Source organism: Ranitomeya variabilis, chromosome 2 (genome assembly GCF_051348905.1).
Source record: "Ranitomeya variabilis isolate aRanVar5 chromosome 2, aRanVar5.hap1, whole genome shotgun sequence".
In the NCBI taxonomy this organism is placed as follows: Eukaryota; Metazoa; Chordata; class Amphibia; order Anura; family Dendrobatidae; genus Ranitomeya; species Ranitomeya variabilis.
In genome coordinates this window covers 738,140,839-739,027,386 of record NC_135233.1, presented here as the reverse complement: position 1 = coordinate 739,027,386, position 886,548 = coordinate 738,140,839, and the positions used below count along the sequence as shown (strand labels likewise).

The 886,548-nt window shown below is 44.7% G+C and overlaps 3 protein-coding genes across 8 annotated transcripts; 2 read left to right on the top strand and 1 right to left on the bottom strand.

Annotated features, from left to right (window-relative positions):
- The first annotated feature begins 184,613 nt into the window (after positions 1–184,613).
- CRYBG1 (crystallin beta-gamma domain containing 1) lies at positions 184,614–666,341 on the top strand. 4 transcript variants are annotated; one of them, XM_077289625.1, is made up of 22 exons: positions 184,614–185,471; positions 375,233–375,356; positions 569,177–570,891; positions 614,627–618,032; positions 622,871–622,918; positions 622,994–623,112; positions 627,632–627,782; positions 631,382–631,521; positions 637,713–637,839; positions 638,371–638,406; positions 639,332–639,486; positions 641,891–642,017; positions 644,061–644,206; positions 650,641–650,767; positions 652,754–652,783; positions 653,320–653,432; positions 654,607–654,736; positions 654,901–655,040; positions 656,806–656,929; positions 660,549–660,707; positions 664,729–664,891; positions 665,163–666,341. In XM_077289625.1, the coding sequence occupies exons 1-22, from the start codon at positions 185,176–185,178 to the stop codon at positions 665,249–665,251; spliced, it is 7,665 nt and encodes a 2,554-aa protein (XP_077145740.1). In that variant the 5' UTR covers positions 184,614–185,175; the 3' UTR covers positions 665,252–666,341. The 4 variants fall into 4 exon arrangements, with proteins under 4 accessions (XP_077145740.1, XP_077145741.1, XP_077145743.1 ...); XM_077289626.1 differs by lacking the exons at positions 184,614–185,471; positions 375,233–375,356 and adding an exon at positions 418,153–418,438; XM_077289628.1 differs by lacking the exons at positions 184,614–185,471; positions 375,233–375,356 and adding an exon at positions 528,315–528,558.
- Positions 666,342–694,587: 28,246 nt separating this feature from the next.
- RTN4IP1 (reticulon 4 interacting protein 1) lies at positions 694,588–736,022 on the bottom strand. Of its 2 annotated transcripts, none has more exons than XM_077289632.1 (9): positions 735,424–736,022; positions 733,600–733,751; positions 732,138–732,206; positions 731,373–731,497; positions 730,938–730,986; positions 725,281–725,417; positions 710,465–710,648; positions 708,681–708,773; positions 694,588–694,729 (listed from the first exon to the last, which is right to left on the bottom strand). In XM_077289632.1, exons 1-9 carry the CDS (start codon positions 735,680–735,682, stop codon positions 694,610–694,612), a joined length of 1,188 nt encoding a protein of 395 aa, XP_077145747.1. In that variant the 5' UTR covers positions 735,683–736,022; the 3' UTR covers positions 694,588–694,609. The 2 variants fall into 2 exon arrangements, with proteins under 2 accessions (XP_077145747.1, XP_077145748.1); XM_077289633.1 differs by having other exon boundaries at positions 735,923–736,022.
- On the top strand, positions 735,891–882,638 carry QRSL1 (glutaminyl-tRNA amidotransferase subunit QRSL1). Of its 2 annotated transcripts, XM_077289629.1 has the most exons (11): positions 735,891–736,162; positions 756,600–756,759; positions 786,827–786,925; positions 787,172–787,268; positions 810,877–811,053; positions 827,532–827,707; positions 827,785–827,897; positions 831,965–832,157; positions 855,025–855,142; positions 880,761–880,966; positions 882,171–882,638. In XM_077289629.1, the coding sequence occupies exons 1-11, from the start codon at positions 736,139–736,141 to the stop codon at positions 882,380–882,382; spliced, it is 1,575 nt and encodes a 524-aa protein (XP_077145744.1). In that variant the 5' UTR covers positions 735,891–736,138; the 3' UTR covers positions 882,383–882,638. The 2 variants fall into 2 exon arrangements, with proteins under 2 accessions (XP_077145744.1, XP_077145746.1); XM_077289631.1 differs by lacking the exon at positions 756,600–756,759 and having other exon boundaries at positions 736,067–736,162; positions 882,171–882,554.
- Positions 882,639–886,548: the final 3,910 nt, after the last annotated feature.

Sequence of the window (886,548 nt, the reverse complement as noted above, 5' to 3'; positions counted from 1 at the left end):
CTGACCAAATAATGAAGATATCGTCAATAAACCTGTACAAGGCCCCTATGAAAGGATGCCACCACCTGGACTCATCCCCAAAGACAAGGGTCTCCTCCCACCAGCCAAGGAGCAGGTTGGGGTACGATGGGGAGCATGGGCTCCCCATCGCCATGCCCCTGAGCTGGTGGAAGTACTTCCGATCGAAGAGGAAGAAATTATGGGTTAGAGTGAAATCAAGGAGTTTTTGGACAAAGACTCATTATGATTTACTGAACATTATGATGTTCAATTGATCTAGACCTCAGGAAGTGACCCGCTCCTTTAATACCTCAGTGGTGTGAGATATTACTGTATAGGTTTTCTACGTCTATCGATGCCAGCCAACTCCCTTCATCCACCTGTATGCCCTCAATCTTATTCAAAAGATCTGTGGTATCCCTGATGTATGAGGGGAGCAAAATTACAAATTAATGTAGGATGTTGTCGATATATACTCCGCAATTCTGTATCAATGAATTGACCTCCAAGACTATGGGGCATCCTCTTAGGGGTACCAGGCCCGTGTGTGCCTTCTGCAGGGTATAAAAGCTAGGTACAAGAGGGGACGTTGGTAATAAAAATTCAAATTCTTTTTTTTTTATTCATTTCGATTGCTCCGCTCCAAGTAGCAGGGCCCTAAGTTCCTCTCTGAATGCCGTTGTGGGGTCTGCTTGTAAAATTTCACTTGTGTCTCTATCCTGAGAAACATGTATTCAGATAGTTCTCTTGCTCCATGATGACCAAATTCCCCCTTTATCTGAAGGTTTTCTAATAAGGCATTTTCTGGGCTCTTTTGTTACCATTCGTCTTATCCGTCTCTTTGATCTGTCATCATTTTTCCTCCTGCGACCACATCCAGGGAGGTTGGCTACAGTCCCATGGATCTTACATTTCTGAATAATATGTGCAACTGTAGTCACAGGAACATCAAGCTGCTTGGAGATGGTCTTATGACTTTTACCTTTAACATGTTTGTCTATAATTTTCTTTCTTATCTCCTGAGACAACTCTTTCCTTCGCTTCCTCTGGTCCATGTTGAGTGTGATACACACCATGTCACCAAACAGCACAGTGGGTGTCTATAGCCCTATATACAAGCCCACTCACTGATTCCACGATTGTAGACACCTGTGATGCTACTTAGTGGACACACCCAAGGCCGTATTTGCCACTAGGCACTTGAGGGCACGTGCCTAGGGCGAGGACAATGCAGGGGGCGGCACCTGAGCAAGGTTTGGGGGTTTTTTTGTTTTTTTTTCCTGGGTCACCTCCCGACCGACCAACCCCCTCGCGCCCTCCCCCCGGCCACCCGCCTCCAACCCTCCTTGAAGACAATACTCACCTTGCTCCAGCGATGCCTGGTCTCCGCGTACACAGCTCGTCCTGAATGAGCTGTCACGTGGTACCGCTCATTAAGGTCATGAATATGCAGATATTCATGACCTTAATGAGCGATATCACATGAACGCTCACGCAGGAAGAAGGTGCTGCGCCGGGAGTCGGGACAGAGCGAGAGGGATGTCGGTGCGGCTGCGCGGTGAGGAACAGGTAAGTATGAGGGACGGAGGGACGGGGAGGGGGGATGAAGGAGGACATAAGCCGGCGCGCCATGCAAGATGGGAGCGGGAGCGAGGTGGAGAGATAAGCCATGCATTCAGGGGGGGGAATATGAGCCATGCATTCAGGGGGGGGGATATGAGCCATGCATTCAGGGGGGGGAATATGAGCCATGCATACGTGGGGGGGAATATGAGCCATGCATACGGGGGGGGAATATGAGCCATGCATACGGGTGGGTGAGGGGGGGGGAATATGAGCCATGCATACGGGGGGGGAATATGAGCCATGCATACGGGTGGGTGGGGGGGGATATGAGCCATGCATTCAGGGGGGAATATGAGCCATGCATTCAGGGGGGGGAATATGAGCCATGCATTCAGGGGGGAATATGAGCCATGCATACAGGAGGGGAAATATGAGCCATGCATACAGGAGGGGAAATATGAGCCATGCATACAGGAGGGGGAATATGAGCCATGCATACAGGAGGGGGAATATGAGCCATGCATACAGGAGGGGGAATATGAGCCATGCATACAGGAAAGGGGGATATGAGCCATGTATATGGGATGGGAGGGAGATGAGCCATGCATACAGGAGGGGGGGTCATTATACAGTATTGAGCATCATGTGGGATCATTATACAGTATGGAGAACTGTGTGTGGCCATTATACAGTATGGAGCACTATGTGTGGCCATTATACAGTATGGAGCACTGTGTGGCCATTATATAGTATGGAGCACTGTGTGGCCATTATACATTATGGAGCATCATGTGTGGCCATTATACACTATGGAGCATCATGTGTGGCCATTATACAGTATTGAGCTTCATGTGTGGCCATTATACAGTATGGAGCACTGTGTGGCCATTATACAGTATGGAGAACTGTGTGTGGCCATTATACATTATGGAGCATCATGTGTGGCCATTATACACTATGGAGCATCATGTGTGGCCATTATACAGTATTGAGCTTCATGTGTGGCCATTATACAGTATGGAGCACTGTGTGGCCATTATACAGTATGGAGAACTGTGTGTGGCCATTATACATTATGGAGCATCATGTGTGGCCATTATACACTATGGAGCATCATGTGTGGCCATTATACAGTATGGAGCATCATGTGTGGCCATTATACAGTATGGAGAACTGTGTGTGGCCATTATACAGTATGGAGCATCATGTGTGGCCATTATACAGTATGGAGCATCATGTGTGGCCATTATACAGTATGTAGCACTGTGTGGCCATATTTTTTTGTTTATAATTATTGTATATGAAGCAGTGTGATCAGCAGTGCTAAATGGCTGTGGTTGGGACGTGGATATGGGTGTGACTAGTTGTGAAATGGGTGTGGTCAGAGGCGTGGCCTAAAATTTGCCACGGCGCACGTAGGGCGCCGCAAGCTTTATACCTCCTTCCCTTCTTCAAAAGTTGGGAGGTATGGTACCGCATTTGCCAGATCATGGCAAGTGCCGCAAATCCCATAGGGAATGAATGAGGCCGAACGCAGTGTTGCCGTAAGTGATCCGTTACGCGGCAGATGCAGAAAAACTGCCCGGATCTGCTGCAAAAGGCGACTTTCACATCAGCGATTCTTGCCAAAGTCACTGCCGATAGTGTCATACTCACCAAAGGGGGAGGCAGCACTAAAAGTACCTAGGGCAGCAGAAACTCTAAATACGGCCCTGGACACACCGCGATTTAACATGTCCCTTTTGTCACATTATTTTCAGGGGTACCATCATTTCTGTCCAGGCCTATTTCAAGAGTTTTATTTTTTTTTTAATTCTGTGGAAGCATTGTTGAAAAGCAATGTCTGATTTTCATTTGTTCATTTTCATAGATTTTTTATTTATTATTACTTTTGTCAGATTCAAGTTATTTCTGTGGGTTTTTCTGTCATTAAACGAGGGGTACCAACAATTTTGACCACGTGTGTATATACGGCTGAATGCGACACTGAATCAACAGGTTTGTAAGGATCATTAACCTATGTGTCAATACTAAGGTCTAATTCTGGGTTAACCCATCTAACCAATCTATAAATCCATCTGTCTTTAGTGTGGGTTAGCGTTAGGGTGACACATGTGGGCATACCTAGGTGGTAAATGCAGGGTAATATTTATATAATTTTGCAGTACGATAAATGACCTAAGATTCAACACATCTACACAAATGAGGTATTGCTGTGAGGGCTGTGTGTAACGAGCTGGGTGGTGTAATCGCTGTGCCAAAGCCCAAGGAAGACCTGGAGGAGCATGACTAGGAGCTTGACCCAATCTGACCACGGACACACAGCAGCTAATGACACCGCAGTCCGTGGAGAGACAAGGGAGGTGATCCAGGTGCTACTCCAGGACTGACCTTGGGTAGATGGCGGTTGACCCCCAGGAACAAATAGCTGGAATGGCCCGGGGGAATGTCCAACAGATGCAGGCAGAAAAGATCACAGGAATAGCAGGTGCTGACAGATGAGAACCGGTGGGTGCAGCTGGTTTGGCTGCTTTTGAGGTGAGCACTGATGGATGCAGCTGGCTCAGCTGCTGTTGAGGTGAGCACTGGCGGGTGCAGCTGGCTTAGCTGCCGTTGAGGTGATCATTGCCTTGTGCAGCTAGCTCAGCTGCCGTTGAGGTGAGCACTGGCGGGTGCAGCTGGCTCGGCTGCTGCTGAGGTGAGTGCAGCGCCCCAGAGTCCTGGTCGTTGCAGTACTGATGCTCCGCCGCTAAGGGGGGCTATGGTACGTCCGATGGCACTGAAGGAGTTCACCTGACCAGGTATCACAGACACCAATACACTTCACAGTCTGGCCTCCAGGGGGAGCTAAGGGTGCTATGTATTAGGCCACTCCTCACAGTCTGGTAAAACTGGGGGTTGGATAGGAAGTTAGGCAGAAGCTGACTGGGTTGGAACCAGGCAACATCCTGTGGCAGAGGGTGTTGCAGGGGAAGATTCAGGGGGGTCCCTGTCAGGGGTGGGATCCTGACAGAGGCCTAGCGAACAGAAAGAGCGTTACGGGACCGCGCCTGCACTTCATCGCGGCGGTACCAGAAGAAAGGACAAGAAGCGAGGTTTATTGTGCTGAGTGAGAAACGAGATCAACGCAACAAGGAGAAACACCAGTAGGAGTCGTGCTGTAAGACGAGGCAACATCCTACTGAGGCGCGTAGCCGGTGGCCGGAACGCCGAGGAAGTATTGAGCTCCAGGCCTTACTTCAAACCTACGGCAGGACAGTCAGTTATAGGCGGGCTGTCTCACTCAAATCACCTAAGAAGACATAGGGGGCAACATTTGGAGAGGGGCGACTCTAGGGTCCCGGAAGACCTCCGAGCCTACCCGTCATACGGGTGCGTCCTAGCCATATCATCTGGGGGACGAAGCAGAACATCATAATCGAGTTGTGAGGGAACTTCAGAAACAGACACAACAGTTGTGGGGGCTATCCCGTAAGCACAGCAGGGGAGGACCACAACACACAAGCGCTAGAAGGTAGGCACAGATTTCCACCTGCAAAGGGAACCCTGGAGGTGCCATCGGACCGGCCGGACTTACGCAGCCCGGTTAACCGTATTTTGGATTGAGGATCCTGAAGCCTTCAGTAAAGAGGTAAAGAGACTGCAACCTGGTGTCCTCGTTATTTACTGCGACCTGCACCGCACCATAACATCATCACCATCCACACCTTTCATTGGGCGCCCCTCAGCAGGGTCACGGACCGGGTCTAGCCACCGTGACAACCCCAGAACAGAGACTCAGAGGCCCGGTACCGGGTACCCCTCGGCCCTGCGGCAGTGGGGGCGCTGCAACTTGGCGTCACGAACAGGATCTACTTAAGCCTGAAGAGTCAGGTCATGTGTGCCTTGGAACTGTGATTTATTGTACTTGGACTGTGACTTATTGCAAAGACTGTGGATTGCCAATTGCCGCCAAAACCAGCCGCCATTAGAGCGCTGAGGAGAGCGCAGGAGGAGAAGAGGGGCGTGGAGTAGGCGTGGACCAGCTGAAGAGCGCGAAAAGACAATGGCCGCCCAGTCTAAACATTTTTGCATCCTGAGGACGTGTCCGTCAGCAGCCGAGGTCCGCCTTCTCATCCTCTTTGGAGGGTGGAGACCATGGAGACGGGGCCGCCCACGAAAGAGACCGCGGGAAGAAGACACTGGAGAGGAAGCAAAGATGGCGATGCCGGGAGCACCGCGTGGGGACGACCCGAACCAGCATGAGGCTGCACCACCCAGCACAGCCCCAGATACGCCATCGTTGCAGGGACTGGCCCTTACGGAGCTACCGATGGGCAGACCCAACTGGCCACCGTCTGAGGAGTGTGTGGCCGCAGCCGAGGCCCGGCAGATAGCACGCCGCCTTGAGGCCGACGCTCGTGTGACCGCTCAGCTGGGTCAGCCTACAGAGGTCCGCCTAACTCCGGTGTCCCCTGCTTCCTCCATCCCGGTCGCGGCAGAGTGTGAGCTGCAGGCACAGGGCCTGAGGATCCTGCCGGAGGCAGAACACCTGCGGCGCCTGATGGCGGCATGGCGGAACAGACCCCAACCTGCGGCCCAGGTTGACCTGACGGGCGATGAGGAGGCTCCGCCGTCACACTGGGGTGTGGTGGTGTGTTGTGAACTCTGTTTTTGGGCTCCCTCTTGTGGTCACAAGTGGTACTGTGTGAGTGCTGTCTTTGGGCTCCCTCTGGTGGCTCTTTGTGTCATTCTGCAGGTCTGGGGCTGGCTTCAGCTGTCTCGTTATCTGTTAGCTGGTTTCCTATTTAGCTCACCTGGACTTTCAGTGGTTGCCTGCTGTCAATGTATTCAGTGCTATTTTGATCTCTCCTGAATTCCTTCGTTATCAGTCTCTCTATGAGAAGCTAAGTTTCTGTTTGGTTATTTTTTGCTCATCAGTGTTCAATATGTTTCTTGGTTATTTATTTGTCCTTGTCCAGCTTGCTAATATGTGATTTCCTTGCTTGCTGGTAGCTCTAGGGGGCTGAGTTCTCCCCTCACACCGTTAGTTGGTGTGGGGGTTCTTGAATTCTCAGCGTGGATATTTTGTATAGGTTTTTTACTGACCGCACAGTTCCCTGTCTGTCTTCTGCTATCTAGTATTAGTGGGCCTCATTTGCTGAATCTGTTTTCATTTCTACGTTTTGTATTTTCCCCTTACCTCACCGTTATTATTTGTTGGGGGCTTCCTATATCTTTGGGGTCATTTCTCTGAGGCAAGTGAGGTCTTACTTTCTCTATAGGGGTAGCAAGTTTCTCAGGCTGCGTCGAGACGTCCAGGAATTTAGGCACGTTCACCGGCTACCTTTAGTGTGTTGGTTAGGATCAGGTTGCGGTCAGCCCAGTTACCACCTCCCTAGAGCTTGTTCTGTGTTCAGTAACTTAGCTAGTCCATTCTGTGATCCTCAGCCACTAAGGATCATAACAGTGGTGTTCTTCAACTCCCGGGAAGGAAGGGGAGTCATCCAAGAAATTGGAGAGCCACTGCAGGTCCGTGTTGACCGGAAAGAAGTGGAGCCCTGCGGAGGAAGGTATGACCGCGACCTGGAGCCCGGGGATGCAGTAACCTACACGCGGTGGAGGAGGGAGGTCGGCTGGGAGGCTCGGGGCATCCAGCCGTGCGTCGCACTCCAAGCCGCTGCCGAGACGCCGGAGGACAAATCCCCAGCGGAGAAGGCGACGGAACCTGTCCCCGCGGAACCCCAGGAAATCCAGACCCACCGCGTGCCTGTGAGTCATGGTCACTCCAGATTGAGGAGGGTGTCCCAAAGAGGAATCCTGTCATTGCTGAGGCCAGGACCGGTCCTCATCATGCCACCACGACCCGTCTGCCAGGTGAGGCCTGGAAGGAGGCCGCCTCCTGCTCAGCCAGAAACTGAGTAAGCAAGAACGCTTCATCACTTGTAAATAGTTAACTGTTCGTCTGTTTGGCTGTTTTGCTGCTACAACCCGACCAGGGTTACTCTCAAAGAGATCCCTTTGTTTACCCGGGATCCCTTCTTTTGCTTTTGTTTTTGTTTCTCGTCTTATCATTGTTGAAAAGAACTGCTGGATCATGAACACTGCATGATTACAAACTTATTGTAAATAGTTTGCACCTTCTTAAAGGTGCCCTCTACTGGTTTTACAAAAGAAAAGGACTCTTTGCGAAGAAACTGTTCCTGGAAGCAGTATCGGAGTCCTTGCTGCATACGGACTTGCAGCTTGAGAAGTTGCACTACTTCATAGAGACTTGGTCCCCTCTTAAAGGGAACGTTCATCAATAGCACTTAAAGAATGATGATGCTTTAAAAGGAAGTACTGATAATGCTTACATATAAAAGTTATATGTAGTGAGCTAGTTAATTGTGAGAAATGTTTAATGATGTTGCTAGAAGAATGAGGACAGGAAGTGAACCCGTATGGGGTTAGTCGGTGAGTCCTCCTAGGAGCCATACCGAGATGGCTCAGTGATCCTGAACTGAGGGAAGGTTGATAAGTTCTATACTGTGTATAGTAGCAGAAAGGCAGTAGGCCCGGGCGGAAAGGGGCGGTCCTGCAACAGAGCGAGAGGCAGTAGGCCTGGGGCAGATAGACAGGCGGTCCTGCAGATGTAAAGGTGGAAAATGAAGAAAAGTTGATTAGCCTTATAATGTTTTATAAGAAGGTCTTTAGTGGATTCAGCGTATACGTCCTTAAAGGCAATGTTAAATTATTGTTCAGAAATTGCACTAAGTAGAATACCCGGTTGGGTAAGAGAAGTTATTTATAGTATGTTATTTAAAGTATTTAACCATGTTTGTAACGTTCAAGTGTCCTCACCTCCCATAAAGGGAAGCTCTGTTCAAATCTGCTTATTGTTATTGCATTTCAAAATTGTATGTCTTTTTGCTGACATGTATTGTTGTTTTCTTCCCAGTCCAGGAGTACTGGATTTAACCGGGGGGGAGTGCAGCGCCCCAGAGTCCTGGTCGTTGCAGTACTGATGCTCCGCCGCTAAGGGGGGCTATGGTACGTCCAATGGCACTGAAGGAGTTCACCTGACCAGGTATCACAGACACCAATACACTTCACAGTCTGGCCTCCAGGGGGAGCTAAGGGTGCTATGTATTAGGCCACTCCTCACAGTCTGGTAAAACTGGGGGTTGGATAGGAAGTTAGGCAGAAGCTGACTGGGTTGGAACCAGGCAGCATCCTGTGGCAGAGGGTGTTGCAGGGGAAGATTCAGGGGGGTCCCTGTCAGGGGTGGGATCCTGACAGAGGCCTAGCGAACAGAAAGAGCGTTACGGGACCGCGCCTGCACTTCATCGCAGCGGTACCCCAAGAAAGGACAAGAAGCGAGGTTTATTGTGCTGAGTGAGAAACGAGATCAAAGCAACAAGGAGAAACACCAGTAGGAGTCGTGCTGTAAGACGAGGCAACATCCTACTGAGGCGCGTAGCCGGTGGCCGGAACGCCGAGGAAGTATTGAGCTCCAGGCCTTACTTCAAACCTACGGCAGGACAGTCAGTTATAGGCGGGCTGTCTCACTCAAATCACCTAAGAAGACATAGGGGGCAACATTTGGAGAGGGGCGACTCTAGGGTCCCGGAAGACCTCCGAGCCTACCCGTCATACGGGTGCGTCCTCGCCATATCATCTGGGGGACGAAGCAGAACATCATAATCGAGTTGTGAGGGAACTTCAGAAACAGACACAACAGTTGTGGGGACTATCCCGTAAGCACAGCAGGGGAGGACCACAACACACAAGCGCTAGAAGGTAGGCACAGATTTCCATCTGCAAAGGGAACCCTGGAGGTGCCATCGGACCGGCCGGACTTACGCAGCCCAGTTAACCGTATTTCGGATTGAGGATCCTGAAGCGTTCAGTAAAGAGGTAAAGAGACTGCAACCTGGTGTCCTCGTTATTTACTGCGACCTGCACCGCACCATAACATCATCACCATCCACACCTCAGCAGGGTCACGGACCGGGTCTAGCCACCGTGACAACCCCAGAACAGAGACTCAGAGGCTCGGTACCGGGTACCCCTCAGCCCTGCGGCAGTGGGGGCGCTGCATGAGCACTGGTGGTTGCAGCAGACTCGGCTACCGTTGAAGGAAGCACTGGCTTGGCTGCTGCTGAGGTGAGCACTGGCGGGTGCAGCACTCGGCTACTGTTGAAGGAAACACTGGCGGGTGCAGCAGGCTAAGATACATTTACAGGGGCCTGAGAACTGACAAGCGTGTTAGCAGTGGCGTAACTACAAAGTGAGGGGCCCCGATGCGAACTTTCAAATGGGGCCCCCCCCGCGCCAAAATATTTCCCACCGAAATTCACATTTTCTCTATTCATTTCGCACACTATAGTTTTGTTGCTTTGTTGTATAGTCTGACCTAATACTGCCCTGTAATCGCTGAGAAAAATGATTTTATAACTAACAAGTCCCTATACTAATTATGGTGATGTCTTCGGAAGTGCAGACTCTGGGCGTTCATGTCCTTCCTCGCTCTAATTCCAAGCGCACTCCCGGCGTTTGAAATAAGTGTGCTTGTTTCTTCCTGGTATGACACTGCAGTGCGTCATTTCCGGACCTGTGCAGTGTGGGGGTGTGTTGGGTGTACTGGTCGGCTCCGGAGCATACGCACTGCACATTCTGACGCTGGCGAGTAGACCCAATACTCCCCCACAGTGCACATGCTGGGCTCTGCCCACAGCCGTGTACCATTCTTCCCGACTCGGAAATATACAGCCCGTACACACGCGGCTTCGCTCCGTGAACCCCGTACACCCGCGGATCTGCTCCGTACACCTCATACACACGTGGATCCACTCCGTACACCTCACACACACAGCTCCGCTCCATACACACGCGGCTCCGCTTCGTACACCCCATACACACACGGCTCCTCTCCATACACACGCAGCTCCGCTTCATACACTCCATACACACGGCTCCGCTCCGTCCACCCCATACACATGCGGCTCCGCACACCTCGTACACAAGCGGCTCCGCTCCATACACCTCGTAAACACGCAGCACCACTCCATACACCCCATACATACACAAATCCGCTCACCTCTTTCACACTCGGCTCAGCTTTGTACACCTCATACACACCTGACTCCGCTCCGTAGACCTCGTACACATTGCTCCACTACACACACGGCTCCGCTCTGTACACCTTGTACACACACGGCTCTGCTACATCCACACTATAAACCCCTCCTGACCCCACACAAACTTCCCCTCATTCAGCATCATGACAATGAGCACAGCAGAGTCCTGCATACAATTAATTGAGACATCAGTAGGTTAAGTGTTTTTGAATATCCATATTGAATCAGGAGCCCCATATAATCCTGCATAAAGGTTAATAATGGCCCCATAAGATGCTCCATAGACACATTTGCCCAATATAGTGCTGCAGAAACATTATGGCCCCATAAGATGCTCCATAAAGATATTTGCGCCATATAATGCTGCAGAAACATTGATTATGGCCCCATAAGATGCTCCATAGAGACATTTGCCCCATATAGTGCTGCACAAACGTTATGGCCCTATAAGATGCTCTATACAGACACTTGCCCCATATAATGCTGCACAAATGTTATGGCCCCATAGATGCTCCATACAGACACTTGCCCCATTATAGTGCTGCACAAATGTTATGGCCCCATAGATGCTCCATACAGGCACTTGCCCCATATAATGCTGCACAAATGTTATGGCCCCATAGATGCTCCATACAGGCACTTGCCCCATATAATGCTGCACAAACGTTATGGCCCCATAGATGCTCCATATAGACACTTGCCCCATTATAGTGCTGCACAAACGTTAGGGCCCCATAGATGCTCCATACAGACACTTGCCCCATTATAGTGCTGCACAAACGTTATGGCCCCATAGATGCTCCATACAGACACTTGCCCCATTATAGTGCTGCACAAATGTTATGGCCCCATAAGATGCTCCATACAGGCACTTGCCCCATATAATTCTGCACAAATGTTATGGCCCCATAAGATGCTCCACACAGATATTTGCCCCGTTTGCTGTTGCTGCGATAAAAAAAAAAACATACTCACCTCTCCGTCGCTCAGGCCCCCGACACTTTCAATATTCACCTGCAGGCTGCTCCTCGTTCCAGCCGCCACTCCATCTTCCACCTCTTCCGCACTGACGCTCAGGCAGAGGCGCGCACTAACTACGTCACCGCGCCCTCTGACCTCAGCGTCACTGCAGAAGAGCGGTGGCTGGAATGAGGAGAGGTGAATATCGCACAGCGCTCCCCCTCCCCGTTATACTCACCTGCTCCTGGTGCGGTGCAGTCCCTGGTTTCCCGGCGCTGCAGCTTCTCCCTGTACTGAGTGGTCACCGTTACCGCTCATTACAGTAATGAATATGCGGCTCCACCCCTATGGGAGGTGGAGCCGCATATTCATTACTGTAATGAGCAGTACCATGTGACCGCTCAGTACAGGAAGAAGCTGGGGCGCCGGGCAGCCAGGGACCTGCAGGGACCGCGCCAGGAGTAGGTGAGCATAATTAGACAGCCCCCGCTCCCTGGCACTGAAAACCCCTGGATACGCCACTGGGCGGGCCCCTAAGCACTCCGAGGCCCGGTCGCAGCTGCGACCCCTGCGACCGCGGTTGTTACGCCCCTGCGTGTTAGGAACAAACTCACAACATTGAACAGGCACCTCCATGTTATTAGAAGCAGTTTAATATTAAGTGACCTCCAGCTATTGGCTGGGGACACTTTAGAGGAATGCGCGTAGCCTCTTTAAGAAAGAGGAAATGTGCGTGCACGTGACCTAAGGACAGTGCCTGGAGACTTGCTATGAGTACATGCACCCCAGGCTGCAGCAGACCCGGAAGGAGAAGGACAGGAGCCTTAGCAGTGAGTTCGCTGGTGTCTCTACAGGGAGAGTGGGACTGCAGGCAAAGATGTGGGTGCTACACTGTCTAGGGTCAACCAGGGACAGCCTTCGTTGAGCGGATGCACCACTTCGCTATAATATAGGGTGCCAACCTCCAAAGCTAGGCAGGAGCCACCCTTTAGGTACAATTAGGGTAAGGCAGTCCAACTGGACAGATCTACCATTATCATTCCCATTGTTTTTAGGTAATCATGTTCTATTTCTCTGTTTTTTGTTGTGAACCCTGTAGGGCCACTATGGGTGGGTACATCCCCAAGATTGGAACGTTTTGATATTGCATTCATTGATGTGGGTTACCCCTTCTTGACTATTTGTTTTTTTTTCGGTGGTTACCAACAAATACACACCTTGGTGGTTACCAATAAATACACACCAAATCATTAAGTATGACTGACCTGTTGCGGTCTAAAACTGTGGGTCAAATAGGATAGTATCTGTTCTTTATTTCCTGCCTTTCTTCCTAGTGTAGGGTGGTATAAGGACAGCCGACAAGGAGCGGGGGCGCCACTGTCGTTACATGTAGGATGCCAACTTCCGCTGAGAGGCAGGAATTCAGAACAGGTCCCTGACCAGGGCTTTGATAGCGTATCTATTTTAATTTTTCTATTTATTGATATTTACTGTATATGTTTTGTGTCTGTTTGGGATTATTATCCCTTTTGTTTTAACAAGTAACTAATAATGATATACTATTTTATAGGTTTACACACGAGTATTTAATACTACAATCATGAAGCACCAAAGTACATTGTAATTGAGAGCAAATGGCCCCAACTCTCCCAAGGCACCTAAGGGGCGCCCAGTCTCCAGGACAACTCCAAGCAAGAGCAAACACAGAAAAATGGAGCAAAAAAGTCCACATCCACATAATTAGTTATAAAAATACACAACGTTTTTATTAACATAAATACAACAAGATAACACCAGAGTATCAAAAAATGCATATAATTGCGGTAAACACTATGCATAAAGAGGGCAGTAAGGAGGAAATATGGCGATAACTAAGTGAGGGGGATACTACAATACATCCTCTCAATAAGGAAGGTAAGCCAATACCAATTATAACACATGGTCCCACAAGTACCCCAAAGTAACACAGAATGAGTGCAGCATATTATGCTCCAGGCTTACCCATTGCAGTCATCAGGGAAAGTATCCACACCTCACCAAGGACCCCTGGACGCGCGTTTCGCGTACTAGCTTTTTCAACAGGGTATATCTTTAATCAGTCTCATGGCGTTTAAATAACACACAAACCGGAAATGGTGCCGGAAAAAACGGCGCATGCGCGGTGGCGCCCAGGGCGCGTCATCGCTGGGGCCGTCACAGCAGGGCGCGCATGTGGGCGGAACTCCGCTGTCTGACGTCATGTGACAAGCACGCCCAGCTGATAATGACAGCCACAGAGAAAGACGAGCACACCGGGCGGCAGCGGGCATGCGCACCATCGGCAACCATTTTCCCAGAGATCATGGCCGCGGCCATTTTTACAAGGATAAAATCGCTGCACAGTCCCAGTACATAAGATAGTGAGAAATTACCTTGTGCACAACAATAAATAAGGTATATAGAAAAGGGACAACAAAATATAACCGCCCACCTATTCTAAACAACCCCCTAGTATCAAAAAGCTGACTACTCATTCAGCTACATATAATAAATGCTAACAGACAATTAAACTGACATGTGCAATAAATACAAATTCAATTAATGCATGCCTAAGCATAATAAGAAAATAAATAGCAAAACAGTGAGTGAAGACTTCTTATTTCTTTATGACTTCTGTACGTGAAGAAAGAGGGATCCAATGCGGCATCACATAGAAATCAAAAAGCCGTGGTCATACATGGAAGAAAAACTGAAAATAAAAAACACATAAGACAATTAAAACGAAAATATGTTAAAAAAGAATGGTGGACAGACTCAAGTAGAGAGGAAAAATGACAAATATGTCAATATTTATACAATATCACACAAGCGTGACAACAAAGCGGTGAACAATGCCTGTGTGAAAGTCCTCAGACCTCAAATGGTCACAAAAATGGGGCAAAGCTCAGTTGTTCGTTGAGCCCTTTGGGGGTCAGGGTATCCAAAGTGAAAATCCACTTACACTCCTGCTGTGCCAGTGTTTTAATCATATTGCCACCCCTGATCCCTCCATGTACCCTATCTATGCCCCTCACTTTCAGGCCCCGGGGGTCAGATCCATGAAAGGTCCGAAAGTGTCTCGGCAAAGTTTTTAAACTTGACACATCTATCACTTCTTTAGCTGCCAAGATGTCTCGTACATGTTCGCGTGTCCGAACTTTCAGTTCCCTAGATGTGAGACCAACATAAATCAGGGAGCAGGGACAGGTAGCATAGTATACTACAAATGTCGTGTTACACGAAATAAAATCTCGTATTTTAAATTCCCTGCCCCCATCTGAAGTCTTGAAGGTCCCACATCTGAGAATGTTCGGACACGCGACACATGAACCGCAGGGAAAACACCCCTGTCTCGGACTACTAACATCAAGGAAATTTCTACTTTTATTTTTCGCTGCCTAGTGGCTCCTCACTAATGTGAGGACTTAGCCCTTCCATACCCTGCCCTGATGCACCGGCGGCTGTACCCCCGTGCCCTGAAACGTTCAGTGAGGATGGCGGACTGCCTCTCAAAACGGGCCTCCGTAGAGCATACCCGCCTATTCCTCAAGAACTGCCCAACTGGGATGGCCTTAATCACAGAATAGTTGTGTGCCGAGGAGGCATGTAGTAACGAATTAACAGATGACTCTTTACGATAAAGGTCAGTTTCAACAGAGCCAGCCTCGGCAACACACAAAGTAATGTCCAGAAAATCAATCTTATTAACGTGCCAAGTGTAAGTAAATTTTAAATTAAAAGTATTATCATTCAATTCCTGCATAAATTTGGATAGGCTGGTTTCGCCACCGTTCCAGATCATCAGAACATTATCAATGTAGCGAAACCAGCCCACCACAGGGTCCGCGGCGTGTGCCCCGTCTCCCTGGAAGATATGTCTCTCCCAGTAACCCAAAAAAAGATTTGCGTACGACGGAGCACACGCCGCGCCCATTGCAGTACCTTGTAACTGTAAATAAAACCTATCCTTAAACACAAAATAATTGTGAGTTAAAATAAATTCAAGCAACTCCAAAATAAATTCAGAAAGATGACCATCCCAGTTGGCAGTCTTGAGGAAGAAGCGGGCAGCTCTTAGTCCGTCTTCATGTCTGATCGATGTATACAATGACTCAATGTCAATAGTGACCAGAATCATGCCCGCCTCAAGAGACAGCCCATCAACCCTCCTCAACACATCAGTAGTGTCTCTGACATAGGAGGGAAGCGTCTCCACCAAAGGTTTAAAATAAAAATCAACAAATTTACAGATATTATCACACAACCCCCCTATGCCAGAGACAATTGGTCGTCCGGGCGGGTTCACAGCATCCTTGTGCACCTTGGGCAGGGCATAGAAGGTGGCAACCGTGGGAAACTTGGGCATAAGTCCATCCAACACCTTTTTAGGAACAATACCCGACTCACTCGCCAAATCCAAGATACGTGCCAGTCTATCGGAAAACATTTGAGTAGGGTTCTGAGGCAATATCCGGTATGTATCTTTATTCCGTAATTGCCGCAGAACTTCCCTTTCATATTTGTCAGTTGGCCAGATCACCACATTCCCCCCCTTGTCTGCTGGTTTAATGACAACCGCATCCAGTGCCTGTAACCCACTCAACGCTTTTCTTTGACTTGATGTCAAGTTGTCACTATATAGCCCCCTTGGTAGCTTCATCAAATCCTCAACAACTAATCTACAGAAAATGTCAACCTGTGGGCATAGAGACAAGGGGACACGTTGGCACGTTAATAGGTGCCTTGGGAGAGTTGGGGCCACTTGCTCTCAATTACAATGTACTTTGGTGCTTCATTGTAGTATTAAATATTGTTCTTCTGTGTTTCTCACAGCAGCGAATCTGAAGCCGATGGATTATCGGACACGAGACCAAACTTGGTTGTCTCGTTTACAGGAGGCCTTTAAGGAGGATATTGACGGTTCCGTAACTACGAATGGTGGTGACTCTAGAGAGAGAATTATTAAAGAACGAGGGACGAGGAAATGAATCCAAAAGAAGATAACTATATGTCTTTGGAGTAAAAATTGCTTTATTAGTGTGCAAATATCAAGAGGCAATGGTGACAACACAGTCACCCAACAAATATCATAAAAACAAGTAGCACACAAAGACACTAGGACAACGCAGCAACTGACCCAAAAGAATATATAGTGTTTGGAAACTATAAATATAACTAACAACATAGGGGTACATTGTTTCTAAACCAACAGGGTTAGAAGGTCTGATATCACAATGGCACACTAAAGAACCACCAGATGTCATAAAGAACAGTGTCTCAATACATAATACCAGCTAGTGCAACGTTGGTATAGAATCAGACTTAAAAATGAATAAACAAAACACAGTGGATTAATACATCACCCTAAAGGTCCGATGTTAGAGGCTGCAGAGTCCCGGTGTCCGCCCCGACGCGCGTTTCGGAACCCTTCGTCAGGGGGCGCATAGTGACAAGTGAAAGAAATGCCGTATAAATAGGCCGAGACCCGGAAGTGAACAGCGGCTGCAACCCGGAAGTGGCCGTATGTAGCATAGCAACCGCCGGTACATTTCAGGGGGATGGTGTCATCTAGGTCACATGGGCCGGCACACGTGGGGCCCCACGTGATCCGCCAATAGTAAACACCAGATCACCATACATCACCCATATAGCCGGCGGGCGCATGCGCAGAACACTACTAAATACAAAAAAAAGGAGAAATATACAAAGTACAGAAAAAGGGTGGATGAACGGCATAGAAGGGTAACAGTGGCGCGGCAATCCATCATTAATAGCGTAATTGAATAGATATCGATCGCCATTTAACACCCACATAGCCGGCAAGTGCATGCGCAAGACAATACAACATGCAAAAAGGAGAGTGGATAAAAGAAACAAAGATTCAGCGGTAGTGCGGTGATCCATCATAAGTAGCACCATGAACAGAATATAGGGAATGAGCAATCACATGTAACCGCTAAAGGCAATAATAAATCATTCCATAAGAGATAATAGGTTATTGTATATCATATATCATATATGGACAAAAAATACTGCAATCCACTACACATGGTGTCTCCCTAGTACAAGACATATGTCCATATTAAAAATATATATAGAGGGGAGAAGAAACCATATAGTCAGTCCATATGTAGAAATAATGCAGCGATAGCTCATGTCATATCTTCATAGTTTGAATGCCGCGCAGAAAAAGTCCACTAGATGGTAGTAGAGGAGCAATTTTCAACTTCTATTCAGAAGCTTTTCTCTTTTTCTCATTTTTCTTCTTTTATTTCCTTTATCTTCCACCTTTATACATGACATTCTCCAAGGATGTGCAACATGGGAAAACAGGCCATCCAGATACGGCCAAAAGACTGGCCTAGATACGGTAAAACTAAAAAACACAGATAAAAGGTTAAAAACACGTTGGGCTAGAATATGCCGTCAGCAGGAGAACTCAACAGTCGGACAATCACAAGAATGGGACAAAGCTAAGATTCTCATTGAGACCAAGGGGGTGAAGTGTCTGTAGGGTCCAAATCCATTTAACCTCTAGGCGTGCAAGTCTATTTGTTGATTTGCCACCCCTGATGCCAATGTCCAGGCTATCAATACCTCTAAATCTAATAAGTTTACTATCACATCCGTGATGTTCCCTAAAATGTCTAGGGAGAGTGGTAAGTTTTGTGGCATCTATTGTGGGGTCAGCAGCCGCCTCAATCCCACGTACATGTTCACGTATACGGATTTTAAAGTTACGTGATGTGAGGCCTACATATATTAGGCCGCATGGGCATGTGGCATAATAAATGACCCAGCGTGTTGTACAATTTATAGTTTTTTTGATGTTATATATTTTCTCCCCACTAGAATCGGTAAAAACCTGAGTCCGATCCATGTTGGGGCATGCCACACAGTGGCCACAAGGTGAGGAACCTAACCGAGGGGGGATATTATCAAGAAAAGTTGCTCTAGGTATCCCCTCATAATGACTCATTGTCAAATGATCTTTAAGGTTCCTAGCGCGCCTAAAAGAGATAAGGGGGCGATCCGGTAGAATTTTGGAGATGGTTTTATCTACCCTAAGGATTGGCCAAGATCTAGCTAAAGCTTCACGAATTTTATGCGCCTGACAGTTGAAATTAGTCACAAAGCGTATTTGTTTATCAGGGTGTCTCGACTGTCTAGATCTTTGATTATAGATCAGAGAATCACGGGGGGAAAATTTTGCCCTATTATAGGCCTTCTTAACAGCTCGCTTACTATATCCCCTATTCAGGAATCTCATCTGTAGCTCTTTTGCCTGTCGCTCAAAATCTATTTCGGTGGAGCAGATCCTACGTAAACGGAGGAACTGTCCCACCGGTACTGCTCTAACTACATGTGAAGGATGACATGATGTCGCATGAAGTAGAGAATTCGTGGAGGTCGGCTTCCGGGAACAGATCGGTTTGGAGGAAACCGAGCTGGTCCTTCCTCAAGTTCCTCAAATTGAAGTCTTTATTGCACAGGCGGACAAAACTGTGGTGGAACAGGGCGACCCTGGGACAATACCTGACCCGCAATCTGATCCCTAGAGGATTACGTGTCCAGATATTCCCATCTTTTTCTATTGAGGACGAGGTATTTAAATCTGAATGGGAAAATATTGCTACAAAATGCTCTAAAGGGTTTATCGAATTACTTATGAAATTGGACGAAACTAAGTTGGTTGAGTTGGAGAAGAAAATTGATACCATCCAAATTGCTATAAAAGATGACTTGACAACGGAGGCTTTGGAGAAATTGAATAATGACTTAGATAGTGATTTTTTGAAATGGGAACAGGAAATTAGTGCTATAAAAAACAAAAAATTACAGAGAGATAATGCAGATTACCGTGACAATCGAGTATATCGTTGGAGGACGAGCAAAATGAGAACTCGCCCAGTGTCACAAATGAGATCTGGATCTGTCTCATCCATAACATCGGTAGATGAATCAAGTGTGGCCTCTGACCAGTCTAAAACAACTAATGGAGATAGAGGGAGAAAGATACAGCCAAACAGAGCTGTAAAGGGAAGATATAACACAAAGAAAAGGAAATTTACTTCTCCACCATCTTATGATCGGAAGGCAAAAAATACTAATTTAGAGATGATAAATCTATCCTCTTACTCTCTGTCTGAAATACAATCTGAAGTCTTGAGGCTTGGTTTGAATTTTGTTCCATCTAACCAATTTAATTTCTTCACAGCCGTAAAAGATACTCATCTATTTTGCCGCAAATTGCTCCTTAAGAGACTACACGGCCAAAAAAATCTTGGTGACAACCCCTTGAGTGAGGTGGAGGCCACTGCTCTATCGGCCCTGGAGGATCTACTCAAGGAGCAACAACCTGATTCTATAGGTAAATTTCCTTCTTCACTCATGCCCAGATCATCCGCATTCCCCCCTTGTCTCTATGCCCACAGGTGGACATTTTCTGCAAATTAGTTGTTGAGGATTTGATGAAGCTACCAAGGGGGCTATATAGTGACAACTTGACATCAAGTCAAAGAAAAGCGTTGAGTGAGTTACAGGCACTGGATGCGGTTTGTTATGACCCCAATGGCAGAGGGTCTCAGGAATAAATACCAAGTCTGCAAACACAAAAAACCAGCTCATAGGGCAGTGATAACTGGGCTGACCATATATCTAATCCTAGCACCACAAATAGAAGTAGCCGGGGAACGTGCCTACGTTGGTTCTAGACGTCTCGCGCCAGCCGGAGAACTAACTAACCCTAGAAGGGAAAAGAAAGACCTTTCTTGCCTCCAGAGAAAAGACCCCAAAAGTTGGATACAAGCCCCCAACAAATAATAACGGTGAGGCAAGAGGAAAAGACAAACAAGAATGAGCTAGGTATTTAGCAAAGAGAGGCCCACTAGCTAATAGCAGAATATAGTAAGATGACTTATATGGTCAGCAAAAACCCTATTAAAATATCCACGCTGGATATTCAAGAACCCCCGAACCGTCTAACGGCCGGGGGGAGAACACCAGCCCCCTAGAGCTTCCAGCAAAGTCAGAAATCACATTTAGTACAAGCTGGACAAAAATAGAAGCAAAGCAAGTAACTCAAAAAACAAAGAAGCAGGACTTAGCTTAATTTTGCAAGAGCCAGGACCAGCAGACAGGAGCAACAGAAGGATCTGATAACAACGATGCCAGGCACTGGACTAAGGATCCAGGAAGTTAATATAGCGACACCCCTGGACTAACGACCCAGGTGAGTGCCAAACAGAAGAAAGACAATCCCAGAGTCATACCACTAGTGACCACAAGAGGGAGCCAAAAAGTCTAATTCACAACAGTACCCCCCCCCTTAAGGAGGGGTCACCGAACCCTCACCAAGACCACCAGGGCGATCAGGATGAGCAGCGTGAAAGGCACGAACTAAATCGGCCGCATGCACATCAGAGGCAACCACCCAGGAATTATCCTCCTGACCATAGCCCTTCCACTTGACCAGATACTGAAGCCTCCGCCTGGAGAGACGAGAATCCAAGATCTTCTCCACCACGTACTCCAACTCGCCCTCAACCAACACCGGAGCAGGAGGCTCAACAGAAGGAACCACAGGTACAACGTACCGCCACAACAAAGACCTATGGAACACGTTGTGAATGGCAAACGACACAGGAAGATCCAAGCGAAAGGACACAGGATTAAGGATTTCCAATATCTTGTAAGGACCGATGAAGCGAGGCTTAAATTTAGGAGAGGAGACCTTCATAGGAACAAATCGAGAAGACAGCCATACCAAATCCCCAACACGAAGTCGGGGACCCACACCGCGGCGGCGGTTGGCAAAACGCTGAGCCTTCTCTTGTGACAACTTTAAGTTGTCCACCACATGATTCCAGATCTCCTGCAACCTATCCACCACAGAATCTACCCCAGGACAGTCAGAAGGCTCCACATGTCCCGAGGAAAAACGAGGATGGAAACCAGAGTTGCAGAAAAATGGCGAAACCAATGTAGCGGAACTAGCCCGATTATTAAGGGCAAACTCTGCCAACGGCAAGAAGGTCACCCAATCATCCTGATCCGCAGAAACAAAACACCTCAAATAAGCCTCCAGAGTCTGATTAGTTCGCTCCGTTTGTCCATTAGTCTGAGGATGAAAGGCAGACGAAAACGACAACTCAATGCCCATCCTAGCACAAAAGGATCGCCAGAACCTGGAAACAAACTGGGATCCTCTGTCAGACACAATATTCTCAGGAATGCCGTGTAAACGAACCACATTCTGAAAGAACACAGGAACCAGATCGGAAGAGGAAGGCAGCTTAGGCAAAGGTACCAAATGGACCATCTTAGAAAAGCGATCACATACCACCCAGATGACAGACATGCCCTGAGACACCGGGAGATCTGAAATGAAATCCATGGAAATGTGTGTCCAAGGCCTCTTCGGGACAGGCAAGGGCAAGAGCAATCCGCTGGCACGCGAACAGCAAGGCTTAGCTCGAGCACAAGTCCCACAGGACTGCACAAACGACCGTACATCCCGTGACAAGGAAGGCCACCAAAAGGACCTAGCCACCAGATCTCTCGTGCCAAAAATTCCCGGATGCCCTGCCAACACCGAGGAATGAACCTCGGAAATGACTCTGCTGGTCCACTTATCAGGAACAAACAGTCTGTCAGGTGGACAAGAGTCAGGTCTACCAGCCTGAAATCTCTGCAACACACGTCGAAATCCGGAGAAATGGCTGACAAGATAACTCCCTCTTTAAGAATACCAACTGGTTCTGCGACTCCCGGAGAGTCAGGCACAAAGCTCCTTGAAAGAGCATCAGCCTTCACATTCTTTGAACCAGGTAAATACGAGACCACAAAGTCAAAACGGGAGAAAAACAATGACCAGCGGGCCTGTCTAGGATTCAGGCGTTTAGCAGACTCGAGATACATCAAATTTTTGTGATCAGTCAAGACCACCACAAGATGCTTAGCACCCTCGAGCCAATGACGCCACTCCTCAAATGCCCACTTCATGGCCAACAACTCCCGATTGCCAACATCATAATTCCGCTCAGCAGGCGAAAACTTCCTCGAGAAAAAGGCACAAGGTCTCATCACAGAGCAACCAGGGCCTCTCTGCGACAAAACGGCCCCTGCCCCAATCTCAGAAGCATCCACTTCAACCTGAAAGGGAAGTGAGACATCAGGCTGGCACAAAACAGGCGCCGAAGTGAACCGGCGCTTCAACTCCTGGAAAGCCTCCACGGCTGCAGGAGCCCAGTTAGCAACATCAGAACCTTTCTTGGTCATATCCGTCAAAGGTTTAGCAATGCTAGAAAAATTAGCAATAAAACGACGGTAGAAGTTAGCAAAACCCAAGAACTTCTGAAGACTCTTAACTGACGTGGGTTGAGTCCAATCATGAATAGCACGGACCTTGACTGGGTCCATCTCCACCGCAGAAGGGGAAAAAATAAACCCCAAAAAGGGAACCTTCTGTACTCCAAAGAGACACTTTGAGCCCTTAACAAATAAAGCATTCTCACGCAAAACCTGAAACACCATCCTGACCTGCTCTACATGCGAGTCCCAGTCATCAGAAAAAAACAGAATATCATCCAGATAAACGATCATAAATCTATCCAGATACTTCCGGAAAATATCATGCATAAATGACTGTAACACTGAAGGAGCATTAGAGAGCCCAAAAGGCATCACCAAGTACTCAAAATGACCTTCGGGCGTATTAAACGCGGTTTTCCATTCATCTCCTCGCTTAATGCGCACAAGGTTGTACGCACCACGAAGATCTATCTTGGTGAACCACTTGGCACCTTTAATTCGGGCAAACAAGTCTGACAAAAGAGGCAAAGGATACTGAAATTTAACAGTGATTTTATTCAAAAGCCGATAGTCAATACAAGGTCTCAAAGATCCGTCCTTCTTGGCCACAAAAAAGAATCCCGCACCAAGAGGGGAAGAGGAAGGACAGATATGCCCCTTCTCCAGAGATTCCTTGATATACGAACGCATTGCGGTATGCTCAGGTACAGACAGATTAAATAGTCTTCCCTTAGGAAATTTGCTACCTGGAATCAAATCTATGGCACAATCACAGTCCCTATGAGGAGGCAGAACACTGGACCTGGACTCGCTGAACACATCCTGATAATCAGACAAATACTCAGGAACTTCCGAAGGAGTAGAGGAAGCAATAGACACCGGCGGGGAATCACCATGAATTCCCTGACAGCCCCAACTTGACACAGACATTGCCTTCCAGTCCAAGACTGGATTATGGGTCTGTAACCATGGCAGACCCAAAACGACCAAATCATGCATTTTATGCAGAACAAGAAAACAAATCACCTCCCGATGTTCAGGAGTCATGCACATGGTTACCTGTGTCCAAAACTGCGGTTTATTTTCCGCCAATGGCGTAGCATCAATACCCCTCAGAGGGATAGGATTAACCAACGGCTCAAGAACAAAACCACAGCGCTTGGCAAATGACAGATCCATAAGACTCAGGGCAGCACCTGAATCCACAAACGCCATAACAGGGTAAGAGGACAATGAGCAAATTAAAGTCACAGACAAAATAAATTTAGGTTGCAAATTACCAATGGCGACAGGACTAACAACCCTTGTTAGGCGTTTAGAGCATGCTGATATAACATGTGTAGAATCACCACAGTAAAAACACAACCCATTCTGACGTCTATGATTTTTCCGCTCATTTCTGGTCTGAATTCTATCACATTGCATCAAATCAGGTGCTTGTTCAGACAACACCACCAGAGGATTAGCGGTTTTGCGCTCCCGCAAACGCCGGTCAATTTGAATAGCCAGCGCCATAGAATCATTCAGACTTGTAGGAATGGAGAAACCCACCATCACATTCTTAATGGCCTCAGAAAGGCCATTTCTGAAATTTGCGGCCAGAGCACACTCATTCCACTGAGTAAGCACGGACCATTTCCGAAATTTTTGGCAATACACTTCAGCTTCATCCTGGCCCTGAGAAATAGCCAGCAAGGCTTTTTCTGCCTGAACCTCAAGATTGGGTTCCTCGTAAAGCAATCCGAGCGCCAGAAAAAATGCATCAATATTTGCCAATGCCGGATCTCCTGGCGCTAGCGAGAAGGCCCAATCCTGAGGGTCGCCCCGTAAAAAAGAGATAACAATTTTAACTTGCTGAGCTGAGTCTCCAGATGAACGGGGTCTCAGAGATAGAAACAATTTACAATTATCCCTGAAATTCCTAAACTTAAATCGGTCTCCAGAAAACAGTTCAGGAATAGGTATTTTAGGTTCAGACATAGAACGACTGGTAACAAAATCTTGTATGCTTTGCACACGAGCAGCAAGCTGGTCCACACTTGTAATCAAGGTCTGGACATTCATGTCTGCAGCAAGCTCAAGCCACTCAGAGGTAAAGGGGAGGAAGAGAGGAAAAAAAAAACTCAGAATTTCCTTTCTTATTATCCCACTTCTGCAATGCATTAAACATTCAATGTTGGCCTGGCATACTGTTATGACCCCAATGGCAGAGGGTCTCAGGAATAAATACTAAGTCTGCAAACACAAAAAACCAGCTCATAGGGCAGTGGTAACTGGGCTGACCATATATCTAATCCTAGCACCACAAATAGAAGTAGCCGGGGAACGTGCCTACGTTGGTTCTAGACGTCTCGCGCCAGCCGGAGAACTAACTAACCCTAGAAGGGAAAAGAAAGACCTTTCTTGCCTCCAGAGAAAAGACCCCAAAAGTTGGATACAAGCCCCCAACAAATAATAACGGTGAGGTAAGAGGAAAAGACAAACATAAGAATGAGCTAGGTATTTAGCAAAGAGAGGCCCACTAGCTAATAGCAGAATATAGTAAGATGACTTATATGGTCAGCAAAAACCCTATTAAAATATCCACGCTGGATATTCAAGAACCCCCGAACCGTCTAATGGCCGGGGGGAGAACACCAGCCCCCTAGAGCTTCCAGCAAAGTCAGAAATCACATTTAGTACAAGCTGGACAAAAATAGAAGCAAAGCAAGTAACTCAAAAAACAAAGAAGCAAGACAGCTTAATTTTGCAAGAGCCAGGACCAGCAGACAGGAGCAACAGAAGGATCTGATAACAACGATGCCAGGCACTGGACTAAGGATCCAGGAAGTTAATATAGCGACACCCCTGGACTAACGACCCAGGTGAGTGCCAAACAGAAGAAAGACAATCCCAGAGTCATACCACTAGTGACCACAAGAGGGAGCCAAAAAGTCTAATTCACAACAGCGGTTGTCATTAAACCAGCAGACAAGGGGGGGAATGTGGTGATCTGTGTTATGATCCTTAGTGGCTGAGGATCACAGAAAGAACTAGCTAAGTTACTGAACATTGAACGAGCTCTAGGGAGGTGGTAACTGGACTGTTATGATCCTTAGTGGTTGAGGATCACAAATTACTCCAGCTAAGTAACAAACATAGGACAAGCTCTAGGGAGGTGGCAAACTGGACTGACCGCAAATCTGAACCTATCCAAACACACTAGAAGTAGCCGGTGAACGTGCCTAAAAATCCTAGACGTCTCGAGCCAGCCTGAGGAACTAACTACCCCTAGAGAGAAAGAAAGACCTTGCTTGCCTCCAGAGAAATAATCCCCAAAGATATAGAAGCCCCCAACAAATAATAACGGTGAGGTAAGAGGAAGGCACATACACAGGGGTGAAAGCAGATTCAGCAAATGAGGCCCACTAATACTAGATAGCAGAAAATAGAAAAGGGAATCTATGCGGTCAGTAAAAAACCCTTACAAAATATCCACTCTGAGATTTCAAGAACCCCCACACCAACTAACGGTGTGGGGGGAGAAACTCAGTCCCCTAGAGCAACCAGCAAGCGAGGAAATCACATTTTAGCGAGCTGGACTAAAACATAATGAACGCTGATAATCAAAAAATGATCAAACAAAAACTTAGCTTGTCTTGGAGAGACTGGGAGCAATGTAGACACAAGGAATCTGAAGAGCACTGAATACATTGATAGCAGGCAAGAAACTGAGTATCCAGGTGAGCTAAATAGGAAACCAACCAAGGATAACGAACCAGCTGATGCTGCCAACCTGCAGAAAGACAACACTACACAGTACCGCTTGTGACCACTAGAGGGAGCCTAAAAATAGAGTTCACAACAGTACCCCCCCCTTGAGGAGGGGTCACCGAACGCTCATCAAGACCCCCAGGGCGATCAGGATGAGCCGCGTGGAAGGCACGAACCAAATCGGCCGCATGAACATCAGAGGCGACAACCCAGGAATTATCCTCCTGACCATAGCCCTTCCACTTAACCAAATACTGAAGCCTCCGTCTAGAGATACGAGAATCCAAAATCTTCTCCACCACGTACTCCAATTCGCCCTCGACCAGCACCGGAGCAGGAGGCTCAACAGAAGGAACCACAGGTACCACATACCTCCGCAACAAAGACCTATGGAACACATTATGAATGGCAAACGATGTTGGGAGATCCAAACGAAAAGACACCGGGTTAAGGATTTCCAAAATCTTATAAGGACCGATGAAGCGAGGCTTGAATTTAGGAGAGGAGACCTTCATAGGAACATACCGAGAAGACAGCCACACCAAATCCCCAACACGAAGTCGGGGACCCACACCGTGGCGGCGGTTGGCAAAGCGCTGAGCCTTCTCCTGTGACAACCTCAAATTGTCCACCACATGGTTCCAAATCTGCTGCAACCTATCCACCACAGAATCCACCCCAGGACAGTCAGAAGGCTCAACCTGACCCAAGGAAAAACGAGGATGGAAACCAGAATTGCAGAAAAAAGGCGAAACCAAAGTAGCAGAACTAGCCCGATTATTAAGGGCAAACTCGGCCAATGGCAAAAAAGTCACCCAATCATCCTGATCAGCAGAAAAAAAACATCTCAAATAAGTTTCCAACGTCTGATTAGTTCGCTCGGTTTGGCCATTAGTCTGAGGATGGAAGGCCGACGAAAAAGACAAATCAATGCCCATCCTAGCACAAAAAGTCCGCCAAAACCTGGACACAAACTGGGATCCTCTATCAGACACAATATTTTCAGGAATGCCGTGCAAGCGAACCACATTCTGAAAAAATAGAGGAACCAAATCGGAGGAAGAAGGCAACTTAGGCAAGGGCACCAAATGGACCATCTTGGAAAAACGATCACACACCACCCAGATGGCAGACATTTTCTGAGATACTGGAAGATCCGAAATAAAATCCATGGAAATGTGCGTCCAAGGCCTTTTCGGAATAGGCAAAGGCAAAAGCAAACCGCTGGCACGAGAACAGCAAGGCTTAGCCCGAGCACAAATCCCACAAGACTGCACAAAGGAACGCACATCCCGCGACAAGGAAGGCCACCAGAAGGACCTAGCCACCAAATCTCTGGTACCAAAAATCCCAGGATGACCCGCCAACACCGAAGAATGAACCTCGGAAATAACTCTGCTGGTCCATCTATCCGGGACAAACAGTCTCTCTGGTGGACAATGGTCAGGTCTATCCGCCTGAAATTTCTGCAGCACTCGTCGCAAATCTGGGGAAATGGCAGACAAAATCACTCCCTGTCTGAGAATACCAGCCGGCTCAGAAACTCCCGGAGAGTCAGGCACAAAACTCCTAGAAAGTGCATCAGCTTTCACGTTCTTCGAACCAGGCAGGTATGAGACCACGAAGTTGAAACGGGAGAAAAACAACGACCAACGAGCCTGTCTAGGATTCAGGCGCTTGGCAGATTCAAGGTAAATCAGATTTTTGTGATCAGTCAAGACCACCACACGATGTTTAGCTCCTTCGAGCCAATGTCGCCACTCCTCAAATGCCCACTTCATAGCCAACAACTCCCGATTACCAACATCATAATTCCGCTCGGCAGGCGAAAACTTTCTTGAAAAGAAAGCACATGGCTTCATCACAGAGCCATCAGAGCTTCTCTGCGACAAAACAGCCCCTGCTCCAATCTCAGAAGCATCAACCTCGACCTGGAAGGGGAGAGAGACATCTGGCTGACATAAGACTGGAGCTGAAGAAAACCGGTGCTTCAGCTCCCGAAAGGCCTCCACGGCCGCAGGAGACCAATTAGTCACATCAGAACCCTTCTTGGTCAAATCCGTCAAAGGTTTAACCACGCTAGAAAAATTAGCGATGAAACGACGGTAAAAATTAGCAAAACCCAAGAACTTTTGAAGACTCTTAACAGACGTGGGCTGAGTCCAGTCATGAATACCCTGGACCTTGACTGGGTCCATCTCCACAGTAGAAGGAGAAAAAATAAAACCCAAAAAGGAGACCTTCTGTACTCCGAAGAGGCATTTTGAGCCCTTCACAAATAAAGCATTAGCACGCAGGACCTGAAACACCATCCTGACCTGCTTCACATGGGACTCCCAATCATCAGAAAAGACCAAAATGTCATCCAGATAAACAATCATAAATTTATCCAGATATTCTCAAAAGATGTCATGCATGAAGGACTGAAACACAGAAGGAGCATTAGAGAGTCCAAAAGGCATCACCAAGTACTCAAAATGGCCTTCAGGCGTATTAAATGCTGTTTTCCATTCATCTCCCTGCTTAATACGCACAAGGTTATACGCACCACGGAGATCTATCTTGGTGAACCAACTGGCACCCTTAATCCGAGCAAACAAATCAGACAATAGTGGTAAAGGATACTGAAATTTGACTGTGATTTTATTCAGAAGACGATAATCTATACAAGGTCTCAAAGAACCGTCCTTCTTGGCCACAAAAAAAAATCCTGCATCAAGAGGGGAAGAGGATGGGCGAATATGTCCCTTCTCCAAAGACTCCTTTATATAACTCCGCATCACGGCATGCTCTGGTATAGACAAATTAAAAAGTCGTCCCTTAGGGAATTTACTACCAGGAATTAAATTTATAGCACAGTCACAATCCCTATGAGGGGGCAGGGCACTGGACCTGGGCTCATGAAATACATCCTGGTAGTCAGACAAAAACTCAGGGACCTCAGAAGGAGTGGAAGAAGTAATAGACACCAACGGAGCATCGCCATGAATTCCCTGACAACCCCAACTTGACACAGACATAGCTTTCCAATCTAAAACTGGATTATGAGCCTGCAGCCATGGCAGACCCAAAACGACTACATCATGCAAATTATGCAGAACAAGAAAGCGAATCACCTCCTGATGTACGGGAGTCATGCACATGGTCATTTGCGTCCAATACTGAGGCTTATTCTCAGCCAATGGCGTAGCATCAATTCCCCTCAGAGGAATAGGAAATTCCAAAGGCTCCAGGACAAAACCACAGCGCCTGGCAAATGACAAATCCATCAGATTCAGGGCAGCACCCGAATCCACAAAAGCCATAACCGGGTAGGACGACAAAGAACAAATCAAAGTAACAGACAAAATAAATTTAGGCTGTATAGTACCAATGGTGACAGGTTTAGCGATTTTTTTTAAGCGTTTAGAGCATGCTGAGATAACATGAGTAGAATCACCACAGTAAAAGCACAACCCATTTTGACGTCTATGACTTTGTCGCTCAATTCTGGTCAGAGTTCGGTCACATTGCATAGACTCAGGTCTCTGTTCAGAAAATACCGCCAAAGGATGAGCAGATTTGCGCTCCCGCAAACGCCGATCAACCTGAATGGCTAAAGCCATAGAATCACTCAGACTTGTAGGGGTGGGAAACCCCACCATAACATTCTTAACGGCTTCAGAAAGACCTTCTCTGAAATTTGCAGCCAGGGCACACTCATTCCATTGAGTAAGCACCGACCATTTCCGAAATTTTTGACAATACACCTCTGCTTCATCCTGACCTTGAGAGATAGCCAGCAACGCTTTTTCTGCCTGATTCTCAAGATTAGGCTCCTCATAAAGCAGTCCAAGAGCCAGAAAAAATGCATCTACATTAAGCAATGCAGGATCTCCTGGCGCCAGAGAGAAAGCCCAATCTTGAGGGTCGCCACGCAACAAGGAGATAACAATTTTATCTTGCTGAGCGGAATCACCAGAGGAACGAGGTCTCAGAGATAGAAATAACTTACAATTATTCTTAAAATTTAGAAACCTAGATCTATCTCCAGAAAACAACTCAGGAATGGGTATCTTTGGTTCTGACATAGGGCTATGAATAACAAAATCCTGAATACTTTGCACCAGTGCAGCAAGATGATCCACACTAGAAGCCAGAGTCTGAACATTCATGTCTGCAGCTGAGCTCAATACCACCCAGAGTTCAAGGGGATGAAAGAAGCTAAACAGACTGCAGCAAAGGAAAAGCGGGAGGAAAAAAAAAATGTACTCAGGTCTTCTTTTTATCTCACTTCTGCGATGCATTAAACACTTTTTGGCCTGCTATACTGTTATGATCCTTAGTGGTTGAGGACCACAAATTACTCCAGCTAAGTAACAAACATAGGACAAGCTCTAGGGAGGTGGCAAACTGGACTGACCGCAAACCTGAACCTATCCAAACACACTAGAAGTAGCCGGTGAACGTGCCTAAAAATCCTAGACGTCTCGAGCCAGCCTGAGGAACTAACTACCCCTAGAGAGAAAGAAAGACCTCGCTTGCCTCCAGAGAAATAATCCCCAAAGATATAGAAGCCCCCAACAAATAATAACGGTGAGGTAAGAGGAAGGCACATACACAGGGGTGAAAGCAGATTCAGCAAATGAGGCCCACTAATACTAGATAGCAGAAAATAGAAAAGGGAATCTATGCGGTCAGTAAAAAACCCTTACAAAATATCCACTCTTAGATTTCAAGAACCCCCACACCAACTAACGGTGTGGGGGGAGAAACTCAGTCCCCTAGAGCAACCAGCAAGCGAGGAAATCACATTTTAGCGAGCTGGACTAAAACATAATGAACGCTGATAATCAAAAAATGATCAAAAACTTAGCTTGTCTTGGAGAGACTGGGAGCAAGGTAGACACAAGGAATCTGAAGAGCACTGAATACATTGATAGCAGGCAAGGAACTGAGTATCCAGGTGAGCTAAATAGGAAACCAACCAAGGATAAAGAACCAGCTGATGCTGCCAACCTGCAGAAAGACAACACTACACAGTACCGCTTGTGACCACAAGAGGGAGCCTAAAAATAGAGTTCACAACACTGGACTGACCGCAAAACCTGATCCTAACCAAACACACTGAAGGTAGCCGGTGAACGTGCCTAAATTCCTGGACGTCTCGACGCAGCCTGAGAAACTTGCTACCCCTATAGAGAAAGTAAGACCTCACTTGCCTCAGAGAAATGACCCCAAAGATATAGGAAGCCCCCAACAAATAATAACGGTGAGGTAAGGGGAAAATACAAAACGTAGAAATGAAAACAGATTCAGCAAATGAGGCCCACTAATACTAGATAGCAGAAGACAGGCAGGGAACTGTGCGGTCAGTAAAAAACCCTATACAAAATATCCACGCTGAGAATACAAGAACCCCCACACCAACTAACGGTGTGAGGGGAGAACTCAGCCCCCTAGAGCTATCAGCAAGCAAGGAAATCACATATTAGCAAGCTGGACAAGGACAAATAAATAACCAAGAAACATATTGAACACTGATGAGCAAAAAATAACCAAACAGAAACTTAGCTTCTCTCGGCGAGACTGATAACGAAGGGATTCAGGAGAGATCAAAATAGCACTGAATACATCGACAGCAGGCAACCACTGAAAGTCCAGGTGAGCTAAATAGGAACCAGCTAACAGATAACGAGACAGCTGAACCAGCCTCAGACCTGCAGAATGACACAAAAAGCCACCAGAGGGAGCCCAAAGACAGCACTCACACAGTACCACTTGTGACCACAAGAGGGAGCCCAAAAACAGAGTTCACAACAGTACCCCCCCCTTGAGGAGGGGTCACCGAACCCTCATCAAAACCCCCAGGGCAATCAGGATGAGCCACATGGAAGGCACGAACCAAATCAGCCGCATGAACATCAGAGGCGACAACCCAGGAATTATCCTCCTGACCATAGCCCTTCCACTTAACCAAATACTGAAGCCTCCGTCTAGAAACACGAGAATGCAAGATCTTCTCCACCACGTACTCCAATTCACCCTCAACCAGCACCGGGGCAGGGGGCTCAACAGAAGGAACCACAGGCACCACATACCTCCGCAACAAAGACCTATGGAACACGTTATGAATGGCAAACGACGCTGGGAGGTCCAAACGAAATGACACCGGGTTAAGGATTTCCAAAATCTTATAAGGACCGATGAAGCGAGGTTTGAATTTAGGAGAGGAGACCTTCATAGGAACATACCGAGAAGACAGCCATACCAAATCCCCAACACGAAGTCGGGGACCCACACCGCGACGGCGATTGGCAAAGCGCTGAGCCTTCTCCTGTGACAACTTCAAATTGTCCACCACATGGTTCCAAATCTGCTGCAACCTATCCACCACAGAATCCACCCCAGGACAGTCAGAAGGCTCGACCTGACCCGAGGAGAAACGAGGATGAAAACCAGAATTGCAGAAAAAAGGCGAAACCAAAGTAGCAGAACTAGCCCGATTATTAAGGGCAAACTCGGCCAATGGCAAAAAAGTCACCCAATCATCCTGATCAGCAGAAACAAAACATCTTAAATAAGTTTCCAAGGTCTGATTAGTTCGCTCGGTTTGGCCATTCGTCTGAGGATGGAAGGCCGACGAAAAAGACAAATCAATGCCCATCTTAGCACAAAAGATCCACCAAAATCTGGACACAAACTGGGATCCTCTGTCAGACACAATATTTTCAGGGATGCCATGCAAGCGAACCACATTCTGAAAAAATAGAGGAACCAAATCGGAGGAGGAAGGCAACTTAGGCAAGGGCACCAAATGGACCATTTTGGAAAAACGATCACACACCACCCAGATGACAGACATTCTCTGAGACACTGGAAGATCCGAAATAAAATCCATGGAAATGTGCGTCCAAGGCCTCTTCGGGACAGGCAAAGGCAAAAGCAAACCGCTGGCACGAGAACAGCAAGGCTTAGCCCGAGCACAAATCCCACAGGACTGCACAAAGGAACGCACATCCCGCGACAAGGAAGGCCACCAGAAGGACCTAGCCACCAAATCTCTGGTACCAAAAATCCCAGGATGGCCTGCCAACACCGAAGAATGAACCTCGGAAATAACTCTGCTGGTCCATCTATCTGGGACAAACAGTCTCTCTGGTGGGCAACGGTCAGGTCTATCCGCCTGAGATTTCTGCAGCACTCGTCGCAAATCTGGGGAAATGGCAGACAAAATCACTCCCTCTCTGAGGATACCAGTCAGCTCTGAAACTCCCGGAGAGTCAGGCACAAAACTCCTAGAAAGAGCATCAGCCTTCACGTTCTTCGAACCAGGTAGGTACGAGACCACGAAATCGAAACGGGAGAAAAACAACGACCAACGAGCCTGTCTAGGATTCAGCCGCTTGGCAGACTCGAGATAAATCAGATTTTTGTGATCAGTCAAGACCACCACACGATGCTTAGCTCCCTCGAGCCAATGTCGCCACTCCTCAAATGCCCACTTCATAGCCAACAACTCCCGATTACCAACATCATAATTCCGCTCGGCAGGCGAAAACTTTCTTGAAAAGAAAGCACAAGGTTTCATCACAGAGCAATCAGAGCTTCTCTGCGACAAAACAGCCCCTGCTCCAATCTCAGAAGCATCAACCTCGACCTGAAAAGGAAGAGAGACATCAGGCTGACACAAAACTGGAGCCAAAGAAAACCGGCGCTTCAGCTCCCGAAAGGCTTCCACGGCCGCAGGAGACCAATTAGTCACATCAGAACCCTTCTTGGTCAAATCCGTCAAGGGTTTAACCACGCCAGAAAAATTAGCAATGAAGCGACGGTAAAAATTAGCAAAACCCAAGAACTTCTGAAGACTCTTAACAGATGTAGGCTGAGTCCAGTCATGAATAGCCTGGACCTTGACTGGGTCCATCTGAATAGTAGAAGGAGAAAAAATAAAACCCAAAAAGGAAACCTTCTGTACTCCGAAGAGACATTTTGAGCCCTTCACAAATAAGGCATTAGCACGCAGGACCTGAAATACCATTCTGACCTGCTTCACATGGGACTCCCAGTCCTCAGAAAAGACCAAAATGTCATCCAGATACACAATCATAAATTTATCCAGATATTCTCGGAAGATGTCATGCATGAAGGACTGGAACACAGAAGGAGCATTAGAGAGTCCAAAAGGCATCACCAAGTACTCAAAATGGCCTTCGGGCATATTAAATGCTGTTTTCCATTCATCCCCCTGCTTAATACGCACAAGGTTATACGCACCACGAAGATCTATCTTGGTGAACCAACTGGACCCCTTAATCCGAGCAAACAGATCAGATAATAATGGCATAAAGGATACTGAAATTTGACCGTGATTTTATTTAGAAGACGATAATCTATACAAGGTCTCAGAGAACCATCCTTCTTGGCCACAAAAAAGAATCCTGCACCAAGAGGGGTGGAGGACGGGCGAATATGTCCCTTCTCTAAAGACTCCTTTATATAACTCCGCATCGCGGCATGTTCTGGTACAGACAAATTAAAAAGTCGTTTCTTAGGGAACTTACTACCAGGAATCAAATTTATAGCACAATCACAATCCCTGTGAGGAGGCAGGGCACCGGATCTGGGCTCATCAAATACATCCTGGTAGTCCGACAAAAACTCAGGGACCTCAGAAGGAGTGGAAGAAGCAATTGACACCAAAGGAGCATCGCCATGAATCCCCTGGCAACCCCAACTTGAAACAGACATAGCTTTCCAATCCAGAACTGGATTATGAGCCTGCAGCCATGGCAGACCCAAAACGACAACATCATGCAAATTATGCAGCACAAGAAAGCGAATCACCTCCTGATGTACAGGAGTCATGCACATGGTCACTTGAGTCCAATACTGAGGCTTATTCTCCTGCCAATGGTGTAGCATCAATTCCCCTCAGTGGAATAGGGAATCCCAAAGGCTCCAGGACCAAACCACAGCGCCTGGCAAACGACAAATCCATCAGGTTCAGGGCAGCACCTGAATCCACAAAAGCCATAACCGAATAGGAAGACAAAGAACAAATTAAAGTAACAGACAAAATGAATTTAGGCTGTATAGTACCAACGGTGACAGATTTAGCAATTTTTTTTACGCGCTTAGAGCATGCTGAGATAACATGAGTTGAATCACCACAGTAAAAGCACAACCCATTTTGACGTCTATAATCTTGACGCTCAATTCTGGTCAGAATTCGGTCACATTGCATAGACTCAGGTCTCTGTTCAGAAAACACCGCCAGATGGTGCGCAGATTTGCTCTCCCGCAAACGCCAATCAATCTGAATGGCCAAAGCCATTGAGTCATTCAGACTTGCAGGCATGGGGAACCCCACCAAAACATTCTTAATGGCTTCAGAAAGACCTTCTCTGAAATTTGCAGCCAGGGCACACTCATTCCATTGAGTAAGCACCGACCATTTCCGAAATTTTTGACAATACACCTCAGCTTCATCCTGGCCCTGAGAGAGAGCCAGCAAGGCCTTTTCTGCCTGGTTCTCAAGATTAGGTTCCTCATAAAGCAATCCAAGCGCCAGAAAAAACGCATCCACATTCAGCAATGCAGGATCTCCTGGCGCCAGGGAGAAAGCCCAATCTTGAGGGTCGCCATGTAACAGGGAGATAACAATTCTAACTTGCTGAGCGGAATCACCAGAGGAACGAGGTCTCAAAGAAAGAAATAATTTACAATTATTCTTAAAATTCAGAAACCTAGATCTATCTCCAGAAAACAACTCAGGAATAGGTACTTTTGGTTCAGACATAGGACTGTGAACAACGAAATCCTGAATGCTTTGCACCCTTGCAGCAAGACGATCCACACTAGAAGTCAGACTCTGAATATCCATGTCTGCAGCTGAACTCAAAGCCACCCAGAGATTAAGGGGATGAGAGAAGCTGGACAGACTGCAGCAAAGGGAGAGGAAGAAAAAAATTGTACTCAGGACTTCTCTTATCCCACTTCTGCGATGCATTAAACACTTTTTTGGCCTGCTGTACTGTTATGATCCTTAGTGGCTGAGGATCACAGAAAGAACTAGCTAAGTTACTGAACATTGAACGAGCTTTAGGGAGGTGGTAACTGGACTGACCGCAAAACCTGATCCTAACCAAACACACTGAAGGTAGCCGGTGAACGTGCCTAAATTCCTGGACGTCTCGACGCAGCCTGAGAAACTTGCTACCCCTATAGAGAAAGTAAGACCTCACTTGCCTCAGAGAAATGACCCCAAAGATATAGGAAGCCCCCAACAAATAATAACGGTGAGGTAAGGGGAAAATACAAAACGTAGAAATGAAAACAGATTCAGCAAATGAGGCCCACTAATACTAGATAGCAGAAGACAGGCAGGGTGTGCAGTCAGTAAAAAACCCTATACAAAATATCCACGCTGAGAATACAAGAACCCCCACACCAACTAATGGTGTGAGGGGAGAACTCAGCCCCCTAGAGCTACCAGCAAGCAAGGAAATCACATATTAGCAAGCTGGACAAGGACAAATAAATAACCAAGAAACATATTGAACACTGATGAGCAAAAAATAACCAAACAGAAACTTAGCTTCTCTCGGCGAGACTGATAATGAAGGGATTCAGGAGAGATCAAAATAGCACTGAATACATCGACAGCAGGCAACCACTGAAAGTCCAGGTGAGCTAAATAGGAACCAGCTAACAGATAACGAGACAGCTGAACCAGCCTCAGACCTGCAGAATGACACAAAAAGCCACCAGAGGGAGCCCAAAGACAGCACTCACACAGTACCACTTGTGACCACAAGAGGGAGCCCAAAAACAGAGTTCACAACAGATCTGGCCAACTGACAAATATGAAAGGGAAGTTCTGCGGCAATTACGGAATAAAGATACATACCGGATATTGCCTCAGAACCCTACTCAAATGTTTTCCGATAGACTGGCACGTATCTTGGATTTGGCGAGTGAGTCGGGTATTGTTCCTAAAAAGGTGTTGGACGGACTTATGCCCAAGTTTCCCAGGGTTGCCACCTTCTATGCCCTGCCCAAGGTGCACAAGGATGCTGTGAACCCGCCCGAACAACCAATTGTCTCTGGCATAGGGGGGTTGTGTGATAATATCTGTAAATTTGTTGATTTTTATTTTAAACCTTTGGTGGAGACGCTTCCCTCCTATGTCAGAGACACTACTGATGTGTTGAGGAGGGTTGATGGGCTGTCTCTTGAGGCGGGCATGATTCTGGTCACTATCGACATTGAGTCATTGTATACATCGATCAGACATGAAGACGGACTAAGAGCTGCCCGCTTCTTCCTCGAGACTGCCAACTGGGATGGTCATCTTTCTGAATTTATTTTGGAGTTGCTTGAATTTATTTTAACTCACAATTATTTTGTGTTTAAGGATAGGTTTTATTTACAGTTACAAGGTACTGCAATGGGCGCGGCGTGTGCTCCGTCGTACGCAAATCTTTTTTTGGGTTACTGGGAGAGACATATCTTCCAGGGAGACGGGGCACACGCCGCGGACCCTGTGGTGGGCTGGTTTCGCTACACTGATAATGTTCTGATGATCTGGAACGGTGGCGAAACCAGCCTATCCAAATTTATGCAGGAATTGAATGATAATACTTTTAATTTAAAATTTACTTACACTTGGCACGTTAATAAGATTGATTTTCTGGACATTACTTTGTGTGTTGCCGAGGATGGCTCTGTTGAAACTGACCTTTATCGTAAAGAGTCATCTGTTAATTCGTTACTACATGCCTCCTCGGCACACAACTATTCTGTGATTAAGGCCATCCCAGTTGGGCAGTTCTTGAGGAATAGGCGGGTATGCTCTACGGAGGCCCGTTTTGAGAGGCAGTCCGCCATCCTCACTGAACGTTTCAGGGCACGGGGGTACAGCCGCCGGTGCATCAGGGCAGGGTATGGAAGGGCTAAGTCCACACGAAGGGAGGACTTATTGCTACAGCCGAAAAAGTCCAAGCCAGATGATGGACCCGGAGTCAGGTTTATATCAACCTCTAACTGCCAATGGAGTCGCATCAGGGAAATATTAAATAGACATTGGTCTGTATTACAGACTGATGGCATATTGGCCTCACATTTGACAGAATTCCCCCTGATGACACAGCTGAGGGGAAAGAATCTGAAAGACACATTAGTGAGGAGCCACTATGCAGCGAAAAATAAAAGTAGAAATTTCCTTGATGTTAGTAGTCCGAGACAGGGGTGTTTTCCCTGCGGTTCATGTGTCGCGTGTCCGAACATTCTCAGATGTGGGACCTTCAAGACTTCAGATGGGGGCAGGGAATTTAAAATACGAGATTTTATTTCGTGTAACACGACATTTGTAGTATACTATGCTACCTGTCCCTGCTTCCTGATTTATGTTGGTCTCACATCTAGGGAACTGAAAGTTCGGACACGCGAACATGTACGAGACATCTTGGCAGCTAAAGAAGTGATAGATGTGTCAAGTTTAAAAACTTTGCCGAGACACTTTCGGACCTTTCATGGATCTGACCCCCGGGGCCTGAAAGTGAGGGGCATAGATAGGGTACATGGAGGGATCAGGGGTGGCAATATGATTAAAACACTGGCACAGCGGGAGTGTAAGTGGATTTTCACTTTGGATACCCTGACCCCCAAAGGGCTCAACGAACAACTGAGCTTTGCCCCATTTTTGTGACCATTTGAGGTCTGAGGACTTTCACATCAGGCATTGTTCACCACTTTGTTGTCACGCTTGTGTGATATTGTATAAATATTGACATATTTGTCATTTTTCCTCTCTACTTGAGTCTGTCCACCATTCTTTTTTAACATATTTTCGTTTTAATTGTCTTATGTGTTTTTTATTTTCAGTTTTTCTTCCATGTATGACCACGGCTTTTTGATCTCTATGTGATGCCGCATTGGATCCCTCTTTCTTCACGTACAGAAGTCATAAAGAAATAAGAAGTCTTCACTCACTGTTTTGCTATTTATTTTCTTATTATGCTTAGGCATGCATTAATTGAATTTGTATTTATTGCACATGTCACTTTAATTGTCTGTTAGCATTTATTATATGTAGCTGAATGAGTAGTCAGCTTTTTGATACTAGGGGGTTGTTTAGAATAGGTGGGCTGTTATATTTTGTTGTCCCCTTTCTATATACCTTATTTATTGTTGTGCACAAGGTAATTTCTCACTATCTTATGTACTGGGACTGTGCAGCGATTTTATCCTTGTAAAAATGGCCGCGGCCGTGGTCTCTGGGAAAATGGTTGCCGATGGTGCGCATGCCCGCTGCCGCCCGGTGTGCTCGTCTTTCTCTGTGGCTGTCATTATCAGCTGGGCGTGCTTGTCACATGACGTCAGACAGCGGAGTTCCGCCCACATGCGCGCCCTGCTGTGACGGCCCCAGCGATGACGCGCCCGGGGCGCCACCGCGCATGCGCCGGTTTTTCCGGCACCATTTCCGGTTTGTGTGTTATTTAAACGCCATGAGACTGATTAACCCCTTAAGCCCCGAGGGTGGTTTGCACGTTAATGACCAGGCCAATTTTTACAATTCTGACCACTGTCCCTTTATGAGGTTATAACTCTGGAACGCTTCAACGGATCTTGGCGATTCTGACATTGTTTTCTCGTGACATATTGTACTTCATGTTAGTGGTAAAATTTCTTCGATATAACTTGCGTTTATTTGTGAAAAAAACGAATATTTGGCGAAAATTTGGAAAATTTCGCAATTTTCCAACTTTGAATTTTTATGCCCTTAAATCACAGACATATGTCACACAAAATACTTAATAAATAACATTTCCCACATGTCTACTTTACATCAGCACAATTTTGGAACCAAAATTTTTTTTTGTGACGGAGTTATAAGGGTTAAAAGTTGACCAGCAATTTCTCATTTTTACAACACCATTTTTTTTTAGGGACCACATCTCATTTGAAGTCATTTTGACGGGTCTATATGATAGAAAATACCCAAGTGTGACACCATTCTAAAAACTGCACCCCTCAAGGTACTCAAAACCACTTTCAAGAAGTTTATTAACCCTTCAGGTGTTTCACAGGAATTTTTGGAATGTTTAAATAAAAATGAACATTTAACTTTTTTTCACACAAAATTTATTTCAGCTCCAATTTGTTTTATTTTACCAAGGGTAACAGGAGAAAATAGACCCCAAAAGTTGTTGTACAATTTGTCCTGAGTACGCTGATACCCCATATGTGGGGGTAAACCACAGTTTGGGCGCATGGCAGAGCTTGGAAGCAAAGGAGCGCCATTTGACTTTTCAATGCAAAATTGACTGGAATTGAGATGGGACGCCATGTTGCATTTGGAGAGCCCCTGATGTGCCTAAACATTGAAACCCCTAACAAGTGACACCATTTTGGAAAGTAGACCCCCTAAGGAACTTATCTAGATGTGTGGTGAGCACTTTGACCCAACAAGTGCTTTACAGAAGTTTATAATGCAGAGCCGTAAAAATAAAAAATCATATTTTTTCACAAAAATGATCTTTTCACCCCCAATTTTTTATTTTCCCAAGGGTGAGAGAAGAAATTGGACCCCAAAAATTGTTGTGCAATTTGTCCTGAGTACGCTGATACCCCATATGTGGGTGTAAACCATTGTTTGGGCAAAGGGCAGAGCTCGGAAGGGAAGGAGCGCCATTTGACTTTTCAATGCAAAATTGACTGGAATTGAGATGGGACGCCAAGTTGCATTTAGAGAGCCCTTGATGTGCCTAAACATTGAAACCCCTAACAAGTGACACCATTTTGGAAAGTAGACCCCCTAAGGAACTTATCTAGATGTGTGTTGAGCACTTTGACCCAACAAGTGCTTTACAGAAGTTTATAATGCAGAGCCGTAAAAATAAAAAATCATATTTTTTCACAAAAATGATCTTTTCACCCCCAATTTTTTATTTTCTCAAGGGTAAGAGAAGAAATTGGACCCCAAAAATTGTTGTGCAATTTGTCCTGAGTACACTGATACCCCATATGTGGGTGTAAACCATTGTTTGGGCGCAGGGCAGAGCTCAGAAGGGAAGGAGCGCCATTTGACTTTTCAATGCAAAATTGAGTGGAATTGAGATGGGACGCCATGTTGCGTTTGGAGAGCCCCTAATGTGCCTAAACATTGAAACCACCCACGAGTGACACCATTTTGGAAAGTAGACCCCTTAAGGAACTTATCTAGATGTGTGTTGAGCACTTTGACCCAACAAGTGCTTCACAGAAGTTTATAATGCAGAGCCGTAAAAATAAAAAATCATATTTTTTCACAAAAATGATCTTTTCACCCCCATTTTTTTATTTCCCCAAGGGTAAGAGAAGAAATTAGACCACAAAAGTTGTTGTGCAATTTGTCCTGAGTACGACGATACCCCATATGTGGGTGTAAACCATTGTTTGGGCGCATAGCAGAGCTCAGAAGGGAAGAAGCGCTATTTTACTTTTCAATGCAAAATTGACTGGAATTAAGATGGGATGCCATGTTGCGTTTGGAGAGCCCCTGATGTGCCTAAACATTAAACCCCCCCACAAGTGACACCATTTTGGAAAGTAGACCCCCTAAGGAACTTATCTAGATGTGTTTTGAGAGCTTTGAACCCCCAAGTGTTTCACTACAGTTTATAACGCAGAGCCGTGAAAATAAAAATTATTTTTTTTTTTCACAAAAATGATTTTTTAGCCCACAGTTTTGTATTTTCACAAGGGTATCAGGATAAATTGGACCCCAAAAGTTGTTGTCCAATTTGTCTGGAGTACGCTGATACCCCATTTGTGGGGGGGGACCACTGTTTGGGCGCATGACAGAGCTCGGAAGGGAAGGAGCGCCATTTGGAATGCAGACTTAAATGGATTGGTCTGCAGGCGTCACGTTGCATTTGCAGAGCCCCTGATGTACCCAAACAGTACAAACCCCCCACAAGTGACCCCATATTGGAAACTAGACCCCCCAAGGAACTTATCTAGATGTGTTGTGAGAACTTTGAACCCCCAAGTGTTTCACTACAGTTTATAACGCAGAGCCGTGAAAATATATATATTTTTTTTTTCACAAAAATGAAATTTAGCCCCCAGTTTTGTATTTTCACAAGGGTATCAGGATAAATTGGACCCTAAAAGTTGTTGTCCAATTTGTCCTGAGTGCTGATACCCCCTATGTGGGGGGGAACCACTGTTTGGGCGCATGACAGAGCTCGGAAGGGAAGGAGCGCCATTTGGAATGCAGACTTAAATGGATTGGTCTGCAGGCGTCACGTTGCATTTGCAGAGCCCCTGATGTACCCAAACAGTACAAACCCCCCACAAGTGACCCCATATTGGAAACTAGACCTCCCAAGGAACTTATCTAGATGTGTTGTGAGAACTTTGAACCCCCAAGTGTTTCACTACAGTTTACAACGCAGAGCCGTGAAAATAAAACATATTTTTTTTCCCACAAAAATGATTTTTAGCCCCCCAAATTTTTATTTTCCCAAGGATAACAAGAGAGCTTGGACCCCAGAAGTTGTTGTTCAATTTGTCCCTAGTACGCTGATACCCCATATGTTGGGGTAAACCCCTTTTTGGACGCACGGGAGAGCTCGGAAGGGAAGGAGCACTGTTTTACTTTTTCAACGCAGAATTGGCTGGAATTCAGATTGGACGCCATGTCGCGTTTGGAGAGCCCCTGATGTGCCTGAACAGTGGAAACTCCCCAATTCTACCTGAAACCCTACCCCTAACCTCACCCCTAACCGTTTACTGAACATTTTCTGACAGTCATAAGTGCCACGTATATAAGTGCCACGTATTTAAGTGCCACGTATTTAAGTGCCACGTATTTCAGTGCCACGTATTTCAGTGCCACGTATTTCAGTGCCACGTATTTCAGTGCCACGTATTTCAGTGCCACGTATTTCAGTGCCACGTATTTCAGGCACTGAAAAATACGTGGCACGTAAATACTTCAGTGCCACGATATTTCAGTGCCACGATATTTCAGTGCCACGTATTTCAGTGCCATGTATTTCAGGCACTGAAAAATACGTGGCACGTAAATACGTGGCACGTAAATACGTGGCACTGAAATAAGTGGCACTTAAATACGTGGCACTTAAATACGTGGCACTTAAATACGTGGCACTTAAATACGTGGCACTTAAATACGTGGCACTTATATACGTGGCCACTGAAATATCGTGGCACTTATATACGTATATACGTATATAAACGTATATTTCAGTGCCACGTATTTCAGTGCCACGTATTTCAGGTTAGGGGTAGGGTTAGGGGTAGGGTTAGGGTTTTTTGTTTTTTTTCTTGTTTTCTTGTGTTTTTCTATAAAAACGCATGCGTTTTACCGCGTTTACATGCATTTTTTCACACATGCGGTTTTTTTAAAAAACGCATGCAGATAAAAACGCAAGTGTGAAACCAGACTAAAAGACGCTTTTTATAGCAAAAAAGTTTTTGCGTCTCCACATTTTGAGACCTATAATTTTTCCACATTTTGGTCCACAGAGTCATGTGAGGTCTTGTTTTTTGCGGGACGAGTTGACGTTTTTATTGGTAACATTTTCGGACACGTGACCATTTTTTATCACTTTTTATTCCGATTTTTGTGAGGCAGAATAACCAAAAACCAGCTATTCATGAATTTCTTTTGGGAGAGGCGTTTATACCGTTCTGCGCTTGGTAAAATTGATAAAGCAGTTTTATTCTTCGGGTCAGTACGATTACAGCGATACCTCATTTATATCATTTTTTTATGTTTTGACGCTTTTATACGATAAAAACTATTTTATAGAAAAAATAATTATTTTGGCATCGCTTTATTCTGAGGACTATAACTTTTTTATTTTTTTGCTGATGATGCTGTATGGCGGCTCGTTTTTTGCGGGACAAGATGACGTTTTCAGCGGTAACATGGTTATTTATATCCGTCTTTTTGATCGCGTGTTATTCCACTTTTTGTTCGGCGGTATGGTAATAAAGCGTTGTTTTTTGCCTCGTTTTTTTTTTTTTTTTTTCTTACGGTGTTTACTGAAGGGGTTAACTAGTGGGCCAGTTTTATAGGTTGGGTCGTTACGGACGCGGCGATACTAAATATGTGTACTTTTATTGTTTTTGTTTGTTTTTTTTAGATAAAGAAATGTATTTATGGGAATAATATATTTTTTTTTATTATTATTTATTTAGGATTTTTTTTTTTTTTTTTTTTTACACATGTGGAAATTTTTTTTTTTACTTTTTTACTTTGTCCCAGGGGGGGACATCACAGATCACAGATCTGATAGTGTGCACAGCACTCTATCAGATCCGCGATCATACTTTCATCGGAGCAGGCTGCAGCTTTCATCTGCAGCCTGCTCCGACCCGGAAGTGCTCCCTGCAGGACCCGGATACAGCCCCTCGGCCATTTTGGATCCGGGGCCTGCAGGGAGAAGACGTTCGGTACGAGGTGAGTACATCACCTTGTACCGATCGTCTCAGGGAAGCACGCAGGGAGCCCCCTCCCTGCGCGATGCTTCCCTGTACCGCCGGTACACCGCGATCATGTTTGATCGCGGTGTGCCGGGGGTTAATGTGCCGGGGGCGGTCCGTGACCGCTCCTGGCACATAGTGCCGGATGTCAGCTGCGATATGCAGCCGACACCCGGCCGCGATCGGCCGCGCTCCCCCCGTGAGCGCGGCCGATCGCGTATGACGTACTATACCGTCACCGGGAATTAAGGCCCACCCCACCTCGACGGTATAGTACGTCAGATGGGATTAAGGGGTTAAAGATATACCCTGTTGAAAAAGCTAGTACGCGAAACGCGCGTCCGGGGGTCCTTGGTGAGGTGTGGATACTTTCCCTGATGACTGCAATGGGTAAGCCTGGAGCATAATATGCTGCACTCATTCTGTGTTACTTTGGGGTACTTGTTGGACCATGTGTTATAATTGGTATTGGCTTACCTTCCTTATTGAGAGGATGTATTGTAGTATCCCCCTCACTTAGTTATCGCCATATTTCCTCCTTACTGCCCTCTTTATGCATAGTGTTTACAGCAATTATATGCATTTTTGATACTCTGGTGTTGTCTTGTTGTATTTATGTTAATAAAAACGTTGTGTATTTTTATAACTAATTATGTGGATGTGGACTTTTTTGCTCCATTTTTCTGTGTTTACACACGAGTATGTCTGTAAGTGCAAAGATTGTGTCAGGTCCAAAGTTTTTTCACCAGGCCTTGGCAGGGAATTTTTTTTTTGGCTAATGAGGTTTTGTCTCAATCTTGGACAAATTTGTCTATGGATTTCGTCACAGTTTTGCCTAATTCTAGTGGTAATACTGTATGAGTGATGGTGGGCCGTTTCAGCAAGATGGTTCACTTGGTTCCTCTACTACAATTGCCTATGGCTAAGAGTTTAGCTACATTGTTTATCTTTCACATCGTTAAGTTACATGGTGTTCCTTATATGTTATTTCCAATAGAGGGGTTCAGTTTATAGCTAGCTTTTGGTGTAAAAAAGAAAAACTGGAGGCAGAACACCGTTTGTAGTGAAAAAGAGCTATTTAATCAGTCCAGAAAGCGACGTTTCGGTTCCAACAGGAACCTTTCTCAAAAGTTTTTGGTGTAGCTTTTGCTCCAGGTTAGGAATTAAGCTTTCTGTCAATTGTTGGGAATTTCAGTGGGTTCATTGTCCCCTCATAGAAGAGGGGTACTGTCATGCATCTGGGTTCAAACCATTGAGCCTGTGCTTTGTTGTTGGCTTCTCTGTCCGTCGAGCCACAACAGATACACCTTTTCTCCGAGCGTTTAGTTTCTGTTATCTTTGCTTCAGTAATTTTAGGGTATCAGGTGTTTTCAGTAACTTATTTGTCTGCCTTATCTCCTTTTGAGTGCGGTTTTATATACCCTGCTGGTATTCCTGCTGGTGATAGTCTCATTTGGATGTCCAGCCATACTGCTGTAGTTGATGCCTGTCAGTGAAAGACTAGCTATGGTTTATCTCTCTACTGTTTATGTTCTTTACCCTGCACCTGTCTTCTATTTCTTTTTAGGAAGGAGGCAGCATATTCTCTAACAGTACGTGCTTAATTTTGTATTTCATGGTTGGTTTGAGGGGCGGATGATAAGAGGGTCAATCTGTGCGGTAGCCCAGGGCCCAGTGGTGTGGGGGGGCCCTGGACTACTACAGCACAGATTGCCCGCCGGCCGCCGCCATCAGGGCATTACTGTCTGCACCGCTACACGGCCCCCTGACTGACTACTGGCGTATGTATAATTTATGGGCTCAGACCCGGTGGGCAGAGATAGGGGGCCCACATCGGGCCCCATCTCATCTGCTCACCGGGCCCTTACCGGCGCTGCGGCGGTTTCCTATTGATGTGCGGGCGCGGGCCCGCACGTCAATAGTTAACAACAGGCAGCCGCCGGCCAATTGGAGGCTGGCAGCTGAAGTTGGCGTCCGCATGCGCAGTGCACACGTCGCCGGCGTCTGTCAGACGCCAGCGAGTGCGCGCTGCTGGAGGAAGCTCATCGCCTGGAGCGCTGGTCAGGTGAGGAGAACTTGGTTGTTATTTTTTTTTGTGTGTGTATTTTGCTAACCTAAGTAACGGCAATAATGCTGCATGCTGGACAGTCAGTGACTGGGGCAATGCTGGAGACACTGACTGGGGCAATGCTGGAGGACACACACACTGGGGCAGATGATTGCTGGAGACACTGGGGCAATGCTGGAGACACTGGGGCAGGAGACATTGGGGCAGATTGCTGGACACACTGGGGGAAATGCTGGAGGACACACTGGGGCAGATCAGATGATTGCTGGAGACACTGGGGCAATGCTGAAGACACTGGGGCAATGCTGGAGACACCGGCAATGCTGGAGACACTGGGGGCAATGCTGGAGACACTGGGGGCAATGCTGGAGACACTGGGGCAATGCTGGAGACACTGAGGCAGATTGCTGGACACACTGGTGGTAATATGCTGGACACACTGGTGGTAATATGCTGGACACACTGGGGGTAATATGGTGGACACACTGGGGCAGATTGCTGGACACACTGGGGGCAATGCTGGAGGACACATTGGGGCAGATGATTGCTGGAGACACTGGGGCAGATGATTGCTGGAGACACTGGGGCAATGCTGGAGACACTGGGGCAGATTGCTGGACACACTGGGGGCAATGCTGGAGGACACACTGGGGCAGATGATTGCTGGAGACACTGGGGCAATGCTGGAGACACTGGGGCAATGCTGGAGACACTGGGGCAGATTGCTGGACACACTGGGGGCAATGCTGGAGGACACACTGGGGCAGATGATTGCTGGAGACACTGGGGGCAATGCTGGAGTCTGAAGACACTGGGGGCAATGCTGAAGACACTGGGGGCAATGCTGGAGACACTGGGGCAATGCTGGAGGACACACTGGGGTAGATGATTGCTGGAGACACTGGGGCAATGCTGGAGACACTGGGGCAATGCTGGAGACACTGGGGCAGATTGCTGGACACACTGGGGGCAATGCTGGAGGACACACTGGGGCAGATGATTGCTGGACACACTGGGGCAATGCTGGAGACACTGGGGCAATGCTGGACATACAGGGGCAGATTGCTGGACACACTGGCGGTAATATGCTGGACACACTGGGGCAGATTGCTGGACACACTGGGGGCAATGCTGGACACTCTGGGGCAGATTGTTGAACACACTGTCTGGGGGCAATGCTGGACATAGGGGCTAATTAAGGGATATTATTACTGCAGTGATGTATTTATTTTATTTTTTGAGGACACTGTTTTAAATGGGGGGGCGGTCCTGTTACTGTGCAGAGTGACACTATGTCGCCTTTTTTTCTTCATGTGGTGTAATGTATAAGTTGGGAAAAATTAAGTAATGTGTTCTGCAAGCAGAGCTCGAGATAACTGTTTCCTGCAGAAACAAGTCCTGGCTGGAAGAAATGATAGCGGTCTGTGCTGGATGAAAGATGAAGGACTTCACCTAGAGACGTCACTGGTGAGTCAGTGTTACCTATGCACTGACACTATACACTGTATACTATATACAGAGGTCCTGTGTACAATGTCACCAGTGATCACTGTATTACCTATACATTACACTGGTCAACAGCATTTTTGGTGCCAAAGATATTTCATCGAATTTAGGGTATTTTTGGGGTGCTGATTCTGAATATGTCATCAGTTTTGCCAGATTGGCTCAAGTTTTTGAGATTTTTGGTATCTTATTTATAGCACTTGTTGGTAAATGCGACGCATCATCTCATTAATTTCTTTGGATTAGTACTTGAACTGAGCAGTTCTCAATATAGTTTTGTGTTAATTAGTGTTCTAAAAGTTTGTTCATAGCTTGATTTTTGCACTAACTTTATGTTGTTGTCTGTTTTCCAGTGAAAAGCATGAACTCATCAAGAAGAAGTTGTCTTAACGATCCAGACTCATTCTGTTACATTTGTGGTGAATACACACTGCCAAAACATAGAAGAAACATAACAGACTTCGTAAAAAAAGTGTATTTTGCCTATTTTGGGGTTATGCTTGGGGACCAAGACAAGTTTTGGGCACCACATAGTGTGCAAAGCATGTATCGAATTATTACGAAAATGGAGCAAAGGACAAAGAAAAAGCTTCAAATTTGGTGTTCCAATGGTGTGGAGAGAGCCAAAAAATCATCATGATGACTGTTATTTATGGTAAACACAGGTACAGGCACATCTTCACAATGAGGGACAGGCCTTCTTGCAGATTCCATGTTACTCCCATTTTCGTTTCTTATGCTTATTGAATCCTTGCACTTGCACTGCACAGAAATAACAGTCATCATGATGATTTTTTGGCTCTCTCCACACCATTGGAACACCAAATTTGAAGCTTTTTCTTTGTCCTTTGCTCCATTTTCGTAATAATTCGATACATGCTTTGCACACTATGTGTGGTGCCCAAAACTTGTCTTGGTCCCCAAGCATAACCCCAAAATAGGCAAAATACACTTTTTTTACGAAGTCTGTTATGTTTCTTCTATGTTTTGGCAGTGTGTATTCACCACAAATGTAACAGAATGAGTCTGGATTGTTAAGACAACTTCTTCTTGATGAGTTCATGCTTTTCACTGGAAAACAGACAACAACATAAAGTTAGTGCAAAAATCAAGCTATGAACAAACTTTTAGAACACTAATTAACACAAAACTATATTGAGAACTGCTCAGTTCAAGTACTAATCCAAAGAAATTAATGAGATGATGCGTCGCATTTACCAACAAGTGCTATAAATAAGATACCAAAAATGTCAAAAACTTGAGCCAATCTGGCAAAACTGATAGCATATTTAGAATCAGCACCCCAAAAATACCCCAAATTCATTAAAATATTTTGGACACCAGAAAAAAAATTTTTTTTTGTTGACCTGTGTTATATACAGAGCTCCTGTGTATACCACCAGTGATCTCTGTATTACCTCTACACAGACACTGCATACTAAGTACAGATCTCCTGTGAATACTGGCACTTATGGTGATAGTATTGTGTTGGTTTTTTTTATTACTGATCAGTATTGTAGTATTCATTCACTATGTGGTCTGGAAATGGTGTTGCGGTATTTGTCCCTTGTATGTGCTATTTGGTCACCAAGTGGTGGTAATATGTGGTCTTGACACGGTGCGGTGGTATTTGTTCCTTGTATGTGATATTATTCGATCACTGTGGTTGTAATTTGTGGTCTGGTCATGGTGCGGTGGTATTTGTTCCTTGTATGTGATATTGGTCATTTTAAAAATTGAAAAATAAATCCAAATATACCTAAATTGTATTGCATATTTTAACAAATATTTAATAGGTTACAGTAGAGTAGGGCCCGGCCATTTTTCTGGAATAATCTGGTTCAGGTATAACATGACCCCCGTCACATGACCCCCGTCACATGACCGGGGGGCCCACAGTGTCTGAACAGCCAGGGGCCCTGGCTACCCTTAATCCACCCCTGGTTGGTTTAACTCACTCTGGAATCTATTTCAGCACACCTTCACTTCCTTTGGTAATTTGTACTGGGCTCTGCCCTCTGGTTCTTTAGGAGGAACGTGAAGCTCTCAACTGACTCTCAGGCAGTATAGGTCAGGGTTGCCATTGTCTAGTCTGTGGTTAGGGCTATCTGAGCTCCCGCAGAAACCACTAGGGACTGCAGGATCAGGATCTCTAGTTTGTACAGGAACTGGCAGGGTCACTTGCAGTCTTAGTGCGTTACCTATTTTCCCGAGTGAGTTACTATACTATCATAACAGTATAAAGTTCTGTTTGCACAGTGCCATGGTTCAAAGTTTAGAATATTCCGTATGCTATGTAGAGATGGTGCTAATGCATTCAGCTGGCCAAGTCAGTATTCTTTTTACTAAACGGAAACCCTGAGAACCGTCACTAACTTGATGGAATCCATGGGACCTTGTTTGATTAGCTGCCCTGGTACATCACACTGCAACTATAATGTCACACCAGGCTGGATAATCAAATTAAGATCAGCAGATTCCATCAGGTTAGAGGCAGTTCTCAGGACTGCTGTTTACTGGCCACAAATTATCGATGACGCAGCTGGACGAGGTCCTGCAAACCTACTTGCACCACCCCTTACGCCAAACCATGTGCAAATCCTTCTGTCTCTTTGTGTAATTCCAGACAGACTTTACCATGTTGAGATCATGGCCCTGCAGTGCCCAGGGGGAACTAGATGTTATAGGTGCCAGGCTCTGCCAACAATAAAGAAATTGGGAATGTCACAGGCGGTGTTGTGGCGTGCTAGCCCTGTGTCCCTCACACTGAGCCCTTACAGCCGCTTAGTGTGTGTGTGCGCAGTTTCAAGGATGAATGCTGACAAGGGTATTAATGTAATCACAAGGGAGTCTTTACTGTATTCACTTCAAAATACATAGTCCATAGTGATGGTATCACAGTCCTTCATACAAGCTGGAAATTTTAGGTAGCAAGAGAGATGGTCTCCGTCCATTTAAGAAGGAATCTTCCCAGTTAATGGCTTAAATAATGATCAGCTGACTGCCAGTTATATACCGGGCTACTATCTTAATTCACACAGTCCTTCAGTTATATTACTACCAAGGATGGGCCTATACAGTTCGGTTCACTGTGGAAATAGTGTTCACTGCTTACTCACAATTAAGTCTTGATATGGTTCCCTGTTGCAGGGCGTACAGTAAAAGATGCAGTAAAATATGAGGCACTCACGCTGGCAGAACCAATAAAAGCGTGCTGTATAGCAGAAGAGCTCTTCTGTCTCTTTGAAGATTGAAATTTAACAGGCCCTCCTGGCGTAGGCTGTGGCAGTTTCCTGGCCGATTGAAGATTAAGGGAAGCGGGACCTAGGTTAAAGGCAGAGCAGCGTAGGAAGTTCACCTCTCCTCACGTCGCTCCTCACAGGAAAGACAGGAACTCCTCCCCGACTCTTCCCTCAGCAGCTTCTAGAGGCTTCCGCAGGAAACCAAACTGAGAGTGTGTCATGTGATCAAAACTCTTTCACCTTTACACTTTGGACAGTAGATGGCAGTATAGGACAATTTACCAAATAAGTCACATAACAGGACATAGGTTTTTGGTAGCCATCCGACAACAATATCTTCCAGCAGATAGGAGGAGGTACTGAGACACTGCAGCCCTATGGGGCGTTATCTTCCCAATAATGACTGAATTACATTGCTTGCTAATTTGGGGTCATCCTTCTGCAGCAGGCTAATTTAGAGCCAACCAGACACCTATTTGATGGTATTGCATAATTAATAAGTATTTGCTTGTATTTCTCAGCAGTCAGGATATCATTAATCTTGATCAAGTTCTCAACTCCATTTACTGAAATGCAGTCCCAAACCTTCAACGAACCTCCACCATGCTGCACTGTTTCCTGCAGACACATTGTGCCACTTTCCAACCATTCGTTGAACAAACTGCCTTCTGTTACAGCCAAATATTTCACATTTTGACTAATCAGTCCAGAACATCTGCTCCTATTTTTCTCCGCCCGACTTCCTATATTTTTGTGCATAGTTGAATCACTTTGCCTTGTTTCCATGTTGAGAGTATGGTTTTTGGCTGTAATTGTTTAATGAAAACCACTTCTGGCCAGAATTATGTGAACAGTAGATGGGGTGTAACTGGTGAGCTGATGGCACTGCTGGACAGCTCCCGATTTCTAAGGGAAGTAAGCATGATGTGTCTCTGATCTGTTACACTGTGTCTTTGACTAACGACTGCACCTATGTTCTTCAACATTGTCCATTTCTTGGTGTCCTCAATACTTGTTAATACATCCATCCATCATGGTATACTATCAAGGAAGTGTCTGATTGGCTCCAAATTTATTATACAGCAGGAAATCGACTCAAAACATCCGGTTCTCCAAGATGTTTGGAACAACCTCCTTACTTAGTTCGTTCAAAAACTGTGAAAGTGTATCTAGAAAAGATGATGATGTTTTGAAGACAAAGTGATGTGAATTAGATTTTTCATTTATTCACTTTGCATTTTGTTAATAGATGAAAGAAAACTATTAAACACTTATATTTTTGAAAGCATTCTTACTCTGCAGCATTTTTCAACACTTGCCTAAAACTTTTGCAAAGCACAATGTGTAGATGGTGCTTAATCGCTACAATGAGATAAATATTAAAAGACTGGAAACACCATAGCTGCAATGTTGGAGCTAAAGGGAATCAAGCATATAATGGATGTTTGTGTTTATTTATGGCATGACATTCTACTTGATCCTTAAAAAATATAGGGGCCCAATTCATCAAACAGTTTTTGACAGATTTCCAGTGTAAAACAGCTTGAAATGTCACAAAATGTTTGCTCAACTCGTAGTTTTTAAGTCAATCTGAACCATCTCCCACAAATTTTTCAAAAGTGAGCAGCACTCGGCTGTAGGGAGCATGTCTGGGCGTATCTGACAAATTAATTTAACTTAGAAAAGTGGCATAAATACTTCAGAAATGTACGCCAGTCCCTGACTCGCATACATATTTTTGTAGTGGCACACAACAGGTAAAAGATGCACCGAATTCAATAAGAGCCATATCCCTCTTACTCCAACACAGACGTCATCAAGACTAACATTCAAAGCACCAGTCTGGATGAATTGGGGCCATAATCTGTGAGCATTTCAAGACCTATTTTATGACAAAATGCCATTATATCAGTGAGCCATAAGCTATAATAATATCTGTTCAACAGATATGTCATGAAAACCTATTAAAATGCTCATGATGCACTCTACATCTTAAGTGGCTGTCATTATAGCCTGTGGGTGACTGATCCCATTGTGAGGCATTTGTCACTGCCTCTGTATAACGCACTGTTTACATCATGAGGTTTTCTCATTGTACATATTAACCCCTTCATGACCCAGCCTATTTTGACCTTAATGACCTTGCCATTTTTTGCAATTCTGACCAGTGTCCCTTTATGAGGTAATAACTCAGGAACGCTTCAACGGATCCTTGCGATTCTGAGCGGTTCTTTCGTGACATATTAAGCTTCATGTTAGTGATAAATTTAGGTTGATAATTTTTGCGTTTATTTGTGAAAAAAAGGAAATTTGGCAAAAATTTAGAAAATTTAGCAATTTTCAAATTTTGAATTTTTATTCTGTTAAACCAGAGAGTTATGTGACACAAAATAGTTAATAAATAACATTTCCCACATGTCTACTTTACATCAGCATAATTTTGGAAACAAAATTTTTTTTTGCTAGGAAGTTATAAGGGTTAAAATTTGACCAGCGATTTCTCACTTTTACAACAAAATTTACAAAACCATTTTTTTTCGGGACCACCTCACATTTAAAGTCACTTTGAGGGGTCTATATGGCTGAAAATACCCAAAAGTGACACGATTCTAAAAACTGCACCCCTCAAGGTGCTCAAAACCACATTCAAGAAGTTAATTAACCCTTCAGGTGCTTCACAGCAGCAGAAGCAACATGGAAGGAAAAAATTAACATTTAACTTTTTAGTCACAAAAATGAACTTTTAGCAACAATTTTTTTTATTTTCTTAATGGTAAAAGGATAAACTGGACCCCGAAAGTTGTTGTAAAATTTATCCTGAGTACGCCGATACCCCATATGTGGGGGGAATCACTGTTTGGGCGCACGACAGGGCTCGGAAGGGAAGGAGCGCCATTTTACTTTTTGAATGAAAAATTGGCTCCAATCTTTAGTGGACACCACGTCGCGTTTGGAGAGCCCCCGTGTGCCTAAAGATTGGAGCTCCCCCACAAGTGACCCTATTTTGGAAACTAGACCTCCCAAGGAACTTATCTAGATGCATAGTGAGCACTTTAAACCCCAGGTGCTTCACAAATTGATCCGTAAAAATGAAAAAGTACTTTTTTTTCACAAAAAAATTCTTTTAGCCTCAATTTTTTTGTTTTCACATGGGTAACAGGATAAAATGGATCCTAAAATGTGTTGGGCAATTTCTCCTGAGTACACCGATACCTCATATGTGGGGGTAAACCACTGTTTGGGCACATGGCAAGGCTCGGAAGGGAAGGAGCGCCATTTGACTTTTTGAATGAAAAATTAGCTCCAGTTGTTAGCAGACAGCATGTCGTGTTTGGAGAGCCCCTGTGTGCCTAAACCTTGGCGCTCCCCCACAAGTGACTCCATTTTGGAAACTAGACCCCCCCCCCCCCCAAGGAACTTATCTAGATGCATAGTGAGCATTTTCAACCCCCAGGTGCTTCACAAATTGATCCGTAAAAATGAAAAAGTACTTTTTTTTCACAAAAAAATTCCTTTAGCCTCAATTTTTTCATTTTCTCATGGGCTACAGGATAACACGGATCTTAAAATATGTTGGGCAATTTCTCCTGAGTACACCAATACCTCACATGTGGGGGTAAACCACTGTTTGGGCACACGGCAAAGCTCGGAAGGGAAGGAGCGCCATTTGACTTTTTGAATGAAAAATTAGCTCCAATCGTTAGCGGTCATCATGTCACGTTTGGAGAGCCCCTGTGTGCCTAAACATTTGAACTCCCCCACAAGTGACACCATTTGGAAACTAGACCCCCCAAGGAACTCATCTAGATGTATGATGAGTAGTGTTGAGCGATACCGTCCGATACTTGAAAGTATCGGTATCGGAAAGTATCGGCCGATACCGGCAAAGTATCGGATCCAATCCGATACCGATACCCGATACCAATACAAGTCAATGGGACTCAAGTATCGGACGGTATCCCTGATGGTTCCCAGGGTCTGAAGGAGAGGAAACTCTCCTTCAGGCCCTGGGATCCATATTAATGTGTAAAAGAAAGAATTAAAATAAAAAATATTGCTATACTCACCTCACCGAGGGAACCGGCAGCGTTGTTTGCTTAAAATTCGCGCGTTTACTTCCTTACGTGAAGTCCCGGCTTGTGATTGGTCGCGTGCCGCCCATGTGGCCGCGACGCGACCAATCACAGCAAGCCGTGACGTAATTTCAGGTCCATCAGGATTTTAAAATTACATTCTGGCTTGTGATTGGTCGCGTCGCGGCCACATGGGCGACGCGACCAATCACAAGCCGTGACGTCACGGGAGGCTGGACACGCGCGCATTTTAAAATGCGCGCGTGTCCAGCCTCCCGTGACGTCACGGCTTGTGATTGGTCGCGTCGCCCATGTGACCGCGACGCGACCAATCACAAGCCAGAACGTAATTTTAAAATCCTGAAGGACCTGAAATTACGTCACGGCTTGCTGTGATTGGTCGCGTCGCGGCCACATGGGCGGCACGCGACCAATCACAAGCCGGGACTTCACGTAAGGAAGTAAACGCGCGAATTTTAAGCAAACAACGCTGCCGGTTCCCTCGGTGAGGTCCAGGCTGCGTCGGAGAGGTGAGTATAGCAATATTTTTAATTTTAATTCTCTCTTTTACACATTATTACATTAATGTTGTTTCGATACCGATACCCGATACCACAAAAGTATCGGATCTCGGTATCGGAATTCCGATACCCGCAAGTATCGGCCGATACCCGATACTTGCGGTATCGGAATGCTCAACACTAATGATGAGCACTTTGAACCCCCATGTGCTTCACAGAAGTTTATAACGCAGAGCTATGAAAATTTAAAATAATTTTTCTTTCCTCAAAAATTATTTTTTAGCCCACAATTTTTTATTTTCACAAGGGTAACAGGAGAAATTGGACGCCAAAAGTTGTTGTTGTAACAACTCTGCTGGCATCACGGCATGGCCTCTCATCTCTCTCACTATCTTACCCACTGCTCCAGGTCATGTTGTGGTTTCTGTTTCTTGCCAGCACCATGTTCTATGTCTCTGCTCTCTGCATGCTTCATGGCTGTGTGTGTATAGGGGGCCGGCGCCTAAACTCTCTGGTTCTTATAGGAAACAGGTGCATTTGTCTAATCTATTCCTGACCAATTACCAAGAGGCCTCCAGTATATAGTGCAGCTCCACCCAGTGTTCTGGGCCTGTGCAATGTGTTTGCTCAGTTAGTGTTTAGCTGCTGAGTTTGCCAGGCCTTGCTCTATGGGTACCGTCTCACAGTGGCACTTTGGTCGCTATGACGGCACGATCTGTGACGTTCCAGCGATATCGTTACGATCTCGCTGTGTCTGACACGCTACTGCGATCAGGGACCCCGCTGAGAATCGTATGTCGTAGCAGATCGTTTGAAACTTTATTTCGTCGCTGGATCTCCCGCTGACATCGCTGCATCGGCGTGTGTGACGCCGATGCAGCGATGTCTTCACTGGTAACCAGGGTAAATATCGGGTTACTAAGCGCAGGGCCGCGCTTAGTAACCTGATGTTTACCTTGGTTACCATTGTAAATGTAGAAAAAAAAAAACACCACATACTTACATTCTGGTGCCTGTCATGTCCCCGGCGTCCGCTTCCCTGCACTCCTCCTGCATCCTGTGTCAGCGCCGGCCTTACATCAGAGCACAGCGGTGACGTCACCGCTCTGCTTTACGGCCGCGCTTACACAGGATGCAGGAGGAGTGCAGGGAAGCGGACGCCGGGGACGTGACAGGCACCAGAATGTAAGTATGTACTGTTTGTTTTTTTTTTTTTACATTTACAATGGTAACCAGGGTAAACATCGGGTTACTAAGCGCGGCCCTGCGCTTAGTAACCCGATGTTTACCCTGGTTACCCGGGGACTTCGGCATCGTTGGTCGCTGGAGAGCTGTCTGTGTGACAGCTCTCCAGCGACCACACAAGGACTTTCCAACGATCACGGCCAGGTCGTATCGCTGGTCGTGATCATTGGAAAGTTGCTGAGTGTGACGGTACCCTATGCTACTCCCTCGCTGGAGGCTCTACTCTGTATTCTTGCCTTGATCTTGTTGTCCGCCCTCCAGAAGGCAGAATATCCTGGTCCCTGTGTCTTTGTCCTTGTGTCTTGTTCCATTACCTTGTCTGTACTTAGTCTTATCTCCATCTCCTTGTCTGTGGCTTCCTTCCCTGCTGTGTCTTTCCTTGTGTTCTCAGTCTGCTTATGCTCTGCACTCTTGCAGCTCTGCCTGCTCTGTACCTTTGTGGCTTTTACCTCTGATCCGCACTCCTGCGGTTCTGCTCCGTTCATCTCTGCTCCGCTCCCGTTGCTGTAAGAATCTCTTGCTGCAGCTCTTCTCCACATTCCTTGTGGTTCTGCTCTGCTTTTATTGCTGCGCTATCTCTTGCTGCTCTACCGCTCCTATCCGCAGCCTTGCGGTTCTCTTCCAGTGTGAACAGGTCCCAACCTGTTTCTTCCTTCATACCTCATTCCTTTCTGCTTGTTTCCTTTCCTGCACCTCCTGTGTGAACAGGTCCCTACCTGTTCCTTCATACACCACATCAACCAGTCCTGCTGTTCCTGCCGTGCCTTCCAGCCCTGTCTCTGCCAGCCCTGTGTTCTCTGCCATGTCTCTGCCAGCCCTGTGTTCTCTGCCGTATCTCTGCCAGCCCTGTGTTCTCTGCCGTGTCTCTGCCAGCCCTGTGTCTCAGCCGTGCCAGCCTACTTGTCTGAGTTTCAGCTGTGCTCGTCTGCCAGTCCTGCCTGATGCCCGCAACAATCCTGGTGTTCCTGTCTCCCAAGTGGGATCAGCAGCCTCAGCCAGACATCACCCTGGAGTAGCACCTGGCAGCTGCCTGCTGCACAAGCCTGACCTCACCATCAGGGGCTCCAGTGAAAACCCAGGCAGCTGTCATAGTCACGCCCCTTCCAGGGTAGTCTGGTTTGTGGGGCCACAAACCCCCCGAGCTCTCGCCCACCAGTCAGGGTGCGAGCGTGACAGTTTGCACAGGCCATGGTCCCCGCTGAGTCCCATGTGCCTTCTCTCTCGGAGCAAGATGAACTCTCTTCTTGCCAGTATTGGCCTCCGAGTGAAATGTTTACCCAGTCTGAAAGCCAGTCCTTCACTGCTCCATCCCCAATTGTCATCTCCAATGAGCTGTTGGATCAACTTCAAGCCTGCACTCCTAATGAAGAATCCATGCCAGCAGATCCTCCATGCTACTATGGGGATCCAAAGCAATGTCGTGTGTTCCTGGAGCAGTGCTTGCGTTATTTCAAGTGGCATGCTCCCCAATTCCCCACTGACTGGTTGAAAGTAGGTTTCTTAATGGCCTACCTAAGAGGAGATGCTTTGATGTGGTGTGACCCCCTTTGGGAAGCAGGGGACCCCATCATCTCAAATCTGCCAGCCTTCCTGGTGGCCTTCTGTAAAGCCTTCGATGAGCCAAGTACTGTATCTCCTTAAAAGTCTTCCCCTCCAAGCTCACAGAGATGGTCCAGACGTAAGAAACCTGTAGGTAAACCGTCGCTTCCGTCCATGACCGTCCAAGACTCACCTGTTCCACAATCTGCCAAGGCGGCCACCCGAGCAAGATATAAGAGGTCTAATAAGAGGGGGCTGGCAAATCTGCAGCCTGAATCTGGTGCTGAGATTGAAATACGGTATCCCTGTGGTTGTAAGGAACATTCAGATGGTCTTTGCCCTGTGAAGCCTGTACTCCAAAACCCTGGGCCAGTAGGAGAGGCTGTCCCTGGCGAGAGTACTTCCTCTCCATCTAAGTTGATGACTGTTTCTCTGCCTTCTGGGAGCTTTGGGGTGTATAAGCCGCCTATCATTCGGAGTCCGTGTATGGTCTCCGTTCTACAGCTCCAGAACCCGGTGTGGGCGTTGCCTGGTAATGGCCGAGCCATGCTAAAGAGCAGTCTAGTCCTGCAAGGACAACTACAGCTCCAAGTTGGAGCCTTATACATGAAGAAGTTTGTTTTCCGTATGCTGTCTGTTATGCCCATGGGTCATTCTGAGCCAAGGACTCTACCACCCGCTCTGGTCAAGAGTTCCAGTAAAGTGCTTCGTTTGAATCTACCCAGTCTTGAGAAGTGTCTGGTTCCCATGTGTCAAAGACACTCAGCAGTGTCATCTTCTTCCGCTGGTCTGCTAGTCGTCGAGTCAAGGTGTGCTAACGTCACCGAAGATGGGGAAGCGGTGACTATCTCTCCACACTTCTCCAATGACTATATCTGTAATCCGTTCCTAGGAACATCCCCGCCGCTTGGACGATTTCTTATGGATAACGGGCAGAAGATGGTTCCTATGTGGATACCTTCAGCGTCCTTGTGGCAGGCTGGTGAAGATTTCAAAACAGAAGTTTGTTCACCTCAATTTTTCTCTGACCTGGTGGAGCTGTTGTTCTCCACACTCTTCTCTAATGACTTTTCCTGTGTTCAGTATCCAAGAACTTCTGTGCCACCTGTTGGGCAAAAGTTGAACCCCGTGGTAGGGTTTCCAGTTTCCAAGTGTCTGGCTGGTGAAGATGTTAAGACAGCAGCATTCAAGTCCATGTTACCTGTGTACCTGGAGGAGGTGGTTCAGCTTATTGTGAAACCCAACCATGTTGAGCACCAAGAGACTTTGTTTTCGGAGATACCTGGTGACCCTCCTGCCTTATTCTACCCTGAAGATGTCATGTTGACTAGGACTGTGTGTGAACCTATTCTTCTTCTGCAAATCATATTGGCAAGCTTGAAGAAGAGGGGCCGTAAAGGGGGGGGGGGGTACTGTAACAACTCTGCTGGCATCACTGCATGGCCTCTCATCTCTCTCACTATCTTACCCACTGCTCCAGGTCATGTTGTGGTTTCTGTTTCTTGCCAGCACCATGTTCTATGTCTCTGCTCTCTGCATGCTTCATGGCTGTGTGTGTATAGGGGGCCGGCGCCTGAACTCTCTGGTTCTTATAGAAAACAGGTGCATTTGTCTAATCTATTCCTGACCAATTACCAAGAGGCCTCCAGTATATAGTGCAGCTCCACCCAGTGTTCTGGGCCTGTGCAATGTGTTTGCTCAGTTAGTGTTTAGCTGCTGAGTTTGCCAGGCCTTGCTCTATGTTACTCCCTCGCTGGAGGCTCTACTCTGTATTCTTGCCTTGATCTTGTTGTCCGCCCTCCAGGAGGCAGAATATCCTGGTCCCTGTGTCTTTGTCCTTGTGTCTTGTTCCATTACCTTGTCTGTACTTAGTCTTATCTCCGTCTCCTTGTCTGTGGCTTCCTTCCCTGCTGTGTCTTTCCTTGTGTTCTCAGTCTGCTTATGCTCTGCACTCTTGCAGCTCTGCCTGCTCTGTACCTTTGTGGCTTTTACCTCTGATCCGCACTCCTGCGGTTCTGCTCCGTTCATCTCTGCTCCGCTCCCATTGCTGTAAGAATCTTTCTGCAGCTCCTCTCCGCATTCCTTGCAGTTCTGCTCCGTTGATCTCTGCTCCGCTCCCGTTGCTGTAAGAATCTTTCTGCAGCTCCTCTCTGCATTCCTTGCGGTTCTGCTCCGTTCATCTCTGCTCCGCTCCCGTTGCTGTAAGAATCTCTTGCTGCAGCTCTTCTCCACATTCCTTGTGGTTCTGCTCTGCTTTTATTGCTGCGCTATCTCTTGCTGCTCTACCGCTCCTATCCGCAGCCTTGCGGTTCTCTTCCAGTGTGAACAGGTCCCAACCTGTTTCTTCCTTCATACCTCATTCCTTTCTGCTTGTTTCCTTTCCTGCACCTCCTGTGTGAACAGGTCCCTACCTGTTCCTTCATATTTCATATCCGTTCCTGCACTTCGTGTGAACAGGTCCCTACCTGTTCCTTCATACACCACATCAACCAGTCCTGCTGTTCCTGCCGTGCCTTCCAGTCCTGTGTTCCTGCCAGCCCTGTGTTCTCTGCCGTGTCTCTGCCAGCCCTGTGTCTCAGCCGTGCCAGCCTACTTGTCTGAGTTTCAGACGTGCTCGTCTGCCAGTCCTGCTTGATGCCCGCAACAATCCTGGTGTTCCTGTCTCCCAAGTGGGATCAGCAGCCTCAGCCAGACATCACCCTGGAGTAGCACCTGGCAGCTGCCTGCTGCACAAGCCTGACCTCACCGTCAGGGGCTCCAGTGAAAACCCAGGCAGCTGTCATAGTCATGCCCCTTCCAGGGTAGTCTGGTTTGTGGCACAGTGGGGCCACAAACCCCCCGAGCTCTCGCCCACCAGTCAGGGCGTGAGCGTGACAGTTGTCCAGTTTGTCCTGAGTACGCTCATACCCCATATGTGGGGGTAAACCACTATTTGGGCGCATGGCAGAGCTCGGAAGGGAAGTAGTGATGTTTTGGAATGCAGTCTTTGATGGAATGGTCTGCGGGCATCATGTTACGTTCGCAGAGCCCCTGATGTGCCTAAACAGTAGAAACCCCCCCACAATTGACCCCATTTTGGAAACCAGACCCCCCAAGGATCCGCAGCCAAAATAGAGTCCCCAAGGAACTTATCTAGATGTGTGGTGAGCACTTTGAACCCCCAAGTGCTTCACAAAAGTTTATAACGCAGAGCCATGAAAATAAAAAATCATTTTTCTTTCCTCAAATTATTTTTTAGCCCGCAATTTTTTATTTTTACAAGGGTAACAGGAGAAATTGGACCCCAAAAGTTGTTGTCCAGTTTGTCCTGACTACGCTGATACCCCATATGTGAGGGTAAGCCACTGTTTGGGTGCATGGCAGAGCTCGGAAGGGAAGTAGTGACTTTTTGAAATGCAGACTTTGATGGAATGGTCTGCGGGTGTCATGTTTGCAGAGCCCCTGATGTGCCTAAACAGTAGAAACCCCCCACAAGTGACCCCATTTTGGAAACCAGACCCCCCAAGGATCTGCAGCCAAATCCGTACCGTGTGCACATAGCCTAATTCTAACCCTAATTGCAACCCTAACCCTAGCCCTAACCCTAGTTCTAACCCTAACCCTAGTGGAAAAATAAAAATAAATATATTATATTTATTTCATTATTTTCCCTACCTATGGAGGTGATAAGGGGGGGGCTTTATTCACTATTTTGTTTATTTTGATCACTGTGATAGGTTATATCACAGTGATCAAAATGTACCTGTAACGAATCTGCAGGCCGGCAGATTCGGCGGGCGCACTGAGCATGCACCCGCCATTTTGGAAGATGGCGGCGCCCATGCTGGACGGAACTCCCGGGACTCTAGCGGTACGAGGGGTGGGATCAGACAGCGGGGGGGCACCGGAGGGGAGAGGAAAGCAGCAGAGGGCAGCGGAGCACCGATCGGAGGGGAGGAAAGACTGACAGCGGCGGCAGATCGCCGCTGTCAGTCGGTGGGGGGGGGGGGGGGGGTCAGATCGTGGTCTCCAGCCATGGCCGATGATATTGCAGCATCGGGCATGGCTGGATTGTAATATTTCACCAAATTTCATAGGTGAAATATTACAAATTGCTCTGATTGGCTGTTGCACTTTCAACAGCCAATCAGAGCGATCGTAGCCACGTGGGGGCAAAGCCACCCCCCCTGGGCTAAAGTACCACTCCCCCTGTCCCTGCAGATCGGGTGAAAGGATTAACTCCAATTTCACCCAATCTGCAGGGACGCGATCCCTCCATGACGCCACATAGGTGTCACAGGTCGGATTGGCACCGACTTTCATGACGCCTACGTGGCGTCACAGGTCGGGAAGGGGTTAAAGAAAAGACAAAGCATAATTTGAACAAGGTCTTAAAGGGACCTGTCAAAGTTGAATTTGGAGGAAAACTCAAAGGCTGAAGAAGTGATATACAAGATTTACAAAAACATACTTTACAACAAATCAGCAATGTACTAGGTCACATACTAGGTAGAAGGTAGCGCCTCCATTAACTTAAATGGGATCTCTCAGTACAGTTTATTCCTACAATACTAAGAATTCAGCATTTGAGTGATATCCAAATGTGGGTGGAGATCTGAAGCCTCTGTCGCTCCAGCTCTATTCCCTGCACAGCACCACCTCCTTCTGCTAGACTGACAGATTCCATTTAAACCTATCTATGGGGCTCATTTTATATACCAAAATATTGTGTTTTATCTCTGATGAGCTAGGATATGTTGCTATTAGTGTTGAGCATTCCGATACCGCAAGTATCGGGTATCGGCCGATACTTAGCGGTATCGGAATTCCGATACCGAAATCCGATACTTGCCGCGTATCGGATACCGGAATCGGAAGTTCCCAGGATTCAAACTGCACAAATTTGTACGAAATCAGCCAATGAGAATGATTCCAAGTGTGGGCACATCCTGTTCAGCATGGAGGGCCTGAAACTACTGGCAAGGCTGTGATTGGCTGCTGAAATGATGTCATGATGCAGTTTAAAAGTCGCTGGCGCCATTTTGCGCTCACTCTGCTGTGAATTCAGTTAGTGACAGGACGCTGTTTGCTGACTGAGGGCCAGTTTAGAGATAGCGATTTGCTTCTTTGTGCTTTTCAAAGGCTAATTTAGCAACCGCTGTGTTCACCTACTAATCACCTTGCTTTTGCCTTGTAGCGCTGTTTTCACAGCGATCTGCAAGGTCTGTGTGTGTGTGTGTGAGTGCAGCCCACTCTCTAGTCTGAGTGCAGCCATAGGCCATCCATAGCTGGTTGTATTCAGTTTAGGGAGGGTGGTTCATTGCCTCATACTGTTCTTCTTTTTTTTTTTTTTTTCAAGTAGTGTAGTCTGCTGCTCATTTTTTCAAAAAATTCCTATTAGTGTCTTTCCACCCGTCTCCAGCTAACTTGTGGAAAAACACTACATAGGATAACGTAGAGGAGGGTTTTTGGGCCTTGCAGCGCCGTTTACGGCTGTCTGCACGGTCTCCGTGTGACTGCAGCTTGCCCTGTAGTCTGTGAGCAGCCATAGCCTGGTTGTCTCCAGCTCAGGGTTCTTCACTGCGTCATACCGTAAAATCAATTTTCCTTTTGTTTTAAGTAGTGCAGGCTGCTGCACATTTTTTCAAAAAATTCCTATTAGTGTCTTTCCACTCGTCTCCAGCTAACTTGTGGAAAAACACTACATAGGATAACGTAGAGGAGGGTTTTTGGGCCTTGCAGCGCCGTTTACGGCTGTCTGCACGGTCTCCGTGTGACTGCAGCTCTCTCTGTTGTCAGTTCAGCCCCAAAAAAATAAATAAATAATAAAGTTCACCAAACACACCAGTGACACCACTTAACATTTGTGTAGGCCACATTAGCTCATATTAAAGTCTAGTCCACACTTTAGAAAATTAGTGTTTCTTATACCTGTTAGGAGTTGTTCAGGAATAAGCACACAAAGCCGTTAGTACTTTTCTGCTTATCTTTATCAGTCAACCAAGATGAAGAAGGCAGTGAGTAAGGCACGTGGGCGCGGAGCAGGGAGAGGACGTGGGGATTCTGTGCCTGCTGCGGGCACCGGTGACTCATCAGCACACACTTTCACCAGGGAACAGTCCTTCATGCGCAGCTTTGTCGCAGAGCGCCGTACACCGCTGCTGCGTGAAGACCAAATTGAAGCCGTTGTCGGATGGATGGCAGCTAATGCATCAACTTCAATTAGTGCCACATCCTCTCAGACACAGAGCACTGGAGAGCAGCCATCTGTCTCTTCACCACCTGCCAAATTGCCCAGGCAGACAGAGATCCCAGGACAGGAGCCGTCTCTACTTCTGTTCTCTGAATCTCTTGGCTTGGAAACAGGGGGCCAGCCAAGCAGCATTGGAGAAATGGAAGAAGAGGCAGGGTGCAGTGATGCCCAACCGCTTTTTCTCTCTTCCTCTGAAGAGGCGGGTGGGCCAGTGCCTCCGGTCACCACATCGCAGGATGCATCCACTGATGACACTCAGGTGCCACTTTCTGGTGCGTGCTCTGCTGCTGAGACTACCCAGGAGGAGCAGTTGGGGGCAGAGGGTAGTGTAGATGATGAGGTCCTTGACCCATCTTGGCGTGAGGGACAAGAAGGTGGTGGGAGCAGCTCTGAGGAAGAGATTCCCCATACGGCCCAAAGAGGGAGAGGGAGGGGGAAGACTGCGGATCCTGCAGCCTCCGCTTTGGCACCCGTTAGGAGCATGTCTCTTCCAAAAGCCAAAAAGGGCACTCCCAAGACTTGCAGTGCCTGGTCCTTTTTTTACACAGTTGCAGATGACATTTGCTATGTCAAATGCAAGGTGTGTCATCACAAAGTCAAAAGAGGTCGAAATGTCAGCAACCTCAATACCTCCAACATGTGGAAACATGTGCGCACCAGGCACGCGGCGGAGTTAGAAAGACACACTGAAGAGCTAGGCCAACCAACAGCGGCAGCTACCACCTCTTCAGCTCGTGTTGCCTCTTCCTCCAGCTCACACGCAGCTGGTTCGGCTTCCTCCCAGGATCGCCGTGGAAGAACCTCTGGCCCTGTTGTCCAGAGACCCGCTGTAATTCCACCCGCAGCACCACTTTCCCAGTCATCCACACACTCCCAGCCCAGTGTACAGCCATCGGTAGTACAGGCATGGGAGAAAAGGCGGCCTTTCTCGTCAAACCAACCACGAGCACAGGCTCTGACTGCAGGCATTGCCAAACTTCTGTCACTGGAAATGCTGTCATTCAGGCTGGTGGAGACTGACAGCTTCCGTGACTTGATGTCATTGGCAGTCCCACAGTACAATGTGCCCAGCCGCTTTTACTTCAGCAGGCAAGCCGTCCCTGCCCTGCACAAGCATGTGGAGGGACACATAAAACACGCGCTACTGAATGCCGTCAGTAGCAAGGTCCACCTCACCACCGATGCGTGGACCAGTCAACATGGACAGGGGCGATACCTTTCCCTCACTGTCCATTGGGTTAATGTCGTTGAGCCGGGTACAGATCGTACGAGTGGCGCAGGACGTGTCCTGCCCACTCCAAGGATTGCAGGAATCCATTCTGTACGCATTGACTCCTCCTCTTACACCAGTTCCTCAGAATCATCGCTGCAGGAGCCGTCACAGTCCACCTCCACATGGACCCGTGATGAACGTTTACCTGTTACGACCGACATGAGCACAGCCGTGGCCAAACGTCAACAGGCCGTCTTGAAATTAATTTCTTTGGGGAATCGAAGCCACACAGCGCAGGAGCTCTGGAATGCCATCAAGCAGGAGAGCGATGTGTGGTTTGTGCCAGCGAATCTCCAGCCAGGCATGGTAGTGTGTGATAATGGCCGAAATCTGGTGGCAGCTCTGGGCCTCGGCAACCTCACTCACATCCCATGTCTGGCACATGTGCTCAATTTGGTCGTGCAGAGTTTTTTGAGGGACTATCCGGATCTTGATGCACTGCTGCACAAGGTCCGCCTAGAGTGTGCTCACTTGCGGCGTTCCAGCATGGCAAAAGCGCGCATTGCGGCTCTGAAGCGCCGACACCGCCTGCCGGAACATCGCATCATATGTGACCTACCTACCAGGTGGAATTCCACGTTACATATGTTGGAGCGGTTGTGTGAGCAGCAGCAAGCAGTAATGGAGTACCAGCTGCATCAGGCGCAAAGAAGTCGCACTCAGCGCCGTTCAGACTTCACAACCACAGAGTGGGCCACTATGAATGACGTCTGCCAGGTTTTGCGTCCCTTCGATTATTCCACGCGGATGGCGAGTGCAGATGATGCACTAGTCAGCATGACTGTCCCCCTTATCTGCCTGCTTGAAAAATCACTGCAAGCGCTAAGGGATGATGTTGTGGAAGAGGTGGAGGATGAGGATTCACCATTTCCATCATCTTCTGGACAGTCAGCGCCACGTGGTTCCTCACAAACGCGTAGGCAGGGGACAGTTTGTGAGGAGGATGAGGAGTCGTCAATGGAGGAGGAAGACATCCGTCCAGAGGAGGGAGTTACACAATTGTCCAGTAGTCAGTGTGTACAGCGAGGGTGGGGTGATGACGAGCGGGCAGAGATCACGCCTCCAGCAGGGGACAGCGTTTCTTGGGCAGTTGGCAGTCTGCAGCACATGGTGGATTACATGCTGCAGTGCCTGAGAAACGACCGCCGCATCGCCCACATTCTCAACATGTCTGATTATTGGGTATTCACCCTCCTCGATCCTCGCTACCGGGACAACGTAGAAAGCCTCATCACACCATTGAACCGGGAGCGAAAAATGCGGGAGTACCAAGACACACTGGTGAATTCCATCATCTTCTCCATTCCAAGTGAGAGAAGTGCTGCTAGTGCATTACAAAGCAGCTCAGTGCGTCCAGGCAGTGGTGGAGGCTCTGCACAAAGAGGGAGCAGAAGCAGTGCCTCTGCCCAAGGCAAGACCAGTATGGCCCAACTGTGGCACAGTTTTCTGTGCCCGCCACAAAAGTCTACACCATCACAGACGGCTCCAGTCAGCAGGAGGCAACGGTTCCGTCAGATGGTGACAGACTACATGTCTTGCCCTCTTGCTGTACTCCCAGACGGCTCTTCACCTTTCAAGTTTTGGGTCTCAAAGCTGGATACATGGCCAGAGCTAAGCCAGTATGCATTGGAGGTGCTGGCTTGCCCTGCGGCTAGTGTATTATCGGAACGCGTCTTTAGTGCTGCAGGTGGTGTACTAACTGACCGTCGCATGCGACTATCCTCCGATAACTTTGACCGGCTTACTTTCCTGAAAATGAACAAGGCCTGGATCTCGCAGGAATTTGCCACTCCTCTTCCTGATTAAATAATTAGGTGACTGTCTATGTTATCCAGGTCTCCTGTTGTGTTCATCTTTCTACCACCTGAATTTAAATTCCTGGGCTCCAACACCGCCAGTTGAGGCTCTGAAGTGCCGTCTGCACAGTCAAAACATACGACCCAGTGTTATTGGGTTTCAGTAACGTCAGCTGATCCCCAGCTGTGTAGCCGGCAATGTGTCCTGCGACCGCCACGCTGACACAACAACTGAAATGTAAGGGAACCTGCCCCCCCCCAAGGCATTTGTTACTGAAAGAGCCACCTTGTGCAGCAGTAATGCTGCCCAAGGAAAAGGTAGCTATTTTTGTTTAGCTCATAGCACACGCAGCACTTATAAAATGTGTCCACTGATACCGTAAAACCGTCCCGGAGGTGGGTCTTTCCTTCGTAATATGACGCAGCACAGCTGTCATTCCTACCCCCTTGGCACCGTGCCCCGGTGCCAAGGGGCACGGCGCCGGGGGGGTAAGAATGACGGCTGTGCTGCGTCATATTACAAAGGAAAGTCCCTCCTCCGGGACGGTCTCACGGTTTCAGGGGACACATTTTATAAGTGTTTAGTTCTGTGTTTGCAAGGAGCATAATGAAAAGAGCCACCTTTTCCTTTTGCATCTTTTGTGCTGCACAAGCTGGCGCTTTCAGCTACAAACGCCTTGGGGGGGGGGGGTTAAAGGTTCCCTTTCGACTTTCTCCAATCAGGCTTCGGCCTACATTGTGTTCCTCTGCTTCTCCTGCTGTCCCTGGGCTCCAACACCGCTAGTTGTTGCCTGGTAGTGCTGTACGCACAGTCAACAGTCGCTCCTCTGTTATTGGGGTTCAGTAACGTCAGCTGTTCCCCAGCTGTGTGTGTGGCAATCCCTCCTATCACCTCCTCCTCCTCCTGTCCCTGGGCTCCAACACCGCTAGTTGCCGTCCAGAAGTGCTGTCCGCACAGTCCCAACAGTCCCTCCTCTGTTATTGGGGTTCAGTAACGTCAGCTGTTCCCCAGCTGTGTGTGTGGCAATCCCTCCTATCTCCTCCACCTCCTCCTCCTCCTGTCCCTGGGCTCCAACACCGCTAGTTGCCGTCCAGAAGTGCTGTCCGCACAGTCCAACAGTCCCTCCTCTGTTATTGGGGTTCAGTAACGTCAGCTGTTCCCCAGCTGTGTGTGTGGCAATCCCTCCTATCTCCTCCACCTCCTCCTCCTCCTGTCCCTGGGCTCCAACACCGCTAGTTGCCGTCCAGAAGTGCTGTCCGCACAGTCCCAACAGTCCCTCCTCTGTTATTGGGGTTCAGTAACGTCAGCTGTTCCCCAGCTGTGTGTGTGGCAATCCCTCCTATCTCCTCCACCTCCTCCTCCTCCTGTCCCTGGGCTCCAACACCGCTAGTTGCCGTCCAGAAGTGCTGTCCGCACAGTCCCAACAGTCCCTACTCTGTTATTGGGGTTCAGTAACGTCAGCTGTTCCCCAGCTGTGTGTGTGGCAATCCCTCCTATCTCCTCCACCTCCTCCTCCTCCTGTCCCTGGGCTCCAACACCGCTAGTTGCTGTCCAGAAGTGCTGTCCGCACAGAGCCAAACACCTCGCCAATGTGTTAGTGGGGTTCAGCACCGCCAGCTGTTCCCCTACTGTGCATACGACAACGTGTCATGCGACTGCCACGCAGGCACAACAACTTAAATTTAAGGGAACCTGTCCCCCCCCCCCCCAAGGCGTTTGTTACTGAAAGAGCCACCTTGTGCAGCAGTAATGATGCAAATGGAAAAAGTGCCTCTTTTCGTGGTGCTCCTTGCACATGCTGAACCTAACACTTATGAAATGTGTCCCCTAACACCGTTAAACCGTCCGGTAGGTGGAACTTTCCTTTGTCATGTGACGCAGCACAGCCGTCATTCTTACCCCCTTGGCGCAGTGCGCCGCCTCCTCAGCGTTGTTTGAATCTGTCCCGGAGCCTGCGCTGTTAGGTTAGCCCTTGGCCATGCACACATTTTGCGCTGCCCGTCTTCTGACATCATTTGGTGTCAGGCTGGCTGCGCCTGTGCGGCCGCGCTGGCCAAGATCCCGCCTCGCATTGTCTTCTGATTTAATCCCACTGGGGGCCTGAGATCCATGGACATGCGCAGTGCATATCTGAACCTCCGCCTCTCACTCATCTCCCTACGCCTTCTTCAGACTGTGCGCCGTCAGCTGATCCCTAATAGCATGCCACGGCCGTGACGCCGCACAGTCTGAAGAAGCCGTAGGGAGGGGAGTGAGAGGCGAGGATATGCACTGCGCATGGCCACGGATCCCAGGCCCGCGGTGGGATTACATTAGACGACACTGCGAGGCGGGCTCTCGGCCAGTGCGGCCGCACAGGCGCAGCCAGCCTGACACCAAATGATGTCAGAAGACGGGCAGCGCAAAATGTGTGCATGGCCAAGGGCTAACCTAACAGCGCAGGCTCCGGGACAGATTCAAACAACGCTGTGGAGGCGGCGCACGACGCCAAGGGGGTAAGAATGACGGCTGTGCTGCGTCACATGACAAAGGAAAGTTCCACCTACCGGACGGTTTAACGGTGTGAGGGGACACATTTCATAAGTGTTAAGTTCAGCATGTGCAAGGACCATAATTCAAAGAGCTAAGTTTACCTTTTCCAGCATTAGTGCTGTACACGATGGCTCTTTCAGCTACAAACGCCTGGGGGGCGGTTAAAGGTTCCCTTTCAACTTGCTCCAGTGCAGGCTTCGGCCTACACTCCGCTCCCCCTGCTCCTCCTGCTGACCCTGGGCTCTAACACCGCCAGTTGGGGCCCAGATGTGCTAGCTGCACAGAGAAAAACACCAGCCAATGTGTCAGTGGGGTTCAGCAACGCCAGCTGTTCCCCTGCTGTGTAGCCGGCAACGTGTCCTGCAACAGCCACGCAGACACAACAGACCCAAAGCTGCCGCCAGTGCAGGCTTCGGCCTACACTCTGCTCCCCCTGCTCCTCCTGCTGACCCTGGGCTCTAACACCGCCAGTTGGGGCCCAGATGTGCTAGCTGCACAGAGAAAAACACCAGCCAATGTGTCAGTGGGGTTCAGCACCGCCAGCTGTTCCCCTGCTGTGTAGCCGGCAACGTGTCCTGCAACAGCCACGCAGACACAAGAACTGAAATTGAAGGGAACCTGTCCCCCCTCCCCCAGGCGTTTGTATGTTTTCCAGCCACGTTGTACAGCAGTAATGCTGCATGTGTGCAAGGTGGCTCATAAACTTATTCTCCTCGCACATGTGGAACTGAACACGTCTAAAATGTGTCCTCTGTGACCATTTAACCGTCCCGGAGGTGTGACTTTCCTTTGTAATGACACGCTGCAACCCCCTTGGTAGCGCTGCCCGTCTTCTGGCATCATTGTTTGGCTGCCTGCGCCTCTGCGGCCGCCCTGACCCACACAACGCCCCTCGGTGTCTTATTTATTTTGACTGCGATTGTGTGATTGACGGGCATGAGCAGTGCATATGTTCGCCTGTCCCTCATCTCCTTCCGCCTTCTTCAGACTGTGCGGCTTCATGGCCGTGGCATGCGATAAGGGATCAGCTGACGCCGCACAGTCTGAAGCGGGTGTAAGGACCCGAGTGTGAGAGGCGAACATATGTACTGCGCCAGGCCATGAATCCCAGCCCCGCAGTGTTTTAACTATGTAAAGACACTGCGGGGCTGGGATTCATGGGCATCGCAAACCGCACCGGCCGACATTAAATGATGCCAGAAGATGGGCAGCGCTAACAGCGCAAGGCCAAGGGATAAAACGACAGCGCAGACTCCTGTACAGCAAATAACAACGCTCAGGAGGCTGCGCCCAGCACCAAGGTGGGATTCTTGACATCTGTGCTGCGTCTCATTACGAAGGGAACTCTCGCCTCCAACACAGTTTGACTGTATAAAGGGCTAAATGTTATACGTGTTTCATTCAGCGTGTGCAAGGAGAAAAATTAAAAGAGCAACCTTTGACTTGTGCAGCACTACTGCTGCATAAGCTGTGGCTCTTCTAGTTTGTAACACCTGAGGGGGGGTTAAAGGTTACCTTTGAAATTGGTTCAATTAGGCTTCGGCCTACACTCCGCTCCCTCTGCTCCTCCTGCTGACCCTGGGCTCTAACACCGCCAGTTGGGGCCCAGATGTGCTAGCTGCACAGAGAAAAACACCAGCCAATGTGTCAGTGGGGTTCAGCACCGCCAGCTGTTCCCCTGCTGTGTAGCCGGCATCGTGTCCTGCAACAGCCACGCAGACACAAAGCTGCCGCCAGTGCAGGCTTCGGCCTACACTCTGCTCCCTCTCCTCCTGCTGACCCTGGGCTCTAACACCACCAGTTGGGGCCCAGATGTGCTAGCTGCACAGAGAAAAACACCAGCCAATGTGTCAGTGGGGTTCAGCAACGCCAGCTGTTCCCCTGCTGTGTAGCCGGCATCGTGTCCTGCAACAGCCACGCAGACACAAAGCTGCCGCCAGTGCAGGCTTCGGCCTACACTCTGCTCCCTCTCCTCCTGCTGACCCTGGGCTCTAACACCGCCAGTTGGTGCCCGGTACTGCTAGCTGCACAGAGAAAAACACCAGCCAATGTGTCAGTGGGGTTCAGCAACGCCAGCTGTTCCCCTGCTGTGTAGCCGGCAACGTGTCCTGCAAATGCCACGCAGACACAAGAACTGAAATTGAAGGGAACCTGTCCCCCCTCCCCCAGGTGTTTGTATGTTTTACAGCCACCTTGTACAGCAGTAATGCTGCATGTGTGCAAGGTGGCTCATAAACTTATTCTCCTTGCACACGTGGAACAGAACACGTCTACAATGTGTCCCCTGAGACCATTAAAACGTCCCTGAGGTGTGACTTTCCTTTGTAATGACACACAACAACCCCCTTGGTAGCACAGCCCTTCTTCTGACATCATTGTTTGGCTGGCTGCGCCTCTGCGGCCGCCCTGCCCGACACAACGCCCCTCGGTGTCTTATTTATTTTGACTGCGAGGGTGTGATTGACGGGCATGAGCAGTGCATATCTTTGCCAGGCTGTCACTCAGCTCCTTCCGCCTTCTTCAGACGGTGCGGCTTCATGGCCGCGGCATGCGATAAGGGATCAGCTGACGCCGCACAGTCTGTAGCAGGTGTAAGGACACGAGCGAGAGGCGAACATATGTACTGTGCCAGGCCATGAATCCCAGCCCCGCAGTGTGAAACACTGTAAAGACACTGCGGGGCTGGGATTCATGGGCATCTCGAACCGCACCAGCCGACATGAAATGATGTCAGAAGACGGGCAGCGCATGGCCAAGGGATAACGCAACAACGCAGACTCCTGTACAGCAAAATGCGATGCTCAGGAGGCCGCGCCAAGCACCAAGTTGGTATTTTTGCCAGCTGTGCTGCGTCTCATTACAAAGGGAACTCCCGCCTCCAAGACAGATTGACTCTATAAGGGCCAAAATGTTGTACGTGTTTCATTCAGCTTGTGCAAGGAACAAAATTAAAAGAGCAACCTTTGACTTGTGCAGCACTACTGCTGCATAAGGCGTGGCTCTTCTACTTTGTAACACCTGAGGGGGGGTTAAAGGTTACCTTTAAAATTGGTTCAATTAGGCTTCGGCCTACACTCTGCTCCCCCTGCAGAGCCTGGGCTCTAACACCACCAGTTGGTGCCCGGTACTGCTAGCTGCACAGAGAAAAACACCAGCCAATGTGTCAGTGGGGTTCAGCACCGCCAGCTGTTCCCCTGCTGTGTAGCCGGCAACGTGTCCTGCAAATGCCATGCAGACACAACAGACCTACAAATGCCTCCAGTGCAGGCTTCGGCCTACACTCTGCTCCCCCTGCTGACCCTTTGCTCCAACACCGCTAGTTGGGGCTCTAGGAAGACAAGCTTGAATAGGTCCCCATCCTGGTTCCAGCACCGTCAGCTGGTTCCGGGCAGAGCCTTTGGCTTAGGTGCCTCTCTCTGGGTATCCGAGTTCCACCAACGTCAGGTGGTCCTTGGTAGTGCTTTCAGGCACGGGTACCTCCTGCTTAGTAACTGGGTTCCAGTAACGTCAGCTGGTCCTCGGTAGTTCCATTGGCTCTTGGACCTTCGGCTACCCATCCGGGTTCCAGTACAGTCAGCTGGTTCTCGGCAGTGTCTTTTGCTCTTGTACCTTCTGCTCCCCATCCTGGTTCCAGTACTGTCAGCTGGTTCCGGGCAGAGCCTTTGGCTTAGGTGCCTCCCTCTGGGTATCTGAGTTCCACCAACGTCAGGTGGTCCTTGGTAGTGCTTTCAGCACGGGTACCTCCTGCTTAGTAACCGGGTTCCAGTAACGTCAGCTCGTCCTCGGTAGTTCCATTGGCTCTTGGACCTTCGGCTACCCATCCGGGTTCCAGTACCGTCAGCTGGTTCTCGGCAGTGTCTTTTGCTCTTGTACCTTCTGCTCCCCATCCTGGTTCCAGTACCGTCAGCTGGTTCCGGGCAGAGCCTTTGGCTTAGGTGCCTCCTTCTGGGTATCTGAGTTCCACCAATGTCAGGTGGTCCTTGGTAGTGCTTTCAGCACGGGTACCTCCTGCTTAGTAACCGGGTTCCAGTAACGTCAGCTGGTCCTCGGTAGTTCCATTGGCTCTTGGACCTTCGGGTAGCCATCCGAGTTCCAGTTCCATCAGCTGTTTCTCGGCATTTTCTCAGCCTACTTGTACCTTCTGCTACATTTCCAAGTTCAAGACCCTAAAGACGTCGACCCGGAAGACCACCCCTAAGATGACGACGACACCAGAGACGACAACCACTGAGATGACGACGACCCTGGAGACGATGACCCTGAAGACCACCCCGATGACGACGACCCCGGAGATGACGACCCTGGAGACGACGACGACCTGGAAGACCGAGAAGCAGAAGAACAAGAGGCTGCAGAACAAAGAGCAGAAGAACATTAAGCATAAGACTAAATATCAGAGCAAAAGATATTATCTAAATTATAAGCAGAAGAAGACTAAGCAGTGTATGGGGGTGAGTCCGTTCCTCCTCGTGGTGCCCCTGGATAAAGCCTGATGCTGCAGGCCAAACTGAACGCGGACAAATGTAACTGTTTTGTGACAGGCAGAACGGAAGGTGTAATCTTCAAACTTTTATAGATAACAACTACGGGAATGCCTGTCACAAATAAGAATATGATGAAGAAGTTGAATATGAAGAAGATAATAGTAAAATAAAAAGAATATGAACAATGTAACAAAAAAAATAGGTAGAAGATGAAGAAGATGAATAAGGTGAAGAAGTTGATGTCAAAGAAGCTGATGATGAGGATAATGAAGAATAAAGTGTGGGAGAAGTAAAAAAGAAGGTGAAGGGCGTGGAAGTAGTGAAACATCAATATCTGACAAAATAAAAAAAAAATTAACATAGTCAAAATCTTTCTAACGCCGAACGTCATAAAAAACAAAACAAAATCCTGCTATTCTATTAGATTGGGCTAAACCTCTGTGCCTTTAATGTCTCCGCCACGTCCCCCAATACATCCTACATTATTCTTAGTTGTTTTCCTTCATGTAGAATGAACCTACAAGTTAAGAAAGGGTTTATTTTAATTCCGATATTTTCATCCGATTGACTTGCATTGGGATCGGGTATCGGTATCGGCCGATACTTTCCGATACCGATACTTTCCGATATCGGAAGGTATCGCTCAACACTAGTTGCTATATCTTTTTCAACAGTGTAGGAAAGTGCAGCAGACTGCAAGTTTCTATATATAGGACCACAAGACAACTACCATAAAGTGCGTTTATTTCAGTGGGACCCTATTAGTTTAAACTTTGCCATATGTCAAATAAATCTGAATAAAATAATCACTTACCTAACAATTGTACACGGTGTATATAAATATATCAAACAAATCTTTATTTGTTATATATAAATTGGCAAAAAATTGTATGTACCACAATATGCTACAAATGAAGAGTACAACTAGTCATTCAAAAAATAAACTCTCACACAGCTCCATTGGCAGAAAGTCATAAAAGTTATAGCTCTCAAAATATGGTGACAGACTACTTATTGTCACGGGGTTACCGCAATTGAGCGGCGCAAGAAGACCACAGCGTCTGGTTGCTCCTACACCACCGCTGAGAAGAAGCACTTCTCTGGTTTATTAAACATGTTTATTTCTTCCAGCAGAACAGGGGTTAATCGGCCATGTTGGATATCTGTGTGCTCACAGCTTTACTCGGTTAGCCACTCCTTTTCCCTGTGTTGGAGTTACAAGCGACTGTTTTCTCTTCGCCACGACAGCACCCACTGAGAGAGGGGATCCGCCCCTAGGAACAGGAAACCCTACGGAGAGATAAAAGGGGCGGTCCCCCTCGCTCCCACAGTTTGGTTTCCTGTTCCTATGGGAAATCCACGGAGAAGAGGATGCCTAGCCTGGATGCCGCTTGCGCAGTTTACCTGTGAGGACGGCAAGGGCTCCAGAGCTGGATGCAGCGTCGGGGGTCCTCTTCTCAGCTTCCCCCCTCTGCTGGCAGACACCATGAGGCCAGAACTACAGGGGTTCCTGGCTCATGAAAATTCCACCCGGACAGTCTGCAGGACCAAGCGCCGGGGTGAGGTAAGCGCTGCGCTTTGGCGAGCGCTCATGCGGCGTGGGGCTCCACTATTTCCCCGGGAGTCCAGAAGTAAACTCCGGGGTGAGGGAGGAGGTAGACGGCACCCGCGCTGATGCCGGTGGCAGCGCGGGTGCATACAGTATGGCCACTGTTGTGAATTTGGATTCTGGGCTCCCCCGGTGGCTACTGGTGGAATTGAACTGGTGTTTTCATCTTCTCTGTTCACCTGTTCCCATCAAGATGTGGGAGTCGCTATATAACCTTGCTGCTCTGTTAGTTTCTTGCCGGTCAACAATGTTATCAGAAGCCTCTCTGTGCTTGTTCCTGCTCCTAGACAACTACTAGATAAGTTGGACTCTTGTCCATGTTTGTTTTTGCATTTTTGTTCCAGTTCACAGCTGTAGTTTCGTTACTGTGTCTGGAAAGCTCTTGTGAACAGGAATTGCCACTCTGGTGTTATGAGTTAATGCCAGAGTTTTAAAGTAATTTCTGGATGGTGTTTTTGATAGGGTTTTCAGCTGACCATGAAAGTGTCCTTTCTGTCTTCTGCTATGTAGTAAGTGGACCTCAAATTTGCTAAACCTATTTTCATACTACGTTTGTTATTTCATCTTAATTCACCGCCAATACATGTGGGGGGCCTCTGTCTCCTTTCGGGGTATTTCTCTAGAGGTGAGCTAGGACTAATATTTTCCTCTGCTAGCATTATTTAGTCCTCCGGCTGGTGCTGGGCATCTAGAATCAACGTAGGCATGCTACCCGGCCACTGCTAGTTGTGCGTTAGGTTTAGTTCATGGTCAGCTCAGTTCCCATCTTCCAAGAGCTAGTTCCTATATATGCTGATGCTATGTTCTCTTGCCATTGAGAACATGACAGTTTGACCGGCCCACAAAGTGTTAATTGTTTGGGCTGAAGCAGGAGAAAAAGAAGTGTTTAAGGGAATTTTTTTTTTTTTTTTTTCCCCTCAGAGTTTTGCTGCCTAGCCCTTAATTGCTGTCTAGCTGCTTCTTACCTCCTCTTAACCCTTGAATGGCTCTGTGTCCACCTGTTTGTAATGGATCTTCAGAGTGTAACTACAGGTTTGAATAATCTCGCCACGAAGGTACAAAATTTGCAAGACTTTGTTTGTCATGCACCTGTATCTGAGCCGAGAATTCCTTGGCCGGAATTTTTCTCGGGGAATAGATCTGGGTTTCAGAATTTTCGAAATAATTGCAAATTATTTTTGTCCCTGAAATTTCGCTCTGCCGGAGACCCTGCACAGCAGGTCAGGATTGTGATTTCCTTGCTCCGGGGCGACCCTCAAGACTGGGCTTTTTCATTGACACCAGGGGATCCTGCGTTGCTCAATGTGGATGCGTTTTTTCTGGCCTTGGGGTTGCTTTATGACGAACCTCATTTGGAGCTTCAGGCAGAAAAAACTTTGATGTCCCTATCTCAGGGGCAAGATGAAGCGGAAATTTACTGTCAAAGATTCCGTAAATGGTCTGTGCTTACTCAGTGGAATGAGTGCGCCCTGGCGGCGACTTTCAGAGAGGGTCTCTCTGATGCCATTAAGGATGTTATGGTGGGGTTCCCTGTGCCTGCGGGTCTGAATGAGTCCATGACAATGGCGATTCAGATCGATAGGCGTTTGCGGGAGCGCAAACCAGTGCACCATCTGGCGGTGTCCACTGAGAAGTCGCCAGAGAGTATGCAGTGTGATAGAATTCTGTCCCGAAGCGAGCGGCAGAATTTTAGACGGAAAAATGGGTTGTGCTTCTATTGCGGTGATTCTACTCATGTTATATCAGCATGCTCTAAGCGCACTAAAAAACTTGGTAAATCTGTTTCCATTTGCACCTTACCGTCTAAGTTTATTCTATCTGTGACCTTGATTTGCTCTTTGTCATCTATTACCACGGACGCCTATGTCGACTCTGGCGCCGCTTTGAGTCTTATGGATTGGTCCTTTGCCAAACGCTGTGGGTATGATTTAGAGCCTTTGGAGACTCTTATTCCTCTGAAGGGGATTGACTCCACCCCATTGGCTAATAATAAACCACAATACTGGACACAAGTAACTATGCGTATTAATCCGGATCACCAGGAGATTATTCGCTTTCTGGTGCTGTATAATCTACATGATGATTTGGTGCTGGGATTGCCTTGGCTGCAATCTCACAACCCAGTCCTCGACTGGAGAGCTATGTCTGTGTTGAGCTGGGGATGTAAGGGGGCTCATGGGGATGTACCTGTGGTTTCCATTTCATCATCTATTCCCTCTGAAATTCCTGAGTTCCTGTCTGACTATCGTGACGTCTTTGAAGAATCCAAGCTTGGTTCGTTACCTCCGCACCGAGAGTGCGATTGTGCCATAGATTTAATCCCGGGTAGTAAATACCCAAAGGGTCGTTTATTTAATCTGTCTGTGCCTGAACATGCTGCTATGCGAGAATATATAAAGGAGTCCTTGGAAAAGGGACATATTCGTCCATCGTCATCTCCCTTAGGAGCCGGTTTTTTCTTTGTGTCAAAAAAAGACGGCTCTTTGAGACCATGTATCGATTATCGGCTTTTGAATAAAATCACTGTAAAATATCAATACCCATTGCCGTTGCTGACTGATTTGTTTGCTCGCATAAAGGGGGCCAAGTGGTTCTCTAAGATTGACCTTCGTGGGGCGTATAATTTGGTGCGAATCAGGCAGGGGGATGAGTGGAAAACCGCATTTAATACGCCCGAGGGCCACTTTGAGTATTTAGTGATGCCTTTTGGTCTTTCAAATGCTCCGTCAGTTTTCCAGTCCTTTATGCATGATATTTTTCGCGATTATTTGGATAAATTTATGATTGTGTATCTGGATGATATTCTGATTTTTTCGGATGACTGGGACTCTCATGTCCAGCAAGTCAGGAGGGTTTTCCAGGTTTTGCGGTCTAATTCTTTGTGTGTGAAGGGTTCTAAGTGTGTTTTTGGGGTACAGAGGATTTCCTTTTTGGGATATATTTTTTCTCCCTCTTCCATTGAAATGGATCCTGTCAAGGTTCAAGCTATTTGTGATTGGACGCAGCCCTCTTCTCTTAAGAGTCTTCAGAAATTTTTGGGCTTTGCTAACTTTTATCGTCGATTTATTGCTGGTTTTTCGGATATTGCTAAGCCATTGACCGATTTGACTAAGAAGGGTGCTGATGTTCCTGATTGGTCCCCTGCTGCTGTGGAGGCCTTTCGGGAGCTTAAGCGCCGTTTTTCCTCTGCCCCTGTGTTGCGTCAGCCTGATGTTGCTCTACCTTTTCAGGTTGAGGTCGACGCTTCTGAGATCGGAGCTGGGGCAGTGTTGTCGCAGAAAAGTTCTGACTGCTCCGTGATGAGGCCTTGTGCCTTCTTTTCCCGTAAATTTTCGCCCGCTGAGCGGAATTATGATGTTGGGAATCGGGAGCTTTTGGCCATGAAGTGGGCTTTTGAGGAGTGGCGCCATTGGCTTGAGGGGGCCAGACGTCAGGTGGTGGTATTGACTGACCACAAAAACTTGATTTATCTTGAGACCGCCAGGCGCCTGAATCCTAGACAGGCGCGCTGGTCATTATTTTTCTCTCGGTTTAATTTTGTGGTGTCATACCCTACCGGGTTCTAAGAATGTTAAGGCGGATGCCCTTTCTAGGAGTTTTGAGCCTGACTCGCCTGGTAACTCTGAGCCCACAGGTATCCTTAAGGATGGAGTGGTATTGTCAGCCGTTTCTCCAGACCTGCGGCGGGCCTTGCAGGAGTTTCAGGCGGATAGACCGGATCGTTGCCCACCTGATAAACTGTTTGTTCCTGATGATTGGACCAGTAGAGTCATCTCTGAGGTTCATTCTTCTGCGTTGGCAGGTCATCCTGGCATTTTTGGTACCAGGGATTTGGTGGCAAGGTCCTTCTGGTGGCCTTCCCTGTCACGAGATGTGCGAGGCTTTGTGCAGTCTTGTGACGTTTGTGCTCGGGCCAAGCCTTGTTGCTCTCGGGCTAGTGGATTATTGTTGCCCTTGCCTATTCCTAAGAGGCCTTGGACGCACATCTCGATGGATTTTATTTCAGATCTGCCTGTTTCTCAGAAGATGTCTGTCATCTGGGTGGTGTGTGACCGTTTCTCTAAGATGGTCCATTTGGTTCCTCTGCCCAAGTTGCCTTCTTCTTCCGAGTTGGTTCCTCTGTTTTTTCAAAATGTTGTTCGTTTGCATGGTATTCCTGAGAATATCATTTCTGACAGAGGGACCCAATTCGTGTCTAGATTTTGGCGGGCATTCTGTGCTAGGATGGGCATAGATTTATCTTTTTCGTCCGCTTTCCATCCTCAGACGAATGGCCAGACCGAGCGGACTAATCAGACCCTGGAGACATATCTGAGGTGTTTTGTGTCTGCTGACCAGGATGATTGGGTTGCTTTTTTGCCATTGGCAGAGTTCGCTCTCAATAATCGGGCCAGCTCTGCCACTTTGGTGTCCCCGTTTTTCTGTAATTCGGGGTTTCATCCTCGATTTTCCTCTGGTCAGGTGGAATCTTCGGATTGTCCTGGAGTGGATGCTGTGGTGGAGAGATTGCATCAGATCTGGGGGCAGGTGGTGGACAATTTGAGGTTGTCCCAGGAGAAGACTCAGCTTTTTGCCAACCGCCACCGTCGTGTTGGTCCTCGGCTTTGTGTTGGGGATTTGGTGTGGTTGTCTTCTCGTTTTGTCCCGATGAGGGTCTCTTCTCCTAAGTTTAAGCCTCGGTTCATCGGCCCGTATAAGATATTGGAGATTCTTAACCCTGTTTCCTTCCGTTTGGACCTCCCTGCATCCTTCTCTATTCATAACGTTTTTCATCGGTCATTATTGCGCAGGTATGAGGTACCGGTTGTGCCTTCCGTTGAGCCTCCTGCTCCGGTGTTGGTTGAGGGTGAGTTGGAGTACGTTGTGGAGAAAATCTTAGACTCTCGTGTTTCCAGACGGAGACTCCAGTATCTGGTCAAGTGGAAGGGATACGGCCAGGAGGATAATTCTTGGGTGAATGCATCTGATGTTCATGCCTCTGATCTGGTTCGTGCCTTTCATAGGGCCCATCCTGATCGCCCTGGTGGTTCTGGTGAGGGTTCGGTGCCCCCTCCTTGAGGGGGGGGTACTGTTGTGAATTTGGATTCTGGGCTCCCCCGGTGGCTACTGGTGGAATTGAACTGGTGTTTTCATCTTCTCTGTTCACCTGTTCCCATCAAGATGTGGGAGTCGCTATATAACCTTGCTGCTCTGTTAGTTTCTTGCCGGTCAACAATGTTATCAGAAGCCTCTCTGTGCTTGTTCCTGCTCCTAGACAACTACTAGATAAGTTGGACTCTTGTCCATGTTTGTTTTTGCATTTTTGTTCCAGTTCACAGCTGTAGTTTCGTTACTGTGTCTGGAAAGCTCTTGTGAACAGGAATTGCCACTCTGGTGTTATGAGTTAATGCCAGAGTTTTAAAGTAATTTCTGGATGGTGTTTTTGATAGGGTTTTCAGCTGACCATGAAAGTGTCCTTTCTGTCTTCTGCTATGTAGTAAGTGGACCTCAAATTTGCTAAACCTATTTTCATACTACGTTTGTTATTTCATCTTAATTCACCGCCAATACATGTGGGGGGCCTCTGTCTCCTTTCGGGGTATTTCTCTAGAGGTGAGCTAGGACTAATATTTTCCTCTGCTAGCATTATTTAGTCCTCCGGCTGGTGCTGGGCATCTAGAATCAACGTAGGCATGCTACCCGGCCACTGCTAGTTGTGCGTTAGGTTTAGTTCATGGTCAGCTCAGTTCCCATCTTCCAAGAGCTAGTTCCTATATATGCTGATGCTATGTTCTCTTGCCATTGAGAACATGACAGGCCGCGACCCGGAAGTGATTAGCACTTCCGGGTTCAACCGGAAGAAGATGGCGGCCCCCATGTAAAAGGACGCCGGCACAAGCACCCGGTGTCCACAATGGATTCATCGCAGATCCCTGCGATGCCTTCTGTAGAAGACACCGCATCTACCCCACGTACACGGGGCAGCAGCAGTCGCTCTAAACAGAGCGGATCCTCCAGGAAAAAAGCCGGTTCTCCACCTAAATCTCCTCCTCGTCAATCGGTACCGTAAAAGCTTCACTGGGGTGAGTGTGCATCTACCCTCATAGGCTGACTGGTGTTCCCTTTCCTTCTATACACCTAGGGAAAGAAAACTGAAAAAACGAAGCACAAACAGTGTGCGTTATGTCTCCAGCCCCTCCCGGATAGTTACAAAAAGAGACTTTGTAAATCATGTATTGCTTCTACCTTGCGGGAGGAAGCCTCAGTTAAATCAGAGGACATCAGACTCATGATAAGACAAGAGTTGCAAGCCTTACAGGGTTCTGATAAAGAACCGCGTGCCAAAAGTAAAAGAGGATATGAATCCCCTATATCTGACCCATCTTCGGATAGGGAGAAAGCAGACTCTGACATCTCCCACGAATATGTTTCCTCAGATGAGGACCAGGATATGTGCTTTCCCACTGATAGTATTGACAACCTTGTCAGGTCCGTTTGTAATACCATGGGCATTGAGGATTCTAAAGTCCCTAAAACACAGCAGGATATTATGTTTGCCGGTCTATCAGAAAAGAAAAGGCCCTCTTTTCCGGTGATAGCAGCGATAAAATCGTTAGTCAAAAAAGAGTGGGAAAGCCAGGGCCAAAGAGGATTACCTCCATCCTCAAAAAGACGGTATCCCTTCAATGATGAAGAGTTTTCAACATGGACAAAAGCGCCAAAAGTGGACGCTGCGGTAGCATCCACATCCAAAAAATCTTTGCTGCCTGTGGAGGATTCAGGCTCATTACAGGACCCGTTAGACCGTAAAGCCGACTCACTATTAAAAAGAGCCTGGGAGTCGTGTACGGGAGCATTTAGGCCATCTATCTCTGCTACATGCACCGCTAGGTCCATGTTGATCTGGCTGAGTGACTTAGAGGAAGGACTTAAAAGTGGTCTTTCTAGAGACAAACTGTTGTCCTCTATACCCTTAATTAGAGGGGCTACAGCTTTCCTGGCAGATTCATCTGCCGACTCTATACGTTTGGCGGCCAAATCGGCAGGCCTCACAAATGCGGCACGTAGAGCCCTATGGCTTAAGGGCTGGAAAGGCGATCCCCAGACGAAGTCCAAATTATGTGGCCTCCCATGTCAGGGTGAGTACCTGTTTGGTACCAAACTGGACGAAATCTTAACTAAAGCGGGAGAAAGAAAGAAGGGCTTCCCTAATAACAATTACCTTCCATTCTATAGGAAAGCGTTCCGGAAGCCCATATTTAATAAAAGGAAAGATTTTAAAAACCAAGATCGCTGGACCCCTAGAGACGCCAAACAAAGGGGTGCATTCTTTGGGAAGCGCCCTTATAAAACTGAAGACAAGCCCCGTTAGAGCAGATCTACCTGTGGGAGGTAGATTATCCTCCTTCTCAGACCAATGGAGAAGAATAACATCGAACGTTTGGGCGAATAATCTCGTCACCTCTGGCTTAAAGTTAAATTTTGCCCGAGTCCCTTCGGACTCATTTCTATTGACTTCTTTAAAATCTCAGTCCCAACAGGAGGCATTACAGCAAGAAGTAATGAATCTTCTATCCAAAGGAGTTTTGGTGGAGGTTCCATTTCTTCAGGAGGGGAAAGGGTTCTATTCCCCGCTATTCCTGATTACAAAACCTGATGGATCATTCAGAACCATCATAAATCTTAAAAAACTGAACACCTTCTTAGAAAATCAAACCTTTAAAATGGAATCTATTCGATCCACCGTAAAACTCCTGTTTCCCCATTGCTTTATGGAGGTTCTGGACTTGAAAGATGCGTATTACCATCTACCAATCTTTAAAGAACATCAACAGTTTCTCCGCGTAGCGGTTATATTGAATGGATGTATACGGCACTTTCAGTATACGGCAATGCCCTTCGGACTATCAATTGCTCCAAGGGTATTCACTAAACTAATGTCAGAGGTCATGTCTTATCTAAGATTAAAAGACACCCTCATAATCCCATACTTTGTAGTAGTGGGAAAATCCCCCTCACAATGTCAGCAAAGATTATGTCATATGATTTCATCCTTGCAGAACTTGGGATGGTTAATAAATTGGGAAAAATCTAGGCTGATCCCGACAACTCGGCAGGTATTTTTGGGAATTATATTAGATTCCGTAAGTCAAAAATGTTTTCTCCCGTAATCTAAACAATTAACAGTTAGAAATAAAGTCCAGTCTGTACTAGATAAACCTATAATTTCCCTCCGGGAAGGCATGTCCTTACTTGGCTCCTTCACATCATGTATCCCAGCGGTTCCATGGGCCCAGTTCCACTCAAGGTGCTTACAGTATACAATTTTGCATGAGGAGATAAAATTACAAGGGCGATTAGACGGTAAAATTTCCCTTTCTAATGACGTAATCCAATCCCTGACTTGGTGGCTACAACCAGATCATCTAGTTAGTGGGGTTCCCTGGGAGGTTAAACCCTCAAACATAATTTTTACGGATGCCAGCCCTCATGGTTGGGGAGCACACTTGGGGGACCAGGTTGTCCAGGGGCTGTGGTCGGTTACGGAATTAGACGATTCGTCTAATAAAAAAGAACTAAAAGCCATCTATCATGCCCTATGTGAATTCCTCCCACAGTTGCACGGAACACATACCAGGGTACTCTCGGACAACATGACATCAGTGGCTTACGTCAACCATCAAGGCGGAACGAGATCAGGCACTCTCATGTCTATAACCGAAAACATCCTGACTATAGCCGAAGATCATCTTCTGTCCTTGTCAGCACTACATGTCCGAGGGATAGACAACGCAAAAGCAGACTTTCTCAGTCGTCATACCCTCCATCAGGGGGAGTGGGTGTTAAATCGTCGGATATTCAAAATGATAACTATAAAATGGGGTATACCCGACATAGATCTCTTCGCTACAAGAGACAACAGGCAAGTAAAAACATTCGCCTCAATGTTCCGAACCGACAACCCCGATGTTCTCGACGCCCTCCAGATTCCATGGACGTTTCGGAAAGCATATGCCTTTCCCCCGATGATTCTTCTTCCAACAGTAATCAGGAAGATAAGAGAGGACAGAGCGAATATAATCTTAATTGCCCCATTCTGGCCAAAAAGACCATGGTTTTCCCTGCTCAGAGCCATGTCCGTCTCGGATCCATGGATTCTCCCAGAGAATCAAGATCTGCTTTTCCAGGGGCCCTTCAACCACCCTCATGTGAAGGGTCTACGGTTGACAGCCTGGGATTTGAGAGGCAGCTGTTAAAACTAAGGGGCTTCTCTGATAAAGTAATTGATACCCTATTGCTGAGTAGGAAAAGATCCACTACATCAATCTACGTAAAAGTATGGAAGAAATTTTTAAGCCTCTATCCCTCAGCCCTGTCAAAGGAAATTCCAGTCCCTATTATTCTTGAATTTCTCCAAAGAGGACGTGATTTAGGCCTTTCAGTTAACACCTTAAGAGTGCAAGTTTCCGCGCTAGGGGCTTTGTATAGTCACAATGTTGCGGGAGATAGATGGATATCCAGATTCATCTCAGCCTGCCAGAGAGCAGAACCAGTCCATATTCCCAACTCACCTCCTTGGGATGTTAATCTGGTCCTTGAAGCCTTAACAGATCGCCCATTTGAGCCTCTACATTCTGCTCACATTAAACATGTCTCCCTCAAGACTGCTCTTCTTGTCGCCTTAGTATCGGCAAGAAGGGTCAGTGACATACAGGCACTATCAGTAGATCCTCCATTTATGTCAATATTGCCAGATAGGATTATCCTAAAAACAGACCCTTCCTACTTACCTAAAATGTGTACTAAATTCCATAGATCTCAAGAAATTCTTCTTCCTACCTTCTATAATAACCCTACAAATCAGGAAGAAGAAAAATACCATACTTTAGATGTGAGAAGGGCTGTGATAACCTATCTAGACAGGACTAGTCCCTGGAGGAAGAGCAGGGCTCTCTTTGTTTCCTTCCAGGGTCAAAAGAAAGGAGCTGGTGTTACGAAAGGCACATTATCCCGATGGATTCGGGAGGCGATATACCTGGCCTATTCGTCTAAAGGGGAAGATCCACCTGGGACTGTAAAGGCACACTCCACCCGGGCGATAGCATCATCCTGGGCAGAGCGAGCAGAGGTTCCAATAGATCTCATATGTAAGGCCGCAACCTGGTCGTCTCCTACTACCTTCTATAGTCACTATAGACTAGATTTATCCGCCTCCACTGACCTGTGTTTCGGTAGATCGGTTCTTAACACGATAATCCCCCCCAAATAACTGTCTCTGAAAGTCTCTCAGTGGGTGCTGTCGTGGCGAAGAGAAAACACCGGATTACGTACCGGTAATGCTCTTTTATAGAGCCACGACAGCACCCCTTCACTTCCCTCCCTTATATATTAGTTTGCATATGAGCACGGATAAGGGTGTTTGGTTCTTGTAAATATTAGTAGTTAAGATAAAATGATAATGTAGAATTGCCTACTAATACTGGTGGGCGGTTCCTCGCAATCTCTGTAACCCAAACTGTGGGAGCGAGGGGGACCGCCCCTTTTATCTCTCCGTAGGGTTTCCTGTTCCTAGGGGCGGATCCCCTCTCTCAGTGGGTGCTGTCGTGGCTCTATAAAAGAGCATTACCGGTACGTGATCCGGTGTTTTGTTTGTACACTTTGTGATGCAGTGACCCCTGTTAAAGGTAGGGGGCACAGTTGCAGGCATAACTATGGTGATGAGACAAAGTCTGGCATTATTGTGAATGGCCAGTATGTGTGTCGCAGGGGAAGATACTCTGCACTGTCAGCCTGAAGTAAGGTTGTTCTGGGACCTGTAGTCCCACAAGTAATTGTGTTATTTTAGATGAGGCTGGCAGGGCTAGTTCTGAGAGCTGGGCGGGTGGAACTAGCCACACATACACCACCCATCTATGGGAGTGTTTACAGCTTGATAATGTGACCAGGGTGTGGGTAACATGGTTGTTCCTGTCTATGGTTCCTGTGTATGGACCTGAATGGTTCTGGCCTGGAAGGCTTCTGTGTTGGGAGGTCCTGGGAGTAGGACTGGATCCCTGAAGAGCATATGGGGAGGCCTTGGACCTTGGGCCTGTGTGTTGAATGGTCCCAGGTGGGGACGGACATCCTGAATAGCGCACAGAGAAGCCGTGTGTCAGAGTCCGGGATGGCACTGCATTGGGGGAGCTACAGCCTGTCTGAGGATCTGGACAGACTGATCTGTGCCTGCCAGGCAAGTTGGTGATCCCAGTTCAGCAGTTTCCCTGGAGGAGAGAGGACTGACAGGAGGTCAGCGTGTGGAGCAGGAGCTCCAGAAAGGTAACACCTGGGAAGGGGGCTATCATAACGGCAGAGACGTATCTGCCAGTGGAACAGACTGTTGGTGCTTGTTGTGTTCCACGGACATTGATGAACTGTTCGGCGTAAGGTCACCCATGGTAACTGGATGAAGTGAGAAGTCCAGCATGTTTAGTGTCTGTGAGTAGAAGCCGAATATGAAATGTAAATAATGAACTGTGCATGTCCCGGTTTATCCTGCATAAAATAAACCGGATAGACTGTTCAAGTGAAAAACCGTGCCTGCCTGAGTGTATCCTGTTGCCAAGCGAGTGTCACCCAACACATGCAGTAAGTGCTATCTCACAGCTTGATAATCCCTTATCCTTCCCTGTTTTGCTTCCTTCCCCTTCCTGCACACCATGGTGGATTCCTCGGTTATATGTGAGTGAATATTTTGTGTGTGTGGAATTTTCAGTTTCCGAATGTCTTTGTTGCCCTGTTTGTAGGGTTGGTGGACAGTATTGCCCCCTCTTCCCTGGGTGGGGGAAGGGGACTGACAAAGGGCTAACTTAGGAGATAAGGCAAGGGTGGAGGCCCCAGTGTCTTTGCCATCTGAAGTATCCAAGTGAACAGGGCGCCCCCTAGTGTTAGGGCCTGGAAAGGGCCCCTTGATCCAAGGTCATTCGACAGCTGTGTCGTGACACTTATTTTACAAGATTAATAAAACATAAAATTATATCATTTTGGTATTGCCACAATCAAGATTAGATTGTGAGCCCCATGGGGGACAGTGATGACAATATGTGCAAACTTTAAAGCGCTGCAGAATATGTTAGCGCTATATAAAAATAAAGATTATTATTATTATTATTATTATTATTATTATTAAGACTGGTCAGACGAGCGTATGAAAAATTGACGGAGTTTCATCCAGAAAACTCGGATGAATTTAATCTGAATTGGCATGTGTGTGTCCATTGTTTGCATCCATTTGACATCAGTTTTTACAAATCACCTTTTTAAAATGCACATTATTAAATATGATTTCCTGAGTTAAAGAAAAGAGGTGGTCCACTACTCAGACAACCCCTTATCAATCCCTATATTTCCTCCCAGTAAAATAATAACACCTATACTCCCATCCGGTGCTGCGGCCTTTTTGGTGGTGTCGGCACTGGTTTTCCAGGGGCTCTCTTGACATTGTTATGTCACATGATCCCTGCAGACAATAAGCACTAGCTTCTCCCTCCCCTCCTTCAGGCAAATCAGACATCTGGAAGAAGTGAGAGAGCAGCCGCAGCTCTCACTTCCTTCGGATGTCAGTTACGTCTGTAGGAGGGGAGAGTGAAGCTAGCACTGATTAGCCACAGGGATCGTGTGACATTGTTATTTTGTTGTTGGCCCCAGGAGAACCAGTGCCAAACCAAAACGGCGACGACACTGGAAGTGATTATAGGTGTTATTATTTACTGGGGGAAATAAATAATGACAATGTATCCATATAAATCGGATGCTACACTGATTATCTGTTTGGAATCCAATTTTTTTCTGCATACCCATTGTAAGGCAGTTTTCATCCAATACTTGAAAAAGAATAATGCATGCTGCATTTTTTTTTTCACTAGGTCATTCGGTTCGTGTGAAAAACAGTATCATCTGAGCAGTCCTATTGAATTACATTGGTCAGTGTGCTGTCTGATTTTTACTTGGAGGGCACACATCCGTATTATATGCTCATCTGAATGAGACCTAAAGTTAAAGGGCCACTGTCACCCCCCCCAGGCGTTATAAACTAAAAGAGCCACCTTGTGCAGCAGTAATGCTGCAGTCTAACAAGGTGGCTCTTTTAGTTTTTGATTAAGTTATTACCGCAATAAAACGTTTTAAAAATTGGCCAAACGTACCAGCGATTGTACCGGGAGGCGGTCCGAAGCGTCCTCTATGAATCTTCAAACTGCCGTCACTCTTCTCTTCAGGGCCGATGGTACCCGCCCCCTTCGCGTTGTTGCTTCAAATCCGGCGCCTGCGCTGTGCGTGCCTGCCTGGGGCCTGCGCAGTCTTCTTTGGCCGTCATCACTCACACGCAGGGTGCCTGACTGCGTCTGTGCGGGCAGTGCGGCCGCCCTGTTACTGAATCCCCGCCCCGCACTGTGTTATTCATTATGCACACTGCGGGGCTGGCATTCCTGGGCATGCGCACTGCACTGCGCTGTTCAGGCCCTCCCCCAGCTCGGACGTTCTCCCTTGTCTGACGTTCCCCCTGCTCCCCCGCCTTCCGGCATTATTTTCGGCTGCCAGATTCCAAAATCTGGTGAGGATTAGTGTATATGGCGGCAAGCTGCTGTGTGCTTTGTCTCTCTCTATGTGTTTGTATGTTTTAATGCAAATGCATATTTACACCAGCAGCAATGAAAATTTGGTACTTGTGTGGGTGGCCATAAATTACAAAGCACTGATGATCAATACTGTTTTTTGGGGGAGCATTATAGGTTTACATTGCGTTCGGGCAATACGTTTTGCGAATATAGCTAGCGTATTGCACCAGCGCAATGTCTTTAGCGGGATTGCTTTTGCCGATCCCGCTATCGCAGATCCACAATCTGCGCTAGCGAGGAACGGAGCTGGGACGCTGAAAGCAGCATCTGAGGTCCGACTGAAAATAACGGCACATCGCAAGGGCGTGCCTAAAAAATGGCATGCGCTAGCGATGCGATCCAGATCCTAAACACATTGCCGTCAATGGGTGCGCTAACGGACCCGTTGCATGGCGTAACTTGCGACAATCACGCCATGCAGCGTACTTTAGCGTTAACCCATTAACGCTTAGTGAACCTATTCGTAACGCACTGAACATCACTAAAGGAGGAGGGGTCTGCATTATACCACATCAAAGAACAATAAACGTTGAGGGGTGACCATTATTACACCGTACTGCAGATCAATGCACGGTCAGGGGTCTGCATTATTATACCGCACTGATCATCAATAAACGGTGAGGGGGGATCATTATTATTCCGCACTATAGATCTATAAACGGTCATGGTGGAGCATTGAGTGGAGCACTTAAATACGTGGCACTGAAATACGTGGCACTGAAATACGTGGCACGTGGCACTGAAATACGTGGCACTGAAATACGTGGCACGTGGCACTGAAATACGTGGCACTGAAATACGTGGCACGTGGAACTGAAATACGTGGCACTGAAATACGTGGCACTGAAATACGTGGCACTGAAATACGTGGCACTGAAATACGTGGCACTGAAATACGTGGCACGTGGCACTGAAATACGTGGCACGTGGCACTGAAATACGTGGCACTGAAATACGTGACACGTGGCACTGAAATACGTGGCACTGAAATACGTGGCACGTATTTCAGTGCCACGTGTCACGTATTTCAGTGCCACGTATTTCAGTGCCACGTATTTCAGTGCCACGTGTCACGTATTTCAGTGCCACGTGCCACGTATTTCAGTGCCACGTGCCACGTATTTCAGTGCCACGTATTTCAGTGCCACGTGTCACGTATTTCAGTGCCACGTATTTCAGTGCCACGTGTCACGTATTTCAGTGCCACGTGCCACGTATTTCAGTGCCACGTATTTCAGTGCCACGTATTTCAGTGCCACGTGCCACGTATTTCAGTGCCACGTGCCACGTATTTCAGTGCAACGTATTTCAGTGCCACGTGTCACATATTTCAGTGCCACGTGCCACGTATTTCAGTGCCACGTGCCACGTATTTCAGTGCCACGTGCCACGTATTTCAGTGCCACGTATTTCAGTGCCACGTATTTCAGTGCCACGTATTTCAGTTCCACGTGCCACGTATTTCAGTGCCACGTATTTCAGTTCCACGTGCCACGTATTTCAGTGCCACGTATTTCAGTGCCACGTGCCACGTATTTCAGTGCCACGTATTTCAGTGCCACGTGTCACGTATTTCAGTGCCACATATTTCAGTGCCACGTGTCACGTATTTCAGTGCCACGTGCCACGTATTTCAGTGCAACGTATTTCAGTGCCACGTATTTCAGTGCCACGTATTTCAGAGCCACGTATTTCTGTGCCACGTATTTCTGTGCCACGTATTTCAGTGCCACGTACCACGTATTTCAGTGCCATGTGCAACGTATTTCAGTGCCACGTACCACGTATTTCATTGCCACGTGCCACGTATTTCAGTGACACGTATTTCATTGCCACGTGCCACGTATTTCAGTGCCACGTATTTCAGTGCCACGTATTTAAGTGCTCCACTCAATGCTCCACCATGACCGTTTATAGATCTATAGTGCGGAATAATAATGATCCCCCCTCACCGTTTATTGATGATCAGTGCGGTATAATAATGCAGACCCCTGACCGTGCATTGATCTGCAGTACGGTGTAATAATGGTCACCCCTCAACGTTTATTGTTCTTTGATGTGGTATAATGCAGACCCCTCCTCCTTTAGTGATGTTCAGTGCGTTACGAATAGGTTCACTAAGCGTTAATGGGTTAACGCTAAAGGAGTACGCTGCATGGCGTGATTGTCGCAAGTTACGCCATGCAACGGGTCCGTTAGCGCACCCATTGACGGCAATGTGTTTAGGATCTGGATCGCATCGCTAGCGCATGCCATTTTTTAGGCACGCCGTTATTTTCAGTCGGACCTCAGATGCTGCTTTCAGCGTCCCAGCTCCGTTCCTCGCTAGCGCAGATCGTGGATCTGCGATAGCGGGATCGGCAAAAGCAATCCCGCTAAAGACATTGCGCTGGTGCAATACGCTAGCTATATTCGCAAAACGTATTGCCCGAACGCAATGTAAACCTATAATGCTCCCCCAAAAAACAGTATTGATCATCAGTGCTTTGTAATTTATGGCCACCCACACAAGTACCAAATTTTCATTGCTGCTGGTGTAAATATGCATTTGCATTAAAACATACAAACACATAGAGAGAGACAAAGCACACAGCAGCTTGCCGCCATATACACTAATCCTCACCAGATTTTGGAATCTGGCAGCCGAAAATAATGCCGGAAGGCGGGGGAGCAGGGGGAACGTCAGACAAGGGAGAACGTCCGAGATGGGGGAGGGCCTGAACAGCGCAGTGCAGTGCGCATGCCCAGGAATGCCAGCCCCGCAGTGTGCATAATGAATAACACAGTGCGGGGCGGGGATTCAGTAACAGGGCGGCCGCACTGCCCGCACAGACGCAGTCAGGCACCCTGCGTGTGAGTGATGACGGCCAAAGAAGACTGCGCAGGCCCCAGGCAGGCACGCACAGCGCAGGCGCCGGATTTGAAGCAACAACGCGAAGGGGGCGGGTACCATCGGCCCTGAAGAGAAGAGTGACGGCAGTTTGAAGATTCATAGAGGACGCTTCGGACCGCCTCCCGGTACAATCGCTGGTACGTTTGGCCAATTTTTAAAACGTTTTATTGCGGTAATAACTTAATCAAAAACTAAAAGAGCCACCTTGTTAGACTGCAGCATTACTGCTGCACAAGGTGGCTCTTTTAGTTTATAACGCCTGGGGGGGGGTGACAGTGGCCCTTTAATACTTTATGCAACACAGCCAATGGCATAAAGTTTAAACTCAAGTCCTCATATGGTAACTTCAACAAAAATGTAAAGATATGGCTCTTGGAATGCAACAATAAAAAAGTGACAAAAAATGGATCGATGTAATGTCTAAGGTAGACTTCAGTGGGAAAGGATTAACAGTTGAATATTTCCGAGGATCACCCACTTATGCTTGAAAAGAAAAATAAGTCTATGAGAAGGGAATAAATAAGTATAAGAGAACTAAGAAAGGAAAAAATAGCAGGGAAAGGTGGACAAGGTTCTGGCACTACCAGATGGACTGTCCATCATCCCCGGCAGTCACTCACACACCTTACAGAGCATTCGCAGCATTGCTTGTACTGAAGGCAAGTTGGCAAGAAGCCAACGAGCTGCACATGAGGAGGCTATGTGGGTGACATGCAGTGTATATAGGGAGGCTGTGTGGGTGACATGCAGTGTATATAGGGAGGCTTGTTGGGGCTCATGCAGTGCATAAGGAGAGGCTGTGTAGGGCTCATGCCATATATGGGGAGGCTGTATGGGGCTGATGCAGTGTATATAGGGAGGCTGTGTGGGGCTCATGCTGTATATAGGGAGGCTGTGTGGGGCTCATGCCGTATATAGGAAGGCTGTGTGGGGCTCATGCCGTATATAGGGAGGCTGTGTGGGGCTCATGCCGTATATAGGGAGGCTGTGTGGGGCTCATGCCGTATATAGGAAGGCTGTGTGGGGCTCATGCCGTATATAGGGAGGCTGTGTGGGGCACATGCCGTATATAGGGAAGCTGTGTGGGGCTCATGCCGTATATAGGGAGGCTGTGTGGGGCTCATGCTGTGTATAGGGAGGCTGTATGGGGCTCATGCTGTATATAGGGAGGCTGTGTGGGGCTCATGCTGTGTATATAGGGAGGCTATGTGGGGCTCATGCAGTGTATATAAGGAGGCTGTGTTGGACTCATGCAGTGTATATAGGGAGGCTGTGTTGGACTCATGCAGTGTATATAGGGAGGCTGTATGGGGCTGATGCAGTATATGGGGGAGGCTGTATGGGGCTGATGCAGTATATGGGGAGGCTGTGTGGGGCTCATGCAGTATATATATGGAGGCTGTGTGGGGCTCACGCAGTGTATATAGGGAGGCTATGTGGGGCTCATGCTGCATATGGGGGAGGCTGTGTGGGGCTCATGATGTATATTTGGAGGCTTTGTGGGACTCATGATGTATATGGGGAGGCTGTGTGGGGCTCATGCCGCGTATGGGGGAGGCTGTGTGGGGCTCATGCCGCATATAAGGGGCTGTTGGGGGCTCATACGATATACAGAAGGGGCTGTGCTCGGGTTCAAATGATATAGAGGATATACAATTCTGATACAATTAATATTAATAAAATTATCAATAATATAATAACTATAAAATATGGATATTAATATTGAGCAGAATTAATTTTGGCCTATTGGTTCGGCCCTCCACAACAGTCACGGTCTCTCATGTGGCCCCTCGGGAAAATTAATTGCCCACCCCTGCTATAGAGGCTGCCTATGGGGGTGCATGATACAATATCGAATCTGCCTATGGGGTGAATTATACTATATAGAGTCTACCTATGGGGGTGCATTATACAATATAGAGTCTGCCTATGGGGTGACTTATACTATAGAGTCTGCCTATGGGAGTGCATTACACTATATAGAGTCTGCCTAAGAGGGTGCATTATACTATATAGAGTTTGCCTAAGGGGGTGCATTATACAATATCGAATCTGCCTATGGGGGTGAATTATACTATAGAGTCTGCACTGTTTTCTAGGGCACTTGCACCCGGCATTACTATATTTTAAAGGATTGTTTTAGAATTTAGAGGGCACACAGAATACAGCAGAGGCAGTAATAGGGGCACATACGGCAGCAGCGGCTCAGTATTGGGGTATCAGCAGGAAAAGGTTTTTGTGCATGTTGGGAATAGTCCCATTGCAGACAGTTTTGAAAATATGAGACATGAAATGTGTCTTTGTTGTAATCTTTGCAGTCGAGTCCTGGCTGGAAGAAGTTGTCATGTCGGTCTGAGCCAGATGAAAAAGACGTGGAAAATGAACGATTCCATCAAAAAGAGCATCCTCTGTAAGTCACCAGGTATAACTGTGCTGTAGTCACTTATATGTTCCATAGGGTTAGTATCTACCACTAACCATATGGCGGTAATATCAATGTATAGTATTGTATAGAGATTATTTTCAGTAACAGCGCGGTCATCTGTTGAGGTTCTCCTCCACTATTAGGGTGTGTCACCGAGTTGTAATCCAGGTTATCTGTTTAGGGGCCCACTGAGAAGTTTTGCCCACCCTGAACCAAAATCCTAGCTACGCCTCTGACCGGATAGGAAGAAGAATAGATGACTGTTAAGAGTGATGGTCCTCCAACAGCTATACATAGTTCTGGGGTGCATTATTATTTATTTGAGTTGGAGCTGTATGAGGAGATAGTGGTAAAGGGCAGAATGACCATAACATTGAAAGGAGGCATGATTACAATGTTGTATTATTGAAAATGGGACTTGAAAAATTGAATCTCATCTCTCTACTGTAGACAAACTACAAAATCCTTGTCCAGAATACTATCCTGACAGCTAAAAGTTGTCATCGGACAGATCATCCACCCAAACCAGACCTACAGCATTCCTGGCCTTGCTCTTCTGAGACACACAGTACAATGTATTAGGCTGCCGTCACACTATCAGTATTTGGTCAGTATTTTCCATCAGTATTTGTAAGCCAAAACCAGGAGTGGGTGATAAATGCAGAAGTGGTGCATATGTTCCTATTATACTTTTCCTCTAATTGTTCCACTCCTGGTTTTGGCTTACAAATACTGATGTAAAATACTGACCACATACTGCCAGTGTGACAGCAGCCTTATAGTCAGTCTTGATCAGCATTTGTCCGAGTCTCCCATGACTTCAGAGACAGGTCACTGTACAGGGTTGAGCTATTCGAAATGTCCTGCTTGTATATTAAAGGCAATCTGTCATTATGTTTTACAGCCCAATCTCCCCCGGGAACAATAAAGTGTATCGTATCATATCGTAGTGGTATCTATGTAATGCTGAGTACACCCATATCTTTATTTTAGAAATCAGGATTCATGTTATAAAGAAATTGTTGAATTGTTATGCTAATGAGCCACAAGTGCAGTGGGCGGACACTGCACTTACACCGCTGCTGCCTCTCTTCTTTTCCCTCACCCCGGGGAATGACAGCACAGGTTTTTGTTGTTTGTTTTAAAGAAAACTTTGCTGATTTTGTGGAGAATAAAGACATTATAGGGATCAGTGCATCTAAAAAAGTCATTAAGGCTACGTGCCCATGATGAGGAATAGTAGCGTTCTCGATGTAACGTGTTATCGCTGCATTCTACAAGTGAAATCCCATGCCCACTGTGCTTCTATTTAACCCTGCATAAACTCACCCACAATGAGGATTTATGAGCCACATTGGTGAACACATTGTTTTCAGTGTTTATCTAAGTGGCAAATCATAAAGAAAAATACATAAAATTAGTATCGCTGTAATCGTATTGACCTAGAACATAAATCTACATATCACTTATACAAGATTGATTTGCATAAAACATAAAAGTAATTCTTAAACTATTATTTATTTGTTCATTCTGCCTCTTAAAAATCATTATAAGGCTCTGATCACATTTATCATGTGCTCTACATTGCCTCACTATAGTGAGTGGTACCACTGAAGTTTCATCCGAAATCCCATTGTTTGGGGAAATTTAGGTGGAAACTTTAACATTAGTACTCAGCGTAGATGGGGTAGCAAACGCCTGGTGATAGAGTCCCTTAGTGATGAGCCACTTTTGGCCTTAATAACCAAGCCCCATTTTTCATTTCTGACGTATCACTTTTTGGGGTAATAACTCTGGAATGTATATGCTAGTGATAAATTTAGGTCAGTTTTTGTTTATTTATTATTTATATGAAATCCTTGTGACTTATTCCTTATGATGACTTGATGATGCTAAAAAATATTTTCAGAGAAAGAAATAAAGATGAATGAGCTCCACATCTCAGCTCACCACCATCCTGTACAAAGCACATACAATGTACATTGTGAAAGTAAGCCTCCATTACCACATACTGTCGTTTCTCCTACCTGCACATAATCTATAATGTATATTTATTCAGGGCGCAGAATAACTCATCCAGATTTTAGAAGAGGTACAAACATGTTTAGAGAATCCATTAATAGTCAATCTCTATACTTTAGTTTGGTCACTAGGTGTGGTGACATCTGACTAGTCAGCCATACGTTCTCTTCTCCAGCGGCAATATTCTATATTTTAAAGGGGTTTAAACTGTTCTTTACTCTACCCTGAGATCAGTCCTGAGTCTCCGCCGCTCCCAGTGTCTGTTATTGTTATTGACAGCGATGCACCAATTAATGGACTTGTGCTGCCAACTCGGGCACTGTTACTGCAGACAATAACAGACACTGGGAGCAGTGGCGCAAAGTCAGCAATGGATCCAGGGAGAGTGAGTAAAGATTGTTTAAAAAAAAAATACCAACAGAGTTTTTCCGAAACTGGAAAACCACTTTAACTATCAATAACCTCATGCTTTGCATTGAAATGTATCTGTACAAGGCAATATTGCCTTGCGCAGGCGTTTACTCCGGAGGACACAGCATGAACTTCAATCCAATATTGCGGCCAGCATGCAGCCAGCGGGTAAGGAAAGCGTGAATCAAACACCCGAAAACCCGCCCATATGACCCAAAACTGGTCCCGCCAAATTCAGGTGACAGGTTCCCTTTAAGTTGATGACGCAACAGAATCTACAGAAAAAGAGATCTTGACTTTTTTATAGAAGCCATTAAATGGGTTTTCCTACCATTATAACCTATACAAAGAACAGGTCTGAGTCTCACCGCTCTGTTGCTCCATTTGCAAAATGCACATTTTAGAGACTACCCATCTCTCTTTTCAATATTTTCTGTACAAAGGACATCCTCTTCCTGGATTTCTCAGCAGCTGTAACATTTATGTTCTAGTAAGGAGTTTTTTGGCACATGCATAGAGGGAACCTGATAGCCAGGGATGTAACGCTAGCAGTCTCAGGGAGTGCGACCAAGCCACTGACGCACGTTCAGCTGAAATGTATTGTGCAGCAGAGGTTCGCTGATCCCTGAACTCCAATGCACGCTGCCAGCCAATCAGCGGCGGCAGCTGACGTCAGCGTACAGTCACTGGCGGTGCCCATCACATGCACCCTGAATTTAGCTGCCGACTTCTGCCCTCACTATGGTAGAGAATGACACACATTGTGGGAGCAGGGGGAGTAGAATCGGTTATATTTTCTTTTATATTTGTTAGAGAAGAGCCACAGAACAGGTACATTATATTACTGGAAGGGGCCTGGGATGGAGGACATTATACCAGGAAAGGGAGACATTATACAAGGAAATGGCCCATTATGGAGGCCGTTACACCAAGAAAGGTAGAAATTATACCAGGAAGTAGTCCAGTATGGAGTCATTATACCAGGATGAAGGACATTATCACTGGGAGGGACCCAGGATGGAGAACTTTATAACAGAAAAATGCCCAGGATGGAGAACATTATAGCTGGCAGGGGCCCAGTATGGGGGGCATTATTCCAGGATGGGGAACATATATTTCTGTAAGTGGTCCAGGATGTTAGACATCATACCAAGAAGGGGTCCAGGATGGAGGACATTATAGCAAGAAAGAGAGGCATTATACCAGGAAGGGGTCCAGGAAAGGCTATTAATGAGCTGGGTGATGCTATTTTTCTTTTCTTGGGAAATTTTCATGGCAGCTCCTCGATTCGAACCAGTGACCTTTCTCTTCGGAATCAACCTAATAACACACTGAGCTGTTAGGCAATGTGTGAACAGGTTGTATTTTTTCCACCACCAGGAGCAAAACAGTAACAATGCAGTGACCTGACAAGAATCAGCATAACTAATCATATGCTAAATAGTTGCAAGTCACATTTATGCATGAAATAGTCAATATGATTGCCTATAAAATTATGGTAATCTCACAGTCGAAGCTGTAGTGGCTGGTGAGATATAGAGCCTGAAATCAAAAGTTACCCTTTTTCCAGCCAGTGTATATACATCTGTGCACATACACTTTAATTTATATATATATATATATATATATATATATATATATATATATATATATATATATATATATATATAGTCAGTTATGTAAATGTGTATGCATTCATATAGCTACAAGTCTGTTTTCAGTGGTGGTATAGGGAGGCTGTAACAGCAGCACCATCCTTCCATTGTTGACATCCCAGATGTGCTCAATAAGAGACAAGTCTGGGGACGCTACAGGCCATGGGAACACGTCTAGGCCATGCAGGCTGCTGACAGTAGAAAGAGGACCATGCGACCTGGCATTGTTGTGCACTGTTGACAGTTCTTGGGTCACTTTGAAGAAAAGGCCATAAGACTGCTCCCATGACCAAATCTGTGCAACGCTGAGCTGTTAGTGTACCTGGAATCAGGGCTAGGGAGGTCCAGCTGCAGTACATTATGCCACCCCATAATCCAAATCACACATATACACAGGTATACATAAAATATGCATATAAACATGCATATATAGATTAGACATGCATGTACACATTTAAACACACATAGTCATCATACATGCATGTACACATTAAGCTCATATACACACGTTACACATGTAAACGATAAGCACACATATACCCACAGGTACAAATTACAAATGCATTTATATACTAAAGAGAATCTGTCACTGGGTTTTGCCACCTAATCTGAGAGGTGTATACTGTAGGGGCATAGACCCTGATTCCAGCAGTGTGTCACTAACTGGGCTGTATGCTGTAAGTTTGATTAAATCACTACTTTATTAGTATTCAATTATCATTAGAAGACTAGTAAACCTGCTGCCAAGTAGTGAAGCATATTCATGAGCTCTGTATAACCCCCCCCCCCCCCCCCCCCCACTGATTGACAGCTTTCATGTACTTGGCTAGAAAGCTGCCAATCAGCTCAGCATTCAGATAACTGCAAGATAAAACATTGATTTAAAAAAAAAAAAAAGACAGCAAGCAGACCAGCAAATTGCTGAAATTAGGACCTCTGCCCCTACATTATGCTGCTCTGAAATGGGGTAGCAAAATCGTGGTGATAGATTTCCTTTAAAGATTTACATATACGGTATGTACTGCTCAGATTTCAGTGATTGACAGATTCAAGCTGAAAATCTTTACAATATAATTTGTATAATTTGCTGAGAGCAAAATAATGTATCAACAATCAATGCAAATCAAAATAATTAACTAACTGAAGGCTGAATTGCAAATCACTCAGAAAGTTAAAGTAAAAATCTGAAACTACAGGCGAATTCCATTTGTGTGAATTTTATCACAGCAACTTCTAATGTGACTCAGTAGTGTGTATTGCCCCACGTGCCTGTAAGGACTCCTGACAATGTCTGTACATGTTCCTGAAAAGACGGTGGATGGTGATCTCCTCCCGGGCCTGGGCTAGGGCATCAGTGAACTACTTGGGTGTCTGGCCCTACTTGGTGGTTTTGAATGCACTTATACATAATGTATCAGAAATTCTCAGTTACAGTCAGATTTGGCAAACGTGAGGGTCCATCACTGGCATCAATGCCTTCATCATCCAAGAACTGCCTACATACTATGACCACACGAATCTGGTCATTGTCCTGCACCAGGAGGAACCAATGGTCCATTGCACCATCATAATGTAATACTATTGTAGGAACTCGAGGATTCTGGTAGTGTGGGGCAATGAACAGACAGAGACGGGTTTCTTTAGTGCAAATAGTGTATTTGTACAACAGCAATAACACCCAAAACAATATACTGATAACCCGCAGTGACCTGCAATGAAACAAGTCCTTGAAACAAATACAGCAAATTGGCAGAGTTCTTAAGACAGTGTCCTCGGCAAGGTGATCAAAAGGTGAGTGTGACAGGTGACGTGGTGCAGATCCAAAACACTGTCGGTGCAGGAAGAGTCAAATCCAGGTATGTAGTAAACACAGGGAAGTCCAGAACAAGTCCACAGGTTAATCCCAGGTGTGGGATGAACACGGGTAAGTCCAGAAACTAGTTCATAAGTTGATCTCAGTTGTGGCATAAACACGGGTAAGTCCAGAAACAAGTTCACATTCAAGTATTATACTGGTGTTGTTTCCAACAGCTCCCACCGGGGGGAGTAAATGAAGGATTAAGCAGCAACACACAGTCGTGAAACTTAGTTCAAAAACATAGTTCTTGCCAGGAGGAGTGAACCAAGGGTTAAGTTCCAAGGTCAACAGACTAATGATAACATCCTGGTTGCTGCAATAATGTTATTCTTCCACCAAGGGGCGTGATATTATGTCTGAAGGCAACAAAGGAGATCTTCTGTCCAGGTATCACAACCACACACAACACACTTCACACTCCAGCCACCAGGGGGAGCAAAGGTTCTATTGTCATGTCGGACGCTGTTCAGACCAGGTCGTTCGACAGACAGCGGTAATTCCGCTTTTGACCACTATTTGCTCATTGGCGTCGGCTAGATTTTATCTAGCTGTTCCGGAGTTAATTTACCTGATCCTCGGATTGGAAGCTGGGCCATGCCCATTGCCTTTAAATAGTTCTCCTGATCATTGGGCATCGCCGATTATAGCTTCTGTCTTGTGCATTGTTATCTCGGTCTGGAGTAGAGAGCTGGTTGTTGGAGATTCATTGCTGGTGGTGTATTTTCCTTAGTCTTATTTACTCCTACCTATATTTGTATTTATTTTGCCCTGCACATTTATAGTGTATTCCTGAGTGACTGCGGCGTGGTGTATATTTTCCTTTATTCTTGTCTGTGCTAACTGTGGGTATTGGTGTATTACCTCTTCACTGGGTGGTGGGCGAAGGTTTCAGCCTAGGGTTGAAACAGGAGACAGGGTGAGGTTCGAGGCCTGGACATGCACACCATCAGTGTAAACTTCAGGTGAAGGGTCAGTCAGGATTTCCCTAGTCTGAGGGAAATTGCAGGGGCCCGGGTTATTAGCTCTCGCTCACCTAGTCTCCCCGTGACATCTATCTACTAGGCCACTCCTCACAGTTAGGTAAAGCTGGTAGTTGGAGGGAAAGTGAGAGAGTTCCTGGCTGGAGACTGAGAGAGAAAGGTCTCCAGACCGAGCTGACTGGAGCAAGGTCCAGTCAGATCCAGACTGCGGTCTGAGGAGGATGAGGGTCCGCGGAGCTGCGCCTGCCCCACGTGCGGCAGCATCCAAAGAGAGAGACATTGAAAGGAAGCGTGTTGTAGTGAGCGAGAAACGAAGGCATAGCAACAAGTGGATACCAGAGAGGATAGTAGACGAGAGGAGCTGCATCCTTCTGGTGCGCGTTCCGGTAGCCAGAATACCGAGGGAGTAAAGTGCTCTACGCCATTGCTTCAGAGACTGGCAGGACAGTCAATTCCAAGTTGGCTGCCCGACCTTAATACCTAAGAAGACACGGTGGCAACTTGTGGGGGTCGGGGCATCTCTAGGGTCCCTATAAACAAGCCTCTGGCCATCAGTCATACGGGTTTTGTTCTATCCGACCACGGGGAACAGAGAGAGAAGAGTAATAACAGTGAGGACCTTACTAGAGCTTAAGCAAGTGGGGATCTACTGTGTTACTGTGCGCATAGGAAGGCTATTGCATTCCACCTGAATAAGGAGACTCTGGATTTGCCTTCAGACCGGCCGAACTCTGCCTACCCTGTGATCCAGTGCCCTGGACTGTGGACACTGAAGCCTTCAGTAAAAGGTAAAGAGACTGCAACCTTGTGTCCTCATTCTTTACTGCGCCTCTCACCATCCACCATCTACACTCTGGGAAGCCCTGGGGATACACTTCACCTGTGGGAAGGTATACCATCTAGCTGCCATAACATCATCCCAGCGGACCCCTAAGCAGCATCGGTCACCCTGACCGAATACCACAGGTGGCGTCACGAACACTATTCTAAACCATTCCTTTTATTGGACACCCCTCAAAGGGCCACGGACCGGGTCAGGCCACCGTGACATCCCCGAACCGAAGGACCCGGTACAGAGTACCCCATTGCCCTTGCGTGGGGGCGATCCACTTACATATGCAAAGAATGTCCAGAGCCACAGTTAGAAACACACTCAGAACAAGCAGCTGAGCTGAAGGGGAACGGAAGCAGAATACTCCAGCAAGGAAGCTGACACCTGAGCCGGGATTTAAACAAGCGCACAGGAAATAGGGCAGACAAAAACAGCAAACTCCATCTTAACAAAGGGCAAGATCATTCACAAGGTGACTTGGAAAACCCGGAATACTGACACATAAGGTCAGGCAATACAGGCTCACTCACTCCACCATACAAATCAGACAAGTGCGATTCTCTATTGGATAGTCCGCTGACTAATGTCATTTGATGAGGCAGTGTCCATGACCGATTTTTTTCACTGACAGAATCTGTCTGTGAAAAACAATCTCCGCATGCCGGGATTTCACTCTGAAATGGGTTGGGTGTGAGAAAAAAATCGAATGCCATATGGAGTCACAGTAAAGAATATCATTTTTACGACTTCATTACAATTCTGTAGCATAGGAAACTGTAAATGATTAATAGCCGCCAAGTGAAAAAACAGATTGCATGTGGATGACAAGTGAGGAAAAAATCGTCCCAATTGTCTCGATGAGAATCAGATTCTTTTATACTATCACGTGACCGTAGCCTAAATCTGAGGATTGTATTCCAGGAGCTACCAGCAGTGAGGGGCTATCATATGAAGGTTTGTCTAACACTACATGGATATGCCTCCTCAGACCATCACTAGCCCCATTGTCAAACTGGTCATGATGGATGATGTTGCAGAAAGCACAACATTCACTATGGTGTTTCCAGGCTTCTGCACATATGTCACCTGTTCAGTGTAAACATGCTCTCATTGGAACAAGGCAAAAAATGCGCAGTCAACTACACCAAAAAAGTGCAAAATGATGTAAAAGGTGTTGTCAGAAGAACATTTTTCTACTTTGTCTTACCTTTTTAGTCTATGGCAATGCACCATATACATGTGAATACAGTTTTTGCCATTCAGGTGTACATGTTAAGCAGAATGCAATGTGTAAGTGTGCTCTGGGGCCTATATAGATGGGTGAAGCTGCCAATTACTATTCTATATTAACAAGTTAAAAAATCATACATCTGGATATTTTTTTGACAGGACAGAAAAGAGTAGATCGCTTTATTTTTCTGTTTCTTTAAAACACAGTATCCATTTGTATACTGCTTTTTTTTTTACAATAGAAGTCAATGGCTGTAGGATGCAACTTTATAGGATGCACACAGTTACACCTTGTTCCATATACAGTACGTATGACTCAGCATTACAGTAAAAATGTGATGTGAACATACTTATCATGACTAGCAATAACACGTTTAGCCTCTTCAGCCGGCAGGAAAGTGTGTCTGTGCCCACTGGCAAAACGATTTTTTGAAAAAGAAAACAAGAAAATCATTGCAAGTCATTGTGTAAGGATGTAAAAGAATGTGAGTTGTTTGGAAGAAATACTTTTGGTGCACATACATTTTTTTCAAATGCAGTTTGTGTGATTTGTTGTTTGCATAGCTTAGGAATAGGCACGTACTTCAGTCAACAATAGCTTAAAGAAGATCAGTCACTAGACTGCACAATATAAACTACATATATTATTATATAGAGCTCTTCAGCTTGATAAGGGTGCTTTATTTACTTTTGAAATCCATGTCTGAATGGCTGCTTAATCCTTTAAGGACAGTTTAACTCAATCTTTGTTCACCAAACTTGACTGACAACTCCTCAGTGTACCCACTCCTGCTGCTGAGATCTCACACTGCTCAGTACAGCCTTTAGCCGTCAGTCAGGTTGGCATGGCAGAGACGGAGACAGCATACACTTGGGCTCATGAGCTAAAGCTGGACTCCTATAATGCTGCTCTTACTATCAAGATTATACAGCCATTCTGATATGGATTTTCAAAGTAAATACACCAGTCTCATACGGTCTGTGAGATCTATTTTGTATATACAGTTTGTGTTGTAAAATTTGGTGGCATTAAAGCACCACTCTAGTGTTTTGGGTTTTTTTCAGCGCTGGAGTGGCACTTCAAAGTCCACCTACCCCAGTTCTTATACTCACCTTCCGGCGGCTTCACCTTTTATCAACACTGCTCCGGTCCTGCGGCGCCATCTTGTGCCTGTAACTTCTCACTGGCTGGAAATCCCCTTCTCCACTGTTGCAGCCCTGCTCTCCATGTCCCCCCTTTCTAGTGTCCATAGCCCCTCTATGTCCCCTTCCAGCCCTGTCTGCTCACCGCTGCTCAGTGCCTCTACTCTCCCTCTCTCTCTGCCCTTTGTGTCCACCATCCCTTTTTTCTCCCTGGTTCTGCTCCTACAACCAGCCTCAGCCCTGCTCACCTGCTGCAGCAGCCTCTGCTCCTTCCTCCCTCAAGCAGGATCTTCAGCCACACCAAGTACCCAGGTTTCCCATCAAGTGGCTGAGTATCACAAGTGTTAACCCCTTATTCTCCATAGGAATAGTGTTGTGATCGGCAGGTGGACTACAACAATTACTGTATGTTTAGGTAAGTGGGTGGGAAGTATAATTTAAAGGGAACCTGTCACCACGTTTTTGGAAGATGGGATAAAAATAGCGTTAAATAGGGGCAGAGGTGGGCGTTACATTAGTGTGTGTGTTATGCGTTTATTACCCACCTAAGTTGCCGAAATAACTTTGCAAAGTCTCCGTTTTCGCCTGTCAATCAGGCTGGTCAGGTCGCATGGGCGTTGTCTTCCCCCAGATTTGGCGTAGTTTTCCGTTGGTGGCGTAGTGGTGTGCGCATGCCCAAAGTCCGGAATCCTCTTCCAGGGGATTTAAAATAGCGCGGTGTTCGTTATTGCATTGGTGATCGGTGGGCGCGGCCATCTTCCTTTGGCCGCGCGTGCGCAGAAGCGGCGCTCTGCTGGCCGCGGCTTCAGGAAAATGGCCGCCGCGATATCCATCTGCGCACGCGCGGCATCCCGCGGCCATTTTCCTGAAGCCGCGGCCAGCAGAGCGCCGCTTCTGCGCACGCGCGGCCAAAGGAAGATGGCCGCGCCCACCGATCACCAATGCAATAACGAACACCGCGCTATTTTAAATCCCCTGGAAGAGGATTCCGGACTTTGGGCATGCGCACACCACTACGCCACCAACGGAAAACTACGCCAAATCTGGGTGAAGACACCACGCCCATGTGACCTGACCAGCCTGATTGACAGGCGAAAACGGAGACTTTGCAAAGTTATTTCGGCAACTTAGGTGGGTAATAAACGCATAACACACACACTAATGTAACGCCCACCTCTGCCCCTATTTAACGCTATTTTTATCCCATCTTCCAAAAACGTGGTGACAGGTTCCCTTTAACAAAGAAAAATCCCACAGCAACTAGTGAGGTGGAAGGCCTTATGTGACCCTTGGAGAGACTCTTTTGATTGTATTCTTTCAAAGCATCTCTTTCAGGACACAGATGAGATTTAGGCAATTTGGCCCCTGGAATTAATTCGATAACAAAATTATATGACCTATGCAAGGGGAAAAAAGTTCACATTCAGTCTAAAAAAAAAAATCCTCAAAATCCTGAATAAAATCTGAAAGAAGAGATCTCATAGATGCCAAGGATTTAGACAAACAACTGAAAAAAACTAGAAATTCCCTCAAGACTTAACCTCCCGAGTCCCCCAATTGATGGCAGAACTGTGTTTCACCAACCAGGGCATACCCAACAGAATTTTAGCTGTAAAGGAAGGAAACACCATGAATGAAATATATTCTGTGTGTAAGTGCAGACAGACTGAAGTATTTCTCATGCGAGAATCGCATCCTAAACCTCGTACTGGCTGTCAGCTCTCCTGACCTGAGTTTGACAGCTGTATAGAAATACATCATACTGTGTTGCTCAGGTCAGGAGAGGTGCCGGGCCACTGCGTGCAGTGTGATGTGATTATCGCACAAAATACGACAGTCTGTGTCTGCCCTGACACTCCCATTTTCATGCACACCTTCTCAACCTTAGGAGTAACATGACTTTGGGTAAGGGGAGAATTCTCAGTTGCGGATACTTGAATAGGATGACTGAGAGTTGACACTGTGTACCCACACTAGATAGCAAAATCACTGTCAATACGATTAAGGAGGAACCCGAGTCAACAAATGCAGAGGTAACTACATTATAACTCCAGATTTGGTAGCCAAAAACACTCTTACAAAAAAAACAACCAGCAGCATGCATGAGATAACCTTAAACCTTTAGAACCAGTGTTCTTATATCTTAATTTTTTTTTCTTTTGCTTTACCTTTAAGACATTCATTACAGTTAGTCCTCGGGTTACAACGGTCTCGAGTTACATCGTTTCATGGTTACAACGCTTTATACGAGGCCTCGTTCCGACTTACACGGTTTGCGTCATAAGTCGAACTACATGCAACTACGTGCAGTGGCAGAAGAATAGAGTCCAGTACTGTACACTGTACCCGGTTACACGAGGAAAACGAGTCTCCTGCACGCCATAACACCCTAATTATGTAGGGTACTGTGTTAGGATAGGTGTTTGGATAGCCTAAGTGTTTGCAGTACTGTACTGTTATTACGGTACAGTACTGTATGAATGTATGGTCCGACTGTAAGGAGGTTGCTTTCCCTGCTCCTTGCCTGGAACCACTTAGTCAGACAGCTGGGTTGTTGGGGGGAAGACTTTCTGCCCTGGACAGAGGGGACCAGGGGACTGCTGGGAAGAGAGAGGGGAGTGGTCAGAAAAGTGCGGGAGAGAGCGCACCAGAGAGGGGACAGCGTGCCAGCGAGAAAGCAGGCTGCAGCACCGCGCTCCTCATGACAGAGTGCTCCCCGTGAGGGCACTAAGGCTGGAGTGAGAGTGGGGACTTGGAAGCCTCCATAATCTGAGAAGACTCTTCCCCTGACAGTGCAGAGACAGTGACTCAGTGCAGCCCTGGTGACCGCAGTAACAAGCAAAGATCCCTGAGTGAGATAAGTAACTGCTCAGTGTGTGTGTGACATCGTTATTACAGAGAAGCTGCCAGGCTTACGGAGACCCCTGCAGCAGTGACGAGAGACTGTGCTATTTCCTGGTACCAGTTTCACTTTGAGAAGAACAGGCTGCAGAGGCTTAACCCCGGACTTTCCAGGAGACACAGAAGAGACTTCAGGTTCTCAAGGCCTGCTGGTGACTGTATCCACATTGGGAAAAAGAACCCTCCAGTCAGGACCTCCCTGGGCTGATAAGTTACAAGAACACTCGTTAACCCTTTTGATTCCGCTTAACTGTTTACTGTTTGACTCTATTAACCCCCTGTTTATTAACCCCCTGTTTACATCGAAATTCGGTTTACGACGCCGTGTAAGAACGGATCAACGTCGTAAGTCGAAGACTACCTGTATTGTTTTTGAAACACTGAATCATTAGGCTATGTGCACACGTTGCGGATTTTGCTGCGGATCCGCAGCGGATCTGCAGCTGCAGGTCCGCAGCAGCTTTCCATGCGTTTACAGTACAAGGTAAACCTATGGAAAACGCAATCCGCAGTGCCCATGCTGCGGAAAAAATGCGCGGAAACGCTGCGGGTTACATTCTGCACCGCAGCATGTCATTTCTTTGTGCGGATTCCGCAGCGGTTTACACCTGCTCCATAATAAGAATCCGCAGGTGGAATCCACATAAAATCCACATAAAATCCGCGGTTAATCCGCAGTAAATCCGCAGGTAAAACGCAGTGCCTTTTACCTGCGGATTTCTCAAATCAATCAAAGAGCTCCAAACTATGTGTGTGCGGCGCCCCAGGGTTCTGGTTGTTGCAGTAGTGTCGCTTTCCCTCCGGGGAGAGTGATGCTACCTTTGGAGGCAAGGAAGGATAACTGCATCCGGGTACCACAAACATGCAACACTTCACACTCCAGGCGACCAGGGGGAGCTTCTGGTCCTATTTATTAGGAGACTCCCCATATATATATAACTGGTAGTCTGTAGGGAAAGTTAGAAAGTTCCAGACAGTAGTGTGAGGATGAGAGAGGGTCCACGGAGCTGTGCATGCCCACAGAGCTGCAGCTCCCAGAAAGAGACATTTGAAGGCCGAATTGATTGCAGTGAGGCGAGCGTGCAGGAGGGGAAGCACAGGGGAGGATATCAGAAGGGGACCAGCCCCGAGCAGGCTGCCTCCTTCTGAGGTTGTAAGGACCTCTATGACTTACATCAGAGACCGGCAGGAAAGCTAACTGCACGTTACCTGTCCGACCTAACACCCAGGAGACACGGTGACAAACGTAGAGGCTGGGGTGTGCTAGAGTCCCTATAAACTGCCTCAAGTCACCAGTCATACGGGTATGTCCTATCCAATCCGGGGGACAGAGAGAGATAACATCTGTGAGGACCTTATGAGCAGCTTAGCAGTAAGAGACTACACCACCACGCTGCTAGAGGAAAGGCTTTTATTCTCTTCAAGCAGTAATTTGCATCGGTTCTCCTTCCTCAATAGGATGAGAGGGAGAAATCACTAAAACACCCCTAAATGTGTTATTATCCCTAAGACGTCTGTCCAAATGCTCTGCCAGTGACATGACCTCTTCCAGAGACAATGGGGAGGGACTATAAACCATCATATCTCATATCTGATACTGACAGAATGGACTGCAGAGACCTGGGTCATTCCAGGATGTTTCCACTGCCAAGCATCTAAACTGAGAGCAATAGTCCCCCACTTTACAATTTCCCTGAACCAACCTGCAGATCAGCAACAGCAACATTACTGGGGCCATCATAATTGAGCCCCAGAGCAGAGAAAAAGCGGCAACTGAGGAAAATGTGGCACCCCAGGGTCCTGGTCATCACAGTAGCATTGCTTTCCTCATGGGGAGAGTGATGTTACTTTTGGAAGCGATGAAGGATAACTCTTATCAGGTAACCACCATACACACAACATGTTTACACTCCAGGCCACAAGGGGGAGCTTTTGATCCTATTTACTAGGTGACTCCCCTGCATATGTATATATATATTGTGGTTTGGAGGGAAAGAAAGGTCAGATTGTCAGAGAGTTTGTGCCAGACAGCAGACTGGAGCAGTCTGAGGCAAGAAGAGAGCAGTCAATAGGACTGGAGGGGCCGTTCAGCCAGAAAGTGCTGAAGCTCCTGGACAGAGATTATACCGACAGCCGAACATCGTTGAGTGAGCGTGAAAGAGAGCGGCGAAACATAGGAGAGTGATATCAGGGGAGACCAGCTAAGAGCGGGCTGCCTCCCTCTGAGGCGCAGATAACCGGTAGCTGGACCACCGAGGTTATAAGGAACTCTAGGACTTACATCAGAGACCGGCAGGACAGCTGAACTGCAAGTTACCTGTCCGCCTTAATACCCAGGAGACACAGTGACACCTACAGAGCCCGGGGCGTGCTAGAGTCCCTGTAAAAAGGCTCAAGTTACCAGTCATACGGGTTATGCCCTATCCTATATGGGGGACAGAGAGAGCAACTGTGAGGACATTATGTGAAGCCACAGGCAGTAAGGGACTACAATACCACCGCGCTAGAGGAAGGCTTTTAACTCCCACCTGGTAAAGGGGACTCTGGATTCGCATCCAAGCCGGCCGGACTCTACCTCCCCTGTGATCTGGTACCCTGGACTGTGGCTTCCTGAAGTCTTTAGTAAACCAGGTAAAGAGACTGCAAACCTGTGTCCTCATTCTTTACTGCGCCATTCACCATCTTCCATCTACACACCGGGAGCCCTGGGGACACACTTCATCTGTGGGAAGTTATATCTAGCTGCAATAACATCACCCCAGTGGACCCCTTAAAGCAGCGTCGGTCCCCACTGACCGAATACCACAGGTGGCGTCATGAACATAACCTTTGTTCAAATTCCCCTTTTACATGGGCGTCCAAGGCCCGGACCGGGTCGCCACAGTGACATCCCCCTGTGAAGACCGGACCCGGTATAGAGTACTCCACGGCCCTGCCGGGCGACTCAGAAAACACTGGACAATCATCAGGCAGAGAAAATGACAAAGCCTGAGGATCTACACAGAGCAACAACAAAACAATATCCACGCTTTGTCTCTCTCCTTTGGATGAGGTAAAATGGAGACAAAAATACAACCTACATAAAGAATGAAATATTGAAAACTTACTTTGATCCCCGTCGAAACAATCAGTTAAATTTAACTTAGGCTCACAAGACTGTTTTGAGTGGAGTAGAACCTGCATAGCGGCGGATAATGCATGCTGTTGTTGTCACTTAATGTCTGCCACCTCCAAAGACAAGGACTGCAGTTGCATGGTCAGGGCATTCACAGAGTCCTTGATGGCTTTTCAGCACACAAAACATGGAGTAGGCTGGTGATAATGTTATGATAGTGTAGCAACTCAGTCGGGAAAATAGTTACAATGCTATAAACTGCAACTGACCCTGCTGGTTCCTGTGCAGACTACAAATCCTGACCCCGAAGTCCCTAGTGGTTCCTGCGTGAGCATAGATAGCGCTAACCACAGACTACATGATGGCAACTCAAACCTATGTGATCTGAAAGGCCGTCTGTCACGACTCAGATGTTGGGTCACCCAGGACCAGGGGCTCCTTCCCTGTCTCTAATGCTAGGGGGCGCCCTAGCTTGTCCTGTTCCCCGAGTTACTTCTGAAGGTGAAGATGCTGGGGCCAAGGAAAAGAGCAGCTGTGCACCGCAGTACACCAACCAGACGATCAAGGCAACACAAACAGGGGCAACAGAAAAATACCTGGCATACAAATATTCACTCACATATAACAGAGGAATGCACCGAGAAGTGGAGGATGGGGAAAAAACAAAGAAGGAGATGGAAAGGGAATTATCACACTTACTAACCCAAGCAACAGTCACAGATAAACCAACCAAATTCCTTCTCAAATAACCACCAAACAACTATCTTCCCAGCCATGCAGGATAAGCTAACTCTGATGATGTGTGTCAGTCAGGACCCAGATTATATAGGGGATAGGAGTGGCTAACCGTGCTCAGATGAGAGCTCAGACTCTCAGAGTTCCCAATATGGCCGATTAATCCCTGTACTGCCAAAAGAAATTTACACTGTTTAAAAAGAAGTTCTTTTCAGCGCAGGAGTAAGAGCAATCAGACGCTGCAGTCTTCTGACTCATCTCTGTTGCTGTAACCTTGTGAAACATTCAAGCGTCTCCTGTTCATCCTAAAGAATTGAAGAGCAGAGTGCAGATTACCTAAAGAAGGGAAAGTGTGCTGAAATAGAAAGAGATTCCGGAGTGAATAAAACAAACCATGCAATAAAGGATTAAGTTTGGTACTGTTGGAGAAAATGCTGCCTTTTTCTTGAAAAGAAACAGAAGATAGGTGCAGTGTATAGAACCTAAACAGAAGAGAGATAAACGCTAGCTGGTCTTTCACTGACTGACTTAAACTACAGCAGTATTGCTGGACATCCAAAAGTTACTTCTACCAACAGGAAATACCAGCAGGGGGAAGGTATATAAAGCCGCACCCGAAAGGTGATAGAGCAGATAAATGAGTAAATGAAAACACCTGTTACCCTAAAAAGACCGAAGCAAGGGTAACCAAAATGAAACACAAAAGGTGTATCTGCTGTGGCTCGGCAGACAGAGAAGCCGAGCACAAAGCACAGGCTCAAGGGTTTGACAGCTGCCTGGGGATTGTCACAAATCGTTAAGGGATTTGTGGCAGCTCTGGGTCTGCTGAACTTTATGGTTCAATATATGAGGGTCTGCTGAAATTTAAATGTTTTTTCCTTTTGGTCCAGCAAGAGTTAATGTTAGTCTCTTTCTGGTCAGCTGATATTGGTTTGTAACCACTCCCACGTCCCTTTAAATAGTCACATGACCCATCAGTTGATAGTCGGTGTGGAGCTCGTCTGTGATGGTGCTGTTGCGGCTATTGGAGTTCTGCTATCCTAGTGCCATTTCCTCTGCTGCTGTGGAGCTTAGAAGATCCTAAGCTGAATAGTTTTTTATTGTCTACATCCTGTTCGTCTCTTCTCCTGTGTGTTTGGAGCGCCCCCACGTTAAGGGCAATGGGGTACTCGACACCGGGTCCCTCTCGGTCCTGGGGATGTCACGGTGGCCAGACCCAGTCTGTGGCCCTTTGAGGGGCGTCCAATTAAAGGTGTAGTTTGTACAGTGTTCGTGACGCCACCTGTGGTGTTCGGTCAGGGTGACCGACGCTGTTTAGGGGTCCGCTGGGGTGATGGAGTGGCAGTGGCAGCACCTTCCCACAGGTGAAGTATGTCCCCAGGGCTTCCCAGATGTGTAGGTAGTGATGGTGGACGACGTAAGGCGCAATGAATAACGAGGACACAAAGGTTGCAGTCTCTTTACCTTTTACTGAAGACTTCAGCGTTCGCAGTCCAGAGTACCGTTCACAGGGCAGGCTAAGTCCGGCTGGTCCGAAGGCATATCCAGAGTTCTCTTAACCAGGTGGAACTCAGTAGCCTTCCTACTAGCGCCTGTGTGTTGTAGTACTTCCCTGCTGAACACCACGGGATAGTCCTCACAACTTTTGTGGTTGTGCCTGATGTTCTCTCTCTCTGTCCCCCAGATGGTATGGATAGGACGAACCCGTATGACTGGGATGGCCCGAGGCTTGTTTATAGGGACCCTAGAGACGCCTCGACCCCCACAATTTGCCACCGTGTCTTCTTAGGTATTTAGGTCGGGCAGCCAACTTGGAATTGACTGTCCTGCTGGTCTCTGAAGTAATGCGTAGAGTCAATTACTCCCTCGGTGGTCCGGCCACCGGCTACGCGCCTCAGAAGGAGGCTGCTGATCTTGGGGCAGAACTCCTCCCGGTATTATCTCCTTGTGCTGTGACTTCGTTTCTCACTCTCTACAATACACTTTTCTTTGTGTCCTTTCTTAGGATACTGCCACATGTGGGCAGGCGCAGCTCCGTAGCTTTATATCTCGTGCTAGGCCTCTGCCAGGATCCCACCCCTGACAGGGACCCTCTGTCTGCAGCTCAGATGTTCCTCCTTTCCCCCCTGTCTGCCTGACAGGTGTTGCCTGGGCAAAGCCCAGCCAGCGTCTCTCTAACTTTCTATCCAACCCACCAGTTTTACCCTTCTGTGAGGAGTGCCCTACTAGATAGGAGCATGGCTCCCCCTGGTGGATTGGAGTGTGAAATGTGTTGTGATGCCGTGATACCTGGAAAGATGAACTCCTTTAGTGCCATCAGACGTAATATCACTCCTCCTGGTGGAAGAACAACATTACTGCAGCAACCAGGACTCTGGGGCGCTGCATGTTGCCATCTGCAGTGGCAAGGCTAGCGTCCTTGCCGGCCAGTGCATTAGCCAGGGTACATAGAGGTACATAAAGGTAACAGTGACTAGGCACGTGATGGTGGTGGGGGAAAGGACCCGCATAGGGCATTAGGGAAGCTTAGGGACAGGCACAGGGTTGTGTCAGGAGGTGCTCATCCCCCGCTCCCAACCATTAAGGCCTTCCTCACCTTTTTCCATCCCATCTTATCTACATGCTGCTTCGTCCGTCCGTGTCCAAGCGTAATAGGGATTACCTATGGAAACAAAACTCTGCAGGGCACAAGTGGTTAAGTTCCTGCAAAGCCTGGCCATGCCTCCCTATAGCTAGGTGAAGACTCACCAGTAACAGTAGGGTGCAGCAGATCTGGAAATGATGCAAGAGGCTGCTCTGCGAGACACCCGAGACAGGGAGGAACAGAGCAGTGACCGTAGGGGGAGCTTACTGACCATGCAAGTCGCTGGTGTGACAGAATCACACACCGCCCTGCAGTCAGATTAAGAGAGCAGAGAGCAGCTATTACATATCCATATGGATGGCTTAGGAGGGTTGATCCTACTGACAGATTTCCTTTAATGTAAATTAATGAGTCCCCCATTCTGAGTCTCATAGACTTACATTGAGAAACTTACTTCCAATCCACACAGTCACAGTTGCAGACACATGAGTTACATGAGAGGAATGGAGCAACGCTGGGAATGGCAGAAGACAGCAACCAGTGAATATTTTAACTCACTTCACATACACTACTGACTGCTATTGAGGGGCAATAAAAAGAAAGAAATGCTGCAGTAGTCCTCTGAGTGCAGCAGATTATATTTTCCTATAAGGCTATGTGCAGCGCCCCAGAGTCCTGGTCGTTGCAGTACTGTGGCTCCCCCACTATGGGGAGCTATGGTACGTCTGATTGCACTAAAGGAGTTTCTCTGACCAGGTAACACCTCACTACACTTCACACTCCGGCCACCAGGGGGGGTGGTCCTATCTACTAGGCCACTCCTCACACTCTGGTAAAACTGGGGGTTGGACAGGAAGACAGGGAGAAGTAGCTGGGAAGAGCTAGTGAGAGGACCTGTCAGGGATGGGATCCTGGCAGACTCCTCAGAGCAGAACTAACCAGTGCACAACGGGAATACAGTAAAGAAGTATTGGGACCAGAAGGAGTCGTGCTGTTAGACCGAGGCAACATCCTTCTGAGGCGCAAACAGTCGGTGGCCGGAACGCCAAGCAAGTAAGAGACTTTAAGTACACTGCAAACCACGGCCGGACAGCTAATTACAGGTTGGCTGTCTCACTTAACACCTAAGCAGACAACGGAGGCAGCTGTGGGAGAGGGGCGACTCTAGGGTCCCGGAAGAACTCCAGGCCTACCCCATCATACGGGTGCGTCCTACCATATCACCTGGAGGACGAAGAGAACGAACAAATAGAGACAGACAGAAACAGTTGTGAGGACTATCCCGGGAGCTCAGCAGGGAAGAACTACAACACCCAGCGCTAGAAGGTAGACACTGATTCCCACCTGTAAAGAGAACTTCTGATGTGCCTTTGGGCCGGCCGGTCTCTGACAACCCAGTTAACAGCGCTCTGGACTGAGGTCTCCAAAACCTTCAGTAAAGAGGTAAAGAGACTGTAACCTGGTGTCCTCGTTATTTACCGCGACCTGCACCCCACAACTGCACCGCTACACCACCACTTATTCTACCGGACGTCCCTCACCGACACACAGGGCCACGGACCGGGTCTAGCCACCGTGACAACCCCAGGACTGAGACCCAGAGGCTCGGCTTCGGGTGCCCCTCGGCCCTGCGGCGGTGTGGGGGCGCTCCAACTTGGCGTCACGAACAGGATCTACTTAAGCCTGATGAATCAGGTCATGTGTGCCTTGGAACTGTGATTTATTGTGCTTGGACTGTACTTTATTGAAAAGACTGTGTGCTGTGCCATTTACCGCCAAAATTCGCCATTGCAGCGCACGGAGGGAGGAGCCCTAGCTACGCGGGCGGGACCAGCCAAAAGAAGCGCGGAACGGAAAGCGCTGTAAGGCGCCAATCCCGGAAGAGGAACTCCGACCTCCAGCAGGTTAGTGAGAGGAAGGGACCATCATGTCCGAGTCGGGAGGAGAGGAGGTGGCGGTCGCAGCCGCAGACGCAGGGGCAGCTCCGGTCCCCGCAGCGGACGAAGCCGCGGCCCTAATACCACCACCGGTAGCCGCAGAACCCGCTGTTCCCCCCAGCCAGCCGGACGCTGCCGCTAACACAAAAGCCATAATGCCCTTCTCTATGCCGTACCTGCCCGGAGCGGCCTGGCTCCCGCGATACTCTGGGGAGTCGCGTACATTCACTGACTTTAAGGAAGGGCTCTGCAGCCTGCTCGAGTTCTATCCCCTGACGGAGCCTCAGAAGGTTCATATGATAACCGGTCAACTCTTTGGGGCGGCTCTGAGAGAATTGAAGTCCTGGCCCGCCGAAGATAAGGGAACTGCGCAACAGATTTTTGCAAAGCTTAAGGCCACCTTCGATACTCGCACTGCTACAGAAATTAAATTGACTTTCTATGGATGCAAACAGAGACCGCAGGACAGCTTACGGGACTATGCCCTTAATCTTCAGGAGGCAATGCGGGCCATTAAGCAGAGTGACCCCGGCAGCATGCAGGATGAGGATAAACTTCTGAAGGAGCGGTTCATTGAGGGGCTCCTGTGCAGTCACCAACGAGGCCAATTGCACTTCCTGGCCATGCAAAATCCAGATTTGACTTTTGCGCAATTCAAAGATAAAGCTATCCAGGCATTGCAGGAGCGCCAGCCCAGCCGCACAATACCACCCAGGCGCCCCGCTCTCACATACCACCAGGAGGTGGCATCGGACACCCCAGTTGCCGCGGAGGCCGACGCCCAGAGCTTCGAGGACGACTCCCCTGCAGGACTCCGCCTCCAGATGCAAGAGCTAACCAAGACGTATGCTGCCCTGGCCCGGACGGTGCAGTCCCTACAGGAGGCCCCCAAAGGGAAGATCCAGTTGGCTTCCAGCCCGGAGGATGTCCCTTGGATGCGACAGAGGAGTACTCCGCCGACCAGAAGCCGGCCCGACGATCGCTTTCACCAGGATGGACGACCCATCTGCCGCCGCTGTCACCAGGTGGGCCACCTTGCAAGGTACTGTCCTTTAAACGAGCAACCCCTGGGGCAAAGGGCCAACCCCCAGGAGTAGGACGATCCGGCCCGCAGCATTGGAGAACCAAGTACATTGGAGGACGGCCAGTTCTCCCTGTAGTGGTTGATGGGATCCCCTTGAACGCTTTGCTGGACACTGGTTCTCAGGTGACGACTATACCTTACGTGCTTTACAAACGGTATTGGGAGGACACTGATATTACCCGTGGCCCTGACGATGATTTCACCATAATTGCCAGTAATGGTCAGCCGTTGCCACAAGTGGGGTATAAGGAGGTCACCATCAAGGTGGGGCGGGTGGAATTGAGAGCCCAAGGGATTGTGATTGTTGATATTGATCGTCGAGAATGTAATCCCATGATGACTCTTGGTACTAATGTTATAGAAAATTGTCTTGCAGAAGTTATTGTTTTGCTGCAACAGGTGGCAGAAACCGCTGGCCACAGTGAGCAACGTGCCCTGCAGAAAGAAATCAGAGCTCTGATGCAGAGACAGCAGGTAGAGCTGACTGGTGGTGAGATTGGTCGTGTCACTGTGAGTGATTCAAACCCCATCGCGATACCCCCCAGGAGTGAGATGTTAATATTGTGTCGGGCAGCCATAGGCCTCAGGGGTAAGGACTACCAGGCCTTGGTAGAACCCGTATATTCAGACAATAGGCCTACTGTTCTGACAGCCCGGGGGGTGGTCGACGTCCGCCAGGGGAGAGTGCCCGTACGTGTCCTCAATTGTGGGGAGGAAGAGGTTCACCTCACCAAGTATACCACGCTCGCCAAACTGTTCACTGTCAACAATAATGTGATACAGACACCTGAACCCTTGGTCCCGTCCAACGTGGCGGAGAACAAAGGTTCTGCAGAGCCCTCGAAAGACTGGTGTCGGGAATTGCATGTGGGCACTGACTCTACCCCATCCCATCAAAAACAGGGGGCCTACAGGGTGGTACACGAGTACGAGCAGGTATTCAGCAAACACCCCTCAGATTTTGGGCAGGTGAAAGGGATCCAACATCACATCCCCACGGGAGATCACCGACCCATAAAAGAGAGATATCGCCCTGTACCCCCAGCTCATTACCAGTGTGCCAAGGACATGTTGCGGGAAATGAAGGAGGCTGGGGTGGTGAGAGACAGCTGTAGCCCCTGGGCAGCTCCGTTAGTCCTTGTTAAAAAGAAAGATGGTACAATGAGGATGTGTGTTGATTACAGGCAGTTGAATCGCATTACACATAAGGACGCATACCCACTGCCCAGGATAGAGGAGTCTCTGGCTGCCTTAAAATCTGCTAACTACTTCTCTACCTTAGATCTCACCAGTGGGTACTGGCAGGTTCCTGTAGCGGAGGCAGACAAAGAGAAGACGGCCTTCACGACGCCAATGGGTCTCTGTGAGTTCAACTACATGCCCTTCGGATTGTGCAATGCTCCCGGAACGTTCCAGAGGATGATGGAGTGCTGCTTGGGACACCTGAACTTTGAAACCGTGCTCTTATATTTGGATGATGTCATTGTCTTCTCTAAGACCTACGAAGACCACCTGAAGCACCTGGCCGAGGTGTTTGAAGCCCTATCCAACTTTGGCTTAAAGGTGAAACCATCCAAGTGTCATCTGCTGAAACCTAAAGTGCAGTACCTGGGCCATGTGGTGAGCGCTGAAGGAGTGGCCCCAGACCCCGACAAGGTCACAGTGATTAAGGACTGGCCAAAGCCCAGTGACCTCCACGAAGTCCGGCAGTTCCTCGGGCTGGTAGGCTATTACCGGAGGTTCATTAAGGACTTCACCAAGAAGGCCGCACCCTTGCAAAACCTGTTGGTGGGTCAACCAAAGAAGACCAAGGGGAGGAACACCCCCTTTGATTGGAACGAAGAGCTGGAGGAATCCTTCACCTGTTTGAAGTCGGCACTGACGGGAGAAGAGGTACTGGCTTACCCCGAATACGACCAACCGTTTGTGCTGTACACCGATGCCAGCAATGTGGGATTAGGAGCCGTGCTGTCCCAGGTCCAGAAAGGCAAAGAGAGGGTGATCGCTTACGCCAGCCGGAAACTCCGTCCCACGGAAAGGAACCCTGACAATTACAGTTCCTTTAAGCTGGAATTCCTTGCCATTGTCTGGGCAGTGACAGAGAGGTTCAAACACTACCTGGCCTCCGCGAAATTCACCGTCTTCACGGACAACAATCCGCTAACGCATCTGGATAATGCCAAACTCGGGGCCTTGGAGCAGCGGTGGATGGCCCGGCTATCCAACTACAATTTCACCATCAAGTACCGGGCAGGACACAAGAATGCCAATGCCGATGCCTTGTCCCGAATGCCCAATTTGCCAGAAGCAGGAGAAGACCCGGAGGCACTTGAAGAGGTGAAGCTGCCTGCATTCCATCACCCCAAAGCTACCCAAAACTCTCATCAGGTGAAGAATAGGCACAAGAACCAACCGGATGCCACGCTCAATCCCCTGCCCCACCACGGATGGGCAGAAACCCAGGATAGTGACCCCGCGGTCCGTCAGGTGAAGGAGCTCTTGACGCAGGCTGGGTTGCACCCTGGCCCAGATGATCCACAAGAAGCCCAACAGCTGTGGAAGGGGAGAAGCAAACTGTTTATCCATGATGGCAAGTTGTGCAGGAGGAGCATCGACCCACGTACTCATGAATTGGTGTGGCAGATAGTGGTGCCAAGGCGAGATGCGCCCATGGTTCTGGGAGCCTACCATGATGGAGCCGGACACTTCGGATGGAGGAAGCTAGAGAAGCTGCTCCGAGGGAGGTTCTATTGGATTGGCATGAAGAGAACCATTGAGAAGTGGTGTCGGGAGTGTGGTCCATGTAGCCTGCGCAGGAAGGCCCGTGACAGTCAACGGGCTCCCCTGCGGCCTATCATCACCAAACGGCCGCTTGAACTGGTCGCGCAGGATCATGTGAAGCTGACACCTAGCCGGTCGGGCTATATCTACGCCCTTACCATCGTGGACCACTACTCCAGGTTTTTGGTGGTTGTGCCTGTCAAGGATCTAACGGCCAGGACTGCCGCCAGGGCCTTCCAGCAGCACTTTTGTAGGCCCCATGGCTACCCAGAGAAGGTACTGACCGATCAGGGACCTGCATTCGAAGCGGAAGTGTTTCAAGAATTCTGCCAACTGTACGGGTGTAAGAAGATCAGAACCACACCGTACCATCCTCAAACCAACGGGATGTGCGAGAAGATGAACCAAGTGGTAATTGATTTATTGAAGACCTTACCCGTGGAGGAACGGAACCTGTGGCCGACAAAGTTGCCTGACCTGGTGGATATGTACAATCACATCCCAGTAAGTTCCACCAACTGTACTCCAGCGTACCTGATGCGAGGAAGATCTAGTCGGTTACCCGTTGATCTGGACATGGGGGTCCTAGTACCCGAAGATACCTCGCCGGATGCAGATTGGGATGCAGAAAGGCAGCGAAGGTACCGCGAAGTACAGGAGTGTGTAGAAAGAAGTCTCGCCCAGGCTAGGCAGAAACAGGAAAGAGATTACAACCAACACGCTCCTGCGATTCCCCTGTCACCTGGCGAGCAAGTCCTTAAACGAAAGAGGAGATTACACAAGCTCGATGACCAATGGGAAGCGGAACCGTACACCATCCTGCCATCCGACTTCGACAACACAAAAGTCTGTCTCATCAGCAAAGACAGAGGGGAGACCTCGACAGCGATATCCAGGGATCACCTTAAGGTCTGCCCCGATAAGTTGAAAGAGAGGGGCACGGCCCCAGAAATCTCCCCGCCGGTAGAAAAGGAGAAGATGTTCCACACCGTCCTTGGTGACTTTCCCCAGTCCTGGACTCAGATAAACCAAGCCATCGTGGTGCCTGTTCTAATGTTTCAACAGCCGGACCCACCAGAAACAATGGTGATACCAGATCATCCGGCCCCGCTACCTCAACAGGCCTTACCTGATGAAGCCATGCCAACCGTTGAACCGGCAAATCCTCCCTCTGCTATCAGTGAATCTGCTGTACCCACTGTTGATAGCAGCAGCTCTGAGAGCCCCAACCTGCCAGTGCTACCCAGACTCACTAGAAGTGTAGCTAGAAGACAGTACACTACACCAGCGGTAGCAAGCATAGCGGGCCCTGTTAGGCCAATAGCAACCCCTGCGCTGCGAAGGTCCACACGCAGCACTCAAAATCAAACTCCCCTCTGCTACAAAACTTGGAGGTATTAATAAGGGCTGCTCTTTAGTAGAAAATGTTTTTCTTGTATATGTCTTTTGTTACAGGTTTTAAATTGGACAATAGGGTAATGGACGGTGAATTGCTCAAAAACTTTCAAAAAAGGGGGGCCCCTTTGTTTACCCGGGGTCCCCGCTGTTTTAACCACTGAACTGAGAGTCATAAACTGTGCATGACCTAACTTTCGCAACGTTCAAGAATTCTCACCTCCCATAAAGGGAAGCTCTGTTATGTTCAATTGTTATGCTATTTCAAAATGTTGTGTGTTTCCTGTTAACATGTATTGTTGTTCTTGTTTTTCCCAGTCCCGGAGTACTGGATTTAACCGGGGGGGAGTGCAGCGCCCCAGAGTCCTGGTCGTTGCAGTACTGTGGCTCCGCCACTATGGGGAGCTATGGTACGTCTGATTGCACTAAAGGAGTTTCTCTGACCAGGTAACACCTCACTACACTTCACACTCCGGCCACCAGGGGGGGGTGGTCCTATCTACTAGGCCACTCCTCACACTCTGGTAAAACTGGGGGTTGGACAGGAAGACAGGGAGAAGTAGCTGGGAAGAGCTAGTGAGAGGACCTGTCAGGGATGGGATCCTGGCAGACTCCTCAGAGCAGAACTAACCAGTGCACAACGGGAATACAGTAAAGAAGTATTGGGACCAGAAGGAGTCGTGCTGTTAGACCGAGGCAACATCCTTCTGAGGCGCAAACAGTCGGTGGCCGGAACGCCGAGCAAGTAAGAGACTTTAAGTACACTGCAAACCACGGCCGGACAGCTAATTACAGGTTGGCTGTCTCACTTAACACCTAAGCAGACAACGGAGGCAGCTGTGGGAGAGGGGCGACTCTAGGGTCCCGGAAGAACTCCAGGCCTACCCCGTCATACGGGTGCGTCCTACCATATCACCTGGAGGACGAAGAGAACGAACAAATAGAGACAGACAGAAACAGTTGTGAGGACTATCCCGGGACCTCAGCAGGGAAGAACTACAACACCCAGCGCTAGAAGGTAGACACTGATTCCCACCTGTAAAGAGAACTTCTGATGTGCCTTTGGGCCGGCCGGTCTCTGACAACCCAGTTAACAGCGCTCTGGACTGAGGTCTCCAAAACCTTCAGTAAAGAGGTAAAGAGACTGTAACCTGGTGTCCTCGTTATTTACCGCGACCTGCACCCCACAACTGCACCGCTACACCACCACTTATTCTACCGGACGTCCCTCACCGACACACAGGGCCACGGACCGGGTCTAGCCACCGTGACAACCCCAGGACTGAGACCCAGAGGCTCGGCTTCGGGTGCCCCTCGGCCCTGCGGCGGTGTGGGGGGCGCTCCATATGTGCACGCATTGTGGAATTGCCTCTGGAATTTTTTGTGCGGATTCTGCATCTCTTGGCAGAAAACGCAGGTGCAAATTTGATGCGTTTTTTAATGCAGATTTTGTGCGGATTTACGGCGGATTTTGTGCGGACTTCATGCGTTTTTACCCCTGCGGATTTCTATAATGGAATGGGTTCAAAAACGCTGCAGATCCTCACAAATAAATTACATGCTCCTTCTTTTAATCTGCAGCGTTTTCCATGTGGAATTTTCCGCACCATTAGCACAGCAATATTTTTTTCCATTGATCTACATTGTACTGTAAATCACTTGCGGATCTGCAGCGTTTCTGCACGGAAAAAAACGCTGCGGATCCGCAGTAAATCCGCGACATGTGCACATAGCCTAAAGAGCGCCCCCACAAACAAGCAAAAAATACCATTCAGTATACCCTTTTTTTAAATTCTTTTATGATAGGCCCCTATGGTCAACACATGCTCAGGAATTTTTCCAGACTGTGATCACTTTCGGGCATATGCCTTCTAAGCATTTGTGCCCCACTGAGTGTGTCCTCAGCCCTTAGTCTAACACAATAAAGGTACATAAATCCTTGATAGCATTTTCAGTGGTGCATTTTTACATATTTGTTTTAATCATAGAAACATTTTATTCTCATGGATTTCTTTCACTACTGGAATTTGAAAATTGGGAGCGGTAGGAGCTGTTGTTCATTTGGCAGCTTCTGTCTATATCCAGCTGTTTTTGAAATCACAGTGGGTTTTTTTCTATTGAAAATTATTGGATCTTTTAGAAAACCTCCTGGTGCACCATTTCTACTGTACTTTTCTAGTGAACTTTTACATTTAACCCCTTAATGACCGCTGATATGCCTTTAATGGTGCAGTTAAGGGAACAGCTCTCAGAAAATGGCGTCACAAGCAGAAACATTTTTACAACTTAAAACAAAACCTATGCATGTTTGGTATGTCTGTAACCATACTGACCTGGAGAATCATATTGCTGGGTCATTTTTACTGTAAAATGAGTGCACTAAAAAAACCATTTCGGAATTGCTCTCCTTTTGCTATTTTGCCACACTTTCCCCACTTTCCAGTGTATCACATTACAAAAGGGATGGTGTCATTCAAAAGTACAAATCGTCTCGCAAAAAGCAAGTCCTCACTCGGCTATGCTGACGGAAAAATAAAGAAAAAGCTATGGCTCTTGAATGAGGGGAGGAAAAAAACGAAAAGTAAAAAATCCAGTTGTTAAGGGGTTAATTTGATGGAGGTCCTACCTTCTAAATAGTACATTGCTGACTCCCTGTGTAGTATATTATTGTATACCACTTCTTCAGCCCTTTATTTTTCTTCCAAATACAATAACATTGGCAGGTCAAATGAATATAGGAGTCTATTATTTTGATGACTTGGATGGAATGTGTTTGCTTTTATTGGTGGAAAGTTGGCACCTTATTGTTATATTTTGCTTCTAAAATAAAAAAGGCCGTGGTGTGGCTAGTCTGATTTACTTGTTAATTAACAGGGTTTGTGAATCCCCATAACATGCCCAGTTAGGGCTCATACTCATTTGTGAGGAAAACGGAAGAGTGAAATCCGATAAAAAAAAACAGATTGCACACTGACCAATGTTATTCAATGATCTACATCTCATCTGCAATTTTTTTTTTTTCTCAGCTGAAATCGGACTGAGAAAAAAATCGCAGCATGCTGCTTGTCTCGAACAAGACTCAATGGATGTGAGAAACAAAAATCGCACAGCACTCGGACCATGCGCGTGCTGTCCGATTTATATGCACCAGTGTCCTTTGAAAAGCCGGCAACTCATGTGCCGCATACAGTAAAATCACACTGACATGTTAGAATAGAATAGATCGAATAGAAATATACATGTCAGTAACACACATATATAGGCTGGAGTCACACACAACGTATAAAAAGTCTGTCCGATTTTGTCTGCCAAGAATCACACAAATGTTCTCCGTATGGTGATCTGTGTATCATCCGTGTGCAATGGCAGGATGCGTTTTTTTCTCAAAAAAGTATCCGTATGTAATCCTTATGGTGAAATTTTCTCACACACTTGCAAAATGAGCAAATAATGGCTGAGCCAATTTCCTGTCACCTGCCCAATGCCTGAGAATTTCTCGCAAGTCACACGCATGGTCCGTGTGCTGTGTGATTTTTTTCTCGCACCCATAGACTTGCATTGGCGTTTCTCAGCTGAGATACGCGGACAATCGCAGCATGCTGCCATTTCACTCGCAAGTATAATACGGACGAGAAAAAAACGGATTATGGGAGCTGCCCCATAGATTAACATTGGTCCGAGTGTTGCGCGATTTTTTTTATCGCTTAGCACTCGTCCATATGTATTACACTGTAGTGTCACCCCGGATATATATATATTTTACACTGTGTATATATATATATATATATATATATATATATATATATATATATATATATATATATATATATATATATATAGTACAGACCAAAAGTTTGGACATACCTTCTCATTTAAGGATTTTTCTGTATTTTCATGACTATGAAAATTGTACATTCGCACTGAAGGCATCAGAACTATGAATTAACATGTGGAATTGTATACTTAACAAAAAAGTTGTTTAACAACTGAAATTGTGTCTTATATTCTAGGTTCTTCAAAGTAGCCACCTTTTGCTTTGATGACTGCTTTGCACACTCTTGGCATCCTCTTGATGAGCTTCAAGAGGTAGTCACCTGGAATGGTGTTCACTTCACAGGTGTGCCCTGTCAGGTTTAATAAGTGGGATTTCTTGCCTTATAAATGGGGTTGAGACCATCAGTTGTGTTGTGCAGAAGTCTGGTGGATACACAGCTGATAGTCCTACTGAATAGACTGTTAAAATTTGTATTATGGCAAGAAAAAAGCAGCTAAGTAAAGAAAAACGAGTGGCCATCATTACTTTAAGAAATGAAGGTCAGTCAGTCTGAAAAATTGGGAAAACTTTGAAAGTGTCCCCAAGTGTAGTGGCAAAAACCATCAAGCGCTACAAAGAAACTGGCTCACATGAGGACTGCCCCAGGAAAGGAAGACCAAGAGTCACCTCTGCTTCTGAGGATAAGTTTATCTGAGTCACCAGCCTCAGAAATCGCAGGTTAACAGCAGCTCAGATTAGAGACCAGGTCAATGCCACACAGAGTTCTAGCAGCAGACATATCTCTACAACTGTTAAGAGGAGACTTTGTGCAGCAGGCCTTCATGGTAAAATAGCTGCTAGGAAACCACTGCTAAGGACAGGTAACAAGCAGCAGAAGAGACTTGTTTGGGCTAAAGAACACAAGGAATGGACATTAGACCAGTGGAAATCTGTGCTTTGGTCTGATGAGTCCAAATTTGAGATCTTTGGTTCCAACCACCCTGTCTTTGTGCGATGCAGAAAAGGTGAACGGATGGACTCTACATGCCTGGTTCCCACCATGAAGCATGGAGGAGGAGATGTGATGGTGTGGGGGTGATTCAAAATTGAAGGCATACTGAACCAGCATGGCTACAACAGCATCCTGCAGTGGCATGCTATTCCATCAGGTTTGCGTTTAGTTGGACCATCATTTATTTTTCAACAGGACAATGACCCCAAACACACCTCCAGGCAGAGGTGTATCTAGGGTTTCTGGCACTCGGGGAAAGAATTGATTTTGGCGCCCCCCCTCACCAAGGACATATGCAATTTTCACACTTAGTCATGTACCCACGAGCTCCTCTCCCTAATGCTCTCAATGATCAGTGAAAAACTGAGAGAAGCAGGAAGAGAAGCTCGTTGTCACAGGACCACAAGTATGAAAGTCGCATATGAGTGAAGTATCCATGCGATGACTGCTGGAACCGCAGTCTCTGCAGACTTCCATCTTCTCCGCTCTTTTGCAGAAAATCTCCACATGATGCCCTTAAAGATACAAGTGTCATTAAAATGCTCCTGAATAAAAAATTACCCCTCATTATATTGTCTGCACAAAATATGACCCCCACACTGTCCCTCTTATGGTACATGCTCTTCACACTGACCTCTCCTTTCCATATCGGCCCTCTCTTCACACTGTCCTCTCATACTGTGTCCCCCTATAGGGCCCAGTATTTATACTGTATCATCACACTCCCTCTACTTAGTATACTGTCCCCTCCTGGCTGTACCCTCACACTGTCCCTCCATGCTACACCCCCAGTATTCAGTTTCTATTCTGTGCCCACTCACTTTTGTCCCCCATACTGTCTCCTCACACTATTTCCCTCCCTCCTCATATTGTCTCCTCTCCCATCCCCCTGTTCACCATACTGTCTCCTCATATATTTACCCCCTCACTTTCTATACTACCTGCTCACCTAACTCCCCATACTGTGTCTGCACACATCCCATCACCCTCACTCCCCGTACTCTGTCCACATACATTTTTCACATCGCTCCCCATACTGTGCCCTCATTTTCCCATATTGTTTCCTCATACATGCCCCCATTCCCTCATACTGTTTCCTCATACATGCCCCCAATTCCCCCATAGTGTTTCCTCAAACATGCCCCCCATTCCCCCATACTGTTTCCTCATACATGCCCCCCATTCCCCTATAGTGTTTCTTCATACATGCCCCCCATTCCCCCGTACTGTTTCCTCATACATACCCCCAATTCACCCATACTGTTTCCTCAAACATGCCCCATTCCCCCATACTGTTTCCTCATACATGCCCCCAATTCCCCCATACTGTTTCCTCAAACTTGCCCCCCATTCCCCCATACTGTTTCCTCATACATGCCCCCCATTCCCGTAATGTTTCCTCATACATGTCCCCAATTCCCCCATACTGTTTCCTCATACATGCCCCCCATTCCCCAATACTGTTTCCTCGTACATGCCCTCATTCCCCAATACTGTTTCCTCATACATGCCCACAATTCCCCCATATTGTTTCCTCATACATGTCCCCCATTCCCCTGTACTGTTTCCTCATATATGCCCCATCTCCCCTTTTTGCTCTTCATTTTGTGTCCTCAAATCTCACCCCACACATAGTAAATCCCCCTATCCCCACTCAAATTGTCCACACACATATTATTGTCCTCTACCCCACCCCATCATTGCTCTCTTCACCACCTCCATCATTGCCTTCTCCGTCACTCCCATCATTGCCCATTTCACCACCTCCAGCATTTCCTCCCCCCAATCCCATCATTGCCCTTTCCACCACATCCATCGTTTCCTCCCCACCATCCCCATCCTTGCCCATTCCACCACTTCCATCATTTCTTCCTCCCCCACCATCCCCATCCTTGCCCATTCCACCACTTCCATCATTTCTTCCTCCCCCACCATCCCCATCCTTGCCCATTCCACCACTTCCATCATTTCCTCCTCCGCCACCATCCCCATCATTGCTCTCTCCCCGTCAGCTCCATCATTACCCTCTCCTCCCCCACCCTCCCCATCATTACCCTCTCCCCATCAGCCCCATTATTACCCTCTCCTCCCCCACCATCCCCATTATTGCCCTCTCCCCATCAGCCCCATCATTGCCCATTCCACCACTTCCATCATTTCCTCCTCCCCCACCATTGCTCTCTCCCCATCAGCCCCATCATTGCCCTCTCCTCCCCTACACACACACACACACACACACCATTTATTTCTCTGCACATTTCCCTGCAGCGCGCCACACACACACACGCACGCACACACACCCCTCTCACCTCTCCTTGCGCTCTGCTGCAGCATCTCCATCGCCTTCCTCTGCCACAGCCGGTCGCTGAATGATGACATCATCCAGCGGTGCGTCTGTGTGAGAGGAAGCGCGGGCAGGAAGACAGATCGCTGCAGCTCTGCTGCTATTTTCTCTTGTAAGCAGCAGAGCTGCAGGGATTTCTCCCTGCACTCCACAGCCACCCTGCAGGGGCACCCCTCCACCTCCGCACATGTTGGGAGCCGGCGCTCTGCAGCTTCTCTGTGCCAGCTGTCAGCTTGACAGTTGGCACAGAGAACAGCTGACTCCCAGACCGGGGGCGGCAGAATGTAGCCACCGGGGGAGACACTGTGGACCACCACATTAGGCGGCCCGACTGCCCCCCCCTGCCTGGCTGCGCCCAGGGCACATGTCCCGGCTGTCCCCCCCTAGATATGCCACTGCCTCCAGGCTGTGTAATGGCTATTTGACCAAGAAGGAGAGTGATGGGGTGCTACGCCAGATGACCTGGCCTCCACAGTCACCAGACCTGAACCCAATCGAGATGGTTTGGGGTGAGCTGGACGGCAGAGTGAAGGCAAAAGGGCCAACAAGTGCTAAGCATCTCTGGGAACTCCTTCAAGATTGTTGGAAGACCATTCCCGGTGACTAACTCTTGAAGCTCATCAAGAGAATGCCAAGAGTGTGCAAAGCAGTCATCAAAGCAAAAGGTGGCTACTTTGAAGAACCTAGAGTATAAGACATATTTTCAGTTGTTTCACACTTTTTTGTGTTAAATATATAATTCCACATGTGATAATTCATAGTTTTGATGCCTTCAGTGTGAATGTACAATTTTCATAGTCATGAAAATACAGAAAAATCTTAAATAAGAAGGTGTGTCCAAACTTTTGGTTTGTACTATATATGTGTTTATAGTGCACAGAAAAACAGATAGAAGAAAAGCCGATAATTCATCTGCCGGCTTCTGTAAAATCACTACAGGAGCCGACCGGATAGAAGAGATGGATTACATACAGTAAATACAAATAGATTAGGTACATATATAGATGTCAAATGACAAATACAATTAGTACAGTGTGTGCAAATTACTGGACATGTATTTAATTAATAAAATATTATTTTAAGGAAAAAAAGGGCGTGGACTCCAGCACAATTTTCGCAACCAGCAGAGGGAAAGCCAACGACTGGGGACAGATGTTTATAGCCTGAGAAGGGGGGTAATACCCATGGATCTTCCCAGGCTATTAATATCAGCTCACAACTGTATACTTAGCTTTTACTGTCTATTAAAATGGGGGACCCCAAAAAAATGATGTGGGGTGCCCCCATAATTAATGACCAGCAAAGGCTATGCAGACAGTTCCGGGCTGATATTAGTAGCCTAGGAAGGTGCCATGGATACTGCCCCCCCGGCTCAAAACATCAGTTCTCAGCTGCCCCAGAAAAGGCGCATTTCTAAGATGTGTCAATTCTGGCACATAGCCTCTCTTTCCCACTTGCTCTGTAGCTGTGGCAAGTGGAGTAATAGTTGGGGGGGTTGGTGTCCCCGTCAGGTGACATCAAGCCCACGGCTTAGTAATGGAGATGCGTCTGTAGCACACATATCCATTACTAATCCTATATTTGTATGGTAAATAAAGACGCAGACGCAGGCAGAATAAAGTCCTTTATTTGAAAGAAACAGACAGACTCCTATGTCTGTCATGCGGTTAATGGCAATAAAGGGGCAGGACAGCGTACTGGCGTACTGGGACCCGCACCTGTCCCTGCCACTATAAAGGAGCCCTGGCTTACCCTTATCTCAGGGGTACCTATAATGGTTAGGAGGCCTGAGCCACCAGCGTATCCCTGTCTCATCTGCAGGCCCTATCAGTGTCCCCCTCTCCCCCCCAGAGGGGGAAAAAACTAGGAAGGAAAACAGGTTTAACATGCAACCAAAACAGCAGACAACAATCTCTGTAGATAAACCTCCAAGCTCCTAGCACCACGCTCCTTCCCACTTCAAGCCAGGCAGCAGAACTGATCACTGACAACAGTTGTAGTCAAAGCTGAGTCTATATAGGAGAGGAGATTACAAAAACCAATTCAGCTGAGAGACCAAGCTCTCAGCAACTTCAGCAACAAGGTTTAACTCCTGCCCTGCTGGCACAAGACAGCCAGGTCAGAATTCAGGAGAAGAGCTTCTGTTCACCGTGTGTGAACAAGGCTCAGAGTGCTGCGGTTCTCTGGAATCTCTCTGTCATGGTAGCCCCGTGACAGTACCCCCCCTTCTACGAGGGACCTCCGGAACCTCAGGACCAGGTTTCTCAGGATGAGCTGTATGAAATGCCCGGACTAACCTAACCGCATGGACATCGGCTGCAGGTACCCACATCCTCTCCTCAGGACCGTACCCTTTCCAATGTACTAGATACTGTAGAGACCGGCGAACAAATCGAGAATCCATGACCCTGGCTATCTGGAACTTGAGATTTCCATCAACAAGGACCGGAGAGGGAGGTGAAGGTGATGGATTAGGTGACGCCACAAACCTCTTGAGTAAGGAGCGATGAAAAACATTATGGATCCTAAACGACTGAGGTAAAGCCAGCTGAAATGCAACAGGATTGACGACGGCCACAATCCTATAAGGACCAATAAACCTAGGGCCCAATTTCCACGAGGGAACTCTCAGTTTAATATTATTTGAGGACAACCAAACCCAATCACCCACACATAGGTCCGGACCTTCCATACGTCTCCGATCAGCCGCATTCTTATAGCTGGAACTCATCCTCTTTAATTTCTGACACACTATCTGAAGGAACACCATGCAATCTCACAACCTCATTGATAAAGATCTGTGCCAGAGTCTTGGCATTAGGTAACGCGGGAAGGGCAATAAAATGTGACATCTTGCTAAATCTGTCAACTACGGCTAAAATAACTGTATTACCCTCAGAAACCGGTAAGTCGGTGATGAAGTCTATTGACAAATGAGTCCAAGGTCTATTGGGAATCTCCAGAGGTTGGAGAGACCCAGATGGGCGAGTAAGAGGGGTCTTGGAACGCGCACACACACTGCAGGCAGCAACATATTCCTGTACATCATTATTTACCCCAGATCACCAAAAACGCAGAGTGAGAATGTCCGTGGTAACTTTACTTCCAGGGTGTCCGGCCAAAACCGAATCATGATGTTCATGATGACCCTAAGACGAAGATTAGCAGGAACATAAAGTTTACCTAAAGGACAGGCTGCTGGGGCGTCCCCCTGCGCCTCTACCACCTCTCTCTCAAGATCCGAATTAATTGCGGTGACAATTACACCCTTCTGCAGTATAGGCCCTGGCTCACAATTATCCCCACCCCCCGGAAAACAACGGGATAACGCATCAGCCTTGACATTCTTGCTTCCTGGCCTATACGTAATGTAGAAATTGAACCTGGCGAAGAAGAGACCACCTAGCTTGCCTAGGTGTGAGACGCTTCGCAGATTCTAAATACAACAGATTTTTGTGATCTGTGATCACCATGACAGGGTGAAGTGCTCCCTCCAAAAAAATGACGCCATTCTTCAAATGCCCATTTAATTGCCAACAGCTCCCTGTTACCAATATCATAATTCCTCTCAGTAGGAGATTTTTTTTGAGAAAAATGCACATGGACGCCACTTACTCGGAGAAATCCCCTGTGACAATACAGCTCCCATCCCCACCTCAGAGGCATCCACCTCTACCACAAATGGCTGTGTGATGTCAGGCTGTATTAGTATGGGTGCAGTGGAAAAACACTTCTTCAAAGTTTCAAAAGCCTGGCAGGCCGCACTGGACCAGACAGAGAAGTCCGTGCCTCTTTTGGTCATGTCTGTTAAAGGTTTGGCTACTACTGAAAAGTCTTTAATAAATTTGCGATAGTAGTTTGCAAAACCTAAAAACCTCTGTAAGGCCTTAAGGTCCTCAGGACGCTCCCACTCCAAGACCACCTTGACCTTAGTCGGATCCATACAAAATCCTGTGGAGGATAAGAAATAACCCAAGAACGGAATCTCTTTGACCGCGAACATGCATTTCTCAAGTTTGGCAAATAGTTTATTGTCCCTGAGTACCTGAAGGACCTGCCTTACATGAACCTGATGGGACTCGAGGTCAGGGGAATAAATTAAGATGTCATCGAGATATACCACCACAAAAATACCTATCAAGTGACTAAATACTGTATATCATTGACAAAGTGTTGAAACACAGCAGGTTACATAACCCAAAAGGCATAACCATGTTCTCGTAATGTCCCTCTGGAGTATGAAACACCGTTTTCCATTCATCCCCCTCCTTCATGCGAATGAGATTATATGCCCCCCCTGAGGTCTAATTTGGAGAACCACTTAGCCCCCACAATTTGATTAAAGAGGTCTGGAATAAGAGGGAGCGGGAAAGAATCCCGGACCATAATTTGATTTAATTCACGGAAGTCTAAGCATGGGCGTAAACCCCCGTCCTTCTTCTTTACAAAGAAGAACCCAGCAGCAATGGGTGATGACGAGGATCTGATATGACCCTTGGCCAGACTCTCCGTGATATAGTCCTTCATGGCCTGTCTCTCTGGGGCAGAGATGTTGTATACCCTACTCTTAGGCAGTTTAGCACCAGGAATGAGACGTATGTGTTATGCTCACGCCCTGACTGGTGGGCGTGAGCTTGGGGGTTTGTGGCCCAACTGTGCCACAAACCAGACTACCCTGGAAGGGGCGTGACTATGACAGCTGCCTGGGTTTTCACTGGAGCCTCTGATGGTGAGGTCAGGCTTGTGCAGCAGGCAGCTGCCAGGTGCTACTCCAGGGTGGTGTCCGGCTGTGGCTGCTGATCCCACTTAGAGAACAGGAACCCTAGGACAGGTGCGGGCTTCAGGCAGGACTGGCAGAAGAGCACGGCTGAAACTCAGACGAGTAGGCTGGCACAGCTGAGACACAGGGCTGGCAGAGACACGGCAGAGAACACAGGGCTGGTAGGCACGGCACACAGGGCTGGCAGGCACAGGACACAGGGCTGATTGGTGTGGTGTATGAAGGAACAGGTAGAGACCTGTTCACACAGGAGGTGCAGGTATGGATATGTAGTATGGAGGAACAGGTAGGGACCTGTTCACACAGGAGGTGCAGGAACGGATATGAAGTATGGAGGAACAGGTAGGGACCTGTTGATACAGGAGATGCAGGAATGGAAACAAGCCAGAAGGAAAGGAGAAAGGAGGAACAGGTTGGGACCTGTTCAGACTGGAAGAGAACCGTAAGGCTGCGGATAGTAGAGCAGCAAGAGATAGCGCAGCAATAAAAGCTAAGCAGAGCATAACCACAAGGAATATGGAGAGGAGCTGCAGCAAGAGATTACTGCAGCTGCAGAAGCTAAGCAGAGTAGAAAGGAGCAGAACCGCAGGAGTGCGGAGCAGAGGTAAAGCCACAAAGGTACAGAGTAGGCAGAGCCGCAAGAGTGCGGAGTATAAGCAGACTGAGAACACGAGGAAAGACACAGCAGGGAAGGAAGCCACAGACAAGGAGACCAAGATAAGACTAAGTTCAGACAAGGAAATGGAACAAGACAAGAAACAAGGACAAAGACACAGGGACCAGGATATACTGCCTCCTGGAGGGCGGACAACAAGATCAAGGCAATAACACAGAGAAAAGCCTCCAGAGAGAAAGTAACACAGAGCAAGGCCTGGCAAACTCAGAAGCTAAACACAAACTGAGCTAACACATTGCACAGGCCCAGTCCACTGGGTGGAGCTGCACTAAATACTGGAGGCCTCCTGGCAATTGGTCAGGAACAGATTAGACAGATGCACCTAATTCCTATAAGAACCAGAGAGTTCAGGCGCCGCCCCCCAATGCACACAGCCAGGAAGCATGCAGAGAGCAGAGACAAAGAATATGGAGCTGTGTTGTGAATTCCGTTCTCGGGCTCCCTCCTGTGGTCGTGAATGGTACTTTGGTGAGTTCTGTCCTTTTACACCCTCTGGTGGCTTTGAGTGGAACTGCTGATCTTTGAGGTTGGCTTTCTCAGCTGCCCTCGTTTATTGCTTCTGCTCGCTTCCCTATTTAACTCTGCCCAGGTCGTTAGTTCATGCCAGCTGTCAATGTCTCAGTACTGGTTCAGATCTCTCTTGGAATTCTCAGATGACCTGACTACTCTAGCAGAAGCTAAGTCCTTGCTAGTCATTTGCTGCTCATTGGTTTTTGAATATATTTTTCAGTACATGCTATGTTTCAGTCCAGCCTGCTATTATGATATTTCCTTGCTAGCTGGAAGCTCTGGGGGTGCAGAGCTGCACCTCCACACCGTGAGTCGGTGTGGAGGTCTTTTTGCACACTCTGCGTGGTTTTTGTAGTTTTTAATACTGACCGCATAGTTCCCTTTCCTATCCTCTGTCTTTCTAGAGAAGATTCGGCCTCCTTTGCTAAAATCTGTTTCATTCCTGTGTTTGTCACTTCCCTCTTAACTCACAGTTAATATTTGTGGGGGGCTACCTTTACTTTGGGGAATTTCTCTGAGGCAAGGTAGGCTACTATTTCTATCTTTAGGGGTAGTTAGCTCTTAGGCTGTGAAGAGGCGTCTAGGGAGAGTTAGGTACGCTTCACGGCTATTTCTAGTGTGTGTGATAGGATTAGGGATTGCGGTCAGTAGAGTTACCACTTCCTCAGAGCTTGTCCCAGGTTTTCTGTTTTAACCATCAGGTCACTTCGGGTGCTCCTAACCACCAGGTCATAACAGTACAGCTGGCCCACAAAGTGTTAATGCATCTCAAAAGAGGGATAAGAGAAGTTCTGAGTCAATTTTTTTTTCTTTGCAGCTTGTTTTGTCTTTCTTTTCCCCTTAACCTCTGGGTGGTTCAGGACTCAGGTGTAGATATGGATATTCAAGGTTTGTCCTCTTGTGTGGATCAACTCACTGCTAGGGTACAGAGTATTCAAGATTATGTAGTTCAGAATCCGATGTTAGAGCCTAGAATTCTAATTCCTGATTTGTTTTCTGGGGATACATCTAAATTTATGAATTTCAAAAATAATTGCAGACTGTTTCTTGCTCTGAAACCCCGCTCTTCTGGTGACCCCATTCACCAAGTAAAGATTATTATTTCTTTGTTGCGTGGTGACCCGCAAGACTGGGCATTCTCCCTTGAGCCAGGAAATCCTGCATTGCTTAATGTGGATGCATTTTTTCTAGCGCTTGGATTGCTTTATGACAAACCTAATTCTGTGGATCAGGCAGAAAAGATCTTGCTGACTCTATGTCAGGGTCAGGATGAGGCAGAAGTATATTGCCAGAAGTTTAGAAAGTGGTCTGTGCTTACTCAATGGAATGAGTGTGCCCTGGCAGCAATTTTCAGAAAGGGTCTTTCTGAAGCCCTTAAGGATGTAATGGTGGGTTTCCCCACGCCTGCTGGTCTGAATGAGTCAATGTCTTTGGCCATTCAGATTGATCGGCGTTTGCGCGAGCGCAAAGTTGTGCACCATTTGGCGGTGTCCTCTGAGCGGAGGCCTGAGCCTATGCAATGTGATAGGACTTTGACCAGAGCTGAACGGCAAGAACACAGATGTCAGAATGGGCTGTGTTTTTACTGTGGTGACTCCTCTCATGCTATCTCTGATTGTCCTAAGCGCACTAAGAGGTTCGCTAGGTCTGTCACCATTAGTACTTTGCAGCCTAAATTTCTCTTATCTGTTACCCTGATTTGCTCACTGTCGTCCTACTCTGTTATGGCATTTGTGGATTCAGGCGCTGCCCTGAACTTGATGGACTTGGAGTTTGCCAGGCGCTGTGGTTTTTCCTTGGAGCCTTTGCAGAGTCCTATTCCCTTAAGGGGGATTGATGCTACGCCATTGGCCAAGAATAAAACTCAGTACTGGACTCAGCTGACCATGTACATGGCTCCCGCACATCAGGAAAATATCCGCTTTTTGGTGTTGCATAATTTGCATGATGTTGTCGTGTTGGGTTTGCCATGGTTACAGGTTCATAATCCTGTACTGGATTGGAAATCAATATCTGTGTCTAGTTGGGGTTGTCAAGGGATACATGGTGATGTTCCTTTGATGTCAATTTCTTCTTCCACTCCTTCTGAAGTCCCTGAGTTTTTGTCGGATTACCAGGATGTATTTGATGAGCCCAAGTCCAGTGCCCTACCTCCTCATAGGGACTGTGATTGCGCTATTAATTTGATTCCTGGTAGTAAGTTCCCTAAGGGCCGACTGTTCAATTTATCTGTGCCAGAACATGCAGCTATGCGGAGTTATGTAAAGGAGTCCTTGGAGAAAGGGCATATTCGCCCGTCTTCGTCGCCATTGGGAGCAGGGTTCTTTTTTGTGGCCAAGAAGGATGGCTCTCTGAGACCCTGTATAGATTACCGCCTTCTCAATAAAATCACGGTCAAATTTCAGTACCCTTTGCCTCTGTTGTCTGATTTGTTTGCTTGGATTAAGGGGGCTAGTTGGTTTACCAAGATTGACCTTCGAGGGGCGTATAATCTTGTGCGTATTAAACAGGGCGATGAATGGAAAACAGCATTTAATACGCCCGAGGGCCATTTTGAGTACCTGGTGATGCCATTCGGGCTTTCTAATGCTCCATCTGTGTTTCAGTCCTTTATGCACGACATCTTCCGGAAGTATCTGGATAGGTTCATGATCGTATATTTGGATGATATTTTGGTCTTTTCGGATGATTGGGAGTCTCATGTAAGGCAGGTCAGGATGGTGTTCCAGGTCCTTCGTGCTAATGCGTTGTTTGTGAAGGGCTCTAAATGCCTCTTTGGAGTTCAGAAGGTTTCCTTTTTGGGCTTCATTTTTTCCCCTTCTACTATCGAGATGGATCCTGTCAAAGTTCAGGCCATTTATGATTGGACTCAACCTACATCTGTGAAGAGTCTTCAGAAGTTCCTGGGCTTTGCAAATTTTTACCGTCGCTTCATCGCTAATTTTTCTAGTATGGTTAAGCCTTTGACTGATTTGACAAAGAAAGGCGCTGATGTGGTGAATTGGTCCCCTGCGGCCGTTGAGGCCTTTCTGAGCTTAAACGTCGTTTTACTTCGGCCCCTGTGTTGCGTCAGCCAGATGTTTTGCTCCCTTTTCAGGTCGAGCTTGATGCTTCTGAGATTGGGGCAGGGGCTGTTTTGTCTCAGAGAAGTTCTGATGGCTCCTTGATGAAGCCATGTGCTTTCTTTTCTAGAAAGTTTTCGCCTGCCGAGCGTAATTATGATGTCGGCAATCGGGAGTTGTTGGCTATGAAGTGGGCATTTGAGGAGTGGCGACATTGGCTTGAGGGAGCCAAACATCGCATGGTGGTCCTGACTGATCACAAGAATCTGACTTACCTCGAGTCCGCCAAGCGGTTGAACCCTAGACAGGCTCGATGGTCACCGTTTTTCTCCCGTTTCGATTTTGTGGTCTCATACCTTCCGGGATCTAAGATTGTGAAGGCTGATGCCCTTTCTAGGAGTTTTTTGCCTGATTCTCCGGGAGTCCCTGAGCCGGCTGGTATTCTTAAAGAGGGGGTGATTCTGTCTGCCATCTCCCCTGATTTGCGGCGGGTGCTGCAGGAGTTTCAGGCTGATAGACCTGACCGCTGCCCAGTGGAGAAACTGTTTGTCCCTGATAGATGGACTAGTAGGGTTATTTCTGAGGTTCATTGTTCTGTGTTGGCTGGTCATCCTGGGATTTTTGGTACCAGAGATTTGGTTGCCAGGTCGTTTTGGTGGCCTTCCTTGTCACGGGGTGTGCGTTCTTTTGTGCAGTCCTATGGGACTTGTGCTCGGGCCAAACCTTGCTGTTCTCGTGCCAGTGGGTTGCTTTTGCCTTTGCCTGTCCCGAAGAGGCCCTGGACACATATTTCCATGGATTTTATTTCTGATCTTCCTGTCTCTCAAAGGATGTCTGTCATCTGGGAGGTTGGTGATCGGTTCTCTAAGATGGTCCATTTGGTACCCTTGCCTAAATTGCCTTCCTCCTCTGATTTGGTTCCATTATTTTTTCAGCATGTGGTTCGTTTGCATGGCATTCCGGAGAACATTGTGTCGGACAGAGGTTCCCAATTTGTTTCTAGGTTTTGGCGGTCCTTTTGTGCTAAGATGGGCATTGATTTGTCTTTTTCTTCAGCGTTCCATCCTCAGACAAATGGCCAAACCGAACGAACCAATCAGACCTTGGAAACCTATCTGAGATGCTTTGTTTCTGCTGATCAGGATGATTGGGTGACCTTCTTGCCATTGGCCGAGTTCGCCCTTAATAATCGGGCTAGTTCTGCTACTTTGGTTTCGCATTTTTTTTGTAATTCTGGTTTTCATCCTCGTTTTTCTTCAGGGTAGGTTGAGTCTTCTGACTGTCCTGGTGTGGATTCTGTGGTGGACAGGTTGCAACAAATTTGGACTCACGTGGTGGACAATTTGACGTTGTCTCAGGAGAAGGCGCAATGTTTTGCTAACCGCCGTCGCTGTGTTGGTCCCCGACTTCGTGTTGGGGATTTGGTTTGGTTGTCTTCTCGTTATGTTCCTATGAAGGTTTCTTCTCCTAAGTTCAAGCCTCGTTTCATTGGTCCTTATAAGATTTCTGAAATTATCAATCCTGTGTCGTTTCGTTTGGCCCTTCCAACTTCTTTTGCCATCCATAATGTGTTCCATAGGTCGTTGTTACGGAGATATGTGGCGCCTATGGTTCCTTCCGTTGATCCTCCTGCTCCGGTGTTGGTTGAGGAGGAGTTGGAGTATGTGAGTATGTGGTGGAGAAGATTTTAGATTCTCGTATTTCGAGTATTTCACCCCACGGACGATCTGATTGAAAGTCCCCTGGCTCAAAGGTGCAGAATGAATAGCAATTATTGAGGTTTAAGCCCCTGTGCCTGAACAAACCCAGCATCAATTAAATTAAACCTGCCCCAGAGTCCAGGAAGGCAGAGATTATGAGCCTACTTTCACCAAGACGAATCTCGGCAGGTAAGAAAAATTGTGGCTTACCTATGGAGGAAACAAGTTCACCCGAGTTGCCAACCTCCTCGCAACCCGGGATCAATAGTTTTCCAGCGGTTGTCTTCTAGAAGGACACACATTCGCATAATGACTCCTTCTGCCACAAAAAAACATGCACCTCCCTTACGCCGTACTACTGCAGCCCCTTTAGAACGAGAAGTGCCACCTAACTGCATAGGTTCCCCTAGAGACTCAGGTTCTGGTAAGTCCAAATCCAAGTTACCCTTGAATAGCGGCGATTCATTAAGTCTCTGGCGCAGGCGGCGGTCCTCACGGATCGCTAGAGACATAGCTGCCTCCAGTGTGGTTGGTGTCTCCTGTAGGGCGAAGGCATCTTTTATCTTATCAGATAGTCCCTGATAAAATTGACTGCGGAGTGCAGGGTCATTCCACTTTGTGTCAGTAGGCCATCTCCGAAACTCAAAGCAGTACTCCTCTACTGGCCGGTCTCCCTGCCGAAGGTGGAGTATTGTGGACTCAGCGAGGGAGACGCGGTCAGGATCATCATACACTTAACCTAAGGCTCGAAAAAACTCCTCCACAGTCCGTAACGGCAAAGCGTCAGCGGGAAGTGAAAAAGCCCAGGCCTGGGGATCACCCTGTAGGAGCGATACTACAATTCCAACCCTCTGCTCCTCTGAACCTGAAGTGTGAGAACGCAACCTAAAGTATAATTTATAGGCCTCCCTGAATGTAACAAATTTGTTACGCCCCCGCAGAGAACCTGTCAGGTAATGCAATTTTAGGCTCCAGCGAAGCTTGTGGAGATGTAGCAACCCCTGCAATGGCCACTGGAGTGTGCTGTACAACCGCCAAGCTGAGGTCAGCCACCTCTAGACTGAGTTGCTGCAATTGTCCAGCTAAAGCAGCAATGGGGTCCATATTGGACCAAGAAAATTTTCTGGGTCAGTGATACTATCACGCCGTTAATGGCGATAAAGGGGCAGGGTGGCGTACTGGGACCCGCACCTGTCCCTGCCACTATAAAGGAGCTCTGGCTTACCCTTATCTCAGGGGTACCTATAATGGTTAGGAGGCCTGAGCCGCCAGCGTATCCCTGTCTCCTGTGCAGGCCCTATCAGTGGCTCCCTCTCCCCCCAGGGAGGAGGACTGCACCAGTGTATTAATAAGTGTAATAATTATAGGGTATAACTAAGGAGACTCTTTGCGTGGAACAAGACAACTACATGACACAGTTTTATAAGTGGTAAAGTCTATATTATCACACGGTGATTCAAACAGGCGCAGAGAGAAACTCAAGTCCACAACACTTGGTGTAAATATTAAACGCAGCTTAGCAGTCTATAGGAAACTTCAGAGGAAAATGCAATCAAGCAGAAAGTCTATGCAGCACAGTTATTCTTGAGGATAGTTGACACGAATAAATCTTTATCTTAGTCCAAACACAGATAGATAAGCTTATAAGGCAGTTCAAATCATATCTTAGCTCAACCAGGGAGGCCTAGTTAATAGTCTCAGGTCTTTGCAGAGCAGAAACAGCTTACATGTCCAGCAAATGCAGATGGAAGTATACACGAGCAGCAGATGAAGGAGGATTACTGGAAACTGGTGTATGCAGCAGGAACTCAGAGCAGAGTAGCAGGATCACCACACAGGTTCACTGGAGCAGGTATATAGCCAGGGAGTAATCAGAGATCAGGAGCTGGATGCAAGGCAGAATACTCTAGCACAGACTGAAGGCTGGGGTGGAGTTTTATAGCAGGAAGACACAGTGCACACCACCAAAGGCGCCATCTTGGAAAAGGGCAGTAATGCACAAAAGGTAATAAAAATGTTCAGAGTCCTGACAATAAGACAAGTAAACAGGGTATGCAGACAAGGTAACTAAAATCTCAAACTCACTAAACGCTCACACAGCCACAGAGGAAACACAGAGAAGGGAAGAGGGGGGGAAAAACTAGGAAGGAAAATAGGTTTAGCATGCAACCAAAACAGCAGACAACAATCTCTGTAGATAAACCTCCAAGCACCACGCTCCTTCCCACTTCAAGCCAGGCAGCAGAACTGATCACTGACAACAGTTGTAGTCAAAGCTGAGTCTATATAGGAGAGGAGATTACAAAAACCAATTCAGCTGAAAGACCAAGCTCTCAGCAACTTCAGCAACAAGGTTTAACTCCTGCCCTGCTGGCACAAGACAGCCAGGTCAGATTTCAGGAGAAGAGCTTCTGTTCACCGTGTGTGAACGAAGCCCAGAGCACTGCTGTTCTCTGGAACCTCTATGTCGCGGTAGCCCCTTGACAATATCATCCTTAATTAAACCATACTTACAACCACATCTAATTCCTGGGAAGCCTTCAATCTCCTGTAATAAAAGTTAAATAACAAACCAACAATATACCATACCTGTCCATCGTTATGTCCCACACAGTAATCAATGTCTGGGGAATATACAGCACTAGGCAGAAACTATAACTGACATGATCTGCAGGACACAGCGGGGCTAAATAGCAAACCTGAGACCAGACTGAGGATGAGAAAAGTTAACCCCTGACATAATCAGACCGGGAAAAGGGAAAACAGGACTCAAAACCCGGTCTGGATCATGACAAAAACAACTGGTGAATGAGCTGCTGAGAGCAGCTGCAGTGACTAGCGTTGACGTTTTACTTGCAGATTACCTGCGGATTTACGGCAGATTTCCAGCGTTTTTGCGCGGATTCCACCTGCGTTTTTACACATGAGGATTCCTATTGAGGAATAGGTGTAAAACGCTGCGGAATCCACACAAAAAATTGACATGCTGCTCAGAGTTTCTGCTCGGTATTTTCCACAGCATGGGCACTGCGGATTTCGTTTTCCATAGGTTTACATGGTACTGTACACCGCATGGAAAATTGCTGCGGATCCGCAGCATCAAATCCGCTGCGGATCCGCAGCCAAATCCGCAACGTGTGCACATACCCTTAGACATTCAGATCCGGACAGTAGATCAGTATTTCATGTGCCCCTCTACACATGCCACAGAAAAAAAATGCACACAGCATAATGAAGGCTGTGAGATTTCAAAATCCACAGCAGATTCATTAATTTGTAAAGGATTCTCCATAAAAAAATACAGATTAGCTCCAGTGTAGGACAATAGGTCTAATGTGTGCAAAAATCCAACATTTATCTGTGGAATTCAGTAATGAATTCAGTAAAAATTCCATGGCAGACTATCTAATAGAAAACGTGCTGGTGTGAACATGGCCTGAGTGGGGTGAGTCTGCTGCAGCAACAAGTGAGGTTAATGAATGCGTAGTGTGTTGTTTTTCTTCCAATGTGTTATTGGGAAGTTTAGACAATTCTTATGTCTACAGATATTCCTTCACAGTAAATAAAATAATTTCTAGTTTTCTTTTTACTTTATGTTTACTAATTTTAATAAAAACATAATGTGAACAATTCTAGAATGTGTTTTGTTATTAGCATTTCCCATGTGCCTGACGCACACTATTGTTGTTGACGTGTTGAGCAGATGTTGCCTTTCATAGCGGAGTATTCATGAATAAATGATTAAACCAAGCGAGTACAATAATCATGACCTTAATGAGCACAGACGGGTGCAGGGGAGAGGAACATTTTATTATATCCACTAGGTGGCAGTGTTTGACCCCACGTTCAGCCTACATTGTAAAAACGCTGGATAAGAGAACAAAGTATAATTTAACACAATAATATCACATATATTATTTATCTAACAATATTAATACACTGCTCTGCAACAAACCGTGCCTTGTGACAGACGACATGCTTTTGTATTGCAAACAACGAAACCCGGAAAGAAGGAAAGCGCACTAGGGTCTTAACTGGTAGCAAAAAGGTGTCAGGAAAGGGATATACTCACATTATATATGTACATGTAACTGGCATAACATACTGCTGAGACCAATGCTCTTGTATTGGCTCTTTATAAACAAATAACCCCTGCACTAATTTGCTAACAACCTGTACAGGTCACAGAGCATGCTCAAGACACACTTTTACTTAAAGGGGTTAGACATCCCCTTCATAAGGCTGGGGTCACACTTGCAAGTGTAATGTGAGAAATTGGTGCCTCAATACCTGGCACTGCCGCTGGCATTCAGGACCGGAGAGTGCAGCTGCATGTATTTATATTTAGCTGAACGCTCTGGTCCCGAGTGCCAGCGGCAGTGCCAGGTATTGAGGCGAGAGACTCGCATTGCACTCACAAGCGTGACCCCGGCCTAAAAGTTAAACTCTGCTGCACAAAATAAAAAAAAAAATGCATACTTCTTTCCTGGACTGGTGCTGCTCCTCTGATCGAATAGAGTGGGCTGCAGCTGACTGGCAGCCACTGTTTGGCTGCAGTGGTCGCATAAAATAATTTCAGCTGAGCGCTAGGAAACATAACAGGTAGATCAGAGGAGCAGCACTGGTGTGGGTGGTAAGTATGCATTTTTTGTTTTGTGCAGTAGACCAGTAGTGGGGCCATTAAATGAAAACTGTCATGGAAAATAATGCTATTAACCTGCAGATATGGGGTTAATCTGTAAGTTATTAGTATTCTGACATTGTGCGCCCACCTGCGGCTGGGAGGAAATTTATTTTATTCCCCCTAGCAGCCTCAGTGCATAGAGAGCAATGGCTGTAACCACGACCTGGTGCTGACTGACAGCCAGTTCTATTGTTGAGCCGGCTGTCAGTCAGTGCAAAGGCGTGATTGCAGCCTCTATGTCACGGGAAGCCTAGGTGGGCAAGAGCTAATAACCCGGGCCCCTGCAATTTCCCTCAGACTAGGGAAATCCTGACTGACCCTCTACCTAGAGTTTACACTGATGGTGTGCATGTCTAGGCCTCCACCCTCTCCCTGTCTCCTGTTTCAACCCTAGGTTGAAAATACCACCCTCCACCCAGTGAAGTGATAATACACCAATACCCACAGTTAGCACAGACAAGGATAACGGAAAATATACACCACGCCACAGTCACTCAGGAATACACTATAAATGCACAGGGCAAAATAAATACAAATAAAGGAAGGAGTAAATAAGACAAAGGGAAATACACCACCAGATACGATACTCCAACTCCTAGCTCACCACTCCAGACCGAGATAACCAAGCACTAGACAGAAGCTATAATCGGCGACGCCCAATTTTCAGGAGAACTATTTAAAGGCAGTGGGCATGGCCCAGCTTCCAATCCGAGCACCAGGTAAATTAACCCTGGACCAGCTAGATAAAATCTAGCCGACGCCAATGAGCGCATAGTGGTCAAAAGCGGAATTACCGCTGTCTGTCGAACGACCTGGTCTGAACAGTGTCCGACATGACAGTACCCCACCTTCTACGAGGGACCCCAGGGCCCTCACAGCTTATAGGACCCGGCTTGTCCGGATGGCGGCAGTGAAAAAACCTGACCAGCTGATCCGCATGAATGTCCGAGGCTGGTACCCAGGACCTCTCCTCAGGCCCATAACCACGCCAGTGTACCAAGTACTGTAAAGTGCGGCGCACTACACGAGAGTCAACCACCTTGGAGACTTCAAATTCCAAATTACCATCCACCAAGACTGGAGGTGGCATAGGCGCTGCATCCACGGAACCCACCACCTTCTTTAACAGAGACCTGTGAAACACGTTGTGTATCTTATACACCGTAGGAAGCTCCAATCGGTACGCTACTGGGTTAATGACGGCGGTGACCCTAAATGGACCAATAAACCGTGGACCCAATTTAAGGGATGGTATCTTGAGTCTTATGTTTTTTGTGGATAACCACACCCAGTCAACCACACTCAGGTCCGGACCTGGCACACGCCTACTGTCAGCCACACGTTTGTACCTGGCACCCACACTCAACAGACGCTGTTTAACTCTCCTCCAGACTGATGATAATTGTGCTCCTAACTGGTCTTCCTCCGGGACGCCGGAAGAGCCCCCCTGACTCAAAGTACAAAATTGAGGATGAAGCCCGTAAACACAAAAAAACGGATACTCCCCAGACGACTCCTGGCGGTGATTATTGATGGCAAACTCAGCCAAAGGAAGAAACTTCGACCACTCCTCCTGGTTATCCGAAACAAAGCAGCGTAAGTACTGTTACAAATTTTGGTTCATACGCTCGGTCTGACCATTAGACTGAGGGTGAAACGCCGAAGAATGAGACAACTTGATCCCCAGCCGTGAACAAAATGCTTTCCAAAATTTTGCCACAAACTGAGACCCCCTATCAGAAACGATGTCAGACGGAACCCCATGAAGTCTGACCACTTCCTGCACAAATACCTGAGCCAAAGTCTTAGCGTTAGGCAACGAAGGTAAAGACACAAAGTGCGACATTTTTGAGAACCGATCAACAATCACCAAGATGACCATGTTCCCAGCTGAGGAGGGCAAGTCAGTGATAAAATCCATGGACATTTCCGTCCATGGCTTACTAGGTACCTCGAGAGGAAGTAGTGTGCCAACAGGACGGGAGCGGGGCGTCTTAGTCCTAGCGCACGTGGTGCAAGCTGACACGTATGAGACCATGTCCTGTCGGATCTTGGGCCACCAAAACCGACGTGACACCAACTCCAAGGTACCCCTAACCCCTGGGTGGCCAGCCAGGACAGCATCATGATGCTCCGCCAAAACCTTTAAGCGGAGATGGAGCGGTATAAATGTTTTGTTGACGGGAAGCTCAGGTGGTACCTCCTCCTGAGCCTCGGCAATCTCAGCCTCAACCTCGGTAGTGAGAGCCGAAACCACAACACCCTTTTGGAGGATGGGTACTGGATCTTCCCGAGGCTCTCCCCCCAGAAAACACCGGGACAAAGCATCCGCCTTAGTGTTTTTAGAACCAGGTCTGTAAGTGACAACGAAGTTGAACCGCATGAAAAACAATGCCCAGCGAGCCTGCCTGGGAGACAGACGCTTGGCAGACTCCAAATAAAGCAAATTCTTATGGTCGGTAATAACAGTAACCTGATGAACCGACCCATCCAAGAAGTGTCGCCATTCCTCAAAGGCCAATTTGATTGCCAACAACTCTCTGTTGCCAATATCGTAGTTACGTTCGGCGGGCGACAGTTTCTTGGAAAAATAGGCGCACGGACGCAAACCGCTCAAGGATGAGCCTTGTGACAACACCGCCCCCACACCAACCTCAGACGCATCGACTTCTACAACAAAAGGTTTCGATACATCTGGCTGCACCAGAATGGGAGCCGAAACAAACCTGTTTTTAAGAGTTTCAAACGCGCACACAGCAGCCTCAGGCCAAACGGAGAAATTGGTACCCTTTTTAGTCATGTCAGTTAGCGGTTTAGCAATGATGGAAAAATCCTTGATAAACTTCCTATAGTAGTTAGAAAACCCAAGGAACCGCTGAAGTGCTTTTAGGTTATCAGGCCGTTCACAATGCAACACCGCTTGCACCTTAGCGGTGTCCATCTTAAAACCCGAAGCAGACACAAAATAGCCCAAGAAAGGCAACTCCTGTACCGAAAATACACATTTCTCCAGTTTTGCATATAGCTTATTCTCTCTGAGAAGCTGTAACACCTGCCTGACATGATCTAAATGAGTATCACGGTCGCAAGAATATATGAGGATGTCATCTAGGTACACAATAACGAATTTGCCCAAAACATGCGAGAACACATCATTTATGAAATGTTGAAACACTGCGGGTGCGTTTGTCAACCCAAATGGCATCACCAAATTTTCAAAATGACCCTCAGGGGTATTAAAAGCCATCTTCCACTCATTACCTTGACGGACTCTTAAGAGGTTGTACGCCCCCCTGAGGTCAAGCTTGGTAAACCACTTAGCACCTGCCACCTGGTTGAACAAATCCGGTATCAATAGCATAGGGTATGGATCACGAACCGTAATCTGGTTTAACTCCCTGAAATCCAGACACGGCCGCAGTCCACCATCTTTCTTCTTAACAAAGAAGAACCCTGCTGCCACTGGTGAGGATGAAGGCCTGATGTGCCCTTTGCTCAAACTTTCAGCAATGTAATCCTTTAGCGCTTGTCTCTCCGGACCGGAGACGTTAAACATCCTTGCTTTAGGCAACTTGGCCCCTGGTTTAAACCTGATAGTACAGTCATAGGAGCGATGTGGTGGCAACTCTGAACAACCCTTCTCAGAGAACACATCCACAAAATCCAGAAGTGACTCAGGAACGCTTGGAGTCACTGCAGAAACACATGTGGCCAAGCAATTCTCCTGACAGAAATCACTCCACTGAATTATGTCCTGAGTTTTCCAGTCAATAACCGGGTTGTGTGTAGACAACCATGGAAAACCCAGAACCAATTGTGCCGGAAGACTCTTGAGCACCTTACATGTAACCTGCTCGAAATGAAGAACCCCAATGTGGAGTTTAATCTCAGCCACAAACTCAGTAATCTCCCCCTGTGGGAGAGGAGCAGAATTGATGGTGACCACACGGATAGGATGAGGCAGTTTTTCGATCCTAAAACCAGCAGTGCGCGCAAACTCCTCATCAATGAGATTTGTGGCAGAACCACTATCTACAAAAACAGTGATTGGCAGCTCTCTGCCAGCGACAACAACTTTGGCAGGGAGCATGCACTGAGAAACCATCATGGAGGATATACATAAGCTCAGATTGGACTCCTCCACACCCTCTGAGCTTAGAAGTTTTTCCGCCGTTGCGTTTTTCTTTGACAGCAGAGGACAGATATTAATAAAATGACCAGTTTTACCGCAGTAAAAACAGGCTCCCTGCTTCCTGAGTACAGGGGCTCGATTCTTAACATGTGATACCCCTGCGACTTGCATAGGTTCCGTGGGCTCACCTGCAGCAACCTCACGTGAACCTAAATCTTCACCCACAGGCGGCGTCTCATGATCCCCCTGACGCATACGGCGATCAATGCGGACAACAAGACTCATAGCGGAATCTAGTGAAGCAGGAGTCTCGTACGTCAGGAGGGCTTTTTTAACCCTATCAGAAACTCCATGAATAAAGTTACTCCGCAGCGCGGAATCATTCCACTGTGTGTCGACCGCCCAGCGGCGAAATTCAGAACAGTAATCCTCTGCAACTCGCTCCCCCTGGCGAATAGTGCGTATCTTAGAATCTGCTAGAGCCATTCTGTCAGGCTCATCGTAAATGTTTCCAAGAGAAGAAAAAAAACTCTCCACAGAGTCAAATGCAGCAGAATCAGATGGCAAAGAAAACGCCCATGCTTGGGGATCCTCGTTTAATAATGACAACACCAGACCCACACGCTGAGCCTCATTACTGGAGGAGATCGGGCGCATACGGAAATACAGTTTGCAAGCTTCACGAAAAGAAACAAATTTACTGCGTTCCCCAGCAAATTTTTCAGGCAAAGGAAACTTAGGCTCAGCAACTTTACCTGTAACTCTGGCTTGCACATTAGACACTGCTAGTCCCTGTTGCTGCACTGCCCCCCTTAACTCAGTGACCTGTAGGGACAGCGCCTTCAACTGGCGGGTTATGGAAATCATGGAATCCATGGAAATGTTGGCCGATTATAATGTCACGGGAAGCCTAGGTGGGCAAGAGCTAATAACCCGGACCCCTGCAATTTCCCTCAGACTAGGGAAATCCTGACTGACCCTCTACCTAGAGTTTACACTGATGGTGTGCATGTCTAGGCCTCCACCCTCTCCCTGTCTCCTGTTTCAACCCTAGGCTGAAAATACCACCCTCCACCCAGTGAAGTGATAATACACCAATACCCACAGTTAGCACAGACAAGGATAACGGAAAATATACACCATGCCGCAGTCACTCAGGAATACACTATAAATGCACAGGGCAAAATAAATACAAATATAGGAAGGAGTAAATAAGACAAAGGGAAATACACCACCAGATACGATACTCCAACTCCAAGCTCACCACTCCAGACCGAGATAACCAAGCACTAGACAGAAGCTATAATCGGCGACGCCCAATGTTCAGGAGAACTATTTAAAGGCAGTGGGCATGGCCCAGCTTCCAATCCGAGCACCACGTAAATTAACCCTGGACCAGCTAGATAAAATCTAGCCGACGCCAATGAGCGCATAGTGGTCAAAAGCGGAATTACCGCTGTCTGTCGAACGACCTGGTCTGAACAGTGTCCGACATGACACTCTACTCTCTGCACTGAGTGGTGCCTGAAAGCATGCCGGCCGCACCCCTATGACTGTAAGGGCTCGTTTCCATTTGCAAGAAACACGTCCGTGCCTCGCATGTGAAAACCAAGCTCTGGTGCCGGCACTTTGGAGCGGAGCATGCGGCTCCATGTGTTGCTATGCAGCCGCACTCTCCGCTCCGGAGTGCCGGCGCCACAGCTTGGTTTTCACATGCGAGACACGGACGTGTTTCTTGCAAATGGAAACGAGCCCTAAGATTGAGGCTGTCGGGGGAGGGGGGGGATATAATTAATTTCCTCCTGGCAGCAGAGATCTCAGTGCGGTGTCAGAACGCTACTAACCTGCAGATTAACCCCATTTCTGCAGTTAATAACATTATTTAACCTGAGAGGTTCCGTTTAAGAAGTGGTTGTCCAATAGAAGACAACTCTTTGCGGCTACCACATGGCGACATGGTTCGCATGACAGCAGTTGTCAGATAAGACACACAACCAAAAACATTTGTGCAACTTGCCTGCGACTTTTTGCTTAAAAAAAAAGCCAAATTGCAGATGAGTTGCATGTAACTTGCATTGAAGACTATGAAAAGTGAATCTCATTTGACCAGCAACAGAAAGTCCAATATATTTGGAAAAATATGTGTCACAGTCATAGTACATCACAATGCAACACAATGGAGAATCATTAGAAGCGATACTGCAATACGATTTTAATGTTGCGTGGCACAAGTCCAGAGGTCATTTTTTCTTTAAAGTGCTAGTGCAGAAAATTAGGTTTTACTGGACATCCATCAATTATTATTATTTAGAAACAAACAAGAAAATAACTATGTTATTGTACTTATCAGTCCAAATTTTGCCAGTACAGTTTCAGGATCCAGACCCCAAAATGATATGGCTTGGTGAAATCATGCTCATATGTGGTTGTTTTGGAGGCACTCATAGCATTTTGAGGGCTTTCCATGACTGTCATGGGGGCATGGCTTAAATTTTGCTTTGTAAATGTTGTCAAGTTTGTTGTGAAAATTATTTTTTGTTTGGTAGAGATGACATTACTCCTAATATTATTAAACCTGTTTGAACATTATTAAATCAGCTCAGGTACCAGGACTTGGCAGTGTACTCACAGTAAATTACACTTTAGTTGAAATGTCACTGGATGTAGGACAATGGGATCTGCACAATTATGACAGCCAGACTTTTTGTTTAAATATTGTAAAGATGCAGCTGGACAGGTCCTGGATAGAAGGCAAGGGTCACCGGGGTGGTTGGCCTTGGTTATGTAAATCGAGAAGAGAAGGCTCCAGCAAGTAGTTGCTGAGAGAGGATTTGAATAGACCTGGATTTTTGGGTCCAGGTTTTAAGAACAACCAGAAGAGCTGGGAGGGACTAGTCGTTTCCAGGACTCCAATCCAGGCTTTGCAACTCATTTAAAAGGCCGTTGAGGAGCATCAGAAACTGTGTGGGGAGGTGAAAAAAAACCTGTACTGCTGGTGAGTCTCAGCCAGAGACTATATGTATGTGGACTACTGTATATCTAGTTCGGGAGATGCCACACTGATACACGTGCCTTTGCCACACTGTGTTCCCTTTTTGTTATACCTTTGTGCTGGAGAAAGGCTGTTTATTTTCTTATACTGGAAGTCTTATGTATTTTTAGTAAAACGTCCTCTGTGATTAAGACACTTTGTGCCGGTGTATATACCTCAACTCCTTCCAGAGAGAGAGTGAAATCCGTACAATGTGTAAATAGCCTCTTTAGCGAGGAAGAGAGCTCAAACTCTAGTGACAGCTATTAGAAGTAGCAATCCTACAAATCAATATTGACCCTTCAATGAACCTTTCCATATGACTTAGGATAAGAAGCCAAACTAGAAACTGCAGTAGCATACATTAGTTTTGGGGGTTTTGCCTCTCATCAGTGCAAAGCATGACATTTGATTTGGCTAGGTGAGAAGCCTCTAACTGAGGTTCTAAGGGGTAATGTTTCTCCTTGAGGAGAATGCCTGCATAAGAAGATGTATAAACCATGTAATGCTCCTCTAGGATTTTAAATATGCAAATAGATGAAGGACCAATACTGTGAAACACGTGTCCGCAAATAGAGTTTCTGGTTTGGCTTCTTATACTAAGTCATGTGGCAAGGCTTGTTAAAAGGTCGATGTTGACTTTTAGGATGGCTACTTCCAATAGGGGACACTAGTCCTTTTCCTCTCTGAAGAGACTATTTGTATATTTCATTTCACAGGGGAGCATTGCATGGCTTATAAGACTCCTTTGGCTGGCTTGGCACTCCCCACAAGGAGAAACGTTCCCTCTTAACCCCTTCCCGACATGCCCCGTACAAGTATGGCCCACTTCAAAGTCGCGACATGTCAGCTGTTTTGTACAGCTGACATGTGCGCGCAATAGCGGCACAGTTAAAACAATAAAAAAAAATCAAACCTACACATATTTGGTATCGCGCGTTCAGAATCGCCCAATCTATCAATACAAAAAGGATTAACCTAATCGCTAAATGGCGTAGCGAGAAAAAAATTCAAAAAGCCAGAATTACTTTTTTTGGTCGCCGCAACATTGCATTAAAATGCAATAACGGGCGATCAAAAGAACGTATTTGCACAAATGTGGTATCATTAAAAACGTCAGCTCGGCACGCAAAAAATAAGCCCTCAACCGACCCCAGATCACAAAAAATTGAGACGCTACGAGTATCGGAAAATGGCTCCTTTTTTTATTTTTATTTTTAATTTTTTTTCTACACTTAGATAAAAAATAACTTAGACATGTTAGGTGTCTATGAACTTGGAATGACCTGGAGAATCATAATGGCTGGTCAGTTTTAGCATTTAGTGAAGCTAGCAACAAAGCCAATCAAAAAACAAGTGTGGGATTGCACTTTTTTTTGCAATTTCACCTCACGGAAATGTTTCCCGTTTTCTAGTACAAGACATGGTAAAACCAATGGTGTCGTTCAAAAGTACAACTCGTCCTGCAAAAAATAAGCCCTCACATGACCATATTGATGGAAAAATAACAAAGTTACGGCTCTGGGAAGGAGGGAAGTGAAAAACGAAAACACAAAAATGAAAAAGGGCAGCGGAAGGAAGGGGTTAAACACCTAGGCTTTCAGTTTGTAACTTCTGGTATTGTTACAGATACCAGCTGGAACATTATAAGACAAACATTAATTTGGGTGGTTGGTTTATGTTGTTATCACGTCGGAGAGAGGTGAGTATCAGAAGCTGTGACAAAATCCCTGATGTGGCGGGATTGAGCCCTAAAATCAGGACAGCCCGTTCAGTCCAGGACGGTTGGGAGTAAGGCTAGGTTCACATTGTGTTAGTGCAGTCCGTTCAGCGCATACGCTAACGGACTGCGCTAACACAAGTGCCGACTTTGGCACAGCGCTAGCGCAGATGGAGCATCTGCTAGCTCCATCTGTGCTAGCAGTGACGGACCCGGAAACGCTGCAGCCCGTGTCTCGGGTCCGTCACTCAATGACGGCACATCGCCTAGTGCACGCACATTGTGGGCGTGCGCTAGTGATGCGTCTGCCATAGGAAGTAATGGCGGCGTTAACGGACTACGTTACACCGTGTTATGCCGCGGTGTAACGTAGTCCGTTTAACGGATCACACTAACGCAGTGTGAACCCAGCCAGTGAGACAATCTACAGGCACTTCTGTTATAGAGCAGGTGTCCATGCTAGTGTCTGCAGGAAGATGGGGAATATTCTCACTAACACCTGACATGTCACACGAATGTTATAGTATAAGAACACCTGCTTCATTTTACTCTCTAAGAAATAACTGTATATGACATTCTAAGCTGACTAGGTCTGATAGAGGCTGCACAACAAGACATAGAGTCCTCTACGAAGTAGAGCGAGATTCATGGATTTTATGTGGTAGTCTGTACGTAATACAAAACTAAAACCATCAGAAACATAAGAACCCATAGTAAGACATGTAATTGTATGTGCACATAACATGATCATGTGCATGAAGCCTTGAAGGTATTATCTCAAGAAGAAAAGTCTACAGTCACTCTGTGACTGCAAACTGCCAAATCGTGACAATGTGCAATGTGCACATCATGACAATTCCTTTGTATTCCCCATGGATGTGAGTGATTATGTTACTGCACGTATGCGATTTGCACACTTGCCAACTAGAATATCCTACATTAGGAAATTATGAAGCAGAAGAAAGTCTAGTTGGCATGTTACTGCAAGTATGCAAGTTGTATAGAAGCGGTCACAAGAGCACCCATATGTGGGGGTATCTAGATGTGTGGTGAGCACTTTGACCCAGTAAGTGATTCACAGAAGTTTATAATGCAGAGCCGTAAAAATAAAAAATCATATTTTTTCACAAAAATGATCTTTTCGCCCCCAATTTTTTACTTTCCCAAGGGTAAGAGAAAAAAATTGGACCCCAAACGTTGTACTACAATTTGTCCTGAGTGCGCTAATACCCCATATGTGGGGGTAAACCACTGTTTGGGCGCATGGGAGAGCTCGGAAGGAAGGAGCGCCGTTTGACTTTTCAATGCAAAATTGACAGGAATTGAGATGGGACGCCATGTTGCGTTTGGAGAGCCACTGATGTGCCTAAACATTGAAACCCCCTACAAGTGACACCATTTTGGAAAGTAGACCCCCTAAGGAACTTATCTAGACGTGTTGTGAGAAATTTGAACCCCCAACTGTTTCACTACAGTTTATAACGCAGAGCCGTGAAAATAAAAAATCCTTTTTTTCCACAAAAATTATTTTTTACCCCCCCAGTTTTGTATTTTCCCAAGGGTAACAGGAGAAATTGGACCCCAAAAGTTGTTGTCGAATGTGTCCTGAGTACACTGATACCCCATATGTTGGGGTAAACCCCTGTTTGGGCGCACGGGAGAGCTCGGAAGGGAAGGAGCACTGTTTTACCTTTTCAACGCAGAATTGGCTGGAATTGAGATCAGAGGCCATGTCGCGATTGGAGAGCCCCTGATGTGCCTAAACAGTGGAAACCCCCCAATTATCACTGAAACCCTAATCAAAACACATCCCTAACCCTAATTCCAATGGTAGCCCTAACCACACCCCTAACCCTGACACATCCCTAAGCCTAATCCCAACCCTATTCCCAACCATAAATGTAATCCAAACCCTAACCCTAACTTTAGCCCCAACCCTAACCCTAACCCTAACTTTAGCCCCAACCGTAACTGTAGCCTTAACCCTAGCCCCAACCCTAACCCTAGCCCTAACCCTAGCTCTAACCCTAACTAGTGTTGAGCATTCCGATACTGCAAGTATCGGGTATCGGCCGATACTTGCTGTATCGGAATTCCGATACCGAGATCCGATATTTTTGTGGTATCGGGTATCGGTATCGAAACAACATTAATGTAAAAATGTGTAAAAGAAAGAATTAAAATAAAAAATATTGCTATACTCACCTCTCCGACGCAGCCTGCACCTTACCGAGGGAAGCGGCAGCGTTCTTTGTTTAAAATTCGCGCTTTTCTTTCCTTTACTGAAGTCCCGGCTTGTGATTGGTCGCGTGCCGACCATGTGGCCGGGACGCAACCAATCACAGCAAGCCGTGACGTAATTTCAGGTCCTTCAGGATTTTAAAATTACGTTCCGGCGTTGTGATTGGTTGCGTCGCAGTCACATGGGCAACGCAACCAATCACAGCAAGCCGTGACGTAATTTCAGGTCCTTAAGGATTTTAAAATTACGTCCCGGCTTTGTGATTGGTTGCGTCGCAGTCACATGGGAGACGCAACCAATCACAAGCCGTGACGTCACGGGAGGCTGGACACGCGCGCATTTTAAAATGGGCGCGTGTCCAGCCTCCCGTGACGTCCCGGCTTGTGATTGGTTGCGTCGCGGTCAACCAATCACAAGCCGGGAGGCTGGACACGCGCGCATTTTAAAATTTTAAAATGCGCGCGTGTCCAGCCTCCCGGCTTGTGATTGGTTGATCGCGACGCAACCAATCACAAGCCGGGACGTCACGGGAGGCTGGACACGCGCCCATTTTAAAATGCGCGCGTGTCCAGCCTCCCGTGACGTCACGGCTTGTGATTGGTTGCGTCTCCCATGTGACTGCGACGCAACCAATCACAAAGCCGGGACGTAATTTTAAAATCCTTAAGGACCTGAAATTACGTCACGGCTTGCTGTGATTGGTTGCGTTGCCCATGTGACTGCGACGCAACCAATCACAACGCCGAAACGTAATTTTAAAATCCTGAAGGACCTGAAATTACATCACGGCTTGCTGTGATTGGTTGCGTCCCGGCCACATGGTCGGCACGCGACCAATCACAAGCCGGGACTTCAGTAAAGGAAAGAAAAGCGCGAATTTTAAACAAAGAACGCTGCCGCTTCCCTCGGTAAGGTGCAGGCTGCGTCGGAGAGGTGAGTATAGCAATATTTTTTATTTTAATTCTTTCTTTTACACATTAATATGGTTCCCAGGGCCTGAAGGAGAGTTTCCTCTCCTTCAGACCCTGGGAACCATCAGGAATACCGTCCAATACATGAGTCCCATTGACTTGTATTGGTATCGGGTATCGGTATCGGATTGGATCCGATACTTTGCCGGTATCGGCCGATACTTTCCGATACCGATACTTTCAAGTATCGGACGGTATCGCTCAACACTAACCCTAACCCTAACCCTAACCCTAGCCCTAACCCTAGCCCTAACCCTAGCCCTAACCCTAGCCCTAACCCTAGCCCTAACCATAGCCCTAACCCTAGCCCTAACCCTAACCCTAATGGGAAAGTAGAAATAAATACATTTTTTTTAATTTTTTAATTTTTCGCTAACTAAGGGGGTGATGAAGGGGGGTTTGATTTACTTTTATAACGGGTTTTTTTAGCGGATTTTTATGATTGGCAGCTGTCACACACTGAAAGACGCTTTTTACTGCAAAAAAATTTTTTTGCATTACCACATTTTGAGAGCTATAATTTTTCCATATTTTGGTCCACAGAGTCATGTGAGGTCTTGTTTTTTGCAGGATGAGTTGACATTTTTATTGGTAACATTTTCGGGCACGTGACATTTTTTGATCGCTTTTTATTCCGATTTTTGTGAGGCAGAATGACCACAAACCAGCTATTCATATATTTCTTTTGGGGGAGGCGTTTATACCGTTCCGCGTTTGGTAAAATGGATAAAGCAGTTTTATTCCTCGGGTCAGTACGAATACAGCCATACCTCATTTATATCTTTTTTTATGTTTTGGCGCTTTTATACGATAAAAACTATTTTATAGAAAAAATAATTATTTTTGCATCGCTTTATTCTGAGGACTATAACTTTTTTATTTTTTCATTGATGATGCTGTATTGCGGCTCGTTTTTTGCGGAACAAGATGACGTTTTCAGCGGTACCATGGTTATTTATATCCGTCTTTTTTATCGCGTCTTATTCCACTTTTTGTTTGGCGGTATGATAATAAAGCGTTATTTTTTGCCTCGTTTCTTTTTTTTTTTTTTTTGCGGTGTTCACTGAAGGGGTTAACTAGTGGGACAGTTTTATAGGTCGGGTTGTTACGGACGCAGCGATACTAAATATGTGTACTTTTATTGTTTTTTTTTTAATTTAGATAAAGAAATGTATTCATAGGAACAATATATATATATTTTTTTTGAATTTTATTTTGGATTTTTTTTTTATTTTTGTTACACATGTGAATATTTTTTTTTACACTATAACATTGCCCCAGGGGGGGCATCATGTTATAGTGTAAGATCGCTGATCTGACAGTTTGCACAGCACTCTGTCAGATTGGTGATCTGACGTGCACAGATCCAGGCTTCCCGGCGCCTGCTCCGAGCAGGCGCTGTGAAGCCACCTCCCTGCAGGACCCGGATGCCGTGGCCATTTTGGATCCAGGTCTGCTGCAGGAAGGAAGAGGTAAGAGACCCTTGGAGCAACGCGATCACATCGCGTTGCTCCGGGGGTCTCAGGGAAGCCCGCAGGGAGCCCCCTCCCTGCGCGATGCTTCCCTATACTGCCAGGAACACTGCGATCATGTTTGATCGCAGTGTGCCAGGGGTTAATGTGCCGGGGGCGGTCTGTGACCGCTCCTGGCACATAGTACCGGATGTCAGCTGCGATAGTCAGCTGACACCCGGCCGCGATCGGCCGCGCTCCCCCCGTGAGCGCGGCCGATCGCATATGACGTACTATCCCATCGGTGGTCATACGGGCCCACCCCACCTCGACGGGATAGTACGTCCAATGTCAGAAAGAGGTTAAACCCTGGAACGGATCATGACACATTATACATGCAGTTTTTTTACTAAATTGTTGCAGAATTTTTACATTGACAGCAATAGATGTTAATAAAGGGAATCTGTCACCATGTTTTTCCTGCCTCATAGAGGAAGAGACCCTAATTCCAGCTATGTATCTCTTACTGGGCTGCTTACTGTAGTTGACAAAATCCCTTTATCTGCATCAGATCCAGCAGTTCTCTGCATGCTGAGCTCTGTATAATCAATCCACAACAATGATTGGCAGCTTTCTGTAATACAGTGCATAGGCAGAAAGCTGCTAATGCTGGGGTTGACTCTACAGAGCTCATGAATACGGAGGACTACATGGCAGTAGTTTTACTAGTCCTCTAGCGATAATCTCCTGGTCAAATAGTGATTTTATCAAAACTACAGCAAGCGGCCCAGCAACAGCCAGATCACTGTAATCAGGGTCTCTGTCTCTACATTATAAAGCTCATAGATTAAGTGGTAATATACTGGTGACAAATTATCTTAAGTACATTAGCATATAATAGATGTTACAGGAATACCTAACTGGACTTGGACATGAAGCCACCTAGTAATTATCTAGCTATGGATACAGAGCGAGGGATACACAACACAAAATAACATGAGACTTAACAGTTGCATGGATATGACATTTGCATAAAAAGGAAACTACATAAACAGGTGGGATATACGCCGCTAAAGGGTCAAAGAATTCCATTTCTGCAGGATCCTTTTCCCCCTGGCATCATTTAACACAGTTGGGAGCCCTGAGAAAATTGTCATTTTTGACTTACTTTGCCTTTCTGCATGTGGGCAGCCTTAAGGTACCGTCACACTAAGCGACGCTGCAGCGATACAGACAACGATGCCGATCGCTGCAGCGTCGCTGTTTGGTCGCTGGAGAGCTGTCACACAGACCGCTCTCCAGCGACCAACGATGCCGAGGTCCCTGGGTAACCAGGGTAAACATCGGGTTGCTACGCACAGGGCCGCGCTTAGTAAGCCGATGTTTACCCTGGTTACCAGTGTAAAATGTAAAATAACAAACAGTACATACTCACCTTCGCGTCCCCCGGCGTCTGCTTCCTGCACTGACTGAGCTCCGGCCCTAACAGCAGAGCGGTGACGTCACCGCTGTGCTGTGCTTTCACTTTACGGCCAGCGCTCAGTCAGTGCAGGAAGCGGACGGCGGGGGACGCGAAGGTGAGTATGTACTGTTTGTTTTTTTACATTTTACACTGGTAACCAGGGTAAACATCGGGTTACTAAGCGTGGCCCTGCGCTTAGTAACCCGATATTTACCCTGGTTACCATTGTAAAACATCGCTGGTATCGTTGCTTTTGCTGTCAAACACAACGATACACGGCGATCTGACGACCAAATAAAGTTCTGGACTTTAATCAACGACCAGCGATATCACAGCAGGATCCTGATCGCTGCTGCGTGTCTAACTAAACGATATCGCTAGCCAGGACGCTGCAACGTCACGGATCGCTAGCGATATCGTTTAGTGTGACGGTACCTTTAGGCTGATCTTCATATCTAATTCTTTCTTTCTTTTCTTTCTTTCTTTCTTTCTTTCTTTCTTTCTTTCTTTCTTTCTTTCTTTCTTTCTTTCTCTTTCTTTCTTTCTTTCTCCACTTTCTTTCCTTCTTTCTTTCCATCACTTTTTTTCCTTTTTTCCTTCTTTCTTTCCTTCCATCACTTTCTTTCCTTCCTTCCTTCTCTTTCTTTCTGTCTGTCTTTTCTTTCTCTTTCTTTCCCTCCTTCGCAGTCCCCTGCTTCTTTTATTCATCATTACAGCAGGCTTATCAATAATTACTATAAGTCAGAGGATTTTAGATTTCCCTCAGGTGTTTTGTCGTCTATCATATACCTGGTACAGCTCGATGTAAGGTTTCCATGCGTGACCGCACAGGGGACTGTCTGCAGCACAAACACGTCCATAATTGCCATTGTTAGCTCCAGAGGGATCTCATTTAAATTTAATGTGAACACTGATATAGAAACAAATAAAGGGACATTTTTTTTTTCAACTAATTCTTGACACCGCCCAAGGCAAACTCTGACACACAAGCTGAGCTTTGCACTTGGCACACGAGCACTTTTACTTACTATTTAGAAATGACAGTATTCAAATTTCATATTTGGTGGTAGAAAAGCTTACAGCCTTGATAACAAAAGCTTCAATTCTGGGATCTCGCCTAGCTGGCCAACATGCCCTCTGACATACATCACTCCATATACAAGCTATATACAGTACACTGGGAAATGTAGTAGTCATTTCTATATGTAATACACTATATGGGCAAAAGTATTAGGACTCCTACACATTGAACCTACAGGAGCTTATAGGACTTCCCATTCTAAGTCCAAGAGGAATTTTCTCTTAGGCTAGGTTCACATTGCGTTATGGCTGTACGTTAAACGGACTACGTTACACCGCGGCATAACGCGGTGTGACGTAGTCCGTTAACGCCGCCATTGAAAGCAATGTCGGACGCATTGCTAGCGCACGCCCACAATGGGTGTGCGCTAGGCGATGTGCCGTCATTGAGTAACGGACCCAAGACGCGGGCTGCAGCGTTTCCGGGTCCGTCACTGCTAGCGCTGTGCCAAAGTCGGCACTTGCGTTAGCGCAGTCCGTTAGCGTATGCGCTGAACGGACTGCACTAACGCAATGTGAACCTAGCCTTACTCATCCATAAGAGCTCTTGTGTAGTCAGACATTGATGATGGGTTCATCCCAAACGTGTTTGATGGGGTGGAGGTCAGGACTCTGTGCAGACAGTCAAGTTCTTCTACCCCAAACTCACCCAACCATGTCCTTTTGGACCTTGCTTTGTTCAATGGGATATAGTCATGCTGCAACCGAAACGGACTTTCCCCAATCTGTTCCGATAAACTTGGAAGCATAAAATTATCCAAAAGGTCCTGGAATGCAATAAGGTTTCCCTTCACTGGAACTGGAACTGGAATTGTTTAGACCATACCCAGAAAAACACCATATAATTATTCCTCCTCCTCCAAAGCTGTCATGATCTCTGCAGGCAGAGATCATAGCAAGCCTATAGAGGGACAAGCTCTCGGAAGATGGAACTATACTGACCATGAACTAAGCCTGCCGCGCAACTAGAAATAGCCAGGTAGCATTTCCTATTTATCGCTAGATGCCCAGCTCTGGCCTAAGACCTAAATAGCTAGCAGAGGGAAATATAAGACCTGGCTCACCTCTAGAGAAATATTCCAAAGAAGACAGTAGCCCCCCACATATAATGACGGTGAGTTCAGATGAAACAACAAACGCAGCAGGAAAATAGTCTTAGCAAATTTGAGGTCCGCTTACTAGATAGCAGAAGACAGATAGTATACTTTCATGGTCAGCAGAAAAACACTAACAAAACACCATCCAGAGATTACCTTAAACTCTGGCATTAACTCATAACGCCAGAGTAGCAATCCCTGATCAACGAGAGCTTTCCAGACACAGTAACAAAACTTCAGCTGTGAACTGGAACAAATAGGCAAAACAAAACATGGACAAAAGTCCAACTTATCTAGTAGTAGTCTAGAAGCAGGAACAAGCACTGAGAGGCATCAGATAACATTGATGACCGGCAAGAAACCACCAGAGAAATGAGCTTAAATAGCGACACCCACTACTGATGGAACCAGGTGAAACAGGAAAGAGGATGACAAGTCCAATTCCACAAGCGGCCACCGGGGGAGCCCAGAATCCAAATTCACAACAGTACCCCCCCCTCAAGGAGGGGGCACCGAACCCTCACCAGATCCACCAGGGCGACCAGGATGAGCCCTATGGAAGGCACGAACAAGATCAGAAGCATGAACATCAGATGCATTGACCCAAGAATTATCCTCCTGGCCGTAACCCTTCCAGTTGACCAGATACTGGAGTTTCCGTCTGGAAACACGAGAGTCCAAAATTTTCTCCACAACGTACTCCAACTCACCCTCAACCAACACCGGAGCAGGAGGCTCAACTGAAGGTACAACAGGTACCTCATACCTGCGCAATAACGACCGATGGAAAACGTTATGAATGGAAAAGGACGCAGGGAGGTCCAAACGGAAAGAAACAGGATTAAGAATCTCCAATATTCTATAAGGGCCGATGAACCGAGGTTTAAACTTAGGAGAAGAGACCCTCATAGGGACAAAACGAGAAGACAACCACACTAAATCTCCAACACAAAGCCGAGAACCAACACGACGATGACGGTTGGCAAAACGCTGAGTCTTCTCCTGGGACAACTTCAAATTGTCCATAACCTGCCCCCAGATGTGATGCAATCTCTCCACCACCGCATCCACTCCAGGACAATCCGAGGATTCCACCTGACCGGAGGAAAATCGAGGGTGAAACCCCGAATTACAGAAAAACGGGGACACCAAGGTGGAAGAGCTGGCCCGATTATTGAGGGCGAACTCTGCCAATGGCAAAAAAGCAACCCAATCATCCTGGTCAGCAGAGACAAAACACCTCAGATATGTCTCAAGGGTCTGATTAGTCCGCTCGGTCTGGCCATTAGTCTGAGGGTGAAAAGCAGATGAAAAAGACAAATCTATGCCCATCCTAGCACAGAATGCCCGCCAAAATCTAGACACAAATTGGGTACCTCTGTCAGAAACAATATTCTCAGGAATACCGTGCAATCGGACAACATTCTGAAAAAACAGAGGAACCAACTCAGAAGAAGAAGGCAACTTGGGCAGAGGAACCAAATGGACCATTTTAGAGAAACGGTCACAGACCACCCAGATGACAGACATCTTCTGGGAAACAGGCAGATCTGAAATAAAATCCATCGAGATGTGTGTCCAAGGCCTCTTAGGAATAGGCAAGGGCAACAGCAGTCCGCTAGCCCGAGAACTACAAGACTTGGCCCGAGCACAAACGTCACATGACTGCACAAAGACTCGCACATCTCGTGACAGGGAAGGCCACCAGAAGGATCTTGCCACCAAATCCCTGGTACCAAAAATTCCGGGATGACCTGCCAATGCAGAAGAATGTACCTCAGAGATGACTCTGCTGGTCCAATCATCCGGAACAAACAGTCTATCAGGCGGACAACGATCCGGTCTATCCGCCTGAAACTCTTGCAAGGACCGCCGCAGATCAGGAGAAACGGCCGACAAAATTACTCCCTCCCTAAGGATACCTGTGGGTTCAGAATTACCAGGAGAGTCCGGGTCAAAACTCCTAGAAAGGGCATCTGCCTTAACATTCTTAGAACCCGGTAGGTATGACACCACAAAATTAAAGCGAGAAAAAAATAAAGACCAGCGCGCCTGTCTAGGATTCAGGCGTCTGGCAGTCTCAAGATAAATCAAATTTTTGTGGTCAGTCAATACCACCACCTGATGCCTAGCCCGCTCGAGCCAATGGCGCCACTCCTCAAACGCCCACTTCATGGCCAAAAGCTCCCGATTCCCAACATCATAATTCCGCTCTGCGGGCGAAAATTTGCGAGAAAAGAAGGCACAAGGCCTAATGACGGAGCAGTCGGAACCTTTCTGCGACAACACTGCCCCAGCTCCGATCTCCGAAGCGTCAACCTCAACCTGAAAAGGCAGATTCACATCAGGCTGACGCAACACAGGGGCAGAGGCAAAACGGCGCTTAAGCTCCTGAAAGGCCTCTACAGCATGAGGGGACCAATTAGCAACATCAGCGCCTTGTCTGGTCAAATCAGTCAGTGGTTTAACGACATCCGAAAAACCAGCAATAAATCGGCGGTAAAAGTTGGCAAAGCCCAAAAATCTCTGAAGACCCTTAAGAGAGGAGGGCTGAGTCCAGTCACAAATAGCTTGCACCTTGACGGGATCCATCTCAATGGAAGAGGGAGAAAAAATATACCCCAAAAAGGAAATTTTCTGGACCCCAAAAACGCACTTAGACCCCTTCACACATAAAGAATTAGACCGCAGAACCTGAAAAACTCTCCTGACCTGCTGGACATGAGAGTCCCAGTCATCAGAAAAAATCAGAATATCATCCAGATATATTATCATAAATTTATCCAGAAAATCGCGGAAAATATCATGCATAAAAGACTGGAAAACTGAAGGGGCATTAGAAAGACCAAAAGGCATGACCAAATACTCAAAGTGGCCCTCGGGCGTATTAAATGCGGTCTTCCACTCATCCCCCTGCCTGATCCGCACCAAATTATACGCCCCACGAAGATCAATTTTAGAGAACCACTTAGCACCCTCTATACGAGCAAACAAATCAGTAAGCAATGGCAATGGGTATTGATACTTAACAGTGATCTTATTCAGAAGCCGATAATCAATACATGGTCTCAAAGAGCCGTCTTTTTTTGAGACAAAGAAAAACCCAGCTCCCAAGGGAGAAGAAGATGGACGAATATGTCCCTTTTCCAAAGACTCCTTTATATATTCCCGCATAGCAGCATGTTCCGGCACAGACAAATTAAACAAACGACCCTTTGGATATTTACAACCCGGTATCAAATCTATGGCACAATCGCACTCACGGTGCGGAGGTAACGACCCAAGCTTGGGTTCGTCAAAGACGTCTTGATAATCAGAGAGGAACTCAGGGACTTCAGAGGGAATGGACGACGAAATAGAAACCAAAGGTAAGTCCCCATGAATACCCTTACATCCCCAGCTCAACACAGACATTGCTCTCCAGTCCAAGACTGGGTTGTGAGACTGCAACCATGGCAATCCCAGTACCAAATCGTCATGTAAATTATACAGCACCAGGAAACGAATAATCTCCTGGTGATCCGGATTGATACGCATGGTTACTTGTGTCCAGTATTGTGGTTTATTATTAGCCAATGGGGTGGAGTCAATCCCCTTCAGAGGAATAAGAGTCTCCAAAGGCTCTAAATCAAAACCACAACGATTGGCAAAGGACCAATCCATAAGACTCAGAGCGGCGCCAGAGTCAACATAGGCGTCCGTGGCAATGGATGACAAAGAGCAAATCAGGGTTACAGACAAAATAAACTTAGACTGAATGGTGCCAATGGAAACAGACTTATCAAGCTTCTTTGTACGCCTAGAGCATGCTGATATAACATGAGTAGAATCCCCACAATAGAAACACAATCCATTCTTCCGTCTAAAATTCTGTCGCTCGCTCCTGGACAGAATTCTATCACACTGCATACTTTCTGGCGTCTTTTCCATAGACACCGCCAGATGGTGCACCGGTTTGCGCTCCCGCAGACGCCTATCAATCTGAATAGCCATTGTCATGGACTCATTCAGACCTGCAGGCACAGGGAACCCCACCATAACATCCTTAACGGCATCAGAGAGACCTTCTCTGAAAGTTGCCGCCAAGGCGCACTCATTCCACTGAGTAAGCACAGACCATTTACGGAATTTTTGGCAGAAAACTTCAGCTTCGTCTTGCCCCTGAGATAGTGCCATCAAAGTTTTTTCTGCCTGAAGTTCCAAATGAGGTTCCTCATAAAGCAAGCCCAAGGCCAGAAAAAACGCATCCACATCGCGTAACGCAGGATCCCCTGCTGGCAATGAGAAGGCCCAATCTTGAGGGTCACCCCTGAGCAAGGAAATCACAATCCTAACCTGCTGAGCAGGGTCTCCAGCTGAACGAGACTTCAGGGACAAATAAAGCTTACAATTATTTCGGAAATTCTGGAAGCTAGCTCTATTCCCTGTGAAGAACTCCGGCAAAGGAATTCTCGGCTCAGATACCGGAGCATGTACCACAAAATCTTGTAAATTTTGTACTTTCGTGATGAGATTATTCAAACCCGCAGTTACACTCTGGAGATCCATTATTGTCAGGTGCACACAGAGCCATACAGAGATTAGGAGGAGAGAGAGAAAAAAGACTGCAGCAAGGCAGACTGGAGGAAAAAAAAAAAAAAAAAAAAAATTCCAGCAGACTTCTTATAACTCTCCTTTCTCAACCTGGGTCTTTAACACTTTATAGGCCGGTCAAACTGTCAGATCTCTGCAGGCAGAGATCATAGCAAGCCTATAGAGGGACAAGCTCTCGGAAGATGGAACTATACTGACCATGAACTAAGCCTGCCGCGCAACTAGAAATAGCCAGGTAGCATTTCCTATTTATCGCTAGATGCCCAGCTCTGGCCTAAGACCTAAATAGCTAGCAGAGGGAAATATAAGACCTGGCTCACCTCTAGAGAAATATTCCAAAGAAGACAGTAGCCCCCCACATATAATGACGGTGAGTTCAGATGAAACAACAAACGCAGCAGGAAAATAGTCTTAGCAAATTTGAGGTCCGCTTACTAGATAGCAGAAGACAGATAGTATACTTTCATGGTCAGCAGAAAAACACTAACAAAACACCATCCAGAGATTACCTTAAACTCTGGCATTAACTCATAACGCCAGAGTAGCAATCCCTGATCAACGAGAGCTTTCCAGACACAGTAACAAAACTTCAGCTGTGAACTGGAACAAATAGGCAAAACAAAACATGGACAAAAGTCCAACTTATCTAGTAGTAGTCTAGAAGCAGGAACAAGCACTGAGAGGCATCAGATAACATTGATGACCGGCAAGAAACCACCAGAGAAATGAGCTTAAATAGCGACACCCACTACTGATGGAACCAGGTGAAACAGGAAAGAGGATGACAAGTCCAATTCCACAAGCGGCCACCGGGGGAGCCCAGAATCCAAATTCACAACACAAAGCGTACAGTAGGCATAATGCCGTCAGACAGTTGGCGCTCTCCTAGCATTCACCAAACCTAGACCTAAACCTCGATCAGACTAGTAGAGAAGGACAATTCATCATACCACAGAATGTCTTTGTACTGCTCCAAAGTCCAGTGCCAGCGTGCCTTACATTACTCCATCTGACACTTGGCATTGTGCTTGGTGATGCAAGGCTTGAATGCAGCTGCTCGGCCATGGAGACCCATGCCATAAGGCTCCCGAGCACAATTTTTGTGCAGATATTAATAACAGAGTAGGTTTGTAAGTTTGCATTTATTCAGTAAGGAAGACATTAAAGACTTGTATGTGCCTCAGCTCTGCAACTACACAAGCTGCTGTGGATGCTAAGCATTATAATAAATTGATTTTCTGCAATGGTGGTATCTTATTAAAGTACCATGTTTTTATCAGTGAGCTCTTCATAAAGACATTTTTCACAAATGTTAGTAAAGACAGACAGCTGGATTTTATACACCTTTGTTAATGGGAATGAATGAAAATCCTGAATTCAATCCAATACTTTCACGCATACAGTGTAGCCCAATTGCTTTAGTCTACAAATAACATAAAACACCACATTTCCCCATCTACATATTGTACGCTGCCACTGTGCCAGAAGCCTCATCAAGCATGAGGTGTGAACTGCAGCTGCTTTTTCTGTAACCCTTCTACATACTTCTTTGCATATTTTAAAATAATTAATTCACATTTGGTTCCTGGGACAAATGCGTATCTAAAATGAAAAAATACTTGTTTCTAGTATAAAATGAATAGGGATAGGCTTACTGCAGTATATTATTATTATTTTTTATTATAGCGCCATTTATTCCATGGCGCTTTACATGTGAGGAGGGGTATACATAATAAAAACAAGTACAATAATCTTAATCAATACAAGTCACAACTGGTACAGGAGGAGAGAGAACTCTGCCCGCGAGGGCTCACAATCTACAAGTATATCTTTTTTTGGTTCCTAGAATTCTAGAAAAACGTGTAACCCCCTACCCCCCCACCCCCCAAAAAAAAAGTAGATTTACAAAGGCGCCTTCTTAAAATATAATGCACCACATTTATAAGAATTAAAAAAAAATCATATTAAATTTGGGGCTGTCTACATTTCAGGAATTGTAATGAACATCAGTGGTGGTGTAGATTTGTGCCACAAAATGCACCATTTCCAAGTAATTTGTCAAAAATAAGGAGGCAAGGCCCTTCCAGAGTACCATATCCACTTTCCCTAATTTTGATAAATACTTTTTTTTTTTTTTTATCAAAAGCACCAGAAAATCCACCCAAAGCTTAAATCATTTTTTTCATATGAAAGGTGGTAGAAAAGATAGCCTCTGTCCACAACTGCATTAGAGGATCCTCCATTGTAGATTCGACCAAAATCTACATGTTGTCACCATTTATCATTTTATATACATGTTATGTGCTACCAGATAAAATGGTGCCTCATGCTGTACTAACTTGTCCAGTAAAATAACTGGAACCGCGATGGGAACCAGACTGACCCTAAATTCAATGCCTCTGGTGTCTGGTACAGTATGTGAACTTTTTATTATTTTATTATTTATTATTATATGGATTTACTTTTGCATTTTCGTTCAGCAATTAGACGCAGGGTGGTGATCACACAAAGATCGTATATACACAGGATTGTTAAAATTGTTGCCAGTATGAACATGTCCATCAACTGATGACTGGTAAATTGCTTGTTTTCATTTTTATTTTGATCTTTCATACAAAGCCCCTCATAACTATTGAAACATATAAACGTAAGTTAAAGGCAACATATTTCCCCGTAGAAAAGAACCCTGCGTTTTTTTACTACATTAGATCAGATTAGCTAAAAATTCAGGTCTTTGTTCATGAATTCAAATATTCTCATAAAATAAATACAAAGGTTAAGTAAACATGGGAAATGGCTCATTGACAAGAATCTATTTTCAAGAGGTTTAGTTCACAAGCTGATACAAGCTATGGCAATCCTTCCTTTTGCTTTTACTTACAAAATAAAGAAATTCTACTAGATTGGCTGCTGGGTAATTCATTATTAAATTAATCTATAGTTAAGCACTTTGTCTTTACATTGACGATGTTTTTAGGGATTTTTCCAGGACTTATGTTTTGTTGACCTATATTATTACTGTTATTCAGTATTCATTAATGTATTCTATAAGTGGCAAAACCATAAAACAATCCTGCCAATTCTTCTCAAAAGCGGCACAGCCAAAGAGTGGCAAGACCTTAATAGCCGCAGTTATAACGACCACGATCGCAGTGTGTTCGACCGCAAATGGGCCTGTGGGTGAGGATGACCCACTGGGACCAGCACTATTTTTCACTGGAGTTGTGTCCAAGCGCGCACCTCCAGTTGAAAGCTATTACGGAGCAGAGAGCCACCGTCTCCCTACATCACAATTACTTTACAGCTACGAGACTATTAGCATTGTAAGGTACATAGGGGTCACATACAGAAGGCGCCAATATTAATGAAAAAGGGCCAGAATTAAGGGATATTATTACTATATGAGGGGCTCATGGAGGACTTTTTTTCATATGTGGAGCCACATATCACTACTATATTGGGTCACAAAGAGGGATATTACACCTGTATTGGACCATAATCGGCATACAATGTTATAGAATGGGTGCAACAGTGGGGGCAGTTTTACTGTATCTGTAGTGTTAGTAATGTGATTTTTACTAATCATTATGGTGGTGTTATTTGCTCAATATGTGGTGGTAATACGTGGTCTGGTCATACTGTATTTGTCCCTTGTATGTGTTATTATTGGTACACTTTCTTGTTGAATTTTGTTCATTGATTTTATTGGATGAATTATTATTCGATAACTACATGACTGTATAATTATATATATATATATATATATATATATATATATATATATATATATACACTCACCGGCCACTTTATTAGGTACACCATGCTAGTAACGAGTTGGACCCCCTTTTGCCTTCAGAACTGCCTCAATTCTTCGTGGCATAGATTCAACAAGGTGCTGGAAGCATTCCTCAGAGATTTTGGTCCATATTGACATGATGGCATCACACAGTTGCCGCAGATTTGTCGGCTGCACATCCCAAAGATGCTCCATACAAGGCAGGATGGATCCATGCTTTCATGTTGTTTATGCCAAATTCTGACCCTACCATCCGAATGTCGCAGCAGAAATCGAGACTCATCAGACCAAGCAACGTTTTTCCAATCTTCTACTGTCCAATTTCGATGAGCTTGTACAAATTGTAGCCTCAGTTTCCTGTTCTTAGCTGAAAGGAGTGGTACCCGGTGTGGTCTTCTGCTGCTGTAGCCCATCTGCCTCAAAGTTCGACGCACTGTGTGTTCAGAGATGCTCTTAGGCCTACCTTGGTTGTAACGGGTGGCGATTTGAGTCACTGTTGCCTTTCTATCAGCTCGAACCAGTCTGCCCATTCTCCTCTGACCTCTGGCATCAACAAGGCATTTCCGCCCACAGAACTGCCGCTCACTGGATTTTTTTTCTTTTTCGGACCATTCTCTGTAAACCCTAGAGATGGTTGTGCGTGAAAATCCCAGTAGATCAGCAGTTTCTGAAATACTCAGACTAGCCCTTCTGGCACCAACAACCATGCCACGTTCAAAGGCACTCAAATCACCTTTCTTCCCCATACTGATGCTCGGTTTGAACTGCAGGAGATTGTCTTGACCATGTCTACATGCCTAAATGCACTGAGTTGCCGCCATGTGATTGGCTGATTAGAAATTAAGTGTTAACAAGAAGTTGGACAGGTGTACCTAATAAAGTGGCCAGTGAGTGTATATATATATATATATATATATATATATATATATATATATATATATATATATATATATATATATAATACTATCTTATTGCAATGGTTGTTATATATTGTATTTTTATTATTTTTTTTAGGAATGGCCCAGGACAAAACTTTTCCTAGTTGCCATATATTTTGAGTTTCGCCACTGTTTATATCCATGCAGGGGTGGAAAAATCTTGGTTGATGCCCAAGCCAAAGGTTTCTACAAATATCCTCCATTACTAAAGTTTAATAAGGCTTTTGCCATTATACTGTATACCCTAAGAATAAGTCGACAATATTGTATGCGCTGAGAACCCCATTAACAATCATAAGTCGGGTCAAATAAAATATTAACCACTCTGTGTCCATCTGACTGTAGACAATAATCTATGGCTAATCCCCCAGCGCCTTTGCCCTGTCAGCAGCCACATGCCTCTCTTTAGGTAATAAGGACTTTTTGACTTTCCAGATAATTATAAAAATATAATAATTTTTCAATTAGTGTAATAATACTCTCTATAAATCTTACAATGTACAAAGTGAAAAAGTAAACAAGAAAGATGGAAAGAAAGAGGAAACAAAAGTAATAATGGAAAGAGAAAGGAAGAAGGAAAGAAAGTAATAATGAAAAAGAGGTAGAAAGAAAGAAGGAAGGAAAGAGATATAATAAAAAATAGAAAAGAAAAAATTAATTTCTGATGAAAAGTTCAGAAGCGCACATAGAACAAATGCCTCAGGTCTTGTCTGAGCTCATAGATTTGACCTTGCATTTACCAGGAAATGTAGATATGGTGCTCAACCTGTCTAGGACTCCTGCTTGTTTATAGCAAGCTGTATGTGCCTAATGTGCCTACAGACACTCGCTTGCAGAATACCTGACATTTTGATTATAATAAAATGTATTTTAAAACTATTTCAATAGCTCGGCCATATATACATATTATTATAATACATTGTTTGCTCAATTCTCAGGCCAGTGAGTATTCACCATATCATCATTTTTATGCAGATTTTCCAACTGCAAGCTATATAAACTTATTGGATGAAGTAGATCAGGTGATGTGTGTAATGCGAGTGCATGTGGCCTAAGGATACAACGTCCTTTATCATGGTGTGCAGAATTATTAGGCAGCTTGTTTTTCTCAGGCAGAATGGGCCAAAAAAGAAATTTAACTGACACTGAATAGTAAAAACTTGTTAAAAGTCTAACAGAGGGAAACTGCACTCTTGAAATTGCTTAGATATTGGGGCGTGATCATAGAATCATCAAATGTTTTGTTGCAAATAGTCAAGAGGGTCGCCCAAAATGTGTAGAGACAAAAAAGACGCACATTAACATTATCTGCCAAAGATTTGAAAATAATTAAATGTGAAGAGACCAGGAATCCATTATCCAGTGCTTTCATATTCCAGAGCTTCAACCTTCCTGGAGAGCCCAGAAGAACAAGGAGTTCAATGCTCAGAGACATGACCAAGGCAAGGGAGGCTGAAACCCGACCACCAAATAATATCTGAAGACAGATTTCTCAAATGTTTTATGCGCTGACTTGACTCTTCTTGATGGACCAGATGAATGGGTCCATGACTGGATCAGTCGCAGGCATAGATTTCCATCTCCACATTCTCACTGCTATTCTACCATGTTCAAAAATCCAATTTTGTGCAATTACAGTACTTATGAAGCAATGGAAACCGACTGCTGCGAAAATCTTGTTCCTGTTCTTGAAAAATTAGTCCATACAATATAATTCCAGAGATTGTAAAAATATGTAACTGGTATTAATGTCCGTTTACACTAACCCATTGGTTACTTGTTTGCTGATTGGTGGTCATTATTTACACAGGCAGACCCAACGTCAGATGCACTTGGAATGAGCTGTAATAAATTGTTCAGTGAGCACAGCCTGCCATTTTTCTCAGCATCAAGAGTCCTGTTTGCAAGACATTTGTGCAGTCCAAAAGATAATTTCGCCCAACCTCCAGTCATTTTGCTAGTTTGTTTGGTAATTGGCAGCCTGTTTAGACAGCATGATTATTGTGAAACAAGAGTTCCTAGGAATGCTCATTCATGATAAAGGCCCCGTCTCACATAGCGAGATCGCTAGCGAGATCGCTGCTGAGTCACAAGTTTTGTGACGCAACAGCGACCTCAGTAGCGATCTCGCTATGTGTGACACGTACCAGCGATCAGGCCCCTGCTGTGAGATCGCTGGTCGTGTCGGAATGGCCTGGACCTTTTTTTGGTCGTTGAGGTCCCGCTGACATCGCTGAATCGGTGTGTGTGACACCGATCCAGCGATGTCTTCACTGGTAACCAGGGTAAACATCGGGTTACTAAGCGCAGGGCCGCGCTTAGTAACCCGATGTTTACCCTGGTTACCAGCGTAAATGTAAAAAAAAACAAACACTACATACTCACCATCTGTTGCCCGTCAGGTCCCTTGGCGTCTGCTTCCTGCTCTGACTGAGCCGCCGTAAAGTGAGAGCACAGCAGTGACGTCACCGCTGCGCTCTGCTCTCAGCTCTCACTGTACGGCGGCTCAGTCAGAGCAGGAAGCAGACGCCAAGGGACCTGACGGGCAACAGATGGTGAGTATGTAGTGTTTGGTTTTTTTTACATTTACGCTGGTAACCAGGGTAAACATCGGGTTACTAAGCGCGGCCCTGCGCTTAGTAACCCGATGTTTACCCTGGTTACCCGGGTGCTGCAGGGGGACTTCGGCATCGTTGAAGACAGTTTCAACGATGCCGAAGTCGTTCCCCTGATCGTTGGTCGCTGGAGAGAGCTGTCTGTGTGACAGCTCCCCAGCGACCACACAGCGACCACACAGCGACGCTGCAGCGATCAGCATCGTTGTCTGTATCGCTGCAGCGTCGCTGTGTGAGACGGGGCCTTTACTGTTCAATGTAAATGGTGTGGTGATAAGCTACCTGAGTGTGTTGGGGGACACTCACTTGGCAGCAGGAAAAACACTTCAGGCACGATATCTCACACATATCAGTCTTATTTGGTTTATTACACATCATAAACCACATGAAGTACAGTCCATTGCGTTACATTTCATGAACTTAGCACGACCCCCAGACTGTTCATGCAGCAGATAGGCTTCTCTGCTGTATAATTATAATCCCCTTGTCCGGGGTTACCTCTCAGGAGTTCCACTCCTCATGCTGATTTCATGTCAGTCCCAGGTCCTCAACACAGACCGTCCAGGTCTATGGTCTCCATGTGCTTCCAGGACGACTCCACTCCCAGGAGTCTCCAACACTGACCGTCCAGGTCCACGGTCTCTAGGTGCTTCCAGGATGACTCCACTTCCAGGAGCCTCCAACACTGACGGTCGAGGTCCACGGTCTCTAGGTGCTTCCAGGACGACTCCACTTCCAGGAGCCTCCAACACTGACCATCCAGGACCTACAGCACACAGGCCACTCCGTGCCAAAGCCCAACCATGTGCTATTCAGGAATTCCCAAGATTTCCAACACAGGCTTCCAGAGCCTTGCCCTTGGACCATTCAGATCCAAACACAGGAACCTCACAGGAACATGTGACCCATACCTTGGTCACATTATCTACCTGTAACCACTCCCATGGGGGTGTGGCTAGTTTAACCCTCCCATCTCTCACAACTAGCCCCGCCAGTCTCCCATCAAAACTATACAAATACTTGTGGGACTACAGGTCCCAGAACACAACATATCTTTAGGCTGACAGCGCAGAGTGTCCTCCTCTGTGACACACATACCGGCCATTTATAATCCTGCCGGACTTTCTCTCACCAACACAGTTATACATCCAAGCGCACCCTGCAGCGCACACACAGCGCCCCCTGGCTGTAAGATTGGTCACTGCACCACATACCTGCCCCCTTTGTTCAACCCTATCGGGGTGGACACATGACATAAACCCTGGATCTCGAGACCGGGTACCCAAGTCACCTTTGATAGGCCTTCCCTGCCCCCAGCGGTCAGTTTGTCGGCCTTGGGCTTCAACCCTTGAGTTACCATCCGTCTGTTTCACCAGACCCTTTTTGGTCAACCCACTTTCCACATGTACCCTTTCACGTGAGCTTTCTTTCCATAGTCGACTTCCCCGTTTGACACGGTCATAAGTCTCACTTGTAGTCACGCTGACTGTCTGGTCTGCGTCTGATCCTTCGCTCCTACATCTGCTACCAGGTTTCCTACCTCGGTCACTCAGCCCTGAGCTAACAGAGGAGTCACTTCTTTGGACTCTTCTATTCTTTAGGGTATCTTTTCTTATCTCCATACTCTGGGTTGGAAGTGGTCGCCATCTTATATTCTGCAGCTGTTTATTAATCTTCAGACGTTCCAGTCTTTGCTGCTCTATCTCCTTTAGATACGTCACCCGGTATTCAAGAAGCACGCGAATGTTCCTAAGGCTATCTACTGAGCCAATTACAACAAATGGAACCATCTCATCTTCACCAGTTACCTGGACTTCACCATCATCCGGAATCCTCAGTCTTACCACACCGGGTCTATTCACCAGGTCCTGCATCATGTTACGCCGCCTTTTCATACTTACCTGTCCGGCCGGCGCGCTCCCGATGCTCCCTTCTCTTCTCTGTCTTACTGCTTTTCCGGCGCTCGTCCCTCCTGTGCTTCGCGCATGCGCAGACGCGCTCCTTTCGTTGCTGGGGCTGCTGGGAGGTCGTGACCCAGCGGCTCCGCCTCCAATATGGCGGCGCCCGTTGGGTACTTCTTCCCAGCGCCTGCCCTGCTTAGACGCCTTTGCGTCTATTGCGTTTGCTGGTTAACCGCCAGTAATCCCTTAGGTTCCTTGGCTCTGATCCGTGTTATCTCCGCAGTGTTCCTTACGTCCTCTGTTTGCTGTCCCCTGCTTGTTCTGTGTTCCTGCCGTATCCTGCCAAGTCCTGTGTTCCTGCCGTATCCTGCCAAGTCCTGTGTTCCTGCCGTATCCTGCCAAGTCCTGTGTTCCTGCCGTATCCTGCCAAGTCCTGTGTTCCTGCCATATCCTGCCAAGTCCTGCGTTCCTGCCGTATCCTGCCAAGTCCTGTGTTCCTGCCTTGTTCTGCCAGTCCTGTGTTCCTGCCGTTCCCAGCCAGTCCGAAGGCTCCGTTGTCCTCCATCTCTCGAGTACCAGCATCTTATCGGTTAGTACCCTGTCTTTGCTGCCTCCGCCATTTTAGTCACTTCACTAGTCCCGTCTCCCCACTGCCTGTCATTCTCTCTGTGCTCAAACTACAGTCATCCCTTTGGCTCCGGCAGTTGCGGCTTCACCCTCCTTGGGCCTGTCCCTAACTCTCCCTGTACAGGGGGTGGCTTCATCTGGTCCACTCGTCCTCGGGGGCTCTGAAGCCGTGACCCAGAGGGTCCACTTCCTTAGACCTTATACATCACTTTTCCAAATCTTCCAATGACTTTCCCCACCAGCCTTCTGGGTACTTGAACAATGTCTTCCACAAAGCCCAGCCGACTTTGAACTTTCCTGGTATGCTTCAAACGTCGAGCGGCTTCCTTATTTTTCAACAAGGTCATCTGTTTCGTACGGAGACATTGTAGGTGCATATCCTTCATGATAGCCACCCGCTTCACTGTGACTTCCATAGTCGACAGTATCACCAACTGTTTAGTCTCTGGTGCCCAGTGCACACTGCATGCTTCCACTGCTTTTCTAAAGGCCTCATGCACACCTTCACCGGTACAGGCTTCTTGCACCTCTTCAGGTACATCAATCACACACTTGAAGAGCGGGGTCTCACTCTCTTCATGGACAGACGGCTCCTGTTCTTCCATGGACCTTTCACCAAGACGTCTGTCACGACCGGGTGACTGTCCTGTTCTGTTTTTAGCGCCAATTCATCCTCCGCTTTACACCCTTCCAGATCCCTGGCCAGGATGGACACTGGCAGCTTCACCTCGTTACCACTCTGGTACGGCCGCTGTGAGTCTTCGACCAGCATCTTCTTCTCTTGCAGAAGACCACTTAATATTTCTCTGAGCCCTTCCACATCTTCCCTTAATGCTTTGCTTTGTTCACACTTTGCCAGGTTGACAGGTGATGTTTGAGCTCAGAGACTTCCTTCCCTAGTTCATCTACCCGGTGCTCAGCTGCTTGTCTCATATGCCTTAACTCGGCCTGTAAATTTGTTACCTTCTGCTTCTCATGAGACAACTCATTAGCGAGATCCTGGACCTCCTCTTTATCAACCTTCTCACCGCGTGCAATTTGTTCAGCCCCTTTTCCTCTTTTACATCTCCGGGAGGAAGACTTGCCACTTGTACTTGAGTCAGCTATACTGCACTCTTTCCCACTGGCGTCCTTGTCTAAATGGGAGTCACCACCACCCAATCGGTCATCCTGTAACCCGCAGTCGCCACTTACACAGGTCATATTTTCTGGTATGGCTGCCCCCGCAATCTTGACGTTACCTTGTGTAGCACTGTCGTTCCCCTGTGTCAGTATTTCTGTCAGCACACCATTGTACTCAGTCCTAGCGGTTGCTACTGGTAATGAAACGTCACAGTCACCCCCGGAGTCTGTGTCACGCCCCACAACATGGTGAACGCTCAAGTTGCTTTCTAATCGGGTGTCAGCTACACAGGTTTTATTTAACACACCACTACCAGTCATCTTGGGGTACATGTCAGGTGACATCATGTCAGTAAGTTGGGCAGACGAACCCTTCACACTGGTCACCCCGATGTCTGACCCATCAATTCTGGGATATATTACTGACTTAATGTATGCCCCTGCAACAGTAATGAGACTTCCATCCTCGTGCTGCAGAGGAACGCCCTCCTCCCACAAGTCTGAGAATAACTTACAGTCCTGGCCTACTATTACCGGACAAGATAGGTTAGGAACTATGGCAGCTTCCAGACTTGTATGGCTCCTGACCGTCTCGAGTTGCACCAAGGCCACTGGATAAACCTTAGTGTCCCCATGGATGCATGTGACCTCAATTTTCCTTTCAGACATTATAAATTTATCTTCTACAGCCCTTACCAGGGTCACCGGGCTCCCCAAATCAACCAGACCAAAAACATCCTCTACATCTGCGTTCAACTCTAGAACACACCCACGCAGCTTCTTACCAGGAGGGTAGTTCACATTGCAAATTGGACACACATAGTACCATTGTGTTTGGCAACAGTCCGTTTGTGCCACCCCTTTAGTTTCAGGAGGCTCCGCCCCCTTTTTGGCCTCTGCCCCCTTTAGGGTCACCACCCCCTTAAGGGACTCCACCCCCTTTTGGACACAACTCCCTTTTTGAATGCCGCCCCTTTTTGGGACTCCGCCCCCTTTTGGGCAACCATCCCCGTTTGGGTCACCGCCCCCTTTTTTGGGACACCACCCTATTAGGGACACCACCCCTTCCCTGGTGTACACCCCGTGGACTCCCCACAGTACTTTCAGGCCCCAGTTCGCACAGTACACCACTGTGACTCTGGCCTTGCACTGGCCCTTTAAGAGTCTGCACAACCTGGAGCACAATTTTTTTTTTTCCTCAATACTTCACCAGCTCTTGCTGGCACTGCTACAGCTCCTGCTGCAGTCCCAAATCACTGGCACCTCCGGGTGCTGATCACAAGCTGCTGCTATCGCCACTGCAGCTCCTGCTGCTGCGGAACCTCTTGCTGCAACCGCGCTGCACGGCTCAACCGCAGACTTCGTGGACCCACCGATCCACAGCAAGCCGCTTGTCACCTTCGTGGACCCGCCGATCCACAGCAAGCCGCTTGTCACCTTCGTGACCCCGCCGAGCCACAGCAAACTTCGTGACCTCAGCGAGCCACAGCAAGCTGACTTGAGAAAAAAAACTTCACAGTCTCTCACTGACCTCAGTCAGCATAAGGGCTGTCCCACACGTCCAGATAATTCCGGTACCGGAAACAATCGGTACCGGAATTATCCGTGTCCGTGTGCCCCTGCGTTTCTGGTGAACATCAGTGTGGCACACGTGTGCCGCCCGTGTGCCCACTGGGTACCACACGCACCGTGCTGGGTACCACACGTACTAGCATCTGGTGCTGAATCCGCAATTCATATGTTCCCTGCAGCAGCGTTTGCTGCAGAGAAAATATGAATAATAGTGTTTAAAATAAAGATCTATGTGTCCGCTGCCCTCCCACCCTCTGTGCGCCCCCCCCCCCCCCGCTGTTCTGAAAATACTCACCCGCTCCCTCGTTGGCTGTCGCTGCTTCCTGGTCTGGCCCCATCTTCTCCTGTATGCGGTCACGTGGGGCCGCTCATTTACAGTCATGAATAGGCGGCTCCACCCCTATGGGAGGTGGAGCCACATATTCATGACTCTAATCGTCGGCCCCACGTGACTGCATACAGTAGAAGGGGCGGCCAGCACAGAACACTGCGAGGGAGGCGGGTGAGTATTTTCAGAACAGCGGGAGGGCGCACAGGGGGTGGGAGGGCGGCGGACACATAGATCTTTATTTTAAACACTATTATTCATATTTTCTCTGCAGCAAACACTGCTGCAGAGAAGATATGAATGGCGGCTTCAGCACCATGTGGGGGGGACAGCGCTTACTGTAGCGCTGTCTCCTGCACGCCCCACGGACTGCAAACGGAGAAGGTCCATGTGTGGTCCGTGTTTTACACGGACCCATTGACTTTAATGGGTCCGTGTAATACGTGCGCTCCCACGAACACTGACATGTCTCCGTGTTTGGCACACGGAGACACGGTCCGCAAAAAATCAATGACATCTGCACAGATGCATTGATTTTTATGGGTCTACGTGTGTCAGTGTCTCCGGTACGTGAGGAAACTGTCACCTCACGTACTGACGTGTGAAACCGGCCTAACACAGAGTCCTGTCTGTTACACATGGTTCTTAGACCGTTTACTCCTCTGGCTCAGATCAGCCAGCGCTGCAACATGTGCTTCTTGGACCGTGCCCGCATTCGAAACACCAAATGTGGTGATACGCTACCTGAGTGTGTTGGGGGACACTCGCTTGGCAGCAGGAAAAACACTTCAGGCACGATATCTCACACATATCAGTCTTATTTGGTTTATTACATATCATAAACCACATGACATACAGTCCATTGCGTTACATTTTATGAACTTATCACTACCCCCAGACTGTTCATGCAGCAGATAGGCTTCTCTGCTGTATATTATAATCCCCTTGTCCGGGGTTACCTCTCAGGAGTTCCACTCCTCATGCTGATTTCACGTCAGTCCCAGGTCCTCAACACAGACCGTCCAGGTCTACGGTCTCCATGTGCTTCCAGGACGACTCCACTCCCAGGAGTCTCCAACACTGACCGTCCAGGTCCATGGTCTCTAGGTGCTTCCAGGATGACTCCACTTCCAGGAGCCTCCAACACTGACCATCTAGGACCTACAGCACACAGGCCACTCCGTGCCAAAGCCCAACCATGTGCTATTCAGGAATTCCCAAGATTTCCAACACAGGCTTCCAGAGCCTTGCCCTTGGACCATTCAGATCCAAACACAGGAACCTCACAGGAACATTTGACCCATACCCTGGTCACATTATCTACCTGTAACCACTCCCATGGGTGTGTGGCTAGTTTGACCCTCCCATCTCTCACAACTAGCCCCGCCAGTCTCCCATCAGAACTATACAATTACTTGTGGGACTACAGGTCCCAGAACACAACATATCTTTAGACTGACAGCACAGAGTGCCATTTATAATCCTGCCGGACTTTCTCTCACCAACACAGTTATACATCCAAGCGCATCCTGCAGCGCACACACAGCGCCCCCTGGCTGTAAGATTGGTCACTGCACCACAATGGACATTTACTCACTTGTCCTGGCTAAGGTCATTACCGACTCTTGATTCCTTCCCGTAGGGCCAGTTCCCTTTTGTGCAAGTCAGCAATGCATTACTGGGGTTACCCAGCGACTACCGTTGACACCATCACTCAACGCCTGTTAAGGCTGAATCAGACAGTTTTGCTGGCCGTTAAAGGAGTATTCGCATCTCCAAGATCCTATCCCATTATGTAGTAGATGTAATAGTAATAATTTTAGCAAATACCTCCTACTAGAAATGTAGTATACTTTTTCTGATTTGCTATGTCTTTTTCCTCATGTGCAGGCACTGCGGGACCTTTGTCTTTGTCCATCTTAAATGTGTCCCAGTCGTACCTGGCAGTAGTCAATATCTTTGCCTTCTTTGTCTTTGTAAACAACACTGCCTGCGTCCCTGCATGGCTTCTCATCCCCCACCATGCAGGGAGACTGACTTACTAATCACCACTTACCATGCTGTAAGCTACTTGTCCTCTACTTGCTGTGCATGTTTAGGGCGCACACGTGGGCACTTCCTAGTCCTTAGACAGTGTGTGGGCTCCTAATGTGTCAATTGCTGGGAGGCACTTAGTATTTAAGGCGCCTCCATCTGTTGGGAGGCTCCTGAGCAACATTCTCCTTTAGTGTTTGTGCAACTGCTACGCTGCCAGGTCATGTCCTGTTTCTGTGTCTGAACTCTGAACCTGCTTCCCCGGGCCTGTATGCTCCAGGCCTGAACTCTGAACCAGCACCTGTATCTGATCTTGTCTGAACCTGATTCCCTGTGTCTGTATGCCCAGACCTGTACCCCGAATCTGTACCCGTGTCTGGTCTAGTCTGAATTAAGAACTATCCTAGAACCTATTTGTATCTAATTCTGGATACTTCCCTAAAGCTGCAGTGTCTGAACCAGTACCTATCTCTAAACCTACAGTATCTCAACCAGTATCTATCTCTAAACCTGCAGTGTCTGAACCAGTACTTATCTCTAAACATGAGTTTATGCACCAGTACCCGTCTGCTGTGCAACATTAGTGATCTGTGTGTACACTTACTACTTCATTGTAAGTACCTTGTATGAATCTGGTCCTGTCTGTGTGTATTTGTTCTGTGTGCACCTGACCCTGTCTGCTCTATGTGAACCTGCTCTTGCCTGTTCTGAGGGAATTTGAGGTTGCTTGCCTGTCTGTATCTGTGGTTCCTTGCCTGTTCGCATCTGTGGTTCCCTGCTTGTCCACATCTGTAGTTCCTTGCCTGTACGTATCTGCAGTTACCTGCCTGCATCTGCAGTTCCGTGCCTGTCCGCACCCGCATATTCCTGCGTGTCCGCACCTGCAGATTCCTGCCTGTCCGCACCCGCAGATTCCTGCCTGTCCACAACTGCCTTCCGTACCTGTCCTCACCTTTGGTTCTGTATCTGTCCACACCTGTGGATCCGTACCTGTTCACACCTGAGGCTCTGTACCTGTCCACTCCTTTGGTTCCCTACCTGACTGCACCTGCGGTTCCCTGCCTGTCTGCACTTGTGGTTCCCAGTCTGTTGGCACCTGCAGACTGGAACCTTTCCTGCCTATGACCTAGTTCTTCCTGAAGCTGTTCCTGTCCTTTCACTCTGAACTGGGTCCTACCCGTGTCTGTATATCAGCACCTGCCTGCATGTATATCAACCTCGTCTACCAGCACATGCCTGCCAGTTTATCAGCCATGAACGCCTGCACACCTGCCAATATATCAGCTGTACCGCTAGCATCTGCCTGCCTGTATACCAGCCATGACTGCCTGTACTCGCCTGCCTGTACATCATCTGTACCTGCCAGCACCCATCTGTATACCAGCCGTGGTTGCCAGAATCCGAGCACTGTCCTGGAGTAGCACCTGGTGTCCATCTGGAGCCAAGTCTATCCCCACCACCAGGGGCTCTAGCAAAGAGTCAAGTGTTCACTTAGCCATGCCCCTCCAGGCTCTCCTTGTTCCACAGCGAACCACGTGCGCCTCCAGTACCCGTAACAGTCTTGAGTAGCAGTCCCATTTTCGAGATTTCCATCTTGACACTCCATAATAAGTCCTTCATTCCATCTATTCTTGTTGTTAGTAATGTTGTATCGTCTGCATATTTAAGATTGTTGATGATTCGTCCAGCAATTTTGATTCCTTCTTATTTCTTCCTTTTCTTTCTTCCTTTTCTTTCTTCGTCCTTCTTTTCATGATATGCTTTACTTAACTAAAACCACAAGGATATGTTCATATGTTATTGCAGCATTTTTTCTGTTTGTGTTTTCGTGTCTAACAAATAATGCTTATTCCTGTACTAGCAAAGAAGTGAGATTTCTAAAATCTCATTCACATACTGTGTTTTTTTTTTAGCTGCGTAGCTTTTTTTAAAATCCGCAGCATGTCAATTCTTTCATAAGTTTCGTAGCGTTTTCCATCTACTCAAATGAATAAAAAAATGCAAGGAAAAAAACTGAAAAAGCAAATGTATTTTATACAAAGTTTTTCCTGCCTCTGGTTTTGGGCGCAGCAAAAATGTTGGCTGTGAGCTAAAAATCTCTTCTTTCTTCCCTTCTGTTAGTAGTAATCATATTGTTTTGCATTGTTTTGTATTATAAAAACTTGAAAAAAAATTCAGTTTGAAAAAAAAAAATCTCTTCAAAGTTCCTTTAAAATCCAGAATGACATGTCTGAGGTTTAACCTGATTTCTGTCGCATATACCCAGTGGCTGTCTGAGCAGAACATGAATTCCAAGTAAGAGGGACTGAGTCCAAAATCCCTGCCTCCTTTGAATGACTAGACAGGTCAAGCTGCAATGCTAGCCAGTGGCTGCAAAGTCACTTCTATGGCACACCTCCCATCCTTCAGTGTCTGATGACAGGCTGTAGAGCCTGGTAACCTGAGCCTTTGTGAAGACTCCTCCTTTAGCAGCAGCTGATGATCACACATGCCTTGTGCCTTCCCTGGTGCACGGCACAAACACTTATGTATAGAGACAAAACAGAAGAGCAGAGGAAACCTGTCCACAGCTCATCACCAGATTTAGCTCTTGTCCTTCTCAGGCTTCCTATGCATAGATACATCCCAGGCGAGAGGTCCAGAACAACTGTGCTGTCATAACATAGACCAGGACACTTGTTTAAGGGTGCAACCGGTTGGATAATGGCATTTACCTGATGGCTGCAGAGTGCTAACATCTAAGACTCAAGTCATAATGGATCAATACAACATCTGGGCATTTGGAGACCTTGTTTATTAGTGACGTATTCCTCGTTCCATCGTGGAAGCTACTTTGTGCTGGTGTTGGAATAAGTCATACCTGTTTTTGGACTTGACATATTATTCTTAGACGCTGCTTGTCTCCTCAGCTGGATTGTTTAATACTTTTTGAACTTGTAAACCCTTTGTTTTACGCGACCGCATTAATTTTTTATTGAAGTATTTAATCTGCTGGTGTGGCATTAGTAGTCACAATGGAGAAGGAAAAGAAAAGCCGTAGCTTTCGAAAACTGGGAAAGTTCTTTAAGAGCAAGTCTGGAGATCCTGAGAAAGGAACTGATGAAGTCCAGACAAGAGAGGAACAGCTAGACCCTGGATATGAAGCCATTGTTAAGGAGTCACCTGCATCTGAGGAGCACATCTTACATGTGGATGCTCACATGGAGACAAAAAGAAAACCATTTGGCAGCTGGAGGCACAAAAAGAAAAATCGTAATTCTTTGGCGATGTCCCCACCTACATCTCCAGGTTCATCTAATTCTAGTGATAGGTAAGTCCTTGGGCTTGGCGAAGGCATGTTCAGTTCATTCTGTGCACCTGTAACCAGTGTGGTCCTGGAATGCCAAGGGTCTACTACCAGTAATGTTGGTTCTGAGTGACCACTGCTCAGCTACATGCAGATATACCTGACCCCTATTCACAAATTTATCTATTCTTCTATATAATAATAAACTTGGTATTTTATACAATGATTGATGAGATGCTACCTTTGTCTGTACATAGTAGATCAATTGTATTGTGCCTACTACGTCTGTTTATATTGTGAGAGTGGGGCTCACTTCTGCATAGGGGCCCACCTGGGGATTCTCCTGCTCACCTGTGGGCCAGTCTGAGTTTGCCTGTATATACAAGATAATAAAATAATGGTCTCTTGTGGTTTAGATATAGGTAGCTATATAGTGAGTAATGTTGGTAGAAGTTAGTCCAGAAAATATATTTATTATTACAGTTCCATGGAGTTGATTTCTCCAATGTAGTGATGGGTGTACAAAGAAGTATTGTAATCACATGACATTCCTGGTGACAGCATCATACAATGAGTATGGGAGAATTCCTGATACACTTGAATGATTTTTGGTATTTTACAATCTACAATTGCTGACATGTCCTGGAGCTTTAGTTGAGAAGCTAAGACTTTCACAATACGTGAGGATGATTAAATCATGTTTACTGATACATACGAAAGATTATCGAAGAATGTTATTTTCTTCTATCCTTATCAGTCACTTACGATTCTGCTGTTTACTTAGATTTAAAGGAGTCAAGGAAAACTGTGAGGGCATATAACAATTTCACAAAACAAGGCCTGCCCCTTGCCATTTGCCGCTTTTGCAAAAGATGGGTGCCATAGTTTAGACTGTTTGGTAAAGGCAGCGACTGCCAAAATGTAAACAGTGGCAGGTTCAATAGAAAAGCTTGGTGAAGCAACGTGTGACCTGACAGTGGCCTGACAGCAACAGGCTTCCAAACCTTTACCTGCCTGTATAACCGCCTGCTGCTCGTTCTTGGCATGCTGGCACATTTCGGAAGTAGTGTTGCTTAGTTAACCTCTATAATTGGCACACCAACGAGCGAGTGTGTAAACACAATAGCCGCCATTCTCAGCCACGTGTTGTGAATATAAACACCGCTTATACAAACTAATATAAATGAAGGCAATGATGGAGTCAGTGTTTTCCTTTATCTACAATTATAGGTCACAAATATAAGGTGTTATCCAAGCAAGCTCTGGTGCTAACCAAGTGTCGTTCACATGCTCAAATAATATATTCGAGTCCCTGCGGCTGTCTATCAGGCAACCCCTGCAGGTGTTGCGGCAGTCTATCTGCACTCATTGAACAAACATTTTGCTAATCAGATGCTTGCCGGCTTACTTAGATAGATCGATAGTCACAATCAAGCGTTCCTAAGAACTGTCATTCCCTGATTATTGGCCTGTTTAAATGGACCTTAAGATCAATGCCAATCTTCATTATGTTCATATCATTAAAACAAGCTATCGACAAAGGAATACCGACATTATCACAGACATTGTTATCACTGTCCCCATCGGGGCTCACAATCTAGATTCCCTAACAGTATGTCTTTGGAGGGTGGGAGGAAACCGGAGATTCCGGAGGAAACCCACGCAAACAGGGGAGAACATACAAACTCCTTGCAGATGTTGTCCTTGATGGTATACTAACTGAATGGTCAATTCTCCACTGCTGCCTAAATTAGATATCATTTTCCATGCCTCTACTATTCGAAATACTCATCACTTGTCAATTAGGCCCTGCCATAGCTGCCAGTACTGTGTAGATAATGTTTTCTTTCTGACATTGGCACTTTAGTTAGGTTGGTGTTATTGTATAGACAGGAACAGCACAATAACTATTGCAGGGGCGGATGTACCATTGGTGCAACCAGTACAGCCGCACAGAGGACCACAAGGTTAAGGAACCCATTTCCACCCCCAAAGCAGGTGAGATTGAGCAATATGATGAACTGTTGGACTGCAATTGTTTTAGCACAGGGTCCTTCTTTTGTCTGTGTCCGGTCCTATATTATTTGATGCGTACGTACTATTACATCCAAAAAAATGGGACAAATATTTGCATGGACATTATGTTTTAGGAGAACTTGCAGCAGAATTTCTATGTCTGCTTCTAGTGCATACTCCACTCTCCTCTCTCCATAGAACTTTACGAGCACCACTGCCATCTCCATCTCAGTAATGGGAAAATCTGTATTGACTGCAGTTAATACCCTTGAATTATGAGTAGAAGATCAGTCCAGAAAGAGAAAGAAACAGATTTCTTTATCTTTATATTAAATTTTTTTTTATTTTTGTGTCTATTATCAATTTATGAAAAAATAAAAGCAATGGTTACACTTCCATCCCTTTTACAAGGCCAATAATCGGCAAATTCGAAGCAATGTAAACCTACCACTAATCACCAGAAGAAGGAGCAAAACAGTTATTCAGATTATTGGATTTTTATGTCTGCATGAGTATCGTCATCATCATCAGCGGCAGTACATCGTTTCTTGTAAATAGGTGAAGTGCTGACTATATCATGTAGTGTTTGGCACAATTCATGATGATATAACAGTTAGGTATTGTTAGGGCAAGGTTTCCAATTGAAAATATTTATCTGCCTCTTTGTCTATTTTGTTCTATTACCTCTTTTACACCAGCTTGTAAATCAAGTACTCAAGATAATATATGCTGTACATACATCTGGTAAAGGAATTCCATAATATACATTATGCTAGTTGTCAACTAGCATAAAGGACGTTTTGGTCTAAAAACAATCAGACCTTCTTCAGAAACTGATATTAAATATAAAAAAGTGTTAATAAGAAATAAATGCAGGATTTATATACATAGTATAAATAGTAAGCAACATCTACAATATTATGATAATTATAATTCTATAAACATCTACATACCCTTGGAGAAATCAGACAGGGTGGACAGCAGTGTGAGCAGCCTCTTCTTACCTCAGCACTCCTGGTGTCTCAGATATTAGATCAGAAAGACAGGGTAGACAGCAGTGTGAGCAGCCTCTTCTTACCTCAGCACTCCTGGCATCTCCGATATTAGATCAGAATGACAGAGTGGACAGCAGTGTGAGTAGTCTCTTCTTACCTCAGCACTCCTGGTATCTCCGATATTAGATCAGAAAGACAGGGTAGACAGCAGTGTGAGCAGCCTCTTCTTACCTCAGCACTCCTGGCATCTCCGATATTAGATCAGAATGACAGAGTGGACAGCAGTGTGAGTAGCCTCTTCTTACCTCAGCACTCCTGGTGTCTCAGATATTAGATCAGAAAGACAGGGTAGACAGCAGTGTGAGCAGCCTCTTCTTACCTCAGCACTCCTGGCATCTCCGATATTAGATCAGAATGACAGAGTGGATAGCAGTGTGAGTAGCCTCTTCTTACCTCAGCACTCCTGGTGTCTCAGATATTAGATCAGAAAGACAGGGTAGACAGCAGTGTGAGCAGCCTCTTCTTACCTCAGCACTCCTGGCATCTCCGATATTAGATCAGAATGACAGAGTGGACAGCAGTGTGAATAGTCTCTTCTTACCTGTTGTCTCCAATGTTAGATCAAAAAGACAGGGTAGACAGCAGTGTAAGCAGCCTCTTCTTACCTCAGCACTCCTGGCATCTCCGATATTAGATCAGAAAGACAGAGTGGATAGCAGTGTGAATAGTCTCTTCTTACCTGTTATCTCCAATGTTAGATCAAAAAGACAGGGTAGACAGCAGTGTGAGCAGCCTTTTCTTACCTCAGCACTCCTGGTATCTCCGATATTAGATCAGAAAGACAGAGTGGACAGCAGTGTGAGCAGCCTCTTCTTACCTTAGTGCTTCTGGTATCTCCAGTATTAGAACAGAGAGACATGGTAGACAGCAGAGTGAGTGAGCTTTTGTTACCTCAGCACTCCTGGTATTTCCAGGACTAGATCAGAATGGCAAGATTGACAGCAGTGTGACCAGCCTCTTTTTATTTCAGTATGCCTGATATCTCCATTATTATAACCGATTACCCACTAGGAGCACATCTTACACATGAAGGAGGGGGACAGAGCTTCTACCACCAATTGTCATCGCCTATCTCAGTGTGGTCACTTAAGACAAATTTAACTCATGAATTGTAATATGCAAATAACCTCTTCAGAGAAAAAGAGGACTTAACTCTATAGCGCCACCTGTTGGAAGTAGCGATCCTACAAGTCACAACCAACCCTTTAACGAGTCTTGCAATATGACTTAGGATAAAAGCCAAATCAGTCTCTCAATTCGCAGACACGATGTTTCGGGCTGTTGGCCCTCGTCAGTGCAAAGCATGAGAACTGATTTGGCTAGGTGAGAGGCTCTGGACTGAAGTCATGATTTGAGAACTTTGAGAATAAAAGATCAGTTCAGGAGGAGAAAGAAGCAGATTTTTGTAATCAGATATATCACAAAGTTTCTTATTTTCATGCATACTTTTGATTAATGAAAAAAAATTTAAATGATGGTTAAAGCGCTGCAGTATATGTTGGCGCTATATGAATAAAATTATTATTATTATAATTATTATTATTATTATGGTTACTAGATTCCTTGTATTCAATATTTTGATGCAGGGTCGATCCAAGTTTTTCTGCTGTTTCTTTTATTTTTGGATTTTGCTTTTCAGAGTATGTTCCCACGGTCAGGAAATGCTACAGGTTGGATGCTGTGTACATCCACAGTGTCCAACCCGCAGCGGCCAGATGTTACAGCATAGTAGATGGGATTTGAAGAAATCCCATCTCCACTATGCGTGCAGGGACGCCTCTGGCTTCCTCGCGGAGACGGACATGCGGCGCGTCTTTCGAGACCGCAGCATGTCAATTTATCTTGCAGAGATAAACGCAAGCTGGCCTATTCCATACTGTCACCCCACAAGCTGCCTTTCTCCATAATGTCCGCCACACACTGCTTCTCTCCTTACTGTACTCCATAAACTGCTTCTCTCTATACTGTCCTCTACAAGCTGCACCTCTCCATAATGTCCCCCATAAGCTGCACCTCTCTATGTTTTCCACACACTGCCCCTCTTCATACTCTTCCCCACACACTGCTCCCTCTCTATGCTGTTTTCCCCGGCTGTACCCTTTCCATACTGCCCCCCACATGCTGCTCCCTCTCCATACAGTGCCCCACAAACTGCTCACTCTCCATACTCCAGTCTAAAATAGCAGTCTTTTGTATTCAGCTCCTGTTAAGTGCTTACCTTATCGCCGTTGTTTTCTATCTCTGAGGCACAACTGTGACATCAGCAATGGGATGACGTGACCTCACCACACGCTTGACCTCTGCAGTGCCTCTGTGTGACACAAACACATTTGAATCCAAACAGCAGGAGCCAGCATTTTTCCTGTTTTCTGGACCTGCTGTTCAATGGACAGCTGGCTTTGAGAACTGGCGGAGTTCCACTGGGAGACAGCTAAGACCGCCGCCTGAGGCAAAATCCTCATCTCTCCTCATGGCAGAAGTGGCCCTGACATGTCAATTGAAATGAGTTTGTTTCTCAAATTGAACTGACTGTGGTAGATTAATATCTTTTCTCTTCACAACAGTCAGGAAACCGGTCGAATACTTTCCTTTCTTGTTCTTATAGTTATTTTGCTTCAATTTCTTTTACTTTTTTATTTCTTTCTGCTTCCTCTTCTATCTTTTACTCCTCTCAGATTTTTTCTTATTCTCTTTCTCTCTTCCCTTGTCCATAACTTGGATTTCTAGCTTTCCAGTAATAACAAATTGAAGGTGAAATCACAGTGGGCATTAAGAAGGTGAACATGATATTATGGCTATGTGCACATGTGCATCTCTTGGCAGAAAAAGCAGGTCAAAATGGTTGCTGATTTACTGCGTATTTGATTCGGATTTCTTGTGGATTTCATGCGGATTTGTTGCGGATTGTCATGCGTTTTTTGATGTGCGGATTTGTCTTACTCAATGTATAGTCAATGGGTGCAGAAACACTGCGCTTCCACACAAAGAATTGACATGCTGCGGAAAAAAAACTGCTGCATTTCTGTGCAGAATTTTCTGCAGCATATGCACAGCGGTTTTTGTTTTCCACAGGTTTACATGGTACTGTACACCGCATGGAAAACTGCTGATCCGCAGCGTCAAATCCGCAACGTGTGCACATACCCTATATCTTCCAGAATTCAACACCTCTGAATTTATTTCTCTTTCTACATACTACTTCTGGGGTCAATAATGCACTAGTTGATGATAGACTTATAAACCAAAGACTAAGCGATATTGCATTGTAATACATATTTTTATTTTACTTTTTTATATCCTTTGCTTTAATGTTTTTCATGTAACATTTGGTCTTCATCTTACTTGTACCTACCTTTATGAAATCTTCCAATAAAAACTTTGAAATATAATGGATTGGCAATTGAAATTCCAATGTTCTTCTCTACTCTGACATCATCTGTCGAGGGAGTGTCGGGAGCCCCAATACACATTAGATGGTTGTCTGATTCCGCCAAATTCAGCAGGTACAGCCAGTTCATATCTAATGTGTATGAGGCCTTTACACTGTGATAAGCCCTTGCCTTGACCAAAGCTTTCTCGACTCCACTTTGACTGGCCTCCTGTTAGCATATACCAGCTTTTTGTCTGACTTTTCTACATCTCCTGATTTTGGCCCTGTTAATTAACAGGTAGATGGGTGGGGTGGTTCCAGTTAGCATGTAATAAATGTCCTTGTTTAAAAATTTCTGCAAAGGCAAGCTCTATTACTTACTAAAGAAAGGATAAAGTGAATTCCCAAAAAATAGCAAAATATTTAGAATTGAGAGTCCTTTGGTTCCATAAAGATGCGGTACATTCTGGTATCCTCCATTTTGATACAGGAAAGAGATATATATATATAACCACTGAGATATATATCTTTCCTGTATAAAAAAATAGCAGCAATTCCTTCCCAATCTTCTCCTTTTCTTACAATTAAAGCTGAGAAACATATTTTTTCAGTGATGTCCAAGAGATCAGCCATTTTTCCCGTTCCTCCTATATTATCTTTTAACATTCTTCTGCACACTGGAAATAATTATCTTATCAGTATGTTCTGTAGTGTAGCGGTGTCCACACCGTGCAGTAGTGAGGCAGTGACCTAGGAAAGTTCAAAGCAAACGTGTTTAATGTTCAGAAACTCACACAAAACAAAAAGCACACTGTATCCTCTGGATTGCAGTGTCAAAACAGTCCATATCTGAGACCGGTTGCTGTGAGTCACTGCACCACCATAAACATAAGGATGAATGACCTCGGGGAGATCAAAACATCCAACACTGCGGAGACACCATCACGTGTTTCTCAACGCAAGCAATGAATAGCCAGGTCTTTCACCGGGAAGGAACAACCACGGGAATGGCAGCATCCAATAAAGGAAAACCACCTATGCCAAAAAATGGTATCCATCCACAGACAGCTGTTTCAGGGTATTTGCCCCTCATCAGTGTGGAGTAGGAAACTGGCTATTAGGAGCAGTGCCTAGTGAAAAGGCTATAAACATAAGGATGAATGACCTCGGGGAGATCAAAACATCCCACACTGCGGAGACACCATCACGTGTTTCTCAACGCAGTGATCCAGAACGCTGCCCCCATCCCTTATGGGACATATGCAAATGCATGTAGAAAAGCCGCGGAGACACCATCATGTGTTTCTCAATGCAAGCAATGAATAGCCAGGTCTTTCACTGGGAAGGAACAACCACGGGAAGGGCAGCATCCAATAAAGGAAAACCACCTATGCCAAAACATGGTATCCATCCACAGACAGCTGTTTCAGGGTATTTGCCCCTCATCAGTGTGGAGTAGGAAACAGGCTTTTAGGAGCAATGCCTAGTGAAAAGGCTATAAACATAAGGATGAATGACCTCGGGGAGATCAAAACATCCAACACCGCGGAGACACCATCACATGTTTCTCAACGCAGTGATCCAAAACACTGCCCCCATCCCTTATGGGAAATATGCAAATGCATGTAGAAAAGCCGCGGAGACACCATCACGTGTTTCTCAACGCAAGGCATTCTTTTCTTTTGGCTCTATGTTACCTCACACAATCCGGCTGTTGCAGAGCCACCTGCTCTGCCGTTTGCAAAACAGAGACTGACACACCTAAACCCTTTACTGGAGGATTTTTAAATGGAATCTGTGGCCATAGGCCACTTGCAAGACTCGGCCTGGAGGGGCGAACTGCCCCACTACCATCCTGTAGTTCGCTCCAAAAATAAAAACCCATGCCGGGCTTTCTTAAATCTGCCTTGGGCAAATAGCTTGTCCAAGACCACACTTACTTTTATTCTGCATTGCAACCACAGCTATACCTGTGACTGCAATGCATTCCAGCGGCCTCAATACACTTCTATGCACATCCGATGGGATACATAGCATCCCTCACAAACAATACCCGTCACTGCCTCACAGTTCCTAATGTGTATAAGGAAACTAGAGTCCATATTCACGTGTTAAAGATTCTGTTAGTATTTAGGAAAGGATTCCACTCTTAAAGCTGGCCGTACATTTAAGGTGCTTACCACACATCTAGATACATTCATTAAGGAGTCTAGTTTCCAAAATGGTGTCACCTGTTGGGGGTTTCCACTGTTTAGGCACATCATGGGCTCTCCAAACGCAACATGGCGTCTGCTAATTATACCAGCAAATTTTACATTCAAAAAGTCAAATGGCGCTCCTTCTTTTCCGAGACATGCCGTGAGCCCAAACAGTGGATTTCCCCCACATATGGGTTATCTGCATACTCACAAGAAATTGTACAACAGATTTTAGGGTCAATTTTCAACTGTACTTGTGAAAATAAAAAAATTGGAGCTAAAAGTAAATTTTTGTGTGTAAAATGTGATTTTTTTTTTCATAACTCTACGTTATAAACTTCTGTGAAGCACTTGGGGGTTCAAAGTGCTCACCACACATGTAGTTATATTCCTTACGGTGTCTAGTTTACAATATGGGTCAATTTTATCCTGTTACCCTTGTGAAAATAACAAATTTGGAGCTAAAGTAAAATTTTTGTGAAAAAAAGTGAAATGTTCATTTTTTTCCTTTCAAATTGCATTGGTTCCTGTAAAGCACCGGAGGGGTTAATAAACTTCTTGAATGTGGTTTTGAGCACCTTGAGGGGTGCAGTTTTTTGAATGCTGTCACTGTTGGGTATTTGCTGTCACATAGGCCCCCCAAAGTCACTTCAAATGTGAGGTGGTCCATAAAAAAATGGTTTTATAAATGTTGTTTGGAAAATTAGAAATCGCAAAAATGAAATTATGTTTCCAAAATTGTGCTGATGTTAAGTAGATGTGTTGGAAATGTTATTTATTAACTATTTTGTGTGACATAACTCTGATTTAAGGGCACAAAAATTAAAAGTTTGAAAATTGCTAAATTTTCAACATTTTTGACAAATTTTTATTTTTTTCATAAATAAACTCAAGTAATATCGAAGAAATTTTGCCATTATCATGAAGTACAATATGTCACAAAAACAAAAAATCTCAGAATCAGTGGGATACGTTGAAGCGTTCCAGGGTTATTAAGTGACACTGGTCAGAATTGTGACATTTGGCTTGGTCAAAATTGCATTTGTCACTAACGGGTTAAAGTTCATTATTGCCTCAGATTCCTCATTGAAAAGCTGTGAAATATATCTCTACTGAATTACAATGGGGCTAAACTGCATGTGACTGTCCATGTTAATATGGGGCAAACCTACCCCAGAGCTTCTGACAGGTTTCCTAACAAATGATTTTGGCCGCAGCTCTTTCAGGGAGAACACAGGAATGCTCGGCTGAACCGAGAGTTGCTGTATATGGGGCAGACGGGAGAGATGACTTTCCTTTTCTGTTCCTTTACATTTAGATTGATCTTCAGATCAACATAGCTGTACCTCTGCCCCACCCTGACATTTCCTCTTCTCTTTCCACATCTTCCCCATGGGGGAGCTGGTCTTTTTTCCCCTTTCCTATCCTAGCACTTCCCTGTTACACAAACATAATTGTGTCCAGTTGGCAGAGATCCCTAGCACGGCGTCCTTGCTTTTTTAAGCAACATCCTACTATTTAAATCCATCTTAAATCTGGATGGGATGACTGTTCTTTTTTCATTTTGCCACTTTTCTGTTATGATGTAGCTGTTTATAAATAAATCTGATCTGCAAAGGATTCACTTATCTATGCTTGGCTTCACATCAGTAAGAATCTCAAGGATCCTACTAGTCACATAAAGAAAGTTAAGTTATCACAGCAACAATGGAAAGAATGGAATTGCTAGAGAAGATCTTTTCTCTTGAACCAAGTTTGGAGATCAAAGACTTTCTATCTGACTATTGTTTTACTGCATACTTTATATTTTCAGGTGTAGATAAGAAGTTGCTATATAGCCTTGTTCTCACTAGGTAACAAAGATGTGTCTAAATCCTTTTCTCCTGTGAAGCAGCCTTCAGTACGGTTCCGCAAGACCATTTAGACTACAGTACTAGTAGATTGATAAATAATCGTATTGTGATCTGTAGGATCGCCTGACTCAGATGTAATACGGGAAATTTACCGGCGGCTCTAAACAACGTTCGGTAAATATTTACCTATTGGCTTTCATTTAAAAGCCTACTTATACAGGTAAACCACACAAAACAATGCACACTGAGCAATCTCTAATGTATCATTCTGTACGCATAGCCTGCCATTGTTCTCGGTAGCACAGGTCTTGGTTAAACGGGATGATGTGCTGGCGAGAAAGTTGATTTTTTTTAAATTAAACTTACAAAAATTATTTCACCCTATGAAAAAGCATTTTTCTCATTCATCGGGTGACCGTTAGTAATGAGTGTGTGTGCTCGTTACTCGAGTTTTCCGAGCATGCTCGGGTGTTCTCCGAGTATCTTGGGTGTGTTTGTAGATTATGTCACCGCATCTGCATGATTTGTGGCTGTTAGACAACCTGAACACATGCAGGGATTGCCTGTTTGTTAGGGAATTCCCACATGTATGCAGGCTGTCTAACAGCCACAAATCATGCAGCTGCGGGGACTTGGAAAACTCAAGTATCGAGCACACTCACTCATCACTAGTGACCATCAACCTGTTTACAAGATTATTGTGAAACGAGCGTTCCTAAACACGTCCATTCAGGATAATCTTTTTGTGTGTAAGGGTATGTGCATACTTGAAGTATTTGAAGCAGACATTTCTGTGTTTCTACAATGTTTTTGATGCACTTTTATCCTATATATTTGAATGGGTGAAAAACTGCAAAAACCTTGAAAGAATTGAAAAGCTGTAGATGTGAAACTGCTTCAAATCTGCTAGAAAAAAAAAAGAAAACAGCATGTATATGAGATTACAGAAATTTTTCACTTTGCTGATGCAGTAAAATGCTGCGTTTTTTTCCACAGGAAAGATGCAGTATGTGAACAAGCTCTAAATGGGCCTTAGCTCTCCTTCCATAGACATTAAATCAAAGTTGCATGAACGCTCCGCTTTCGGCAGAATTGGCCAACCAACTAATGTATATGCGGGCTTTCTGACAGCTCTAATGTATATACAGGCCTCCCGACAGCCCTAATGTGTATACAGGCCTTCTGACAGCCCTAATGTGTGTACAGGCCTCCTGACAGCCCTAATGTGTGTACAGGCATTCCGGCAGCCCTAATGTGTATACAGGCCTCCCGACAGCCCTAATGTGTGTACAGGCCTCCCGACAGCCCTAATGTGTATACAGGCCTCCTGACAGCCCTAATGTGTATACAGGCCTCCTGACAGCCCTAATGTGTGTACAGGCCTCCTGACAGCCCTAATGTGTGTACAGGCCTCCTGACAGCCCTAATGTGTGTACAGGCCTCCTGAAAGCCCTAATGTGCAATCAGGCCTCCCAACAGCTATAATGTGTATGCAGGCCTCCCGACAGCCCTAATGTGTATGTGGGCCTCCCAACAGTTCTAATGTGCATACGGGCTTCCCGACAGCCCTAATGTGTATGCCGGCCTCCCGACAACCCTAATGAGCATGCAGGCTCCCCAACAGCCCAAATGTGTATACGGGCTCCCCAACAACCCTAATGTGTATATAGGCTTCCCGACAGCTCTAATGTGTATGCAGGCCTCCCGACAGCTCTAACGTGTATGTGGGCCTCCCGACCGCTCTAACGTGTATACGGGCCTCCCGACAGCTCTAATGTGTATGCTGGCCTCCTGACAGCTCTAATGTGTGTACAGGTCTCTCGACAGCTGTATTTTGTATGCAGGCCTCCTGACAGCTCTGTTGTGTATGTGGCCCTCTTGACAGGCCTCCCGACTGCTCTAATATGTATGCAAGCCTCCCTACAGCCCTAATGTGTATACAGGTCTCCTGACCACTCTAATATGTATACAGGACTCCCGACTGCTCTAATATGTATGCGGGCCTCCCGACAACCCTAATGTGCATGCGGTATTCCCGACAGCCCTAATGTGCATACAGGCTTAACGACAGCTCTAATGTGTATGCAGACTTCCTAACAACACTAATGTGCATACAGGCTTCCTGACGGCTCTAATGTGTATGCGGGCCTCTCGACAGCTCTATGCGGTTCTCCTAATATCTTTAATCTGTGTGAGCTCCCGACAGCTTTATGCGAGCCTCGTAAGGGTATGTGCACACATTGCGAATTTGGCTGCAGCTCTTTAGCGGATTGGCCGCTGCAGATTCGCAGAAGTTTTCCATGCGGTTTACAGTACCATGTAAACCTATGGAAAACCAAATCCGCAGTGCCCATGCTGCGGAAAATACCACGCGGAAACGCTGTGGTTTATTTTCCTCAGCATGTCAATTTTTTGTGCGGATTCCGCAGTGTTTTACACCTGCTCCTCAATAGGAATCCGCAGGTGTAAAAACACAGGTGAAATCCGCACAAAAAATGCAGGAAATCAATAACTGAGTGGAAAAATCGGCACAGAAATCCGCAACGTGTGCACATAGCCTTACTCTTTTCCGACTTCTGATGTCAATGGGAGAGAAGGATCTGTTCTGGTGAATTTCAGGCCAATTCTGTTGGACAAAATGTATAGGCAACCATCTATCTGGATGCCCTTTGCCTTAGCACAGCTTCTTTGCACAAAGCACATTAGAGCACCACAAGGTTTACCTTTGTGCACCCATATCAACAGCTTTACGGTGTGGAGATCCACCCCTTTAGTATGATCCATCATAGCTCCACAACAGTGATGTATCATTTATGTGTAAATGCTCCCTCACATGGCCCTGGAACAATCAAGCTGTCCCAAACCTATCAAAACACCGAAGCCCAGAATGTAATTCAGTGTAAGGCCACGTTCACATGTTCGGTATTTGGTCAGTATTTTACATCAGTATTTGTAAGCCAAAATCAGGAGTGGAACAATCGGAAGAAAAATGTAATAGAAACACGTCACCAGTTCTGTATTTATCACCCACTCCTGGTTTTGGCTTACAGGTACTGAGGTAAAATACTGACCAAACACTGATGTTAACATGGCCTTAAGGTAGGAGCACACTACCGTTTTCTCTCCATCAGTTTGATCAGAGTTTGATCAGAGTGGCATCATTTTTTCTCAGACGTGGAAAGAAATTTCTCCACCAGCAAAATTCTGTCACTCCGTAAAAATCAGACTACTCTAGGATGTCATTGGAGTGCGGTCCACTGCTTTTCACGAATCCATAGACTTGCGTTGACAAATCTGATCCAATACTCAAACTACACATTAATTCTGTGTTAAAAATATAGATATACAATATGCAGTTCTGGTGATTTCCTCCATGCATAATTTGGTCTCCTAAAATGAGAAGTCCAGACTGTGCAGCTTCATCAGATGTACGGTAAGTTCTTGCTGTTATTATAACTGAATGTAAATTATTCAGTAGCTTTTTTTTTTTTTACATTGAGAAGCTGTGTGGAAAAAGTGATGTTACAATAGATCATTTTGATCATTGCTACTTGTTACAAACCAGAATTCTCAGGTTCCAAGTAAGCCCTAGGCAGTTTGTTTTTGTGGTAAAGCTGGTTTTCTTACCTGCTGAGCCATGTTGATTTGCTGTAAATATTCCTCCTTGATTCAGTACTAGACTTGTTTTTGTGAATATGCAATAGTTAATGATTAGAAAACAGTCACTAAATATTTTTTTAAAATTTTTAAGTGAAATGCACACAATGAGAAACCCATATAGATCCCCACTTAGATACAGAATGGAAACCATTCCAACCCACCACTCACCCTGCGCACAGTCGATTCTGCTGATGGAAGCAGAGGAAAGCAGGACATTTTTCCTGCTGCATTAATTGCAGGGAAAATGCTTTCTTACATACACATGGACAGCTCTGTCATAGAGAACACAGGATGGCTTGGGTGGACGTGCTCTCCTGTGTTTGAGAGAAACTGCCAAGATGGGTGCTAAATGATCGGCCAAACCATCGTTCAACCAACGGCCACCTAAAGTGTATGTATGGTGGCCATCACAGTGCAGAACTCTAGCTGTTATCTTTATAATTACCTTTATTTTTATATAGCGCCAACATATTCCGCAGCGCTTTATAGTTTGCACACATTATCATCACTGTCCCCGATGTTGCTCACAGTCTAAATTCCTTATCAGTATATAATATTCGGATTGGGGGAGGAAACCGGAGGACCCGGAGGAAACCCACGCAAACACGGGGAGAACATACAAACTCCTTGCAGATGTTGTCCTTGGTGGGAAATGAACCCAGGACTCCAGCGCTGCAAGACTGCAGTGCTAACCACCAAGCCACTGTGCTGAAAACTCCTTTAAAAATGGTAATCAGCTGATAGGAAATAAATTATGATAAAAGATTGGAATATTGTGAAACTATCTTCTACTTAGTCCAGGATAGAAAATTACTTTCATGACAAATTATTTCACCCTTCATAACGCTGACAATTTCCGTTTTTTTTTTTCCTCCCCTTCTTCCCAGAGCCATAACTTTTTATTTTTCTGTCCACATGGACGTGTGAGGGCTTGTTTTCAGCAGGACGAGTTGGACTTTTGAATGGCACCATTCATTTTACCACATAGTGTACTGAAAAATGGGAGAAAAAAAATCTAAGTGCGGAGAAATTGTGAAAAAACGCATTTTTGGGGGAATTGTTTTTACAGTGTACAAACAGGGGTGCCGCTATCATGAGGCAAGTTGAGCCCTTTGCTTCAGGCGGCAGTCGCCACTGAAAGACAGGGAGCGGCAGAGCGGCGGTCAGAACACCTGGTGCCGACTCTCCATAATCCCTGACATTTGCTGAGTGTCCCTAGTGCCGTGCGCGCGCCCCTGCTCACAACCTAACCGTTAGGTTAGTCACAACCCACGGTGTGCAATATCAGCCGGTCATCCCTGCACCCGCTGTCAGGACTCTGAACATTTTTTTACCTTTTGTGCATTACTGCCCTTTTTCAAGATGGCGTCTTTGGTCTTATGTGCACTGTCTTCCTGCTATAAAACTCCACCCCAGCCTTCAGTCTGTGCTAGATTATTCTGCCTTGCATCCAGCTCCTGACCTCTGATTACTCCCTGGCTATACACGTGAACCTGTGTGGTGATTCTGCTACTCTGCTCTGAGTTCCTGCTGCATACACAAGTTTCCAGTAATCCTCCTTCATCTGCTGTTCGTGTTTACTTCCATCTGCATTTGCTGGACATGTAAGCTGTTTCTGCTTTGCTATAACCTGAGACTATTAACCAGGCCTCCCTGGTTGAGCTAAGATATGATTTGAACTGCCTAATAAGCATATCTATCTGTGCCTGGACTAAGACAAAGATTTATTCGTGTCAAGTATCCTCAAGAATAATTGTGCTTCATAGACTTTCTGCTTGATTGCATTTTCCTCTGAAGTTTCCTATAGACTGTTAAGCTGCGTTTATTATTTGCACCAAGTGTTGTGGACTTGAGTTTCTCTCTGCACCTATTTGAATCACCGTGTGATAATATAGACTTTACCACTTATAAAACTGTGTCCTGTAGTTGTCTTGTTCCACGCAAAGAGTCTCCTGAGTTATCCCCTATAATTATTACACCCGCAGAGCAGCACACCACATATTGGCTGCTCTGTGCGCACAGGACCTGTGATGAGGTCACAGGAGGGGAGGAATCAGGGGTCACATGATCGGGACCTCCATGGATTGCAGGGCTGTGCTGGTTGCCATGGTAAGCTGCCTTACGTGTGGGGTCAGGAGGGGTTTACAGTGTGAATGTAGCAGAGCCGTGTGTGTATGAGGTGTACGGTGCGGAGCCGTGTGTGCATGAGGTGTACGGAGCGGAGCCATGTGTGCATGAGGTGTACGGAGTGGAGCCATGTGTGTATGAGGTGTACGGAGCAGAGTCATGTGTGTGTGTGAGGTGTATGGAGCGGAGCCGCGTGTGTACGGAGCGGAACTGTGTGTATGAGGTGTACGGAGCAGAGTCGTGTGTGTGTGAGGTGAGCGGAGCTGAATGTGTACGAGGTGTACGGAGCGGAGCCGCGTGTGTATGGAGCGGAGCCGCGTGTGTATGGAGCGGAGCCATGTGTGCAAGGTGTATGGAGCGTAGCCGCGTGTGTAGGAGTAACTATGTGTGGCCATTATACAGTACACAGTATCATGTGGGGCCATTATACAGTATGGAGCATCATGTGGGGCCATTATACAGTATGGAGCATCATGTGGGGCCATTATACAGTGCTAGATTGTGGCCCGATTCTAATGCATCGGGTATTCTAGAATATGCATGTCCCCGTAGTATATGGACAATGATGATTCCAGAATTCGCGGCAGACTGTGCCCGTCGCTGATTGGTCGAGGCAACCTTTATTGTCATGGTTCCCAATGGCAAGGGAACGTAAGAAACATAAATAACGAACGAGCTCTCGGGTGATGGAAACTCGAGTTGACCGTGAGCTAAATCTACCACACAACTAATAGTAGCCAGGGAGCATACCTACGGCTTCCTAAATGCCACGCGCCAGCCGGAGGACTAACTACGCCTGGTAGAGGAAGAAACAGACCTGGCTTACCTCTAGGGAAATACCCCAAAAGATGATAGCAGCCCCCCACATGTAATAACGGTGAATTAAGAGGAAAAGACATACACAGTATGAAAGTAGATTTAGCAAAGAGAGGTCCACTTACTAGATAGCAGAAGGATACAAAAGAGGACTTCACGGTCAACTGAAAACCCTTTCAAAAACCATCCTGAAATTACTTTAAGACTCCTGTGTCAACTCATGACACAGGAGTGGCAATTTCAGCCCGCAAGAGCTTCCAGCTACAGAGAATTACAAAAAACTGCAAACTGGACAAAAGATACAAAACAAAAGGACAAAGTCCACTTAGCTGATCAGCAGACTAGTAGCAGGAACATGCAACCGAAGGCTCTGGTTACAATGATGACCGGCAAGGAAATGACTGGAGAGCAAGGCTAAATAGGAAACTCCCAAACGCTGATGGAAGCAGGTGAACAGAAGCAGCAAAGCACACACAAGTCACCAGTACCACCAGCAACCACCAGGGGAGCCCAAAAAGCGGATACACAACAGTACCCTCCCCTTAAGGAGGGGGCACCGAACCCTCACAAGAACCGCCAGGGCGATCTGGATGAGCCCTATGAAAGGCACAAACCAAATCCGAGGCATGAACATCAGAGGCAGTTACCCAAGAATTATCTTCCTGACCATAGCCCTTCCATTTAACCAGATATTGAAGTCTCCGTCTGGAAATACGGGAGTCCAAGATCTTTTCTACCACGTATTCCAATTCACCCTCCACCAGCACAGGAGCAGGAGGTTCAGTAGAAGGAACCACCGGCACCTCATATCTCCGCAACAGCGACCGATGGAACACATTATGGATAGCGAAAGATGCCGGGAGGTCCAAACGAAAGGAGACAGGGTTAAGAATCTCCAAAATCCTATAAGGACCGATGAACCGAGGCTTAAATTTAGGAGAAGAAACCCTCATAGGGACAAAACGGGAAGACAACCACACCAAGTCCCCAACACGAAGGTGGGGGCCAACACGACGACGGCGGTTAGCAAACTGCTGAGTCCTCTCCTGGGACAATTCCAAATTATCCACCACTTGTCCCCAAATCTGATGCAACCGATCCACTACCGCATCCACTCCAGGACAATCCGAAGATTCAACCTGACCAGATGAAAAACGCGGATGAAACCCTGAATTGCAAAAGAAAGGAGAAACCAAAGTGGCAGAACTAGCCCGATTATTAAGAGCAAACTCCGCCAACGGCAGAAAGGCAACCCAATCATCCTGATCCGCAGACACAAAACACCTCAAATAAGTCTCCAAAGTTTGATTAGTTCGTTCCGTCTGGCCATTGGTCTGAGGATGGAATGCAGACGAAAAAGACAAATCAATGCCCAACCTGGCACAGACTGCCCGCCAAAATCTAGACACGAACTGGGTACCCCTGTCAGAAACGATGTTTTCCGGAATACCATGCAAGCGAACCACATTTTGAAAAAACAGAGGGACCAACTCAGATGAGGAAGGCAACTTAGGCAATGGCACCAAATGAACCATTTTAGAAAAACGGTCACACACCACCCAGATGACAGACATCTTCTGAGAAACAGGGAGGTCCGAGATAAAGTCCATAGAGATGTGCGTCCAAGGCCTCTTCGGAATAGGCAAGGGCAACAACAACCCACTAGCCCTAGAACAACAAGGCTTGGCCCGAGCACACACATCACAAGACTGCACAAAAACACGCACATCTCGAGACAGGGAAGGCCACCAGAAGGATCTAGCCACCAAATCTCTGGTGCCAAAAATTCCCAGATGACCTGCCAGAGTAGAAGAATGAACTTCCGAGATGACTCTAGTGGTCCACTCGTCAGGAACAAACAGTCTACCAGACGGACAACGATCAGGTCTATCCGCCTGAAATTCTTGCAAAGCACGTCGCAAATCTGGAGAGACAGCAGACAAAACCACTCCATCCTTAAGGACACCAGCAGGTTCAGAATTCCCAGGAGAGTCAGGCTCAAAACTCCTAGAAAGAGCATCTGCCTTCACATTCCTAGAACCCGGTAAGTACGAGACCACAAAATTAAACCGGGAAAAGAACAACGACCAACGTGCCTGTCTAGGATTCAGGCGCCTGGCAGACTCCAAATAAATTAAATTCTTGTGATCAGTCAAAACTACCACCTGATGTTTGGCACCCTCAAGCCAATGACGCCACTCCTCAAATGCCCACTTCATGGCCAAAAGCTCCCGATTACCAACATCATAGTTTCGCTCGGCGGCCGAAAATTTTCGCGAAAAGAACGCACAAGGTCTCATCACTGAGCAGTCGGAACTTTTCTGCGACAAAACCGCCCCCGCTCCGATCTCGGAAGCATCGACCTCAACCTGAAAGGGAAGAGAAACATCAGGCTGGCGCAACACAGGGGCAGACAAAAAGCGGCGCTTAAGCTCCCGAAAGGCCTCCACGGCAGCAGGGGACCAATTGGCAACATCAGCACCCTTTTTAGTCAAATCCGTCAGAGGTTTAGCAACGCCAGAAAAACCAGCTATAAATCGACGATAAAAATTAGCAAAGCCCAAGAATTTCTGGAGACTCTTCAGAGAAGTAGGCTGCGTCCAGTCGTAAATAGCCCGAACCTTGACAGGGTCCATCTCAATAGAAGAAGGGGAAAAAATGTACCCCAAAAAGGAAATTTTTTTAACCCCAAAAACACACTTTGAACCCTTTACACACAAAGAATTCTCCCGCAAAACCTGAAAAACCCTCCTGACCTGCTGAACATGAGACTCCCAGTCATCAGAAAAAATCTAAATATCATCCAAGTACACTATCATAAATTTATCCAAATATTCACGGAAAATATCATGCATTAAGGACTGAAAGACAGAAGGTGCATTAGAAAGGCCGAAAGGCATTACCAAATACTCAAAATGGCCCTCAGGCGTATTAAATGCGGTTTTCCACTCATCCCCCTGCTTAATTCGCACCAAATTATACGCCCCACGAAGATCAATCTTAGAGAACCACTTAGCCCCCCTTATGCGAGCAAACAAGTCAGTCAGCAAAGGCAACGGATACTGATATTTGACTGTAATTTTATTCAGGAGTCGATAATCAATACAAGGCCTCAGAGAGCCATCCTTTTTAGAGACAAAGAAAAAACCGGCTCCTAAAGGTGATGAAGAAGGACGAATATGTCCCTTTTCCAGGGACTCCTTAATATACTCGCGCATAGCAGCATGTTCAGGTACAGATAGGTTAAACAAACGACCCTTTGGAAATTTACTGCCAGGAATCAGATCTATGGCGCAATCACAATCCCTGTGAGGAGGGAGTGAACCAATCTTAGGCTCTTCAAAAATATCACGATAATCAGACAAAAATGCCGAAATCTCAGATGGAATAGATGACGAAATGGAAACCAAAGGTATGTCCCCATGAGCCCCCCGACATCCCCAGCTTAACACAGACATAGCTTTCCAGTCAAGGACTGGGTCATGAGACTGTAACCATGGTAATCCAAGCACCAAGACATCATGTAAATTGTACAACACAAGGAAGCGAATCACCTCTTGATGGTCTGGAGTCATACGCATAGTCACTTGCGTCCAGAACTGTGGTTTATTACAAGCCAAAGGTGTAGAATCAATACCCTTCAGAGGTATAGGGACTTCCAGAGGCTCTAAATCAAACCCACAGCGCCTGGCAAAGGACCAGTCCATAAGACTCAGAGCGGCGCCAGAGTCCACATAGGCATCCACGGTAATAACTGATAATGAACAAATCAAGGTTACAGACAAAACAAATTTGGACTGTAAAGTGCCAATTGAAATAGACTTGTCAACCTTCCTAGTACGTTTAGAGCATGCCGATATAACATGAGCAGAATCACCACAATAGAAGCATAACCCATTTTTACGCCTATAATTCTGCCGCTCGCTTCTGGACATAATTCTGTCACATTGCATTTTCTCTGGCGTCTCTTCAGAAGATACCGCCAAATGGTGCACGGGTTTGCGCTCAAACGCCGATCAATCTGAATTGCCATTGTCATGGACTCATTCAGACCTGTAGGCGCAGGGAACCCGACCATAACATCTTTAACGGCATCAGAAAGGCCCTCTCTGAATTTTGCCGCTAAGGCGCACTCATTCCACTGAGTAAGCACAGACCATTTACGAAATTTTTGGCAGTATATCTCAGCTTCATCTTGCCCTTGAGATAGGGCTATCAAAGCTTTTTCAGCTTGAATCTCCAAATTAGGTTCCTCATAAAGCAACCCTAAAGCCAGGAAAAACGCATCCACATTGAGCAACGCAGGATCCCCTGGTGCCAATGAAAATGCCCAATTTTGAGGGTCACCTCGCAGCAAAGAAATTACAATCTTAACCTGCTGGACAGGATCTCCTGAGGAGTGAGGTCTGAGAGAAAGGAACAATTTACAATTATATTTGAAATTCAGAAACCGAGATCTATCTCCGGAAAACACCTCTGGTGTAGGGATTTTAGGTTCAGAAATAGGAGTATGCATAACAAAATCTTGTAAATTTTGAACCTTCGTAGCAAGATTATTTAAACCTGCAGCCAAACTCTGAGGATCCATCATTAAACAGGTGAGCTCAGAGCCATTCAAGGATTATAAGGAGAGAAAGGCAAAGGCAGTAATTAGAGCTGAAATACAACTGATCCAACTATGGAGCAAGCATAGGGAAAAAGGAAAAAAAAAAAAAAAATTTACAGACTTCTTTTTTCTCTCCTTTCTTCTGCCAATAAGTTTAACACTGGCCGGTCATACTGTCATGGTTCCCAATGGCAAGGGAACGTAAGAAACATAAATAACGAACGAGCTCTCGGGTGATGGAAACTCGAGTTGACAGTGAGCTAAATCTACCACACAACTAATAGTAGCCAGGGAGCATACCTACGGCTTCCTAAATGCCACGCGCCAGCCGGAGGACTAACTACACCTGGTAGAGGAAGAAACAGACCTGGCTTACCTCTAGGGAAATACCCCAAAAGATGATAGCAGCCCCCCACATGTAATAACGGTGAATTAAGAGGAAAAGACATACACAGTATGAAAGTAGATTTAGCAAAGAGAGGTCCACTTACTAGATAGCAGAAGGATACAAAAGAGGACTTCACGGTCAACTGAAAACCCTTTCAAAAACCATCCTGAAATTACTTTAAGACTCCTGTGTCAACTCATGACACAGGAGTGGCAATTTCAGCCCGCAAGAGCTTCCAGCTACAGAGAATTACAAAAAACTGCAAACTGGACAAAAGATACAAAACAAAAGGACAAAGTCCACTTAGCTGATCAGCAGACTAGTAGCAGGAACATGCAACCGAAGGCTCTGGTTACAATGATGACTGGCAAGGAAATGACTGGAGAGCAAGGCTAAATAGGAAACTCCCAAACGCTGATGGAAGCAGGTGAACAGAAGCAGCAAAGCACACACAAGTCACCAGTACCACCAGCAACCACCAGGGGAGCCCAAAAAGCGGATACACAACACTTTATGACATCATCGTCGCCATGCTGTGCCCGTCGCTGATTGGTCAAGGCCTGGCGGACTCGACCAATCAGAGACACGGGATTTCCAGGACAGACAGACAGACAGAAAAACCCTTAGACAATTATATCTATATAGATGGAGCATCATGTGGGGCCATTATACAGTATGGAGCATCATGTGGGGCCATTATACAGTATGGAGCATCATGTGGGGCCATTATACAGTATGGAGCATCATGTGGGGCCAGTATACAGTATGGAGCATCATGTGGGGCCAGTATACAGTATGGAGCATCATGTGCGGCCAGTATACAGTATGGAGCATCATGTGCGGCCAGTATACAGTATGGAGCATCATGTGCGGCCAGTATACAGTATGGAGCATCATGTGTGCCCATTATACAGTATGGAGCATCATGTGGGGCTCATTATACTGTATGGAGCAATATATGGGGCATGTTATTCTGTATGGAGCGCTGTGCGGTGCCCACAATACTGTATGGAGGACTATGTGGTGCCCAAAATACTGTATGGAGCAATATATGGGGCTCATTATTCTGTATGGAGCACTGTGGTGCCCAGAATACTGTACGGAGAACTATACTGTCTGATTTATAACCTATTGTAGAATGTACAATAGCTATCACTCATGTAATGTGTGGGGGACTGTATATGAGATGGGAGCCCTATAGGGGGGCTGTACTGTATATGTGTTTGGGGGGGTGCCGTTTTGAAGTTCGCCTCAGGCAGCAATGTTCAGGCTAGGTTCACCCCTATGTACAGAAAGTAATTTTTGTAGAAAATCTAGAGAGCAAATAAAGTGCAAATAGGGTCTTAACTGGTTAAAAACATGGGGTGCATTGGGGAGAGGTATGCTCATCTTGTTTTGTTGCAGCTAAGCTACATGCATGGATCAGCTGCTGCAGGACACAGGTCCAGAGACCAAGGATAATGGTGAAACCGGGGGTATGTGTCCAAATCTGCGCTGCTGATAAGGATGAATGTCAGATGATATTCTTCAAAGCTTTATTTCAAAACAGGTTATATAGTCAACGCATTTCAAGGTCATGCAGGACCTCTTCTTCACAACACAACCTTACCTAAGAAAGCCCACCAGAAAGTAATTTTGGCATTCTTGAATTTTTTTCTTCTTACTGCTGGGTTAATCAGTATTTTCTTAATACGGTGATACCGCATATGTGTATTTTTTATTATCTTTATTTTTAATGGGGGAAAAGGGATTGACTTGAACGTTTGAGGTTTTTTTTGAATGTTTTCATATTTTTAATACTTTTTTTTAAACTTTTCAGTGTATCTGTTATCTGCGATCGCTTGATCGCTTGTGATATATACAGCGATGCGGCAATATTGTTGCATTTATTGAAAATCACAGTCGCCTTTGAAGCTCGAGCACAGGCTGGGTTTCAAAGGAGTTGCGTAATGACAAGCATGGAGGTCTTGAACAGACCCGCTGCTGTCATAGCAAGCCATCTGCAACCTGCGATAAGATCACGGGAGCGCCGTTGGTCGCATTGAATGACCCCAAAAAATGGCGCTGTGTGTGAGACTGACAGCAGCATTTAACAGGTTACCAATCATGAGTTCCACTCAATTGTTAAAGGCAGGTCCTGACTGTAACACCCAGTATGGGGCAGGATAACCCCGTGAGCCGGCTCCACACACCCACTTCTGACTTGCGCTGTACATATCCGGCCCATGCCTTGAAGGGATTATAGGGAATCTGTCACCATGTTTTTACATAGCGTAGGGACAGAGCCCTGGCTCCAGCGTTGTGTCATTTACTGGGCTGTTTGCTGCAGTTTTGATAAAATTACTGTTTTAAGAACTTTTACGTATATACTCAAGTTACATTATTACATAGTTACATAGTTAGTATGGTTGAAAAAATACAAATGTCCATCAAATTCAACTGAGGCATGGAAAAGAACAATGGGAAGGGGCAAATGAACAGCCACAATGAATGATCCATTCCATCTCAAAACGGCTAATCTTTAGCTCCTTATCCCAACTGTCGACCCAACAGCTATCTAATATGCATGCCCAGCTTTACAAAGGACTCGTTGCATTTTTTTGTGTATGGAGGAAAGGCACTTCCTGAATCTACCTTATTATGTGGACTATAAGGTGCACCAGACCATAAGGTGCAAAATATGGGAAGAAAATGGGTAAAAAAAGGTTAAAATACAATGGTGGTGCGTCTTATTTACGGTAGCTTTCCGGGAGGTGGGCGGCTGCGGTGGAGCAGGGTCACAAGAGGTGGGGTCGCTGCTGTAGCAGGCTGGCGATGGCAGGCGTGGGACAATGCAGGGGGCTGGGAGGAGGGGGTGTCCCGGCGTGATCTTGGCTCCCAAGATTTCAATCTGCGCATGCACCATCTCCGGCAGTCATTTTCCCAAAGCCCATGAAAATGGGAAATCAATGGGAAGGCGACTCTGCTCACCGCCGACATTTTATGACAGGGACAGATCCTCCTACTAGCCCCGGGGCCCGCAGTATTGCCCCACTCCTGCCGCCACCAGCCTCCTGCAATAGCGACCCTGCCTCCTGTGACCCCGCTCCACCTCAGCTGCCCCCCCCCCCCATCAGTAAGCTACCTTCGTATTAGAAGACGCACCCCCATTTTCCTTCCAAAATTGTGGGAAAAAAGTGAGTTTTTATCAGTACAGTAAATAGGCAAGGATTCTTTACAGTTAGAGTAGTCAGACTCTGGAATGCCGACCACAAGAGGTAGTAATGGCAATATTACTAGTAATATAATACTATATCCACAAATAAGAAATTACTAGATGCTTTCCTTACAACAGATGGCATTGTGGGTTATAAAAAATCTAGTGATAGAAAATGTATTCTGGTAAAGAAAGATTGAACTTGATTGACCTGTGTCTTTTTTCAACCTTTGTAACTATGTAACATGTATGGTAAGTGAGCATTTATGTTATTTTCTTGACAGTTCTCGCTGTGACCAGCTCCTGAGGTGGACTATTCCATAGATTAATAGTTCTTATGGTAAAGAAGGCCTGTTTCCTGTGGAGATTGAATCTTTCTTTTTCCAGTAATAGATAGTTCACCCATTTCTTTGGAGGAAGATTTACGTAAAACAACTTTTCACTGTACTTTTCACACTAAAGCTTTGGAAAATGTTAGTATTACGCCTATCTCACGCGAGTCCATACCTCTTTTAATACATGACAATAGCCTACTAGCCTTAGAAACCGCAGACTGACATTACATACTGTTACTTAGTCTCTGATCTACATGTACACCCACTTCCTTCTCAAGAAGTGACTCCCCTAGGAGGGCCGGTCACCACCTGGCATACCCTCCAGGGTCCTGGACAAACGGGGGCCCACTTGCCGTCGGCTGGGGCATAACCACTGACGTCGGCAGGCCCAGCAGGTGAGAGGCCCGCCGACGTTAGCAAATACTTCTGTTGGATGTACGTCCTTGGGCGCACATTAGCTGAAGTGTATCGCAGCACACAGACCCATCTGGTCCATGTGCGGCAATACACGCTGCCGGCCAATCAGAGACATGACTTGGGGCGCACGGTTGTGGTGTCATGTCCTCCTGTCGCTTGCACTGTGAAGTCAGATGCTGGCTTTAGAAGAGGATGCTGCGTGGCGGTGGAGCGGATGGTAGGTGAGTATTTTTTTTCTTTAAATCAGTGATTATGGCAATACTACTACATGTATGACTATGATATCATCCAAAGAAAAAAAAACAGTCTAAGTGCCGTGGTATCACAGACATATCAGAAAATCAAACAGTATGACCTAGGAACACTCATTGTCCAGGGCATACAAAGATAACCACTTGCACAAATGTAATCAGTAAAAATAATACAACATTTTATTAATACATTTTAAAAACCATAATAAACCATAAACATAATTTAAATACAGTAGTAACAAGATGCCTCTTGAGTGAGGGAAGAAAAACCAGAATGAACCGCGTTTATATTGTTTTTATTATAAGTATCAGAGAGGATCAAATTTAAGGGAATCCTACTCACATTTCAATAGGCTTGTATTTCAAGTAAGAATATCCCAAGACTTGTCAACGTGTACCTAAAGGTATTTTTCAAAGCATCAATATCAAATGCCAGTGGATGCCAGGGCATGATGGGAGTTGTAGTTTTACAGCAGCTACAAGCTGAAATCCATTGCAGCAACTTAACTGGGGGGTGCAGTTTTGTTGATTTTAACCCCTTCATGACCCTGGGTATTTTCGTTTTTTCATTTCTCCCTCCCCTCTTTCCCAGAGCCATAACTTTTTTTTATTTTTCCATCAATATGCCCATGTGAGGGCTTATTTTTTGCAGGACGAGCTGTACTTGTGAACAACATCATTGGTTTTAGCATGTCATGTACTAGAAAACGGGAAAGTGCCGTGAAATTGCAAAAAAAGTACAATCCCACACTTGTTTTTTGTTTGGCTTTTTTGCTAGGTTCACTAAATGCTAAAATTGACCTGCCATTATGATTCTCCAGGTCAGTACGAGTTCATAGACACCAAACATGTCTAGGTTATTTTTTATCTAAGTAGAGAAAAAAAATTCCAAACTTTGCTAAAAAAAATAAATAAATTGCGCCATTTTCCGATACTCGTGCGTCTCTATCTATTTTTCATGATCTGGAGTCGGGTGAGGGCTTATTTTTTGTGCGCCGAGCTGGCGTTTTTAATTATACCATTTTGGTACAGATACGTTCTTTTGATCGCCTGTTATTGCATTGACCAAAAAAACTTAATTCTGGCTTTTCAATTTTTTTCTCGCTAAGCGGTTTAGCAATCAGCTTAATCCTTTTTTTTTATTGATAGATCTGGCGATTCTGAATGCGGCGGTACCAGATATGTGTATATTTGATTTTTTTTTTAATTGTTTTATTTTGAATGGGGCAAAAGGGGGGGGTGATTTACATTTTTATTTTTTTCATATTTTTTACTTTTGCTATGCCTCAATAGCCTCCATGGGAGGCTAGAAGCAGACACGACTCGATCGGCTCTGCTACATAGAAGCGATGCTCAGATCACCTCTATGTAGCAGAACTACTGCATTTCTATGAGCGCCAACCACAGGGTGGCGCTCATAGCAATCCGGCATCAACAACCATAGAGGTCTCAAGGAGACCTCTGGATGTTATGCCAACGCATCGCTGACCCATGATCCTGTGATGGGGGTCAGCGGTGCGCGCATTTCCGGACGGATGGCGTTAAGCCGTAGTTAAATGCCGCTGTTAATAGCGGCGGGTGGATCGCAATTCCACCCGCCACTTTTGCGGGCACATGTCAGCTGTTCAAAACAGCTGACATGTCCCGGCTTTGATGCGGGCTCACCTCCGGAGCCTGCATCAAAGCAGGGGATCTGACCTTGGACGTACTTTCCCGTCCGAGGTCAGAAAGGGGTTAAATAAGCACAAGCGCCAAATCGGTGATATTCTGCATCATTTTTTCGTTGTAAGGAGTTCAGCGAAGAGTAAAATTCTGACTGGAACGGAGGGAGGCGGTAGGACATAGGAATTGGCACATGAGGGATTGACTTGCACAAATCCCCTCTGCTGTATGGTATTGTAGACTTTACAATAGATATAACTCATATAATGTAAGGTCAGTGAAATCTTTGGCAATGTACTATACCTATATTTCTGTCGTATCCGTGCATCATGAATTTGTGGTATGTGTTAAAGGGGCCCACCGGGACTCTTTCGCCCAGGGCCCACGAAAATCAGGAGCCAGCCCTGTTCCCTAGTTTTACTTCTCCTAAAATATATGGTGCCCACATATAATTAGTGCCCAGGTACATAACATTATATTTATCCACATTGAAGCACAGCTGCCAAGTGAATGCCCAAACACTTAGTTTCTCCAAGTCATCTTGTAATTTATGGAAATCCTTGATATACTGCACTATATTCATAGCTTGGTGTCATCTGAAAAAATAGAAACACAATTATTAACCCAGTCTTGTATATCTTTAATAAGTAAGATGAGTAATAGCAGGTCTAGCAATGATCCCTGAGGTACACCATTTATAACTGGAGACAATTCAAAGTAGCAGTCATACACCACAACTCTCTGGGTGCGGTCTTTGAGACAGTTTTCGATCCACCTACAAACCTTTCATTTTAAACCTACAGAACCCATTATGCTTGTGTGTAGTGTAAGATAGCGCTTACTGTATGTGTTGGGGGACACTCGCTTAGCACGGGATTCAGTCACACAGGCACAGATTTCCACTTATACAGTCTATCCTGTTTATTTTATGCAGCATAAACCGAGTCATGCACAGTTCATTGTATACATTTTATATGGCTTCAACTCACAGTCACTAAACACGCCGGACTTCTCAATTCGTCCAGTTACCATGGGTGACCGTATGCCGAACAGTTCATCAGTGTCCATGGAACACAACAAGCACCAACAGTCTATTCCACTGGCAGATACTTCTCTGTCTTTATGATAGCCCCCTTCCCAGGTGTTACCTTTCTGGAGCTCCTGCTCCACACGCTGACCTCCTGTCAGTCCTTTCTCTCCCAGGGAAGCTGCCGAACTGGGATCACCGTCCTGGACAATGCCTTGCTCACCAGGCCACCTGACAGTCCAGATCCTCAGCTGGGCTGTAGCTCCCCCAATGCAGTGCCATCACAGACTCTGCACATTCGGCCTTTCCATGCGCTCTTCAAGACGTCTATCCCCACCTGGGACCATCCAACACACAGGCCACTGCGTGTCCTGTTCAGGACATCCGTCCCCACTTGGGACTGTCCAACACACAGGCCTCTCAGTGCGCTATTCAGGCATCCGATCATACTCCCAGGATCTCCTAACACACAAGTCTTCAGATCCACGGCCTCTCAGTGCGCTATTTAGGGATCCGGTCCACACACAGGACCTCCCAACACGCAAGCCATCCAGGATCTACACACTCTCCATTACAGAGCATGTGACCACACCATGGTCACATTATATATCTGTAACCACTCCCATAGATGGGTGGTGTGTGTGGTTAGCCAGACCCGCCCAGGGCCTCCAGCTAACCCTGCAAGCCTCCCTTTTAGTAAACAAACACAAATACTTGTGGGACTTCAGGTCCCAAACAACAACATTACTTCAGGCTTACAGCGCTGACTCCCTCTGTGACACATATCGGCCATTTACAATCCTGCCAGTCACTGTTTCACCATCATAATCACAGATACGCCTCCATGCGAATCCTGAGGAGCACCTACAGCACCCTCTAGCTGTAACAGGGGTCACTGCATCACAGTGGGAAAGTGTCAAATGCCTTGTGCAAAGTCCAAAACATTATATTCCCAGTGACCCCTCAGTCCACGTCTCTAATCACTTTTTCATAAAAATGGATCAGGTTGGACTGACAAGTCCTTTGCGCCAGTCACTAGAGAGTTTTATGTTGTGTTTCTCTGTGTATGGGTAATGTATAACCTGGGAATTACCTCCCTTTATTGTATACTAGTATGGCATGTAATATTGCATAGGACATTGACTCCCATATTGACTAGACAGCAGGGTCAATGATAAATGTAGGTATAGCAACACAGCATGTAAACGTTCTACAATCCAGCTACAATTTAACCCCTTCTTGTCACAACACTTTTGCATTTTCATTCTTCCCTCCCTTTTTTTGTAGATCCATATTTATTTATTTTTTACTTTTCCATCTACGTGGCCTATGAGGGTTTGTTTTCTGCAGGAAAAGTTGTAGTTTTGGCATGATACATGGAACTGAAAAAGAGCAAAAAAGCTCTAAATGGGGGTGAAATGGTGAAAAAATGCAATTGTTGTATTTGTTTAATTTTTCCATTGTTCACTTAAAAAAATTATCTGGCAACTTTCTTCTGCAGCGCAATACAATGCAAAACCAAACTTATTCACTTTTTCTTTTCTGAGGCTGCCGTCACACTATCAGTATTTGGTCAGTATTTTACATCAGTATTTGTAAGCCAAAACCAGGAGTGGAACAAATAGAGGAAAAGTATAATAGAAACATATGCACCACTTCTCCATTTATCAACCACTCCTGGTTTTGGCTTACAAATACTGATGTAAAATACTGACCAAACACTGATAGTGTGACGGCAGCCTAAATGTCACTGCTTTTGAAAAAATGACTTTTTAAAAATAAAATTGGTTTGTGTTGCCTGAGACCCATGATTTTATTTTTCCAATTATGAAGTGTGTGAGGGTTTGTTTTTCTGAATGTTGGACTGTATTGGTGCCATTTTTGGGTACATATGACTTGTTGATCACTTTTTACTACATTTTGGGGGGCAAATTAACTAATAGGAAACTTAAATTCTAGCATTTATATTTTTTTTCTAATGAATTTTAATAGATGCAGCAATGGCAAGTTTTTCTTTTTTTCTATTTTTTTTTTCTTTTCTATTTTCAGAATGGCAAATGAGGGATGACATACATTTTTAGGGTTTTTTTATTTTTAAATTTTTTTTGCTATGTTTACATTTTGATGTACTCCCCTAGGGAACCTTCTGTTGCTTGATTGCTTCTTCAATGTACTGCAATATTTTAGTATTTTAATATATGGTGTGAGGCAGTGACAGGTGTTTTATGCGAGGGTCGCTATGTGTCCCCCAGGATGTGCATAGAAGCATATTAAGGCCGCTGGAGTGCATTGTGGTCTTGGACAAGCTATTTTCCGAAGGCAGATTTAAGAAAGCCCGGCATGGGCTTTTATTTTTGGAGCGAACTACAGGATGGTAGTGGGGCGGTTCGCTCCCTCCAGACCGGGTCATGGCCAAAGATTCCATTTAAAAAACTCTGCAGCAAAGGGTTTTGGGTGTGTCAGTCTTGGTTTCCAAACTGCAGAGCAGGTGGCTCTGTAAGGCCAGCCTCACACTAGCGAGTTTTACGGACATATGAGCGCATAAACTACATCCGAAAAATACGCATTACACACGGCCCAATGAATCTCTATGGCCCAGCTCCTATCTGCCGTATATTACGCGTCCGTAATATACGGTCTTGTACGGCCGTAGAAAATCGCAGCATAGTCATGAACTGGAGGCTTGGAAAAGTTCCCACGCTCGAGTTCATATGAGGACATCCAGCAGAGGGCGCATCACCGCAACTCAAGGTAAGTACAGATCATCCTGCTTTCCTTTCAGTACCCGGGGGTTTACAGGCACGAGCGAGTGCTTTAGCACAGCTCCTGCCTGTAAAATGATTTAACCCCTTCAGATGGATTTACTTCGTGGGACGTGACAGATCATCTGAAGGTATGTATATTGTTGGTTTATTATTTTTCAGTGCGAGGGTCTTCAGGTGGATTGAGAGAGCAATAAAATATTAAAACAACCTGTGTGTTTATTTCATTAAAATACTTTTTAATAATGTGTGTGTGTTTTTTTAACCCTTTCATACAATTGGATTAATAATGGATAGGTGTCATAATTGACGCCTCTCCATTATTAATCTGGCTTAATGTCACCTTACAATAGCAAGGTGACATTAACCCTTCATTACCCCATATCCCACCGCTACACGGGAGTGGGAAGAGAGTGGCCAAGTGCCAGAATAGGCGCATCTTCCAGATGTGCCTTTTCTGGGGTGGCTGGGGGCAGATGTTTGTAGCCAGGGGGGGCCAATAACCATGGACCCTCTCTAGGCTATTAATATCTGCCCTCAGTCACTGGCTTTACCAGTCTGGCGGAGAAAATTGCGCGGGAGCCCACGCCAATTTTTTCCGCCATTTAACCCTTTATTTTAGCAGCTACAGCGCCCAAATTTTGCACATACACACTACTAACATTAGTAGTGTGGTATATGCAAAAAAAAAAGGGGATATGAGATGGTTTACTGTATGTAAACCATGTCTCATATCCTGTCGGGTTTGGGAAGGAGAAATGAAAAGCCGGCAATTGAATTACCGGCTTTTCACATATATCGCGCTGAATTAAATATAAATACATTATATATATATATATATATATATATATATATATGTGTCTCAATGACATATATATATATATATATATATATATATATATACTGTATATATGTTTTAACGAACATTTGAGCACATAAATCCATTAGATGTCGGTTTTGCAAGCCTGCGAGAAAATCTCGCAGTACGGATGCCATACGGATTACATACAGAGGATGCCATGCGCAAAATACGCTGACACACCCTGCCTGGACTTTTCTGCGTATTACTGTCGTAAAAAACGGACTGTATTTACATACGCTGAGTGTGAGGCCGGCCTAAGGCTCAGCCTGTGTGAAGTAGCACGGAGCCAAGCGAAGCCAAAAGGCCTGGCATCCCTCAACGTGACACGGTGGTGCAGTCGCCCACCACAACCGGCCTTGGATACGTACTGTCTTGATTCCCGACTGTGATTCCAAGGATACCATTTGTTTTTCGCGTGTGAGTAAGTTGGACATTAAAGACACTTTGTTTTGAACTTTCCTGTGGTCACTGCCTGTCTGTCACACTGCACCAACCCCGCTGCACTACAATGGTCAAATTTACAATCTCAAAGTTAATGGAGACAAGGTCTTTAATAGGCCTCGGCTGTTATGGTTACCCCATCGGCATCCTGTGATTACACCACCAAAGGTGGTTTGTGGGAATGTTCTTATTTTCCTGTAGCTAAATAATAGTGTTATAGCTTAGGCCTCATTCAGACGTCGGCTTTTGATTTCTGTGTTTTTCATTGATAGTACTCATACCTATCTTAGTCGATGCAGCTGTTCACAATTCTACATATTTTTGCGAACCAAGTGGTCGTTACCAAAACACGCAGACATGTCCAATTTTGATCCGAGTCACATATCAAACATGCTAATATAATTCTATGGATCTTTGAAAAAAATCAGACAGCATTCGAACTTTCGTAATTTTTTTTTTTTACAGGAGAAGCTTGAGAAGCCAAACACTATTGAAAATGTGGTGAAAATCGGCCCTTTTTTTCATATGAGAAAAATCACTGACATCTCAACGATGCCTCATTTTATTCTTCTTTTCATATTACCCAAAGATAATTACAAATTGAGAAAGTAATATTTAAGAGGATCGCGGAGTCTCAGATACATGGCATGGTTTGTGTAATGAAATACCAGAAAATGTAGTATATTACAGGGATAGGGACAGGCATTGCCCATAAAAAAGATGTCCACTTGAAAACCCCTTCTTAAAGGGGCATTCTCAAGTTTGCAAGTTATTTCGTATCTGTAGGAGATAACGACCAAATCACTGCAGCCAATTAGCAGGCACCAAACCTTCTAGAGAAGTATGAGTGATAATCGGCAGCAACGCTCATGCGGCATGATGATAGTGTACTAGTGACGGGAGATCCAACACTGTTGGAACAGTAACGGTGCTGAAGGTGATTAAAAAGTTTTTCTTATTATATTCAGGGGACTACCACATTTTTATAAGGGGTTTTCAAGCAGGAAACTACCTCTTTAGGGAATTGTCTACTTCAATTTTATGTGAACTGTAAATAGCAAACCTTCGACACCTCTATCTACACATATCAGCAGGTAAACCAACCAGTAATGTAAGTTGCTGAGCTGTAGCTAGACTTTCCTTACTTCACTGTCCTAGCCCTCTATCTGAAATCTTTAGCCAAGGCAAAGTGACCTTTTGGCCCCCTATCCCCTCGAACACCTAGCAGCTGGTATATGCTCCAATACTGGCAGTCCTACCTATGCCGCGGGTTCTCACATGATCCCGAGGTCTGTCCCAGTCTAATTACAGCTTCATACTTCATGCTTTATAATACACAGAAACTGATTATATAGCTGAACAAATCTTTAACTATGAAAACATAAATAATTGATTTTCTTTCCTGGCCTCACCCTGCAGTGTTGAATTATGATATATCTATGGAAATAGGTTGCCAGAATAATATTTACTGAAGCAATTAAAGGCTGCGATCAACCTAGTGCAGCAGTATGTATAGGTTGTTGCACAGTAGAGATATATTCTTACTAGCCGGTGGCTAATTTTTCTGATAGGAAGGCCTGATAGAAGGGTGCAGTGCTCTGACGGAGACGTTCTGTTGACAACACTGATATATTTTTTGCACCCATCCCTAATGTTATCGATTGAAGTAAAACATGAAACGTGTTGGCCTTGATAAACGAGCACAGTTGCTGATACCTTGCTCCTAATACCTGTCTTGGCGCCAGTAAAAAAAATATATGACAATGAATCTATTTTCTTATTATGTAGCATATTGAGAGGGAATTTCCTACTTTCCTTTTGTTACTGTAACAATTAGTTACAGTGGCCTAATAGTTTAACCTTCTTTTCATATTTTGTAAATATTGTCAGACTGATTGTAACATACAGCATTTACAACATGCTGTTCAACATACAGCCTGCATCTTCACAGGGCCCCCCCAGACGTTGAATGTCAGCAGATCTAAGAATTTAAGAGGAATCAAATTTTTTTTTCTGCAAACATATCTTTATAGCCAGCATAAAAGGGAATCTGTCAGTAAGATCAACCCTCCAAAACCACATATGTGGGCATACAGGTCTTTAATAACCCAATCAATCGACATCTTTATATCTTTTATTTGTTGCTGCATTCCCGAGAAATCAGCATTTTAAAGAAGCCCTAGAAGAATTTTTTTTTTTATCCATAAATCTGTTTATATGTGTGGAAGAGAGCGAAAAAATGGTCAGCGCCACCTGAAAATTATATAATAATTGAATTGCTTTATGTGGATGCTTCTCAGATGCTGCATTGATTTATATAGCGAACTATGTTATCAATTAGTGGGAAGAGCGGGGAGGGGCTTCAGCTATAAGAGGGGCTGTAGAGGCCTAGAACACCAGAGTGCCTGTAGTTCCAAAACAGTGAGCATCAGTGACCGAAAGCAGAGTCTGTCAGAACAGGAATCCAGGAAAAGTGGCAGAAGCATTGTTCGAGACGTGAGGACATCTTAGTGGGAATCTGGGAGAAGTCCAAAGGGGAGGAGAGTTCGGAACAACAGAGGAGCAGAATTACTGGTAGTCCTGAGACTGCTGTGGGCTACTTGGACAAGGTCGCCCTGATACAATGGTGGATTGCAAGTTGCCAACCTACTGTGGAAGATTTGGAGAAGGACCTCAGTAAAAACCTTTTTGTTGTTAACTATGAAGGCCTTTCCTGCTTCCTTGGTTGTCCCCTCCACCACACATCACAGGCCGTTGCCACCAGCCCCCCACGGGAGCAGTACAGTTAGTGTGAGGGAAGATATTGTCACTACATCACGAGTTCCACTGGTGTTCTGGGTTTCCAAATCACACTCAGCCAAATTAAACCTCACATGTGTATGTAGGCATCACTCTCTAGTTGCGTGGGGTGACGCCTTCCAGGGGCAGGGTCCGCCGTGTCCGTGTACTCCATTACAGGGGATCTGCCTCAGGGCATGGTGTGGTTGGGAGGCAGAACGCTGTTACTACCAGCACTGACACTGTTCATGGATCCTGGACGCCGAGTTCCCCAGCATCAACTGTTGCCAGGAGACATGGGATGCTATGTCTCCTGGTTCAGGTATGTGGTGGGAGGTTCCTTTTTTCCTGCCCTACTTGCCCCTTTCTCTGTCTCTCTATAGAGGGTGGAGTTTGGGCATTACCTCAGCAGTGTCAGGTGATCCATGATAGGGATATTTAAACCCGCCATATCGTCTTCTTCACCGCTGATTATTCAGTTTCACTTTAGTGGTACGGTTGTTAATTTTTTGGTGAGCATTTCTTTGGTTTGGCTCTGGTGTTTGGTGTTCCTGTTTATGCTCCCTTACCTTCCTAGTTTGTTAGGTTAGTCTCTCCCTTCCTGGTATAGTTTATTGGTGTGTGCTCAGCCACCAGCCCACGATAAGGGACATACTGTATACCAGGATAAGGAACATATATACCAGGATGGAAGATATATATACCAGGATGGGGCCCAGTCAGGATAAGAATATAAATATCAAGATGAATGACATATACTGTATATACCAGGATGGGGGTGACCCCGGTTCAAATCTTGTATCGGGACCCATCTGACTCTAGTTACGCCATTGCTCTAACCTATGACATTTTAAGTATAGAAATACTTAAATACATTTTTCTCCTGATAAGTCAGAAATTAATGATTAGTGGTGACCCCCACCAACAATTACATAGCGCTTATAGTGGCAGACGATGGAGCTGCTATGGGGTCTATGAGTCAGACGGAACGGTGTTGCTTAGCATTAAGCCCCTGACCCATCATCACAATTTTGCCCATCATCACAATTTCAAGAGTATCTGCACCATCAAACTATGTGGAAGGCTGTAGGGTCGTCATAGTCTAGAGGGAGTCACTGTAAGGGAATCATACTGTGGTGTGGCTGTGGGAGCCATCATACTGTCTGAGGTGCTGTGAGGGCCATCGTGATGTGTCTGTGCTGTGGGGACATCATACTTTGGAGTGGGTCACTGTGGGGGCATCTTACTAAGTAGGGTGGAAGGCAAGCCAGGGCCTAGGGGTACTCGGTGTTGTTAAAGGGGAGGTCACGGTGGCTGCGATCCAGTCCATGGCCCTGGGCGCCCAAGTAAAAGGGGAAACAGTCTTTAAAGGGATATGTAAAAAGTATGAAAGTTCGTGACGCCACCTGTGGTGCTCGGCCAGGGTGGACCAACACTGCTTAAAGGGGTCCCCTGGGGTGATTTTACTGCAGCAAAGATGGTAACGCTTCCCACAGGTTAAGCGGGGTCCCCGGGGCTCCCGGTGTGATTGGCTAGAGTGGTGTAGTGACAGAATAAATGAATGAATTTAAAATTTTAAAATGCGCGCGTGTCCAGCCTCCCGTGACGTCACGGCTTGTGATTGGTTGCGTCTCCCATGTGACTGCGACGCAACCAATCACAAAGCCGGGACGTAATTTTAAAATCCTTAAGGACCTGAAATTACGTCACGGCTTGCTGTGATTGGTTGCGTTGCCCATGTGACTGCGACGCAACCAATCACAACGCCGGAACGTAATTTTAAAATCCTGAAGGACCTGAAATTACGTCACGGCTTGCTGTGATTGGTTGTGTCCCGGCCACATGGTCGGCACGCGACCAATCACAAGCCGGGACTTCAGTAAAGGAAAGAAAAGCGCGAATTTTAAACAAAGAACGCTGCCGCTTCCCTCGGTAAGGTGCAGGCTGCGTCGGAGAGGTGAGTATAGCAATATTTTTTATTTTAATTCTTTCTTTCTTTTACACATTTTTACATTAATGTTGTTTCGATACCGATACCACAAAAATATCGGATCTCGGTATCAGAATTCCGATACAGCAAGTATCGGCCGATACCCGATACTTGCAGTATCGGAATGCTCAACACTAGTGTTCACATGATAGGGGCAGCCTGAGAAGCTAATGTGATCCAATCTACATTCATCCTACCCCAGGGAGCAGAAAGCAACTACCAGTTAGATAATTTCTGTAAGTTTCTCCTCTTTTTTTTTTTTATACTGTTTTACATAAGTTGTATGTCTTTTTATTATCATATTTTTATACCTTTTCTTATTGTAAGCACTGACCCTTTTGTTATTAAAGTATAAAACTTTAACAAGTTGAACCTTGAATGTTCTAAAGAATCCATAGCCTAAAGGTGTGTGAGCCTGATGAGTGATAGACATATTTTTATTAGTATTATTATTAGTCCGGGACTCATCGCCCGTCTATTCGATGAGTGGTGGCAGCGCGTATGAGCGGGTGTGTGGCCTGGGTCGGTGTGTGATTTATGCTCCCATTACAGCATAGGACAGAGGTTGAATGCTGGACTGAGAGAGGGGAGATAGATTAACCCTTGCAGGCACAACCTCAAGTCGCGTGTGAGAGCAGGCACGTGACGAATAAGTGACACCACGGAGTAGGGGATCCGTGACAGAGGTGTTGGTTGTTTGAGAACGGGTTTGGAGTGTTGTTCAGAAGACTGTTGATTGATGATTTGTCTGTGTGTATATCCTCATCCTCTCATATATTTGGTTTTACGTTTTGTTACTTCCCAGTGTTCCACTCTGTTTGTGAGTGTATACAGTATTTACAAGATTGGTATTTTCATTTATCCCTGTACATCTTCCCTTGTTAGTTTGTGTATTCTTAAACACAGCATCTCCCCACTTCTATGGGTGGGGAAAGGGACAGATAAGGGCTGATTTAGGAGCTCAGCAAAGCATGTGGCCCTGGCTTCTTCACCATCAGAAATAATCCAGGGAGCAGGGATAGCTAGGTCACCCCTAGCTTTAGTGATAGGAAAGGTGCACCTAACCCTGGGATATCCTGCAACAGTGCTATGACAGTAATCATGTATAGAGAGAAAATGTATGTACTGATATTGTAAAATAGGTCAATGGCCAAACTCATCTGTGCTAAAAAATAGGAAAATGTGAAATATGTGAAGTGTGAATAGCATACTGGCTTATGAACTTAATGAACAAACACATGAGATTTTTAGCACAAGATTTGCAAAAATTGTGAGCCCATTCACCAAAACGTCAAGGTAATCTCAGATCGAATGGGTAACTACACTGACTCTCTGGTGTGAACACTTACCTATGGTTTCTGAGCTGAATGCCTAATGTGAACACTTACTTGTGGCTACTAAAAGGGTAAAGCCATTTATATAGGAGGCTCAGAACCAATAGTGTTGAGATGTAATTAAAACATGGAGAAGGGCAGGGCGTTCAAGTCAGAAAATAATATATAGTAAATAGATATAAATGGCTTTACCCTTTTAGTAGCCACAAGTAAGTGTTCACATTAGGCATTCAGCTCAGAAACCATAGGTAAGTGTTCACACCAGAGAGTCAGTGTAGTTACCCATTCGATCTGAGATTACCTTGACGTTTTGGTGAATGGGCTCACAATTTTTGCAAATCTTGTGCTAAAAATCTCATGTGTTTGTTCATTAAGTTCATAAGCCAGTATGCTATTCACACTTCACATATTTCACATTTTCCTATTTTTTAGCACAGATGAGTTTGGCCATTGACCTATTTTATATTTGACTTTTTTTGGCTACAAACTATATATATATATATATATATATATATATATATATATATATATATATATATATTGTTCGGTCAGTTGATCTATGTACTGATATTGTGTTATGATCTTTCATTAGTCATAATCCATCTCTCTCCTCGCTACTCCTCCGCTTCCCCCCTCTGCAAATCTCTTCACTGGCTCCCATTCCCTCAGCGTATCCAGTTCAAATTACTAATACTGATCTACAAAGCCATCCATAACCTGTCTCCTCCATATATCTCTGAACTAATCTCCCGATATCTTCCCTCACGTAATCTCCGGTCCTCCCAAGACCTCCTTCTCTCCTCCACACTTATTCGCTCCACATCCAATCGCCTCCAAGACTTCTCCCGAATATCCCCCATCCTCTGGAACTCTCTGCCCCAACACGTCCGACTATCAACCACAGTCGGATCCTTCAGACGGAACCTGAAAACTCATCTCTTCAGGAAAGCCTACAGTCTGCACTGACCTCACTGCCTCCTCATCACTACCGAAGCTACCGCCTCACCAACACCGGAGCTCCTGCAACCCCCAACCTACTGTCTCCTTCCCCATAATCCTGCAGAATGTAAGCCCGCAAGGGCAGGGTCCTCGCCCCTCTGTATCAGTCTGTCATTGTTAGTCTGTCTACTGTAAGTGATATCTGTAATCTGTATGTAACCCCTTCTCATGTACAGCACCATGGAATCAATGGTGCTATATAAATAAATAATAATAATAATAATACATATCTGCCAATCATTAATTCAGAATTTACAATATATGAAGGGAAGCCTGCCATTACTGGTATATGTGAAGAAATGCAAAAGTATTTTACATAACTAACGTTATTTTTGCTTTAATGCCGAGTACTTTGTATTTTCTGAACACTCTGATATTCACTAAGAATTTGAGGAAACAACCAAAAAATATGTTTCTGCACAGCTGTATAGACAATAAAACCTCATCTAAACCATAAACTCTTTTGTATCTCATTCTCTGTGTATAAAGGAGATTAATGATCTGACAAACTACCTATGTATGTGGATCTATCTATACTAGTGATATCAAAGCAGAAGCAACATTGTGAAGATTGAGAGAAACGCTACACCAGTCATAAATTTGGAGGATTAAGTGACATTGGCATACTATATTGTTCTAGTATATATGTCAGAATGACCTGCAGCAATGAAACTTGTTCAACTACTTTTAATCAGTTTACCATACATAAAGCGGCTTCTTTAAAACTGACAATCAAACACATGTATATTTTAAGCAATGCAGATAAAAGTAACCATATATCCGCAATATTACATCCACAGCCAACAGTCTACACTAGGGTTGAGCGACTTTTACTTTTTTGGGGTCGAGTCGGGTTTTGCGAAACCCGACTTTGTCAAAAGTCGAGTCGAGTGAAATCGGCCGATCTTCTTGAAAAGTCGGGGTCGTTGTTCGGCCGAAATACGAAACCCAATGCAAGTCAATGGGGAAGCATAGTCGGCAGTGAGTGGAGGCCAGGAAAACACCTACATTGCCCATTTTAATGCCAAAAACATAAAGTTTTAAGCTTGTCAATCTTAATTTACCTTACAATAATAGGTAGCCATTGAAAATTGGGGGGTCATTTGGCTAAAGTTGTGGGGGGTAGGGCTGGTTCAAGTTTTTAGTGGGCCCAGGAAACGTGGACTACGTCACGGCGGTGGAGCAGTTAGAGGTAAGTATTGCAACGTTGCAAGTGCTGTGATCCTGAGCAAGCAGGGGGTCCCACTCGTTCGCATTGGCACTGGCACAGGGCCCCTTACAGTACGGCGGTGTGTTTGCACGGCGGGGGCGCCTCCCACCGGCAGCGACAGTTTTGCGTACTATGAGGGGCCCTGTGCCAGTGACATCGCCAACGAGTGGGCCCCCCCATCTGATGAAGGAACCTGCACTTTCACCTGCACCTTCCTCTTTGTCCCCGTGTAAGGTGGTATAGTATACGGGAAGAGGAACCAGACTTTCAGCAGGGTCAGATTCAGGCTGTGTAGAGTGCAAGGGGAATGTAGTGGTCTGGGTCAATGTACCAGCGGGCTAATCTAGCAGTGGCTGGGCAATGGGCAGGATGAGGAGGAAACACAGATCTAGGCCCAAATAATAAAGTGGCCTAAATGCAGTTCAAAATTGGTAACAGGACTAACCAGGCGGCATTGCTTTGTTCAGTGGAGGACAACTGGGAGAAGTGAGAGGCTGGCACAGTGAGTAGGGCCAAATAAGTAACTAGGCTAAATGCAGTTCTAAATTGCTAACAGTAGGAAACAGGCGGCACTGCTTTGTTCAGTGGAGGAGAACACCAAGCAGCGGCAGACACCGTTACTAGGCCCCAACCCAAGTAGTAGGGCAACAAAAGTGTTACAGTTAAAAATACTTAATGAGAGCCAGAAGGTTGAAGCTCAGACAAGGAAATCTGGAGGAGAACACCAATGAGGAGGAGAACACCAAAGAGCGGGAGACACCGTTACTAGGCCCCAACCCAAGTAGTAGGGCAATTGCAGTGTTACATTTAAAAATACTTAATGAGAGCCAGAAGATTGAAGCTCAGACAAGGAAACCTGGAGGAGAACACCAAGGAGGAGGAGAACACCAAGGAGCGGCAGACACCGTTACTAGGCCCCAACCCAAGTAGTAGGGCAATTGCAGTGTTACATTTAAAAATACTTAATGAGAGCCAGAAGGTTGAAGCTCAGACAAGGAAACCTGGAGGAGAACACCAAGGAGGAGGAGAACACCAAGGAGAGGCAGACACCGTGACTAGGCCCCAACCCAAGTAGTAGGGCAACTGCAGTGTTACATTTAAAAATACTTAATGAGAGCCTGAAGGTTGAAGCTCAGCTTTTTCAGTGGAGGACAGCGTGATTTAGTGGCGCAGACAGACAAAGGTAGTATGTGTTAACTAAAAAAGTTGGCTCTATGCAGTTTTAAATTGGTTACAGGGGTACACAGGCAGCATTGGTGTGGTCGGTGGAGGACAATTGGAAGGAGGGACCGTAGACAGACTTCCTAGGCCTAAAATAATAAAATAGGCTCTATGCAGCTTAAATTTGGCAACAGGGGTACACAGGCAGCATTGGTGTGGTCAGTGGAGGACAATTGGAAGGAGGGACCGCAGACAGACTTCCTAGGCCTAAAATAATAAAATAGGCTCTATGCAGCTTAAAATTGGCAACAGGGGTACACAGGCAGCATTGGTGTGGTCAGTGGAGGACAATTGGAAGGAGGGACCGCAGACAGACTTCCTAGGCCTAAAATAATAAAATAGGCTCTATGCAGCTTAAATTTGGCAACAGGGGTACACAGGCAGAAATGGTGTGGTCAGTGGAGGACAATTGGAAGGAGTGTCTGACACAGTAAGTACTCCCAAAAACAAACTAGATGTTAATGTTTCCCAAAAAAAAAAAAAACCCCCCCCCCAAAAAAAAAAAAAAAAGGGTGGCATACTTAGGTACAGGGGTGTGCTCCTATGCTGACTTTCAGACATTGTAATTTTGCGCAAAGTATTTACTGGTGTAAATGTAGGACCGGGCCCCTGACTATTTTAACTAGCATCATACATGTAAACAAATTGTTATTGTCTGTGCCAGGCATAGAAGGATTTCAGCGCATAGACTAAACAGTGGTGGAGCAGCGACAGATAATTTTGCAAGTGGTAGAGCACTGTTTTACCTTGGGGGGGGGACACTCTCTCCTGGCCGGCGGTACAAGCCCAGGGTCCCTCATGTTACAACGGTGTGTCTGACGTTGGGTGCGCGCCACCACCGCCAGAGACACTTCATTGTACTATGAGGGACCCAGTGCCAGTGCTGTCGACCAAAAGTGGGCACACCCACCTCTTCAGACAAACGGCACTCTGACGGGTGCTTGCCACAAGTGGCGAGACCACGGCCCCCTGGGGGGAGTTAGGGCATTTAGGGAGGTGTAAAGATGTCATATGCTGGACAAACAGCAGCTGCAAATTACGAGATTGGAACAGTCAGTAACACCAGTCCCAAAGCAAGACCTTTTTACAGGAAAGCTAGGTGTCAGCCAGGAAAGGTGGGGCAAAATAATTTGAAATCCATGAGTGGTTCATTTTAATGAAGGTTAGATCATCAACATTTTGGGTAGCCAGACGAGTCCTTTTTTCAGTTAATATTGAACCAGCAGCACTGAATACTCTTTCTGATAGCACACTAGCTGCTGGGCAAGCAAGCTCCTGCAATGCACATTCAGCCAATTCAGGCCAGGTGTCTATTTTGGATGCCCAGTAATCAAAGGGGAATGACGGTTGAGGGAGAACATCGGTAATGGAGGAAAAATAGTTAGTAACCATACTGGACAAATGTTGTCTCCTGTCACTTTGAATGGATGCTGCTGTACCTGTCGTGTCTGCGGTCATTGTGAAATCACTCCATAACCTGGTCAGAAAACCCCTCTGTCCTACGCCACTTCTGATCTGTGCACCTCTAACACCTCTGCCCTGTTGGCCCCTGCAGCTCGTGTGAGAACCATCACCGGTGCTGTGTGCTGGGAATGCCTGAATCAAACGGTCTACAAGAGTAGCTTGTTTGGTTGCCAATATCTGTTCGAGATTCTCATGTGGCATGATATTTTGCAATTTGCCTTTATAGCGAGGATCAAGGAGGCAGGCCAACCAGTAATCGTCATCTGTCATCATTTTTATAATGCGTGGGTCCCTTTTGAGGATATGCAAGGCATAATCCGCCATGTGGGCCAATGTTCCAGTTGTCAAGTCAGTGCATATGCTGGGTTGAGGAGCACTTTCTGGCAAATCAACGTCACTTGTCTCCCTCAAAAACCCTGAACCCGGCCTTGCACCGCCAGCAGTTTCTATTGCCCCCTGAGAAGCTTCCTCATCCAAAAAATAGTCATGCCCATCATCCTCCTCGTCCTCTTCGCCCGCCACCTCGTCCTTCCTGTAGACTTCCCTGAGCAGACAATGGCTGACTGTCATCAAGGCTTCCCGCCTCCTCGGCTGCAGACGCCTGTTCCTTTATGTGCGTCAAACTTTGCATCAGCAGACGCATTAGGGGGATGCTCATGCTTATTACGGCGTTGTCTGCACTAACCAGCCGTGTGCATTCCTCAAAACACTGAAGGACTTGACACAGGTCTTGGAGCTTCGACCACTGCACAGCTGACAACTCCATGTCTGCCATCCAACTGCCTGCCCGTGTATGTGTATCCTCCCACAAATACATAACAGCACGCCTCTGTTCGCACAGTCTATGAAGCATGTGCAGTGTGGAGTTCCACCTTGTTGCAACGTCGATGATTAGGCGATGCTGGGGAAGGTTCAAAGACCGCTGATGGTTCTGCATACGGCTGGAGTGTACGGGCGAACCGTGGATGTGAGAGCAAAGTCTGCGCACTTTCAGCAGCAGGTCGGGTAACCCCGGATAACTTTTCAGGAAGCACTGCACCACCAGGTTTAAGGTGTGAGCCAGGCAAGGAATGTGTTTCAGTTGTGAAAGGGCTATGGCAGCCATAAAATTCCTTCCGTTATCACTCACTACCTTGCCTGCCTCAAGATGTACAGTGCCCAGCCATGTCCGAGTTTCTTGCTGCAAGAACTCGGACAGAACTTCCGCGGTGTGTCTGTTGTCACCCAAACACTTCATTGCCAATACAGCCTGCTGACGCTTGCCACTAGCTGTTCCATAATTGGACACCTCGTGTGCAACAGTGGCAGCTGTGGATGGAGTGGTCGTGCGACTGCGGTCTGTGGACGAGCTCTCGCTTCTGCTGGAGGACGAGGAGGAGGAGGGGGGACGAACGCCTACAGCCAACTGTTTCCTAGACCGTGGGCTAGGCAGAACTGTCCCAATATTACTGTCCCCTGTGGACCCTGCATCCACCACATTAACCCAGTGTGCCGTGATGGAGACGTAATGCCCCTGGCCATGCCTACTGGTCCATGCATCTGTTGTCAGGTGCACCTTTCTACTCACAGATTGCCTGAGCACATGGACAATGCGGTCTTTTACATGCTGGTGGAGGGCTGGGATGGCTTTTCTCGAAAAGAAGTGTCGACTGGGTAGCTCGTAGCGTGGTACAGCGTAGTCCATCAGGGCTTTGAAAGCTTCGGTTTCAACTAACCGGTAGGGCATCATCTCTAACGAGATTAGTCTAGCAATGTGGGCGTTCAAACCCTGTGTACGCGGATGCGAGGATGAGTACTTCCTTTTCCTAACGAGAGTCTCATGTAGGGTGAGCTGGACTGGAGAGCTGCATACGGTGGAACTAGCGGGGGTGCCGGTGGACATGGGTGACTGAGAGAGGGTTGGTGATGGTATTCTTGATGGTGCCCTACATACAGTTTTTTTGACCACGAACCTGGTGATTCCCTGACTGCTTTGGCCTTGCGACGAAACCGCAACATTACCTGCAGGTGGTGTGGTAAACGGTGGGCTTACAGTGAGGGAAGGGATGTCGCCTTGCTGATTAGCTTCATTGTGAGAGGGTGCTACAACGTTAAGGGACATTTGGTAGTTTGTCCAGGCTTGCAAGTGCATGGTGGTTAAATGTCTATGCATGCAACTTGTATTTAAATTTTTAACATTCTGACCTCTGCTGAAGGTCCTTGAGCATTTCTTACAGATGACTTTGCGCTGATCATTGGGATCTTGGTTAAAAAAATTCCAGACTGCACTCTTCCTATCGGATATCGTTTCAGGCATTGCACTTTGAGCTACTTTAACCTGATGGCCACGCTGTCGTACAACTGGTTTTGGTTTTGCCACACGTTTTTGGCCAGATACGGGCCTGCCAGATGGAACCTGTTGCGATGTTGATGCCTGCTGCGGCTCCTCCTCCTCCGCTTCAGAGCTACTGCCGCCTGCACCCTGTTCCCCCAATGGCTGCCAATCGGGGTCAACAACTGGGTCATCTATGACCTCCTCTTCTATGTTCTGTGCACCTTCCTCTGGGTCACCGTGTAAGCCGGTGCTATAGCATTCGTGACGGGGCTCCATAGTCTCATCGGGGTCAGATTCTGGATCAGTACACTGCGAGGGCAATGTTCTGATCTGAGTCAAAGGAACAGCATAATAATCTGGCTGTGGCTGAGCATCTGTGCACTCCATGTCCGATTCATCTTGTAATGGGCATGGCCTGTTAACAATTTCCCTTTCTAACCCAGGCACAGTATGTGTAAAGAGCTCCATGGAGTAACCAGTTGTGTCGCCTGACGCATCCTTCACTGTTGTTCTGGATGAAGGACACAAGGAAGCGACTTGTTCCTGACCGGGAGCATCCACTGACGACGCACTGCTCTGACATTTGGCACTTTCCGAGGAGGAGGCAAAAGAGCTAGAGGCAGAGTCAGCAATGAAAGCCAATACTTGTTCCTGCTGCTCCGGCTTCAAAAGCGGTTTTCCTACTCCCAGAAAAGGGAGCCTTCGAGGCCTTGTGCAGCCAGACGATGACGCTGGCTCAACAACTCGAGACTTAGGGGCTATACTGCTTTTCCCACGACCACCTGATGCTCCACGACCACCACCACTACCATCAATACCAGCTGCCAATGACCGCCCACGGCCACGACCTCTTCCACCAGACTTCCTCATTCTTGGAAAAATGTTACCAAACTAACAACCGTTATGTGGTCCTGTAAAACCAGGTACAAGGTGTGCGTGAACTTGTTGGGAATGTAAATCTCCCTTTTTTATGTGTGGGAGAATGCTGTGAAAAATGAGGCCCACTGTATAACACTAGACAGTTTGATTGGCAGAAAGAGGCTGGCGGATATGGCACTAACAGGAGTGACGCAGATAAAAACACTGGCAATAGAAATGTCCCTCTTTGCGTGTGGGAGAATGCAGTGAAAAATCAGGCCCACTATATTACAGTAGACAGTTTGATTGGCAGAAAGAGGCTGGCAGATACGGCACTAACAGGAGTGACGTAGATGCACACACTGGCAATAGAAATGTCCCTCTTTATGTGTGGGAGAATCCAGAGAAAAGTCAGGCCTACTGTATTACACAACAACACAGTTTGATTGGCAGAAAGAGGCTGGCAGATATGGCAGTAACAGGAGTGACGCAGATGCACACACTGACAATAGAAATGTCCCTCTTTATGTGTAGGAGAATCCAGGGAAAAATCAGGCCCACTGTATTACACAACAACACAGTTTGATTAGCAGAAAGAGGCTGGCAGATATGGCACTAACAGGAGTGATGCAGATCAAAACTCTGCCAATAGAAATGTCCCTCTTTATGTGTGGGAGAATGCAGGGAAAAATCAGGCCCACTGTATTACACTACACAGTTTGATTAGCAGAAAGAGGCTGGCAGATATGGCACTAACAGGAGTGACGCAGATAAAACACTGGCAATAGAAATGTCCCTCTTTATGTGTGGGAGAATGCAGGGAAACATCAGGCCCACTGTATTACACAACAACACAGTTTGATTAGCAGAAAGAGGCTGGCAGATATGGCACTAGCCGGACTGACGCAGATGCACACACTGGCAATAGAAATGTCCCTCTTTTTTTATATGGGAGACAAGGGATTGAATCAGGCCCACTATATCACGGTATAGTTCCTGTGGCACAAAATGACTGACAGATACCACAGACAGCACTCGCATACATGCACAGGTTTGGCAAGAAATTATTCTCCCTTTATTTTAATTTTTTTATGGGATATGTGAGACAAGTGATTTAATCTGGCCCACTGTTACACAGTAGGTTTTTTGTGGCAGAAAAAAAAATAAATAAATGCCACACACAGGACTGGCACTAATGCAGATTTGCCAATCTTAATCTCCCACTTTTATTTTTTTTTCTGGGAGAATTGTGAAGAAATCAGGCCCACTGCCACACAGTAGGTTTTCTGTGGCAGAAAAAAAAGACAGATGCCACACACAGGACTGGCACTAATGCAGATTTGCCAGTCTTAATCTCCCACTTTTTTTTTTGTTTTATGGGAGAATTAGGAAGAAATCAGGCACACTGTTAGGCTGGTTTCACACGTCAGTGGCTCCGGTACGTGAAGTGACAGTTTCCTCACGTACCGGAGCCACTGACACACGTAGACACATTAAAATCAATGCATCTGTGCAAATGTCATTGATTTTTTGCGGACCGTGTCTCCGTGTGCCAAACACGGAGACATGTCAGTGTTCGTGGGAGAGCACGTATTACACGGACCCATTAAAGTCAATGGGTCCATGTAAAACACGTACCGCACACGGACGTTCTCCGTGTGCCGTGCAGGAGACAGCGCTACAGTAAGCGCTGTCCCCCCCACATGGTGCTGAAGCCGCAATTCATATCTTCTGTGCAGCAGCGTTTGCTGTAAAGAAGATATGAATAATCCATTTTTTTAGTGGTATTTCGTGTTTAAAATAAAGCTCCATGTCCCCACCCCCTGTGCGCCCCCCCGCTGTTCTGAAAATACTCACCCGGCTCCCTCGTTGGCTGTTGCTGCTTCCTGTCCTGGCCGCACCTTCTACTGTATGCGGTCACGTGGGGCCGCCGATTACATTCATGAATATGCGGCTCCACCTCCCATAGGGGTGGAGCTGCATATTCATTACTGTAAATGAGCGGCCCCATGTGACCGCATACAGTAGAAGGTGCGGCCAGGACAGGAAGCAGCGACAGCCAACGAGGGAGCCGGGTGAGTATTTTCAGAACAGCGGGGGGGCGCACAGGGGGTGGGGACATGGAGCTTTATTTTAAACACGAAATACCACTAAAAAAATGGATTATTCATATCTTCTTTACAGCAAACGCTGCTGCACAGAAGATATGAATCGCGGCTTCAGCACGATGCAGGGGACAGCGCTAAACTTTAGCGCTGTCTCTCCTGCACGGTCCGTGTGGTACCCAGGCAGCACACGGCTGCCGCACGTGTGCCACACGGATGGCCTACGTGAGCTCACGGACACACGGATATGGATAACTCCGGTACCGATTTTTTCCGGTACCGGAATTATCTGGACGTGTGAGACTGGCCTTATACAGTAGGTTTTCTGTGGCAGAAAAAAAAGACAGAAGCCACACACAGGACTGGCACTAATGCAGATTTGCCAGTCTTAATCTCCCACTTTTTTTTTGGTTTTATGGGAGAATTAGGAAGAAATCAGGCACACTGTTATACAGTAGGTTTTCTGTGGCAGAAAAAAAAAACAGATGCCACACACAGGACTGGCACTAATGCAGATTTGCCAGTCTTAATCTCCCACTTTTTTTTTGTTTCATGGGAGAATTAGGAAGAAATCAGGCACACTGTTATACAGTAGGTTTTCTGTGGCAGAAAAAAAAACAGATGCCACACACAGGACTGGCACTAATGCAGATTTGCCAGTCTTAATCTCCCACTTTTTTTTTTGTTTTATGGGACAATTAGGAAGAAATCAGGCACACTGTTATACAGTAGGTTTTCTGTGGCAGAAAAAAAAAACATGCCACACACAGGACTGGCACTAATGCAGATTTGCCAGTCTTAATCTCCCACTCTTTTTTTTGTTTTATGGGAGAATTAGGAAGAAATCAGGCACACTGTTATACAGTAGGTTTTCTGTGGCAGAAAAAAAAAACAGATGCCACACACAGGACTGCCACTAATGCAGATTTGCCAGTCTTAATCTCCCAAATTTTTTTTTTAATGGGAGAATTAGGAAGAAATCAGGCACACTGTTATACAGTAGGTTTTCTGTGGCAGAAAAAAAAAGACAGAAGCCACACACAGGACTGGCACTAATGCAGATTTGCCAGTCTTAATCTCCCAATTTTTTTTTCTTTTTTATGGGAGAATTAGGAAGAAATCAGGCACACTGTTATACAGTAGGTTTTCTGTGGCAGAAAAAAAAGACAGAAGCCACACACAGGACTGGCACTAATGCAGATTTGCCAGTCTTAATCTCCCACTTTTTTTTTTGTTTTATGGGAGATTTGTGAAGAAATTAGGCACACTGTTATACAGTAGGTTTTCTGTGGCAGAAAAAAAAAGACAGATGCCACACACAGGACTGGCACTAATGCAGATTTGCCAGTCTTAATCTCCCAATTTTTTTTTTTATGGGAGAATTAGGAAGAAATCAGGCACACTGTTATACAGTAGGTTTTCTGTGGCAGAAAAAAAAGACAGAAGCCACACACAGGACTGGCACTAATGCAGATTTGCCAGTCTTAATCTCCCAATTTTTTTTTTTATGGGAGAATTAGGAAGAAATCAAGCACACTGTTATACAGTAGGTTTTCTGTGGCAGAAAAAAAAGACAGAAGCCACACACAGGACTGGCACTAATGCAGATTTGCCAGTCTTAATCTCCCAATTTTTTTTCTTTTTTATGGGAGAATTAGGAAGAAATCAGGCACACTGTTATACAGTAGGTTTTCTGTGGCAGAAAAAAAAGACAGAAGCCACATACAGGACTGGCACTAATGCAGATTTGCCAGTCTTAATCGCCCACTTTTTTTTTCTTTTTTATGGGAGAATTAGGAAGAAATCAGGCACACTGTTATACAGTAGGTTTTCTGTGGCAGAAAGTGGCTTGAAGAGATATGACAAAAAAAAAAAAAAAAGTACTACAATTACTATCTCCCTACAGTAATCTCAGAAAAGTGTGGCAGGCAGCAATAAAAAGGAGTGCTGCACACAAAAGTCAAAAGTGTGGACAAACAAACAAGATAGCTGTGCAGAAAGGAAGGAGCAACAGGATTTGTGCTTTGAAAAAAGCAGTTGCTTTGCACAGCGGCGTACACACAGCAACGCAGCTATCAGGGAGCCTTATAACCTACAGAGCTGATGAAGAGAAATCTAGCCTCCACTGTCCCTGCAAAGAAAAGGTGGTGTTGGACAGTGGAAATCGCTACAGCACAAGCGGTTTGGGGGTTAATTTACCCTGCCTAACGCTATCCCTGCTTCTGACGAAGCGACAGCATCCTCTCCCTACGCTCAGATCAGCAGCAGTAAGATGGCGGTCGGCGGGAACGCCCCTTTATAGCCCCTGTGACGCCGCAGACAGCAAGCCAATTACTGCCATGCCCTTCTCTAAGATGGTGGGGACCAGGACCTATGTCATCACGCTGCCCACACTCTGCGTGCACCTTCATTGGCTGAAAAATGGTTCTTTAAGCGTCATATGAAACGCGACTTTGGCGCGAAGATCGTGTACTGCATGGCTGATCCCACGCTGGGATCGGGTCGGGTTTCATGAAACCCGACTTTGCCAAAAGTCGGCGACTTATGAAAATGACCGATCCGTTTCGCTCAACCCTAGTCTGCACAACTATAGGTATCATCAGACTGTCCTAGCCAAATGTAGCTAAGTTTTTTTTTTCCTTCAGCATTTTCTTCTTTACTAATCTAGACTTGCACTCTCATGAGTGCATTTTTAGCCAAAGATCGTAACATAGTGATTCTTTAGAAACACCATAAATTATATTACACATGTGAAAAAGGAGCTATTTAAACCTATGGCTCTTCTAAAATGCTGTCATCAGTTCCAAGGCACTAGATTTTTAACCTACTATACATGAAGTATTTCAGGCACATTATTAGGAGTAGCATAAATCATAAATCCATAAATTAGTGGGGGTGCCAGTTCAATGAAAGCCTGTGAGCTCTCATTGTTCTCTGCAGTTCAAATCGAGTTTACACAAGACTACTGAGGTAGATCGGCTCACTTGGCTGCACATGAAGGTAGACACGGATACACTGCGGCTTTAAGAACTTCCGTTAGTTTATGATAGGCAGCATAAACCATGGTGTATTAAAGCAAATACCGCCCTCTGGGCAAAATCGGGAAAACAAAACAAAATGGTGGCAAGCAACACAGTCCTTCTGAGAGCAGGGATCCTCCCGCTCACCGCTAGCAGAACACATGGTTCAGGTTTTAGCATATAGCACAGGCACAAACATTTTCCTGGAGTGCTTCCTCTCCAGGCACATTGAACACTGCGACCTTTGGAAGTCAGTTACTTAAGCCCCAGACCATGTGACTCCTCCATCATGTGACTGATCACATGACTGTAACATAACACGGGTCCTGTCATGACACGGTGGTGCCAACTCTGCAGGTGGAGATAAGGTGGGCATCTTCTCACCCACTCTATAGATGTCCACATATAACCAGCCCATGTATGCAACTTTAACCTAAGACTCAAACAACACTTTAGAGTGCTGGAGGAAAATACTCTGGTTTAGTATCACTGATGCCATTAAGCATAGTAACACATATCTGCCCTCCTGTACTTTACCAGTGACTTTGTCACACTACGCAGTCGCACCGCCGAGAATGATGATCTTTAATGCTATGAGTATTTGGCTCGTTTATCAAGTGATCCTCAGTCTGTTTACACAGCAAGTTATTTGTGAAATAAGCATTTTTAACAACACTTGTTTACGATTATCTTGCAATGTCAATACCCCTTGACTCATGAGATCACAGTTTTCATGACATATAAAAAGATATAACACAAAGTAGAGTGCCCCTATTGAATAATATTCTAATCTGGGTGTAAAAATGTTTAATATTGCCCTTTTTTCTTGCGTGTTGTTAAATGTTGCTAATCAGATTTTTTATACTGGTAATAACTGTGTTACAGATGTGCTTTTATCGTCTCTGTATGTTATGGTGTGGTGCTTTTCCTTTTTTGGCAGGCGATGTAGAGGTTTTATAGGTGACGTGGTGCTAGATGTCATGTCACTGGAGGCTAGGGCTGCTGATTTCCCTCCCTGGGAGGGGACTAGTTATCAGATGTAGAGGAGTATAGCTTAGCACCATAGATTTAGCATGTTGGAGGCATCCACATATATTAATAATTGCAATGTGTGCACTAGTAGTTAAGCATGTGCCTTACCATAATGAAACTGTGAGAGAACTTTCCAAAGGAATTGGAAAACAGCAGTTATTCCACCGTCATTGCAAACCTGACTTAGGTCGGGGTCACACTTGCGAGTTCAATGCGAGAAACTCACATTAAGTCCCAGCACTGCCGCCGGCTCTCGGGACCGGAGTTTGCGGCTGCATGTATTTCTATGCAGCCGCACGCTCTGACCCTGAGAGTCGGCAGCAGTGCTGGGACTTGATGCAAGAGACTTGCGCGAGTTTCTCGCATTGAATTCGCAAGTGTGACCCCTGCCTTAGGCTAACTTCATGTTTTCATTTGCACATTTTGTCTGTCTTTCCTGTTTAGAGGAACAGACAAAAGGAATCCATGTGGGAAATGGATCTGTTGCCCAGAGGGTACGAGTTCTGTTTTTTGTCAAACTTTGGAATAGAAGAGAAATAATAGACAAACAGAAATATAAACTTAAGCGAAAAGAGTCCCACAAAAATTATTGTGAGGTCTAGAGAGTGAAGTGTTCTTTAAAGAGGATGGATTCTCCCTGTGTCAAAAGAATATAGTCCTACACAGAGAGGAACAGGGGGTGATAGAAGAATGATGAACTTAAAAAGCTACGATCTTGAGTCACTTGGACCCTGGAGAAACCTGGGCAAATTCAGGTGTGTATGCCTTAAAAAATAATACAAAAACAAGAAGTCATCTTTAGAGTACCCACTGATTCGCATGCTTACAACTGTTAAGCAATGTGGAGGTTGAGAAATGTTACAATTCTGTGCCCTTTGAAATAAAAAAAAGTATAGGTTGCACTTTTTCTGCAACATTCCTGCAGGGTGACCACTCCCTGTCGTCTGGCAAGACACATCTCTCTCAACACACTTTCTCCGTTGACCCTGGAACTTCCGTAGTGCTGTTGCCTCTCTCTCTATCTTCATACATAGGGATGTACCGGACCTCCGAACTGTTGTACACACCTGGTGTCAGGGACCCCGCATAAAAACAATAGTTAGCTGAGTGTGGACAAATTGAGTTTAATCTGTATTTGGACCTTCAGTGTGATGTTATGAGCTTGTTCACACTCTGTTGTGTGGTGCAGTGACCCCTCTTACAGCTAGGGGGCGCTGTATGTGCTCTTCGGGATGCGCGTGGAGGCGTATCTGTGATTATGAGGGTGAAACAGTGACCGGCAGGATTGTAAATGGCCGGTATGTGTCGTACGCAGAGGGAGTCTGCGCTGTAAGCCAGTAATGTTGGTTCTTTGGGACCTGTAGTCCCACAAGTGTTTGTGTAGTTTGTAAAGGGAGGCTTGCAGGGTTAGCTGGAGAGCTGGGAGGGTCTGGCTAACCACACATACCACCCATCTATGGGAGTAGTTACAACTACATAATGTGACCAGGGTTTGGTCACATGGTCTGTAATGGAGAGTGTGTAGATCCTGGACAGCTTGTGTGTTGGGAGGTCCTGTGTGTGGACCGGATCCCTGAATACCGCATTGAGAGGCCGTGGATCTGAAGACTTGTGTGTTGGGAGATCCTGGGAAAAGGATTGGATCCCTGAATAGCGCACTGAGAGACTTGTGTGTTGGATGGTCCCAAGTGGGGACGACGTCCTGAACAGCACACGCAGTGGCCTATGTGTTGGATGTTCCCAGGTGGGGACAGACGTCCTGAAGAGCACACGGAAAGGCTGAATTTGCAGAGTCTGTGAAGGCACTGCGTTAGGGAAGCTACCGTTCTTCTGAGGGTCTGAGACTGTCAGGTGGTCTGGTGAGCAAGGCATCGTCCAGGACAGTGATCCCAGTTTGGCAGCTTCCCTGGGAACAAGGACTGACGAGGAGTCAGCGTGTGGAGCAGGAGCTCCAGGAAGGTAACCCAGAGTTGGGGAACTGTGTGCACTGAGAGGCAGTCAGTTAATGAACTGTCCAATCACCCATGGTAACTGGACAGAGTAAGGTCCAGCATGTTTAGAGACTGCAACTGAATGTCATCTGTTTGGTAAATATTGTGTTCTATGAAGTATATAATGAACTGTGCATAACCCAATTTATGACTGCATAATAAACCGCATGGACTGTTTTTGTGAGGAAAACGTGTTTGTGTTCCTTAGCGAGTGTCCCCCAACCCATGCAGTAAGCGCTATCTCACAGTTGCTTCAGACATGTATTGAAGATATGTTTTCTCTCTAGCAAAATGAATGGAGCGTGGACATCTTTGATTTGGCACAAGTGTCATTTCACTTTCTAATTGGAGTTGTGGTACTACCTGTCCTGCAGCTACTTGCTCCAATCAATTTGATATCTCAAACCTGCTGGTCAGGATACTCATTTTCTTTTGTTTCTAGCAGCAAACTGTGAGAGTAATGGCCCAAAATAACTTTTATTGTGTAAGTTTAGCCCAATAATAAAGGGGTTGTCTGGTCATCTAATAAAAGTCTGCAGTCTATGTGAGTCATTAGAACATGCCCAACGTACTTCTTTGGTGTTGGCACTGAAAACAAGACCAAATGTATGTGACTTGCATACTTCCAGACGCATTTCAATCAGGTGTTCTCGACCTCCCTCAATTAACTTTCACTGAGCAAGCCCAAGCATGTCTAGCCGGTACGTATGCAAATTCATACTTGCAATTATGTGACCGCCTCCTCTCACCAGCAGTACCAGAGAATCCTGACAGCGTGCGGTGTGGACGCTGTAAGAAATCAGAAATCTGCCGTTACGTTGAATGACTCTGGACTTTTATTAGAAGACCGGACAACCCCTTTAAGGTGCAAAACAATGAGGACAACTATTGCATTGCTGCTGCATCAGCAGGACTTAGGCGGTCTTTTTTCTAAAGTAGCCTATTTATTGACCATAGACCTGCAAACAAATCAGCATTTCAGAAATTAACAGCGAGATTAAAATGGCTAAACGGCAGTAATCAGCGATAACTGGTAACTACAGTTACAGGCAGATGCTGGCTATGTAACGGACCAAGCATCTGCCTGATATGCAGCAGGCTCAATCTCGGAGCCAGCTTATGTCTATATATATATATATATATATATATATATATATATATATATATATATATATATATGTGTATATATATATATATATATACAGTACAGACCAAAAGTTTGGACCCACCTTCTCATTTAAAGATTTTTCTGTATTTTCATGGCTATGAAAATTGTACATTCACATTGAAGGCATCAAAACTATGAATTAACACATGTGGAATTATATATTTAACAAAAATGTGTGAAACAACTGAAATTATGTCTTATATTCTAGGTTCTTCAAAGTAGCCACATTTTGCTCTGATGACTGTTTTGCACACTCTTGGCATTCTCTTGATGAGCTTCAAGAGGTAGTCTGATTGCATGTGTCTGTTACTCCTCCTCTCCCCTTCTGGGTGTTTGCTAAAGGAGAGGGAGGCTCAAGTTTAGGATCATAGTTCAGAGACCTTTTTGTTGGAAACTGCAATGTGATACTGAGATGAGGCCAGTGTAAAAACATGCAATGAATAAACGTGATTCTCCATGTCAGTATGATTATGGCGATGTCAAACTTGTATTGATTTTTTTTTCTTTAAATGGGTTATCCGGTAATTATTGTCATCAGCAGGTAACTACCTGCCAGTGCTGCCCTGTGTCAGTCTCTCTCAGCTCAGGGCTGCTTCCTGTGATGTCACTTTGACAGAGCAGCTTCTTCTCATCCGCTGTGCTCTGGCAGTGTGGCTTCATTGCCATCGTCATGTTGATTGACAGCCAGCTCCCCCACCGCTGTGTTCGGCTGAGCCGGCTGTCAATCAACATGACGGTGACAGTGACGCCCCATCGACAGGTGGACAGGGCAGAGGAAATAGAAGGAGCTGCTCTTTCGAGGTGACACTACAGGAGAATCACCAGCAGGAGTGGTTCATGACCACTTTGAGCTTAGCGCTGAGCTGCAATAAAATAACATCTGGCTTTCCTAACAACTAAGAATGGCACATGCTGGTGGAGGGCACAGTTCACAGCTGATACAGCCATGATATAGGATATGAGATCACTATCCGACCACAGTCTCCTATGCCCTGGGGCTTCCCTATTTGTCAACCCAGGATAGTTGTTTTTTTTATTAAGTAAATAAAGATCTACATAAAAAAAAACCATATTATTTCCTTAGTACGGGCTTATATCTAATTAATTAAACTGACATTAGATGCATAAGACAACCTCTTTGGATAATTCATTTAATCACACATCATTTTTTATAGAAAGTTTTAACTTTTACATTAAAGGGAACCTGTCACCAGGCTTGTCAAATATGAGGTATGACCAGTACCTTTAAGCCAGGGGTGAGGAATCTTTTTTTTCTGCCAAGGGCCATTGGGATATTTATACCATCCTTCGGGGGCCGTACAAACTCTGCCCACAAAGTACATCCTGACTCTGGCACTGGTGTCAGAACGTAATCTTTCATTGCATGCCCTTTAGTGTTCAGTAGTGAACAGTGCGTGTGTGTGCTAACAGAGCAAGAAGAAATAAGTGAGCTGGTGGCAATCAAAATACACCTCCCTGCCCAAGAATGCGGTCCCTGAGAATCTGCCCGGGGGCCTGATAAAAGGTCATCGAGGTCCGTAAATGGCTCTGGGGCCTGAGGTTCCCCACCCCTGCTTTAAGCCCTGATATACAGCATTCTAATAGGCCTCCAATATGGCCTGCAACAAAAGGAAAATGTCGTTTATGATACTCACCTGTGGGGCGATCAGGTCCGATGGGCATCGCTGGTCTTGGTCCAGCGCCTCCCTTCTTGCAGTGTCGTCCTCCTTCTGTGCTTCATGTGGATAATGCGTCCTACGTCATCCACAGTGTCCCCGGCATCGTGCTCCTGCATGTACATCTCTCTGTCCTGTTGAGGGCAGAGCAAAGTACTGCAGTGCCAGAAAAGGTCAAAGTGCCCCAGTGCATGCTCACTGCAGTACTTGGCTCTGCCCTCAACAGGGCTGAGAGATCTACATCTGTGCAGGAGCGCGATGCCGGGGAGCCTGTGTGGATGACATAGGACCCTCGGATCCTTCAGACGGAACCTGAAAACCCATCTCTTCAGGAAAGCCTACAGCCTGCAATAACCATTCTGCTGCCTCACCACGACCCGAGCTGCCTCCTCAGCAACACCGGAGCTGCTGCACCCCGGCCTTCTGTCTCTTCCTCATTATCCCATAGAATGTAAGTCCATCCGCAAGGGCAGGGTCCTCTCCCCTCTGTACCAGTCTGTCATTGTAAATTTGTTTACCGTAAATTATATCTATAACTCTGTATGTAACCCTTTCTCATATACAGCACCATGGAATTAATGGTGCTATATAAAGAAATAATAATAATTATAATTCCCATGAAACACAGAAGGAGGATGACATTGCAAGAAGGGAGGCGCTGGACCAAGACTAGTGATACCCATCGGACCTGATCACCCCATAGGTGAGTATAATAAAAGGTGTTTTTCTTTTGTTACAGGCCGGATTGGGGGCCTATATATAGCATTATATAATGCTGTATATCAGGCCTGAAAGACGGTGGTCTTATCTCATATGGGACAAACCTGGTGACAGGTTCACTTTCAGCATAAAGGAATGACATTTTTTCAAAATATTCGGGGCCTTTTACTTCATGCTTTGAACTAGATGTTCCTAATTCCTATGATTTTCTCCATTCATTGGAAAATGGTTATATTCCTCATCTTTTCCTTATTAGTCTTACTTGTATAATTTTCTTTTCTATATTTTTTTCATAATGGGATCTTACCATAGTTGTTATTCAAAGTGTATATTCTAGAGGAAGGTTATCTACTTGCAGTTGCGTGGAGGAGGGGAGGGGAATAGGGGTACTTCGCCTGGGCACCAAATCCTATAAGGGACACAAAATTTTGCCCTCAACCCTACTTATACTCGTGTATAAGCAAAATTTGTAAGCACATTTTCTTGGGCTGAAAATGCCCCCCTGGGCTTATACACAAATCACGGTACCGAAAGCCGGCGGAGCAGCGGGTGCCAGTAGCCGGCGCACACATCATTCTAACCGCCCTTTTTGCTGGCACTGCACCTCTTTCCTGGCTCCGGCCGCTGGCGTCTGCCTGCAGCTTTTCCTGTGCTCAGCGGTGACCTGGTACCGCTCATTAAGGTGATGAATATGGACTCGTCTCCACTCCCATAGGGGTGGAGTGCATATTCATCACCTATATATTCACCTGCATATTCATGCAGACAGGGATGGGGAGGCATTCATACCAGGACAGGGAAAGGGGAGGCATGCATACAATGACAGGGACAGGGGAGGCATGCAAACAGGGATGGGGAGGCATTCATACCAGGACAGGGAAGGGGAGCCATGCATAGCAGGACAGGGATGAGGGGACAATGCATACCCAGCTTATACTCGAGTCAATAAACTTACCCAGTTTTCCGTGGCAAAAGTAGGTGCCTCGGCTTATACTCAGATTAGTTTATACTCGAGTATATACGGTATATGGGTAAAGCAGCCAGCAGTGGCTTTGTCATCTTGTTGACTGCCCTGACTTATGCAAAATGCATCAGTCATGATGAATTTGTCATCTTCTATTTTGCCCTGCTAATGCTGCGACCAAAATTACAAAGGCTGAGCAAGACAGTATTGAACCATGTGCACTTCAAATGTGCTGATCTCTGTCATGGTTCTATGTCTCTCATCTCACTTGTAATTTTGTGAGAAGAGACACAGAGACCTGCTGGAAGGTCTGTCACAAATGTAAAAAAGTGTCCCCTCTAACATTCCAAACATGCTTTATGCATTTAATATCCCTATATGTCTGTACTGTTACATACTTAGGCTGATAACCGGTTCTTGCAGCATTACATGACCACCTGATTCTTACACTTTGGCTGGTCCGAACAATGAAAGCAATTATTACCATCCACCTTTTGTGTCTCCCCTTTTCCTCATAAATTGTAAGCTTGTGAGCAGGGCCTGCATTCCTCTTGGTATCTGTTTTGATCTATGTGTTTATTGTTATGCTGTAATGTCTATTGTATGTACAGGTCCTTCTCAAAAAATTAGCATATAGTGTTAAATTTCATTATTTACCATAATGTAATGATTACAATTAAACTTTCATATATTATAGATTCATTATCCACCAACTGAAATTTGTCAGGTCTTTTATTGTTTTAATACTGATGATTTTGGCATACAACTCCTGATAACCCAAAAAACCTGTCTCAATAAATTAGCATATCAAGAAAAGGTTCTCTAAATGACCTATTACCCTAATCTTCTGAATCAACTAATTAACTCTAAACACATGCAAAAGATACCTGAGGCTTTTAAAAACTCCCTGCCTTGTTCATTACTCAAAACCCCCATCATGGGTAAGACTAGCGACCTGACAGATGTCAAGAAGGCCATCATTGACACCCTCAAGCAAGAGGGTAAGACCCAGAAAGAAATTTCTCAACAAATAGGCTGTTCCCAGAGTGCTGTATCAAGGCACCTCAATGGTAAGTCTGTTGGAAGGAAACAATGTGGCAGAAAATGCTGTACAACGAGAAGAGGTGACCGGACCCTGAGGAAGATTGTGGAGAAGGACCGATTCCAGACCTTGGGGAACCTGAGGAAGCAGTGGACTGAGTCTGGTGTGGAAACATCCAGAGCCACCGTGCACAGGCGTGTGCAGGAAATGGGCTACAGGTGCCGCATTCCCCAGGTAAAGCCACTTTTGAACCATAAACAGCGGCAGAAGCGCCTGACCTGGGCTACAGAGAAGCAGCACTGGACTGTTGCTAAGTGGTCCCAAGTACTTTTTTCTGATGAAAGCAAATTTTGCATGTCATTCGGAAATCAAGGTGCCAGAGTCTGGAGGAAGACTGGGGAGAAGGAAATGCCAAAATGCCCGAAGTCCAGTGTCAAGTACCCACAGTCAGTGATGGTGTGGGGTGCCATGTCAGCTGCTGGTGTTGGTCCACTGTGTTTCATCAAGGGCAGGGTCAATGCAGCTAGCTATCAGGAGATTTTGGAGCACTTCATGCTTCCATCGGCTGAAATGCTTTATGGAGATGAAGATTTCATTTTTCAGCACGACCTGGCACCTGCTCACAGTGCCAAAACCACTGGTAAATGGTTTACTGACCATGGTATTACTGTGCTCAATTGGCCTGCCAACTCTCCTGACCTGAACCCCATAGAGAATCTGTGGGATATTGTGAAGAGAAAGTTGAGAGACGCAAGACCCAACACTCTGGATGAGCTTAAGGCCGCTATTGAAGCATCCTGGGCCTCCATAACATCTCAGCAGTGTCACAGGCTGATTGCCTCCATGCCACGCCGCATTGAAGCAGTCATTTCTGCCAAAGGATTCCCGACCAAGTATTGAGTGCATAACTGAACATTATTATTTGATGGTTTTTTTGTTTGGTATTAAAAAACACTTTTATTTGATTGGTCGGGTGAAATATGCTAATTTATTGAGACAGGTTTTTTGGGTTATCAGGAGTTGTATGCCAAAATCATCAGTATTAAAACAATAAAAGACCTGACAAATTTCAGTTGGTGGATAATGAATCTATAGTATATGAAAGTTTAATTGTAATCATTACATTATGGTAAATAATGAAATTTAACACTATATGCTAATTTTTTGAGAAGGACCTGTACAAGTCGTCTCTAAAATGTAAAGTGCTGCGGAATATGTTGGCGCTATAGAAATAAAATTATTATTATTATTATTATAACCTCTAGAGGTACAGTAGCATGAGGCGGTGTGTACAATTCACAGGAGTTGCTCAGGTAGTGCAGCTCATCCAGGATGGCACATCAATGCAAGCTGTGGCAAGAAGGTTAGCCATGTCTGTCAGCACAGTGTCCAGAGCATGAAGCAGATACAGTACGAGGAGACAGGCCAGTACACCAGTAGATGTGGAGGGGACCATAGGAGGGCAACATCCCAGCAGCAGTACCGCTACCTCCTCCTTTTCGCAAGGAGAAACAAGAAGTGCAGTGCCAGAGCCCTGCAAAATGACCTCCAGCAGGCCACTAACATCCAAGTGTCTGCTCAAACTGTCAGAAACAGACTCCAGGAGGGTGGTATGAGGGCCCGACATCCACAAGTGGATGTTGTGCTTACAGCCCAACACTGTGCAGGGTAATTGGCATGTGCCAGAGAACACCAAGATTGGCAGACTAGACATTGGTGCCCTGTGCTTTTTATGGATGAGAGCAGGTTCACACTGAGCACATGTGACAGACGTGACAGAGTCTGGAGATGCTGTGGAGAACATTCCGCTGCCTGCAACATCCTCCAGCATGACTGGTTTGCAGTGGGTCAGTAATGGTGTGGGGAGGCATTTCTTTGGAGGGCTGCACAGCCCTCCATTTGCTAGCCAGAGGTACCCTGACTGCCATTATGAACCTGGATAAGATCATCAGACCCATTCTGAGACCATATGCAGGTGCAGTGGGCCCTGGGTTCCTTGTGATGCATGACAATTCTAGGCCTTATGTGACTGAAGTGGGTTAGCAGTTCCTGCATGATGAAGGCATTGATGCTATGGACTTGCCTGCCCGTTTTCCAGGTCTGAATCCAATAGAGCACATCTGGGACATCATGTCTCGTTCCATCCACCAACACCATGTTGCACAGACTGTCCAGGAGCTGACTAATGCTTTAATCCAGCTCTGGGAGGAGATCTGTCAGGAGGAGCAGCCATATTAGGAGCATGCCCAGACATTGTAGGGAGGTCATACAGGCCACACACACTGCTGACCATCATTTCTTTGTCTTGAGGAATTTCAACTGAAGTTGGATAAGCCTGTAATTTGATTTTCCACTTTGATTTTGAATATCATTCCAAATCCAGACCTCCATGGGATATTAATTTTGATTTACATTGATTATGTTTATGTTTTATTGTTCTCAACTCATTCCACTATGTAATGAATAAAGATTTGCAACTGCAGTATTTCAGTCAGTGATCTCTAGGATGTAGGATTTTAGTGTTCCCTTTTTTTATTTGAGCAGTGTATATATATTTTAGGTTTCAACAAACGCAGAAAGAACAAAAGGGAAACCTTTAATTACATCAGTATTTTATTAAAGTACAACACATGTGCATTGGGGATAAGAGGGTCAATACATGATGATCCATTTTTTTAGGGAGTGTAAAATACTTGCCTTGCCCAGTTACTGGGAATCAATGCTAGACCACTATCTAATGTTCTTCTTGCCATGCAGTGTATTATAAAGGTCTTCAAATAAGCTCATTTGATGTGTAAAATGTTGAGAAATTCCTGTTAGGATCAAACACCATTGTATGTAGAAGCTATTATCTTCAGCATACTGATCTATAGGGCAGCATGGTGGCTCAGTAGTTAGCACTGTTGCTTTGCAGCGCTGGGCTCATGGGTTTAACCCCTTCACCCCCAAGGGTGGTTTGCACGTTAATGACCGGGCCAATTTTTACAATTCTGACCACTGTCCCTTTATGAGGTTATAACTCTGGAACGCTTCAACGGATCTTGGCGATTCTGACACTGTTTTCTCGTGACATATTGTACTTCATGATAGTGGTAAAATTTCTTCGATATAAGTTGCGTTTATTTGTGAAAAAAACGAATATTTGGCGAAAATTTTGAAAATTTCGCAATTTTCCAACTTTTAATTTTTATGCCCTTAAATCACAGACATATGTCATGCAAAATACTTAATAAGTAACATTTCCCACATGTCTACTTTACATCAGCACAATTTTGGAACCAAAATTTTTTTTTGTGACGGAGTTATAAGGGTTAAAAGCTGACCAGCAATTTCTCATTTTTACAACACCATTTTTTTTTTAGGGACCACATCTCATTTGAAGTCATTTTGAGGGGTCTATATGATAGAAAATACCCAAGTGTGACACCATTCTAAAAACTGCACCCCTGAAGGTACTCAAAACCACTTTCAAGAAGTTTATTAACCCTTCAGGTGTTTCACAGGAATTTTTGGAATGTTTAAATAAAAATGAACATTTAACTTTTTTTCACACAAAATTTATTTCAGATCCAATTTGTTTTATTTTACCAAGGGTAACAGGAGAAAAGAGACCCCAAAATTTGTTGTACAATTTGTCCTGAGTATGCTGATACCCCATATGTGGGGGTAATCCACTGTTTGGGCGCATGGCAGAGCTCGGAAGGAAAGGAGCACCATTTGACTTTTCAATGCAAAATTGACTGGAATTGAGATGGGACGCCATGTTGCATTTGGAGAGCCCCTGATGTGCCTAAACATTGAAACCCCCCACAAGTGACACCATTTTGGAAAGTAGACCCCCTAAGGAACTTATCTAGATGTGTGGTGAGCACTTTGACCCAACAAGTGCTTCACAGAAGTTTATAATGCAGAGCGGTAAAAATAAAAAATCATATTTTTTCACAAAAATGATCTTTTCGCCCCCAATTTTTTATTTTCCCAAGGGTAAGAGAAGAAATTGGACCCCAAAAATTGTTGTGCAATTTGTCCTGAGTACGCTGATACCCCATATGTGGGTGTAAACCATTGTTTGGGCGCAGGGCAGAGCTCGGAAGGGAAGGAGCGCCATTTGACTTTTCAATGCAAAATTGACTGGAATTGAGATGGGACGCCATGTTGCACTTGGAGAGCCCCTGATGTGCCTAAACATTGAAACCCCCCACAAGTGACACCATTTTGGAAAGTAGACCCCCTAAGGAACTTATCTAGATGTGTGGTGAGCACTTTGACCCAACAAGTGCTTCACAGAAGTTTATAATGCAGAGCCGTAAAAATAAAAAATCATATTTTTTCACAAAAATGATCTTTTCGCCCCCAATTTTTTATTTTCCCAAGGGTAAGAGAAGAAATTGGACCACAAAAGTTGTTGTGCAATTTGTCCTGAGTACGACGATACCCCATATGTGGGGGTAAACCACTGTTTGGGCGCATAGCAGAGCTCGGAAGGGAAGGAGCGCTATTTTACTTTTCAATGCAAAATTGACTGGAATTAAGATGGGATGCCATGTTGCGTTTGCAGAGCCCCTGATGTGCCTAAACATTAAAAACCCCCACAAGTGACACCATTTTGGAAAGTAGACCCCCTAAGGAACTTATCTAGATGTGTTTTGAGAGCTTTGAACCCCCAAGTGTTTCACTACAGTTTATAACGCAGAGCCGTGAAAATAAATTCTTTTTTTTTTTCACAAAAATGATTTTTTAGCCCCAAGTTTTGTATTTTCACAAGGGTAACAGGATAAATTGGACCCCAAAATTTGTTGTCCAATTTGTCCTGAGTATGCTGATACCCGATATGTGGGGGGGAACCACTGTTTGGGCGCATGACAGAGCTCGGAAGGGAAGGAGCGCCATTTGGAATGCAGACTTAAATGGATTGGTCTGCAGGCGTCACGTTGCATTTGCAGAGCCCCTGATGTACCCAAACAGTACAAACCCCCCACAAGTGACCCCATATTGGAAACTAGACCCCCCAAGGAACTTATCTAGATGTGTTGTGAGAACTTTGAACCCCCAAGTGTTTCACTACAGTTTATAACGCAGAGCCGTGAAAATAAATTCTTTTTTTTTTTCACAAAAATGATTTTTTAGCCCCCAGTTTTGTATTTTCACAAGGGTAACAGGATAAATTGGACCCCAAAATTTGTTGTCCAATTTGTCCTGAGTATGCTGATACCCGATATGTGGGGGGGAACCACTGTTTGGGCGCATGACAGAGCTCGGAAGGGAAGGAGCGCCATTTGGAATGCAGACTTAAATGGATTGGTCTGCAGGCGTCACGTTGCATTTGCAGAGCCCCTGATGTACCCAAACAGTACAAAACCCCCACAAGTGACCCCATATTGGAAACTAGACCCCCCAAGGAACTTATCTAGATGTGTTGTGAGAACTTTGATCCCCCAAGTGTTTCACTACAGTTTATAACGCAGAGCCGTGAAAATAAAAATTCCTTTTTTTTCACAAAAATGATTTTTTTTAGCCCCCAGTTTTGTATTTTCACAAGGGTATCAGGATAAATTGGACCCAAAAAGTTGTTGTCTAATTTTTCCTGAGTATGCTGATACCCCATATGTGGGGGGGAACCACTGTTTGGGCGCATGACAGAGCTCGGAAGGGAAGGAGCGCCATTTGGAATGCAGACTTAAATGGATTGGTCTGCAGGCATCACGTTGCATTTGCAGAGCCCCTGATGTACGCAAACAGTACAAACCCCCCACAAGTGACCCCATATCGGAAATTAGACCCCCCAAGGAACTTATCTAGATGTGTTGTGAGAACTTTGAACCCCCAAGTGTTTCACTACAGTTTACAACGCAGAGCCGTGAAAATAAAAAATCTTTTTTTTCCCACAAAACTTATTTTTTGGCCCCCAGTTTTGTATTTTCCCAAGGGTAGCAGGAGAAATTGGACCCCAAAAGATGATGTCCAATTTGTCCTGAGTACACTGATACCCCATATGTTGGGGTAAACCCCTGTTTGGGCACACGGGAGAGATCTGAAGGGAAGGAGCACTGTTTTCCTTTTTCAACGCAGAATTGGCTGGAATTCAGATCGGATGCCATATCCCGTTTGGAAAGCCCCTGATGTGCCCGAACAGTGGAAACCCCCCAATTATAACTGAAACCCTAATCCAAACACACCCCTTACCCTAATCCCAACAGTAACCCTAACCACTCCTCTAACCCAGACACACCCAACCCTATTCCCAACCGTAAATGTAATCCAAACCCTAACCCTATCTTTAGCCCCAACCCTAACTGTAGCCCCAACCCTAGCCCTAACCCTAGCAATAACCCTAGCCCTAACTCTAGTCCTAACTCTAGCCCTAACCCTAACCCTAATGGGAAAATGGAAATGAATACATTTTTAAATTTTTTTATTTTTCCCTAACTAAGGGGGTGATGAAGGGGGGTTTGATTTACTTTTATAGCGGGTTTTTTAGCGGATTTTTATGATTGGCAGCCGTCACACACTGAAAGACGCTTTTCATTGCAAAAAATATTTTTTGCGTTACCACATTTTGAGAGCTGTAATTTTTCCATATTTGAGTCCACAGAGTCATGTGAGATCTTGTTTTTTGCGGGATGCGTTGACGTTTTTATTGGTAACATTTTCGGACACGTGACATTTTTTGATCGCTTTTTATTCTGATTTTTGTGAGGCAGAGTGATAAAAAACCAGCTATTCATGAATTTCTTTTTGGGGAGGCGTTTATACCGTTCCGCGTTTGGTAAAATTGATAAAGCAGTTTTATTCGTCGGGTCAGTACGATTACAGCGATATCTCATTTATATCATTTTTTTTATGTTTTGGCGCTTTTATACGATAAAAACTATTTTATAGAAAAAATAATTATTTTGGTATCGCTTTATTCTCAGGACTATAACTTTTTTATTTTTTTGCTGATGATGCTGTATGGTGGCTCGTTTTTTGCGGGACAAGATGACGTTTTCAGCGGTACCATGGTTATTTATATCAGTCTTTTTGATCGCGTGTTATTCCACTTTTTGTTCGGCGGTATGATAATAAAGCGTTGTTTTTTGCCTCGTTTTTTTTTTTTTTTCTTACGGTGTTTACTGAAGGGGTTAACTAGTGGGCCAGTTTTATAGGTCGGGTCGTTACGGACGCGGCGATACTAAATATGTGTACTTTTATTGTTTTTTTTATTTTATTTAGATAAAGAAATGTATTTATGGGAATAATATATATATTTTTTTTTCATTATTTTGGAATATTTTTTTTTTTTTTTTTTACACATTTGGAAATTTTTTTTTTTACTTTTTTACTTTGCCCCAGGGGGGACAATACAGATCGGTGATCTGTCAGTTTGCATAGCACTCTGACAGATCACCGATCTGCGAGAAGTGCAGGCTGCTTCACAGTGCCTGCTCTGAGCAGGCTTCTGTGAAGCCACCTCCCTCCCTGCAGGACCCGGATCCGCGGCCATCTTGGATCCGGGTCTGGAGCAGGCAGGGAGGGAGGTAAGACCCTCGCAGCAATGCGATCACATCGCGTTGCTGCGGGGGGCTCAGGGAAGCCCGCAGGGAGCCCCCTCCCTGCGCGATGCTTCCCTGCACCGCCGGCACATCGCGATCATGTTTGATCGCGGTGTGCCGGGGGTTAATGTGCCGGGGGCGGTCCGTGACCGCTCCTGGCACATAGTGCCGGATGTCAGCTGCGATATGCAGCTGACACCCGGCCGCGATCGGCCGCGCTCCCCCCGTGAGCGCGGCCGATCGCGTATGACGTACTATTCCGTCCTTGGGAAGTAGGGCCCACCCCACATGGACGGAATAGTACGTCTAATGACAGAAAGGGGTTAAATGCCACAAAGGACAACATCTGCAAGGAGTTTGTATGTTCTCCCTGTGTTTGCATGGGTTTCTTTCAGGTGCTCTGGTTTCCTCCCACACTCCAAGAACATGATAGGGAATTTAGATTGTGAGCTGTTCTGCTGTTCTGGCAACTTAGGGTCTCTGCCAATGTGACATTGCACCCTCAAACCATTTCAGCAAAATCTGCACTACAATATGGCTCTCCTTCCTTTCTGATCTTTGCACCGAGCCTCAAAAGTAGTTTGGGGTATTGGCATATTCAGGAGAAATTGCAAAACAAATTGTAATGTTTATTTTCTCCTATTACTAGTGATGGGTGAACTCGCTCAGATAACAGCCTATCCGAACATGCTCTGGAGTTATCTAAGCATCCAGGTGTGCTTGTATATTATCTTCAAGTCTCTGCAGCTGCATGATTTGTGGCTGGAAGACAGCCTCAACACATGTGGGGATTCCCTAGCAAACAGGCAATCCACACATGTGTTAAGGCTTTCTAACAGTCACAAATCATGCAGCTGCAGGGACTCGAACTTAATATATGAGCACGCCAAGATCCTCAGATAGCACACGAGCGTGCTCGGATAACGTCCGCTCATCACTACCTATTACCCCTTCTGAAAATTAAAAACTTGGGTCCAAAGCAAGATTTAAGTGGAAAAATGTTAATTTTCCATTTACTCAGTCCATTGTTATACAATTCTCTGAGTTGCCTGAGGTTTAAAATTACTCACTACACACCTAGATAAATGTCACAAGAGGTATAGTTTCTAAAATGGGATCAAAGGTCGAGGTTTATGCTGTCTTGGCATGTCAGGGGCTCTTCAAATGTGATATGGTGTCCGCAATCTACTCCAGTCAAAATGGTGCTCCAAAAATCAAATGGCGTTACTTTCTTTCTGAACCCTTTTGTGTACCCAAATAGTAGTTTTCCATTACAGATGATGTATTGGTGTACTAAGGAGAAATTGCACCTCAGGGATTCTGCAAACGCAACATGGCGTCTGCTAACTATTCTTGCCAATTTTACGTTCCAAAAGTCAAATGGCGCTCTATCCCCTCCAAGCCCTGCTGTGCACCCAAACAGTTTTCCTCCACATATGAGGCATCAGTGTACTCAGTAGAAATTGCACTCCTGTTACCCTTGTGAAAATGTAACACTTGGTGCAAAAACAAAATTTTTGTGGGAAAAATATATTGTTTCATTTTCACGGCTCAACATCATAAAATTTTGTATAACACCTGCAGGTTTAGGTACTTATGACACCTCTATATAAATTCCTTGAGAGGTGCAGTTTCCAAAATGGGGTCACTTGTGGGGGGTTTCCACTGTTTAGACACATTAGGAGCTCTGCAAATGCGACATGGTGTCCGCTATCTATTGCAGCCAATTTTGCACTCCAAGAGTTTACACTGTGTTCCAAATTATTATGCAAATAATATTTCCTCATATTTTCTCTAAATTACCTATCTGAATTGCAGTCATTGTTATTTTCCAGTCATCTACTATTCTAGTATAATTGCAATGTTTTGGAAAAAACTGCCTATGAAAACAGTATCTTTTTAAAAAAAATAAACACTCAAAATGCATGTTCCAAATTATTATGCACAGCAGAGTTTTCAACCTTTTTTTTTTATTTTGAACAAAAAAATGGTCAATTGTGAAGTTATAAGCATTATCAGCTTATTACAAAATGAAATCAAACAGTTTTCAAGTGAAAACTTTATTCTAGGTGATGTTACATTTGCACATGTGACCCCTTGTTCGAAAGAAGCTTCTGAACTCTCTCGTCCATTGAATTTGTCAGTTTTTGGATGGCTTCTGCTTCAATTGTTTTGCATGTGGACAGAATACCCTCCCAGAGCTGTTGCTTAGATGTGAACTGCCTCCCGCCATCATAGACACTACTTTTGATGATGCTCCAGAGGTTCTCAATGGGGTTGAGGTCAGGGGAAGATGGTGGCCACACCATAAGTTTGTTCTCTTTTATGCCCATAACAGCCAGAGATGCAGATGTGTTTTTTGCAGCATGAGACGGTGCATTATCATGTATGAAAATGATCTTGCTGCGGAAAGCACGGTTTTTCCTCTTGAACCATGGCAGGAAGTGTTGTTTTAGAAACTCCACATAGATTATGGAGTTCATCTTTACCCCTTCAGGGATCATAAAGGGGCCAACAATCTCTCTCCCCATGATTCCAGCCCAAAACATTACTCCACCTCCTCCTTGTTGGCGCCTTAGCCGTGTTTTCATGGGGTGTCCATCCTCCACTCCATCCATCTGGACCATCGGGCGTTGCACGGCACTCATCGGTGAACAAAACAGTTTGGAAGTCAGTCTTCATGTATCGTTTGGCCCACTGGAGCCGTTTCTGCTTGTTGCAGTGGATAGAGGTGGTCGACAGGATGGCTTACGCACAGCTGCAAACCTCTGAAGGACCGTGCATTTTGTTGTTCTGGGGACGTTGGAGGCACCAGCAGCTTCAAAAACTTGTCTGCTGCTATGACAAGGCATTTTTGCAGCTGCTCTTTTAACCTTATGCAATTGCCTGTTGGAAAGAGTCCTCAATTTTTCTTTATCAGCACACACACACGTGTGTGCTGGGAATCAGCTACATACTTCTTGATTGTGCGATGATCACGATGAAGTGTCTTAGCAATGTTGATTGTAGTCATGCCTTGACCTAAATACTCCACAATTTGTAGCTTCTCAGCAGCCGACACATCCTTTTTCTTTCCCATTTCGGCAAAAAATGTAGGCTGCTTAATAATGTGGAACAGCCTTCTTAAGTAGTCTTGCCTTTATTTGGACACACCTGCCAAACTAATTTGCACAGGTATCTGCAATTGCTTTCAGTGATATAAAGAGCCCTTACACACATCACCATCAATGAGTTTAAATGACAAACAAAAAAATTATAACCTTATCACTCCTAAACTCTATGTGCATAATAATTTGGAACACAGTGTAAATGGCACTCCTTCCCTTCAGAGCCCTGCCGTGCACTCAAACAGTAGGTTTCCACCACATATGAGGTATTGGTGTACTCAGGAGAAATTGCTCAACAAATATTGGTGTCCATTTTTTCCTGCTACCTTTGTGAAAAGGAAAAATGTGAAGCAAAAACATCATTTTTGTGGTAAAAATGTATTGTTTCATTTTCACGGCTCAACTTTGTAGAATTCTGTGAAGCACCTGTGGGTCTACAGTGCTTGCCACACCTCTAAATAATTCCTTGAGGGGTTTAGTTTCCAAAATGGGGGTAGTTTATACAGTTTAGGAACCTCAGAGTCTCTGCAAACGTGGCATGGCATCTATTCCAGCCAATTTTGCGCTCAAAGGTCAAATGGCGTCCTTCTCTTCTGAGCCCTGCCGTACTCCCAAACAGTAGTTTTCCACCACATATGGGGTATTGGTGTACTCAGGAGAAATTGTACAAACAAATGGTACAATTACAAAGTTACCTTTGTGAAAATGCAAAATATTGGGCTAAAGCAATATTTTTGTAGGAAAAAAAATTCATTTCTTCCTTCCAAATTTCTTAAATTATTGTGAAACATCTTAAGGGTTAATAAACATATTGAATGTGGTTTCTAGCACTTTGAGGGGTCCAGTTTTTAAGTTTGCGTCACTTTGGGGTATTTTCGATCATATGGTCCCTAAAAAAATGGTTTTGTCAATGTTGTCGTAAAAACAAGAAATTGCTGATGAACATTTAACCTTTCTAACTTCATAGAAAAAAAACCATGTTTAAAAAATGAGGCTGATGTATAGTAAACGTGGTAATTGTTATTTATTATCTATTTTGTGTGATATTTTCACAAATTATCTAAAAAAATATCAACCTAAATATACCTATAACCTAAAGTACAATGTGTCAAGAGAGAACATTCTCACTGAAGCATTCCAGAGTTATTACCACATAAAGTGACACTAAACTATAAAATTTGGCCTGGTCATGAAGGTGAAAACTGGCTGGGGGGCTTAGGGGTTAAACAGGTCATTTTTTGATTACACATTCCTTTTAAGAAGTATCTTACTGATCCACTAACGTATTCAGTTTCATTATAATGTGATAGCGTATGGGCTTTTCCAGACATAGATGTTATTGATTTCTTTCTGAGTCTCATTATCAGCATTTTCTACGCCTCGTGATTATTTACTGTTTGTTTAGCGACTACGAAGGCCAAGCACAATACAAATGTTGATTTTTGAATGATAAACAAATTTGCAGTCTAAAAAGTGTGTTAAGAACTTCTGGTACTTTGTACTCCTGGATTCGAGATCCTTTGTTTGGCCATATCAAATGAAAATAGTGATGTTTGTCTAAAACTTGCAGTCAACTTACAGTGCCAACCTTGCTAGAAGAGATTTTTCGAATTTCAACACTTGTTTAATGGAACCAGATTAATAGAATCTTAAAGAGGTTGTCCGGTCTAAAATTAAAAGTCTTCAGTCACTCTGTGTGACTGCAGACTTATGAATCCCAGTGCAAAAACTTTTTCTGAGCTAGGAAGATGTATGCGATATGCTTATTTCCAGCCAGAGCCCGATTATTGGGTGAGGCCTCACTCCATACACTTGTACTAAGAGGTCCCGCCCAGTAGATGGCCACGCTTACTGGATGGTTGTGTCTCTAGATGGGGCACAACCTCAAGAGAATAAGAAGAGGAAAAACTGACCAAAAAGTCCCAATACATCAGATAGTGAGCCAAGATTAATATTTTATTTGAATCGAGTGATAAAAAAGGACAACAGAACAATGAAGAAAAGGTAAAACAATGTAAAAACAGGAGCAAACACCCAGAAGGGATGTAGACAAGTGTCCAAAGGAGAGATTAAGAAGCTGATGCAATACAGTCATGATAATGTAAAGTCTATAGGGATTGTCAGATTATGATTATCCATATTAATCTATAAGTAACAGATATAAACCAACAAATTGAGAAATGGATAAAGTGCTAGTGCAAAAGGGTTATATTAACAACTATAGCAGGATATGAGATGGATAGTAGTACCTAATGAATAAATATAGAATTCATATACATGTTCTGTAAAGTACCAATATGATGAATCACAGTGATAAACCCAGACAAATGATGAGGGGAGGAAAGTCAGTGTTCCTGCAACATGTTAAACAAGACATTGTCTGTCACCTATGGTAAAAAGCCATCTGATTTAAATGGAAAAATGCTTACAGTGTCAGGACTTCTTCATCCACCCCGACGCGCGTTTTGGCTTCTGCCTTTATCAGGGGCACAGGCTCATTCAATACAAGTGTAAGAAGCAAGGCCGCACCCACTAGATGGGCTCTGCCCAGGAGTATCCATAACCCATACATCAGCACTGTTCCTGGCTGGAAAATGATTCCTCGCAGTGCACACAGAGTGACTGTAGACTTATCAATTTAGACCGGACAACCCCTTCAATGGGATGCAACAACTACCATATGCTTATTTTAAATGATTTTAGATTGTTAATTCGTGTACAAATATATTTAGTGAATTTAAAAAATGCCAAGTTTCTGTCATATAAATCCGTCCGTATCACTTAATGCTAACCAATAGCAGTGAAACAGAAAAAGCACAAGTAAACTTTTTTCTCAATAAAATCATTTTTTATTAAATAATTTAAAATGTAAGTATTTTTACGGTAATAAATCAAGCACCTTATACCTCAATTGTAAGGGACTACTCCGCTACTTATCTCTTTAAACACAGAGTATACTTGATAGCCAAATTATTGATAACATCATAAGCAGAACAATAGGAAGTGCGTAACCACTTCAAATGAACGCGGTATCACAACCACATTAAGTATAAACAAAGAAGGGTATGCAGCAACCTAAGCCAGCTTGAATGGGTCCCTTTTTACGCAACATCAAATACCTTGGACTATCATATTCGCTGCCTGCAATATGGGGCAAAACTGTCCTGTGTTGCTAAGACGGGAAAGATCAAATAATCGCTATACTTACAGCGTGTGAGAGAAGTGCCTAGTCCCTCTACCCCGACGCGCGTTTCGTCCAAAGACTTCCTCAAGGGGCGTGTCGGGGAAGAGGGAAGACCGATCTCTTATACTGCTCCGTAGCCAATAGCCTGTCTATCTTATAAGTCAAGTTTCTGTCATGTAAAAAAATAATTCCTAGAAGAATAATTTTAGCACTTTTGGCACTTTCAAAGGGAAACTATCAGTAGGAATAAACCTCATAAGCCATCTACATGGGTATGCAGGTCATAGAAAGTTTAATAAAATGATACATTTATATCTGTGATCTGATGTTTTATTCCAGAGAAATCCACATTTTTCTTACATGTAAATGAACTGTTAAGATCTATGGTCCAAAAACAGATACACATGAGAATCTGCATCCAGGGCTTTAAAAGAAAGGGGTTGTTACCAGTGTGAAACATATATTGACTGACACTTTGCTCTTATAACCACATACAGCTCTGCAGTGAGATCAGAACTAGCACAGTACAGCAGGAGTGAACTCTGTCGTTATAAATACATTTGCAGCTGCAGTTTTTTCATAGTGCTTCAGTTTTCATCTCATAAGCAGCCAGTGTTAGGGAAGGGCATCAGAGCTGACACCTGAAAACATGCTTGTTCTGTTTGTAATGAGACAAGGTTTCACTCTGCTGTACTGTGTTGGTTATCGTAAGGCAGAGCTCTGCAGCAGAGCTGACAGGTGACAGGAATATGAGAGGACAAGTGTTGCTGCAAATGTTTGTAATGAGATAACATTTACTTCTACTGTTGTGTATTCACACTGATTTCACTAGTCATGACTTTGTTGTCTGGTGTCCTGAGACCAGGGGCTCCTTCCCTGTCCCTAATACTAGGGACGACCTAGCTCGCCCTGTTTCCCGGATTACTTTTGATGGTGAAGATGCCGTGGCCACGTACCTTGCCTTATGTCCTGATTCCATCTTTAGTCTGTACCCTTCCTCCACCCAGGGAAGAGGGGTGTAGTAGTGTACTATAATACACCAACCAGACTAACAAGGTAATACAAACAGAGATAAAGGAAAATACTAATCATACAAATATACTGACACAAACAACAGAGGTAAACACCGGGTAATGGAGGATGGGGTAAAACCAAAGTAGGAGAGGGAATGGAATTAGCACACACCCAAAACCTAGCAACAGTCTCAGATAAATCCACCAAACGCTTTCTCAACAACCACAACCACCATCTCCTAACCATGCAGCATGTTAACTCTGGCATTGAGTGTCAGGGCCCAGATTATATAGGAAATGGGAGTGGCTGACAGTGAACGGCTGACAGCCTTAATGCAGGAAAGCTTCCAAGAACTCTTAACTGAGCAGATTAACCCCTGCATTGCTAACAGAAACCTATACCGTTTAATATGAAGGTGAAGTATTATGATCTGGTGACCTTGGAGCCGCATGAAAACTTTCTCTGGAGTCGGTGGAACCTGTACTGACCACAAATCCTGAACTTACACCGCAACTAGAAGTAGCCGTGGGGTGTGCCTAACAAACCCTAGACACCTCGACACAGCCGGAGGACTAAATACCCCTATAGATGGAAATAGGAATGCTATCTTGCCTCAGAGCAGACCCCCAAAGGATAGGCAGCCCCCCACGAATAATGACTGTGAGTGGGAGAAGAATAGACACACGCAGGTAGAAAACAGGATTTAGCAAAAGAGGCCACTCTAGCTAAATAGGAAAGGATAGGACAGATTACTAGGCGGTCAGTATTAAAACCCTTCCAAAAATATCCACAACAGATAATACAAAAAGTTCCACAATCTAACTAAAGACATGGAATGTATATCTGCCGCTCCAGAGAATCCAACAAGACTGAGAAAATACTGACACAATCTAAGCTGGACAAGAAAACACAAAGAATAGCACTGAATTGTGAAGCACACAGCATGTGTGCCACAGGAAAAAACAACCAGACACTTATCTTTGCTGATTTGGCAGAAAGGCAGGAGGAACCAGGCAGAGGTCCTACACCTCCCAACAACAATTGCCAACTGGCAAGGACTAATGAATCCTGCACACCTAAATACCCCAGTCAGGACTGCAATCAGCAGACACACCTGACCAGGACTGCAACCCAGGGACAACTGCATTACCACCTACTACCACCGGAGGGAACCCAAAAGTAGAATTCACAACAGTACCCTCCCCTTGAGGAGGGGTCACCGAACCCTCACCAGCGCCCCCAGGCCGATCAGGATGAGCCAGATGAAAGGCACGGACCAGATCAGCAGCATGGACATCAGAAGCAAAAACCCAAGAATTATCCTCCTGGCCATAACCCTTCCATTTGACAAGGTACTGAAGCCTCCGCCTCGAAAAATGAGAATCCAAAATCTTCTCAACCACATACTCCAACTCCCAATCAACCAAAACAGGGGCCGGAGGATCAACAGAGGGAACAACGGGCACCACATATTTCCGCAATAAAGATCTATGGAAGACATTATGGATAGCAAAAGAGGCCGGAAGCGCCAATCGAAAAGACACCGGATTAATAATCTCAGAAATCCTATAAGGACCAATAAACCGAGGCTTAAACTTAGGGGAAGAGACCTTCATAGGAACATGACGGGAAGACAACCAAACCAAATCCCCAACCCGAAGCCGGGAACCAACACACCGACGACGGTTAGCAAAACGTTGAGCCTCCTCCTGAGACAACACCAAATTGTCCACCACATGAGCCCAAATCTGCTGCAACCTGTCAACCACAGAATCCACACCAGGACAGTCAGAAGCCTCAACCTGCCCAGAAGAAAAACGAGGATGAAAACCAAAATTACAAAAAACAAGGCGAAACCAAAGTAGCCGAACTAGCCCGATTATTAAGGGCAAACTCGGCCAATGGCAAAAAGGCCACCCAATCATCCTGATCGGCAGACACAAAGCATCTCAAATAAGTCTCCAAAGTCTGATTAGTTCGCTCGGTCTAGCCATTTGTCTGAGGATGAAATGCAGAAGAAAAAGACAAATCAATGCCCAGCCTAGCACAAAAGGCCCGCCAAAACCTAGAAACAAACTGGGAACCTCTGTCGGACACAATATTCTCCGGAATACCATGCAAACGAACCACATGCTGAAAAAACAAAGGAACCAACTCTGAAGAGGAAGGCAATTTAGGCAAAGGCACCAAATGAACCATCTTAGAAAACCGGTCACAAACAACCCAGATAACCGACATCCTCTGGGAAACCGGAAGATCAGAAATAAAATCCATAGAAATATGCGTCCAGGGCCTCTCAGGGACCGGCAATGGCAAAAGTAACCCACTAGCACGGGAACAACAAGGCTTGGCCCGCGCACAAGTCCCACAGGACTGCACAAAAGAACGCACATCACGTGACAACGAAGGCCACCAAAAGGACCTACCAACCAAATCTCTGGTACTAAAAATACCAGGATGACCAGCCAACACAGAACAGTGAACCTCAGAAATCACTCTACTAGTCCATCTGTCAGGAACAAACAATTTCCCCATAGGACAGCGATCAGCTCTATCAGCCTGAAATTCCTGAAGAACCCGCCGTAAATCAGGGGAAATGGCAGAAAGGACCACCCCTTCTTTCAGAATGCCGACCGGTTCAAGGACCTCAGGAGAATCAGGCGAAAAACTCCTAGAAAGGGCATCAGCCTTAATATTCTTAGAACCCGGAAGGTACGAAACCACAAAATCAAAACGGGAAAAAAACAAGGACCATCGAGCCTGTCTAGGACTCAGCCATTTGGCAGACTCGAGGTAAATCAAATTCTTATGATCGGTCAGGACCACAATACGGTGCTTAGCTCCCTCAAGCCAATGTCGCCACTCCTCAAACGCCCACTTCATAGCCAACAACTCCCAATTGCCGACATCATAATTGCGTTCAGCAGGCGAAAACTTGCGGGAGAAGAAGGCACACGGTTTCATCAAACAACCAACAGAATCCCTCTGAGACAAAACGGCCCCTGCCCCAATCTCAGAAGCATTAATCTCAACCTGAAACGGAAGAGAAACATCTGGTTGGCGCAACACCGGAGCAGAAGTAAATCGGCGTTTAAGCTCCTGAAAGGCAGAGACAGCCGCAGAGGACCAATTCGCCACATCAGCGCCTTTTTTCGTCAAATCAGTCATGGGTTTAACCACGCTGGAGAAGTTAGCAATAAACCGGCGATAAAAATTTGCAAAACCCAAAAATTTCTGAAGGCTCTTCACGGATGTGGGTTGAATCCAATCATGAATGGCCTGAACCTTAACCGGATCCATCTCCATAGATGAGGGAGAAAAAATAAAGCCCAAAAAAGAAACCTTCTGCACCCCAAAGAGACACTTAGACCCCTTCACAAACAAAGCATTGTCACGAAGGATCTGAAATACCATCCTGACCTGTTCCACATAAGACTTCCAATCATCGGAAAAAATCTAAATATCGTCCAAATATACAATCAAAAATTTATCAATATAAGTCCGGAAGATATCATGCATGAAGGATTGAAAAACAGATGGAGCGTTAGTGAGCCCGAATGGCATCACAAGGTATTCAAAATGGCCTTCGGGCGTATTAAACGCAGTTTTTCATTCATCACCCTGCTTAATACGAACAAGATTATATGCCCCCCGAAGGTCAATCTTCGTAAACCAACTAGCCCCCTTAATCCTAGCAAACAAATCAGAAAGCAAAGGTAAAGGGTATTGAAACTTGACCGTGATCTTATTCAAGAGGCGATAATCAATACAAGGTCTCAAGGAGCCATCCTTCTTAGCAACAAAAAAAAAACCTGCTCCCAACAGTGAAGAAGATGGCCGAATATGCCCTTTCTCCAAAGACTCCTTAACATAACTCCGCATGGCGGTATGTTCAGGCACAGACAGGTTGAAAAGTCGGCCTTTAGGAAAGTTACTGCCTGGAATCAAGTCAATCGCACAATCACAGTCCCTGTGCGGTGGAAGGGAACTGGACTTGGGCTCATCAAATACATCCTGAAAATCAGACAAAAACTCTGGAATTTCAGAAGAGGAAGAAGAGGAGATTGACATCAAAGGAACATCATTATGAACCCCCTGACAACCCCAACTAGTCACAGACATAGATTTCCAATCCAACACAGGATTATGTACCTGCAACCACGGGAAACCCAGCACAATAACGTCATGCAAATTATGCAACACCAGAAATCGACAATCTTCCTGATGGGCTGGCGCCATGTGCATGGTCACCTGTGTCCAAAACTGGGGCTTATTTTTAGCCAAAAGTGTAGCATCAATCCCCCTTAAAGGAATAGGGTTCTGCAAAGGCTGCAAGGGAAAACCACAACGCCTGGCAAACTCAAAATCCATTAAGTTCAAGGCGGCGCCTGAATTCACAAACGCCATGACAGAAAATGATGACAATGAGCAGATCAAGTACACCGATAACAGAAATTTAGGTTGTACAGTACTGATAGTAAATGAACTAGCGATCCTTTTTGTCCGCTTAGGGCAGACTGAAATGACATGAGAAGCTTCGCCACAATAATAACTGTTGTGAACTCTGTTCTCGAGCTCCCTCCTGTGGTCAGGAATGGTATTTCTGTGAGTTCTGTCCGTGGGTTCCCTCTGGTGGCTGAAAGTGGAGCTGCTGGTCTGGAGGTGGCTTCCTCAGCTGCATCGTTTAAGACTGGGCTGGTTCCTCTATTTAACTCTGCTCAGATCGTTACCTGATGCCAGTTGTCAATGTATCTGTACTGGTTCAGATCTCTCTTGGATCTCCTGATGACCTGTCTACTTCAGCAGAAGCTAAGTCCCTGTTAAGCTCATTTGTTGTTCATTTGTGTGCTGAATATATTTCTGAGTACCTGCTAAGTTTTGTCCAGCTGGCTATCATGATATTGTCTCGCTAGCTGGAAGCTCTGGGTTGCAGAGTGGCACCTACCGCGCCGTGAGTCGGCGCGGGGGGTTTCTTGCTCACTCTGCGTGGCTTTTTGTAGTTTTTTGTGCTGACCGCAAAGATCCCTTTATCTATCTTCTGTCTATTTAGTAAGTCGGGCCTCCTTTGCTGAAATCTGTCTCATTCCTGTGTTTGTGCCTTCCTCTTAACTCACCGTCAATATATGTGGGGGGCTGCTCTTTTCCTTTGGGGTATTTCTCTGAGGCAAGGTGAGGCTATATTTCTCTTTAGGGGTAATTACCTCTCAGGCTGTGAAGAGTCGTCTAGGCAGAGTCAGGTACGATCCACGGCTAATTCTAGTGTGTGTGATAATAGATTAGGGCTGCGGTCAGCAGAGCTCCCACTTCCCAGAGCTCGCTCTATTTTGCAGTTTTGACTATCAGGTCATTCCCGGTGCTCCTAACCACCAGGTCCAGCCATAACAAATAACACAACCTATTCTGACGTCTGAATCCTTGTCGTTCCGTTCTAGACAAAATCCTATCACACTGCCTTGGCTCAGGACTTTGCTCTAAGGGCGACGCCACAGCGCGCACAGTTTGACGCTCCCGCAAGCGCCGATCAATCTGAATGGCCAGAGACATAGAATCACTCAGACCAGAAGGCGTGGGAAACCCCACCATAACATGTTTAACGGATTCAGAAAGACCTTTTCTAAAACTTGCTGCCAAAGCATCATCATACCATTTAGTCAACACAGACCATTTTCTAAATTTCTGACAATACAATTCTGCCGCCTCTTGACCCTGAGACAGGGCCAACAAGGTTTTCTCCGCTTGATCCACAGAATTAGGTTCATCATATAATAATCCTAAAGCCTGAAAAAAGGAATCTACATTAAGCAAGGCCGGATTCCCAGATTCCAGGGAAAATGCCCAATCCTGTGGTTCGCCACGCAGCAGGGAGATGACAATTTTAACCTGCTGAATGGAATCACCGGAGGATCGCGGTCTCAGAGCAAAGAAAAGTTTACAATTGTTTTTCAAACCCAAAAATTTGGACCTATCACCAAAAAACAAATCAGGAGTAGGAATCTTCGGCTCTAAAGCAGGAGTCTGAACAATATAATCAGAAATACCCTGTACCCTAGCAGCAAGCTGGTCTACACGAGAAGCTAATTCCTGAACATCCATGCTGGCACAAGACTCCTCAGCCACCCATAAATAAAGAGGGAAGAAAAGACAGAACAGACTGCAGAAAAAAAAATGGCTCAACACCTTTCTTCCCTTCTTCTGAAATGCATTTAACTCATTATAGGCCAGTTGTACTGTTATGATCTGGTGACCTTGGAGCCGCATGAAAACTTTCTCTGGAGTCGGTGGAACCTGTACTGACCGCAAATCCTGAACTAACACCGCAACTAGAAGTAGCCGTGGGGTGTGCCTAACAAACCCTAGACACCTCGACACAGCCGGAGGACTAAATACCCCTATAGATGGAAATAGGAATGCTATCTTGCCTCAGAGCAGACCCCCAAAGGATAGGCAGCCCCCCACGAATAATGACTGTGAGTAGGAGAAGAATAGACACACGCAGGTAGAAAACAGGATTTAGCAAAAGAGGCCACTCTAGCTAAATAGGAAAGGATAGGACAGATTACTAGGTGGTCAGTATTAAAACCCTTCCAAAAATATCCACAACAGATAACACAAAAAGTTCCACAATCTAACTAAAGACATGGAATGTATATCTGCCACTCCAGAGGATCCAACAAGACTGAGAAAATACTGACACAATCTAAGCTGGACAAGAAAACACAAAGAATAGCACTGAATTGTGAAGCACACAGCATGTGTGCCACAGGAAAAAACAACCAGACACTTATCTTTGCTGATTTGGCAGAAAGGCAGGAGGAACCAGGCAGAGGTCCTACACCTCCCAACAACAATTGCCAACTGGCAAGGACTAATGAATCCTGCACACCTAAATACCCCAGTCAGAACTGCAATCAGCAGACACACCTGACCAGCGCGATCGGCGGCGCTCACGGGGGGACCGCGGCCGATCGCGGCCGGGTGTCAGCTGACTATCGCAGCTGACATCCGGCACTATGTGCCAGGAGCGGTCACGGACCGCCCCCGGCACATTAACCCCCAGCACACCGCGATCAAACATGATCGCGGTGTGCCGGCGGTACAGGGAAGCATCGCGCAGGGAAGGGGGTCCCTGCGGGCTTCCCTGAGACCCCTGGAGCAACGCGATGTGATCGCGTTGCTGCGAGGGTCTCTTACTTCCTCCTCTGTTGTGAATTTGCTTTTTGCTCCCTCTAGTGGTTACTAGTTTTTTGACTCTGGTTTTTCTGTCTTTCCTTTTATCCGCACCTGGGTCGTTAGTTAGGGGTGTTGCTATATAAGCTCCCTGGACCTTCAGTTCAATGCCTGGCAACATAGTTATCAGAGCTAGTCTGCTGTGCTCTTGTCTACTGATCCTGGTTCCAGTTATATCAGCTAAGTCTGCCTTTTGCTTTTTGCTATTTGTTTTGGTTTTGTATTTTTGTCCAGCTTGTTCCAAATCTATATCCTGACCTTTGCTGGAAGCTTTAGGGGGCTGGTGTTCTCCCCCCGGACCGTTAGACGGTTCGGGGGTTCTTGAATTTCCAGTGTGGATTTTGATAGGGTTTTTGTTGACCATATAAGTTACCTTTCTTTATTCTGCTATCAGTAAGCGGGCCTCTCTGTGCTAAACCTGGTTCATTTCTGTGTTTGTCATTTCCTCTTACCTCACCGTCATTATTTGTGGGGGGCTTCTATCCAGCTTTGGGGTCCCCTTCTCTGGAGGCAAGAAAGGTCTTTGTTTTCCTCTACTAGGGGTAGCTAGATTCTCCGGCTGGCGCGTGTCATCTAGAATCAACGTAGGAATGATCCCCGGCTACTTCTAGTGTTGGCGTTAGGAGTAGATATATGGTCAACCCAGTTACCACTGCCCTATGAGCTGGATTTTTGTATTCTGCAGACTTCCACGTTCCTCTGAGACCCTCGCCATTGGGGTCATAACAGTTTGCCAGGCCCGTATTAAATGTTTAATGCATTGCAGAAGAGGGATTATAAGAAAGAAGATTCTGAGTTTTTTTTTTTCTCCTTCCCCTTTACCTCAGAGTGGCTATGCTTGCTGCAGACATGAATGTCCAGACCTTGATTACAAGTGTGGACCAGCTGGCTACTCGTGTGCAGGGCATACAAGACTATGTTATCAGAAATCCTAGGTCAGAACCTAAAATACCGATTCCTGAACTGTTTTCCGGAGACAGGTTTAAGTTTAGGAATTTCGTGAATAATTGTAAATTGTTTTTGTCCCTGAGACCCTGTTCATCAGGAGATTCTGCTCAGCAAGTAAAAATTGTTATTTCGTTCTTACGGGGCGACCCTCAGGATTGGGCTTTTTCGCTGGCGCCAGGAGATCCGGCATTGGCTGATCTTGATGCGTTTTTTCTGGCGCTCGGTTTACTTTATGAGGAACCCAATCTTGAGATTCAGGCAGAAAAGGCCTTGCTGTCTATGTCTCAGGGGCAGGACGAGGCTGAAGTGTATTGCCAAAAATTTCGGAAATGGTCCGTGCTGACACATTGGAACGAGTGTGCACTGGCCGCTAATTTTAGAAATGGCCTTTCTGAAGCCATTAAGAATGTTATGGTGGGTTTTCCCATTCCCACAGGTCTGAATGATACTATGGCACTGGCTATTCAAATTGACCGGCGGTTGCGGGAGCGCAAAACCGCAAATTCCCTCATGGTGTTGTCTGAACAGACACCTAATTCGGTGCAATGTGATAGAAAAACCGCAAATTCCCTCATGGTGTTGTCTGAACAGACACCTGATTTAATGCAATGTGATAGAATCCTGACTAGAAATGAGCGGAAAATTCATAGACGCCGGAATGGCTTGTGCTACTACTGTGGTGATTCTACACATGTTATCTCAGCATGCTCTAAACGTATAGCTAAGGTTGTTAGTCCTGTCACCGTTGGTAATTTGCAACCTAAATTTATTCTGTCTGTAACTTTGATTTGCTCACTGTCATCTTATCCTGTCATGGCGTTTGTAGATTCAGGTGCTGCCCTGAGTCTCATGGATCTCTCATTTGCTAAGCGCTGTGGATTTACTCTTGAACCATTAGAAAATCCTATTCCTCTTAGGGGTATTGATGCTACACCATTGGCAGCAAATAAACCGCAGTATTGGACTCAGGTTACCATGTGCATGACTCCTGAACACCGCGAGGTGATACGTTTCCTGGTTTTACATAAAATGCATGATTTGGTCGTTTTAGGGCTGCCATGGTTACAGACCCATAATCCAGTCCTGGACTGGAAGGCTATGTCAGTCTCAAGTTGGGGCTGTCGTGGTATTCATGAGGATTCCCTGCCTGTGTCTATTGCTTCTTCTACGCCTTCGGAAGTTCCGGAGTATTTGTCTGATTATCAGGATGTCTTCAGTGAGTCTGAGTCCAGTGCACTGCCTCCTCATAGGGACTGTGACTGTGCTATAGATTTGATCCCAGGCAGTAAATTTCCTAAGGGAAGACTGTTTAATCTGTCGGTACCTGAACATACCGCTATGCGTTCATATATCAAGGAGTCTCTGGAAAAAGGACATATTCGTCCGTCTTCTTCCCCTCTTGGTGCGGGATTCTTTTTTGTGGCAAAAAAGGACGGATCTTTGAGACCTTGTATTGATTATCGGCTTTTAAATAAGATCACTGTCAAATTTCAGTATCCTTTACCGCTGTTGTCTGACTTGTTTGCCCGGATTAAGGGTGCCAAGTGGTTCACCAAGATAGACCTTCGTGGTGCGTACAACCTTGTGCGCATTAAGCAAGGTGATGAATGGAAAACCGCATTCAATACGCCCGAAGGTCATTTTGAGTACTTGGTGATGCCTTTTGGGCTCTCCAATGCGCCTTCAGTTTTTCAGTCCTTTATGCATGACATTTTCCGGAAGTATCTGGATAAATTTTTGATTGTTTATCTGGATGATATTTTGTTTTTTTCTGATAATTGGGATTCGCATGTGGAGCAGGTCAGGTTGGTCTTTAAAATTTTGCGTGAAAATTCTTTGTTTGTCAAGGGCTCAAAGTGTCTCTTTGGTGTACAGAAGGTTCCCTTTTTGGGGTTCATTTTTTCCCCTTCTGCTGTGGAGATGGACCCAGTCAAGGTCCGAGCTATTCTTGATTGGACTCAGCCCTCGTCAGTTAAGAGTCTTCAGAAGTTCTTGGGCTTCGCTAACTTCTACCGTCGTTTTATCGCTAATTTTTCTAGCATTGTGAAACCTTTGACGGATATGACCAAGAAGGGCTCCGATGTAGCTAACTGGGCTCCTGCTGCCGTGGAGGCTTTCCAGGAGTTGAAACGCCGGTTTACTTCGGCGCCTGTTTTGTGCCAGCCTGACGTCTCACTTCCCTTTCAGGTTGAGGTGGATGCTTCGGAGATTGGGGCAGGGGCCGTTTTGTCGCAGAGAGGCCCTGGTTGCTCTGTTATGAAGCCTTGTGCCTTTTTCTCTAGGAAGTTTTCGCCTGCCGAGCGAAATTATGATGTGGGCAATCGGGAGTTGTTGGCCATGAAATGGGCATTTGAGGAGTGGCGTCATTGGCTCGAGGGTGCTAAGCATCGTGTGGTGGTCTTGACTGATCACAAAAATCTGATGTATCTCGAGTCTGCTAAACGCCTTAATCCGAGACAGGCCCGCTGGTCATTGTTTTTCTCCCGCTTTGATTTTGTTGTCTCGTATTTACCAGGTTCAAAGAATGTGAAGGCCGATGCTCTTTCTAGGAGCTTTGTGCCTGATGCTCCTGGAGTCGCTGATCCTGTTGGTATTCTTAAAGATGGAGTTATCTTGTCAGCTATTTCTCCGGATCTGCGACGTGTGTTGCAGAGATTTCAGGCTGATAGGCCTGAGTCTTGTCCACCTGACAGACTGTTTGTCCCGGATAAGTGGACCAGCAGAGTCATTTCCGAGGTTCATTCCTCGGTGTTGGCAGGTCACCCGGGAATTTTTGGCACCAGAGATCTGGTGGCCAGGTCCTTTTGGTGGCCTTCCTTGTCAAGGGATGTGCGGTCATTTGTGCAGTCCTGTGGGACTTGTGCTCGAGCTAAGCCTTGCTGTTCTCGTGCCAGCGGTTTGCTCTTGCCCTTGCCTGTCCCGAAGAGACCTTGGACACATATCTCCATGGATTTCATTTCTGATCTTCCGCTATCTCAGGGCATGTCCGTTATCTGGGTGATATGTGATCGCTTCTCCAAGATGGTCCATTTGGTTCCTTTGCCTAAGCTGCCTTCCTCTTCCGATCTGGTTCCTGTGTTTTTCCAGAACGTGGTTCGTTTGCACGGCATCCCTGAGAATATTGTGTCAGACAGAGGATCCCAGTTCGTTTCCAGGTTCTGGCGATCCTTTTGTAGTAGGATGGGCATTGATTTGTCGTTTTCGTCTGCTTTCCATCCTCAGACTAATGGACAGACGGAGCGAACCAATCAGACTTTGGAGGCTTATTTGAGGTGTTTTGTCTCTGCTGATCAGGACGATTGGGTTACATTCTTGCCGTTGGCTGAGTTTGCCCTTAATAATCGGGCTAGTTCCGCCACCTTGGTTTCGCCTTTTTTCTGCAACTCTGGTTTCCATCCTCGCTTTTCTTCGGGTCATGTGGAGCCTTCTGACTGTCCTGGGGTGGATTCTGTGGTGGATAGGTTGCAGCAGATCTGGAATCATGTGGTGGACAACTTGAAGTTGTCACAGGAGAAGGCTCAGCGCTTTGCCAACCGCCGCCGCGGTGTGGGTCCCCGACTACGTGTTGGGGATTTGGTGTGGCTTTCTTCCCGCTTTGTTCCTATGAAGGTCTCCTCTCCCAAATTTAAACCTCGTTTTATTGGGCCTTACAAGATATTGGAAATCCTTAATCCTGTATCTTTTCGTCTGGATCTTCCTGTGTCGTTTGCTATTCACAATGTATTTCATAGGTCCTTGTTGCGGCGGTACATTGTGCCTGTAGTTCCTTCTGCTGAGCCTCCTGCTCCGGTGTTGGTTGAGGGCGAGTTGGAGTACGTGGTGGAGAAGATCTTGGATTCTCGCCTCTCCAGGCGGAGGCTTCAGTACCTGGTCAAGTGGAAGGGCTATGGTCAGGAGGATAATTCCTGGGTGGTCGCCTCTGATGTTCATGCGGCCGATTTAGTTCGTGCCTTTCATGCCGCTCATCCTGATCGCCCTGGTGGTCGTGGTGAGGGTTCGGTGACCCCTCACTAAGGGGGGGGTACTGTTGTGAATTTGCTTTTTGCTCCCTCTAGTGGTTACTAGTTTTTTGACTCTGGTTTTTCTGTCTTTCCTTTTATCCGCACCTGGGTCGTTAGTTAGGGGTGTTGCTATATAAGCTCCCTGGACCTTCAGTTCAATGCCTGGCAACGTAGTTATCAGAGCTAGTCTGCTGTGCTCTTGTCTACTGATCCTGGTTCCAGTTATATCAGCTAAGTCTGCCTTTTGCTTTTTGCTATTTGTTTTGGTTTTGTATTTTTGTCCAGCTTGTTCCAAATCTATATCCTGACCTTTGCTGGAAGCTTTAGGGGGCTGGTGTTCTCCCCCCGGACCGTTAGACGGTTCGGGGGTTCTTGAATTTCCAGTGTGGATTTTGATAGGGTTTTTGTTGACCATATAAGTTACCTTTCTTTATTCTGCTATCAGTAAGCGGGCCTCTCTGTGCTAAACCTGGTTCATTTCTGTGTTTGTCATTTCCTCTTACCTCACCGTCATTATTTGTGGGGGGCTTCTATCCAGCTTTGGGGTCCCCTTCTCTGGAGGCAAGAAAGGTCTTTGTTTTCCTCTACTAGGGGTAGCTAGATTCTCCGGCTGGCGCGTGTCATCTAGAATCAACGTAGGAATGATCCCCGGCTACTTCTAGTGTTGGCGTTAGGAGTAGATATATGGTCAACCCAGTTACCACTGCCCTATGAGCTGGATTTTTGTATTCTGCAGACTTCCACGTTCCTCTGAGACCCTCGCCATTGGGGTCATAACACTCCTCGCTGCAGGTGCCCGGATCCAAGATGGCCGCAGCATCCGGGTCCTGCAGGGAGGGAGGTGGCTTACCAAGTGCCTGCTCAGAGCAGACGCTTGGTAAGCCTGCAATGCTGTAAGTCAGATCTGTGATCTGACAGAGTGCTGTGAAAACTGTCAGATCAGCGATCTGTGATGTCCCCCCCTGGGACAAAGTAAAAAAGTTAAAAAAAAAAATTTCCACATGTGTAAAAAAAAAAAAAAAAAAAACCTAAATAAAGAAAAAAAAATATATATATTATTCCCATAAATACATTTCTTTATCTAAATAAAAAAAAAACAATAAAAGTACACATATTTAGTATCGCCACTTCCGTAACGACCCCACCTATAAAACTATATCACTAGTTAACCCCTGCAGTGAAAACCGTAGGAAAAAAAAAACGAGGCAAAAAACAACGCTTTATTATCATACCGCCGAACAAAAAGTGGAATAACACGCGATCAAAAAGACGGATATAAATAACCATGGTACTGCTGAAAACGTTATCTTGTCCCGCAAAAAACGAGCCGCCATACAGTGTCATCAAAGAAAAAATAGAAAAGGTTATAGTCCTCAGAATAAAGCGATGCCAAAATAATTATTTATTCTATAAAATAGTTTTTATCGTATAAAAGCGCCAAAGCATAAAAAATGATATAAATGAGGTATCGCTGTAATCGTACTGACCCGAAGAATAAAACTGCTTTATCAATTTTACCAAACGTGGAACGGTATAAACGCCTCCCCCAAAAGAAATTCATGAATAGCTGTTTTTTTGTCATTCTGCCTCACAAAAATCGGAATAAAAAGCGATCAAAAAATGTCACGTGTCCGAAAATGTTACCAATAAAAACGTAATCTCATCCCGCAAAAAACAAGACCTCACATGACTCTGTGGACTAAAATATGGAAAAATTGTAGGTCTCAAAATGTGGAGACGCAAAAACTTTTTTGCTATAAAAAGCGTCTTTTAGTGTGTGACGGCTGCCAATCATAAAAATCCGCTATAAAAAATGCTATAAAAGTAAATCAAACCCCCCTTCATCACCCCCTTAGTTAGGGAAAAATAATAAAATAAAAAAATGTATTTATTTCCATTTTCCTCACTCACACACCACCTCCTCACCTCGCCCCCTCTCTGTCGGAGTCCCACAAGGTTCAGTCCTTGGGCCCCTGCTCTTCTCCATTTACACCTTTGGCCTGGGACAGCTCATAGAATCTCATGGCTTTCAGTATCACCTCTATGCTGATGGCACACAGATCTACATCTCTGGACCAGATATCACCTCCCTACTAACCAGAATCCCTCAATGTCTGTCCACTATTTCATCCTTCTTCTCCGCTAAATTTCTGAAACTTAACATGGACAAAACAGAATTCATCATCTTTCCCCCATCTCACGTGACCCCCCCAACGAACCTATCCATTACAGTAAATGGCTGCCCACTCTCCCCAGTCCCACAAGCTCGCTGCCTCGGGGTTATCCTTGACGCTGATCTCTCCTTCAAACCACATATCCAAGCCCTTTCCACTTCCTGCCGACTTCAACTCAAAAATATTGCACGAATCCGTTCATTCCTCAACCAAGAATCTGCAAAAACCCTAGTCCATGCCCTCATCATCTCTCGTCTTGACTACTGCAACCTCCTGCTCTGTGGCCTCCCCTCAAACACTCTCGCACCCCTCCAATCTATTCTAAACTCTGCTGCCCGACTAATCCACCTGTCCCCCCGCTATTCTCCGGCCTCTCCCCTCTGTCAATCCCTTCACTGGCTCCCCATTGCCCAGAGACTCCAGTACAAAACCCTAACCATGACGTACAAAGCCATCCACAACCTGTCTCCTCCTTACATCTGTGACCTCATCTCCCGGTACTTTCCTACACGCAACCTCCGATCCTCACAAGATCTCCTTCTCTACTCCCCTCTTATTTCCTCTTCCCACAATCGTATACAAGATTTCTCTCGCGTATCACCCCTACTCTGGAACCCTCTACCACAACACATCAGACTCTCGCCCACCATCGAAACCTTCAAAAAGAATCTGAAGACCCACCTCTTCCGACAAGCCTACAACCTGCAGTAACCACCGATCAACCAACCGCTGCACGATCAGCTCTATCCTCACCTACTGTATTCTCACCCATCCCTTGTAGATTGTGAGCCCTCGCGGGCAGGGTCCTCACTCCTCCTGTACCAGTTATGACTTGTATTGTTCAAGATTATTGTACTTGTTTTTATTATGTATACCCCTCCTCACTTGTAAAGCGCCATGGAATAAATGGCGCTATAACAATAAATAATAATAATAATAATAATTTTCCGATTAGGGTTAGGGTTAGGGCTAGGGTTAGGGCTAGGGCTAGGGTTAGGGTTAGGGTTGGGGCTAGGGTTGGAGCTAAAGTTAGGGTTAGGGTTGGGGCTAAAGTTAGGGTTAGGGTTTGGATTGCATTTATGGTTGGGATTAGGGTTGGGATTAGAGTTAGGGGTGTGTCAGGGTTAGGGGTGTGGTTAGGGTTACCGTTGGGATTAGGGTTAGGGGTGTGTTTGGATTAGGGTTTCAGTTATAATTGGGGAGTTTCCACTGTTTAGGCACATCAGGGGCTCTCCAAACGCAACATGGCGTCCGATCTCAATTCCAGCCAATTCTGCATTAAAAAAGTAAAACAGTGCTCCTTCCCTTCCGAGCTTTCCCGTGCGCCCAAACAGGGGTTTACCCCAACATATGGGGCATTAGCGTACTCGGGACAAATTGGACAACAACTTTTGGGTCCAAGTTCTCTTGTTACCCTTGGGAAAATATAAATTTGGGGGGCTAAAAATCATTTTTGTGGGAAAAAAAAGATTTTTTATTTTCACGGTTCTGCATTGTAAACTGTAGTGAAATACTTGGGGGTTCAAAGTTCTCACAACACATCTAGATAAGTTCCCTTGGGAGGTGTAGTTTCCAATATGGGGTCACTTTTGGGGGTTTCTACTGTTTGGGTACATCAGGGGCTCCGCAAACGCAATGTGACGCCCGCAGACCAATCCATCTAAGTCTGCATTCCAAATGGCGCTCCTTCCCTTCTGAGCTCTGCCATGCGCCCAAACAGTGGTTCCTCCCCACATATGGGGTATCAGCATACTCAGGACAAATTGGACAACAACCTTGGGGGTCCAATTTCTCCTGTTACCCTTGGGAAAATACAAAACTGGGGGCTAAAAAATCATTTTTGTGGGAAAAAAAAGATTTTTTATTTTCACGGCTCTGCGTTATAAACTGTAGTGAAACACTTGGGGGTTCAAAGTTCTCACAACACATCTAGATAAGTTCCTTGGGAGGTCTAGTTTCCAATACGGGGTCACTTGTGGGGGGTTTCTACTGTTTGGGTACATCAGGGGCTCTGCAAATGCAACGTGATGCCTGCAGACCAATCCATCTAAGTCTGCATTCCAAATGGCGCTCCTTCCCTTCCGAGCTCTGCCATGCACCCAAACAGTGGTTCCCTCCCACATATGGGGTATCAGCATACTCAGGACAAATTGGACAACAACTTTTGAGGTCCAATTTCTCCTGTTACCCTTGGGAAAATACAAAACTGGGGGCTAAAAAATCATTTTTGTGGAAAAAGATATTTTTTATTTTCACGGCTCTGCGTTAAAAACTGTAGTGAAACACTTGGGGGATCAAAGCTCTCAAAACACATCTAGATAAGTTCCTTAGGGGGTCTACTTTCCAAAATGGTGTCACTTGTGGGGGGTTTCAATGTTTAGGCACATCAGGGGCTCTCCAAACGCAACATGGCGTTCCATCTCAATTCCAGTCAATTTTGCATTGAAAAGTCAAATGGCGCTCCTTCCCTTCCGAACTCTGCGGTGCGCCCAAGCAGTGGTTTACCCCCACATATGGGGATTCAGCGTACTCAGCACAAATTGTACAACAACTTTTGGGGTCCATTTTCTCCTGTTATCCTTGGTAAAATAAAACAAATTGGAGCTTAAATAAATTTTGTGTAAAAAAAATTTAAATGTTAATTTTTATTTAAACATTCCAAAAATTTCTGTGAAACACCTGAAGGGTTAATAAATTTCTTGAATGTGGTTTTGAGCACCTTGAGGGGTGCAGTTTTTAGAATGGTGTCACACTTGGGTATTTTCTATCATATAGACCCCTCAAAATGACTTCAAATGAGATGTGGTCCCTAAAAAAAAATGGTGTTGTAAAAATGAGAAATTGCTCGTCAACTTTTAACCCTTATAACTCCCTAACAAAAAAAATTTTGGTTCCTAAATTGTGCTGATGTAAAGTAGACATGTGGGAAATGTTACCTATTAAGTATTTTGTGTGATATATCTCTGTGATTTAAGGGCATAAAAATTCAAATTTGGAAAATTGCGAAATTTTCAAAATTTTCGCCAAATTTCCGTTTTTTTTCACAAATAAACGCAAATTATATTGAAGAAATTTTACCACTATCATGAAGGACAATACGTCACGAGAAAACAATGTCAGAATCGCCAAGATCCGTTGAAGCATTCCAGAGTTATAACCTCATAAAGGGACAGTGGTCAGAATTGTAAAAATTGGCCCGGTCATTAACGTGCAAACCACCCTTGGGGGTAAAGGGGTTAAACTTATGTAAAATAATAGTTAGTACATAGCTGCCACCATTTAAAGTGATTCTGATGAACTCCACATAAAGTTTAGCTGTTCTAGTAGAATTTTCTTGACATTTTCCTAGTTGCATTCTACATCAAAGCCATGGTCAGTACAGCTTGCAACACAGCAAAGGAATGCCATTGTGTAATGCTGCTGCCGGCGCACCCCTGCATGGTGTCCCCTTCCCCCTCCATGCAGGGATGCCAGTTTACTCACCAACCCAGCCCTGCAGCGTGGTCCCCAGCATTTTCCTGCTTCCCTATCCTACCTGCTGTCTGTGTGAGCATGCCGCAGTCCGGAGGTGCACCTAGTACGTGCGTACCCTCTCTTCCCCGTTCTTAAAGGGGCAGCGTGTGCATTATTCTAAATGCTCTCAGCTTGTAGCTGAGAGGCATTTAGCATAAGTAGTACACCTGCAAGATGTCTCCCAGACATTAGCTGTGAAGCATCTTGTATAAAAGACTCCCTCTCCCTAGGGAGTCGCCAAGCAATGTAGTGAATCACTAGTAAGTAAGGTGAACTGCTAGTGTGTTGTGAGGTCCCGGTGTGGCCAGAGCATGAACGTTATCCTCTGGTCCCGATGTAGCCAGTCCTGTGTCCATAGTCCCCTGGTCCCAGTGTGGCCAGTCCTGTATTTGTAGTCCCCTGGTCATGAAGCGACCAGTGCCTGAACCTTGTCCTCTTGTCCTGGAGTGGCTAGTGCTTGAATTGTCCTCTTGTCCCAGAGTGGCCATTCCTGAACCACATCCCCTCGTTCCGGAGTTGCCAGTGCCTGAACCTCGTCTCCTGCTCCCACAGCGGCCAGTCCTAAACACTATTCCCTGGTCCATGAGTGGCCTAACCCTGATGCTGAATCTTAGACTGACGGGTCTAAACGAAGCCCTGAAGTAGTGTTAGCATACCTGACCCCTTGGGTTAGCAGCTGCAGTACCAGGTTTTGCCCAGGAGAGGTACCTGGTGGCTACCTGCCACACAAGCGTGATCTTACCACTAGAGGCTCCAGCAAACAACAAGGTAACGGTAAGTTATGCCCCTTCCTGGGTAGACCCAGTCCTTTGGCACAGGCAGACCATAAATCCATGTGCATCATGGCTGGGTGTAATAGTCTGCTCGGTCCAGCCATGGACGCAACACCTTCTTGAAAGCAATCAGTTAGGAGAAGGGTATCAGTTAGGAGAAGGGTACAAAAGCATTTTCATGGCATTGGAACACTGTGATGATGAACAGAAGTGGATTATAATTGACATAAAAGTCACATTATCTAGAACCGGATGTCCCTCAAAATTGATTAAAAGACAAGAAAAATGGTCTGGGAGGCTGCCAAGAGGCCTACAGCAACACTAAAGGAGTTGCAGGAATTTCTGACAAGTGCTGATTCTGTATTCCATGTGACAACAATCATCTGTAATCTTCATATGTTTTGGCCTGTGGGGTAAAGTGGCAAAATGGAAGCCTTTTCTGTCAAAGAAAAAACATCCAATCTATGCTTTGACAAAACCTATATCTAGTCTGCCAAAAGCATGTGTGAAAATATGTTTTGGACTGTTGAGACAAAGGTGAAATCCCTTTCCATAATTCCAAAATGCATCTTTGAAATAAAGCCAACACTGCGTATCAACAAAAGAACACCAAACAAAGAGAAGCATGGAAGAGGCAGGATTATGTTTTGGAGTTATTGTTCGACAGCTGAAACTGTTGTTTTAATTAAGGTAAAAGTAGTTGTGAAAAAGTCCAAATATCAGCCAATTTTGCAACAAAACCTTCAAATTAAACAAAACCTTCAGAACACCCCCAAATTAACCAAAAAAATGGCTTTGACAGAAGAAAATCAAAGTTTTGGAATGGCCAAGCCAGAGCTTGCACTCCAATTAAAAATGTGTGAGCTGACCTGAAAATGGCTGTATACAGGAGATGCCCTCACAATGTGACAGAGTGGGGGATGCTACTGCAAGCAAGAGTGGGGAAAGGTTGCCAATACTAGATGTATTATGCTGATGGACATAAATTCTAAAGGTACTTCAACAAAGTATTAGTTTAATAGTATGCATATTTATGCAACCACATTATTTTAGTTCTTTATTTTTCGTTTTCCACTAGAAAATATTTCAGTTTATTTTTTAATTGAATTATGCAGATTATCAGGAACATTAAAAATGGGGAAAATGCTGAAATGATTCTTCTTGGTATGATTTTTTTACATGACAAAAGCTTGGCTAATAAGATTGTAATTACGTACCTGTCCCGAATCCGTGCCTTACCTCCCTCTCCCTTGTCGGTTAGACTTTGTGGCAGGCTTTGCAGTTGACCTGGCAAGATCCCATGTGAGCATCAGCCCCGGCCTATATAAGGCTGCCATCACGCTAGCAGTATTTGGTCAGTATTTTGCATCAGTATTTGTAAGCCAAAACCAGGAGTGGGTGATAAATGCAGAAGTGGTGCATATTATTATACTTTTCCTCTATTTGTTCCACTCCTGGTTTTGGCTTACAAATACTGATGTAAAATACTGACCAAATACTGCTAGTGTGATGGCAGCCTAAGACTCAGACACACCCTTATGTCTTGGTATTGCATTAAAACTTCTGGCTGCTAGACCTTGGGTTGCTGTACACCTTTCCTGCACTCAACCCTGACTGCCTGTTTTCTCCTGACATCTTCTGCCTGCCTGAGGTTTCCTGCACTCCGTATTCCTGCGCTCAGTTTCCTAATGTCCTCTGCCTGCCTGTGGTTTCCTGAACCCCAGCTTGCCTACCTGCAGTTTCCTGACGTCCTCCGCCTGCTTTTGGTTTCCTGCACTCCGTCTACCTGCCTGCGGTCTCTTTTTTTCCCTCGACTGTCCGTGTCCTGTGAACCCCACCTATCTGCTGTGCTGACACCCGTGGTCCATGTGCTCACCTGGACCTTGGAGGATCCATCTCACCTGGTGAGTCTAAGAGATGTGTAAACTTTTTATATGCACTGTATGATGTATAAAAAATAATGGTAACCATGCCATACAGTACAGACCAAAAGTTTGGACACACCTTCTCATTTAAAGATTGTTCTGTATTTTCATGACTATGAAAATTTTACATTAACACTGATGTCATCAAAACTATGAATTAACACATGTGGAATTATATACTTAACAAAAAAGTGTGAAACAACTGAAATTATGTCTTATATTCTAGGTTCTTCAAAGTAGCCACCTTTTGCTTTGATGACTGCTTTGCATACTCTTGGCATTCTCTTGATGAGCTTCAAGAGGTAGTCAACGGGAATGGTCTTCCAACAATCTTGAAGGAGTTCCCAGAGATGCTTAGCACTTGTTGGCCCTTTTGCCTTCACTCTGTGGTCCAGCTCACACCAAACCATCTCGATTGGGTTCAGGTCTGGTGACTGTGGAGGCCAGGTCATCTGGCGTAGCACCCCATCACCCTCCATCTTCGTCAAATAGCCCTTACACAGCCTGGAGGTGTGTTTGGGGTCATTGTCCTGTTGAAAAAAAAAAAGATGGTTCAACTAAATGCAAACCGGATGGAATAGCATGCCGCTGCAAGATGCTGTGGTAGCCATGCTGGTTCAGTATTCCTTCAATTTTGAATAAATCCCCAACAGTGTCACCAGCAAAGCACCCCCACACCATCACACCTCCTCCTCCATACTTCACGGTGGGAACCAGGCATGTAGAGTCCATCCGTTCACCTTTTCTGCGTCACACAAAGACACGGTGGTTGGAACCAAAGATCTCAAATCTGGATTCGTCAGACCAAAGCACAGATTTCCACTGGTCTAATGTCCATTCATTGTGTTCTTTAGACCAAACAAGTCTCTTCTGCTTGTTGCCTGTCCTTAGCAGTGGTTTCCTAGCAGCTATTTTACCATGAAGGCCTGCTGCACAAAGTCTCCTCTTAGCAGTTGTTGTAGAGATGTGTCTGCTGCTAGAACTTTGGTGGCATTGACCTGGTCTCTAATCTGAGCTGCTGTTAACCTGCGATTTCTGAGGCTGGTGACTCGGATAAACTTATCCTCAGAAGCAGAGGTGACTCTTGGTCTTCCTTTCCTGGGGCCTGTCCTCATGTGAGCCAGTTTCTTTGTAGCGCTTGATGGTTTTTGCCACTGCACTTGGGGACACTTTCAAAGTTTGCCCAACTTTTCCGACTGACTGACCTTCATTTCTCAAAGTAATGATAGCCACTCGTTATTCTTTACTTAGCTGCTTTTTTCTTGCCATAATACAAATTCTAACAGTCTATTCAGTAGGACTGTCAGCTGTGTATCCACCAGACTTCTGCACAACACACAACTGATGGTCCCAACCCCATTTATAAGGCAAGAAATCCCACTTATTAAACCTGACAGGGCACACCTGTGAAGTGAAAACCATTCCTGATGACTACCTCTTGAAGCTTATCAAGAGAATGCCAAGAGTGTGCAAAGCAGTCATCAAAGCAAAAGGTGGCTACTTTGAAGAACCTAGAATATAAGACATAATTTCAGTTGTTTCACACTTTTTTGTTAAGTATATAATTCCACACGTGTTAATTCATAGTTTTGATGCCTTCAGTGTGAATGTACAATTTTCATAGTCGTGAAAATACAGAAAAATCTTTAAGTGAGAAGGTGTGTCCAAACTTTTGGTCTGTACTGTACACTGCTAAGTGTTAGCTGGCAATTTTGACTTACATTTATCTTCAAATCTCCGGGCAGAAAAACGGTTAGCACTCTAGGCTTGCAGTGTGCTGGGATCCTGTGTTCAAATCCAACCAATAATAACACCTTTAAATAGTTTGTATGGTCTCCTCGTGTTTGTGTGGGTTTCAAAGACATGATGTCAAGGAAATTAAGATGGTGAGCCCCAATGAGGACAGTGATGATGTTTGTAAAGTGATGTGGAATCAATGGTGCTATATAAGTGAGTAACATAAATAAATTACTGGCTATCCAGGTCATTTGGAGAAGCAGAATCAGCTAGTGATGTTTTGTAGGGCATTCACAGTTGCCGCGTCTCCTCTTAGTATTGGAATGCCAGAGCACCAATATAACAGCAGGTGCGCTGGATCGTTGGAGCACAGAAGAGAAGCTACACAGTGCATCACCTGTAACACAGTTGGATCTGGCTCTCCAATGCTGCTACTCTCCTGTGCTGGTGCTTTCCTGTTTTCTGGCGTGCTAAAAGAAGTAAGGGAGGCAATGACTGTGGAAAGGAGAATAACAAAAAGCCCACAGAGAAGTTACGTGGTATACACCAATGTAGCTGAAGAAAAATGTGTATTTGCATTACTGGGGAAAATAACTTTGGAACTAAGAAGCACAAAAGAAAAAACATTCTAGTTGAGTATCGCCAAATGGAGGATATACTCGCTTTAAATAAAAGAAAAATCCATTGTATAGTCCTCTTTAAGGTTCAATCTGCAAAAAAAATCCATCTTTTTCATGTATTCCATGCTACCACATGACAGGCTACCACAGAAGGTGACAAAATAGTTACTCACTAGGTAGCTGTAAATCATGAAATATAATATAAATATAAGCTCTCCACAGTGTGGCACCCCCGTTACATCTCCTCCCTCATTTCTGTGTATCAGCCTTATCAACCACTGCGCTCTGCAAACGACTTTCGACTAACCTCTGCACTAATCCGTACCTCCCACTCCCGACTCCAAGACTTCTCCCATGCTGCGCCAATCCTCTGGAATGCTCTACCCCAAGATATTAGGACCATCCACAATTTGCATAGTTTTAGGCGCTCCCTCAAAACACATTTGTTCAGAGCGGCCTATCACGTTCCCTAATAAAAGTCATTTTATGTTTATGTGTGTGTGTGTGTAGCCCTTTCACTACTTCCATCTATCCCACACACCCTGAAGATGGCTGGACCAGCTTTGTAAATACATCATTGTAAATACACACCTATATTTTGTATCTCCCCCACCTCATTGTAGATTATTATTATACATTTTTATAGCGCCATTTATTCCATGGCGCTTTACACATGAAAGGAGCAAATATAGACAAGTACAATAAACATGAGCAAAACGAGGCACACACAAGTACAGGAGGAGAGAGGACCCTGCCCGCGAGGCTCACAGCCTACAGGGGTTGGGTGAGGATACACTAGGAGAGGGTAGATTGTAAGCTCTCATAAGCAGGGTCGTCTTATTGTGTTTTAATTATTGTATTGTTAACATTGTTACCTATGACTGTTGTGTTTGAAACTGTTAAACTGTAAAGCGCTGCGAAATATGTTGGCGCTATATAAATAAAGATTATTATTATAAGTGAAAAGTTGAATATATCAGTATTTTAATTTGTTTTGTTCCTTGTTTTGGTGAGTCTTTTATAAGCACCTTTATTGTTATCTCTATTTTTGTAATAAAGACCTAAAAAAAGTTAAGAGTGTGACCCAGGTTGTTATGAGCAGATGGCAGGCTTCTCACCAAGGACTGATTGGCAGGTCATGTAGTGCGCGTTACGACTTTCAGCCAAAAAAATAGAAAATTCAAGAAAATATATAAAATATCTGTTTACTTGAGGTTATTTGGTAAACAGTTGTTTAAAAGTGAGACTCCACTTTAAGCAAACATTGACATTTATATACTAATATATCCACCCTCAATCTGCTACCCAAACAATGCTCAGTAATAAGGAACTGGAGGAAAGCAATATTGTGAAATGCTAGCCGCAATAATCAAAAGGCAAAATTGTGACTCACTCTAAGTACATAAAATGACTAGCTGTCATGAAAACATGTACTTAGTAGGTCATAGATATTAGATAGCTGCAAATCTAATGATTATTTAACCAACAAGTATTAACTGCAAATCATTTAGGAATACTTTCCATGAATTGGCCAAATCTTCAGCCAGCGCCTTCTTGAAGCAGGTATCCGAAATGCCCAAAGTTAAACCAGAGGCTGACAGCTTATTCCCCTCTTACTTTGAGAACATATGTGCGCTTTGCTAAAACCAGAATGAATGTATAAGGAGGTAGGTTGAGAGGCATAGTTGTATTTTCATATTTAAGGTGTATGGTCACCTTTACTTCACATGTACAGGACATAAGGATAAGTTGCTTCCAGACACCACATCTGTCATTGACCTCCAAGGAAAAAAACTGAGTTACATTTGAAGAGCAGTATGTTGTGTGAAGTTGGAGCGCCCCCATAGGGCCGTGGGGTACTCGGGGGGGGGATGTCACGGTGGCTGACCTGGTCCTTGACCCTGGGACGTCTGTTATGACCCCAGTGGACAGGGTCTCAGAGGAACGTGTAAGTCTGCAAGATACAAAAATCCAGCTCATAGGGCTGTGGTAACTGGGTTGACCAAATAGCTACTCCTAACGCCAACACTAGAAGTAGCCGGGGATCATGCCTACGGTGATCGCTAGATGACTCGCGCCAGCCGGAGAATCTAACTACCCCTAGGAGAAGAAAACAAAGACCTCTCTTGCCTCCAGAGAAAGGGACCCCAAAGCAAGATACAAGCCCCCCACAAATAATAACGGTGAGGTAAGAGGAAATGACAAACACAGAAATGAACCAGGTTCAGCAAAGAGAGGCCAGCTTACTAATAGCAGAATAAAGCAAGATAACTTATCTGGTCAACAAAAACCCTATAAAAATCCACGCTGGAGATTCAAGAACCCCCGAACCGTCTAACGGTCCGGGGGGAGAACACCAGCCCCCTAGAGCTTCCAGCAAAGGTCAGGATACAGATAGGAACAAACTGGACAAAAATACCAAACAAAACAAAAGCAAAAAGCAAAGAAGCAGACTTAGCTTGAAAAACAGGAACCAGGATCAGAGGACAAGAGCACAACAGATTAGCTCTGATTTCAATGATGCCAGGCATTGAACTGAAGGTCCAGGGAGCTTATATAGCAACGCCCCTGAACTAACGGCCCAGGTGAGGATATAAGAAAAGACAGACGCTCCAGAGTCAAATCACTAATGACCACTAGAGGGAGCAAAAAGCAAAATCACAACAGACGTCCGTGTAAAATGGAGGAAAGGTCTTTAAAGGGATACACTTTGTGTTCGTGACGCCACCTGTGGTATTCGGTCAGGGTGACCGACGCTGCTTTAAGGGGTCTGCTGGGGTGATGTTATGGCAGCTAGATGGTATACCTTCCCACAGGTGAAGTATATCCCCAGGGCTTCCCGGTGTGTAGACGGTGGTATGGTGAGAGGCGCAGAGAAGAACAAAGACACAAGGTTGCAGTCTCTTTACCTTTACTGAAGACTTCAGCATCCACAGTCCAGGACACCAGATCACAGGGCAGGCAGAGTCCGGCTGGTTTGGAGGCAAGTCCAGAGTCCCCTTTGTCCAGGTGGAAATCAATAGCCTTCATTTGTGCTGTAGTGGTGTAGTCCCTTACTGCCTATGGCTTCACATAAGGGTCTCACAGATGTGATGTCTCTCTCTCTCTGTCCCCCGTAGTCGGATAGGACAAAACCCGTATGACTGGTGGCTTGAGGCTGTTTATAGGGACTCTAGCACGCCCGACCTCTAAGGGGTGCCACCGTGCCTCCTGGGTATAAGTGCGGACAGGTAACCTGCAATTAGCTGTCCTGCCGGTCTCTGGAGCAAAGAATAAAGGTCCTTACTCCCTCGGTGTTCCGGCTACCGGGATTCTGCACCTCAGAAAGAGGCAGCCTGTGCAGGGCTGATCCCCTTCTGGTATTCTCTCCTTTGCTCTGACTTCATTCACGTTCGCTACAATACAGTTCTGCCTTCTGTGTGTCTCATTCTGGGAGTTGCCGCTCTGAGGGCATGCACAGCTCCTTTAACCTTCCATCCTCCTGGTCTGGAACTTTCTAACTTTCTAACTTTCCCTACAGACTACCAGTTATATATATATGGGGAGCGATCTAATAAATAGGAGCAGAAGCTCCCCCTGGTGGTCTGGAGTGTGAAATGTGTTGCATGTTTACGGTACCTGGATGCAGTTATATTTCTTTGCCTCCAAACATAATATCACTCTCCTCGGGAGGAAAGCGACACTACTGCGACGACCAGGACCCTGGGGCACCACATATTTACCATATAAATGGAATAGCAGGACAGCAGAATGGAGTGGAGTTTTTTGGAAGGTATACTTACAGGTCATTGCTATTATAAAAGTTTGAAAAAATGTGCAATGTTAGATTGATTTAAAAAAGAGTGAATAGTTTTATTTTTATCAATTAGCAAAATGAAAAATAATAAACAAATGAGAAAAAAAAAAATCAAATAAAAATACAGTATCAAGGCATCAATTCTTCTAGGTACACTTTTTGAAGGAATTCGGCAGCGAGGTTGTTCCAAGCATCTTGGAGAACTAATCACAGATCTTCTGTGGATGCAGTGTTTGTGCAGATTCCTCTGTCTCTTCATGTAATACCAGACAAAGTTGATGTTGTGATCAGGGTTCTGGTGGGGCCATATCATCACTTCCAGGAGTCTTTGTTTTGCTTAATGACACTAACTGCATGTTTTAGGTCCTTGATCTGTTATAGAATACATTTAGAGACAATCAAGACTCCCTGATGGTACCGCATATTAATAAGTATCTACCTGTGTTTCTCAGCATTGAGGACACCATTAATCCTGACCAAATCTCAAACTTCATATGCTTAAATGCAGTCCTAAACTAGCAAGGAACTTTCCCCGTGCTTCATTGTTATCTGCAGACACTCATTATTGTACTGGTCTCCAGCCCTTCAGAGACAAACTACCTTCTAGTACAGTCAAATATTTCAGATGTTGCCTCATCAGTCCAGAGGACTTGCTGCCGTTTTTCTGCACCCTATTTCTTATGTTTTTCTGCAAAGGTGAGTCACTTGGCCTTGCTTACATGTGAAAGTCAAGGATTTTTTGTGTGAATTCTATCATGAAGAGCACTTCTGGCCAGAATTCTTCGAACAATAAATGGGTGTTGCTTGTTTCCACTGGTTACTGACATTTCTGAGCTAATGGCGCTACTAGACATTTTCCATTTATGAAGGAAAGCATGATGTGTCTTTCTTCTCCTGTATTTAGGACTAGTGATGAGCGAGTGTACTCGTTGCTCGGGTGACCTCCGAGTATTTGTTAGTGTTCAGAGATTAAGTTTTCATTGCTGCAGCTGAATGATTTACAGCTACTAGACAGCTTGATTACATGTGAGGATTCCCTAGCAACCAGGCAATCCCCACATGTACTGAGCCTGGCTAATAGCTGTAAATCATTTAGCTGCGGTGATGAAAACTTAATCTCCGAACACTAAAAAATACTCGGAGATCACCCGAGCGTGATCAGGAAAACCCAAGCAACGAGTACACTCGCTCATCACTATTTGGGACCACTGCGCAACAGTCCCACATTTTTCCCTCATCGTCTTGCTGCTGTGGCTCACAGATCCCTGGGCACTGTGCTGTCCCGCCCTCTTAAAGGGTCAGTGTGCCATCCTAAAGTGTCCCCAGCCAATGGCTGGGAGACACTTATTGCTTAAGGCACCTCCACCAAGAGGTAAGTGCCTGTGCAACATTGTATACTGTGTCTGACACACTTACTAGTTCTCAGGTGCAAATGCTCATGCCTGTCTATCATCCATGCCCACCTGCATGTCTGTCTACCATTCTGGGCCATTCCTGTCTCCTTTCCCTTGGGGTTCAGCTGCCATCCACCCGAGGTTAGTCCTGGTGCAGCACCTGGTCCCGCCTCCATTGTCTCTCTTCGGATCGCAGTATCGTCAACCGCCGTCTATCCGACGTTGGACTTGGTAAGGTAACTAGACCTTGGTCTAGATACTGTCCGGGATGGGCTCCCTGGTTTTGGACGTGCGCCCTTGTGTCCGCTGAGACCTTCAATTTATATATAAAAAGGTGCGGTTTTGACTTTCTTTTGTTTTGACTCTGTTGGTAAGGTAACTAGTCACGCCCCTCCAGAAGCTCAGAAAAAGACGGCTAAAAGAGTTATAAACTCCCTATCAGATGTTCATAGTAGGTTGACTGATGGATTATCGGTTATCTTATTCTGCAGCTAGCAATAGACAGTGCAGCACAGAGGCTGTAAATGGAAACTGCAAAATTTCTAATGGAACCCAATAAATTAGGCCCTAAAAGTGGACAAGCCCTTTAATGTGCAGTAACACAAATTCCCATATTTTCAGGTAATTTTTCTGTGGGCTTCAATTTCAGCAAAGCAGCAGAAAAGCATAAATACTTAACGTACATATAATTTACAATGGTGCAGTAAACTTTCAGCTCTTTCTTCTCCTGACAAATATAATTTGTTAGAAAACCAATTCTGCCAATACATGCAGCAAATATGGCAGTGTGACAGACATGACATGAAAAATCTGTGGTCTTTATTCATCCATGTATGTACGACGTTTCAGTTCTTCAAACTGTGAGCCTTTCTCAGCTTTTCTGGCAATAGGTAGACTTCGTTGATTACTATATACAGATATGTGAAAACACGTATAAAGTATTTTATTATTGTACTCCTTATTTGCTTTGCCGGTATTGACATGCAGATACCCATTCAATAATATGTTCAATTAGGAGTCATTACTGGAACTGAAAATAATTTATTCTATGTACAAAAATGCTGTACAGAGCTAACAAATGTTACATCATAAAAGGCCTGTGATTACCTGCCACAGTTTATTAGATTTTATCTTGTTTTATTATGTATGTATATATTTGAGTATGGACTTAGATATTTTCCTTCCATAGATAGTTATCTTGTAATGGGCCTAGCTCGCAATGTTTTTGGCATGGTATACTGCTACTTGTGTACTTCATTCATTGGTTATTGCTATACTACATTCATGACAAATGGCTCTGAGAGCCAAACCGGACATTGGGGGCATATCCAATTACACAACATTATACACTATTGTAGCTAGCTACATCTTTACCTGCCCTCATAAAGTGGTTCAAGAGGTTTGGCCACCTTAACAATTTTAAAGTCAATTATTAAAAGTAGGAAGCCCTGAACGTATCCATTAATACCCAAGAAGGACATTGTACATGCCTTACAGTCTAAAGGCCCCCATTAACATTGTGAAACGGTCCTCTGAACCTTCTATTATGGGTGGATTGGCCAAAATTTTGATAAATATTGGGGCCTCCAAATGCTCCCTTTCCCAGATCCCAGGATTCTTATTTTATGTGTGTTGAATATTTTGTGGAATTCTATCAAATGCCTTTGAAAGGTTCAGATACCCATCATCTATAGCTTTGCCCAGTTCAATTTGGAAACAGAGTCAGATTCACTAAGGCTAGCATTTATATGCCATCCTAACCCCTTAAGGACTTATGTCCGTCATAAGTTGTCATAAGAGATCATTGCATCTTCCACTTAGTTAACTGTTCACAATAACATCATCAAACATCCCTTTCTACAATACCTTCGTTTATTGAGCTATTTTATGTAACTTGCAATATATCTTATTTCCAGGTAGAAGTAAAGCAGTCAGGAGATCATCTGATTCACATAACTCACCTGAATGTGATGTCTGATGGAAAAAAATTCTAAAAGTGCTGATACAATTGTAATGAGAACTTATAATTCAGCCACAAGGTTCATCTGCAGGATCAGGTTCAAAATCAAAATGACAAGTTAAGACATTGATTAGTGATGCAAAACAAAAAGTTATTCAGCACCTCCTAACAAAGAGAAATATATGTACAGGTGCAAAAAACTGCTGTCATTGTATAAGCAAATTGCCAACAAACGTCAGACTTAACAATAAACTAATTACTCACTTTCATAAAAGCATGTAGAAATACATGAAAACCAACATAGAGAAAATAAAAATACAAGATGAGTTTTGCTAGTACAAAAGATATATAAAGCTATCGATCCGGATTCTCCCATGCACAGAAGCTCTCGCTCTGCCAAGCGTTCCAGTTTTTCCATGAGAGGGCCACTGCCAGACATGTCTGAATGCTTATCTCCATGATCTGTCGGGTGGAAATCAGGGGCTCTCATACGCATCAGACCGTTGGCTGAACCCGACAATATCAGCGGGTGGCAGACGTTAGTTTAATGTGTATGGGGGCCTTAATACGAGGGCCAAGACCTGTAGACATAATAAAAAGGTACTGTAACCCAGGGATACGCACATACCTTCAAATGCTATAGATCATACATAATTTATTAAACATGTCTCTAAAAAGAAAAATACAACTAGAGAGACAGAGGACTACCAAGCGCAGTAGGGTCCAATGAGATGGACACATTTATTAGGTGAGGGTTAATGATAACTGCGCACCTTATCGGGTTTAACCCAGAACTGAGGAATCGGGGATTGACAGCTGCCACATTACCCTCAGGTCAGGAGAAGCAAGTAGTAGGAGGATAGGATTGGTAGTCTGCGCTGCTGATGTGGAAATCAAGAAATCCACAAAATGTAGCACAGGATTGACCATCTTGTTAATTCTAGCGCGTTTCGAAGTTACACTAATTTCTTCATCAGAAGACCCACAATGTTAGATAAGAAATGATATTAACAGACTTAAGTAGTTTACAGTAGTTAATTATTAGTAGTTATTTGGAAATAAAAATTGCTTAACCCCTTAACGTCCAATGACGGGCAGTGTCCGTCATTGGACGCCTCCCCCTGTTTGGTTCGGGCTCCGGCGATGAGCCCGCACCTTTTCCGGCACGTGACAGCTGATCTGATTAGCTGACATGGGCCCCTAACAGCCACATGTGAAATCACGATCTACCTGCCGCTGTTAACATGTTAAATGCCGCAGTCAAACTCTGACAGCAGCATTTAACCTGCACGCGCAGGAAGCTCAGCAGTCGGGGCTCATAGCAAGTGAGCATATCTGCTACATAGATCAGCCCTGCTCTATGTAACACAAGCGATCGGATGATCGCAGCTTGTAGTCTCCCATAGAGACTACTGAAGCAAGTAAAAAAAATGTTTCATATTTTTTTTATCTTTTTTTATTTTTAAAAAAGTTCAAATCACCCCCCTTTCACTCCATTCAAAATAAAACATTTAAAAATATCAAATATACACATATTTGGTATCGCAGCGTTCAGAATCGCCTGATCTATTAATATGTAAAAGAATTAATCCAATCGGTAAATGACGTAGCAATAAAAAAAAATCGAAATGCCAGAATTATGCTTTTTTGGTCACTGCAACATTGCAATAAAATGCAATAATGGGCGATCAAAAGATTGTATACACATCAACATTTTTTTGCAAACTTTGGAATTTTTTTCACTACTTAAATAAAAAACAACCTATACATGTTTGGTGTCTACAAACTCGTAATGAACTGGAGAATCATAATGGCAGGTCAGTTTTAGCATTTAGTGAATATGGTAAAAAAAAAATCCCAAAAAACAATTATGGAATTGCCCTTTTTTTGCAATTTGACCGGATTTGGAATTTTTTTTAGGCTGCCGTCACACTAGCGAGTTTTACGGACGTAAGAGCGCCGAAAATACGTCCGTAAAAAACGCATTACACATGGCCCAATTATTCTCTATGGGGCTGATCCTATCAGCCGTATATTACGCATCCGTAATATACGGTCTTGTACGGCCGTAGAAAATCGCAGCATGCTGCGTTTGTTACCGTATTGCGCAAAAAAAATGCCAATGAAAGTCTATGGGGGCGAGAAAAATACAGATTCCACACGGACCAGCAGTGTGACTTGCGAGAAATACGCAGCGGTGTTATTGAAAAGCCGGTAATTCAATTGCCGGCTTTTCATTTCTCCTTCCCAAACCCGACATGATATGAGACATGGTTTACATACAGTAAACCATCTCATATCCCCTTTTTTTTGCATATTCCACACTACCAATGTTAGTAGTGTGTATGTGCAAAATTTGGGCACTGTAGCTGCTAAAATAAAGGGTTAAATGGCGGAAAAAATTGGCGTGGGCTCCCGCGCAATTTTCTCCGCCAGAGTGGTAAAGCCAGTGACTGAGGGCAGATATTAATAGCCAGGAGAGGGTCCATGGTTATTGGCCCCCCCGGCTACAAACATCTGCCCCCAGCCACCCCAGAAAAGGCACATCTGGAAGATGCACCTATTCTGGCACTTGGCCACTCTCTTCCCACTCCCGTGTAGCGGTGGGATATGGGGTAATGAAGGGTTAATGCCACCTTGCTATTGTAAGGAGACATTAAGCCAGATTAATAATGGAGAGGTGTCAATTATGACACCTATCCATTATTAATCCAATTGTATGAAAGGGTTAAAAAACACACACACACACACGTTATTAAAAAGTATTTTAATGAAATAAACACACAGGTTGTTTTAGTATTTTATTGCTCTCTCAATCCATCCAGAAGACCCTTGCTTGGCAAAATAATAAACCAACAATATACATACCTTCCGATGAACTGTCAGGTCCCACGAAGTAAATCCATCTGAAGGGGTTAAATCATTTTACAGCCAGGAGCTGCGCTAAAGCACTGCTCATGGCTGTAAAAACCCCGGGTGCTGAAAGGAAAGCTGGGTGATCTGTACTTACATTGAGTTGCGGTGAGGCGCCCTCTGGTGGATGAACTCATATGAACTCGAGCGTGGGAACTTTTCCAAGGCTTTTTAATAATGTGAGTGTGTGTTTTTTAACCCTTTCATACAATTGGATTAATAATGGATAGGTGTCATAATTGACGCCTCTCCATTATTAATCTGGCTTAATGTCACCTTACAATAGCAAGGTGACATTAACCCTTCATTACCCCATATCCCACCGCTACACGGGAGTGGGAAGAGAGTGGCCAAGTGCCAGAATAGGTGCATCTTCCAGATGTGCCTTTTCTGGGGTGGCTGGGGGCAGATGTTTGTAGCCAGGGGGGCCAATAACCATGGACCCTCTCTAGGCTATTAACCCCTTCATGACCCAGCCTATTTTGGCCTTAATGACCTTGCCGTTTTTTGCAATTCTGACCAGTGTCCCTTTATGAGGTAATAACTCAGGAACGCTTCAACGGATCCTAGCGATTCTGAGATTGTTTTTTCGTGACATATTGGGCTTCATGTTAGTGGTAAATTTAGGTCGGTAATTTCTGAGTTTATTTGTGAAAAAAACGGAAATTTGGCAAAAATTTTGAAAATTTCGCAATTTTCACATTTTGAATTTTTATTCTGTTAAACCAGAGAGTTATGTGACACAAGATAGTTAATAAATAACGTTTCCCACATGTCTACTTTACATCAGCACAATTTTGGAAACAAATTTTTTTTTGGCTAGGAAGTTATAAGGGTTAAAATTTGACCAGTGATTTCTCATTTTTACAACAAAATTTACAAAACCATTTTTTTTAGGGACCACCTCACATTTGAAGTAATTTTGAGGGTTCTATATGGCTGAAAATACCCAAAAGTGACACCATTCTAAAAACTGCACCCCTCAAGGTGCTCAAAACCACATTCAAGAAGTTTATTAACCCTTCAGGTGTTTCACAGCAGCAGAAGCAACAAATAGGGGAAAAATTAACATTTAACTTTTTAGTCACAAAAATGATCTTTTAGCAACAATTTTTTTATTTTCCCAAGGGTAAAAGGAGAAACTGGACCACGGACGTTGTTGTCCAATTTGTCCTGAGTACGCTGATACCTCATATGTGGGGGTAAACCACTGTTTGGGCGCACGGCAGGGCTCGGAAGGGAAGAAGCGCCATTTGACTTTTTCAATGAAAAATTGGCTCCAATCTTTAGCGGACACCATGTCGCGTTTGGAGAGCCCCCGTGTGCCTAAACATTGGAGCTCCCCTACAAGTGACTCCATTTTGGAAACTAGACCCCCCAAGGAACTTATCTAGATGCATAGTGAGCACTTATAACCCCCAGGTGCTTCACAGAAGTTTATAACGCAGAGCCGTGAAAATAAAAAAATAATTTTTCTTTCCTCAAAAATGATTTTTAGCCCAGAATTTTTTATTTTCCCAAGGGTAATAGGAGAAATTGGACCCCAAATGTTGTTGTCCAGTTTGTCCTGAGTACGATGATATCCCATATGTGGGGGTAAACCACTGTTTGGGCGCACGGCAGGGCTCGGAAAGGAAGGCACGCCATTTGGCTTTTTGAATGGAAAATTAGCTCCAATCATTAGCGGACACCATGTCGCGTTTGGAGAGCCCCTGTGTGCCTAAACATTGGAGCTCCCGCACAAGTGACCCCATTTTGGAAACTAGACCTCCCAAGGAACTAATCTAGATGTGTGGTGAGCACTTTGAACCCCAAAGTGCTTCACAGAAGTTTATAACGCAGAGCCATGAAAATAAAAAATAATTTTTCTTTTCTCAAAAATGATTTTTTAGCCCACAATTTTTTATTTTCCCAAGGGTAATAGGAGAAATTGGACCCCAAAAGTTGTTGTCCAGTTTCTCCTGAGTACGCTGATACCCCATATGTGGGGGTAAACCACTGTTTTGGCACACGTCGGGGTTCGGAAGGGAAGTAGTGACGTTTTGAAATGCAGACTTTGATGGAATGCTCTGCGGGCATCAGGTTGCGTTTGCAGAGCCCCTGATGTGCCTAAACAGTAGGAACTCCCCACAAGTGACTCCATTTTGGAAACTAGACCCCCAAGGGAACTTATCTAGATGTGTGGTGAGCACTTTGAACCCCCAAGTGCTTCACAGAAGTTTATAACGCAGAGCCGTGAAAATAATAAATGTGTTTCCTTTCCTCAAAAATATTTTTTTAGCCCAGAATTTTTTATTTTTGCAAGAGTAACAGGAGAAATTGGACCCCAAAAGTTGTTGTCCAGTTTCTCCTGAGTACGCTGATACCCCATATGTGGGGGTAAACCACTGTTTTGGCACACGTCGGGGTTCGGAAGGGAAGTAGTGACGTTTTGAAATGCAGACTTTGATGGAATGCTCTGCGGGCATCAGGTTGCGTTTGCAGAGCCCCTGATGTGCCTAAACAGTAGAAACCCCCCACAAGTGACTCCATTTTGGAAACTAGACCCCCAAGGGAACTTATCTAGATGTGTGGTGAGCACTTTGAACCCCCAAGTGCTTCACAGAAGTTTATAACGCAGAGCCGTGAAAATAATAAATGTGTTTCCTTTCCTCAAAAATATTTTTTTAGCCCAGAATTTTTTATTTTTGCAAGAGTAACAGGAGAAATTGGACCCCAAAAGTTGTTGTCCAGTTTCTCCTGAGTACGCTGATACCCCATATGTGGGGGTAAACCACTGTTTTGGCACACGTCGGGGTTCGGAAGGGAAGTAGTGACGTTTTGAAATGCAGACTTTGATGGAATGCTCTGCGGGCATCAGGTTGCGTTTGCAGAGCCCCTGATGTGCCTAAACAGTAGAAACCCCCCACAAGTGACTCCATTTTGGAAACTAGACCCCCAAGGGAACTTATCTAGATGTGTGGTGAGCACTTTGAACCCCCAAGTGCTTCACAGAAGTTTATAACGCAGAGCCGTGAAAATAATAAATGTGTTTCCTTTCCTCAAAAATATTTTTTTAGCCCAGAATTTTTTATTTTTGCAAGAGTAACAGGAGAAATTGGACCCCAAAAGTTGTTGTCCAGTTTCTCCTGAGTACGCTGATACCCCATATGTGGGGGTAAACCACTGTTTGGGCACATGCCGGGGCTCGGAAGGGAAGTAGTGACGTTTTGGAATGCAGACTTTGATGGAATGGTCTGCGGGCATCATGTTACGTTTGCAGAGCCCCTGATATGCCTAAACAGTAGAAACCCCCTACAAGTGACCCCATTTTGGAAACTAGACCCCCCCAAGGAACTTATCTAGATATGTGGTGAGCACGTTCAACCCCCAAGTGCTTCACAGAAGTTTACAACGCAGAGCCGTGAAAATAAAAAATCATTTTTCTTTCCTCAAAAAATATGTTTTAGCAAGCAATTTTTTATTTTCACAAGGGTAGCAGGAGAAATTGGACCCCAATATTTGTTGCCCAGTTTGTTGTGAGTACGCTGGTACCCCAAATGTGGGGGTAAACCACTGTTTGGGCGCACGTCGGGGCTTGGAAGGGCGGGAGCACCATTTGACTTTTTGAACGCAAGATTGGCTGGAATCAATGGTGGCTGTCATGATCTCTGCAGGCAGAGATCATAGCAAGCCTATAGAGGGACAAGCTCTCGGAAGATGGAACTATACTGACCATGAACTAAGCCTGCCGCGCAACTAGAAATAGCCAGGTAGCATTTCCTATTTATCGCTAGATGCCCAGCTCTGGCCTAAGACCTAAATAGCTAGCAGAGGGAAATATAAGACCTGGCTCACCTCTAGAGAAATATTCCAAAGAAGACAGTAGCCCCCCACATATAATGACGGTGAGTTCAGATGAAACAACAAACGCAGCAGGAAAATAGTCTTAGCAAATTTGAGGTCCGCTTACTAGATAGCAGAAGACAGATAGTATACTTTCATGGTCAGCAGAAAAACACTAACAAAACACCATCCAGAGATTACCTTAAACTCTGGCATTAACTCATAACGCCAGAGTAGCAATCCCTGATCAACGAGAGCTTTCCAGACACAGTAACAAAACTTCAGCTGTGAACTGGAACTAATAGGCAAAACAAAACATGGACAAAAGTCCAACTTATCTAGTAGTTGTCTAGAAGCAGGAACAAGCACTGAGAGGCATCAGATAACATTGTTGACCGGCAAGAAACCACCAGAGAAATGAGCTTAAATAGCGACACCCACTACTGATGGAACCAGGTGAAACAGGAAAGAGGATGACAAGTCCAATTCCACAAGCGGCCACCGGGGGAGCCCAGAATCCAAATTCACAACAGTACCCCCCCCTCAAGGAGGGGGCACCGAACCCTCACCAGATCCACCAGGGCGACCAGGATGAGCCCTATGGAAGGCACGAACAAGATCAGAAGCATGAACATCAGATGCATTGACCCAAGAATTATCCTCCTGGCCGTAACCCTTCCAGTTGACCAGATACTGGAGTTTCCGTCTGGAAACACGAGAGTCCAAAATTTTCTCCACAACGTACTCCAACTCACCCTCAACCAACACCGGAGCAGGAGGCTCAACTGAAGGTACAACAGGTACCTCATACCTGCGCAATAACGACCGATGAAAAACGTTATGAATGGAAAAGGACGCAGGGAGGTCCAAACGGAAAGAAACAGGATTAAGAATCTCCAATATTCTATAAGGGCCGATGAACCGAGGTTTAAACTTAGGAGAAGAGACCCTCATAGGGACAAAACGAGAAGACAACCACACTAAATCTCCAACACAAAGCCGAGAACCAACACGACGATGACGGTTGGCAAAACGCTGAGTCTTCTCCTGGGACAACTTCAAATTGTCCATAACCTGCCCCCAGATGTGATGCAATCTCTCCACCACCGCATCCACTCCAGGACAATCCGAGGATTCCACCTGACCGGAGGAAAATCGAGGGTGAAACCCCGAATTACAGAAAAACGGGGACACCAAGGTGGAAGAACTGGCCCGATTATTGAGGGCGAACTCTGCCAATGGCAAAAAAGCAACCCAATCATCCTGGTCAGCAGAGACAAAACACCTCAGATATGTCTCAAGGGTCTGATTAGTCCGCTCGGTCTGGCCATTAGTCTGAGGGTGAAAAGCAGATGAAAAAGACAAATCTATGCCCATCCTAGCACAGAATGCCCGCCAAAATCTAGACACAAATTGGGTACCTCTGTCAGAAACAATATTCTCAGGAATACCGTGCAATCGGACAACATTCTGAAAAAACAGAGGAACCAACTCAGAAGAAGAAGGCAACTTGGGCAGAGGAACCAAATGGACCATTTTAGAGAAACGGTCACAGACCACCCAGATGACAGACATCTTCTGGGAAACAGGCAGATCTGAAATAAAATCCATCGAGATGTGTGTCCAAGGCCTCTTAGGAATAGGCAAGGGCAACAGCAGTCCGCTAGCCCGAGAACTACAAGACTTGGCCCGAGCACAAACGTCACATGACTGCACAAAGACTCGCACATCTCGTGACAGGGAAGGCCACCAGAAGGATCTTGCCACCAAATCCCTGGTACCAAAAATTCCGGGATGACCTGCCAATGCAGAAGAATGTACCTCAGAGATGACTCTGCTGGTCCAATCATCCGGAACAAACAGTCTATCAGGCGGACAACGATCCGGTCTATCCGCCTGAAACTCTTGCAAGAACCGCCGCAGATCAGGAGAAACGGCCGACAAAATTACTCCCTCCCTAAGGATACCTGTGGGTTCAGAATTACCAGGAGAGTCCGGGTCAAAACTCCTAGAAAGGGCATCTGCCTTAACATTCTTAGAACCCGGTAGGTATGACACCACAAAATTAAAGCGAGAAAAAAATAAAGACCAGCGCGCCTGTCTAGGATTCAGGCGTCTGGCAGTCTCAAGATAAATCAAATTTTTGTGGTCAGTCAATACCACCACCTGATGCCTAGCCCCCTCGAGCCAATGGCGCCACTCCTCAAACGCCCACTTCATGGCCAAAAGCTCCCGATTCCCAACATCATAATTCCGCTCTGCGGGCGAAAATTTGCGAGAAAAGAAGGCACAAGGCCTAATGACGGAGCAGTCGGAACCTTTCTGCGACAACACTGCCCCAGCTCCGATCTCCGAAGCGTCAACCTCAACCTGAAAAGGCAGATTCACATCAGGCTGACGCAACACAGGGGCAGAGGCAAAACGGCGCTTAAGCTCCTGAAAGGCCTCTACAGCATGAGGGGACCAATTAGCAACATCAGCGCCTTGTCTGGTCAAATCAGTCAGTGGTTTAACGACATCCGAAAAACCAGCAATAAATCGGCGGTAAAAGTTGGCAAAGCCCAAAAATCTCTGAAGACCCTTAAGAGAGGAGGGCTGAGTCCAGTCACAAATAGCTTGCACCTTGACGGGATCCATCTCAATGGAAGAGGGAGAAAAAATATACCCCAAAAAGGAAATTTTCTGGACCCCAAAAACGCACTTAGACCCCTTCACACATAAAGAATTAGACCGCAGAACCTGAAAAACTCTCCTGACCTGCTGGACATGAGAGTCCCAGTCATCAGAAAAAATCAGAATATCATCCAGATATATTATCATAAATTTATCCAGAAAATCGCGGAAAATATCATGCATAAAAGACTGGAAAACTGAAGGGGCATTAGAAAGACCAAAAGGCATGACCAAATACTCAAAGTGGCCCTCGGGCGTATTAAATGCGGTCTTCCACTCATCCCCCTGCCTGATCCGCACCAAATTATACGCCCCACGAAGATCAATTTTAGAGAACCACTTAGCACCCTCTATACGAGCAAACAAATCAGTAAGCAATGGCAATGGGTATTGATACTTAACAGTGATCTTATTCAGAAGCCGATAATCAATACATGGTCTCAAAGAGCCGTCTTTTTTTGAGACAAAGAAAAACCCAGCTCCCAAGGGAGAAGAAGATGGACGAATATGTCCCTTTTCCAAAGACTCCTTTATATATTCCCGCATAGCAGCATGTTCCGGCACAGACAAATTAAACAAACGACCCTTTGGATATTTACAACCCGGTATCAAATCTATGGCACAATCGCACTCACGGTGCGGAGGTAACGACCCAAGCTTGGGTTCGTCAAAGACGTCTTGATAATCAGAGAGGAACTCAGGGACTTCAGAGGGAATGGACGACGAAATAGAAACCAAAGGTACGTCCCCATGAATACCCTTACATCCCCAGCTCAACACAGACATTGCTCTCCAGTCCAAGACTGGGTTGTGAGACTGCAACCATGGCAATCCCAGTACCAAATCGTCATGTAAATTATACAGCACCAGGAAACGAATAATCTCCTGGTGATCCGGATTGATACGCATGGTTACTTGTGTCCAGTATTGTGGTTTATTATTAGCCAATGGGGTGGAGTCAATCCCCTTCAGAGGAATAAGAGTCTCCAAAGGCTCTAAATCAAAACCACAACGATTGGCAAAGGACCAATCCATAAGACTCAGAGCGGCGCCAGAGTCAACATAGGCGTCCGTGGCAATGGATGACAAAGAACAAATCAGGGTTACAGACAAAATAAACTTAGACTGAATGGTGCCAATGGAAACAGACTTATCAAGCTTCTTTGTACGCCTAGAGCATGCTGATATAACATGAGTAGAATCCCCACAATAGAAACACAATCCATTCTTCCGTCTAAAATTCTGTCGCTCGCTCCTGGACAGAATTCTATCACACTGCATACTTTCTGGCGTCTTTTCCATAGACACCGCCAGATGGTGCACCGGTTTGCGCTCCCGCAGACGCCTATCAATCTGAATAGCCATTGTCATGGACTCATTCAGACCTGCAGGCAAAGGGAACCCCACCATAACATCCTTAACGGCATCAGAGAGACCTTCTCTGAAAATTGCCGCCAAGGCGCACTCATTCCACTGAGTAAGCACAGACCATTTACGGAATTTTTGGCAGAAAACTTCAGCTTCGTCTTGCCCCTGAGATAGTGCCATCAAAGTTTTTTCTGCCTGAAGTTCCAAATGAGGTTCCTCATAAAGCAAGCCCAAGGCCAGAAAAAACGCATCCACATCGCGTAACGCAGGATCCCCTGCTGGCAATGAGAAGGCCCAATCTTGAGGGTCACCCCTGAGCAAGGAAATCACAATCCTAACCTGCTGAGCAGGGTCTCCAGCTGAACGAGACTTCAGGGACAAATAAAGCTTACAATTATTTCGGAAATTCTGGAAGCTAGCTCTATTCCCTGTAAAGAACTCCGGCAAAGGAATTCTCGGCTCAGATACCGGAGCATGTACCACAAAATCTTGTAAATTTTGTACTTTCGTGATGAGATTATTCAAACCCGCAGTTACACTCTGGAGATCCATTATTGTCAGGTGCACACAGAGCATACAGAGATTAGGAGGAGAGAGAGAAAAAAGACTGCAGCAAGGCAGACTGGAGGAAAAAAAAAAAAAAAAAAAAAAAAATTCCAGCAGACTTCTTATAACTCTCCTTTCTCAACCTGGGTCTTTAACACTTTATTGGCCGGTCAAACTGTCATGATCTCTGCAGGCAGAGATCATAGCAAGCCTATAGAGGGACAAGCTCTCGGAAGATGGAACTATACTGACCATGAACTAAGCCTGCCGCGCAACTAGAAATAGCCAGGTAGCATTTCCTATTTATCGCTAGATGCCCAGCTCTGGCCTAAGACCTAAATAGCTAGCAGAGGGAAATATAAGACCTGGCTCACCTCTAGAGAAATATTCCAAAGAAGACAGTAGCCCCCCACATATAATGACGGTGAGTTCAGATGAAACAACAAACGCAGCAGGAAAATAGTCTTAGCAAATTTGAGGTCCGCTTACTAGATAGCAGAAGACAGATAGTATACTTTCATGGTCAGCAGAAAAACACTAACAAAACACCATCCAGAGATTACCTTAAACTCTGGCATTAACTCATAACGCCAGAGTAGCAATCCCTGATCAACGAGAGCTTTCCAGACACAGTAACAAAACTTCAGCTGTGAACTGGAACTAATAGGCAAAACAAAACATGGACAAAAGTCCAACTTATCTAGTAGTTGTCTAGAAGCAGGAACAAGCACTGAGAGGCATCAGATAACATTGTTGACCGGCAAGAAACCACCAGAGAAATGAGCTTAAATAGCGACACCCACTACTGATGGAACCAGGTGAAACAGGAAAGAGGATGACAAGTCCAATTCCACAAGCGGCCACCGGGGGAGCCCAGAATCCAAATTCACAACAGGTGGCGCCATGTTGCGTTTGGAGACCCCTGATGTGCCTAAACAGTGGAAACCCCTCAATTCTAACTTCAACACTAACCCCAACACACCCCTAATCCTAATCCCAACTGTAGCCATAACCCTAATCACAACCCTAACCCCAACACACCCCTAACCGCAACACACCCGTAACCCTAATTCCAACCCTAATCCTAACCCTAATCCCAACCGTAACCCTAATCCCAACCCTAACCACAACTGTAACCCCAACACACCCCTAACCCTATCCGTAACCCTAACCACAAGCCTAATCTTAACCCTATTTCAAACCCTAGCCCTAATTCCAACCCTAACTCTAATTCCAACCCTAACCCTAAGGCTATGTGCCCACGTTGCGGGTTCGTGTGAGATTTTTCCGCACGATTTTTGAAAAATCTGCAGGTAAAAGGCACTGCGTTTTACCTGCGGATTTACAGCAGATTTCCAGTGTTTTTTTGTGCGGATTTCACCTGCGGATTCCTATTGAGGAACAGGTGTAAAACGCTGCGGAATCCGCACAAAGAATTGACATGCTGCGGAAAATACAACGCAGCGTTTCTGCACGGAATTTTCCGCACCATGGGCACAGCGGATTTGGTTTTCCTTAGGTGTACATGGTACTGTAAACTTGATGGAAAACTGCTTCGAATTCGCAGCGGCCAATCCGCTGCGGATCCGCGGCCAATCCGCTGCGGATCCGCTGCCGATCCGCTGCGGATGCGCGGCCGATCCGCTGCGGATGCGCGGCCAATCCGCTGCGGATCCGCTGCCAATCCGCGGCCGATCCGCTGCGGATCCGCGGCCGATCCGCTGCGGATCCGCTGCGGATCCGCGGGTATCCGCTGCGGATCCGCTGAGGATCCGCTGCCGATCCGCGGGTATCCGCTGCGGATCCGCTGCCGATCCGCGGGTATCCGCTGCGGATCCGCTGCCGATCCGCGGGTATCCGCTGCGGATCCGCTGCGGATCCGCGGGTATCCGCGGCCGATCCGCTGCCGATCCGCTGCGGATCCGCGGCCGATACGCTGCGGATGCGCGGCCGATCCGCTGCGGATGCGCGGCCGATCCGCTGCGGATGCGCGGCCGATCCGCTGCCGATCCGGTGCGGATCCGCGGCCGATCCGCTGAGGATCCGCTGCCGATCCGCTGCGGATCCGCGGCCGATCCGCTGCGGATCCGCGGCCGATCCGCTCTGTGTGCACATGCCATAACCCTAACCCTACCCCTAACCCTAACCCTACCCCTAACCCTACCCCTAACCCTAGTTCTAACCCTAGTTCTAACCCTAGTTCTAACCCTAACCCTAGTGGAAAAAAAAAAAAAAAAAATTTCTTTATTTTATTATTGTCCCTATGGGGGTGATAAAGGGGGGGGGTGTTATTTATTATTTTTTTATTTTGATCGCTGTGATAGAACCTACCACAGCGATCAAAATGTACTTGTAATGAATCTGCCGGCCGGCGGGCGTACTGAGCATGCGCCCGCCATTTTGGAAGATGGCGGCGCCCAGGGAGAAGACGGACCGACTTCGGGAGGCTCGGTAAGTATGAGGGGGTGGTGGGGGGGTGGATCGGAGCACAGGGGGGGGGATCGGAGGACCGGGGGAGCGGACAGGAGCACGGGGGAGCGGACAGGAGCACGGGGGAGCGGACAGGGGAACGGAGGGGGCACCGGACAAAAACGGAGGACTGGGGAGGAGATCGGGGGCGGTGGGGGGGGCCAGTACATGATTTCCAGCCATGGCAGATGCTATTGCAGCATCGGCCATGGCTGGATTGCAATACTTCACCATTTTCATAGGTGAAATATTGCAAATTGCTCTGATTGGCTGTTGCACTTTCAACAGCCAATCAGAGCGATCGTAGCCACGTGGGGGCAAAGCCACCCCCCCTAGGCTGAAGTACAACTCCCCCTCTCCCTGCAGATCGGGTAAAATAGGAATTAACCCCTTCACCCGATCTGCAGGGATGCGATCATTCCATGACGCCACATAGGCGTCATGGGTCGGGAAGGGGTTAATATCTGCCCTCAGTCACTGGCTTTACCACTCTGGTGGAGAAAATTGCGCGGGAGCCCACGCCAATTTTTTCCACGATTTAACCCTTTATTTTAGCTACAGCGCCCAAATTTTGCACATACACACTACTAACATTAGTAGTGTGGAATATGCAAAAAAAAGGGGGATATGAGATGGTTTACTGTATGTAAACCATGTCTCATATCCTGTCGGGTTTGTGAAGGAGAAATGAAAAGCCGGCAATTGATTTACCGGCTTTTCACATATATCGCGCTGAATTAAATATAAATACAGAATATATATAGGTGTGTCTCAATGACATATATATATAGATATATACTGTATATATGTTTTAACGGACATTTGAGCACATAAATCCATTAGATGTCGGTTTTGCAAGCCTGTGAGAAAATATCGCAGTACGGATGCCATACGGATTACATATGGAGGATGCCATGCGCAAAATACGCTGACACACCCTGCCTACGGATGACATACGGACCACTATTTTGGGAACATTTCTCCGTATTAAGGTTGTACGGCTGTAAAAAACGGACCGTATTGTCTTACGCTGAGTGTGACGCCAGCCTTACTGTTTTCCAGTACATGATATGGTAAAATCAATGGTGCCATTCAAAAGGACATCTTGTGCTGCAAAAAAACAAGCCCTCACATGGCCATATTGATGAAAAAATAAAAAATGGCTCTGGGAAGAACAGGAGAAAAAAAATGGAATCTCAAAAACGGAACCCCTGGTCCTTAACCCCTTTCTGACCTCGGACGGGATAGTACGTCCGAGGTCAGATCCCCCTCTTTGATGCAGGGCTCCGGCGGTGAGCCCGCATCAAAGCCGGGACATGTCAGCTGTTTTGAACAGCTGACATGTGCCTGCAATAGCGGCGGGTGAAATCGCAATTCACCCTCCGCAATTAACTAGTTAAATGCCGCTGTCAAACGCAGACAGCGGAATTTAACCGGCGCTTCCGGCCAGGCATGAGCGCATCGCCGACCCCCGTCACATGATCAGGGGTCAGCGATGCTTCTGTATAGTAACCATAGAGGTCCTTGAGACCTCTATGGTTACTAATCCCCGGTAGCTGTGAGCGCTCATAGCACACCTGCATTTCTGCTGCATAGCAGCGATCTGATGATTGCTGCTATGTAGCAGAGGCGTTCGAGTTGTGCCAGCTTCTAGCCTCCTATGGAGGCTATTGAAACATGGCAAAAGTAAAAAAAAAATGTGAAAAAAATAAAAAAAATATATAAAAGTTTAAATCACCCCCCTTTCGCCCCATTCAAAATAAATCAATAAAAAAAAAAATCAAACCTACACATATTTGGTCAGAATCGCCCGATCTATCAATAAAAAAAAAGCATTAACCTGATCGCTAAACAGCGTAGCAAGAAAAAAATTTGATGCGCCAGAATTACGTATGTTTTGGTTGCCGCGACATTGCATTAAAATGCAATAAAGGGAGATCAAAAGAACGTTTCACTCTCTGACGAAGCGGAAGCGAAACGTGCGTTGGAGTGGTGTGAGCAGGTGACGGTGGAGCCTCTCACTGGTGAGCATTTGGCATTATGTGATTTATTTTTCACGCTGCTATACCCCAGCGTTTGTGGCTTATTGGATCACTTGATCATTACTATTTTTACTTTGGCTGCATAAAGCATTAATCCACATTGGTATATAATACACCTTTGCACATTATTGCACTTGGTTGCAATTAGTGGTTTGGCATTTTATATTATATATTTTTTCCTCACTTTTTTACCACTATTGATTTGTTATGATTGGTTGGTTTTTATTAAATGTGTATGAATTCACGTATTTATCACAGGCATTATTAATTTGCACATTTATTATTATTTTTATTTTTGATTCATTTATTTCTTTGCTGGTGGTATGGTTTAGTATAATTTTATGCCTTTTGCTGGACGGTGTTGTTGCTCCCTGTCCCCTGCTGGACACATATATTTTTATATATATTTTTGCATATGTGATTGTTATATCTGTCTACATATTGATTTCTCAATAGGACATATTGTGATTTTAATCCTCTTTTTTAATAAAATATTTTTGCATTGTCATTTGCTTATTATATTTATTGCTATTTTTTGTGTGTAATCATGATTTGATCATTTATGAAATAAAAAAATATAGAAAATATTTTTTAGTCTTTTGGGTACTTTTGTTGGGTAATATTGTCATTTTTTAGTATTCAGAGTGTTTAATTTTTATTATATTGGGATTTCTTTTCTATATACGGTAGGTTTTGTGATCAAAAGAACGTATCTGCACCGAAATGGCATCATTAAAAATGCAAGCTCGGCATGCAAAAAATAAGCCCTCAACCGACCCCAGATCATGAAAAATGGAGACGTTACGGGTATCGGAAAATTGCGCAATTTTTTTTTTTTAGCAAAGTTTGGATTTTTTTTTCAACACTTAGATAAAATGTACCCTAGTCATGTTTGGTGTCTATGAACTCGTAATGTCCTGGAGAATCATAATATCAGGTCAGTTTTAGCATTTAGTGAACTTAGCAAAAAAGCCACACAAAAAAACAGTGTAGGATTGCACTTTTTTGCAATTTCGCCGCACTTGGAATTTTTTTCCCCGTTTTCTAGTACATGACATGCTAAAACCAATGATGTCGTTCAAAAGTACAACTTGTTTCGCAAACAATAAGCCCTCACATGGCCATATTGATGGAAAAATAAAAAAGTTATGGCTCTGGGAAGGAGGGGAGTGAAAAACAAACACGGAAAAACGGAAAATCCCAAGGTCATGAAGGGGTTAAAGGGAACCTGTCACCCCCAAAATTGAAGGTGAGGTAAGCCCACCAGCATTAGGGGCTTATCTACAGCATTCTGTAATGCTGTAGATAAGCCCCTGATGTATTATACTCACCCAGGGGCAGTCCCGGTCCGGTTCGGGTCCGATGGGCGTCGCGGTCCGGTCCGGGGCCTCCCATCTTCTTACAATCGGACCGCAATGCCCATCGGACCAGAACCGGACCGGGACCGCACCTGGGTGAGTATAATCTAACCTCTTTTTCTCATCTTTCAGGTTACATTGGGGGCTTATCTACAGCATTCCAGAATGCTGTAGATAAGCCCCTGATGCTTAGCTCACCTTCGATTTTGGGGGTGACAGGTTCCCTTTAAGGGGTTATGTCTGTCAATGTTATTTCTTATTTGTTGTTGTGGTTTTCTTGATGAAGTTGGTTCAACTTTGAGAATAAACTGCATAGTTTATACATCAGCAGTGGAGACTTCCTTTCCTATCCTCCTACTACTTAGGCCTCTTTCACACTGGCCTCCATCGCAATCCGTCGTGTGGGGCAAAAAACGGATCCTGCAAATGTGCTTGTGCGGCGCGCCCCCACACCGCCGCAGGGCCGAGGGGTACCCGGAGCCGGGCCTCTAGTTCTCAGTCTCGGGGTTGTCACGGTGGCTAGACCCGGTCCGTGGCCCTGTCTGTCAGTGGGGGACGTCCGGTGTAATAGGTGGTAGTAATGATAGCGGTGGAGCGGTGCAGTTATGGGGTGTATGTCGCGGTAAATAACGAGGACACCAGGTTGCAGTCTCTTTACCTCTTTACTGGAGATCTCTGAGTCCTCAGTCCAGATCACGGTTCACCAGGCTACGCAAGTCCGGCCGGTCCAATGGCACCTCCAGAGTTCTCCTCTCAGGTGGAAATCTGTGCCTTCCTTCTAGCGCTATGTGTTGTAGTCCTTCCCTGCTGTGCTTACGGAAAGTAACCCCACAACGGTTGTGTCTGTTTCTTAAGTTCCCTCACAACTCGATTTGATGTTCCTCTGTAATCCACCCCTTCCCTGTATTCAGGTTGGAATGGCACCCGTTTGTCAGGTAGGCCTGGAGTTCTTCCGGGACCCTAGAGTCGCCCCTCTCCCGCAATTGCCCCCCAAGACTTCATAGGTGATATGTGGTAGACAGCCCGCCTGAGACCGACTGTCCTGCCGCTGTTTGGAGTATGGCTTGAAGCTGTATTCTAATCCACTCCCTCGGCGTTCCGGCCACCGGTATTGCGCCTCAGCAGGGTGCTGCCTCTTTCAACAAAACCCCTGCTGGTATTCTCCTTCTGCTTGATCTCGTTTCTCACTCAGCACAATCTGTCTCGCTTCTAGTCCTTTCCTTGAGTCCCGCCGCTTCCAGGAGCCTGCGCGGACCCGTTACGTTCTTTCAATGCCAAGCCTCTGCCAGGATCCCACCCCTGGCAGAGACCCTACAGTCTCTCCCTTCACAACACCCCCTGCCACAGGGTGTTGCTCCGTTCAATCCCGTCAGCGTTCTCTCCTAACTTCCTGCCTGACCCCCAGTTTACCCACTATGGTGGGGAGTGGCCTAATGAATAGCACCCTTAGCTCCCCCCGGAGGCCCAGCTGTGAAACATATTGGTGTCTGTGATACCTGATTGGAGGAACTCCTTCGGTGCCATCGAACGTACCATGGCTCCCCTTAGCGGCGAAGCCACAGTACTGCAACGACCAGAACTCTGGGGCGCTGCACTCCCCCCTGGTTAAACACAGTACTCCGGGACTGGGAAGAAAAACAACAATACAGATTAGTAAACAGACATACAATTTTGTTGAGTGCAAAACAATAAGTATACTTGAACAGGCTTCCCTTTATGGGAGGTGAGGACACTTTTAACGTTACAAACATGGTCAACATTATAAATTACAGGCTATGCATAACTCCTGTTACCCAACCGGGTATTCTACTTAGTGCAAATTCTGGAACAATAAATTAACATTGCCTTTAAGAAACATACACTCTTAGTTTACCAAAGGCCTTCCTATAATCACATTACAGGGTAAGGTAACTTCACATTCTCCTACTTTGAACCTGCAGGACCGCCTGTCCCTATGGCACCAGACCTACTGCCTCTCCTTTCTTTTACAGGACCGCCCTGTTCATCCAGGGCCTACTGCCTTTCTCTACTATACATGGTATAGACATAACATTCCTTTCGTTTAAAGAACTCTGAGCCAGCTCTACTCGGCTCCTTTAAGGACTCACTCTCTAACCCCTACGGGTTCACTCTCTGTCCTTAGTAACAAAGTAACTTTCAATGGGGACGCGGGGTTTACCTTCTATCCTCACCTTCATTATTACTTTGCTTACTTTCAACTATGCAGACCTCTATCTCTACCCCTACGGGCGCTCTGCATCTTTTCTTTCTGCAAAACATTATTTAGACATTTCAACAAATTCAACACATATAACTTAGCATGTAAAACAGTTACATTTCTTTTCAAAGCATCATTATGGCATTACTGTTCTGCAACAGTATCTTTCCCAAGTTCAGTTTCTCACATCCCCTTTAAGAGGAGACCAAGTCTTTCTAAGGTAGCTCGTCTTCTCAGCCTACCAGCCCACGCAAAGGTTCCGGTATGGTATCTTCGCAAAGTGTCTTTAACTAGAACCGGTAGGAAAGGTATCTTCACAAAGTGTCTTTGGCTCAAACCAATAGGGCAAATATCTTCGCAAAGTGTCTTTGGCTAAAACCAGTAGGGTGCACCTTTAAGAAGGTGCAAACTATCTACAAGGGAAGTTCGAATCATGCACAGTCCATGATTTCTGCAGTTCTTTAAACTTGTGCAAAAATTTTAGGAAAACTCAGAACAAACACAGGGATCCCGGGTCAACAAAGGGATCCATTAACCCTGGGCGGGTTTAGCAGCAACAGGAACAAAAGAACAAACAGTAACTATTTACATTTTCATGGTATCGAGGTTTATTCTTTTTCAGGCGGCTCGGGCTCCTGCCCCCCAGCCACCGTGGTGCCAGCGTCCGCGGTTCGAACGTGAAGATGAACTCGACTGGCCAACTCGGTGGCCGCAACCAGGCGCACCGTTGCGATGGTGACAAGATCGGGTGCTCCTGGGACCAGGTCCGAGGCGGTAAGGGTCGCGGCTCCAGACATACACCGCCGAACATTCCGTGCATACCACCCGAGCGGGTTCTGGTGGCGGCTGTAGGTCACCGAATCCCCCTTTTGCAATGGTTCTCCACTACGGCCACAGCAGGGAGCCCTCACGTTACAATGCGCAACAAAAACGTCAGTATCCAATCCTGGCTCGTGTATGAGGCCCCACCCTCTTCTTGCATGGTAGGCCAACACAGTGCCCCGCCTTGTCACGTCTCTGTCATCCCATGCCGGAGGGGGTTGTTGTACTTTCGATGGGCCCACCGACTCGGCCTCTTTCCGGCCTTTCCACTGTAGAATCAAGCACTGTCTATATTGTTCCCATGTAAGCACCGCAAGAGTGGACCCGTTCTCCCGGGATCCATCTGCTCTAAACCAGGGGGTGTCCCACCGAAGAACTACTCCATCTAAGCTCACATCCACAGGCTCCCCCACTCCAGTCGACAGCGGTGGCACCATCCTTCCCAGGTCATCGGGGGATAGCACCATTAGCCCTGCCGAGATAAGTCGCTCCCTACTGCGATAGAGGTGGGTCATGGAAGCGGGCTCGCGGAGGGGAGCAGGGACGCCGGCCGTACCTGCGCCCAATATGGTTCCATCGGTGTCGCTCCGGTCCGTTAACGAGGACGCTAGAGTCTGCTGCAGCCCGGACCAGGGCTCCTCCAATGGGATGCTCGGACTCGGCTCCGCTGGCTGTGGTTCCTCCTCCTCTAACTCCGAGGTCGGGATTGGTGGACGTAACTCCGCTGTCGGATCCGCAGGCTTTCGGTCCATCTCCGTTGAAGAAGGGCAGGCCGGAACTGCTTCTTCCTCGCTCAGGCACTCGCCGTTCATCATCGCTGCCTGATAGTCGGTGGCAGTGCATGCACCTAACTCCGCCATTTCTCTGAGGTTGGGCTTCTCCGTCACCAGCCTCTCGCCGTTGCATATCAAGGGGTGTTTCTCTTCTGCTTTGGGGCAGGTCATTCCTCTGCAGCCAGAAGTGCAGGGGGCGGTAGCCATTTCTCGCGCCACACTGGGAGTCTCCGCCCATAACACGCCCTCCTTCCCCTTGGGTGTAGCAATGGCGGCGCCTTTTGGCGGGAACTTTTGGCGGCTAATGGCGCAGCACAGTCTTACAATAAAGTACAGTCTAAGCACAACAAATCACAGTCTCTAGGCACACATGACCTGATTCTTCAGGCTTAAGTAGATCCTGTTCGTGACGCCAAGTCTGCGGCGCGCCCCCACACCGCCGCAGGGCCGAGGGGTACCCGGAGCCGGGCCTCTAGTTCTCAGTCTCGGGGTTGTCACGGTGGCTAGACCCGGTCCGTGGCCCTGTCCGTCAGTGGGGGACGTCCGGTGTAATAGGTGGTAGTAATGATAGCGGTGGAGCGGTGCAGTTGTGGGGTGTATGTCGCGGTAAATAACGAGGACACCAGGTTGCAGTCTCTTTACCTCTTTACTGGAGATCTCTGAGTCCTCAGTCCAGAACACGGTTCACCAGGCTACGCAAGTCCGGCCGGTCCAATGGCACCTCCAGAGTTCTCCTCTCAGGTGGAAATCTGTGCCTTCCTTCTAGCGCTATGTGTTGTAGTCCTTCCCTGCTGTGCTTACGGAAAGTAACCCCACAACGGTTGTGTCTGTTTCTTAAGTTCCCTCACAACTCGATTTGATGTTCCTCTGTAATCCACCCCTTCCCTGTATTCAGGTTGGAATGGCACCCGTTTGTCAGGTAGGCCTGGAGTTCTTCCGGGACCCTAGAGTCGCCCCTCTCCCGCAATTGCCCCCCAAGACTTCATAGGTGATATGTGGTAGACAGCCCGCCTGAGACCGACTGTCCTGCCGCTGTTTGGAGTATGGCTTGAAGCTGTATTCTAATCCACTCCCTCGGCGTTCCGGCCACCGGTATTGCGCCTCAGCAGGGTGCTGCCTCTTTCAACAAAACCCCTGCTGGTATTCTCCTTCTGCTTGATCTCGTTTCTCACTCAGCACAATCTGTCTCGCTTCTAGTCCTTTCCTTGAGTCCCGCCGCTTCCAGGAGCCTGCGCGGACCCGTTACGTTCTTTCAATGCCAAGCCTCTGCCAGGATCCCACCCCTGGCAGAGACCCTACAGTCTCTCCCTTCACAACACCCCCTGCCACAGGGTGTTGCTCCGTTCAATCCCGTCAGCGTTCTCTCCTAACTTCCTGCCTGACCCCCAGTTTACCCACTATGGTGGGGAGTGGCCTAATGAATAGCACCCTTAGCTCCCCCCGGAGGCCCAGCTGTGAAACATATTGGTGTCTGTGATACCTGATTGGAGGAACTCCTTCGGTGCCATCGAACGTACCATGGCTCCCCTTAGCGGCGAAGCCACAGTACTGCAACGACCAGAACTCTGGGGCGCTGCACTTGCAGGATGTTTTTTTTGCCCATAGACTAGTATTGCTGACGGATCGTGACGTATGTACATACGTCGCGTCCGTCGTGCACTGGATCCGCCATGTTTTGGCTGACCGTCGGCACGAAAAAACATTCAAGTGAACGTTTTTTCATTAGTCTGATCTGCCATTTCCGACCGCACATGCGCTGCCAGAACTCCGCCCCCTCCTCCCCTGACTTCAGACTGGGCAGCGGAAGCGTTGAAAAACTGCATCCGCTGCCCACGTCGTGACAAATTATCACAACGTGCGTCGGTACGTCGGGCCGACGGTTTGCGACGGCCCCGTACCGACGCAAGTGTGATAGTAGCCTTACTGGTACAGAGTAAAGCAAAAAAAAACAAAACAGAGGAACACACACGGCCAGGAATGGCCACAGGAATTAATAAATGTAAATAAAAGTAAATAAAAAGGTGAAAAGCTCCTAAGCAAACATGCCTAATAAAGATATGTAATACCCAGCTCTACTGTTGTGAGAGCAACACATAGACAAGTAGAGCCTGGTACAGTACAGTGAAGTGGCAGTAGCATGCACCAAGTGGCTCACATTTATTACATTACCAAGTGAAGAAGTTTCAAAAATCTAATGGGTTCTTTGTGATTTTTCTTTGTTGTGCCCATTTAAGGGCTGTCCCACACGTCCAGATAATTCCGGTACCGGAATAAATCGGTACCGGAGTTATCCGTGTCCGTGTGCCTGGGAACTCACGGAGGCCATACGTGCGGCACACGTGTGCCGCCCGTATGGCGAGTGGGTACCACACGGAGCGTGTGGTACCCACTCTGCATCATGCTGAAGCCGCGATTCATATGTTCCCTGCAGCAGCGTTTGCTGCAGAGAAAATATGAATAATAGTGTTTAAAATAAAGATCTATGTGTCCGCCGCCCTCCCACCCCCTGTGCGCCCCCCCCGCTGGTCAGACAATACTTACCCGGGTCCCCCGTCGGCTGTCGCTCCTTCCTGGTCTGGCCGCGGCTTCTAGTGTATGCGGTCACGTGGGCCCGATCATTTACAGTCATGAATATGTGGCTCCACCTCCCATAGGGGCGGAGCCGACTATTCATGATTGTAAATGATCGGCCCCATGTGACCGCATACAGTAAGCCGCGGCCAGACCAGGAAGGAGCGACAGCCGACGGGGGACCCGGGTAAGTATTTTCTGACCAGCGGGGGGGCGCACAGGGGGTGGGGGGGCGGCGGACACATAGATCTTTATTTTAAACACTATTATTCATATTTTCTCTGCAGCAAACGCTGCTGCAGGGAACATATGAATCGCGGCTTCAGCACCATGTGGGGGGGACAGCGCTTACTGTAGCGCTGTCTCCTGCACGCACACGGACCCCAGACGGAGAATGTCCGTGTGAGGTCCGTGTTTTACACGGACCCATTGACTCTATTGGGTCCGTGTAATACGTGCGCTCCCACGAACACTGACATGTCTCCGTGTTTGGCACACGGAGACACGGTCCACAAAAAATCAATGACATCTGAACAGATGCATTGATTTTTATGGGTCTACGTGTGTCAGTGTCTCCGGTACGTGAGGAAACTGTCACCTCACGTACCGGAGCCACTGACGTGTGAAACCGGCCTAAGAGGAACCTGTCAGGTGATACATGCTTCACAATCCGTGGGCACCATGTGTCAGGCACTGGATGTATGAACTCATCCAGTTTAGTTTGACTCCAGAACGCTTCAGTTTCAGAGAAAAACCTAGTTTAATAGCCACCGGGGACTGTCATTTTTATACCTGAGCAAGAATGGTCCTTCACTAAGAAATGTGGTCACTATGGTAAATGCATGAGAAATTACTGTATGTCCTGTCTTTTGTAACTGACCATTCTTCAAGTGGCTTCTGCTTGAAAACCACCTCTATTTTATATGAATAAATTAAACAAAGACACCGGCAAAAAAGCCGTGGCAAAAATTACTGAAAAGGTGACATATTATACGCTTTCCTGAAGCTTCTGCTGCTTCAAAAACTATGCGGGTACGCTGGCATCCATAAGACGCCCTGTGCACATACTGTACCTCTTAGGCTACGTTCAAATTCGCGTTGCGTCGGGCGCAGGTTTGGCGACGCATAGAGACGCACGCGTCATGCGCCCCTATATTTAACATGGGGGCGCATGGACATGCGTTGTCTTGTGTTTTGTGACGCATGCGTCATTTTTGGCGCAAGCGTCAGGGTGCACAGGACGCTGCATGTTGCATTTTTTTTGCGTCCAAAATCAAGCCAAAAATGGACGCATGCGTCACAAAATAATGCGTTTTTGCATGCGTTGTGCGTTGCGTTGCCGACGCAACGCCCAACAACGCGAATGTGAACGTAGCCTTAGGTCGTTTTCTGATGATAACTTCCCTTTACACATTACGCAGTGCCTATTGTAAGCTTTTTGTTGTAGCCTTACCTAGCTAATTGAGGGGATCCCAAGAAGTGAACCCTTTTATATGTTCATTTTCATAGATTTGTTATTTATTATTACTTTTGTCAGATTCAAGTTATTTCTGTGACCATTGTGGGTTTTTCTGTCATTAAACGAGGGGTACCAACAATTTTGACCACGTGTGTATATGACCTGAAAGGACATTTAGATAGAGGTGTTCTTCCAGCTGCAATATTTTTAATATTCGTTCAGTACAAGATTACCTCTGCAATACTTACGCTTTGGGTACAGTTTACATAGCATTGGATTTTGATGAGACTTCTCGTAATTTGCAAAGCTGAAATTACCTGTAATTTGACCTCATTTTAGTGAGTAATGTCACCTGTTTTGTCAATTTAGTGCAGTTAATACATACCAAGTGCATGTCAGAGCAGCCATTACATAAATATTCTCTTGATGTGTTTGCTGCTTTACGTTTTATCATATGTAACATCAGAGCGACTGTAAAACAGCTCATATTTTAGCAGATCAAATACATTTCTTAAGGATTACTTCTACCAAAGAGCGATTTAAATGCTTTAGTTGTATGAATCATTGTAGGAATGAGTAATGGTGCTTAGTATTTCTATAGGGCTATAGTCACACATCCTATTAGTGACCTGACATTTATGCCGCTGTTTTTTTCATTTTTTTTTATATTGCATCAAACAGTTGAATCACATCAAAAAGCATGAATAGTAGAAGATTTTACACCTGTCTTTTCAGCTGGATTCCACCTGTATTTTCACAACTGAAATGGACAGCAAACTAACCACAATGCAGCATGGTGTATGATCATGGTCTAAGGCTATGTTCACATGAGGCATATTTATTTGTGCTTTTCTCATGTATAAATTCTGAAAAAAATGCATCAGAATGAGGTTTCTAAAACACTATGTACGCGTACATGCCATAGAAATAATTCAATGGAAATCTAGGGGGTGGCTGCTCTATCATGACAGGTGAAATTTGCATCCAAACAGATAAAATTTGAAATGTGGATTTACAATTTACAATTCTCAAAGGGTTTTCCTGTAGTAAAAAATGAACAATTTTTAAAGATGGGTAGTTTTCACTGCAAATCCAAGTAACATTATATGAATTGATGAAAATTGTTTAATATTTGCAAGGAAAAACTTTTTCCTATGCAGGCTCGTACTGACAGAATATCTTCATCTCCATTTCTCCATTGCGTGAGTCTGAAGAAATCAGACTGCAGTCCGATGTCATCCAAGTGCAGTCCAATGAATTCCAAGCACTCATTAACTTGAAAGGCAGAGTGCAATCCGAATATCAGATCAACATCAAACATGTGCACGGCCCCATAGATTAACATTTATCCAAGTGTGCAACATCAAACGTGCACGGCCCCATAGATTAACATTTATCCAAGTGTGATCTGATGTTTTGTTAGATTGCACATGGACCAATAATAAGGCCGTCTGCGCCTACTGTACACACATTTAAGATTTTTTTTTCTTTAACCCCTTCACGATCTTTGCCATTAGTGAACGTCCTAGTTAGATAGGGTTCGTGACGACCTATGATGCTTGAGAAAAACCGTTGTGGTTGAAACGTCGCATTTGGCACAATAAAGAGATACGTTTTTCACCCGGATTGGATGCTGTCCTTCACTTCTATTTATGGTATGTACTCCTCCACTTGGGTCCAGGGGAACTAGGACGGGCATCCGTTTGTCCAGTTGTGCTGTCAGCTAACTTTTATTTTTGACCTATGATGTAAACTTACGTCATGGCGATTGTGTGGGCACAGGAGCTATGCTAGCGCGATCGCCGTCAGGAGTTCGGAGTAAGTTACAGCTGAGCGCCTGCTTTCATAAAAAAAAAAAAAATGTTTGAAAAATGATGATGTAAAGTAGACATGTGGTAATTTGTGTCATATAACGCACTGGTTAAAGGCACAAAAATTGAAAATTTTAAAATTGTGAAATGTTCTTAATTTTAGCCAACATCCAGATCACTTCACAAATAAAGGCAAAAAAATTCAACGTACATGTACCACTAACATAAAGTACAATGTGTCATGAAAAAAAACCAATCTCAGAATCACAGGAATCCATGAAACGTTTGCGTTATTACCACGTAAAATGACACGACACTGGTCAAAATTAGAAAACTTGGCCTGGTCATGAAGATGTAAACGGGTTCAGGGGTGATGGGGGTTAAAAACTGCCTGAAACTCTTCTAGCCTTTCTATTGCAGTAGTAATGTGAATGAATCATACATTTCACTGCCCACTTTTGTCAGTCACCTAAGGCTGGAGTCACACTACAGCGAGATACGGCCGAGTCTCGCAGGTTAAAACGAAGCTCTGGCACTCCGGAGCGGAGCATACGGCTCCATGTATTGCTGTGCGGCCGCACACTCCGCTCCGGAGTGCCAGCGCCAGAGCTTAGTTTTAACCTGCGAGACTCGGCCATATCTCGCTGTGTGTGATCCCGGCCTAACTGGTCAGAGAGCTTTCTGAGTGAGGTCCATAGACTTAGGCTGCCGTCACACTAGCAGTATTTGGTCAGTATTTTACCTCAGTATTTGTAAGCCAAAACCAGGAGTGGAACAATTAGAGGAAAAGTATAATAGAAACATATGCACCACTTCTGCATTTATCACCCACTCCTGGTTTTGGCTTACAAATAATGATGTAAAATACTGACCAAATACTGCTAGTGTGACGGCAGCCTTACAGGCACTTATTTCTTGATTTGACATATTCGGCAAGTTCTTTTTGTCAAGTCATAAATTTTGTGCATTGTGTATGGGCTTGTAAGCGTGATGGGAAATTCCATTGCACAAACCATTCCATTGATCATACTGTTTTAGCTACAGGGAGTTAAACTGAGATGATTAAAGGCTATTTCTACATTGGCAACCCTTAATACAAATCATGAATATTCCCATTTGTAGATTTTTTTCAAAATGCCATTGATACCTAAGGTGGGAATACCCCTTTAAGCATGACCTTATCACTTTGTTTTCTTACCTGCTTTCTCATCATGCTAAAACCTGCCTTTGCGCCATTGTTTTAACAGATTGTTGTGCTGATTCATTTCTGTTAAAAAAAAAAAAAACCTGCCCTACTGGATTACCTTTGCTCTTAAGGCGTGCAGGCGGGTGTTATAAAATGCTTCTTTTTACTGAGTTGAATGAATTTCCTCATATTTTATGAGCAATTTAAGGGTGGAAAGCTATCCAGAAATTATATACACTCAGACTTAAAAGGATTGTCCAATTTCAGAAAAACCCTGTGCCCCAACTGCAGTTTGTTAATGAAAACTGTCTTTTACTCACTTTCCTGGGCCCAGCTGCTGCTCCCAGTGTGTGTAAGGCTATGTGCACACATTCAGGGTTTTTCGTGTTTTTTTTTTTGCTATAAAAATTGAGAAAAAAATGCATACATTAAGCATCCTATTATTAGAATGCAATCCGCAATTTTTGTGCACATGTTGCATTTTTTTCCAGAAAAAAAACGCAGCATGTTCATTCCTTGTGCGGAATAGCGGGGATTCCACACACATAGGAATGCATTGATCCGCTTACTTTCTGCATGGGGCTGTGCCCACCATGCGGGGAGTAAGCGGATCATGCGCGGTTGGTACCCAGGGTGGAGGAGAGGAGACTCTCCTCCAGGCCCTGGGAACCATATAATTGTTAAAAAAAAAAAAAGAATTAAATAATGAATTGTGATAATCTCACCTTCCGGTGTCACCCGCAGCGTTCCTGCTCCTCGCGATGCTCCCGTTCCCAGTGATGCTTTATGGCAATGACCTGTGATGACGTGCGGCTTCACGAGATGCTACATCATCTGGGGTCATTGCCGCTAGGCATTATTGGGAACAGGAGCATCGCGAGGGGCAGGAAGACTGCCGGAAGGTGAGAATATCACGATTTTTTATTTTTTATTTTATTATTTTTAACATGAGATCTTTTTACTATTGATGCTGCATAGGCAGCATCAATAGTAAAAAGTTGGTCACAACCTGTGACCAACCTGTTAATCAGTTTTCCAAGAAATGCTACAGATCGCTTGTAAAATGCTAGCATTCTGCAAGCTAATTACGCTTGTAAAACGCTAGTATTTAGCGGGAAAATGCATGCCAATTCTGCATGCGTTTTACCCGCAGCACAGTTGCGGAATTGCCTTAGAAATTTCTAAAGCGCCTAAGGGCTCTTTCAGATGTCCTGATATTTCCAGTACTGGAAAAAACAGTACCAGAGATATCCGTGTCCATGTGTTTAATACGTGTGGCAATAGTGTGCTGCCTGGGTGCCGCATCAGTAGCACTGGGAATCAGCGGTACTGTTTGTGCTGTTCCCTGGTGCCGGGTGCTGAAGATAGCTTCCATCACTGTATCCTTCTTGCCCTGCGATCAGTGCTAGCAGGGGACAGTGTTGAGAGATGTATTCAGCTGGCGGCAGCGCAGTATTCATCAGCCGCCACCTGGGTTATAAATAAATATTTTTTTTTAAATAACATGGGGCTTCCATTTATTTTTGATAACCAGCCAGGCAAAACTGATAGCTGCGGGCTGCAACCCTCAGCTGTCAGCTTTAGCAAGGTTGGTTATCCAGAATAGAGGGGTCCACAAGCTGTACATAATCGCATACATAATGTGCATTTGTTTATTTTATTTGATGCTAAAAATAAATTCATCAGCGATCTGATAGGTGCTATTGTGCAGGCGACATCTTGTTAGAGAAAAAAAATTGCCTCCTCCAAGATGACGCCATCGGTGCCTGCACCATTTTGCCACAGATTTTTTTTAATGAATTTAATTATAGCATCAAATAAAAGAATTAAACGCACATTATACATGTGATCATGCTGCAGCGCAGGAGCCGCCGCCAGCCTGCTGAAGGTGATTTTTTTAAATATATAATATTCATTATGTAAACTAGGGGCAGGTCAGTGAGGGATCAGTGACCTGTCAGCAGTCTGCATTATGAATAGCTAATCAGAGCACCACATGGAGATCCCCCCACAGGCCGCCCCGGAGCACGAGCATATCATTAACTCTAAGTTTAGTAGCATCTTAAGGGGGGCACGCGTGTGGGGTCAGGCACGCGCATTTCTGCAGCAAAGCATTGCGCAGCTAAGCATACAGACGCCGCAGTTATTTTGTGGTGCTCTAGTATAAATTATGCTTTTCAATGCCTGAATTTTAGCACCAAAAATGTCACACATATACACATTTTGGTCAAGATATATTCTATTTACATACTGTATACACATTCACTTATTCATACAAATTCACAACGATACGCTATATAATTTGTGTGCATTTGTACATACACCCTATATTCACACTGTATATACACACAATAAATGAAAGCTGAATCTTTGACCGCAAGGACCATGAATAAGATGGTGACACCCTGTTAACATCACAGGACAGCAATGGGAGAATTGTTATATTATCACCTTGAGGTTATTGGGGAGGAGCAGTTCTTCATCATGTTCCTCTGGAGCTCCCCTTCCCGCTAAGGCCGGCCTCACACTAGCGAGTTTTAAAAATACGCATAACACACGGCCCAATGATTCCCTATGTCCCAGCTCCTATCAGCCGTATTTTACTGATCCATATTATACGGTCTTGTACGGCCGTACAAAATCGCAGCATGCTGCGTTTGTCACTGTATTGCGCAAAAAAATTGCCAATGAAAGTCTATGGGGGCGAGAAAAATATGGATTACACACGGACCAGCAGTGTGACTTGCGAGAAATACGCAGCGGTGTTAGAGAAAAGCTGGTAATTCAATTGCCGGCTTTTCATTTCTCCTTCCCAAACCCGACAGGATATGAGACATGGTTTACATACAGTAAACCATCTCATATCCCCTTTTTTTGCATATTCCACACTACTAATGTTAGTAGTGTGTATGTGCAAAATTTGGGCGCTGTAGCTTGTAAAATAAAGGGTTAAATCGCGGAAAAAATTGGCGTGGGCTCCCGCGCAATTTTCTCCGCCAGAGTGGTAAAGCCAGTGACTGAGGGCAGATATTAATAGCCTAGAGAGGGACCATGGTTATTGGCCCCCCCCTGACTACAAACATCTGCCCCCAGCCACCCCAGAAAAGGCACATCTGGAAGATGCGCCTATTCTGGCACTTGGCCACTCTCTTCCCACTCCCGTGTAGCAGTGGGATATGGGGTAATGAAGGGTTAATGTCACCTTCCTATTGTAAGGTGACATTAAGCCAGATTAATAATGGAGAGGCGTCAATTATGACACCTATCCAATATTAATCCAATAGTACAAAATGGTTAAGAAAACACACACACATTATTGCAAAGTATTTTAATGAAATAAAGACACATGTTGTTGTAATATTTTATTAGACTCTTAATCCACCTGAAGACCATCGTCCTGAAACAAAGTAAAATAAACAAGCAACAATATTCCATACCTTCTGTCATTATATCCCACGATGTAAATCCATCTGAAGGGGTTAAATCATTTTACAGCCAGGAGCTGTGCTAATGCACTCGCTCGTGCCTGTAAACCCCGGGTACTGAAAGGAAAGCTGGGTGATCTGTAGTTACCTTGAGTTGCGGTGATGCGCCCTCTGCTGGATGTCCTCATGAACTGGAGCCTTGGAAAAGTTCTCACGCTCGAGTTCATATGAGGACATCCATCAGAGGGCGCATCACCGCGACTCAAGGTAACCACAGGTCACCCAGCTTTCCTTTCAGTACCAGGGGGTTTACAGGCACGAGCGAGTGCATTAGCACAGCTCCTGGCTGTAAAATGATTTAACCCCTTCAGATGGATTTACATCGTGGGACATAACAACGGAAGGTATGAAATATTGTTGTTTGTTTTTTTAACTTTGTTACAGAACGAGGGTCTTCAGGTGGATTAAGAGTCTAATAAAATATTACAACACCCTGTGTCTTTATTTCATTAAAATACTTTGTAATCATGTGTGTGTGTTTTATTAACCATTTAGTACTATTGGATTAATAATGGATAGGTGTCATAATTGATGCCTCTCCATTATTAATCTGGCTTAATGTCACCTTACAATAGCAAGGTGACATTAACCCTTCATTACCCCATATCCCACCACTACACGGGAGTGGGAAGAGAGTGGCCAAGTGCCAGAATAGGCGCATCTTCCAGATGTGCCTTTTCTGGGGTGGCTGGGGGCAGATGTTTGTAGCCAGGGGGGCCAATAACCATGGACCCTCTCTAGGCTATTAATATCTGCCCTCAGTCATTGGCTTTACCACTCTGGCGGAGAAAATTGCGGGGGAGCCCACGCCAATTTTTTCCGCGATTTAACCCTTTATTTTACAAGCTACAGCGCCCAAATTTTGCACATACACACTACTAACATTAGTAGTGTGGAATATGCAAAAAAAAAAGGGATATGAGATGGTTTACTGTATGTAAACCATGTCTCATATCCTGTCAGGTTTGGGAAGGAGAAATGAAAAGCAGGCAATTGAATTAGCGACTTTTCACATAAATCGCGCTCAATTAAATATAAATACAGAATATATATATATATGTGTCTCAATGACATATATATATATATATATATATATACTGTATATATGTTTTACCGAACATTTGAGCACATAAATCCATTAGATGTCGGTTTTGCAAGCCTGCGAGAAAATATCGCAGTACGAATGCCATACGAATTACAAACGGAGGATGCCATGTGCAAAATACGCTGACACACCCTGCCTACGGATGACATACGGATCACTATTTTGGGGACTTTTCTGCATATTACGGCCGTAAAAAACGGACCGTATTTACATACGCTGAGTGTGAGGCCGGCCTAATACTACAGAACTTGACTGCCATAGCAGTGCAGGAAAGAGGGACACAATCTCAGTAGTTTCTCATATTTCTACAGCGCTCATTGCACAGCTTTCCTGGCTGCAGTTACACGCCTGAGACTCCACTGCAGGTCCATGCTGGTCACTGTGCAGGGCTTACTGCTGTGAGGCTTTGGGAGCAGGGAAGTGAGTGCAGTGCTGTGGGGATGGCTGTGTGGGTATGTTTCCACATGGCGTACCGGCAGCGCTTTGAATGCAGTGGATCCCCGCTCCGTCCAAAGCGCTGCCAGCTTTTGTATGCGCGGTGATTCCGCATGTGTTCATTGAACACATGCCGAATCACCCCATCCTATACATAGAACGGTGATATTTATCTTAGGAGACTGAGCGTCTCCGCAAGATAAATGCACATGCTGCGATCTATAAAGACATGCCACATGTGCGTATACGCAGGTTTGCCACCTGCGTCTTTGGACGCATAGTGGATATAGGATTTCATAAAATCCCCTCCACTATGCTGTAACATCTGGATGCTGCAGATTGGATGCTGAGGCTGTACGCAGTGTCCAATCCGCAGCAAATACGCCACGTGGAAACATACCCTTAAGGAAGATAGGCATACGCTCAGCTTTTCTCTCCTGTAATGATAAACAGGGAGGGGCGGAGTTTAAATTGGACATGTGCGATATGCTGGAAGAGAGAGACTGTCGGAGTCAGGGGCCCACCAGAGGATCCACCGATTTCCCAGTGGGCCAGTCTGAGCCTGCACCTATTGGGTGGAAAAATGCTGCAGAAAATCTGCAACATCAAAAACTCAGCAAATGCTGACTGTTATAATATTGTCTAAAAGCAAAAAAAAAAAAACATGTAATCAGCACATTACTTTATCAGTAATGTTTTTTTTAAAGCTAATTAACAGGAAGTATCTAAAGCAAAGCAACTTAATTTAAAACATGACATGTCAAAAAGACTCCTGGGCCTTTTCCTTGTGTAATGACCCACATCCTGGACCCCATTCTAGTATAATGACCCCTTCCTGGTATAATGTCCTTTTTGTTTTCCAAAACATAAAAAAAAAAACGATTCTTCTTACCTTCCTCCACTCCTACGACATCCGGCATCCTCTTCTATAGCTGGCAGCTATTGCGCGGGCTGTGCATTATGTCACTGCAATGCGCTGCTTGTAATTGGCACGCCAACATCAGCTGCCAGCCTCCGATTGGCCAACAGCTTGTATTGCAGTGCAAGGAGTCGGAAGGCCCATTGTTATGACCCCAATGGCGAGGGTCTCAGAGGAACGTGGAAGTCTGCAGAATACAAAAATCCAGCTCATAGGGCAGTGGTAACTGGGTTGACCATATATCTACTCCTAACGCCAACACTAGAAGTAGCCGGGGATCATTCCTACGTTGATTCTAGATGACACGCGCCAGCCGGAGAATCTAGCTACCCCTAGTAGAGGAAAACAAAGACCTTTCTTGCCTCCAGAGAAGGGGACCCCAAAGCTGGATAGAAGCCCCCCACAAATAATGACGGTGAGGTAAGAGGAAATGACAAACACAGAAATGAATCAGGTTTAGCACAGAGAGGCCCGCTTACTGATAGCAGAATAAAGAAAGGTAACTTATATGGTCAACAAAAACCCTATCAAAATCCACACTGGAAATTCAAGAACCCCCGAACCGTCTAACGGTCCGGGGGGAGAACACCAGCTCCCTAGAGCTTCCAGCAAAGGTCAGGATATAGATTTGGAACAAGCTGGACAAAAATACAAAACCAAAACAAATAGCAAAAAGCAAAAGGCAGACTTAGCTGATATAACTGGAACCAGGATCAGTAGACAAGAGCACAGCAGACTAGCTCTGATAACTACGTTGCCAGGCATTGAACTGAAGGTCCAGGGAGCTTATATAGCAACACCCCTAACTAACGACCCAGGTGCGGATAAAAGGAATGACAGAAAAACCAGAGTCAAAAAACTAGTAACCACTAGAGGGAGCAAAAAGCAAATTCACAACAGTACCCCCCCCTTAGTGAGGGGTCACCGAACCCTCACCACGACCACCAGGGCGATCAGGATGAGCGGCATGAAAGGCACGAACTAAATCGGCCGCATGAACATCAGAGGCGACCACCCAGGAATTATCCTCCTGACCATAGCCCTTCCACTTGACCAGGTACTGAAGCCTCCGCCTGGAGAGGCGAGAATCCAAGATCTTCTCCACCACGTACTCCAACTCGCCCTCAACCAACACCGGAGCAGGAGGCTCAGCAGAAGGAACTACAGGCACAATGTACCGCCGCAACAAGGACCTATGAAATACATTGTGAATAGCAAACGACACAGGAAGATCCAGACGAAAAGATACAGGATTAAGGATTTCCAATATCTTGTAAGGCCCAATAAAACGAGGTTTAAATTTGGGAGAGGAGACCTTCATAGGAACAAAGCGGGAAGAAAGCCATACCAAATCCCCAACGCGTAGTCGGGGACCCACACCGCGGCGGCGGTTGGCAAAGCGCTGAGCCTTCTCCTGTGACAACTTCAAGTTGTCCACCACATGATTCCAGATCTGCTGCAACCTATCCACCACAGAATCCACCCCAGGACAGTCAGAAGGCTCCACATGACCCGAAGAAAAGCGAGGATGGAAACCAGAGTTGCAGAAAAAAGGCGAAACCAAGGTGGCGGAACTAGCCCGATTATTAAGGGCAAACTCAGCCAACGGCAAGAATGTCACCCAATCATCCTGATCAGCAGAGACAAAACACCTCAAATAAGCCTCCAAAGTCTGATTGGTTCGCTCCGTCTGTCCATTAGTCTGAGGATGGAAAGCAGACGAAAACGACAAATCAATGCCCATCCTACTACAAAAGGATCGCCAGAACCTGGAAACGAACTGGGATCCTCTGTCTGACACAATATTCTCAGGGATGCCGTGCAAACGAACCACGTTCTGGAAAAACACAGGAACCAGATCGGAAGAGGAAGGCAGCTTAGGCAAAGGAACCAAATGGACCATCTTGGAGAAGCGATCACATATCACCCAGATAACGGACATGCCCTGAGATAGCGGAAGATCAGAAATGAAATCCATGGAGATATGTGTCCAAGGTCTCTTCGGGACAGGCAAGGGCAAGAGCAAACCGCTGGCACGAGAACAGCAAGGCTTAGCTCGAGCACAAGTCCCACAGGACTGCACAAATGACCGCACATCTCTTGACAAGGAAGGCCACCAAAAGGACCTGGCCACCAGATCTCTGGTGCCAAAAATTCCCGGGTGACCTGCCAACACCGAGGAATGAACCTCGGAAATGACTCTGCTGGTCCACTTATCCGGGACAAACAGTCTGTCAGGTGGACAAGACTCAGGCCTATCAGCCTGAAATCTCTGCAACACACGTCGCAGATCCGGAGAAATAGCTGACAAGATAACTCCATCTTTAAGAATACCAACAGGATCAGCGACTCCAGGAGCATCAGGCACAAAGCTCCTAGAAAGAGCATCGGCCTTCACATTCTTTGAACCTGGTAAATACGAGACAACAAAATCAAAGCGGGAGAAAAACAATGACCAGCGGGCCTGTCTCGGATTAAGGCGTTTAGCAGACTCGAGATACATCAGATTTTTGTGATCAGTCAAGACCACCACACGATGCTTAGCACCCTCGAGCCAATGACGCCACTCCTCAAATGCCCATTTCATGGCCAACAACTCCCGATTGCCCACATCATAATTTCGCTCGGCAGGCGAAAACTTCCTAGAGAAAAAGGCACAAGGTTTCATAACAGAGCAACCAGGGCCTCTCTGCGACAAAACGGCCCCTGCCCCAATCTCCGAAGCATCCACCTCAACCTGAAAGGGAAGTGAGACGTCAGGCTGGCACAAAACAGGCGCCGAAGTAAACCGGCGTTTCAACTCCTGGAAAGCCTCCACGGCAGCAGGAGCCCAGTTAGCTACATCGGAGCCCTTCTTGGTCATATCCGTCAAAGGTTTCACAATGCTAGAAAAATTAGCAATAAAACGACGGTAGAAGTTAGCGAAGCCCAAGAACTTCTGAAGACTCTTAACTGACGAGGGCTGAGTCCAATCAAGAATAGCTCGGACCTTGACTGGGTCCATCTCCACAGCAGAAGGAGAAAAAATGAACCCCAAAAAGGGAACCTTCTGTACACCAAAGAGACACTTTGAGCCCTTGACAAACAAAGAATTTTCACGCAAAATTTTAAAGACCAACCTGACCTGCTCCACATGCAAATCCCAATTATCAGAAAAAACCAAAATATCATCCAGATAAACAATCAAAAATTTATCCAGATACTTCCGGAAAATGTCATGCATAAAGGACTGAAAAACTGAAGGCGCATTGGAGAGCCCAAAAGGCATCACCAAGTACTCAAAATGACCTTCGGGCGTATTGAATGCGGTTTTCCATTCATCACCTTGCTTAATGCGCACAAGGTTGTACGCACCACGAAGGTCTATCTTGGTGAACCACTTGGCACCCTTAATCCGAGCAAACAAGTCAGACAACAGCGGTAAAGGATACTGAAATTTGACAGTGATCTTATTTAAAAGCCGATAATCAATACAAGGTCTCAAAGATCCGTCCTTTTTTGCCACAAAAAAGAATCCCGCACCAAGAGGGGAAGAAGACGGACGAATATGTCCTTTCTCCAGAGACTCCTTGATATATGAACGCATAGCGGTATGTTCAGGTACCGACAGATTAAACAGTCTTCCCTTAGGAAACTTACTGCCTGGGATCAAATCTATAGCACAGTCACAGTCCCTATGAGGAGGCAGTGCACTGGACTCAGACTCACTGAAGACATCCTGATAATCAGACAAATACTCCGGAACTTCCGAAGGCGTAGAAGAAGCAATAGACACAGGCAGGGAATCCCCATGAATACCACGACAGCCCCAACTTGAGACTGACATAGCCTTCCAGTCCAGGACTGGATTATGGGTCTGTAACCATGGCAGCCCTAAAACAACCAAATCATGCATTTTATGTAAAACCAGGAAACGTATCACCTCGCGGTGTTCAGGAGTCATGCACATGGTAACCTGTGTCCAATACTGCGGTTTATTTGCTGCCAATGGTGTAGCATCAATACCCCTAAGAGGAATAGGATTTTCTAATGGTTCAAGAGTAAAACCACAGCGCTTAGCAAATGAGAGATCCATGAGACTCAGGGCAGCACCTGAATCTACAAACGCCATGACAGGATAAGATGACAGTGAGCAAATCAAAGTTACAGACAGAATAAATTTAGGTTGCAAATTACCAACGGTGACAGGACTAACAACCTTAGCTATACGTTTAGAGCATGCTGAGATAACATGTGTAGAATCACCACAGTAGTAGCACAAGCCATTCCGGCGTCTATGAATTTTCCGCTCATTTCTAGTCAGGATTCTATCACATTGCATTAAATCAGGTGTCTGTTCAGACAACACCATGAGGGAATTTGCGGTTTTTCTATCACATTGCACCGAATTAGGTGTCTGTTCAGACAACACCATGAGGGAATTTGCGGTTTTGCGCTCCCGCAACCGCCGGTCAATTTGAATAGCCAGTGCCATAGTATCATTCAGACCTGTGGGAATGGGAAAACCCACCATAACATTCTTAATGGCTTCAGAAAGGCCATTTCTAAAATTAGCGGCCAGTGCACACTCGTTCCAATGTGTCAGCACGGACCATTTCCGAAATTTTTGGCAATACACTTCAGCCTCGTCCTGCCCCTGAGACATAGCCAGCAAGGCCTTTTCTGCCTGAATCTCAAGATTGGGTTCCTCATAAAGTAAACCGAGCGCCAGAAAAAACGCATCAAGATCAGCCAATGCCGGATCTCCTGGCGCCAGCGAAAAAGCCCAATCCTGAGGGTCGCCCCGTAAGAACGAAATAACAATTTTTACTTGCTGAGCAGAATCTCCAGATGAACAGGGTCTCAGGGACAAAAACAATTTACAATTATTCACGAAATTCCTAAACTTAAACCTGTCTCCGGAAAATAGTTCAGGAATCGGTATTTTAGGTTCTGACCTAGGATTTCTGATAACATAGTCTTGTATGCCCTGCACACGAGTAGCCAGCTGGTCCACACTTGTAATCAAGGTCTGGACATTCATGTCTGCAGCAAGCATAGCCACTCTGAGGTAAAGGGGAAGAAGAAAAAAAAAAAAAAACTCAGAATCTTCTTTCTTATAATCCCTCTTCTGCAATGCATTAAACATTTAATACTGGCCTGGCAAACTGTTATGACCCCAATGGCGAGGGTCTCAGAGGAACGTGGAAGTCTGCAGAATACAAAAATCCAGCTCATAGGGCAGTGGTAACTGGGTTGACCATATATCTACTCCTAACGCCAACACTAGAAGTAGCCGGGGATCATTCCTACGTTGATTCTAGATGACACGCGCCAGCCGGGGAATCTAGCTACCCCTAGTAGAGGAAAACAAAGACCTTTCTTGCCTCCAGAGAAGGGGACCCCAAAGCTGGATAGAAGCCCCCCACAAATAATGACGGTGAGGTAAGAGGAAATGACAAACACAGAAATGAATCAGGTTTAGCACAGAGAGGCCCGCTTACTGATAGCAGAATAAAGAAAGGTAACTTATATGGTCAACAAAAACCCTATCAAAATCCACACTGGAAATTCAAGAACCCCCGAACCGTCTAACGGTCCGGGGGGAGAACACCAGCTCCCTAGAGCTTCCAGCAAAGGTCAGGATATAGATTTGGAACAAGCTGGACAAAAATACAAAACCAAAACAAATAGCAAAAAGCAAAAGGCAGACTTAGCTGATATAACTGGAACCAGGATCAGTAGACAAGAGCACAGCAGACTAGCTCTGATAACTACGTTGCCAGGCATTGAACTGAAGGTCCAGGGAGCTTATATAGCAACACCCCTAACTAACGACCCAGGTGCGGATAAAAGGAATGACAGAAAAACCAGAGTCAAAAAACTAGTAACCACTAGAGGGAGCAAAAAGCAAATTCACAACAGCCCATGTGCTGCAATACACTTCAGCTGAATGTGCATCCTCAGACACGCATCCAGCTGCAGTAGGTACTGGCATCAGCGGGCCCCCTCCCACACAAGCCTGGTCATAGTCGCACACTCTGTCACCACAATTGGTTCACCCCTACTCAGAACACACCAACTGGGCTGCAAAAAAAAATCTCCATCTCTTCTCAATCTTCCAAAAGCTCAAGTTCACTCTGGAACGCCCGCCAGGGCCGTGGGGTTCTCGGTACCAGGTCCGGTACTTAAAGGGATGTGTCACGGCGGCAGTGACCCAGTCTGTCGTCCTGGGTGCCCATGTTAAAGGGACGGTCTTTAAAAGGGTTAGTTGAATAATAAAAGTTTGGGATGCCACCTGTGGTCAGGGGTGACCGACGCTGCTTAAAGGGGTCCACTGGGGTGATGTTATGGCAGCAGGGATAGTATGGCTTCCCACAGGTGAAGCTGGGTCCCCAGGGCTCCCGGTTTAATAGATGAAGATGGTGATAGGTGGTGTAGTAAGAAACGGAGGACACAGGGTTGCAGTCTCTTTACTTGGTTCAAGGTAGCCACAGTCCAGGGTACCGGATCACGGATGCTGGTGTGGTCCGGCCGGCTTGGAAGCGAATTGGGAATCCCTCTAACCAGGTGGGATTGGAAGCCTTCCTTCTAGTGCTGTGGTGTTGTAGTCCCTTGCTGCCTTAGGCCTCACACAAGGTCCTCACATTTTCTGTCTGTCCCCCTTTAGGTAGGACACTACCCGTACGACAGGTAGCTGGAGCCTTCTTACAGGATCTCTATCACGACCCGGGCTCTATTTGCTACTGTGTTCTTGGGTGTTAATGGTGGACAGGTAACTTGCAATCAGTTGTCCACCAGTTTCTGCCATGGGGCATGAAGTTACCCCCACAATCTCGGTCTTCTGGCTACCGGTATCTGCGCTCAGCATAGAGGAAGCCCAGTAGCAGCTTCTCTCTCCAGCTCTTCACTCTCCTGTGCTGATTTTCCCTCTCAGTCTCCTACAGACTGCTCTGTTTTCTTATTCCTTCCCAGTAGCCACAGAATCAGTTGTTTCCACGGCCCCAGCTTTCCTTCTTCTCCTCGTTCTCCCCTCACCAACTGTCTGACTCCAACTGCCTAGCAACTGCCTAGAAACTGAATCCTCCTCCTGACCAGAGAGAGCAGCTCCCCTGAAGGGTGTAGAGCTCCCCTTCTGGCCTGGAGTCAGAACAGTGTTGTATGTGCTGAATACCTGTCAAAGGGATCCTTCCTCGCTTCCAAGCGTGACATCACTCTCCCCGTGAGGAAAGCAATGCTACTGTAACAACCGGTTACCTGGGGTGTTACAACTCTGTTACGAAAATAAAATCAATAACTAATTCACTCAGTTGTAGTGTGAGGGTGATCTCTTAAAGTGAGATCAATATGATTGCTTGTACCTGACCAAATATAAGCTGAGTGCGCGCTTAGAGGCTCAGAATGTATCAAATTCACAGAGACGATACACAAAGCCTCTCTCAGTGATGGCTTATTCACAACTGGTTTATTCTTAACAAAAGAACATACTAAAAGAGCAGGAAATGGGGGAGGTCGCACAACTTCAGAATAGTTAGTCACTTTGTAATTGGTTCATTCCAAGCTTCTTTCCAAATATGGTGTATTGGTGCCTTCACTCCTGCATTCCAAAGATTCCTTCCAAAACCGTTTCAAGGATCTTCAAGACAGTTTCAAAGACAGTCGCCATCTTGTTACACCATCTCTGAACTGACTTATATAAGGTTTAATAATTGATTTCATTAGACATTTTCTCCTTCACAGTAGAACACCACATAATTGAAGTATTTAGGACAGGACAGGACCCAGGCAACTACTCTTAAACTGAAGCTCCTTTCTCCCTTAGAGTTGGTAACCTAACTGGATCGTCTTTTTGCCTTTCATGGGCTTGAGCTAAGCACTATGTCAATTCTTCCTACTTTTCTCCACCTGATATAATGACAGACACAGGAGCCTTTCCTGCCATAGCTAACACCATCCAGACTAGATATACTTTTTTTTATGTTAATTGCACATTAATCACCTAGGTCTGAACAGAGTTTAAATCTTTCCCTTTTCTTTATTTGCTTCCTTATGAAAAGAGATGTGAAAGGGTATTTCCATTTTAGCAAGTTATCACCTAGAAGGTGATGACGTGCTAATTATTCTGAGTCCAACCAATGAGACCCCCCACTAAACATGAGATTTGGGCTTTGAAATGCTCGCACATGAATGCTGCCACTTAATACATTATCTGTGAGATAACCAAGCGCTCAGCAAGTTATTACCTATCCTGTGGATATGTGACAACTTGCTAGGATGGAAATAATTCTTTAAAAAAGAAAAAAGTATTCAAGGACACATTCATTATAGCAATGTATAACATGAAATAAAACCATAAATACAGTATCATAAAGCAATATACCATTAAGCAATGTTCTCACTTAAGAGTCATTATCTTTCATCAAAGGTAGTAACTTACTGACGCAATGCATTATTCAGTAAATAATTACATCATTTTTTACATTAAAATTCCTAAGATTATCTTCACAAAATTTTACTTTAAGGCTAATTCAATCATCATTAAGAATTGCAAGCAGCTAAAAAGATTGTCTAGGCATGTTTCATAAGAATACAAAACCTGCAAAAAGCAAAATAAACAAAAATCCTACTGTAACTAAATAAGTAAAAATCAATCAAAATTGCATTTAAATAACTCGGGGTTCTTAGTAATACTGTTTTTGATCAAAAATAGCATAAAAGCCATCCCACCGTCGACAAGGTGACCCTGATCGGGACAGTTCTGTTTCATAAGAATAAAAAATATCTTAGTGATCTGTTATTTTTTTGCTTAAATGCATTTGGTCACTGCAACATTCGTTGCTGGCTTGTAAGTGGTATCCTCAGAACCACCAGGGACCTGGATGTAGAGTCAAGAGATTGGTAGTCAGGACACCTTTGCATTCAGTCCAAAGGAGAATATTAAAATATACTGGAGAACCCCATTATCTTGTAGGATTTTGCCACCTAGGAGAGAAGCATTTAGTGCTCGATTTCCCTTTCCCAATCTACTATATAATTGTCTAAGGGTCACTTCCGTCTGTCTGTCCACAACTTCCGTAACGGTTATTCATTAGCTGATTGGTCTCGCCAGCTGCCTGTCATGGCTGCCGCGACCAATCAGCGACGGGCACAGTCCAATTAGTCCCTCCCTACTCCCCTGCAGTCAGTGCCCGCCGGCCGCTCCATACTCCCCGCAGTTACGGCTCACACAGGGTTAATGCCAGCGGTAACGGACCGCGTTATGCCGCGGGTAACTCATAACGCTATTAACCCTGTGTGACCAAGTTTTTACTATTGACGCTGCCTATGCAGGATCTAATATTAAAAATAATTTAAAAAATTAAAAAATCATTATATACTCACCTTCCGCTGCCTTTCCCGCTCCTCGCCACCCTCCGGTAACCGCTCTGTGCAAGCGGCAGGTTCCGGTACCAATTATCGTATGGCAGAAGGACCTGCCATGACGTCACGATCATGTAACCACGACATCATCACAGGCCCTGCGCGCCTGCGCGAGCAGGACCTGTCATGACGTTACGGTCATGTGACCGCGGCGTCATCACACCCTGGGACCGGAAGCTGCCGCCTGTACTGCGCACAGGCGACAGAACTACAAGTATGGTGAGTATGTTAGAACTACAAGGGGCCCTCGGATCGGAAGGTGAGTATGTTTATTTTTTATTTTTTAACCTGTGACATACGTGGCTGGGCAATCTACTACGTAGCTAGGCAATATACTATGTGGCTGGCCAATATACTACGTGGCTCTGTGCTGTATACTACATTGCTGTGCAATATACTATGTGGCTGGGCAATATAGTACGTGGCTGGGCAATATACTACGTGGCTCTGTGCTGTATACTACGTCACTGGACAATATACTACATCACTGGGCAATATACTACGTCACTGGGCAATAAACTATGTCACCGGGCAATATACTACATAGCTGGGCAATATACTACATGGCTGGGCTATATACTACGTCGCCGGGCAATATACTACGTCACTGGGCCACGTCACTGGGCAATATACTACATGGCAGGGCAATATACTACGTGGCTCTGTGCTGTATACTACGTCACTGGGCAATATACTACGTGGCTGGGCTATACACTACGTGGCTGGGCTATATACTACGTGGCTGGGCAATATACTACGTCTCTGGGCAATATACTATGTGTCTGACCAATATACTACATGGGCTGTGCAATATACTACGTGGACATGCATATTCTAGAATACCCGATGCGTTAGAATCGGGCCACCATCTAGTGATTGCATAACTGTGGGGCTTGTTCCCTAATATCATGTTTGCTAACAATGCAATTTTGAACAGGAAAGTCATAAACAGTGTTGCTCCACCTAGTAGAAAAGGGCATGAGACCAACCAGGGCTGGGCATCGTCTCACAATAGGATCCACAGCAGCTGTAAGTTCTCACTCTATGGTATGTATTTCTTAATGAAGGTCTCCAGGAATAGAAAAAAAAATAATTAACTAAAGGAAGTGAATCTTTGTGTGGATCATATTCCCCTTTGACACTGCTTCCTGTGTTGGTACCAGAATCAGACAGAATGAGAAGAGTACATCAGTGGTAGAGGTGGGGCTACCTTTCAATGAGTGACAGGAGTCTGCACACTGTGAAGCAGTGAGGGTGAGCATATGCCAGGTCCGATATGAGTCCCCCAGGATGCGGACGGAGTCCTATTAAACCCGCTGGAATGCCTTGTGTTCACAGCAGGATGCCTGTGAGTCACAAGCCAAAATAATAGAAAAAATAGATTGAGTCCAAGTAATGACTCAGTCAGATTATTAGGAAAACCCATTAAGGGCTCTTATTTTAAGAGGGATTTGCAGGTTTGGTAGTGGGGCAAATCCTCTCCACTCCGGGTTTTGGAAGTGGCTCTATGACCACGATTCCATTTAAATCTGTCAGTTTTGTCTTGGGTGTGTCAGTTTGGAGTTTGCAAGCTGCAGAGCAGGTGGCTCTGTGCAACACAGCTGAGCTAACACAGTGCAAGGGACTTCCAGGCGGCTGACACACCCAGAAGGCACGGCCATGCCATTGTCCACACAACAGGTTCTGAGTTCTGGACTGTGTTTATGGAAACCCAGCTGCGATCCGGAGGATATCACTCCTATGTGTGAGTTTTTAAAACAAAGACTCAACTTATGTTGAACTTTCTGTGGTTATTGCTTGTCTCACTGCACCAACCCCGCTGCACTACAGCACACATGCTCAGATCACTGACTTCACCCTCTTCTTCCTCTGCACGGATCCTGCCGATGTTTTGGAGCTCCAGCTCCTTAGCTAACAACATCTGCTTGTTATTAGAAAGCATAACACAGGGCTTGTCAGCTGAAGGGATTGGTTCTTCAAAGCATAAGGAGGATCCAAGCAGAGGAAAACAGTGAAGCCAGATCTAAGTTAGTCATCCATGGTGGAGACTGGCTTTCCCGATGTTTTGGAGTGCCGGCCGTTCAGCTGACAAGCACTGTGACATGCTCTCTAATGACAAGCAGTGCATTGCAGCGCTTGTCAGCTGAAGGGCCGGCGCTCCAAAGTATCAGCAGAATCAGTCTGCACCGTGCATGACAAACTCAGATTAAACATCACTGTCCTCTGCATGGATCCCAGCCATGCTTTGAAGCGCCGTACACTTCAGCAGACGAGTGCTGTGATATTGTCTCTAATGGCAAGCTGTACATAGCAGCCCTTGTCAGCTGAAGAGCTGACACACCAAAGCATGGGCAGGATCCATGCACAGGAGGACAGTGAAGTCAGTGATCTGAGCATGCATGCTCAGATTGCCATCACTCATTTAAAAGTAGTCCCACCCCCACACAGTGAAATGCTTCCAAAAGCAACGCAAGTAATACAAATATATTAGGAAACAAACTGATTGTTAGGAAGTTGGTCAAATAGTAGTGGAAAACCTCTAACTTAAGTAGATGCAAATTGAGAAATGGTTCTATGTATAACCCTCCTCACATGTAAAGCAACATGGAATAAATGGTGCTATAATAATAAATAATAATAAATAATTTCCGTTTTCTTGCAATGCTTTCAATGTTCAAAGATTTTATTTAAAATATAATTAAATTTGACCCCAAATTGTTATGTGATTTACACAATAAAACATGCAAAGTATAAAATAATAAAGACATTTGAGAGTGTGTTGTGGATGTGTTATATGATAAAATATAGATTGGTAGCTCATCACTTGCTAAGAATCTAGTCTAGCTGCTTTTGGTTTTGTACAAAAGCTGCAGGATACTACCGACCTTGGCAGAAATCCATAAACTGAATTCTGAAGTTATTTAGTAGACCTTTTTCCAATTCTACAAATACTTCTTTGCGGTTGTGACCATTTCAAACTAGAAAATGGACAGTGTATATATACCGTAATAGCTACAATAATGTACAATATCCTGTATACACAGTATAGAAACAATTACCTATGATGAAAAGTGCACAACTCAAAATATAGAGAGCAAAAAAAAAATCACTTTTATTGATACACAAGTTTAAAAAAGGCAATATAAAAATATACAAATTATTAGACAAAAAATACCAGATGGCTAAAAACATCCATGTTCCAATATCATTAACAATGCAAAAGGTAAATTCAATACATCACAATCTAAATAAAGTGACTAGTCGTCTGTAATATTATGAACACTTAACGCCCCCATACACATAAGGCTAACGTTGGCTGAACCTCATTGATATCAATGGATTCAGCTGATAGTCTAATGTGTATGAGGGCCTCCTGTTGTGAATTCCGTTCTCGGGCTCCCTCCTGTGGTCGTGAATGGTACTTTGTTGAGTTCTGTTCGTGGGCTCCCTCTGGTGGCTTTGAGTGATACTGCTGGTCTTTAGCTGGGCTCCAGCTGCCTCGTTTTCTGCTATGCTGGCTGCCTATTTAACTCCACCTAGATCTTTACTTGTTGCCAGCTGTCGTTGTATTCAGTATTGGTTCAGATCTCTCTGGGACTTCCCTTGTGACCTGTCTCCTCCTGGAGAAGCTAAGTTCATGCTAGTTCATTTTGCTCAATGCTTTTGGAAAATGTTTCTCAGTATATGATTAATTCAGTCCAGCTTGCTTATATGCTATTTTCTTGCTAGCTGGAAGTTCTGGGGTGCAGAGTTGCTCCCTCACATCGTGAGTCGATGTGAGGGTCTTTTTGTATTCTCTGCGTGGATATTTTTGTAGTATTTTATACTGACCGCACAGTTACCTTGCTATCTTCTTCCTATTTAGTATTAGTGGGCCTCTTTTGCTAAAACCTGTTTTCATTCCTATGTTTGTATTTTCCTCTTAACTCACCATCATTATTTGTGGGGGGCTGCTATTACTTTGGGGAAATTTCTCTGAGGCAAGTGAGGCTTTGTTTCTCTCTAGGGGTAGCTAGCTCTCAGGCTGTGAAGAGGCGTCTAGGGAGAGTTAGGTACGCTCCACGGCTGCCTATAGTGTGTGCAATAGGATCAGGGTTGCGGTCAGTAAAGTTCCCACATCCCCAGAGCTTGTCCTATATTTCTGGTTTACCTATCAGGTCATTCCAAGTGTTCCTAACCACCAGATCCATAACAGCCTCCCAACTGTCCCCTGATAATGGACAAGAACAAAAGAATCCAGCATGTCCAATGTCAGACTGCCAATCCATTTGTTCTCTAAGAGATAAACCACCTCCAGAGGAGTCTGGCAGCAGCTCTCTCATAGAGATATAGGAGCACTCGGCAGAGTAAGGGCTCCTTTGTATAGAAGAGTCAGAGGAGAAAGCTGTCAAGTGAATGACTGGTGGCATAAGCTGTTCGACTGACAGCTATCTAGTGTGTATGGGTGTTTTTAGATTTCCTGATCCAATATCACTAACAGTTGAATGGATAGAATCAATTTGGTTTTATGCAAAGTGAGCAGAAGTCTATTATATAGAGAATACTTGTTTCCGTAAAGGGAACCTGTCAGCAAGATTGTGCATAGTAGCCTACACACAGTGTCAGGTCGGCGTCATTATGCTGATTAAAATGATACCTTGGTTAATGAAATCCGTCTTGTGGTTGTTTCTTAATCTTTATTTTCAGTTTTGTGTTAATGATATGCTCATGCCCTAAGGCGGGGCTGGGGTATGTGGTGCTCTGATTAGATATTCATAATGCTGACTGCTGTCAAGTCACTGATCCCTCACTGACCTGCCCCCTAGTTTGCATAATAAATACCTAACATACTGAAGAAAGACAAAAAAACGTGGCACCTGTGCTGCAGCATAATCTCATGGTTATTGTGCACTTAATCCCTTTTGTTGATTTAATTGAGCGAGGGGGAAAAAAATGGCGCCCGCTGCATCTGTGCAGTAGCAGCTATCGGTTTGTATTGATCTGATAGCTGCTGTTGCACAGGGGCCGGTGGTGCCTTCTTGCTGGAGGAGAGAAAAAAAATTTTCCTCCTCCAAGATGGCACCGCCCGCGCCTGCGCAATAGCAGCTATAAGCGATCTCCGAGAGCTGCTACTGCGCAGGCGCGGGCAGTCCCATCTTTGAGGAGGACTTTTTTTTTTCTTCTCCAGCAAGATGGTGCCATCAGCGCCTGTGCAACAGCAGCTATCGGATCTATACAAACCGATTAGAGATGAGCGGTGTTCGAGTCGAACTGTTCACCAATTTCAAATTCGAGCTGTTTTGGGCGGTGTTCGAGTCGTTCGACGAACCCGAACAATTTGCTTAATATTTGGCTGTTCGAGTTTCTGTTCGATAACTGTTCGTTCACCAAAAGCCTAGCTTGATTTGCACATTAAAACTGTTTATCATTGTTAATGGACTGTTTCAGTGTATAGTGTGGGGGGGGGAGGGGTTGTGGGGGATAGATCTGTGCTGAAATAACGCCGATCTCCATTTTTTTTTTCTTTCCTGCATTCACAGAGGGGCGGTGCAGTCTCTCAGCCTATTATCAGTGCACACACACACACACAGCAATGTGCATGTGATGCACACGAGCAAGGGCATGTGTCATTGGCTGTGTATGTCACACGTCCTTGCCCTATAAGAACCAGCCATTTGCCCCGTCGCCACCATTTCCTCACTGCTGCAGCTTAGTGTTAGACGGCACCACTGCTGCTGTGGGCGCTATACAGACTAAGAGTGTTTTTTTTTAGCGAATTGTCAGAGAGATAGGTTTAGGGAGTTGGGAGGAGTCGGGACTAGTTGTAATATCAGCCCTTTTCAGGGTAGGTTACAGCACTTCATAGCACTGTTTGCCAGGCAGGTCTGAGCCAGTGCTGTGCAAGTGTTAGTCACAGCATTTGGTGTAATCTAGCTCAGCCAATCCTTTTGGGCTAGTAGCATTGTCTGATAGTCCTCTGAGTAGTCCGCCTGTGAAGCTAGCTAGCTACACCACCTGTGTATCTCAATTTTTACTGCATCTAATCCAGTTAATAGTTTTGGGCCTGGGAGCAGTGTCTGCACGTCAGCAGAGTAGCCCGCCTGTGAAACAAACTATACCGCCTGTGTATCTCAATTTTTACTGCATCTAATCCAGTTAATAGTTTTGGGCCTAGGAGCAGTGTCTGCAATACGTTATGACGTATAGCCTGGGCCAACGAGCTCAAGAGGTGGGGCAAATCATGCTGCAGGAGTGGTCTCAGATCAGAGACCTATGCACCCTTCTGCACAGTTTTGAAATGGAAACGAAGATGTTTAGTGCTGACGATGCCATTATCAGCATGACCATTCCAGTGATTTACATGCTGGAGCACACCTTAAACAGTGTTTGGAGTCAGGTGGTGGAACAAGAGGAGGAACAGGAGGAGTCGTATGCGGAAGGGATCATATCTCCAAGGTCAAGAAGGTTGGCAGCACCAAGGTGGCTGGCATTGGAGGCTGGGGGAGAGGGATTACCGAGGGCGCATGGTAGCAGCCAAACTGTTGAGGAAGGTGCAGGAGGCAAGGAAGAAGTGGAGGACGAACTGGCGCTGGGCATGGAAGACTCATCAAATGAGGGAGACCTTGATCAAATTTCTGTTGTACGAGGTTGGGGGGAGAGGGCAGACGAAGGAAGCATGATTCTCACCTCGCCACCACCAAGACAACAAGGACTTGGTCCTCCTGGATGCGCAAGACACATGAATGCCTTCTTGCTGCACTACCTGCAACAAGACCCTCGGATTGTCACAATCTGAAGTATTGCCGACTACTGGGTTGCCACCCTCTTAGATCCCCGGTACAAAAGCAAATTTGGTGAAATAATTCCTGCCATAGAAAGGGATTCACACATGTAGGAGTATCAGCAGAGACTGTTACAGAATCTAACATCTGCTTTTCCACAAAACACCAGTGGTGCACGTAGTCAATCTCTGAGTTCTAACTTGCCAACCGTGGGACTATCGAGTCATCACTCTAACCGTAACAGTAACTGCAGCACCCCAGAGTCCTGGTTGTTGCAGTACTGTGGCTCCGCCACTATGGGGAGCTATGGTACGTCTGATTGCACTAAAGGAGTGTTTCTGATCAGGTAACACCTCACTACACTTCACACTTCGGCCACCAGGGGGGGTGGTCCTATCTAGTAGGCCACTCCTCACACTCTGGTAAAACTGGGGGTTGGACAGGAAGACGAGGAGAAGTAGCTGGGAAGAGCTAGTGAGAGGACCTGTCAGGGATGGGATCCTGGCAGACTCCTCAGAGCAGAACTAACCAGTGCACAACGGGAATACAGTAAAGAAGTATTGGGACCAGAAGGAGTCGTGCTGTTAGACCGAGGCAACATCCTTCTGAGGCGCAAACAGTCGGTGGCCGGAACGCCGAGCAAGTAAGAGACTTTAAGTACACTGCAAACCACGGCCGGACAGCTAATTACAGGTTGGCTGTCTCACTTAACACCTAAGCAGACAACGGAGGCAGCTGTGGGAGAGGGGCGACTCTAGGGTCCCGGAAGAACTCCAGGCCTACCCCGTCATACGGGTGCGTCCTACCATATTACCTGGAGGATGAAGAGAACGAACATCAGAGACAGACAGAAACAGTTGTGAGGACTATCCCGGGAGCTCAGCAGGGAAGAACTACAACACATAGCGCTAGGAGGTAGACACTGATTCCCACCTGTAAAGAGGACTCCTGATGTGCCTTTGGACCAGCCGGTCTCTGACAACCCAGTTAACAGCGCTCCGGACTGAGGTCTCCAAAACCTTCAGTAAAGAGGTAAAGAGACTGCAACCTGGTTTCCTCGTTATTTACTGCACCGCTACACCACCACTCATTGCACCGGACGTCCCCCACTGACGGACAGGGCCACGGACCGGGTCTAGCCACCGTGACAACCCTAGGACTGAGACCCAGAGGCCCGGCTCCGGGTACCCCTAGGCCCTGCGGCGGTGTGGGGGCGCTCCAAACTTGGCGTCACGAACAGGATCTACTTAAGCCTGAAGAATCAGGTCATGTGTGCCTTGGAACTGTGATTTGTTATGCTTGGACTGTACTTTATTGAAAAGACTGTGCCGCGCCATTTGCCGCCAAAATTCGCCATTGCCACGCACGGAGGGAGGAGCCTTAGCTACGTGGGCGGAACCAGCCAAAAGAAGCGCGGAACGGAAAGCGCGGTAAGGCGACAATCCCGGAAGAGGAACTCCGACCTCCGGCAGGTTAGTGGGAGGAAGGGACAGCCATGTCCGAGTCGGGAGGAGAGGAGGTGGCAGCCGCGGACGCAGGGGCAGCTCCGGTCCACGCAGCGGGCGACGCCGCGGCCCTAATACCACCACCGGTTGCCGCAGAACCCGCTGTTCCCCTCAGCCAGCCGGACACTGCCGCTAACACAAAAGCCATAATGCCCTTTTCTATGCCGTACCTGCCCGGAGCAGCCTGGCTCCCACGATACTCTGGGGAGTCGCATACATTCACTGACTTTAAGGAAGGGCTCTGCAGCCTGCTCGAGTTCTATCCCCTGACAGAGCCCCAGAAGGTTCATATGATAACCGGCCAACTCTTTGGGGCGGCTCTGAGAGAATTTAAATCCTGGCCCGCTGAGGATAAAGGAACTGCACAACAGATTTTTGCCAAGCTTAAAGCCACCTTTGATACTCGCACTGCTACGGAAATTAAACTGACTTTTTATGGATGCAAACAGAGGCCACAAGATAGCTTACGGGACTATGCCCTTAATCTCCAGGAGGCGATGCGGGCCATTAAACAGAGTGACCCCGGCAGCATGCAGGATGAGGATAAACTTCTGAAGGAGCGGTTCATTGAGGGGCTCCTGTGCAGTCACCAGCGGGGCCAATTGCACTTCCTGGCCATGCAAAATCCAGACTTGACTTTTGCGCAGTTCAAAGATAAAGCTATCCAGGCATTGCAGGAGCGACAGCCCAGCCGCGCAATACCACCCAGGCGCCCCGCTCTCACATACCACCAGGAGGTGGCATCGGATACCCCAGTTGCCGTGGAGGCCGACGCCCAGAACTTCGAGGACGACTCCCCTGCAGGACTCCGTCTTCAGATGCAGGAGCTGACCAAGAGCATTGCTGCCCTAGCCCGGATGGTGCAGTCCCTACAGGAGGCCCCCAAGAAAAAGATCCAGCTAGCCTCCGGACCAGAGGATGTTCCCTGGACGCGACAGAAGAGGACCCCACCGACCAGAGGCCGGGACAGCGATCGTTTCCATCAGGACGGACAACCCATCTGCCGCCGATGTCACCAGGTGGGCCATCTTGCAAGGTACTGTCCTTTAAACGAGCAACCCCTGGGGCAAAGGGCCAACCCCCAGGAGTAGGACGGTCAGGCCCGCAGCATTGGAGAACCAAGTATATTGGAGGACGACCAGTTCTCCCTGTAGTGATTGATGGAATCCCCTTGAATGCTTTGCTGGACACCGGTTCTCAGGTGACGACTATACCTTACGTGCTCTACAAACGGTATTGGGAGGACGCTGATATTACTCGTGGCCCTGACGATGATTTCACCATAATCGCCAGTAACGGTCAGCCGTTGCCACAAGTGGGGTATAAGGAGGTCACCATCAAAGTGGGGCGGGTGGAATTGAAAGCCCAAGGGATTGTGATTGTTGATATTGATCGTCGAGAATGTAATCCCATGATGACTCTTGGTACTAATGTTATAGAAAATTGTCTTGCAGAAGTGATTGTTTTGTTGCAACAGGTGGCAGAAACCGCTGGCCACAGTGAGCAACGTGCCCTGCAGAAGGAAATCAGAGCTCTGATGCAGAGACAGCAGGTAGAGCTGACTGGTGGTGAGATTGGTCGTGTCACTGTGAGTGATTCAAACCCCATTGCGATACCCCCCAAGAGTGAAATGTTAATATGGTGTCGAGCAGCCATAGGCCTCAGGGGTAAGGACTACCAGGCCTTGGTAGAACCCGTATATTCAGACAATAGGCCTACTGTTCTGACAGCCCGGGGGGTGGTCGACGTCCGTCAGGGGAGAGTGCCCGTACGTGTCCTCAATTGTGGGGAGGAAGAGGTCCACCTAACCAAGTATACCACGCTCGCCAAACTGTTCACTGTCAATAATAGTGTAATACAGACACCTGAACCCTTGGTCCCGTCAAACGTGGCGGAGAACAAAGGTTCTGCAGAGCACTCGAAAGACTGGTGTCGGGAATTGCATGTGGGCACTGACTCTACCCCATCTCATCAAATACAGGGGGCTTACAGGGTGGTACACGAGTACGAGCAGGTATTCAGCAAACACCCCTCAGATTTTGGGCAGGTGAAAGGGATCCAACATCACATCCCCACGGGAGATCACCGACCCATAAAAGAGAGATATCGCCCTGTACCCCCAGCTCATTACCAGTGTGCCAAGGACATGTTGCGGGAAATGAAGGAGGCTGGGGTGGTGAGAGACAGCTGTAGCCCCTGGGCAGCTCCGTTAGTCCTTGTTAAAAAGAAAGATGGTACAATGAGGATGTGTGTTGATTACAGGCAGTTGAATCGCATTACACATAAGGACGCATACCCACTGCCCAGGATAGAGGAGTCTCTGGCTGCCTTAAAATCTGCTAACTACTTCTCTACCTTAGATCTCACCAGTGGGTACTGGCAGGTTCCTATAGCGGAGGCGGACAGAGAGAAGACGGCCTTCACGACGCCAATGGGTCTCTGTGAGTTCAACTACATGCCCTTCGGATTGTGCAATGCTCCCGAAACGTTCCAGAGGATGATGGAGTGCTGCCTGGGCCACCTGAACTTTGAAACCGTGCTGCTATATCTGGATGACGTCATAGTCTTCTCTAAAACCTACGAAGACCATCTGAAGCACCTGGCCGAGGTGTTTGAAGCCTTGTCCAACTTCGGCCTAAAAGTGAAACCGTCCAAGTGTCATCTACTGAAACCTAAAGTGCAGTACCTGGGCCATGTGGTGAGCGCTGAAGGAGTGGCCCCAGACCCCGACAAGGTCACAGTGATCAAGGACTGGCCAAAGCCCAGTGACCTCCACGAAGTCCGGCAGTTCCTCGGGCTGGTAGGCTATTACCGGAGGTTCATTAAAGACTTCACCAAGAAGGCCGCACCCTTGCAAAACCTGTTGGTGGGCCAACCAAAGAAGACCAAGGGGAAGAACATCCCCTTTGACTGGAACGGGGAGCTGGAGGAGTCCTTCACCTGCTTGAAGTCGGCGCTGACGGGAGAAGAGGTACTGGCTTACCCCGAATACGACCAACCGTTTGTGCTGTACACAGATGCCAGTAATGTGGGACTAGGAGCCGTGCTGTCTCAAGTCCAGAAAGGCAAAGAAAGAGTGATCGCTTATGCCAGCAGGAAACTCCGTCCCACGGAAAGGAACCCTGACAACTACAGTTCCTTCAAACTGGAATTCCTTGCCCTTGTCTGGGCAGTGACAGAGAGGTTCAAGCACTACCTGGCCTCCGCGAAATTCACCGTCTTCACGGACAACAATCCGCTAACGCATCTGGATACTGCCAAACTCGGGGCTTTGGAACAGCGGTGGGTGGCCCGGCTGTCCAACTATGATTTCACCATCAAATATCGGGCAGGACACCAGAATGCCAATGCCGATGCCCTGTCCCGAATGCCCTCCCGAATCTACCAGAAGTGGGAGAAGACCCGGAGGCACTTGAAGAGGTGGAGCTGCCTGCCTTCCATCGCGCCAAAGCCACTCAGAACTCCCACCATGTGAAGAACAGGCACAAGAACCAACCGGATGCCACGCTGAATCCCCTGCCCCACCACGGATGGGCAGAAACCCAGGATAGTGACCCCGCGGTCCGTCAGGTGAAGGAGCTCTTGACGCAGGCTGGGTTGCACCCTGGCCCAGATGATCCACAAGAAACCCAACAGCTGTGGAAGGGGAGAAGCAAACTGTTTATCCATGATGGCAAGCTGTGCAGGAGGAGCATCGACCCACGTACTCATGAATTGGTGTGGCAGATAGTGGTGCCAAGGCGAGATGCGCCCATGGTTCTGGGAGCCTACCATGATGGAGCCGGACACTTCGGATGGAGGAAGCTGGAGAAGCTGCTCCGAGGGAGGTTCTATTGGATTGGCATGAAGAGAACCATTGAGAAGTGGTGTCGGGAGTGTGGTCCATGTAGTCTGCGCAGAAAGGACCGTGACAGTCAACGGGCTCCCCTGCGGCCTATCATCACCAAACGGCCGCTTGAACTGGTCGCGCTGGATCATGTGAAGCTGACACCTAGCCGGTCGGGCTATATCTACGCCCTTACCATCGTGGACCACTACTCCAGGTTTTTGGTGGTTGTGCCTGTTAAAGATCTAACGGCTAGGACTGCCGCCAGGGCCTTCCAGCAGCACTTTTGTAGGCCCCATGGCTACCCAGAGAAGGTACTGACCGACCAAGGACCTGCCTTTGAAGCAGAAGTGTTCCAGGAATTCTGCCAACTGTACGGGTGTAAGAAGATCAGAACCACACCATACCACCCTCAAACCAACGGGATGTGCAAGATGAACCAGGTGGTAATCGATTTATTGAAGACCCTACCTGCGGAGGAACGGAGCCTGTGGCCGATAAAGTTACCTGACTTGGTGGATATGTACAACCACATCCCAGTGAGCTCCACTAACTGTACTCCAGCGTACCTGATGCGAGGAAGATCTAGTCGGTTACCCGTTGATCTGGACATGGGGGTCCTAGTACCCGAAGATACCTCGCCGGAGGCAGATTGGGATACAGAAAGGCAGCGAAGATACCGCGAAGTACAGGAGTGTGTAGAGAAGAGCCTCGCCCAGGCTAGGCAGAAACAAGAAAGGGACTACAACCAACACGCTCCTGCGATTCCTCTATCACCTGGTGAACAAGTACTTAAACGAAAGAGGAGATTACATAAACTCGATGACCAATGGGAAGCGGAACCGTATACCATCCTGCCGTCCGACTTCGACAACACAAAGGTCTGTCTCATCAGCAAGGACCGAGGGGAGACCTCAACAGCGGTGTCCAGGGATCACCTTAAGGTCTGCCCCGATAAGTTGAAAGAGAGAGAGACGGTCCCAGAGATCTCCCCGCCGGAAGAAAAGGAGAAGATGATCCATACCGTCCTTGGTGACTTTCCCCAGTCCTGGACTCAGATAAACCAAGCCATCGTGGTGCCTGTTCTAATGTTTCAACAGCCAGACCCACCAGAAGCAATTGTGGTACCAGATCATCCGGTCCCGCCACCTCAACAAGCCTTACCTGAAGATGCCATGCCAACCGTTGAACCGACAAATCCTCCCTCTGCTATCGGTGAATCTGCTGTACCCACTGTTGATAGCAGCAGCTCTGAGAGCCCTAACCTGCCAGTGCTACCCCGACTCACTAGAAGTGTAGCTAGAAGACAGTGCACTACACCAGCAGTAGCAAGCATAGCGGGCCCTGTTAGGCCAATAGCAACCCCTGCGCTGCGAAGGTCCACACGCAGCACTCAAAACCAAACTCCCCTCCGCTACAAAGCTTGGAGGTATTAATTAGGGCTGCTCTTTAGTTGAGAATGTTTTTGTATATATCTTTTGTTACAGGTTTTAAATGGACAATAGAGTAATGGACGATGAATTGCTCAAAAACTTTCAAAAAGGGGGGACCCCTTTGTTTACCCGGGGTCCCCGCTGTTTCAACCACTGAACTGAGAGTCATAAACTGTGCATGACCTAACTTTTGCAACGTTCAAGAATCCTCACCTCCCATAAAGGGAAGCACTGTTATGTTTAATTGTTATGCTATTTCAAAATTCTGTGTGTTTTCTGTTAACATGTATTGTTGTTCTTGTTTTCCCAGTCCCGGAGTACTGGATTTAACCGGGGGGGAGTGCAGCACCCCAGAGTCCTGGTTGTTGCAGTACTGTGGCTCCGCCACTATGGGGAGCTATGGTACGTCTGATTGCACTAAAGGAGTTTCTCTGATCAGGTAACACCTCACTACACTTCACACTCCGGCCACCAGGGGGGGTGGTCCTATCTAGTAGGCCACTCCTCACACTCTGGTAAAACTGGGGGTTGGACAGGAAGACGAGGAGAAGTAGCTGGGAAGAGCTAGTGAGAGGACCTGTCAGGGATGGGATCCTGGCAGACTCCTCAGAGCAGAACTAACCAGTGCACAACGGGAATACAGTAAAGAAGTATTGGGACCAGAAGGAGTCGTGCTGTTAGACCGAGGCAACATCCTTCTGAGGCGCAAACAGTCGGTGGCCGGAACGCCGAGCAGGTAAGAGACTTTAAGTACACTGCAAACCACGGCCGGACAGCTAATTACAGGTTGGCTGTCTCACTTAACACCTAAGCAGACAACGGAGGCAGCTGTGGGAGAGGGGCGACTCTAGGGTCCCGGAAGAACTCCAGGCCTACCCCGTCATACGGGTGCGTCCTACCATATTACCTGGAGGACGAAGAGAACGAACATCAGAGACAGACAGAAACAGTTGTGAGGACTATCCCGGGAGCTCAGCAGGGAAGAACTACAACACATAGCGCTAGGAGGTAGACACTGATTCCCACCTGTAAAGAGGACTCCTGATGTGCCTTTGGACCGGCCGGTCTCTGACAACCCAGTTAACAGCGCTCCGGACTGAGGTCTCCAAAACCTTCAGTAAAGAGGTAAAGAGACTGCAACCTGGTTTCCTCGTTATTTACTGCACCGCTACACCACCACTCATTGCACCGGACGTCCCCCACTGACGGACAGGGCCACGGACCGGGTCTAGCCACCGTGACAACCCTAGGACTGAGACCCAGAGGCCCGGCTCCGGGTACCCCTAGGCCCTGCGGCGGTGTGGGGGCGCTCCATAACATCGTATCTGGTGGTAACAGCAATTTTTTCCATTCGTTTCAAGATTTATTTTTTTTAGACCATCCTTTGCAAGGCCACAGGAGACAAGAAGTCTGATGCACAGCCAACGCCTAGAGAGGATGGTACAAGAGTATCTCCAAGTTAACATCGATGCCATGACTGTGGAACTGGGCCCTTGCTCATTTTGGGCTTCCAATCTTGAAAAATGGCCTGAGCTCGCCACTCACGCCTTGGAGATCTTGTCGTGCCCCGCAGCCAGCGTTCTCTCTGAACGTGTGTTCAGCGCTGCTGGTGGTGTGCTGACAGATAAGCGCACGCGGCTGTCCAGTGACAATGTAGACAGACTAACGTTCATCAAGATGAACAAATCCTGGATCCGCAAGGACTTTTCTACCCCTGTGTCATCTTGGGGTGACTAAAAGCTTGATGATTTTTGAAAATCACCTCACCAACCTTTTTAAAAAGACTCTGGCGAAATTGATGCCACTTAAGTGGTGTCTGTGGCCGAATATTTTGAAAAAATGGAGACTCTTTTATTTAGTCCCCTTGCTGAGTTTTACATGATGTTGACATCGTCAATTCCAGGTGGGTGGGGTCGTCTGCAGAGTTGTTTACTCATACTATGGCCTGGGATTCAGAGGTCTGCTCCAAAGCTTCAGTGTCTGCTAGTCAGCAGAGTAGCGTAGAGTCAGCAGTTTGTCAGCTTTTGGACACCTTTTAAGCTGTTTTCTATGTGTTTTCCATGTGTTTGTATGTGTTTGTGTGCCTGCCATTGGTTTCAGTGGGGTTCGACGGTGTTCGAACATGTCCCTGTTCGACGAACCGAACCTGAACACTAGGGAGGAAGCTCATCTCTAAAGCCAATAGCTGCTACTGCGCAGGCGCGGCGGGCACCTTTTTTTTTTTTCCCCTCGCTCAATTAAATCAGCAAAAGGGATTAAGTGCACATTAGATTAAGTGCAACCATTAGATTGTGCTGCAGTATTGGTGCCAATGCCGGCACCTGCCTGCAGAAGTGTTTTTTGTCTTTCTTCAATATGTTAGGTATTCATTATTCAAACTAGGGGGCAGATCAGTGAGGGAACAGTGACCTGTCAGCAGTCAGCATTATGAATATCTAATCAGAGGACCACAAACACCAGCCCAGCCTTAGGGCATGAGCATATTATTAACACAAAACCTAAAATAAAGATTAAGAAACAACCACAAGAAGGATTTCATCAACCAAGGTATAATTTTATTCAGTATAACGGGGCCGACCAGACAGTGCGTGTTGGTTACTGTGCACAATCCTGCTGACAGGTTTCCTTTAAAGAAAGATAAACGGAATTAAGAACTGAGCCAATTCATCAAAAGTTTTACGCTAGAATTCTGGTGTAGAAAGCTTTAAAAAGTTGCAAAGTTTTGGCACAACTCGAAGTTAGTAACATAGAAACAGAGTAACATAGTTATTAAGGTTGAAGGAAGACTTTAAGTCCATCTAGTTCAACCCATAGCCTAACCTCACATGCCCTAACATGTTGATCCAGAGGAAGGCAAAAAAAACCCCATGTGGCAAAGAGTAAGCTCCACATTGGGGAAAAAAAATTTCCTTCCCGACTCCACATACGGCAATCAGACTAGTTTCCTGGATCAACACCCTATCAAGGAATCTAGTATATATAACATTATACTTTTCAAGAAAGGCATCCAGTCCCCTCTTAAATTTAAGTAATGAATTACTCATTACAAGATCATATGGCAGAGAGTTCCATAGTCTCACTGCTCTTACAGTAAAGAATCCACGTCTGTTATTAGGCATAAACCTTCTTTCCTCCAGACGTAGAGGATGCCCCCTTGTCCCTGTCTCAGGTCTATGATTAAAAAGTTCATCAGAAAGGTCTTTGTACTGTCCCCTCATATATTTATACATTAAAATAAGATCACCCCTTAGCCTTTGTTTTTCCAAACTAAATAGCCCCAAGTGTAATAACTTATCTTGGTATTGCAGACCCCCCAATCCTCTAATAACCTTGGTCGCTCTTCTCTGCACCCGCTCTAGTTCAGCTACGTCTTTCTTATTCACTGGAGACCAGAACTGTACACAGTATTCTAAGTGTGGTCGAACTAGTGACTTGTATAGAGGCAAAATTATGTTCTCCTCATGAGCATCTATGCCTCGTTTAATGCATCCCATTATTTTATTTGCCTTTGTAGCAGCTGCCTGACACTGGCCACTAAATGTGAGATTGTCATCCACCCATACACCCAGGTCTTTTTCATTGACGGTTTTGCCCAGAGTTTTAGAATTAAGACATAGTTATACATCTTATTACATCTACCCAAATGCATGACCTTACATTTATCCCCATTAAAGCTCATTTGCCATTTATCAGCCCAAGCTTCTAGTTTACATAAATCATCCTGTAATATAAAATTGTCCTCCTCTGTATTGATTACTCTGCAGAGTTTAGTGTCATCTGCAAATATTGAAATTCTACTCTGTATGCCCCCTACAATATCATTAATAAATATGTTAAAAAGAAGAGGGCCCAATACTGACCCCTGAGGTACCCCACTGTTAACCGCGACCCAGTCCGAGTGTGATCCATTAATAACCACCCTTTGTTTCCTATCCCTGAGCCAGCTCTTAACCCACTTACACATATTTTCCCCTATCCCCATTATTCTCATTTTATGTATCAACCTTTTGTGTGGCACCGTATCAAAAGCTTTTGAAAAGTCCATATACACTACGTCCACTGGGTTCCCTTGGTCCAGTCCGGAACTTAACTCTTCATAGAAATTGATCAGATTAGTCTGACGCGAACGGTCCCTAGTAAACCCATGTTGATATTGGGTCATGAGGTTATTCCTCTTCAGATACTCCAGTATAGCATCCCTTAGAATGCCCTCCAGGATTTTACCCACAGTAGAGGTTAAGCTTACTGGCCTATAATTACCGAGTTCAGTTTTTGTCCCCTTTTTGAATATTGGCACCACATTTGCTATACGCCAGGCCTGTGGTACAGACCCTGCTATTATGGAGTCTTTAAAGATTAAAAATAATGGTCTATCAATGACTGTACTTAATTCCTGCAGTACTCGAGGGTGTATCCCATCCGGGCTCGGAGATTTGTCAATTTTAGTGATTTTTAGACGCTGCCGTACTTCCTGCTGGGTTAAGCAGGTGACACTTAATGGGGAATTTTTGTTATCACTGATCATATTGTTTGCCATGGAATTTTCTTGTGTAAATACTGATGAAAAAAAGTCATTTAGCATATTGGCCTTTTTCTCATCCTCATCCACCATTTCACCCAGACGATTTTTAAGGGGGCCAACACTATCATTTTTTAGTTTCTTACTATTTACGTAGTTAAAGAATATTTTGGAATTATTTTTACTCTCTCTGGCAATGAGTCTCTCTGTCTCAATCTTTGCTGCCCTGATTTGCTTTTTACAGAATTTATTTAATTTTCTGTTTTTATTTAATGACTCATCACTACATACTTCCTTTAATTCTCTAAATGCTTTCTTTTTGTCCCTTATTGCGCCCCTTACAGCTCTATTTAGCCATATTGGTTTCCTCCTATTTCTAGTATGTTTATTCCCATACGGTATATACTGTGCACAGGTCCATGAAAACTTATTATTTTGTGATCACTATTCCCCAAGTGACCCCCAACCCTTATATTTGATATGCTGTCTGGCCTGTTGGTTAATATTAGGTCTATCAGTGCTCCCCTTCTTGTTGGGTCCTGAACCAGTTGTGAAAGGTAATTGTCTCTCATAGTTGTCAAAAACCGATTACCTTTGCTGGAACTGCAGGTTTCTGTTCCCCAATCTATTTCAGGGTAGTTGAAGTCCCCCATAATAATGACTTCTCCTTGAGTCGCTGCTTCATCTATTTGCTTTATGAGGATATTCTCCATTGGTTCCATTATTTTTGGAGACTTATAACAAATCCCTATCAGTAATTTATTATTTTTTCCCCCTCCCCTTATCTCCACCCACAGGGACTCTACATTTTCATTATATTCACCTATATTATCACGCAGGATGGGTTTTAAGGATGATTTTACATACAGACACACCCCTCCCCCTCGCTTATCCATTCGGTCATTTCTGAACAGACTATAGCCCTGTAAGTTAACAGCCCAGTCATGGCTCTCATCCAGCCACGTCTCAGATATCCCCACCATGTCATAATTATGCTCCAACAACATTAATTCTATTTCCTCCATTTTGCTGGCGAGGCTTCTGGCATTAGTATACATGCACTTTATGTATCTCTCTGTACCTCTATTCTTTCTTAAATTATTAATTGTTCTAACCCCACCCCCCATGCCACCGCCACCCCCAACTTCCTTATTTGTGCCCAGGTCTCTATCTGCACTATCTTCCCCTCCTATAAAATTAATACCCTCCCCCCCATTCCCTAGTTTAAACACTCCTCCAACCTTCTAGCCATTTTCTCCCCCAGAACAGCTGAACCTTCCCCATTGAGGTGCAGCCCGTCCCTAGCGTAGAGCCTGTAGCCAACTGAGAAGTCGGCCCAGTTCTGCAGGAACCCAAACCCCTCCTTCCTACACCAATTCTTGAGCCACTTATTAACCTTCCTAATCTCCCATTGCCTCTCTGGCGTGGCATGTGGTACAGGCAGTATTTCGGAAAATACCACGTTGGAGGTCCTTGCTTTCAGCTTGCAGCCTAATTCCCTGAAATCGTTTTTAAGGACCTTCCACCTACCTCTAACTTTGTCATTTGTGCCAATGTGCACCATGACCGCTGGGTCCTCACCAGCCCCTCCCAGTAATCTGTCAACCCGATCAGCGATGTGTCGGACTCGAGCGCCAGATAGGCAGCACACCGTTTGACGATCCCGGTGTTTGTGAGATATTGCCCTATCTGTTCCCCTAATAAGTGAGTCCCCCACTACCAGCACCTGTCTGACCTGCCCTGCTCTCCTATATCCCTCCTTACTGTAGCAGTTACTCCTCTGGCTTTCAGAGGACATGCCTGGCTGCAGCAGTGCTACCCCTGTACTGGCACCCTCCTCATCTGCCAACTTAGCAAACTTATTGGGGTGTGCCAGATCAGGACTAGCCTCCCTGACACTCTTCCCTCTACCCGGCCTTTTAACTGTCACCCAGCTTGCTGCCTCACTGTCCTGCAGCTCCATCCTACCCCCCCCTCATCTATCCCATTGAACGTCTGCTCAGTGAGCAGAAGACTCCTTTCCATATTGTCAATGGGTCTCAGTGTTGCCAGCTGCACATTTAGATTCAGAATCTGGGTTTCCAAATGCACAACATGCTCACATCTCGCACAGCAGTATGTACCCTCGACCGGCTGCTCAAGGATTGCATACATGTGGCAAGATGTACGCTGGATGGCATTAACAATAGTGGAGCACATTTCCTAATGGGGATTACACCAGACAGAAAAGTTAGATAAAAAATGAATGCAAAGTATCAATAAAACACAGACAGCAATTCAGTAATTCCTCCCTTGGAAACTCCCTGAATCCAAAGTCACTGAATCATAAGTCACACACTTACCGCCGTTCGCACTTACACTCAGGTTACACTCAGCTCGTTCGCACTCACTAAGCTGAAGATTTAACCCCTTAATCCCATTGGACGTACTATCCCGTCATGGTGACCTGGGACTTAATTCCCAGTGACGGGATAGTACGTCCAGTGCGATCAGCCGCGCTCACGGGGGGAGCGCGGCCGGGTGTCAGCTGACTATCGCAGCTGACATTCGGCACTATGTGCCAGGAGCCGTCATGGACCGCCCCTGGCACAATAACCCCCGGCACACTGCGATCAAACATGATCGCAGTGTTCCGGTGGTATAGGGAAGCATCGCGCAGGGAGGGGGCTCCCTGTGGCCTTCCCTGAGACCCTCGGAGCAACGCGATGTGATCGCGTTGCTCAGAGGGTCTCTTACCTCCTCCTCCCTGCAGGCCCGAATCCAAAATGGCCGTGGGGCTGCATCCGGGTCCTGCAGGGAGGTGGCTTACCAGCGCCTGCTCAGAGCAGGCGCCGGTAAGCCTCCCAGCTGTGCATGTCAGATCGCTGATCTGACACAGTGCACAGCAAAGTGTCAGATCAGCGATCTGTCACTTTACTGTAATGTTTCCCCCTGGGGCAAAGTAAAAAAAGTTAAAAACAAAAAAATTTACATGTGTAAAAAAAAAAATAAAAAAAAAAATTCCTAAATAAATAATTAAAAAAAAAAATTGTTCCAATAAATACATTCCTTTATCTAAATAAAAAAAAACAATAAAAGTACACATATTTAGTATCGCCGCATCTGTAACGACCCGACCTAAAAAACTGTCCCACTAGTTAACCCCTTCAGTGAACACCGTAAAAAAAACAACGAGGCAAACAACAACGCTTTATTATCATACCGCCAAACAAAAAGTGGAATAACACGCGATCAAAAAGACGGATTTAAATAACCATGGTACCGCTGAAAACGTCATCTTGTCCTGCAAAAAACGAGCCGCCATACAGCATCATCAGCGAAAATATAAAAAAGTAATAGTCCTCAGAATAAAGCGATGCAAAAATAATTATTTTTTCTATAAAATAGTTTTTATCGTATAAAAGCGCCAAAACATAAAAATAGATATAAATGAGGTATCGCTGTAATCGTACTAACCCAAAGAATAAAACTGCCTTATCCATTTTACAGAACGCGGAACGGTATAAATGCCCCCCCCCCAAAGAAATTCATGAATAGCTGTTTTTTGGTCATACTGCCTCTCATGGTCATACTGCCATGTGCTGGTTATCAAAAATAGAAGATACCCCTTGTCCTTTTTTATTATTATTTATAGAACAGGCACAGGCTGATGAATACTTCCATCAGTGGCTCTTGTTATAAGTGACAGCAGGCGTAGGCTGATGAGAGTGTTACTCTCTCCATCAGCCGACGACTGTAACATTTTTACCGCTAGTCACAGTGCTGGCTCACGTTGTTATGTGACAGCATGGGAACCGCAGAGCCCAGAGGTGTACCTAGGTTTTCTGACACCTGGGACAGGAATTCAGTTTGCCCCCCCCCCTCAGCACATACGCGATTTGTACACTTAGTCACGCGCCAACGAGCTGCTCTCCCTAATCCTCTCAATGTTCAGTGAAAAACTGAGAGAAGCAGGAAGAGCACCTCATTGTCACATGACAGCAAATATGAAAATCACACATGAGTGAAGTGGCCATGTGATGACTGCTGGAACCTGAAAGCAGAGCTTGATCCTGACAGTTAGGATATTACACGTTGTTAGGACTGGCTACAGGGCTTCATTTTATAATTAAAGGGTGCATCCAGGTTTGAGATGAAAGTCTGCAGTCATTCTGTCAGGCTTCTGAATTCTCACAGCGCAAGCACTGCACACTTTTAGGATTCTCCCTTGCCGGTGGCCAGAGTGGACGTCATGACAGCACAAGTATGTGATTTGTATACTTCTGGCCACATTCCAACTAGACGTGTCTGACCTCAGTCAATTTATTTTCATTGAATGAGGCCACACATGTCTAGTCAGCAAGTGACCGCATGTATGCAAATTGCCATCAGAGAATTATGATAGCAGTGTGCACTTTGAGAATTCAGAAGTCTGCAGTCACATAGTATGACTGCAGACTCATCACAACCTTGGACATCCCCTTTAATGTTCCTAACATAAGTAAAAATATGAGAATTAGTATCACACAAAAAAACACATTTACATCCAGGTACCTGATGGATGACATTGTTTCTGGAGTCACCTCTTTCTTTTCATCTTCATCTTGTCCAGATGCCATGATGACTCTTCTCATCCACCGGCAGAACAGCTGACTCCTAGACCGGGGGGCGGCAGAATGCAGCCTCAGGGGGAGACACTGCGGACCGCGGCATTAGGCGGCCCAACTGCGCCCCACCTGCCGGCTGCACCCAAGGCACATGCCCCGGCTGCCCCCCCTAGATGTGCCTCTGGCAGAGCCTGTGTTTGCCGCACTGTCATGCAGATGACAGCATGGCAAACAACGGATGTTTGTGCCCCCCATTCATCTGAAAGTATCGTTCTGGTACACGAACCAAACTTTTTTAGATGTTCATCCGAACCCGATGGACTCGAACATCCACAGGTTTGTCACAATGTTAGATGTAAAGAGCAATATACACAAATGAAAGGAAAAAAATAATATATGTAGCCTATGGGAAGAGTAAGGGTATGTGCACACGTCAGGATTTCTTGCAGAAATTTTCCTGACAAAATCCGGACATTTCTGCCAGATATCCGCATGCGTTTTTTTACACGGTTTTTATGCGTATTTTTTGCGTTTTGTTTTCCTGACACTCCAATTTCATGGGAAATCCGCCAAAAATCCGCAAAAATAATGAACATGTTGCTTCTTTTTCCGGAATGCGTCTTTTTTTGCGGAAAAAAACGCAACATTTGCACAAAAAATGCGGAATACATTCTAAATGATAGGATGCATAATGTATGCATTTTTTTATGCGGAATTATAGCGTTTTTATTGGGGAAATCCGCAAAAAAAACGCAAAAATTCCTGAAGAAATCCTGACGTGTGCACATTCCCTAATAGACAGATTAAATGCCCAGTGGTAATAATGCAGCCTCAGCTGGAGAAACAACGCACCATGCAGTTTTTGTTGCATTCTTTTCAGGCAGTGTTTCGCTTTTGCATATGCAAATGTGTTTTTTAGCTGTAAAAGCTGTAATAAATCTACATGTGTAATTCAACCTTTGACTGTGCTCATGAATTACATCTCTGGATGCAGGTTTCCAAAATTACAGCAAAACTGCAGCTTTTTTTGCCAAAACTTTACAAATAGCAAATAATGCACAGTGCAATACAGACTATGCGCTTACTCCGTTTCTGTTGTTATTTTGATATTTTGACGTGACTCTAGCTTTAGATTACACTTCTGTCTGGCTCATTGGATTTGTTGTCTGGCTGTAATTGGCCTGTCTGTACACCAGAGATCTTTAGTTTACGATAAGTTAGTGGAAGGTAATAGGGGATACCTGGGTCTATATGACATACAATTGCATACTTTGGGGGTAAAAAAAAATCAGATTATTTGTTTCAAATCTTTCCTTCTATATATGGTAGACAAACAAAAAAAAGTATGAGCAGAGCTACAATTCTCATTTCACCAATATAATGCAAAAATACAAAAATTGTGATTCCTTTTTGCCCCAGGAAAAGCCCACTAAAATATAAGCTGATGGACGGAAGGTCAGGGATAGGCCATTGGTATTATAACAATTGTTTTCTATGATTTGCTTCATTTTTCTCCAAATATACTCTTTGTTTATTGATTGCTATCCTGGTTTTTCAATAATCCTCATTCTTTATTTGTCATACATAACTTATTAGCAAAAAAAGAATTAAAAATATTTTACAATGATGGTACGTAAAAATCATGACTTACAGGGTTTCGATGGAGCACAATACTAATCGTTCTGGTTCAGAAAATCTTTTTAATATTCTGGAAACAAATGTTCCCATTAACTAACAGCAAGCTGAGAAGTTGATATTGAGGGATTAAAAACAATCTAGATTAAAAATGTGCTGAAGTTTTCACTGTACAATGATCAAGCGTAATTTGCATAAAAATGAAAAAATTAATGACCCCTCTAAATATTTATTCTCTTTTTTAAGCCCCAAATACATAATTATTTTAGGGTCAGTTAGTGCCAACTTAAAATTTGTATATTATTTATGTGTCATTCACTGAACTTCCAGCCTTTTCGGTATTCTTGATCGCCATCTAGTGTTTTTTTTTTTCCTGTAGTTAATTGTAGTTACACGTCAAGATCACTAGGTGGTATCATTGACTAGAAACTAAGTGGAAAATGTTTTGAACCATTTGGTGAATCAGCAACTTGTCAATTATTCAGGACTGTCAACATAATTGTCTTCTTATTTCCTAGTTGCGTTGATTGGCTATGTGGTTTTTATAACGTTACTAATTCCATGAGCAGAACGGAATATAACAGCTAAAATATTTGGATCTGGCTTAATAAAGTACATGCCACTCTCTACATTGAATTATCTGGGGGAAAGGAAAAACACTTATTTTATGTGCAGTTTTGAATTATATGGTGACCAAGGTTCTGACACTTGTTTTTGCTGCATCACACTTGCTTTCATTCTATATGGAGCACTGTAGCAAGGTGGTCCTACCATAATTGTCAACTACCTTTGGCTTTTTCTGTGATTGCAGAACTGCTTTGCCATTCACGCCCTGAGAGCCTCTGGCTGTTGAAACGAAACTATGCTAGAAATTGTAGTTATGAAACAGCTGGAGGGACACATGATGGTAACCCTCAACTTACTGAACACAAGAGATTGAGCGATGGGAAGTCATTATGTTCAAACTCAAGGGTATAGCTTTTACAAGGGCCAGTATACCAGTCGTTTTAAAGAGCTGTTCACACTGGCGAACACATTTGTTAATAAAATTGCTCTGTTGCTTGTCAGTAGCACATCACTGGTGAGCTGCTCACAATGAGGATTTAATGGCCCACATGGTCAATCCAGTCAGCCAACAAACAAATATTCCGTTCCTTAGAATACGCCCACATGAATCGACAATTTTCAGTACTGCTCCAACTCAGATTGGAGGGTATCTCCTGTATCTAGCCCTCTTCAGGTCACCCACAAAGTATCAATTAAATTCAGATCTAGTTTTTGGCTGGGCCATTCCAAAACATTGATCTTCTTCTGGCAAAGCCATATTTTTGTTGATTTGGAGAGATGCTAAGGATCATTGTTATGATAAAATGTAAAAATCCTCTTGATCTTCTGCTTATTAGTAGAGGCCTGAAGGTTTTATTGCAAAATTGATTGATATTTGGAACTGTTCATAAATCCGTCCGCCATGACTAAAGCGCAAGCTCCATCTGCCAAATGCCCCAAAATATTATGCTGTCTCCTCCATGCTTCACTGTGAGTATGGTGATATTTTGGTGATGCGCAGACTACTTTTGGAATCATGGCCAAAAAGTTTAACCTTGGTCTCATCAGAAGATAACCTGTTTCCCCACATGCTTTTGGCAAACTTGATGTAGGTTTTGTCAAAACATAGCTGGGCTTGGACGTTTTTCGATGTAAGAAAAGGCTTTTGTTTAAGCACCTTGCACGACAGGACAAACATATGTAGAATATGATAGATTGTTGTCACGTGCAGTAAACAACTAGTACTTGCCAGGAAATCCTGCAGCTTCTTTAATGTTACTGCAAGCCTCTTTGCAGCTTCCCGGATTCATTTTCTTCTTGTCTTTTCAGCAATTTTTGAGGGACATCTAGTTCTAGGTAATGTCAATATTGTTCCAAATTTAAGCCACTGTATTTACAGTATTACATGGTATATCAAAGGACTTTTATGTATCCTTCTTCTGACTGATAACTTTCAACAATTAAATCATTTTGCTGTGTTGTAAGCTGTTTACGGACCATGGCTTTTGCTTTAAAATATACATAAGAAAAGGCCAGGAAAATCCTGCTAGATCAGCTAAACTTTCTATGGAGTTAATCAGAATCACTGTAAATGTGATTGGCGAATTCTGAACAGAACAACATTCCCAATTATTTAGAAGGTGTTCTGACTTATGAAACTACATTATTTTAGTTTTTTTATTTTTACTTTCAAAGACAAAATAATTTTAGTTTGTTTCTCAATGAATTTATACAGATTATGGGTGACATTAAAGGTGGACAAAGTTCTGAATTGATGCTTCTTGGTATGGATTTTTTTACACAAAAGCCTTGCGATTTTTTTTATAGGGTTGTGTAGACTATTTATATCAACTGTAGAAAACTGTTTTGAGTCTTGAAAATGTTATTCATTGCTGATATATAAAAACAAACTCCATGTGGATGCCATATGAATTGCATATGAATGACAGTGTTTTCTGGATTAACCCCTTTCTGTCATTGGACGTACTATTCCGTCCATATGGGGGGCCCTACTTCCCAAGGACGGAATAGTACGTCCAGCGCGATCAGCCGCGCTCACGGGGGGGAGCGCGGCCGATTGCGGCTGGGTGTCAGCTGACTATCGCAGCTGACATCCGGCACTATGTGCCAGGAGTGGTCACGGACCGCCCCGGCACACTGCGATCAAACATGATCGCAGTGTGCCGGTGGTACAGGGAAGCATCGCGCAGGGAGGGGGCTCCCTGCGTGCTTCCCTGAGACCCCCGGAGCAATGCGATGTGATCGCGTTGCTCCGAGGGTCTCCTACCTCCTTCCTCCCTGCAGCAGGCCCAGATCCAAAATGGCCACGGCATCTGGGTCCTGCAGGGAGGTGGCTTCACTGCGCCTGCTCAGAGAAGGCGCCGGGAAGCCTCCAGGAGCTGTGCACGTCAGATCGCTGATCTGACACAGTGCACAGCAAAGTGTCAGATCGGCGATCTTACACTATAACATGATTCCCCCCGCTGGGGCAATGTTATAGTGTAAAAAAAAAATATATTCACACAGGGGAAAAAAAAAAATATATATATATATATATATACAGTGGGGCAAAAAAGTATTTAGTCAGTCAGCAATAGTGCAAGTTCCACCACTTAAAAAGATGAGAGGCGTCTGTAATTTACATCATAGGTAGACCTCAACTATGGGAGACAAACTGAGAAAAAAAAATCCAGAAAATCACATTGTCTGTTTTTTTATCATTTTATTTGCATTTTATGGTGGAAAATAAGTATTTGGTCAGAAACAAACAATCAAGATTTCTGGCTCTCACAGACCTGTAACTTCTTCTTTAAGAGTCTCCTCTTTCCTCCACTCATTACCTGTAGTAATGGCACCTGTTTAAACTTGTTAGCAGTATAAAAAGACACCTGTGCACACCCTCAAACAGTCTGACTCCAAACTCCACTATGGTGAAGACCAAAGAGCTGTCAAAGGACACCAGAAACAAAATTGTAGCCCTGCACCAGGCTGGGAAGACTGGATCTGCAATAGCCAACCAGCTTGGAGTGAAGAAATCAACAGTGGGAGCAATAATTAGAAAATGGAAGACATACAAGACCACTGATAATCTCCCTCGATCTGGGGCTCCACGCAAAATCCCACCCCGTGGGGTCAGAATGATCACAAGAACGGTGAGCAAAAATCCCAGAACCACGCGGGGGGACCTAGTGAATGAACTGCAGAGAGCTGGGACCAATGTAACAAGGCCTACCATAAGTAACACACTACGCCACCATGGACTCAGATCCTGCAGTGCCAGACGTGTCCCACTGCTTAAGCCAGTACATGTCCGGGCCCGTCTGAAGTTTGCTAGAGAGCATTTGGATGATCCAGAGGAGTTTTGGGAGAATGTCCTATGGTCTGATGAAACCAAACTGGAACTGTTTGGTAGAAACACAACTTGTCGTGTTTTGTTGTGAATTTGCTTTTTGCTCCCTCTAGTGGTTACTAGTTTTTTGACTCTGGTTTTTCTGTCATTCCTTTTATCCGCACCTGGGTTGTTAGTTAGGGGTGTTGCTATATAAGCTCCCTGGACCTTCAGTTCTATGCCTGGCAACGTAGTTATCAGAGCTAGTCTGCTGTGCTCTTGTCTACTGATCCTGGTTCCAGTTATATCAGCTAAGTCTGCCTTTTGCTTTTTGCTATTTGTTTTGGTATTCTTAAAGATGGAGTTATCTTGTCAGCTATTTCTCCGGATCTGCGACGTGTGTTGCAGAGATTTCAGGCTGATAGGCCTGAGTCTTGTCCACCTGACAGACTGTTTGTCCCGGATAAGTGGACCAGCAGAGTCATTTCCGAGGTTCATTCCTCGGTGTTGGCAGGTCACCCGGGAATTTTTGGCACCAGAGATCTGGTGGCCAGGTCCTTTTGGTGGCCTTCCTTGTCAAGGGATGTGCGGTCATTTGTGCAGTCCTGTGGGACTTGTGCTCGAGCTAAGCCTTGCTGTTCTCGTGCCAGCGGTTTGCTCTTGCCCTTGCCTGTCCCGAAGAGACCTTGGACACATATCTCCATGGATTTCATTTCTGATCTTCCGCTATCTCAGGGCATGTCCGTTATCTGGGTGATATGTGATCGCTTCTCCAAGATGGTCCATTTGGTTCCTTTGCCTAAGCTGCCTTCCTCTTCCGATCTGGTTCCTGTGTTTTTCCAGAACGTGGTTCGTTTGCACGGCATCCCTGAGAATATTGTGTCAGACAGAGGATCCCAGTTCGTTTCCAGGTTCTGGCGATCCTTTTGTAGTAGGATGGGCATTGATTTGTCGTTTTCGTCTGCTTTCCATCCTCAGACTAATGGACAGACGGAGCGAACCAATCAGACTTTGGAGGCTTATTTGAGGTGTTTTGTCTCTGCTGATCAGGACGATTGGGTGACATTCTTGCCGTTGGCTGAGTTTGCCCTTAATAATCGGGCTAGTTCCGCCACCTTGGTTTCGCCTTTTTTCTGCAACTCTGGTTTCCATCCTCGCTTTTCTTCGGGTCATGTGGAGCCTTCTGACTGTCCTGGGGTGGATTCTGTGGTGGATAGGTTGCAGCAGATCTGGAATCATGTGGTGGACAACTTGAAGTTGTCACAGGAGAAGGCTCAGCGCTTTGCCAACCGCCGCCGCGGTGTGGGTCCCCGACTACGCGTTGGGGATTTGGTATGGCTTTCTTCCCGCTTTGTTCCTATGAAGGTCTCCTCTCCCAAATTTAAACCTCGTTTTATTGGGCCTTACAAGATATTGGAAATCCTTAATCCTGTATCTTTTCGTCTGGATCTTCCTGTGTCGTTTGCTATTCACAATGTATTTCATAGGTCCTTGTTGCGGCGGTACATTGTGCCTGTAGTTCCTTCTGCTGAGCCTCCTGCTCCGGTGTTGGTTGAGGGCGAGTTGGAGTACGTGGTGGAGAAGATCTTGGATTCTCGCCTCTCAAGGCGGAGGCTTCAGTACCTGGTCAAGTGGAAGGGCTATGGTCAGGAGGATAATTCCTGGGTGGTCGCCTCTGATGTTCATGCGGCCGATTTAGTTCGTGCCTTTCATGCCGCTCATCCTGATCGCCCTGGTGGTCGTGGTGAGGGTTCGGTGACCCCTCACTAAGGGGGGGGTACTGTTGTGAATTTGCTTTTTGCTCCCTCTAGTGGTTACTAGTTTTTTGACTCTGGTTTTTCTGTCATTCCTTTTATCCGCACCTGGGTCGTTAGTTAGGGGTGTGTTGTGAATTTGGATTCTGGGCTCCCCCGGTGGCTACTGGTGGAATTGAACTTGTGACATCATCTTCCCTGTTCACCTGTTCTGATTAGATCTGGGTGTCGCTATATAACCTGGCTTCTCTGTTAGATGCTTGCCGGTCAACAATGTTATCAGAAGCCTCTCTGTGCTTGTTCCTGCTCCCAGACATCTACTAGATAAGTTGGACATTCGTCCATGTTTTGTTTTTGTATTTTGGTTCCAGTTTACAGCTGCAGTTTCGTTACTGTGTCTGGAAAGCTCTTGTTGATCAGGAATTGCCACTCTGGTATTATGAGTTAATGCCAGAGTCCTAAAGTAATTTCTGGATGTGTTTTGTTAGGGTTTTCTACTGACCATGAAAGTATGCTTTCTGTCTTCTGCTATCTAGAAAGCGGACCTCAAATTTGCTAAAACTATTTTCCTGCTGCGTTTGTTGTTTCATCTCATATCACCGCCAATATATGTGGGGGGCCTCTGTCTCCTTTTTGGGCATTTCTCTAGAGGTGAGTCAGGTCTTATATTTCCCTCTGCTAGCATTATTTAGTTCTCCGGCCGGCGCTGGGCATATAGGGATAAAAAGTAGGACATGCTACCTGGCTACTTCTAGATGATGCGGTAGGTTTAGTTCATGGTCAGTATAGTTACATCTTCCAAGAGCTTGTTCCTATTGAGGCTTATGCTAGTTCTCTGGCCATGGAGATCATGACAGTTTGACCGGCCCACTAAAGGGTTAAAATCCTTGGCTGAGAAAGGAGAGAAATAAGAAGTCTGCTGAAAATTTTTTTTTTTTTTTTTTTTTTTTCTCTAGTAGTTAGTGTGCTCTTAATTGGATCACTTGCCAGTCTGTCTATGCTGCAGTCTTTCTTTTTTTTCTCTCTCCTTCTAATCTTTGAATGGCTCTATGTTCACCTGTCTATAATGGATCTACAGAGTGTAACTGCAGGTTTGAATAATCTCGCCACGAAAGTGCAAAGTTTGCAGGATTTTATTGTTCATGCTCCGGTATCAGAGCCGAGAATTCCTTTGCCGGAATTCTTCTCAGGGAATAGATCTAGCTTTCAGAATTTTAGAAATAATTGTAAGTTATTTTTGTCCCTGAAATCTCGTTCTGCTGGAGACCCTGCACAGCAGGTTGGGATTGTGATTTCCTTGCTCCGCGGCGACCCTCAAGATTGGGCTTTTGCATTGGCACCAGGGGATCCTGCGTTGCGCAATGTGGATGCGTTTTTTCTGGCCTTGGGCTTGCTGTATGAGGAACCTCATTTGGAACTTCAGGCAGAAAAAACTTTGATGTCCCTATCGCAGGGGCAAGATGAAGCTGAAATTTACTGCCAAAAATTCCGTAAATGGTCTGTGCTTACTCAGTGGAATGAGTGTGCCTTGGCGGCTACTTTCAGAGAGGGTCTTTCTGATGCCATTAAGGATGTTATGGTGGGGTTCCCTGTGCCTGCAAGTCTGAATGAGTCCATGACAATGGCCATTCAGATCGATAGGCGTCTGCGGGAGCGCAAACCAGTGCACCATCTGGCGGTGTCCACTGAGAAGACGCCAGAAAACATGCAGTGTGATAGAATTCTGTCCAGAAGCGAGCGGCAGAATTTTAGACGGAAAAATGGGTTGTGTTTCTATTGTGGGGATTCTACTCATGTTATATCAGCATGCTTTAAGCGTACTAAAAAGCTTGATAAATCCGTTCCCATTGGCACTTTACAGTCTAAATTTATTTTGTCTGTGACCCTGATTTGCTCTTTGTCATCTATTACTACGGACGCCTATATCGACTCTGGCGCCGCTTTGAGTCTTATGGATTGGTCCTTTGCCAATCGTTGTGGGTATGATTTAGAGCCTTTGGAGACTCTTATTCCTCTGAAGGGGATTGACTCCACCCCATTGGCTAATAATAAACCACAATACTGGACACAAGTGACTATGTGTATTAATCCGGATCACCAGGAGACTATTCGTTTTCTGGTGCTGTATAATCTACATGATGATTTGGTGCTGGGATTGCCATGGCTGCAGTCTCACAACCCAGTCCTTGACTGGAGAGCTATGTCTGTGTTGAGCTGGGGATGTAAGGGGACTCATGGGGACGTACCTTTGGTGTCCATTTCATCATCTATTCCCTCTGAAATCCCTGAGTTCCTGTCTGATTATCGTGACGTCTTTGAAGAACCCAAGCTGGGTTCACTACCTCCGCACCGTGAGTGCGATTGTGCTATAGATTTAATTCCGGGTAGTAAATACCCAAAGGGTCGTTTATTTAATCTGTCTGTGCCTGAACATACTGCTATGCGAGAATATATAAAGGAGTCCTTGGAAAAGGGGACATATTCGTCCATCGTCATCTCCCTTAGGAGCCGGTTTTTTCTTTGTGTCAAAAAAAGACGGCTCTTTGAGACCATGTATTGATTATCGGCTTTTGAATAAAATCACGGTTAAATATCAATACCCATTGCCGTTGCTGACTGATTTGTTTGCTCGCATAAAGGGGGCCAAGTGGTTCTCTAAGATTGATCTCCGTGGGGCGTATAATTTGGTGCGGATCAGGCAGGGGGATGAGTGGAAAACCGCATTTAATACGCCCGAGGGCCACTTTGAGTATTTGGTGATGCCTTTTGGTCTTTCTAATGCCCCTTCAGTCTTCCAGTCCTTTATGCATGATATTTTCCGCGATTTTTTGGATAAATTTATGATAGTGTATCTGGATGATATTCTGATTTTTTCGGATGATTGGGACTCTCATGTCTGGCAAGTTAAGAGGGTTTTTCAGGTTTTGCGGTCTAATTCTCTGTGTGTCAAGGGTTCTAAGTGCGTTTTTGGGGTTCAGAGAATTTCCTTTTTGGGATATATTTTTTCTCCCTCTTCCATTGAGATGGATCCTGTCAAGGTTCAAGCTATTTGTGATTGGACGCAGCCCTCTTCTCTTAAAAGTCTTCAGAAATTTTTGGGCTTTGCCAACTTTTATCGTCGATTTATTTCTGGTTTTTCGGATGTCGTTAAGCCATTGACCGATTTGACTAGACAGGGTGCTGATGTTGCTAATTGGTCCCCTGATGCTGTGGAGGCCTTTCAGGAGCTTAAGCGCCGTTTTTCTTCTGCCCCTGTGTTGCGTCAGCCTGATGTGACTCTTCCTTTTCAGGTTGAGGTCGACGCTTCTGAGATCGGGGCTGGGGCAGTGTTGTCGCAGAAAAGTTCTGACTGCGCCGTGATGAGGCCTTGTGCCTTCTTTTCCCGTAAATTTTCGCCCGCTGAGCGGAATTATGATGTTGGGAATCGGGAGCTTTTGGCCATGAAGTGGGCGTTTGAGGAGTGGCGCCATTGGCTCGAGGGGGCCAGACATCAGGTAGTGGTATTGACTGACCACAAAAATTTGATCTATCTTGAGACCGCCAGGCGCCTGAATCCTAGACAGGCGCGCTGGTCATTATTTTTCTCTCGGTTTAATTTTGTGGTATCGTACCTACCGGGTTCTAAGAATGTTAAGGCGGATGCCCTTTCTAGGAGTTTTGAGCCTGATTCACCCGGCAACTCTGACCCCACAGGTATTCTTAAGGAGGGAGTTATCTTGTCAGCCGTTTCTCCAGACCTGCGGCGGGCCTTGCAGGAGTTTCAGGCGGATAGACCGGATCGTTGTCCGCCTGATAGGTTGTTTGTTCCTGATGATTGGACTAGTAGAGTCATCTCTGAGGTACATTCTTCTGCATTGGCAGGTCATCCTGGAATTTTTGGTACCAGGGATTTGGTGGCAAGATCCTTCTGGTGGCCTTCCCTGTCACGAGATGTGCGAGGCTTTGTGCAGTCTTGTGACGTTTGTGCTCGGGCCAAGCCTTGTTGTTCTCGGGCTAGTGGATTATTGTTGCCCTTGCCTATTCCTAAGAGGCCTTGGACACACATCTCGATGGATTTTATTTCAGATCTGCCTGTTTCTCAGAAGATGTCTGTCATCTGGGTGGTGTGTGACCGTTTTTCTAAGATGGTCCATTTGGTTCCCCTGCCCAAATTGCCTTCTTCTTCCGAGTTGGTGCCCCTGTTTTTTCAAAATGTTGTTCGTTTGCATGGTATTCCTGAGAATACCGTTTCTGACAGAGGAACCCAATTTGTGTCTAGATTTTGGCGGGCATTCTGTGCTAGGATGGGCATAGATTTGTCTTTTTCGTCTGCTTTTCACCCTCAGACTAATGGCCAGACCGAGCGGACTAATCAGACCCTGGAGACATATCTGAGGTGTTTTGTGTCTGCTGACCAGGATGATTGGGTTGCTTTTTTGCCATTGGCGGAGTTCGCCCTCAATAATCGGGCCAGCTCTGCCACTTTGGTGTCCCCGTTTTTCTGTAATTCGGGGTTCCACCCTCGATTTTCCTCCGGTCAGATGGAATCCTCGGATTGTCCTGGAGTGGATGCGGTGGTGGAGAGATTGCATCATATCTGGGGGCAGGTGATGGACAATTTAAAGTTGTCCCAGGAGAAGACTCAGCTTTTTGCCAACCGTCACCGTCGTGTTGGTCCTCGGCTTTGTGTTGGAGATTTGGTGTGGTTGTCTTCTCGTTTTGTCCCTATGAGGGTCTCATCTCCTAAGTTTAAGCCTCGGTTCATCGGTCCGTATAAAATATTGGAGATTCTTAACCCTGTTTCCTTCCGTTTGGACCTCCCTGCATCCTTTTCTATTCATAACGTTTTTCATCGGTCGTTATTGCGCAGGTATGAGGCACCGGTTGTGCCTTCCGTTGAGCCTCCTGCTCCGGTGTTGGTTGAGGGTGAGTTGGAGTACGTTGTGGAAAAAATCCTAGACTCCCGTGTTTCCAGACGGAGACTCCAGTATCTGGTCAAGTGGAAGGGATACGGCCAGGAGGATAATTCTTGGGTCACTGCATCTGATGTTCATGCCTCTGATCTGGTTCGTGCCTTTCATAGGGCCCATCCTGATCGCCCTGGTGGTTCTGGTGAGGGTTCGGTGCCCCCTCCTTGAGGGGGGGGTACTGTTGTGAATTTGGATTCTGGGCTCCCCCGGTGGCTACTGGTGGAATTGAACTTGTGACATCATCTTCCCTGTTCACCTGTTCTGATTAGATCTGGGTGTCGCTATATAACCTGGCTTCTCTGTTAGATGCTTGCCGGTCAACAATGTTATCAGAAGCCTCTCTGTGCTTGTTCCTGCTCCCAGACATCTACTAGATAAGTTGGACATTCGTCCATGTTTTGTTTTTGTATTTTGGTTCCAGTTTACAGCTGCAGTTTCGTTACTGTGTCTGGAAAGCTCTTGTTGATCAGGAATTGCCACTCTGGTATTATGAGTTAATGCCAGAGTCCTAAAGTAATTTCTGGATGTGTTTTGTTAGGGTTTTCTACTGACCATGAAAGTATGCTTTCTGTCTTCTGCTATCTAGAAAGCGGACCTCAAATTTGCTAAAACTATTTTCCTGCTGCGTTTGTTGTTTCATCTCATATCACCGCCAATATATGTGGGGGGCCTCTGTCTCCTTTTTGGGCATTTCTCTAGAGGTGAGTCAGGTCTTATATTTCCCTCTGCTAGCATTATTTAGTTCTCCGGCCGGCGCTGGGCATATAGGGATAAAAAGTAGGACATGCTACCTGGCTACTTCTAGATGATGCGGTAGGTTTAGTTCATGGTCAGTATAGTTACATCTTCCAAGAGCTTGTTCCTATTGAGGCTTATGCTAGTTCTCTGGCCATGGAGATCATGACAGGGGTGTTGCTATATAAGCTCCCTGGACCTTCAGTTCTATGCCTGGCAACGTAGTTATCAGAGCTAGTCTGCTGTGCTCTTGTCTACTGATCCTGGTTCCAGTTATATCAGCTAAGTCTGCCTTTTGCTTTTTGCTATTTGTTTTGGTTTTGTATTTTTGTCCAGCTTGTTCCAAATCTATATCCTGACCTTTGCTGGAAGCTCTAGGGGGCTGGTGTTCTCCCCCCGGACCGTTAGACGGTTCGGGGGTTCTTGAATTTCCAGTGTGGATTTTGATAGGGTTTTTGTTGACCATATAGGTTACCTTTCTTTATTCTGCTATCAGTAAGCGGGCCTCTCTGTGCTAAACCTGGTTCATTTCTGTGTTTGTCATTTCCTCTTACCTCACCGTCATTATTTGTGGGGGGCTTCTATCCATCTTTGGGGTCCCCTTCTCTGGAGGCAAGAAAGGTCTTTGTTTTCCTCTACTAGGGGTAGCTAGATTCTCCGGCTGGCGCGTGTCATCTAGAATCAACGTAGGAATGATCCCCGGCTACTTCTAGTGTTGGCGTTAGGAGTAGATATATGGTCAACCCAGTTACCACTGCCCTATGAGCTGGATTTTTGTATTCTGCAGACTTCCACGTTCCTCTGAGACCCTCGCCATTGGGGTCATAACAGTGTTTGGAGGAAAAAGAATACTGAGTTGCATCCATCAAACACCATACCTACTGCAAAGCATGGTGGTGGAAACATCATGCTTTGGGGCTGTTTCTCTCCAAAGGGGCCAGGACGACTGATCCGGGTACATGAAAGAATGAATGGGGCCATGTATCGTGAGATTTTGAGTGCAAACCTCCTTCCATCAGCAAGGGCATTGAAGTTGAAACGTGGCTGGGTCTTTCAACATGACAATGATCCAAAGCACACCGCCAGGACAACGAAGGAGTGGCTTCGTAAGAAGCATTTCAAGGTCCTGGAGTGGCCTAGCCAGTCTCCAGATCTCAACCCTATAGAAAACCTTTGGAGGGAGTTGAAAGTCCGTGTTGCCAAGCGAAAAGCCAAAAACATCACTGCTCTAGAGGAGATCTGCATGGAGCAATGGGCCAAAATACCAACAACAGTGTGTGGCAACCTTGTGAAGACTTACAGAAAACGTTTGACCTCTGTCATTGCCAACAAAGGATATATTACAAAGTATTGAGATGAAATTTTGTTTCTGACCAAATACTTATTTTCCACCATAAAATGCAAATAAAATGATAAAAAAACAGACAATGCGATTTTCTGGATTTTTTTTTCTTAGTTTGTCTCCCATAGTTGAGGTCTACCTATGATGTAAATTACAGACGTCTCTCATCTTTTTAAGTGGTGGAACTTGCACTATTGCTGACTGACTAAATACTTTTTTGCCCCACTGTATATATATAGTTCCTATAAAAACATTTCTTTATCTAAATAATAAAAAAACACTAAAAGTACACATATTTAGTATCGCCGCGTCCGTAGCGACCCGACCTATAAAACTGTCCCACTAGTTAACCCCTTCAGTGAACACCGTAAAAAAAAAAGGCAAAAAACAACGCTTTATTATCATACCGCCAAACAAAAAGTGGAATAACACGCGATCAAAAAGACGGATATAAATAACCATGATACCGCTGAAAACGTCATCTTGTCCAGCAAAAAACGAGCCGCCAAACAGCGTCATCAAAGAAAAAATAAAAAAGTTCTAGTCTTCAGAATAAAGCGATACAAAAATATATTTTTTTTCTATAAAATAGTTTTTATCGTATAAAAGCACCAAAACATAAAAAAATGATATAAATGAGGTATCGCTGTAATCGTACTGACCCGAAGAATAAACTGCTTTATCCATTTTACCAAACACGATATAATCGCCTCCCCCAAAAGAAATTCATGAATAGCTGGTTTTTGGTCATTCTGCCTCACAAAAATCGGAATAAAAAGCGATCAAAAAAGTCACGTGCCCGAAAAACGTCAACTCGTCCCGCAAAAAACAAGACCTCACATGACTCTGTGGACTCAAATATGGAAAAATTATAGCTCTCAAAATGTGGTAATGCAAAAAATATTTTGCAATAAAAAGCGTCTTTCAGTGTGTGACGGCTGCCAATCATAAAAATCCGCTAAAAAACCCGATATTAAAGTAAATCAAACCCCCCTTCATCACCCCCTTAGTTAGCGAAAAATTTAAAAATTAAAAAAAATTTATTTATTTACATTTTCCCATTAGGGTTAGGGTTAGGGCTAAGGTTAGAGCTAGGGTTAGGGTTAGGGCTAGGGTTAGGGCTAGGGCTAGGGTTAAGGCTACAGTTAGAGTTGGGGCTAAAGTTAGGGTTAGAGTTGGGGCTAAAGTTAGGGTTAGGATTACGTTTACAGTTGGGAATAGGGTTGGGATTAGGGTTAGGGGTGTGTCAGGGTTAGGGGTGTGGTTAGGGTTACCGTTGGGATTAGGGTTAGGGATGTGTTTGGATTAGGGTTTCAGTTATAACTGGGGGGTTTCCACTGTTTAGGCACATCAGGGGCTCTCCAAATGCGACATGGCGTCCGATCTCAATTCCAGCCAATTCTGCGTTGATAAAGTAAAACCGTGCTCCTTCCCTTCCGAGCTCTCCCGTGCGCCCAAACAGGGGTTTACCCCAACATATGGGGTATCAGCGTACTCAGGACAAATTGGGCAACAACTTTTGGGGTCCAATTTCTCCTGTTACCCTTGGAAAAATACAAAACTGGGGGCTAAAAAATTTTTGTGGAAAAAAAAGATTTTTTATTTTCACGGCTCTGCGTTATAAACTGTAGTGAAACACTTGGGGGTTCAAAGTTCTCACAACACATCTAGATAAGTTCCTTGGGGGGTCTAGATTCCAATATGGGGTCACTTGTGGGGGGTTTCTACTGTTTAGGTACATTACGGGCTCTGCAAATGCAATGTGACGCCTGCAGACCAATCCATCTAAGTCTGCATCCCAAATGACGCTCCTTCCCTTCCGAGCTCTGCCATGCGCTCAAACGGTGGTTCCCCCCCACATATGGGGTATCAGCGTACTCAGGACAAATTGGACAACAACTTTTGGGGTCTAATTTCATCTTTTACCCTTGGAAAAATACAAAACTGGGGGCTAAAAAATAATTTTTGTGGGAAAAAAAAAGAATTTTTATTTTCACGTCTCTGCGTTATAAACTGTAGTGAAACACTTGGGGGATCAAAGCTCTCACAACACATCTAGATAAGTTCCTTAGGGGGTCTACTTTCCAAAATGGTGTCACTTGTGGGGGGTTTCAATGTTTAGGCACATCAGGGGCTCTCCAAACGCAACATGGCGTCCCATCTCAATTCCAGTCAATTTTGCATTGAAAAGTCAAATGGCGCTCCTTCCTTTCCGAGCTCTGCCATGCGCCCAAACAGTGGTTTACCCCCACATATGGGGTATCAACGTACTCAGGACAAATTGTACAACACCTTTTGGGGTCCATTTTCTCCTTTTACCCTTGGTAGAATAAAACAAATTGGAGCTGAAGTAAATATTTTGTGAAAAAAAGTTAAATGTTCATTTTTATTTAAACATTCCAAAAATTCCTGTGAAACACCTGAAGGGTTAATAAACTTTTTGAATGTGGTTTTGAGCACCTTGAGGGGTACAGTTTTTAGAATGGTGTCACACTTGGTTATTTTCTATCATATAGACCCCTCAAAATGACTTCAAGTGAGATGTGGTCCCTAAAAAAAATGGTGTTGTAAAAATGAGAAATTGCTGGTCAACTTTTAACCCTTATAACTCCCTAACAAAAAAAAATGTGGGTTCCAAAATTGTGCTGATGTAAAGTAGACATGTGTGGAATGTTACTTATTAAGTATTTTGTGTGATATATCTCTGTGATTTAATTGCATAAAAATTCAAAGTTGGAAAATTGCGAAATTTTCAAAATTTTAGCCAAATTTCCGTTTTTTTCACAAATAAACGCAGATAATGTCAAAGAAATTTTACCACTATCATGAAATACAATATGTCACGAGAAAATAATGTCAGAATCAGTGGGATCCGTTGAAGCGTTCCCGAATTATAACCTCATAAAGGGACAGTGGTCAGAATTGTAAAAATTGGCCTGGTCATTAACGTGCAAACCACCCTTGGGGGTAAAGGGGTTAAGATTGGACAATTTTTTATACTCATTAAACTTTCATGCTGTTGACCCATGTACATAGGTGTACATCCGCCAAAATACTTGGAAATATCAAGAGCCCCATAGACTCTAATACAGAGGTGTCAAACTGCATTCCTCGAGGGCCGCCAACAGGTCATGTTTTCAGGATTTTCTTAGCATTCCACAAGGTGCTGGAATCATTCTGTGCAGGTGATTAAATTATCACCTGTGCAATACAAGGAAATCCTGAAAACATGACCTGTTGGCGGCCCTCGAGGAATGCAGTTTGACACCTCTGCTCTAATAGATACTAGTGCTATCCAAGAAAAAAAATACATCAGGATGAGCCCTAACAAATAGGGAGTATAAATTGATGTAAGCTGTGTGACCTTTAAAAAGAGTAATTGGTGATTTTTCATGAGTTATGCCTCATTCACACATTTTTTTTTTTACATACAAGTGCTATCAAGTTTTTATCATAATAGCACTCATGTCTACGTCAGTCTATGGGGTCGTTCACATGTCAGTGGCTTTTTGTGAACTGAAATTTGTGCAAAATCAAAAAGATATGTTCAATATTGATCCAAGTGTCGGATCAAACTTGCCAATGAAAGTCTATGGGTCCGCGATTCCTCAGGATTCCTCAGAATGTAATCACAAGACAATCTCTTTTTGTTACAGATCATTTGATGTTCCAGATGGTGATCATCAGTTACGACTATATTCAGTGAGTGTAAATTCCTCAGATCCTGAAATCCTTCTCGCCAACATGAGGGAAGCCAATACCAATTTCCAAGAGACTATGGTAAAGTACATTGAGAGTAAAAAGTAAACTTCTCATTTAAGCTGGATTTACATACTGAGGATAAAAACTGCGGCGGCCGTATGCCACTGTGGTCGTTTGTCTACTGCCTTGCACAATCACATAAGCCCTTAATGTGTAGCTTGGTGGTTCTTATTAACCTATTGCTTCCTGATTGGATGGTAGTACCAAGTCAGATTTTCAAATTTGGGGTTATTCAGTCTGGAAAAAAATAGTGCTTAGTGGTTCTCTATCTACAGTGTGCAAATATACAGTATACATTGACAGTACAGAGATGTGTCTAGTGTTTTTTTTTTTTTATTCCTAGACCTGCGCCCTTCATAATGAGGCATACTGTACTTCTAGAAAAATTTAGGTTTTATAGTTCATAGATTAGGATTCTTAAAGGGTCACTCTATGGCCACATTCACATATTCAGTATTTAATGAGTTTCTTACCTCATTATCTGTAAGCCAAAACCAGGAGTGGGTGATAAATCCTGAAGTGGTGACGTGTTTCTATTATTCTTTTCCTCTGATTGTTCCACTCCTGGTTTTGGCTTAGAAATCCTGAGGTAAAATACTGACCAAATACTCAACGTGTTAATGTGGCCTATGTGACGGCCGACTTGTGAATTCTCAGAGTGCTGTCAGGATTCTACTGCATCAGGAGCACAAATGTGATTTGCATACATGCTGTCATGTACTGAACAGATGTGGTCAATGAAAACGGTTCTAATAAGAATGTGGCCGGACGTATGTAAATCACATGACCTCCCGCTCCCAGCACCAGTTAGTATAAAGTGACTGCAAACGTGTAACCAAAAGCCACACAATCCCTTCTACTGCAAGACAGTGCAACTATAGAATTCTCCTGCAAATATTAGGATTTCATCAGCTCACCCAACCAGACGTATTAGAATCCAATTCTCAATAGACATGTACAGAGCACGGATCACCATCATGTTCCTGCCGCCCGACTCCCAGGTGAAAATGCAAATCACTCACTTGTCCAGCTCATGCAAATATTGAATGGAGGGGATGAAGATAGAATAAAAATCTTGTCCTTTATTAGTGCATCATAAAAACAAGCTGACGCGTTTCAGGCAGTACTGCCCTTAGTCTTAGCATAATAAAAACGCATTACAACACAATATATATAAGGCACATAACAAAAGGCTACATCCAATCACAATTCATGTTAATTAACCATATATCAAACAACTGAGTACCCATTGGACAAAGACAAACACCCTGCCCAAACTGAGTGTTATACAAATGTTATAGCCACTAAGTCTATATACAATATTGCACATACAGATTGTAAGAATACAATAATACCCTTCGCCAATATATATATAAATACATGTAAATACATAAAGTACCCCCACATATATACATAACCCACATATCTTTATTAAATTTATAAATGAGATCATCACTTAATAAAAATACATCAGATCTGTTTTAGAATTCATTCCTTTGGGGAAACAAGTATCTAATTTTAAGATCCAAGCTGCCTCTCTGGCTCGTAGAGTAGATACTGTATCCCCTCCTCTGACTGCCCTCTTTACTTGCTCATTGGCAGTTAGGCTACTTTCACACTAGCGTTGTTGGCTGTACGTCGCAATGTGTCGTTTAGGCTACGTTCACATTTGCGTTGTGCGGCGCAGCGTCGGCGACGCAACGCACAACGCATGCAAAAACGCATGCAAAACGCAGCTTTTTGTGACGCATGCGTACAATTTTGGCCTGATTTTCGGCGCAAAAAAAATGCAACATGCAGCGTCCTGTGCGCCCTGACACTTGCGCCAAAAATGACGCATGCATCACAAAACGCAAGACAACGCATGTCCATGCGCCCCCATGTTAAATATAGGGGCGCATGACGCATGCGCCGCTATGCGTCGCTGAACCTGCGCCGACGCAACGCAAATGTGAACGTAGCCTTAGGAGAAAAAACGCATCCTGCAAAGTTGTCTGCAGGATGCGTTTTTTTCCCCATAGACTAACATTAGCGACGAATTGCGACGTATTGCCGTCGTACGACGGTTGCGTCGTGTTTTGGCGGACCATTGGCACAAAAAAGTTACATGTAACGTTTTTTTGTGTGGCGACTCCGCCCCCTCCTCTCCGGACCTTACAATGGGGCAGTGGAAGCGTCGTAAGACTGCTTCCGCTGCCCACGTCGGGCATCACTTTCACAACGCGCGTCGGCACGTCGGGCCGACGCATAGCGACGGCCCCGTGCCGACGCTAGTGTGAAAGCAGCCTTACTCTCATGGAAGTCGTGTCACCAGCATGAACCTCCTGACAAAGAGCGTTTATCCTTGCTGTTACCGGTAGCAGCTCCTGATACATGTTCTTTAATTTTCTGCTTTAATTTACGTGCGGTCGACCCCACATATTGCACATTACATGCCTGACAAGAAACCAAATATATTACAGATCTGGAATTACAATTCGCAAAAAAATTGGTGTTTTTTTTGCATATATTGACACAATCCACATCTACTGATATAACAAAACAAAGAAAAAAACGGCAAAGAAGCCGTAGCCAGCTCACCAACCAGACCGTTAAGCACAGAGCACGGAAGTTCGTCCTGACCGGGACGCTAGGCAGCAGCAAATGTGAAAAACGTGGATACTCCAGCTCCAATGAAACGGTAAAAAATCTTTATTCATCCAAGAAATCTTAAAAAAGGATAATCCTTACACATCGTGGACAGTACATGTGATTGCAGGAGGAATGACGGCAACGCGTTTCGATCACTAGATCTTACTCATGCCAATAGTACGCACAGACTGAATGCTATACATATAGTGATTTCCATCCTATCACAGGGTTACAATTAATCACATGATTGACCCAAAGGTCCTATTCCTACATTTATAGACAAACCATTAATAAAGCATTAAACACATCTATAAAAAAGCTGTACATTCTCAGCAATAATGATATAAAATCTCATTTCTTTTGTTTAAACCTATGGGTAAATGAGTATTAAGATTATATATCCAGAACGCCTCCCTTGTGAGGAGGCGTCTTCTGATATCTCCCCCACAGCTTTGATGATAAACTTTTTCAATGCCATGAACTCTTAAGTTTGTAACATCCCCATTGTGTTTCGTGCCAAAATGTCTGGAGACCATTGAGATGTTCCTATTTATTGTATTACAATTGCTGGCATCTCTCAAATGCTCCGTAATTCTCGTTTTCAGTTTTCTAGCCGTGCATCCTATATAGGAGATTTGACATGCTACACAGTCTATTTTATAAACCACATTTTTAGTGTGGCAATTTATGAAACTATTTATGTTGTAACTTTTAGTCTTTTCCGAATTTTGAAATGTGTTCCCCAGATAAGAATGTGCACACGTACTACAAGCTGCAGTACCGGACCTAAAAAGCCTTTTCACTCAAGCCAGGTATTTGATTTAGGTTTAGCCACATGGGAGCTGGGAGCAATAATGTCCCCAATAGTTTGAGCTCTTCTAGCCACAATATTGACTCCATCTTGCAGAATATTCATAAGCATGTCATCCTCAAATAGAACAGGTAATCTTTTATTTATAATATCTTTAATTTGGTTGTATTGCGGGCTAAATTGTGAACAAACATAAGGTTTCTTTTTTCATTTAGTACCAATAACTCTGCTCTATGTTTATTATTCACTATGGCTGTAGCTCTATCAAGAGACCAATTTGGATAAATACGTAACCTAAGTTTATTCCTTAATCTTGCTGAGAATGTACAGCTTTTTTATAGATGTGTTTAATGCTTTATTAATGGTTTGTCTATATATGTAGGAATAGGACCTTTGGGTCAATCATGTGATTAATTGTAATTGTAACCCTGTGATAGGATGGAAATCACTATATGAATAGCATTCAGTCTGTGCGTACTATTGGCATGAGTAACATCTAGTGATCGAAACGCGTTGCCGTCATTCCTCCTGCAATCACATGTACTGTCCACAATGTGTAAGGATTATCCTTTTTTAAGATTTCTTGGATGAATAAAGATTTTTTACCGTTTCATTGGAGCTGGAGTATCCACGTTTTTCACATCTACTGATGCCACATTTGTAGTTACCTGTGTTTTCTAACCAGGAATAAGCTCTTTTTTTCTGAATATTTTGATCCCATATACAAACTGGGTGACAACATGTTGGCTAAAGTTTTGGATTTTTGGGCTACAAATCGCACTCCATTATCTAAGATGGTGTTAGTTTTTTTTTATCCTGCCTTGAAACTGGAAGATGCCGTTTTATTATATTGACTATTGGTGGTTATTCAATGGAAAATGGTGTAGAAAACACTACTTGTGATTGAGAATCACATATACTGCGATCCATTAAACATTGTTCTCTGTTTCTACTGCATGCTCTATATCTGGCACTGTTCACACATGCCTGTGAATAACCTCACTGCTTGAATATCCTTGCAGTTACTTTGCACTCCTGTTTGAATTCAACATCATTAGAAAAGGCAAGCCTCGCTCTAAAAAATTCTCCTATGGGCAAATTCTTTATAGTGTGAACAGGGTGTGCACTGGATGCATGCAAAACTCCATTACCCATAGTTGGCTTATGGTATAATCTGCTACAGATTTTACCACTGTCCACTTGTCCTTCAACAAATACATCTAGAAAAGGGGAACATTGATCCTTGTATTCTGAAACAAACTGCAAATTTCGATCATTACAATTCAAAAATTCAAAAAACACTTGATGATCTCCTGCCATTTCTTTTTTGATAATAAAAATCAAATCATCAATGTATCATCCTATCCATACAATCCTGTCATAATATGGATTAGATTTTGAAAACTAATAATCATATTCCCAGCATATCATGGAAATATTTGCCAAAGAAGGGGAGCGTTTGCCCCCCATCAGGCAACCTTTAACCTGTTTATAGTATTTTTTATTGAATAAAAAATAACTGTGGGATAGTAAAAAGGACACCACATTCACAATCTTGATTATGTTCCAAAATATCAGCGATCTACCTCTGTGCTTTGCAGTAGGAATGGTATTCCTTTCATCATAGGCCTTGTTAACCTCTCTCCAAATGTAACGTTTATAGTTGTGGCCAAAAAGTTCAATTTTGGTCTCATCACTCCAAATTACCTTGTTCCAGAAGTTTTGAGGCTTGTCTCTGTGCTGTTTTGCGTATTGTAGGAGAGATACTTTGAGGTATTAGCGCAGTAATGGCTTTCTTCTGGCGACTTTCTATCATATAGACCCCTCAAAGTGACTTCAAATGTGATGTTGTCCCTAAAAAAAATGATCGTGTAAAAATGAGAAATCACTAGTCAATTTTTAACCCGTTTAACTTCCTAACAAAAAAAATTTTGGTACCAAAATTGTGCTGATGTAAAGTAGACGTGTGAAATGTTACTTATTAAGTATTTTGTGTGACATATCTCTGTGATTTAAGGACATGAAAATTCAAAGTGAGAGAATTGCAAAATTTTCACCAAATTTCCATTTTTTTTCACAAATAAACACAAGTCAAATCAAATAAATTTTGCCACTATCATGAAGTACTGTACAATATGTCAGGAGAAAACATTCTCAGATTCACCGTGATCCATTTAAGCTTTCCAGAATTATTACCTCATAAAGGGACAGTGGTCAGAATTGTAAAAATTGACCCGGTCATTAACATGCAAACCACCCTCGGGTGTAAAGGGGTTAAACGCACTGACACTACACTGCATAAACATAGGTTTAGGAGAAAAAAAGGTCTGAAGCTCTCCTTGAGGCCGGTTTCACACGTCAGTGGCTCCGGTACGTGAGGTGACAGTTTCCTCACGTACCGGAGCCACTGACACACGTAGACACATTAAAATCAATGCATCTGTGCAGATGTCATTGAGTTTTTGCGGACCGTGTCTCCGTGTGCCAAACACGGAGACATGTCAGTGTTCGTGGGAGCGCACGTATTACACGGACCCATTAAAGTCAATGGGTCCGTGTAAAACACGTACCGCACACGGACCTTCTCCGTGTGCAGTCCGTGTGGCGTGCAGGAGACAGCGCTACAGTAAGCGCTGTCCCCCCCACATGGTGCTGAAGCCGCGATTCATATCTTCCCTGCAGCAGCGTTTGCTGCATAGAAGATATGAATAATAGTGTTTAAAAGAAAGATCTATCTGTCCGCCGCCCTCCCACCCCTTGTGCCCCCCCCCGCTGTTCTGAAAATACTCACCCGCTTCCCTCGTTGGCTGTCGATGCTTCCTGGTCTGGCCGCCCCTTCTACTGTATGCGGTCACGTGGGGCCGCAGATTAGAGTAATGAATATGTGGCTCCACCTCCCATAGGGGTGGAGCCGCCTATTCATGACTGTAAATGAGCAGCCCCACGTGACCGCATACAGGAGAAGATGGGGCCAGACCAGGAAGCAGCGCAGCCAACGAGGGAAGCCGGTGAGTATTTTCAGAACAGTGGGGGGGGGGGCGCACAGGGGGTGGGAGGGCGGGGGACAGATAGATCTCTCTTTTAAACACTATTATTCATATCTTCTATGCAGCAAACGCTGCTGCACAGAAGATATGAATCGCGGCTTCAGCACGATGCAGTGTACCACACGCGTGGGTACCACACGCTCCGTGTGGTACCCAATCGGCACACGGGCGGCACACGTGTGCCGCACGTATGGCCTACGTGAGCTCACAGGCACACGGACACGGATAACTCCGGTACCGATTTTTTCCGGTACCGGAATTATCTGGACGTGTGGGACAGCCCTTAACCATATGCCAGGCCCAGTTACAGAGGACTTCATTATTTAAAAAAAAGGATTTTAGTGTTGAAATGCCTTCCAAAGGAATTTTATGACTTTATGACTTTTATAAGAGGCACAATATATGAACAAAACGTAAAATTAAAATGAAGAAATATATATATATTTTTTTTTAAATAAGAAACTGCCAGTCGAAACTACTATTTCTAGCCCAGAGGGCATAAAATGTTATCAATATAGAGTATTATATGGGGCCCATTTTTTATGGAGCATTATATGTGGACTATTCTTTATGGAGCATTATATGGGGCCCATTATATGGGGCTTATTCTGTATGGAGCATTATATGGGGAACATCATATACTGTATGGAGCATTATATGGGACTCATTATACTGTATGGAGCAATATATGGGTCTCATTATAGTCTTTGGGGCCCATCCTATACTGCAGTGTTCCCCAACTCCGGTCCTCAAGAGCCACCAACAGGTCATGCATTATATGTGGCTCATTGTACTGTATGGAGCAATATATGTGGTTCATTATACAGTATGGAGCAATATATGGAATCCATTATTCTGTATGGAGTAATATATGGGGCTCATTATTCTGTATGGAGCAATATATGTGGCTCATTATACTGTATGGAGCAATATATGGGATCCATTATTCTGTATGGAGTAATATATGGGGCTCATTATTCTGTATGGAGCACTTTGTGGTGCCCATAATACTGTATGGAGCAATATATGTGGCTCATTATACTGTATGGAACACTATGTGGTGCCCATAATAATGTACAGTTTCTGATTCTATTGCTATCACTCATGTAATGTAAGAAGTAAGTGAAATATTTGGCATTGTATTATACCTATATTTCTCTGCTGTATCTGTGCATCACAAATTGTGGTATGTCTTTAAGGGGCCCATTGAGACTCTTTCCCCACGGGGCCCACGAAAACCTGGAGCCGGCCCTGCATTGAAGCATTCCAGAGGTATTACCACATAAAGTGACACTGATCAGAATTGTAATATTTGGCCTGGTCATGTAGGTGCAAACAGTCTCAGTGGTAAATGGGTTAAGACAGGAAGTCTGGAGGTAGCTAAAATCTGTCTTTCCAGTGTCTCACACATTTTGCAGTGTCCAACAAGCTTTGTAGAGATCCTGCTTCTGAGCTGGGAAGTATCACTGAAAGTGGAAGGAACAGCATGGTGAAATCTGTGCTGCGCTCTTACTTCCTGCTAGGTGTTATATAAGAAGTAATGTAACATGGATTCCTGTGTGATATGCTGCAACAGATATAAACCATGCCAATCTTCTCTTCACTATTGCTGCTGCTTGTTGTGTATGTTCTGACAGATTCAAAGTAACCATTTACAGGCAATTCTTTGGTACCCAGTGTGCAGAGTGGGCTGCCATGAAATGCTATCTTGTAGAACAAATGGCTCTTTGGCCACACTGAATCTCTCAGGCTGCGTGTCCACGCTCAGGATGGCCGGCGGTATCGCCGCTCGGCGCTAAGCCCCGCCCCCTTTCTGGGACGCGATCATGCCGGATGTGTACTGTACACATCCGGGATCATCGCACCCCTCGCCATAGGGCCCTGTGATATTACCTGCGGCGACGCAGCGTCGCCGCAGGTAGCACGGACATGCTGCAATCTGAAAAGACGCGCAGCATGTCCGGAGTCACAGGGCCGACGCGTGCGGGTTTCCACGCATAGTGGACACGGGATTTCAAAAAATCCCCTCCACTATGCTGGAACATCTGGACGCTGCGTGTTTGACGCTGCAGCGTCAATCACGCAGCGTTTACTTACCGTGGACACTCACCCTAACACATGTTCTTCAACTTAAACAAGCAATATAGCTCAGGCTAGAATAGACTACATACTGCAACAGAATACAGATGGAAAATCAAGGTATGGATGAAAGGATCAAACAGATATAAAGAGAAAGCAAAATGTAAGATTCTATCCAAAAGATGTTGTAAACTAAAATCCTAATAACAGTGTTTATACCTCTGCTTTTCTGTTGTTAATTAACTGTGGCACACCCTGTACTTGATTAGAAATGTATAGTTCTCACACAACAAATGTAATTACTAGGGATGGGAAAGCATAAGAGAGCCAGGAGAATATTAGTCAGTACCTCAGCGAGGACCAATTTTCAACTACAGTATGTTTTATGAAGACCTACATAGGCTTTATGAATCATTTCACAAAAAAGTACTTAACTATAAAAAAAAAAAAAGCAAAAAGCTGTTCTTCACATCTGTTATATATCAACCAGTAGAGTAGTGTCCTAATGTGGAGCTATCAGTTTTCAGAAAAAAAAAAACATACAAAATTATACAAGATACAATTCTAAGACTTTTTTCAAAAACGTATCATTAGCAAACTAGATGATTTCTCCCAGTACCATAGCATTGCAGGTTTTACTACCGTTTTACCAGACTGAGCACAAAATCTGGTGAGATTAACTACTCTAGGATGAACTGTGAGGGGAATGGATTTTACTATATACATAATAATACTATTATCCATTTAATTAAATTTCCCGGTGTATTATACAGCATAGATTAAGGAGGTGGATAAAGTTGCTTCTGATTGGTAGATCTGTAAGAGCGAACATAACTACAACTAAAGGTTTAATCTACAGAAGGACATTCAGTGCCATGCGAAATTATTAGACTCCCTGGAACTTTTCAACCTTTTCCCACATATCATGCTTCAAACATAAAGATACCAAATGTAAATTTTTGGTGAAGAATCAATAACAAGTGGAACACAATTGTGAAGTTGAATGAAATTTATTGGTTATTTTAAATTTTTGTGGAAATTCAAAAACTGAAAAGTGGGGCGTGCAATATTATTCCGCCGCTTTAGCTTAATACTTTGTTGCACCACTTTTTGCTTCGATTACAGCTGAAAGTCGCTTGGGGTATGTCTCTATCAGTTTTGTACATCGAGAGACTGAAATTCTTGCCCATTCTTCCTTGGCAAACAGCTCGAGCTCAGTGAGGTTTGATGGAGATCGTTTGTGAACAGCAGTTTTCAGCTCTTTCCACAGATTCTCGATCGGATTGAGGTCTGGACTTTGACTTGGCCATTCTAACACCTGGATACGTTTATTTGTGAACCATTCCATTGTAGATTTTGCTTTGTTTGGGATCATTGTCTTGTTGGAAGACAAATCTCCGTCCCAGTCTCAGGTCTTTTGCAGACTCAAACAGGTTTTCTTCAAGAATGGTCCTGTATTTGGCTCCATCCATCTTCCCATCAATTTGAACCATCTTCCCTGTCCCTGCTGAAGAAAAGCAGGCCCAAACCATGATGCTGCCACCACCATGTTTGACATTGGGGATGGTGTGTTCAGGGTGATGAGCTGTGTTGCCTTTACGCCAAACATATCGTTTGGCATTGTTGCCAAAAAGTTTGATTTTAGTTTAATCTGACCAGAGCACCTTCTTCCACATGTTTGGTGTGTCTCCCAGGTGGCTTGGTGCAAACTTTAAACAACACTTTTATGGATATCTTTGAGAAATAGCTTTCTTCTTGCCACTCTTCCATAAAGGCCAGATTTGTGCAGTGTAAGACTGCCGTCACGCTATCAGTATTTGGTCAGTATTTTACATCAGTATTTGTAAGCCAAAAACAGGAGTGGGTGATAAATCCAGAAGTGGTGCATATGTTTCTTATACTTTTCCTCTAATTGTTCCACTCCTGGTTTTGGCTTACAAATACTGATGTAAAATACTGACCAACTACTGATAGTGTGACGGCAGCCTAAGACTGATTGTTGTCCTATGGAAAGACTGTCCCACCTCAGCTGTAGATCTCTGCAGTTCATCCAGAGTGATCATGGGCCTCTTGGCTGCATCTGTGATCAGTCTTCTCCTTGTTTGAGATGAAAGTTTAGAGGGACGGACGGGTCTTGGTAGATTTGCAGTGGTATGATACTCCTTCCATTTCAATATGATCGCTTTCACAGTGCTCCTTGGGATGTTTAAAGTTTTGGAAATCATTTTGTATCCAAATCCGGCTTTAAACTTCACAACAGTATCACGGACCTGCCTGTTGTGTTCCTTGGTCTTCATGATGCTCTCTGTGCTTTAAACAGAACCCTGAGAATATCACAGCGCAAGTGCATTTATACGGAGACTTGATTACACACAGGTGGATTACATTTACTGTATCATCATTAGGCATTTAGGACAACATGGGATCATTCAGAGATCCACTATGAACTTCTGGAGTGAGTTTGCTGCACTGAAAGTAAATGGGCCGTATAATATTGCACGCCCCACTTTTCAGTTTTTGAATTTCCACAAAAATTTAAAATAACCAATAAATTTCATTCAACTTCACAATTGTGTTCCACTTGTTGTTGATTCTTCAACAAAAATTTACATTTTGTATCTTTGTGTTTGAAGCATGATATGTGGGAAAAGGTTGAAAAGTTCCAGGGAGCCGAATTCTTTTGCAAGGCACTGTAGCTGCTTCTAAATGGATAATCTGCAAGAGCGATTCTCTAAATTGAGACTTTCACTTAACTACCGTATATACTCGAGTATAAGCTGAGATTTTCAGCCAAAAAAAAGGGCTGAAAGTGCCCCTCTCGGCTTATACTCGAGTCATGGAAGGCGGGGGGGTCGGCGGGTGAGGGGGAGTGACACCTGTCAAATACTCACCTGCTCCCGGTGCTCCTGACTTGGTCCCCGCATGTCCCATGGTCTTGGGGCGCGGCAGCTTCTTCCCCTGTTAAGTGGTCACTGGTGCCGCTCATTAAAGTAATGAATATGGACTCCACTCCCATAGGGGTGGAGCCGCATATTCATTACAGTAATGAGCGGTACCATGTGACCGCTCACTACAGGAAGAAGCTGCCGCTCCCGAAGACCGTGGGACATGCAGGGACCGCGTCACGAGCTCTGGGAGCAGGTGAGTATTTCATATTCACCTTCCTTCGTTCCTTCGCCGCCCCGTCTTCCGCGTCCTCTGCTGTGACTGTTCAGGTCAGAGGGCGCGATGACGTACTAGTGTGTGCGCCGCCCTCTGCCTGAACAGTCAGTGCGGAGAGATGGGACGCTGAGGAGCAGCGGGCAGCGACGAAAGGTGAGTATGTCATTTTTTTTTTTTTAGTGCAGCAGCAGCATTACATGTGGCACAATGCTATATGGAGCGTCTATGGCCCAAAAATAAGTGCATGGAGCATTATATGGAGCATCTATGGGGCCATAACTGCATGGAGCATTATATGGGGCATCTATGGGGCCATAAAGAACTGCATGGAGCATTATATGGGGCATCTATGGGGCCATAAAGAACTGCATGGAGCATTATATGGGGCATTTATGGGGCCATAAAGAACTGCATGGAGCATTATATGGGGCATCTATGGGGCCATAAAGAACTGCATGGAGCATTATATGGAGCATCTATGGGGCCATAAAGAACTGCATGGAGCATTATATGGGGCATCTATGGGGCCATAAAGAACTGCATGGAGCATTATATGGAGCATCTATGGGGCCATAAAGAACTGCATGGAGCATTATATGGGGCATATTTGTATATGGAGCATCTTATGGGGCCATAATGAACTGTATGGAGCATTATATGGGGCCTATTTTGTATGGAGCATCTTATGGGGCCATAATGAACTGTATGGAGCATTATATGGGGTATATTTTAATATGGAGCATCTTATGGGGCCATAATGAACTGTATGGAGCATTATATGGGGCTCCTGATTCAATATGGATATTCAAAAACACTTAACCTACTGATGTCTCAATTAATTTTACTTTTATTGGTATCTATTTTTATTTTTGACATTTACCAGTAGCTGCTGCATTTTCCACCCTAGGCTTATACTCGAGTCAATAAATTTTCCCAGTTTAATGTTGCAAAATTAGGGGGGATCGGCTTATACTCGAGTATGTACGGTACAGGCCTCATGACATCATAAAAAACAGGATTTGACCAGTTATATTTTTATTTTTCGTATATCCGCTGTCTATTAGGGTCACTAATAGCAGTTGTCATGGCCCAGTCATGAAAAATTTGCATTTTCATCTTTCATCCCAGAGAGTCATGCACAGATGTAAAGACTATATGGTGCATTCTTTAAGTTTACTTTCAAAGTAGTAGTGGAACATTAGATTCAATCTATAACTTGTTTCAATAAGGTATGGTATGTAATCTTCATTTGATCTTATCATATGAGTAATTCTCCTTGCCTACAGCATTTTATGTCTCCTTTCATTTTTCATTATTGTATGTCTATGCTTCTAGTTAACATTAACATTATCCTACATCCTATACGAAGCTCACATTTTTGCATTCGGAGATACGTTCTACGATCAGTTTGGCCTCAAGCAAACATATGGCATTTATCTCTTACATCTCAATATTAGTTAATATTATAGCTATGTCAAATTAAATCAGTAGTGACAAAATATGTTCCGGGTTGTGAAAAACATGACATTACTTAACAAGTGCACTATCTTGCACAACTTCCTTTGCAAGTGTAACAATGAAGAATTATGGTGTCACAAATGGGTGCAGCTTCCTTGTAGTACTCAACGATTATTCAATGCTTATTTAGGAAAGTAAGATGACAACAACATTTGGCAGGTATTGTACCTGGAACTTATTTCTAAAAAAAAACATCATCAATTATTTTGACATTGCACTTAATTATGTGACATATCTCAGTGTGGTGCAGTAATATGGAGCACGGTCTCATCTCTTCCATTCACCTACCTAATAAAATATCTGCTGCTTCTTATCACCAATGGGGAATGGTCTTTTTTTCTGCAACTGACCTGAATATCTACATTACAGAATAAAGCATATATATTTTGGATACAGAAACTGTGTTTTGGGCAGAATGAATCAGCTGACAAGTTCACTTTAGACATATTTGTAGGACTATATTTACTCAACAAAGTTCAAAAGGGTGTCCTTTTTGCCTTTGTTTGGGTGGAAAGCATCAGCATGCCTTTTTTCCAGCTGTATAAAAACACACACTTGTCTGAGACATGTGTCAGGAACTTATTCCTCTGATGGAGTGCTCCGACGGTCATTTTTTCTCAATCATGTCCTTCAGATACAATTTAATAAATGTCTGGGATTATTTCTTTTCTAACATTCTGGGAAAAATGCCTACTATTCTGGAATAAATATGGATGTTGACTTGTAGCGCATGAAATACAGTATATTTAATATTATACCTAACAGTAATCTGGTGTGCGGTACCATTGTTTCTCGAATATCTAATAAACTTCGGCTCCAGGCACTGAGAGTCGGACACATATACCTCAGATGGAATGTCTCAATGATCATTGTCCAGAGCCTAAGGGTACCGTCTCACATAACGATTTACCAACGATCACGACCAGCGATACGACCTGGCCGTGATCGTTGGTAAGTGGTTGTGTGGTCGCTGGGGAGCTGTCACACAGACCGCTCTCCAGCGACCAACGATGCCGAAGGCCCCGGGTAACCAGGGTAAACATCGGGTTACTAAGCGCAGGGCCGCGCTTAGTAACCCGATGTTTACCGTGGTTACCAGCGTAAAAGTAAAAAAAAAAAAACAGTACATACTTACATTCCGGTGTCTGTCCCCCGGCGTTCTGCTTCTCTGCACTGTGTCTGCGCCAGCCGGAAAGCGAGCACAGCGGTGACGTCACCGCTGTGCTCGCTTTCCGGCTGGCCGGCGCTCACAGTGCAGAGAAGCAGAACGCCGGGGGACAGACACCGGAATGTAAGTATGTACTGTTTTTTTTTTTTTACTTTTACGCTGGTAACCACGGTAAACATCGGGTTACTAAGCGCGGCCCTGCGCTTAGTAACCCGATGTTTACCCTGGTTACAAGCGAACGCATCGCTGGATCACTGTCACACACAACGATCCAGCGATGACAGCGGGAGATCCAGCGACGAAAGAAAGTTCCAAACGATCTGCTACGACGTACGATTCTCAGCAGGGTCCCTGATCGCTGCTGCGTGTCAGACACAGCAATATCGTATGGATATCGCTGGAACGTCACGGATCGTACCGTCGTAGCGACAAAAGTGCCACTGTGAGACGGTACCCTTAGTTTACACTGGCCTATTATCTTATTGAAACACTTGCGGCCAAGTAAAGGTGGAGATTAATGGTTTAGTATATAAAAAATAGATCATCAATAAGTAAAACCACAGGTCCTATTCCATCATTGCATTGGAGCCTTTTTTATCTAGTTTTTGTGTTTTTCGACTAATTTTTATGTGTGCCTGCTTCTTTTATAATGCTTCTTATTTTTTTTTTTAAGTCTATTTTATATATGTTGTCTTTTTTTATGTTCGCCATTATGGGCGGAGGTTTTCCAGATGTTTTCTCCTGGTTTATCATTTGGAACTTTTTTAAAAGCCGCAAAATTTGTCCCAAATTTACTCCAGTGTCTCCTGAAGTGATTTTTTTTGTTCACCAGAAAACGGTTTGTGCAATTTTTGCAAAATGTGTGATTTTTTGCAATAAAATGTCTCAAGTAAAGGTTACATACATAATTAGTATTTCTTACTTTACACTAAATTCATGTGCAAAAAAACACCACAACAAATAGCACGAGACAAAAGCAACTTAAACCTCCCACAAATGATGAGTCAGAGCCATAATAATTTATTAATGGTTCAAATAAATTTTGTCAATGTCAGGCTATGTGCACATGTCAGGATTCTTTGCAGAAATTTCCTGAACAAAACCGGACTTTTTCTGCAGGAAATCCACATGCGTTTTTTTTCGCATTCTTTGCTCGTTTTTCTCGTGTTTTTTTTCCTGAGCTTCCCAATGCATTAAATAACGGGAAATCCGCGAAAAATCCGCAAACTTAATGAACATGCTGCATTTGTTACCGCAATGTGCACAAAACTTGTGGATTGCATTCTATTAATAGGATGCTTTTTTTTCACGGTTATATCGCGTTTTTATAGTGGAAAAAACACGCAAAATCCTGAACGTGTGCACACAGCCTTAAAGTAAACACTTTTAAAGTCACTGTAAGTAATCGGTAACTGGGCTGATCTTTCGATACTGGTTACAAATGCTTCACAGATACCATAGGCCAATATTGGATTTTGTTAGCTAATGATACAACAAGAACCAATCTTTGTCAGAAACAATCTAACATTCATTCTAATCATTGAGTTTTGAATGATTATTACAACTATTTTCGGTTGTCAGTCGAAACAAACCACCATTCATTTCTCTAAAATAGCAGTTTATAACAGTCAAAATCATCCATTTCATTTTACAAATCACTAACGTATTGTTGCGTGATTTAACAGGTTATCCCTTGTAAAGGACCTTTAGCCAAGTGCTAAGTATATCTTATCTACATCTGCAGACATGTGCTGAGAATACTTAAGGTGGCTTTAGACTAGATGACCCACAGCATTAAATGACCCTCTGTTCAGCTACAAAGAAGTTGATCAGTGATCATTTAATTACCCGTTTAGACAGACTGACATCTGTCATGGGTTTACTGTGACAGTTTGGAGCCAGTAGTCCGCAGCGTCTGATAAGAAGCACTTCTTTTTCATTTGAATGGTGTTTATTCCTTCTGGCTGTACAGGGGTTAATCGGCAATGTTGGAAATCTGAGCTCGCAGCTGAGCTTGGTTAGCCACTCTTTTTCCTTTTATAATCTGGGTTCTGATGCAAATCCTTGTCAGAGCTAGCATTTGCTGCATGGCTTCAGTAGGGAGAGGAGTTCATATGAGAAAGAGTGTTGGAGGAGTTATCTGTGACTGTTGCTCGGTTTGTAAGTGTGGTAACTCCCTATCCTTATCTATTTTGGTTTATTCCCCTACCTCAACTCCTCGGTGCATTCGTTTGTTATATGTGAGTGAATATTTTGTATGTCTGGAGTTTTCTGTTAACCCTTGTTTGTGTTGCCTTGTTTCGGGTTGGTGTACTTCGGTGCACAGTAGCGCTCCTCTTCCCTTGGTGGGGGAAGAGAGCAGACAGAGGGCTGACTCAGGACATAAGACAAGGGTGGAGGCCCCGGCCTCTTCACCTTCAGAAGTATCCCAGGGAATAGGGCGAGCTAGGGAACCCCCTAGTGTTAGGGACAGGGAAGAAGCTCCTGGTCTCGGGTCATCTGACAGCTGTGTCTTGACAATAGCACTTGCATTCGTACAGATTGATCACTACCCCAATTGTTATGCTTGCTTATGTAAAATGGTGTGGGGTTGTAGTCGTGGATGAGGGACTTACTGCCTACACCCTGGCATGATACATGAAAGATGCGGTCCTGGCTGGATGTGTGAACTTTGGTAGTGTGGGCTGTGTGTTCATGCAGGCCATATGCTGCCGCTGTTCTAGGCTGCTCAGGACCTTAAGATAACTTGAGAAGACCGATAGTTCATCTTAAACATTAATTCTTTGCTTAATGTTTGTTAACATCCAATAGCTCCTCAGTTACATCTTCACATACGAGATAGCAGCACATAACTTCCAATACCTTTCAGTTTCATAGAACATTAACTGTAATGCCACGGTAGCATTGTACGCAGTTCAAAGTTCCAACATAAAGTCTCTTTAATGTGTTAACTCACAGCATTAAAGTCCAATTCACACACAAGTGCATATCATTTCAGTGCATATTGCTTCAGTGCATATCATTTCAGTGCATATAACTTCAGTGTACATTATCTGTGTTCAGTTCACACCAGTTCATAGCACTGCATATCATATGGCTTTTAGATTACAGTCCCTAAACACACCAGACCTCTCCTTGTCCAGTATCCATGGGGTGAACGCACACCATATTACAGTCTCTATACACAGCCTCATATGTTGCAGACACTACACATGCCAGCCCTCCTCTGACTAGTTCCCGTGGGTGTCCTGCATCACAGTCTCTCTACTCACACAGCCGTACACAGCCCAGGATATCCTCCGGATAGCAGCCGGGCACCATATCCACCTGTTTGCAATCATTACCCATGCCAGTCCTCTTTATGGCACAGGATATCCACCTCCGGGCACAGGACTGTCCACATCCAAGACCAGTACCATGGATGACTTGCATCACTGTATACGATGCGGGTGCCAGGCTATTCAGCTACCCTGGGTGCTGGCTCTGCTGGCCTGTGCCTCCATGCACTCAGCCAGCGCTCTGCAGGCCTCTGCTCTGCACACCAGCACACACCAGACTGACACTGGCTTTGCACCACACACCTGACAAACCCATACCTCTTACTGTAGGGCTTTTAACACACAAACCTGTGGCCTTCAGCCACACAGAAAACCCAGACAGGAAATCCGTGACTCCCATGCACACCTATGGACTTCATCCGTATCCATGCACAACCTGGGGAGAACACACAGCCACCCCTACCTGTGACACGTGTCACTGCCTCACATTGCAATCACAGGTACACCTGTGACTGCCATGCACACCTATGGCCTTCATACGCCTCTGTGCACATTCTGGGGAGCACAAACAGCGCCCCCTAGCTGTAACAGGGGTCACTGCCTCACATAACAAATACAGTTTCAGTTCCTGATGTTACTGGTCCTATGAGTACAACCAAGCCCATGACAACAGTACAGTTTGTGATGGTCACCTTCCATTTCAGCTGTTCCATGTTTAGTCTCCTTAATGGTCCTATCATCACCAGAGTAAGGCCTTATGCTCCAAGACGTTTGGGGACAGCCTACTCGAGAAGTTCACTACGTTCACACAATGAAGATAACCCAGTACCTTGACAGTTAAGAGGCCTGGCCATTAGTCTGTACTTTGACTACTTCTGTCTAGGGACGCTCGTTCTAGACTTGGTTTCCAGATTGTGTTGCTATTGGAGATTCTTGCTCGCCATTTTGGGTGTATGCCTTCCTCTTTATTCCTATTCCCATTTGGTTTGCACCTGCCTATTCTTTCATATAAGCCTCCCTACCCTTGGTGAGTGTTTTTGTATGCAAGTTGCTTTTTGTTATCCCTGTTTCTTACGTGTGTATGCGCTAACATATCTGTTTCAGGCCTCCTGGAGGAGGGGGAGGGGACAGCTTGGGACATTAGGGCCTCTCTACCTTCAAGAGTACCCCCAGGACAGATATAGTTAGGGTCCCAGTTCCAGGGACAGTTTGAGATCCCCCTTCCTTACTGAAGAAAGTCACAGCGCGACAGTAATATTTTGAGGGGTTTTTATACCAGTTCCAGCTTAGAGTAAAAAGTTTACTGAAACGTTACTGTTTACACTGATCCATCCTTGAAATGGGTTTTGTGGTTTTGAGAAACCCTTGTCACACAGCTTCAGCTTGCTTAAGAAAACAAAAACAAACTAAGCTTTACTCACCCTCCCTGGGTGCAGCGCTGAGTCTCCTCTGTTGCTCCCAACGTCTGTTATTGTTTGCAGCACTGACATTAAGTGAAAAGCACTGCAGCGAATGAGTGAGCTCAGTGTCTCTGAGCTCATGCCTTCTACATGGGCAGAGTGCTGAGCTCTCTTATTGGCTGCAGCGTTGTTGATGTGACTGCAGTGCTGCAGACAATAACAGACACCGGCAGCAGCAGTTGAGATTAAGTACTGGGCCCCGTGAGGGGGTACATGACTAAAGGCACAATTTATGTTTTTAAATAAAATAGCATTGGGAGAGAGGTTTTCCAAAACCAGAAAACCCCTTTAAGCTTTATTTCACAAAAAAAAGTCAATACAAGTATGAACTTGGAAAATGATGTATGCTTCTATGTAAAATCACTTAGGAATGTGAGGTATTTATTTCAGGTCAATGTCTACAAAACCGTGGCTTAAATCACTTTTCCATGCATAATGTAAAACTGAAAGGCCTTGATGCTGCTGTATTCTGAAGACTAGAGACTGATCCCAAGAAACTCCAGAGTTTCATGAAATCCTTAATGAGAAACGGTTACATAGGTTAAGCTAGAAAAGTACTAGAAAGGATATGATAAATACTCTCCAATCACCAAGAGCTGAAATACGTTTATCAGGGGCGAACATCGAAATGGTGCAATGCTCAATAGGTAATGGGTCCACTTTCACCTCCCAAGCAGGAATTGTGCATTACGATGAGCCATTGGACTGCAAAGAGCCCATAAGTTGTTCTTGCACAGCAACCCTCTTGTCTGTGTCTACTCCAAGTGTTCCCGCAAATGATGTCACTGGTCTCTGCTTGTGGGTATACTGACAACGTGCTCATTACAGCTGATCTGAGCCGACAACAGACAGCACGCTGTCATTGTGCACATCACACAGGGACTAGCCCAGCCCCTGAAAGGAACATCACTGATAACACTTTGTTTCAGGAAGGGGGAAGGGGGCAGGGGCTGCAGCAGAGACTGCACCATCTGCCCCTGATGATGCTGTGATTGAGTACCCTCGCATGTACTGGGATTCTCAAACTTAGCGTAATCAAAAAGGAAGTGACAAAAAATAGAAAAGCAGCTAGACAGTGTAGTTAGGGAAGGATAGGGCATTTTTAATTCAAGTATATTAGAAAATAGTTTAATTATGGCATTAAATAGATAGGGATTAATAAAGAAAATTACATTGGACTTAAGTCCACCCCTTTAACATATGACAGCATTTTGCTTGCCCAGAGAGAGTGCTGCCAAAATTGAATCCACGACTTTGCACATCCGCACTGACATACCAGGAGTTTGGCAAGTGAGCGCACATGAAATGACAGTGCAGGCGCTTCCTCATCCCTCTCTGCTGTTTGTATTGGCTGCCCACTACTGTGTGATTCTATATCCAGCAAACGCTATTGTGGTGAAATATGTGTATATATATCTATATGTGTGTAGTGACATATGTCTAGGGTTATATGTGTGACTAGTGATAATGTAACATCTGTCCTGAAGGCAAGTCGCACCTAGGTGTTAATAGGTACTTCCTTGGGACTAGTAGAAATTGTGTTTCCATATCTCACCAGGAGGTCTAGCTAGGGCCAAGAAGAAAGGTAACATTTGGCACCTCCTAGGTCTTGGAGGGGAGATGTTAATTGCGGCCTGAGGGTATCTATTCCTGAGAACCTTTTCACAAGTGTCTCAAAATAAAAATAATATATTCATTAGTAGCGCGGCCGTGGCCAATCAAAAAGTCAGCAATTATGATATTAACCTGAGGGGCCGGTCTAGAAACCTGACCTCCAGACCAAAGTTATAAATTTAGGCTGCAGACAAAGAATTGTGTTCACATGATGGGGGAGCCTGAGAAGCTGGTGTGATCCAATCTACATTCGTCCTACCCTCAGGGAGCAGAAAGCAACTACCAGTTAGACAATTTCTGTAAGTTTCTTCTCTTTATTTTGTACTGTTTTGCATAAGTTGTATGTCTTTTTATTATCATATTTTTGTACCTTTTCTTATTGTAAGCACTGACCCTTTTGTTATTAAAGTATAAAACTTTAACAAGTTGAACCTTGAATGTTCTAAAGAATCCATAGCCTAAAGGTGTGTGAGCCTTATGAGTGATAGACATTATTAGTATTATTAGTTCCGGGACTCATCGCCCGTGTATTCGATGAGTGGTGGCAGCGTGTATGAGCGGGTGTGTGGCCTGGGTCGGTGTGTGATTTATGCTCCCATTACAGCATAGGACAGAAGTTGAATGCTGGACTGAGCGTGGGGAGATAGATTAACCCTTGCAGGCACAACCCCAAGTCACGTGGGAGAGCAGGCACGTGACGAATAAGTGACACCACGGAGAAGGGATCCGTGACAGCTATCAACTGTGCAAAGTAAAAGTGTGCAGCATACTAATTGAGTGGGGAGGGGGGTGAAACTGTACATTAATCAACAAACAGTCCTCCTTTGCGTATGAAATAATCTTTTTTTCCTTACAAGTACAAAAGTGAAATCTATACTATTATGTATGTATGTAATAGATATTCCATGGCCTAGAAAAGATTGCGGTGTTGACACTTTAGATTTATTGCTGGATTTTCCATGTGGAATATACACTGCTTATTACAGTATGAGCATCATCACACGCTTTGGAGATAATCCACAGCAAAATTTGTCATCCACAGTAAGTAAATTTATTCTGTGGATTTTTACTGCAAATTACAACTATTGCAGTGCAGAGGATGAAATCTGCTGTATTTCTACAGCTTAATGCACAATTTGATTTGGAATTTGCTACTATGCAGAAAAATCATGTGCACGTACCCTGCAGGAGTTTTCCTGAATTGTCAAAAAATAGCATAACAATAGGAAATGTGGTGATTTAAAAAAACTACAATTTCTCCAGTTAGAATCTCCCCTGCAGCTCTGATGACCAGACCTCCTCACCCATCTTTGTTTCTGTACATTTGCATCATGAGTGGCGGGAGATTTACATGTTAGTATTAGTTGTGTTTTATTCACATCCCCTGTTATGTTAATTTTTAACCCCCTTAACGACCGCATTAAAACGGTGGCTGCTAAAAAGCCTTATTCCCTTATCGCCGTTTTAATATCTCCGGGGTCTCAGCTTATGGCCACATTCACACGTTCAGTATTTGGTCAGTAGTTTACCTCAGTATTTATAAGCAACAACCAGGAGTGGGTGATAAATCCAGAAGTGGTGACATGTTTCTATTATACTTTTCCTCTGACTGTTCCACTCCTGGTTTTGGCTTACAGATACTGAGGTAAAATACTGACCAAATGCTGAGTGTGTGAATGTGGCCATAAGCTGAGACCCTGGAGAACACAATCAGTGGTGGATTTTCCTGTTCCTAATCACGTGATCCCTGTTAGTCAATTAATAATGTCGATCACGCAAAAAAAGTGTCGGCAATTAAAATAATGTCTCTCTCTTCTGACATGATATGATGTCACCAAGAACCCCCTGGTACCTCCACTATCCTTTCTGCTCTGTAACCCGGCCCTCCGCCTCCTCTTCCTGAAAAAAAAAACGGCAGGTGCATGGGCAGTGTGCCAGCCGAGATATGCACCAGGCAACAGCAGGGATTTTTCCTATTGGTTCCTTTTCACCAGTGCGATAGACCCTATTGCTGTAATCAAAAGCCAATAATTAGTATGTCATCCCCTTAGTTTGATTTTTTATTTTATAATTTTAATTTCTTTCATTCTTTGCCGTTAGGGTTGAGGTTTTGGATTGTTCAAAAGTTTCTAAAAAAAATGATGACTACATGAGGACTAATGTTGAGCGTGTGCTGGCTACTCGAGTTTGCATCAGAGTGCGCGTGTATGCACCAAGTATCGCGGGTGTTTGAGTGACATGCTCGAGTCTCGCTGCTGTTAGACAGCAAAAAAAAAAAAAAGTGGGGATTGCCTGCCAAACTGAATATTTGCCCTGGGGATAGGAAAACCTCGATTCACCTCTGTATGAAAGTGCACCGGTCAGTTCTTGAGAATGTGAAATAAAGACATACACTGGTAGTTTCAGTGCTCCTTAATACGGCCTGAATAGTTTTAAAGAACATACCTGGATTATTTTCATGCAGAGAGACCCTAAACTGCTGCAAAAATAGCAATCATCCCCTCAGCTTAAGTAGGGGGTTACCTCCCTGCCAGGACAATCCATGATGGAGATTCTGTCCTTACTGCAGAGACCAATTAGATGTCCGCCCTAAACATAAACCCTGCCCCTCTGTTAAATTTGTGTATCATGTATCCGAGAGGGGATACGTGGAGCTGAGATACAGTAGGATATTGAGAAATAGAGAGGAGAGATCTAGGTGAGAGCAGCATGGTGGGAGAGAGGAAAGATACTCAAAGTGATGGCATAGTGAGAGAGAGACAGCAACATAAATGGTTATAGTTCACAGGTTCGGACTGGCCCACAAGGGAACAGGTAAATCCCCCAGGGGGCCCCATGCAAGAATGAGCCCCCTATATATGAGCAGTAATAGATAAAATACACTTTATTCACTTTTTACAAACTAAGCCAGAATCTCATCATTCATTTAACAAACTAAACAGTTTATTATTGTTAATAGTAATAATAATTATATAGATGTATAGGCACATTTGTCAATGAGGGTAATGTAATATTTGCATGTAGATGAACAGTGGGCAGTCCGACACTTATAGATTAGTGTACACGATTGATGATGCAGCAGATGTGGCTTGCAGAGGTGGAGGAGCAAAGCTTGTACAGAGATTAATGGGAATCTGTCACCTACTTTTCCGTATATAAGCTTCGGCCACTGCCATCAGGGGCTTATCTACAGCATTCTGTAAGGCTGTAGATAAGCCCCCCGAGGTATCCTGAACGATAAGAAAAAGCAAGGTAGATTATACTCACCTGGGGGGGCGGTCCTGTGCGGTCCAGTCCGATGGGCATCGTGCTCCGGGGCCTCCCATTTTCTTACGTTGGCATCCTCTTCTTGTCTTCACGCTGCGGCTCCGGTGCAGGCGTACTTTGTCTGTCCTGTTGAGGGCAGCGTAAAGTACTGCAGTGCACAGGTGCCGGGCCTCTCTGACCCTTCCCGGTGCCTGCACACTGCAGTACTTTGCTCTGCCCTCAACAGCACAGATAAAGTAGGCCTGCGCAGAAGCCACAACAGAAGCAAGGAAGAGGACATCATCGCATGAAGATGAGAGGCGCCGGACATAGACCTGCGACGCCCATAGGACCGGACCGCCCCAGGGTGAGTATAATCTAACTTATTTTTCTTCTCTTTCAGGTTACATCGGGGGGCTTATCTACAGCATTACTGAATGCTGTAGATAAGCCCCTGATGGCGGTGGCCGCAGTTTATAAATGAAAAAGTAGGTGACAGATTCCCTTTAAGGAAAGAAGAACAGGAGAGAGACTATGGAAAAACTTTGCATGGAGGGAGAGCCCTAGACTCTATCTGTTCTTCATACAGCAGCTAACAGCTAGCAGATGTTAAACCCTGCCCCCACTTACGGTGATGTGTCTTTCTGCTCCTCTATTACTAAGGACTGATTTCACCTTATAAACAGCACTGAAAAGAAAGTTACAGAGGAGAGAAACACATAGAGGCTGATATTTTAGGGCATTTTTAGATGGGTAAGGTTACATTTCCTGTAAATAAAGTGATTTACAAATTTGCTATCAATTGGAGATAAGTTTATTGAAACAATAGTGACCATTTCAGAAAGAGCACTACAGTACATGCAAAAAATGTGGCCTATTAGTGAGACTCATAGATTGTAAAACATACAGACATAAAATGACTTCTGTATTTGTTTGCATTTATACTTGTCTATGAAAGCCCTAACTGCTTTAGTAGGAAAATAGCTTATATTTTTTAAATCATAGTTAGGACATAGATTACAACTCCTCTAATATCTGCAAGTGATGAGCCTAGAGCAGGTCCAGATTTGCAACCTGCCAAATAGGCATATTTTAAGTAGGCAGCGATTTTGTGTATGTATGTGTATCTGTGCGTATACAGCACTCTCAGTGTCTCCTTTGTGATGTATATACAACAGTCTCAATGTATCCTATGAAATAGATACACAACAGTCTCAGTGTAACCTATGTGATGTATACATCAGGCTTATTGTCTCCTATGTGATGTGTGCAGTGGCCTGACTGTCTCTGATTTGATGAATATACAGCAGTCTTAGTGTGCTATATGATGTGTGCAACAGCCTCAGTGTGTTTTATATGATATATATATATATATATATATATATATATATATATATAGCAGTCTCAGGTTATCCTATGTAATGTATATAGTGATGAGCGAGTATACTCGTTGCTCGGGTTTTCTCGAGCATGCTCGTGTGATCTCCGAGTATTTGTAAGTGCTTGGAGATTTAGTTTTCGTTGCCTTAGCTGTATGATTTGCAGCTGATAGACAGCTTGAATACATGTGGGGATTCCCTAGCAACCAGGCAACCCCCACATGTACTCAGGCTGGCTAGCAGCTGTAAATCATGCAGCTGCGTCAACAAAAACTAAATCTTTGAGCAGTTGCAAATACTCGGAGACCACCTGAGCGTGTACACTCGCTCATCACTAAATGTATACAGTAGCCTCAGTTTCTCCTATGTTATATAAATAGCAGTTTTCAGGTCAATATTAGTGTTTTTTATTTTCTATGTCTGCAAATATAAATGAATCCTGGACAACCTTTTTAATGAGGTTATCTACATTTTTCCCTATCCCTGGGTTCCGGGACCACCAGCTATTTTTATAACCAGGACTCTGAAGGGCCCATACGAATTGAACTATCATTTGCACATCCACTCTAATCACATGGGCTCTTCAGAGCCAAGTTTCTCAGAATGAGTGGTGGTCCCAGTGGTCGGACTCCCAGCAATCAGAAAGTTACCCGCTTCAAAACTGGAAACAACCTCATTAAGGGAGACATGAGGGGCATAAGTATGTAAATTGCTGAACCTTTAATTGTGCATTGATGTGGTGGGAGGGAGGAGGTTGTTATATGTTATAGTAAATGGACTGCTGGAATTTTTGTACCAGGCATGCTTTTGTTTCAGTCTGGCCCTGGCGTATATTACGGAGAGCTTTATGATACATCATGTGAATATATTATTGGAATCGAGCTCTCCTATACAATATTGATTACAATGTGTTAAAGGGGCACTTAGCTGAGTAGGGGGTTTGGACAGATATGATTATAGAGTACACAAGACAAGTTTTGTTTGCACAAATTTGGTTTAGCAACATATTTTACTCATTTTGTTTTTATCTTAAAGAAATTGTCTACTACTTGGACAACTCCTTCTCTTGCCCCTCACTTGGCCCCCGTAAAATAAAAAAGCTTATACTCATCTCCCGTGGGAGCTCCGTTCCAGTGGTGTCGGCACTTGCATTACCGGGGCTCCCGTGCGGTTGTTATGACATGTGAGCCCGGCGCCCAATCAGCACTGGCGTCACTGTCTCTGCCTTCATATTGTTAAGTAATTAACAAGACATGAAGGCTGCGGCTGCTCTCTCAGCTGTACCGGTTGTCAGCCTACTACATGGAGTGTTTTATAACTCTACTTTTAAAGATGTTTTCATGTCTTTAATTCACTAGCAAACATTGTTAATCTTTACAGTCAGTTTAAAGTAATGTTGTATCCATCTTAGATCTCTATAGGGGGACAGTGACGCCAATGCTGATTGAGCGCAGGGCTCATGTAATATCACAACCTCACGTGAGAGCCAGGAACATAAGTACCAACACTGCTGTAATGGCTCCGGAGGTGAGTATAGGTGTTTATATTTTAATAGTCCAAATATGAGAAATGAGAAAAGGTTGTCCAAGTAGTGGACAACCCATTTAAAGAGGAGGAGGCCAAATCAAGTGTTTAACCTACCCAATAGTTTTGATAATACGATGTATTTGAACAAGATCCTCGACTTAAGCTTGTAAAACATTCAGAGAAAATTTTAGATTTTTAATGTAGAAACTTTTTCTCTTCCCCAATGAAAAACACCAGAAAAATAACAGTCAATTTCAGCGGTTGTTAAACAATTGTTCCATGGTCCTCTTACAAAGGCTACCAGTTGTATACAGAGCATTTTGTATGATAATTTTGTGTCTCTGTAGTACAAAAAAACTTTGATGATTTGTAGTATAAATTCATAGCATATAAATGGTGATCAAGGCCCAAGAAAGTCTTCGGACTGAGGGACAGTTTGTTAGTTGCGGCAATAAACTTTATTTTTATGACCATGTTTAATGTGATTTTTAAGTACGGTATTGCAGTCAGACGTTGTCAAACATTAACTGTGCTTTCAATTTAGTGGTAGTGTCAGATATTGGACTTGTTTATAAAGTGCCTGCCAGATCCTACTGATTTTCTGTAACAAGGGCGTAGACAGCAAGCAGTAATCATGCATGTTAATCTGTGTTGTTCAAGTTAATTTAATGACAGAAGATATTTAGGTGCAAGTCCTATTTTGCCTTATTTATGCAATACACATCAAGGCACAAACTCTCAGCTAGTTTATTGGCTGGCATTCAAAATACTTAGGTTTGTAAATTACAATGAAATATCTGATCAAGAAATGGCATGTAGTTAAATAGACTTTAGGCAATGAACAGCTTTTTTTTCCAACAAAATAATAAAAACTGTTAGTGATGAGCGAATATACTCGGTTCTCGAAATTTCCCGAGCACGCTCGGGTGTCCTCCGAGTATTTTTTAGTGCTCGGAGTTTTAGTTTTTATTGCCGCAGCTGAATGATTTACATCTGTTAGCCAGCATAAGTACATGTGGGGGTTGCCTGGTTGCTAGGGAATCCCCACATGTACTTATGCTGGCTAACAGATGTAAATCAGTGTGGGGATTCCCTAGCAACCAGGTAACCCCCACATGTACTTATGCTGGCTAACATGTAAATCATTCAGCTGCGGCAATAAAAACTAAAACTCCGAGAACTAAAAAATACTCGGAGGACACCCCAGCGTGCTCGGGAAATCTCGAGTAACGATTATATTTGCTCATCACTACAAACTATCCATAATTACTAGGCAACTTTGGAAGTCAATTTCTTACTCCAGCATGAATTTTAGAATATCCATCTGTAGGCAGATTTATTAGACATTGAGCTTCATCAGCAAAAAACTGGGAGCTGAACACATACAGTACAGACCAAAAGTTTGGACACGCCTTCTCATTTAAAGATTTTTCTGTATTTTCATGACTATGAAAATTGTACATTCCCACTGACGGCATCAAAACTATGAATTAACTAATGTGGAATTATATACTTAACAAAAAAGTGTGAAACAACTGAAAATATGTCTTATATTCTAGGTTCTTGAAAATAGCCACCTTTTGCTTTGATGACTGCTTTGCACATTCTTGTCATTCTCTTGATGAGCTTCAAGAGGTAGTCACCGGAAATGGTCTTCCAACAATCTTGAAGGAGTTGCCAGAGATGCTTAGCACTTATTGGCCCTTTTGCCTTCACTCTGCGGTCCAGCTCACCCCAAACCATCTCGATTGGGTTCAGGTCTGGTGACTGTGGAGGCCAGTTCATCTGGCGTAGCACCCTATCACTCTCCTTCTTGGTCAAATAGCCCTTAGACAGCCTGGAGGTGGGTTTGGGGTCATTGTCCTGTTGAAAAATAAATGATGGTCCAACTAAACGCAAACCCGATGGAATAGCATGCCGCTGCAAGATGCTGTGGTAGCCATGCTGGTTCAGTATACCTTCAATTTTGAATAAATACCCAACAGTGTCACCAGCAAAGCACCCCCACACCATCACACCTCCTCCTCCATGCTTCACGGTGGGAACCAGGCATGTAGAGTCCATCCGTTCACCTTTTCTGCTTCACACAAAGACATGGTGGTTGGAACCAAAGATGTCAAATTTGGACTCATCAGAACAAAGAACAGATTTCCACTAGTCTAATGTCCATTCCTTGTGTTCTTTAGCCCAAACAAGTCTCTTCTGCTTGTTGCCTGTCCTTAGCAGTGGTTTCCTAGCAGCTATTTTACCATGAAGGCCTGCTGCACAAAGTCTCCTCTTAACAGTTGTTGTAGAGATGTGTCTGCTGCTAGAACTCTGTGTGGCATTGACCTGGTCTCTAATCTGAGCTGCTGTTAACCTGCTATTTCTGAGGCTGGTGACACGGATAAACTTATCCTCAGAAGCAGAGGTGACTCTTGGTCTTCCTTTCCTGGGGTTGTCCTCATGTGAGCCAGTTTCTTTGTAGCGCTTGATGATTTTTGCCACTGCACTTGGGGACACTTTCAAAGTTTTCCCAATTTTTTTGGACCGACTGACCTTCATTTCTTAAAGTAATGATGGCCACTCGTTTTTCTTAGCTGCTTTTTTCTTGCCATAATACAAATTATTACAGTCTATTCAGTAGGACTATCAGATGTGTATCCACCAGACTTCTGCACAACACAACTGATGGTCCCAACCCCATTTATAAGGCAAGAAATCACACTTATTAAACCTGACAGGGCACACCTGTGAAGTGAAAACCATTCCCAGTGACCACCTCTTGAAGCTCATCAATAGAATGCCAAGAGTGTGCAAAGCAGTCATCACGGGGGCGTCGTCGTCACAGGTTCAGTCACCACTCTGTGTATAGAGAGCAGCGGTTGTAACCGCACCCTCAGCCCTGACTGACAACCACCCCTATTGATGAGTGAGCTGTCAGTCAATGACGGGGCGTGGTTACAGCGGCCATACTCTATACACACAGCGGTAACTGTACCCACACCGCCCCCGTAAAAGCAACTAGAACACTAGCGGGTTGGCAAAGTTAATTTCCTCCCAGCAACATGGGTGTAAGTGCTAGCTCCAGACAGGTTCACAACACCATCAACCTGCAGATGAATCCCTTATCTACATTTTAATAGTGTTTTTCAGGTGACCAGGTCTCTTTAAGTAAAGTTCTCAGTTGGTGGACATTCACAGATCACAAAGTGATGGACTATCCTAGCAATATGCTATCACTTTATGTAATGGAAGAAAAAACATGTAATTGCAGTCCTAGTCAGAATGAAACCCTTGTAATAATCTGTTTTATGTGTCATGCTTCTTGTACTCCTTTGTCCACCAATATATCACTTGCATCTTTTTACTATAGCGTGTAAGACAGGTAAATCTGGACATGTAGGTTTTCCACTGCATTAAACTGAAGCATCCTTATTATTAGGGTTTTTAAAATATAAAAAAAACTTATTGTTTCTGTGACCATATCCATCAGCGCTCTGGAAACAATGGTAAGAGAGTCATGGCATCTGCTGTCTGATATTACTGGATTTAGTAAGGTGTGCTAGCTATTTTTATTGTTCCATACTTTCATTATTTATAACCCATCTAACAGATAAATACAATCTTAATACATAGAGGGATGACTTGACGTTCCTGCGGTATAATGCAACAATTTAAAGGGAACCTGTCACCACGTTTTTGGAAGATGGGATAAAACTAGCGTTAAATAGGGGCAGAGGTGGGCGTTACATTAGTGTGTGTGTTATGCGTTTATTACCCACCTAAGTTGCCGAAATAACTTTGCAAAGTCTCCGTTTTCGCCTGTCAATCAGGCTGGTCAGGTCGCATGGGCGTTGTCTTCCCCCAGATTTGGCGTAGTTTTCCGTTGGTGGCGTAGTGGTGTGCGCATGCCCAAAGTCCGGAATCCTCTTCCAGGGGATTTAAAATAGCGCGGTGTTCGTTATTGCATTGGTGATCGGTGGGCGCGGCCATCTTCCTTTGGCCGCGCGTGCGCAGAAGCGGCGCTCTGCTGGCCGCGGCTTCAGGAAAATGGCCGCCGCGATATCCATCTGCGCACGCGCGGCATCCCGCGGCCATTTTCCTGAAGCCGCGGCCAGCAGAGCGCCGCTTCTGCGCACGCGCGGCCAAAGGAAGATGGCCGCGCCCACCGATCACCAATGCAATAACGAACACCGCGCTATTTTAAATCCCCTGGAAGAGGATTCCGGACTTTGGGCATGCGCACACCACTACGCCACCAACGGAAAACTACGCCAAATCTGGGTGAAGACACCACGCCCATGTGACCTGACCAGCCTGATTGACAGGCGAAAACGGAGACTTTGCAAAGTTATTTCGGCAACTTAGGTGGGTAATAAACGCATAACACACACACTAATGTAACGCCCACCTCTGCCCCTATTTAACGCTATTTTTATCCCATCTTCCAAAAACGTGGTGACAGGTTCCCTTTAAATAGGGCCCCTTATTTACCTTGTACCAATTATTATTCAGGTAAAATAAAGGGGACAACATCATCAATGTTAAAGTTCGCCCTTTTAGTGTGCATACAAGAAAACTTGTGATGTATTGACTCAATTAATGAGTCTATAAGGCCTTGAGAAAAGCTCACTCTGGGCCAAAAATATTTTAATATTTTTGGTGTGCCAAAAATTACCAGAATATTTTGGTGTATGCACAAAAAAAAACTTTTATATAGATGCTGCTACCCTTGTCTCTTTTTCATGATACGACTTAGGAATAGGCCACCTTTTTCAGTCACTACATTAAACATAATCATGACTTACTGTAGTTGTGTAAATCACCACATGAGCTCAGAAATACTTTCATAATGCATTGCCTGTAAACACAGCTCTCTATGCAATCTACATATGCAAGTTAATGCTCTATCATGCAAAGAAGAAGCCGTATATCAACAAAATCCCGAAATGTTGCCATCTTCTCTGGGCCAAAGATTATTTAAAATGGACTGAGGCAAAATGGAAAACTTCTCACACACTTGAATTGTGGACCCACTGTGCCACGACCCGGGCTTACCTAGAAGGGTGTAGCTAAGCAGCGACCTGGTTTTCGCTAGAGCTCCTGATGGTGGAGATAGACTGGAGCTGCAGGTAGCAGCCAGGTACCACTCCTAGGCAGTCTCCGTTACTGCGGCTGCTGACCCCAGTGGCCAGTGTCACAGACACAGACACAGGCTTGGAGTCTGTGGCAGGACAGGATTCGGACACTGTTCAGACAACACAGGCTCTGGGTCACCAGGCAGAAGGGACACAGACTGGCTCACAGGCAGGACTGGATCCGGGCAGGCTCCGACAGTACAGATTATGAAACGTAACCAGGACAGACACGGTGCTGGTTTTAGTACTGCCAGAACAGTTACAGGTTCGGGTACCACCGGTGCAGTTTCAGGCTCGGGTACTTTTAGGTTTCAGAGATCAGGTACCGCTGTAGCAAAGTTGGTCTCAGGTACTGCCAGAGTGGCTTCAGGGTTCAGGTACCACAGGAGCCGTGTCAGGCTCAGGTACTGCTGAAGTGGTATCAGGCTCAGGTTCCTCTGGAGCTGTGTCTGGCACAGGTACCGCCGAAGCGGCCTCAGGGTTAAGGTACTGCAGGAGCGGTTGTCAGGCTAAGGTACTGCGAGATCAGTTTCTGAGTTCAGGTACCACTGGAGCGGTGTCAGGTTCAGGTACCACAGGTGCGATGTCAGGGTTCAGGTACCACCGGGGAGGAGTCAGGCTCAGGTGCCACAGGTGCAGTGTCAGGTTTAGGTATTGCCGCAGTGGTGTCAGAATTCAGGTATTGCAGGTGCGGCTTTGGGATTCAAGTACACAACAGGGGATATAGGAAAAGGTTCAGACTCAACACAGGATACAGGGGCCTGGCAACTCACTAGCTGCACAACACTACTAAATAGAGGACATTACTCAAGCGCCACAATATTCGGGAGCGTGTCTTATATATTTGATGCCTCCCAGCTATTGGCTGGGGTCATTTCCAAAGTGTGGAAGCTGCCGCTTTAAGAATCAGGGAGCATGCGCCGCCGGGGAAACTGCATGGCGTGTGAAGGTCGAGGGGAACCACGGCAGGGAGGGAGGACACTGCCTCGTGGCCGGGGAGGTGATTATGTCGGCATCCCTGTCAGTAGGAAGGAGAAGGAACACACAGCATTAGTGTTACAACATTTATGTGGTCAGTTAAATCAAAAATTAAAATACTTTATTGAAACCTTTTCTTGTACCTTTTTCCTCTTTAAACACAAACTCAGGACATGCTGTGAAGGAAGCAGAAGCACTAAGGCTACGTTCACATTAGCGTTAAGCTAATGTGCGTCGGGTTTGCGTCGGCGACGCAGCGGCGACGCATGCGTCATGCGCCCCTATACTTAACATGGGGGACGCATGCGTTTTTTTTTTGTTGCGTTGTGCGACACATGCGTCTTTTTTGCCGCAAGCGTCGGACCAAGAAAACGCAACAAGTTGCATTTTTCTTGCGTCCGATTTTCGGCAAAAAACGACGCATGCGTCGCAAAACGCAGCGTTTTTGCGTGCGTTTTGACGCGTTTTTGCATGCGTTGTGCGTTGCGTCGCCGACGCAGCGGCGCACAACGTAGCCTAACAGGGAGTCATAGATTACACTGCTGTCCATGAGAGGCATTTCAACAACTAAAAACCTCAGTAATATTCTTCTTTATAGGTATTATTGCTGTTATATAAAGATACTTAAAAAAACCCTCTTGATTATCAGTTATTTTTTACGTTAACAGTAGAAAATATCACAATTGGTATTCTCGCTACCATAACAACTTATACACCAAAGTAAACATTTTTTTGCTGACTATAATTCCAGCAAATGTGGCCCGCATGTGCATACAAGAGACAAGCCTTTTACTAGAACATGTCACAGCAGAACCAAGAGTGCAATAACTGGAAGTAGTAGCTCATTGCTGGATTGCAAACTGGAGTAGTTAGCAACATAATTAGACTCGTGTCTGTAGAAGAGTCAAGAGGAGAAACAGACTATCTCCAAAAAAACCAACAAAGAACAGGTTACTATAATTGCTGAATACTCAAGTGGTGAGCGACCACTAGGATGATGACATAAGAGGTGCTTGTCGCACTACAACAGTAAGTCAGTGCGGACTAGCACAGAGGAAGACATAGGGGAAGGAAGCAAGACTCAGCTGTCACGGTTCTACCCCTCAGTCCCTCAGTGTGTCTGGGATGCAGTTATTGACAGATCAGCAGTCCAGTTTGGTACAGGGACGTGCTGGACCTCTAAGTACTTTCACAGCTCATTCGTCCAATCTGGTGCAGGGGCATGCTGAGCTGTCAGTGTGTTGATTGACAGCTCAGCTGTCCAATCTAAGACTGGGAGACGTTGGCTGTCTCCATGTGTTCATTATCCCAGGTGATTGCCAGGCTACTTAACTGGGGTGTTACTGTCAGACCTCTGCCAGAAGTACATTCAGCTACTGTGTGGTTTGTCTCTCTGTGTCTTGTTTTCTGTTTGTAGAGCTTTAATTGCCTGACCTTGGACCTTGTTCCGGCCATCCGCCTGTTTAACCCCTTCTGGTCTGATCCACTATCCTCCTGGTATTCTTACTTCAGAACGTTACCTGACTACTCCTTTGTTTCTTCCTTCTGTTTATCACATACCTTCTTAGCTTTTGAGCTTGGATCTCTTGACCACTCTGCCTCACGGCTAGTTCGTGAGTAGTGACTAGCGTCACATTACATCTGGCCAATACGTTTTTCTTTTCACCAGTATGGAGCCTGTTCACAAGCTTTGCAACCAGGTAGCGTATTTGATGAAGATGACTCAGAATCTGGCTAAGGAATGCGAGAGTCTGGAGTCATCACAATGCAGTTTCAGGGTCAGATAACTAATTTGATGAAGACCTCCTATAGCCCTCCACTGCCGGCAGTGGCTATGATATCAGTACCTTCTGAAGTACAGTTGGTCTCTCCTGAACCTGTAATGGCCCTGCCTGATACATTTTGGGGAGAGAAAGACTAGTTTATGATATTCACAGAGAGCTGTAGGTTCCAGAGGGTGGGAATAATCATGTCCCTATTGCAAGGGGGTCCTCAGACCTGGGCATTTTCCTTGCCTCCACAAGTCCCAGAATGGTTTTCTGTTTACACTTTTTTGACAGTTTAGGTCCGATATATGACAAACCCAACAGGATCCAGGTCGCTGAAGCTAAGCTCATGAACCTTACACAGGGGAATTGCACAGCTGAGGACTACTGTACTGAGTTCCTGCAGTGGTCACCCGATGTTCTGTGGACCGATGAAGCTTTCAGTTGCCAGTTCCACAAAGGCCATTCTGAAACCCTTAAGGATTTGATCCTTCATGATGCCCCTTGTTCTCTGGCGGAGGCCATGACTCAGGTAATATGAATGAACCACAGAATCTGTGAGAGACTTGGTGAACAGCAGGCTTCCCGTTATACTTCCCCGTAGTAGATCCATTTACCGGAGGTGAAGCCACTAGCGTCACATTATGGCTCTAAATTTCAAAAGACAAAACAAAAAAATGTCTTTTGGCAATCTGAGCAAAACCAGCACCCAAAATACCACCAGCAAAAGGATACCACTATGTTATTTGCATTATACAGCAGCCTATTTTTGTGGAGTATTCACATGTATTGAGTTTTATTTTTTAGCATTCTTTGGTAGAAATTGCAGATTAATAATTTGTTATTTATAAAAGAAAAACAAAAAAAAAAACACAGAAAAAAAACACCAGAAATAAAAATGACAAAAAGTCACATTGGTGGAGGCCTGCTGCATCCTGCTAGTGCATTTGTCATCTGACAAGTTTTGGTAAGGCTGTTTCCTTATGGTATGTATTTCTCAGTTTTTCCATGTTAGCCGTTTTTAGAAAATTCTTTTTACCCAAAATACCGTACTTACTAAACTACAATATATTTGTGTTTTATAATGGTTTTTCCAACTTGAAAACAAAATGACACTTTTAATTACTACTACAGTCTCAGAATTATTCAATTCTCTGAATAGAAGAATTCTTTAGCGCACCCACTTGCAAATCATGTGTTGTCTCAGGATTTAATAATCAAGGGCTTCATTAAATTAATCAGGTGTGTTTGTGATACAACACATCAAGTACCTGGACCTGCAAGGGGTTTGTTGACAGTGACATTTGGTTGCATCTTAGAAATATGTCTAATGGCCCATTTGGATAGGCAAGTAATTGGGGAACAAGCATAAACAGGCTGGTAACAATTGTCGAATGAGCTATCATGATCGTCAGAAGCGATTATTTAAAAAACATTTTAAGTAGTAGCACATAGCCTCTGTTATGTCCTGCTGATCATATGACATTCTATCGGCATAGAACAATTCTATTAACTTTCATTCATACAGAGTTTGTCGGCCTGCCTAACTGGTCAATAGACGACCGACGATTGGCTTACATATAGCTGTTTGGTGGTCGTTTAATGGCTAAATTTGGCTTATGTGAACTGGTCAATAGTTAACTCAATGGTAAAGAAAGTTAAGAAAAAGAGTTCGTTGCCTTGCACAAACATAAAATAGGATGCAAATTGATAAGGGGTTGAATGTTCCTAGAGTAGTTATACAGCTGGAAGCATAATTTGTAACTTCAAAAGTTAAAGTAACATGGATGTGGAACAAAAGGAAACGTTCACCAGCTGCCAACAGATTTCTGAGGAGACAGATGGTCAAAACCCTCCATTCACTATAAAAAGACCTGCAGCAAGATTTTGTGTTAACAGGCACTGAGGTTTCCGTTTGGATAGCATGGTGCATCATAGATGCTGAAAGTCTATATTCTGGAGGTTCAACATGTACACTTCATCTTAGCCCAAAACGCAAGAAAATTCAACTTTAGTATACTCAAAACCATAAAAATTGTCCACAGAAGTTTTGGGATTCTGCTTTGTGTAAACAAAATTGGAACTTTCAAGCCCTATGGATCATCAATGTCTGGAGGAGGAATAATTAAACATATGCTAAAACAAGCACAGAAGTAGCTCAATGATGCTTTAGGGCTGCTTTGCCATCTTTGGCCCTAGAAACCTGAAGTGTATGGAGGGAAATTTTAGAAAAAAAGTCATCCTGTTTGTGAGGAAGCTGACACTTAATTGGAACTTCCAACAGGACAATGATCCCAAGCATACCTTACAAAGAACCCGTGACTTGGTCAAGAAAACTGAGTTTAGTACCTTGTAAAGAAAACCCTGGGCTACCTCGCTTCTGCTATTCTTATCCGTTTTGTGCTGCGTTGTTTAATTGCAGATATTCACACTAATGTGTTGTGCAGTAGGTGAAATATTTGCTTGCAGTCCAACTGGGCATTTCTTCTCAGTCTTCTCTGAGGATGTGCGCTTTCACCTTTCTCTCAGATGCTACCAATCACAGCTGTGGTTTTTACAAGGTGTCATTTTTTTTTTCATAGAGAGTGACAGTTCCCCTTTAAAGTCCCCTATGGCTTGGTTTCCAAAGAAGTTCTGGAATATTCTGAATTAGCTGTCTCAGTCGCCTTACATGAAACCCATAGAAAATCTTTGGTGGGATATGAAGAAGGAGGTTGCATCACACAAACCAAAAAATATTCCGTAACTGGTGGCCATTGCCCATTAGGGATGGTGTAATCTTGCTATGCATCGCAGTTGTAGGAAAATTGCCGGTATTGATGATTTAGGGAAAAAGAGCTAAAATGTTATAAGGGCTCGCTCACACGAGTGGACACATTGTATGAGTACTATTTGATGTTTTATCGATAGCACTCGGACCAATGTTATTTAATGGGGCAATGCTAATGGCCGTTTTTTTCCCTGTCAGAGTTTGATTGCAGTATGATGCAATTTCATTTTAATTTCAGTTGCCACTCACCCATTCAAGTCTATGGGTGCATGGAAAATGTTGGACTGCACTAGGATGATATCAGATTCCACTGACTCGCAGACTGGAGAAGATGTAAAAATGTTCTTCTCCATCTTCTCATAGTGTGCTCCGATTCTCTCATCCAAGTAAATCTGATCAAACTCTGAACAGACTCTCTGGGATGACAGCAAGCCCGGAATGTAAAATTTCTCCTCTCCTTTCTCTGAAGTTAATAGGGCAAGAACTTTCTAAAGAGAATATTAGGCTTTTTCTGTATTACCAAGTTAATAATATCTGCTAATATCTGTCCTTTACAATGAAATGAGGCAGAAAATACTTGAATTACAAAGACATTTTTGTAATTATCTAAGTGCTGTAATATATTTTAATGCATATTGTTAAAAATCATTAAACGAGTTGTCCAACACCTAAATACATTTTTTATTAGGCATTCATAGTTTTAAAATAATAAACAAAGGCATATTCACATTCCAGCACTACCGCACGATCCATCTAGGATACTCCAGAGGCCTGCACTTGAACTTTAACTATGTCTGTTGCATTCAGAAATCACACTACTGCAACCTGTGTTTGCGGCTGTTATGGGACTAGAAGAGAGTGTCATGAGATATTTTTGACTGCTGCATCCAATCACCTGACCGCTGCACTCAATCATAGCCTGCAGCAGTCCAGTTACTTCTGAACAGAGCAGATCTCTGCAGCTTAGCTGCATTGGATTTGCATGGGCACTGGAGGGTGAGTATTCCTCCATTTATGTCTAAAAAAAAAAAAAAAATATTGATGCCGGACAACTCCTGTAAGTTTTAGCTTACCATTAGTCCCTTTGTGGTATCAGTGATTCAGTATTAAAGACAGGTATAAGCCACACGTATTAAGGGTATGTGCACATGTTGTGGATTTTGCTGCGGATCCGCAGCGGATTGGCAGCTGCGGATTCGCAGCAGTTTTCCATGAATTTACAGTACCAAGTAAACCTATGGAAAACAAAATCCACAGTGCACATGCTGCGGAAAAAAACGCACGGAAATGTAGCGTTGTTTATTCCGCAGCATGTCAATTCTTTGTGCGGATTCCGCAGCGGTTTACACCTGCTCCATAATAGGAATCCACAGGTGTAAAACCGCAGTTGGAATCCGCACAAAATCAGCAAAAAAATAGCGGTAAATCCGTAGGAAATCTGCAGTGCAGATTACCTGCGGATTTACCAAAATCAGCCCGGAAAAATCCGCACCACTTTCCGCAACGTGTGCACGTGGCCTAAATCAGTGAAATCAAAGCAAAAAGTTTGACTTTCATATTGAACATTGATTAAAGCATATGTACATGTATTACAACACATTTTTCATATAGAAGTTCTATTTGAGAAACATTCACCCCCCAAAAAAACAAAAAACATTCGGTGGGGGTCACAGAAACATATTTTACAGCTTTGCATCCCTTACAAAGACATTTTCCTCCTATTTTCCTCCTATACAATGTCCTCCATGCAGTATTATGAGCACCACATAGTCCTATATACAGTATTATGGGCCCAACAGTGCTCTGTATAGTATTATGAGCATCACATAGTCCTCCATACAGTATTATGGGCACCACATAGTGCTCCATACAGTATTATGGGCACCACATAGTACTCCATACGGTATAATGGGACTCATATAGTGCTATATACAGTATAACAGGCCCCATATAGTGCTCCATACAGTATAATGGGCCTCATATATTGCTCCCTTCAGTAGATCGAGCCCCATATATTGTACCATTCAGTATATTGGGCTCCACATATTGCTCCATTCAGTATAATGGGCCTCACATATTGCTCAATTCAGTATAAAGGGCCACATATATTGCTCCATTCAGTATAAAGGGCCTCTTATAGTGCTCCATACAGTATAATGGGCCGCATATATTGCTCTCTAATCCATTACTCACCTCTCCCGTTCCCTCGCTGTCCTGATATCCTCAGCGTCTTCTGACCCTCTGCACTCCTCAGCACAGAGGGCGCGCTGTAGTGATGTGCACTGAGATATCACAGAGCTGAGACACAGAGGAGACACTTCAGCTGAAGGCTCCCATAATTGTTTTTAGCTGTATCGGCATCTAGGATGCTAAAACAGTTGAAAGTATGGTGCAGGGGCGCATGGCCTGCCACCAGTGGCATTACGCCACTGGTTGCATTGATAACTCTGAAGGATCCAGAGCCAAGATCTTCCATTATTTCTTGTTATCTTTTGCATTCTGGGAAGTGTATTCTGAGCACCAGAAAAAAACCCTGTTCCACTGCATTATTAGCTCCCAGATAAGATTTCAAGGAACTGTATGGCAACATGTTTATTGTCCATTTCCTAGAACGGCGGAGCCTTGGGCTATTAAACAGGATGTGAGTCAGGATCAGTAATAAATAAAGTATTTACAAACTTATAGAGTAATGATCTTTTTATTTACTTTTTACTTAATAAGTCAGTAATAGACTTGAAGATAAGAAACTTTATAAAACAGTATAACTTATCAGAGAAATCTGCTTCCTGCTGGACTGATATTTCATTTTCAATATTGTCAATTCACATGTCAAAGTGAAATCTTTCTTCAGTGAACATGGATTTCCCAACCACTGAGACTGGTGCTCATGTTCTATGAGGAGCTGTAACTGTGTCATGAGAACATTAGGGAGAAAGAAAGAAATGTATTTGTTGATTTTCATGTGTACTGTTTATTTTGGAAATAAAAATTAAAATGACAGTTACTCTTTAACTTTTGATGAATAATTGATATATATACTATAATTCAGTCTACGTACCCTTAAAATATTACAAGGAGGCATGTTGTTACATTACATCTATAACGCTCATTACCAAAAGCATGTATAGCTACTGCTTATTACTAAAATATGTTAATCTTTCAGCAAGGAGCAGAAGCAAAACTTTTTTTTATGATTCGTTCATTAATTATGGAACACAGAGCAATACTGAACATGTCCAAGCACTTTGGATAATACCATGACCAATTACATTTCTGACTTCAGGAAGTGTTGGAGGACACCCTCTGATCTTAAAAGGAACGGGTCATGTCCCCAAATGCTATTTTCCTACAGATACGGGGTTAATCTGCAGGTTAATAGCCTTCTAAAGTTGGCTGGCCACTGCACTAAAAACCCGAATACCGGGAGGAAATGAACTTTATTCCTCATGGTAGCCTCGCGGCTTCAGTCCCTGGTCAGTATATAGTGAACGACGATTGTAAGCACACCTCAGAGCATTGATTGCAATACATCAGGGCTGAGTGGTGACTGAAGTCACACCGGCACACCTCTATGACTGAAATCCAGAGCTGCCGTGAGGAATAACAGTGGCGTATCTAGGTGCTCCGACACCCTGGGCAAAAATTCCGTTTGGCGACCCCTTTTATACACAGCTTAAGCGATCTGAGTAGTAGTCATGAGACCGCTCACATGCGATTTGCACACAGTCATGTACCAACGAGCTGTTCTTTCTAATTCTCTCAATGTTCAGTGAAATACTACAGCCCCTGTTTCATTGAGAGAAGCAGGAAAAGAAGCTAGTCAGCACATGACTGTAATTATGAAAATCGCATATGACTGGCCATGTGATTGCTGGAACTGGCAAGCAGAGCCATATCCTGACAGTGAGTATATTACACAGCGTACGGATTGAACATGCTACAATGCTTAATTTGATACTTAAAGGGGTTATCCAAGTTTGTGATGAAAGTCTGCAGTCACTCTATTTGACTGCAGACTTTGAATCCTCACAGTGAGCACTGTCAGGATTCTTCCACGCGAGAGCAGGTGGTGACATGATGGCAAGTTTTCGATTTGCATACTTATGGCCACATTCCGACTAATCGTGCAAGGCCTCACTCAATACAAGTGAATTGAGTGAAGCAGCACACATCTACTTGGTGACCGCATTTATGCAAATGACATACTTGTGGTTACGTGAGCACCCACTCTTCCCACCGGCACCAGAGAATCCTGACAGCGTGCAATGCACGTGCTGTGAGGATTCAGAAGTTTGCAGTCACGCATAGTGGGGGCAGGGGAATTACATTTAGAGCACTACTCCAGAGGTACAAAAAAACAAACAAATACTGGAGTGGTGCTTTAGGTGTAATTATCATTTTAGATGTACAGGTATCAAAATATCTGTACCTGCCATTATCGCCTCTGTCCTCCTCCGCCCTTTCCTCTACATAGATTCTCATGAGGAGCAAATGTCATCTCTGTAAGTAATCTTCATTGAATACAGATTTTACTTGTGAACCGTGAATGAAAGATGAATCTGGGAGGAGAAAGAAGCCAATGTGTGTAATAAAGTATATTGCAAAGTTTCTTATCTTCATGTGTACTATTGATAGAGGAAATAAAAAATTAAACAATGGATCCGCTTTTTGTAATATTATGTCAGGAGGAGTTGCTTATACTATGTGTGGCCACTAGCCAGCCAATGATTGTAATATAAATTACATCTCACTGATGATTTTTCTAGCAGTTTGGAATATTGTAATGTCCCAGAATTATAAACACTACATTCTCTAAGAAACAGCACCACACAAGTCAATGGGTTATGTCTGGTGTTGTGGACAAGTGTGGAGTAACTTCTGGAAAAAACAACTGCCTTTGTTTTTAACTCCTGGATAATCCATTTGTCAATTTAAAGACAGGGCAGGGTTGGACACATCTGTCCTTCTAGTATAGGTCTATACCAAGTGGCTAAGGATGGTTGAGATAACAGTACTAGCTGCATGTAAGCAGATCACAGACTTAATAACTGACTGCAGAGTTTCACTTTTTCTGTTAATGAAGTCATGGATTTTTTTTCTTCTTTACAATGCGCACAACCTAGTAATTAAGACAGACACATTCAGCATCTTCTGCCAAGTGACGATTCTGTACTTGTCCTAGAAGCTTTGTCAGGAAGTTTATTGGCACACCCACCCTGGAACACACCTAGTTAACCCTTGCATCCACCAAAACAAAGCTATACAATCATAGACAACCTGAAAACTGGAAACCAGCACTGACTTGTGTCATCTGATCCATCTGCATGCTAAAATAGGCTTTGTGTATGACAGAAGGTAATTCATCAGTCGGCACCGACAATCAAAGGACAGGAAAGAGAACATTTTACTGTTGGAAAAAGTCCCAGAGAAGTCGAAGTGATTGCGCCTTACATACATTAATATAGTTGTGGGTGATTTGGAGTGCTCTGATTCTTTGATGTCTGCACTATTCTAAAACCAAAATCTGGACTGCTCACTTTGCCATGGTAAGTAAAAAAGACATTATATTTTCTTTCAGGGTCTTTTTTTGAGGTCCTTTGTTTTATTAAAAAATATCTAAACATACAAGAATTGGAAATATAGGAAACCCTTGTGCTTTTCCAATGCAGGAGATGAAGCTTGAGGTCTTGTTGATGTAATGTAGGTTGAAAACAGACGCTTCTTTGTGCTCCTGAAGCTTGTCTGACCAGTATCTGTTTGTCTTATCAACCCGTGCTATTTAGGATATCAATGTGAAATGTACTTTTTTATGGAAACTTTGAAACACGGCTATTTCAGGATCAGTGATGCCACTTGAAATTGTTGAAAAATATAACATTTAAGTAACAATGTTGCTCCTATATCCAACAAACTATATATATACAGTATACCGTACAGATACATAGTGTTTATTCATGTGCTAGTTTCACTAGTTAGACTGATATGATTGCTTCTTTTAGTATAAGTACAACATAATGCAAATATACCATGCCTATTTGATCCTTCATGATCATCCATAGTTTCGCAATATTGTAAACTAATTTAATTCAGGAAGTTTAGAACCTGATCTTTTGAAATTAGGACAACTGGGTCATGGCAGCACAACAGCTCAACGTTTTATACTGCTATCAGAAAAAGAGACAAGACTTATTGGCTCTCCAGCATAAAACTAGTATTAATTCCTAGTTCAGTATAAAATATGTATTTTATACCTCCTGTTATCAATTCAAATAAGGTAAAAATACTTTGAACCAAAAAACAACAAAAAATAGAACCGAATGAAAGGCCTTAAATTAAGGCTAAGTTCCCACGATGAGTATTTGGTGAGTTAAACACTTTTATCTCATTTTTTCTGCTGCGGTTATTGTCTCCTTCTGGTTTGCCATGTTCTAAATAAAAGTGCTTTGTTTTGGATATTTCCTCTTGCTTAGTTTTGGTAACATTTTATTGATAATCTCAGCTGATTACATGTGTTTTTAGTGCAATTTGGCTGTGGAAATGCATTAAAAACGCGTATGCGTTTATTACCTGCAGATTTTCCTCACCTCAAGTCTGTGGGGAAAATGCACAAATAAGACTCATATTTACAAGTGAAATTCATGCAGTTCAAGCTGTTTAAAAAAAGAAAGCACAGTGGACATGAACTTTTGATAAACCCCATTCACTTTCTGGAACTGTAATAAGCTGCATTTTCAGTGAAAATAAGCATTGTCAAAAATGCACCAAATACCCATCGTGGGAACTTTGCCTAAGGCTGTGTGCACACGGCATCTTTTATATGCTGCTGCAGTCTCCATGTTTTCCCAAAGTTGCTTCAGGAAAAAACGATTGCTTACCTGGAGTGGATTTGCCGGTGGCATTGTTCTTGATGTGACTCTGCTGCCACTGTCTCTTACTCTATACAGTGAAATATAGAGAGCTGGCAGCTTTTGAATAGATTTCCGAACCCTAAAGCGGTTAACACTTTTCTGACACCGATGTCGGACTCCCCCACTGCTTGGTGCAGGCTCCAGCACTGAACCCGCACATTTCCGGGCACATGTCAGCTGATCTATACAGCTGACATGTGCCCGCAACAACCGCAGGTAGAATCGCGATCCACCCGCAGCTGTTCGCTAGTTAAATGCCACTATCAATTTCTGACAGCGGCATTTAACTCGCTCTTACTGGAAGCGCGTTGTAAATCCCGCCCATCGGTGACCCAGTCACATGGATCGTGGGTCACCGATGGAACGGCAAGACAACCAGAGGTCTGAAAGAGACCTCTATGGTTATCATTGCCGGATTGCTATGTGCGCCACCCCGTGGACGGCACTCCTAGCAGATGAGAATTTCTGCTACACACATGCGATCTGATCATCGCCTGTGTGTAGCAGAGGCGATCAAAGTACTGAAGCTTCTATTCTCCCATGGAGACTATTAAAGCATGTAAAAAGTAAAAAAATGTTTTAAAAAAATATATAAAAGTTCAAATCTCCATTTCGCCCCATTCAAAATAAAACAATACAAAAACAAACAAACATACACATATTTGGTATTGCCGCGTTCAGAATTGCCCGATCAATAACCCAAATTAAATGGCGAAAAATGGAGACGCTACAATTTTCAGAAAATGGCGCCATTTTTTTTTCCACTAAACACTTGTTTGGTGTCTATGAACTCGTAATGACCTGGAGAATCATAATGGCAGGTCAGTTTCAGCAGTTAGTGAACATGGTTAAAGAAAAAAAAAAAAAACAGCTGTGGAATTGCACTTTTTTCGCAATTTCATTGCACTTGGAATTTTTTTCCCGATTTTCAGTACACGATATGTTAAAACCAATAGTGTATTTTAAAAGTACAACTTGCCCTGCAAAAAAACCAGCTCTCACATGGCCATATTGATGGAAAAATAAAAGTTATGGCTCTGGGATGAAGGAAAATGCAAAAACAAAAATACCTCTGGTCGTGAAGTGGTTAATAGAAGTGACAAAACAGAACATGTGCACAGCAATGTCATTTTGACAATGCTGTGCATTATGTTTATTTTATGGGGCACTTTTGCAGCACCTTTCTGGCAGATTCTGGACTAAATCTGCTTGAGGGTGCGTGTCCACGTTCAGGATGGCTGGCGCTTTGGACGGAGCGGAAAACTCGCTCCACCCAAAGCCCCACCCCCTTCTGTAGACGCGATGATGCCGGATGTGTTCATTGCACACATCCGGAATCATCGCACTCCACACATAGGGCCCTGTGTTTTACCTTGCGGCGGCGCAGCGTCGCCGCAAGGTAAACGGACATGCTGCGTTCTAAAAAGACGCGCCGCATGTCCAGAAACGCAGGGCCACCGGATGCATGTTCCCACGCAGAGTGGAGACGGGATTTCATAAAATCCCCTCCACTATGCTGTAATATCTGGACGCTGCGGCTCCACGCAGCGTTCAATCCACAACTATTCCGCATGTAATACGGCCCATGGACACATACCCTAAAAAAAAACGCAGTGTTGATATACCTTATATTGGTTTCACAGACAGAAATATTAAATGCATTGCAAAAGAATTGGTTTGGATTCTAGTCTTTTTGTGACTTACCGGTATTTTGTCAGCAGATTTTTATCAAATAAAATCTGCATGCTCTGGTTATAGTGATTTTCTAAGTGGTTTACTATTGGCATTAGTATTGGACTTAAAAACTCCTGGAAAATTATTGTAAAAAATTGTTAAGTTGCAAAATAAAAACAATGCAGAAAAAAATAAATTGAAAAAATTGCTATGGGAAACTATTGAAATTCATCTCCATCATTGCCTCCCCCACCATCATTGCCCATCACCTTCATCATTGCCTCCCCCACCATCACTGCCTATCACCTCTATCATTGCCTCCCCCCACCATCATTGCCTATCACTTCCATCATTGCCCATCACCTCCATCATTGTCTCCCCCCCACGGCCATCATTGCCCATCACCTCGATCATTGCCTCCCCCACCATCATTGCCCATCACTTCCATCATTGTCTCCCCCACCAATATCATTGTCCTTCCCCACCACCCCTCTCATACACACACACATACACACACACACACAGCACTGCATCATTCTCACACACAAAGCACCGCACCACATACACGCAAACAGACACACAGCACAGCTCGCCTCCCCGCAGCAGCAGCACATCCCAGCAGCCTCTTCCTCGTCGCAGCTTTCTGTCTGAGACAGCGTGCTGGATGAGGACGTCATCCAGCTGGGCTGTCTCAGACAGGAAGCAGGATGCTGGGATGTGCTGCACTGTGTGTCTGCGTGTGTGTGTATGTGGTGCGGTGCTTTGTGTGTGTGTGTGGTGGGGCTTTACATGCGGGCAGTGTTAGCTGCAGCCTGCGGCTAATGCTGGCCGCTATTAAATAGAAATGGTATTCACGCATCTCCACGCCCATAGGGGAATCTGTCTCCAGCTGTTGCTAGGCTGGCACAGGGCAGGCCCCCTTGATTCAGGGGCCCCATAGCCACTGGCTGGGGGCCCTTGAAGCAGTGGGGCTCCTAGGCAGCTGCTGGCCAGTAGGTGTCAGTGCCTGGGCTCACCGGAGAATTCTCCAGTTCTCTGGTGGGCAAGTCCGAGCCTGAGATGGTCAGATGCACAGGTACAAGACACAGGAGAGAAAGTCAAAAGTATAGTCAGACAGTCCAAGGTCAGAGCAGGCAGCATGAGTTCACAAAATAGAGTCAGAGCAGGGATGAAGACATCAAACAGGTCCAGTGGATAACATGCAGCAGCCTACTACACCATGTATGAACAGGTACTCAGACTAGGAACCCATGTTCAGGCAAGGGGTGGAGTCGCCTGATATATCACCTGCTAACAGATGATAGGCTGGGGAAGCAAATCTCTGCAGGACAGAGTAGATATAAATTCCTGCAGAGTTCTGCTGGTCCCCCTATGACTCACAACCAGCTCATAGTGATGGTCAGGTACTGAGTGGAACAGTGTAACACCCATTAGATTTCTGCGAGTTCTATAAATGTATCCAGACCTATTGAGAGGACACTATTGGCCCTTATTTATCAATACTACTATCTATGTGCTTATGGTAGAGCCCAGCTTGCATTTTTCACTTTCAAAGGAAAGTCAGAGCTCTAAATTGGTTGCTGTAAGTTAACTGGTTTGTTATATAGTTTTGATAAATGAAGCACAAAAGAGTAGGGTTGAGCGAAACGGGTCGATCATTTTCAAAAGTCGCCGACTTTTGGCTAAGTCGGCGTCTCATGAAACCCGATCCGACCCCTGTGCTTGTCGGCCATGCGGTACGCGACTTTCGCGCCAAAGTCGCGTTTCAATGACGCGAAAAGCGCCATTTCTCAGCCAATGAAGGTGAACGCAGAGTGTGGGCAGCGTGATGACATAGATCCTGGTCCCCACCATCTTAGAGAAGGGCATTGCAGTGATTGGCTTGCTGTCTGCGGCGTCACAGGGGCTATAAAGGGGCGTTCCCGCCGACCGCCATCTTACTGCTGCTGATCTGAGCTTAGGGACAGGTTGCTGCCGCTTCGTCAGAAGCAGGGATAGCGTTAGGCAGGGTCCACTAACCACCAAACCGCTTGTGCTGCAGCGATTTCCACTGTCCAACAGCACCTTCGGTGTGCAGGGACTGTGGAAGCTATTTTTTTTTTTTTTTCCCCTCAGCGCTGTAGCTCATTGGGCTGCCCTAGAAGGCTCCGTGATAGCTGTATTGCTGTGTGTACGCCACTGTGGAAACCAACTGCTTTTTTCAAAGCACATATCCTCTTGTTCCTTCCTTTCTGCACAGCTATCTTTTTTGTTTGTCCACACTTTTTATTTAATTTGTGCATCAGTCCACTCCTATTGCTGCCTGCCATACCTGGCTTACATTACTGCAGGGAGATAGTAATTGTAGGACAGTTTTTTTTTTTTTTTTGTTTTTTTTTGTGGGAGATTAAGATTGGCATTTCTGCTACAGTGCCATCCCTGTGTGTGCCATCTCTCACTGAGTGGGCCATAGAAAGCCTATTTATTTTTTCCGTGATTTGTGTTCTAAATTCTACCTCAACACAAAAAACACAAAAACACTACATCAATCAGTGGGAGAAAAATATTGGCCTCAGTCAGGGCTTGTGTGCCACTGCTGTGTGTGCTATCTCTCATTCAGTGGGCTATAGAAAGCCTATTTATTTTTATTTTTTTTTAAATATTATTTGGTTTCTAAAGTCTCCCTGAAAAAAAAAAAAAAACCTAAAAAAACAGTGGGAGAGTAATATTGCCCTTTCAGCTTGTGTGCCAGTCTTGACTCCTGGGTGTGCCACCTCTCTCTCTCATTCAGTGGGCCATAGAAAGGCTATTTTTTTTTTTTTTTTTTTTTTAATATTATTTGGTTTCTAAAGTCTCCCTGAAAAAAAAAAAAAAAAACATAAAAAAACAGTGGGAGAGTAATATTGCCCTTTCAGCTTGTGTGCCAGTCTTGACTCCTGGGTGTGCCACCTCTCTCCCTCTCATTCAGTGGGCCATAGAAAGCATTTTTTTTTTTTTTCCTTGATTTGTGTTCTAAAATCTACCTCAACACAAAAACACTACATCAATCAGTGGGAGAAAAATATTGGCCTCAGTCAGGGCTTGTGTGCCACTGCTGTGTGTGCTATCTCTCATTCAGTGGGCTATAGAAAGCCTATTTATTTATTTATTTTTTTTCTTATTATTTGGTTTCTAAAGTCTCCCTGAAAAAAAAAAAAATAAATAAAAAAACAGTGGGAGAGTAATATTGCCCTTTCAGCTTGTGTGCCAGTCTTGACTCCTGGGTGTGCCACCTCTCTCCCTCTCATTCAGTGGGCCATAGAAAGCCTTTTTTTTTTTTTTTTTTTAAATATTATTTGGTTTCTAAAGTCTCCCTTAAAAAAAAAAAAATACATAAAAAAACAGTGGGAGAGTAATATTGCCCTTTCAGCTTGTGTGCCAGTCTTGACTCCTGGGTGTGCCACCTCTCTCTCATTCAGTGGGCCATAGAAAGCCTATTTATTTTTTTAAAAAATATTATTGGGTTTCTAAAGTCTCCCTTAAAAAACAAAAAATACATAAAAAAACAGTGGGAGAGTAATATTGCCCTTTCAGCTTGTGTGCCAGTCTTGACTCCTGGGTGTGCCACCTCTCTCTCTCATTCAGTGGGCCATAGAAAGGCTATTTTTTTTTTTGGTTTTTTTAATATTATTTGGTTTCTAAAGTCTCCCTGAAAAAAAAAAAAAAAACATAAAAAAACAGTGGGAGAGTAATATTGCCCTTTCAGCTTGTGTGCCAGTCTTGACTCCTGGGTGTGCCACCTCTCTCTCTCATTCAGTGGGCCATAGAAAGGCTATTTTTTTTTTTTTGTTTTTTTAATATTATTTGGTTTCTAAAGTCTCCCTGAAAAAATAAAAAAAAAAACATAAAAAAACAGTGGGAGAGTAATATTGCCCTTTCAGCTTGTGTGCCAGTCTTGACTCCTGGGTGTGCCACCTCTCTCTCATTCAGTGGGCCATAGAAAGCATTTTTTTTTTTTTTCCTTGATTTGTGTTCTAAAATCTACCTCAACACAAAAACACTACATCAATCAGTGGGAGAAAAATATTGGCCTCAGTCAGGGCTTGTGTGCCACTGCTGTGTGTGCTATCTCTCATTCAGTGGGCTATAGAAAGCCTATTTATTTATTTATTTTTTTTCTTATTATTTGGTTTCTAAAGTCTCCCTGAAAAAAAAAAAAAAACATAAAAAAACAGTGGGAGAGTAATATTGCCCTTTCAGCTTGTGTGCCAGTCTTGACTCCTGGGTGTGCCACCTCTCTCTCTCATTCAGTGGGCCATAGAAAGGCTATTTTTTTTTTGGTTTTTTTAATATTATTTGGTTTCTAAAGTCTCCCTGAAAAAAAAAAAAAACATAAAAAAACAGTGGGAGAGTAATATTGCCCTTTCAGCTTGTGTGCCAGTCTTGACTCCTGGGTGTGCCACCTCTCTCTCATTCAGTGGGCCATAGAAAGCCTATTTATTTTTTTTAAAAAATATTATTGGGTTTCTAAAGTCTCCCTTAAAAAACAAAAAATACATAAAAAAAACAGTGGGAGAGTAATATTGCCCTTTCAGCTTGTGTGCCAGTCTTGACTCCTGGGTGTGCCACCTCTCTCTCTCATTCAGTGGGCCATAGAAAGGCTATTTTTTTTTTTGGTTTTTTTAATATTATTTGGTTTCTAAAGTCTCCCTGAAAAAAAAAAAAAAAACATAAAAAAACAGTGGGAGAGTAATATTGCCCTTTCAGCTTGTGTGCCAGTCTTGACTCCTGGGTGTGCCACCTCTCTCTCATTCAGTGGGCCATAGAAAGCATTTTTTTTTTTTGGTTTTTTTTAATATTATTTGGTTTCTAAAGTCTCCCTGAAAAAAAAAAAAAAACTTAAAAAAACAGTGGGAGAGTAATATTGCCCTTTCAGCTTGTGCGCCAGTCTTGACTCCTGGGTGTGCCACCTCTCTCTCTCTAAGGCCGGCGTCACACTGGCGAGTTTTACGGACGTAAGAGCGCAGAAACTACGTCCGTAAAACTCGCATAACATACGGCACAATTATTCTCAATGGGGCTGCTCCTATTAGCCGTATATTACGGTTCAGTATTATACGGCTTTCTACGGCCGTACAAAATCGCAGCATGCTGCGTTTGTCAGCGTACTGCGCAAAAAAATCGCCAATGAAAGTCTATGGGGGCGAGAAAAATACGGATTCCACACGGACCAGCAGTGTGACTTGCGAGAAATACGCAGCGGTGTTAGTGAAAAGTCGGTAATTCAATTGCCGGCTTTTCATTTCTCCTGCACAAACCCGACAGGATATGAGACATGGTTTACATACAGTAAACCATCTCATATCCCCCTTTTTTTTGCATATTCCACACTACTAATGTTAGTAGTGTGTATGTGCAAAATTTCAGCGCTGTAGCTGCTGAAATAAAGGGTTAAATGGCGGAAAAAATTGGCGTGGGCTCCCGCGCAATTTTCTCCGCCAGAGCGGTAAAGCCAGTGACTGAGGGCAGATATTAATAGCCAGGAGAGGGTCCATGGTTATTGGCCCCCCCGTGGCTAAAAACATCTGCCCCCTGCCACCCCAGAAAAGGCACATCTGGAAGATGCGCCTATTCTGGCACTTGGCCACTCTCTTCCCACTCCCTGTAGCGGTGGGATATGGGGTAATGAAGGGTTAATGCCACCTTGCTATTGGAAGGTGACATTAAGCCAGATTAATGATGGAGAGGCGTCAATTATGACACCTGTCCATTATTAATCCAATTGTAGGAAAGGGTTAAAAAACACACACACATGATTGAAAAGTATTTTAATGAAATAAACACAGCGGTTGTTGTAATAATTTATTGTTCTCTCAAATCCATTTGCAGTCCCTCGCTTGGCAACATAATAAACGCACAAGATACATACCTTCTGATGTACTGTCAGGTCCAACGATGTAATCCATCTGAAGGGGTTAACTAATATTACAAGCAGGAGCCCTGCTCTAATGCAGCTGTGCTCCGTGCCTGTAATCCCCTGCGAATGAATGAAATGTAGGTCATTGACCTACATTTCATTCATTCGCGGTGAGGCGCCCTCTGGTGGATGTTCTCATGAACTGCAGCCTGGGAACTTTTTCCCACGCTCCAGGTCATATGAGGACATCCACCAGGGGGCGCATCACCGCGACTGAAGGAAATGTAGGTCAATGACCTACATTTCATTCATTCGCAGGGGAATTACAAGCACGGAGCACAGCTGCAAGCACGTTTTGCAAGCCTGCGAGAAAATATCGCAGTACGGATGCCATACGGATTACATACGGAGGATGCCATGCGCAAAATACGCTGACACACCCTGCCTACGGATCACTATTTTGGGAACATTTCACCGTATTTCGGCCGTATTACGGCCGTAAAATACGGACCGTATTGTCTTACGCCGAGTGTGACGCTGGCCTAATTGTGGGCCATAGAAAGCCTTTTTTTTTTTTTTAATATTATTTGGTTTCTAAAGTCTCCCTGAGAAAAAAAAAATAATAAATTAGGTGGGAGATTAATATTGACATTAGTGCTTGAGTGACAGTCCTGCGTGTGTGTCATCTCTGTGATTTTGTGCCACAGAAAACAGAGTGTGTAACATTGTGCCTGATTTTCCTTGTGGTCTCACCAACCTGTTAAGGGATATTGAAATCATACTGAAGTTATAGCTCACCGTGTAAGTTGTTTGACAGCAACAAATAAAGTTACTTTGGTTAAGATTTTAAAACAATGAGGAAGTCTGGTGCAAGAGGTCGTCGTGGGCGTTCATTGTCAGCTGGTAATGATGGTAGTGGTAGTGGAGCATCAGGTGGTCGTGGGGATAAAAATATTCCACCTAAGTCTGGAGCTGTGGAGCCAGTTTCGTCGTCAGGCTACACAAGGCCTCGAACGCTCTCTTTTCTGGGAGTAGGAAAACCGCTTTTAAAGGCGGAGCAGCAACAGCAAGTTTTGGCTTACATTGCAGACTCAGCCTCTAGCTCTTTTGCCTCCTCTTCCGAAACTGGTAAATGTAAAAGCAGCGCGTCGCTTGTGGATGTTCACGGTCAGGGACAAGTCGCTTCCTTGTCCTCCTCAGCAAAAACTACAACAAGAGAGAAGGATGCAGCAGGCGACACAACGGGTCACTCCATGGAGCTCTTTACACATACCGTCCCTGGCTTAGAAAGTGAAACATTTAACAGGCCATGCCCATTACAAGTATATTCTGACATGGAGTGCACTGATGCACAGCCACAGCCAGAGTACTATGCTGCTCCTTTGACTCAGACCACCACATTGCCCTCTCAGGGTACAGATCCACAATCAGACCCTGATGAGACTATGTTGCCCCGCCACGAACGCTATACCACCGACCGACACAGTGACACAGACGAAGTTGCACACGAGCTCGAAGAGGAGGTAATAGATGACCCAGTTATTGACCCCGATTGGCAGCCATTGGGGGAACAGGGTGCAGGCGGCAGTAGTTCAGAAGCGGAGGTGGAGGAGGGGCCGCAGCAGGCATCAACATCGCAACAGGTTCCATCTGCCGGGCCCGTATCTGGCCCAAAACGCGTGTCAAAGCCAAAACCTGTTGGAGCACAGCGTTGCCATCCGGTTAAAGCTCAGTCTGCAATCCCTGAAAAGGGATCCGAGTCTAGGAAGAGTGCAGTCTGGCATTTTTTTAAACAACATCCAACTGATCAGCGCAAAGTCATCTGTCAAAAATGTTCAACTAGCTTAAGCAGAGGTCAGAATCTGAAAAGTCTAAATACTAGTTGCATGCATAGACACTTAACCACCATGCATTTTCAAGCCTGGACTAACTACCAAACGTCCCTCAAGGTTGTAGCACCCTCGGCCAATGAAGCTAGTCAGCAACGCAACATCCCTTCCGTCACTGTAAGGCCACCATTTTCCGCACCACCGGCAGTATCTGTGCAGGTTTCTTTGCCAGCCAAAAGCAGTCAGGGTCAGGGAATCACCAGTTTTGTAGGAGGAAATATTGCATCTAGGGCACCGGCGGAAACAATACCGTCTCCAACCGTCTCTCAGTCTGCCATGTACACCGGCACACCCGAAAGTTCCACGATCTCCAGCTCTCCAGTCCAGCTCACCCTACATGAGACTCTGGTTAGAAAAAGAAAGTACTTATCCTCGCATCCGCGTACACAGTGTTTTAACGCCCACATAGCTAGACTAATCTCGTTAGAGATGATGCCCTACCGGTTAGTTGAAAGCGAAGCTTTCAAAGCCCTGATGGAGTACGCTGAACCACGATACGAGCTACCCAGTCGACACTTTTTTTCCAGAAAAGCCATCCCAGCCCTGCACCAGCATGTTAAACAGCGCATCGTCCATGCACTCAGGCAATCTGTGAGTACAAAGGTGCACCTGACTACAGATGCATGGACCAGTAGGCATGGCCAGGGACGTTATGTGTCCATCACGGCACACTGGGTGAATGTGGTGGATGCAGGGTCCACAGGCGACATCAATTTAGGGACAGTTGTGCCTAGCCCACGGTCTAGGAAACAGTTGGCTGTAGGCGTTCGCACCCCCTCCTCCTCCTCCTCCTCGTCCTCCTGCAGAAGCTACAGCTCTTCCACAGAACGCAGTCTGCCAACCACTCCATCGGCAGATGACACTGTTGCACACCAGTTGTCCCATTATGGGCCAGCTACTGCCAAGCGTCAGCAGGCTGTATTGGCTATGAAGTGCTTGGGCGACAACAGACACACCGCGGAAGTTCTGTCCGAGTTCTTGCAACAAGAAACGCAGTCGTGGCTGGGCACAGTAGATCTTGAGGCAGGCAAGGTAGTGAGTGATAACGGAAGGAATTTCATGGCTGCCATCTCCCTTTCCCAACTGAAACACATTCCTTGCCTGGCTCACACCTTAAACCTGGTGGTGCAGTGCTTATTGAAAACTTATCCTGGGTTCTCCGACCTGCTCCTCAAAGTGCGTGCACTTTGCTCACATATCCGACATTCGCCTGTACACGCCAGCCGTATGCAGACCTATCAGCGGTCTTTGAACCTTCCCCAGCATCGCCTAATCATAGACGTTGCAACAAGGTGGAACTCAACACTGCACATGCTTCAGAGACTGTGCGAACAGAGGCGTGCTGTTATTTATTTGTGGGAGGATACACGGGCAGGCAGTAGGATGGCAGACATGGAGTTGTCAGGTGTGCAGTGGTCTAAGATACAAGACATGTGTCAAGTCCTTCAGTGTTTTGAGGAATGCACACGGCTGGTTAGTGCAGACAACGCCGTAATAAGCATGAGCATCCCCCTAATGCGTCTGCTGATGCAAAGTTTGACACACATAAAGGAGCAGGCGTCTGCACCAGAGGAAGAGGAAAGCCTTGATGACAGTCAGCCATTGTCTGGTCAGGGCAGTGTACAGGACGAGGTAGCGGGCGAAGAGGAGGTGGAGGACGAGGAGGATGATGGGGATGAGTATATTTTTAATGCCGAACCTTTCCCGGGGGCACAGGAAATTGGTTGCGTGTCACGGCCGGGTTCTGGTTTTTTGAGGGACACAAGTGACGTAGATTTGCCTGCAACTGCCCCTCAACCAATCACAACCGGAGATTTGACAACTGGAACTTTGGCCCACATGGCGGATTATGCCTTACGTATCCTAAAAAGGGACACACGCATTACGAAAATGATGAACGATGACGATTACTGGTTGGCCTGCCTCCTTGATCCACGCTATAAAGGCAAATTGCAAAATATTATGCCACATGAGAACTTGGAACTAATATTAGCAACCAAACAATCAACTCTTGTTGACCGTTTGCTTCAGGCATTCCCAGCACACAGCACACGTGATCGTTCTCACACGAGCTCCAGGGGGCAGCAGACTAGGAGTGTTAGGGGTGCACACATCAGAAGTGGCGTTGGACAGAGGGGTTTTCTGACCAGGTTGTGGAGTGATTTTGCTATGACCGCAGACAGGACAGGTACTGCTGCATCAATTGAAAGTGACAGGAGACAACATTTGTCCAGTATGGTTACTAACTATTTTTCATCCCTTATCGATGTTCTCCCTCAACCGTCATTCCCATTTGATTACTGGGCCTCCAAATTAGACACCTGGCCAGAATTGGCAGAATATGCATTGCAGGAGCTTGCTTGCCCGGCAGCAAGTGTCCTATCAGAAAGAGTATTCAGTGCTGCAGGTTCAATATTAACCGAAAAAAGGACTCGTCTGGCTACCCAAAATGTTGACGATCTAACATTCATTAAAATGAACCACAACTGGATTTCGAAATCTTTTGCCCCACCTTGCCCGGCCGACACCTAGCTTTCCTATGAAAGGCTCTTGCCTGTGAATTACTTTTCTAATGTCTAATTTGCTGCAGCTGATTGTACAGCATACGACATGTTTACACCTCCCTAAATGGCCAAACTCCCCACACGGGGCCGTGGTATCGCGACTTGGCGCAAGCACCCGTGAGACTGCTGTTTGTCTGAAGAGGTGGGTGTGCTCGCTTTTGGTTGACGGCATTGCTACTGGGTCCCTCATAGTACAATGTAGTGTCTCTGGCGGTGGTGGTGCGCACCCAACGTCAGACACACCGTTGTAACATGAGGGGCCCTGGGGCGGTCCCGCCGGCCTCTAGAGAGTTCCCCCCTACCCCAGCTCAAAATGTGCTCTACCACATGCAAAATTATGTCGCACAGCTCCACCAATCTTTAGTCTATTCGCTGACATCATTCAATGTCTGGCACTGACAATACAAATTTGTAGACATCTATGATGCAACTTAAAGTAGTCTGTGTCTGTGTCCTATATTGGCACCATTAAATAGTTACTGCCAAATTACTATGTCAGAAACTCAGCAGATGAGCCCACCCCTGTACCTAAGTATGCCACCTTTTTTTTTGTTTTGGTTGTTTTGCGAGACATTAACATCTATTTATATTTTGGGAGTACTGGGACAGACACTCCTTGCACTACTCCTCCACTCACCACCAAGCTGCCCGTGTATCCATGTAACCGCTGTAAAACTGCCATGAGCCTATTGTTTGTTATTTTAGGCCTTTGATAGCCTGTCTGCGGTCCCTACTTTAAATACTCCTCCACTCACCACCAAGCTGCCTGCCCGTGTATCCATGTAACCGCTGTAAAACTGCCATGAGCCTATTGTTTGTTATTTTAGGCCTTTGAAGCCTGTCTGCGGTCCCTCCTTCCACTAGTCCTCCACTGACCAGACCACTGCTGCCCGTGTACCCCTGGAACCAATTATAAAGTGCCTACAGCCAGCCCATTTTTTTATGTTAGGCCTTTGAAGCCTGTCTGCGGTCCCTCCTTCCACTAGTCCTCCACTGGCCAGACCACTGCTGCCCGTGTACCCCTGGAACCAATTATAAAGTGCCTACAGCCAGCCCATTTTTTTATGTTAGGCCTTTGAAGCCTGTCTGCGGTCCCTCCTTCCACTAGTCCTCCACTGACCAGACCACTGCTGCCCGTGTACCCCTGGAACCAATTATAAAGTGCCTACAGCCAGCCCATTTTTTTATGTTAGGCCTTTGAAGCCTGTCTGCGGTCCCTCCTTCCACTATTCCTCCACTGGCCAGACCACTGCTGCCCGTGTACCCCTGGAACCAATTATAAAGTGCCTACAGCCAGCCCATTTTTTTATGTTAGGCCTTTGAAGCCTGTCTGCGGTCCCTCCTTCCACTAGTCCTCCACTGACCAGACCACTGCTGCCCGTGTACCCCTGGAACCAATTATAAAGTGCCTACAGCCAGCCCATTTTTTTATGTTAGGCCTTTGAAGCCTGTCTGCGGTCCCTCCTTCCACTAGTCCTCCACTGACCAGACCACTGCTGCCCGTGTACCCCTGGAACCAATTATAAAGTGCCTACAGCCAGCCCATTTTTTTATGTTAGGCCTTTGAAGCCTGTCTGCGGTCCCTCCTTCCACTAGTCCTCCACTGGCCAGACCACTGCTGCCCGTGTACCCCTGGAACCAATTATAAAGTGCCTACAGCCAGCCCATTTTTTTATGTTAGGCCTTTGAAGCCTGTCTGCGGTCCCTCCTTCCACTAGTCCTCCACTGACCAGACCACTGCTGCCCGTGTACCCCTGGAACCAATTATAAAGTGCCTACAGCCAGCCCATTTTTTTATGTTAGGCCTTTGAAGCCTGTCTGCGGTCCCTCCTTCCACTAGTCCTCCACTGACCAGACCACTGCTGCCCGTGTACCCCTGGAACCAATTATAAAGTGCCTACAGCCAGCCCATTTTTTTATGTTAGGCCTTTGAAGCCTGTCTGCGGTCCCTCCTTCCACTAGTCCTCCACTGACCAGACCACTGCTGCCCGTGTACCCCTGGAACCAATTATAAAGTGCCTACAGCCAGCCCATTTTTTTATGTTAGGCCTTTGAAGCCTGTCTGCGGTCCCTCATTCCACTAGTCCTCCACTGACCAGACCACTGCTGCCCGTGTACCCCTGGAACCAATTATAAAGTGCCTACAGCCAGCCCATTTTTTTATGTTAGGCCTTTGAAGCCTGTCTGCGGTCCCTCCTTCCACTAGTCCTCCACTGACCAGACCACTGCTGCCCGTGTACCCCTGGAACCAATTATAAAGTGCCTACAGCCAGCCCATTTTTTTATGTTAGGCCTTTGAAGCCTGTCTGCGGTCCCTCCTTCCACTAGTCCTCCACTGGCCAGACCACTGCTGCCCGTGTACCCCTGGAACCAATTATAAAGTGCCTACAGCCAGCCCATTTTTTTATGTTAGGCCTTTGAAGCCTGTCTGCGGTCCCTCCTTCCACTAGTCCTCCACTGACCAGACCACTGCTGCCCGTGTACCCCTGGAACCAATTATAAAGTGCCTACAGCCAGCCCATTTTTTTATGTTAGGCCTTTGAAGCCTGTCTGCGGTCCCTCCTTCCACTAGTCCTCCACTGGCCAGACCACTGCTGCCCGTGTACCCCTGGAACCAATTATAAAGTGCCTACAGCCAGCCCATTTTTTTATGTTAGGCCTTTGAAGCCTGTCTGCGGTCCCTACTTCCACTAGTCCTCCACTGGCCAGACCACTGCTGCCCGTGTACCCCTGGAACCAATTATAAAGTGCCTACAGCCAGCCCATTTTTTTATGTTAGGCCTTTGAAGCCTGTCTGCGGTCCCTCCTTCCACTAGTCCTCCACTGGCCAGACCACTGCTGCCCGTGTACCCCTGGAACCAATTATAAAGTGCCTACAGCCAGCCCATTTTTTTATGTTAGGCCTTTGAAGCCTGTCTGCGGTCCTTCCTTCCACTAGTCCTCCACTGACCAGACCACTGCTGCCCGTGTACCCCTGGAACCAATTATAAAGTGCCTACAGCCAGCCCATTTTTTTATGTTAGGCCTTTGAAGCCTGTCTGCGGTCCCTCCTTCCACTAGTCCTCCACTGACCAGACCACTGCTGCCCGTGTACCCCTGGAACCAATTATAAAGTGCCTACAGCCAGCCCATTTTTTTATGTTAGGCCTTTGAAGCCTGTCTGCGGTCCCTCCTTCCACTAGTCCTCCACTGACCAGACCACTGCTGCCCGTGTACCCCTGGAACCAATTATAAAGTGCCTACAGCCAGCCCATTTTTTTATGTTAGGCCTTTGAAGCCTGTCTGCGGTCCCTCCTTCCACTAGTCCTCCACTGACCAGACCACTGCTGCCCGTGTACCCCTGGAACCAATTATAAAGTGCCTACAGCCAGCCCATTTTTTTATGTTAGGCCTTTGAAGCCTGTCTGCGGTCCCTCCTTCCACTAGTCCTCCACTGGCCAGACCACTGCTGCCCGTGTACCCCTGGAACCAATTATAAAGTGCCTACAGCCAGCCCATTTTTTTATGTTAGGCCTTTGAAGCCTGTCTGCGGTCCCTCCTTCCACTAGTCCTCCACTGGCCAGACCACTGCTGCCCGTGTACCCCTGGAACCAATTATAAAGTGCCTACAGCCAGCCCATTTTCTTATGTTAGGCCTTTGAAGCCTGTCTGCGGTCCCTACTTTAAATACTCCTCCACTCACCACCAAGCTGCCTGGAGTGCCTGCCTGTGTATCCATGTAACCGATGTAAAACTGCCATGACTGCCTACTGTTTGTTATTTTAGGCCTTTGATAGCCTGTCTGCGGCCCCTACTTGCAATACTCCTCCACTGACCACAATGCTGCCTGGAGTGCCTGCCTGTGTATCCATGTAACCGATGTAAAACTGCCATGAGTGCCTACTGTTTGGTATTTTAGGCCTTTGATAGCCTGTCTGCAGCCCCTACTTGCAATACTCCTCCACTGACCACACCAATGCTGCCCGTGTACCCCTGGAACCTATTTAAAAGTTCATAGAGCCTAGTTATATATTTTATTTACTATTAATAAGGCCATGATGGACTACGCTGTACCACGCTACAAGCTAACCAGTCGACACTTCTTTTGCGAGAAAAGCCATCCCAACCCTCCACCAGCATGTAGAAGACCGCATTGTCCATGCACTCTGGCAATCTGTGAGTACAAAGGTGCACCTGACAACAGACGCATGGACCTGTAGGCATGGCCACGGAAGATTACGTGTCCATTACGGCGCAATGGGTTAATGTGTTGGATGCATGGTCCACAGGGGACAGCCTACTAAGTCTGTCTGCAGTCCCTAATTCAAATTGTCCTCCACTGTCTAAATCGGAGCTTCCACCTTCTGGCTTTCGGCCTATAGTATCAGAAATTAAACTGCATTTGGCCTTCAACTTTGGTTAGGGCCTACTAACGGCTTCTGCCCCTCCCTGGTGTTGCCCTCAACTAAATAAAGCTGAGCTTCAACCTTCTGCTCCAAATTACCATTTTAAAAAATGCAATAGGCTTTTCCGGCCTACTAAAGGTGTCTGTCTGTGTGCCCCTGCCTGGTGTTGTCCTCAACTGAATAAAGCTGAGCTTCAACCTTCCGGCTCTCATTAAGTGGTTTTTAAAAAACAAAATGGTGGTTAGGGCCTACTAACGGCTTCTGCCCCTCCCTGGTGTTGCCCTCAACTAAATAAAGCTGAGCTTCAACCTTCTGCTCCAAATTACCATTTTAAAAAATGCAATAGGCTTTTCCGGCCTACTAAAGGTGTCTGTCTGTGTGCCCCTGCCTGGTGTTGTCCTCAACTGAATAAAGCTGAGCTTCAACCTTCTGCTCCAAATTACCATTTTAAAAAATGCAATAGGCTTTTCCGGCCTACTAAAGGTGTCTGTCTGTGTGCCCCTGCCTGGTGTTGTCCTCAACTAAATAAAGCTGAGCTTCAACCTTCTGCTCCAAATTACCATTTTAAAAAATGCAATAGGCTTTTCCGGCCTACTAAAGGTGTCTGTCTGTGTGCCCCTGCCTGGTGTTGTCCTCAACTAAATAAAGCTGAGCTTCAACCTTCTGCTCCAAATTACCATTTTAAAAAATGCAATAGGCTTTTCCGGCCTACTAAAGGTGTCTGTCTGTGTGCCCCTGCCTGGTGTTGTCCTCAACTGAATAAAGCTGAGCTTCAACCTTCCGGCTCTCATTAAGTGGTTTTTAAAAAACAAAATGGTGGTTAGGGCCTACTAACGGCTTCTGCCCCTCCCTGGTGTTGCCCTCAACTAAATAAAGCTGAGCTTCAACCTTCTGCTCCAAATTACCATTTTAAAAAATGCAATAGGCTTTTCCGGCCTACTAAAGGTGTCTGTCTGTGTGCCCCTGCCTGGTGTTGTCCTCAACTAAATAAAGCTGAGCTTCAACCTTCTGCTCCAAATTACCATTTTAAAAAATGCAATAGGCTTTTCCGGCCTACTAAAGGTGTCTGTCTGTGTGCCCCTGCCTGGTGTTGTCCTCAACTAAATAAAGCTGAGCTTCAACCTTCTGCTCCAAATTACCATTTTAAAAAATGCAATAGGCTTTTCCGGCCTACTAAAGGTGTCTGTCTGTGTGCCCCTGCCTGGTGTTGTCCTCAACTGAATAAAGCTGAGCTTCAACCTTCCGGCTCTCATTAAGTGGTTTTTAAAAAACAAAATGGTGGTTAGGGCCTACTAACGGCTTCTGCCCCTCCCTGGTGTTGCCCTCAACTAAATAAAGCTGAGCTTCAACCTTCTGCTCCAAATTACCATTTTAAAAAATGCAATAGGCTTTTCCGGCCTACTAAAGGTGTCTGTCTGTGTGCCCCTGCCTGGTGTTGTCCTCAACTGAATAAAGCTGAGCTTCAACCTTCTGCTCCAAATTACCATTTTAAAAAATGCAATAGGCTTTTCCGGCCTACTAAAGGTGTCTGTCTGTGTGCCCCTGCCTGGTGTTGTCCTCAACTAAATAAAGCTGAGCTTCAACCTTCTGCTCCAAATTACCATTTTAAAAAATGCAATAGGCTTTTCCGGCCTACTAAAGGTGTCTGTCTGTGTGCCCCTGCCTGGTGTTGTCCTCAACTAAATAAAGCTGAGCTTCAACCTTCTGCTCCAAATTACCATTTTAAAAAATGCAATAGGCTTTTCCGGCCTACTAAAGGTGTCTGCCCCTCCCTGGTGTTGTCCTCAACTGAACAAAGCTGAGCTTCCACATTCTGGCTTTCGCCCTATACTATCAGATATTAAACTGCATTTGGCCTACTAGTGTGGTTAGGCCCTTGAAACAGTGTCTGCTGCTCTTGGGTTTGCTACTCCACTGAACAAAGCAATGCCGCCTGTTTAGTCCTGTTACCAATTTTGAACTGCATTTACCTACTTTATTCTTTGGCCCTATATCTGTTTCCTCCTCATCCTGCCCATTGCCCAGCCACTGCTAAATGAGTCTGCTGGTACATTGACCTAGACCACTACATTCCCCTTGTACTCTACACAGCCAGAATCTGACCCTGCTGAAAGTAAGGTTCCCCTTCCCGCATGTTATACCACCTTACACAGGGACAAAGAGGAAGGTGCAGATGAAAGTGCAGGTTCCTTCATCAGGTGGGGGGGCATACTCGTTGGCGACGTCACTGGCACAGGGCCCCTCAGAGTACGCAAAAGTGTCGCTGCTGGTGGGAGGCGCCCCCGCCATGCAAACACACCGCCGTACTTTGAGGGGCCCTGTGCCAGTGCCAATGCGAACGAGTGGGCCCCCCCCTGCTTGCTCAGGATCACAGCACTTGCAACGTTTAAATACTTACCTTTCCCTGCAACACCGCCGTGACGTAGTCCGCATTTCCTGGGCCCACGAAAAACTTGAGCCAGCCCTACTCCCCCCACAACTTTCCCCCAATTCCCTATGCCCAACTATTATTATACAGTTAATTAAGATTGGCAAGCTTCAGAAACAAGAATGGATGTTTTTGGCATTAAAATGGGCACTGTAGGTGTTTTCCTGGCCTCCACTCACTGCCGACTATGCTTCCCCATTGACTTGCATTGGGTTTCGTGTTTCGGTCGATCCCCGACTTTTAGCGATAATCGGCCGACTGCACTCGACTCGACTCTGGACAAAATCGGGTTTCCCAAAACCCTACTCGATCTTAAAAAAATGAAAGTCGCTCAACCCTACAAAAGAGTATGCCATATCAGTATGGCCCCTAGCTCCTCTCTTCCACAAGGAATTCTGTGACCTCATTATTGGCACTTATAGCAATAACCTATGTGTAGTAGCAACTGGTTATATGGTTTCCCCTTGAACAAAGAAAATTTTAAATAGATAGATCTTGGAATATTAATAACTTCCAAAATTGGATGAGTTTAAAAAAAAAATACGTCCCTGTGCTGAGATAACCTGAGGATATGTGCACACGATGCGGAAAACGCTGCGGGTCCGCAGCAGTTTCCCATGAGTTTACATTACAATGTAAACCTATGGGAAACAAAAAACGCTGTGCACATGCTGCGGAAAAAATGCGCGGAAAAGCAGCGGTTTACATTCCGCAGCATGTCACATCTTTCTGCGGATTCCGCAGCGGTTTTACACCTGCTCCTATAGAAAACTGCAGTTGTAAAACCGCAGTGAAATCCGCAGAAAAAAACGCGGTAAATCCGCAGCAAAAACGCAGCGTTTTTGCCCTGCAGATTGATCAAATCCGCTGCAGAAAAATCCGCAGTGGACCAGAATACGTGTGCACATAGCCTTATAAATGTGCCCCTGCTGTGTACTGTGTAATGGCCGTGTCTGACCGTACAGGGACTTAGTCTTATCACACCACAGCTCCTGGGCTGGGAAGGATGAAAAGAGTGTACAGACATTATAGCAAGGGATCGCAAATGATACTTTGTGAGAAAAAAAAACAACTGTTTTTAAAGAGGCAGGGAAATGTTTATGGGTGCTTTCACACTGCATTTAGACATCCGTTCAGTGGGTCCCATTGGGATTTATGGTGGAACCCCCTGCAAAACAGGATTCGGACGTATGCGCTGACAGGGTCATAGACTATGATGGTCTGGCAGAGTGAACGTGCGCTGTGTTGTGCATCATTTGTCTTGATGGGTTAATATTGAAAAAGTAATATGCTTGTTTGCAGTATGTTGTGTGTGTTCTTTACTACTCAGGTCTGACAAAAAAAAAACCACAAACAACAAATCAAATCAAATTTTGCCACAAACTGTATTTTGCACCAACTATACTGCCGTTCTGAAAATTGTTGAGGCTTAGTGAAAGGGGCCGAGCTTGTGGCAGCCCTAAGGTTAGGTTCACAAAATGAGTTTTTGACGCTGCATAAAAACGCAGCATCGTACATTTCCAGGATTTATAGAAATCTCATGCCCACTGTGCTTTTCATTTAAACTGACCTGTTGAGCATGTTTGAAATTTGCAACAGAGTACGCTGAGTGTTAGGGCTCGCTCACACTGTCGAATAACGTGGCCAGTGAGGTTATGTTATACTATGGGGCAGGGCAGATTCGGCGTGAGAAAAAAAATACTGCAAGTATATCCGATAACTGGATTGCACGCACCCATACAAGTCTATAGGTGCATGTGAAACATCGGACTGCATGCGGATGTCATGGAGAAATTACTTTCTCAGTCTTCTCCACACCTGTGCTGCGATTCTCTCATTCCAGAGAATTGGCACACAGCCTTGCAAAAGATGTGAAAATTCGGCAGCTAAATACTCATGCACTATAAACACATTTAATTCGCACATGGCTGTTGCAATATCGTTTTGTCAAAGTAAAATACCAGGAAGCATCAAAAGCAAAGCAGCTTTATTTAAAACATGACACACCAACAAGAGACAAAAACGGCAGCATCAATAAGGCAATAAAAACTCAAGTAACCGTATTTAGCTAATAGGTGTAGAAAATCTGCAACATAAAAAAGCTCACCAAATATTGTTAGAATGGTTCCAAATGGATCACAATGTAAAATAATTAGATAAAATGTATCGGGCACAATCATATATGCGTTTATAGAATTATGCAAGTGGCAGATGATGTAAACTCAGGGGCGGATACTGACAGCTTGGGGCCCCCGTGCAAGAAATGCGTCTGAGCCCCCCTCCTTTTATGGTGACAAAGCTACAGATATATATAAAGAGAGATATAAATATATGTATAGCGAGATAGATTATATATAGATTATATATATATATATATATATATATCTCCTATCTATCTCCTTCTATATTATTTCAAAGCACTCTTTTTCGATGATTACTTGAATCTCCGTTCATACTGCATCCACACACACAAATGATACACCATTTGAAAGGTGAACTTGCCCCCTTCAGCAAGAAAATAGCCAAACAAACCACACATCCATGATGTGTTCACAAAATACGTTTTAAACATTAATTTTCATATTCAACTGCAGTAAGGAAAAATGACCTGCAGGTGTCACCACACTACTCCAAAGCATACTAAAACAAAGCTGAAACAAATCCTAACATTTGCTTTGGGGTCTTTCCAGCGTGCCGAACTCCTTGCCCAGCCGATTTCAGGCAGGTACATATAAAATATTTGCTACATATGTGTAAGTAGAATAAAAGTAAAACTTTAACTGTTTAAGACATCAGCTTTAAAACTGAAGATATAAATGAATGCAGCCTAAAAGGGATTGGGCAGGTTCTAAATCATCAGATTTTCCGTATTATTGGACAGTCATTGAAAAGTCTATCTTGCTTCTAAGGTTGCAGCTTATTGGTGACCTGGAGTCTCCTCTGGTTCAAAGTAAAAAACTGCAGCATTGACATAACTCAGACTGTAAATTGTTTCCCGATGGGAGAGATTGGTGGAAACAACCTTGCAAGAACTGAAAAAAAAATCCAACCGTATGTAAAATAATCTGCAGATATTTACATAGTTACATAGTTATTAAGGTTGAAGGAAGACTTTAAGTCCATCTAGTTCAACCCACAACCTAACCTAACATGCCCTAACATGTTACTTTTTTTTTTTTTTAACCCCTTTCTGACATTAGACGTACTATCCCGTCGAGGTGGGGTGGGCCCGTATGACCACCGACGGGATAGTACGTCATACGCGATCGGCCGCGCTCACGGGGGGAGCGCGGCCGATTGCGGCCGGGTGTCAGCTGCATATCGCAGCTGACATCCGGCACTATGTGCCAGGAGCGGTCACGGACCGCCCCCGGCACATTAACCCCTGGCACACCGCGATCAAACATGATCGCGGTGTGCCGGCAGTATAGGAAAGCATCGCGCAGGGAGGGGGCTCCCTGCGGGCTTCCCTGAGAACCCCGGAGCAACGCGATGTGATCGCGTTGCTCCGAGGGTCTCCTACCTCCCTCCTCGCCGCAGGTCCCGGATCCAAGATGGCCGCGGCATCCGGGTCCTGCAGGGAGGGAGGTGGCTTACCGAGTGCCTGCTCAGAGCAGGCGCTGGTAAGCCTGCAGCCCTGCACAGCAGATCGCAGAGTGCTGTGCACACTGTCAGATCACTGATCTGTAATTTCCCCCCCTGGGACAAAGTAAAAAAGTTAAAAAAAAAAATTTCCACATGTGTAAAAAAATAAATAAAAAATAAATTCCTAAATATAGAAAAAAAAAATATTATTCCCATAAATACATTTCTTTATCTAAATAAAAAAAAAACAATAAAAGTACACATATTTAGTATCGCCGCGTCCGTAACGACCCAACCTATAAAACTGCCCCATTAGTTAACCCCTTCAGTAAACACCGTGAAAAAAAACAACGCTTTATTACCATACCGCCGAACAAAAAGTGGAATAACATGCGATCAAAAAGACGAATATAAATAACCATGGTACCGCTGAAAACGTCATCTTGTCCCGCAAAAAACAAGCCGCCACACAGCATCATCAGCAAAAAAATAAAAAAGTTATAGTCCTGAGAATAAAGCGATACCAAAATAATTATTTTTTCTATAAAATAGCTTTTATCGTATATAAAAGATATAAATGAGGTATCGCTGTAATCGTACTGACCTGAAGAATAAAACTGCTTTATCAATTTTACCAAACGCGGAACGGTATAAACGCCTCCCCCAAAAGAAATTCATGAATAGCTGGTTTTTGATCATTCTGCCTCACAAAAATCGGAATAAAAAGCGATCAAAAAATGTCATGTGCCCGAAAATGTTACCAATAAAAACGTCAACTCGTCCCGCAAAAAACAAGACCTCACATGACTCTGTGGACTCAAATATGGAAAAATTATAGCTCTCAAAATGTGGTAACGCAAAAAATATTTTTTGCAATAAAAAGCGTCTTTCAGTGTGTGACGGCTGCCAATCATAAAAATCCACTAAATAACCCGCTATAAAAGTAAATCAAACCCCCCTTCATCACCCCCTTAGTTAGGGAAAAATAAAAAAATAAAAAAAATGTATTTATTTCCATTTTCCCATTAGGGTTAGGGTTAGGGCTAGGGTTAGGGTTATGGTTAGGGCTAGGGTTAGGGCGAGGATTATTGCTAGGGTTAGGGCTAGGGTTAGGGTTATTGCTAGGATTATTGCTAGGGTTAGGGTTAGGGCTAGGGTTATTGCTAGGGTTAGGGCTAGGGTTAGGGCTAGGGTTATTGCTAGGGTTAGGGCTAGGGTTAGGGTTAGGGCTAGGGTTAGGGCTAGGGTTAGGGCTAGGGTTAGGGCTAGGGTTAGGGCTAGGGTTGGGGCTAGGGTTAAGGCTACAGTTAGGGTTGGGGCTAAAGTTAGGGTTAGGGTTTGGATTACATTTATGGTTGGGAATAGGGTTGGGATTAGGGTTAGGGGTGTGTCAGGGTTAGGGGTGTGGTTAGGGTTACCGTTGGGATTAGGGTAAGGGGTGTGTTTGGATTATGGTTTCAGTTATAATTGGGGGGTTTCCACTGTTTAGGCACATCAGGGGCTCTCCAAACGGGACATGGCATCTGATCTCAATTCCAGACAATTCTGCGTTGAAAAAGTAAAACAGTGCTCCTTCCCTTCAGAGCTCTCCCGTGTACCCAAACAGGGGTTTACCCCAACATATGGGGTATCGGCGTACTCAGGACAAATTGGACAACATCTTTTGGGGTCCAATTTCTCCTGTTACCCTTGGGAAAATACAAAACTGGGGGCTAAAAAATAAGTGTTGTGGGAAAAAAAAGATTTTTTATTTTCACGGCTCTGCGTTGTAAACTGTAGTGAAACACTTGGGGGTTCAAAGTTTTCACAACACATCTAGATAAGTTCCTTGGGGGGTCTAATTTCCAATATGGGGTCACTTGTGGGGGGTTTCTACTGGTTAGGTACATCAGGGGCTCTGCAAATGCAACGTGATGCCTGCAGACCAATCCATCTAAGTCTGCATTCCAAACGGCGCTCCTTCCCTTCCGAGCTCTGCCATGCGCCCAAACAGTGGTTTACACCCACATATGGGGTATCAGCGTACACAGGACAAATTGGACAACAACTTTTGGGGTCCAATTTATCCTGTTACCCTTGTGAAAATACAAAACTGGGGGCTAAAAAATCATTTTTGTGAAAAAAAAAATAATTTTTATTTTCACGGCTCTGCGTTATAAACTGTAGTGAAACACTTGGGGGTTCAAAGTTCTCACAACACATCTAGATAAGTTCCTTTGGAGGTCTATTTTCCAATTTGGGGTCACTTGTGGGGGGTTTCTACTGTTTGGGTACATCAGGGGCTCTGCAAATGCAACGTGACGCCTGCAGACCAATCCATTTAAGTCTGCATTCCAAATGGCGCTCCTTCCCTTCCGAGCTCTGCCGTGCGCCCAAACAGTGGTTCCCCCCCACATATGGGGTATCTGCGTACTCAGGACAAATTGTACAACAACTTTTGGGGTCCATTTTATTATGTTACCCTTGTAAAAATACAAAGCTGGGGGCTAAAAAATCATTTCTGTGAAAAGAAGAGGAATTTTTATTTTCACGGCTCTGCGTTATAAACTGTAGTGAAACACTTGGGGGTTCAAAGCTCTCAAAACACATCTAGATAAGTTCCTTAGGGGGTCTACTTTCCAAAATGGTGTCACTTGTGGGGGGTTTTAATGTTTAAGCACATCAGGGGCTCTCCAAACGCAACATGGCGTCCCATCTTAATTCCAGTCAATTTTGCATTGAAAAGTAAAATAGCGCTCCTTCCCTTCCGAGCTCTGCTATGCGCCCAAACAGTGGTTTACCCCCACATATGGGGTATCTTCGTACTCAGGACAAATTGCACAACAACTTTTGTGGTCTAATTTATTTTCTTACCCTTGGGAAAATAATAAAATGGGGGCGAAAAGATCATTTTTGTGAAAAAATATGATTTTTTATTTTTACGGCTCTGCATTATAAACTTCTGTGACGCACTTGTTGGGTCAAAGTGCTCAACACACATCTAGATAAGTTCCTTAAGGGGTCTACTTTCCAAAATGGTGTCACTTGTGGGGGGTTTCAATGTTTAGGCACATCAGAGGCTCTCCAAACACAACATGGCGTCCCATCTCAATTCCAGTCAATTTTGCATTGAAAAGTCAAATGGCGCTCCTTTCCTTCCGAGCTCTGCCATACGCCCAAACAGTGGTTTACCCCCACATATGGGGTATCAGCGTACTCAGGACAAATTGTACAACAACTTTTAGGGTCCATTTTCTCCTGTTACCCTTGGTAAAATAAAACAAATTGGAGCTGAAATAAATTTTGTGTGAAAAAAAGTTAAATGTTCATTTTTATTTAAACATTCCAAAAATTCCTGTGAAACACCTGAAGGGTTAATAAATTTCTTGAATGTGGTTTTGAGCACCTTGAGGGGTGCAGTTTTTAGAATGGTGTCACACTTGGGTATTTTCTATCATATAGACCCCTCAAAATGACTTCAAATGAGATGTGGTCCCTAAAAAAAAATGGTGTTGTAAAAATGAGAAATTGCTGGTCAACTTTTAACCCTTATAACTCCCTAACAAAAAAAAATTTGGTTCCAAACTTGTGCTGATGTAAAGTAGACATGTGGGAAATGTTACTTATTAAGTATTTTGCGTGACATATGTCTGTGATTTAAGGGCATAAAAATTCAAAGTTGGAAAATTGCGAAATTTTCAAAATTTTCGCCAAATAACCGTTTTTTTCACAAATAAACGCAAGTTATATCGAAGAAATTTTACCACTATCATGAAGTACAATATGTCACGAGAAAACAATGTCAGAATCGCCAAGATCCGTTGAAGCGTTCCAGAGTTGTAACCTCATAAAGGGACAGTGGTCAGAATTGTAAAAATTGGCCTGGTCATTAACGTGCAAACCACCCTTGGGGGTGAAGGGGTTAAAAGGTATATTCCCAATTATTATACAATGGTGTAAATACGCTCAGTTATCGGGTCAATTTTCCATCATTTTTACTGTCAAAGTGGTACTGCTGTACAGGGAGCTGCTCCGTTCACATACATAGGGCTGTGTTGCACTTCCGTACACTGCAGATAGATGGCAGTGCTGCTGTGGAGGGGAAAAAATGCTGCTGCCCCTGTGCTTTTTCAAGGTCCTGACAATCAAACCCCTCTGATCAGTAAATAAAAAAACCATTATGTTTAATGTTGGGGGATCTCCTTTAGGCTGGAGTCACACATAACGTATATTTACCCCTTCATGACCTTGGAATTTTCCGTGTTCGTTTTTCACTCCCCTCCTTCCCAGCGCCATAACTTTTTTATTTTTCTGTCAATATCGCCATGTGAGGGCTTGTTTTTTGCGGGATAAGTTGCACTATTGAATGACATCATTGGTTTTAGCATGTCTTGTACTAGAAAACGGGAATAAAATTCCAAGTGCGGTGAAATTGCAAAAAAAGTGCAATCCCACACTTTTGTTTGGCTTTTTTACTAGGTTCACTAAATGCTAAAACTGACCCACCATTATGATTCTCCAGGTCATTGCGAGTTCATAGACACCAAACATGTCTAGGTTTTCTTTTATCTAAGTGGTGAAAAAAAATGTCCAAACTTTGCTAAAAAAAAAAAAAAATTGCGCCATGTTCCGATACCCGCAGCTTCTCCATTTTTCGTGATCTGGGGTCGGTTGAGGGCTTATTTTTTGGGTTCCAAGCTGACGTTTTTATTGATTCCACTTTTGTGTAGATATGTTCTTTTGATCGCCCGTTATTGCAAGAGAATGCCAAGAGTGTGCAAAGCCGTCATCAAAGCAAAAGGTGGCTACCTTGATGAATCTAGAATATAAGACATATTTTCAGTTTCTTCACACTTTTTTGTTAAGTATATAATTCCACATGTGTTAATTCATAGTTTTCATGCCTTCAGTGTGAAGTTACAATTTTCATAATATATATATATATATATATATATATATATATATACATACACACAGTATATATATATATATATATATATATATATATATATATATATATATATATATATATATATTACATAGATGGACAAATAGAAGAAAAGCTGGCAATTCAGCAGCTGCATAGTGTAAAATCACAGCAGGAGCTGACAGCATAGAGTAAATAGATTACATACAGTAAGTACATATAGAATAGGTAGATATACAGATGTCAGTGACCTATACAATTAGTACAGTGTGTGTGCAAGTTACTGTACATGTATTAAATTAATATAATAATTTTCTGAATTAAATGTCGTGGGCTTCCGCATAATTTTCTTAACCAGCAGAGGAAAAGCTGACGGCTGTGGGCCGATGTTTATAGCCTGGGAAGGGGGTAATACCCATGGAATTTCCTAGGCTATTAATATCATCTCACAACTGTATACTTAGCCTTTACTGGCTATTAAAATGGGGGACTCTGAAAAAAAAAAAAATTACGTAAGGTCCCCCTATAATTAATAACCAGCAAAGGCTATGCAGACAGCTGCGGGCTGATATTAATAGCCCAGATGGGGCCATGGATACTACCCATCAGGCTAAAAACATCAGCTCTCATCCACTTCAGAAATGGCATATCGCTAAGATGTGCCAATTCCGGCTCTTAGCCTTGCTCTTTCCACTTGCCCTGTAGCGGTGGCAAGTGTGGTGATGGTTGGGGGGTTGATGTCACCTTTGTATTGTCAGGTGACTTCATGCTCCGAGGTTAGTAATGGAGAGGCGTCAATAAGACACCCCCATTACTAACCCTGTATAAAAACACATACCAACCCAGAAAAAGTGTCCTTTGATTGAAAGAATGACACAGACTCCTTGAATAAATCTTAATTAAACCATACTTATGACCTCGCTCATTCCACCAACGTCATTGTCATCTGCAAAAGAGTTAATTAAAAAAAACAATATTCCTCACCTTTCCACAGAGATTATAATCCATTTGTCCCATGACGGGTCTAGCTCTGCTACATCTAGATGCCAGGCTCCATGGTTGCATGATGCGACCATACAGCCTGTCATCCAGCAGAGACACTAGGCAGCGTGTGCTCAGTGTCTCCCTATGACTTCCTATTCCCTATCTGGGGGCACTGCGAGCGTGAGAAAGTTCTCCTACTCATGGTGCCGTCAGGGCCTGTGAGTTCACAGCCAATGAACTCACTTCACCTATGTGGTATAGGGACTGTGGTATACATAAGCGAGTACACTGTATACTAAGGGACTGTGCTATACATAAGTGAGTACACTATATACTAAGACTGTGCTATACATAAATGAGTAAACTATATACTAAAGGCCTGTGCTATACATAAGTGAGTACATTATATACTAAAGGACTGTGCTATACATAAAAAGGCAAAACTCCTGTATTCGTGTCGGTGTGCTGCATGCTTTTACAGAAGCACTGAGCATGTCCTATTCTGATCCTCAAAATCAGATCAGAAGAGGACATTCTTTGACCCTCACCGATCTCATTCTCAGACCCGTTATTTTCACAGATGTGTGAATGGACCTATAATACTCTACGAGTCCATGTAAAATATTAATGTATTTTACGCAGCGTTCTTCCTGCCAACACATTTGTATAGGCAGCAGAATTTTCTCCTGCAAATCCTGAACACTGACACTCCCTTTGAGAAAGCACATCCGCGAAACGCGCGTCTGTGGTGTGACATACAGGCGGTTTACAGCATTATGGGTAAGCTATATGCTTCACTTGTTTCCATGTGGTCCGCTTAACATGGGTTGGTACTGTACGCACTTGCTTATTTCTTATACCTGTGGTCATATGGGCTTAATTATACTATCACCATTTGCAGCCTAACTCCTTTCTGCTTCACCACCTATGTTGATTTGATTATTCCCTCTATTATTGGACTCCTCTTTGCATGCATCATATTCAATTGTGTTTCATGTTTTTTATCAAGTATATTATTCTGTTAATAAAAATTTTGATCATTTTATGATATATCACAATTTCTTTTCTTGAGTGGTGTTTTGTGGATACTTGCTATCCTTCTTTTGCTGTTATATGCTTGCAAAGCACCCGCTTACTACTTTCTTTGATTACAATGGGGATACTGACTTTTCTACTTTAGAAAAAAAACCTTTACATTTGAGATATGTTTTTGGATACTTTTTTGGTTAAAATCCTGAACATTCCTGTCCTGTGTCCCTCCATTTATTATAAGTACTTGATAGCGTCTTCTCCCACCTCCAAATTTATTATGATGCTATCAGGTAGTTAGCATTCTCCACCACCTCCCAATTCATTACAAGTCCCTGACAGCGTCTTCTCATACCTTTAAAAATTCATTATAAAGTGTCCTTAGCACCTCACCCTCTCCTCTCCCACTCCCCAATTAGTTTTAAGCCCCCAATAACATCACAATGAATTGTGAGATGGATGAGGATGCTATCAGGGGCTTAGCACCCTCCTCCACCTCCCAATTAGTTTTACATCCATATATAATATCCTCCTGCCCCTGTTCATAAGTCCGTTGTAAGTCCCCTTTCCTCCCATCCCAATTCCCTACTTCCCTAATTTTCCTCTTCCCGCATCCCATCATTGTCCTATCCACCGCCTCCTTAAATGCCCTCTCCCCCACCCTCATCATTACTGTCACAAAGTGACTATCCTAGCGTGACGCGATCCGACGAGTGGACATTCACAAAACAGCGAAACACATAAGGGTACACTTTAACAACGGTGGGCCCCCTGCACTCACCTGAGGATGTGCCCTGCTCTACTAGCGTCCCTATATGGGTTCTTTCAACCTGTCGCTGAGCAGGATACCTAGTCCCTCACTTGCCCTGCTCTTATCCCTAAGTAGGGAACTGGCAGGTGAGAGCATTGGTCCCACCGCTGCACAAATACAACACAGGGGAAGTTACAGACAACAGAGGGACAAAGAAACAACTACACCACACTTAGCTTTCTCTGCTGCAATGCACCACAGAGCAGAGTAAGGCACCAGATAATAGTATTCAGCTGAAGAACCACAGCACTCAGCAAGCTCCTTCTCCAGCTAGGTTGCTCTTCAAAAGGACCTGTATAACCAACAGTCAGCTGATGCATCAGGGGACCTTTTAAAGGAAGGTGGGAGTGGTCACCAGCCACATCAGCAGAACTAAGCAGCAATGTAATTATTCCAGCGGCCACCAGGGGAAAAACCTGAAAGGAAAAAAGTTTTAATCTCAGAGGCCAGATCTGCCACAGATCTAAACATGGATCGTGACAATTGCCCTCTTCACCACCCCCATCATTGCCCTCTCCACCACTTCCATCATTGCTCGCCCCACAACCTCCATCATTGCCCGCTCCCTCTCCTCCATCAATTAATTGTGAGATGGAGAAGGATGCTATCAGGGGTGATCTGCCATGGGCCCCTCGGGGCCAGAGAAACAGGTCAGATTGCCCTCATTATTAGCTGCCCTGCAGGGGCCTCCCCTCTGGGCTGTACTAGCTCAAAAGGGTGTTTCTATTCAATACTGAGCAAAGGGTCTGAATACTTATGACCATGTGATATTTCAGTTTTTTTTTTAAAATAAATTTGCAAAAATTTTTACATTTCTATTTTTTTTTTGTCAAGATGTGGTGCAGAGTGTACATTAATGAGAAAAAAATAAACTTTTTAGAATTTACCAAATGGCTGCGACTTAACAAAGAGTGAAAAATGTATTAAGGGGTCTGAATACTTTCCGTACCCACTGTATATAGCTTTGCTGCCTTTTAAAGAGGGGGGCCAAGATACATTTCTTGCACAGGGGTCCGAAGCTGTTAGAGTCCACCCCTGATTGTAGATAATTAAATTTATTTTTGTATTAGTGCATCAGTTCTATTTTTTGTGCAGATTACACGTAAGGGAGGTGTTCTGCTATTCTGCATTATGTGCAGTATATGTATACTTGTTGACTAGCTTGTTGATGATTAACAGCAATATAAATGCTATCTGCCCTCAACAATTGTGAAAGCGAAAGCTTGGGTGCCCTAAACACGGTCATATTATGGATTTGTGTGGTATGCATTTGTGATGGAACATCACAGAACTCCACACAACCTTCATGTGCTTTAGATTCTATATAGAAGCACACAGTCTATATACAGTGAAGGAAATAATTATTTGATCCCTTGCTGATTTTGTAAGTTTGTCCACTTCCAAGACATGAACAGTCTATAATTTTAAGGGAAGGTTAATTTTAACATTGGGAGAATGAATAACAAAAATAAAATCCAGAAAAATCACATTGCATACATTATATAAATGTATTTGCATTTTGCAATGAGAAATAAGTATTTGATTCCTCTGACAAACAAGACTTAATACTTGGTGGCAAAACCCTTGTTGGCAAGCACAGCAGTCAGACTTTTTTGTAATTGATAATGGTTTGTGTACATGTGAGGAGGAATTTTGGTCCACTGCTCTTTGCAGGTCATCTCTCAATCATTAAGATTTTGAGGCTGTCACTTGGCAACTTAGAGCTTCAACTCCCTCCATATGTTTTCTATGGGATTAAGGTCTGGAGACTGGCTAGGCCACTCCAAGACCTTAATGTGCTGCTTTTTGAGCCACTCTTTTGCTGCCTTGGCTGTATGTTTTGGGTCATTGTCTTGCTGGAAGACCCAACCATTACCCATTTTTAATGTCCTGGCAGAGGGAAGGAGGTTGTCACTCAGGATTTTATGGTGCATGGCTCCATACATTCTCCCATTGATGTAATGAATAATAATATTGCACGCTCCACTCAGTTTTTTGTTTCCACAAAAATTTAAAATAACTAATAATTTCGTTCAACTTCACAATCGTATACCACTTGTGGATTCTTCACCAAAATATTACATTTGGTATCTTTGTTTGAAGCATGATATGTGGGAGAAGGTTGAAAAGTTCCAGGGGGCTGAATACTTTCGCAAGGCACTGTATATATTGGCTGTATAATGATGTAAAGCTATGCTTGCTGAGGTCAGGAATTTCAGACACTGTACACATGTTAGTGCCATGTATAAAAGGTTTAGAATATACAAATCCATGCAGTTTACTACAAGACAATAAGAAAGTCTTTTTTTTTTTCTTATATTTTTCTGAAAAAGTGTAATGTCTTGGAGAATATTCTTCACTTTTCCTTAGTGAGAGATTTATGCGTTCGCTGGGTACACACACTGTCTGCGTTGGCTGTATAATGATGTAAAACTATGCTTGCTGAGTTCAGGAATTTCAGCTATCTGTAACTACCATAATAGGATGAAAGCAATCAGTCCTTTATACTATTTTACTTGCTAGACAATAGGGTATGTCACTTAACATAAATTAAACTATAGATTGTCAGTGCAACCAAAGAACAAAAAACACCAAGCACTCTAATTCTGTTGACATTTGCGGTTCATATTTAAGAAGCGCTCCGGGCAAAACTGAATATCAAAGGTGAGCATGGTGACACAACAGATCTTCAACTGCATTAGAATTTATGGTTTACTAGCGCCAAAAAATATAACTTTAAAGGGAACCTGTCACTCCAAAAATCGAAGATGAGCTGCAGCCACCGGCATCAGGGGCTTATCTACAGCATTCTGTAATGCTGTAGATAAGCCCCCGATGTATTTTGAAAGATGAGAAAAAAGAGGTTAGATTATACTCACCTGGGGGGCGGTCCCGCAGTGGTCCGGGCATCGCGGTCCGGTCCAGGGCCTTCTATCTTCATACGATGACGTCCTCTTCTTGTCTTCATGCTGCGGCTCCGGCGCAGGCGTACTTTGTCTGCCCTGTTGAGGGTAAAGTACTGCAGTGCGCAGGCGCTGGGCCTCGCTGACCTTTCCTGGTGCCTGCGCACTGCAGTACTTTGCTCTGCCCTCAACACGGCAGACAAAGTGCGCCTGCGCCGGAGCTGCGGCGTGAAGACAAGAAGAGGACGTCATCCTATGAAAATAGGAGGCCCCGGACCGCAACGCCCATCGGACCTGGACCGCAGCGGGAACGCCCCTGCGTGAGTATAATATAACCTCTTTTTCTCATCTTTCAGGATACGTCGGGGGCTTATCTACAGCATCACAGAATGCTGTAGATAAGCCCCTGATGCCGGTGGCTGCAGCTCATCTTCGATTTTTGGAAAAATTAGATAAACTTCGGTGATTTGTGGCAGGAGTGCCAATATAAAAAATACTAGTACTATCATTAGGCCTAGATTCTCACGATCACCCATCGGCACCCTGTGATGATATCTGATTAAAATTGTCTCCACCATCTATGGGTTTAAACTGCCATGATCAGCGCTAGCTTCAACAGTAGCAGTTACAGCTGAGAGCTAGCTTGGCTTCTGTTGAACGTTATTTTGCACAAAGGGGCTAAGGCTAAACGGTTATTATAAAAAAACAGTTGAAAAACAGACACCGATTAGTTAGAGTGATTATGCCAAAAACAGGCATAAAACATTTTATAAAGTCGCAAAAGTTTTCATGCCAACTGCGTGTTTCTCTTGCCAGAAAGGTTACTCCAGTCCAGGTGTGCACCCCTGAGCCTCCTAATTATTATTATTCATTTTTATAGCGCCATTTCTTCCCGTTTTTTATTGATCCGTTACCAAGAGTCAATGGATAAAAAAATTCTTACATTCATCCTCTTTCAGATTTATAAGACGGATGACAGAAGGAAGAAAAACTGTTTTTCATAAATGACAAAACATTAATGGATGTGTGAATGTGAGCCGTTATCCAGCACTGTTATGGTGTCTGAAATTAAAGCAGGCACAGTTTAATAAATGTAAGGCTACTTTCACACTTCCGTTATTTTGTGTCCGTCGTAGTGCAGCAAAATGACGGATCGACGGACTCATGAAATAGTGAAAAACGTGTGCGACGCATCCAGTGTAATGAGAGAAAGAGAGAGATCTTTTTTCCCGGACTTGAAAATCCTTCCGGGCATGCTCAGAGGGGAAAAACTGGATCCGTCGCTGGATTCCAGTGTGTGACGGATCCTGCGTCCATAGGCTTCCATTATAGTGAACGACGTATCCATCGCTACATGTTTTCCCGACGCAGACAAAAAAACTTTACATTGAACTTTTTTCCAGACGACGGTCCACCACCAAAACACGACGGATCCGTCACACGACGGATGCGACGTGTGGCCATTCGTCGTGATCCGTCGCTAATACAAGTCTATGGGAAAATGCAAAAATCCTGTAAAAAAATGGACGGATTGTGACGGGAGCTGAAAGACGGAAGTGTGAAAGTAGCCTAATAAAAATAGCATCAGTATACACTGCCAGTAAAACCATTAATGTTTTTATTAGTTCATTATAAATAAGACACTAAATACATAAATACAAATATTATGTAAACAAGGTGAACTGAAACCAAGCAGGGACAAAGAACTATATATGTGGCAGACTAAAGAGTTCCAAATTTGCACTATATATGTGGCAGACTAAAATACATGGAGGCACTTACATGAATGATACTGTAGTATGTTTATATGGCGTCCCTGCCGCCCCAACCAACGGTTTGCTTCTTTGTCAGAAGGATATTTGCAATCCAATGTCTTTTTCCAGGGAAATGCACATTTTTCTTAATAAATAAATGAACTGTTAAGAACTATGGACCAGGCACAGATCTTCTTTAAATGAAAGGAGACATTACTAGTGAGAGAGACTTTTGGATCAGAAGAGCAGACTGTCAGTTATTACATGTCTTACACTGGTTTACACTTCATTCATGTACACTGTTTAAGATTTAGGAATGGCTATTTCCTTGGTGTTTGTGCTTTCAGAACGGCATCAAGTAATCGTCGACGTACTGTTCTATCCGACATTGAAACGCCTCCATCGTGCAAGAACTGGTTGAGTTCCTTGTCTGATGCTCCTCTGTTTTGCAAGGCTAACCTAACAATTCTTCTGTCTGTTTTTGGAGTGGTTGACTTTTTACTTCCACTTCCACTCTTAGTTTTGATGCTGCAACTATCAGCAAAACGTGAACACAGCTTTTGCACTCCAGAAGCAGTGACTCCACCACCCATCTTCCTAACAATTTCTCTGAAACTGTATCCCTTCTTCCTCAAAACAATAGCCATAGCTCTCTTTTGGAGACCACTCAGACCTCTTTGTGGCTGGCATGATTAAAATCTAAAAAGAACAATCATTCAGGAGATTGTGAGCTCAAAATAGACATTTATAATTATTCAGTTAAAAAAATTAATTTAAATATTAACAAAATAAAAGAAATAAATATTCTCAATAATTTGAAAAGAAATTAAAGCCTGTAGGATCTATACTGAAAGGATCAAGTGACTACTGTAGCTTTAAAACACTATTTTTAATTGAACGCGGACATAAAGAAAAGTTAACATATAACTAAAAATTAATGAATTTTACTCACAGAAAATGAAGTCCAGTATTTGTGAAAATTATTAAAACTACCGACAAAATATCAAAAACAAGTCTCCCGATATCTTTAGTAACAGATTGCATGCCTGGGCTATAAATATAATTACATAATCAAGCAAGTAAGATCGCCGAAAGTTCCAGAAGTCTCGAAAATTATTAAAAACTTCAAGTGTATTCACAATTTTGGCCACTAGTGTAAAATAAGCTCTGGAGGCAGGTTCTCATAGAGATCTTTTATCTTCCCATGGATCTTAAAGGATCATTTACATATTAAGAAAAATGTGGATTAATCTGGACTAAGACATTGGATCACATATCAAGGTACCATTTTGTTCAACTTACTATGACACACATGCCCATATGGCTTAGGAGGGTTGATTTTAGTGACAGATTCCTTTTAAAAACCATACCACAGAAAAACAGGAGTGAAATGTCACTTCCACAATGCATATTTATTGTAGAATCCACAACAATCATGACATTGATGTCAAAAATGTGCAAAATAACATCTGAAAAAAAAATGCTTTAAAAAAGCAGTAGAACTGAAAACCATCTAAACAAGCTACATTGATTTTTGATGTGAATTAATCTAGAAAACCACATTGAATTTTTTTCACCTCAAAAATAATCTATGAACACTCATCACAGTCCTGCTCGAATGTATCCAGAGGGCCATCATTGGGCAGATGGGCAATCCAAGTTCATGGCATCAGCCAGACTGATAGGAAGGACTTTACTTCTTTAAAGAGAAATGGTCACCCGATTTTGCTAGCCCATCTGACATCAGCATAATGTAGGGGCAAAGACCCCAATTCCAAGAATGTATCATTCATTGGGCTGCTTGCCGCCGTTTGCAAAAAAAAAAGTTTTATCTGTTGCAGATCAACAAAGTCTCTGAATGTTGAGCTCAGTATAAGCCCACCCACACCTCTGATTGGCAGTTTTCTGTGTACACTGTGCATAGGCATTAAGCTGCCAATCAGTAGTTGACAGATCAAGAATATGGAGTAGTACAGTGGGAGAAATAAGTATTTGATCCCTTGCTGATTTTGTAAGTTTGCCCACTGACAAAGACATGAACAATCTATAATTTTAAGGGTAGGTTAATTTTAACATTGAGAGACAGAATAACAAAAATAAAATCCAGAAAATCACATTGTATACATTATATAAATGTAATTGTATTTTGCAGTGAGAAATAAGTATTTGATCCCTCTGGCAAACAAGACTTAATACTTGGTGGCAAAACCCTTGTTGGCAAGCACAGCAGTCAGACGTTTTTTGTAGTTGATGAGGTTTGCGCATATGTCAGGAGGAATTTTGGTCCACTCCTCTTTGCAGACCATCTCGAAGTCATTAAGATTTTGAGGCTGTCACTTGGCAACTCGGAGCTTCAACTCCCCCCATAAGTTTTCTATGGGATTAAGGTCTGGAGACTGGCTAGGCCACTCCATGACCTTAATGTGCTTCTTTTTCAGCCACTCCTTTGTTGCCTTCGTTGTATGTTTTGGGTCGTTGTCTTGCTGGAAGACCCAAGCCACGACCCATTTTTAATGTTCTGGAGGAAGGAAGGAGGTTGTCACTCAGGATTTTAAAGGTACATGGCTCCATCCATTCTCCCATTGATGCGGTGAAGAAGTCCTGTGCCCTTAGCAGAGAAACACCCCCAAAACAATGTTTCCACCTTCATGCTCTACAGAGGGGACGGTTTTCTTTGGGTTATAGGCAGCATTTCTCTTCCTCCAAACACGACGAGCTGAGTTAATGCCAAAGAGCTCAATTTTTGTCTCATCTGACCACAGCACCTTCCCAAATCACTCACAGAATCATCCAAGTGATCATTGGCAAACTTCAGATGGGCCTGCACATGTAACTTTTTGACCAGAGGGACCTTGCAGGGACTGCAGGATTTTAAAACTTTACAGCGTAATGTGTTACCAATGGTTTTCTTAGTGACTGTGGCCCCAGCAGCCTTGAGATCATGAACAAGTTCCCCCCATGTAGTTTTAAGCTGCTCTTTCACCTTTCTCATGATCAAAGATACCCCATGAGGTGAGATTTTGTATGGCGCCCCAGATTGATGTCGATTGACAGTCATTTTGTATTTCTTCCATTTTCTTACTATTGCACCAACAGTTGTCTAATTCTCACCCAGCGTCTTGCTTATGGTTTTGTAGTCCATTCCAGCTTTATGCAGGTCTATGATATTGTCCCTGACATCCTTATAAAGTGCTTTGGTCTTGCCCATGTTGTAGAGGTTAGTCTGAATGATTAATTTAGTCTGTGGACAGGAGTCTTTTATAAAGGTGACTATGTAAGACAGCTGTCTTTATTGCAGGTAAAGAGTTGATTAGGAGCATCTAACTGGTCTGTAAGAGCCAGAACCAGAGGCGTAGCTAGGGTTTTGGTTCAGGGGGGGGCAAAGCTTCTGAGTGGGCCCCTATCCAGGTAACCTTGATTACAACTCGATGACGCACCCTAAGGGTATGTGCACACGCTGCGGATTTTGCTGCGTATCCGCAGCTGCGGGTCCACAGCAGTTTCCCATGCGTTTACAGTATAATGTAAACCTATGGCAAACGAAATCCGCAGTGCACATGCTGCGGAAAAAAACGCGCGGAAACGCAGCGGTTTACATTCCACAGCATGTCAATTCTTTGTGCGGATTCCGCTGCGGGTTTACACCTGCTCCAATAGAAAACAGCAGGTGTAAACCCGCAGCGGAATCCACAATAGAAACCGCGATAAATCCGCAGGAAAAACCACAGCGGTTTTGCCCTGCGGATTTAACAAATCCGCTGCGGAAAAATCCGCAGCTTTCACAGATACGTGTGCACATACCCTAATAGTGGAGAGAACCTCAGCAGATGACAGAGATGTTACTGAAAATAATCTCTATATAAAGACCAATATTGATATTACCGCCATATGGTCAGTGGTAGATACCAGTCCTACAGAACATATGAACTCGCAGCATGGTTACAGATAATGACTTACCGCTGACGTTCTTTCTGATGGAATCGTTCATTTTTCCCATCTTTTCCATCTGGCCAAGACCGACATGACAACTTCTTCCAGCCACGACTCGGCTGCAGAGAATACAACAAAGACACATTTCACTTCTCATATTCCAGCCCCATCACCATCTATTCCTAACCTTCACAAACTCCTCATCCTGCTGATATCCCAATACTGAGCCGCTGCTGCCATTTTGGAAGTGCATTGAACAGTAAGGTGGATTGCCGCTGAGGGGAAAAAGAAAAAAAAACTCTTTAAATCTTCAGCTTAGCGAGTGTGAACGAGCTGAGTGTGACCTGAGCGTAAGTGCGAACGGCGAAAGTGTGTGACTTGTGATTCAGTGACTTTGGATCAGGTAGTTTCCAAGAGAGGAATTACTGAATTGCTTTCTGCATTTTATTAATACGTTGCATTTATTTTTAATTCAACTTTTCTGTCTGGTGCAATCCCCATTAGGAAATGTGCTCCACTATTGTTAATGCCATCCAGTGCACATCATAGTTAGTAAGGCCGAAAAAAGACATTTGTCCATCCAGTTCAGCCTATATTCCATCATAATAAATCCCCAGATCTACGTCCTTCTACAGAACCTAATAATTGTATGATACAATATTGTTCTGCTCCAGGAAGACATCCAGGCCTCTCTTGAACCCCTCGACTGAGTTCGCCATCACCACCTCCTCAGGCAAGCAATTCCAGATTCTCACTGCACTAACAGTAAAGAATCCTCTTCTATGTTGGTGGAAAAACCTTCTCTCCTCCAGATGCAAAGAATGCCCCCTTGTGCCCGTCACCTTCCTTGGTATAAACAGATCCTCAGCGAGATATTTGTATTGTCCCCTTATATACTTATACATGGTTATTAGATCGCCCCTCAGTCGTCTTTTCTCTAGACTAAATAGTCCTAATTTTGCTAATCTATCTGGGTATTGTAGTTCTCCCATCCCCTTTATTAATTTTGTTGCCCTCCTTTGTACTCTCTCTAGTTCCATTATATCCTTCCTGCGCACCGGTGCCCAAAACTGGACACAGTACTCCATGTGCGGTCTAACTAGGGATTTGTACAGAGGCAGTATAATGCTCTCATCATGTGTATCCAGACCTCTTTTAATGCACCCCATGATCCTGTTTGCCTTGGCAGCTGCTGCCTGGCACTGGCTGCTCCAGGTAAGTTTTTATTCAGTCGCCATGACAGCACAACGAGAGAGGGGATCCGCCCTTCAGGGACAGGAAACCTACAGACATAAAATGGCGGTACCTCTCCCTCGCATCAGTTGGTTTCCTGTCTCTGACAGCGGAACCTCTTCAGGCAGGCCTTATGAAGAAGGTCGAAGACTAGGAAGAAATCCCACTCCTGACAGGCCGATTCAGGTGGCGGGGGTCCCCCACCTCGGCTTGGTCAGGAGGCCGGTAGCACCACACGGCAGGGGAACTGTCAGTGTCGGTGTCAGCAGGAGAAAGAAGCCTACAGGTCAGGGGGCTTACTTCTTTTGGTGGTCTACGAGTCGCGTACCTGGTAAGTATGGAGGCTCCTCCTGGGTAGCCGCGTCTGCTGGGCCTCTGCGATCCGTCCGCTCCTTCCGGGGGGGATGTGCGTCGGTCTGGGGACCGCTGGCGTCTTCGACCGCGTCTCGCTGTATTAGCTGCAGCCGCGACCGGAAGTGACACGGCTGGGCGGCGCGGCTTGATGACGCGTCGGGACATGCGCAGTGGCGTCCTTCCTGGCTGATGGCGACGCTCCGGTGTTTCGGCCGGCTGGATCCCGGGAGGGGCGGCGGTTGCGGCGATCGACAGTGGGGGGAGGAGCCCGGGGGTAAAGAGCGGACCCTATTGGAGGTACCGGTCTCGCCACATCCTCTCCCTGCTGACCCCCATCCGGGGGTGGTACCTGTTGGGGGAGTTATTTAAAGGCTGCATGTGGGTCACTTAGTGTTCCTGGCCATTTCACTTCATAATGGAGTCGCCAGACGGAACCTTGGAGCGGCAGCAGCAGCAGCAGCAGCGGCAGGAGGATTCGGAGGAACCTGTGGTGATTTCTCAGCATCGGTCCAGTGGCAGCAGTCGTACTGGTGGAGCTAAAAAATCAAAAATCGAATCCAGATAAGTCCTCAGGCCGTAAAGAAACCCTGGCTAGAAAGGACCCCCCATCTACGGTACCATTCACTGCGGGGCTGGGTAAGTGAGCTACGTGCAAGTTCGCTTTCTGATTGTTGTTCCTCCTTGTATTCCCTCTCTCCTTACTAGGGGAGGAAATGCTTTACTAAGTCCAAGCATAGGCAGTGTGCCGAGTGTGCTGAACCACTCCCTGATGGCCATAAAAAAACTTTGTGTAGAGCCTGCATTCAACACCTTATTGAGGAGGAGGCCCCTAACCTCACTTCTACACTAAGACACATGGTTAGGCAAGAAGTGAAAGATTCCTTGAGATCGCATAAGGTGGAGACCAAAAAGAGAATTGAAATGACGTCCCCAGTCTCTGTGGTAAATTCGGACTCTGAGGAACTAAGTTCAGACTCCCTCCCTTCGTCGGTCTCATCAGAGGACATAGAGTCTAGTCGAGCCTGTTTGTCGCTCGACAAAATCAACAACTTAGTCAAAGCAGTCAACAACACGATGGGGATTGAGGAGCCTCAATCAGAGTGTTCCATTCAGGATATCATGTTCAGAGGTCTGGATCGGAAGTCTCGGAGGTCCTTTCCTGTAGTTGATAAGGTCAAATCGTTAATTACAAGGGAATGGAAGAAACCCGAAAGGAAAGGGTCACTTCCCCCGGCCTTCAAAAGGAGGTATCCCTTCGAGGAAGAAGCATCGTCCTCGTGGGACAAGGTCCCGAAGCTGGATGCGGCAGTAGCTAGGGCATGTAAGAAAACATCTCTTCCGTTTGAAGATTTGGGAAGTCTGAAGGATCCCCTCGATAGGAAAGCTGATGTTTTCCTTAAGGGGGCTTGGGAAACGTCAGCAGGTTCCCTAACGCCAGCAGTCGCAGCCACTTGCACGGCTCGGTCGTTGATGGTGTGGCTCGGCCACTTGGAGGATCAGCTCAGGGACAAAGTTCCCAGAAACGAGATCTTAGCTTCTATGTCTATTATACAGGACGCTGCTGCTTTCCTCTCAGATGCATCGGCGGATTCTGTTAAACTTGCCGCCAGATCTTCCGCCTTGTCTAACGCAGCCCGGAGAGCGCTGTGGATTAAATGCTGGCCGGGAGATTTACAGGCCAGGTCGAAGCTGTGTAGTATTCCCTGCGAAGGGTCTCACTTGTTTGGACCAGTACTGGACGATCTACTGGATAAAGCCGGAGACAAAAAGAAACGTTTTCCTTTCCTAAAAAGACCTTTCTTTAGACGGGACTACAATAGAGGGTGGTCTAACCGCAGGAGATCTAACAGAGAATCAAATAGAGAGTGTACCAGATTTGACAACACCAGGAGAAGAGGTAGAGGATACATGTTTAATTCCTCCCGAGACTATAAGAAGCCCCAATGACTAGCGGACCAGGTGGGAGGTAGGCTTTTGGCCTTCTACCCTACCTGGATACATATCACGAATAGTCCTTGGATTCTGAGCATCATAGAAGCAGGTCTAAAATTCGAATTCCATCAGATCCCTCGAGATAAATTCAAGCTGACACCTATCCGTTCTTCTCCAGCAGAACAGTTGGCTTTGGAATCAGAGGTTCAGGAACTTCTACAGAAAAAGGTTCTAGTCAAGGTGCCCATAGAAGAAAGAGGTAAGGGGTTCTATTCCCCTTTGTTCCTGATCAAAAAACCTGACGGGTCCTTTCGCACTATTATCAACTTGAAAGGCCTCTACAAATTTTTGTTTGTTCCGTCCTTCAAGATGGAATCTGTGAAGACGGCAATAAAGCTTCTTTTTGAAAACTGCTTCATGGTTGTCTTGGACCTTAAAGACGCCTACTACCATGTCCCAATACATGGAGATCATCAAAAATTCCTTAGGGTGGCGGTTTCACTTGCTGGCACAATAGAGCACTTTCAATATCGGGCACTTCCCTTTGGTGTCGCAGTCGCACCCCGTGTATTTACCAAAATCATGATAGAGGTTATGGCGCACCTACATGAGCAGAACATTTTAATAGTTCCTTATCTGGATGACTTATTGATTGTGGGTCATTCAGAATCTCATTGTAAAGTCCAACTACAAAGGGTGATTGCAGTATTGCACGAATTGGGATGGATTGTTAACCTTAAAAAATCCCGTTTACAGCCCTTAAAAACACAGGAATTTCTGGGTCTAGTTATAGATTCTGGTCGGCAGGAATGTCATCTCCCAGATTCGAAGGTGGATAGCATATATCGACTGGTCACGAGGGTGATTAATGCTCCTTTAGTTTCTGTTAGAAGTGCCATGTCACTCTTAGGTTCTCTTACATCCTGCATCCCGGTGGTTCTTTGGGCCCAATACCACACCAGGACACTACAGTGGGATATCTTACATAACTCGCGCCGACTGGGGGTCCATCTTGACAGCAAATTCTTGCTGTCCGTTGAATCCATTCATTCACTCACTTGGTGGACTCGCGTTTCAAACTTATGTAGAGGAGTTCCTTGGACTCACCATGTTACTAGAGTAATAACTACTGATGCTAGCCCCAAGGGTTGGGGGGCGCACTTGGATAGTAATTGGGCCCAGGGGCTATGGTCCCAATCAGAACAAGACTCGTCTTCCAACCTAAAAGAACTGGTAGCGGTAGAACGCGCTTTAAACAGTTTTCTTATACCCCTACAGGGTCGTCACGTCAGGCTGTTCTCGGACAACCAGGTAACTGTGGCCTACATTAATCACCAAGGGGGTACGCGGTCCAGTTAATTAATGGAGGTCGCGGATCGTATTTTCTAGGTGGCCGAGAAACACCTACTTTCCCTCACGGCACTTCATATAAAAGGAAAGCTCAACACCATGGCCGACTATCTAAGCCACAACAAGCTCAGACAGGGGGATTGGTCTCTAAACCCGACCATCTTCAATCAGATCGTACACTTATGGGGATGTCCAGAGATAGACCTTTTTGCCAGCCAAGAAAACAAAAAACTACTCCAATTCTGCTCCCTAAATCCAAGAGACAACCCATATGCAGTGGACGCCCTCCTAATACCATGGCGCTTCAGGCTCGCATATGCTTTTCCCCCTCTAAACTTAATACCGATAGTTCTGAGGAAGATTCGGGAAGACAGGGCCCGCGTAATCTTGATAGCCCCGTTCTGGCCCAGAAGGTCATGGTTTCCTTGGCTGAGGAAGATGTCCGTCACTCAGCCATGGATTCTCCCAGAATTACCGAATCTCCTCTCTCAGGGCCCAATACTCCATCCACGAGTAGCCAACTTACACCTAGCAGCGTGGAATTTGAGAGGTCGCTGCTAAGGGGGAAGGGGTTCTCTAGGCATTTGGTTAATACACTTCTTAAAAGTAGGAAAACCTCTACAACTAACATTTATGTCAGAGTTTGGAAAAAGGTTCTTATCAGAGTCAGGAGCACATATTGACCAAGAACCTTGTATTAATCAAATTCTAGAATTTCTACAAAAGGGTTTAGAATTAGGCTTAGCCACTAGCACTCTTAGAGTCCAAGTGTCTGCTCTAGGAGCGCTGTACAATTCTAACCTAGCCAGCAATTACTGGATTTCTAGATTCTTCAAGGCGGTTACTAGATCCAGGCCTGTTATTAAGCAAAACATAGTGCCATGGGATCTAAATCTGGTTCTTTCAGCTTTAACACAATCCCCATTTGAGCCTATTGATACTATTTCAGTTAAAATCCTGTCGATTAAGACAGCTCTCTTAGTTGCTCTCACATCTGCAAGAAGGGTTAGTGATCTACAAGCCTTATCTAGACAACCGCCATACATGCAGTTTAGAGAAGATAGAGTTATTATGAAACCTGATCCCCTTTATCTTCCTAAAGAAGCTACAAAATTTCATAGGTTACAGGAGGTGGTTTTACCGTCTTTCTGTTCCAATCCCACTAATGATAAAGAACGTAATTTTCATTCCTTAGATGTGAGAAGATGCCTCCTTAAATACATTTCAGTTACAGATCCTTGGAAAAAAGATAATTCCCTTTTTATATCTTATCAAGGGGTTAGAAAGGGTTGTAGAGTATCCAAAAATACTTTAGCCAGATGGATCAGGGAGGCGATTTCTCTCGCTTATACAGCAGGTGGCGTTGAAATCCCAGAAGGTATAAAGGCTCACTCTACTCGAGCTGTAGCATCGTCCTGGGCGGAGAGATCCGAGGTGTCGATTGAAGACATATGTAAGGCGGCCACATGGTCTTCTCCTTCTACCTTTCTGAGACACTATAGACTAGACCTGGGTAGCTCCTCTGACCTCACATTTGGGAGAAGGGTTCTTGAGGCTGTTATCCCTCCCTAATGTTTCTTATTTCTCTGAAAGTCTCTCGTTGTGCTGTCATGGCGACTGAATAAATACGTACGCTACTTACCTGGTAGCAGTGTTTTTTCAGGAGCCATGACAGCACCTTTATATTCCCTACCCTATTCTTTTTCGGACAGCTCAAACGCTTTCGTTATTTTCCTCTTCTAAAAAGATATATTCACTTACTTAATAAATTGTATCAAAGTATATGCTGTTTCTGTGTTACTAACCAAGGAGGTCCTCTCGTGCTCTGGAACCAACTGATGCGAGGGAGAGGTACCGCCCTTTTATGTCTGTAGGTTTCCTGTCCCTGAAGGGCGGATCCCTTCTCTCGTTGTGCTGTCATGGCTCCTGAAAAAACACTGCTACCAGGTAAGTAGCGTACGTATATCATTAACTAGGATCCCCAAGTCCCTCTCCCTGTCAGATTTACCCAGTGGTTTCCCGTTCAGTGTGTAATGGTGATATTGATTCCTTCTTCCCATGTGTATAACCTTACATTTATCATTGTTAAACCTCATCTGCCACCTTTCAGCCCAAGTTTCCAACTTATCCAGATCCATCTGTAGCAGAATACTATCTTCTCTTGTATTAACTGCTTTACATAGTTTTGTATCATCTGCAAATATCAATATTTTACTGTGTAAACCTTCTACCAGATCATTAATGAATATGTTGAAGAGAACAGGTCCCATCTTGTCACATGTATGCAATTCTTGAGCAGCTGGTCGAGGGTGCATAATGCTGTGCGAGATGTGAGCACGTTGTGCATTTGGAAGCCCAGATTCTGAATCTAAATGTGCAGCTGGCAACACTGAGATCCATTGACAATATGGAAAGGAGTCTTCTGCTCACCGAGCAGAGGCTCAATGGCATAGATGGGGGGGATGGTAGGATGGAGCTGCAGGACAGTGGAGCAGCAAGCTGGGTGACAGTTAGAAGGCCGGGTGGAGGGAAGAGTACCAGGGAGGCTAGTCCTGATCTGGCACACCCCAATAAGTTTGCTAAGTTGGCAGATGAGGGGGGTGCCAGTACAAGGGGTAGCACTGCTGCAGCCAGGCATGTCCTCTGAAAGCCGGAAGAGTGACTGCTATAGTAAGTAGGGAAATAAGAGAGCAGGGCAGGCCAGACAGGTGCTGGTGGTGGGGGACTCAATTATTAGGGGAACAGATAGGGCAATCTGTCACAGAGACAGGGATCATCGAACGGTGTGCTGCCTACCTGGCGCTCGAGTCCGACACATCGCTGATCAGGTTGACAGATTACTGGGAGGGGCTGATGAGGAACCAGCGGTCCTGGTGCACATTGGCACAAATGACAAAGTTAGAGGTAGGTGGAAGGTCCTTAAAGATGATTTAATGGAATTAGGCTGCAAGCTGAAAGCAAGGACCTCCAACGTGGTATTTTCCGAAATACTGCCTGTACCACGTGCCACACCAGAGAGGCAACGGGAGATTAGGGAGGTTAATAAGTGGCTCAAAAATTGGTGTAGGATTGAGGGGTTTGGGTTGCTGCAGAACTGGGCCGACTTCTCAGTTGGCTACAGGTTCTATGCTAGGGACGGGTTGCACCTCAATGGGGAAGGTGCAGGTGTGCTGGGGGAGAAAATGGCTAGAAGGTTGGAGGAGTGTTTAAACTAGGGATTGGGGCAGAGGGTATTCATTTTATAGGAGGGGAAGATAGTGCAGATAGAGACCTGGGCACAAATAAGGAAGTTGGGGGTGGCGGTGGCATGGGGGGTGGGGTTAGAACAATTAATATTTTAAGAAAGAATAGAGGTACAGAGAGATACATAAAGTGCATGTATACTAATGCCAGAAGCCTAGCCAACAAAATGGACGAATTAGAATTAATGTTGTTGAAGCATAATTATGACATGGTGCGGATATCTGAGACATGGCTGGATGAGAGCCATGACTGGGATGTTAACTTACAGGGTTATAGTCTGTTCAGAAATGACCGTACAGATAAGCGAGGGGGAGGTGTTATGACCCCAATGGCAGAGGGTCTCAGAGGTTATTACCAAGTCTGCACACACAAAAAACCAGCTCATAGGGCAGTGGTAACTAGGCTGACCGTATAACTGATCCTAGCACAATAAATAGCAGTAGCCGGGGAACGTACCTACGTTGGTTCTAGACGTCTCGCGCCAGCCGGAGAACTAACTAACCCTAGAAGGGAAACAATAGACCTTTCTTGCCTCCAGAGAAAAGACCCCAAAAGTTGGATACAAGCCCCCAACAAATAACGGTGAGGTAAGAAGAAAAGACAAACGTAAGAATGAACTAGGTTTTAGCAAAGAGAGGCCCACTGACTAATAGCAGAATATAGGAAGATGACTTATACGGTCAGCAAAAACCCTATCAAAATTTCCACGCTGAATATTCAAGAACCCCCGAACCGTCTAACGGCACGGGGGGAGAATATCAGCCCCCCTAGAGCTTCCAGCAATATCAGGAATCACATTTAGTACAAGCTGGACAAAAATAAGAGCAATGCAAATAACCAAAAAATAAGGAAGCAGGACTTAGCTTATTTTGTAAAGAACCAGGACCAGCAGACAGGAGCAAACAGAAAGGAACTGATTACAACGATGCCAGGCACCAGACTGAGAATCCAGGGAGTTAAAATAGCAACACCCCTGGACTAACGAACCAGGTGGGTACCAAGCTGGGGAAAGAAAATCAAAGTGTCATGTTGCTAGTGACCACAAGAGGGAGCCAAAAAGTTCAATTCACAACAGTACCCCCCCTTAAGGAGGGGTCACCGAACCCTCACCAAGACCACCAGGGCGATCAGGATGAGCAGCGTGAAAGGCACAAACCAAATCGGCCGCATGAACATCAGAGGCGACCACCCAGGAATTATCCTCCTGACCATAGCCCTTCCACTTGACCAGATACTGAAGCCTCCGTCTGGAGAGACGAGAATCCAAGATCTTCTCCACTACGTACTCCAACTCGCCCTCAACCAACACCGGAGCAGGAGGCTCAACAGAAGGAACCACCGGCACAACGTACCGCCGCAACAAAGACCTATGGAACACGTTGTGAATGGCAAACGACACCGAAAGATCCAAGCGAAAGGACACTGGATTAAGGATTTCCAAAATCTTATAAGGACCGATGAAGCGAGGCTTAAATTTAGGAGAGGAGACCTTCATAGGAACAAACCGAGAAGACAGCCACACCAAATCCCCAACGCGAAGTCGGGGACCCACACCGCGGCGGCGGTTGGCAAAACGCTGAGCCTTCTCCTGTGACAACTTTAAGTTGTCCACCACATGATTCCAAATCCGCTGCAACCTATCCACCACAGAATCTACCCCAGGACAGTCAGAGGGCTCAACATGTCCCGAGGAAAAACGAGGATGAAAACCAGAGTTGCAGAAAAATGGCGAAACCAAAGTAGCGGAACTAGCCCGATTATTAAGGGCAAAGTCAGCCAATGGCAAGAAGGTCACCCAATCATCCTGATCTGCAGAAACAAAACACCTCAAATAAGCCTCTAGAGTCTGATTTGTTCGCTCAGTTTGGCCATTAGTCTGAGGATGAAAGGCAGATGAAAATGACAAATCAATGCCCATCTTAGCACAAAAAGATCGCCAGAACCTGGAAACAAACTGGGATCCTCTGTCAGACACGATATTCTCAGGAATGCCGTGCAAACGAACCACATTCTGAAAGAATAAAGGAACCAGATCGGAAGAGGAAGGCAGCTTAGGCAAGGACACCAAATGGACCATCTTGGAAAAACGATCACATACCACCCAGATGACAGACATGCCCTGAGACACCGGAAGATCTGAAATGAAATCCATGGAAATGTGTGTCCAAGGCCTCTTCGGGACAGGCAAGGGCAAGAGCAACCCGCTGGCACGAGAACAGCAAGGCTTAGCTCGAGCACAAGTCCCACAGGACTGCACAAACGACCGCACATCCCGTGACAAGGAAGGCCACCAAAAGGACCTAGCCACCAAATCTCTGGTGCCAAAAATCCCCGGATGCCCTGCCAACACCGAGGAATGAACCTCGGAAATGACTCTGCTGGTCCATTTATCAGGAACAAACAGTCTGTCAGGTGGACAAGAGTCAGGTCTACCAGCCTGAAATCTCTGCAACACACGTCGCAAATCCGGAGAAATGGCCGACAAGATAACTCCCTCTTTAAGAATACCAGCTGGCTCTGAGACTCCAGGAGAGTCAGGCACAAAGCTCCGAGAAAGAGCATCAGCCTCTTTGAACCCGGTAGGTACGAGACCACAAAGTCAAAACGGGAGAAAAACAATGACCAACGGGCCTGTCTAGGATTCAGGCGTTTAGCAGACTCGAGATACATCAGATTTTTGTGATCAGTCAAGACCACCACACGATGCTTAGCACCCTCGAGCCAATGACGCCACTCCTCAAATGCCCACTTCATGGCCAACAACTCCCGATTGCCAACATCATAGTTCCGCTCAGCAGGCGAAAACTTCCTAGAAAAAAAAGCACATGGTCTCATTATAGAGCAACCAGGGTCTCTCTGCAACAAAACGGCCCCTGCACCGATCTCAGAAGCATCCACTTCAACCTGAAAGGGAAGTGAGACATCAGGCTGACACAAAACAGGCGCCGAAGTAAACCGGCGCTTCAGCTCTTGGAAAGCTTCCACGGCTGCAGGAGCCCAGTTAGCAACATCAGAACCTTTCTTGGTCATATCCGTCAAAGGTTTAACAACGCTAGAAAAGTTAGCGATAAAACGACGGTAGAAGTTAGCAAAACCCAAGAACTTCTGAAGACTCTTAACTGACGTGGGTTGAGTCCAATCATGAATAGCTCGGACCTTGACTGGGTCCATCTCCACCGCAGAAGGGGAGAAAATAAAACCCAAAAAGGGAACCTTCTGCACTCCAAAGAGACACTTTGAGCCCTTGACAAACAAAGCATTCTCACGCAAAACCTGAAACACCATCCTGACCTGCTTTACATGGGAGTCCCAATCATCAGAAAAAAACAGAATATCATCCAGATAAACGATCATAAATTTATCCAGGTACTTCCGGAAAATATCATGCATAAAGGACTGAAACACTGAAGGGGCATTAGAGAGCCCAAAAGGCATCACCAAGTACTCAAAATGACCTTCGGGCGTATTAAATGCAGTTTTCCATTCATCTCCCTGCTTAATGCGCACAAGGTTGTACGCACCACGAAGATCTATCTTGGTGAACCACTTGGCACCCTTAATCCGGGCAAACAAGTCCGACAACAGAGGCAAAGGATACTGAAATTTAACAGTGATTTTATTCAGAAGCCGATAGTCTATACAAGGTCTCAAAGATCCGTCCTTCTTGGCCACAAAAAAGAATCCTGCACCAAGAGGGGAAGAGGATGGACGAATATGCCCCTTCTCCAGAGACTCCTTGATATACGAACGCATTGCGGTATGCTCAGGTACAGACAGATTAAATAATCTTCCCTTAGGAAATTTACTACCCGGAATCAAATCTATAGCGCAGTCACAGTCCCTATGAGGAGGAAGAGCACTGGACCTGGACTCGCTGAATACATCCTGATAATCAGACAAATACTCAGGAACTTCCGAAGGAGTAGAGGAAGCAATAGACACCGGCGGGGAATCGCCATGAATTCCCTGACAGCCCCAACTTGACACAGACATTGCCTTCCAATCCAAAACTGGATTATGGGTCTGTAACCATGGTAGACCCAAAACGACCAAATCATGCATTTTATGCAGAATCAGAAAACGAATCACCTCCCGATGTTCAGGAGTCATGCACATGGTTACCTGTGTCCAGAACTGCGGCTTATTTTCCGCCAATGGCGTAGCATCAATACCTCTAAGAGGGATAGGATTTACCAACGGCTCAAGAACAAAACCACAGCGTTTGGCAAATGAAAAATCCATAAGACTCAGGGCAGCACCTGAATCCACAAACGCCATAACAGGGTAGGAAGACAATGAGCAAATTAAAGTCACAGACAAAATAAATTTAGGTTGCAAATTACCAATGGCGACAGGACTACCAATGGCGACAGGACTAACCACCTTTGTTAAGCGTTTAGAGCATGCTGATATAACATGTGTAGGATCACCACAGTAAAAACACAACCCATTCTGACGTCTATGATTTTTCCGTTCATTTCTAGTCTGAATTCTACCACATTGCATTAAATCAGGTGTTTGTTCAGACAACACCACCAGAGGATTAGCGGCTTTGCGCTCCCGCAAACGCCGGTCAATTTGAATAGCCAGCGCCATGGAATCATTCAGACTTGTAGGAATGGAGAAACCCACCATCACATTCTTAATGGCTTCAGAAAGGCCATTTCTGAAATTTGCGGCCAGAGCACACTCATTCCACTGAGTAAGCACGGACCATTTCCGAAATTTTTGGCAATACACTTCAGCTTCATCCTGGCCCTGAGAGATAGCCAGCAAAACTTTTTCTGCCTGAATTTCAAGATTGGGCTCCTCGTAAAGCAACCCGAGCGCCAGAAAAAACGCATCAATATTTGCCAATTCCAGATTTCCTGGCGCTAACGAGAAGGCCCAATCCTGAGAGTCGCCCCGCAAGAAAGAGATAACAATTTTTACTTGCTGAGCTGAGTCTCCAGACGAACGAGGTCTCAGAGATAGAAACAATTTACAATTATTCCTGAAATTCCTAAACTTAAATCGGTCTCCAGAGAACAGTTCAGGAATAGGTATTTTAGGTTCTGACATAGGACTACAAGTAACAAAATCTTGAATGCCCTGCACACGAGCAGCAAGCTGATCCACACTAGTAATCAAAGTCTGGACATTCATGTCTGCAGCAAGCTCAAGCCACTCAGAAATAAAGGGAAGGAAGAAAGAAAAAAAAAAAAAAAAACTCAGAATTTCCTTTCTTATAATCCCACTTCTGCAATGCATTAAGTATTACTTTTGGCCTGGCATACTGTTATGACCCCAATGGCAGAGGGTCTCAGAGGTTATTACCAAGTCTGCACACACAAAAAACCAGCTCATAGGGCAGTGGTAACTAGGCTGACCGTATAACTGATCCTAGCACAACAAATAGCAGTAGCCGGGAAACGTACCTACGTTGGTTCTAGACGTCTCGCGCCAGCCGGAGAACTAACTAACCCTAGAAGGGAAACAATAGACCTTTCTTGCCTCCAGAGAAAAGACCCCAAAAGTTGGATACAAGCCCCCAACAAATAATAACGGTGAGGTAAGAAGAAAAGACAAACGTAAGAATGAACTAGGTTTTAGCAAAGAGAGGCCCACTGACTAATAGCAGAATATAGGAAGATGACTTATACGGTCAGCAAAAACCCTATCAAAATTTCCACGCTGAATATTCAAGAACCCCCGAACCGTCTAACGGCACGGGGGGAGAATATCAGCCCCCTAGAGCTTCCAGCAATATCAGGAATCACATTTAGTACAAGCTGGACAAAAATAAGAGCAATGCAAATAACCAAAAAATAAGGAAGCAGGACTTAGCTTATTTTGCAAAGAACCAGGACCAGCAGACAGGAGCAAACAGAAAGGAACTGATTACAACGATGCCAGGCACCAGACTGAGAATCCAGGGAGTTAAAATAGCAACACCCCTGGACTAACGAACCAGGTGGGTACCAAGCTGGGGAAAGAAAATCAAAGTGTCATGTCGCTAGTGACCACAAGAGGGAGCCAAAAAGTTCAATTCACAACAGGGAGGTGTGTGTCTATATGTAAAATCATCCTTAAAACCCATCCTGCGTGATCATATAGGTGAATCTAATGAAAATGTAGAGTCCATGTGGGTGGAGATAAGGGGAGGGGGTAAAAATAATAAATTACTGATAGGGGTTAGTTATAAGTCTCCAAAAATAATGGAAGCAACGGAGAATATCCTCATAAAGCAAATAGATGAAGCTGCGACTCAAGGAGAAGTCCTTATTATGGGGGACTTCAACCACCCTGAAATAGATTGGGAAACAGAAACCTGCAGTTCCAGCAAAGGTAATCGGTTTTTGACAACTATGAGAGACAATTACCTTTCACAACTAGTTCAGGACCCAACAATAAGAGAGGCACTGTTAGACCTAATATTAACCAACAGGCCAGACCGGTTGGGGGTCACTTGGGGAATAGTGATCACAAAACAATAAGTTTTCATGTATCCTTTAATAAGATGGGTAGTAGAGGGGTTACAAGGACACTAAACTTCAGGAGGGCAAATTTCCAACGGATGAGAGATGATCTTGGTTCAATTAACTGGGACGATATCCTGAGACATAAAAATACACAAAGAAAATGGGAGACAATTATTAGCATCCTGGATAGGACCTGTGCACAATATATACCGTATGGGAATAAACATACTAGAAATAGGAGGAAACCAATATGGCTAAATAGAGCAGTAAGGGGCGCAATAAGGGACAAAAAGAAAGCGTTTAGAGAATTAAAGGAAGTAGGTAGTGATGAGGCATTAAATAAATACAGAAAATTAAATAAATTCTGTAAAAAGCAAATCAAGGCAGCAAAGATTGAGAGAGAGACACTCATTACCAGAAAGAGTAAAAATAATCCCAAAATATTCTTTAACTACGTAAATAGTAAGAAATAGTGATGAGCGAATATACTCGTTACTCGAGATTTCTCGAGCATGCTCGGGTGTCCTCTGAGTATTTTTTAGTGCTCGGAGTTTTAGTTTTTCTTGCTGCAGCTGAAAGATTTACATCTGTTAGCCAGCTTAAGTACATGTGGGGATTCCCTAGCAACCAGGCAACCCCCACATGTACTTATGCTGGCTATCAGATGTAAATCATTCAGCTGCGGCAAGAAAAACGAAAACTCCGAGCACTAAAAACTACTCAGAGGACACCCGAGCATGCTCGAGAAATCTCGAGTAAGGAGTATATTCGCTCATCACTAGTAAGAAACTAAAAAATGATAGTATTGGCCCTCTTAAAAATAGTCTGGGTGAAATGGTGGATGAGGATGAGGAAAAAGCCAATACGCTAAATGACTTTTTTTCATCAGTATTTACACAAGAAAATTCCATGGCAGACAATATGATCAGTGATAACAAAAATTCCCCATTGAGTGTCACCGGCTTAACCCAGCAGGAAGTACGGCGGCGTCTAAAAATCACTAAAATTGACAAATCTCCGGGCCCGGATGGGGTACACCCCCGAGTACTGCAGGAATTAAGTACAATCATTGATAGACCATTATTTTTAATCTTTAAAGACTCCATAATAACAGGGTCTGTACCACAGGACTGGCGTATAGCAAATGTGGTGCCAATATTCAAAAAGGGGACAAAAACTGAACTCGGAAATTATAGGCCAGTAAGCTTAACCTCTACTGTGGGTAAAATCCTGGAGGGCATTCTAAGGGATGCTATGCTGGAGTATCTGAAGAGGAATAACCTCATGACCCAATATCAACATGGGTTTACTAGGGACCGTTCCTGTCAGACTAATCTGATCAATTTCTATGAAGAGGCAAGTTCCGGACTGGACCAAGGGAACCCAGTGGACGTAGTGTATATGGACTTTTCAAAAGCTTTTGATACGGTGCCACACAAAAGGTTGATACATAAAATGAGAATAATGGGGATAGGGGAAAATATGTAAGTGGGTTAAGAGCTGACTCACGGATAGGAAACAAAGGGTGGTTATTAATGGTGCACACTCGGACTGCGTCATGGTTAGCAGTGGGGTAGCACAGGGGTCAGTATTGGGCCCTCTTCTTTGTAACATATTTGTTAATGACCTTGTAGGGGGCATACAGAGCAAAATTTCAATATTTGCAGATGACCCTAAACTCTGCAGGGTAATCAATACAGAGGAGGACAATTTTATATTACAGGATGATTTATGTAAACTAGAAGCTTGGGCTGATAAATGGCAAATGAGCTTTAATGGGGATAAATGTAAGGGTAGAAGTAATAAGATGTATAACTATGTGCTTAATTCTTAAACTCTGGGCAAAACCGTCAATGAAAAAGACCTGGGTGTATGGATGGATGACAAACTCACATTTAATGGCCAGTGTCAGGCAGCTGCTACAAAGGCAAATAAAATAATGGGATGCATTAAAAGAGGGATAGATGCTCATGAGGAGAACATAATTTTACCTCTATACAAGTCACTAGTTCGACCACACTTAGAATACTCTGTACAGTTTTGGTCTCTGGTGTAAAAGAAAGACATAGCTGAACTAGAGCGGGTGCAGAGAAGAGCGACCAAGGTTATTAGAGGACTGGGGGGTCCGCAATACCAAGATAGGTTATTACACTTGGGGCTATTGAGTTTGGAAAAACGAAGGTTAAGGGGTGATCTTATTTTAATGTATAAATACGAGGGTACAGTACAAAGACCTTTCTGATGATCTTTTTAATCATAGACCTGAAACAGGGACAAGGGGGCATCCTCTACGTCTGGAGGAAAGAAGGTTTAAGCATAATAACAGATGAGGATTCTTTACTGTAAGAGCAGTGAGACTATGGAACTCTCTGCCGTATGATGTTGTAATGAGTGATTCATTACTTAAATTTAAGAGGGGACTGGGTGCCTTTCTTGAAAAGTATAATGTTACAGGTTATATATACTAGATTCCTTGATAGGGTGTTGATCCAGGGAACTAGTCTGATTGCCGTATGTGGAGTCGGGAAGGAATTTTATTTCCCCAATGTGGAGCTTACTCTTTGCCACATGGTTTTTTTTTGCCTTCCTCTGGATCAACATGTTAGGGCATGTTAGGTTAGGCTATGGGTTGAACTAGATGGACTTAAAGTCTTCCTTCAACCTTAATAACTGTTACTATGTATGTGTCCCTATTACTGCACCTGATACCCCAATGCTGAGCCGCTGCCGCCGTATGTGTCCCTATTCCTGCTCCTGCTGTGCGGTTCTCTGTGACTTCTAAATTCTAAAGCACCCCTCTATAATATAGTAATGCCGGGTGCAAGTGCCCTAGAAAACAGTGCCCACATTTTGCCCCCTAGAAAGTAATATTGCCCTGTGTGCCCCTTTGATAGTCACAGTAACCTGAGTTCCCCTATAACAAGTGCCCACTTAACATTTAATAATGTCCCGAGTCTCCCCCCTCCCCTATACACAGTATGATGCTCTCTTATACACAGTATAATGCCCCCTCACTGTATAGTACCACCCACACAGTATACTGACCCCTTAGGAGCCTCCAAACTGTTTGATGGCCCCTTCATTGTAATCCCCACAATGTACGATGGCCCCCCTAGAGAGCCTCCATATAGTATAATGCACCAGATAGTCCTCGATATAGTATAATGCACTCCCCATAGGTCTACTCTGTATTGTATAATGCACTCCCCATAAGCAGACTCTATAGCACAAAGCAGAACCCCCATAGGCAGACCCTGTAGTATAAGGCAGCACTCCATAGGCAGACCATGTACTATAAGGCAGCACACCTATAGGCAGACCCTGTACTATAAGGCAGCACTCCATAGGCAGATCCTGTACTATAAGGCAGCACCCCCATAGGCAGACACTGTACTATAAGGCAGCACCCCCATAGGCAGATACTGTAGTATAAGGCAGACCCCCCCTATAGGCAGACCCTGTAGTATTAGGCAGCACCCCATAAAAAAAATTAAATACTCACCTCTCTTCCTGTGCTGCTCTGAGTGCCCGATGATCTGACAGCTGGTGCCGGGCAGTGACGTAATCGCGCCCACTGTCCGCGTCAGCGACGTCAGACGCTGACAGGGGGATGATGGGGGAAGGAGTGCAGCGCTCCTTCTCTCATCATTGTGGTCAGCTGTATCGGCTAAATGCTGGTACAGCTGACCTTGCTATGACAAGCGGGGGGCCCACTGCTGGCACCAGGCCCCTCTGCCTGCTCAGGGGCCCCATAGCGGCCGGCATCAGAGCAGGGAGATCGATTCTCCCTGCTCTGCCGCATAAGGTAACTGTATTAGAGCGCTGCATACACCGATAGTTACAGTAATGTAGCTCCGGGTGGGCCACCTCTGAGCATCGGCCTCCCCGGCAGCTACGCTACTGGCCAGAACTCAATGGATGGTAGGGGATCAAATACTTATTTCTCATTTTTATGAATTATAGTTCATGTCTTTGTCAGTGGGCAAAGTTACAAAATCAGCAAGGGATCAAATACTTATTTCCCCTACTGTATATGGCAGTTAGTTTAGTAGTTTTCTAATGATAATCTTCTACTGATAAAACAATGATTTTTTTGTAATCCAAACTACAGCCAGCAGCCTCAGAATCTTTGTGTTTACACTATGCTGCTCTCAGATTCGGAGGCAAAAACCCGCTATTCCCTATAAAAACCTAGATTACGGTACTTATAATGCACCCCATGAAAAACTCACCCTAATGCTCGAATATGACTTCTGCTCTTACAAAATTGTTTTCTATAGCAAGTTACCCTACAAAAGTCCTTGTGGAACCGCCATGATATAACTTTAATTTTGGCTTTAAGATTATTCCAACTATTGTCCTTTCAAAAATGTGCCAAAGATCAAGAAATGTCATGGAAAGCTGGTTTTAAAACCCTATGTTAAATAGTCACATATTTTTGAAGTCGTATGGAACTCACTTGGCTCTGATGCAATACATAGGCAAAGAAAGCTGGTATTTAATTTGTTTGTAAGTTGGCACACTCAACTGATGATTGATATTTTACATTATTAATGCACTTGTTTGTGTTGTCAACATGTCATGTATCAGATAGCTTTCTGGTGTTTAGGATCACATGGTTCATGGTTTATAGCACAGGAAGCAGGGCGCTCTCAGTACGGTGTTGACATTACTGAGGCACACCTGTGTTGGAGAAGCTATCCAGTATATCTCCAGAGGGAGCGTTATTGAGGAATGGGGAGGAGGGCACCTGTGGAATGTGCCTCGGGCAGGTTAACTCCTCCCTTTCTTAATCCTCCACGCTAGACTTCTTTTACCATTAAGTTTTTGCCAATCAGTCTTTTTTTTTTTTTAACAAATCAAGGCAAGATGTTTTCACTGCACAAGACAAAGCTCTTTCATGTTTATTAGTCTGCGTCCCCTTTTACACATTGTATAATTACTGCTCAAGACAGAGTGATTCACACATGCCCAATTAGGGTTATCTAGAGAACCAGATACAGTAGATAATATTTTTGCCAGTTTGGGTGACTGGTATTTTTTTATCATTATGTGTAATGTAGTCCTGAATGCTATTATTACTATCCTGAAAAAAACCTGACGTACTTGATTATTAGTCAATTGGATCTGTCAAGACTCCTCATCCACATGAAAATGGAACTCACATAACATCCATTTATAGCCAAGTAATTACAGCTATGATGCTAACATATACAGACTTTAAATATGCCATTAATATCAGACTGGTGGGGGGACAACACCTGACTCCCCCACTGACCAACTAACATTGGCATAGGCAGCAGCCAAAATGTAAATATAGAACATCACAATGTACAGCAGCCACAGTCGAGAACTGCAGATCAGCTCCAATTAATTTGAATAGGAGGTGATCTGCAGTATCTATTGATGCGAAGAATCATATTGATAGGTAATTTTTACTGCACAATGAATGGCTTAAAAAGAAACCTAAAAAGCAATGGCACAATTGTTTTATTTTTTTTCCACCATTTCACCACTATTTGTAAATGTTCTCCTTTTTTTAGAACAATGTATGGGTAACATTAATGGTATCATTCAAACCTGCCAGTCATCTCATAAAACAAGCCCTCGTATGTATATATCTCAGAGAAAATCAAAAAATTATAGCCCTTGGAAGAAGTGGAGAAAACCAAAAGTGCAAAATTAAAATAAATAAATGGCACGGTCACGAAGGGTTGTCTGGGAATAGAACATTGATGCCCTAAGATTGGTAATCGATATCACATCAGAGAGACAATGAACAGCCAGGACCATTTAGGGTATGTGCACACGTCAGGATTTCTTGCAGAAATTTCCTGAAGAAAACCGGAAATTTTCTGCAAGAAATCCGCATTTTTTTTCCCGTTTTTTTTAGCATTTTGCAAGCGTAATTAGCTTGCAGAATGCTAAAGTTTTTCAAGCGATCTGTAGCATCGCTTAGAAAACTGACTGACAGGTTGGTCACACTTGTCAAACATAGTGTTTGACAAGTGTGACCAATTTTTTACTATAGATGCAGCTTATGCAGCATCTATAGTAAAAGATAGAATGTTTAAAATTATAAAAAAAAATTAAAAAATGGTTATACTCACCCTCTGCAGACAGCCGATATCCTCAGCGGCGTCCGTTCCTATAGATGGTGTGGTTCAGGACCTTCGATGACATCGCGGTCACGTGAGCGGTCTCGCGACCAATCACAAGACAGCGACGTCATCGCAGGTCCTGAACCACACCATCTATAGGAACCGAAGTGGCAGCATGCAGTGGTGAGAGGCGGGAACACTCTGGGGCCATCGAAGGTGAGTATATGACTATTTTTTATTTTAATTCTTTTTTTTGACCAATTATACGGTGCCCAGTCCGTGGAGGAGAGTCTCCTCTCCTCCACCCTGGGTACCAACCGCATATAATCTGCTTACTTCCCGCATGGTGTGCACAGCCCCGTGCGGGAAGTAAGCAGATCAATGCACTGCTAGGTGTGCAGAATCCCTGCAATTCCGCATTTTTAATGAACATGTTGCTTTTTTTTCCGCGATGAAAAAAAAATGCAACATTTGCACAAAAAATGCGGAATACACTGTAAATAATAGGAGGCATATGTTAGCGTTTTTTTCGCGTTTTTATCACGTTTTTATAGCGAAAAAAACGTGAAAAATACTGAACGTGTGCACAGCTGCTGCCGGGTACAACACATCAGCTCCTATTCACTAAATGGATATATGCTGCTCCACCCCTTGAACTAAAAACAGTTGATCAGTGATGGTGCTGAATGTCGGACCCCCACTAATCTGATATTGGTGATCTATTCCAAAGATGAGCCATCAATATTTCATGCCTGAACAACGTCTTTAATTCATATGAATAATGTTTATCACTTAAATAATTGTTTATATATTGTTTTTTGTAACCTAACCTTTTGTCTTCATGGAAAATGCTGACTGCAAACTCTATACAGAAATCTTTGGTTCCTAATCTCTTCATCAGGTGTAGGATGAGTCATTGACTTGTGGAGATTTAGGGTATTAAAAGTTTTAAACAAGTATTTCTCTGATAACACACTGTACTGTGAGATTACTTCACTATAATCTTAAACGAACATAATATTTTACATGTCACCTTTGCAATGAAAACTGGAGTAAAACAGGTGAAGGGATACCATTAAAAAAGAGGCTACTTGAACTCTAGAACCAAAACTGAGTAACAATAAAACACTAACCAAAATTATCAATATTCATGCAAAAGTAAGAATACATGATATGCATATATTACCAAGATAATTTGTAAATTGAGGCAGCAAATAACATCTGATACGCGTTTCACGTATAAGCTTCATCTGGTGTCTATACCTTATGGGATTTTATTTGTTATTCTTTTTAATAAAATGTATGTATTGTAATGTATGAAGCAAATCTTAATTTCTGAAATTGCAATATATTTTGATTACCTCCCCCAAATTTGACCAAATAATTGTGATCCGAAAAAGCAACCTTGGACATTTGTATGGGCACACACTTACTCTACTGGTTTCTACTAATATAAGAGCTGTGACGTAACCTCAGGTATGTGGAAAATGTTAAAGTATTTATGACATGAGCAAATACTGCTATAAAGAGTCTATGAAACACATATATAGCGTAAAATGGCAAGCTACACAACAACATATTGTATCATAGACAAAGCATGAAAACAGTATTAGCACAGTGCTCCAATAAGTTGCCAGCCAGAACCTTTATAACCACTACAAAAGGGGTCGAACTGCGCCTATCAGTGCATACTGGCAGATTGCTGACCTCTGCACAACAATAACTTCATTTTTGCCAACCCCTGTGTGCCCACAGTAGAATCAGTAGGGGCATATCCTTATATAGTGGGTTTGTAAAGGATTTGTCGAACACAAATATGCATCTTTTGCTTGGATTTCACACTGTATATTGTAATAGATTAACTTAAGGGTGTACCGTATAACAGCAAAAATATTTACATGCTGTGGATTTAACATCCACACCAAGTGTTCATTTCCATGTAGATATTTCCACAGCATTTGGATGAGATTTCGTAGGCTAGTTTAACACTAGCGTTCGACAGGGCTGCGGATGGCAGCCTTCTTCCTCCGTTAAGCCCCGCCCACTGTCGCGCCTCTTCCTTCAGCTCTGTCTGTCTGCATGCGTTCTGCGTACCCTATCTTTAACATTGGGTATGCAGGCCATGTGGATATATGCGGATTCCTCCGCATGCGTCGTTATGACGCTGCGCTGAACTGTGTCGAACGCAATATGTTGCACTTTGTTGCGGTCGGCGCAGCGTCACTATTGTGAAACTAGCCTTAGAATCAGTTTTTCGTTAATCTAATTGCGAGTATGCTCATTAAACTGCAGGGCTAGAGTTTAGCAAAAAGATAACCAGAGCCCTGGTCCTTCCGTAGTCTGTGGTCACAAGACCAGAGCATTAAAAACCTCCTACCATTTGTGACATCCCTGGCACATCTTCTGTTTAATAGACCATCACAACATACATTATGAAGCAATGCATGCATGACAATGCCAAAAAGCATTTCGACCAGGGTCCTGAGAATATCAAAAATCTCTTGCTTAGGCTTTTGAACATCAGGTTTCTTAAAAAAAAAAAAAAAAAAAAAGCGCTTAAAATAAGGCACTCAGGATATCACAATACAAGTCAAAAGGAAAGTTCAAAAGTGATTTGGACGTCTTTTGGATAATTTTGCCACTGTGTGGCTTTTCTATCGGTTTCTTTGTTATTCAATGGAGTGAAAAAAATGACTCTAAAACTACAGTAAAGACATCACAATAAAAATGGGGAAAAAACAAACAAAAACAACCTGACTGAGGTCATAACTTCCAGAAGAACGCTCAGAAAATGACTAAAGAAACCACACAAAAAGATGCTTCAGGAAGAAAAATGCCAGTTTCCTGAAGTGTCTTCTGTTTAAAGGGAACCCGTCACCCCCCAGGCATTTTTAACTAAAAGAGCCACCTTGTGCAGCACTAATGCTGCATTCTGTCAAGGTGGCTCTTTTAGTTTGGGTCCCTGCAAACGCTGAAATAATCGTTTTTATAATTTGTCCCTGATACCTTGAAATAGACCTGGGGGCATATCTTTAACCCTGGACAGAAACGCTGTAAGTTTTTTTCGGGCATGTGCAGTTTGTGCTGCCCTTCGAACTTACAGCGCAGGCGCCGGGGCCGCAGCAGAACACACGGGCAACTGCTGCGTGTTGACTTCCTAAAAGTGGTCATCTAGGAAGCGAGGGACGCACCGCCGTGGTCACTGACAAGGCGGTAAATCCGGGAGCGCCAGTGGGATGTTAATGAAGGCAGAGGAGGCGGAGCCCAGAGCACAGAGTATTGAGTGACGGCTGAGAGGCGTTTCTGTCTGGGGGAAAAGACATGCCCCCAGGTCTATTTCAAGGTATCAGGGACAAATTATAAAAGTGATTTTTTCAGCGTTTGCAGGGAACCGAACTAAAAGAGCCACCTTGTCAGAATGCAGCATTAGTGCTGCACAAGATGGCTCTTTTAGTTTAAAACGCCCGGGGGGGGGGGGGGGGGGGTGACAGGTTCCCTTTAAAAACTTGGCAGGTTCACCTGAGTTTAAAAAGATGTCGTTGGCACATGCCCTTAACTCCATGACATTTGGCATAACTATATGTCATGATCGGGAAGGGGTTTCCCCAAAATGATGTACAGTTACTTCATGGTGATCGTGTGAGCACATAAGCTGCAAAAGTATTTAAAAAAAAAAGCACTAAATAAAAGAACAAACAAAAAGAAAAAAAAATTCTAAACAAAAAATTACATATATATTTGTCTAAAAACAAAAAAAGTACACATTTGGTATCACCACATCTGGAACAACCCCATCTATAAAATTGTCACACTAGTTAACCCCTTTAGTGAACAGTATAAAAAAACCCCTATGTTTTTAATTATACCGCAGAACAAACAGTGGAATTATAATCAAAAAGACAAATGTACATAAAAATGGCATCTCTGAAAGCATCATCTTGTCTCTCAAAAAACAAACCGCCATACAGCTCCATCAGCAGATAAATTAAAAAAAGCTATAGCTCTGAGAATAAGGCCATGCAAAGCAATCATTTTTTCTATAAAATTTTGTATTGTGTAAAAGCAGCAAAACACAAAAAAATATTATAAATGTGGTATCATTGTAATCGTACTGCCCCGAAGAATAAAGGTATCTTATCACTTCTACCACAAGATGAACGGCATAAAAAAGACTGTAAGGGACTGGCTGATGATTAAATTTGTGTCCCTAGACACCCTAGGTGTGTGCACACATGTGTATTCTTCAATTGCGGTCACTCCTAGACTGCATACTGCAGTACCTTGGAGAAAGTTGGACCCTTTGTTGTTATAAAGAGTGAGCCAGGCGTTATTCATAAAATACACTCCTTTTTACTTGGTCTTAAAACTATGCACAATAGGTAGTAGGTAAAAAATTCAATTCTTCATCTGCATTATAAGATAGAGGCACAAAGATTTTGGTTGCGGGCAGAGGCCCATAAATTGTGCGGAACATTACTGCAGAACAACAAGTTGAGGACCTCTATTTTCCCAGTACAAGGCAAGCTCTGCACTATAATGTGGCGCTCCTTGGCTTCAGAGCTTTCCACTGTGCCTGATAAGTAGTCCCTGATTACATGTATTGATTGGCGCACTTAGGAGAAATTACACAACAAACTGTGAGGTCAATTTTTTCCTATTAGGTTTTACCATTTTACTGGTAAAAAATTAATTATTCTTTCTTCTCTGCCCAATGGTATAAATTTATGTGAGGCACATGTGGTGTCAATATGCACCTCTAGATTAATTCATTGAGAGTTGTAGTTTGTAAAATGGGGTGGCTTATGGACAGGTTCTACTGTTCTGGTACCTCACGTGCTCTGCCAACGTGACATGGCACCTTCAAACAATTTCAGCAGAATCTGAACTCCAATATTGTGCTCCTTCCCATTTGAGCTTTGCAATGTGCCTCAAAAGTAGTTTTCCACCACATATGGGGTATTTGCATACTGAGAAGACATTGCACATTAAATTAGTGGAAAAAAATGCTAATTGTTCATTTACTCACCCCAATGTTGTACAATTCTGTGAATCACTTGAGGGTTAAAATTACTCACTACACCTCTAGTTGAATAACTGTAGAGCAGGGGTGGAGAATCTTTTTTTCTGCCAAGGGCCATTTGTATATTTATACCATCCTTCGGGGGCCGTACAAACTCTGCCCACAAAGTACACTGCTCAAAAAAATAAAGGAAACACTAAAATCCCACATCCTAGATATTACTGAATGAAATATTCCAGTTGTAAATCATTATTCATTATATAGTGGAATGTGTTGAGAACAATAAAATCTAAAAATGATCAACATAAATCACAAATAATATCCCACGGAGGTCTGGAGTTGGAATGATGCTCAAAATCAAAGTGGAAAATGAAGTTACTGGCTGATCCAACTTCAGTGGAAATGCCTCAATACAAGGAAATGATACTCAGTAGGGTGTGTGCCTCCACGTGCCTGTATGACCTCCTAACAACGCCTGGGCATGCTCCTGATGAGGCAGTGGATGGTCTCCTGAGGGATCTCCTCCCAGACCTGGACTGAAGCATCCGCCAACTCCTGGACAGTCTGTGTTGCAATGCAACATTGGTGGATGGTGCGAGACATGATGTCCCACCATGTGTTCAATCGAATTCAGGTCTGGGGAACGGACTGGCCAGTCCATATCTTCAATGCCTTTATCTTGCAGGAACTGCTGACACACTCCAGCCACATGAGGTCTGGCATTGTCCTGCATTACGAGGAACCCAGGGCCAACCGCACCAGCATATGGTCTCACAAGGGGTCTGAGGATCTCATCTAGGTACCTAAAGGCAGTCAGTCTACCTCTGGCGAGCACATGGAGGACTGTGCGGCCCCTCCAAAGAAATGCCACCCCACACCATTACTGACCCACTGCCAAACCGGTCATGCTGAAGGAAGTTACAAGCAGCAGATTGCTCTCCACGGCGTCTCCAGACTCTGTCACGTCTATCACATGTGCTCAGTGTGAACCTGCTTTCATCTGTGAAGAGCACAGGGCGCCAGTGGCGAATTTGCCAATCCTGGTGTTCTGTGGCAGCCACTGGACACTACACTGACAGACACAGCAAACCTTCTTGCCACAGCTCGCATTGATGTTCCATCCTGGATGAGCTGCAATACCTTAGCCACTTGTGTGGGTTGTAGAGTCCGTCTCATGCTACCACGAGTGTGAAAGCACAACCAACATTCAAAAGTGACCAAAACATCAGCCAGAAAGCTTTGGTACTGAGATGTGTCTGTGGTACCCCACTTGCAGAACCACTCCTTTATTGAGTATGTCTTGATAATTGCCAATAATTTCCATCTGTTGTCTATTCCATTTGTACAACAGCATGTGAAATTGATTGACAAACAGTGTTGCTTCCTAAGTGGACAGTTTGATTTCACAGAAGTTTGATTTACTTGGAGTTATATTCTGTTGTTTAAGTGTTCCCTTTATTTGTTTGAGCAGTGTACATCCTTACTCTGGCACTGGTGTCAGGACGTAATCTTTCATTGCATGCCCTTCAGTGTTCAGTAGTGAACACTGCATATGTATGCTAACAGAGCAAGAAGAAATTAATGAGCTGGTTGTAATCAAAATACAGCTCCCTGCCCAAGAATGCAGACCCTGAGAATCTGCTCGGGGGCCTGATAAAAGGTCATCGAGAGCCGTAAGCGGCCCTGGGGCCCGAGATTCCCCACCCCTGCTCTAGAGGTACAGTTTTCACAGGTCACATGTGGGGGTTTCTGCTGTTTGGCATGTTAAGGGCTATTAAATGTGATCATGTGCTCAAACAGTAGTTTTTCCACACATATGGGGTGTTGTCATACTCAGGAGAAATTTCACAACAAATTGTGTGGTCCAATTACTCCTGCTTCTCTTGTGAAAATGAAAAACTTGGGACTAAAGCAACATTTTTGTTGGAAAAATGTATTCTTTCATTTTCAAGGCTCAACATTATTAAATTCAGTAAAGAACCTATGGGCTCAAAGTGCTCACTACACCTCTAGATAAATTCCTTGATTGGTTTAGTCTCCAAAATTGGGTCACTTGTGGGAGGTTTTAACAATTTAGCCACATCTGGGGCTCTGCAAACTCGACATGACATCTGCTATGTTTTCCAGCCAATTTTGTGCTCCCAAAGTCAAATGGGGCTCCTTCCCTTCCTTTCCCAGCCCAGCCATGTGCCCAAACAGTAGTTTTCCACCACTTATGGGGTGTCAGGTAGTTTTCCACCAAATCTTGTTGTCCATTTTCTCCTGTTATCCTTGTGGAAATGAAAGCAACACTTTCATGGGAAAATGAAAATTTTTCATTTTTTCCTTCCACATTGCTTTAGTTCCTGTGAAGCACCTAAAATGTTGTTAAACTTTTTGAATGCGATTTTGAGCACTTTTTGTAGTGTGCGTTTTTTAAAGTAGTGTCACTTTTTGGTATTTTCTGTCACAGGCCCCTCAAAGTCACTTGAAATGTGATGTGGCCCTTAAAAAATGGCTTTGTAAATTGTCAAAATAAAAAAAGAGTGCTGATAAAATTTTAACCCTTTGAACTTCCTAGCAAAATAAATATGTTTAAAAAAAATGAGGCTGATGTAAAGTAAACATATGTTAATGGGAACCTGTCAGCAGTGTTGTGCATAGTAACCTACACACAGTGTCAGGTCAGCATCGTTATACTGATTAAAATGATACCTTGGTTGGTGAAATCCATCTTGTGACTGTTTCTTAATCTTTATTTTCAGTTTTTTGTTAATGAGATTCTCGTGCCCTAAAGGTACCTTCACACGAAACGACATTATAACGATATCGCTAGCGATCCGTGACGTTGCAGCGTCCTCGCTAGCGATATCGTTTCGTTTGACACGCAGCAGCGATCTGGATCCTGCTGTGATGTCGCTGGTCGCTGAATAAAGTCCAGAACTTTATTTGGTCGTCCGATCGCTGTGTATCGTTGTGTTTGAAAGCAAAAGCAACGATACCAGCGATATTTTACACTGGTAACCAGGGTAAACATCGGGTTACTAAGCGCAGGGCCGCGCTTAGTTACCCGATGTTTACCCTGGTTACTAGCGTAAAATGTAAAAAAAACAAACAGCACATACTCACATTGCGTCCCCTGCAGTCAGCTTCCTCCTCTGACTCAGCGCCGCAAAGTGAAAGTGAAAGCAGCACAGCGGTGACGTCACCGCTCTGCTCTCACTGTACGGCGCTCAGTCAGTCAGGAAGTGGACGCAGGGGGACGTGAATGTTAAGTATGTGCTGTTTGTTTTTTTAGATTTTACGCTGGTAACCAGGGTAAACATCGGGTTACTAAGCGCGGCCCTGCGCTTAGTTACCCGATGTTTACCCTGGTTACCAGGGGACCTCGGCATAGTTGATCGCTGGAGAGCGGTCTGTGTGACAGCTCTCCAGCGACCAAACAGCGACGCTGCAGCGATCGACATCGTTGTCGCTATCGCTGCAGCGTCGCTTCGTGTGAAGGTACCTTAAGGCGGGGCTGGAGTATGTGGTGCTCTGACTATACACTGTATTCCAAATTATTATGCAAATTGGATTTAAGTGTCATAAAGATTTAATCATTTTGTTTTTCAAATAAACTCATGGATGGTATTGTGTCTCGGGGCTCAATGGATCACTGAAATCAATCTTAAATACATGTGATAATTAGTTTTCTAGGTGATTCTAATTAAAGGAAAACTACTTAAAAATGATGTTCCACATTATTAAGCAGGCCACAGGTTTCAAGCAATATGGGAAATAAAAAGGATCTCTCTGCTGCTGAAAAGTGTTAAATAGTGCAATGCCTTGGACAAGGTTTGAAAACATTAGATATTTCTCGAAAACTTAGGAGTGATCATCATACTATGAAGAAATTTATGAATGAAACAGAGTTCATGTAGATAAAGGCATATTGAGGAAGGTTTCTGCCAGACAAATTCATTGAATTAAGAGAGCAGCTGCCAAAATACCATTACAAAGCAGCAAAAAGTTATTTGAAGTTGCTGGTGCCTCTCTGGAGTCCCTCAAACCTCAAGGTGTAGGATCCTTCAAAGGCTTGCTTTGGTGCATAAACCTACTATTCGGCCACCCCTAAACAGTGATCACAAGCAGAAATGGTTGCAGTGGGCCCAGACATACATGAAGACTATTTTTCAAGCAGTCTTGTTTACTGTTGAGTGTCGAGCAACCCTGGATGGTCCAGATGGATGGAGTAGTGGATGGTTGGTGGATGGCCACCATGTCCCAACAAGGCTGCGACGTCAGCAAGGAGGTTGAGGAGTCATGTTTTGGTCCAGAACAGCTGGTAGGGCCCTTTAAGGTTCCAGAAGGTGTGAAAATGACCTCTGCAAAGTGTATAGAGTTTCTGACTGACAACTTTCTTCCATGGTATAAAAAGCAGAAACGTGCCTTCAGGAGCAGAAGCATCTTCACGCATGACAATGCACTATCCCATGCTGTCATGCTGCAAAGAATACATCTGAGTCATTGGCTGCTATGGGCATAAAAGGAGATAAACTCATGGTGTGGCCACCATCTTCCCCTGACCTCAACCCTATAGAGAACCTTTGGATTATCATCAAGCAAAAGATCTATGAGGGTGGGAGGCAGTTCACATCAAAACAGCAGCTCTGGGAGGTTATTCTTACTTCATGCAAAGAAATACAAGCAGAAACTCTCCAAAAACTTACAAGTTTAATGGATGCAAGAATTGTGAGGATGATATCAAAGAAGGGCTCCTATGTTAACATGTAACTTGGCCTGTTAGGATGTTTTGGAGTTAAATAGCTTTTGTTCAGTGAATGTGACCTCCTAATGCTGCAAATTCTTCAAATGAGCATTTTCAGTTCTTTAAAACATATCAAATGTTTAGAAATTCTACTGTGCCTAATAACTTGGAACAGTGCATTTTGAGTTTTTATTCATTTTAGAGATTATACTGTTATCTATTGGGAGGTTTCTTCAATAAAATTCGATGTATACTCTATTGGGTGATGACTTTTATTAGACTGACTGTCATTTGCACCAACCATTTAGGAAAATCCGAGAAAAATGTCATTTGCATAATAATTTGGAACATAGTGTATATTCATAATGCAGACTGCTGATAGGTCACTGATCCCTCACTGACCTGCCCCCTAGTTTGCATAATGAATACCATGACATACTGAATAAAAATAAAATCTTCTGCAGGCAGGTGCCGGCCAGGGCACCTGCACTGCATTATATTCTCATGTGTACTTTGCACTTATTCCCTTTTGCAGATTTACTTGAGCGAGGCAAAAAGAAAAGTAATTTTGTGCAGTAGCATCTATCGGTTTGTATAGAGATCTGATAGCTGCTGTTGCGCAGGCATTGCCATCTTGCTGGAGAAAAAAAAAAAAGTCCTCCACCAAGATGGCGCCACCGGCGCCTGCGCAGTTGCAGCTCTAGATCGCTGACTGCTGCTGTTGTGCATACGTGGGCAACGCCGTCTTGGTGGAAGACATTTTTCTTTCTTCTCTAGCAAGATGGCGCCACCGGTGCGTGCGCAACAGCAGCTGTCGGATCTCTATACAAACTGATAGCTGCTACTGCACAGGAGCGGCGGGCAACATTTTCAAAATGACTTCTTTTTTTTTACCTAGATCAAGTAAATCTGCAAAAGGGAATGAGTGCAAAGTACATAACATGCAATTATGTTGCAGCACAGGTGCCATGGCCGACACCTGCCTGCAGAAGCGTTTTTTTTTCATTCAGTATGTGATGGTATTCATTATGTAAACTAGGGGGCATGTCAGTGAGGGATCAGTGACCTGTCAGCAGTCTGCATTATGAATAGCTAATCAGAGCACCACATTCACTGACCCTGCCTTAGGACGCGAGCATATCATTAACACAAAACTAAAAATAAAGATTAAGAGTATGTGCACACGTTGCGGATTTTGCTTCGGACCCGCAGCAGATTAGCCGCTGCGGATCCGCAGCAGTTTTCCCTGAGTTTACAGTACCATGTATTTTTTTTTGAATAGTCTGTCACGGCACTCCTTTTTTCATAAAGAGATATCTGGTGCTCAGAGAAGGGATGCCAACCCCTATAAATATTATAAGTGAAAAAATCCGGCACTCAGAATTTCATGCAATAATGTTTATTTGATGTTCCAAACAGTCAACTAGTAACGTTTCGGTCTATTTGACCTTCATCAGACTACAACATAAAAAGAAAAAACAACATAAAGAAATAATAAATCCCAGATCCAAACATATATACAGAAAATATAGAGACAAAAACAATGGCTTTCATATGACATCAAAAATAGATTATTCATATTCTCATCACAGCGATGTATGTATATACACAAGCCATAATAGCAATAGGTACATGAGGTCCAAATTTTTATACAAAATAATTAATAATGTTTAGTCATAAGTCCATTTGGAATGTAACCAAAAAATAATACACCCCATCACTTGGTGTTACACGATCAGTATTCTCCCATATAATCCTATAACCGATATGAAAGGTAAAAATCACACTAAATGAAAAAGAAAAGAAAGAGGGCTTACCACTAGATGCAGTGATAGAGAACGACCGACGAAAAGAACTTGTGACTCCTTCAGGAGTTCTACAACACGAAAGTGAAAAAACAAGGGTAAAATAAGAAGACCGAGAAGTCTAATAGGAACAAAATGTGAGTTTAAGTGAAAAACCGGTAGTTAATATGCAGGGGAGGCTTACCGCATGTAAGAGAAGTGGTCCCGAGACTGTTCATCGCAACAAGCGGTGTGTGGAATATCTGCATGGCACGCTGACATCGCGTCCATGTTAAAAAGCCCTACAACCCGGAAGTGACCTCAGTGAGCAGTGACTGGAACGCTAGTGGAACGCACACATGACAGCGGCGCCACCGGAAAAGCGTCATCGTAGTGTCTAAGGGTCAGGACTCCTCTGTGGAACGCTGTAATGGAACGCAAAAGTAGGCGGTGCATCTCCCTGAAGCGAAAAAAGTCCCATATCCATGGTGAACCGGATAATTCAACGCTGGACCGTGTGGATAAGGTGCGTATAGTGTGAAACAAAAGAATCAATTGGCTACCTAAGGAAGCAGAAAAAAAGAAATAATTAGAACAAAAGTCAAAAAAATGGTAAAACTAGAAATGACATCTGCCTATATTAAACAGTATATATAGAAAAACCACTTATTCATATATTTTTATTCCTTGATGGGCTATGACTAACAAATACCAAATCTACAGACACTGTATAGTATCTCCCAACAATTCAAAAAAGGAAAAAATGAAAAAATTATAAAAGACCTCAAAAATCATAACAGTCCCACCGGATACGAATTAGAATCTTCAATTGACTCCCATTATCGACATATTGGGAATGAGTTAACCTCTTCCATCATATTTAGAAAAGACCCGTAAGGTTAAAATCCCTGTTGAGGCCCTTGGGTTCCAAACTTTGTAAAAAGTGGATCCAATACGCCGCTCTTTCCAATAGTTTTTTGTTTAGATTGCCTCCTCTCCTATTCAGAGTGATCTGTTCCAAAACTAGGTAGCGCAATTGCGCCACTGAATGTCCTGCCTCATGAAAGTGAAATGGAATTGGAAGGTGGTGTTTCCCACAGCGAATGTCTGATTTATGATGTGAGATCCGATCTTTAATCGCCTGTGATGTTTCTCCTACGTATATTTTACCGCATGGACATTTAATGGCATATATCACTTGTTTAGAGTCACAAGTAAAAAATCCTCGGATAGGGATATCTTTGCCTGTTTGTGGATGTGATATTCTGGAACCTTTCAAAACATTAGCACACTGTGCACACTGTAAGCACGGAAAAGTCCCCTTCCGAGGTGTTTGTAAATTTGAAGGATTTAGGTCTGAGACTACGTAGCAGTTTTTCTCCTCCAAAGAATAGTGCACCAGTAGAGACATTTATTACACTTATTGATAGGGAGGTCTCAAGCTTCTGTACGCAGGTCACTAGGGGTGAATTTTCATTAAGATCCAATTTACCGTCGGCAGAACGCACAGCTCTTAGATCGTTGATGAGTGATAAAGATATAGTTATAAAGGCGGCAGATAAAGGGGGAGCAATAGTTATTATGGACCATTCTTACTATCGTTCGGAAATTTTATCTCAGTTAGCTAATAGAGAGGTGTATCTGCCTCTCACTAATAACCCCACTGCAAGGATCAGAAGTAAAATTGCTACAGTATTGGAGGAGGCTTTATTGTCACAGATCATAGACAAAAAAACTAAAGATTTTTTGACAAATGATTACCCAATAGTTCCTGTTTTTTATGTTTTGCCAAAAATTCATAAAAACTTAGAAAAACCTCCAGGAAGACCTATAGTAGCATCAACTGATTCGATCCTATCACCTTTATCAATTCTATTAGAGAAGGTACTAACACCGCTTATTAAGAAAACACCAGCCTTTTTGTTGGATACGGGGGCGTTTTTACAAATTATTCATGAACTAGGGAAATTACCAGATAACACATTGTTAGTAACTTTTGATGTAAATAGTTTGTACACCTCCATCCAACATATTAAAGGTATGCGAGCGACGGAACAACTTCTTAAAGATTCCAATATGGAACATAGAGTAATTTCTTTCTTATTGGAGCTATTAAAGTTAGTCTTGACAGAAAACTTTTTTATTTTCGAGGACAAATTTTATGTGCAAATACAGGGTTCGGCAATGGGGTCCAATGTGGCCCCACCGTATGCAAATGCTTTCATGTCTAAATTCGAGTCGGAGTTTGTATACAATAATAGTTTATATCAGTCCCACTGTATATTGTGGCGTAGGTACATCGATGATGTATTCTGTTTGTGGAGAGGTTCAAGTGATAGCCTTTATAGGTTTCTTGACCAGATAAATTCAGTATGGCCTGAACTGTCTTTTACCCTTAATTTTGATTCTACGGAAATTAATTTTCTAGATACAAAGGTGATTCAGAAGTTGGATGGTACACTAGTGGTGGATCTATACGTTAAGGAAACAGATCGGAACAATTTTTTACTTTATCAGAGCTGTCATCCAAAAGCGGTAAAAAAATCGATCCCACGTTCTCAATTTGAAAGGGTGCGTAGGATCGTGAGTGATCCAGCTTTATGCTCATTACGTCTAGGAGAGATGGAGAATAGATTTATACAAAGGGGTTATCCACATGAGGTTTTGCGCAAATGTCGCAGTAATGTGAGTAGAGACAGGGATATGAAAGCTTCTGTGAGGATTCCCTTGGTCCACACATTTCACCCTTACATGTATAAGCTTCATGGTAAAATTCGTAAACACTGGCATATACTACAGGAGAGTTTCCCAGGGATACCAGAATTTCAAAATCCTTTTTTACCTTGTTTTAGAAGACCGAGTAATTTAAAGAATAAAATTATTAGAGCAGATATTGGCTCACCTTCCAATATAGTCCGACAGACTTTTTTACAAACACCTCGGAAGGGGACTTTTCCGTGCTTACAGTGTGCACAGTGTGCTAATGTTTTGAAAGGTTCCAGAATATCACATCCACAAACAGGCAAAGATATCCCTATCCGAGGATTTTTTACTTGTGACTCTAAACAAGTGATATATGCCATTAAATGTCCATGCGGTAAAATATACGTAGGAGAAACATCACAGGCGATTAAAGATCGGATCTCACATCATAAATCAGACATTCGCTGTGGGAAACACCACCTTCCAATTCCATTTCACTTTCATGAGGCAGGACATTCAGTGGCGCAATTGCGCTACCTAGTTTTGGAACAGATCACTCTGAATAGGAGAGGAGGCAATCTAAACAAAAAACTATTGGAAAGAGAGGCGTATTGGATCCACTTTTTACAAAGTTTGGAACCCAAGGGCCTCAACAGGGATTTTAACCTTACGGGTCTTTTCTAAATATGATGGAAGAGGTTAACTCATTCCCAATATGTCGATAATGGGAGTCAATTGAAGATTCTAATTCGTATCCGGTGGGACTGTTATGATTTTTGAGGTCTTTTATAATTTTTTCATTTTTTCCTTTTTTGAATTGTTGGGAGATACTATACAGTGTCTGTAGATTTGGTATTTGTTAGTCATAGCCCATCAAGGAATAAAAATATATGAATAAGTGGTTTTTCTATATATACTGTTTAATATAGGCAGATGTCATTTCTAGTTTTACCATTTTTTTGACTTTTGTTCTAATTATTTCTTTTTTTCTGCTTCCTTAGGTAGCCAATTGATTCTTTTGTTTCACACTATACGCACCTTATCCACACGGTCCAGCGTTGAATTATCCGGTTCACCATGGATATGGGACTTTTTTCGCTTCAGGGAGATGCACCGCCTACTTTTGCGTTCCATTACAGCGTTCCACAGAGGAGTCCTGACCCTTAGACACTACGATGACGCTTTTCCGGTGGCGCCGCTGTCATGTGTGCGTTCCACTAGCGTTCCAGTCACTGCTCACTGAGGTCACTCCTGGGTTGTAGGGCTTTTTAACATGGACGCGATGTCAGCGTGCCATGCAGATATTCCACACACCGCTTGTTGCGGTGAACAGTCTCGGGACCACTTCTCTTACATGCGGTAAGCCTCCCCTGCATATTAACTACCGGTTTTTCACTTAAACTCACATTTTGTTCCTATTAGACTTCTCGGTCTTCTTATTTTACCCTTGTTTTTTCACTTTCGTGTTGTAGAACTCCTGAAGGAGTCACAAGTTCTTTTCGTCGGTCGTTCTCTATCACTGCATCTAGTGGTAAGCCCTCTTTCTTTTCTTTTTCATTTAGTGTGATTTTTACCTTTCATATCGGTTATAGGATTATATGGGAGAATACTGATCGTGTAACACCAAGTGATGGGGTGTATTATATTTTGGTTACATTAAAAATGGACTTATGACTAAACATTATTAATTATTTTGTATAAAAATTTGGACCTCATGTACCTATTGCTATTATGGCTTGTGTATATACATACATCGCTGTTATGAGAATATGAATAATGTCTTTTTGATGTCATATGAAAGCCATTGTTTTTGTCTCTATATTTTCTGTATATATGTTTGGATCTGGGATTTATTATTTCTTTATGTTGTTTTTTCTTTTTATGTTGTAGTCTGATGAAGTTCAAATAGACCGAAACGTTACTAGTTGACTGTTTGGAACATCAAATAAACATTATTGCATGAAATTCTGAGTGCCGGATTTTTTCACTTATAATACAGTACCATGTAAACCTATGGAAAACAAAATCCGCAGTGCACGTGCTGCGGAAAAAGACGCGCGGAAACGTAGCGTTGTTTATTCCGCAGCATGTCAATTCTTTGTGCGAATTCAGCAGTGGTTTACACCTGCTCTATAATAGGAACCCGCAGGTGGAATCTGCACAAAATCTGCAAAAAAAATCACGGTAAATCCACGGTAATTCCGCAGGAAATCTGCAGCGCAGAGCTGCAGCGTCAAACAAGCAGCGTCCAGATGTTCCAGCATAGTGGAGGGGATTTGATGAAATCCCGTCTCCACTATGCGTGGAAACCCGCACGCGGCGGCCCTGCGACTCCGGACATGCTGCGCGTCTTTTCAGATCGCAGCATGTCCGTACACCTTGCGGGGACGCAGCGTCCCCGCAAGGCATATCACAGGGCCCTATGGGAGCGAGCGATCATCCCGGATGTGAAGAGTTAACACATCCGGCATGATCGCGTCCCAGAAAGGGGGCGGGGCTTAGCGCCGAGCGGCTTCGCCGCTGCGGCGATACCGCCGGCCATCCTGAATGTGGAGACATAGCCTTAGTCCGGAAAAATCCGCAGAGTAATCCGCAGCGTGTGCACATACCCTAAGAGACAGCCACAAGAACGGTATAACGGTGCCGACCTGACATTGTGTGTAGGTCACTATGCACAATCCTGCTTACAGGTTCCCTTTAAATGTTATGTTTTCACGATTGTGTGGTACAACTATATGGTTTAAGGGAATAAAAATTAAAAGTTTTAAAATTGCAAAATTTTGCAATTTTTGGTAACAGTTTTGATATTTTCATAAAAAACTGCAAATCTTATCAACCTAAATTTACCACTAACATGAAGTACAATGTGTCACAAAAAATATTCACATAATCACTGCGATATATGAAACCGTTCCAGAGTTAACATATAAATTGACACTGGTCAGAATTCAAAATATTGCCCTGTTTGGGAAGTTGAAAACTGGCTTGGGGGTGAAGGGGTTAAGGGTACGTTCACATTGAGTTTTTCTATACGGATTGACCCACATGGATCTCTAAAGCTGCGTGCCCATGATCAGGAACCGTTGCGGGTTTGACGCTGCATGTTTATGCAGCGTCAAGCCTGCAGCGGCCAATGTTATAACATAGTGGATAGAATTTCTAGAAATGCCATGTTCACTATGCGTTCATGTGTGCCTGCGGGTCACCAGTGGACACTTTCAGGACTGCAGCATATCAATTCCTCTTGCTGAGAATTACAGAAATTAAATCAATAGAATGTATTGAATGCGGTAAATCCACATGGTTCAGTGAACACAAGCGAGTTTACCTACGTTCATAGAACACAGCATTTTGGAAGCAGCGAAAATACGCTGCGTCCAAAGCGCTGCTACTTAAGGATCCTTTGAACATAGCCTCAGGGAATATGTGGATGTGCAGCGCCCCAGGGTCCTGGTCGTACCAGTAATATCATTCTCCTCTAGGGGGGAATGATGTTACGTTTGGAGGTAATAAAAGAGATCTCTTCACCAGGTAAACACAATGCATGCAACATGTTCACACTCCAGACCAGAAGGGGGAGCTCTAAGCCTGTTTTAGGTGAACTTCCCTATAAAACATCCTGATCTGGAGGGAAAGGGGGTTCAGAGTTCAGTTCCTGTCAGGAAGACAGAGGGAGAGGAAAGAGTGGAGTCCTGGAGTCTGAAGTGCTGCAGCTCCTGGAAGAAGACTAAAGCGAACATACTGCAGAGAGTGTGAAGGAAAGCAGAGCACAGAAGAGGAATATCAGAGGGAGACCAGCCAGGAGCAGGCTTCCTCCTTCTGAGGCGCAGAAATCCGGTAGCCAGAATACCGAGGGAGTAAGGATCTCTACGCTTTACTCCAGAGACTGGCAGGACAGCTAATTTCAAGTTACCTATCTGCACCTACACCCAGGAGGCACGGTGTTATGGTCTGGTGATTAAGGAGCGACATGCGACTAGCTCTGAGCAGGTGGTAACTCTACTGACCGCAGTTCCTGATCTTAACACAGACACTAGCAGTAGCCGTGGGATGTTCCTGTCACTCCCTGGACACCTCGTCACAGCTGGAGATCTAGCTACCCCTAAAGGTAGAAGCAGGAAAGCTATCTTGCCTCCCCAAAGGATAGGACAGCCCCCCACAAATAATGACTGTGAGAGGAGAAGGAAATGTCATACGTAGTATGAAACAAGATTTAGCAAAGGAGGCCACTACTAGCTAGAAAGAATTAGTACAGGACAGAACACTGTGCGGTCAGTAATAAAAACTAGAAAAAGTCCACCGCAGAGAAATGCAAAAATCTCCACACCTGACTAAAGGTGTGGAGGGCAAACTCTGCTGCCCAGAGCTTCCAGCTTAGCTGACTAGATACATACTGATAAGCTGGACAAATGAGCAAAACATAGAAAATTCCAAACAACAAAGTCCACAACAAGTGAACTGCAAAAAGACAAGCAAGGACTTAGCTTTGCTGAAATGGTCAGAGTGACAGGGAAATCCTCAGAGAGCCATGACTCCAAGCTCAACAATTGACAACTGGCATTGAATTAGGGAAAAGGCCAGACTAATATAGCAGAGCCAGAAAGACGATCAGTGAAAACAGCTGCTGATGCTAAATCCAAGAAGCAGCCATACCACTCAAAACCACAGGAGGGAGCCCAAGAGCAGAACTCACAAAAATGCTACTTATAACCACCGGAGGGAGCCCAAGAGCGGAATTCACAACAGCACGGTGGCACCTCTCAGAGGCCGGGGCGAGCTAGAGTCCCTACAAAGAGCCTCAAGCCACCAGTCATACGGGTTTGTCCTATCCATGCGGGGGACAGAGAGAGAGAGACATAACATCTAAAACAGTTGTGAGGACCTTATGAGAAGCTTAGCAGTAAGGTACTACAACACCCGGCGCTAGAGGAAGGCTACTGATTTCCACCTGGATAAGGGGACTCTGGATTTGCCTCCGAACCGGCCGGACTCTGCCTACCCTGTGGTCTGTACCCTGGACTGTGGATGCTGAAGCCATCAGTAAAAAGGTAAAGACTGCAACCTTGTGTCCTCGTCCTTCACTGCGACTCTCACCATCCACCATCTACACACTGGGAAGCCCTGGGGACATACTTCACCTGTGGGAAGGTATACCATCTAGCTGCCACAACATCACCCCAGCGGACCCCTAAGCAGCGTCGGTTACCCTGACCGAATACCACAGGTGGCGTCACGAACATTTTCCCTTTAAAGACCTTTCCCCCTTTTACACGGACGTTCCTAGGGCCACGGACCGGGTCAGCCACCATGACATCCCCCTTGAGAACCGAAGGACCTGGTACCTAGTACCCCACTGCCTTATGGGGGCGATCCCGCTTTGGCGTCACAAACAGGATCTACTTAAGCCTGAAAATCGGGTCATGTGCGCCTAAGAACTGTGCCTGAATTGTGCTTGATCTGTTTGTGCTGAAAGACTGTGTATTGCCATTTCCCGCCAAAACCCGCCATTGCCACGCAGCTACCTGGAGTGCCGGAAGTGAAGACGTAGTACAGCGGAGCCGCAAAGGGAGACGCGGGCTTCTATCAGGTTAGCGAGGGGGAAGAACAATGTCTAACCCGGGAAGGGAGTTGGCGGCGGTCGCAGCCGCAGACCTAATAGCACCCCCAGGCCTCGCCGCGGACGTGCCCGTAGACCCTGCAATAGATGCAGCCGCAGGCCTTGTACCGCTGCCAGGTCCCGCAGAGCCTGCCGCTCCCATAAGCCAGACGGGCACCGCCCCAGCTACAGCGGCCTTAATGCCCTTCTCCATGTCGTACATACCTGGAGCAGCCTGGCTCCCACAATATTTTGGAGAATCGCATACATTAGATGACTTTAAAGAAAGGCTCTGCAGCCTGCTTGAAGTTTATCCCCTGACAGAGCATCAGAAAGTTCACATTGTAACGGGCAAACTGTTTGGAGCGGCCCTCAGGGAGGTGAAATCCTGGCCAGCTGCGGATAAAGGGACTGTGCAGCAGATCTTTGCTAAGCTTAAAACCACCTTTGACACCCGCATCGCTACAGAAATCAAATTGAAGTTTTATGGGTGCAAGCAGAGGCCGCAGGATAGCCTACGGGACTATGCCCTTAATCTCCAGGAAGCACTGCGGGCAATCGGGCAAGTTGAACCTAACAGTGTGCCAGATGAGGACAAACTCTTAAAGGAGCGGTTCATTGAGGGACTCCTGTGCAATAACCAAAGGGCCCAACTGCACCTCCTGGCCATGCAGAATCCTGACCTGGCCTTTGCGCAGTTCAAAGACAAGGCCATTCAGGTGCTACAGGAACAGCAGCTCAGCCGTGCAGTTCCCCCTAGGCATCCAGCCCTCACGTACCACCAGGAGGTGGCGCCCTATCCTCAGGTCTCTGCTGAGGCCGATGCCCAGTTCCTTGAAGATGATTCTCCCGCCGGACTACGCCTCCAGCTACAGGAGCTGACCAAGAACGTTGCTGCATTAGCCCGGACCGTGCAGTCCCTACAGGAGGTCCCCAAGGAGAAGATCAAGCTTGCTTCCAGACCGGAGGATGTTCCCTAGCGACGACTGAAGAGGATCCCGCCGGCCAGAGGCAGAGACGACGACCGCTATCATCAGGACGGATGACCCATCTGTCGCCGCTGCAATCAGGCAGGCCACATTGCAAAGTACTGTCATTTAAAGGAGTGACCCCTGGGGCAGAGGGCCAATCCCCAAGAGTAGGACGACCAGGCCCACAAAACTGGAGAGCCAAGTACGTTGGAGGACGACCTGTTCTCCCCATTGTGATCGACGGTATCCCCATGAACGCTCTGTTGGACACCGGTTCTCAGGTGACAACTATGCCTTACGTTCTTTATAAACGTTATTGGGAAGACACCGACATTACTCGTGGCCCTGACGACGATTTCACCATAGTCTCCAGTAAGGGTCAGCCATTACCACAAGTGGGATACAAAGAGGTCACCATAAAAGTGGGGCGGGTAGAGTTAAAATCCTAAGGGATCGTGATTGTTGATATTGATCGCCGTGAATGTAACCCTATGATGACCATTGGTACTAATGTCATAGAAAATTGTTGTGCCGAGGTTATTATCTTGTTACAGCAGGTGGCAGAAACAGCTGGTTCCAGTGAGCAACGTGTCCTGCAGAAAGAAATCAGAGCTCTGGTACAGAGACAGCAGGTAGAACTATCTGGTGAAGAAATTGGCCGTGCCACAGTGAGTGATTCAATCCCCATTGCAATACCCCCCAGGAGTGAAATGTTAATATGGCGTCGGGCAGCAATAGGCCTCAGAGGTAAAGACTACCAGGCCCTGGTAGAACCTGTGTATTCAGACAGTAGGCCCACAATCCTGACAGCCAGAGGGGTGGTTGAAGTCCGCAAGGGGAGGGTACCAGTGCGTGTCCTTAACTGTGGAGAGGAGGAAGTGCACCTAACCAAATATGCCACGCTTGCCAAACTGTTTACTGTTGATAATAATGTAATACAGGCAACAGAACCCTTGGTCCTGTCCAACCAGGCGGAGGACAATGGCTCTGCAGAACAAATGGAAGATTGGTGTCAGAAACTACGCTTGGGCACTGACTCTACACCATCACACCAAAAACAAGGGGCTTACAGGGTGGTCCATGAGTATGAGCGGGTATTCAGCAAGCACCCCCAAGATTTTGGGCAGGTAAAAGAGATTCAACATAATATCCCCACGGGAAATCATCCACCCATTAAAGAGAGATACCGTCCTGTACCTCCAGCTCATTATCAGTGTGCCAAAGACATTGTACGAGAGATGAAGGAGGCTGGGGTAGTTAGAGACAGTTGTAGCCCCAGGGCAGCTCCATTGGTCCTCATCAGGAAGAAGGATGGCACGATGAGGATGTGTGTTGATTATAGGCAGATAAACCGCATTACACACAAGGATGCATATGCAGCGCCCCAGAGTCCTGGTCGTTGCAGTACTGTGGCTCCTCCGCTAAGGGGGACTATGGTACGTCTGATGGCACTGAAGGAGTTCATCTGACCAGGTATCACATACACCAATACATTTCACAGTCGGGCCTCCAGGGGGAGCTAAGGGTACTATTCATTAGGCCACTCCTCACATACTGGTAAAACTGGGGGTCAGGCAGGAAGTTAGAGAGAACGCTGACTGGGTTGGAACCAGGCAACACCTTGTGGCAGAGGGTGTTGCAGGGGAAGATTCGGTAGGGTCCCTGTCAGGGGTGGGATCCTGACAGAGGCCTGGCAAACAGAGAGAAAGCTACGGGACCGCGCCTGCACTTCATAGTGGCGGTGCCCTAAGAAAGGACAAGAAGCGAGATTTATTGTGCTGAGTGAGAAACGAGATCAAAGCAAGAAGGAGAATACCAGTAGGAGTCGTGCTGTAAGATCGAGGCAACATCCTACTGAGGCATAAACAACCGGCGACCGGAACGCCGAGGAGGTACAGAGCTCTAAGCCATACTTCAAACCAACGGCAGGACAGTCAGTCACAGGCAGGCTGTCTCACCTAAATCACCTACGCAGACATAGGGGGCAACCTTTGGAGAGGGGCGACTCTAGGGTCCCGGAAGAGCTCCGAGCCTACCCGTCATACGGGTGCGTCCCAACCATAACACCTGGGAGGGACGGAAGATTAGCAGAAGATCATCTAATCGAGTTGTGAGGGAACACGAGAAACAGACACAACAGTTGTGGGGACTATCCCGTAAGCTCAGCAGGGGAGGACCACAACACATAGCGCTAGCAGGAAGGCACAGATTTCCACCTGCAAAGGGAACTCTGGAGGTGCCATCGGACCGGCCGGACTTGCGCAGCCCGGTTAACCGTATTCCGGATTGAGGACTTTGAGACCTTCAGTAAAGAGGTAAAGAGACTGCAACCTGGTGTCCTCGTTATTGACTGCGACCGGCACTTCACTACCACCATCATCCACATCTATTACTGTACGCCCCTCAGCAGGGTCACGGACCGGGTCTAGCCACCGTGACAACCCCAGAGCAGAGACTCAGAGGCCCGGTACCGGGTACCCCTCGGCCCTGCGGCAGTGGGGGCGCTACACATACCCCTTGCCTAGAATAGAAGAATCATTAGCTGCTTTAAAATCTGCTAACTAGTTCTCTACCTTGGATCTCACCAGTGGGTACTGGCAGGTTCCCGTAGCAGAGGCGGACAAAGAAAAGTCAGCCTTCAACACACTCATGGGTCTCTGTGAATTCAACTACATGCCATTCGGACTGTGCAACGCCCCAGGGACGTTTCAGAGGTTGATGGAGTGCTATCTTGGACACAAGAACTTTGAAACCGTCTTGCTGTATCTGGACGATGTCATTGTCTTCTCCAAGACTTATGAGGACCATCTGGAGCACCTGGCAGAGGTGTTCGAAGCTCTGTCCAACTTTGGCCTAAAGGTAAAACCATCCAAATGCCATCTGTTAAAGCCCAAAGTGCAGTACCTGGGCCATGTAGTGAGTGCCGAAGGAGTGGCCCCAGACCCTGACAAGGTCACTGTGATCAGAGACTGGCCGAAGCCCAGCAACCTCCATGAAGTCCGGCAGTTCCTCGGGTTGGTAGGCTATTACAGAAGATTTATCAAAGACTTCACCAAGAAAGCCGCACCACTACAAGACCTGTTAGTGGGCCAATCCAAGAAAACCAAGGGTAAGAATACCCCGTTTGACTGGAATGACGGACTGGAGAGATCCTTCACTTGTTTGAAGTCGGCTCTGATGGGAGAAGAGGTACTGGCTTACCCTGAATATGACCAACTGTTTGTGCTGTATACGGATGCCAGCAACATGGGACTAGGAGCCGTGTTGTCCCAGGTCGAGAAAGGCAAAGAAAGGGTAATCGCTTACGCCAGTAGGAAACTTCGTCCCACTGAAAGGAACCCTGAAAGCTACAGTTCCTTTAAGCTGGAGTTCCTCGCCATCGTCTGGGCAGTGACAGAGAGTTTCAAGCACTACCTGGCCTCGGCAAAATTCACAGTCTTCACGGACAACAATCCACTGACAAACTTGGACACAGCAAAACTTGGTGCCCTGGAGCAACGGTGGATGGCCCGGTTGTCCAATTATGATTTCACTATCAAGTACCGGGCAGGGCACAAGAATGCGAATGCCGATGCATTGTCCAGAATGCCCAACTTGCCTGAAACGGGAGAAGACTCTGAAACACTCGAAGAAATAGTTGCCAGCTTTCCATTGCCCCAAGGCCACTCAGTATTCCCATCATGTGAGGAACAGGCGCAAGAACAAGCAGGACGCCACGCTGAATCCCCTACCCCACCATGGATGGGTAGAGACCCAGGACAGTGACCCCGCGGTCCATCGGGCGAAGGAACTCCTGCTGCAGGCAGGTTCACAAGCTGGCCCAGATGATCCACAAGAGACGCAACAACTGTGGAAGGAGAAAGGCAAACTATTTATCTACGATGGTAAGCTGTGCCGAAGAAGCATCGACCCACGCACTCATGAGTTGGTTTGACAGATAGTAGTCCCAAGACAAGATGCGCCAATGATTCTGGAAGCATACCACAATGGAACAGGACACTTCGGATGGAAGAAGTTGGAGAGTCTACTTCGTGGAAGGTTCTACTGGATTGGTATGAGAAAAACCATCGAAAAGTGGTGTCGGGAGTGTGGCCCGTGTAGCTTACGCAGAAAGGACCGTGACAGCCAGAGGGCTCCCCCTACAGCCCATAGTCACCAAACAACCACTTGAATTGGTCGCGCTAGATCATGTGAAGCTAACACCAAGCCAATCCGGCTATGTCTACGCTCTGACCATTGTAGACCACTACTCCAGATTCCTGGTAGTTGTACCTGTCAAGGATTTGACGGCAAGAAGAGCAGACAAGGCCTTTCAACGGTACTTTTGCAGACCACACGGATACCCAGAGAAGGTCCTTACTGATCAAGGTCCAGCCTTTGAAGCAGAGGTATTTCAAGAGTTCTGCAACTTATACGGATGCAAAAAGATCAGAACAACACCGTATCACCCACAAACCAATGGAATGTGCGAAAAGATGAATCAAGTGGTAATCGACTTACTGAAGACCTTGCCTGTGGAAGAACGGAACTTACGGCCAGAAAAGTTGCCAGACTTGGTAGATTTGTACAACCACATTCCAGTGAATTCCACCAACTGTACTCCAGCGTACCTGATGAGAGGAAGATCCAGCAAACTACCTGTTGATCTAGACATGGGAGTCCTAACCCCGGAAAATCCATCATCTGATGCAGATTGGGATACAGAAAGACAGCAAAAGTACCGTCAAGTACAAGAATGTGTAGAAAGAAGTCTCTCTCAAGCCAGACAAAAACAAGAGAGAGACTACAACCAACATGCTCCTGCAATTCCCTTGTCACCAGGTGAACAAGTGTTAAAGCGTAAAAGAATGAACAAACTTGATGATCAGTGGGAAGCAGAAGCATATACTGTACCATCTTACCGTCCAACTTTGACAATATTAAAGTCTGTCTTATCAGCAAGGATGGAGGAGAAACTTCGACGGCAGTGTCCAGAGACCATCTCAAGAAATGCCCTGATAAATTAAGGAACAGAGAAACAAATCCAGGAACATTTCCGCCTATGGAAGAGAAGATGATACACACTGTTCTTGGAGATTTTCTCCAGTCCTGGACTCAAGTAAATGAGGCCATTGTGATACCTGTCTTGACTTTTCCCCAGCTGGAAATACAAGAGGAAATGACTCGGAACCATGCAGAACTGGAAGAGGCTCCGCACCAACAGGTTCAAGCAGAAATTGTCATCTCAACAGTGGCTCAGCAACAGCAGATTCCGACAGAAAACGTCATGCCAGCAGTCGAATCGGCAAGTCCACCCTCTGCTGTCGGCGAATCTGCCATGCCTACAGAAAATAGAAGTAGTCCCAAAAGGTCCAGTATTCCCCTGCTACGTAGACTCACCAGAAGTGTAGCCAAGAGACAGTGCACTACACCAGTGGTAGCGAAAACAGTGAATCCTGTCAGGTCACCAACAACCCCTGTACTGCGTAGGTCTACACGCACCAAGAATCAAACCCCAACTCGTTACAAGATCTGTAAGTATTAATAATTGTTGTTTATACGTTTGAATTGCTTATCTTGGTTACAGGTTTAAAAATGGACATTGCAGTAATGGACAATGCTTACCCAAAAACTTTCTTTGTAAATAGTTTGGCACCTCCAAGGTGCACTCTCGTTCTGCCCACTTTCCCAACATGGGAGGAGCCTTTCTTTGCTTCATCTGACCAAAGACAATAACAGGTGTACTTTTATAAACTGGTTTTTGCAACATTGAAGAGTCCTCACCTCCCATAAAGGGAAGCTTAGTATATATTAATTTGTTTTATAGCTGTGCAATATACTACGTGGGCTGTGCTATATACTACGTGGGCTGTGCTATATACGTGGGCTGTGCTATATACTACGTGGGCTGTGCTATATACTACGTGGGCTGTGCAATATACTAGTGGGCTAGGCAATTTACTACGTGGGCTGTGCAATATACTACGTGGGCTGTGCTATATACTACGTGGCTGTGCTATATACTACGTGGCTGTGCAATATACTATGTGGCTGTGCTACTTACTACGTGGGCTGTTATATACTACGTGGCCGGCCGCGAACAATCAGCGACACGCGCAGTCCGGCCGCGAATTGGCGCGGGATTTGAACCACAATTCGCTAATTGGTCGCGGTTGGCCGAATCCTGTGTATTCAATGTATTATTCTAAAATCTTCATAAATAAACTACATACATATTCTAGAATACCCGATGCGTTAGAATCGGGCTACCATCTAGTTTTATATATAAAGTTAAAAAATTGTGAAAAAAACAGCTCGAAAGATAAATAAGACACTTCAGGAAACCACCTGCAATGTTTTTCCTGATGAGTTTTTTGCTTCAAAAACTATGCAGCTACACCAGCATCTATAAGGCTACATTCTCACTCTAAGCTTTTGCTGATTTTTTATATTGCAGACTTTCTGCGCCTATTAGGTAAATTGGGTTACTTGCGTTTTTTTAATTGTGTTTTTGAGTGTTTTTTGTCTCTCGTTTGTCACGTTTTAAATAAAGCTGTTTTGTTTTTGACAATTTCTGGTATATGATTTTGACAAAACTTTATTCATACAGTCATGTAGCCATTACATGCTTTTTATGTGTTTCCACTGTGGAAATGCACTAAAAATACATGTGAATTAGGACCTGAGGATTTTCTGCATTTAATGCAAGTCTATGGGAAAAATCAGCACATAAAGCTTTTAATACATGCATGAGAAATGACATGTTGCGGATTTGAAGTATGCACCACAGGTCCGTTTACTCTCTGTAAACGGAAAAAAAAAAAAAAGAAAGCACAGTGGGCATTTCTATAACTATTCCATGTCTATATTCTATAGATGGATATATAGAATTCTATAAAATATATCTGTATTCTATTGCTTCTATAAATCCCATCCTCTCATCAAAAATACACAACGTCAAAAATTCACCCAAACTCATTGTGGGCACACAGTCTAAAGGCTCTTTCACAAGTCAGTATTTCCAGTACAAGTGGTGATACCGTACTGGAGACACTTACACATGTAGACCCATTCATGTCAGTGTTTCCACGGACTGTGTCTCTGTGGGCAAAACACACTGACGTACAGTGTGGAAAAAAAGTATTTAGACAGCCACCAATTGTGCAATTTTTCCTACTTAAAAAGATGAGAGAGGCCAGAAATTGACATCATGGGTAGACCACAACTATGAGAGACAAAATGAGAAAACAAACCAGAAAATCGCCTTGTCTGATTTGGCAGGATTTACTTTGCAAAATATGGTGGAAAATAAGTATTTGTTCATTAACAAAAGTTAATCTCAATATTTTGTTATATATCCTTTGTTGGCAATGACAGTGGTCAAATGTTTTCTGTAAGTCTGCTCAAGGTTGGCACACACTGTTGGTGATATGTTGGCCCATTCCTCCATGCAGATCTTCTCAAGAGCAGTGATGTTTTGGGCCCATCGCTGGGCAACACGGACTTTCAACTCCCTCCAAAGGTTTTCTATGGGGTTGAGATCTGGAGACTTGTTGGCCACTCCAGGACCTTCATATGTTTCTTACGAAGCCACTCCTTCGTTGCCCTAGCAGTGTGCCTGGGATCATTATCATGCTGAAAGACCCATTCACTTTTCATCTTCAATGCCCTTGCTGATGGAAGGAGGTTTGCACTCAAAATCTCACGATACATGGCCCCATTCAATATTTCATGTACACGGATCAGTAGTCCTGGTCCCTTTGCAGAGAAACAGCCCCAAAGCATGATGTTTCCACCCCCATGCTTCACAGTAGGTATGGTGTTCTTTGGATGCAACTCAGCATTCTGTCCTCAACACGACGAGTTTTCTTTCTATCAAACAGTTCTGCTTTGGTTTCCTCAGACCATATGACATTCTCCCAATATTCTTCTGGATAATCCAAATGCTCTCTAGCAAACATCAGACTGGCCCGGCTTAAGCAGGGGGACACGTCTGGCACTGAAGGATCTGAGTCCCTGACGGCGTAGTGTGTTACTGATGGTAGCCTTTGTTAAGGTGTTCCCAGCTCTATGCAGGTCATTCACTAGGTCCCCCCGTGTGGTTCTGGGATTTTTGCTCACCGTTCTTATGATCATTTTGACCCCACGGTGTAAGATCTTGTGTGGAGCTTTAGATTGAGGGAGATTATCAGTGGTCTTGTATGTGTTCCATTTTCTTATTATTGCTCCCACAGTTGATTTCATCACACCAAGCTGCTTGCCTATTGCAGATTCAGTCTTACCAGCCTGGTGCAGGGCTACAATTTTATTTCTAGTGTCCTTCGACAGCTCTTTGTTCTTCACCATAGTGGAGTTTGGAGTGTAACTGTTTGAGGTTGTGGACAGGTGTCTTTTATACTGATAACAAGTTCAAACAGGTGCCATTACTACAGGTAATGCGTGGTGGACAGAGAAGCCTCTTGAAGAAGTTATAGGTCTGTGGGAGCCAGAAATCTTGCATGTTTTTAGGTGAACAAATACTTATTTTCCACCATATTTTGCTAAATAAGTCTTGCCAAAAATCAGACAACGTAATTTTCTGGATTTGTTTTCTCATTTTGACTCTCATAGTTGTGGTCTACCTATGATATCAATTACAGGCCCCTCTCATCTTTTTAAGTGGGAGAACTTGCACAATTGGTTTCTGACTAAATACTTTTTTCCCCACTGTATCTGTTTTTTAGCTGCAGCACAGACGGCAAAACGTCCTGCACACTGATGACACATGGATGTTTTTGGTTTTTTTTTACAACCAGGCAAGCTAAAGTAGACAGTTGGGGGGCTGGTATTCTCATACTGGTAAGGTGCCATGAAGATTGCCCCCCCAGCCTAAACAAAGCAGCCCACAGCCACCCCAAAAAGGTGCATTGATTAGATTCCACCAATTCTAGCGCTTTGCCTGGCTCTTCCCACTTGCCGTGTGGTGGTGGCAAATGGAGTTCATATTTGTGGGATTGATGTCACCTTTGTATTGTCTGGTGACATCAAACCAATGGAGAAGCATCTATAAGACACCTATCCATTACTAGTCCTATAGTTACAGTGGGGGAAATAAGTATTTGATCCCTTGCTAATTTTGTAAGTTTGCCCACTGATAAAGACATGAACAGTCTATAATTTTAAGGGTAGGTTAATTTTAACATTGAGAGAGAGAATATCAAAAATAAAATCCAGAAAATCACATAGTATAAATTATATAAATGTATTTGTATTTTGCGGTGAGAAATACCAGATTACTTACCGGTAATGCTCTTTTATAGAGCCCACGACAGCACCCACTAGAGAGAGGGGTTCCGCCCCTAGGAACAGGAAACCTACAGAGATAAAAGGGGCGGCCCCCCCTCGCTCCCCAGTTGTATTACAGAGAATAGGAGGAACCGCCGCCAGGCTTTAGTTAATAGGCACAGAAATATGTACACATTTACAACCTTATACTATATTATTCTATTATTTACACCTCACCACAAAGGCACCACGTGCTACTATAAAAAAGGGAGGGATGTGAATGGGTGCTGTCGTGGGCTCTATAAAAGAGCATTACCGGTAAGTAATCCGGTATTTTCTATTCGCCACGACAGCACCCACTAGAGATTTACAGAGACTATAGATTGGGTGGGTTCACCGTGTCAAGGACCGATATTCCAAAGGTTAGATCAGAGGCAGAAGATAGGTCTAATCTATAGTGTTTATAGAAAGTACTAGGTGAAGACCAGGTTGCGGCCTTACATATAAGGTCTATTGGCACGTTCGCCTTCTCTGCTCAGGAAGCCAACAAGGCTCTTGTAGAGTGTGCTCCCACATGTAGTGGGGGATCTCTTCCTCTAGCTTTATACGCCAAGATTATGGCATCTCTGATCCAGCGTGATAACGTATTCTTTGTGACTCTGGACCCTTTGTTTTTACCCTGGAAAGAGACAAAGAGAGCCCTACTCTTCCTCCAGTCCTAGTCCTCTCTACATAGGCCAGAACAGTCCTTTTAAAATGGGATATCCACCTATCGCCTGCAACATCATAATTGAAGAGAGCTCCTAGAGCTGAAATCTAAACCTTTAGAGTGCTTACAGAGAGACCTAACTCAAGACCCTTCTGCAGAAACTCTAATATTGAAAATATGGGTACTTCAGAAGAAAATTGTGCTGTGTGGAATTCAAGAAATTTTCTCCAGACTCTGACATAAATTTTGGTAGTAGAAGGTTTTCTACTTTTCATGAGGGTATCTATTAATCCTTTAGAGAATCCTCTAAGATTTAATAACTGCCTCTCAAATTCCAGACAGTCAAGTTCATGCCCTTTACCTGAGGGTGGAAGAATGGTCCTTGAGAGAGCAGGTCCTTGGTCTGAGGAAGAATCCAAGGGTCTGTAATCGATATTGCCCTGAGCCATGAAAACCATGGTCTCTTGGGCCAAAATGGGGCTATCAACAGCACTCTTGCCCCTTCTTCCCTTATTTTTCCTTTAACTATGGGCAGGAGATTCAATGGGGGAAAAGCATAGGCCAGACTGAATGTCCATGGAACCTGAAGGGCATTGAATATGTCCGGATTGTCCTGTCTGCATAACGAGGCAAATGTTCTGACCTGACAGTTGGATCTTGTTGAAAATAACCCCATCGAGCTGTTATCAGTCTGAAAATCTTCCTGTTGAGCATCCATTCTCCTTGATAAAGGGTGTGGCGGCTGAGGAAATCGGCACAAAAATGGTCTATGCCCCTGATGTGTACCGCTGACAGGGACAACAGATGATTTTCGACTAAATTCATGTCTGATGTAACATCCATGAGAGTGTCCGACCGTGTACCTCTTTGATGGTTTAGGTAGGCCACCGCAGTGGTGTTGTCGGAAAGGACCCTTGTGTGAGAGCCTCGTAGCTGAGGAAGAAAGTGGAGTATGGAATAATATATAGCTCTTAATTCTTTACCATTAGAAGAATTATAAGCTTCCGGTCTGGACCAAAGACCCTGAACCATCTGCTCCTGAAAATGTGCCCCCCCAGCCTTCTGGACTAGTGTCTGTGGTCACTATGTTTGAAGGAGTTATTACCCACAGAACTCCTCTCGAGAGATTTTCCAAGTCCAACCACCATGTAAGGGAGTGAACCATCTTTAAAGTTAGAAAAACTGTCTTATCCAAACGTCCCCGCTTTTTAATGTCCTCTTCTAATACAAATTTCTGCAGTTGTCTAGTATGAAATTGTGCCCACTGAACCGCAGGAATACATGAAGTCAGTGAACCTAGCAAGGACATGGCACTCCTTAATGACATACTGCGTTTTTTAATCGCTAAGTTCAGCTTATTACTTATGGAGGCCTTCTTATCCTCAGGAAGCAAACATACCTGGCTCACTGAATCTAGAAGGAGTCCCAAGAAATTTTTGACATGTTACTGGTTGGAGTCTGGATTTTTCCCAATTGATAACCCAGCCAAGTGTTTGCAGAGAGAACACAATTTCCTCCAACCTTTGTTCCCACTGAAGGGGGGATTTTCCTATAATTAGCAGGTCATCTAGGTACGGAATGACCAGTGTGTCCTTTAACCGTAGAAAGGACATCACTTCTAATAACAATTTAGTAAACACTCTCGGGGCCATAGATAACCCAAAGGGCATTGCTCTGAACTGTAGATGACAAACCTGACCATTCATTAATACTGCCACCCGAAGAAACTGCTGGTGTAACTGGTGTATAGGAAGATGGTAATAAGCATCCTTAAGATCCAAGACTACCATATAACAGTTTGGAAAAATTTTTTTTATAGCTGAACGAATGGATTCCATTTTAAATGTCTTGGATCTTATGAAGGTGTTCAATTTCCTTAAATTTATTATAGATCTGAAAGATCCATCAGGCTTAGTAATCAGAAACAAGGGAGAGTAAAATAGTTTCCCTATCTGAGATGACGGAACTTCTATTAAAACCTGTTTGGTTAAGAGAGATTTAATTTCAAGATCAAGTGCTTCCTGCTATAGATTGGATTTTAAGGAAGTTAGAAGGAAAGAATCCGGAGGTGTCCGGATGAAGTCTAAGGTGAGGCCTGAAGATACTAAATTTATGGCCCATGAATTAGCTGTTATTTCTTTCCATTGATTAACAAATTTTAGCAATCTACCTCCTACAGGTAGAATAGGATTAACGGAATTTATCCGCTGGTTTGAAGGGACGTTTATTGAATAAGTTTGCCTTTTGCCTGAACTCCTTGTTACTCCAGCAGTCCTTAAAGTCTCTTTTCTTGCCAAATGGTGGCTTCCTGAATGCCCTTCTGTAAGAAGGAATAAAGGGATTAGGGAACCCCTTCGTCCTCTCACCCGCCTTTGTATATCATCCAGAACGGCTCCGAAAAGGTACTCACCCTGACAGGGTATGGCACACAGCTTAGACCTAGACTGGGCATCCCCCTTCCAATTCTTTAACCACAACGCTCGCCGAGCTGTATTAGTAAGGTTAGCTGTTCTGGCTGCTAAGCAGAGCGAGTCTATTGAGGCATCTGATAGAAAGGCCGCAGCACCCTTAATCAAGGGAATAGAGGCACGCAATTTTTCTCTGGATATACCACTCTTGATGTTCTGATCCAGCTGATCTAGCCAAACCAGCATAGACCTGCCAGTGCACGTGGCTGAGATTGCCGGTTTAAATGCGGTGATACAAGCTTCCCATGATCTTTTTAGAAGAGCGTCTGATTTTCTGTCCATTGGATCAGATAAAGAACCCGCATCTTCTACAGGTAAAGAGGAACGGCGAGAGGTGGATGCTACTGCCGCATCTACTTTAGGCACCTTAGCCCAGGTGGCCAATTCCTCATCGTCAAAGGGGAAACGTCTCTTACAAGATATCGGTACAAACCCTTGTCCCTGCTTACTCCATTCCTTTTTGAGAAGGTCTTTAATGGTCTGATTAACAGGAAATACATGACCCTTTCACAGAGAGACCTGCAAACATAACCTTCTGCGGCGTCTGAGGTTCCTTGAATTCTGATAACCCCATTGTGCTTCTTACTGATTTCACCAAATTATTCACACCGTCAGTAGGAAAACAGACATAGTCTTCCTCTTCTGAGGAACCCGAAACCTGAGAGATGTCAGAATCAATCTCCCCACTTTCTGCAGACGTGTCTGCTCTAGGTGAGGGTGCTCTCCTGCTTCTCCTCTCAATATTCATAGATGGACCACCACCTAAGGACTGAAGCTCTTCACGGATCATGAGTCAAATCTCATTCATCTTGTCCAATCCCTCCTGCTGCAAGGTGTTATTTATACAACTCTGACACAATTTCTTTATATAAGAGTCAGGCAGGGGCTCGGTGCATATCACACACTGCTTGTGCTTAGACTTCCCCATCTTTTTTGCCTATAAAAAACACAAGCAGAAGAGACTACTATAAGCTTCCATGAAGCTGTCTATACACTCACCCGGAAATATAATTATATACCGGCTGCCGGGTTGTTTGATCGGCCTGGGGTGTAGAACGGGATGACTTCTTTCCCGATTTGTCAGTGGAGTCACTCACTTTGGAGTGTCCACAACTCTTCCTCCTGGTATCACCAACGGGTAACATTAACTCCTCCATAGGGCGCTCAGTGACCTCCTCCTGGGACGACATGATAGCGCACACTACCCTCTGTCGAGATGCCCTTTATAATGTAGGCACCTTTCACAAACACACCCCTTCCTGCCGTTTCATGATTTTTTTTTTTACCTCCGTCTGTGAATCAAGGCTTCACCGCCAGGGTGGATCTGACCGCTCAGCGAATCCAACATGGCGTTTCCCCCGGTAATGGTGCTCAAGCCTCGCGACCCCGTAAGTTCAACCAACCACTTCTGGGACGCCAACGCCACTGCGCGTGTGCCTATGCTGCCGGAGCCTGGACGCGCTGCATCTGTAGCCTTATCGCACCACATGCCAGCTTCTTCCCATGGCCCCGTATAACCGCCAACCCTGGGAATACTCACTCTAAGGGTACCGACGTCAGCCATGTGCGGTACAAGGAGAAGCCGGAATAGGATAAGCGCTCACCCTGCACTTACTTGTTTGCCGTTCAGGCCGGCTGGGCAGGCGCCGCTATGCACTTTTCAACGGGGGTTTACAAACAGTGTCCCAGCAGGGACCTGTTTGCTTCACAGCAGGATAACCAGAAGAGGGGGGAGCAAACAGGATCTTTCCCCCGACTGTTACCCGCTCTGGAGCCCCTGCCGCTCATCAGAGACGAACAGGCGGCAGTCCAGGCGGGTTTTCCTCTTCATCCATACCATCCACTGGAGTCTTCTCTGTGGGTTCCCATCTAGGAACAGGAAACCAACTGAGGAGCGAGGGGGGCCGCCCCTTTTATCTCTCTGCAGGTTTCCTGTTCCTAGGGGCGGATCCCCTCTCTCTAGTGGGTGCTGTCGTGGCGAATAGAAAATAAGTATTTAATCTCTCTGGCAAACAAGACTTAATACTAGGTGGCAAAACCCTTGTTGGCAAGCACAGCAGTCAGATGTTTTTTGTAGTTGATGATGAGGTTTGCGCACACGTCAGGAGGAATTTTGGTCCACTCTTCTTTGCAGATCATCGCTAAATCATTAAGATTTTGATGCTGTTGCTTGGCAACTCGGAGCTTCAAGTCCCTCCATAGGTTTTCTATGGGATTAAGGTCTGGAGACTGGCTAGGCCACTACATGACCTTAATGTGCTTCTTTTTGAGCCACTCCTTTGTTGCCTTGGCTGTATGTTTTGGGTCATTATCTTGCTGAAAGACCCATCCACGATCCATTTTTAACCCCTTCACCCCCAAGGGTGGTTTGCACGTTAATGACCGGGCCAATTTTTACAATTTTGACAACTGTCCCTTTATGAGGTTATAACTCTGGAACGCTTCAACGGATCTTGGCGATTCTGACATTGTTTTCTCGTGACATATTGTACTTCATGATAGTGGTAAAATTTATTCGATATAACTTGCGTTTATTTGTGAAAAAAATGAATATTTGGCGAAAATTTTGAAAATTTCGCAATTTTCCAACTTTGAATTTTTATGCCCTTAAATCACAGACATATGTCACGCAAAATACTTAATAAGTAACATTTCCCACATGTCTACTTTACATCAGCTCAATTTTGGAACCAAAATTTTTTTTTGTGACGGAGTTATAAGGGTTAAAAGTTGACCAGCAATTTCTCATTTTTACAACACCATTTTTTTTTAGGGACCACATCTCATTTGAAGTAATTTTGAGGGGTCTATATGATAGAAAAGACCTAAGTGTGACACCATTCTAAAAACTGCACCCCTCAAGGTACTCAAAAACACTTTCAAGAAGTTTATTAACCCTTCAGGTGTTTCACAGGAATTTTTGGAATGTTTAAATAAAAATGAACATTTAACTTTTTTTCACACAAAATTTATTTCAGCTCCAATTTGTTTTATTTTACCAAGGGTAACAGGAGAAAATAGACCCCAAAATTTGTTGTACAATTTGTCCTGAGTACGCTGATACCCCATATGTGGGGGTAAACCACTGTTTGGGCGCATGGCAGAGCTCGGAAGGAAAGGAGCGCCATTTGACTTTTCAATGCAAAATTGACTGGAATTGAGATGGGACGCCATGTTGCATTTGGAGAGCCCCTGATGTGCCTAAACATTGAAACCCCCCACAAGTGACACCATTTTGGAAAGTAGACCCCTTAACCCCTTCCCGACCTGTGACACAGCGTATGCGTCATGAAAGTCGGTGCCTTCCCGACCTGTGACGCATATGCTGTGTCACAGAATGATCGCGTCCCTGCAGATCGGGTGAAGGGGTTAACTCCTATTTTACCCGATCTGCAGGGAGAGGGGGAGTGGTACTTCAGCCCAGGGGGGGTGGCTTCACCCCCCCGTGGCTACGATCGCTCTGATTGGCTGTTGAAAGTGAAACTGCCAATCAGAGCGATTTGTAATATTTCACCTATGAAAATGGTGAAATATTACAATCCAGCCATGGCCGATGCTGCAATAGCATCTGCCATGGCTGGAGACCCCGATCTGCCCCCACCCCAGCCCACCGATCGCCCCCCCAGTCGTCCTTTTTGCCCCGATCTCCGTTCCGCTCCCCTCCTCCCTCCTGTCGGCTCCCCCGGTCCTCCTGTCCGCTCCCCAGGTCCTCCGATCCCCCCCCCCGTGTTCCGGTCCCACCCCCCCATACTTACCTAGCTCCGATGTCCCTCCCGGTGTCCGGCCGTCTGCTTCATGGGCGCCGCCATCTTGGAAAATGGCGGGCGCATGCGCAGTACGCCCGCCGAATCTGCAAGCCGGCAGATTCGTTCCTGCACATTTTGGTCGCTGTGATAAGTTCTATCACAGCGATCAAAATAAAAAAAATAGTGAATAAATCACCCCCTTTATCACCCCCATAGGTAGGGATAATAATAAAATACAGAAAATATAATTATTTTTGTTTTTCCGTTAGGGTTAGGGTTAGGGGTAGGGTTAGGGGTAGGGTTGCACTTAGGGTTGCACTTAGGGCTAGGGTTGCACTTAGGGTTGCACTTAGGGCTAGGGTTGCACTTAGGGTTGCACTTAGGGTTGCACTTAGGGCTAGGGTTGCACTTAGGGTTGCACTTAGGGTTGCACTTAGGGCTAGGGTTGCACTTAGGGTTGCACTTAGGGCTAGGGTTGCACTTAGGGTTGCACTTAGGGCTAGGGTTGCACTTAGGGTTGCACTTAGGGTTGCACTTAGGGTTGCACTTAGGGCTAGGGTTGCACTTAGGGTTGCACTTAGGGTTGCACTTAGGGTTGCACTTAGGGTTGCACTTAGGGCTAGGGTTGCACTTAGGGTTACACTTAGGGTTGCACTTAGGGTTGCACTTAGGGCTAGGGTTGCACTTAGGGTTGCACTTAGGGCTAGGGTTGCACTTAGGGTTGCACTTAGGGTTGCACTTAGGGCTAGGGTTGCACTTAGGGTTGCACTTAGGGTTGCACTTAGGGTTGCACTTAGGGTTGCACTTAGGGCTAGGGTTGCACTTAGGGTTACACTTAGGGTTGCACTTAGGGTTGCACTTAGGGCTAGGGTTGCACTTAGGGTTGCACTTAGGGCTAGGGTTGCACTTAGGGTTGCACTTAGGGCTAGGGTTGCACTTAGGGTTGCACTTAGGGTTGCACTTAGGGCTAGGGTTGCACTTAGGGCTAGAATTAGGGTTAGAATTAGGGTTAGAATTAGGCTATGTGCACACGGTGCGGATTTGGCTGCGGATCCGCAGCGGATTGGTCGCTGCGGATTCGTATCAGTTTTCCATCACGTTTACAGTACCACGTAAACCTATGGAAAACCAAATCCGCTGTGCCCATGGTGCAGAAAATACAGCGCGGAAACGCTGCGTTGTATTTTCTGCAGCATGTCAATTCTTTGTGCAATTCCGCAGCGTTTTACACCTGCTCCATAATAGGAATCCGCAAGTGAAATCCACACAAAAAACACTGGAAATCCGCGGTAAATCCGCAGGTAAAGCGCAGTGCGTTTTACCTGCAGATTTTTCAAAAACTGCGGAAAAATCCACACAAATCCGCAACGTGAGCACATAGCCTTAGGGTTGGAATTAGGGGTAAGACTAGGGTTAGGGGTGTGTTGGGGTTAGGGTTGTGGTTAGGGTTGGGATTAGAGTTAGGGGTGTGTTGGGGTTAGTGTTGGAGTTAGAATTGAGGGGTTTCCACTTTTTAGGCACATCAGGGGGTCTCCAAACGCGACACGGCGCCACCATTGATTCCAGCCAATCTTGCGTTGAAAAAGTAAAATGGTGCTCTCTCCCTTCCGAGCCCCGACGTGTGTCCAAACAGTGCTTTACCCCCACATATGGGGTACCAGCGTACTCAGGAGAAACTGATCAACAACTTTTGGGGTCCAATTTCTCCTGTAACCCTTGGGAAAATAAAAAATTGCGGGCTAAAAAATTATTTTTGAGGAAAGAAAAATGATTTTTTATTTTCACGGCTCTGTGTTATAAACTTCTGTGAAGCACTTAGAGGTTCAAAGTGCTCACCACACATCTAGATAAGTTCCCTTGGGGGTTTAGTTTCCAAAATGGGGTCACTTGTGGGGGGTTTCTACTGTTTAGGCACATCAGGGGCTCTGCAAAAGCAACGTGATGCCCGCAGAGCATTCCATCAAAGTCTGCATTTCAAAACATCACTACTTCACTTCCAAGTCCCGGCATGTGCCCAAACAGTGGTTTACCCCCACATATGGGGTATCAGCATACTCAGGAGAAACTGGACAACAAATCTTGGGGTCAAATTTCTCCTGTTACCCTTGGGAAAATAAAAAAATCAGGGCTAAAAAATTTTTTTTTGAGGAAAGAAAACGTATTTATTATTTTCACGGCTCTGCGTTATAAACTTCTGTGAAGCACTTAGGGGTTCAAAGTGCTCACCACACATCTAGATAAGTTCATTTGGGGGTCTAGTTTCCAAAATGGGGTAACTTGTGGGGGGTTTCTACTGTTTAGGCACATCAGGGGCTCTGCAAACGTAACATGATGCCCGCAGACCATTCCATCAAAGTCTGCATTTCAAAACGTCACTACTTCCCTTCCGAACCCCGACGTGTGCCCAAGCAGTGGTTTACCCCCACATATGGGGTATCAGCGTACTCAGGAGAAACTGGACAACAACTATTGGGGTCAAATTTCCCCTGTTACCCTTGGGAAAATAAAAAATTCAGGGCTAAAAAAAAATTTTTGAGAAAAGAAAAAATATTTTTTATTTTCATGGCTCTGCGTTATAAACTTCTGTGAAGCACTTGGGGGTTCAAAGTGCTCACCACACATCTAGATTAGTTCCTTGGGAGGTCTAGTTTCCAAAATGGGGTCACTTATGGGGAAGCTCCAATGTTTAGGCACACAGGGGCTCTCCAAACGCGACATGGTGTCCGCTAATGATTGGAGCTAATTTTCCATTCAAAAAGCCAAATGGCGTGCCTTCCCTTCCAAGCCCTGCCATGCACCCAAACAGTGGTTTACCCCCACATATGGGGTATCATCGTACTCAGGACAAACTGGACAACAACATTTGGGGTCCAATTTCTCCTGTTACCCTTGGGAAAATAAAAAATTCTGGGCTAAAAATCATTTTTGAGGAAAGAAAAATTATTTTTTATTTTCACGGCTCTGCGTTATAAACTTCTGTGAAGCACTTGTTGGTTTAAAGTGCTCACTATGCATCTAGATAAGTTCCTTGGGGGGTCTAGTTTCCAAAATGGGGTCACTTGTGGGGGAGCTCCAATGTTTAGGCACACAGGGGCTCTCCAAACGCGACATGGTGTCCGCTAACGATTGGAGCTACTTTTCCATTCAAAAAGTCAAATGGCACGCCTTCCCTTCCGAGCCTTGCCATGCGCCCAAACAGTGGTTTACCCCCACATATGAGGTATCGGTGTACTCAGGAGAAATTGTCCAACAAATTTTAGGATCCATTTTATCCTGTTGCCCATGTGAAAATTAAAAAATTGAGGCTAAAAGAATTTTTTTGTGAAAAAAAAGTACTTTTTCATTTTTACGGATCAATTTGTGAAGCACCTGAGGGTTTAAAGTGCTCACTATGCATCTAGATAAGTTCCTTGGGGGGTCTCCTTTCCAAAATGGGGTCACTTGTGGGGAAGCTCCAATGTTTAGTCACACAGGGGCTCTCCAAACGCGACATGGTGTCCGCTAACGATGGAGATAATTTTTCATTCAAAAAGTCAAATGGCGCTCCTTCCCTTCCGAGACTTACCATGTGCCCAAACAGTGGTTTACCCCCACATGTGAGGTATCAGTGTACTCAGGAGAAATTGACCAACAAATTTTAGGATCCATTTTATCCTGTTGCCCATGTGAAAATTAAAAAATTGAGGCTAAAATATTTTTTTTGTGAAAAAAAAGTACTTTTTCATTTTTACGGATCAATTTGTGAAGCACCTGGGGGTTTAAAGTGCTCACTATGCATCTAGATAAGTTCCTTGGGGGGTCTAGTTTCCAAAATGGGGTCACTTGTGGTGGAGCTCCAATGTTTAGGCACACGGGGGCTCTCCAAACGCGACATGGTGTCCGCTAAAGATTGGAGCCAATTTTTCATTCAAAAAGTCAAATGGCGCTCCTTCCCTTCCGAGTTCTGCCGTGCGCCCAAACAGTGGTTTACCCCCACATATGAGGTATCAGCGTACTCAGGACAAATTGGACAACAACGTTCGTGGTCCAGTTTCTCCTTTTACCCTTGGGAAAATAAAAAAATTGTTGCTAAAAGATCATTTTTGTGACTAAAAAGTTAAATGTTCATTTTTTCCTTCCATGTTGCTTCTGCTGCTGTGAAACACCTGAAGGGTTAATAAACTTCTTGAATGTGGTTTTGAGCACCTTGAGGGGTGCAGTTTTTAGAATGGTGTCACTTTTGGGTATTTTCAGCCATATAGAACCCTCAAATTGACTTCAAATGTGAGGTGGTCCCTAAAAAAAATGGTTTTGTAAATTTTGTTGTAAAAATGAGAAATCACTGGTCAAATTTTAACCCTTATAACTTCCTAGCAAAAAAAAATGTTGTTTCCAAAATTGTGCTGATGTAAAGTAAACATGTGGTAAATGTTATTTATTAACTATTTTGTGTCACATAACTCTCTGGTTTAACAGAATAAAAATTCAAAATGTGAAAATTGCAAAATTTTCAAAATTTTCGCCAGATTTCCATTTTTTTCACAAATAAACGCAGAAATTATCGACCTAAATTTACCACTAACATGAAGCCCAATATGTCACGAAAAAACAATCTCAGAATCGCTAGGATCCGTTGAAGCGTTCCCGAGTTATTACCTCATAAAGGGACACTGGTCAGAATTGCAAAAAACGGCAAGGTCATTAAGGCCAAAATAGGCTGGGTCATGAAGGGGTTAAGGAACTTATCTAGATGTGTGGTGAGCACTTTGACCCAACAAGTGCTTCACAGAAGTTTATAATGCAGAGCCGTAAAAATAAAAAATCATATATTTTCACAAAAATGATTTTTTCGCCCCCCATTTTTTATTTTCCCAAGGGTAAGAGAAGAAATTGGACCCCAAAAATTGTTGTGCAATTTGTCCTGAGTACGCTGATACCCCATATGTGGGTGTAAACCATTGTTTGGGCGCAGGGCAGAGCTTGGAAGGGAAGGAGCGCCATTTGACTTTTCAATGCAAAATTGACTGGAATTGAGATGGGACGCCATGTTGCGTTTGGAGAGCCCCTGATGTGCCTAAACATTGAAACCCCCCACAAGTGACACCATTTTGGAAAGTAGACCCCTTAAGGAACTTATCTAGATGTGTGTTGAGCACTTTGACCCAACAAGTGCTTCACAGAAGTTTATAATGCAGAGCCGTAAAAATAAAAAATCATATTTTTTCACAAAAATGATCTTTTCGCCCCCATTTTTTTATTTCCCCAAGGGTAAGAGAAGAAATTAGACCACAAAAGTTGTTGTGCAATTTGTCCTGAGTACGACGATACCCCATATGTGCAGGTAAACCACTGTTTGGGCGCATAGCAGAGCTCGGAAGGGAAGGAGCGCTATTTTACTTTTCAATGCAAAATTGACTGGAATTAAGATGGGATGCCATGTTGCGTTTGGAGAGCCCTTGATGTGCCTAAACATTAAAAACCCCCACAAGTGACACCATTTTGGAAAGTAGACCCCCTAAGGAACTTATCTAGATGTGTTTTGATACCTTTGAACCCCCAAGTGTTTCACTACAGTTTATAACGCAGAGCCGTGAAAATAAAAATTCTTTTTTTTTTTCACAAAAATGATTTTTTAGCCCTCAGTTTTGTATTTTCACAAGGGTATCAGGATAAATTGGACCCCAAAAGTTGTTGTCCAATTTGTCCTGAGTACGCCGATACCCCATATGTGGTGGGGAACCACTGTTTGGGCGCATGACAGAGCTCGGAAGGGAAGGAGCGCCATTTGGAATGCAGACTTAAATGGATTGGTCTGCAGACGTCACGTTGCATTTGCAGAGCCCCTGATGTACCCAAACAGTACAAACCCCCCACAAGTGACCCCATATCGGAAACTAGACCCCCCAAGGAACTTATCTAGATGTGTTGTGAGAACTTTGAACCCCCAAGTGTTTCACTACAGTTTACAACGCAGAGCCGTGAAAATAAAAAATCTTTTTTTCCCACAAAACTTATTTTTTGGCCCCCAGTTTTGTATTTTCCCATGGGTAGCAGGAGAAATTGGACCCCAAAAGATGATGTCCAATTTGTCCTGAGTACGCTGATACCCCATATGTTGGGGTAAACCCCTGTTTGGGCACACGGGAGAGCTCGGAAGGGAAGGAGCACTGTTTTCCTTTTTCAACGCAGAATTGGCTGGAATTCAGATCGGATGCCATGTCCCGTTTGGAGAGCCCCTGATGTGCCTAACCAGTGGAAACCCCCCAATTATAACTGAAACCCTAATCCAAACACACCCCTTACCCTAATCCCAACAGTAACCCTAACCACTCCTCTAACCTAGATACACCCAACCCTATTCCCAACCGTAAATGTAATCCAAACCCTAACCCTATCTTTAGCCCCAACCCTAACTGTAGCCCCAACCCTAGCTCTAACCCTAGCAATAACCCTAGCCCTATCACTAGCCCTAACACTAGCCGTAACACTAACCCTAGCCCCAACCCTAGCCCCAACCCTAGCCCTAACCCTAGCCCTAACCCTAGCCCCAACCCTAGCCCTAACCCTAGCCCTAACCCTAGCCCCAACCCTAACCCTAACCCTAGCCCTAACCCTAGCCCCAACCCTAGCCCTAACCCTAGCCCTAACCCTTGCCCTCACCCTAACCCTAACTCTAGTCCTAACTCTAGCCCTAACCCTAATGGGAAAATGGAAATAAATACATTTTTTAATTTTTTTATTTTTCCCTAACTAAGGGGGTGATGAAGGGGGGTTTGATTTACTTTTATAGCAGGTTTTTTAGCGGATTTTTATGATTGGCAGCCGTCACACACTGAAAGACGCTTTTCATTGCAAAAAATATTTTTTGCGTTACCACATTTTGAGAGCTATAATTTTTCCATATTTGAGTCCACAGAGTCATGTGAGATCTTGTTTTTTGCGGGACGAGTTGACGTTTTTATTGGTAACATTTTCGGACACGTGACATTTTTTGATCGCTTTTTATTCCGATTTTTGTGAGGCAGAGTGATCAAAAAACAGCTATTCATGAATTTCTTTTGGAGGAGACGTTTATACCGTTCCGCATTTGGTAAAATTGATAAAGCAGTTTTATTCGTCGGGTCAGTACGATTACAGCGATATCTCATTTATATCATTTTTTTTATGTTTTGGCGCTTTTATACGATAAAAACTATTTTATAGAAAAAATAATTATTTTGGTATCGCTTTATTCTCAGGACTATAACTTTTTTATTTTTTTGCTGATGATGCTGTATGGCGGCTCGTTTTTTGCGGGACAAGATGACGTTTTCAGCGGTACCATGGTTATTTTATATCAGTCTTTTTGATCGCGTGTTATTCCACTTTTTGTTCGGCGGTATGATAATAAAGCGTTGTTTTTTGCCTCGTTTTTTTTTTTTTTTCTTACGGTGTTTACTGAAGGGGTTAACTAGTGGGGCAGTTTTATAGGTTGGGTCGTTACGGACGCGGCGATACTAAATATGTGTACTTTTATTGTTTTTTTATTTTTTATTTAGCTAAGGAAATGTTTTTATGGGAATAATAAATATTTATTTTTTTTATTTATTTAGGATTTTTTTTTTTTTTTTTACACACGTGGAGAATTTTTTTTTTAACTTTTTTACTTTGTCCCAGGGGGGGACATTAGAGATCGGTGATCTGACAGTGTGCACAGCACTCTGTCAGATCTGCGATCTGCTGTGCAGGGCTGCAGGCTTACCAGCGTCTGCTCTGAGCAGGCACTCGGTAAGCCACCTCCCTCCCTGCAGGACCCGGATGCCGCGGCCATCTTGGATCTGGTACCTGCGGCGAGGAGGGAGGTAGGAGACCCTCGGAGCAACGCGATCACATCGCGTTGCTCCGGGGGTCTCAGGGAAGCCCGCAGGGAGCCCCCTCCCTGCGCGATGCTTCCCTATACCGCCGGTACACCGCGATCATGTTTGATCGCGGTGTACCGGGGGTTAATGTGCCGGGGGCGGTCCATGACCGCTCCTGGCACATAGTGCCGGATGTCAGCTGCGATAATCAGCTGACACCCGGCCGCGATCGGCCGCGCTCCCCCCGTGAGCGCGGCCGATCGCGTATGACGTACTATCCCGTCAGTGGTAATACGGGCCCACCCCACCTCGACGGGATAGTACGTCAGATGTCAGAAAGGGGTTAATGTCCTGGCAGAGGGAAGGAGGTTGTCACTCAGGATTTCATGGTACATGGCTCCATCCATTCTCCCATTGATGCTGTTAAGTAGTTCTGCGCCCTTGGCAGAGAAACACCCCCAAAGCATAATGTTTCCAACTCCATGCTTGACAGTGGGGATGGTGTTCTTTGGGTCATAGGCAGCATTTCTCTTCCTCCAAACACGGCGAGTTGAGTTAATGCCAAAGACCTCAATTTTTGTCTCATCTGACCTCAGCGCCTTCTCCCAATCACTCACAGAATCATCCAGGTGTTCAGTGGAAAACTTCAGACGGGCTTGCACATATGCCTTCTTGAGCAAGTGTGTAACAATGATTAGCGGTTTGTGAGTGGAGCGCTAGCAGGAGTCCCAAGAAGGGGAAGATAGGCACCCGAATCTCCGCAGCTCCAGCCGGATACCCCCAGCGGGGAAGTTGCTTGCAAGTGAAAAAGGAAAACCGGCCACAGGAGCGCTGGATAGAGGACACAGACACCAGTTTGGGTTGAACCACAACGCGTTTCAACGGCGTACGCCGTCGTCTTCAGGTGGAAACGCCTGAAGACGGCGTATGCTGTTGAAACGCGTTGTGGTTCAACTCAAACTGGTGTCTGTGTCCTCTATCCTGCGCTCCTGTGACCGGTTTTCCTTTCTCTTGAGCAAGTGGACCTTGTGGGCACTGCAGGATTTTAAAACTTTACGGCGTAATGTGTTACCAATGGTTTTCTTAGTGACTGTGGTCCCAGCTGCCTTGAGATCATTAATAAGTTCCCCCCATGTAGTTTTAGGCTGATCTCTCACCTTCCTCATGATCAAGAATACCACGCGAGGTGAAATTTTGCATGGTGTCCCAGATCGATGGTCAATGGACAGTCATTATTTTTTAATTCTATTTTCTTACTATTGCACCAACAGTTGTCCCTTCTCACCCAGCATCTTACTTATGGTTTTGTAGCCCGTTTTAGCTTTGTGCAGGTCTATGATCTTGTCCCTGACATCCTTATAAAAGCTCTTTGGTGTTGCCCATGTTGTAGAGGTTAGTCTGATTAATTGAGTCTGTGGACAGGAGTGTTTCGTAAAGGTGACTATGTAAGACAGCTGCCTTTAATGCAGGTAAAGAGTTGATTAGGAGCATCTAACTGATCTGTAGGCACCAGAACTCTTAATGGTTGGTAGGGGATCAAATACTTATTTCTCACTTCAAAGCGCAAATTAGTTTATATAATTTATACAATGTGATCTTCTGGATTTTATTTTTGATATTCTATTTCTTAACCTATTATCTACCAATGTCCTTTTTTTAGGACGCCTAATCTTTAGCTTCTAGCAACTAAGATTTTATAATTTTTATAATTAGGTCCAATTTTGTGTTGTGTTTGTAAAATGAATGTTTTCAAAATAGGAAATCACGTCATTGTCATTTTTAATTGAATATTGGGACACCCTTTTCTGAAAAATCCATACTTGTAAAAATTTTAATTTGGCAAGTAATGGGCTGTTACAATTAACCTACCCTTAAAATTAGACTGTTCATGTCTTTGTCAGTGGGCAAACTTACAAAATCAACAAAGGATCAAACACTTCCAACATGAGGTGATACAGCCTCACCCATTTGTGTAGCCATGTTAGATCCAGAATGGGTTGCACCGAACCATCTTTTTTGGGGAGGTGGGGGCCACCCATCAGATGTCAACTTCTCTTCTAGCTCTGGAACCAGAGGGTGTACCACTCAAACTGAGGGAACGTAGATTTAAAGGAGGCTCTGGGTCAGACCCGATGGCCAGAATCCTCCGGTGCTGGAAATTGATGAATGATTTAATTGCAAAGCCACCAGTCTTCAAAATGGATGCTTGGGCCTGGGGAAGCAGGGTGCTTCTGCTGCCCATGGCACCAGCAATGACCTTGTCCAATTTAGCACCGAACATGAGCGATCCCTAGGAGGGTAAACCTGTAAGAGACTCCTTCGAAGCTCTGTACTTTGAGCCATAAGATATTATGAATGGCTACACAATTGCTTGCCACCTAGGCAGAGCATTCAGCCGCATTTAATGATGCCAAACATTAATATCTGCCTGCGAGATGTGATCTACAACATGAGCTAGCTCTGCCTCCTGGGAACCAGCCAGAATACTGCGTTGTAAATGTTTCACCCAAGCAGTAACTGCCTTGGATACCCAAGTAGCAGCAAAAGAAGGGTAGAGGGCAAAGCCCACTGCTTTAAGGGCGCCTTTTAGCCTCAGACTCTATATGTTTGTCTGTGGGGTCTCTGAGTGGCGCTACCTCAGCAAGAGGTAAGGTAGTTGTCCTTAATAGGAGAGATACAGGAGTTTCTATCACAGGCAAGGTGGACCAGGAAGCCACTGAAAACTGGTATAACACCTCTATACAACTACATTTCTGAAAACACCTGTCAGTGTGTTCCAATGTCTTCTATAGGACTTTCCCAAATTCCTCATGATTAGAAAAAGACCTAACCACGTGCTTGCCTCCCCTTAAGAAACCTGTTTCAGTGGGGGGCGAGGGTTATTTGACATCACCCCTACAGATGAGTCAACAGCCGTCCCCATACTTTCAACCATCTCTCTCAACTTCCCCATTTGATATGGGTCTAACGCAGAATCTGAGCCAGAACTAGATTCCGAGCATGGGGGCTGTACTTCCTGAGAGAGGGAGAGAGATCTTCAATGTCTTCCCTGAGAGAGAGACCTGGAGGATGAGGTAAAGCCAGGCCACTTTGATCTCAGCTGAGACTGGGCAAACTGGTGTGATGTGGTCCGACTCACAGAGACGGTTGGAATTCACGGGGCGGCAGCCTCCGTTGGCAAACGCTCCACAACGTTGATCAGTTACTGACTGGGTTAGATGATGAGCCTATGGGGTGGAGCCGCATATTCATCACTGTAATGAGCGGTACCACGTGACCGCTCACACAGGACAAGCTGCCGGCACTGAGAGGAGACATCGTGGGAGCTAGGTATTTTAATGCAAGCGGGCAGGCGCACAGGGGGTGGGAGGCGGGAGGTGACCACGAACTTTATTTTAAACACAAAAAAAATAACAAAACCTTGATTTTTCATTCCTTCTCTCCAGCGAACGCTGCTGGGGAGAAGGAATGAATGCCGGCTTCAGCACCAAAAGCAGGGGACAGCGCTTAACTCTAGCGCTGTTTCTCCTGCGGCGATACGTGCACACGCAGGAGAGTGCACACTGTTCTCCGTGTGCACGTGTGCGGGACGCTTTGCGGACCGTGCTGCCGGAGAAACGTAGACATGTCTCCGTGTTTTGCACACGGACACACGGTCCGCGAAAAATCACTAACGTGCAGAGACACATTGATTTTAATGTGTCTACGTGTGTCAGTGTCTCCGGTACGTGTGGAAACTGTCACCACACGTACCGGAGCCACTGAAATGTGAAACATGCCTAAAGTGCAGCACAGATTCATCTCAACTAAAAGCCGAGATCCTTACATCAGGAACAGAACAGACATTTATAGGACATTTCATAACTTTCCAAAATTCTTATGAAAACATTTACAGCACATCCTGCATTGTGCTACTGCAACCAATGTATTATATATTTTAGGAGTCTATTTTATACCGTCATCAAACCTGAATCGGTTAAAAAAAAGTACAAAAAACCCCATACAAAAACCTTTAACATATGACCAGCAAATCGTTTTTACACAGACATGCATTACATTTGTTTGCATTTTTTTCAAGCAGTTTCTGAGGCAGAATCCGCACATTCCCTTATTTTGGAGCACACGTAGAAATTCCACCTCACACCTCCGCATTGTCAGTAATAAAAGTGCCAGTTTTAGGATCCTGTATATATAGATAATAAAGCATGTCTAATCTCCCATCCAGCAGCAATGTCTCCCGTCATGGGGAGTTCTGGGCCACTGCCATGCATGGCTGCTGTGTCAGGTGTACACATGAGGTGATGACTGGCAGAGCATTACATGGGAGGAGTATGGTCACATTCACAGGCTACACCTTGCACACAGCAGTCACACTGAATGCCATTGCTACATGTGCAGCAGGAGCCCCTGCAGTGTGGCAGGTCAGTCCGCCTGTACTTTGGAGCCCGCTCCCAGTCCCCGCCATTCCTGACTACCTCAGGCAGAGCTGTCATTCTCTGGGCGCTTTGTACATGACGGATCGCCTCAGCCAGCGCTGCCTGTTTATGGCCTCTTTGGGGAATTCTGAGCTAGTGCTTTCATGTGAGTATAATCTGAGAAGTCCCTGACTCACTCTCTATCTAAACACAAGCTCCTTTTATGTGGGAGTGACTGACAGGTGAATCGATGCTATTAGTGGCCGCTAATTTTCCCGCCTAAACTTTTGCCGCCTATCTATACAAGCCTCCCGTGCAGACACGGCCCCTATAGAGTTAACTTTGATGCTTTGTGCTAAAATCGCCGCAATATTATAGTGTTTGCCATCTAGAAAGGTCACATTCTGAACCAGGAGCCTGCAGACACTTGCATCCTCCACTAGGGGGAGCGCCATCTTTATTGTCAGAGCGCTGAGGATAGGGCCGGTGCTCGGAGGTGACAGTCCCAGCAGCACACATACACGGCCAGGCTGCCATACTGGACGACGGGCGAGCTGAAGAGCCCAGGTAAATGATCTCATTTCTGTGGAGGGTAATATCTCCCCTCATTAGTTTTGGGGATTCCTCAGTCATAGTTCAGATTACTGACTCTAACACCAGTGTCCACTTTGTGGGGTTCTGACTGGCGGGGTATGTGCTCTGTTGTGACAGGTGAGACCCCCTCCCCCTCCAAATGATCATTTACCTGACTTATAAATAATGTCCTATTCACACAGTGTAAACAATGCGTTTTTTCTTAAAATCTGCTGAGTTTAACCTTTTAAAAACAGGATTTTTGTAAGCGCGAGTTGTCAGGGGCAGCATTTGGGGGACATCATTTAATTACCTAGATTTTATTAACTCTTTACAGGGAGACATAGAAAAGCAAAAATAGCAATTCTGTTTTTTTCTGCCACTACACCACATTTATATACGGTAGGTTTATTATTTTGTTCAATAAGGACTGTTTGAGCAAAAATAATCAGTGTTAATTTATCGTTACTGTATTCTGAGAGCCGAATTTTTTTTTTTTTTCTTTCAATAGAGCTGTATGACTTTTTTTTTTTTGTGTGTGTTACCATTTTCTGATCCATACGACTTTTTTGATTACACTTTTTTTGAAGGTAGAAAAAAAAGGAAAAACAATTCTGGATTTTTATTTTTTTAATTCACACCTTCCCATCACATCAAATTTTTGTTTTTGCGCTTTTTTTTCCCTCTCCCTTTTTCCAAAAGCCATAATTGTATTTTCCTGTCCACATAACCGTAGGACAGCTTGTTTGTTGCAGGGCAAGTTTTAAGGGTATGTGCACACGTTGCCATACCTCCCAACTTTTGAAGATGGGAAAGAGGGACAAAGTTTGCGGCGCGCAACGTGCGCTGTGGCAAATTTTAGGCCACGCCTCTGACCACACCCATTCATAATTAGCCACACCCATATCCACGTCCCAACCACACCCATTTAGCACTGCTGATCACACTGTTTCATATATAATAATTATAAACAAAAAAATATGGCCACACAGTGCTCCATACTGTATAATGGCCACACATGATGCTCCATACCGTATAATGACCGCACATGATGCTCCATACTGTATAATGACTGCACATGATGCTCCATACTGTATAATGACCGCACATGATGCTCCATACTGTATAATGACTGCACATGATGCTCCATACTGTATAATGACTGCACATGATGCTCCATACTGTATAATGACTGCACATGATGCCCCATACTGTATAATGACTGCACATGATGCCCCATACTATATAATGACTGCACATGATGCTCCATACTGTATAATGACCCCACATGATGCTCCATGCTGTATAATGACTGCACATGATGCTCCATACTGTATATTGGCCACACATGATGCTCCATACTGTATAATGACCGCACATGATGCTCCATACTGTATAATGACCGCACATGACGCTCCATACTGTATAATGGCCGCACATGATGCTCCATACTGTATAATGACCTCACATGATGCTCCATACTGTTTACTGGCTGCACATGATGCTCCATACTGTATAATGGCCACACATGATGCTCCATACTGTATAATGACCGCACATGATGCTCCATACTGTATAATGACAGCACATGATGCTCCATACCGTATAATGACCGCACATGATGCTCCATACTGTATAATGACCGCACATGATGCTCCATACTGTATAATGACCGCACATGATGCTCCATACTGTATAATGACCGCACATGATGCCCCATACTGTATAATGGCTGCACATGATGCTCCATACCGTATAATGACCGCACATGATGCTCCATACCGTATAATGACCGCACATGATGCTCCATACCGTATAATGACCGCACATGATGCTCCATACTGTATAATGACCGCACATGATGCCCCATACTGTATAATGACTGCACATGATGCCCCATACTGTATAATGGCTGCACATGATACTTTGTACCATATAATGGCCACACATAGCTACTCCTACACACGCGGCTGCGCTCCGTACACTTTGCACACGGCTCCGCTCCGTACACACGCGCTCTGCTCCATACACCTCGTACACACGTGGCTCCGCTCCAGACACCTCGCGCACACACACGGCTCCGCTCCGCACACCTCGCGCACACACACGGCTCCGCTCCGCACACCTCGCGCACACACACGGCTCCGCTCCGCACACCTCGCGCACACACACGGCTCCGCTCCGCACACCTCGCGCACACACACGGCTCCGCTCCGCACACCTCGCGCACACACACGGCTCCGCTCCGCACACCTCGTGCACACACACGGCTCCGCTCCGCACACCTCGCGCACACACACGGCTCCGCTCCACACGGCTCCGCTCCGCACACCTCGCGCACACACACGGCTCCGCTCCACACACATCGCGCACACACACGGCTCCGCTCCGCACACCTCGCGCACACACACGGCTCCGCTCCGCACACCTCGCGCACACACACGGTTCCGCTCCGTACACCTCGTACACACACGGCTCCGCTCCGTACACCTCGTACACACACTGCTCCGCTCCGCACACCTCGCGCACACACACTGCTCCGCTCCGCACACCTCGCGCACACACACGGCTCCGCTCCGCACACCTCGCGCACACACACGGCTCCGCTCCGCACACCTCGCGCACACACACGGCTCCGCTCCGCACACCTCGCGCACACACGGCTCCGCTCCGCACACCTCGCACACACGGCTCCGCTCCGCACACCTCGTACACACACGGCTCCGCTCCGCACACCTCGCGCACACACACGGCTCCGCTCCGCACACCTCGTACACACACGGCTCCGCTCCGTACACCTCGTACACACACGGCTCCGCTCCGCACACCTCCTACACACTCGACTCCGCTCCGCACACTTCGTACACACTCGGCTCCGCTCTGCACACCTCGTACACACTCCGCTCCGCACACCTCGTACACACTCGGCTCCGCTCCGCACACCTCGTACACACACGGCTCCGCTCCGTACACCTCGTACACACACGGCTCCGCTCCGCACACCTCGCGCACACACACGGCTCCGCTCCACACGGCTCCGCTCCGCACACCTCGCGCACACACACGGCTCCGCTCCACACACATCGCGCACACACACGGCTCCGCTCCGCACACCTCGCGCACACACACGGCTCCGCTCCGCACACCTCGCGCACACACATGGCTCCGCTCCGTACACCTCGTACACACACGGCTCCGCTCCGTACACCTCGTACACACACTGCTCCGCTCCGCACACCTCGCGCACACACACTGCTCCGCTCCGCACACCTCGCGCACACACACTGCTCCGCTCCGCACACCTCGCGCACACACACGGCTCCGCTCCGCACACCTCGCGCACACACACGGCTCCGCTCCGCACACCTCGCGCACACACGGCTCCGCTCCGCACACCTCGCGCACACACGGCTCCGCTCCGCACACCTCGCACACACGGCTCCGCTCCGCACACCTCGTACACACACGGCTCCGCTCCGCACACCTCGCGCACACACACGGCTCCGCTCCGCACACCTCGTACACACACGGCTCCGCTCCGTACACCTCGTACACACACGGCTCCGCTCCGCACACCTCCTACACACTCGACTCCGCTCCGCACACTTCGTACACACTCGGCTCCGCTCCGCACACCTCCTACACACTCGACTCCGCTCCGCACACCTCCTACACACTCGACTCCGCTCCGCACACTTCGTACACACTCGGCTCCGCTCTGCACACCTCGTACACACTCCGCTCCGCACACCTCGTACACACTCGGCTCCGCTCCGCACACCTCGTACACACACGGCTCCGCTCCGTACACCTCGTACACACACGGCTCCGCTCCGCACACCTCGTACACACTCGGCTCCGCTCCGCACACCTCGCGCACACACTCGGCTCCGCTCCGCACACCTCGCGCACACACACGGCTCCGCTCCGCACACCTCGTACACACTCGGCTCCGCTCCGCACACCTCGTACACACTCGGCTCCGCTCCGCACACCTCGCGCACACACGGCTCCGCTCCGCACACCTCGCGCACACACGGCTCCGCTCCGCACACCTCGTACACACTCGGCTCCGCTCCGCACACCTCGTACACACACGGCTCTGCTACATCCACACCGCACACCTCCTGACCCCATACAAGGCATTACTTACCTCCTGCAGGACCATGTGTGTGGCAAGGTGGCAGAAACCAGCACAGCCAAGTCCTGTAATCCACGGAGGTCCCGGTCTGCCGATCATGTGACTGCTGACTCCTCGCCTCCTGTGACCTGATCACAGGTCCTGTGCGCAGAAAGCAGGCAGCCATACAGAACTTAGGGTAAGGGCCCGGGGCATGGGTTAACTATACAAGGGGGCGTGTCGGTCCTGCTGTCTGCGCCGCGGGATTAGAGTGCCCCGTGCGGGAGTGCAGGGCAGAGGCTGAAAACCGGGACAATCCCGCACAATGAGGGACGGTTGGGAGCTATGCGTTGCAGATTTCCTGCGGATCCGCAGCGTTTTTTTCTGCACAGAAACGCTGCAGATCCGCAAGTGATTTACAGTACAATGTAAATCAATGGCAAAAAAATGCTGTGCTAATGGTGCAGAAAATTCCGCACAGAAAACGCAGCAGATTCCAAAAAGGAGCATGTCAATTCTTTTTGCGGATGTGCTGTGTTTTTGCAGCCATTCCATAATAGAAATCCACAGGGGTAAAAAAGGAAAAAATCCGCACAAAATCCTCAGCAAATCCGCAAAAAAAATGCACAAAAACGCAAAAAAAAGCACAGATTCTGACCTGCGTTTTCTGCCAAGAAATACAGAATCTGCACAGAAAATTCCACAGTCAAATCTGGAACGTGTACATATAGCCTGTGAGTAAATGGTGCCATTCAATTTGCTATTGTGTACGGGAAAAAAATTCCTAGTGTGAAATTGGGCAACAATATGCAATTCTGCCATGGGGTTTTGCTTTTACATTTTGTGATAAAAGTTACTGAGCTTTGATTTTCCGGGTTTTTACTGTCATGACGATACCAATCATGTATATCTTTCCATCTACTAAGCACGGTGAGAGCTTTGTTTTTTGCATGACGAGCTGACTATTTTATTTTTGTACCATTTTGGGGGTCTTTTTGTGTTTTTTTTTTTTTTTTTTTTTTCCCCCCCATAATTTTAGAGATTAGTAATGCCGCCAGCAAAAAAAAAAAAATACGCATTTCTGGCATTTGATTTTTTTTTTTTCTTGTTACGGCATTTACCAATAGGGTTAATTAATTTAATTTTTTGATAGTTTGGAGCTTGCTTTTAATGTATAGTGTAAATCTCAATCTCCTTAGAATCCCAGCATGCAGCTGAGCTTCCGAGGAGTACCAGGATGGCAGCAGCTGGGGCCTTTAGCAAACTCTGGCTGTCATAGTAACCCAAGGGCGCAAATGGGAGTTGGTAAGAGTGAACAGCAGCACGCATTTCTTATTATTGCCGCTGTCAGAGGTTGACAGCAGCGTTAAACTATTAACATCCAGAGCGTGACATTGGCTGCATATGTTATAGACTGATGCCAGCTATTTAAAAGAGGGTGTCCCGTCTCCACTGTGCATTAAAAAACGCATGCGGAATTCCCGCAAAAACTCACATGCGGTGCGTTTTTTCAAAACGCAGCATGTTGCTACAATGAGCAAAACACGCAAGAACACCGCAGGTGACCTGCCAGTGACCTCACGTGCAGTTTTGGTCAGGATTTTACCTGCATAAAATCCTGACCAAAGCCTGAAGCAAACCTGAACGTGGACACATACCCTAAAGGGAGTCTGTTGGCACAGAATGACTGTTCAAACCAAGCACAGACACTCAGTGTACCCTTGGCGTGGTCATATTTTTAAGTGCACCTTCCCACCTACTTGTTTTCTGTCCATCTCCACCTTCTCTAGCTCTATAAAGCCAGAGCTGTCAATCCAAGAAGGGGTGGTGGTGGAGATAGTCTTGTGGTTTGTTTGGTTTTTTTAATCCCCTTTATGAGATGGCTCTAGAACTTGCTGGACATTTGTGGGCACCCTGAAGCCACCTTCACAGCAATTGAACTTTCTTTGAAGGTCTTGATGATCCAATAATAAATGGAGATTTAGGGACAATTTTACTAACGACAATATCCTTGGTTTTTAAACCTTTTTGAGGCAACGCAATGGTGATTGCATGAGGAGACACCCAAAGTTAACAGATAGTGATGAGCGAGTGTACTCGTTGCTCGGGTTTTCCCGAGCACGCTCAGGTTACCTCCGAGTATTTGTTAGTGTTCGGAGATTAACCCCTTCACCCCGAAGCCTGTTTTCACCTAAGTGACAGGGCCAATTTTTAGAATTCTGACCACTGTCAATTTATGAGGTCATAACTCTAAAACGCTTCAACGGATCCTGGCGATTCTGACACTGTTTTCTCGTGACATATTGTACTTCATGATAGTGGTAAAACTTCTTCGATATGACTTTCATTTATTTGTGAAAAAAACAAAAATTTGTCGAAAATTATGAAAATTTAGCAATTTTCAAACTTTTAGTTTTTATGCCCTTAAATTAGAGAGTTATATCTCATAATATAGATAATAAACAACATTTCCCATATGTCTGCTTTACATCAGCACAATTTTGGAAACATTTTTTTTTGTTAGGGATTTTTTTGTAAGGGTTAAAAGTTGACCAGCAATTTCTCATTTTTGCAACAAAATTTGCAAAACCATTTTTTTTACGGACCACCTCACACTTGAAGTGACTTTGAGGGGTCTATATGACAGAAAATGCCCAAAAGTGACACCATTCTAAAAACTGCACCCCTCAAGGTACTCAAAACCACATTCAAAAAGTTTATTAACCCTTCAGGTGCTTCACAGGAATTTTTGGAATGTTTAAAAAAATTGAACATTTAACTTTTTTTTCACAAAATTTTTACTTCAGATCCAATTTGTTTTATTTTACCAAGGGTAACAGGAGAAATTGGACCAAAAAAGTAATTTTACAATTCGTCCTGAGTACGCCGATACCCCACATGTTGGGGTAAACCATTGATTGGGTACATGGCAGAGCTCGGAAGGGAAGGAGCGCCATTTACTTTTCAATGCAAAATTTGCTGGAATTGAGATCGGAACCCATGTCGCGATTGGAGAGCCCCTGATGTGCCTAAACAGTGGAAACCCCCACAAGTGACACCATTTTGGAAAGTAGACCCTCTAAGGAATGTAATCTAGATGTGTGGTGAGCACTTTGAACCTCCAAGTGCTTCACAGAAGTTTATAATGTAGAGCCGTAAAAAAAAATTCATATTAATTTTCACAAAAAATGATCTTTTTGCCCCCAATTTTTTATTTTTCCAAGGGTAACAGGATAAATTGGACCCCAAAAATTGTTGTGCAATTTGTCCTGAGTACGCTGATACTTCATATATGGGGATAAACCACTGTTTGGGTGCATGGCAGAGCTCGGAAGGGAAGGAGCGCCATTTGACTTTTCAATGCAAAATTGGCTGGAATTGAGATCTGAACCCATGTCATGTTTGGAGAGCCCCTGACGTGCCTAAACAGTGGAAACCCCCACAAGTGACACCATTTTGGAAAGTAGACCCTCTAAGGAACTAATCTAGATGTGTGGTGAGCACTTTGAACCTCCAAGTGCTTCACAGAAGTTTATAATGTAGAGCCGTAAAAAAAAAATTCATATTAATTTTCACAAAAAATGATCTTTTTGCCCCAAATTTTTTATTTTCCCAAGGGTAACAGGATAAATTGGACCCCAAAAGTTGTTGTGCAATTTGTCCTGAGTACGCTGATACTTCATATATGGGGATAAACCACTGTTTGAGCGCATGGCAGAGCGCGGAAGGGAAGGAGCGCCATTTGACTTATCAATGCAAAATTGGCTGGAATTGAGATCGGAACCCATGTCGTGTTTGGAGAGCCCCTGACATGCCTAAACAGTGGAAACCCCCACAAGTGACACCATTTTGGAAAGAAGACCCCCTAAGGAACTTATCTAGATGTGTGGTGAGCACTTTTAACCCCCAATTGTTTCACTAAAGTTTAGAATGTAGCGCTGTGAAAATTAAAAAATCATTTTTTCTTTCCACAAAATGATGTTTTAGCCCGCAATTTTTTTTTTCCCAAGGGTAACAGGAGAAATTGGACCACAAAAGTTATTGTCCAATTTGTCCTGAGTACGCTGATACCCCATACATTGGGGGGGAACCACTGTTTGGGCGCACGGCAGAGCTCGGAAGGGAAGGAGCGCCGTTTGAAATGCAGACTTAGATGGATTGGTCTGCAGGTGTCATGTTGCATTTGCAGAGCCCCTGATGTACCTAAACAGTAGAAACCCCCCACAAGTGACCCCATATTGGAAACTAGACCCCCCACGGAACTTATCTAGATGTGTTGTGAGAACTTTGAACCAACAAGTGTTTCACTAAAGTTTATAACGCAGAGCCGCGAAAATAAAAAATATATATTTTTCCACGAAAATGATATTTTAGCCCCCACGTTTTTATTTTCCCAAGGGTAACAGGAGAAATTGGACCACAAAAGTTATTGTCCAATTTGTCCTGAGTACGCTGATACCCCATATATGGGGGGGAACCACTGTTTGGGCGCACAGATCCTCGGAAGGGAAGGAGCACTGTTTTAGTTTTTCAAAGCAGAATTGGCTGGAATTGAAATCGGATGCCATGTCGCGTTTGGAGAGCCCCTGATGTGCCTAAACAGTGAAAACTCCCCAATTCTAACTGAAACACTAACCCCAACACTAACCCCAGCCCTAACCGTAGCCCTAACCCCAACCCTAACCCTAGCCCTAACCCTAGTCCTAACCCTAGCGCTACTTTCACACTAGCGTTTTTTTGCATATGTCGCAATGCGTCGTTTTGGTGAAAAAACGCATCCTGCAAAGTCATCTGCAGGATGCGTTTTTTCCCCATAGACTAACATTAGCGACGCATTGCGACGTATTGACACACGTCGCAACCGTCGTGCGACGGTTGTCATGTTGTGGCGGACCGCCGGCAGCAAAAAACGTTACATGTAACTTTTTTTGTGCCGACGGTCCACCATTTCCGACCGCGCATGCGCGGCTGGAACTCCGCCCCCACCTCCCCGCACCTCACAATGGGGCAGCGGATGCGTGGAAAAACAGCGTCCGCTGCCCCCATTGTGCGGCGCTTGCACAGTATGCGTCGGTACGTTGGGCCGACGCAGCGCAACGGCCCCGTACCGACGCTAGTGTGAAAGTAGCCTAACGGGAAAATGGAAATAAATATATTTTTTAAAATTTTATTATTTTTCCCTAACTAAGGGGGTGATGAAGGGGGATTTGATTTACTTTTATAGCGTTTTTTTGGGCGGATTTTTATGGTTGGCAGCCATCACACACTAAAAGACGCTTTTTATTGCAACAAATAGTTTTTGCATCACCACATTTTGAGAGCTATAATTTATCCATATTTTGGCCCAAAGGGTCATGTGAGATCTTGTTTTTTTGCGGGACGAGTTGACGTTTTTATTGGTACCATTTTCGGGCACATGACATTTTTTGATCGCTTTTTATTCCGATTTTTGGGAGGCGGAATGAACAAAAACCGGCAATTCCTGAAATTCTTTTAGGGGGGGGCGTTTATACCATTCCACGTGTGGTAAAATTGATAAAGCAGTTTTATTCTTCAGGTCAGTACGATTACAACGATACCTCATTTATGTAATTTTTTTATGTTTTGGCGCTTTTACACAATAAAAACTATTTTATATAAAAAAATAATTGTTTTTGCATCGCTTTATTGTGAGAGCTATAACTTTTTTATTTTTCTGCTGATGATGCTGTATGGCGGCTTTTTTTTTGCGGGACAAGATGACGTTTTCAGCGGTACCATGGTTATTTATATCGGTCTTTTTGATTGCGTGTTATTCCACTTTTTGTTTGGCGGTATGAGAATAAAGCGTTGTGTTTTGCCTCCTTTTTTTTTTTTTTTTACGGTGTTCACTGAAGGGGTTAACTAGTGATATAGTTTTATAGGTGGGGTCATTACGGACGCGGCGATACTAAATATGTGTACTTCTATTGTGTGATTTTTTTTTTTAAATTTAGATAAAGAAATGTATTTATGGGAATATTTTTTTTTTTTTTTTTCTTTATTTAGGAATTTTTTTTTTCTTTTTTTTTTTTACACATGTGGACATTTTTTTTTTTTTACATTTTTACTTTGTCCCAGGGGGGGACATCACAGATCGGTGATCTGACAGTGTGCACAGCACTCTGTCAGATCACAGATCTGAGGGGCACGTTACAGAGGCTTGCGGGCGCCTGCTATTAGGAACTCTCAGCAGGCGCCAGCAAGCTAGGTCATCTCATGACCCGGAAGGAGTCCCGCGGCCATCTTGGATCCGGGGACTCCTTTCAGGTCACCGGAGCAGCGCGATCTCATCGCGTTGCTCCGGTGGGAGAGCGCAGGGAGCCCCCGTCCCTGCGCGATCCCCCTCTATGCCGCTGTCACTACTGACAGCGGCATCAGAGGGGTTAAATGCCCGCGATCGGCGCTAGCGCCGATCGTGGGCATTGCTGCGGGGTGTCAGCTGTCATATACAGCTGACACCCGCACCCGATCACCGCGGCGCTCAGCGCGAGACTGCGGTGATCGATGCGCCGTACTAGTACTGCGGCTGGCACTAATGCAGTGCCGGCAGCGCCGTACTAGTACGGCGCATGGCACGAAGGGGTTAAGTTTTCATTGCGGCAGCTGAATGATTTACATTTACTAGTCAGCTTGATTACATGTGAGGATTCCCTAGCAACCTGGCAACCCCCACATGTATTCAGCCTGGCTAATAGCTGTAAATCATTCAGCTGATGCGATGAAAACTTAATCTCCGAATACTAACAAATACTCGGAGGTCACCCGAGCGTGCTTGGGAAAACCCGAGCAATGAGTACACTCGCTCATCACTATTAACAGAAGATAAACATTTTAAGACCCCACATTTTAAACCAATCTGCTCTTATCATTCAAATGGCAAGACCATATTATATTACCTCTCTTGTCGTTGTTCACACATTCTTATGCGCTAATGAGAAAGTCTCTGAAATGATGTAAGGAGTTAATTTTATACTTTTGTCAATGGAATTTTTTTTTTCGTGATTACGTTTGTTCAACCAGCCACAATACTTCTGCGGCCTGTGATAGGCTGCAGAAGTCCCAGTGATGCTCTGTTCAAGTGTCCTGATCACTACAGCCTATCATAAATGGTGGCTGTCCTGTAGCTGGTTGAAGGGTCACATGATCGATTCCACTGCTGGCACAAACCTTGGAGCAATTCTTGCTGAATCCAGGAGGGCGATAGCAGGTAAGTAGGATTTAATTTTACAGAATCCAACACTCTGGTAACTAGCACCTTTTGCTTGTAAAATCCTTTCAAGGTGTCTCCTATTTATGATATAGATCATGTTCTGTAATGAATTACTCAAGAACATGAATACAGCATGTGTACTCTTGAGTCATAGCTACATGAACAAAGCCTGGCGATTGCAGTTTGAATTCTGACAACACCATTCTACTTTCTTGTGGCTTGAAGATTTTCAGATGATTCACCAAGGGTGACGACAATAATAAGCTTCTCCTGAAAGTACTTTTATTTTTTGGATTATAAGACGCACTTCCCCCCCCCCCCCCAAAAAAAAAATTTTGGGGGAAAATGGGGGTGCGTCTTATAATGTGGATATACCTTACCGCTACCGTTGCTGCAGGCTGGGATGAGGGGGTGTCCGATGCTGCTGCAGGGGGCTCTGCCGAGATTTTGTGAAAGGCCAGAGCCCCCCGCAGTTCCATGGTTTCCTGTGCGGTGGACTCTGTGGAAAATGGCCACCAGGGTGCGGCACATGCACAGATGGAGATCTCGACACCAAGATCTCGGGAGATGAGATCTCATCGGTGAGACATCCCCGGGCACCAACAGCGGCACGCCGCACATTGGAACACCCCCTCATCCCAGCCTGCGGTCTGCAGCATCACCCCACTCCTGCCTCCACCAGCAGCGACCCAGGGACTCCGCTTCACCGCAGCCACCACCCCCAGTAAGCAATAAGACGCATGGATTAGAAGCACCACCATTTTATAAACAAAAACTTTTCCTATTTTTCTTCTCAAAATTTGGGGTGCGTCTTATAATCCTGAGTGTTTTATAATCTGAAAAATACGGTAAATGAAAGGATAGTTTTGTGTTACAGTATATGCTAGAGATAGTGAGCTCCTTTTTAACGTTTTTAAAGTGGGAAAAAAGCATCAAACAGTAACTTTAAAGGGAACCTGTCACCCCCCCCCCCCCCCCCCCAGTTTTTGAAACTAAAAGAGCTACCTTGTGCAGCTCTGACAAGGTGGCTCTTTTAGTTCTGGGTGCTGTAACTGCAGAAATAATCCGTTTTGTAATTTGTCATAAATACATTTCTTCAGTCAAGGAGGCAGCCTTTCCCCCCCTGCTGCAGACGCCACACAGCCGTCACCCAAGTCTTCTTGGCGCCGGACGCCGCCTCCTCAGCGCTGTTTTGAAATGAGCCGGCGCCTGCGCTCTTTTCTCCTGCCTTGGGCAGGCGCAGTGAGCGCTGCCCGTCCTCATATGCAGTCTAGCTGACTGCGCCTGTGCGGCCGCCCTGCCTGTGAATCCCAACCCCACAGTGTCTTCTGATTTATTCACATTGCGGGGCTGGTTCTAGTACACGACATGCTAAAACCAATGGTGTCGTTCAAAAGTACAACTCGTCCCACAAAAAAATAAGCCCTCACATGGCCAAATTGACGGAACAATAAAAAAGTTATGGCTCTGGGAAGGAGGGGAGCGAAAAACGAACACGGAAAAATGGAAAATCCCAAGTTCATGAAAAATCATATTTCTTGTGACATTTGTTAAATGTGGCTTCATTTTAGCCAATGTTAAAACTCAACTAATTTACAGTGTTTGATCTTATGTTTGCATTATGAACTGAAATTGTGTCATTTTTAATATGACGAGGTATGTGTGGGAGTAGTAATGCAGCTTTTGATCATTTACAAGTGTTTTTTTTTTTTTTTTTTGCTATTTTCCAAATTCTGGCCAAGCAGTAACTCATACTCCCTTTTTATTTTACGTTTACTGCCTGCCTTGCTTTTTAGACTTGCGCTTCAGGATTGCATTTAGAAAGGGTGCTGTCCAGATGGAATAGTCCCTTTCAATGCTTATTATTGTTAAGTATGACCAAGAATGACAAATTATATGAGCTGGGGTGGCATAAGTTAGTAGCTGTGTTGTATCATCCATAATTAGATACTGCAATTATTAGGTTTACTGTGACAATTTATCCCAATGACAATGATGCTTAAAAGATCAAACAACTATATGATCCCATTGTTAGACATGTTACAAAAATGTATATCCTTTATACAGTCCTGTCTTGTAAATTTAGTCCTCCCCTATGTTTTTATGTACTTCCCAGTTGATGTTAAAGTAATCTTTACATCTTGCACCTGAAGTGAATAATGTTACACCTTCAGATTGCTTGGAAAGTTTTGTGTATGGAAGGTGTACCCTTGTGGGTCATCGATGTTGTCTTCTGTTTTTCCAAGACTGCATTTTCAGGTTCTACATAGGATTAATGTAAATATTCTTTGTAAAGATATGATTTCTATAAAATAAAGAAAAGTTAGCCATTTCTTTAGTGTATTGATAGTAGAATAGAGCAGTGACATCTTTCAATTGTACAATGGCTTTGAGGTGTGCATTGCTTTTTGAAGTATCATGGGTGGTGTCTGCTGATCTCATATAATACTGTGACCAGTAAATTGCTCATTACATTTTAACAAATGTCCCTGAATTCATAATGCATGTGAACCAAAGCTTCCTGTTTGTTTCATAAATAATTTCCCCTTTTATGAGGTTGTTTTTAAGGTATTGTAACAAACGCCCCCTAATCAGGTATCAGGCAATTCAACTTGTATTTCTGAAGAAAATTCAGCAGCAAATATTTTCATTTTAATTCCTCACTAATTTAACAATGTTTTTCATTCATTTATTTGTAGACTTATTTTGCTGACTTGTTCCCAGTTTTATTTTTTTTAAATGGATGCCTCTGGCTTATGGCACACATTGTGGCTATTTTCTGAATGTAGGAAAATTAAAGAAATGAGAAACCATATAATGTGGTGAAACTATAAGGGTGCTGAGGTTATGGTTTTTCCCTCGCCCAAGTATTTGAAATGGACAAAGATTTTTGATACTTCTAGGGACAGCTAATCTATAACCAGCACTTGACAGGTGGGGGAGCCTTTGTACTACTAATGAAAATGTAGTTTTAACCACCTGTTACATGCTATTATGCATCATGTTCTTCAAGTTTGTTTTGTGTATTGCTTATACTCTGTTGCATCACTAACTACATAGTCCCAGACAGATCTTTTCATCCAATATTAGTACCTGACCTGATGCTACTTGTATCTGAATAGGTGCTAGTTCCCACTGATATACTTCAAGTTATTGTTGAATGCTGTCCCATAAGTGTGGGAGTTACATTAAAGCCACAAAAGGGAACAAACTCCATATTAGTACAATAATGGAACCTACTATGCTATTGTGTTAATTGTGGTCCGTTTAAAAGATGTACACTTTTAAAGGTCAAAATAAGTCCAAAGTTGCTTGTTATAGACTCGAATTGACTAATTGACATTTATATCTCCGCCGGGGGCTCATATTATTCTTGTTTTTTGGGGCTCAGGTGGAAACGTATATATCTATGGATATACAGTCATGGCCAAGTGTTGGCAAACTTGAAATTCTTCCAGAAAATGAAATAGTTCTCTCAGAAAATTATTGCAATTACACGTTTGGTTCTACACATTTTAATTTCCTTTGTCTGTATTATAACAACACAAAAAAAGCAAAGCAAATTGGACTTAATTTCACACAATTAATATTAACTTAATATTTGGTTGCACACACTTTATAATAAATAAATGCAATCAATTGCTTCTTATAAACATCAACAAGCTTCTTGCACCTCTCAATTGGAATTTTTGACCTCTCTTCTTTTGCAAACTGCTCCATTTGTCACGGTACTGTTGCAGAATATGCCAGGGCTAGGGGCTCCTTCCCTATTTCTTAAACTAGGGGGCGCCCTAGTCTATCCCTGTCCCCCAGATTACCCTGGATGGTGCAGACGCCGCGGTCACGTGCCTTGCTATTCTTTTGTCTTGCCCACGAAGGTGTGAGGCCGAAGTGTATAGGAATACACTAACCTGACACAAGGGAAGACAGACAGGGATAAATGAAAATAATATCATACAAAATGCTTACCAAACAGAGTGGTACACAGGGGAGGGTAAGGTAGGTGAAACCAAATAGGAGAGGATGTGGTTGAACACACAAACTCCATGTGGAAATCTCCAACTGCCAATTCCAAACACCAAACTAATTCCAAACACCAAACTACTCTTTCGACTCCAAACCAGGCAGAATTAACTATCACTGACTTCTCAAATGCCAGTGGAAGCATGTATATCAGAGGGGAGTGTCCAACACAGAACAGCTGAGGCAATCCAGGATGGAGCGCACCAGGAGAGCAACTGAACTGATTAACTCTAGCAATGCCAGAGCAAAAAGAGCCTGCACTGTTTATTAGGATGGTGAAGCAGTTCTAACAAGTGCAGGAGTTGAGGTGACCAGACGCTGCAATCTTCTGGCTCCTCTCTGTCGCTGTATTCCGGTGACGCGAGGCTTCTGATATTTGAAGGGTGCTTTCAACAGCAATTTTAAGATCTCTTCTCGAGTGTTCACCTCACGCTCGTCACTTCGGAACTCTCCAGCGCTTTCTTTCCATCCATTTCTGCATGCTTCTTGAAGTATGATTGAGGTCATTGTCCTGCTGCAAGACCCATGACCTAAGACACAAACCCAGCTTTCTGGAACTTGGCACAATATTGCAACCCAAAATCCTTTAGTAATGTTAAGATTTCATGATGCACTGCACACAATCAAGACACCCAGTGCCAGAGGCAGAAAAATGACCCCAAAACCTCTTTGAACTTCTACCATATTTGACTGTAGGTTCTATGTTCTTTTATTTGTGGGCCTTATGCCATTTTTGGTAAAGTGTACAACAATGACCTTTACCAAAATGCTCTATTTTGGTCACCTCTGTCCACAAGGCGCATTCCTAGGATTTTGGCTTCCTCGTTGTACATTTTAGAAAACTGCAGTCTATTTTTCATGTCTGTGTCAGCAGTGGGGTTCTCATGGTTTTCCTGCCATTAGCTTTTCATTCAAATTTCGATGGATAGTTTGTGCTGACATTGATGCACCCTGAGCCTGCAGGGCAGCTTAAGTTTCTTTGGAACTTGATTGGGGCTGCTTATCCACCATGCTGACTATCCTGCTGCAATAATTATAGGGGATAACTCAGGAGACTCTTTGTGTGGAACAAGACAACTACAGGACACAGTTTTATAAGTGGTAAAGTCTATATTATCACACGGTGATTCAAACAGGTGCAGAGAGAAACTCAAGTCCACAACACTTGGTGCAAATAATAAACGCAGCTTAGCAGTCTATAGGAAACTTCAGAGGAAAATGCAATCACGCAGAAAGTCTATGAAGCACAATTATTCTTGAGGATACTTGACACGAATAAGTCCTTACTTAATCCAAAACACAGATATACTATAAGGCAGTTCAAATAATATCTTAGCTCAACCAGGGAGGTCTGGGTAATAGTCTCAGGTTCTTGCAGAGCAGCAACAGCTTACATGTCCAGCAAATTCAGATGGAAGTAAGCATGAGCAGCAGATGAAGGAGGATTACTGGAACTGGTGTATGCAGCAGGAACTCAGAGCAGAGTAGCAGGATCACCACACAGGTTCACAGGAGCAGGTGTATAGCCAGGGAGTAATCAGAGGTCAGGAGCTGGATGCAAGGCAGAATACTCTAGCACAGACTGAAGGCTGGGGTAAAGTTTTATGGCAGGAAGACACAGTGCACATGAGACCACAGTAATGCACAAAAATGGTAATAAAAAATGTTCAGAGTCCTGACACCTGCGTTGCAATCTTTCATAAATTTTTCTTTTGTGTCAACGTCCATGGAAATTAGCTACAGTGCCATAGGTTGTAAACGTCTTGATTATGTTGCATACTGAGGACAAAGGAACATAAGGCTCTCTGCAGATGGACTTGTAACCTTGAGATTAATATTTTTCAACAATTTTGGTTCTCAATCCTCATACCTCGTTTTTCTTCTTTTTCTGTACACCATGCTTAAAGGGGTTGTCCACTACTTTCAATTAACCCCCCCAATGTATCCCCCTGGGGCCCCTGATGAATTGTGCAAATACCTTTTGTTGCCGTTTTTGCCTGTGAGCGGCGCTGTAGCGGCGGCTGAGTCCGGGTCACGTGATCCCCAGGCTGCAGCCACCGCTTATTTCCGCCGACGTCACGTCAAATTCCAGACTCTGGAAATTGACGTGACGTCAGCAGCAGGTGTGTCCCAGCTGCACAGTCAGAGCAGTCACTCATCAAGAGTGACTGGGCTGTGGGCGGGGCTGGTGTCTGACTGCGGGGCTGTGCTGGGGGCGGGCGGGGCTAGACAGGGATGATGAAGGTGCGGGCGCTGGGGTCTGTATGTACGCGCCGGTGCTCTGCGTTCCAGCGCCGGTATGTGGGTACGGCGCCGGGGCTCTGCGCCGGCATGTGGGGGTGGGGGCCTGCGCCGGTGCTCTGTGTGCCAGCGCCGGTATGTGGGTATGGCGCCGGGGCTCTGCGCCGGTATGTGGGGGTGGGGGCCGGCGCCGGGGCTCTGCTGCCGTTTCCGGTATGTCCTGGGGTCTGCTGCGGGGGGTGGGGTGGTCTTTGGTGTGTGTGTGTGTCTCTCTGTGTGCAGGCATGTCCGATGGGACTACAAGTCCCATCGGGCTCTGCCTGCTACAGTGACAGTGAGTGACACATTAGCCAATGATGGGACAGTAGTAGTCCCATCATCCGGCTAATGTGTTGAATGTAAAAAAAAAAAAAAAAAAGAAAAAAAAAAAACACATATACAGTACATACATACATAGAACACATACAGGACATGCGCCATGCAACGACATGAGCCATGCAACGACATGCGGCATGCGCCGACATGCTGCATGCGCCAACATGCGCCATGCGCCGACATGCGGCATGCGGCGGCATGCGACGACATGCGCATACAGTACATGCATACATACAGACATACATACAGACATACAGTACATACATATAGACATACAGTACATAAAACATAGAGTACATACTCACCATCACTTGTCACTTTGATCCCCGAAGCCATTGTCATCTGTAAAAAATATTAAAATAATAAACAAACACTATACTCCCTGATCCGCAGAAATCCAATTAAAACGAGTGTCCCACGACGATTTCCCGTGGAGAGCAGGAGCATCAGCTGACGCAACCACTCTCCAGGGGCTCCAGGAACACAATGAGGGGAGGAAGGTATCCTTCCACAGTGTATTCCCCACAATGTATTCCTACGCCCCTGTGAGAAAATAGTCCCTAGTCTCACTTTATGGCATGCTGTATGAGAAAGTTCCCATGCAGCTTTTTGCCATAAAGTGAGACCAGTGAACTTTTGTAACCTCAGTGATGCACTGCAGGAGCCATTGTCTCCTGTCAGTGTGTCACTGAGGGTCCTATAGAGCAGTGACATCACCCGATGTCACTGCTCTATAGGGGAGGTCGTCGTGGGACACTCGTTATTAATTGGACTACGGCGGACAGGTAGTATACGGTTTATTATTTTACGTTTTTTGCAGGCGCTGAAGTATGGTAAGTATGGTTAAATGAAGAATATTAAAATACTTTTTCCTAATGTTTGCGTGTTTTATTAACCCTTTATTAGTATTGGATTAATAATGGATAGGCGTCTTATTGACGCCTCTCCGTTATTAACCTGGCTTAATGTCACCTACAATAGCAAGGTGACATTAACCCCTTATTACCCCATATCCCACCGCTACACGGGAGTGGGAAGAGAGGGGCTAAGGCTGGTTTCACACTTGCGTTTTTATCTGCATGCGTTTTTAAAAAAAAATGCATGTGTGAAAAAACACATGTAAGGCTGGTTTCACACTTGCGTTTTGATCTGCAGCGTTTTTACCGAAAAAAACGCATGCGTTTTTTTCCCCCTATGTTTAACATTAAAAACGCATGCGGTTTTTGTACGCGTTTGGCCGCGTTTAACAACGCATGCGTTTTTTTGCTGCATGCGTTCTTTTGCAGAAATGCAACATGTAGTAATTTTCAGAGGCGTTTTTTTGCCGCAAAAAAACGCATGCGTTCATTTGCATTTGATTTGTGTCACAAAATACATTGATGTCTATGGAAACGCATTCGTTTTTGCGTACAAGCGTTTGCTTGCGTTTTAAACGCATGGGTTTTTATAGAAAAAAACAACAATACACCCTGATAAGCCACCCCCACCATCAGGGTGATAAAGGGATCCTAACCCTAACCCTAACCCTAGGGATCCAAACCCTAACCCTACCCCTAACCCTAACAATATGACAGTGAATACTCTCCGACTTTATATTTTTAGTACTCTATAGCAATACCGTATATCTTGGGGTGTCCACATTGAACAAAGCTTTTTATTAGAAGAATGTCCTGGTCTCCAGGTCGACATAATAGCCAATCCCTATGGATCCCTAGGGTTAGGGTTAGGGGTAGGGTTAGGGTTTGGATCCCTAGGGGTAGGGGTAGGGGTAGGGTTAGGGGTAGGGTTTGGATCCCTAGGGTTAGGGGTAGGGTTAGGGTTAGGGTTAGGGTTTGGATCCCTAGGGTTAGGGGTAGGGTTTGGATCCCTTTATCACCTTGATGGTGGGGGGTGGCTTATCAGTGACCTGGTGACCAGGACATTCTTCTAATAAAAAAGCTACCCCTAACCCTAACCCTAGGGATCCAAACCCTAACACTAACCCTAACCCTAACCCTAGGGATCCAAACCCTAACCTTAACCCTAACCCTATCCCTAACCCTAGCTAATTCTATTAATAGTGGGTTTTCTAGTTGATTTTGATGATTGGCAGCTGTCACACACTTCTAAGCATGCGTTTCAAAAATGCAAACGCAGGAAAAAAAGCATGTAAACGTGTCAAAACGCCACTTTTTTTACTGCATGCGTCTAAAAAATGCAGCGTTTGCACGCGTTTACATGCGTTTTTTCACCACGTGCGTTTTTTTACAAACGCTGCAGATCAAAACGCAAGTGTGAAACCAACCTAAACGCGGTAAAACGCTGCGTTTTTTAGACGCATGCGTTTTTGCATGTAGAAAAAAACGCGGCGTTTTGCCGCGTTTACATGCGTTTTTTTCATGCGTTTGCGTTTTTAAAACGCATGCTGAGAAGTGTGTGACAGCTGCCAATCATCAAAATCCACAAGAAAACCCACTATAAATAGAAATAGCTAGGGGTAGGGTTAGGGCCTAAACCTAAACGTGACAGAAATACGTGGCATTTACATACGTGGCACTTAAATACGTGGCACTTAAATACGTGGCACGTGGCACTTAAATACGTGGCGCTTAAATACGTGGCACTGAAATTCGTGGCACTGAAATACGTGGCACTGAAATCCGTGGCATTGAAATACGTGTCGCGTGGCACTTAAATACGTGGCACTTAAATACGTGGCACTTAAATACGTGGCACTTAAATATGTGGCACTTAAATACGTGGCACTTAAATACGTGGCACTGAAATTCGTGGCACTGAAATACGTGGCACTTAAATCCGTGGCACTGAAATACGTGTCGCGTGGCACTTAAATACGTGGCACTTAAATACGTGGCACTTAAATACGTGGCACTTAAATACGTGGCACTTACATACGTGGCACTTACATACGTGGCACTTACATACGTGGCACTTACATACGTGGCACTTGCATACGTGGCACATACGTGGCACTTATATACGTGCCACTGAAATACGTGCCACTGAAATACGTGCCACTGAAATACGTGGCACTGAAATACGTGGCACTGAAATATCGTGGCACTATGACTGTCAGAAAATGTTCATTAAACGGTTAGGGGTAGGGTTACATAGACAGCAATGCATTTTTTTGCTGCAAATAAACGCATGCGTTTTTTTGCGGCAAAAAAAGCCGCTAAAATTACTACAGGTAGCATTTCTGCAAATGAACGCGCGCGTCAAAAAACGCATGCGTTGCCGAAAACGCGTCAAAACGCATGCGAAAAAACGCATGCGTTTTTAATGTTAAGTATAGGAAAAAAAAGCCTGCGTTTTTTAGCGCTAAAACGCAGCGTCCAAAAATGCAAGTGTGAAACCAGCCTCCGTGCCGGAATTGGCGCATCTTACAGATGCGCCATTTCTGGGGTGGCTGCGGACTGGTATTTGTAGCCGGGGGGGGGGACCAATATCCATGGCCCCTCTCTAGGCTATGAATATCAGCCCGCAGCTGTCTGCGTAGCCTTTCTGGCTATAAAATATAGGGGGACCCCACGTCATTTTTTTTTGGGGGTGTCCCCCTATTTTAATAGCCAGTAAAGGCTACGCAGACAGCTGCGGGCTGATATTCGTAGCAGGCTACAAATATTGGCCCCCGGCCGTCAGCTTTCCCCCTCTTGCGCAGAAAATTGTTTTTTTCAGTTTTTTATTAAATTAAACGCTCATTAAGGCCTGTTTCACACTTGCGTCGGCACGGGTCCATCGCTATGCGTTGGGCCGACGTACCGACGCACGTTGTGAAATTTGTGCACGTCGTGGGCAGCGGATGCAGTTTTTCAACGCATCCGCTGCACATTCTGAAGTCCGGGGAGGAGGGGGCGGAGTTTTGGCCGCGCATGCGCGGTAGAAAATGGCAGACACGACGGACGTGCCAACGGTCCGCCAAAACACGACGCATCCGTTGCACGATGGACGCGACGTGTGGCCATCCGTCACGATCCTTCACTAATACACGTCTATGGGTAAAAAACGCATCCTGCGAGCACATTTGCAGTATCCTTTTTTTCCCAAAAAGACGGATTGCGAAAAACGCAAGTGTGAAAGTAGCCTTATAGAAACATCGGCCTTTCTATTATATATCTATGGATATATCTATCTATAGATATATTTATCTATAGATATATCTATAGATACATAGATGTATCTATCCATATATTTGGGTGCTTTCACACATCAGGTTTTTGCCGTGAGGCACAATCCGGCAAGTTTTGAAAAAAACTGATCCATTTTTTTCCGTCGGATCCGTTTTTTTCTCATAGAGTTTCATCCGTTTTTTGCCGGATCTGTCAAAAAAGCTGTTTCCGCCGGATGGAAAACACATACAGAGGAACAGCGACGGATCCGGCAAAAAAACTTAAACTGAAACTGAGCTGTGAAATTATGAATCCGGCCTTGGAATCCGTTTTTTCATGCATGTTTCCATTCAAATCATGCACATTTTCCGTTTATTTACTTATTTCCAAAAACGGCATTAAAACAGCGCATAAACCGCACCGAAAAAAGCATCAAAACTGCACCAAAAGCTCCATCAAAACTGCACCAAAAGCTGCATCAAAACCTGGTGCAGTTTTGGTGCGGTTTTGATACAGTTTTTGGTGCAGTTTTGCAGTGGTGCGGTTTTGATGCAGTTCTTGGTGTGGTTTTGGTGCGGCTTTTTCCGCAGCATGTGCACAACAAGTCTGCGGCTCCCATAGACTTACATTGGTTGTATACTACTGCGGATTTGATGCAATTCAGTGCAGCAAAAAACGCTGCGGATCTGCAATCAGATCCGCAATGGGTGCACACAGCCTTAGCATTTAGTGAACCTAGCCAAAAAGCCAAGCAAAAAACTAGTGTGGGATTGCACTTTTTTGCCATTTCATTGCACTTTGAATTTTTTCACATTTTCTGATACACGACATGGTAAAACCAATGGTGTCGTTCAAAAGTAGAACTTGTCCCGCAAAAGATAAGCCCTCACATGGCCATATTGATGGAAAAATTATGGCTCTGGAAAGAAGGGGAGCGATAAACGAAAACAAAAAAGCTCCAGGGGTGAAGGGGTTTAGAAACATGGATATGGACATACCTATGGAAATAGACATAGATATATAGATATATCTGTATCTATCTATCTATCTATCTATCTATCTATCTATCTATCTATCCATCTATCTGTGTGTAATGGAGTGTGGGTTGGACAGATGTAAAAGAGGAGGTCGGACAGAAATGACATCCCAAATCTTTTTGAAGCGAGAGGAGGGAGGGGTTGGGGTGTGTTTTGGAGTGGGTGTGGTAGGTTCGTGCTTAGTAGCAGTGCAATGCATCATGGAACTTGTAGTATTAGAGCACAATAACTCAGGAAAAAGGAAAATGTCGATTAACCCCATGAGAGCTGAATCCAGCACTAAAGATGTGCTGCTACAGCATGATAAAAGGTAATATTGCTAAAATAAATACAGTAGATGTTTTCAGTGGCCCATAATAGCAAAATTTATGAAAAAAAAAAAAAAAAGGTTATAGTAGTGGACAACTTCTTTAATGTGGCATACAGTCACACAATGCAAAGATTGTCAATTTCTCCCCTTTTTATCTGGTTTCAGGTGTGATTTTTCATTATGCCCACACCTGTTACTTAAAAGTAGAAGGAACCAGCACCAAACATATAAAATATCTTGTGCAGATCACAGCAAAAGCCGCCAGTTCTTATAGCTTCTTGGACTCCAATACTCCACTTCGAACGAAACAGCTTTGTATAAGATCCAGTCAAAGGAATGGGAAAGAGGTGGCACTCAGTGGTCAGTTGAAAAAATACATCTTTTATTTAGAGAATCAACACATGGATGCAGGGAGCTGTCAGATGCTTCAATGGGTCCGAAACAGCCGTCGTCCATGAATGCAACGGCTCCCCTCCATCCATGTGTTGATTCTCCAAATAAAAGATTAAAATTTTCAGCTGACCACTGAGTGCCACACTTTCCTTTGACAGGATCCCACACATGTTACTTGCCACAGGTGAGTTTGAGCGAAACAGGAGCGTCTTCTGATGAGAAGGGTTGATCGACATGAAAGTTCACTGTATTAAAGAAATAGAAAGCCAAACAGGGTTGTTTTCCATGTTATAATTAGAGATGAGCGAATTTGATCGGGTCAGGGCTTATTCGGCAAGCTATAGCGCTTACCGAATAAGCTGCAGAGGGAACCCGGCTTCCTGGATGGCTCTGGCTGATCAGCCATTCGGCTCCGCCGCTGCGTGTGTCGCGGCTGTGTGACAGTCACGACACATGCATGGAGAACCCAACAAACAGGCTCTCCATGCATGCGTCCTGACTGTCACACAGCCGCGACACATGCAGCTGCAGAGTCGAACAGCTGATCAGCCGAGCGATCCAGGAAGCAGGGTTCCCTCTGCATCTTATTTGGTTAGCGGTATAGCTTACTGAATAAGCCCTGACCCGATCAAATTCGCTCATCTCTAGTGATAATACAGTGTACACTGCTGAGCAATGGGTGTTGTCCACAAAGGAATCCTCTCCTAAAAGTCCATACACACAAAAAAGTACACCTTCAATTTGATAGGGCCCATGCTGGAAAATATGAAGACTACTGGGACTCTATATTCTGGGGAGATGAGACCAAGATAAATGTTTTTGGAACTGATGGTTTCAAAACTGCTTAGTATCACAAAGGTGAGGAGTACAAAGAAAAATGCATGGTGTCTACAGTGAAACATGGCAGCAGTGTCGTTACAGTCATGGCCAAAAGTATTCACACCCCTGCAATTCTGTCAGATAATACTCAGTTTCTTCGTGAAAATGATTGCAAACACAAATTCTTTGGTATTATTATCTTTATTTAATGTGTCTTAAATAAAAAAACACAAAAAGAATTGTCCTAAAGCAAAATTGGATATAATTCCACACCAAACATAAAAAAGGGGGTGGACAAAAGTATTGGCACTGTTGGAAAAATCATGTGATGCTTCTCTAATTTGTGTAATTAACAGCACCTGTAACTTACCTGTGGCACCTAACAGGTGTTGGCAATACCTAAATCACACTTGCAGCCAGTTGACATGGATTAAAGTTGACTCAACCTCTGTCCTGTGTCCTTGTGTGTACCACATTGAGCATGGAGAAAAGAAAGAAGACCAAAGAACTGTCTGAGGACTTGAGAAACCAAATTGTGAGGAAGCATGAGCAATCTTAAGGCTACAAGTCCATCTCCAAAGACCTGAATGTTCCTGTGTCTACCGTGCACAGTGTCATCAAGAAGTGTAAAGCCCATGGCACTGTGGCTAACCTCCCTAGATGTGGACGGAAAAGAAAAATTGACAAGAGATTTCAACGCAAGATTGTGCGGATGTTGGATAAAGAACCTCGACTAACATCCAAACAAGTTCAAGCTGCCCTGCAGTCTGAGGGTACAACAGTGTCAACCCATACTATCCGTCGGCGTCTGAATGAAAAGGGACTGTATGGTAGGAGACCCAGGAAGTCCCCACTTCTTACCCCGAGACATAAAAAAGCCAGGCTGGAGTTTGCCAAAACTTACCTGAAAAAGCCTAAAACGTTTTGGAAGAATGTTCTCTAGTCAGATGAGACAAAAGTAGAGCTTTTTGGGCAAAGGCATCAACATAGAGTTTACAGGAGAAAAAAAGAGGCATTCAAAGAAAAGAAAACGGTCCCTACAGTCAAACATGGTGGTGGTTCCCTGATGTTTTGGGGTTGCTTTGCTGCCTCTGGCACTGGACTGCTTGACCGTGTGCATGGCATTATGAAGTCTGAAGACTACCAACAAATTTTGCAGCATAATGTAGGGCCCAGTGTGAGAAAGCTGGGTCTCCCTCAGAGGTCATGGGTCTTCCAGCAGGACAATGACCCAAAACACACTTCAAAAAGCCCTAGAAAATGGTTTGAGAGAAAGCACTAGAGACTTCTAAGGTGGTCAGCAATGAATCCAGACCTGAATCCCATAGAACACCTGTGGAGAGATCTAAAAATGGCAGTTTGGAGAAGGCACCCTTCAAATATCAGGGACCTGGAGCAGTTTGCCAAAGAAGAATGGTCTAAAATTCCAGCAGAGCATTGTAAGAAACTCATTGATGGTTACCGGAAGCGGTTGGTCGCAGTTATTTTGGCTAAAGGTTGTGCAACCAAGTATTAGGCTGAGGGTGCCAATACTTTTGTCTGGCCCATTTTTGGAGTTTTGTGTGAAATAATCAATGTTTTGCTTTTTGCTTCATTCTCTTTTGTGTAAATTAAATGAAGATAATAATACCAAAGAATTTGTGTTTGCAGTCATTTTCAGGAAGAAACTGAGTATTATCTGACAGAATTGCAGCAGTGTGAATACTTTTGGCCATGACTGTATATGTATAGGAACTACCTCACATTTGAAGTGAGTTTGGGGAATCAGTATAACAGAAAATACCCAAAAGTGAAAACTTTCTAAAAACTGCACTCAAGGTGCGCAAAACCACACTCAAGAAGTTTATTAACCTTTCAGGTGCTTCATGAGAACTAAAGCAATGTGGAAGGAAAAAAAGGAAAATTTTACTTTTTCCACAAAAAATTACTTTGGAAACATTTTTTTTTTTTCACAAGGGTATGAGGAGAAAATGGACAACAAAATTTGTTGTGCAATTTCTCCTGAGTACGCTAAGGCCGGCGTCACACTAGAGAGAAATACTGAAGAGTGAGAGGCGCAAAAACAACGCATTGCACTCAGACCAATGTTTCTCTATGGGGCAGCTCCCATCAGCCGTTTATTTCTCGGCTGTGTTTTACGGGCTGACAAAATCACAGCATGCTGCGATTGTCAGCGTATTCCTTTAAAAATACGGCAATGCAAGTTTATGGATGCGAGAAAAACTTGCACGCCACATGGACCATCTGTGTGCCTTGTGAGGAATACGGTGTCCTATAGAAAAGCCGGCAATTCAGTGCTGTGTACAGTAAAATCACACTGACAGGTTAGAATAGAATAGATAGAATAAATGTCTACACATAGAATAGGTATATATAGTACAGAACAAAAGTTTGGACACACCTCATTTAAAGATTTAAAGGCATCAAAACTATGAATTAACATAAGTGGAATTATATACTTAACAAAAAATTGTGAAACAACTGAAAGTATGTGTTATATTCTAGGTTCTTCAAAGTAGCCACCTTTTGCTTTGATGACTACTTTGCACACTCTTGGCATTCTCTTGATGAGCTTTAAGAGGTAGTCACTGGAAATGGTTTTCACTTCACAGGTGTGCCCTGTCAGGTTTAGTAAGTGGGATTTCTTGCCTTATAAATGGGGTTGGGACCATCAGTTGTGTTGTGCAGAAGTCTGGTGGATACACAGCTGATAGTCCTACTGAATAGACTGTTAGAATTTGTATTGTGTTTAGAAAAAAGCAGCTAAGTAAAGAAAAACGAGTGGCCATTATTACTTTAAGAAATGAAGGTCAGTCAGTCCAAAAAATTGGGAAAACTTTGAAAGTGTCCCCAAGTGCAGTTGCAAAAACTCTTAAGTGCTACAAAGAAACTGGCTCACATGAGGACTGCCGCAGGAAAGGAAGACCAAGAGTCACCTCTGCTTCTGAAGATAAATATATATCCGAGTCACCAGCCTCAGAGATCTCAGGTTTACAGCAGCTCAGATTAGAGACCAGGTCAATGCCACACAGAGTTCTAGCAGCAGACACATCTCTACAACAACTGCTAAGAGGAGACTTTGTGCAGCAGGCCTTCATGATAAAATAGCTGCTAGGAAACCACTGCTAAGGACAGGCAACAAGCAGAAGAGACTTGTTTGGGCTAAAGAACACAAGGAATGGACATTAGCCCTAGGCTATTAATATCTGCCCTCAGTCACTGGCTTTCCCTCTCTGGCGGAGAAAATTGCGTGGGAGCCCACGCCAGTTTTTTCTGTGAATTAACTCCTTAGTTTAACACAGCTTCCAAATTTTACACACAAGCACTTCTTACATTATTAGTGAGGGATGTGTCAAAATCTAACGGATATGAAATGGTTTACCGTACTTTATGTAAACCATGTCTCATATCCTGTCGGGTTCGGTAAGGACTTAGCAAAAGCCGACAATTGAATTCCCGTCTTTTCTGCTCTGTGTGTATATGTATGTATATGTGTGTGTGTGTGTGTATATATATATATATATATATATATATATATATATATATATATATATATATATATATATATATATATATATATATTTTATAGACTGTATATATGTTTTCAAGAATATATCCATTATATGTCCATTTTGCAAGCCAGCAAGAAAATATCGCCATACGGATGACACGGATACTTTTTGGAGAAAAAAAATTGCAACCTCGCTTTGAATACAGATAACATATGGCACACTGTTCAGGAACTTTCTGTGTATCTAGGCCTTAAAAAAACGGACCATATTTTTATAAGTTAGGTGTGACGCCGGCCTAATACCCCATATGTGGGGGAAAGCCACTGTTTGGACGCATGGCAGGGCTCAGAAGGGAGGGAGCACTGTTTGACTTTTTGAACGCGAAATTGGCTGGAATCAAAGGTGTCACCATGTCGCGTTTAGACACCCCCTGATGTACCTAAACAGATGAACACCCGCAATTCTAAATTCAACCCTAACCCCAACGCACCCTTAACCCTAATCCCAACCATAACCCTAACCCCGACCCTAACTCCAACACACCCCTAACCCTAATCCCAACCCTAACCATAATCCCAACCATAACCACAACCCTAACTTAAGACCCAATCCTAACCCTAATGGAAAAATGTGGGGGTTGATTTACTATTTTTTTTTTTTTTTTTTTATTTTGATCACTGTGATAGACCCTATCACAGTGATCAAAATGAACTGTCACGGGTTCCTTCTCCGGTATCACACAATCAACAGACCAAGAGAATAGTGAACAATTCCAAGACCTTTATTTAGGCAAAACACGAAAGGTCCATATATACGATCCATCACACAAAGGATTAAATATTCCAGAACACGAATGCAGTTCAGTTACATAATAAAAGTCCAACAATCCAGCACAGAGGATAACAGTCCATATTCCCTTCTTTCTCTCTGATATGCTCTTCACATCAAGGTTCCACACCAGACTGATCTCTGTGTCTCACCTCCCTGATATTTACAAGTCTCCCCCCTCATTCACAGGCCAGGAGGGGGAAGGTCTCAGGGGCTCATTGTTTCAACAAGCTAGGTCAACATGTCATTAGCATATTAGCAAACAACATTATTCACTGACCCTGTGAAGAGATAACAATACAGAACTGTGGGGAGAATATCAGATGGCAAATAACAACTCATCCTATAAAGGTACCGTCACACTAAGCGACGCTGCAGCGATAGCGACAGCGATGCCGATCGCTGCAGCGTCGCTGTTTGGTCGCTGGAGAGCTGTCACACAGACCGCTCTCCAGCGACCAACGATGCCGAGGTCCCCGGGTAACCAGGGTAAACATCGGGTTGCTAAGCGCAGAGCCGCGCTTAGTAACCCGATGTTTACCCTGGTTACCAGCGTAAAATGTAAAAAAAACAAACAGTACATACTTACATGCGTCCCCCGGCGTCCGCTTCCTGCAATGACTGAGCGCCGGCAGTAGCAGGGCACAGCGGTGACGTGTGCTTTCACTTTCACTTTACTGCGCTCAGTCAGTGTGGGAAGCGGACTCCGGGGGACGCATGTAAGTATGTACTGTTTGTTTTTTTTACATTTTACGCTGGTAACCAGGGTAAACATCGGGTTACTAAGCGCGGCCCTGCGCTTAGTAACCCGATGTTTACCCTGGTTACCAGTGTAAAATATCGCTGGTATCATTGCTTTTGCTGTCAAACACGGCGATACACGGCGACCTAGCGACCAAAAAAAGTTCAGACCTTCTAGCAGCGACCAGCAATTTCACAGCGGGATCCAGATCGCTGCTGCGTGTCAAATACAGCGATATCGCTACCTAGGACGCTGCAACGTCACAGATCGCTGGCTATATCGCTGCGACGTTGCTTAGTGTGACGGTACCTTAAGACACAGTAAGGCCATGTGCACACGTTCAGTATTTTTTGCGTTTTTTTTTGCGTTTTTCGCTATAAAAACGTGATAAAAATGCGAAAAAACGCGAAAATAACGCTTACATATGCCTCCCATTATTTTCAGTGTATTCCGCATTTCTTGTGCACATGTTGCATTTTTTTCTGCGAAAAAATCGCATTGCGGAAAAAAAATCAACATGTTCATTAAATTTGCGGAATTGCGGGGATTCCGCACACCTAGGAATGCATTGATCTGCTTACTTTCCGCATGTGGCTATGCCCACCATGCGGGAAGTAAGCAGATCATGTGCGGTTGGTACCCAGGGTGGAGGAGAGGAGACTCTCCTCCACGGACTGGGCACCATATAATTGGTAAAAAAAAAAAAGAATTAAAATAAAAAATAGTCATATACTCACCTTCGATGTCCCCCGGAGTCTTCCCGCCTCTCATCGGTGCATGCTGCCTTTTCCGTTCCTATAGATGGTGTGTGTGTGAAGGACCTGCGATGACGTCGCGGTCACATGATCGCGATGACGTCGCGGTCACGTGACCGCGACGTCATTGAAGGTCCTGCACACACACACCATCTATAGGAACGGAAGCCGCTGAGGAGATCGGCTGTCTGCAGGTGAGTATAACCATTTTTTTTTTTTTATTATTATTATTTTTAAACATTCTATCTTTTACTATTGATGCTGCACAGGCAGCATCTATAGTAAATAGTTGGTCACACTTGTCAAACACTATGTTTGACAAGTGTGACCAACCTGTCAATCAGTTTTCCAAGCGATGCTACAGATCGCTTGGAAAACTTTAGCATTCTGCAAGCTAATTACGCTTGCAAAATGCTAAAAAAAAAGCCAAAAAAACGGGGGGAAAAAAGCAAAAAAAAAAATGCGGATTTCTTTCAGAAAATTTCCGGTTTTCTTCAGGAAATTTCTGCAAGAAATCCTGACGTGTGCACATACCCTAACACCATGATTATCTGTAAAATAGAACTATACACAAAAATGACACCCACATAGCATATCACACCCACATAGCATATCACACCATCACATGAACCAGTAGGATAAGTTTCCTATTGTTGCTGGGTGCCTGCCAGCAGATTTCGGGAGGCGCACTACGAATGCGCCCGCCATTTTCTTCCTGGAAGAAGACGCCGCCGGCAGGGGGATTTCATGGAGGGGACACCGGAGGTACCGGGGGGGAGAATCGGGGGACCCCATTTCTCTCTCCTCTGATGTGCGATCACATCAGAGGAGAGAGAAATGAAACAACAAAACAGATTTTTTTTTTTTTTTTTTGCAGTCACCGTTATTCTGTTAATAACTGCGATCTCAACACTGGGGTTGGTAACAGCCGACCCAAATCATGTTCTCTGGGGTCTCAGCTATCCTCGGTAGCCAAGATCCCGGAGAAATTCTGACGCTGGGGGGCGCTATACACTTATTTCTCAGCGCCGTTAAAGAGCGGCACTGAGGAATAACTACCCTTAATTGCCGCCGATAAAAGGTGTATCGGTGGTCGTTAAGGGGTTAATTTTTGCATCAACTAATTAGACTAAAACTGAAGATTGTGTAATTAGAGTTGTATTATTAACTTCCTTTTCCCTTATGATTTTTAAAATGTTCTATGAAATTCAGTCTTGTAAAAACTTTGTAAATTGTGTCCAGTGAGATACTTTCCTACAGGGGTGTACGTATTTATGTTTAGCCCGGTATATATGTGAGATTATATCTGATAAAGGGGCATATTTCTGTAATAGGATGTCTTTGCATTGATTTATGCACGGCGGCCCATATCCGAGTTCTTGAAAGTCTGGGAATCGTTGCTACGGCCAAAAGCTCCAATGTCCACAGCGAGGAAGCGTCAGTCCGCATCTGCTATTGCCATGAGCACAATAGAAAAATATTTTTTGTAGTTGAAGTACTCCGATCCTGTTCTGATTGGTTTGATAATGTGTATGTGCTTTCCATCCACCACACCCAAACAGTTGGGGAAATCACACAGACTCCAGAATTTCTCTGCAATTCCCATCCACATGTCCTCGGTTGGTAGGGGTATAAATTCATCCTGGAGAAAGTTCCACAAAGCCCGGCAGGTGTCCGCAACTATTCCGAACAGGGTGGAAATTCCAAGCCGGTATTGGAAGTGGAGGGATGACAAGCTCTCTCCGGTTGCCAGAAATCTGTAATAAAATAAATAAATAAATTACAATCAATTCTATTTATGGTGTTGTTCTGCTAAAGACATAAAGGAAAATACAAAGAATACATGTCAGACCAAACAAAATTATGACTGGCATTTGTTTAGAGTTGTTACGTACCTTTACCCCCAAGGGTGGTTTGCACGTTAATGACCGGGCCAATTTTTACAATTCTGACCACTGTCCCTTTATGAGGTTATAACTCTGGAACGCTTCAACGAATCTTGGCGATTCTGACATTGTTTTCTCGTGACATATTGTACTTCATGATAATGGTAAAATTTCTTCTATATAACTTGCATTTATTTGTGAAAAAAACGGAAATTTGGCGAAAATTTTTTACATTTCACAATTTTCCAACTTTGAATTTTTATGCCCTTAAATCACAGAGATATGTCACACAAAATACTTAATAGGTAACATTTCCCACATGTCTACTTTACATCAGAATTTAGGAACCAAATTTTTTTTAGTTAGGGAGTTATAAGGGTTAAAAATTGACCAGCAATTTCTCATTTTTACAACACCATTTTTTTTTAGGGACCACATCTCATTTGAAGTCATTTTTAGGGGTCTATATGATAGAAAATACCCAAGTGTGACACCATTCTAAAAACTGCACCCCTCAAGGTGCTCAAAACCACATTCAAGAAGTTTATTAACCCTTCAGGTGTTTCACAGGAATTTTTGGAATGTTTAAATAAAAATTAACATTTATCTTTTTTTTTTTTACACAAAATTTATTTCAGCTCCAATTTGTTTTATTTTACCAAGGGTAACAGGAGAAAATGGACCCCAAAAGTTGTTGTACAATTTGTGCTGAGTACGCTGATACCCCATATGTGGGGGTAAACCACTGTTTGGGCGCATGGCAGAGCTCGGAAGGGAAGGAGCGCCATTTGACTTTTCAATGCAAAATTGACTGGAATTGAGATGGGACGCCATGTTGCGTTTGGAGAGCCCCTGATGTGCCTAAACATTGAAACCTCCCACAAGTGACACCATTTTGGAAAGTAGACCCCTTAAGGAACTTATCTAGATGTGTGGTGAGCACTTTGACCCACTAAGTGCTTCACAGAAGTTTATAATGCAGAGCCGTAAAAATACAAAATCATATTTTTTCACAAAAATGATCTTTTCGCCCCCAATTTTTTATTTTCCCAAGGGTAAGAGAAGAAATTGGACCCCAAAAGTTGTTGTGCAATTTGTCCTGAGTACGCCGATACCCCATATGTGGGGGTAAACCACTGTTTGGGCACATGGCAGAGCTCGGAAGGGAAGGAGCGCCGTTTGGAATGTAGACTTAGATGGATTGGTTCGCAGGCGTCATGTTGCATTTGCAGAGCCCCTGATGTGCCCAAACAGTAGAAACCCCCCACAAGTGACCCCATATTGGAAACTAGACCTCCCAAGGAACTTATCTAGATGTGTTGTGAGAACTTTGAACCCCCAAGTGTTTCACTACAGTTCACAACGCAGAGCCGTGAAAATAAAAAATATTTTTTTTCCCCACAAAAATGATTTTTAGCCCCCCAAATTTATATTTTCCAAAGGTTAACAAGAGAACTTGGACCCCAAAAGTTGTTGTCCAATTTGTCCCGAGTACGCTGATGCCCCATATGTTGGGGTAAACCCCTGTTTGGGCGCACGGGAAAGCTCGGAAGGGAAGGAGCACTGTTTTACTTTTTCAATGAAGAATTGGCTGGAATTGAGATCGGACGCCATGTCGCGTTTGGAGAGCCCCTGATGTGCCTAAACAGTGGAAACTCCCCAATTCTAACTGAAACCCTAATCCAAACACACCCCTAACCCTAATCCCAACGGTAACCCTAACCACACCCCTAACCCTGACACACCCCTAACTCTAATCCCAACCCTAATCCCAACCGTAAATGTAATCCAAACCCTAACCCTAACTTTAGCCCTAGCCCTAGCCCTAGCCCTAGCCCTAACCCTAGCCCTAACCCTAATGGGAAAATGGAAATAAATACATTTTTTTAATTTTATTTTTTTCCCTAACTAAGGGGGTGATGAAGGGGGGTTTGATTTACTTTTATAGCATTTTTTATAGTGGATTTTTATGATTGGCAGCCGTCACACACTAAAAGACGCTTTTTATAGCAAAAAAGTTTTTGCGTCTCCACATTTTGAGACCTATAATTTTTCCATATTTTGGTCCACAGAGTCATGTGAGGTCTTGTTTTTTGCGGGACGAATTGACGTTTTTATTGGTAATATTTTCGGACACGTGACAGTTTTTGATCGCTTTTTATTCTGATTTTTGTGAGGCAGAATGACAAAAAAACAGCTATTCATGAATTTCTTTTGGAGGAGGCGTTTATACCGTTCCACGTTTGATAAAATTGATAAAGCAGTTTTATTCTTCGGGTCAGTACGATTACAGCGATACCTCATTTATATCATTTTTTTATGTTTTGGCGCTTTTAAACGATAAAAACTATTTTATAGAATAAATATTTATTTTGGCATCGCTTTATTCTGAGGACTATAACTTTTTTATTTTTTCTTTGATGACGCTGTATGGCGGCTCGTTTTTTGCGGGACAAGATGACGTTTTCAGGTGTACCATGGTTATTTATATCCATCTTTTTGATCTCGTGTTATTCCACTTTTTGTTTGGTGGTATGATAATGAAGCGCTGTTTTTTGCCTCGTTTTTTTTTTTTGTCCTACGGTGTTCACTGAAGGGGTTAACTAGTGGGACAGTTTTAAAGGTTGGGTCATTACGGACGCGGCGAAATTAAATATGTGTACTTTTATTGTTTTGTTTTTTTAATTTAGATAAAGAAATGTATATATGGGAATAATATATATATATATATATATATTTTTCTTTATTTAGGAATTTTTTTTTTTTTTTACACGTGGAAATTTTTTTTTTTTACTTTGTCCCAGGGGGGGGGTGGGACATCACAGATCGCTGATCTGACAGTTTGCACAGCACTCTGTCAGATTGGCGATCTGACTTACAGCGCTGCAGGCTTACCAAGCGCTTGCTCTGAGCAGGCACTCGGTAAGCCACCTCTCTCCCTGCAGGACCCGGATGCCGCGGCCATTTTGGATCCGGGGACTGCAGGGAGAGGAGGTAAGAGACCCTCGCAGCAACACGATCACATCGCCTTGCTCTGGGGGTCTCAGGGAAGAACGCAGGGAGCCCCCTCCCAGCGCGATGCTTCCCTGTACCGACGGCACACCGCGATCATGTTTGATCGCGGTGTGCCGGGGGTTAATGTGCCGGGGGCGGTCCGTGACCGCTCCTGGCGCATAGTGCCGGATGTCAGCTGCGATAGGCAGCTGACACCCGGCTGCGATAGGCCATGCTCCCCCCGTGAGCGCGGCCGATCGCGCTGAACGTACTATCCCGTCGGTGGTCATACGGACCCACCCCACCTCGACGGGATAGTACGTCCAATGTCAGAAAGGGGTTAATGTAACCAGCAGATGTTCCTCTGCTGGAATCGCTCTACTTAGCTGGGTGTCCTGTCTCCGGATCACTCCTTGGACACGACTAAGCAAATCCGGAAAAGAGTCTTGCGACATCCTGGTATATTCCGGGAATTTGTCCGGGTTGGCATTAAGCTCGCATATATAGCGTGTGATAGGCTCCACTGCTCTCCCGGAGTTCGATAATGGGGTGTCGCCAAAAACGCCTACGCCGTGTCCTTCTCCGTCTTTCGCGATTTCTGCGTTGATCCCAAGCAAACGCACAGGCAAGAAACAGCTTGATGCTTAAATCCAGGTTGAAATAAAAGCTATCCATGCGAACATCCATCATGACACAGGATACAGTAGCACACTGTTAAGATTTCAGCAGTCCTAGGGTCTATATATAGAGATCCCATAATATACGCCCTCTGTACTCCCATTGGCGGTGTCTGGTTATCTAGATTGTTCTCCTGTAAAATTTTCCACCACACAAAAAACGCAAACGCATGGAAAAGCATGAAAACGTGGTGTTTTATAAACTGCATGCGTTCCCGCATGCGTCTAAAGTACGCTACGTTTGTATGTGTTTCTATGCGTGTTTTCCTGCACTTGCGTTTGCGGATTAAACGCTGCGGATTCTAACGCAGATGTGAAAATAGCCATAGTTATGTAGTGTTTAGTAGTACATTAGGTCATTAAAATACTTTTTTTTAAACAAGTTCTAATATGATATAGGGGGACTCGTCCACTATAATAATCATACTAGCACTGTATATTTTAGTAGTACAGTGCTTGGGAAAATTACTTTTCATGCAATTGACAGTGCCTCGGTGCACCGTTGGCGAGGCCAAGGGCAATGTGCACCTTTATGCTCTTAATTTGCCTTTTTGGTGACTTCCCCCTGCTTCAGTTGACAGCGCTTACTTGCCAAGAGTGAGCACTTCCTGAATTCAGCCTGCGTGTTTGCGCTTGTGCTCTGGCACCACCTGAGCCCTAGATATGCGCACACAGCATCAGTGCAGGTGGACACGTTCTTTTCTCTCACTTTTCTCTGTGGCTTCAAAGAGCGGGAGAGTACAGATCATTGAACTCAGAAGCAACTCATATAAAATCTCTCTTCCACCCTCTCCTCCTCTTTGAAGCAGCTCGCTTGCTATCCTTCATGTTCCTATCTGCAGAGAGGAGCCAGGGAGGAGAATATGCATGCCCACAATGTGTACACACTGCTGTGTGAGCATTGCCAGGTGCAGACATTTTCTTCGCACAAGCATAGACATGTGGGCTGAGTTCAGGTACTGCCTGCTTTTCTCAAGTTAACTGTGTCAACCAGAAGAGTGGGAAGTCCTCAAAATGCGAACTACTGACTGAACTACTGTCTGCGCCGAAGTTGCACGAAGGCACTCTCATTTGCATTTAAATTAAAAGTAATTTGATCAGGCACAGTACAACTGAAATGTACAGTGCTATTATAATTTTTATAGGACCCACAAACCTTAGATCACTGTACGGCTAGTTTTATATACATCTTGGGTGTGACATATAGTTAAAAAGTGACAATCTTACAATATGGAATGTCCCAGTTATAGCTAGTAAGGTGTTGCTCACCTGGTTAGGTTGTCAGGCACAACTCCTATACAGCTATAGATACCAGTCACTGCTAGTGCATATGCTGGAAAAAAAAGCAGTAGTAGATGCAATAAATTTGTAGAATCTACAGATAAATCTGCTGCTCTGCTGGTCAAGAAGACATTGAATTGAGATGATGTTGAACAAAGCAATTTTATTAATCTACACGTTTCAGAGTTGAACCTGTTTTTGTTCCTGATGGAGTTTGTTCAATTGTGAAACACATAGATAAATTAAACTACTTTGTTCAACACCTCCAATCGATATCATCTATACCAGCAGCACAGCAGATTTATCTATCCCATTCTGCTGCTGCAGGTTCCCTTTAAGTGAACTTTACTTCAGCCCTTAATAAGATTGTACTTTTTTTTATTTTTTTTTATTATGCATTCTCATTTTCACATGTGAAGGGCCATTGAATAAATGGCCCTATAATAATAAGAAACTGTTAAGCATGAGAATGAGGTGCGAGGTATGGACAGGGTAGAAAATAGACTTAAGATCTACACCATTTAGGCTTGGACTGTACAGAGCAAAATCCTGTATAACAATTCGTGAAATATCAGTTAACTACAGATGTCATTCTGCACATGGAATTACTCTTTTTCTTCATGTTTACCTATGTATCTTTTAGGTAATTTTTCTTTACTGGAGGTGGTTTAATTAATGTAACTTAATTGCATACATTTGGCTCATGATGATAGGACTTGTTATATATATTTTTTAAATGTCTTTAAAGGGAACCTGTCAGCAGGATTGTGCATAGTAACCTACAGTGTGAGGTCAGCGCCGTTATACTGATTAAAATGATACCTTGGTTGATGGAAATCCGTCTTGTGGTTGTTGTGTAATCTTTATTTTCAGTTTTGAGTTAATGACATGCTCGTGGTCCGGGGTGGCCCATGGGGGGTCTTCGTGTGGTGCTCTGATTAGGTATTCATAATGCAGACTGCTGACAGGTCACTGATCCCTCACTGACCTGCCCCCTAGTTTACATAATAAATATTATATATACATGCTGTAAGACTATTCTTACTGAGTGTATTGGGGGACACTCGCTTGGCCGCGATATTCAGCACACGGGCACGGGTTTTTAAAACAAAACAGTCTCTTTGGTTTATTATGCCTCATAAACCACATCATGAACAGTCCATTTACACACTGTACCAGGACATCACATCAAGTTTCATATGGTTAGTCTGCAGCAACTAAACATGCTGGTCCTCTCCTGACCAGTTGCGGTGGGTTACCACACAGTTCATAGAACATAACAAGCACCAACAGTTTATGGAGGTACCTTAGGGAGCTCCTGCTCCATCTGCTGACTCCTTGTCAGTCCTCTCTCCTGGGGAAACTGCCTTACGGGGTTCACCAACTTGCCTGGCCGGCACACATCAGTCCAGAGCCACCGAAGGCCGGTAGCTTCCCCAACACCGATCATCCAGGTCCACAGTCTCTCAGGTGCTCCAAGAAGACTCCACTCACAGGAGCTTCTAACACAGACTGTCCAGGACCATGATCACACTGTGGTCTTCAGAACGTCCATCCCACCTGGGACCGTCCACCACAGAGGCATGTGGCCTGTCTGGGTGCTATTCAGGACTTAGTCCAACACCCAGGCCACCAGGTCCAAACCATGTGTATATACAGGAAGCCTCCTCCCAGGGCTTCCAACACAGGAGCATACACAGCCCATGCACAGGCCCTCAGGAACCCCCCTTGTGACCCACACCCTGGTCACGTTATGTACCTGTAACCACACCCACAGTAATGGATCACATGGGCTGGTCACGTGATCCTGACATCACTGCAGGTCGATCCTCACGGCCTCAATACAACTCCGTGCACATACCGGGGAGACCATGCAGCGCCCCCTACCTGTTACAGGGGTCACTACATCACATAGCTAAAAAAAAAAAACTTCTGCGGGCAGGTGCCAGCTGTGGCACCTGCGCTGTAGCATCATCATAATGCAATGTAATGTGCATATAATTATTATGGTTGAGGTTATACTGATATTTTTAAAAAAATCCATTTGAAAATGGTGGTCGCCGCTCCTGCGCAGTAGCAGCTATTGGTATCTATGTAGAGGTAATCGGATAGCTGCTATTGCGTAGGCGCCGGTGGCGCCATCTTGCTGGAGAAGAAAAAAATTTTTCCAAATTCCTCCTCCAACATCTTTTTTTCTTCTCTAGCAAGATGCCGACGCATGCGCAGTAGCACCTATTGTATCACCTCTATGTACACCGGGCGCCATTTTCAAATGGACTTTTTTTTTAAATATCAGGATAACCTCAACCATAATAATTATATGCACAGTACACATGCGATTTATGCTGCAGCACAGGTGCCATGGCTGGCGCCTGCCTGCAGAAGGATTTTTTTTAGTATGCATATATAATATTCATTATGTTAACTAGGGGGCAGGTCACTGAGGGATCAGTGACCTGTCAGCAGTCTTCATTATGAATACCTAATCAGAGCACCACATGAAGACCCCCACAGGCCGCCCCGTAGCACGAGCATATCATTAACTCAAAGCTGAAAATAAAGATTAAACAACCACAAGACGGATTTCATCAACCAAGGTATAATTTTAATCAGTATAACGGCGCCGACCTGACACTGTATGTAGGTTGCTGTGCACAATCCTGCTGACAGGTTCCCTTTAAACAAAATGTTGAATTTTCATTTTATGCTTTGTCATCAGCTAGTGAACCAAGGCTTAAATACTCATGTAACTAAGACTAAATAAATAATGATAATAGATCAGAGGTATGCTGGCAGAAGGGATACTCCCTGTAAAAGGAAATTGTATCACTCTGTTTCCTATTTTTCACTAAATGCATTTCCTTTTCTTTATTTCTAGTCTCGATCATCATCTGCAGAATTATATAAGAAAGACAGCACAAAGAAACCCGTCTTGGGAAAGTTTGGGAATTTGTTTAGCACTGCCAAAAAGAAACAGGTCAAAAGTGTCTCTGACTCTCCCACAAGCCCAACTAATGAAAAATCAGAAAAGGAAAAAAAAAGGGCTCAAGTCCTAGCAGTCTCCAGCTCCAGATTACACAATCAGGCTCCTGGCACTTCCAGTGTTGCATATGATTCAGATCAACAGTCCCAGGTTGTCTCAAAGGAGCCTGTATCACCTGTAGGTCAAAGTTTAAAGGTGAATTTTAATGGAAACAGTGATATTAGACATAGCAGTGAGAGTGAAAACTCTGTTAAAGTAACTGGGGAATCAAGTATAGTAGAATCAGAAAGTCCTGTTCTTTCCCCGGATGTATTTTCTGATGTCAGTCAAAGGTCACCACTCAGCCCCACGTTCAAGGTGGACAGACAAAGCACTGAGAAGATTGTCCGACAATTGATACAGTCACCTGGAAGGAGAAGTTCCACTGATGGAGAAGGAAAGGTCAGCATACGAAAGGTTTCACAGGAAATTCATATAATTAAAAATGGTTCTCCAAAAGTATTGACTAAGAAAACAACAAAGTTCTCCAGCAGAGTATCAGATCCAAAATTTAGGATATCTGAAAGGTCTGTCCAAAAATTGGGAAACACAGAAAAGATAAACTCTACAAAAGTAACATCACCAGTTGCATTTGGGGGTGATGCCAAATACCAAGCTCTGCAGCCAGCTCAATTGAAACCATTCCTAGACACTGCAGGTGGCAGTAGTAGTTTAGGTAAAGCTGTAAGTTCAGCGGACAGCTCGCCCTCTCTTAGTCCTTCCGAAGGTGACATTTTTACTGAACCTCTGGAAGATAAATCAAAAAATGAAAATTCTAGTGAGAATGCAAAGGTTTTAGCATTTGATATCTACCTTAGTAAAACTTCTGGTACTGATTCTCAGTCATCCATAAAAGGTTCTTACAGCGGGGACACAATGGAGAAGAGTCCTAATAGAAAAGTTAACAGAAAGAGACGTTCCCTTAAGTCTCAGAATAGTCAAGAGGAAAATAACGCTGAGAACATAGCACTACAGGATAATGTGTTTGATAGCAACGAGGGGGTTAGGGATTATTCAAATACTCCTGATGGGGTTCTGAAAGCTGCATCACCTGAATCAAATGGCTCAACCTCAGCCAACCAAGAATTAAAGGCGGGAACCAATAACAAACTGTCGCCCAAGGGTGAATCAGACAAAGATAAACAGCAACACCCAGCCTCCAGCCCTATGAGGAAAAAAAATTCTTCTGCTCCCTCTTCTCCAACAGATCGCAAGGTACATTGTAGAGATTCAGTGTTTAGAAATCAGACTGCAGCTGCCTCTGCCAAAGCAACTGAGTTTAACCACCCTGTTCCTGTTTCCACAACAAATGACGCCTACGTGGAAAAAGCATCTGTTCCTGAATCCTTAGCTGGATGTGTTGGAGAGAGCTCAAGCAGTACGGCTGAGGAGGATAGCAGAGCTACAACTATAGGTGGTGTGGACAGAAGGACAAAGCAGGAGAGCAAACAAGGAGAACAGAAATTGCAGTCTCAACGCAATACAAACCAAGCTTCTGATTCAAATGGGTCAAAGCTTCACGTTGCTCTGAATGACAGCTCCAAGTCTACAGTAACATCAAAGCTTAACATGTAAGTACATATGTTTTCTCAGTGCCCCTAGAAAATATTTATTATCGGTTGGCTTTTTTTTGCATATCCAACAGTATTTAAAGGAAAAGAGAGTGTAAAAGAATGTTCACAAAAAACTTAGTACTCATCATTATGTGTTCTGCAGAAGAATGATATCCGATGTGTCAAAAAGTTTCCTCCATTCTAGACAGTTGTTTTTTTTAGAACATATTTGGAAAACTGTTTTTAGAGTCACATACAATAGTTAACATCATGCACATGAAAAAATATGCAGCTACAGTAAGTGCTGTTTTAACATTTTCAAAAATAGAAAAAACTGAGTGCCCTAAATATAAATGAACTCCAATGAAATTATTTATATTGTTTTTTTTTTTAAGAAACAGTTTTAGGTTAGTTAGTTTTAGGTAAGCAATGAATTACCCTTCTTGGCAGTATTATTTAGAGATATTTATCATGTTGAAATTTCTGAAGAATTTGTTTCACATTTTTTCGAATTGGGTGCAGTGTTGCAGTTTAAGGCAATGTAAATATTTCATCACCTCTGTACCTAATGTGCTTGTATTCTCAATGTGGGGATATTTATTCCCATCCTTCCCCTTAACCTCATCTGTCGAAAGTAGGGAGGTCCACATACACATAACTTAGTCAACCTTTACTGACGAAACCTACAGATTTCTCTGTTTGATTTTTTTTCTAATGTTTGAGTGCCTAAATCCACTACTGTAATAGAAAAGTCAATGTTTTATATAGGATCACTCAACTAAGCAGTCATACAAACAAAGCTCTGGTTTAGATGGGTGTATTTCATGGTCAGTAAATAGACCCCAATGACCGGAGTCACTGCGGGTCTCTTGATACCAACTTACAATGACATGGACACTTACAAGGCTGGAAGTTCAGGTTGGGGCACCTGCTGTCAGTCAGGATATGTGGTGCATATACGGATCTTGAAATATGTCCCTCTGAATCCAGCCCAAAAAAAAATATACAGAAACTTTTGTAAGCTGCAGAACTTTGTAGGAACTGACCTTCAGTTATTAAGTTCTCATATATATTAGACTCTCCACACATGTCCTATTAGTTATTTGTTTTTTTTTAATACATTTTGGGATCATAAAAACGGAAATATAATGTTCCATCACAGGACCCATTCATTTGAATGGGAAGGAAAGTGTCATAAAATGTCTTCCCTTTGATTGCAGTTTTGTTGTCTGTTTTTTTTTCAGTTACCGTATATACTCGAGTATAAGCTGAGATTTTCAGCCCAAATTTTTGGGCTGAAAGTGCCCCTCTCGGCTTATACTCAAGTCATGATCGGCGGTGGGGTCGGCGGGTGAGGGGAAGAGAGGACTGTCGCATACTCACCTAGTCCCGGCGCTCCTGGCGCTCCCCCTGCCAGTCCCACGGTCTTCGGTGCCGCAGCTCGTCCCCTGTTCAGCGGTCACGTGGGACCGCTCATTAAAGTTATGAATATGGACTCCACTCCCATAGGGGTGGAGCCGCATATTCATTCCTCTAATCAGCGGTAACTGTGACCGCTGACAGGAAGAGGCTGCGGCACCCGGAGACCAGCTGTCCGGGATAAGGAGCAGGTAAGTATGTCATAGTTACCTGTCCACATTCCACCCGCCGGGCGCCGCTCCGTCTTCCCGTCCTCTTGCTCTGACTGTTCAGGTCAGAGGGCGCTATGACGTACTAGTGTGCGCGCCGCCCTCTGCCTGAACAGTCAGTGCGGAGAGACGCCGAGACGGGACGCTGAGGAGCTGCGGGCAGCAAGAGAGGTGAGCATGTCATTTTTTTTTTTATTGCAGCAGCAGCATCTTTATATATTGCACAGATTTATATGGAGCATCTATGGGGCCATACTAAACAGGGCAGAGCATTATATATGGCACAGCTTTCTATGGAGCATCTATGGGGCCATACTGAACGGTGCAGAGCATTATATGTGGCACAGCTTTATGTGGAGCATCTATGGGACCATAATGAACGGTGCAGAGCATTATATGTGGCACAGCTTTATGTGGAGCATCTATCGGGCCATAATGAACGGTGCAGAGCATTATATGTGGCACAGCTTTATATGGAGCATCTGTGGGGCCATAATGAACGGTGCAGAGCATTATATGTGGCACAGCTTTATATGGAGCATCTATGGGGCCATAATGAATGGTGCAGAGCATTATATATGGCACAGCTTTAAGTGGAGCATCTATGGGACCATAATGAACGGTGCAGAGCATTATATATGGCACAGCTTTATGTGGAGCATCTATGGGGCCATAATGAACGGTGCAGAGCATTATATATGGCACAGCTTTATGTGGAGCATCTATGAGGCCATAATGAACGATGCAGAGCATTATATGTGGCACAGCTTTATATGGAGCATCTATGGGGCCATAATGAACGGTATGGAGCATCTATTTTTATTTTTGAAATTCACCGGTAGCTGCTGCATTTTCCACCCTAGGCTTATACTCGAGTCAATACGTTTTCCCAGTTTTTTGTGGCAAAATTAGGTGGTTCGGCTTATACTCGGGTCGGCTTATACTCGAGTATATACGGTAGATCAAAAACATAATCCACACAACTTTTTTTGTTTGGCTAAATAAACAGATGGCTTCTGAGTTTCTTATTTTTCTTGCATTTGAGGTCTATGAGAAATTGATTATCATTGGTAATGAGTTATATAAAAAAATATTCATTTAATAATGGGACTAGAACCAAAGTGTCTATTTTAAATAGATCATTTTTTTAAAGGCTGAGCCTTTGTTGAATGCCTAACCATCTAATAAGAGGATTTACAGACTGTCCCTCCCTACAGCAGATATCTGAGAAATGAAGAATATGGAGTGTTGATTTCAATGTGCCTGAATTTTTTTTCCCTACAGGAGATAAGGAGTTGTATGGCAGCAGATCCTCCCCCTTTCTCCATTTTGAATACATACACGCTTGAATGAGTCATGTGTATATTGGGGTGTTGGGAAGAATCTAATGTGTATGGCCACATTTAGTTTTTTTGTATTGTTGTAACACAGCCCGTTCATGATAAAAGATTAAAAAAAAAAACCTATTGGACGCCAGCAATGATATGCATGAGATGCACTGAATAACAAAGATTTGTGTGCAGAAATCCAGGGACTCGCCAAGCATTTGCCATAACATGATTCAGCATTTTACAGCCCAGCATGAAATAACCTGTCATCAGTTCTTGAGTCTGCCAATATCATGGAAGCCTTATTTATCTGCTACTTTCCTGCCTAATATTATAACTTCTCTACTTGTCTGCCAAATGCTATTATACAGTGGTGTGATCAAAGACCGGGGAATACAAATGTGGGTGGGGAGAAAACAGAGGTAGATAATAAGTAACAAAAAGCAAACACCAGCTCCCATTTGGATATACTGGGTACAGTGCATATGGGCAGATTTTCCTGTTTGACAGTCAGGATGTGTTCCTTTGTTTTTAGTGACTCCTATTATAGGTTGGCATTAGTGATGAGCGAGCGTAATCGGATAAGGCGTTATCCGAGCATGATCGTGTGCTAACACGGTTGTCTTCGGCGTGCTCGAAAATTTTTGAGTCCCCGTGGCTGCATGTCTCGTTGCTGTTCGACAGCCACAATGCATGCAGGGATTGCCTGTTTGTTAAACAATCCCTGCCACTGCATGTGTTGCGCCTGTCACTTTTTAGTATTTTTTGTCATATAGGCCCCTATGTCACATCAAATGTGATGTGGTCCCTAAAAATATGGTTTTATAAAGTTTGTTTGAAAAATTGAGAAATTGCAGATCAGTGTTTAACCCTTCCTAACCAAAACATTTTAAAAAAATTGTGCTGATGAAGTAGACATGTTGGAAATCTAATTTATCCATTACTTTGTGTGGTATAGCTATCTGATTTAAGGGCATACAAATTTAAAGTTTCAAAATTGTGATATTTTCTATTTGTCAAATTTTAGATATTTTCAGGAATGTATGCAAATCATATGAATGTATGCAAATCATATGAACCAAAATTTGCCCCTTACATGGAGTACAATATGTCACAAAAAACAGTCTCCGAATCACTGGAATCCGTTGAAGAGTTCCAGAGTTATTACCACATAAAGTGACATTGGTCAGATTTAAAAAAAAAAAATATCCTGGTCATTATTAAGGTCACAATTAGCTTTGTCACTAAGGGATAAACTCATTTGGGTATTCCAGGATCATGTTTGTTTCTCTTTTTTGAAGCTTCACATATTTAGGTAAAATCATCTTATACCTAACACCTTGCTGTCTGCTAATTAGCCAGGACTAGTCCAGTGAGATTTTCACTTCAGTTTTTACCATTCCCACCTTCTCTTCCCCTGTCATGTCTCTGCTCTGCTGTTGCTTTACCAGATTGTCTGCTTTTAGATCGACAAGCTATTAGCGGAGCTGTGACTGTGTAAGGCCCTATTCATATGTCCGCATTTTTGGTCAGTTTTTCGTAAGTATTCGTATATCAAAACCAGGAGCAGTTCCAAAGTGCAATACAGTAGTGAATCTAAAATTATAGCTTTTCTCTATGTGGATTCCACTCCTGGTTTTAGCTTACTAATGAGGATGAGAAATACTGAAGTGTGAATAAGACCTACCGTATTTTCCGGCGTATAAGACGACTGGGCGTATAAGACGACCCCCCAACTTTACCAGTTAAAATATAAAATCTTCTTAAAAGTCGGGGGTCTTCTTATACACCCTATGTCGTCTTATAGGGCCGGTGAATATGTGCCTTTTGGGGGGGGGGGGGGAGTGATCCTGATGCCGAGGGGGCGTCTCACAGGAAAGTGAGTATCCCCCATTACCTTATCGTAGCGGTGCAGCGTGGGGGTCTCAGTGCTGGGAGTGGCGGCGGCGGCGGCTGCTGTACTCTGGTGCGGCGGCTGCTGTACTCTGGTGCGGCGGCTGCTGTGCTCTGGTGCGGCGGCTGCTGTGCTCTGGTGCGGCGGCTCCTCTTCTGTGTGGGGCCTCTGTGCTGTGAGGTGGCGGTGGCGGCGGCATATCTTTATCCAGTTGGGGCTCCTCCGGCATCTCCTTAGCCCTGGAGGCCCCGCCGCAACTCCATCGGTGCAATGCAGCGGCCATTTTCCCGGAGGCAGCTCAATAGGTGCGATGCGGTGGCCTCCGGGAAAATGGCCGCTGCTCAGATTCAGATCTCGTCCCGAAATCTCGGGACACGAGATCTGAATCTGAGCAGCGGCCATTTTCCCGGAGGCCACCACATTGCACCGATGGAGTTGCGGCGGGGCCTCCAGGGCTAAGGAGATGCCGGAGGAGCCCCAACTGGATAAAGATACGCCGCTGCCGCCGCCACCTCACAGCACAGAGGCCCCACACAGAAGAGGAGCCGCCGCACCAGAACACAGCAGCCGCCGCCGCTCCCAGCACTGACACCCCCACGCTGCACCGCTAGGATAAGGTAATGGGGATTACTCACTTTCCTGTGAGACGCCCCCTCGTCATCAGGATCACTCCCCCTCCCCACCCACCATATACACCGGCGTACACGACGATTCCCGGCGTATAAGACGACCCCCGACTTTTAAGTAGATTTTCGGGGGTTAAAAAGTCGTCTTATACGCCGGAAAATACGGTAAGTGGGGAGCCAGGAGAAGTGGAAACTGTAAAGAGGCAGGGACTGTCAATAATGTCCTTGGGGCTTGACTGCAGTTACTGAACCTGGACTAGTCTCAATGAGTAAAAGTCTCACTAGACTAATGCAAGATGCTGTACATACACTGTGTTCCAAATTATTATGCAAATAATATTTCCTCATATTTTCTCTAAATTACATATCTGAATTGCAGTCATTGTTATTTTCCAGTCATCTACTATTCTAGTATAATTGCAATGTTTTGAAACAAACTGCCTATGAAAACAGTATCTTTTAAAAAAAAATAAACACTCAAAATGCATGTTCCAAATTATTATGCACAGCAGAGTTTTCAACCTTTTTTATTTTATTTTGAACAAAAAAATGGTCAATTGTGAAGTTATAAGCATTATCAGCTTATTACGAAATGAAATCAAACAGTTTTCAAGTTAAAACTTTATTCTAGGTGATGTTACATTTGCACATAGGACCCCTTGTTCGAAAGAAGCTTCTGAACTCTCTTGTCCATTGAATTTGTCAGTTTTTGGATGGTTTCTGCTTCAATTGTTTTGCATGTGGACAGAATACCCTCCCAGAGCTGTTGCTTACATGTGATCTGCCTCCCGCCATCACAGACACTCCTTTTGATGATGCTCCAGAGGTTCTCAATGGGGTTGAGGTCAGGGGAAGATGGTGGCCACACCATAAGTTTGTCCTCTTTTATGCCCATAGCAGCCAGAGATGCAGATGTGTTTTTTGCAGCATGAGATGGTGCATTATTATGCATGAAAATGATCTTGCTGCGGAAAGCACGGTTCTTCCTCTTGAACCATGGCGGGAAGTGTTTTTAGAAACTCCACATAGATTATGGAGTTCATCTTTACCCCTTCAGGGATCATAAAGGGGCCGACAATCTCTCTCCCCATGATTCCAGCCCAAAACATTACTCTACCTCCTCCTTGTTGGCACCTTAGCCGTGTTTTCATGGGGTGTCCATCAACCAGCCATCCTCCACTCCATCCATCTGGACCATCGAGCGTTGCACAGCACTCATCGGTGAACAAAACAGTTTGGAAGTCAGTCTTCATGTATCGTTTGGCCCCTGGAGCCGTTTCTGCTTGTGTGCAGTGGATAGAGGTGGTCGACAGGATGGCTTACGCACCTCTGAAGGACCCTGCATCTTGTTGTTCTGGGGACGTTGGAGGCACCAGCAGCTTCAAAAACTTGTCTGCTGCTATGACCAGGCATTTTTGCAGCTGCTCTTTTAACCTTACGCAATTGCCTGTTGGAAAGAGTCCTCAATTTTTCCTTATCAGCACGCACACGTGTGTGCTGGGAATCAGCTACATACTACTTGATTGTGCGATGATCACGATGAAGTGTCTTGGCAATGTTGATTGCAGTCATGCCTTGACCTAAATACTCCACAATTTGTTGCTTCTCAGCAGCCGACACATCCTTTTTCTTTCCCATTTTGGCCAAAAATGTAGGCTGCTTAATAATGTGGAACAGCCTTCTTAAGTAGTCTTGCCTTTATTTGGACACACCTGCCAAACTAATTTGCACATGTATCTGCAATTGCTTTCAGTGATATAAAGAGCCCTGACACACATCACCATCAATGAGTTTAAATGACAAACAAAAAAATTCTAACCTTATCACTCCTAAATTCTTTGTGCATAATAATTTGGAACACAGTGTAAGTTGATTTTGCTCAAATATATGCAGATACATACCGTATTTTTTGGACTATAAGATGGACTGGACCATTAGACGCACTCCAAATTATTAGAAGGAAAACAGGGAAAAAAATATAATGTGTCAAATGGGGGTCCGTCGTATAGTCCAAATTCAGCTTACCAGGGGGGTGATCTGCACAGGTGGAAGAGTGGTCACGGGTTGTTCGGTGGTCCAGGCTGGTGCGGTGGCCTCCGGGAAATCCCATCCCAGGCTGGTGTGGTGGTGCTCTCTGGTGCTCCTCTGTGTGGCGGTGGTGCTCTGTGGCACGGCGGGGCTCCGTCGGCATTTCGTGAAAGCCCGGAGGACAGTGCAGATTCGGTGCTGTGATGCGATGGCCTCCGAGAAAATGGCCGGCTGGGGCGGCGCATGCTCAGATTCCGATCTCTGCAACGAGATCTTGTTGCCGAGATCTGTATCTGAGCATGCCTTGGCCTCCGGGAAAATGGCCGCCTGGGGCGGCGCATGCTCAGATTCAGATCGTTGCTAAGTTCTGAATCTGAGTATGCACCGCCCCCGGCGGCCATTTTCCCGGATTCCACTGCAACGCAGTACTTGATCTGCGGGGGCCTCCGGGCTTTCATGAAATACCGGTGGAGCCCCGTCGCTGAGCAGAGCATCACCACCGCCACACAGAGGAGCACCACCTCCGCCACCCCACAGCCACACCAGCCTGGGAAGGGAAGCTGCATTGCCCTGCAGCGTTGGAGCGGGATCATCGCCATAGTATTTGTAAGTATATTCCAACCATAAGACGCACCCCCATTTTCCCAAAAAAAAATTTTGGGAAAAAAAGTGCGTCTTATGGTCCAAAAAATATGGTAAAATAAACATAATCCTATAATACACTGTGAGCCCTCGCAGGCAGGGTCCTCTTTCCTCTTGTACCAGTCAGTTACTTGTTTTGTTCTAGATTATTGTGCTTGTTTTTTATGTATACCCCTTTTCACATGTAAAGCACCATGGAATAAATGGCGTAACAATAATAATAATAACAATGTACAAATGTCTACAAGTTTATGGGGCAGATTAAAAGTGTCAGGTGCCTGACAGTTTCCCTTTAAGGCTATGTGCACACGTAAGAAAAGAGGTGCAGAATTTTCTGCACAAAATCTGCATCTCCTGGCAGAATCTGCAGCTGCGGATTTGCCGCTTTATGTGGATTTAGTGCGGTTTTTGTGTGGAATTGATGTGGATTTTGTGCGGATTTTCTGCAGTTTTTCCCAATGCGGATTTCCATCATGGAGGGGTGCAGAAACGCTGCAGATCTGCACAAAAGAAGTGACATGCGCTTCTTTGAAATCCGCAGCAATTCCGCACTGATTTTTCTGCACCATGTGCACAGCTTTATTTTTTTTTACATTGATTTACATTGTACTGTAAATCAGAGTGCGGATCTGCAACGTTTCTGCGTGGAAAAAAACGCAGCGGATCCGCGCTAAATCCGCATCGTGCCTAAAAACAGAGCATGCTGCCCTGATAAAATAAAAAGACAAAAGTAACATCTTATTATACTCAGAAGAAAGGGCAGGACAATAGTCATTAGATGGAGCGCTGTATGACACTACATTTCCCCTACAAAGGGATCCATATCACAGGCAGATGAAGCAAATTTAGAGGCATTCCCCCAAGGTCCAGGTGCTTTTGCAATTGATAGGCTGTCTTGCTTTGACCTGTACACGTAGAGATATTTTCTCTAAAAACAAGAATTCTAGTAACGAATACATTTTTTTGCTTGATGTCCTTAAAATGTATCTTCTGTTTTTGTTCAATTTCTATCTAAAAAAAAATTTGGATTGTGGTACAGCATCAAAGGCCTCATCAAAAAGGAAAACGCCAAATCCCGACCAGAGGAAAACTGACAATAGAAAATGTCTACCAGTGATGAGCATTCTAAAAACTGTACCACTCAAGTTGCCCAACACCACATTCAAAAAGTTTATTAACGCTTCAGATGCTTCACATGTATTAATGGAGTGTAGAAGGAAAAAATGAATATTTTTACTTTTTTCACGAAAATTTAGCTTTAGCCTTACATTTTTTACTTTCACAAGGATAACGAGAAAATGGACCCCAAAATTTGTTGTGCAATTTCTCCTGAGTACTCCGATACCCCATATGTGTCAGAAAGCTACTGTTTGGACACAACAACAGAGCTAGGAAGGGATGCAGCACAGTTTGACTTTTTGAACATAAAAATGTCTGAAATCGAAAGCAGATGCCATGTCACATTTGGAGAGCCCCTGATATGTCTAAATAGTGGAAACCTCCCACAAGTGACCCAATTTTGGAAACTACACCCCTAAAGATTTTATCCAGGGGTATTGTGAGGATTTTTAACCCCCAAGGTTCTACACGGAATTTGATAACATTAGGTCGTTATACTGAATGTCATTAGTGTTGAGCGCAAGTGCTCACTATTAGAGTTTGCAGTATGTGCTAAGGTATGCACTATCGTGGGTGATCGAGTGACCCTAATGCCAGCTCGAGTAGTGAGCACTTGCACTCAACACTGGTCATCATATCGTCATCTTTTTTTGTTTTCTTTTTTAACTTTCGAAAAAATGCTAACACTAGCCCATCCCTCACCCTAATGGGAAAGAAATTAAAATTATAAAATAAAAAAAAATGTGATATCACCCCACCGGATGACATACAAATTATTGGCGTTTTATCATTGTGATCAGATCTATCACAGTGATCACAATGAACCAATAGGAAAAATCCCTGCTATTGCCGGTGCCGGCCAGCAGATCTCGGCAGGCGCACTGCACATGTGCCCGCCATTTTTTTCTTTTCGGGAAGAGGTTGCGGCGGTACGGGGGGGGGAGGTTGTGGAATTCCTATTTATCTCTCCTCTGGCCTATATGTACACCATGTCCGAAGAGAGAGAAGTGTTTTTAATAGCTGGCACACTTTTTTTTTTTTTTTTTTTAACGTGATCGCCTTTGTTCATTGAATAACGTAGATCACATGATCGGGACCAGAAAAACTGGCCCTGGTAGCTGAAACCCCAGAGATTTTCTGACTCTGAGGGGTGCTATAACCGTACTCCCGATCGCCGTTTTAAAATGGCAATGAGGGACTATGACCCCTTAATGGCCGCCATTTTAATGTGTATATCCGAGTGTAACTTGACTTTCTTGAAAAATCAAAATACGCTATGGTAATGCAGTAAAATATTTTGCATAATTTTTTTAACATTAATGTCCCTTTGTGGGTACACATTTATTTTAAAAATACTTGTACCACAGACCACTGATGCATAGGTTATATACTGTCTGTGACTTGGGTGCAAGCACTCTGGTTGTTTTCAGTCCGGTTTTGCTTTTTGCTGCTGTATTAAACTATTCTGTGACATTTTTGTAACTTGGATTTGGTCATTACTAGGGACTCCTTGTCTGCTTTAGCTTATGTCAAAAGGTTCTCCAAAAGAAAGGTTATACTGCCAGGGGTTCTTGTCAGCATGAATTGTGACAAGAAGTTGCTATCAGGGAAGCGTTGCCTAGTCTAGCACCTCACCATGTCCTATAGGTACACTCATAACATGGAGTAATCCATTTCAAAGCAAACTGTTTTTTTAATTAATTTTTTTTCCGGTAGCAAAAAAGTTCAAAACTGTCATGCGTCTGGTATTTCAACTCTTGAGCCTTGTCTTGGTGGTTAGCGTCTCTGTCCGTCGAGCCACAGTATATAAACTTTTTTTCTGGGTGTTTAGTTTCTGTTATCCTTGCTTCAGTCTTTTCAGGGTAACAGGTGTTTTCATTTACTCATTTGTCTGCCCTATCACCTTTTAGGTGTGGCTTTTTATACTATGCCCCTGCTGGTTCTTTATTTTGTATTTCATGGTTTGTTTTACTCACTCTGGGATCTCTTTCTATTTCAGCACACTTTCCCTTCTGTAGGTAATTTGCACTGTGCTTTGCCCTCCGGTTCTTTAGGAGGAATATGAAGATGTCAATTGCCTTTCTGGCAGCATAAGTCCGAGTTGTCATCTTTTTGTCTGTGGTTAGGGCTATCTCAGCTCACATAGGAACCAGTACGGACTGAAGGGTCAGGATCTCTAGTCTGTACAGGAATCGGCAGGATCAGTTGCAGTTTTTAGTGTGTTGTCTATTTTCCCGAGTGTGTTGCTACAATCTATGTGACTTCATTTTTCTATTTAATTTCCAGACAAATAATATAGGTTATAAGAGCTATTAAAACACATAATGAGATGAACTTCGCATTTAATTTTTTTCTCAATGGTGAAGTCTGTACTGGGATTATGCATGTCTTCAGAGAAACTAGGTGGTGTCATATAGTAAAGTTATTTTTATAAAGGCATTTCTTAATATTTACATAAGCTAATGCTGCAATGTTCCCTGTAATTAGGGATCTTTAAAGTGAAGTTTTATAGCAGAAGCTACAGGACCTGTGCACCCATGGCTCCTTCTAGTGTGACCTAGTAATTGTAAAGCATCATGGCCTGCATATATGAATCTATTTATTGAAATGAGAAAAAAAAAAACAATAAAAGGTACTTCAAAGTACTTTGAAAGGCAGTAAAGAAGTTATTGCTAAGCCTAGTGAAACAGACTAATTACTGATCAACTAATTAAAATTTATGGCCAGCCTAACTAGTATGGAATAAAGAATTGGCTTTTGTCTATACCTTTTTGTATACATAAGTGGATAAAACATTAATCTTTATAAAGGCATGAAGCCAATGTAGTCTTCTGCATATATGTTTTAACCCCTTCACGACGGAGCCCTTTTTCATTTTGGCATTTGTTTTTTGCTCCCCTTCTTCCCAGAGCCATAACTTGTTTATTTTTCAGTCCATATGGCCATGCGAGGGCTTGTTTTTTGCGAAACTAATTGTACTTTTGAACAACACCATTGGTTTTACAATATCCTGTACTTGAAAATGGTAAAAAATTCCAAGTGTGGTGAAATTGCAAAAAAGTGCAAATCCACAACTGTTTTTTGGATTTTTTTTAACCATGTTCACTAAATACTAAAACTGACCTGCCATTATGATTCTACAGGTCAGTTATGAGTTCATAGACACCAAACATGTTTAGGTTCTTTTTTTTTTATTTAAGCGGTGAAAATATGTTCCTAAGTTTATCAAACAAAACAAAAAACTGCGTCATTTTCCGAGACCTGTAGCGTCTCCAATTTTCAGGAACCGGGGCTGGGTGAGGGCTTATTTTTTGCATGCTGAGCTGACACTTTTAATTATACAATTTTGGTGCAGATACGATCTTTTGATCGACCTTTATTGCATTTTAATGCAGTGTTGCTGAGACCAAAAACAACGTAATTCTGGGGGTTTGACTTTTTTTTTTGCTACGCTGTTTACCGATCGGATTAATTCTTTTTATAGCTTGATAGATCGGGCAATTCTTAACGTGGCAATACCAAATATGTGTTTGATTTTTTTTTTTATTATTGTTTTATTTTTAATGGGATATATCTTTAAAACTTTTTTTTTTACTTTTTGCATGCTTCAATAGTCTTCATGTGAGACTAGAAGCTGCAGTTGCCTGATCGACTCTGCTACACACAAGCGATGATCAGATCCCCTCTGTTTAGCAGAAATGCAGGGCCGCGCTTAGTAACCCGATGTTTACCCTGGTTACCATTGTAAATGTATAAAAAACCCAAAACACTACATACTTACATTCCGGTGTCTGTCACGTCCCTCGCCGTCAGCTTCCCGCACTGACTGTGTCAGTGCCGGCCGTAAAGCACAGCACAGCGGTGACGTCACCGCTGTGCTCTGCTTTTACTTTACGGCCGGCGCTCACAGTCAGTGTGGGAAGCCGCCGGCGGGGGACGTGACAGACATCAGAAGGTAAGTATGTAGTGTGTTGTTTTTTTTTTTTTTACATTTACAATGGTAACCAGGGTAAACATCGGGTTACTAAGCGCAGCCCTGCGCTTAGTAACCCGATGTTTACCCTGGTTACAAGCGAACACATCGCTGGATCGGTGTCACACACACCGATACAGCGATGACAGCGGGTGATCCAGCGACGAAATAAAGTTCTGGACTTCTAGCTCCGACCAGCGATGTCACAGCAGGATCCTGATCGCTGCTGCGTGTCAAACACAACGAGATCGCTATCCAGGACGCTGCAACGTCACGGATCGCTGTCATTCTCGTTGGAAAGTTGCTCAGTGTGACGGTACCTTAAGTTGTTCATTAACTAGCAGTCAGAAAACATATCCACAGGTAGATTCTCACTGTGACAATACAGTGAAATTGTGATCTTGGGTTGTTGTCAACTGTAACCAAAGACATAAGGGATTATTGTATAGGAAAGGAGCGAGTGCAATGTAATGTAAATGCACTCATTATGTTTTGTTATATATTCAACTCAAATGGATGGAAAGCAAAAGCAATTCCATGTTTTACTGTTGCATGACAAATGGAGGCATGAAAAGTAGAAATTGACTTTACTGTTCACAAAGCAAAGGATATTGTATTTTCTGTGTGAACTGTTTTCATCAGATGACAAATCCAGTGCATGGAAAGTCCGCACATGATACTAGTAAGGCCCACAGAGAAGCTACTATACTCTTTTGCCACAGGGAAAAAGAATATGGCCCTTTAAATACCCATCTGCTTGAGCAATTCAATGTATGAGCTTCTGTGAGAGGTGTTCTTCAGCAAGTTTTTACCACCATCAACTTTCTAGCTGAAAGAGGATAAAATATTAGGGGAACCAGCCAAGTCAACAACTAATGGTAACTTTTTGGGCTGTCTGAGTTGGTTACTAGTTTAACTTTTTTCTAGAAAAACACATCGAAAAGTATGCTAATAAAGGGAAAGGTTCAGTTTCCTTCCTGTTTGCATCCACATCTGATCAACTTATAGGTATTTATGGGGAAAAAAAGGTATTGAACACTATTATTGAGAGAATCAAAGAAGACAAATATTTGTCAACTCTACCCCGGACATATCTTGTGTTTACAAATGTGGTATCTTCCGTTATGTTCTCGAAACTGAGCCTGTTGAAAGTTACCATATATTCAATCCATAGCGATGAGCTTGCAGAAAGTATTTTTTGCATTTTGGAAAAAAACAATACTGGCTAGTATGACACCTCAGGGAAAATGTATGATAGCTCCTCAAATATTAGTGGCAAATACACAGGCTTATAAGCAAGAATTCTGGAAAGGAATGTGCATTCCTGAATCTGGTGGATCACTGCTGTAAGCAATATTTCTGCAGCTACTGAATTTTTTGTTGTTGGTGGAAAAGGTATACTTCAGTGCCTCAACTCACTCATGGGCTCATTTAATTGATGCCTTGATGTTTTACCTATTGTTTAAAAGTCTCAGTGATACAGGGTGGTTTTCTCACACTGATCAAAGACACCCAACCTTGAATACAACATTTTTTATAGAAGCCTTGAAACTGTTTACAGACAATATGGAATATGGAATATGAAAAAGCTGCACACCAAGAAGCAAAAAGTAATTTGTCAAATTTGTCAGGTGTCAGGAATGGCAATCAACTGGTGTTTTTGGTCATGGAAAGATTTCTTAAGACTAGTCAAAGCTGAACAGTACTGTGAAAACTGAGACCCTTGTAGTGCGGTGGTGTTCACACCGTGTGGTAATGAGGCAGTGGCCCAGTAAAGTTCAAAGCAAAATGTCTTTAATATCCAAAAATTCACAAATGAAAAAAGGAAACGGTATCCTCCGAATCACAGCTAGGGCGTCAAAACAGTCCGTGTCCGAGACCGTTGCCACCGTGTCACGCTGAAGAGGCTGCCAGACGTTTGCTTCCCTTGGCTCTGTGACTGCACACTGATCAGCTGGATGATGCAGCTTGCAAACCAACACTGACCCACCCAACCTTTGCTGCAGGGTCTTTAAATGAGATCTTTGGCCATGGGCCACTTTTAAGACCCAGCTGGAGAGAGTGAACCGCACCACTACCATCCTGTAGTTCACTCCAAAAAATAAAAGTGCATGCCGAGTTTTCTTAAATCTGCCTTGGCCAGATAGCTTTTTCAAGACCAAATATACTTTTATTCTGTACTGCAACCACAGCCATGTCTGTGACTGCAATGCACTCCAGCAGTCTCAATACAACAGTCGGAAGATAAGGCAACGTTTTCTTTAGCCATATCTGGTCTTTCTTAATCCTCAAAATACATCTATAGTTTGAGACTTGAGAAAGACCAGATAAGGCCTAAAAGTAGGTCTGTTTTCCTTTTTATTGTGTTTTTTTTTAATACTATGGAATAAAGGTCTCACTTTCTAAGCATTATCCTCTGCTGCATCTGGCTCTTGGCTATTGTATCTCCAAATTGCTGTGGTTTTGATGTGATTTTCAAATAAATGCATTAAAATCCAAGTCTTGACCTCGATATGTAAATATAAACGGTCTTCTGGCAGTAAAGCTGACTTGAAAGAGAGGCAGAAAGATGGTAAGATCCTCTACTTTTTCTTACCACATCTGTTAGGGTAGTAACTCTACAGGAAGAGAATATTTTATTATCTTTTGTCCTGTATTCTCCATGCGCTATGCAATAAGGCAAGAGAAAAGACGTTGCTGATGCAGTTAGGAAAATTTTTTTTTTCTCTGAGTAGTCTCTTGGAGGGAAGCAAAAAACTATTGAACATTGTAATGTATTCTTAGCATTGTCATACTGACGGCATGGCTTGGAACAGAGAATATGGAATGGAACAATCCTAACTATTTATTTTGGGTTATTAGAATACTAGATGGTGGCCCGATTCTAACGCATCGGGTATTCTAGAATATGTATGTAGTTTATTTATGAAGTTTTCAGAATAATGCAATTTATACACCGGATTCAGCCGGCCGCGACCAATTAGCGAAGCGTGGTTAAAAGTTCGCGGAAATTCGTGGGCGGACTGCGCCTGTCGCTGATTGTTCGCGGCCGGGCGTGACCAATCAGTAAAGCCAGGGCCGGCTCCAGGTTTTTGAGGGCCCCGGGCGAAAGAGTCTCAGTGGGCCCCCCTCTTTAACACATACCACGATTCATGATGCACAGATACAGCAGAGAAATATAGCACAGCCACGTAGTATATAGCACAGCCCACTTAGTATATTGCCCAGCCACATAGTATATTGCACAGACACGTAGTATATTGCCCAGACACGTAGTATATTGCCCAGCCATGTAGTATGTTGCACAGCCACGTAGTATATTGCACAGCCACGTAGTATATTGCACAGCCACGTAATATATTGCACAGCCACGTAGTATATTGCACAGCTACGTAGTATATAACACTGCCCATGCAGTTTATAACACAGGCCACGTAGTATAGAGCACAGTGATATAGTATATTGCCCAGCCACGTATTATATACTGCGAGACCGCTACGTCGTCATCTCGCAAGACCGCAATGCATGGACCGGTCACCGGAGCGTCGCGAGGAGCGGGAAAGGTCTCGGCTGGATCCGGGGGCCCACGGAAGGTGAGTATATATTGATTTATTTTATTATTTTTAACATTAGATCTTTTTACTATTGATGCCGCATAGGCAGCATCAATAGTAAAAAGTTGGTCACACAGGGTTTAATAGCAGCTTAACGGAGTGTGCTACACCGCAGCATAACGCGGTCCGTTAATGCTGCCATTAACCCTGTGTGAGCGCTGACTGGGGGGGGGGGGGGAGTATGGAGCGGGCACTGACTGCAGGAGTGTAGGGAGCGGCCATTTTGCCGCCGGACTGTGCCCGTCGCTGATTGGGCGTGGCCGTTTTGCCTCGACCAATCAGCAACTTGGGATTTCCGTGACAGACAGACAGACAGACAGAAAGACGGAAGTGACCCTTAGACAATTATATAATAGATATCAAATAATACACTTGCATGTTGACTTATTGGCCTAACTTAGTTTTTTTATATAGTCTAATAGAGCTGAACAAATCAATTTACAGAACGAGTGGTCTGTTGCCGCCGAACAGGAGCACTGTGAGCTGCCTCCTACATGCTGAAATCTTGGCGTCTCACAAGCATGGACACTTGGGCTTTGTCTTTTTTCCACCATGCTGAGCCAAACTTTGTAACCTGAGTCAGGATTTCAAACAACCACTTCATAGGAGCAAAGGAGATGTGATTAGACAAACATTTAATTCTTAATGTTATATTCATTTCAACTCCTTCATTCAAAGTCTACACTGGATACCCTGCTAAGTGTTCAGTAGAGGGAGTGAGTGATTGACTTATTACTAGTCAATGTTTATATGGCTCTTGCAGATGAATTTTTTTCACTACTGTTCTTTACTACTATTGATTCTTTAGGTTTCCAGCAAATTATTCCCTTTTAAAATTAGATTCTTGGTTAAATGTTAACCAGTCCACCTAACATATGCTGTGTACTTTTGGTAGTTAACCCAGTCATCCCTGGAATATGGCTATTTGTTCTTTTGCTATGTTAACGGGGCGGCTCCCAAGAGATTACATTATCAATTTCTGTAATGACATTATGCTGTATGAATATCTTAAGTCAGTTTGCTTTGGTTCCTTCAGAAATAAGGTGCTTGGGTGCATTCTTCACTGACAGGTAAATAATTGTTCTAAAGAATTGTTGGCTGAACACGAATATATAGTGTAACTGAAATGGCTATTAATTTTGTCTGAATGAGTACCCTTTTTTTTATTATTTTTTATTTTTCATTCTTACAACATAAATATAGCATTCACACTCCATAATGGAAAGTTATATAAGCTTCTCAGAAACATTTACATATGTATGCTATATGTTATATATCTCAGCTTATTACACACTGAGAGTCTAGGCTATTCAGGTAAGAATTTTTGATTTGTGTTTTTTTTTCTAGCTGAAAAATATAAAAACGCTTCAAAATGATACTTTTTTTTTTTTTTGTGTTTTTGTAATATCATTTTTTGGCTGTTTTGATGCATTTTTTCAGTGTGTGTTTTATTGCAATTTTAATTATAATATGTCATGTTTTTGGTGCATTTCCACTGCAAGAAACACATGACAAATGCACATTTTGCAATTATTTACTCTTAGCTCCGAGTGAGCATACTTTTGGCCCTTTTTAGAAATGACATACATGTTCAGGATTTAACACGCATTCTGTCTTGCATTTGCATCAGTTCCAGTTAAGGCTATGTTCACACGATCCTTTTTTTGATCCTTTTTTTTTTTCAGGTCCTTTTTCCATGCAGGGTACAGTCCAATGTTACTCTATGGAAAACAAAAACCGCTGTGCCCACTATCCTTTTTTTTCTCAGGCAAATCCGCGAGGATTTGCCTGCAGAAAAAAAGAAGTACCATGTCACTTCTTTCTGCGGATTCAGCTCCTGTTTTCAACAGGCACCAATAGGAAAGTGCTGTTGAAAACCCGCAGAGGAATCTGCAGAAGAAACTGCAGGAAAATCAGCAGTGCAGTTTTGCACTGCGGGTTTTCCAAATCAGGACCTGAAAAAAAAAGGATAAAAAAAAGGATCGTGTGAACATGGCCTAAGGATTGATAGAAAAAGGGTGTTTGAATGCAAAACGGTCAATGGATATTCACTTTTTTGACTCAAGGAAGAATATTTTGCACAGCTTGAGTGCTGTATTTCCTTTTATTAATTTTGGTTTTGGTTCCGATTAATCAACCACCTGTGAATAGGGTTTTTGTAATTCCATTTGCATGTTGCATAAAAAAAAAAAAATCTGTTTTCAGTATAAGTGATTAAAAAAATCAAGAACAGAAATGGGTATCCTGCTCCACATTCATGTGTGGTCTGAAGTGGGGATGTCACGCTTTAATATGCCAGCGTGTGATTATCTCTGCTGCTTGTGCATTAATTTTATATATTGACAGCGACGCATTCTAAATGTTAGTGCACCGCTCCAAGTAGTACTTGATGTGGAGACACCATGCTTTAATACAGTAGCTTGATATTGCCGCTGTGTTTAAATATATACTGACAGCAGTCTTGGTGGAGTGGCTGCTAGCCGCAAAGCTGGCGAGACTTATACCGGCGAGACCACATGTGTAGGAGCTATAGGTACAAGCGACTATCTCATCAAAATCGCTGTATCTGTTGGAAAGGTGAATCCTGTAGTGTGATTATAAGTGGAAGTGCTGCAATAGCCAGCAGTCACATGTTAAAACTGCATCAATCATATTGCTGTATTTAGTGACTGTGTCCAACTCACACACATGATTTTGGTCACTATTAACACGTTATTCGAAGGCTACAGCCAATGAGCAGCTGCTCTTGAGCTCCAACCTTTACTGTTTTGTCAGAGCTGATGTCCATCCATCCTTACTGAATAAAGGCTGCAGCTGACAACCTGAAATTACACATTTGGGGCCATGATCAATATTGCATTTTCACCTTTTTGTGTATAGAGTTTGATTAATGCTTGTTTTTCATTTTTGCACCTAAATCTTATATTTGTTTTTGCCTTTTGTAAAATCTATTTTATGTCTCCAGTTTTCTTATTAAATGTTTGCCATTATTGAAAGAGCTTGGCTTTTTAAAATGTCTCAAGTCTCTCTTTGGTGTGATTTTATGTATGATTTTATATTTGTAGGGAAAGCGCAGTACCCTAGTTTGGCCACTAGATGGGGATGTAGAGTTATTCAGCTTGTAAATAGTTAAGTGGGAGGAGCTAACAGCAGTTAATCTGGGAAACATCTGGAAATTTGAATAAGTTGGGCGGGAGCGCCCTGTCAGGGCAGTCAGCTCTGCAACAGCCCAAGATCCAGTCAGGCAGCATCAGGGCCAGGAAGGCTACGAAACGAAGAAGGAAGGCATTGAAAGGGTCACTGGCAGGGCAGTATAAGTGGGACTGTGGCTGACAGGGAGGAAAGAACTAAGCAGTACGGACAGGTCACTCAGAATGTGGCAGCTTGCTAAGTGGATGGATGTACTCAGGACCTGGGTGAAATGGTTTAGAGGAATCCCTACTAAAGTAAGACTGGGCACAGAGGACGCTGGAGGACCGGTGAGCACGGTCCATTCTGGAAACAGGCTTAGTAAAGATAAAGGACAGGCAGAGAAAGAGGAGAAGCTGTGTAATGCAAAGCCTGAGGTAAATGCTGACAAGGAAAGAGCGGAGACAGGGACAGAGAAGGAATTGTGTATTGTAAAGCCTGCTGTCAATGCTGAAGAGAAACATTACGTGCCTGATTCTAGAAGTTCATTGTTCAATCGTTCAACGGGACTGTGACTCTGTTTTCTGCATTGGCTGAGGAAAACATGCAGTGCATTACAGGAAGCCCCGAGAGAAAAGGAGCAAGCACGTATGCTGACTGGGAGTCTTGGAGTGTGTGTGAGCGGAGGTCAGGGTGTGCAAGAGACTTTTACCTCAGCCACGAATACCGCACTGGCCTACCCTTACATATGCACATGTCGGCGTGTTTTCACGGACAGTGTGTCCATATGCAAATCACGCAGACATGTCTGTTTTCACCCGGACACATGGGCCGCCAAACGTGCCACACATGTGCACACGGATAACCGTGCGCACCTCCTGTAAGCGCTGTTCCCCTGCGTGTGGTGCTAAAGCAGGCTGTCATCCCTTCCGCCCCTGCTCGGCCAGCGAGCAGCACAAGCAGGGGAGAATGAATGAAAGAAAAACCCGACGTGGGGTCCCCCTATGTTTTTAAACCAACCCGGCAAAACTCACAGGTGCGGGCTGCAGGCCCCTTACTGCAGGCTGGTAAGGGGCCATGGATATGGGCCCCCCAGTCTAAAAACGGCAGCCCGCAGCTGCCCAGAAAAGGTGACATTAAGCCGGCTTAGTAATAGAGAGGTGTCAATAAGACACCTCTCCATTACTAATCCTATAGTTGTTAAAGGGTTAATAAAACGCCACACAGAATAAAGTCTTTTAATGAAATAAAACATTAAACACAGTTTTGCCATCTTTATTAGTCTGCCAATCCAAGTGACGCCCTCAATCTCCTGTAAAAAAAAAAATTAAAATATTAAAACAACAATATACCCATACCTGTCTGGCGTACAGTCAGTCCCACTCCCTAATCCATGTTTGAGGAATGTACAGTTTGCTGGGGAATCAATGAGAAGCAGCGAGCACAGACTCAGTGACGTCACCGCTAGTTACTGAGCCTGCGCCCGCAGCGTCTTTCATTCCCCAGTAGTTTACAGCCGGGAGCGGTCGCATTAGCACTGCTCCTGGTTGTAAACTGTACATTCCCCAGACATGGATTACGGCGTGGGACTGACTGTACGCCAGAAAGGTATGGGTATATTGTTGGTTTTTCATTTTATTTATTTTTACAGGAGATCGAGGGCTTCGCTTGGATTAGCAGACTTATAAAGATGGCAAAACTGTGTTTGTTTTTTATCATTAAAATACTTTATTCTTACTGTGTGGTGTTTTATTAACCCTTTAACAACTATAGAATAAGTAATGGAGAGGTGTCTTATTGACACCTCCATTACTAAGCCGGCTTAATCTCGCCTTACAAACGAACGGTGATATTAACCCCTCATTACCCTACTTGCCACCACTACAAGGCAAGTGGGAAAAACGGGCAAAAGTGTAACATGTATTCCCTTAAAAATCTAAACTTTAATGAAAAATTTTTTGTTTACAAATACCCTCCCAGTGTAAACATTACAACAAATAAAGTATAAGTCTTAAAGAACCAGGCAAAACTCCAGAATTGGAGTTGCGGGCTGTCCTTTTTTTAGGCTGGGGGGCCCATATCCATGGCCCCTTACCAGCCTGAGAATAGCAGTCCACACCTGTGAGTTTTGCCGGGTTGGTTTAAAAACTTAGGGGGACCCCAAGTCAGGTTTTTCTTTCATTCATTCTCCCCTGCTCGCCGGCCGAGCAGGGGAGAAGGGATGACAGCCGCTTCAGCACCACACGCAGGGGAACAGCCATTACAGTAACGCTTCTACCCCGGCGGCCGTCCCTGTGGTACTGATGCGGCACACGGTGGCCACACATGTGCCGCATGTAGTACACACGGACACTGATATCTCCGGTACTGTGATTTCCGGGATCGGAAAGATCAGGACGTGTGAAAGCGGCCTCATTGTGAACAGTTAAACAAGTTGAAGATCAAATGATCTCTAAAAGGCGTAAAGTTAAAGATGACACATTTCCTTTTTATTTTAGGCAAAAAATATACTGTATTTTTCAGAATATAAGTCACAGTCCCTCATCCCCCCCCTCCTCCCCAAAAATAATAACAATTGTGTGATTTTCCGAGACCCATAACATCTTCATTTTTCAGGATATGGGACTGGGTGAGGGCTCATTTTTTGCACACTGAGCTGACCTTTTTTCTTTAATAAAAATTTTGGTGTAGTTGCAATGTTTTGATCGCCTGTTTATTGCATTTTAATGCAATGGTGCGGCGAACAAAAAAAAGCGTTTCTGGCGTTCTTACTTTTTTTCACGCTGAGACGTTTACTAATCGGATTCATACTTTTTATATATTGATGGATCGGGCGATTATGAACGTTGCGATACCAAATGTGTGTTTTTCTTTTTTTTATTGTTTTATCATGAATGGGGCAAATGGTAGGTGATTTAAACTTTTTTATTTTTTTCATATTTTTTAAAAAATTTTTTCTACTTTTTACTAGCTTCAATAGTCTCCATGAGAGACTAGAAGCTGTGATCATCCAATCATCCATGGGAGACTAGAAGCTGCAGCCCTGCTCTGTATAGCAGAAATGTTCACTTGTTATGAGTGCAGAACACTGGGTGGCGCTCATAGCGATCTGACTATGACAAATACAGGGGGCTCCTGCAGGCTCCGGTTTGTCAATGGTCATGTGACACGGGCGCCGAAGGGTGGGGTTTGTGACACGCTTCCAGCAAGAGCACACTAAATTCTGCTGCCAGAGATTGACAGCGGCATTTAACAGCCATGGGTGGATCATGATTCCCCCTGCAGCTTTTAGGGGCACATGTCAGCTGATAAGATCAGATGACATGTGCCGGAAAAGATGTGGGCTCATCGCCAGAGCCCTCATCAAAGGGAGAGACCCGACAAGCGCCGTTCATGTATGGTGCATGTTGGGAAGGGGTTAAAAGTTACAAAAAGGAAATGTAAAAGTTTTGGCACTCATCATGGTTAATATCTAGTAGCAGTCCCTTTTTGAAAGTATCAAAGCTTAAAAAAATTCTTGTTTGAAGGATTTTCATCCAATCTTCCTTGGAAAATTGTTCCAGTTCTGTGAGAATCCTGGGTCTAGCCACAGATTTTCAGTAATGTTCAGATCAGGGGACTGTGTGGGTCATTGTAAAACTTTCAGCTTGCACCATTTGAGGAGTCTATTGTGGGTTTTAACTTGTGCTTAGGATCATTATCCATTTATTGAAGCCATCTTCTTTTCAACTTCAGCTTTTTTACAGATGGTGTTTTGTTAGTTGAATTTCATTAAATCCATTCTTCCTTCTACCCGTGAAATAGTCCCTGTGCCATTGGCTTCAACAGAACCCCAAAGCAAGATTGAGCCACCTCCATGCATAATGGTTGTCGAGGTGTTCTTTTCCTGAAATTGTGACCTTTTTTCTCCACATATAACTTTTGATCATTGTAGACAAAGAGCTCTATCTTAACCTCATCGGGTCCACAGCACTTGTTTCCAAAATGCATCAGGCTTTTTTAGATGTTCTTTTGCATACTTCTGACGCTGGATTTTATGGTGAGGACACAGAACTTTTCTTCTGATGACTTTTCCATGCAGATCATATTTGTTCAGTTGTCTTTGAGCAGTAGAACAATGTACCACAAGTCCAGAGTCTGCTAAATCTTTCTGAAGGTCTTTTTCAGTCAAGCGAGGGTTCTGATTTGCCTCTCTAGCAATCCTATGAGCAGCACATTGAAATTTGGCTTGGTCTTCCAGACCTTATTTTGACCTCCACTGTTCCTGTTAACTGCCATTTCTTAATTACCATATTTACCATATTCGAACTATAAGGGCTGTCCCACACGTCCAGATAATTCCGGTACCGGAATAAATCGGTACCGGAGTTATCCGTGTCCGTGTGCCTGGGAACTCACGGAGGCCATACGTGCGGCACACGTGTGCCGCCCGTATGGCGAGTGGGTACCACACGGAGCGTGTGGTACCCACTCTGCATGGTGCTGAAGCTGCGATTCATATCCTCTCTGCAGTAGCGTTTGCTGCAGAGAAAATATGAAGAATAGTGTTAAAAATAAAGATTTAGGTGTCCGCCGCCCCCCCACCCCCTGTGCGCCCCCCCCGCTGGTCAGAAAATACTTACCCGGGTCCCCCGTCGGCTGTCGCTCCTTCCTGGTCTGGCCGCGGCTTCTCCTGCATGCGGTCACGTGGGGCCGATCATTTACAGTCATGAATATGTGGCTCCACCTCCCATAGGGGCGGAGCCGACTATTCATGACTGTAAATGATCGGCCCCACGTGACCGCATGCAGTAGGAGGCGCGGCCAGACCAGGAAGGAGCGACAGCCGACGGGGGACCCGGGTAAGTATTTTCTGACCAGCGGGGGGGGCGCACAGGGGGTGGGGGGGCGGCGGACACATGGATCTTTATTTTTAACACTATTCTTCATATTTTCTCTATAGCAAACGCTGCTACAGGGAAGATATGAATACCGGCTTCAGCACCATGTGGGGGGGACAGCGCTTACTGTAGCGCTGTCTCCGGCACGCCACACAGACCCCAGACGGAGAATGTCCGTGTGAGGTCCGTGTTTTACACGGACCCATTGACTCTATTGGGTCCGTGTAATACGTGCGCTCCCACGAACACTGACATGTCTCCGTGTTTGGCACACGGAGACACGGTCCGCAAAAAATCAATGACATCTGCACAGATGCATTGATTTTTATGTGTCTACGTGTGTCAGTGTCTCCGGTACGTGAGGAAACTGTCACCTCACGTACCGGAGCCACTGACGTGTGAAACCGGCCTAAGACATAGCGGACCATAAGGTGCACATAGGTTTTAGAGGAGGAAAAAAAAAAAAAAAAATAGAAGCAAAAAATGTGATCAATTCTGTACCAATATCGCACATCCTGGTATGTGGCAGGAATACAATACTCCCCCATCCAAATCCTGATATACATGGTCCCCTCATCCCCTTCCTGGTATGCGTGGTCCCCTCATCCCCCATCCTGGTATGCATGGCCCCCTCATCCCATACTAATATGCCTCCTGGCCCCCTCATTCCCATCCTGGTGTGCACGGGGTGCCCTCATCCCTTTCCTTGTATGCACAGCCCCCTCATCCCTATCTTGGTATGCATGGCCCCCATCAGAAAAACATAAACCATTCTACTTACCTTCCCTGCTCTCCTTCACAGCGTTAAGGAGGCTGGGTTTTTATAAAGCTGGGAAATTTGGATCACCTGGCCTTTCCTAACAATGATAGTGAACCAGCCATATCCGTAACAGGCTAACTAAGGTCTGAAACCTTGATCAAAGTTATCTGAGCACACTAATTTCCAAGGGTGCCCAACCTTTTCCATCAGCCCATTTTTTTTTTTTTCTTTTTTTGTAATTTTTAAAATATAAAGAATGACAATTTTTTTGCCTAAAACACAACGGAAATGTGACCGCTGTAACCTTAGGCATTTTAGAGATCATTCCATCGTCAAATTGTTTAACTGTTCACAATAAGAGTAATTTTGACCAGGGATGCCCAAACTTTTACAGGCTACTGTATACAGTATACATTCCCTTTTGATAAAGCCTACGCGAAACGCGCGTCAGGGGGTCGATCTGGTCCCTTGGCATTTTGTTACGCTCATCATGGGTAAGCTATTAGGCTACTAAATGCACTGTAATTCTTTTCCTCCTTTGTGGGGCATGGGTCACTGTGACAGCCTAAGGGGAATACACTATGAGAGGGATATACAATATTAAGGTTAACATTGATGTTATATGAATAGCATTTACATTGGGTGTCAGCAAAGTTTACAGTGTTTCATATTAGTACCATGGTGATGGTTTATATTATTAATCTTTATGCCTGGGACCTACTTGTCTCTTACTAGGGTCTCCTTTTTGTTATATGGTTGTGTTACATTTGTGATAAATTGTGTAGCATTATTTGTAATAAAATTTATATTTTTTTAATCTATTTTTCATGTATGGAACTCCATTTTTTCATTGTTTCTTATGTATACAGCAGGGTGTATATACATGTCCACATATTCCTGTATTTTTGTGTGATGTACAGTACAGACCAAAAGTTTGGACACACCTTCTCATTTAAAGATTTTTCTGTATTTTCATAACTATGAAAATTGTACATTCACACTGAAGGCATTAAAACTATGAATTAACACGTGGAATTATATACTTAACAATTTTTATAGTCATGAAAATACAGAAAAATCTTCAGACTTTTGGTCTGTACTGTATATACACCTTGCCCTATACTCAATTATATGTATACATTCTGGTCTCTCCGCCATCCATCCATCCATCCCATCATTTATGTCAGTGAGGGGGAGTAGGGGATAATCTTTATTGTCATAGCTGTTATAATGGTGCTTTGTACATTACTTTTATTCCCTGTACAGGAGATTATGCTGTGCCTGTGTGTGACTATAGGAAAGGAGTAGGAGGGGTGTAAGTGGAGTTGCAGGTCTTTGTTCACTGCTGGTTTGAAGCCAGCACAAAAAATGATGGGCACTGTAGTAAGAAAGGGTCAGAGGATTCTAAAGTGTTAAGTGATCACTATGACAACAGACTTGGTGTCAGGGTAAAGGAAGTGAAGCAGAATGGTTTAAAACAACATGAAACTTGGCATTAAAGTTATATGGGTTATTTAGGGGGATTATGTTTTAAGGTTTTATTGACAAACCAGTAAATGAGTCAGGGTAGTGGACAAGCTCTTTAATAAATGGTATAAATAAAAATGAGAAAACCTTTTGAAAGCAAGTTTAAAATATAACAAAAATGTACAGTACTGGTAATGAGAAGTGAGACTGTTGCCAGCTAATTAATCATATCCGATCTGCTGTTCCTGTTTGTTCTGTACTTCTGGGGCTGTCTTTGTTCAGGCTTGTAGCTTATCAGGCTTTGATCACTCACCAATGTCAGTGATGCACTGGATTTTGTCTCTGATGCAGGATGCCCACAGGCACTTCAGTGTACTGTACTTTATAAGATGTGATGGAAAACTCTTTACTATGAGGGTTTTTTAATGAAACAGGTTTGAGCTGCGCAATGCTGGATCTATAATGTTAGGCTACTTTCACACTAAGTGTCGTTTTGCATACGTCGCAATGTGTCGTTAGGAGAAAAAACGCATCCTGCACAGTTGTCTGCAGGATGCGTTTTTTCCCCATAGACCTACATTAGCGACGCATTGCGACATATGGCCACACGTCGCATCCGTCGTGCGACGGGTGTGTCATGTTTTGGCAGACCGTCGGCACAAAAAAAGTTACATGTAACGTTTTTTTGTGCGTCGAGTCCGCCATTTTCGACCCGCGCATGTGCGGCCGAAACTCCGCCCCCTCCTCCCCAGACATTACAATGGGGCAGCGGAAGCATCGTAAGACTGCTTCCGCTGCCCACGTCGGGCATTACTTTCACAACGCGCGTCGTACCGACGCATAGCGACGGCCCCGTGCCGACGCTAGTGTGAAAGAAGCCTTAGTCAGTACAAAGGTATCATTTTATGACAGGCTGAATAAAATTGGTTATCAGTGTTGTACAAAAACACAAGTCTTTCTTGATATGTATTAAAATGAAATTGAGAGCAGGAGACCTGTAAAGGCCCCGTCACACACAGCGACGCTGCAGCGATACAGACAACGATGCTGATCGCTGCAGCGTCGCTGTTTTGTCGCTGTGTGGTCGCTGGGGAGCTGTCACACAGACCGCTCTCTCCAGCGACCAACGATCAGGGGAACGACTTCGGCATCGTTGAAACTGTCTTCAACGATGCCGAAGTCCCCCTGCAGCACCCGGGTAACCAGGGTAAACATCGGGTTACTAAGCGCAGGGCCGCGCTTAGTAACCCGATGTTTACCCTGGTTACCAAAAAAAACAAACAGTACATACTCACCATCTGATGTCCGTCGGGTCCCTTGCCGTCTGCTTCCTGCTCTGACTGAGTGCCGCCGTACAGTGAGAGCAGAGCGCAGCGGTGACGTCACTGCTGCGCTCTGCTCTCACTGTACGGCGGCACTCAGTCAGAGCAGGAAGCAGACGGCAAGGGACCTGACGGACATCAGATGGTGAGTATGTACTGTTTGTTTTTTTTGGTAACCAGGGTAAACATCGGGTTACTAAGCGCGGCCCTGCGCTTAGTAACCCGATGTTTACCCTGGTTACCAGTGAAGACATCGCTGGATCGGTGTCACACACACCGATTCAGCGATGTCAGCGGGACCTCAACGACCAAAAAAAGGTCCAGGCCATTCCGACACGACCAGCGATCTCGCAGCAGGGGCCTGGTCGCTGGTACGTGTCACACATAGAGAGATTGCTACTGAGGTCGCTGATGCGTCACAAAACTTGTGACTCAGCAGCGATCTCGCTAGCGATCTCGCTATGTGTGACGGGGCCTTTAGTCATGCCATCCTTAGTTTCATGTCCAGCAATTAAGATTAATGTTTATACCTTCAGTAGGAAGCACATTGCACTTTACCATTCTCTAACAGACATCTACAATAGATTTGCCTATCTTGGTGTATTTTGCCCTGTGGTTTCAAATGAAGATTCACCTTTTACATTGAAATCATGATTAGAAGATAAGTGCTATGTTGTTGTGAAAGAAAAAAAAAGCCCACTCTTCAATATGTAGGGATCTCTGTTCAGTTCTTTGAGCATGTTATGATGTATAATGACTAAAGGGCTGTAGGCATAAATAACACGTCCTCTTAACCCTAAGGCCTCTTTCACACTTCTGTCTTTCTTTTTCCATCACAAAGCGTCGTTTTGTGAAAAAAAACGGATCCAGCATATGTTTCTGCTGCATCCGTTTTTTTCTCATAGACTTGTATTAGCGACGGATTGTGATGGATGGCCTTCTGTTTCATCCGTCGTGCACTGGATCCGTCATAAAATTGCTGTCCTTCGGGCGGAGACTACGCACAGAAGAACGTTTTTTCTGTACGTCGGAAAATCGCTCAGCGACGGATCCTGCGCTGCCCGTCGATGGCTATAATGGAACCCTATGGACTCGGGGTCCGTCACTGACTGTCAAAAGCAGGAATCCAGCGACGGATGCAGTCTTTTGAAACTGAGAATGTGAGGAAGAATTTCCCGTCAGGGAAATTTTCTCTCGCTCTCTCTCTTTTTACTATTGATGCTGCCTATGCAGCATCAATAGTAAAAAGATATAATGTTAAAAATAATTTAATAAAAAATCATGATATTCTTACCTTCCAGCGTCCCATGTAGCCTTCCCGATGCTCGCGATGCTGCCGGCAGCTCCCGTTCCCAGTAATGCCTTGTGAGCAATGACCCAATGATGTAGCGGTCTCGCAACAGGAGCTGCCAGCAGCATCGTGAGCATCGGGAAAGCCGCGGGAAGGCTGCGGGGGACGCCGAAGGTAGGAATATCACGATTTTTTATTTTTATTTTTAACCTGGGTTGTGTTGTGTATGCGTTTTCTCAGTGGAAAAACGTGTCGAAGACGCATACACAACGTGTGCACATAGCCTCGGCGGATGCGTAAAAAAAAAAAACCGACGCAGTGCACCCGTTTTTTACAATCTGTACAGGATCCGTCTTTTCAACATTTTGACGGATTGTGACTGATTGTAAAAAACGGAAGTATGAAGGAGGCCTTACTTCTGCAGCCAATTTTCATTTTTACATTTCATTTTTGCCTCTCATTTTTAAAATAGCCAGAACTTTCTTTTTATTTTTGTACTGACATAGACATATGAAAGGTTGTTTAATTGTGGATGGATTGTAGTTTTGAATGACACCATCCATTTTACCATATAAAGTACCGTAAGGGAAAATGACAAAAAAAAAAAATCCAAGTGCAGTGAAATGGTGAATAAAAAGCAAAACACAATTTTGCTATTTTGTTTTTACAGCATTAACTATGCAGTAAAAAATTGACCTGTAAACATGTTTCTCCAGATCAGTATGATTACGGAAATGGCAAACATTTGTAAGATTATTTTGTTTTTGATTTATCTTTTTACTATTTTACTGGCATCAAAAATTCTAAATTTTGTATTAAAAAAAATGTAACTTTTAAATTCAAATTTAATTAAATTTTAAATTAAACATAACTTTTTTTTATATTACCATGAATAGAGCTGTGTTGTTTTTTTCCATGGTGAGCTGTTTTTATGTAGACAATTTTGGGTGTCACGCTAGTTGGTGTGCTGGGCCAGAATTAACCCTGTAGGGGAGGGGCTAAGTGACTACCTGGTCTTCTCTAGAACCTCTGATGGTGAGGTTAAAGCTTGAACTGCAGGTAGCTGCCAGGTACCACTCCAGGACAATTCCCGGTACTGCAGCAGGTGACCTCACGGGTCAGGACGCAGGTGCGGACTTGGAGTAGCAGGCAGGACAGAATTAGGATCACTGGCAGAATGGATACCGATTTAGATTCATATGGAACAGGTTTAGGATCAGGCTTGGACAGAACGGCTCGTATATGCAGGGCGCTTACAGGGTCATAGGATGTGTACAGAAACACAGTACCTGTCAACAAACTTAGTGGGTTAAAGACAAACGAGGTAATGGAGTTGCTCAGGCACCTCCCTACAGGCAAAGGTGTCTTAAATACCTAATGCTTTCCAGCTCTAGTCTGGGGGCATTTCTGGAATGCGTGCACTACACCTTTTAAGAAGCGGGGCACGTTCCCTAAGCTTGTTGCCAGGAGACTTGCGTGACATGCGTGAGTCCTGGGGTCAGGAAGCCACAGTGGAGGTCAGAGCAGGAGACGTGGCAATGGCGGTGAGCATCTCGGCATCAGTGCTGGGAGGAGGGAGAGGTACCATGCAAAGACTCTGGCGTGAATTAGGGTGCAGACTATGCTGCAATCGCTTCTTTGGCTGCTTTCACACTAGCGTCGGTACGGGCCCGTCGCAGTTCGTCGGGCCGACGTACCGACGCATGCTGTGAAAGAAAAGCACAACGGGGGCAGCGGAAGCAGTCTTGCGATGCTTCCGCTGACCCATTGTAAGGTGCGGGGAGGAGGGGGTGGAGTTTTGGCCGCGCATGCGCTGTCGAAAATGGCAGACTAGACGCACAAAAAAAAGTTACATGTAACTTTTTTTGTGCCGGCGGTCCGCCAAAACACGACGCAACCGTCGCACGACGGTTGCGACGTGTGGCGATACGTCGCAATGCGTCGGTAATGTAAGTCTATGGGGAAAAAACGCATCCTGCAGACAGCTTTGCAGGATGCGTTTTTTTCTCCTAAACGACGCATTGCGACGTCCGCCAAAAAACGCTAGTGTGAAAGTAGCCTTACTGCAGTTTTTTAGCATAATTGTGGCAACTGAAAAAACTACACAGTTTTTTTTTCTTCGGGTTACGGCCTTTACTAATCGAGTTTGATTTTATATTTTGATGGATTGAAGTTTTCTATACGCTGTGATACTAAATATGCAATTTTTGTACTTTTTTTTACATTGCTGTATTAACTGGGAAAAAGGGGAATCATTTGATTATATATACACTCACCGGCCACTTTATTAGGTACACCATGCTAGTAACCGGTTGGACCCCCTTTTGCCTTCAGAACTGCCTCAATTCTTCGTGGCATAGATTCAACAAGGTGCTGGAAGCATTCCTCAGAGATTTTGGTCCATATTGACATGATGGCATCACACAGTTGCCGCAGATTTGTCGGCTGCACATCCAGGGCCGTATTTAGAGTTTATGCTGCCCTAGGCACTTTTCGTGGTGCCTCCCCCATTGGTGAGTATGACTAATGCAGACCCTCTCGGCAGTGACTAAGGCTACTTTCACACTAGCGCCGTGCACTGCACGTCGCTATGCGTCGTTTTGCAGTAAAAATGCATCCTGCAAAAGTGCTTGCAGGATGCGTTTTTTCTCCATTGACTTGCATTAGCGACGGTTGCGTCGCCACCAAAAAACGTTGCATGTAACGTTTTTTGGTGCGTCGAGAACGTCTTTTCCGACCGGCCATGCGTGGCCGGAACTCCGCCCCCGCCACCCCGCACCTCACAATTGGCCAGCGGATGCGATGAAAAACAGCATCCGCTTCCCCCGTTGTGCGGCGCTTTCAATGCTAGCGTCGGTGCGCTGCAATGACTTATAGCGACGTGCAGTGCAACGACGCAAGTGTGAAAGTAGCCTTAGGCTACTTTCACATCAGCGATTTTTGCGGAAGATCTGGCAGTTTTTCTGCATCTGCCACATAGCAGATCACTTACGGCAACACTGTGTTCGGCCTCATTCATTCCCTATGGGACTTGCAGACATGTGCAGCACTTGCGGTTTTGCCGTGATCCAGAAAATGCGGTACTTGCAGCAATGGAAAGAAAAGTTGCTAGCAGTGTTTTTTGTATCACCACAAGTGCCGCATATGTCCGCAAGTAGACATCACTACCTGTCCCTGCACCTTGCTAGCTCATCCCTAGCATCCCTCTCTGACCTAAAACTACACTATAAAGCTTAGAAAAACAATTTATTTACTGACATTCCTACGATAATGAGGGCTCCAGGCTACGGCGTAAGTGCATTGTTTTCCCTGTGGAGGGATTCAGGAAGACGGCAGCCACAGGCGGCGCATGTGCAGACTGAGATCGCATCTGGACCAAGATCCGAATCTCCACCTTCGGTGGCCCACAGCTTCAGAAATATGGCCGGCAGGAAAGCAATGCGCTTCACTTAGCTCTTACCGCCAACATTGGGCCCGCAGCATTGCACGGATGTGACACCCCCTCCTCCCATTCAGGGCCCGCTGCATTGTCCCACTTCTGCCACTGCAGACTTCCAGAGGAGGGGACTCTGCCTCCTGTGATCCTGTTTACAAGGCGGGAAACCGCTATTACTGGATCGGGGACGCTATTACAGGGCAGGGACATGTGTATGTATGTACACACACACACACACACACACACACACACACACACACACACACACACACACACACACACACACACCACAGGGGGACACAGTATGCACACACAGACTGCACAGGGGGACACAGAATGCACACACAGACTGCACAGGGGGACACAGAATGCACACACAGACTGCACAGGGGGACACAGAATGCACACACAGACTGCACAGGGGGACACAGAATGCACACACAGACTGCACAGGGGGACACAGAATGCACACACAGACTGCACAGGGGGACACAGTATGCACACACAGACTGCACAGGGGGCACAGTAGGCACACATACATAGACTGCACAGGGGGGCACAGTAGGCACACAGACTGCACAGGGGGGCACAGTAGGCACACATAGACTGCACAGGGGGGCACAGTAGGCACACATACATAGACTGCACAGGGGGGCACAGTAGGCACACACACATACATAGACTGCACAGGGGGGCACAGTAGGCACACAGACTGCACAGGGGGGCACAGTAGGCACACACACAGACTGCACAGGGGGGCACAGTAGGCACACACACAGACTGCACAGGGGGGCACAGTAGGCACACACACAGACTGCACAGGGGGGCACAGTAGGCACACACACAGACTGCACAGGGGGACACAGAATGCACACGCAGACTGCACAGGGGGACACAGTATGCACACACAGACTGCACAGGGGGCACACATACAGACTGCACAGGGGGGGCACAGTAGGCACACATACATAGACTGCACAGGGGGGCACAGTAGGCACACAGACTGCACAGGGGGCACAGTAGGCATACATACACAGACTGCACAGGGGGGCACAGTAGGCACACACACAGACTGCACAGGGGGGCACAGTAGGCACACATACACAGACTGCACAGGGGGGCACAGTAGGCACACATACACAGACTGCACAGGGGGGCACAGTAGGCACACATACACAGACTGCACAGGGGGGCACAGTAGGCACACACACAGACTGCACAGGGGGGCACAGTAGGCACACACACACAGCCTGCACAGGGGGGCACAGTAGGCACACATACACAGACTGCACAGGGGGGCACAGTAGGCACACACACACAGACTGCACAGGGGGGCACAGTAGGCACACACACACAGACTGCACAGGGGGGCACAGTAGGCACACACACACAGACTGCACAGGCGGGCACAGTAGGCACACACACACAGACTGCACAGGGGGGCACAGTAGGCACACACACAGACTGCACACACCCATCACAAGCCAGTGCCACCAGAGCCCAGCAGTCTCCAGTGAGCAGTAGAGCAGAGCCTCAGCAGGATAACCCCGCAGCAGTGTGCTGGCATGAGTGCCTCACTTCAAGTCGAGGTCTCGCTCTGGCCCAGTGTTCTCCACTACCTGTCAGATCCCAGGACCGTCCTAGCCAGCTGCGATCTGGACTGGGGGCACTGTGCCACTCTGGATCTCCTCCTTCCAGTCAGGTGAGTTCGGCAGACACTGACTGCACACAGAGTGGGCGTGTCTGCAGTGCAGGGATGCAGCTGCCGACACCCAGCCTTTAACCCAGCAAGCAGCCAGAAGCTGGGGGACCGTCCCAGGGGCATCTGAACCCTGCGCCCCAGCCCAGCCTGCCCCTGGTGGGATCCGATACTCCCACAGCAGCCGGAAGACAGGAGGGTGGGCGGCCCGACACAGGACTATGAGGCAGAAACTGAACTTGGCGCCTCAGCGAGGAAGGGGATAGGGCTTGCACTGTGACTTGTTTCCGGATCCCTGTGCAGTACACATGAGGGCGGCGCGCTGTATCTGACACCCCCGCAGCAGCCATAAGACTTAGGAGGGCGGGAGAAGGGAGGGAAGGAGGGCGGGCGGACCCGGACCATTTAAAAAACAAAACAAAAAAAAAACACCTTGCCTTGCTCAGGTGCCGCCCCCCCCCGCATCTTACCGCCCTAGGCACGTGCCCTCAAGTGCCTAGTGGCAAATACGGCCCTGGCTCTGGTATCAATCCAGCAGGAAGCAGGTAAATAGAAAGAAAAAACTGCCTTTGGAAGCTACTATACACACAATCAGGAATGAAGGAAAATCTCCTAATACTGTGATTTTTCATAACTTCTTATGCTTGACCAAATCATTAAAATGAAAGTTTAGTTACTCTTTAGGCAATGGCTAAACATTGCACACTACTGGTAAATATAATGAAGGGGAAGAAAGCCCCTGTACTGTAGGTAGACGTTTTGGCTTGTCAAATATTTAAGCCTGCGAAAATGGCGTTGAGTGTAATTAACGGGTTGACCCTTTTATGTTTGTGCAAATAAATTATTTAAAGTGCAGACAATATGTGTATGAGAAGTAGAAATCTGATCTGCAAGCAAGTGATACAACAAGACTTTGTGGTTGTGTGCACAGATTAATTGTATTCAGAACTGGAAGCAGTTATTCAATACAGTAAGAATGAAGTCCGTACTGGAGTGGAGAACCTCTCAGGATGACAAGCTATTATGCATATATGCTTTACCTCCTAAGCGAGGGAGAGCTTTGGTGCATGCCTTATTTGGGTATCGTTTTATAACTTCAACAGTAGAAACACCATTCTGTCATATGTCCTTTACATTTAAAAAATATATAATTTATTTGAATTATACACCACAAACCTAAAATAAAGTCATCTTCTATAGTCTGTTGACAGCGTGAAATCCCTTAAACGCCGCAAGACTTTAAAGATTTAAACACAACCAAAGAAAAGACAATGTGTATACACTCACCGGCCACTTTATTAGGTACACCATGCTAGTAACGGGTTGGACCCCCTTTTGCCTTCAGAACTGCCTCAATTCTTCGTGGCATAGATTCAACAAGGTGCTGGAAGCATTCCTCAGAGATTTTGGTCCATATTGACATGATGGCATCACACAGTTGCCGCAGATTTGTCGGCTGCACATCCCAAAGATGCTCCATACAAGGCAGGATGGATCCATGCTTTCATGTTGTTTACGCCAAATTCTGACCCTACCATCCGAATGTCGCAGCAGAAATCGAGACTCATCAGACCAAGCAATGTTTTTCCAATCTTCTACTGTCCAATTTCGATGAGCTTGTACAAATTGTAGCCTCAGTTTCCTGTTCTTAGCTGAAAGGAGTGGTACCCGGTGTGGTCTTCTGCTGCTGTAGCCCATCTGCCTCAAAGTTCGACGCACTGTGCGTTCAGAGATGCTCTTAGGCCTACCTTGGTTGTAACGGGTGGCGATTTGAGTCACTGTTGCCTTTCTATCAGCTCGAACCAGTCTGCCCATTCTCCTCTGACCTCTGGCATCAACAAGGCATTTCCGCCCACAGAACTGCCGCTCACTGGATTTTTTTTCTTTTTCGGACCATTCTCTGTAAACCCTAGAGATGGTTGTGCGTGAAAATCCCAGTAGATCAGCAGTTTCTGAAATACTCAGACCAGCCCTTCTGGCACCAACAACCATGCCACGTTCAAAGGCACTCAAATCACCTCTCTTCCCCATACTGATGCTCAGTTTGGACTGCAGGAGATTGTCTTGACCATGTCTACATGCCTAAATGCACTGAGTTGCCGCCATGTGATTGGCTGATTAGAAATTAAGTGTTAACAAGAAGTTGGACAGGTGTACCTAATAAAGTGGCCAGTGAGTGTATACCCTAATGAAAATAAATAATTAAAAAAGCAAGTCATTAAATAATTAGAATAGGGTGTTTAGTAAACACTGTTTTTGATTTAAAAAAAAAAAAGCATAAAGCTGTCCACGGTGACAAGGTATACCCAATTGGGACAGTACTTACACTCTAAGGCTGAATTCACACAATGCGGATTTTGTGCGGATCCTCAGCGGATTTTTCCCGCGCAGAAACTCTGCAGTTCCGCACAGTGATTTACAGTACAATGTAAATCAATAGCAAAAAAAAAAAAGCTGTGCTAATGGTGCGGAAAAATCCGCATAAAAACCGATGCGGAACAAAAAAAGTAGCATGCTATTTCTTTCGCGGAATTGCAGCGTTAATGAGCCCTTCCATGATAGAAATCCGAAGGGGTAAAAACCGCAGAAAATCCCCATCAATTCCGCATCAAAACTGCGCAATATCCGCGGCAAATCCGCACCTGCGGTTTCTGCCAGTAGATGCAGATTTTGTGCAGAAAATTCTGCACCCCAATCCGCAACGTGTGCACATAGCCTAATGTTAAAACCTACCTAGTGTGAATAGTAGCAGAGAGTCACAGGGTCCCAACCGGACGCCCAGCTTTGGAGGGACAATATATTAACTGCCCAGCTCAGTGAAAAGGGGGCTACACCCTATTTGTACTGAATACAAAAATACTGAGGAAAAACGGAAAACTTTGCCGGCGTATGACTTGAAAACATGCATGATGTAAAGGCATGTTCACACTACAGGTCCTTCTCAAAAAATTAGCATATAGTGTTAAATTTCATTATTTACCATAATGTAATGATTACAATTAAACTTTCATATATTATAGATTCATTATCCACCAACTGAAATTTGTCAGGTCTTTTATTGTTTTAATACTGATGATTTTGGCATACAACTCCTGAAAACCCAAAAAACCTGTCTCAATAAATTAGCATATTTCACCCGTCCAATGAAATAAAAGTGTTTTTTAATAACAAACAAAAAAACCATCAATTAATAATGTTCAGTTATGCACTCAATACTTGGTCGGGAATCCTTTGGCAGAAATGACTGCTTCAATGCGGCGTGGCATGGAGGCAATCAGCCTGTGACACTGCTGAGATGTTATGGAGGCCCAGGATGCTTCAATAGCGGCCTTAAGCTCATCCAGAGTGTTGGGTCTTGCGTCTCTCAACTTTCTCTTCACAATATCCCACAGATTCTCTATGGGGTTCAGGTCAGGAGAGTTGGCAGGCCAATTGAGCACAGTAATACCATGGTCAGTAAACCATTTACCAGTGGTTTTGGCACTGTGAGCAGGTGCCAGGTCGTGCTGAAAAATGAAATCTTCATCTCCATAAAGCATTTCAGCCGATGGAAGCATGAAGTGCTCCAAAATCTCCTGATAGCTAGCTGCATTGACCCTGCCCTTGATGAAACACAGTGGACCAACACCAGCAGCTGACATGGCACCCCACACCATCACTGACTGTGGGTACTTGACACTGGACTTCAGGCATTTTGGCATTTCCTTCTCCCCAGTCTTCCTCCAGACTCTGGCACCTTGATTTCCGAATGACATGCAAAATTTGCTTTCATCAGAAAAAAGTACTTGGGACCACTTAGCAACAGTCCAGTGCTGCTTCTCTGTAGCCCAGGTCAGGCGCTTCTGCCGCTGTTTATGGTTCAAAAGTGGCTTTACCTGGGGAATGCGGCACCTGTAGCCCATTTCCTGCACACGCCTGTGCACGGTGGCTCTGGATGTTTCCACACCAGACTCAGTCCACTGCTTCCTCAGGTTCCCCAAGGTCTGGAATCGGTCCTTCTCCACAATCTTCCTCCGGGTCCGGTCACCTCTTCTCGTTGTACAGCGTTTTCTGCCACATTGTTTCCTTCCAACAGACTTACCATTGAGGTGCCTTGATACAGCACTCTGGGAACAGCCTATTTGTTGAGAAATTTCTTTCTGGGTCTTACCCTCTTGCTTGAGGGTGTCAGTGATGGCCTTCTTGACATCTGTCAGGTCGCTAGTCTTACCCATGATGGGGGTTTTGAGTAATGAACCAGGCAGGGAGTTTTTAAAAGCCTCAGGTATCTTTTGCATGTGTTTAGAGTTAATTAGTTGATTCAGAAGATTAGGGTAATAGGTCGTTTAGAGAACCTTTTCTTGATATGCTAATTTATTGAGACAGGTTTTTTGGGTTTTCAGGAGTTGTATGCCAAAATCATCAGTATTAAAACAATAAAAGACCTGACAAATTTCAGTTGGTGGATAATGAATCTATAATATATGAAAGTTTAATTGTAATCATTACATTATGGTAAATAATGAAATTTAATTAACACTATATGCTAATCTTTTGAGAAGGACCTGTATATCCTTTATAACGCTGCAACATTTTAAAGATTGTTTTTCTCTGAAAAATCCCCAGGGACCAAGTCGCATGGGAAACAAGTTGGATAGGGGGGTCCCTGGCGGCTTCTCCATGCTCACTGCCCAGTAGTGATATGAGTCTATAGACAGAGACCTGTCAAACATACATCGCTGTAATCCTACAGCGAGTGTCTGATACATGCTGCCCATGAATAGAGCAGCTTGTATCAGCTATCAAGTCCCATCATGTCCTATCAGTCTGTAATGCTGGTGAGTGTGAACCCACTGGTCCACAGGCCAGGCTTTCCCAGGAGGGACATAACTGACTACTGGATATTCACTAGAGCTTCTGATGGTAAGGAATCACTTAGGGCAGTCCCTGGGTCTACATCAGCTGACCAGAGGGTCAGAGACATGGGTACGAGGTAAAGATGGACACTGGCAGACGTGGTCAGGGCAGACAGCACAAATTCAATGTACATATCCAAGGTCAGGAGCTGAGAAGTCAATAAATCGGTAGGCAAGCCATGTCAGAAAACAACAGACAATGCACGAGTACCCCTTACAGGAATCTAGACAGAGACTGATCTAGAACCTTAGATCAGGTGAGGAGTGGTGCGAGGACCCGCCTAATAAACCCCCTGCTGCTTGGGGATAGGCCAGAGAATATCACATGTGCAGGACACGGTGGTTAAATGCCTGCAACAAGTGCTCATGCCTCCCTGTAGCCTGGTGGAGCAACAGCAGGAGGATGCTTCAGTGTTGGAAATGCTACTAGAGGCAACTCAGTGAGACATCCTACAACTGGGCAGGGCGACGACCACAGTGAGTATGGTGACACTTAGCGCCTGTTCAAGTCGTTGGAATGACTTGGCATTCTGACTATCCTTGCATGACCACTGCAGCCAATCACTGTTCAAAACAGTTACTGTATGTGCCAATTGAACTACAGTAACCCTTTTGTTCTGTTGTGTAACTGCTTAGACCTCTAACAATCACACAGTAATGGTCTATCTTAAGGAATATCTAATTTGTGAACAAAACGTAGGACCACGTGATCTAACTACTGCACTTGACCAAAACCCTGCCTGTAGTAGCATGATTTTTACTTTCCTGCAATGTCATGTTTCCATTGGCTATTAAGGGGGGGCTGTGGGGTCTTACCATAAAGTCTGTCTGCGTTTGAAAACTTAGACTAAGGAATGCTACTTCATGAGTGTCATTCTGCAATTCATTTCACTGTGATACTCCTAACTACCTTACTTTTTTTTACCACTGGAATAAAAGTTTTTGCAGTACAGTTAATACCTTTTTTTAATTGTTTTTGTCTCATACCTTGCATGTCTGGTTTTTCAGGGAATCGGTGCTTTTTGCACCACACTAAGTGTGCGTTTGTTTCTCTTTCATTCTGAAGCAGAGTGTGCATAGCATGATCCTTTAGCAAACAGAATAAGTCTACATGAAAAAATTTTTCCACCAGAGAAATAGAGTACAGATATCACCAACACATCAACTTTAGAAAAAATTCATTTTTATTAGACATTTAATATAATAACATACAAAGAAAACAAATATCTAGAGGAACAACAGTTGAGCACTCAAAGGGAGGAACACTGCTACCATCTGTAAGACTTGGTATGGCATATGTCAATATATTATATAGGGGAGAGTTCCGTTACTGCTGATGCTTCTATATAGGAAAAATCCGGCTCTCATCATGATACTAGTACAACCAGGAACATCACCCTGATCTCAATGGTATCCAATATATATATCTCTGACATCAGTGCTTACCCATTGTAGCCCTTAGGGGCCACAGGGCGGACCACTGCACCTCTTCAGACCTACAATGGGTAAGCACTGATGTCAGAGATATATATATTGGATACCATTGAGATCAGGGTGATGTTCCTGGTTGTACTAGTATCATGATGAGAGCCGGATTTTTCCTATATAGAAGCATCAGCAGTAACGGAACTCTCCCCTATATAATATATTGACATATGCCATACCAAGTCTTACAGATGGTAGCAGTGTTCCTCCCTTTGAGTGCTCAACTGTTGTTCCTCTAGATATTTGTTTTCTTTGTATGTTATTATATTAAATGTCTAATAAAAATGAATTTTTTCTAAAGTTGATGTGTTGGTGATATCTGTACTCTATTTCTCTGGTGGAAAAATTGTATTTTGGAGTATTTCACCTGGCAGTATGCCGTTCTGATGTATGGGGAAGGTTTGGGATTGCATGTCCTTGGCCCCAGTGAATATGAAGTGCTGGATTATTTATGTATGAAAAAATTTTCTTTAACTTTTCTTATGAAACTTACAGCTTTGCATGCTCATTTTTTTAATTAAAAGTGTTTTTTGATAGCTTTTCACTTGTCTTTATAGCTGGTGGTGCACATTGAAAGTAATAGAGCGACAAGCAGGAAGCACATACAGAGTATGTATTGGAATTGAGAACAGGAGCATGCTCAATGTGGTCCCCCACCTGTAGCTCGGGAGTCACATGTGGCTTGCGGGCCCTTGACGTGTGGCTCCCGACTGCCTACCAGCTTGGTGCATTAGCATCAGGTGTAAATAGCTATTAAAAGCAGATTTGTAGATGGTGACTTTTGTGTGTAGCCATGTACAGAAGAGCAGATCTGAATGGGGGTGAGATAGGAAACTGGAGCTTGACAATACTGCCTTGGTGTGATTTCAGTGGATAAACTTTGGTTGTCATTATACCGGTAATGGGGCTTTGGGTGTCACTACTGTGTGTGGGGAAGGAGATGGTTGTGGCTCGCTACATTCTCTCAGAGCTGAATGTGGCTCATGGCCCTCTTTCATATCTGGATGTGGCTCTCAAGGTCAGAAAGGTTGGGGGACCTCTGTGGTAGAGGCTAGCCCAGTCCCTGGAAAGGATATTTCTGATGACATTCTGTTTCGGGGTGGTGACAGCAGCTGCAGCGCTGTTCCCTGATAATGTCCCTTTTGAGAATCCCCAGTACATGCTGGGAGACTCAAGTAATATGTCAGATGTAAGTAAAAAAGACCATGAGGTAGAGAGGGAACAGTGTGGAATTTTTAATTTAAGGACATTAAAAATTTGTTTTTAAAATTTACATTTTTAGACATGTAATATGACATTAATTATAAGGTTTTGGACAAGCCCTTGTAAGGAACATGTTAGGACTAGTGATGAGGGAATATACTCGTTACTCGAGATTTCTTGAGCACGCTCAGGGGTCCTCCTAGTATTTTTAGTGCTCGGAGATTTAGTTTTTCTTGCTGCAGCTGAATGATTTACATCTGTTAGCCAGCTTAAGTACATGTGGGGATTCCCTAGCAACCAGGCAACACCCACATGTACTTATGCTGGCTATCAGATGTAAATCATTCAGCTGCGGCAAGAAAAACTAAAACTCCAAGCACTAAAAAATACTCGGAGGACCCCCGAGCATGCTCGAGAAATCTCGAGTAACGAGTATATTCGCTCATCACTAGTTAGGACAAAAAAGTCACATCACAACATTGTTGTAATGGGCTATCGGTTTCAGATTTTCCTTTAAAAATGCAAACAAAGCTGACTGATAGACCATTTGAATAAGGCTTCTTTTACACTTGCCATGATTTTGCGGCTCGTTTTTGCGGCCCTAATAGATGTCTATGGGGCCACAAAAATGGGCCGCAATAATTCCACAGCGTGTCATATGACCGTGAGGGCCGTATTTACGGCCGTGAAAAAAGATCGAGCATGCTCGATCTTATTCACGGCATATGGACACGGCACCCATTGTAAATCAATGGGGCCGCAAAAACAACGAAAGGTTGTATTTGCGGTGCGCCGTGACTTCCGGTTTTGCCGACCGCCTTTTTTTTATCCCAATACTTTTGCTATACTATTGGGAACCCGAAAAACGGTGATCTGCAAGTTTTTTGCTGTCCGTTATTGCAGCAGACCGTGAAAATTGCTGCAAAAAACCCAGTATGTGTAAAAGAAGCCTAATACTTATCTACATGACACCAGTTGTATTCCAATTTACTAACACCAATACTTTTCAGTCCTACAAGATATTTTACTGTTTTATGATTTTACTATTGAGCTGCAGATTTTAATTACTTTGTTGCTTCTTATTTCGGCTATTTTTATGTTCTTACAAAACAGTTCAATTTTTAATTTTGGATTGGTATGTTAAATAAAACTCTTGCCTGAATGATTTGTCCTTATATAGCATTTGCAAGATTTCACAATTGGCAACAATGTATTTTTTGCATCAATTTTTTTTTTGTATATCTGTTAATGTTTAAAAATGTCTGAGATTTGTTTAACAAGGCTGCTTAAAGTTTAGAAACTATTAATTAATACCATTTCATTCTTATTTTTAGCCCTCCAAAACCAAAGAATGTGGAACTGCCAATTAAGTCTAAGATTGTTGATAATGTGGAAGAAGGTACCATTGAAGCAATAATCCCTAAAGGAAACATTGCAAGCAAAGTTTCCTTATTTGAGAGTAAAAGAACAAGTCACAAGCAAATTGATTTCTTTGCAACAAAAAACATTTCCCAAAAGAAATATGTTGAAAGAACGAAACTTAACTTTGGGAAACAGGTAAAGGGGACTGCGTCAAAAGACATTAGCTCACTGGGTAAACAAGCCAACAGTTCTAATAATAGTATTGGAAAAAAAGCTGAAAATGGTCATCATGAAATAAAAAACGATAAAAAGAAAGAAGGCACTGTTGTAACTTCACCAAGCCAGATACAGATGGAACACGGCAGAAATGGTTTTGAATTAGCATTACCAGATAAGATTTTAAAAGAAAATATTTTGCCTTCAGAGAAGAATGAAAAACACAAGAAACCTCCTACTCAAAAAAACAGTGATGTTGATGCTTTATGTGAGATTATAAGTACACAGACCAATGGCTCAAAGGTTGATGAACATACCAAGAACACTTTAACACAGTCATATGAGAATACATCTGATTATTTAGTGGCAGTTTCAGCTGATTCTGAAGGTGGTGTTTCGCCCAAAGATTCTCCAGATATGGGTAACAGACATAACTCTATAAAAGAACCATCTGATGCTGCCATTTCAAAACAAGATGACAATGAGGATCTAACTAAAGAGTCTAAAACCGTGCATTCAGATGCTGTATGTTCATCTTTCCATTCAACAGTATCATCCAGTACCGAGCAGTTACAGTTAAGTGACAGTAAAGAAATGACTGAAGTTGAAAGGGAAGATCAAACACTAACCTCTAAGAGACAAGGCACTGGCAAGTCACCTGAAACAAGAATGGAAACTGAGAAAATCCAGAGCAAAAAAATTTTAATTGGTGATGTCAAAGAAGATTTTGAACAGTTAAATGCATATTTAAAAGTAAGCCATGAAGGAGATTTACTAAAACATAAAGAAACAACTGAATCTGGAAGGGAAGCTAAAACGTCAACCTCTGTGAAAAACGTAACAGCAAAGTTACCAAAAGCAAGAATAGATGAAGAAAAAAATTATCCCAAAGAAGTATTAAACGGCAATGCAAAAGGTGTTCAAAAGGAAAATACAGCTTCAGAGGAAAACCCTGAGGTAAATTTAGTAAGTAAAGAAAAAACTCAAGTTGAAACTGAAGCTCAAGCAGCGACCGCTAAGAATAAAGACACGGGCAAATCACCTAAAGCTAGAATGGGCACAAAGAAAATTCATCCCAAAGAAAACTTTAATCCCAATTCAAACAAAGATGTCAAAAGGGAAAATATAGATTCTGAAGGAAGCCAAGAGGTAGATTTACCAAGTAGAAATGAAATGACTGAATTTAAAAGAGAAGCTCAGACACCAACATTTGAGGGTAAAGACACACAGAAGTCACTTAAAGAAATAGCCCCAGAGATAATTCAGCCGGAAGAAGTTCTAAATAATGATGACAAAGATGTTCCAAAGAAAAATATAGCTTCAGAGGCAAACCATGAGGTAGATCTCAATGAACTAAAAATGGAAATCACACATGATACCTCTAAGCAATTACCAAATACAATTAAGGAGCAATCCAATCGAGAAGCAGTTCAGGAAAAATTTTCATTACATGGAAATTCAGACCTTGCTCACCATGAAAGGGAAAGCGGAGCAACTGCTGAGCCATATCTTTTAAATGCGGTTATTCCGGCAGGACAGGAACAAACTATCTCTAATCAGCAAAATGATCTTCTGTCAAGCCACGGAGCCAAGTTAGAAGGTTCATATACAGAGAATCCTTCTCCACAAATTGAAGATGGTGTACATCAGTCCTCAGCAAACTCCCAGCTAGATTCTGGTGAGTTCTCTGTTCACAATAACATCTCGCCACAGAATAAGCTTCCAACTGGTTCTGACAAAGAAAGCGGGCCAACCTTTTTCCATGGTGTGAATATTTTCTCAAAACCTAACACTAAAATCTTGACAGACCTTACAAAGGGTATTGTTTCCTGTCCAGAAACGGCAATGGATGATAGATCTATATATGAAATTAAAGAGCATCAAGTGGATTTTAATAGCGCACTCATTCGTTCAGGTGGAGAGACTGAATTAGAGTTACAAAATAATGTTGCGACTGTAGAGGAAATGTCTGAAAAGCCTACAAACATTAAAGCTCAGCAAATTAATGTGTTTAATGCAGATGATATAAAAAAAACTATGGCTTCTACTGAAGTCGATAACAAAAGAACCCCTAATGGAAATGTGGTTGATTCTGACATTCCAAACCCTACGGTACCTGAGAATGGATACCTTTTTGACTCCTGTAACATTACCTATACAAATGGAAGCCTTCAACATGGAATGACTCAAGAAAGATTCACAAAAATGCAATCTAGCCCTGAAACCAGTTTTAATGACTCTGTAGAAAATGAAGAATATGCTTTAGATTCATCTTCTGACATGGAAAAATTTGCTGAAACCATCAGAAGGCTAGACAGCCCCATTACTTTGCCTCAGAAAAGAAAAAAACCCAGAGCTCCGAAATCGCCGGGGCCATTTTATGGCTTGCCACCTATCCGTGAGGATTACTTGGAAAAGATCTTGGATAACGAGGCATTTTCCTTTGGCTTAGGAAAGAAGGATCGAGCAAAGGAACTTGCACCAATGGCATTATTTAAGATGCAAAGCAAAGAAACTGCGGAGAAATTAAAGCCAAAAAGGGCATCTGCTGAACAAAGCATGCTTTTGAAATCTCTAAAATCAAAAAGAGAACCACTTTCCGTACCACAGGAAACATGTGACAAGGAAAATGCAGATGTTACTGATTTAGCTGTGAAGAGATCTCGAATAGAATCAATTTATTCAGGCTTCAAGTCACCCTTTGCAGCAAGGTCTGAAGAGAACGTGTTCTCTCCTTCTGTAACAACTGTCAGCACAATAACTACCTCCTTTGACACACCCCGGAAGGAGTTTACTCCCTCAGGCAAAACCTGTGATCTTAAAACTACAGACTCTGTAACGACAGCTCACACTTCGGTTAAAGAAAGCAAAGGTGCTTTCACACATCTGTCTTCAGGAATCTTGCAGAGTGACTGTGCAGAGCAGTCAGTATCCATACCCGTGCACAGCATGGACAGCAACCAGGAAAGCAATATCCAAGCAAACGGTGACTTATCACTTAAACTACCTGATTCTAATGGCCACCTTTATATAAATCATTCCACATCTGAAGGGAACAGAACAGCACCCCTTTTTGACAGCCTTTCGGCACTTGACAAACCTGATTCCTCAGAGATATTTTATTTTAAGGGCCAAGAGCAAAGCATTCCAGATAGCTCAGAGGTGAGTGCTGTTTGAGTATTGCATTGCTGTAGCAGCTGCCATGTTCATGCTTTTCTGCCTAACGCACCTTTGTTATGCATAACTGGCAATATAGGCAGTGTTTTGTACTTATTAGCTACACAGTGAAATAAAATGTCTTTGGAGAAAAACAAGCCATTTGAGGTTCCAGAACAATCACTGCAATAGTGTCACCTGAGAATAAGAGAAACTGCATTGTTCGTTTTTAATATTAGTTATAACATCTGTTTACATATGTTCACAGATAGAATTGTGAAGTTGGAATGATGCATACGTTAATTTAATCCTTTGGACCATTTATAGTTTGTTTTGCTTAGTATCCTACTTTGTCCTAACTTTTTGTCCTTGCAAGCGCTTAGTATTCAGATATTTGGGTTGATGGTTAGGTGGGGCTAATTGATGAACAGCATTAACTTTGTTACAGGTACACACATGCTACAGGTAGATTATAACTACAATAGAATATTCATATATGAAATTTACAGAAACCTAGGCAAACTGCACAGACCACTTTTAGAAATATCTAAGGGACTGTGCTTCACTGCATAGCAGAAAGTCTAACACATAATAGTTGACATGCCAGTTTTTTTTCTTTATTGCAGTTCATTAACTCCTTCTTTTATGTCACATGAGGAAGTCCTCTTTGCCCTTTTACTCAAGTGACAAAGTGTGCATTGCATTTATTGCAATATGTATAGACACACCCATGTATAAAAGGCATCAGTTACTACAGATATTTTCATATAACAAATCTGGATCAAATAACTTTCTGAAATGAAAGTGACATTTAGTTTTTATTAGAATTACTATACAGGAAAAGCAGAAGCTCTGACATGACATTAAAGCTCTGTTAACATTAACATTGGGGTTTCCATTAAAAGCAGAACCCAGACACCAGTGTTGCTGATAGATCCCATTGCATGCAGTGCTATTATTCCTGTCCAAAATAGGGCTCTATGACAGAGGCTTATAATGTTGGCTCCAACACATGAGTGAGCATGGCCTACCCGTTCATTGAATCCAGAAAGTGATTTGGGGAGAAAAGAAGGATTTCTAGAAAGGTTGCATTAGGTCAAATTTCCAACCCCACATATATAATCAGCTCCTCTTAAAATGGTTGTCTGGGATAATTTTTGTTGCATCTCTGCCACTACTCCCTGTGATTCTTTATAGGCTACCGCAGAGAGATGTCTTGACCACTTTGTGCATCTAACAATGCTCCTAGTCATGCTCAGCGGCTCTGCCGATGTTGATGACATGAGTGCGATGTAGTGGTCATGTGTGATGTAGTCTTGACCTCACCTCTACAGCATGTAAACAGTCTCTGGGAGCAGCGCCGGATACGCAGTGCTGAAGCAGGAGAATTTATAGGGTTATTCCCATCTCCAAGATCCTATCCCATTATGTAGTAGGTGTAATAATAATTTTAGCAAATACCTCCAGTTAGAGGTGTAGTATAGTTTCTCTGATTTGCTATTTCTCTTTGCTCATGGGCAGGCATTGCAGGACCTTAGGTATCCATGGTTACGACCACTAGCAACTAGCTGTCAGTATATCAGTGGTCGTAACCTTGGATACCTAAGGTCCTGCAATGCCTGCACATGAGGAAAGCAACATAGCGAATCAGAAAAACTATACAAAATTTTTAATTTGAGGTATTTGCTAAATATTATTATTACACATTATTGGGATAGGATCGTGGAGATGGGAATACCCCTTTAAGTATAGTGGAGTTTGATAATTTCAAAATTTTAAACAATATAAAACAAAACATCCCCATTTTGAACACAGGACCCCAGAATGTGTTTTTTTTTTCATTAACTTTACAACCCACCTTACACTTTTCATACTGTATTGTTAAATATGAGAGTTCTTCTGTTTGGACTTGTAGAGAATGTAGGCATCACCACACAACACACAGAGGTGAAACTGCCTAAGGTACTTTTCTGAAGCCACTAGTACAATTTTTTTCTTAAAGGGAACCTGTCACCCCCAAAATCGCTGGTGAGGTAAGCTCACCGGCATCAGGGGCTTATCTACAGCATTCTGTAATGCTGTAGATAAGCCGCCAATGTTACCTGAAAGAGGAGAAAAAGACGTTAGATTATACTCACCCAGGGGCGGTCCCACTGCGGTCCGGTCGGATGGGTGTCTCCGGTCCGCTCCGGCGCCTCCATCTTCGTTCCATGACGTCCTCTTCGGGTATTTACGCCGCGGCTCCGGCGCAGGCGTACTTTGTCTGCCCTGTTGAGGGCAGAGCAAAGTACTGCAGTGCGCAGGCGCCGGAAAGGTCAAAGAGGCCCGGCGCCTGCGCACTGCAGTACTTTGCTCTGCCCTCAACAGGGCAGACAAAGTACGCCTGCGCCGGAGCCGCGGCGTAAATACCCGAAGAGGACGTCATGGAACGAAGATGGGAGGCGCCGGAGCGGACCGGAGACACCCATCCGACCGGACCGCAGTGGGACCGCCCCTGGGTGAGTATAATCTAACGTCTTTTTCTCCTCTTTCAGGTAACATCGGCGGCTTATCTACAGCATTACAGAATGCTGTAGATAAGCCCCTGATGCCGGTGAGCTTACCTCATCAGCGATTTTGGGGGTGACAGGTTCCCTTTAAACCTAGTTGGAGTGATTAATCTACTAGAGTTTTACTGTTCACTCCATTATGTTTAACATTGTTGCTTATTCCATATAAAACAAGTAAACTACAGTATATCCTCTTTTTTGCGGAAGATTATTGCTGTTGCTTCAATAGCCCATTAGCCCATTTTGATCTGGCCAATATATCAAGTAAAAGGTTTTATATAATTTTGCATTTGTCTGCCCTTGAGCTAATGTATCTTGCAGCTATGGCTTTACACTGTGTTCCAAATTATTATGCAAATAATATTTCCTCATATTTTCTATAAATTACCTATCTGAATTGCAGTCATTGTTATTTTCCAGTCATCTACTATTCTAGTATAATTGCAATGTTTTGGAACAAACTGCCTATGAAAACAGTATCTTTTAAAAAAAAATAAACACTCAAAAATGCATGTTCCAAATTATTATGCACAGCAGAGTTTTCAACCTTTTTTTTTTATTTTGAACAAAAAAATGGCCAATTGTGAAGTTATAAGCATTATCAGCTTATTACAAAATGAAATCAAACAGATTTCAAGGGAAAACTTTATTCTAGGTGATGTTACATTTGCACATAGGACCCCTTGTTCGAAAGAAGCTTCTGAAGTCTCTCGTCCATTGAATTTGTCAGTTTTTGGATGGTTTCTGCTTCAATTGTTTTGCATGTGGACAGAATACCCTCCCAGAGCTGTTGCTTAGATGTGAACTGCCTCCCGCCATCATAGACACTCCTTTTGATGATGCTCCAGAGGTTCTCAATGGGGGTGAGGTCAGGGTAAAAGATGGTGGCCACACCATACGTTTGTCCTCTTTTATGCCCATAGCAGCCAGAGATGCAGATGTGTTTTTTGCAGCATGAGACGGTGCATTATCATGCATGAAAATGATCTTGCTGCGGAAAGCACAGTTCTTCCTCTTGAACCATGGCAGGAAGTGTTGTTTTAGAAACTCCACATAGATTATGGAGTTCATCTTTACCCCTTCAGGGATCATAAAGGGGCCGACAATCTCTCTCCCCATGATTCCAGCCCAAAATATTACTCTACCTCCTCCTTGTTGGCACCTTAGCCGTGTTTTCATGGGGTGTCCATCAACCAGCCATCGTCCACTCCATCCATCTGGACCATCGAGCGTTGCACGGCACTCATCGGTGAGCAAAACAGTTTGGAAGTCAGTCTTCATGTATCGTTTGGCCCCTGGAGCCGTTTCTGCTTGTGTGCAGTGGATAGAGGTGGTCGACAGGATGGCTTACGCACAGCTGTAAACCTCTGAAGGACCCTGCATCTTGTTGTTCTGGGGACGTTGGAGGCACCAGCAGCTTCAAAAACTTGTCTGCTGCTATGACAAGGCATTTTTGCAGCTGCTCTTTTAACCTTACGCAATTGTCTGTTGGAAAGAGTCCTCAATTTTTCCTTATCAGCACGCACACGTGTGTGCTGGGAATCAGCTACATACTTCTTGATTGTGCGATGATCACGATGAAGTGTCTTGGCAATGTTGTTTGCAGTCATGCCTTGACCTAAATACTCCACAATTTGTTGCTTCTCAGCAGCCGACACATCATTTTTCTTTCCCATTTTGGCAAAAAATGTAGGCTGCTTAATAATGTGGAACAGCCTTCTAAAGTAGTCTTACCTTTATTTGGACACACCTGCCAAACTAATGTGCACAGGTATCTGCAATTGCTTTCAGTGATATAAAGAGCCCTGACACACATCACCATCAATGAGTTTAAATGACAAACAAAATTTTTTTTACCTTATCACGCCTAAACTCTTTGTGCATAATAATTTGGAACACAGTGTAAAAAAGAAAAAACTAAACTAAATATAAACTCAGAAGTTTCCATAAAGTTCAAAAGCAACATTGTTCGGTTCTAGTCTAACAGCTAAATTGTTCCCAACTACTTGGCATAAAGTATAAGCGCAAACAAACTGCAGTGAAGCTACTTTTCCGTTGAGTGCATGAAAGTGTCATGTTTTATACGCATTTCTGTGGAGAAAGGTGTATCTGTCCAAATATACAGTATGATTAGCAAGCCGCAGTGGAGGCAATGACCTCTGCAGGCAGGGAGATGTAACCACATGAAACCAGTATACATTTCAAACTAGTAATTTACTAAGCAACTTTTGGATGTGTTTGTGTGTGCATATATATATATTTTTTTAATTATTTAAAATATATTTTGTATCTTAGGCATTGCTCTTGAAAGGTTCAGAGAAGGTTAACCCTAGACCAGGAAAGGTAATGTGAATGCTGTGTATGCTATCTCTGCGAGTCTACTTTAAATTACACACCTTTCTGTTTAACCTCTTGCAGGTGGTCATTCTGACAGAGCCTGAATATGGAGGTGCTGTGTTTGAAATCTTTTCTGATGTCATTGATTGTACTTCCTGGGAGCTTTCTCCTACTGTATTTATTAAAACCGTTAGAGGATGGTAAGAAATTAAACCTTCTTATTTACTATAGCCAGATGAAATCCTGACTAGAACTACTAAGTAATGAGGTTTTGACCAAACTTACTAACAAAGTGGCTATAAAACTTAAGATACAGTTGTGGCCAAAAGTATTGACACCCCTATGTCGCACTATGGGAACTTCCGATTCCAGTATTCTATATACTGAAAGTATCGGAACTCCGTATCGGAATTCCGATACCGCGAATATCGGCCGATACCCGATATTTGCAGTATCGGAATGCTCAACACTACTCAGAGGTATTCGTTGCAGCGTGAGATGGTGCATTGTCATGTACAGTTGTGGCCAAAAGTATTGACACCCCTGCAATTCTGTCAGATAATACTCAGTTTCTTCCTGAAAATGATTGCAAACACAAATTCTTTGGTATTATTATCTTCATTTAATGTGTCTTAAATAAAAAAACACAAAAGATAATGAAGCAAAAAGCAAAACATTGATCATTTCACACAAAACTCCAAAAATGGGCCAGACAAAAGTATTGGCACCCTCAGCCTAATACTTGGTTGCACAACCTTTAGCCAAAATAACTGCGACCAACCGCTTCCGGTAACCATCAATGAGTTTCTTACAATGCTCTGCTGGAATTTTAGACCATTCCTCTTTGGCAAACTGCTCCAGGTCCCTGATATTTGAAGGGTGCCTTCTCCAAACTGCCATTTTTAGATCTCTCCACAGGTGTTCTATGGGATTCAGGTCTGGACTCATTGCTGGCCACCTTAGAAGTCTCCAGTGCTTTCTCTCAAACCATTTTCTAGTGCTTTTTGAAGTGTGTTTTGGGTCTTCCATGACCTCTGAGGGAGTCCCAGCTTTCTCACACTGGGCCCTACATTATGCTGCAAAATTTGTTGGTAGTCTTCAGACTTCATAATGCCATGCACACGGTCAAGCAGTCCAGTGCCAGAGGCAGCAAAGCAACCCCAAAACATCAGGGAACCTCCGCTATGTTTGACTGTAGGGACCGTGTTCTTTTCTTTTGAATGCCTCTTTTTTTCTCCTGTAAACTCTATGTTGATGCCTTTGCCCCAAAAGCTCTACTTTTGTCTCATCTGACCAGAGAAGATTCTTCCAAAACGTTTTAGGATTTTTCAGGTAAGTTTTGGCAAACTCCTGCCTGGCTTTTTTATGTCTCAGGGTAAGAAGTGGGGTCTTCCTGGGTCTCCTACCATACAGTCCCTTTTCATTCAGACACCGAAAGATAGTACAGGTTGACACTGTTGTACCCTCGGACTGCAGGGCAGCTTGAACTTGTTTGGATGTTAGTCGAGGTTCTTTATCCAACATCCGCACAATCTTGCGTTGAAATCTCTTGTCAATTTTTCTTTTCCGTCCACATCTAGGGAGGTTAGCCACAGTGCCATGGGCTTTAAACTTCTTGATGACACTGTGCACGGTAGACACAGGAACATTCAGGTCTTTGGAGATGGACTTGTAGCCTTGAGATTGCTCATGCTTCCTCACAATTTGCTTTCTCAAGTCCTCAGACAGTTCTTTGGTCTTCTTTCTTTTCTCCATGCTCAATGTGGTACACACAAGGACACAGGACAGAGGTTGAGTCAACTTTAATCCATGTCAACTGGCTGCAAGTGTGATTTAGTTATTGCCAACACCTGTTAGCTGCCACAGGTAAGTTACAGGTTCTGTTAATTACACAAATTAGAGAAGCATCACATGATTTTTCGAACAGTGCCAATATATTTGTCCACCCCCTTTTTTATGTTTGATGTGGAATTATATCCAATTTGGCTTTAGGACAATTCTTTTTGTGTTTTTTTCATTTAAGACAAATTAAATGAAGATAATAATACCAATGAATTTTTGTTTGCAATCATTTTCAGGAAGAAACTGAGTATTATCTGACAGAATTGCAGGGGTGTCAATACTTTTGGCCACAACTGTATGTTGCAAACCATTTCTACCCCCACGAACGCACACCTCTGTGATTATAATGGATCAGGGATGTTGAAATCCAGCATTGCCCAATCATTCTTTCCCTTGACATTTGTTGTAAGGGTAGAGTCATTAAACACTTATACACATTACATGATTTGATGGTTCCTCTCAAATTGGTAAATTTGGCTGATATTCATCTAATATATATGTGCACCTTAAGTTTCAATGGTATAAACACTCTCCAAAAAGGTAGAAATATGGCTGCACTCCCCAGTTGCTAAAATATCAATTCTTGATTTCATGTACCGTATTTTTCGGACTATAAGACGCACTTTTTTTCCTCCAAATTTGGGAGGAAAGTGTGGGTGCGTCTTATAGTCCGGATATAGCATGTGGGGAGGGGGGCAGCAGCGAGTGGGATCGCGCTGTTATCCCACTTCAGGATGTCCCGCTGCCCGGAATCAGCTGCTGGGGAAAGCACATGGCCCCGCTGATTAAGTGCAGTGAATATTTATTAGCTGCTCCCCACCCACCGATCAGCTGAGCGGTGAGCCGGGAGCAGCAAATGAATGCTGCACTTAAGCAGGGACACACAGTTTCCCCAGCACTGATTCCGGGGAGAATCTGTGTGTCCGGGGGAGGAGGAGGCAGCAGCAGAGGCCAGGAGATCGCTGTCTACCTGCCTGTGCTGGACACTGAGCTGTCTGGTGCACAGGGAGGACCTGTGTGATGTCAGAAGTGGGCGGGCTGGAGCATCACATGGCAGCTCAGAGCCCTCCCTCTTCTGACATCATCACAGGTCCTTCAGACTCCCACCTAGAATCTGCAGCTTCCTCTTATGTCCTGCGCTGTGGAAAGGCAACAACAACAGGGAGGGCTCTGTGTGTGTGCAGCCATGGGATGCTCCAGATTTTACCTCACAACAGTGTGGCTGGCTGCCACAATTAAGAGGTCAGTCTTTACAAAACACAATAAAGCACTCTGCCACTCCTTTGGTGAACTATAACTCCCAGCATGTCATAGGATCTGCAGGACATGCTGGGAGTTATAGTTCTCCCATGGGATTTTAAAGCAGCACTCCAGTGTTATTTTGCAGTGCTGGAGTGGTGCTTTCACTATAAGCCCTGTGCACCCATTCTTAGGGCTCATTTCCACATGCGAGGCACACGTCCGTATCTCGCATGTGGAAACCAAGCTGTGGAGCCGGCACTCCAGAGCGGAGCGTGCGGCCGCATAGGAACACATGGAGCTGCACAGCTCCGCTCCAAAGTGCCGGCGCCAGAGCTTGGTTTCCACATGCGAGATACGGACGTGTGCCTCGCATGTGGAAATGAGCCCTTATACTCCCCCTCCAGCGTCTTCATATCGTACTTCACAGACACCACACTGGTCCCGCAGCTTCCAACATAATAACATACTATTATATATAATAACACCACATATAATAGTATGTTATTTATGTTATTAAATATTTTACCACATTTTTTTTGCTTCAAATATTTTTTTCCCTGTTTTCCACCTCTAAAACCTGGGTGCGCCTTATAGTCCGGTGCGTCTTATAGTCCGAAAAATACGGTAGTTTAAACGCAGGATGAAGCACAGCGTAGATTCTATAGATGCGTATGAACAACAGCCATTTTGTGCTGGCTAGGCGCTTCTTGTAGGGATCCAGGAATGGCTGTTATTAAAGGCAATCTGGCAGCACGTTTTTGCTACCTCATCTGAGAGCAGCCTGATGTAGACAAAAAGAAGCTAAATCCAAGGACATATCACTTAGATTACTGGGTGCAGCCTTTCTCACACAATCAGAGCTTTTAGATTGAAGCAGAGCTGAGAAAGCTAACGCCGCCCACACCAGGTTAATCACGAACTAGTGTAGTCTTGCAATGTGAATCTTAGTGATAAATTCTTCATAGTTACTATACAACAGCACTCACTTTGACAAGTGACTCATCCGTGAATTCTGTATTTCATCCTCTATCTCCTGCTGTCATAAGATTATATAGCAAAAAATCTGCTGATAGATTCCCTTTAATATGTATCCATATACTCCACGCTGTGCTTAAACTAAATGGAATAGAAAGTTTATACCGACTGGTGATTTCTGCCATATTTTTGCCTTTTGGAAAGTTTTTATGCTATTGGAACTGTTTTCTCATGTGGTTGCAGGACATAATGTTTGCCAGTATTAACTTGAATGGACTAAAAAATGTTACAATGGTTACCTTATGCATACTAGACAAGATATGCTACCAACCTTTGCTCAAGAGAAAGACTAGTACTAGAGGTTCAAGGAAAATATAATATGCAGGTTTTGGGTAAACAGACTTTTCCATTTTTATTTGGGTTTGAAAGTGTAGCATGTTCATGAGTGGAAAGTGTGACCATGTTCATGAGTGGAAGGACAATACAATAGGATTTGGTAGAGCCTCCTTGGGCATCATTGCCTTGCAGCAATTTTACAATTAAAATGAGGCTTTTGTGTTGACAGCTTTCCTATACTTTACTAAATGGTATTTATGTGTGAATTTTGGCCAATGGAATATTCTATGATTTAGTCTATTTAAAACTATTATTTCTTTTTAGCTGGATACTTTATGAACTCCCCAATTATGAGGGGCGGACCATAGCCCTGGAAGAAGGTGACATAGAAGTCACCAACCCATGGGGAGAAGAATCGCAGGATGAAAATTCTCGATCACCAGTCGTAATTGGTTCTTTAAGACATGTGGTAAAGGTAAACATTTTAAAGTTTGCAACTATTTAACTGTATTCGGTACAGTTTGACAAATTGCCATTTTGTATGGATAAGTTTCTTTAAAGATTCCTAGATTTTATTAAGTTTCTAAAATCTTATTGTTTCGACTTTCCTATAAATATGATATACCAGAATTTGTAACCTGTATGTTATTATATGTTCTTCAGCAGTAAATCCATCCCAGACAGCAGCTCCCATTATTTTATGTGCTTCTTTATACAGTATACAGTATTTGTGTGTGTGTGTGTGTGTGTGTGTGTGTGTGTGTTTGTGACACAGGCTGTGTTCAGTAATTACAGCTTCTTTGAGTCCTGTTTCTATAAACCGCTCCTTAAATGTCAATAATGCTTTAACGAATGTTTATAAACGGGTGAGGTGTGAAGTCACAACTGGTTTTAGGATCCAAATGATGTGGTATCACACACATAATCGCTTACTTGATCATTTTCGCACTGAACATTACTTGTAACATCCAGGTCCTTGTGCTCAACATAGGAAGGTGTGCGTCTTACTAATATTCCTCACTTGTTATAGACACCACAATCCAAATATACCGTCTCCTCTGTAGGTCCACTTTTTGTGCGCAACAAAAGATAACCTTTCCTGTGTTGGCACATAGGGTAATCAGTGTTTTGTGTGAGAAAAGTGCTAGCTGACGCACTCCATTCAATAGATAAGCCAACCCCTGCTCTGTCACAGCTAATACAGAGACTGACAATGACCAAGGGGGATGGCTTGGTTACTGAAAAAAGACAGTCAGTCATCCTCCTTTATATACAGCACTGATGATGTACGACACAGGAAATATTATCCTTTTGTTGAGCACAAGCTGAAAGTGGACCTTACTGGATTAGAGTGGATATCTTCAGATTGGGGCACGTTTGATGATAGAAATTTTGAAGCCTAAAGGCCACCATGTACATTAGATGACTCTTGACATGATTCAGCTTTTCATTCAGCCAGCAGCCATCCAGTATTTCCATACACAGGAGCTTTCTTTTGACAGAGTACTGCTGTTTTCGCTAAGGCTGGTTTGAGACTTGCGTTCCTGTGTGCTGCGGATGGCAGCGTACTTCCTCCTTGCTTCCTCCGTGAAGCTCTGCCCAGGCTCCGCCTACTGCCCACTGCGTCCAGCGTTTCGCTGCGTACCTATCTTTAACATTGGGTTGTCAGGGACATGCGTTGTATGCGGATGTGTCCGCATGCTGCGATTTGAGGTGTACGGCGCTCGCACGGAAACGCAAAATTTTGCAGAACCACTCCTTTATTGTGTGTCTTGATAACTGCCAATAATTTCCATCTGTTGTCTATTCCATTTGCACAACAGCATATGAAATTGATTGTCAAACAGTGTTGCTTCCTTAGTGCACAGTTTGATTTCACAGAAGTTTGATTTACCGTATATACTAGAGTATAAGCCGAGATTTTCAGCCCATTTTTTTTAGGCTGAAAGTGCCCTTCTCAGCTTATACACGAGTCATTGTCCCAGTGGGTTGGCGGGGGAGTGGAAGCTGTTAAATCACACTCGCCTGCTCCCGATGCGTCTCTGCATGTCCCTGCATCTCTGGTGCCCGCAGCTCTTCCTGTGTTCAGCGGTCACGTGGTACCGCTCATTTAAGTAATGAATATGGTCGCGACTCCACTCCCATAGGGGTGGAGCGCATATTCATTACTTTAATGGGCGGTACCAGTGACCGCTGAACACAGACACAAGCTGCCGGCGTCAGAGACCATCGCATCGGAAAAGCAGGGACCGTGCCGGGAGGGTGAATATAACGGGGGAGGGTGAGCATTGCGATATTCACCTGTCCCTGTTCCACCACCGCACGCCGCTCCGTCTTCCGCGTCTTCTGGCTGTGACGTTCAGGTTAGAGGGCGCGACATATTTAGTGTGCGCGGAGGTCTAACGGGCACAGGTGAATATCGCAAGTGCCGGTGTCCCCGCCTGCTCAGGACAAGAGGTGAGTATATTATTTTTTTTTAATCGCAGCAGCAGCATATGGGGCAAATGTTTCTATGGAGCATCTTATGGGCCATAATCAACCTTCAACCTTTATGCTGCATAATAGGGGGCACATTTTCTATGGAGCATCTTATGGGGCCATAATCAACCTTTGTGCAGCATTATAGGGGGCACATTTTCTATGGAGCATATTATGGGCCATAATCAACCTTTGTGCAGCATTATATGGGGCAAATGTTTCTATGGAGCATCTTATGGGGCCATAATCAACCTTTATGCAGGATTGTATGGGGCAAATGTTTCTAAGGAGCATCTTATGGGGCCATAATCAACCTTTGTTCAGCATTATATGGGGCATATTTTTGTATGAAGCATCTTATGGGGCCCATCATGAACTTTATAGAGAATTATATGGGGCGTATTTTGTATGGAGCATTATATGGGGCTCCTGATTCAATATGGATATTCAAAAACACTTAAACTACTGATGTCTCAATTAATTTTACTTTTATTGGTATCAATTTTTATTTTTGAAATTTACCAGTAGCTACTGCATTTCCCACCCTAGGCTTATACTCGAGTCATTAAGTTTTCCCATTTTTTTGTGACAAAATTAGGGGTCTCGGCTTATACTCGAGTATATACGGTTAGTGATGAGCGAATATACTCGTCACTCGAGATTTCCTGAGCACGCTCGGGTGTCCTCCGAGTATTTTTTTAGTGCACGGAGATTGTTTTCATCGCCGCAGCTGATTGATTTACATCTTCTTCATTACAAGTGGGGATTCCCTAGCAACCAGGCACCCCCCCCTCCCCCGAGCATGCTCGGGAAATCTCGAGCAACGAGTATACTCGCTCATCACTATATACGGTACTTGGAGTTATATTTATTGATGAGCGAGTACACTCGTTGATTGAGATTTTCGGGATTTATTGACGCAGCTGCATGATTTGTGACTGCTAGACACCTTGAATACATGTGGGGATTCCATACCAACCAGGCAACCCCCACATGTACTCAGGCTGGCTAGCAGCCGTAAATCCTGCAGCTGCTTCCAGAAAAACTAAATCTCCGAGAAGTTACAAATACTCGGAGACCCCCCGAGGCGTGCTCTGGTAAACCCGAGCAACGAGTATACTCGCTCATCACTAGTTATATTCTGTTGTTTAAGTGTTCCCTTTATTTTTTTGAGCAGTGTATATTTAGTGGAGTGAAGTGTGCCTGAGTATAGACAGGGCCGTAATATTGCTTGTAAACTTTGAATTATTTTTTTTAGAAACTGATTCACATTGATTTGAGAGCCCAAACCTTTTCTATTAATATCCATGAAAAAAACATATACCAGCATCAGTAGAACATTTAAAATGTGCAATAAACAATGCTTTAAAGGATATAGATAAAGTGTGTCTCAACATTTTTATACCACAATTATGAGAATACATGCAATTACTACATTTAGGCTAAGTTTAGGGGCTTAAAAGTGTACCAATCATGTATGAAATGAATGTACAACTCCTACTACAAATAATATTATTGTGGTATTCTGTATACATTAGGAATGTTATAATTCGTTTTGTGATAGCTTGTAAATGCTGGTTTGGATTTTCATTGCAGGATTATCGTGTTTGCAGAATTGATCTGTTCACGGATCCGGATGGTCTTGGAGTTATGACTTCCTACTATGATGACACAGAAGAGGTGCAGGTGTACGGGAGACTGCAGAGAACCTGTTCTGTCAAAGTGCATTGTGGAGTGTAAGGAATTCAATTCATTACATGTTAATTAGATGGTGGGATTCTTAAAGAGTAAACTTTCTTCTTGATTGTTCATATCTAGCTGGGTCCTGAGACCCCTACTGATCCGTAGGCAATTCAAGTGCCTGCAAAATATGAACATCAAAGTTTAATTACTCTTAGGCTATGTGCACACGTTCAGGATTTCTTGCAGAAATTTCCTGAGCAAAACAGGAAATTTTCTGCAAGAAATCTGCATGCGTTTTTCTTGCGTTGTTTTTACCGCGTTTTGGTGCGGTTTTTTTTGCTGATTTTTCCGGAGGTTCCCAATGCAATAATATAGTGCAAAATCCGCAAAATTAATGAACAAGCTGCGTTTTTTACCGCGATGCGGTTCGCGATGCGGTTTTTTTTTAGTGGAAAAAAAGCGCATCATGTGCACAAAAAATTGCGGAATGCATTCTAAATTATGGGATGCATAAATGTATAGCATATACATATAGCAAATGTTTAATAGCGAAAAAACGTGAAAAAAGCGCGAAAAATCTGCTACGAGTGCACACAGCCTTATGATCTCTCATCAATTCCCTCCCAGAATATAAATTTATGTCCAATCTTATCATCCAAAAAAATGGGAATACATATAATTACCACAGCCCGGCTAGGCCGTGAATGGCTATTTCTGGGGAAAAAACAACATTATTTTTTATATTCTGTGGGACTTTAATTACCGTATTTTTCGGACTATAGGACGCACCGGACTATAAGGCGCACCCAGGTTTTAGAGGTGGAAAATAGGGAAAAAAATATTTGAAGCAAAAAAAATGTGGTAAAATATTTAATAACATAAATAACATACTATTATATGTGGTGTTATTATATATAATAGTACGTTATTATGTTGGAAGCTGCGGGACCAGTGTGGTGTCTGTATACTATATGAAGACACTGGAGGGTGAGTATAAGAATGGGGGCACAGGGCTTATAGTGAAAGCACCACTCCAGCACTGCAAAATAACACTGGAGTGCTGCTTTAAAATCCCATGGGAGAACTATAACTCCCAGCATGTCCTGCAGATCCTATGACATGCTGGGAGTTATAGTTCACCAAAGGAGTGGCAGAGTGCTTTATTGCGTTTTGTAAAGACTAACCTCTTAATTGTGGGAGCCAGCCACTGTGGTGAGGTAAAAGCTGGAGCATCCCATGGCTGCACACAGAGCCCTCTCTCTTGTTGCCTTTCCACAGCGCACGCGCAGGACATAAGAGGAAGCTGCAGATTCTAGGTGGGAGTCTGAAGGACCTGTGATGATGTCAGAAGAGGGAGGGCTCTGAGCTGCCATGTGATGCTCCAGCCCGCCCACTTCTGACATCAAACAGGTCCTCCTTGTGCACCACAGACAGCTCAGCGTCCAGCACAGGCAGGTATGCAGCGATCTCCTGGCCCCTGCTGCCTCCTCCCCCGGACACACAGGTTCTCCCCAGAATCAGTGCTGGGGAAACTGTGTGTCGCTGCTTAAGTGCAGTATTCATTTGCTGCTCCCCGCTCACCGCTCAGCTGATCGGTGGGCGGGGAGCCGCTAATGAATATTCACTGCACTTAATCAGCGCGGCCACGTGGTTTCCCCAGCAGCTGATTCCGGCAGCGGGGACATTCTGAAGTGGGATATCATTGCGATCCCACTGGCTGCTGCCCCCCTCCCCACATGCTATATCCGTACTATAAGACGCACCCACACTTTCCTCCCAAATTTGGAGGGAAAAAAGTGCGTCTTATAGTCGGAAAAATACGGTAGCTTTTATAGATCATTACAGACATAAAAACTGACCAGCACTTCAGTCCATATAATAGCTTGTGATGGAGGAACATTTGACCAGTCCATCAGCCTCCTCCAAGAAAAGCGGCTTTCCTCTGTGAGGTGCTTTTCCATTGCAGGAGGCTAATGGTCTAGTCACACGCTTGTCCACTAGCATTTATTTTATGGACATAAGTGCTCGACAGTTTGTGAGGAAAGCTGCACTAACAAGAGAAAGCGGATAAGCCCTTTTAAATACATGATAATTAATGGGCATATCTGGGACTTTAAATGGTAATATTCTTATATTGAAAAACTGTGTCTTGCAGTTTTGAAGGTGTTAATAAAATGACAAAAATACCAAAGCAAAGGTCATATATTTACACTTTTTAAGTTTCCTTGCTTCACTTGCTGTGCACCTGTTCTAGCTACTACTACACAACAGCTGCTCCTACGTACACAAAGCTCTCTCAAATTGCATATATCCTGTTGTAATTGCATATAAATGTAGGTGAAAGCCATTATATAACACTCCTTTTTAGCAAATACCAGGGCAGTCTGAGTTGCCTGTACTTCCTTTTGTTTCCTTATGTTTAGGTTCATCTATCATTAGCAGGGCTGTTATCTAAATTCCAGTGTACTGTAAGGCATAAAGCTAGAAAGCAATCGGCTATTTTTTTATTTGACCAAATATTATCATGACTCAATTGACAATAATCTGACTGACTTCTGACAAAGTTTGATACTTTGTTAGTTTTGCTAATATGTAACTTTCAATCGTTACATCACAAAATACAAGAACATTTAAAGGAATTGTCAAATAAATTATTTTCATGTCAAACCATTAGTCTTATGTGAGTCTTATCTGTGCTCAATTGACAGAAGGTGAAAAGTAGTAAGTCATGCAGTGTATCCACACCAAAAATACACAAAAGTTCTGGACAAAGCACTTTTCTAAAATTCCATCTATAGCTGAAAAAATAAGTTGCAAGGAGTAGGGAAGTTTTAAATCGCCCGCATCATATAGCCTTCAAATTAGGTGTCATTTAGACATCTCGTTTTAATGTACATGATCAATCAGTGTTTTTCACGGATAGAACACGTACCAATTATAATTGACGGAGTTGTTCACATTTGTGTTCCAAAAAAATTGTTTTTCATCTGAGTCATTGATCAAAATCACCAATACAGGTGAATGGGTTCATGAAAATCCATGTTCTATCAGTTTTTAACATTGTAGTGGGTAGGAGAAGCTTTGTTATTTTTAAAATTATTTTTTGCATGTAAGAAAAGCACTGACGAAACACTGATTCTAATAACTAACACACTGATGAAGATCTGATAAAAAACACTGATTAATGAAAATCAGACCCTTTTTTGAGTGAGTAAAATAACAGACACCTGCATGAGGTTTAAATGAGGTTTTCCCATGAACAAAGTACATTTTGATCTTTGATCTTGGACTAATGACACGTTCCAAATTTGTATGTGTAAAAAAACAAAAAAATATTCTTGTGCTGAGCTAATCTTATACATATGCCCCTGCTATGTACTGCAATTTGCGGTGTCTAACCATGCAGTACTGCTCCAGTTCATAGTCAGCACATACCACAGCTCTTGAGGGCTGGAGATGCTGCATAAGCAACTTGCTCCTGTGATAAAATAGCCAGGGAAAGTTGTAACTGAGAAAGTAGCAAGCAGCTGTAAACCCATGCTGTTTCTTCTATATACTCACTTATCACAACTGACTTATGCTTCCTGCCCTGACCAGGAGCTGTGGTATGGACCCACCATGAACTGGAGCACATCTGCATGGTTTGACACAGAAATTAAAAAAAAAAAATCAGTACATAGCAGCACATTTGTAGGATTTTCTCAGGAATAGAGCATTTTTTTTCTAACATCCAATTGTTGAAATTATTATGCCAAGATCTATTGATTAAAATGTACTTTGTTTGTGGAGCAACCCCTTTAAGATTCTGATAGCCTTCAGGCACCACCTGTTGGAGCCTACTGTATGTAAGTATATACAATTCCCCATTGAACTTGATACTAAATCTGTTGTCAGTAAGCACCTTCTGTTGGTGCCTACGGCAACCAGAATTTTATATATCCTATAGTTCTTTGTGAAGAGATGCCAGGAATTCATAAGAGGGAATTTGAAACATATATAAAGGGGCCCCTTTAGCATTTAGTATGAAAACTAATAATGGAACATAACTTTGAACTTAAAAACAGGATGGTATGAAAAAGTGTACATTCACTTGAAACTTGTGTTACAAGAAATAGCTATAATTCTTTATCGATATGACATATGGTAGGTGTAGGAGGTGTTTACTATGTGAACAATTACAGGAACTTTACTGGGTGAGATTTTTGTGCTAAACTTGTTTATTTTAATATGTGAAATATGTTTGCGTTGCATGCAGTGTATGACATTCCACATGGCTTTGAAGTTTGGGTGTGTATCCATGACTCCATTTTGACTATTTTATGTATTGCTGTCCCCTGACTTTAATTGCCCTCACAATTACGGTCCTCTCTTATCAAAAAAATGGCAGCTCAAAACAGGGATTATTCACATGAAATTTTCAGCAACAATGCAGATGTAGTTTGCAGATGTTCACAGGTATCAGGTGGCCACCAGTGACACTGTAAGAGCTCATTCAGACCTTATTTATTATTATAGCGCCATTTATTCCATGGCGCTTTACATTTGAAGAGGGGTATACATAATAAAAACAAGTACAATAATCTTAAACAATACAAGTCATGACTGGTACAGGAGGAGAGAGGACCCTGCCCGCGAGGGCTCTCAATCTACAAGGGATGGGTGAGGATACAATAGGCGAGGATAGAGCTGGTCGTGCAGTGGTTTGGTCGATCGGTGGTTACTGCAGGCTGTAGGCTTGTTCGAAGAGGTGGGTCTTCAGGCTCGTTTTGAAGGTTTCGATGGTAGGCGAGAGTCTGATATGTTGTGGTAGAGAGTTCCAAAGTATGGGGGATGCGCGAGAGAAATCTTGTATGCGATTGTGGGAAGAGGAGATAACAGGTGAGTAGAGAAGGAGATCTTGTGAGCATCGGAGGTTGCGTGCAGGAAAGTACCTGGAGACGAGGTCACAGATGTATGGAGGAGACAGGTTGTGGATGGCTTTGTATGTCATGGTTAGGGTTTTGTACTGGAGTCTCTGGGCAATGGGGAGCCAGTGCAGGGATTGACAGAGGGGAGAGGACGGGGAATAGTGGGGGGACAGGTGGATTAGACGGGCAGCAGAGTTTAGACATCTGTTTTTTCATGCATCAGAAAAACAGACCAAGTTTCATCACTGTTTTGGATCAGTGTTTCATCCACTTTTCAGCTGAGTGTCATTGGAGTTTGCTCTGAGCTTCATCAATTTTTATCAGATTAGAGAAAAAAATGTTTCTACAGCTTCTTCTATCAACCAGTCTATGAAAAAGGGACCGCACCATGGCATCTGAGTGCTGTCCAATTCTTTTTTTTTTTTTTTTTTCACTAGCCCACAGACTTGCATTGGCAATTTTTGATCTGACAACACCTGATAGCTCTGCAATTTTGCGTGGACCACTTGGTCTGACAAAAAGTCGGTTATGTGAGTAGCCTCATTGTCAATTATAGGTGCGACTTTCATCTGTGAAAAAATATAGATAGTACTCGTTCATGAAAAAGACATCTGAATGAGGGCTTTGGTATGGAACTCTAACATGCTTACGCGTCTCCTGCATGCAGAGATCGGTTCCAATCGTTAATGATATCACAAAAAAGGAATTGTAGCTTATATGTTACACTTTGTACGGAACTATGTTGAGCAGCTGATATAAGGCTACTTTCACACTAGCGTTGTTAGCTGTACGTCGCAATGCGTCGTTTAGGAGAAAAAACGCATCCTGCAAAGTTGTCCGCAGGATGCTTTTTTTCCCCATAGATTTACATTAGCGACACATTGCGACGTATGGCCACACGTCGCAACTGTCGTGCAACGGTTGCGTCGTGTTTTGGTGGACCGTCGGCACAAAAAAACGTTAAATGTAACTTTTTTTGCGCGTCGTGTCCGCCATTTTCGACCGCGCATGCGTGGCCAAAACTCCGCCCCCTCCTCCCCGGACTTTACAATGGGGTAGCGGAAGCATTGTAAGACTGCTTCCGCTGCCCACGGCGGGCATCACTTTAACAACGCACGTCTGGCCGGCGCATAGCGACGGCCCCGTGCCGACGCTAGTGTGAAAGAAGCCTAAGGGTTATCAGAAGTTAGAATGTGCAGCAGTTAGGACTCCCCCTTCAGGTATTGTTGGGGTATTGTCATTGGTAAATAGAGGACTTGTAACTCTGATTTATTTGTGTCCATTCCTGTCTCCATTGCTAATGATATAGTTAGATATGTTTCTATTTTTTATTTCAGATGGCTCATTTATGATGAATCTGGCTTCCAAGGAGTACCATTTATTTTGGAGCCTGGAGAATACCCTGACCTTTCATTTTTAAATATACAGGAAGCATACATTGGGTCTATGAGGCCTTTGAAAATGGTGAGATTGTTAGCAGCAAAGTGCCAGTAACAGCGTAAAATAACCACTCCTAGATATCTTTATTTGATATATTAAGTTGGTAGGATAGTTGTTCTTTTTCTCTAAAACCAAGAAATATCTTACAGTTCAAATGTGTCTTACATTTAAAATTCTGGAGTTCCTGCAGATCCCCTTCTCTATTACCACTTCCCCTTTTAGCTGCAATTACTTAACAGTGTATAGAACTTGTCATTAGCCAGTTTTAGGTTTGCAGAATTCTCTTAAGTGGGATTTAGTGAACTGATGAATTGTGTTTTAGTGAAGATTGCATTTTCTGTGGAGTGGAATTAAAGTTACCCACCACCTCAGTCATTTAAAAAAATATATTAATAAACAATAAACCAGACAAAAATGACATGCCTATATAATTGTGCTATTGAGCATTCCAGTCATATCACGCAAGGCTGTGGAAAACTCAGCTAAGACATACTGTAGGTCAATATAGTGAAGACTAATTGAAACGTTAGCTAACCAGATCTTATCTCCTTATAGGGAAGCCGCAAAGTTGAAATACCCCATGAACCCAAGGTAAGAACATTACACACTGCTAACTCAGTGATAAAATCTTGCTGCTACTATACAGCGTATGGAAATATTGTAGATGAGAGCTATATACCGTATTTTTCGGATTATAAGACGCACCCCAAATTTTGAGGAGAAAAATAGGAAAAAACTTATTTTTTTATAAAAGTGGTGCTTCTTATAATCCATGCGTCTTATTGCTTACCGGGGGTGGTGGCTGTGGTGAAGCGGGGTCCCAGGGTCGCTGCTGGAGGAGGCAAGAGTGGAGCGTTGCTGCAGGCCGCAGGCTGGGATGAGGGAAGATCTCGGGAGATGAGATCTCATCGCCTGAGATCTTGATGCCGAGATCTCTATCTGTGTATGCGTCATCCCAGACAGCTATTTTTCCGGAGTCCACGGCATAGGAAACCATGGAACTGCGGGGCTCTGGCCTTTCACAAAATGTCGGTGGACAACACCCGCAGCTCTGCGCCGCACATCCGAACACCCCCTGCGGCCTGCAGCAACACTCCACTCTTTCCTCCTCCAGCCGCGACCCTGGGACCCTGCTCCATCTCGGCCAGTAAGGTATATCCACATTATAAGAAGCACCCCCTTTTCCCCCCCAAATTTGGGGGGGAAAAGTGCATCTTATAATCCGAAAAATACTGTAAATCCCTATGTAGCAAGCGTCGTCTCGTTAAAAGGTGCAAGCATAATTTTATTGTGTAATTAGTATATTGCTGTGTGAAACATAAAGGGGTTTTTGAACCCTCTAGTGTATAGAATGCAAATTGGTGTAGTAATTCAGTAACAAGAGGAGGAATATGTAGCCATATCAAAGTACAAAACCATAAATGTGTACAATGAGCTCACATGTTGTTTACAAAAAAAGTTTTTAAAGTAAATGTTAGAATACAGATGTTATATGTCTATATTTTGTCTGTTATAGATAGTTATTTTTGAAAAGCCCTTGTTTGAAGGCAGGCAGGTGGAGTTGGACAAAGATTTGTTGACCCTTAAAAATTTAGAAATCTCAGATGCTACAGGAGAAGAGCAAGAACCTGCTTTTAACACTGTTGGGTCAATAAGAGTTCTCAGTGGGCTGTGAGTATTATACCTTTTAGTATAATTTTTTAAGGAATAATAATCTTTCTCGACTGTAAACTTACTTTTCCTACTTTAGTTACGGTATTTTTCAGACTTTCAGACGCATCGGACCATAAGACGCACCCCACGTTTTCAGAAGGAAAATGGGGAAAAAAAATTAATGCGTCAAATGGGGTCCATCTTACTGTCCAAATTCAGCTTACGGGGGGGGATTGGCAGCGCTGGTGGAGTGGGGTCACAGGGGGTGTTCGGTGGTGCGGCGATGATGCAACTCCCATCCCAGACTGGTGCGACAGTATTTGGCAGTGCTCGATGGTGCGAGTTCTTGAAATACACTTTAGGCTATGTTCACAAGCAATGTTTGTACTGTGTTTTCCCCCCTGAACAACCTACTCTTTTGGCAGTAAAAGCTACGTGATCAAAGTGCCCATTTTCGCAGTGTTCTTTTGGTTCAGATGTGTGCTCTCTCAACAGTACATGTTTAATTAAATTTGTTTTATTCACCAAAAACATTTGTTTTTGCAGCGTTTTTAACTTTCCCCTTGTTTTATGTGAGTGAAAAAACACTGCAGAAACGCTGAAAGAAGTGACATGCTGCAACTTTAAAAAAAAAAAATACTGCAGTTCACACATTCAGTCAGAAAGAAAAACGTGTGCCTGAGATTTGAAATCTCATGGCTTTTTCTGGTACTGCAGAAAACAACTTTTAATTTGACTAAAAAATGCAGTAAAAAAATGCTGCATGTGAACCTTAAGGTGTTGAAGTGAAAAAGAAATTTCACTTATTATCTAGATTATAATCTCTTGGGAAGACCTTGCATACCAATAACATGGTAATAATACCAATAACCATTAGTCGCATCTGGTCAACCACAGTGGCAATGCCAGTAGACTTTTAGTTTCTTTGAAGACAACCTGTCATGAGATTTATGCTGCCTAGAACACAGACACTGACTGCATTTACGCAATGTATGTTTTACTATGAAATGCTGCAGTCCCCGGCAGCTTCTTCTGCCATGCTTTAAAATCTGTAGAATTTTGTTCCTGAAAAGTCGGACGAGTGTCGAGCTTTTTTCATGGGAGTACAGACTATTACTAACTCCTGGACTTGATGTCACCAGAGACTACAAAGGTGACATCAATTGCATCACTTGCCACCGCACCAGTGCAAGTGGCAAGAGCGTGGTTAAGTGTCAGATTTGGCACTTCTTATGGATGCATCTTTTCTGGGGCTGCTGAGAGCTGATGTTTTTAGTCTGGGAGGGGCCCAATATCCATGGCCCCTTCCTATCTTATTAATATCAGCCCGCATCTGTCTGTCTAGCCTTTGCTGGCCATTAGCTATAGGGAACCATATTTTTTTGGGGGTCCCCCATTTTAATAGCCAGTAAAGACTATTAATATCAGCTCACAGCTGTATACTTAGCCTTGGAAGCTCCATAGGTATTACCCTCTTTCCAGGCTATAAACATCTGTCCCCAGCTATCCACTTTCCCTCTGCTAGTTAATAAAATGTCGGGGTATCCCACACCATTTTTAAAGAAAATAATATAGTAAATAAAAAAATACATGTACAGTAAGCTACACAAGAACTGTACTAATTATATATAGTATATCACCGACAACTTTGTCTATTTATTCTTTGTGTATATATGTTTTCTATCTATTCTATTTTGTCGGGTCACTCTGATTTTACTGTATGCGGCAGATGAATTGCCGGCTTTCCATAGGACATCGGCATGTAAAAATCGAACGGCACTCACATGGTCAGAGTGCTCTGCAATTTTTTTTCTTGCACCCATTGCCTTCTATTGGTGAATGCAATCAGATTTCCGATTACAATCGCTGCATACTGTGATTTTTTTTTTTTTCCTCCAGTCCGATTGCGATCCCATCCAATCTGGAAAAAAATCGGAGATGTCCACACAATGATAGAATAAGATTGGTCAGAATGTAATCCGATTTTTAAGTGGGAGCGAACCCTATGTATGTATATATAGGGTGAAACCTTGTTAGTGGCTGGGAATGGAGAATCTGCCAAGGACCTCATGATTGGCTTTGCAAAGTATATTTTGTATGGAACACTGCAACACACAGTGCTTCAATAATTTAGTATTTGTTATTTTCATGATCTCAACTGGATGCCCCTGTATGCTGATAATATGCTTTAAGTATCTTTCGTATTATGGCCACTAGTCACATCCGGGCTCTACCCAGCAAGCATCCTTTATTCCAAAGTGGCTTCGCCATGGCTTGGCCGAACAAATGTACCAAGATCATGTGTCCTAGGTTTTGATATGAATGGGTTTTAAAACATGCTTTACCCTTTACTCATGTCAGAAAAATTCCATGGAATAAGTGACTGACTGTAATATTTTTTCTATGATAATGTATTTTGTAGATGGGTTGGCTATGAAAAACCTGGATATGAAGGTCACCAATATTTGCTTGAAGAAGGTGATTATGAGGAATGGAGCCATTGGGGTGGCTACAATGGACTAGTGCAATCTTTACGCCCCATTTTATCTGTAAGTTCTTTTTTTATTTTGGTGTGTTTTTTTTTAATGTGTTAATATTTGGTTATCCAAGAAGTAGGTGTACGGTAGTTAGCTTTACTATTTTAAGAACAAGAGTATAATGAAGGGACTCTAAATCTAATTTTTTTTTACTTTGTATACATTAAAGAATGAAGGACATTGGGAGCTTACATCCCTAAAATACAATATATGGATGTGACATCAAGTAGAAATTATACAAACAAGATAAATCAAAATTTGTACAAATAACAATTTAGAAAAAGTCTGGACTATAAAAACAGGCTGGCAACAATACAATCATGGGGCAACACAAAAGGCATACAGCGTAACAGGGAGTGAATAGGGTCACAATAATATACAGAGTAAGATTCATTAAAGTGTAAGTCCCGTGAGCACGGGGTGTGAGCATATGCATAAACTTTGTAATATACAGGAGAGGTCAGTGAGGTGATTGTTCACCAAAAATGACTATTTTCCATATAAGTATACATGACATATTCCCCTGTTTCAGAAATCATTGAAATCACGACCTGTTATGAGGGTCAGAGGTTGAAGAGTGTGTGTGCTTAAGCACAGAAACAATCATCATGGTGTGACAGGTGTCGGCAGCGCACACCAGAGAAACATGCCTCTTACCCATATGCTGTTTAAGCCTAAGTATTGCATCGGGGTCCCGACGCGCGTTTCGCTGTTGCTTCCTTGGGGTGCAGTGTGTTCTTTACTATGAAGAGGGTTTAAATATCCCTCCATATCTTCACATGGCCAATTAGGACAAAAAAGAGGTGTGTTCAGCCACGTCCTTCAAGCATGCGAGACCGGAACTTCCACCGCCGGATCGTCACTTCCGTTGTCTCGGCTGCTATGCGTGTCAGGAACAAAGGTTAAAATGACGTCCATGACACGCATAGCCCCGCATAGACACCTTCTGTGACCGAAGTTAGAGAGGAAGAGTCAGCATCGCACGCTGCCTGTGGTGAGACACCTAACAATCCTTAGACCTATCATGTGACAAATATATAGCGGCCATGTTAAAACAAGAGCATAGAAGTGGACAAACAATCCTTGTCACTTGGCAACAGCTGAACCCAAATACGGAAGAGGAAATAATGTATATAAGAAAAGAAAAAATGCAATAACTAATGTCCAACCAATTGGGTTCAAATGTAGCTGTGCATAATCAGAGTGAGGAAGATGTGGATTTCAGGTATATACCTCCAGTGTCCATTCAAAACGTGATTAAGGGGGATCCCACAGAATTCCCTGTATGCCCATAATCTGGCCAAGGTATGTCCAATGTTCTACAGGATTGTTCTTATGATGGTAATTCAGATGTCAGAGTTGACACACACAGTCCAATAGGGGGTCATGTTCTGCTACTATGACACATGAGACATGAAAAAACCACACAATTAAAAATATTATAAAAAGGCTCCAGAGAAAATAGATCCAATTGAACAAATACATTGTAAAGTGAGTATCATTCATCCTGACAGAGAGCACAAGTTTAAATGTCCTAATAAGAGTATATAGGCCCACCGACTCATAAAGAAACTAATGATTGACCTGCATTAGGTCATTACTACCGATATAAATGAGGCACTGTCTTCTTGCTAATCCCTGCAGTGTACTTGCGGTCTTTTCTTTTTTCTACCCATTCTCTTTGGCCTGCCATGGCCAACCACATTGGGAGCTTTCAGCTAAGCCTATGCTGTTTAGCTTAGAGACAGCTAGAACCATACTCTCTATTTTTCTTTTTTTTATTGAGAAGCAGGTTTAACTACATATAAATAATATATTAAAATGTACTCTTTTCACACTACTCAGTGAACACATATAAGTGTTAAGCGGTGTACTATGCTAGTTGTTTCTTAAACACCTGTAATACGGTATATATCCTGTTACCTATTGTTTGTTAAGGCTGTAAAACATTTCTATGTGTATATGGTGCCTCCAATTTATTGGGTAATCTGATTTGAAGTGGGAACATACAGTATGAAAATGTCCATGTTTAACATATGCGTTGATTTTCAATAGGACTTTTCCACACCACATGTAGTAATGTATAGCGAAAAAGACTTTGACGAGAAGGCATCAAATATCAATGTATTGGGTATTATATCAAACATGGAAGAGACAGGTTTTGGAGTGAAGATACAGTCCATTAATATACTAAGTGGAGTGTAAGTGTCTCTTTGTAAAATTTTACATCTCTTTGTACTTATTTTTGTTTACCTTTTAATCAGTGTCAAAATGTTATCCTAATATTCCATGTGTGAACCGAATTATATGTTAAAAAGGTTGAGAGGGGGGGAGAGGGAGGGGGGAGAGGGAGGGGGGAGAGGGAGAGAGAGATATATTCCCCATTGACTTGCATTGGGTTTCGTGTTTCGGGTCGGCCACCGACTTCAAAAAAATCGGCCGATTTCACACGATCCGACTTTTGAGAAGGTCGGGTTTCGATCCTAAAAAAGTAAAAGTCGCTCAACCCTATTCATGACTAGTGATGGACGAACCCGTGGATGATCGGATCCGGCTGGTTCGACCAAATATTTAAAAAAAAAAAAAAGTTTGGTTCAAGGGAGCTGAACCCGGACCCCATTCAGATGAATGGGGGGGCCTGAACATCCATTGTTTCCCATTGTTTGTCATCTGCTTGACAGTGGGACACTCTGGCTCTGATCGACAGTAAGATTGTTACAGCCGGTCACAGGCATCGGCTGATGAGTACTACTTTCATCATCCTACACATGCTCTCACTGATAGCAGTATTATACTACTCTCATCAGCCCATTCCTGTGACCAGCGGTAACCTTATTTAACCGCTAGTTACAGCTACTGGGTCACATGTTGTCATCTGACAGCGTGTGAACCAAAGCGCTCTGACTGGCGGTAACGAACTTAGACTCAGACGACAGCGTGGGAAGCACCCAATTTTCGGGCTGCCGAACACGAATAGTAACACGGACTTCTTGGAGAAGTTCATCATTGGGGTCTGACACTGACACTGGGTGTTTGGTACGGACCCCGAAATTTACTGTACGGGTTCGCCCATCACTGCTCATGACATTTTAGGAGGCATGTGCACTTGTTCTGTTCTTTAGAATAGGACATGTGCATGACACCCGACTGTGTAATATAATGGGTTGTAAAGCTTTTATTAGGCTAAATAGCAACAATATTGCACATTAAAGCAAGTGATACCTCCATTTTCATACACAACTCTATAGGCCAAGTTTTCAATAGGCAAAAATATTTCTATTCAGTTTTCTGTTTTTGTTACCACGCCTGCTTTTTGGTTGGTCTTTTTTTTAAAACAATTTTACCTACCAATTACAGATCTGTATCTGGATTCCTACAACACTTGACATAAAAGGGATATCCTTGTTACATATGTGTTAGGCTCAAATCACACCAGCATATGGCATCTGATTCGATATGCTAATGACCCTCGGCTCCAGCTCTGTGTGGAGTGTGAGCCAAGTGTCAATTCACTATGCGCCAATCCTCTTGCATGAGTGTCGCAGCACAGGTGCGGAGGAGATATAGAAAGCATACAGTTGTTCTTTACATCCCCTGCAGAATTTTTGCCTTTTTTCAGAGAATATGAATGATAACACCAAAACTATTTCTCCACTCATGGATAGTGGTTGGGTGAAGCCATTTATTGTCAAACTACTGTGTTTTCTCTTTTAAAATAATAATTATAACCCAAAACATCCAATTGACCCTGATCAAAAGTTTTTGTATTGCCCCGTCTAACATCAATGACATCTTGAAGTCTTTTGTAGTAGTTGTGGATGAGGTTCTTTATTTTCTCAGATGGTAAAGCTGCTCTCCTTAGCAAAAAGCCTCCAGTTCATCCTGGGCTGTGTAGCATGAACCGCACGCTTGAGATCTCCCCATAGTGGCTTAATGATATTGAGGTCAGGAGACTGAGATGGCCACTCCAGAATCTTAACGTTGTTCTGCTGTAGCCAATGACAGATTGACTTGGCCTTGAGTTTTGGATCATTGTCATGTTGGAAAGTCCAAGTACGTCCCATGCGCAGCTTCCGGGCTGAGTATTGCAAATTTGCCTCCATTATTTGCTGATAATGTGCTTCATTCATCTTTCCTTAAACTTTGACCAAGTTTCCTGTGCCTTTGTAGCTCACACATCCCCAAAACATCAGCGATCCACCTCCGTGCTTTACAGTAGGAATGGTGTTCCTTTCATCATCTCTCCAAATGTAACATTTATGGTTGTGGCCAAAAAGTTAAGTTTTAGTCTCATCACTCCAAATTACCTTGTTCCAGAAGTTTGAGGCTTGTATCGATGCTGATTTGTGTATTGTAGGCAAGATACTTTGTGGCATTTGCACAGTAATGACTTTCTTCTGGCAACTCGACCATGCAGACCATTTTTCTTCAAGTGCCTCCTTATTGTGCATCTTGAAACAGCCACACCGCTAGTTTTCAGAGAGTCCAGTATTTCAGCTGATGTTGTTTGTGGGTTTTTCTTTGCATCCTGAACAATTTTCCTGGTAGTTGTGGATGAAATTTTTGTAGTTCTACCTGACCATGGTTTTGTTTTTAGAGCCCCTGATTTTCCATTTCTTAATCACAGTTTGAACGCTACTGACTGGCATTATCAATTCCTTGGATATCTTTTTGTATCCCTTTCCTGTTTTATACAGTTCACCTACCTTTTCCTGTAGATCCGTTGACAATTCTTTTGCTTTCTCCATGACTCACAATCCAGAGTCGTCAGTGGCTGGATGAAAGATGCCAGAGTCTGTCTGGATCCCTGAAGCTCACTCTGCTTTTATGCACACACTGATTACAAGCAAACAGGTCACAGATGACGATGTTGCCTTTAGTAGCCATTCAAACCCATTTGTGTCACTTCTGTGCATGTTATCAGGCCAAAATCACCAGGGTATGTAAACTTTTGATCAGGGTCATTTGGATGTTTTTGGTTGTCATTATGATTTAAAAAAGAGAAAACAGTAGTTTGACAATAAATGGCTTCACCCAACCACTAACCATGAGTGGACAAAAAGTTTTGGTGTTATCATTCATATTCTCTGAAAAAAGGCCAAGAAAGCAAAAATTATTCCTGGGTATGTAACCTTCTGAGCACAACAGTATATCGGACTTCACTGGGATGACATCTGACTGCAGTCCTATGTTTCACCCGCACCCATAGACTTGTATTGGGTGCATGTGGGCCAGTGGGTCTCACTGCTAATAGCAGCATGGAGCAATTCTTCTCTCACGTCAACTCTGCAGGAGAAAATAATCTCGTGTGAGCTGCCTCATAGAATAATACTGTTCCGAGTGCTATTCAATGTTTCAGCATAGCACTCGGCCTTGTTATACTTGTTATGAACTCGACCTTAAAGTTAACACTAAGCTCTTTTTTTCCTTGTTTTTGTTTTTGCTTTAATTCATCCTGTCACAACTTTCCCTCTTTTTATAATTCCGAAGTTCATATCCGAGATAATGATGATCACAGCACTGTTCTTGTCACAGTTATACTGTAAGAAATTGAGAAATTGCATATTAGCTTCCCTGACTGTATATTTATAATCTATTAGTATACACTAATACAGGGGTGGGCAATTAATTTTCCTGAGGGGCCACATGAGAGACCGTGAATGTTGTGGAGGGCTGAACCAATAGGCTGAAATTAATTCTGCTCAATATTAATATTGATATATTATAATTATTATATTATTGATAATTTTATTAATATTAATTGTATCACTTACTATTAAGCAGAATTAAGTATGCTGACATCCTCCTATATATTGTTTGAACATGAGTACAGCCCCTCCTGTATATCGTATGAGCCTCCCAACATCCCCTTATATGCGGCATGAGCCCCACACAGCCTCCCCCATATGCGGCATGAGCCCCACACAGCCTCCCTATACACACTACATGAGCCCCACACAGCCTCCCTATATACACTGCATGAGCCGCACACAGCCTCCCTATACACACTGCATGAGCCCCACACAGCCTCCCTATATACACTGCATGAGCCCCACACAGCCTCCCTATATATACCGCATGAGCCCCACACAGCCTCCCTATACACACTGCATGAGCCCCACACAGCCTCCCTATACACACTGCATGAGCCCCACACAGCCTCCCTATATACACTGCATGAGCCCTACACAGCTTCCCTATACACACTGCATGAGCCACACACAGCCTCCCTATATACACCGCATGAGCCCCACACAGCCTCCCTATACACACTGCATGAGCCCCACACAGCCTCCCTATATACACTGCATGAGCCCCACACAGCCTCCCTATATACACTGCATGAGCCCCACGCAGCCTCCCTATATACACTGCATGAGCCCCACACAGCCTCCCTATACACACTGCATGAGCCCCACTCAGCCTCCCTATATACACTGCATGAGCCCCACGCAGCCTCCCTATATACACTGCATGAGCCCCACACAGCCTCCCTATACACACTGCATGAGCCCCACTCAGCCTCCCTATATACACTGCATGAGCCCCACGCAGCCTCCCTATATACACTGCATGAGCCCCACACAGCCTCCCTATATACACTGCATGAGCCCCACACAGCCTCCCTATATACAGCATGAGCCCCACGCAGCCTCCCTATATACACTGCATGAGCCCCACGCAGCCTCCCTATATACACTGCATGAGCCCCACACAGCCTTCCTATATACAGCATGAGCCCCACGCAGCCTCCCTATATACACTGCATGAGCCCCACGCAGCCTCCCTATATACACTGCATGAGCCCCACGCAGCCTCCCTATATACACTGCATGAGCCCCACACAGCCTTCCTATATACACTGCATGAGCCCCACGCAGCCTCCCTATATACACTGCATGAGCCCCACGCAGCCTCCCTATATACACTGCATGAGCCCCACGCAGCCTCCCTATATACACTGCATGAGCCCCACACAGCCTTCCTATATACAGCATGAGCCCCACGCAGCCTCCCTATATACACTGCATGAGCCCCACACAGCCTTCCTATATACACTGCATGAGCCCCACACAGCCTCTCTATATACACTGCATGTTGCCCCATAGCCTCCCCATGTGCAGCATGTCGCCCCCCATATGCAGCACCATGTGCAGCATGTTGCCCCCCATAAGCAGCACCATGTCTCCCCCATAGCCTCCCCGTTCCCACCCAAAAATCCCATACTAATGAAAAAAAATAAATAAATCATCATCACATACTCACCTTGGTCTCGTTCCCTGGCACTCTGCTTCTTTCTCTGCCTCCGGTACGCTGACTCTCCGCAGTACACTGCTAGCGTGATGAAATGACGTCCTCGCATCAGCTGTTTCACACTCTGATTGGTGGAGGAAGTGGCCGGAGGCCCCTCCTCCACCAAAGGAGTCAGCGCAGATGGAGACAGCGGGCGGGCATGGTGCGGTCCGTGGACCTCTGGTTACCAGCCCCACGGCTGTTTTCGGGCCTGACTGAGACAGCCAGAGGGCCGGATGTGGCCTGCCGGCGGCACATTGCCCAGGTCTGCACTAATAGATTATAAATATACAGTCAGAGAAGCTAATCTGTAATTTAGGTGAATATAGAGGGAAGGATAATCTGTGTCATTCCAGCTGGTAGAGATGGCACTGGCTCTAGATGGTCAATTGATGATACACTGATGAATCATGAATTTATTGCAGAGAATAGAGAAATAATATGCAGGATGAGAACTATCCTTCACAATAAATTACATAATTCTTTCCCCTTTCTCACAAGCCCACATCCTGGGGGTAGTATTTGACTCTGTTGTGTACTTCAAAGCACATTTCAAAAACCTTACCAACCCCTTTCCAGAATCCACCATTTTCTCAGCTCAAAGTCAACAAAAATGTTAGTACATACCCTCAACATCTTCCACATCAACTACAACAACTTCCTCCTCTATGGCCTCTTATCTAACACTCTCTCACCCCTCCAATTTATCCTTAATTTTGATGCCTGAATAATCCACCATCCTCTCTGCCAATCGCTTCACTGGCTTCCAATTATCCAGAGACTTCATTTTAAAATTGTAATAATGATTTACAAGATTGTTAATAATCTGTCTCCCCTGTACGTCTCCGTCGCAGTCTCCTGATACTTCCCCACACATAATCTCCTTTTTCCCCCCTGCTCTTGTATGTTCCTCACACAATCATATCAAAGATTTCTCCTAAGCACCTCACATACTCTGGAACTCACTACCTCACTTTATCAGATTTTCTATGATGGAAGCCTCCAGATGCAACCTCTAAACCTCTCTTCAGTAAAGCGTACAACCTGTAATAACCACGCTGTCACCTCATTTCTACTAGAGCTGTTCCAACCATTTTAACCTTTACTAGTACCATGTAGATTGGACGCCCATGAGAGCAGGGTGTTCTCCCTCCTCTGTACCAGTCTATCACTGTTAGTTTATGTGTATTGCACTTGTATTTTATATGTGTATATTATGTATGTAAACCCTCTTTACATGTAGAGCCCTCTGGACTTTAATATTGCTTTAAGATAAATAACCATGTAGTAAAAGATATGCATTTGCTAGAGAGTGATATATATTGTCAATGTTATACAATAGGTGGGTGGCATATGAATCTCCTGACTTTACTGGTGAGCAATACATCCTGGAGAAAGGGATGTACTCTAACTTTAGTGACTGGGGAGCCAAGAACTGCAAGATAACTTCACTGCAGCCAATACTCATGGTAAGTTCAGCAGAAATGTTTTGTACATTGTCCATTACCGGGTAGTGTAAAAAATAGAAAGTCTCCTATATGGTACTTCACCGTGTTACCAGTTAGGACCCTATTGCTCTTGTTTCACTACCAAGTTTCTGGTTCTTCACCGTGTTACCAGTTAAGGCCCTATTAAGCTTGTTTTGCGCCCCAGTTTCTACTACAGCACTTCTCTAGTAGCTAAAGTACAGTATATATGCTTACGATATAGCTGCTCTGTCAGTTGAGATATGGGTCTTGGCAGCTATATTTCTTCAAACTGCAATCCGTCCTTACAGGTGACTAGAACGGGATGCCGTATAAATCATGTGATGGGAGCAATTATTACATTCTTTGAGAAGCCCTTCAAGGGTTTGTGCACGCATTAAAGATTTGGTGCATTTTTGCCATACAGATTTGCTAGCAAAACCTGAAGCAATCTTGATGCCAGCAAAGTAAATGAGAAGCCAGAAGTATCATGCACATGTTGAGTATTTTTGACATGGAGATTTGGTGCAGAAAATAAACTGCAGCATGTCAATTCTCTGCGTTTTTGCCAGCTTTTGTTTTACCATTGACCTCACCAAAATCGGTGAAAAAATCCCATCAAAAACGCGTTTTTTTGCAGCTGCTTTTTTCCTGCCAAGAGATGCAGAAATGGTGCAGCAACTTCTGGATCCATTTATTCAATGTGTGCACATAGCCTAAAGAGGAATTTTCATCAGTTTGAGTATAGCTGAACTGTCTATCATTAAATGTACCACAGGAGAAAGCAAGTTCTTCTGTGGATGTGTTCTTATTTCCCCTGCATAATAACTCCTTATGATTGCTGAATGTATTATGCAGGGTAAAAAGTAACCACCCCCAGAGAAAAATCTCTAGTAACACCAGTTGGGTTTAATATAACTTACAACGTAAATTTTAATATCGGATATTTATGCAACAGAGAAACAGAGAAAAGAAAAACTTGGCTCTGCAGTCACTATTCCACTATGTTGCTAGTTTAACATCCTTAACCTGGTGAAGGGTCACATGAGCGTTTAAAATATCCATCCAGTTTTCATCCAAATTATTGGGAAGGTTTTTTCTAACTTGTCATTTGTGTGCAGTCTGTGTTCAATCTGTATGCAATCCGTTTTTTACTATTAATCATTTACAGGACCATTTACAGTTTCCTATTCTACAGAATGGAATTGTCATGTGGGATATCACTCATCCGATTTATACGGTGGTGTGATCGAGCCCGAACACTGAGATTCACAATGGTTTTGATTAAGCAGTATGACTTCTGCTACAGCTCTGAGCACAAGCAGTTTTCATGTCTCTCACATGGCACTGTGCCTAGGCTAGGTCAGGCCGTAAGGCGTTTGAGTTTGGCACCCATTTGCAAAAAAAGACAAATTGTACTTCATAATAATTAGAGGGAAGATTAGCATATATAATTGTTTTATTATACAAGTGGGACAAAGATTTTGTGTTAAGTTTTTACTTGGAGTCCTTAAACTCACAGAGGAACTGCCTGAAACCCTGGTGGTGTTCGCATTATCCTTTTTTTAGTGTTTTACATAATAGTGTATTTGTTATTACTGTCATAGACCACAATGTGCCAGTATGTCGCAACAGTGTTATGTGCATAACATGCATAACATGCAAGTGTAGAAGGCTTGATAAATACATTGTTTACAAGCTCTTTTTGCAAAAAAAAAATTCTAAATAGTTCAACAAATATAACAAGTGTTTTTGTCCAAATTCAACACAAAATGCAGCTTTGATCTGTTTTACATTTTATTCTCATTTCAATACACATTCTGCTGCCATTTTTTTCAGTCTCACTTCTACTAATGCTTGCAGTGTAACTTTTTCTTGCAACATATTTTAACTTGTTTATTAATTGCTGTTAGAGAAACATGGAGCTTATAAATTGAAGTTTCTGTTGTATAACTATTCCTCTTAAGACTTTTTGTTCATTTTAAACAGGAAGCCCTTGAAAGTCCAGGACAGTTTAGGGTATGTACTTTCTTTTTAGTAATCATATTTTGTATTAACCCCTTTCTGACCTCGGACGGGATAGTACGTCCGAGTATTAGAGATGTGAGGTATATGTTCCTAGATCATTATGTGTGACTGTTACTTTTAAGGTATAGATTATACACATGACCACTTTCAGTTTCAGTGTATAGCAAGTGGGTATTGGAGCATTCCTAGCAGATATTTCACATTTGCACTTAAGACGCCTTTTCTTTGGTCTTTTGGGAATCTGTGGTGGGTATGTTGAGCTCATTAAAATATTTGACTTGCAAAGTATTTTAACAATTTCTGCCTTAATGTAAATAATTAGACAACGTGGCACTATGCCACTATAAACTTATATACCATGATGTGGGAAACTTAGCTTTAAATCATGTCCGCAATACAAAAAGTGAGATCCTATGTGTGAATTTAGGATTATATGTAATTAGTTGATAGCATCTTCTGTTCAGGTCAAGTGTTTTTTGTGTGCAGTTGGGAAACAATGTTTTTCTTTTTTCATCCTGCCTTTTTAGGTTGAGCTGTTTTCAGAATCTAATTTCAAAGGTGAAAAACAGTTATTAGAAGCGGATTCAAGTAACCTCGAGGAGTCTTTTACAGTCATGTCATGCAAGGTTGTTTGTGGCCGGTAAGCAAGATGTTTTTGTAGCAGTTGCTTTAATTTGTAAGGAAACCAAATCTTTAGTTTTGGAAATGGAATTGCTGAAACTGATACACAATGTTAATGATTTAATAAAATCTTCTATGTAACTGCCTTAGAATATTCAGTTTTCAAAAGTCTAGTGATGAAAATAGCCAATCATTTTTTCTTTGTACATTTTGTAATTGGGCATTATGCTTAGAACACATATCTGTGTGTGTACTTCCAGTCTTCATAAGCACGGGGTATCAAAGGAATTCCATTAATAATAATAATAATAATAATAATCTTTATTTTTATATAGCGCTAACATATTCCGCAGCGCTTGACAGTTTGCACACATTATCATCGCTTTCCCCGATGGGGCTCACAATCTAAATTCCCTATCAGTATGTCTTTGGAATGTGGGAGGAAACCGGAGAACCCGGAGGAAACCCACACAAACACGGAGAGAACATACAAACTCTTTGCAGATGTTGTCCAGGGTGGAGCTTGAACCCAGGACTCCAGTGCTGCAAGGCTGCTGTGCTAACCACTGAGCCACCGTGCTGCCCCACTACAGTAAGATCCAATAGCCCCAGAGAAGAAGTGGATTGGAAGGGTAGGTCCAGACAGTACAGCTGAATGTCTGCTCACTGCCATGGCCAATTGAAGCATGATTTTGCAACATTTGGAGCTGTTTTATCCAAGTGTTCAGACACCTTCATAAATCTGGCCCAATATGTACAACAAAATTAGTCAAAAATTTGCTGATAGGGTTATAATTCAGCTAATGAAAGTAAATTCTGAAACTTTAAGTACTGCTTTTATCTATTTTACTGTTTTTATACCTGAGACAAATTTATCAGTTACTTATCTAACTTGCTATGTCTCTACTGCCACGATCGATGAAACCACAAGCTTTCCAAAATGGTAGTTCTCTCTAGCTTTCTCAGTTTTGCAGTGAATGACTTGCTATATGCACAGTTTGGAAGGTGATGGCATATTGGTGGACATTGATTATTCTTACCATGTATTGCAGCATTATTATTGCCATGTGGCAGCCTTTGATACATCTTTTTCCAATTCTTCATATTTGACTATATGACAAACTTTTCCCCTATCAATAAAATTAGTATTTCTGTATGTCTTAATTGTAATTGCACTTGCCGTTATTTCCCAGGTGGGCTGCATATGACCAGGCTGATTTCTTGGGAAGTCTATGGGTATTAGAAGAAGGAAGCTTCCCTAATTTATGTGCTATGGGATGTCCACATGGTACAGTTATCAGATCTGTGAAGACTATAAAATATGTAAGTCCTTTGTTGTTAAGTATATAACATGACTGACCAGATGTTTTGTGAAGCAGTCAGAGGCTCAATCATGTAAGCAATATTCAGTGGCTCTAAATCAATGTGTCCTTATTTTCCTAAGAACTTTTTACTGATAGCTGTTGAATTGTTCTGCTTTTTTAAAGGAGTTTTCAGACCCCAGTCTAGTACTTTATGGAAATGAGAACTTTAAAGGAAGAAGAGTGAAACTTGGCAAGGAAACAACTGATCTACGGGCAATGGGCTACTCTCCAGATTTACGGTCTCTTGACGTTCTAGGTGGCATGTGAGTGGCACGGTTACCTTTTCTCTTGTTTTTCATATTGTTCACCTTTCTCTGACATGGTGATGTACAGCCTTTTCACTTTGAGCGAATCCCTGTCAGCGTGTTTTCTGTCACAATGAACTCCTATCGGCGGAAAAGTTAAAATATGAAATTGAAAACTCTAACACAGTGTCAATGCTTATTACTGCTGACTAGTGATGAACGAATACACTCATTACTCGAGATTTCCCGAGCACGGTCTTGTGACCACCGAGTATTTTTTAGTGCTCGGAGATTTCGTTTTCATCGCCGCAGCTGAATGATTTACATATGTTAGCCAGCATAAGTACATGTGGGGATTGCCTGGTTGCTAGAGAATCCCCACATGTAATCAAGCTGGCTAACAGATGTAAATCATTCAGCTGAGGTGAGGAAAACTAAATCTCCGAGCACTAAAAAATACTCGGTCATCAGAGCATGCTCGGGAAATCTCGAGTAACGAATATATTTGCGCATCACCACTGCTGACAAAATGTCACATTAGTAAAACAAAAAAATATTACAAATCTGTGCGTTATTTTTCAGAATACGGGGTCATGGAATAGGGGAAGTAAAACACTATACATAGGAGGGATAACATGGCTAGAAAATCAAATATTAGAATCCAAGCCTAAATTTATGGAACCAGCACACCTAGAGGATGTTCTCAAATGTTTTTTTAATTCATAGCAAATGCCGAAAAAGCAGCTATAACCAGAGCTATGGAATCGGTAAGCCAGATCTCCGACTCCTCAGTTTCCTTGACACCGACTCCACAGCACTGGCCACTGCTGAGCATGGACATAAAGTGCAGCACAAATTCATCTCAACTAAAAGCCGAGATCCTTAGATCAGGAACAGAACAGACATTTACAGGACATTTCAGAACTTTCCTAAATTCTTATGAAAACATTTACAGCACATCCTGCATTGTGCTACTGCAACCAATGTATTATATATTTTAGGAGTCCTAAAAAAAATGCGAGTGCGCAATGGTGAGGCTAGTTATAATAACATGTGATTTTAACTTGTGTTTTTGTGAGGACAATGTATTTAGATTAGAGGGTGTACCTAAAGATGGTGTTCCCTTCAAAGAAATAAAAAATCTTGGTTCCCAGGCGCTGTTAGCTGTTTTTTGTGTTCCACTTCTTTTATTAAAAAAAAAAAAAATGCCAGTCATTCACTGTTCCTGGGTCCACTGCTGAGCCTCCACCATTGCTCCCAGTCTCTGATATTGGCTACAGTGCTGACTTCACGTCAACAGCGTGGCAGGAAAATAGTGAACTCTTACTTTACTCAGCCCTGCTCAGCTTACTTGAGCTCACTGATTGGCTGCCACAGCTGACTCAGTGGTAGACCCAGAGAGGGTGAGTAAAGCGCAGTTTGTTATAAAAAAAAAAAAAAAAACTCTGCCTGGTTTTCAAAAAAGAGACAATCCTTTTTAAATAAAGAAGAAAAAAATAACTAGCTAATAGCCACAATAAAAGCGCATCCTGAATGAGAAAAAAGTTGCTTTCAGCTGTGGCAGTCTCACATGGGAGAGGCATTCTGTGAGTTGCACTGCACAATGAAATGGAAGGCTGCTGCACACCAGTGCAGTGTGCTAGTGATGGTGTGTCACCAGGAGATCCTCACTTGTGAGCGGTGGGAAAAAAATGAGGCAGGCACCACTTACAAGTATGAAATGAAATGTTTTCTATTTATGGTCATTTGAACATGGTGTTAATCACGCTAACTCTGTTTTCAGATGGGTCTTTTATGAATATGAAAATTACCGAGGTAGACAGTTACTTGTTATGCCAAAAAAGATTGCCCAGTTGTCACAATTCAGTGGATGGAATAACATTGGATCTCTGCGTCCACTTCGACAGGTATTAATTTCTGAATATCTTCATTATTTTCTGTTGCTTTCTTTTGATGTTGTGTTCAGCAGCAGTTTAAATGTGTTGTATCTGCTTCACTTCTAAATCTGTGTTTACTTTCCATCAGTTTGTACACATTGCCATATATTTCTGTCATGTCGGACGCTGTTCAGACCAGGTCGTTCGACAGACAGCGGTAATTCCGCTTTTGATCACTATGCGCTCATTGGCGTCGGCTAGATTTTATCTAGCTGGTCCGGGGTTAATTTACCTGATGCTCGGATTGGAAGCTGGGCCATGCCCATTGCCTTTAAATAGTTCTCCTGATCATTGGGCGTCGCCGATTATAGCTTCTGTCTTGTGCGTTGTTATCTCGGTCTGGAGTGGTGAGCTAGTAGTTGGAGTATCGTTGCTGGTGGTGTATTTCCCTTTGTCTTATTTACTCCTTCCTATATTTGTATTTATTTTGCCCTGCGCATTTATAGTGTATTCCTGAGTGACTGCGGCGTGGTGTATATTTTCCGTTATCCTTGTCTGTTCTAACTGTGGGTATTGGTGTATGATCTTTTCACTGGGTGGTGGATGGTGGTTTCAGCCTAGGGTTGAAACAGGAGACAGGGCGAGGGTCGAGGCCTAGACATGCACACCATCAGTGTAAACTCTAGGTAGAGGGTCAGTCAGGATTTCCCTAATCTGAGGGAAATTGCAGGGGCCCGGGTTATTAGCTCTTGCCCACCTAGTCTCCCCGTGACAATTTCTTAGTGAACCTGATTTTGTTTTGAATATATCAGACTAGTTCCCTGAGCATTTCAACACGTCCTACATTTATGTGCAATATGACATACCATATTTATTTAACTTATAGGATGCATCTTGTTATAAAATACACCCCAGGTTTAGATGCTACATGCACAGTACACATATGGCTCTGCTGTATATAGACATACCCACACCATTGCTACAGCAATTGCCACATTTTTAAACTCCTTTCAGGCATGTGACTGATCACATAAACTGTGAAAGTTACTTCAGCTAGCTTGGACCTGCAGCGTCTGTGTACCTTTTTAGGGTTGATCAGGAGGGAGATGTCACTCCTCCGCTGCTGCTGATGATGAATCCACAGTGGTTACCAACGAATAAAAATGTTATCATAAAACGGGTTTACAGGGTCAACGTGTTTCGAGGTTGCACAGGACCTCTTCATCAGGACAGAAACCGCTGTGGGCCCAGAGCTGGGAGTGTTGCGGATGTGGTGCGGCGGTCCTGCAGTGTGCGGTGGTGTTACGGTGGTTAGCGGTGGCCCTGCAGCGGCGGTATATGGCGGCCACCATTCTTCTTCCAGGGTCCAGCTTCTCAGTTGGCGCAGGCACAGATGGAGGAAAGCCGAGATCTCCATCCATGCCTACCTCTACGCTGTGTCTCCAGGAAAATGGCCATGGATGCGGCGCAGGCGCAGATGGAGCTCTTGGCCCAGCTACGATGATGTCACCGCTGGTGAATGATGCTGCACTCACAGCAGCTCATTCACCAGTGGTTTTCAGCGTGGACGGTCGCATCTTGGCACCATCCAGGTTGAAAACTGTTTCTCCCTCATACATTGATTACGGCGTCAGACAGAATGACTAACAGGTATGGTATATTGTTGTTTTTTTATTTTGCTTTTATTACTGGACATAGAGTCCTTCAGTACAATTAGGCGAGGTCGTATGTATGGTTTAATTGAGAATATTAAAGGACTTTATTCTGGCTGTGTCTTTTTTTACAATATAACTATAGGATTAGTAATGGAGAGGTGTCTTATAGACACCTCTCCATTACTAAGCCGTGGGTTTGATATCACCTGATAATACAAAGATGACATCAACCTCACAAGTGTTAACCCCACTTGCCACCGCTACAGTGCAAGTGGGAATAGCTGGGCAATGCGCCAGAATTGGCACAGCTAATAGATGCGCCTTTTCTGGGCAGCTGTGGGCTGCTATTTTTAGGCTGGGGTGGGCAATATCCATGGCCCCTTACCAGCCTGAGAATACCAGCCCCCAGCTGTGAGCTTTAGCAAGGCTGGTTGTCAAAAATGGGGGGGGGGGGGGGGGGCATGCTGTTTTTTTTTTTTTTAAATTATTTATTTAAATAATTAAAAATAAGGCGTGGGGACCTCTCTATTCTTGATAACCAGCCTTGCTGAAGCTGACAGCTGAGGGTTGCAGCCTGGCTGTGGTATAGAAAATACGGGGGAACCCACGCCGGATTTTTCATTCATTTAGTTATATCGCAGGCGGTGGGTGAGAACTACCTCCATCATCTGCTCCTGCTGTCACTGTTATTAGCGGCAGCAGGTGTAGGTTGATGGGAGTAATAGTCCAAAAAGCCCCCACCTGCTGTCATTGTTCTGACTTGAATATAACCCTCATCATTCTTTTCTTCTCGTTCCGATCGCCGGCAGAGCAGGGGAGAATGATGAGAGCCGTCTTCAGCACCCGGCGCCGGGGAACAGCGCTTACTGTAGCACTTCTTCCAATGCGTGTCACACAGATGACATGCATGTGTGTTCTCCATGTGCACGCTTGCCGGACATTTTGCTGCCCGTGCTGATGGTAAAAAACAGACATGTCTACGTGTGGGGCACATGGACACACTGTCCGTGGAAACACACTGACATGTGCACAGACCCATTCATTTGAATGGCTCTACTTGTGTACGTGTCTCCTTTGTGTGAACCCTGTCACCACACGTACCGGAGACACGGATGTATGAAAGCTGAGGAGGGAGAAAAGAGCGATCCTCCTCCTTCTCCTCCTCTGCAGGGATGGATAGTGAATGGTGGAGGGAACGGTTGCTGAGCTGCTTCCACCAATCACATAGCTGTCCCTGCGCACTATTTATTGTTGCAACTACGTTACTCACAAGTCTGAGATCCCTTTAGGAAAGGTGAGCAAACAACCCCCATCATCTTTCAGAATATACTGTATCAGTGGGTACATTCTTAAGGATGATGGGGTTCTAGCCATATTTAGTGTAATTATACACTGTAATACAGTGTCCCAAAGTGTTTATTGCAAATGTGACTACGACGTCCGTCATCTTTCAGAATACAACCATGTATACAGTAAGTGGGTGTATTCCTGAGGATGAGGGGGGTGGTAGTCACAATATACGGTACTGCAGGGATAGTACTGTAATTCACAGATCCCCCATAACAGAGCGTCATCCACAGATAATATTTTTGTATTTTATTAAAGGTTTTTGCACACTATTTGGCTCAAAATATTTTTCTTATTTTCCTCTCTAAAATCTAGGTGCGTCTTACAATCAGGTGTGTCTTATAAAGCGAAAAATACTGTGTGTGTATGTATATGTATGTGTGTGTGTATGTATATGTGTGTGTGTGTGTATATATATATATATATATATATATATATATATATATATATATACATACATACATACATACATACATACATACATACATACATACATACATACATACATACATACATCTACTTATGATGTAAAATCAGCAAGTGAAAGCAATTATATGAAATGTTTATCTCATCATGTTAGTATGGTGCAGCAAGGAAAATGCTATTTTTTTATATGTATATATATATATATATATTATTTTTTTTAGAAACGACTGTACTTCAAGCTTCAGAATAAATCCAATGAAATGTTTATGTCAACTAATGGAAGCCTGAATGATATCAAGCTTCTGAGAATACAAGTCATGGAGGACACAGGGGCTGAAGATCAGATTTGGGTCTACCACAAAGGAGTCTTTAGATGCCGTGTAAGTTTTCTTTTTGTATCATTATTTCAGGTTTTACTGGCAATTCTTTTTTATCATTGTGTGACTAACCCATTCTGCATTAAATAGTAGTATTGCAGAAATTGCCAGATCTTATCCCTAAAGTTGTAACAAACGGAAGGGTAGCACGATGCCAAATTATGGCTCAACACCACCATTTTTTGGTGTTAAAGGTAATTTTGCCCAAACCTTTTGTCTCCTGAAATTAGGAAGACCCCATGATCATTAGATAATTGGAAGATTGAGATATGTAATGTATGTGATGGTCTTGACATCATAAGCATCTTAAATACTGATTTACCGTATATACTCGAGTATAAGCTGACCCGAGTATAAGCCGACCCCCCAAATTTTGCCACAAAAAAAATGGGAAAACTTAATGACTCGAGTATAAGTCTAGGGTGGAAAATGCAGCAGCTACCGGTAAATTTCAAAAATAAAAATAGATACCAATAAAAGTAAAATTAATCGAGATATCAGTAGGTTGTGTTTTTGAATATCCATATTGAATCAGGAGCCCAATATAATGCTCCATACAGTTCATGATGGACCCCATAAGATGCTCCATATTAAAATATGCCCCATATAATGCTGCACAAAGGTTAATAATGGGCCCCATAAGATGCTCCATAGACACATTTTCCCCATACAGTACTGCATAAAGGTTAATAAGGGCCCCATAAGATGCTCCATAGACACTTTTTTTCCCATACAGTACTGCATAAAGGTTAATAAGGGCCCCATAAGATGCTCCATAGACACATTTGCCCTGTATAGTGCTCCACAAATGCTGATTATTGCCCCGTAAGATGCTCCATAGAGATATTTGCCCCATATGATACTGCACATGGCCCCATACAGACATTTGCCCCATATAATGCTGCACATGGCCCCATACAGATATTTGCCCCATATAATGCTGCACATGGCCCCATAAGATGCTCCATAGAGATAATTGCCCCATATAACGCTGCACATGGCCCCATAAGATGCTCCATAGAGATAATTGCCCCCATATAACGCTGCACATGGCCCCATAAGATGCTCCATACAGATATTTGCCCCATATAACGCTGTACAAGGCCCCATACAGATATTTGCCCCATATAAGGCTGCACATGGCCCCATACAGATATTTGCCCCTTAGATGCTCCATAGAGATATTTGCCCCATATGATACTGCACATGGCCCCATACAGACATTTGCCCCATATAATGCTGCACATGGCCCCATACAGATATTTGCCCCATATAATGCTGCACATGGCCCCATAAGATGCTCCATAGAGATAATTGCCCCCATATAACGCTGCACATGGCCCCATAAGATGCTCCATAGAGATAATTGCCCCCATATAACGCTGCACATGGCCCCATAAGATGCTCCATACAGATATTTGCCCCATATAACGCTGTACAAGGCCCCATACAGATATTTGCCCCATATAAGGCTGCACATGGCCCCATACAGATATTTGCCCCTTAGATGCTCCATAGAGATATTTGCCCCCATAGAACGCTGCACATGGCCCCATAAGATGCTCCATACAGATATTTGCCCCATATGCTGTTGCTGCGATCAAAAACAAAATTACATACTCACCTCTCAGGGCCCTGGGCACTTGCTATATTCACCGGTCCGTGTTCCACCGACGGCCGCCGCTGTGTCTTCTGTACTGATGTTCAGGCAGAGGGCGGCGTGCACACTAATCGTGTCACCGCGCCCCCTGACCTGAGCGTCAATGCAGAGGACGGGGAAGACACAGCGGCGGCTGTCAGTGGAACGGGGAACAGGTGAATATCGCGCACTGCGTTATACTCACCTGCTCCTGGCGCGGTGCAGTCCCTTGTTCTCCGGCAGCTTCTTCCTGTAGTGAGCGGTCACATGGTACCGCTCATTACAGTAATGAATATGCGGCTCCACCCCTATGGGAGTGGAGTCAGGTCCATATTCATTGCTGTAATGAGCGGTACCATGTGACTGCTCACTACAGGAAGAAGCTGTCAGCGCCCGGAGAACCAGGGACGTGCAGGGACCGCGCCAGGAGCAGGTGAAGATGATTAGACAGCTGCCGCTCCCCCTCCCCTGCCGACCCCTGGGTATGACTCGAGTATAAGCCGAGAGGGGCAATTTCAGCCTAAACAAATGGGCTGAAATTCTCGGCTTATACTCGAGTATATACGGTAAGTTATGCTGCCCTCACGAATCCGATATTACGTGGGTGGACAGTACCTATATTCAGGATTTATCAATGATCACTCCAGTTCAGAAGAATTAACCGTTCATTACAAGTGTACAGATTAGTGTCAGCTCATCATAGCCGGTGTTGCTTGCTAAATCTTGGAATATTTCATTCAGTGGTCTGTACGGTAAACCAAGGACAACATTCTGTACTTGCGTTGTCGTAAGCTTTTCGTCCCCATTCACACATTCAATATTTAGTCAGTATATTACATCATTATTTGTGATTCAATATTTTTTATTACATTTATAAATATTGACTGAAATATAATTAGAAGAGAAAAGGGAGGGATGGAAGATAGATGTAAATAATAGGGTGTAATTGGTAAAGTAGGAAATTAAAGGATAATTAAGGGAAGGGAGAACTTAAATGCGTATCTCTTCTTTAGATGTTACAATAAAATGTGTCACACACTTTAATTAACAAACATAGGTTCGTGTACATCAGTATTTGTTCCACTCCTGGTTTTGGCTTAGGCCTCTTTCACACTTCCGTCGGTACGGGTCCGTCGCAATGCGTTGTACCGACGGACGTTGTGAAAGTTTTGTACAACGTGGGCAGCGGATGCAGTTTTTTGATGCATTCGCTGCCCATTCTGCAGTCCGGGGAGGAGGGGGCGGCCGACGCGACAGACAAAAAGTTACATTGAACGTTTTTTTTTTGTGACGATGGTCCGCCAAAACACGACGCATCCGTGTGGCCATCCGTCGTGATCCGTCGAGTCTATGGGCAATAAACGCATCCTGCGAGCACATTTGCAGGATCCGTTTTTTGCCCAAAACGACGGATTGCGATGGATGCCAAACGACGGAAGTGTGAAAGAGGCCTTACATTTTACTGATGTGAAATACTGACGAAATACTGACCGTGTGCACATGACCTAACCCTTTCAGTGCTAGAACACTTTTTAACACCTTAGAGAGATACAAATAAAACCTGAATTTTAAAGAAAGAAAATTCATATTACATTTTTCTACCATGGTATTTTTGTGAAAATACTACCCAGCACTTCATCTGTGAGCGCCTTCATGCAACTGTGCTTAATTTTTTTGTAAAAAAAAAAAAAAAAATCCTGCAAATATTCAGCTGAGCCTGAGATGCAGAACTCCTCAAGATGACTCCAGATGTCCAGAGTACATACATGTAGGAAGCTTCAGACATTTATCCGTAATGTCACTGATCCAGATTCCATTAAACATTTTAGCTTACAAACAAATGGTCTGATAAAAAAGTGACAATATTCCCATCTAATTTTCTCCTTAAATAAATAACCCTCCCATATTTGATACTCTAAGTGGTAAAACTGTGACAAAAGTTTCTGTATTCCCTAAGGAGGCATTATTGGAGGAGATGTGTCATTAACAGTGTGTGATTTTCCTTCCTGATGCCACTTGCAGTTTCCTCCTCCCATTCTTCCCTTACCAGGAAGGACAAATATCTTTCCGTGTCTTTTCTTTTACTTTAGATGAGTGGTTGAAGGTGACCAGCTTTGACAAATATTTTGGGAAATATTCTTTGCTATATGTTGCCATCCAGTGGTTGTGATGTGAATTGCATCTTCTATATTTTTTTTACCATGTTGAATTGTTTGAATTTTTATTGTGATAAACTAGAGTCCCTGGAAAACTTGTGGAAAGTTAATTGTGAATACACCTGTAAAACTGTCCATGCTGCTTGTCAACTTCAAATCAGCCCTGCATATTTCCTTGTCAGACAAAAGGAGTGCACATTGTTGATCATATATTTGTTTTAACCCACAGATTGCTGAAGACTGCACCCTGGCGAGTGCTGGGACTGTAATTACTACTGGAAGCAAACTTGGCCTGAGCCTTGAACAAACAGGAGCAAGTATGCTATGGACGATCAGCCCAGATGGCAGGATCTATTGTCGTTCGAAGCCCACCTTTGTTCTAGACATCAAGGGTAAGCTCAAAGGGGTATCCTGGGGAGATTACATTTAGTGACATAAAGGTGAAAGATTGAGGAACACTCCCCTATTGTCTCCAACCATTGATTTGGCTCTCAGACTTCCTACATGTGCACCAAGAACACGATGGGCATCATGGCATTATTAATAACTTAAGGACAGCTTTATGTTAATTATTTTGTTTAGAATTTTGCTTTTGAGATATGACTGGCTGGGGACCTTTGGTGTAAGACCTGTCTAATATTTGTGATTTTTTTTTTCTTGTAGGGGGCAATCAATATGATCAGCAGCATATTGTTCTGAATCCTGTTACAGAGGGAAAGCTTAGCCAGCTTTGGGAAATATGTGTTCTATAACCAAGCCCACCGCGGACTAAAGAGACGGTATCTTACGGCACTGAATGCTTTATGGTGCTATGCACTCTGCACTGTTACCTGGGCTCCTGTATGCTACATATAATAATGTTTACTATACAGCAAAGGATACATGGGTGAAGCCTGGTTCCCAAATGGAAAAATACATTCAGAATGTTTTCTGATCCCCTGGATTTTTTTTTACTTTTTTTTTTTTTTTTAACTTGAAACATGTGAAATGAACAGATCAATATCATGTGAGCCGCCATCTTATCCCTAATTATTGTTGACCACATGTGGAAGCAAACATACAGGAGACTATTATTATATTTGTGGCGACTTCTTCATCATGGAAATTCTATCTTCTCCAAAGATCTGCACTGATTTATTAGTAGACACTAAATTAAAAGTGACAGTATTCACAGGCCTGCATGTTAAAACCTAGGAGTATTCACCAGCCTTGCAGGTTGTATCATTCAGAGCACAATTTATAAGAGGCCTTTCTTCTATATACATACTTTAACTTGGCTTTGCTTTTCTGTCAATAAATGTATTTTTTTATGTATGTCCTTACAAAGAATCTTATTATTTAGAAAGAATTACCGTATACTTGGATTCTGCCTTTTTTCTGTCATAGCACCTTGCATAGGTTGTATTAGAATTCATATAAAAAAATATATATATATACCTGTAATTGTTACCCTCATGAAGAGTTTCTGTGCGTCTTTATAGTAATAGAACTACTTGCAACAATTCAGAATGCTGGACAAACGGGTTCTTAATAGTTATCTCTTACTTACGCGATGAATGTGCTGCTCCGAAACATGGTACTGATATACAGATACCTTGGTGTAAATGACAGTCTATTCAGATAGGCACAAACTAATCAAACTTTTTATTGGAATATTATAGATTTTTCCTGGTAGCGTGAAAGTATGTTTGTGTCTCGCGAGCTTTTACGCCATTACGTTATTCTATTTTTATGGGAACACTGATAATTTTCTTTATTGACACTAACATGACCATGGCACCTCAGGGGGACATGAAAAATTAACACTGGAATTGTATAGTTGTGTTTTGTTTTTTGTTTTTTTTTAAATAATTTAAATTAATTTACCAATTCTGTAGAAACTGCGTGTGCCTTATCAATTTTACATGGTATGAACCAAAAGGCGTTTAAATAGGAAAAGAATGGAAGTGGTTCCATATAGCTCTTTATCTTTTGTTTCTGTATGTTTCCTAACATTGGTGGAATTTTTTTCTGCAAATGCATCATTTTTTTGAAAAATAAAGGACAGATATTATTAGATCTTATTTGTTTGTTTCAAAAGATAATAAATGATATATATAAAAAAGTCTGTTTGTAAACTATATGAATTATGTGGTTAATTATTTACCATTATTGAAACAAATATGTCTAAAACAAAAAGACAGCCAAAAGCTGGAGCTCTAACTGATTTGTAACATGTTTGCAACTGTACTCTGCTAGATAAAGCGCTTCTTAAAGTCACAAAATGGTAAATAAAATATAATGAAGACAATTTAGAAAGTTGTTCAACTTTGCATTTAGTAAGCAAATACACAATAAAAAAATGTGGTGTGGAGTATGTATGTAACCTTAACCCCTTCCCGACATCTGACGTACTATCCCGTCGAGGTGGGGTGGGCCCCCATGACCGCCGACGGGATAGTACGTCATACGCGATCGGCCGCGCTCACGGGGGGAGCGCGGCCGATCGCGGCCGGGTGTCGGCTGCATATCGCAGCTGACATCCGGCACTATGTGCCAGGAGCGGTCACGGACCGCCCCCGGCACATTAACCCCCGGCACACCGCGATCAAACATGATCGCGATGTGCCGGCGGTGCAGGGAAGCATCGCGCAGGGAGGGGGCTCCCTGCGGGCTTCCCTGAGACGATCGGTACAAGGTGATGTACTCACCTCGTACCGAACGTCTTCTCCCTGCAGGCCCCGGATCCAAAATGGCCGAGGGGCTGTATCCGGGTCCTGCAGGGAGCACTTCCGGGTCGGAGCAGGCTGCAGATGAAAGCTGCAGCCTGCACGGCTGTAAGTGAGATCGGAGATCTCACAGAGTGCTGTGCACACTGTGAGATCAGCGATCTGTAATGTCCCCCCCTGGGACAAAGTAAAAAAGTAAAAAAAAAAATTCCCACATGTGTAAAAAAAAAAATAAAAAATTCCTAAATAAATAATAATAAAAAAAAAAATATTATTCCCATAAATACATTTCTTTATCTAAAAAAAACAAACAAAAACAATAAAAGTACACATATTTAGTATCGCCGCGTCCGTACCGACCCAACCTATAAAACTGCCCCACTAGTTAACCCCTTCAGTAAACGCCGTAAGAAAAAAAAAAAAAAAACGAGGCAAAAAACAACGCTTTATTACCATACCGCCGAACAAAAAGTGGAATAACACGCGATCAAAAAGACGGATATAAATATCCATGGTACCGCTGAAAACGTCATCTTGTCCTGCAAAAAACGAGCCGCCATACAGCATCATCAGCAAAAAAATAAAAAAGTTATAGTCCTCAGAATAAAGCGATGCCAAAATAATTATTTTTTCTATAAAATAGTTTTTATCGTATAAAAGCGTCAAAACATAAAAAAATGATATAAATGAGGTATCGCTGTAATCGTACTGACCCGACGAATAAAACTGCTTTATCAATTTTACCAAGCGCAGAACGGTATAAACGCCTCTCCCAAAAGAAATTCATGAATAGCTGGTTTTTGGTTATTCTGCCTCACAAAAATCGGAATAAAAAGTGATAAAAAATGGTCACGTGTCCGAAAATGTTACCAATAAAAACGTCAACTCGGCCCGCAAAAAACAAGACCTCACATGACTCTGTGGACCAAAATGTGGAAAAATTCTAGGTCTCAAAATGTGGAGACGCAAAAACTTTTTTGCTATAAAAAGCGTCTTTTAGTCTGGTTTCACACTTGCGTTTTTATCTGCATGCGTTTTTTTAAAAAACCACGTGTGAAAAAATGCATGTAAACGCGGTAAAACGCATGCGTTTTTATAGAAAAACACAAGAAAACAAGAAAAAAACAAAAAACCCTAACCCTACCCCTAACCCTACCCCTAACCTGAAATACGTGGCACTGAAATACGTGGCACTGAAATATACGTTTATATACGTATATAAGTACCACGATATTTCAGAGGCCACGTATTTAAGTGCCACGTATTTAAGTGCCACGTATTTCAGTGCCACGTATTTCAGTGCCACGTATTTCAGTGCCACGTATTTACGTGCCACGTATTTACGTGCCACGTATTTACGTGCCACGTATTTACGTGCCACGTATTTACGTGCCACGTATTTTTCAGTGCCTGAAATACGTGGCACTGAAATACGTGGCACTGAAATATCGTGGCACTTAAATACGTGGCACTTAAATACGTGGCACTGAAATATCGTGGCACTGAAATACGTGGCACTTAAATACGTGGCACTGAAATACGTGGCACTGAAATACGTGGCACTTAAATACGTGGCACTTAAATACGTGGCACTTAAATACGTGGCACTTAAATACGTGGCACTTAAATACGTGGCACTTAAATACGTGGCACTTAAATACGTGGCACTTAAATACGTGGCACTTAAATACGTGGCACTTAAATACGTGGCACTTAAATACGTGGCACTGAAATACGTGGCACTGAAATACGTGGCACTTATATACGTGGCACTTATGACTGTCAGAAAATGTTCAGTAAACGGTTAGGGGTGAGGTTAGGGGTAGGGTTTCAGGTAGAATTGGGGAGTTTCCACTGTTCAGGCACATCAGGGGCTCTCCAAACGCGACATGGCGTCCAATCTCAATTCCAGCCAATTCTGCGTTGAAAAAGTAAAACGGTGCTCCTTCCCTTCCGAGCTCTCCCGTGCGTCCAAAAAGGGGTTTACCCCAACATATGGGGTATCAGCGTACTAGGGACAAATTGAACAACAACTTCTGGGGTCCAAGTTCTCTTGTTATCCTTGGAAAAATAAAAATTTGGGGGGCTAAAAATCATTTTTGTGGGAAAAAAAATATGTTTTATTTTCACGGCTCTGCGTTGTAAACTGTAGTGAAACACTTGGGGGTTCAAAGTTCTCACAACACATCTAGATAAGTTCCTTGGGAGGTCTAGTTTCCAATATGGGGTCACTTGTGGGGGGTTTGTACTATTTGGGTACATCAGGGGCTCTGCAAATGCAACGTGACGCCTGCAGACCAGTCCATTTAAGTCTGCATTCCAAATGGCGCTCCTTCCCTTCCGAGCTCTGTCATGCGCCCAAACAGTGGTTCCCCCCCACATAGGGGGTATCAGCGTACTCAGGACAAATTGGACAACAACTTTTAGGGTCCAATTTATCCTGATACCCTTGTGAAAATACAAAACTGGGGGCTAAAAAATCATTTTTGTGAAAAAAACATAATTTTTATTTTCACGGCTCTGCGTTATAAACTGTAGTAAAACACTTGGGGGTTCAAAGTTCTCACAACACATCTAGATAAGTTCCTTGGGGGGTCTAGTTTCCAATATGGGGTCACTTGTGGGGGGTTTGTACTGTTTGGGTACATCAGGGGCTCTGCAAATGCAACGTGACGCCTGCAGACCAATCCATTTAAGTCTGCATTCCAAATGGCGCTCCTTCCCTTCCGAGCTCTGTCATGCGCCCAAACAGTGGTCCCCCCCCACAAATGGGGTATCAGCGTACTCCAGACAAATTGGACAACAACTTTTGGGGTCCAATTTATCCTGATACCCTTGTGAAAATACAAAACTGGGGGCTAAAAAATCATTTTTGTGAAAAAAAAAAAAAAATTTATTTTCACGGCTCTGCGTTATAAACTGTAGTGAAACACTTGGGGGTTCAAAGCTCTCAAAACACATCTAGATAAGTTCCTTAGGGGGTCTACTTTCCAAAATGGTGTCACTTGTGGGGGGGTTTAATGTTTAGGCACATCAGGGGCTCTCCAAACGCAACATGGCATCCCATCTTAATTCCAGTCAATTTTGCATTGAAAAGTAAAATAGCGCTTCTTCCCTTCTGAGCTCTGCTATGCGCCCAAACAATGGTTTACACCCACATATGGGGTATCGTCGTACTCAGGACAAATTGCACAACAACTTTTGTGGTCTAATTTCTTCTCTTACCCTTGGGGAAATAAAAAAATGGGGGTGAAAAGATCATTTTTGTGAAAAAATATGATTTTTTATTTTTACGGCTCTGCATTATAAACTTCTGTGAAGCACTTGTTGGGTCAAAGTGCTCACCACACATCTAGATAAGTTCCTTAGGGGGTCTACTTTCCAAAATGGTGTCATTCGTGGGGGGTTTCAATGTTTAGGCACATTAGGGGCTCTCCAAACGCAACATGGCGTCCCATCTCAATTCCAGTCAATTTTGCATTGAAAAGTCAAATGGCGCTCCTTCCCTTCTGAGCTCTGCCCTGCGCCCAAACAATGGTTTACACCCACATATGGGGTATCAGTGTACTCAGGACAAATTGCACAACAATTTTTGGGGTCCAATTTCTTCTCTTACCCTTGGGAAAATAAAAAATTGGGGGTGAAAAGATCATTTTTTGTGAAAAAATATGATTTTTTATTTTTACGGCTCTGCATTATAAACTTCTGTAAAGCACTTGTTGGGTCAAAGTGCTCACCACACATCTAGATAAGTTCCTTAGGGGGTCTACTTTCCAAAATGGTGTCACTTGTTAGGGGTTTCAATGTTTAGGCACATCAAGGGCTCTCGAAATGCAACATGGCGTCCCATCTCAATTCCAGTCAATTTTGCATTGAAAAGTCAAATGGCGCTCCTTCCCTTCCGAGCTCTGCCCTGCGCCCAAACAATGGTTTACACCCACATATGGGGTATCAGCGTACTCAGGACAAATTGCACAACAATTTTTGGGGTCCAAATTCTTCTCTCACCCTTGGGAAAATAAAAAATTGGGGGTGAAAAGATCATTTTTGTGAAAAAATATGATTTTTTATTTTTACGGCTCTGCATTATAAACTTCTGTAAAGCACTTGTTGGGTCAAAGTGCTCACCACACATCTAGATAAGTTCCTTAGGGGGTCTACTTTCCAAAATGGTGTCACTTGTTAGGGGTTTCAATGTTTAGGCACATCAGGGGCTCTCCAAATGCAACATGGCGTCCCATCTCAATTCCAGTCAATTTTGCATTGAAAAGTCAAATGGCGCTCCTTTGCTTCCAAGCTCTGCCATGCGCCCAAACTGTGGTTTACCCCCACATATGGGGTATCAGCGTACTCAGGACAAATTGTACAACAACTTTTGGGGTCTATTTTCTCCTGTTACCCTTGGTAAAATAAAACAAATTGGAGCTGAAATAAATTTTGTGTGAAAAAAAGTTAAATGTTCATTTTTATTTAAACATTCCAAAAATTCCTGTGAAACACCTGAAGGGTTAATAAACTTCTTGAAAGTGGTTTTGAGTACCTTGAGGGGTGCAGTTTTTAGAATGGTGTCACACTTGGGTATTTTCTATCATATAGACCCGTCAAAATGACTTCAAATGAGATGTGGTCCCTAAAAAAAAATGGTGTTGTAAAAATGAGAAATTGCTGGTCAACTTTTAACCCTTATAACTCCGTCACAAAAAAAAATTTTGGTTCCAAAATTGTGCTGATGTAAAGTAGACATGTGGGAAATGTTATTTATTAAGTATTTTGTGTGACATATGTCTGTGATTTAAGGGCATAAAAATTCAAAGTTGGAAAATTGCGAAATTTTCAAAATTTTCGCCAAATATTCGTTTTTTTCACAAATAAACGCAAGTTATATCGAAGAAATTTTACGACTAACATGAAGTACAATATGTCACGAGAAAACAATGTCAGAATCGCCAAGATCCGTTGAAGCATTCCAGAGTTATAACCTCATAAAGGGACAGTGGTCAGAATTGTAAAAATTGGCCCGGTCATTAACGTGGAAACCACCCTTGGGGGTGAAGGGGTTAAGGTAAGTTACAGGAGCAAGACATCTTGAAGGCCTATCTACACAGTGCAAAGCAGTAACTGTACCGTATGTAGAGCTAGACTACATCATTTCCCTCAAGTTCTTTACTACTAAATGTGTGTAAGCACTGCACTGAGGCTGAATGGGACTGCTGTTTGCTTCTGATCCAGGCCAACTTCAGTCTGACTGCTCATCCATTACCGCTGCAGCAAAGCTCTATGGGCTGCCTGGTCAATGACTACATGAAATTCAGACAAGCAGTCTGGCAGTTGGCGGCCTGAACACTTAACCCCTTCTTGCAAATGTGTACCTGTCCATTCATATTGCAGGTGATTTCCTGTAATCCAGCAAACAGTTACTTCAGAGAGGTGGTATGGGCTCAGGAGTTTTGTCACATCCCTACTGGGAGCCAGCGGTTAAACACATCCAGGCTGTTGCTACAAGTGCTGAGACCAGACATGGTGCCAATCTTAGTGCTTTAAGGGTATGTGCAGACGATCCGGAAGTGGTCGCAGCACAGGTGCGCTGCATCCAAAGTGCTGCCGTCTATTAAACGCAGGTCAATCTGCATGTGTTCACTGAACTTGCGGATTCACAGCTTCCAATATATTCTATTGGTGAAATACTCCGTAAGATAAATAGACAAGCTGCGGTCTAGAAAAACCCGCCTCATGCCAGTCTCCGTGGGTGAGCCACGGGCGTCTGTGGACTCATAGTAGGCATAGGATTGTAAGGGCAAAACACCCCCAAGCCTTATTACAGTCTTTAAAATGAAAAAGTTAGGGCTCTTAAAATCTGACGAACCAAAAAAGTGATTTTTCTGGTAAAAAAAAATTATAAAAAATAAAAATTTGGGTATGAACGTAATTATACTGACACTCAGAACAACATCAATATGTCAATTATATTGCACTGCGAACTCCGTGATCATAGTTAGATAGGTTGGAAAAAAAAGACCTATGTCTATCAGGTTCAACCTTTCTCCACCAATTGTAGATTACATCACTAATCTAACTATAACCTGCAATGTTATGTGTATTGAGGAAATTGTCCAGACCTTTTTAAAAGTTATTGTGTCTGCCATTACTACCTCTAGTGGTCGTCAATCCACAGTCTGACTGCTCTAACTGTAAAGTGCCCCCTAGTCCTCAGTATGGTCTTTGGAAGGAATAAGTCATGTGCCAGTGTTTTGTAGTGGTCACACATATTTATACATGTAAATGAGATCTCTGAGGTGTCTTTCTAAGCTAGACAAGCCCAACTTTTCCAACCTCTCCTCATATGAGAGGCCTTCCATCCCGTGTAATAATCTAGTTGCCTGTCTTTGAACTGATTCTAACTTATGACTATCCTTTTTAAAATGTGGAGCCCAAAACTGGATCCCATATTCTAGATGTAGCCTCACCAGTAGTGTTGAGCGATACTTTCCGATATCGGAAAGTATCGGTATCGGAAAGTATCGGCCGATACCGTCAAAATATCGGATCTAATCCGATACCGATACCCGATCCCAATGCAAGTCAATGGGACGAAAATATCGGAATTAAAATAAACCCTTTATAAACTTGTAGGTTCATTCTACATGAAGGAAAACAACTAAGAATAATGTAGGATGTATTGGGGGACGTGGCGGAGACATTAAAGGCACAGAGGTTTAGCCCAATGTAATAGAATAGCAGGATTTTGGTTTTTTTTATGACGTTCGGCGGTAGAAAGATTTTGACTATGTTAATTTTTTTTTAATTTTGTCAGATATTGATGTTTCACTACTTCCACGCCCTTCACCTTCTTTTTTACTTCTCCCACACTTTCTTCTTCATTATCCTCATCATCAGCTTCTTTGACATCAACTTCTTCACCTTATTCATCTTCTTCTTCATCTTCTACCTATAATTTTTTTGGTTACATTGTTCATATTCTTTTTATTTTACTATTATCTTCATCATATTCTACTTCATCATATTCTTATTTGTGACAGGCATTCCCGTAGTTGTTATCTATAAAAGTTTGAAGATTACACCTTCCGTTCTGCCTGTCACAAAAGAGTTACATTTGTCCGCGTTCAGTTTGGCCTGCAGCATCAGGCTTTATCCAGGGGCACCACGAGGAGGAACGGACTCACCCCCATACACTGCTTAGTCTTCTTCTGCTTATAATTTAGATAATATTTTTTGCTCTGATATTTAGTGTTATGCTTAATGTTCTTCTGCTCTTTGTTCTGCAGCCTCTTGTTCTTCTGCTTCTCGGTCTTCCAGGTCGTCGTCGTCTCCAGGGTCGTCGTCTCCGGGGTCGTCGTCATCGGGGTGGTCTTCAGGGTCATCATCTCCAGGGTCGTTGTCGTCTCTGGTGTCGTCGTCATCTTAGGGGTGGTCTTCCGGGTCATCGTGTTTAGTCTCTTGAACTTGGAAATGTAGCAGAAGGTACAAGAAGGCTGAGAAAATGCCGAGAACCAGCTGATGGAACTGGAACTCGGATGGCTACCCGAAGGTCCAAGAGCCAATGGAACTACCGAGGACCAGCTGACGTTACTGGAACCCGGTTACTAAGCAGGAGGTACCCGTGCCTGAAAGCACTACCAAGGACCACCTGACGTTGGTGGAACTCGGATACCCAGAGGGAGGCACCTAAGCCAAAGGCTCTGCCCAGAACCAGCTGACGGTACTGGAACCAGGATGGGGAGCAGAAGGTACAAGAGCAAGTGTCTGCGTGGCTTTTGCAGGACACGATGCCGGCTGCACAGCAGGGGAACAGCTGGCGGTGCTGAACCCCACTGACACATTGGCTGGTGTTTTTTTCTGTGCAGCTAGCAGTACCGGGCCCCAACTGGCGGTGTTAGAGCCCGGGGTCAGCAGGAGGAGGAGATGGAGCAGAGTGTAGGCCGAAGCCTGCACTGGCGGCAGCTTTGGGTCTGTTGTGCCTGCGTGGCAGTTGCAGGACACGTTGCCGGCTGCACAGCAGGGGAACAGCTGGCGGTGCTGAACCCCACTGACACATTGGCTGGTGTTTTTCTCTGTGCAGCTAGCAGTACCGGGCCCCAACTGGCGGTGTTGGAGCCCAGGGTCAGCAGGAGGAGGAGAGGGAGCAGAGTGTAGGCCGAAGCCTGCACTGGAGCAAGTTGAAAGGGAAACTTTAACCCCCCCCCAGGCGTTTGTAGCTGAAAGAGCCATCGTGTACAGCACTAATGCTGGAAAAGGTAAACTTAGCTCTTTTAATTATGGTCCTTGCACATGCTGAACCTAACACTTATAAAAAGTGTCCCCTCCTACTGTGATACCGTCCGGTAGGTGGAACTTTCCTTTGTGATGTGACGCAGCACAGCCGTCATTCTTACCCCCTTGGCGCCGTGCGCCGCCTCCTCAGCGTTGTTTGAATCAGTCCCGGAGCCTGCGCTGTTAGGTTAGCCCTTGGCCATGCACACATTTTGCGCTGCCCGTCTTCTGACATCATTTGGTGTCAGGCTGGCTGCGCCTGTGCGGCCGCGCTGGCCGAGAGCCCGCCTCGTACTGTCTTCTGATTTAATCCCACTGGGGGCCTGAGATCCATGGACATGCGCAGTGCATATCTGAACCTCCACCTCTCACTCATCTCCCTACGGCTTCTTCTGACTGTGCGGTGTCACGGCCATGGCATGCTATTAGGGACCAGCTGACACCGAACAGTCTGAAGAAGCCATAGGGAGATGAGTGAGAGGTGGAGGTTAGGATCAGCATGTGCAAGGAGCACCACGAAAAGAGGCACTTTTTCCCTTTGCATCATTACTGCTGCACAAGGTGGCTCCTTCAGTAACAAACGCCTGGGGGGGGGGGCAGGTTCCCTTAAATTTAACTTGTTGTGCCTGCGTGGCGGTCGCAGTACACGTTGCCGGCTGCACAGCAGGGGAACAGCTGGCGGTGCTGAACCCCACTAACACATTGGCGAGGTGTTTGGCTCTGTGCGGACAGCACTTCTGGACGGCAACTAGCGGTGTTGGAGCCCAGGGACAGGTGGAGGAGGAGGAGGTAGGAGGGATTGCCACACACACAGCAGGGGAACAGCTGACGTTACTGAACCCCAATAACAGAGGAGGGACTGTTGGGACTGTGCGTACAGCACTACCAGGCAACAACTAGCGGTGTTGGAGCCCAGGGACAGGTGGAGGAGGAGATAGGAGGGATTGCCACACACACAGCAGGGGAACAGCTGACGTTACTGAACCCCAATAACAGAGGAGGGACTGTTGGGACTGTGCGTACAGCACTACCAGGCAACAACTAGCGGTGTTGGAGCCCAGGGACAGGTGGAGGAGGAGATAGGAGGGATTGCCACACACACAGCAGGGGAACAGCTGACGTTACTGAACCCCAATAACAGAGGAGGGACTGTTGGGACTGTGCGTACAGCACTACCAGGCAACAACTAGCGGTGTTGGAGCCCAGGGACAGGTGGAGGAGGAGGAGGTAGGAGGGATTGCCACACACACAGCAGGGGAACAGCTGACGTTACTGAACCCCAATAACAGAGGAGGGACTGTTGGGACTGTGCGTACAGCACTACCAGGCAACAACTAGCGGTGTTGGAGCCCAGGGACAGGTGGAGGAGGAGATAGGAGGGATTGCCACACACACAGCAGGGGAACAGCTGACGTTACTGAACCCCAATAACAGAGGAGCGACTGTTGGGACTGTGCGGACAGCACTTCTGGACGGCAACTAGCGGTGTTGGAGCCCAGGGACAGGTGGAAAAGCAGAGGAACACAATGTAGGCCGAAGCCTGAGAAAGTCGAAAGGGAACCTTTAACCCCCCCCCCCCCCCAAGGCGTTTGTAGCTGAAAGAGCCAGCTTGTGCAGCACAAAAGATGCAAAAGGAAAAGGTGGCTCTTTTCATCATGCTCCTTGCAAACACAGAACTAAACACTTATAAAATGTGTCCCGTGAAACCGTCCCGGAGGTGGGACTTTCCTTCGTAATATGACGCAGCACAGCCGTCATTCCTCCCCCCCGGGCGCCGCGCCCCGGCTCCTCAGCGTAGTTTGATTCCGTCCCGGAGCCTGCGCTGTTATGTTATCCCTTGGCCAGGCACACTTAGCGCTGCCCATCTTCTGACATCATTTGGTGTCAGGCTGGCTGCGCCTGTGCGGCCGCGCTGGCCGAGAGCCCGCCTCGCAGTGTCTTCTGATTTTATCCCACTGGGGGCCTGGGATCCATGGCCATGCGCAGTGCATATCCTCGCCTCTCACTCCCCTCCCTACGGCTTCTTAAGACTGTGCGGTGTCACGGCCGTGGCATGCTATTAGGGACCAGCTGACACCGAACAGTCTGAAGAAGCCATAGGGAGATGAGTGAGAGGTGGAGGTTCAGATATGCACTGCGCATGTCCATGGATCCCAGGCCCCCAGTGGGATTAAATCAGAAGACACTGCGAGGCGGGCTCTCGGCCAGCGCGGCCGCACAGGCGCAGCCATCCTGACACCAAATGATGCCAGAAGACGGGCAGCGCTAAGTGTGCCTGGCCACGGGATAACATAACAGCGCAGGCTCCGGGACGGAATCAAACAACGCTGAGGAGCCGGGGCGCGGCGCCGGGGGGGGAGGAATGGGAGCGCCCTTTTTGGCTTTTGGAAGAGACATGCTCCTAACGGGTGCCAAAGCGGAGGCTGCAGGATCCGCAGTCTTCCCCCTCCCTCTCCCTCTTTGGGCCGTACGGGGAATCTCTTCCTCAGAGCTGCTCCCACCACCTTCCTGTCCCTCACGCCAAGATGGGTCAAGGACCTCATCATCTACACTACCCTCTGCCCCCAACTGCTCCTCCTGGGTAGTCTCAGCAGCAGAGCACGCACCAGTAAGTGGCACCTGAGTGTCATCATCAGCTGATGCGGCCTGCGATGTGGTGACCGGAGCCACTGGCCCACCCGCCTCTTCAGAGGAAGAGAGAAAAAGCTGTTGGGCATCACTGCACCCTGCCTCTTCTTCCATTTCTCCAATGCTGCTTGGCTGGCCCCCTGTTTCCAAGCCAAGAGATTCAGAGAACAGAAGTAGAGACGGCTCCTGTCCTGGGCTCTCTGTCTGCCTGGGCAATTTGGCAGGTGGTGAAGAGACAGATGGCTGCTCTCCAGTGCTCTGTGTCTGAGAGGATGTGGCACTAATGGAAGTTGATGCATTAGCTGCCATCCATCCGACAACAGCTTCAATTTGTTCTTCACGCAGCAGCGGTGTACGGCGCTCTGACACAAAGCTGCGCATGAATGACTGTTGCCTGGTGAAAGTGGGTGCTGATGAGTCACCGGTGCCCGCAGCAGGCACAGAATCCCCACGTCCCCTCCCTGCTCCGCGCCCACGCCCACGCCCACGCCCCCGTGCCTTACTCACTGCCTTCTTCATCTTGGTTGACTGATAAAGATAAGCAGAAAAGTACTAACGGCTTTGTGTGCTTATTCCTGAGCAACTCCTCCTAACAGGTATAAGAAACACTAATTTTCTAAAGTGTGGACTAGACTTTAATATGAGCTAATGTGGCCTACACAAATGTAAAGTGGTGTAACTGGTGTGTTTGGTGAACTTTATTATTTATTTTTTGGGGGCTGAACTGACAACGGATAGAGCTGCAGTCACACAGAGACCGTGCAGACAGACGTAAACGGCGCTGCAAGGCCCAAAAACCCTCCTCTACGTTATCATATGTAGTGTTTTTCCACAAGTTAGCTGGAGACGGGTGGAAAGACACGAATAGGATTTTTTTGAAAAAATGTGCAGCAGCCTGCACTACTTAAAACAAAATGAAAATTGATTTGGCGGTATGACGCAGTGAAGAACCCTGAGCTGGAGACAACCAGGCTATGGCTGCTCACAGACTACAGGGCGAGCTGCAATCACACGGAGACCGTGCAGACAGCCGTAAACGGCGCTGCAAGGCCCAAAAACCCTCCTCTACGTTATCCTATGTAGTGTTTTTCCACAAATTAGCTGGAGACGGGTGGAAAGACACTAATAGGATTTTTTTGAATAAATTAGCAGCAGACTACACTACTTGAAAAAAAAAAGAACAGTATGAGGCAATGAACCACCCTCCCTGAACTGAATACAACCAGCTATGGATGGCCTATGTGGCTGCACTCAGACTAGAGAGTGGGCTGCACTCACACACACACACACACACACACACACACACACACACACACACACACACACACACACACACACACAGACCTTGCAGATCGCTGTGAAAACAGCGCTACAAGGCAAAAGCAAGGTGAATAGTAGGTGAACACAGCGGTTGCTAAATTAGCCTTTGGAAAGCACAAAGAAGCAAATCGCTATCTCTAAACTGTCCCTCAGTCAGCAAACAGCGTCCTGTCACTAACTGAATTCACAGCAGAGTGATCGCAAAATGGCGCCAGCGACTTTTAAACTGCATCATGACATCATTTCAGCAGCCAATCACAGCCTTGCCAGTAGTTTCATGCCCTCCATGCTAAACAGGATGTGCCCACACTTGGAATCATTCTCATTGGCTGAATTTCTGCATTTTGAATCTTGGAACTTCCAATTCCGGTATCCGATACGCGGCAAGTATCGGAATCCCGGTATCGGAATTCCGATACCGCAAGTATCGGCCGATACCCGATACTTGCGGTATCGGAATGCTCAACACTACTCACCAGTGATTTTTAAACCGGTAACAATATGTTGGGATTGGGGGGTTTTATCTCTCATTTTATACATCCTAAATTCTTGTTTGCTTTTGCGGCTGCTGCTTGACATTGAGTACTGCTGCTCAGCTTACTTGTAACCAGAATACCCAAGTCCTTCCTTCTCTTGATCTGTAGTCCCGAGTATACTCACTTTTAATGTATATGCAGCAATAGGATTACTCCATCCTAGGTGCATTACTCTACATTTATCTATATTAAATCTCATTTGTCAAGTGTTTGCCCATTCAGTCATCTTGTTCAGATAGTTTTTTCAATATTGTAATGTCAAGGTCAGATTTTAATATCCTACAGTGAAGGAAATAATTATTTGATCCCTTGCTGATTTTGTAAGTTTGCCCACTGACAAAGACATGAACAGTCTATAATTTTAAAGGTAGATTAATTTTATAATTTATAAATAAAATCCAGAAAATCACATTGTATAAATTATATAAATTTATTTGCATTTTGCAGTGAGAAATATGCATTGATTCCTCTGGCAAATAAGACTTAATACTTGGTGGCAAAACCCTTGTTGGCAAGCACAGCAGTCAGACATTTTTTGTAGTTGATGATGAGGTTTGTGCACATGTCAGGAGGAATTTTGTTCCACTCCTCTTTGCAGATCATCTCTAAATCATTGGCAACTCGGAGCTTCAACTCCTTCCATAAGTTTTCTATGGGATTAAGGTCTGGAGACTGGCTAGTAGGGATGAGCAAATTTGATCGGGTCAGGGCTTATTTGGCAAACTATAGCACTTACCGAATAAGCTGCAGAGGGACAGCCATGACACATGCATCGGGGGCCCAACAAACAAGCTCTCTATGCATGTGTTGTGACTGTTGCACAGCCGCGACACATGCAGCTGCGGAGCCAAACAGCTGATAAGCAGGAGTGATCCAGAAAACTGGGTTCCCGCTGCAGCTTATTCAGTAAGTGCTATAACTTGCCGAATAAGCCCTGACCCAATCAAATCCACCCATCTCTACTGGTTAGGCCACTTTTTGAGCCACTCCTTTGTTGCCTTAGCTGTATGTTTTAGGTCATTGTCTTGCTGGAAGACCCAGCCACGACCCATTTTTAATGTCCTGGTGGTGGGAAGCAGGTTGCCCCTCAGGATTTTACGGTACATGGCTCCATCCTTTCTCCCATTGATGCGGTGAAGTAGTGCTGTGCCCTTAGCAGAGAAACAACCCCAAAAGATAATGTTTCCAACTCCATGCTTGACAGTGGGGATGGTGTTTTTTGAGTCATAGGCAGCATTTCTCTTCCTCCAAACAGGGCGAATTGAGTTAATGCCAAAGAGCTCAATTTTTTTCTCAACTGATCACAGCACCTTCTCCCAGTCACTCACAGAATCATCCATTGGCAAAGTTTAGTTGGGCTTGCACTTGTGCCTTCTTGAGCAGGGGGACATTGCGGGCACTTCAGGATTTTAAACCTTATGGTGTAATGCAGGGCCGGCGTCAGCGCCCGGCGTACCCGGGCAAGTGCCGGGGCCCTGACGAGACGGAGGGGGCCCATAACGGTAAGACACTGCTGCCGACACTAATGCGCATCATGCGCTCCTGGGGGGGCCCCGAAGCCGGACTTTATCCCCCCCTGCAGGGCCGCCATCAGGGCATTACAGCCCTACCCTTACTGGCGTATGGTGCCCGCCCGGTGAGCAGAGAGGGGCCCGAGCGGCCCCTCACTTCTGCACTCCACTCCTGGTACAGCCGGCGTGCTGGAACACCGGGTATTAGCGCATCTGCGCGCACTCATTCTCTGCTCCTTCCTCTCTGCATAGTGAGGACTGGAGCAGAGCACTGGCAGTGCGCGCGGCCGTGCAGAGAGTCGCTGGCTGCAGTGTAGCAGGGGCACACAGTCACACACGCTGTGACACTACTCACCGCACCTGCAGTCAGCAGCAGAAGCATCGGATCCCTCCCCTCCAGCAGCGTCACAGCTCTCACACTGTGAAGAGCCATGGAGGGGCGGGACTAAATGTCGGGGGTGGAGCCACAGACAAGCAGGGAGAAGAAGGCAGAAAGGATTAAGGAAATATAAAAATCAGAGTGGGAGACAGAAAAGATGTAAGAAGAGAGACAGAAAACACAACAGAGAGGCAAGACACAGGTGAGAAGTTTACACATATATCTATATATATAATTGTCTAAGGGTACTTCCGTCTGTCCTTCTGTCTGTCACCGTTATTCGTTCGCTGATTGGTCTCGGCAGCTGCCTGTCATGGCTGCCGCGACCAATCAGCGACGCGCACAGTCCAGAAAAAAATGGCCGCTTACTCCCCGCACTCACTGCCGGCGCCCGCATACACCGCTCACACAGGGTTAATGCCGGCGGTAACGGACCGCGTTATGCCGCGGGTAACGCACTCCGTTACCGCTGCTATTAACCCTGTGTGTCCCCAACTTTGTACTATTGATGCTGCCTATGCGGCATCAATAGTACAAAATGTAATGTTAAAAATAATAAATAAAAAAAAAAAAACTGCTATACTCACCCTCCGCCGCCTTTCTCGCTCCTCGCCACACTCCCCGGACCGCTCCATTACAAGCGTCAGCTTGCGGTCCGGTCCCGTCCCAGGGCTGGTGTGCGGCAAGGACCTGCCGTGACGTCACGGTCATGTGACCGCGACGTCTTCTTAGGTCCTGCTCCCACCAGCCCTGGCACTTGCAATGGAACTCGGCTTCAGGAAAATGGCCGCCGCAATCTCGATCTGCGCACACGCAGCATCCAGCGGCCATTTTTCTGAAGCCGACCACTACCATCTGCACAGGATCCCAGGAAGAGAAGAAGCAGGACGCAGAGGAGCAGCGACAAGAATGGTGAGTATGATACACTACAAGGGGCCCTCGGATCGTTAGGTGAGTATGTTTATTTTTTATTTTTTGGCCCTATACGTGCCTCGGTAATATACTACGTCACTGGGCAATATCCTACGTGGCTCTGCTGTATACTACAAGGCTGGGCAATATACTACGTGGCTGGGCAATATACTACGTGGCTGGGCAATATACTACAAGGCTGGGCAATATACTACAAAGCTGTGCAATATACTATGTGGCTCTGTGCAATATACTACGTAGCTGCGCAATATCCTACGTCGCTGTGCTGTGTACTATGTAGCTGGGCAATATACTACGTCGCTGGGCAATATACTACGTCGCTGGGCAATATACTACATGGACATGCATACTCTAGAATACCCGATGCGTTAGAATCGGGCCACCATCTAGTGTAATATATATATATATATATATATATATATATATACACACACACTATATAATTGTCTAAGGGTCACACTTCCGTCTTTGTCTGTCCTTCTGTCTTTCTTTCTGTCACGGATATTCATTGGTCGCGGCCTCTGTCGTTGCTGATTGGTCTCGGCAGCTGCCTGTCATGGCTGCCGCAACCAATCAGCGACGGGCACAGTCCGATTAGTCCCTCCCCTGCAGTCAGTGCCCGGCGCCCACTCCTTCCTCCCCACAATCAGTGCCCGCTCCATAATCCCCTCCAGTCACCACTCACACAGGGTTAATGGCAGCGGTAAACGGGCCGCGGTGTAACGCACTCCGTTACTGCTGCTATTAACCCTGTGTGTCCCCAACTATTTACTTTTGATGCTGCCTATGCAGCATCAATAGTAAAAATATGTCATGTTAAAAATAATAAAAAAACAAAAAACCTGCTATACTCACCATCCGTCGCCTTTCCCGCTCCTCGCAACACTCCAGTGACCGCTCCATGCAAGCAGCAGCTTCCGGTGCCAAGGATGGTATGCGAGAAGGACCTGCCATGACGTCACGGTCATGTGACCGCAACGTCATCACAGGTCCTGCGCTCATACCAGCCCTGGGACCGGAAGCTGCCGCGTGCGGTACAGGGCCAGAACTTCATCGGAGGGTGAGTATATGTTTATTTTTTATTTTAAGTCTGTATACTACGTGACTCTGTGCTGTATACTCCGTCACTGGGCAATTTACTACGTGGGTGGGCAATATACTACGTGGCTGGGCAATATACTACGTGGCTGGCCAATATACTACGTGGCTGGCCAATATACTACGTGGCTGGCCAATATACTACGTGGCTGGCCAATATACTACGTGGCTGGTCAATATACTACGTGGGCTGTGCAATATACTACATGGCTGTGTTATATGCTATGTGGGCTGTGCAATATACTACGTGGCTGTGTTATATACTACATGGCTGTGCTATACGCTACGTGGGCTGTGTTATATACTGCGTGGGCTGTGTTATCCACTACGTGGCTGTGCTATATGCTATGTGGGCTGTGTTATATGCTATGTGGCTATGCTATATTTCTCTGCTGTATCTGTGCATCATGAATCATGCTATGTGTTAAAGAGGGGGCCCACTGAGACTCTTTTGCCCGGGGCCCTCTAAAACCTGGAGCCGGCCCTGGTGTAATGTGTTACCAGTGGTTTTCTTGGTGACTGTGGACCCAGCTGCCTTGAGATCATTAAAGAGTTCCCCCCCCCCCCCCGTGTAGTTTTAAGCTGATCTCTCATCTTCCTCAAGATCAAGGCTACCCCACGAGGTAATATTTTGCATGTTGCCCATGTTTTCTTACTATTGCACCAACAGTTGTCTCCTTCTCACCCAGCGTCTTGCGTATGGTTTTGTAGCCCATTCCAGCTTTGTGCAGGTCTGTGATCTTGTCCCTCACATCCTTATAAAGCTCTTTGGTCTTGCCCATGATGTAGATGTTAGAGTCTGACTGAGTCTGTGCACAGGAGTCTATTATAAAGGTGACTATGTAAGACAGCTGTCTTTATTGTAGGTAACAAGTTAATTATGAGCGTCTAACTGGTCTGTAGGAGCCAGAACTCTTAATAGTTGGTAGGGGATCAAATACTTATTTCTCACTGCAAAATTCTAATAAATGTATATATATACAATGTGATTTTCTGCATTTTATTTGTGATATTTTCTCTCTCAATGCTAAAATTAACCTACCCTTAAAATTATAGACTGTTAATGTGTTTGGCACGGGGCAAACTTACAAAATCAGCAAGTGATCAAATAATTATTTCCTTCACTGTACATAGTTTGGTGTCATCAGCAAAGACTGACACTGTACTCTCAATCCTATCCACATGTCATTAATAAAGAGGTTAAAAAGAATTGGTCTTAGCACAGATCCCTGCGGTATCCCTCAGCTGACTATATATCCCATTTAGAGAATGTACCATTTATGACAACTCACCTTTGCAAATTCCAGATAAATCACATCGGCCGCATTACCAACATCCAGATTTGCACTCACCTCCTCATAGAAACCCAACTTGTTAGACACTATTTATTCTTAATGAATCTATGCTGGTTGTCCGTTTTATATTACCTAAAATATACTGTATTTTTCGGATTATAAAACACACTTTTTTCCCCAAAAAATTTGGGGGACAAATGGGAGTGCGTCTTATAATTCGAATATACCTTACAGGCTGTGGTGGAGCAGGGTCACTGCTGGAGGAGGCAAGAGTGGCGCGTTGCTGCAGGGCGCAGGTTGGGATGAGGGGGTGTTTGGAGGTGCAACACTGCGGTTGTTCAGTGATGCGGGGTTTCTGCCTACATTTTGTGAAAGCCCTGGACCCCCGCACTTCCATGGTTTACAATGCGGTGGACTCCAGGAAAATGGCTGCCAGGGGCAGCACATGCACAGATGGAGATCTCAGCACCAAGATCTCCATCTGCGCTTGCGCCGCCCCTGGCAGCCATTTTCCCGGAGTCCACCGCAAAGTAAACCATGGAAGTACGGGGGCTCCGGGCCTTCACAAAATGTCGGCGGAGTGCCCGAACACCCCTTTTTCCCAGTCTGAGGTCCGCAGCATCGCCCCACTCCCTCCTCTGCCAGCAGCAATCCGCTTCACCGCAGCCACCACCCCCGGTAAGCAATAGGACGCATGGATTGTAAGAAGCACCACCATTTTATTTAAAAAAAAAAAAAAAAGTTTTATTTCCTATTTTTCTCCTCAAAATTTGGGGTGTGCTTTATAATCAGGAAAATACGGTATTTCTGCAGGTCATCTCTTATAATACCCTCAAATTTTGCACACTACTGATGTCATGCTTCACAAACAGTAGTTGCCTGAATCCACCTTCTTACCTTTCTGAAATATCAAAAAGTATTATCTACAGAAACTGACACCAGTAAAACTACAGCTTATCAAAATATGTTGACCAATATAGTAAAATATATATTTTTTTAAAGTAATTTATTGTGCAAAAATAGCAAACCATAAAAACTATGCAAATTTGGTATTGCCATAATTGTATCAAACTGCAGAATTAAGATAGCATTTCAATTATACCGACAGGTGATTAATGATTAAAAACAAAGCAATAGAATTAGTGTGTTTTTTTTTTTATAAAGTGATCCAAAAGTCACATGTACCACAAAATGGCAATGGCACAAAATGAAAACTACAGCTTGTCCGTCCAAAAGAAGCCATCATATGGCTTTGCTGACAGAATGTTGTGAAACTTCTGGCTTTGAGTTTGACGACCCTCAAAACAAATGTTTGTTTTTTTCCCCAAAGTATATCAATTGTAGAAAAGTTATTAAAAAAAAAATAAAGCGCAAATTTCGTATTACCCTATTTGTACTGACCCACAGAACAATAGTAACACTTTTATTTTTATACAGCACTGCGTAATATTTAAGATGCAAAAAAAGTGTCAGAATTGCTGTTTTGTTTATATTCTTCCTCATAAAGAGTTAATAAAAGTTTGTTAAAAAGTGCTATGAACCTGAAAATGATACCACTGCAAGACACAATTCATCCCATAAAAACAAGCCGTCTGTCTATTTCACCTTAAAAAACTATGGCTCCTGGAACACGAAAATAGAAAATATGAAAGATGGAGAGATGTAATGGCAGCTTACAATCATCCTATAAGCATGTGTAGCTGTAACAAGACACCTGGCTTTGCAAGTGGTCTCACGTTTTAGCTGCAAAATCAGAATCCCCCCCCCCACCAGCTAGCTAGAATCTAGCTTCTACAGGAATATCCCATGTGGGTCTAAACAGTGCGCTCTGCTTTGCTCAGACAGGTAGGATTTCATAAAGAGATTATGGCTTATCGGTTGTCCTGGCCACACACCGGTTATATTTCCGAGTTCTCCAAAAGATGGTGAGCACCCAGGGGTATGGAGATATCTAGAACAGCCAGTAGAAACAAGAGAGAAAAGCTGTGTTTGGTCGTATTGCGTAGTAGGGACCTGGCTGGATCTAATGGAGCTAGAACCGTCGCCATAGGACCATCCAGATGGGACTTATGATCTTTCATAGGTTTTGGCGTTTGTAGCTGCAGAGGCAAGGGGATTGTATGGCCATGTGGTCTCTGTTATGCATGTGGTCCACTTCAGAAGTGGGGAGCCTCGTCGAGTAACATGCTGAGTACAGACCAAGGAAACAGCTGGCAGCCCATGCCCACTGTGGCCCAGTGCACCCATGATCTATCTATCACCAGGTAACTGACACATTCTGCTTATATCTTTTGTTCTACTATTGTCTGTATTTGCATTTCTGCCCATTGTATATGTGTAACCATTGTGCATATAGTGTATTGTCTAGTATGCCCTTAAGGCGATTAAATATAAAATTTAACTTTGTGCTGCCATTTTATCTCTATTCACACATCCATTTCTCGGTTTAGCGTTCCATGTTACCAGGGCTAGTTTCTGTCCCGATTTAATTCTGGTTAGCAGACCGGGCTTATATCAAACGAGAAACTTTTGACAATTCTACTGGGCTGGCAGCCCTCGATTTCACTTTTTATTTCCTCTTACTCCTCGTCCCTGGACATGTGTGGGTGGACGGGGTTGTCTGTGTAGTAAAACTGTGCCAACCTGACCTTATGTGCCCTCAGAGGGTGCAGAACATCACATTGGTACAAGTGGAAAGACCTTACCACGTGATGCCACTGACAGAATATTGACATAAGCGAGGTGCGGATCCTTCACAAGAGGTAGCAGCGCGGTAGGATCGAGATAATAGTGTGTGTGAGTGTGGGACCTATACTCCCAGACACTAAAGACTATCAGTAGCAGCTTTTGCTGCTGGGGCCTTAAGATTAGCTCAGCACTAGCCAGTCTGAGTGATACTGTAAGGTGTGTGGATGCATCAGGTTGCAGCCATGTGTCAGTGACCAAAAACTGCAAGGATGGCCAGGGGCAGAGCCAGGAAGATAGCCAATGCTACGAATGGACAGTAGGGAGGAGGTGGAAGGTGATGTTGCTCAGAGGGGGAACACCAAGGAGCCCATTGCCAGCGGTCAGTCCCGCAGTGGGCCACTCACCACCAGCCCATCCCCCCCCAGCCAGGCAGGCTTGGATAACCTAATGCAAGCTGCCCTGGCCAGTGTCTGAGCTGGAGACAAAGTCACCTGCGAGACCCTCATACCAGCAGCAGAACGTCAGCAGGAGCGCAGCACCAGCAACAAATGATTCAACTCCAGCTACAGAACCCAGTCAGTCACAAGTCCCCTGAGATCCTGGTCCTGATCTATGGACGAAGGAGGGGACTTGGTCACTTTCTAGCTGGCATTTGAAAAGACTTGCCATCAGTACCACCTGCCTGTGAACCAGTGGGTCCAGTTCTTAATCCCTCACCTCAGGAGTAAGGCCCTGGATATCTTTGGGTACCTGCCTAGCGAGACCACCCTGAGGTATGAGGACATCAAGCAGGCTCTTGTCCGGCAGTATAACTTGAACCCTGAGATGTACCCGAAGAAGCAATGGAGTATGCAGCTTGGGCCCATCACATGCGGGCCCTACTGAGCAGTTGCTCAATGGATTGAAGCTCATCACTGTCCAGCAGCTGAAGGAGCTCATCGCGACTGAACAGTTATTTGTGGAACTGCCTGGAGAACCGCCAGCAGTATCTCCATGCCCGGAAGCCAAAAAGGGCCTCTGCAACAGTGACTTGCTGACGAGTACTCCAACTACAACTCCAGAGGCCAATAACCTTGCCAGCTGGAGAGGGAATAAGTCGAACACAGTGCCTGCTGTCCCTGCCTCCAAGCTCAAGGGGGCACCTGCCCATGCATTCCTCTCACCGACAGTAAAGGAACTCCAACTGTCATCTGTGCAGACAGCTGGGATACTTCAAAGCCATGTGTCCCCAGGGCCAGAAGGGCCTGTCCCCGTCCCAGAAACTGTCCACTGTTTTGGGTGGGGGTGGAAGGAGGTCCCTTGACAACCTTTAGACCTTCACCATAGGCCAGGCTATGGCCATTGGACTACGGGACATGGCCGCTGAGATGACTATTGTATGACCTGAACTGGTGTCCCCACAAGATTTGGTCTTCGGGACTGGAGATGTCGAACCGGCGCTGCTTGTTGCCAAGGTGTATTTGGACTGGTGCAGGGAGGGGAGTGCAGGAAGTGGGGGTAACCTCGAATATTCCCGTGTTTTGCTTGGGACAGACTTGGAGTGGCTAGTGTTCCAGTATGTGGCTGCTGAACTCCCAAAGTCTGATCATCTGGACAACAACATAATGTCCACCCATTTTGATGTCAATGTGATTAGCATACCTACTGATGGCGAATTGGTCTGAAGCGGAGAAGTGGGCACTACCCACGATTGCAGCAGCCGTGGCTGCTTTCATGCGCAGTGGTAGCGCCAGGGACTGCTCGGGATCTGAAGTCTTCCCCCCTTCCAACCAAGTGGCTGCTGCATTAGACAGAGGCCAGGAGACAGGTCCAGGGAACTGACAGAAGATGTCTAGCCTGGCCACGTCCAGTCAGGTTTCTAGCAGAGTGGGAAACCTATGACAGCCTGAAAGCTTAAAGACAAGGTGGCACAGCCTAGTTCCTGGCTTAGACCTCGAGCTGGTGTTCTGGGACCAAGGATGGCTGTATCGGGTAACGGTCAGATTCTTGGCTTAGGGAAAGACAATTAGTGGTACCCTATCCGTTCGGGGCTGAGGTATTGCAAATTGCACACAAGATTCTGATGGCTGGACATCTAGGGATCACTGAGATCAAGGCCAGGCTAGCCCAGCATTTCTACTGACCAAGGATGGTGGCCGATATGGCTGCCTACTGCCATTCATGCAATATCTGTCAAAGGGTGAGGAAGGCGGGATGGCGCCCCAAAGCCCCACTGGTAATTCTGCCCATCATTGGAGAGCCTTTTAGAAGACTGGCTGTGGACTTGGTTGGCCTGATGGCCACTCCCAGCAGCTTCGGGAAAGACTTTATACGGATGGTAGTAGATTATGCTACCCGGTAGCTTTGTCATCCATGGGACCATTGAGGATTGCAACCAGCTGTTGTCGAACCAATGATCCCAGCTGTGGGCAATCCTACACCCTTTCTGGGATTTGTTCAGCAACAAGCCGGGAAGGACTTATTCAGCAGTCCTTCACGTAGACACGGGGATCACCTCCAATCCAGCGTTCAGCATATCGGGTCTCCCTGGATATACAGCAGCACATGCACCAAGAGATTGAGATGCTGAAGCGGATAGTCATCCAACCATCCAGCAGTGCTTGGGCTTTGCCCGTAGTCCTCGTTGCAAAGAAGGATCAGCAACCCGGTTCTGCATAGACTACAGTGGGCTCAACGTTATTGCAGTCACCAATGTGTACCCAATGCCACGCATCAATGATCTGTTCGATCAGTTGGCCGGGTCCAAGTAACTGACCATCATGGATCTGAGCCAGGGATATTTGCAGATTCCACTGACTCACACTGTACCCTTTATCAACATTCGGCATGAAGTATGCCCCTGCCACTTTTCAGCAGATAGTCAACACGCTGCTCAAAGAACTTGAATGGTACGTGTCCATGTACCTGGACCACACTGCCATCTTCAGTCCCACCTAGGAGGATCATCTGGAGCAGGTGCATGGGCAGATCTACGGAGCAGACTTGACCATTAAGTTGGAAAATTGCCAGCTGGGTATGAGTGGGATCCACTACCAGGAACACCGGGTAGGCAGGGGGGCTCTAAAACCAGAGTCCAGGAAAGAGGATGCCATCGCATCCTGGCCCACCTCCAGCACCAAGAAACAGGTGATGTCCTTCTGGGACACCGCCGGGTACTATAGGAGGTTTGTCCCTCACTATAGTAGCCTGGCAAAGCCCTTGACGGACCACACCAAAAACAGGCTGCCCTCTGCAGCCATTTGGACAAACCACTGTGAGACAACCTTCCGGGTGCTGAAGACCACCCTATCCAGCTTCCCGGTACTACTGGCAGTCGTCTTGTTTGTGGTACAGACTGACACCAGTGACTTTAGCCACAGTTCTGTGCTTAGCCAGGTCGACCCTACGGGCCATTAACACCCCGTTTTGTACCTGAGCCAGAAGCCTGCCGAGGGAGGCGGCCTACTCCACAATGGAGAAGGGAATGTCTGGAAATTGTGTGGGTCCTGCAGTGTCTGCATCTGCAGCCATACTTGTACAGATGCCAATTCACAATGGAAATGTACCACAACCCCTTCAGCTGGTTATTCACCGTATCCGGATCGAATGGGTTATTGGTATGCTGGAGTCTTGAGCTCCAGCAGTTTCACTTTGCCATTTGTTATCCCAACTGGAGAAGTTTGTGGATGGGCGCACAGGGGAACACCGGAAAGTGCTGCCCCCTAGCACCCTCTAAAGGAGGGAGGTGTGAAGGACCTGGGGATGTAATGGCAGCTTACAATCTTCCTGTAAGCACATGTAGCTGTAACAAGACACCTGACTCCTCAGGTGGTCCCGCCTTTCAGCTGCAGACTCAGAATTCACACCCTCACCAGCTAGCTAGAATCCAGCTCCTACAGGAAGTCTCCCTGTGGATCCAAACCATGCAGTCTGCTTTGTTCAGACAGAAGGATTTCATATGGAGAATATGGGCTTAACATATGTGCTGGCCACACACCAGTTAAATTTCCAAGATCCCTAGAACATGACGAGTGCCCGACTGGGTCTCGAACCTTTCTAGCACCCAGGGGTGTGGCGATATCTAGAACAGGCACTAGAAACCATATAGCAAGGCTGTGTTTGGTCTTAACACGTAGCAGGGGCCCGGCTGGATCCCATGGCACTAGAACCGCCATAGGATCATCAAGAAAGGAGTTATGATCTTTAATTGGTTTTGGAGTTTACAGCTGCAGATGCAAAGGGAGGGAATTTAGGTGCAGCCCAGAGGGTAGGAGGGGAGTGATCCAAAGGGGATGAAGGCTAGTGTACGGCCATGTGGTCTCTCTCTCTTTTATGCATGCAGTCCTCTTCGGAAATTGGGGGCCTCATTGAGTAATGTGCTCAGAAAGGACCAAGGAGACAACTGGCAGCCCATGCCCCCTGTTGCCCAGCGCACCCATGATCTGACATGACCGGGTAATTGACATATTCTGCTTATATCTTTTGTCCTACCACTGTCTGTATTTGCAGTTCTGACCATTTTATATGTATAACCATCGTGTATATAGTGTATTGTCTAATGTGCCCTTAAGGTGATTAAATATATAACTTAACCTTGGGCTGCTCTTATATCTCAACCCACGATTTCCGCACGTCCATTTCTCGGTTTAACGTCCCATGCTACTGGGGCTTGTTTCTGGCCCAATATAATTCCTGTTAACGAACCAGGTTTATATTGACCAAGGAACTGGTGGCAGTTCTACATGGCTGGCAGCTTTTTGTTTTACTGGTGCTAGTGAAAGGGGCCTCTCAGCCTGTCAGGGTTGTGAGCGAGTGTAGTGCCATGTCAGTGACTGCGTGAGTCACCTGCCTCCCTGGACCCATATGGATAGCGGGTGTCTGTGTAAAAGTGAACCAAGCTGACCTTTTGGGCACCCATGGGTTGCGGAACATCACATTGGTACAAGTGGGGAGACCTTACCATGTGATCCCACTGACATATTATTGACATCAGGTGGGGTGGCAAGGTGCAGATCTTTCACAAAAAGTTAAATAAAAAATGGTTTGTCATGAAGGCCAATGCTGACACCAAGAAGTTAATTAAGTGTGCCTACAGCTTCCAGAAACCAGGAAGTTGGGAAGGCTTGGCAGTAGTGCACTCCTGAAGACAGAAATGTGACAAACCTTTTAGCCTCCATACCACTCAATGATGTACTATAACATCATGTTCTGTGTGTATTAGGCTGAAGGCCACTGTCACCGCTAACTCCTGTTCTTCATGGGAGATTAGAATTTTCATTATATACTGAAAAATAAGTGAAAATTTAAAAAAAGCAAATACTTTTTCCCCATTCAAAAACAGAATAAAAAGAAGTATATTTGGTATCAGTGTTTTTTGGCTGTCACATGTCCCCTAAAAATACAAAACTAAACTGGCACGCTAAAGCAAGCCTTTGTACAGCATGACAGAGAAAGTTTTCAGAAAAGAGCAACACCGATCAATTTTTTTTGTACATAGTTAACATTTTATTTAAACCACTAAAATAATTAAAAGCTGTCAATATTTTCTATTGTGGTAATCACACTTGAGTTGGAGAGTCATGTTGCTGTATAATGAAAACTAAAAACCCCCAAAACAATGGTAGAATTGCATTTTTTCACCTCGTTTACATTTGCTTTCCTGTTTTCAGTACTATACGTGGTAAAATGAATAGTTTCATTTTAAACTACAAATTGATACAAAAAAAACATGCCCTTATATGGCTAAGTTGTTGTAAAAAACAGTTATGGCTTTTGGAAGAAGGGGAGGAAAAAAATAAATTGCAAAAATTATAATTGGCTATCTCCTTATCTTGGAAATCAAGACCTGAATAGGATGTTCATGGGACCATAAACTGAATTGGCAATTAATTCTTAACTACGCCTTTATTTTTAGTGATCAGAGGTAGCAGTGCACGAAACCTTACCAATGAACACAAGCAAATTTCTTCATTACTGATATTTAATTTAATTTATTTATTTTACTCAAAGGCAACATTTCCACAAATTATCTCCACTGCATACCTCCTGCAGCTGAAATTCCCACAGTGATATAATTTAGACGTAGATAAGCCCCCGATGCAACCTGAAAGATAAGAAACAAAAGATAGATTATACTCACCCAGGGGTGGTCCCGATGCGGTCCGAGTCCGATGGGTGTCGCGGTCCGAGTCCGATGGGTGTCGCGGTCCGGGTCCGATGGGTGTCGCGGTCCGGGTCAGGCGCTTCCCATCTTCATACGATGTCGTCCTCTTCTTTGCTTCCTGTCGTGGCTCTTGCGAAGGCATACTTTGTCTGCCCTGTTGAGGGCAGCATAAAGTACTGCAGTGCGCAGGGCCTCTCTGACCTTTCCCGACACCTGCGCACTGCAGTAACTTTGCTCTGCCCTCAACAGGGCAGATAAAGTATGCCTGCGCAAGAGCCGTGACAGGAAGCAAAGAAGAGGATGACATTGTATGAAGATGGGAGACGCCGGCCCTGAAATGCACCGGGACCGCCCCTGATTATGTTTAATTGGATTTTTCAGGGCCCACGTGAGTCTATCCTAAGAGATTTCTGGATTTTGAACTCATAATCCCAAAAGTATTTTTATATTTAGGCACATCATTTAACCTACTTACCATAACATTCTGATACTCATATTGGACAGAATTTAAAATCGGGCAAAAGATCACAAATTAGAAGACATCACTGACTCCATGCAAACAAAAAGCCATGCAGAAAAAAATGGAGGAAGTATAAAATGTTTTTTATTTTTTAGGATCAACAACTTGGATGACAGTCTTTCCTCTAGCATGTCCTGCTTCCAACTTTTTGAAGGCTTTAGGAATAGTAGTAAATGGAAGTACTTCTTCAATTACAGGACGTATCTGAAAAAAAGGAAAATGGCTTCTGATTTACATGGAGTAGTAAATGCAAATGCTATAGGTTAATTTATTTTCCAACTCGTTATACAAAAATCACAATACAAAATAATAGTAAAATAAAACAAACTGAAAAAACTATTCGTGTGTTTCTTCAGTATTTTTATTTTACAAATATTGAAGAAACTACATTTCCTCATACACATTCCACAGCATAGAATCATGACAACTCAACTTCTTTTCAGCCCACACCAAAATATAGGTCCAGATTCAAAGATATTACGCTAGAATTCTGACATAAATGGCTTTGAAAAGTTAGAAAAATTTTGCCAAAGCAGAGTTGTGCAAAACTTTCCACGATATTCGGCATTTTCACTCATGTATTTCCTAGGTCTGCCAAAATGGTTGGTGCGGGTAGTAGGCATGAAGATACAGCTGTTCTAAATCAGGACAAGCTATGGCATTCCTTAGAAATATCATATTACTCCATTTCCTTTACTGGAGTAAGATTTGTGGTGAGGCACTCAAAAATGCCCACATCGTTGGAAAAGAATGGAGTATTTGGGAAAAACAAAAAAAAAATACTCGGGGGAGCAGAGGGCGAAAAATAAAGTACAAAATTTCCCACTTTTCACCTGGTGAAAGGTCCTCTTTAAATCTGACCCGAGTCTCAAAATCAGATAGATTGTAGGTTTGCAGAAGAGCATGAGGCTAGACGTATCCCGTATTTTAAAGAACCTTTGAAGCCATCCCTTACTTTTACATAATTTTTTCCAATGATACAGCTTTGTTTTGTAACTTCCACATAGAAACCCATCAGTCTTTCTATCTCCCATCTTTTTAATGACCGTTGCTTTGCAAGCAAAAAATAAGGTCTGATGAAGAATACAGTCCTCACGATAAAGCCATATTGACTCATGCAGAAAATCTAGTAGGCAGATATCTGGTGTCTGGCTGTTGATTTCTCTAACACTTATCCCCAAAATTGCCCCAATGCCATGTGCCAGAAATTGACACTAGGCATCATATAGCGGTGACATCTGTTCTGGCACAATCTCCCCATTTTTTGTAGCCGTGAAGGTGAAAGGCAGTGTTGGTGGAGGTTATAAACCTGCGCCACCTTGTTAATCATGTACTACAGTATGGTAGCCACACAATGGCTGTCGAAGGTGGGTGCTCTATGGTAGATTTTAATGTAGACATAAGAAGGTAACACCAGGACTCCAACTCAAGATGAAATATATAAGCATTTATTGTATTTCATCAGCAAAAGAGGTCTGTGCGCAAACATATCGGTCACATGAACTTGTTCACGGCCTAGGAAGATAGAGACTGCTGCAAGCTGAAACGTTGCGACCGAAACCCTGCCCGATTTGCACACAGACCTCTTTTGCCAATGAAATGAAACACTTAGGCTACTTTCACACTAGCGTCGGGAACAACCCGTCGCTGTGCGTCGGGCCGACGTTCCCGACGCTAGCGTGGTCTCCGCCGCACAACGGGGGCAGCGGATGCATTTTTCCCACGCATCCGCTGCCCCATTGTGAGGTGCGGGGAAGTGCGGGGAGGTGGGGGCGGAGTTCCGGCCGCGCATTCGCGGTCGGAAAAAGCGGACCGTCGGGAGCAAAAAACGTTACATGTAACGTTTTTTTCTCCCGACGGTCCGCTACCACACGCCCAAGCGTCGCAAAACGGACGCGACGTTTGGCAATGCGTCGCAAATGCGTCGCTAATGTTAGTCTATGACGAAAAAACGTATCCAGCAAGAACTTTTGCTGGATGCGTATTTTCGGCAAAACGACGCATTTGCGACGTATTGCAGTTAACGCTAGTGTGAAAGTAGCCTTAAATCACCGCTCCAGTATTTTTTTATTTTACCGCTGGAGTAGTGCATTAAATGTAAGTCCCCTCCTCCAGTCTGATACTCACCTTCTGGTGTTTTCATCTGTTTTCTTCTCCGCTCCAGTCAGTCTCCGGAGAAAAGTGACCTGCCTGCAGCTCCAGTGTTTGAGCTTCGTGGGTCACTTTTCAATATAAGTCCATGGGAGTCTCGTTCTGGCTCTCATAGAGGTGTATTGAAAGCTTGTGACATAGCTTCTCACGTCTGGCAACTCAGAAGCTACGTCACAAGAAGGCGCTGTGGGACCGGAGCGGCGGCGAAAAACAGCAAAGATGCTGTAGAGTGAGTATATGACCGGGGCAGGGGACTTACATTTGAACCACCAATCCAGCGCTGAACCCTTTTACCTTCCTAGGTCTACCTTCTTAATCATGGTACTGATACTGTATAGTAAGTACGGAAATATTGGACAGTGACAGGCTGCTTCTGTCTTCAGTCATATCATCAACAAACACTAGCGATCCAGTGCCATTGGAAGCCATGCATGCCCATGTGATCACACTGCCTCCACCATGTTTTACAGAGGATGTGGTGCACTTTGGATCATAAGCTGTTCAAAGCCTTCTCCATACTTTTTTCTTCCCATCTTTCTATTACAGGTTGATCTTTGTATCATTTGTCAAAAAAATGCTTTTCCAGAGCAGGGCTGGCTTGTTTAGAAGTTTTTTTGGCAGTCTAATCTGGCCTCTTTATAATGTAGATTAACCTCTTCACCCCAGAGCCTGTTTGCACCTTCATGACCAGTCCAAATTTTACAAATATGACCAGTGTCACTTTATGAGGTAATAACTCTGGAACACTTTAACGCATCCCACTGATTTGGAGACTGTTTTTTTGAGACATATTGTCATGATAGTGGTAAAATTTATTCGATATGACTTATGTTCATTTGCGGGGAAAAAAAATTGGAAATTTGGCAAAAAACTGGAAAATGTTTCAATCTTTTAATTTGTATGCCCTTAAATGAGAAACTTACCGTATTTTTCCGACCATAAGACGCACTTTTTTTCCTCCAAATTTGGGAGGAAAGTGTGGGTGCGTCTTATGGTACGGATGTAGCATGTGGGGAGTGGGGCAGCAGTGAGTGGGATCGCACTGTTATCCCACTTCAGGATGTCCCCGCTGCCCGGAATCGCTGGGAAAACCATGTGGTCCCGATGATTAAGTGCAGTGACTATTCATTAGCGGCTCCCCGCCCACCGATCAGCTGAGCGGTGAGCCAGGAGCAGCAAATGAATACTGCACTTAAGCAGGGACACGCATGGCTTCCTCAGCGCTGATTGCTGCAGCAGCTAGGGAGATTTGTGTGTCCTGGGAGGAGGCAGCAGCAGCAGCAGGGGCCAGAGCGGAGAGGAGATCGCTGTATACCTGCCTGCCATGCCTGGATGCCGAGTGCTGTGCACAAACAGGACCTGTGTGATGTCAGGAGTGGGCGGGCTGGAGCATCACATGGCAGCTCAGAGCCCTCCCTCTTCTTGACATCATCACAGGTCCTTCAGGCTCTCCACTAGAATCTGCTGGCTTCCTCAAAACCTGTGCTGTGGAGAGGCAACAAGAGGGAGGGCTCTGTGTGCAGTCATGGGATGCTTTTACCTCACCACAGGCTGGCTGGCTGCCACAATTAAGAGGTTAGTCTTTACAATACAAAATAAAGCACTCTGCCACTCCTTTGGTGAACTATAACTCCCAGCATGTCATAGGATCTGCAGGACATGCTGGGAGTTATAGTTCTCCCATGGGATTTTAAAGCAGCACTCCAGTGTTATTTTGCAGTGCTGGAGTGGTGATTTCAATATAAGCCATGTTCCCCCTTTCTTATACTCACCCTCCAGCATCTTCATATAGTACTGTACAGACACCACACTGGTCCTGCAGCTTCCAACATAATAACATACTATTATATGTAATAACACCACATATAATAGTATGTTATTTATGTTATTAAATATTTTACCACATTTTTTGCTTCAAATATTTTTTTTCCCTTTTTTCCACCTCTAAAACCTGGGTGCGCCTTATAATCCAGTGCGTCTTATAGTCCGAAAAATACGGTATGTCACACAAAATAGTCAATAAATAACATTTCCCACGTGTCTACTTTACATCAGCACACTTTTTGAAACATTTTTTATTTAATTAGAAGGGTTAAAAGTTAACAAGTGATTACTCATTTTTACTACAACCCAAATTTTTCTATTTTCACAAGGGTAACAGGAGAAAATGGACCCCAAAATTTGTTTTAAAATTTCTCCCGAGTAAGCCCATACAGTGGGGCAAAAAAGTATTTAGTCAGTCAGCAATAGTGCAAGTTCCACCACATAAAAAGATGAGAGGCGTCTGTAATTTACATCATAGGTAGACCTCAACTATGGGAGACAAACTGAGAAAAAAAAATCCAGAAAATCACATTGTCTGTTTTTTTATCATTTTATTTGCATATTATGGTGGAAAATAAGTACAAATCTTGATTGTTTGTTTCTGACCAAATACTTATTTTCCACCATAATATGCAAATAAAATGATAAAAAAAAACAGACAATGTGATTTTCTGGATTTTTTTTTCTCAGTTTGTCTCCCATAGTTGAGGTCTACCTATGATGTAAATTACAGACGCCTCTCATCTTTTTAAGTGGTGGAACTTGCACTATTGCTGACTGACTAAATAGTTTTTTGCCCCACTGTATACGGGGGAAAATTACTGTTTGGTCACACGGTAGGGTTCGGAAGGGAAGAAGCGCCATTTGACTTTTGGAGCGCAAAATTGGCCGGAATCATTAACGGATACCATGTCGTGTTTGAAGAGCCCCTGATGTGGGGGGATTTCCACTGTTTAGGAACAAGTGACCCCATTTTGGAAACTAGACCCATACCCCCACCAAGGAATTTATCTAGATGTGTGAGGATCACCTTGAAACCACAGGTACTTCACAGAAGTTTACAACGTTGATCTATGAAAGTGAAAAAAATATATATATTTTTCCCCACAAAAATGTTGTTTTAGCCCCCAATTTTCTCATTTTCACAAGGGTAGCCGTAGAAAATGGACCCCAAAATGCGTTGTGAAATTTGTTCTGAGTATACCTATACCCAATATGTGGTCAAAATACTTTTGAGGCACAGTGTAAAGCTAACAAGAAAATAAGTGCAATATTGGATTTCAGATTTTGCTGGACTCGTTTAAGGGTGCCATGTCACATTTGGCAGAGCCCCAGAGATGCCAGAACAGCAGAACCCATCAGAAGTAACCTCATTTTACAAACTACATCTCTAAATGAATTCAACTAGGGGTGCAGTGATCATATTGACACTACAGGTGTGTTACAGAATGTTATATCAAAATAATTACATTTCTACCACCAAAATTTAGTTTTAGCCTCAGATTTTACATTTTCACACTGGAAAAAGGGTAAAAATGGAACTAAAATGTGTCCCACAATTTCTGCTGAATGTACAAATACTCTATATGTGACTGTACAGTACTGCTTAGCCATATGGAGAGACTAGAGAGGGATAGAGTGCTATTTGCCTCCTGGGTCGCATGTTTTCCTAGAATAGTTTTCGGACTCCATATAAAGAGCCCGTAAGTGATAGAAGAGCAGAATCTCCCCCATCCCCCAAGCAACCCCATTTTGGAAATTATACCTCTTTGGGAATTTATCTACAGGTGTAGTGACGATTTTGACTCCATGGGTTTTTTTCAGATACAAGCAGCAGTAGATGTTGCGGAGTAAAAATTGCAAAATCAGCCATTGTAGTGCCCAGTAAGTTGTAGTCACCAGTACGTTGTAGTGCCCCGTACCAGGGCCGGACTGGCCATCGGGCACTTCTGGCAAATGCCAGAAGGGCCGGTGGCAGTAGTGGGCCGCTCGCCAGCGCCGACTCCCCCCAGCGCCGCCACATTCAAGTATACCGGCGTCTACCGGTACAGTTGAATGCAATGATGGAGGAGAGAGCGTCTGCTGACGCTCCCTCTCCCATCATTCCCCGCTTTGCCTCTGACACTGCGGGTGCGTGATGACGTCATATCATCACGTACCTGCTGTGTGTTGGGCGGGCAGACTGCAGCTGCTGAGACCGGAGCCGGAAGCAGCGTGGGGCACGAGGAGAGGTGAGTGCTTTTTTTTTGTTTGTTTTTTTTAAATATATCAATGAGTGATAACTGGATTGTGGGGGCTGTATTACATTCTATGGGGTTGTGCTGTATTACATTCTATGGGGGGGGGTTATTACATTCTATGGGGGCTGCCTGCATTACATTCTATGGGGGCTGGCTGCATTGCATTCTATGGGGTCTAACTGAATTATTCTATGGGGGCTGGCTGCATTACATTCTATGGGGGCTGGCTGCATTACATTCTATGGGGGCTGGCTGCATTACATTCTATGGGGGCTGGCTGCATTACATTCTATGGGGGCTGGCTGCATTACATTCTATTGGGGGGCTGTATTACATACTATGGGGGGGCTGTATTTTATTCTATGGGGGCTGTATTATATTCTATGGGGAGCTGTATTACATTCTATGGGGAGCTGCATTACATTCTATGGGGTGCTGTATTATATTCTATGGAGGCTGTATTATATTCTATGGGGGGGCTGTATTACATTCTCTGGGGGCTACATTATATTCTATGGGGAGCTGCAATATACTATATGAGGAGCGCTGCATTGTATTCTATGGAGGGGCTACATTATATTCTATGAGGGGGCTACCATATATTATATATGCAGGGGCTGCGTTATACTATATGAGGGGGCGGCATTATATTCTCTGGGGGGTTACATTATACTCGGGGCTACAGTATATTCTGTGAGGTGGCTACATTATACTCTGGGGTGGCATCATACTATATGTGGGCTGCATTATACTGTATCGAGGACTATGGGGAATGCATTATACTATATGAAGAACTATGGGGTGCACTATACTATGGGAAGTGAATTGTACTACATGGATAACAATGGCGGGGCATTATACTATATGGAGTATGGAGTACTATGAGGAATGTAATATACTATTTGGAGGACTGTGGCAGTACATTATACTATATGGAGGACGGAGGAGTGTATTATACTATATGGAGGAATTGCAGTGTATTTTAATATATGGAGGACTATGACAAGTGTATTATAATATATGGAGGACTGAGGAGTGTATTATACTATATGGAGGACAGAGGAGTGTATTATACTACATGAAGGACTATGAGGAGTATATTACACTATATGGAGGAGTGTATTATAATATATGGAGGACTGTGGTGCACATTATAATATATGGAGGACTATGGGATGTATTATACTAAACAAGCAAAATGCTGCCTATTCATCGAGTGATTGGATTGTTTATGTGGGAACAGAAATCCTTGTTCTCAGCAGGACATCGCCGGTGTAAACTGTAGTTGTGCTGCTGATAACATGATACTGTATGGGGACAGATTGATCTAACTGTGATTGTTCTGTTCTTTCTCAGTTGGTGTAAAGAGGCCGGGAAACAAGCGAACGACTTCAGTATTGTCGATCACACTCGTTTAGCGGCCTGAGATCAGTGCATGTAAATACAACAGAAATGCTTCGCAGGGAGATGAGGCAAGGATGATGACAGTTGTAGTTAGCACCCGGCGCCTGGGAATGGCGCTAACTCAACTGCTTTGCCCAGCCGCCAGAGCATTTCATTCTGGTATGTGTAATGACTTTTAGGGTTGATGTCAGCTGCGTAATGTCAGCTGCTATCAATCCCTGGTGTAAGTAATGGAGAGGTGTCTATCAGACACTCCCAGTACTAGCCCAGACCTGGCGAGACCCAGCGACTCTGAAGAGCGGTGACGGTAGTAACAATACCGCTCTTCACAGTCGCCGAGCTCAGCGCAACACCCGGAATATCTGAAGAGCGGTGACGTTACTGATGTCACCGCTCTTCAGAGTCACCGGGTTTTGTGCTGTGCAGCGGAACCAAAAGTGGCTGTAGGCAAAGTTTATGGAGCGTCAGAATGAGGTTCCATAGCCTTTGGTCATCTCAATCCCTTTATTATCTACGAGATCCAGTTATGTAGGTAAAGTAGCGGCTTTTCTTGGTACTGCAACTAAAAGCAATAAATAGGACTGAGCTGTAATGCTGGATACAGCTGTAATTATGTTATATGTTACACTCCCGTCACTTCTTGTAACCTACAAGTGCACAAAGATTTTATACAGTCACCATGTGACAAGTGGGCCTGTGTAACTTCAAATGCCAGGGCTGAATTTTAGTCCCAGTCTGGCCCTGCCCCGTACCGTATGCCTAGCTCATGCTTGTGGACACATGCACCCTGTAAATTAGGAGGGATCTTATCGATACCGAAATGTAAAACATGTGGATGCTAAATGTGGTTTAGACACACTGGGGCTCAGAAGGCAGGGGGCATTTGGGAATGCAGAATTTGCTGAATTGCTTTTGGGGGGTGAGGAGTCATTTCACTTTTTCAGAGACTTTGCACTTTTAGTAAAGTGGAAGCCACCTATATTTACATTAACAGATGACAAACTTGAGTTGGGGCTTTCTTTTTTTTGTGGATTGAGTTGTAGCTTTTATTGGGAACATTTTACATAAAGTTTGGGATCATATTTACGCTGTGCTCTAGGCTAAGCACTTACTTTGGGGTATCCACCTAAATCTTTGAGTGAATTAATTTCAGATTAAACCCCTGAGGGATCCATTCACTATAATGAGGCAGCAGAGTTACTCTGGACTCTGTCTGGCCGCTGTTCAGCTTTTTCCTTCTTTTCAGAAGTGCACAAAACTGTGGCAGATAGCACTTTTATGCACCCCTAAAAAGGTGGATACTGTCAGATCACAGGTCAGACTGTGTCCACAATGCCTCCATCTGCCTCATTATAGGGAATCTTCCGCCGGGAGTTCTGTCTGAATCACAAATTTCAAAGATTGGGTAAATCTGGGTACATGCTCAGTGTAGAGCGCAGGATAAATGTGCTGAGCCTTACTGCGATCTTTGGGAGGCAAAATGAACAAAAACAACAAGTGAAGATTTGGTTTTATTCATTTTTTACGCCCTTCCTCGTGTGGTATAAGTGATACGATGACGATTTTTTGGGACACTGCGATTACAGAGATGCCAGATTTATATAGTTTTTTTATGCTTGACGCTTTTTATTAAAAATGCAAGTTTTTTCATCCTCATATATTGAGAGCTACAGTATAATTTTATCATATTTCTGCCGACAGAGTCATATTAGGGCTTGTTTTTTGTGAGTTGACGTATTTAATGGTACCATTTTCGGGCAAATGAGATTTTTTGATAACTTTCTATTCTGATTTTTGGGAGGCAGAATGAACGAAAACCAGCAATTCAGGATTTTTTTTTTTTTAAATACTATTCCGCGAGTGGTAAATTTGATAAGGCAGCTTTATTCTTCAGGTCAGTACGACCACGGAGATACCACATTTACATTTTTTTATGTTTTGTAGCTTTAACACAAAAATTATTTTATAGAAAAAAATAATTATTTTTGCATTGCTTTATCCTGAAAGCTCGAAGTTTTTTTATTTTTTTGCTGATGGAGCTTTAGGACTGCTTTTTTTTGAGGGACAAGATGGCATTTTCAGCGGTACCATATTTATTTATATTCGTCTTTTTGATCGCGTTTTATTCCACTTTTTGTTCAACGGTATGATGATAAAGCATTGTTTTTTATTTTTTTATGGTGTACACTAAAGGAGTTAAGTAGTGGGACAGTTTGATAGGTCAGGTCGTTCCAGGTGCGGCGATACCAAATATGTGTACTTATTGTTTATATTTCTTTTCCATAAAAATATTTATTTATGGGTATAATATTTTTTGATATATTTGTACAATTTTTTAAAGCTTTTTTTTTTGTCATTTTTTTCTTTGTCCCACTATGGGACTTTCATTTTTTGCTGGATGATTGCTTGCATACCATAGAAATGCAGCAGCGCTGCACTGACAGACAAAGCTGATCATGTGCGGAGCATGATCAAGCAACTTTGCTAGCTCTGGTGACCGGGATGTTGTAATGACGAGGTTGGGTCACCATGGCAACGATCGGGACCATGCAATAATGTCGCGGGGTCTCCGATCCAAGGGCCCCTGCCTGCTCCCAAAATGCTCTCGAGTTTGATTGTAGCATTTAAAAGGTTAAAGTGCAGGGAGTGGTGCTGGGTGTCAACTGTCAGAATCAGCTTGCACCTCGCGGCGATCACACACACAGCCCGTGTAAATGTTTTGGAGTGGCCTAGTCAAAGCCCAGAACCTTAATCCAATTGAGAATCTGTGGTCAGACTTGAAGATTGCTGTTCACCAGAGGAAACCATCTTACTTGAAGGATCTGGAGCAGTTTTGCCTTGAGGAATGGGCAAAAATCCCAGTGGAAAGATGTGGAAATCTCATAGAGACTTATCCAAAGCGACTTGCATCAAATTACCGCAAAGGGAGGCGGAATAGCTGCGCACACTGAAGTTTTCAGTTACTGTCACATTTGTTTACTTCACAATAAAAAGGAAACCAAATGTTCCCAGTTGGAGGCATGTTCTTTACATGAACTCATGCAAACCCTAAAAAAAAAAAAATCCAGGTTGTGAGGTAGGAAAACTCGAAAAACTCGTTGTAGCTGCAAGATTATTTGCATTGTTGCTCCATTATTTGTTTCAAACACAAATGGCCATTAAACAACCTAAAATAATAAAAATGTTATCCATATGTTTTGTATATTAAATATCCAATTAATTATATAGGTCATCCTTTTTACCAGGTAATTATCTAAATATTAAACTGATATTTTTATAATAATAAGGGTACAAATGATTTGTTTTCACCACAAACCAGAGGTCAGTAGGTTTAATTGATATCACTTCAGCTCTTGTATTGTTTAAGTACGGTAATTTGACTATTTTCAATGATAAAAAAAAAACACAGACGTGAATACCAAAGTGGTGATCCCCTCCATCCAGCATTGCACAATTACACTATTTGTATTGACCGGCCGCATTGTGTATCTAATCCTGCACTGGCTGACCATACAGAGGGACAACATAACACTGAGCTGCTGCTAAAATCAACTGAGTCAGATGAAAGTCCTTCCGGTATTAGGCAGCAGAGGCGGCGAAGGCCTGGTGCAGGATGAATGAACAATGATCAGGGGAGATTAGGGAAATAATAAAGTCACAGCCTATGTACTGCAGAATATCAGATTCCTGGCACAAGGCACTTTTGTTGTGTTCTGGGAAGAGGGATTAACACGTAGGTCTACAGAGAGCAGGGATTAGAGAAATCTACATTTGTTTATGCAATATTAAAATGAATGATACAAAGTTTACTCTACACGGTGGTTACTTCCTCTATTTCTCCTACCACAAAATCATAAACAACATAAAATTAAGTCTACACTATGTGGGGATGCTCAGTTATCAGTGTTAAAGGGGTTGTTCGTTGAAAATAAGTTAACCACTTATCCGCAGTATAGGTAGTAATTTGTTGACTGGTCGGATCCAACCAGTGGGATCCGCACTGATCGCCATAATGGGGGATTTTAATGCTCGTTAGAAGGGAGTGGCGGTGCCCAACCTGTTGCTCCATTCATTCCTTATATCTTTTTCGATAACTCCATAGAGAATGAATGGATCATTGGCTTTCGTCCAAGCTGCAGCACCATTTTGCGAAGGGGATAAAAATGACCCTTTTTACCGACCAGTGTTTGTGCCAACAGTCGGACACCAACTAATCAACAAATTATCCCCTTTTCTGCAGTTATCCAGTTAAAACAAGTTAATTCTAGTACAAGTGCAATACTAAGGCCGAATTCAGTCATCTGTTTATCATGGTCTGAGTGTAGATCATCGGTCACTTGACCAGAACCCAATAGCCTCATAGGTATATATGAGGCTGATGAGTTCAGGTTAGGAGACTTGCAGTCAGTCTGTGCAATGCAGTCCGTATTTGGTTTGTGATACACAGACATCTGAATGAGACCCAAGGGCCTGCAGTAGGCATACTACAGAGCAGGGCCGGACTGGCCATCTGGCAATTCTGGCAAATGCCAGAAGGGCCTTTGTGGTCATGGGCTGCCTTGTCTGCTACATTGTTAACAGGATCCGTGTTCTCAAGATACCTATACTGTTAAGAGTTGTGATGGAGCACAAAGTCGCTGACTCCGTCACTTACCCCAGCAGGCCACGGGTATCATTAGAAACATTGGTCTTGTAGAAAATCTTCCTTTCCTCCATCCAGAGTAATATTAATAATATATTTCATCTGGTGCTTGGGGACAGGGACATCATGGGCCTGTGTGATTTCAAATGCCAGGGCTGAATTTCAGCCCCAGTCCGTACCTGCTACAGAGTATCAGTTTTGCCTGGTGTATTCCTTTAATCTCTACACAATAAGTGTGGAACATGTTCTGAGGCTTAAATGAGATGTGCGAAGTGGGTGCAGAAGCTGAGTCTACTCCACAGAAGTTGGCACAAGAGTGCTGGCAATGTTATAGACCCGGCACCCGCTTGCAGCTGATAATTCCGAGGTGGTAAGGTACTTAACTGCAATCTGTCATAAACAGAACAATTGAAAACTAAAGAATTGTCCACCACTTACAAAGCCTTTGTATGGAATAGTTAAAAAGCAACACTGTAGAAGACTAAGAACCGATCCACTATAGCATTTGCACCTGTATTTTGTGGAGTCTTTGTTGTTTTTAACCTTTTATTTATTATTAGACATTTTTATAGCGCCATTTTTCCATGGTGCTTTACATGTGAAGAGGGGCATACATAGACAAGTACAATAAACATGAGCAAAAACAAGGCACACACAAGTACAGAGAGAGAGAGAGGACCCTGCCCGCAAGGGCTCACAGTCTACAGGGGTTGGGTGAGGATACACTAGGAGAGGGTAGAGCTGGTTGTGCGGCGGTTCAGTAAACTAAGGATCACTGCAGGCTTCTCGGAAAAGGTGAGTCTTCAGGTTCTTTTTGAAGGTTTCTGTGGTAGGCAAGAGTCTGATGTGTTGGGGTAGAGAGTTCCAGAGTATAGGGAAGCACGGGAGAAGTATTGTATGCGGTTGTGGGAAGAAGAGATGAGAGGGGAGTAGAGAAGGAGGTCTTGAGAGGATCGAAGGATGCGTGTAGGTAAGTACCGGGAGACGAGGTCACAAATGTGGATGGCTTTGCATGTCATGGTTAGGGTTTTGAACTGGAGTCTCTGGACGATAGGAAGCCAGTGAAGGGCTTGGCATAGGGGAGAGGCTGGGGAATAGCTGGGAGACAGGTGGATTAGTCGGACGGCAAAGTGTAGGAAGAATTGGAGAGATACTATTTGGTTTAGGAGATTTCTCAATGACCCTAGTGTGTGGAGACTTAATAAATCTATAATTAATCATTATTTTGCAAAGCACAAACTAGAACCCAAATTCAAACACCATTATATTCAAATTTTAAAATGTAACCTTTATTAAAAATCATAAAGTCTAAAGAAAATTTAGAATTAAAAATATGCAGGAATAGCGACTATCTCATTCCTACATACTGTACATAGAAACTTACTATTAGATTTATATATGCCTGCAGGTTGCCATTTGCTGTAATCTATCTCGTCTTAAATGAAGACATCCCTAATCCTCCTGTCTGTTTAAAATATTAATTCTCCCCCCCCCCCTAAATATGTTTCACTGGTTAAACCTGCTTCATCAGGGAAAGGGGAAGTGTGGCAAAGTATGGTATTTCTGTTGTGCACTGAAGCTATAAAACCTCTGATAGGGAATCATTAGGGCATCACTGGAGGTTTATTAGTTACTAACCAACGAGAATGTACTCTTACCATATTGTTTGACTGACAAATGAAGTTGTCAAACAAATGCTATGGAAGCAGCCAATTTGACATATCTTTGTGCATGGTCCTTCGACCATCCAATCGTGAGCCATTCCTCATGAATGCGCATTGCACAGTGGCACTGTAATTCAGCGCCATCAAGTATTTCCTCACGAATATGTTTTTATGACATAACACCGCACAACAACATAAAGGTTTATGACCTAGTAAGAACTGCCACGTACCTTGCCAGCGTCAACGAGCTCTCCTATTTCATCTAGTGTTGGACCACTGGGAGCAAAGAATCCCCATCGGTAGTGGATTCCTTTGTAGTAGTGCTAGAAAAGAAAGAAATGGCCTGAGCCTTACTACATCTTAGGCGTTGTACTACAACCGGTATAATGCTACCTGTGCACATACAGTAGTGAAAATAAGTATTTTATATACTGCCGATTTTCCCACCTACAAAGAATGGAGAGGTCTGTAATTTTTATCAAATGTACATTTCAACTGTGAGAGATAAAATCTAAAAATAAAAAACAGAAAATCATATTGTACGATTTTTAAATAATTCAATTTAATTTTATTGCATGAAATAAGTATTTGATCACCTATCAACCAGCAAGAATTCTGGCTTCCACAGATCTGTTAGTTTTTCTTTGAGAAGCCCTCCTAATCTGCACTCATTACCTGTATTAATTGCACCTGTTTGAACTCGTTAGCTGTATACAAGACACCTGTCCACACATTCAATCACACTCCAACCTCTCCACCTAGGCAAAAACCGAAGAACTGCCTAAGGACAGCAGGGAAAAATTGTATACCTGCACAAGGTTGGGAAGGGCTACAGGACAATAGGCAAGCAGCTTGGTGAGAAGGCAACAACTGTTGGCACAATTATTAGAAAATGGAAGAAACACAAGATGACTGTCAATTTTCCTCGATCTGGGGTTCCATGCAGTATCTCGCCTTGTGGGGTAAGGATGCGTCTGAGAAAGGTCAGGAATAAGAATAGAAATACATGGAAGAACCTGGTCAATGACCTGAAGAGAGCTGGGACCACAATCTCAAACATTACTCTTAGCAACACACTACGCCGTCATGGAATAAAATCCTGCAGGGCCCTCAAGGTCCACCTGCTCACGCTAGCACATGTCCATTCCCATTTGAAGTTTGTCAATGACCATCTGGATGATCCAGAGGAGACATGGGAGAAGGTCATGTGGTCATATGAGACCAAAATAGAACTTTTTGGTGTTAACTCACTCGCCGTGTTTGTAGGAAGAATAAGGATGAGTACAAGCCCCAAAACACCGTCCAAACCGAGAAGAATGGTGGGGGAAGCATCATACTTTTGGGGTGCTTTTCTGCAACGGGGACAGGAAAACTGCACCGTATTGAAGGGAGCATGGATGGGGTCATGTAGCGCAAGATTTTGGCCAACAACCTCCTTCTCTCAGCAATATATTGAAGATGGGTCGTGGCTGGGTCTTCAAGCATGACAATGACCCGAAACACACAGCCAGGGCAAGTAAGGGGTGGTTCCATAAGAAGCATTTAAAGGCCCTGTAGTTGCCTACCCAATCTCTAGCCTTGAACCCAATAGAAAATCTTTGGAGGGAGAAGATCTGAATGGAGGAGTGGGCCAAAATCCCTGCTGCAGTGTGTGCAAACTTGGTGAAGAACTGCAAGAAACGTCTGACCTCTGCAACTGAAAAACAAAGGTTTCTGTACCAAATATTAAGTTCTGTTTTTCTATTGTACCAAATACTGTTTTCATAAAATAAAATTCAAATTAATTATGTAAAAATCATACAATCTGATTTTCTGTTTTTTATTTTTTGATTCTGTCTCTCACAGTTAAAGTGTATCTATGATAAAAATTACAGACCTCTCCATTCTTTGTAGGTGGGAAAACTTGCAAAGTTGGCAGTGTATCAAATACTTATTTTCTCACTGTATAGCAAATATTCTTGTCAGCACTTTGCACAGATCTACATTTTGATTATTCAGAAATGGGAAATATTACCTTCATTACTTTTGATGCCAGCGTAACACCTGTACGCATCATGCCATCTGCTATTCCCAGCTGGTCGTTGTTATACAAGAAAGGGGTGACCAGGGTGACATATGTTGCTCCAGACCATGGTTTTAGAAACTGAACTGCCAATTCTTCACTAGTTCCTCCAATGTTATCAAGAATGGCATCAAATCTGAAATTGTAATGATAAAACATTTATTTAAAAATAAACTGTGCTTACTACATGGGAAGGTCCATATTATTTTGTTCTCATCTTGGGATGGTAAGGTTTGTTTTATTAAATATATACAAGTTTAGATTTTCTTTCTAAAAGACTGCTCATATAAACCAGACACCACTGCCATAAGAACATTACCGTATCTGGAAGCAACGTGCCATGGTCACCAGATAGGTCATTACACAAGCCGATGGGTTATTGCCCTGCATTCTTATACTGAGCAGAGGTGAACTTAAGTATCACTACAGAAAGGGAATTTCTACTAAGTAGATAGTAATGAACATACATGATTTATGCATGTTCACCCATGGATGAGCAGGGTCATGTTTCAAAAGGTGCAGATTTTGGATGTTACCATCGTCATATTATGTGTTACTCACGTGGTTGTGGAACCACGGTGCCGAGGTACGGAGAGAACCTGGAGGGGCGTAACTAAGCATAACATAACTAAACCTAGTACTTCACTAGAGCCCCTGATGGTGTGATTAGACTTGAACCTAGGTGGGGACATTCTAAGCACACTGCCAGGGGCTGGGAGAAAAGAAAATGACAAGAGAGCATGGTCGGATAAGTAAACACACCAGCATCCCTGCATGAGGGGGTGCCGTCGCTGCGCTATAACAGTACTCCCTCCTTGCGCTTCTTCTTCAAGCTCACCAGAAATTTCTGAAGAAGTGGAGAATAAGCTTTGGGCGCCCAATACCTTTCTTCAGATCTAAATCCCTTCCAGTCGATTAAGAAAAAGTTCTTCCCTCTCACACTTTTCATGGCCAGGATATTCATCATCCTCAAGACATCCTCAGGGCTAATGGGAGCAGGCGTAGCACCAGGATCCTCGAAGAAGGAACTTAAGATGACAGGCTTCAGTGGGGACACGTGGAAGGAATTGGGTATTCGTAAGCAAGCTGGCAGTTTCAGCTCATAGGATAAGGCATTCATTTTTTGATGACTTTGAAAGGGAACAATGAAGCGAGGACTCAACTTGTAGGATGGGATCTTGAGACAGATGTACTTGGAAGATAGCCACACCTTATCCCCTGGAAGATACAAAGGAGGATCCAAACATTTCTTGTCCGCATGCTTATTCATACGCTCAAACGATTTTTCTTTAGTGACTTTAATGTCCTCCCATATCTTTGAGAAATCCATTGAAAGGGCATTGGCAGGTGGTACGCCAGAAGCGGCCATCACTGGAAGAGGAAGTCCTGGCTGTTGCCGAAAAACAACAAAAAAAAAAAAATGAGGAACTCGCAGAAGATTCACTTATGTGGTATAGAAAAACTAGCTGGAATCTGATTGATTCTCTATTCTTGTCCGTTGGATTGAGGGTGGTATGCAGACGAGAAATCCGGGACTAAGTTCAAAAGCTAGCACAAAGCTCTCTAGTGTTTGAATGTAAACTGGACAGCTCGGTCAAATACAATGTGGAGAAGGAATCCGTGAAGGCGGAATATGTGACGGATTAATTTCTCCGCAAGTTTCAGAGCGGACGGAAGGCCTGGTAATGGGGTGAAATGTGCCATCTTTGAGAAACGATCCACCACTACCCAGATGCTGGAAGAGCCCAAGGACACAGCAAGATCTGTGATAAAGTCTAAGGCAATATGCTGCCAAGACATCAAGGGCACAGGAAGTGGTAGGAGTCACTCAGATGGGAGTTGTCTAGCAAGGGCAGGAGGAAAGGAAATCCATGATTTCCTTACGCATGGTAGACCACCTGTATTGACGATATATGAGCTGCAAAGTCTTTTTCTGCCCAGAATGACCGTCCTCCTTGGAGGAGTGGCTGCATTGCAGAACTCGCCTCTTGTCTGATTCTGATACCAGGCAGAATTTGGGACAGGTTTACTGGAGCCACAGTAGCCATGTGGCTTGGATGGCTCAATGATGAGTTGAGGTTCCTCCTCTTGGTCAGTGGGAAGGAAGGAGCGGGAAAGTGCATCAGCCTTGATGTTTTTGTCAAATGGCCGGAGATGCAGAACAAATCAAAACGGGCAAAGAATAACAGCCATCCTTCCTGGCATGGGTTTAGTATTTGCACGGACTGCAGATAGGCCAGGTTCTCAAGGTCGGTATAAATCACTGGATGAACTGCTCTCTCCAGAAGGTATACCTACTCCTCTAGAGCCATCTTGATTGCTAACAAGTCTGTCGCCAATTAAGTAGTTGCGCTCCAAGGTAGACACCACAGGTCACTATGAGGCCGAAATGGAACTTCTTAGTAAGAACTGCTCTACCCCATAAGATGAAGTATCTACTTCTAGAAAGAATAGTTTATTCACTTATGGTCGATCTAATACTGGAGCAGAGAAGACTTGTTTCAGGGAAAGAAAAAGCGTTCTCAGCCTCTGGAGTCCTTATCTTCGGATCGGCGCCCTTATGGATTATGGAGAAGAGTAGAGCGGTCCAGGACAAAAAATGCGGAATGAATTGTTGGTAGTACTTGGCGAATCCTAGGAAACGCTGGATAGGTTTAACAGAGTCAGGACGCGGCCACTTGAGGAAGGAAGACAACTTCTCCGGATCCATCTCCAGTCCGAGATTATATAACGCAGGAAAAGCAGAGAAGGCTGTTCAAACACACATTTCTCAAATTTAGCGTACAGGGGTTTCACTCCAAGTCACTGCAGGGCTTGGTGAACGTTCTGCCTATGCAAGGGCAGATCTGGAGAGAAGATCAAGATATCGTCCAGGTAGATCACGACAAACATACAGGAGATCTAGAAAGATATCGTTCAAAAATTCTTGGAAGACAGCTGGGGCATTGCTGAGTCCAAATGGCATAACTCTGTATTCATAATCTCCGTCCCGGGTGATGAAAGCCATCTTCCACTCATCTCCTCAATGTATCTGGATGAGATTGTATGCTCCTCACAGATTCAGTTTGGTAAAGATCCTAACACCTCAGAGGCGGCTGAACAACTCCGGAATCGACGGCAACAGATACTTATCAATGACCTGATTGAGACCCCTACAATCAATGCAAGGTTGGAGGGTCCCATCCTTTTTCTTTACAAAAAGGAAGCAGTCTCAAGCTGGAGATGCAGACTTCTGATTGAAACCCCCTAGCCAAATTCTCCTTAACATACTAAGACATGGCTAGAGTCTCCACCTGGGACAGGGGGTAAATATGGCTTTGTGGAGGTGAGTATCCCGGAAGCAGGTCTATAGGGCTGTCGTACAGCCTATGTGGAGGGAAAGTCTCTGCTTCTTTCTTGTCACAGACATCCGCATATTACCAGTAGTCAGTTGGTAATCCCGACAGAGAAGATGGTGCTACCGGTAGCTGGGCCAGTTATATAGGTGCAAGACACTTCTCATGACAAGAATGACCCCAACGAAGCACCACTACAGATCTCCAGTCAAGGATGAGTTCATGCATGCGGAGCCATGGAGGATCCAAAAGAAGCAGGTGAGACAGGTCTAGGAAGCACATAAAAGGCGATCTACTCAGCGTGCTGCATTCCTATCCAAAGCTCCACCTGCTCAGTGACCACCCGAATGGCTACTGATATGTGCTTCCCATAGACAGAGGACACCAGCAACGGATTTTGGAGTTGTTGTCAAACAGGGATCTGGTAGCAATCTACCACTGCATGCAGTATGAAGTTCCCTGTTGCACCGGAATCCAGATATGCTGTCTCAACAAATCGGGAACCTCCACAAGTCAATCATACAGTCAAGATCAATGGCGGAGAGGAATTGCACTCACCCAGGGTAGCCTCTCTTAAAGGCTCTAGGCTTGGGAGTTTTTCGACTTCTTGGGACACGAGAGAATGAGATGACCGGTTTCTCCACAAGAGAAACACAAGCTGTTGGCTCGATGAATCTCTTGCCGTTGCTGAGCCAGCTCCACGTTGTCTACTTGCATAGATTCAAGAGATGGTGTGGGAGCAGTAGGCTAAGGAGTGAGTGGGCTTTGGAAGGACGGGACAAGAGGAAGCGGTTTTCTTTCGCACACAGTTTCTCAGGAGTTCTTCTGAAACAGGAGGTCGATTCGGATGGCCAGGAAACCTAGATTGTCCAGTGTAGTAGGAAGGTCTCATCTTGCTAGCTCATCCTTGATCCTTTCAGACAATCCTTCCCAGGAAGCGGCTAACAGTGTCTTGTTGTCCCAGCCAAGTTCAGAAGCCAGAGTGCGGAAAAAGACTGCATATTGGCCTACAAACAGACTGCCATGGAGAACTCTGAAGAGGGATGAGGTAGCAAAACTAACTCGGCCTGGTTCGTCAAATACCTTGCGGAACACCTCCAGGAAGGTCTGCAGGTCTGAGATTATCGCATCTCCTCTCACCTACAACGGGGTTGAGCCACGCCAGGGCCTCTTCTCCAAGTTAGGACATTTGAAAGGCTATCTTTGCTCGGTCGGAGGGAAACTGGTTGATAAAACCTCGGTATTGTTGTCAAAACGTGATGGTGCAAATATATGGGATCAAGAATTTGAAGCATGATTTGCAGACTGAATGGTCACTGCCGAGGTTGCCACAGTTTAAACTGAAGCAGATGCGGTGGCTGTTGTCAAAGAATCCAGGTGGGCATTAATAGTTCGTAGTTAAGATAGGATTTTATCTTGCTGATCTCATCAACGGGTCACCTCATGGTATAGGTCCGATACTGGAGGATAAGAGTCAGTGGGTTCAATGGCCTTCGCAAACATGTTACATGCACGTAGTTGTGGAACCATTGTGCCACGGTCCAGAGAGAGCCTGGAGGTGCATAGCTAAGCAAACAGCGGGTTCTTCACTAGAGCTCCTGATAATGTGGTTAGACTTGAACTGTGGTGGATGCCAGGTACTACTCCAGGATGGACCCTGATGCCACAGCAGCTGACCCTCAAGGGGACAGGGAAGTAGGACTGGCCAGGAGCTGGTTAGCAGAATGTATGCAGCAAGTAGACAGATGCAGATCAGGCACCTGCAGGACTGGGACAGGAACACAGTGCGGCCACAGTTACGGGATCACTGGTGCAGGTACAGAGGTGTGGATTCAGACAGATCTGGAACAGGACTAGGCACAAGCAGGATGGGTTCAGGATTAGGTACAGCCAGACGGGCAGGATCAGGTGTAGACAAAGTGGAAAGGGTCAGGTAGGCAGGATGGACAGAATCAAATATTGAGAGCACAGGTACAGGGACCTTGCAACTAGCTAACAGGATAAAGACTGATAACTGAAGTTGCTAAGGCACCTCCCAATATATAATATCAGACATTTCCCAGCTATTGGCTGATGACATTTTAGCAGCACATGCTGGCCCTTTAAAAGGCCTGAAGGGTGCACTCTAAGCACACTTCTAGGAGACCTGCGTGCTGTGTGCAGGTCCTGGGAGGAAACAAAGCGACGAGTAAGCGCGTACGGGTAAGTAAAACACACCAGCAAGGAGGAAGAAGGAGACACATGCAGGGGTGCTGGCACTGCGCTAACATAATGGTATGGTATGCAATTTATAGGATTGATTTACAATTACAGAGGTGGACAAAGTAGAGAAACTTTGTCATCCACTAGGCCAGATGGATAGTACTTGGGCTGCCTTTTAGACGATCATAAGTAAGTCTCACTAACTTTTAACACGTTTAGAGGCCGGATTCTCCCAAGTCCAGAAGAAAGCCTCTACCCCCAAGTCCTCATTCAGAAGTCAGTATTTCTCATACAAGTGCTATTAGTATTTCTGATGAATAAACTTTTGCCTATGATAGTCTACAGGGTAGTACACAAATATCAAAAGATTGACTGACACATCGAAACAGAAAACAGGTGTGAACAAGTGCTTACTAAGAGTAGCCATCGCCATAAATAACCAACAAATAAAATAGAACTCTGTAGCGCTATAGCATACACACATAAAATATATGAAATTTGGAATTGCATTACTGATCAAGAAAATGTGAAAAATTGAAAATACTTAGCACATCAATTGGCCAATTCCTTTTTTTTGGTTATATACAGAATAGCAGTGTATTCAAAAACATGAGTTAATCAAAATCTTTATACTAGTCTTTATTTCCATGCATTGGGAGCACTGCATTCTGTTTCTAATTCCAAACAAAGAGAAATGTATATAATATTTAACTACTTTACAGAAAATAACAAAAAATGATCATTGGGCTGTTCTAAAAAAAAATAGTGTCTGATGAAAATCACTGATGAAACTTGGTAAATTTTTCCTCGTAGGTGAAAAAATGTGTTGTTTGAATGAGGTCCAAGTTTGGTACTTACAGGAAAACACATTTTCTTTTAGCGCTCTTCTTTACGGCTTGCTCACACTGTCACGTAACCAGCGTATAAATCGCATAGCACTCGCTTCAATGTTATACTGTGGGGCAGTGAGTCGGCATTAGAAAAAAAAAAAGTGTATATTGGATGGCCTGCACCCATTCAAGTCTATGGGTGTGCGCAAAACATCAGACTGCAGTTGTACGTCATCCAAGTGCAGTCCAATGTACGCCAAGTTGAACATGCTGCACAGAGATGGCTGGATGTCAAACCAATATTGACATGTGTTAGTATCATTATTTGCAAAAGAACGCTGCCTTACCTAAATAAAAAATGAAATTACCTAATAAAGAAACATTGCAGCTCCTAAAACATTTTAAAGGAGAACTTTTCACCAGACTCAAAATATTATCTATTTATCTCATCCACTCAGCTCGTTCTAAAGGTACCGTCACATTAAGCGACGCTGCAGCGATATCGACAACGATGCCGATCGCTGCAGCGTCGCTGTGTGGTCGCTGGAGAGCTGTCACACAGACAGCTCTCCAGCGACCAACGATGCCGAAGTCCCCGGGTAACCAGGGTAAACATCGGGTTACTAAGCGCAGGGCCGCGCTTAGTAACCCGATGTTTACCCTGGTTACCATTGTAAATGTAAAAAAAAAAAAACAGTACATACTCACCTTCTGATGTCCGTCAGGTCCCTGGCCGTCTGCTTCCCGCACTGACTGTGAGCTCCGGCCGGCCGTAAAGTAAAAGCAGAGCACAGCAGTGGTCCCTGGCCGTCTGCTTCCCGCACTGACTGTGAGCTCCGGCCGGCCGTAAAGTAAAAGCAGAGCACAGCGGTGACGTCACCGCTGTGCTGTGCTTTACGGCTGGCCGGCGCTCACAGTCAGTGCGGGAAGCAGACGGCCAGGGACCTGACGGACATCAGAAAGTGAGTATGTACTGTTTTTTTTTTTTACATTTACAATGGTATCCAGGGTAAATATCGGGTTACTAAGCGCGGCCCTGCACTTAGTAACCCGATATTTACCCTGGTTACCATTGTAAAACATTGCTGGCATCGTTGCTTTTGCTGTCAAACACGACGATACAAGCCGATCTGACGACCAAATAAAGTTCTGGACTTCTAGCTCTGACCAGCGATATCAAAGCAGGATCCAGATCGCTGCTGCGTGTCAAACACAACGATATCGCTATCCAGGACGCTGCAACGTCACGGATCGCTATCGTTGCAAAGTCGTTTAGTGTGAAGGTACCTTAAGGCCATGTTCACAAGCAGCGGTTTATTCTGCACCCAAAACCTGATATCACGGCAGTAAAAACACTGGATAGAAAACGTCCAGTCCGCTTTTCAGCGTTTACATGGCGGTTTCTGGGTGCGGATTACATTTGTGCTTTGTCCACAGTACATATGTAATAAAGTTTGTATTATTCACCAAAAGCTACTGTAGAAAGCAGCTGCTAATTGGTACAAAAACGTTGCAAAAAAACGAAAACCGTTGCATATGAACATAGCCTAAAAGGTAAAATTCCCAAGAAAGGGATCCCTGTATGGCTGAGGCATCTACAGTTAGTTTACAATTTCGCATACAATCAGCTAAAATAATTCATTCATTTCTGGGTTTGTGATGCTACAATGAGTATGTGGAAGGAAGACCATGACACAGTCAAATCATTCAAGTAAGTAGGTAGGAAAAGCCAGTTAAGCTCTGATTTCCATGTCGCAGCGCACGTGGGATAGGACCATGGCATAGGGGTAAATATACAAACCGATTTGCTTTGCACTAGTATTTGTCAGCAGACCAGACAGTCATATTCTTCACTAATGAGAACATGTATTTGCCTGCAGCAAACAAGGGGCTAATGAATGTCTTTTGCATTAACCGCCTTACCGATTGTCCTAACAGAACATTTGGCTCCTAAAGAATAAACAGACAATTTCTATAAAAATGGAATATAATATTCTTTCCTGAATATGACTGTACATTTTACTCAAACGCTGCAACATATTTAGTATAGTTAGAGGGGTCCATGTCTAAGATGCCAGATCCGAGGCAGGTTCCCACTCTGCTCCCTGTAAGGCCATGTGCACACGTTCAGGATTTGGTCAGTATTTTACATCAGTATTTGTAAGCTAAAACCAGGAGTGGGTGATAAATACAGAAGCGGTGACGTGTTTCTATTATACTTTTCCTCTGATTGTTCCACTCCTGGTTTTGGCCTGCAAATACTGATGTAAATGTAAAAAAAAAAGCTTCAAAAACTTTTCAAATCTGCTTCAGGAATTAAAAAAGCCCTGCAATGAAGCAACTTCCAAATGTTTTCTACTCACATCAAAAACTCCATGTGCATACACTCCTAGGCTTTGTTCACACGTTGCGTTTTTTTAATAAAAAAAATTTCAGCTGCGTTTCACAGTACCAGCATAGTGTACGAGTCTCAAAAATCTCATGCACGCAGCTTGTTTTTTTGTCCTCAGTATTTTGTGCAATACCTTGATTTTGCCAAATGCAGCATCTCATTTCTTTAAGCGTTTTTTCAGCATTTTTTATCCATTGAAAGCAATGGGTGGTGCAAAAACGCTGTAACAAAATGCAGGTATCAGTGTTTGCTGTGTTTTTTGTACCAAAACCTGATGAAGTAGAATATATATATTTTTTTATATGCACTAAACTTTATCAGCATGCGCAAGAGCCAAATGTACCATGACAAAAACGCAGCAAAATAACCTAAGCAAAACCTGCTTTTTTGAGGCAAGATTCTTACTGCCAAAAGAGCAGGTTTTGCCTGCAGAAAAAAAAAACACATAAAAATCGCAACATGTGAACATAGCCTTAGGGTGTGTTCGCACTGAGGTTTTTTTTCCCCCTTTGCGGTGTTTTCTTAGAAATTGTTTAATTGAAGAGTTATTGCTCTGAAAATTAAAAAAAAAAAAAAAAAGAAAAAGAAAAACTAAGTGTGAACATACCCTTGGAATTCCCACTAATTTGGACATTGAACACTATGGCCTTATTATAGTGAGCATCTACAGTGCCTTGAAAATGTATTCATACCCCGTGAACTTGTCCACATTTTTTTCAGGTCACACCCACAAGCTTAAATGTATTTTATTGGGATTTTATGTGATATAGAAGACCAAGTAGCAAGTGTAAGAAAAATGATGCAGGATTTTCAAAATATTTTAAAAATATAATTCTGAAAATTGTGACGTGCATTTGTATTCAGTGCCCCCTGAGTCAATGCTTTGGCTCAGTGAGATTGGATGGAGAGCGTCTGTGGACAGCAAAGTCTTGCCACAGATTCTCAATGGGATTTAAGTCTACTGTGACTATGCTTTGATCTAAACCATTCCATTTCAGCTCTGGCAGTATATTTAGGGTTGTTGTCCTGCTGGAAGATGAACCTATTGTCCAGTCTCAAGTCTATTAAAGCCTCTAACAGATTTTCATCCAGGATTGCCCTGTATTTAGCTCGTTCATTTTTCCAACAACTCTGATCAGCTTCCCTGTCCCTGCTGAAGAAAAGTATCCCGACAGCATGATGCTGGCTACAGCATGTTTAATGGTGGGGATGGTGTTTTCAGGGTGATGTGCATGGTTTTTTGCCACACATTGCATTTAGCAACAAAAATTCTACTCTGGTCTCAGCTGTGTAAGTTCTACTCTACTCTCAGCTGTGTCCCCTACATGTCATATGTAAGAAGGTGCTTTGGTCAGATGAGATCAAAGTAGAACTTTTGGTGCTAAATGCAAAATGCTAAGTATGGAGGGAAACTAACACACACGCTGAAAACACCATCCCCACCAGCAAACATGATGGAAGCAGCACTAGGCTGTCAGGATGCTTTTCTTCAGCAAGGACAGCAAAGCTGGACATAGCTGATGTGAAGATGAATGGAGCTAAATATCAAGCAATCCTGGAAGAAAAGCCATCGGAGGCTGCATAAGACTTGAGATTGGGGTGTAGGTTCACCTTCCAGCAGGACAATGACCTAAAACATACTTCCAGAGCTACAATGGAAAGGTTTAGATCAAAAGCATATTTGTGTGTGATTGGCCCAGTCACAGTCCAAACCTAAATCCCATTGAAAAAAAATTAGGAAAAGTTCACAGGGTGTGAAGAATATTGGAGACATAATTCCATTTCAATCTTCTGTATCCTATTTGGAACAGAATTATAAAAAATCCCTTCAGCACATGCTGTGATAACATAACACCTGGCCGGTTTCAATCAAAGGGATTCACACACCCCCACTAGCTAGCTGGCATGCAACCTTCTACAGGAGGACCCCCTGGAGCTCTAAGCCAGGGGTGGGGAACCTTTTTTCTGACAACGGCCATTTCGAATGTTATTATCGCGTTTAGGGGCAGTATACAATTATTAACTTAAACATTAGTCAACTCTATTTATTCAAACATTTAAATAACTCTCACCTAATGTGTTGGCTGAAATGACTTCTCTTTGGTGAGGCGTGCGATGTTGGGAGGTATTAATGATATTGCTACTCACAACTGGTTTTCTAAGTTTGCATCAGTCAGTCTTTAGCGACATCGACACTTTGTGATAGAAAGTTTTGAAAAGAACTGCTCACAGCAATAAGCATGTATGTGCCCCCCACAATGCCCCTTATCTAATATGTGTGCGCCACCCCTCAATGACCATCTCACGTAACATCACATAAGACCTGGATCTGACTATAGGTTACATGAGATGGGCATAGAGAGCGGCATACACCAACACTACTCACCATGAAAAATGTAGGTGCCATACAGTGCCCTTCTCAGGTTACATGACACTACATCCAGCCCTCATTATATGATATGCTGTGATATTGGCACTGAGGGTGGCATATACAATATTACCACATCCACCACTCATTATACATTAGATGGGCACTGAGGGTGGAACAAACATATTACATGGTAAAAAGTGTTTGCCACTCTGTGCCAATTCACTGTAGGATTTCAGCAATCCACTCCCTCTGTATGTAACGTTACATGAGGTGGGCATTTAGAGTGGCACGTACATTGTGAGACATGGCTGCAGGTGCCACCCCTAGTGCCCATCTCATTGCAGGATACATCTATCATCATGTAAACACTGGCATGGTTTGCCAACCTCAGTGCCCATCTGACATCTCATGCCCCCACCTCCTCATTATGCAGTATGTCACACGAGGTGGGCACTGAGGGTGGCGCACACAAATGTGGCATGGTGGGGGGTAGATGCTTGTGCCCCCCTGAATAGCCACTTCTCCTTATGTAAGAAGCATGTGCCATTCTCAGTGCCCACCACACGTAACATGCCACCAATCATATCCAGCCATTATGCCACCTGCATGTGCCACCCTGAATGCCCCCCAGTGACACGAGATGTAGAACGGGCAGTCTCCCTCATTTTACCGGCTAAAGCTGAGTGTTAATCTCCTGGCAGTGCTCCGCTTCCTCCGGACAGCCGGTCCTCTCCGCAGCCCCCAGGATACTCCTCTCCTGCACGACGGCGCAGACAATGGCGCGGACCATGCCCCACTGTGCAGCGTGCCCTCTGCTGGTCGGAGGTCGGACGTGCGCAGCTCACACTTGTTTATTTCACCGGTCTATGGCATTACTGCGTCTTGTTCAAGCACCCGCTATTCTACATTGTAAAAAGTGGCAAAGTAGCTGCGGGCTGCACCAGATGATAAGCCATGTGGCCTGAGTCATTTGTTCATCTAGATAGGAATTCATAAAGGAGTTATGGAAATGGTATACGTCCTAGTTGTACATCGTGTATATTTACGAGATCCCCAGAACAGGACAAGCGCCCGTCTGGGTATCAAGCCATTCTAACACGCAAGGAGGAGGAGGCACATAGAACAGACAGAAGAAGCTAGGTAGCAAAACTGAGTTTTAGCTCTATGGGTAGCAGGGGCCCGGTCGGATCCGATGGCGCCAGAACCGCTGCTCTAGGACTGCCCAGAAAGGAGTTATGATCTTTCATATGTTTTGGGAGATTTATCTCCAAACCTCCAGGAGAGGGGATTTACAGTAAGTTCAGCTCAGAGGGCAGGAGGGGAGTGAACCAGAGGGTTAATGCTTGTGTGAAACATATCCTAGTGCTATTTTTCTGGGAGGTCACAAAGACTCATCCTGTTAGGAGAAGTCACACACAAAGGGGACCACAAGCCTCCCATGTGGCAGCCTGTCCCCTGCAAGCCAGGCCTTTCATCTAACTGGTAACTGACCATATGTTCTGCATATACCCTTTGTCCTACTATTGTATTTGCATATCTGACTATTATATATGTATAACCATTGTGTATATATAGTGTATTGTCTAGTATGACCTTTAGGCGATTAAATATATCATTTAACCTTGGGCTGCTCTTTTATGTCGATCCACGATTCCACGTGTATGTTTCTCGGCCTAATCTCACGTGCTACTGGGGTCTGGTTCCTGACCTGATATAACCCTGTTAACAGACCAGGCATATTTCGAATGAGGAACTGGTGGCAGTCCTACCGGGCTGAAAAGGTTCTGTTTCACTGGTACTAGTGAAAGGGGCCGGCCTCTCAGCCTGTCAGGGTTGTGGGCAAGTGTGGTGCCATGTCAGTGATTGCATGGGCCACCTTATCTCACTTCCCGTGCCTCCCTGGGCCCATGTGGATGGGGGGGGGTGTCTGTGTAAAACCGTGCCAAGCTGACCTTATGTGTCCCCAAGGGGTGCAGAACATCACGTTGGTACAAGTGGAGAGACCTTACCACGTGATCCCACTGAATATTCATGTCAGGCAGGGTGGCGAGGTGTGGATCGTTCACGTTCGTCACACAGGGTACGAATCCTTTTTCAATGCACTGAAGATTACAGCTGCAAATATAAAATCTGCTTTTGACTGGGAGAGCCACTGGAACTGTCAAATGAAACTGTCCTTGACTGCCCATTGACGCTTGTGATGTTGAGGAGACAAAGGCACAGGGATTGAATCAAGCTCAACAGAAATTGAAATTCATGCATATTGGCTATCTTTGTAAAGATAAATCAGGAGCATAATCATACCCTTTAGACAGGCAGACAGTTGCAAATTCTATTTCTTGGTAGGACTACACTGCTAAGCTGTAAATAGGAGTCATGGAGAATTGACAGAGGGTGCAGACACTGCACATGGGCGACTGAGTATGATTCTTAAACGTATCCCTATAAAAGTTACTGGGGTGCAGTTCACAGTGTGGGATACATGTTGGACCTGTGGCTTAAAGGTTTATTCCCATGATCATGAACTGGCATTTTAGATTGTGCTTGTAAATATAAGAAAATGTGCAAATTACTGCTCGTTCACATTTTCAGCCGTTGCTGAGATAACACTATTTCTTTACAGATTGTTTCCTTGGAGACCGACCACTGTTGCTAGACATGTGCAGTGCTTCCAAGCTTTTTCCTATTCAACTTGTAAGCACTGATTTAAAGCTGCCCAGGATGGCTGGAGAGTGCTGTAACCTTCTATTCCCAGCCAGCGTCAGCACAGTGCATACATGCAGCAGTGGTCAGTCTCCTAAGTAACAGCTGTAAACAAAATACTTCAAGAATCAATGCAAATTGTAATAAGCAGTAAATTCCAAAAGTGATTGTATTTACAAGCACTATCCGAAAATATCCATCAAAGAAGATGGGAATAACACTTTTATGTTGCTTCCTCTAAGCAGTACTGGTCTATGGGGCAACAACTGGAAAAATTATCCAAAGATGTCTCTGGAACTGAAGGAAATTAGTAGTCTTTTGTTGGGCTAAAAGAGAAGTTGCTAACTCTTAGGGTATGTTTCCACAGTCCATATCGGCAGCGCTTTGGATGCAGCTCCGTCCAAAGCGCTGCTGGCTTTTGTACGCGCGGTGATTCTGCATGTGTTCATAGAACCATGCGGAATCACCACATCCTATACATAGGACGGTGATATTTATCTTGCGGAGACTGAGCGTCACGAGAAGATAAATAGACATGCTGCAGTCTAGAAAGACGTGCCGCATGTTTGTATACGCAGGATGCCGGAGGAGTCCCTGTACGCATAGTGGAGATGGGATTTCATAAAATCCCATCCACTATGCTGTAACATCTGGCCGCTTCAGATTGGATGAAAGCAGCGTCCAATCCACAGCATTTGCTCCACGCAGCTCATATCACCTTCCTTACAGAACATGAAATAACTGTATATCGTATACAGATACTGATATTTGTAATACACTGTTTCGAAGTTTGGTGAAGAAGAAAACAGCATACAGATCTACACATTATCATTAAAGACAGAGGTACGCTTCTATCCAAAAAACAGACAAAACGGAAAACCTGAATCTGAAAAAAATCCATCCCTTCGGAAATTAGAATTAAGTATAAAACTTACAGATCCCTTGTCTTTAACTGGTCCTGTAACCTCGCTACAGTATAGTCAATTATGTCATCAGCTCCCAGATCTTTCATCAGGGTAAAGGCGTTTCCAGAACAAACGGCAGTCACGTGAGCACCCCATGCTTTCAGTAGCTAAAATAGATGATGTATCTGAAGTTAATATTAATGTAAAAAATAATAAAACATATGAATATTGACACATAAATTGGTTCCTGAAGACGATAAATTGCATGAACATTCACGGACGAGCAAAAGGGTAAAAATGTCATGGTGGCTCAGTGGTTAGCACTACAGCCTTGCAGCGCTGGGGTCCTGTGTTCAAATCCCACCAAGGACCTAATCTGCAAGGAGTTTGTATGTTCTCCCCGTGTTTGTGTGGGTTTCCTCCATGTTCTCCAGTTTCCTCCCACATTTCAATGACATACAGATAGGGAACTTAGATGGGGAGCCCCAATGGGGACAGCGATGATAATAAAGCCCTGTGGAATGAATGGCGCAGTATAAGTGAGAAAAATAAATCAATGTTTAGAACTTTTGACTTTCAGGCTCTGTATCTCACCAGCCACTATAACTTTGACTGTGAGATTACCATCATTTTATAGACAATCATCTTGGCTATTTCATGCATAAATGTGACTAAGGGATTGGGTATGAAAAGAACATAGTGTTCCAGCAGGACAACAACATGAAGCATATGTCGAGATTGGAGAAGAAATGGTTCAATAACAATGAAGTAGGAAAAAAAGCTGTATACATACTCAAGTGAGTCGACCAATATGCACCAACTTAGGGAATGTCTAGGAGAGACCTGGGATCAGATTTTGGTAGAGACATGCTTGAATATGATCGAAATCATGCCCAGAAGGACTCAGGCAGTGTTGAAAGTCAAAAGGTGAATTTACAAAATAATACAAATTAAAATTTAGCTCTTTAGGAGCAAAACAGTAACAACGCAATACCATGACAAGAATCTGCATAACTACCGTATACACTTGAGTATAAGCCGAGATTTTCAGCCCATTTTTTGGGGTTGAAAGTCCTTCTCTTGGCTTACACTCAAGTCATACCCATGGGTCGGCAGGGGAGGGGGAGCGGGGGCTGTCTAATAATACTCACCTGCTCCTGGCGTGGTCCCTGCACATCCCTGCTTCCCCGGCGCCGCAGCTTCTTCCTGTACTGAGCGGTCACATGGTACTGCTCATTACAGTAATGAATATGGACCCGACTCCACTCCCATAGGGGTGGAGCCGCGTATTCATTACTGTAATGAGCAGTACCATATGACCGCTCAATACAGGAAGAACCTGCGGCGCCGGGGAAGCAGGGACTGCACCACGCCAGGAGCAGGTGAGTATAACGGGGAGGGTAGCGCTGCGCTGCGCGATATTCACCTGCTCCTCGTTCCGGCGCCGCTTTGTCTTCAGCGTCTTCTGCAGTGACCCTCAGGTCAGAGGACGTGGTTAGTGCACGCCCTCTGCCTGAACGTCAGTGCAGAACACGCTGAAGATGGAGTGGCGCTGGAACGAAGTCAGGTGAATATTGAAAGTGCCTGAGCGACAAGAGGTGAGTATGTGATTTTTTTTTTTTTTTTTTTTTTATCGCAGCAACAGCAAATGGGGCAAGTGTCTGTATGAAGCATCTTATGGGGCCATAATCAACGTTTGTGCAGTACAATATGGCGCAAATATCTTTATGGGGCCATAATCAACGTTTGTGCAGCACTATATGGCGCAAATATCTTTATGGAGCATCTCATGGGGCCATAATTAATGTTTGTGCAGCACTATATGGGGCAAGTGTCTGTAAGGAGCATCTTATGGGGCTATAATCAAGGTTTGTGCAGCATTATATTGGGCAAATGTCTCTATGGAGCATCTTATGGGGCCATTATTAACCTTTATGCAAGATTATATGGGGCATATTTTAATATGGAGCATCTTATGGGGCCATCATAAACTTTATGGAGCATTATATGGGGCGTATTTTGTATGGAGCATTATATGGGGCCCTTCATGAACTGTATGGAGGATTATATGGGGCTCCTGATTCAATATGGATATTCAATAACACAACCTACTGATGTCTCAATTAATTTTACTTTTATTGGTATCTATTTTTACTTTTGACATTTACCAGTAGCTGCTGCATTTTCCACCCTAGGCTTATACTCGAGTCATTAAGTTTTCCCAGTTTTTTGTGGCAAAATTAGGGGGGGTCGGCTTATACTCGGGCCGGCTTATACTCGAGTATATATGGTAATCATATGCTAAAAAGTTGCAAGTCAAATTTAAGTACGAGATATCCAAGATAATTATCACTAAAATGATGGTAGTCTCATGATCAAAGCAGAAATGGATAATGATAAAAGGAGCCTGAAAGTCACAAGTTCAAATCATTGTTACCTTTTTCTCATCAGTGTAGGTTTGAAACACAATATTCAACCTGACACTAGACGAAACTCAAGAGTTTACTTCCTAAAGTGTTATTATTGTCTTCCATGTATAAGGCTATGTTGCACATGTTGCAGATTTTGTTGCAGATCCGCAGCATTTTTTACACGCAGATTTGCACCAAATCCAGAACTGGTGTGCACATGCTGGGGAAAATTCTGCTTTGATTTTCAGCGTTTTATTTTCTACAACATGTCAATTTGTTTTGCGGATCTGCAGCGTTTCTGCACCCATTGACTTCCATTGAGTCAGTCAAATCCACAGCTAAACCGCAGATGTAAAAAAGTCTGCTGATTAGCTGCGGATTTGCGTGCCAAAAATGTTGCAGAAAGGAAGGAGGAAGAGAGTGTGGGCGGAGAATGTGTGTGTGGATGGAGAATATGTACGGGTGTCTGTGTGTGTGCGGGTGTCTGTGTGTCTCTATGTATGCGGGTGTCTGCAGGTGTGTGTAGCCAGGCATCGTCTGATGGGACTACTACTCCCATCCAGCTATGTCTGTTGTCACATATAACTGTGGCAACACGAGCCAATGATGGTCCCATCATCCGGCAACTGTGTTCAATTAAAAAAATACATTCATACTCACCAAACATCGAATTCCCAAATGCCCTCAATCTCCTGCAATAAAAATAAAATAATAAACCATCATATATTTACCTTTCCGCCGTAGTCCACTTAACAACAAGTGTCCCTTGGCAATCTCACGCGTAGAACACTCACATCGGGAACTGTGAACTCTCTACATGGCTCAAGGTGATACACTGCGGGAGGATCACCTCCTGTCCGTGTATCACTACGCCGTGAGAAAGTTCACCGGAGTCCATGCTCTCACTTGCGGCACCGCTGTGTGAGAGAATTCTCACACAGCAGTGCCGTAAGTGAGAGCACGAACTCCGGTGAACTCTCAGTGTATCGCCGGAGGCCAGGTAGAGTGGTCACATCTCCCGATGTGACTGTTCTACACGGGAGATCGTCGTGGGACACTCGTTATTAAATGGACTACGGAAGACAGGGAGTATTTGTGTTGGTTTATTATTTTATTTTTGTTGCAGGAGATCGAGGGATTCGGGGGTTAGGCGATGCAGTAAGTATGGTTAATAAAAATTAATAAAGGATTTTATTCTGTCCGAGTCTTTATTTCCCATACAACTATAGGATTAGAAATGGATTAGGTGCCCTATAGACTATTCTCCATTACTAATCCGTGTGCTTGATGTCACCTGACAATACAAAGGTGACATCAACCCCACAAATATTACCCCACTTGCCACCTCTACAGGGCAAGTGGGAAGATTGAGGCTAAGTGCAAGAATTGGTGCATCTATAAGGCCTCTTTCACAAATCAGTTTTTTAGAATGAGTCACAGTCCGTCAGGCTTGAAAAAACGGATCCTGTGCAGATTGTAAAAAACTGATGCACTGGATCCGTTTTTTTAAGGGATCCTGCAGCAGGAATTTAAGGGAAGAGAGAGAGAGAGTGGAGAGTGGAGAGTGAGTGAGTGAGTGAGTGAGTGAGTGTGAGAGAAATTCCCTGAATGGAAAAATGTGTTAAATTAAAGGAATAGAAATTCTTCCAGGTATGCTCAGTTTCGAAAAACGGAATCCACTGCTCCGTCGGTCAGTATTGGCAGCGCTTTGGAAGCAGCTCCGCCCAAAGTGCTACTGGCTTTTGTACGCACGGTGATCCCGCATGTGTCCTTTGAACCATACGGAATCACCGCATCCTAAACATTGGACTGTGATATTTATCTTGCAGGGACGCTCAGTTGACAAATTGACATGCTGCGGTCCAGAAAGACGCGCCGCATGTCCGTTTATGCAGGGAAGACACGGGTGTCCCTGCACACATAGTGGAGATGGGATTTCATAAAATCCCCTCCACTATGCTGGAACATCTGGCCGCTGCCGATTGGACGCTGCGGCTGTACGCAGCGTCCAATCCACAGCGTTCACTGACTGTGGAAACATACCCTTATAAAGTTTTACAAAATTAAACAGATATTGTGTTTTTCGCAGATTGTGTGTGCGTGTGTGTCTTTTATTTACGGTAACTCTATTATTTAACTCTTTATTTACCATTTTCTTAATGAGGTTATCTGGCTCGGGCTTGGAATTACATATATAATTATATTCACTTATATTTGTTTTGTGTGTGTAAACATTATATTTGAACATGGTATTCAATGATATTATAGTCTTCAATGGAGAGAGTAAAAGAAGGGGTTTGACTAGGAAAATACATCACAATTTTTTATTTTTGTGTTAAATAATATATCTTTATGTAGCTTGCAAATCCACATCCGAATAGAAATCCGCATCAACAACGCGCGGATTTTCAACCGCGTTTTCTGCCAAGATAAGAAGAATCCGCGCAGATTTTTACAAGAGCAAATCCGCAATGTGTGCACATACCCTTAGAGGAACATAGAGAGGTGGTCTTAAACTAAAATGTATTTTAATCCTATATGTCAGTCTATTTAGCTAATATTTAGCTCATAATCTAATCTCTTTTCTAATAAATTTTAACTAAAGTCCCTACTGTTCCCTCACTACACTAACTTATTATATATTTTTTTTTACTACTTGCTCTTCGATGACACTTCATTTGAGAATCCCAATGCATGCTGGGAAACTCAAGTCATCATCAGGTCACTGCCGCAGACTTTGCCCCCTCCCTGAAATGAAGCGCCATCAGTGACATCCATTTCAAGGGCTGGGCTCGTTCCTGGTTTGCAGTGTATGTGTCTGTGTCAATTCTGACATATGCTCAGTAGATTCTTGTCACCGTGCTCCCTCACAGGCTCTGATAAAAAGTAACAAGCCAGCAACAGAGTGCACTGTCAGTACACACTGCAATACCCGGAATGCAGGAAAGCAGAGACCAGTGCCGCCCCAGCAAGTGATGGAGGCAGCTGCTGATGACTCCATTGAGAATCCCAGTGCATACTGGTATAGTCAAATGGAGCATCAAAGGGAAAGTAGTAAAAAGAAATAAAGCAGTTAGATAGAATAGTAAGTTTGGAGCTCAACAGTTTTTAGTATTGGGAGTCAAAAGTGGACACGTTTTTCTTTTAGCGTGGAGGATGTGCTTATTGGGGCTGTAGAGGAGTGCTGGTGGTATCTATTGGTTGGTGTCTCAAATACTTTAACAAAAATATCAGCTGAATTATATTGAATCATATAACAAAATACAAATACGGTACCTGGATGGCCGCTGTACCAACTCCCCCCGATGACCCAATAATTAATACGCTAAAAAAGACAAACAAAATGTTACTGATATCCCCATCCCAAACACGGTAAATGTTGCAGACTCTCATCAAGTCATTTTCCATTATATTTTTTCTATTATAAAAGGTAACCAAATAGCAAATAAATGACAGATGAACTGTAACCGTGTCATTTATTTCACAGCACGTGAAAATCTAATGATGATCCGTTACCTTGTGAGCAGGGCCCTCCCTCCTCTTCTTAGATATATTGAGTTATGTGTTACTCTAAAATGTCTGATTACATTTGTACATGCCCCCTAAATTGTAATGCGCTGCAGAATATGATGGCGCTATAGTAATTATTATTATACGCACAGCATTAATAGAATATTATTAGCACAGCATTAATAAAAGAGTGGCGCTTACCGCTTTCCTGGACACTTCTCCTTACTCAAACCACAGCTGTTAACAAGGGCTGCCCATGTAGTGAGTATCACATAGGGTAAAGACGCAGCTTCTGTATGACTAAGTGACTTTGGCTTTAAGGATACCTATAACCAAATCACACATTATTTAAACCCATGTCCTAGAAAAAAACCAAAACATAATTTTACCATAATAAGAGGAGCCGGCCAAACAATCCAAGTTCTTCTTCCAAGAGGACTAAGGGGTAACGTTTCTCCTTATGGAGAGTGACATACCAGCTGGCTTGTCAAGGTAAGGAAGCTATTCGCCGTGCAATGCTCCTCTGGGAAATTTAATATGCAAATTGCCTCTTCTGAGAGAAAGAGGATTTGTACTCTATAGCGCCACCTGATAAAAGCAGCGATCCTACAAGTCATTATCAACCGTTTAATGAGTGTTGCCATATGATTAACGATAAAAGCCAAATCAGAATCTCAATTCGCAGACAGTGTTTCGGGCTATTGCCCCTCACCAGTGTAAAGTATGAGAACTGATTTGGGTAGGTGAGAGGATCTGGACTGCATGTTTGTTAGGCAATTTATGCATGTGTTGAGGCTGTCGAACAGCTCCGAGACATGCAGCCATGGAAAATGAATACATTCGGTTAGCACATGAGCATGCTCAGATGACACCTTATCCGAGAACGTTTGCTCATCACTAACTGCTACATAAGTGACACAAAGAAGTAGCATGCAGAAAAGGCTAGTGGGAACTATGTATTTTTACCTCATTAGCACTGGCAACAACAAACTCTGCAAAGGTCCCTTGCTTCCATGGAGGGATCGCGGCCCACACCTGTCAAAGAAGACAAAAACTTACCAAAATGAGCATGAAAGTTGCCATTGTTCTAAATATTTATTACATTTCCTAAGCTATTACACTTCTTGCATGGAGTCTCATTACTATTCAGCTACCCTGGGTTATTTTGAGCGTTTTCAAGGCTCTACAAGCAAATGTAATCTAAGGTATCAATAAAAGTAGCCTGGGTTACGTCTATAGTCTGCACTGAATGGGATCATAATGTGGTGCCAAGTGTTCTTCTCTAGAGATGGTCACAAATCTGTTCTCCTCCATGAACGTTATGCCGTAAAGTAACCTTCTCCCAAGCAAAGTACGGCCAAAGGCATCTATCACACAATGAGAAGCGTTCAAAAGATCAAGACCACAACAGATGCAGTAGGAGAAGACATGAAACACTCATTGACAAGTTAGCTACTTTTTGTCCATACTTAGCCTACGTACACTTTAATAACCATTCCCTTAGCTCCAATTTACATAGGTAAACTTGGTAAATAGTCTCGATCGAAAACGTTCTTAAGCAGGCTATTGTGTCTCCGTAGTAACCAACTTCAAACAATCCATGGGCAGTCTTGATCCACCTGTCCTCTACTTCTTACTGACCTTCTATACGTGCATTAGTAAGAAGAGAATATCTGCAGGATCAGACTACTCTAGGTTTGTTGACAGCCACCCACTGAGGAAGCGTATAACGCGAAACGCATGTCGGGGCTCGTGGTGGATGTGCCCAGCAGAGATCCCACATGGGTAAGCACTATTTGTGGCACTTTAGACAGGCTTGGTTGCTATTCTATTAGGGCTATGTGCAATGTGGGAGGGAACACGTGTTGGGGGAGATGTGATGGATTGCTAGCACACACATGATGTATTTACATGGCATCTTCCGCCAACCCTTATATTCCTCATTGTGATATACGGGTACAGCCCTTGAGTACAGGTAATGTAGTCTATGCTACACAGATGTGCAGTTTTACATATTTTACTGCTGGACCAGGCCATTTGCCATCTATCAGCTCTCATCATATATGTACTTCGTGTAAATATATATATATATATTTTTTATGAGATTGTATAATAAAGATTGTAATTTTATCATTACATACCGATTGGTTAATTGTAGTATGGGGCACAAAATCTTAGGGGATTTTTTTTTTTAATTTGGACCATTTGGAAAATTGCTTCATTGTATGTTTTCCATGCACTCGGACAAAGAAATGCAACAGATTACGATATCTTATGTATCATTAAAATGAGGAGATTAGAACACGTTGCCAGGTCTATTCACATGCGCTCTGAGCACAAAAAGGGGCAGTTATGACCTTGTAATGTGTCAGGGAATTCTGACATCTCATTCATGACTTTCTGCATAAAATATTACCCATATACTTGCCTGATCTCCAGGTTTGAAGTACTTTACATCAAGTCCACATTCCATGATAGTTCCTGAGGCATCTCTGCCCAAAATCAAAGGAAATTCACTGCCAGACGTCTTTATATGAAGAGGATCCCGACTCATATTCAAACTTTTTGATCCATAACCATCTTGAAATAAATTGAGGGAAAATGATTGGCTGGCACTTGCAAATTTATACCAGGACCCTGCTATTTACTTAGTGGTTCTGATTATTCTGAGCATAGGAATACAATTTTTGTATAGCAAAAATTCCAGTATTAACATGAACATACAAATATTCTAATCTATTGGCCAACTTAAAGGGAATGTCAGTAGGATCAACCCTCCTAAGCCGTCTATATGGGCATATAGGTTATAGAGAGCTGAGCGAAGAGATACCTTGATATCTGTAATCTGATGTCTTATTCGAGAGAAATCGGTTTTTCTTATATGTAAATAAGCTGGTATGCAAATCTGCCTCCAGAGCATGTTGTAACTAAAAAGGATGTTACCAGTGTAAGACACATAACTAACCCAGGACAGCAGAACTGAACTTTGTCTCTTTACAAGCACATTTGCTGCAGCTCTCAGAGCTCTGCTGTATTGTAACCCTGTCTGCCTGTGAGATGGAAGCACTGAGAGGAACCTGCAGACGTGTCCGTTATAATCACACACAGCTCTGCAGTGGGATCAGGAGAGCAGACAGCGGCCATTACACATCACACTGCCTTTCATATAAAATAATCTCTAGAGGCTGAGTCTCATACAGATCCGTATCTGGCTGATAGTGCTGAACAGCTCATTTACATATAAGAAAGATGTGGATTTTTCTAGAATAAGACATCAGATGACAGGAATCGTTTTATTCTGCTATATCCTACATGCCCGTAGAAATGACTTAGGTGGGCTGATCCTACTGACAGATTCCATTTAAAGAGTATTTCCAGTTTTACTATAGAGAATGTCCCAGTGATAGCATAAAATAAGACATACCGAAATCACTTTATCAGAGATATCTCCTAACATAATGAGGACCTGTCACTAGATCAAGTGGCCACTTTTATTTTATTTCCGCAGCTTCTGAGTATTCTGTGGGTTTTTTTTGTATGTTTAAATCGGCCATATAGAGATATGAGCCTTAATTTATTGCTATTTTTATGGTTTCTACAAGGGTGGCGGTGCTAACAGGGTAATAATACAGAGCAGCCTAAGGAAATGCCCAATGCTAAAGACCATAAAAATTAGCAATAAATAAAAAGGCCCACATCTCTGGAACTGTGTGATCAGGAAAAAAAACAACACTGAATACTTTAAGAAACTGTGAGAATAAAATAAAAACGGCCACAGGTCCTGTTTAATATCAGTAACATCTCCAGCACCAGCGGAATGTGCCTAGTCCTCTTGGCACCAGTGATCACATCATATTGTACCCGCTTCCTCACCATCTGCCAAAGCTCCAGGTGTCCTTAAAGTTTCCCCATATAAGTTTTGTAACTATCTGCTGCTGGATTAGGGTTAGTGCTACACGTCAACATTCGCTGTAACTCAGGTCGCATTGCTAAAGATCACTGTATGCCCCCTTTGCAACACAGTGCAACTGCATGGGGTCACATTAGTACCCGAAAGTCTCAAAAAATATAAAAGGTCCCAACTTTTAGCGATTTGCTCACCGTAGGACCCTTTTGAATGCAATGTGACCCCATCCACATGCAGCAGTACCAGGCAATCCCTGACCTGTGTCGCTGCCAAGGTTGCCGTGCAGCCCCCACAGATTCTTAGTGTGTGGTCTTTAAAGACAAGCACATTATCTTGGCCACTTACTTCTCATGTTCACATCAATGGGGTTGACACTTGCAGCGTGGACTTTAATGATCACTTCATTCGGATAGTGGATGATGGGCAAAAGCACGTTTTCATTGAAGCGGAGAACATCATTGTCCCCATATTTGTCAATGACCCAGGCTGGCATAACCGTGTTCCTCCGACATGAGGAATGGACCCCCCTGTCTCTGCCAGCGCCCACTATTATACTGGGTCGTCTACACAGATGGGCAACAGATCTCCTGCACACGATGTTCATCCTGATCAGCCTGGTGCTCCTCAGGAGAATTACAATACATGAAGGACTCGGCAGCACTGTCACATACACGGTCCTACAGAAACACTGTCACGAGTCTCCAGCTCTGCACTTCATGTCATTAATAAAAGAGCCAAGATACAGCCTGAATCTTTCAGTCAGCTGTGTAAATCGACACACATAAGTCGCACGTGTGACACCCTGTCACCCTGCCGCTCTCAGCACTCCGGCTTCATTTCTTACTTCTCCACGAATTCATGCGTTGTCCCCTCTACGTCCTCTATGCACTTCCGCGTTCCAAGCCTCGTCACCGCCTCGTCCAATTACAGCGTCGAATACTAGACTGCCAACCAATCAGAAATGCTGTAGTTTCTGGTCTCTTATTTGCCAACCAACACATGTCGGCTTCCTGTACTATGCCAGTCCTGTGTGTGTAGTGTGTGGCAGAGATTATAAGGCATGCTCGGCGCCAGTCTGCGGGAGGTAAGTACCGAGAGTAAAATATTGGACAGCTACTGCGGGTTGTGTTTCCTTTTGGCTACAGCTGCCAAGGTTTTAAGTTTAGGCTGTTGTAATGTGGAGACAGATATAACACACAGCAGAAAATAATACTACAACAAATTCTTACAGAAAATGGTCATATAGTGTTCAAATATTACTATTCTAGATGACAATAGCTGTGTGCCCGAATACTAGCACTGGTCACAGCAGTTATACAGGGCGCCCTGGTATCAATTCAAGAGGAAAGCTCTGCACTCTCTAAACTCCCTGAAGATGTACTAATCCTGGGCAATAAACTGAATAAATGTAAAGAGCATTGTGCAGACGACATGAGCCATTGAGCTCACTGAGTGGCTGCAGTGCTGTCGGCGTGAACCATTGAGCTCGATTGGCTGCAGTGCTGTCGGCGTGAACCATTGAGCTCACTGAGTGGCTGCAGTGCTGTCGGCGTGAGCCATTGAGCTCAATGATTGGCTGCAGTGCTGTGGGCGTGAACCATTGAGCTCAATGATTGGCTGCAGTGCTGTCGGCGTGAACCATTGAGCTCAATGATTGGCTGCAGTGCTGTCGGCGTGAGCCATTGAGCTCACTGAGTGGCTGCAGTGCTGTCGGCGTGAGCCATTGAGCTCACTGAGTGGCTGCAGTGCTGTCGGCGTGAGCCATTGAGCTCACTGAGTGGCTGCAGTGCTGTCGGCGTGAGCCATTGAGCTCACTGAGTGGCTGCAGTGCTGTCGGCGTGAGCCATTGAGCTCACTGAGTGGCTGCAGTGCTGTCGGCGTGAGCCATTGAGCTCAATGATTGGCTGCAGTGCTGTGGGCGTGAACCATTGAGCTCAATGATTGGCTGCAGTGCTGTCGGCGTGAACCATTGAGCTCAATGATTGGCTGCAGTGCTGTCGGCGTGAGCCATTGAGCTCACTGAGTGGCTGCAGTGCTGTCGGCGTGAACCATTGAGCTCAATGATTGGCTGCAGTGCTGTCGGCGTGAACCATTGAGCTCAATGATTGGCTGCAGTGCTGTCGGCGTGAGCCATTGAGCTCACTGAGTGGCTGCAGTGCTGTCGGCGTGAACCATTGAGCTCAATGATTGGCTGCAGTGCTGTCGGCGTGAGCCATTGAGCTCAATGATTGGCTGCAGTGCTGTGGGCGTGAACCATTGAGCTCACTGACTGGCTGCAGTGCTGTCGGCGTTAGCCATTGAGCTCACTGACTGGCTGCAGTGCTGTCGGCGTGAGCGATTGAGCTCACTGAGTGGCTGCAGTGCTGTCGGCGTGAGCCATTGAGCTCATTGAGTGGCTGCAGTGCTGTCGGCGTGAGCCATTGAGCTCATTGAGTGCCTGCAGTGCTGTCGGCGTGAACCATTGAGCTCACTGACTTTGTTTTTTTTTTAACTATATATCTACCAGCACTTACAGCCCAATGCTTTTTGATAGGGGACACCTCTTTTAATGCCCATTAAGATAAGGTAATACTTGGTGAAAAAGTGTTCATAAGACTTGATCGCTGGTGGCAATGATTTTCATGCATACGTAAAAATTATCGTTATCGTTATTTCCTGTGAAAACAACGGACATGATATTCTATGCACACTGAATGATCGACTTGTGTAATCAGGCAATTAAATTGGACATTCTCAAAATGCAAGAAATCTATCACAGTGGCTCACGGTGGATGATAAATCTAGTTTCTTCTGGAGACTGTCTAGTCTAAAGGTCCCTTTACACTGACCAACCAGCAGCACGACACGACCGCCGATCAATACAATATTAACGTTTTAATGATCAGCAGTCGTTTGAATGCAGACCATAGTAAAGGCTCTATAGGAGATACAGTAGCTCAGTATGCTTAGGCTGCCAGAACAATGATCGTTTATGCCTTATAAAGATCATTTCACCTGATGAACAAGCGTTTTGCTCATTCACTGGGTGATCAGCGGCCTATTTACTCAACTGGTAACCTTGAAACGAGTGGGGGTTTTTTTAAACACTTGTTCACAATTATATTGCAGTGTTAATGTCCCTTAAGTTTATGTGCCCTAATGCCATCTATTTATTGGCTGTCCTTTTAAATATTTTGTAAGCCTAAGTGGAGCACACCCGTAGGCCCGGTCCAGACTACCGTATCTAAAAGCAGACTGCTCAATTCCACAAATTGATGCTGTAATTGTCTTCATAAGCCGGTCAATATGCTCATAGCAAGAGGATGTCTGCATTTATATGCACTAGTCTGGCCTATAAAACAAGCCAGTCTTACACATGCTGCAATTTTTTAATTTGCATGGATTATTGGTCCATGTGAAAAATCACTAGTCTGTACAGGCACACCAGTTATTGGATCATTCAGTATTAGGACAGCACACTTACTGAAAATACAGCTGTGTGAACCCAGTCTAAAACCTGGAGCAGTTTTTACTATGATTTTCTCACCTGTCAGACTGTCATAGCTCCTCCATATTCAGTGCTACATTTTGCCAGTTTCCTGCCATCAACATCCAGCTGGGGTGTCACATGAATGCTGCAGCCAATCAACATCCATTGATTTCTTGTGTCGTTCACATTCCAACTAATCCAAACCAGAAGAAACACTGACGTATCCTCTGGATGTTGATGCAAGAAAACCTTCGAGGGGTTGTCCTGGACGTTAACATTTATATAAAGATATGTTAGGACGGGTCATCTGAATCTGTCTGATAGGTGGAGGTGTGACACCCAGCACTCCCGCCTATCAATTGTTCCTGATGTTGGCTGCGGCTGGAACTTCTCAATTTCTGAGCTGCACAGCTCCGTCGATGGAATAATGGCCGCGGCCTGGTACTGCACATCCAACCCCTATCGATTTGAATCAGTAGTCCATCAACGGAGCTGTGCAGTGCAGCTCCATAGCTGAGCAGTTCCAGATGACACGGGAAAAACTGGGGATACCGGGTGTCACACCCCCACCAATCAGGCATTTATGACCCATCCGAAACATTCCCTTTCCGGAGACACAGCACTGAGAATGCCTGTTTGGAAGGTGAGTATTGCTTTTATATAAGATGGCATGTAAAAGTTTGGGCACCCCTGGTCAAAATTACTGTTATTGTGAACAGTTAAACAAGTTGAAGATGAAATGATCTCTAAATGGCCTAAAGTTAAAGATGACACATTTCCTTTGTATTGGAGTCAAAAAAAGAAAATATTGTAATTTTTTACATTTTAAAAATTACAAAAAGGAAATTGTTTCTGTGCAAAATGTTGGGCACCCTTGGAGATTTGTGTGCTCATATAACTTTGACCAAGGTTTCAGACCTTAGTCTGTTAGGGTTATGGCCTGTTTACTATCATCGTTAGGAAAGGCTATAAGAAGATAGGAAAGCGTTTTCAAGTTGCCCATCCCTCAGTTAGAAATGTAATTGAGAAATGGCATCTAACAGGAACAGTGGAAGACAACGTAGGGTCTGGAAAACCAAGCAAAATTTCAATGAGAGCTGCTCGTAGGATTCCTAGAGAGGCGAATCAAAACCCCAGTTTGACTGCAAAAGACCTTCAGAAAGATTTAACAGACCATGGAGTTGTGGTACATTGTGCAGATGTCTCTGAACAGTAGAACAAATATGGCCTTCATGGAAGTCTTCAGACGAAAACCTCTCCTGCATCCTCACCATAAAATTCAGCATCAGAAGTATGCAAAACAACATCTAAGCAACCCGGATGCATTTTGGAAACAAGTTACGTGGACCGATGAGATTAAAATAGAACTCTGGCCAAAATGAACAATGTGTGGAGAAAAAAGGTCACATAATTTCAGGGAAAGAACATCTTGCCAACCATTAAGCATGGGGGTGAATCAATCATGCTTTGGGGTTGTGTTGCAGCCAATAGCACAGGGAACATTTCATGAGTAGAGGGAAAAATGGATTCAATGAGATTTCAGCATCTGTTAAAAAAACAAACAAAAAACCTGAAATTGAAAAGTGAATGGCTTCTACAAATGGATGATGATCCTAAACGCACATCAAAATCCACAACAGACTACCTCATAAGGCGCAATCTGGAGGTTTTACAATGGCCCTCACAATCCCCTGATCTGAACATCATTGGATATCTGTGACTAGACCTCAAAATATCAGAGCATGCAAGACGACCAAGGAATCTCACAAAACTGGAAGAATTTTCCAAGAAAGAATGAAAAATTCCTCAAACAAGAATTTAAAAACTCTTGTCTGGCTACAAAAAAGCTTTTACAAGCTGCGATACTTTCAAAAGGGGGTGCTACTAGTACTAGCTTTGCAGGGTGCCTGTTATGACCCCAATGGTGAGGGTCTCAGAAAAACAAGTAAGTCTGCGACGTACAAAAATCCAGCTCATAGGGCAGTGGTAACTGGGTTGACCATATATCTACTCCTAACGCCAACACTAGCAGTAGCCGGGGAACATACCTACGTTGGTCGCTAGATGTCTCGCGCCAGCCGGAGGACTAACTACCCCTAGAAGAGGAAAACAAAGACCTCTCTTGCCTCCAGAGAATAGACCCCAAAAGTAGGATAGTAGCCCCCCACAAATAATAAAGGTGAGGTAAGAGGAAATGACAAACACAGAGATGAACTAGGGTTTAGCAAAGAGAGGCCCACTTACTAATAGCAGAATGTAGTAAGATAACTTATATGGTCAACAAAAACCCTATCAAAATCCACGCTGGAGATTCAAGAACCCCCGAACCGTCTAACGGCCCGGGGGGAGAACACCAGCCACCCTAGAGCTTCCAGCAAGGTCAGGAAACAGATTATATACAAGCTGGACAAAAATGCAAACCAAAACAAATAGCAAAAAGCAAGGAAGCAGACTTAGCTTAATCAAGCAGGAACCAGGATCAGTAGACAAGAGCACTACAGATTAGCTCTGATATCAACGTTGCCAGGCATTGAACTGAAGGTCCAGGGAGCTTATATAGCAACACCCCTGACCTAACGACCCAGGTGAGCATACAAGGGATGAATGACATACCCAGAGTCAAATCACTAGTAGCCACTAGAGGGAGCCAAAAGGTAAATTCACAACAGGTGCCTAAACTTCTGCATTGGTCCCTACAAAAGAAATGTGTCATCTTCAGCGTTTGGCCTTTTAGAGATCATTTCATCTTCAACTTTCTTAACTTGAAAATGACAGTAACTTTGGCCAGGGGTGCCCAAACTTTTACATGCCCCTGTATGTGATACATACAGTTGTGCTCAAAAGTTTACATAACCCGGCAGAATTTTTGCTTTCTTGGCCTTTTTTCAGAGAATGTGAATGATAACTGTTGTGAACTCCGTTTTCAGGCTCCCTCTTGTGGTCACAGATGGTATTGTGTGACTTTGGTTTTTGGGCTCCCCCTGGTGGTTTGGTTTATTATCCTGCGGGTCTGGCTGGATCAGCTGCCTCGTTATCCACCAGGGAGGCTCCTATTTAGCTCTGCTTCACTTCCACTTGTTGCCGGCTGTCAATGTATTCAGTGCTATTCTGATTACTCCTGATTATCTCGTTTTTCTGCCTCTTCAGGATAAGCTAAGTTCTGTTTGAATATTTTTTGCTCATCTGCCTGCAATATGATTTCTGTGTATGATGAGTCTAGTCCAGCTTGCTAATATGTGATTTCTTGTTGCTGGTAAGCTCTGGGGTACGGAGTTGCTTCCCCCGCACCGTTAGTTGGTGCGGGGGCTCGAGCAATCTCTGCGTGGATATTTTGAATAGGGTTTTTTTTATTGACCGCACAGTTTCCTTCCTATTTTCTGCTATCTAGTATTAGCGGGCCTCATTTGCTAAATCTGATTTCATCTCTGCGTTTGTGCTTTCCCCTTAACTCACCGTTAATATTTGTGGGGGGCTATTCTATATCTTTGGGGTCATTTCACTGAGGCAAGAGAGGACTTTCTTTCCCTCCAGGAATAGTCAGTTTCTCAGGCCGTGAAGAGACGTCTAGGATTTTTAGGTAACGTTCCACGGCTGCCTATAGTTGTTTGCGGATAGGATCAGGTTGCGGTCAATCTAGTTACCACTTCCCCAGAGCTAGTCGTCTGTTCAGTTACTTAGCTAGTCCGACCTGCGATCCTTGCCACTAGGATCATAACAGTACAGCCGGCCGGTAAAGTGTTAATTGCATGGCAGAAGCAGGAGAAAAGAAGCTTGGAGAAATTTTTTTTTTTTTTTTTTTGCTGCCGTGTGTCTAGCTGCTGTGTGTCTGGCTTCTCTCCTCCTCTTAATCTTGGTGTGGCTCTGAGTTCAGCTGCTGATATGGATATCCAGAGTTTAGCCTCCAGTGTAGATCATCTTGCTGCAAGGGTACAAAGTATTCAGGATTTTGTTGTGCACAGTCCTATGTCAGAGCCTAGAATACCTATTCCGGAGTTGTTTGCTGGAGATAGATCTAGGTTCCTGAATTTTAAGAACAATTGCAAATTGTTTCTTTCTTTGAAACCTCGTTCCTCTGGGGATTCTGTTCAGCAAGTTAAGATTATTATTTCTTTCTTGCGTGGCGATCCTCAAGATTGGGCTTTCGCATTGGCTCCAGGGGATCCTGCATTGCTCAGTGTGGATGCGTTTTTTCTGGCCCTTGGATTGCTCTATGAGGAACCTAATCTTGAGAACCAGGCTGAAAAAGCGTTGTTGGCCCTTTCTCAGGGGCAAGATGATGCAGAGGTGTACTGCCAGAAATTTCGGAAATGGTCGGTGCTTACTCAGTGGAATGAGTGTGCCCTGGCTGCAAATTTCAGAAAGGGTCTTTTTGAAGCCATTAAGAATGTCATGGTGGGGTTCCCTACGCCTGCAGGTCTGAATGAGTCAATGACTCTGGCCATTCAGATTGATCGGCGTTTGCGGGAGCGCAAACCTGCGCACCATTTGGCGGTGTCTTCTGAACAGACACCTGAGTCTATGCAATGTGATAGAATTCTGACCAGAAGTGAACGGCAAAATTATAGATGGCAAAATGGGTTGTGCTTTTACTGTGGTGACTCAGCTCATGTTATCTCAGCATGCTCTAAGCGCACAAAAAAGATTGATAAATCTGTCACCATCGGTACTTTACAGCCTAAGTTTATTTTGTCTGTTTCTTACAGTAAGAAACTAAAAAATGATAGTGTTGGCCCCCTTAAAAATAGTCTGATGGATGAGGATGAGGAAAAAGCCAATATGCTAAATGACTTTTTTTCATCAGTATTTACAAAAGAAAATCCCATGGCAGCCAATATGACTAGTGATAATAATCACCAATTTAATGTTACCTGCTTAACCCAGCAGGAAGTACGGCGGCGTCTAAAAATCACAAAAGTTGACAAATCTCCGGGCCCGGATGGGATACACCCCCGAGTACTGCAGGAATTAAGTACAGTCATTGATAGACCATTATTTTTAATCTTTAAAGAGTCCATAATAACAGGGTCTGTACCACAGGACTGGCGTATAGCAAATGTGGTGCCAATATTCAAAAAGGGGACAAAAACTGAACTCGGAAATTATAGGCCAATAAGTTTAACCTCTATTGTGGGTAAAATCCTGGAGGGCATTCTAAGGGATGCTATACTGGAGTATCTGAAGAGGAATAACCTCATGACCCAGTATCAGCACGGGTTTACTAGGGACCGATCATGTCAGACTAATTTGATCAGCTTCTATAAAGAGGTAAGTTCCGGTCTGGACCAAGGGAACCCAGTAGATGTAGTGTATATGGACTTTTCAAAAGCTTTTGATACAGTGCCACACAAAAGGTTGATACATAAAATGAGAATAATGGGGATAGGGGAAAATATGTGCAAGTGGGTTGAGAGTTGGCTCAGGGATAGGTAACAAAGGGTGGTTATTAATGGAGCACACTCGGACTGGGTCACGGTTAGTAGTGGGGTACCACAGGGGTCAGTATTGGGCCCTCTTCTTTTTAACATATTTATTAATGATATTGTAGGGGGCATACAGAGTAGAATTTCAATATTTGCAGATGACACTAAACTCTGCAGGGTAAACAATACAGGGGAGGACAATTTTATATTACAGGCTGATTTATGTAAACTAGAAGCTTGGGCTGATAAATGGCAAATGAGCTTTAATGGGGATAAATGTAAGGTCATGCACTTGGGTAGAAGTAATAAGATGTATAACTATGTGCTTAATTCTAAAACTCTGGGCAAAACCGTCAATGAAAAAGACCTGGGTGTATGGGTGGATGACAAACTCATATTCAGTGGCCAGTGTCAGGCAGCTGCTACAAAGGCAAATAAAATAATGGGATGCATTAAAAGAGGCATAGATGCTCATGAGGAGAACATAATTTTACCTCTATACAAGTCACTAGTGCGACCACACTTAGAATACTGTGCACAGTTCTGGTCTCCGGTGTATAAGAAAGACATAGCTGAACTGGAGCGGGTGCAGAGAAGAGCGACCAAGGTTATTAGAGGACTGGGGGGTCTGCAATACCAAGATAGGTTATTACACTTGGGGCTATTTAGTTTGGAAAAACGAAGACTAAGGGGTGATCTTATGTTAATGTATAAATATATGAGGGGACAGTACAAAGACCTTTCTGCTGATCTTTTTAATCATAGACCACTGACAGGGACAAGGGGGCATCCCCTACGTCTGGAGGAAAAAAGGTTTAAGCATAATAACAGACGCGGATTCTTTACTGTAAGAGCAGTGAGACTATGGAACTCTCTGCCGTATGATGTTGTAATGAGTGACTCATTGCTTCAATTTAAGAGGGGACTGGATACCTTTCTGGAAAAGTATAATATTACAGGGTATATATATTAGATTCCTTGATAAGGCGTTGATCCAGGGAACTAGTCTGATTGCCGTATGTGGGGTCGGGAAGGAATTTTTTTCCCCATGATGGAGCTTACTCTTACCACATGGGTTTTTTTTTTACTTCCCCTGGATCAACATGTTAGGGCATGCTAGGCTATGGGTTGAACTAGATGGACTTAAAGTCTTCCTTCAACCTTAATAACTATGTAACTATGTTACCCTGATTTGTTCCCTGTCATCTTACCCGGTTATGGCTTTTGTGGATTCAGGTGCTGCCCTGAGTCTGATGGATTTGTCATTTGCCAGGCGCTGTGGTTTTGTTTTGGAGCCTTTAAAATTCCCTATTCCACTAAGGGGAATTGATGCTACACCATTGGCTACGAATAAACCTCAGTACTGGACACAAGTGACCATGTGCATGACTCCTGTTCATCAGGAGGTGATTCGCTTTCTTGTATTGCATAATTTGCATGATGTTGTCGTGTTGGGCCTGCCATGGTTGCAGACTCATAATCCAGTCCTGGATTGGAAAGCAATGTCTGTGTCAAGTTGGGGTTGTCAGGGAATTCATGGCGACGCTCCTGTGGTGTCAATTGCTTCATCCACTCCTTCTGAGGTCCCTGCGTTTTTGTCGGATTACCAGGATGTATTTGATGAGCCCAAACTCAGTTCTCTACCTCCTCATAGGGATTGTGATTGTGCTATAAATTTGATTCCTGGTAGTAAGTTTCCTAAGGGACGACTTTTCAATTTGTCAGTGCCGGAGCATGCTGCTATGCGGAGTTATATAAAGGAGTCTTTGGAGAAAGGACTTATTCGCCCCTCCTCCTCCCCTCTTGGTGCGGGGTTCTTTTTTGTGGCTAAGAAGGATGGTTCCCTGAGACCTTGTATTGATTATCGCCTCCTAAACAAAATCACGGTCAAATTTCAGTATCCTTTGCCATTGTTATCTGATCTGTTTGCTCGCATTAGGGGGTCTAGTTGGTTCACCAAGATAGATCTTCGTGGTGCGTATAACCTTGTGCGTATTAAGCAGGGTGATGAATGGAAAACTGCATTTAATACGCCCGAAGGCCATTTTGAGTACTTGGTGATGCCTTTTGGACTTTCTAACGCTCCTTCTGTCTTTCAGTCCTTTATGCACGACATCTTCCGCGAATATCTGGATAAATTTATGATTGTGTATCTGGATGATATTCTGTTTTTTTCGGATGATTGGGAGTCCCATGTTAAGCAGGTCAGGATGGTGTTTCAGGTCCTGCATGCCAATGCTTTATTTGTGAAGGGCTCAAAATGTCTTTTTGGAGTCCAGAAGGTTTCATTTTTTCTCCTGCTATTGAGATGGACCCAGTCAAGGTTCAGACTATTCATGACTGGACTCAGCCTACATCTGTTAAGAGTCTTCAGATGTTCTTGGGTTTTGCTAATTTTTACCGTCGCTTCATCGCTAATTTTTCTGGTGGTGTTAAGCCATTGACGGATTTGACCAAGAAGGGTTCTGATGTTACTAATTGGTCTCCTGCGGCTGTGGAGGCCTTTCGGGAGCTGAAGCGCCGGTTTTCTTCGGCTCCGGTCTTATGTCAGCCAGACGTCTCCCTTCCTTTCCAGGTCGAGGTTGATGCTTCTGAGATTGGAGCGGGGGCTGTTTTGTCGCAGAGAAGCTCTGATGTGTTGTGAATTCTGTTTTTGGGCTCCCTCTGGTGGCCACTGGTGGTACTGGTTGACTTTTGTCTTGTGTTTCCGTGCACCTGTTTTCATCAGGAAATTGGGAGTTTCCTATTTAGTCTGGCTTCTCAGTCATTCTAGGGCTGGCAATCAATGTTACCAGAGCACCTCTGTTGCTTGCTACCTGCTCCAAGTCTGCAATTCAGCTAAGTTGAATTTTTGGCATTTTTTGTGTTTGTTTTGTCCAGCATGCATTTATATTTCTCGTGCTGCTGGAAGCTCTAGTGAGCTGAAATTACCACTCCGGTGTCATGAGTTGATAAGGGAGTTAAGGTAGTTTCAGGATGGCTGCATAGGGTTTTGAGGTAACCGCGAAGTCCTCTTTTGTATTTTCATCTATCTAGTCAGAGGGCCTCACTTTGCTGAATCTATATTCATACTGCGTTTGTGTTTTCCTCTTACCTAACCGTTATTATATGTGGGGGGCTACTATAACTTTTGGGGTTTCCCTGGAGGCAAGCCAGGTCTGTGTATTCCTCTTCTAGGGATAGCTAGATCTCCGGCTGGCGCGAGGTGTCTAGGGTTAAAACGTAGGTACACCCCCTGGCTACTTTTATTTGCGTGTTAGGTTCAGTATCGCGGTTACCTGAGATACCATCTTCCTAGAGCTAGTCCGTTTTTGCCCGTGTCCCTGCCATTGGGAATCATGACAGTATTGCCGGCCATAATATATTAAAAGGTATTGGCTAATGAAGGAGAGAAAAGAGAAGTTTCTGACACTTTTTTTTTTTTTTTTACTCAGAAGTTCTGTCTAGCCATAATTGCCATCTGCTGTTTTTTTTTTTTTTTCTCTCCTCTTAACCCCTGAATGGCTCAGATCTCTGTGGTTGAGAAATGGATATCCAGAGTTTAGCTTGAAATCTTAATACTCTTGCCTCTAAGGTTCAAAAAATCCAAGACTATGTTATACATGCTCCTATGTCTGAACCCAAGATCCCTATACCGGAGTTCTTTTCTGGAGATAGATCTCGTTTTTTGAATTTTAAGCACAATTGTAAATTGTATCTTTCTCTGAGATCTCGCTCCGCTGGAGACCCCGCTCAGCAGGTTAAAATTGTTATTTCATTGTTGCGGGGTGACCCCCAGAATTGGGCATTTGCATTGGCACCAGGGGATCCTGCGCTGCTCAATGTGGATGCGTTTTTTCTGGCACTGGGGTTGCTCTATGAGGAACCTAATTTGGAGATTCAGGCTGAAAAGGCCTTGATAACCCTCTCTCAAGGGCATGATGAAGCTGAAATATATTGTCAAAAATTTCGAAAATGGTCGGTGCTTACTCAGTGGAATGAGTGCGCCCTGGCGGCGAATTTCAGAGAAGGTCTCTCTGACGCCGTTAAAGATGTCATGGTGGGGTTTCCTACGCCCACAGGTCTGAATGAATCCATGACTATGGCTATTCAGATTGATCGGCGTTTACGGGAGCGCAAACCTGTGCACCATTTGGCGGTGTCTTCTGAGCAGGCACCGGAGATTATGCAATGTGATAGAATTCTGTCCAGAAGTGAACGGCAGAATTATAGGCGTAAAAATGGGTTGTGCTTCTACTGTGGTGATTCTGCTCATGTTATATCAGCATGCTCTAAACGCACAAAAAAGGTTGATAAGTCTTTTGCAATTGGCACCTTACAGTCTAAGTTTATTTTGTCTGTAACTTTGATCTGTTCATTATCAACTATTACTGTGGATGCCTATGTGGATTCTGGCGCTTCCTTGAGTCTTATGGATTGGTCCTTTGCCAGACGTTGTGGGTTTAGCCTAGAGCCTTTGGAAGTTCCTATCCCTCTGAAGGGTATCGACTCCACACCTTTGGCTAGGAATAAACCACAATTCTGGGCACAAGTGACTATGTGTATGACTCCTGACCATCGGGAGGTGATTCGCTTCCTTGTGTTGCATAACTTGCATGATGTCTTAGTGCTTGGATTGCCATGGTTGCAAACTCATAATCCAGTCCTCGACTGGAAAACAATGTCTGTGTTAAGTTGGGGATGTCAGGGGGCTCATGGGGAAGTACCCTTGGTTTCCATTGCTTCATCTACTCCCTCTGAAATTCCGGCATTTTTGTCTGATTATTGTGATGTTTTTGAGGAGCCTAAACTTAGTTCTCTCCCCCCTCACAGGGATTGCGATTGTGCTATAGACTTGATTCCGGGCAGCAAGTTTCCCAAGGGTCGTTTGTTCAATCTATCTGTGCCTGAGCATGCTGCTATGCGAGAGTATATTAAGGAGTCCTTGGAAAAGGGACATATCCGTCCATCCTCATCCCCTTTAGGAGGAGGTTTTTTTTTCGTGGGTAAAAAAGATGGCTCTCTGAGGCCCTGTATTGATTATCGCCTGTTGAATAAGATTACAGTCAAATACCAGTATCCTTTGCCACTATTGACTGATTTATTTGCTCGTATTAAAGGGGCAAAGTGGTTCTCTAAGGTTGATCTTCGGGGTGCGTATAATTTGGTGCGGATTAAGCAGGGAGATGAGTGGAAAACTGCATTTAATACGCCCGAGGGCCATTTTGAGTATTTGGTAATGCCTTTTGGTCTTTCTAATGCTCCTTCAGTCTTTCAGTCCTTTATGCATGATATTTTCCGTAAATACCTGGATAAATTTATGATTGTGTATTTGGATGACATTTTGATTTTTTCGGATGACTGGGAGTCGCATGTTCAACAGGTTAGGAAGGTTTTTCAGGTTTTGCGGTCCAATTCTCTGTTTGTAAAGGGTTCAAAGTGTATCTTTGGGGTTCAGAAGATCTCCTTTTTGGGGTATATTTTTTCCCCTTCTTCTGTTGAGATGGATCCTGTCAAGGTTCGGGCTATTTGTGATTGGACGCAGCCTACTTCCCTGAAGAGTCTTCAGAAGTTTTTGGGCTTTGCTAATTTCTATCGTCGATTTATAACTGGGTTTTCAAGTGTTGCTAAACCTCTGACTGATTTGACTAAGAAGGGGGCTGATGTTGCCAATTGGTCCTCTGCGGCTGTGGAGGCCTTTCGGGAGCTTAAGCGCCGCTTTTCTTCTGCCCCTGTGTTGCGCCAGCCTGATGTTTCGCTCCCTTTTCAGGTTGAGGTTGATGCTTCCGAGATTGGAGCGGGGGCGGTTTTGTCGCAGAAAAGTCCCGATTGCTCAGTGATGAGACCATGTGCATTCTTCTCTCGAAAGTTTTCGCCCGCCGAGCGAAATTATGATGTCGGTAATCGGGAGCTCTTGGCTATGAAGTGGGCATTTGAGGAGTGGCGTCATTGGCTTGAGGGTGCTAGACATCAGGTGGTGGTCTTGACTGATCACAAGAATCTGATTTACCACCTTGAGTCTGCCAGGCGTCTGAATCCTAGACAGGCGCGCTGGTCATTGTTTTTCTCTCGGTTTAATTTTGTGGTTTCATACTTGCCGGGCTCGAAAAATGTGAAGGCAGATGCTCTTTCTAGGAGTTTTGAGCCTGACTCCTCTGGTGATTCTGAGCCTACGGGTATCCTTAAGGATGGAGTGATTTTGTCTGCTGTCTCCCCAGACTTGCGACGTGCTTTGCAGGAGTTTCAGACTGATAGGCCTGATCGTTGTCCATCTGGGAGATTGTTTGTTCCAGATGAGTGTACCAGTAGAGTCATCTCGGAGGTTCATTCTTCTGTGTTGGCGGGCCACCCTGGAATTTTTGGTACCAGAGATTTGGTGGCCAGGTCCTTTTGGTGGCCTTCCCTGTCTCGGGATGTGCGTACCTTTGTACAGTCTTGTGATGTTTGCGCTCGGGCTAAGCCTTGCTGTTCTCGGGCTAGTGGATTGTTGTTGTCCTTGCCTATTCCGAAGAGGCCATGGACGCACATCTCGATGGACTTTATCTCGGATCTCCCGGTTTCTCAGAAAATGTCCGTCATTTGGGTGGTGTGTGACCGTTTTTCTAAGATGGTTCATTTGGTACCCTTGCCCAAATTGCCTTCTTCATCGGAGTTGGTTCCTTTATTTTTTCAGAATGTGGTTCGCTTACATGGTATTCCGGAAAACATCGTGTCTGACAGAGGATCTCAATTTGTGTCTAGGTTCTGGCGAGCGTTCTGTGCCAGGATGGGCATTGATTTGTCTTTTTCATCTGCGTTCCATCCTCAGACTAATGGCCAGACGGAGCGAACTAATCAGACTTTGGAGACTTATTTGAGGTGTTTTGTGTCTGCTGATCAGGATGATTGGGTCGCCTTTTTGCCGTTGGCAGAGTTTGCCCTCAATAATCGGGCCAGTTCTGCTACTCTGGTTTCTCCTTTCTTTTGCAATTCTGGGTTTCACCCTCGGTTTTCATCTGGTCAGGTGGAATCTTCGGATTGTCCTGGAGTGGATTCTGTGGTGGATAGACTGCACCGGATTTGGAGTCATGTGGTGGACAATTTGAAGTTGTCTCAGGAGAAGACTCAGCAGTTTGCTAATCGTCATCGTCGTGTGGGTCATCATCTCCGTGTTGGAGACTTGGTGTGGTTGTCTTCTCGTTTTGTCCCTATGAAGGTCTCTTCTCCTAAGTTCAAACCTCGGTTCATAGGTCCTTATAACATTTTGGAGATTCTTAATCCTGTATCTTTTCGTTTGGACCTTCCAGCATCTTTCACCATTCATAATGTCTTCCATAGGTCGTTGTTGCGGAGGTACGAGGTACCGGTTGTTCCTTCTGTTGAGCCTCCTGCTCCTCTGCTGGTGGAGGGTGAATTGGAGTATGTTGTGGAGAAGATTTTGGACTCTTGCATTTCCAGACGGAGACTTCAATATCTGGTTAAATGGAAGGGATACGGTCAGGAGGATAATTCTTGGGTGACTGCCTCTGATGTTCATGCCTCTGATTTGGTTCGCGCCTTTCATAGGGCGCATCCAGATCGCCCTGGTGGTTCTCATGAGGGTTCGGTGCCCCCTCCTTAAGGGGGGTGTACTGTTGTGAATTCTGTTTTTGGGCTCCCTCTGGTGGCCACTGGTGGTACTGGTTTACTTTTGTCTTGTGTTTCCGTGCACCTGTTTTCATCAGGAAATTGGGAGTTTCCTATTTGGTCTGGCTTCTCAGTCATTCTAGGGCCGGCAATCAATGTTACCAGAGCACCTCTGTTGCTTGCTACCTGCTCCAAGTCTGCAATTCAGCTAAGTTGAATTTTTGGCATTTTTTGTGTTTGTTTTGTCCAGCATGCATTTATATTTCTCGTGCTGCTGGAAGCTCTAGTGAGCTGAAATTACCACTCCGGTGTCATGAGTTGATAACGGAGTTAAGGTAGTTTCAGGATGGCTGCATAGGGTTTTGAGGTAACCGCGAAGTCCTCTTTTGTATTTTCATCTATCTAGTCAGAGGGCCTCACTTTGCTGAATCTATATTCATACTGCGTTTGTGTTTTCCTCTTACCTAACCGTTATTATATGTGGGGGGCTACTATAACTTTTGGGGTTTCCCTGGAGGCAAGCCAGGTCTGTGTATTCCTCTTCTAGGGATAGCTAGATCTCCGGCTGGCGCGAGGTGCCTAGGGTTAAAACGTAGGTACACCCCCTGGCTACTTTTATTTGCGTGTTAGGTTCAGTATCGCGGTTACCTGAGATACCATCTTCCTAGAGCTAGTCCGTTTTTGCCCGTGTCCCTGCCATTGGGAATCATGACACTGATGGCTCTGTGATGAAGCCATGTGCTTTCTTTTCAAGAAAGTTTTCATCTGCCGAGCGGAATTATGATGTTGGTAATCGGGAGTTGTTGGCTATGAAGTGGGCATTTGAGGAGTGGCGACATTGGCTCGAGGGAGCTAAGCATCGTGTGGTGGTCTTGACTGATCACAAGAATTTGATTTATCTCGAGTCGGCCAAGCGGCTGAATCCTAGACAGGCTCGTTTGTCGTTGTTTTTCTCTCGTTTTGATTTCGTGGTCTCATACCTGCCTGGTTCGAAGAATGTGAAGGCTGATGCTCTTTTTAGGAGTTTTGTGCCTGACTCTCCTGGTGATTCAGAGCCAGCTGGCATCCTCAGAGAGGGGGTGATTTTGTCTGCCATCTCCCCAGATTTGCGACGAGTGCTGCAGGAGTTTCAGGCGGATAGACCTGACCGTTGTCCACCGGAGAGACTGTTTGTCCCGGATAGATGGACCAGCAGAGTTATTTCCGAGGTTCATTCTTCGGTGTTGGCAGGCCATCCTGGGATTTTTGGTACCAGAGAATTGGTGGCTAGGTCCTTCTGGTGGCCTTCCTTGTCGCGGGATGTGCGTTCCTTTGTGCAGTCTTGTGGAATTTGTGCTCGGGCTAAGCCTTGCTGTTCTCGTGCCAGTGGCTTGTTGTTTCCTTTGCCTGTCCCGAAGAGGCCTTGGACGCACATTTCCATGGATTTTATTTCAGATCTCCCTGTCTCTCAGAGAATGTCTGTCATTTGGGTGGTGTGTGATCGTTTTTCTAAGATGGTCCATTTGGTGCCCTTGCCTAAGTTGCCTTCCTCCTCCGAGTTGGTTCCTCTGTTTTTTCAAAATGTGGTTCGTTTGCACGGGATCCCTGAAAATATTGTTTCCGACAGAGGATCCCAGTTTGTGTCTAGATTTTGGCGGACCTTTTGTGCTAAGATGGGCATTAATTTGTCTTTTTCGTCGGCCTTCCATCCTCAGACGAATGGCCAAACCGAGCGCACTAATCAGACTTTGGAAACCTATTTAAGATGTTTTGTTTCTGCTGATCAGGACGACTGGGTGACTTTTTTGCCATTGGCCGAGTTTGCCCTTAATAATCGGGCTAGTTCTGCTACTTTGGTTTCGCCTTTTTTTTGTAATTCAGGGTTTCATCCTCGTTTTTCCTCGGGTCAGGTGGAGCCTTCTGACTGTCCTGGAGTGGATGTTGTGGTGGATAGGTTGCATCAGATTTGGAATCATGTGGTGGACAATTTGAAGCTGTCACAAGAGAAGGCTCAGCGCTTTGCCAACCGCCGTCGCTGTGTGGGTCCCCGACTTCGTGTTGGGGACTTGGTGTGGTTGTCTTCTCGCTTTGTTCCTATGAAGGTCTCCTCTCCTAAGTTTAAGCCTCGGTTTATCGGTCCTTATAAGATTTTGGAAGTCCTTAACCCTGTGTCTTTTCGTTTGGACCTCCCGGCATCGTTTGCTATTCATAATGTGTTCCATCGGTCGTTGTTGCGGAGGTATGTGGTTCCTGTGGTTCCTTCGGTTGAGCCTCCTGCCCCTGTGCTGGTTGAGGGAGAATTGGAATATGTGGTGAAGATCTTGGATTCTCGTATTTCTAGACGGAGGCTTCAGTATTTGGTTAAGTGGAAAGGCAATGGTCAGGAGGATAATTCCTGGGTTTTCGCCTCTGATGTTCATGCGGCCGATTTGGTTCGTGCCTTCCATGTGGCTCACCCTGATCGCCCTGGGGGTTTTGATGAGGGTTCGGTGACCCCTCCTCAAGGGGGGGGTACTGTTGTGAACTCCGTTTTCAGGTTCCCTCTTGTGGTCACAGATGGTATTGTGTGACTTTGGTTTTTTGGCTCCCCCTGGTGGTTTGGTTTATTATCCTGCGGGTCTGGCTGGATCAGCTGCCTCGTTATCCACCAGGGAGGCTCCTATTTAGCTCTGCTTCACTTCCACTTGTTGCCGGCTGTCAATGTATTCAGTGCTATTCTGATTACTCCTGATTATCTCGTTTTTCTGCCTCTTCAGGATAAGCTAAGTTCTGTTTGAATATTTTTTGCTCATCTGCCTGCAATATGATTTCTGTGTATGATGAGTCTAGTCCAGCTTGCTAATATGTGATTTCTTGTTGCTGGTAAGCTCTGGGGTACGGAGTTGCTTCCCCCGCACCGTTAGTTGGTGCGGGGGCTCGAGCAATCTCTGCGTGGATATTTTGAATAGGGTTTTTTTTATTGACCGCACAGTTTCCTTCCTATTTTCTGCTATCTAGTATTAGCGGGCCTCATTTGCTAAATCTGATTTCATCTCTGCGTTTGTGCTTTCCCCTTAACTCACCGTTAATATTTGTGGGGGGCTATTCTATATCTTTGGGGTCATTTCACTGAGGCAAGAGAGGACTTTCTTTCCCTCCAGGAATAGTCAGTTTCTCAGGCCGTGAAGAGACGTCTAGGATTTTTAGGTAATGTTCCACGGCTGCCTATAGTTGTGTGCGGATAGGATCAGGTTGCGGTCAATCTAGTTACCACTTCCCCAGAGCTAGTCGTCTGTTCAGTTACTTAGCTAGTCCGACCTGCGATCCTTGCCACTAGGATCATAATAGATAACACCAAAACCTTTTCTCCACTCATGGTTAGTGGTTGGATGAAGCCATTTATTGTCAAACTACTTTTTCTCTTTTTACATCATAATGACAACCAAAAACATCCAAATGACCCTGATCAAAAGTTTACATATCATGGTGATTATGGCCTGATAACATGCACAGAAGTTGACACAAATGGGTTTGAATGGCTACTAAAGGTAACATCCTCACCTGTGACCTATTTGCTTGTAATCAGTGTGTGCATAAAAGCTGAGTGAGTTTCTGGGATCCAGACAGACTCTTGCATCTTTCATCCAGCCACTGACGTTTCTGGATTGTGAGTCATGGGGAAAGCAAAAGAATTGTCAACGGATCTACAGGAAAAGGTAGTTGAACTGTATAAAACAGGAAAGGGATACAAAAAGATATCCAAGGAATTGATCATGTCAGCAGTGTTCAAACTGTGATTAACAAATGGAAAATCAAGGGCTCTGTAAAAACAAAACTAACACAAATTTGGTAGACCAACTAAACTTTTGTCCACAACTGCTAGGAAAATTGTTTGGGATGCAAAGCAAAACCCACAAATAACATCAGCTGAAATACTGGACTCTGAAAACTAGCGGTGTGGCTGTTTCAAGATGCACAATAAGGAGGCACTTGAAGAAAAATGGGCTGCAAGGTCGAGTCGGCAGTACTCCATTGCCATCACTGTGCAAATACCACAAAATATCTCGCCTACAGCAAGAGATAAGCCTCAAAACTTCTGGAAAAACTTAATTTGGAATGATAAGACCAAAATTGAACTTTTTGGCCACAACCATAAATGTTGCATTTGGAGAGAGGTCAACAAGGCCTATGATGAAAGAACACCATTCCTCCTGTAAAGCACGGAGGTGGATTGCTGATGTTTTGGGGATGTGTGAACTTCAACGGCACAGGAAACTTGGTCAAAGTTGAAGGAAAGATGAATGAAGCACGTTATCAGCAAATACTGGAGGCAAATTTGCAATCAACCCGGAAGCTGCACATGGGACGTACTTGGATGTTCCAACATGACAATGATTCAAAACGCCATACCAAGTTGACCTGTCATTGGCTACAGCTGAACAAAGTGAAGGTTCTGGATTGACCATCTCAGTCTCTTGACCCAATATCATTGAGCCACTCTGGGGAGATCTCAAGCGCGCAGTTCATACTAGACAGCCCAGGAATTTACCGGAGCTGGAGGCTTTTTGCCAAGAAGAGTGGACAGCTTTACCATGTGAGAAAATAAAGAACCTCATCCATAACTACCACAAAAGACTTCAAGCTGTGATTGATGTTAGAGGGGGAAATACACGGTATTAAGAAATGGCGTATGTGAACTTTTGATCATGGTCATTTGGATGTTTTGGGTTGTCATTATGATTTAAAAAGAGAAAACGCAGTAGTTTGACAATAAATGGCATCCACTAACCATGAGTGAAGAAAAAGTTTTGGTGTTATCATTCATATTCTCTGAAAAAAGGCCAAGCAAGCAAAAATTCTGCTGGGGTATGTAAACTTTTGAGCACAACTGTATACGCATACCATTTATGGAGGGTTTTTTTCCCTCTCCTAAGTTAAGGGTTGTACAATTAAATCACTGTAAGTTTGTGCAGGTTTTGTATGTTTCTACTCACTGACCACATGGAGACTTGCATATTAGAAACTTTTCTGTTTATGCTTTACGTACATAAAACTGAATAATCTCTGATGTTTTACCTTGTATTACACAGGCAGCTGCTGCCTTTAGACTTGGACAGCTGAATCCTACAGAGTTATGCCAGAAGTGTCTATCATTTATTAAGGAAACAACATTTCTCAATTCTTACATAACTGTAACTGAAGAGGTTGCCCTAAAACAGGCAGCAGAAGCAGACAAGCGTTTTAAACAAGGTAGGGTTTAATAGAGAAAAATTATTAATCATTCTAAAATGTAAAGAAAATAAAAGGTATAGAAAATGTGTGAACTACTCAATCATTTGTCCAATCATAGAAGAGACAGCACTTAACGTTCCAGATGCAGTTGTTTATTCAGTGGCATGAACACGTCGGCGGGCGAGGTGGGTGTCGGACTACTGGTCTTGTCCTATAGTCAGGATTTACATAGAACACGGGAGAGTTTCAGAACGTTTTTAGGGAGTATACATTGGGAGTCGGTTATATACCCCTTTATGGAATGCAGCACAGGCGCTGATTAAGGTGCTAGTCTTCATTTAGACATTAAAAAAAGGTAACAGATTTCCTTTTGCCTCAGAGCCTGTTTTCAACTTCCTGACTCAGCCAATTTTTTTCAAATTTGACCAGTGTCACTTTATGAGGTAATAACTCTGGAACGCTTCAACGGATCCCACTGATTCTAAGACTGTTTTTTTTGTGACATATTGTACTTCACAATATTGTTTAATGTGACTTGTGTTTATTTGTCAACTTAAATTTGGTGAAAAATGTGAAAATTTCACCATTTTCAAACTTAACTCTGATTCAAGGGCATAAAAATTGTCACACAAAATAGTTAATAAATACCATTTACCACATGTCTACTTTACATCTCTATCATTTTTTTTGAAGCATAATTTTTTTTTGTTAGGAAGTTAGAAGGGTTAAAAGTTGATCAGCAATTTATTATCTTTCGAGCAAAATTGACAAAACCTTTTTTTTAGGCACCACATCACATTTGAAGTGACTTGAGGGGCCTTTATGACAGAAAATACCCCAGAGTTCCACCATTCTAAAACCTGCACCCCTGAAAGTGCTCAAACCACACTCAAGATTTTTTTAAAATCCTTTAGGTGTTTTACAGGAATTAAAGAATTGCAGAAAGAAAAAATGAACATTTTCCTTTATTTCACAAAAATGTTACTTTAGGCCTCTTTTTTCATTTTCACAAGGGTAGCAAAAGAAAGTGGACCCCCAAATTTGTTGTGCAATTTCTCCTGAGTAGGCCGATACCTAATATGTGGGTGAAAACTACTGTTTAGGTGCACGACAGAGCTCGGAAGGGAAGCAGTACCGTTTGACTTTTAGAACGCAAAATTGTTTTGAATCGAGAGTGGATGCCATGTCACTTTTTGGGAAGGCCCTGATGTGCCTAAACAATGGAAACCCCCCACAAGTGACACCATTTTGGAAACTACGCCCCTCAAGAAATTTATCTAGAGGCACCGTTATTGTAATGATAATAATGCTTTTGGTTTTACTGGTGTGTGAAGTTATGACGTGATAGTACCGTATTTTCCGGCGTATAAGACGACTTTTTAACCCCTGAAAATCTTCTTAAAAGTCGGGGGTCGTCTTATACGCCGGGGATCGCCTTGTACGCCGAGTGTATATGGTGGGTGGGGGAGAGTGGTCCTGATGACGACGAAGGGGCGTCTCACAGGAAAATGAGTATCCCCCATTACCTCATCATAGCGCTGCAGCGTGGGGTCTCTGTGCTGGGAGCAGGGGCTGCTGTGCTGTGGGGTGGCGGCTCCTCTTCTGCAGTGTGGGGCCTCTGGTGCTGTGGGGCGGCGGCGGCGTATCTTCATGCAGTCGGGGCTCCTCCGGCATCTCCCTAAAGCCCGGAGTCCCCGCTGGCAGCTCCATCGGTACAATACGGTGGCCTCCGGGAAAATGGCCGCTGCTCAGATTCAGATCTCGTGTCCCGAGATCTCGGGACGAGATCTGAATCTGAGCATGCACCGCCCCCAGCGGCCATTTTCCCGGAGGCCACCGCATCGCACCTATTGAGCTGCCTCCGGGAAAATGGCCGCTGCTCAGATTCAGATCTCGTCTCCCGAGATCTCGGGACGAGATCTGAATCTGAGCAGCGGCCATTTTCCCGGAGGCCACCGTATTGTACCGATGGAGCTGCCAGCTGGGACTCCGGGCTTTAGGGAGATGCCGGAGGAGCCCCGACTGCATGAAGATACGCCGCCGCCCCACAGCACCAGAGGCCCCACACTGCAGAAGAGGAGCCGCTGCCCCACAGCACAGCAGCCGCCGCCCCACAGCACAGCAGCCGCCGCTCCCAGCACAGAGACCCCACGCTGCAGCGCTATGATGAGGTAATGGGGGATACTCACTTTCCTGTGAGACGCCCCCTCGTCGTCATCAGGACCACTCCCCCCCCCCCCCCAAAAAGGCACATATTCACCGGCCCTATAAGACGACATACGGTGTATAAGAAGACCCCCGACTTTTAAGAAGATTTTATATTTTAACTGGTAAAGTTGGGGGGTCGTCTTATACGCCCAGTCGTCTTATACGCCGGAAAATACGGTATATGTAAGTTGTGCGAACTACATCCGATTATAAAAGTGTGTTGTGTCAATAGGTTAAAACTAAATTGTATTAATTTATGGATGTGTGGTACGTTTTGAAGCAATCCTTAACCCCTTCATTCCCGAGCCTGTTTTCACCTTCATGACCGGGCCAAATTTTTTCAACTCTGACCCGTGTCAGTTTATGAGGAAATAACTCTGGAATGTTTCAATGGATCCCACTAATTCTAAGACTGTTTTTTTGTGACATATTGTCCTTCATGATAGTGGTAAAATTTGTTCGATATGACTTGCGTTTATTTGTGGAAAAAAGTGTGCAACCAGGCGCTATATCTGATTCTGATGTCATGGATACACAGATATTCCCATATGCCTCCTGAGGAACTGTATCATGGGAGGGAAACGCGTCGGGGCGAGATCTGAGTTCAGATAAGTTTGCCAGTATTGACTGGCGTTAGTATCTTGTTGTTTTGACCTATTGTGGGGCATAGTGCAATAGTGCTTGTTTGGTATAGATATATGATCAACTCGCTGTCACAAGGGCATGTTGCAATATTTATTTTTATGGATATGCTGAGAATGGGCATACTGAGGATTTGTTGCAATATTATTCCAATTTGGACAGGTGCTAATAGGGTTGCAATTATATAGGCATGCTTGGAAAAAAAAAGGAAAAATCTCTAACTGATTGTATTTTGCTGTTGGGGCGCATAATTTGAGACCCCATTGAGATAATTTCTATGCATGTTGTACTGTGACTCCCTATACAGCTTGTGTAAGCTATAATCTGTAAACCCCTAAGAGTGTTAGTTATCCTGCATGTGACAGTGGGGGTGGTTGGTGGCGTAAGGTTGGCTATTCACTATTGAATGATGGTATTATAAAGCCCCCTTGTATCCTAGATATGTTTGTACTAGGGAAACGGTAGGGTTACCAGGGTCAGCCACCGAGGAGCTGGGGCACCAGATTGCGTCCAAGAGGGTGCCAACCTCCGCTGGTAGGTAGGGAGCATTCTAGGGACTCATTAGGGTGAATTTAGTTGTCCCAAATTTTCCCTAAAGTGCAAGATTAACAAGTTTGTTTGCACCAGACATATTTTTTTGTGGTGGCGGTTAGTGTTTAGAAATCCTTGTTTTTTGCTACACTGTTTAAGTATTGTATGTTTTTATGTACTTTTGTATTCTGGTAGGGGTATTATCCGGTAACTCCACTCTATAACAAGGGATTTCTAGGGAGAGAAGGGCGAGGAGTAGGCGCTATATTGCGTTCAAGAGGGTGTCAACCTCCGCAGGCAGGTAGGGTTAAGATAGGGGTGAATAGGGTTAAATAGGCATACCCATACCCTAGCCTGCCTTATGGTCTAGTCTGCTAATAGTGGGTCAAAAGTATTTAGTGACCTGGTGTTACATTATTTTGAGTTTGGTTTGGTTTTTAATTCTAGTTGGAAATAAACTTTAATGTTTTATGGTATTAGTTTTGTGGTACGCTTTGAAGCAATCCTTAACCCCTTCATCCCCAAGCCTGTTTTCACCTTTATGACCGGGCCAAATTTCTTCAATTCTGACCCGTGTCAGTTTATGTGGAAATAGCTCTGGAATGCTTCAATGGATCCCACTAATTCTAAGGGTACGTTCACACAGGACTTTTTTGCTGCGTATTTTTGCTGCGTTTTTTTATGCTAATTTTCAGCTGCTTTTTACAGTACCAGCAAAGCCTATGAGATTCCAGAAATCTCATGCACACACATTGGGTTTTTGTTTGATCAGTATTTTCTGCTTTGCTGCGTTTTTTGGACATAGGGCATGTCACTTCTTTCAGCGTTTTTGCTGCGTTTTTGCAGCGTTTTTTCACCCATTGACATGAATGGGTGATGGAAAAAACGCTGCAAAAATGCTGAAAAAACGCATGTAGCATTATTTGCTGCGTTTTTTGTGCAGAAAATCATGGCCAGCAGGAAGTGATCTCACAGCCAAGAGCTTAGGGGTGTGGTTAGTGAGGTGTGAAGAGCCATTGTGAGCCATTGTGAGGTGTCCTGATTGTGATCTATTGTGAGGGAGTTCCTGGTAGGGAGGTGTGAAGAGCCATTGTGAGCCATTGTGAGGTGTCCTGATTGTGATCTATTGTGAGGGAGTTTCTGGTAGTGAGGTGTTAGCCATGTCTTGGTATAGGACAGTGATGGGCAACCTTTTGAGCTTGGTGTGTCAAAATTCGCCAAAAAACCGAACATAACTTGGGTGGTGTGTCACCTTGATGATAAAAACATAATTTTGCGACATGTATAGTTTAAATAACAAATATGTATAATTATAATTAACTTACTTGCTTAGTGACTTCTTTGTTCATCTGTCAGTTGGTTTCTTTTGTTGGTCTTGCTATTATTTAACTTGTGTGGGGTGCCGTGAACTAAGATGATGGGTCTCCCCTGTACACTGATGCTGGGGTGCAGGGCAGATGTTGGGTCCCCCCTGTACACTGATGCTGGGGTGCAGGGCAGATGTTGGGTCCCACCTGTACACTAATGTTGGGGTGCAGGGCAGATGATGGGTCCCCCCTGTACACTGATGCTGGGGTGCAGGGCAGATGTTGGGTCCCCCCTGTACACTGATGCTGGGGTGCAGGGCAGATGTTGGGTCCCCCCTGTACACTGATGCTGGGGTGCAGGGCAGATGTTGGGTCCCACCTGTACACTAATGCTGGGGTGCAGGGCAGATGCTAATCACTAGCTTATAATTAGAAGTGTCCTGTGACTGTCCAGGACATTAGTGAAAGTCCTTTGCTTTTCTCCCTCCGGCCCTTGGTGTACTCTACAATACCCCCAGTCATTCTAGTGGTGGCACCAGGGACAGTGTGCGACAATGGCAGGCACCCTCCATACATAGCATGTGATGAGCTCCTCTGAGGATTTTTGTTCACTTCCTTTCCTCTGAACTGGCCTGGGATCACTTCCTCGGAGCACACGTAGCTCCGTCAGTAATGGCTCCAGTGTGTGTGTGTGTGATTCCCCCCCGGGAGGGGGCTGGGAGCGTGAGCCGTGGCCAGAGTCCGCCGGCTTCCTCCTGCCGCTGGGAGGCCATGCATTGCTGGCTGCGGTGACGGAGAGTGAAGCGCGATGAGCAGCTCTCCGCGGCTCCGCTCCGTGCCCTCCGCCGGCCGTGCTCTGCAGCAGGCCGCCCCCTCCGCTGTGCAGCCAGCCTGCCTGTGCCGCCGCCGACCTCCTGTTCACTGGCGCTCACTTTCTGCTTCTAGGGTGGATCCATGCCGTGTACACTCCAGCAGACTCCCTGGTGTTCGGGGGGAACATACTAGGCCTGGGACTTCCGGGAGCTGCGCCGGGTCTACCGGAAGTCCCAGGCCTAGACGCTCTGCGCCGGAGCTCTGTTGTTTCGGCCTACAGGCCTCCTGCATGGCATCCGATCCGATAAAAAATCGGAACGGCTTGCCATGCAATTTAAGGATGCAATTTTTATGGGGCCGCGGCCAGCGGCCGCGTGTCACTAAAAATGACTACGCGTGTCAGCACTGACACGCGTGTCATAGGTTCACCATCACTGGTATAGGAGGATGAGCATTAATGTTTCCCAACTAATCATGGAGGTAATATTTTTTTTAATTTGTGATATATTTATCTATCCGATTGTTTGCAACGGTACACTTTGCGATGCTCATGTGCTGTTATGTACATGTTCATGTGTCCTGCATGTGTATGTTTGTATCTTCCTTGTCATGAATGTTGGCTTCATTTCATCTTGCATTTGGTAATTACTTTTTCATTTATTTTTCCAAGGTGGAAGCAATGCCTGTAATTTGGGATGTAGCTTGCCCAAACTACAGTGATCGTCAAAAAAAGGCCGGTGCATGGCATGTAATTCGCCGTAAATTGTTCCCCCGCTGGGATGAAGGCGATGCTAAGCTCCACTGGGGTCACTCAACTTTATTATCATGCACAAATAGACAAAAAAAACACCAAAACCACACAAAAAACGCATCTATAAGCAGCTGAAAATTGGCATAAAAAACGCAGCAAAAATACGCAGCAAAAATACGCAGCAAAAAAGTCCTGTGTGAACATACCCAAAAAACGCACCAAATACGCACCAAAAAAACGCACCTAAATTAGCATAAAAAACGCAGCAAAAATACGCAGCAAAAAAGTCCTGTGTGAACTTACCCTAAGATTGTTTTTTTGTGACATATTGTCCTTCATGATAGTGGAAAAATTTGTTCGATATGACTTGCGTTTATTTGTGGGAAAAAAAAGTAAATTTGGGTAAAATTTTGCCATTTTCAAACTTTTAATTTTTTATTTCCTTAAATTAGAGCATTATAGCACACAAAATAGTTAATAAATAATATTTCCAACATGAAAACATACTGACAGTAGAGTTATTAAACTCCCCCTAGTCATGAAGTGTTAAATTTTTAACAAATATCTTTATTAACACATAAAACATACACAATTAAAAATGCCTCACAATCAGAAATAGTGATATCAAGATAGACACCAGCGAAAAAACAGGCTATACACATCCAGATAGACATCAATCCTATTGCATTATATACATAAATTATATTTCTCCCGATTCAGTATGTCAGAAAAATCAACTTAAAGTGGCAGTGCAAACAAAATAGCTGGGGGGGCCACCTGAAAATGCCAGCATACGCTATACAATCATATCTCCCTCTAGTGAGGCCAGAAAAAAATCATTCCAAAGAAATAAATTACTCCCAGTTATGTAGGGCCATGGCCCAGCATTAAATATTATATAAATTTGCAAATCATATACTCCTAAGCCTCATAGCCACTTGACAACCCGGCTGGATCACAAGGAAGTCACCCACAGCTAACATAGGTTTCATGGGGCGAAACCCTATTCAAAGCATACGGGAAATCCAATCAGGCAAAGCCTCTAGCCTAACCCCTATTGCACCACCCATACGGCCAAGGCACATATCACTGTGGAGAATGAAAAAGATCGATGCTCAAACTTATTCGATACATATTACCTGGATGTGGACGCTGAAATAACGGCCTCGTGGCATGCTGAAACTCCGTTGGGGTAACGCACTGACGAGGGCCAACAGCCCGAAACACCGTGTCTACGAATTGAGATACTGATTTGGCTTTTATCCTAAGTCATATTGCACGACTCGTTAAAGGGTTGATTGTGACTTGTAGGATCGCTACTTCCAACAGGTGGCTGTTGTGAATTTGGATTCTGGGCTCCCCCGGTGGCCGCTTGTGGAATTGGACTTGTCATCCTCTTTCCTGTTTCACCTGGTTCCATCAGTAGTGGGTGTCGCTATTTAAGCTCATTTCTCTGGTGGTTTCTTGCCGGTCAACAATGTTATCTGATGCCTCTCAGTGCTTGTTCCTGCTTCTAGACAACTACTAGATAAGTTGGACTTTTGTCCATGTTTTGTTTTGCCTATTTTGTTCCAGTTCACAGCTGAAGTTTTGTTACTGTGTCTGGAAAGCTCTCGTTGATCAGGGATTGCTACTCTGGCGTTATGAGTTAATGCCAGAGTTTAAGGTAATCTCTGGATGGTGTTTTGTTAGTGTTTTTCTGCTGACCATGAAAGTATACTATCTGTCTTCTGCTATCTAGTAAGCGGACCTCAAATTTGCTAAGACTATTTTCCTGCTGCGTTTGTAGTTTCATCTGAACTCACCGTCATTATATGTGGGGGGCTACTGTCTTCTTTGGAATATTTCTCTAGAGGTGAGCCAGGTCTTATATTTCCCTCTGCTAGCTATTTAGGTCTTAGGCCAGAGCTGGGCATCTAGCGATAAATAGGAAATGCTACCTGGCTATTTCTAGTTGCGCGGCAGGCTTAGTTCATGGTCAGTATAGTTCCATCTTCCGAGAGCTTGTCCCTCTATAGGCTTGCTATGATCTCTGCCTGCAGAGATCATGACAGGTGGCGCTATAGAGTTAAGTCCTCTTTTTCTCAGAAGAGGCAATTTGCATATTTAAATTCCCAGAGGAGCATTGTACGGCAAATAAGCCTCCTTACCTTGACAAGCCAGAGATGGTATGTCACTCTCCATAAGGAGAAACGATACCCCTTAGACCCCCAGTCCAGAGCCTCTCACCTAGCCAAATCAGTTCTCATGCTTCGCACTGACGAGGGCCAACAGCCCGAAACACCGTGTCTGCGAATTGAGATACTGATTTGGCTTTTATCCTCATATTGCACGACTCGTTAAAGGGTTGATTGTGACTTGTAGGATCGCTACTTCCAACAGGTGATGCTATAGAGTTAAGTCCTCTTTTTCTCAGAAGAGGCAATTTGCGTAATTCAGATTAAACACCCAAGGGAGACCCTCACTATTACTCTGGACTCCATTTGGCCTCCTCTGTTCTGCGTTGTCCTTTTTTTTTTGAGGTGCAGAAAGCTGTGGCCAGCGGCATTTTTATGCACGCTTGAAAAGAAGGACACCGCCGGATCACAGGTCAGACGGTGTCCACAGTGCCTCCATCTTCCTCATTATAGGGAATCTTCTGCCGGAGGTTCCATCTGAATCCCGTATTTCAGAGATGTACATGGAGACCCTGGTGTAAGCGCTCAACACAGAGCACAGGATAAATTTGAAATGATCCTTACTGCGATCTTTGGGAGACAGAATGAAAAAATCAACAGCAGGTGAAGAATTGGTTTTATTTCTTTTTCAGACTGTTCCTTGTGCGGTATAAGTGATTAGATGACTTTATTCTTTGGGTCGGTGCAATAACAGGGATACCAGATTTATATCGGGTTTTTATGTTTGGCTGCTGTTACACACTAAAAGACGCTTTTTTGTTTTTAAAAATTATTTTTTATGTATTTCGAGAGCTATAATTTTACCATATTTCTGCTGACAGTCATGTGAGAGCTTGTATTTTGCAGGACAAGTTGATTTTTTTGATTGGTACCATGTTCAGGCTCATGAAAGTTTTTGATTGCTTTCTATTCCGATTTTTGGGATGCAGAATGAACAAAAAACAGCAATGCAGGAATTGCTTTTTGGGCTTTTTTTTTTTTAATGCTGTTCCACGTGTGGTAAAATTGATAAGGCGGCTTTATTCTTCAGGTCAGTTTGATTAAATCAATACCCTATATAGTTTATGTTTTAATGCTTTTACACAATAATAACTTTTTTATAGAAAAAATTATTATTTTTGCATCGCTTTATTCTGAGAGCTATAACTTTTTTATTTTTCAGCTGACGGAACTGAATGGCGGCTTGATTTTTGCGGGACAAGATAACGATTTCAGTGATACCATTTCTATTTACATTTGTCTTTTTGATCGCGTTTTATTCCAATTATGTGTACTTTTGTTTTTATAATTTTTATTTATAGATACAATATATTTTTTCATTATTACAAAATAATAATGAAAAAATTTTCAAATATTTTTACTTTTTTTTTAAACGGTTTTTACTTTCTGCAGTTTGATTGCAGTTATAAGGTATAGCAATACAGCAGCATTGTGATACCTTATAACCTGTCAGTGTGCAGACACAAGATAGTTAGATATTGCAATGCTAGTGCCTGGTGACCCGGATGTTGTCATGATGACCTCAGGTTACCTTGGCAACGATCGGGACCCCACGATAAAGTCGTGGGGTCTCCGATCCAAGGTCAGAGGGGCTTTTGTTGTGAATTCCGTTCTGGAGCTCCCTCCTGTGGTTGCTAATGGTATTTTTGTGAGTTCTGCCCTTGAGCTCCCTCTGGTGGTTTTGAGTGGAACTGCTGCTCATTTAGGTAGCTGTAGCAGCTGCCTTCACTAATCGCCTTGCCTGGGTTTGTTATTTAAACCTGCTCTGGGCTTTAGTTCATGCCTGCTGTCAATGTTCTTGGTTGGATTTGGTTCTCTCCTTGGATTTCTCATATGGCCTGTCCTTGTCAGCAAAAGATAAGTTTTTGCTAGTTTTTGTTTGTCCATTTGCTTGGACTCTATTGCTCTGCAAATATGTCTCTTTTTGTCCAGCTTGTCACTATGTCTTATTCAGGCTAGCTGGAAGCTCTGGGAAAGCAAATTTGCCCCTCCACACCGTGAGTCGGTGTGGAGTTCATTTTTGTAAACTCTGCGTGGATTTTGTAGTTTTTAATACTGACCGCACAGTATCCTTTTCTCTCTGTCTATCAAGTTTAGTATTGGCTTCCTTTGCTGAATTCTGATTTCACTTCTGTGTACGTCATTTCCCTCTCCATTCACAGTCAATATTTGTGGGGGGCTGTCTTTCCTTTTGGGGGTTTCTCTGAGGCAAGATAGCTTTCTATTTCCTTCTTTAGGGTTAGTTAGTTCTTAGGCTGTGAAGAGGTGTCTAGGGAGAGTCAGGAACATCCCACGGCTATTACTAGTGTTGTTAGGATTAGGGACTGCGGTCAGTAGAGATACCACCTTCTCAGAGCTCGTCCCATGTTGCGTTTTAGCCACCAGGTCATATCAGTGTGGCCTCTTAACCACCAGGTCATAACAGGCTTTCTTCCCTATGCTTGCTCTCTAAGTGCTGTGATTGCACTGATCACAGCATTGAGCGGGTTAGGCTGCCGTCACACTAGCAGTATTTGGTCAGTATTTTACATCAGTATTTGTAAGCCAAAACCAGGAGTGGAACAAATAGAGGAAAAGTATAATAGAAACATATGCACAACTTCTGCATTTATCACCCACTCCTGGTTTTGGCTTACAAATACTGATGTAAAATACTGACCAAATACTGCTAGTGTGACGGCAGCCTTAAAGTGCCGGGAGTTGTACTGGCACTACTTCTGGCACTGAGAGCCTTTTGTCAGCTGTTAAAATCAGCTGACACCCGCCTGCGATCGCCGCCACACAGCCCCCTGTGTGCGGCGATCACCATGACGTACATGTACTGCATTGGTCGGGAAGAGGTTAATGCAAGAGCCAGTCTTCTCAGGGCCGCTTTCTCAATGGTAAATTGTGTCCTTTCGTATTCCCCTCGTATTCCTTTTTTAGTGTTCTTCACTGTTTGGGGAACCTCACCGAGAAAATGTTGACCTGGTACAATGCGGGCATCATCATTTTCAGAAGTACTGGGACCCTCACCTTTCTGACTGCCAAAGATTAGAGCCTTAATGACTACCTCCTGAAACTGATGGGAGGTCCCGTTTTGCCTGCAGATCGAAACCGCAAAAATACATTGTACAGTGCCATCTGTACAATGTGCACGGCCAATTTTTTGTACCACACTTTAGCTTTTCGCATGGCACTGTATGGTTTAGCCATATTTGAGACCTGATTTGAGAGATCTACAGCGCCCTTGAATTTATTATAATCCAGGATACAATTTGACTTTGTGACTTGTGTTGTGGCTCCTCGGACAGTGACAAGGGAGCTGCTGTCGAGGCATATGCTGGTCAAGATAAGGACATCCCTCTTGTCCTTATGCTTGACCAGCAGTTGCCCAATTAGCAGCTTAGGGAGGCCTGTCTGATTTCTTTGTATGGTGCCACATGCAACTGTAGCTCTGATAGAGAGGGTCTTGAAGAGTGGGATGCTGGTGTAAAAGTTATCTACCGCTATCTAACAGTGGGTGCAGCATTTTCCGTGCAATTTTACCACTCACCCCCAGGACAGGTGGCCATTCGGGGGGGGGGGGGGGGCAATTTGGGTGTCCTTTCCCTCGTGGACCCTAAAACCCTAAATCTGCGGGTGTACCCTGATGTACTCTCACACAGCTTATATAGTTTAATTCCATAACTGGCCCTCTTACTGTGCAAGTATTGTGGGAATTTTAGCCTCCCTTTTGAAATTAACCAGAACCTCATCTCTACAGATGTCCCTTTGGGTATTGTATTCCTCAGCAAATTTTCTGCTGAAGTGTTCAGCTATAATTTTATAAAAACTATCAAAGTTAGGCTCTGAGGAAAACATGGTGTGCGGAGCTGTGATTGTTATTTTAAATCCACCGTTTTGGCGCCAATTGTTCATTAACTATTGATTAGCCAATCCAAGCCAAAAGGCTTAATCAGCCAAGTTGACTCCTCGATCAAGCCATCCATTTTGACTGCTGTGATTGTGGTGTCTTACACACTGTCACATTGATTTTTTTTTTTTTTCCAACTTTATTGTCATATCACTATGATTTACTGGTCAAAATTGATCAGCCAAGTGGACACCCGCCTCGATAGGTTGAGACTGGGTGATGATATGGCGGGGGAGACCTCGTCTCAGGTCCCGTCCCAACTAGCTTTATTCATGGAGGGTAGTGGCTGGTTAGACTTGTGGAGGATGTACCATCCTGGAGTAAAAAGTTATACCTGTCACTCATCTACCAGACGGTCTCTTTCTCGTCTAGACTATATATTCAGATCTGAAAGGTTGGCAACATGGGTAGACAGTGTTGAACACGGTAATAGGGGAATATCTGATCATAGTCCAGTCATTCTTACACTTAAATTTAGCCAATTGAATAGAGGTTTAGCTTGGAAATTAAATTCATTTTGGCTCAAATTGATTGACTCCAGTGATAGGACTGTCGATCAGTTGAAATGCTTTATTTATCGGTCGTCCATGACAGCACTACGGAGAGAGGGGATCCGCCCTTCAGGAACAGGAAACCTACAGATACATAAGGGCGGCACCTCTCCCACGCATCAGTTGGTTTCCTGTTCCTGGAGGACAGGATTCCCTGCAGATACGACTTCGTTCACCTATCAATACCCAGGCCGGCTGTCCGACCCAGGTAGCGAGGGGGTCTCCTACCTCGGGCAGTGCGGGTCCCTGGAAGCGCCACGGTGGGTCCGGGTAGGGCTCCACGACAGTGAGCGGTGCAGTGTGGAGCGACGTCCGGAGGAGGTCCATCCCCAGTGGTCAGCGAGGTGAGTATGTGTCCCCCCCCCGGGGTCCGCTCACCCCCCTGGGCCTCGGTCTTCCCCACTCTGATCCCCGTTGGTGCGGTGCGGTGCGGCGTCCTGTGTGCTCCTTTCGATTCGGGACCGGAGCTGGGGGTCGGACGCCGGCCTCTGCCGCGGTCACCGCTGGGCTGCGGCCGCGGAAGCGGCGGTAGTGTAGCGGGGGGCGGCTGGGTGGTCCGGCGGCACCGTTCCCCGGCTTCCGGGCGCGTTCCTGAGCGCTCTGCCCGAAACCGGAAGTGACGCGCAGGGGGCGGGGCCAGGACCGGAAGTCAAAAAACGGCCGTTTTTTTTCTAAAAACGCCGCTGTCCTGCATGCGGCGGGGGCGGGGGGGGGGGGCGTTTGGGTGCAGGGGGGGTGGAGCAGTGACCTGCAAGTCGGGGGGGGTGGATTTGGCCACACACCTGCACTGATTCCGGATCCGGGAAGGGCTATTTATAGCCAAACAGAATGCTGCAGCACTGCTTGTGAGCCCATCTGCAGCTATGGATGAGCCGGAAGCTGCCGTCGGTCTGCTGGAGCAGGAGCAGGACGGATCCTCGGAGAAGTCCCATGCGAACCCCCAGCTGAAGACCCGCGGACGCAGTAACCAGACCAGTCGCAGATCTAAACAGAAGGATCTGGACCGACCCCCCAGTAATCCGGTACCTACCGCTACTGCCTGGGTAAGAGATCTTCGTGAATGTACCCTGATGCAGTCTTTTCCTATGTTTATTTCCGTAGGGGAAAAAAAGCGCTGGTAAATCAAAAAACAAGGAGTGTGCGCTATGCGCTTGCCCTTTGCCAGACGCCTACCCTAAGAGACTTTGTCAGTCGTGTGTACGGCAGACGGCAGGAAATAAATTGATGGGAACACTGATAGCGGTAGCGCCAGATAAATTACATAGCCTTTTTCTCCGCTCCCATAGGTGGCGGAAGAGTCTCCTGATTTCACATCAAGCCTTAGGGAGATTATCAGGAAGGAGGTGAAGGATTCCCTGAAATCCCTGTCCCGGGGGGAGTCTTCCAAAAGAAGAAGGGAGCCTAGCGCCTCAGATTCGGATTCGTCCGCTGGCCCTAGTAGGGAGAATGAGTCAGACGCCTCTGTCTCCTCAGCGTCCTCTTCGGAAGAGGAGTCTAACCGGTTCTGTTTCCCATTGGACCAAATGGACAAACTTATTAAATCAGTTAGATCCACCATGGGTGTGGCTGATGAAAGGCCAGAACTCTCTACACAGGACCTAATGTTTGGCGGTCTAGACCCTAAAAAACGTAGGTCTTTTCCGCTCAATGACAAGGTCCAGAACCTCATCAAAAGGGAATGGAAAAAACCGGAGAAGAAAGGCTCTTTTCCACCTGCCTTTAAACGCAGATATCCCTTTGAGGACCCCATGGTGAATACATGGGATAAGGCGCCGAAATTGGACGCAGCGGTGTCTAAGGCGTCTAAAAAATCATCTATCCCCTTCGACGACATGGCTTCCCTAAAGGACCCTCTCGATAAGAAGGCTGACTCATTCCTTAAAGGGACATGGGAGATGTCGGCGGGTGCCCTGAGACCTGCTGTAGCCGCAACATGTGCAGCCAGATCGATGATGGTCTGGCTGGATCAGCTAGGGTCTAAGTTGGAAGGCGGTGTTTCCAGAGATTCTATGTTGAAATTCCTGCCAACAATTCAGAATGCCGCTGCCTTTCTCGCGGACGCATCTGCGGATTCGGCAAGAATGGCGGCTAGGGCGGCTGGACTATCAAACGCAGCACGCAGGGCCCTATGGCTGAAATGTTGGCCGGATGACCTTCAATCCAGATCCCGTCTGTGCTCTATCCCATGCGAAGGGGAATACCTGTTTGGTCCAGTCCTAGACGAACTGCTGGAGAAAGCTGGAGACGAGAAGAAAAAGTTTCCCAATCTACCAACTACCTCTTACAGGCGTCCCTTCGCAGGGAAGAGATTCTTTCGGAGGAGACCAGCCAGAGACCAGAGCAGATGGGATGAGAAAAAGAAGAAAGGTACTGGATTTATGTTTGGAGGTGGAGGACGTCAGGAGCCATCCCGTGAGGTCAAAAAACCACCCCAATGACTAGTCGCCCCGGTGGGAGGTAGACTATCTGCCTTCTACCCGGCCTGGTCCAAAATCTCCAGTAGTGATTGGATTTTGGGGTTAATAGCTACGGGTCTGCGGCTAGAGTTCTCTTCTCTCCCTCAGAACTTCTTCAGAATTACCCCACTCAGGTCCTCTCCAGCAGAACAGGCGGCCCTGGAAGCAGAAGTTCACGACCTGCTCAATAAGAATGTCCTGTCAGAGGTTCCGGAAGGAGAACAGGGTAGAGGATTCTACTCTCCTCTATTCCTAATAAGTAAACCTGATGGCTCCTTCAGAACAATTATTAACCTTAGGGCTCTTAATAATTTCCTGACCGTCCAATAATTTAAGATGGAAACTATTAACACCGCAATAAAGCTGCTGTTTAAAAACTGCTTTATGGTAGTATTGGATTTGAAGGACGCCTATTACCATATCCCTATTTATGCAGGTCACCAACGATACCTGAGGGTGGCGGTAAGGTTGGATGGGGTAATCAGACACTTCCAGTATAGGGCCCTCCCCTTTGGTATATCGGTCGCCCCTCGAGTGTTTACCAAAGTTATGGCGGAAGTTATGGCACACCTGCATGAGTCCAACATTCTAATAATCCCCTACCTGGACGATCTCCTTATCGTAGGTAAAACGGCGGATCACTGTCTGAAACAGTTACATAAAGTGATGTCTGCTCTGGAGCGTCTGGGGTGGATGCTAAATGTCAAAAAAATCACGCTTACAGCCCATGACGGTGCAGCGATTTTTAGGCCTGACCCTGGATTCCCAGGTTCAGGAATGCCGTTTGCCTCAAGAGAAAATTGATCGCCTGCACCTTCAGGTGCTGAATGCCTCTAAAAACCCCACCATGTCCCTTAGAAGAGCCATGTCTCTGTTGGGCTCTCTCTCGTCCTGTATTCCAGCGGTCCGATGGGCCCAGTATCATACGAGGATACTTCAGGGCGAGGTGCTGTTACAACAAAAAAGGTTGGGGGGATGTCTGGAGAGCCTGATGACCCTATCCCAAGACGCTATTATATCCCTCGGATGGTGGCTAGTCCAAGAGAACCTGTCCACAGGGGTCCCCTGGGAATATAATGTAACTCGTATAGTCACCTCGGACGCTAGCCCTTCTGGATGGGGGGCTCACATGGGGGATACATTGATCCAGGGGCTTTGGGATCGGGATCAGATAGAAATGTCTTCCAACATAAAGGAGTTAACGGCTGTGGAACAGGCAGTTAAATCACTCCTTGTCTATCTACAGGGCCACCACGTGCGGGTATTCTCGGACAATCGGGTCGCCGTGGCATACATAAATCACCAAGGCGGGACTCGTTCCAAATCCCTAATGTGCGTAGCAGATCGTCTATTCCATCTAGCAGAGCAACATCTTCTCTCATTGACGGCTCTTCACATAAGAGGGGCAGAAAACACTACAGCGGATTTCTTAAGCCGCAACACATTGAGGCAGGGGGAGTGGTCCCTGAACGACTCCATCTTCAACCTCATCGTGGAAAGATGGGGTCAACCAGAGGTAGACCTGTTTGCCACAAAAGAAAACAGGAAAGTGGCACAATTCTGCTCTCTCAACCCCAGAGAAAATCCTCTGTCAGTAGACGCCCTCCTCATAGACTGGAACTTCAGGCTAGCCTACGCCTTTCCTCCCCTGTCTCTACTTCCTCTGGTGGTGAGGAAAATCAGGAAGGACAAAGCCACAGTGATAATAATTGCCCCCTTCTGGCCCAGAAGGACGTGGTTTCCATGCCTGAGGGCTATGTCGATATCCGACCCATGGGTCTTGCCAGACATCCCGGATCTCCTGTCCCAGGGCCCAGTCTACTATCCTCGGGCGGTTGGCCTTCATCTGACGGCGTGGATTTTGAGCGGGCGCTGTTAAAGGATAGGGGGTTCTCTCCGGGCCTCATTAACACTCTGCTGAAGAGCAGAAAAATAATCACCACAAAGATTTATGTTAGGATCTGGAAGAGGTTCCTTCAAAACTCGGGGGTAATAGCTGGTCAGTCAATACCAATAGACCAGATTTTAGAATTCTTACAGAAAGGGTTAGATATGGGGTTATCCCCAAATACACTTAAAGTGCAGGTATCAGCCTTAGGGGCCCTCTTTGGCTGCAACATTGCTGAGAATCACTGGGTCAGCAGATTCATCAGAGCGACAAAACGGTCCAGGCCAATGGTGAAGAATAGGGTCATGCCATGGGACCTGAACCTAGTCCTCTCAGCCATGACAGAGGCCCCATTTGAGCCAATTGCATCAGCCTCTATTAAAAATTTATCACTTAAAGTAGCCTTCCTGGTGGCCCTAACATCGGCGCGTAGGATAGGCGACATCCAAGCATTATCGAGGGTTCCCCCTTACATGCAGCTTAGGGATGATAGAGTGATACTATCCCCTGATCCAGCATATCTTCCTAAAGTAGTGTCCAGGTTCCACAGAACACAGGAAATAGTTCTTCCATCCTTCTTCCCCAATCCTACTAACGATAAGGAAAGGAAGCTACACACTTTAGATGTAAAAAGATGTATCCTGGAATATCTGGCAGTAACTGATCCCTGGAAGATAGATAACGCCCTATTCGTGTCCTATCAGGGTAGTAGGAAGGGTCACAGGGCATCAAAATCTACTTTAGCTAGATGGATCAGGGAGGCTATCTCGCTGGCATACATCTCAAAGGGCAAGCCGGCGCCTGAAGGTCTGAAAGCGCATTCCACTAGAGCTATGGCGGCTTCGTGGGCGGAAAGATTGGAGGTGTCGATCGACCAAATTTGTAAGGCTGCTACTTGGTCTTCTCCACACACATTCTATAACCATTATAGATTGAACTTGGGTGCCTCTTCTGACCTTTCGTTTGGTGTAAGGGTGCTGCAAGCTGTAGTCCCTCCCTAGTTAGTTACTCTCTGTAATTCTCTCCGTAGTGCTGTCATGGACGACCGATAAAGTCTTAGTTACTCACCGGTTAACGGTGTTTTTCGGAGTCCATGACAGCACCTGTACATACCCTCCCGTCTTCTTAAGTTCTGGGTGTAACCTCTTCCTTTATTTATATAATTCACGGGTAGTGAATAGTTAGTTATTGTATCATTGTTTATTATGTATGCTATTAACCTTGGGGGTCCTCTTGTGCTCTGTAAACCAACTGATGCGTGGGAGAGGTGCCGCCCTTATGTATCTGTAGGTTTCCTGTTCCTGAAGGGCGGATCCCCTCTCTCCGTAGTGCTGTCATGGACTCCGAAAAACACCGTTAACCGGTGAGTAACTAAGACTTTCGTCCCACCTAGAACCCCGAGACCCTAACCTATTCTGGGATACTCTCAAGGCATGTCTAAGGGGATGTTGAAATCAAATATGTGATCCACAATAATCATGTGCTGATTAGACTCTAAAAAACAATCAGTGTCATACCTTGCTGCTAAGCAGCAATGAAACTGACAAAAGCGTGGGCGCCCCCTGAAGAAGTGTTGACGAAACGCGCGTCGGGGTTGGAGGGACCGGGACTCTTCACACATCTAATGTAAGCATTACTATTGTTATTCATTATGATTTATTGGTATTTAATTGCAGCTCATAGCAAGCATGGTTTGGTGTTTGAGGAAGGACATTAAGCTTCCATAGTTTTCTTCGGAGCAATTGCTGAAGAAAAGGAATGCATGTAGCCTCAGCCCCTGCTTGACTTTGTGATAGGCATGGTCTCGGTGTACCCGCATTAAGCTTCTTACAAGCGATAGACATTGTGCGGGTTTTTCACCTATGATATCACAATCACCTTGCTGCGTCCTTAATTTAATAACTTGCACATGTGGATGTTAGTTAAGAGTAACCTTGTGAGTCCCTCACAATCTGAGATAGTCCAGTTTATTAGTCAAATTGTTTTTGTTTGTGTGTTTTTATATGGGATTTAATAAAAATTATTGTTATACTCTTTATTTGGTGTGCTTTTGTCAGTTTCATTGCTGCTTAGCAGCAAGGTATGACACTGATTGTTTTTTAATGTCTAAGGGGATGCCTATCTTCTACAATCTATATATATAATTGTCTAAGGGTTTTTCCGTCTGTCTGTCTGTCTGTCTGTCCTGGAAATCCCGCGTCTCTGATTGGTCGAGGCCTGGCGTCCTCGACCAATCAGCGACGGGCACAGTATCGACGTAGATGTCATAATGGTTGCCATGGCGACGATGATGTCATAAAGGTTGCCTCGACCAATCAGCGACAGGCAGTCTGCCGCGAATTCTGGAATCCTCATTGTCCATATACTACGGGGACATGCATATTCTAGAATACCCGATGCGTTAGAATCGGGCCACAATCTAGTATCTTATATAAAAAGGGTGACCTCAAGGGAGGATGACGAGATGGAGCAGCGATTAAAAGAGTCAGAGTCTGCTTATGTGGCTGACCCGACTAATGGTAATAGACTAGAGTGGCTAACTTCCCAGAGGCTATATGTTCAACACGTAGACACTAAATCTAAACGTAAATTATTTTTTACTCGCCAATCCTATTTTGAGCTGGGGAATCAGGCTAGCAAATTTTTTGCCTTTTTGGTACGCCAAAATAACGTATCCAACACTATGTTACAAATATGAACATCAGACGGATCATTAGTGTCCTCAACTGAGGGGATACTTGGCTGTTTCCACGATTACTATAAGTCGTTTTATACCTCTAAATGTGACTTTGATACTCGGGAAAACCTAGATTATTTATCGGATGTAACGTTCCCTGTACTGACCTCAGCTCAGCGAGCCTTTATGGATGCGGAGATTACATTGGAGGAAATTGAACAAGCTTTTACGGATATGGCCTCTGGGAAGGCCCCTGGTCCAGACGGATTTCCCATTGAACTATATAGGAAGTATCGTGGCACACTGGCACCAATCTTGTTGAGAGTGTTCCGGGGGATGCGGGAGAAGGGCTCTATGCCTGACACGTTTTATGAGGTAAATATTATTGTGCTCAGAAAGGAGGGGAAGGACCCATTGGAATGTGGATCTTACCGGCCTATATCATTGGTAAATGTAGACTATAAAATTTTTACTAAAATCCTAGCTACAAGACTGAACTCGATTATATTAGACCTCATACATCCAGACCAAACGGGTTTTATGCCGGGCAAAAATACCTCCATCAACATCAGACGGGTCCAGTCAGTAGTCCAATATAGCTTATTGGTACCAGATAATTCCTGGGCACTGGCATCGCTGGATGCGGCCAAAGCTTTTGACTCTCTGGAATGGCCTTTTCTGTCAGCATGCTTGAAAAAATATGGTTTTGGTGATGGTTTTTTGAAATGGGTGGGACTTTTATACGTGAAGCCCAGGGCCCGAATCATTGTTAATGGCTCTGTCTCTAAACCTTTTTCACTATATAGGGGGACCCGCCAGGGGTGCCCTCTCTCCCCGGCCCTCTTTGCCCTAGCAATAGAGGCTTTGGCGATACGTATAAGGTCCTCTACTGACATTAACCCCTTCACCCCCGGAGCTTTTTCCGTTTTTCCATTTTCGTTTTTCGCTACCCTCCTTCCCAGAGCCATAACTTTTTTATTTTTCCGTCAATTTGGCCATGTAAGGGCTTATTTTTTGCGGGACGAGTTGTACTTTTGAACGACATCATTGGTTTTAGCATGTCGTGTACTAGAAAACGGGAAAAAAATTCCAAGTGCAGTGAAATTGCAAAAAAAGTGCAATCCCACACTTGTTTTTTGCTTGCCTATTTTGCTAGGTTCACTAAATGCTAAAACTGACCTGCCATTATGATTCTCCAGGTCACTACGAGTTTATAGACACCTAACATGACTAGGTTATTTTTCACCTAAGTGGTGAAAAAAAATTCCAAACTTTGCAAAAAACAAAACAAAACAAAATTGCGCCATTTTCCGATACTCGTAGCGTCTCCATTTTTCGTGATCTGGGGTCAGGTGAGGGCTTATTTTTTGCGTGCCGAGCTGGCGTTTTTAATGATAGCATTTTGGTGTAGATACGTTCTTTTGATCGCCCGTTATTGCATTTTAATGCAATGTCGTGGCGACCAAAAAAACGTAAATCTGGCGTTTCGAATTTTTTTCTCATTACGCCATTTAGCGATCAGGTTAATGCTTTTTTTTTATTGATAGATCGGGCGATTCTGAACGCGGCGATACCAAATATGTGTAGGTTGGGGTTTTTTTTTATTGATTTATTTTGATTGGGGCGAAAGGGGGGTGATTTAAACTTTTATATTTTTTTTTATTTTTTTCACATTTTTAAAAACTTTTTTTTTTTACTTTTGCCATGCTTCTATAGCCTCCATGGGAGGCTAGAAGCAGGCACAGCCCGATCGGCTCTGCTATGCAGCACCGATCATAAGATCGCTGCTACACAGCAGAAATGCCGGTGTGCTGTGAGCGCCGACCACAGGGTGGCGCTCACAGCCACCGGCGATCAGTAACCATAGAGGTCTCAAGGACCTCTATGGTTACAATGGAGGAGCATCGCAGACCCCCGATCATGTGACGGGGGTCGGCGATGCGCTCATATCCGGCCGCACGGCCGGATGCGGTAGTTAAATGCCGCTGTCTGCGTTTGACAGCGGCATTTAACTAGTTAATAGCGGCGGGTGATCGCGATTTCACCCGCCGCTATTGCGCGCACATGTCAGCTGTAAAAAACAGCTGACATGTCGCGACTTTGATGTGCGCTCACCGCCGGAGCGCACATCAAAGCGGGGGTCCCGACATGTGACGTACTATACCGTCACATGTCGGGAAGGGGTTAAGGGTATAAATATAGCTGGCCGTGTGGATACCATCGGTCTTTACGCTGATGATATGGTGATATTTATGGATAGGGCAGAGGAAACGCTAACACGTGTAATAGCTACTATAGACAGATTTAGTAGGCACTCGGGCCTCTACATAAACTGGGATAAATCCGCGTTGATGCCTCTCTCTCATGCTCCGATGCCCGGCCTTGAGGCCCTTTTCTCCCTTTCTGTTGTACACAGCTTTAAATACTTGGGCATACATATCTCTCGAAATAGTAGATCCGACCTACAACTTAATATATTCCCATTGCTAGAAATAGTTAAATCTAAATTTGCAGCGTGGAGTAAACTTCCATTGTCTGTGGCCGGCCAGGTCAATTTAATTAAAATGATATTGCTCCCCAAGCTTAGTTATTGTCTTCAACACAGTGCTGTGCTAATCCCTAAATCCTTTTTTGCAAGTTTAAATTCTCAAATCACAGTTTTCATCTGGGGGAAATCTAGGTCCAAACTTAAGCTATCTACGCTGCAGAGACCAAAACAGGGGGGTGGGGTGGCGCTACCAGATTTCTATCTATATTTCTTGGCAGGTCAGGCTGGAGCCCTCAATAAATGGATGCCCGATAACTGCCTTCCTAACTCTGAAAGTCATTTGCTTCATGCGGCGCAAATTGAATGGCCATTACATTTTTTAGAACTGGAGAAAATTAGTATCCCTCGTATGATACCCTTACTACGTCTGGCGCGGTCGGTTTGGAGGCAAGTTAATTAAACGGTTGGATTTATAGATATTATTGCGGAGATGCCCCTGTGGAACAATGGATATTTCCCAACTTTATTGAACCACCCGTCCGCTGGTTTTTGGACTGGGCATGATGTCTCATCAATGGGAGATCTGTATGATGGGGGGACTTTTGTGTCTTTTGAGCAATTGCAAACCAAGCACGATATACCGAGATCCCAATTTTTCCGATATTTACAGCTCAGGTCAGCCATTCAGTCATATATGAGACAGGCAGGCGCAGGTCGAGTTATATCCTCTCTACCCTTGATAGGAATTCTTAAGTCGCAGGGCCCACAAGGTCTCATCTCCTCTCTATACACCTATATGCTGTCCTCGGGAGCAACACTCACTATTGAATCTGTTAAGGGGAAATGGGGGGGACTTCTTGCTAATATGCAAGAGGAGGAATGGGACGACATTCTTGAATCCCCAATTAAAGTATCCCCTTCGGTTAACAACAGGATGACTCAGTTGTATATATTACACCAGTCGTATCTAACTCCGAAACGGCTTCTTAACCCCTTAGTGACAGAGCCAATTTGGTACTTAATGACCGAGCCAATTTTTACAATTCTGACCACTGTCACTTTATGAGGTTATAACTCTGAAACGCTTTAACGGATCCTGCTGATTCTGAGATTGTTTTTTCGTGACATGTTGTACTTCATGCTAGTGGTAACATTTCTTCGATATTACTTGCGATTATTTATGAAAAAAATGGAAATATGGTGAAAATTTTTAAAATTTTGCAATTTTCAAATTTTGTATTTTTATGCCCTTAAATCAGAGAGATATGTCACACAAAATAGTTAATAAATAACATTTCCGACATGTCTACTTTACATCAGCACAATTTTGGAAACAAAATTTTTTTTTGTTAGGGAGTTATAAGGGTTAAAATTTGACCAGCAATTTCTCATTTTTACAACACCATTTTTTTTTAGGGACCACATCACATTTGAAGTCATTTTGAGGTGTCTATATGATAGAAAATAACCAAGTGTGACACCATTCTAAAAACTGCACCCCTCAAGGTGCTCAAAACCACATGCAAGAAGTTTATTAATCCTTTACGTGCTTCACAGGAACTCAAACAATGTGGAAGGAAAAAATGAACATTTAACTTTTTTTGCAAACACTTTAATTCAGAACCATATTTTTTTTATTTTCACAAGTGTAAAAACAGAAATTTAACCATACATTTTGTTGTGCAATTTCTCCTGAATACGCTGATACCCCATATGTGGGGGTAAACCACTGTTTGGGCGCACCGCAGAGCTTGGAATAGAAGGAGAGCCGTTTGACTTTTTCAATGTAGAATTGGCTGGAATTGAGATCGGACGCCATGTCGCGTTTGGAGAGCCACTGATGTGCCTAAACAGTTTAAACCCCCCACAAATGACACCATTTTGGAAACTAGACCCCTTAAGGAACTTATCTAGATGTGTGGTGAGCACTTTAAACCCCCAGGTGCTTCCCGGAAGTTTATAACGTAGAGCCGTGAAAATAAAAAAGTCGCATTTTTTCTACAAAAATGATCTTTTTGCCCCCAAATTTTTATTTTCACAAGGGTAACAGGAGAAATTATACAACAAATGTTGTTGTGCAACCTCTCCTGAGTACGTCGATACCCCATATGTGGGGGTAAACCACTGTTTGGGCGCACTGCAGAGCTTGGAAGAGAAGGAGTGCCGTTTTACTTTTTCAATGTAGAATTGGCTGGAATTGAGATCGGATGCCATGTCGCGTTTGGAGAGCCCCTGATGTGCCTAAACAGTGGAAACCCCCCACAAATGACACCATTTTGGAAACTAGACCCCTTAAGGAACTTATCTAGATGTGTGGTGAGCACTTTAAACCCCCAGGTGCTTCACGGAAGTTTATAACGTAGAGCCGTGAAAATAAAAAATCCTTTTTTTTCACTCAAAAATGTTTTTTTAGCCTGCAATTTTTTATTTTATCAAGGTAACAGGAGACATTGGACCACAAAATCTGTTGACCAGTTTGTCCTGAGTACGCTGATACCCCATATGTGGGGGGAGGGCACTGTTTGGGCACCCATCAGGGCTCGGAAGGGAAGGAGCGCCGCTTGGAATGCAGACTTTGATGGGATGGTCTGCAGGTGTCATGTTGCATTTGCAGAGATCCTGATGTACCTAAACAGTAGAAACCCCCCACAAGTGATTCCATTTTGGAAACTAGACCCCCCCAAAGAGCTTATCTGATGTGTGGTGAGCACTAGGAACCCCCAACTGCTTCACAGAAGTTTATAATGTAGAGCCATGAAAATAAAAAAAATCATATTTTTTCCACAAAAATGATCTTTTCACCCCCAAATTTTTACTTTCACAAGGGTAACAGGAGAAATTGGACCCCAAAATTTATTGTGCAATTTATGCTGAGTAGGCTGATACCCCATATGTGGGGGATAAACCACTGTTTGGGCGCATGGCAGAGCTTGGAAGGGAAGGAGCGCCGTTTTGGAATGCAGACTTTGATAGAATGGTCTACAGGCATTATGTTGCGTTTGCAGAGCCCCCGATGTACCTAAACAGTAGAAACCCCCCACAAGTGACCTCATTTTGGAAACTAGACCCCCCAAGGAACTTATCTAGATGTGTTGTGAGAACTTTGAATGCCCAAGTGCTTCACAGAAGTTTATAATGCAGAGTCGTGAAAATAAAAAAAAAAAATTTTCCACAAAAAAAGATTTTTTAGCCCCCAAGTTTTTATTTTCACAAGGGTATCAGGAGAAATTGGACACCAAAAGTTGTTGTCCAATTTATGCCGAGTACACTGATAACCCATATGTGGGGGTAAACCACTGTTTGGGCGCACGGCAGATAACAGAAGGTAGGAAGCACCATTTTACTTTTTGAGCACAAAATTGGCTGTGGCGTTTAGAGACCCCCTGATGTACCTAAACAGTGGAAACCCCCCAATTCTAACTCCAACCCTAACCCCAACACACCCCTAACCCTAATCCCAACCCGATCCATAATCCTAATCACAACCCTAACCCCCAAAACACCCCTAACCCTAATCCCAAAGCTAACCATAACCCTAATCAAAACCCTAAACCCAACACCCCCCTAATCCTAATCTCAACCCTAACCTCAAAACCTAACCCTAATCCCAATACACCCCTATCCTTAATCCCAACCCTAGCCTTAACCCTAATCCCAAACCTAACCCTAATCCCAAATGTAACCCTAATGCCAACCCTAATCCAAATCCTAATCCCAACTCTAACCCTAACTTTAGCCCCAACCCTAGCCCTAACCCTAACTTTAGCCCAAACCCTAACTTTAGCCCTAAACCTAGCCCCAAACCTAGCCCTAACCCTAGCTCTAACCCTAATCCTAGCTCTAACCCAAGCCCTAACCCTAAGGCTATGTGCACATGTTGCGGATTTTGCTGCGGATCCGCAGTGTTTCCGCAGCTGTGGGTCCGCAGCAGTTTCCCATGAGTTTACAGTACAATGTAAACCTATGGGAAACATAAAACGCTGTGCCCATGCTGCGGAAAAAAACACATGGAAACGCAGCGGTTTACATTCCGCAGCATGTCAATTCTTTCTGCTGATTCTGCAGCGGTTTTACACCTGCTCCATAATAGAAAACCGCAGGTGTAAAACCGCAGTGGAATCCGCACAAAAACCGCGGTACATCCGCGATAAATCCGCAGGAAAAACGCAGCGTTTTGGTCCTGCGGATTTATCAAATCCGCTGCGGAAAAATCTGCAGAGAACCATTCTATGTGTGCACATATCCTAACCCTACCCCTAACCCTACCCCTAACCCTAACCCTATTTGGAAAATAGAAATTCATACATTTTTTTTATTTTATTATTTTTTTCTTACTAAGGGGGTGATAAGGGGGTGGGTTATTTAGTATTTTTTTTATTTTGATCACTGTGATAGGATCTCACAGTGACCAAAATAAAAAAGAGGAAGAATTTTCTTCTGCCGGCCGGCAGATCATGGCGGGCGCACTGCGCATGCGCCCCGCCATTTTCTTACCGGAGCAAGAAGCCGGCGGCCAGTAGAAGAAGCAGGAGGATCCAGGGACACCGGTAAGTATGACAGGGTCCCCGAATCCCCCTATTTCTCTGTCCTCTGATGTGCGATCACATCAGAGGACAGAGAATGACATCGCTTTTTTTTTTTTTTTTTGCGGTCGCCGGTAAACAGTTAATTACCGGCGATCGCAAAACAGGGGTCGGTAAAAACCGACCCCGATCATGTTCTTTGGGGTCTCGGCTACCCCCGGCAGCCGAGACCCCAAAGAACATCCGGGTGCCGGGCGGCGGGCGCACTGCGCATGCGCCCGCCATTATTTCCCCGGAAAAAGATGGCGGCGCCCATCGGGAGCCACGAGGAGCACCGGGGGAGGTAGGTGAGTATTGGGGGGGCTATCGGGGACCACATTTCTCTGTCCTCCGATGTGCGATCACATCGGAGGACAGAGAAATTAAATGGCAAATCGCGTTTTGTTTTTTGTTGCGACCGCCGGTAAACGGTTAATTACCGGCGATCGCAACTCGGGGGTCAGTAAAAAAACCCCGAATCATGTTCTCTGGGGTCTCGGCTACCCCTGGCAACCGAGACCCCAGAGAAAATTCGACTCTGGGGGACGCTATTCACTTTTTCCACAGCGCCGTTAATTAACGGCGCTGTGGTTTAAGTACCCTTAGCGGCCGCCGTTAAAAGGCGTATCGGCGGTCGTTAAGGGGTTAAAATGGGTCGGCTTTAAACGTCAGAATGTGTGCGTTGCCATTCACCAGATGCAGATTTCATCCACATGATATGGAGTTGTCCTGTCACTCTTCAATATTGGAAGGAGGTGACATCGCTATTAGCATCTTTGTTGTAAATTCCAGTCCCCCATGAACCACTAATTTGTTTATTTGGAATATGGGAGGAGGAGGCTTGGGATCATTATACTGACATTTTCTTACGTGAGACGCTCTTTATGGCACGGAAGGTACTGGCATTGCGGTGGATGGGGAGGTCAAAACCATCTATAAGAACTTGGATTGACCTGATTAACTCGATAATCCCATATGAACGCACGTTATATCAAAATAGAGGCTGCCCGGGCAAATTTGAAAAAATTTGGGGTAGATGGAATTCTTCCCATCTTACTCTGTAGACCTGTCATGGATGGGAGATATCACACAAGGGGACAGACATGAGGCAATGCGGCGTATTAGTGGTTAGAGTAGATATAGTTGTACTTTAAGGCTACTTTCACACTAGCGTTAACTGCATTACGTCTCAAAACGTCTTTTTTCAGAAAAAACGCATCCAGCAAAAGTTTTTGCTGGATGCGTTTTTTCCCCATAGACTTGTATTGGCGACGTATTGCGACGGATTGGCCTACGTCGTGTCCGTTTTACGACGGATGCGTCGAAATTTGGCCACACGTCGTCGGCAAAAAACGTTGCTTGTAACGTTTTTTGTCTCCGCCTAAAAAACGTGTCGCGACGCTTCCTGCGGCATACGTCGTTGGCTACAATGGAAGCCTATGAGCGACGGATGCGTCGGGACACGTCGTACGACGCAATGCAGCGCTGCAATACGTTTTTTTACACTGAGCATGCTCAGAAGCTGGATTTTGTTGCCAATTGGCCAGACACCCCCAAATCTATATAAACCTGGCCTGGGCCTTCAACCCCACATATGCCAGCAAGACCCAGAGAGAAGACTGCCAGCCACAAGACCCCAGCCAGCCACGTATTTAAGTGCCACGTATATAAGTGCCACGTATATAAGTGCCACGTATATAAGTGCCACGTATATAAGTGCCACGTATTTAAGTGCCACGTATTTAAGTGCCACGTATTTAAGTGCCACGTACTATAAATACTATAACTACGTGGTTATACGTGGCACTTATATACGTGGCACTTATATACATGGCACTGAAATACGTGGCACTTATATACGTGGCACTTATATACGTGGCACTGAAATACGTGGCACTGAAATACGTGGCACTTATATACGTGGCACTTATATACGTGGCACTTATATATGTGGCACTTATATACGTGGCACTTATATACGTGGCACTGAAATACGTGGCACTATGACTGTCAGAAAATGTTCATTAAACGGTTAGGGGTAGGGTTAGGGTTTGGATCCCTTTATCATCATCCGTAGTTCATTAATCGGATGTATCCAGAGTCGCCTCCATCTCCGTTGCTGCAGAAGCATCCTCCGTTTTTCCGCTGCCGCCTCCTTCTCCCGCACTATGATATCCAGGCGATTCGTCTCAAAGATAATGTCGGTAACCAAACTAGCAATGCTCACAAGAACACCTTCCATCGCTGCCACAAAACTAAAACCCTCAAAGATGGGCTGTAAAAACAGTAACTATATAGTTTTCCATATTTTCCAGTAGCCAATCAAATTTGGGAGCCTCCCATTTTAAAAACGGATCAGTCGTAAAAACGGATGCAACGGATGGTAAAAACGGATGCAACGTATGCAACGCATCCAGTATTTTCGACGGAAACGTTTAACGGATTTGCGACGGATCCGTCGAAATGCTGTATGCGTTGCATACGTTTTTCACTTTTTTGACGCATCCGTTTTTTCGGCAAAAAAACGGATTTGCGACGTAATGCAGTTAACGCTAGTGTGAAAGTAGCCTAAGAGTTCTGGTTTTCTCTATGCTTTATTTACTTAAATGACTCATATGTTACTTTTGGAAAACAAATATAATAATAATCACAAGATAGCATTGGCTATAGACGAAAATTGCATTTTATTATAGGTTTAATAATGCACAGTTTATATGTACTACATACTATGCTTGATAACCTTGGATGCAAATATGTACAGTATGTAACAGTTTATTTTGTCGTTATTAAACGAATTTAAAAAAAAAAAAAAAGATCAGCCAATCTCAGTGATCACCAACTCGGTAGGGCGGTACAGCCCCTTGGACGCCGTGCAGGGATGCCCTGTGTCAGATACAGCAGCCATCTTAACTCTGTCACCGCGCGATGCAGATTGGTGACTGGAAATAGCAGCGGCATTCATGTACTGCGCTTAGCGGGAATGCACTTCCCCGCAGCACCGTACATATACGGCCTATGAATACGGTAATATTATCAAATTTATGACAACCGGTGTCCTGGAGTGTACTGTACTGGTTTAATGTACTTTTGTTTGGGAATCTCAGTCTGGTGTTTTTTTTTCTTTCCCGTTACCTTGCAGGTCAGCCCCTTGGGGTTCTAGATGGAATTCCTATTGCAATTAAAGACAACTTTAGCACCAAAAATATACAGACAACATGCGCATCAAAAATGCTAAAAGGTGAGTCTAAATGTTTAAAAAGTATATGTGTAAGACTGTGCTCAAATAAAACTGGGAAAAGCGATTCCAGAAGTTTTACTGTTCACAATAGCGCAAATGCTCTGTTCTCACCACCAAAACACTGGAATTGTCAATGGAACCTCAACGGGCCATCAGAACAGAAGCCACTGCACAAATGCGATCAGAGCCTAAGATAATTGTGCAGATATCACTGGCATTAAAGTTACTGTTTTGTTTTTCCCTCAGGGTACATTCCCCCCTATAATGCTACAGTTGTCCAGCGACTTCTCGATCACGGAGCAGTGCTTATGGGGAAAACAAATCTGGATGAATTCGGTATGGGGTGAGTAATTAGCTCATAACATGACTGTCCATTTCACACATGGATTATCACTTTTATGCTCTTTTTCACAGAATATAATTATGCAGGTAATTTTATTGTATTAATGAAGAAACAAAAAAAAAATTAAAATCTCTTATCCCAGAAAACTGTGAACATCAGGAGAGACTTGTCAATCAACTGAACTGGTGGGGTGGCACCAGACTAGTCTTCTCTCTCCCTATAGTCCCAGGCCGTGCTCTCTCAGCTATGTTTTCAGGGAAACGCTAAAGCATTTCAGAGAAAAATATACCTGGTAAGGCCTAGAGTTGACGAATATGTTCGGAAACGTTTGCCATATTCGTGCTATGTTTCTACCCTATTCGTGCCGAATTTGTTTGACGATCAGTTCTGAACATATTCGCTCAACTCTAGTCCCTTTGACTCCACTGTTGTTTGGCTGTGTTCGCCGATTATTGCAAATTAAAAATATTTGCCGTCAATCGTAATCAGAACCGAATTTTGCAAACTTTGTTCAACTCTACTAAGGCCCCCTTTCATTTATCAACTTCCCAAAATTGGACATACTGGTGCATGATGTTTTGCAATGTGTTACTGCAAGTGGACATACCAGAGACAGCAAAACATAGGATCCTGTGGGAAACAGGAGGAATCCCTGAGAGACCAAAAGTTGCAATGCAACTCCTAATATAATCGCTGTTCTAAACCACTAGATGGAGGCCCAATGCTATCGCATCAGGAGGGCGGTAATGTCACAAAGGGGGCAGGCTTTGCAGCTTTGAGAATCTCTCCCCCATATGCTCACACACCTATCCACTCTCTCTTTCCCCATGTGCTGACTTCTCCCGTCTGTGCTCTCTTCTTTGACCTGTCTACCCCATGTCCTATCTCCCATGTCTGTTGTCTTTCTCCTTCCTGTGCTGTATTCTCCCCTCATGTGCTGTCCTGTTTGAGCTGCCTCCCCCCTATCTTCCGTCTCTCACCCCTGAGCGCTTTCTCTCTCCCCCATCTGCTGTCTCCTCTCATGTCATTTCTTCTTTGACCTGTGTACCCCATGTGCTCTCCCCCTTGTGTACTCTCTCTCCACCACTGTGCTGTCTTCTTCCCTCATGTGTTCTCTCATTTACGCTGTCTCCCCCCTGTGTGTCCTCTTTCCTATGTGCACACACCCCTCCCCCTGTGTACAGCTCCTGAGCAGGGGAGGAAGCAAAAGACAATACTGACATTACAGCAGGAGATCGCAGAGGATACATTTTGTGAGGTAAAATATAGTTTAAAAACAGTCAGCAAAATATTGTACCTGACAAAATGTATCCTCTGTGATCTCCTGCTATAATATCAGTATTGTCTTTTGCTTCCTCCCTTGCCCAAGAGATGTGGTATGCTCCGTACACGGTCAGACGCAGACAATTTTTAAAATTAACTTTCGTTTGTGGGAAAACCCCTTTATTGTGACCGGCTTCCTTCTGCCTGTAGACACGTCGCGCATCTGCCGGCTGGATCAGCCGAATGATTCACTGCGCCTGCGCATAATTCGCGCAGGTGCAGTAAATCAGACCGCAACCATGTTTGTGCAGACAGATAGCGGCAGTCACATTAAAACTGCACATGCGCTTTTCCTGTACAAAGATGGCGGTGGTCAGTGAATCATTCGGCTAATCTCGGCGGAGGCGTGTTCGCGACGGTGTTCCGCTGGTGGTACCGTGCAAGAGGCTGCATACGGTGTATACGGTGTGTGGTTCAACGGTGTACCGCTGGTGTTACCGCTCAAGAGGCTGGTACCTCCAGCAGTTTCCATATTGAGACACCCATCATTTGGGACACCCATCATATGAGATCCCACGGGGGGAGCGCGGCCGGGTGTCAGCTGGCTATCGCAGTTGACATCCGGCACTATGTGCCAGGAGCGGTCACGGACCGCCTCTGGCACATTAACCCCCGGAACACTGCGATCAAACATGATCGCAGCGTTCCGGCGGTACAGGGCAGGGAAGCATCGCGCAGGGAGGGGGCTCCCTGCGTGCTTCCCTGAGACCATCGGTACAAGGCGTTGTGCTCACCTTGTACCGAGCGTCTCCTCCCTGCAGGCCCCGGATCCAAAATGGCTACATCCGGGTCCTGCAGGGAGTTGGCTTACAAGCGCCTGCTCAGAGCAAGCGCTGGTAAGCCTGCAGCCCTGCATGTCAGATCGCTGATCTGACACAGTGCTCTGCAAAGTGTCAGATCAGCGATCTGACCCTATAACATGATGCCCCCCCGGGGCAATGTTATAAAGTAAAAAAATATATATTCACATGTGTAAAAAAAAAAAAAAGCCTAAATAAAGAAAAAAAAATATTGTTCCCATAAATACATTTCTTTATCTAAATAATAAAAAAACAATAAAAGTACACATATTTAGTATCGCCGCGTCTGTAACGACCCCACCTATAAAACTGTCCTGCTAGTTAACCCCTTCAGTGAACGCGGTAAAAAAAAAAAAGAGGCAAAAAACTACGCTTTATTATCATACCGCCGAACAAAAAGTGGAATAACACGCGATCAAAAAGACAGCTATAAATAGCCATGGTTAAATAAGCATGGTACCGCTGAAAACGTCATCTTGTCCCGCAAAAAAACAGCCGCCATACAGCATCATCACTGAAAAAATAAAAAAGTTATAGTCCTCAGAATAAAGCGATGCAAAAATAATAATTTTTTCTATAAAATAGTTTTTATCGTATAAAAGCACCAAAACATAAAAAAGATATAGATGAGGTATCGCTGTAATCGTACTGACCCGAAGAATAAAACTGCTTTATCAATTTTACCAAACGTGGAACGGTATAAACGCCCCCCAAAAAAGAAATTCATGAATAGCTCTTTTGACATTCTGCCTCACAAAAATCAGAATAAAAAGCGTTAAAAAATGTCACGTGCCCGAAAATGTTACCAATAAAAACGTCAACTCGTCCCGCAAAAAACAAGACCTCACATGACTCTGTGGACCAAAATATGGAAAAATCATAGCTCTCAAAATGTGGAGACGCAAAAACTATTTTTTGCAATAAAATGCGTCTTTTAGTGTGTGACGGCTGTCAATCATAAAAATCCGCTGGGGAAAAAACGCTATAAAAGTAAATCAAACCCCTCTTCATCATCCCCTTAGTTAGGGAAAAATAATAAAATTAAAAAAATTTATGTATTTTAATTTTTCCGTTAGGGTTAGGATTAGGGCTAGGGTTAGGGCTAGGGTTGGGGCTAGGGTTAGGGTTGGGGCTAGGGTTAGGGTTTCAGTTAGAATTGGGGGTTTCCACTGTTTAGGCACATCAGGGGCTCTCCAAACGCGACATGGCGTCCGATCTCATTTCCAGCCAATTCTGCGTTGAAAAAGTAAAACAGTGCTCCTTTCCTTCCGAGCTCGCCCGTGCGCCCAAACAGGGGTTTACCCCAACATATGGAGTATCAGCGTACTCAGGACAAATTGGACAACTTTTGGGGTCCAATTTCTCTTGTTACCCTTGAGAAAATTAAAATTTGGGGGGGCTAAAAAACCATTTTTGTGGGAAAAAAATTATTTTTTATTTTCACGTCTCTGCGTTATAAACTGTAGTGAAACGCTTGGGGGTTCAAAGTTCTCACAACACATCTAAATAAGTTCCCTGGGGGGTCTAGTTTCCAATATGGGGTCACTTGTGGGGGGTTTCTACTGTTTAGGTACATCAGGAGCTCTGCAAATGCAACGTGACGCCTGCAGACCAATCCATCTAAGTCTGCATTCCAAATGGCGCTCCTTCCCTTCCGAGCTCTGCCATGCGCCCAAATGATGGTTCCTCCCCACATATGGGGTATCCGCGTACTCAGGACAAATTGGACAACAACTTTTGGGGTCCAACTTCTCCTGTTACCCTTAGGAAAATACAAAACTGGGGGCTAAAAATAATTTTGTGGAAAAAAAATAATTTTTATTTTCGCGGCTCTGCGTTATAAACTGTAGTGAAACACTTGGGGGTTCAAAGCTCTCACAACACATCTAGATAAGTTCCTTAGGGGGTCTACTTTCCAAAATTGTGTCACTTTTGGGGGGTTTCAATGTTTAGGCACATCAGGGGCTCTCCAAACGCAACATAGCGTCCCATCTCAATTCCTGTCAATTTTGCATTGAAAAGTCAAATGGCGCTCATTCCCTTCTGAGCTCTGCCATGCACCCAAGCAGTGGTTTACCCCCACATATGGGGTATCAGCGTACTCAGGACAAATTGCACAACAACTTTTGGGTTCAATTTCTTCTCTTACCCTTGGGAAAATAAAAAATTGAGGGCGAAAAGATCATTTTTGTGAAAAAATATGATTCTTTATTTTTACGGCTCTGCATTATAAACTTCTGTGAAGCACTTGGTGGGTCAAAGTGCTCACCACACATCTAGATAAGTTCCTTAGGGGGTCTACTTTCCAAAATGGTGTCACTTGTGGGGGGTTTCAATGTTTAGGCACATCAGGGGTTCTCCAAACGCAACATGGCGTCCCATCTCAATTCCATTCAATTGTACTCAGGACAAAGTGTCCCATGGCAATCTCACTTTTACAACAGTCACATCGGGAGATGTGACTGCTCTAACCGGCCGCCGGTGATATACTGACAAGAGCGTCATCGCTCCTGCAGTGTATAGCACTGAGCTGCTCTGAGAGAGGTCACGTGAGTTCATCAACTGATGGGCCCCAGTGATCTCACGGCACCACTGCTGTGTGAGAACTTTCTCACGCAATGGTTGGTGCCTTTACGGAGATCACCTGAGCTAATCAGTTGATGAAATCTGGTGAACTCTCTTACCGCAACTTAGTGCTATACACTGCGGGAGCAATTACCTCCTGTGTCAGTGTGTAGCCGGCTGTTCTTGAGAGCAGTTACATCAATTTTTTTTTTTATAATATCACTATGGAGTTAGTAATGGGGGCGTTTTATAGACGCCTCTCCATTACTAACCTGTAGGCTTGATGTCACCTGACAATACAAAGGTGACATCAAATACCCTCCTGACCATCACCCCACTTGACACCGCTACAGTGCAAGTGGGAATAGCTAGACTAAGCGCCAATTTGGCGCATCTTATAGATGCGCCTTTTCTGGGGCGGTTGAAAGCTGATGTTTTTAGTCTGGGAGGAGGCCAATATCCATGGCCCCTTCCTAGGCTATTAATATCAGCCCATTGCTGTCTGCATAGCCTTTGCTTGTTAGATTTTACCCTTCGCCACGACAGCACCCACTTTGAGAGAGGGACCCGCCCATAGGAACAGGAAACCTACAGAGATAAAAGGGCGGCCCCCCTCTCCTCCTCAGTTGGTTTCCTGTTCCTATCGGAACTCTCTGGATTACCTACAGACGGAGGTGGTTGGAGCGCCTCCACTTTTTCTTACCCGAGCCGGTACATCCGCCTGCGTGGTTCTCTCGGTGACAGCAGGGGCTGCGGCATCGGAAGCAGCGGCGGGGGAGCCACTGCATGCAGCCTCCCCCCTCGTCTGGGCACTATCCGGCAGGTTCCGGGCATGGAAGGCCCGGCCTATGGAGGGAGCCTGTGTGTACGGGGCGCCGATTCCAGAAAGCAGCGGCGCCGGCTCTGGCGCGCGGGTAAGTCTGCGCTGCTTCATTGAACCGGAAGTGTTAGTGCACTTCCGGTTCGCGGGGGGCGCGGCACGCTGCCTGGGACCGCGCGATTCAAAAGCGCCGGGGCACAGGGCTAGTTGCTCAATATGTCGTCCCCGGCAGATACTGAGCTTCCACTTGCTGTGGAACGTGATAGCGCTGACAAAAGTAGCGCTAAAAGCTTAAAGTCAGCGGCTAAACGGAGTGGTCATTCCATGGATGGATCTGACACTCGCAGAAGTAAATCAAGAAGTACGGATGCAGTACTCAGACCCCACACAGTGTCTCCATCTCCTAATCCGGTATAATGATGAATATAATAGCTTCACTGGGTGAGTGTTATAATCCTTTTCCCATAAGCTGATCCCTTCCTTCTCTGATTTTCCCCTAGGCTAAAAGGACTAGTAAATCCAAGCATAAAGAATGTGCTCTATGCAGGCAGCCCTTACCTGACACATATTCTAAAAGGCTGTGTCAATCCTGTATCAGCCAGACCTTACAGGATGAGGCAGCTGTTACAGCCACAGATATTAGAGCCTTAATACGGCAAGAAATACAGTCCCTGGGGTCAGAATCCTTGAAAAAGCAGGGCACTAAGCACCTATCTCCAATCTCTAGCTCAGAGTCTGAAGAGGGCCTAATTCGATCCTCCAACACCTCAGGATCATCTCCTAGTTCCTCTGAGGATGAAGGTGGAGCGTGTTTTCCAGTTGAGAGCATTGACAACCTTATAAAATCTGTAAGGAACACTATGGGGTGTCCAGACACTAAGGGAGTTAAATCTGCACAGGACATTATGTTTGCAGGCCTGGGTCATAAAAAGAGGCGAGCTTTTCCTGTAGTTTCTGCCGTTAAAGACCTTGTAAAGAAGGAATGGGACAAACAGGGGAAGGGGTTTCTCCCATCCTCTTCTAAAAGACGCTACCCCTTCAGCGATGAGGAATTGGCAGTGTGGTCTAAAGTCCCGAAGGTGGATGCAGCGGTGGCGTCAACTTCGAAACCGGCATCTCTACCTGTGGAAGATGCAGGGATTCTATTAGATCCCTTAGACCGCAAAACAGAAGCTCTTCTAAAAAGGTCCTGGGAGACAAACACTGGAGCTTTTAAACCAGCCATATCAGGCACGTGTACAGCCAGGTCCCTATTAGTCTGGGTTGACCAGCTTGAACAACAGGTGAAAGGCAAGATCACAAGGGATAAGATTCTTCAATCCTTGCCTCTGATTAAAAGTGCCGCAGCATTTCTAGCTGACGCTTCAGCGGACTCCCTCCGTTTAGCAGCCAGGTCAGCAGGTCTGGTTAATGCAGCTCGTCGTGCCCTTTGGCTCAAAGGATGGAAGGGAGACGCACAATCAAAAACCAGATTATGTTCAATCCCATGCCAGGGTGAGTTCTTGTTTGGGAAGGTTCTGGATGACCTACTTAACAAGGCAGGAGAAAGAAGGAAGGGCTTTCCTAAACAGTTTCTTCCTTCTTATAGGAGAGCGTTTAGAAGACGGCCATTTAACAGGAGGAGGCCGTATGAGGCCCAAAAAGATCGGTGGGAAACAAAAGAAACCAGACCGAAAGGTGCCTTATATAGTAATCCCGAAACATCTAAGCGGGGGAGATACCATCAGTGATGACTACCCAGTAGGGGGCAGACTGAAATTCTTTTATCATCAATGGGAAAATATAACCTCAAATCAATGGATCCTTCAGCTAATAAAATCTGGATTAAGATTAGATTTCTTTAAATTACCACAAGACAACTTTGTAGTAACATCTCTAAAAGCGCCGGAACAACAGGAAGCGCTTCAGTTAGAAATTCTGAGCCTTTTGGCAAAGAATGTTCTCATCGAAGTACCAATAAACCAGGAAGGGAGGGGGTTTTATTCCTCTTTATTTTTGGTTCCAAAACCTGATGGTACTTTTCGTACTATAATTAATCTAAAAAGACTAAATGCCTTTTTGGTTGAACACACCTTTAAGATGGAATCTATAAGATCTACTATAAAACTCTTGTTCCCTAGGTGCTTTATGGCAGGTCTGGATTTGAAGGATGCGTACTATCATCTTCCAATTCATATAGAACACCAACAATATCTCAGAGTTGCAGTAGTTCTACAAGGCCGGATCCGGCACTTCCAATTTACGGCCATGCCATTCGGCCTATCTATGGCGCCTCGGATCTTCACGAAACTTATGCTAGAGGTGATGGCCTATCTACGTCATCAAGACACATTAATTGTACCCTATTTAGATGATTTCTTAATAATTGGTAATTCAGCATCTCAATGTGAAAAACGCTTGTCTAATACCGTTTCATCATTGCAGGCCTTAGGTTGGATTATAAACTTCAAAAAATCCAGACTTCTTCCAGAAACTCGTCAGTCCTTCCTAGGACTAGTCTTGGACTCTGTAAGTCAAAAATGTCTTTTACCAGAATCCAAAAAGTTAATCATAGTTTCAAAGGTCGCTACGGCAAGATCAAATCCTCGTATGTCCCTCAGAGAGGCCATGTCTCTCTTGGGCTCTCTCTCCTCCTGCATTCCTGCGGTTCAATGGGCCCAATACCATACCAGAACCCTACAACACCAGGTGCTTCATGCTCAGTCTCATTTCCAGGATCATCTAAATTCAAAAATCACCTTATCTGAAGACGTACTTCATTCACTTCGTTGGTGGTTAAATAAAGTCCATTTGTCCAGAGGAGTCTCATGGGCATTTAGGTCCCCTAAAATACTTACTACTGACGCAGGCCCAGAGGGGTGGGGAGCCCATCTGGGTCAAAATATAGCCCAGGGTTGCTGGACTCCTTTAGAGACTCAGCAGTCTTCCAACTGGAAGGAGTTAAATGCAGTATATTATGCTTTAAATTCTTTCCTTCCTCAGCTTCGAGGTTCTCATGTCAAGATCCGGTCGGACAATACAACTGTCGTCGCGTATTTAAATCGGCAAGGCGGAACGCGATCGGAAGGTCTCATGTGTTCAGCGGCAGACATCTTCGATCTAGCAGAACCCAATTTTCTATCTCTCACGGCGGTCCACATCAGAGGTATAGAGAACTCAAGGGCCGACTTTCTAAGTCGCCACACGCTCCGCCAGGGAGAATGGACCCTCAATCCTCGCATATTCAAAAACATAGTGGACATTTGGGGTCTTCCGCAGATAGATTTGTTTGCGACCAGGAGCAACAGGCAAGTACCAATGTTTGCATCCCTGAATGTGGCAGATCGTCCAGATCTAGTAGACTCGCTCCAGTATCCATGGAATTACGATCTAGCCTACGCCTTCCCACCAATGATGCTAATTCCTTTGGTGATCAAGAAAATAAGAGAAGAAAGATCGAAGGTGATTCTGATAGCTCCATTTTGGCCAAAGAGGCCTTGGTTCTCCTGTCTTCGAGCGATGTCAGTTTGCGATCCGTGGATTCTGCCAGTGACTACAGACCTACTCTTTCAGGGTCCATTCTACCATCCACAAGTAAAGGGCCTCCACCTCACGGCGTGGAACTTGAGAGGCAGATACTAACTTTAAGAGGGTTTTCTCAAGAACTAATCAATACATTACTGTTGAGCAGAAAAAAATCTACAACTCTAATCTATAGCAGAGTATGGAGAAAATTCCTCAACTTCTATACAAAACCCTTCTCTAAGGTTCCTATTAAACCAATCCTTGAATTTTTGCAGAAAGGTCGTGAGATGGGGTTATCAGTTAATACTCTGAGAGTTCAAGTGTCTGCCCTGGGAGCCCTCTATAGTGCTAACATTGCTAGTAATAGATGGGTAACTAGATTTATTAGGGCATGCGAGAGGTGTACACCGGTTCATGTTCCACGCCTGCCACCCTGGGACCTGAATCTAGTCCTAGACTCCTTATCTGGTCCTCCCTTTGAACCTTTATATTCTATCCCTCTTAAAAACATCACATACAAGGTAGCTTTACTGATAGCCTTAACTTCTGCCAGAAGAGTGGGTGACATCCAGGCCCTCTCTATAGACCCTCCATTCCTAATAACATATCAGGATAGGATAGTTCTCAAACCTGATCCTTCATACCTCCCTAAGGTAGCTACAAAATACCATAGAGCCCAAGAGATTTTTCTACCTTCCTTTTATGATAATCCAGCAAATTCAGAGGAGGAAAAACTACATATGCTTGATGTTAAAAGAGCAGTCCTGGGCTACATAGACAGAACCCGCTCTTGCAGACAGAGTAGGGCTCTGTTTGTGTCTTTTCAGGGTCATCGAAAAGGCCATGGAGTCACGAAAGCTACCTTGTCCCGGTGGATCAGAGAGGCTATCCATCTTGCATACTTGTCAAAAGGCGAAAGTCCTCCAGAGGGAGTAAAGGCGCATTCAGCTCGAGCCGTATCATCCTCGTGGGCGGAGAATAAAGACATTCCCATCGAGCTCATATGTAAGGCCGCAACCTGGTCGTCGCCTTCAACTTTCTATAGACACTATAGGCTTGATCTGTCTTCCGCTTCTGACTTGGCATTCGGGAGAGCCGTCCTTAGTACGGTAATCCCACCCAGGTGAAGGGTCTCTGAAAGTCTCTCAAAGTGGGTGCTGTCGTGGCGAAGGGTAAAAAGCCGGATTACTCACCGGTAATGCCCTTTTAATGAGCCACGACAGCACCCTGTCACTTCCCACCCTTGTAGATATGTATAGTTATTAATACAAAATATTCTCATGGGTGATTATAGATATAATAAAATGTACTAATAATTAAGAATGTATACTAATTTAACAATGGCGGTTCCTCTTGTACTCTGAAAAACAACTGAGGAGGAGAGGGGGGCCGCCCTTTTATCTCTGTAGGTTTCCTGTTCCTATGGGCGGGTCCCTCTCTCAAAGTGGGTGCTGTCGTGGCTCATTAAAAGGGCATTACCGGTGAGTAATCCGGCTTTTTTTAGGGGGACCCTATGTACGTTTTTTCTAGAGTCTCCCTGTAAACTAACCAGCAAAGACTAAGCAAACGGCTGTGAGCTGAAAATATCAGAATATTAACACCAGCCGTCAGCTTTTCCTTTGCTGGTTATGAAAATTATGTGGAAATAAAAAATTTTTTGTAAAAATTAACAGTTGCTGTTTGGTTACAGTGTATGTAGGTTCATTCTGTTAACAGTCCTACATAGGCTGGTTAGGGGGTGTGTTTCTTTGTGTTTCTTACCGACTTAGTAATGATGTCGGGCTACCACCTCTTCGTTACTAAATCTAGGGCTTGGTGTCAATGACAGCTGCTGACACCAAGTCCTAATCCCATTACCCTGCTGCTGCTGTATCAGAATTAAAAAGGTGGTGTTGAACTAAGAAATTACATGACAAAACTTTTTTTCAGTTTGAACAATTTTATTGCAGATATTATCAGAATAAGATGAATGACATGGAAATATGAAGTACAAGGATCCCCTCGCAGGGGGAAGTATATCATTGTAAATAATATTAATATAATATCCTTGACTTATTAATTTTAGCTGGAAAGAACAAATATACGTTCTTGTAGCATTAGCTGCATTGTAGTAATAATAAAAGTAAAGGAAAATAAAATAAAACAGACAAACAAAAAAAAAGGAAGGAATGTAAAACCTTGAGTAATAACTTTGGGGGTTATGTTGACATACTCTATAATTCATGTAGGACTTAAGTCCTAGTCATCACTTAGAAGTATCCATATTTTAATTTATACAGATAGTGACATTATTCTAGAAAAGTCGCCATCAGTCTGAGTCTGGATCCATGGGTCCCAAATACCTCTTAATATTTCAAGAGAGTCGGATTTGGTAGCTTCTATTTTTTTGTATAGCACAATTAAATTTATCCGTCTTTTCACCTGGGCTATCGATTAAAGTATTGGTTTTCCATTGTCCATCTATATGGTTTCTAGTTGCCATGGTAATATAATCTATAAGCCGACACGTCTTACCATTGACATTGATTGGCCTATCGCCTAAAGGCCCCGTCACACACAGCGACGCTGCAGCGATACAGACAACGATGCTGATCGCTGCAGCGTCGCTGTTTAGTCGCTGTGTGGTCGCTGGGGAGCTGTCACACAGACCGCTCTCCAGCGACCAACGATGCCGAGGTCCCCGGGTAACCAGGGTAAACATCGGGTTACTAAGCGCAGGGCCGCGCTTAGTAACCCGATGTTTACCCTGGTTACCAGCGTAAAAGTAAAAAAAAAACAAACAGTACATACTCACATTCCGGTGTCTGTCCCCCGGCGTTCTGCTTCTCTGCACTGTGTAAGCACAGCGGCCGGAAAGCACAGCGGTGACGCTGTGTTTTCCGGCTGGCTGGCGCTCACAGTGCAGAGAAGCAGAACGCCGGGGGACAGACAGCGGAAGGTAAGTATGTAGTGTTTGTTTTTTTTTACTTTTACGCTGGTAACCAGGGTAAACATCGGGTTACTAAGCGCAGGGCCGCGCTTAGTAACCCGATGTTTACCCTGGTTACCAAAAAAACAAACAGTACATACTCGCCTTTCGGTGTCCAGGTCCCTTGCCGTCCGCTTCCTGCTCTGACTGCCGGACGGAAAGTGAGAGCAGATCACAGCAGTGACGTCACCGCTGCGCTCTGCTCTCAGTGTACAGCGGCACTCAGTCAGAGCAGGAAGCAGACGGCAAGGGACCTGGACACCGAAAGGCGAGTATGTACTGTTTGTTTTTTTTGGTAACCAGGGTAAACATCGGGTTACTAAGCGCGGCCCTGCGCTTAGTAACCCGATGTTTACCCTGGTTACCGGGTGCTGCAGGGGGACTTCGGCATCGTTGATGACAGTTTCAACGATGCCGAAGTCGTTCCCCTGATCGTTGGTCGCTGGAGAGAGCTGTCTGTGTGACAGCTCCCCAGCGACCACACAGCGACAAAACAGCGACGCTGCAGCGATCAGCATCGTTGTCTGTATCGCTGCAGCGTCGCTGTGTGAGACGGGGCCTTTAGTAGTGCCCGGATTACCGGGCACTGCTAATCCATCTATAGGGTAAAGCCAATACACAAAAAGGAAATAAACACGTGTATAACAAATTTTAAGTAGTTGCAAAAAATTTCTGGAAAAATACTTAATTTTCTGGAACAAATTTTATCGTGGCGCATTCGTGACATGCAGATTAAAGGGAATCTGTCACTCCAAAAATCGTATATGAGTTAAGGTCACTGGCATCAGGGGCTTATCTTCAGCATTCTGTAATGCTGTAGATAAGCCCCCGATGTAACCTGAAAGGTAAGAAAAACAGGTTATATTATACTCACCCAGGGGCGGTCCCGGTTCGTTTCGGGTCCGATGGGTGTCGCGGTGCGGGTTTAACGCCTCCCATCTTCCTACTTTGACATCCTCTTCTTGTCTTCTTGCCGCAGCTCCTGCGCAGGAGTACTTTGTCTGCCCTGGTGAGGGTAGAGCAAAGTACTGCAGTGCGCAGGCGCCGGGAAGGTCAGAGAGGCCCGGTGCCTGCGCACTACAGTACTTTGCTCTGCCCTCAACAGGGCAGACAAAGTATGCCGGAGCCGCGGCAGGTAGACAAGAAGAGGACATCATCGTATGAAGATGGGAGGCGCTGGACCCGTGCCGCGACACTCATCGAACCTGAAACGAACCTTGACCGCCTCTGGGTGAGTATAATATAATCTGTTTTTCTTACCTTTCAGGTTACAACGGGAGCTTATCTACAGCATTACAGAATGCTGTAGATAAGCCCCTGATGCCGGTGGCCTTAGCTCATATACGATTTTTGGGGTGACAGATTCCCTTTAATAAGCTGTGCCTTAGCATGTACTAATACCATGCCATAATGTCACGTTAGTCGCAATCAGATAATCACAATAAAGTCTACTTATGCCAGTTGTGCATTGTATAGATCTGTTTTGTATTTCTATAACTGATGTTATATGCCTTTTTCCTTTGTGTTCAAAATTTCAATAACCTATAAGTTCTAAAAAAAAATTAAAGGTTTGTTCCCACCTTATAAGACTCCCCCCTCCCCTTTTTAATATAAGCTCTGGGGCAGATACTCATGCAGATCAGTTTCAGACCCATAGTCCTGAGCAGCTCATTTGCATATAAGAAAAACGTGTATTTCTCTGGAATAAGACCCCTGAGATGTGCGATCTGATATATCATTGTATTCTGTTTCCTATGATCTGCTTGGATATACAGTGGGTACGGAATGTATTCATACCCCTTTACATTTTTCAGTCTTTGTTTCATTGCAGCCAATTGGTTAATTAAAAAAATAATAATTTTTTTTCTCATTAATGTACACTCTGTACCCCATCTTGACCGAAAAAAACAGAATTGTAGTAGTTTTTGCAAATTTATTAAAAAATAAAAACTGAAATATCACATGGTCATAAGTATTCAGACCCTTTGCTCAAACACTCTTATTTAAGTCACATGCTGTTTATTTCCTTGTGATCCTCCCTGAGATGGTTCTACTCCTTCATTGGAGTCCAGCTGTGTTTAATTAAACTGATAGGACTTGATTTGGAAAGGCACACACCTGTCTATATGAGACCTCACAGTGCATGTCAGACCAAATGAGAATCATGAGGTCAAAGGAACTGGCCAAGGAGCTCAGAGACAGAATTGTGGCAAGGCACAGATCTGGCCAAGGTTACAACAGAATTTCTGCAGTACTCAAGGTTCCTAAGAACACAGTGACCTCCATGATCCTTAAATGGAAGAAGTTTGGGACCACGAAAAGTCTTCCTAGACCTGGCTGTCCAGCCAAACTGAGCAATCGTGGGAGTAGAGCCTTGGTGAGAGAGGTAAATAAGAACCCCAAGATCGCTATGGTTGAACTCCAGAGATGCGGTAGGGAGATGGGAGAAAGTTCCACAAAGTCAACGATCACCTCAGCCCTCCACCATTCGGGCCTTTATGGCAGAGTAGCTCGATGGAAGCCTCTTCTCTGTGCAAGACATATGAAATCCCGCATAGAGTTTGCTAAAAACACATGAAGGACTCCCAGACTATGAGAAATAAGATTCTCTGGTCTGATGAGATGAAGATAGACCTTTTTGGTGATAACTGTAAGCGGTATGTGTGGAGAAAACCAGGCACTGCTCATCACCTGCTCAATACAATCCCAACGGTGAAACATGGTAGTGGCTGCATCATGCTATGGGGGTGTTTTTCAGCTGCAGGGACAGGATGGCTGGTTGTCATTGAAGGAAACATGAATGCGGCCAGGTGCAGAGATATCCTGGATGAAAACCTCTTTCCAGAGTGCTCTGGAAACTCAGACTTGGCCGAAGGTTCACCTTCCAACAAGACAATGACCCTAAGCACAGAGCTAAAATAACAAAGGAGTGGTTTCAAAACAACTCTGTGACCATTCTTGACTGGCCCAGCCAGAGCCCTGACCTAAACCCAATTGAGCATCTCTGGAGAGACCTGAAAATGTCTGTCCACCAAAGTTCACCATCCGACCTGACGGAATTGGAGATGATCTGCAAGGAAGAATGTCAGAGGATCCCAAAATCCCGGTGTGAAAAACTTGTTGCATCATTCCCAAGAAGACTCATGGCTGTACTAGCTCAAAAGTGTGCTTCTAGTCAATACTGAGCAAAGGGTCTGAATACTTATGACCATGTGATATTTCAGTTTTACTTTTTTAATAATTTTGGAAAAATTACTACATTTCTGTTTTTTTTCCAGTCAAGATGGGGTGCAGAGTGCACATTAATGAGAAAAAAATGAACTTTTTTGAATTTACCAAATGGCTGCAATGAAACAAAGAGTGAAAAATTTAAAGGGGTAAGAATCCTTTCCGTACCCACTGTAGATCGCTTAGGAGGGTTGAGCCTACTGAGAGATTCTATAGATTTTATTCTGTAGGTCAGTACAAGTAGGGAATTACCAAATTTCAATAATGTAAAAGCATATGGGTATGTGCAGACGGTCAGGAATTGGCATCGCTTTCAATGCAGCACTTATTTGCTGCGTCCAAAGCACTGCTGTCTATTGAACACAGGTGATTCCGCATGTGTTCACTGAACCTTGCGGATTCACTGCACCCAATATATTGTACAGGTGAAATTTCTCTTGTGGAGGAGACTAGTATCTCCGCAATATAATTAGTAATGAAAGCATCTTTTCCTGGCTTACTCCCCTCATTCAGGGAATGGCTCAGATATTCCATGAAAGTAGATGGCACTACGAAACTGCCATCTTTTCAGGAAATGCTTTACATCACCATTGAATCCCATCCAATTAAGCTTTTACGTACCTAGTAGTAAAAAATGTGGGTGAAATGTTAAATATGCTATATGAAAAAAAAAAAGTGTGTCTGTGAGTAACATTGCAGAAATAAAGACAGTTAGTTTAGATTAGAATCCTCATCATTTTACAAAGGTTACAGTGACATCAGCATGACAATGGAGTATCAATGGTGCCACATGAAATCAGAAATTAGGTTGTTACTGAAAATTTACTCCAGAAATAAGTTTTGAACTTGTATCCAAAAAATGTGTTTTTATTGGACTTTTTTGTACTACATAATGGGAGTGGTAGTGCCTGGAAATATCTATTTTTTATCTGCACTTTCAGCATCCATGCAATTGGATGCTATAAATTTTAAGTGGTTTTACAACAACCCATGGGAGGTTCTTTCCTACTAGTCACCAGTATTTTCTTTGCCGATTACTAGCAGTGGTCTGTTGTTGTTTTTTTTCCCTGCTTGCCACATTATCTTGGGTATATCTCCTTATATATAGCAAAATTCTCATCCAGTGACCCAAATCAGCTGCTTTGAAGGGATGAGTTTCCTATTTGTTTTTAATTCTATGATTTATCTCTGCAGACGATTGCTTGGGGTGCACAATAAGTGTATATTTTTGATAGTTTAAGCTGTAGTTTATTTTGCTATATTTAACATGAATTCTAATTGAAAAACGATAATGGTTTCCATGCAGCTGCATTTTATGTGGATAAATAAAGAGGCAGCTGCGACGTACGCTCATGAATGGCTAATAATTTACACAGTGCACTGTGACCACAGCCTGCCTTCATTGCTTTGAGAAACAAGGAGATTTGATACTTTCCATTAAAATCCCCAGAACTCTAGGACAGCAAACTGAACTGCCTTATCTTGTTCCATGTGAAAGCAGACTTGTCAATACTTTATGAGAAATACTCTCTGTGCTGGGAAAGGTAACACGTACTTCTTCCATGCTTTACACAAGATTTCAGGTCTGGTCACAAAAACTCACCTCTGCCAAAACAGCATGTTTACGGTGATACAGATCCGTGGCAGACAACCAGTTGTAGTTTATAACATTTGTAACTACGTGTTCTCTCTTTCTCTATCTATATATGTACAAAAATGTAATTGAATTTATTGGCCTGTGTTAAAGACTATTATTACTGAAGAAGCCAGAAAGACCATAAACAAGAGGCAGAAGAGACCGCCTCAGCCATGGATATCAGAAGAAACCCTAAAGATCATTGACGAAAGATGAATGGCAAAAGGTAGCAAGCAGGACGCAAATACAGGTAACATTAGTAAAAAAAAACTAAAGAGAGCTATGAGAGCTATTCCAGCAGACCAAGAACTTTATTACTAAAAGATATGTACAGAGATTGAAAACTCACATCTAAAGGGCAAGACCAGAAAGTGATACCAAAAGAGGTATGACAAAAGTTTCAACAAAGAATGGGAATGTTGAATGATACCAACAGGAACAAACTAACAGAGCCAGAACAGATCAAGTAAAGATTGAAAGAATACACGGATCACCTCTACAAGAACAACTCAGTGATACTGGAAGAAACTGAGACTGGAAATGATAGAGAACCGAACATCTTGAAATACAAAGTTGTTGCTGCGATAAAGCTTCTGTCAAAAAACAAAGGACCTGGATGTGACAATATTCCAATAGAGCTAATAGTCTTCTAAAGCAGCAGTTAATGTCATCATACACCCATGTCAACTGTTAAGTGGCCAAAGGACTGGACAAGATCAGTGTTTATTCCTATTCCTTAGAAGGGAGAAGAGACCAACTATGGATACTATCGGACTGTTGCGATCATACCTCATGCTGGCAAAATACTACTGAAATCCTACAAAGACAGCTACAGTCTTACTTTGGCAAAGAGCTGCCAGAGGAACAAGCAGGTTTTATGAAAAGGCACAGGAACAAGAAATGTGATTGCTAACATTAGATGGATAATGGAAAAGACCAACAATACAACAATCAAATCTTGACAACAGCAAAGCCTTTGACTGTGTTGATTACTAGAAACTTTGGAATACCAGGGAGGATATGGGTGTGCCGAACCATCTGATCAACCTCATTAGAATCCTTTACATCAACGAAGAAGCAACAGTCCAAAGAGAACACTGACATGACAAGCTTCATTGTAGAGCAAGGCATCGGATAAAGCTCATCCTGTCACCATTTCTTTTCAGTTTGTATGCAGAAGCTATTTTCAGGAAGGCTGGACTTGCCAAAAAAGAAGGAATCAAAATTGCTGTGCGAATCATCAACAATCTTATATATGCAGATGATACAACATTGATAGGAATGAAGGAATTATTGCAGAGTGTCAAGATTGAAAGCTCGAACATCGGACTCCTACTCAATACAAAGAAAACAAAGATTAACACTACTGCCAGATACGAGTGGGACACATTTGAGATAGAGGGCGACAAGCTCGATGTTGTGAAGGACATCAGCCTACTTGGATCAATGATCACTCAAGAGGCAGTGATAAAACTGGAAGTCAAAAGGAGAATAGCTATGGGCAATTCCAACAATGAAATCACTGGACAAGGTCTTCAAATCAAGGAGCATTTCACCAGCAAAGAAGATGTGGCTCTCACATAGTCTAGTCTTTTCTGTAGTAACATATGAATGCAAAACCTAAACGATAAAGAAACAAGACAGAAAAGAATCAATACCTTTGAAATGTGGTGCTGGGGAAGGATTTTTATCAATACCTTGGATGGAAAGAAGAACAAACAAATCAGTTTTGTAACAAATCAAGCCAAGCTTGCCTATTTTGGGCATATCATATGAAGAGAGTATTCAATGGAGAAGGACATCATGGTTGGAAGAATATAAGGAACAAGGCAAAGAGAGATAACGGTGGAGAAGGCCCTGGTGGACCTATCTAGGCTTGCACAAGATGAATCTTACTACATAGCGTTCATACATTGCCATGGCTTGAAATTGAGCTGAAGGCCTTTGAATAATAGTGTTTTAACTATTTTATATTTGTTTGTTTTTTTTATGTTAATATTATGCAGGGTCACCTGGGCAAACAGGGGGTCCCACTCACCGTCAGCAGGGACACCAGCATGCTATGAGGCCCGTGAGTCGGGGGAGCCCAATGACTGCTCTGGTAATGCCCCCCCAAATACTCACCTCTCCCCAGTCTCTTCTGCTCCGATATCCGTTGATCCAGTCTCTTCCACGTCTTCAGACTCTTTGTGACGTCTCAGGGCAGAGTGTGTGCTGATGTCACTAGAGCGTGCACTCTGTGCTGAGCAGTGCAAAGGGTCAGAAGATACTGAAGAGACGAGAGCAACGAGGAGAAGTGAGTATTTGATTATTTATTTTTTTATGAATGGAGCATTATATGGGGCAATTATACTGTAGGGAGCAATACATGGGGCCATTATATACTGTATGGAACATTATACTGTATGGAGCATTATATGGGGCCAATTATAATGTATTGAGCAATATATGGGGCCCATTATACTGTATGGAGCAATATGGGGCTCATTATTCCATATGGAGCATTATATGCGGCTCATTATTCTGTATGGGGCCCATAATACTTTATGGATCAATATATGGGACCCATAATACTGTATGTAGCACTATATGGAGTCCATTATACTGTATGGAGCAATATATGGGAGAGTATAATACTGTATGGAGGACTTTGTGGTGCCTATAATACCATATGAAAGACTATCCTGTCCGATCTAAAATGAAAAATCTGCAGTCAGTCTGTGTGAGTTTTTAAAGTAAAATGATGCAGTTCAAATAATTATGTAAATGCATAGCAAGAACAAGTGATATAATGATATAACCAGGGCTGTGGAGTCAGTAACCCCAGCCTCCGACTCCTCAGTTTACCTGACTCCCACCCCACTGCCTCACTACTGAGCATGTACATAATGTGCAGCACAAATTCATCTCAACTAAAAGCCAAGAAGATTCTTAGATCATGAATAGAACAGACATTTACAAAATTGACGAAACATACCGCATTGAACTGCTATACCCCATTTATTGTATATTTTATGAGTCGTTCATTTTATACCGACTCTGACTCCACCAAAATGGACACCGTCTCCATGACTCTAACTCCACTGCCCTGGATATAATGCAGTTCCCGCAGCGCCTTACATGTTCGGCTGATGTTGTGAAGGGTTTAAAATATGGATGGGTTCCTCTCTCAGAATAAAACTAAACACATTGTACCTGGGGTGGTGTGGTGTTGGTGCTTCCCTGACTTCACAAATACTATTTGGCCAGCCAGGTTATCACATTGGTAGCTGACTGCCTCTGAGTATAATCCAGCGGTACATATAGAACGTGTGATGGTGGGTTCAGAACGAACGGTGTAACTTTTCTATTGAAAGGCCCAATAGCTACTATCCCGGATATCCCTGCGCCTATGTTGGTTGCCCTAGCCTAGAGGTATGACATACAACTTTCCATTTGTCTTATGGGGAGAAAGCTAAATAGTCACACCACTGTGGTTAAACCCGTATCTTCCTCATCTTGGTGGCCTCCCTGTAATTCAGTTCTGGAAAACACATGGATTTTTTTTTTTTTTTTCCTTTATGCCATCATAGAGGAAGGTAAACTTTGTACATGTCAGCAAGTACAATTGAAATATGGCCTTCCGGACCATTCTTTGTGGTAATATTATCGATGGAGAAATACAATTGGGCCACAGTTTGAATGGCAGACTGTTTTCCTGGACCTCGCCCTTTTAGAAGGTCAGGCTCAGGATGCATACAGTTGTGCTCAAAAGTTTACATACCCCGGCAAAATTTTTGCTTTCTTGGCCTTTTTCCAGAGAATATGAATGATAACACCAAAACTTTTTCTCCACTCATGGGTAGTGGTTGGGTGAAGCCATTTATTGTCAAACTACTGTTTGACTACTGTCATTGCCTGAGAATAAGCTCTTCGTCCCTGTTCAGTATCGGTTTAGGATTCTTCAGGAGTTTTATGACTATGCTCTCAGTGGGCATCCAGGGGTCTCGGCTACCTGGAGAGCTATGGCTAGACTGTTCTGGTGGTCCTCCATGTCTTCTGATATCGCCAGGTTTGTGTCTGCTTGTGATACATGTGCCCGTGCTAAAAGCTTCCATAACCGGCCAGCCGGAGAATTGGTGCCATTGCCAATTCCGGATAGACCTTGGACTCATTGGCCCATGGGTTTTTTCACTGATCTCCCTCCTTCCAATGGCAAAACTGTGGTCTGGGTAGTGGTTGACAGATTTAGTAAACAGGCGCATTTTGTACCATTGGCAGGATTACCTAATTCTGAAACTTTATCCAAGTTATTTATTGAGCATGTGCGGTTGCATGGTGTGCCTCTGAATTTGGTGTCTGATAGAGGGGTACAATTTGTGTCCCAAGTTCTGGAGGGCTTTCTGTAATAGACTGAGTATTGATTTGATCTTCTCCTTGGCCTACCATCCTGAAACCAACGGGCAGACAGAGAGAACCAGCCAGTCACTGGAACAAATTTTGTGGTGTCTTGCAACGTCTCGGCAAGATGATTGGTGCTCCTCACTGCCGGTGGCTGAATTCGTATTCAATAATCGGGTTAATCAGTCCACTGGTACTTCTCCGTTTTTCTGTAATTACGGTTTTGACCCCCATTTTGGTGAATTTTCCAGGCTGGATTCTGGGTGTCCAGGGGCTGATTAGGCGCTTCATCGGTTGGTGGAGGTGTGGAGGGAGGTTCAGAAGAACATTGGGGTGGCTCAGGGCAAACAGAAACATTTTGCTGATAAGCGACGATCTGTGGGACCTAAGTTGCTGGTGGGAGACAAGGTGTGGTTGTCTAGCAGGAACGTACGTCTAAAGGTTCCTTCCGTTAAGCTGGGTCCTAAGTTTATTGGTCCCTACGAGATTATTGAGGTTGTCAACCCAGTTGCTTTCCATTTACGCTTACCTCCGTTGCTTTGGATCCCCAATGTGTTCCATAAGTCCCTTCTTAAGCCATGTGTACCTTCCTCTGCTGGGTCGCCATCCCCTCCGCCTCCTGTCTCGGTGGATGGTCAGACTGAGTATGAAGTCGAACGGATTGTCGATTCTCAGAGGGTTCGCAGTTCGCTTCACTACTTGGTCCATTGGAGGGCTTAAGTTCCTGAGGAGCGATCTTGGGTTCCGGCGCGGTCCGTCCATACTGATGGTCTGGTTAGGGTGCTTCATGCACGTTATCCTGGAAGACCTGGGAGTTCGGTGGTCCCCCCTTGAGAGGAGGGTACTGTCATGATCCAGTCCAGGTTTTGAGTCCTGTCTTCCCTTTTCCCGGGCTGATCATGTCAAGGGTTAACTTTGCTCTGCCTCATTCTGGGTTCAGGTTTGCTATTTAGGGCCACTGCATCCTGCAGGCGGTGTCATATTTTCTGACTACGGCATGAGTATCTGACTCTGGTAGTACTCTGATTGGTCCTGCTGTGCTTTCTGACCTTGCCCGTGTCTATTCCTCCTTCCCTGCCGGTCATGTATTTCCTGTGTTTCCTGATTGCTTTTGGATTTCCTGGTGTTTGACTTTGCTTTGAATCTGACTTGACTTTGCCTCTGGTCCCTGGTACTTCTTCCTTTTGTCTGGTATTGACCCTTTGGCTCTCCACTGACTCTGCTTGTTTTTTCCCTTTGTACTGCGTGACGGTCTAGGTTTTGACTCGGCTTGTTTGACTATTCTGCTGCCACCACCTAGTGGTAGCTTCGCTGCAGCACTGCAGGTCAGCCCTTGCAGACTTGTTGCTATCCTTCCACTCTATTGCCATCTTGTGGAAGTTGCAGTTACCTGCATAGCTGCAGCATGGCAAATGTATTTTTTTCTTTCACATTTTTGGCAGTATTTTCTTCACGTCACAATCTATTAAAAATACAAAATATAACTCTCACAATTTTCACACTAGCCAGTGCATAGTGTTTAGACTCTTAACTTCTTGCAACACATGCACATTAGCCACAATGAACAGATTCTCAGCCTATCTTTTGTATTAGAGCTTTTAAACAGCATGTGTAAAGATCATTTTGATGGGACAAAGAGATAGGGCAGTTATGAAATCTATTGCAATTGGTAGTTCCTTTGTTATCAGCTGTGTATAGAGGTATTATCAGTAGTGAAGAGCGGATGAATTCACGGGACTCTGCTCCAGCCCCCAGGTCAGTGGTAACTGGTAGCTAAATGGGAGACCCGCAAATCTCTTATCATCCCATTTACCTGGTGCGTTTTGAGTAGGCAGGTCTAGTGCATCACTCCCTTCAGATGACATCACACCATCCCTGACAAATCAAATGCCATGCTTTGGATGCCGGGAGGTCAGGGATTCTCAGAGCTCCCATCTAGCTGACAGGTACCACAGATCTGGATGCTAGATAAGAGTCCCACAAATCGATCCTCTCATCCCTAGTTATCAATCATTGTAATCCTGTCTCTGACACAATAAAGCATGGTGAACACGCTTCCTGAAAAGATAGTGTATAAGCCTAAAAAAAATGGCCAGCGTGAAAATGGCGTTTTTGTAAAAATTATGATATGAAATAAAAAATACTTATAACACAAAAACCTGATCTACACAATTGATCATGTTATAATGCAGCATCCCTTTAAAAAAATAAAATAATCCAACGTCCTATTCTAAAGTTCATAAACTCTTTTCTGTATTGTATCATTTGTTGACCATTGGGTTGATCAGCCTAATAATATATCTCCAAGCGTAGTTCTGTATGTGGAAACTGACTTATCATTTATGACTTGAAATCTAAATTTACATTTGTTTTGTTTCCTGCAGATCCGGCAGCACTGATAGCATATTTGGACCAGTGAAAAATCCATGGAGCTTTTCAAAGAAATATCGAGAAAAGAGAAATGACTGTTGTCCTGATGATGATGAAAATTCAGATTGGGTGATAACTGGAGGAAGTTCGGGGGGCAGTGCGGCTTCAGTGTCTGCTGGAACATGCTACGTGTGAGTGACTGGACCTGGTGACAAAGATTTTCTTTATTAGCAGATTTCTTACTTTCTGTTTATAGATAAAGCTTGGTGCTTGAAATGAAATAAGAGGTTTCATTGTAACCCTAACCTTAATAATTCTTTTGTGCATCCAAGGACATGTTTTGTTTTGTTTTTATCCCATTGCATTGAATTTGTGAAGTCTAATAACATTCCTCTAATTCATTATGATTGGGAGTCGTGCTGTCTGGATTATGAGATATTCTGGACAATCCAGTAGTGATAGGCAAGTGCTTGTTATTGTAGAAAACTGTAAAATAAAGTGAGGTAATCCTTTGATGGTAATAATGATTTTGATGGGAGATGGTAGGGATGCAAATATACTATTATAGTATGTTTGTCTGATATATAGCACTAGTTTTGTTTTAGCCCCTTTACCCCCGAAGGTGATTTGCTTGTTAATGACTGGGCCAAATTTTACAATTCTGACCACTGTCACTTTAGGAGGTCATAACTCTAGAATGCTTCCATGGATCCCCGTGATTCTGACATTGTTTTTTCGTGACATATTGTAATTCATGATAGTGGTAAAATTTCTTTGATATGTCTTGCGTTGTGAAAAAAAAAACAAAAACGGAAATTTGGCAAAAATGTTGAATATTTCTCAATTATCCAACTTTGAATTTTCATGCAATTAAATCACAGAGATAGGTCACACAAAATACTTAATAAGTAACATTTCCCACATGTCTACTTTACATCAGCACAATTTTGGAACTAATTTTTTTTTTTGTTAGGAAGTTATAAGGGTTAAAAGTTGACCAGAGATTTCTCATTTTTACAACAAAATTTACAAAACCATTTTTTTAGGACCACGTCACATTTGAAGTCCCTCTGAGGGGTCTATGTGATAGAAGCAGAGGCGTAGCTAGGGTTTTGGTTCTTGGGGGGGGGGGGGAGAAGCTTCTGAGGGAGGGAGAAGGTTGGGGGGGGGGGAGAAGCTTCTGAGTGGGCCCCTAACCAGGTAACCTTGATTACAACTGGGTGACGCACCTTAATAGTGGAGGAGAACCTCAGCAGATGACTGCGCTATTACTGAAGATAATCTCTATATAACAACCAACATAGATATTACCGCCATATTACAGCACAGTTACAGATAATGACTTACCGCTGACGTTCTTTCTGATGGAATTGTTCACTTTTCCCGTCTTTTCCATCTGGCCCAGACCAACATCACATCTTCTTCCACCCAGGACTCGTCTGCAGAGAAAACAACAAAGAGCCGTTTCACATCTCATATTCCAGTCATCACCATCTATTCCCAACCTGCACAAACTCCTCATCCTGCTGATACCCCAATACTGTACATATGTGTCCCTATTACTCCACCTGATACCCCAATACTGAGCCGCTGCTGCCATATGTGTCCCTATTACTGCACCTGCTGTGTGGTTCTCTGTGCCTTCTAAATTCTAAAACACCCCTCTATAATATAGTAATGCCGGGTGCAAGTGCTCTAGAAAACAGTGCCCATATTTTGCCCCCTAGAAAGTAATAATGCCCTGTATGCCCCTTTGAAAGTCACATTAACCTGACTTCCCCTATAACAATAAGTGCCCTCTTTACATTTAATAATGTCCCGAGTCTCCCCCCCCGGTACAGCTCCCCTATACAAAGTATTGATGCTCTCTTATACACAGTATAATGCCCCCTTACTGTATAGTATGACCCACACAGTATACTGACCTCTTAGTAGCCTCCAAACTGTTTGCTGGCTCCAACACAGTATGATGGCCCCCTCACTGTAATCCCCACACTGTATGATGGCCCCCTAGATAGCCTCCATATAGTATAATGCACCAGATAGTCTTAAATGTAGTATAATGCACTGCCCATAAGCCTCCATATAGTATTATGCACTCCCCATAGGCCTACTATATATTGTATAATGCACCTCCCATAGGCAGACTCTATAGCACAAGGCAGCCCCCATAGGCTGACTCTGTAGTATAATGCAGCACCCCCATAGGCAGATCCTGTAGTATAAAACAGCACACCTATAGGCAGACCCTGGAATATAAGACTGTACCCCCCCATAGGCAGATCCTGTAGTATAAGGCAGCACCCCTATAGGCAGATCCTGTAGTATAAGGCAGTACCCCTATAGGCAGATCCTGCCTGTAGTATAAGGCAGCCCCCCATAGGTAGATCCTGTAGTATAAGGCAGCCCCCCTATAGGCAGATCCTGTAGTATAAGGCATCCCCCCTATAGGTAGATCCTGTAGTATAAGGCAGCCCCCCTATAGGCAGATCCTGTAGTATAAGGCAGTACCCCTATAGGCAGACCCTGTAATATAAGGCAGCACCTGTAGTATAAGGCAGCACCCGTAAAAGATAAATAAATACTCACCTCTCTTCCTCCGCAGCTCTCGGCACCCGCTCATCTCCTGACAGCGGGCGCCGGCTAGTGACGTCATCGCGGTCCCTGTCAGTGTCTGCGTCGGTGACTTCAGACGCTGAGAGGGGGATGATGGGAGAAGGAGCGTAGCGCTCCTCCCATCAATGCGATCAGCTGTATTGGCTAAATGATGTCACACTATGGGACTATCATTTTTTGCAGACTGATCGCTTCTACAGCATGAGGATGCAACAGCATCCCCATGTTGTAGAAACTGTCAGTTCTGCACTGACAGGGAAAGTTGCTGATCATGCACTGCGCATGATTAGCAAGTTTCCTAGCCCTGGTGATCCGGTTGTCGTCATAAAGGTGATCCGATAGCTGCTACTGCGCATTCGCCGGCAGCCCCATCTTGCTACTTCAAGTTGGCACCGCCTACGCAGTAGCAGCTATCGGCGATCGCCAATAGCTGCTACTGCGCTTATGTGGGCGGCGCCATCTTGGAGGAGGTATTTGTTTCTTCTCTAGCAAGATGGTGCATGCACAGTAGCAGCTATCGGATCACCTCTATATACACCGATAGCCGCTACTGCGCAAGTGCAGTGGGCGCCATTTTAAAATGGATTTTTTTTTTCAGGAAAACATCACGCACAGTTACTAACTGCACTTCAAACATGAAATCATGCTGCTTCACAGGTGCCTCCTGCCTGCAGAAGGTTTTTTGTTTTTTTTAAGTATGTACATATATTCATTATGCAAATTGGGGGGCAGATCACTGAGGGATCAGTGACCTGTCAGAAGCCATACTGATGAATACCTAATCAGAGCACCACATGAAGACCCCCCCCCCCCCCAGGCAGCCCCTGTGCTCGGGCATATCATTAACTCAAAACTGAGGATAAAGATTACATAACAACCACAAGACGGATTTCATCAACCAAGGTATCATTTTTTTCAATATAATGGCGCCGACCTGCCTCTGTGTGTAGGTTACTGTGCACAATCCTGCTGACAGGTTCACTTTAAAAAAAAAAAGTTAATAGAATTGGTTTGTTTCACCAAGCTGTAGTCTTTTTCTTTTTGGTACCATTCTGTGCTACTTGTTGGTTAGTGTGTTATTAGTTACAATTTTTTATTTTTTTATTTGCTGATTGGGATAAGGTCATTTTAAGTGCTCAGTATAAATGAGTACACCATTTTTGAAAAGTAAGATTTTTATTAATGCCTCACTGAATACAATAACAGTTTCCACAATTCTGACAAGACTGTTTCATAGAACGTTTTTTTAGCCCATAGCATGAAAGCAAGGTTAATATAACTTTCATTGCAAAATCTTCAGTTTTACTCAAATTGCTCCATTATTTTTGAGGACATCACCAGGTCTTGTAGGCACGAAATGGAGAAATTGGTGATGTATTGAAAAATCTTTTTCCATTGTACAAGAACAGCCTTTTTAAAGGGAAGGTGCCACCAGTTTTCTTATAGTTTGTTTTTTTGTGAAATTAAGCTTAAAATAGTAATTAAAAATGTATTAATGCAATGTTTGCATTGTTTGCAAACATTTCTGTATGAAAAATATTATATATTGTCTTACAAATATATATATTTACCACTAAAGGGAGCCTTTTCTGTTCTAGAGTTCTAGAGCTTAATCAGCTATAGTAAGACTTACCAGCATTACTGTTAGCAGCAAAATTGGGGCAGTAACTGCTGACCTCACTATTTCCCTCCCCTTTTGGGTGGTCTAGTATCCCTGGGGCAGAATGAAGATTAGTATCACAGGGCAGTGCCATTTTGTGGGTGACTGCCCTGTGATCTGCTATCACCAGCAGTTACTGTGTCTCTCTCTCCCATCAGTCTCTCTCACCCAGATTACATGATTCTCTCACCCCCCCTCCACAGTGTCTGACCATTCACTGCAGACCTGCAGCTCCTTATCTTATCTTACTAAGGGATTAATCACAGCTCCTGCCAGCAGCTGACAGCTCCTGTTATGATGATGTTAATGGTACACTGTTCCTCCTTGATGTCTCTGCTATTCAGCCCTTACTTTTCTCCTGCATTTTACTCCCCTCAGCCATCAATCTAGGATCTGTTCTGCTGGAAGCAGTACTGCTTATGTTAGCAGATCCCAGGGCTCCATGAACATGGCAGCAGAACATGCCCACTACTGTGAATTGTGCAGCCCACAGAGGCGTGCCCAGTTCGCAGCAGTGACAGTTCAATTACAATAGATAGGGTTGGAGTCCATCTGTTATCTCCTATGACCATGGGGTGCTGTATTATGAAACTGATAGTGTCGTGCTGCTAATAATAATAATAATTTTTATATATAGCGCCAACATATTCCGCAGCGCTTTACAAATTATATAGGGGACTTGTACGGACAATAGACATTACAGCATAACAGAAATCACAGTTCAAAACAGATACCAGGAGGAATGAGGGCCCTGCTCGCAAGCTTACAAACTATGAGGAAAAGGGGAGACACGAGAGGTGGATGGTAACAATTGCTTTAGTTATTTGGACCAGCCATAGTGTAAGGCTCGGGTGTTCATGTAAAGCTGCATGAACCAGTTAACTGCCTAAGTATGTAGCAGTACAGACACAGAGTGCTATTAACTGCATAAAGTGTATGAGAACATGATGCGAGGAACCTGATTATGTGGGGGTTTTTTTGTTTTTTTTTTAATAGGCCACACAGGGATAGTTAGGTTAATGCGTTGAGGCGGTAGGCCAATCTGAATGCAAGATGTCAGCCCCCAGTGCCTTTTTTAAACTCCTATAGCACATGAAATCTGTTTCATATGCATTCAAAACTTGGTTATAACAGCATGTTATGCTACATTACATTGATTTATTAATGTTCTACAAACGCGGTACCTTCCCTTTAAGAGCCTGGATGCTGGATAGAGAGAGATGTTCAACTTGTTGCTTCAGTTTCTCCATAGATGTTTTGGTTGGTCTCAGATCAGGAGGCATACTTGACTTTTTGAATCACTTTCACCCCGTTCTTTCTCAGAAATGTAACAGATGTGTGTTTTGTCATGTTGAAAAAGTGTACTTATGTCACAGAAATGGAGTGATGTAGCATCTTCTTTTTCAATAAGAGCGGTAAATCTGTGAATTCATGACGCAATCAATGAAATGTAGATTCCTGACACCAGGAGCACTCATGCAACACCACATAAGCTTAGTGACACAGTCCTGTTTCACTGTAGGCGCTATGCATTTAGAAATATGCATTATGCCTACAGTGTAACATGTTGGTGGGAGTGTCCTTTTGTGTACCTACAAAGTGCTGCTTGTGTCGGGGGGGCTACATTTAGTTGATTGTATCATGAATTCACAGATGTCCTGCTCTATGTTGAAAGAAAAGATGCTACCATCACTCCATGCCTTTGGTAGATGTGCAGCTTTTTCTAACTGCATGATGCCCATATTGAAGCATAACTTCAATTGTGAAGAAAATTAAGCATGATTTGTCTTTTGATCTGCTGTATTAAAGGAGTTGTCCACTACTTTCTATAATGCCCTCACCGATTTACGGTAAACTTTGTTAAAAAAGTATTTTTGTAAATACCTCTTGTTGTCTTCTTTGCCTGTGAGCATCGCTATCGCTGACTGCTCACTCGGCATCACGTGACTCTGGCAACAAGAGAAGAGGTATTTACAAAAATACTTCTTTTTTACAAGGTTTAAATAGGTGGGGCATTGTGGAATGTAGTCGACAACCTCTGTAAGTTTCACTGGCCGTCCGCGTTGTCTATAGGATTCAGCATTACACATTTCTTGGTGCTTCTTAAAAAGAGCTTGAACAGTACATTTTGAAACCCCAGTCTGCTTTGAAATTTTTGCTTGGTACAGACCCTGCCTTTTGTTCATTGATAAAAATAAATCATTCAGTTTCACCACACTTGGAATTATTTTCACATTTTCATGTACACTATGTGTTAAAATGAATGGTGCCATTCAAAAGTACAACTTGTCCCTAAAAACAAGACATTGTATGTCTATGTAGACAGAAAAGTAAAAGCGTTACGACTCTGGGAAGAAGGGGAGGAAAAAACGGAAACGGAAAAAACTAAAATGGGAACCCATCTTGAAGGGGTTCAAACATTTTATCTGTTAAATGGAACCTTTCACCGGGTTTCCTCAATATAACGTACAACCACTATCTTCACCGCCTCATTTATAGCATTCTAGTATGCTGTATGTATTCCCCAATCCAATCTGCATAGCACAAAAAAGACTTATTATACCCCCATGTATTTCAGCCCTGTCTTGTGGACATCTCTGGTCTTGATCTAGCACCTCGTCTCTCATGGCAAAATCCATCCGCCTTCCCTGCCTCATGTCTTCCACACAGTGTCACCTATCACACTTCTGCGCCAGCACAATTCTCTTTGCCTTGCTGAGGACAGAGCAAAGTACTATAATGCACATGTGTGCTGGCTTTACTTCCAGGTCATCGGCACCCTTTGGCCTTTCCCTGTGCATATTCATTAAAAGGTGCTCACCACTTATCTGCCTCTGGCAGAAATTTGCTCCAGTCGTGGACTTGAGTACAGTTCTAAAGTATTGCACCAAAGTAGCGTATGTCACGGCGGTAACTTGCATGCCTCCTCAGCGACACCCTACTCCCCATTCTCACCATACAGCTTCTCCTCTTGTCATGCCTTCTCGCTGAGTTGGCCTCTTGCAGCACTCCTCAGCACTGCTTCATCTGCATGTGGTTTCCATTTGGCTTTAGGGATGATGTGGCCAGTCTCTGCATGAATTTAACACTGCTTTCTCTTGCAGAGATGGGTTTCCCAGTCATATTACGTGCTAGAAGCCTTAATGTTAGGCAACTCCTCCAACCACTACTGGTAATCTTTAGATTTCATGATGCTTTGCATACAGTCAAGGCACCTAATGGCAGAGGCAGCAAAACAGCCCCAAAACATCTTTAAATTTCCACCATATTTGACTGTCGGTACTGTGTCCTTCACTGTGTGACTCCTCTGTCCACAAGACTCATTCCCAGAACGATTTTGGCTTATTCACATACATTTTGGCAGTCTTAACTTTTTTTATGTCTTTGTGTCAGCAGCGGGGTTCTCCTGGATCTCTTGCCATTGTGTTTCATTTCAATCAAATGTTGATGGATAGTTTGTGGTAACAATGATGCACACTGAGCCTAGTACAGTTTGAATTTCTTTGGAACTTGATTGGCGCTGCTTATCCACAATCCGGACCATCCTGAGTTGCAACCTTTCATCAATTTTTCTCTGCCGTACACGTCAAGGGAGATTAATTACAGTGCCATGGGTTGTCAACTGCTTAATTACCGGTATGTTGCGCACCGTGGACAAAGGAACATAAAGATCTTTGGAGATGGACTTGTAACCTTGAGATTGTTATTGTTCAACAAGTTTGGTTCTCAAATCCTCAGACAGTTTTCTTCTCCTCTGTTTGTTCTATATGCTTAGTGTGGCACACACACAATGCAAAGATTGAGTCAACTTATCCCCGTTTGATCTGATTTCAAGTGTGCTTTTCATATAGCCCACACCTGTTACTTGCCACAGGTGAGTGTGAACAAGCGTGAACGAGCATCACATGCTTGAAACAAAGTTGTTTAACCCCAATTTTTGAAAGGTGCTAACAATTTTGTCCAGACCGGTTTTGGGGTTTTGTGTGAAATTATTGCGAATTTGCAATTTCCTGAGAGAAATACTTAATTTCTTGCAGGAGCAATTTCAAGGGTGCCAACACGTTCAGCCATGACTGTATCTCTGTATTCTGTCTCCCGCTATTGACCCAGCCTGCTTTATCCACTCAGTTTGACTTCTTCATTCCGGACGCCTGTTTTTTATTGTGAATACGTGCTACCTGCCCCGACCTCGGACCATCTGACCATGCTCACTCAGTAAAGACTTAGTCATGCCCCTCCAGACAAGACTGGCAGGGGGTCCACACCCACCAATGTTGAACCACGTTCAGGCTATGGATTCTGCTGACAAATCGTAACCCAGGGTCCCCGAATCAAGTGTACAAGTACTGTATGAGGAAGTCTGCTCTCAGCGTGAGTGTCAGTACTGGCTGATGCAGGCCAGCAATGTGATGGCTTCCCAGCTACAGGATATGTCCTCCCTGCCTTCCGCCTCTGCCACATCTGGTCCATCCTCCTTTGGACAGTCAAGCTTTCCGAAGGAACTGCCTAATGCTCTAGTTTCTGTGGAGCTGCTAAGCTCTAGCTTCCACTAATGTCCCACTGCAATGGAGACCCCAAGGAGAACCACAACTTCAGTAATCTATGTCAGATCCAATATACACTCCACACTCACCTCTCTCCTTCTGACCAGACCAAGATAGTGTTTATGGTGTCTCTTCTATCTGGACAAGCCCTGGCTTGAGCAAACTCTATTTGGGAGCGTGGAGGTCCGGAGATCCGCAATGTTGAGAGGTTCTTGGAAATGTTGCTTGTGATTTTTGAGGTTCTAGGCCATCCTCTGTTGCTTCATCCCTGTTGTCTTTAAAGAAGAACATGGATGCCTTTGCCCAGTACGCTTTATGCTTCCATATCTTGGCGGCGGAGCTGGCTTGGAACAAAGAAGACCTGGTGGCGAACATCTGACAGGGTCTGTCTGGGTGAATCAAGAATGAATTGGCTGGCAGAGACCTACCATCCTCTCTGGATGCCCTTATACTCCTGGCCATTAGGATAGGTCTTGGCTTTCATTAGCGATATCCGGAACAAGCTTCAGCGTCTCCTCATGCTACAAGATCACCCAGACTGGCTCCAAACTTCCAGATCCTATGCTAACGCAAGTTACACAACCAGCCACTGAGCCAATTCACTTTTGAGAGAGCCAAACTTTCTGTACAGGAACAGTGGAGGTATTGAGAGAATGTTTATATGGACTGTGGAGGCAAAGGACATTTTGTTCACTAGTGCTCTGTGAGACCGGTAAACTCCAACACCCAGGGTTGGCTGGAGACATGATCCTAGGTGAGAGTAATTGCTCTCCAAAGCTATTGTCTGAAGTTACCTTAACCTGGCAGGGAAGCCCTTTTCCAATGCTGCCCATCAGGATTCTGGCTCCGTGGGCAACTTAATTCATGTGGATCTGGTCTGCCAACTTCAGCTCCCTACACAACAGTTGGATCATCACCTGACTATTGCCTCCATTGAGAGACATTTTCTGGCAGAACATGTTCAATTCCTCTCTCCACCAGTCACGCTGCGCATTGGAGTCCTGCATACTGAGAGGATTTCCTTCTACGTACTACCCAGACCTGTGAATTCTGTTCTTCTGGACCTTACATGGTGTACACATGCCATTTATTGACTGGTCCTTCGGTCAGGTACTTCATTGTGGGACCGCACTGTGCTTCCAACTGCTTACCCAGGGTCACGCCCAATATTTTGCCTCCTTTGCTTTCGAACCTTGCTTCGCTGCCCATCTATTATCATGTCTTTTCTGATGTCTTCTCTGAAAAGAAGGCTGAGATCCTGCCACCCCACAGACCTTAAGACTTTCCCATCTATCTTTTTCCTGGCACTTCACCACCCCAGGAATGGTTGTATCCCCTAACTCAATTTCAGACTCGAGCTATGTCTGACTACATCCAAGAGAATTTAGCCAAGGGATTCATCCATAAGTTCTCTTTTCCTGCCGCTGCCGGCTTCTTCTTTGTGACTAGCGAGGTCTTAGCAAAATCACCATAAAGAACATGTGCCCCCTGGTTTTGATTTCTGAGCCATTTGACAGAATCTGTGGTGCTAAGATCCTCTATAAATTGAATCTGCAAGGGGCTTTCAACTTGATTTGTATCCGTAAGGGCGATGAATAGAAAACTTAATTTAATACCTGTGACAATCACTATGAGTATCTCGTAATGCCCTTCAGACTGTGCAATGCACCTGCCATGTTTCAGGAATTCGTTAATGACATCTTCCGGGATCTCCTCTGTTTCCTTGGTTGTGTATTTAGACTGTATCCTGATATTCTCCCCGGATCTACCTTCTCACAGAAAACACGTCTGTCTAGTTCTGCAGCATCTCCAAGAAAACAATTTATTTGCCAAATTGTCCAAATGGGTCTTTTAAAATACCTCCTTGCCTTTCCTCAGCTACATTGTTTCCAACAAAGGTCTCAAAATGGATACAGAAAAGGTGTCTGCTGTTCTATACTGGACCCATCCTCAAGATATCTGTGTGCCATCCAGCATTTTATGGGTTTTGCCAACTTCTACAGGCAATTTTATCCTGCACTTGTCATCCCTTATGGCACCTATCTGTCTTCCTTAACCAAGAAACGGGCCAATGCCTCAGTCGGCCGTGTCAGCCTTCCAGCATTTGAAAGAGGCATTCAGGAGTGCTTCAGTGCTGCATCACCCCGATCCCAACAAGCAGTTTCTCTTAGAGGTAGATGCCTCATCTATCGGTGCTGGGGCAGTGTGTTACGTCCCCCTGGAAGACTTGAAGTTAGACTGTCATGTCGGGTAATGAATCCTAGTCCTCTTTAACCCCTTCACGACATGGGCTGTACATGTACTGGGCATGTCGTATCCCTCCCTTTGGTGTGGGCTCCGTCTCTGAGCCCACATCTTTCCCGGAAGATATCAGCTGTTTTGAACATCTGACATGTGCCCCTAAGAGCCGCAAGTGGAATCGCGATCCACCCGCGGCTGTTAACCTGTTAAATGCCGCTGTCAATCTCTTAACAGCGGCATTTAATGTGATTGCGCCGGAAGCGCATCAGTAATCACGCCCATCAGCGCCCGTGTCACATGACCGCAGGTCGCTGATGGGTTGGCATGACAACTCGGGGTCTGCAGGAGACCCCTGTGGTTGTCATTGCTGGATTTCTATGAGTGCCGTCGAGCGGTCGGCGTTAATAGCAAGTGAACATTCCGGCTACACACAGGCGATCTGATCATCGCCTGTGTGTAGCAGAGGTGATCAAAAAGTAAAAAAGAAAAAAATGTTTTTAAAAATATTAAAAAAATTATAAAAGTTCAAATCACACCATATTCGCCACATTCAAAATAAAAGAATAAAAAAAAATAATACACCTATTTGGTATTGCCATGTTCAGAATCGCTCCATCTATCAAGATTGTGATGCAGTGACTCCTGTTACAGCTAGGGGCCGCTGCATGTGCTCCTCAGGATATGCATGGAGGCATATCTGTAGTTGTAATGGTTGAACTAGCCACCTCCCACTTATGGGAGTGGCTACAAGTATATAATGTGACCATGTGGGTCACATGGAAGAAAGATGGATGGACCTGAGTAGTCTGTGTGCCAGGTCCTGGAGGGTCTCTGTGTTGGGAGGTCCTGGGAGTAGGACTAGATCCCTGAAGAGCACATGGGGGAGGCCTTGGACCTGGGTGCCTGTGTGTTGGACGGTCCCAGATGGGGATGGACGTCCTGAATAGCACACAGAGAGGACAGGTGTGCAGAGTCCGTGATGGCACTGCGTTTGGGGAAGCTACAGCCCGTCTGAGGATCTGGACTGTCAGGTGGCCTGGTGAGCAAGGCATGGCCGGGGATGGTGAACCCAGTTCGGCAGCTTCCCTGAGAGAGTACTGACAGGAGTCAGCGTTTGGCAAGGCATTGCCCGGGACGGTGATCCCAGTTCGGCAGCTTCACTGAGAGAGTACTGACAGGAGTCAGCGTATGGAGCAGGAGCTCCTAGAAGGTAACCCAGCATATGGGGAACCGTGCAGTCGCCCATGGTAACAGGACGGAATAAGGTCCAGCATGATTAGAGACTGCAACCATAGTGTCGTATGTTGGTGCTTGTTGTGCGCCATGGACATTAATGAACTGTATGGCGTGCGGTCACCCACGATAACTGGACACAGAGGTTCGGCGTGTTTTAGTGACCGCGTTTCAAAGCCGTATACTATGATGTGAAGATTGATGTAAAGACTGTTTGCTTGTCGTTCATATTTCTGTGGCTTATGACTTCATAATAAACCACATGGACTGTTAAAGTGAAAACCCGTGCCTGACTACGTTAATCCGCTGCCAAATGAGTGTCCCCCATTACACTCAGTAAGTGCAATCTTACAAGATATAAAAAGAATCATTCTGATCTGTAAATGGTGTAGCGAAAAAGTCTAAATGCCAGAATTACGTTTTATTGGTCACCGCAATATGGCATCAGAATGCAATAACGGGCGAAAAAAATATTGAATCAACACCAAAATGGTATAATTAAAATTGTCAGCTAGGCACGCAAAAAATAAGCCCTCACCCAGCCCCAGATCACGAAAAACGGAAACCCTACGGGTCTTGGAAAATGACACATTTTTTATATACACTGCTCAAAAAAATAAAGGGAACACTAAAATCCCACATCCTAGATATCACTGAATGAAATATTCCAGATGTAAATCTTTGTTCATTACATAGTGGAATGTGTTGACAACAATAAAACCTAAAAATGATCAACGTAAATCACAAGTAATATCCCACGGAGGTCTGAAGTTGGAATGATACTCAAATCAAAGTGGAAAATGAAGATACAGGCTGATTCAACTTCAGTGGAAATGGCTCAAGACAAGGAAACGATGCTCAGTAGTGTGTGTGGCCTCCACGTGCCTGTATTACCTCCCTACAATGCCTGGGCATGCTCCTGATGAGACGGCGGATGGTCTCCTGAGGGATCTCCTCCCAGACCTGGACTAAAGCATCCGCCAACTCCTGGACAGTCTGTGGTGTAACATGACATTGGTGTATGGTGCGAGACATGATGTCCCAGATGTGTTGTATCGGATTCAGGTCTGGGGAACGAACAGGCCAGTCCATAGCTTCAATCCATTCATCTTGCAAGAACTGCTGACACACTCCAGCCACATGAGGTCTGACATTGTCCTGCATTAGGAGGAACCCAGGGCCAACCACACTAGCATATGGTCTCACAAGGGGTCTGAGGATCTCATCTCTGTACCTAATGGCAGTCAGGCTACCTTTGCCTAGCACATGGAGGGCTGTGCGACCCTACGAAGAAATGCCACCCCACACCATTACTGACCCACTGCCAAACCTGTCATGGTGAAGGATGTTGCAGGCAGCAGATCGCTCTCCACGGCATCTCCAGACTCTGTCACATGTGCTCAGTGTGAACCTGCTTTCATCTGTGAAGAGCACAGGGCGCCAGTGGCGAATTTACCAATCCTGGTGTTCTGTGGCAAATGCCAAGTGTCCTGCACGGTGTTGGGCTGTGAGCACAACCCCCATCTGTGGACGTCGGGCACTCAGACCATCCTCATGGAGTCGGTTTCTAACCATTTGTTCAGACACATGCACATGTTTGGCCTGCTGGAGGTCATTTTGCATGGCTCTGGCAGTGCTCCTCCTGTTTCTCCTTGCACAAAGGCTGAGGTAGCGGTCCTGCTGCTGGGTTGTTGCCCTCCTACTGCCCCTCCACATCTCCTGGTGTACTGACCTGTCTCCTGGTAGCACCTCCAGCCTCTGGGCACTACACTGACAGACACCGCAAACCTTCTTGCCACAGCTCGCATTGATGTGCCATCCTGGATGAGTTGCACTACCTGAGGCACTTGTGTGGGTTGTAGAGTCCGTCTCATGCTACCACGAGTGTGAAAGCACAACCAACATTCGAAGTTGACCAAAACATCAGCCAGAAAGCATTGGTACTGAGATGTGGTCTGTGGTCCCCACCTGCAGAACCATTCCTTTATTCAATATTCCTTGATAACTGCCGATAATTTCCATCTGTTTATTCTATTTGCACAACAGCATGTGAAATTGATTGTCAAACAGTGTTGCTTCCTAAGTGGACAGTTTGATTTCACAGAAGTTTGATTTACTTGGAGTTATATTCTGTTGTTTGTGTTCCCCTTATTTCTTTGAACAGTGTGTGTGTGTGTGTGCGTGTGTGTGTGTGTGTGTGTGTTTATATATAAATATATATATATATATATATATATATATATACTGTGTGTGTGTGTGTATATATATATGATATATATACAGTTAAGTCCATATATATTTGGACAGAGACATTTTTCTAATTTTGGTTATAGACATTACCACAATGACTTTTAAACAAAACAATTCAGATGCAGTTGAAGTTCAGATTTTCAGCTTTCATTTGAGGGTATCCACATTAAAATTGGATGAAGGGTTTAGGAGTTTCTGCTCCTTAACATGTGCCACCTACTGTGTTCAACTCATGGCAAATTTACGGATCCCAAATGCCTTTCATGTTTCGCTCCTGAAGCCAGTGGTCTTGAGTCGCTTCTCAAAGCTTCAAGCTACTTTCACTGCCACTGTTCCTGATGGTCCCTCGATTGTCTTCGAGGTGATCTTGAATACAAAAAAGGTTTCGGGGAGGACCTTCTGTCTGGTGGACTGTAAGGGCTTTGGACCTGAGGAAAGATCCTAAGAACCTGTGGAGAATATATGTGGCCCTGTCATCTTGGAGAGGTTTCTCCGTCTGACTGACCAAGAAAGAGTGCCTGGGGAGTTCTGTCACAGCGGTAACACGTATACCTCCTCAGCACTGCCCTACTCAATGTGGTCACCATGTGGGTTCTCCTCGTGTCAGGATGTCTTGCTGCGTTTGCTTCTTGTAGCACTGCTGCATCTGCATGTGGTTTCTATTTGGCTTTAGTGGGACGTGGCCAGATTCTGCAGAAATTCAACCCTGCTGTGTTCTGAAGAGATTATGTATCCAATCCTATTCTGTGCCAGCAAGGTCAATATTAGGCAGCTCCTCCCACCACTCCTTGCCCGAACATTTGTTCCTAGCGTGCTAGCATCCGTTAATACATATCTTCGTATTCTGTCCTGTCTCTCGTTATCGATCCGGGCTGCTTACTGCTTACCCATTCAGTCTGACTTCTCCATCATTGCCTCCGGCTTCGTAGTTTGAACCTGTGTTGCCTCCCTTACACACACACACACACACACACACACACACACACACACACACACACACACACACACACACACACACACACTGTAGAGGACATACCAGTTTGTCTTCTGTATCTTCCTCTTCAGTTCCTTTAGACTCCCACAGTGTAAAGGACCTTTGGTGAGATAATGTCACGTGACATGATGTAAACAAAAAATGTCTTGCTGCAGTTTCAATCTTGGAAACGAAAACTACAGTGATAAATCAGAATTAACGTTATCTGTGCAGTTTCTGCTTCAAACTTTGGGTGCTCTTATGACAGAGGGGGCCCTGGAAAATTGGCCTTTTTACTCCCCTAACAAGTGCCGTCCTGACTGTAGCCTGTTAAATAATAAACACAATAATTTTTGGTCACTTCTGCCTGAAATTCTTTTACTTAATTTGGTCTCACGTCAATAGAGAAGCTCTTCCTCTTCTGGTGTGCTTTTTTGATGAGATGTCTCTGCTGATATCACGCTGATTGACAGCCGGCTTTCCACTGCCTAACTGCGGAGAACCAGCCATCAATCAGCATGACATTGGCAGTGACACCCCGTTGACAGAGCAGAGAGGAAGAGAAAAAGCTACTCTGTCAATTTAATGTCATCGGAAGCCACAGGAGTGGTCTGTGACCACTCTGAGCTGGCGTAGAGTGGCCCTTGGTAGAACAGATAGGTAGCTGGCAACTCCCTGTCTGCTTATTTTTCCAATTTTCCCAATTGGGCTTCTAACTTACAAAGTGCTATATAACCTCTTTTTAACTTGTTGTTATGCCTTATAAAATGGCTATCCCCACATGTGCTGCAGCGGGGACTGGAACATATTACTCAAGCCCTCGCGATACTTGGATAACACCCGAGCCTGCTAGGATAGCGCTATAGTCAAGCACTTTCGCTCATCACTATGCCCATCCATTAACGCCCTGTTATAATATCCATGCATACAATACAAGAGGAAATTGTACATCTTTATTATAGCTGTTCCCAGGGGAGTTCAAAATAAATAGCTACAACATGTACAAAAGTAAACAAACACTTCTCTACAGACTTATATATTTCCCTTTTAATTTTAATTAATTAAATTTGATGTGTTTTTTTTAGTATAAATGGTTTTTGTTATTTTAATATACAGAAAAAATGACCTTTAAACTTCATGATTATTAAACAGGGCACTGGGATCTGACACAGGAGGATCAACTCGGAATCCAGCATCTCACTGTGGTATAGTGGGCTTGAAACCAACATATGGACTTGTGTCCCGCCATGGACTTATTCCTTTGGTAAATTCTATGGATGTACCTGGCATTTTAGCTAGATGTGTGGATGATGCTGCAGCTGTACTAGGTAATATAACTACATATGTAACTGCAAACTACACGTGTTACTTTTACTCCAGATTAACAAACATCTTCTCCTTGTAGGGGTTCTTGCTGGTCATGATCCACAAGACTCAACAACAATCCAAGATCACTTCCAGCCATTCACTCTTCCTGATATAATTGATGTGACTAAGCTTTGTGTAGGAATTCCAAAGGTAATACCCATCTCCTGAATGCCAACCTAGTTCTCCGCAACCATCCAGATGGTCTTTGCAGTAGCTTAGTTACAAAGATGTGTTTGAATGTGGAATTTCTGCCTTATATGTATCTATCGTGGACACCTGAATTTGCTTGTTCTATAAATACTGATATATTCTTTCAAAAAAAAAAATGGAGAGAAAAACTGAAAAACACACAAGATTGTAAGAAAGCTTTATAGGACAAGGTTAAAACTTTACACTGGGGGTCCTGATTACGCAAACCTGGCTAGCTATTTCTAGGGCCAGACTCTTGTGTTCAATTGTTTGTTAGTTAGGCTACGTTCACATTTGCGGTCTGCGCCGCAGCGTCGCCGCATGCGTCATGCGCCCCTATATTTAACATGGGGGCGCATGGACATGCATCGCACTTGCGTTTTGCGCCGCATGCGTCCGGGCGCAGAGGACGCAGCAAGTTGCATTTTTGCTGCGTCCAAAATCAATTAAAAAAAGGACGCATGCGGCGCAAAACGCAGCGTTGTGCATGCGTTTTGCTGCGTTTTTGTTTGCGTCGTGCGCTGCGGCGCCGACGCTGCGGCGCACAACGCAAATGTGAACGTAGCCTTAGTCAGCTAGGGGAGCTGTGTGGGTTGTGTTGGAGCAGGAGTGAGACAAGCCAGAATCTGAGAGGAGACTGCAGAGGTCATGTGCAACAAATTGCAAGTACAACTGGTTACTATGGACAAAAGCCAATTTGTGTGCTGGGAAAAGGCTGTGTTTCATTTTAAAGAACTGTGCAAGTTTATGGAGTTCAATAAAGTTCACATTGTTTTGACACAAGAACGCGGTGCCTGTGTGAAGTCTAGTGTCTACCTGAAGGCGTGAGTCTTTCAATTGGTGGAGAATGTGAGCCTAGTCCCAAAGAACACAGGGGATTACAGTTGAAAGCCGAGCATCCTGGGTAAAGACATCTACAGCTTTGCGAACAGAGTTTGAAAGCATGGAGGAGCTTGTTAAGCAATTGGTTCTGGTGCAACATCAAATACTACAGCAGCAGCAACAGTTTCAGCAGCAGATGGCTCTCCTGACCAAAGCTATCCGGGCCAAGGAGACTGCACTTTCTGCACTTTCTGACCTGGCAGTCCCGGCACAATGGGTGCACCTCTGGCACTACCAAACAGGGAAGCCTCCTCGGTCCCAGATGTTCAACCTGTTACACCTGGTGCGAACATGGCTGCAGCCTAGGACCTACACTCTGGCACAGATGGGGGAAAGAATGGTAGTGGACCAATTTATCCACTCACTAACTAGGTCCATGCAATGCTGGGTTTCCCAATGAGATCCCCAGAATACAGATGACCTGGAAAGATACTTAGCAGTGGAGTACACCCTGAGCAGTCATACAGCCTGAGGTCACATTTTTAGGACACACAGAAGAAGGGACCTGAAACCACGTCTGAGGGGCACCAAAAGACTAGTAGGGGTCAGATTTGGGTTCAAGGAGTACATCTCGTACCTTCAGTCTATTAGAAGTGTTGTGCCCCAGGTCATATATCAGCCCATCGTCTGCTGGTATCAGAACCCATGGGATTCTTATATTTTGGACATCCCACATGCAGTGACGTAATCCACCCTGGTAAAGGTTCTAGGCTGTGCTAGGTGAACATTGTTACTGTGACTAAACTTTTGGGCTCAGGGAGTTCGGTGACCCTAGTAAAAGCTACACCTTCCATGTGCTAGTCCCTGGGAAGGAGGTGGTAAGGTGTATCCATGAAGATGCCAAGAACTATCCCATGGCCCAGGTCAACATACACACAGACACTGGTTCCATGTCTGAAAAAGTAAGAGTGGTCAAAGACTTTTTGCATGCTATTGTTATTTGACGTAACTATCTGTTGTTCTGAGATTTGTGGGCTGAAGCTGTAGGGCCCAGTAGTCCAGTTAGCCGCCAGGAGTCGGCTAACAAGGTCACATGACGTCAATAGTGAATTACCTTTCAATGGGCTAGCTAGAAAGGGGGCTTTGGATCATTCCCTGATGCCAATGTCCCTGACCAGGACTCCCAAATTTGGGCTGCTCAGCTCTGACTTATTGGTAAGGTACTCTGGAAAATGTAAGTGTATGAAATGTTGTTCCCTGGGATCTGTTATGTCGAGGGACCACAGTGAGAGGCTAGGTAAAAGAGTACCTCCTCAAGGCACGATCCAGGGAGAATAATCGGTTGGCTCGAGTAAAACAGTTTAAGCCTGGGGATCAGGTGCTTGTGTTAGTGCCCACAGTTGAGAATAAGTTCCTTATCAAGTGGCATATAGTGGCCCTTGAGGTGGTGGAGGTGAGAGATCAACTATAAAGTACACCGACCAGAGAAAAGAAAACCCTTCCGATATATTATGGAAACGTGTTAAAACCCTGGAAGAATAGGGACCCACTCGAAATCCCTTGCTGGTTGGCACAGTCAGAAATCAACATTGTGGGTGTCAAAGTAGTAGGAAATTTGGCAGCTTCACATAAACAGCACTGGCGGAAATTGGTACACACGAACAGGAGCAGGTTCTCGGAGTTACCAGGTCCAAGCATTCCAAAACGGTGTTTTTAGGACATTAGACTGATGCTATGTAGCCACTGGGGGTTGGCAGACCATGCCCAGCCTCCAACTTTGGGCAGAGGGAAGGGTATGTAGGAAAGCCAGATAGGACAAGGTTAAAACCTAGTCCCAATTACGTGCACCTAGTTATCTGTGTCTACAGGCAGGCCCTGTGTTTGTTGGTTGGTTAGTCAGCTAGGGGAGCTGAACAGTGAGGGTTGTGTAGGTGCAGGAGATAGACAAGCCAGAATCTCTCTGAGAGGAGACTGCACAGGTTGTGTGCACCAAACTGTAAGTATCACTGGTTGCAATCGACAATAGCCATTTTGTGTGCTGGGAAAAGGCTGTGTTTCATTTAAAAAACTGCACGTTTATGGAGTTTAAAAAATCTCACATTGTTTTGACACGAGAATCTGGTGACTGGTTGAACTTTAGTGCCTTAGAGCGTGAATCCCTACAAGTTGTAGCCTTAGCAGGGATACCAGTAGCACTGTGACTTATGAGGTTATTTCTTGATGCCTGTGTCACCTGCTGGTATGGCATACCATCGCGAAAGGTCTGTAAAGCAAGTCTTTTAGGTGCCCACCTGAGCTGCTCCACTGCATCAGCTAATGTTGAATTGAGTCTTGTATATGTTTTATGTTAGTATACTTGATTTTTTTTCTACCTTTTGGACAACCAGCTTAAAAAAAAAAAAAAAAAACTAAACCAGTTTGCTAAAGCTTTTAAAACTGTTGACAAAAGTACATCACCCTATACAACCTCTGGAACACAATTTTTGTTTGAGAGGTTGTTCTGACAAGTAAAAGTCTATATAGAATAAAGCTGCATTTACACTGAAATAGAACCATGAACCAGCTTTCTTAAAATCCCTTGTTTCATGATGATCTGCCAGTGTATCAGGCTGCTCATCACCCGCTGATCGAGCAAAACAGTTGTTTAGTGGGTGAAATTATTTGTTGCGCAGCATAAAAGATCATCGTTCTCATTGGCGCATCGTTTTGTGCAAATGTAAAGGAATTGCACTGCCGAGAACAATGGCAGCCTCTGCACACTCAGCATCGTTGACTGCAGTCAGCCTGTGTTCTCAGACTGTTAAATGGCCAATAATGGGTAAACGTACACTAATTGGTGATCGTTTACTGCCCTTGGTTGGTCCATACAAATGAACTCAAAGGGTCAGTACCACAATTATCCACTTTGTGTCTATACTGTACCTTATTTTTTCTTAATGTGTTTCTTTCCTCCCAAATTTTGAGAGATATAGTAGTGCGAAAAGTTTAATTGCAAGCTGTATTATGGAGAAATAATCCCCCAAAGTCCTGAATCTACTCTATAGAGCGCTTTTACAAGTTCATGAACGCTAAGAAGCAGAGCATTAAAGAAAACGGCATGTTTCATTTTTTGGTGTTTTTGCATCTATATCAGTCTAAATGAGTTATTGTTTTGCAATCTGGAACTTTTCTGTGTGTTTTTTTTATCTTTGTTTTTTTTTTTAAAGGAATATCATGCCCCAGGATTATCTACAGAAATACTCTCTCTCTGGACAAAAGCAGCAGATATGTTGGAAAATGCTGGAGCCAGAGTGGTTGAGGTTTCAATGCCTCACACACGCTATTCTATTGTTTGCTACCATGTCTTGTGTACAGCTGAAGTCGCTTCAAATATGGCTCGATTTGATGGACTGGAATATGGTAAATATTAGTTCATTTCACAATAACAAGGTTATAGAATTGGTACTTGTAACTTCTGACATGCTTTACTGTCATATTTACATCTGTTTAACCCCTTCCCGACATTTGCAGTACATGTACGTCATGATCGGGAAGGACTTCCTGCCCGGGAAGGACTTCCTGACCGTTGCAGTACATGTACATCATGTCAATCATGCAACCACCGCAACTAATTGCGCGGCGATCGCATGATAGTCCCTTTTGTTTCTCAAATCAGGGAACATCATGCCTTTGTCCAGGGGTGGCGATGCCCCCCTCCACCCTCCGCAACTACGATCGCTATGATTGGCTGTTCAATGCTGAATAGCCAATCGCAGCGTTTCTCAGTGTTTCAGGCAAATAGATTGCCTGAAACACTGATGTCCAGCCTAGGATCGGTGCTGTAAGGGCACTGATCATAGGCTGATGTGTGGCAACCACGGCGTCACCAGGGCCAGCTCTGATTGGTGCGATTGACTATATCACACCAATCAGAGCGCACAGATGCACTGTGACCTGTAAGTTACAGCCTTGTACATCCTCAGTCTAGCTTCGGATTTGTACAGGGCAGTCACTCTGTCCGTCCGTGTGCCGTGCTGATGCCACAGAACCCAGTGCCATCACCGAGATCGTTGCAACTTGCCTATGTTCCTGCTGATCCCCGTGAAGAAGAAAAAATAATTTCTGATTCCTCTCTGATCCTTGCCTGATCTTTCCCTAATCACCCTCTCCCCCCTTCCATCCCTTAGTCTCCCACAACTCCTCCCCACCCCTGTGCTCTTTTGTGGCAAGGACTTTTTTTGTCCCTGTGTGTTTTTTTTTTTTGTCCCCTTTTTGCAACACATCTGTGCGTGCGTTCTACAGCCATCGAGCGCTGGTCGGTGACTAACATCACTGACCTGGCCTCCGATTGTTTTTTGTTTTTGTGAAAAAAGAATCAAGTAAAAAATCATTTAGATAGTTAATAGGATTACATAAAAATATACTCAATTCAGTAAAAATATGCTGTAGTAATCGTCATCTAGTACAGTATTTTTTACTGAATTGAGTTAGGGTACCGTCACACAGTGGCATTTTTATCGCTACGACAACACGATTCGTGACGTTCTAGCGATATCGTTACGATCTCGCAATGTCTGACACGCTACTGTGATCAGGCACCCAGCTGAGAATCGTACGTCGTAGCACATCGTTTGAAACTTTCTTTCGTCGCTGGATCTCCCGCTGTCATCGCTGGATCGTTGTGTGTGACAGCGATCCAGCGATGCGTTCGCTGGTAACCAGGGTAAACATCGGGTTACTAAGCGCAGGGCTGCGCTTAGTAACCCGATGTTTACCGTGGTTACCAGCGTAAAAGTAAAAAAAACAAACAGTACATACACACCATCTGATGTCCGTCAGGTCCCTTGCAGTCTGCTTTCCGCTCTGACTGTCTGCCGGCCGGAAAGTGAGAGCAGATCACAGCGGTGACGTCGCCGCTGCGCTCTGCTCTCACTGTACGGCTGGATCTCAGTCAGAGCAGGAAGCAGACGGCAAGGGACCTGACGGACATCAGATGGTGTGTATGTACTGTTTTTTTTTTTTTACTTTTACGCTGGTAACCACGGTAAACATCGGGTTACTAAGCGCGGCCCTGCGCTTAGTAACTCAATGTTTACCCTGGTTACCTGGGGACTTCGGCATCGCTCCAGCGCCTTGATTGCAACGTGTGACCGCAGTCTACGACGCTGGAGCGATAATCATACGACGCTGCGACGTCACGAATCGTGCCGTCGTAGCGATGTAAATGGTACTGTGTGACGGTACCCTTAGTGTCAGTAAAGAGAAAAAAAAATAAGATTAGTTGATTAGGATTAGATTAGGGATAGTAAAAATAAACCTTAGTAATCGTAGACTACTACAGTATTTTTTACTTAATTGAGTTTGTGTCAGCGCTGAAAAAAAAGAATAATCCGTGCGTCCTACAGCCATTGAGTGCTAATCTCTGAGACACATCAGTGATCAACCTCCAGTTGTTGGGAGTTATTTCTTGATTCTTAAAAAAAAAAAAAAAAAAATTTAGATTAGGGAACCTAAAATATAATGTAGTAATCGTCGACTAGTAGTATAATTTTTTACTGAATTGAATCAGGTTCAATGTCAGTTGTGGATTCTCAGTAATTTGTTTTTTTTTATACTGACGTCCGTTTAGTAAGTTTGCTTTTTATTTTACCACATTTTTATATTTTTCTTTCTATATTCTCTTTTTTTTATTATTTATTTATTTATTTATAACAGAAAAAAGTTAACACTAAACACTCATAAACACACCTGAATAAAATTTGATACACACACAGACACCACATACATGAAAAAAATGTCATCCCGCTCATCCCAAACCCTTTTTTTTACCACCGACACTGACGGTGGGGGAAGAGGATTTCACCTTCTTTTATTTTTCCAACTACTCCTCCTCTTCCTCTAGCGATATAGAACCACCACGCAGAAGCCCCTGGGCAGAAATTGATCCAGCATTCACCGTTCCTGACCCCATATGGACCTCACCTCCCGAAAATCATGATCCACAGCTGGTGGTGTCAAGTTGGATTCCTGATTGTTTGTGGTGCAATCAGGAATCCAATCTAACACCACCAGCCTCACAGAAATTAACTTTTTTCTTTTTCTCTGAAGATTTTGTAAATGTCATAGTGTTGCAAACAAATTTGTATGCCCAGCAATTTTTATCCCAAAATCTGATTCACCATTTGCCGACTAGACCCCTGTAGACACCATAGAAATGATGAAGTTTTGAGGCCTGATTCTTCACATAGGAATAGTGAAGAAGCCATAAATTTGGCAATATTGGAGTGTTGACGTTTTGTATGAGGCCATCCACAAATTCTTGCATTGCGGTGATAGTGCACAATGTCCTCCCTGAGACGACTCCCAACTTTGACTGACATTTCAAAGTTCGGCCGGTCATTGAGCACTTCAGCAACAAGTTTGCTGAGGTGTACAACTCCCAAAGGGATATTTGCTTGGATGAGTCCCTAACCAATTTCAAGGGGAGGCTCATATTATGGCAATACCTGACTAGTAAGAGGGCCAAGTACAGAATTAAGGTACCTTCACACTAAGCGACGCTGCAGCGATACAGACAACGATGCCGATCACTGCAGCGTCGCTGTTTAGTCGTTGTGTGGTCGCTGGAGAGCTGTCACACAGACGGCTCTCCAGCGACCAACGATTCCGAAGTCCCCGGGTAACCAGGGTAAACATCAGGTTACTAAGCGCAGGGCCGCGCTTAGTAACCCGATGTTTACCCTGGTTACCATTGTAAAAGTAAAAAAAAACACATACTCACATTCCGGTGCCCGGCGTCCGCTTCCCTGCACTCCTGCATCCTGTGTTAGCGCCGAACATCTCCGGCATCTCCCACAGATGACGTCACCGCTCTGCTTTACGGCCGGCACTTACACAGGATGCAGGAGGAGTGCAGGGAAGTGGACGCCAGGCACCGGAATGTGAGTATGTGTTTTTTTTTTTTCTTTTACAATGGTAACCAGGGTAAACATCGGGTTACTAAGCGCGGCCCTGCGCTTAGTAACCCGATGTTTACCCTGGTTACCAGTGAAGACATCGCTGGATCGGTGTCATACACACCGATTCAGCGATGTCAGCGGGAGATCCAGCGACGAAATAAAGTTCTGGACTTTCAGCAACGACCAACGATGTCACAGCGGGATCCTGATCGCTGCTGCCTGTCAAACACAACGATATCGCTAGCCAGGATGCTGCAACGTCACGGATCGCTGTCGTTATCGTTGTAAAGTCGCTTAGTGTGAAGGTACCTTTAAGCTGTACAAACTACACCCACAAGTATAGGGTTTATGAAGGGAAGGACAATTGGATTCAATCCCCTGAATTCCCTCCTGTACTGGGACTGAGTGGGAAAATTGTGTAGGATTTGGTGCATCCACTGCTGGATCAAGGTTATCACCTCTATGTAGATAACTTTTATACCAGCATCCCATTGTTCAAGTCCCTCTCTTCGTGAGTTACAGGAGCCTACAGTACTGTCCACAAAAAATAGAGAGGCTTCCCTAGGATGGCAGCTGTTTAGAAGGGCGAGGCCAGAGCCCAATAGCGGCAACATGCTGGTGGTCAAGTACACGGACAAGAGGGGTGTCCTTTTTTTGACCACCATACATGGTGATGGAAGCACTACCAGCTCTGTACGAGGTACCTCTACACAGGTCCTCAAACAACACTGTGTACTGAGGTACAACAAGACCATGGGGGGAGTTGATCTCTCTGGTTTAATCCTCCAGCCGTACAGTACCGTAAGAAAAGCCATGGTATGGTACAAGACGCTGGCCGTGCACATCTTACAGATGGCAATGTATAATGCCTTCGTACTATCACGATGTACAGGCCAGACCGGGACCATCTTTCAGTTCCAGGAAGTAGTGATCAAGGCCAGTGTACCAGGCCAACATTTCTTTGGTGGGGTCCCTCAAACTGCAAAGAGAGGAAGGATGAAAAAAAGGTGCAAAGTGTGTTACAGAAGGGGGATATGAAAAGACATGATTTATGAGTGTAAAATCTGCCCTGCCAAACCTGGTCTGCATATGAAAGACTGTTTTAGAGTCTACCACTCATGCATGAACTAATACATTTATTTCTGACTTGCACAACTCGCATATGCCAACCTGACTTAAACCACACAACTCATATGCTAACCTGATGCACTCTACACTACTCATATATTACTACCTGATGTACACTACCTAACTCACGTATGCCACCTCAAAATTCACGTACCAAGAATACGCTAGATCAGTTCCAATATAGGATTACTAGTGGGGGGTTTCCACTGTTTAGGCACAGCAGGAGCTCTCCAAACACGACATGACACCCGCAGACCATTCCATCAAAGTCTGCATTCCAAAATGTCACTCCTTCCCTTCCAAACTCCAAAGTCCGCCCAAATAGTGGTTTTCCTCCACATAGGGGGTATCCGCATACTCAGGAGAAATTGCACAACAGATTTGGGATTCCATTTTCTCCTTTTACCCTTGTAACAATTAAAAAAGATTACTTTTGTGTAAAAAATGTATTTTTTTTATTTTCACAATTCAACGTTTAATTTTTTGTGAAGCACCTGGTGGTTTAAGGTGCTCATGACACATTTACATAAATTCCTTTGGGGGTCTAGTCTACAAAATGGGGTCACTTGTGGGTGGTTTCTTTATCAGGGGCTCTCCAAATGCGGCATGGCATCCGCTCTCATTTCAAGCCAATTTTGCTTTGAAAAAGTGACCGTGCTCCTTCTCTTCCAAACCCTGCCATGCTCCCAAACAGTGTTTTTTTTCCCCACATATGGGGAATCTGCGTACTCAGGAGAAATTACACAACTGTTGGGGTCCAATTTCTTCTGTAACCCTCGTGAAAATTTTAAAAAAAATTGTGGCTAAAATTTTTTGGGAATTTTTTTTTTTTTTCATGGCTCTACGTTATAAATTTCTGTGAAGCACTTGGGGGTTCAAAGTGCTCACCACATATCTAGATAAGTTCCTTGAGGGGTCTAGTTTCCAAAATGGTGTCACTTGTGGGGGTTTCCACTGTTTAAGCACATCAAGGCTCTCCAAGCGTGACATGGCGCCCCCTAAATAATCCCGCAAACAACTTTACAGCGTCCAGTGTAAGGCTGCCGTCACACTACAGTCATGGCCAAAATTTTTGAGAATGACACCAAAATTAAATTTTCACATGATCTGCTGCCCTCTGGTTTTTATTAGTGTTTGTCTGATGTTTATATCACATACAGAAATATAATTGCAATCATATTATGAGTACCAGTAGGTTATATTGACAGTTAGAATGAGTTAATTCAGCAAGTCAATATTTGCAGTGTTGACCCTTCTTCTTCAAGACCTCTGCAATTCTCCCTGGCATGCTCTCAATCAACTTCAGGACCAAATCCTGACTGATAGCCGTCCATTCTTGCATAATCAATGCTTGCATTTTGCCTGAATTTGTTGGTTTTTGTTTGTCCACCCGTCTCTTGATGATTGACCACAAGTTCTCAATGGGATTAAGATCTGGGGAGTTTCCAGGCCATGGACCCAAAATCTCTATGTTTTGTTCCATGAGCCATTTAGTTATCACCTTTGCTTTATGGCAAGGTGCTCCATCATCCTGGAAAAGGCATTGTTGGGCGCCAAACTGCTCTTGGACGGTCGGGAGAAGTTGCTCTTGGAGGACATTCTGGTACCATTCTTTATTCATGGCTGTGTTTTTAAGCAAGACTGTGAGTGAGCCGATTCCCTTGGCTGAGAAGCAACCCCACACATGAATGGTTTCAGGATGCTTTACAGTTGGCATGAGACAAGACTGGTGGTAGCGCTCACCTCTTCTTCTCCGAATAAGCTGTTTTCTCTATCCCCATGATGGCACCACGGAGAGAGGGGTCCGCCCCCAGGGACAGGAAACCTACAGGTGAAAAATGGCGTACCTCTCTCCCACATCAGTTGGTTTCCTGTCCCTGACGGGGAACCTACAGCACGTACCTAAAGAATTCTTCGTGGGATTCCAGGGTGCTGGCCGGCCGGTTCCTGACAGGGGGCGCCCTGTCTCGGCTGTGTCCAGTAGGTTTTCTCCCCCCTTTTCATCCGACCCTGAGGCACCACCACGGGGGTCGGCGGGCCCTGCGGGTGAGTGTTGCAGGGGAAGGCAGTGAAGAGGTCCGAGCCTGTCTTCCTCAAAAAGGAAAAAAAAAAAAAAAAAGGGGGGAGGAAAGAGGCAGGTGGCGGCGGCCACCGTTACAGCCTCTACACCGCTAATCGGTGCATGGGGGTAGCGGCGGCTACGCTACCATTACAGAGGCGCATAAGCGCCGCAGATCACCGCTAAACCGCCGCCCAAACCGGAAGTACGGGCGGGCGGAACGTTGAAACGCGCGCACAGGCGTCCCCACTAATATCCTCCCTATAGGACGCCTGTGCAGCGAAACCGGAAGTGACGCGCGCGCATGCGCAGATGACCGCTTCTGCCGGCGGCAAGTTTAAAAAACGGCGTTCTCAACAGAGAAAATGTGGGAAACCCTCTCTTTTGGCAAAACGCAGCGCGTAGCCACTATGAGCGGCAAAGAACCACAAGAGGCACAGGAATGTGCACAATCATCACCCGAACAAGTACCGCGTCCGCGCTCACAACATCAGCGCAAGGGGAACGCTTCATCCCAGCAACGCAGCAGCAGCGGACGATCAGGGTCTCAACGCAGTCGAGTCTCTGGAGGAAATACTCGGCCAGCGACAAAACCAGTGGACACAGTCCCGAGGCCAGAGACGGTATCTCTTAGCCGTAAAGGGTGAGTGATCCACGTGGAAGTGGTAACATAATACGAGATTACTTTTCTTTCTCTCTTAGGGAAGGAAATGTACAGCCAAATCAAAACACAAAGTGTGTGCGATATGTTCGGAGGAGCTATCTTCCTCGTGGGAGAAGAAGCTATGCGGGCCCTGCATAGAAAAAACCATCCAGGAGGAATCTCCGGCGTTCGCATCAGACTTAAAAACTCTTATAAAAAATCAAGTAGAAAATGCCCTCAAAAGCATTAAAATCCCGAGGAAAAAACATAGATCAGGTCATAAGTCTCCTGAGTCCAGTATAGACGAATCAGAAAATGAAACTTCTGACTCTAACGATTTATCAACGTCCGAAACCTCCTCATTATCATCAGAGGGGGGACGCAGTTGCTTCCCCATCGAGGAGACGGACGCGTTGATAAAGGCCATCAGAACAACTATGGGTCTGGTAGACGAACGCCCTAAAAAAACAGCACAGGACATAATGTTCAGCGGATTAGAACAAAAGAAAAGAAGAGTATTTCCAATAAATGAAAAAATTCATGCTTTGATCAAGAAAGAGTGGAAGAAACCAGACAAGAAAGTACTCCTGACCCCCAAGAGAAAGTACCCGTTCGATGACCCAGCCTGCTCATTTTGGAGCGAGGCACCTAAACTGGATGTGGCCATAGCAAAGGCCTCTAAAAAGTTCGCCCTGCCCTTTGAGGACATGGGTACTCTGAAGGATCCAATGGACAAAAAGGCAGACACCTTCTTAAAAAACTCCTGGGAAGCGGCAGGAGGGGGCCTAAAGCCAGCCATCGCAGCCACATGCACGGCCCGTGCTCTGATGGTATGGCTTGAGCATCTGGATTCTCAACTAAAAGAGAAAGTCCCAAGAGAGACATTACAAAAATCAGTGTCCATGATGAAAGGAGCAGCAGCTTTTTTGGCGGACGCTTCGGTGGACTCAGCAAGATTGTCAGCCAGGTCGGCTTCCTTCTCAAACGCCGCAAGACGCGCCCTGTGGCTGAAGTGCTGGCCGGGGGATCTGCAGACAAAGACCAAGCTTTGTTCAATACCTTGCGAGGGTGAATTCCTGTTCGGGTCTACGTTGGACGACATCCTCGACAAAGCGGGAGATAAAAAGAAATCTTTTCCCGGGTTCCCCAACCAGTCATATAGGCGCTCCTTTCGGAACAGAAAGTTCATGCGCAGAAGACCTCCAAAAGGAAATAAAGAAGGATGGGAAGACAGAAGAAACAAAAACAGGGGCTTCTTGTTCAACAAAACCCCTCCTCCAGATAACAAAAAATCTCAATGAAGGTACTTCCCGGGACGGAGGGAGACTAGCGAAGTTTCTTCCAGCCTGGGAAAAAATTTCAAACAGCCCTTGGATTTTAGGCATTATACGAGAAGGCCTCAAATTCAAATTTCGCGTCCCTCCCGGCAATTTTTTCATGGTAACGCCTCAAAAACAGTCACTCGAACAGTCAGCTCTCCAGAAGGAAATTCTGAGCCTAATCCAGAAAGACGTATTGCAAGAAGTTCCATACCTGGAAAGAGGCACGGGATTCTATTCTCCCCTCTTTCTCCGGAAAAAACCGGACGGATCGTACAGAACGATCGTAAATCTCAAAAAACTAAACAGTTTCTTGGAGATACAACATTTCAAAATGGAAACAATAAAATCTTGCGTAAGAATACTCTTTCCTCGGTGTTTCATGACTGTTTTAGATTTACGAGACGCGTACTACCATGTGCCCATACACAGAGATTACCAAAAATATCTCAGACTGGCAGTGAATATCCAGGGGGAGATCAAACACTTCCAATTCCGAGCTCTCCCCTTCGGGATAGCTATCGCTCCTCGAGTATTCACGAAAATAATGTCAGAGGTGATGGCCCACATACGGGAACAGAACATCCTAATAGTTCCCTATCTAGACGACCTACTCGTGGTGGGGAACTCATTTCAACACTGCGAACAACAGTTGAATCTGGTCATTACTTCTCTATCGAGCCTAGGGTGGCTGCTAAACATACCCAAGTCCAAAATGGTACCATCTCGGGCACAGGAGTACTTGGGGATAGTCCTAGACTCGAACACGCAGACATGTTATCTTCCTCAGGAGAAGGTACAAAAAATGACACAAGCCGTATTACAGCTGACGGTATCCCCAGTGACCACTCTGAGGAGAGCAGTGTCCCTCCTGGGCTCTATGACTGCCTGTATTCCGGCAGTTCAATGGGCACAACTTCATTCCCGGGATTTACAATGGGAGACCTTAAATTTAGGCATATCTCTACACGGAAATTTAGACGGGCGGTTAACTATTTCTCCAAACACAATACACTCCCTAGCATGGTGGGCAGACCCAGGGAATCTAGCCAAAGGGGTTCCTTGGGCGATACCGACAGAAAAGATTCTAACAACAGATGCAAGCCCCTGGGGCTGGGGAGCTCATATAGGCGATCAAGTGGCACAGGGGAGTTGGAACAAAAGTCAGGAGCCAGACTCGTCCAACATGAAAGAGCTACTAGCGGTAAAATTGGCCCTAACACACTTCCTATATCTCCTACACGGTCATCACGTAAAAGTGTTTTCGGACAACCAAGTAGTGGTGGCATATCTAAACCACCAAGGGGGAACCAGGTGTCGAGCTCTGATGGAGGTAACTCAATCCATCCTCCACATAGCGGAACACAGTCTAAAATCCTTGACAGCTCTCCACTTAAAAGGCTCCGAAAACCAAACTGCAGACTTCCTGAGCAGAACATGCTTAAAACAGGGAGAGTGGGAGCTAAACCAGTCGGTCTTCGATCAGATCGTGAATCTCTGGGGCCTACCAGTAATAGACCTATTCGCGAACAGCCAAAACCGCAAAGTAGAAACATTCTGCTCAATAGATCCCCGGGGGAACCCTGTAGCTCTAGACGCGTTGACAATTCCTTGGAACTATCACCTTGCCTACGCGTTCCCTCCAATGTCACTCATACCCTTAGTATTGAGGAAAATTCGGGAGGAGAGGTCTACAGTGATACTAATAGCGCCATTCTGGCCCCGCAGAATATGGTTTTCTTGGCTAACAAAAATGTCCATATCGAGTCCATGGGTTCTACCAGACACCCCGAAACTTCTGTCCCAGGGCCCAGTGTTTCACCCCAATGTAAAAAACTTACACATGACAGCGTGGCTTTTGAAAGGAGGTTACTAAGAGACAAAGGGTTCTCTCCTAACTTGGTGTCCACTCTATTACAAAGTAGAAAACCCGTAACCACTAGAATATATGGGAAGGTGTGGAAAAAATTCATATCGGTGTCAGGGGCAGACCCGTCCGGGGAAATTCCTATTGGGAAAATCCTTGAATTCTTACAGAAAGGCCTGGAAAGAGGTTTGGCTACAAGTACGCTAAAAGTTCAGGTAGCAGCCTTAGCAGCTCTGTATAATTACGATCTGGCCAGAAATCGTTGGGTCATGCGATTTATTAAAGCCTCATCCAGGTCCAGACCCATTCCCCTCCACAACTCTCCCCCATGGGACCTAAACCTCGTACTAAACGCTCTAACCAAACCTCCCTTTGAGCCCCTGACAGAAGTCCCCTTAAAGATCCTTTCTCTGAAAACCACACTCCTAGTGGCCCTAACCTCAGCTCGCCGTATCAGCGATATACAGGCGTTATCTTCATGCCCGCCCTTTACTCAGATACTGGACGACAGAGTTATTCTAAAAACCGACCCAGCTTATCTCCCTAAAATAGCGTCACAGTTTCACAGAACGCAAGAAATTTCTTTACCCTCCTTTTGTCCCAAACCTAAAAATGAGGGGGAGAAAACACTACATACCCTAGACGTAAGAAGATGTCTAGTTAGGTATCTATCAGCCACTAGGGAGTACAGGAAGGATAGGGCTCTGTTTGTCTGCTTCCAGGGTCCACGCAAAGGACAAAAAGCGTCAAAAGCAACCTTAGCAAGATGGATAAGAGACGCCATCGCCCTAGCCTACTCATCCTGTGGGACGGCCATCCCAGACAACATAAAGGCTCATTCGACCAGAGCAGTGGCAGCATCCTGGGCGGAGAGAGCTGGCGCTTCAATACAACAGATATGTAGAGCGGCCACTTGGTCTTCCCAGTCTACATTCTTTAAGCATTATCGCTTAGACTTGACTTCCTCTGATCCTACCTTTGGGCGAAGGGTTCTAGAGGCAGTGGTCCCTCCCTAATAGCTCTATCTATTCAAATCTCTCCGTGGTGCCATCATGGGGATAGAGAAAATGGTAGTTACCTGCCGATAACGGTATTTCTCTGATCCCATGATGGCACCCGTATATTCCCTCCCTTTTCTTTTCACACACAGGTGTGCACTGGATAATGTACTAGTAATTAATTTTAGTCACGGTGCTTCTATTAAGTTAAATAGGCTAAGTTTAATTTGCATAAATATTGAGTTGCAGCTGAAGTTCTGTATAAAGGCTCTGTAAACCAACTGATGTGGGAGAGAGGTACGCCCTTTTTCACCTGTAGGTTTCCTGTCCCTGGGGGCGGACCCCTCTCTCCGTGGTGCCATCATGGGATCAGAGAAATACCGTTATCGGCAGGTAACTACCATTTTCCAGATGTCCCAAATAATCGAAAAGGGGATTCATCAGAGAAAATGACTTTGCCCCAGTCCTCAGCAGTCCACTCCCTGTACCTTTTGCAGAATATCAGTCGGTCCCTGATGTTTTTTCTGGAGAGAAGTGGCTTCTTTGCTGCCCTCCTTGAAACCAGGCCTTGCTCAAAGAGTCTCCGCCTCATAGTGCATGCAGAAGCACTCACACCAGCCTGCTGCCATTCCTGAGCAAGCTCGGCACTGCTGGTAGTCCGATCCCGCAGCTGAAACAGTTTTAAGATACGGTCCTGGCGCTTGCTGGTCTTTCTTGGGCGCCCTGGAGCCTTTTTGACAACAATGGAAGCTCTCTCCTTGAAGTTCTTGATGATGCGATAGATTGTTGACTGAGGTGCAATCTTTGTAGCTGCGATACTCTTCCCTGTTAGGCCATTTTTGTGCAGTGCAATGATGGCTGCACGTGTTTCTTTAGAGAAAACCATGGTTAACTGAAGAGAAACAATGATACTAAGCACCAGCCTCCTTTTAAAGTGTCCAGTGATGTCATTCTTACTTAATCATGACTGATTGATCGCCAGCCCTGTCCTCATCAACACCCACACCTGTGTTAATGGATCAATCACTAAAACGATGTTAGCTGCTCCTTTTAAGGCAGGACTGCAATGATGTTGAAATGTGTTTTGGGGGTTAAAGTTCATTTTCTGGGCAAATATTGACTTTGCAAGTACAGTAATTGCTGTTAAGCTGATCACTCTGACATTCAGGAGTATATGCAAATTGCCATTAGAAAAAATGAAGCAGTAGACTTTGGAAAAATTAATATTTGTCTCATTGTCAAAATTTTTGTCCATGACTGTAGCAGTATTTGGTCAGTATTTTACATCAGTATTTGTAAGCCAGGAGTGGAACAAATAGAGGAAAAGTATAACAAAAACATATGCACCACTTCTGCATTTATCACCCACTCCTGGTGTCTGGCTTACAAATACTGATGTAAAATACTGACCAAATACTGCTAGTGTGACAGCAGCCTCACTCTGCTGCCTCATTATAGTGAATGGACCCTCTGGGTTTTCATCGAAATCACATCATTCGGAGATTTAGATGTAAACCTTGATGTAAGTGCTCAGTGTACAGCGCAGGATAAATGTGATTCAAAATGTTATATAAAATGTTCTCAATAAAAGCTTCAACTCAATCCACAAAAGAAGCAAACCCTCACTCAGGTCTGTCTTTTGTCAAGGGAAATAAAGGAGGCTTCCATTTTACTGGTAGCACAAATGCTCTGGAAGAGCACTATGTCTCCTCACACCCCCAAAAGAAATCCAGCGAATTCTGCGCATCCAAATGCCCCTCTCCCTTCTGAACCCCAGTGTGCCTAAACCACATTAATTTATCGGGTACTTGTCTACAGATACTGGGCACTACAATGTAAAGGCACGAAAATTGCAAATTTGCAATTTTCACTCTGCAACATCCACTGCTGCTTGTTTCTGAAAAACCCCCATGGAGTCGCTACAGTTATAGATATATTCCCAGAAGAGAGTATTTTCCAAAATGGAGTCACTTGAATGGGGATTCTGCTTTTCTTGTAATTAGCGGCTCTCTATATGGAGTCTACAAACTAGTTTATGAAAATGTGTTCTCCAAGAATCAAATGGCACTCCTTCCCTCCCGAGTCTCACCATGTTGCTAAGCAGTACTGTACAGCCACTTATGGGGCATTGCCACATTCAGTAGAAATTGTGTGACAAATTTTGCTGCCATTTTTACCCATTTGTAAAAACAAAATTTTTGTGATAAAAATGTAATTATTTTTTCTTCACTGCCCAATGGTATAAGATTTTGCGACACACCTGTGGTGTCAATATGATCACTGCACCTTTAGATGAATTCAGTGAGAGGTGTAATTTGTAAAATGGGTTCACTCATGGGGGGGGGGGGAGTTCTTCTGTTCTAGCACCTCAGGGGCTATATGGAGTATCGGTGTATTCAGGAGAAATTGCACGGCAAAGTGTATGCTCCATTTTATCCAATTTGGAGTTGAAGCAATATATTTTTTCATTTTCACTGCTCAACGTTAGAAAATTTTGTGGAGCACCTGTAGGTTCAAAGTGCTTACCACACCTCTAGATAAATTTCTTGAGTTTACCACCACATATGGGATATCTGTGTACTCAGGAGAAATTTCACAATAAATTGTATGGTCCATTTTCTCATGTTACTCTTATGAAAATGAAAAATTTGGAACTAAAGTAACATTTTTGTAGGAAAATTTTGAATCTAATTTTTTTTTCCTTCCATACTGCTTTAATTCTTTTAAAGCTCCTAAAAGGTTAATAAACTTGTTGAATGTGATATTGAGCACAATGAGGGGTGCAGTTTTTGAATTGGCGTCACTTTTGGGTATTTTCTGTCACATAGGGCCCTCACAGTCACTTCAAATGTGATGTGGTCCTTAAAAAATGGTTTTGTAAATTTTGATGGAAAAAATGAAAAATCGCTGATTACGTTTTAACCCTTCTATAAAAAAAAATTATGTTTCAAAAATGATGCTGCTGTGAAGTAGACATGTAGTAGGTTTTATTCATTATCTATTTTGTGTAGTATAACTATCTGGTTTAAGTGCATAAAATTAGAAATTTTCACATTTTTTGTCAAGTTTTTGATATTTCATACATTAACCCCTTCGTGCCATGCGCCGTACTAGTACTGCGCTGCGGGCACTGCATTTGTGCCAGCCGCAGTACTAGTACGGCACACCGATCACCGCGGTCTCGCGCTGAGCGCCGCGGTGATCGGGTGGGGGTGTCAGCTGTATATGACAGCTGACACCCCACAGTAATGCCCACGATCGGCGCTAGCGCCGATCGCGGGCATTTAACTCCCCTGATGCCGCTGTCAGTAGTGACAGCGGCATAGAGGGGGATCGCGCAGGGATGGGGGCTTCCTGCGCTCTCCCACCGGAGCAACGCGATGCGATCGCGTTGCTCCGGTGATCCGGAAGGAGTCCCCGGATCCAAGATGGCCGCGGGACTCCTTCCGGGTCATGAAGTGACGTGGCTAGCCGGCGCCTGCTGAGAGCAGGTGCCGGAAAGCCTCCTGCACTGCGTGTCAGATCACTGATCTGACACAGTGCTATGCACAGTGTCAGATCAGCGATCTGATCTAATATAGTGATGTCCCACCCTGGGACAATGGTAGAAAGTTAAAAAAAAAAAATAGAATGTATAAAAAAAAAAAATTCCCAATAAATCCATTTATTTATGTAAATTAACAAAAAACAATAAAAGTACACATATTTGGTATCGCCGCGTCCGTAACGACCCACTCTATAAAACTATCCCACTAGTTAACCCCTTCAGTGAACACCGCAAAAAAAATAAAAAACAAGGCAAAAAACAACGCTTAATTATCATACAGGCGAACAAAAAGTGGAATAACACGCGATCAAAAAGACGGATATAAATAAACATGGTACCGCTGAAAACGTCATCTTGTCCCGCAAAAAAAAGCCACCATACAGCGTCATCAGCAGAAAAATAAAAAGTTATAGTCCTCAGAATAAAGCGATGCAAAAACAATTATTTTTTTATATAAAATAGTTTTTATTGTGTAAAAGCGCCAAAACATAAAAAAATTATATAAATGAGGTATCGCTGTAATCGTACTGACCCAAAGAATAAAGCTGCTTTATCAATTTTACCACACGTGGAACGGTATAAACGCCCCCCTAAAAGAATTTCAGGAATTGCTGGTTTTTGTTCATTCCGCCTCCCAAAAATCAGAATAAAAAGCGATCAAAAAATGTCATGTGCCCGAAAATGGTACCAATAAAAACATCAACTCGTCCCGCAAAAAACAAGATCTCATATGACTCTGTGGGCCAAAATATGGATAAATTATAGCTCTCAAAATGTGGTGATGCAAAAACTATTTTTTGCAATAAAAAACGGTGTGTGACGGCTGACAATCATAAAAATCCGCCAAAAAAACGCTATAAAAGTAAATCAAACCCCCCTCCATCACCCCCTTAGGGAAAAATAATAAAATTTTAAAAAATGTATTTATTTCCATTTTCCCATTAGGGTTAAGGCTGGGGTTAGGGTTGGGGTTAGGGTTTCAGGTAGAATTGGGGGGTTTCCAAACGCGACATGGCATCCGATATCAATTCCAGCCAATTCTGCGTTGAAAAACTAAAACAGTGCTCCTTCCCTTCCAAGTTCTCCCGTGCGCCCAAACAGTGGTTCCCCCCCACATATGGGGTATCGGCGTTCTCAGGACAAATTGGACAACAACTTTTGGGGTCCAATTTGTCCTGTTACCCTTGGGAAAATAAAAATTTGGGGGCTAAAATATCATTTTCGTGGAAAAATATATATTTTTATTTTCACGGCTCTACGTTTATAAACTGTAGTGAAACACTTGTTTGTTCAAAGTTATCACAACACATCTAGATAAGTTCCTTGGGGGGTCTACTTTCCAAAATGGTGTCACTTGTGGGGGGTTTCCACTGTTTAGGCACATCAGGGGCTCTCCAAACGCAACATGGTGTCCGATCTCAATTCCAGCAAATTTTGCATTGAAAAGTCAAATTGCGCTCCTTCCCTTCTGAGCTCTGCCATGTGCCCAAACAATGGTTTACCCCAACAATGATGTATAAAAGAAGAAAAAGGAGCACTCACCGTCCGTGCAAAAGTCCGTTTATTGGTGTGGCATTACAATAAAATAGCGGAGCATGGCAGGGAGAAGTTGTGGAATGAGACGACGGCCGTTTCGCGCTCCTGCGCTTCTACGGGTCTGATGGTAACCACAGGTGAGTAATTCATTTTATTGAGTAACATCCTTTATGGGAGTGTTCACCCACCTGTCTATGTCACCTTTGACATACTCCTACTAGTATAAAATAAACATCATTTAAAAACAACCAAAATAGCAGCATGGCGCAACTACATTAATAGTGGATTTGAGATTAACGAGCACGTATAAACAACACCAGTTATTACACTCACTGGCCACTTTATTAGGTACACCTGTCCAACTTCTTGTTAACACTTAATTTCTAATCAGCCAATCACATGGCGGCAACTCAGTGCATTTAGGCATGTAGACATGGTCAAGACAATCTCCTGCAGTTCAAACCGAGCATCAGTATGGGGAAGAAAGGTGATTTGAGTGCCTTTGAACGTGGCATGGTTGTTGGTGCCAGAAGGGCTGGTCTGAGTATTTCAGAAACTGCTGATCTACTGGGATTTTCACGCACAACCATCTCTAGGGTTTACAGAGAATGGTCCGAAAAAGAAAAAAAATCCAGTGAGCGGCAGTTCTGTGGGCGGAAATGCCTTGTTGATGCCAGAGGTCAGAGGAGAATGGGCAGACTGGTTCGAGCTGATAGAAAGGCAACAGTGACTCAAATCGCCACCCGTTACAACCAAGGTAGGCCTAAGAGCATCTCTGAACGCACAGTGCGTCGAACTTTGAGGCAGATGGGCTACAGCAGCAGAAGACCACACCGGGTACCACTCCTTTCAGCTAAGAACAGGAAACTGAGGCTACAATTTGTACAAGCTCATCGAAATTGGACAGTAGAAGATTGGAAAAACGTTGCTTGGTCTGATGAGTCTCGATTTCTGCTGCGACATTCGGATGGTAGGGTCAGAATTTGGCATAAACAACATGAAAGCATGGATCTATCCTGCCTTGTATGGAGCATCTTTGGGATGTGCAGCCGACAAATCTGCGGCAACTGTGTGATGCCATCATGTCAATATGGACCAAAATCTCTGAGGAATGCTTCCAGCACCTTGTTGAATCTATGCCACGAAGAATTGAGGCAGTTCTGAAGGCAAAAGGGGGTCCAACCCGTTACTAGCATGGTGTACCTAATAAAGTGGCCGGTGAGTGTATATACAAAGGTTAAAGAAAAATGGACATATCTACGCGCTCATTTAACCCTAAAGGGCCTGTAGCATTTACCTTCATTATCCACCTACCCTCTCTTTGTAGTAGCAACCTGTTGTGATCACCTCCTTGTTCCGGCAGCATCACTCTTTCTATACCTGCAAAGCGCAAACATGTAGCGTCTCCTTCATGTGATGTACGTATATGATGAATCAATCGCGGGACTCCTTTTCCTGTACTGATCGACCTGAAATGTTCTCTAACTCTCACAAATAAAGGGCGGATGGTTTTGCCTACATAATAGTGTCCGCAGGGACAAAACAACACATATACTACGAACTTAGTTCTACAGGAGATGAAGTCTCTGACGGTAGTACTATGATCCAATTTGGAGAGTTTTACCCGTAATATGATACATACAAAAATTGCATTGTCTGCACTTTATGGTACCTTGTAGAAGTCCTCTGGCTAGCCAATTGTCATTTTGAGATTTAATTCTGTTATGTACTAGAATATCTTTCAAATTCTCTCCCCGACGACAAGCAAATAATGGACCTTCTCTAATTTGATCTTTTAAAACAGGGTCACCCTCTAATATGTGCCAATTTCTGCGTATAGCCGTTCTAATTTGTCTATCCATTGGGCCGTATTGGAAACTGAAAACAAATTTTTTATTCTTATTGGGCCCCCTATGTTCATATTACTTTCCTGTTTATTCAAAGTGTCGCTACTATCTACCCTCGCTAGCGCCTGTGTTAAAATAGAGGGAGGGTAACCTCTATTTCTGAATCTGTCATATAATTCGCGAGACTGACGTGCAAATCCCTCCTCACTACTATTGACTCTCTTAACCCTAAGAAATTGACTATAAGGGAGTGATTTCTTAGTATAGTGGGGGTGCGCACTTTGGAAATGTAACAAAGAATTCGTGGCTGACGGTTTGCGAAATATTTCCGTTTGAATACCTTCCTTATCAATCCATATTTTGACATCTAAGAATTCGATACTAGTGCCTCCAAATACCGATGTTGCAGACAATGCAATTTTTGTATGTATCATATTACGGGTAAAACTCTCCAAATTGGATCAGTAAGTACTACCGTCAGAGACTTAATCTCCTGTAGAACTAAGTTCGTAGTATATGTGTTGTTTTGTCCCTGCGGACACTATTATGTAGGCAAAACCATCCGCCCTTTATTTGTGAGAGTTAGAGAACATTTCAGGTCGATCAGTACAGGAAAAGGAGTCCCGCGATTGATTCATCATATACGTACATCACATGAAGGAGACGCTACATGTTTGCGCTTTGCAGGTATAGAAAGAGTGATGCTGCCGGAACAAGGAGGTGATCACAACAGGTTGCTACTACAAAGAGAGGGTAGGTGGATAATGAAGGTAAATGCTACAGGCCCTTTAGGGTTAAATGAGCGCGTAGATATGTCCATTTTTCTTTAACCTTTGTATATAATAACTGGTGTTGTTTATACGTGCTCGTTAATCTCAATTCCACTATTAATGTAGTTGCGCCATGCTGCTATTTTGGTTGTTTTTAAATGATGTTTATTTTATACTAGTAGGAGTATGTCAAAGGTGACGTAGACAGGTGGGTGAACACTCCTATAAAGGATGTTACTCAATAAAATGAATTACTCACCTGTGGTTACCATCAGACCCGTAGAAGCGCAGGAGCGCGAAACGGCCGTCGTCTCATTCCACAACTTCTCCCTGCCATGCTCCGCTATTTTATTGTAATGCCACACCAATAAACGGACTTTTGCACGGACGGTGAGTGCTCCTTTTTCTTCTTTTATACATCATCATTGGCAACTGTTTTTTCTGAGTGAGCACCTTGGTCCTTAGTGGCGGCAATACGCTTTATTCTGAAGAGGGGTGAATCAGGAAGATTAGGCTGAACGTGCGCCCATTTGTGTTTTTTACAGTTTGGTTTACCCCAACATATGGGGTATCGGCATACTCAGGACAAATTGTACAACGACTTTTGTGGTCCAATTTCTCCTGTTACCCTTGGTAAAAAAACAAATTGGATCTGAAGTAAAAATTTTGTGAAAAAAATTCCCAAAATTCCTGTGAAGCACCTGAAGGGTTAATAAACTTTTTGAATGTGGTTTTGCGTACCTTGAGGGGTGCAGTTTTTAGAATGGTGTCATTCTTGGGCATTTTCTGTCATATAGACCCCTCAAAGTCACTTCAAGTGTGAGGTGGTCCCTAAAAAAAATGGTTTTACAAATTTTGTTGCAAAAATGATAAATCGCTGGTCAACTTTTAACCCTTATAACTCCCTAACAAAAAAAAAATTATCTTTCCAAAATTGTGCTGATGTAAAGCAGACATGTGGGAAATGTTGTTTATTAACTATATTATGTGATATAACTCAGTAATTTAAGGGCATAAAAACTAAAAGTTTGAAAATTGCTAAATTTTCACAATTTTCGTCAAGTTTCCGTTTTTTTTCACAAATAAATGCAAGTCATATCGAAGACGTTTTACCACTATCATAAAGTACAATATGTCGCGAGAAAACAATCTCAGAATCACCAGGATCCGTTGAAGAGTTTCAGAGTTATGACCTTATAAAGTGACAGTGGTCAGAATTGTAAAAATTGGCCCTGTCACTTAGGTGAAAACAGGCTTCGGGTTGAAGGGGTTAAAATCATATTGACCAAAATTTACCGCTTATAGTACATGAAGTGCAACATGTCATGAAAAAATATTCTCAGAGCAACTGGAATTTGTTGAAGCATTCCAGTTTTATTACCTCATAAAGTGAGGTTGGTCAGAATTGTAAAATGTGACCTGGTCAAGAAGGTGAAAACAGGCTTGAGGTGAAGGGGTTATCCCTTAGGGTATGTGCACACATTGCAGATTTGTCTGCAGAATTTTCTACACAGAATCTGCAGAAAACGCAGGTAAAAATCTGCGTATTTTTGATGCGTTTTTTGTGCGGATTTTCATGCGTTTTTTTCATGCGGATGTGTCTGCTTTTTTGTAACCTAAATAAAGGTCTATTATTTGACACAAAAAAAAAGAATTGTGATGTCATTTCTTTATCCAACCTCTTATTTTACATACTCCATTGAAGAATAATGTTTATAAATACACACAGACAGACAATAGATAGATAGGAGATAGATAATAGATAGATAATAGATAGGTAGATAATACCAAGGCCGATGTTTAGTAATGAACCTAATAAAATGGTTCATAAATAGTTAAACACACACAAAATTTTTATGCAATATCTGTAACTTAAAAAAAAAGGGGGGGGGGATGGAGTGGGCTCCCACACAATTTTCTGTGCCAGAGAGGGAAAGCCGAAGGCTGGAGGCCGATATTTTTAGCCTGGGAAGCTCCATGAGTACTATCCCCTTCCCGCAGCTGTATATTTAGCCTTTACTGGCTATTAAAATAGTGTTCTCCCCCAAAAAAATGATGTGGGCTCCCCCTATAATTAATAGCCAGAAAGGCTATGCAGACGGCTGCGGGCTGATATTCATAGCCTAGAGAGGGGCCATGGATATTAGCCCCCCCCCCAGCTACAGATACCAGCCGCCCAGAAATGGCGCCAATTCTGCCACTTAGCCTCTCTCTTCCCACTGCCCTGTAGCGTGGGAATATGGGGTAATGAGGGGTTAATGTCACCTTTGATTGTAAGGTTGCATTAAGCCCGGTTAGTATAAGATACCTATCCATTACTAATCCTATAGTAGTGAAAGAGTTAAATAAAGACACAGCCAGAAAAAAGTATTTTAATATTCTGATTTTCACCTGCCGTCTACCAGGTAATTTTAGAGCACTTCATGATTCCCTCTGTTGACAAGCTTTTTGGAGATGGAAATTTAATTCTCCAGCAGGAATTGTCACCTGTCCACACTGCCAAAAGTTCCAATACCTGGTTTAAAAACAACAGTTTCACTGTGCTTGATTGGCCATCAAAATCGTTTGACCTTAACCCCATAGATAATCTATGGTGTACTGTATTGTCAAGAGGAAGATGAGACACCAGACCCAACAATGCAGACGAGCTGAAGGCTGCTATCAAAGCAACCTGGGCTTCCATAACACCTCAGCAGTGCCACAGGCTATTCGCATCCATGCCACGACACATTGATGCAAAAGGAGCCCCAACCAAGTATTGAGTGCATATATTGAACATACATTTCAGTAGACCAAAATTTCGAAAGTTAAGTTCATTCTTTCAAGCTGGTGTTATAAAGTATTCTAATTTACTGAGATAATGACTTTGGGGTTTTCATTGGCTGTAAGCCATAATCATCAACATTAACAGAAATAAACACTTGAAATAGATCACTCTGTTTGTAATGACTCTATATAATATGAGTTTCACTTTTGGTATTGAAGAACTGAAATAAATTAACTTTTTAATGATATTCTAATTGCACCTGTATGTTTTGTTTGTTTTTTTTTACTACTGAACACATGCATTGTCTGATGGGACTACTTTCCCATCATCGGCAATGCTGTCACTGTGAGCATTCATAGCTGGATGGGAGCAGTAGTCCCATCAGACAATGGCTGTGTAAGACCCACACACACAGACCCACACATATATATGCAGACCCCCACACACTTCCCTCCTCCCGATCTGCAGTGTTTCTCGCACTCACATCCACAGCAAATCCGCAGATCTTTTTTACACCTGTGGTTTTGGATGTGCCTGACTCAATGAAAGTCAATGGGTGCAGAAACGCTGCAGGTCCGCAAAAAGAATTGACATGCTGCGGAAAATAAAACGGTGCAAATCTGCACGGATTATTCTCCAGCATGTGCACAACAATTCTTCATTTCACATAGAATAACATTGGTGGTGCACTACACTGCGGATTTGATGCAATTCCGCGCGTCAAAAAACGCTGCGGATCCGCATCAAAATCCGCAACGTGTGCACATAGCCTTAGACTTGATCTATGTTTTACCTTTATGCTGTTATTATTGTGTATTCAGCAATGTGGCTTTTTTATGCTTTACAGGGCATCGGGCTGATGTCGAAGTTTCAACAGAAGCTATGTATTCTACAACCAGAAGAGAAGGTTTTAATGATGTTGTAAGGGGAAGAATATTATCTGGAAACTTCTTCCTTCTAAAACAGTAGGTCATTGTTTTTGAAAGCCGCTGCTGGCTCCCTCACACAATGTTTACTTTTAATTTTGAAACTGCATGAAAATAATTAATAAAAAAAACCCAGGTACAAAAAAGATTAAATGGAGTTGTGCTTCCATTAAATATTAAATTATTTGTAAAAATTATAAAGCCCTAGTTTTTAAAAAAAAAATTGGGACTCTGTGTAAAATGTAAAGAAAGCATGAATGATTTGAAAGTCTTACAGCCATATTGTATTCACAATGGAACACATATCATAAGTTGAAAGTTAGATATTTTCCCTAGTAACCCCACATGACAGCACACTGGAGGATGTTACCCCTTTACTAATAGGGACAGGAAATGCCAAAGAGGTTAAATAACCCTTCCCACATCCTCCCCCTCAGTGTTCTTTCCTGTCCCTACTGTGGATGAAGAGGTCATCCACGGTGTGCTGTGCCGGCAACAGTCACCGGGGAAAAAGAGATTCAGGCCGGGCAGCAGGGGAGCAGACTTACCTCTCCTATTCTGGACTCGGGACCCCCCTCCAGTCCGCACCTGTGGGGGATTCTTCGGCTGCAGGCCTCTCTGAGCTCTCCAGCTCCCTCTCCTCCGGCATTGTGGATCCAGAGCAGTGTGTTGCGCTGGGGCTCATGCTCGAAAACTTTCGGGTCTGAAGCCGGCGGTAGGATGGGATGTCACACGCCAGCCGGCTTCTGCATACAGAGAGGATTCTTGCGTTCCACGCTGGAACGCATAGGCAAATTACAGCACAGATGGTGTCGGCGGGCCCCTCCCCAACCCCCCCACACCTGGACATCAAAGATAGGAGGTCAGGTGCTGGAGTCCGGTCGCCCTTATAAGAGCCCCGGACAAGGAAGATATCTAAGGTAAGACCACTGTGTGGTAAACAGCATGGAGATGTCAGGTTCCTCTCGCTCTGCGTCTGCAGATACCAGCACCCTCCCGGTCCCAGTGAGTACTCTGGCATGGGGTGTCCATTGCCTATGTGCAGGTTTAGAGCCTTATTATTCCTTCTTCCCTTTCTTGTAGGGGACAAGGAACCTGCACCAGGAAGCAAGTCCAAGGCTTCACAGGGATGTGCAGTCTGTACAAAAAAAGCTGGCCTCTTCGCATAGGAAGACATTAGGCAAAGAGTGCACTGAGAAAGTCATCAGGGAAGAGCAAACCATCCTTTTTTTAATTTAAATAGGTTTTTATTAAGAATAAACAAAAACATTACATTTCAGTAACCTTTCAATTTGTTACATAGAAAAATTTTCTCATTTTCCAACAACCTCAACAATCCCAACATCCTCCCCCCTCCAAAGGACAGCTCAGCTCCATATAAACATCTATATCTGCCATTAATGTTTCTCCATCCTACATATCTCAGTTATGATCGCTTATACGTCTAGTAACTTCCATCATTTAAAAGGCCCTCTGCTCCCAACTCATTTTACCCACTATCCCAACTCAAACCACGGAGACCACATTTTATCAAACGTTTCTAGTTTCCCACGTCTCTTATAAACCCCCTTTTCCAGTTCGAGGCCATGTTTTACATATTGAAGGAATTCTCTCGTAGCAGGTGGATCCTCCTTAATCCAGTTTCGTGCTATCACTTTCCGAGCCATATATAATAACCTAGCGATTGCTATCTTCCAAACATTTTCCACTCCAATTTCATCCATATATCCCAGTAAGCACACAATCGGATCTCTCGGAACCCTACATCTATACGCACTCTCCACTCTACTCAGAACCACCAACCAGAAACCAGCCAGTCTTGGACACGTCCACATCATATGGTATATTCCTGCGTTCTCAGTCTTGCATCTCGGGCACTCAGAGTCAGCACGCAGCCCCGCTTTATGCATAATTTCCGGAGACGTATAAACTCTATGTAGAATGTAAAGCTGCGAAAGCCTGTACGGCTCGCTCAGTGAAATTCGTGGAACCCACTCCAGTACCGACTCCCAGACTTCATTCTCCATTGGGCCTAGATCCCTTTCCCATTTAGCTCTCGCTTTTATAGGAAAATTCAACAAATGTGTATGCAATACGTCTTTATACAGGGTAGAGATAACTCCCCTTGTAGTCCCGTCACCACATATATATTCCAATACAATATCTTCTTGAATTCTGAGTCCAGCTCCCCTGTTTTGAGCTCCAAAGGCATGTCTCATCTGAGCATATTGATATTCCACATGACTCAGTTTTCTTCGGAGATAGGGGGTGGATACCTGACTGGCAGTCTATTGCCGACCAGTTAGAGTTTATCTATTGTTATAAAAACACTTCCCCTTCCCCTGGATCTTCAGGTCTGCCTTGTATTATGGCACCTGCATCCTTGGCGTTATGGTTCCTGTTTTGAATTGCCTCCTGATGAACCGTAGTTCGGGGAAACGCGTCGAGGCGACTTGAATCATTGTTGGGAAGCTAAGTATCATAAATCTGGGGCCATCAACCCTGGCTAAGCTACCCATAATAGTTTTGTATATATCACCAGACTTATATCAATGATTTTATGTTGGTCTTGTTGCGGCCCTTAATCATATGCTTTGATATAAAGAGAGGGTATTAATTGCTCTATGAAGCGGAGTCTCCTTTTTGTGGCCGTTAGAGACCGTTTGAATTCTGGTGCAAATTATTATATTTTTTCTTGAACCATGTATGTGTATTGACGCAATGATATTCCCCACCTTTATTATTGTCTTGTAAAAAAAAAAAAATTTTTTTCAAAATTGGACAACTATAGGGGATTTTTTATGCACACTTTATTATCATTTGCTGTTCTTTGTACTTTATTTCATCTCTTTCTATAGCTTATTGTTTTCCCACCTGTAGCCACCAAGTAAGTTAACAGGGGTAGCAGTGGATAGCCGCCGTTGAGTGGGGGTGCCAAAATCGTTCTATCAGGGTGCCAACCTCCACTGCCAGGTAGGGAGAGCAGCGAAGTATAGGGACAGCAGTAGGATAGGTGCTATTTTTCTTTTTGATCCTGTTTTTCTCTTTTTTCACTGGGATTTTTTGCTGTTTTAAATATTTATAATTAAAATAAAAACATTTTAAAGGGTTTACATGTTCGCACAGTTAAGATTATTCCCTTACTTGATATATATTTTTTCTTTATGATTTGAGCATATTGATATTCCCCAGAAGGTTTTAGCCCGAATTCTCCCTGCAACTGGGAAAATGGTTTTAATATTCTTTGTTGAACTATCTGTCTAACATAACAGATTCCTTTTGCCCGCCACTCCATAAGCACCCCCATAGCCGCAAATTCCACTAAATTATCATTAAGCCATAGCGGTGTAAATCTAGTCAAGCCCGTAACTCCTCGAATATGTTTCAGTCTGTTCCACAACTTTCTTATCAGAAACATGGTTGGGTATAATTTTCCCAAAGCTCCCAAGGAGCCATCCTCCAAACATTGCACCACCGGGCACCTGCCTGTCACCCCCTCCATCAATTTTGGTACCGCATTTAAAGACGCCACCCGTTCCCAGCCCTTCAAATGCTGACTCTGAGCTGCAAGAAAATACAGTTCCGGGTTGGGCAGAGCCAAACCACCATCTTCCTTGGGTAAGAGCAAACCATCCTTGATGGAAGAAATTAAGGGCCTGATCCAACAGGAAATAAAAACCTCCCTGGCTGCTTTTTCCCAGCCCGCACCCTCTCCCAGTGTCCTTTCAGAAGCTAAAAGGAGGAAGCTTAATTTAGAGGAGGTAAGGGATGATGACTCTCAGGATGAAACGTCGATCCCAGACGAACCTCTAGAACAGGGGTCAGGAACCTTGGCCCTCCAGCTGTGGGAGAACTACAATTCCCAGCATGCCTCAACTGCTGCAAGTTGCTAGGGCATGCTGGGAGTTGTAGTTTTATAACAGCCTAGGGCATGCTGGGAGTTGTAGTTTTATAACAGCTGGAGAGCCGAGGTTCCCCACCCCTGCTCTAGAAGAAGGCAAATTAATCCTGCACCCAGAGGTCTCCCAACATTAGAGATATTATTTCTCCTCAGGTGATATAGAGGAACTCCTTATGGCAGTAAGGAGGACCATGGAGATTGAGGAGGAGAAGACTGCCCAGACAGTACAGGAAGAAATGTTCAGGCTTCTCTGTTCTAGGAAGAAGCAGGTATTTCCCATTCATAAAAACATCTGGGACCTGGTCCTAGAAGAGTTGGAATGCCCAGAAAAGAGGCTGACCATGCCAGCAGAGATGAAGGATAGGTTCACTGTGGACGATGAGACGGCATCATGCTGGTCAGATATTCCAAAGGTCGATTTCCAGATTGCCTGGATAGCTAAGAAGACCACACTACCATTTGAGCTTGCCTCACAGTTGAAGGACCTTCTGGAATGCAAGATGGTTGGGTTGCTGAGGAAATCATGGAAGACCTTGGCATCTGAATACCAACATCGTATCTACCTGTGTGGCCCGATCAATGTACCACTGGCTGGGGCAACTGGAGGAACACCTGTCCACAGGTAGCCCCAGAGAGGACATCCTACCTACTCTACCTCTCCTGTAGAATACAACAGGGTTCCTAGCAGATGCCTCTGCAGAATCCATGAGAGTGGCAGCAAGATTGTCAGGGTTGTCTAACTCTGTGAGACGAGCACTCTGGCTGGGATCTTGGAGCGGAGGCATGACTTAAAAAATGAAGCTGTGTTCTATCCCCTTCAAAGGGAAATACATGTTTGGTCCTGCCCTCGACGAGATGTTAGAGACGGCTTCGGACAAAAAGAAGACCTTACCGGAACCTAGGAATACTAGGAAAAGACCCTTTCGTGCCCAGCGAAAGGAGGAAGAGACAGAAATCTTTTCCTTCCCCACTCCCAGAGACAAAAGAAGCCATGACACCAACACGGTAGGAGGTCGCATGTCAAACATCCTTCCACAGTGGCACAAGATCTGTTCAGACCAATGGACTAAAGGTACCGTCACATTAAGCGACGCTGCAGCGATATCGACAACGATGCCGATCGCTGCAGCGTCGCTGTGTGGTCGCTGGAGAGCTGTCACACAGACAGCTCTCCAGCGACCAACGATGCCGAAGTCCCCGGGTAACCAGGGTAAATATCGGGTTACTAAGCGCAGGGCCGCGCTTGGTAACCCGATGTTTACCCTGGTTACCAGTGTAAATGTAAAAAAAACAAACACTACATACTTACATTGCCTTGTCTGTCGCGTCCCTCGCCTTCAGCTTCCCTGCACTGTGTAAGCGCCGGCCCTAAGCACAGCGGTGACGTCACCGCTGTGCTTTGCTTTACGGCCGGCACTGACAGTCAGTGCAGGAAGCTCTGAGCAGCAGCGCGGACGCCGGGGGACGTGACAGACATACTACTTTTGTCACTCTTTTTATCTATGTGCGCAATATGTGTAATTTTTTAGAGATTTGTTTTTTTCAATTTAATCAATAATATTGTATGGCTAGTAATATTTGTTTAAAAATATTTTATATAAATGCACAATTTTTATATCTGTCACAGCTTTTGTATCCTTTCACTTATGTTATTATGTATATTTTCGTTTCTTTTGAGACATTGGAAGAAATGGGGGTCTCTTAATTAGATATGCACCTATGTAGATGCTTATTGCGCCTGCGGTATATATACATATGGAGATATGAAGGTATTCATTTCCCCCATTGATCCACTTTCCTTCTCACATTCGTTCTTGCAAATATTACATGCATTCAGTCATTAACATTCTTCATGTGCAGTGTGCGCTTGCGCGGGCTGGCCGCCACAGGGTTGCTGTGGAGACGCGTCAACACTGACTCCTGGTTCACTCCCCTCTCTGACGCGTCGAGAGGGGAAGTGACCAGGTGTCACATGGCGCCGATCAGCGGCAATACCGAACGGGATAGCCGGCGGAAGCGCCATTATACAGCTGCCGCCCCCACATGATAACCAACACTATTTAAGCAACTTACCTTATCTGTCATTACACACCCTCCCGCAGACGAAGCTACACGCGAAACGCGCGTCCGGGTCACCGCCAGCAACCGCAGGTAATCACATTCATTACTCCCTCTCATGCTGCATTTACCAACTTAGGCTGACTTTCATCTAGATCCCCTAATGTATTAATAGAAACCACTTGGTTTATACTTTTAACATAGGGGAACTTGAGCCTCATTTACCCTAAGCCACCTAAATAAGCATTCTATCTTGCATACTGCATATTACTCTCTAGAGATATAATTTTTTGGGGCTCAGCGCATGTTATGGTGAATATTCTTTACTAAATGTAATCTTCTTACCTATGCAATGTTTGGCGGTTCTTGTATAATTTTCCCCCATTTTCTATTTTTTAGTAAGCGTATTTAAATGTAACTGTTTTTAGAATATTCCAATAAAATTTGTTAAATTTTTAATGACTAATTGCTTCTACTCTTTTTGATGTATTCTTGGCCTTTTGGGAAGCATGTCATTTCTCTAGGCAGTTATACTATTTGATGTATTTTTAGTAAGATGTAGTAGATAGTATATTCTGCTGTGGATTTTTCTAGAGTTTTAATACTGACCGCTTAGTACTCTGTCCTATCCTTTTCTATTTTAGCTAGGAGTGCCTCTTTTGCTAAGCTCTGTCTTTTCTGCCTGTGTACGTATTTCCTCTTAAACTCAGTCAATATTTGTGGGGGGCTGCCTATCTTTTGGGGGCTTTGCTCTGAGGCAAGATAGGATTTCCCATTTCCATCTTTAGGGGTATTTAGTCCTCCGGCTGTGTCGAGGTGTCTAGGCCATGTCAGGTACATCCCACGGCTACTTCTAGTTGCGGTGTCAGTATTAGGATTGCGGTCAGTACAGGTACCACCAACTCCAGAGATAGTCATGTAGCGCCCCCACCGCCGCAGGGCCAAGGGGTACCCGGTACCGGGCCTCTGAGTCTCTGCTCTGGGGTTGTCGTGGTGGCTAGGCCCCGGTCCGTGACCCTGCCGTGGGGCGCACAGTGAATAGGTAGGTAGATGTGAATGGTGCTGATGGTGATATGGTGCCGCAGTGGTGCGGTGCAGTAAATAACGAGGACACCAGGTTGCAGTCTCTTTACCTCTTTACTGAAGGTTTTAGAGTCCTCAGTCCAGAGCGCTGTCAACAGGGCTGTCTGAGACCGGCCGGTCCAAAGGCACGTCAGGAGTTCTCTTTACAGGTGGGAATCAGTGTCTACCTTCTAGCGCTGGGTGTTGTAGTTCTTCCCTGCTGAGCTCCCGGGATAGTCCTCACAACTGTTTCTGTCTGTCTCTGATGTTCGTTCTCTCCGTCCCCCTGGTGATATGGTAGGACGCACCCGTATGACGGGGTAGGCCTGGAGTTCTTCCGGGACCCTAGAGTCGCCCCTCTCCCACAGCTGCCTCCGTTGTCTGCTTAGGTGTTAAGTGAGACAGCCAACCTATAATTAGCTGTCCGGCCGTGGTTTGCAGTAGTACTTAAAGTCTCTTACTTGCTCGGCGTTCCGGCCACCGACTGTTTGCGCCTCAGAAGGATGTTGCCTCGGTCTAACAGCACGACTCCTTCTGGTCCTAATTCCACTCTACTGTATTCCCGTTGTGCACTGGTTAGTTCTGTTCCTAAGAGTCTGCCAGGATCCCATCCCTGACAGGTCCTCTCACTAGCTCTTCCCAGCTACTTCTCTCTGTCTGCCTGTCCAACCCCCAGTTTTACCAGAGTGTGAGGAGTGGCCTACTAGATAGGACCACCCCCCCGGTGGCCGGAGTGTGAAGTGTAGTGAGGTGTTACCTGGTCAGAGAAACTCCTTTAGTGCAATCAGACGTACCATAGCTCCCCATAGTGGCGGAGCCACAGTACTGCAACGACCAGGACTCTGGGGCGCTGCAGTCACATGCGGCTCCAGGGTCACCGGATCATAACAGGGGAGCCATGGTATCCCAACACGTATTCCATTGATGCTGGTCAGACGAGATAAGCCGTTGATCCTCAAACTTCAGAGAACTGAAGGCGGTAGAAGAAGTCCTCAAGACCGCAGTAACCCTAGTCCAGGATACCCTTGTCAAAATATACTTAGCCAACATGACAACAGTTGCCCGAAGAACACCTCTCCCTTTCCGCTCTGCACATACTGTAAAGGGTGCATTAAACATACAGGCCGATTTTCTGAGCGGAACAGAAATCCATCCAGGGGAATGGAGTCTAGATCCCGAGGTCTTTCAGATACTGACCAGAAGGTGGGGCCATCCAGAGGTAGATCTGTGTGCAAGTGGACAGAACGCAAAAGTGGATCAATATTATTTGCTAAATCCAGCTGATCCCTGCTTAGATGTAGATGCGTTAGCCCACCCAGGGACATTCACACTGGCCTATGGCTTCCCTCCATTACCCATCCTACCAAGGGTTCTATAAAGGATAAGAATGGAAAAGGTCACGGTAATCTTGGTAGCACCATTCTGGCCCAAAAGAAGCTGGTTCGGTACCCTTGCCTAACTCAGGATAGAAGAACCGGTAGAGCTACCCCCGGTCAGGAGCGTCCTCCACCAGCGGCCAATCTTTCATCTGGATCCCGAGAGGTTACATCTGAAGGCCTGGCTTCTGAGTTCTCTATCCTGAAGACCAGAGGATTGACAGAAAGGGTCATTAGGACTCTACAGAAAAGCCTAAAGGCAGTAACAAACTCTTTGTACCAGAAGATATGGAAGACCTTTATCTCATGGAGTGCACCCGAATGAACTAACCCACACCAGCCGGACTTAGCTTGGATCTTGGATTTTCTGCATGAAGGGCCAGAGAAGGTCTCAGACCTAGGACCCTCAAAGTCCAGGTGGCGGCCCTAAGCTCATATTTTGACCAGACGTTAGCCGACCACCGATCGAGCTGCGAACTTAGTTCCATCCTGGGACCGTAATGTGGTCTTGAAGGAGCTCACACTACCACCTTTCGAGCCCTTGTCATCCATAGACGTAGACAGACTCTCCTGGAACGCAGCCTTCCTGGTAGCAATAACTACAGCCAGAAGAGTGGGTGAATTACAAGCTCTCTCGATGATGATAATAATAATAAACGAACCCTACATGAAGATATTCCAGGACCGACTTATTCTGTGATTGGATCCGTCATTTCTTCCCAAAGTAGTCTGAGTTTCACAAGTCTCAGGAGATAATTCTTCCCTCCTTCTATCAAGAGCCGGGAAATAAGGAAGAAGAACAGTTCTACACACTGGACGTTCGTAGAACGGTACTCTATTACCTTCAGGTGATGGAAAAAACTAGGAAGGACCAAAACCTGTTTGTTCACCTTCGAAGCCAGAATAAGGGAAAGAAGACTTCCAGATCCACGATCGCCAACTGGATCAAGAGAGCAATCTCGGTGACATATCATGTCCAGGGCCTTCCACTGCCAGAGAAATATACGGCTCACTCTACCAGAACATCTGTCTCCTGGGCCGAGAAAGCCAGTTCTTCCATCGAGCAGCTTTGCAAAGTTGCTACCTGGTCCTCGGTCCATACGTTCTCCTAGCATTACAGGCTAGACCTGATGTCAGAAGAGGACTTAGCCTTCTGGAGAAAAGTAATCCCAGCTATAGTCTATCCCTAAAACATTACTCTTGGTTACTGCTCCGGTGTGCTGTCATGTGGTTTTTTTTTTTTTTAAATCAGATATTTTTATTGTGAAAAATAAAGACATCAGTATCCATACAAATAAACAGGGTACATTTGTGTTTTTGATTTAAAAGAAACCTCCCTCCCCCCCCCTCCCCCCTCCCCTCTGAAGACCCAACTCCGCCCAAACATTACTCCTGGAAAGAAGAGAAAAGAAGAGATATAACACATACATATTATAATATATGCAACTTTTTACCACAGTCTCTTAATTGTTCCCGTCCAGCCATGGCTGCCACAGCTTTTGAAAGAAGCCCATTCTGTTCCTTTTATTATATATACTTTTTTCGAGCTGGACAACATGATTAGCCTGTGCAATAAACTCCCGTCTAGTAGGAGGTTCCTCCCTAATCCAATACCTTGCAATCACCTTTCTCGCAATGAACAGTAATCTAGCTATAGCCATTTTGGTAGTCTCGTCGGCCAGGATTTCCTCCACATACCCAAGTACACAAACCACCGGATCCCTGGGAATCGAACACCCATAGATCACCCCAATTTGGTTCAGCACAACAACCCAGAACGCAAATAATCTAGGACAAAGCCATAACATGTGCAGTATGCCCGCCTGAGACTGAGAGCACCTAGGACACCCAGAATCGTCTTTGAATCCGGCTTTAAACAACATATCAGGTGTCCTATAGGCCCTATTTATCACATACAATTGTGACATTCTCCCAGGTTCACTCATTGATAACCTGGGTACGTATTCTAAGATAGATTCCCACCTATCATCTTCTATTTCCCCCAATTCGGCCTCCCACTTCCCTCTGGCCTTTATAGGGTAATCTAGTAGAAAGGTGTGTAGCAAATCTCCATATACTTCGGATATAGCCCCTTTTGTTCCATTATTATTTAATATAAAGTCCAACATTAGATCCTTCTGGATCACTATAGGCCCCCTCCTCTTCTGTGCCTGAAATGCGTGTTGAACCCGTCTGTATTGGTATAGTTTTAACCCTGGGAACTGGAACTCTTGCTGCAGCATATCGAAAGGCTTAAGGCTCCCATTCTGCATCAACTGACTTATCAACCCAATGCCTTTTTCTCTCCACTCCCCCAATCCTTCCATATGATTGAATTCTTGAAAGGAAGGGTTATCCCAAATAGGTGAAAATTCTGTGAATCCCTCAACCCTTCTTATTCTTTTAAGCATCTGCCATACCTTATGAATTAAATTTATAGTGTGAAGACGAGACCCCAATTTCTTGAATAGTCCTGCTTCTAGGCCCTGACCCAAGGGCCACATGCCAATAATATACATCAAACTGTTATGACCCCGGCCTTCCTCAAGCTCTTTCCCCCATCCCCTAAGATGTTGGCTCTGTGCCGACAAAAAATACAACCAGGGATTAGGAAGGGCAAGTCCCCCTTCATCTTTAGGTCGCTGCAGTATCTCTTGCCTAATTCTCGGGCACCTCCCCCCCCCATACCAACTCTCCAAATAATGATTTAAGTTTACGAAATCTAGTCCGTGGGATCCAAACCGGAGAGTTATGTAAAATTTACAAAACCTGTGGCATCACCACCATCTTAAGGAGATTTACTCTACCCACTACCGACAAATGCAGCTTATTCCACGCTGTGATTTTGGCACGTAATTTGGTTATTAATGGCTCAAGATTGAGCTCCTCAAATCTATTCAAAGGGAGAGACACCTGAACCCCTAGATATTTAAATTGTGAAACCACCCTTAATTTTGTACCCTCTTCCACCTCCCTAGTACAGTCCACTCCTCTATCCACCTGTAAAACACTTGATTTGTCCCAATTGATAATCAACCCTGAAATTTGCCCAAATTCTTCAATTAATGTAATTACGTTCCTCAAGGGTTCCCCAGGACCCTCAAGAAAAAGCAGAATGTCGTCAGCATACAGAGCAATTTTTTCCTCCATTTTCCCATATACAAACCCTTTTACCAACTGAGACCTTCTGATAGCCGCTGCCAGAGGCTCCACCGCTAGAGCAAACAGCAACGGGGACAACGGGCATCCCTGCCGCGTACCCCGAAACAACTGAAAACCATCTGACAGTGCATTGTTCACCCTGATTTTAGCCACTGGAGAGGAGTACAGGAGCCTCACCCACGATACAAAAACCGGCCCAAACCCAAAGTGACTCAGAACCGACCACAGGTATTGCCATTCTATACTATCAAAGGCTTTATGCGCATCGAGGGAGACCACCACCCTCCCCCCAGCATTCTCCGCCGGTATCTGCATATTAAGAAATAACCTTCTCAAGTTGATGGCAGTGGATTTATTAGGCATAAAGCCCGATTGGTCCGAATGGACCACCTTTTCTATCACCCGGGTCAGTCTGTTCGCCAAGGCTTTAGCCAAAATCTTAACATCTGTTGTTAGGAGTGATATTGGTCTATATGACTCCGGCAGTCGTGGGTTCTTCTCAGGTTTAGGGATGACCACAATAATGGCCTCCCTCATGGATTCAGGCAATATTCCCCTCTCCAGTGACTCCTCAAACACCCCCAACAATCTGGTCAACAACTCCTCAGAAAGGACACCGTAGATTTCAACAGGGACGCCGTCGGCCCCCGGGGCCTTCCCCCCCGCCATGGACCTCAAGGCACCCTCCAACTCCTCCACCGTAAGCGGCCCATCTAACCATTCTCTATCCTCAGCTTCTAATCTAGGTAAACTTGCCTCTTCTAAAAATCTATCAATGTCGCCTTCTCCCTGCCCGGTGTGCGATTCATACAGTTTGCTATAGAATCCCTTAAAACCATCTAAGATTTGGGCCCCCTGTGTTACAATACTACCATTCTCTAGTTCTAAAGCATGCACGTGTGACGAATCCCTTTGTGCAGACGTTACCACTGAGAGAAGGTGACCCACCCTCTCTCCTTCCGCGTAAAAGGCCTCTCTTTGAAAAGCTCTCGCCCTTTCTGCTTTGCGTAGATGTAATTTGTTTACCTCCTCCTGAGCCGTTTTCATACAATTCACGGTGTCCTGTGAACGTAAATTACTAAGTGCGGCCTCTGCTGCCCTCAATTCTTCCAATATCACTTTGTCAGTTTCCCTTGTTTGTGTTTTATGTCTAGATATCTCTTTAGATAATATACCCCTCAAATAGGCCTTCATGGTATCCCAAACCACATGTTTCGCTGCACTACCATCATTAAATTTAAAGAATTCCTTTATCTCTTCCCCAATCTTCCCCATATCAATAATTTGCAACCAGAAGGGATTCAACTTCTAACCCAATTTAGCCATCCCCCCAAGGCCTTCAATTTGAATTGTTACTACCACTGGACTGTGATCCGACACTATTCTAGGCAAATAATTCACCTCTTATACCAGCCTATCCATTTCTTCATTACCTAGGGCCATGTCAATACGAGATAAAGAGCCGTATGTCGCTGAATAGCATGAGAAACAGTATGTATTAGTATTGCGCACTCTCCACAAGTCTTTCCATGCCACTTCTTTCAAATAACTACCAAACGCTGTCAAATACCCCTCCTTCCTCGACATAGCATGCTGCCCCCTATCCCAATGATCATCAATGATATTGTTAACGTCCCCTATTATAAGTAATGGAACTCCTCCCCACCTACCAGATATATTTAGGATTTCCTGTAGTTTTTTCCCTGAGTACGGTGGAGGAATATACACTGACACGACACACACCAGTCTAGCAAACACCTTACACACAAGGAATACGTACTGTCCATCACTATCTATTACCACCTCTACCTCCTCGAACGGTACGCCTGTATGCACAAGGATTGATACTCCCCTAGCATAGGCCGAGAATGTCGCATGGTAAGCCTTCCTCACCCATCTCTTATCCAATATACCCGTTTTTTCCTTTACTAAGTGAGTTTCTTGAAGGCATACCAGCGAGGGTCTCTGTTTTACAATATACTGCAAAATAGCCTTACGTTTTGTAACATTCGATAATCCTCTAATGTTCCAGCTCAAAATTTTAACTCTATCTCCCATCATTTTGCATAATAATTAACCTTCTCTTCTTTTTCCCATTGGTCTTCTTTACCCCCCTAAACTGGGCCCTCCTACCCAAACCTCCCCCCCAGCCCCTCATTATTACAAAATAACCCCTGACCCTACCCTTCCCTTCCCTTAATAACTTCTCCCCCAACAACGTTATAACAATGAACGTATAAACTCCTACTCCCTCTCTGTATGAGAAAGGGGAACGCGCTGTTGCTATCCCAGCAGTGGCTCAAAAGCCGATACCACCACAAATAGATTTCCCTCTATCCTCCAGTCGTTCCTCCCCCCGCCCTTTAGAAACAGGATATATAAACAGTTGCGCCGCCGAACACAACCTTAGCGCACAAGAACCATACCCCAAATTCTTTTAGTAACAGATCACTATTAACCATCAACTCAATTTACTCCCCCCCATCTATCACAATAGCCAGAAGACCGCATTTAAACCTCTTCAGCGGGTCTTTTCTGCTCCAATACGTTTGGCATTCAAGTCCAGCCAATGTGACGCTTCCTCAGGATTTTGAAAAAAGTGAACCCTGTCCATGGCCACCACACGTAATTTAGCCGGATACAGCATAGAATAGGCCAGTCCTAATTCACGCAAGCGTCTTTTAGCCTCTCCAAACTTCATCCTGAGCTTCTGTACAATTGTAGAATAGTCAGGATATATAGATACACGGTTACCATCAATAGTCAATTCCTCCATATTTCTGGCCTTCCGTAGCAGAATATCCCGGTCTCTGTAGTTTAGGATTTTAGCTAGAAAGGTCCGTGGGGCGGAGCCAGGGGGCAGAGGTCTAGTCGGCACCCGGTGAGCTCTTTCAACCGCAAAAAGGTTTGTGAGACTGTCCCCTCCAACCTTAGTTTTAAGCCATGTCTCTATGAACTCAGTGGGATTATTTCCTTCTGCCTTTTCAGGTACACCAATAATTCTCAAGTTGTTCCTGCGCGAACGATTCTCCAAATCATCAGTTTTAAACTCTAACTCCGCAATGCGCTGGACATATTTTTTCTCTCTCTTTGCCATTTCAGCAATCTGATCTTCCGCACCTCCCACACGTTCCTCCAACAGTTCAACTCTCCCCTCCATTTTATGCATAGCTGTGCGAAAAGAGGCAACTTCCCCTTTAAGGTCGTCCACCTGGACAGTTAGGGTTGTCAATGCAGTTTTGCAGAATAATACTGCAGAAAATATATCCTTCAGGGTTGGCTCCCCATTCCCATCAGCACTGCCAGTCTCCATTCAATGGAGGATTTCTCACATCTGGTGTAGTAATAGGTGCTATAGGGGATCCACTCACCATCCCCTCTGCCTGTGCCCCAGACCTCATCCCAACCTGCTCCCCTGAGATCCCCTCTTCTTCTATCACCTTTCCAGCGGCTCCCTGCATCATCCGTCCTGCCTCCTCTGTCCTCGCAAACTGCTCCAACCTGGCGATGACCTCCAGCCTCTTCTGGTATGCAGCACTTGCTTTTGCCGCTTCTTCAGCAGCGCTGTCGGCGCCATCTTGGGAGCACGCGCTGCCCGCCATCCCGACTTCTTTCTGCCTCCTTCTTGTCATCCTGCTGTGTGCGCACAGCGCGGTCAGCTCCCTCTACTCTCCGGACACTCAGGAGTTCCTCCACCGGTATGTGGCGTTCGGCGGCGCCTCTGATAGTACCGGATCAGCGTTCAGGCAGCGGGAGAGGTCCGACACGCGTCCTCTCACATCTCCTGCTAGGCCACGCCCCCCGTCATGTGGGGGTTACTAGAGAAAATAGAATTAGACTTACTGGTAATTCGGTTTCTAGTAACCCACCACGACAGCATGGGTAGTCCCTCCCTTTGCTTAATTTTCGTTCTTTAAAGAGAATAAATATAATTTGAAGCATTCTTTCTCCTGTGGTCCTTTATAATAACACTGAGGGGGAGGATATGGGAGGGGTTCTTTAACCTCTTTGGCACTTCCTGTCCCTATTAGGAAAGGAGTAACATCCTCCGGTGTGCTGTCGTGGTGGGTTACTAGAAACCGAATTACCAGTAAGTCTAATTCTATTTTTCCATTTATTCTGAAAAAATGAACTTTTAAAAATTGACAGCAGTGGCTTTCTTTTCAATTTACACAGCATCCAAGCTTTTTTTTGGAATTGGGGTTGTAAAAAAAGTAAACTGTTTAAAAACAATTACAGTAGCTCCAATGAATGGAAAAAGAAAAATGTTACAGGTTTTTTTTCCCACTAAAATAATAAAAAAACTACAGTATTTTCCGGCGTATAAGACCACTGTTTAACCCCTGAAAAACATCAGAAAAGTTGGGGGTCGTCTTATACGCCGGTGTCGCCTTATACAGCGGTTGTGGAGCATGCTGTGGTCGACTGTCGCCTTATACGGCGGCGCATATGGCGGGGGAAAGCGGTCTTGATAAAGAGGTGAGGGGGCACCTTACCGGAAGGTGAAGCAAGCTGCTGGCGCCCCAGAGATCAGCGGGAGAGCGGTGCTGTGCCCAGAAGACCCGACTCTTTCACCTGTCTGGCCCGCCCTTGTATCTCTGCCTCTCACTCCGAAGCACTGCAGTGACGAGGCAGTGGCGCAGGTGCGCATGTGCGGGATTCTCTGGAGCGAGAGAGGCAGAGATGCAAGGGCGGGCGAGAGAGGTGAAAGAGGCATGTCTTCTGGGCACAGTGCCGTTCTCGCTGTTTTCCATACCCTGGGATGCCTGCAGCTTGTTTTCCTTGTTTTTTCCTTGTCTTGCTGGGCACAGCGCTCTCTGGAGGTACCAGTAATAGGTACAAGGGCGGGCCAGAGGGATGCACTCTAATAGTCTTGGGGACAGGGAGGGCAGGGCAGACAGGGACCAGTCCAAGCAGGGCTTGTATACAACAACCAGCCAATCGCAAGGTACATTGGATGGTTGTTGTTGTATACTGGATACCAGTACATCACCAGTATCTGTACCTGTTTACCAGTACATACAGTACATTACAAATGGCCAGCAGTCAAAACCCCATCATGGCTCCACCAGCAAGAAGAAAGAAATATGAAGCCAGTTTTAACCTTAACGTTGTAAGTTTTGCCATGGAACATAATAACTGCGCTGCTGCAAGACAATTTGATGTAACAGAAAAGATGGTTCGAGACTGGAAAGCAAATCAAAAAGCATTAAAGAGTATGCCAAGGGGTAAGTGTGCATTAAGAAGAGGCACCCCACATTGGCCAGAACTTGAAACCCATGTAGCAGACATGGTGAATGAGCACCGCCAAAGCGGTTATGCAGTGACACAAAATCAAATACGTTTGTTTGCACTTTAGTGGGCCAAATCTAACCCAGATCACAGCAACAGCTTTAAGGCCACTGTATCCTGGTGTACTAGATTCATGGCAAGACATAATACGGTACTGAGGCAAAAGACAAAAATTGCCCAAAAATTACCTGCAGATCTTGATAGCAAAGTGAATAGTTTCCATCGATACGTAATACAACAGCGCACTAAACATGGCTATCCGTTAAGTTGTATTGGAAATATGGATGAAACTCCAATCAATTTTGATATGGTTGGAAATAAAACTGTCCCTCAAAAAGGTGAAAAAACAATTTTAATTAAAACAATGGGGCATGAGAAATCCAGTTTTACAGTGGTATTAGGATACCCAGCTGATGGCGGCAAGCTGAGACCAATGATTATTTTTAAAAGAAAACCAGTGCCACAACTCAAGTTCCCTGTTGGTTGTTTTGTACATGTAAATGAAAAAGGCTGGATGGATGAAGAAGGGGTAAAAATATGGCTTGATAATGTATGGAGCAGGCGACCAGGTGGACTTATTAACAAATGTAGTCTACTGGTGTGGGATATGTTCAGGGCTCGTTTAACTCCCAGCACCAAGCAAAGACTTGCAAGACTGAACACACATGCTGCAGTTATTCCTGCAGGATTGACATCATTGGTACAGCCTCTGGATGTGTGCCTAAATAAGCCATTTAAAGATCGCATTCGAGAACAGTGGAATGAATGGATGGTTAGCGGCGAAAAGTCATTCACAAAAGGAGGAAACATGCGTGCTGAACAGTTGGATGTTTTGTGCAAGTTTGTCATAAAAGCCTGGAATGATATTGATGCAGAAACAGTAATCAAGTCTTTCAAGAAGTGTGGCATATCAAATTCATTAGATGGTATGGAGGACGACTACTTGTGGCAAGATGAAGAGGAAGCTGAAGCTGAGCCCACACCATCTGATATGGAATTCGATCCATACGATGACTGCCTTACAAATGTATCACAAGATCTCACTGATGTATTTATGAAATCAGATCACGATCATGAGGATTTTGAAGGCTTTTAAAGGGAAACTGTTTACAGCAAAACCTGTAAAAATACCGTAGCTTGCAGTTATGATGGGCATTGCTAACAGGGACTTGCTCTCTCTCTCTGTTGTTTGTTATCTTCCTCTTAATATCAGTTCCAGTTTGGTTAACAGCTTAGAAAACAAACAGCATGGCAGCTCCTATGGGTTTATTGTTTTATCCTTCCTTTCAGCTTTAGAGTGAATTAGGAAAAGTTTAATCCACTTGCACTGTTCTAATATACCGTACATGTTTGATGATAAACAGCCTTATGTCTATAAGTGACAGTTTTCCTGCTAAGTACCTGCATGTCATAAGAATTTGAATTAAAATTACCATATTGAAATCAAATCTGATGTTTTTTTTTATTTTTTCCGTATGTGCGTTGGAAGAGGGGTAGTCTTATACGGCGAGTATATCCCAAACTCTATATTTTAACTGGAAAAGTTGGGGGTCGTCTTATACACCCAGTCGTCTTATACGCCGGAAAATAGTAGCTTGATATTGCTGTAACCGTACTGATTTGAAAAATCATGACGCCAAGTCATTTTTATCACACAATGTACACCATTTAAAAATAAATAAATGCATTTTGCAAAAAACATCAGAATTGGTTTGGGTTAGCACTTTCATTGCACTTGGAATTTTTTCGTGATTCTCAGTACAAGGTAAAATGAATGGTGTCCAGCAATAAAAAAAAGGCTATGTGGACAAAAAAAGAAAGTTTAAGTTCTTGGAAGAAGAAGAGGAAAAAACAAAAATGGAAATTGGCCATATTGGGAGATCGTTAAGGTTCCATAAAATACAGCAATGTGAAAAAAACAAGTGCTCATAGCAAGGCAACTGAAAACATTAAAAAAGTTGTACTTTTTAGAAGGCTGAGTTGAAAAAAAAAAAAAGGGAGATATTTAAATAATTAAGGAGTTGGACCATTAGAAGAAGAAAAGGGTAAGAGATGCCCATGACAGGGAGGAGGGAGATGCTGCAGCGTCTTCCAAAGGCCAAAACTTTTTTATTTTTCTGTCCGCCTTCCAGTGTGATGGCCGCCGATAGGCTGCAGCACTCAGGTGACCTAACCATGTCACACAGCGCTGACTATGCTGAAACGGTGCCAGACCAGGAGTATATGGTTTTTATTTTCTAAAGAGCGCTGTTGCATTTAAGGAGTAGTTATTCAAATAACGGACAATTTCTTTAACATACCTAGATCAACATGACTAGATCGCATGACCCGTAACAGAATATCCCAGAAAAAAAACAAATACCGTATTTTCCGGCATATAAGACGACTGGGCGTATAAGACGACCCCCCAACTTTTCCAGTTAAAATATGAAATCTTCTTAAAAGTCGAGGGTCTTCTTATATGCCGTATGTCGTCTTATTGGGCCGGTGACTAATGTGCCTTTTGGGGTGGGGAGTGGTCCCGATGATGAAGAGGGGGCGTCTCACAGGAAAGTGTGAGTGGAGTAGCCCCCTATTACCTCATTGGGGCAGCGTGGGGGTCTCTGTGCTGGGGAGCGGCGGCTCCTCATTGCGGTAGCATAGGGTTTCTGTGCTGGGAGCGGCAGCTCCTCTTCGTGCCGTGGGGCGGTGCATCTTCTTGCAGCGTCGGGACTCCTCCGGCATCTCCTCAAGGCCCGGAGGCACCGGCAGCTCCATTGCTGCGATGCGGTGGCCTCCGGGAAAATGGCCGCTGGGGGCGGCGCATGCTCAGATTCAGATCTCGTCTCCCGAGATCTCGGGACGAGATCTGAATCTGAGCATGCGCCGCCCCCAGCGGCCATTTTCCCGGAGGCCACCGCATCGCAGCAATGGAGCTGCCAGTGCCTCCGGGCCTTGAGGAGATGCCGGAGGAGCCCCGACGCTGCAAGAAGATGCACCGCCCCACAGCACAGAGCCCCCACAGCACGAAGAGGAGCTGCTGCTCCCAGCACAGAAACCCTATGCTACCGCAATGAGGAGCCGCCGCTCCCCAGCACAGAGACCCCCACGCTGCCGCAATGAGGTAACGGGGCTACTCCACTCACACTTTCCTGTGAGACGCCCCCTCTCTTCATCGGGACCACTCCCCCCCCCACCCACCATATGCACATTTGTCTGTACCCGGCGTATAAGACGACCCCCGACTTTTAAGAAGATTTTGAGGGGTTAAAAAGTCGTCTTATACGCCGGAAAATACGGTACTCGATGATAAGTTCTGTGCTCAGTAGAGATGAGCGGTGTTCGAGTCGAACTGTTCGCCAATTTCAAATTCGAGCTGTTTTGGGCGGTGTTCGAGTCGTTCGACGAACCCGAACAATTTGCTTAAAATTCGTCTGTTCGAGTTTCTGTTCGATAACTGTTCGTTCACCAAAAGCCTAGCTTGATTTGCACATTAAAACTGTTTATCATTGTTAATGGACTGTTCCAGTGTATAGTGGGCTGGGAGGGGGGGAGGGCGGGGGATACATCTGTGCTGAAATAACGCCGATCTCCATTTTTTTTTCTTTCCCGCATTTACAGAGGGGCGGTGCAGTCTCAGCCTATTAGCAGTGCACACACACACAGCAATGTGCATGTGATGCACACAAGCAAGGGCATGTGTCATTGGCTGTATATGTCACATGTCCTTGCCCTATAAGAACCAGCCATTTGCCCCGTCGCCACTCGCCACCATTTCCTCACTGCTGCAGCTTAGTTTTAGACGGCACCGCTGCTGCTGTGGGCGCTATACAGACTAAGAGTGTTTTTTTTGGAGGGAATTGTCAGAGAGATAGGTTTAGGGAGTCGGGAGGAGTCGGGACTAGTTGTAATATCAGCCCTTTTCAGGGTAGGTTACAGCAGTTCATAGCACTGCCAGGCAGGTGTGAGCCAGTGCTGTGCAAGTGTTAGTCACAGCATTTGGTGTAATCTAGCTCAGCCAATCCTTTTGGGCTAGTAGCATTGTCTGATAGTCATCTGAGTAGCCCGCCTGTGAAGTTAGCTACACCGCCTGTGTATCTCAATTTTTACTGCATCTAACCCAGTAAATCGTTTTGGGCTTAGTAGCAGTGTCTGCACGTCAGCAGGGTAGCCCGCCTGTGAAACAAACTATACCGCCTGTGTATCTCTATTTTCACTGCATCTAATCCAGTTAATAGTTTAGGGCTTAGGAGCAGTGTCTGCACGTCAGCAGAGTAGCCAGCCTGTGAAACAAACTACACCGCCTGTGTATCTCTATTTTCACTGCATCTAATCCAGTTAATAGTTTAGGGCCTAGGAGCAGTGTCTGCACGTCAGCAGAGTAGCCCGCTTGTGAAACTAACTACACCGCCTGTGTATCTCTATTTTCACTGCATCTAATCCAGTTAATAGTTTAGGGCCTAGGAGCACAGTGTTCGGAGTCAGGTGGTGGAACAAGAGGAGGAGGAGGAGGAACAGGAGGAGTCATATGTGGAAGAGATCATATCTCCAAAATCAAGAAGGTTGGCAGCACCAAGGCGGCTGGCATTGGAGGCTGGGTTAGAGGGATTACCGAGGGCGCATGGTAGCAGCCGAACTGTTGAGGAAGGCGCAGGAGGCGAGGAAGAAGTGGAGGACGAACTGGCACTGGGCATGGAAGACCCATCAGATGAGGAAGACCTTGATCAAATTTCTGTTGTGCGAGGTTGGGGGGAGAGGGCAGACGAAGGAAGCATGATTCTCACCTCGCCACCACCAAGACAACAAGGACTTGGTCCTCCTGGATGCGCAAGACACATGAGTGCCGTCTTGCTGCACTACCTGCAACATGACCCTCGGATTGTCAGAATCCGAAGTAATGCTGACTACTGGGTTGCCACACTCTTAGATCCCCGGTACAAAAGCAAATTTGGTGAAATAATTCCTGCCATAGAAAGGGATTCACGCATGCAGGAGTATCAGCAGAGACTGTTAGATTCTATAACATCTGCTTTTCCACAAAACACCAGTGGTGCACGTAATCAATCTCTGAGTTCTAACTTGCCAACCGTGGGACTATCGAGTCATCACTCTAACCGTAACAGTAACATCGTATCTGGTGGTAACAGCAATTTTTTCCAATCGTTTCAAGATTTTTTAGACCATTTGCAAGGCCACAGGAGACAAGAAGTCTGACGCACAGCCAACGCCTAGAGAGGATGGTACAGTAGTATCTCCAAGTTAACATCGATGCCATGACTCTGGAATTGGACCCTTGCTCATTTTGGGCTTCCAATCTTGTAAAATGGCCTGAGCTCGCCTCTCACACCTTGGAGATCTTGTCGTGCCCCGCAGCCAGCGTTCTCTCTGAATGTGTCTTCAGCGCTGCTGGTGGTGTGCTGACAGATAAGCGCACGCGGCTGTCCAGTGACAATGTAGACAGACTAACATTCATCAAGATGAACAAATCCTGGATCCGCAAGGACTTTTCTACCCCTGTGTCATCTTGGGGAGACTAAAAGCTTGATGATTTTTGAAAATCACCTCACCAACCGTTTTAAAAAACTCTGGCGAAATTGATGCCACTTAAGTGGTGTCTGTGGCCGAATTTTTTGAAAAAATTGAGACTTTTATTTAGTCCCCTTGCTGAGTTTTACATGACGTTGTCATCGTCCATTCCAGGTGGGTGGGGTCGTCTGCAGAGTTGTTTACTCATACTATGGCCTGGGATTCAGAGGTCTGCTCCAAAGCTTCAGTGTCTGCTAGTCAGCAGAGTAGCCCAGCCACCCACTTCCTGTTTACCTAAGTACTATTTTTAACGGCATCTAGCCCGGGAAATCCTTTTGGGCCTAGTAGAATTTAGTGCTACTCAGCAGCGTACCCCACCCATGAAGCAAGCTACACCGCCTGTTTACCTAACTACTATTTTGTAACGGTATCTAGCCCGGGAAATCCTTTTGGGCCTAGTAGAATTTAGTGCTACTCAGCAGCGTACCCCACCCATGAAGCAAGCTACACCGCCTGTTTACCTAAGTACTATTTTGTAACGGCATCTAGCCCAGGAAATCCTTTTGGGCCTAGTAGAATTTGGTGCTACTCAGCAGCGTACTTCACCCATGAAGCCAGCTACACCACCTGTTTACCTAAGTACTATTTTGTAACGGCATCTAGCCCGGGAAATCCTTTTGGGCCTAGTAGAATTTACTGCTACTCAGCAGCGTACTTCACCAATGAAGCAAGCTACACCGCCTGTTTACCTAAGTACTATTTTGTAACGGCATCTAGCCCGGGAAATCCTTTTGGGCCTAGTAGAATTTAATGCTACTCAGCAGCGTACTTCACCCATGAAGCAAGCTACACCGCCTGTTTACCTAAGTACTATTTTGTAACGGCATCTAGCCCGGGAAATCCTTTTGGGCCTAGTAGAATTTAATGCTACTCAGCAGCGTACTTCACCCATGAAGCAAGCTACACCGCCTGTTTACCTAAGTACTATTTTGTAACGGCATCTAGCCCGGGAAATCCTTTTGGGCCTAGTAGAATTTACTGCTACTCAGCAGCGTACTTCACCCATGAAGCAAGCTACACCGCCTGTTTACCTAAGTACTATTTTGTAACGGCATCTAGCCCGGGAAATCCTTTTGGGCCTAGTAGAATTTAATGCTACTCAGCAGCGTACTTCACCCATGAAGCAAGCTACACCGCCTGTTTACCTAAGTACTATTTTGTAACGGCATCTAGCCCGGGAAATCCTTTTGGGCCTAGTAGAATTTACTGCTACTCAGCAGCGTACCCCACCCATGAAGCAAGCTACACCGCTTGTTTACCTAACTACTATTTTGTAACGGCATCTAGCCCAGGAAATCCTTTTGGTCCTAGTAGAATTTCGTGCTACTCAGCAGCGTACTTCACCCAAGGAGCAAAAAACACCGCCTGTTTACCTAAGTGCTATTTTGTAACGGCATCTAGCCCGGGAAATCCTTTTGGGCCTAGTAGAATTTAGTGCTACTCAGCAGCGTACCCCACCCATGAAGCAAGCTACACCGCCTGTTTACCTAACTACTATTTTGTAACGGCATCTAGCCCGGGAAATCCTTTTGGGCCTAGTAGAATTTAGTGCTACTCAGCAGCGTACCCCACCCATGAAGCAAGCTACACCGCTTGTTTACCTAACTACTATTTTGTAACGGCATCTAGCCCAGGAAATCCTTTTGGTCCTAGTAGAATTTGGTGCTACTCAGCAGCGTACTTCACCCATGGAGCAAGCTACACCGCCTGTTTACCTAAGTGCTATTTTGTAACAGCATCTAGCCCGGGAAATCCTTTTGGGCCTAGTAGAATTTAGTGCTACTCAGCAGCGTACCCCACCCATGAAGCAAGCTACACCGCCTGTTTACCTAACTACTATTTTGTAATGGCATCTGGCCCAGGAAATCCTTTTGGGCCTACTAGCAATTTCTGCTACTCAGCAGAGTAACCCACCCATGAAGCAAGCTACACCGCCTTCTTTCTTTCTCAATCTAACCCCTCGGCTCTGGGGTGTCCACTCTCCCTCCAGCTCTCTCCTTCTCACAGGTGGACTACCGTGTGTTTTCACACTGGCGAATCTTTTGGGCCCAGGCATAAGAAGTCGTCGAGGTTATGGATAATATGTACCGCCTTACAAACGTCCATGATGACACATTCGAGGAAGCAACTAAACGCCTCAAATAGTGAGCAGGATATGGAGCACCCCATGGCCAAACAGCGATCTATGTAGTATGCTCCTTCACAGAAGCAGCCCAATGGGAGGACACTATTCGGAGGCACAGATAGTAACCGGAAGGCCCCCTCAATGTCTGTTTTGGCCATTAGGGTGCTCCTTACCAACTTCTTGACCCGCCTGATTGCCTCGTCAAAGGAGGTACAGTACATAGTACTGTACTTGGTTCTGCGTCGATGTTGTCGTTTACTGACCTGCCCCTTGGATATGACTAATGGTGGATTAGTCTGAATGTATTGGGTTCATTTTTTGGCACAACTCTCAACGGGGGTACCACTACGTCTTCTAAGGAAAGTGTTCTGAATGGACCCGCCGCCATTCTACCTAAAGATATTTATTTTTTTATTTATTTTTTCAAGACGTCTGGGTGTTGGTAGAGTGAGTTTAGATTTTTACTCCAGCCTTTCTTGATTTTAGAAGGGCATGACATGTCTATATCTGTGTCTCCTCCTCCTTTTACTCCTCCACCTCTTTTCTTTTCGCATGACTATATGTAGTTGTGACTTTTCCGTGTGTGTGTTTGTGTCTTCTGAGCAGTTTGTCAGCTTTTGGACACCTTTTAAGGTGTTTTCTATGTGTTTTCCATGTGTTTGTATGTGTTTGTGGTTGCCTGCCATTGGTTTCAATGGGGTTCGACGGTGTTCGTCGAACACGTCCCTGTTCGACGAACCGAACCCGAACACTAGGGAGGTGGCCCATCTCTAGTGCTCAGCCTGCAAAAGTCGATCCAAGGCTTCTGTTTTTTTAATCTTTATGACTTGTACATGCTCATCAGCTCCTGCACTTGCTAGAACACATAAATGTGTAGATTTTCAGAGAGTTCCTTCTACTAATATATGGCAACACATTTTTCTGCAGCCTTTGGAGCTGTTACCCACGGCACATATACATTTTGTTCCGTTTTACTTGTATGTTAGCGACACATTGAGGACTGCCCATTTTGCTTTGAGCATATTCAAAATGACTTTTCTAATATATTTTGATATTTTTTGAAGTCTTCTAATTTGCACGCAATCTCATTGCAAATTGTTTGCTGGTTTGTTTCAGAAACTATGAAAAGTATTTCCTTAAGGCTCAGAAGGTGCGACGTTTGATAGCAGATGACTTTGTGAATGTGTTCACATCTGGGGTAGATGTCTTACTTACTCCAACCACCTTAGGAGATGCAGCTCCTTATGTAGAGTTCATCCAGGAGGATAACAGAACTCGCAGTGCTCAAGAAGATGTCTTTACACAGTGTGCCAACATGGCTGGTAAGCGTTATTTAAGAATTGTCTTGAATACGATAGTCGTGGCAAGTATTACATCACAATTGATTACTATTAACGATGAGTGCAAGTGCTCGTTACTTGAGTTTGCCTAGGGTTCTCAGGTATGCGCCAAGTAACGTGGGTGCAGTAATACTGATGAGACAGCCAGCCTATAATCAGGGATTGGCCGTTTGGTACATCAGTGCACAAAAAGATACAGTCTGTATGCGGCAATGTTCACACAAGGAGATACAAAGCATCTGGCTCACAGCCTATTAATGACGCCCATACGCTTGAAAAAAAGCGGGCTGCCCAGTGCTAACTAAAATGAATCCTGTGTGAACAGAGGCCGCAGTTTACAAAGACATTTGGGCCCAACTGCACCCTGATAAGATGTAAAGTGCAAAAAACACATAGCAATGTATGTGAGGTATTAGTTGATATTCTGGCCAAAATACGAAAGCACACAACCCACATCATGGGTCCTTATGCTTGTGAGTCCTACTCTAACATCAAAACCACCAAAAGAGGACTTGAAAGAAAGAGGCAGAGACGCTTACCTGCCCAGGCCTCAAAACAAACGCACTAGCAAAGCGCAGTGGACCCAATTAAAGATGGCGGCTACACAGGTGCAGTAATACCAATGAGACAGCCAGCCTACAACCAGGGATTGGCCGTTTGGTGCACCACTGCACAAAAAGATACAGTGTATGCGGCAATGTTCACACAAGGAGATGCAGAGCATCTGGCTCACAGCCTATTAATGACGCCCATACTCTTAGATCAGGCGGGCTGCCCAGTGCTAACTAAAATGCATCCTGTGTGAACAAAGGTCACAGTTTACAGAGCCATCTGGGCTCAACTGCACCCTGAACCCAAGTAACACGGGTGCTCAAGTGACATGTTCGATTCCCTGCGCCCGCATTTTTCATGGCAGTTAGAAAGGCACAAAAGAGGCGGGGATGGCCTGGCATACACATACATATATATTTATATATATTATAGGCTAGATTAGGTATCTTTTCATATCATGGAGTATTAAGCCTAAACCTGATTTTTGTCTTTAATGTATAGCATAGAACAGTTATTGTAGCTATGTAATATATGCTATCTGTGTAATTTTGATTCTTTAATATTTCGATTGAATATGTGAAGTTAACTCTGAAATTGCTTTGTAATGTTAATGTCTTGTTTCTCCTCTCACAAGGTGTTCCTGCTATAACTGTGCCTGCAGGTCTGTCTAGTAGAGGACTGCCTCTCGGTCTCCAGTTCATTGGACAAGCTTTTTGTGAAGAACAGCTTCTGAGTGTTGCTAAATGGTTTGAAAATCAAACTAAGTTCTGCCCATTAGAGTTTCATAAAAGTCATGAAAATGGACACATAGTTATAACACAAAGTAAATCTGCTTCTTCATTGTAGTCAATAAAAATAAAGTGTGCTACTGCTATTTATTATATCTTGATCTTAAAACACATGTAGTCAGTACATGCAATGCATCCGCTCAAAAGTGTACAAGATGAAATTTTGGTAAGTTGTCTTGGTTTGTTAAATACACCCTACTCAAAAAAATAAAGGGTACACTAAAATCCCACATCCTAGATATCACTGAATGAAATATTCCAGTTGTAAATCTTTATTCATTACATAGTGGAATGTGTTGAGAACAATAAAACCTAAAAATGATCAACATAAATCACAACTAATATCCTACGGAGGTCTGGAGTTGGAATGATGCTCAAAATCAAAGTGGAAAATGAAGTTACAGGCTGATCCAACTTCAGTGGAAATGCCTTATGACAAGGAAATTATGTTCAGTACAACGCCTGGGCGTGCTCCTGATGAGGCGGCGGATGGTCTCCTGAGTCCGTTTAATGCTGCTATGAGTGTGAAAGTTTTCAGAAGTGACCAAAACATCAGCCGGAAAGCATTGGTACTGAGATGTGGTCTGTGGTCCCCACCAGCAGATCCACTCCGTTATTGAGTGTGTCTTGATAATTGCCAATAATTTCCATCTGTTGTCTATTCCATTTGCACAACAGCATGTGAAATTGATTGTCAAACAGTGTTGCTTCCTAAATGGACAGTTTGATTTCACAGAAGTTTGATTTACTTGGAGTTATATTCTGCTGTTTAAGTGTTTCCTTTATTTTTTGAGCAGTGTACTTTACCAGGGGAATGCACCTGAATTTTCCCATCGAGTTTCCAAAAAACACTTTACATTCAGCACTTCCACAGCTTCCTCCGGCAGACACAGAACCTGTTTCTTTTGGAGGCGTGCCAGTACCCAGCTTCCTTACTATGATGTACACAAATAACTGCGTAACAAGAGGCATCTCAGTGTGTGTGTGCATGCATGTCATCAACCTCACCTGTAACTTAGGCTACTTTCACACTAGCGTCGTTTAAAGGGAGGGTGCCGTGATTTTAGTTTTTGTATTAATAATTATTGATTATAGAATCAATTATTTTTAATACAAAAGTAAATGTACCTCTTTCATACTTTTTTATTTATTCACTTTTACATTCACCACTGGAGGCCGCCATTTTCATTAGTGTGGGTGTAAGTGTCTGGGCACGACACTTGCACTCCTCACTTACGGCAGCCATGGACATAGGAGCCAACGGTCGGGCTCTGACCGCATCTCCTGCCTCTCAGCTGTGACTTGGCCACACCCACTGAGCTGCCACGTCACAGCTGTGAGAGGAGATCGCGGCCATTTTGTTTATTTCCCTCTGCCATCGCACACACAGCTCAGTGCGTGCGATGGCAGAAGCTGCTGCCGAGGGTCCAGGGTAAGTATCTGCAGCGAGGAGCTGTGATTGCAGCCTGTACTTAGTATTACATTACAGGCTGCAATCACTGCCGACCTGTTCAGAGCAGAGCAGGGAGATCGTCACACTGCTCTGCCCTGAACATGACTCAGCACTTCCTGGGAGAGGAAAGAAGGTAAGTACAGCGTTTTTATTTTCTTATGCATCTACCACTGCTACCAGCCCCTATATACCACCTAGCACTGCCTGCCTGCCTCTGTATACCACTGCCTGCCTGCCTCTGTATACCACTGCCTGCCTCTGTATACCACTGCCTGCCTCTGTATACCACTGCCTGCCTGCCTCTGTATACCACTGCCGCCTGCCTCTGTATACCACTGCCGCCTGCCTCTGTATACCACTGCCTGCCTGCCTGCCTCTGTATACCACTGTCTGCCTGCCTCTGTATACCACTGCCTGCCTCTGTATACCACTGCCTGCCTGCCTCTGTATACCACTGCGGCCTGCCTCTGTATACCACTGCCGCCTGCCTCTGTATACCACTGTCTGCCTGCCTCTATATACCACTGTCTGCCTGCCTCTGTATACCACTGCCACCTGCCTCTGTATACCACTGCCGCCTGCCTCTGTATACCACTGCCGCCTGCCTCTGTATACCACTGCCTGCCTGCCTCTGTATACCACTGCCTGCCTGCCTCTGTATACCACTGCCTGCCTGCCTCTGTATACCACTGCCTGCCTGCCTCTGTATACCACTGCCTGCCTGCCTCTGTATACCACTGCCTGCCTGCCTCTGTATACCACTGCCTGCCTCTGTATACCACTGCCTGCCTGCCTCTGTATACCACTGTCTGCCTGCCTCTGTATACCACTGCCTGCCTGCCTCTGTATACCACTGCCTGCCTGCCTCTGTATACCACTGCCTGCCTGCCTCTGTATACCACTGCCTGCCTGCCTCTATACCACTGCCTGCCTCTGTATACCACTGCCTGCCTCTGTATACCATTGCCTGCCTGCCTCTGTATACCAGTGCCTGCCTGCCTCTGTATACCACTGCCTGCCTGCCTCTGTATACCACTGCCTGCCTGCCTCTGTATACCACTATCTGCCTCTATATACCACTGCTACCTGCCTCTATATACACCTACCACTGCTACCTCTGTCCTGGGTAGCTAATCCTGTCCCGTGTACTGTGTCCTCAGCAGTCAGTATCACACAGGACAGGATTAGATACACGGCTCAGCAGTCGGTATCACACAGGAGAGGATTAGATACACGGCTCAGCAGTCGGTATCACACAGGACAGGATTAGATACACGGCTCAGCAGTCGGTATCACACAGGACAGGATTAGATACATGGCTCAGTAGTCGGTATCACACAGGACAGGATTAGATACACGGCTCAGTAGTCGGTATCACACAGGACAGGATTAGATACACGGCTCAGTAGTCGGTATCACACAGGACAGGATTAGATACACGGCTCAGCTGTCGGTATCACACAGGAGAGGATTAGATACACGGCTCAGCAGTCGGTATCACACAGGACAGGATTAGATACACGGCTCAGCAGTCGGTATCACACAGGACAGGATTAGATACACGGCTCAGCAGTCGGTATCACACAGGACAGGATTAGATACACGGCTCAGTAGTCGGTATCACACAGGACAGGATTAGATACACGGCTCAGTAGTCTATCACACAGGACAGGATTAGATACACGGCTCAGTAGTCGGTATCACACAGGACAGGATTAGATACACAGCTCAGCTGTCGGTATCACAGGACAGAATTAGATACACGGCTCAGTAGTCGGTATCACACAGGACAGGATTAGATACACGGCTCAGCTGTCGGTATCACACAGGAGAGGATTAGATACACGGCTCAGCAGTCGGTATCACACAGGACAGGATTAGATACACGGCTCAGCAGTCGGTATCACACAGGACAGGATTAGATACACGGCTCAGCAGTCGGTATCACACAGGACAGGATTAGATACACGGCTCAGTAGTCGGTATCACACAGGACAGGATTAGATACACGGCTCAGTAGTCGGTATCACACAGGACAGGATTAGATACACGGCTCAGCTGTCGGTATCACAGGACAGAATTAGATACACGGCTCAGCTGTCGGTATCACACAGGACAGGATTAGATACACGGCTCAGCTGTCGGTATCACACAAGCCAGGATTAGATACACGGCTCAGCAGTCAGTATCTACTCCTCTCCTATGCACTCCTCTCTCCCCCCCCCCCCCCCCCGTGTCTTTCCTCAATGTGGTTTATTATTTTTGTTGTGGGAGATGAGGGAGTCGAGGATTATGCGTTTGGTATGGTTTAAAAAAGATTAATAAAGGACTTTATTCTGGCCGAGTCTTTATTTACAATACAACTATAGGATTAGTAATGGATGGGTGCCTTATAGACGCCTCTCCATTACTAAGCCGTGGGCTTGATGTCACCGGACAGTATGAAGGTGACATTAACCCCACAAATATGAACCCCACTTGCTACCGCTACAGGGCAAGTGGAAATTGCCAGGCAAAGCGCCAGAAAAGGCGCATGTAAAAGGCGGCTGAGAGCTGATGTTTTTAGCCTGGGGGGGGGGGGGGGACAGTATCCATGGCCCCTTCCTAGGCTATTAATGTCAGCCCACAGCTGTCTGCATAATATTTGATGGTTATTAATTATAGGGGGCCCCACGTCTTTTTTTGGGGGGTGTCCCACATTTTAATAGCCAGTAAAGGCTATAAGTATACAGTTGCGAGAGTGTGAGCACACCCTCCCACCCACAGACCAG

What these genes read in the sequence shown, in the direction of transcription:
- RTN4IP1 (XM_077289632.1), bottom strand. Translation starts at nt 735,682, where the DNA reads ATGAACATCGTGTGCAGGAGATCTGTTGCCCATCTGTGTAGACGACCC. An exon ending in GAGAAGTGTCCAGGAAAGCG is followed by an intron (nt 730,987 to 731,372) that starts GTAAGCGCCACT and finishes TGTCTTTTTTAG; the next exon opens with CGTATTAATTATTGGGTCAT. An exon ending in TGGCATCAAAAGTAATGAAG is followed by an intron (nt 708,774 to 710,464) that starts GTAATATTTCCC and finishes TTTCTTTTCTAG; the next exon opens with CACTACTACAAAGGAATCCA.
- QRSL1 (XM_077289629.1), top strand. Translation starts at nt 736,139, where the DNA reads ATGCTCGGCGCCAGTCTGCGGGAG. An exon ending in CTGGATGAATTCGGTATGGG is followed by an intron (nt 787,269 to 810,876) that starts GTGAGTAATTAG and finishes TGTTTCCTGCAG; the next exon opens with ATCCGGCAGCACTGATAGCA. An exon ending in TGATGCTGCAGCTGTACTAG is followed by an intron (nt 827,708 to 827,784) that starts GTAATATAACTA and finishes TTCTCCTTGTAG; the next exon opens with GGGTTCTTGCTGGTCATGAT.
- CRYBG1 (XM_077289625.1), top strand. Translation starts at nt 185,176, where the DNA reads ATGGAGAAGGAAAAGAAAAGCCGTAGCTTTCGAAAACTGGGAAAGTTC. An exon ending in ATTAAAACCGTTAGAGGATG is followed by an intron (nt 623,113 to 627,631) that starts GTAAGAAATTAA and finishes ATTTCTTTTTAG; the next exon opens with CTGGATACTTTATGAACTCC. An exon ending in CTCTGCGTCCACTTCGACAG is followed by an intron (nt 656,930 to 660,548) that starts GTATTAATTTCT and finishes TATTTTTTTTAG; the next exon opens with AAACGACTGTACTTCAAGCT.